At 39.0% G+C, this 1,042,454-nt stretch overlaps 6 protein-coding genes, 1 long non-coding RNA gene, 1 other non-coding gene and 1 pseudogene across 18 annotated transcripts; 3 read left to right on the top strand and 6 right to left on the bottom strand.

The window, feature by feature from the left end:
* Window positions 1-99,094: 99,094 nt before the first annotated feature.
* Window positions 99,095-99,199, bottom strand: LOC133774036 (U6 spliceosomal RNA). The gene has a single exon (XR_009868015.1). It is a non-coding gene; the product is annotated as a U6 spliceosomal RNA (small nuclear RNA).
* An 18,774-nt stretch (window positions 99,200-117,973) lies between these two features.
* Window positions 117,974-642,207, bottom strand: RGS7 (regulator of G protein signaling 7). 6 transcript variants are annotated; one of them, XM_062210668.1, is made up of 19 exons: window positions 642,078-642,207; window positions 640,950-641,073; window positions 623,513-623,596; window positions 377,522-377,618; window positions 264,675-264,725; window positions 224,524-224,630; window positions 218,471-218,522; window positions 181,060-181,124; window positions 180,135-180,211; window positions 179,949-180,030; window positions 161,348-161,422; window positions 151,576-151,674; window positions 150,273-150,334; window positions 147,935-148,045; window positions 146,317-146,442; window positions 143,494-143,680; window positions 139,497-139,586; window positions 137,347-137,427; window positions 117,974-118,644 (listed from the first exon to the last, which is right to left on the bottom strand). In XM_062210668.1, the coding sequence occupies exons 2-18, from the start codon at window positions 641,025-641,027 to the stop codon at window positions 137,353-137,355; spliced, it is 1,518 nt and encodes a 505-aa protein (XP_062066652.1). In that variant the 5' UTR covers window positions 641,028-641,073; window positions 642,078-642,207; the 3' UTR covers window positions 117,974-118,644; window positions 137,347-137,352. The 6 variants fall into 6 exon arrangements, with proteins under 6 accessions (XP_062066652.1, XP_062066655.1, XP_062066654.1 ...); XM_062210671.1 differs by having other exon boundaries at window positions 623,513-623,593; XM_062210670.1 differs by lacking the exon at window positions 642,078-642,207 and adding an exon at window positions 641,642-641,906.
* A 388-nt stretch (window positions 642,208-642,595) lies between these two features.
* On the top strand, window positions 642,596-672,513 carry LOC133773339 (uncharacterized). 2 transcript variants are annotated; one of them, XR_009867933.1, is made up of 4 exons: window positions 642,596-642,663; window positions 642,827-643,063; window positions 648,011-648,103; window positions 666,933-672,513. It is a non-coding gene; the product is annotated as an uncharacterized LOC133773339 (long non-coding RNA). The 2 variants fall into 2 exon arrangements; XR_009867932.1 differs by having other exon boundaries at window positions 642,827-644,620.
* Window positions 672,514-754,399: 81,886 nt separating this feature from the next.
* Window positions 754,400-780,549, bottom strand: FH (fumarate hydratase). The gene is made up of 10 exons (XM_062210667.1): window positions 780,387-780,549; window positions 774,192-774,326; window positions 768,996-769,106; window positions 767,595-767,771; window positions 766,850-767,032; window positions 764,608-764,773; window positions 762,924-763,127; window positions 761,350-761,477; window positions 757,362-757,515; window positions 754,400-754,590 (listed from the first exon to the last, which is right to left on the bottom strand). Exons 1-10 carry the CDS (start codon window positions 780,510-780,512, stop codon window positions 754,448-754,450), a joined length of 1,527 nt encoding a protein of 508 aa, XP_062066651.1. The 5' UTR covers window positions 780,513-780,549; the 3' UTR covers window positions 754,400-754,447.
* A 13,459-nt stretch (window positions 780,550-794,008) lies between these two features.
* Window positions 794,009-834,392, top strand: KMO (kynurenine 3-monooxygenase). Of its 3 annotated transcripts, XM_062210664.1 has the most exons (15): window positions 794,010-794,143; window positions 802,586-802,655; window positions 803,952-804,049; window positions 806,699-806,788; window positions 813,201-813,249; window positions 819,874-819,961; window positions 821,622-821,787; window positions 823,316-823,387; window positions 824,841-824,962; window positions 826,676-826,823; window positions 828,721-828,778; window positions 831,595-831,677; window positions 832,742-832,843; window positions 832,934-832,993; window positions 834,061-834,392. In XM_062210664.1, the coding sequence occupies exons 1-15, from the start codon at window positions 794,090-794,092 to the stop codon at window positions 834,232-834,234; spliced, it is 1,434 nt and encodes a 477-aa protein (XP_062066648.1). In that variant the 5' UTR covers window positions 794,010-794,089; the 3' UTR covers window positions 834,235-834,392. The 3 variants fall into 3 exon arrangements, with proteins under 3 accessions (XP_062066650.1, XP_062066649.1, XP_062066648.1); XM_062210666.1 differs by lacking the exon at window positions 832,934-832,993 and having other exon boundaries at window positions 794,009-794,143; XM_062210665.1 differs by lacking the exon at window positions 828,721-828,778 and having other exon boundaries at window positions 794,009-794,143; window positions 826,676-826,842.
* A 978-nt stretch (window positions 834,393-835,370) lies between these two features.
* OPN3 (opsin 3) lies at window positions 835,371-878,025 on the bottom strand. 3 transcript variants are annotated; one of them, XM_062210661.1, is made up of 4 exons: window positions 877,601-878,025; window positions 844,582-844,901; window positions 837,987-838,238; window positions 835,371-837,178 (listed from the first exon to the last, which is right to left on the bottom strand). In XM_062210661.1, exons 1-4 carry the CDS (start codon window positions 877,971-877,973, stop codon window positions 836,915-836,917), a joined length of 1,209 nt encoding a protein of 402 aa, XP_062066645.1. In that variant the 5' UTR covers window positions 877,974-878,025; the 3' UTR covers window positions 835,371-836,914. The 3 variants fall into 3 exon arrangements, with proteins under 3 accessions (XP_062066645.1, XP_062066646.1, XP_062066647.1); XM_062210662.1 differs by lacking the exon at window positions 835,371-837,178 and having other exon boundaries at window positions 838,111-838,238; window positions 844,742-844,901; XM_062210663.1 differs by lacking the exons at window positions 835,371-837,178; window positions 837,987-838,238; window positions 844,582-844,901 and adding an exon at window positions 874,156-874,241.
* On the bottom strand, window positions 868,767-874,176 carry CHML (CHM like Rab escort protein). The gene has a single exon (XM_062210660.1). It carries the CDS (start codon window positions 873,953-873,955, stop codon window positions 871,943-871,945), a length of 2,013 nt encoding a protein of 670 aa, XP_062066644.1. The 5' UTR covers window positions 873,956-874,176; the 3' UTR covers window positions 868,767-871,942.
* An 11,434-nt stretch (window positions 878,026-889,459) lies between the features above and the next one.
* WDR64 (WD repeat domain 64) lies at window positions 889,460-1,031,031 on the top strand. The gene is made up of 28 exons (XM_062211381.1): window positions 889,460-889,604; window positions 894,326-894,456; window positions 905,710-905,812; window positions 909,482-909,585; window positions 912,277-912,306; window positions 913,836-913,946; window positions 915,824-916,038; window positions 918,265-918,399; window positions 938,856-938,935; window positions 947,652-947,791; window positions 966,289-966,415; window positions 969,148-969,296; window positions 981,839-981,962; window positions 985,235-985,410; window positions 987,342-987,518; window positions 995,879-996,009; window positions 998,573-998,674; window positions 999,806-999,872; window positions 1,001,468-1,001,504; window positions 1,002,370-1,002,509; window positions 1,003,604-1,003,709; window positions 1,010,875-1,010,933; window positions 1,014,660-1,014,769; window positions 1,017,671-1,017,856; window positions 1,020,779-1,020,884; window positions 1,024,297-1,024,377; window positions 1,025,137-1,025,250; window positions 1,030,948-1,031,031. The coding sequence occupies exons 1-28, from the start codon at window positions 889,460-889,462 to the stop codon at window positions 1,031,029-1,031,031; spliced, it is 3,270 nt and encodes a 1,089-aa protein (XP_062067365.1).
* LOC133773823 (trifunctional purine biosynthetic protein adenosine-3-like) lies at window positions 1,009,111-1,009,899 on the bottom strand (annotated as a pseudogene).
* Window positions 1,031,032-1,042,454: the final 11,423 nt, after the last annotated feature.

The following is a 1,042,454-nucleotide window of genomic DNA, read 5'->3' as shown; positions in this document are numbered from 1 at the left end:
AATAACCTAAGTGAGAGCTTACCTAATAAAATCTTGAATGAATTCAGTGCAAAACAGCCATTGCTTGAGTTTGTTTTCTGTTCCAAATAGCGCTTTGGTCATTATTGTCCTTATTTTTTGTTTATTGAATGCAGAGGTTTCTAATGGGAATCAGACTCGCGGCATCCAGAGAACATGGAACGACGACGCCAGGCCAATTCCTGTACTCCAAGGGCTTGGTGTATGATGGCAGAAGAGTGTAGTGATGCCTGCGTGCTGCTGCTTTCTGTTATTCTTTGCTCTTCCCTCCGCTGGTCTCAGGATTATGATTGTGATTTGGTAGCCAAAGACTATTCAGACAGGTTCCTGGAAGCTAATTTTCAATCTGTATGTGTCATCAGAAATAAAACTTTGGTCCCTCAGTGAGGAAGGGGCTCAAGAAAAAATCTGAGATCTTATAAACTTGGCTAGGAAAATTCAGAATACAACAAAGTTTCACAGGGTTTTATAAAACAAACCCTCCCTTAGCCTTTTCCCCAAAATCATTTTCACTGGGGCTTATGGAAATTTTAATGACAGTTATTCTTGACAAGAAGCCATTGCTTCTGAAATCACTGAGCTCTGTTTTGATTCTTGACTTGAATTATTTTTCCCAGTGTTATCCTTTTTGTATACAACAGTATTTGGCATTTGATATTTTGGTTGCAGCCCAACTCATAGCACATTTTGTTGCAAAATCACGGGCAGTAATAATTAGGCTTTTGAAATTTATTATCGCCAAACAGACTACCTGCATTTTTTTTTTCTTTCTTGGTCATATTCCAGGAATTCTGAAATGCAGCCTCATTTTCAGAATGGGCCAACCTGAAATCAACTGAAATTGACAAAAGAAACACAAAACAAACCACATTTGGCTGTTGGTTCCTGCTAACATAGTCCCACTTCAAATGGCATATCCTTTTTGCTTTAACAACTCCAGTCCATTCCATTCCTTTAGGTAGATGGCTAAAATAACAATTTTGTAAGTCTTTCGATATGTAGAGAGTGTTTTTTTCTTAAGAGCTCAACAGTCTTACAAAAAAGGGAGTCTTGGTAAGATATTCCAGACAGGTGGAGAAACAGTCTGAGAATGATAAAGTGACCAGCTGAAGGTAGACAACAAACAGCTGGGAGACAGGATGGCGGTTGTCTTTCTTATCTTTTTGAGATTACCTTTCCATTCAAGCTGTTCAAGTCCAAGGAAAGTGAAGAGTCAATACAGCAGATTCAGATTCCCGCCTGCCTTTGCGCAGAAGAGAAGTGTCATGAAATCATCCACCCAGTCTGGTAAGTAATCATTTACACATTATGGCAGAGCAGATAATGATATTTTGCCAATAGTTTTACTTAGACCGGCCTTTCTAGAAAAAAAAGAAAAACAGCAACTGATTAACTACTCTCTCCTCCCCAAAAATACAAACAAGTCATTGTACTGTCTGCTTGTTATTTTCAGAGCTCATTATAGCTTTTCATATCATATTGGAAAGACTGTGTAAGAAAAATCACAACTAACTTAAAGTCACAGATAAATCTTGAGTTTCATTTTAGGTAATAGTCCAAGCCCTCTTTCCTTCAGTTAATGAAGAGCAATTCCAGATGATTTAAGAGACACCTCTTATACCCATTCACTGTGTGATTAGGGGAATATAAATCATCAGTATTTATTTTACATTTATCTCTGTATCATTTTGCTACTTTTAAAACATTTTTTTCAAAAACATTTCCTAAATGCTGTAGTTCAATCAACTCTCTACGAGTGACATGGACATTGGTAATAATAAAAATCCTTGGATCTCAGCAAGAATAATAGTGGACTCCCATGAAGATCATGACACACAATCCTATTTTGTTTCCCACATATTCAGTCACATCAGAGTCATACTATTTAGTTGAGTGTGATAATTTTTACAGGAAACATTCACGAACTGGCATGTATTAGGAAAGTTGACAAGACATTGTTGACTATGATAAATTGTAAGAGATGATGGAGAGAATTGAGTGGTCTTGGAGAAGGGAATTGGGGAACGATGTTAATACATTTTCAAATGTTAAATGTGTTAAATATCGTCTAAGTAATGCTTGAACTTTATGTAGCCCTGTGAGAAATAAAAAAGTAAATATTTTTGGCTAATTTTATAAAGAAAATTGGTATAACGAAGTCCTCTGTTTTAATTGTAATACTAGGGGATGAGAAGAACTTAAAAGCCAGATGTTCTTCTTGAAGCAGAGAGAGGATATGGACAAAATTCAAGATAGAAAAGGGCGTCTCACAAATAAATTTTTGTCATTTGAAAGGATTTCCTGCAAACTGATGATTTGAAGATTCTAATGTAAGTCACTGCAGTGGTCAAGAAAGGGTTTCACAATCATCTGAGAGATTAATGTACTATACAGGTCAGAAAAATGCTCCCAAGTTTATTTCAATTTGAAAGCATCTTCGAATTTATTATTGGCCTTTAAAATATTATAGAAGAATTTGTAACTTGTTTAAATCATCTTCATGTTATTAAATATAAAAGTTTTTTTATTATGATCCAATTAAATTTCTGAACTAAATAGAAAGGTCTTTTGACCTTGTCGTTTAAAAAAAAACCAAGATTTATTTATTTATTTATTTGAAAGCCAGAGTTATGGAGAAAGAGGGAGAGACAGATAGAGAGAGATCTTCCATCAGCTGGTTCAGTCCCCAAGCAGCTGCCATGGCCAGGGCTAAGCCAGGGCAAAGCCAGGAGCCAGGAGTTTCATCTGGGTCTCCTAATGGGTAACATGACTCCAGGCATTTCCACTATGTTTCCCAGGAAATTAATAGGGAGCTGGATCATAAGCGTAGCAGCTGAGACACAAACCGGCGCCTGTATGGGATGCCGCTTTGCAGGTGGTGTGTTTAGCTGTCACACTACAACACGGACCCCTTTTGGCCTTCTTTTGCCAAATCTATATGTTCTGTGACTAAAAAGTTTAAAAACAAAAAATTAGAAGAGATTATATGATTCTTTATCATACAGAGTCAAGATTTCCCCATGATTTGAAGACTGACATTGCACTGCTGGTATTAGATGCATCATATTCTTGATCTCTATAATAATTCTTTATTTTCTTTCCAACTTAGATCAGATGCTATCCTAATGCTATTATGTCCCCCTGATTATCTATTTCTTTCTTTTAATCTGTCATTTAATGCATGATTCCATAATTGCTTATTTAATCCTTTTAAAAATATAATCATCCTCCTTAGGTTATCATCAAAATTTACATTTAAAATTGTTAAAACCATTTTGGCGCAAAATTTAAAATTCTTTAATTTGCTGGTTATTAGATATTTATTTCACCCTCAGATGAAAACCTTTATTTTATAGAAAGTCAAAGCTTTAATATATTAAGCATTTACATCAAAACCTTCAAATAAAATATATTTTATGATTCACAAATATCAATTATTTGAATGTATGGAATAGCATTAGTCTCTCTTATGTCAATAATTATACACAAAATGTATATGAGAAATGTGTAAGAGTTCTGTGGCAAAACCCTTACTGTGTTGCAGAATAAACTCCTTGGCCATGAAAGTACCATCTGTCACGCTTGTGTCACCCTAGTCAAGCAGAGAACACAACTCACAGACAAGCTTGGGAAATTAATAGGACAAGGAATGACTAAATATTCAACCCAATCCCTATATTCTCCCTTAAGACCCAGGGAGCAGGTGGTCAAGGGTGTTTTGATTCATTAGTCCGTGCTTATTAGATATCAGCTAGGCCTTTGCACTGTCCTCTTAGTTCTGAGATATGGATGGGAAGAGGTGAAAAGGGCAGATCAGAGGGGAAGGAAGACAGAGCCACCTTTGAACCTAAATATGCTTATGACACAGTGTAGGCAGTGAATATAGAATACAGACAGAATAAGATTGGTAATAACTAATGTAGCTAAAGGGAAGACCAATACAATACCATTTGTATACTGGTCATTCCCCAAGGTCTTTCCCTTACCCAGTAGCCCACTGAAGGAAGCAGACCTAGGTAATTGCCTGAATGGGAGTAGATGTATCACATTCACTTACCCCTATAGCTAAGACACAGGACAGGAAGAGCACATTAGACTCAAAGGCAGAGATAACGGAGGCTGGTTGTCAATCAGATTTTCTCTTCTAAGGGTTTGAACTAGGGTGTTATCTTCTGCATGTGATTTGGCTACTGAACTAATGCACAATTTTAAACTCCAAAGTCATATTGACAGTAACAAGAAGATGGAAGTCTAATCCAATGATTGTGTTTGTGAGATGGGCCTATTCTTTAGTCATCTGAGGATGTGCACTCAGAAAGAAGGTAGTTCTCACAAGAGGGTTGCTCTCAGATGGGTCCAGTAGCTCTCTCTGTTTCCTGGCTCACTGTGTAATCCTTTCTCTGCACACGTTCTGCTACTGCCATTGGTTGCCCTCAATAGATGCTCACATAAGAGGGCTTCCCAATCTTGGAGCTGAACCTCCAAAACTGTGAGCTAAATAAATTTTTTGTAAAGTTAGTTGCCTCAGGTATTTTATTGTAGTGCAAAAAGCTGACTAATATATAGGGCTATTCACCTACCTGTCTGTCTATCACCTATCTAATTTATAGTGGCAGTTGATAGCAATAGCATAAACTTAAATTGTCAGAAAATCAGGAAAGGGCGTATCCTAGTTTTGTCCGCTATAAATACAGTCTGAATTGTTTAATGGTGCTTGATTGCAGTATTGTTGGAAGTATTTCATTCCCTGTCCTCAAGACAGCCCTAAGGGGGGATGATGTTTGCTTCTTCCCCTTACTAAAGCTCTGCAGTTCTTACTCTGGCCATTAGAACATGTTCAAAAGCTGTGTATGTGTGTCCAAACAAAACTGTAAGATCGGTTGTGTAGAGCAACACTTCCACTCTTCTTTGCCTTCCAGGAGAAGTGCAATATCCTTGAGTCCCTGAGTGGAGATGGAATACAGGGCCACACTGAATTGAGACGTGGATGTTATGAAGGTAAGTGGCTGACCCTAGTGTTGTCACAAGCCACAGATTTTTAATCATTTTTCCAACTTAATGCAGTGCAGCCTACACCGATGAGGCTGTACATTCCTATAACCACTTTTCAGAGACCAGACCTGTTTGGCAGAGATAAGATCCCACATGTTTGTTAACAGAAAAGTATCCACATATCTTCTTTACACTGTATATTATACTGTCATGCATCGCTATTTAATGAAACTTCCACCCAAAAAGCAAACAAAAGTATTTCCAGTTTGGCTTCTAGTCCCCCTTCCTCGCTCAGTCTATTTTCACCATGGCGCTGTGTTCTTTCTTGCTGTACAATTCATGTACACACAAGAAATTACTCAGTGACTGTAGGTAAAACTCATCTCCTCACAAATGACCCCAGAAGAGACACACTCGGTTGACAAGGACAAAGGGGTAACACAGTGGAAGGAGCCCGTGATTCCATGGCTGAACCTCCAGTGCTGTGACTCCTCGAGGTGTGTCTTGCTTCATTCCTTTCCTTCTTCACTTGGATTCTCCAAATAGACTTATGCCCCCTAGGAGTACAGTAACAAAGAGAGGTTCTCATTCTTAGTGGCCTTCATAGCTTTCCAACCTTCTTCCTTAAGTCAGTTGCCACTCCTGTAAGATAGCAATATCCATATGTCCTATTTCACTTTAAGCAGCAGCCATAATATGTACAGACATGTTGTAGTGGCACACACAGTGTGTTCATGCCTCTGTGTTTTTCCATGCTTACCTCTTTATTTCTGAAGTGGTTTTCCACCTTAACAATTCATGTCATTCCTTTAGACTTGGCCTAAAGCCACTTTCTCACTCACCTTTCCCTGTTTACATTGGGTCAGGCTTTACCTCCTTTCTTCAATCCTCCTTATAGAAAGTTTCTCCTTGTTTTGTCTTGTTACTCTCACCAAACGTAATCTGTTCTCCCCATGTAACTCTCAGCTCTCTAGAACACAGGATTGGTATCACAGTGAGAGATGGACTAGCTGCATCATTAAGACGGGGGACTCCAGAGCCAGGTGTCCACGTGTCAAACCCTAATTCCATCAGTGCTTGTCACCTCTCTATGTCTCTTTTGCCTCCTCTATAAAGTAGGGTTATCAGGAATCCTTCCTTCTTGTGGATGTTAAACAGGACATTTTTTAATGTCTCCAATGTGGTATGTAGGATAGTTCCTGGTGGTAGCCATCAAGTAGTCTTTGAAAGGTTGGTAGGGTCTTAACAGTAAAAACTACTTCCCCCCTCCCTCCTCCAGTATATTCTATTTAGTAGACATGTTGCCTGACCGCTGCAAAACAGCCATTGATTGCATCTCAAAGCAATTTCTAGAGAAGCAGAGAAAATGTAAATGTTCTGGAGAGATTACTTTCACCATTTGTACTTTTAAATAAAAGCAGGTATTAATTTTTAATTTTGTTAACATCAGCAACCTACCAAAAAAATGCTCCAGTCCAGGTTATTTACAAAGTAAGTCAGGTCAGCCGTCTCCAGTCCAGAGCCAGAATTACAATAAAACAATCTTCAGTGCAGCTTCTGTTCTCCCCCGCACACATTCCTGCTGGCTAGAAGGACCCGAAGCAAAAGTTTCTGATATATTTGGAAGTGACCAAAAGTTAGTACAGTACAACATCTGACCTCGTCTTGTATTAATGTGAATCTTAGGCTGCCCTGCATGAGCTTCCTAAAGTGCCATATCTCCCTGCAGGATCAGTGACAGGGGGACAGCTGGCCAGCCTCAGAGCGAGCTCAGCCCCATAAGGACTGTAGGGCTGTCCTGATAGAAAAGCAAGGGCGAGGGGCTCCTCCCCAGCTGGTGCCTTTGAAGACACTTTTTCATCAAGAGTCGTTGCACAGCCAGGGTCATGGAGTCACAGATCCACAGGGAATTGGTAACAATGGGATTCGGTCTCGTTAGTCTCATGATTTCAGAAATTCATGAATATTGAAGAAATGCATGTGGCTCACCATAAGAAAATTTCGATTAATCTCCTTGATCCAGTGTCAGCATGTTAGTAGTTAATAAAGTGAACTAAAATGATAGGTAACATAGACCTCTATCTCAGGCAGCAGATTTAGACCTTGAATGAGTGAACAATTCAAAAGAGGCAGAAGCACCCTGTTTCCTTATGAATTGCAATGAAATCAGGCTATTATTTTGTTTCATAATATCAGGAAATATCTCTGATATTTCTTCATTTATTTATCTATTTATGTCTGTATGTATCTATGTATTGGCAGTCATTCTCAGAGGGCACAATGCAGCATCAAGCTTAATGTGAGGACCCAAGGTCTTCATATAAATCATGTTGTAAGCCTGAGCAGCTTAGTCCTCTGTAATCCTGAAGGGTTACACTATTCTCCGTCTTTGACAAGAAGTCATTCTACATTATCCTCCAAGCCCAGCTCATTCCCATGCAGACTCTTATATCTTTCAGGCCTTAGTGAGCTCCCCATCCTCGACTGTTTATGTGTATGCATTTGGCTTTCCATTATGTGTTATCTTTTGGCATTATTTCGGTTTTTTAGCTTTTTTATTTATATAAAGGGAACAAATTTCATGTATACCATCCATAAATTTTTTAAAGATTTATTTATTTATTTGAAAGGCAGAGTTGCAGAGAGGCAGAGACAGAGAAAGAGAGAGAGACAGAGAGACAGAGAGAGAGGTCATCCATCCACTAGTTTACTCCCAGATGGCTGCAACTGCCAGAGCTGAGCCAATCAGAAGCCAGGAGCCAGGAACTTCTTCCAGGTCTCCCACACTGGTGCAGTGGCCCCAGGACATGCACTATCTCCTACTGCTTTCCCAGGCCATAGCAGAGAGCTGGATCGGAAGTGGAACCGCCAGGACTCCAACTAGTGCCCATTGAGATGCCGGCTCTTCAGGCAGAGGCTTTACCCACTACGCCACAACGCCGGCCCCCATACATAGAGTCTTAAGAGTAAACTGACAGTTCTCACTCCATCCCCTCCCTCCCTCACTCTCACCTTTCCTCTTCCTTTTTTCTTATTTTTTTTTTTATTTTTTACAACTAAATAGTAATATTCAACTCTGCTTGCATAAGTGCAGTGTACCATAACCTCTGGAAGGCCATGATCTTATATGGCAGGGTAGCCTCTAAGACACAAATGAATAGTTATCTCCCAAGAGCAACCAGCTGCCATAAGATTCTCAGTACCACCAGGACTGAAATAATCTCAGAGATGGGGTTTCACACCCCACTTTCCATTCTCCAGGGTGTCAGTCTCCTGCATTTCATAGCAAGATAACACAAGTGGGGTGTCTTAAAAAAATTTATTTGCCTACAGTTCTGTAGGCTAAAAGATCAAAATCAAGGTGTTATCTGGGCAGATTCCCTCTGAAATTTTTTGTTTTTTAGCTTTATTTATTTATTTGAGAAGCAGAGCTATAGACAGAGAGAGAGAGAGACAGAGACAGAAAGGAAGATCTTCCATCTGCTGGTTCACTCCCCAAGTGGCCAAAACAGCTGGAAATGAGTTGATCCGAAGCTAGGAGCAGGGAGCTTCTTCCAGGTTTTCCACACGGGTGCAGGGTCCCAAGCACTTGGGCCATCTTCTGCTGCATTCCCAGGCCATTAGCAGAGAGCTGGATCAGAAGAGGAGCTGCTGGGACATGAACCAACGCTGATAATGGCATGTCAACTCTGCAGGCGAAAGCTTAACCTACCACACTGCAGCACTGGCCCCTCACTCTGAAATCTTAGAGACATCTTCCTTTGCCTCTTCTTGGCTTCGGGTGGTGGTTCTCAGGTCTTGGAGTTCCTTGGTTTGCAGCTGTAGCACTTCTGTCTGTCTCTGTGCTTACATGATCCTCTGCTTTCTGTGCGTTTCTGACTCCTCTTAAGAATACCAGTTCATACTAGAGCATTCTAATGACCCAGTGTTAACCTGACTACATCTGTAGAGATTCTATTTCCAAATTAGTTCATGTTCATGAGAAGCCAGAGTTTAGGACTTCAGCATGTCTTTGGGGGAACATCATCGGACCCCTAACACCTAATAATTTCTATTCTGTATCTCCCCGGCTTTCACAAGGCCTTTTCCATTGAGCTCCCATCACTCCCTCAAATCTCTGAGCCACTCAGGGACCCCAAACCTACTAGCGGCTTCTTTTCTTTGCTTGTTTCTGACTATGACATTCTAGACTATGTCTGGGAAAGAAATTGCCATTGAGAGTCGATTCCATTAACAGAGCTGGACAGACAGGACAGGATGAGGGAAAGGAGTGATGGTAAAGAGGCTATTTCTGAGCAACTTACAAAGAATCAGTCATAGTATTAATAATAAAGAACCCCTGGGACTGTTTCTTTTTCATGAGAAAGACTTTTCTTCTAAACACATTATAATGTGAGATGATTTTATTTTGGAGAGTGCCAAAAAATTGCTAGCTTTGTCACCCTATGTAGATTTTAGGTTTTTTTGTTTTTTTTTTTCCCCCAAATACTAAGAGTTGTGTTTGCTTTGTAGTGTATATTCCTAGTTTCAAAATCATTCAGACAGCTGGAGGTGCTCCAGGAGAGCATTGAGTGAAATTCACCAGGCATCTTCACTGTCGCATTCTCACACAGTATACTTAGTGGTGTTTTGTAAAAGAATGCATTTCAAAACTTGAGTCCATTGGCTGGGAAAACAGAATCAAACTTTTTAAATTTTGGTTCCTATCTGATATTTACCGGGACTCAATGTCTACAAAACCTTCACTCCATGGGCGAATTACTGAATAATACAGCTTTGCATCTTCACTTGAATAGGGATAAATTTGAGGCCTGTGCTGTGTCAATGAGTTAGCTCATTTAAGTCTTGGAACACTTTAACTTGAAAGTAATTTTTAAAAAAAAATTTATTTTATTTATTTGAAAGAGTTACAGAGAGAAGTAAAGACACAGAGAGAGGTCTTTCCTCCACTGGTTCACTCCCTAAATGGACACAACATCCAGAACTGAGCCGATCCGAAGCCAGGAGCCAGGAGCTGCTTCTGGGTCTCCCAAGTGGGTGCAGGGGCCCAAGCATTTGGGCCATCCTATGCTGCTTTCTCAGGTGCATTAGCAGGGAGCTGGATTAGAAGTAGAGAAGCCGGGACTTGAACCAGTGCCCATATGGGATGCCAGTGCTGCAGGCTGGGGTTTTAACCCAAGAGCGACAGTGCTGGCCCCTAACTTGAATATAATTTTTCTAACTGTACAGCCAATGAAATTGAACCTTATCTAATCAGTAAGCTGAAGAATTAGAACATGACTTTGAAACTTTCCTCCTCCAGAACTGACTCTTTGTTATACTCAATATTTCTCTATAAGAAAAATAATGCAATCATTGTTAAGTACTTTACAATATAAAAAAATAGGATTAAGAGAAAGCATATCAGTAAATTTTAAAAGAAAAACTTTAGACAAATTAAACTGAACAGTTTATTTGGAAAAATTAATTGACAACACTCAGAAAGAGAAAGGTTCTGATAATTCAGTTTGGAGCATGAGAAGTTGATAATTATAGACACAGAATGCAGAAGTAAAGTACAGAAAGAACTTGACTGATTAAAGTTTGGTGTTTGTGTTGTTTGGACACGGTCTGATTAGTTGGATTTCTGTCATTGGCTGAAGCTCAGCTGCTTGTGATTGGCTGAGACTGTGCTGTTTATTATATTTCTATATTAGGCTGCAGTTTGTTTACATAATAAGATAGGTTGTAGTTTTGTTACCTTGGAACTCAAGGTATAGATTCAGTTTCATACAAAATTCAACAGTCAGAATCCCAACACCATGCCCTTCAGTATTTCCTTTTTGGTTTGCTCTTTGCTGAATTGAGATTGTTTTAAAATTTCCACATTGATTTTCATTTAGTATTATATCACAATATTTTAACATTATTGACAAATCATTTCATGGTTACATGATAATCTGGATTATGGCTATGTTTAAACAACTGCTTTTATTAGACATTTAAACTGTTATCACAGACTTGCTATTATAAACTTATGGTCCCTACAGTTCTGAGTGATATTATCATTCTGCATCTTCTTTTCTCAGAAGGAAATTCCAGATATTTTCCAAGTTCCAGCTCGTTTCTATGGAAGATTTTACTTGTCTCTATGTAAGCAATTTAAATATTTTATGGCATTAATCCTAAGTATCTTACTAAAATAATAATGATGAAAAAGTGAATACTAATCTAGAAGGTAGAAGATGGAAATTATTAGCTGTGGACAAAATCACACATTTTTTGCCTCATTTTGATCTTCCCCCTACTTTGGTTATTTGATTCTGAATGAAAGCAAAAAAAATTGAGGAACATGTACGAAGTGCTAAAAATACATTCTAAAAGATAATATCTAAAAAGTAAGGTGCAATTAGGAATACTATGTTGATGTTAGCTACTCGGCAATAGAAACTTCCTCCCAGAACTATTTCCTAACAGGAGGCCTGTGGCCTGTCTGCGTCAGAGTAACCTGGGGTGCTTTTCAAGAATGTAAATTCCTCTTCATCAACCAGGGATAAGGGCTGGAACCAGAAATGGCATTTAAACAAATTCCTCTGAAGAATCCTAGCCACTTTAAAATGTGACGACTGCCCTGAAACCTTATTTATCTGCTTCAGTCTGGGAGAGGAGGCACCGTTAGAAATTGTCCCAGGACTGCGGCGTAAACCTGGAGTGTGCCCAGATAAACTGAGAGATCAGCCTTCACGTGCTTGGCAGCTGAGCGGGTTTTTGGAAACACGAGATCAAGTCAAGAAATGTCTGTGGGACACGCTGCCATTAAAAGCTAATCAAACATATCCAAGTTGCTTGAAAACTTACTTCCTCACGTTATGATTCCATAATACATGAAATTACTTGCTTCTTTTTAGCAATATGAATCACTGAAATGACAATTTCTCTCTTTCTCTCTTTACCCCATTAGGCTTTGTTATATTTCCTGGTTTTTTTTTTTTTTTTTTTTTTTTTTTTATTTGACAGATAGTTAGACAGTGAGAGAGAGAGAGAGACAAAGAGAAAGGTTTTCCTTCCGTTGGTTCACTCCCCAAATTCTCTGCCCTGCGAGAATCCGAAGCCAGGAGCCAGGTGCTTCCTCCTGGTCACCCATGGGGGTGCAAGGGCCCAAGCACTTGGGCCATCCACCACTGCCCTCCCTGGCCAGAGCAGAGAGCTGGGAAGAGGAGCAACCGGGACTAGAATTCAGCACCCATATGGGATGCCGGCGGCGCTGCAGGCGGAGGATTAACCTAGTGAGCCAAGGCGCCAGCCCCTATATTTCCTGTTTTTAATGACTTGACCATTAGATGTGTTTTCAAAAAAGTCATCTAGAATGGGGACTTAGTTCAGCAGTTAACAAGCCCGTACCCCATACTGTGGTACCTGGCTTTGACTCTTGGCCCTAGCTTCTGATTACAGTTTCCTGGCAATGTAGATCTTGGTAGGCGGTAGTGATGGCTCAAGTCACTGGGTCCCTGCCACTCCTGTGGGAAAGCTGGATTGAGTTTCCACCTTCTGACTGCAGCCTGCCCCATTTACTGCCATTGCTGGTACTTGGGGAGTGAACCAGCAGATGAGAGCTCCCTTTCTCCCTCTCTCTCTCTCTCTTTCTCTCTCTCTCTCTCTCTCTCTCTCTATATATATATATATATATATATGTATGTATATGGCACAACAGTTAAAATACCACTTGGGAAGTCTACAAATCAATATTTTTCTTTGCTATTTCTTTCATTGTTTTGCTATTTGAAATTCATTTCCTATCCAGAGAAGAAGTCAACTTTTACAAATATTCCCCGTCTATTTATTAATTTCATTGTAAAATACAGCATTTTAATTTAATGAAAGCAATGTACTAATACAAAGTAAAGTTTAGGTATTAAATATTGAGTGAATGTAACTTCTTTTAGGTGACATGTATTTTATTACATAATATAAAGTGATGGTGTCATATCGTGACCAATATCTCCCCATTAATTTCAGTAGATTACATTTGTTTCTATATGTTATGCTATATAGGAGATGATTTTCTATAGATTATTATAAATACATTTTGTTGCACTTGTGTGTGTGCATGTGTGTGGCTTCCTTCCTTAATCAGTCATCTACTAACAAAATACTGGTTCTGATTTCACCACCTATAAGGACTTGAGCAGTAACATTTGCATTAATAAACAGCTTCGATTGTTTTCCTCCTCATTTAATGACAGTGACTTCTTATCACTACACAGAGCTTTCTCCATTTAGTATACAGTGGGCTATTGAATTCATATAAATATTTATTAACTGCTAAGAAGACATTCTTCCAAGGACAGAGAACATTTTAAAGTTGTAGTCAGCATGTCTCTTTCTCACGTTCAAGCTGCTTGAGCCATCCCGGCTTTAGGGGAAGGCTATAACAAGATGAGGAGAGAGAGTTTATTCAGCATTCATTTTTTGAGTTTCTAAATAGAGCTTCATTTATCTTCTGAACCAGAACCTTTTTTGATTGTGAAAGGAGGCACCGTTAATAACTGTGCTGGGACAAAAGGCTTAAACCTGAACTGTCCCCTGATAAACTGAGAGGCTTCCAGTGACCATAGCCATTGATTAAAGTACGACAATGTAGGAGGACATCTTTTCTGCTAAAGAAGAGAAACAATTCTGAGCTGGGGAGAGACAAAATAGTCTGAGAAAAATCAAGCAAGTGCAAAATTGTTCAGTATCCCTCAATACAAGTCTCAAGCAGATAAATCCTCCATTCCCATTCCAGGGATAAATGCCCTGAGAGCAGAGGGAACCTGGGCTTCCTCCTGCATGGATTCAGGCAGTGATAAACATCCTGGAGTCATCCTTATCCTGTTAGTGTGATGCTGACATGGCTGGGAGTAAGTGTAGACACAGGCAGCTCTGGCAGGTTCACCAGGGCCATCCCAGGGTAGCACGAGGAATCTCCATAGAAGGGAGGGAGACCTGGCCTGCAGAGCCAGGCTATATATTGGGGTCCCTCAGCTGGGGACCAGAAGGGTGAGGTAGCATATGCAGGTGTGAATACACACCTGAAGTGATCATGGCTAGCTGGTTAGAGACGATGACAGTCAAAGGAGAAAAATAGTGAAGTCCAGCAAAGATATGTGCAACAGGATCACACATTGTATGTGGAATATAGTTCTCAGAGTTGCAGAGGAAGTATCAGGAGAGGGATATTGATGGCATCTCTAGCCCAACAGCCCAAATGGCAAATCCTCAAGTCATCTTTGCCTTCTCCCTTGCCCTCAGCCTAACCTCCCATGTAGCTGATGTCCAAGTTTCTGCGATGCTCTTCATCTCTGTCTGCAAAACCATTACTCCAGTTCAGACTTTATCTCTTTCATGAACTTTTATAATTACTTTATTTCTGACACTCCTCTCCCCACTTCAGTAGTTCTAAATCTTTCCGCAGACCACAGAACCCTTTGAGAGTCCATTAAAATATCTCATAGTTCTGTGCTGTCCAGTATGGTAGCTGTTAGCCACATGTAGCTATAGAGCACTTCAACTGAGGCTAGCCCAATTGTGCTGTCTTTGAAAGATGTACACCACAGGGTTGGTGCCATGGCACAGTAGGTTGATTAATCCTCCGCCTGTGGTGCCAGCATCCCATATGGGCTCTGGTTCTAGTCCCAGTTGCTCCTCTTCCAATCCAGCTCCCTGCTGTGGCCTGGGAAAACAGTAGAATATAGTCCAAGTGCTTGGGCCCCTGCACCTGTATGGGAGACCAGGAAGAAGCACCTGGCTCCTGGCTTCGGATTGGCACAGCTGCAGCCATTGCGGCCATTTGGGGAGTGAACCATTGGATGGAAGATCTTTCTCTCTCTCTCACTGTCTGTAACTCTACCTCTCAAATAAATAAATAAATAAAATCTTTAAAAAAAAAGAAAGATGCATACCTGATTTCAGACTTCAGGTGAAAAAAACCAGAATATATGATAAATCTTTGTTAATTTAAAAATATTGATTATATGTTGAAATGATAATGGTTTGAAAATTAGTTTCAGCTGTTTCGTTTAAGTTGCTACTAAAAAGTAAAAAACTACATGAACCGTCCACATATTTTTATTGAGCAGTTTTTATTTAGAAAAATGTATATGGTCACAGACACAATTGAAATCCCAATTTACTTGTTGGTGTCCCTGATACTATTCAAGATTGGTGGAATGTACTTAGAAAACCATAGTTCTAGTCTGTTCATCAGAAAGCTCTCTGACAGGTCTTTCAAAAAAAAAAAAAAGCAAGCATAAAAATGTCATGGCTGTGGCTTAAAATATTGAATGAATATCTCATTTCCTAGAGATGAGGTATAAATTTCTGTAATAGTATACCCAAGGCTCTTCTCGGTATGACCCTAATTTACTTTTCCAGCTTTCATTCCTGAAACGTCCTGACCACACGCATACATCTATTCTCCAGTTCCTCTCAACAATTTGACCTCTTCTCAAATAGCCATGCACACAGCTTCTGCTCTTTACTCATCCTTCTTCTCTCAGGCTAGGTATGCCCTCTTTCCAATTTTTCACCTGTCTAAATCCTCTTCATTCGACAAGTCCCTTTTAAATATCATTTTCTCTGTTAATCCTTTTCTGTCATCAAAGATTGAGTTGCTTACTCCTCTATAGTCTGCCCCACTGCAGTTTGCTCACATGACGATTACACTGATTTATTTCATATTGCAGCTTTATGAATTCAGAAATGTGGTATTTCACATAGACGCATGTATGCATCTGCTAAACTAAAATATGAACACTTTTATATCATGACCTTATACATTCCACCTTCCTCTGCAGTGCTTTGTGTATGGTGGATATTCCATAAAAGTTTGTTTAATGAATGAAATAAGAAGTCTTAGAGGAACAATGACACATTGGATTGTTAGCTAAGTTAATAAATGCTGAACTATGTCAGTAGAATGGTGGAAATGGGGAAAAAAGAATCAAAAAGGGGAATTTAGATAAAGGAAATACAGAAATGATACAAAGAGCAGTTTGAGTGCACATGATACAAGTGAATGGTGGTGCAGGAACTGGTGGTGGTAAGGGGTGAAGGGGAAGTAGGATTGATGAGAAAGTTAGGGTGGGATGAAGAAAGGTAGATGTTGAATTCAGTTGGTTTTCAGGTGATACATACCTGAAATACATACATTACATAGGAGGAAATTCTAGGAGATTCCAAAAACTTCACCCCAGATCTTGAGTAACACTTAAAAATCTATTTAAAAGTACTGGATAAAGCCTTGGAAATCAAGGGAGAGAACATGGGGACCAAAAAGAAAAGCATCAAAGCCAGAAATGGGTGATAAAATTTAAGAGTTGGAAGGAAGAAGAGCCCGAGTTGTGGCATAGCTGGTTGGGCCACTGCCTGCCATGCCAGCACCCAATGGAAGCACTAAGTTCTAGTCCTAGCTGCTCCACTTCCAAATCCAGCTCCCTGCTGACATGCCTGGGAGAGCAGCAGAGGATGGTCCAAGTGCTTGGACATTTACACCCACATGGGGGACTCAGATGGTGTTCCTGGCTCCTGGCTTTGAACTGGCCCAGTTCCAGACTTTAAAACATTTGGGATGAACCACCAAATTGAGGATTTCTCTCTTTCTCTCTGTAACTGCCCTTCAGGTAAAATAAGTAAATCTAAAAAAAAAAAAAAAAAAAAAAAAAAAAAGTTAGAAGGAAGAAAGGAACCAAAAAATGAAATATAAAGACATCAGAAACTGAGAATTCCTAGAACTCTAAATACAATGGAGTCAGGTAAATGTAGTTTGTGTTTGTTCATCCCTCGCAATACTGAACAAGGAGAAGTAAGAGGGAGAGGGAATGGACGCCAAATGCCAAAAACCTTGACTAATGTTTTGTGACTATAACATTTGACCCCTGAGAAAGCAGTTTTAGCAAAATGGTAAAATGCAAACACAGATTGAATAGGTAAGAAACAGAGTGGGAAGAGATGCAAAAGAAATAGAGTATCCTTTTTAGAAGGTCACAGTATTTTCTTGAAGGAGCTAAAGAATCTCCTAATGAGGAGAGCATCCTCTGGACCTAGCAATCACTAGCTGTCTTATTCCAGGGAAGTGCTGTGCACTCTTTGGTTCTCCATTTTCTCCTTTGTAAAGTGAGGATAAGAGGATATAGAATTTACTATGAGAGTGAAATCATTTCATCTGTGTTACAGTGCTTGGCACATTGCAAAATACAATGGGAGGGGGCCAGTGCTGTGGCACAGCCAGTTAAACTCCCAGCCGGCATCCCATATGGGCTCTGATTCTAGTCCCACCTGCTCCTGTTCTGATCCAGCTCTCTGCTATGGCCTGGGAAAGCAGTGGAAGATGGCCCAAGTCCTTGGGCCCCTGCACCTGTGTGGGAGACCTGGAAGAAACTCCAGGCTCCTGGCTTCTGATTGACCCAGCTCCAGCCATCGCGGCCATTTAGGAAGTGAAGCAGCGGATAGAAGACCTCTCTCTCTGCCTCTACCTCTCTCTGTGGCTGTCTTTCAAATAAATAAAATAAAAATAAATACAATGGAAGTTGTTATTATAAAGCCTCCTCTGGTTTACCAGTTTCTTAATTTGTGCAAAGTGTTGAATTGGTTTGCTAGGATTGCTAAAAACCATGGAGTGAGTGGTTTATGCAACAGAAATTTATATTTTCTTTTTTTTTTAAAGATTTATTTATTTATTTGAAGGTCAGAGTTACACAGAGAGAGAAGAAGCAGAGAGAGAGAGAGAGAGAGGTCTTCCATCCAATGGTTCACTCCCCAGTTGGCTGCAACGGCCAGAACTGCATCGATTTGAAGCCAGGAACCAGGAGCTTCTTCTGGGTGTCCCACGTGGGTGCAGGGGCCAAGTACTTGGGCCATCCTCCACTGCTTTCCCAGGCCATCGCAGAGAGCTGGATCGGAAGTGGAGCTGCCGGGTCTCGAACCGGCACCCATGTGGGATGCTGGCGCTTTAGGCCAGGGCGTTAACCTGCTGCACCACAGCGCTGGGCCCAGAAATTTATATTTTCACAGTTCTGGCTGCTGGAAGTCTGAGATGACAGTGTCAGCAGTGTCTGCTGAGGCATTCTTCCTTGGCTTGTAGATGCCATCTTTTCCTTGAATCCTCTCCTGATCTTCCCTCTATGTCTGTGTCCTAATCTCTCTCTCTCTCTTTCTCTCTTTTTAAGATCTATTTATTTATTTAGAACGCAGAGTTACAGAGAGGGAGAGGCAGAGAGAGAGAGAGCGAGAGCAGCCTTCCAATTGCTGGTTCACTCCCCAGATGGCTGCAATTGCCAGGACTGAGCCAGACTGAAGTCAGGAGACAGAGCCAAGCTCTGGGGCCATCCTCTGCTGCTTTCCCAGGTGCTGGATAAGGAGTGGAGTGGCCAGGACTTGAACCAGGGCCCATATGGGATGGAGGCACTGCAGGTGAGGCCTTTATCTACTACACCACAGCGCCGGCCCCCACTAATCTCTTTTTATGAGAACACTAGTTACAGTGGACTAATATTCTAATGATTCCATTTTAACTTAATTCCCTCTTTAAAGACCCAGCTTCCTAATATAGTCACATTCTGAGGCAGTAGGGGTTAAAGCTTCAACTTACAAATTTGCAAACTTTAAAAATTCGGTTTAATGTGTTATTCGTTAAGGAGACAAAGTTTGAAACACATTAAAGAACTAAGAGAAAAGTTCTCATCAGAGGAAGAGCTCAGAAACTCAGAGCTGTGAATGGATTTGCTAAGGGATATAGCTGATGAGTGGTAGAGGATTCCACCAAATTCCAGCCCAATGTTTATTATCTCTTTGATCTCTCCAACTGCTCGGCATCTCTTTATAGCATTCTGACCGTGAATGCCTCTTCCTATGCAAGAATGATTATTACATTTTCTGGTATTTTGATACTGGATTAAATAGTGCTGTTATTTCACTGGTGCAGAGAGAAGTAGGTGGTTTTACAATAGGAATTGAAAAATAAAGCAAAAAATACAAAACGGCAGGGCTGTCACAAGAGGAAAATCTGCCACTGTATGTTTGCTTCACTTCTCTACCAACTCCTCGTAAAGCCTGGAGCTGGAATCATTCAGCTCAGGTCCCATGATTGCTAACATGACAGCGTATGCTGCACATGTGCCTGACTGATGTGGCCACATGCAACTTAGCAATGAACTTTCTCTGTCCTGCAGATGCTTAGAACATGTCAGATTCCCCCAACTACTTTGTTTACTGGACTCTTCCTCATCAAGTCTGCAGAAGGTGCAAACACTGCCATCTCTTGCCTACTCAATGATTGGGATAAAAGATTCTATTGGTGAAATGCACACATTCTTAACAAGTGAACTCTCACAGCAAAGTATCGAGCAGTACATGACTTCTTTCACCATTGTCTTCTGTGAGACAGTAGATTTTAGCTGTTCAAGGAGTGGACTTGAATTTGATTCCTACTTCTGTGTGTCTTTACTGGGTATATAACTTTGTGAAGTTACCCAATCATGTGAATCCTGTTTTCCTTATAGGTAAAATGGTAATAGTAACAGTATATTCTGTTGAAGGTTATTGTGAGGATTAAGTAAGAAAAGGCAGGTGACACTATTATTATGTATCTGTAACACATAATATGTCTTCAATAATTGTGAGATATTGTCATTATTATTTTTCTTGGAAGAAGATGAGAATAAACTTAATTATTATGGGTAAAGTATCCAAGAATAAACTTTTGGCTCCCATAAAGCAATTACAGTATGGGGCTTACTTTTTCAACCTGATATGTCACATATAAAATTCTTTGTCAGGTGGTCATTCTCATTTTCATAGCTTATCATTATTAGATGAATGTATTTGTTATTTCTTTCCCACTTTTACCATTTGTGGGTTTTTTTGTTTTTTTTTTGACAGGCAGAGTGGACAGTGAGAGAGAGAGAGACAGAGAGAAAGGTCTTCCTTTTCCATTGGTTCACCCCCCAAGTGGCCGCTATGGCTGGCACGTTGCAGCCGGCGCACTGGGCCGATCCGAAACCAGGAGCCAGGTGCTTCTCCTGGTCTCCCATGTGGGTGCAGAGCCCAAGCACTTGGACCAGCTTCCACTGCCTTCCCGGGCCACAGCAGAGAGCTGGACTGGACGAGGGGCAACCGGGACAGAATCCAGTGCCCCGGCCTGGACTAGAACCCAGTGTGCCGGTGCTGCAGGCGGAGGATTAGCCTAGTGAGCTGTGGCACCGGCCACCATTTGTGTTTTTTATTATGAAACAATGCTAGCATATAAAAGTAGAGAGAATAATACAAATAGTAAGCATGTACCCATAACCCACATTACACTGCAAAGCAGAATTGAAACCTACTTCTACCTATAATCACTTGAATTTTTCTAGCTCATTCCTAGGCCTTCTGTCTAAAGCACAATCTTTTTGCCTTAAAACTAAAATTCTACCTGGATCTGATCATGTAGATGTAACCTCCAGCAAAAGGGAAAAAAGGTGTGAACAAGCGATAGAAAAATTTACAGTTGGAACCTAAACCCTGAAAATTTTGTTTTCCTAATTAAGATTATCTTTTTATTCAGTAGCTCAAAGAGAAAATTACTGACACCATGTTTATTTCATCAATTATATTTAGAGAAATATCTTTCAAACTCTATGCCTTTATGGCAGAATCATGGAATCAATATACTAGGTAATGACCACCATGATTAAAAACAGTGAAGTCTGACAAACTAGAACAAGGGAAAAAAGATGCAAGAAGGAATGATCAAGATCTGTTTAGTAATGTTTTATATTTTAATTACAATTTTATTTAAATATATATTTATTTATATATGTCATATTATTTATATATTTTTATGTGATTATGCATTTATGTAAATGCACATATTTGCTAGATAAAATTTCTCTCTCTATGGGCTCTAGTGAAAAAACCCTGAAAACTGCGGATGTGGGGCTGGTGCCGTGGCTCAACAGGCTAATCCTCCGCCTTGCGGCGCCGGCACACCAGGTTCTAATCCCTGTCGGGGCGCCGGATTCTGTCCCGGTTGCCCCTCTTCCAGGCCAGCTCTCTGCTGTGGCCAGGGTGTGCAGTGGAGGATGGCCCAAGTGCTTGGGCCCTGCACCCCATGGGAGACCAGGAGAAGCACCTGGCTCCTGCCTTTGGATCAGTGCGGTGCACTGGCCACAGCGCGCAGGACGCAGCGGCCATTAGAGGGTGAACCAATGGCAAAGGAAGACCTTTCTCTCTCTCTCTCTCTCTCTCTCTCTCTCTCTCACTGTCCACTCTGCCTGTCAAAAACAAAACAAAACAAAACAAAAAAACCTGTGGATGTGGAAGACTTGAACATTTTGCGTAGGGCCTCCTGTGGGGTCTTCAGCTTCAGGGTGAGAAGAAAGTAATGAGGCAAGAGAACAAGATCAAGGCAGCCCTTCAAGACTCTGGGGTGAGCCTGGAAACTTGAGGCATGAAGCATATACCCTCACCATTTCTCTCTTTCCTCCCAAAGTATTTCCTGGAGCCTGACTTGAGCAGGAACATACCCTTCATGAGGAGAAGAACACTTTTGAGAGCCAAGCTTGAGTCTCAGTCATCCATGTACTGTTCAACCCTCCTATCGCTCAGTGATTTTAAAAAGTAATATGTACAAAATAGGCATTGTGTGTTGAGAATACCTGGGATTTCTTTCCATCAAGTGTGGTAAGACACACAGAGGTGAAAATGGCTGTCATGCAGGAAGATGTTTTTTATACCTACAGGTCTCTAGAAAGAGGAGACAGGCATGGGACGTACTGAGGTTGGTCAGAAAATGATCTATTATCATTTCCGGGAAGGAGGCAGGGTGAGCAGACTAAGCAAACTTCAAATTCAGCAGTGTGAACAATTTCAGTGGACTCTGGGATGTAGGACCTATTCCTGGTTCCCCAGGACCTGGTCCTGGGGGTGATTAGGGCAGATAGCAGAGTGTAACAGCCCCATAAAGGAAGTGAATGAAAGATTGGTTGGTTTGCATTAAGAAAGAGGAATCCTAAGAGGAATTGTTTGCTGTTTGTAGGAATTTGCTAGCTCTGAGAGTGGTAGATCCTAAAGGGACACAATGGCCTTGAGATGTCAAAGCATCAAAGATACAGAACAGAAAGAAAAAGGTATGATTGAAACTGAAACAGACAAAGGGTCTCTGATTGAAAAAGTTATTCTGTGTTAGTTATGCTGTGAGGCATAAAATGAAAAATATGCCTATATTTTACTTCTCTCTCTCCAGTTAATATGCCTAGTTTACTGCTTGGTATATAATAGCCACTCAAAAGTGTTTAATTTTTGTCCCTTTACATTTAAACATAATTTCGAATTAGTAAGTTCAGATTACTTTCAGTGTGAAAGTCGATTCATTAGAATATAACTTCATCAAACCCACAGCTGTAATATTATTAAATAAATGTTTCCGCACATGAGGAAACTAGATTTTTGGCCCAATTCAAACAAAGATGGAATGATGATATATTTGTGAGGGTTGCTAGATAAATAAAATATAGGATGCCTAATTAACTTTGAATTTTTACATAAGCAGCAAAAATTTTTAGGATCAAAATGTCCTGTTGGTTTAACAAATGTTTTCACTGAACATTCTGTACTTTGCATTGCTAAGTTTGAAATCCTCTAGCTATGGAACAAACGGTAGCCAGGATGCCGGTAACAGCAAATGTTGAAGCAAAATACCTGAATCAAGGCCTGTTTGTGAAACTCCAGGATTTTCTGCTCTCTCCTTCATTTCCCTTTCTCTTAATTTTCTGTGTTTAGAAGCCATCCTCTTGGAAAGGATATCCATTACTTAGTACTGTAGAAGGGTTTTTTAAAGAAGTATGCTTTCATAAGGCATTGAAAAGGAAAGAGAACCACTGTGGAGGCCCAATGTTGAGAGATTAAGAAATCTATGTACAAGATATGAGCAGAATACTCTCAACATTATTCTGTCACTTTGGTTATAGAGCTAATTCAACGCTTTTTGTGTGTTCTATGGTAATTTCAATATCAACCTGTTCCACTTTGCAGTCTACAACTGTGCATGGCTGAGGAATAGAATCAGGGAGAGATGAGTTAGTTAATACTCTGGCCCATAGACTAGTGGTTTACCTCTATAACCTAAGAACTCACACTGCTCAGAGACAGTGTTGCCTGAGCCACACGATATGGTTATCCACCAAAGGTACTTGGGTGGCTCTTCAGGAGTTTTGCACCATTTACCACCCCCTGTAGATTCCTCTGATTCTACAAGCAAATCCCCTTGTTTCTATGATCAAGTTGATGATTCAGAGAGCTAAGCCCCTTTTCTTGTGGTTCTTTTGACCTAGTAGTTAAAACCATAAGTTCTGGAGGGAGACCAACTTGGGTTCAAATCTCAGATCTAGAATTTTTCACCTCTGTGACTTTCAGCAAGCTGTTTAACTTTTCCAAGCCTCAGTTTCTCAGTATGTAAAATTGGAATAATAACCAAATTCATAGGATGCAAGAATTAAATAATCTATAAATGAGGTTAGCATTGTGCTTGATTTGTGTTACATTTTTAAAAATACATATATATATACATATATATAATATATATATATATTTGAATATATATATATATATATATATATATATTTGAAAGTCAGCATTAAAGAGAGGGAGAAACAGAGAGTCTACCCAATGGTTCACTTCCCAGATGGCCAGGGCTAGGCTGGACCAAAGCCAGGAGCCAGGAGCTTCTTTCAGGTCTCCCATGTGGGTGGTAGGGGCCCAAGAAGTTGGGCCATCTCCCACTGCATTTCCCAGGCCATTAGCAGGGAGCTGGATTGAGAGTGGAGCAGCCAAGACACAAGCCAGTGCCCATATGGGATGCCAGAGTTGCAGGAAGTAGCTTTACCAGCTCTAACACAACATTGGCCCCTGTGTTAGGTATTGCTAACTATTGTCTTTACTACTGCTGCTATTACTTTGTTGTATTGTCATCTGTTCATCAATGTTTGTTTTCTATCAGGCTATGAATTACTTTGAAGAGAAGGAGTCGTATCTCATTTCTATTAGTTTCCCTGCACATCTTCCATAATGCATGGTCCATAAAAGGCATTCAATAATTGTTTGCTGAATGAATGAGACAATAAAGCAGCAAATGCTTTGAAGTATTCCTGTTGGAAAATATATTTGGATGCTGTTTTTAAGAAAGGGAAAGCATGCTATGGGTTTGGGGTAAGGCCAGAGATTTTTCTTTTATGCATGCCTGGGACAACACCTTGTCAGCACCCCCATGAACTTGGAGAGAGACTTGGATGACATACATTGCCAGCTATGCGCCACTCTTGTCCTTTATGTGCTTTTTTTTTAATTGACCAGCTGTGGCAACTGCTCTGTCCAATATCTCACCTTTTCTCTGCCCATAATCTGTTTCCCTAATTTTATCCCTACCACTAAAGCAGGAAAACTTCTCCCAGATTCACAGCCATGTGGATGTGCCAGCACAGTGTTAGTTTATATTTTGCCTGGGGTGTAAGCCATGTGGGTGCACATAAATAACAGAAAAGGCTAAATGAATCCCCAAGGAGTCCATAAATTACTTTTTAAAGCACATTTTTTTTTCAATTTCTTTTTTTTTAACTTTTATTTAATGAATATATATTTCCAAAGTACAGCTTATGGATTACAATGGCTCCCCCCACCATAACTTCCCTCCCACCCGCGACCCTCCCCTTTCCCACTCCCTCTCCCCTTCCATTCACATCAAGATTCATTTTCAATTCTCTTTATATACGAAGATCAGTTTAGTATATATTAAGTAAAGATTTCAACAGTTTGCACCCACATAGCAACACAAAGTGAAAAAATACTGTTGGAGTACTAGTTATAGCATTAAATAACAGTGTACAGCACATTAAAGACAGAGATCCTACATGATATTTTTTAAAAAATAATTAATTTTCTATGCAATTTCCAATTTAACATCAGGGTTTTTTTTTTTCCATTTTCAATTATCTTTATATACAGAAGATCGATTCAGTATATACTAAGTAAAGATTTCATCAGTTTGCACCCACACAGAAACACAAAGTGTAAAAATATTGTTTTAGTACTAGTTATAGCATCACTTCACATTAGACAACACATTAAGGACAGATCCCACATGAGATGTAAGTACTCAGTGACGCCTGTTGTTGACTTAACAATTTGGCACTCTTGTTTATGGCATCAGTAATCTCCCTAGGCTCTAGTCATGAATTGCCAAGGCTATGGAAGCCTTTAGGGTTCGCCGACTATGATCTTTTTCCAACAGGGTCATAGTCAAAGTGGAAGTTCTCTCCTCCCTTCAGAGAAAGGTACCTCCATCTTTGATGGCCCTGTTCTTTCCACTGGGATCTCACTTGCAGAGATCTTTCATTTAGGTCTTCTTTTTTTTTTTTTTTTCCTTTTCCAGGGTGTCTTGGCTTTCCATGCCTACAATACTCTCATGGGCTCTTCAGCCAGATCCAAATGCCTTAAGGGCTGATATTCTGAGGCCAGAGTGGAAAGCACATTTTTTAAAATTCCCAAATGGGCGTACTGGAGTAAAAAAAAAAAAAAAAAAAAAAAAAAGCCTGCAAGCTTGTATGCCTACCTGCAAAGTTCAAGTCTCTTTAATGTAATTATACACTTTTGCGTTTGTTGCTTCCAAGTGTCTGGTAAACCAGACTCTGTGTATATTACTATCACATATTTCTACATATTGGAGCACCCGGCTGCTCCACTTCTGATCCAGCTCTCTGCTATGGCCTGGGAAAACAGTAGAAGAATGCCCAAGTGCTTGGGCCCCTGAACCCATGTGGGAGACCTGGAAGAAGCTCCTGGCTCCTGGCTTCAAATCAGCCCAGCTCCGGCATTGTGGCCAATTGGGGAGTGAACTAGCAGATGGAAGACCTCTCTCTCTCTCTGCCTCTCCTCTTTCTGTGTAACTCTGACTTCAAATAAATAAATACATCTTTTTTAAAAAGGATATTTAATAAATAGATAATCATAGAACACATAAGAAGACTATACTTTTGGGGTTTATGACATGACTCAATTCTTTTGGATCACTGAAGGTCTGATGCCTTTCTTCACTGGACCTTTCCCATAACTGCAAAATTTGACTTGTAGTAAATTTTGCATAAGCCAAAATATTATGTAGCAAGCAGTGTAAAGTATTTCATACAAATCTTTAACTTTTCTTCAAATGTCTATAAGTATCTAATGCAGTAATACAGATATAACAAACATCAGCAAACTCATGATCTTGTGGACAGAACATCACTGCTTTTCTCCATGCTAGAAACCTGCACAATCCTGGTTGGGCTTCACCCAACATAACATAAGTTGAATTTCACCACCCTTCAGGATGACCATACTGAGCGATTTTGTTTGAGTTTGTCAGTATGATGGCTGAATCAGAATGTTCCCTTTGGGATGTGTGTATTTCCTCTCTGAGTGAAAAAATTCTTCCATTGCTCAAGCTTTAGGAAATGGAATACTACCTTTGAGGTATTTCCCTTCAGTTTTTTCTGACATCATTAAAGAATTTCAGTATAGAGAGTTGAAGGCTTTCTCCTGAGTTTTCTAAAAAAAGGAAAGGTTACATTACCATTTGAAGTGAAAAACATTTTTCTCATTAGAAAGTAGAAACTTTCAGTTAAGGTCCCACTGAATGTATTAGCTGTGTGACTCTGGGCAAGTCATTTCTCTGTTGCAGGCCAGGTATTCCTCAGATGTAATGAGCATTAGGTCAATTCTGATCAGGTTGACTATATAATTTACTTTCTAGAGTGAGAACAAGCATGGCTCCTAATTAAACCAAGAGAGCTGGTGTCAACAGGGAAATTGGAACATGTGGTCACCCTTCTCTAAGGGGTTTTGAAGGAACTGTATGGATTTTAGGTTCAGTCTCTATGCCCAGATCTAATCCTTGGAAAGGGCTTTATGTTATAGATTTCCTGCTGGGCAGGATATATCCATTGTGCTTTGGGGAATAGTTCAACTTAATGAAGTGTTAATCTCTCTTTTAGGTACACCAGAAGGAAATGCTTACTCTTGGGTTGCTTCTGGGGAATTTTCAGCTCTGCTACAACTTATGTGAGCAAAATCCAACTGTAGACATACTCTTCTTATGCAGGGGTTGATATTCAAGTCCTAAGAAAGAATGATTTTTCTCTACAACCTGGAAACTAGGAGATAACGAACAAGCTCTAATACTCAACTATTTGGAGAGTGCTGTTCAAAACCATGTATGGAAGCACATGTGCACATATCGCTGGCTTTCATTTGTGGTGATAATAATAACCATGATCTTACTATCAGTTTGCTTCTCATTGAATGAATTACTGGAGTCTGAATGGAAACTATGAGCAGTTATCTTTTTATCACCTGCAGATTGGAGGCAGAGTTAGAATTTTCAATCTATTACTTGCCTATTTCACTTACTCACTATTACATTCTGATGGACCCCAAGTTTGGGAATCCAATGCGCTCAGGTAGTCGCTCAAAGACCCAAACTCCAGACTGGTAGATACAAAAGTAAGAGGATTTTTTTTAGGCATTTGCGCAAACAGGCTCCCTGTCACCAGAGGCGAAGAGAAGCCCTGAGCAACAGTTACAAGCATCTTTTAAAGGCAAAAACCACAGGATTAACATATTTCACGGGGTTTGGCTTGATTGGCTAGTTTAAAGGTTACCATGGGTACTCATTGGGTCCTTTTAGATGGGGAGTGGCTGCCCCGGGCGGGGGTAAGGGGGTTATTTTCTCGGAATACCTGAGGAATGTTCTGCCCGTTAATCTCGGTGGAACAGCTGGGAAGGGCGTCTGTGAAACCTGCCTGAGATCAGGCCCTGTTTCTTGTTCTCAGGCCCAGTTCCTTGTTTTTAGTTTGGCAGCATTCTTACCCTCAAGCGTTAGCAAGCAAAGCTGATGTGTACAGAAGCAAGAGATCTGCAATTAGCTCTTAGCCACACTCGCCATAAAGCACACCAAACACCAGAGTAAGGATCCCTTGGGTTTTTCAATTCATTCAGCAAATACTTAATGAACATGAACTATGCACTAAATATTTGGTTGGAGACCCCGCATGGACTGGGAAATGGATAAATAAAATAAATGGGGAGTAGATGATTACAATACATTATACTCAGTGAAACAGAAATATCAACAATAAACCAGTAAAAGAACACATGTACTATGATGGTTTTGTCCTCGGTATGCTTTTCCTGTCTCCATCACCTAAAATCTTCAATTCATTAAAATGCAGGGATATAGTTAATACTCTTGTCATCCACTTATATCGCACTTTATAATTCAGAGGTGTTATGTTGGATTAGGAATAAATTTCATGTTGGTAGTATAGGATTGACATGCAGTTTAGTTACTCCAAAATAACATCATACATACCCAAGTCCTCTTTTGTTGGAAAGACTCAATCTTGTCCATATTTTTCTCCTCTCTCATTTATTTAATTGATTTTCCTCCTCTATTCTTTTACACACACACACTTAGTCACACATATGGTGCCTCTCTGTGACACATATCCTTATTGACTTCGCTCACACGCTCATCATCCTGGGCACATACGCATCCCTATCACTCATTCTGTCAGAGTGTCTTCCACACTGAGTTTCTCTCTCTTAAATTCCCATGACCTCAAGTTTGTAATTTCCTACAGATGCTCTCTGTCTCAGGAGGCACATTCTCCTTCTTTTGAGCTCACAGCCTTTCTCCAAGGCCATCTCACCCTCAAGTGCACACACCCACATCTGCAGGCACTCAGGCTTTTGTCGCCAGCCCCTCCTACACCTCAGGCGTCTTGTTGGTGATCAGAGTAGGGACAGAAGACAGGAAGGGTGGAGGAGATACTAGTAAGTCATGTGTCCTCCACCCACATTTTCTCTTTAATTTGTTTTCTTGCATTTCTTTTTTTCCTTTTTGGTAAGAGGAGAGAGAGGGAGAACTTGCTGAGTGGTGTGGTGTGGCTCCATCCCCAGCAGCTATGGAATTAATGATGAATGAAGGCAAGAATGCATTTAATGGCCCCTTAGAGTGATGTCATTGGTGGGGGGACAGGGAAGCATTTCTGTCCCCAAAGAGAGAGACTTGTCCCTCTAAATAGCTGCTCTCATAAGATTTCTTACCACAGGAGATATTTTGTTGAGCCAACCCACTGTGTCTCTACAAAACAAATGGAAACTCTAGGAAAGGCAGCATATCAAATTGTTAGAAGTGGTTCCAGTCCCACTTGGGGCTCCGGATTCTGTCCTGCTTGCTCCTCTTCCAGTCCAGCTCTCTGCTATGGCCCAGTAGTGCAGTGGAGGATGGCCCAAGTGCTCGGGTCCTGCACCTGCTTGGGAGACCAGGAGGAAGCACCTGGCTCCTGGCTTCGGATCGGCGCAGTGCGCCGGCCTTAGGGTCCATTTCGGGGGTGAACCAATGGAAGGAAGACCTTTCTCTCTGTCTCTCTCCCACTGTCTAACTCTGCCTTTCAAAAAAAAAAAAAAGTTGTAAAAAAAAAAAAAAGAAAACAAGAACCGACCTAGGGTTAAGCCTCTGCTTGTGATACTGACATCCAATAACGGAGTGCCAGTTTGAGTTCTGGCTCTTATGCTTTGGTCCAGCTCCATGCTATGTGCCTTGGAAAGCAGTAGAAAACTGTCCAAGTGCTTGAAGTGCTGCCATCTGCATTGGAGACTTGATGGAGTTCCAGGATCTTGGCAATGGTTGGCGTCATTTGGGGAGTGAACCAGTGGATGGAAAATTTTTCTCCTTCCCTGTCTCTCTGCACGTACACTCTCTTTCTCTCTCTCTCTCTCTCTCTGTCACTCTTTCAAGTAAATAACTTAAAAAAAAATAAGTGATTATTGAATATTGCTTTTTGTGAGCAGTTGGCAAATCTTCCCTAGAAATGGTCAAATAGTAAATATTTTAGGCTTTGAGGGCTGTATGGTTCCTGTTGCACCCATTGTCCTTGGTTGTTACAAAGTCAAAGCATCCATAGACAATGCATAAATGAGCATGTGTGACTGTGTTCCAATAAATCTTTATTTATAAAAATAGCCAGTGGGCTGAATTTGGACCATGGTTGATGGCCAGAAGACTGTTAATTGATAAAAATAGCATCATGTTTCACTCTGTTTTTGACTGGATGACTTTTTCAAATCAGATTAAGAAAATTTACTTGAAATAGTTAGACATAAACAATTAGCTATGTACGTTCAGAAAAATAAAAACCTTTTTTGTGACCCTAGAGTCATGCCAAAGAGATGAGATAATTTGCTAAAGTAGTGACTATATAATAAAATGGAAACAGATAAACAGTTTATTCAATTATGAGTTCCAATTGGATTTTCATCAGCATCAGGCTGCTATTCCTTTTGTATGCCACTCTCTGTAGGATGCTCCTGCTGTGTAAGAGGACACTGTACATGAAAATGAGCCCCGGGGCAGAGGAATTGAGATTGGATGTGGTTGAGGCCCTCCTTGCAGTGTGTGTGTGTGTATGTGTATATATGTATATATGTGTTTATATACATATATATACATATGTACATATATATATATATATATATGGGGCACATTTCCAATATAAGAACTGGGAAATAGAAGCATGGGAGTACAAAGATGAAGGGGTACCAAAAACAACATGGAAAGGCATCTAAGGGACTAATTGTGATTCCAGCCAGTGATGGTTCAATTAAGCTTTTTAATGTTTTTCTTTTGTTACAGGAAAATTTCATCTGCAGTTTTTTTTTCTTGAGCCAACTAGCCATAGGGTGTAGAGATGGACACTAGAGAAAAAAAATGTACTAAAGACATCCAATAAGGATGTACTAAAGACATCCAATACTTGAATATTTGCATATTGTTACATTCTTCATTAGCTTTCTTTTGCTCTTGAAATGCTGTTTAAATTTGGCAATCATCTCTGAATAATAGAACACAGCAAAGTTATTACAAGGAACACTTATGCATAATGACATGTTTACATAGTATGTTGTGAAATGAAAGAGAAACACAGATTTGCAGAGAAATTCTTGTAGAAAAATCTTATAACTGTATGTGTGTGCACATACATACACACATTTGTCTAGGGAAAATGTCATACAAATATATACAAATTTTAAATAACAATCATTTGAGAGTTGATAGACCCACCAGGCTACTCTACTTTCTCCAATTCCATTTCTCTTCCTCTCCTTCCTAAGGTGAACAATTATATAAACATATAGTTCAAAAAGTCAGAGATTTTCATTTCAAATATTTATTCAAACTGCAACAGTCATGACTTCAATTCTAAAAGGAGGACCATCCATATGCTGGGGGATCTGGAGAAGAGAAATTTCTAGCCTTATTGACACAACCATATGTTCTTTTCCATTTCCACATTGGTTGTTTGCAATACAGTTAATTTCCAGTCATGACACCAGAATTAATTTATCAAGTAAAGGGGTAACATTGTCTCTGGGTGAACAGTTGACTTCTCATGTTAAGGAAATGAAAGCAGTGTCCTGTGTAATTTTAGGCAAATTCCGTAAATTTTTTGAAATCTTGCTTTCTCATTTCAGCTAGATTACCAATACACACCTTACAAGTATTATAGGGATTAAACAACAGTATTTGGAAAATACCTAGTAGAGTCTGACATATGGTGAGCTAATGAATGTGAAACAAAATGTTAATCCCTTTCCCATTCTCATTTTTCTTTCTCCTCCAGCACATCCTTCCTAAATTAGAAGAGAAAGAACTGGGTTATGCTGCCATCTTCAATAAATTCCATTACGTGTTCCTCTTAAAGTCCCAAACAATTCGCTTTCTCTCTTTTTTCCTCTGAAAAGGCAAATACTCAGACATTTAGAATATACTAGCGTAGGGAACATGATAATATAGCCTGTGTTGAATGGCCAATATAATTTTATTTTAAAACGAAACTCTGGAAACAATATTTAAAATAATCCAGTTAATCTTGATAATAAAATTTGAAAAGGAAACTTGATTCAGGCAGGTTTTATTTTAAACTGGGAATTCGGCTTATTGTGTATATCGTTTCCTACTTATTTCCAAGTTTCTCACTGAATCACCATCACCCTTGCCCTGCCCTTTTATACCTAAAAGGCTTCCAGGATTTATATAAGGTTCAATTTCTCCCTATCAAAAGAAGATTGCTATTCTATCTTTGCATATTTCCTAATTCTCAGTTCTCTACCTCACGGTATATGTATTCATGTGTCATACTTTCCTACCAGAGATATTGGTTAATTATAAGGGTATTAACATCAATTATGAGATATTTCAATACCAAGGTGAAGCAGTTTCAGCCTCAAAATCACTCAAGATGAACTAAAAAATTTCTTTATCACCTTCTCTTCTTCCAGATGTTTTCTCTTGTGATGGTATCATATTCCATCACATCACCCAGTCATGAAGTCCAGCATTGTCTGTTGTTCCTCTGTGAATTTCCTATCTCCAAATAATTATCCAGCTCCCTCTGTCCCTGCCACCAATGCTTAATTCAGGCCCTTGCAAGAAACTGAAGGATCAATTTCCCAGAGTCTTTGCTTTTGACCATTTTCCACGAATTTAAATCCATCTTCCACCCATTCTCTTACCCAATGCGAATCTGATGGAGATTTTTTTATTTACAGATACTCATTTAATCCTAAAGAACTCTAGGAAAAACTATAACTTTTGAGATTTGGCATTCAGGACACTGTTTAATCTGGAGACCAGACATCTCCAGCCATTTTCTTCTTCCCACATTTCATTCCGGCAGCACTAGATGGATTCCTAGTTTCTGCACACAGCACACTTTCTTGTGAATTCAGCTTTTGGCTCATGCTTGCTTCTTCTTCAGAAGCATTTTATTTACTAGTTGGCTAACTTCCACTTGTTGGTTAAGACATAATTAAAGTATTTACCAAACTCTCCTGGGTAGATGAAGTCCCTCTTTTTGCATGCTTTCTTATATAACTTCTTCACTGATCTCATCAACTTGAATTAAAACTATTTGCACATTTGGTTTCAAAAAGGTTCTGTTAGCTCCTTGAGGGTAAATGTGATGTTTTATGGTGTCTCTGAAGTGCATGTCACAGAGATTGAATGACTATGGGCGTCACAAACATGAATTAAGTGAATTAATTCATGGGCAATATATTTGCCATTGCTCCACAACAAATTGCTCCAAAACTTAGAGAGATAAAATAATGGACATTTATTATCTCGCATAGTTTCCAAGAGTTGTCAGGAATTCAGGAGCAGCTTGGCAGGGTGGTTCTGGCCCAGGACCTCTCATGAGGTTGCAGTAAGCTGTAAATCAGAGCTGCAGTAAACTGAGGGTTTGGCTGGGGTTCAGTCTCCACTTCCAAGTTCCGTCGTGTGACGATTGGCAGAGGCTTCAGCTTGTTTGCAAAGGGCACGTTACATGGCAGCTGGATTGAGTGAGTGAACTGAGACAAATCAAGACAAAAGCAATCAAAATGAGGTCATGGTGACTACCATCGCTTCTGCTATATTCTGTTAGATACTCTGACTGACCCTGGTGCGTGAAGAAGAAAGGGGGATTATACTGGATGTGATTATCAGGAAGTGGGAATCACTGGGAGTCATCAAAAAAACTGGTTACCACAGTCAGTAAATATCCTCAGTGTTCCTGTAATTCCCCTAAGTTATCATGCTCTTTTGCCTACTTCTAAGGCCATTTCTGGATGTAAAAGAGATTCAAAGAGTAGACAGGAGTGAACCATTCAGGATCTGAGTAAAGTCTCTAATTTATGGAAACTTTATTTAATTATTTAATTTAAGATTTATTTATTGGGGCTGGTGCTGTGGCGCAGCGGGTAAACACCCAGGCCTGAAGTGCTGGCATCGCATATGGACGCGGGTTCAGGACCCAGCTGCTCCACTTCTGATCCAGCTCTCTGCTGTGGCCTGGAAAAGCAGTGAAGATGGCCCAAGTCCTTGGGCCTCTGCACTTGTGTGGAGACCCGGAAGAAACTCTTGGCTCCTGGCTTCGGATTGGCACAGCTCCAGCCATTGTGGCCAACTGGGGAGTGAACCATCGGGTGGAGGACCACTCTGTCAGCTTCTCCTTTCTCTGTGTAACTCTGACTTTCAAATAAATAAATAAATCTTTAAAAAAAAAAAGAGAGAGAAGGCAAACAATGGAAATAACAACCACAAAAAAAGTCCAATGGGGTCAAAAGTAAATGATGCTCAGCTCAGGTGAAGAAAGGAATTCCATCAAAAACACAGGCAGGGGGTCGGCGCCATGGCGAAGCGGGTAAAGTCACTGCCTACAGTGGGGCAGCCCATAAGGGCGCCAGTTCAAGTCCCAGCTGCTCCACTTCTGATCCAGCTCTCTGCCATGGCCTGAGAAAGCAGTAGAAGATGGCCCAAGTGCTTGGGCCCCTGCACCCACTTGGGAGACCCAGAGGAAAGTTCTGGCTCCTGGCTTTGGATCAGCACAGCTCCGACCATTGCTATCAATTGGAAAGTGAACTGGTGGATGGAAGAACTCTCTCTCTGCCTCTCCTTCTCTCTGAATGTAGCTCTGACTTTCAAATAAATAAGTAAATCTTAAAAAAAAAAAAAAAAAACCCACACACAGCCAATGGTTGCCATTCGCAACATGCTCTTTTGACAACAGTTCTATCAGCTAAGTTTCTCTGGCTTTTTTGCTTGTTCATTTAAAAAAAAATGGTTTTACCTCTTCACATATAACCATAAAGTGACGGCTAGGAAGGGTAGAGCACAAAGGGATACAGGAGGGTTGGATAATGGATACCAAACTACTGTTATATAGGAATTAATTCTGTTATAATCCATAACAGACTAACTACAGTCTAGATCAATTCATTATATATTTCAAAATAACAGGAGAGAAGAATTTAAGGCTCCCAACACTTGGAAATAATAAATGAGAAGATGGAAATGCTAATTATCTTGATTTGATCATCACACATTGTCTACATTATAATTTGTCATATTATACTCCATAAGTATGGACAAGTATATGTGTCAATTAAAAATTGTGCATGAATAAAGAAAAGACAAAGGTTTGAAAGGATTATTTAAATGAAGGTGCAATCCTCACTTATAAACATCTTTCTTTTTTAAAGACAAGATGGCCTCTAGCCATGCAGTGCAGTGCAGAGTGTGGCTCCCCAAGTTTCACTTTATAGCTGAAGCCTTCCCTCTTGGACTGGATTTTCGTTTTCTCTCTAGTCTGACTTTCCACCAGGCTAATCCTTATCTTTGTCAATCCCTTTATTTCTATTTTATCACACAATCTCGCTATATTGCAGTAAGGTAATTAAGTGCCTTCAATTTGACATTAGTGAACATCTCCATATCAGAGGCTTGTATCAACGTTTCAAGTGTTTTCAAATAATCTAATATTTGGGGGAAAATTATCTCAATTCACATTGTCATGTACTTTCTCTCTTAACTCAAAGAACTCTGATTATTTTTGAGTGGAATTCATTCACTCATCTTATTAATTGACATACTCATTGACCCATAGCTTTTAAAGGTATTATCTGATTATCAATTAACTCAAGAACATTCTGAAGAATCTTTGCTAATGTGTAATTATTTTCAGTAAATATTAATACTTGCTTATGGGTACTCTGTTATCTTCTACCACAACACTCATTTACAAACTGCGTGTCTATTCAAGCAGCATTCCAGTATGAACTATGAAAGAAAACAAGTATAAGGCATGATCCTTGTTTTCAATTATGGAAAATTTATTTCCTTTAATTTTTCATAGCTCTTTCAAGTACAGATTTTAAATGATTTGTTCACTAGACCTACCTAAAAATTTCATCAGAACAACCATCATTTAAGATTTTTATTTTTAACAGTTTAACATGTTTCTGATACCTGGCAAATCCACAATCTCTTTCCCACCTTCACCCTTAAAGATAGCTTCTGTGTGTCTTCCAAAGGTCAGCTTAAATGGTGTTTTTTTCCTGGTCACATGCTTATTTATTATGTCTCCCAGTCCTCTTTCAAGACAGAAGAATATTTTCTGTTAAAATGCTTTCTGCATTCGTTACTGGTTTCCCTCCACGGGAGGATAATTGACTTGATCAGAGACTTTGGCAAAAGGATGACTGAGTGCAAAGCTCTCCAATCTCTGGCTTTCTCTTCCATTGCTGACCACCCATATAGGCTACACCTGTTCTTCTCAATGCCTGCTTCCTCCAGGCAACAAGCCCAGCATAGGGAGCACTATTAGCATCTCCTTTTCGACTGAGTGAGTAAATGCAATTTGTGATGAACGGGAGTCATTTTGCCTTCGGGTCCAAGCCACTTATTCTGAACCTTCTTATACAGAAATGCAGCTAATAGGTTGAAATCTATCAAATTTTTGTGTCAGTTCCTCAGTTGATTCCCAACACTCTAGAAAAACTCAGGTTTTGTTAGGTCCTCCAGCTATGCACTCTCAGTACACTCCAATTCTTTCTCTCATCCCCCTCATTATTATTATTATTATTATTTGACAGGCAGAGTGGACAGTGAGAGAGAGAGACAGAGAGAAAGGTCTTCCTTTTTCCATTGGTTCATCCCCCAATGGCCGCTGCAGCTGGCGTGCTGCAGCCGGCGCACCACACTGATCTGAAGCCAGGAGCCAGGTGCTTCTCTTGGTCTCCCATGCGAGTACAGGCCCAAGGACTTGGGCCATCCTCCATTGTACTCCCGGGCCACAGCAGAGAGCTGGACTGGAAGAGGAGTAACCAGGACAGAATCTGGTGCCCCGACCAGGACTAGAACCCAGGGTGCCGGCACCGCAGGCGGAGGATTAGCCTAGTGAGCCGTGGCGCCGACCTCCCCCCCCCCCCCACCTTATTCTTTTGCAATCTTTTTCTCTCCCTCTTTAGGCAGACAGGCAATATATCCAAGCAGTTAAGAAATATGATCAAGGGAGCCAAATTTTCTGCATATGAATTGTAGCTATGCCATTTACTACACGTAGAATTTTTGGTAAGTTATATAACTTTTTTTAAAAAATAAAAGACATAAAAAATGAAGCAGAAAATGCAGTTATCATCCACTCCTTTTCTCTCTCCCCATAATATCTCCTAGTGTGTGGTACATTTTTAATAACTGACAAACTGATACTGAATGCCTCATTATTAACTAAATTCTGCAGCTTAATTTAGGCTTCACTCTCTGTTGTGCAGTTCTTTGGGTTTTAACAAGTGCATGATTTCATGTATCCATCATGCCAGTATTGTACAAAATATTTTTACTGTCAAAAAAATCCTCTTTGTTCAGCCTATTCATCCTTTCACCCAGGCTCTCCCAATCCTGGCAACCACCAATCTTCTTACTGTCTTCATAGTTTTGCCTTTTCCAGACAGTCATTTAGTTGGAATCACATGGTCTGTATCCTTTTTTTGGACTGGTCTCTTCTGTCTAACAAGTTGCACATAAGGTGCCTCCATATCTTTCTGTAACTTGATAGATCATTTCTTCTTCTTACTTTTTAAAAGATTTATTTATTTCAAAGGCAGAGTTACAGAAAGGCAGAGAGAGAGATCTTCTATCCTGTGGTTCACTTCCCAAGTGGCCGCAACAGCCAGAGATAGGCCAATTGGAAACCAGGATCCTGGAGCTTCTTCCGGGTCTCCCACGTGGGTGCAGGGGCCTTCTATTGCTTTCCCAGGCCATAGCAGAGAGCTGGATCAGAAGTGGAGCAGCCGGGACTTGAACCAGACCTGCATTTGGGATGCCAGCACTGCAAGCAGAGGCTTTATCCGCTACGCCACAGTGCGGGCCCCAGCTCACTTCTTAGGGCAGAAGAGTTTTCCACTAAATTAACATAACACTATTTTTTAAAATTCACTCAGAATATCTTGGTTGACTCCACCTTTTGGCAATTATGAATAAGACTGCTATAAGTATTCATGTGCAGATTTTTGTGTGGATACAAGTTTACAATTAATTTGGGTAAATACTAAAGAGAATGATTGCTATGTTATATGGCAAGAGTTTGTTTGGCTATGTAAGAAACTGTTAAACGATCTTCCAAAGTGACTTTCCCACCAGCGACGAAAGAGAGTTCCTTGTACAGTACATTCTTGCCAATGTATAGTGTTGTCAGTGTTTTGGAGTTTTCACTAACCCAATAGGTATGCAGCAGTTATTTTAATTTGGAATTTTCCTAATAACATTAAGCATATTTTTAAAGCTTATTTGTTGTATGTGTATGCTCTTTTGTGACACAGTTGTGCAAATCTTTTGCCCACCCTTTATTTAGTTATCTTACTGTTTATTTTTGTCATATCTCTGTTTTGTAAATATCTCTTAGTTTATGACTGATCCTTTTATTAAGTAAACAGTGTCTTTCACAAAACATTTTAATGAAATCCAACACATCAGTTTTTCATTACTGATCATGCTTTTGATTTTGTATCTAAAAGCTTATTGACAGATGCAATACCTCTTACAAGCTTCTCTTGTGTTCTTCTAGATGTTTTGTAGTTTTGCATTTTACATTTAGGTCTATGATCTTTTTCATTCAATATTTGTAAAAGGTGTAAGGCCTGTGTCTAGGTTCTATTTTTCTTTTTTTGAATGTAGATGACTAGTTGTTCCAGCACTGTTCATTGAAAAGACAAATTTTCTCTTTTGGATTGCCTTTGCTTCTTTTTAGTTGAGTGTATTGGTGTGGATCTATTTGTCATATTTGTCTTTTCTTTCACCAATATCATACTGTCTTGATTACTGTATTTTTCTTAAAGATTTATTTATTTTTTGAAAAGTAGAGTAACAAAGAGAAAAGAGAGAGACAGAGAAGAGAGAAATCTTCCATCTACTGGTTCGCTCCACTAATGACTGCAATGATCAAAGCCAGGAGCATGGAACTCCATTCAGGTGTCCCATGTGGGTGGGTGGCAGGTGCCCAGGCACTTGGGCGATCTTTCCCAGGCTCATTAGCAGAGGGGGGATTGGAAGAGGAACAGACCAGTAGGAATGAGCACCCATATGGGATGCCAGTGTGGCGGGCAGCAGCTTAACCTGCTAAACCTTGGTGTCGGCCACTTAATTACTACATCTTTAGACAGTAAAGATAGCAATCAGATAGCTTCATTCTTCTTCAAAAATGAATTGGCTATTCATTCTTTCATCTTCCTATATAAACCTTTGTAAGTTGTAAATACTTAGGATTTTTATTGGAATTGCACTGAATCAATAGATCAAGCTGGGAAGAACATATATCTTCACAATATTGAATGTTCATAACTATGAACATGGAATATTTCTCTACTTCTTTAGATCTCTGATTTCTTTCACTGGATTTTCATAGTTTCTCTCACATAGATATTACATACATTTTCTTAAATTTATACCCAACTTCTCCCCCTCCCACATTTGGTGTTAACATAAAAGGAATATTCAAAAAGTTCGTGGAAAATATGTATAATGAAAAATTATCTTTTGATCAAATATTTTTTTCTCTTTATATACAGAAGATCAGTTTAGTATATATTAAGTAAAGATTTCAACAGTTTGCACCCACATAGAAACACAGTGAAAAATACTGTTTGAGCATTAAATCACAATGTACAGCACATTAAGGACAGAGATCCTACATGAGGAGTAAGTGCACAGTGACTCCTGTTGTTGACTTAACAAATTGACACTCTTGTTTATGGCATCAGTAATCACCCTAGGCTCTTGTCATGAGTTGCCAAAGCTATGGAAGCCTTTTGAGTTCACCGACTCTTATCATATTTAGACAAGGTCATAGTCAAAGTGGAAGTTCTCTCCTCCCTTCAGAGAAAGGTACCTCCTTCTTTGATGACCTGTTCTTTCCACTGGGATCTCACTCGCAGAGATCTTTCATTTAGGTCATTTTTTTTTTCCAGGGTGTCTTGGCTTTCCATGCCTGAAATACTCTCATGGGCTTTTCAGCCGGATCTGAATGCCTTAAGGGCTGATTCTGAGGCCAGAGTGCTGTTTAGGACATCTGCCATTCCATGATCAAATATTTTTGACCAGCATACATTTATCTTTTAATTCATATTCTCACAAATGGTTTTTTATTTCAAATTCCAAATGCTCATTGCTACAGTAAATTAATCAATTTTTATATTAATACTATATCCTGAAAACTTGCCATAATTGCTCATTAGTTCCAGGAGGTTTTAGTTATTTAAAATTTCCTACATAGGCACTCATTTCAGCAATGAACAGATAGTTTTATTTCTTTGTTGCTCATCAGTATACCTTTTATTTTCATATTATCTTATTGCAGTACCTAGAACTTCCAGCATAATGTGGAATAGAAATGGAGAGAAGTTGTATCCTTGCCTTGTTCCTGATCTTTGGTGGAAGATACCTAATTGCTCACCATTAGGTTGTTAGCTGTAGATTTGTTTGTGGATATTTTTCTTGATTCAAAAAAAATATTTATTTGAAGCTGGTATGGTGGCATAGCAGGTTAAACCTCTGCCTGCCATGCCAGCATCCCATATGGGCACCAGTTCGAGACCAGACTGTTCCACTTCTGATCCAGCTTCCCGCTAATGGCCTGGGAAAGCAGCAGAGGATGACCCAAGTGCTTGGGCTCCTGTCACCCACCAAGAGACCCAGAAGAAGCTCCTAGCCCCTGGCTTCTTGCTTCTTGCTTCAGCCTAGTTCTGGCCATTGCAGCCCTCTGGGGAGTGAACCAGTGGATGGAAGATCTTTTTGTCTCTTCCTGTCTCTCTGCTTTTCAAATAAATTTTTAAAATCTTTTAAAAATATTTATTTATTTATTTGAAAGCAGAGTTGCAGAAAGAGAAGGAAAGAGAGAGAAAACAGAGAGAGAGAGAGAGAGAGAGAGAGAGAGAGAGAGAGAGGAAAGAGAGCCCTTCCATCAGCTAGTTCACTAAACAAATGGGTGCAACAGCCCCGTCTGCTGCTTTCACAGGGAACATTAGTGGAGAGCGAGACTGGAAGTGGAGTAGGTGGTGAGTTACCCACTGTGCACCATGATGGCTCCAGATGTTTATTATTGTCAATTTGTTAAGGTGAATTTTATGGCCAGAATATTATATGATAGCTTGGAAAGAATGCATTCTGCTGTTGTTGGGTAAGATAGTCTAGACTTGTCAATTAGACCCAGCTGATGGTGCTTTTCAGTTCAATTATATTATATATTTGTGCCTGCTGAATGTGTCAATAATGGATAGAATGATATGGAAGGATGCAGTCTGCAATTATAGTGGACTTGTCTATTTCTCCTTGCACTTCTGTTAGTTTCTGTGAAACATATTTTGATGCACGTATTTTTAAAGCTTTGCTAAATACTCAATTGATTATATCTTCTTAGAGTAGCGATCTTTTTAATATTATGTAATGCCCCTCTTTATATCTGGTAATTATTCTTTTTGTAACGTTGGTTCTGTCTCAAATAAATGTACTTATTCCAGCTTTCTTTCATTAGTGTTAGTGTGGCTTATTTTTCTCCATACCTTTGCTTTTAATCTATGTCTTCATATTTAAATTGGATTTCTTTTTAGCAGCATATAACTGAGTCTTCTTATACAAAATCTCTCTGACAGTATGTGTCTTTCAGCTGGTGTACTTAATTCACATATATCTAAAGTGGTTATCAATACACTAAGGTTAGTATTTGTGACCATATTTGTGACTTCTTTATTTATTGGCTTTTTTTGCTGTCATTTTTTGCTCTCATTTTTATCTTCATACTTTTTCTGCTGTGTCTAGTTTTAACCAATGCATTTCAATAATTATGTTCTATATCCTTTCCTAGGAATTTATTTTTGTGGAAAAAATATATATAATTGTGTTACAGTTCACTTACATTTACATTTAATCCAAGTCATTTTTCAAATAACATTCTACTTTATAACAGATTACTTCCATTTATCACTCCTTTCATTTATAACATTTCTATCACTCATTTTAGTGATCCATGAGCTATCACTGAAAACAATGTTACCATTAATATTTTGAATATAAATTTTAAAAAAAGAAAGAGTTCAGTTTACTTTTATTTATTCATGTTTCTGAGCTGTGTCATGTACCTTTTCACTGAAGAATTTATTTTAGTATTTCTTGAAAGGCTTACTGGTGACACATTTCCTCAATTTTTATTTGTCAAAGGAATTATTTATTTCTGCTTTACTTTTGAAGTATAATTTACTTGAAATAACACTTTGCTTCACTGCATTGTCTTCTTGCTTGCATGGCTTCTGAACAGAAATCTGATGTAGTTCTTATACTTCTTCTATAGTCGAGATTTTTATTTTCCTTTAGCTTCTTTCAAAATTTGTCTTTTTCTTTGATTTTTTTTTCTCAGCTTGGAGATGATATGCCTATGTGTAGAATTTTATGTATTTAACATGCTTGATGTTCTCTGGGCAACCCAGATCTGTTGACTGGTCGATTATTAATTTTAAAAAATTGTCAGCTATTATTACTTCAATTTTTTTTCTGTTCCTGTTTACCCCTGATAGTATCAATATGCCTTGTTGCAATCTTGCAATGATCCCACAATTCTTGGATATTCTATTCTAATTTTTTTCTTTTTTTTTTTTTTCTCTTTTTAGTTTTTTACTATGTCAACTTCCAAAAACTCTACTGACATATTTTTGGGCTTACAGATGCTTTCTTTGGCCATGTACAATAGCACATTCTTAATTTCTGTTGCAGTTACTTTTTTATTTCTAGCCTGTCATTTTGGTTCTTTCTTAGGATTTCCCTTTCTTTGCCCTTCAATGTTGTCCACTTTTTTGTTTGGTCCCTGAGCATATAAGTTTTAATCATTTTAAGATTTATTTATTTTACTTGAAAGTCTGAGTTACAGAGAGGCAGAGGCGGGGTTGGGGGCCAGGGGAGTCTTCCATCCGCTGGTTCACTCTGCAAATAGCCCTAACAGCCAGAGCTGGGCTGATCTGAAGCCAGGAAGCCAGGAGCCAGAAGCTTCTTCTGGGTCCCCCATGCAGGTTCAGGGCCATAATTGTTTTAAATTCCTGATCTGATAATTCAAAAATATCTACCATATCTGAATCAGGCTTTTTGTTTCTTTGGGCTTTATTTATTCTTTTTAGCAGAGTTTTGAATCTTTTGTTGTTATTGAAAGAAGAACCTAACATACCTGGTAAAAGTAAAGAGGTAGTTATAGAGGTTTTGCTCTTGGGTTTCTACTCCTTACCAGCTGTGCGCCTTTGTTGTTGCCTGACTCCCTAATTTTCAGGGCAGCTATTTGTGCTGTTGCTTCAATTCTCTGATCAATGTAAGAAGAGTTGTTAACTTTCAATTTGTTCTTTTTTCCTAATTAGATGGATGAGTGTGATGATTTTCTAAACTACTTACAGTTTGAATGGGATCCAGAAATCCAAATTATTTACTTTTTTGTGTTTTACTCTTAAACGTCTGGAAAATGAAGCTAATCATAATACCTGCCTCATTGGTGTGAGGTTTAAATGAGTTAAGGGATATATGAGTATAGTGACTGAATGGAGTTTGGCATTGTGAAGTCACAATAAGTATTATTTTTCAGGACACAAGGACAAAGAGCTGGTCTGTATTTTCCAATGCTGCTCCCCAGTGCTTAGCACTTAGTATACTATAAATATTTGTTGACCAAATGACCTTGAAGCCTGATTAAAAAAACATTAGGAATATCCATGATATCATGTGCTTTCCCTAACTTTCTAGAATAATAGAACTGTGCTCCTGTCGGTGATATGACTTCACAAGGAGGTGCAGTGATGCCACGAACAAGGACACAAGGCATTGAAATGAGCTTATAAATGCAGTCATTAGGAATGAAGGACTGACAAGTGAATAAAGAAACTCACATGTAATATTTTATATTCCCCCCAGAATCCAAAAGAGTATACACTGTAGGCCTGAATCAACTGGAAACCCATTCCATAGGTAATGACTTCTACCCTCAGCTCTGTCTGAAGTCCCTGTGCAATGTTGGGTTGCTCTTTTCATTTCTCTGTATGTTATCTGTCACCTATAAAAGAGACTATTACATCTTTCTTATACAAAATCCTGTCTAAGAATCATTAGCGTGTCAAGGAACACAATCAGAATTCTTATCTGAATACATTTCACTATGTCAGTGAGAGTACATTATTTTATGGCAAATGAGATATTCTCAACATTTCAACACCAATCAAATACTTTGGCTTTATCCTGTGCTCAAAATCATCAATATTTAAATTAAGTATTTTCCCTTCTCCTCTCCTCTACTTTTTTGTTCTAGTCTCGTTTAGAATTTATTTTTTCTTTGTCACATGCCATCTAGCCTCCTCCATTACTTCCATTTTCAATAAATGGCAAGAATTACCTTTGGTTTTATAATTTTTTTTATCTTTTGTTGGAAAGTTTTCTAAAGGACAGACATGAAATAAAGAATCAAAGCTAATTTATGCTTTTTTCAAAGATTTCGCACTTGTAAAGTTTCAGTTTAAAATTTGTATGCAAAAGAGAGTGAAGCGAGAAGAAAAATAATTAACTAATTCAGCATTTCATTTCATTCTCTTCGTCATACTGTTACTTGTTCTAGATTATTGTAAGGTAGTTCACAAATTCTTATGAGTTGTGGGAAGATTTCATGCAATAAATAGAGAAAAGGTAAACAGAGGAAAGAGAAAATATGCAAGGGAATAATATAGAGGTTTAGACATAAATGTAAACAATAAAGATGGATGGGGTCTTGGTGAGTCACTAACTTTATAATTACCTATCTGAATAAAACAAACCAAAGATTCTTAAGAAGCACAAATATTACAAATGTTTCTAAGACATGAGAATTAAATGTCTGCTCAGACCTATCCTAAAGATTGTGCAATGAGATGTAGTGAGTCACCCCCTCAACAACATACTTAACACCAACACAGGGATGAAGTTCACCGGGCTTTCATGACATACCTCACTCTTGTCAGTCACATCACATAAAGAAACAGTTCAGTCCAGTCAGATCAGCAGAAGGTCCAGATAATATGGCTCAGAATTTCATCTTCTTGCTGGTCTATCTCCACACAGTTCGCAGAGAAAGGATTAAGTGGATAGTCTTAAAACTATGTATGTATCCCAGGAATTGCTCTCTCCACAGTTGTTTATGGATATTTTGTGGCAATAAGCTGAGATCAACAATGCAGTATCTAGCTGACTATTTATAATAGATTGGTCTCAAGATTCCTAGCCCCATGTGCAGTTCACTGCCACCATCCCAGTTTAGAATCTGTTCTATTGTACCTCTACTCTGTTGCCTTGGCTTTCTCCTGGGTATTTCCACCTCTAATCAGTCTCATGCATTTCTCCTGCCTAACCTTGCAAAACTTCCTTTGGTCATGCCACGCTCTGTGGATCATCCTTAATAAACTCATAACTCTTATCTTAGTATTTAAGATCTTTCATAGATCCACCATTATAAATACAGCCATCACATCTCCCTGTACAAGGCTTTTGTTTGTCTGCTTGCATCCTAGTCTTATTTACCACCTCCTGTATCACTGCAGTCTGCAAAAGAACATATCCTATCTTTAAATTTAATTTCCAATACTGTCTCCTCCATGGTATCTTTTGGATCCTGCTTCATTCTCAGTCCTCTGCATTCTCATGAAAGGTATTCCTTTCATGTGCTTGATCTTGTTCCGGTTTACCTTCCAACTCACTCCATGGGGCCTCCCCATGCACACTTTGCTGGAGGCATGCCAGCTTCATTTCAGTCTCCAGATCCTCCAGGCACCTTCCTGCCTCGGAGCTTTTGCCCACTCTCTCCTGACTGCAGGGATGTTTAGCCCCTGACTCTAAACAAGATGACAGCTATCTCAGTTCTCAATTCTCAGACAGATTTTATCTAGTAAGGTTTGACCTCAAGAAAATAACTTGGCTCTTTCAACCAGTTTTCTTTTCCCTCTCACCCAGGATTGTAGAGAGAACCAAGCATTTGAAAAGATAAAGTGTATTGCTTGGCACATGGTAAGTATTCAATAAGTATTATTATTCTAATGATATATTATTAAGAAAAATAGGAAAATAAATTATTATTGTTATTTAATAGTCCCCCACTGACCAGAAACTTGCCCATTTATATGGCTCAAGTAACTAATTCATATGTATTTGATTTATCACCTGAGAACATAGTTATTACCTGGGTGGATCTTCTTCCTCAAACCTTTTCTTTAGTAATACTCTTTGGCATAACAACCCATTTTAAAGAAGACAACCAGAACAGTAAATGAAAAGCCATCAATACCTCTGTCCTCAATTCAAGTGCAGTCCATTCTGAGCCCATCAAATGCACATGGAGCAAGGTTTTTATCTGCAAACTGAAACATTTAAGAGTAGTTCTTTATGCTGTGATCAATTATTCAGGATGGCCTGCTAATGTTAGATGTGTGGTCCAAGCTCCAGTCAAATGAAATGAGTAATTTTCAGTTACTTGTCCCTTGGTTGAGCCAAAAAGATACTAAATATTTACAGGTTTATCCCAGGGTGCTGGCTCACAGAGTGCTGGACCTCCTCTTAAAGCAAATAAACAAGGATCCTCTACAGCATTTAAACCTGTCCAAGCTTTCTCAGCCAGCTTCTCTCTTTCCTCTTCACAGTGATTATATACCACTCAATTCCAGCCACATTTTGATTGTCCTGTTGTTAAGTTATAACAAGTATTTCAGAAGGGACAAGAGTTGTTTCCCTTTCGTTTGACCACATGTTTAGATTACTTGAGCTATTGTGTTTATACCATTTGTTTTTGCTCCTTAGTTTGCTTATTCCATCTCAATAGGCCACCACAATGTTTGCTTTTGTTCATTAAGCTTTTTGAACATCATGCAAAGGATTACAACAGAAAAGCATTTTAATAGTAGAATATATAAACCGATTAAGTGATTTCATCATCTGAAATCAAATATCTAAACTTCAAGAGACTTGAAGTTGAGAGACAACAGATTTATGAGATTCTTAGAACTCACAAAGAGTTTAATTTCCTGTATAAATACTTCATTGATTATGTTAATAAAATAATATCTTTTTCAAGCAATTTCTAACTAAGTGTCTTTTGTGTTTATTTTATTTTTTAAAGTTTATATGTGAGTTTTCGTGACTAGTTCTGTAGTTTTACAGCTGGGAGTGATCTTAGAATTCTTCCTTCTAGTCTGAATTCTTCAATTTACAGATAAGGAAACTGAGGATCTGAGAGGTTAGTAAGGACATAGCCAGACCTGGAGATATTGTATACTTTTCTGACATGAGTCCCTATCTTTTTTGATAGCATTTAAATCTTTATTTCATGAGCCAAATTCATCATTTCACAGTGATGGGGATTGAGGGGGGAACCTCGACTCAATTTGAAAAGAAACCCTGAAGTATAGTTTTTAACTTTCTTTGCTTATAAATTCCTTTGAGAATCTATTAAAAACTCCGGACGTCCTTGCCAAAAAAAAACCTCCCATGACACAGAAAGTCAAAATTTTTATAGAATCCATAGACCCTTGAAACCATGATTTTAGATTCATTTATGAATCCTATCAATTTTGACTCACTCAAGTAAACAGATTTTGCCTTCCATAATGGGATGTTTGAATGTAGCACAGAATAAAGAGATATAAACAGAAAATGTCATGGATCAACACTTATGACCAGGAGACCAACTGTCCAGGTTAACAATATGTTATCTGATAGTCAATGGCTAAAATCAAACTGTTGGTAGATTGTTAGACTTTGGGGATGGAAGGCTGGCCTGAATCTTTTCTCAGTGGGGCTGATTTGATCAAGTTTGTATTGATCAAAGAAAGACTCATGTCACAGATCTCAGCCACAGTACTCCTAGGGAACCTATGAAGAAAAATGTTCACACTTAAAGATATGGGAAAAGGTGTTAGGTTAATAGGATCTCTATTAGCAGCCTCTAATCCCCCATTTCCTAATGATCACCCTATCAAGATAACAAAGACAGGAAACCCAGAATACTAAATTTAAAAAAAATCTGGATTTCCCTTACCCGAAAAGTCAGTTAATTTTAAAATTCCTAATTTAGGAGCTGGAGCTGTGGTGCTCTAGGTTAAGCTGTTGCTGGTGATAGTAGCATCTCATATTGGAGTGCTGGTTCAAGTCCTGGCTCTTCCACTTCCAATTCAGCTTCCTGCTAATAACCTGGGAAGGCAACAAATGATGGCCCAAGTATTTGGGCTGCTGCACTCACATGGGAGACCTGGATGGTGTTCCTGGCTTTCAGTTTTGGCCTGGCCCAGATATGGTTCTTGTGGGTATTTGGGGAGTGAACCAGTGGATGGAGGATCTCTCTCTCTCTCTCTCTCTCTCTGTCTTTCCTTCTCTCCCTCTCTGTCTGTTCATCTGCCTTACAAATAAACCCTTTAAAAATATGCTTAATTTTTAAAATGCAGAAGCCAGAATATTTTACCAAAATAGAGCAAGGGTGATTGTCAATTCAATGGCAAATGAGAAAGAATTCTGTCTTCAAATGCATATTTTTTTCATCCCACACCCAAACACAAACTCACTCAGAAGGGAAGCATTCAGGAAGAAGAAGGCAGAAGACATGTTTGTGCATTGTTGCCTTAAAGAGGAAGCCCTGATATGCAAAGGACAAGATACAGAGGAAGGAAAAAGTGATGGATATGTTTCTTGGGAATTATGATTGTCAAATAATTAAATACTCTCAAGTCAGCTGGCAGTGTTCTAGAAGATTCTGTTCCATATCATGTGAATAAAACTAGGAACAAGAAAGCCTTCCAGACTTTGGAATTTGTTGAGCAGTTTTCACACCAACTCACCTTCCCTTGATACTAGGAAAAACTCATCCAATCAGTATTAATACAAATAGAATGAGCCAAGAATAATCAAAGCTGATTATGGATTTTGAACTGGTGAGATCTTCTGTCATTCAGGAAAATTCAAGGTGATGTGTAGTAAAGCAGTATGGGGCCTGGGAATAGAACCATCAGCATTGTCCAGAATGAGAGTAACAGCAGACCTTGGCCTGTGAGCTGCTCCAGGCCCATGACATGTTTCTGGACAAGGGTGAACAGCTTGACAGGATGTAAGAAGACAAGCTGCATGTAGCAGGATAAGAGTTAAGATTCAATGAGAAAAGTAAGGCAGACAGGTAACTATACCCAACAGTGGATTAAAATTTATATTGCAGATACCAAAGTAGAAATGAGACTTCAAAACAAGAAGTCAGTATTGTAGAGGACAACTTTTCCCCTCTTCAGGAAGTACAGAAGACTAGAGTTCATGAAAGTGATGGAGAGAAGACATTGTGGAGCACAGAACGGGCATCACAGCAATATGTGTCATTTGATTTCAAATGATCCCTATATCCAAAAAAATAAATAAATAAAAAACATTTTTTAAAGAAAAGTGTTAAAAATTTTAAGGAACTGACCAAGGTTAAGATTTCTGATCTACATCCTGTTCCAGTTCCCTTTCAATCTTATTTTATTCCCTTTGTTCTAAAGATAAAGTCTAAAGGACTTATATTTCACATTTTCATCCTGTATTCTGAGTAGTTAGTAATCAATGGTTCAAAAATTCACTTTCAAAATGCTCTTCATTATTAAACAGAAAAAAAAAATAGGTCAAAACACTTTATTGAGGAGTTTGAGGGGGTAAAGGAACTGGAAGATGCACTGAGACTGAATAAAATACGACGTCCTTGGCCAGGATCTTCCTACTGTCACAGTTCCTGAAAAGCCAAAAAATAATATTTAAACAAAATGTGCTTTGTTGCCCTCTCCTAAACAAGCAACATCAACAAAAACCCACAAAACCTATGTAGGCCTGTATTTGCTTGAATTTTTTTTTTGTTGAGTCCACAACTTTAAGATGCTTATGGACCTGGTTAGTGTTTAAAATCCTGTGTTTTGTCAAAAGCATTGAATTACTTTGAGGAATATTGAGGTCTGTTGTAAGCAATAATCTTTCTTAGGGGTTCTGTGATCAGCACCCTCAGCTTTCAAATGAGAGATTGTTGTGGCATTTGTGGTAGCACTCAGTCTTTTCAGTCTGGGAAACTACTAAAGTCCAGTAACAACGTGACTTTTTCTATATAATCACATCCATGCCATTGGTGCACTGTGGAGTCATTGGCCTGAAGGGCAGTGCACTATTTGTACTTATTAGAAACAATTGGATGTTTCAAGATAAGTCATGCAATTCTCAGACATGCTGTAAGCCACAAGAATACGTCCAGACTTTTGAACTGCATTTTTCCACACCCGTGGGCTAAGGCTAGACTTGTGTTAACATAACTAAAGTCTCTGCATGTGGAATAACAACTTTCATATTAGTTTAGAAAAATAACTCTTTCCACCTTATTTAAAAGTTAGCAACACTAAAGATTATTCTGTTGTCTTTTTATACAACTCATTTACTTTATTTTCCAATTTTGTTTAGAACAGAAATACAACTCTTTATGTTAGCCTTTGTGTTTTTGGAATCCTTGCCAGGCCAGGACTGAGCCAAAGCCAGTAGCCAGGAGCCACGAGCTTCTTCCAGGTCTCCCATTTAGGTGCACTTGGGCCATCATCTGCTGCTCTCTAGCACATTAATAGGAAGCTGGATAGGATGTGAAGAAACTGGGACTTGAACCAGCGCTCATATGTTTTGCTGGCAGCAGCTTTGCGTGCTAAGCCACAACTCCGGCTCCTATCACACACTTTCAATCTTGACCTGACTGCTGCGCTTTCTCGGGTGATGAAGTATTGACTGGGAGCTAATTCTGCTGTACTACAGGTGGGAGACGGACAGTTGTAAACTCCCGCAGAGAAGTCCCTGTGTATGTGTAGGCCACATAACACAAATCCCCCAAAACTGAGTTCTTAAAACCATAATACTTCATTCTCAAGGACACGATGGTGGAGTAGGGTGGCTCTGCGTTTTGGGGCTGGGCTTGTTCATAAGTCAGTGGAGTGCCTGGGGTTTTTATATTGCAGATATATTGCCTTAAGATGCAGGTTTGTGGATTGGACAGGAAGCAGAACCACATGTTTCTCATCCTTCTTGGAGCAGCAGGCCAAGGAGGCAAGGTCTTCAGAGGGGATGGCACAGACTGAGAGTTCATGCTGAGTCAAGCAGACACATCTACATTTCCTACTTGCATCATGCTGCTAAGGGCCTCAAAGCCAAAGAAAGTCACAAGACCAAACCCAAAGCCACATGGAAAGGAAGTATCCTTCCCACAGAGTAGTTAGGACGGGGAGCACAGCTTTGTGTATCTATTACAATTTAGAAGCCTTAAAAGCTGGTGGAAGTAACGTCTGCCTCTGCCATGATGACACAGCTTCTATCCAGTTAACTCCCACACTGGGAACTGCTATGAGAATTGCTTGGAGTTATCAGTGTATTACTGCCTTCGGTTACTATACTGAAATAGCCAAGGCTGGGTATCTTTGAAATTTGTAAAAAATGAGAAGTTTATTTACTTGCAGTTGTGGAGGCTGAAAGACCAAAGAGTTTGAGAAGGTTCGCTGGCTACATCACCTCATGCAGCAGGCACTGTGGAGGGAGTGTGTGTGACAGGAAGAGATCACACAGTGAGCCAGGAAGCCAGCATTTGGGGAGCTGCCAATAATGACCTCCCACGATGCCCTCGCTTAAAAGTTTCTGCCACCTCTTGACATCATCACACTGGGATCAAGCTTCCAACACATGTGTCTTTGAAGGACAAACCACATTCATATCCAAACCACAACAACTAGAAAGGCACTAAGGCAGCTAGGACTTGTGAGGCCAAAGTCAACACCAGGGACAAGAGAAGCACATTTTGATAAGAACCACATTGACTTTTTTTTTTTTTTTCCATTTGCATCCAATATCTCTTTGCAGTACATGAAATAGAGGTCAATGCAGAGCCCTGAATGGGGCTTCAAGCAATCTCCTTGGGCTAGAGAGACAGGGGTTAGCAGTCAATGCTTTCAAGGCATCCACCTTGTATGAAATGAAATACCAGAGAGAAGGAAATGGAACCTCGGAGGCTTGAGCCTGCAATTCTGAAAGCAATCTTTCCTCAAGGCTTTTGTTAATGTTTCATACATACATGGATGGAGCAAGTGATCCCTGGGAGGCTGAAGAGCTAGGTAGAGATGTTGACGGTCCAGCAGTACTGGAAAGACAGCAATGGAATTTAGAATATGCCAAGGAGGAAGAGCTTTAGTAAACACCCAGAGTCTCCAGTTGAATCCTCTGATAGACAGCTAGAGAATCTGCAAGTGTTTGAAAATTAAGCAATACGTTTCTGAATGATCCATGGGTTCAAGACAATGCAAAATAAGAATTAGAGCATCAGGGAATAAGAAAATAATTTGAAAAAAAAATAGTGACAGATGATATGCAATTTTTGAGATGCGTCTGATGGCCTGGAGGGAAATATAAGGCATATGTTTGAAAAGAAGAAATGGTAAAAAGAATTAGTCTAATATTTATCAAATAAGTTAGGAAAAATAAGAAATAAGAAAGATATTGAAATGAAATAATGAAAGACAGTGAAAAATGAAAATAACAAAAGATAGTGAGAAAACAAATGAAATAGAGAAAAATCACGAAAGCCAAAAGTTGATTTTTCTAAAATTCTGTGTCATACATGAACTACTGAAATGATTAATAACATAAAAAGGGAAAATGAGGCTGGCACCGTGGCTCACTAGGCTAATCCTCCGCCTGCGGCTCCAGCACCCCAGGTTCTAGTCCTGGTTGCTCTTCTTCCAGTCCAGCTCTCTGCTGTGGTCCGGAAAGGCAGTGGAGGATGGCCCAAGTGCTTGGGTCCCTGCACCTGCATGGGAGATCGGGAGGAAGCACCTGGCTCCTGGCTTCAGATCGGCACAGCACTGGCCAGGTTGACCATTACGGGAGTGAGCCAACGGAAGGAAGACCTTTCTCTCTGTCTCTCTCTCACTGTCTATAACTCTCCTGTCTCTCTCTCACACTAACTCTGCCTGTCAAAAAAAAAAAAAGAGAGAGAGAGAGAGAGAGAGAGAGAGAGAGAAAATTGCCATAATAACTTAAAATCTTCCAGATATTAAAGAGGTTAATGGGGACCAGCACTGTGGCACAGTGGGTAAAGGCCACCACCTGCAATGCCAGCATCTCATATAGGTGCCAGTTCTAGTCCTGGCTGCTCCATTTCCGATCCAGTTCTCTGCTATGGCCTGGGAAAGTAGTAAAAGATGACCAAAGTCCTTGGGCCCCTGCACCACATGAGAATTCTGGAAGAAGCTCCAGGCTTCTGGCTTCCCATTGGCCCAGCTCCAGCCATCAGCTATTTGGGGAGGGAATCAGCAAATGCAAGACCTCTCTCTCTCTCTCTCTGTCTCTCTCTCTTTCTGCCTCTGTAACTCCACCTTCCAAATAAATAAATAAAACTTTTTAAAAATTTAAAAAATAAAGTTAATGGATATAATGAACAACTTAGGTCAAAATTTAATAAGATGTAGATTGCCAATTGATTTGAATTGCTTTTTTAGTAACCTCAGTTAACCATACTTTCTCTCAGTTGGTACTGTTAATACATTATTGGCTTCATCTGTTTACAGAGCCATCCCAAAGTACTGAATACAATGGAAGTGGCTGGAAAAAGTCCATAGGAACCTATAGGAGGACAGCTACACACAGAACCAACAACGCTTTAGTTTTATGAGCAGCAAATCATATCTACAAAAAGAGTTAAAGATTTTAAAAGCTATTATTAAAAATGCTATATTGGCCTATTATGCTATATTATATGTGTGTACATATTGTATGTCTACATGGGGAAATTTTATTAAGAGTTTTATTTTAAATGGCTTATAGATAAGATTGTCCATAAATTTAAGCTGCTAAAATCAATCAAAGATACATTTTAATTTGTGTGACCTGAATCTGTATATCATATGTTTTAAACTTGTTGGTAGAAAGAAACTAAAAACATTTTATATGGTTGTGCTTAAGTTTACTGGTTAAACAAACTACACCATGTTAGATATTTAAGAGGTGTTTTCAAATACATGATTCTTAAAATTTATAGAAGGCATTGGACCTTCTGGTAAATGTTTTCTTAAGTTGTTATCTAATGGTTGAAACGGTTTGCTAAGTATTCATGTGATATTTCTATTGTCAGCAAGCGATCTAGGACTTGCTCCCTCATTTCTCTATTCTAAGCCCAACTTGTTCTTTCATTTCTCTATTCTCTTCAAGATAGGAAACTAATTCTATTATGAAGGAATCTGTAGGATGCACAATTTAATCTTTAGACCTTATAAAAGAGATGGCTAACATTTTTCTGTAATAGCATAGCCAAAATAAGAACTTAAATAATAATCTCATAGCTAGATTCACTTCGCCATCAGTGAAGTATACATTAAGTAGAAAAAACCTCCCTTTCAGACCAAAGGGAAAGAAAATTTTTAAGTGAGAATATAATTTTCCTCATGGGCATTGTCTACCTTAGAAAAACTACTACAGACCATGACTGTGACTATAGACTTGTAGTTCAGGCCACCGAAGATTAGAGATGGGACTTGGGCACTCCCTTGACTTGCATCCTCTGGTCTGCTTTAACACAAACCAGGAGGAAAAGAAAGCTAGGCATCAGAAGCAATGGGTGGCAGGCCTATTAATGGCTGATCTGTACAGTGATCTGCCCTCAAGGAGACCCAACAGGCCAGTCCACTGCAGTGGCTTTCAATGTGGTAAGCCTGGGCTTCAGCAGAAGTCAGCTTGTGAAGAGCCCTGGCAGCTCTGCCAAGAGTTGGATCACTGGAAATGGACCTGCCCTGGAGTCGAAGGATGCCCAAGTCAGAGCCACAGATCTTATTGGCTCTAAGCTGAAAAGCCCTTCACTCAGCCCAACTTCCAAAGTGACCACTGCAGCTGAGGGTGTGGTCAAGTAGGGTCAGCAACATTGCAGGCAGAACTGTAAATTTCTTGTTAGAGATGCCACCTGCCTTTACCTGGCCAGCTCTCCTCCCAGGCCAGCCAAGTAATGAAAGTCAACATAGTGCCTTCCCCTAGGAGGTTCACACCTCCCTTAGGATATACCCCATGTGAAGAGATAGATAGGTCTGGGCCTCTTAACTTACAAGGCCTAAAGCCCACCAGATTATTATCAAGCCCCTTCTATCAGGTTCTATTTGCCTCTCAATCAGAAAACTTAATTGTAGCTTAGACAGCACCTTTCTTAGCTCCTCTAATAATGACTCTGTCCTTTGTTCTAGACCCTGTCTAGCGTACTTGGGCCTCATTCCTTTGTAATCATAACCTCTACTCTACCACCAATGGCTCTACTCCCAACCTGTGTGTACTGATGGTCCTCTTCCCCACTTAATGCTGTATAATTGTTCAAACCTGGTTAATGCCACTCTTAGGATCATTGGTTACTATCCTCACCCTGTCTTTTATGACCTTGTCTAAATATGATCAGAGTCGGCAAACTTGGAAGGCTTCCATAGCCTTGGCAACTCATGACGAGAGCCTAGGGTGGTTACTCGCACCATAAACTAGAGTGTCAATTTGTTGGGTCAACAACAGGAGCCACTGTGCACTTGCTCCTCATGTGGGATCTCTGTCCTTAATGTGCTGTACATTTTAATTTAATGCTATAACTAGTACTCAAACAGTATGTTTCACTTTGTGTGTCTATGTGAGTGCAAACTATTGAAACCTTTATACTAAATTGATCTTCTGTATATAAAGAGAATTGAAAATGAATCTTGATGCAAATGGAAGGGGAGAGGGAGCGGGAGAGGGGAGGGTTGCGGGTGGGAGGGAAGTTATGGGAAGGGGAAGCCACTGTAATCCATAAGCTGTACACTGGAAATTTATATTCATTCAATAAAAGTTTAAAAAACAAACAAATAAACAAAAAAAATTTAATAAGATGGTCAAATGGAAAAATTATTGAAAGATAAATCATAGTTTATTAAAATCAAAATAAGAAAAATAAATTCCTTTTTAAAAAAAGTTATGTTTTTCAGTTGAAGGGGTTTGGGAGGAGAGAGAGAGAGAGAGAGAGAGAGAGATCTTCCACCTACTAGTTCACTCCACAAATGGCTGCAACAGCCAGAGTTGGGCCAGGACAAAGGATCTCCATCTGGGTCTCCCACATGGGTGGCAAAGGTCCACGTACTTGAGCCATCTTCTGTTTCCTTTTCAGGCACATTATCCAGGATCTGGATTGGAACAAGAGCAGCGGGTGCTCAAACCAGCACTCTGATGTGTGATGCTAGTGTCTCAAGTGGTGGCTTCGCCTGCTGTGCCACAACACCAGTCCCAGAAAAAGAAACCCTGAACAGTCTTTTCCTAAGAAAAAATGACATAGGTGCTTATAAACCTCTCCATCCCCCTTCCCCAGATTCTAAGCCCAGATTTTCTTCCTCAACAGTTTTCCCCATATTTAATGAAAACATAATGCCAGTATCTTGGAGCATCTTCAGAGCTTAAAAAGTGACAGAACTCTTCCAAGTTCACTTTGGAGACTATAATAACCTTACTACTTTACTCGAAAAAGTTATTACAAAAAAAAAATGTGAAAATCAGTTTCTCTCATAAACATAGATTAAAGCATTCTCCACAAAGCAGGAAAAATCAGAATCTAGCAACAGATCAATTGGATAATAGATAGGGACGACATTTGGTTGATTTTGGGAATGCAAGGTTGCTAAACATTCAGGAAGCAATGCAACTATATCATTAAGAGAATAAAGGAGGCCGGCACCGCAGCTCACTAGGCTAATCCTCCGCCTGCGACGCTGGCACCCCGGGTTCTAATCCCAGTTGGGGCGCCACTTCTGTCCCAGTTGCTCCTCTTCCAGTCCAGCTCTCTGCTGTGGCCCGGGAAGGCAGTGGAGGATGGCCCAAGTGCTTGGGCCTACACCCACATGGGAGAGTAGGAGGAAGCACCTGGCTCCTGGCTTCAGATTAGCGCAGCGCCAGCCGTAGCAGCCATTAGAGGAGTGAACCAACAGAAGGAAGACCTTTCTCTCTCTCTCTCTCTCTCTCTCTCTCTCTCTCTCACTGTCTAACTCTCCATGTCAAGTAAGTAAAAAAAAAAAAAAAAGAAAAGAAAGAAAAAAGAAAGAGAATAAAGGAGAAAAGAAAAATCAACTTCTCAATGGATTCAGTAAAACTTTGTTAATTTTAACACTTCTTAGCAAACTAGAAAAAATGAAAATGGGTAAATTTGGTAAAATATAAAACAGTAGTGAAAAATTTTAGCATAAAATATATTAACATTTCATTTTATATAAAGTATAAGATTATAAAACATCACTGAGAAAAAATTTTAAAAGATTGAAATACATGGAAGAACAAATCATTCCTATATTGTAAAAATATAAATTCTTTCCAGATTTGTTTATAGATCTAAGCAATTTTTTGTCCCTTTCAAGCATGTATGGTAAATAACAAGGGCAAGAATAATTAATTTTCAAAGAGAAAAGAGAGTTAAGGTATTTGTAACAACAAATATCCAAAATTATTTTATAGCTACAATATTTAGAACATGGTGGTAGTGGTGAAAGTATAGGTAAGGTAAACCATGTGATACAATGGAGACTCCAAGAACACATATGCCGATCTAATTTACAATAAACTGCTTCTGCAGCATGGTGGGGAAGGGAGAGTCTTTTTAAGTACATTATGCTGGATAAATTATAGAAACATTGATCCCAATTTATACAATACAAAATTCAAATCCAGATGGGTCACACTTGTAAATATCTTTATAACTCAAGTGAGAGATGCAACTCTAGAGTCAAATCCTCAAGATTCATATCTCTATTCCTCTACTGTTATGTCCAGTCTCTTCACCCATTAAACGGGATATTTCTTAGAACTGCTATGAGCATTAAATCAGTTTATTAATGTGAAGTGCTAAAAAGAGAGTATTATTGTATATCAATATCCATAAAAGAAAAGATTGGTAGATTGAACTGCATTCAAATTGACACCTTCTGTTCTGGGGATTGGTGGTGTGGTGCATCCGGTTAAGCTGCTGTCAGCAACCCCAGTGGTTCAAGTCCTGGCTGCTCCGCTTTTTATCCGGCTCCCTGTTAATGCATGTGGGAAGCCAGCAGAAGATGGCTCAAGTGCTTGGGCCCCTGCCACCCATGCTGGATACCTAGACAGAGTTCCTGGCTCCAGGCACAGCCACTACTTTTGTGGCCAATTGGGGAGTGAACCAGCAAATGGATGATCTCTCTCTCTCTCTCTCTCTCTCTCTCTCTGTCTCTCTCTCTGTCTCTATCCATTTTTTGTCACTCTGCTTTTTAAATGAATAAAATAAATTAAAAAAATCTTCAGTTCATCAACATATACCATCAAGGGAGATTAAACGCATGCCACATTATGGGAAAGGATTTTATAATGCATATAAAGTACTCACATATACGCTATATGATGAAACTAATACAGAAATAACAAAAAGACAATCACAGAAAAAAAAAAACAGATAAGAGGTTTATCTGTTCACTTCACAAAAGAGAATATCCACATGAACAATTTTAAAATGCTCTACATTAGTTTTACTTTTATTTGGAAGGCAGAGAGGCAGAGTAATATAAAAGAGAGAAATATATCTGCTGATTCACCCATCGAAAGTCTGAAACAGCCAGGGCTGGGCCAGGCCAGAAACTTAGAACCAGGAACTCTATCAGGATCTCTCAAATGAGTGGTAGGGACCCAAGTACTTAAACCATCAAATGCTGCTTCCAAGGGTTCACGTTAGCAGGAAGCCAGATCAGACGTGGAAGAGCTGAGACTCAAATCAGGTGCTGGTTATGGGCTACAGGCACCCCAAGTGGTGACTGCACAACTGCTAAAAGGTAATCTACAGGACTGAAATAGACACTTTGAGACACAATTTTTAACAGCCTTTTCTCTGAGGAGCAATGTTTTCTTTTCCTTTATGCTATTTGTTGAACTCTATTTTTTTTTAAAAAAGTGATTTATTTATTTATTTGAAAGTCAGAGTTACAGAGAGGCAGAGGCAGAAATAGAGAGGTCTTCCATCCACTAGTTCACTGCCCGGATGGCCACCATGGCCGGAGCTGGGCCAATTGGATGCCAGGAACCAGGAGTTTCTTCTGCATCTCCCACGTGAGTACAGACGCTCAAGGACTTGGGCCATCTTCTACTGCTTTCCCAGGCCATAGCAGAGAGCTGGATCGAAGTGGAAAGCAGGGACTCAAATGGGTGCCCATATAGGATGCCAGCACTGCAAGCAGTAGTTTTACCTGCTACGCCACAGTGCCGACCTCATTGAACTCTTAGTGTAGGATAAATCTTAATGAGTATAATTTCAATTGAAAATATATCTTTGGTGGCTGGCACCGTGGCGCAGTAGGTTAATCCTCCGCCTGTGGCACTGGCATCCCATATGGGCACCAGTTCTAGTCCCAACTGCTCCACTTCCGATCCAGCTCTCTGCTGTGGCCTAGGAAAGCAGTAAAAGATGGCCCAAGTCTTTGGCCCCTGCACCTACATGGTAGACCTTGAAGAAGCTCCTGGCTCCTGGCATCGGATCAGTGCAGCTCCCGCCATTGCGGCCATTTGGGGAGTGAACCAATGGAAAAAAGACCTCTCTCTCTGTCTCTCCCTCTCTCTGTCTGTAACTCTACCTCTCAAATAAATAAATAAAATATTTAAAGAAAAAAAGAAAGAAAATAGATCTTTGGAAAAAACAAAAATAGGAATAGGAGAGGAAGGAGGAAGAAGGGTGGGAATGTAGGTGGGCAGGAGGGTAGGTGGAAAATATCGCTATGTTCTTGAATCTATATATGAAATGCATGAAGTTTGTGTACCTTAAAAAAAGAAAAGAAAAGAAACAACTGCATGAAACCCTTTCCCTGACAAAGACAATTTTGAACTAGCATGATATGCTATAACTTATCAGGGAAAATCAAATGGAAATCTCAGTGCAACTCCATCACATACCAATCAGAATGACTAAAATAAAAAGTCTGATGGCAGGCATCAACAAAGATATGGAGCAACAGGGAATATCACACCTACTGGAGTGCATAAGAATTGGTATAACCACTTTGGAAAATATTGATATATGTATTTGCTTGATATATATATTTGCTATGACCCAGTAATTTCACTCTGATACAGAAATGTTCATTATAGCTTTATTTTTAATTGCTCAAAGCTAGAACATAAAGAAAAATCCAATGAACAGATAAAGTATTCTATATTCACACAATGGAATACTGTAAAGCAATGAAAAAGCATGTATGACTTTCACACACAAGATCATTACATTTACATGACAGAATGTCAAATAAAAGTGATCCCATTTACATGAAGTTTTAATAGAAGCAAAACTAGTCTATGAGGACTAGTGTTAATGGTTAACTAGTGCTAATATCCTCTTTTCTTGTAGAGTATTAAGGGTGAACTAACATGAGGAGTTTCTAGAATACTATTAAAATTCTGTCTTGATCTGGGATGTGATTTTACAAATGAATTCACATTTGAAAATTCCTTGAGCTTTCACTTAATATTTGTGCTTTTTTTCTGTTATATGCCAAATATGAGTTAAACAATTATAAAATTATTATTATATGATCTATCTATATAATTTTATAAAATTGCAGTCACCTATGTAATTGTATTAAATATACACATATAATGTATTGCTATATTTCATACAGTATAACTTATATTGTTTACATATATGGTCATAAGACTTGTTTACATATAAAGACTAGTTTACATATAAAGTTATAAGAATTGTACCAACAGATATCAAAACTTTGGTTTGTATAGTACATATATGTGTGTGTGCATTTATTTGTACGAAATATTCTAATAAGAAGTAGTACGGCCCTTTTTGCCTTATGCTACTTCAAATAGTGTAATTTTTATTTTCTGATAGGTCATCATTGCTAATTGTACATAACTGAAGTTAGTGGTGAATGTGGATGTTAGTTTGATTCCCATATGTACACAAAATTCAGTTGCTGGTAATGACTATTGTGTGAAAATAAGCCCCGAGATATGACCAGTAGCAGTATAAAGCATTATACCAAAAGCCAAGTTGTTCATGCTTATAAATTCACTTGTCTTTTGCTGTCAAAAACATTGACTCCCCTTTGAAATTGAAGGTGTCATTGTAAATACCTGCATTGTTCCTTCAGCGTTACAGAAAGTAGGTCACAATTGCAGTACAGCTTCAGCAACAACTAGGCATGCTCCATTTCCTATGTGAGGATCACCTCTGTACTCTCACGGACGGCAGGGGCAAGCGGGCTCTCCAACACACAATGGATGCTCAGCACTGAAATGGAGCTCTCATTGCCCTTTGGAATGAAACAAAATGGAAAAACGAGAGACTTCCATTCTTTTGTTTTACAAGACTTATTTATTTATTTATTTATTTATTTATTTGAAAAGCAGAGAGAGAGAGAAATGTTCCATTTGCTGGTTAACTCCCCAAATGGGTGCAACTGCCAAGGCTGGGCCAGGCCAAAGCAAAGAGCCAGAAGACAGGAGTTTCATCCAGGTCTCCCACTTGGGTGGCCGGGGCCCAAGTACCTGGGCCACCTTTTGCTGCTTTCCCAGCCATTAGCAGGGAACTAGATCAAAAATGGAGCAGCGTGGACACAAACTGGTGCCCACACGGGATGTTGGCATCGCAGGAGGTGGCTTAACCCACTATGCCACCACACCAACCCCTAAACTTATATTCTGAAAGTGGAATGCTTGCTCTGGGGCCATTTGATAAATTAATAAACAGTGTGATAAATTGAAATTTTCACCACTTGAAATTGATTAACTTTTTAAGCTGGTGTGAGGGGGAAACCTCAACTGGCAGTCAGAGCAGGTATCTGACTTGGTCTGAAGGCCTTGCCTCTTTAGTTTCCAGTCAAGCAAAAAAGGATTTTTTGTTGTGGATGTTGTGCTTGTTTGGTTATTGCTTTTTTTTTCCCTACTAGCCGTGGCAAATGTTCATATTGACAGCTACCAACAGTACCCTGTAATTAGCCTGTGTCCTTGGTTTTAACTCCACAAAGTGTTAAGCAAACAGAGCCAAGTCTTTTGTGTCTCAGTTTTGGTAAGAAATCTATGTCTACAAAATGCCATTTTCTCTGAACTCTCTGTTAAGTCAGCTATTCCGAATCTATTTGCCTATCCTCAAGTGATACGTGCTCCACACCTAGGTTCCTTTCTTGTGTCAAAAGGCTTCATTTGGCCAGGATGCAAAAAGGAGATGGAGAATTGCTCAATGGTCTCTTTGCTTGACCTTGTTATTTAGACATTAAGGTAGAGAATGGAAACTTGGAGAAGAGAACTACTGATGTTAAATTGGTTAAGCAGATCATGTTAAAGTTTTTCTCTCTGATCTTCACCGAGGAATCCAGTGTGTAAAGAGGAACTCAGTGAGAGAGGCAAGGATTCAAGGCTTTGGTGGCTGATGCTAGCAGAAGCACGTTAATTCCCTGATGCTCCGAGGTCAAGCGCATGACCTTTGTGCTCCAAAGTTTTGACTAATCTATATATTCTGGCGTTCAATGAGGGAATGTCCCAGCAGAAAAACACAGGAGCCATGCTGAGTATGAAGTCAGCTACAAACGGAATGAGTCTTTAGGCTTTTGCTGCCTTGCCATGAAATCTGCATCTAGCAAAAACTAGATCTGTGCTCTAGGCACAACATATGTTTCCTATTTGCCGAATAAATTTTCTGTACCTTTGCCTCTTGCTCACCGATTTCCCATCTGGGATGTGCATCTCTGAACGGCAGTAGTAAGTCACTGCACTCTTCCTGTCGGCATTCCCATCGAAAAGTGACTGGAACTCATTGGCCTCAGAAGGACTTGGAGTTTTTCTCCTGCCTCTGGAATGTGACCAGATGACTAGGCCATTACCACTGTAAAGTATGATTGAGAAAGTCATATTTTAGAGGCTGAGAGATATTTGTTTCGTGCCATGCTAGGTCATTGTCATAAGTAAAAGACCTAAGAGAGACACAATCATGTGAAGGTTTTCAAACAGCATAATGATTAAAACACGCTACCAATAAGTAGAGATAGAAGAAGAAAGATACTCATGTGCCTAAGTGCCAGTTTGCACAGGGAGCATTTAGAGCTCATCACTTCTTGGTATGTCATCAACTTCTTGTAGATATTTTATTTATCTATTTTTGTTCTTTGAGGCAGGGTGAGAGGAATGATCCACCACTAACATTTCTGTAGGACGCACCTAATCACCTCCCTTCACTAATAATCTTGCTTCACCCTATCTTCCCAAGGATTTGCAAAACTCATTTCAAAAGCAAAACTGAAACACAGAAACTCTGTTTTATGCAGGAGTTGTTAACCTTTTGTACCTGTAAAATAATTACCAATGAAATTTCAAGAACTAAATGTAAAAATCATGTATAGGTCCATACATTTCCATTTCTGGGAGGAGGATACATTGCTTCCTTCAGTTTTTCAAAGCAATCCCATGGTCCCGAAAGATTAGGAGCCACTGCAATTGTAATCACTTTTTCTTGAAACCTACCCAGGCTGTTTTTTTTTACATAAAGTATTCAAGTTGTAGGCTTCTGCTGCTTGCCTAAAATACCATCATTTCTTTTTCTTTTCTAAATTATTCAAAGTAAAAGGATCATGCTGTTCTGCATTTTGTGAATTTTAAATTTTATTCTTTTGTACGTCTGTGTGGCTTTTAGAAAAGCAGAAATCCATGTCTGGCCTCTCCTCTTTCTCTTTCAGAACTGGCAGAACAGTGTCTGCCTACTCCAGTTGTTACAGGACTCTTCTTTTCTCAACTCTTATCTATTTCTGGGCAACGTTTTAAATATTCATTTTTCTCCTTCTTCAAATACCCTTAGCCTCCATGGCTCAGAGGAATTTGTACATTTGGTATGTTTTCTGGGGACTTCATGCTGGTACATTCTGGAAAGTTCTCAGCTATTATTCTCCCATTCACACGTACATGGATGGTTTGGGGCTTATTTTGAAGGATAGTTGCTTCCATAATTCACTTTAATTATAGAAGCAAAATATGTAATGTTTTGAAAATTTGCTTTCCAGCTCCAAAGAGGTTTTTAGGATGTCAGTAATTGAAACTATTATGAATTATTTTATTTAGTAAAGAAAGAACTTAGTCTATCCTCCACCTTTGATTTGATCAAGACCACAAAGCCACCCAAGTAGTCCACAATTGGCAATATTCACCAGGTTTATACTTGGTTTAGCCAAAGATACCAGCTGAGAGCCACCCATGACTTTCCCAACAGTTCCCTGGGAGATGATTCGTCAACAACTGTGCCGAAGGACAATAGACTGGGGTAAAATTCCGGGTTTGAAAGTTACATTTTTCAAACTACTTTTTAAAATGTTTTGTAAGACTACTAGGGAACATCTCTTAGTGACTTGGAAATTTTGTCTCTCTCTCTTTTTTTTTTCTAACAGACTCACATTTTTGAACTGGCAAAAAAATTGGTATTGAGTATCATTTCACAATGTGAGTATTAGCGTAGATGAACATCAGTCGCTTAGCTAGGATTACTCATCTTCCTAATCAGTTAATGTTTGTTAGTGGGAAACCACAGACAGCCAAATGGCTCATTCTACTGATGAGGCAGGACAGAAGAGTTGGTTTAGGGAAGTTTTCATTCCTCCCAGCATTTTCTGAAACTTGAAGTAACTGCGACACCTGAAATTTGCTTCACTTGAACATATACTTAAGAACCTTTTCCTCAGAATGACTTACTTTCTATTCAGTGTTCCATTGGCTGTTTTTTTTTTTTTTTTTTTCAACTTATTTGAGAGGCAGAGTTATAGAAAGAGAGAGGGAGAGCAGGGAGACAGGTTTTTTATCTGCTGGTTTACTCCCCAAATGGCCATAATGGCCAGAGCTGGGCCAATCCAAAGCTAGGAGCCAGGAGCTTCTCGCAGGTCTCTCACATGAGCGTAGGGGCCCCAGCTCTTGGGCCATCTTTCACTGGCTTCCCAGGCCATAAGCAGGGAGCTGGATCAGAAGAGGAGCAGTTGGGACTTGAACCAGCACCCATATAGGATGCCGGCTCCGCAGGCAGAGGCTTAGCCGACTATGCCACAGCACTGGCCGCTATTTGCTGGGTTTTTTAAAAGGTAAGATGATTGTTCTGTTTCTGAGAATGAATAGTCAAAGAAAATCAAAGCAAATTGCAGACAGAATTCTGAAGTACAAGTCAAGAACCCATCTGGAAACATGTAAAGGTTACAAACACCACTCAGTAATGAAATTATGTTAATAATCTTAAGCTCAGGAAGTTAAAGTGTTAGGATCTGTCACCATAATTTCTCACAGGGCCAATCATTTGGAAAACTTAAGCTTATATAACTCTGTACATCTGATCACAAAACACAACAGTTTAAGTACAACTTGCTGGTGAGGAGAAGTAAAACTGGCTATAAGTCTGTTAGATTATGGAAAGGATGAAAAAACAAAGCTAATTTCTAGATCTTGCAAGGAGACAAGTTATCTAATAACCCCAAAAGATAACAAAGCCTGTCTCACCTTCCACCCTCTGTTCCTGTTGGTCACTTGAAATCCAAACCTAATGAAACCCTCAAATCTTCCAGCATCACCAACAGTGCTTTTGGCTTACCGACTTCAGCATAGATAAATGACCCCATTAATGTTGGGGCAGTTATGTTTGTCCAAAGAATATACGTCTGTATTTTAAATTGCATTATCCAGTTTATCCATGGATAAGAGTTGTTTACCTTCACAAATTCCAGGCTTCTGAGCTGAACTAAACAGGGCAAGTTTAAAGGCAGGAGCTCAGAGCAGTTCATAGCCTTTTGACAGCTCTGATGTGGTCTGCCAAGACCGAATGACTAAAGTTCAGGTTTATATCCGGGGTCCCTGGGCTGAGTCTAATGGACTCTCGGGTCTCTTCTGGAACCTGTAGCCCCTGTGAAACCCCTGCAAAGTTGGTAGTTGCAAAGTAGAAGGAACAATGCTGTGAAGTATTGTCTGGAGTTGGATTAGCATTCACAGATGTGGGTCCAAGAAATTGCTCAACAGCCCATGAGGCCAAAGAGGATCTGCCATGACATGAGTGCCACGCCTTAGTATGTCACCTCAGGCTCAAGTCCAGTTCAGTCTGTTCAGAAAACCCAGGCTTTTCGTTCATCCTCTGATTTCTAGTTTTCTGTGCTTCTGTGAAATGAAGGATTTCTTCGTTTCCAGAGATGGCAGAAAGATAGACACAGAATAAGAAAGGGAGGACCCAGGACGCCAACAAACTAACACCCCTCTTTTTCTCCACTCAACCCGGCTTGTGTTGGCTTGGAAAGTTTCCGGCCAAGGTCTGGAAAGTGCAGCAGCTGCCTGCTGCCACCTGGTGTACTTCCTGTTGCTAGCACAGGACCACTGCTCACTGCAAAGGAGATAAAATGGAAAACAAGGAGTGGGGAGGAAATAGAAGATTAACAGCCTCTTTGCCACCCAGAAAATCTCAATAGTAATGTAACTGTGGATTCCTGTTACAAAAGCAGCCACCTTTTGCATCACAAATGAGTCACAGTGATTTTTTTTCAGAACTTAGAATGTGTTCTCCCTAGCATCAACATGTGGTTATGTCGTCCTTACTATAACTCTGGAGGAAGAAACTGCAAATATAGTTAGTGAGCTAGATTAAGATTTCTTCCCCCTTAAACAATTCCTCTATACAAGTGGAATCAAATTAGAGAGCAAAGAATTACTGATATGTCAGATTGTAAGAGTAAGTCTAGAAGACATACATCCAAAGATGAACAGGACTTCCTGAAGAAGTTATCACATCATTCTTTCTGCTATCCAATAGCCCCTGTCTTTTTATTTTCTCTATTATCAGACTCCTTAAGTGATTCCATTTATTTTTGGTGAACTTCCAGATGTTCACTATAATGTGTCTTCCAATAACAGTTGTCAAGTGAAATGGATAAAATAAAATTCACCAATGGTCTTAGTTGGTGACCGAATTTGTTCTCCTTGACTTACTCCAAATCCAATTTCCAAAATATATTCTGCTGGTCTCCTAGAAACTCTGATCTCCCGTTATTTTCCTTAGTGGAATTTTTCCCCATTGCCTAATAATTTTGGAAATTCAAAAAAAAAAGAGTCAATTTTATTTATTGTACTTGTAGGCAACAAGAATGAATCTGAGATTGGGCATGAGCATGTTATTTTTCTAACTCTGAACTTACTTTTTCTTTTCTATTTATTTGCTTAGTTTCAGTATTGATGATTTTGCTAATGACTTACATAGAAATATTAAATCTGCCCTCTTAAGTGCTGAATTTCTCACTTTCTAGCAATGTGATAATGAGATAAAGAAACTTTGTCCCATCTCTCTCACTCTATCACTCTGCCAATCAAAATAAATAAATAAAATCTTTTTAGGGGCCTGCGCTGTGGCGCAGCAGGTTGAAGCCTTGGCCTGAAGAACCGGCATCCTACATGGGCACCAGTTCTAGTCCCGGCTACCCCTCTTCCAGTCCAATTCTCTGCTATGGCCTGGGGAAGCAGTAGAAGATGGCCCCTGCACCCATGTGGGAGATCCAGAAGAAGCTCCTGTCTCCTGGTTTCAGATTGGCTCAGCTCCGGCTGTTGTGACCATCTGGGGAGTGAACCAGCGGATGGAAGACCTCTCTCTCTGTCTCTGCCTCTCTCTCTAACTCTGTCTTTCAAATAAATAAATAGATATTATAAAAAAAACTTGTAAAAAATTTTTGTTCCATAGTGATTCTAGCATAAGTGATACAAATTCTGAGACTACAGAGGATGTTGAAGAGAACAACCATGCATTGGGGACATTTGGCTCTTGGTAAGTAATGATTTATATATTTTTTATCATTGAGTTAACATCCTCTGACCACATGTCTGATATCCAGTAGAACATTCTTCAAAAAAGTATGTCCTCTTTAGGGGATTTACTTACAGTGAGGAAGGTGTTCTATTCAATATCAGTCTTGCATAAAATGCTGTAAAATATATCTTTCTGAATATTGCTGCACAAATCCACCCACTTAAAGTTTACTCAGCACCTCTCAAATATCCTGCAAATTGAGGACAAAATATCAGGAACTTGATAAGTAATTGGTCCCTTTTCTGTAAAGCCTAGAAGTGTTATAGAGTATAAACTGAGGAAATTGTGTTGCAATTAGTAGGCTTCTGTAATGTGTGCATCTACTAATGAGAAGGTGTGAGCATGTGCACTGAGCTACATGTCCAGATGTATTTAGGAATGTGGATCTTTAAGGAAAATTCTGGAAAATCTTACTGGGTGATTGCTTATTTTAAGAGTACCAAACCTTGTGACATGGTCTGATAAGAGAGGAATGGCAAATAAACAACACTGTTAGCTTTTTGTGAAACTTTTCCTTACAACAGCTATCTAATAATATAAAGAGTTTCCCATTCTTTTGTGCCATCACTACACTCCATACACATTTCTACTGTGGATCTACAACAGTTACTTTTTTTTACACTCAAAAGATTAAATTCATTTTTTAAATTTTTTTTAAGAAAGCTTTTATTTAATGAATACAATTTCATAGGTACGGCTTTAGGAATATAGCGATTCTTCCCCCATGACTTTTTGTTGATTCATCTCTCTCACCATTAAACTATAACCTCATAGAAGAGAAACACTGTGCTTTAATCACTCTCAATTTCCAGGTACTATTGCCTTGCACATAGCAGCTGTTTAATAAATTTTCATTGAATAAATGAATTAACAGTTTCTCATCCCAAACAATAGGCAAAAATGATCCAAGCACTTGGATTTTAATAGGAGACAGAAAAAATAGGGTGCCAAATCCTGGTGTAGACAGCAGGTGTGAATATTGACACACCAAAGCAATTTCTATCACATTTTGATACTTTGCTTATACTCACTGATTCTTCAAGCAAGAAGGACTAGCTGATCTAATAAATTTATTTTTCGGAAAGGGTAAAAGAGCCAAAGTTCTACCACTGTGTAGCTATTCTCTCTCCCCTTTTAAAAGATTTTATTCATTTATTTGAAAGGTAGCATTACAGACAGAGAGAGGGAGAGACAAGAGAAAAAGGTCTTATATCCATTACTTCAGTTTTGAAATGGCCGCAGCAGCCAGAGTGGGGCCAGTCCAAAGCCTCTTCCCAGCCTCCCACATGGCCATCTCCACTGCTTTCCCAGGCAATGGCAGAGAACTGGACAGGAAGAAGAGCAGCTGGGACTTGAACTGGTGCCCATATGGGAAGCCAGCACAGCAGGTGAAGGCCCAGCCCACTACCCACAGCACTGGCCCCATGGCTATTCTGTTACAAAGGTTAAAAAGCTTATCCAGGGTGCTGGCACTGTGGCGTAGCAGGTAAAGCTGCTGCCCTCAGTGCTGGCATCCCATATGGGCACAGGTTTGAATCCCAGCTGCTCCACTTCTGATCCAGCTCTCTGCTATGGCCTGGAGAAGCAGTAGAAAATGGCCCAAGTCTTTGTGCCCCTGCACCTGTGTGGGAGACCTGGAAGAAGATCCTGGCTCTTGGCTTTGGATCAGTGCAGCTCCAGCAGTTGCAGCCAACTGGGGAGTGAACCAGTGAATGGAAGACCTCTCTCTTTCTTTCTCTCTCTCTCTCTCTCTCTCTCTGTAACTCTTTCAAATAAATAAATTACTTTAAGAAAAAAAAGAGAGATACTTATCCATGACACACACATGCTATATCTGTTTAGAATTAGCATTAGAGTCTTCTCATGTGGAAATTCTGTATATTTTTCATGTTACTAGTTGTGTTATTTGCAATGTGATATTATATTATACCTTTGCCTTGACTTATCCTTTATACATTTTTGTGAAGTGTGAATACTCATTCTTATCATCATCATCAGTTTGAAATTATAGACTTTATTAAATTAAATTAAAAATAATCAAAATCATTACTATGCTTTTCATGGTCTTTTCAGAAGACATGAGACAGATCTTCAAAAAGTTCATGGGAAATGCATGCTATGAAAAGCCTATACATAGATTTCCAACATTTTTGCATAAAAATAGATTTTTTAAAATTCCATTTCCATGAACTTTTGGAAGTATCATTGTATAATATTAACAACAATAGGCCGGAGCCTTGGCTCAACAGGCTAATCCTCCGCCTTGTGGTGCCGCCGGCACACCAGGTTAGAGTCCTGGTCGGGGCGCCGGATTCTGTCCCGGTTGCCCCTCTTCCAGGCCAGCTCTCTGCTATGGCCCGGGAGTGCAGTGGAGGATGGTCCAAGTGCTTGGGCCCTGCACCCCATAGGAGACCAGGAGAGTACCTGGCTCCTGCCTTGGGATCAGCGCGGTGCGCCGGCCGCAGCGCGCCAGCCATGGTGGCCATTGGAGGCTGAACCAATGGCAAAAGGAAGACCTTTCTCTCTGTCTCTCTAAGTCCTCCTCTAGGTGTTATATTATTTAATGCTGTTCACAGTTATGCAGATATATGAAAATGAGGGCCTTGAGGCACAGAGCTGTTATGTGAATTGGCCACTATAAAAACCTAGTGAACCTCAAAGGAGGATTTGAATCTAGTCTGATTATAGACTCAAATAATTGACTCGTAAGGTCTACTCTCCCTCAAATCATAGGGACTGTGGAAACCCATGAATATAATTCAAGGTAACAAATCCCAGGTTTAGATATTGGGAGGCCAGAGGAAGAAATAGATGGGTAATATTCACTGGACTTCTAAAGGTGCCTGTTAACTAGGACAGAGCCTCGTATAAATTTCCATCCATGAACTCCTAGGATGACGAGACCTTTTACTTGACTACTCTTAATAGAAGCCCACTTCGTCTTCTTTGATCATCTCTTCCATGTCATCAGCTCCAGTATTAAATATGTCACTAGATTTGGAGGGAAACACCATCCATCCGTGGGGTATTCCTTTCACTAGCTCTCTGCTATACCAAATCATGTTCACTGTTGAGGAGCTCTGGCCCTTGGAAATAAGTAAGAGGAAATTTGACTACTTCCACTTCTCTCTAGACATGCCATTTATAAATTTCTTTACAGAATTGCCAACATATCACACTTATTAAGAGATCTTCCTGACAGAATATCAACCAACACTTATAGGACTTTTGATTTAGCATTCATTAAATTCAGCATCTACACTAATGTACTCTAACACATTTCAGAATTACTCAGTAGTGTAGTGGAGATCCTAGTAACAAGTGTTGTGAAGTTGTTTTGGAAGATGAGCTGAGTACTCTCATCAGGAATGTCATTGTCAATTTTGCCTTCACTTAAACTTTCCCAATGGTAATTATAATTTCCAAAAAATTTTGAAATATATTATTGAAACTATTTCACATGTCTTTGCTTCACCTATGTTTAAATGCAGAGCCATGTTATTGACAAAAAGCTTTACTGACTTGTTTTTCTGGTGTGCTATGTTTATCCCTGAATGCCTGCACTAAGGTTGAGGGTGAAGGAATTGGGCTTGCAGAAGAAGGATTAAATGGGTTCTAGATTAATGAGCTAAACCAAGAATTGAAATTCATAAAGGAAATCATGGCATCACATTATTTGCTGATTTTGGACTCAATGTGATATTTAATCAGATTCATTTAATTTATATCTCTTTTTGCATTTTATACTAAAATATCAAGGTGATTCAATGGGAGGGCCATGCCAGTGTTTCCTAACTCTGCTACTGAAAGAACATGGCTTTGAATACATGATTTAGCCTAATTGTAAATAATTTTTCTTTGTGTCAGCTAAGGTTTGGTAGATGATTTCTGAGGAATCCACCAGCCAAGATTCTGACTCAAATGATGTACCATTAAAAGCTTTCAAGATGAAATAATAAGGATATCACAAGTGCCCTGTTAAAGACAAATCAACTAATATGGATATTGTGACATTGTCAATGATCCAATAAGTAATCAAAGTGAGGAAGTAGCAAAAATATGATTTTGAGTCCAACAAACCTGGTTCAGTCCAACTCTGCCACTTTCAACCTCTGTGATCTTGGGCAACATATTTTCCTGAGCTATAGATTTTCCATCTATAAAATATGTTGAGCCCTTGCTCAACTCTATCACTGTGCATATCAAATTAGGAAATACAGACACAATCCTAAGCACAGGATATGATAGATAATCAATTCAAAAAAAGGAATTGTTTCCTTTTTCTCATCAGCCCCAGAGCAGATAAATACTCTTAAAAATGTAGCCAGTTACAGAAAGTAATCAACTGAGAGTCAATACCATTAAATGTTATTTCCATGGACTAGGAAACATAGTCTTTCAAGATTTAGTCATCCATTACTTTTGGCACAGCAATTGATTCCATGATATCTGAACCAAGGCATAATCAGTATAAAAGTAAAAACTTTGCATAAGAAATAATATGTTGATAAGTTTTATTACAATTTGCCTTTTGGTATTTTTTATGAATATTTGAAGAAATAGATGTTCAAATAGTTATACAATGAAAACTTACTGCATCCACTACCTATACTCTATAATCAACATTATAGTATATTTGCTTTATAACATTTTTATCTATCTACTCCACTCTCCATCTACCTATTGATGTTGATTTTTAAATTAAAGTAAGTTATACTCATTAAAATCTTGCATATAAAAAGAGTAAGAGCTAGAAATATAATTATTCCTAGAAGCAGATGAAAATAAGTAGCAAGTTTTCAAAATTCCTAAAAGAGATAAGATGTTCCACGTGTTATAAAATTGCTAGATTGTGGCCGGGCTGTGGCACAGCGGGTTAATGCCCTGGCCTGAAGTGCCAGCACCCCATTCGGGCACCGGTTCTAGACCCGGCTGCTCCTCTTCTGATCCAGCTCCCTGCTATGGCCTGGGAAAGCAGTAGAAGATGGCCCAAGTCCTTGGGCCCCTGCACCAGCATGGGAGACCTGAAAGAAGCTCCTGGCTCCTGGCATTGGGATCTGTGCAGCTGCAGCCATTGTGGCCATCTGGGGAGTGAACCATCAGATGGAAGACCTGTCTCTCACTCTGCCTCTCCTTTTCTCTATGTAACTCTGACTTTCAAATAAATAAGTCTTTAAAAAAATTGCTAGATTAATTTTGTTATCTCTTTGACAACTACAGTATTTATTACAACTATTTTTAACAATGAAAGATGGTTAGAATTGCAGAATTGGAGTGTAGAATTAGAGGGGTTAGCAGCCACAGCCAAAAGCACATGTGTGCCTTATTTTTCTAATTTGAGAATAAAGCTAATTAATTACACATTCTGTATTCTATAAAAATTATCTCTGAAAAAATATTATTCCATGGGCTGGAAATGCTGTCTTCCAAATGACATATTTTGACACTTATGTAATTCAAATATTGGGTGGAAAAAAATCTTCTGGGAAAGCCTTTCTTTGTCAAGTTCAGGTTCAAAGAAAAATTTCATTAGCACAGGATTGGACATATAGTAAAAAGTGAGGTTCATATATTAGACATTTAAAATGCAGGATTTATAAATGGTTATGACAATAATAATATTAACTGCTATTGAGTACTTAAAATATGACAGGCAATGCCCTAGGAGGGTTATTCATGTACTCGTTGAAATTATACAAAGCTATCTGAGTTAGGAACAACAGATATGTTTATTATACAGAAGAAACTGCAGAGCAGGACATTACTCCCATGACTGTTTGAAACACATAGATAGGAAGTGGCTGGCTACTTTACACAGTGATAACAACGTGAGCGGCTAAAGGTAGAGTAAGAGAAAGATTACTGGAGTGAAGGAGGAGGACATAGAAAAACCAAGGTGGAAAATAAATTATCTACATTGATTGTAAAGTCAACAATAATTATGAGAGGAATAGCAGTGGTGGGAAGAAAGATAGCTCCATACAAGCATTCATCAGTGCTGAGGGCAGTTAGCTGGGAGTCTGATGAATGATAATACTAAGGGTATGGGTAGAAGCTTTTGATCACCTGAGTTTCAAGGGGCCTTGGGGCTTTAAAGTTCACAGAAAAAAAAATGGGTTAGAAGTAGCAGTGGGAACAATGGGCACAAGAAAAGTCTAGTCCACCTCTAGGGCTTGAAGGGCTTGGGGATGTGAAAACACAAACAGCTTCCCCTTAAAAAGGCCATGGAGAAAGCAAGGACTGAAGGGGACAGCAAGGTTTGAGTTAGTGCAAGGAAACAAATGCTCAGGGAAGAGTTTGAGGACATCGGACCGTTGTACAGGACACTAAGGAAAGATTTGTGAGATAGCTAATCCAGGGTAGGGGATGTATAGATGTGCATGGATGGATTGGTGGAGATGTTGTAGTATATGACCTGAGGTTTGAACTTCTGATGGAGTAGAGGAGAATGGGAGTGCCACAGGGAGGGAGAGACTGAGCACATTGAATGTTGTCTTAGTCTGTTTTCAGCACAGTTAATAATATGGCAAGAAACAACGTGTGTGTGTGTGTGTGTGTCCTTTGGTTTCTCTTGTATAATGCCACCAGTATCCAGTCAGAGGGCTCCACTCTGATGAATTAATCTAATCTCAATTATTTCCCAAAGATCCCACCTCCAAACACGAAAGCTAGATTAAATTCTAGCTTTGTGAGTCTCTCATAATAAAGATTAAACTCCAATATGATTTTCCTAGGGGAAAGATTTCCCACTCTTTTACTAATTCATGATGAGTGTTAAACTCCAAGATAAATTTCAGAAGGGAAAACCTATACTCATCCCATGGGGATGGGACCTGCTCGTGGCTTGCGTACTAGACCTGAGTATTGGTTCTACCCTCAACCAAGTGATTGGCTCTCAGCAGGATATTTAAATTCTGTTTTATTATCTATAAACTTTTTAATAATACCTATATTTCCTAAGTATAATTAAGATCAGAAATAATATATACAAAGTGACCAGCCCATGTTAGGTAACCTGAAGAATTAATTATCATTGAGATGAGGATGATGACAATGATAATGATGATTTGTGATATACAATACTCTCAAAATCTTTAATATCTCCTTATTTTATATCATAATTCTTGGTGTTATGTCCAACTTTGTATAAGGAATCTGATATGAGGTAGCCTTAAAATACATTTCAGGGGAAAAATGTGCACATGAGCTACATAGTAAGAGAGCAGGAATGGCAACTAAAATTTATGTGAGAAAACAGTATTGTCATTCCAAGGAACAGAGAATCAAGGAAGCAGAGCTAGTAAAAAGCTTAGTCCACAATTAGTAGCAAAAAATTGTATCTGCACCAAACACATGGCTTGTGGCACCTCTGCCTGAAGCCCTTCATGAATATGCTAAGAGCAACCCCAAAATGTGCAGAATGCAGCATTTGAAGCCTGAGAGAACTCCGCATTACCATGGCCGTTCTTCTTCCTGGTCTCCTGTGACAAGCTTAGAAGAGACACAGCCATAGGCTGATTGGATCGTGGTTTTCTGCTTCTTGCCTGCTTGTTCTTTCTCCACACACAGATTTTATGTTTACACTATTAGTTACAAGCCAAAAAAGAACATAGTTTTCTCTTAGGAGATTACTGATATTTTTGCTAACATTTATTTAGTATGATTTCTATGATACATGGCTTTTCTTCATATATTACCTGAATGACATATTAAGTGTGATATTAGTAACAGAAATATAGGTAGATAGAATACCATAGTTTAAATTTTAGCTTTGCTATTTAGAACAGGGCTGTTCTTAGGAAAGTTCTTTAACTCCTCCAGGCTCCAATTCTTTGAGAAAGGAAAAATTACAAGCCTGAAATATTTTAATATTAATAAAGAGAATAAAATTTTTTAGTATATAAGTACTTGAAATATTTACTATTTATACATGTGTGCATAGATGCATAAATACATATAACATTGAAATGCAAATTGTTAAATGTAAAAATCAACAGGTAGTCACTGGTCCCTTAATGATGTCCAAGTAGCCTAGAATGATAGAGTTGATATTTTCTCTTCAGGTAGAACAGATTGCAGTTTATGTGATACATAAAGTAACATATATGCCAGGAGTAGAAACTAGAAAAATACTTAAACTTACAAAAAATTAAAAAACAAGCAAGTGTAAATGAAGAAGATGAAAATGAAGATTTTTTTTTAAAGTAGAAAATAATGAAAGGAATAAATAGGGAAATAACAGACTCCTAAGAAAAGTCACGGAAAAACAAAGTGTTAATGGCAAGAGAAAAGAAGACAGGAAACACTTTATGCAGAAAGACAAGACCACAGAGCAGCCTGCCATAGTGAGAGGAGAAAGCATGTCTCAGAGGAGTGGAATGAAGCCAGCGGAAATGGGATTTGTGATAGAAAAACTGCTAGAGCAGAGTCCTAGAGCAAGAATAGGAAAAAGTAGTTCAGAGAAGGGATTAGGGCTAAAACCAAATTTGAAAATATTGTGCTTTAAACATTATAGACAGCTTTAAAAGTGAAGAATAATTTTTTTTAAAAAAATATCTTAGACTGTTATGTATTTTATATCTTAAATTTTTATTTAGCAGTTGTCCTGGGTAAAAAGTTGGACCCAGGGTTGTCATCCACAAACACTATTTGATGTTTGACTCTTGAGATCAAAATGTCATCAATTTTTAAATTTTAGTTTGATAATTTGGATCTAATTAGAATATTGTGAATTGGGTTAGACTAAGTTTGCTGCTCATCTTTAGCGCTGTTGCCAGTGATCTCAAGAGTCCTCAACTGCCAAGATGAGATGTCAGCAGATTTTCTGACATAGCTAATCACGTCAGAAATTTGTATCCCTTCTCTCTCTCTCTCTCTCTCTCTCTCTCTTGCTCTTGCTCTCTCTCTGTAGTATGTAGTCATTGTACTTAGTTAAATAACTTAAGATGAACTTGACTGTGGACAGGATTCAGAAATGGAGCTATACCAAAGGGAAGTGCTTTGAAACCATTTTTTACGTGATGTCAGAAAGCACTTTGACTAACAGTAGGTTCTAAGGAGCCTAGTCATTCCAGACTCTTAATAACTCTTTCCCTAATTCCCACTCATCTTTCAAGTCTGAGTTTGACTATCAGTTTATCCCAGAAGCGTTTTTCTGAATCCCTTCAACTAACTTAGGAGCACATGTTTTCTGCTTCTTTAGCATCCTGACTTCTTACACAAGATTCTTATAATGACTTAGTGTAGAAGTTCCCAGCCCAATCATAAGATGAATAATAATAGATTCTGTGACTTTCCTAGGCTGAAATCCCAGCACCTAAAGCATCTTCTTGATAGATGTTCAGCTTTTAATAAGAATATATCAAGTTTGTGATTTAATGAATAAATAAGTGAAATAATATAATCTGAAGAAAAATTTGACTGTGGTAGGAGTCACAAGGAAGACTCTTTCATGTCCTTTTCATCACTCAATCTTCCTAAAAGTGCTGTAAGGCTCACGCAGTAGGTGATAAAAGGCCACCTCACATACAAGCACATGGTTGTATCACCTCATTTTTATGTGATTCTCATGCTTCCTACCTTTTGTGACAAAGAAAATATCCATTTCACAGAATTTATGTTCGTTTGTTAGGGCATATTTTGACATTTTTTACTTCCATTCTACATAAATCAGCTCCTCATGATTGTTTTCTAACTTTTTAAATTTACTTTGAGGTCAGGTATGTTAACTTCCAATCAGAACACTAAAGAAAATGGGGGTGAACTTTGAGAGAGTTGTAGGGATTCTCAAGACCTTTCAGGTTGATACAAAGATCAAATTGTGAGAGATGTAGATGACTCCAGAGTTTATTCACTGAAACTTCTCTGAACACCAATGGAGAAGAAAATGGAAGGGATTGACAAAAGCTATTGAAGCTATTTTTACCACCACAATCAGCCAGCCAATTATAATGTCTGTAAATCTTGGCATATGCCAGAATGTTCAGTCACAATAAAAATATCTGGTAGAAACCATCAACTGTCTGCTTCACTGCCTGTAGAAAAATATCATTAGCGCAGTATGCAAGATCTTTCCCACCAATCCTGTAACTCACCAACCCCTTTTGTTAATCAACCCATCACTTCCAAGCACTCAGATCACACTAGATCAGCACAATATGCCTTTATCCACTCAGGGTCTTTGCAACAGTGCTACATCCTTCCTTAGGGGTTTCTTTTTTGTAACACCCTGCTCTCCAGAAAAACTCATGCTCCTTTAAGAATCACTCTAAATATTTAGGTGCTAAGGAAATGATCATTCTGGGATGACTGCAGAGAGGCAATTTTAAATTGGTTTATGAAGGATGTGACACCTTATCATAGAGGACAAGATCCTTTTTGCTAATGGATAATCTATAAAGCAAGAACCAACAAGTATCATGAAGAAAGAGGGCAGAGAAGATAGCAGATGTGATAACTGCCCAAGTAAAGAGAAATTCTAGTATAGTAGCCAGTTTTATTAACAAATTGAAAAAAAAAAATTAACTCACATGGCATGACAACCCTGAATGTGCATCTTCCTTGGCACTCTGAATGTTATTAATAAAGTCCTGGCCAGCGCCGCGGCTCACTAGGCTAATCCTCCGCCTTGCGGTGCCGGCACCCCGGGTTCTAGTCCCGGTCGGGGCGCCGGATTCTGTCCCGGATGCCCCTCTTCCAGGCCAGCTCTCTGCTATGGCCCGGGAGTGCAGTGGAGGATGGCCCAAGTGCGTGGGCCCTGCACCCCATGGGAGACCAGGAGAAGCACCTGGCTCCTGGCTTCAGATCAGCGCGGTGCGCCGGCCGCAGTGCGCCTACCGCGGCGGCCATTGGAGGGTGAACCAATGGCAAAAGGAAGACCTTTCTCTCTGTCTCTCTCTCTCTCACTGTGCACTCTGCCTGTCAAAAAAAAAAAAAAAAAAAAAAAAAAAAAAAAAAAAAGTCCTGAGGACCTTAGTGCTATAGCTGATCGACTTGCTGTGAAAAGAGTCTTGCCCTTTTTCCCTAGGTGGAAATCATTAAGAATAATACCAAATCACCAAGTACATACACATTTATGGATTTAAAACCTCCAGAACATCCCTTAGAAATTACATAGCGAAATAAATGGTGTGTAAAGAAAACAAAAATGAACAGAAGTGTGAACCCCTTCTCCCCTCCCTGTGGACTTGCCCCTCCTCCATTTCCCTCTAGGCTGTTTGCACAAAAATCCTATTTCATCTGCTTTGGGAATCTGGGAGTCCCATCTAGGGCCAATGCTGTGGACTGAAAGCTTGATGAGCATCTAATGCAGAGAGGTCATCAGAGTGGACAGAGGTACAAACTGCCATATATCCAGCATCTCACCTCTAGGGCCAAAAGGAATCATGTTCATAGGATTAGAGATCCCCTGAGTGAACGACTAAAAACAGTTTCTAGGAGGAAAAACTTATTTGGGAGAAGCTATTCTTCTTTGGAAATTTTTCTATCCTTAGCACAGACATACAAGAAAAACGCTATGTATCTTCACTTGGTGATGTCTTGAATAAATGGAACAAAAGACAGAGGTAATTTTTAAGAGGCAAAATTTCCATTCCATTCCTTCCCAGACAGACTTACTAAAAACATTGATCATAAAGGCACCAGCCTTAGTTTTCTGAACTTCAGGATATAAAATAAACAACTATCAGTCTCCTCTCTGTCTCCTTTTTCACCCTCCTTATGAAGGAAAGTTAAATAGCACATTCTTTCCCACTGAAGCAGAAGCAACATAGCACAAAAATTCTACTCACAGTTTTAAAATAAATTACTGGATATAAAAATAACAGTAACAATCCTTTAGCTCAGCCAACCAATCAAAGGTTTTGCATGATTAAAATGCAGGCACAGACTAAATCCTAGATTTAAAAGAAATAATATTTAGATGCTATTAGAATTTCCATTTCATGAAGAGTGTTAGTCTGTTTTCTCTTGTCATAACAGAATACCACAGACTGGTAATTTACAAGGAATAGCAATTTATTTCTTACTGTTCTGGAGCCTGGGCAGTCCAATATCAAGGTGCAGGCAACTGGTGAGGTTCTTGCTGCCTCATAGTATGGTAAGACATGTCTTTCTTCCTGCTCTGATAAAGACACTTATCCCATTATGGGGGCCACACTCTCAGAACCTCATTTCCAACCCCAGTTAGCTCCCTTAGGACACACATCCAAGCACCATCAACATATGAATCTGATGGTTAAACTTCCCACATGTGAATTTGGGATTGCACATTCAAACCACTTCATAAAGTAAGCTGCTTTACTAGCTGTAACCTTCAGAACTGAAGCTTTTCTCAATACCCATTGTTACATGTTTGTGCAGGCTGAGACTTGCCATTTCAGGCCTTAATTACTGCCTTTTCATTCCAGTCTGGAGTCTTGTCTGCAAGCTTTCTTCATTTTCATTCCTAATCTGATTAATTCAACTGCTGAGCAACGGTAACCTACTTTGAGTCACATCATCATTATGTCAAGATTCTTCACACTCTACTCCCTGTGTTGTTGAATATCTTTGCTTCTATTCTCCAGCCCCCAACAGCTTCCCACCCAATACCAATGTCCTTGGACATATCCACCTACACACACTTGCACATGTCTTTCCCTGAGCCAGAATTTTACACGGTTCCATTGTGCCTGCCTCCACTCAGAAGCCTCCCCTAAGGAAGAATTTGGTTTTGATCATTGCTTTCTTTCTTCTCTTGCAATTGTTAGTTAAACTTTTCTCATATTTTACTCAATGTCAATACTTTTTTCTCTTATGCAGCAATTTTATGGCTACCTATTTGTCACCGTAATGAGACCTCAAGATCCCTTCTTAATTTCAAAAATTTCCCCTAAATATCCCTTCAAAATATAAATTGGTTCATTGGTTCACTAGAGATCTCCAAAGCCCTTGCATTTCATTATTCTCAAGCATTGCTGAACAGCAGAAATGAACACTACAGACCACTTTTTAAAATCTCCTTTTTCCTATCATTCTCTTAAACAAGTTTTATTAAAACAAATCAGCTAAAGGTAACGCTGTGGCATAGCAGGTTAAGCCTCTGTCTACAGCACCTCCATCCCTTATGGGGGCTGGTTCAAGTCCCAGCTGCTCCACTCTCTGCTAATTAACTCTCTACCAATGTACCTGGAAAAGCAGTGGAGGATGGCCAAAAGTGCTTGCACCCCTGCACCCACACGGGAGACCCAAAAGAAGCTCCTGGCTCCTGGTTTTGGCCTGGTCAAGCCCTGGTCATTGTGGCCATTTGCAGAGTGAACCAGTGGAGAGAAGACCTCTCTCTCTCTCTTCCTCTCTCTCTCTCTGATTCTGCCTTTCAAATAAATAAAATAATTCTTTAAAATAACAAACAAATCAGGGTTTTAAAAAAAGCACAACAATGCACAATGGAAATATTGAGAAGTAGATGAACTGTCCACATTCAACATCTTTGAATACATTTGTTCACAACTACTGACATACAATAACAAATTTTAGTCATTGAACATTTCCCATAATTTAATCCTTTGGTGTAGAGAGTCCACCTCCAGCAGCCCTAAGGCAGTTTTTATGATTATACATCACCTCCTCACTCTTCTCCCTGCTCTGTTATTCCCTCTTGCTGGCCATCCTGCACCTCCTGATCTACAAATTTCTTCTATACATGGTGTTCTTTGCTGCTTGTTCAAGAGCTCTTTGGCTCCTGACACACCAATGGCAGGCACAAGGATTTTTGAGAGATGGTTTTCACACTAGCATTGGAAGAAGGTCCATTGCAGTGTCAAATCACAGTGAGTTAAGCATCTTTACACAGCCAATGTTGATAATTTTGATAAGGGAGAATCTATTGGACCTAGATTTTCCAACCCATCTCTGAGTAACTTAGATTATGCCAAAAATTGTGAATGCTATATGGATTTTGGCCAGGGGGCATAGAATTGTGTTGAATATTAAGAGATTCTAGTCTAGAAGCTAATCCAATTGCCCATTTTCAAGTCATGTCAGTTTTTCTATCCATTTGCAGTCTATGATATTTCATCCATGTGGCTATATCATCTTGAAGTCATCATGATTTCTCATCCCTCCTCCCAACTTGTTAATTCCTCTGGGGAACTAGAAGAAGAGGCAGCATCTTTCCTCAGAAGAATTCTCACACGCCACTCCTGATCCTCCCCAAACCCATGCTAGTGGACTTCTGTACAACCTCCTATTTAACCATATGTCTTTTATTCCAAGCTTGCTATGTTACTTTCCTCCAGCTCCCAAACAGCTTCTTAATCCAAACCTTCTCCAGAAAAATTTCAGGTAAAATGAAAGATCAATGATTATTTACTCTCAAATAATCTCATCCTGTCTCAATACGTGTTAGCTTTTCATCTTCTCATATATATATATTCTATAAAATATTCTTTTGCTTATAAATAGTTTATGGTTAGTAGTTATTTATTCTTCATAGTGGCTTTTCATAGAGTTCACAGGGATTTCATCTGTTTTAATATTAGTCCCTTGTCTCATGTCATGGACATCTTCCTGGCAGGAAGGGATACTCTATGGGTCTTGAAAAATCACTGGATGCCAGGCACCACACTAGCACTTTTCTGTGCATCATTACCTTACCTTGCATTGAATGGTTGTATGCTCATTTTATTTGCACTGTAAAATGTCCAGGAAATTACTTGGACTACTGTATACTCAGTTTTTCTTTGTAGTGGAAAGAGGATGATTATATACTCTTAAAGCAAAACTATTTGCAACAGCAGCCTAAACATAGCAACAAATCATCCCTCAGAACAGAGGAAACATCTTTCCAGAGAAGAAGAGTCTTCTTAAAGGACTAGGACTATGAATGTTTTCTTGTGACACAAGTGAGACCTAAGTCCTCTCACTGCTTTGCATTCTTCATTGCCTTAAGCAAAAGACTAAAAAGAGAAAGAACAGAGCAATAGGTCTGTCTCCCAGAGCCCTCTGCCTTTATTCTTCGAGGTATGGTTTTCCCCAAATCCTTCCCAAGCAGGGTTACTCACATCTCATTTCACCTTTCAACATGTCTGTCTTGCCCCTTTTGCCCCTGCCTCCCCAGTCTTCTTCACTCATCTCTCTAAAGTTGGCTATAAAAGATTCTGCATCTTGGTTTGGAGTCACATCAATTCCAAGCACAGCAGGCAGGCTCCAAGCCTGTCTATTTCCAAGGGGAGGCTGTCAGAAGCAAGACTGTCTCTGGGTAGGAGACCAGCGCACAAGAGGAAGCCGCATTTTTCAGAGCCGGAGGGGGAAGAGTACTGGCTCCACAGTGAGGGATGATGAGATTCCACCGTCTGCTAAACAACACGGGGCCGGGTGGAGCTCGCACCCTGCTGCTTGGAGATGGCATTTCACACATTTTGGCTGCATTCTGGCTCTCCTAGTCTGGAGACATTGAAACCAGTGATTAATGGTGGGATCCAGGGATTTGAAAGTTATGCAAGTGCTCTGCGGTCTCCAGGGAGACTGGTGCCAACTCAATTAAAATCATCACATGATCTTCAGCCTCTTTTAGGCACTGGCAACTAAGTTAGGTATTTCGGAGTTGAGAAGGCACAAAAGAAACAAAAGATGTCATCTCTAACTTTCTAACTTTTCGTCTCTAACTAGTCTACTGTGCCTATTAAGGCTACTACATTTAAATTCTGATATGTAGAAGGCACTCCATAAAAGGGAGTTGTGAGGATCTAAATGGCATGCATGCTGACCAGGCTTATTCATTCATTACCAAAGTATGGATGAAAATATTGTCATATGTCCTTCATAATGTGGAACTAGAAAAAGGGATAAAGGGGAAGGAAAAAAAATTCACTTTCAAAGCAGGGGGGTTTATAAGCACATGTATCTTTCCAAAATCATTCCAGATAACACAATGGGTGGAGAGCAAGCAAGTCAGGAGGAGACCTGATAAAATGGTTTGCAGCCAACTGGAATGGCTGGGGCAATCTGCTTTGGAGTTAAAGAGAATTGGCTTCCAGATTGTGTCCCAGTTACCTCCTCTCTTTGAGGCTCCACTTCTTCCTTCGGGAAGGCGGAAATAACAAAACCACACAGTGCTGCATGAAAATTAAGTGAAACAGAGGCTGCTAGAGTATCACACTGTCTGCTGTCACTTAGTGATCATTCTGGCAATAACACAGCTCAGGGCTGAACGAGAGGGAAGAAGCAACAGCCAGTTTAAGATGAAGGTGGAAATAGAGAGACTTGAGCTCAAGAGCTCTCACTTGCTCATTAATTCCTCTGGTGGTGGTGGGTAATTCATGTTGCCTCTGGGCATCAGTTTTCCCTACTTTGAAACAGGGGATTAGATTACTAAAAATGTTCTTTTTCAACGCCTATACTCTGGGTTTCTTCTAGTTGATGTCACTTTCCCTGGAATTCCGCCCTCTCGTCAGGTGGACATGGATTTCTGGGGAAATTCATTGGAAAGCTTCAGGAATTGCAACACTTCCCTTACTCGACGACTCTAATGAGGATTTAGTCCTGTTTCCTAATCGCCTCAAATTCTGCTGTGTTTCCAGGCAAGAATTATTATTATTATTATTATTCCTGCTGTCTCTGCATGTTATTAAATAGACACCAGATTCAACTTGGCATTTCCAAAAAGAGTTACAGAAATGCAGACTGCTTTGGGATGTAAGATTTTTCTGCAAATATAAAACACTAATACATTTCAAAACTTAAAGCATTGCAGTCTCCAGGACAAAAAGAGATTTATTTTTAGATGAGCAATTCAGTGCTTATTTAATAAGTATTTAGTAACTAGGGAGTGGATTCTGTAACCCCTCTCTTTTTGTCTAACAGTGAGGAGCAGGTGCCAATTCTGAAACAGACTTCTTGAGACCTTTGTGGTGAATGAGGATAGAATTAGCTTTCCTACCACCTCCTTGTGAGAAGCAAGCTGCCAATGAATAGCCCTAAGGTGAAGCTAATTATGGGCTGTGGAGGATGAGGCCTTCCTGTGAGTAGGGCAGTTAGTACAGGCCCCGTCCACTCTGCAGAAGAGAATTTTGATTTATGTTGCCAAATTAATGCACAAAACACTGCAGCACTTTGCCTTCCCAAAGGTAAGTGAACACAAAGTTCACAAACCTAAAGATAATCAGTTTTTATCCTTGAGGTAAGAAGAATGAAGCTAAAATGAAACAGAAAGGAAACAAGCAATTTTGTATACCCTTCAAGGCCCCACCAAATGATAGATGCTCATTAGTAAGTCATTTAGCTGGTCCCAGTGTGTGTGTAGACATGGATAGGAGGGAGGTTTGCATGAACTCTCAGAACTGGGTGTGGGCGTAAATTGAGTCCAAAATAAAAATATACCATGGAGGAACCTGTAATCACAAACTGGTATTCTCATGTAAGACAGAGAGTTCATTTATATAACAATTATTAATATGATTAATTCCTTATAGCAAGTTCAATAAAACAGAACAGTAAATAGAAAAAGACACTGGGTAATACCCACACTTCAAAATAACATTTCATTGATGTAATTTTTGATATAATACATATACATATTTCAGGTTATAATTAGATAGTTACATTGTGTATGTATAATAAATATTTAGATTTATGTTATCCCTTTTCTATTTGTGTATTCTGCTTGCACAAATGTAATAATCAATTATGAGCATTTACCCAGACACCCATATTTCACTGTAACATGTCCAGCAACTTTTTCTGAAGGCACATCCACAATATTTTGGTTTTTTGGGCCACAGCATCTGTCACTATTATTCAAATCTATTGTTGCTGTGAGAAAACCACCACACATAATATGTAAATGAGCTTGGCTGTATTCCAGTAAAACTGTATTTACTAAATAGGCAGCAGACTGGGTTTTTCCTCTACTGGAACCTCAGTTTAAATGAGAGCATATTGTGGATGTGGATGTGCTCAAAAACCAACAAAACTCCCCTACTATTGAGCACTAGACTTTTTCAGAATATTAGCAATGTATAATTTAATAAGTTTTGTGTGTATGTCTATAAATTTCTTTTCTTGGAAAGGAAAGTAAGATGTTTGGGGCAGGGGCTGTGGGAAATGCTTGTGATACATACTGAAAGTGTACTCTTCAGAAAATAGATGCAACATTCCATCAGAGAGAGAACAGCTATGTAGATGTCCAGGAGTGACAGAAACCAGGACATCTGAAAACAGGGAAGAAGCTCTGTATGACCAGATCAGCACATTCAAGGAGGGTGCAGCAGGTTAAAGGCATCGCTTGGGATGCCCACACCCTATATTAGTGTGCCAGTTTCAATCCTGGTTCCTCCAAATCCAAAACAACTTCCTGCTTATGTGCCTGGGAAGGCAGTAGGTGATGACCTGCATGCTTGGGTACCTACCACCCACAGGGGAGACTCAGATGGAGTTCTTGGTTGCTGGCTTTGGCCTATCCCATCTCCAGTTGTTTTGGCCAATTGGAGAGTCAATCAAGGATGGAAGATTCTCTCTCTCTCTCTCTCTCTCTCTCTCTCTTTCTCTCTCCCCCCTCCCCCGCCCCACCCCACTCCATCACACTGCCTTTCAAATAAATGAATTTAAAATAAAAGCAAGTTCAAGGAGGGAAATGGCAACAAAACTTCCAGCTGTCATTTTTCCTGCAAATATCTTTGATGTTTTTTCTCTATTTAGGAGACTTGAAAAGTTTTACTTAGCTAGATTCACTGACTTCATTAATTCATGTTCAGAACATTTTTAGCTCCCAGTGTTAAAAACATCTCATAGTTGCCTCAAGTGCTTTTTACTTTTTTTTAATTGAAAACTTTAAAACACCCACAATATACTTTGAAGTTGATGTTAGAGCCAAACTTTCTCTTCTTTCTAGTCTTATTTTCCTTTCCTTCCTTCTTTATTTCTCCTTTTCCTCATCTTCTTATTCCTTCCTTCTTTCTTTCCTTTTTTTGGACAGACAGTCATTAACAACCAAGTCTTGAATAATCCATAATTTGCCTACCACTAAGAAGTAATATCAGCTACATTCTGAATACATGTGTCCCTCAATTATCCACATTTTGAAACCTAACCCCCAAAGCCATGGCGTTAGTAGGTGGAGCCTTTGGGAAGTGACTAATCATGAGAGCTATGCCTTCATGAATGTCATAGTGCCTTGTAGAATGGCTTGAGGGAGCCTGTTTGCCCTTTCTCAGTACATTAGAAGGCATCAACCTTAAAGAATGAGGTCTCAACAGATACCGAACCTGCCAGAACCTTGATATTGGGCTTCCAGAACTAGGAGCATCTACTGATGCTTGTTATCACAAACTACCCAGTCTAAGGGATTTTGGTATAGCAGCCCAGAATAGACTAAGATGCCATACTTATCATTTAACATTGTATTATTGAACACTATATTAAATACATATGGATCTGTTTCTGAGTTATTCATACTATTCCATTAATTTCTACATAATATTTAATACTGCTTGGTAACAATGGCTTTATTGCTGTCTCTCAAGATGGGCCAATCTTCCTGGCAGTACCATGCCTTTATTATCTTCAGTGATTTATTCCTCAAGAATTTTGGGAAAGTTAAATTTCAAAAACCTTTATGAACTCAATAGTGATATATTAAATTTATATGTGGATTATGGAAGAATCAAACTATTTCCAGAACTAATGCATATCATCTTTTATATTCTATGTTTCTTCATTTGTTAATGCCATATTATAAATATACTTAATAATTATTTATTATTTAATTGAATAAATGTATATTTTATTAATCAAAATTGTATATATTTTCTTAAATTTATTCATAACTTCACCATATGCTGCCTACAAAAAATTCACTCCACAAAGATACTCACTGGCTGAAAATGAAGGGTTGGGGTCCAGCTCTGTGACATAGTTGGTTAAGCCTCCCTGCAGAGCCAGAATTCCATAAGGATGCTGGCCCATGTCCCAGATGTTCCTATTCCAATCCAGCTCTCTGCTTATGGCCTTGGAAAACAGTGGAAGATGGCCCAAGTGCTTGGGATCCTGAACCCACGTGGGAGACCCAGAAGAAGCTCTTGGCTTCTGGCTTTGGATTGGCCCAGCTCTGGCTGTTTTAGCCATTTGGAGAGTGAACTATTGGGTGGAAGACCTCTCTCTCTGACTCTCCCTCTCTCTGTCTGTAATTCTGTCTCTCAAATAAATAAATCTTTTTTAAAAAAAGGAAAGAAAACAGTGAGAAAACATAAACTTAAAAAAAAAAAAGAAAGTGAAGGGTTAGAAAAAGATATACCAGGAAAATGGAAACCAAAAGCGAGTAGGCATAGCTATTCTGATATCAAATAAAGCAGATTTCAAATCAAAAACTGTGAAAAGAGATAAAGAAGGACATTATATTTTGATAAAAGATTCAATTCAGCAAAAAGATATAACAATCATAAATATATTTGCACCCAAGACAAGACCACCCAGATATATACATAAAATACTATTAGACCTAAAGGGAGCAATAGACTCCAATACAGTAATAGTGGATGACTTCAATACTCCACTCTCATCAATGGACAGATTATCCAGACAAAAAAATCAATAAAGATACATTGGAATTGAAACATACTATCAGGCAAATGGACCTAACAGACATTTACAGGACATTTTACCTGACAGCTACAGAATACACATTTTTCTCATCAGCACATAAACAGGAAAATCTTGAAAAAATTGATAAATTCTTGTATTCATATAACCTACCAAGTTTAAATCAAGAAGATATAGACGACCTAAAAAGACCCATAGCAAGCAATGAGATTGAAGCAGAAATCAAAAGTCTTCCATCAGGGAAAAAGCTGGGATCTAATGGATTTGCTACTGAATTCTACAAAACATTCAAAGTGGAATAACCCCAATGCTCTTCAAGCTATTCCAAAATATTGAACAGAATGGAACTCTGACAAACTCTTTTTATGAGCATTCTTTGATACCAAAACCAAATGAAAACATGACAAGAAAACTACAGACCTGTATCCTTTAAAAAAAAAAAGGATTTGTTTATTTACTTGAAAGTCAGAGTTACACAGAAAAAGAGAGAAAGAGAGATGTCTTCCATCTGCTGATTCACTCCCCAACTGACTGCTGTGGCCAGAGCTGTGCTGATCCAAAGCCAGGAGCCAGCAGCTTCCTCCAGGTCTCCCAGGTGGGTGCAGGGGTGCAAGGACTTGGGCCATCTTCCACTGCTTTCCCAGACCATAGCAGAGAGCTGGATCAGAAGTGGAGCAGCTGAGTATTGAACCAGTGCCATATGGGATGCCAGCACTGCAGGCGGCAGCTTTACCACTATGCCACAGTGCCAGCCCCACACCTATATCCTTAATTAAAATAGATGCAAAGATTCTTAACCAGATACTACCAAATCAAATCCAAAACCACATCAAAAATATCATACATCACAATCAAGTGGGATTTATCCCAGAAATGCAAGGGTGGTTCAACAGTTGCAAATCAATACATGTCATAACTTGCATCAATAGAATGAATAACAAAAAGCATATGGTCATCTCAATAGATGTAGAGAAAGCATTTGATAAGATTTAACACCCCTTCATGATAAAAACCCTCCAAAAATTAGGTGTAGAAGAAACATTCCTCAAATTATAAAGACTGCATATTGCACACCAACAGCCAATATCTTAGTGAATGGGGAGAAGCTGAAAGCATTTCCCTTCAGATCTTGAACAAGACAAGGATGTCCACTTTTACCACTCTTCTCAATAAAGTACTAGAAGTTTTAGCAAGAGCAATTAGGAAGGAGAAAGAAATAAGCGGCATCAAAATTGGAAAAGAGGAAATCAAATTCTTAATGTTTGCAGATGACATGATGTTGTACAAGGAAAAACATAAACACTCCAGCAAAAAGCTGTTAGAATTGATAAGCCAATTCAGTAAAGTTGCAAGTTACAAAATAAATATACAAAAAGCAGTAACTTTTTGGTATGCTAATGATGAACTCAGAGAAAGAGCAATCAAGAAAGAAATCCCATTGACAATAGCCACAAAAAATCAAATATTTAGGAATAAATTTAGCCAAAGGAGCAAAAGAACTTTACAATTAAAATTATTAAACACTGATGAAAGAAATCATAAAATACACACACAAATGGAAAGATATTCCTTGCTCATGGATTAGAAGAATCAATATCATTAGAATGTCTATTCTACCTAAAGCAATCTACAGATTAAATGCAATCCCTATCAAAATACTAATGACATTCTTTACAGAATTAGAAAAACCAATCCTAAGATTCATATGAAATCACAATAGAATAGCCAAAGCAATCCTGAACAAGAAATATCAAGCTGGAGACATCACAATACCTGACTTCAAAGCATATTACACAGCTGTAGTAATCAAAATAGCATGGAATTGGCATAAAAACCGATACATAGACCAATGAAACAGAATAGAGAGCCTAGAAATTAATCCACATACATACAGCCAATTGATTTTTGGCAAAAGTGCTCAGACCATACAGTTGAGTAAGGGTAATCTCTTCAACAAATAGTGCTGGCAAAATATACATATACATACACACACACATAGAGTTATGTATATACATATATATGTATATACATAGATATATATACATATATATGTGTGTATATACATATATAAATATACAGATATATGTATACATAGAGAATGAAATTAGATTCACACCTCTCACCATATATAAAAATCAACTCAATATGGATCACAGACTTAAATTTAACACCTGAGACTACAAAGTTGCTGTAAAAAATGTAGAGGAAACATTCCAAGATGCTAGTGTAGGGAGTGACTTCCTGGATAATACCTCCAAAATACAGACAACAAAAGCAAAATTAAACAAATGGATCTATATATCAAACTCAGAAGCTTTTGCACAGCAAAGAAGATGATCAATAGAGTGAAGAGACATCGAACAGAATGGGAAAAAAGATTTGCAAACTACCTATCAGACAACGTATTAATATCCCAAATATAACAACAACTTAAAAATTATACTTGTTGGGGCCGGCACTGTGGCACAGTGGGTTAACGCCCTGGCCTGAAGTGCCAGCATCCCATATCGGCGCTGGTTCAAGACCCAGCTGCTCCATTTCTGATCCAGTTGTCTGCTATGGCCTGGGAAGGCATTAGAAGTTGGCCCAAGTCCTTGAGCCCCTGCACCCACGTGGGAGACCTGGAGGAAGCTCCTGGCTCCTGGCTCCTGGCTTCGGATCGGTGCAGCTCCGGCAGTTGCAGCCAATTGGGGAGTGAACCATCGAATGGAAGACTTCTCTCTCTCTCTCTGCCTCTCCTCTCTCTGTGTAACTCTGAATTTCAAATAAATAAACAAATAATTTTTTTTTAAAATTACATTTGTACTGTTTTATTGTTTTATTTATTGTAGTACTTAGTTCAGATATTTGTATCATCTGTGTTCATAAATAACATATAATTCTTGAACAATGCAAAAAGTTAACACATTTATTTCCACTATTTACGTGAAAGAAACACAAGTTTCAATATTATATATAGTATGATAATATAAGATCTAGTATCAGATATATAGTAGAGCTCATTTTTCTTTACAGAAAACCCTATACTTAAGTATATTTGCATAAATATGGAAAAAGTGAAAGATGCAAATAACACCATTAATTTTGTTTACCTTTGTTTATTCTTGAAGTGAAAGCTTGTCTACTTTGTATCCTTCTAATATTGTTTATATTGAATGAATGCATGACATGGTTCATTACTGTCATAAAAGAGCATAACATATTTCTTTGAGAAGGATAAAGTCAATTAAGAAACTTGTGACAATTTTATTGTCCCCCACTCTGAGACTTTTTGCCAAGAAATGTTTAGAGTAAAACATTTACTCCCTTTCTACTAATAGAAACCTCTGTAATATTATCATCTTTTTGTATGTTTCAAGCATGAATTATCCCCTGCATTTCCATCAGTATGTGATGCAAGCAGTTGCATTTAGAGTATTCCCTTTATAACCCTCTCTCTGCCATCCCACACCACCCAGATGACTCCACTAGCTTTCTGTGCCACGTGTAAGCAGATTTTAAATTAAATTTCTGTGTATGTCTTGAGTCTGTCTATACCTGTCTCTGACATAGTGGTCTAGTGGTTTGCAATTAAATGATCACATCCAGCAGTACTTTATAAGTACGGGACAAAGTCTGAGTCACCTCATCTACTCTCATACAAATAACTAAATTATAAAGGTTTCTTGAGTTGCCCCACTTTTACCTACTTCTGCTCTCTGAAGTAGAACTGTTGACTCTAAAACACGCAGGATTCCCATCCATCAACCCTCACCCTCTTCTCACTCTCTCCTCCACCCGACAACTCGCAGGCTTCCAGTGTGACCCTCATTAGTTGCTCTGACCTCACAGCATCCCTCATTTGTTCCCCAGAGTATTGCCTTAGATCTGTAGATCACTTTGATTACTTCCACATCTGGGATTCGTCGCATGCTTGTGTTAACCATGACCATGTGCAGAGTTACCCAGCAGGATTTAGGAGACACTCAGTCAGAAAAATCATCCCTACTAAGAACAACATCTGGAGGAGATTACAAGAAGATACTTTCCATTGAGAATCCTTTGTAAATATATTTATGATATAGAGACAGACAGACACTAGCACACAGGCAGAAGCCCTTTCTCTCCTGAGGGTTGAGAAAGAGTGACACATTTTAGAAGATTCCTAAACTAATTATGCACCATAAATGCAAATGCCTGGCAAGTTCACAAATAAACAAGGGATTTTCTCACAAAGTCTTGTTTAGACGCAGGCGTCGTCTTCAATAGACATGTCTCCCTGGCCTTTTGTGATACCATGTGTTTGAACAAATAAAGATTCTATAAAAGGGAGAGGGGAAGTGGGCCACGTTTTCTGTGTTGGATCATTGAACATCTCCCACTATTTTTTCCAAAGCTTTGGGTTTGGCAAAAACCAAAATTGGCTTTGCTGGGCATTTTTTCCTTAATTTTTAAATCCATGTGCATTAAGGGAAATTTAATCCGTATGTTTCTGATTCATTTACACTTAACTCATCAAAATATTGTTTTGTTGGAGTCATTTGGCCTTCAACAAGACTTAGCGGCACACAAATACACACATACACACTTGCAGATCACACAAGTACATGTACATACCTCTAGTTCTTTAGACTTAAGAGTCAGGTTGCTTCCCAAACTCACCTCTGAATGGCTGTTTTGACACACCATAGGTATTTAATTGCATTTAGGTGCACAATTACAGTTAGTTTTTTAAAAAATTACTGTGCAATGACAAAACACAATTCTTGTGAGTATATTAGACATTAGTCACTTTAAGATTCCCCACATTGTCCTCCTCCATAGCCTTATCTATGTATACTTATACATCACTTGACGTGAATGAATACTTTCATATCTATGACTATGGAGAACAATGTAGGGAATCCTGAAATCGTTATTGTGGCTATGGGCAAGTGGCTCCTTCAAGGAACAAATGTTAGGCGGCTTACTTTCCTGTGTTCCTCCAATGTAGGATGCAATCAAAAATTGCATTACTTTTCCAAAGTGAAATATGATCAGTTTCAAGGAGAACATTGATGATGATGATGAAGATTTGGGGTAGACATGAACAGTTCCAGGGAGACTGAGTTTAAGGGAAGTCAAGTAATATGTATGAAGATGTAGAATTTGGAAAGTTTTTACTAAGGTTTTGCTTTTATTTTCCCAATGCCTGAACATGAAGAAATTATTTACTCACAGGCCCAGATCTTCATAAATCTTTTAGAAGAGCTCTTAAAATTAACAGTTGGAAACTATTAGAATATATTGCCAAGAGATGTAGTGGGATATTTGGGGCCTCGTGAAAATATATCTCAAAGTATTCTAGGATCTCTGAGGGTGTGTGAAACTTTCATATGACATATTTTTTAATGAACCTCATTCTCTTACATGACATATGAGAACTTGAGGTTGCAGTTAAGGGGGAAGATGAGGGCTCAGCAGGTTTACTGCACAGAGGAATGACCCCTGCAAGTTTACTAAAGGCAATCACTAGAGATTTGGTGAGCTCAGTTATGTTTTGTAAATCTACATTGGATGCAACAGATTATTTGCAAAACCATGTCTGTAGCTGGTGACAGCATCTTTTACAAAGGGATCTGCCTTCTTGTTGTTAATATGACATCATTTGTTTTCCCTGCCTTCTTCATAACTAAACTGTTTCTCAGGGAAATGTCAATTGTTTAATTGTATTTTTCTAATTAGACAGCAGGTAGTCTTTCTTCTTGAAGCTGCTATTTTACCAATGAAAATTCTGTCAGACTCTGATAGAGTTTACTTTTTTGAATGTTTATTCAGTTTCTGTAAGTATTCACTTTCAAATGACATTATGATATTTTTATTTTGCTTAGGATTAAATATTATTTGTATTTCTCTTCTAAAACTTCAACAAATAGTACAACACGATGGCCTTTATAAAGGAATATATTTAATGGCCAATTAAACTAAATCAAATTTTATTCTGGAAAAAAAAGAATCTGGTAATGGTTTGATTTCACCAAATTATTTTGTATATTTTCATTTTCTTAAAAACATCCGATTTCCTGAATCCTAAGTTCCTCAATTTTTTTCTTCCCTCTTAATTGAAACCACTATTTTCAAGAGAAATGCAATTAAAGAAAGATATTTTCTCACTCAGTACAGCTTGTACCATGTGCACTACATAGATTCTCTGTTGATATGTTACCTTATTTTTTGTGTGTGATATTTTTTAAACCATAGAAATCCCCAAGTCTTAATTTTCTTAAAAACAAAGACAATAAAAGATTCAAAGCATTCCATTTAGATTTTCTGTCCTCCCACTTTCACTCATGCCCAAACTAGGACAGTTATATCCACTCTCTCTGCACACTGCATGTCCCCAGGCAGCCTGGCTCAGCAGCTGAACCTGTAATGCTTTACTCTCCACCGTAAGTCTCTGCTTAACTCATGAAGACTGGTTCAAAGGGTCACCTTTTGTTCTCATTGTTAGAACAATTCACTAATTATTTCTTCAAAAACAATTATAACAGCTGCTATTTATGGTGTTCTCTGTACTCTATGAAGCTGATAACATTTAATGCTCACCCTCTCACTGGCAAACACTGCAACTTTGTTGAATAAATGTAAAATAGATCTTTCTGTGTCTGGGTCCCCTTGTTTTTTCACTGAATAATTTATTCATATTTTTGTGACAACGATTATTTTGGTAGTGTTAGTTGGTCACCTGCTAGGTGTCAGCACTGTTTCAGAGGCTGGAAAAAGAGTAGGAAACAGAACATAATTCTTTGGCCACATAGATCTTACATCCTGCTGAGAGTCAAAAGATTGACAGTCAAAAGATAAATGTTTGTACAATAAATAAATCCTGTATCCCTGATAGATTCCATAGGGAGAAGTAGAACAGGATGAGACGGGAAAAAACGCAAAGCATTGAGTATTTGAATAGAAGCATGAAGAGAATGAAGGGGTTGCTCATGCTGTTGTCTGAGGGTTAATGTTCCAGGCAGAAGAAACTGCACTGCAACATCCTGAAATTGGAATATGACTTTGAGGAGAGGCAAAAAAAACATAGAGAAAAGTGGGAGATCAGATGACACATGGACTTTTAGATGACAGGATGGAAAGATGGAGAGCTGTGAACAGGGTAAAGATGGCATGCTGTGCTATATTTTGATGACATCTGGTTGCTGGATGCAGAAAAGACTGAAGGGGAATGAGGAGTTAGTCAGGCAGCCCATTAGATACTAATGTTATTTTTCTGGTGAGAGGAGCTGATTCTTGCGCTAGAGGGTTGTATTTCAGGTGGTGATAAATAGTCAGATTCTGACTATATTTTGTGATCTGAGCCAATTTGGGAGATATTGAAGTGTGTGGGCTGTGAGAGAAAGAAAGGAATCAAAGATGACTCCAAACTTTGGGATTGGAATGCTGGTGTTGTGGCTTATTGAGATGAAGAAGATTATAGAAGGGATTAGGCTGGAGTAAAAATTGTCAAGGTCACACAAGACCAGTCAGGGTTAGGACCTGATTTCACTGGTATTATTGGTAAAAATACATTAAATCACTTTTATATACAAACAACTTGTTAGACACATAGATTGTGGAAAGAAGACAAAGTGCAATAGGCAAGCTTCCTGTGATCTTTTTCCTATACATCAAAATAGTGACCTAAAACAAAAAGGGGTCAGATGATGCGAGCATGAATGGGAGATGCTTCCTTGTTGAAGAAGCATTCTTGACCGCAGTACACTGGTTTCTGTAGCTCCATTCATACAGTGGCAGGCAAGAGTCTCATGTTTCATCACAGTCCAAGAGGTGACAACGTCCTAGGGAAGTTAGGAAAGCAAGTAAGGGATAGCTTCATAATTGCAGTTTACATGTCTCCCGCCCTCTGGGGTTTGGGGAGAATGGTAAAGCATCTTTCAAAGCTCAGATTAACTGTGCCTTGAGCCATTGCTTACATGCCCAATTCTGTTACCTGAAAGGTCACCAGTGAAACATGATGTAGCAGTTGCCCTATGAGAGTCAAGAGCTTAAATTTTGCATATGTTAGATATCTCTATGAATGGCTGAGACTGGGGAATAGGGCTGAGAGTGGGCATTGGCCAGGGGTTTATACAACTGAGAGTTCATTGGCATACACACTTTAAATGAAAACCAGGAAACTTTGATGATTTTGCTAATCTAGGAATGAAATGAAGAGAATTGGAGTCTCAACTCAAGCTTAGTCACTAATTTTCATGTATTCAATGACACATTGATTTTCCTTAACAAAAATATGAAGAATTTAGAAATCAGTTTTAAACTTGTTTGACTCTACATATTTTAAATGTCAAAATCAAAAACACAGAAAAGAATTAAGAATCTACAAAAGGAGACATGAAGAGACATAAAGAAGCAAGTGTTAAGGATCTTTGTAAAAAGGAGGGAAAATTGAGTGGAGGTATGAAGAATGCAGATAAACCACCTGAAAGATTCAGGCCATCTCATTTCACTGTACTATCATTGTAAAGGGGATAAAATTGAACACAAAACTCAGGAATTTTTCACTTCATCTTACGTATTTTAAAGTATATTTCTTCAACATTAATGAGGACAAATTTAGTTGTGGTTAGAACTGCATACTTTAAGAATAAAGGTAAATCTTTGGCATTTTGAGAGAATGAAAACCATTTCTTAAAAAATGCCAAGGAAGACAACACATCTAGAGAAATATATTTCCTATTTCCATTCCTCCCTCCGTCATTGAAAATTAGATTCTGAGAGTGAAAACCTTCTTGCCCTGATGTTTTAAGTCCTGTTTCCCTTCTTAATTAAAAGTTAAACAGTAATTAAAATCAGAAGTACCTTCTCTGCTCTAGCTCTTCTAAATAAGCACATGGACACAGAAAGTCCAGAGAGGTAGAATCACAAAATAAAGGATTCTAACCACAATCCTGCTTCATTAAATGTATCTAAGCTGTTATTTTGTTGTTGTAAGAATGGCTTTCTTCCTCCTAAGAGCCCCATATTTCTATGGTTATGTGTAAAAAAACCCAGTGGACATTTCTGAGTCCAAATGGTCAGTTCTAGATATCAACCATTTCTTTGAAGCAATATCACCTCTCATGCTGTTGCTGTTGCTGCCACATGACTTTGCTATTGAATCCATGTCTTGCAGCCTGGTGGAATCATTGTAACTTAACTTTCAGGTAACTTAACTACAATGTCATGAAACTCAACTTTCCAGGAGTGCAGAGGTCCATATAGCTGGAAAAAATGAGCATAACTTGCTACTTCTTGCTAGACATAGTTTCTCTACATGTTGAAGGATTATGAAGACTTTCCCAATCAGTATTAAATTAAAGTTAAACAACATTATTCTCCGATCACACGTTGGGCTCCCAAATCTGGAGCTTCTAGTTACTTAATCCGTTTCAATACAAATTTCCCAACCATTGACCACAGGGTACCAACCTGCAGTCAGGTGGTTTCCCAGCACCCAGAGTGAGTGAAATCACATCCAGACTTGGGGCAAGAGAGAAAAATCTGGTCCCAGTCCTGTCCACTTTGTATCCTGATATTTCTTTCAAAGGCAAGTGACCCATCTTTAGACAGCCAATGACTTCTGTAAGAAGTGAAAGTCCCACAGTTTTATGAACTTCTGGACACCCACCTCCAGTCTCCTCCTGCATGTCACACCCACCCCCTTCCTTGAGATCACACACATGAACAGGAAGTCATTTGTTCAATGGGTTTCTTTGTTTTGTTTTGTTTGTTTTTGTTTTTGAGTTGTGTTATTCCTAAAAGCCTTACTCATTTATACTAGGATTTCTGACTCAGACAAGGAATCTGGGAGGACTCTCCACATGGGTTCTTAGATATCATGGGGATTCAGAAGAGTTTTTCCAGAAATTATAAACTACAAACTGAAGAGTGCCATAGGTCATTTAAAGTGACTCAGAATTCCACTGGTGAAGTAACTTAAGGTCTAGCTGTAGTAGTTTCCTGGGCTCCGTAATCTCTAGGTTTAAGATCTTTGAGCAGGAGCAAGTGTTATGATGCAACAGATTAAGCTGCTGTTTGGGAGACCTGCATTCCTGGTCAAAGTGCCTAGGATAGAGCCCTATTGTTTTAAGTCCTATTTTCCTTCTTAATTAAAAGTTAAAGAGTAATTAAAATCAAAATACAGTTTTTCATTGTTCTGTGGTTGTCAAGCTTTCAATCCAGCTTTTTGATAGTGCACACTCTGGGAGGCAAGGGATGATAACACAGGTGCTTGGGTTCCTGCTACCCACTTGAGAGACCTAGATGGAGTTCTTAGCTCCTGGATTTGATCTGACCCAGCTCAGGCTGTTGCACACATTTAGAAAATGAATTAGCAGATGGACGATCTCTCTCTCTCGCTCATTCTCTCTCCCTGCTCATTTCAAATAGACCAACCGAACTTGAAAAAAATCTTAGAGAAGATTTCTGAGGTTCTGAGGGCTGGGCATATGTTGGAAGAACACCTAGATCATTGTGTCTATTTGACAACCACAGAACATTGAAACTAAGATGGAATGTGAGAGAGAAGGGCTGCAGATAATTCAGATGACAGCGATACATGTACTTTGCGGATTTGCTCTCTCACCAGAAAATGAGGATGGTGAGAGAATCAAAATTTCTTTGATTACCCTTCAAATTCCAATTTCCAGTGGAAATTCTGATGGCCTAAAGGGAAAAAAGAAACAAACAAAACCAAAATAGGACAAAGGAATTTGTGTGTCATTCTTGCCCAGGGGCTATGTGCGTCTTCTCTGTTTTGTTCCAATTTTAGCGTAAGCGCTGCTGAAGCAAGCAGTCTAATAGGATTGTCACACACACATGCCAACTGAACAGTACAAACAACCGAGGGCTCTGTATTAAGGCCTTTAAAAACATATTTTCAATCTTTCTGTGTAGATGACACTGTGACAATTTGGCAAGGAAAAGGAGAGGAAAGACTACTTTTACTTTCCCTCTGCCTGCCCAATAGTAGGAACAAAACAGTATGACAGGCGATTACGGCCTACTAAGAAAGCAAGAGACCTAGGACAGTGATTTGATTGAACTGACTTCTCTTTAAGAACTTGGGCATCTCCACGGCGCCGCGGCTCACTAGGCTAATCCTCTGCCTTGTGGCACCGGCACACGGGGTTCTAGTCCCGGTCAGGGCGCCGGATTCTGTCCAGGTTGCCCCTCTTCCAGTCCAGCTCTCTGCTGTGGCCAGGGAGTGCAGTGGAGGATGGTCCAAGTGCTTGGGCCCTGCACCCCATGGGAGACCAGGAGAAGCACCTGGCTCCTGCCATCGGATCAGCGTGGTGCGCAGGCCGCAGCGCGCCACCCGCGGCGGCCATTGGAGGGTGAACCAATGGCAAAAGGAAGACCTTTCTCTCTGTCTCTCTCTCTCACTGTCCACTCTGCCTGTCAAAAAAAAAAAAAAAAAAAAAAGAACTTGGGCATCTCAATAAGTCACTTAGCATCTCATCATCTAGGAAATCAGTAATGTAATATTTATTTTGCAAGGTTTACAGGAAAATAACAATGTTTGAAGCATTTTGTGTAAGCCCTGCTATATAGTATCAAGTAATATAGCTATTGTAGCATTTACTATTAAGAAATATACATTTCCACAAACTCAGTCTCTTTCTCTGTCCCCATTTTTCTTGTGAAGTGATTGCCTACAATCAAGTCCCTACACCCAACACCAATTAAGGTTATCCAATCAAATTAAGAAATAATGAACTTCTGAATCACTTCCATGATTCCCATTCTTCTCCTTTTAGCCCAGTCCTACTGATGCTGGCAATTAAAGGTACCCTTGCAACTTCTACACAACACTTCCATCCTGATGAACAGATCTCCTTTAGGTACTGTAGAAATATTGTCTGGCCACTAGATGTCGGGCTTGTTAAACAGGTTTTACATTCATTCCCCAGGACTTGGAAATCACTTCTTTTTTTCTTTCCCTTTTTTAAAAAAACTTTCAGTGGCTTTGACAACGTTTCATGAGTGTCATATTTCCACTGATTGAGAGTGTGCCAATATGTGGATCAATTTTATTTGAGTCTGTGAATTTATGTTACATGGGCTTATGATTTGTCTTCTTCAAAGATAAAATGTTGAGGACAGATTCTGCGCCTGCAGCTATGTGATGGAACTGCTGACACACATTTGTCCATGGTGCCAGGTGATATTAAGAAATAAAGACAACTTAAAAAGCCCTACAGAAAGTAAATGGTGACAAGAGAAGCCAGGCTTGGAGAATGGTCCAATGACAATGACAATCAAAACCTGGATCTCAAAGAAATCACCTCTAACTTTTTTTATAAAACACTTCCAATTTTATGGATTGGAATAAAAGGTATATTTTCCTTATTTAACAAGGGTCCTGAAGCTGGGAAATGAACATAGGCGTTTGGAATCATGCAGGGGCTGGGTAAAGAACCAGCTCTAAGAGGACTTTTTACTTAATTTCCTTACTTAGCAATTTTAGTGCCTTGTTTACAAAATCATGTAAGTGTTGTCTGAAAAAGACGATAGAAATAAACCATAATAGGATCTATGAAAGAGTTATAATTGGAGAAATAAGGAAACAGGAAAGCAACAGAAGAGAGACTTCTGGTTCAAGAACACACTTTGCTAAGGCACACAGAGGAAGAAAAATATATTTGATGAAACATATAGATTCTTAAGATCTAAAAAGGTATACACCAAGAAAATAAATAAATTTGATGAGGAAATTATTCCATTGGTTTCTTCCTTACATATGTATTGCTTTAACATACATTAGCTACATAAATATATTTAACATAAATGTATTCTTAATTTTAGACAGTCATAATCTTATAGTACAATTCAATGCTAACACAAAGTTGTCCTTTGCAAGGCAACATTATTCTGAATGGCACTCCAGTTCTCACAACACCAGAAAGCAGCCCGAGATGCCATCTTTCAGTTGCTTCAGATATTCTGGTGTAGTAGCGCTAGACCACATCCAGGACTCAAAGATGAACATCACTTCCTTATTTTACCTCCCTGAAATTGGAATGCATTTTGCAAACATTGACACTGCCTTTGTGTGTGTGGCCTTTGGTTGCCATTCCTGAATTAGGACTGGAAAACCTTTAATCATTAGGCCAACAGACCATTTATGGACTATTTGAGGAAAGAATGAGTCTTGATTATTATGTTAAAGTCTTAGACTGACACATTCTGGTAAGATCAAGCAGAGGCTACAATCAGACTTAATACTGTGGTATGGTAGTGAATAGTGAAAACAATGTACCATCTCTCAGAAATGCTGCCCACCATCTTCTTGATGACATCAGTCAAAACAGATGTTGGAAAGCCAAGGATATCAGTGGCTCTGGATTGCAAAGTGATTCTGTTTAATCAAATTCTGAATGACAAGAACAGTTTAGCATTCTTTTTCCAATTTCTCTGATATTTTCCTTTTTATGTATACAGAAGAATAAAATATGGCAAATCTTTGTCTAGAAATGTTCTTAAAATCTCTTTCAATAAGGTTGAAATGAGAATCTTCAGTAATAAAAAAGCACATCATTCATTTACTTGGCAATAGTTGGTTGAATTTGATGGTGATATATAATACAGCTGTGTATCTCATTGCTGCAGTGTCTTTGACATGATGAAGTATGTTCAGTATCCCAATTCATTCTTCTCTTCAGATGCCAAATTGCTAGGCAATTTAAATATAGAATTTTCTTTGCCTTATAAGGAAGTTAGGGGTTAGAATACAGGATCAGATTAGTAGCTAAGTAAAAGACTACTTAAAGTAAATATTTCCAACTGTGGAGCAAGTGATCTTGAGCACTGAACTGGAGCTCAGCCTCACATAGCACTTTTGAACTTGTTAACCAGGGCAGGCTCAGGAGTACACCGAGTCTGGCAGACATGAAATGTAAGACCCCCCCCCCCCCAAATTTATTTTATTTAACCTTTTATCTTAAGCATTCATTAGCTAATATAAATATATTGCTTCCTTTAAACACTGAGGTCAATTTATTATGGTCATTGTGCTCCAGATATCAACTAAAACTCAGTCTGATAAATGTGATATTGCTATTGATTTCCATGAGGTCAAAATCTACACAGTTCTTCACTGTGGCTTACAATGACTAGATCCCATACCCGGATGTCTAGGTCAAGTCCTGGCTACTGTGCCCTTCTGATCTGCTTTCCTGCTAATGCACACTTGTGAAGCAACAGAAAATCGTTCAAATACTTGGGTTTCTATCACCCCTATAGAAGACTCAGATGGAGTTCCTGGCTGTAGCCTGGCCTAGCCTTGGGGAGAAAACCAGCACATGGAAGATTCTTTCTTTCTCTCTCTCTCTCTCTCCTTTTAAAATATGGCTATTTCTTCTCAACATTTATTATCTAATGATCTAGATGGCCTGCAATATGACACTTTAGATACTATATTTACAATTGAGTAAGGAACATGGGTTTTGGAATCATTGACTTTTGATTTTATTTTTTTAAAGATTTATTTTATTTATTTGAAAGACAGTTACAGAGAGAGGTAGAGACAGAGAGAGTGGTCTTTCGTCCGCTGGTTCACTCCCCAGATGGCCGCAACGGCTGGAGCTCCGCCAATCCAGAGCCAGGAGCCAGGAGCTTCTTCTGGGTCTCCCATGTGGGTGCAAGGGCCCAAGGACTTGGGCCATCTTCTACTGCTTTCCCAGGCCATAGCAGAGAGCTGGATGGGAAGAGGAGCAGCCTGGACTAGAACCGGCACCCATATGGGATGCTGGCACTTCAAGCCGGGGTTTTAACCCTCTGCACCACAGCGCCGGCTCCGACTTTTGATTTTCAATCCTAGCTTCCACTAATTGCTGGCAGTGAGGGTAGATTTACCAAGTAGCTAATAAAGCATGTATTTCCTCCCACTCTGTGACTTATCTTTTTATCCTCTCCATGTCGTTTTTTGAAAATTAGCTTTAATTTTCATGGAATCCAAAATATTAATTTGTCTTTATGGATCATTCTTTTTTTTAAAGATTTATTTACTTTTTTTGAAAAGCAGAGTTGCTGACAGGCAGAGGCAGAGAGAGAGAGAGAGAGAGAGAGAGAGAGACAGAGACAGAGAGGTCTTCCATTCATTGCTTCACTCCCTAAGTGGCCACAGTAGTCAGGACTGAGCAAAGCCAGAGCCAGAACTCCATCCAGTCTCCCAAGTGGGTGGCAGGGGCCCAAGCACTTGGGCCTTCTTCTGGTGTTCTTTTCAGGCCATTAGCATGGGGCTGGATGAGAAGTGGAGCAGCCAGGATTCGCGTTGACACCCAAATGGGATGTTGGTGTCACAGGGGGTGACTTGACCTTCTATGCCACAATACCAACCCCAGTAGTATAGGTCCTGAAATTTCAATTTCTGATTGTTGCTACTATATAGAAATATAATTGATTTTTGTTACAACTATATATATGTGTGTGTATGTGTGTGTGTGTGTACAATTCAGCATGTCATAGCATCTTTCCATTTATAATGTATGGCTCAAATGATTTTTAATATATTCATAGAGCTGTGTAGCCAACACCACTTTAATTTTAAAACATGTTCATTACCCAGAAATTTCACTCCCACTTCCCATGGTTTCTCTAGCTCCTGGCAACCACTAATCTAATTTCTGTCTGTTTGCTTATTTGTGATATTTTGTTCTCTCCTTGGTGAGATATTATTCTCATCTTTTTCCTTTAATTCTTTACATACAATTTCCTTTAGTTGTTGGTCCTATTTATAAGAGCTGATGTAAGTCACTTAAGACTTGGTTCAGTAAGTTCAACTCCTGGGCTCCTTCAGGTTCAATTTCTAGTGATTGCTTCTATTTCCTTTATATAGGTCATCTTTTCCTATTTGTGTGCATACATCGTAATTTTTTAGTGTAGCCTAGACATTTTAAATGAAATGATGTGGCAATGCTGGAAATGAGATTTACTCCCTCTTCCTCTGCTCTCTTAGTGCTTGTTGTTGTTGTTGCTTGTTCTTGTCATTGCTTTTGATGCTTGTTCAACACTTTCCTGGATTATATTACACACATATTTCTTGTTGCAAGCAAGCACTAGAGAATCTATTGTGTTAGCCTAGTGGCCAGCTGAACATTAGACAGAGTTTTCCTTAAAATGCCTTGAACCGGTAAGTCTCCGTTTGCCAAGAGGCTTTTTGTATGTTTTGGGCATGATTTTTGTGTTCCAACAGTGGTTTACACTTAACTTTTCCTTCCTTCTTTCCCACAGGTTAAAGGTCACAGATGATAGATTAGGACTACTAAGAGTTTTCCTGGGCATGGGCCCACACTTGTGGGTGGTTTTCTTGATTCAGAGCTTTTCCCCTACTCTTTTAATCTAAAATTGGTATCACTGCTTTAAGCAGCTGTGATGGTAAACAATTGCTACTAATTTTTTTTTTTTAACAAACATCCTAGTAATTGGGTTGTTTTCCAGAGCAAGCTCTGAGTCAGATCAATTAAAGAGAAGTTCTGAAAATGGGGACTTTCGGGAGCTCCCAGCAGGCCTAACAGTGACAATCTCCTGGACTGGGGAGCTACTGGGGGATCCAAACCCATTCCATTTTCCCAATGGCTGCTAGGATGCTGACTTTTCAAGGTTGCTATGAAGCTGGAAAAAGGAGGATGGGAATAGAGTAATTCAGAACACTAAAAACTCATTGTTCTTGTCGAAATGTGGTTGGCTTTCTTAAACACTCTTCCAGTTGTTGCAAGCCATTGGTTACTTTCTGGAGTTCAGAAAAAAGTTATTTTTCTAATTTGCTATTGTTGTTGTTGTAGGCTCTGTAGTTCCAGGCTGGGCTTATTGCAGGTTCTTCCCTCCATGCACAAAAGAATTCAAAGGTTGTATAGGAAAGCAGGATTTATCCAGAGCAAAAGTACAAGTGCAAGAACAAAGTAGTGCACACCACAGTCAAAAACACAAAAGGACAACAAAGAAAAACTCATCAAGGAAAAACATCCAACATTGAAAAGTCCCTCCACAAAGTAAAAAGCCCCAAACAAGATAAAGCTTCCTTAGCAAGGTTATGCCTTCGCTTTACACACTCCAGAGGCATCGAGTGATGGCCAGAATAGAGCCCCGACTGAATATTCAAAAGAGGGTGCCAGCACCACTCATTTCTGCATCCTTTTTAGAAAATATCAGACGTACCATGGTGTCAGGTACACAGTGGAATTGTTCCCCATGATAATTATATTATAGTGACATTATAATTTTGTAAAGGTCACAGGGAAGGAAAGACACATCCTGCATCATGTTGGATTCCAAGTTCACAGCATTGTGGACCTTGGCAGTTTCTGCTACTCAGAAAGGAACAAGGGCTTGCTGGTGCACAGACATGGAGTTGACAAGTGGGCTAAGCCAGGCTGTCATAAGATCATTCATGGCTGTTCCACATCTGGTATGCCAGGGCTGTCAAACCCAGAATCAACTGGAACTGTCAGTCACCAGGGTCAGCAGGGAGTTGTCCAGCTTCAGTTCAGCTGAAGCTGTCAGACCTCAGCTCTTCCCCTAGCTACCTGCATTCTCCCAACACATTCATTGCTTTTCAAGAACATCAGATATTTTGGAGATATTTATTCTTCTGTAAGTGCTTCCAATACAATTGGTTTTTTACATACACATCATTTGTCTTATACTATCACTAAACTTACTTATTAGTACCAATAATTTTGCTTTGCCCAAAATGTGGACCAGTGAATTTCAGCACCTGACAAATCACAACTTCCAGTCTCCACTCAGTTTATTTGGTTTCCTGGATATCAGCTCTCTATAGATTTCCCTAGTTGCTGACCAGAACTTTCAGTTTCGGGTTGTTTTGTATATCATGAATAGTACTATAACATACAGGTCACATGCAGTATTTTCAGTACTTGGAGCCCCAGTACACCCATATGAGAACTTCCGTCTTGGAGACACTGCATTCTTTGTCAGCAATCAAGGAGCTCAGAATTCAGGGCTTTAGCTTTCAAATCTCAGGCAAAAATCACTGAGTCTGAGCAGGGCTCCGGATTGTTCTCAACTGTCATGGCATCCCTGAGATGGATTTACACTTGGATTCCTCAGGTTTGGCAAAGTCCTTACTTAAGAGGCTTTGTTGGTCTCACAATTAATTTGTCACTCTTCTTTCAAAACCAGAAAGCAAGGGCAAAACGGGTATTAGACTACACAAAGATCTAATGTATTAAGTACTCAAGTGCCAGGCTTGTGCTAAAAATGCAGTAAAGACACTTTGGGACACAGGCTGCCCTTATCTTTGCTACTTCAATTTACTCTTCTATACAGAGTACATTTAATACATAATTGTCTCTATTCTTCCTCCAACTGTCTTGGAAATACTATGTTTTCTTGCAATAGCTGATGGCATGTCTTTATTAGCAATAATAAAAAATTATTATTTTTATCCTTTTTTAAAAAATATTTATTTATTTAAAATGCAGAGTGAATGAGAGAGGGAGCCAGAGAGAGAGAGAGAGAGAGATCTTCCATCCACTAGTTCACTCCTCAGGTGGGTGCAGCAGTTGGGGCTGGGCCAGGCTAAAGCCAAGAGTCAGCAACTCCTGGGTCTCCCACATGAATGGGTGGCAGGGACTCAAGTACTTGAATCATCATCTGTGGCCTTCCAGGTGCATTAGCAGGAAACTGGGTCAGAAGTGCAGAGTAGCCAGGACTTGAACTTGTACTATGATATGGAATGTGGGAATCTCAAATGAGGGTTTAACCAGCTGTGCCCCAATAATCACCTCCAATTTTCATTCTTATAGTTCATCTGAAATGCAGCCTATTTGAACAGTAACACTGTTGCTAAAAGTGAACTTCTTTGGTGGTATCATATACCAGGAAAGAAAGAATTACAGTAAATGAAATCTCTTAATAATTTAAACTCCCTGTTGAGTAGCAGAACTTCGGAGAATTTTTAGTCTCACGGGAAATAAAGGAATTTATAAAATTATATGAAACCAATGAATTGTTTCCAAACTTTACAATTTCATTTTTTACTGGAAAATTTAATACATTTTGAAATTAGAGATGAAAACTTCCTTCTTATCTACCAGTTGGAATTAACCAGGGTTAACATCTGTCCCCATCTGCTTCTGGTCTTTTTCTCATGTTTTAAAAAATGACACAATTATATATGAACATAAATAGCTTCTCTAAACATTAGGATGTCATTGGTAGAAATAAACTCTTGCTTGCCTTTGATCTCTATCATGATCCACATTGACTCAATCTCCAAGGACAGATAATATTCATTATTAGCATTATTTTTGAATTTTGATCCACTCACATTCCCAGGCACATACAGCCAGAGAAAACATTTCATTCTTATAACTATTGCATAATAACAGATATTTCATTTCATTTGCTCATTTAGTCATTCCTCTACTTAATTATGTGGTTACTTACTTTTCTCCTGATATGCAAAATACCACAATATTCATTTTACATGTCTCCTTACCCACATGTATTTATTTAACCTTAAATTCTGGAAATTGAATCTTGAGAAATAGGGTATGTATATTTTCACATTTAACAGTTGCAATCAAGTTGCCCACCAGAATTGTAATGATTTTCTGTTAGTCATTTATATCAGCTTCATTTTGATTGGTTTTTGTTTTCTCAACAATATGTAGTACTGTTAGATCTTAAAATGTTGAGCAACTAAAGGATGAAAAATGATGTAACATTCATTTCATTTGTTCTTTCCTAATAACTGGTAAAATCTATTATCTTTTTATGTGTTTGCTGGTTATATGGATTTTGTGAATTGCCTCTTTATACATTTTTATGTTTTCTACTCAATTCTATTTGTGTCCTTTTGAATGTAAGAGTTCTTTTGGTGTCATATCCTTTAAAACCACTTCTCTGTTTCATATATTCTACTCATGTGCTCCTTGTCTCATCTTTGTGTATTCTATTTCTGATTAAGCAGAAGTTTAAAATTCTGATATAGCCCCATTTGTCAGTACTTTTCTATTTTTTCTTATACAGAACAAATTTAATTAATCTTTCTAACCCAAGGTTACAATTTTCTTCCTGAATCAAATAGTTTATTTTTCTTCCACATCTGTGTCTCTAACTATCAGGGATTTATTTTGTACTTATATCTCAGTTTTATTTTTCTGATTTTATTTTTCCCACAGAGATAATTATTTCAGCATTATTTGTTCACTTGTGCAAATTCTCCCCTACTGATCTGTGATGTCTGTTGTAAAATTATACTCCATATATATTTCTGTCTATATTGGGGCCATTTTAAATTACATTTATCTATTCATCTATTTGTGGGTCATTTTCACTCTTTGAAAAATTTATTTATTTTCATGTACTTGAATGGAAAAATATGTGTGTGTGTGTGTGAGAGAGAGAGAGAGAGAGAGAGAGAGATGATATCTTCCATTTGCTAGTTTACTCCCCAAATGCCTGCAACAGTGAGGGCTCAGCCAGGTTGAAGCCAGGAGTCTGAAACTTCATCTGGCTCTCCCAGGTGAGAGGAAGAATATGCACTTGAGCCATCATCTGCTGCCTCCCAGGATGTATTAGCATGAAGATTAATTGGAAGCAGAGTAGCCGGAACTTAAGCCATGAACTTTGATGTGGGCTGTGGGCTTCACAAGTTGGCTGCTTAACCTGCTATACCACAACGCCTGCCCTCCACTCTTAAAATTACTATTGCTTTATAGTAATTAGGCAAGAGAAAGAAATAAAAGACATCCAAATTAGAAAGAAAGAAGTTAAACCGTCTCCACAAATGACATATTCTTATTATAGAAAATACTAAACTCTCCACAAAATAGTGCTAGAGCTAATACGCAAATTAAGTAATGTGGCAGGATTAAAAAAACAGCAACTGTAAACCTGTAGCATTTCTATATACTAACAATTTCAATATTTATTTGAAAGGCAAAATGATAGAAAGAAGGGGAAAGAAAGAGAGGGAGGGGGAAGGAGGAGAGAGCTTGAGAGGCAGAGAGAGAGAGAGAGAGAGAGGAAAAGAGAGAGAATTTTTCATCTGCTTGTTCACTCTCCAAGTGCCAACAACATCTGGGACCCAGGACAAAAGCAGGAGTTAGGAACTCCATCTGAATCTCCCACTGGGTGTCAGCGATCCAAGTACTTGAGCCATCTTCTGCTACTTGCCTGGGCACATCAGCAGGAACCTGGATATGAAGCAGAGTAAGTAGCCCGGACTCAACCTGGTACTTTGATATGGGATACCAGTGTCATAAACAGTGACTTAACCCACTGTGTCACAAAGCTGGCCCTTGGCCATATTTCTAAATAACAGCAATGATCAATAAGAAAAAGGAGTTAATGGGCCGGTGCCGTGGCTTAACAGGCTAATCCTCCGCCTTGCGGCGCCGGCACACCAGGTTCTAGTCCTGGTTGGGGCGCTGGATTCTATCCTGGTTGCCCCTCTTTCAGGCCAGCTCTCTGCTATGGCCCGGGAAGGCAGTGGAGGATGGCCCAAGTTCTTGGGCCCTGCACCCGCATGGGAGACCAGGAGAAGCACCTGGCTTCTGGCTTCGGATCAGCGCGGTGCGCTGGCCGCAGCGGCCATTGGAGGGTGAACCAACGGCAAAAAGGAAGACCTTTCTCTCTGTCTCTGTCTCTCTCACTATCCACTCTGCCTGTCAAAAAAACAAAACAAAACAAAAAAAAAAAAAAAAAGAAAAAGGAGTTAAAACATATCATTCAAATTAGTTTTGAAAATTACAAGATAGTTGAGACTAAAAATAACAAAAGTGGAAGAACCTCACCAAGAAAACAGTAAATTTTACTGAAGTCAGGCACAAATGAATGGTGAATGGGAATTTTCAATATAATGCACACATTCTTTTTATTGCCAATGAACATACAAATTCAAAAAATATAAACTTTTTAATAATATGTTTAATAAATTGTTAAGATGTTTTCTAAAGTTGTATTAATTTTCTTATTGAGCTATTTGTTTACCTTAAAATGAAAATACATTACATAAGTGAAAATAAAGACACAATGCATCAAAAATGTTAGTGGAAAATGTGTATTATGAAAAAAAAACTGTGCAAGCTTTCCATTTTTTTTAAAGATTTATTTATTTATTTGAAAGGCAGAGTTAGAGAGAGAGAGTGAAGGAGAGACTGAAAGAAAGGTCTTCCATCTGCTGGTCCATTCCCCAAATGGATGCATTGGCTGGAGCTGAACAGATCTGAAGCCAGGAGCCAGGAAGTTCTTCCATGTTTCCCATGTGGGTGAAGGGGCCCAAGCACTTGGGTCCCTTCCACTGCTTTCCCAGGCACATTAGCTGGGATCTGGATTGGAAGTGGAGAAGCCAGGACTTGAACCAGCGCCTATTTGGGATGCCTGCACTACAGATGGCGATTTACCTCACTCTGCCACAATGCTGGCTCCTCAAATTTTTTTTGAGGTGACTCTTCTTGTGGAAACTTCCCTCATTGTTCAGTCTTTTGTAGGCTATTATCAGCCTGCCTTTCCCATGGGGACATCCTATACATCCAGCTTGGTCTCTGACATTTTATGATGAGCCTCCAACAACCATACTGTGTATACATCTACGTTGTTCAACCCCAGCTAATGGCTTGAGGTTTGAATTGCTCAAGAAAGAAAGAAAAGGAAGGGGAAGAAAGAAAAAATATGGAAAAGGAAAAGTTATTTCTTAATATTAATATTATGTATTTTTCCTATATCTTTCATTTTCATGACTAACCTCAAGATCTTTTCTATTTTGTCTTTTTTAAGCAACAGATTTTGATTTGTTGATCAGATTTGTTTTTAGTAATTTGAAAGGAAGAGAGAGAGAGAGAGAGAGGGAGAGAGAGAAAGAGATCTTCTATCGATTCACTCCTCAAATCACTGCAATAGTCAGAGCTGGGCCAGATTGAAGCCAGGAGCTAGGGACTTCATCCAAGACTCCCACAGTTGGGCAAGAACTTAAACACTTGGGCCATAATTTTTTGCATCTTAGGCACATTAGCAGGATGCTAGATCAGAAGCAAAAACAGGACTTAATCCCAGGCACTCTGATATGGTATGCAAGTGTCCCAAGCAGTGGCTTGACCTGCTACCCCACACCACCACCAGATCGGTTTTTCCCTCAGTTAGTTCATTTTCTCTTTTATATTTGTTTTGGCTGATTTTTTTTGTTTATTGTGCTGTCCTGTTTCTAGATTTCAGAGTTGAACACTTGTATATATTTTCATTCTTTCTTGATTTCAATGAATGCATTTAAGCTTACTTCTCTCAATGTGTTTTCTACCCTGTGCTCCTGAAAGGTAGTGTTAACTGAGTCTACAGCCACAGAGATTGGAGAGATCCTGAACAGTGCACCTGTACTGTATGCTTTGACTGATGCCTTCTTTTCCCACATGAAATGGTTTTAGTTTCTGACAATTACTAAATAATCTCTTTGGTTATTTTCTTTCAGGAAATAGCTTCTTTTCTTATTTTCATAAGCAGCTGTATGTTTGTCAGTTTTGAAATTTTTGAACTCATTGCCATTTGGAGAGTGTACATTTCAGAATGTGCTTAATCTAACTTCCTGCCTTGATAAATATTACAATTTCTTGATCCTAACAGAAGCTGGGAGGCTTTCCAGTGAATCTTGAGCTATGACAATTAAGGCTTACTATGAAAAAGTAGAAAGAGGATGTGTGTGTGTGTGTACCTGAGCACTTTAAGAGGATTGGGAAGGCCAGAGGAAAAAAGAAATTTACTGGATAGGGATCTTGTAATATTTTTACAGGGCATATAGGATCAGGGCATATACACCAGGACAAGAAGTACCATGAAGTATGTGTTTGTGTACCTAGTTGCTGTATCATACCAAACAGCCAACTCAAATCCTGACTCTTACGCAACTATTCTGGGTAGTCTCTCTGGCTCACACACTGAGTCTTCTCCAGCCTGTACATGGCAACCTCACCTGCCAAGTGCCCAGCTACCACTCCAGTGGGCCCATAACCTAGCCTGGCAAGAGCTCACCTGGCAAATTCTCCAGGTTTTCTATCATGGAATCATTAGGTTACAGGATCTCCAAGAACACTTATACCAAATCATTCATTTTGCCAATGGGATTACAAATACTTCTCCATGTAGACTAAAAGATCTCCAAGCTCTCATTGTGTGGAGCAAAAATAAGTTCCTACACTTGTATTTTGGGGTGGTACAAAAGATCTCCGACAGCTGGAGCTGGGAAAGATGGGTTCTTTCACCTCTGTTACATTACCAATCAAGTCCATCTATTCATCCCTCACTTCCAGCTCATGTTGACTACGTTCCCGTAAGATTTTCCATTTTATAGACAGGCAAAGCTACAGGTCCCTTCAAAAACCCTCCTAATTTTATTTTCCAGGTATGCAGTTTGAAGAATACACATATTCAGGATACAGTTTCCTTGACTTAGCAAAATGTCTTCTTTTTGATCCTTTTTGCTTTGACTCTATCTGATTATTTCCCAATGCATCATCATTGAAACTGATTGCTCTCCTTGTCTCTCCTCTATCCTGACATCCTGAACATCATCCTTTATTGTACCCAAGTTAGGAGGAGCATTTGGATACTTTTCTTGTAGTTTCACGATGAGGAGGGTAAGAGAAACATTTATATTTATATATATATTTCAATTATGTACCAAGCAATATGCTTAGTGATTCACATTCACTATCTTAATCTGTTCAACCCATAACAGAGTTAGATTTCATTAACCTTTAAACAGATATCAAACACACTCTAATTTATTAGATTTTCAAACAAGTGCGAAGTGATTAAGGTCCTATAACCTATTAAATCCATCAAGATTTATGACCCAATGAAGTATTCATGTCTACACAGTCACTAATGACCTTTTTGAAAATGCAGTTATAAACGCATTATGTTTCAGCTCCAGGGGGAATACTTGCAAATATCCAAGAGAATAAATGTTTTTTATTTAACTTAATTTAAAAACAACAAAATCTTATGTTTGATGCATTATTTAATGTCTTTTAAAAAGTGAGTCCTGGGATTCAAAATTCACAATAAAAGGCTACAAATGCATGATCACACAACAAAATGCACGAGATAGCTCTGTGAGGTACATGAGTTCAATTCCTCTCCAATCTTTATATTCCTTAAAATCTTCACTGTCTTAAAATGACTTAATGCTAGTAGTTACTTTCTTTTAAATGTTTTCCAGGGTTGTTGAAATATGCAAAGAGATGGTCATGTGAAAAAGAAAAACCACTGGATATTCAATGAGCTTTTCTAAATATGTACGAAAGAACACAAAATCCTGAGTGTAGAGATTATCAGTAAGTGAAATAAAATGCATAGACTAAAATCATGCTAGTAGCCAAGACCTGCCCTGGAGTCGAAGGATGCCCAGGTCAGAGCTACAGATCTTATTGGCTCTAAGCTGAAAAGCCCTTCACTCAGCCCAACTTCCAAAGTGAACACTGCAGCTGAGGGTGTGGTCAAGTAGGGTCAGCAACATTGCAGGCAGAACTGTAAATTTCTTGTTAGAGATGCCACCTGCCTTTACCTGGCCAGCTCTCCTCCCAGCCCAGCCAAGTAATGAAAGTCAACAGAGTGCCTTCCCCTAGGAGGTTCACACCTCCCTTAGGATATACCCCATGTGAAGAGATAGATAGGTCTGGGCCTCTGAATTTACAAGGCCTAAAGCCCACCAGATTATTATCAAGCCCCTTCTATCAGGTTCTATTTGCCTCTCAATCAGAAAACTTAATTGTAGCTTAGACAGCACCTTTCTTAGCTCCTCTAATAATGACTCTGTCCTTTGTTCTAGGCCCTGTCTAGTGCACTTGGGCCTCATTCCTTTGTAATCATAACCTCTACTCTACCACCAATGGCTCTACTCCCAACATGTGTGTACTGATGGTCCTCTTCCCCACTTAATGCTGTATAATTGTTCAAACCTGGTAAATGCCACTCTTAGGATCATTGGTTACTATCCTCACTCTGTCTTTTATGACCTTGTCTAAATATGATCAAAGTCGGTGAACTTGGAAGGCTTCCATAGCCTTGGCAACTCATGACGACAGCCTAGGATGGTTACTGGCGCCATAAACTAGAGTGTCAATTTGTTGGGTCAACAACAGGAGCCACTGTGCACTTGCTCCTCATGTGGGATCTCTGTCCTTAATGTGCTGTACATTGTGATTTAATGCTATAACTAGTACTCAAACAGTATGTTTCACTTTGTGTTTCTATGTGGGTGCAAACTGTTGAAATCTTTATACTAAATTGATCTTCTGTATATAAAGAGAATTGAAAATGAATCTTGATGCAAATGGAAGGGGAGAGGGAGCGGGAGGGGGGAGGGTTGCGGGTGGGAGGGAAGTTATTGGGGGGGGGGAAGCCATTGTAATCCATAAGCTGTACACTGGAAATTTATATTCATTAAATAAAAGTTAAAAAAAAAAGAAAAAAAAAGACTTGCTTCTTTTAATAGACCAAAATTATTTATAAACTCTCATACAAAGAGAAGTGAACACTCAACCAGGAGAACAATGAATGGTGGTGCAAGTCCGGACACCAAGATCAAGTCACACACCTATCATAATGAAGACAGAGTTTCTGCCTTCATTTACTTCTTTTGCATCTGTCAGTTTAGATAAGGTTGCTGGATGCATTTCTGTTATTCTGATTCAAGAACAAAATCCTTTGCAGATTCACAGATACTATTATTGTAACATTGTAAAGGGGAAAGTTGGGTAAATAAAATTTAAATAATGAATTAAATACTTTTGCAATGTGAGTATAGACACTCTAGGTCACTGGATCACAACTTTCAAGATGCTCATAAAGTAGAAAAAAATTTAGAAATAATTTCACACAGTTGCAAGTTGAGAGATTTTTATTCTAGGCCTATAAATCAAATTGTCCTCAGATGAAGTAGGAGGCAGCTGCCAACGAAATCTAAAGTAAAGCTAAATCTAAGTAACTCCAGAGCTTTTTCTATGTGATTTTTTTTTAAACACCATTGTTTGGTATTTGAGTTTTTATTAGACCACATTACATGGAGTTATGAGGCCCTTAAAGCTTTTATGTACATGAACCCAGAAATTGAGTAACTTTTTCTCTAGTAGTTTCTGAAACAGGGATACTTGCCTGAGTGTTTCCCTTCTGTGCCATTCTTTGTTCTTTTTCCTGCTGTTTCTGCTTGAATCCCTGATTTGGAATTGCCACTAACGGTGGACTTTGAAGAACTGACAATTTATGAAAGACAGGCACAGAAATAGCTAATCATATCTGTATAAGTCTTCCTGTTTATATCTTATATTTTTCTAATGGGATTAATTTTTTCCTGCAAGTAATATTTTTATGAACTAGAATTTTAAGCCAGCTTCAGTACTTATTGTTCCAGACTGTGATGAAGTAATATCTTCAAGGGAGAAAATCTATTAATTTGTATGCTTTTTCTTTGGTCTGCAATTTTGTTTGTAACTACCTTAAATCTTGTAATCACATAATTTAGAAGTTTGTGCTGACAGTGTATCTCCTCTATATCTCCTCTGGTATATGAGAATTAAAATATGGTGCACATTAAAAACATCATGACAATTCCTGTTTTGTATAAATAAGACAGTGGCCAACTACTACTTATTAGTAGGTTTTTTTGAGATGTGCTATCAAGTCTGTCCTTCCCTTCTCTTCTTAAAGCCAGCAAAGATCATTTCGGTTGTGGAAATGTATTTCTTTGGATTTTTCAAAGACTCCATCAGAGTGTCCTCTCCTGGGGTGTTGGCATCTGTGTAAGATAATCTGAGGGCCTGACCTATCTTTTGCTCAGACCATAGGAATTTGGTCCAGTCTTGTGATTGTCTCCCTTTTCCTCAGTGCAGCACCGGGCACATCTCTAAGCAACAACCTTTTCTTTTCTCAACTTCATCCATTTTTATTTCCACACTTGGAAGCCTGACATTCTGCCATGTCTTATGCAGTCTTCTTAAAACCTACATCAACTTTTATATTTTAAAAATAATTTACAGTGTTTAGACTATAGCCTATATACAAATTCTTCTAATCTAGTCTCTTCCATTTTTTACCAGTTTTGTTAGCCAATTAAAAGGCTATGAATTTACCAATGTTGGGAAAATACTCCAGGATTTTTATTTACCGAGGTAACTAATAGGCAATGACAATTTGATCTTTTTAAAAATAACACAATTCAGCAATACCTTGGTGCATATAAAGGCAAACAGGTCAGGCCCATCTCCTGGCTAGGCAATGCTTTGTTTCAATCCAATCCCTGAAGTGGGTCAGGTTTCTTACCTGAGGCCCATGGATGAGCTCCAGAGGTTTGTCTGTGAATGTCCTAAATTTCAGTACAAATGTTTCCTATATCAGACTACCTGTGGATTTTCCCATGAGTTTGACCAACAGAAGTGTGTGGTACAGCAGATGGTGTAGCATAATGGAGCCTGTAGTCAGACTGCGTGGATTTGCATGCTGGCAGGGTTTTGAAGAGGCCATCAAAACACAGCACCTTGGAATATGGAATGTTTTATGCTGAAGGAATTTGAGAAATGCCAGGTGCAGGAAGACATTTTGATGTCTTCCAGAATCAGGTCACAAAAACCCAATGTGAGACTTGTTCTCCCTAGATGCAGAGCAAAGGAATATCCTTATCTCTGAAGATGGAGAGACACTGAGGGGAACCTGAATGAACACAAGCCCCCACTCCCCCAAGCTTTCTCCAATTTACTATCCTTAGCTCACGCCCCTTGCTCCATTCTTTTCCACAACTCCTCATTATTTGTCAAACGCAGTATAAGTATATTCCAGTTTAATCATTTTTTTCAGGTCTTCATTTTCTTATGAAGGCTCCTGTGTGATGTAAAACTTCTATTAAATAACTCTGTGTGCTTTTTTTCTTGTTAAACTATCCTTTGTTACAGAGCTCCTGCTGGAAGTCTTGAAAGATAGAAGAACAATATTTCTTTCTTCCCTTACAACCTCAATTCACTACTTGGCTATCTGATTTCAACCAAGTTACTTAATCTCTGTATGCTTCAACGTTTTCAACATTGCAGAAATTATTTTTAGGACTTCTGTGAGGATTAAATGTAAGGATTTTTTGAGCATATAAAGACTGTAAGACAGTGGTGGGCACTAAGTAAACACTCATTAAATATTAGTGAACATATCACATTTTCAAAGAAATCTTTAACCACAAGAAAGGTGAGAGGCACCAACCTGAGCTGGGAAATCACACTAAAGCTAATTCTAACACGGATTTTCATTAGCACAACACACATGTTCACAGTCTTCATTAAACAGCTCTGAAAATGTGGAAGGTCAATTTGTGTTATACTTTCATGGAAGAAAAAGAATCTACTTGGTCCCAGGCTAGACCCCAAATACTCTCAGCTTGTTCCTGGTTGTTAGTCGATCCAAGTTTGTCTTGAAACCTTGAAATAAGTTTCAGGGCAGTCCCTTAAATTGCAATTCTATGGTTGTGAATGCATTCTCATCATTTTCGTTTCAGTTACTGTGGAAGTCAAAGTTACAAAAGCAACGAGATTCTGCATCTTTTAATGAAAGATAAAACAACAATATAAACATACACAAATTTACAGAGAAGGAATCAACTTTAATACATTTGGAGTAAAAGGTGTTTTTTGTTTAAATATGGTATAAAAATAAATGCCAGAAACATTAACTGAGAATGTCCAGACAACAGACAAAGACATAAGCTTGTTGTGACTGTGACTACATTGGTGAAATGAAACTTTCTGTGCTAATTTATTGTTTAATAATGTGAAGCCATATGTATACTTATTGATATATATTTTTTTCTTTTATAATTCTTCCAGTTTGTGACTGAATTTCAGTGAACTGTGTGTCTAGTAGAAGCTTTAAGAGAAGAGAGAGGCAAAAACAAAACAAAAACAAACAAAAAGGGGTCTTACTTCACTTGAACTCTTTAAAACAGAAAAGACACAGACCCAGCTTAGTATAAGGAGGAAGAAAGCAGACAACACATCGAAATGGAGGCATTGAGATGGAAGAGTCCTTTGGAGATGGCAATGCCTTAATGTACACACAGAAAAGTAACGATTCAGGTCCTTTGCTCATGCAACATCTTGGTCTAATGTCCTCTGCTCCAGGTAGCAACAAGGAGCTACAAAGTATGTGCAACAAATCCAGTCTGCTTCCATGCTACAAGATGATCCTTTTAGTAAGACTGAACAAGGCTTGTTAATCTCTTTGATGTGAGAGATTTCCCCTGAGGAAAAAATATAAAATAAGAAAATAAAGTATGATCACTGAAAATCTCCTAGTAGCATCTATTTATTGCCACTGATTTTTATGCAAGGGTCAAATCTGAACCCTTTAAGTACATCTTAGATCAATGTCATCACCGATCTTCCTCCCCAACCCCTCCCTCCACTGACACATCAAGCAAAATGACCCCCACCCAGTCCTCCCACCTTCTTCCTTCCCACTGCAAACAGACTGATGGGTTCACAGCACAGATTAGCAAATCATAAAACATGTCCATAAACGTTCAATTGAGGCTTAGCAATGAGGCAACACCCAGGTTCCCAACTGGTTACAAGCATGTTAACAACAAAATTTAGTAAGCTGCTCTGAAAGATAGCAATGTGAATGCATTCTTATTCAATGATGTGTTGCATTTATAAACATCCAGAAATGTGGAGAGCATGAATTAATTAAAGAAAATCCATTTTTGAGGTGTGCTTTGTGGAAAATCAAGATTGTGTTTGCCCCTTTTCTTACTTTGTTAATACAGAAAAAATGTACCACCTAAAGATGTATACACCTAAAGATAAAAGCCTATTTTCTCCTATCTCAAATTGTTGACCTTGTCTGGCCTCTCCCACCTGACTTTTTTGAACCTTAATCCCAGGAAAATCCAATGTATTCTGATTTCTTGAATTGTATTAACATAGAGACCACACATTTCATTTTGGGAATTCCTGAAAGTCAATGCTGTTTCTGTTCATTACAAGCATTCTAGAACGATAAAAAATCTGAATTTTTAAATTGGAATATAGGTTATTGATAGGTGGTTTCTGTTTCATTTCTCAATTTCTATTTTCCACAAAAATAGATGGTCTACTTATTTAATTGATATTTTACTTATAGAGGATAAAACAATAAAAGAATAGCAATGTATTTTTTGAGAAATATGTGTTAGGACTAAATTACAGTCATGGCAATAGTTTTTATTTTGCTACCTAATGTGGCTAAGAGTTTGTTAAAGGGGTGGGCAGTGTTGGGAAAAAGTTTATCACTTATTTTCATTGTCTTGGCTCACCTGGGCTGCTATAAAAACAAATCATACAATTGGCTTATAAATAATGGAAATTTATTTCTTGTAGTCTGACAGCCAGAAAGTCCAACACTAAGATGCTGGAATACTTGGCATCTTCTGAGGGCCCTCCTCCTAGTTCACAGATGGTGCATTCTCTTAGTGTCCTCACACAGTAGAAGGGGCGGAGCTGTCTGAGGCCTATTTTACAATGGCATTTATCCACTCACGAGACCTGCACACTCATGATCTAATAATCTCCCGGAAGCCACACTGCCTAATACCATCACCTGGAAGTTTAGGATGTAACGTAAAAATTTGCAGGGTGGTGGCACAGGGAAGACCACAAACATTTAGACCCTAAGAGTTACATTTCTCAAAATAAGATTAATTTTAAGAAATGATTAATAATTCCATGATCAGACTTGCTTTATACACTGTACAGCTGTTGATAAGGGCCCATTTGCTGACTTGAATGGTAGCAATGAAAATCAAGGACCATTTCCTTGTAATTGTGAGAAAGGGTTTACAACTCAGCTTTGGGCATCTATCTGGTAGTATAAGGTGCCAAAGTTTAACAAAGTCATTTCCCTTTAGGCTGTGCCTTAGTTACTTTGTAGGAGGAAAATGATTCAAGTAAAAGCTGTTTGTTAATGACAGCTCTTCTGTTATAAAAAAGATTTGCACTCCCTGACCACTAGGTCTGAATGTTTGTGTCCCCCTGGAATTCCTCTACTTAATCACCAAAGTGATGGTGTCAGGAGATGGGGCCTTTTTGTGGGGGTAATTAGGTCATGAATGGGATTGCAGCCTTGTAAAAGAGGCTTGATGGAGCTTGATTGGCCTTTCCACCATGGGACAACATGATGAGTATGTGTAATCCACAAGCCAGGGGGCAGGTGCTCCCCAGACAGAATCTGCAGCATCTTCACCTTGGGCTCACACAGTTCTTTTCCAGAATTGTGAAAATGGAAGTTCTCTTGTTTAAAGCCACTTATTCTGTGGTATTTTATTATAGTGCCCTAAATAGACTATGACACTGCCTTTAATTTTATGCCTGTTTTATCCATAAGATGAGTATAATTGGGTGTTTTTAAAAAGCCTATTCTGAAGACTGATAAAAGTAAATTGTCTAAAGCTATTCTTAGAACATTCTATGTACCCCATTTATGTTGACTAATACCTTATTATATTATTATTATTATCAATACTGTCAATATATGATTTCTTCATTAGGACACTCAAACTTAAAGTTACTATGCACTCTGAGAAGACCAGAAAGTGGCTGATAAATTGATAGTAAAAATTATACTACTTTTCTACTCCAAACCTGGGCAACACATTAATCAAATGATGTTGTAATAAAAATACTTTTTCAGACTTTAAGATTATATAATTTCTTAATGTCTAGTGTCTGTTACACACATAAATGCATGCATCTTTCTCTCTCCCTCTCTCTCTCTCTCTCTGTCTCTCTCTCTCTCTCTCTCTATATATATATATATACAAATATATGTGTGTATATATACATATATGTATGTTCTTCACTTGAATAATTTATCATTAAAAAAGTTCTTATTCTTTTTAATGCCACTTGTGCAAAAACAGGAAATTGTTTCTGTTAAAACTACAGATTAATGTGATTTGGTTCATCAATCTGAGATGATTGAAACTATTACATTAAAATAAGAAGCCGTTTGAAACTCAGATATAGTCTCTTTAAATTTGAACTGTGGAAACTGTTGTTATCTTTGTAAATTTAATTTTTAAAAAGCCAAGATTCTCTTCCTGCTTTTTTTAATCTTTGATTTTCATATATCCTCAAATCCTCAGAGTTACAAATAGTTGGCCTAATACAGACTTCAATAAAAAATGAGCTATGATACATGTTTATCTGGACAATCTTGTCCTAGAACATGGTTAAAAACAGGCTTTCTTAGAAGCACACAGATAAATTCAGGGCTACAGTAAACCCAGGGGTTTTGAGATAACAACAACAACAACAACAACAGCAGCAACAAAAAACAGTAAGCAGAAATGGAAAAACATACGTATACCTTTTAACACAGTCAAACACTAAAAGTTTTTGTGTTCTATTAATTTATCTAATAGGCAAGAAGAATATTTGCTTTGTGTGCTGAGACCATTAGGAATTGGATTTAGCTAAAACAGCAACAAGAACTTAAGTGCCCCACAAGGTTAAATGGATGCCCAACTGGTCATTCAGATTTGAAAGTGAACATCACTTGGTTCTCTTTGCAAACCATAAGCACATTCTGCCTTCTTCACACACTGGAAAGAAAAAAATACATGGGCCCTATTCTAGTGCACAAGAAACCCATTTTGTAAACCCTACATATATTGGTTGCTCCCTCTGTTAGAGCACTGATCCCTTCCTTTATTGGGTATATGTACTGAATTTTCATCTGAGCCAGTTCAGGGTATTTCCTTGGAAGCTGTAGTACCAGTTTTCTTCAAGTTGACAAACATAAGAAATTTTTATAGCTAATCCTGAATCTTAATTCTAGAAAACAAAGGGGCGAAAAACTCTACATAATAGCATTTTTAACCAAATTGCTTATGGTAATTCACTAATTTGTATCCATATCAATTTTTAACCACATGACTATACATGTTAGGTGATTTAAACTGTTTGTCAGATTCTAAGGCAAACTAAAGTGGGAACAGAAATGGATAAAGACAAATACAGACATTCAGAACAAAACAGAAACTCAATCGTATGAGATTTTGTGATATGTAGATAATGGACAATATGGTGGAATAAGAAGCACATAATTTCGGGACAAAATAAGCCTGAGATTTGAGCTGGCATCTAAGTGAATACACAGCATCTTCCTATTCTAAAATACAAGACCATACAATGAGGAGAGTATGAAGTGTGTCACAATAAAACGTCACCTCCACCAAACCATTCCTTTTCTATCCCAAAGGTTTGTAGAGAATGCTATGATTTGGGGGGAAGGGGAAGGGGAAGAATTCCAAACCAAAAACAACAGCCTCTGTGTTTTTTTTTTTTACTTTTCTTAGTGAACTATCAATATTTATAAATTTTACCTGATACCAAAAAATCACTCTTGGTCTTAATGTGGTAATGGAAAATTGACAGTAGGGAGCACAGAGAAGTAAACATGAGTCCAAACGCCAGGCCCGTAACCCCAGTCTGCAGGCTTGCAGCACTAGGGAGATGGAAACAGCTTTCCACATTTCTCTCCTGCAGATCTTTATTTGCAATGGAAGTAGAGAGAAGCTAAACATATTTGGGTGACTAAGCCTACTTTTTTATTACTGCCCTGTGATACACAGCAGTCCAAGTTTCAGGACAGTGAACAGATGGAGGATAAATAAAGGGGCAGATTTTTAGAAGAGGGATGTAAAGGAGCTTATAGATATGACTCAAGAATTATTAGTATCTCTTAGACTTTTTTAAAAATTTTAAATTTTGTAACTCTTGCTATTCCTTTACAAGTTATTAGCTGTCTCCAGCTGTTGCCTCCAAGTATCTCCCATAGTTTGATGTAGACTTGGAAGTACATTCTAGAAAGAACTATGGGCTAGAGAGGTCATGGAATGGCAGTGGTAATGAAAAAGGCAAATCGTATTACTTCCTTTCCCCTGGTTTATATGATGTAATTGTATGCCCCCATGACAGGTCTCTCAGCTCACCACTTGCTGAGATGCTGTTGGACTAGAACTACAGTGTTATGGCTGATGCTTCACTTTCATGTTGAAAAGTTCCCTTGTTTTACTTATAGATATGAATGTCTTTACCTGAATTAAAAATCCTTTATTGTTTTGCTCCTCTGCCCTTTCAAACTGCCTATGGTCACTTCTTAGGCTGCTCTTTGCACCTGTTGCTCTATCAAAAAGGGCCATCTGTCTGTGCATACCCAAAAGGTCTTCAAAGATGAGCTTCTTCTGTCAAATTGTTTAGTCAACAACAGGAGTCACTGTGTACTTTCGTCTCATGTGGGATCTGTCCTTAATGTGTTGTCCAATGTGAAGTAATGCTATAACTAGTACTGAAACAGTATTTTACACTTTGTGTTTCTGTGTGGGTGCAAACTGATGAAATCTTTACTTAGTATATACTGAATCGATCTTCCGTATATAAAGATAATTGAAAATGAAAAAAAACCCTTGGTTTTAAATTGGACATTGCATAGAAAATTAATCAATTTTTAAAAAAAATATCATGTAGGATCTCTGTCCTTAATGTGCTGTACATTGTGATTTAATGCTATAACTAGTACTCCAACAGTATTTTTCACTTTGTGTTGCTATGTGGGGGCAAACTTTTGAAATCTTTACTTAATATATACTAAACTGATCTTCCGTATATAAAGAGAATTGAAAATGAATCTTGATGTGAATGGAAGGGGAGAGGGAGTGGGAAAGGGGAGGGTTGCGGGTGGGAGGGAAGTTATGGGAGGGGGGAAGCCATTGTAATGCATAAGCTGTACTTTGGAAATTTATATTCATTAAATAAAAGTTAAAGACCATACCATGCTGACAGACAAAACAACAACAACAACAAAAAAACAACAACAAAAAAACAAAGATGAGCTTCTGGCCCATGTCCTTGCTGAAACCTTTTTTTTTTTTTTAACAAAACAAAACAAAACAAAAACAAAAACAAAAAACAACTTTGAGAGTTGGAGTTATGGGGGTGGTGGGGAAAGAGAGATCTTCCATCCAATGGTTCACTCCCCAGATGGCTGCAAAAGCTGAAGCCAGGAGTCAGGAGCCTCTTCCAGCTCTCCCACACTGGTAGCAGGTGCGCAAACAATTGGGCTATCTTCTGCTGCTTCTCCCAGACCATCAGCAGGGAGCCAGATGGGAATTGGAGTGGCCAGGACAAGAACTGTCAGCCAAATGGGATGCTGGCGTTGCAGGTGGTGGCTTCACCTACTATGCCACAATGCTGGACCCTACTGAAACCTTCTAACCAGCCCCTAATCACTCCCATTTCCATCTCTGAACTCTTCTTGCCCAAAGAAACTGTTCTAGAGTGTTTGCATTCTGTGTTGTATTACTTTGTCACGTGAAGAAATCAATAGCTGTTAAACAACATTAATATCATAGAGGTCTCCAAATAAGCACTTGTGGTGGTTTGTAGGAATTGAACTCCTTGGCTGGAAATCAGATTTTAAGAATAAACTTGCTATGTGGGGGCAAACTGTTGAAATCTTTACTTAATATATACTGAACTGATCTTCTGTATATAGAGAATTGAAAATGAATCTTGATGTGAATGGAAGGGAAGAGGGAGCGGGAAAGGGGAGGGTTGCGGGTGGGAGGGAAGTTATGGGAGGGGGGAAGCCAATGTAATTCATAAGCTGTACTTTGGAAATTTATATTCATTAAATAAAAGTTTTTAATAAAAAAAAAACAGGTACTGAAAAAAAAAAGAATAAACTTCCAGAAACCAGGATAATAAGATTCAAAAACCTTGTGATAGGTGGGATAAGTTAACATTTAACTTTAAGAAAGAAGAACATTTTAGGATGAGAGAGGGAGGACACTGGCCACATCCTGTCTGTTAGCTTATAGACATAGCACAATCTATGCCTTTCAACTGAAAGACAGTAAGGATGAATTGAAGCTGAGTTAGGTGTTTACCTAGGTGTCTATCTATCTGTCCTGATTTAAGTGAACTGAATTAATCTTAGGTAAACTTGCAAGTGAGTTTACTAAAATATGGTGAATAATTTTTGCAAAACTGTGGAAAGTTGATGAGCTTCTAGAATGTTAAAGATAAGTTCAAATTCTTGAGACTTAAGAAAGAGGTTCTATAGTTCATTTTGGAGAGCATACACTTAATGTTGAACATGGAAAAAATCTAGTTTTATGTAAGTAAAATAGGTTATGAACATATACATTTAAGTTCTGATAACTAGCTCCATGTGTGGATTGAGAAAGAACAAGTAAGACCACATATTATCATTTCTTTAGTTAAAAATATTTTACTATAATAAAAATTCTATACGACTATTCTATATGAGTATTAGTAAAAATTAGGAAAATACAGAAAAATAAAAAAATTATTTCAGCTACTATTTACATACTAAAAATATCTTCCTAATTTTTATGCAAAATGCATGTTATTTGTTAATTTTACTTTTTACAAAAGAAACTATATTGCACATGTTATTATGGCTTATTATGGGTAACATGCTATATTTTCATCAATTATTAATATTCCATGTTTCCTATAAAATAACATTGTTTCTAATCTCAATGCATTGCTTAGTAGAGAAGTCAATTTAGAGATGCAACTAACTTTTAGGAAAGAACTGAGTATTATAGAACTGTTCAGAAAATATTAGACTGTATTGGACACATAAGGAGTTACATTATGAAATGTTATTTTAGTTCTATACACATATAAACATACATAGTACAGTTGATACCATAAATATATTGTATGTATGTAAACACAACTATGCACAAACACATATAAAATGTGTTGTTCAAATGTGGATGCCATTTCAAAAAATAAAAGTGTTGTGATCTAAAATCTGGCTTTTAATTTTGAATAATATTTTATAAGTAGCTATGTCCTGATATCTTAAAGAGATCCACAGCTTTGGCATTCAGATTGTGTTCTACATTTGGCAGTCCTGTGATGCAATTGATAATTTTGTACACGGATGAACATCAGCATGTCTGCTTTTTTTAGGTTTAAATTCCTAACAGTTGAATGACTGATTCAAAGTGAGAGAAGTTTTTGAGGCTTTTGTCACATTCTAACAAGTTCAACTCCAAAAAACTAATTGTCATTCATACTTTTATAAACAGTATATGAAATCACCTATTTTCTTATTTCTTTATAAATTTAGATATTATTATTTAAATAACTAACCTATTTGAAGAAGATGTTATTATTTGCTTTTTGAATTATACTTGTTTATTAATAACAGTAAATTTGTGTCACACATTTGTCAAGTATTAGATTTTTTCTATATATTTATCAATTATTTTTATTTCTCCTATAAAAACAACCTAAATTCTTTGCTCATTTTTCAGATGGCAGATTTTTCTTTTGACAATGTGGTTGTGAAGAATTCCATGTATAAACTAGTAAGTCATTGTCATGCCAAGATCATTTACTTGTTTTTAAAAGGGGTTTACTAGGTTTAAGGTCAAGAACTTGCTTTAAACATAGTTTCTTGGTCTAAATAAGGCAAGTAGTTGTATTTCACGGATAGCATCATGGATAAGTAGTCTTATCTATCGATAAGATAGAAAGGGTGCAGTTCATAACCAAGTAAACAGCTATATTCAAGGTGCACTGATTGTTAGAGCAGTGTTACTTTGTCTTACTCTCCATTTTTTTAAGGCATGTTTAATCAGTAATTTGAGCAAACTGATGAAATTCTGATAAAATGCATACATGATACAAATGTGTCAATCTTGGTTAAGACACTGAAAAACAAAGAGATTATAAAAACTCGTGTTAAACTATAAAAATGAGCTATCACTTCCAAGATAAAACTTAGTTAAAGGAATGGCAAAGAGGCAGATTTACACTAAAACTCTAGAATCAAGACAAAATTGGGGAAATGCAACATTAGCACATTCTTGGTTTTTGGGTTTCAAATTCTATTTTAAGCCCCAAATGGCTTCTTAACATTTGGGGCAAATGTGGGGAAATCAATAGATTTTTTTTTTTTTTTTTTTTTTTTTTTTACTTTTTGACAGGCAGAGTGGACAGTGAGAGAGAGAGAGAGACAGAGTGAAAGGTCTTCCCTCCATTGGTTCACCCCTCAAATGGCTGCTATGGCCAGCGATCTGAAGCCAGGAGCCAGGTGCCTCCTCCTGGTCTCCCATGTGGGTGCAGGGCCCAAGCACTTGGGCCATCCTCCATTGCCCTTCCGGGCCACAGCAGAGAGCTGGACTGGAAGAGGAGCAACAGGGACAGAACCGGCGCCCCAACCGGGAGGTGCTGGCACCACAGGCGGAGGATTAGCCTAGTGAGCCGTGGCGCCTGCGCATGTTCAGTTTTGATTTAGGGACACTGTTCATGAACTGGAGCAACTAAGAGAATGAAAGAAAATAAATGATTAATTTAGAAAACATTAGAAGCCCACTTTCCCAATGCAAGTCTTATTCAGATTTATTTTATAGCTGTTTTCAAGATATCTTTATCCAGTCTTTTTAAGCATACAGCTTAGTTTTCATAGAAGTCTTTCTCTTCTCATATTCAAATTTCAACAGCTTGTATAATATTTTAATAAATTATGTAACTACACTACATTCAATAATGAACAGCTATGGATACAAACACAATTGACTCTCAGTATCATGCAACTCCACTGATGGTTGCAAAATTGTGTGGAAATAATAGGAGAGCAGACTTTCTCATCTGTGACATTGGGTGTGCCATTGACACCCATCAGTGGAGAGATTGGAGAGCATTGGTTAGTCTAAGGCAGTGGTTTTCTACCTGTGCTCTCCAAAACCACCAGCAGCAGTACTACTGAAAATCGGTTAAAAATTAAATGTTTCACCCTTATCTAACTCGACATTCTGGGAGAATTTGTTAATGGGTGCTGCTTATTACCCTTTGTAGTATGTTTGCCATACTCACTGGGTAATGTTTTTCATTGCTGATGAAACAGACTAAAACACCTTTACTATCAAAGTAAGATCTGTATGACTTGAGATAAATAATGGATAGCTGAACTTTTTTTTCCCCAGAAATGAGAAAACAGTCTAGAGATTGTGTTCAAAATTTGCAATAGCTTCCGCAGTCTATTTTAGCAATGATCTCTGTTGTTTGAAATTACAGGTATAATGGATGTATTTAAGACAGTCTGCTTTTTGCTCCCATTGTTCTAAGATCCTGGTCATTGAAAACAACAAAGACAACTGTCATCAAAATGTCATGCACAATGCAGAGGACATGGGATTTTGCCCAATCTGGACATGCAGTCCAGTAACTATCAAACACGTATGAAAAATGAAGCAGGATATCTGTAGACATACACAAAATACACCCCTGTTTATCGATGAATGCAATTTAGAAAAATATGTCCAATTTCTAGCTGTTTTAAATTACCTATTGCAGTGTCTGCCTTTAAATAATAGTACAAATTATGGAAAAGGGAAAGCTGCATCCACAGTTTGTCATCAGTATAAAAATGGCTTTCTTTTATGAACAAGTCTTTCAGGAAGGAATGCTGATGAATACATGTAATGAAATACATGGCTTTAGAATGAGAAGCAGAAAATGAGAAATAATGACTGGGGAATGATATTGAGCTATCTAGTAGGTAACCTAATAACTAGCCATAATTGATATATGACTATACTTTCAGTGGAAATTAAATTTAGACATAATAATAAGCCCAATCTTTATCAACTTAAGTTCTATTATATTTTCTTAGATATATAAAATAAATCTATAAAGATAGGCCAACAGTTTGCCCCTGAACTGTTGATAAGGTTCTGTTTACCCACTTAATTCTTTTTGATGCTATTTAATTCAATAAGGTAACTGAGATTGAGAGTTGCAAAATGCTTTGTCAAATGCTATAATGCTACATACATAAGCACATACAAATATTCCTGTATCTTTTTGCTTTACTCAACTACAGTTCTGTATGTTAATATAAGATTCAGGTCATATTTTGATAATTCAAGTTCAAGTATCTTAAAAAAATCAATGTGATAATGCAAAATAATGCTGCTATATAACTCTTTCAATTCCTGAGTGAGAGGGCTTGATGTCTTACTTTTCTGCTGTCAAGTCTTCTAGTAAACTTGGTTTAAAAATGTCCTAGTAGGGGGCCGGCGCCATGGCTCACTTGGCTAATCCTCCGCCTGCGGCACCGGCATCCCATATGGGCGCTGGGTTCTAGTCCCGGTTGCTCCTCTTCCAGTCCAGCTCTCTGCTGTGCCCCAGGAGGGCTGTGGAGGATGGCCCAGGAGCCTGGGCCCCTGAACCCACAAGGGAGACCAGGAGGAAGCACCTGGCTCCTGGCAGCACGCTGGCCATGGTGGCCATTTGGAGGGTGAATCAACAGATGGAACCTTTCTCTCTCTCTCTCTCTCTCTCTCTCTCTTTCTCTCTTTCTCTCACTGTCCAACTCTGCCTGTCAAATAAAAAAAAAAAAGTCCTAGTAAGTGGTTAATTTATTTGGATTATGGGCCTTGTTTCTTCTTCACTTCTATTTTGCTACCCAAGTTTTTTTCATTATCTAATGTGTGGGTGATTGCAGTAGCTACTGATCCTACAAACATTTCTCTCATCTCTGGATTCTCCTAGCTTGCCCTCTGCTCTCATCTGCCATGTAGGAGTAGATGGCCCATGGGTAAATGCAAAACCTGAAAACACAATATCTCCTTGATTACCTCTTTTGTACTTTCCTACTCTGTTGCTGGAGACCTGCACAGCATTCTGTGCCTCAGCCTGTCAAGTCTTCCAACCCTCTTACTGGTACTCTTTTTGTGTTTTCTTTCCTGTAGGGTCAGATTCCTCAGCTAGTTAGTGGGTGGGTCTCTAGCTTGGGCCTTCACTCTTCCCCTTGTCTACTCTGTGCCACTTTATGATTTATATTCAGAAAGCCAGTGGAGCCTTTGTTCTGTTCTTATGCAGTTAACTTTCAGAAGAAGAATGAATCAACTTAGGTGCGTGTTAGTCCTATGCCCAAAGCAGTGATTTTGGCTCATACCTCTCCTCATATACTTCCCAAGATTAGGGACTATGTCTTATTATCTATGTCTCCTCCAATGGAAAACAAAATGTATATTCCATAGTAAGTACTTATATTATAGTAGGTAATCTTTGTGGAATGAAAGAACTCAGTAGTGCTTGAACACATGGGCATGACTGGGTTATCAACTTGTTACACAGATGCCCCAAGATGGTCTCCAGCTGAGGCCTCTGTAGCCACTAGGATAAACTCAAGGCTTCATGTTCATGAGGACATTACGTTGCAGGGCAGGCATTGTGGCATGGCCAGTGAGGCCACTGCTTGAGATGCCTGCATCCCACATCAGAATGCCTGGTTTGAATCTTGGCCACTCTACTTCTGATGCAGTTTTCTGCTAATGTTACTGTTGCAGGCTGTTGTGGGTACTTGGGGAATAAATCAGTGCATGGAAGATCTCTCAGTTTCTCTCTCTCTCTGCCTTTCAAAAAAATAAATAATCATTTTAAAATATTTATTTATTTATTTGAAAGTCAGAGTTACAGAGAGAGAAAAGGAGAGGCAGAGAGAGAGAGAGAGAGAGAGAGAGAGAGAGAGGTCTTCCACTTGCTGGTTCACGCCTCAATTAGCTGCAACGGCTGCGCCGATCTGAAGCCAGGAGCCAGAAACATCTTCTGGGTCTCCCACGTGGGTACAGGGGCCCAAGGAGTTGGGCCGTCTTCTACTGCTTTCCCAGGCCATAGCAGAGAGCTGGATTGGAAGTGGAGCAGCCGGGTCTCAAACCGGCGCCCATATGAGATGCCGGTGCTTCAGGCCAGGGCATTAACCCACTTTACCACGGCACTGACCCAAATAATCTTTTTTTTTTTTGCCACTAATCATTTTTTTTTTAAAAGAAGAATAGAGCTTTGGGAAATGCTACTGAAACTTTTGCTTCAGGCATATGTAGCACAAAAGCAACATGTCCCACTAGAGACTGTCTACAAAGTAGTTACACAACATTTCTTAGGAACCCCCAGGGTTTCATCAGATGATCTATGGCCAAAAACCTGTGTACAATTCACATATAGAACTTAGGTGGCAACTTAAGTGCTAATGATGCTACCAGAGGAAAATATAAGACACATTGTCAGACCTAAATTAGGCTGCATGGTCTGATATATTGACACCAATTGATTTACATTATGCTGCAGGGAAACTAAAATTGTTTTCTCAAGCAAACTATCGCCAGAAACAGTTTCAATAAAAGCAGTTTCAATAAAAGAAGATGGATAGCCATATCTGCCAACAATGAAATGATAAATGAGATGGGTTTCAGGTCTATAACAGAAGAGGAGAAAACAGTTCATCACTGACCAGACTCACTTTATGTATTTGCTGGTAAAGCAATAGAAATAACAGGGAAGCCCAATGACCAGCTTACAAATTATTTTCACAAGTCAGCTTTCTCTATGGATATTAAGGTGCTAAAAGAATTTTCCACTGAATTTCATCTATATTAATATACCTGTGATCAGAGGCAAAAAAAAAAATGCATGGCATTCAACCAGAAAAAAAATATGCACAGATTCTTCCTCAAGGTAAATTCATGCAAACTTTTTTTTTTTTTTCTGACAGGCAGAGTAAATAGTGAGAGAGAGAGACAGAGAGAAAGGTCTTCCATTTGCCATTGGTTCACCCTCCAATGGCCGCTGCGGCCGGCGCACCACGCTGATCTGAATGCAGGAGCCAGGTGCTTCTCCTGGTCTCCCATGGGGTGCAGGGCCCAAGGACTTGGGCCATCCTCCACTGCACTCCCGGGCCATAGCAGAGAGCTGGCCTGGAAGAGGGGCAACCGGGACAGAATCCGGTGCCCCGACCTGGACTAGAACCCGGTGTGCCGGCGCCGCTAGGCGGAGGATTAGCCTGTTGAGCCGCAGCGCCGGCATGACTCAATTCTAAACAGAGCTGAAGTCCAGCTCAGATGTATCAGACCTGGGCAGCTGAAGGCTGAAGGCTACACAGACTTGACACTGCCCTGCTCTTCATTTAACATTTCTCTATGGTTAGACTACGTCGGTATCTCTCAAATCTGGCATCTGTATTGTTCATAGCATTACATTGGGTGGAGAGGGTGACTTGCAGGTTACAGTCAGGGTGAGTGGTGGAGTATGTAGAGATTTCACATTAGATATTACATATAATAGAAAGAAAATTGAAATCATTTGACCAGAGACTAGAAATCATCCCGAGATTTGATAGTGTATTAAAAAACAATGGAAGCCTCCCAGATACAGAATACATTACTTTACAAAACAGGACCAATTGGGAGAGGTCTGTCATTAAGATGTAACACTAGATGGTTTTAGAAATCAAGAATTCAAAATATGATTCCTGCCTTTCATAACAAATCTTCCATTTACTGTATGCTTTTGTGTTAAGGAAAAACTGAAGGTAAGAACAAAAAAGCAGATAGATTCCTACTCCCTTATAAATTTGCCTCCCATTTAATCAAATATTCAATTTCTATAAATATAAGAACAAAATCAATATTTAACTGGAAGGATGTTTATCATGCTTCACTCTATAATAGCAAATAAATAAGCAAAGGTCCTTAAATTTCCATCAAAAGAGGATTAAAAATATATATTCCAAGTTTTTTCTTTCCAAGAAATTTTGGTAGTTAATAAGTAGAATCATGTAGATAGAAGAATATGGAATTACCTGGAAGACATTTATACTGCATTTTAAGTGAATAACACATATTTCTAAAGTATATTCAACCATAATCCCATTTCCTATATATATATATATATATATATATATATATATCATATATATATATGCAAGTGCTCATTGAAGCTATGTGTTGTTAGGTTAGAGATGAAAACACTGAAGTTCCTTGATTTAAATAATCTCTAAAAATTCACATGGTAAGAAAGTATAGGACAAGTTTTTTAATCTAAGTTCTCATGTCAAGGCTCATCTGTCATGATTACTATGTTTGTATAAAATTTGTAGTTTGTGTTAAGCAGGGCCTCCATAATGGGTTTAGATAATAATTTAACCAAAAAGAACATTCTAAAGGAACTAAGTATTGTATCTTTCCCATTCTGAATACTTCAATGCAGTTACAGAATTCATATTTATATTTTTCATTTCATCATATAACTGTGTTATAGAATTAAATATAGATTTGATCAGCTGATTAACTGATGACACAGCCAACTCAGCCCTTGTGTTAAAATTCTCTCCTGATGTCTTTACAAGTTTTGGCAATTTGTTGCTGTCTCCAGAGCATAACTAAAAAGCTGAATGCATTGGTGTGAGTAAACAGGGCACAAGGGATGAAACAGCCAAGGAGGTCATCATTTAATTTGTGATAATTTATGAGTACATAAAATCTTCCAAATCCTCTTCAGATAATTTTTTTTCATTGAAATAAGGTCAAAAAGATGTTACAACAGGGAATTTCCATGTGTTCAACATTAAGCTTCTCCAATATCCATTTCTACAAAACTCAGGCTAATTTAACTTTTACTCCATACAGACTAAGGAGAGGAGGTGAGGCACAGAGTTGGCACTGGATATATAAACCTCAATGGCAAGGCCTCGCTGATCAATTCTAGACTTTTGCTCCTTATTTCCCTATTTGTTCCTCTTTATTTTATTTATTTTTCTTTATTTGACAGGTAATGTTATAGACAGCGAGAGAGAGAGAGAGACAAAGAGAAAGGTCTTCCTTCCATTGGTTCACTCCCCAAATGCCTGCTATGGCCGGCACTGCACTGATCTGAAGCCAGGAGCCAGGTGCTTCTTCCTGGTCTCCCATGCGGGTGCAGGGTCCTAAGCACCTGGGCCATCCTCCACTGCCTTCCCAGGCCACAGCAGAGAGCTGGACTGGAAAAGGAGCAACCGGGACTAGAACCTGGCACCCACATGGGATGCCGGTGCCGCAGGCGGAGGATTAACCAAGTGAGCCACGGCGCTGGTCCCATGTTCCTTTTTAATATTTGTGTGGCAGACAGACAGATGCTATGATTATTTTAACAGCTGGAGAAATAGTGTCAGATTTGATATTAGTCATAGAGGAAGAAAACTCTCACAATTAATAAGGTATATTAACTGTGTCAAAGAGATTGCATATAACTTAAACAAGGCTTAAACATTTAATAATGTTTAAAGTCATAAAAGGACCTAGTAAGTCTTGAAATATAGACCTTAAAAGACCTCTGTGATGGTAAGGACAATAAAGAAGTAAAGAATAAATCACAGGAAATGAAATTCCTTGAGACACAAGCCAAGGTGAGATTAATACACAAAGGTCAGTTATTCTGATCTCACCTGTTTTGGATGTAATAAAAAGAAAAAGAGTAATCTATGAAGAGTAATGGATTTAAAGTAAGAAAATTTTGCTTCTTGTCCTGCTTTAGCACTCAATAACTGAATGATACTGGTGAGTGACTTCCCCTCTCTCTTCCCCAATTCGTTCATCTATGATAGTCAAGTAGTACCTTCCTGACTACCTCCCAGTATGGCTGTACATGTAAACAACAAAGCAAACACAAAGAAATGGATGTTCTTGAAATGTTAAAAATGTTATGTAACTCTTGGCTGTTTGCACAGTTTCTGAAATGCTGGCAAGGGTTTATTAGTCTGGGTAACCAAGAGAAGCTCTAAGGGTGTTGGAAAACACTAACAAAAGTTTTTTTTGACTCTGGGGTTAAACAAAACCAGCAAGTCCATTTTGATTACCTAGTTTATAAAATCGTTCTTCTGGAATATGTAAATAAAATTCCTAAAATAGGAATAAACTGTAAATGGGGAGGAGGACATCATCAGGTGACAAGATTGAGTGAGTGCTTTTCTGTCCACTGCAAGGATATCAAGGATGGGAATTAGCAGAAAGACAATGAATTTAGGAGTCAGATAATGTTGTCACCAATATTCCTATACTATGTCAATCTGGGCAAACTATATGCTTTCGCTGTTCCTTCCTTTTTCTCACTTGTAAAATGAGTAAAATGATGGGTACTATAATAACCACCTTGCAAGGATCAGCATATGAATTAAATCAGGTTAGATGAAATATTATGAAGCCCCTAGTACACAATTTAGTAGTACACAGCATGTATTCAATGAATATGAATTGTCATTACCTCAGTTTTCCTAATTCCTTTCATGGTTTATATTTGTTTACTCATGTTCTTCTTTTTCCATTTCTTTCTTAGACATTGTCTATCTTGTCACCTTATGTAAACTCTACCTCTTCTCCGTTAAATCTATCAGATTATAATAAAGTCATTCATTCTTTGCTTTGTTTTTACATCCCTTTATTGGTCCTATGAAGGTGTCCTATAAAATTTAGTTTACAAACTATAGGATGCCTGACACAACGCTGATCCTACAGCTACTGATATGGAAAAACACTTCTGAAGGAGAAATTCAGAGATTCTCCATAATTTTCTTCTCCATTTCTGCAGAGTAACACCAAAACAGCATGTTCAATGAAAAATATAATTTTAATTTTTCTGGATGGAAAAGGATAAATGTAAACAACGTGTTTAGAGATTATCTGAAAATTACTACAATATTATATGTATGGATGTGTATGTCTATGTGTGAATGTTATTCAGCTTCTATTTCTTTAGTAAATACAGCCTATTTCCCCCTTCTTTTTAAAGGAAGTTTGCCCTTTTTGGCCTAATAAAATCTATTCATCCAGTAAATGTACGTTTTTGAAATTCTCAGATTGACTGCTTCTCTCCATTCTAACACCAAGTAGCAACAGTTTATCTTGCCCTCTTACATCATAACATTTTATTTATACCATGAAATAACTTTTAACCAAGGTCTATACCTTTTTCATGGTCCTAAGATATAGCATTTTGTTTGAGATATAGTTGGCACTTGTATAAATTTTGATTAAAAAAGTGGATGATTAATCTTTCCTTCCCCTTATTTCCTATTGATTATTCCTTTTTAAATTTTTAAAAAATTTAAAAAGTTGACATACAATATTTGCACAATATAATTTGATAAATGTGTACCATGTGTAATATGTAATCAGATCAATTAGTATTTTCCACCTCCTGAAGTATGTATTATTTCTATGTATTGGGAAACTTCAGACTCTCCTTTTCTAGTTATTTTGAAATATATCAAAAGTTGTTGTAGAGTTTAGTTTACTCTCGAGTATTGTAGAATGTTGTAATTAATTGTGTTTTGGTACCAATTATCTGCATTTTGGGACAAGGTGGTGCTATTTTAAGAGTTGGGGAAGTGGGTCAGGTTTGGGGCTGGTGCTATAGAAAAGTCAACCTGCTTTGCTTCCTTTTATATCTTTCTCCAGTTGTATAACTATAATTATTTTAAATTATTTCACAGAAATTTCCATTCTAATCTCAAGAACAATATTCCATCAGTTTTATTTTCATAAAGGATTAATTTGAATCAATTCTTAAACAATACACAGAAAACCTTGAAATACCCAATAGTCACTTTCTTCAGCAAAATTTGGGGGAATTTCTTTGACATTTTCTTTAACTTTCCATGTTGGCTTATGAGGCATGTTTAATAAAATTCTATACTAAAGGCCTAAGATTCAAATAAAGCCAATCAAAGTGTGAGGTTTATAGTGTGATTAATTCCTGGAGTTCCTTATTTTCCATACTTTTAATTTATGCAATCACATTGAATGTTCCAAGTACTCTCTGTTGCTTAAAATCTTTCCAACACTCTGTGTACAATCTCAATGGTAATTCAAAAAGAATTGATTAATGTCCCCACCACAAGGATCCTGGAAGGAAACTACAAACAAAATGGTTTCTTTGTTGAATCTACTTTGTTTAGATTTCAACACACATAACTCCATTTAACTGGCCATCACGGCAAAAGCCACAATACACACACACACACACACACAGTAGCATGGAGCTAACCACACAACTCAACAGACAATGCAGACAAACTTGAGTATAAACCAAGATTTTTCTACCTCTTTTCATAACAGGTTAGTGCTGGCCCTCAGTGTTGGTGTACAGTTTTTATGGCATGGGAAAATAGGGATGTTTCTGCCCTATAAAAATAAATGTGTTGAAGGCTTTAGTTTGAGCTTACACAATGTCAGAAAGTTCCAAAGGCACTGGCACAATACACAAAATAAAAAAAAGAACCCCACAAACAAATATATATAAATATATATATATATATCACCAAAACACATGGCAAGGTACTAAGAAAACACTGGTGGGAAAACTACAGGTTTCCAGGATTATTTTATACAATTTTCAACACCTTCCTGAAAAATAAAGAACAAGAGAGACATCCTAGTGGGTCTTTGGTGGGGCATGATGTGACCACCATTTATCACAAGTGTTTGACTTCAAACTGCTCCATAGATAATTTTGTCCCTGTGGAGACAGAAAGCCCAGAATCCTCATTGCTCTTAATTTATTAATTGTTTAAGCCTAACAAAGAACTAAGGAAAAGAGCATAGAAATGCATGCAGTATCTTCAGTAAATACAGGGATATATGGACTAAAATACAAATATATAATTATTCTTTCTTCATTTTATATATCATAATAAAAATTTAATTTGATACATGAAGCTGCTCACATGTGACATCTTTACTATATGTAGGACTGAGACAGGAAGATAAGTAGGAAGCACGAAGTTCTAAATTTGAAAACAGGCCATACTTTTGCTGTTTTATCAAAGAATTCAAGATAAGTTTTGGGCTAGAAACAGGGGAAGTGGGAAAATTTCATTGGGCTTAATGATTTGTAATTCCTAAAAAAATAAAACTTACCATATTCTGTGCAATTTCTCAAAAGATGTTCTTCGATCCATTGAGTTTCCAGACTTACATGGGTGTGGGGGGTGGGTAGGGCGAAGGGAAATAAGGGAACATTTAAAAATAAAAGAAAGCAAGGGAAACAGCAGAGAAAGGATGATGAAATGACGTAACATCAAAGCCATGATCTAAATCACAGGGCCCTCAGAGGTAGGACAGCTGTCAAGCAAGGTGTCATGTCACAGGACCTGGGCGCTGTTGCCATTAGTGCTTTGATTTTTAACACCAAAAATTCTTCTTGTGCAAACAAAAGTGTGATTTCAAGCAAACTGAAATCAAGCAGAAATAAAGCAGCTATGTGAAGCTTTTATGTTGACATTTGAAAGTCTAAACATTTGAAACCCTGGTGGCATATCTTCAGAATTTCCTCATAATTTTCTAACTGGGATAAATTTCTGTTTATAAATTGCACTTTCTGAAAGGATGAAAATACCATTCTATACTGTCCAATACAAACATCTCCAGGTGTGGTTACTGGACACTTGAAATTTGGTTAGACTTTTATGTAATTTTGATTAATTAAAATTCAGAGATGAGATAGTGACTACTGTATTAGTGCAGCCACAGAATCTCTATTACCAGCTGCAAAGGCAATGGACTTAAAAAAAATCTTACTAGTTCAAGTGATGAAAATGAATTACACAAAATTATGAGTTAATCTCAGAGTTTAAAGAAGTAATGGACTATTTTAACATTAAAAATAATGAGTGATATTGCTTTTTATGTCCAGATTTTCCATTTCCTGCTACATTGATTATTTAATGAGTATGGATAGTGAAAATTTTATTATAAACATTATCTGAATAATGAAGTCTACTACAACTCTCACAAAATGTCTTGGTTCCTATTACAAGGATACTAAGTGATTTAGGATAAAAAATTATTCAGAAGCAATCATTACTATACTTTGGTAGCTGTCATGAAGAAGTAGTCTATTTTTAGCTACAAGGTTTGTGATACAAAGCATACGTTCTAGCTTAGTAGACCAAAAGGAAAAAAATGCCTCCTTCAAATTTTTGATGTAATGACATTTAAGGCATACAGAAGACTAACATGAAAATGAGAATTGAGTCCAAAAGCTTTGTAAAGCATAAAACAAATAATAAAATATTTGATCAAAAACAAAAACAAAATCAACATAAATGACCCTTATAAAATGCAAAGGTTTGAGGGAGGGTTTTGGATTATGTTCACTTACCTTTTGTCCAATAGCCTGGGCTCAGCAGAAGTAATCATGCGAGATAATTAAAAATCACAACTATATCAAAAAGGTCACAAAGCACCAATACCTTTTTCTTTGCCTGTAGAAGTTCCTGATAGGCACTGGATCGTATGAAACGGGGGTACGAATCACTTTTCATCAGTTTGTAAATGTGCTCCTAAAAAAAACAAAAACAAAAACAAAAACAAACCAGTGATTGAGAATCTTCTTTATTATTTCTTAGGAAAAAGAAGGATCACGCTAGAGATACCATGTGTGGTCAAAGAACAAATCTAGTAGAAACAAAAATAGTAATGATAATGCTGATGAGAACCCCTATGTTTACAGAACAATTAGATCTTCAAATTCATGATTTCACAAATGCATCGCTATTTAAATTTGTTTTGGAGCTACTGAGAAGGAAAATCATAACCACTCATTTAAAAAATGGAATGAATATATACTAAATTGATCTTCTGTATATAAAGATAATTGAAAATGAATCTTGATGTGAATGGAAGGGGAGAGGGAGCGGGAGATGGGAGGGTTGAAGGTGGGAGGGAAATTATGGGGAGGGGGGAAGCCATTGTAATCCATAAGCTGTACTTTGGAAATTTATATTCATTAAATAAAAGTTAAAAAAAAATTAAAAAATGGAATTAGTTAATGAGATGTCATGTATAACTTGAAATTGTTGAATTATATAGACCATTTGAGTATACAAATAAATCTGCTATCTCTTGACTCTAGGACAAAAATGGATGATGTGAAACGAAGATTGAGAAATAATCCTGGATACTATTGGCCTCTACATTTATTCAGAGTGCAAACTGACCAGATGATTCATCTCCTTGGTTCAAATTACATGGAAATTTGTCTTCCACACCCACTTTGAATCAGAGCACAAGTCCCAAAATAAGTTTTGTGACATTTAATTGCTAAATCTCAAAATTTGTGTGCTTGTTAAAAACTCATTCAATCACAGATTGGGTAACTGTTTAATCATTTACCCCTAATAAGTCTGCAATGTCCTGTTTTGATGATGGATGATGGTGGAAAAAGAAGTTAAACAGAGGAAAAAAAAATATTCCTTCGATTCAGTCTTAGGCCAGTCCAGAGAGAACCTGCTTTGGTCTACTGCAGCTCAGGGAAATTAAATGCTCCTGGGTCTTCTTAGTTCGGGGAAATAACAGTTAAATGTAGATTTTTGATGGGATGGGAGAGGGAGTGGGAGATAGGAGGGTTGCGGGTGGGAGGGAGGTTATGAGGGGGAAAAAGCCACTGTAATCCAAAAGCTGTACTTTGGAAATTTATAAGTATTAAATGAAAGTTTAAAAAAATGTAACTTTTTGAGCTATTTGAGAGTATCCTGGATGTCCTAATCTCTTTGGGTTTGGATAAAATAGATATTTTAAGAAATGACTTTGTTCTCTCTGGTCTTAAACACATCAGTGAAAATTTGAAGCTACTCTGAATCCACCTAATGACATTCTAGATTCAGCCTCAAGACCTAGCTCAAGAGTCATCTTCAAGAGAATGATGAATTTGGCATGTATCTGAATTTGTTTGAAAAGTAGAGTGATGAGTTTTGGAATTAAGCACTTTGGAATTCAGATCCTACCTTGTTCAAAGTCTATCACATACAAATGGTGTAAATTTAGGCTTATTAATTTATCTCTCTAATCTTTAATTTTTGAATCTATGAAATAGCAGTATTGTTAGGAATAAAGGAGTGATAAGTGTTTAGCAGGGCATGAGATGTGCATAGTAAATGCTCATATATGCTTGATGATATGCTAGGTACAAATCCAAGTGATTGCTTATATTAGTTTCTTTAATCCTCATAAAACACCAGTGAGAATGGCAACCACTATTATGTACATTTTTCAGATGAAGAAACTGAGTCAGGAAGAAGTGAAGCATTTTCAAGAGTCACAGAGCAGAGCCCAGCAATTTAGCTGCAGAATTTCTGTTCTTAGCCATTACATTGCATTTCTTCTCACACAATGGCAGGGATTTCTAGTATGATATCTTTGAAGGCAGAATTTTTTAAAATTACACAAAAAGCAGGAGTTAAATATCTGAGGTTAACTGAAAAAGAAAAATGGGACCAGGTGGTTATGTTTCCTATAGAAAATATTTCCTTCTATTTTATTGAAGACCTATTAAGCAAGAATATTTTTCAATAACAGAAATGTTTCAATAACACAACCAAGAAATGTTCTTTTATAAGACTTCAGGAAGGGCATTCCAAACATTTTATACATTATAGACTCTATAAGCATGTTTGACATTTTATCTTGTGCTAAAAGACAGATAAATCAGAAGGGGAGTGAACCAAAGGGCCAGAATTTTCATCCTGCTCTCCATCATGTGTGTCTGAAAATGTAATTACTTCTACAGTGGAGACTATGATTGAATCACAGGGAATGGGGCATTTGATTAGCTGTTAAAAACTGTGTTCGTTTTCTTCACAATGGCTCATTTCTTTCAACTGAAGCCAAATGTTTTGACTACCAAGAGTAGAAAGAAGGAAGGGCATTTGTGTATCTTAACCTTCATCTTCTATATTTTATTTTATTTTACTAATGTTATCAAAAGCAAAACATATTTTAGACTTAGTGTTCCTCTCTAAAAAAAAAAAAGTCTAAGAAATTGTGATGCATGTATGTGTTCACTGACGAGACAACTTCAACACATCCTTTGGAGATAACATCCTCTCACCATAAGCTTATTTTTCCTCTTTATCACCAATACGTTTGAAACGAAGTAGAAATTGGGGGGCCGGCGCCATGGCTCACTTGGTTAATCCTCCGCCTGTGGTGCCGGCATCCCATATGGGCACTGGGTTCTAGTCCCGGTTCCTCCTCTTCCAGTCCAGCTCTCTGCTGTGGCCCAGGAGGGCAGTGGAGGACGGCCCAAGTGCTTGGGTCCTGCACCCGCATGGAAGACCAGGAGAAACACCTGGCTCCTGGCTTTGGATCGGCGCAGCGCTGGCCATAGTGGCCATTTGGGGAGTGAACCAATGGAAGGAACCTTTCTCTCTCTCTCTCTCTCACTGTCTGAGTCTATCTGTCAAATAAATAAAAAAGAAAGTAGAAATTGCAATTGTTTTTAAGTCTGAGAAAAGAACATTAAAGTTTCATCTTCAAAATTTAAAATCACTTTCATTTGCTTCTGTACTCTACTAAAAAATTAACTTGAAAATGACTAAAAGGGCCAGCGCAGTGGCATAGCAGGTGAGGCTGCCACCTGAGGTGCTGGCATCCCATATGGGCACCGGTTTGAGTTTTGGCTGCTTCACTTCCGATCCAGCTCTCTGCTATGGCCTGGGAAAGCAGTGGAAGATGGCCCAAGTCCTTGCACCCCTGCACCCACGTGGGAGACCTGGAGGAAGCTGCTGGCTCCTGGCTTCGTATCAGTGCAGCTCGGGCCGTTGCGGCCAATTGGGGAGTGAACCAATGGAAGGAAGACCAATCTCTCTCTCTCTCTCTCTCTCTCTCTCTCTCTCTCTCTCTGCCTCTCCGTCTCTCTGTGTAACTCTTTCAAATAAATAAATAAATCTTAAAAAAAAAAAGAAAGAAAATGACTAAAGGACTGAATCTACTATTTTGTTCTTTACCAGAGACAAAACTGGTTTGAGTTTGACATAATTTAAGCCAATTAAATAATTAAATAATAATCCAGGAATGTCAGAATCTTAAATCACCATATTGAGGATACTTTAAGATTTTAAATGTGTGTGACCAGGATGGGGCCATCATTAGATGGAATTTGATAACATATTGGGTGACAACAAAGTAAAAAATAAAGTAGAAGTTTTCAAATGTTTCAACTATGGCACGTTATGAAATTGTCATATAAAAATACTGAAATTTAGAAAACATTCCCAGGGTTTAAAAAAAACCATTCACTTTAAAGTGTCTTTGTCTTTTTATGGATCATTTAGGTTATTTTACATACAATTACCTAAATTTTTTGAGAATACCACAAATAGTAGGCATTTATATTGAAAAGAAAACTAAAATATCTCACCAACTTATCAACAGCACTTTTTTTAATAAGAAGTTCAACCTTATACCAACCTGAGCATCTTCAAATGTGTATCGTCCAGGTTCCTTCACATTCTGTGTGGTTTTGTCATAACTTTTAGAATCCAAGTTAATGGCACTGGGAGCTCCTGGAGCCAGAAATTCTTGCCATATTTCCTGAACTCGAGAGGGCACTTCTCTAATTGGCCTTTTCTTCAGATCTTCCACTGCTAGCCAGAATCTAAATGAAAAGACACCAGTGTTTACTCTGATAGCTCAAAAAACAAATATTCGTGTAATACATGTTTACCTTTATCTTGCAGTGCTCAAGCATGATACATAATAGAAAACTCCAGGCCGGGGCTGTGGTGCAGTGGGTTAAAGCCCTGGCTTGAAGCGCCGGCATCCCCTATAGACACCGGTTCAAGTCTCGGCTGCTCCTCTTCCAATTCAGCTCTCTGCTATGGCCTGGGAAAGCAGTGGATGATGGCCCAAGTGCTTGGGCCCCTGCACCCATGTGAGAGCCCTGGAAGAAGCTGCTGGCTCCTGGTTTCAGATTGGCGCAGCTCCGGCCATTGCAGCCACCTGGGGAGTGAACCAGAAGATGGAGGACCTCGCTCTTTGTCTCTACCTCTCTCTGTGACTCTCTTTCAAATAAATAAAATAAATCTCTAAAAAATATCATAATAGAAAACTCACTTTGTTTGAAGACTTCCAACATCAGGCCTGTACTGACTTCCCCCTATATGTTTTACTCACAGTGTAAAATTCATTAGAAAGAAATACGGAAAACAATCTCTTAAGTTCTGTTAAAAGCACATCTGCCAGGGTTAAGGCATCACCTGTAATACTGGTATTGCATATTGCTGTGCTAGTTCAAGTCCTAGATGCTCTGCTTCAGATCCATCGCCCTGCTATTGCACCTGGCAAGACAGCAGCAGGTGGCCCAAGTCCTTGGGCCCCTGCCACCTATGCGAGAGACCTTGATGGAGTTCCTGGCTCCTGGTTTCAGCTTTGGCCATCCCTACCTGTTGTGGCCATTTGGGGAGTGAACAAGAAGATTGAGAATCTCTCTCTCTGTGTGTATTGCTCCCATTCTCTGCATCACTCTTAACTTTTAGATAAATAAATACATAAATAAATCAAAAATAATTTAAAACAGCACATGAGTCAGAGCCCTGATCCTATCTCAGTTTTGCTGATTCAAAAGAGGCTACTAAACAGGCACTTATTAGAAAGGTAGAGGGGATTGAAGGAAATACGGGTCTAGGACAAAAAGCATCCAGATGTCAGGGTGAAGTAGAGCATTCAACTGTACTCTTTGGATCTCCTGTTCATGGGAATAATGAGGGTGAATATGGAGAAGCTGTGCTGGCATTTCATAGGGGTGCCAGTTTGAGACCTGGCTGCTCCACTTCTGATCCAGCTCTCTGTTTATGCTCCTGGGAAAGGAGCTGAGGATGGCCCTTAGAGAACTTAGAGAACTACAGAAACATCTACCATAAAATCCACTAAAATGCCAAAAAATATATTTTTTCAATGCATTCTTACATTTATCATTGATGATATAACCTCAACAGAGAAAGTGATATTTAGTAGGCCCAATTCAAATCTGCAGCAACTGTGGATCTTGCAAGAGCTCCCTCAGCAAAGGTTTCCATACACTTGAGAGAGAATAAGAAGCTACATCCAACAATCTATGGCAGGCTCACAAAAAAAACTTCTCCAGTTTCTGTCCGTAGTCACCCTGCTTCATCCATGAGACATCTGCTAATGTTCTATGTATTTCTGAATGGTTTGGTAGTCGTTCATGTTAAATCTGAAAAAATGTGACAATGCCTGTTTTTTTTTTTAAGTCCAACAAAAAATAAATGTTGAAACCTTTCCATAATGAATTTTGCAGGACTGCACAAGTCATGGAAAAGTAAATACAAGGTATTAGGTTTCAAAAGAATAATGAATGAAAGAGCTCATGGAAAAACAGTTTCATGTAGAGGAAAGTTATCATTCACTCCAATAATCTCAAATAGAGCCATTAAAGCCTATTTTAATGTCTCATTTTTTTTCATTTATTAAACTTTTATTTAATGAATATAAATTTCCAAAGTACAGCTTATGGGTTACAATGGCTTCCCCCCTCCCATAACTTCCCTCCCCTTTCCCGCTCCCTCTCCCCTTCCATTCACTTCAAGATTCATTTTCAATTCTCTTTATATACAGAAGATCAGTTTAGTATATATTAGGTGAAGATTTCAACAGTTTGCCCCATATAGCAACACCAAAGTGAAAAAAATACTGTTGGAGTACTAGTTATAGCATTAAATAACAGTGTACAGCACATTAAAGACAGAGATCCTACATAATATTTTTAATGTCTCATTTGTAAAATGCAATTTCCATGAAAATCAAAACCATGATGAGATATCACCTCACTCCTGTCAGAATGGCCAAAATCCAAAGCTGGTGAGGCTGTGGACAAAGGGGAAAGCTTATACACTGTTGGTGGGAATGTAAATTTAGTGCAGTCACTCAACACTGTGGAGATTTCTTAAAAAACTAGAAATTGGAGGGTGAACCAACGGCAAGGGGAAGAGCTTTCTCTCTGTCTCTCTCTCACTGTCCACTCTGCCTGTCAAAAAAAAAGAAAAAAAAAAACAAACTAGAAATAAACTTGCCATATGATCCAGCCATCACACAACTCCTTATAAACCCAAAACACATGAACACAATGTATCAAAGAGATGCCTGCATCACCACGCTTAGAGCTGCAGTTAACAATTGCGAAAATTTTGAATCAACAATGGTGTCCATCATCAGATGAATGGATAAAGAAAATGTGGTATTTATCTTATAGTATAAGATCCAAACGTGTCTTACCTTAAGTTTTCTGAGCTGAATTCTGACTCAAGAAATTTAAGGAATTGTTCTCTTCCTACTGGGTCTTTCAATGCTTCATCCATGCCAAAACCCCATCGTTTTACCCTCTGTTGGCTTGGTTCTTTGCTGTAGAGGTTAAAAAAAAGCCAAATACATATTATTTTCATTATAATCTCTATTGTATTATTATATTTCCCTTTAAAATTATATACATCTTGAAGTTTCTATCTTTGTTTTCCAGAAAAAAACATGATTGATTATCATGAAATCATCATAAGGCATAAGTTAGATTAATCATAAAGTCTAACATTTATTGAACATTAGGTGATAAATGCTCTGAATTAATTATGCCAATTTTTTCAACAAATTTATGAAACATGTAATAATTTATCATTTTATAGATAAGAAAAGGCACAAAAGGAATATAATTTGGCAGTGTCAGACAAGTAATAAAGGAAAATGATCTAGATATGCTAACCCCAGAGTTCCATTTCTTAACTCTACACAATACTGTCTCATGGAGCTAGCTGTGCTGGAAAAATACATCAGTAATCAAAGGCCTTACTACCCATTCAAGGTTCTGCTATCAAATAAATGACCTAATCCTGCATAAGCCATGGCATTTTGGAGTTCTAGCTTCCTCTTCTATAATATCTATAACTTGTGGCTGAAGAGATTTGGATTTGTCAGCTGTTTAAGCTCCATGGCTGGATGTTTACAAAAGAGATGGTCCAGAAATACAATCTACAGAAGTGCTACACAGTACTAATCACTTCTGTGCAAAGTGACATGAAAGATTTTTCTATGACTGTTAAGATTGATGATAGGCCGGCGCCACGGCTCAACAGGCTAATCCTCGGCCTAGCAGCGCCGGCACACCGGGTTCTAGTCCCGGTTGGGGCGCTGCATTCTGTCCCGGTTGCCCCTCTTCCAGGCCAGCTCTCTGCTGTGGCCCGGGAGTGCAGTGGAGGATGGCCCAAGTGCTTGGGCCCTGCACCCCATGGGAGACCAGGAAAAGCACCTGGCTCCTGGCTTCAGATCAGCGCGGTGCGCCGGCCGCAGCGCGCCTACCGCGGCGGCCATTGGAGGGTGATCAAACGGCAAAAGGAAGACCTTTCTCTCTGTCTCTCTCTCTCTCACTGTCCACTCTGCCTGTCCAAAAAAAAAAAAAAAAAAAGATTGATGATAAATGCTTCTCCTGTATATAGCTCTGGCAGGAAACAAATCAGGAGACTTCTGGCTCGTTTTTAAGAAGTCTTTGTCTTGTCAGTTTTGTTTAGAATGTTTACAAGTAAGTTCATTTTGCTTATGGCTATGTAGAGTTTCAAGGAACATAATAGCAAAGACCTAAATTTCAAGAACCAAAGGTTCCAACGCTGAGTAATTATATATATTGAAACTTGTACCTCTATTTGTCCTTCTAGCAATGCAAATCTTAATGAAAATGCAGATGTCTGCAGTTCAAAAACAATTACCTTGAACAAGAATAGTAAAATATGGCATAGAGTTGATAAAGAGTAATATCACCATTATTATTAATTAGCTACAAGATCCTTCCTATTTCACTTAGATCCTGAAATAAATGACATATTTAGAAGGAAGTAAAAATGTCACATACCTCGCTTCAAGTTCCCAGAAAGTAGTGTCATCAGATAACCATGGGTTAGAAGGGTCAGGTGGCACAAGAAATGGGTCATATTCTAAATACTGTTCCGTGTAACTTAGTAGACTAGGGAGAAAAGAAAAAATCAATCTCACTTAGTTTTTTGGCTGAGGTTATACCCATTCCAAAGTAAGATAAGCAATATAAAAATATCTGGCCACAGAATCCTTGCTCACTTATAAAACAAAATCATTGGGCTGGCACTGTGGCACAGTGGGTTAAAGCCCTGGCCTGTAGTGTCAACATCCAATATGGGTGAAAGTTCAAACACCGGCTGCTCTACTTCTGATCCAGCTCCCTGCTAATGCACCTGGGAAAGCAGTAGAAGATGGACTAAGTCCTTGGGCCCCTGCACCCATGTGGGAGACCCGGAAGAAGCTCCTGGCTCCTGGTTTCCGATCAGCTCAGCTCTGGCCATTGTGGCCACCTGGGGAGTGAACCAGCAGATAGAAGGCCTCTCTCTGTGTCTACCTTTCTCTCTGTAAATCTGCCTTTCAAATAAATAAATATTTTTTAAAAACCCAAAATCAATGATAATTTTTACATTTCAAGAACTTATAAGCAACAATTTATTGTGTATCTAAGGATTTCATCTCTCCACAAGCCATTTGGAAGAGGTTAATGAGTGAAGGGCAAGCGAGGGTAAGTTTCAATCCTTGATTCCAATCCACCTGTAGCAGAACTGATTTAAGCCAACTTACAGAATGGATTAAAAAAATTTTTTGTTAAAAGTATTCATAAAATTAGGAAAAAGAGTAATATTAACAAAAATTCTATTTTAAAAATGGGAGAAAAAAAAACACCTAAAAGTTATGTAGATGTTCTGGAACAGGAAAATGGTTAAACAAACTAAGATACATCCAATACACCCATATCAAGGACTAATATTGAACAATCAAAAGGAACAAAGTTGACATACACAACAACTTGGATGAATATTATGAAGGGAGGAAAGAAAAGCCAACCTGGAAGATTTACATATTATTCCATTCTACTTATATTACCTTCCTGAAAGGACAAATGAGTGAACTGAAGACAGTTGTGGGTGCCAGGAATGAGGGGGCAAGGTCAGGCGAGGAGCGAGAGAAGCAGTTGGAACTGCCGAAGGAATTACATGCAGAATCCTTGTGGTTATGGAAATTTTATGTGTTTTGACTGTATTGAAACCAAGGTCCTAGTTGTGATAGTAAGCCATGGTGCTGCAAGGTGTTGCCCTTGGAGGAAACTGGATAAAGGCTATGTAGTATCTGTAGAAATTTTTCCAAATGCATATGACTCTACTGTTGTCTGAAAATAAAATTTTTAGCTGAAAATTTATATCTTTATAATAGGCTTTAATCTAAATAACTAAGTTCATACTGTTTTGAGTTTTGGATTATCTCTAATAAATAGTTATTAATTTCTTATAAAAATCTATTTTAGGGGCTGGAGCTGTGGCTTAGTGGATAAAGCCACCGCCTGCAGTGCCAGCATTCCTTATGGGTACCAGTTCAAGTTCTGGATGTTCCTCTTCCAATCCAGCTCTCTGCTATGGCCTGGGAAAACGGTAGAAGATGGCCCAAGTCCTTGGGCCCCTGCACCCATGTAGGAGACCTCAGGCTAATTGGGAAGTGAACCAGTGGATGGAAGATTTCTCTCTTTCTCTCTGCCTCTCTCTCTCACTCTCTTTCTTTCTCTCTCTCTCCTCTCTGCCTCTGTGCCTCTGTGGCTCTGCCTTTCAAATAAAAAATTAATTTTTAAAAAAAAAATCTATTTAAAAACATATTTAAACACAAGGGGGAAAAAGGAAGAAAGTTATAGAGGTAGGAGTTGGCAATGCCCAAAAGTGAACACTATAAATATCATGAAGAATGGATTTAATGAAGAAAAGGAAAATATTCAAAATCTGAGTTTAATTAAAATTTTGAAGTCATGCAATAGCAGAGCCGATTGCAAATGTTAAGACAAATTTACAGAGGAGCTCCAAGCTGACAAAAAGGAACTAGTAAGTTTCATTTCTTTCAGAAAGAGAAAAAAGATTCAGCTCTTTGGAATTATTCTCTGTATCTGAGTCTCCATTGCATGAGAATTTGTCATTTAGGGATTTACAGCAATAATGATCTTTCTGTCTTTTGAGCTAAAAAAAACTTCTTTCAAAGTTTTCTATGTGCAAAAAGGAAAATAGAAGATAACATTTCCTAAATAATTCCAAATGCTTATCTCAGCTCCCCTCCCAATAATTTTCTTACCATCTTTAACACAATTAATTATCAAATGGTATTTTTAAATTGCTAGAACACCTTAGCATACTTACCTATCAGCAACCTTTGACATTTTTAACCGATGTCTATCTAACTGTATTTGCCAATATTTTATCTGAAAAGAGGGTTAGAGAATTAGTCCTCTAAGTAATGACACTTCTAGAATTTTCAACTGATATTTCAATGAATAATAGAATTTTTCATTTTGACAGACTAGGCAATTGAGATAAAAAGTGCACACTCAGTCAACAGAATTTCAAAGTTAGCAAAAAAAAAAAAAAAACTTATAGGAGAAGGCTGTTAATAGTTAACAAAAAGCAAAATCTATTGTAATGTAAATATAACCAGCATCATTTTTAGAACAGCAATGAGTTTGAATGTGCTGTCTTACTTTACAAAAATGTAACTATTTTAAAAGTGTTATGGAAAATTTAAACATTTGTTTCATGGCGAACAACCAAATCCAGAATCACATTTTTCCCACAAATACGTAATTCAGAAAATAAATGTTTTTTTATGTGTTACTATAATTTTAGAAATAAATCCTACTCCTAATATTATCCCCAGAAATCACTAATGACATGTGTTTTGTGAATCACTTTACCAACTCATTACAAATATTCATGAACGTAAACACACACAGCAAACTTTAATTAAAAACTATCTTTGGATTACTTTTCCTTTGTAATGATTATAAATGCACTAGAGAAGTATACATTATATTACTAAAAACCATATTATAATGAAATATTAGGTGTAAAGAATTAAATGGGGAAAAAAGCCCCATGCTATCAACGAAGAGTTATAACTATTATTTGATACGAAACATTATTCTTTGCTTTGAAATATTTCTTAGAGCCAAAATTCTATCAACCAGTGAAAAATAAGCTATATTCATCAGTGTTGATATGGGAAAACCTCAAGAGTTTGGAGAAATCAGTACTGTAGAAGAAAGAATAAGTATGTTTTCATCATAGTCATGTTACTTCACCAGATTTGGGAAATACTGCCACTTCTTCTCTCATCTTTTAAGACCGAGTTCTGGAGTACAAAATAACTATGATGGAAACATTTATAAATCAGAACACATCATTTTTAAAAATTGATTAGAAGGGAAAGAGAAAGGATTTAGGGACATAATAGAGTGAAAAGTTTTGAAAACCAATAGCAAGTATTGATACATTTTCAAGTGACTACATACCTTATAATTAGATAGCTTCATAATTACAAATGTTCTATATGAAACAACTGCCCATACAGGTAATCTTTTTAAAAAACTGCTACCAATGTCTACCATCTGCCTTTGTAGTTATTACTCTGTAAAACTTCAACAAATCATCTTACGGATTGACTCACCTGTTGATTTAACTCATCTTCTGTTGGAGGTTTAGTTTCTGGTGTGGGAGTGTGAGTGGGACTGTGGCTTCTAATATCATTTTGTAAACCATAGACAGACTATAACAAAACAAAAAAAAAGTCAGGACAAAATTTTATTTATATTCACAGACTTTCTTAAAACTAAATTTCTATTCTATGTTCAGTAAGGTAACTCAAAGATTATTCAATTAGGCTTCTTATCAGCATCCACAAGGAATTGCTATCAAATATTACATTAATGTAAAATAGAAGCAGAATTCCTTTAAAAACATGGCAAGATTATTAACTTGACAAAATAATTGAGAACAGGTAGGGAGATTGGTGACTGTGATAAAATCTGAAGGCTGAGAGTACTAAGATGGGGAATGACAGCACTAAGTAGCATTTAATGAGTATGGTTATTGAATAGGATAAAAATGTAATCACGGGGAGGAAGACTAAAAGTGGCCTGATTTTTCCATAGAATAGAATGTAGTAGTAAGAAGAGCAAGTAAGCTAAGGAATCTGCTAATTTGGTTTCTTTGTTTTTTTAAAGATTTATTTTATTTATTTGAAAGGCAGTGTGACAAAGAGAGGGAGAGACAGAGAGAGAGTTCTTCCATCTGCTGATTCACTTCCCAAGTGGCCACAACAGTGGGGCTGGATCAGGCAGAAGCAAGGAGCCCAGAGCTCTATCTGTGTCCCACATGGGTGGCAGGGGTCCAAGTAATGTTTCCCCAGGTGCATTAATGGGGAGCTGGATTGGAAGCAGAGCAGCCTGGACCCGATCCTGTGTTCCTGGCTCAGATGGCAGCTTAACCCCCTACATCACAATCACAATGCTAGTCCCTAATTTGGTTTCCGACAATGTGGCCCAAAACACCCTAGTTCTCCCAATATGCTCCATCTCAACAGTGGGCTATTTACTTCTTAATACAGGTTTTTTCACTGGGTACCACGTGCAAAAAGCAGTGATTCCAAAGGCTTCACACATTAATGGAATTCTTTTTTTTTTTTTTTAAGATTTATTTATTTATTTGAAAGAGCTACACATAGAGAGAAGGAGAGTCAGAGAGAGAGAGAGAAAGAGAGAGAGGGAGAGAGGCCTTCCATTTGCTGGTTCACTCCCCAATTGGCCGTACGGCTGGAGCTGTGCTGATCCAAAGCCAGAAGCTTCTTCCAGGTCTCCCACACAGGTGCAGGGGCCCAAAGACCTGGGACATCTTCCACTACTTTCCCAGGTCATAGCAGAGAGCTGGATCAGAAGAGGAGCAGCCGGGTCTTGAACTGGCGCCAGCATTGCAGACAACGGCTTAACCGCTATGTCACATTGCCAGCCCCATCACTGGTATTCTTTTCTTTCCTTTTTTTTTTTTTTTTTTTTTGACAGGCAGAGTGGATAGTGAGAGAGAGAGAGACAGAGAGAAAGGTCTTCCTTTGCCGTTGGTTCACCCTCCAATGGCCGCTGCAGCCGGCGCATCGCGCTGATCTGAAGCCAGGAGCCAGGTGCTTCTCCTGGTCTCCCATGCGGGTGCAGGGCCCAAGCACTTGGGCCATCCTCCACTGCCTTCCCGGGCCATAGCAGAGAGGTGGCCTGGAAGAGGGGCAACCGGGATAGAATCCGGCGCCCCAACCGGGACTAGAACCCGGTATGCCGGCGCCGTAGGCGGAGGATTAGCCTATTGAGCCACAGCACCGGCTCCCATCACTAGTATTCTTGATGCCCTGGTATCTTTAGCATAAGATCCACTCATGAGCTTTAAATTCCCTATTAATAGGAGAGTTGAATGTCTTGACTTTGCTTTTTTTCTTTCATCCATTCATTCCTTTCTTCAATCCACCTTTATTGAACCTGTACTATATCCTGGATAAACTGGTTGCTTTTTAAGTTAGGCAAATGAAAGATGGCCAATTATATAGTAAATGTATGCTATTTTTAAAAGCTGATTAACATTCATTTTTCATAAGGAAAATAGTATAACTCCGAGTCCTGTAATTTTCATTCTTTTTTTTTTAACCTTTGTTTAATTATTTAAAGTTCTTTAATAAGCATCTCAGGTCATGTAAACACTACTTATAAAACAAGATGGATGACATTTTTAGCAGTAAACTTTTTTTGCTAAGTTAAAAATAATAATAAAAAGACTGCTATAAAACACCACAATTTGTGATGTCATAACAACAAAATAATCCATAAGTTATCTTCTAGCTCTGTATTTCTATATTTATTTAAATATTTATATATTTCATCATGTAAACTCCATTCATGATATTCCAATAATACCATTACCCAAACCACTAAGAGATAGGGCTGGAAGCAATCCTTCAGGAGCTTGGCTACTGGCTTTGAGCTTATTATAGAATTTCTATTGTTTTGTCTTGCAAGTAAATAAATGTCAGGAACTCTCACCTTCATTAATCTGAGTTCTGTCAATTCCCTGGGGCAAATGATAGTTTTAAGCTTTGATTCACATTAGACTGAAAACAGTCAGAAAGAATACAATTTCATGTATCAGGTTTATTTGATGATCTTATTTTAGCAGCCAAGTAAGAGGATTATTTGCAATGTGAAAGGCTTTGCATTTTTTACAAAAAGAAAATCGATTGAAATATTAGTTGGTAGGGAGGGATAAAAGTAGGAGCAGGTAGAACAAGAGGAGGAAAAAAAATTAAACTTCCTAATGTCTTAGTACTTCCAACTGGGGGAAAACCAGCTTAATGAATCGAGATCCATTTTGATTTTTATAGAAAAATCAATAACTTAACAGAGATATTTTGACATGACTAACATGTCTTTTCCCCCCCATTGTACTTAGACATGCATTTCAAATATAGCTATCCAAATAAATGCTGAACAGTTAATGAATGAAATGATGTGACTTCCTTTATAAATCTGTATGTACTTTCCCTTAATGTTTTATAGGAGAACTAAGTAAAATTCTCTCCTATTTTGGGGGAGTGACTGATACAGTCTGAATATTTCTGTCCTCCAAAATTCATATGTTGAAATCCTACTCCTTGAGATGGGATTTGAGGGTGGAGCCAAAGGAATGTGATTAGGTTATAAGGGCCCCACACTCATGAATGGGAGACTTGATGGAGCTTCCTTAAGCTTTCTGTCAGTTGAGGACATAGCAGACAGTGAGCCCTTACCAGACACCAAGTCTCTTGTTGCTTTGTTTTCAGAGTTCCCAGCCTCCAGAACTTTGAGCCATAACCCAGTGTTGTTTACAAATACCTCCTCTAAGGTATTTTGTGATAGCTACCCAAGTAATTAAAACCAGCTCTACCCTGTGTACTCCCCAGGTTTCATGAACCAGAAAATTCCCCTCATTATTCAGTGTAGTTTGAGCAGAGTTTCTGTTGCCTGAAACTTTCTGAAACCCCTTCCTTGAAACATGGTTTTGTTACTCTATGATTATGAGTAGTTATGTGAGAAAACTGGGCCTGACGAAACTGGGTGCAAGTACATAATGTAAAGACCAGAGGAATGTTTATTGCTCTGGAAAGCCCCACTCCTGGGGACACTCCAAACTGCTGAGACAATGCACTGTAAGAGCGTTTCTGCGTGCTCACCACCCACTTTATCACAGTCCATGTGGTGCTCTGCCTGCTGCTCAGAGAATGAAGCCTAGTTTCAAAGCCCTGCCATCTGTCCAGGCAGGCTCAACCCCACTCTTTACCCACCCTTCTGTCACCTCCAAAATAAAGTGTCTCTACTTTAACTAGCCACCTCCTCTCCTCCTTTGAACCCTATCCTAAAACCTAGTGGTTAGCCATGGTACGTAATGCATTAAAATTAAAATTTACATATACTGCATACGGAAGTGAAGAAATGTTAAGGCTTTTATGTAGAAAAAGCTGTAACCACTAGCAGGAAAACTAGACATCCATTCATGCATTTGCTAATTGTTCTCACAGGCTTTGTACCGTAGCTGTTCACTAACACTCTACCTGTGAGATTAAGTGTTATAACATGCACATGAAGGTGATGGAAGGAGAACAAGACAGGAGTTTACTGTTGTTTTCAAGGTGAGTTCTGAGGTTGAAGGAGGCAATCCAAAGTGTGAGCTCAGTCACTCACACTCACACACACACACACACACACACTCAAATGCTATGTCACTTTCCTCAGGTTTGGTGTTCCAGGACACCTTCTATTGGTACATAGAAGGAGCTAGCTTCAATGGCTGATTTTATGTGTCCCCCCTTATTGGGCCATGATGCCCAGATACGTGGTCAAACACTACTCTGGATTCTTTGTCTGAAGGTGTTTTCTGGATGAGATTAGCACTTAATACAGGGGACTTTCAGTAAAGCAGACTGTCCTCCAGAAAGTGGATGGGCCTCATCCGATCAGTTGAAGGTCTCAACAGACAGAAAACTAAACCTGAGCTCCCCTGGGCAACACGGAATCCTGCCTTCAGATTCCTCTTGAATTTAAGCTCCGTCTCTACCTTGCTTCTCCATCCTGCTAGTCTGCGTTATCAGATTTGGTCTCACCAAATCTTCAGAATTTTGTGAGAATTCCTTAAAATCTTCTTCTTCCTCTATTTCTTTTTGTGTGTGTGTTTAAATGTACATTCATAAATGTACACACACACACACACATATCCTAGTAGTTCCATTCTGGAGAACCCTGGCTAATGTACAATCTACTACAATACAAGTTTCATTGTCAGACTGAAGAACATCAGACACATAGGGGCCCTTAAACCTCTTCCAGGTTAGGCTAACTTTCTTCTGACTATGCTACACTAGCGTTCTTTCATAGAGACCTGAGGGAATTCATTTTTACCTACTTTCTTCTATTTTAGCAAAGTACATTAAAATTGAAAAGGTTTTAAAACTAATTCCAAAATCCTTAAAAATATGTAAATTCAGCTATACAGCTAAGCTTTCTTTTTACATATTTGATAAACATGTTTGAAACTAAAGAATAAAACATCTAAAATGAAATGTAAAATAACTCAGCTAGATGGTTACTTTAGGAATTTACTGTAAATTCACATTTATTAAATAAAAAAATGAAAAAGAATTTACTGGGTCCTTTATTCTTTTTTTAAAATATTTTATCATCTATCGAAGTATCCCTTTTTTTTTTTTTTTTGACAGGCAGAGTGGATAGTGAGAGAGAGAGACAGAGAGAAAGGTCTTCCTTTTTGCCATTGGTTCACCCTCCAATGGCCGCTGCAGCCGGCGCATTGCACTGATCCGAAGCCAGGAGCCAGGTGCTTCTCCTGGTCTCCCACGCGGGTGCAGGGCCCAAGGATTTGGGCCATGCTTCCTGGGCCATAGCAGAGAGCTGGCCTGGAAGAGGGGCAACTGGGATAGAATCTGCCACCCCAACCGGGACTAGAACCCGGTGTGCCGGCGCCGCAAGGCGGAGGATTAGCCTGTTAAGTCACGGCGCCGGCCTCCTTTATTCTTGTTATGACATAAAAAGTCTTCAAAAATTCATGGAAAATACATATTATAAAAAAGCTATATAATGATTTTTTTGCCTTGATTCCTTTTTTTCCCCCAAAGAAGCCATTTATTTAATGAGTATAGATTTCCTAAGTACAACTTTAGGAATATAGTGATTCTTCCCATCATACCTGCCCTCCCACCCCCATTTCCACCCCACCTTCTCCTCCATCTCCATTCTCCATTAAGAAGAAAAAAACCTGTCCCTCGACAAGGGCTGGCTGTTCAAGTTATTGCTTTGCAAGTGTCAATTTCACTGCTACAGATTTCCTTGTAGGTGCTCTATTAGTTATCACAGCTCAGGGAGAACATATGGTATTTGTCCCTTTGGGATTGGGTTATTTCACTAAGTGTGAGTTTTCCAGATTCATCCATTTGCTATATACATTGATTTAAAAATATTTTGCACCAAAATAAATATTTTTTAATTTAGTTTTCTGAAACTTTTTGAAGTTACCTTGTATAATCACAATAAATATTGCTACTGGTTCCCAAAGAAATGAAAGCAGCTCTCTGCTAAAGAAAGCTTCTATTTTCAAAGAAAATATAGTTCAAGGGTTCCACTTCTCCACCCAACAGAGTGCAGGCTGCAGGGCAATCACATGGCGAAGACAGTGAGCACAGGCGATGGCCCAGTTACAGTGGAAAGCAAATGCAGCTTCCGGATGTAGTCGGTGACCTTGACTGTGTCTGTCTATAGTTCACAATTAGATACAGAGCCTGTTCCACAGGTAGAGTTGCAGAAGCTTCTGAGGATGGAGAATGGTTAAACACTTGCTTGCTGTCAACTTATTCACTGATAAAATGTTGAGATCCCTTAGAATCACATACTTTTAAAATTTCCTTTAGAACATGTTATGTATTGAATTTAGTTTCCACCACCTTACTATGTTGAAGCCCTAACCCCCAGCGTTATCTGCAGATAGGACCTGTGAGGAAGTGGCAAAGGTTGAGTGAGATCACAAGAGTGGGAACCTCATCTCATAGAATTGGTGTCCTCCAAGGAAGAGCGAAAGACCCTGGAGCTCTTTCACTGCCTTTGTGCACACTCAGCAGAAAGGCAGGGAGAACACAGTCAGAAAGAGAGCCATCACCAGGAAATACATTCACCAGCACCTTGATCATGGTCTTCATTCTCTAGAACTGTGAGTTAATACATTCCTGTTGTTTCAGCCACCCATTCCATGGTAACTGGTGATTGGCTGCCTGAGTAGACTAACACATAGAGCTTAACATAATAATATGATTAAATATATGTGTAGGCTCCTTGTTCAATGTCTGCACCCTTACTGGACTTGGGTTGGGTCCTATTTACTGGGAAATACTTTAAGACCAGTACATGTCTGGTGTACAGTTTAGCTTATTCAATTTTGCTGACTGAATGGAATAAACAGTTCTTAAGCAAATATGAGTTAAAGCATCATTGGTGATCATTCTAAAAGACGAATCAATATGAAGCTTAAAACCTGATATACTTTCATGTAAGGAAACCATTGTTACCAGTGTAGAGTCTAGCAAATTTGACATTTCTGACTCCCAGAAGTTGTTATTTATCAAGAGGCAAGATTTGTTTTTTTTCAATTGTGGAAAAAGAGGGTATGCCTGCTACTTGCTGTGAGATTTTTTTTTTTTCAGAATCTTATCTTCCTCTGGTTAATTTAGCCTTGTTTTCCTACTATTATTGAGGCACAGGAAATTAGGCTACATCGTAGACAAACTGGACTAGAACTCATGGTACTCTTTACAGCACTTCACCTTGCAGTGCCTCCTGTGTTTCCATCATTAAGTGCGTGTGGATGGTACATGAAGGGTAGCACTAAATGAAAGCTTTCTACACTTTGTAAAAGAAGGATGTTAGGAGCAGAACAGGTAAGATATTGGTACGGGTTACAGTTATTAACAGGGCGTGAATGATCTCTTTATCAGGTTTAAGGTCTATGTTGTTAATCCATGCATTCCTCTCAATCACAGCGTGTCTGAGACAGTATGCATTCTGGCAAACACCACACACAGTAAGGTATTCTGAAGAATACCTCTCAACAACTCAGAAAATAGTGAGATGGTGACTTCATCCACTTGGCAAGCCGGCAGTCTTTTAAAATTCTTTTTGGCCAAGCTAGTCCCCAGGGTACACAGGATGTGCTGTGAGCAGAGGGTGAAAGGAAGAGACTACAGTCATCCCACGAGGGACCAGCAGCTGAGCCTGCTTTGGTCTGCCTTTGCGTGTGTCTCTCTCAGAGCCTTTGAGAACTGCATCTGAGTGTGTTCTGCAGCACTTCCCTAGGGCTTCTTTATCATGATATCAAGAAAAACTGCCTGCGACTGAAACAGAAATAATAATAAAGGTGCTGGACTATATTGGGACCTTTGAACACGATGCCATGTTCAAAGTCTGGTGGTGGAAGACAAAGAAAACCAAATAAGACTGCAAAAACATGTGCAGTTTTAGTTTAGCCCAACGTAGGGGCACGTTCAGGAGTAATGCTATGGTTATAAGGAAAAAGACACAGAAAAAATGTCATTGAGTGCGATGCCATGCCTTAATCCAACAGGGCCAACCTGCTGTGTGCTCAGTGACTGCTGGAGGGCAGACATTCTAATACATACCAATGAATGATAAACATGCCTTCTATGTGCATGTGTTGCTTTAAAAAATGTAGAGGGGCTGGCATTATGGCCTAGTGGGTTAAGCTCTGCTTGCAATGGGGACATCCCATAGTGGAATGCCAGTTGGAGTCCCAGCTGCTCTGCTTCTAATCCACCTTCCTGCTTATGTGCCAGAGGGTGCAGTGTAAGGTGGCCAAGTATTTGGGCCACTGCTACCCATAGATTTACTGGTTCCTGGCTTCAGCCTGGTCTAGTATTGTGTTGTTGCAGCCATTTGGGGAGTGACCCAGGGAATAAAAGATTTCTGTTACTCCCTTTCTCTCTGTTGCTCTGCCTATCAAATAAATCATTAAAAAATATATAGATACTATTGCCATGCATTTCCAAAGGGCTATTTAAAAGTAACTGAATTCAGAAGTTTTTTTAAAGATTGATTTCTTTATTTTGAAAGTCGGAGTTACAGAGAAAGAGAGAGACAGAGAGATTTTCCATCCACTGGTTCACTCTCTCGGTGGCCACTACCACCAGGGCTGAGTCAGGCCAAAGCCAGGAGCCAGGAGCTTCATAAGGGCCTCCCACGTGGGTGGCAGGGGTCCAAACACCTGGGTCATCTGCTGCTGCTTTTCTAGGTCATTAGCAAGAAGCTGGACTGGAAGTGGAGAGCTGGGACATGAACCATTGCCTATATGCGATGCTGGCATCACAAGCAGCTGCTTTACCTGCTATGCCATAACAGCGGCCTCAAGTTTTTGCTTTTTGTTTTTTTAATTAAGAATTCATTCACAGTGCCGGAACTGTGGCATAGCAGGTAAACCCACCTACCGCCTGTGGCGCTGGCATCCCATGTGGGTGCCAATTCGAGATCCGGCTACTCCACTTCCGATTCAGTTCACTGCTAATGATCTGGAAAAGCAGCTAAGATGGCCCAAGTGCTTCAGCACCCGCACCCATGTGGGAGACCTGAAGAATCTCCTGGCTTCTGCTTCAGCCTGGCCCAGCTCCAGCAGTTGTGGCCATTTGGGGAGTGAACCAGTGGACAGAAGTACTCTCTCTGTCTTTCAAATAAATAAATAAATCTTTTTAAAAAATAATTCTTTCAACAGACATTGAAATAAACTCCCTATCTTTTTTTTTTTTTTTTTGACAGGCAGAGTTAGACAGTGAGAGAGAGAGACAGAGAGAAAGGGCTTCCTTCCGTTGGTTCACCCCCCAAATGGCCGCCATGGCTGGCGCGCTGTGCCGATCTGAAGCCAGGCGATACACTCCTTATCTTATGGTTACGTCACAGAATTCTGATGTTAAAAGGAGGACAGAGCTCTCGTACTATTTTTCCTTAGACTTTGTTCTAAAAATGTCCGTTCTGCATCAGTATCACTGTTTCTCGGGTGCCCTCCATCTCCTTTCACTCATCTGTGGGTACATGCAGGTGATGCGCTTCCCCATGGTGGAGAACAGAGGGGAGTTCTCCCTTTCTTGCATCTCCTCCTGTCAGAGCCGGTCAGTACCTCCGTTCTGCCCTGGGACCCTGACGAGCTTGAGAGTTGGGTCAGGGCTATTTCCTGAGCAGACAGGGGCTGACAGGACATCAGGAAGAGCGTATGTGCTCTACGAAATGGGAGAAAAATGTTCTGGTGCCTGAAATTCTATAAACAGGGCAACTCAGCACCAAGATCGGCACAACAGACATTGGTTTTACCTTGCGTGTTTTGTGTGGGTTTCTCATTCTGGATGACTTCTTAATGTCCACTTCAGTAGTATTTACACAGCCAGGCTGGAAATGAAAACAGAGACACAAAGGAATCTTTGAGTGTGAAGGTTCTGACTGACCAGCACATTCATTAATGACTCACACTCCAGAACTTAAGCAAACTCCAACGTAAGGCAAGTCACAGGGAGGCGATGGCTTGCGTCAGCACAAGCGAGTCATACAATTATAACACCCTTTCATCCCTCACATTTAAAAGTCTTCAGATATTATTTTCAAATAGTTTCTGGACAAGACAGGAAAAAGAAATACTTGGACTTTGCATGGGAAAAAAGGATGTTGACATTTATAGCTGCTAACCCCATGGAGAATGCAAGGGCATCCAGCAAGGGTGCTATCCCTTGGTGATGTCTACACACGGCCTCCTACAGAATGTACCCTCTTTATGCATTGTGACACTATTATTAGATGGATGCTTGATTTCCCCAAGTAGGAAAACGAAAATAGCATTGAGTCACACCGGCTCAAATACCAGAGTGAGTTTTCTTTATAGTGATTATGATATGCATTGACTGGGAATGCTTGTTTTCCAAAGACAGAATGTGCAGTAAAGTTTGGTTAAAATGAGAAACAGGAAGAAGGAAACTGGTAATAACCTACCATGCATCCTCCTACAAACACCTAACTTTCCTTTTCCTTTCCCTCAGATGGATGAATTCCTTTAAATGGGAATTGCATGAAAACTATGGGCAGTCTGCCTCTGGCTTTCTGACAATCTCATGAGTCCCATTACTGTTCCTCTGCCAGAATTATTGTTCTGTTGCACAGAAACAATTAGCAATGAGCATCTTCTGTATTTGGAGGAGAGGGAAGAAGATTAGAGAAAAGACAGTGGTGGGGAGACACTATGAATAAGGGACCGGAGAAGAAAGAAGATTCAAAATTGTGCAGCTTATTACGTCCAGAAAGGACCTTAGGACTTCACTTTTCCCTGAGACATGATTAGAAACTGATGGCTATGTGGTTGGTTTCTTACTGACTTTCATGTGGTTGGTATAGGATTTAGGGATCTCTAGAATTAGCCAAAAGCATCAAGTTGTACATCTCTGCTCAAATTCTCTATTTCTTTCCAAAGACTGCAAGAAAATTAAAGCATTAGATGCTCTTCAATGTGACTGCAGAGAAACTCTGAAGGTGAAAGCCCTTGTGGAATTGGGAAGGGGTTAGGAGGAGGCAAAAAGGCAGTGTTGATGTAGTCAAAGAAATGAGAAGCTCTCTACGACCACTGGTGGTCAATGGAGATTAGCTCTTTTCATTATGATGACATGGGTATATTTTCATTCAAGAGTCCTCTCCTGATAGCACAGGCGTTCTGACAAAACTAACGATTAAAGAGGAAACAAGGAAAGCACTATCTATCTCAGAAATTTTTTCACTAAGGTTCCATGTGAAAGGTATTTATACTGAACACACTTGTACCTTACACTATAAACATTAAATAAATTATATGTTTGGCTTGCATGTCCATCCTGAAGTAGAAATAACTGGTTAAGCATGGTGATCAGCTTGGCAGTGTAGGAGGAACTGAGTGCTCCCAGCTGGGTGGGATTTATTTACTGACACTGAGAAATTTGCTTAAACTCTCCCAACATCAGGTTGCTTGGTATCCAACATTCTGATTTGATTATCCTGTGGTTTTACTAGGCACTAGTTTTTAAAAAAATGACCCCTGATGATTTTAATATGCAGTCATATTTCACAACCACTGATGTAAATGTAACAAAGATAATGGTTTGCAATTGTTAAAGCATTGTGTATTCATTTCCTGTTATATTTCATTTTAGTATTCCATGCCTGAGCCTGAGCCATTGGGCAAAGGGAGACACTAAAATTATTTATTCTCCTACAGATATATCAGGAGTCAAGTATGGCAAGACAGGTCATCGAGAGTCTCTTCTTTATGTTAAATGGGGGAATGACTAAGAGACAATATCAGGAAGGAGATGGCACATCCCTTCATGATCCAGTGAAAAAGAGAAACAAAAAGCTTAGTAGCTGCTCATTTTTGTCCTCGAGGAAAAAACTTTTAGAAGGATTGGGAGGGATTGACACAAATGTCCTGGCCAGCATAAGAAAGCCTGAAGGGTAGCCATTCCCACACTCATGGAAGAAATCCCACATGTGATCGTATCTAACATGGATCTCTACTATCAAGCTGTTTCATAAGGAAAGTGGCAGGCAAGGCATTCAGATTTCGTGGCATGCCTCACAGTAATGGACACAAGAGTTCTGAGCAGACCTGCAGGCAGGCAGATGCCTGAGGTGAGGACAATCGTCACAGTGCACAGGGACTTTAAGCTGGGGACAGATGCCTGGAACACAGCCTCCAGCAACAAGAGCCACAAGGATGAGATGGGTTCACAGCAGTCCTAGCAAGAGACCCTGCCGGCCTAGGTGAAGTTAAAGTCAACAAGGATCTGAAATGTGTCCAAGGATGTTTGCACAAGACTCGCAAAACACAGTCTCTCTATCCCGAACTCTTATCTACAAACAACCTTGGAGAGCAGCAGGGAAAGGCTGAAGAAAACTGAGTGTGAACATCCATCCCAAAGTGACCACGACATCTAAGCTGATGAATTAAATTATGTCAGCACACAGTGCACATGTCTTCAAGCAGGTTCTCAGGAAAACAGACCAATTGTACAAAGTACAAAAACTATATTTTCTGTACACAACTCAACTAAATGAACTTTGAAACTTCTTCCATACTAAGCTGGAGTCTAAGTAAATTTTACTTCATGTCCCATGAGATAATTTAAAAATGACCTCAGAAATTGTGTCAACTATTGAAGGCATGAAATAAGAAATTTCTCCCATAGTAACATATCTGACTAGCACTCTCAGAAAAGTACATATTTATCCTCAAATTTCAAAGTTATGACCTTAGAAATACAATTAATGTACCATTAGAAGACATCTGAAATTCCTACTTGAGTCAGTTATGAACACCACTAATCTGTAAATCAACAAGAAAGTATTGATTCTAAAAACAAACGTTAGCAAGTAATGATACATTTTTTAATCTGGCTTCCATCCCTAGAAAGCAAAACATACCAGTTCAAAATTTGTTGCTAATGGATGAATTATTAAACTAGTAAACTGGACCTCAGATGCTTCTCACTAGCCTCCAGCTTCCTGTCATATTTAGTCTCATGGGACAGATAATTGTTACACAGAGCTACAGTATCTAAGTTAACTAGTCAATTCTTGAAGATTAAAAAAGCATGTATGCCCAAAATTATGGAATACTCTTCTGAATGAGTTAAAGTCATTGCCTCATGCTGATAACCCCTGAACAACTACTTTTAGAAGTCAAGCACTGTGGAGAATGGAGTATGGCAATGCACTTTTAAAAAAAAAAATTTCTATTTATTCAAGAGATATTTCTTTCTGAACCTAATTGTCAGATCTTGTGATAATAAAGGAACAACCACACCTCAGCAAACTTTCAACGTAAGACAACAGATACAAGAATAATTGCAATATGGGAACAAAATGACTAGGTAGAAGTTGATATGGAGCATTATATAAGAACAGAATATTCCAAACACCCATTTTTATGTACATTATGTTGTTAAGGCAAATAAATATTTTTGAGCATTTGTTTATCCCAATAAGATCATGCTGTCCTTGAGTCTTTTTAAAAAAGTGTCAATTATCTTTTTGAAGTATATGTAATAGGTACCACTAGCTGGCACCAGATCCACATAAAATGTTATACATAAATAGATTTTCTGCAGAACTAAACATTGCTTCCCAGTAAGATATAAGTAACATAATAACATTATCATTGCCACACAGGCTCTCCATAGAAAAGTCAAATATGTACTATTTGCTGGATACATATTAAGTACATAGTAATGTTGAATTTAAGGAATAGTAAAGTGCTATTTACTTCGGCTTACAAGAGAGTCATAAGTCATGCCTAATGATTCAGAAGTGAATGTCTTTTCCACAGACCTAAGCTGTGTTGTAACATTATTATATTATTTATTAAAAAGTAGATTTTAATGTCATGAAATTCATTCTCAAAGGAGCAAAAGGAGTAAATCATTGAGAAATATTATTGCTACAGTGTTTATGTGTCTTCACGAGGAGGAAAACAGAACCTAGAGTTCTTGCTTTCATTATGGACAGTTTTTTTAAGAGACTCTAAATACCATTTAGTTCTTTCCATGGCACAACCCATTTTTGTTACTTGTAGCTGACAGCAAACTTGCTGTTCAGCACAATTCCAGACTTCTGTGAAGAGCAGCAGAGTGAAGCAGACAGAACAGCTCTCTTTAAATTTAATCACTCTAGCTGACATGTCACTGAGTAAATATGTCCTAAATGACACCTGCGTAGAGATGTAAGAACAGATTGGCAAATAGAGCTTATTGTAAGAAATATGCATACTTTGGATGTTATTTGAAAATTGTGGGGGAGCGTGCTTGCACAGACATTAAGGCACCATTTGGGACAAGAGCATCGCATATCAGAGTACCCAAGTTCTAGTCCCAGCTCAGATTCCATTTCAGCTTCTTGCTAGTGTGCACCCTGGGAAGCAGTAAGTGATAGTTCCAGTACTTGGATGCTTGTCATCCATGGGAGGTCTGGATTCAGTTCTCAGATTTTGGTTTCAGCTTGGCCCAACATAGTTATTGTGGGCATTTGGGAAGTGAACCAGTAGATGAGAGATCTCTGTCTCTCTTTCTCTTTCAAATAAATAAAACATAAATAAATTTAATTTTTTTTTTTTTACTTTTTGACAGGCAGAGTGGATAGTGAGAGAGAGAGAGACAGAGAGAAAGGTCTTCCTTTGCCGTTGGTTCACCCTCCAATGGCCGCCACGCTGATCCGATGGCAGGAGCCAGGTGCTTATCCTGGTCTCCCATGGGGTGCAGGGCCCAAGCACTTGGGCCATCCTCCACTGCACTCCCTGGCCACAGCAGAGAGCTGGCCTGGAAGAGGGGCAACCGGGACAGAATCCGGCGCCCCGACTGGGACTAGAACCCGGTGTGCCGGTGCCGCTAAGCGGAGGATTAGCCTGTTGAGCCACGGCGCCGGCCGAATTTAAAAAATTTTTAAAGTTTGATTTTGGGAGAATTAAGGGTTTATAAAAGACACACATTAATAAAGTTATTAGTTCAATTAGAATTAAATTAATGAAAAAGATTAGGTTCTTTGTAACAGTGCAATTAAAATTCAATGTTTAGTTATTATACCTCGGTTGAAATGATCTCTTTTTCTCACATAAAGTTATAATAGATTTGAAAGTATTAAGCCTCAGGATATACTCTTTTGAAAGATCCAATTTAAGGTTTCCTGTATGTTCTCATGGAGTTTCTAGATTGGCTCAATCTGTGATCCTTCCAGCCCTCCTGATTCACCTACTTATCAAGTCCAACACACAAAGTAAAGGAAGTTGTTGGAGGAAATTGCCCTGCAATTAATTTCAATCATCCCTTACTATATATTTCATAATTTTGAGTCTTATTTAGTCTCATTTGCTGATGACAGATTCTTGACTATGTTATTCCAGTTCAGTGTGAGCTAAGAATCAATTCTATGTGTCCAAGGGGCAGAGGAAGAAAGCTGTGGCAAAGGAAAGGCACTCAAACTAAGTGAACCTAGAGTATTGACCGCAAGCTGCTTGTAGTGGAATACATAGAACACGCTAAGAGCTTTGATTTAATTTTAATCATAAGGGAAAGCCACAGGGGCATACTTATTTATTTATTTGAGAGAGACCATGTTCCTATTTGCTGCTTAACTCCCCAAATGCCCCCCAATAGCTGAGGCTGAGCCAGGCTGAAGTTGGAAGCCAAGAACTCAGTCCAGGTCTCCCACATGAGTGGCAGAGACCCAACTACTTGAGCCATCATTGGCTTTCCACCAGGGTGCATATTAGCAGGAAGCTGCAACTGGGAGTGGAGCTGAGACCAGGTACCCTCAATGGGATGCACGTGTTCCAATTGGCAGCCTAGCTGGTAGGCCAGGCTTCAAAGAAGCCTGAGCTGCTTTGGAGAGTTTTAAACAGGGGAGTGACTTCAGGGATTTCTTTTTTTAAAAACTCACTCAGACCTCATATCCTCACAAAAATTAGCTCAAGATTCATCATAGAACTAAACATAAAATGAAAACTCTATTATTCTTGCAAGTTAACACAGGAGATAATCTACTACTTCACTCCCAAATCCCAAATGTCCACAACAACCAGGGCTGGGTAAAGCTGAAATAAGAAACCAGTAACTCCATCTGGGTTTCCAATGTGCATGGCAGGAACCCAAGTACTTGGGCAATCACCTGCTGCCTTCCAGACCCATAGATGGTAAGATGGATTGGAAACAGAGGCTGGACTCAGTACCAGGTCCTCCCATGTGGGATGCAGATGTCCCAAGCAATGGCTTAACCTACTGTGTTACAATGCCTGCTCCTGGTGATATCTTTTTATTTACAACACAAAGGCATAATTTATGAAAGAAATAATTGATAACTCAAGTTTCCTGAAACTTAGAATTTTCTGTTTTGTAAAAGACACTCTCCAAAAAAAAAAAAAAGGATGAAGAAAATTTTCCAACAAAAAGATATATGAAAAGGGGTTGTTATCTAAAATATGTAAAGAACATGTAAAGAACACTTAAAACTCAACAATAAGAAAATGCACAACCTGATTAAAACATGTACAAAATCTGAAGAATCACCTCACCAAAAAGATTTACAAATAGCAATAAGCATATGAAAAAAGATCAACATACATGTTATTAGGTTAACACAAATTAGAAAAATAGGACACCACTGTACACCTATTAGAATGGCCAAAACCCAGAATAGTGACACCACCAAATGCTGATGGGAATGCGGAGCAATAGGAACACTTGTTCATTGCCATTAAGAATGCAAAATGGTACGATCTCTTTGAAAAGACACTCTGGCCGTTTCTTACAAAGCTAAACATACTTTTACTATACAATCCAGCAATCACATTCCTGGTATCTACACAAAGGAGCTGTAAACTTAGGTTCATACAAAACCCTGTACTCTAATATAGTGGCTTTATTCATCATCACCAAAACTTTGAAGGAATCAGGGTGTCCTTTGGTAGGTGAATATATAAATTAAATGTGACACATCCAGACAATGGAATCATCTAGCATCAAAAAGAAACAAGCTAGCAAGCTACATACACAAAAATTGATAAATCTTAAATGCATATTACTAAGTGAAGAAAGCCACCTGAAAAAGCTACATGCTGTACCATTCTAATCATAAAACACTCAGGAAAAGGTAAAACTATGTAAAAATTTTAGTGGTTGCTAGAATTTAAGGTAGGCGTGTTATGTATGAACAGGATGGACATGGGAGTTTTGGGGTATTGAAATTGCTCTGTTTGAGAGTGAAATTGTGACTACGCTATTATACAATTCTCACAGCTCACAGAATGTGCACCACCAAGAATGAATACTGATGTAAACTATGGACTTTGAGTGATAATGATGGGTCAATGTCAGATCACTGATGGAGAGTTAAACCACTCTGGTGGAGAATGTTGATAGTGAAAGAGATACGTGGGTGCAGACTGTATATAAGAATCCTTTGTATGTTCTGCTCTATTTACTGTTAACCTAGAACTTCTTAAAAAATAGATCATTAAGGGAAAAAAAAATCTCAGTAGTCATTTTCTACTTTGGTCGTGGATTGACAGGATCAGATCAGAGCAAAAGTAGAAACCAAGGGACCAGTTAGAAGGTTATTGCATTTATTCAGGCAAGAGACCATTGCGACACTGATTTATGTTGCCCACATTAGAGATGGCATGAAGTGATTCACTTTAGAACTATTTTGAAGCTGTAATGATGATGATAAAAACCATACTCAACAGTCTAGTTGGGGAACAGGCTGGGGAAAAGCTGGTGGTTAAGGATGACTCCTAGTTTTTCATAGCACGGTGAAGTGGCACCTTCTATGGAGAAGAGAGGAATTAAGGATGCCTCCTGAGTTGCATTTACATAAAATGTTAGTCTTTAATGAATTGTTTTATACCATATCTAGCTGTTTATACCATAGCCATCAAGATTCATGACTCAGACCATTTCCAACACAAGTGCTGGTATGGTAATAATCTGTCCCTGGCCCATACTTCGGTACCATTTCCTTTTGGCATCAGCATTAGTGATATGAACATACCCTGAACTTGCAACATTAATATCTGATGATCAGTTACTGAGGATCTGGTTGAGCAATTTCCCATTACTTGCAGCCTCTACTATGCTTACCTAAATTCTACAGTGGACCTATTTCATTCTCTTAATGTTCTCTGATTGAAATTAAATCACTTCAGCCAAATATCTAGGAACTATCTCTGCATCCTTCTATGGCAGTCTCTTTTCATTGAATGTGGGCACAACCACAGACTGTCATAGTTCGAAAGTGTTACCAGGAGGCTTCCAATGAACGTTTGCCTATAGTTTCTTTACAATGGTCTTACCCATCTTTAGTGCTCAGTTTTAAAACAGATAAAATGACCTCCGTTAGAACTGCTTTAAGTCACTTGTTAGAAGTGATGTTTGATGCTATCATAATTAAGATAGAAGCTTCTGATGGAAAAAGTAAAAGACTTGAGGCAGGTATGTATGGATACTCCTTTTCAGTTACACCTGGCCTGCTGTGCACCTGAGTAATGATCTCCTTCACCTACTAGGATCTTTTCTTTTCCCTACCAAAATCTTGCTGCAGTGTGCAGACATGCAAAGTTCTCAACTGGGGGATAAAAAAAGGCCCCTCTTATATTTGAAATTCATCATATGTGTTCCCCCGGCCCATGTCCTGAGTTGGAATATGAAGCACTATCATAGCCATCAGTGAAACTGCATTTTGATTCATTATATGTTCTTGCTCTCTGGTATCTCATTCATGGGTTAGTGAGTAGCAACACAGAGTTTGGGGATCATTGGTTCATGGGCTTAGTGCCATCAGATACTTTAAACATTTTTATTTTGACCCATAATGTGTTTGCTAAATACAGGAGTTAAGGCGTGAAATCTATATAACCTCCTTGATGATAACAAAAATTTCTCTAGTGTAAAAGTGAAGCATCAAGAAGTAGGAAAATGGGCTGATTGGTGAATTGGTGAAAACAATTTTTAATTTTGTAGACACTGCTGTTGTTAGTACTGGTGATCTAAATGGTATGTTTTAAGGACTTAACAGAACCAAACAAAATCCCTTAGAGCATTAAGTAAGTCACAGTTAATTCAAAAGGCCTACAACAATTGTTGTAATGGATATCAGTGGGACAACTGGAAAATGATAAAATGAGTTCGTCAAAATCAACATATATTGGAATTTACCTTTAATTATAATGGCAGCCCCAAATTATGAAGGATACAGGAGGTTCCTAAATCATATGTTTCCAAGTGAAAACTAGTGTGCCTGCCTGTCTTAGTCTGTTCAAACTGCTATAACAAAACACCATAACCTGCATGGCTCATGTGCAGCAGAAATATATTTCTCAACAGTTTTACAGGCTTGGAAATCTGAGAAGGATTGCTCTCTGTTTCACGTGGAAGGTGCTATGTTACTGCACCCTCACATGGTGGAAGGGGAAGGTGCTCTTTTATGAGGGCACTAATCCTATTCATGAGGGCTCCACTGTTATGATCTACTCACCTTGCAAAGACTGAATATCTTATATTATCTTAGAGGCTAAGATCAATATCATCTTAGGGGCTAAGAATTCAACATGAATTACAAGTGCGGGAAGGGGCCCTACCATTCAATCTCTTTTTTTTTTTATTTGACAGGTAGAGTTATAGACAGTGAGAGATAGAGAGACAGAGAGAAAGAAAGGTCTTCCTTCTGTTGGCTCACTCCCCAAATGGCTGCTACAGCTGGCGCTGCGCTGCCGATCCGAAGCCAGGAGCCAGGTGCTTCTTCCTGGTCTTCCATGCGGGTGCAGGGCCCAACCACTTGGGCCATCCTCCACTGCACTCCCGGGCCACAGCAGAGAACTGAACTGGAAGAGGAGCAACTGGGACTAGAACCCGGCGCCCATATGGGATGCTGGCTCCACAGGTGGAGGATTAACCAAGTGAGCCACGGCGCCAGCCCCCTACCATTCAGACAATAGCATTCTCTTTACAGACCAGACAGAAAGAAGAGCTGTCTGCAACACTCAAGGTTTAGCAAAACCTCTATAAAGAAGAAGATTAATTTCAAAGGTATCTTCTTTTGCATTACACTTGACTTCAAAAAGGAGTAAAATATAAGTATTCTAATCATTGGTGAGACTGGAAATGAAGGGTTCACATAAAGTTCTTTACAAGATTACATATTTATTGCTAAGAGCCAAAATAACATTTTATTTTCACTGTTGGGGAAAAAGTCTAAAATAATCCTCACATAGTCCCTGCATTCATACATAACCATATCTAAAAAGTGCAATCTTTTCTTGATGACTCAAGGTCATTATTAGCAACATGATTTATTTTGCTATCCATATAACAGCAAAGCCCATGAAGCTAGATGGTTCTAATTTCTAATACTTTCTGAACTCTTGGGTCATTTTATGCCACTTTCAGTGCCTCTGCCTTCTCCCAGTTAGTTGTCACTTCCATGTGCTCAGTGTCCTTGCCTCTAGTGACATCTCATCATCCCTATTTCATTACTTGGGTTCTGATGCATGGTAGGAAACCACCCAAATACTACTTTGACACAGCATCTCACATTTCAGCAGATGAACCAATCAAAGCACTTGAGTTAAGACTGTGGGAGTTTAGCTAATTTGATTAACAGTTTTCCAGGTTATTTCACTGAATTCTAGAAGAATTAGATTTTTGAAATATGTGATGTAGGAAGTATAAAAACTGCTACAAATGAAATGTGGACAATTTCTCAGGGTATCGTTCAAAAAATTTACTGAGACATAGTATTAAATAAGCCAAGTAAGGAGGTTGGAAGTAGATAATGTCATCTAGAGTTCTAATATAGATGATGGCACGAAACTGGGAGGCTGGAACTCATTCTGTGCCCTGAGGAGTGGGAAGAAGAGCCAACTGGAATGACAGGCCCCATTCTCGAGCTGCATATCCCCAAATCCTGAGTAAGTAATAATGTTACATACACTTTCTCTCATGGGAAAAGCCTTCCGGCCACAGCACTCATTTTGGTTCACTTTCCCAATAAAGACAAGCAATGTTCAAACCAGATATTTTAATTTGTCTCATCTTCAATCCATTCCTTTCTCAGCTGTCTTTCTTTCAGTAATTGCCACCATCATTCAAGATACTCAAGTCATAGCCAGGGAGTCAACACAGACTCCCATCTCCCATGCCTCCCACACTTGAATCAGCAAGCCTTATAAACTTCACCTCCAGACAGATCCTGAATCAATTCGCTCTCCACATCCATACTGCTACCACCATGTTTCAAGCTGCCATTAGCATCCTTCTTGATCTTCATCATTCCTTTCTTGCTCTCTCCACCCATCCCCAAGTTATTCTCTACCTATCAGTCAAAGCAAACTTTTTAAACCAGAGCCACATCACAGTACTCTTCTTTTCAAATGTCTATGCATTCTCATCACACTTAGGATTAAAGACAGGCACCACACCAAATTCCATAAGCAGTGAAAATGGACCTCTGTTTATCTTTGCAACCCCATTTGATACCTCTGTTCTCTTGCTCATGCCAGCCTAACTGCCCACCCCCCTTTTCTTTAAGATTTTCCTTAAGATTCTTTCCCTTTTACTAGCTGGTACCTCTTTCCCCTAATAGTGTATAGTTGGCTCCTTGCCATGGAGGTCCTACAGAAGCCTTACTTGACTGTTGTGCCTACAGTACCTGCTCCCTGCTCTTCCCCCTGCCTGCTGATCTTATCACCATGCTTTCATTTTTATCATAGGGCTTTTGTACATCTGCACTCTTCCTGTATATTGTAATTGTTAACTCTGTTCCAGCTCTTGCTGTGTGTGTGGTATGTGTGTATGTGTGTGTATGTGTTTGAAAATGTTGGTAACCATAATTAAACTCCTGGCCAATTGGTCATTATCTATCACTGTTGTCATATATTTCTTTAACAAGAATAAAATGATATAATTCTTCAGTTAGGCTTCAAAGAAACACTTCCTGTGCAGGAAATTTAACTCAAATATTTCTTCCCTTGCAATATAATTAGTCCATCAGCTGATAACTGTAAGTGGCAGTTAGTAGACCTCCAGATTTGATGGGGTTTAGGAACTTATAGAAACTCAGTTTTAGAAAAGGCAAGATAAGCACAAAGGAAGCTCCTCTGCCCCTTCCTTCATGAGTTTTTTAAAGCTGTCTCCATTTTGACCTACAAACATCCAATGACAGACAAGAGCTGAGCCCCTAAGCATTTTCTTCATCTAGGTGTAAGGACACTGAAGAGTCAGGAAAATACAGATGAAACATACAATAACGAGCACATCTTATTAATCAGTTCTCCATTTTCAAAACATGTGTATTATAGAGTAAGTGAATTAATTTCCAAAGGACTTAACTATAGTATCAATGTTATATATCATATTGTGTTACATAAATGAAGATTAAAACCGCAGAGAAAAAAAATCTAGATTCAAGATGCAAAGAAAAAATATCAAATCTGTCACTTTGTGGGGTATTATGATGTTTTCCAATTGTAGAGTGATTATTTACTTTGACATTTCATAAACATTCTCTTAACTACACTTTCTTTACCCATCTTCTCCAATCATTAACACTTTACCCCATTTACTCTTCTCTGTATTTAAAAAAGATTATTTATTGACCCTCTTTACCTCATCTATAACAGGAGTGGTCCTCAGTGTAATCAGAGCTAGTGGCTGCCCCTCCCTCCCTGATGCCTGCTCAGACTCCCTGTACTAGGAATGATAGTCAGTATCTTGAAATCAGTCTTCTCTCTTACCCACCTCCCTGAGACTGCTGTTGGTACTCAAGACCTTCCTCCTACCAGGACTCGAACCACTATCCACATCCTTACCATTTCAAAAGAAATAGGACAGAAATTTAGGTGCATCACTTTAAGAGAACACCAATCCCTAGACTATAGAAGCACTGACTTAATAATAGGGAAAGCAGTTTTTATTCTCCCTCTGTTCATGGCTCACACAAATAGCATCAGATATTACATAATAATAGGACACTATATCTGCAAATCTATTCAGGAATAGAGAGAGCAGACAGGAGAAAAAAAAAGATGTAGACAGGGAACAAAAAAGAACAGCTTTACTCACAGAGGCTCATGATAGCCACATTGTCAAAATATTTTTCAATCCAAAGGAACAGATGGGAATAATAGACAGAAATACTTTCCTTTTTCCATAACACAAAGGAGAGGTTTAAATTTGGGTGAACACATTTTGGATTTTCTAAATGAAAGGAACCAGTATCAAGATCCAGGGCGACTGGTACAGAAGCATCATGAGCACGGACTGCTGTGATCATGCAGGACAGAAAACTGCACCATTCCTATCCACGTCAACTTAATTTATTTCACACAAAATGGAAAATGCCAAAGGTTACACTAGCAATACCGCTGAGGTCTTTCAAGGGAAATGTTAGGAGAGATATTAAATTTCTGCTGCAGTTGGAGTTCTGAATAAGCATCTGAAATTATGAATGTAAATTACACATCAGGTACAAAGTTATAAGGCAACTTCAATTGTCCAACAATCTGTGGAATTCTAACCCTGTTGGTTGAAGCTCACAAGTAGACATGGACTGCTGTTTGGATAACTCCATTCTCACTTTTAAAAATACTTTCTGTGTTAATGAAGATACATTCATCTAGGACGTATCATTATATAACTTAAAATACTTTCAATTAAGTTGAAATATTCAAGGATAAAAAAATCCATGAAATTTAAGTGTAATCCTTTTTACTCTGATGAGAGTAGCCATCGCAAGAATTTAAAACTGATGGTGATCACATCATATTTTTTTTTACTGAGCTTTTAGAACAACCATAACAACAAAAAAGCCCCTTCATTATATCTTTCATACATTAATAATTTCAGTCCATTAGATGTATTTTATATTTATAAAAATTATAGATTTTTCTTGGAATAATAAAAATTATAGGTTGTTACACAAATTTATTGTATCTAAATATTGACAATAATACTTATTGGGCAGTGTTATTGGAATCCACCCTTTAGGGTGTATTTCATACAACCATTTTTGACAGGAATGTCCTGGACATGGGTTCCTTAGGAGATGGATGTGTCACCTCCCTGTGCCCTGGACTTTGACAAAGCAATGAAAAAAGAATATTTGAAAATCATGAATAAAGTGTGATAAGACACATATAAATACAACTTTATCCTATGTGAAATACGGTGTCTAACTACATGTCCCTTCTTTCTGCAGGACAGATACACATAAGTAGCATTTCATTTTTCCTGTAGATACTTTCTCTGCCTAAAGCCATACTACTGCCTGATTCCAGGCCTGGCACTGCCACTGCCACTGCTAGCTATGTACATGGGAACGTAAATAACAAGAGCATTTGTATCACCACCAAGAAAATAAATGTAGGCACCTATTGATATAAACTTTCCTCTTAACACTGCTTTTATTGTATCCCATAGGTTTTGGTATGTTGTGCTTTTATCCTCATTTACTTCCAGAAAATTTTTGATTTCTCTTTTAATTTCTTCTATGACCCATTGTTCATTCAGGAGCAACTGAGATTAATCATTGCATTGGTGGATGACTCTAGGACTAACACATTAAAAAATAACTGAGAACAAAGGTGTTCCCCAAGCAGTTCAAGCAGTTCCATAAACAGATAAGAAATAATCCCTTGGAGGAGAGTTAACACCATCAAGTCCTTTCAAGTACACTTGTTGATAAATGCTAAGAACCATTTTGTTGTAATTCTTGCATCGCCTGAATCTAAGGTTCGGATTCCAAGTTCCAGAATAAAGACCTTAATAGAAATGCAAGCATAAAGAAACGAGTTTATAAAAAGAGATATTGAGAGAGAAGGACCCACAGATTAGCAATCAATACGATGATTACCAACTCAGCCTTGAAATTAGCCCATTTCATGCAAAGTGTCCCCAAATGGAAAGATGGAATGATGAAGCTGAAGGGTAGGGCCGACATCTGTTGGTGTGTTAGGAATTTTTCTGGCTGGGATCTATTTCTGATCCTCGATTATATTCTGCTAGATTGGTAGATGTTTGTGAAATTGATCATGTGTAGGCTTTGTATTCGCATCATCTGTTGCCACACTCTGTTTCTCTTGTGTTACTCCTTTTACATGCAGGTCTATGCATTTTTTCATAAAGGAACACTTACTGCCATCCACAAGAAATGTGATATACTTTCTGCCTCTACATTTGCCTCCTCCCTTAATGTACACATGAACATTGAGAAGTAGGCATATTTCCATTTAAATAATGAGGCTGCTAAAGTGAAAGATGAGTAGATAATGGACTCCAATCTGCGTGACATCAAGGCCTTGCGCTTCCCACTCTGACACAGATCCCCCCATTCCCTTTGTCTGCTAGCCATTGGCCAAAATAATTAAAACTGGAAGAGTGCCCAACTAGATGTTCTCCTAGAAATGAGACATACACAACAGTAGGAGATGGGACATGGCAGATTAAATCTCTGAACACTTAGAGATCCTTTCTGATATTTTGATGGATACAGTCTAGGATTCAAAGTTGTTCAAGTGAAAATAATTTGGTGTTGGCATACAAAGCCTGTCTTTGCTGATTCTTTTGAGAAGAAATTTAAATTTTACAAGATGACCAAACCAGGATAGAAAAAGTTTTTCATTACCATTACAGTCAGAAAGAAGAAACTCAGTTATAGGAATAACTGTATAGTTTAGACTCCAGGATACAGGATTTAAGGAAAAATAGATTTACTTAGGGTTGATTACAACAGATACAGAATTCATTTATAGAGATAAATACAAGAGTGTATGCATTATTGACAATTATCATAGTATTTCTGTTGTTTTTTCTTTATATTTTTAATTTTTTTTGAATTTTTGAGGTAATATATATTCATTTTACATTATAGTCAGAGGCTTAATGTGCCACTAAATAAAGAATTAAACAAACGAAAAACAAAAATACCATAGTTCAGCAGGAACACAGTCAAGAGCCATAAGCAACAATCTAATGAAAAGATGTCAACTTCACCAATGTACAGTAAACCTTAAGATAGTCACAAATCATCATAAACTAGAATAGTATATAATGCCTAACAATTTGCCCACAACGATTCAAAATAAAGTTTGCAAAATGCTATACTTGCAGAAAAACTGATATACAATGGATTTCTTTCTTTTTTGGGTTTTGTTTTTTGATTCTTTTAAAAAATTTTATCTCCCACATGTATGGGAGAACTTGTAGAATTTGTCTTTTTGTGGTTAGTTTATGAAGTTCTTCTTTTCATTGCTTAGTTAGCATTAGCACTCAGCTACAGAATACAGTTACAGCTATTTGACTGAGGAAGCCACCATTAAAAGCTTTTTGAGGAAAACTTGCCTCTAACATCCCTTCCATCACCATCTTTGGCAATTTACCCTCAGTGACATGCCAGAAGGCTACAGCAAGATAGAAGACAGCGCCTGCATGGAAGACATGGCCTTTAGATAAGGGGTTTGAATTTTTAAAATGCCAGTAGGCATTATCTGTAAAGTAATGTAAGAAGTTACAACGCAAGAAAAGTAAGTGGCTGAAGGTAAGGTTGGTGTAGGTGAATGCCATTCTCAGAGGTAGACAGATAACTGAAGCTCTATTTATTTCTTTTGGAAAATAAAGAATGACAAAGTATTGCCTATTGACATAGAGTCCCTCAAGAGCCTTTTGAAGTTGAACATGAGAGATGGAGTCAATAGTTTCAGGGTGTTCCTGCCTCCAAATCTTCCTTGCAATGAATTTGTACTTGGAAGCCTATTGGGAAATGTAACAGGGGACCCATTGGAGAACACTCACATGTGCTCCTTTCAGGGGAGGTGTGGAGGTCTGTATCCTGACTCCCAGTGGACACGAGAGAAATATGATAGACAATTCTGCCTCCAGCAGAGTGAAAGGCACTGGCTGAGTCACTCCTAAGCAAGGGAGCCAGGAAGTATATTGAGGTGGGATCAATTTACATACTCGAGAGCAGCAATGTGCTCACAAGGGAAGCAGCATGGAGTAAGTTCTCTTGGGTTGCCAAAAGGATCCAGGCCATGTAAGCCCAAAAAGACTGGACACGAGCCACCAGATATCCAGAGGGCATAAAGTGGTAAACATGGGAACGTAATGTATTATCTTGTTTTCACAGGTTGCTTCAAACAAATAAACAAATCAAAATCCTATTTTATATCCTTGCAATAGCTTTGCATGTGATCTCATAATCCTTTGTTGACCGCGAGAAATAAAATTTAAACAAAGTTTTGAATAGGAAAGCTAGTTACCTCTCAATTTTAATCTTCTGAGAATCCAAAGGAGGGAGAAAGTTTGATATAAAATTTAACAGTTTAACAAGTACATTGCTATATGAAAGTGAAACACATAGGTATATAAATAAATTTTAGACTCTCTATTTTTGTCTGACTCTGAAGGGAGCTGAGAGGATGATTTTAACATATCCTCATCAATCTTTATTTGTTTCTAGTGTTATAAGCCTGTTGATTATTCTATTAATACAGATGTAAACATTATTGTTTTGTGCCTAGGCTATGTTTGAAGAAACCTATAGGAAGAAAAATATATAGCCTCAAAATAGAAAGAATATATGAGGCTAGACATTCTGTCTTAGGGGTGCTCATAACCATTGTTAATTACTTCTGTAAGTAAATAGAAAATAGATCTTTGTAAAAATTAAGATTGGGGATGGGAACGTGAGGAGGAGGAAGGGTGGGAGCATGGGCAGGAGGGACGGTAGGGTGGGAAGTACCACTATGTTCCTAAATCTATATTTGTGAAATACATAAAACTTTTATAACTTAAGTAAAATTTAAGAAATAATAAAAAAAGAAAAAGAAAGGTTTTCTGGCATTAATTAAGGACATTTATTAATTGTTACTCTGAGGAAGCAGCTAAGTTACTGGACACAGACCCAATGTTACATCCTTAAAAGTATGAGCTGATTTGAATTTGAGCCAAAAAACATGTTGGTAAAAGCCAACAATCAAAGCAGGTTATTAATAATTTTTTTTTAAAAAAGAAACACTAGCGAACTTACACTTTTACTATAAAGTAGAAACCTTTCAAGAGGAAGCCATAAACGAATGGTTTTGTTGTGGTATTTATTCTTTCATATGGATATAGGAAGCATCAAGCACCTCAAATGCCAAGAATGAGTCAATGATGCTATGGCATGAACATGCATAGTTTTATTAATTAGATACTACGCTGTGGAAGTAGGGTTATCTCACCCTAAAGTGGCAATATTTTCTTAAGTAATTCACCCAGATTCTGTGGGACATGAATGGGGTGAACAAAGGTCTTCCCTTACTTTTACAGAGCTCCCTTTTAAGACCCAGACTACAAATTCAAGACATTATATGTCTGCTTACCACAGGTCTGTGCACATCCCAGAACGCTCTCTCTTGGCTATCAAGGATCTTCCTTTCGATTTTGTCTCTCTTCTTGTCCACTCTGTCAACATCACAGCAATGAATAATAAGTAGTGTTAATTGTAGAGCCTCCCTGAACCAAAGGCCGCAACTTGAACAAATCTTCAAAGACTCACAAGGACTCACTTAGCCTGTGCTTCTGCTTGCATGAAAATGAACTCCCACTTCCGGGCAAATGCTCTCTGCAGCCTGGCCAGGCTCTCCTGAAAAATATCCCACAGGTTGAGCACATTCAAGTGCTCATCTTCACCACTCTCCTCTAGCCATACGGATTTATCAAGAAAACAAATACAGAATTTCTAAAGTGCTGATTGTACTCTCATTCTGAATGATAAATCGTGCTTACAGAATTCAGTGAATCTTCACATTGTCTTAGAAGAAGTAGAAAAACCTATTACAAATATTGATTTTTTGAATAACTGACTTTAGGAAACACAACTAAAAATGTATTACATATCTGCAAAATGCTAAAATTACATTGTACAAAAAAAGTGCTCAAGTCTAATCCACTGGAATTTTCTGTGGCTACTTTATGGAGGAATAGGAAAGCAGCACATTCCTTCCCCTGACTTGTTCTATGCAGTTACTGACAAAAAATGTAATGCCCTGGAATACCAACACACATTTCTGCACAGTGCTTTGAATTCAGAAAATCACAGTAAAGCAGCCATCTAAACAAATAATAATGAACTTTATCTGCTGATTGAAATCAACCTGAGAGCTTCGCCAAAACCATGTTTCCAGTGTCAATAATCTTTAATTCTCTGAGTTTATCTTCACTATAATATATATGTGAAGTCTTTATAGCTATGTCAATTTTAGAAAGTAAGATATCTTTCCACTTCTACATTCAGTTTGTGCATTTAGAATAACCATCCTTAATATGAGGGAAGAGAGGAAATTTATTAAATTTATGCTGCCTGAGTCTTGGAAATCTGGTCCTTAAGATCCATGAACTCAGAACATTAGCAGAGTGCCCAGAAATGACCATGGGTCTTACTCCTGTTCATTTTATGACTTCTTTGCCGGTCAGTTAGTCCTTGGTACTTACAGCTTCATAGTCTGCTAGCTCTAGTCTTGCCTTGTTTTGCATTGTTCTTTTGCAGAGGTAAACCGCTGAAAGACAAAAAAATAAAATTATGTCTGGCTTATTAACACCAAGACACTGTAAATGAAAATTCAGCATTAAAAATGAAGACAATTTTCGCTTTTTGCCCAAGTTGTGATTTTTTTATTTTTACCTTTTTTTAGATGAAGAAATTATGTAACCTTATCAGTGAAATTAAAACATGGTGACATTCACGGTGTTGTAAGAAAATAGACATGTAAGTAAATTTGATAACTAATTCTTTATGTTTATTAAGTAGTTGCACAATTTTAGCTTCCTTAACAGTGATTTAAAAAAAAAAGCCTTTTAAAAGAGATATCAATTGAACTTAAGCAACCAGATATATAAGTAAAATTGTTTTTAATAAAGAGTTTGTGTGAAGACAGAATCTTTATTCAATTATTTCTAGATTGTACTGTTCACTGAAAGGATGTGCTAATACAATCTGAATGCTTCTTGATATCTTCTTTGCTTCATTTCACTAGAACCAATCATCAAGTAAGTATCACTTTCTGTAAGGCTAGCTCACTGGGGACACCTTATAATTATCAGCTTTGCACTAAGCTGTACCATCCTTAGTTTGAGATAACAAAGTCTAGCTGGTATCAGTGAAGAAAAACGCTAAACAGAAATTATGAGACCACTGCACAGAAGAATGTTATTTACTTAATTTCTGCCCTGTAAGTTTTCCTGTATGAAAGGCAATGGAGTGAATAGCCACCAGCCACAGAATGATATTATCATTACCACCAAAACCAAGAATCCAGTATGTATCATTTTAGAACACATTTTACTACCATCCACTATGGCAATTTTGCTTTTATTCTAATATTAGTATTTTCACAAGTTAAACTTCTAAAACAGACTTGACATGATATTTTAATTGGTAATAGCTTATGCTTACTCCTAAAGAAAGCTGTACTGTGGAGGCCACTATGACTTTTTAACAATGTATCTAAAATATTCTCAATAGTTAGTGAAAAGATTTACAGTGGACACACAATATCTCTGAGGTTGTCTCTTATGAAAAGAGGACTGAACCTTCTTAAATAACTAATTCAATCATTTCAACTTTCCTGCAGAATTGCCTTTAATCAAATTTCAAGCCCCAGCCAAGCCCTCCATCAGTCACCCCTCTTCTGTGACTCCTCCTGTATCCATGTCTCCTGGTTTTCTCAGTACTAGGCATCTACTCTTTGTTGTTTCAAAAATTAGCCTCCTTGTGGGAAACATATTTCCAATTTCATTAGATAAACCAATAAATTAGGAGTCGGATGATTTTTTTTTAGTTGACTGATCACAGAGAAGTTATGCACCCTTTAATGCAGGTGACCTACAAAGCACATCTCTTTAATTCTGCAGGGAACAAAGTGAAGGTGAGGAGGAACAGCTCCAGGCAGAGAGGAAAGCTCTCACACATGTTTACTGAATGAATCAATTCATTAATTAATAGGATATTTTCAGAAGAGGGTGTTTAGAAGTCAAACAAGTGAAATCTCCCGAATGTCTACCAGATGCTTTGATAGAGAAAGAGGGGAAAAGATAAAAGTCTAGGTTTGAGAGTACTGAATAATCCAAGTACTGTTGAAAGTAGAATAAATATAGTCATGAATGGAAAGGCCCAAACCTCACAAGTGAGTCTATAGGTATTTTTGCCATAGCATTTATTTTGAGTGAGACCATTTATATTATTTATCTTTATTCCAGAATGATATTCTTGGCTTTTATTTATGACCTAGCCTAAGTATAATTAATACAAATATTTTTATTTGTTTATTTTACTCATTTGAAGGGAGAGAAAGGAGAGGGAGAGAGAGAAAAGGAGAGAAAGAGAGAGAGTGAGAGAGGGAGGGAGAGAGCGAGAGAGAGAGAACGAGTGAGCTTCCATGTTACTATTCCATTGCTGGCCATTACTGTATTTTTAATAAATCCTTTAATATATATTTCTTGAATTTTACCCTCAGATATCAAACACTGCCTCATACTGTACTCTATAAATGATGAAAAATTAGCATATCTCCTCTCCTTCCAGTCAGTTTTTTAATGACTAAAACTTATCATATTTTCTGAAATAGTTTTTTAAATTAATTTTGCATTAAAATTGCATTTGGAAACCATTTTTGTCACAATTATTTAGATGCTGGAGGGTTTTTAGAGAAAGCAGACTTCTTGGAAAATTAAAGCCAGAAAATTTTGTCTTCACATGGGTTTTCGGTTTTTTAAGTTTAAATTTGTTGAAACTCTTCTATAAGGGCTCAGATCCTCCAACAAAAAAGGTCTCTTGCTTATTTTGGATTCCTGTCTTATTTCTGGTTTCTCTTGGCATTTGCTAATTCATTAGGAAGTGAGTCTGCTACATTCGTAAGGTTGAACTATGGAAAATGCTATTAATCCTGGGTTTCTAGTTTGCTGTTTACAGCTGCTGATCAGCAACTGAACTGTCCTTTCCTGTGTACTGCGTTGCTTTTCTACCAGTCTCTTCTCTTCAGATCGCGCCCAAATGTTGAAGAGACTGTGGTGCTTTACCACTTGGTCCTGGTCAAACCCTCAGGCAGGCTTCCTCTTGTGGTGCCAATGCTCATGTCTTGGAAATCTTGAACCAAAATGGAGCAAAAACAACTTTTCTCTGCCATCCCAAGATTTAATTTCTAGCTCTCATGTATGGTTTCTGAGAATTGATGGGGTTGGTCAGGATTCATTCAGTTCAGCAATTCTGCACTAATTTCTTAAGAAACTGTAAGTCTGATATTGTTATGTCCTTTTCACACTGATATCAGAAAGACGTTAATCTTTCATTATAGTGGTGTGTTGTACCATTTTCCAGTTCTCACTCTGCTCTAATGATTTCTTCTATTCATTATAGTTTTGCTTTCTTTTTATTCTATGCAGGAGGAGGGAACAATTTTTTTTTTTATTTCTGAGAAATATGGGTTGTTACTTGTTATTTCTTACACTTATTCCTGTAGCCAGAAAAATGCTTCAATTATATCCCTTCTAAATGGAATATATTTAAAATCTCAATTATTTTTACTTTCTAAAAAAACCAAGTACAGGAATTATCCTAATTTTACTCTAAAGAAAGCAGGTAATTGGTGTTGGAGCTGTAGCGTAGCAGGTAAAGTTGCCACCTGCAGTGCCAGCATCCCATATATGCTCTGGTTCGAGTCCCGGCTGCTCCACTTCCAATGCAGCTCTCTGCTAGGGCCCGGGAAAGCAATAGAAAGTGGCACAAGTCCTTGGGCCCCTGCACCAGCGTGGGAGACCTGGAAGAAGCTCCTAGCTCCTGGCTTCAGATCAGCGCAGCTCTGGGCATTGCGGCCACTTGGGGAGTGAACCAGCGGATGGAAGACCTCTCTCTCTCTGCCTCTCCTTCTCTTTCTGTGTAACTCTGAATTTCAAATAAATAAATAAATCTTTAAAAAAAAAAAAGAAAATAGGTAATTATCATCTCTAAAGACAGAATTTCCAAAATAATTTCTCAAATGCAGGTATTTTACATTTAGTATATATAGAGTACTTTAAACTTTAGCATTCATTACATCAGCAATGTACTCACAGTAATAAAAAGTTAAGGAGTAATTTATAGAACTTTAGTTTTTAAATGTATGAGTCAACAGCAACTGAAACATAAATTAACTGCAAGAGAAATTAAATTTTAACAGAAAAATAACTAGGTGGAAACTTTAAAAATGAGTTTTAATTATTACATTTTCTGATAAAAATTAATCATGAAAAATATGTTACAATAATGTGGGAGTAGAAATGAGCTATTATATGGGATTATAACTTTGAAAGGACACCACAATAAGAAAGAGTAACTATAGAAATTAAATACTCTGAAAATGTTTAAATACATGCTTGGAGGGCTAGTCCTCTGGGAGGAAGAAGTCCTTTAGGACATCTTTGGATAAAGCCAGAAGCGGTAAGAATGAAAAGAATTAGAGCCATGGATTTCTATTTCTCTTTGAGGAAGATGAAATGTCATTGAATGATTCTACTACGAGCCTTACCCTATCATAATATGTGTACTGTGTAATCTTTTCCAGGGCCTCAGATCAACTGTATTGTTACCTTCATTTAATTGATGGTAACAGCGAAACCCAGAGAGATGCACTCTTCTCCCAGGATCAAATAAACAGGAAGGTGAGTCAGAAGTCCTTGGACAGCTGTGGTCACAGAGCAGATACTCATGCAATATATACCATATATATATATATATATATATATATATATAAATGTTACAAATATTTTAATATTTGGTATAAATTTCTTTTTTTTTTTTTTTTGACAGGCAGAGTGGACAGTGAGAGAGAGAGACAGAGAGAAAGGTCTTCCTTTGCTGTTGGTTCACCCTCCAATGGCCGCCGCGGCTGGCGCGCTGCAGCCGGCGCACCGTGCTGATCCGATGGCAGGAGCCAGGTGTTTATCCTGGTCTCCCATGGGGTGCAGGGCCCAAGCACTTGGGCCATCCTCCACTGCCTTCCCAGGCCACAGCAGAGAGCTGGACTGGAAGAGGAGCAACCGGGACAGAACCCGGTGTGCTAGCGCCGCAGGTGGAGGATTAGCCTAGTGAGCCGCAGCGCCGGCCATGCTAGTCACTTTCATATATTACCAGCTTTGAACCTTGCAGTAATGGTGCACATGGAAAAATACAGATTTATTTTATTATTTTTCTTTCTAGATATGAAATACAAAGTTCAGAATGCAAAATAGTTTGCCTAAAAATCTCAAGCTAGGAAGAGTCAAAGCCATGACTCAGAGGCCTTAGGATAAAAAGTTCCTAGGGGTCCCAAGACTCTGAGAGGATGCGAGAACCCACAGCTAAGCAAGGTTTTGCCCCCTATGGTGGCAGTTTGTAGTTTTTATTCCTCTAGTTAGTTTTCTTGTGAGTTAATTAAATCAGATTCCGTATAATGCATCATAAAATTATATGTTAATGGTTCCCATTGCATATCTTATGTTTTTCTCATACACTTTGCTTCCATTCTCTTTTGAGGTTTATAACAATTATATATCCATTTAGAATATGAAATTAAAACCAAGTCTTCAATTGCCTGTATCCCTGACAATTTTGATAGATTTTTGATGTATTACAATTATGTTTATTATATCTCTTTAGAGATTCTAGGACAAGCTATTTTTGTATGCCCACCTTGACTATAATTGCAAGCTATAGAAGTGATCAATATCATTCTCTATAGCCAAGAGTCTCTAAGGATAAACATAATGCTCTTCAATGAAATTCAGAGATATTAATCTAAAATATTGCTATTGACAACCCTAAACTGTTTTATCATCATTAATTTGAGTATAGACCATTAATGTCTATATAGCCAAATATATGCCCCTGGACCACATCATGAATTCCAAAAGTCAAGACCATTCATTCATTCATTTATTCACTCAATACATCTTGACTGAACATCTAGTTGAGTGCCAGATATTGTCCTACACATAGGGAAGACAAAGAAGAATAATATTTAGTCCTCAGAGTCTTGAGTGACTAGGCGTTCCAGGCTCCTAAGGCTGTTAGCTTTGTGGCCTGGACTAGCCCTGGCTGTTGTGGGTTCCTGAAGAGTGGACCAGAAGCCGAAAGATTCTCTCTCTCTCTCTCTTTCTGTGTGTGTGTGTCTCCCTCACCCTCTCTCTGTCTCTGTCTCTGTCTCTCTCTCTCTCTCTCTGCCTTTAAAAGAAAATGAAAATAGGAGCTGGCACTGTGGTGCACTAGATTAATCCTCCACCTGTGGCGCCGGCATCCCATATGGGTGCCGATTTCTAGTCCCAGTTGCTCCTCTTCCAGTCCAGCTCTCTGCTGTGGCCTGGGAGGGTAGTGAAGGATGGCCCAGGTGCTTGGGCCCCTGCACCCGCATGGGAGACCGGGAAGAAACTCCTGGCTCCTGGCTTTTGATCGGTGCAGCTCTGGCCATTGTGGACATTTGGGGAGTGAACCAACGGAAGGAAGACCTTTCTCTCTGTCTCTCTCTCTCACTGTCTGTAACTCTACCTGTCAAATAAATAAATAAATAATCTATAAATAAAGAAAATGAAAATAAATAAAAATTTTAAATTGATTATGTTCAACTTTGCTTCAAAGATGTCCTCTATATACAAGTGATTGGTAAATGTTTTGCACATATGCACCCACCTCAAAAAACAAAAAACAGATAGTGGATTTTATTTTTTATTTTAAACATTTTCAACATAAATTTAAAAATCTGCAAAGTCACTTAATTTGGAAGTCTTGTAAATATGGACACTTAAAAATACAGATGATTCCTAACTTATGGTTTGCTTAAGAGTTTTCAACTTCCCAGTGCTGAAAACACGGTATGCACTCAGTAGGCACCATATTCCAAATTTTGGATTTGGAGCTTCGCTGGGGCTAGGGATGTGCAGTGTTTCCCTTTTGTGGTGTTGGGTAGCAGCAGCAGCCTCTGCTGTCAATCAGCCCCCAGACTATGAGAAGAAACAACTGGCGCTCTACCGTGGACTGTGTTGCTGAACTGTGATGTTTGATAGGTTAGGTTAGGTGTATTAAACACATTTTCAACTTATATTTTCAATTATGATGGGCTTATCATGATGTAACCCCACTGTTAAATCAAGCAGTTTTTGTAAATTGTTTTACCATTGTTACATGTATCCAATGGACTCTAGATATCAAAGAAGATTGTGAAAAAGCTCTTCTGTGGAAGAAATTTGTATTCTTCTGTTTTCTTCTTGTTCTCATAAGTCAGTAACACTATCCCTACAGAATGTATTCTGAGGATGACTTGATAGTCTTCCCTGCATCGGCAAAATATATATAAATCAGCCAAAATGTTTAAATTTCCCTGATGCCAGATTTCTTGTGATCCCAATTATCATTATAATTATTATTAATCTATAGTTGCCAAAATATCACAATAAATGTTGCAAAATTTTCTAAACAATTAGTTTTGAAAAGTGAAATTTTGTTAAAAAAATTTAATATGAAATCCTTCCCTTTTCTGAAAAACTTCCATCATGCTAAGAACAGCTACATTAAAGAAAAAGGAGAACTTGGAAGAAACATATTTCTTTAAATCTAACATTCCCTCTAAACATCTTGAAAGGTCTGTGAATACCCCCCAATGGAAAATGAAACCCAATCCTGTTTCATAATTTCTATAATGATTTATTCCTTCAGCATAATAGTTTGAAGTATTTTCTTTAGTTATAAAATACATAAAATTTAGGAGTTTTACAAAATGTGTATCTTATGGTTACCTGCAATTTTAATTCCACTTTGATTTCAACTCTGAAGTTAATCATTTTTAAAGAATCAAGCTTGTGTAGGAATTTGTTAATTTCTCTTCTTCTGACTGCTTCTTACATCTCATTATCTTAGTTTAATTTCCTCTTTATGGAAGGCTGTCTTTTTTTTTTTTTTTTTTTTTTTTTGACAGGCAGAGTGGATAGTGAGAAAGAGAGACAGAGAGAAAGGTCTTCCTTTGCCGTTGGTTCACCCTCCAATGGCCGCTGCGGCTAGCGCGCTGCAGCCAGCGCACCGCGCTGATCCGATGGCAGGAGCCAGGTGCTTCTCCTGGTCTCCCATGGGGTGCAGGGCCCAAGCGCTTGGGCCATCCTCCACTGCACTCCCGGGCCACAGCAGAGAGCTGGCCTGGAAGAGGGGCAACCGGGACAGAATCCGGTGCCCCAACCGGGACTAGAACCCAGTGTGCCGGTGCTGCAAGGAGGAGGATTAGCCTAGTGAGCCGTGGCGCCGGCCTGGAAGGCTGTCTTTAATAGATCTGTTAGTTATGATCTCTGAATGGGAAACTTAAAAATTTAATTACACTATCATATTTGAATGATATTATTTCTGGCTATGCAATTCTAGGTTAATTGGTATTTTCTCTCAGGATCTTGAAAATGTTCCTCATTCCCGACCTTCAAAAGTACTTATAAATTCCTTTTTTTTTTTGAAAATTTATGCATTGCTATTTTGCTGCCTAAAACTCCCTTTAATAAGAATAAAATCTCTTGTTCCTTGATTTTCTTCAAGTACTTTTGTGTGTGTGTGTGTGTGTGTGAGTCATGTATATTAGTAGACTTTAAATTTTCACAAGTTGTAATCAGCACTTACTGTATTTTGAAATCTAAGGATTTATGTTTGTCTTCAGCTCTGAAAACTACCTAAACTATTATTTCATGGAAGATTTCTTATGTCCTATACTCTGCTCTGAAAATACAATTATGTGTCATTTTGGGGTCTTCTCATTTTTTCTCCTTGGTTCTCCACCCATTTTTCACCTCTTGAACTAACTGTCCAGTGTTCAGGATTTATCTCCCAATTCATTAAGTCTGCTATTTCTAACTGACTTAACTAACTTATTCATTGACTAACTTGTTCATTGAAGTTTTAATTATAATGACTGTATTTTTATATAAGAAGTCTTCAGAAAGCTCATAAAGCATGTGTATTGTGAAAAAAAAAACTACGAAAGGATTTGAACATTTTTTGCACCAAAATGAAGTATCTCTTAATGCCATTTTTTCCACAGATTTTTTTTTTTTGACAGGCAGAGTGGATAGTGAGAGAGAGAGACAGAGAGAAAGGTCTTCCTTTTTGCCATTGGTTCACCCTCCAATGGCCGCTGCGGCCGGCGCATCTCGCTGATCTGAAGCCAGGAGCCAGGTGCCTCTCCTGGTCTCCCATGCGGATGCAGGGCCCAAGAACTTGGGCTATCCTCCATTGCCTTCCCGGGCCATAGCAGAGAGCTGGCCTGGAAGAGGGGCAACCGGGATAGAATCCGGCGCCCTGACCGGGACTAGAACCCGGTGTGCCGGCGCCGCAAGGTGGAGGATTAGCCTGTTAAGCCACGGCGCCGGCCTCTACAGATTTTTTAATATCCCCTCATACTATGAGGTATTTTTGATCCTTTCTCAACATTTCCTAGTATGTGTCCAATATCTGTTTTTTCTGATACTTTCTGGTTCTCTTTTTATTAACAATTTAAAATATAATTTAGATTTTTCTAAAGTAAGCTTCTTGTCAGTCTCTTGACATTCCATTATGATGTATTGTTTTCGTGAGTGGTATTTCATTTTTCATTGGGAGTGCATGATCATCTGATTAGGTTTTTTTTTTTTTTTTTTTTTTTTGACAGGCAGAGTGGACAGTGAGAGAGAGAGACAGAGAGAGAAAGCTCTTCCTTCCATTGGTTCACCCCCTAATGGCCACTGCGGCCAGCGCACCACACTGATCTGAAGCCAGGAGCCAGGTGCTTCTCCTGGTCTCCCATGCGGTGCAGGGCACAAGCACTTGGGCCATCCTCCACTGCACTCCCGGGCCACAGCAGAGAGCTGGACTGGAAGAGGAGCAACCAGGACAGAATCCGACGCCCCAGCTGGAACTAGAACCTGGGGTGCCGGCGCTGCAGGCGGAGAATTAGCCTATTGAGCTGCAGCGCCGGCCAGCTAATTAGGTTTTTCCATGGGAATTCAGCGTGCCATGGACTATGAAACAATTCTCTGTAGCAAATTCACTTTTACTTTTCTTACAGATTTTAAGGACTGACAAATTTGAAGCCAGTTGGTTACTTGGTAATTCATGATATCACATTTATGCTTCTTTTTTAACTTTTATTTAATAAATATAAATTTCCAAAGTACAGCTTATGGATTACAATGGCTCCCCCCCCCCATAACTTCCCTCCCACCCGCTACCCTCCCATCTCCTGCTCCCTCTCCCATTCCATTCACATCAAGATGCATTTTCAATTCTCTTTATATACATAAGATCAATTTAGTATATATTAAGCGAAGATTTCAACAGTTTGCACCCACATTTATGCTTCTTACAAGACTTAGTTTATATACAGGTTTCAGCAAGGAAGTTCTTTGTGCGTTCACTACAGTGGCCTGAGGCATAGAAATAGTAGATATAGATCAAGATCTGTAAAGAAATATTTATAAAGCTCATCCCAGTGTTGTGCTATTATTTTGAAAATAGACCATGGAACTTTTTGCTTTGATAACTCTTCATGTGTATATGTATCTGTGTTTTGGACAGCCTGCAGTTATCTTATTATATGTCCTCTTAGAGTATGTACCAGCATTGGACAGGATTTAACCTCCAAGTCACACTGAGCACGTGTATAGTGGTGTCTTGGTGATTTCATTCCTAGAAGTTGCTTCTTGACCCATTTTATGTTTGGTAGTTTGAACTGAGAATAGTCATACGAGCAGAGGAATTCTAGGTCCTCCCTATAACCTAAGCAGAGACATTTTTCTTCCTCAGCTAGCAAAATGTGTCTAAAACAGAAATACTCTAAGACGTTTTTGCAAGCCTTAACTTTTGCTTCACCCTCCAGGGAATCCAGCCTGAGTTGGAGCACTTAAACTTGACAAATAGCACAGCAATCTAGGAGTATAATGTGTTATCATTGTCACTTTAATTATAATATCTGGGAGATGGCCAAAGCCTCACAACATAATCACTGGGGTACCTTAGAAAAATACTTCTTAGCTCAAAAAGAAATACCTTTAACAAGAATCTGGCATTTCAGATTTGACAAGAAAGCACAGCCCAAGTCAATTATATGAAACACAGCTTGACAGATTTTTGTTCCATAACAATGCCAGGACCACAATGATGTAACACATTTGCTATATTAATAGCAAAAGAAATGTTGCAAGCATTTAAGAATAAAATATAGATAATCTTTATTGAATAACTCTCCTAAGCAGGGATTCAAATATCTCTGACTTATCTAGCTTTTCAGTGTATTCTAGACTCAGCCAATAATGGAAGGTGTGTCTTTGGTTTGGTGAATCTTGGAACTCTGTGGAACTCAGCTGCCTCACCTCTACCCAAGATGTTTGAATTGGATGACCTTTCAGACTCTCTCTAGCCCTGACATTCCATAACCAGAAAAAGTCAGGGTTTAACACTGACACTGACATCCTGGGGCAGGTGGTGGGTTTAGTGCACACAATTGCTATGCCAACAAAAACATTCAAAGCCTGCCTTGGAATCCTTATTTTCCTATATTTAGTGTGAAACAAAAACAGTATAAAGTAAGAGAATATAGCACAAAATATTAAAGCTTCAGTGATTTGACACAAAGAGCTTTTCTCCTCCAGTAAGGGGATATGCACAATATTTACCACTGAGGATATTAGAGAACAGCCATGTCTCTAAATTTGCAGGTTGAGAAAAATTCAAAGGATAACCAAAAATTAAATCTTGGCCTGTAGTAGATGAGCAATGATGTGTTTTCCCCTTTGCCACTCAATATTAAAGCAATGAAAAGGTAAGACCTCTCTTGTAGATGCACTTGCCAACTGAGACCATCTTGTCAGTTTCAATTGCCCTACCAGAGAAAATCGAGCCTTCCGGAAATAGTGTTGCTAATGCATAACATACAAGTCTATTAAAATTTATGTAAATTATAAATTATCTCACTCATGGTCTTTTACAATTTTTCAAATTTCCCTATGATTTTTTGATCTTCACAAAGTCTCCCTAAAAAGTCAGACCAGTATTTGTTTTTGGTATGGCCACTATATTAGTTATTTTCTATGTAAAACATAAAATGCTTATTTATATATTTTGCTTATTTGAAAGGGAGAGATGTCTCATTTGCTGATTCAATCCCCAAATGCCCACAACACCTGGTGTTGGGCCAGGCTGAAGCTAGAAGCCAGGAACTCAATCCAGATCTCCTACGTGGGTGGCAGAGACCCAAGTACTTGAGCCATCACCTGCCGCCTCCTAGGGTGTACATCAGCAGGAAGTTAGATTAAGGAGCAGAACTGGGACTCAAACTGAGGCATTCTGTTTAAAAATGCAGGCATCCAAAGCAGCATCTCAATTGCTACATCAAACAGTTGCCCTTGTAAAACTCTAAATGAAATTACTATGTAGCCTTCAGTTATTAAGCCTAAAAATAAAATAAAATAAAATAAAAGTGTTATCTGTCATTCCTAAGCCTCCATCAACACACTGACACTTTCAAAGCCCTCAACCTCATTTCCACTCCATCCTGGCCAGATTAAAGCACCCCACCTAAGCCATAATATTTTCATTCTGATCCAGGTCCTCAAATAACTTCTCCCTCATCTATGAATTGCCAGACTTATTATTCTCTAAGTGCACCCACAGCATTGGAACTTGAGAAAAAGGAATAACAAGAAACCTAGAGAGAGTAGTTGCTTTACTCAACAAATGGAGACCAGGAAAGCTTGTTAATCCAAATCAACTGCTAACTCTGTGATTCTCAAACCAAGGTCTGAACTCTACTGCTCTGAATGATAAAGTAACCCAAAGCTGCAAGTGTTTCCATTTGTTTGTGCGGGGGCAAAAGCAAGCTTAAAGGTTATGCTGAAATTTGGAGAGCATGAACTAAATTTAGGTATAGAATTCACTAAGCCATCTAATTCAGACTTTTCTGTGTCTGTCACATAATGCCTGCCAGTGTCAGAAAGTTATGAATGCAGGCATCCATGGATAACTGAGATTCCAGTAATTTTCCATGGGAACATTTTGTTATTATGGCTCATTGGTGTTCTCAATTGGTCATGATTTTCAGAGACTGCTGCTCATGACTTTAATTGAAAACTAATGTTGGGGCTGGCGCAGTGGCTTAGCGGGTAAAGCTGCTGCCTGCAGTGCTGGCATCCCATATGGTTGCCGGTTTGAGTCCCGGCTGCTCCACTTCTGATCCAGCTCTCTGCTATGGCTTGGGAGGGCAGTAGAAGATGGCCCAAGTCCTTGGGCCCCTGCACCTGCTTGGGAGACCCGGAAGAAGTTCCTGGCTTTTGGCTTCGGATCAGCTCAGCTCCGGCTGCTGCGGCCATTTGGGGAGTGAACCAAAGATGGAAGATCTCTTGCTCTCTCGCTCTCTTTCTCCCTCTCCTCTCTATGTAATTGTGACTTTCAAGTAAAATAAATAAATTTTTTTAAAAAAGAAAACTAATGTTTATTATGTGTTGTCCTCAGTTAGTTGGTTATATGCTATTTGATTAATTCCTATAGATTGTAATGAAGCTTATTTATATCAATGATATTCCTAGATGATAAGCTTTCAATATTTCACAAGTAAACAACATAAACATTTTACCATTCAATTGTTTGTTATCCATACTCCTTTTTCTGAAACAGATTTGTTTCCCTACTCCACAGTTTTTTGTCTTCATTGTACCACTTTATTATTATCACTAATTTACATCTTTTTCTATTTAAAACTTACTTAGGGTAAGGTAAAACCCACAGAGGTTGCTATTCTATCTGTGCTACAATCAAGAGTTTCTGAAACTCAGCTCTAAATTATGGCAGAAATGGGAAAACATCATCCAAACAGCATTGCCTGTTAAGAATTTTCTGCTTGTTCCTATTCTTTACTGGGCAAGAAGCTGTGCCAAATACACTGATTGCTCTCTCTCAATCCTTACCTTCACTGAAACTTTCTCTTAATTTCCAAATAAATCCAACTCTCCTGCACATTGAACACCAATGCTGAGCAGCATTATTTCCATGTTGCTAGAAGACTCTCTCTCTTCTTTCCCTCTCCCCTTCTCATTCTATCCATGCATCCCTCCATCCCTCCCTCCATCCATTCCTCTCTTTCTCACTACATTTGGTTAAACACTTGGTGAAGCAGCCCAAGCTTCTTGTTAGGTTTACTTGCTCCATTCTCAGACTCTTAAATCTGATCTTCTCACATCTCTCTCTTTCCCTCTTTCTCATTTTAATTCTGGTAGTTTCTCCCTAAATATTATACCTTCTGTTTTCCAACCTGGGTCCTCTTTTGTCTCACTGCTTCCGGAATTACCTCACCCATGACCACAGTTTTAACTCTAATCTAGACACTAGAGAGGGGCAAGATGGCGGAATAGGAAGGGAGCACACTGATAGTCGAGGAAGAGACAGTTTAATAAAAGTGGAGATACTGCAGGTTCAAGGAAGAGTAGGGGAAGAAACAGCAGAGGAAACTCTTCCAGAACTAGTGATTCACAGTGGACCTGCATGGAGAGTGTGGGAGCCCAAGTTCGGGACACCAGCAGCGGAATCAACACACCAGCGCTGGAACGCGAGGTGAGCCAAACCTCAATAGCCTGAGACACTGGCAGGCAAGCGGAAAGAGGAGACTAGAGGGAATGAGGCTTGAAACCCGGTAGGGAAAAATTCACCAGGGAAACTAGAAGAGAGAGGAAAAAAAAAGTGACCGATATGGACACGAGTTTCTCTCTCTTCGCTCACCTCTCAAAGGCGAGCAAGACAAAGAGCAGGCGCCGTTTTGGACATATGTCATAAGCAGGGTGACCTCAGGTCTGCACCGGCCCTGAGCCTAGCAGAAACACCTGACCCTGGTGAGGGGGGTGAAATAACAGGAGATTGGGACATAGTGAATGTGTGGTGCTAATGAACTGAGACTGTGAAAAAAGAGACGGTGGGGGAGAGAACTCACAGAATTCACGTGAGTACTCTCCAGAGACGCTACAATTCAGTAACCTTGGCAACCCAGTGGGAGACTGCTGGAGAATTTGAGCCCACACTGAGGGCAGCACAGATTCCCTGTGTGGTCCTTGGGAAAGAGCTTCTGATCTCTGGCTCCTGTGGGTATATCATTCGCCTGCTAACTACCTCCAATTCCATTCAGCTGTGCGGAATTAATTCCCTTTTGAATCAAAGAAAGAAAGAAAGAAAGAAAGAGAGAGAGAGATTTACCATGCCTAACCTGGGAGTGTCACCTTTGGCACACCCTTAACCCTGAGGAACCAAACAGAGCTCTCAGGCCACACCCATCTCAAGCCTCTAAGGCTCCATCAAAAGCAGACAGTCCACTTAATAGTCATAGTATGACAAGAAAAAACACCACAATGAGGGCAGAAAAATCCAGATATCTCCACAATGCCAAGCAACAAACGCAAAAATCGAGGAAACAAGAACAAGGATGACATTATGATACCCCCAAATGAACAAGACACCCCAAGGCAAGATTATGAAAATGATGAGATGGAAGAAATGCAAGATACAGATTCCAAAAAATTTATGATAAGAACAATTAGAAGTTTTCAAAAACAAATGCTTGAAGTATGGAATTCCTTACTGGACAGGATAGAAAATCTCCTTCGAGAAAATGAAATCTTAAGGAGAAATCAAAATGAAACGCAGAAACTAGTAGAACAGGAAAGTGTGACAGTGAAGAGAAATCAAGATGAAATGAAGAACCCAATAGATCAAATGACAAACACATTAGAGAGCCTTAAAAACAGAGTCAGTGAAACAGAAGAGAGAATATCGGACTTAGAAGACAGAGCACAGGAAAGTATACAGTCAAACCAAAGAAAAGAAGAGGAAATTAGAAATCTAAAAAATATTGTTGGGAATTTACAGGATACTATTAAAAAACCCAACATTCGGGTTCTAGGAGTTCCTGAAGGCATGGAGAGAGAGAGAAAGGATTAGAAGGCCTTTTTAGTGAGATACTTGCAGAGAACTTCCCGGGTTTGGAGAAGGACAGAGACATCCTAGTACAGGAAGCTCATAGAACCCCTAGTAAACATGACCAACAGAGATCCTCACCATGACACGTTGTAATCAAGCTCACCACAGTGAAACATAAAGAAAAGATTCTAAAATGTGCAAGAGAGAAACGGCAGATTACTCTCAGAGGATCTCCAATTAGACTCACAGCAGACTTCTCATCAGAAACCCTACAAGCTAGAAGGGAATGGTGAGCCATAGCCCAGGTACTAAGAGAGAAAAACTGCCAGCCCAGAATATTATATCCTGCAAAGCTCTCATTTTTGAGTGAAGGTGAAATAAAGACCTTTCATAGCAAACAGAAATTGAAAGAATTTGTCACCACTCATCCTGCCCTGCAAAAGATGCTTAAAGATGTTTTATACACAGAAACACAGAAACATGGTCATTAATATGAAATAAGGTAAAGGAAGGAAACCTCACAGCAAAAGATCACAGGGAATTCAAAGCATATATTAGAAAATATCTTTGGCAATTGGCAGGGCAAAGTTACTACTTATCAACAGTCACATTGAACGTTAATGGCCGAGAAAGTATGGTTAACTGAGGTTACTAAAAACAAAAAGCAATTCAAATCAATTGGCAATTTACAAAAAGAGTTTAAAGACTTTAAAAGCTATTACTAAAATTGCTATATTGGTCTATTATGTTATGTTATATGTGTGTACATATTGTATGTCCACATAGGAAAATTTTATTAAGAGTTTTATTTTAATTGGCTTATAGATAAAATTGTCCATAAATTTAAGCTGCTAAAATTAATCAAAGATATGTTTTAATTCGTGTAACCTGAATCTCTGTATCATATGTTTTAAACTTGTTGGTAGAAAGAAACTAAAAGCATTTTATATGTTTGTGCTTAAGTTTACCGGTTAAACAAACTACACCATGTTAGATATTTAAGAGGTGTTTCCAAATACATGATTCTTAAAATTTATAGAAGGCATTGGACCTTCTGGTAAATGTTTTATTAAGTTGTTATCTAATCGTTGAAACTGATTGCTAAGTTTTCATGTAATATTGCTATTGTCAGCAAGCGATCTAGGACTTGCGCCCTCATTTCTCTATTCTAAGCCCAACTTGTTCTTTCATTTCTCTATTCTCCTCAAGATAGGAAACTAATTCTATTATGAAGGAATCTGTAGGATGCACAATTTAATCTTTAGACCTTATAAAAGAGAGGGCTAACATTTTTCTGTAATTGCATAGCCAAAATAAGAACTTAAATAATAATCTCATAGCTAGATTTACTTCGCCATCAGTGAAGTAAACAGTAAGTAGAAAAACCTCCCTTTCAGACAAAAGGGAAAGAAAGTTTTAAAGTGAGAATATAATTTTCCTCATGGGCATTGTCTACATTAGAAAAACTACTACAGACCATGACTGTGACTATAGACTTGTAGTTCAGGCCACCAAAGATTAGAGATGGGACTTGGGCACTCCCTTGACTTGCATCCTCTGGTCTGCTTTAACAAAAACCAGGAGAAAAAGAAAGCTAGGCATCAGAAGCAATGGGTGGCAGGCCTATTAATGGCTGTTCTGTACAGTGATCTGCCCTCAAGGAGACCCAACAGGCCAGTCCACTGCAGTGCTTTCAATGTGGTAAGCCTGGGCTTCAGCAGAAGTCAGCTTGTGAAGAGCCCTGGCAGCTCTGCCAAGAGTTGGATCACTGTAAATGGACCTGCCCTGGAGTTGAAGGATGCCCAGGTCAGAGCCACAGATCTTATTGGCTCTAAGCTGAAAAGCCCTTCACTCAGCCCAGCTTCCAAAGTGACCACTGCAGCTGAGGGGACGGCCAAGTAGGGTCAGCAACATTGCAGGCAGAACTATAAATTTCTTGTTAGAGATGCCCCCTGCCTTTACCTGGCCAGCTCTCCTCCCAGGCCAGCCAAGTAATGAAACTCAACAGAGTGCCTTCCCCAGGAGGTTCACACCTCACTTAGGATGTACCCCATGTGAAGAGATAGATAGGTCTGGGCCTCTTAACTTACAAGGCCTAAAGCCCACCAGATTATTATCAAGCCCCTTCTGTCAGGTTCTATTTGCCTCTCAATCAGAAAAATTACTTGTAGCTTAGACAGCACCTTTCTTAGCTCCTCTAATAATGACTCTGTCCTTTGTTCTAGACCCTGTATAGCACACTTGGGCCTCATTCCTTCGTAATCATAACCTCTACTCTACCACCAATGGCTCTACCCTCAACCTGTGTGTACTGATGGTCCTCTTCCCCACTTAATGCTGTATAATTGTTCAACATTTCTATACAGACAAACCCCTCTACCTACAAAAGATGAGTGACTTTTCTCCCAGTCTTGGCTGGAATCAGCTTTCCAGTCTGTTGGGTGTTCCCCAATAAACCCTTTCCCTTAAAAAAAAAAAAGAGAGAGAGATAGGTGCCCTTCTCTGAAGGGAGGCGAGAACTTCCACTTTGACTATGACCTAGTCTAAATATGATCAGAGTCAGAGAACTTGGAAGGCTTCCATAGCCTTGGCAACTCATGACAAGAGCCTAGGGTGGTTACTGGCGCCATAAACTAGAGTGTCAACAACAGGAGTCACTGTGTGCTTGCTCCTCATGTGGGATCTCTGTCCTTAATGTGCTATACATTGTGATTTAATGCTATAACTAGTACTGAAACAGTATGTTTCACTTTGTGTTTCTGTGTGGGTGCAAACTGTTGAAATCTTCGCTTAATATATACTAAATTGATCTTCTGTATATAAAGAGAATTGAAAATGAATCTTGATGTGAATGGAAGGGGAGAGGGAGTGGGAAAGGGGAGGGTTGTGGGTGGGAGGGAAATTATGGGAGGGAGGAAGCCATTGTAACCCATAAGCTGTACTTTGGAAATTTATATTCATTAAATAAAAGTTAAAAAAAAATAATGGCAGATGTCCTAAATAGCACTCTGGCCTCAGAATCACCCCTAAGGCATTTGGATATGCCTGAAGAGCCCATGAGAGTATTGTAGGCATGGAAAACCAAGATACCATGGAAAAGGAAAAAAAAGACCTAAATGAAAGATCTCTGCGAGTGAGATCCCAGTGGAAAGAATGGGGCCATCAAAGAAGGTGGTACCTTTCTCTGAAGGGAGGAGAGAACTTCCACTTTGACTATGACCCTGTCAGAATAAGATCAAAGTCAGCGAACTCAAAAGGCTTCCATAGCCTTGGCAACTCATGACTAGAGCCTAGGGAGATTACTGACGCCATAAACAAGAGTGTCAAATTGTTAAGTCAACAACAGGAGTCACTGTGTACTTACGTCTCATGTGGGATCTGTCCTTAATGGGTTGTCCAATGTGAAGTAATGCTATAACTAGTACTGAAACAGTATTTTACACTTTGTGTTTCTGTGTGGGTGCAAACTGATGAAATCTTTACTTAATATATACTAAATCGATCTTCTGTATATAAAGAGAATTGAAAATGAATCTTGATGTGAATGGAATGGGAGAGGGAGCTGGAGATGGGAGGGGTGCAAGTGGGAGGGAAATTATGGGGGGGAAGCCATTGTAATGCATAAACTGTACTTTGGAAATTTATATTTACTAAATAAAAATAAATAATATGAATTAAAAAAAAATCTAGACACTAGTGGCACAAATCTTCCTGTCTGACACAAGTCTCTTTTCTTTACTTCAGAATTCGATAGCCAGTTTCATATTAGACACAAATAGCTAACATCCAGCTAGCTGTAAATATTACCAGCACTACTGTGACATACAAATCCCAACTAAATACACTGAAGTAAAATGGACAATGAAAGAAAAACAAGGCTGACAAAGTAAGAAAAACATAAAACTCCATCACAAACTCTGAGTTCCAATCCTGGTTCTTTCAGAAAAAGGGTAGGTCCTCTGCCATTTGCACTGTTTTTTTTTTTTTTCCACCTGTACAATATAATAACACTTTGAAGATTTTCTGTGAGGGGAGGTAGTACAAGACGTCAGCTTACTAAAATATTCCAGAGATCTTCCCACAGAGAATTTGACAATTTGTACAGCCATTTACAAATCAACTCATCTTTAGGAGAGACAAGGAAGCCAGATAAGAGGATACAGGATCTGAATTCAGTAGAAAAATAAGAAAGAAAGGATACATAAAAGAAGGCAAATTTGCCACATCATCTCTCCCCTGCTCCAAATATCACAGCATAGAGCGCCCTTATCTACTTGAGGGAGGGGAAGAACATAAAGACAATACTTTTTACTGGAAATCCAGCACCAGATCTGCAGCAGGGAAAGCTAGTGCTGGACAGTTTCCTGCAGCCTCTGCCCATAAGCCAGTACCTGCTGGCTGAGCCTTTGGCCTAGGGAATAATTTCAACACCCCTTCCAACCGCTGGCAGATGACAGAACAAGACTCTGTATATTGGAGCATAGGTTGGGAAAGTTATCTTACAGCATTGCTTTAAAGCCAGTGCCAGGCCTGTGAGAGTGAGACCCAGAACCAGATAAAGCACATAAAGGTCATTTGTCATGATCAAATGGGGTTCATCCCAGGGATGCAAGAATCTTTTAATATGTGCAAGTCAATCAATGTAAGGCATCACATAACATAATAAAGGATAAACATCATATGATCATCTCAATAGATTAAAAAAATGCATTTGAGAAAATTCAGTATGCATTGATGATAATAACAATGAACAAATTAGGAATAGAAAGAACATACTCCAAAATACTAAAGGCTATATATGACACAGATGTCTATTCTCATTGCTCTTATTCAATACAATACTGGAAGTTTTAGCCAAAGCCAGTAATCAAGACAAATAAATAAAAGAATATAAGTAGGAAAGGAGGAAGTCAGATTTTACCTATTTGCAGATAATAGGGTTCTATATACATAGAAACCTAAAGATTCCACCAAGAGTTAATTAGAATTGATAAATTAATTCAATAAAGTTTCAGGAGACCAAATCAACATAGGAAACAGTAGCATTATTTTTAAGCAATAATAATGAACTCAGAAAGAAACTATAAGATCAATTTTGCTCACAATAGCTACAAGGAAAAAAAACATTTTGGAATAAATTTAACCAAGTATGTGAAAGTTCCTTGTAACAAAAATTATAAAGCACTACTGGAGGAAACTGAAGAGGATTAAAAAAACTGAAGCAACTCCCATACTCATTGATTGGCAAAATTAATATTGTTGGGAAAAGCATTTAGCCTAGTGGTTATGATGCCTGAATTCCATAGTGAAGTGGGTTCAATGCCCAACTCTGCTCACGACTTCAGATTCCTGCTATTGCAGTTGCTTGAAAGCAGTGGTGATGGTTCAAGGGACTGGGTTCCTCCTAGTCATGTGAGAGATCTGTATTGACTTCCTGTCTGCCAGCTTTTGGGAGGTGAATGAATGTCATTCTCTCTCTCTAAATATATATATATATATATATATATATATATATATATTACACTATAGCAAACTGAATCAGTGGAAAAATGTAATTTTGTATATTTTGTGTTGTAAAATTTTAATTATATCAGAGCATTTGTATGGTGATGATACATTCATATTAAGATGCAACATTTTATTTTTCTTCCTTGAACCACCTCTGATCATGTCCAGAGCACTTCAATGCAGAAACAGAAGTTGATCATTAGAGCTTTGGGAAAAAATGTTGGAATATTAACATGATAATTATGATGTTTTCTGGTTTATGTAGAATATATATAAAGTTTGAAAATATAGAACACTTATTAGGTAAACACTGCAAATTTTTGCTATTTTTTCTTTTCACCCTTTTATCACTTTTTTTTTTTTTTTTTTTTGCCAATCGAGAGGGCTAGGGTTCTCTTCCTTTCTGTTCCAGAGTAGCTCCAAGGCTACATGGAAACCAAGGAAACAATAACAACCTGGGAATAGACATTTTCCATGACATTAATGATTGAATTTCAGACACTTCCCAAAACTCAGCAGGAAGAGAGAACTCATGGAAGAGAAATCATCAACTTTAAATATCCTATGACTCTCAGAGGTTGACTCAGACACTAGCCTATGAAGAAATACTGAGGGGAAAGAAAAGCTGAAACAAAACTCAAAAACACCACGTTAGTCAGGCTTTGTTTATCCTTCCTTCTCCTGTGAAAATCTGCTCTCTGTTGTCTGGTCTGGCATGTGGGCAGCTTGACCCATCCTTCCAAATGAAAAAAAGCTGAATAAAGCACAAACCAACACGTCGTCTTAGATCTATGATGGGACTGAGGTCAGAAGGCAAACCACTGAGACAGGGATAGGGAGAATCATGACTTAGTGCAACAGAAACCTCTGACAAAACTAGTACTGCGATAGGGCGACTTGACTACTTGCTAGGAGCTCAATGAGGATAAATCTGAGCATTACAGATTCGCTTGGTGGCACGGGGAGCTGTCTGTGTTCAAATATGGAAGAGATTTGGAAGTTATCAGATATGGATTAAAAACAACTATGATTGGCCAGCGCCGTGGCTCACTTGGTTAATGCTCCACCTGCGGCACCGGCATCCCATATGGGCACCGGGTTCTAGTCCCAGCTGCTCCTCTTCTAGTTCAGCTCTCTGCTGTGGCCTGCGAGGGCAGTGGAGGATGGCCCAAGTCCTTGGGCCCCTGCACCCACATGGGAGACCAGGAGGAAGCACCTGGCTCCTGGCTTTGGATCAGCGCAATGCCGGCCGTAGCGGCCATTTGGGGAGTGAGCCAACGGAAGGAAGACCTTTCTCTCTCTCTCTCTCTCTCTCTCTCTCTCTCTCTCTGTCTAACTCTATCTGTCAAATAAATAAATAAACTATGATTAAAATATCAAAGACTCTAATGGAAAAAGCGAATGATATGGAATGACAAATGAGCAATGTGAGCATGTGGATGGGAACAATAACAAAAAATCAAAAAGAAACATGAGAAATCAAAGCCAGAGTACTCGAAATGAAGACTGTCTTTTATGGGGCTGGTGCTGTGGTGTAGCAGATAAAGCTGTCGCCTGAAGCACTGGCATACCCTATGGGTGCCAGTTCGTGACCCAGCTGCTCCTCTTCCAATCCAGCTCTCTGCTATGGCCTGGGAAAGCAGTGGAAGATGGCACAAGTCTTTGGAGCCCCTGTACCAGCTTGGGAGACCCGGAAGAGGCTCCTGGCTCCTGGCTTTGGATCGGCACAGCTCCAGCTGTTTCGGCCACTTGCAGAGTGAACCATCAGATGAAGACCTCTCGCTCTCTCACTCTCTCTCTGCCTCTCTCTCTCTGTGTAACTCTGACTTTCAAATAAATAAATAAATCTTAAAAATAAAGAATGTCTTTGATGGGTTCATCAAGAGACTGAACTCGACTAAAAAATCAGTGGAGGGTGTATGTACTCATATAAAAACTTCTAAAACTAAAATACAAAGAGGGAAAAAAAGAATGAAAAAAGTTACAATTACAATTACAAAAAGTTTAATATATATAAGATAGGAAGACCAGGAAAAGAAAAAGAGAAAGGAATAGAGAAAATATTGAAGCAATAAAGTCTAAAAATTTCTCAAAATTTGTGATAGGCATTGCTTTGAATTGATTATGCAGCCCCAATTCATATATTAAAGCCATAGTTTTCAATAACGTCAGAATGTGACTCTATTTGGAGACAAGGCCATTATAAAGGCCATTATAAAGTGAAGTCATAATAAGGGTGAGGTCCTAATCGACTTTGACTGGTGTCCTTATCAGGATGCCAGGGATATGCTTGTACAGAGAGAAGGCCATGTACACTAAGAAGGTAGCCTTCTGAAAGCCAGGGAGAGAGCCTCAAGAGACACTGGCTGAGCAGCTCCTTGTTCTTGAACTTCTAGTATCCAGGGCACTTCTAGACATCAATTTATTTATGAGATGATAAACCTCTGTTGTTTAAACTACACACTCTGTGATATTTTATTATGGAAATCCAATCAAACTAAACCACCAAACCCACAGAACCAGGAAACTCGGAGAACACCAGACATAATGAATATTAAAACACACACAGACACGCACACACAAAACAACCTTCCCCTACATCTAAAAATATAACTTCAGAAAACCCGAAAATAAAGAGAAAATCTTGGGGCTGGCGCTGTGGCACAGTAGGTTAATCCTCCACCTGAAGCACTGGCATCCCATATGAGTGCTGGTTTGAGTCCCGGCTGCCCCTATTCCAATCCAGCTCTCTGCTGTGGCCTGGGAAAGCAGAAGATGGCCCAAGTCCTTGGGCCCCTGCACCTGCATGGGAGACCAGGAAGAAGCTCCTGGCTCCTGGCTTCTGATTGGCACAGCTCCAGCTGTTGCAGCCATCTGGGGAGCGAACCAATGGAAGGAAGACCTTTCTCTCTCTCTCTCCCTCCCTCTCACAGTCTGTAACTCTACCTCTCAAATAAATAGATAAAATCTTAAAAAAAGAGACAATCTTGAAAGAACCAGAGGTAGAGGAGAATCTTGTCTAGAGAAAACAAAATACAAGAATCACACTGAACTTTTCTCAATAGCAAGAAAAAAGTAGAGTTACATATTAAAATGTTGAAATAAAAAACCTACCAACCTATAACAGTGTTCCCTGTGAAATTATTCTTCAAAATGAAGGAGAAATAAAGATTCCCTCAGACAAACAAATATTGGGGGAATGTGTTGACAACTGCCTATCTTGTAAGAAATTTTAAGGAAGTGCTTTAGAGAAAAAGAATAGGATGTAGACTGAAATTCAGATCGACATAAAGAAAGGAAGGGGGCTGGCACTGTGGTGTAGCGGGTAAAGCCACTGCTTGCAGTGCCAGCATCCTATATGGGCATGGGTTTGAGTCCTGGCAGCTCCACTTCTGATCCAGCTCTCTGCTATGGCCTAGGGAAGCAGCAGAAGATGGCCCAAGTCCTTGGGCCCCTGTAGCCTCATGGGAGACCAGGAAGAAGCTCCTGGCTCCTGGCTTTGGATCAGCACAGCTCTGGCCATTGCAGCCATTTGGGGAGTGAACCAGTGGATGGAAAACTTCTCTCTGCCTCTCCTTCTCTCTCTGTGTAATTCTGCCTTTACTAATACATAAATAAGTCCTTAAAAAAAAGAAACAAATGAGGCCGGCGCCGCGGCTCAGTAGGCTAATCCTCCGCCTTGCGGCGCCAGCACACGGGGTTCTAGTCCCGGTCGGGGCACCGATCCTGTCCCGGTTGCCCCTCTTCCAGGCCAGCTCTCTGCTGTGGCCAGGGAGTGCAGTGGAGGATGGCCCAAGTGCTTGGGCCCTGCACCCCATGGGAGACCAGGAGAAGCACCTGGCTCCTGCCATCGAATCAGCGCGGTGTGCCAGCTGCAGCGCGCCTACCGCGGCGGCCATTGGAGGGTGATCCAACGGCAAAAGGAAGACCTTTCTCTCTGTCTCTCTCTCTCACTGTCCACTCTGCCTGTCAAAAAAAAAAAAAAAAGAAAAAAGAAAAAAGAAAAAAAAAAGAAACAAATGAAGAACAGATAAAGTCTCTTCTAGCTCTTATTGTTAGTTAATCTAACATAAAATGTTAATCAAAATTATGAGATCAACAAAGTATTCACTGAAGACAGCATAAATGAGAGGAATGGCAGCAATGTTAAAAGTGATAGGAGGGAGAAATTAGAAATACTCGATTACGAGATAGTTATATTACAAATGAAGGGTATAATCTTATCTAATAGTGCATTTAAATTAGTTGTAAATGAATACTGCAAAATATAGGGAAAATTTTAAAATGTTAAAAAGAAGCCAAAGTAATATACAAGCAAAGCAAAGAAAATTAGACTCATATTAAAAACTCTCTGAAAACCTGAGAAGAGGGGACAGTGCTGTTACTCAGAGGGTAAAGCCACCACCTGGGACACCGACACTCCTTAGAGCACCATTCAGTCTTGGCTACTCAGCATCTGAGCTCTCTCCCTGCTGATGTGCCTGGGAAACGGCATCTGATTACTCAAGTACTTGAGTCCCTGCCAACCACTTGGAAGACCTGGATGGAGTTCCTTGATCATGGCTTCTTTGATTCATTTATTTGAAAGAGGTATACAGAGAGAGAAGGAGAGGCAGAGAGAGAAGTCTTCCATCCACTGGTTCAATCCCCAGTTGGCTGCAATGAGTGGAGCTGTGCCGATTCAAAGCCAGGAGCTTCCTCTGTGTCTCCCACGTGGGCGCAGGGACCCAAGGACTTGTGCCATTTTCTACTGCTTTCCCAGGCCATAGCAGAGAGCTGCATTGGAAGTGGAGCAGCCGGAACTCGAACCAGCACCCATTTGGGATGCCGGCACTGCAGGTGGCAGTTTTATCTCCTGTGCCACAGTGCTGGCCCCGGCTTCTTTGTTTTAAATATTAACTTATTTGGCAAATAATGCAGAGAGTGAGACACACAGAAAGAGAAAGAGAGAGAGAGAGACAGAGAGAGACAGAAAGGCAGAAAGTGATATATATGGAGAAATCATCCATCCCATCCATTAGTTCACTCCCCAAATGGCCACAGAGGTCTGGGGCTGGGCCAGGCAGAAGCCAGGAGCCTGGAACTCCTCTCCCACGTGGGTGGTAGGTACTCAAATACTTGAGCCACTTAACGGTGGAAAAAAGGTGGAAGTAAAAAAAAGTATTAAAAAAGAGACAATAAAGGAAACTAATATAAACAATTATGAACATTAATTCAAATGTATAGCTTACAGGGCAATTTCTAGCATCACGTATATACATAAAAAAAAAGAAAGATCTAAAATCCAGAATCTGGACTTCCATTTTAGGAAACTAGGAAAACAATAGCAAATTAGTCCAACTATATGGTTGGATCAGTCCAGCAGTTATAGATACTAATCAAATCATATTAATAATCATTTTGAAAGTCAATTCTCTATATACATCAATTAAGAGAGAAACTTTCAGAGTGGATATCAAATAAAACAAACTATTTCTGTTTACAAGAAACCCACTTGAAAGACAAAGACTCAAACAAATTAAAAGCAAAAGGACTGAGAAGCACTTGCTTTTATAACATCGATCAAAATAAAGCTTCAGTAAATAAATTAGTTTCAAACACAACAGATTTCAGAAAAGAAAATAATTCAGATAAATGGGGGGAATTACTTATTGGTAAATGGGTTCAGTTTTCCCAAAACAGAAGAATAACTTTCTGATGTTCTGTTGTTATCTAACAACAAAACTCTCTGAGGCAAAAACCGATAGACTACAAGGAGAAAGAGATGAATAACTGCTATCACTGGAGACTTCAATAGACATAGATCTGTGGTTGACAGTTCCAGGAGGCAGAAGTCAGGAAGGACAAAACTGAACTAAGCATAGGTCATCAATCAACTATATCCAATAGACATTTAGAATATACAAATGCAGCAGTAACAAAATATAGTCTTCTCAAGTTCCCATTAGACAGTCTAAGATAGACCACGTTGTGGGCCATCACACAGCTTAAACATGTAAAACAGAAGTCACACAAATTATGACCTTAGACAACAATAGACTCAAGCTAGAAATCAGTAATGGAAGAGTAGCTGGAAAATTCACAAATACAGTTTAAACAACAGAGTTCTAAATAACACTTAGGTAAATGAAACATCCTTAAGAAAAATTTTATTGATCACTTGGACTAGTGCAATGGCATTGGTACATGCCACCTGGGTGGGATTGTGTGGGAATCCCCTGGCACCTTTCTGACTACACCATTTGCGGCCAGTCCGATTGAGCATGTTCCAAATTGTTCATCTCCTCCCTCTCTTTTTCCACTCTTAGATTTAACAGGGATCACTTTTCTGTTAAAATTTAAACTCCTAAGGATAATTGTGCATTAATTACTGAGTTCAACCAATAGTACTAGAACAACAACAACAACAACAACAAATACTAAAAAGGATAAAGTATTACATTGTACATCTAAAGTCAGGACAGGAGCTGATCAGTTCATTGTTGGTTATAGTGTCCATTTCACTTAACAGGTTTCCCCTTTGGCGCTCAGTTGTCATCGATCAGGGAAAACAAATGATATTTGTCTCTTTGGGACTGGCTTAATTCACTCAGCATGATGTCTTCCAGATTGCTCCATCTTGTTGCAAATGACTGGGTTTCGTTGTTTCTTACTGCTGTATAGTATTCTATGGAGTACATGTCCCATAATTTCTTTATCCAGTCTACTGTTGATGGGCATTTGGGTTGGTTCCAGGTCTTAGCTATTGTGAATTGAGCTGCAATAAACATTAATGTGCAGATGGCTTTTTTATTTGCCAAATTAATTTCCTTTGGGTAAATTCCAAGGAGTGGGATGGCTGGGTTGTATGGTAGGGTTATGTTCAGGTTTCTGAGGAATCTCCAGACAGACTTCCATAGTGGCTTAACCAGTTTGCATTCCCACCAACAGTGGGTTAGTGTCCCTTTTCCCCCACATCCTCTCCAGCATCTGTTGTTGGTAGATTTCTGAATGTGAGCCATTCTCACCGGGGTGAGATGGAACCTCATTGTGGTTTTGATTTGCATTTCTCTGATTGCTAGTGATCTTGAACATTTTTTCATGTGTCTGTTGGCCATTTGGATTTCCTCTTTCGAAAAATGTCTATTGAGGTCCTTGGCCCATCTCTTAAGTGGGTTGTTTGTTTTGTTGTTGTGGATTTTCTTGATTTCTTTGTAGATTCTGGTTATCAACCATTTATCTGTAGTATATTTTGCGAATATTTTTTCCCATTCTGTCGGTTGCCTCTTCACTTTCCTGACTGTTTCTTTTGAAGTGCAGAAACTTCTCAATTTGATGCAATCCCAAATGTTAATTTTGGTTTTGACTGCCTGTGCTGTTGGAGTATTTTCCAGGAAGTCTTTGCCTGTGCCTATATCTTGCAGGGTTTCTCCAATGCTCTCTAATAATTTGATGGTTTCGGGTCGTAGATTTAAGTCTTTAATCCATGTTGAGTGAATTTTTGTGTAAGGTGAAAGGTATGGGTCTTGCTTCAAGCTTCTGCACGTGGAAATCCAATTTTCCCAGCACCATTTATTGAATAGACTGTCCTTATTCCAGGGATTAGATTTGGATCTTTGGTCAAATATAAGTTGGCTGTAGATGTTTGGATTGATTTCTGGTGTTTCTATTCTGTTCCATTGGTCTATCCATCTGTTTCTGTACCAGTACCATGCTGTTTTGATAACAACTGCCCTGTAGTATGTCCTAAAATCAGGTATTGTGATGCCTCCGGCTTTGTTTTTGTTGTACAAAATTGCTTTGGCTATTCGAGGTCTTCTGTGTCTCCATATGAATTTCAGCATCATTTTTTCCAGATCTGAGAAGAAGGTCTTCGGGATCTTGATGGGTATTGCATTGAATGTATAAATTGCTTTTGGGAGAATAGACATTTTGATGATATTGATTCTTCCAATCCATGAGCATGGAAGATTTCTCCATTTTTTGGTATCCTCTTCTATTTCTTTCTGTAAGGTTTTGTAGTTTTCATCGTAGAGATCTTTAACGTCCTTGGTTAAGTTTATTCCAAGGTATTTGATTGTTTTTGTAGCTATTGTGAATGGGATTGATTTCAGAAGTTCTTCTTCAGCTGTGGCATTGCCTGTGTATACAAAGGCTGTTGATTTTTGTGCATTGATTTTATATCCTGCTACTTTGCCAAACTCTTCGATGAGTTCCAGCAGTCTCTTAGTAGAGTTCTTTGGGTCCCCTAAATAAAAGAATCATATCATCTGCAAAGAGGGATAGTTTGAGTTCGTCCTTCCCGATTTGTATCCCTTTAATTTCTTTTTCTTGCCTAATGGCTCTGGCCAAAACTTCCAGAACTATATTGAATAGCAGTGGTGAGAGAGGTCATCCCTGTCTGGTACCAGATTTCAGTGGAAATGCTTCCAACTTTTCCCCATTCAATAGGATGTTGGCCGTGGGTTTTTCATATATTGCTTTGATTGTATTGAGGAATGTTCCTTCCATACCCAGTTTGCTTAGAGTTTTCATCATGAAAGGGTGTTGTATTTTATCAAATGCTTTCTCTGCGTCTATTGAGAGAATCATATGGTTTTTCTTCTGTATCAGCTCACAATTGATAGCTCTGATAGGTCTAAGAGTCAAAGAGATCACACAAACAAGACAAGTAACTGCTAATACTAACTGATAGAATCAAAAAGGGAGAGAAAGATCCAACATGGGAACCGGGATACACAGCAGACTCATAGAAAGGCAGATGTCCTAAACAACACTCTGGCCTCAGAATCAGCCCTCAAGGCATTCGGATCTGGCGGAAGAACCCATGAGAGTATAGCAGGCATGGAAAGCCAAAATATCACGGAAAAAAAAAAAAGACCTAAATGAAAGATCTCTGTGAGTGAGATCCCAGTGGAAAGAACGGGGCCATCAAAGAAGGAGGTACCCTTCTCCGAAGGGAGGAGAGAACCTCCACTTTGACTATGACCCTATCGGAATAAGATCAAAGTCAGCGAACCCTAAAGGCTTCCATAGCCCTGGCAACTCATGACTAGAGCCTAGGGAGATTACTGACGCCATGAACAGGAGTGTCAAATTGTTAAGTCAGCAACAGGAGTCACTGTGTACTTACATCCCATGGGGGATCTGTCCTTAATGTGTTGTCTAATGTGCAGTGATGCTATAACTAGTACTGAAACAGTATTTTTACCCTTTGTGTTTCTGTGTGGGTACAAACTGATGAGGTCTTTACTAATTATATACTGAATCGATCTTCTGTATATAAAGATAATTGGAAATGAAAAAAAAAAAAAAACAACCTGGTGTTAAAATGGAAATGGCATAGAAAGTTAATTAATTTGAAAAAAAAATTATGTAGGATCTCTGTCTTTAATGTGCTGTACATTGCTATTTAATGCTATAATTAGTAATCCAATGGTAGTTTATTCACTTTACGCTGCTATGTGGGCAAAATGTTGAAATCTTTACCTAATATATACTAAACTGATCTTCTGTATATAAAGAGAATTGAAAATGAATCTTTACATGAATGGAAGGGGAGAGGGAGAGGGAAAGGGGAGGGTTGCGGGCGGGAGGGAAGTTATGGGAGGGGAGAAGCCATTGTAACCCACAAGCTATACTTTGGAAATTTATATTCATTAAATAAAAGTTTAATAAAAAAAAAAAGAAAAAGAAAAATTTTAAAAATATTTTAGGTTAAACTAAAGTGAAAATATGATAAATCTATGGATGTAGTGAAAGCTATGATGAGAGAGAAGTGTGCAGCACTGAATGAATATAAGAGAAAAAAGGAATATTGAAAATCTAAACCTTCTTCTTGGAAAACAAGGGTAAAGTAAACCTAAATTGAATAAAAGAAAATAAATAATAAAAGCAGAAGCAGAAATCAGTAAAGTTGAAAATGGGAAACCACTAGAGAAATTTAGCAAAACCAAAACCTATATTTTCAAAAGATCAATATTGGTAAATCTCTAGCCATCTGATTAAGAAAAAGAGAGAAGACACAAGGGACGGTTATCACTCTTGATATGACTGACTTTAAAAGGATAGTAAAAGAATATTTTGTTAGCCAAAGCTGTGGCCTAGTGGGGTATATAAGCTGCTACTTGCAGTGCTGGCATCCCACATGTGTGCTGGTTCAAGTTCCAGCTGCCCTGCTTCTGATCCAGCTTGCCGGAGAAAGTAGTGGAGCATGGCCCAACTGCTTGGGCCCCTGCACCCATGAGGGAGACCTGGAAAAAGCTGGCTTTGGACCGTTCCAGCTCTGGTGGTTGTGGCTACTTGGGGAGTGAAACAGCAATAGAAGATCTTTGTCTCTCCCTCTTTCTCTAACTCTGCCTTTCAAATAAATCTTTAAAATAAATAAAGAATATTTTGAACAATTCTAGCCCACAGATTTGATAAATGAGGTTAAATGGACCAATTTCTTTTTTTAAAACTAGTTTCATTTTTTCCTTTTTGTTTTTGAGGTAACATTTTTAATTTATATTTAGTCAAAAGCTTAATGTTCCACTAAATAAAGAATTTAACAAATAAAATGTAAAAAGACCAACTTTTTCAAAAAATACACTCTACCAAAGCGTATAAAGGGAGAAAGAGGTGATACAAATAGGCTAGGATCTACTAAAGAAATTGGATCTACAAGTAAAAACGTACCAAAATTGGAACTACCAAGTTCAGATAGCTTCACTGGTTAATTGTACCCAACATTAAAAAAGAAAATGTAGGCCGGCGCCGTGGCTCAACAGGCTAATCCTCCGCCTTGCGGCGCCGGCACACCGGGTTCTACTCCCGGTCGGGGCACCGATCCTGTCCCGGTTGCCCCTCTTCCAGGCCAGCTCTCTGCTGTGGCCAGGGAGTGCAGTGGAGGATGGCCCAAGTGTTTGGGCTCTGCACCCCATGGGAGACCAGGATAAGCACCTGGCTCCTGCCATCGGAACAGCGTGGTGCGCCGGCCGCAGTGCGCTACCGCGGCGGCCATTGGAGGGTGAACCAACGGCAAAAGGAAGACCTTTCTCTCTGTCTCTCTCTCACTGTCCACTCTGCCTGTCAAAAAAAAAAAAAAAAAAAAAAAAAAAAAAAAAAAAGAAAATGTATTCTGTATAATCTCTTCCAGAAAATAAAAGTACATAGGGTACTTCCTTATTCTTTCTACAAAGCCCACATTACCCTAATATCATACCACATAAGAAAAGATAATACAAGGAAAGAAAAATGTAGAATAATATCTCTCATGGATATTTCCATGGATGCACAAAATCACCAAAAAATATTAGCATGTCTCTTCTAACAACATTTAAAAAATTAATACATCAGGAGCACATGATTTTTTTTCCAGGTATGTAAGACTGGTTGACAATTTGAAAGAAAATTAATCCATCACCTCAACAGACTAAAGAAGAAAAATCATACGATCATGTCAATACATACAAAGGACTTGACAAAAATCTACCAGCCAGTCATGACAGTAACTTTCAGAAATCTACAAATACAGGGAAAATTCCTCAGCTTGAAAAAGAACATTTATAGAAAGATCAGGATGTGAGGATATTATGTCTCATCATTTTTATTAACGTTGAACTGTAAACCTAGGTAATGGAATGAAATAAGAAAAAGGAAATAAGAGAAGGAGTTCTAGTCCCGGTCGGGGCGCCGGATTCTGTCCCGGTTGCTCCTCTTCCAGTCCAGCTCTCTGTTGTGGCCCGGGAAGGCAGTGGAGGTTGGCCCAAGTGCTTGGGCCCTGCACCCACAGGGGAGACCAGGGAGAAGGCACCTGGCTCCTGGCTTTGTGCACCGGCCATAACAGCCATCTGGGGGGTGAACCAACAGAAGACCTTTCTCTCTGTCTCTCTCTCTCTCACTGTCTAACTCTGCCTGTCAAAAAAAAAAAAAAAAAAGAAAAAGAAAAGTCAACTGTTTTCCTGCATACTAGCAATGAAAAATTGGGATATAAATTCAAAAACATAATACTATTTATATTAGTACAAAAACAAACACTTAGTCATAAATTTAACAAAATATCTACAAAATTATATTAATAAAGTATAAAATTCTGATGAAAGAAATCAAAGATGATCTAAATAAATAGAAATATATACCAAAATATTTGGAGAGTAAGGCTCAATATTGTTAAGATGTCAGTTATTCCCAACTTGATCTGCAGCTGTCATGCTATTTCAATCAAAGTCCCTATAGACACTTTCTGGATATCAGCAAACAGATTCTAAAGTTTAAATGAAACCAAAAGACTTAGAATAAGCCCCACAATACTGAAGAAAATGATAAAATTATAAAAATGATGACTAACACTGCCCAACTTCAAGCCTTACTATAAATTTTGAGGCAGGTATTGTGGCACACCAGATTAAACTTCCAACTAGGACAACCATATCCCATATGTGAGTGCCACTTTGAAGGAGTGCTAGCTATTCTGCATGTGATCCAGCTTCCTGCTAATACATCCTGGGGGGCAGCAGATGATGGCTGCCATGCTTGGCTTCCATGGAGGAGACTAAGATTGAGTTCCAGGGATCCTAGCTTCGGCCTGACCCAGCCCTGGCTTCCAGAGGCATTAGGAGAGTGCCTTTCAAGTATATGAACATAAATAAACTTTTTGTTTTTTTTTACAAAAGGTTTACTATGAATTTGAAGTAATAAAGACATTATGGTGTTAGCAAAAGAACAGAAAAAATAAATCAATGGGATAGAATAGAGATTCCAGAAATAGAATAGTAAATTCAATGGTGAAGGGTAGTATTTTCTTTTTTCTAAATGTATTTTTATTTGAAAAGTAGAATAAAGGGGGGAGGGGAGGAGAGAGAGGGATCTCCCATCTGCTGGTTCTCCCATCCACTGATTCACTCCCCAAATGGCCACAATAGTTAGGTTTATGTCACATTGAAGCCAGAAACTCCATCCTGTAACCCCCATGAGTGGCAAGGGCCCAACTACTTGGGCCATCATCCACTGCTTTCCTAGGCACATTAGCAGGAAGCTAGAATGGAAGCATAGTTAGGGAACTCAAATTGGCACTCTGATACGGGATGCTGGGATCGCAAGCATTAGATTAACACATTATATCACAATGCCTACTCCAAGAAAGGTAATATTTTCATAAGAACGTTTAGAATAACTGGACATCCAAATGCAAAGGAAAAAGATACAGAATTTATATTTTATGATTTTCACAAAAAATCCAAAATGGGAAAAAATTCTCTTGTTCTTTTTGCCTTGGTCTCCAGCTCATTGTAAGCCCTTGTGTCACATTATTCTTGATGATGCAAGAGAAAAAAAAAAAAAAACAGGCAAGTATAATCCTGATCCAATATTAACATGCTGGGAAAGGAATGTTTTTTACACCTGCATGAAAGTATCAGAAATCCAATGCAACTTGATTTTCAAAGAACAGAGTTCATAGATATGTAGACCCTGTAGTCTCTATTTTCGTGTTTTAGTCATTGGACACAATCTACACATTTAATTTTTTTACTTAATCAAGGAAATTGTGAAAAATGTTTTTCTGTATCTATTAATCTATAGAGGTTTATGTTGTGCAGAATCTACCTCATAAGTTCAAATTGGTGATGCAAAAAGAGGCCAGACGTTAATACTCATATAATGACACTGTTCTTTAGTCCTATTTTATGCAATAAACTTTACCAAAACTGTCTTAGAAAGGAGGTCAAAATGCTTTGGACCTCACAACCCAACTACATCACACCATCAATATAATCATTAAGACAAGGGCTATTTTTATAATAATAGACTTTCATTATATATGGCAGTAGGGAATCTAAAGTTGGATAATTAATTTCGTTGCCATTGTTTATTGGTACCTTAACAGAAAAGTCACAGAAGATTTCATCACTGCCTACAGGAGGTGCACAGTATCGGAGATCATCTTTAAATTTCTTCCTTTCATTCTCTCTCCATAGCCTGTTATTGAATATTTATTTTATTTTTCATCTGTATACAATCCAAGAAAGCTAGATATACAAATAGGAATATGTTTTTAGGAAAAACCTAAATATAATAATTAAAGAATATGTCCATAATTGGTTAACAAGTCTAGTGTTATGGAATTAGGTAGAAAGTTTGTAGCTAATGCCCCTCTTAAATGGATGCTGACCTGCAAGTTAATGTGAAACTAAGTGACATTCATCATTTGGGGGTGACCTACTTTGAGGGATGTTCTCTACATGATCTGCCATGTAGGCTGTGACATTTCCTGAGGCTCACCATTAAAACATCAATCTGCTATAAATTCATAAAATGTGAACTTCTATTGTGTATACACTAACATATTTACAAAAAAACACAAAGGACGGTTCAAGGGAAGCATGAGAATAAGAATTTCCTTTTCAACAATAGCAGAACCAACATATCTGACAGGCAATAATGATGAGTTCAAAACAATATATATATATATATATTTTTTGACAGGCAGAGTGGACAGTGAGAAAGAGACAGAGAGAAAGGTCTTCCTTTTGCCGTTGGTTCACCCTCCAATGGCTGCCGCGGAAGGTGCGCTGCGGCCAGCGCACCGCGCTGATCCGATGGCAGGAGCCAGGTGCTTCTCCTGGTCTCCCATGGGGTGCAGAGCCCAAGCACTTGGGCCATCCTCCACTGCACTCCCTGGCCACAGCAGAGAGCTGGCCTGGAAGAGGGGCAACCGGGACAGGATCGGTGCCCCGACCGGGAGTAGAACCCGGTGTGCCGGCGCCGCAAGGCGGAGGATTAGCCTAGTGAGCTGCGGCGCCGGCCAAAACAATAGTTTTGGTCCACTGAGTGTATGGAAGATCAACAGCACTTTCCCTAGGCATATTAATTTGAATTATTCCAGCATTAAAAAGTCAATATTCTTATTCTTGTTTGAAAAAGGCAAGCTAAGGCTCAGAAATGTTATCTGCCTCACATAAAGTCACACAGTTGGTACATGGTTTTGACAGTAGTTGGAGTCAAGCCTGTCTGCATGTAAGACCTAGGTCTTTATCTGCAATCTCTCTTTGAACTGCGCTAAGTGTTTCCTTCATGAGAAGGGTATACTATTTAGGGAGACAGTTCCCAGGAACCATCCAAGGAGAGACAAAATGTTCTAGAAAGTTCTCCAACTCAGGTCCACAAATCAGCAATTGTTTAACAACTTTCTCCAAGGCCTAAAGTTTTAAGAGATGTGTGGCTTGAATGAAGAAATCAGAATCCCCACTATATCCAGTGTCAATTTTAGATTAAAGTATTTTGGTTCTTAGATTTTATTTTTCTTCATGATTTATGTTACTTTGAATCCTTTGCTAATACCTGACTCCTTTTGGATGAATTTCTAATTCAAGTTGCTAACATAAACAATATGAGATGTGGCTCCGTTGGTTTTCTTTGAGTATTACTATACTTTTTATTCCCAAGATGTCACTCCAAGAGCAAACTTCAAAGACAAGTTGCCATGATGCTTCTCATTGTCTTTGCATAATATGTTACTCCCTCTGCCTCAAACCCTTGTCCTGGCTTTTCATCTGGAGAATTCCTTTCTCCTTTAAAATCCAGTTCAAATACTATCGGTACTTTTGTGAAACCATTTTGGAACATCCCAAGTAAAATCAGTGTCTCAATCTTTTAAACTTCTATATAATTTTGCATGTACTACTGATCCCTGCACATGGCACTCTGCAGTTGCTACATCTGTATGATTCTGCTATCATGCAGCCTATGAGCTACCCAACAGTGTAGATAAAGTCAGTTTGCTTTGTCATCCCAATACCCACTACAATACTTGACATATGAAAAAAAATCCAACAAATATTTGTAGTAATGGCATTTTAAAACCCTATAATTTTGTCTTTGAAAACCATCAGCTTCAGGAAAAAATAAGAAGACAAGTAATTACTAGGGGGTTATTTTCTGCTTAAAAGGTTTACGTGCAATCATGCTTACTGAAGCATGTTTGCTCTGAGTTCACTGGCACTGGACTAATTAGTGTGAAACTTCCTATTGTATATTTTATTTCACAATTAACTCAACATTATCTTATAAAGATCATAAGATAGTTTATATAATAGTGAGAACAGCAGCGCCTTGGGTAGTTAAGGGACTTAGCAAAAACCATACAGTTGGCTCCCTGGGACATTTAGCTTTTCTTTCTAGCAGAACAAGGTGCTATGAAAAAAACAATACTAATGTTTTAAAGCCTGTTTATAGCTTTGAACTTACTCAGAAGTGTTTCTTTAATAGATGCAAAGGGATTAATATGATGAAAGAGTTGTCATAGGGTTTGTGACTTTCCAAACAAAGCTTTTCATAAATTCTGTGTTGGAAATACTGGTCCTACGTTAAAAATTATGGTTTCCCTCTCTCAATGACAAAAGCAATGAAATGTAAGTACACATTCATCTAGACATATTGACTGTCAAGAATAAAAAGAGGAGACATTGCACTGACCATAGTCTGTGTTTTCTGGCTCCCAACAATTTGATGGCCAAAAATAGGGTGTCTGCGGAACAAAAAAGAAATGAAAATCAGGTTAGATATTAGGAGTATTGGTAGAATATCTTTTTTGAGAACTGTGTTTATATTCAACAATTATATAGACTATTTTGCTAATGATACATGTTTTGTAATCCAAAACAAGTTCCCAGAGAAACATAGTAAGGTTCCCATCTACATTTACTTTGCTGATCAACTGCTTGGTCTCCAAAGGAGCAGCATCAGCAGGTATTTAGAATGTTGTACATTTGCTGCAGTTTTATGCAAACAGACATAAAAGTAAAAGGTATGATTGCATTATTCAAACCACAAGTGTCTAGCCACAGAAAGGACTGAAAGTAGCCTATTATATTCAGCAAGGCTCAGAACAAAACATTTTAAAATAAAACAAATGATTTTCCATGCATCCTGCATCTCAATGCTGCCTTGATATATCAAAAACCTCAACTAACAAAATCTTTCAGAGATCTGGCCGTGATTTGCCTGGGTCCATTAATTATATAATACAGTTCTCAACATTATTTGGCCAGATTAAAATAACTTGTTACCTCCACTTCTAAAACCACTCCGTCATAAAACACTTACACTTGCTGGTCAAGAGTTTTAGATCATTTATTAAAAAACAGATAATGTTTCTGTTGGTTGATAAAAGTAATAAGAAGCAGAATTTGGTCATGTGACATTCCAGAACTAATAGAATGAACTACAAAGAAAACATCTGATCAAGATGTTATTATTACAAACATTTTATATATTCTAAAAGAAATCTTCTAGCCCTGCAAGCTGGACTTGCTTGGCTGCAGACCATCAAGGAATTCAATATCAACTCTCTGCTTATCTAATCCTTTCCTTTGAATGCTGATGACTCCCAGACTCAGAGAAACAGTGAATGCAGACATCAGAGGTGTGAGCTCAATTGTATTTATTAGTTAATAACACCAATTCCCCTGTGCAATGAGCATATTTAGGGTAATCTCTGATTATCTGATAATTCTGTATCCAGAAGAGTGATTCTCCAGAAGGGGAAATGGCAGTTAGGGAGAACTGCTTGCATCTCTGAGGGAGTCTTTGCAAAATGTATGAGAACCCCCGTGTCATTCTGATTTAACCTCCACTCCTTCTTGGTAGCTATTGACATATAATACAGAACATTGCTAAAAGTCACTTTGTGAACATATGAACAGAATCACAGCAGGAATTTAGAAAAAGTAGAACAAAGACCGTTAGATACAGGAGGACAGCAAGGATTTAAAGGGGCCAATTTCATCACTCCAATTCCACTTGACTTGAGATGGAGCTCTGAGTATTTCGTTTCTTAGAGATAAATTGGATCAGGATTCTAGGCAAACCACATGGGGACAAAGTAAAAGAAAGTTTGCTTTCACATGGGGTGCTGGCTTTTGAGATGCCTCTCTTAGAATATGTTGTTCCTTTTGGGTTGCTTCTATATTTTGTGTGTATATGTATCTGTTTATCTAGTTTTAAATATCTATCCAAAACTTCACAATTTTTGTTTTGTAAATTTATGAACTTATTTTTAGATTTATTTATTTATTTGAAAGTCAGAGTTACACAGAGACAGGAGAGGCAGAGAGAGAGGAGAGAGAATGAGAGAGGTCTTCCATCTGATGGTTCACTCTCCAATTGGCTGCATGGCCAGAACTGTGCTGATCTGAAGCCAGGAGTTAGGAGCTTCTTCCAGGTCTCCCACGTGGGTGCAAGGGCCCAAGGACTTGGGCTAAATTCTACTGCTTTCCCAGGCCATAGCTGAGAGCTGGATCAGAAGTAGAGCAGCCTGGACTAGAATTGGTGCCCATATGGGATGCCAGCACCTCAGGCCAGGGCGTTAACCCACTGCGCCACATTGCCGGCCACTGTTATGTAAATTTAAAACTATTCTGAAATAAAGACTTGGAAAAATCTACTATAATCAGACTCATCAGACATAAACTTTTTCTGTTGTTATGAGGCATGTTTCTCAGCTGTATTCTTACAATTTAGGGACTGTAAAAATGAAGAATGTATCTATTTTAGCTTGTACTAGTATGTGAAAATGTCACAAAACCAACATTCTTCATTAATATTGGGAATTTTTTTCCTAGATAAAACCCTTATTATTGCCTTAAGGTAATAGATAATATAAGAGCCTAACAGATTGAAAACCTATTTGTTGTCCCTAAATAGCACTCTGACCTCAGAATCAGCCCTTAAGGTATTTGGATCTGGCTGAAAAGCCCAGGAAAGCATTTAAGGCATGGGAAGCCAAGACACTGTGGCAAAAAAATAACCTACATGAAGGATCTCTGTGAGTGAGACCCCAATGGAAAGAAGGGGCTATCAAAGAAGGATGTACTTTTCTCTGAAGGGAGGAGAGAACTTTCACTTTGCATATGGCCCTGTCTAAATATCGATGGAGTTTGTGGACTCAAAAGGCTTCCATAGCCTTGGAAGCTCATGTCAAGAGCCTTGAGTGGTCACTGATATAAAAAATAAGAGTGCTAATTGTTAAATCAGCAACAGGAGTCACTGTACACTTATTCTCCATGTTGGACTTCTGTCTGTAATGAGGTGTACTATGAGAATTAATGGTAAAACTTGTCTTCAAACAGTACTTTATACTTTGTGTGCCTGTGTGGGTGTAAACAGTGGAACTCTCTACTTATTATAGAGTTGGTCTTCTGTATATAAAGTGAATTAAAAATGAATCTTAATGAAAAATGGAATGGGAGAGGGAGTAGGAGGTAGGATGGGCATGGAGGTGGGAGGAGAAGAATGGGAGAAGAAACACTATATTCCTAAAAGCTGTACATATGAAATTTGTATTCATTAAATAAAAACCTTAAAAAATTAAAAAAAATAAAATGTAGAAATGGAAAAAAATCTATTTGTTGAGAATCTAAAACCCAGTTTTTATAATTTTACCAGACTTTAGTACATTTTAATGCATTGTGTCTCTGTTTTCCAATGTTGGCCTCCTTAGATATGATGAAACTCAATGCAAACTTTCTTGCTCAATCACCTTTGGCAGATACTAATGTGATGGAAGTCATGCAAGATACCTGGAGAGTCATGTCAGATATTAATTCCAACCAGCAAAAAGAACATAATTAGACATCTTCAAAGTTATAGTAAATACAAAAATCACATGGTTAAAATCTATGCTACAAATTTGAGGCAAATTTACTATTGAATATCAATAAAATGAAGAATTTTGTAATCTCAATCCTGAAGCTTCTAAGATTCCTAATGACAGCTGGAATCTCTATCATTCACTGGGGGAATTATAAATATGACATCCTAAATTTTCTATTTTAATTCATGATTTTTAAAGTACAAGTCCATGGAAGTGAATTTCAGTTTAGACTTAAAGAATTTTCTGCTGCTTGGAATTAACACAAAATGGAAGTGAATAAAAATGAACTTGAATCAAATGTCTTGAGTTGTTCAAATATAGATCAATTAATGCCTTCATAGATATTATTTTCAATAGTCAATTAACTCTGGCTTTTCTGTTTTGTTTTTTGATTTTGGCTTTAGGATACAATGATTATTAGATTTACAGATATGTCATATTAAATATTATTTCAAATATGGATGAGTTGTTAAAATATGGCATAATTGATATGTAACATTAATTAATGTAGTTTTATGTATATTGTGTACATGCAATTTAAGTTATAGCTATCAATATATTGAGCTTTATAACCCTCTACCAATATCTTGTAGTTATATATTTCATATGTCATTTGGATCCATTCCATGTTTTGTTCTAATGCTTTAAAAAGTCTTCAGGGCCAGTGTCATGGCATAGCAGGTAAAGCTGCTGCCTGTGATGTAAGCAGTCCACATGGGTTCCAGTTCACTGGTTCCTATCTCTGCTGTTCCACTTCTGATCCAGCTCTCTGCTAATAGACTGGGAAACGCAGTGGAATATGGTCTAGGTGTTTGGGCCCCTATAACCTACATGGGAGACCCTACTGAAGCTCCTATCTCCTGGCTTCAGCCTGGCCCAGTGCTGGCTGTTGCAGCCATCTGGGGAGTAGAGCAGTGGATGGAAGATCTCTGTCTCTCCCTCTCTCTGTGTAACTCTGACTTTCAAAATAAACAAATAAATATTTAAAGAAAATAAAGGTCTTCCTTTTCTCCTGAATGTAAGGTTGGTGAATTTCAAGCTTTGCTCATCTTTGACAGATAAGCATGACTAAGACAGGTAAACCTTGTCTGCCTACTAATCGAACTCTGAGGATGAAAGAATTAGAGCTCAAGGTTGTAAATTATCGCCAAGTCATCATCACTAACTTTGGCCCATATTTAAGCTAGTTTATTTTATAAAAAATATTGAATTAGATAATTCTAGAGAGAAAGACAATGTTAAATGTTTTCCTTATAGGTATGTCCTTTTGCATATGGATGAGTTTATTTACAATATTTACTTTGAAAAAATGACTGGTTTTGTTTTTGTAAAGAAAAATAAAACAGCTATATTCGCTTCAGAATTTGGGAGAATTTTGTTAGTCTTAAAGTTTACTTACAATCCATATAGGAGAAATATTTATAACAAAATAAGATTATATATAAAATGTAATTCTTGCAACAGTTAAAATACTCCTTTAAAAATCAAGATGTTTGTCACTTATAAATAAGCAATTTGCTAATCATCAATATTTCTTTAATTATTAAAATGTAATATAAGGAGAGCAAGTTACCCTAACTTAATAATAACCTATTAAGCTACCAGTGCTTTAAGTTTAGCTGTATAACGAATCAAATGCCATTGTGTTAAAATGCTTTTAAATTAGGTAATCTAATTAATTTAAAATGCTTGAATGCTTAGGGCCATATCATAATTTCAGGAGACTGCATTATGTCTCAGCTATTAAGGACAAAAACTTCTTAGGATTTTTTGCCTTGGGATAAAATAGTCCTAAGGAAGACAAAATAGACTGTTCTAGGAAGACAATGCATTTTGAAAACAATTTCTAAGCATTTTTCCTTTACTGAGTTTTTCCAAGAAAGTTTTAATTACTCAAATTGCTTTCAGTCATTTATTCAAACACAAAGTATTTAATTATATTCAGCACAATTGAGAAGAATGGTCCTACCTGTGTATAAGGGTGGGACAACTGGACAGCCGTCCATAAGATACCTTCAAGAATCAGTGAGAATTTGAACTCTGGCATTCTTAGGAGTATATGACTTAATTTTAGGGGCTGAAATCCCTACGCAATTATTAACAAACCATAATGTCTATTGAAATACAGAAGTATATTCAAGTAAGTCATTATGAACTCAAGTGTCAGCTATATCCACAGTGAATGAAATTAGTGTTCAAAAAATTTTATTGAAAGAGTGGTATGTAGCACCTATCTCATTTGAAAGTGATGAGAATAACGTTTCTAATTTTTCAGGTTATCTGTAGTGCTCCTGTGCCAGGTGAGTGTACACACACAGAGCATCATCCATATCAGTTCTCATGGCTTGCAGAAGGGTCTCAAAGGTAGACATGAAAATGATGTGTCCTAATTAGCTAAATTCTACCCTAAAATTAGCTACCATGTATTCTTTCCAGCAGTCCCATGAGGGTTTGTGTGGCTCAAGACAATTGTGTATCATAGTCAGATGCCAGAGTATAATAAACTTAGTTACACATCTTCCTAACTAGTTAACTACTAGTTAACTACTGGCAAGTTATAGATCAAGACACTCCCATCTTTCTGAAGTCTATTAAGTTACTTTCTGAATTTTCCTTAAGCTTTTATGTAAAATAGAACTTCAATCATCACACAGGTCACTTTTCACACATCATCATAACTATGTCCACTCCTGTCTTTCCCTGTATTTACCACTTTTTATGTGTTAAGTTTTTATGTATTAATTAGTTTCTAACTAGTCAAAGTCAAAGTAAAATTAAGTCATTGTTTTCAGAAGTTCTGCAAAAATTTTTAAAAATTAACAAACAAAATGCAGGCTTCATGTTCACTGTTAAAGAATATTTTCATTAAACTTACTTGAAATCGGTAAAAGGTGCCATCATCCTTTAATGTGAGGACATGGTCTGAGATCGGAAAGAAGTAGCCATGTGCAGCCATTAATGTTCCTAAATGGAGCGCCTCCACTGTTCCATGAAAACAAAAGAAAATGAAAAAAAATATATCAAAGCTTTTTAAATGTATCTTTCATTGCTGATTTATAGGATTATAATATTTTTTTCTGGTTCCCTTTGAGCATATTCCTGTATTCCAACTCTTGTCATCCCACACCTGGCTTTGGACTTTTTTTCTTTCAACTCTTCAGCACAAGATACTAAGATGGATCTTGTTCCTGGTAGTGACAGTGCAGGGACCAACCTATTTATTCCATAATGAGCAGCCAATCAGAAGATAAAATTATGAAACTGGAAGGCTCTTCTGAATCTTTAAAAGTAGGATCCATCATTTTACAGATTGGATTTGTGTTTGTTCTATGTAAATGTTCTTCTACAAACAATGTTCTACTGCTGTTCGATTTGATTGTATATATTCTTTTTATTACTCCTCTAAGAGTTATGCTTTATAAAACTTTGTGATTAAGGAAAATTTGTTTTGATAATTTTGTATCATGTGTGATGGTCAAATCAAATAATTTAACTTAATATTTAAGAAAATTGACCTTCTAATAATGTCTATGAAATGAGTTCGAAGTATTTGTTCAAAGAGTAGACCAGAGAGAATGATATTATAGCCAGAAAAACTTGCTTGCATGGTATGACAAATGCCTAGGCGAAGTATCAGGGAGGCAGTTCTTCTGCTTCATATAAAATGTGTAAGATTGGCACTTAGTTTATCAATGGCAAAGGTGGCTGTTGATCATATTTGCTCAATGGATAAACAAGCAGATTTGTGAAGAAATGACGGATCAAGAATATGAGAAACAGCACTGCCTGGAAAAACGCCAACCTAATTACTTGTGTTGTGATGATGAGCGGCTTGTTCTGCTCTTCCAGACAGTGTAGATGCTCATATTCTCTTTCCAAAATTCATTTATAAGCTTTTGAAGCTATCTTGTCATGGGAAGTGGTATTATTGGTATAAATGCCAATGAGAAATCTCAGAATGGGCCTGAGGTAGTGTTCTCAAGGTTGACTGGTTTATTGTTAGTGATAAACATTGAGCTACACTTTCCTGTGGTCCCACTGTTTCTAAATCTCAGCATCACCTTAATCTAATAAAAACCTGGAAGACCACTGACAGTCTCAGAACAAAGTGTTGAAAGAGTATAATGAGTAATCCACCAAGACTGCCCTTCCAATAAAGGCACACCAGATGGCTCAGCAACATTATGCTTCTCGGCATAATAACCACCAATTAATCTTGTTGTACATGTGTTATTCACTTCACCCACACAGCTAAAGTTCAACAAGAAACCTACCAAAAATTTCCAGTTACTGTTTCACTTGGAGATTTAAGCCATGTAAATTGAGAAATAAAAATTCCTCTCTAAACAACTGTTACTATGTGAACAGTTTAGTGCAACTTTAAGTCTGATACATTCATAGCCTCATTTTATCCCAAACCCTGAAGCAACAGAATTATAAATATCCTTTAAAAACAAAGAGAATTATATATATCACAAATTTGCTTTTGGCTACAACTACTTCAAAAAGATAACAGGATAAAAAACATACTATAAAATAGGTTTGAGCTCTTCAGTGTAAAGTGTTCTATATTTATAATATAACTTCAAAACATGGCAATATTTTTCTTATCCATAAGCTTAACTCCTACTAGCCTCAGTTCATTCCAAATATAGCACATAATTAAAATTTCTGGGGTATTTATATTCATTTATTTGAAAGAGTGGCAGAGAGATAAAGACAGACACACACACACAGAGAATGAGAGAGAAAGAGAGAGAGAGAGAGAGAGAGAGAGAGAGAGAGAGAGAATATCTATCTCACCATGGGTTTACTCCCCAAATGCCCACAATACCTAGGGCTATACTAGGCTGAAGCCAGGAGTACAGAACTTATCCAGACGCCCACATTGGTGGAAGGGGCCCGAGCATTTGAGCTATTACCTGTTCCCTCTCAGGATGAAGCACAGCAGCTGGACTTAAGCAGGCACTTCTATATGGGATGCAGGAGTCCCCAGGGGTGGCTTAACCCACTATGCCACAATGCCTACCCTAAGCCTATAATTTTTTTTAACTTTTTTTTTTATTTGACAGGTAGAGTTATAGACAGTGAGAGAGAGAGAGACAGAGAAAGGTCTTCCTTCTGGTGGTTCACTCCCCAAATGGCTGCTACGGCCAGCGCTGCACCGATCCGAAGCCAGGAGCCAGATGCTTCTTCCCGGTCTCCCATGCGGGTGCAGGGGCCCATGCACTTGGGCCATCCTCCACTGCCTTCCTGGGCCACAGCAGAGAGCTGGACTGGAAGAGGAGCAACCGGGACTAGAACCCTGCACCCATATGGGATGCTGGCATCACAGGCAGAGGATTAACCAAGTGAGCCAAGGCACCGTCCCAGCCCATAATTTTTAAGTACTGGAAAAATGCCTCTGAATCAAGCAAATAAAACTCAAAAAAAAGGTCTCACAAAATTCTCAATTTGTATTCCAGTCATAAGCTACTTATCTTTATTTTATATGTATGTACTGAAAAATATGGCTGTCTCATTTCCAACACACAGCATAAATATATTTAGTGTATTGGGACAATTATTTTAGAAGTGAATCTAAGTAGAAAAAAATTATGCTGAGGCTATTGTATCTAAGAACTAGAAATGCCGGAAACTAGACAGTGGTGAGCTGCTTAATAGTAAAACAACAGACATTCATCAAGACAATTCTGAGTCATAAAGTAAAGACATTTTTTGAATTGTTATTCTCTTTGTAAGAAGACATGGAAGTGGTCATTTTAGCAATCCTTCAAAACATTATACTTTTTTTAGAATTGACATTTGAAAAGGTAAGGTTAGTTGTGTGGAAAAGTCACAGATGCAGAACATTTTATTCTCCAACAAAGCCAAATAAAAGTGAACTAATACCAGAGTTAGGAACTTATGAAGTATGTCTACTTAACCAATAACAGGGCTTAGTGAAATAAGGATCTGGAATTTCAACTGTGCTTTTTCATTTTTAACATCATTTACACATAGGAAAAGAAAGTGACACTTGCTTTTTAGCAATCATAAATCAGGATGTAAAAGTGAATAGTGAATAATAAGGTGTTGTAAAATAGAGTCTATTTGGGAGAAATAAAAACAGAATGATAATTTAAATTACTATTGAAGAATGCAACAGATATTATTTCCAAAGAAAGGAACAGAGCACAGAGACTGTGCCCATTCTGCTTTATGGGTTCAGGTCCCTTTCCTCATTTGTTAGCTATGTGACTTAGGCAAGAGACTTACATTTTCTGACTGTGACATCCTCATCCTCATTAGCATTAATACAACGCTAATGTCAAAGGTTTGTGGGGAGGAATGCTTAGGTTTATATGGGCAATGTACTTAAAATAAGATCTGCTATATAAAAGTGCTTCAAAGAAGTATAATTATTAGTTAATACTTATCAAAGGACACATTCGGGGGCACTTAAAATAGTTGAAAAAGCAATAGGGAAATTAGTAGCCTGTGTTGGTCAAGGCTTCCTGCACATATTTAACACATCCAATTCAATTTCATTTAAAATCCCCAGGTGAGCAAACGAGTCATTTGTGTGCCAAAGATAATCTGCTCTAGAATATTCCTACAACATAAAGAACATTAACAAAATCCCAAAGAGAGGTATCATCTCTACAGCAAAAACTCTCCAAAGACAACATCTTCTGTGCTGGGTTCACAAAACATAAATGCCAGAAGCCAATGAGAAATTGCCCCTGGATCAGTAGAAGAGTGGGAAACACTCTATGAGGACACACCAAACCTGACAGTGTTGAGGGATAATAAGGGCAGAGGCAGCACAGGAACAGCGGTCAGAATGGAGAGGAATTCTTAGGGAGGAATTCTTAGGGATATTTGCCAAGGGCTAAAAAAATTAAGGAAAAAAAATTGATCCACATATCGTCATAAATCAATGGCTTTTTATTTTATACAAAAAAGTGGAGGCAGTGTAGTTGCCTAATATCAACATTGTGACATTTGAGGAAATTATTCAGTAATAAAGAACAATGCAAGGGCTGGTGCCATGGCGTAGTGGGTAAAGCTGCAGCTTGCAGGGCTGGCATGCCTTATGGGCACCGGTTCTAGTCCCGGCTGCTCCACTTCCAATCCAGCTCTCTGCTATAGCCTGGGAAAGCAGTAGAAGATGGCACAAATCCTTGTGTCCCTGCACCCACATGGGAGACCCAGAAGAAGCTCCTGGCTCCTGGCTTTGGATCAGTGCAGCTCTGGCCATTGCGGCCAATTGAGGGGTGAACCAGCAGATGGAAGACCTCTCTCAGCCTCTCCTTCTCTCTCTGTATAACTCTGACTTTCAAATAAATAAATCAATCTTAAAAGAAAAAAGAAGAATCCAGAAATTTAAAAAAAAAGCTACGTAACATTGGCATGTGGAGTAGATTTAAGATCTATGATATGGAGGCCAATGCTGTGGCACAGAAGGTTAAGGTGCGGCCTGCAGTGCATCTCATATGGGCACTGGTTTGAGTCCTGACTACTTCCCTTCTGATCCAGCTCCCTGTTAATGTACCTGGGAAAGCAGGAGAAGATGGCCCAAATGTTTGGGGTCCCTGAACCCACATGGGAGACTGGGATGAAGCTTCTGGCTCCTGGCTTTGGTCTGGCCCAGCCCTAGTCATTGCAGCCATTTGGGGAGTGAACCAGTGGAAATTCTCTTTTTCTCTCTCTTCTCTCTCTCTCGTATCTCTGCATTTCAAATAAATAAATAATTTTTTTTAAAAAAATCTATGTTATATAGTCTCTGTGATACCATGATGTTCATTCTCCAGATTTAAGTATCTTTCTGCACACTGGAAATTCCATGATTATCCAAATTGATCCGCACTTTAACAGAACTCTATTATATGTGTATGTGAAATAAGTGCATAGAATAGTATTGAAATGAGAAAGAAATCGAGCTGAATTCATCCAAATACAGTAAAAGACACTTTAACAATTACATGCCTAGGCAAATAATAAATTATAGTGAAAAGCAATATCCTATTTAAAAATCAGCATACACTATACTAAATTCCCTTCAGTTAATCTGGCAGAATGAGCTGGAAGATAGTGCACCATTGAGTTTACTTTGTTAATAGACAAGACTTTCTGTAACAAGCGCTACTGCAAATCAGAGACAGCGCACAGGGCTAAACAAGCACGTGTGGGTCTCATGCTCAACTGCAAGTCACTGGACCAGAATTCTAACCTTTACTTTGCTCTGTAACTGCTTGTTATGTCACCTCATTTCCCTGGACCTTATAATTGGCATCTGTAAATGCACAGGAAAGACAACAATGTTTTAAAGTGTGATTCCGTTGACATGGTTGCCATCCAAATGCAAGATGGAATTTCTGGCAGAGAAATTGTCACCCTTACTTTCCCTCCCTATATCAAAAAGAAATTGGGTATCCTTTCTTCCTCAAAAACTACTGCCATTTTCCATGTTTTCAGTGCTCTAACAATGAAGAAAAATGTATACACTATTAAATACCTGAGATCTTAATTTCAGTTGCTTAAAACTCCATAATTATCAAGGATTGTTTAGTATAAAGTCTTATATGCAAAGAACAAATGCAATGTTTATTTCAAATAGATAATATCTATATTTATGTGTGTTTTCTACTTACATACTTAAAAAAAAACTAGTTGTAACAGTGTACATATGATTTGGAATTAGCTAATAACTCATCCCATTTGACAAAATGTCTTGAATGCATTTGGCTTGAAAACCAAATGTTTTTCTTAAGGAATAAGCAACAAACGCTTCTGAAAATATCCGTTAGTGGTACCTTTAAAAAAAATCACCATTCCTTAATGACAGTTAAACTCTGAAGAGGTATAAGCTTAATGTCAACGTTGTTAGCCTTGTTCATTGAATCAATTATAGTACAAACAAAATCAGACAGAACGTAATTTTCTCTGTTTTTTGCTGAAATAAATATTTTAACTGGGTGAAGAGTGTAGAACAACAGGACTGATGTCTGCAGCTATTTATAGCATAAGCCCTTTTTAAAAAGATCTCAGTTTGCAGAAGTAATGTCAGCTCCCCCCCTTTTTTTAAACTCTGTGCCTATATGCTGTTGTAGGTATGTTTTAGAAACCAAAAAACAAATTTGAAAATGAGTAAATTCTAGGAGACCTAGATTCTAATACACAACAGTGCTTCAAAAAGTTTGCAGACAAACTTTTGTTTCTGATTAAACAAAAGTTTATTTTTGATGGACAAAACCTGAAATTCAAGCACAGCTTTTTCATTTTATGCACTTTTCGTTACTTTCTGAAGAGCCACGTGTAATTCCATGGACCAGCTTGTAGAGACTACTTCTCGTTAAAATTACTTAACAGAAATACTAGAGGGAACCAACTTATCCAACTAAGATGTATTAAAATATTTTATTTGCTGTTTCAAAATCTACTGCAATCTTCCATCAACAATGATTTAATTTAAATGCCACTGTTAAAATTATGACTTAATAATCAATGAGGCAGGTTCAGATGTCATAATGAAAGGATATAGATGAGTTATTAAAATGATAAACTCTCATCCAAATGTCTTTCTCTTTTTGTAGTAAGCCAGTATTTAAAGACCAATTAATATTTTTTTTTTTTTGACAGGCAGAGTGGACAGTGAGAGAGAGACAGAGAGAAAGGTCTTCCTTTTGCCGTTGGTTCACCCTCCAATGGCCGCCGCGGTAGGCGCGCTGCGGCCGGCGCAGCGCGCCGATCCGATGGCAGGAGCCAGGTGCTTCTCCTGGTCTCCCATGGGGTGCAGGGCCCAAGCACTTGGGCCATCCTCCACTGCACTCCCTGGCCACAGCAGAGAGCTGGCCTGGAAGAGGGGCAACCGGGACAGGATCGGTGCCCCGACCGGGACTAGAACCCGGTGTGCCGGCGCCGCAAGGCGGAGGATTAGCCTAGTGAGCCGCGGGGCCGGCCCAATTAATATTTTAATTTCAAAATTTACTGCATATGAGTGAAATGGACATCTTCTCCTTTGATTATTGTTTATAGCCTTTGCCTATATTCTCATTGAAGTAGGGTCTTTTTCCTTTTACTATTTTTTTTGTTGAACTTTTTATTTAGTGGCACATTAAGCCTTTGGCTATAATGTAAACTTAAATCCTGTTATCTCAAAAATTACAAAAGGAAGGAAAGAAGGAAGGAAGGAAGGAAGGAAGGAAGGAAGGAAGGAAGGAAGGGAAAAAGGTAGGGAAGAAAGGAGGAAGCAAGGTACTATTATATTTTCCCAACTTTATCTATAAGCTACGTGGAATCTGATCTCTTCGTATTAATATCACATTAAGATAAGAATTGAAAAAATGAAAAAAAAATAGAGGTAGAAAGAGACAGAGACAGAATAAGATAGTTCTCATACCCAAATTACTGCAGTGGTATAAACCAGGCCAAAGTCAGGGGCCAAGAACTCAATATAGATCTCCTACAAGTACTTGAATCATCACTGTTGCCTCCAAGGGTCTTCATTACATGGAAGATAAAGTCAGGAACCAGAACTGGGCATTGAACCCAGGAATCCTGGTTTGGAACATAGGCATCCTAACCAGCATTTTAATACTAGGTCAAATGCTTGCTTCTAAAGTATTGCAATCAACTATGCTTTAAAAATGTACAGTTGAATAAGATTCTTTTGGTAAACCGTGTAGCATATACAACTCCAATTTCAAAATTCAAAGACAGTCTAGATGCTTTGCTGCGTCTTAATAGTAAGTACTGAACAGACATCTGCACTCTTAGGTTTATTGCAGCTCTATTCAGAATAGTCTGGAAAGTAAAAAGTGTAAGTGTCCATCAACTGACGAATGGATAAAGAAAATGTGGTACACATATACAACGGAATATTACTCAGCCATGAAAGGAATGGCATTTTGTGATTCACAACAAAGTGGGTGGAACTGGAAGTCATTATGTTACGTGTAATAGGGCACACACACAAAGACAAATATCACATGATATCACTCAAATGTGGAGCCCTAAAAAAAAAGAAAACAATATCATAGAAGTTAAAAATACAATTGTGGTTACCAGAGTGTGGGGAGGTAAGTGGAGCAGAGGGATTGGGAAAGATTGGTTAACAGGTACTATGTTATAGCTAGATGGGATTAAGACATTCTGGAGTTGTATTTCACGTGAAGATAAATGATGACAGATAATGGTAATTTACTGTATGTTTCTCTATTAAAAAAAAAAACTACATATTAGGACTTCTGGATGCTTTTACTATGAAGAAATGTTAAATGCTTGAAAAGATAAATATATTTATACTGACTGGCAATTACATAATGCAAACATGTGATGACACATCACAAAGTCCCCCACAAATATGCAACTTTTTATGCCTGCTGCAGTTTTTAAATAAAAAAATTTTAAAATAAATAACACAAACTCAATGGGTTTCTAGTCTTTGTTTTCAGCAATTAAGTGCTTGCCCTTATTGGAAAGAGTATAGTATTAAACTGGGCAGTGGTTATGAGACCGGTCTTGGAGCCAGAATGCCTGGCCCTTCTACACATTAGTGATCCCCTGGTTTCAGGCATTCAAGCTTTTGACATTTCAGAATATGATAAAATTTCTATAAATGTGATAAATAGTCTTATAGCATGATCTGCAAATTGAATTCTCCCTTAAATTCCCCTATATGTCCATCAATCTTTAAGATATCTTCACTTGAATATCAAAAATAAGAATCTCAAATTCATTATGTCAAAACTGAATTGCAGACTTTCTTCTCAAATCCACTCTTCTTCTTCTTCTTCTTCTTTTTTTTTTTTTTTTTTTTGACAGGCAGAGTTAGATAGTGAGAGAGAAACAGAGAGAAAGGTCTTCCTTCTGTTGGTTTACCCCCCAAATGGCCGCCATGGCCGGTGCACTGCACTGATCAGAAGCCAGGAGCCAAGTGCTTCCTCCTGGTCTCCCATGCAGGGGCCCGAGCACTTGGTCCATCCTCCACTGCCTTCCTGGGTCACAGCAGAGAGCTGGACTGGAAGAGGAGCAACCGGGACAGAATCCAGCACCCCAACCAAGACTAGAACCCGTGGTGCCGGCGCCACAGGCGGAGGATTATCCAAATGAGCCATGGCGCCGGCCAAATCCACTCTTCTTGCAGTCTCTCATCTCAGTTAATGTCTGTGATTTTCTTTCCACTCCACCATCCAAAAAGCTTGGATCATCTTGGATCCCTGCTCTCTTCTCAATCATCACATCCCATGCAAGGGCACATTCTAATAATTCTACATTGTTGAATATTCCCAGAATCTGACCACATATCACCCACCCAGTTCTATCAGCACCACCAGCACCACCACCTCAGTTTTACTTTGGCTGAAACACCAAAACCATATTCAAACTATTTTGTACTCAAGTGCTGACCTTTACAAAGTGATTATTTTAAAATAAATCACATCATGACATTCTTATGAAAACTCTCCAATAATTTTTCATATTTCTCAGAGCAGATTTCAAATTCCTGGACATGGTCTTACAGGATCCCGTATGAACTGGCCACTAGCTGTCTATTATCCTCCCCTTCACACATTCCATTCTAGCACACAGACCTCCCTGCTTTTGCTCGAACACATTAAACATGTCCATGTTGTAGGCCTTTGTGCTTGCTGTCCTCTATGGCTGGAATACTTGGGGCTCTTCCAAGAGCAGAACATTTCACTTCCTTTCTTCAGAGGGACTATGGTCAAATCCACTGCATCAGAGACACCATTTCTCATTGTGGCATAGAGGGTAAACCTGCTGCCTGTAGTGCCAGCATCCCATATGGGTGCCGGTTCTAGTGCCAACTGCTCCACTTCCGATCCAGCTCTCTATTATGACCTGGGAATGTGGTAGAGGATGGCTCAAATCCTTGGGCCCCTACACTCGCGTGGGAGACCCAGAGGAAGCTCCTGTCCCTGGCTTCAGATCGGCCGGCCATTGCAGCCATCTGGGGAGTGAACTAGCAAATCTCTCTCTCCCTCTGCCTCTACTTCTCTGTGGCTCTGTCTTTCAAATACATGGATAAATCTTAAATATATATATATATATATGGGCAAAAATCGATGAGTGAGTCCTATACTGTTTCACAGAACAAATTCTTAGAAATGAAACAATGGAGTAAAAATTTGCATATTTTTCAAAATACTGCTATATATTGTAAAATTAATTTCCAGAAGTGTATATTATTTAAATTCTTACAAGGATGATATAAATGTTTTGGTATCCCTAGAAACTTGTGAACCACTTATCATTATAATTTATTTTCTTATTTTTCATACATCGGGTAAAATATTGGCTTTAATTTGGATTAATTTTAATTGTATGACACTATAGAAATGTAGCTAAAAGGCACAGTATTTTCATACATAGTATGAGAGAAAGAAAAAGACACTCAGGGAAGGCTTCAAAAAAAGGGTGAGTTAGACTAGAAATGGGATGTTTTTAGACTGGTGGTCAAGAGTGAGGTCCTTCAGCTTCTTTCCAGTTCTAAAAGAATGCTTTCCTTTCTAATTTCTCTTACTCTGCATTCCAGGCTTGTTTTCTAGGTTTGTCTTATGTACTTAAGTAATTTAAAAAATCCCTTTTTATTTACCCAAGTCCTTTGTTCCATTAATGATTCATTATGGATTTTATTAATATACTCTATGAATCTCCATTTCTTCACTCATTCACACATCCATTCATCATCCATCATCCATTTTGCTATCCATCTATCAGATAATTTTTCTTGTTTTTAGATATTTAATTATGTGCCATGGATATAAAAGTGTATAGGACACTCTTTCTAACTCTCCTCTTAAGAGACTCACAATATAATGGAATATCCTGTCCTTAAAAGAGCAAACAATGATACCTTGTCTACATTTAGATGTGAAAAGATGTAGAGGTGGTCATTTGCATCCTTACAACAGTGGAAAAATGAACAAGCTAAAAATCAACTACATTTCATGGATCAATCAGAGAACTGAGGTTGTGGGACAAACCTCTACAACGGATTCTACAGCGACAGTCTCATTCACAGACATTATCAGTAGTGGGAAGACAGAAGATCCATATCACTGGGAAAATTTGTGATGGTCAATGCTCCAAGACTCAAGTCCACCAAATATTGAGATTTCATTGGGATGTTCCCAACACCTTATGACCACTACCACACACATCACTATAAACAACAATAGATTGCAGCTGAAAGACTTGGCAATAAGTGAACACTCTCAGAGCTGGAATACTTACAGAACTCCAAAGCCAAGAGCAGGGAACAGAACAAAGCAGTAGCGGAACCTGAAGCCTCTGCCATTTGTAGCTACAGCAAACATTAAACGTAGTCTAATTGCTGATCAGATTAATCAGCATACGAAAAGGCCTGAGTTCCTATTGCTCCACACAAGATGTCCAGCTTTCAATGAGAACTTATAAGACATATAACAATACATGTAAAAAGAGATAAAACATTCAAGAAAACCAATCTCAGACACAACATAGAAGTTGGAATTATATGGTAGAATAAATAAAATAATTAAGATGTTACACACCAGAAGAGAAAAAGATGAAATACATGCAAAAGTAGTTGAGTAATGTGAGCAAACAGAATTTAAGAAAGATATGTTGAGAAAGAAACAACAGGAAATGCTAGAAATGGAAAAAGAAGAGAGTATAAAAGAAATGAAGAATATCTCATTAGGTTCGTTAGTAACTTACACAAGACTCAGGAAAGAAACAGTGACTTGAAGTTTCGCCAACTGAAATCTTCCAAACTGAATTGTAAATAGAAAAAAAATAATGAGTGAAAGATAAAGGGAAAAAAGAGCATACAAGAAAAGTGGGGCAATATCAAAAGGTATTGCCTAACATAATCGGAATACCAGGAAGAAAGCAGAGTGTAGCAGAAGAAACATTGATATAGTGGCTAGGAACTTCATGAAATTGACAAACAGCAAGCCACAGATCTAGAAAGCTCAGAGAACTGTAAGAATAAGTATAAAAAGTCTAAACCTACACACATATTGTAATTGCAGGAAATCAAAGAAAAGAAAGTCTTGAAGGAAGACTAAAAAATAAATGTTCCTTATACAGAAACAAGGATATAAATTAGAGTGGGGTTATCAGAAACTGCACAAGAACAAAGAGAACCCAGTGAGACATTTAAAGTGCTAAAAGAAAGAGACCTATCAACCTAGTATTCTATAACCACTGAAATGATCCTTCAAAAAAAGGAGAAATAAGCCTTTCTCATACAAACAAAGACTGAGGGGATACATCAGCACAGGATCTGGTTTGCCAGAAACATTAAAGGTTCCTCCAGGCGAAAGAAAGCAAGGTAAACCAGAAGCTTAGATACAGATAATAATGGAAGAACATCAGGGAAGGAATATATGAAACTACAATAAAACCCTTTATTTGTTTTACTCTTAAGAAAATATAACTGTTTATCTAATAGAGTATATACTAAATACAGTAACAGTGTGTTAAGATGATTCTAAAATAAGGTAAGCTAAATTGATGACAGCAGTGTTATAAGGCCAGGCAAGGATGTAATGGGAATATTCTTTTACAAGTGATCTGCTAGGCCTATGAAACACAATGCCTGCTTTGAAGATGAAATTAAATTAGTGAAAATTTATATTGTAGCTCTAGAGAGAACACTAAATGTTTTACAAAAGAACAAGTATGATTTATATGTTAGAAGGGGAGATAAAATTGAATCATTTAAAATGCTCAAACTTAGAGACGCCAGTAAAGAGAAGTGATAAAGACACAAAGAAGAAATGCAATGAATGCAAAACAAGTACAAAATATGGTACAGATTAATCTACATCAGAATCTTTCAATGTAGTAGCTATGTTAGTTTCAGACAAGGCAGGCTCCATAACAAGAAAATGTATCGAGGATAGTGGAGGACATTAAATAGTCGACATGGTGATCAATTCTCCAGGAAAATATAATAATCGCAAATATATATGCCAGTAACAACAGAATGTCAAAATAGTAAGGCAACTCTGACAGAATTGAAAGGAGATGACAAAGTCATTACAGTGTGAATGGGAGGAGGAAGGTGGAAGCATGGGTTCGAGGGAGGGTAAGGTGGGAAGTATCACAAGGTTCCTAAATCTGTATATATGAAATATATATGAAATACATGAAATGTATATACCTTAAATAAAACAAAAAATAAAACAGGAAAAAAAGAGAAACTACAACATCATTCTTTTATAAGTGACAGACCAAGCAGGCAAAGAGGCCATAGGCAGAATGTAACTGACCTGAAAAGCACTATCAATCACTTGATATACACTTACATTTATATAAAATGTAGCCTATTCCACAACAGCAAAGTCCACATTACCCTAAAGTGTCCGTGAAATATTCAGCAAGATAGAATTGATTCTGGCCATAAAACACACCTTAACAAATGAAAGGTAACAGAAATCACAGTATATTCTCATATAAAGAAATTAAACAAGAATCAATAAAAAAAAGATGGTTAGAAAATCCCGAATAGCTAGAAATGAAAAACACACTTCTCAATAATACCTAAGTCAAACAAAAAGTCTAAAGTGAAATTAAAAATAACTTTGGACTGTATTAATATGTAAATAGTTCATCAAACCATGTGGATTGCATCAAAGGCAGTGCTTAGAAATTATAACATTGGCCGGTGCCGTGGCTCAACAGGCTAATCCTCCACCTAGCGGCACTGGCACTCCGGGTTCTAGTCCCGGTCGGGGCGCTGGATTCTGTCCTGGTTGCCCCTCTTCCAGGCCAGCTCTCTGCTATGGCCCGGGAGTGCCGTGGAGGTTGGCCCAAGTGCCTGGGCCCTGTACCCACATGGGAGACCAGGATAAGCACCTGGCTCCTGCCTTTGGATCAGCGCGGTGCGCCAGCTGCAGTGTGCCGGCCACGGCGGCCATTGGAGGGTGAACCAACGACAAAGGAAGACCTTTCTCTCTGCCTCTTTCTCTCACTGTCCACTCTGCCTGTCAAAAAAAAATTAAAAAAAAAGAAATTATAGCATTAAATGCATATATTTAAAAGAGAAATATATAAATCAACAACGTACTTTTGCACCATGAGGATTTAAAGAGGAAAGAGTGAATTAAATGTGAGCAAACAAAATAAAATAAATAATAAAATAATAGCAGAAATCAATGAAATTAAAAACAGGAAAATATAGAAAAATCAAGATCAAAAACTGGTTCTGTGGGAGCTGGTGTTGCGGTGCAGCACGTTAAGCAGCCACTTGTGACCATGCCATCCCACATCAGAGTGCTGGGTGCAGTTCCAGCAGCTCCATTTCCCATCCAACTTTCTGCTAATGTGCCTGGGAAAGCAGCAGAAAATGGCCCAAAGACTTGGGACCCTGCTACCGAGGTTGGAGACTCAAATACAGTTCCTGGCTCCTGGCTTCAGCATGACCCAGGCCCTGCTGATGTGGCTATTTGGGAAGTGAACTAAGAGACAAAGATCTTCCAGTTTTTCGTCCTCCCCTCCCCTCAACAAACCTGTTACTCAGCCTTTCAAATAAACAAGCAAATCTTTTCAAAAAATTGGTTCTCGGAAAAGATCAATAAAATTGAGTTCCAGGCTTCTGACTTCAGCCTGCACAGGCCCAGCTGTTGCAGGCATTTAGAGACTGAATTAACAAATGGAAGTTTTCTGTCTCTTTGTGTCCCTCTGCCTTCCAAATGAAAGTACATAAATAAAACTTTTGGAAGAGTCACTTTACAGTGAATGTTATACCAATAGTGATAAAGCAGGCACACGGGGTATGCCCTTAGGATATATTATTATTAACTGAAATAAATCAGTCTCAGAAAGACCATAGACTGGGGCCAATGCTGTTGTATAGCAGGTAAAGCTGCCACCTGCTGTGCTGACATTCATATGGGCCCCAGTTTGGGACCCAGCTGCTCCGCTTCCGATCCAGCTCTCTGCTATGGCCTGGCAAAGTGGTAGAAGATGGCCCAGGTGCTTGGGCCCCTACACCCACGTGGGAGACTGCAGAAAGCTACTAGCTCCTGGCTTTGGACTGGTGCAACTCTGGCCGTTGTGGCCAAGTCAGGAGTGAACAAGTGGATGAAAGATTCCCTCTCTCTCTCTCTCTCCCCCCTCCCCTTCTCTGCTTCTGCCTCTCTGTAACTCTGCCTTTCAAATAAATAAACAAATATTTTTTAAAAAAAGACCACAGACTGTATGGCTTCACTTGTACAACATTCTGGAAAAAGTAAAACAACAGAGAAGGTAAACTCAGTGATTTACTGATATGATGACAATGGCCCTTTACCTCTGTGGTTTTCTTCCAGTCTAGAGGCTCTTAGGAGACATAACTACTGTAATGTGGTATCTTGGTTGGGATTCTGGGACAGGAAAATGATAGCAGGTAAAATAAAATAAAGTGTGGACTTCAGCTGATATTAATAGTCAACATTAACTAGTATTAGTTTTGGTTTATTAGTTGTAATAAATGTTTCACACTAATATAAAATGTTAATAATAGAGGAAAATGGAATGGGACATACAGAAAGTCTGCAATTTTTTTTTTTGAATTCTGTTCAAAGAGAACCCTATTCTAAAACAAGGATTTTTTAAAAATAGGAATCAAGTGCAATCCTTCCAAACATCATTCTATTGAATAATCTGTAATGAAGCTCTTTGCAGGATCCTAAATAAATAAATATGATGAGGGAGAAAGAGAATGGTCTACAGAGATGGGCAGCTGGAGAAGAAATAGGAGTCTAAGGAAGAAGAGGGCACTAAAAAGAATAATTCATGCAAAGGCCCAGAGCATGTGGTGGCTGGGCGCACTTGTGGGATGGCAGTATGGCAGTTCATCTGGTCTAACTACAAGGGTGAAAGCATCAAGTTGGAGTAGGAGGCAGGGCTACATCATAATCCTTTCTCTGAGAAGGAAGAACCCAATAGTGATATTTGCTTATTTTTACTGAGTTCAGATGCTGTGTCATAACATTAGTTGCATTAGTTTTGATCTTACTACAAGATCATTCTGCAAATCTGGAGAACAGACTGGAAAGTAGCAAAGCTGAAGATTCCTTAGGGGAGGCGACTGATGCATCTTTTCACCTCTTCTCTATTGCCTCTGTTCTGTGAATTTCAAAGCAATTTTAGCGCTTCTATGTTACTGAGTAGGCTATGCTTCGATTACAGTCTTCACTTTCTCCTCTCTCATCCAACTTACTCCTTAATGATGGCCTTAGGGACAGCTTTCATTCTTCCTCTCTAAAGAAGTTGCTCGTTGGGGCCAGTGCTGTGGTGCAGTAGGTTAATCCTCTGCCTGTGTGCCGGCATCCCATATGGGCGCTGGTTCTAGTCCCGTCTGCCCCTCTTCCAGTCCAGCTCTCTGCCATGGCCTGGGAAAGCATTCGTAGAAAATGGACCAAGTCCTTGGGCCCCTGCACCCACGTGGGAGACCAGGAAGAAACGCCTGGTTCCTGGCTTTGGATCAGTGCAGCTCGGTTGCAACCATTTGGGGGAGTGAACCAACAGAAGGAAGACCTTTCTCTCTGTCTCTCCCTCTCACTGTGTGTAACTCTAACTCTCAAATAAAAAAAAAAAATCTAAAAAAAAAAAGGAGGAGGAGGAGGAGAAGGAGGAGAAGGAGGAAGAGGAGGAGGAGGAGGAGGAAGAAGAAGAAGAAGAAGAAGAAGAAGAAGAAGAAGAAGAAGAAGAAGAAGAAGAAGAGAAGTTGCTCCTTGGGGTTGGCATTGTGGCTCAGTGGGTTTAGCTGAAACCTGGTATGCCTGCATCCTATATCAGAGTGCTGGTTCAAGTTCCAGCTGCTCTGCTTCTGATCCAGCTCCCTGCCTGGGAAAGCAGCAGAGAATGGACAAAGTAACTGGGAACTTATAATTCACATGGGGAACCTGGATGAAGTTCCTGGCTCTTTGCTTTGGCGTGGTGCAGCCTTGGGTCATTGAAGATATTTAAGGAATAAAATATCGGATGAAAGATTTCTTTCTCTCAGTGTCACTTTGCCTTTAAAATAAATAGAACAAATCTTTTTTTATATAAAGTTGCTCCCCAGGATGCACCCATTCCAAGCCCTGCCTTGACATTATTTTTACTGGTTCATCCAAAATGGATTTAGTTAGTGATTCCTCGGTGCCTTTACCATGGCATTTATGTACATAAAGAAAGCCCCTTTCTTGCTTATTTTCCTTAGATGAAATTCTGTCCAATATCCTGGATCTGCTCTAATATAGCCTTCTCTTATAAGGCCTTTTCTGATTCCACTCAAAGCAAATTCCCCATCCTATGATCTGCAATACTTGACTTATACTAGTCTTAAGATTTCATAAAAATCTTGAAAGACAGGAACTCGGATTAAACTTTTTGTTTCCCTGGCCATACACTTTACACCTGGCACATGCAGAATGTGTCATCTGAGTTGAAAATAAAGTAAGTGAAAGTCGATTTAACTTTAACTGAAAACATTTTTTTAAGAACACTTCTTTAATGAATATAACAAATACCCTCTTTGCTTTGAGACTGTTAGGATAAAAGTTTAATTTCACTGATATGTTACTTTCAACTGATTGAATTCAAAGAATCCATACCTTGATTGAAACTTCTCAAGAGTAGTTACTGGGAGAATGACTAAGAGGAAAATACATCATAAGTATATACAGATTCTTTTAAAGATTATTTATTTATTTGTTACAAAGAGGCAGAAGCGGAAAGAGAGACAGAGAGAGAGAGTCTTTCATCTACTGGCTCACTCTCCAAATGGCCGCAGTGCCACAGCGCCCCCATTATATACAGATTTTAAATTTATTATTTTGTAACTAAAAAATAATACTGCTCACCACAGTGATGCTTGAGGATTTGTTAAATTTCTAGAGTAAGAGTATAAAAAACTCCAAATGTTATTTTCTCTGTATTTATATGGGACCTAGTGAGCACAAAATGTATCTCAACCTACCAACCCATATTTTAAAATTCAAGTATACACATATATACTTCTGGTTGGAAATGGCTACAATATCAATTTGTTTTTCTTCCAGAAGTCTTTGAACACAACTTAAAAAGTTAAGTAAGACACTCAATACACTAATGAAACTGGAGAGGAGACTCAGGGAACTCCAGACCTTATCCACTCCTCCTGAGATAACACAGTGTAACCTTCGCACACTCCCCTCATTCTGCCCAGGGAAGTTAAGCTACATTTCCCAAGAGGGCGCTAAATACATGGTTTTGAAAGAAAGTAACTGAAACAAATTCTGAAAAGTGCAAACTTAATGTATAAAAGCGACACAGCTTCAGACATAACTATATTGCAAAAAATGTGTCTTTTTTTCACACACCAAAAATGTTATGAATGGACTTCAGTCTAACTACAAAAAGGTGACTGAAATGGAGCACCAAATACTACTATGAACAGAGATCCACTGGATAGTAGAGTCTGTTTCAATTATATTAACATTTTAATATTCTCAGAACTTGAATGTGAGTGTTAAGAGGGATTTGCAATTGGGATAAAAAAAGATAAAAGCTGTGATTAGGAAGTAATTCTGCAACAGAACATCAAGTGGAATGAATAATTAAGGACAGAGTGAACACAGACTCTAGATCGAATGGGGCTCATTCTGATTAATGAAAACTGGAATCTCTTAACACAATACTTTGCCTCTTTCAGAACTAAGCAAATAACTTTTTCTAGCTGCTTAGTTTTACAGAAACTTTTTTTTTTACAGAAACCAAGCAAATAACTTTTTGTAGCTGTTACTCCCTCCTTATGATGAAGTCAAGCCATCAGGCAAGTTTCCAAAAATTTTATTCAAATAATGAACAACACAAGTCATTATCTGAATCATCTATTGATTAAAATAGAGAAAATATTAAAATACATTTGTCAAGTAAAATATATAAGTTTAGCTAATTTGAACATAATGAAAATAAATTTTCTGGAAAAAATACTGACATCAATGAAATTAAAATACCACCCTTTCTTTCAGTTAAAGAATGTGAAATTATAGGAAACATACTTGAATACAGAAATCAAAGTTGTACACCAATATTTTGTGTCCCCTTTTAATTTTTGCTAACTCCTCCCCTCTGTCAGTAATATAAAATTGCTATCAGTGTGTGGGTGCCAGGTTATATATGGAAGAAATATGATTTTAGCTGCCTCACAATAGAAATTATCATAAATTAGTTCAATTTAGCTTTAAATAGAGTCTTTAGAAATTTGATGTTAATATGCTCATATTTATTTTCACCTCAAAAACTGGAAACTGTTGAGGTATCAAAATATACCATGAAACAGACCAGGAATTTGCTATGCCACTTATTGACATTCTGTACCTAACTTTAAGTTTGAAATGTCTATTGTGATATCTACTATGGTAACATGTAATGAGATCCACAAAATGGTTCAAATGTCATTGAGATGACACCTTTCTGAGGATAACATTCCATAGAAGGAAAAATATTCTCAAAGATACTAAAGCGCAGATGGCAGTTCCAAATTCATAAGTCTTTATATTTATTCTGAAGTTCCATTCTATTTTTAATTGATTAATCTATTATTCAAAACTCTCCAGGTTATACTAGCTCAGATGTTAAGCTTGTTCCTCCAAATCTCTGCTTGTCTACATCTGATATTTTGTTGAAAATAAAATTCAACTGAATCGGACTCTATAGATCTTTTGCTCATCCAAATTGTATATTTTTCTTGCTCTAAATCTCTCCTATCTTATTTCACATGAAAGAGCATTTGTTTTCATTTCCAATGTTGTCCATTCTATATAAGTTTTAAATCCATTTTTTCTTCACTAGTGTGAGAACTTCGCTCACTCAACAATTTCAGGGACTGTGCTTCATCAAATAAACCCCTCTTTCTTGAGCATAATCAAGCTCTTTATTCCTATAGTAAATTGATTTTTCTTGGCATTCCTATAAGCATATACAAAGCTTCCTTGTTCTTAAAGGAGAAAGAAGAAAAAGGAGGAGGAAAAAGAAAGATGGAAGAAAAGGAGGAGGAGGGAATGAGGAGAGTGGAAAGAGAGGGAGGGAGGGAGGGAGGGATGGAAGGAGAGAAGAAAGGGGAAAGGAATGGGGGGAAAAACCCATGTTTTTGATGTTGCTACCTTCCCAAGGACACATAACTGCAATTTGTTCCTCTTTCATTTGAGGTCATCCTTCTTGAAAGAGTGTTATGCAATTATGTCCCTCACCTCTGACTCCCAACTTCTTTCTTAGCTCACCACATAATGTCCTCTGCCCACCAAACTCTCCTGAATCTGCTTTCTCATTGGTCACCAATGACGTTCTAGTAGAAAAGTCCTACAGCTTCCCTCCCCTCTCTCTGTCCTCTACAATTAAAAAGCTACCAGCAAATCTCTCTTCCTGGGAACCCTTTGACTTCCACTGCACTCCATTTTCTACACTGCCTTTCCCTCAGATCGCTGGCTGGTCTTCCCTAACTTTCTCCTCCCACGTTATATGGTGAAATGTTTCTTAAATTCTGCCTCTACAACAGCTACTCTTTTCATTTGTAATCCTCTAGATTCCTTTTGTTTGAAAAGCTCTCCTTATCACATGTTTGATTATCAGATATATATAGTTCAGTCATCATTTATCCAGTCCATGAGAAAACACTGCAAGTGTCATCTATTTAATTGGTGAAACTGACCAATAAATGAACATTTAAGCACCTAGTCTAATAAGGATTTCCACACAGGAATCATAGTGAGTTTTGGGAACACATTTAAAGAACATACAGGAGCAGATAGTAGGCCTGGTGGTGAAGATGCCTGCATCCCACCTCACAGTACTCGAATTCAATCCCAGCTTCCAGCTCCTGACTCCAGCTTCCTGCCAATGTTTACCTGGGAGGCAGTGGTGATAGATCAAGTAATTGGGGTTCCCATCATGCACATGGGAGACCTGGATTGCACTGTTAACATTGGCTCCAACCCAAGCCAGCCCCAGTCTTTGAGGATATTTGAGAAGTGAAACAGAAGATGGAAGCTCTCTCCATCACTCACTCTCTCTGCTTCATAAATAAAGAAATAAAAACATAGAAAATAATATCCTGTCTCTTGGGAACTCAGGAAGTTTCCTGGAGAAACTGTTATTTAATTCAAACTCTAAACACAAAAATAGAAGTTCTAAAACAAGAGGAGGTTCCAAGCAAAGAAAGAAACATATGCAAATGGTCGTGATCAAGAGTGTAACATCAAGGGGCCTGTGGTTTAGCAGATAAAGGCACCTACAGTGCCAGCATCCCATATGGGCGCTGATTTGAGTCTCAGCTGATCCTCTTTCAATCCAGCTCTCTACGACCTGGGAAAGCAGCAGAAGGCCCAAGTCCTCGAGCCTTTGCACCCACGTGGGAAACCTGGAAGAAGCTCCTGGCTCCTGGCTTCAGAACAGCCCAGCTCCAGCTGTTGCGGACATTTGGGGAATGAACCAGTGGATGGAAGACCTCTCTCCCTTCCTCCCTCCCTCTCTCTCTCTCTCTCTCTCTCTCTCTCTCTCTCTCGGTCTCTGCCCCTCTGTAACTCTGCCTTTCAAATAAGTAAATAATTTTTTTAAAAGGAGTACAATGTCAAATGGGAAACAGCCAGCAGAGCCTGGGGATTGGAAGTATGGTGTGGGTTAAGGAATTGTGATCAGAAGAGATAATGACAAATAAGACTACATTTAAAAATGCTTTACATTCAATATAAAAAATGATGTCTATGGATTGTCAGAACAGATTGTACTTATCCTGTTGAAATATTTATTAGATAGCATAGGTAAGTGTCCATTAATTTTGATGTTTTCACCTATTAATTTTTCAAGGGCAACGGGAAATCTGTTATAGTCATCGAATCTTTTAAGAGACACAATTAGATTTGAGTTTTGGGAAGATAATTTTAGATACATCGATATGAATTAACTTAGGTGGAAGAAAGGAAGAAGGAATATGAGTTAGAAGACTGTGTCAGTTCCCAGCGAGATATGACTGTAGTTGGAATGATGAGAGGGATACCAGGGAGAGATAGTGGTGGAAAGATTTGAAATACATTTAGGAGGGACCGGCGCTGTGGTACAGCAGGTTAACGCCCTGGCCTGAAGCGCCGGCATCCCTATGGGAGCCGGTTCGAGACCTGGCTGCTCCACTTCCAAACCAGCTCTCGGCTATGGCCTGGGAAAGCAGAGGAAGATGGCCCAAGTCCTTGGGCCCCTGCACCCACGTGGGAGACCCAGAGGAAGCTCCTGGCTCCTGGCTTCAGATCTGTGCAGTTCCGGCCATTGCGGCCAATTGGGGAGTGAACCAGCGGATAGAAGATCTCTCTCTCTCTCTCTCGTTCGTTCTTTCTCTTTCTCTCTGCCTCTCCTCTCTGTGTAACTCTGACTTTCAAATAAATAATTCTTTTTTTTTTTTTTTGACAGGCAGAGTGGACAGTGAGAGAGAGAGAGAGAAAGGTATTCCTTTGCTGTTGGTTCACCCTCCAATGGCTGCCGCGGCCGGCGCACTGCGGCCGGTGCACCGCGCTGATCTGAAAGCAGGAGCCAGGTGCTTCTCCTGGTCTCCCATGCGGGTGCAGGGCCCAAGCACTTGGGCCATCCTCCACTGCACTCCCGGGCCACAGTAGAGAGCTGGCCTGGAAGAGGGGCAACCGGGACAGAATCTGGCACCCCGACTGGGACTAGACCTCGCTGTGCCAGCGCCACAGGTGGAGGATTAACCTATTGAGCTGCAGCACTGGCCATAAATAATTCTTAAAAAAAAAAAAAAAAAAAGAAAGAAAGAAAGAAATACATTTAGGAGGCAAAGAATTTGGAGATAAAGATGATGAGATCAGTTTTGAATTTGTTGAATATGTCATGTTCATTTCAAATTCTACTTGGACTTACAGGTCACAAGTTCTTAAGAGAGTCTAGATGTTTATTTGTGGCAATTATCACCCAAGAGTGAGCTGCAGTGAGTATATAGAGTCAATACATAAGACATCCCATGGGTGGGCCTCAAAATGCTGATAGTTAAGGCTAACTCTGATAGAAAGGACACTAAGGTGGTAGCAAAGTTATGGTACAATAGAGGACAGAAAAATGAAAGTCAAAAAGGAATGGAAAATGCTGCAATGAGGTCCAATTAAGGATCAGTAAATGATAACTGAATGTAGCAACAAGAAGGGTATTAGTGAAAATAGCAAATAAAGTTTCAGTGTATAATCGGGGGACAGAAGGAACATTCCAGTACATTGAGAAATAAGTTGCAAATAGAGGAATAAGACATGTTAAGTGCAACTCAATTTATGAAAACAGGAGATATATAAGGTAATGGCTAGAGTGGATACTGGATTAATTTAGGGATATTTTATGATGGGAGAGATTAATGAATAAACTAATAAAGATATGTAGTTTAAGATAAAAAAGAGAACTATAAATGATGGAATAAGCACCCTGAGGTGATATAAGAGGATAGGATAATGAGCACAGGTTAAGTTCATTGGATGAGAAAGAAGAAAAGAATGGGTGTACATAAAATCACAGTGTCCTTGTGAAGCAGAGGGAGATAATAACAGGAAGAAATTTCCTCCTTGATTTCTATATCTTCTAAAATACAGAGAAGGTAGCATGATAATACAAGGAAGTTGAAAGCATTTAAATAATTATCCCACTGCACAAGAAATAAATCTAACTAAAAATATGATTATGAAGAAGTCTGGAAGGCCTGATTGGTGATAGGAATCATGAAGTCTTGGTAGTAGTAGTCTGTAACACTGAGTGACTTTTCAATTGCAATATACATAACTTCAGATAGGGATGGGAACACAGTGAGATTAAGCAAAGATTAGATATTCTCTTGGTAGATACATTGGAAGGATAAGATAAGAGTAAATCCAGAGCATCTGTGAGTTGAAGCATCATTGTTTTGCTGTTAGTAGAATGATTTTTCCAATATTTGTCTTGCCTGCAAGGAGGGCATCTGTGGGTAAATGAATCACCAAGTGCTTCCACTAGGGGACTGGCATATTGGATGTGCATTAACTGGTCCTATCTGCAAGCCTGGTTTCGTTTCGTTTCCTTCCTTCCTTCCTTCCTTCCTTCCTTCCTCCCTCCCTCCCTCCCTCCCTCCCTTCCTCCTTCCCTCCCCCCTCCCTCCCTCCTTCCCTTCCCTTCCCTTCCCTTTCTGCCTTTGCCTTTGCCTTGCCTTTCTCTTCTCTTCTCTTCTCTTCTCTTCTCTTCTTTCTCTTCTCTTCTTTCTTTCTTCCTTTCTTTCTTTCTTTCTTATTACTATTTTAGCATATCACATTTTGGGTGAATTTTTGGATTATTTACTTTATAACCAATCAAAAAGTATTTTATTTTAACTTGAGAAAATATTTTGACCATCAGAGATGAAGGAATATCAAACATTCTCCCAGAGAGTTCGTGAAAGAACATCACTTTGCCTCTTCTGACTACCCATTCATTAAAAATAATTTTCTTTTTCAGACACTTGTTCTGTCGTCCTGGATAAGTTTTTAAGGCCTGGTCTATATCGTAGGCTCTGTTCTCTGTATAGAAAATCTAGATAAAACTCTTCAAAGGACGAAACATTAAATTGCATTCCTTACCTTTATACCTCTTAAAGAAAATATTTTTAACTTCATTTTGTTATTTGCATACATCTACTTCTTAATTCTTTAATGATTTCAGTGCCTCTCTATCAACTCTCTTCAAGGTCTCTACTTTCCTCATTATTCACAAAATGTAACATCCTACGGAGGTCCTATTTAAGATGCTGGAAGATTTTTTCACACTGTGTGATATAAATAATTGCAATTCCTTATTTTGAAACTTTGTACTTTGCTGCCAGTTTGCTTGCATCTTTTTCTCTGATTTTATGAGCCTGAAATAGATGTAGATCATTTGGTAAAATGCCTCAGTTTCCCTTTGCAGAAATATTTTCAATCACACAGTATTATGTAGCTTTAGCTGCAGCCCCTGCAGGCTACATAAATGATTGAACATTTGATAAAGTCAGCAGGAAATACAGGTGAAAAGTGAGCAGCCCCTCCTTCCAAGATGCAGGGTTTTGGAGGGGTCTCCAGCTTCAAGTTAGCATGCTCCACTGCTAACTCACATGTTTTTGTAAAGGGCTTTATGAAACAGCAGGGGTGTGATGCTGTGATTTCCAGTTAAGAAAAATTTAGTTTGTATTGGCTCCAGGCTTGACAAATAAGTTAAGACACTGGATTAAAAAAAAGACCTTTAGGAATTCAATAACTTGTTCATCTTTCACATCCGGGACCCAAATTTACTAAACTGCCTTTGGGCAGCTTAATAATAAATTAAGACATATTATTAAAGCATTAGTAAATCAGGCATATTCATCACATTTGGGAGCCCAGTTTGGAGCAGGAAAGCATTAAAGAAACTTATAGTGAATGTTCATGAAAAGGCCAGGCAGCATAAATTTACCCATTACAGAGGGACAAGGTGCTCTCCTTTCTTAATGGCTGTTCATTGCACACCAGACTGAGCAGAAATATCTCAATAGAACAATTCTGAACTTTGTGTGATCCAGCCATTCAACAGCTTTGTGTTCAGATATGAACATGTTATTCCAGAAAAGCTGACCTGTTCAATTCTTCTGGGAATATAGGAAAATAAACATCTAGAACACTTTTTTTTAATGCTGAAAGTGAGTGCTCTGACCTGGAATTCCATTTAAAAAGGGAATGTTTGTAATATGTCAATATACATTCCAATGGCTTTACAGTTTTGGAAGAACATTCCAAAAAATAAATGAAACATAATTCCAAGCAGTTGCTTCATTTAATATGCTGAGCCTAGAGGTAAGTTGCCAATATAAGATTTTTTTTACAGTTTAATGATGCTCTCATTATGATCTTGCCTTTGTTTGAGTTTTCCAAATGTCACATCATTAAACTAATAAATCATGATCTGTCTCCAACAGGAGCTACTATTTCCTCATAAAACTCATCATCCATGGAACGAAAGCCACATCCTTATGCTATTCTAGAACATTTGGAACATTTTCCTGTAGTTGGGTAACATCTCTCCTTGCTTTTAGTTGGAGAAAAATACATTATTTTAAATCAGTGGATGATAGCCCCAGGAAATTTCATTTTCTGTTCTATAACTAAATTTTCTTTGTGTCATGGAAGGTCATGAGCACCTAAGGATTTTCACTTTGAGATAACCCTCCAACCAGAGCATGAACTACAAACGTGGACCTATCCCCTCATGTATTAAGCACAACTCATAGGATAAATCACATTTTAAAATATTATTATTCCCTTAGGTAAGTGTAATCAACACAAAAATCACTCGTTATGCACTCAATATGTGCCAGGCATTAAACAGAGATAGAGGCAGAACAATGAATAAAATGAAATCTTTCTATTTTCAAAGTTTTCCACCCGTTGAGCAATGTCCTGAAGTCAGACAATTGTGGGACAAGGGGTGAACTGTTCACATTCCCATCAACAGGGTGGTATTTGTCATGCCAAGATGTATTAGAAATAAATTGATCTCAAAATTCCTTGGAAGACATCAGTCTGAAATTCTGATATGAGAGTTAAGAAACTGAGGCTGAGGAAATGGTGAAGAAAAAATTTACTTTTTCTCTAAGAAAGTAAAATTCTCTGAATGGGTCACTTCAAATCAGACTCTAGGCCTGAATATACCTTAAGGATTTCTAGTGTTAAGGATTCTGGCCACTGGCGCTGTGATGTAGTAGGCTAAGCCTCCGCCTGTGGTGCTGGCACCCTATATGGATGCCAGTTTGTGTCATGGTTGTTCCTTTTCCGATCTAGCTCTCTGCTGTGGTCTGGGAAAGCAGTGGAAGATGACCCAAGTGCTTGGTTCCCTGCACCCACGCAGGAGACCCAGAAGAAACTCCTGGCTCCTGGCTTTGGGTCCACCCAGCTCCAGCCATTGAAGCCATTTGGGGAGTGAACCAGTGGATGGAAGACCTTTCTCCTCTCTATCTCTCCCTCTCTCTATCTGTAACTCTGCCACTCAAATAAATAAATAAAAATCTTTAAAAAAAAAAGAATTCTGGCTACTCTCCCAGATTTGAAGGGAGTCACAGAGAAGTAGCATCTATGGGATTCGAGGATAGATCTGGGCTCAAGTATTCTGTCTGCTGTATTCTTCTTTTGCTCTCACTAAGACCCAAGGAAATCTTGCGACAAGTTTGAGTCTGAGAGACCACAAGGTAGGTCTGTGAAGGGGCACAGGCTTCATAAAACCCCAGACAGGAGTGGTGCCCTTGGCTAGGGTCAGAATGATGGCAGCAGAGGGTCAGTATGCTAAGATGCTGCAATCTCCAAAGTGTAACAGAAGCCATGAAAAGGGTGTGGATAAGCAGATAAGGGCAAAGGGGCACGGGATGCTGATTGTGAGTGACCCAGGCAAAGTGTCAGATACAAGAAGGGGAAGAATTGAGTGGGGCTAGTGTTACAGTGATAATAAAGTAAACAGGGTTCAGGCCTTCAAACAATAGACAGGTATGTCAGAATTTTTGCCATGGCTACGTGAGGTGCTTTTTGGTCTGTCTTTCATATTGTTCTTTTGCTCTTTTCATATGTTCAAAATTGCCTATGGTGGACTTAACTGCCTTTAAAGAATTCAAAACATTTTAAGAAAAATGTGTGTATTATATATAGGGCATTACACATCTGACATCTATTCTTAAGCAAGGACTGCTGAACCACCTACAGGGAAGTTATCAAGGGAATGTAAAGAAATATCCCAGGAATACCGGAAAGATCATACAGAGAAGGCCAGATTTTCATCAGCAAAACTACCAGGAGCAAAATAAAGAGGTACTGTGTCCATTTTAAGCACACAGAAACCCACGACTACCAAGGCTACACAACTTTTCAGGGATGCATCCAGCAGAGGAAGAGCCAAAAGTCAAGTTTTCTGAGGCAGACAAGTAACCGCTCCCTCCAGTCTGAAAATCCAACACTCCTTTGTAAGCACATTTAGTAGGGTCAATATTAAGGGAGACCTCTTTTAAACATGTATTTTAGGTCTGAAGAGCAGTTACTGATAGAAAATGATGCAAACCACAATCTGAGCATTTGCCTCATGTGTAATGGAGTTAATCAGGATTCTACATGGTGGGCAAATGTACCCTAACAGGCCCCAAGGCACAGGTATTAGTCAACACAGCAGGAGCCGGGAAATTCTGCATAATTCAAGAGTTTCCAACCAACTGCAATTTAAAAAAAATCATTTTGATCTTATTAGATGTGATGACTCCCTCAATTTAAGGGGAATTTTCAACATTTCAAAAATCATATTCTGTGTTACAATTGTGACTCCTTAGACTCATTATTTTTAAAAAGGTGATTTCTTTATTGCTAAGACAGTAATCTGTATGCACAGTTTGTGATTGAATGATTGTGAAGAGCTGGGTACACTCCTATCACAGTAGGACCATGTTTACATTACAATGCTTCTGTCTGCTCTCTTCTCATGCTCTCTGCACTGTGGTAGCCAGCTTTTACTATCAGTCTTTGTTATAACAAAATGAAAAGCTTCATGAAATATGTAATAAAAATAGAACGAGTAGCATTGTTCTTAACTCAAATATATATACAGAAAAAATATTGAACTCATTCTACAACTGTGAAAAAAATAATGTCTTATCTTTAATAAAAGATAAGGGAGCTTAACTTCTCAGGCAGCTCTTACAGATTGTCTGAGACCCCTTCTGAATAGCAGATTTAATCACCTATAGATGCCTGTCCTGTTCTGAGTGACAGTCCTAATGAATAGGCATATTTTTAGTTGATAGTCTGTGCTCTAGGCCTCATTAAATTTAGTAAGTCCTGTTTACTTTCTTTTTTCTTTCCATTCTTATTTTTTCCATCCTTTTCCAAAAGGTTGTTTATATCCCAGTTCTTTCTCAAGACAAAAATCCAAGTTGGTTTATAAGAAAGTGAAGATCCAGAAAAAAGAAAAAAAGAAAATACACTAGTTACCTACCAGAAGAATTAGGCAATGTCATAGGATTGTTGCTCTTTTCCATCTGTCTTGGGATAATTTTCACTTTGGTTTTGGCAGGGGATATTGTAGAAATATTAGCTTCTGTTGTAATAGGAAATGTTCCTCAGTAGAATTAAATAAAGAATTAAAAGTCCATTGAAGTCTGACTTTATTAGGCTTGCTCAAGTTATACAAGAGAAAAGATGGAAGCTCTAATTAGATTTCCAGCTGTTTTTGGCGTTTTCCTTAAGAGTAGGCAAGTCCAACAAGTAAAACATAAAAATTAAGCCAATCAGGTAAAAATGAGAGACATCACAAAACTCTACAAATGCCATCTATAGACATGTGGCTGGTCAAGACAAACCAAAATAAGGAACTAGGAGGATTAGATCACACACGGGATTTCTACCAAGCAGTGTCTGTTGGAATCATGTCCAATCTATGAGCTGTGAATTTCAGCTTTACTCCTCAGATCCCAGGGACATCATCTGTAACGTATAGAGCTGAAATATTCAGGTTTTGAAACCAAATATACCTGAGTTTGAAATCTGCTTCTTTCTCTTATTAGTTTCATGAGACTTAAATTTTTCCATACCACCTACTTCATGAAGTCTCTCTCTCTCTCTCTCTCCTTGAAGACTGAATGATATATGTGAAATTCTCAACTTCATGGTAGACACATAGATAGCATTCAGTAAATATGAATTTCTCACTCTCATTAGACTTAAAAACTAAATAGGAGGAAAATATATTGCATATGGTACCTTAGGCACCCAATAATTTCATATATGATAGTTATTTTTCACTGGAAGTGCAATGTAGCAATAGAGTTGAAAAGTGAAGGCAGTCTGAAGTTCAAAACAGAATCAGATTCTATCAACAGGAAAAATGTCTGGCCTGAAAGAATGGTAAGTATGCACGGGGTAATACCCCAATTTTATCAATGAAAACTTCAATTACAGACTTCATGAAGATTGTTCAGTACATTCTGGGTTTAGAATTTTAGTTGTATAGAGTACCTACATTATTATACTAGTCAAGGAAAGCAAAGTCATTTGTTCTATACATTTATTAAATACATGCAGTACTTAAATGCAAATGACAAACCAAAAGAAAGCTTCCTTGTGATGGTAAATATACAAGAGATCATTACTTGAAAAAATTGGAGTAGTATATAGTCTGTCTGATTGTCTTTGTCCTTCCAAAATTCACACATTAAAACATAATCCCCAAATAGATTAAAATCAGAGATGAAAATAGGGACATTAAGACTGACAATTCAGAAATACAAAAGATTGTCAGAGAATACTATGAACAATTAGATGGCAAAAAATTCAGTATCCTAGAAGAAATGGACAAGTTTCCGGACACACAACCTTACCAAGATTGAATCATAATACCCAAACAGACCAATAATGAGAAGCAAGACTGAATCTGTAATAAAAATTCTTCAGGGTCAGTGCTGTGGCATAGTAGGCTAAGCCTCCACCTGCAGCATTGGCATCCCATATGGGTGCCAGTTCATGTCCTGGTTGCTCCTCTTCTGATCCAGCTCTCTTCTTATGGCCTGGGAAAGCAGTAGGAGATGGCCCAAGCGCTTGGGCCCCTGTACCCACACAGGAAATGCAGAAGACGCTCCCGGTGCCTGGCTTTGAATCAGCCCAGCTCCAGCAGTTGCCGCCATTTTGGGAGTGAACCAGTGGATGGAAGACCCCTCTCTCTGTCTCTCCCTCTATCTGTAACTCTGCCTCTCAAATAAATAAATAAAATCTAAAAGAAAGAAGAAGGAAAGAAAAAGAAAGCAAGCTAGCTAACCACCAATGTGAAGGCGAAATCCTCACTTAAGTAACAAGGGTACAGATTCGGTGAGTGGCATTAGAGCTTTTTTTATAAGAGGTCCTAGAGAATTCCTTCTCCCCTCCAGCATGAAAGGTCACAGGGGGAAGGAAGATGGCTGTCTAAGGACTGGTAAGCAGGCTCTCACTATACACCAAAGCTATACTCCATGCTTAGGCCTTGGCTATTAAAGCTTCCAGAACAGTGCGAAATAAATATTTGTGCTGTTTGAGCCACTTAGTCTATTACATTCTTTAATAACAGCCTGAATGGACATAGATGGGTATCAACAGAATGTATGCAAAAAGGAATTGTTTCTTTTCTGAGAAGCTAATAACACACTAAATGAATACACAAAGAAAATTACTGCCCTTAACTCATGTGAAATAATTAGAACAACATTAAGATTCCCTGAGTAGACATAAAATTTTGGCTGTAGTAGCAGGTGTATGGTTTGGTAGCAAGTGCCCAAAGGTGTTCGGATTTTTCTCTACTATTTATAATACAAAATATATATTGTTAAGGTGAATGTTTGGGTAACATTTATTGTCTTAAAACTCCATCAAATTAATTAATCTTGTCAAAGGCTATGTGATAGTTCTGACCTATGACTTCTTGCATATTTTCAGTATTAAATGATGCCCTAACAACCCTGAGTACTTTCATACAAGGATTTAATATTGCTACACAAATAACAAAGGGCTTACTTTAATTATTTCATATTGTCACAACGGCCTACAGAATGAAAAATAAAATATGTATTTTATAGGATCAAAGACTCTTGATAATTACTTTCAAGGATGTTTTAAATGTTTCCATCTTCCCTGTACCCAAAACAGATTGTTTTCTGAAACAATATGAACAACATACAGTAAAAATGTCTTTTATTTTACCTATAATACATATGACTTGAAATATGTAGGAAATGGTTATAACAAAAAGCTCTACCTAGCACATAAACACAACATCAATACCAAGAAAATAAATTATTTTATCACAAAATATGGCATATAATGTGCCATCTATGCAGACTGCCCCTATCATGGCTACCAACCAATTTTAAAATAAAATATGGACATTTGGCACAGAAGCTAAGATGCCAGTTGGGATGCCCACATCCCATACCAAAAAGTGCTTGAGTTTGAGTTCTGGCCCCATTTCTGATTCCAACTTTGTGTTCCCCAGTAGTTGTGTCCCCGCCACTTGCATGAGAGACCCATGTAAAATGGGGTTCCTGGCCTTGGCTCTGACTAGGCCCAACCTTGCTGTTCTGGGCATTTAGGAAATGAACCAATGGATGGGAGAGTCTCTCTCTCTCTCTCTCTCTCTCTCTCTCTCTCTCCTCCCTTTTACTAACAAATTAAATTTAAAAACTGAAAAGAATCCAGGGCCAGTGCCGCGGCTCACTTGGCTAATCTTCTGCCTGTGATGCCAGCATCCCATATGGGTGCAGGGTTCTAGTCCTGGTTGGGGCGCTGGACTCTGTCCTGGTTGCTCCTCTTCCAGTCCAGCTCTCTGCTGTGGCCCAGGAGTGCAGTGGAGGATGGCCCAAGTGCTTGGGCCCTGCACCCACATGGGAGACCAGGAGAAGCACCTGGCTCCTGGCTTCGGCTCAGCGCAGTGCACTGGCCATGGCGGCCATTTGGGGGGTGAACCAAGGGAAAAAAAAAAAGGAAGACCTTTCTCTCTATCTCTATCTCTCTCTCACTGCCTGTCAAAAAAAAAAAAAAAAGGAAAAGAAAGAAAAGAATCTAGTTCTGAAATAATTTTTCAAAAAGCAGCAGATACAGATACAAGAACAGCAGGTACATCAGGGAAGTGAAGTCCTACTTCAAGGCTTTCATGTGACTTTGCAAACTCACTAGTTTCTCTCTGTTGATTTTTGAACTGGAAATAGATAAAATGTCTGGTTATTTCATAATATTGATGCAATAATCAGGTAAAATAATCTATTTAAAATGACTTGGAAAACTTTTCAAGCATAAAACATTATCAAGAATAACAGAGACAGATTATACTTTATCAGTTCTAGAGCCTGCTTGTATCCCTAGGGCTATGATCTCATGGGCAGTCTGATCAATCCATGGAAGATAAAGGCCATCTGAAATGGAGTCTGATTAAATTAACTAAACAGGATTTAGTGCTCTTTCTTGAGAGGACCTGTGGCAGCCCTAGGAGGCAGATAACAGACTGTATAATAGTGGGCACAGTGGATTGATTTGATTAATTCAGCAGCAATTAAGGTACTCAACTGTATGTCAAGTTGTTGATACCCAAGTTGTCTGATGATATGTAGGAAAAAGATCTTACTAATCTGCCTGAATTTCTATTTTCCCTGGTGTTTCTACAACAGGCATTGCTTCTAGAGGAATAAATTTTTGTACCTATTTAAAATTCAGGGTTATGGAGGCCGTTACACTCAGTGAAATAAGCCGAGCACTTTAAGAAAAGGACTGTACGGTCTCCCTCAAGTGTGGAACATGTATAAGCTGATCTCACAGAAGAGTAAAATAGTGAGAGTGAGAGATGGGGAAAAGTTCATGAATGTGTACTAAGTTATAGTTAGATAGCAGTGTTCTATTACAAAGTAGGATGACTACTGATGATAACATACTTTATATGTCTCTAAAAAAAGAAAGAAAACTAGAGATTCTGAATGCTTTCAACATAAAGTAATGTTAGGTATTTCAAGAGAAAAATATATTTACCCTGATTTAACATTATATAGTATACCCACATATGGAAACATCATATAGTCCATGATAAATATGCATAATATTTATGTCACTCAAAAATAAATAAAATTACATTCTATCCTATGTAAATCAACTTTTAGCTTGAATCAGTATTCTATCTGCATTTTACATCATTTCTTTTATGTTGGTTTTAAATTACATGAAGAATATTTCATCTAAAATTTCCTTCTTCTTCCTTTCCCTCATCTACTTAGAAGAATACAACTGAATCATTGGTTACACAGACTTGATGTCACTTCATTGAATTCCCATTAGTAAAAAAAAAAAATCAAGTAATTATTGGGAAGTGATTATGCTTGGAATTTCCCACAACCACTGGAGAGAATGTGTGTCCTCTGCCACTATTTTGCTTATATGCAACTCAAGTGGAGACCAACATATGAGAAGTAAAAAATAAAATTAGGTAGCAAACGGAGTAGTATCCAATTAAATATTCTTGTTGTTCTTAAGAAAAGGCAATTGGGAGCTGAATTTTGGAGGAAAAGGTTCATGTCTGTGTTTGAAAGGTGCTATAAAATTACATGTGATATTCTCCCTGATTAATATGACATGATATTAGACAAAAAAACAGGTTTCCCATGGAAAAAAACTGAACAGATTCCAGAGGTCCAAATCTAAAGATGGTAGGACACCATGAAAAGCAGTGTTAAAGGTAGAGGAAACACAGATGCAGGAGACTACTGCAGCAGTTTATTCATACACCTGCATCCATGTATCCTTCCCTCTATTGCCTTTGGATTTTTACTTGGAATCTTCCACTGGTGGATGAGCAACAGTGAACATGACATAAGCAGAAACTCATGTCATGCTTGGAATCTTAGAGCACCATAGTAATGAAGCAATCTGACCAGGCTGAAGGATGAGAGAATGAGAAACATCTAGCTGACGGCCTCCCAAGTGCCATATGCCACAAATCTGAGATCATCCACCCACCAGCTGGCTGGAGTGTGTCAGAACAGAGAGCAAAGCAGGAAACACGCGAACAGACCCAGGTGGGAAGAGGTGATCAGCTGATCCACAGAATCATGAGCTAAATAAACTGATTGTTCATGTTCATCTGCAAAGATATGGGGTGGTTCATCATATTGCAAAAGCTAATTGATAGAACAGGACAATTTTTCAGGCAATGAGAAAAACAAGAAACAAAATTATCACCAAGAAAAGAGCATCAGTTCTTTGCTTCACACAAAGAGAACTGGGGACCCAGAAAGACCACACTACAGGAACAACTATGTCATGTGTTTGGGCAAAAGAGCCTTGGATAGCCTTGGATGGAATCTCATACCATAGGACAGTAAGAGTGCAGGATAATTACGTTCATGCAACTGAGAGTGAAACAGAAAATAACATAGGACATTAGGAAACACGGGACACTTTCTCAGTTTGAAAATAGAAATATACCCTAGGGGCTTTGGAAATACAACACTTGCCCAGCTGTTCCTTCACAATAAGCCTGGCCAAAGAAAGAATGCTAAAACACAGGGAGCAGCTCTGGGAACAGGGAACATTATGGGAGCAACTGGGTAGACCACCAACTGCAGATGTTGGTGATAGATAATACACTTCCCAGTGAGTGTGTGATGGTAAGTGTTCTATGTCATATTGGGTAGACTCCTGTATTTAAATATTCATTGTTAAACACATCTGGGTGTTGTTGAAAAGGTATTTTAGATGAGATTAAAGTTTAAATCAACAGACTTTGAGTAAAGTTGATTGTTCTCCATGACGTAGTAACAACTTCAATCCATCAGATGAAAGTTTTAGAGAAAAACAAAACAGACTTCCTCCGAGGAAGAGGGAAATTGTCTCAAGAATGCCTTAAACTTCAACTCTTGCCTAGGTCTCCAGTCTGCTAGGGTGCTCTGAAAATTTCAGATTTGTCTGTCCACACATTTGTGTGAGTGAGCCAATTCCTTAAAATCTCCTCTCTACACACACACACACACACACATCTTGGTTCTGTTTTTCTGCAGAAACCTGAAGAGTATAGAGCATAATGTGTATATGTGTTTACTAGGGTTTCAATTCTTTTTTGCAAACCCATACCCCTATCCAACAATGGATGTACCTCAATTTTCAACTCTGTCAAATCATAGTCATTGTGTTTAAACTATCAACTACAGTCTATAAGACCAATGAAATTGATTCTGTATTTTGCATTTATATATAAATATAAACACAATATATACCTTCTAGATTCTTAGTGAAATGGTTAAAAGGCACTGATAAAAATGTCAACTTCTGGCATGATGGCAACCAAAGGTTTGTAACTATCAATGCTACACACAAATTGAAACTTGCATTGGAGCTAAAATTAGGGAAAGGTACCAAAGCACATGCCTCCAAAGTCTATCACTGTACAATAGAAGGGATCAGACTGCAGAGCTCTCCTGAGACAACACCACAGTGCTAAGCAGAAAAGATTCTAAGTAGATTAGCAACAAACCTCCAAAGCCAGGCAGAGAAAGGCAGTATATGGGAAAGAAGGCAGCACACTACTTTGGATGGATGCCATTCATTACAAGAGATCAGCAATACCAAAAGCAGTGGAAGTAGGGTGACAATAAAATTGCAAATATGAATAGTTTTCTTCCACAGTGGACAGCTATTATGAGAGAGGAAACCAAGCGTGCATCGTGGTCTGCTGGGCAACCAACAAAAATGAATATAGGACAGAAACGCATCACTGTGAAACTGTCACACTCAAAGACAATACGATATTGAAATGAAACTAAAGCTAAGGCTAGGATCGCTTAAAGTTGCATCTCACAGCTAGCACCGTGGCTCACTTGGCTAATCCCCCACCTGCGTCGCTTGCACCCCGGGTTCTAGTCCCAGTTGGGACACCGGATTCTGTCCTGGTTATTGACCAGATAGATGGATTCTTCTTGGATAACCTATTTACATAGTTTCTCACTTTTGCAGCTGGAGCTAGAATACCATTTAATAAAAATTTGCAATGATATGTTAGCATCTCAACAGAATGAGTATAGCAGGGAGTGAGATGCAACTTTTTTTTTTTTTTTTTTTTTTTGACAGGCAGAGTTAGACAGTGAGAGAGAGACAGAGAGAAAGGTCTTCTTTCCGTTGGTTTACCCCCAAAATGGCCGCCACGGCCGGCGCGCTGTGCCAATCAGAAGCCAGGAGCCAAGTGCTTCCTCCTGATCTCCCATGTGGGTGCAGGGCCCAAGCACTTGGGCCATCCTCCACTGCACTCCCAGGTCACAGCAGAGAGCTGGACTGGAAGAGGAGCAACTGGGACAGAACCGGTGCCCCAACCGGGACTAGAACCCGGGGTGCTGGCATCACAGGTGGAGGATTAGCCAAGTGAGCTGCGGCGCCAGCCAATTTTTAACAATATCTGCCATGTGCTCTTAAAATTATTAACGTGAAATGACATGATAAATAAAATAAGAGCTGAAAGATAACTTACTAGATAACACATGATTGGAAGAGAACTTGCTAAATGGCAGGTAGAAATAAATAGATTGGAGAAAATAAAGATAATGAAAAGTTAAGCATATAGTAACAGATATATCCCTATCAGCTGAAAGGACTGTGAATAAAATAAAAATGAATGCTTATGTGTATAGACTGAAAAAGTTAATCAATCTAGAATGAAGTATTTGGAGAAGAGAGAAAACAATTAAAAAGAGGAAGATTATATTCAAGGGGTAGAATAGACTAACATACATCAGTAAATTTTGTTTCAAAGAATAAAGTAGAAAAAAACAAATAGGCAAATAAGTAGGTACAATGACTACAAAAGAAGTTCAAAAATAACTACAATTGTTAATAGTTTCTGAGCCACTACCTTGGAAAAGATTCAGTAACCACTAGCTTCTTTGTATTACTTACTAAATCCTTCAGAAAGTACTATGTAATAGATGTCATTACTGTATTCATTTTATGACTGAAGAAAATGATGCATATATAAAGTAATAGAAAATAATTTGTTCAACTGAAAAAAATTAACAAATCATTCACCAAACATTATAAGTGAACAACAAAATAAACAGTAAAATAAATATGGCCTTCTTGTATATTGAATTTGAGAGAAAGGGCATTATAAGTATCTAGCCAGAACAAAAAAAAAAGCTTAAAATAGCATACATGTACATATGTACAGGCATATATAAAGAAATTTAATATTTTTCACATTTTTCAGAATATGAAAGGCACGAGCACAATAAATCAATTTACTATAGTTCTTTAAAGTGGAAAGTTTATCTCTTCTACTCAATAGCTAGCCAAGATGTTAAGACATACACAGGCCACAAATGATACTGGCAAATATTCAAAGGCTCAGAAATAAAAAAAAGAAAGTCGTTTAATTCTGGGAAAATGCTAGAGTTTACGAATGAGTTAGTTAAAATACCTTTTTAATGACCTATTTGTTTATTTGAAAGGTAGAGTGACAGAGAGGGACACACACACACACACACACAGACATATTTTCCATCTACTAGTTCACTTCCCAAATGGCTACAAGAGCCAGGGCCCAGCCAGGCCAAAGCCAGGAGCCAGGAATTCCATGTAGGTTTCTGACATGGGAGGCAGGTTCTCAAGTCTTTGGCCCATATCCACTGCGTTCCCAGGTGCATTAGCAGGGAGCTGGTTCAGAGGGAGAGGAGCTGAAACTTGAATAGGGACCCCAACATGAGATGTGGATGTCCCAAGTGGTATGGCTTAACACACTGCACCACAAAAAAATATTTTTTGAAAATAATAAGGGGTGAGCAACAGGCATAGTGATTAAGACTCTGTTTATGATCCGAACATCCCTTATAAAAAGTGCTTGAGTTTGATTCCACACTTTGTTCCCAATTTCAGTATCCTGTTGATGTGCACCCTGTAAAGCAGCAGGTTTTTATTCAGAGTAATCATTGATGATTAGGAATGCTTAGGATTTGGTATAGAAATCATTGAGTTTTACAAACTCTACACATTGAAAACCAACTTTTCAACCTGTCATAACTATCTCTTTATATACCTTCTTTAAGGAAACTAAGAAGCTTTTTTTAAAAATGTTGAGCAAAAAAAAAGTAAGCTTTTCATACACATTACAGCTAAAATGACATCTCACATAATTACAGACAATGAGTATTTCTTACTAGCTATTATGCATGTAAATATTTTTCTGGTTTCTCAGACTATCATTTAATAACACATTTTGTCTTTAAGATACAAAGATAAACCTTCTTACACATCCACTTCACTCTTTGATATGTAATATTTTTTCAGATCAATAGTTCTCTGGGTATCAGTCATTGTGACAATCTATTTGTTTAGCTCTGGGTTCACTGTTGATTGCTGTAGTTTACAAAATTCACACTAGTGAGATATAAACTGTAAGAATGTAGCTTCTAATCCTCATAATTATATCTTATTTTCACTTAGTAATACTATGATATTGGCAATAGCACTCATCATTACTTGTTTTTAATCCCATTTAATCTGCTAGGAAAAGTTAAAAATGTAAAAGCTCAGGCACCAAATGACTAGGAGTGTACATAAGCCTTTATGTATACAGTTTCAGCTGCATTTTTCTATGGCATGGTATTAAGAAGCTACCTAAAAAGGAGGAAACAGTAAAAACCTTATACCTTGAATTCCTTTTATTTCTAAATGATCCTAAATTGATAATATGCAGAGTCAGAAGCAAAACACATGCTAAATTCCTGTCTAATCAATAGAATAGTGTACTGTATAAGTTAGTGCACTGATGTTCTTCTCTGCTGTGCCATTTTCAATAATTATAATCTGTTTTTCATAAGGTATTTTTTCTTTTGCTTCTCAGCTTTTTATTTTCTCTAAATGATATACGTCTCATTTTTATTCCAGTGATGTGAGTTTTTGCTGCATAAAAAGTGTTTTACATTACATTTGAAAAAAGTCATTAAATATCTAATATATGGGAATTTGTTCCAGGCAATGCAAAAATGTGAGCCGGCTCTCCTGCTGCAGAATAAACAGAATGATTAAGTTCATGACTTACAGAAGAGCATTAAAAACCACACACACACTCTACCACACTGCTGTGTCTACATGATAGAAGAATCAGAATTACATGTAACACTGTCTCAAAAATAGGGTTCAAGCAAAAGTATACATTAATGATCTTTATTTCCAAGTATCTTATAAAGGGAAATTTCATTGCTCATAGTCACTGTTATATGTAGAATTATTCATGGACACATATACATATATATATATAATAACTACCAATCACCTGTGTCTAATACAAGATGGGGCACTTAATATGTAAAAACGTATAAAAACATATTAACTTATGGTTTAATATGTTAACTGCCATAAAATTTGTATAAATGCTACCAACATAATTCAAATGCAATGATAATTTAGGATATTTACTTGCTTGCCATATTAAATGTCCCCAAGAAAGCATATTTCTTAAAAACATAAAGAAAAAAATCCAACAATGGGAAAGTGATTCATTTACCTGGATCTTCTATAGTTAAGTTCTTTATTAACCACTGAACAATGTCTGACCCTAGAAAGAGAAAAACACAAACATATATGAATATTTTGTTTACTCATGTGAACTTTAAGAACTGCCCATTTTTGGTACTCACATTTATAAGAATTGTTCTGATTGTTAGAAAAACAGGATCTTTTACAGATAAAGAACTGAAAACATTGAGTGAGAATATTTTTTCAGTAAGGCAAGATGCAAACTAGTAAATTATTAAATACAAAATATTTAAACACAAACAAGGTTTTAAAACACTACTAGCAGACAAAGCAATTAATTCACTAAATAAATGTTTAACTCATCCCAAGTTTTTAATTCTGACAATATTTCAATTACATTTATTTCAAAGTTATCCCAAATGGTATATTTCTTGCTCAGCTTAACTTTTACAGGTCTCTTCTTTCTAGGAAAATGGGACATAATGGGTTATTGTATTATGGCATGACCAATATTGATAGAGTGGTTTCTGTCTCATTTATGGTTGTCCCTGTCTCTTCTTTGCATCTACTTGTCACCCAAACCAAATTTGTTTTTTGTTTTTGAATGCCCCTTTGCCTCAAACCTCTGTGTCATATAGTATTACGCTCACAAGCTGAAATGTCTTTTCATTACTTTCAAGACACTCAAGATTCATTGATACTATACAGCTTTTGCTCACTTTTGCCCATGAAATTTTCAACACTCCCCTTGGAACTTCACTTGAATCTGCACAGTATCATATTGTTGTGTTGGTTACTCTATGTCATAGCTGTCTATTCAATTAAAGCCCTAAAGTAAGCACCTTGAAGCAAGGCATTGAATTCATCTTTAATATTTTTGGGCAAGTGAGTACTTAATATGTGATGAGTAAAAAAAGTGAATATGTTTCCACTTCATGTAGAAGAGATGAGAGAGGGTCTGAGAAAATACAATATTCAAATACATAATTTTGAAAGTGCCAATGTAAAAGTTACAAGCTGGAAAACAATAAATAGAAATCATTTATTGCACGCTTTCTGTATACTGGTGCTGGGAATAGTGGGAACTTTAATGTAATGAGTTCAGAGTGCTTTTCAGCAGACCTTGAACTCAAGGCTAAAGAGTCTGATGGTTTTCTTTTATCAGGCAGAGAAAGAGACATGCAATGTTTTTCAACAAAAATGACATTATGAAAGCAAGTTTAAAGGATTTTAGTAGCAATATATGTAGAGTGCTTTGGGTTAGGCAAGGAAAAAGTGAGGCAATCAAGATTTCTACTGATTCTTATCCAGGATTCAAGGAATTAGGTCCTTCTGTAGTTCAGTGTAAAATAAAGAGAAACAAAATAAACAACTTGTTACAGGATATATAACAAATTGAGCATAGGGGTGGCAAATACCAGAGGACAAAAGGGAGGTCAATGTCCCTAGGGTAGAGGACTGGATGAATAGAGGGCTGCAATTATGAGCAGAAATTGTAGTTTTAGGAAGAGGTTGATTGGCTTGAATTATTCAATTTTTTTCAATTTGGTTTTCATCATAATTCATGTCTATCTAAAATTGTAAAAATATACATGTGAATTGTTATGTATGCAAAGTAAGCTATTACATGTATACATGAATGAAATTCCAATGTGAACTGAGATTCTACTGATTCCATTTCAATCACCATTGGAGATTGGCTAAACTTGCTACCTATTTACCTCAGAGATCTGGAATATGCATTATGTTTACATTGGCAAAATGATCCTAGCTGTTTCAGCTGAAATAGTTCAACATAAATGTCAAAATAAACTTAATTATAAAACTTGTCAATCATGTTCTGAAACTTATGGAAACACACAAATATTAATTTCAATATTCATTCATCTTTAAAATACTTCAAGTATTGAATGTAAATGGTATTCTTTCATAGCTGTTCCTTTTACAGTTGCCATAGATTTAAATGCATGTGAGAAGACTGACTTATCCAGGTAGTAAAGGAAATTTCACAAAAGCAGTTTTGAGGTAGGAAGGAAAGGAGCCCATGCAAAAGAGTGTGGGCATGTTGTGTTCATCCTTACATTCTAAGTGGTTTTGAGGCATGATCTTCCCTTTATAAAAGGCAAAGTGGAAGTCACTTTGTCAAACATATATGCAATGTTGCTTTACCAAAACTGACCACAGGTGCCCAAATCTTATGCACTACCTCCAGGTACTCCACTCATTTTCATGATTGCACATCTATTGGAGAACATTGATCAGTCTTCAGAAATTTTCCATTCTTTTCAAGGAAGACAAACATTGGTTGTAGGACTACATTTTTTTAATTGAGAAATAATTTTTACAATTTTTTGAGAAATTAAAATCTTTCTCCCACTCACTTTCAAAAAGAAAATATAAAGAGGCTAAATTTGAAATTACTTTTCATCCAAGGAATAGGAACCTTTCTTTCCTAGACTAGATTTGGATATTTCTATCACAGGTGTATGTTCATTACATCTCTGAAAGTGTCAATTTAATTGGAGTTGATTAGCTGCCAGTTTCATGACTGCTGTTTCTTGACCACTGAGGTCTTTTGTAGTCTGGCCTCCTGTAGATAAAACGTACTGAGATGTGTAAGCACAGAATCTACCCCATTTCCTGGTAACATCCAATACAGAGCAAAGCTCTGCTTCTTCAAATCCTCTTCAAGATTACCAAAGCCCAAACCCTAGAGTCTTTTTAATAGCCTGTTGCTCAAATTCTCTATGGCAGCCCTTGTGAGCATTCTCCTTCATTGCAATGAGTAATAAAATAATTTTTTCAACTATAAGTATATTCCTAGTGGTCTTAGGCTACAGGACATTGGCATATTCAAGTGAAAAACTACTGCTATCTAAGATTAATACCATAACAGCAATAACAACAAAGAAATTTGAGATTCTGCATTAATACTACTTTGATCATAAGGCACAACCTTTGAGGGGCATGTGAAAACATAAACATATAAGTCCTCCAAGATGGTGGAATAGGGAGGGAGCGCATTGATAGTCCGGGAAAAGGTAGTTTAATAAAAGTGGAGTTACTGTAGTTTCAGGGAAGAGTTAGGGAAAAACTGCAGAGGAAACTCTTCTGGAACTAGTGGGACATGGTGGACCTACGTGGAGGGCATGGGGACCCACGGCATGGGACCCCAGCCACTGAGTCTATGCACCAGCGCTGGAAAGGGAGGTGAGGTGTAACCTCAGTAGCCCGAGACACTGGTGGGAAAGCAGCAGGAAGAACCTAGAGGGAACAAAGCTGGAAGCCCCATGGGGGAAAGTTCACCAGACTAACTAGAGGAGAGAAAAAAATAAATAAAAGGGACCAGTACAGACATGATTCTCTCTTTCCACTCACCTTACAAAGGCAAGCAAGACAAAGAATAGGTGCCATTTTGGACATACGTAAAAGCTGTGCCCCCTAAGGGCTGCGCCCACCCACAGCCAAGCAGACAAACCTACTCTGGTGGGGAGAAATAACAGGAGGTTAAGACCTAGTGAATATGTGGATCTTATGAACTGAGACTGTGAAAAAAAAACTGAGGGTGTGTGAGAGAACTCACGGAGTGCCTGAGACATGAGTACCCGGGGGGTGGGGGGGGTCACAGTCACGTGTGAAGAGTTCAGGGTTACAGCCTCACATCCAAAATTATACAGTGAGCACGAATCAAAGACTGGTGAAAAGCATGCAAGGAGGCAGCAGCAGAACCGGAGAGCCGGGATGGAGGAGGGTCTGCCAGCCTAAGCGTGCTGGCAGTGATGCGCTGCTGGAGTGAGTGTGCAGATCCAGACCAGTGTCTGACCACACAGCCGAACCCTCCGTCCTCTTTTCATCCGGGATAAATTTGTCCTCCTTGGGTGTGGTCCACCTCAGGGTGATCAGGGAAGGCTTCCACAGAGTGACAGCAGTGAGCAGGGGGATCAGCTATTCGGGGGGGGGGGGGGAAGATGCCACAAATTCGGTAACCTTGGCAACCTGGTGGGAGATTGCAGGGGAATCTGAGTTTACACTGAGGACTGCACAGATCCTTTGTGTGGTCCTTGGGACAGAGCAAATGAATATTATACCCACAGGGGCCAGCACGCAGACACTGACTGCCTTCAAGGAGAATAGCTCAGCTGGGCAGAATTACTTCCCTCCTGAGTTAATAAAAAAAAGAGAGAGAGAAAATTTACCATGCCAAAACTGGGTGTGTCACCTTTGGTACACCCTTAACCCTGAAGAACTGAACATAATTCTCTGGCCACACCCATCACAAGACAAAGAGGGGCACTATATAATGATTAAGGGATCAATTCAACAGGAAGATGTAACTATTATAAATATATATGCACCTAATTACAGGGTACCAGTTTATTTAAAATATATGTTAAGGGACTTAAAGGGAGACTTAGATTCCAATACAATAGTACTGGGGACTTCAATACTCCACTCTCAGAAATAGACAGATCAACAGGACAGAAGATCAACAAGGAAACACCAGATTTAATCGACACTATAACCCAAATGGATCTAATAGGTATCTACAGAACATTCAATCCTACATTTAAAGACTTTACATTCTTCTCAGCAGTGCATGAAACCTTCTCAAGGACTGACCACATACTAGGCCATAAAGCAAGTTGCAGCAAATTCAAAAGAATTAGAATCATACAATGCAGCTTCTCAGACAACAGTGGAATGCAGTTGGAAATTAGCAACTCGGGAATCCCTAGAGCATATGCAAACACATGGAGACTGAACCACATGCTCCTGAATGAACAATGGGTCATAGAAGAAATCAAAAGTGAAGTCAAAAACTTTCTGGAAGTAAATGAGGTAACAACACAACATATCAAAACTTACGAGATACGGCAAAAGCAGTGTTGAGAGGAAAGTTTATAGCAATAGGTGCCTACATCAAGAAAGGCACCAAATAAATGAGCTTTCAATGCATCAAGGATCTAGAAAATCTGCAGCAAACAAGACCCAAATCTAGTAGGAGAAGAAAAATAATTAAAATCAGAGAAGAAATCAACAGGATTGAATCCAAAAAAGCATTACAAAAAATCAGCCAAACAAAGAGCTGGCTTTTTGAAAAACTAAACAAACTTGACACACCATTGGCCCAACTAACTAAAAAAAAGAAAAGACCCCAATCAATAATATCAGAGATGAAAAAGGAAATGTAACAACACACATCACAGAAATAAAAAGAATCATCAGAAATTACTACAAAGAGTTGTATGCCAGCAAACAGGAAAATCTATCAGAAATGGATAGATTCCTGGACACATACAACCTAAATGCTGTGAAGTAAGCAAGTGCCTCTTGTTGGTTGATGAGTTTATAATTTTAAACATGGCAACTTAAAGTCTTTTGTCATCCACAGTTATATATGATTTGCTGCTCATAAATATAAAGTGTTGTTGGTTCTGTGGTTAGCTGTCCTCCTTTAGGTTCCTATGGACTTTTTCCAGCCACTTCTATTGTATTCAGTACTTTGGGATGGCTCTGTAAACAGATGAAGCCAATAATGTATTATTAATAGTACCGACTGAGAGAAAGTATGGTTAATTGAGGTTACTAAAAAAAAAGCAATTCAAATCAATTGGCAATCTACAAAGTGTTAAAGATTTTAAAAGCTATTATTAAAATTGCTATATTGGTCTATTATGTTATGTTATATGTGTGTACATATTGTATGTCCACATGGGAAAATTTTATTAAGAGTTTTATTTTAATTGGCTTATAGATAAGATTGTCCATAAATTTAACCTGCTAAAATCAATCAAAGATACATTTTAATTCATGTGACCTGAATCTGTGTATCATATGTTTTATACTTGTTGGTAGAAAGAAACTAAAAACATTTTATATGGTTGTGCTTAAGTTTACTGGTTAAACAAACTATACCATGTTAGATATTTAAGAGGTGTTTCCAAATACATGATTCTTAAAATTTATAGAAGGCATTGGACCTTCTAGTAAATGTTTTTGTAAGTTGTTATCTAATGGTTGAAACTATTTGCTAAGTATTCATGTAATATTGCTATTGTCAGCAAGCGATCTAGGACTTGCTCCCTCATTTCTCTAGTCTAAGCCCAACTTGTTCTTTCATTTCTCTATTCTCCTCAAGGTAGGAAACTAATTCTATTATGAAGGAATCTGTAGGATGCACAATTTAATCTTTAGACCTTATAAAAGAGATGGCTAACAATTTTCTGTAATAGCATAGCCAAAATAAGAGCTTAAATTATAATCTCATAGCTAGATTCACTTCGCCATCAGCGAAGTAAACAGTAAGTAGAAAAAACCTCCCTTTCAGACCAAAGGGAAAGAAAGTTTTAAAGTGAGAATATAATTTTCCTCATGGGCATTGTCTACCTTAGAAAAACTACTACAGAACATGCCTGTGACTATAGACTTGTAGTTCAGGCCACCAAAGATTAGAGATGGGACTTGGGCGCTCCCTTGACTTGCATCCTCTGGTCTGCTTTAACAAAAACCAGGAGGAAAAGAAAGCTAGGCATCAGAAGCAATGGGTGGCAGGCCTATTAAGGGCTGATCTGTACAGTGATCTGCCCTCAAGGAGACCCAACAGGCCAGTCCACTGCAGAGGCTTTCAATGTGGTAAGCCTGGGCTTCAGCAGAAGTCAGCTTGTGAAGAGCCCTGGCAGCTCTGCCAAGAGTTGGATCACTGGAAATGGACCTGCCCTGGAGTCGAAGGATGTCCAGGCCAGAGCCACAGATCTTATTGGCTCTAAGCTGAAAAGCCCTTCACTCAGCCCAACTTCCAAAGTGACCACTGCAGCTGAGGGGATGGTCAAGTAGGGTCAGCAACATTGCAGGCAGAACTGTAAGTTTCTTGTTAGAGATGCCCCCTGCCTTTACCTGGCCAGCTCTCCTCCCAGGCCAGCCAAGTAATGAAAGTCAACAGAGTGCCTTCCCCTAGGAGGTTCACACCTCACTTAGGATGTACCCCATGTGAAGAGATAGATAGGTCTGAGCCTCTTAACTTACAAGGCTAAAAGCCCAACAGATTATTATCAAGCACCTTCTGTCAGGTTCTATTTGCCTCTCAATCAGAAAACTTAATTGTAGCTTAGACAGCACCTTTCTTAGCTCCTCTAATAATGACTCTGTCCATTGTTATAGACCCTGTCTAGCACACTTGGGCCTCATTTCTTTGTAATCATAACCTCCACTCTACCACCAATGGCTCTACTCCCAACCTGTGTGTACTGATGGTCCTCTTCCCCACTTAATGCTGTATAATTGTTCAGACCTGGTTAATGCCACTCTTAGGATCATTGGTTACTATCCTCACCCTGTCTTTTATGACCTTGTCTAAATATGATCAGAGTCGGCGAACTTGGACGGCTCCATAGCCTTGGCAAATCATGACGACAGCCTAGGGTGGTTACTGGCACCATAAAGTAGAGTGTCAATTTGTTGGGTCAACAACAGGAGACACTGTGCACTTGCTCCTCATGTGGGATCTCTGTCCTTAATGTGCTGTACATTTTGATTTAATGCTATAACTATTACTTCAACAGTATGTTTCACTTTGTGTTTCTATGTGGGTGCAAACTGTTGAAATCTTTACTTAATGTATACTAAATTGATCTTCTGTATATAAAGAGAATTGAAAACGAATCTTGATGTGAATGGAAGGGGAGAGGGAGCGGGAAAGCGGAGGGTTGCGGGTGGGAGGGAAGTTATGGGGGGGGGGGAATTAATTGTAATCCATAAGCTGTACATTGGAAATTTATATTCATTAAATAAAAGTTTTAAAAAAAGAACACTGGGTTTAGTGAGGACTAGAAAGGATGCTTTGGAGGATCCTGAGCAGGACATGCTACCACCTACCTCTTAAAACTATCACTCTGGGGGCTGGCACTGTGGGGTAGTTGGTAAAGTAGCTGCCTGCTGCACCGGCATCTCATGTGGGTGCCAGTTCGAGTCCGAACTGTTCCACTTCTAATCCAGCTCTCTATCATGGCCTGGGAAAGCAGAGGAAGATGGCCCAAGTCCTTGGGCCCCTGTACCATGTGGGAGACCTGGAAGAAGCTCCTGGCTGCTGGCTTTGGATCAGCCCAGCTTTGGCCATTGCAGCCATTTGGATAGTGAACCAGTGGATGGACTTCTCTCTTCTTTGCCTCTGCCTCTCTGCAGCTCTGCCTTTCAAATAAATAATAATAATAAAAAATCACTCTGGCTTCTGGGTTGGGAATGGTCATGGTGGGAGAAACCAGGAGGCTAGCGTGGAGCCTTGGCCCAAGATGCAAACAGGCAGAGGCATGAGAAGTAGTCACGTTTTTACTCTTGTCTGGAAAGTGGAGGGAGGTGATTTACCAAGAGACTGGTTGTGAAGGTGAGAGAAGAGAGGCGTGAAAAAAAAAAAAAAAGAAATGGATAGATTCCTGGACACATACAACCTACCTAAATTGAACCATGAAGACATGGATAACCTAAATAGACCCATAACTGAGAAAGAAATTGAAACAGTAATAAAGGCCCTCCCAACAAAGAAAAGCCCAGGACCAGATGGATTCATTGCTGAATTCTATCAGACATTTAAAGAAGAACTAACTCCAATTCTTCTCAAACTATTCAGAACAATCGAAAAAGAGGGAATCCTCCCAAATTCTTTCTATGAAGCCAGCATCACCTTAATCCCTAAGCTGGAGAAAGATGCAGCATTGAAAGAAAATTACAGACCAATATCCCTGATGAACATGGATGCAAAAATCCTCAATAAAATTCTCGCCAATAGAATACAACAACACATCAGAAAAATCATCCACCCAGAACAAGTGGAATTTATCCCTGGTATGCAGGGATGGTTCAATGAGCGCAAATCAATCAACGTGATACACCATATTAACAAACTGCAGAAGAAAAACCATACGATTATCTCAATAGACGCAGAGAAAGCATTCAATAAAATACAACACCCTTTCATTATGAAAACTCTAAGCAAACTGGGTATAGAAGGAACATTCCTCAATACAATCAAAGCAATTTATGAAAAACCCACGGCCAGCATCCTATTGAATGCAGAAATGTTGGAAGCATTTCTGCTGAGATCTGGTACCAGACAGGGATGCCCACTCTCACCACTGCTATTCAATATAGTTCTGGAAGTTTTAGCCTGAGCCATTAGGCAAGAAAAAGAAATTAAAGGGATACAAATTGGGAAGGAAGAACTCAAACTATCCCTCATTGCAGATGATATGATTCTTTATTTAGGGGACCCAAAGAACTCTACTAAGAGACTATTGGAACTCATAGAAGAGTTTGGCAAAGTAGCAGGATATAAAAGCAATGCACAGGCAATGCCACGGCTGAGAAAGAACTTCTAAGATCAATCCCATTCACAATAGCTACAAAAGCAATCAAATACCTTGGAATCAACTTAACCAAGGATATTAAAGATCTCTACGATGAAAATTACAAAACCTTAACGAAAGAAATAGTAGAGGATACCAAAAAATGGAGAAATCTTCCATGCCCGTGGATTAGAAGAATCAGTATCATCAAAATGTCCATTCTCCCAAAAGCAATTTATAGATCCAATGTGATACCAATCAAAATACCAAAGACATTCTTCTCAGATCTGGAAAAAATTATGCTAAAATTCATATGGAGACAAAGGAGACCTCAAATAGCTAAAGCAATCTTGTACAACAACAACAAAAAAAAAGCCAGAGGCATCACAATACCAGATTTCAGAAAATACCACAGGGCAGTTGTTATCAAAACAGCATGTACTGGTACAGAAACAGATGGATAGACCAATGGAATAGAATAGAAACACCAGAAATCAATCCAAACATCTACAGCCAACTTGTATTTGATCAAGGATGCAAAACCAATTCCTGGAGCAAGGACAGTCTATTCAACCCATGGTGGTGGGAAAACTGGATTTCCACTTGCAGAAGCATGAAGCAAGACCCCTACCTTACACCTTACACAAAAATCCACTCAACATGGATTAAAGATCTAAATCTATGACCCGACACCATCAAGTTATTAGAGAGCATTGGAGAAACCCTGCAAGATATAGGCACAGGCAAAGACTTCTTGGAAAAGACCCCGGAGGCACAGGCCATCAAAGCCAAAATTACCAATTGGGATTGCATCAAATTGAGAAGTTTCTGTATGGCAAAAGGAACTGTCAGGAAAGTGAAGAGGCAACTGACAGAATGGGAAAAAAAATTTACAAACTATGCAACAGATAAAGGGCTGATAACCAGAATCTACGAAGAGATCAAGAAACTCCACAACAACAAAACAAACAACCCACTTAGGAGATGGGCCAAGGACCTCAATAGACATTTTTCAAAAGAGGAAATCCAAATGACCAACAGACACATGAAAAAATGTTCAGGATCACTAGCAATCAGGTAAATGCAAATGAAAACCACAATGAGGTTTCACCTCACCTGGTAAGAATGGCTCACATACAGAAATCTACCAACAGATGCTGGCAAGAATATGGTGAAAAAGGGACACTAACCCACTGTTAGTGGGAATGCAAACTGGTAAAGCAACTATGGAAGTCAGTCTGGAGATTCCTCAGAAACCTGAATATAACCCTACCATACAACTCTGCCATCCCACTCCTTGGAATTTACCCAAAGGAAATTAAACTGGCAAATAAAAGAGCTGTCTGCATCTTAATGTTTATTGCAGCTCAATTCACAATAGCTAAGACGTGGAAGCATCCTAAATGCCCATCAACAGTAGACTGGATAAAGAAATTATGAGACATGTACTCTATAGAATACTATACAGCAGTAAAAAACAATGAAATCTAGTCATTTGCAACAAAATGGAGCAAACTGGAAAACAACATGCTGAGTGAAATAAGCCAGTCCCAAAGGGACAAATATTATATGTTCTCCCTGATCAGTGACAACTAACTGAGCACCAAAAAGGAAACCTTTTGAAGTGAAATGAACAATATGAGAAACAGTGACTTGATCAGCCCTTGTCCTGACTGTTTATGAATAACTTAATGCTTTATCCCTTTTAGTATTTTGTTTTGTTCTACTTAATACTATTGTTTGATCTCTGTAACTAACACACAATTATTCTTAGGTGTTTAAATTTAACTGAAAAGTGATCACTGTTAAATATAAGAGTGGGAATAAGAGAGGGAAGAGATGTACACTTTGGGACATGCTCAATCAGACTTGCCCCAAATGGTAGAGTTAGAAACAAACCAGGGGATTCCAATTCAATCCCATCAAGGTGGCATGTAGCAATGCCATCTCACTAATCCAAGTGATCAGTTTCATTTCACAATTGATCATAATGATAGGATTAACATTCAAAGGGATCACATAAACAAGACTAGTGTCTGCTGATACTAACTGATAGCATTAAAAAGGAGAGAATGATCCAACATGGGAAGCAGGATACACAGCAGACTCATAGAATGGCAGATGTCCTAAAGAGCAGTTTGGCCTCAGAATCAGCCCTTAAGGCATTCGGAGCTGGCTGAAGAGCCCATGAGTGTAAGTTAGGAATGGAAAGCCAAGACACTCTGGAAAAAAAAAAAAAAAAAAAAAAAAAAAAACACTGAATGGTAGATCTCTGCGAGTGAGATCCCAGTTGAAGAACGGGACCATCAAAGAAGGAGGTACCTTTCTCTGAAGGGAGGAGAGAACTTCCACTTTGACTATGACCTTGTCTACATAAGATCAGAGTCAGCAAACTCAAAATGCTTCCATTGCCTTGGCAGCTCATGACAAGAGGCTAGGGTGATTACTGACGCCATAAATAAGAGTGTCCATTGTTAAGTCAACAACAGGAGTCACTGTGCACTTACTTACTCCTCATGTAGGATCTCTGTTTTTAATGTGTTGGACCATGTGAATTAATGCTATAACTAGTACTCGAACAGTACTTTACACTATGTGTTTCTGTGTGTGTGCAAACTGTTGAAATCTTTACTTAATATATACTAAATTGATCTTCTGTATATAAAGAGAATTGAAAATGAATCTTGATGTGAATGGAATGGGAGAGGGAGCGGGAGATGGGAGGGTTGCAGGTTTGAGGGAAGTTATGGGGGGGTGGGATGCACTGTAATCCAAAAGCTGTACTTTGGAAATTTATATTCATTAAATAAAAGTTAAGAAAATAAAAATTAAAAAGAAAGAAAACATAAACATATAAGTGAAGGAATTTGTTAAAAAGGGATCACACAAACAAGACTAGTGTCTGCTAATCCTAACTGATAGAATCAAAAAAGGAGAGAATGATCCAACATGGGAAGCGGGATACACAGCAGACTCATAGATTGGCAGATATCCTAAATAGCACTCTGGCCTCAGAATCAGCCCTTAAGGCATTCAGATCTGGCTGAAGAGCCCATGAGAGTATTGTAGGCATGGAAAGCCAAGATACCATGGAAAAAAAAAAAAAGAAGAAGAAGAAGACCTAAATGAAAGATCTCTGCGAGTGAGATCCCAGTGGAAAGAACGGGGCCATCAAAGAAGGAGGTACCTTTCTCTGAAGGGAGGAGAGAACTTCCACTTTGACTATGACCCTATTGGAATAAGATCAAAGTCGGCGAACCCTAAAGGCTTCCGTAGCCTTGGCAACTCATGACTAGAGCCTAGGGAGATTACTGACACCATAAACAAGAGTGTCAAATTGTTAAGTCAACAACAGGAGTCACTGTGTACTTATGTCTCATGTGGGATCTGTCCTTAAATTATGGTCCAATGTGAAGTAATGCTATTTTTTCACTTTGTGTTACTATGTGGGGGCAAACTGTGGAAATCTTTACTTAATATATACTAAACTGATCTTCTGTATATAAAAAGAATTAAAATGAATCTTGATGTGAATGGACGGGGAGAGGGAACGGGAAAGGGGAGGGTTGCGGGTGGGAGGGAATTATGGGGGGGGGGCATTGTAATCCATAAGCTGTACTTTGGAAATTTATATTCATTAAATAAAAGTTTTAAAAAAAGGTACTGGGAAGCAAAGGTAAGGGATACATTTAGACCTCAAGGCAAATGGAAGCACTGACCATGGTATTGTCAGAATCTGCTCTCTTGTTCTCATATTGGTTCCTTATCAGACATCTTTATTTGCCCCAAGAACAGAACAAAACGAAACAAAAAGCCTTTACCATTTCCCACCTGCAAAGTGTATCATGAAAACTCGTGGCTCCTGGGTTTACGCATCTGCCCTTAAAGACAGAGGGCAATTTTGGGTAGGAAATTTGTAGTTGTATTTCCTAACTCGATCACTGGTGGCAAAGAAGCTGGTGTCACAGTGCAGAAATATGGCTGTGGTGGTGGAGTTTTAAATAGAAACATTTTCCAGACAGAATGGGTGTTCACTAGGCAAAACAAAGGGTGTTTACCACAGCTTCTTTCTAGTTACTTTAGCATTTATATTTCCATCAGAATAAAGGCAGAAGTGAGAATAGGTAGAGCTCAAAAGCATAATGTGAAATTTTGAATAAATTCAATATGCTATTCTGCCTTATTATGAATGTTTTGTTTATGAAATTATTATAATCCTGAAAGGCAGAGTGTGAATATATTCTTTGTGTGAGTGAATAAAGCCACACTTCATGTGTACTAAAAGAGCTGTTCAAGTGAGCCTAATGGTATATATTTATGAATGTGTATCTTATTACATAAAGAATTAACTTCCTAAAATGAAAAACTAACACCTGACTATTGTCCTATCTGAAATTTTATATACCAGATGCATTCAGAAGATTATTCAATTAAAATTAACTCTGATCACAGTTTGAAATTAGATCAAACCAGATCACATCTTCCAATGACTAAAAGCTAATTCAAAGATAATTGGAAGTATAATAATAAAAACAGATATGGTTCTTTTTAGTCACCTGAGCCAAATTTTAAGACTTAATAGAAAACTCAAAAATATAAAGATGAAGTCATTTAAATGCATTTTTAGATGTGATGGCAAAAAAGCCAATTATCTTATTCATTCCTTTTATTTCTAGGTTTTTGCTCTTCAGAGTTCTATGACCCTTATTCTGAAAGCAGAATCACAGGAAATGTTGGGCTTTGTAAACATACCTAAATGTGCAAATTCAAAGGCATGGACACTCAATATTGATTAAAATTTTTACTAGTGTGCTCTGGGGTAGAGAGTACAAACATGAATATATGGCCCTACTCTGACAAAGTACAATGAAAACAAACTAGAGTTTGAGAGTACAGCTCCTTGATTATTTGTTGAGCAGATATTTAATCAAGATAATGGGACTTTAACAGGATTTTTAATCTTTTTTATGTAAGTTCCAGAAACCATAAAAATATCTCTTTAGACATAAAGCAGGGATTTGCTTATTTTCAAAGCCTAAGACGTTTTCAATAAAGGCTGCAAAACCAGTAACACATAAATGACAGTAATAAGAGGTAACACGGCAATTAGGACAGCCCTAAGGATTGTTTCCTACCCTCTCCCAGAGCTCACAATGATTTTGATCAGCCAGAGAAGCTTCTCCAAAAATCGACAAAACATTTCTGTTACCCAGAGGGGTCCACTGTAATGGTTAATACCTGCTTGCCCTTAAACCCTGGAATTCACTCATCTATCCTGCATTTCCATAATTTTGTGATTTCAAGAACATTATTTATATGGAATCATATAGTATACAACTTTTTGAGATTGGCATTATAGGTATTGACATATAGAGTACACAATCAAATTTCTAGTTACAAGAAAATAAAGCAAAGATTGAATGCTAAAAATTACAAAGGTGAAAATCTCTGGTCACATTCCCAGTTAGATTTGGAGTAAAGGATTATAGATAAAAATTTGAGAAGCACTTTCACAGAAGTAATTGTTAAAGCTATGGAAGAACAAAATCATTTGCCGTAGGGAAGATAATAAGGTAATTGAGTTAAGAGCTGTTTAGTATGGCAACAAAAATAACTGGCAGGTGGCATTGTGGCAGAGTGGCTCAGCTGTGGCCTGCCAATGCCAGCATTTCATATCAGAGCGCCAGTTGGAGTCCCAGCTACTCTGCTTCTAGAACAGTTCCTGTTAATGTGCCTGGGCAAACAGAAAAGGATGGCCTGAGTACTCTGGCCCTGGTACCTGCATAAAAGACTAGGGTGAATTCTGGGCTCCTAGCTCAGGCCTGGCCCAGCACCAGCTCTTGTGGCCATATGAGGAGTGAAACAGCGGATGTAAAATGTGTATGTCTCTCTCTATTTTCCCCAGTTGCTCTTTCAAAAACAAACACAGAAAAGTCTGGACATCTAAACCTGAACATTTTTTTCCTAAATATTTTAAATTATGAGTTCCATATTAGGTGAGTTATTGGCAGTTTATTTATTCTTTTGTGGAACTGATCTTTTTCATCAAGGCTGTCAAATAATGTGTGTAGTGTTTATAGCACCCTTTTAACTTCTGAATGTCTGTAGGGTTTAAAACGATTTACTCTATTTCTTTCATGAAAATAGTATTTTTTCTCTTTATTTTCTTTGTCAGTCTTGCTACAGATGTTTCAATTTTATTGATTTTTTATATAGCAAGCTACTTCTTTCATTTCTTATCATTTTTACATTTTCAACTTCATTGATTTATCTGGTTATGGTTTCCTTCTTGTTTTGGGTTTACTTTTCTTTTTCTTTGATCTTGAGTTGGGTTTAGATTATTGACTTGAAATTTTTCCTCTGTTGTTTTATATATATATATATATGATATATTCTTGTTATAAACTTCTCAGTACTATTTTAGCAGTGTTCTACAAAGTTTGGTATGTTTTATTTCATTCATTCATGTATATAGTTCATTGATTTGTCCTTCTCTCTTGAATTGTCTACACATATATACGCATCATTTCAAGGAGCAGACATGTTCTAAGCAACATTCTACTCCCTGTGCTTGCTTACCTTTCCCACTAGTGAAGGTGAGATGCAGAAAGTGATACTTGCTCTGCTGAATGGTATTATCACAGTGATTCTCAACTCCTCCTCCTTACAGCCAGCTGGGAAAACTTTAAAACCACAGATGCTCAAGTTGACTCCTTAACAATTGGATTCACTATTTCCATAGCAGGAGCTGCACACAGCTATGTTGGCAAATCTTCCTGTGTTACTTTAATGTGTTGGAAAGTTTGAAAATCAATGTTCAAATCCAACACATTTGCTGACTTTGATTATATGATCATAGAAGATTCTGTTTTTACTGATAAGGTGATAAAGGTTGCCTCAACGAACTCATCTGGGAGGCTGTTCTCAATCAAGTGCATCAGCTGATCTCAATTCTGAGAGGCTGCCACTTTGCAATATTGTGCAGCTCTTTCACTAATTATGTGTTCTGATACCATTTTTAAAAATTGTATTTTTTATGGAGGGAAAAAAAGAGTCATTGAAATTTTTACTTTAATTATATATTTTCATTTGATAAAAGACAAATATTTTAATTTATAAAATAACTATAATGATTGTAAGAAGACAGCTAAGAATGCATAGCTTATGATTTTGTTCATGTAAAAATGCAAATTAGTCAAGATTGACAAGAAGCAGATCAGTGATGACTAAAGATGGGGTGGGATGAAGGAAAATAAAAGAGGATGGGGGGCCGACGTTGTGGTGTAGTGGGTAAAGCTGCCGCCTGCAGTGCCAGCATCCCATATGGGCACCAGTTTGAGTCCCGGCTGCTCCACTTCCAATCCAGCTCTCTGCTATGGCCTGGGAAAGCAGTAAAAGATGGCCCAAGTCCTTGGGCCTTTCTACCCACACTGGAGACTGGGAAGAAGCTCCCGGCTCCTGGCTCCGAATCCCGCAGCACTGGCCGTTGCAGCCAATTAGGGAGTGAATCAGCAGATGGAAAACCTCTCTCTTTAATTTGTTGAGTCTTTAATTTTTCCTAAGAACCAGAAAGCATGATGATCTTTTGACACAGCTGTGGGTAGCACTTGTAATTGGAAGTGAGAGGTTGGAAATGATGCTTCAAGAAATGAGAGAGATTATTGGCAGAAGATTATTAAAAGTTAAAAAGAATCACTTTTTTTTTTTCTTTAAAGATGGAGCAGCCAGAATGTTACCTAGACCAGGGCCCCTTAGATTTTAATGTGCACAAAAATTAACACTGTTAGAGTATTGGTAAGATGAGTTTTGATTCGGTAAGTCTAAGTTAGGAGCCAGAGATTCTGCATTGTAACAAGCTCCCAAGTGATATTACTGCAGCTTTCCCTTGAGTGGTAAGGGCTCACTTACCTGAGAAATCGAATCTGACTGATTGAGTGGGACTCAGGTATTTGAGGAACTAGGAAGAGAGCACATAAGATCTTAGGTAAAAAGCAAAGGAAGACAAAAGGTCCTTTTAATTTCAGTTTACACTGCTCTAAAAAACAAAACTACTTGAAGATTTGGAGGTTATTGTTCAAACAGGAGGTTATTGTCCAGTATGACAACAGTTCACAAATTTGTCCAATTATCATCTAGCTGAAAACTAGTAGCATTAACTAGTACTTTTGTGATAGCCTAATGCATGACTGCAAACTCAGAAATGGGAAACTGACACTTGTGTCACCTTTATACTTGAACAGGTATAATGGAAGGCATACTAAAAATTGTTAGCAGACTCAACAATGGGGAACCATTGGAAAGCTGAAGGAATGGGTCAGTTGAAAGTTCAAAAACAGTGAAGCAGATGTGATGGCATTTGGAATCGTGCTTGGAAGGATAGCAGTAAGAAACATGATAGAACTATCCAGGCTTCAGTATATCAGAAGGAAACAATGTTCTAAGTGGTTACCCTGATTGTGCTGTGAATGAGTATGTAATAATGACACCAGTCCAGACTAGGTGCTTGTTGTATAGCCAAATAACAGATTTCTCAGTGGATTAACATTTCAACAAAATGAACATACATTTAAGTATATAAGGCAAGAGCATTCAGCAACATTTGCGTTTGTGTTCCAAACCCACACTAGGAGAAATCTCAAATGGATTAGGAACCCTGATCGGTGATCTCTCTCTTTCGCTCTCTCTCTCTCGCTCTCTCTTGCAGGTTCAGCACTGTGAAAGGAAAAAAAGCTAATCATTTGCAATGTGCAAAGAATGAAGCTGCATTTTAGGATATTTTATTCTGCTTTCTTCCATAGAAGCCAACAGGCAGAAATTAAATCAAAACCTATAAATCAAAAGCTTAACTTCCATTCTATAGATGCTTCTACACATTAGTTACCATTCATAAGACTGACCCCTTTATGGTTTTGCAACTTTCAAGTTAATATCTTCCTTAGTTAATGTGCCAATTTCCTGCAGATCCTATCAGTGGAGGTCATATGGGCATATCACTGTCCAGGACATTGTTCCGGGAGAATGGGTAGTCTGCCTCCAGTGGAGAAGTGATGGGCCCCATCAGAGGCTTGATTGTCTCATCAGAAACACTGTCACCACCTTCCTTCCCTCACAGGTTTCCTCTCTATCAGTGTGGCTCTATGCCTGGCAAATCTGTATAATGAGATGGTTTTCATAAATCATGTGGAATCAGCACACAGATGGTTTGGGCTTCTAACCAGGAATATATGCACTGCATCTTAACTAAACTGAATGCACAGCACTGGTGAAAAAAGGAAAAATCTGTTTTGTTTCAAGCACCGAAAAGCCTTTTAAAAAAGGGCTGGGATTGCTCATCCACTGGCTTAGTCTAAGAAAAAGAAAATATTTTATTATTTTAAAAATTAGTGTATTGCAATACTCCAAAGTACAGGAAGAACAAGTGTCAGTTCTTCCAGCATAATCCAGACAGATTTGATGATCTAAAGTAGAAGAATGTTTATGTTGCTGCCCTCCAGGTACCAGTGGGAGCATTCAGTCTAATGAGAGGGCAGACAGCCAGGAGGGTAGCCTGGTTAAGAAGCAATGGGAGCTGCCCAAGTTTGCTGGAGGAAGAGGTGGAAGAGATCCAAAAAAAGTTCTGGACCTCCTGAATGCCGAATGTGGAGGCCAGGTGAAAATGAAAAACTAGCTTGCCTACAGGAGCCACACTACGGTGTGGGTTAAGGGAACTGTACATGCTGGTGGCAAGTTATAGAGAACAAAGTTAATGCAGTAGAGGGGACAAGGACCTAACCTTGATGATACCCTGAGAACAGACCATGAGCTTCCAGTGCTGGAAAACTGAACAGTGGATGCAGCCGAGGCCGAGAGCAAGATTCAATGAACAACAGGACAGGACTCTTCAGTGAAGGCCCATGAGTGCTGAGGACCTAACAAGAACAAGGCCAGGCAAAGAATCAAGGCCCCTTCCACAAAGGCATGATGTCATTTAACATACCCACGCTCCCCACACTGGCATCAGAATGCCATTCATAAAAAGGAAAGAAAGGAAGTGGACCTGGGTCGAAACTCTACCAAATGACAGTAGGTCACCAGTAAGTGGCAAAATAATAAAGAAGTATTATACGTAAAAGGCAAGACATCCAACGTCCCTTTCTGATTCTTCCTATAAGCAGAAACAATGTTCATGGGGACATTTAGGCCAGTTTTACAAAAATAAAATATATGCCCTGTTGTTATTGTGTTGTGGTCAATTTTAAAGAAGCTGCATTAAGAAGACCTAGAAGAAACTCTCTGTTTCATAGCTCAGAAAGTTTCCTCTCTATTAGGAAGAAAACCCAGCTCAATAAACAATGCCTCTCCCAATCCAAGCCAAGCAAAAAGAAATGACCCCTGTCAAGAGATTTAAGAAGTTGTTACCTAAAAATGGAACAATAGAGACATTAGGTATATTCCAGTTCTTCTGTGTTGCACTACATAATTAAAATGACTCTACCGTATCTTGTTAGTAATAGACATAATGACAAGAGAGGACAGAGCAAAGTAATGTCATTTCTGGCAGTCAGCAAATTAACAGGACCTTTCAGCTTGATGATGCAATTAACCTTGCTAAATCCTACTCTAAGTAAAATTCCAAGGAACAGAAGTTACAAAGATCATGTCCTTCAAAAGTAACTTACTACCATCAGGGTAGGAAAATGGTGGAGACGATCTGTTCCACATAAAAAGCTTTTATACACTGTTTCTAAAAAGGTCTGAGCTGTGGAAAAGTAGATTCATATCATCAAGCTTAGTGTTTTCACCTTCTTCTCTTCATGAAAATAATTTTTTTCTCACAATGTTTCATCTTCTGTGTTTTTCCAGTTCTATGTCTTCATATGCAGAGACGAGACAGTCTAACAATCTCTAACCTATGAAACCAAACTCATCTGCTTCATTCCACGCTCTGTTTACTCAATATATAAACCAGGAGTCTGTCCAACAATCAGGTAGCGTCACCTAATTATTATCTATAATTATTATCCATATGCAATGCTATTGAAAGGTCAAATTTTAAAAGTTAATAGTTCTAACAGTCCTCCATCAGTTTTACATCCACTACAGTGACATACTTTATATTAGTTGTCCACAGATAGTTACAGAATTAAACTTTTGCAAGTAGTCTCTAGTTATTTTGGCTCCAGCCTGATGATGTCACAGCACTGGTAAGGCAGTATACATTACTGGGCCAGTCATGTAACTATATAGTCATTTCCTAAACACTGCAACCGTTATACTTATTCTTCATTCATATTCTTTATATTCATTCATATATTTATATTCATTCATTCACACTCATTCATATATTCATATTCATTCATACACATTACATCAAGAAGCATCATGATACTTATAAACCTGTAATTGCATCAGGGAATTAAAAAAAATCCCATAAATAACTGTGGTTAAAAATTTCTGTATGGGGTAGACTTTTGATGCAGCAGTTAATTCGCCACTTGAGATGCCTACATGCCATAGCGGATGCCTGCTTAAAGTCCTTGCTACTCAGCTCCTGATCCAGCTCCCTACTAATAATGAACCTGGACGGTTGCAGATGTTGGTTTAATCACTTGGATCCCACCCACGTGGGAGACCTGGATTGAATTTCTGGCTCCTGGCTTGGGCCTGGCCCAACGCTGGCTTTTGGGAGCATTTGAGGAGTGAACCATTGGATGGAAGACTCCCACCCTCTCTGAATTTAAAATAAAATGAAAAGACATAAACAACTCATGAAACACCAAAGCTAAAGAAGTTTCCATATGAGTGATAGAAACAACCACTAACATTGTAGGAAGAAATATATCATTACTGGTTCTGGTAATCTAAAGGCATTTCAGACAGCTTTAAAGAATGCATGGATTGTCATCAGACCAAGATAAGACCCTCCCCCCCCACCAAGGGGAAAAGCAGTCTCCATAACTTGCATGACAGATATCATTTTTTAAATGGAAATGACAGGTAGCTCACTTCAGCTTGCATTTAGGGAAACATGAGTGCAGTGAGGTAAGACTAAAACAGTGGCAATACTCAAGAAGAATCTTTCATTCTCTTGAATGTTTATGAGCATCAAATCATGAATTGAAAAATTCCCTCATGTTCAAAATTAATGATTAAGATACCTCTAGGGGCCGGCTCCGTGGCACAGTAGGTTAATCCTCCGCCTGCAGCGCCAGCATCCAATATGGGTGCCGGTTCTAGTCCCGGCTGCCTCTCTTCCAATCCAGCTCTCTGCTATGGCCTAGGAAAGCAGTAGAAGATGGCCCGACTCCTTGGGCCCCTGCACCCATGTGGGAGACCGGGAAGAAGCACCTGGCTCCTGGATTCGGATCGGCACAGGTCTTGCTGTTGCGGCCATCTGGGGAGTGAACCAATGGAAGGAAGACCTCTCTCTCTATCTCTCCCTCTCACTGTCTGTAACTCTACCTCTCTAATAAATAAATTAAAAATCTTAAAAAAAAAAAAGATACCTCTAAATCTAAAGTTTCATAGTTTCAAAAATCCACATTTTTTCATTTCCACATTCTTATAAAATGTTCATGATCTTCTAACTTAAAATGCTTTGGAAGATGAAGAATAGGAAGGTTTTCAGTGATTTATTTTCATTTCACCCGAAATTTTAAGTTTCATTATGTTCATCTGCCGTGTACCTTCTAGGCTCACTGTTCTATAGTTTAAAAGAAAAAAATACAACATAGATATAAGTCAATAAAACATATTCTCACACTGAAGGTTTTCATGGTTTTTATCTTGGTCTCCAGACATAAAGTATACGCAATTTTCCTAATAGTAACTTGCACAGTTGAAAACTAATTGAGGGGCCAGTGTTATGGCATCACATATAAAGCTGTTGCCTGCAATGCCAACATTCCATATGGGTACAAGTTCAAGTCTCAGCTGCTCCACTTCTGGTCTAGCTCCCTGCTAATGTGCCTGAAAAGGCAGCGGAGGATGGCCCAAGTGCTCGTGCCTCTGCAGCCATGTGGTAGCCCTGATGAAGCTCCTGGCTCCTGGTTTCAGCCTGGCCCAGCCCTGACCTCTGTGGCCATTTGCAGAATGAATGAGCAGAGGATGGAAGTTTCTCTCTCTCTCTTTCTCTTTCTCTCTCTCTCTCTCCCCTTCTCTTTGTGACTCTGCAATTCAAATAAATAAACCAAATATTAAAAAAAAATCAATGCATAAACCTTTTCCTACTGACCACATAGCCTAGTTCTATAGAAACACAATCAAGGTGTATACTTTAAGATTACTTTGCTTCACAGAAGGTTACATACTGGTAAATTTTAGATTAAATTACTGGTCTTGTACTGACTGATGTTACCAAATACCGTCAACTCCATTTTGTAAATATAGTTTCCTCAAAAATTTGGCACATTCCTTTACCATCCTTATTAATTGAATGTTTAATCAAAAATGACAATTATATAGTTAGAATAATTTCATTTATACATTTTCTCCTTTTCAAAGCAAGTTAATTTCTTTCTGTCCAGTGATCAATATTAAGATAATATATATTACAAGAATCAAGGTGTTATTCCTGTCCTACTCTAGGATAAGAATTCAGGATTACCCTCTGGAAAACTCCTCCTCCCTGGATAGCAGAGGTTTATCAGTGACAGGATCTGGGATATCTCTTTTCCCTTTCTCCCTGCTAAACTCATATGGGGATTTTTCTCAGACTTTTAGCAGGGGAACTTGGTGCTGTTACTGCAGGAAAGCTCTCAGTATAGGGAGATCCTCCCATGACCAGGACCCCCAGGAGTTTCTCACTTTTCTACTCTGCCCTCAGCCTCCAGCAATTCATCAGAGTTACTATTTATTGAAATGTTTCTACCAGTTAATGATGTCTAGTATCTTCTGCTCCAGTTAACAATTCCCATATGCGGTATCTCTGGATGAACCTGACTCTGCAGATTTTAGGATAACAGGTTGACCTGCAATCTCAGTTCCTTCAAGGGGACAGGAGTCATGGATATTGAGTTTGTTTAGGATTTTCTTGTTTTTAAAGAAAGGGGTGATGACTTCCAAGCTCTCTTTACACATTGAAAATGAAAAATGGAAGTCTCATCTTTTCTTATCAGAGAGAATTTTAAAAGTTGCTAAATCTTGGCTGGCGCCGTGGCTCAACAGGCTAATCCTCCGCCTTGTGGCACCGGCACACCAGGTTTTAGTCCCGGTTGGGGCACCGGATTCTATCCTGGTTGCCCCTCTTCCAGGCCAGCTCTCTGCTATGGCCCAGGAAGGCAGTGGAGGATGGCCCAAGTCCTTGGGCCCTGCACCTGCATGGGAGACCAGGAGAAGCACCTGGCTCCTGGCTTGGATCAGCGCGATGCGCTGGCCGCAGCGGCCATTGGAGAGTGAACCAACGGCAAAAAGGAATACCTTTCTCTCTGTCTCTCTCTCTCACTATCCACTCTGCCTGTCAAAAAAAAAAAAAAGAAAGAAAAGAAAAAGAAAAAAAAAGTTGCTAAATCTCTATTTGAATAAGTATTTTTCAAATCTGACTGAAAAAATGTCTTAAATGATGTAACTTATGAAGAATCTGAGGGGAGTAACCTCTGAAAAAGATATACCACAAAGCCTGGCATGAAATAGGAGTTCAACCAATGCTTTAAAATGCTATGTGATCAACAAATACCTATTAAAATAAATGAATGATTTATTTATATACTTGATGTAAAGTAACACAAACATGATTCATTTTAGAGTTCAATGAATTTACTTTTAATTATGTGACATCTACCTGCTTCAGAGTCTATATAAACAAAAAAAATCCAATGAATTGCACATTACAGTGGTTTGTCTTGTCAATAAAATATGCACGTATTAGTTTCCCATGGCTTTCATAAAAATTAGTGCAAGCTTGGTGGCTACAATAAGTAAGAACTTATTCTCTCATCATTCTGGGTGCCAGAATTAGACTCTGGCAGAGTCACAGTCCCTCCAAAGACCCTTGAAGAAAATTCTTTTTGGTCTGTTCCATGTTCTAGGAGTTCTTGGCATTCTTTGTAGCTGCATAATGCAAATCTCTGCCTTAGTCTTCTCATGGCCTTTTCCTTTCTTGTCTCTTATAGACACTTGTACTTAGAAAATTGATGGCCTAATCAGCTAATTCAGTATCATATCTCAAGATTCCTAATTTAATTCCATCTGCACAGGCCCTTTTTACAAATAAGGTCACCTCCCCAAGTTTTTAGGGTTAAGGAGTAGGCATATTTTTGGAGGGGAGGGGTTGTCATATATCCTTCTAAAATGCATTAGCTAAGTGAACAGTGGGCATGACCTAGCCTATGACTTTGGTCAAAGATTAATGTTAAGAGTCCTGAATAAAGTTTTGGATTGCCTTAAAACAGAGAGGAGTATTTTTATTTTTGTGCCCAATACTCTATGATACAATTATCAGGGCTAGATACTCAAAGAAACTTGATCAAATTTTTCAATTTATAGTTTTTCCCTCATGTAGATCACAATATTTTACACACAGGCAATTCTGGATCATTCCCTCGAATGGAGAGGAAGCAAATAACACAGCTCTCTTATGGTATAAATGGAAAATTAAGACAGAAGGGTAATCCAGTTAATGTTTACAGTTTAATTAGGAATGCTGACAGAAAGACTTGCAGTGTTGGTAGAGCTTCTTATTAGTGCTGTCAACATAACTGTACTGCCTCATCTTCCTATTTTCTTTTTCAAATTTAAATCTCTGGAACCACAGAAGTTCTCTTTTGCATGCATCAGTAACAATGAGCAATTTACACTTAGCTCTCCTCCTCTGTAACACCACAGCAGCTGCTTGGGAGTCCTCATTCTACTGTGATAAGCAGGTTTTCTGTTTTATTTATCACTGGTTCAGTGCACATGCTGAGGGGGGTTGGGTGAGGGCTGGGTGCAGAGGAGAGTGATGAGACAATAACATTGCATTTCTAAATAAACAAAGAAGTTGCTTCAAAAATGCAATATATTGTTTTCAATTCCAAGGTCTATAATTCATTTTCAAAATGTTAGGAGATTATCTTGGAAACAGGCTTTAATTCTGCCTCTGGACATATATGAAACATTTAAACAAAAAGCACACCTCTGACGAACAGCTATGGCATATTGAACAGCATACTGAAAGATGAATACAGATGAATACTTACACAGTTTCAGAATAAGAACCAAGTATTCCCTGAACCAGAGACAGTCTTAGATTCTCTATCTGTAATTTTTAAACCTATATGTAGAACAAAGGAAGTGAGAGGGTGAGCTATTAATTGGAATCCAATGTCTTCTTGTTTACAAATTTTTAAAATGATTTAATTAGTTTCCATATCAAATAGGCACTAATCACTTGGTGGCCTATCTTGATAGCACAGGTTTACTTTTCAGAACATGAGCAAGTGTTCTACACAACCTGAGAAAAATGATGGGCAGGGTCAGCCACCAAGCACCCAGCTCATCTATGTTAGGGGTGAGAGATAAGCAATGAGAAGGAAGGCAGCCATTTGCTATGTAGTTCTCTCTGATGACTTCATGTTCTGCAGTATTGTTAAGGTAGCAGATGTAAATGGAGGATAGGGACCTATAGGATGACAACAGAAGCTTCCATTGGCTAATAACTGATTATATTAAACACTTTTTAATATACTAGACATCATTAATCTAAACAACAGACTTGGGGCCAACACTGTGGCGCAGCGGGTTAATGCCCCCGCCTGAAGCGCCGGTATCCCATATGGGCACCGGTTCTAGTCCAGGCTGCTCCTCTTCTGATCCAGCTCTCTGCTATGGCCTGGGAAAGCAGTAGAGATGGCCCAAGTCCTTGGGTCCCTGCACCCACGTGGGAGACCTGGAAGAAGCTCCTGGCTCCTGGCTTTGGATCGGCGCAGCTTCGGCCATTGCGGCCATCTGGGGAGTGAACCAGCGGATGGAAGACCTCTCTCTCTGTCTCTACCTCTCTCTGTAACTCTGTCTTTCAAATAAATCAAATAAATCTTTACCCAAAAAAATAAAAAAAAAAATAAACAACAGCCTTAGATATGCATTTACAATCTCACATTACATAAACATGATCAGGGTAAGGCTTTAAAAGGTTAACTAACATGCCGATGATCTCAACAAATGGGAACTAACTTATTGACCTGTTTAACTACAAACCCCATGCTATCATGGAAATACTACAAGTCATTAAGAATAGCTGATACTTCTGGCATATTTTAGTACTTTATGTGATTTTATTCATTTCAACATTATAATAACTATTAGAGGTAGGTGCTGACCAAACAGGCAGCTTTCTGATTCCAGGCCCCTAATCTTAATCCACAACTGTCTCTCTCAAGGTTGTGAGAGTCATTCCTTTGAAAAGTAATCATGAGAAAAGACAGTGCTTCCAGATTCTTTGGCATGGTATATTTGTACCTATTTTGCTCCAAGTTTTAAAACTATCTTCTGTCACAAAGGTAAAGGAAAATTTGCATTCCTTTCAAATTAGGCCAATACCTGAACATAGAAGGACTGTCATATACCCTACTCCAGCTCTAAAACACTCTCTCATCCTTTGTAGTTTCTCTCACCTAGTGTAATAACCTTGAATAAACTCTTCATTGCCTATTTACATTGTCTGATGACATTCTTGGTTTGGCAGTACATTTTTATAATCACTTAATAGATGAATTAATTTACTAAAGATTATACCACTGGCGGTCAGGATACAGAGGTCCTATTTGAATCACTCTATTACAAAGCAAAACAGCATATTCAAAAGGTTATGAGAAGGCATGAAAACACCTTCACATGATAGCTGTTCAAAACTGAAAGCTGTGACAATAAGACAAAATCTGATTCATATCAAGGGGATTTTAACTGGATTCAGGGAGTACCTCTTAGTAATCCTGCAACCAAAGGGGATCACAGAACTGGTACCTCTGCTTCCTTGTTTCTGAAAGGAAGGAGAAGTGCCCATATCATATTTAAAACCACTGTGACTATCTAACAGGAAGCATAAACATCTCTGAAGGATGATGGGCTAGTATGACAGCAACATTTTTGAATAAAATCTCAATCTATTAAAATTAAGAGCTGGAGAGAAATAGAAATATAAACACCATTGCATAGTCTTAAGGAGAGTAAACATAAGTCTAAATTATGGAGTACAAAGGCGTACAGAGAGCAGAGGAAATTGTGGAAAGAGCTGTGTATTGATGCTCAAAAGACCTTGCAGCTCATTGATTTGAAATGCTCATGTATTAATTTTAACTCAGAATAATTTTGCTCTGCTTTGTATTGTGCTCATGTTAGCAAAGCAAATGTGATACTCACTCCCCTTTATCAAGAACTAGAGTAAGTCAAAGAGACTGCTGATTGCAAATTAAAATGCAAATTTCTATCCATTTTAATTTTTGATATATTCTAATTGACAGTTGCTGATTTTAGACACTTTTAAAATGCTGCAATTGCTTTTCTTCTATTGAGCTGCTGGGAGTTTGCCTTTGGGGCCAATTGATTTTCAGCCTCTATTATGGGGAAATCTACAATGCTATCAGGAAGAACAAATGCCATCCCTTCATAAAAAAGACACATTTCAATTTATGAAAGCCAAAGTATATCAGCTAATATAATGTGCTCTCAAATGCAACGAAAGAGTTGAAGGTACCAGCTTTTAAAGAAAGTACAAACATGCCATAGTGCTATAAAAGGAATATTCAAAAAGTTCATGGAAATGGGTTATATGAAAAAATTGCATGGATTTCAAAAAATGGATTGTGCCTGTAATCCATTTTCCTATGAATTTTTTATGTACCCCCACAGGAGTTGTAGAAGTAGCAGCAGCAGCAGCAGCAGGTATACAAATAGTAGTAGTAATTTGATAGTGCTGTCTAAGCTTTACTGAATACTCACTAAGGGCTCATGACCAATCCAAGTGCTTTATCATGCTCCCTGGACTACCGCCAAAGAAAGTAAAACAGAGAATTTTAGTCTCTAACCAAGATCACACAGCCAGAAAGCTGAAAAGTAAATCCATAGTCTAAACCTAGGTTCATTATCTAACCACTTGGAGTGCCCAGGGATTTCACAAATGTGCAAGAAACTTCATACTGTACATTGTTGAAAATTAGCCAAACCAAATTTGAGGGTGAGAACATGGTCTTTTCCCTTTATTTATGTTTGGAAAACTAGAGAAATGCGTGTACAAAAATGGGGGATTTCATCAGTTTTTTCTTTAATGGAGGATCATACAGTTCATAATATTACTATGATAATAATACAGACTTACATAACTATCTTGGGGATTGTTTTCAGTGAATTCAGAGGTATGATGGAGGTAGTAGAGAGAAATGCAGGACCCAAATGCCCAGATAACTATCAGGTAATTCACAACATCAATACTATAAATATGTCTGAATTGTACTAAACATTCTGGAACTGAGTTCAAGCTGGTGCTCAAATTGAATCACAAATGAATGATATATATCTTTCAGGTGAAATAAAATGAAAATTCTTTATGCTGTTTGTGAAGCACATACTGTGAATGCCAAATAGAAATGTAGGCATAGCCTCCAATTGGAGCAGTATCAGCTACATATTGGCAAGTTGTCTCTTTAATAGAATATAATATTTAACTCATCCATAGTTGCCCCACACAATGTGTGAAGAGCTATCTGAGCAATTACTTCCTAAGAGTCAACTCCCATACTTTGCATTTAACTTTGAATGGGTAGCATTCTTACTATATTTTGTCTCTCAATTATCTAACAGAGTGACTCACACAGAGGTTGTTCAATTCCATTTTTTGACTGAATCAATGTAAGTTACTTTTCTATATAATGAAAATTTATTAACTTACTCCATTATTTTTATTGAGTACCCTCTATCTGTTATCTACTACCCTATGTCCTAGAAAGCTAATTGTGAATCATAGAAACAAGGCCATGTTCTGATAGCGCTTACCTTACAGTTAGTGAGACAGACAACTGTAATGTTTGTATAAATGGACTTATTTCAGATATTGCTAATTACTATGAAGAAAATAAAATGGTCCTGTGAATAAAAGATACAACTAGGTGAGTATGACAGAGACATTCAATACTAAATTTAATTATTTTAGAAATCTCTCTTTTAATGATTATATAAGAAGACATTTGGAGTACATCAAGGGAAAAGGATTTACATGTAAGGCAAATGTCCTGAAGCAAAGGTGAAGTTGGCATGTTTGAAGGAGGAAAAGAAAGTCCTTGTGTAGTGAAGTTGGGTTGGGGCAGACAAACTTGAGATGTGAGTGGGAGCTTTGTAATTTGCTCTGTAATAAGGAATTCATTTTCACTCTCACTTCAGTAGGAAGTTGGTATGTGAACTTAAATAGAGCAATAACATGATTTACATTTTGTGTGTGTGTGGGTTTTTTTTTAATCACTTTGGCTGCTATGTTGAGAATGGCTTGTGGAAGAAGAGTGAAAGCCAGGAAACCCATCCAGAAGGAGAGGGGAGAGATGATGGTGTCTTAGGCTAAGACAGTGACAGAAGAGTTGAAAATGAGGTAGGTTTTGAGATTTTCTTAATGACAAAACCGATAGGACTTGTTGGTGATACGGGCAGGCAGTAAGGAAGCAGAGATACATAAAAGAGACTGTAGCTTTGTATTTTCACAGCTAAATGACAGGTCAAGCCATCAATTGAGATGGAGAAGTATGGACAAACAGGCTAAGAGGATGGGACTCAAGAATTGGACTTGTTAAATACAAATCTGAGACACAGGTACAACATCTAAGTATAAATGTGAGGTTATGGGAGAATGTAGAAGTTTTGAAATCATTATTATATAGATGGCACTTCAAGCTATGGCATGATGTTACTTGTAGTAGGAGATACGTGATTTTAATATCCTAAATAAATTTAATAATTTAATCCACACTTATAAGTTTAGTTTTCAACAGAGATGAGAGGATATGGTTTTATTTTGTGGGTCTACCATGAAAGGAAATGTGTTCACATATGAGCGTAGCTACAGAGTATTGGCCATGTTGACTACAGGACATAAAAGACCGATGATGGGGACAGCACAGGTCCCATAAAGTAGCTTCCAGTGTTTCATACATTACAATGACTGGCTGTTAAACAGTCACATTTCATGGCCATACAGACTCAACCACAGGGAGATCTCAACAGGTTGTTTTTGGGTAGTTTTGATTTGGATTGGAAATATTTTAATCACTTTGATGGATTACTTTCTTTAATTGAATTTATCTGAAACTGTCAACATCAAGTTGTCTGCAAGGAGAGATTTTAGAATGCGAATTAAGTCTGTTTAAATAACTACAAGTGTAGTTGTGCCTATCTAAGGCTTCAATGTTACAATGTTCTGCCTGTTAAGCTACTAGGGATAATGTATAGTTAAAGAACAGAAAAAGAGCAGAGTACATAGCCCATGTCATTGCATTCACTTTAACATTAGGAATGTTGGAGACAGGCTGAGATTGCAGTGAGACAGCAAGGTGGTGAGTCAGGGCATCAGGAAACCACAGAAGCCACCCACAGCAGGTGTTTTAGTTGAGATTCTGCTGAAGAGGAACTCAGACCAGTGGAGATCAGAGAGGGCCTCCATAGGAAGTGAGTGGAATTGAGGGGATAGATCCCTTTGAACAAGTTAAAAAGAAAAGAGCAAGTCAAGGAAAGCAAAGTGGTTAAAGATCGCATTTTTTTTTTTTTAAGGGGTTATAATCTGTGTAGTGAGATAGGACACATTCAAAACGAAATGCATTACAAATCACAACTGGCAGAGTTAAGTATTCTCTATGAAATACAGGCCCCAAAGGGAAAGATGAAACGGAGTAGTCAGGGAAGATGCAAAATATGATGTTTCTGTAATTCAAGAAACTTGGGATAAGATGAATGTAGGTAGAAATAAAGAGTGTTCAGAATCGTGATCAAGGTGGTCTGGTTGATAGGTTTGGAAGAAACAGAAAATTCACCCTGGAAGATAAAGGAGAAAAGATTGAAGAGACAGGCCGGCGCTGCGGCTCACTAGGCTAATCCTCCGCCTTGCAGCGCCGGCACACCAGGTTCTAGTCCCGGTCGGGGCACCGATCCTGTCCCGGTTGCCCCTCTTCCAGGCCAGCTCTCTGCTGTGGCCAGGGAGTGCAGTGGAGGATGGCCCAAGTGCTTGGGCCCTGCACCCCTTGGGAGACCAGGAGAAGTACCTGGCTCCTGCCATCGGATCAGCACGGTGCGCCGGCCGCAGCGCGCTACCGCGGCGGCCATTGGAGGGTGAACCAACGGCAAAAGGAAGACCTTTCTCTCTGTCTCTCTCTCTCACTGTCCACTCTGCCTGTAAAAAAAAAAAAAAAAAAAAAAAAAAAAAAAAAAAAAAAGATTGAAGAGACAGAGGTCAGGCAGATAAAGAATTTCTGAGGTTGGCTCAGTAGGGTGAGGCAGGTTGACTAAGTCGGATTGTAGCGTGAGGTTGCTGAAACTAAAAAAAAAAAAAAAAAAAAAAAAAAAAGCTACACCATTCTACAAGGCAGTACAAATCAAACTATTTCTTGGCACAAAATTACCATGGGGATAAAAGTAACAACTCAGCAAAAAGCATCACATTCAATTTCTTTTAGCTTCAGGCACAGGCACCAATACTCATTTTCATTGATGTTTTATGAAAGTTTTAAAAATCCACATAATTATATTCATTCATTTGAAACACAACACTTGCCTCTCCCCACAAATCTAGCTTTTAATTGAAGAAGAGCAAACAAACAAACAAGCCCCAAGCTTGACATAGAGCTTAGAATTATGCTTTAAAGTGACTTTGGTGGTAAGTCAAACATTTTTGGAAATAAGTTGCCACACATCTGCTAAAGAACCTGTTCTTGCCATTTAAGCAGAATATTCTGAGTGCAGTGACACGTGCAAAAAAAGAAAATTTAATATTTTAAGCCTTCAAGATGAATGCTACAACATCTGAACAAGAATAAATGCCATGATTATTCAATTACCTTGCATCCCAGGGTCTTATTTACCATCAGCTTTCCCAGCATGCTGATCTATTTACTGCTAAATTGAATAATTCCTCCTAAAGGGGATAAAATACTCTTACTGACAGTTTGTCCCTAAACTCCTGGATTTTATGGCATCAATATACAAATTTTCGTTACAGATATGGTTGTTTATGTGCATCAGATTTGATGTAAACAGAAGCTGCTAAAAAGACTGCATTAGTTTGATGTTATTTCATTTATTTCTTATTTCATTTTTCTTTGGTAGTATTCACCTTCTCAAATATAATTGAGTTGGCACAAAATGTGAAACAGAGAGGCAAAAATAACAGACTCCTGCCTTATACAAATGATGGTTCTTCAGTTTTCTCCTGAAGGCTTTTTTGAGTGACGCACAATACAATATTACAGTTTCTATGTTTGTCCACAATTATTTGATTAAACTATTACACTGAGAGTAAAGATTACTTTTCCTAGGTCACCTTTTTCTCCCTGGTGTTAGGCAATTTATTCATTCATTTGTTTTGGCAATTTACTAAAATGAATAAGCTTGATGTGGAGTTTCACCTTCATTCCATTAAGGCAATGGCGAAACTTGACTGACTCTGAAGTTCAGAAGCAGATCCTTTCTTTTACATCAGCCATTGTCTGTTGAGATATAACAGGTGCATCCAACAGTGACTGATAGATCTGGGTTTCTATTCTTTTTTTTTTTTAAAGATTTTTTTTGTTTATTTGAAAGACAGAGTTAGAGAGTGGCAGAGATAGAGAGACAAAGGTCTTCCATCTGCTGGTTCACTCCCCAGATGGCCAAAATTGCCGGAGCTGAGCCGATCCAAAGCCAGGAGCCAGGAACTTTTTCCAGGTCTCCCATGTGGGTGCAGGGGCCTGAGAACTTGGGCCATCTTCTACTGCTTTCCCAGGCCATAGCAGAGAGCTGGATTGGAAGTGGAGCAGCCGGGTCTCGAACTGGTGCCCATATGGTATGCTGGCATGGCAGGCTGTATCTTTAACCTGCTGCACCACAGCGCTAGCCCCTCTATTCTAAGCACTTGGGATCAAATTACTGAAGTCGATTTGGTTTTACCACAACTTATATCATATATAAGAAAAAATGTTTATCTGTAATATAAACACAACCAGCCCTCCATATCCATGGCTCCACCCTGTGGATTTAGCTAATCATGGATCAAATACATTCAGAAAAAATGCATTTGTACTGAATATGTACAGATTCTTTCCCTACCATTTTTTTCCTAAGCAATATAGTTTCATAGCTACTTACATAGCATTTACCTTCTATTAGGTGTAATATGTAATTTAGAGATGATTTATTGTGTGTGTGTGTATATATATAGATTATATGTAAATACTGTGTCATTTTCATATAAGGGACTTGAGCCCCTATGGATTTTGAGAGTTCTGGCACCAATCCTACATGGAGACCAAGGAAAAATTGTACACAAGAGACCCACATGTGTGTGTGTGTATATACATAGATAAGTGTCTGAGTGTATGGTATATGTCCACTGGTACATACACACACACACAACAATCTCTTTAGATGGCTCTACTTTATTAGAAGGCTCCATTCAATTCCTTAAACCCAAGTCTTGTCTCTTTGATCTCTCTCCCTTTTTCTCACTGCTTCCATCATGAATAAGTCCTACTGATCCTAACAAAAGCTGAGTCATTCTCATTTCTTCTTTGGTTAACCTACTCTAAACTACCATCAGTACTCTGGGACGCAGTTTCTGACTTAACACTCTTCTTCTTCAAGCCATTTCTCTACACAACAGTCAAAGTAACACTGAAAAATGATCATCTTTTAAAAATTCTCCCCTTATGACAGTAAAGATGGAATCTGACTACAAGGTGATTAGAGGATGCTGGGCTCAACAGAGCCAGCCCAAGTGACACCCACCTCTTTGACCAAGGAGCATACAGAGCACTCTTGCTCTGCAGCACCTCCAAACATAACATGTTGAATGAATTCCTCTATAGAAAGTGGGGATTCTGCTATATCGCAAGAAAGTGGAAGGAGTGTCCCATTGGCAAAAAACCATAACAGTAGATATGTACTATATATGTTCATGATAAACATTACATATTTTCATGCTAAAATTCTCATTGATTCAACATGAAATGAGAAAAATTGAAATGATACATTATAATTTTTACAAACTTCAATAAGCTTAACATTTGGAAGGTTTTTTATTTTATTTTTTTACTATATTATCCACATTTATTTTGGTGATAAGATGCCCTTCCTTTTAGTACATTATGGTGATAGAAGATTACAGTTTCCTTTTTATATCTTTATTTGGAAAATAAGGTCAATAGCTAATTGACCCTTCCTAAATATATTATTTAATTTTGTTTAGTAGGCAAACCTTTGGGAATCCTTAACCTTGAGCATGTATTTGCAAACTGCATTATAAAGTGGAATTGAGGTTGTCTGCAAAAAAAAAAAAAAAAAAAAAAGACAGGGAAAGTTTATTGTCAAATATGCTCAGAAGAAATAGGAGAAAAAGTATCCGTACTGCAAAACTTATCACAATCTTAACATGCTAATATATGCTTTAAATCTCCAAATAAAAGTACAATATAGAGCACATTTCACAATTATTTGACCAAGGATCTCTTTCATGAAGAATCATATATATATATACATATACATATATAATCATATATATATATATATATATTTTGTAAAGGTTTAAAAGAAAGATTTCTTAGAGTCAGAGAGGCATGGAGGGAGGCTGCAAGAGAAACAAAACCTCATGGACCTTGTGGCACTGGGGCTTTTAAGTACAACTGGGAAGGAAAAAAAAAAAAAAAAAAAACACTTGACATTCAGATCTGCATTAAGTTACCAGGCAAGGACAAAACCCATCAAAAGACCTGATTTACAATTCTTTATCCTATTGGCTTCCTCAGGACAAAAAAAAAAAAAAGAAAGAAAAACATATTGTGGGGTGGGATAGGGAACTTATTTTTACAAAGGACTGTGCTCACCACTCTCTTGCTATTCTCTAGGTAAATCGGGAGATTCCTAAGGAAGGAGGGTGGCCTGGTTCTTGCTAACCTTTTGTGGGGTTGGGTGGAAAGCAAATATTCTCCAACCCAAATTTTGCTGGGACCGCCTTGACTACCTATTAACCCATCTGACTCTTCACATTCTCCCCTTAACAAGAATGGATCCTAACATCTGTTAGGAGGGATTGGATGATGATTGTTCTGGCTGCTTCATGCTGAAAAGGGCAGTCAGGACAGGGTTCCAGCAGGAGGTGGCTTCTCAGCAGGAGGTGGCTTCTCCACCAAGATGCAGTGCCAGCTTGCAGAAACTGCTTCCATCAGAGGTTTCATGTGCCTGGCCACCTAGAATTTTATGTTTTCAAGTCTGGATAAAATGAATCTAACAGACAGTTTAAACTCACAAGATCCAAACCTAGGACAGAGTCAATATTATAGGCCCTAGGCAAATAGAAACTGACAGAAGGGGGGGCTGATAATAATCAGGTGGGCTTTAAGGCCTTGCCAGTTAAAGCCTAGATCTATCTATCTCTTCGCATGGGGTACATCATAAGGGAGATGTGAACCTTGTTAAGAAATGTACCCTGTAACTTCAATCACCTAGCTGACCTGGGAGGACAGCTGGCTTGAAGAGAAGGTAGGTGGCATCTCCAAAAGGAAAATAGTTTTAGTTACTATACAATTCTGCTTGCAATGTTGCTGACCCTACTTGGCCATCCCTTCAACAGCAGCGGTTCTTTGGAAGCTGGGCTGAGTGAAGGGCTAGCCATTCAGCTTAGAGCCAACAAGGCATGTGGCTCTGACCTGGATCCCTTAGACTCCAGGTCAGGTCTGTTTCCAGTGACTCAACTCTTGGCTGGCATAGCTTCCAGGCTCTTCATAAGCTGATTCCTGAAGCCCTGGCTTATGATAAATCATATTTTTTGAGACTGGCACTGTGGTGTAGCAGGTTTAAGTCCCAGTCTGCAGCACTAGCATCCCTTATGGGTGCCAGTTTGAGTCCAGGCTGCTCCATTTCCAATCCAGCTCTCTGCTATGGCCCAAGTCTTTGGGCCCCTGCACCCCTGTGCAGGACCCAGAAGAAGCTCCTGGCTTCTGGCTTTGGATCAGCTCAGCTTTGGCCATCACGGCAAACTGGGGAGTGAACCAGGGGATGGAAGACTTCTCTCTCTCTGGCTCTACCTCTCTCTGTAACTCTTTCAAATAAATAAAATAAATCTTTTAAAGAAAAGAATCATATTTGAGACCCACCTTGCAAAGTGTTAATTTACAGACTCACAAGATTCTGCCACAGGTCTGCTGTTCACTGGTAAGTGTAAATGGGTCATTACATCTTTTTCAAAAAGAAGAAAAAAGGGACACAAAGGAAATTACGGCACAAATTCAGACACATGTGTCATATCACTCTGAATTACAACTTAGTATTTTCAAAGTCTCCTTAGATTGGCCTGCACATTTGTGAAAATAATTCTCATTCACATGCTTGTATTTCTCCAAATGACTTGAAATGTCAAGCCATTGTATAAATTTGAAACAGCATCTTCAGACCTCTGCTGAAGTTAGATTACTGTTGCCAGAGGAACTATCAAATATCATAGGGAAAGAGAAGACAGAAAAATATCTCCTCAAGCATCAAGCATTGAATAAAGCAAGAAGCTTAGAGACTTGTGAGGAACAGGATGTTACAAAGTTACTGTTCCTGTACCTGTAAATAAGAAGTAACCGCTCTATTCGATGACAAAGAGTCATGAGATAGTTACACATTCCCTCTTCAAAAGGAAACAAAAAATACTGCATTACATTATGCTTCTTGCTGTAAAAGTATGCCGGTTATATAACAGAACACAAGTAGTTTTATATTAGCACTTGTTTATAGATGTCTTACACTGTCTCATGCATGGAGGGGTAAAAGAAGTTTTGATTTATTTAATCGGATAGAATTTATTGAGGCCATATGGAGAAGTGAGAGAGCCAATCAAATAATGTTAAATAGCCTGAACAATGGACAAATAATTAAAATGAACACAATGATGAATCAGTTCATGAACATCAGAGTACCGATAGGAAATTATATACAGAGCACAAAACAACACACATTTAGGTGGTTAGGAACATCATATTCTATTCTCTGCTTTTAACCCTCTAGCTCTTTTGTTCATATTAATAGATAGTTATAGTAAAATGATCACCTTTTAAGGGAGAAAGCAGTAAACAAGAAATATTATGGAGATTTTGTTCTGATATGAATTCATGGAGCTGCAGGTCTCAGGACATAATAATAACTGTCCCTTTTTAGCGGTTGTGCTTGGAGACATAGAGTTGGAAAAGCAAGGCTAGGTCACGGAATAGACGGATCAACACTGGTGAAGCTAAACACTTCCTCTAAAGTGAAGTATGTAAAAGGAATGTCTAAGGTCATTTTGTAAATTTTCAGGTTAGATGATATAGAAACTACAGAAGAAAGAAAGTAGAATTTCTCCAAGTATATCAATAGTAAATTTATCTTTAGCACATGAGCACAGTGACAGATACAGGAACTTTAAAAATAAGTGCAACAGGATCATTTGAAAGAAGGACCTGTAGGAATACAAACAACAAAATATGATTTCTGGTTGGAATTACTGTGAAAATTTTCAGAACTGGGCTATAGTTCAAAATGCACTCCAATAATTATGAAGTCTGCTTTCTCAATGACATCTCAAAAAGTAACTGAGACTTCTAAGGATGCATTCAATAGTTTTACTGGACTCTTTGACATAATCTATTCATATAATCACTAATGCCAGCACCAACAGCAACACAAGTACCCACAATACTACCATCAGTACCACCATCACCATCATCACTGTCAACACTGTCACTATCACAACCTCTGCCTTTATGACCACCAACATTAGCAGCCAGCACCATCACCACCATGTCCGCGATTACAGCCACGACCATCATCACCACTACCACCATCACCCTTATCAACACCACCACCACCATTACACTCCCCACCCTTCCCACCAATACTACCACTTCCCCCACCATCGTCTCCGTTATCATCGTTATGGTTAAAATTTATTGACTTATTAGATGACTATCATTATTATAATGTATTATATGAATTACATATTATATAACATATTACATGAATCTAGTCTTTAAATGTAATATTCTTCAAAATCCAAGTTCCAATAGCATTTTCCATGAACATGTTCCCAATTATCCTCTCTAGAATGAAGTTTTCTCCTGTTCTGTGCAGTTCTTTAATAGAAAATTGTTTTCCACATTGTAGTAGAGATGTATATTTTGTTTTTCTTTTTCAAGGACACATCCTTAACTCTTTCAGATAACCTAGTTGATTATCTTACAGGCAATTGCTCAATAAAATGTAAACTACTAAATGAGAAGATAATATCTAAGGATATAAAATTTTTTTTTTTTTGATGCAAAAAGCATGAGGTATTTATTGTACGTTTGCGCAAACGGGCCCCTACCTCAGGCAGTGAGGAGGAGCCCTGAGCGGCAGTTTTACACAGGTTATATAGGCAACGAATTAGCATATTCCTTTTTTTTTTTAACTTTTATTTAATGAATATAAATTTCCAGTGTACAGCTTATGGATTACAATGGCTTCCCCCCCCCCCAATAACTTCCCTCCCACCCGCAACCCTCCCCCCTCCCGCTCCCTCTCCCCTTCCATTTGCATCAAGATTCATTTTCAATTCTCTTTATATACAGAAGATCAATTTAGTATAAAGATTTCAACAGTTTGCACCCACATAGAAACACAAAGTGAAACATACTGTTTGAGTACTAGTTATAGCATTAAATCACAATGTACAGCACATTAAGGACAGAGATCCCACATGAGGAGCAAGTGCACAGTGGCTCCTGTTGTTGACCCAACAAATTGACACTCTAGTTTATGGCGCCAGTAACCATCCTAGGCTGTCGTCATGAGTTGCCAAGGCTATGGAAGCCTTCCAAGTTCACCGACTCTGATCATATTTAGACAAGGTCATAAAAGACAGAGTGAGGATAGTAACCAATGATCCTAAGAGTGGCATTTACCAGGTTTGAACAATTATACAGCATTAAGTGGGGAAGAGGACCATCAGTACACACAGGTTGGGAGTAGAGCCATTGGTGGTAGAGTGGAGGTTATGATTACAAAGGAATGAGGCCCAAGTGCACTAGACAGGGCCTAGAACAAAGGACAGAGTCATTATTAGAGGAGCTAAGAAAGGTGCTGTCTAAGCTACAATTAAGTTTTCTGATTGAGAGGCAAATAGAACCTGATAGAAGGGGCTTGATAATAATCTGGTGGGCTTTAGGCCTTGTAAGTTAAGAGGCCCAGACCTATCTATCTCTTCACATGGGGTATATCCTAAGGGAGGTGTGAACCTCCTAGGGGAAGGCACTCTGTTGACTTTCATGACTTGGCTGGGCTGGGAGGAGAGCTGGCCAGGTAAAGGCAGGTGGCATCTCTGACAAGAAATTTACAGTTCTGCCTGCAATGTTGCTGACCCTACTTGACCATCCCCTCAGCTGCAGTGGTCACTTTGGAAGTTGGGCTGAGTGAAGGGCTTTTCAGCTTAGAGCCAATAAGATCTGTGGCTCTGACCTGGGCATCCTTCGACTCCAGGGCAGGTCCATTTCCAGTGATCCAACTCTTGGCAGAGCTGCCAGGGCTCTTCACAAGCTGACTTCTGCTGAAGCCCAGGCTTACCACATTGAAAGCCACTGCAGTGGACTGGCCTGTTGGGTCTCCTTGAGGGCAGATCACTGTACAGATTGATACATATTTTGGAATACAAATATATTTTTGGATTCATCTTTCATTCACTTATATCCAACTACATGTCTTTAAAATTCCTAAAAAGTAACATAAAAGTTACATACAAATATTATGTTAATTATGATACAAAATATGAGATAATAATTGGTACATTGACATGGAATAACAGAATACTTGTGTTACTGAATATTTATACAATATGTTTTTATATGTAAAGACTATTAGCCATAAGCCATGCCACTTTTAGTATAAAGGGCACAGCAGTGTCATCTAGGAAAAAGCTTCGCAGCAATCTTTGGGTGCTTGCTGAGGTGAGGGTTATTATCTTAAACAACATTTATTAGATCCAAAATATGTAGTAGTGCCAAGATCTAACTCTAAATTCCATGCTCACAATGTTAGTATACTTGTCATTCTAAAAGTGCCTGTGTCCAGTGTCATCTTAGCAATTAATAGAGTACCCCTAAGAAGTCTGTTAAATTACATGGTAAGTAATTAATGGCTTCATTTTACAAATATGGATAGTTATAAACAGGGTTAGATAGACTGCCTAAGTACGCAGTAGTAGGAACTAGCTAAAATAATCTTATGGAGCATTGTAGCCACATATGTCAAGCTTTCTTTGTGGTTGGCTATGGCCATGTGATTGAGCACTAGCCAATATATAGTAAGCAGAAATATAGTTCTGGTTCATAAACCTTCAGATATTTTATTATTGCTTTCCATCAACAAAAATGGTGATTGAGGATGTCACATACATAAGTTGAACAACAATAAGGGAAATATAACATCAAAGTAGTTTGAGTTCCCAAGTCACAGCCTGGAAAATAGCAGAGTAGGGATATATGTTTAGACATTTGGGCATTTTATATGGGGAAGAAATAAACTTCTATTATAGTGAATCACTAAGATATGGTATCTATTACAGCAATTGGGGTATTTTAAGTAAAACAGGGATTGTTAGTGAATGTTGCTCTAATAGAAGTCTTAAATTGATTTGGTAGTCATGGGGTAGATGGCTAGAAAATAAGTCTCAGAGGTTGGAAAGATGGATATCTGATATTTGAGGACATTACATTCAGTAAATTTGTCGTAGGCAATAATTTGCAAGACCAACAAAATGTTCAATTAGTAGCTTCTGACAAAGTACATGAAGACAGTTAAAATATCAGTGTATTTTGCTACCATTGTCTTCCATTGGCAAGTTAACATAATAAAAATAAATAACACAGTTATTCTTAGTCAAGAATTGACTGGTTCTCAAGTGGAGTTACAAGGGATTGAAGGTCAAATGCCTTGCAGGCTTGTTCCTATTGTTTATGGATACCAAATAACAAAAGGTAAGACTGTAAAATATCTTAGAGTGAAAAGACCTTTCAGTTGAAAGAAGCCCCGTGGCAAAGACCAGTTTAAAGATGTTACCTTCTCATGCAAGCTTGAACTTTCACAAGGCTATAGCATATCCACAATTATGCTAAGAAAGTGAGCACTGGGTCAAGGAAGTAAACCAAACAGGTTTGACAAGAATATTTAGAAACCTTTGAGTATTGTCACTGGCATATGGAACTGACTAGGAAAAAACATCAGAAATTCCTATGTTCTTCGGGGAATTATCTGACAATCCTTGAGTCCAAATTTTAAAAGCATTTGACTTAATAATACATAGGTCCCCAATTTTGTACCAGTAACAAGTGGGTAATAAAAATCAGGCAGCATCTCTAGCAGGCAAAGTATCATGATGTTCACTTCTTATGTGACCACAGAGAATGACAGATGATAGGGTGTATGCGCAGGTTAGGAGCTAAACAACAGACGTACCCTACTTCTGAGACTGAGGCATTCATCATACCTCTCCAGCATGAATTTGTAGTTTGCTATGCTCCTGGGAATTCTCTCTGACTCTCATTCTCCCCTTTTCCCAATGGAAAAGTGTGCTCATTGTTTCACTACTATGAGAATGAACACTGGTGGTGAAGTAGTGACTTATCTTTCGGTTTGTAGATAGATCACAAGGAACTGTATCTAGTTCTGACAAATGGTTGCCAGTGCTGGGGACACCTTATTATTCGAGTTAGACACAGTGGCAGAGTGAGATTTAGGGTTATTTCTGGTATGTGGGTGGGTTAAGTGTATTCTACATGTCAGAAGACAAAAGAAACAGATATATGGAAAACAGAAAGTAAACTATGGAAGAAACTAGTCAGGTGATCATGAACTCATTTCTTATTTTTCCTTGGCATGTAGACAGACAAGATTTCTCATGAACCCTAACAGTTGGTAGTGCATAACTGAATTCCAACACTTGGAAATGAGTGAAGCAATATGTGCTGCTTTCTAGGCCTGGCCAGCAAAATCTCTGGCACATGATCCTCCACATTCTTTCTACTGTTAGATTGGTGCAGACAAGTCAAAGGCTCTACAATCTACTCAGTGACAGTGACAGTCATAAGATGTAAGGACATTTGATCCATGCACCATCTGAATAGGAATGTGCCTGTGTAATAAATAAATTTCTCTTATATTAAAACACTAAGATTAAGGGGTTTTGGTACTGTCTAAAATATATTTACACCTGTATTAATAGGAGATTGAGTGTAATATGATTTGAAGTGGCCCACTGCTGCATCTCTTAATATGCTACCCTAAATCTCACTATGATGATAAACTAAGGACACAGAGTAGTCACATGGACTCTTTAAGACTGATTTTTCCCTGCATGAAAACTGTGAAGAATGCCCAAGGCTAAATAAATCCTTTGTAGACCACTGTTGGCCTTTTAGTATTTGTTGTAAATAAAGTCCAACTGTACAAAACCTCCACTTAAATGTGGATGAGATAGAACCACCAGAAAAGTAAAGAGAAATCATTTACACCCTAACCATTATACTCAGGTTCTTCTGCAAAGTTTCAAAGAAATTTATTGATTTTGACAAATGTGCTTCTAAATATAGTTGACATGCATAGGTACAGGGTGTTTAATGAACAGCTTTTTTTATACTGAATGTCATGTTTCCAAGGTTCTTTTAGACAATTTTGAAGCAATTTGACAAGTATAGATGATTAAGGAAAAATATGTAGGCTCACATTTTTTGCTTTACTTTTGTTAAAAAAGAAAAGAACTTTTCCTATTGTCAGAAGTTTTCTTCCTTTGGCTATCATAAATCTTTCCTGTTCTATTGAAGCAAGAGAATGTATAGTTCTTCCATAGGACATACACTTGTTACTCTCTTTTAAGTGAAGTTAACTTATTATCCAATAAAGTGTGTGTGTGTATATATATGAGTCAAGTAAATGCAAGCCCAGAAGAGAAAAACCAGATGTAAGATTGCACTAGCGGGGGTCGGTGCTGTGGCATAGTGGGTAAAGCTGCCGCCTGCCGTGCCGGCTGGTATGGGCGCTGGTTCAAGTCCTGGCTGCTCCACTTCTAATCTACTTCTCTGCTATGGCCTGGGAAAGCAATAGAGCCTAAGTCCTTGGGCCTCTGCACCAGTGTGGGAGATCCGGAAGAAGGTCCTGGGTCCTGGCTCCTGGCTCCTGGCTTCAGATAGGCACAGCTTTGGCCGTTGCAGCCAACTGGGGAGTGAACCAGTGGATGGAAGACCTCTCTCTCTCTCTCTCTCTCTCTCTCTCTGCCTCTCCTCTCTCTGTGTAACGCTGACTTTCAAATAAATAAATAATTTTTTTTTTTTTGGACAGGCAGAGTGGACAGTGAGAGAGAGAGAGAGACAGAGAGAAAGGTCTTCCTTTTGCTGTTGGTTCACCCTCCCATGGCCGCCGCGGTAGCGCGCTGCAGCCGGCGCACCACGCTGATCCGATGGCAGGAGCCAGGGGCTTCTCCTGGTCTCCCATGGGGTGCAGGGCCCAAGTACCTGGGCCATCCTCCACTGCACTCCCTGGCCACAGCAGAGAGCTGGCCTGGAAGAGGGGCAACCGGGACAGGATTGGTGCCCCGACCGGGACTAGAACCCGGTGTGCCGGCGCTGCAAGGCGGAGGATTAGCCTAGTGAGCCGCGGCGCCGGCCTTAATAAATCTTTAAAAAAAAGAAATTGCACTAGGACTCATGGGTTCAAAGTTTAAATTGTGAGACTCTCAGAAAATACAATCTGGCTTTAAAAGTATATATTTGTTCTGATTCTTATATTTTGAATATTAACCAAAAGAAAACAATCATATAAATATAAATCCATTGGAAATAATGACAATGGGCTTATTTTTTGTTTTAATTGCTTAGTTTTATTAATTCCTCTGAACTACAAAATATTACTGGGATGCAAACTTTACTACCATGATCATTCACTAAGGTCAAATCAGTTCCAATAATTTCCAAATTTAGAGTTTGGTGCTACATATTTTCTTCACTCCTATCAGCTCATTTTTTACATCATTAACTAGATGAACACAGGCTTGAAATAAACTACTTGCAATAAACTTGAAACTACCTGTAACAACTTATGTTTCTGGGCAGGTGTGAAGGCAATTTCTCTTGTGAATATTTTAAATGGGAGTGACACAGAGAAATGTGTGGCATTGTCCTCTATCTTGAGGTTAAGCCTTAAATTGTGGCATTTTTTGCAGGTGGCATTTTCCCTATCTAGTGGAAAAGATATCTTCATGCCTTTGATCCCTAAACCCCCACTTTCCCCAATTCTCCTATGCAGAACTTGTCTGCAAAAATGAAGCTATTAGTCATCAGAACCTAAACAGACTTAGGGCACATCTACAAATTCTGTACCACAAGAAGGGCAAACAGGGATTTGAGGCTTTTGTCACCTAAACATTTAAGACTTAGGGCCCTTTCCATGCAGGTTTAAGGTTTTAACTTGAGACCCTCGCTATGAACTAAATGATTACTATCACTGGCAAAAGAGGTGATATATTTTGAGAACTATCCTACTAGGATCTGAACTTGTTAAGGACTGGGAGTATATTTCATTCATTGTTGTGTCCCCTAGGACACAGTGGGTTTTCGATGTTTATACTTTAACTTAGTACATGGGGAAGAAGACTAGACACTTTTGACCAACATTAGTGACTAAGATATTGCAGTGAAACTTGTTATTCCTAAACTCTGATGATGTGGATCTACCTGGGAAGAAGAGGATGCCATTTCTCTCAAATGAATCCTCTCATATATATGGGAGAAGGAGAGGGCTGTAGCATTTTCACCTATTAATCACAATCTATATGTGCATTTTGTTTACAAGGATGTTTCCTGCTTGCTATAGAAAAATTAGTTAACATAAAGAGGGATTATGAAGAAGCAAAAATTCCTAAAAAGTCTACCACGTAGAAGAAAAATGCCCCAACATCATCCCAGCTAATCTTTGTAGGCTTGTCTGTGTTCATGGTTCCTATAATTTGTTCCTGCCTCTTATTTTGTAGCTGTTGTTTCATTGTCTTTCTGGATACAGTACTGCTGAGGAAGAACATCTGAACCCAGGCTAGATCTTTCCCTTATATTATATTCTTTTGTATGAATACTTATAAGAATATTTGTGGATTCTAGCATTTTTATAACACCACAACTGAATTGGCTTTCTTTGCATGCAAGGGACCTCTTAACTCATGTTGATCTCCTAATTTGGGACTGAATCCATTGGTAGGAAACAATGTTTAGTTTTCTGTTCTCATCTTCAGGTATTAACAACGATTCATAGGCTTGATATTCATTTCTTGCCCCCATAGCTATAATCTTCTATCTTATTAAACAAGTGATTACAAGTAAAGAATTTAGAACATTTCCTTATACAGAATATGAAGGTGCTTCAAAAAGTTAAATGAAAATGGTTTTAAATATCAATTTATCTTGGTGCAAAAAATTTGAAATCCATGCATATTAAGGGGTCTTCAAAGAGTTCATAAAAATTTATTAATTTCAGGTTTTTTGCATGAAAATAAACCTTGAATAAATTTTCCTCAAACATTTTGAAGTACCCTAATAAATGCTAAAATATTATTATTTCAATATAATATATAGTAATAATATATAAGTATATATATTATATACTTAAGTATATAATATATATAAGCATATATATTATATATAATATATAAGTATATATTATTTTGATATAATATATAGTAATAATATATAAGTATATATACTTATTTATATATAAATAATAATATATGAAATATATTATTTATATATAATATATAAAATATATTATTATTATATTGCTTAGGCATCTCCTTTTTCCCCTACATTTTGACTGATATTCTCAGTCTTCCTCTCCTTATCACTGACCCAACTCCAGAGTACTCATCCTTTGAGTTTCTAAAGAAAAATCTCTCTGGCCAGCACAGTGGATCACTAGGATAATCCTCCACCTGCAGTGCCGGCACCCCAGGTTCTAGTACCGGTCAGGGCACCGGATTCTGTCCCGGTTGCTCCTCTTCCAGTCCAGCTCTCTGCTGTGGCCCGGGAGTGCAGTGGAGGATGGCCCAAGTGCTTGGGCCCTGCACCCGCATGGGAGACCAGGAAGAAGCACTTGGCTCCTGGCTTTGGATCAGCACAGAGCACCAGCCGTAGTGGCTATCTGGGGGGTGAACCAATGGAAGCAAGACCTTTCTCTCTCTCTCTCTCTCTCTCTCTCTCTCTCACTGTCCACTCTGCCTGTCAACAACAACAACAACAAAAAAAAAAAAAAAGAGAGAGAGAGAGAGAAAGAAAATGCTCTCCATATCAATGACTTCCTCTTTCTTTAATGTGGTTAACTTCCTTTTTACCTAACCCACTTGCATTGTCATCTCATCTTTGATATGCTCATTTGAGACATTAGATTTAAATTTTATTAAATCCCTTCATGTCATAAAACACTTGTCTAAAATTTTCTTCTAATTCCTTAGACTGCCATCTTGCAAAATGTCATCTGAACTCAATGGTTTGCATGCTAGGCTCCTTTCTCTCCCTCTTGGACTATGTTTTCCATGTGGTGTCCCATCCCGCGGGACGTCAACTATGGGGCCGAGCACCTAGAAAGAGAGATGAAGAGACAGGAGACACAAAGATGGCAGCAAGACAAGATGGCTGATCAAGCTGTGATTTTTATTTTTCAACCACACACTTATATATAATAAAGGTAGGGTGTTGGGCGGGGCAGGACATCGGGCGGGGGAAGGAGGAGGAGCTTATCTTGTAGCTACAATGCTTGTGCAAGTAGGGGAAAGGTTACAAGTGCAAGTAGGGGAAAGGTTACAAGTGCAAGTAGGGGAAAGGTTACAAGTGCAAGTAGGGGAAAGGTTACAAGGTCTTAAGGCACAAGGTCACACAAGGTTGTGTTATCAGTACTCTCTGGCCTGGGCTGTTTAGCCCTGCCTCAGTAGTTTTCCACTAAGAGGCCACATGCTGGGTGGTCCCTGACAATGTGGGTAAGATATTTCAGGTCCAGACATCTTTGAATATGTCAACCACCAAGGCTCTAGACACTCACCACCTTTTCTCTACTGAATCTTCATCTGACCACAGTCGTCCTTGTCAACAGAACTTTTCTTTCTTTCTTTTTTCTTTTCTTTTCTTTTTTTTTTTTTTTTTTTTTTTTTTTTGACAAGCAGAGTGGACAGTGAGAGAGAGAGAAAGACAGAGAGAAAGGTCTTCCTTTTTGCTGTTGGTTCACCCTCCAATGGCCGCGGCGGCTGGCACACCACGCTGAACCAAAGGCAGGAGCCAGGTGCTTATCCCAGTCTCCCATGTGGGTGCAGGGCCCAAAGACTTGGGCCATTCTCCACTGCACTCCCGGGCCATAGCAGAGAGCTGGCCTGGAAGAGGGGCAACCGGGACAGAATCCGGCGCCCCGACCGGGACTAGAACCCTGTGTGCCGGCGCCGCAAGGTGGAGGATTAGCCTAGTGAGCCGCGGCGCCGGCGTCAACAGAACTTTTCATCAATTTGTTTTTCCTAGAGATGAGTAGCCTCAAAGCTATAGTCTACTTTTTCTGGAATGTTCTTTCTTCCTGACTCCAAGACTGACATGACCCTGATAAGCACTCAAGCTCACAGATTCAGAGCCAGTGCCTTAAGACTATAGAATGATTAATGCTCAAGGATTAGTGTGTATTTTATTTTTTAAAGATTTATTTTATTTGTTTGAAAGGCATAGTGACAGACAAAGAGGGAAAGAGGGAGAGAGGGAGATTTTCAATCTGTTGTTTCACTTCCCAAATGGCTGCAATGGCCAGGGATGGGCTGGGACAAAGCCAGGAGTCTGGAACTCCAACCAGGACTCCCACATGGGTGCAGGGTACCAAGCCCTTGGACCATCTCCTACTGTTTTCCAGGAACATTAGCAGACAGCTGGATAGGAAGTACAGCGGATGAGATGTGATCTAGTGATACTATATGGGATGCTAGCCTTGTAGGTTGTGGCTTAAGCTTCTATGTCACAGAATTTACCCTTAGTGCTACATTTTAAAGTTCCCTATATCATTTTGTTGGCCAGTCTAAGAAATGAAATACTACTAATAACACTATTGTTATAGGAAAAATGTATTATGTTAACAGACTGATTACTTTTCAAGTAAAACCTGCTGATAATTGGGCACTTCTTTCAATTGTATTATATTTCTCACATGTTTCTTTATCTCTTACAAGTTGTAAGCCTTTTGAAGGCAGAAAGACTTCTTATCTATTTTGTTATCCACGGGGACCTTGCAGAAAGCATCACTCTTCTAAAGATCCGAGGCTGCCTTTTAGAGCGTTTCATTCTAATAACAGTTCCTTACTGATCATCTCACCTATCTCGATTTCTTCATTTAACAAGAATACTGTTATTACAGGAAAGGTATGGCAATAAGAGAGCTATGCAGTGGCTTTTGAGCACCAAAGTGGGCTTGGAACACATTTAATAACTACCTAAAAGATGCTAAGCATATTTCTTTTTAAAGGGAGAAAAATGTAAAAAGATTTTCAGAAATAGCAATTACTGAGTAATGATAATAAGACAGTAAGATGTTAAGTGAAAAATAAAATCCTGATCTCCTCAAAGACTTAGCATAGCAGTCATGTCCTCTAACAAGCTTTCCCTGACCCCTTGAGCTATTCCAACTATTTGCAGCACCCTTCACATCCTATGTATAGTTCTGTCTCAGCACTGACCACATTATCTGAAATTATCTGAATATATATGACTCACTTGTGGATAGAACAACATCCTATTGATATTTGCAGCCTCCGTATCCAGGTCTTATGTACAGAGTAATTCTTCTGTAGAGTGCAATTTGAATAGTTTATATGTCACCTGTAGACAGAAATCTTTTTATGCATCTCCTCAGTCACTAGCCCCTTCCTTTTTTTTTATTCAATCTAGTAATTCCCTATAAATGTAATGTGTAGAAGCCAATAGTATGGTTGTAACACATAGAAATATAATTTTTACCTCTCACTCCCTGATCTCAGGAGGAACACAATGAAGGGAAATGCTAGAGCCCCTCTTTAATGGTTTATCTGTCCAACAGCAGCAAATTTTCTGAATAGTCTTGAGCCTCACGGGAGGGTTCAGTCTCAGAGCCCCCTAGTGGTAGAGAGCTGCCAGGTTGTAAAGCCTGTGTTTATGACTTTATTTACCTTTTATGTCTCACTAAAGAGAGAACCTGTCACTTGGAAGTTTGAACAGAGACCACGCATCCTCTGGGTTTCTCCCAGTCAATGAATGAGCACAGTGAGGTTATTAAAATGTCCCACTGCGGGAAGACAGGACACTCTGATAGTGACTTTAGCTTGAGAACTTCTCACTGACCTTGCTGAATTTTTTCTTAGAGCTGAACTCATATCTCTTCCCATTCTCCCCATCTTCTTTCTGTCTCTTGTTTAGAATTAGACTTGCACCATGCTCTGACAAACACACTTTCACAACAACACAACTCAAATGCTTCAGGCACCTACATTATACTGTTTATTACAATATCTAGTGTACTTCAGTACTATGAAATAAGTATACTGTACTTTAACAGGGAACTGTCCAATCAAATGTCAGTATCAGCAGTTACTTAATTGAAGAGAAATATTTTCCTATTCACATGTAAACTCAACACACTTGACGATTCAAGCAACTTAAACTTTCTACTGTTTAACCCTTTTTCTGTTAAATCATCATTTACAATTTTCCATGGCCTGTGAATGGCCTCAGGATAAATGATCCAGAACTCCTTCATTGGTGAGCCAAATGAACCACAGAAACAAAATACCAGAGTACACTCAATAACAACCCTATACTTCCCTAACAACTTTTAAGGATCAAAAGATAAACATTAAGGGAATGTTAACCAAAACCAAAAAGGAATCTACACCTTTTTTTAGCCTTCTTCCCTAACACACTATTGATGCCTGCATAAATCTGTGGAGAGAAGCCCGTCCTATCATCCAAGCCTAACATCCATTGGTTTCACTGGTGGAAGAATCACTGTGTTCCTAAAGTTGTTATTATGAAATGCATGAAGGTCGTATACGTTAAATAAAAGGTTTCTGGGTTAAAAAAAAATCATGTGGTGTTCTTTTCTACTCAAACTATCTGCAAAAATATTAAATAAACCCTCTTCAGATTTCTTCTCCAAGTTTACCAAAATAATCAAATTTTTCATAATATCTTTGATGCATTCAGAAAGTCAGCTAGTAATCTACCCATGATTTCATTTGAGAAAAAATGTCACATCCATATCAAATAGCAAGTATCAAGTCTCTGCACCTGTGTAACTAACTATGTATTTGTTGCTGAGCAGTATTTAATAATATTTATTAAGTAGAGATACGATATGTTCCAGTAGAAATATTGCACAATTGTTTTGGGTCTGATCACTTGAATTCTAGAGATCTGATATACAATGAAGTCACATATTGGAATTACATATGTGAGTCTGTAGTGTATTCACTAATCCATTAAGAAGTTAAGGGAAACAACTGCTAGTGTCCCCCTGTGGGAATGTACCAGGCCTCATGAGGATGACATGGACAAATTCTTCCATTTCTCTGGTCTTTTCTCCCAACTGTATATACTGTATTAGCAGCTTATAAAAATAATCTAAGTTCAAATTGAAATAAATAATTGGTTTAAAATAAAATTTTTAAAAATCTCACACACTGGGTGGTTTCCAAAAAGAGAAGTTAATTGTCTCATGGTTTTGGAGTCTAGGAGTCTGAAACCAACATGTCTAACAGGATCATATTTCCTCTAACAACTGGAAATGAGCCTCCTTTGCCTCTTTCTAGCTACCAGTGCTTTTCTGGAAATGCTTGTTTTTAGGCATGCAGCTGCAACACTGCACTCTCTCCCTCCACTGTCACTTGGTTTTCTTAACTCCTTGTGTCTTTCTTTGCCTCTTGTTTTCCCATCAAGACACCTATCATAAGGGATATGGTCCACCTCATTGACCCCATCTAGAGTTTGTCTTCAAACATCTTAATGTCTTCAAAGACCCTTTTCCCCATCAATAAGGCCACAATCACAAGTACTGGGGGTTAGGCCTTTAACATATCATTTTCGGGTGATAGTCTCTTGGTATTTTGAAAATTGCTGTTTTGATTAATGCAGTATTACCAACCCCTACTACGATGTATCTTGGACTTCAGTCCCCAGGCCTTGAAATAAACCAGAGGCATTGTGCATAATAAGATGTTGAATAAGTTTCTAGGTTTGACATAGCCAAAGTTTCATTACAGTATAATCCCACCACAACATTCACTAAGATTGGAAAACTGGTACCATTGAGTTAAGTATATTTGAGTACATTTCTGAAAAACTGCTTCCTGATTTTTGTGCTTTATACAAGAAATCGGACATTAGTCTAGTTGTCCCATATATATCTTTACAGAGTTATAAGCTATCATTATAACTTTTTATTTACAATATAGATGCTCTATAAATAAATAACTTTCAACTAGCTGGAAAATCTACCTTTTTATTACATTTGAAGATAAATGGTCTATACAGTCAACTCAAATCTCAAGAGATCTGAGTCCTCAGCCTTCTGTTAGTGTCTTAAAGATCTTACTGAAGTGGATACTAAAATAAAGCATTGTTCCCTTCATTAGTCACAATTTCCTATGGTCAACTTTTGTAATAGGTTATATGCCAATGTTGTAGGTATCTGTGCTTGACCACAAGTAGGTACACTGGACATACTATTATAAAGAGGAAAGATGGAATTTGATGTAATGGATTATACTGTAATGAAGCTTTGACTATGTCAAACCTAGAAAATTATTCAACATCTTATTATGCACAATGCCTCTGGTTTGTTTCAAGGCCTGGGGACTGAAGTCCGAGATACATCGTAGTAGGGGTTGGTAAACTGCATTAATTAAAACAGCAATTTTCAAAGCACTAAGAATCTATCTATAAAAATGAGGAGGCATAGAAAGTATTAATTTCTTGAGTGCTTCCCGTACTTCCCTCAGACCTGGGCAAGTGGGGCCCAGCCTTGGATTCACACCATGGAGGACCCTCTCTGGCTTTTCCCAGCTGTAACCTTTTCCATGAAGTGAAGGTTCCTTACAGCTACGATGCTGTGTCCTCCTAGTACCTTTGTCCAAATTCTAGAATGCATTCTTGGTACCCATCATGACCTGCCTGAACATACCTTCTCCCATGTACGGGGCCTTCCCTGCTTCCTTCCTTCAATTCTCCCTCCTGAAGACAGCTTACTCAACCAGCCTTTCTATACCTTGTTTGAGAGGTGGCCAAGGGGGTGGCTATTCGTTGCTGGAGCTTGGAAATGCAGGCTGGAGCATCCGTACACTTGTTCATGAGGCTGCTTGGCATGCTGGAAAATCCCAGTGTGAATAGACAGCAGGAGTGGGCTGCAGGCCCAGCGACTGGCCTCAGCGCTTCCACACTCCATCATGGAATGCTGAAGTAGCACAAGAATCCCAAATGCGCATCTGGCCTTCTTTGTACTTAGGATGGCAGACTTGTCAAGATGGGAGGACAGAACACATATTTTTCAACATTTTCTCAGTTTTCTTTGTAACTTAAAAGAATTGAAGCCTAGGTTATGGAGGCCTTTATTTGTATTCTTGTAAATATTCAGGGTGGGCCTGGGTCCACTGTGAACTCTATGCTAGTCTGAACTCTTTTTATATACATGCTGGAATGCTACATGTCATACTTTACTTTCTATATTTAGATAAAAAGTAAAATCACTTTCCTCTAATGTCACACATCAAGGTTGGTAGGAAGATCTTCTACTTTATTTAAAAACATGCTGGGTTAATTTAGCTTTAAGGATATTCTAATTAAGTTGACCTAATTTTTAGCTATTCTCAAGAAAAAAAACGTTTTAAACTAGGTTTTCCCTGATACAAAGCAATTTTCTCAAGGGAAATGATCCTAAAAGCTTGAATTTACTGCATAATGTGGGTGCTTTTTTACTTTTTGACAGAACACTGATTTCTGAAAATGAGTAGAAAGCAGTTGTATAGCTGAACTTAAATGTAGCCTAATCATGTCATCAGTCTGCTAGAACAAGATAATTTTTTTTCACTCTAATCCTCACCATTCTCTTTGATTTAAAAGACACCTCTGTATATTTGACTAAACTCCAGGTGTTTCAAATATACATACTGTTTTCTCCTAAAGGAATGTGAATTTGGAAGAAGAGTTCCTTATCATAAAGTGGTAACAGTAAACCTATCTCTGGATATATATTTAAATTAGGGGGACTAAATTAAGATTGATGTGACAAAATAGTGGCTTACTAGAACAAATGAACCTTGGAGTCAAATAAACCTTATAATAAAAATGTCTTTCCAACTGTTCTTGTTCTTCGACATCCCTGAAGTCAGTGCCCATATAACACCAGATTTCCCACTACAGGATACTATTGAGAACCAAGGATACCCCCCGAGACAGGGAGGAGTGTCCCATGACCCCATTGAGCCTGCCATTGATTCCAGTGGAAGAAGAAGTAGGCGGAATACACTACAGCATCCAACTGAAAAGTGAACTCAGAGCAGCCTACTCAACCAACACCCAAAGACATATCTTCAAGAAAAAGCCTTTTACCATCATCAGAAGTGACAGAAACTAATCTTCCAGATATACAGATATCAATTTAAGGATGCAGGAAGTCTGAAAAAGCAGGGCAAATATGATGATTTCAAATATGATGATATTCAAACAATAATAAATTAATAGCAGGATTAAAATTTTAAAATAGGAAATTGACAAAATGCTTGGTAAAGAATTCAAAGGGATTATTATAAAGATATCCAGAGATACAAGAGAATTCAGATAGGCACTCGAATAAAATCAAGAAAACAATGAATGATACAAATGAAAAAATTCAACAAAGATTTCATCTTGAAGAAAACCAAAAATTTTGAAAATGAAGAGCTCAGTAAAACAAATACAAAACATAGTTGAAAGCCTCAATAGCAGATGAGATCAGGCATTAGACAGAATATCTGAACTTGAAGTAAGGTTTTCTGTGATATCCAAGTCAGACCAAAGAGAAAGAAAAAGAAAGAAAACACTTAAAGATACAGAATAACTGAGTAGATTTTTAAAAGAATTATCCAGCAGATGTTGTGGAGGGAGCAACAGTTAAGCTGCTCCTTATAACCCCTGCATCCTGTACTGGAGTGCCAGTTCTATTCCTGGCTTGCGCTTTCTGATACATCTTCCTGCTAATTCTTCTGGGAAGGGAGCAGATGACAGCACAAGTGCTTGGGTCTCTGATACCCTTAAGGGAGGCCCAGATGGAGTTCCAAGCTCCTGGTTTTGGCCTGGCCCAGCCCTGGCTATTGCAGGCAATTGGGGAGTGAACCAGTATATGGAAATCTCTCTCTCTTTCTCTCTCTGTCATTCAACCTGAATAAATTGAATGAATTAATTTTAAAAAAGAAACACAACACTCAATGATCTGCTGTCCACAAAAAAAATCACTTCACTAGAAAGACATACACAGACTGAAAGTGAAAGGATAAAATAAGATACTCCATGCAAATGGAAAAGAAAATCAAGCAGAAGTAGCTATACTTTTATCAGACAAAATATACTCTAAGGCAAAAACTGTAAAAGGAAGCAAGGCCAGTATATAATGACAAAGAAAAAGATATAACAATTCCAACTATATATGCACCTAATCCTAGAGCACCTAGTTGTATAAAGCAAACATTATTACATGTAAAAGGAGAGATAAACTCAAACACAATAACAATAGAGAACTTCAACATCCACCTTCATCAATGGACAGATTATCTAGACGAAAATATCAATAAACAAACATCAGAGTTAGGGGCCAGTGCCATGGCTCACTTGGCTAATCCTCTGCCTGCGGTGCCAGCATCCCATATGGGTGCTGGATTCTAGTCCCGGTTGCTCCTCTTCCAGTCCAGCTCTCTGCTGTGGCCCAGGGAAGGCAGTGGAGGATGGCCGAAGTGCTTGGGCCCCTGCACCTGCTTGGGAGACTGGGAGGAGGCTCCTGGCTCCTGGCTCTGGGCTGGCGGGGTGCCAGCCGTGGCGGCTGTTTGGGGAGTGAACCAACGGAAGGAAGACCTTTCTCTCTCTGTCTCTCTCTCACTGTCTCTAACTCTACCTGTCAAATTAAAAAAAAAAAAAAAAAAGAAAAGAAAAGAAATATCAGAGTTAAACTGTACCGCAGACTAACAGAAATTTACAGCACACTACATCTAAAAGATACAAAATGCATATTCTTTCCATCAGCACATAGGACACTCTCTAGGATAGACCACATAATAGGCCACAAAACAAGTCCCAACAAGTTTCAAATATCAAAATCATATCATCTATTTTTTTTGACTGCAATGAAATAAAACTAGATATAAACAAAACAAGCAAGAAAGTCTAGAAGTTATAAAGGCGCATGGAGCCTGAACATGCTCCTGAATAAATATGGGTCATTTAAAAAAAACAAAAGGAAAATTTAAGATTTCCTTGAAACTAATGAAAGCACAATAAACCAAAAATTCAGATAAAACATTTAAGAAGGAAATTTACAGCAATAAGTACCTACTTCAAGATCTTAAATGAACAACTCAATGATGCATCTCAAGGACCCATAAAAGCAAAAATAAACCAAATTCAACATGAGTAGGAGGAAAGAAACAAAGATCAGAGGAGACATAAATACAAAGAATTTTAAAAAAAAAACACCAAATTTCACTGAAATGAAGTGTTGATTTTTTTTTAAAGACACACTCAAATAACTCTTAGCTAAAGTAACAGAGGAAAAAAGAGAATACTCAAATAAAGTTGGAGATGAAAAAGGGGGAGACTACAATTAGTAAAAATGAAATACAAAGGAATATTAGGGACTATTATAAAAAAACATGAGTCAACCAATTGAGAAGCCTAGAAGAAATGGACACATTTCTGGACACATATAACTTGCCACAGTTAAACTACGAAGAGAGAGAAAACATGAACAGATGAATAAATGAGTAATGAGGCTGAATCAGGATTATAGTCTCCCAAAAAAAGAAAAGCCCAGGACCAGATGGCTGTTGAATTATATCAAACTTTTAAGGAAGAAAAAACTAATTTTTCTCAAACTATTTTTAAAATTTGAAAAGAAGAGAATCCTTCCAAATCCATTCTATGCAGCCAGCATTAGTTTGATTCATAAACCAGGAAAGTACATAAAAACAACAGAAATTAATAGACCAATATCCTTGGTGAACATGGATTGTCAACAAGATACTAGCAAACCAAAAGCTCATCAAAAATATTATTGACTAACAGCATGTGGGATTTATCCCAAGGATGCAGGCTGGATCAACATTTACAAATCCATAAATGTGATACATAACATCAAGAGAATGAATAATAAAAACTATATGAATCATTTCAATACATGCAGAGAAGGCATCCACTAAAACTCAACACTACTTCATGATTACAAAGCATCTCTTAACAACTTAGGTATCATGGGAACATACCTCTATTAATGAAGGCTAAATGTGACAAAACCACAGACAACATCATACTAAATGAGGAAATGCTGAGAAGTTATTTCATCTAAGACCTGAAACTAGACAAGGCTATCCATTATCCCCACTCGTGGTCAATACAGTACTAGAAGTCTTAGCCAGAGCAACTAGGCATAAGAAAAAAATAAAAGTCAAACAAATAGGAAAGTAGGAAGTCAAATTATTCCTGCTTACCTAAAAAATCTGTAAAACCAGCTTACAAAACTCAGTAGCATTTTTATATGCCAATAATGAATTCACTGAGAAAGAAAGTATAAGAGCAATACCATTCACAATAATTGTAAAACAAAATAACATGGAATAAATTTAACCACGGATGTGAAAGACATCTACAATAAAAATTGTAAAACATTAATGAAGGAATTTGAAGTAGACACACAAACACAAAAATACAGAAAAACCTGGCATGTTCTGGATTTGAAGAATTAATATTACTAAACTATTCATACTACCTGAAATGATTTATAGATTTAATGCAATCCCTATCTCCCCATCAAAGTACTAGCAAAAGTCTTCTCAGAATGAGAATACACAAACAAAAAAATCACACCCAAACACAAAATACTTCCAGGTAGCCAACGTACTCTAGAATAGAAAGAACAACACCCAATTTCAAGACACACCACAGAAATACTGTAACCATAATAACATGCTATTGACATCGAGAAAGACATACAGACAACTGGAACACAGGAGGTCCCAAAAATAAATTCACACATCTAATGTGTTGCAGAAAGAACGGTGTCTTCAATAAATGATGCTGAGAAAACTGAGTATCCACATGTAGAAGACTGAAACTAAAACCTCCATTCCCACCTCTCACCTTATATAAAAAATAAACTCGAAGTGAATCACAGAACTAAACCTAAGCCCTGAAGCTATGTAACTTCTAGAAGAAAACAGAAGAAACACTCCAAAGCATTGGTATAGACAATGATTTTTTTTAATAAGACCCCAAAAGCACAGACAAAAAAATGCAAAATAAATTTTCTGCACAAAAAAGGAAATAATCTACAGAATAGTATCCAAAATATGTAAGGAGTTAAAAAATCTCATTCAAAACAAACCAAAGAAACCAGTTAAGAAATGGGCAGAGGATTCATAAACATTTCATAAAAGAAGAAATACGAATATCCAGTATATGGAGAAATGCTCAGTATCACTAGCCATCAAGAAAATAAAAATCAAAACCACAATGAAATATCATCTCAGTTTAGTTAAAATGGGTATTACCAAAAGGACAAAAAAAATCACAAATTCTGATGAGGATATAGAGAAAGGGAAACTCTTATAAACTTTTGGTGGAAACGCAAATTAGTGCAGTCATTATGGAGATTCCTCAAAAAACTAAAAATATATCTACTCCATGAACCAATGATCCCATTCCATTATGTATCCAAAGGAAATGAAATCAGCCTATCAAAGAGATATCCACAATCTCATGTTTGTTGCAGCACTATTCATAATGGCCAAGACACCAAATCAATTTAGATGTCTAGGAATGGAAAACTGATAGAAAAAGTATGGTGTATATATTCAAACACAGTGTTATTCAGTCATAAAAAGGAATTAAAGCTTGTCATTTACAACAAAACATATGGAACTGGAGATCATCATGTTAAGTGAAATATGACAGACCCAGCAAGACAAATACCACATGTTCTTTCTTATAATAAAAAGTGGGTCTGAACTTAGAATTCTGCTTACTAAAGACAGGGAAGGGGAGGAGGGGGAATAATGAGTGGGTAGAGAAGGGGTAACAAACTAGAGTTAGCTACAAGTAATAGGTTTTAGTGTTCCACAGAACAGGGGTATGACTGTAATCCACAATAATGTCTTATATACTGCAGAAGGAACTGGAAGAGAGCAGCTGGTAGGCTCCAAACATAAAGAAAGATAATGAAATGCAAATCCTAATTGCCTGATTTGATCAATTTATGCTGAATGCATGTGTTGAAATTGAATATGCCATAAAAATATACAAGCATTACATATTAACCAAACTTTTAATTTAAAAACAAATTTGAAAAGAAATAAACATATTAGTAAACTTGTTTTTTTAAATAAAAATGTTCATCACTACTATTGAGACAGAATATACAAAATTTCAGTGACATTACGGTGAACACTTTCCCCTTCTATTAATTCTAGCTTGCAAAGACATTCAAATAATTCTTATTTCAGTGGCCTTAGCAATAAGGCAGAGGTACAACTCAAGAGATATGTAGTCTCTCCTGGGCTTCTCAGGGACCCATTCAGAAAAGTCAAAGCAGTAGAATTAGTATGCAAAGCTCCTCCCTTTGGCTTTGTGTTTAGTCCAAGAGGCCATTGATTTTAGCCATTAAACTGTTAATTATGGAGTCTAGCTTTTCCTTTTTTTATGTGGAAAGAATAAATAGTTATTATCAAATAGTCATTTAATAGGCAGTGGTTTCTTTCAGGGTAACCATTATTAAAATTGCACAAACACATACATAAATAAAGCCATTTATTTAAAGCTAGCACAGACTAACTTAATAGGTTCCATTTCTCTTCTATTCACTACCATGTGTGCCACCTGCTTAGAATATGAAGAGTTCCTTTTTATCTTCCCTCCCAATTGATTTCCTGGCTCTCAATATGCAAAACTATTGCTAAGATTTAAAATAACTCTTTATTTATAGTATTTTGCTTCCTAGATAGTGAATTTCTTCTACCATTACTGATTTAGTTAACATTCTTTTAGACACAAAATAATTTTTTAGCCATAGAGAATTAGCCAAATTGGAAAGTTTGTATTGCATCTATGACCTGGTATCTTTTCTAAGAATTTTCATTGAAAGTAGATGGACTATGATTTGGTGAAAATAGATAGGAACACAGGTCTAGAACAGTTGTCAGTCCTAACTCTTACTGGCTGAAATATTTTGATAAGGCTTCCAAGTTCCTTGAGTCTCAAGTTACTCATTTGTAAAATAAGAGGTCCTGTTTAGATAAAATTCTACTTTTATTGGGCCAGAGGCACTATATTCCAGGCACTATTTTAAATTAATTCCCAGTTAATCCTCATAAACATTCTGAAGTAGGTACTATTTCTCTCTTTTTACATATGAGGACAATGAGGCAGAGAGAATAAATAACACATATACTAAGTGTGAAAATGGTTTGAACCTAGAAAGTCTTAACTCCAGAATTTGCAGTCTTACTCACTTTCTACAGAATCTATGTTCCTGTAACAGAGCTTGTGTGTTCTATGTAATCAGGAAAATTGGTCAGTGTTTGTAATTTTTACAGAACAATACTTAGTTGGGATTTGTTATCATTTTTCTGCTCCCTTTCAAAATAATAAAGAAGGGGAACATATTTAGGTTTCAATCTTACTTTCTTTGACTCAGCATATTTCCTTCTTAAAACATATTTTAGCTTTTATTATTATTCTTTCACTCAAAATGTAAATGTTGAAAATGAAGCCAGATTAAACTAAGAGTTAACTAAGGTTTAACTAAGAGTTAAACTTGTAAGTTTTGAATCCTTGGGGCCAGCAATTGTGGCGCAGGGAGTAAAAGCCCTGGTCTGAAGCGCTGGCATCCCATATGGGCGCTGGTTCTAGTCCTGGCTGCTCCTCTTCCAGTCCAGCTCTCTGCTATGGCCTGGGAACGCAGTAGAAGATGGCCCAAGTCCTTGGGCCCCTGCACCCATGTAGGAGACCCAGAAGAAGCTCCTGGCTCCTGGCTTCGGATCGGTGCAGCTCTGGCCATTGCAGCCATCTGGGGAGTGAACCAGCAGATGGAAGACCTCTCTCTCTGTCTCTACTTCTCTCTGTAACTCTGTCTTTCAAATAAATAAAATAAATCTTTAAAAAAAAGTTTTGAATCATTGTATCATATATTTATCTCATTCTTTCAGCAGACTGAAAACTAAAGCGTGGAGCTATGCCCATCTTTGAATGATCTGGAATAATTTGTTCAGGCTGTGTGTGTAGTAGGTTTTCTTTTTTTTTATTTGACAGGTAGAGTTATAGACAGTGAGAGAGAGAGAGACAGAGAGAAAGCTCTTCCTTCTGTCGGTTCACTCCCCAAACGGCTGCTGCGGCTGGCGCTGTGCTGATCTGAAGCCAGGAGCCAGGTGCTTCTTCCTGGTCTCCCATGTGGGTACAGGAGCCCAAGCACTTGGGCCGTCCTCCACTGCCTTCCCGGGCCACAGCAGAGAGCTGGACTGGAAGAGGAGCAACCGGGACTAGAACTCGGTGCCCATATGGGATGCCGGCGCCGCAGGCGGAGGATTAACCAAGTGAACCACGGTGCCGGCCTCGTGTAGTAGATTTTCAATATTTACTTTAAAAATGGACAGGAGTTGAGATGGGTTCATGCAACAGATCTGTGATAAAGCAGATGAAGTCAAAGGTGGTCCTATCTAAGGTATTCAGGTATTAAATACTCAGAAGGTGAGTCAGGTGTTAAATAATCTAGAAGGAGTTAGTCTATGATTCAGGTATTAAATACTCCTCTACAAGGAGTTGTCTGTATCTGTATGAATTAATCTCTGTTTACTACTCAAACCACTGCAATCAGGTTTTCAGTCCAGTGATGCCACTGAAGTTATCCTTACAAACTTCCAAAGACATTTCTTATCCTAATTTATTGCATCTCTCCTTCATAAAGCACTCAACTCCCTTGCATTGTGTGCCTTGGCATGTTCCTAATTTAAACTTCTAGGGGGTATTATGCTTGTACTTAGTGTACTTGCATTGCACTAAGGACACCAAGGGAAAAAAAAATTAGAAGAGTTTAATACAGTTCATGTGAAAAAGAAACAAAACAATCACCAATGGAAAAATTCAAAACTTTATGCCATATATTGTCACTTAATATTATTTTTATTACATATGAGTTACAGAATAGTTTGGTCCACCAGTAAAAGGGATATTTAAAATCTTAATTCATTCCTAATAAATGCTAAGAGACAGAGAGGATGCTATGGAAACATATAGGAGGACAATTAAATCAGCAGAGCAGAAGTTTGGAGAGAGAAGAAAACTCATTTCAGAGAGGGTGATGCCTGAGCTATGTCTTAGGAAACAAATTAACCAGGTAAAGGTTTGAGAAGCAAGGGGATGTAAGTCATCCCTGTGGTGAGATTCATTTATCACCCAGAATCAGATCTCCTATTGTCTCCTGCTAGTTTAGACCATAGTCTGTTTTCTCCCTGGAATCTATTAAATGTGCCCCATGGAATCTTCTCTGTGCTCAATGTTGAGTCTGTTCTACCTAAATGGTATATCTAGTTCCAGGCCACAGGCTTGATTGCATTTCAGCATTCAAGAATCACAGTCTGAGATTGGTGCTGTGGTGTGGTGTGGTAGGCAAAGCTTCTGCTTGCAGTGCCGGCATCCCATATGGGAGCCAAGTCCCAGCTGCTCTTCTCTGATCCAGCTCTCTGTTTATGGCCTGGGAAAGCAGTGGAGGATGGCTCAGAAGCTTGGGCCTCTGCAACCATGTGGGAGACTTGGAAGAAGCTCCTATCTCCTGGCTCCAGATTGGCCCAGCTCTGGCCCTTGTGGCCATTTGAGAAGTGAACCAGGGGGTGGAAGACCTCTCTCTCTCTGTCTCCCACTCTCTGTCTGTAACTTTGCCTCTCAAATAAATTAAAAAAATGTTAGAGAGAGAGAGTCCATTTGCTCCATCCTAGGAAAGGTGGTTTGCATATAGTTCCTATTTTTGCTTTTCCTATAATGATGACCTGCACTTTCGATAATCCTTAAACAAATGTCAGTTGATATTCCTATCATCTTTCAAAACTTGATTTGTTAATGTTATCTTCTTTGAAATCTTTCCCAATGGATATAAGCACTCATGTGAAGGACTTACTTCTTATAAACAGTGACCAATGCATATTGTTTAGAACATACATTCATAAATACAGCCAATGAAAATATGCATCTGTATGGCAAGTCACAACTAAAATTATTTACATAAGGCTTTATGTTTTCAGCTAACTGTAGCCCATTCTCAGTGCTTAAGTGCTGTTTACCACTTCCTCAGCCATGTAGATAAACACCCACACCACATAGTCATAATAGTCTTCAATTCATTTTTAGTTTGCCTTATTTTCTTACCATTTTCCACCAACATCAGATTACAGGTGAAATTTGATCAGAGTCAGTGAGATAGGAAAGCTGCAAATTAGCAGAATCTCTTGATGAACTTTAATAGTTTTGAAGAATTAGAGCATTTCATAGGGGAGCAATATCAAAATAGATGACCTGAAACTAAGTTGTTTTCCTCAGAATCTGCAGTTATTGAATTGACTCCTGAGGCTGCTAATATTTTGCAACTCTTTCTGATGAGACAAGGAAACAAATACTCATACAGTCCATTTTTTCCTCAAAGCTACTCAGCATCCCAATAATCTAAATAAAAAGAGATATTACATGAAGCATGTTCCTTAGATCTCTCCTCCTGTGAGGGTCTCTAAAAAATGCTTATTTGGTGGCAAAACCTTCAGAAAACACTGTTGTATAGCCCTGGCATGCAGATTCATATTGAATACTAGCATGTTAAAGACCACAGTATTGTGAAATCTTAATTTCACAAGCCTATTTGAGGAGAGAATATTTGCTTATCCTGCCCCCAAACAAAATCACCATCAATACTACTCCATACAATATTGGGTTGGGAACAGCTGCATTTCAACTTCTATTGAACCATGTACTCCCAGATGTGAGTATGGGCATTTTTTTTTACCTTACATAGTAATTCAAGGTAGTGAGTATCTTTATGATGTTTATCGGGTTTGGTTACAGTAAATAGGCACAAAGTAGACAGTTCTTTGATATTAGTCTTTTATGTGTGTGTAAATCTAGTATGGATTATCCCAACTTTTATTACTGTAGCAGTTACAAAAAAACAAAAATAAATATAGAAACTCTGAGGAATGAGAGCACTAGAATGGAATCATAATGCTGCAAGCTAAGCAGACATTCCATTACTGGGTGGGTCTTGAGTACAGAATGAAGGATCAATCACCACACACTTTTTAGAGGATATTCTCCTCTAAAAAGGGCAGTAAACATTTCACTGGGGCTTGGAGCCCAACCACTTCCAGGAGAAGTGCAGCCTTCCACACAGTTTCAGAGCAGGATTACAGTGTCTCAGCAAGTGAATTCTAGGAGGCAGGTAGTTTAGTCCATAGGTAGCAAAATAGCTATTTAATACAAGGTGTGTTCTCTTCACAGGCACAAGAATTATTTATTTGATAGTCATATAAAATTGTCTACATCTGCCTGCCTTTCTCTTTTTCCTCACCCCATCTTATATTTCTAAGAAGCAGCTATGAAGTAACAAGTGGGTGCAGGAATCAAAGGATGTCAACATCAGTGGTCATGGAGTTCTAAGCTGGTTAATGTCACTGTAAGTCATTGCAAATATTAAAAAAATTTAAAAACTACTAACAAGAAATCATAGATATAAAAATTCAAACATTGGTCCATAGCATACTGTAGATTTGTAACCATCTTGGCATCCAAAATACATTTACTATCCTCTTACACTGAATTCCTGATTGCCTCTTGTCCTTATTTACAACATAGGGTTGCAGTTATAATATTCATTTATTCATCCACCCATACACTTGACATATACTATTTTTTTAAAGATTTTATTTATTTATTTGAAGGGCAGAGCTACAGAGAGAGAGAGAGAGAGAGAGAGAGGTCTTCCATCTGCTGATTTACTACCCAAATGGTCACAATGGCTGGAGTTGGAATGATCTGAAGCCAGGAGCCAGGAGTTTCTTCCAGGTCTCCCACACGGGTACAAGAGCCCAATGACTTGGGTCATCTTACTGCTTTCTCGGGCCATAGCATAGAGCTGGGTCAAATGTGGAGCAACCAGGTCTCGAACTGGTGCCCATGTGGGATGCAGGCACTGCAGGCGGCGGCTTTACCTGCTACACCACAGCACCAGCCCTGACAGGTACTACTGACAAACTATTGAATGCTAGCCACACTGCTCCATTTTTATTTCATTTACAAATGATGGTTATATTATACTATATGAAGTCAGCATTTGCTTTTATAATACAAGTAAAATTTACTTGTGTTGAAGAATCCAGAGATTTTGATTTTGTCAAAAAACCAAGGCTACTGACACTTGAAGACAATAAGATAAGGGACAGGCTGTGCCTTTTTTAGGTCAGTAGTCCTCACAACAAATTTGTATCAGAATCACTTGAAGTACTAATTTAAAAGAGACTTGGGGGGTCAGTGCTGTGGCTCAGCGAGTTAATGCCCTGGCCTGAAGCACTGGCATCCAATACGGGCACCGGTTCGAGACCTGGCCGCTCCACTTCCAATCCAGCTTTCTGCTGTGGCCTGGGAAAGCAGTAGAAAATGGCCCAAGTCCTTGGGCCTCTGTACCCGCAATAGAGATCTGGAAGAAGCTCCTGGCTCCTGGCTTCGGATCAGCGCAGCTCCGGGCATTGCGGCCATCTGGGGGGTGAACCACTGGATGGAAGACCTCTCTCTCTCTCTGCCTCTTCTCTCTCTGTGTAACCTCTGACTTTCAAATAAATAAATAAATCTTTAAAGAAATAAAATAAAATGGAGACTTGGGCCAGGACAGAGTTGTGGCACAACGGGTTAAGCCTCTGCTTGTGACCCCCATATCCCATATCTGAGTGCCTGGGACCAAGTCCTCCCTTCAGTTTCCCACTCCAGCATTCCTGCTCATGTAAGTCCTGGGAGGCAGCCAGTGATGGTTTAAGTACTTGGGTCCCTGCCACCCACACTGGAGAAACAGGTGCAGTTCATGGCTCCTGGCTTCAGCCAGGCCCACTTCCCACTGTTAATAGTCATTTGGGATGTGAACCACTGGATGGAATATCTCTCTATTCCCCTCTCTTTGTCACAATGCATTTCAAATAAATAGAATTTAAAATAATAAAATAGAGACTCATAGGCCCTGAGTCAGGATGCAGGAATGTGCATTTCTTACCAGTTTTCTAGGATTGTTTACCTTAAAAAACTTTCAAAATAAATTAATTAATTAATTAAAATGTAGACAATAGCAGGAAATAAACAGTAAGATGATTATTGGGATAAAAGATTATAGATAATGGGGCCAGCTCTGTGGCTTAGCAGGTAAAGCCATCGGCCTGCAGTGCTGGCATCCCATATGGGCACTGGTTCGAGTCCCGGATGTTCCACTTCCAATCCAGCTCTCTAATACGGCCTGGGAAAACAGTAGAAGATGACCCATGTTCTTGGGCCCCTGCACCCATGTGGGAGACCAGGAAGAAGCTTCTGGCTCCTGGCTTTGGATAGGTGCAGCTCTGGCTGTTGCGGCCAATTGGGGAGTGAAACAGCCGATGGAAGACCTCTCTCTCTCTCTGCCTCTCCTTCTCTCTCTGTGTAACTCTGACTTTCAAATAAATAAATAAATAAATCTATAAAAAAAAGGATTATAGATAAGCCCATGCAAAGAAGTTGGCTTCTGTTAGGTGCTTTCTAAGTTTTAACTATCATGTAACCACACTTTTGCCAATTTTTATACAAGAGCAATATAAAAACTACTTCTTTTTTGTATTTTCTGAAATGCTGCTCTTGAAGATGTTGATCTTTATGTTGTATGAATCCAAGTGTTAAATTTCTTTCAGAGTTAGTTTGGTATCTGGATTAAGTTCATGGCCTTAGATAATAATTATATTTCTTTTTTTTTAACTTTTATTTAATGAATATAAATTTCCAGTGTACAGCTTATGGATTACAATGGCTTCCCCCCCCCCCATAACTTCCCTCCCATCCGCAACCCTCCCCTCTCCCGCTCCCTCTCCCCTTCCATTTGCATCAAGATTCATTTTCAATTCTCTTTATATACAGAAGATCAATTTAGTATAAAGATTTCAACAGTTTGCACCCACATAGAAACACAAAGTGAAACATACTGTTGGAGTACTAGTTATAGCATTAAATCACAATGTACAGCACATTAAGGACAGAGATCCCACATGAGGAGCAAGTGCACAGTGTCTCCTGTTGTTGACCCAACAAATTGACACTCTAGTTTATGGCGCCAGTAACCATCCTAGGCTGTCGTCATGAGTTGCCAAGGCTATGGAAGTCTTCCAAGTTTACCGACTCTGCTCATATTTAGACAAGGTCATAAAAGACAGAGTGAGGATAGTAACCAATGATCCTAAGAGTGGCATTGACCAGGTTTGAACAATTATACAGCATTAAGTGGGGAAGAGGACCATCAGTACACACAGGTTGGGAGTAGAGCCATTGGTGGTAGAGTAGAGGTTATGATTACAAAGGAATGAGGCCCAAGTGCACTAGACAGGGCCTAGAAGAAAGGACAGAGTCATTATTAGAGGAGCTAAGAAAGATGCTGTCTAAGCTACAAGTAATTTTTCTGATTGAGAGGCAAATAGAACCTGATAGAAGGGGCTTGATAATAATCTGGTGGGCTGATCTGTACAGTGATCTGCCCTCAAGGAGACCCAACAGGCCAGTCCACTGCAGTGGCTTTCAATGTGGTAAGCCTGGGCTTCAGCAGAAGTCAGCTTGTGAAGAGCCCTGGCAGCTCTGCCAAGAGTTGGATCACTGGAAATGGACCTGCCCTGGAGTCGAAGGATGCCCAGGTCAGAGCCACAGATCTTATTGGCTCTAAGCTGAAAAGCCCTTCACTCAGCCCAACTTCCAAAGTGAACACTGCAGCTGAGGGGATGGTCAAGTAGGGTCAGCAACATTGCAGGCAGAACTGTAAATTTCTTGTTAGAGATGCCCCCTGCCTTTACCTGGCCAGCTCTCCTCCCAGGCCAGCCAAGTAATGAAAGTCAACAGAGTGCCTTCCCCTAGGAGGTTCACACCTTCCTTAGGATATACCCCATGTGAAGAGATAGATAGGTCTGGGCCTCTTAACTTACAAGGCATAATAATTATATTTCTACTTTATATTAATGAAAATTATTTAGCTATGGTTCCCGAGAGTTTAAATGCACAATTAATGCTCAATAACAGAAAATATTTCTTATTCTCTTTAGATTTCTTATAGTGTTTTAAAAAATTATATTTATTAAACAAATCTTTTTTGACTATTTAATAAATTCATTGGGTTGTTACTGTATATGTTTATACAAACAATTTATTAGTTGAATGCTGTTGTATAAGCTATTTCTTAGTGAAACTCCTCAAGTGCTAATTCAGGATAATAATAGTCCCTCAAAAGATTGTTGCAGGCATCAAATAAGATAAATCATTTTAGCACTTACAATAACACCTAGCATTTGGCATGTGCAATAGCAATATACAATTTTATTTGCCACATAGGGAGTAGTTGCTGAAGATGCATGGTAAAAAGTATATTTGAAATGGTGAGATGTACAACAGATATACAAACTACATAAGTAGAAGCATATCTTATTAATGAATAGTGAAGCAAATGAATTTCTCACTTGTTTCATATTGTGAAAGAAAACTCAACTATCATTTTTAGTAATCTTGATTGCTATACAGGTTGAATATCCCTAACCCAAAAATCTGAAACCCAAAGATACTTCAATATCTGAAATTTTTTGAGCATTGACATAATGCCACATGTCGAAAATTCCATACCATGAAACTTTGTCTCATACACAAAATTTAAAATAGTGTATAAAATTACCTTTAGGCTATGTGTATAAGATATGTATAAGAGGGGACTGGTGCTGCTAAGCCTCTGCCTGCCGTACTGGCATCCCACATGGGTCCAATTCCAGTCCTGGCTGCTCTACTTCCAATCTAGCTCCTTGCTAATGGCCTAAGAAATCAGCTGAAGATAGCCCTAGTGCTTGGGCCTCTGCATCACGTGGGAGACCCGGAGGAAGCTCCTGGCTCTTGGCTTCAGATTGGCTCTGCTCCAGCAATGTTGGCCATTTGGAAAATGAACCAGTGGATGGAAGACTTTCTCTGTGTCTCTCCTCTCTCTCTCTAATTCTACTTTCAAATAAATAAGTAAATCTTTAAAAAGTATCATAAATGAATTTTGTGTTTAGAAATGAGTCCTTCTCCTAAGAGATCATAGATAGATAGATAGATAGATAGATAGATAGATATACACACACAAATATTTCAAATTATTTGTATAAATCTGAAAAATCTGAATCACTTCTGGTCTAAAGCATTTTGGATAATGCATATGCAATCTATATGACTCCTGATTCTATTTCCAATACCCATGAAGCACTCCTCATTTACCCCCTTGAGACTATCTATATAAATGAATGGATGAGCAATCAGGAGTGTCTACGTGTCATGCATGCTACCTAGACTTTTGAAGCATCTGGCCATTCTTATAGGGTCCTCACTCAAATAGACCATGCTGAAGAAGACGTTTTTCATTCGTTTGCTCTGATTTTCCTAGCATAAGCAATACAAATGAGGAAGCTGTATCAGCAGGACTCTTGTTAAATGATCAGTTCAAGATCTTTCTCCTTATCTATATTCCAGGGTCATTCCTATTAAAAATGAAACATAACATCTTGACTCAATATTTGCAATTAGCTCTACACATTATTCTTTTTCTCCTAAGGACTTTGATCTCTTTAGGTAAGTCCATCTGCCCACTTTCTCTTCTGCTGTTCCTCAAATCCTAAGCCACATCACATCTAAGACCTCACTAAAGGATAATGACATTCACTGAGGCTTTTCAATTAAGATACCTGATTCACTAGGGAGCAACAAAACTGAAATCTACTTAGATGTATTGTACAGAACATTATTGCAAGACCTCCTAAATATATTTTTTTTTTTGACAGGCAGAGTGGACAGTGAGAGAGAGAGAGACAGAGTGAAAGGTCTTCCTTTTGCCGTTGGTTCACCCTCCAATGGCTCCGTGGCCGACGCGCTGCGGCCAGCCCACTGCGCTGATCCGATGGCAGGAGCCAGGTGCTTTTCCTGGTCTCCCATGGGGTGCAGGGCCCAAGCACTTGGGCCATCCTCCACTGCACTCCTGGGCCACAGCAGAGAGCTGGCCTGGAAGAGGCGCAACCGGGACAGAATCTGGCGCCCCAACCGGGACTAGAACCCGGTGTGCCAGCGCCGCAAGGCAGAGGATTAGCCTGTTGAGCCATGGCGCCGGCCCAGACCTCCTAAATATTAAGAAGAGACCAAACTGCTTGTTACAATAACTCACTGCAAGAAGAAATAAGATACCATTTTTAGATAAACATGACTGTCAAGGAGTCATTGGGAAAGGTATAACAAATAAGTGATTTATAGTGGAAAGAAATGTTCCTATCTTAAACTGAAATACAGTGTGTCCTACTCTGCATAGTTTAGCATCCGGAGGTTTGGGTTTTACAAAGGGCTTAAGTGCTAATTAGCTGTGTGAAGTTGCCAAGTTGCATATCATTAAGCTTTAGTGTTTTCATTTCTGGTAAAATGCCACAATAGTTAGACAAATGTAAAGGAATTATTTCTACTATGTGTTGGTGCTTGACAAAGCTGTATCCTCCTTTTTCTACTATACCTTTTTTGATACAGCATTATGAAGATCTAGTAGTCTCTCCACTAGACTAAAAGCTCTTTCAGTATAAGTATTGTGCCTGGTTCAACTCTGCATTCCAAAATCTACCTTGACACTCAGTAGACAATCAATGTTTGTCAAATAAGTTGGAATACCATGAATACTGCTGAGAACTATCTTCCTAGGGCTTTGAATACCTAAGTGTCTAGTTAGGGAACATTCATGAAAAATCAGAAACCTGCTGACAAAGGAGACCTTTCCTAGGATTAAGATCTGCAAAGAGGTCAATAATTACAGAGATAATGATAATCAGAACAATAAAATCTATGTTTTCTGACTAATTTCTGACCTAATGGTTTGGATACATAGGTAATCATCTACATCTAACTGCAGACAGAGAGGAGCAGTGCTGGGCTGAGTCCAAGAAGATGGAATCAAAGAAGCAAAGCCTTACATTTCCATTTTAAAAATAGGATAAAATAGAATGGAGCAGATTTTAAAGTGTTGGTTATTGATAACAAACTCTGCAGCAGCCAGCAATGGGATGAAGCTAGTAGAAAAGCTAACATAGAATTCGGTTGCATTAATTCAGTGAATTTACTATAGAAAGTAAGCTTTATTTGCTAATTATAAATATCCATTAAGTAGTACTTTTAAATCCAATATTCAGCTTTTTAAACATTCGTATTGTGCTAACTAAAGCTATGGTAATCTGGACATTGTAGAGTTCCTCTAACATTTATCCTTCTTCTGCTTTGTGATAGTTAAAAGTCATAGTGAAAACTTCCTGAGCACTTATATGGGTCAGCTACTAGGGTACTATATTGCATATATCAATTCATTTTATATTTACAACCACCAGGATTGCCCTTTTTTTTGCATATGAAGAAATAGAAGCACAATAAACCTAACTATGGTCCTGAAACACATGAATATAAGAGCTTAATCTAGTCCAGGGACTGTGGCTAAAACTTGTGCACCTTAAGGTCTGCACTCTGTCCATGTAGCCTCTCCCCAGAGAGTGTTGCAATTGGCAGATGAAAAAAAATTAGTATGAAGGCTTGGCAATGGGGGAAAGGTGTTGAAAATATAGGAAGCACCCTTCCCCTCTAATCTTGGCTAATATCACATTCTTTAAATTTTGAGAGATGTATAAATATTTTTCAAGTTAGTGCTGTATTTTTGTAAAGGTAATGAACTAATAATTCTGGTTCCCCTTATTCCATTTACCCAGAGATAGAATATTGACCTGTGCCTAATTTAAATGCATTACCACACAGTGGTGAGTGGTTTGAAGTACATCAAATATCCAAAAAATACTCCAATATTTCAGAGCAATGAAGCAGAGGAAAATTTTGGAAATTCAAATTATAGGTGGAACTATTTACATCTTGGTAAATTTCCCTATTTAAGTCAACGAGAGAAAAATAGAAGCATTAAAACATTATATGTAAAATAATTCTAATGAGTAAAAGAAATTATACAGGATATCAGATCCCTTTAGGGAAGAGAGATAGTGTTTCAGTTTTTCTATTTATTTGATTTGTTTCAGGTGTGAATTTTTGTGTTACTAAAATGGTAACTATCTCATAAGGACAGCTGAGGAGATGTTGAGGTGGGGATGTATCAAAATGCAGCAGAAACACTGCACTTTCTTGCTCATTTACTTTCAAGACATCAGAAAATAATCAAAAGTGCAGTTGAAAGGAACAGGATTCTGGAAAATTTCATGGACACAGAGGTAATGGAAGAAAAACAATGAGAAAGAAAGGTATTGGGAAGAATTTATATGTCCTGATGGTTTGCATTTTACTGAGTGCTTTCTATATATGAGGGTACTTCAAAATATTCATGGAAAAATGAAATTAAAAGATAAATATATTTGGTGCAAAAATTTGGAAATCCATGCATGTTTTTAATAATACGCATTTTCCATGAAGTCTTGCAAGACCCCTTGTCTAATTCAGTCATTTAATTCTTGCAACAATATTATGAGAAAGATATTATCCTCCTCATTCTATTGGTGAGAAAATTTGGTTTCAGATACACTAGGTCCTTTGCCTGATGGTACACATGTTAGGTGGATTTTTTTTTCTTTTTTTTTTTAAAGATTTATTTATTTATTTGAAATTTCAAAGGCAGAGTTACAGAGAGGCAGAAGCAGAGAGAGTGAGAGAAGTCTTCCATCTGGTGGTTCACTCCCCAGATAGCTGCAACGGCTGGAGCTGTGAGGACCTGAAGCCAGGAGTCAGGAGCTTCTTTCGGATCTCCCATGTGGGTGCAGGGGCCCAAGGACTTGGGCCATCCTCTACTGCTTTCCCAGCCATAGCAGAGAGCTGGATCAGAAGTGGAGCAGCTGGAACTTGAACTGGCACCCATATGGGATGTTGGCACTGCAGGCGCAGCTTTACCCACTACGCCACAGTGCCGGCCCAAAAGCTACTTCCTACAATATGAGCCCATCCAAAGACAAGTCTATGGTCACCTATTCACAGGGAGATTACCCATATCTGTCCCCAGAGGCCAAGGTGAGTTGAGCAAATGGAACACAGTTGGTGAGGGCTAATGGAGACACTGCAATGTATGAAAACATGAGTAGAAGAAACTGCACCAGGAGCAGTGGAGCTGGCCTCTTTTATAAAGGATACATTGACCAGCTACTTGTTGATAGCTTGCAATGCTATTTCTAGATAGATCTGGCAATTTTAACAAATCTGTGGAATTCTTCACAGCTGGGGAGAAATGTAAAATAGGCTCCAGCCAAGAGGTTTTTTTGAGTAGGTCAAACATAGTCAATTTGTTTATGACGTGTCAACAACTGTAGGCTGGGGAATTAGAGGATTTCTGATGTTAGCCAAGCAATTGTTTTCTGGTGTTACTGCAAAAATGCTTCTGAAGTTCACTTTGACCTAAAGATGACCTCACAACATGCTTTACTAAGCTGTGAAAATTGTTTTGCACATGACTGCAAGTGCCTGTAAGAAGATGCATCTTCAGATCTTTATTAGGACCACCATCAGGTGAGCCTGCAGGGACAGATGGCTGCACTATAGGTCAAGCTGTCCTGCTTGAGGGCATGAAGCAAACCCAGAGAACATACAAGGTGAGCTGGCAGGGGCCATGTTTAGAACATGCCTGGAATTCTGCCAGACACTATGTAAAAATCCTAGGACAGCAAGTTTGGAGGCTCCGTGTTTGGAAGACAAGATGGGGGAAAATCCATCCTAAGAGCATAACAGAAAACAGTGGCTGATAAAGATAAAAGATGACCACTACTTTTCAGAAAGCTTTCTAGAAGCTTAGGTTTCTAATACAAGCAAACATTGTGAAACTATACCAAAAAGAATTTAGTGTCCTCCTTCTTGTGATACTTACTAAACATGTGTTCTCTGTGTATCTTGGAGGTAAGTAGTATTTTCTATAAAAATAGAGCAATCATGACTACTTCTTTTTCCTACCTTTATAACAAGTTCACATTATCTAATAACTGGGTTATATAATTTTTTACTCAACTTTTCTTTATTTTTCTCCCCTAATTTTTTTTATTATTATTATTTGAAAGGTAGAAAGCAAGAGAGGGAGAGAAAGAGAGACAGAGACAAAGATCTTCCATTTTCTGGTTCACTTCTCAAATGCCTGCAATAGCCAGGGTTTATCCAGGCTGAAGTCAGAAGCTTAGAACTCAATTCTGAGTCTCCTACATGAGTGGCAGGGATCCAAGTACTTCAGCCATCACATCCCTCCAGGATATTCATTAAGAGGAAGCCAGAAATGGAAGCAGGGCCAGGACTTGATCCCAGGCACACCAATATGGGTTGGGGCCACCCCAAGTGGCATCTTTTTCTTTTTTTTTAATTTTTTTAAAATTTTTGACAGGCAGAGTGGGTAGTGAGAGAGAGAGACAGAGAGAAAGGTCTTCCTTTGCCGTTGGTTCACCCTCCAATGGTCGCCGCGGCCAGCGCACCACGCTGATCGGATGGCAGGGGCCAGGTGCTTCTCCTGGTCTCCCATGGGGTGCAGGGCCCAAGCACTTGGGCCATCCTCCACTGCACTCCCTGGCCACAGCTGAGAGCTGTCCTGGAAGAGGGGCTACCGGGACAGAATCCGGTGCCCTGACCGGGACTAGAACCCAGTGTGCTGGCGCTGCAAGGTGGAGGATTAGCCTGTTGAGCCACGGCGCTGGCCCCAAGTGGCATCTTAACCACTGTAGCAAACAATTGCCCCTTCACTTGATTTTTCTATTTTCTGGGTAGGTGGTCTTGGGCTGGACAGAATAACAGGATATTTTTCAGAGCCAGCATGCTTTGTGGGGTACTTTGAGACTCATACAAACATCAAATGATCTCAACTTCCACCTTTCATAGCATTAATTTAGTGCAAATTCTACGGTTTCTGTTAGGAAATGATCTTGAACACAGGAGGGAGGACCTATGAAAACTGTTACAACAAGGAGAACACGATTTAATTATCCTGTTCTTCATTTTCTGTTTTGTGCCTTAGAGAGTATGTGTGAGATTAAAGGCTATTACAAACATGTAAAAATATGCTAAGCTTGTGTTCATTTTTGTTGCCATACTTATTAACAATGAGATTTTTGATCAAGACATTTAACTCTTTGATCTTTGGTTACTTTGCTATAAAAAGAGGATAAAATCAACTCTGCTTAGCTTACAAGACTTTTGAAAGGTTCAAATAAACACTGTAAAATCTTTGTTAACCTTTAGGCATTAAATCAATGTTAGGATACACATACACCAAGAATACTGTACTTTATGTATCAAGTAATGCTACTCAAATTTCTATGCATATCTCAACTTGGTTATCTGATTAAGCTCCCCAGAAGATACAAAGTGCAATTATTATCCAAAGTCATATCAGGAAATGTAGATTGAATGCTCAAGTCTGAATCCCTACTCCCACTCTAATGTTTATTAAGTCACAAGCAATGCCATTCCTAGATGAATGTGGGACCTCACCACAACTCCACCGAAGGCAACATGAAAGGGGGAAGGAAAGAGAGAGGGACAGAGAAAGAAGAAAGGATGGGAGGGAACCCGGAAGGGAGGGGAAAAGGAAAGGAGGGATTTTTACTTTGAAAACAGAGTACCACATACAATTACTATTTTCTTTTGAATTACTGAATAATTTCTCAAATTTATCAGCATAAATTTGGAATTATTAGTTTAAGAAATTGACAAAGGGACTTGCATTGTGGTATAGCAGGTTAAGCTGCAACCTGCAACACTAGCATCCCATACGGACACCAGTTCAAGTCCCGGCTGCTCCACTTCCTATCCAGCTCCCTGCTAATGAGCCTGGGAATGCAGCAGAACATGGAATAAGTCCTTAGGCACCTGCATGGACATGGAAGACTTGGATAAAGCTCCTGACTTCGGCCCAGTCCTTGCTGCTGCAGTCATTTGGAAAGTAAACTAGCAGATAGAAGATCTCCCTTCCCCTCTACATCCCCTTCCCCCTCCCCCTCTCTCTCTAGAACTCTGCCTTTCAAATAAATAAGTACATCTGAAAAAATTGATCTAGGAGTCAGCATTGTGGCAAGGTGGTTAAGCCACTGATACAATACCGGTATTCCATCAGAGTGCTGTTTCAGGTCCGAGCTGCTCCTATTCCAATCCAGCTTCCTGCTACTGCACCTGTGAAGGCAGTGGAAGATGGTCCAAGGACTTAGGCCACTGACGCTCATCTGATATGAAGATCAGGACGGAGATCCTTGCTCGTGGTTTCAGCCTAGCCCAGCCCTAGCTGTTGCAGCCATTAGAGCAGTGAACCAGCAGATGGAAGATATCTCTCTCCCTCCATCTCTATCACTCTGCCTTTCAAATGTATTTATCTATTTTTTCAAATATAGTTATTTACACTCTGCCTTTCAAATAAAATAAATAAGTAATTTTTTAAAGAGATAGAATTAGAAAGCAAGATTTATATCATCTCCCATTGTAGAACCACAATCTAGTAATCTAAATGGGAAATGTTTTAAAGATAGCTGATAAACTCACTGCACACATGATGAATTAACACAGGAGGAGGTTAAATTAAACCTTTCATTAAACATCACAATGCTAGATATTTCTGGAAAACTTTAAGAAATGATAAACCTAGGAGACAGCTTTGCCATAATGCCCTGTAATCTTGCAAGCCCTCGCATGGACCATGTAGGTAGATTCAAGTGCAATCTGAACCACGTCTTAGCAGAATGCTCTGCACTCCCTCCTGGAACACAGCAAAAAAAAGGAAGGCAACACACGGCTGATACAGGGCCTTTTCCCACCCACTGCTCTGTTATGCAGGATGCCATGCATGCTGCAGATGGTGGTCATGAGACTTTCCCCTTCCATCGCCCTGGTTCTGGTGAGGCTTGGCATTTGCACCTCACCCTTCCTTGGGACAGCTGCAGATTATAAAATCTTTGAAGGCCCAGTGTGAAATCAACTTCTCTACTACATAGTGACCTTCCCTTGTGTTGTGTGTCAACCAGTAGCTGTGATTTCATGGCTTACTTTGGGAGTGGAGATGTAGGAAGCGAGGCCCTGCTTACTTTTATTTCTATACATTATTGGGGCTTGTTGTCTTAACAGTCAAGTCTGTGGACCTAAGGTGAGCAAGCCTAGGAGCTGACACTGCTCTGCTGTATAGGGACTACTGGACAACTTCCCAACAGATACACAGAAAGGAGAAGCATGTGGTTACCATCTCTGTGTGAGAGGATACAGAAGTGGGTGGGAACTAGGTCTCACCTCAAGAAGCTCAAAGACCAAAAGGAAATAAGGATTTCTATTTGCAATGCAGTAAACAAATTATTAGAAGAGGATGTTCCTGATTGTGAGAAGTTATTAGTGATTTAAAAATACTAATAACAATAAAACGCAGAACAAAATGTTTATGAGCATAAAATATCTATGAATATTATAATATCACTGAATTATGAAAACTCAGAGCCACTTCTCTCCCATTAAAGCTTTCTTATATGTAAATAAAGAAATCCATAAAAGCAAGCAAGTTTAAAATGATTAGAAATAAACAGGTAAAGAGATTTTAAGTTCCCTCATCTACTCTGAGTTCAGAAAACACACACACACACACACACACTCAGACACAACTCCTTCCTGGCTGGTGTTGGAAACTCTCACCTGCAGAGTTCTTTTGATTCTGCAGGGCCTAGACCGTTGTTGGCCCTGAATTATTGAAACTAAATCAATGCCTTTCTACAAGTAAGTGGGTGTGTGCACCTGTATTCCTGTATAATGACAAATCCCTTTGGAATGGAAACAAATGTGCTTATTGAGGGCCATCTGTCAGCAGCCAACGGCCTCTTCAAGAGAAGTATCCTTAAGTTCCCAGCTAGGTAGAATGTTCCTGATATTCCACACCCTGGAAGTAGGCAGCAGGAGTCAAAGTCTCTGAGTTCAGCGATGCAGACTTGCGCATACATGCTTTTTCCATCCCAGGTCTCGCCACAGTTGAAGATCCCTACTCTTCCATCACCTCTCTTATTCTGAAAATAGTCACATTTCTCATGGACTGTTTCTTTTTATCTCATTTGCCTTGTTCTTCTGGGTTACCATCTTTTAAACACTCCTCTATTTCCACTTCTGTGAGTTTGCAGAACAAGAGATAAACATTATTTACCAGTCTTACATCTGTAATGAGAAATCTCAGATGCAGTTGGGTGGAATGTGCCTCCTTATTTTTGTATCTTCAATGCATTCACAACCCTAACAAAGCATCACGGTAGAGGTGGCCACATATGACAAATGTATACTTTGGGAACAAATTTAACTAAGCTGGTTGAGCTCAGTGAAGACTTTCTGAGCGTGTATTCTAAAGCAGGATCACTGACACTGGATACAAGAGCAGATTAAGCATAATTTTTACTCCTTGTGGTCAATGATTTGGTGAAACTCCCTTGGCAAGGAGTAAATCTACAAAATTGCAGTGGAGTCAAATACGTGTTATCACCTAGGTTTGTGTTCTAGTGTCTAGGATCTGACAGAAAGAGAAAGTCACAGAAACTTAATTACAATCATATAATTTAGAAGTTAGTGTCCTGTGAAATTAATTCACATCCTTCAACATCTTGTATAAATTCTAATTTCATTCATTGTGGCAAATCATGTCTATACCATAGACATTGGTGAAAAAAGTGGAGATGATATACTGAGCTTTGTCTCTTTGTTATTTTTAGAAGAAAAATGATACTGTGTTTTTACAATTCAAATAAATAAAAATATGCAAGTTTAAAAGGACATTATGGATCAAAGTTTAAGAGAAATAAGATGAACAAATGGGTATCATTAGCAAAGGATCTCTCGGAGGTAGATAAGCATTGAAAATGAAAGAAACGGACTGGCGCTGTGGCACAGCAAGTAAAGCTGCCACCTCCAGTGTTGGCATTCCATATGGGCGCTGATTAGAGGCCTGGATGCTCCACTCCCAATCCAGCTCTCTGCTATGGCCTGGGAAAGCAGTAGAAGATGGCCCAAGTCCTTATACCCCTGCACCCGTGTAGGAGACCCAGCAGAAGCTCCAGTCTCCTGGCTTCGAATCGCAGCTCCAGCAGTTGCGGGCATTTGGGGAGTGAACCACCGGATGGAAGACTCTCTATCTCTCTCTGCCTCTCCTTCTCTCTCAGTATAACTCTGACTTTCAAGTAAATAAATAAATCATAAAAAAAGAAAATGAAAAAAAACATACTAAACAGCATATATTATTCAGAAGTCAGTTAGCATAAGCCCAAATTAAGCTAACGGAAATAAGGTGGGAAGGCATTACCTCTGTAGCTAAAGCAGTTCAGGCACAGAAGGACCAAGGTGGTAAAAAGGCACCGGTTGGATCAAATTTCATTCTACTCTTTGATTATGCTATTTTATGCCATGGGACCACTTTCTAACATATTTCATCTTTGGGTTCATACCTACCAGCTTAGCCACCCATGCAGAAAGATACTCTTTCTCCAATGGTTCTATCAAAAATACTCTGGTTTAGAACCAAGATGGCAGAATACCAGCAGGATGATCGGAATCACGCTGAGCAAAATTAATAATTAAGGCTGGCACCACAGCTCAATAGGCTAATCCTCCACCTGTGCTGTCGGCACACCGGGTTCTAGTCCTGGTCGGGGAGCTGGATTCTGTCCCGGTTGCCCCTCTTCCTGTCCAGATCTCAGCTGTGGCCCGGAAGTGCAGTGGAAGATGGCTCAAGGGCGTGGGCCCTGCACCCGCATGGGAGACCAGGGGAGGCATCTGGCTCCTGGCTTCAGATCAGCGCAGTGCGACGGCCACAGCGGCCATTGGAGGGTGAACCAACAGTAAAGGAAGACCTTTCTCTCTGTCTCTCTCTCTCACTGCCCACTCTGCCTGCCCCCAAAAAATTAATAATTAAGGAGAAGATACACGCGTGAGATAGGGCTGTAGGAAATTCACAATGGAAAACCCAGGAGAACAGCAGTGGCTGGCCAGGTCCACGTTGAGAGAGCGAGTGTGAAGGGGAAATGGTGGAGGCTCAGACTATGGAAGTGAGTGCTAGCTCGCAGTGGACCAGGTGAAAGGAGTTTGCGGGTTCTTGGAGCTTTGGATGGGGGCGGGAGGATGAGCTTGGTGAACTACTTTTGAAGTTCCATAAGGGATAAGGAAGGAGGGGGTAAACACTGAGGAACAGGTGGAGGGGTCGGGCACCACCCTGCCCTCCCCCTCCCCTTCCCCTGACGCAGGACTCGCAGCCAGAGGGAGTAGCCATCTTGCCCCGTTGTTTCTTTATATTCTTGAACACAAGTAGGGGACTGCCGCCCTTGCCTCTTATGTGTGAGCCCATCAATCATTGGGGTCACCTCTCCTCACCTCCAACCCAAGAACAAGGAGTCAACAATCCAGAAGAATTTCTTACCCCAGCACACAACACAGGCTGTGCAGCCAGGGGAAGCCCTGTCTATTGGAAGCTCATAACCATTGCCATCACCATTGAAAAGCGAGCCAGGCACCAGTAGGCGGGGCTCTGCATACCCCAGCTTGTACCTGCCCCCATCATCACTAAGAAGTGACCTGGGCTCCAGTAGGTGGCGTTCTGTGAGCCCAAGCTCCTGTCCACCCACACTACCACAAGAAGTGCACCAGGCTCCAGCAGGCAGGGCTCTGTGCACCCACTCCCAATGCACAGATCCACAGCAGCTCATAAAAGAGGAAAATGTACCCACAGTAAAGTCGCTACAGAAAAGCAACCAGACCAAAAAAAAAAAATACACAAAAGCCTAAAGGCAAAGGAAGAACACTAAATAAGAATAAGGAAGGCACAATGAGTCCCCCAAAGGAACACTACAACACTTCAATAGTAGAAAGGGAAGCTGAAGGATCAAGGACAAGCCAGAAATGGAATTCAGAAAATTAATAATCAGACTACTTAGAAGCAAGTCATGAAATTGAGATATTAAAGAGAAGCCAGGGGGCCGGCGCCATGGCTCACTTGGTTAATCCTCCGCCTATAGCGCCAGCATCCCATATGGGTGCCGGATTCTAGTCCCGGTTGCTCCTCTTCCAGTCCAGCTCTCTGCTGTGGCCCGGGAAGGCAGTGGAGGATGGCCCAAGTGCTTGGGCCCTGCACCTGCATGGGCGACCAGGAGGAAGCACCTGGCTCCTGGCTTCGGACCAGCATAGCTCTGGCCATGGCAGCCATTTTGGGGAATAAACCAACAGAAGGAAGACCTTTCTCTCTGTCTCCCTCTCTCTAACTCTATCTGACAAATAAAAAAAAAGAGAGAGAGAGAGAGAGAGAAGCCAGAATGAAATATTAGAATTCAATAAATCAAATAATAAATGCAGTGCAAAGCCTTAACAACAGAATAGGTGAGACAGAAGAAAGAGTATCAGAACTGGAAGACAAACTTTGGAAATTTTAGAATCAGACCAAAGAAAAGAAGAAGAAATTAGAAAATTCAAAACACTGTTTGAGATCTACAAGATACTATCAAATGATCCCACATTCGGGTCCTAGGAGTTCCTGAAGGTGTGGAAACAGAGAAAAGAGAAGGCCTTCTTAAAAGAAATAACAGAAAACATCCCCAATCTGGAAAAAGAAGAAGACATCCAAGTGCAGGAAGTACACAGAACTCCCAGATGACAGGACCAGAGAAGATCTTCAGCATGATACACTGTGGTCAAACTCTCCACAGTAAAGCATAAAATATGGACAAGTGGAGATACCTCACAGGTCTGAACATATACCTACCATATGACCATCCCTCTCCTGGAATTCTACCCAAGGGAAATGAAGTCAGCATATGAAAGAGCTAACTGTACTTCCGTGTTTATCACAGTTCAATTCACAATAGCAAAGTCATAGAATCAACCCATAGAATAAACCCAAATACCCATCAGTTGAAAATTAGATAAAAAAAAATATGGGATATGTACACCATAGAATACTACACAGCAGTAAAACAAACACACAGACAGACAAAAAATGATGTCTGGGCATTTGCAACAAAATGGATGAGACTGGAAAACATCATATTTAGTGAAATAAGCCTCTCTCAAAGGGACAAACTCTATATGATCTCCCTGACGTCAAATAACTAATAGAGCACCTAAAAGGCAACATGTAGAAATGAAATTGACACATGAGACACAATGATTTTGAACAGACCTTCTCTTGACTATTGAGGAACAGCTTTTTATTCTGTATTTTTGGTTATCCTTTCCTTTTGTTGCCTCCAGAGTATTTCCCTTACATTTTTCTCTTTCATACAAATCACTGAATACTATACTTAACATAGAGTTAATCATATATGTATTAAGGTAATTGAAAATAGATCTTAGTAAAGAATAAAAGTGAGAATAAGAAAGGGAAGAGGTTGGGGGTGGGAGAGTGGGTGGGAGGATGGGAACAGTAGGAAGAATTGCCAAGACCCTAAAGCTATAATTTTGAAAGGCATGAAGGGTGTAACTGCAAAGCAGAATAGTCCTACATACTCTCCTACAGACTCACTTCTAAGGGTACAGCTAAACAAAATGCCATAGGATCCCAAAATCCTTTAAGCTGGCTGATAAAAATAGTAGCTTAAGTGTTAGAAAGACCATATAGATAGGATTAAGTACTAATGTGACATATAGATAGGATCAAGTGAACAAGTGATCATGTAAATAGGACTAAGTGTATGGAAACAATAATCAACAGAATTAAAAAGGAGAGAATGCTCCAACAGGGGAAGCAGGCCATACAGCAGACTCATAGAATGACAACTGCTTTAGGTAGCACTACAACCTCAGAATCAGCCCTAAAGGCACTCCAGTCAGACTGGAAAGCCCAGGAAGAGCATATCAGCCATGAAAAGCCAAGACACTTGGGCAAAAGACCTCCTACACAAAGGACCCCTATGGGCGAGACCTCAGAAGAAAGAAGGGGTCATCAAAGGATGTCCTTTTCTCTGAAAGGAGGAGAGAACTTGACTTTGCGTATGGTTCTGTCGAGCTAGTGGATCCAAAAGGCTTCTACAGTGGAGACAGATCATGTCAAGAGCCTTGGGCGATAACTGATGTTATACATCAGAATGTTATTTGTTAAACAGCAAGAGTAACTGTGCAATAACTTCCCATGTAGGACCTCCGTCCCCAAAGAGTTGTACTGTGAAATTTAACAATAAAACTTGTTTTCAAGAATCACTTCCTTTTAGCATATTAAAAGGAGAATATTAATATGTCTCATATGTTATAGTTACATACAAGAGCTCACAAAAGAAGTAATATCATTGGGTTCTTCTTTAAAGACAGCTAAGTTTCTAAAAGGAAAGAAGGGAGAGGAAGGAAGAGAAAAGAGGAAGGGGGAAAAAAGCAAAATCACCTTGAAGAAGCAGTAACATAGACCAGCCCTTGTACAGACAGTTGAGGAACACTTCTCTCTCTCTCTCTCTTTTTTTTACTCCATTTGTTCTTTTTATCTTTCTCATTCTTTCTTTTATTTATTTTTATTTATTTATTTTTATTTGACATGTAGAGTTAGACAGTGAGAGAGAGAGACAGAGAGAAAGGTCTTCCTTCCTTCTGTTGGTTCACCCCCAAAATGGCCACTATGGCCAGAGCTATGCCGATCCGAAGCCAGGAGCCAGGTGCTTTCTCCTGGTCACCCATGTGGGTGCAGGCGCCCAAGCAGTTGGGCCATCCTCCACTGCCTTCCCAGCCCACAGCAGAGAGCTGGACTGGAAAAGGAGCAGCCGGGACTAGAACCCGGTGCCATATGGGATTCCGGCGCCACAAGCGGAGGATTAGCCAAGTGAGCCACAGCGCCGGCCCCATTCTTTCTTTTTATTTCTCTGTCTCAGATAAAGCAAATGAGAGAGCAGGAAGTGGGGGAAGAATAGGTGGGAGGGTGGGTATGGTGGGAAGAATTACTATGTACATAATGTTGTATTTATGAGACACATTCAAAATAAAAATAAATAATAAAAATAAAATATAGTAAGTGTAAAAATAATGCTCATATCAAAAAAACATAAATCACAGCTCACTTCCACAATGCTGAATATATATATGCACATAATCTGTTTCACATATACATATACATATACAGACCTAGAAGGGTACATGTCAAAATTCTTACAAGTGTTCTCTGAAGCTGGAAAAACTATGGATTTTGTTATTTTCTTCCTTCCTTGCTTTGTCTCTCCCAGCCTCCCTTCCTTCCTTTCTTTTGGCTTATCACTATTTTCCATTCATTTTCAATAAAGTCACTGGCTTTTATAATAAAAAAAAATACTCTGGTTTGCCAAGCACGACATGAGCCACATTCACTCTCATTACCCTTCATTCAGTGGTTTGGGTTGTCCCACTCAAACTGCACAGATTAGGGAGTATATTGAAGTCATTTCTCAAGAGAAATCCAAGGAGATGGTGCCAGAAAAAGTGGAGAGGGCTTTTAAGCCAGCAAACTCTATGGCTACAATCATTGTAGATAACAATGGCTTTGGAGTTTGGGCTGCATGACTACTTTTAAAAAATCTTCAAGTTCTCAAGACAAGCCACACTGTTTTGCACTGAGCGGTGATTTTAAGTGTCTCCATTTTTGAATTATTTACTGATTTTCCACTGCATTTACCCCTGGCAACTTTTAGTATCCATCTTTTACTAAAATGCCACCTGACCAGAAAGGTTGAGAGAAATATCCAATAACCACTACAGAAAGGGTAAAATACTTATTTTTAGCTTTTTGGTATTTGATCTAAAATGCTTTCTGTCTGAAATGACTTTAGTGAGATTTGTACACTTGAAGGCTGCCAAAAAGAGAAAGGGGAGAAAGTCAAATATTAAAGAAAGCCTCCTTAATCTCATCCAAAAGAGGAAGATTCCTTAAATTTTTGAAGAAAATGTTAGTCTATTTTTAACTCCCTTTTGAATTTTCTAAGGCTTGGGCTAGGAGAAATCAGCCAGGTAGCAAAAAGCTTTATAACCAAAATATTTTATTCATGGCAATCACCCTTTTAAACAAGTTTTTGATAAGAGTGAGATGACAGAAAAAGTAGGCCTTCCACACACAATGCAGGTCTTAGTCATCTCATAAATTTCCACATATAGACCATGGAAGATTTCTAAAAGGAAATCTATTCTGAAAGACAGTGGTCAATAACAGCACATGATCTCATGAAGAAGTGAAGAAAACTGTCCTTCCACAAAAGAGGCATCAAAGTAGCCTGTCACATTAAGATACCATGATCTATGCAGTGAAAGTGGATGGGTACTGAATGATACTGTTCAGCAAGATACAACAAAACTAACCCCACCATTTTACATAAAGTGTTCCCCTGCCCACACATTTTACATGAACAGTGTGATTCCTTTTGAATGTGCCTTCCAGGTTGGCTCTTGAAATAATGCATTTATCACAAATTACACTGCAGTTTCCTTCAAAGTTGACAGTGTTTAGGTTTCTACTTGCAATGGCTTAATGCTCAGGGTGATGCTAAGATCATACTAAACATAGGGCAGCCCACCTGGAGGAGCTCACAGACAGGCCATGAGGTGTGAGAATCATCTGTACATGCTGTGATAAATACAGGTTAGTGTAAGACCTCATTCTGAGTAACCTCTAAACAGATAATCTTTAGATAGGTATACAAGCATACCTATCACAGAGATAAGCTTGAATTATTATCAAGTTTTAAATTCCCCGTGATGCAAATGAGAGATATGAGGATATATTGCTTATGCCAGTAACAATTAGATCTAAAGTCAAACTAAAGTGATCCCTGGACTCCATTTAGTATTCATCATTTAGATATACCTAGTGTGAAGTAAGTATTTGAAGGAAGATTATTTTATTCTTAATCTCTGATGCACCTAATCCTTAACTGATTTCTATTTACATCTTAATATTCCATTGAATATTAGGCCTTTTCATATCAGAATTGAGCAATCTGCAATAAGCAATGTGGAAATTCTTGCTCAGTGAGGAACTCCAAATCCATAAAAGAAGGTAGAGCTTTCAAAATTGTCATTTTTGTGCACATGGTAAAATCTGACTTTGTGTCAATAATTCTCCAAATCTCCAGCTAAAAAGAGAAACCTAAGTTCTTTCTACATAATGGGCTAGAGACAAAATTAACAGGCCCATCTCACACAATCTTTTTTCTGTCTCTCAACTGTTCCTCTTTCTCAATATAGTTTTCTGCACAGAGAAAAAAAACAGAATTAGCTCAACATAAGAAGTTTGCACATAATTTCTATAAGAAAATGTTCTGAGAATATACTTTAAAATCAACAACTACCCTAATTGTTGCTCCATAACAAAATGCTACAAAAAACTATATATATTTACACAGCAAGTACAACCATTTCCATGGAAACGAGTGAGCAGTCATACAAATGGTCACTGGTCCACGGACATCTGATCCAAAGAATAAAGACAAAAATAGTCAACAGGGATAGGAATATGTTCTGTCATGATGAATGATAATATCTCCTCAGATCATGGTATGTGCAGAGAAGTAATGGACTGCTACTGTAGAATTCTGTACATATTAAGAGATCGCCCAGGTTCTGGGACATTCCTTCTTTTTCTTCTCTATTCTGCTTCTAATGGTCATGAGTAGGGGTGAGGGAATGGATTCTGGTCCAGTCCACGTGGTACAGTGATGGGGCCTCTCTCAATAACAATTAGCAGAGTTTTCTGAAGTCTTCCAGCCATTGTTCTACATTTTTGTCCTATTTCTTAGGAGTTGCATTAATTCCTTCCGACTTACTTTTCTTTTCTTTTTTTTAAAAATTTTATTTCTGGTACACATATTTCATGTATTTCATATATACAGATTCAGGAACATAGTGATATTTCCCCTGACCCTTCCTCCCATAGTTCTCTCTCCTCCCTATCCTATTGTCACTCTTAATTTTTACAAAGTTCTATTTTCAGTTTACTTTGTACTCATAAAATTAACCCTATACTAAGGAAAGAGTTTAACAAATAGAATGAGGGAAAAAAAAAAAACTGTTCCTCAACAGTAAAGACAAAGTAAAAACAATAAAAACAGTAAAAACAATCATTGAATCTCAAAATGTCAATTTCACTTCTACACATTACCTTTTAGAAACTCTATTAGTTAACACAGATCATTAAAGAAAGAAATAGAAGCAGACACCAAAAAAATGGAAAGGTCTTTCATGTTCATGAATTAGAAGAATCAATATCATCTAAACATCCATACTACTGAAAGAAATTTAAAGATTCAATGAGATCCCAGTCCAATTATCAATGATATTGTTTTCACATCTAGAAAAAATGATGCTAAAACTCATTGGGAAACTCAAGAGACCCAGCATAGCCAAAGCAATCTAAAACAACAAAAACAGAGCCAGAGGCATCACAATTCCAGATTTCAAGACATACTATTGGGCATTTATAATCAAAACAACCTGATACTGGAAAAAAAAAATAGACATGTAGATCAATGGAAGAGAATAGAAACTCCAGAAAATAATCCATTTTTCTACACCCAACTAATGTTTGACAAAGGAGCTAAAATCCACCCTTGCAGCAATGACAGTGTCGTCAACAAATGGTGCTGGGACAATTAGATTCCCACGTGTAGGAGTATGAAACAAATACGAAAAAAGTATGAAACAAGACTTTACATCTTAAAGAAAAAACAATCAAAATGGATCAAGGACTCAAATCCATAACACGGTACCATCAAATTCATAGAGGACATTGAGGAAACTCTGCAAGATACTGACATTGGCAAAGACCTCTTGAAAAAGACCCCAGAAGGAGAGGCAATCAAGCCAAAATTGACAAATGGGATCACATCAAAATGAGAAGCTTCTACACTGCAAAGGAAACATTCAGCAAAGTGAAGAGGCAACAGACAGAATGGGACAAAATATTTACAAACTATGAAACTGATAAAGGATTAATATACTGAACCTATAAAGAGCTCAAGAAACTCAACAACAATAAAACAAACAACCCAGTTAAGAAAAGGGCAAAGGATTTGAACAGATATTTTTCAAAAGGGGAAACTGAATGGCCAAAAGTTCCATGAAAAATCCTCAGGATCACTAGCCATCGGGAAAATGCAAATCACAATGAGGTTTCCCCTCACCCCAGTTTGAATGGCTCCCATACAGAAATCAACAAACAATAAATGCCAGGAAGGATGAGGAGAAAAAGGCACCCTAATCCACTATTGGTGGGAATGTGAACTTATGCAGCCATTGTGGAAGGCAGAATGGAGATAACTCAAATATCTGAATGCAAACCTATCATATGACCCAGCCATTCAAAATTACTGTTCTCCTTCAGCACAGCTCAGCATGCTGTTTGCTCCTCCCTTATTAACGCTCATGTCTGTTAAATAAACTTCCATTTTCTCACTGGATGAGATGATGAGTGCAAAGTGATGAAGTGTCAAAATAATAATAAAAAAGTCATTTGATCATTATCCACATCAGCTTATCCTGATAATTCTCTTACTGGACTGGTTTCTCTGTAAGGAAAAAGGTAATTTCCAAACTAAGATTAGAATGAAACAGAGAGCAAAAGAAAAATCAGATTATTTTTTGCCATTCCATTGCACTGAATTTATTTTTGTCAGAGTAGAAACAATCAGAGGCACAAATCACTGAAATAAATAAATATAAAATATGTATATAATATATTTTATAAAGTATAGCAATATTTCATTATAGACTATATAATATGTGATATTTATATTATATTTTATACAATATAACTGAATGTATGTAGGGTATGTAGTTAAATATTATATAATATAATATATGTATACAATATATTTCTATGACATGTGCTTTTATTGAATCAGAGTACAAAGTAGAAAGAAAGACAAATCAGAAATGCACAGACTACAGAAATACTATATAACATATAATCTAATATTTCTGTGATCTCTGCTGTGCTTCTGGCCTATACAAAAATATATACTTGCTTGTGTACATGTGCTTATACTTTTCATTTATGGCATAATCTGATACCATGGAAGCACAGATCACAGAAATACATATATCACATATATATGTATTATATAATATGTGCTTAAGGATCTATTTACACACAGAAGTGATAAGTGGTCTAAAAAATTCAAGCAGACCTGTATTAAGAAAACACTATGCATCCATTTAAATTTTTTAGCACCAAAATAAACTTATTTTTTAAACAAATTTTCCTTCCTTTCTTTGTAAAAGTTTATTTATTTATTTATTTTTATTTTTTTATTTTTGACAGGCAGAGTGGACAGAGAGAGAGAGAGACAGAGAGAAAGGTCTTCCCTTTGCCGTTGGTTCACCCTCCAAGTTTATTTATTAATTTGAAAGTCATCATAACAGAGAAAAAGAGACAGAGGGATATCTTCAATCTGCTGATTCACTCCCCAAATGGCCACAAAGGTTGGCGCTAGGCCAAGTCAAAGCCAGACGCCCAGAATTCCAATTGAAGTCTCCATTTTGGGTGGCAAGGACCCAAGTACTTCTGCTGTTTACAAGGCATATTAGCAGGGAGCTGGATGGGAATTAGTGAAGCTGTGACTTGAACAGGCGTTACAATATGGGATGCCAGTGCTGCAAGCTGTGGTTTAACCTGCTATACCACAATGCTGCCCCCAAATTTATCTTTTAATTCCATTTTCCAAAAACGTTTTGAAGCATCCTCATATATCTTAATCTAGTGTCATAAAATAATCCATACTCTGTATACTTCCTTGCTACAAATCTATTAGATTAATCTCAGGTCAAATGTCAGCTCTATTAATTACTAAAGGTATCAGGACAAATTACTTAACTTCTCTTTACTTATCTTTATAAAGACAAAATTATAAACAATGCGTTTCAAAAAGTAATATTTACTGGCTGCTGAGTGCACTGTAAGCACTCAATAAATGTGATGACAACTATTAGGATCACAACACATTCATAACCATGTATATATTAGAGAAAGAGCTGACATTTAAAATACAATGTTCTAATTTGCCACATGAGAAATAAGATTGCATTCTAGGTGTTTTTTTTACTATCAGTAGGTACACTTCCCACTATTCCAGAAAGATTTTATGGAATATTTACAGTTGAATTTCAGAATATCCAATGTTCAGTAAATTAACTCTAAACCAAATAATAAAATTTAAATTTGGAGTGTTTGGAGGCTCTGGAAGAATTTGAAAGTTGCGTTCAATTTCTTGAATGTCTGTCCTGAAACCTGGAAGAGCTGAGTTGCCATCTTTGTGTGTTTTCTGCTGAGATAGAAGCTCCATACAGTGCTGGATGCTGGCAGAGCAAATAATTAGGCTGAGTGTTCTTTCCACTGCTAATGAATTGGAAAGTGAAATTCGTTGTGGATGCACCTGAATGCTGGGATATCTGCTATCCTGTGAGAAGTCTTCATTTGCTAAGTATCTACTATGTGCTAGGAACTGAGTACTACCGAGCTTGCAAATTGAGAGCTTATTCTTGATCTCCAAGTGCTTAAAGCCTCTAGTAAGTTTCATACCACTCATCCATTGAGAACAGAATGTCAGGTAAAATAAAGAAGAATATAGTGCTAGGAAAATCCAAAAAAGAGGAATGATTAACGCAGGCTGGCTTGGGCTGCGGGCATGACACGAGTAACAGTTCTCTCTCCTAGAATTATTAGGACGTATAAAATTTGGAGCTCTTGGTAGGAGAAGGAGAAAGAAAGGGAGAGGGAGAAGGATTTATGAAGCATAAGACAGAAGTTGTCCACAGGATAAAGAGGAAGTGCAATATTCACTAACTTTTTTGTGTTGTGCTAGTTCATTATTCCACAAAAACATACTGAAATTAGAAATCCAACATTTATTTATTTATTGATTTACTTATTTATTTTTCATTCTTGACAATGAAGACTTTAGTGTCTTTCAACTAAACATCCATCCTTAGGGTTCATTTTGACCTCCTCTCAAAAGAAAGCAATATTAATTCAGAGAAAAAAGTACATCTTCAGCAGACCCACTTGCTAGGCTTTCTTTTGCAACACAGCAATTCTAGGATTTTAAATACTAATTCACCAGTGAACAGAATTTAGTTTTTCAGAGCTATTTCTTTAAAGAAAAGTCAGTATTTGTGAGCAATGATTTCCAGTAGATTACCACAAAACTGTAAATTTAGTACATCAATATCAGTTAAATCTCTCAAAGAAAATTTGCATGATTTCCTTTGACTATCATTATTTTATTCTTTCAGTAATAGTCTACATGGCACAATTCCCTGAGTAATAATAAAATTAGTAAACAAAATCAAAATGTGATTTATTAAACAAAAAATTAATATCAATCTGTAATAATATTTAGTTCAAATGATAAAATATAAAAAGAGTAATTAACAATTACTTCCCTAGATTTCAGATACATGTAAACACACATATATGTATATATTTTTGCTGTGTGGAATAAAACACAGTACAAAAAAGACTGTAAGAATGTCAAAAATAACAATTAGTTAATGGAAGTAACAGTTACAAATTCAACAAATATCTCCCGAGTATCTAGTAACACAACTTTGTACCAAATGCTACATCACCTCCAACACAGGTAATCCTTGGTCTTGCAACAGACTATGCAAAAGTGAGAAAAATGTACAAATCTGGGTCTAATTCAAGTTTCTGGAGGTTATTAAAAAGTCACACATTCTAGTGATAAATACTGTATATTGAATTACCTACTGACATCACCATCAAAAAATAAAGCCCCAATTTTTTGTGTCTGGTGTGGATCCACAGTTATAACATCTTTTAAACTATTTCTGTATTTAACAGATGTTTAGTAACAAGTTCAATCTTTTAATTACTTGGGGGATTTTTACCTCTTATGTCCCAAAACTGCCATTTCAAGGAATATCCTTTTACTAAATCTTTTCAAGCTCTGTGATATCTGCCTTGAGACTAGGTAAAAATGGCATGGAATAATCCTAATTTTTACCTGAGTTTCCTTATTCATATGATTTTGAATATGAGAAGGACTGTTTTCTGAGTATCCTTCCATGTGTACTCAATATCTTACTCAAGACTGTATGTGGTTTTGTTGCTCAGAAGAGAACACTGGATTGGACTAATCGCAGGCTTCTGGTCCCTTTCATGGTGCCTAACTTACAGTGTTGAAATTGTTCTCCAAAAACTTGACTGCATTATTTTTTTAAGTTTTATTCTCGATGTGGCTAACTCAGATCTCTCTTGATAACTTCCAGGGCCTCCACGTAGACCCAATGTTCTTATCTTTTCATTTTTCTTTCTTTAGTCTTTCACTTTACAGTAACATTTGACATTATAGATAAATATGAAGATTCCAGATGTCTACAAAGACAACATTTCAATGCTAAGATAAAATTCAACACCAGCTGGGATTCCCCAGACTTCTAGAAAGTTGTTTGTTTATGCCTGTACTATATTTTCTGCATTTTATATTGCACCTTTACCATGTCAAAATAGTTCCAAACACCGCCATAGGTAGTCCTTTTTGTAGAGATGCATTAATCGTCTTGAGAAATATTAAATAAAATACACCAATTTCCGCATTCCTCAAAATCTAAAAATGAGTTGTAATCTTAGAGCAGCTCAGAATTTCTTTAGAGTATTGGCTATGCACTTGCACATTGTGTGAATCCTGTGAGATTCCCACATAAAAATGACAGAACTAGAAGTTCGCATGAATGGTTCTTTGAGTCGTTTCCACAGAGACCACTGAGGGTAGAAATGCAGTATTCTATGGGCACAGTGAAATTTGTCACAGAAAATTTTGCATTATGGCCCATCATTAATATTTTATTCTGTCTACAATCTTAAGTAGAACAATCTCTCCATGGATTTATTTATAATTATTGGCCACACAGCAATAAAATAATTTGGTGGTGTTAGAAAGTCTCTTCTCTACCTGTGCTGTCACATAAAAGAGCCATGATGCTGTAAGTAAGGATATGACAATAGAACTATTCCAGAATCTCAACACAGCTGGTAGTCAAAGAGGAGTCTCGGACTTTGATAGACATATTCATGTATTTGGGTAGAATTTTCCCTCTCTGAAATGGAGTTATTTGGAGAACAGAGTCCAGCCGAGTTTTGGGATAAGTTTGTCTGCTTGAGCTACTTGTACAGAAAGAACTCAAGGGCAATGTTATAATTCACATAATAACTCAATGGAGGGCTTCAAAAGTGTCTAACGTTTTATTTTTCCATTCTAACATAATCTCCAGTCTCAGTACATTCACTTAAACTATAAAATAGCAAATTTAGATGTTCAGGGAAGCAACACTGCTATCCCCAGTTACCTACTAAGAGTAAATAGTTCCTTGGCCTCTTTGTATGGCTCTAAAGAAAGCTAAAACTGAAATCAAGTCATCTGAATATATTTGAGTTTGTACTATTCCTTCAAATGTTCTGTTGAAAACAGAATTTTAGAGCTTTTCATCTTGGTCATATCAAATAGATCCAACTACATTTTAAAATAGATAGATCATTTCTCTGGAATGGGCACTTGGCCTGGCAATTAAGTTGTCAGCTGGGGTACCCACATCCCATATTGCAATGTCTGGGTTCAAGTCCCAGATCTGAACCTGATTCCAGCTTCCTGCTAATGAGCACCCTGGAAGGCAGCAGGGAAGTAGCTGACTCTTCACCACCCTTGTGGGAGACCTGAATTGAATTCCACTGTAAGAATAAGTAAAGTGAGAAAGAATGGATGGGAGTGCTCACTCTCTGTCTCTCAAATGAACTTTAAAATAAATCACTTCTCTAAAAACACAATGAGAGCCCAATAAATAACTAGCATTTTTCATCTCCAAGTAAGATTTAGCTTTTAGAATGAGAACCATCAAGAACCATCGAGGCCAGCATTTGAAGTGTTGGCAGCCCATATGGGTGCCAGTTTGAGTCCCATCTGCTCCTCTTTTTTTTTTTTTTTTTGACAGGCAGAGTGGACAGTAGATGGAGACAGAGAGAAAGGTCTTCCTTTTTGCCGTTGGTTCACCCTCCAATGGCCGCCACGGTAGGTGCGCTGCAGCCATCGCACCACACTGTTCCGATGGCAGGAGCCAGGTGCTTCTCCTGGTCTCCCATGGGGTGCAGAGCCCAAGCACTTGGGCCATCCTCCACTGCACTCCCTGGCCACAGCAGAGAGCTGGCCTGGAAGAGGGGCAACCGGGACAGGATCGGTGCCCCGACCGGGACTAGAACCCGGTGTGCCAGCGCCGCAAGGATTAGCCTAGTGAGCCGCGGCGCCGGCCCATCTGTTCCTCTTTTGATCCAGCTCTCTGCTATGACCTGGGAAATCAGTAGAAGATGGCCCAGTCCTTTAGCCCCTGCACCCAAATGGGAGACCCAGAAGAAGCTCTTGGCTCCTGGCTTCAGATTGGCGCAGCTCCAGCAGTTTTGGCCATCTGGGGAGTGAACCAGTGGATGGAAGAACTCTCTCTCTCTCTCTCTCTCTCTCTCTCTCTCTCTCTCTGTCTCTGCTTCTCTGGAATTCTTAACTTCTAGATAAACAAATAAATCTTAAATAAAAAGAATAAGAACTATCTAGAATATATGTTAAAAGAGTCTAAGTGGTTGAAATTAAAATTCTTCACTATTTCTGACTATTTCATGATGCTACTCTTTAAGTAAAGAGTAACAACCGATAGGATGTCTATAATCTTTCAGAACAAAGATAATTTATTTTTAAGATAATTTCTGTTTGACATCTCAGCTCCTCTCATTCTCAACTTGGTTAACTGTGTAGTTACTATACACAAATTGTGTTTTCACTCAGCACTGTCAGAAAGGATGTGTAAAAAAGAAATGACTAACTTCTTATACATGTTTATGCCTCTTTTCCAGATTTAGTTAACATTTCTTGCTTCAAGAATTTTTTTTAACATTTGTGCTTTAGGAAATGTCAGTAATCTTAGTATACTATTTTCTTTCTTCACCTCTTGTAATTTTTTATTTATATTTTGAGTTTTATTTGGAATGTTACAAAGGAAATGTCTGACAAAATACTTTAAAAATGTTTTCAAAAACAATCTGCTTCTGTCTTAATTAGTATTGCCCATGACAATCACTCTTATGATGGATGGAAAAATCCTCACAGAGGGCTGTCAGTTTTAGAATGGAGTACCTTAGCTTTTTAGAAGCATCTTAAATTATATAGGCAAAAAAAATATTACACATTACTTATACTTATCGTCTTCAAGTTGGCTCCAAATATACTCAGGGTGAAGTTATATTGGGCACATTATAAACTTCATTTCAATGCAAAATATTTTCTTAGTAAAGCATGCATTGTCCAGTCCATTTTACCAAGTCTACTCCTTTTACTTCTTACCTGTACAGCTGCTCATATGACAAATTTAAGCCTACATTAAACACCTCCATGACAAATATTCATAAAACCTTTAGAAGAGTAGGGAACAAGAAGCAAGACACATTCAAAATATTACTTTTAAAGCCAACTAACTTTTTAAGCTCATACACTGTACATTTTTCATTGTACATGATTGAAAACAAGTCATGAAGAACTGTGCATATATGATTAGAGGACCAAAATACTAGTCAATTACACATAATTATTTCATATCAAGTAATACAAAAATATGACAATTCCTATTTCTATGCAACTACAGTAATACAGGTCACCAATAAAGGTTTAATTTGCTATCAAACTTACTGAGAAGAAGAACAGAATGGTGAGAGAAAATGGTGGGAGTGGGCTGTAAAGAATTAAACAAGATTTTCTAAACCCTAAATCTTCAGACGAGACATACTATATAAGGACTAATAAGGACTATTACACAGTTCTTCAGACCATACATTTTGCTCTTGACAATTGGTGCTAAACCATTTGTAGGACAACATGACCAACTGAGATAAGGAATGGAAATTATGTTGTGACAGAAGAGAAGAAAACAAACTCTATTTGTTAATAACCAACACATTTGTGATGGAAAACCTCCTCAAGCTAACAGAAGACAAAAGAGGGAACGAGGACTATATGAAACACAAGGATGGCTGACAAGAACTTCATGCTAAATTTTTATCATTTTCTGTCCTATTTATATTTCTTGATAACCTGCAGCAGGCTCCTGAGAATTAGTTCAGGAAGTTCCATCTTCAAACATATTCAATGACCTGGTTTAATAAGGAACTTTTTATTTGATAGGGACCAACAGGTAGCCCTAAAGATTATTATCTCAATGTGCTGCTTTACAACCTGGTCAAATTCAGGTTAAATGAAAACATACACCATTAACAAAGAATTGAGAAAAAGAATCCTAGTTTCTTTCCTGCCAAGACTTACTCTGGAAACAGTAGATTCCCAACGACTCTATGGAAGGGAACAGACTCATCCAATAGATGAAGGCTTATTTTTTCCACACAACAGAAACAGAATTATTGAATGTCAAGAATATGAGAACATTTTGGACCATCATGTCAACAAACATATTTCATCTTCATCTAGGTTAACTTGGAAGGAATGTAAAAAACTCTCCTTAAAAAATGAATAATGTTATCTTCCTGTTTAAAATGTGTCCATTGCACCTTCCTATACTCTGCTTTTGGTAGAATTTTCAGTCCGTGAAATTCTATTGCCTTCTGCCATCTTCTCTAGACGTTTTTCCCTGCACTTTCCAAAAAGGTCATCCTTGTGTGGACGTCACTCTGCTCACCATGCCCTGTAACCTGTTTTGAGCTGTTGCACAAATGCCTCCTTCTTCCTGGGTACTTCTGACTCATGTTTTACAAGAACCTCAGATATAACCTTCTCCAGGAAGTATCTCTGATCTAGATGACTGGATAAGATTCCACATACTCGGGCAGCACTCTGGATCTACATTGATGGTGGAGATCATCTCATTTCATTTAGTTATCTTTTTACTCACTGGAGAATGAATCCATCAAGAATAGAAATCATACCTTCACTATAGCTCCAGGCGTGACAAAAGCTTACAATACAGCAACTGTGGCGTGTTAAATTTATTATTATCAAAGGAACAGCCAAATGCAGATACCACTTCAAAGAAACCAAGGAATTAATGTCTGTTTTCTTGTACATATGATTTATACAATGAATGAAATAACTTTGTATGAAGTTTTATCCTCTTGAGTACAAATGAAATGAGAAAAAATTAACAAAGTTTAATATATTTATTTATGTACAAGATATATTTATATATCGTATAATATATATTTATATATGATGCCAAAAACCACAACCACAAAACTGTATCTACTTTCCAAATCCACATAAATGTCCAAATTCCCCTTAAAATTATAATTAATATTTAGTCATCTGAAACATATTTAATAAACTTTTCTTTTTTTAGATGTGATGTTTGCTGCTGGGATTACAAGAGGGAGCATATGGAAACTTCCTGGAGTCTACACTGTTGTCTGGAAGACAGATGCTAATCAAATACTATCACTAATGACTTTATAATTATAAAATGGAATAAATACTCTGAAACAAACAGTGTGGATTTATGAGAGCATATAAGAAAATAAACAAGTATTGAACTAAGATGAATGAGTCTAAACAAGATCACTGGGACAAAGGGGAGGAGCATTCAGACACGGAAAGGGGACAGCAGTGGGAAACCTACCCAGAGGCAGCATGCAAAGTTAATAAGTAAAAAGTGACCTTGATAGCTGGAGTCAAGAAACACCAAGAGGTCTGTCAGGCAGCAAGGGACAAACCAAGTAACTGCCTGGGGGTAAAAGGATTTACACATGCTACACCAAAATATGCCATTTTATTATATTGAACTATTGTGAGCAGCAGCAGTCAATCCCTCTTTCTGCCTAAAAGTAAGGCATAAATTTCCTATAGCATCAGGAAGAAAATATTCTTATCATCAGAGATTGTGAGTCAATACCAAGACGAGACTACAAATAAACCTTACCAAAATAACGCTTCCCTACCATTAACTTTCCACACATCCCCATGCATTTCCTAGTCATTTTCCCATGATTTACTGTCTCTAGAAGTTGAAAGTTGAAAGTCCTTTCCTTTTTGTCATCACTTTTCCACAATTTTCTGTCCAATATTCAAATTATATACAAATCCCCAAGCCTAATGGTTTTTGCAAGTAGATGTGGAAGCTAGAAGGAGTTGATGCCACAATTCAGGTGAGTGGAGGTGATACTTTAGACCACAGAAATATTAGAGTAGATACAAGTGAAAGCATTTAACAGCTAAGTAGGAAAAAAATGCTGATGGAAAATGATATGGTAAAGATTAGTTAGATAATTTTAAGTTCATGAGCTGGGAGCCACACCTCTTTCGCTTTGTGTGGCCATGTTCATCTACCTGTCAATCATGGGACCGGGACCCCCTCCCCAGGAAATACTTCCTCTTACCTGGGACATGGAGGTGGTACCATGTAAACACTTCTGTTTTTCCTTTCCAAGTGCATAAAAAGCTAGGAAGAATGGACGTGCTCGCTCCACCACGTGAACTCAGGATGAGCAGGGCAGGGAATAATTCTTTCTTTGGCCCCATTCTCCCTTAATAAGGCCCTAATGGGCCTGTGTATTTTCTTCATTTTGTAAATAATCTTTATCACGCTACATGCCATGTTTGGGCCTGTATTTAGAATTCCTCTCGAAATAAAATGCAAGAACCAGGGAAAATTAGCTAGGTCAAAACCCAGCGCATAACAGAAAAGATATGAGGGGCTTATAGTAAGAGAGTCAAAGTGACTCTAGCATTTCTAGCATATGCAACTCTTACTGACAGAGAACAGGAAAAAAGGCTAAGGTTAAGATTATGAATTTCATTTTTGGAAATGTTTGGGTCTCTTTGAGATATACAAATAGAAACACTAAATGGAATGTTGCATTTTCTGGAATTCAGAGAAAAAACTCATTCTCAAGGTAGGTTCATCCATGCCCATAGTTTTAATTGCAAATTTTATGCATCTTTCAAATGTGGATGAATCTCTACTTAAAACTTCTTATTAATGTGTTACTCAAGATTCTCATTCATGTGTTGCTACTCCGATCACCTTGAAAACAATCTCATCCATTATTTGCTTTTCTATTACTTCATCTCTGACCCTCTCCTTTTCTTGATCTCTCTGAATTATAGAATTTACTTGTAAAGGAAACTTAGAGGTCACTAGGTTTGAAGTCCAAATCTTAACAGTAAAGAAAACTGTAGCCGTGTACTCAAGGCCAAGCTACTTCTCAGAAGAAAACCTGAAACAAATGACCTTGTTGAAAGTCTTCTGGGTAAGCACTCCAAAGGATTTCTACCTGGAGGAAGCATGTTAGGAGAACAATGAGAGTCTCATATCCCAAATCCTACAGATTCTGATATGTGTTTGGATGAAACAACACAGGCATGTCCAGCAAAGGGCACCCCATTGGTGCTGCTGACAAGGGAATGGGATTTGAAAAGAAGCCATGATGGTTTAATGATTAGTAAGCTGTCCAAAACTGGGTCAACAGCTTCAACTCTCTGACCCTGCATTTGTTTCTCTAGGACAGCCATTGTGGAAGACAGTATGGAGATACCTCAGAAAGCTGAAAATAGATCTACCACAGGACACAGCCAGCCTACTCATGGGAATTTCTGCAAACAAAATGAAATCAGCATATGAAAGAGTTATCTGTACCCCCATGTTTATTACAGCTCAATTCACAATAGCTAAGATATGGAATCAATCCAGATGCCCATCAAACTATGACTGTATAAAGAAAATGTGATATATATTCACTACCAAATACTATTCAGTTGTAATAAAGAATGAAATCCTGTCTTTTGCAATAAAATTAATGCAACTGGAAACCATTATACTTGGTGAAACAAGCCAGTCTCAAAAAGACAAATACCCTGATACGTGATATCTAATAGAGTACAAAAAATGTAATGTATATGGGAGAAATTTACATTTTGAGAATTTATTATTGTTTATAGCCCTTTTCTCCACTGTTGAAGAACAGTGTTTTCTTCATTGTAAAAAGAAAGAGTAAGAAAGGAAGGAGGAGAGGAGTTAGGGTGGAAGTATCACTGTGCTCCTAAATCTATATATGAAATGTATGAAATTTGTTCACCTTATATAAATAAAAAACAGAAAAGACAAAAAGAAAAAACTGAGTTAAACAGTAATTACTTTGATATGTTGTAAAGAATGAGACTAATGTATTTAAATCCACATAGTGGGTTCCTAAATTAATATTTTCCTGCAAAATAAATGTCATCATGATATACTATTATTGAAAAAATATCTTGAATCTTTTCATGCACTTTTGAAACAGTGAAATATTATGCATCTCATCAGGATTTACCATCTATTCATAGGGTTGGTATTCTGATGTAGTGCATAAAGCCATGCCTGCAATGCCAGCATTCCATATTGGCACAGGTTTGTGTCCCAAATGTTCCATTTCCAATCCACCTCCCTGCTAAAGGCCTGGGAAAGCAGCAGCAGATGACCCAAGTATGTGGGCCCCTGCTACCATATGGGAGACTCTGGTGAATTTCTTGGCTCTGGCTTTCGCCATGACCAGTAGTGGCCGTTGTGGCCATTTAAGGAGTGAATGAGCAGATGGAAGATTTCTCTCTGTCGCTCCCTGTCTTTCTGTAACTCCAACTATCAAATAAATAAATAGAACATTAAAAAACCCTAGTTATATGTTATATTAAAGCTCTATAAAATATTGATATAGTAATGAAAAATCTACATTCAAATAATATTCAATATTATCATAGTAAAATATATTTTCTGGAAATAAAGTACAAAAACATACTTGTCAAGCAACTGAAAACTGATGTGGTCAGTTTTAATACATTCAAGTATGCATGTAATCAAGTAAATGGTATAGTTACAAAATACGATCAACAACGGAACCTATACCCTGCAAAAAGTAAAATTAATCACTTCCTCATCTGTTCATAAACTCTGTTCCATCTGGATTTGAATCTCTATTCTGCTTATATTCAGAGTTTAAATTCAAAGGATTTTCAGCTGATACAAGTGTCATAGTTTGTTTTACCAAAGATTTTCAGATGAGAGGATGAATAAACATTGTAGGACACAGGATATGAAGGAAATAGCTATCATGCAAAAACAAGACTTATGGGATTCATTTAGAGAAAATCCTCAGCAAAGTCTGTAAACATATTTTTAGCTTTACAGTTATGTTTTGCAATTTGAAGATACACTCATGTAAAAATTTCATGGGTACTTTTATGAAACTCATGCAATAATATTAAACTTCATCTTTCATTTTATATTGTGATGGAGTGCTTCAGTGAAAGGCCAAGATGTAGTTTCACATGAATGGAGAGAATTCTGGGCTAAACAACTCCTTAGCACACAAAATCTCTTTCTCAAATATGTCTTAATGATTTATGCTTTACCTGACTTGAAGCAGTATTCATATTAATGACTCCCCCACACATATTGAATTAAAACAAAACAGCAATTAAAAACAGAAAAAAATTAGAAAAAATGAGGAAAGTAGATATGTCAGTGACAAATAAGGTGAAAAATACAAATGAAACATTAAATTCAGCAATGTAGTCAGGCATTGTGGTGTAGTGGGTTAACCAATATTTTTGGATGACAACATCCTGCATCTGAGTGCCTGGTTCAAATCCCAGGTACTCCATGCTTCCAACCCAGCTTCCTGCTAATGTGCCTGGAAAGCAGCAGATAATAGCTCTAGTATTATTTTGGGTCTTGTCAACCACGTAGGAGACCTATATGGAGTTCCTGGCTACTGGCTTTATTCTAATCTAATCCTGAGTGTTAGGCATTAGAGGAATGAACCAGGGAATGGAAGCATCTCTCTCTCTCTCTTTTCTCTCTCTCTCTCTCTCTCTCTCTCTCAATCTCACTTCCCATCCTTTTGTCTCCCAGCTTTTCAAATAAATAAATCTTTAAAAATAATAAACAAATTTATCAACATACTTCCTGACAAGGAACACACATGTGCACACGTGCACATGCACATACACACACAGACACACACACATGCAAGCACACTTCATGGGAGCTTTGGGAATCTCAATAGAATATCAGGGAAAAATATACATATATATCTTACTGCTTTTAAAGTGAAAAGTTCAATCTTATCTTCAAAGACAAATTTTTCTTAGTAGTTTGTTAAAGAAGAATTTTATTTCCTTGATCTTATCTTAAGATATTTGGAGAACATGAAGTAAATATCTTTAATCATAACATTGGGAGTTACAAAGTAGCATGCAAACAATCATACATCAGTTTACTATAAAGACTTTGTTACTATTACTCCACTTGATAAAGATATTTCTTTCAAAATTAAATTGGCAAATAAAAGAGCTGTCTGCACCGCAGTGTTCATTGCAGCTCAATTCACAATAGCTAAGACATGGAATCAACCTAAATGCCCATCAACAGAAGATTGGATAAGGAAATTATGGGATATGTACTCTATAGAATACGATACAGCAGTTAAAAAAATGAAATCTGGTCATTTGCAACAAAATAGAGGAATCTGGAAAACATCATGCTGAGTGAAATAAGCCAGTCTCAAAGGGACAAATATCATATGTTCTCCCTGATCGGTGACAACTAACTCAGCACCTAAAAGGAAACCTGTTGAAGTGAAGTGGACACTATGAGAAACAATGATTTGATCAGCCCTTGTCCTGACTGTCGAGGAACAACTTAATACTTCATTCTTTTTAGTATTTTTTTGTTCTTCTTAATACTATTGGTTGAACTCCTTTTAATTAACACACAATTATTCCTAGGTGTTTAAATTTAACTGAAAAGCGATCCCTGTTAAATATAAGAGTGGGAATAAGAGAGAGAGGAGATTTACAGTTCAGCACATGCTCAATCAGACTTACCCCTAATGACAGAGTTAGAAAAGTGCCAGGGGATTCCAATACAATCCCATCAAAGTGGCACGTACCAATGACACCTCACTAGTCAAAGTGATCAATTTCAGTTCATAATTGATTATAATGATAGGATTAAGAGTAAAAGGGATCACCCCTGTTAAATTCAAGAGTGAAAAAAGAGAGAGAGGAGATGTACAATTTGGGACATGCTCAATCAGACTTGCCCCAAATGATGGAGTTAGAAATGTGCCAGGGGATTCCAATACAATCCCATCAAGGTGGCATGTACCAATGCCATCTCACTAGTCCAAGTGATCAATTTCAGTTCACATTCGATGGCCTGGATAGGTCTAAGAAACAAAGGGATCACACAAACAAGACAAGTGTCTGCTAATACTAACTGATAGAATCAAAAAGGGAGAGAACGATCCAACATGGGAAGTGGGATACACAGCAGACTCATAGAATGGCAGACGTCCTAAACAACACTCTGGCCTCAGAATCAGCCCTTAAGGCATTTGGATCTGGCTGAAGAGCCCATGAGAGTATTGTAGGCATGGAAAGCCAAGATACCATGGAAAAGAAAAAAAAAAAAGAAGAAGACCTAAATGAAAGATCTCAGCAAGTGAGATCCCAGTGGAAAGAACGGGGCCATCAAAGAAGGTGGTACCTTCCTCCGAAGGGAGGAGAGAACTTCCACTTTGACTGTGACCCTATCAGAATAAGATCAAAGTCAGCAAACCCTAAAGGCTTCCATAGCCCTGGCAACTCATGACTAGAGCCTAGGGAGATTACTGACGCCATGAACAGGAGTGTCAAATTGTTAATTCAGCAACAGAAGTCACTGTGTACTTACATCCCATGTGAGATCTGTCCTTAATGTGTTGTCTAATGTGCAGTGATGCTATGACTGGTACTAGAACAGTATTTTTGCACTTTGTGTTTCTGCGTGAGTGCAAACTGATGAGATCTTTACTAATTATGTGCTGAATGGATCTCCTGTATATAAAGATAATTGGAAATGAAAAAAAAACCCTGGTGTTAAATTGGAAATGTCATAGAAAATTAATTAATTTAAAAAAAAATAATATGTAGGATCTCTGTCTTTAATGTGCTGTACATTCTTATTTAATGCTATAACAAGTACTCCAACAGTATTTTTTTTCACTTTGTGTTGCTATATGGGGGCAAACTGTTGAAATCATTACCTAATATATACTAAACTGATCTTCTGTATATAAAGAGAATTGAAAATGAATCATGATGTGATTGGAAGGGGAGAGGGAGCGGGGGGGAAGGGTTGTCGGTGAGAGGGACGTTTTGGGAGGGGGAAGCCATTGTAACCCATGGGCTGTGCTTTGGAAATTTATATTCATTAAATAAAAGTTTAATAAAAAAAAAGAGTAAAAGGGATCACATAAACAAGACTAGTGTCTGCTAATACTAACTGATAGAATTAAAAAGGAGAGAACGATCCAACATGGGAAATGGGATACACAGCAGACTCATAGAATGGCAGAGGTCCTAAGCAGCACTCTGGCCTCAGAATCAGCCCTTAAGACATTGGGATCTGGCTAAAAAGCCCATGAGAGTATTTCAGGCATGGAAAGCCAAGACACTCTGGCAAAAAAAAAAAAAAAAAAAAAAAAACCAAAAAACAAAAACACCTAAATGAAAGGTCTCTGCTAGTGAGATCCCAGTGGAAAGAACGGGCCATCAAAGAAGGTGGTACCCTTCTCTGAAGGGAGGAGAGAACTTCTACTTTGACTATGGCCTTGTCTAAATAAGATTGAGTTGGTGAATTCAAGAGGCTTCCATAGCCTTGGCAGCTCATGACAAGAGCCTAGGGTGATTACTGACATCATAAATAAGAGTGTCAATTGTTAAATCAACAACAGGAGTCACTGTGCACTTACTCCCCACGTAGGATCTCTTCTTAATGTGTTGTACTATGTGAATTAACGTTATAATTAGTACTCAAACAGTACTTTATACTTAGTGTTTCTGTGTGGGTGCAAACTGTTGAAATCTTTTCTCAGTATATACTAAATTGATTTTCTGTATATAAAGAGAATTAAAAACGAATCTTGATGAAGAATGGGATGGGAGAGGGAGTGGGAGATGGTATGGTTATAGGTGGGAGGGAGCTTATGGAGGGATAAAGCTGCTATAATCCAAAAGTTGTACTTTGGAAATTTATATCTATTAAATAAATAAAAAAGATATTTCTTTCAGAAGTTAAGAGCATATAATTCAGGTTATTTGTTGAAGAGAAGACTATAAATTAATAGTGTTTAAACAATTCCACTCCACAACTGACTAATGATATTTCCCATCTATCATACCAGTTAAAGGTATGGTGATATCACATTTGTAACCTATTTCCCCTGCAAAATATCAAAACACAGTATAGTAATCAGAACTTGGCCACTGTTTTGGAATAGAACTTAAAAAACCTAAGTAAAATATGTTAAGAACAAATGTTGGCCAGGATGTGAAGGAAACGGTATCCTAATACATTATTGGTGGGAATGCAAACTGGAACAACAATTATGGAAAACAATATAGAGATTCCACAGAAAACTAAAAATAGATCTGCTATATGACCCAGCCATTCCACTCCTGGGAACTCACCCAAAAGAAATGAAATCAGCATATGAAAGAGTTATCTGTACTCCACTGTTTTTAGCTCAATTCACAATAGCTAAGATATGGAATCAACCCAGATGACCATCAAACTGATGATTAAATAAAGAAAATATGGGGTATATACATGATAAAATATTACTCAAAATATTAGCCAGCCATAAAAAGAATAAAATCCTGACATTTGCAACATAATGGATGAAAGTGGAGAACATTATGCTAAGTGAAATAAGCCAGATCCAAAAAGATAAATATCATGGACTCTTCAGCCAGATCCGAATGCCTTAAGGGCTGATTCCGAGGCCAGAGTGTTATTTAGGACATCTGCCATTCTATGAGTCTGCTGTGTATCCCACTTCCCATGTTGGATCGTTCTCTCCCTTTTTGATTCTATCAGTTAGTATTAGCAGACACTAGTCTTGTTTGTGTGATCCCTTTGACTCTTAGACCTATCAGAGTCATCAATTGTGAGCTGAAATTGATCACTTGGACTAGTGAGATGGCATTGGTACATGCCACCTTGATGGGATTGTATTGGAATCCCCTGGCTGAAGGGACCATGAGATTATTTTAGGCATGGAAAGCCAAGACACTCTGGCAAAAAAAAAAAAAAAAAAAAAAAGAAAACCTAAATGAAAGATCTCAGCGAGTGAGATCCCAGTGGAAAGAACGGGGCCATCAAAGAAGGAGGTACCTTCCTCTGAAGGGAGGAGAGAACTTCCACTTTGACTATGACCCTGTCGGAATAAGATCAAAGTCGGCAAACCCTAAAGGCTTCCATAGCCTTGGTAACTCATGACTAGAGCCTAGGGAGATTACTGACACCATAAACAAGAATGTCAAATTGTTAAGTCAACAACAGGAGTCACTGTGTACTTATGTCTCATGTGGGATCTGTCCTTAATGTGTTATCCAATGTGAAGTGATGCTATAACTAGTACTGAAACAGTATTTTTACACTTTGTGTTTCTGTGTGAGTGCAAACTGATGAAATCTTTACTTAGTAGATACTGAATCGATCTTCTGTATATAAAGATAATTGGAAATGAAAAAAAAAAACCTGTTGTTAAATTGGAAATTGCATAGAAAATTAATTAATTTTTTTTTAAAAAATATCATGTAGGATCTCTGTCTTTAATGTGCTGTACACTCTTATTTAATGCTATAACTAGTACTCCAACAGTATTTTTTCACTTTGTGTTGCTATGTGGGAGTAAACTGGTGAAATCTTTACTTAATATATACTAAACTGATCTTCTGTATATAAAGAGAATTGAAAATGAATCTTGATGTGAATGGAAGGGGAGAGGGAGCGGGAAAGGGGAGGGTTGCGGGTGGGAGGCAAGTTATGGCGGGGGGAAGCCATTGTAATCCATAAGCTGTACTTTGGAAATTTATATTCATTAAATAAAAGTTTAAAAAAAAGATAAATATCATGTTTTCTCCTATTTGTGGCAGTTAATACAGAGAGGATAAAAATTGTGTGGCTTTAATATCATTAGATATATAGTTATAAATACTATTTCACTATTTCATATCATGTACATGAAAATACACTCATTTCACATGTTAAGAAGAAGAAATGGAGACAGGGAATAGTAGGGGCTCCTGGGGTACTGGTAACACTTTGTTCTTAATTTGGGTGTTGGTTATGAATGTGATTAGATAACAAAAAAAAAAGCTCATTTGTCTGTACACTTATGTGCATTTCTTGGTATATACACTGTATTTCAATAAAATATTTAAGAAAAAAAGAATGTATTAGGGTAGCTGATGTCAGTCCTATATATATATATTTTTTTTTCTTTTTTGACAGGCAGAGTTAGACAGTGAGATAGAGACAGAGACAGTGACAGAGAGAAAGGCCTTCCTTTTTCCATTGCTTCACCCGCCAAGTGGCTGCTATGGCCAGTGCAATGTGGCCGGCGCACTGCGCCGATCTGAAGCCAGGAGCCAGGTGCTTCCTCCTGGTCTCCCAAGCGGGTGCAGGGCCCAAGGACCTGGGGCATCCTCCACTGCACTCCCAAGCCACAGCAGAGAGCTGGACTGGAAGAGGAGCAACCGGGACAGAATCCGGGGTGCTGGCGCCACAGGCGGAGGATTAGCCTAGTGAGCTGCAGTGCTGGCCAATCCTATATATTTTTAATCACTTAAAAAACACAAATTCCCTGGTTTCATGTCTGTCCACATAAATCAGAATATCAGCAACTAGAAATTTGTGTTTGGAAATTTGTGTTCCTAAGATCCTCCTCAATTAATCTATTTTAGCCATATTCCAGATCAGCATTTAGTACAGCCTGAAATGGTAATTCCCTTTTTATAATTTTTGTGTATATTTATATATTTTTTTAAATCATAAAGATTTTGTGTACAAACATGTGCTATGGGAGATCACTCCTGGTAGCAATTTGAATAAATGGTGATGTGGGGGAAGTTTGAAATAGAAAAAGGAAGTCTAGAATACAGTAAATGTAGTAAATGTTTTACAGTGGAGGCTTAGAGGAAATGAGGAAACATGAGGGTAGTTCCTGCAGATTGCAAGACTGTGTCCCTGAAGACAGGGGCAAGAGCTGCAAAGCCCCCAGGAACCCAGCATTATCTGCCTCATCTTCTCTGTTTCTCTTTCCTTACTGTTTACTGTTCTCAAACCAAAACAGGCTTCCTTTGCTTTTCTCTGCCCACAGGCATGATCCAGCCCCCAGGTTTACACTATCTCAGTCTCTCTCTCTCTCTCTCTCTCTCTCTCTCTCTCTCTCTCTCTCACACACACACACACACACACATTCATATACAAATACACGCACACTTCACTGAAGTTATGAGAATCTGAACAGAGTTCCAGGAAAGAGAGAGAGAGAGACAGGGAGACAGAGACAGAGAGAGAGAGAGAGAAAGAGAGAGGGAGGGAGAGAGAGGAAGAGAGTAGATGGGTTGAACTCTGGTCAGTGTCTCCGCTGATCTCAGCCCTTGTCCTTGTGGCACTAAGTCACAAACCACTGATACAGCTGCCTGAGCTCCCTTCAGCATCTGAGAAGATGGTTCAGGGGAAAACAAAACAAGGGTGTTGCGATTCATTCACCCACGGACGTTTCCCATCCCGATTAGCAGGGTGGATCTGTGCAGAGCTTTCCTTCAGTCTCAGGACCACAGAAACCAGAAGGCTTCAATAAACAACTTCAAAACCACAGAATTAGAAAACTCATGGAGCTTTAGATGAAGGAAACACATTTCGAAGGAAAAAAAAAAGAACAATTGTCAGGTATATTTGAAATCTGATTCTTTGGTATCATTCTGTGTCTAGATTGCAGAAATTGGGGGAAGATAGAATGACATCATCTTTTCTAAGTACAAGTGTTTTTATTTGAGGCATATATGGGAATAACTTGGCCACCATGACATGTATTTACCTTTGAAGCATAGGTAGAGTTGGGAACAGCCCATCCCTCAACCCAGCTGTTGACCTCATCAATCTCAGAGGTTGCAAAGGTCCTTGGCTTAGGAGTTGCCCACTGCACTGATCCGAAGCCAGGAGCCAGGTGCTTATCCTGGTCTCCCATGCAGGTGCAGCGCCCAAGGACTTGGGCCATCCTCCACTGCACTCCCGGGCCACAGCAGAGAGCTGGACTGGAAGAGGAGCAACCAGGACAGAATCCGGCGCCCCGACCAGGACTAGAACCCAGGGTGCCGGCACCGCAGGTGGAGGATTAGCCTATTGAGCAGTGGCGCCGGCCAAGGCAATACTTTTTTTTTTTTTTTGGACAGGCAGAGTGGACAGTGAGAGAGAGAGACAGAGAGAAAGGTCTTCCTTTGCCATTGGTTCACCCTCCAATGGCCACCGTGGCCGGTGCGCTGCGACCAGGTGCTTCTCCTGGTCTCCCATGGGGGTGCAGGGCCCAAGTACTTGGGCCATCCTCCACTGCCCTCCCTGGCCACAGCAGAGAGCTGGCCTGGAAAATGGGCAACCAGGACAGAATCTGGAGCCTCAACCAGGACTAGAACCTGATGTGCCAGCGCTGCAAGGCTGAGGATTAGCCTGTTGAGCCACGGCGCCTGTCCCCAAGGCAATACTTCTTAATCATTGTGTTTTAACTGAAGTTCTGATTTAGTAGCTCTTGAGTGGTCCCAGATACAGCATTTCTTATAAGTTTCCAAGAAATGCTTATATCATTGGTCCAAGGATCACATATAGAGTATTAGGGTGTCAGGAAGTATTTGTGATCCTTACTCCCCTGTGGAACATTTCACAGGAAGGACTGGCTCCTGTCTGCAACAACTGCATTATTTTCCTTGCATACATCACAGGTCTTCGTCACAGGTTTGGATTCTATTAAGGGTGATATAGGTAGCAAATCTCTTATTTCGTTAGTAGCTTTTCAATAAAACAGGCTCAGGGAGAGAAGGGAAAAGGAGAAAACACCAGGAAGGAAAAAAAACAGAGGTAGCAAATTTGGCCAAAGAGTCACAGAGAAACTAACAATGCATAGTGACCACAAAAAAAGGCTTCAAGAAGGATATTATTAAAAAGGACCAAAAACTTCTAGTTAAGTGGATGGGTTTAGGACTTTCTATTGTATGGGAAATTACTATAAAAATTCTGATAAATACTAGATATAATACACACAAGTTAAATACACAGCAATGCATCTAACTGAACCTGTGGACAGCTCCTGAAAAATTTCTAAGGAATCTAGAAGGATTGTTTGAACTTAATTAGATTAACATGAATATGATTTATATTCTTTTTATTTAATAGCTACCATATTAGTTATATATTAGTGAATATTAAAACAATTTTCAGAGATTTCAGGGCCCAATTTCAATCTGTAGTGCCAATCCCACTTTTTAATTAAGATAATAATGTTGTCAGTCAAGAATTTTTCCAATAGGTTGCTTTTGAGGCATGCCTTCCTAAAGAAATCAGACAAAAACTTTAGATAGCAATGTATAGAATAATAACTCAAACTGGCACTCCATTTTTAATTCCGTAAACAAATCCCTTCTGTTACCCTGTATACTGTCATAAAACCCCTGAACTGGAATGTCATCATATAGGCTCTGCACAGCTGAACTGATCACAAATCCCAGTTCATACAGGCACATTAGTGCATTCATCAGCCCAGATTTTGAAGTAAATAATCTAATCCCTTTTAGTGCCTTAACAAAATAGGAGTAATATTTTCAAGTTTGTGGTTAGATGTGAAATTAACTCTCTGAGTCCTTGACTGCAGGGAATTTAAGGCTTATCTGGGGTTACAGAATGTGGACAAAAACCAAGGTTTATGAGAACACAGAGACAAACAAGCCTCAGCATTTCTACCACTAAAGACTTCTCTGAGCTCACTACTGATGAATGGATGGAATATAACAGTACAGATGGCCTGGAAGTGAGAGGGTAATGAAAGGAAAGAGATGTGGGATATACAAGGTGTTGTCAAGGAAGAGCAAGAAACTGCAATCAAATGCACAAGAGAGAGAGAGAAACAGGAACAATTATTGGAGCAAAATGTCATTCCATTGTAGCTCTGTCCCGCTCCAAGCTCCCTCTTTTCTGAGAGCAACACAGCAATCAAACATCAACACCTGGACCTGCTAAATTGTTATTCAGCTCTGACTCTTCTCCTCTTCCCAAAGTTGAAGTCCTCTTTAGTAGTCTTCCCCCTCGATTCTGGTTCATGAAGATGCATAACCAACCCTTGTGAGGAAACCTCAACAACCATTCTCCCTACACTCAGTTGCAGTCTCCTTAATCCCAATCCTTGCTGCTAGAGGCTTTGTTCCCTCTCACTGCAAGCTATGGTACTGATCCAACTGACCTAGACTCTTCCCTAAGCTGGACTAGGCCAGGCCCCGGCATATGCCTCAGTCCCCAGACCAGGCCTTTGTCACTGTATGCAGTCAGAGAACAGAGTTTAAACTTACTATTCTCCAATTTTTTCTTGGGGTTCTCTAGTCACTTCCAATCAAACCCAGGGAGTTTCCTTCTTTCTAATACTAATTCCTTTCTTTCTCACTCAATTAAAAATGAAAAAAAAAAATTGGGGGCCATGTCCCTTTTATCTTGCATGCCCAGTTATTCACCAAATCCTCATGATTTCTTCTCTTTTCCTTCAGTCCCTGGATGTGAGAACTTATACCCAAACTGTCATTCAGAAGCCTTACAACCAGCACTGTGACTTTCGTCCTTGCTGAAAGACAGTTCATCGCAAGCATTCTCATCATAACACACTCTGCAAAAATTTTGCATGTGTCTGTATTGCCCCATATATGAGTATCAGATTCCCTTGATTAGCTTTCCCAGGTCCTCACATCTCTATTTATCCCTGCCTGTCTTCCCTGTTCTTTCTAGCCTGGCCATTGCCCAGCTCTACACAGCTGAAGGTGACTGCTGCACTGGAGCTGATTTTTCTTTGATTCCTAACTTCCATGTATAAGTGACATAACATCATTTCATACATTTTTATATTAATAATGTTATTTTATGTTATATCATAGTTTTCTGTCTTAACCAACTAATTTACGGTAAGGCCATAGCTTTGGGGATTTTTTGTTTTATTTTCATGATAAACATGCCCAGGATATTTTACTTATTTCTAATTATTTTAAGATTTATTTTTTATTTGAAAGTCAGAGTTACAGAGAATGAGGCACAGAAGGGAGAGGGGGGAGAGAGAGAGAGAGGTCTTCCATCCACTGGTTCATTCCCTCAATGGCTACAATGGCGAGGGCTGGGCCAGGACAAAGCCAGGAGCTTCATCCAGGTCTCCCACATGGGTGCAGAGGCCCAAGGACTTGGGCCATCTTCCGCTGCTTTACCAGATATATTAGCAGGGAGCTGGATCAGAAGTAGAGCAGCTGGGGCTCAACAAGGGCCCATACAAGATGCTGGTGCTGCAGGTGACAGCTTTACCTGTTATGCCACAGCCCCAGCCCCACTCAGGATTTTTTTTAAGTACTTTTGGAATATTGAGTGAGAGAGAGTTTCAAAAGTAAATGATGAGAATATATATATTTTAAATATATTTAACTGTATTTATTTGGAAGGCAGAATTACAGATTGAGAAAATCTTACATCAGCTGGTTCACTCCCTAAATGCAAGGTGCCCAGAGCTTCTTCCATGTCTCCCAAGTGACTGCAAGGGCCCAAGCACTTGGGCCATCCTCTGCTGCTTTCCCAGGCACATTAGCAGAAATGGAGCAGCCAGGTCCTGAACTGGTGCCCATATAGAATGCCAGCATCAAAGGCGGAGGCCTAACCTGCAACACCACAATGCCAGCCCCGTGGAATAGATCTTAAACAGTTATGTGGAAAGTGCTGAAGAAAATAATTTGCTTTGAATGCAAACTCACCAGAGAAGACACTAGGTATCTTGGAAAGAAAGCTTTTGACAGTACGAATAGGAATTCCATTCTTTTCATCTTGCATGCGTGCTATGACGTCTTCCATCTAAACAACAATAGGAAAATAATTAAAATCTTTAAAAAGTTAAACTTTTTAAAATAAATCAGTTACCATAAGCATTTTGTAAACAAATTTTGCTACCCAACTGAGAATAATGTCTTTCTAGACTTTATCACATTATTATCTAAAGCGAGGTTAACAGGAGTGGAAGAAAACAGAAAAATGGCAATTTTGGGGTCCATTAAGCTACCAATAGAAATTGAATGCTTTGAATTTGCCTCTTTCCTAGTTTCATATTCTTTGGTTACAAAGGTTGGAATAAAAGAGCGTTTGCTTTTGAAGTTGTCAAAAGCAATTGTCACATACTTCACTAACTTTATCTCTACTGAACTCAATGTATCAGAAAATAGGAGCCTTAGCAATACCTGCTTAGACGTCCTCAACAAGCAAGAGAGTTTCTGTGATTTGGTTTAATGTTTTAAGTAGAACAACCTGCCAGGACATTCAGGATTGACTGCCAGCAGCTGCTGCTTCTCTTGCACAGGCACTTAAAGTATGATAGGAAAAGTATGATAGGATCTCTCTCTCTCTCATAAATACACACATTCATACAAACACAGGCTAACACACACATGGCCACACCAATGGACTGCAGACATATTCATGCATACACACATGAAAATATACACAAGAAAAACGTAGCAGCCGAGCTTTCTGTCCATTTAGTGGATTATGTGTTAGCTTCCTTTAAGTCTTGTTAGTACACTACTCTTTTGCTTTTGAGAATTTTCAAAGTCTAATGTGGAGTTTGGTTCTGAATAACATTCATTTCATAGTATCAAGTGACTCTTCCCCTGTGCCTCTAAGTAGTAGGAGGAGAGTTGAAACACACTTATCCATTTATTTATCCCACAATCTCTGAGCACTGAGCATGGGCCAGATTTAGTACTGTGTACTCTGGATATGAAAATGAATAAAACACTATCCCTGCCCTTGAAAAATTCAGAATCAATAGAGAAAGCCAAGATGAAATTTGAGTAGTTTGTGGTTTTTGTTAATACTATTATACAAATGCATATTTGCTGTTTTGATAAATAGGCCAAGGTTATTAAGATTATAATTTTTAGGAATGCTGAATAAAGGGCCTATAGGAATTATCTGAGCCAGGAACTTCCACCGGGTTTCCCACGAGGGTTCAGGGGCCCAAGGACGTGGACCATCCTCCACTGCTATCCCAGGCCATCGCAGAGAGCCAGATCGGAAGAGGAGCAGCCAGGACTAGAACCGGCGCCCATATAGGATGCCGGCGCTTCAGGCCAGGGTGTCAACCCACTGTGCCACAGTGCCTGCCCCCCAACAACAAATTTTCAATGTACTTTATAATAATAGGCTTAATCCTCTATTAAATAAATAATTCAACAAGTACAAAGTAGAATGGTTTGCAACAAAAAATCCAATTTGCTTAGATATGTGTTATTAGAAAAATAAATGGACATGCAAGAAGAAGAAGTTTTAAAGATAGGTCTGTATTTGAGTCCCAGGCCTTCTAATTATTATCCAGGTTATATAATAACTCTAGGGCTCAGTTTCCTCATCCATAAAATGGTGATAGCAATACTAATCATAATCCCTTCCTAATGTTCTCTCAGAGATTGGGTTAGAGCTAGCATGGGGCAAAATATTTTAAGATTACACGATACAATGTTTATAAAGCCTGATACATAGATAGCACAGTATTTGACTTCAAATATTCAAGTACCCTAACCCTGATACTTGAGAATTCTTATTGTTAGCCTCACATTTCTTTTGAGGAACATTGTTACCTAATCCCCTCTTTTTGCTCCTAACTTACTCCAGGGGATCATGGCTGACCTATCAGATAGCCAGAAATGAGTCGGGAAAGCAAAATTGGCCAATGGGATTCATCCCATTTTGCGGGCAGGTGGAAACCCACATCCAACTCTGTGGCTGCAGAGGCCAGCCCCAGTAGTGAGCCAGTCTGTTCAGGATTGGGTGCTTGTGAACAAGCACACTTTCTTTTCTTTTTTTTTTTTTAATTTTTTATTTAGTAAAAATAAATTTCCAACGTACAGTTTATGGATTACAATGGCTTCCCCACACACACAATTTCCCTCCCCCTCACACCCCTCCCATCTCCCACTCCCTCTCCCATTCCATTCACATCAAGATCCATTTTCAATTATCTTTATATACAGAAGATTGATTTAGTATATATTAAGTAAAGATTTCATCAGTTTGCACCCACACAGAAACACAAAGTGTAAAATACTTTTTCAGCACTAGTTATAGCATTACTTCACATTGGATAACACATTAAGGACAGATCCCACATGAGAAGTAAGTACACAGTGACTCCTGTTGTTGACTTAACAATTTGACACTCTTGTTTATGGCGTCAGTAATCTCCCTAGGCTCTAGTCATGAGTTTCCAAGGCTATGGAGGCCTTTTGAGTTTGCCGACTTCGATCTTATTCTGACAGGGTCATAGTCAAAGTGGAAGTTCTCTCCTCCCTTCAGAGAAAGGTACCTCCTTCTTTGATGGCCCCATTCTTTGCACTGGGATCTCACTCGCTAAGATCTTTCATTTAGGTCTTCTTTTTTTGTTTTGTTTTTTTTTGTTTGTTTTGTTTTTTTTCCCAGAGTGTCTTGGCTTTCCATGCCTACAATACTCTCATGGGCTCTTCAGCCAGATCCGAATGCCTTAAGGACTGATTCTGAGGCCAGAGACAAGCACACTTTCATAATAGCGTTGCCAGCAGTCAACGTGATTTTGTGACCTCATATGCACCATTCTACCTGGCTGAGTTTTTCAGTTCAGAATTCACATAGGAAAGGAAGGTGTTTTTTCATCAGGCCCACCTCCCCCCTCCCAACAACAACAAAAATAACCAACTAGTCACTTATCATGGAACAAAGATATCTAAGTATAGAAACATGAAATTAGATAGACTCTCATGACCTTTTATTCTGTTCCTATTTGCCCTGGATTCCCCTGACACAGAATTCAGAAATGAGGAATAAGCTGCTTTGCCTTGCCGAGTATCAGCCCCTAAGCCCGCACATTATCTGCTTAATGGTTTAAACCCTGCTGGATTAGACAGTCATAGAAACCTCTCTGACTCCCACTTTGATCACTGCATCACCCAGGGATGTAGCATCCATCAGCTGTGCTTAGGGACGGAGTGAAAATGCACGACTGTGAGTAGAGGCGCTTTCTCTGTAATGTCACAACACCTCCCTGTTCACTGGGTTTCCACAGAGTCACACTAGGAGGCTGGGGATTAAAAGTGACTTTATGATCATTAAGTAAACTGAAAGTAGATCTTTGTAAAGATTAAGAGTAGGAATGGGAGAGGGAGGTGGAAGAAGGGTGGGAGCATGGGCGGGGGGGGGGTAGGGTGAGAAGTACCACTATGTTCCTAAATCTATACATATGAAATACATGAAACTTGTATAACATAAATAAGATATTTTAAAAATAAAAATTAAAAAGTGACTTCTGTGGTTGTATTTCAGAATCCTCCATTTTTCAGAGCCCGCTATTTGAAAATAGAAGGAATTGAACTCTGTATTTTAGGATTTGTGTCCTAGACTGAAAATGTGATCAGAGAAACATGCATTTTATTTAGATTTTTTTATCCAGATATTCCTTTTTTTTTTTTGATAGGCAGAGTGGACAGTAGAGGGAGACAGAGAGAAAGGTCTTCCTTTTTGCCGTTGGTTCACCCTCCAATGGCCGCCGCGGTAGGCATGCTGCGGCCGGCGCACCGCGCCGTTCCGATGGCAGGAGCCAGGTGCTTCTCCTGGTCTCCCATGGGGTGCAGGGCCCAAGCACTTGGGCCATCCTCCACTGCACTCCCTGGCCACAGCAGAGAGCTGGCCTGGAAGAGGGGCAACCGGGACAGGATCGGTGCCCTGACCGGGACTAGAACCTGGTGTGCCGGCGCCGCAAGGTGGAGGATTAGCCTGTTAAGCCACGGCGCCGGCCCTATCCAGATATTCCTTATCCATGAGCCTTGCCATGGACCAGGATAAGCAATAAACAAACAACAACAAAGCAAGTAATAACAAAGAGAAAAACCAATCTACTTTCTAAAAACTGGTCATAAAGGCAACATATAAAAAGCACACCCTTCATATCTGTAGATGTTCCTTCAAGGGTTCACTCAGAAAATTCATTTTTACATTAAGCATGACTTAAACTTGCTTAACAATCTGCTTTCCCACAATTACAACAACAATGGGGTGAGAAGGACAAAGTTAAAAGCCTGCAAACTAACAGCAAGCCTGAGAGCAAGAGAGTTGAGAGATTCTAAAATGAAATCTTCATAAATATTAAAACTCCATGGGATAATTTAATGCAGGTCAAAACACTCAACTTACTCAAATATCTCAAAAGAAAAAATATATTTACACAGACAGTTGTCCCTCATTATCCTTGAGGGACTGGTTCTAGAATCCCCAAATAAAAAACTCATTACACAGAGTGCTGGAGTTTTTGCATATAATCTTTGCACATATATCATCCCATATAGTTATTTGTTTATTAATTTATTTTGCAAGGCAGAGATTCAGAGAACCCCCATCCATTGTTTCATCCCCAAATGCATGCACAGCAGAGACGCAGCCACGCTGAAGCTGGGGAAATGAGAAACACAATATGAGTCTCCCAAAAAGTGGCAAAGATCCAACTCCTTGAACTATCATCAACTGTCTCCCAGGGTCTACACTGACAGAAAGCTGGAATCAGGAACTGGAGTCAGTTATTGAGTCCAAGCTCTCCGGCATAGGCAATGGATAACCTAAACTGACTTGTTGGAGCCTGTGCTGTGGCATAGAAGATTAGGCCTCTACACACAGCACCAGCATTCCAAGTGGGCACTGGGTTGAGTCCTGGCTGCTCCACTTCTGATCCACCTCCCTAACAATGGCCTGGAAAAGTAGCAGAAGATGGCCCAAGTGTTTGGGCCCCTGCACCCATGTGGGAGACCCAGAAGAAGCTCCTGGCTCCTAGCTTCAGATCAGCACAGCTCCAGCTGTTGTGGACATTTGGGGAGTACCCCAGCAGACAGAAGACCTTTCTCGCAGTCTCTCCCTCCCTCTGTCTGTAACTCTGCCTCTCAAATAAACAAATAAACCTTAAAAAAAAAAAAACTGACCCTTAACTGCTAGGCCATCCACCGCCCCCCATACACTTTCAATATCTCTAGACAGTTTATAATACAATACAACTGCTATGTAAATAATCTCATGCTGTATTGTTTAGGGAATAATAACAAGAATAAAAATTGAAGACATATTCAGAACAAATGAAAATTTTCTATGAAAATTTTTTTACATCTGCAAAAGGTTGAATCCACAGAAGAGCCAGATACAGACGCTGATTGTGTGTCTATACTTACATATTCAGTATGGTGCCACTGTGTTATTAAGAAATAGAGTGGGGGCCAATGCTGAGGCACAGCAGGTTAAAGCCCCACCCTGCAGGGCCCACATCCCAAATGGGTACTAGTTCAAGTCCCAGCTGCTCCACTTCTGATTCCACTCCCTGCTAAGGTACCTGGAAGGGCAGAAGAGGATGGCCCAAGTCCTTGGGCCCCTGCACCAATGTGGGAGACTAGGAAAAAGCTCCTGGCACCTGGCTTCAGATCAGCCCAGCTCTGGCCTCTGCGGCCATCTGGAGAGTGAAGCAGCAGATGAAAAACCTCTCTCCCACTCTCTTCCTCTACTTCTCTCTCTGTAACTCTTTCAAATAAATAAAATAAATCTTTAAAAATATATATTAAAAAAGAGTGTGTTTTTCCTCCCCCAAGTCTGTTTGTTTCTTAGGACAGGAAAGAACACTGGACTCCTGACAGAAGAGATGGCAGCCATGGGTCACTAAAGCTCTCTAGGAATCTCTTCTTCACTTTTAAAATAAGAAACTAGAAAGAGATGAACTGCAAGGTTTATTCCAGGGTGGAAATAATCTTCAGCATTCAGAAGTGAGTTTCCTCACTAAGTCACAGAGCCAATTTGTTGTCAGAGACAAAATCCTGAGGCTATTTCATTGAGGAGCATCTTTTCAAATGCATTTGCTTCCAACCATCAACACATTTTTTTTTTTTTTTTTTGACAGACAGAGTGGGTAGTGAGAGAGAGAGACAGAGAGAAAGGTCTTCCTTTTTGCCATTGGTTCACCCTCCAATGGCCGCTGCGGCCAGCACAACTCGCTGATCCAAAGCCAGGAGCCAGGTGCTTCTCCTGGTCTCCCTTGCGGGTGCAGGGCCCCAGGACTTGGGCCATCCTCCACTGGCCCCGGCCAACACATTTTAATTTCAGTGCAAACAGTGTTGATTAATAGCAGGCATTTAACCTGTTCAGACCTGAATTTGAATCTGACCATGCTAATTACAAGCTAAATGTTTAAGTTAATTTACCACTCTAATACTCAGTTTTGACATTTGTAAAATGAACATAAAAATAATAGCATATAGGCCGGCGCCACGGCTCACTAGACTAATCCTCTGCCTTGCGACGCCAGCACACCGGGTTCTAGTCCCGGTTGGGGCGCCGGGTTCTGTCCCGGTGGCCCCTCTTCCAGTCCAGCTCTCTGCTGTGGCCCGGGAGTGCAGTGGAGGATAGCCCAAGTCCTTGGGCCCTGCACCCCATGGGAGACCAGGAGAAGCACCTGGCTCCTGCCATCGGATCAGCGCGGTGCACTGGCCGCAGCGCGCCGGCTGTGGCGGCCATTGGATGGTGAACCAAAGGCAAAAGGAAGACCTTTCTCTCTGTCTTTCTCTCTCACTGTCCACTCTGCCTGTCAAAAAAATAAATAAATAAATAATAGCATACATCATATCAGGGTGAAGATTAGTGAAAAGACTGCTTATTAAATGTTTATAAGAATGCTATCACCATCACCATTACGGCATCAACACAATTTTCCTCCCTCATCATTCTAGTAGAAAATCACAGTTGTGGTCCAGTGCCAAAATTATTTATTAGACTCAATCAATTGCTAAGTATTAAGTAGGCAGAGAGGGCTATGGATAAGCTCCATCTTAGACTTCTTGTAAAAGACTGGGCCCCTGAAATACAGGATATTTGATAAGAACAGTCAGGAGGAATGTTGGTGAATTTAAGCAAGAATTGTGTGAGCTAAGAAAGGAGGAAAGGAGACTGCATCTATTTTTGACAAAAAAAAAAAAAATGCCATTGCTCCCACATTTCCTTTATAAATTTGACTCCTGAAGTTCTTAAAAAGAACAAAGAATTGGATTGAGTATTCCTCGAAAAGTTCACCTTTTATTTCTATGCAAACCAGTTCATTAAGTATGATAAAATTGATGTAGTGGTTAAGTTGCCTCTTGAGACACTAGTATCACTCATCAGAGTGCCTGGGTTTGAGTCCCAGCTTCTCTCCCAATTCCAGTTTTTTCCTAAAGCGCACCCTGGAAGGCAGTAGGTGACTGCTCAAGTAGTGTCCCTGCCACCCATGTGGGAGATCCAGATTGAGTTCATGGTTCTTGGCCTCAGCCTGGCCCATCCCTGGCATTTGGGAAAGTGAATCAGAGGACAGTGAATGGGGGATTGATTCTCTCTCTCTCCTTTCCTCCCTCCTCTGTCTTTCAAATAAATAAAGTAAGCCCAGTAAATTTTAACAGTAAAATAACTACCTCTTGCAAAGTAGTTTTGAGACTATGGAAGGCTCAATTTGTGCAAGAGTTTATACTTGTATCATAGAACACTGAAACTTAACTTCAGTAATGTAAGCATTCCTTTTCCCTGAGATGTGATACTTAGAGAATAAATCTTACCTCTCATGTTTGCATTGTTAATAAATAAATTGCCTGGCCTGTAATGAAGGCTCATTTTTTTTTTTAAAAATGAGGATTTCTGAATTTATATTTAAGAAAAATGTTTGATTTTTCTGAGACTCAAAACAAAAGTGAAAGTGAAATTAATTTAAGATTTGGTCTTGAAATGTTTAAAATACTTGTCTTCGTTTTTAGTATTTGGTGCAGAAAGTTATCAGAGTCAGAAATGTTCAAGCGTGAGCAATGTGCAGCAGTCTAACATACTGCTGTTCTTTCTGTTCCATTTCATGCAGGGATTCTTCAGTTCACGTATTAGAGAAATTTCTTCCTTCAGTTTATGAGTGAATCAATGGCTACTTATAAGGCTATCTTCCTGCTTGTAGATGGATCCTCAAGTTCATCAGCATGTGTAAACTCTCAAGATGAAAAGTGCTATTGAACTCCAGCACAGAGCTCTTTTTACAGGAATTCACAAGTAGCCTTTTATTTAAAAAAAAAAAAATGGTTTAGATGTCACTTTCATTCCTGTGATGTATTTCAAACACTACTCAGGTTAAACAGTCCCAGCCTGCACACTTGGTGGAATGAAAGGGAGAATACATTATGCAAGCACATCTTAGAAAAGAGTTACTAATTATTCAAGAGGGCCCCACCAGACAGGGCTCCCACATCTAACAAAAGCTGCATGACTGCCTGGAAACCTTTATAGTTCTGCAATGTTCTAAACAACAATAGGAGCTTAATTAAATTTACTTGTAGCGATATTTGCCAGAACGTTACCACAATATCATTACTATTGATTTCATTAAGCCACTAACTTTACAGAGACACTCTGACTGTAGGCAAAACACAGAAGCAAAGCAAAAGCATTTTGTGCTCAGGAATTCTGAACAAGAAATGAATCAATCAAAATTTCGAAGCAAATATCCCAACGTTTCATTGTAACCCACCATTAAGCACAGGCATTTGGAGACCGAAATGAGGGGCTATTTGAGCACATGCAATGAGCTTTCTTATGTGTACATGCTTCCGAATTATGGTGCGTACCACCATTCTAAGTGCCAGGTATGAAAATGGGAGAAATGGTTGCTAAAGTGTTCTTGGAGTTCTAAGCAATTAGATGTTGGTAGTTATTACATTATTGGAATCAGTCTATGATCCTTTTCCCTTCAGGAAGTCTTTCAAAGGAAGAAAACTATTTGTACTTTGAATTCAGCAGTGAAAACAGAGTCATGCTCTAATGAAAGGTAAAAAGAATAATGAGATCAAAATGTATACCATAAACTGTTTTCTGCTGCAATACCTCAACTATAGCTGTTTCTAATTGATACAATTTTCCTCCATGTTATAGCTGATGACAATCAGTATCCTAATGCAGAATTACTCTTTCCATAAGAAAAAGTTGCCATTTTCATGAATAATCAAACTCAAAACTTAAACTGGTACAAACTTATTATATGTAACTCTATTCTTATCTCATCTTTAAAAAATAACTAATTTGAAAATTAGAGATTCTATCTGTGATCTTACAGAAATAAGACTTTTTCTTTTCAATTATGGATATTGCTTTATTATTTTCCAAATAAAGCATTTCATCCATTTCAAGTAACCTAATTACTACCTAAAATAAATAAACTGATAAATATAAATGATAGCCATTGTATTTGTTAGGACTATTTGGGTTTCAAGTGACAGAATCCCAATTTGGATTTTAATAAACAAAGAAATGTGTTGAAAATATTTTGAGATTTAAAAAAAGATTTTAAAATTTATTTTATTTACTTGAAAAAGAGATGAAGAGAGAAAGCCCAAAGATGTATCTCCTACCTGCTGTTTCACTCCCTAGACGCCCATACAGACAGAGCTAGGCCAGGAAGAAGCTACATCCCAGAAATTATTCCAGGTCTCCTACATGGGTGGCAGAGACTCACATACTTGAGCCATCATATCTTGCCTCCCAGGGTGTACATTATCAGCAGCTGTATTAAGAAGCAGAGCTAGACTCAAACCCAAGTGGTGGATTAACTGCTATGCTAACTGCCTGCCCCTAATATGGGATGTTTTATATAACTCAAAGAAGGTATGACCAGGTCTCAGGCTATCTGCCTTCAGCACATTCCCACTGCTTCCTCCAGCTCCTCTTGGCTACTGCCTTCCAAAGTCCACAGTCTTCTCTGCGTTTTCCAATGCACACAGAAGCAAATGTTGCTGTCCATGCCATCTGAGCTTAGTTTACAGTCCAGGAATCCAAGTAGAAACTACTTCTCACTTTGTTTCCCTTCCTGAATTTTAGGACAAAAACTCTGATTTATAATACGGAAGATGGGTAGAGTTGGAAGAAGTGCTGGACAGATAAAAAACTGATGTTCATTATTATTTGGTTTAATAGAAAAATTGGTTGAAAAACACAGGGGTAGAATTATATAACAGAAAAATGTAATAAAAGTAGTCTGTATAAAAGAAAGGAATAAAGAGATAAAGAGACTGTTGTATAATTATAGAGTCAAAGAAAAGAAGTGACACAGAAAGAACTTTGATTAGTTAAGCAAAAAGACAGGAGGAGTTTTCAGAAATACAAAAAAAGAAAAAGGAAATAATGTGACCAAATATGTTACTTGGCTAATTATAGGTGATCTTTGGCCATAGTCGTATCTGCCTGTAAGGTAGAAAATGTAAAATATGTCGAATACTCATGTATTCAGAGTAACAGGTTTCAGGAATCTTTGTTCCTATATGGAGAAATCTCCTGACTTTTCAAAAGAAGTCTAATGACCAATATACTACTGCAGTCACAGTTCAAACAGAACTGTCACAATCTCCTGAAAAATTATGGAAAGGATTCATGGAAAAGATAAGATTAAGCTGAACATAGAGGAGAGGCAGGATAGAGATAGAAAGGGCAGGAATAAACTTAAGATGTGAATATCTTAGTCCATGCTCCATCCTTGGCTTCAGGGTGGGACTGAGTATGACCCTTGCATAGAATGATGAATTGTGCTGGAATCCTTTGCTCCCTCCTCTCGTCTCAACCAAAAACTTCTCCGAAAGATGCCTCTTTAGTGAATCTCAAACCCATTTCTAATTTTGCCATCAACTTAGTTAACATATAATGTGCTTGCAATTTTCTCTTACATAGACTCCTTAGCTTTTGTCTATAACCACCATTGACAAATCACAGAATTAACTAAGGAACAAGTCTGAATATTCACCTCTTGTTCAAAATTTTCAGTGCCCAGACAATCCCATGAATTCTCTGTAAGTTACATGGCCACTCAAATTTCTCCACAATATGATCCCAAACTGTTTTTCTAGCCTGATAACTTGCTACTTCTAACTACACTTTATGCTCCCAACATGCTCAGAAATACCTCCCGGCTTCACCTTCTAAAACTCTATTCTGCCAGTTGGGTCCTTCCTTTTTCCATCTGTGCCTATGGAAATCCAATTAAACTGCTAGAGTCATTGCAAATTTTACTTCCTTACTGAATTTTTCCCATCCCTCGCCCTATCTCACTCATCCCAAAATGTACAAAATCACAGCTGCTCTGGAAGTCCTGGAGGTCTTGGTTTGTATTTCCTTTGTGATATTTGCCATCACCTCACTTTATATGATTTATGTAAGTTATTTATATAAATGCATATCATCCTCTTTAGATTATGAATACTTTGATGATTTGAATCATTTTTTTTCTATCTGGAGCACAGATTCCTGTTTTTCATTTTGTATATCATTATGCACTTGAATGTTTTGTTTTACCAGAGGATGGATTGGATGGATTACTTTTATAATTATTAATATTTTATTTGCATTATTTAAGAATTCTCATTTTAATGGGATTAATATCTGGAACCTTAGGTCCTCTGTTTAAACACTGTCACACATGGTATGATCAAACAGCTCCAATTGCTTGTTAAACTGTAAATATTCTGTACAATTAACTGCTAAAGACCTTCAATGACTAAACTGGTCTATGAAGAAATTATCTTTTTGTTGTTGTTATCTTTTAAAGTCAGAGCTAATAGACTACATTGTTTACATCCCTTTTTATTAGTCACATCTCATAACCTTAGAGGACAGAATCAATAGTCTTATCATCAATTCCCTCTGAAGAGGGGTGACCAGAATACCTGATACATGAAAGGCCCATCCTGTGCATTTGTTACTGAGGCAGGTGCTTGATTTCAGATTTTTTTCTCTTCTTTTAGCTTCTGGAATCAACTTGAAATTCAGAAGCCTCGAGTGTTTAGCAAAAGATAGACCAATTTTTTTCCTTTAAAATAAGATTAGCAATGAATACTTACAAAATATCTACAGGCAGCCATGGAATTTGATGAGAGAAAAAGGAACAGCATACAAAACACACCCTGGATTCCTCTGAGATTTTGGCAAGGAAGACCAACAAAAGATGTCAAGGGGCTCTTGGCTGAATTTGCCATTTTAAAACATCCTCAGCAAAGAAAAGGACCTCACAATACCTCCACAGAGTATGACAGCCTTGGAATACAAGAATCACTTTAATGTGTCAGTGCTGTGATATAAATCCCAGACTCTCTACAGCCACTTATGTCTGTGTTGTTCATAAACTCATACAAATCCTTTAAGTTATTTAAGTTTTCAGTTCCTTAGGTAATAAATTATGTATGTAAATTGCCTGTTACCTGAATTCATACATAGTTCCTGTTATTTAATACTTGCCTTCCTCAAGCCATTTTACAGTTTCAGAAGTAGTGACTAACACCCGGCTTATCACATTGATGATGTTCGTAAACATCAATTCTGATCCTGAGTCACTCATTTCCATACCTAGGTACAGCAGATCCACCCTTTCTTAAAGTTAATTCTACAGTGGTCTGTCCTGCCTGGTAATCTATAAAGGAAACTCAAACACTTGCTGACCACGGGGCACCACACACCAATCCCGATACCTCTCTCCCTTCAACACCTCCATGCTCTCCAGGATGAAGCCGGCCAGAGGAGCAGTCTACAGGCTTAATTCCTTCTCACTCCTACACTGAAAACCAGAGGACAGGAATGTGCAGGCACTAATGACTAAGAGCATCTCTGTTAACCCCATAAACTGATGGAAACAGCAAACTGAACCACACTGCCTGAAAGTGAGCTCTGTCATCACATTTGCCAAAGAACCCTCCACTCCCATGATTCTATAAACATCACACAGGATATAAATTTCTTTCCTGAGAATTTTTAAAACAAGTGGTGCTTCCGTCAGTTTCCTGTGACTTTGCCCTTGACTTTGCCCTGCATGTGCTCCTCTTAAGTTAATAATTCACTTTCTCTTAGATTTCTCCCTTAGGTTGAGCTTTGTTATTGTTTTCCGGGTACCTGTGCACTCAGGGACCATTCCACTTTTTAAATCCCTTCTATTACAGTTTTAAAACATTCACATTTACTGCTGAAAAGGGTCAGAGTTACCTGAGAACTATTTTTGAGCTCTTAGGGAAAAGCTTATTTATGTCAAACTTGTCAGATGAATTAGTCATCACTATTCAGCTTGATTACAGAAAATCTAAATGGTTTCAGAAAGATTCAGATGCATTTGTGAAAGACAGATATTAATGGCCACAAAGAGAAGACAGCGTTTAAACTAAGCCTTCACACTGATTATTTAATTAAAATGTAAACTTTATTCAACTTATATTTGCTGTCTACCACCTCCAGTAACATACAAGCCATAAAATACACATAAGTTCACCCAATCAAATAACTCATATACTTCGTATTTGTGACTAGGAATGTCATTAATATACCACATTAAAGGGGAACATTCATGCTTACGTATCAAGAGAGACAACACAACTCTTAATTGAGTTTAGTTCCTCTTTTCTTCTTCTGTGCCTATTAAAAATATCTCGGTGAGGGGAGCAGTGCTGTGATATAGCAGGTAAAGCCGCCACCTGCAGTGCCAGCATCCTGGGTTCAAGTCAGGGCTGCTCTACTTCTGATCCAGCTCTCTGCTATGGCCTGGAAAAGCAGTGGAAGATGGCTCAAGTCTGTGAACCAGCAGATGGAAGACCTTTCTCTCTCTTTCTCTCTCTCTCTCTCTCTCTCTGTCTCTCCTCTCTGTGTAACTCTGACTTTCAAATAAATAAATAAATTTAAAAAAAAAATTTTCAGGGTAGGCATTGTGGTGCAGAAAACTAAACCACCTCTTGGGATGACAGTTTCCCATATCAGAGTGTCTAGTTAAACCCTGGGTACTCTACACTTCCAATGAAGCTTCCTGCTAATGTGCCCAGGAGGCAGCAAATGATGGTCCAAGTACTTGAGTTCCTGCTATCCATGTGGAAGATCTTTAAGGAATTCTTGGCTCTTGGTTTTAACCTGGCCCAGCCCAGCCTTGGCTGTTATGGGCATAAGAGGCATGATCCAGGGGATATTCTCTCTCCCTCACCTCATCTATCTTTCTGTGTAGATGTTTGTCTCTGCTTTTCAAATAAAAATAAATTTTTTTAACCACCTCCACACCAAATGTCCATTCACAGTCTCTGAAAATCAGCTAAAACTAAGTTTGACTCCCACATTTATACAGGAAGAGATGAGAAAGTGGGATCAAAAAAGTAGAATTCTTAAGGAGCCTTTATGGTTGACTGAGAAAATAGTGGCGCATTGGTTGGAACAGCTTGATGATCAGGAAGGACAGGGGACAAGTGAATAGCGTACAGTAAAAAGGAATAGTTTCAAGTGAGATAAGATTTAAGACAATATACCAAAACACATTTAGAGATATATAGGTTACTGAAAAAGATTCCTAAAAGTACAACCTGTCACTGTTTTGCCAAACTTGGGAAGAATTTTTATTTTCATAATTCTCAAGAAACCTTCAAATTCAGATTTATATGTCTTTTAAATTTCAAGTAGGTGTGGAATGAAGTCTTTAATTTTGAAATGATAAGGGCTTGCATATGTATTTTACATATACAATGATAAACACAAAAACATGTTGCCGTTATACTTTGCAAACAATAAAATGTGCACTTTGTGTCTGAAAAAAAAAAGAAATTTCAAATCAAGTCTACTTAGGTTATAACATTGGCTAGGGAGGACTTGGGTAGCAGGATAAATAGCAACCTAATAAAAATATTAAAAGATAAAGGATGTTGCACCATTCCATGAAAGATATGTATTCACTATGTCTACTAACAGGGACATTTTCTTAGAGGATGACCTAATAGTTTTTCTATCAAGGTCTCTATTTATTAAAAAATCTTCCCAACAGCACTACAAGGTCTCTATTTATTAAATATTCTTCCCAGCAGCACTATCTATATAATGTGAGGACAACGCTGAGAAAAGTGGAGTAACAGAACAAAGGATGCCAAAACTCAAGCAAAATTGTCTGGCAATGAATTTGAATATATAAAACTCGAGTTAACAAAGTATCTCAAGAAAATAGAAAATTCTCTGCTAAACAACCTGATGTGAAATAATAAAATAGGCAATGTTTAAGATCCAGCTAAAGAGCCTATTAATTTGGTGATTTTGAAGAAGTCACCCTTTTTCAGCCTCTGTAGCTTAGTCCATTAAATAGAGAAAATGTTACTTCTCATGTTCCTGAGGATCAAATACCAGGTATCTATATAAAAGTGTTGGAAAAACTAGTAAGTATTAATACCAATATTACCCTTAAGTCACTGAGTCTGGACCTCAGGGTTATCTCCTTCCCCCCTAATTTTTATTTATTATTTTATTTATCAGAGAGAGAGAGAGAGAGAGAGAGAGAGAGAGAGAGAGAGAGAAATCTCCCATCTCCCCCAATGCCTAGGAGACTCCCCTATGGGTAGCAAGGACCCAAGTACTTGAGCCGTCATTTGCTGTCTCCTAGGATGTGCATTAGCAGGAAGCTGGAATCAGGAACGAGCTGAGACTTGGACACAGGCATTCCCATGAGGAATGAGGAAATCCAAAGCAACATCTTAACTCCTGTGCCAAATATTCCCACTCAGGGTCTTCTGAAGAGGAAGTGAATCTTGATTTCAGAAAATAAAGCAATGAGTGGTAAAGTAACAAATAGTAAAGATAACAAGAACCTGGTTCTTTAGTCTCATACGTTCTTTCTATTCCACTTACTTTATTCGACCTATATATGTGAGACTGGGCTTTGAGTCTAATCACCACCAGGTAGTATTCTAGTCTCTTTGGGCCGCTGTAACACACGCTATAGAAAGGGGGCTTAAACATTCCTGCTTCACAGACAGTACCTTCTTGGTCTTCCCTCACATGACAGGAGAGGGCAAGAGAACTCTGGGAATCTTTCGTAAAAGGACTAATCTCATCACAGCAGTCCTTCTTTCACGACCTCATCTAACCCCTAATCATTCCCCAAAGTCCTCACCTCCTATCACTATCACCTTGGAGTTTAAAATTTCAACATAGGAATTTGATGGGAACATGAATATTCAGTCCACAACAGGGAAGCTTCAGACATGCGAACCATCAATAGACTCAGGACCAGAGAGGAAGGTGCATTGAGCAAGGAAATATTTGGGGACAAATTTTCTGACAGCAATGACCAAGGTAGGAAACCATGGTAAACTTTCCAATTTAGGGAAACAAGATGCCTGACTGGAAGAGCAGGCAGTCCACCACTGTTATCCTCTGTTTCCCAGCCTGGAAACAAGACAGCACTTTGACCTTCAGCCTGCTTGAATGTTTCTGAACATTTCTACCAATAATGAGGAAACACAGGTGTAAGGTCCTTTCCAAAGATTAGAAAAGAGACTTATCCACTGGTTTCACTGACATGCAGGTTCTCCTGGGCTGGACTCATCTTTTGTAAAAAATACAAAGACAATGTCAAATGCCTTTCTCATGAGTTATTCCTGAATCAAGCCCTTCAGAATATCACACAAAGGATTAGTTTCTAATTCGTTCAAGGTTGGTAAGGAGTAGCAGCATTCCAAAAGCATTGGACAGAAGTTAACATTAGGTACAACGGATGTCTCATGCCACTAGGGCTTACTATCCTCAGGAAACCAGATCAAGAGCACTGTTCCAGGCTGGACCCGACTGTCAAGACATGAAATGTTACTTTTAAAGTCACAAGACGCTCAGCATCTATTGAGATGAATTATGAGGGCTTTGGATTAAGTGTAGGCTGAAGGGCAAAAAGTATTTTTAAATGATGAGCTATCAAGAAATATTTCTTAGGTAATTTACTTTTAAAAGAATTTCCTTGCAAAAGAAGATTCAGTGATATCTTAAAAATGATTTTGTATAGTTCTACCAAAAGTGATCAAAAGGATAGCCTTACAGCTGTCATCACCTTCTATTTGAGTAGCGCTTAGCCTGGGCCCATCCAGCTGGCTTACTTTACGAATTAATATCCCATCCGTGGCTCTCCTTTTCAAAAGGAAAAAGAAAGATTTATAACATGAAGGTAAAGAAAAAGCACTTTAAAAGAACAAAATATAGTACTGTCACTAAAGAATATTTATTTCAGATGCATATCCTAAAAATAGTCACACACTGCATAATGCCATTTTTGGTCAAAAATGGGTTACATATGTGATAGTGGTCCTTTAGATTATAATGGAGCTGAAAATTCCTGTTGCCTGATATGTTGCAGCTGTCATAATGTCCTATCCTAAACCATTACTCCTGTGTTTATGGAGATGATTTTGTGAACAAACCTACTATGCTGCTAATCAAACACAAATACAGCATCATAGATCTATGTACTATAAAGAATACTTGATAATATTAAGAAACAATTATATTACCAGTTTATGTATTTACTATTCTACACTGGTTATCATTATTTTAGTTTGTACTTCTACTTATAAAAATATCAGTTGGGGCAAGTATTTGGCACAAAAGTGAAGTTAATGCTTAGAATTCTTGCATCCCGGGGCCGGCACTGTGGCACAGCAGGTTAAAGTCCTGTCCTGCAGCGCTGGCATCCCATATGGGCACTGGTTCAAGTCCCGGCTGTTCCACTTCCAGTCCAGCTCTCTGGTATGGCCTGGGAAAGCAGCGGAAGAAGGACCAAGTTCTTGGGCCCGTGCACCTACGTGGGAAACCTGGAAGAAGCTCCTGGCTCCTGGTTTTGGATGGGCTCAGTTCTGGCTGCTGCTGCCATTTGTGGAATGAACCAGCAGATGGAGGACCTCTCTGCCTCTACCTCTCTCTATAGCTCTGCCTTTCAAATAAATAAAATAAACCTTACAAAAAACAAAAAGAATGCTTGCATCCCATATCAGAGCACCTAGTTCAAGTCCCAGCTACTCTATTTCTGATTCAGCTTTCTGCTAATGTGCACCCTGGGAATCAGCAGGTAATACTCAAGTCTACATGTCTCTGCACCCATGTGCAAGAATAATATTGAGTTCCTGACTCCTCACCTCAGTCTGGCCCAGTCCTGGTTTCAGGCATTTGGGGAGTAAACCAATAGATGGACAATGTCTCTGTCTCTAAGTTTGAGATAAAATGAAAATATTTTTTAAATGTAAAAAAAAAAAGTATGTTGACTGCAAAGCAGTATTATGTATTATGCTGGCAAGAGCCTCATACATCTTTTGTTTATCATGTCTCTCAACAGCATCATTTTCTGTCTTTTCACTTGTGTTTGATTGAATCTCATGTTGTTTTGTCCATCATGGTCCTAGGAACAACAACTTATACCCTGCAGCCTACATATGGCAGTAGGTTGTACCACCAAGGTTTGCATAAGTAGGCTCTTTGAGATTTGTAGAATGTCAAAATCATCACAAAACGTGGCATTTTTCAGTAAGTGCCCCATAGTTAAGTGACACATGACTGTATGCATATAGTGATTTGCTTATTTGCCTCATTTGTTTCATGTTTTCCAATGTTTTAAATTGATTGATTTCTGCTGCTGACGAGTTTGACCTTTTTCTCTGCATGACATTGATGGTTTTGTTTTTTCTTGGATTGGTTTTGAGATTTTTCAATTCCTATAATTCTTTTGAGAATTGATGAGTAAATGATAGAGAGGTGAAAGGAAAAGAATTTCCACTTTAATTGTACCTTTGCTAGTGCCACTGATCAAAGGAATATAAAGTTAAAATAGATTTTGGTTTTCAGAAGCATTTTAACAGTCATACTCAACTTCCAGCCCAGTAAACACTCAGGTTTGAAAATTCATTGTGACTTCTGATTCATCCTTCATATCCTGATTCATCTATGAAAGAAGACTCTATGCACAGGACTTAGCTGCAACTCTTTTTTCACTTTACTTTGTTCTCAAGAAAAGCATTTGGATAAGTGGTATACTAATTTATAAAAAATCCCAAAGCAATGTGTGTTCAAACCTAACACACAAAGAGGTTATATATCTCTTGTCCAATAAATGGCTCTTTTACATACCCCACATTTTGTTATTCTCCTGAGTTCCAAGGGTATCAGAACATCTGGCTACTTTCCTGCTGACAGCAATGAACAATAAGGAATGTATCTTACTTACTGCTAGATAGCTGGGCCTATTTTCTTATAGTTAGAAGGATCATGGACGGCACCACAGCTCACTTAGCTAATCCTCCACCTGCGGCGCCGGCCCCCCCGGGCTCTAGTCCCAGTTGGGGCGCCAGATTCTGTCCCGGTTGCTCCTCTTCCAGTCCAGCTCTCTGCTGTGGCCCGGGAGGGCAGTGGAGGATGGCCCAAGTGCTTGGGCCCTGCACCCACATGGGAGACCAGGAGGAAGCACCTGGCTCCTGGCTTTGGATCGGCACAGTGCACAGGCCGCAGCACACCAGCCGTAGCGGCCATTTGGGGGGTGAACCAACAGAAAAGGAAGACCTTTCTCTCTCTCTCTCTCTGTCTAACTCTGCCTGTCAAAAAAAAAAAAAAAAAGATCATAAAGCCATGGCAGTGATGCCAAATCATTTAAGATGATTTTCCCCTTTGATCAGCATTGAATTCCAATGGAGACTTCTAGATAGTACCTACTCCCTCCTGCTCTGATCCTGTCATGGACATACAACTTGGAGAACCAGGAGTTGACAGAATGTGACTGTTGTTGTCCATTAGAACCTCGTTTCAAGTCCCAAGTCTGTGATTTGCTATATGATTTCAGGAAATTAATCTAGCATCTCTGGGTCTTCACAACCCTTCTTGATGCAATAAGAGTGTTGCTTCCTTGATGTAACACATGTCTGACAGTACCGTGTAGGCTCTGAAAAGACACGGTTTCCAAGACTGTAATATTTTGAACACAGACAACCCTACTTTCTGAGTGGTTATTGTAACTTTCTCCTTTCTTATGGTAGGCTCTGTATTAAAATTTTCTGTGTAGTTGTATTATTTCTTTTCTCCTTAACTGGAAGTTTCTTGAGAATAAATGCTGGTTTCATTATATCTCTGTTCTGTGAAGGAGTCTCTCTGTGAGAGACTGAACATAAAAAGAGACAATGGCCAAAGCACATATGACAACAGAATTCTGGCCCGCAATCCATGCAAGCAATCAGGGAAGTCAAACAAAAAGCTCTTCAACAGGGAGCCCAGAGCACTCAGGATTTGGGCAGTGACTACCAGCTTCCCCAAGTTTTGCTCCAGCTTTGAACTCAAGACCAACCAGAGAAGGTAAATTGCTCTGTAAACCATTTGCAGCTTCCCTGTGCCAACAGCCTGCAACCACAGCACATCTGAAGGTTTTCCTTTACTCCATTATTAATCTTTCCCAATGCCCTGCTTGCCTTTGAGTATCTGCCAAATACCAGTGATGGTGAATGATTCCCTGCCTATACAAACTCGGAATACACACTTTTGTTCTCCTTTGAGTAGGCTTCATTTAGTCACACATTTTTAAACATTCATTTATTCATGTGTACTTCACCACATTCAAAAGAAAGATTTGGGGTGAATCTTTATCCAAAATGTTGTATTTTTATAGAAGCAAAATCCCCTTCCTGTTTTAACATTCCGTGACAGTAGGAAAATGCTGAAGTCAAATAAATCACTAAGTTGGTAAATAATAGAACAATTGATCACAAATACATTATTCACATATATAAAAATGGTTTTCTGCAACTCCCTGGATAAATGTTGATTTAAATTTTTAAACCTTTGAAGCTCTAAAAAAAAAACAAACATTATACAGTAACCCCTTCATACTCAGCCATCCTATGCTGCTTAGTTAACAGTCATAGGCATAACGCCACATGATTTCCTCCAGGACATTTATCCTTTTACAAAATTCACTTTTTTAAAATATACTTACTTATCCTGTTAGCCCTGAAAACTAAAAACTCTCAATGGGACCAAAATGATTATCTTCCCCTCAGTGACTCTGTGGTGAGACACAACGTAATGGGGTGAAGTGGCTTAGATATGGTTTCTCCTCTTCACTGGCCACCCCTGTCCATGTGTCTTAGATCAGTTTCTTTTGAAGAGCAGAAACACTCTTTACTCTGTTTAATAATGAGCAGCCTGTATCTTCTCATTGGTGTTAAGATACTGACTGACATGAAAAACAATAAATATGTCCTACCCAGAAAATCTGTGAACTAGAAGGTGGAGTTCCAGGAAATCTTTTGTAACCTGTACATGGGCTATTTTAAAATTTGCATTGTATATGTAATTTATAAAACTTTTATTAAAAATTTAAACTAGACAACCTATATTAGGTATCACTCAGAAGGAAAAAAAATCACCAATACCAGCTTATCTTTTTTTTTTTTTAATTTGACAGGTAGAGTTATAGACAGTGAGAAAGAGAGACAGAGAGAAAGGTCTTCCTTCCATTGGTTCACCCCCCAAATGGCCACTACGGCCGGTGTGCTGCAGCCGGCGTGCTGCACTGATTCGAAGCCAGGAGCCAGGTGCTTCATCCTGGTCTCCCATGCAGGTACTGGGGCCCAAGCACTTGAGCCATCCTCCCCTGCCTTCCCGGACCACAGCAGAGAGCTGGACTGGATGAGGAGCAACCGGGACTAGAACCGGCGCCCATATGGGATGCTGGCGCCACAGGCAGAGGATTAGCCAAGTGAGCCACGGTGCAGGTCCCAATACCAGCTTATCTTTCAAAAGGAATACAAGCTCCTTATACAAAAAAAAAATTATTTTGGAAAATGTATACTAATTTTTCATTTAATGTGAGTTTCCAACATATGATGGTGCTGGTCTCACCTAGCAGGCTTTAGCTGCTAGCCCTTTGGCCTCTCCTGATATGGAAGAAACTTCTGAAACCAAACGCGACCTTTCTTATTGCCTTTATGTACCAGGAGACCCCACACTTAGGGGTTAGAAAGGGGTGAAAGGGAAATTCTATACATACTAAAAAAATAAAGTTTGCATTCTTTTTTATAGACATTCTTTACTTTGCTAGCCACTATGTAATACAGATAATGTAGTTAATGTTAATGCTTCTTAGACATGATAGAATGAGGGTCCTGAAAATTAAAATGGTAGACTCGAGATTGTGTAGTTATAAGCAGGAGACCCTTCAATGAGGCAGAATATGGTTGTATACTTGCAGAGCACAGCAACAGAAAGAATTTAAAAAGAAAATATACTGGAGAAAAAATGTTAATCTTTTCCTCAAATAAAATACAAAAGTCCCTGAACACAATGTCCTCTCAGGGGAAATTTAGGGAGAAGATTTTTATGAGTACTACATCAAAAATGTTCAATTTGATTGCATACAATCATAACATCCTTTGCGTTTCAACCAGGACTTTGAAATGATCTCACTTCATATTCTGCTTACTCAATTGCATTCCCTGAGTATAGCTGCTTGGATTTACAGAATTTTTATAAGTATACAGAATCTAATGACTCAATGTTTATGGCAGTTGTTGAAATAAATGTGTAATTGTTCTAAATGCTTCATTCAAGTAACTAGTATTTATTGTGAATCTACCATGTGGCAACACTGAAGGCCTATTTAGGATTTGTGGTTGGTGACAAGAAAAAGGGGTAAGCAATTACTTCTTCAAGAAGGGAACTTTGGGTCAGGCTTTGAACACTGAGTGCAAATCAGATCAACTGAATTAAGGGAAAGAAGCAAAATGCAGCAGTGAAAATTTTTTGAACAATTTGAGCAGGACAAATAGTTTCTGGAGTGGTAGCTGTAGGTCAAAGTGGACAGGAACAGTGGTAGCAAGGAAGAAACAACCACCAGAAAAGAAAAAGTTGCAATATAATTCATATTATAATCTGAAGTCAGGGCCGGCACCGCGGCTCACTTGGCTAATCCTCCGCCTGCGGTGCCGGCACCCCAGGTTCTAGTCCCGGTTGCAGCACCGGATTCTGTCCTGGTTGCTCTTCTTCCAGTCCAGCTCTCTGCTGTGGCCTGGGAAGGCAGTGGAGGATGGCCCAAGTGCTTGGGCGCTGCACCTGCATGGGAGACCAGGAGGAAGCACCTGGCTCCTGGCTTTGGATTGGCGCAGTGCGCTGGCCGTGGTGGCCATTTGGGGGGTGAACCAATGGAAAAAGGAAGACCTTTCTCTCTGTATCTCTCTCTCTGTCTAAGTCTGCCTGTCAAAAATAATAATAATAATGATAATCTAAAGTCAGTGTGGAGAAGCCAACAGAGACATAAAGGCCCTGGTGTGAGAAATCAAGGAATGGCATTTGGATAATTGCCAGTGTTGTGGAATCAAGACACCACGAGGTCAGAACCTACCTGGAGACTAGGATAACACTAGCTCACTCTTGCAATTGCTTTCAAATGTTTGACAACACCCAACAGTAAGATAAAATTTTTTCATTGGCATATACTCCTAAATATATAGACTTAGACAAAACAAAATTTCTCCAATTGATGTGACCCTTTACTATTAGTAGTGAAATCTGGTATATTCCATGTTATTCAATTACATTAAAATAGTAATTACAACTTTCTCAAATGCTTCCACATCACAGTACTGGAATTATATTCACCCAGTAGTTTGTAAAATCTACTAAACTTGCATATTCCATGAGGAGATAAACATGTGCATATAGTTTCCAATCTTAAAATCTACCTTAATTGAACAATTGAACCAACAGAAAATACCCTGTCCTCCCGTGACAACCATTTAGTCTTATTTCACTTAAACTTAGATATCTCGTCTTCTAGAAAGAAGAGGCAGTTGTCACTCCAAAACGTTTTTCTAATCAAATATATTATGTCTATTGATCTTACCATTTTTGAAATTAAAACTGAGCAATATAAAATATTTCATTAAAATAGCAATGACAAATCCACTATGTGGTAACATAAGTATTTATCATAATTAATTACTTGCACAAAAATATTTAGTGAAAGGAGTAATATTAGGTTACATTTTTGCAAATTTCCTCAATGTTTGACTTAGAAAACAGCTGGATTCTCATATCTGTTTCTACATTCAATTGCTGGAAAGTGTTGTGTAGGTTGAAGAAAATTTATCCTCAACAAGAAAATACTTTGAAAAGGAAGAAGTATTCTAATAGCCTTTTCAGACATTGAGGATACCCTTTTTTGCTGCTATACCAAACTTCACAGTAGTAGTTTCTTAATAGTTACCTGAGCCTGAAAATCTGTAAGTTCTATCAGTGAACTTTCCATACTTGACTACATCAATATTCACTGATCTATATTGCATTATGCATGTATCTTTTAACCAAAAATAACATACACTGATCAATTGGAAAATATTAGTTCACTGAGTTATGTAAATTTCTCAAATTCTGACACATTTCACCATATAAAATAAAAATCACATTTGTTGATATGACCATCACAATATCACTATTGAGAAGTTGTCAGGCTCACTATGACAATTACAAGTTTTACAAAACTCTTTCACTCAAAACTTCAAACTTTATTATTGACAACTAAGCTTATTTTGTTCTTTAAAGAAGAAGAGTTGGGTGTATGTTGTGGCACAGATGTTAACACACCTCTTGGGACACCCATTCCCATACTAAAGTGCTGGTTTGAGTCTTAGAATCCCCACTTCCAATCGAGCTCCCTGGCTAATGTATCCCAGGAGGCAGCAGGTGATGGCTCAAGTGCTTGGGCTCCCACCATCCATGTGGGAGATGAGGAAAGAGTTCCAGAATCCTGCTACTGGACTACTCCCAGTCCCGGCTGTTGCACGCATTTGGAGAGTGAACCAGCAAACAGAATCAATGTCTTTTTTCCTCTTTCTCGCTTTTCTTTTTTTTTTTTTTAAAGATTTTAGTTATTTGAGAGGTAGAGTTACAGTGAGAGGGAGAGACAGAAAGGTCCTCCTTCCGTTGGTTCATTCCCCAGTGGCCACAATGGCCGGAGCTGCACCAATCCGAAGCCAGGAGCCAGGTGCCTCCTCCTGGTCTCCCAAGCAGGTGCAGGGGCCCAAGGACTTGGGCCATCCTCCACTGCCCTCCAGGGCATCAGCAGAGAGCTGGACTGGAAGAGGAGCAGCCGGGACCAGAACTGGTGCCCATATGGGATGCTGGCACTGCAGGTAGAGGATTAACCTACTGCGCCACAGCACCGCTCCTTTTCTTAAATGTGACTTCTTAGGAATGGAAACTGCCTAACACAATAATCTCTTTACCTGGCATATGTATGTGTCCATATCATACTTCTTATTGTCTTAATGAGTGAGCCACTTAGAGATCTCCTGAGGATCCTTGTGCTTCCTGCTCATACACAGAACTGAACTTAGCATTGAAAAGCCAGAGCCTGCAGATAGAGGAAAATAGGAATAGCTGACTGGTCAAGAAAGAGGCTATTCCTGATACCATGGCAGCAGGCTGCAAAATCTGGTATCAAGAGTTTAAAGGATGGAATATGTAAAATTTGGAATGGATGAGTATAAGGCAGGGAGATTTAAAGTAGCCTGCTTCATATCATGGTTTGACTTTGGAGAAAGACTAAGGGTAAAGACTCCATAAGAATATTCAACCTCAACAGAAGGCTTGATCCCAGGCCTAATGTGTTCACTCTCCATGAATACATCTCTCTTGATTTTGATCTCACTGCAGGTAGCATTCTGGGTATTTCTTTTTAAATCTTAATACCCATCAACTGAACATTGGATAAAGAAATTATGGGGGCCGGCGCTGCGGCTCAATAGGCTAATCTTCCACCTGCAGTGCCGGCACCCCAGGTTCTAGTCCAGGTCGGGGCACCAGATTCTGTCCCGATTGCTCCTCTTCCAGTCCAGCTCTCTGCTGTGGTCCGGGAAGGCAGGGGAGGATGGCCCAAGTGCTTGGGCCCTGCACCCGCATGGGTGACCAGGAGAAGCACCTGGCTCCTGGCTTTGGATCAGCGTGGTGCGCCGGCCAGAGCACACCAGCTGCAGCGGCCATTGGGGGGCAAACCAACGGCAAAGGAAGACCTTTCTCTCTGTCTCTCTCTCTCTCTGTCTAACTCTGCCTGTCAAAAAAAAAAAAAAAATGAAATTATGGGATATGTACACTATGAAATATTACATAGCATTAAAAAATGAAATCCCGTCATTTGCAACAAAATGGATGCAACTGGAAAATATATGCTTAGTGAAATAAGCCAGTCCCAAAAGGACAAACACCATAAGTTCTCCCTGATCTGCGGTAAGTAATAGAGCAACTAAAAAGTAATCCATAGAAGTGAAGTTGACACTTTGGGATGTGATGTCTTTTTTCTTTTTTAACTTTTATTTAATGAATATAAATTTCCAAAGTACAGCTTATGCATTACAATGGCTTCCCTCCCACCCCATAACTTCCCTCCCACCTGCAACCCTCCCCTTTCCCGCTCCTTCTCCCCTTCCATTCACATCAAGATTCATTTTCAATTCTCTTTATATACAGAAGATCAGTTTAGTATATATTAAGTAAAGATTTCAACAGTTTGCCTCCACATAGTAACACAAAGTGGAAAAATACTATTGGAGTACTAGTTGTAGCATTAAATCACAATGTACAGCACATTAAGGACAGAGATCCTACATGATATTTTTAAAAAATTGATTAATTTTCTATGCAATTTCCAATTTAAAACCAAGTTTTTTTTTTCATTTTCAATTATCTTTACATACAGAAGATCGATTCAGTATATACTAGGTAAGGATTTCATCAGTTTGCACCCACACAGAAACACAAAGTGTAAAAATACTGTTTCAGTACTAGTTATAGCATTACTTCACATTGGACAACACATTAAGGACAGATCCCACATGAGACGAAAATACACAGTGACTCTTGTTGTTGATTTAACAATTTGACACTCTTGTTTATGGCGTCAGTAATATCCCTAGGCTCTAGTCATGAGTTGCCAAGGCTATGGAAGCCTTTAGAGTTCGCTGACTTCGATCTTATTCCAACAGGGTCATAGCCAAAGTGGAAGTTCTCTCTTCCCTTCAGAGAAAGGTACCTCCATCTTTGATGGCCCTGTTCTTTCCACTGGGATCTCACTCGCAGAGATCTTTCATTTAGGTTTTTTTTTTTTTTTTTTTTTCCAGAGATGTGATGTCTTTGAACAGCCCTTGTCTTGACTGTTGAGGAACAAGCTTTTTTTTTTTTTTTTTTTTTATACTATTTGTTAAACTCTTTTTTTTTTTTTTTTTTTTTTTTTTTTGACAGGCAGAGTTGACAGTGAGAGAGAGAGACAGAGAGAAAGGTCTTCCTTTTTGCCGTTGGTTCACCCTCCAATGGCCGCCGCGGTAGGTGCGCTGCGGCTGGCGCACCGCGCTGATCCCATGGCAGGAACCAGGTACTTATCCTGGTCTCCCATGCCGGTGCAGGGCCCAAGCACTTGGGCCATCCTCCACTGCACTCCCTGGCCACAGCAGAGAGCTGGCCTGGAAGAGGGGCAACCGGGATAGGATCGGTGCCCCGACCGGGACTAGAACCCGGTGTGCCGGCGCCACAAGGCAGAGGATTAGCCTATTGAGCCGTGCCGCCGGCCTTGTTAAACTCTTTACTTAGTATAGAGTTAATCTTATGTGTTTAAAGTTTTTTGAAAATAGATCTTAGTAAAAAATAAGAATGGGAATAGGAGAGGGAAGAGGAAGAAGGGTGGGAGGGCAGGTAGTGTGGAAAGAATCACTATGTTCCTGAAGTTTTATTTATAAAATGCATGAAGTTTGTATACCTTAAATAAAATGTTCTAGGGAAAACATTTATTTATTTGAAGGCAGAGTTACAGAGAGAGAGAGAGAGAAAGACAGACAGACAGAAAGCTTCCATCCTTCGCCTTACTCCGAAAATAGTCACAATGGCCAAAGCTTTGCCAATCAGAAGCCAGGAGCCAGGAGCTTTTTCCAGGTCCCCCACATAGTTGCAGGAGCCCACGGACTTCAGCTGTCTTCCACAGTCTTCCAAGGTACATTAGCTGGGAGCTGGATCAGAAATGGGGCAGGCGGGACTCGGACCAGCACCCATATGGGATGACAGCACCAAAGGCAGCATCTTTATGCACTATGCCACAGCGCCCACACTGTTACTTTTTCTCCTGTAACTGGTGCAGCCATATATAAGACGTGATAAGGTGTGGCTTGGCTTTCCAGTAAAAAACCACAGATGTGAACAGAGGGGCAGTGTTTGGAAGCTTACAGAAGACCGCACAACTCTAAATTTCTGGTCATGATCAATTTGCAACTTTGAGATGTAAAGGAAAAAATATTGTATGCTAATTCTCTTGTTGTGTAATTGTTAATCCTTTACTAAAGGTAATTATTAAGTTCTGTTCCAAGACTGCTTTATTATTTTTTACAAATCACTTTGGCAAATTTTTTCTTATGCAAATGAAGTTGCTTCTTTCAGTGCAATTGTTCAGTGGGTTCACACTAAAGTAAGTCAACCACTTGGCACTTCATTCATCCTGCTGGCAAGTTAAAGGAAGAAAAAGCAAAGAAAGGATTATGTGACATTCCATTAGTATGTGCAGCATCCAGTTAGCGTTCTCACTGTTCTGAGTCATCCAAATGCCTTGCTTGTAGTACACATTAGGTACTCAATAAACGATTGTCAAAAGAATGAAAAAAATGGAGAAGAGCTCCTGTTCTCTATACTCACAGAAGCCTCTGCAACAGCGTAGCTACTCTCACAAGTGTCCATGAACCCTGAAGGATAGTAAAACGTGGAGGCCCCATCATGGCTCTAGGATGCCTGATCCCACAGCCTGCCCTGCTGCAACTTCTTGATTCTTCACCTCAGCAGCACCTGCTTTCAATCAGTCATGGCTGAACTAAGCAGAAGAAACGCCACTTCTACCCCTATTCTAACTATGCTCTCCATTGGGGCAATCAATGTGTAGGAGCCAGATGAGAATATAGCTTTTAAGTCCTGACACCAAAAAGACTTGATACTCCTTAACACCAGAATAATGCCAGTAAGCTCCCAGTCAAGTACCCATTGGGATGGGCATCCCTCACTCCTTCCCTAAGAGAGAGCCTGCCTTTGAAAAGCAGAACCTGGGTCCCTTGGGGGAAGCTTGACCAGAAGCACAAGAAGAAAGGTGGAGGGGAAGTAATGAAGTGAACATGCTCAATTATTTATCTAATAGTTACTGATTAAATGAATCACCCTCACTTTCCTGGCCAAAATCCATGGGTGAGGTTAACTCAGGAATGCAGTTAGAGAATATATCTCTCAATAAGAGTCAGAGCAAAGACACTTTCTTTTACCAAGCTTTATGAAAGATTTAGCCAAAAGAGAACAGACTGGTTTGAGGACAGTCCTGGTATCTTCTTAGAATTTTATCTCACTCCTATGGAAGGCTGAGGTAGGGTTCCAAGCCACATTCAAAAGAAAACAAAACAGTAAAAGGCTGTTCCATTAACACTGGGAACATCAAGCGGAAACCAACAGTGATGTTTTGGAACCACTCTCAGCTTCTTGTAGAGTGGAGTTCCACAATGTTGGTAACTGGGCTCTGGCACGAGATTCCCATCTATGCTCAGTGGGAACACGAAGGGTTCTGTGGAAGCTGAGCCGTCATCTAGATGTGTACATCGCACCTGGAACGTCCCAGGACAGCTAAGGAAGAACCAACAGGACATTGCAGGGAGCTGCTGGCAGGGCCACAGAAACCAGATTATTACTATGCAACTGATTCTCTATGCTAATAGACTGGTGAGGCCTGAAAATACTAAGTTATATAAAGAAGGGAGAAAGGGGTGTGCTCAGAATGGAATATTTTCCCCAACAAACTGAGTTTTCCATTTGGGAAAAATTCCGTCATCTGTTAAAAGAATAAAACGGTTTCTCTCTCTTTCTCTCTCTCTCTCCATTTTTTCCCCAAACCAAGGCAATTTATACACACAGAAGGCTTTGAAAATAGAAAGCACGTAAATCCTTATTGCTCTGACCTGGGTCCTCTTCACTGTTACCTATAGTGGAAGCAGAATGCGACTGAGGGAGGCATTGTACTCCCTATCTAACCTAGAAGGCATACATTAAAATCCCTTCTGCTAGATGGATCTCATTTCTTCTTAGGAGCTGAAAGTGCCTTCAGACATTACTTCACCAATTCCCACAGCTTTTATCTAAGGTAGGAAGAAGCACCCTTACCTCCAATGCATGACTGGAGAAGGTAGAGATGTAAGTTAGTCAAATGATGCCCAAGGTTGCCCTCCAGGCAGTACCAGACAGAACTTTATCTGGAAACTGGAGCTTTGGTCTCATCATTCTAGGGACACAAGCCTATGACAGGGGCTAGTGCTGTGACCTAGCAAGAGAAGCCACTGCCTGCAAAGCTGGCATCCCTGATGGGCACTGGTTCCAGTCCTGGGTGTTCCACTTCCAATCCAGCTCCCTGCTAATGTTCTGGGAAAGCAGTGAAAGATGGCCCAAGTCCATGGCCCCCTATACCCATGTTTGAGAAGCAGAAGAAGCTCCTGGCTGCTGACTTGAGGCTGGCCCAGTTCTAGCCATTGCAGCCATTTGTTCAGTGAACCAGCAGATGGAAGTGTTTCTCTCTCTCTCTCTCTCCCTCTCCCTCTCCCTCTCTTCCTTTCTTTCTGTAACTCTGCCTTTCAAATAAATAGATATATCTTTTAAAAATAATGAAAAAAGAAGCCTATGATGCCTCACAAAGAGTTTTTAAGTTGCATTGCTTTTGCTCTCCAAAATGCCAATAACAGAGGTTATCTCATTTGTACTGACTGAGAGCTAGCTTGGGAATTCAAGTGAGACACTAGAGTGGATCAGCCTAGGTAAAAACCACAGCTCTGCTGCTCTTGTTTCTGATCTGGGGAAAAATATTCAGCACTGTGGTGTCTCAATCTCAGTATCTGAAAAATAGAAGGGATAAATAATAGTATCCACCTCACAGGGTTATTATGAGGATTAAATTTAGTTTACACCTTCCTACCCCAAGCCCTTCATACACCCACTAAAAGCTTAGGAAAGTGCCTGATACAGAAAAACACTACATAAGTGTTAACTATAATTATTTCTTTTCAAATTGTGCCTTCTTTAATTAGCAATCCTAAGTGATATTTTTTGTCCTGATGACAGCATTGCCTAACTATAGAAATCAACCTTGCAACATCCCAAGCATATGATTAAATCCAATATATTACTCTATTGTTCTCTTATCTTTTCTTTCAGAAATATTTGCTGGATGCCTACTATGTGGCAAAGTTTAGCATTAGATTAGGTACATCAGTAAAGATAATTTAGAAGATAATTTTGATGTCAGGTTCTGATGATCTAAGAAGAACATGCACATAAATAACTGTCAATTCTATATCAAAGTAAATCATATAAGGAACAAGAAAAAACATCATCTAATTCTGCCTGAAACTATCAGCACAGCCTTCCCTGAGGAGGTGACAGTATCATGGAATCATGAAGGATACAAGACTATTTGTGCTGTGTGGGCAGTTTTTTAGGATACATATTTTTAATCTCATATACAATGATAAAAAAATAACCATAAGCTGGTGACAGGAATGTCTCCACACTTTTCAAGGACTGAAATCATATTGAAAAATCATTCTATTAAGCTATAAATAAATTATTAACACAGCCAACAGTCCTCACTGAACACTCATTTAAAAATAACAAATCTCCATATTGCAAATTAAGCCAGTCCCAAAGAGACAAATATCATTTGTTTTCCCTGATCGGTGACAACTGAGCACCAAAGGGGAAACCTGTTAAGTGAAATGGACACTATAAGAAACAATGACCTGATCAGCTCTTGTCCTGACTCTAGATGTACAATGTAATACTTTATTCTTTTTAGTATTTGTTGTTGTTGTTGTTCTAGTACTAGTGGTTGAACTCTGTAATTAACACACAATTATTCTTAGGTGTTTAAATTTTAACTGAAAAGTGATCCCTGTTAAATTTCAGAGTGGAAAAAGAGAGGGAGGAGATGTACAATTTGGGACATGCTCAATCAGACTTGCCACAAATGGTGGAGTTAGAAATGTGCCAGGGGATTCCAACACAATCCCATCAAGGTGGCATGTACCAATGCCATCTCACTAGTCCAAGTGATCAATTTCAGCTCACAATTGATGGCTCTGATAGGTCTAAGAGTCAAAGGGATCACACAAACAAGACAAGTGTCTGCTAATACTAACTGATAGAATCAAAAAGGGAGAGAAGGATCCAACATGGGAAGCGGGATACACAGCAGACTCATAGAATGGCAGATGTCCTAAACAACACTCTGGCCTCAGAATCAGCCCTTAAGGCATTTGGATCTGGCTGAAGAGCCCATGAGAGTATTGTAGGCATGGAAAGCCAAGACACCATGGAAAAGAAAAAAAAGACCTAAATGAAAGATCTCTGTGAGTGAGATCCCAGTGGAAAGAACGGGGCCATCAAAGAAGGAGGTACCTTTCTCCGAAGGGAGGAGAGAACTTCCACTTTGACTATGACCCTATCGGAATAAGATCAAAGTCAGCGAACTCTAAAGGCTTCCATAGCCCTGACAACTCATGACTAGAGCCTAGGGAGATTACTGACGCCATGAACAGGAGTGTCAAATTGTTAAGTCAGCAACAGGAGTCACTGTGTACTTACACCCCATGTGGGATCTGTCCCTAATGTGTTGTCTAATATGAAGTGATGCTATAACTAGTACTGAAACAGTATTTTTATACTTTGTGTTTCTGTGTGGGTACAAACTGATGAGGTCTTTACTAATTATATACTGAATCGATCTTCTGTATATAAAGAGAATTGGAAATGAAAAAAAAAAACCTGGTGTTAAATTGGAAATGGCATAGAAAATTAATTAATTTTAAAATAATATTATGTAGGATCTCTGTCTTTAATGTGCTGTACACTGTTATTTAATGCTATAACTAGTACTCCAACGGTAGTTTTTTCACTTTGTGTTGCTATATGGGGCAAACTGTTGAAATCTTTACCTAATATATACTAAACTGATCTTCTGTATATAAAGAGAATTGAAAATGAATCTTGATGTGAATGGAAGGGAAGAGGGAGCAGGAAAGGGGAGGGTTGCGGGCGGGAGGGAAGTTTTGGGAGGGGGGAAGCCATTGTAACCCATAAGCTGTACTTTGGAAATTTATATTCATTAAATAAAAGTTTAATAAATGAAAAAAAATAACAAATCTCTGTTAACTGCTAAATTAAAATAACTAGAATTAAATGTTGAACTCATGTTGACTCCAAATGCAGGCTATAGATTTTAGACATAAATTTAGTTTGAAACATAAAAATGGCTTTCAAGGCTATCTCTGCAAATGAATTAATATGTTTTACAAAAATCTATTGATGATAAATTTCATCTGAAAATTACAAAATGATTTTTTTAGAAGTTGTTTTTTTTTTTGACAGGCAAAGTTGACAGTGAGAGAGAGAGACAGAGAGAAAGGTCTTCCTTTAGCGTTGGTTCACCCTCCAATGGCCGCCGCGGCCGGTGCGCTGAGGCCGGCGCACGGTGCTGATCCAAAGGCAGGAGCCAGGTGCTTCTCCTGGTCTCCCATGGGGTGCAGGGCCCAAGCACTTGAGCCATCCTCTACTGCACTCCCGGGCCACAGCAGAGCTGGCCTGGAAGAGGGCAACTGGGACAGAATCCGGCACCCCAACCGGGACTAGAACCTGGTGTGCCGGCGCCGCAAGGCGGAGGATTAGCCTAGTGAGCCATGGTGCCAGCACTACAAAATGATTTTTTAAAAGATTTATTTTATTTATCTGAAAGACAGTGGTACAGAGAGAGATAGAGAGAGAAGTCTTCCATCTACTGGTTCACTTCCCAAATAGCTGCAAAGGCCGGAACTGAGCTAATCCGAAGCAAGGACTCAGGAGCTTCCTCCAGGTCTCCCACATGGGTGCAGAGGCCCAAGGACTTGGACCATCCTTCGCTGCTTTCTCAGACGCATCAGCAAGGAGCTGGATGGGAAGTAGGGCAGCCAGGACTTGAACTGGTGCCCAATGAGATGCTGGCACTGCAGGCTGAGGCTTTAATCCATTGTACCACAGCGTTGGCCGCCAAAGTATACTTGAGGAGTCAGCGCTGTGGCATAGCAGGTAAAACTGCCATCTGCAGTGCCAGCATCCTATATGGGAACCAGTTCAAGTCCCAGCTGTTCCACTTCCAATTCAGCTCTCTGCTATGACCTGGAAAAGCAGTAGAAGATGGTCCAAGTGCTTAGACCCCTGCACCTGAGTGGGAGACCTAGAAGAAGCTCCCGGCTCCTGGCTTCAGATCAGCGCAGCTCTGGCAGTTGCAGCCATCTGGGGCATAAACTAGCAGATGGAATACTCTCTTTCTCTCTGCCTCTGCCTCTCTATAATTTTGCCTTTCAAATAAATGAATAAATCTTTTAAAAAGTAAATAAATAAGTGTATACTTAAATAGATTTGGAGGGGAAATATGGAGGGATACATTATAAAAATATTTTATATATTTCATAATATCAAAAACATAAACTATGGAATATATGTACACATACAAGAATATCTGAATGATTACATGTCTATGAAGAATATAAACACAATATAACAATTTCTCAGAAGCTAGTTACTTTAAATGCTTTTGAATATGAAGAATAATAAGCAACCAAAGCAATTCTTTAGAAGAGCTGGTAGGGAATTTCATGTAAAGTCGTGGTAACTCCTAGGATTTTTTTTAGTTTTGGTTAAACTTGTACCCTGCTCCCATATGGATATGTTTTTTGGGGGCCAGAAAGAAGAAAAAATAAGTACACAGTGAACAACTACATGATTCTATTGATTTCTCAGTGCAGGACTATTAGCTGGGAGCTCCTGTTTATATGCCAGTTAACATTTTGTAGGAGGCTTACACCTTACACAAAAATCCACTCACCATGGATTAAAGATCTAAATATACGACCCGACACCATCAAATTATTAGAGAACATTGTAGAAATGCTGCAAGATACAGGCACAGGCAAAGACTTCTTGGAAAAGACCCCAGAGGCACAGGCAGTCAAAGCCAAAATTAACAATTCGTATTACATCCAATTGGGAATTTTCTGTACTTCAAAACAAACAGTCAGGGAAGTGAAGAGGCAACCAACAGAACGGGGGAAAAATATTTGCAAACTATGCAACAGATAAAGGATTAATAACCAGAATCTACAAAGAGACCAAGAAACTCTACAACAACAAAACAAACAACCCACTTAAGAGATGGGCCAAGGACCTCAACAGACATTTTTCAAAAGAGGAAATCCAAATGGCCAACAGACACATGAAAAAATGTTCAGGATCACTAGCAATCAGGGAAATGCAAACCAAAACCACAATGAGGTTTCACCTAACTGGGTTAGAATGGCTCACATACAGAAATCTACCAACAACAGATGCTGGTGAGGATGAGGGAAAAAGGGACACTAACCCACTGTTTGGAGATTGCTCAGAAACCTTAATATAACCCTATCATACAACCCAGCAATTCCACTCCTTGGAAGATCGGAGTTGGCGTACTCAAAAAGCTTCCATAGCCTTGGTGACTCATGACAAGAGCCTCGGGTGATTACTGACGCCATAAACAAGAGTGTCAATTGTTAAATAAACAACAGGAGTCACTGTGCACCTACTCCCTATGTAGGATCTCTGTCCCTTAATGTGTTGTACTATGTGAATTAACAGTATAACTAGTACTCAGACAGTACTTTACACTTTGTGTTTCTGTGTGGGTACAAACTGTTGAAATCTTTACTTAGTATTACTAAGTTGATCTTCTGTATATAAAGATAATTGAAAATGAATCTTGATGAAGAATAGGATGGGAGAGGGAGTGGGAGATGGGATGGTTGCAGGTGGGAGGGAGGTTATAGGGGGAAAAAGCCACTGTAATCCAAAAGCTGTACTTTGGAAATTTATATATATTAAATAAAAGTTAAAAAAAAACATTTTGTAGAAGGGTAAATAGTCATAATTTTAAAGAATTTCCAAACATTATACTTCTCTAACACTTTGAAAATGAGCTTTTCAAACACAGTGGGATAAAAGGAGGTATGTTTTCTTACCCCCATTCTCCATGCTAAATAATCTCCAAATGTACCATAGCATTAATTGCAAAATTCCAGAAATTACCCTGTATATTCAAATATACCTCTTAGATGATATTGGTCACTATAAACAAAACAAAATGAAACTTAAAATGCTCTAAGCAGTAAAAGTTTGCATTTGTTTTTAAATTTCAAAATGAGCAATGGTGACTTCATATTTGATGGAAACAGACCCTTTCCATAGTTGTACTCTGCTTCATCAGTATGTGAGTTCATTGTCACATACCAGCATGCAAAGGCAAAGACAAGGCCTATATATGATTTCTCCATCCGTTAAACAGCCAGAAAGATTTTCCCAGCACTTTCACAGAAAGAATTCCCTCAGGTCACATCAGCCAGATTTGGGTTAAATGCACTCCACAATCCAATCATCAGAAACAGGAATGGAAGAGATGCAGTGAATGCCATAAACAGCAGTAGTGCTCAACCCTGAGTGTGCCCCAGAGTCACTCAGTTTACTAAAACAAATTTCTGGGGTTCACCCAGAAAAGTATGTAAAGAGTGGGGTCCATGAGTCTGCATTTCCACCAAAATCCCAGGTGATATTGCCACATACACACCCTGCACTGCCCTGAAGCATGTGAGAGCATAAGCATCTTTATAAAATTTGAGTGGGGAACAACTCTTAGGTAATCAACCAATGTTCATTCTAGATCTCTAAATATTACTTTTAAATTTCCTTTCAGGAACCCCTACTGTTAAATTGAATTAAGTTGGGCCCCAAGCTGTCTCAGTACATGTTTTAGTTGGACCTGAAGGTTTCTCCCTACATAGTGAATTGTAACCCAACTTCATGTGTAGACAAATTGCAACCTACTCTAATAATAAAGAGCCAGTCACAAATATCCAACCTCTCAAGTCTTGTTCAAATAAGACAGATGCAAGCCCAGTTGGGGTTTTTCACTACTTTATAGCTATTTTCAGTATGTAATTTCTTTTTTCCATGACTTTTAATATAATCTGCCTGTGGGGTGGGACAGATTATGCTGAACCACTTTTGGTCTAGACTGCTGCTTAATTTAAGAACCCACAAATAAAAATTAAGATCTACCAAACTAGCTTTGTTGTAGTTCTGCCTTTTTAACACTACTACATCAAAGTAAAGAAGTAATTGAATTTCTTCTGTGTACTCTAGAATTTCCAGTTTTAGATATTGCATCAGCACTGTGGTCAACATCTCTGAAGCAGTTACTAGGGCAAAACCATAATCCGAGAGTTTCCAGCACTGAACAACAACTACCGCTTTCAGGTTGTGTCCTGTGTGTCTGAAAACGGAGCCATGAGGGGTCGGTGCTGTGGCACAGTAGGTTAAACTTCTGCCTGAGGCGTCAGCATCAGTGCAGGGTGCAGTTCAGTTCCGGGCTGTTCTTCTGGTCCAGATCTCTGCCTATGGCCTGGAAAAGCAGTGGAAGATGGTGCAAGCATGTAGGCCACAGCACCTGCATGGGAGATTTGGAAGAACCTCTTGGCTCCTGGGTTTGGATCAGCTCAGTGCCAGCTGTTGGGGCCATTTGGAAAGTGAACCAGTGGTGGGAAGACCTTTCTTTCTGTCTCCCTCTCTCTCTCTGTAGTGCCACCTTTCAAATAAATAAATAAATAAATAAAATGGATTCATGAAACTTCCGAGTAAAATGAATATTGTTGGATTGACTTTAAAAAGCAGGAAAAATGGAAGCAGAGGTGAAAATTTTTCTAGCTCAGCAAGGACCCACTCAGTAACCACTTTGACATGAAAAGTCCAAAAATAATACACTTCACCAGATGTTCTTTTAATTTTCTGGGGATTAATTTGAGAGTTAATTATCCATTTTAAGTGATTAACAACAACAACAAAAAGCACTAGGCTCTGAACCAATCCTTTTAATTGTATTATGGACCATTGTTCATTTCCACTTTTGAGAACTAGAATTGTTTTGACATGTTAAAAAAAAAAAAGTCCTGGAATGAATCCGATATTCTGCTTGGCAACATTTGAAGCAAGTAATTACTGCTACAAACCTTGCCAGCAGCCTTCAATTGTTCATGTCTGTTGGTAAGAAGAGCAATGATAAGAAAAATGCTAAGATGAAATTCTGTAATGACTTCATGTCAGAGAAGCATATTTCTGATTCAATAATTCTAATTTTTTTCTGACTATGTACAGAATTGCTAGCAACAAGCAGTAGAAAATGCACTGAGCTAAAACACAAAAGATTCAGACTTCGCAAATCACTGACTTCCTTGAACATTGCTTTCCTTATCTGAACAATTAAGGATTTGGATTGGTGTTTTTATTTTTGTTCTTGCTTTTAGCTTTCCTTCCAGATCTAATCCAAGGCTACAACTTCATACTCTGCCCTAGCTTGAGAACAGGTGTTAACAGCAGTTAAATGCAAAATCATAAGAGAAAGATTTAATTACACAACGAAAGAAACCAGAGGCCAGATAATAAATACTGCTCTTGAAGAACTGGCGATACATGACAGTGATGACAACAATGTAGAAGGCAAATTTCACTGAATTACAGATATGTATTTAGTGCCAGTTGGAAGAATGAAGTCTTTGTAAGGATAAAGTGATTCATCAAAAAAAAATGAATATTTTTCTCCTCTGGATTTCCTCTCTGTACCTCAAGAATAAAAACACCTTTCCAGAGTCACACATGAGTCATGCAGATTCTCAAATTAAAATAAATACTCATAGCACTGGGAGAGAAAGTCAAATGATGATTTGGAAATGTAAGAGAATTTGAACTTCTGCTCATTGACTGATTCTAATCAAATTGCTTCACTCTTTCTAGAACAATAATAGTTCTCAAACTTAGGCCTGCATCAGAAGCCCCTGCACCACCCCCAAACAGGAATGAAGCACAGACTGCTAGGCTCCACCTCCAGAGTTTCCAAATCAGCAGGTCTAAGGGAGAGGCTGAAATTGCACAGTTTTAACAATTTTCCAGGCTGTCCTGACTGATATTTCTGATCCGGGGACCATAAACTGAGAATTACTGTTCTACATTAGTAAAAGTTGGTGGATGAGACAAAAGGGAATTTCTTAAAAATATGGACAGAGTAAAGAAATATTAAAAGAGTAAAAATAAGGGACACCTAAACTGCCACAGATGCGTTGGTATTTTCTCTTAAAGCACCACAGATTTCATTTTCTTCTTCTGTTTTATTCATTTGAGGACAGGTAGAGACAGAGAGAGAACGCTCCCATCTACTGGTTCACTCCCCAAATGCCCACAACAGGTGGAACTGGGCAGGACTCAAGCTGGAAGCTAGGAACTCAACCCAGGTCCTCCATGTGAGTGGCAGGGATCCAACTATGTGAGCCATCAATTGCTACCTCCTAGGATCTACTAGGAAGCTGGAGTTGGGAACCTGAGCTGGGACCCAGTCTAGGCATTCTTATGGGGGACATATCCATGTTAACTTCTAGGTCAAACACCCACCTCTCTTTCCTTTGTAATATTCCAAGTCTAAGCAGTACAAATGTAGAAGCTGGAGCTGATTATGAGCAATATGTAATGTATTTCATTGCTTACAAATAAAAAGGAAACAAAAACCTTTGGCTCCTTTTGCTAGCTGCCCCATAACATAATGCAGAAGAAATCTTTTTTAAACAAGCAGAGAGTGGAAGAATTTTTTGCTAATGGCCTGCCTCATTACATCAGCTGGAATCATATTACATACCCTGTTAGGAATAGATGATGCTTAAAAATACAGCAAACTAAATGTGTCATTATCATCCATCCTAAATGAAAAATGTGACAAATTGGACTTAATACCAATAGAAACGGAGTGTGGTACCTCTCACGGGGGAATACCAGGACTCACAGGCCAGAGTTTCTGGTCACTTTTTCATTAACAACAAACTCCCATGCACAAAATTGAAGCCTCTTTGGAAGCTTGACTTTACATTGTATTAAAATTGTTTTTATGGAGCCGGTGCTGTAGTGTAGCAGGTAAAGCCACCGCCTGCAGTGCCGGCAGTAGTGCTGGTTCAAGTCCCGGCTGCTCCACTTCTGATCAAGATCCCTGCCATGGCCTAGGAAAGCAGTAGAAGATGCCCCAAGTCCTTGGGCTCCTGAACCCGCGTGGGAGACAGGGAAGAAGCTCCTGGCACCTTTTCTTTTAAAAAAGAAAAAATATACACTTGAAAAATGAGAAAATTTACCAACTGCAAAAAACAAATGTTCAGGAAGTAGAGTAGTATCAACTTAAAACATATCTCTTCTTGCAGAGAAATGAAATACATCCAGTTAGATCTCTCAGTTCACCAAATCCCTTCATTAACTGGTCAGTGAATCTGTTTCCACTTTCTGATTACCTGAGAATAGTCATCATTTCTACTCTTATATTAAAAAAAAAAGGAAATTATATGCCTTGGTCTTCATTTTGTTTTCCATTTCTGCTATTTGGGGAATGCCTCCAGTCCCATATCAAGTGAATTTCTAAATGCAAGAGTGAAAGAAAAAGTACAAATGGTAATTATATTATTCTGACTCAGTTTTCACAATGCTTTGTCATCAGATTATTTTCCTTCCCTATTGCATAAAAGATTTTCACAGTAGAGCTAGTAAGACCACAAAGAGGCTGTGGAGATGAACCTTCTGTTAATCTGTTGGTTGTATGACTTGTCCCTGGACAATGTTCACTGAAGTTAATGTAAACCTTTACTGTAACCCTAATTAACTGGCATGGCCAGCTTAGGTGAGGATAGTTCATAAATCCCCAAGGGCACCATCTAGGCATCATTTCTTCAGGAGGATTTCTTTTACCCTAGGTCCTCATCTCACCCCTTAAATTTAGGCTCTACAGAGCTTAACATTCCATCATCAAAGCTCTATTTTTTTTAATTTTTTTTTTGACAGGCAGAGGGGATAGTGAGAGAGAGAGACAGAGAGAAAGGTCTTCCTTTTTGCCGTTGATTCACCCTCCAATGGCCGCTGCGGCCGGCGCATTGTGCTGATCCGAAGCCAGGAGCCAGGTGCCTCTCCTGGTTTCCCATAGGGTGCAGGGCCCAAGGACTTGGGCCATCCTCCACTGCCTTCCCAGGCCATAGCAGAGAGCTGGCCTGGAAGAGGGGCAACCGGGATAGAATCTGGCGCCCCAACCGGGACTAGAACCCGGCATGCCGGCGCCGCAAGGCAGAGGATTAGCCTGTTAAGCCATGACGCCGGCCCAAAGCTCTATTTTACTGGAATTTCTTTTTCTTTTTCCCCTTTTCTACTGTAAGGTCCTAGAGGAATCCAGTGGTGTTTCCTTGGTCTTTACATTTCTAGGGCTTAGGTCACAGAGTGACACCAAATCTGCATTAAAATAATTTAAATGAATTATACTGGATTTAAGACACTGAGCCCATTACTACTAAGTTAAGCTATGTGTAATGTTATTGGTATCTTTGTGTAATGTATTTTCTTATTGCTATCTACCGGATAAAAATACACAAGGGTGGGGCCAGCGCTGTGATGTAGTGGGTGAAGTGGCCTCCTGCAGTGCCAGCATCCCATATGGGCGCTAGTTGGAGTCCCCGCTGCTCCACTTCTAATCCAGCACTCTTCTACGGCCTGGAAAAGCAGTGGAGGATGGTCCAAGTCCTTGGACCCCCTGTACCTGTGTGGGAGGCCGGGAGGAAGCTCCTGGCTCCTGGCTTCAGATTGGCATAGCTCCAGCCATTGCAGCCAATTAGGGAGTGAACCAGTGGATGGAAGACCTCTTTCTCTGCCTCTTCTTCTCTCTGTGTAACTCTGACTTTCAAATAAATAATAAATAAATAAATCTTAAAAAAAAAACATGAGGGCTTACATGGTATCTTCTATGATTCTGAGCTTCCAAGTTTTATATTCATTATGAGATCCTAAAAACTCTGTCATAAGTTCTCGACAGTCCCATTCACACTGTCCAATCAGGCTTGGGGACATTGGAATATGCTCAATTCTAAATGCAAGTGTGCTGGAGCTGGCACACACTTGCTCTTAAGAACTGACTGTTAAATTCTCAGGATTCATGCAGCTATCTGCTAAACAACTGATGGCCTCAAATTGGCAATGGCAGGATTATTTACATCACAGAAACTGGGAAATTCTTGAAATCGGTGTTTCCTCTAGAGAGCTGTTTTACTGCTGTATCACTGTTCCTGTCATATCACAGAGAAGCGTGCTTCTATGCTATTCAAAGGGAACTTGGAGGGCCCTCATGGTGGCATGGAGGGCTAAGCTGTTACTTGCAATACCAGCATCCCATGTCAAGGTGCCAGTTTGAGCACTGGTTGCATCGCATCTGAACCAGCTCCCTACAAAAGTACCTGAGAAATCCAAGGATGAAGGCCCGAGTACTTGGGCCCCTACCACCCATTTGGAAGACCTGGATGGATTTGCTGGCTCCTGGCATAGGCTTGGTGAAGCAGCAGATGGAAAATTTCTCTCTCTCATATATATGTGTATATATATATATATATATATAGCATATATACATAAATTTCTCATTATAATATATATACATTTCTCTCTCATATATATATCTCATATATAATATATATATAATCTTTCAAATAAATAAATATATTTCTAAAAAAAGGAACTTAGATTCTATCATTTGAAAAAACTCTATGGATAGACTAAAATAAATCAGACAACAATCAGTGAAAAAATAATCAAGCTCTAAATTTAATGTCATCAAGAGCCAAAAGTTATAATACAGATTTCTTTCAGCTTTTATTTAATAAATATAAATTTCCAAAGTACAACTTTTGGATTATAGCAGTTTTCCCCTTATAACCTCCCTCCCACCTGCAACCATCCATCTCCCACTCCCTCTCCCATCCTATTCTTCATCAAGATTTATTTCCAATTATCTTTGTATACAGAAGATCAACTTAGTACATACTAAGAAAAGATTTCAACAGTTTGCACCCACACAGATACACAAAGTATAAAGTACTGTTTGAATACTAGTTATACTATTAATTCACATAGTACAACACATTAAGGACAGGGATCCTACATGGGGAGTAGGTGTACAGTGACTCCTGTTGATTTAACAATTGACACTCTTATTTATGATGTCAGTAATCACCCGAGGCTCTTGTCATGAGTTGCCAAGGCTTTTGAGTTCACCAACTCTGAAATTACTTAGACAAGTCAAAGTGGAAGTTCTCTCCTCCCTTCAAAGAAAGGTACCTCCTTCTTTGTATAACACAGATATTAAGTAATAGAGGTGTAAGGAATGGTAGATGTTGGCTGGCGCCGTGGCTCACTTGGCACTCCCGGCTCTAGCCCCGACTGGGGCACTAGATTCTGTCCCGGTTGCTCCTCTTCCAGTCCAGCTCTCTGCTGTGGCCCAGGAAGGCAGTGGAGGATGGCCCAAGTGCTTGGGCCCTGCACCCGCATGGGAGACCAGGAGGAAGCACCTGACTCTTGGCTTCGGATCAGCACAGCGCACAGGCCGCAGCACACCGGCCGTAGCAGCCATTTGGGGGGTGAACCAATGGAAAAAGGAAGACCTTTCTCTCTGTCTCTCTCTCTCTGTCTAACTCTGCCTATCAAAAAAAAAAATGGTAGATGTTGCAATCAAAGAAAATTATGGACTAAAGTACAAAAGAGGAGGAGAGAAGAGAAGATAATGAAGCTGTAGGACTGATTGAGCTCAGACGGCCATGTAGAGGTAAACATTCCACATGTATTCAAGAAAGAGTAAAGAGGGCAACAGGAAGGAAGCACAGCCTGGTTCCTAGAGAACCTGACTACTGACAGTACCCCACCTCTGTAACTGACCCAGCTTCAGTAGAGTCCCAAATACTTAAGTTTCGATCATTAATATAACTGCACAGGCCATGACTCCTTTTCATGTCTAGCTTATTTTCGGTATCTTCCATTTTAAAATAACATCACCTTTTTCACTTACTGTTTGAAATTCTCTACAAAAGTATTCCTTTAAAAGCTTTGGGGGCTATGTCCATTTCTCTCAAAAAGCTGTGTAGCTTCCCCTCCCCATTATGCTTTCTAAAAATGAAAAGTCTCTATAATCCAGATTAGGGCTAAACCAATGCACCTGACATTAGGCAAAGTATCAACTCCAGCTTTGTTCCTATAACACAGGATACAGAACCATGAACAACACTCAATTCTGGGCCAAAGGGAAGTAAAATGTCATCAAAGATTAAAAGTGCTGTCTCTATAGGCTTGCCTGTTCTAGATATTTCATATAAATACAATGACAGTATATATGTCAAGCTTCTTCTGCTTCACAGTATACTGTTTTGTCAGTTAACTCATGTTGCAGCATGTACTAGTCGATGGTTCCCCACTTTCCCTTCTTCCCTCTTCCTCTCTCTGCTATGATTTCAATGTCCCCTCCCAAACTCATGTTGAAATTTAGTTGTGAGCCAGCGCTGTGGCGTAGTGGGTAAAGCTGCCTACTGCAGTGCTGGCATCCCATATGGTTACTGGTTTGAGTCCTGGCTGCTCCACTTCTGATCCAGCTCTCTGCTATGGCCTGGGAAAGCAGTAGAAGATGGCCAAGTGCTTGGGCCCCTCCACCCACATGGCAGACCTGAAAGACCCTCCTGGATCCTGGCTTCAGCTCGGTGTAGCTCCGGCCAATTGGGGAGTGAACCAGTGGATGGAAGACCTCTTTCTCTCTTTCTCTCTTTCTCTCTTTCTCTCTTTCTCTCTTTCTCTCTTTCTCTCTCTCTCCCTCCCTCCCTCCCTCTCTCTCTCTGACTCTCCCTCTCTCTGTGTGTAACTCTGACTTTCAAATAAATAAATAAATCTTTTAAAAAAAGAAATTTAGTTGCCACAAAACAGGATAAATAGGTAGGACCTTCAGGAAATAATTAGGTTGTAAGAGTTCTGCCCTTGGGCAGCGCTGTGGCGTAGCAGGTAAAACCACAGCCTGCAGTGCTGGCACACCATTTGGGTGCTGGTTCAAGTCCTGGCTGCTCCACTTCCCATCCAACTCTCTGGTGGCCCAAGTCCTGAGCCCCTGTACCCGTGTGGGAAGACCTAGAGGAAGCTCCTGGTTTCTGGCTTTAGATCGGCCCAGCTCCGGCCATTGCAGCCAATTGGGGAGTGAACCAGCAGATGGAAGACCTCTCTCTGTCTCTCCTTCTCTCTCTGTGTAGCTCTGACTTTTCAAATAAGTGAATAAATCTTTAAAAAAATAAAGAGTTCTGCCCTTGTGAATTGATTACTGCCATTATCTTGGAAGTGATTTTCTGATTTAAAAAAAAAAAGTGCTGCTTTTTTCTCTTTCACATTCTCTTGCTATGTGATATCTTCCATCACGTTATGACACAGCAGGGAAGATTCTCATCAGCTCCAGCCCCTCGGTTCCCAGTCTTTGGAACCACATACCAAATAAGTTTATATTGTTTACGAATTACGTAGGCAGCAGTATTCTGCTTATAACAAGACAAAATGCACTGAGATAGAACATTGGTACTGGGAAGTGGGACTGCTGCTGTAACAAGGACTCAAAAACAAAGCAGCTGGGTAGAGGCTGGGAAAAAATGGAAGACTGGGCTAGAAAACAGCTGGATTGTTATCCATGAGCATTAAGGGTGATTCTGATGAGGGCTAAGAGGAAGGAAACTGTAGGGGAAGGTTGTGTTTTTGGTTTTCTGGGTTTGTTTTATTTATTTGACAGGTAGAGTTATATAGACAGTGAGAGAGAGAGAGAGAGACAGAGAGAAAGGTCTTCCTTCCATTGGTTCACTCCTCAAATGGTCACCATGGCTGGCTCTGTGCTGATCCAAAGCCAGGAGACAGGTGACTCTTCCTGGTCTCCCACTTTTTTTTTTTTTTTTAATTTGACAGGTAGAGTTATAGACAGTGAGAAAGAGAGACAGAGAGAAAGGTGGGAAGTTTCAATCTTCTTAGAGCTTAACGAAGTGGTCACAACCTGGATGTTGGTAAAAATATGGACTGTCAAGGCCATTCTGATGATGTCTCAAAAGGAAATGAGGAAGAAGGCATTAACAACTGGAGAAAAGGCCACCATTGGCAGATAATGAAATTATGTTCATATCCAAGGACGTTATGGAAAGCAGAACTTAAGAGCAATGACCTAGAGTATCTAATGGAAGAAATGTCCCAGCAGCAAAGCATCCAGGTTGCTGTATGGCTGCTTTTTACTGCATGCAGTGAGATGTGAGGAAAGAAATTATGTGAAGATGGAACTTAGAATTAAATGGAAAGCAGAGCAGAAACATTTGGAAGGTTTACATCCTGATCATGTGAAGAGTGAAAAGTCCGTAAGAGGGAGAATAATAAGGATGTGATCAAGTGAACATTTGCCAAAGTGGTGAGCAGAGAGAAAAAGGAAGCCAAGTGCTCCTCATCAAGATGAGGGGAGGATGACCCAATACCATTTCAGAGATGCTCAAGGTTCTCCCTCCCGTCACAGGTCCAGAGCTTGAGGAGGGTGGAATGGTTTGGGAAAATTGTCTTGTAGCATTTTTCATGGACTCACTGCCCAGAGCTGTACAAGATTTTATTCCTTGAATACAAGTGTGGTGCTCTTTGGTCACACTAGCCCTGGCTCAAGTGGACCAGGTACTGCTTGAGGACACTACACTGGAGGGCCTAGTGGACCAGAATACCATACTGGACAGCATACAGGCTACACATTGGCATCCATTGCCATTAAATCTGCAAACTTGTACTATACAATAGATGTATGTCTACCTCCACCTAGATTTCAAAGAATGTCATATATAGCCTAGGGTCCAAGGCAGATAACTGTCAGAGAGGTGGAGCTGCCACAGAGATACCCACAATGCCTAGTGGAGCCTCAGAAACAGGGCCACCCCCAAGACCACCAGAGCTTTACGCAACACCAACATGAGAGAGCCTAGAAAAACCACAGTGGTGGGCCTACCCAATGCTCTGGGGGCCCAACAACCCCTGTATGTCCAAGATGTGGAACAGAAGCAAAGGAAATTATTCTCCAGCTTTAAGACTGAATGCTGTTTTCCCTTTAAGGTTTTTCACTTTTGTTACCCAGTTTTAAAACTGGAGTGTCCATCCTGTACCTATTCTATTGTTATATTTTATAAATAAGTAACTTGTATTGATTTCACAGGCTTACAGCTAGAAGAGTCTACCTCAGGATGAATTATGCCTTGAGTCTCACAGATATCTGATTTAGATGAGACTATGGACACTGGAGTTTTAAGATGATGCCAGAACTAGTTAAGAGTTTTGGTTCTATTGGGATGAAATGAGCGCATGTAATATGAGTATGGGGGAAGCCTCTGAGCTTTAGAGGGCTGGGGAAGAAATATAATGATTTGATTGCCCTCTCCAAAATTCCATTATGAAAAATTCAGAGCTGGAACTTTAGGAAGTATTTGGGCAATAGAGGTCCAATCATCATGAAGAGATTAATGTCATTATCCTCAGAGCAAGTTATTTATCAGCAGACTGGGTTCCTGATAGAAGGATAATTTGGCCTGATTTTTCCCTTTTTCACATATGTTCTCTCACCATATGATACCATTCATAGTGCTATGATGCAGCAAGAAGGCCCTGACCAGACCCTGTGTCTCACTCCTGTTTGGGACCCAGGAAGGAGAACAGGATTGGAGAACACTTTCCCGCTGTTCACCCCCACAGGCTGCAGTTTGGAAGTGGCCATGATTCACCACTCCTGGTTATCATCAGTTCCTGACGGCTGGACTTTTTGACAGCTCCCACCAAGAGCTTACTCCTCTCGTAACTTTAGGCCTAGAAGTGGTAAAGACTTCCTGGATGAATGGTTCCGTATATTCTCCAACTCTTCTCCATCCTCTAGATAGAATAACATTAACTCTCATTTTTGAGGGTATCTCCTCCTTCCTATTGGAAGCCTGACTGCCAATGGAGAGAATAGGCAAAATTTGTTTGTTTGTTTTTTTAAATCCAAGACCAGCACATGTATGCATCCAACAAAATCTTAACATTAATGGTTGTCTTGAAGTGGTTTCTTCAGATATATTTGTCACAAGTTACCTATTGGTAACCCTCTGATCTCATATAGTATTTGGACTTCTCTTGAAGACTTGTCACTCCTTACGTTGCTTTGTACTCATTCACATTAGAAGACAACTCTAGCCATCTTCACCCCACGCAAATAATATAAGTATGTAAAAGTACATTTTTTTTTCAGTTTCCCTAATGGATGTTATCATACAGACTGGGAACTATAGATTGTTGACTGTTTATACTCTCCATTGACAAGGGTATAGGACAGAGATTGAAGGGAAGAGAGAAAGTGCCAACCAAACACCCCAGGAAGAGAAATCCAGGCAGCAGCAGCTATGACACAGCACAAAGCTTCTTCTCCAAGACAGGGACAGAGGCCGGGAATCCCCCATGCTGTAACTGCCCAATACCTAGCACACATGCAGATTCCTAGGTTCAGTCTGGAGCTACTGAATTTGAACCTCTGGGGACAAGTCTAGAAGTCTGCATTTTTTTGCAAGCCTTAGAGGAGATGATTATGCATCTAAAGGTACACCTATACTCAGGCAACTCTGAATGGAGCCCTTCAGATAAGCAAGTGAGGGAAGCATCGTCCACAGAATTGAAACATTTATCAGAAATACTGTAGTTGCTATGGTTTTAATGTTTTCTGCACCACCCCCAGATACATATGTTGAAATGTAATCCTCAATGTGATAGTCCTAGGAGGTAGAACTTTCCAATGTCATTAGCATACAAGGGCAGAGCCCTCTTGAATGCAATCAGTGCCCTTATGAAAGAGACCTGCAGGAGCCTGCTTGGTGCTTCCACCTCTCAAGGAGGCAATGGGAAAGTGCTTATTAAGAACCAGGAAACAAATCCTCACCAAACACTAGATCACCAGTGCCTTGATCTTGGATGTTCCAGCCTCAGAAGTGCAAGAAATACATTCCTGTTGTTTATTAGACACCTCATCTGTGATATTTTAGTATAGCAGCTTTAATGGACCAAAATAGTACTGTACAGGTTTTATTAAGCTTCCAACTGTGTTCCTGTAATGGACTGAAAAATAAAAACATTTTTCAAGCGGACTACCTCTGAAAGACGACCTACAGTGTTTGCTGTTAACAAATTCAAATTCTCACCCAGATTGACATCCACATGCTGGCGCTTATGTTGTTTATTCCTCTGGTTTTGATACCAAACTTTTCTTGCAAACACATCCATCAGACACACAGGCATGTATGCACAGGCATTCACACACATACAAACACACTCTATGCAGGACCCACTACTGTCTAGCAAACCTCAAACCCCACAGCAGCATTTGGCAAAAAGCCTTATTGGTGAGAACTTGTAGGCAATATTATGAATTACTGGGCCCAGAGTTTTAATCATATAGGCGGCTTTGTGAACCTACATAAAAGCTCACTTTACCTGGGATGCCACAAATGTAATGTTTCACTGAACAACACTGAGACAGGGTGTTAACCTGCTGGGCAACTGCTTTCAAAGAGCCAGCACTCCTCTGCAGAAACCTAATCATCTCTGTGGATGTGCTGTCCTGGCCTGCCTAGATAAGTGCTGTTTAGCTGGCTTTATTTGAAAGATACCCACAGAGGGATGCTAAACTTGGTATTTGAAATCTGCTGTTCCCCATGGCAGCAAGAAGCCTGCAGCACAGAACTGACAGCCAGCCAGCCAATCTCATTGCTGACGCTTGGGCAAGGAATCCTGGGACTCAGTAAGGTTATCGGAGTACAATGAGGATGATCATTTCTCCTTTTCACTCCCTTTTCTTCCTTGAAATCCTAGCCTCCCAAAGGATTGACTTAAGTGAGATGTTAGCAGAGCAAATGTGTGTGTGTGTGTGTGTGCGCGCGCATGCGAGCGCACCCATGTGCATATACACATACATCAGTTCATTCTTCCCTCCCCTCTGTTCTTGATTTCCCATCTCAGGCTTTGGTGGTGTCATTTATAAAGTGTTTATATAATTACTTGCTCCAGGCAGAGTTGGGAGGTGGAGACTTACACCAATTAGAGTTCTATAAAAAGGAAGTGGGGTGACGTGAAAGAAATCATCCCTATCGCCATGGGATGTATTTAGGCATACTTTTTGACTAAAGATTTCCACTTTGGGATCAGTTTCAATTAGATAGCCTTCAAGGTCCTCTGACATTTAAATTACAGGATGCTATGATCTTATTCCCAGTTGAATTAGCAGTTCTAATGGTGATTTCAAAATACAATTCTCATTTATTTTGAGTGTTTTCCCCTTCTTGAGTATTTCTTAATATCCTGTCTCCATTTTGAGGAAGACACAAATTATAACATCTTTCCCAGGGAGGATATTGGGCACAGCAGGGTAAGCCACTGCCAATGATGCTGGCATTTTAGATGAACACAGGTTCAAGTCCTGGCTGCTCCACTTCAGGTCCAGCTCCCTGATAATACAACTGGGAAGGCAGTAGATGATGGATCAAGTGCTTAGTCCCCTGCCACCCATGTGGGAGACCCGGAAGAAGCTCCCGCGACTCAGCTCAGGCCACTGCAGCCATCTGGGGAGTGAACCAGCAGATGGAAACTCTCGCACTCACTCACTCACTCACTCTCTCTTCTACTCCCACCTGCCTTTCAAATAAATAAAATAAAACTTTAAAAAATCTCATTTAAGTTTTCCTTTAAAGGGAAAAGCAGAAGCATCTGACTCAGTTGCACATTTTGGAAATATAAGCTGTCAGTATCAATTGGCTGAACACAAAGTGAAGAGGTAACCACACCTCAGTTCTGTTGGAGATGGAGTGGCAGCTGCAGAAGGTTGAAGAGGGGAAAGCAATCTGTTCTGGGCCCAAGCCCTTACAGAATTCAGTGGTGGAAAAATATAATAGCCACACAATACTCCTGTTTCCTTGCTCAATAAAATCACAGCATCAGAAGGGACACCTGGAAAACCTGATTTTGTTGCACAAGCTGAGCACTGACCTTTAGGGACAAGATTATCAGCTTATATTATACGAAAAAAAAAACAAGAAAATTAAAAAAAAATCCTCTTCTTTCTCCCTAGGGATGATGTCTTTCAAAAAAGATAATGCTTGTCCTAGTCAATCTGGGGTGTTAGGCCGGCGCTGAGGCTCAACAGGCTAATCCTCCGCCTTGCGGCACCGGCACACCGGGTTCTAGTCCCGGTTGGGGCACCGATCCTGTCCTGGTTGCCCCTCTTCCAGGCCAGCTCTCTGCTGTGGCCAGGGAGTGCAGTGGAGGATGGCCCACGTGCTTGGGCCCTGCACCCCATGGGAGACCAGGAGAAGCACCTGGCTCCTGCCATCGGATCAGCGCAGTGCGCCGGCCGCAGCGCACTACCGCAGCGGCCATTGGAGGGTGAACCAACGGCAAAAGGAAGACCTTTCTCTCTGTCTCTCTCTCTCACTGTCCACTCTGCCTGTCAAAAAAAAAAAAAATCTGGGGTGTTATAACAGAACACTAGACTGTATGGATTACAAACAACAGACATTTAGTTCTCGCATTTCTGCAGACTGGAAGGCCAAGCTCAAGGTGCTAACAGATTTGTCTGGTGAGAGCTTGCTTCCTGTTCACAGAAGACGCCTTCTCACTGTATCCTCACATGGTGGACGGAAAGAGGGATCTCTCTGGGGATTGTTTATAAAGGCAGGAAACTCAATCCTGCAGGATCTACCTCATGACCTCACCTCACGAGGTCCCTCCATCCTCATATTATCATCTGGGGCTGAGGATTTCAACCTATGAACTTGAAGGAGACATGAACAATCAGATCACAGAGATGCTCTTTTCTTTTGACTTATTGAAAATTAAATTTTGTCACTCTGCTTGCCCATTTATTTCATACCTGAAGCATTCCTGGTGTTTGTAATCATCACCTCCAGGCTGCCACATGGAACTAATAATTCATACACATAGTTTCCATTTTCATATTTTTTTTTTTGACAGGCAGAGTGGATAGTGAGAGAGAGAGAGACAGAGAGAAAGGTCTTCCTTTTTGCCATTGGTTCACCCTCCAATGGCCGCTGCGGTCGGCGCATCACGCTGATCTGAAGCCAGGAGCCAGGTGCCTCTCCCGGTCTCCCATGCGGGTGCAGGGCCCAAGCACTTGGGCCATCCTCCACTGCCTTCCCGGGCCATAGCAGAGAGCTGGCCTGGAAGAGGGGCAACGGGGACAGAATCCGGCGCCCCAACCGGGACTAGAACCCAGGGTGCCGGCACCACAAGGTGGAGGATTAACCTGTTAAGCCACGGCGCCGGCCATAGTTTCCATTTTCTATCAACAGCATTTCCAGAAAAGGAATCATTCTCTGGTTTGTCACAGAAAGGTCCAGAGCTTATTATAAATAAAAATCAGGAGAGATAATGAATTATGTAAAGACATCCATGTCTTTTCCTCCCCTGCTCATTGTATCCAAAGTGAACATTCTTTATGCATAATTTAAACTAATTCCAAGGTATAAAATAAGATCACCTTTAAAACTTGTTATAAACTTAACATAGAGCCTTCACCTAGAAGTACAATTAGTTTCTTAGTAACAATTGTTTATATTGGTCTTACATCTTTTTAAAAATTTATCATTTATTTTCTTCCTTCTCTAGATTTTATAATTAAGGAAAAATAGAAAAAAAAAACAGTTGGATAAGAATGAGCATAAACAATTTAGGTAATGATGCCAATACCACCGGTGAATCACATGGTTTCAACATGTCACTTCCATGCAAACTATCAGTAAGACACATTTTTAAATCATTTTGATAATCCATCCACAACATAACAGAATTTTTACTTCCTAAAAAAAATTTATTTATAAAAGGGTAACAACTGTCATATATTTCATAGGTAAAATTTTTATACTTTCCACCCTCCCCCTCTCACTCTGGATTTTTTTTTGGCAAAATGAGTATCCCATCCAGATTAAATTACATTTGTGTTATTTATGTAAAGAACCAATATCATAGTATTATACAGGATCTAAAAATATATATTTTCTTACTCATTCTTTAAATTTTTTATTTTTTAATTTTCCTATGTTACTGCTATTTCCCAGGAAGTGTGTTAGGTATCCAGGCTGCAACTGTATCCTTATACCAGATGATAGTACACCTTTACCTGGACTATATTGTTGTTACCGTTTACTTCACTTCTTTTTAGATAATAATGAATGGGTTCCACTGAAAAATTATGATTAGTATAAGCTACAAACACTTTTATTCCCCTGTGTTTTTTCTTAATTTCTGATGTACTATGTCTCAATGCATTTTTCCTAGCACTTACCTTGGTGCTCAGTGGACATAGAATGGTCTCAAATAACAATTAGTTGAAATATAAATAATAATAATAATGCTAAAAGACAAATAGCTTCTCCTCTATGAAAATAACTTCATCTTGTTTTTTTTTTTTTTTCATTCATAAAACAACAGAGACAGACAAGCCCTGTGATTCCCAACCACTGGGTTAAGATCTGAAAATCCATCTACTTTCTAATCCTTATGTGAAAACTCAGTACATTACTGCTTAAAACCATATGTACACACACACACACCCCAGTATAATAACAGAGTCACATATAGGTAGTTTCTTGTGCCTAATAGTGGACTGAAATTATGTCCTTGCAAAAATTAAAGAAAAAGAAAAAGGAAAGGATGGAAAGAGGGAGTAGTTTCAAGGACTGATGGGGGAGGGAGAGAAGTATGGGTATCTTCCTAGAATTGTACTATAAAATACATGAAATCTATTATCTTTATGTTAATCTAAAAAAAAAGAAAAAAGGTTATGGTACAAAAATTGGTATGCTTTAAAGTATTGTTGAATTTACAATATAGCTTTTTGTCACTGTGTATTTTCTACACACATAAATTACAATTACAACTATTTTGACATTTTAAGAGATCTTCATATTCAACAGGGCATTAATGAGCCTGTGCTATATGGAAATAGTACAAATATTTGTGGTTCTGATTGAACAAAAAGCAGCAAGTATGCTCCAAATGTTTACTCTGGCCATACAAACAACAAACCACAAAGTGGGAAATGGAAAAATACAACCACTTACTGTCACAAGTAGATGATGGGAGCATTTTCTTTTGACTAAAGTCACTGCTGTGATTTGGTGCTTTGCTGTGAGTACCCACCTGAGATATGCCAGCACTACCCTGTCCTCCCAAGTCCGTTCTAGTCACAAACAACCCTTTTCCTTCTGTATAATAAATGGCCAGGCCATATCCTATAAGCCTGCAGTAGCTGCTAACCCTCAGTTAGCCATACCCCACACTTCATGTCTGTAACAGATTTGGGAGGAGGGGTGAAAAATAAGACTGGAGGGGACATTTGCTGAATGTTCAATAGAGATTGGTGGTTGCTATATCCTAAACCATCACGACCTACTGCTCATCAAAACACTTATTGAATACACCAGGATTGCAATTCAGTTCATATTTTTATTTGTAAAAATTTACAGCTTGTGTAATTGGAACTCAAGGCAATATAGATAATACATTTCCCATTTAAGAATCATTCAGGATAAACATCAACTGATAATGAATCATCATTGTGGATTATCACACAAACCCACAGATAGATTTTGTTAATTTTGTAAGACAGAAATTAGATGCCATGGTCAGGTCAATGATCGAAAGCAGTGGTATTGTGGAGAGGCACATCAGAATGTAGACAACTGCAGTGAGTGCACAGCATTCATGCAGGAATTGTGAGCCAAATGAACTGTCTTCAAGCTGGATGCAATTCAGCTTGATCCACGTTAACATCAGTAATAATTACTAAGTATTGATTATGAGTATCACATTATAATGTGTATAATGAGGTGCTGTACAATTTAGTGAAGAAGGAGGCTGTACAAATTATACTTTTGAGCTCTGATGATTTGGAAAAATAAAGTGATTAAATTTACAAAGAGTTTAATGAGAAAATGTGTTAGGGAACATATTCTGCATTGTTCCTGCAGGGGAGGACCTCTGCACCAGACTGGCCTCTGCCCCAGGCTGCTACTGCCTCTGTCCCAGTAGACAAGTCTGTCTGGGATATTCAGCAGTATCTGCAGATCTAAACCACAGTCTCTAGAACAGTCTTTTATTGCTAATAATGGAGGTAACTCTTCTCTTTGGCCTTGCTGTTTTACTGTAATTTGTTCTCAATCTGGGCTGGGAAGTGAGTGCTATTTATTGACCTCCTCAGAGACACCCTTGGAAAGTCTAATGGATAAGCCCAGTGTAAAGCTGAGCTTGGAAGAAAGGAAAAATCGGAGTGCAGAAGTGAGAAATCGGAGTGCAGAAGTGAGAAATCGGAGTGCAGAAGTGAGGAATCGGAGTGCTGAAGTGAGGAGGCCGAGAAGCATTCTAAGGGGCACTCCTGCTACATCACCTCAGGGACTCATATTCTCACCTGTATATATTTCAAATTCTGTAGAATTTGTGTGAAATTCTGTAGAATCTCACACACATTAAAAATATATATGAATATGAAAAAATATATATGGCGATTACACAGATGGTCAATGTAAGGTCCCATATAATCTGTGACAGACAGGGGTGGCACTGCATGCCTGTGACAAGAGACAGACATAGGTTCTGTCTTTGTGGGCCACATTCTAGTGAGAAGGTAGACAAGAAGCAAGGAAAGCACAAATAAAAGTATTTTCAGATACATATCAGTGCCATGAATAGAAATAAAGGAGGGTAAGGAGACAGAGGCTAGTAGAGACTGGTTCTTTGGGGGCAGATGGCTAGGGAAGTCTGACCTGTGAAGAAGGTAGTCTTTGAGTGGAGTCTGAGTGTAGGGAGGGAAACAGTCTTATGGAGACTTAGGGAGAGAAGAACCTTTGACAGAGAGAAGAGCAACTGCATAGAAACTAAGGGAAGGAAAGGGAGAGAAAGGGTGAACCCAAAGGAATCGAGTGATAACAGGCTCACACCAGCCAGAGTAGGACCCCAAAGTCCAAGGTCAGGTCACTGCAAGGAAAGAGAAGACCAATGAGAGCCAGAGCCATTCCCAGGCTGGGTGAAGTGATAAGAATACTCTCAGTAATGAATCTGCTGCTGGATGTAGGGTATTTCTAGGAATGTCAAGAAAACTGGCCAGAGACCATTAAAATATTTCAGCTGCAAAACCATTAGAACCTAGCCTTGAGCGGTTATTGTTAGTGTCCAAATCAGAAGACTCAAACTGAGTTGAGTCTTCAGTTGGCATAACTCCCAGTTGGCATAACTGGGAGATACTTCAGAAGATAAAGGTAATGAGGAAAAGGAAGTGACAGATAGACCAGCTCTCACCATCAGTGATGACAGAGATGGGACAGGAATCCATCTAATGAATCATCATGTGAAGGGAAGATGTCATCAACAGAGACTGTAACTTGTAAAAAATATATTTGTGGCCCAGACAGATCTGTTTTTAAATTAAAAAAATGGATAAACTAAAATATATGCATTTGAAAAGAAGTGTATCACACATACACTACTCTCTAAATAAACTTCCAAAAGACAAATTTTATGCTTAGTGAAAGAGACACAATAAGCCTTTCAACCAGTTGATACTGTAATATAGTCATTTTTATTATGTATCTTCAAAAAACAAAAATGAAGATATTAATAGATTAGCCTGGCAGTAGCAAAAAAGAAATATGAAAGCTTTTCTTTTTCAGAGACCAATGAAAGACCAGGAGATTGAAAACTCTGAGAAAATTCATTGTTCAAAATTTACTCTCACTAGGAGAAAACCTATAAATGACCCTGGACACATGCTGACTATAAAGCTAAACCCTAGTCAAGCACCTTTAAAATAAGGTTGTCAAAAACAACTATCTTTGAAGTAAAATTATTTCCCCAGCCTCCAAATGAGGTTTCCAGTAGGCTTTTATTTATAAAAAGGAAGACAAAAAAGCACACGAAGAAATTGAATTTTACAGCCAAGTTTTGGGTTTCAAATAGATTGATTCTTCAAATCTAATAGTTAGGGGTTGTCTGTGTCTGACTTTCAGAAAAGACCAAACAGGTCATTAGCTGAGAATCAGAAATTCTTTTTATAGGTTCTCTCTTCTGCTCTCTAAGTCTCAATTACTTCTTAGACCTTCCTATAGAACTAAATAAAACCACAGTAACTACTGCAAGGATCATGATTCCTGATCAGACATAAATCATAATTAATCCCACCAGAAAATTATTTCAAGTGCTATATTCCATATTACAATTCTGTAACAGAATTCTTAAATATATGCATGTATACTCACACACACGTAATAGACAGATACATAGCTGATAGGTAAATGATAGTTAATGCAAATAGGTAGACAGTTGATAGATGAGAGAGTCAGAAAGAGAAAGAGTAAGAGAGAGAGAAAGAGGCAGAGAGAGAGAAAGCGCAAGAGTGCTCCTCTTAGGCCAGGTCTGAGAGGGCAGTCAGTAGACACACCTCAGCTATCCACCATGTTAGAGATTGCCTCCAACTACAAAGAACTTCCTTATGCAAGGTCACGCTCCTTCCTGGGTAGTCCACATTCTAATAACACGATCACTGGAAGAGCATGAAGACCTGCCCATTTTAGCCCAACTTCAGACATCCCTGAAGATCCCTGTGGATTCTCTATCTTTGAGTTTGAATCAAAGCTCACCTTTTGGCTTTCCCTATTCTTGCTTTGTTTACCTCCTTTCCACTGGCTAAACCCAAGAAAAATTCTCCAAACTCAACTAGAGTCTGCTTCCTGCACATGCATACACACATACATACATACAAATGTGTATATATATATATATATATATATATATATATATATGGTTCTGAATCCCTACCAAGGATAACCATATTATCAGCCATTCAGCTTTTAAGATGGGTAAATTCATTCATTAGTGCAATTTAGAAATCCCTGTGCCACCAGAAGTTCTTGAAGAGCAAGAAAAGATAGCTAACATGAAACTGGAGATAACTTCCACTTCACTGACACTTCCATTGTTTCTGTCTTTACAGAAGTGTTCGCGGTACTGGCTCCTAAAAAACTGATACTCTGGTATCTGCCAGTCAAGGCAAAAGAGAAACTGAAGCTAGGGAACCCTCAGAAAAAGGTAAAGGTGCCTCCAAAATAGCTTTCCCTCTGTGACTCATAACACAGTCTTTGGTTTGCTCCATGTGGTAAACCACCTGCTATAAAAAGTAATTTATTATTGGTATGAGAAGCACTCTCATATATACTTGAGTTAAAACTAGCTCTAAGAAATAGCCTTTTCTCATCCATGTGCTTGTAAAGAGATCTATCAGGCAAAGCAGAGAGTAATTCTCAATGCAGAAAGGATCATCTTTGTTAAGGGTCAGCAAACATTGATTGGCCCATGGGCCAAATATGGCCTGCCACCTGTTTTTTCATGGCCCACAAGCTAGGAATATTTTTTTTGAGATTTAAAAGCAAGATTTTTTTAGGGTCAGAGACCTCCAGCCAGAGTGGCATGGAAGGGGACCCCCAGAGAGACAAAACCAAAAGGAGCCTGTGGTAGTGGGGTTTTTAAGCACAATTTTGGGGAAGAAAAAACATATCAGCTTGACATTTGGTTACAAGCTAGGGAAAAAACCCATGAAAATACCTGATTTGCAATCTTTTAACCTGTCTGGCTTGCTCATGATAAAACAAAAAGAGCCATCAGAAGGGTGGGATAACCTAATTTGCTAACAGGAAACTGGGAGCTCAGAAGAAACCACAACTCCCTTGCAATTCTCATGATAAGACTGGAGATTCCTAAGGAAGTAAGGAAGGGACTTTTGATCTTGCTAAAGATAATTTTTGGGGGGAGAAAGCATTTTGCACCCTAAATTTCCACTGGGACCAACCTGATTGCCTATTAACATGTCTGCCTATTAACCCATCTGACTCCTCACATTCCCTCCCCCAGAAGAATGGATCCTAACTTCTGTTAGGAGAACTGATTGGAGGTGATTGCTTTATCTCCTTCAAGCTGAAAAGGGGCAAAGTTAAGACAGGGTTCCAGCAGGAGGGGGTTTCCCGAGGGGGATGCAGTGCCAGCTTGCAGACTGCTTCCATCTGAGGTTTCATGTGGATGGCCATCTAGAATTTCACTGTTTCAAGTCTGGAGAAAATGCATCTAACAAGCAGCTGAAACTCACAGAATCTAAAACAAAGGACAAATTCATCATTAGAAGACCTAAGAAAGGAGTTGTCTGACCCATGATGAAGTTTTCCCATTGAGAGGCAAATAGAAGGAAGGGGCTTGATGATAATCACGTGGGCTGTAAGGCCTGGTCAGGTATGAGATCAAGACCTATATATCTCTTCACATGGGGTACCAGAAGAGACATCAAAAGGGAGGTGTGAACCTCCTTAGGGAAGGCACCCTTTTGACTTCCATTACCTAATTGGCCTGGGAGGAGAGCTGGCCTGAATAGAAAGCAGGTGGCATCTCTAAAAGGAATATTTTTAGAGTTCTTCACTGCCTGAAAAAAATGAAAGCATAATATTTCATGACATATGAGGTCTGAATTTTAGTGTCAGTAAACTTATTAGAACACCACCATGTTCCTATATTTATATACTGTCTATGTCTACCTTAACATTATAAAAGCAGAGTTGAGAAGCTATGACAGATACTAGATGAGTGACAAAGCCCACCATGTTTACTATGAGGTCACACAGCACCATTAGCCTTGGAGCTATGTGACTTAGGGCTCCACAGGTACAACATCATACATGCATTTATTGATAAACACCACAATGCGGGTATTCTCATAGATAGACTAGCCACCTATACACAAAACTGCAGCTATCTAGTCTCTCACAAAACACTACCCACCTTCCACAGGAATGCACAATGATTTGTAGACCCCAATTTAGATTCAAATTTGAAGGCTGTCTTTCTTCATATCTTTTTTGTTCAAAATACCTGTCTTTAGTAGGGAACTGGAAAAGTAATATTTAACAAATACATGGAATTATTTTAGTATCAAATGATGGGTGAATGGATACATCTTTTAACCTGCAAGCAGAAGGGAAAATATGTCAGCATTGGTAATACCGGTTTTGGTGTGAAGGGTATTTTACACCTGTCCCCCAAATTAAAATATGAGATGTTTTCCTAGCAGTTCCAGGATTTTCATTCATCCTTAAGTCAGTGGCTTTGACATAATAGCACCTATATTGCAGATATTTGAAATTATATGGGCAAAGATACCAGAGGATTTGAAATGGATTTCCCAATCCCAAAGACTACATTAAAGGTCAATTAAACAAAACTGCCTAAGATTCCCAAATGCACTGCAAGTCACAAAAATCAATTTTGTTACAAATATACCCACAAAGCTATTTACCTATCTCTACATCCATCAATTTATTTATGCAATATTTCTCAAAATAACACCCAGAAACTTATACCTAGTCTTACTTTTCAGGATATATTGAGCTTTATGGAGCTTACAAAAACTCTTTATGGAGTTCACAAAGGAATGAAAAATATTTTAATATTTCATATGTTCATGAACACATAATATGTTTTTATTACATCCATTACCTGCTTGAAAAATTAAATGCTTTCTTTTCTGCTTATTCTGGCTTTAAAAGCCTTTGATAATGCAATCTTATTTGATCTGTCCAATGCCTATTACCCACATGATTTTATTCTATCCCCTCCACTTGCCTCACTACACATCAAAATATTTATTCTTCCTCCTACTCTCCATTTGTTTTCATTAACTCCATGTCTTTGGCACACCCAGAATACACTTCTCTTTCCTCCTTTATTGACAAACACCTATTTGTCCTTCTAGAATAGCCCACATGTAGAAAATTTCCTACTGTTTCAGGCAGAAATGACCATCCCTTCCTTCTATCCATCTGTTCTTCCACTCATCCATTCATTTATTCTTTATTGAGCAAACATATTGGATACCTACTATATATGTGTACTCAAAAATGGAGTAAAAATAAGCCACTTCAGCCTAGTTAACAAGGGTACTGAGATATGATCAAAGAGTTATGGATTCAAAAAGAACATAGAAGAAAGATTGGAAGTAGGACAGTTTGGAAAGTATTTCTAGGAGGAGGTGATATTGCATTAAGTCCAAGTAGAATAAGCAGTACACAGTCAAGTCTAAGAGGGAGGGAAGAGGAGAAAAGAAAAAGATGCTGGGCCAAAGTTATAGCTGCTAAGAAACTTGAACACTATTGGGAAAGGTATGGTCATATGCTGGGAAGAAATCTGTTCCTTGGGCCGTTGGCCAGGTTTAACATAGAACACTTAGAATTTCCAACTATCACTAAATAATACAGACTTGAGGCTCTGCTACCTTTTATAAATGGTCAGATACAGGATTTCAATTTGGAAATATTTGATGCTAGGTGTTGTCATGGAAAGAATGTTGGAAAAGACACATTGCATCATCTTTGCCTTATTTACTTGTGATACAAACCATGACTCAGCCCATGGGATCAATAAACATGCTCTTACCAACAGCCTAAACAACTCTGGCTAATTTCACCCTTTTATAAAAATTCATGTCAGACATTAAATGATAGACATTACTGGGTTCCTTTTCCAGGTGAGAGAAATTGAGTTAGTCTTCACCAGACTGGCACTTGGAATGAGAAGAAACAAAATAAATCAAAAAGAGGGATACAGAATGTGTGTGCCTGAATTTAAAATAGAATTTTACCATCCATGCTCATAAAATTCAGAGTCAGTATTATAGAGTGCCTTTTTACTTAAAAAATTATCAATTATACCTCAAAATATAATGATAAACAATTAATGTAGAATTAAAATGATGATTAGTCAGTTTGGTATCTATTTCATCCTGGAGTTGTAGAGGAATTGAAAAATTTGTGATTAAATATTTTCAGTGAAATTTGACTAGTCTTTCTTGATGTTATCAAAGCAGTCACATTTTGCCATCTACAGCATGACTTTCCAAAGTGGACTCATGTTTCTTGACCACGATTTGCTAATTTGGAATCAGAAGGAATATGGTGGATGATGCAGTATGAATTTGCTTAGACAAGAAATCATGACACTCAAAAAGTCACTAGAAATGATTAAGAAGTATTCACCAAACAAAATGCTCTGTTTTAGGAGGAGTTTCAAAATAGAAACTACATCAATCAAAGACTGTGTTTGTATACACACCTATATCGGGGTAGTTTATGAAGAATGATTTATGGAACTCAGCCAAGAGAAGGGATCACTGTCATCAATGATTCTGTAAGCAGTAGCCAAGGATCTCTTAAGTCCTTTCACTGATACAAGGAAGATCACTGCACTGATATTAGCAAAATTTCCATTTAGACCTGGTCAGTCCTCATCAACTGACTGGTGTTCCAATCTAATTGTTTAAGGAATTTATTAATAAATTAGATTATCAGGCTCACAGCAAATTCATGACAGTTGCTGCAATTCTCATAACTTCTCAATTTAATATATTAATACAAAGAAAACAGATTCCATGTAGTTTCTAGCTAGTGTTCTTAAGACACAATTAGGAGGCCAGCTCTGTGGTGTAGCATGTAAAGCCACCACCTGCAGTGACGGCATCCCATGTAGGCACCGGTTAAAGTTCTGGCTGCTCTACTTCCAATCCAGCTCTCTGCTATGGCCTGGGTAAGCAGTAGAAGATGGTCCAACTCCTTGGGCCCTTGTACTCCCATGGGAGACTCAAAAGAAGCTCCTGGCCCCTAGCTTCAGATCAACCCAGCTCCAGCCATTGTGGCCATTTGGGGAGTGAACTAGCGGATAAAAGATCATTCTCTCTTTCTGCCTCTCTGTAACTCTGCCTTTCAAATAAATAAATAAATCTTAAAAAAGACACAATTAAAAATAGTTACACACATGGCATGGACTATAATACTATTTATAATATATAAAGTTCATGGTCATGTCATAAATGCCAGGAAATTTTCTCTGTATGTACATCATCTCATTGAATTATAACTGTTCTATCAAGTAAGCATTATTATTATTCCCATTTTACAGATGAGAAAACCGAGTCTATACGTCATAAATTTCTTTCCCACATTCACACAGTTAACAGAAGAGTAAGGTTTGTTCCATGGTGATCTGTTTCTAAGCCACAGTTTCTAGGCTGCATTCTAATTTACATTTATTAAAGCCTGTCTCATATTTAAAGGGCAGACCCAGAGTTGGCACATTGGAAATTACAGTGTAGTTTGTAAAAACATGTAAAAAATGGAAGTGGATTGTCTTAGGATTCACTACTGCAAAAAACCCTATATGATAGTAGCAAATATGTGCAAAATCAGATTGAGCAGAGCCTAGCTCCATGCCAGGAAAGAAAACCACTTGTGGTTTAACAAAGACAACAGATCAGAAAGGGTTTAATGAGAGGAAGCCAGGAAAACCAGGGGCCTGAAAAGAGCCTTGGCAGTGGAAAGCAGGTCACCGGCTCAGCCTGTTTAGTCCTAAGGATAAGTGTATTTCTCATGCAGAATACATAGCATCGCTCTTTTCAAAGACACAGCCATCAGTCCACCTTCTTACATGGTTCTCTGTACAGATAGTTTGAATTGATAAAGCACTAGTTTCCAACACCGGTGCCAATTATATTTTTTCTGAAAATTAATAAATTCTGCTCTGCTGTATGCACCAATATCATGAGCTGGGGTGATGTGTATTTGCATGTTGAGGATGTGTTTACTCCCTCTGTAGTAACCAATCAGATCTCCCATTCTGAAACATCTGGCCAGCGCCTGGCACATAGTGAAATAAGATCTTTGAAGCCAAGTTCAGTGCCTGCTTGAGAGGAACAGAAAGGCAGACAATGGCGCACCCAAGAGCTTTCCTTGTGTCTCTCATTCAAAACTCCTAACACCAGATCAAATCAAAGTGGAACTTTTATTCCAGCACACCAGAATAGTTAACATGAAGGTCAATGATTTTTCCCAATTAATTTCCTTTTATGATTCTAGAATTCCTCTGAGGCTTACCACTCTTCAAATAAATGTAATTTTGATCAGGTATAAGAAACATTGTGTGTATGGGTGGGGAGGGGACAGCAGAAAAATCAAAGAACATTGGCTTTGTTGGAAATTTGGACAGAAAGGTCAAAGCTAGTCATAACAATTCTTTCCATGTACTGAGGCCAGGAGGCCAGGACCACGGAAAGAGAAAAGAATGAAAAGCACAGCAGGGCTCTTGGCAATGCACTCAGTGGGGTCTCCTTAACAGATTGGCAGGGTCCCAGTTCACAGTGCAGCCAGACACACAGCACATCACCAAATTTTCAAGATTTATTTCACAGCAGATGGGCTCTGAACACATTATTAAGCACAGATTAATACTTCATATTCTTCATTATTTTTCAAGAGTTTGGCTTTCCAGAACTGTTTGCCACACTTCTGTGAAATCTTCAGAGTGCTTTTGATTTGACTGCAGCAACCTGATAGCAGTATATATTTATTGATTTATATTTTACTGAGCCTTACTAGATAAGTTCTTATCACCATCTTCTTACAAAAGAGAAACATTTATTTTCATAGATAAATATGGGACATAAAGCAATGATAATGTGAGCATCCATGGAAATACACCTGCACAGCTGGTTAAGTCACCACTTGTGATGCCAGCACCCAAATCAGAGTGCTGGTTTGAGTCCCAACTGTTCTGTTTCCTATCCAACTCCCTGCAAAGGCACCTGGGAAAGCAGCAGAACATGGCCCAAATATTTAGACAACTGCCACCCCTGTGGGAGATCTGGAGGGAGTTCCTGGCTTCTAGCTTAGGCCTGGCTCAAACCTGGATGTTGTGGCCATCTGGAAAACAACCCAGCAGGTGGAAGATTCATACTCTTTCTCTTTCTCCCTCTCTCTCTCTCTCTCTCTCTCTGTGTGTGTGTGTGCACCTCTCTCACTTTGTCTTTCAAATAAATAAATACATAAATCTTTAAAACATATTGAAATACTTGGACTCTTTCAATTATACTTAATATCTTGCTTCCATTTTGGTAAAAACTCTTTTTAACTGGACTTCACTATATTGTTTAAGATATTCTCATGTAGGAAAATCTATTTGCACAACATCCTAAGACGTTAGGAAGCCTGAGTATCTTTGCTCTCTACACGATGTCTAATGCTTCATTCTTTTTCTACAGGCAACTAACAGAGCTAATCAGTTACATTACCTTGAAAGGTAATGAAAATTCCTTCAGGCAGAGGCCAGAGCATAAAATAGTATGATCGCCATCATAAATCACACAGAGACAGTGTTCCCACATGCTCCTATACTGATTCATGTGTGAAATGGAACTTCCATCATAATTACCCAAGCAATTTTCATGTTTCACAGCCCAAGCTAAAAATGATGATTCTGAAAAGTAAAACAAATAGTTGAAGCAGAGTAGTCTGTAGGTCAGAGTTAGATAAAGATAAAACAATGTTGACTGAATATAACACAAATTGATAGTGGTGGTCCTGGTGCCTTTTTTTATTGTTGTTGATATTATTTGTTTCTGTGGCTCTGAAAAAGTAGTATTCTGAAACTAAATCTTTTATCATGTGTTTGACACCAAAAGAAAAAGAAAAAGACCAACTATCTAGCCTTGTTATCATGTTGCTATCCTCAGTGGCAAAAATAAGAAGAGCACAAACTAAATGTTTTACATAAGCAAAACAGAGAGATAAAGGGAAAAAATAAAAGGAAAACACCGTGAAATTCACATTATTTTCTGAGACTTAATTCTGCATTTTTTTTTATCTTCCTCCACATTTTGCCATCTCATTTAAGCAAACTGGGCATCCCGCTATTTTTTTTCTTTCATGTTTCTTTGCAATAATTAGCAGTAACTCTATGATACTTAATGAAAACCTTCCTTATAGCACGCTTAACATTATAATTATTTCCAGTGCCTGTCTCTCCCAATAAACCATGTGCATGTGGAGGGTTGAGACTGTCTTAATCATCTCTTCCTATTGAATTTCAGTTCCTGTTACTCCTCACATGTTCATTGAGACTTACTCTACAATCCAATGGCAGGCTGAAAATTCAGTTGTCTTCAGGAGTAACATAAATGGATGAAAGGCAGGGTAAGAAAGTGAAAAGTGGGGTGACTGGACTGACCCCTTGAAGAGACCCTGACCCATCCAAACAGGACAGATCTGGAAGAGTGCTGCCAAGGGCTGATAGCTTTACTTCATCTTCCACATTTTCTAGGGAAGCCAGACATCTTAATATTAATGTGAAATTTTCCACAGTTAGAAAATATGTGCAAGGGGCCAGCACCGTGGCTCACTTGATTAATCCTCTGCCTTCAGCGCCCGCATCCCATATGGGCGCTGGTTCTAGTCCCAGTTGCTCCTTTTCCAGTCCAGCTCTCTGCTATGGCCCGGGAGGGCAGTGGAGGATGGCCCAAGTCCTTGGGCCCCTGTGCCCGCAATGGGAGTCCTGGAGGAAGCACCTGGCTCCTGGCTTCAGATTGGCACAGCGCCGGCAGTAGCGGCCATTTGGGGAGTGAACCAACAAAAGGAAGACCTTTCTCTCTGTCTCTCTCTCACTGTCTATAACTCTACCTGTCAAATAAACAACAACAACAACAAATATGTGCAAGCCAAAAACGTATCCTGTAGCCAGATTCCACCTGTGGGCCACTAGTTAGCAACTGGCATGTGATAATTTGTACTTGTGGTCAACATATTCTACCATTGAGGCAACTTTTTTTTCTCACAAGTACTGATATAAGGTATTATTCTGAGAGTTTTCAGTAAGATCTTAAATGAGGGACTCTCAACAAGTTTGTGGGAAAATGAAATTAATAGTTAAGTATATTTTCATCCAAAAATATTTTGAAATTTATGCACTTTTTTTTTTTTGTATTTTTGACAGGCAGAGTGGACAGTGAGAGAGAGAGACAGAGAGAAAGGTCTTCCTTTTGCCGTTGGTTCACCCTCCAATGGCCGCCGCGGTAGGCGCGCTGCGGCCGGCGCACCACGCTGTTCCGATGGCAGGAGCCAGGTGCTTCTCCTGGTCTCCCATGGGGTGCAGAGCCCAAACACTTGGGCCATCCTCCACTGCACTCCCTGGCCACAGCAGAGAGCTGGCCTGGAAGAGGGGCAACCGGGACAGGATCGGTGCCCCGACCGGGACTAGAACCCGGTGTGCCGGCGCCGCAAGGCGGAGGATTAGCCTGTTGAGCCACGGCGCCGGCCGAAATTTATGCACTTTTTAATAAAACACATTTTCTGTGAAATTTTTGAAGATCTCTTTGTATAATCTGAATATCACCAGAAAATGGTTGTAAATATAAACATAGAATTGAACTATGCCATCCTATTGATCCAATTTTCATTCCATTCCACTCTAATCATCAGTTGACTCTCTGTAAGAGGTTCAGGCCTTCTCTATGTGAAGTCTCACCATTCAGTAAGTTTATTTTTTGGTAAGGAGCTAGGAGACCCAGCTATTAACACCACAGTAGGAGTATACACTAAATTCATAAATGAGTCGATTGTTGGGCACAGCAGTTTATATTTTTAACCAACACTCATTCCAGGAGTAGAACACATGGGATAATGAATGTATGCAGCTGTGAATTTCTTAAACTACCAATTTAAAAATTCATTCCACAAAGATTTAATAATTATATACCAGGTGTCAAACTTGACGCCAGAGGTAAATACCCAATGTTGAAAAGATGAACCTGGTCCACACCCACAAAGGCTCAAACACAAGAACCAAAAGCAACCAACCATTCTCAAAGCTGGGCTCCCAGTTCATGAGCTTCAGCTTTCTCAGAATTCTGAGACATTGTTAGAAATACAAATTCTGGTGTCACCATTGTGGCATAGCATATAGGGCCACTACCTGCAATGCTAGCACCCCCTATGATGCTGGTTCAAGTCCCAGCTACTCCACTCCCCATCCAACTCCCTGCTAATGGCCTAGGAAAAGCAGCAGAAGATGGCTCAAGTGTTTGGGTCCCCAACACCCACATGGGAGACTTAACAGAAGCTCCTGGCTCTTGTCCTCAGCCTGGCACAGCCCTGACCCTTGTGGCCAACTGGGGAGTGAAGCAGAGGATGGAAGACCTCTCTATCTTTCCCTCTCCCTCTGTAGCTCTGACTTTCAAAAGCTCTGACTTTCAAATGGAGGAGAGGGGAGGGGAGGGGGGGAAGGAGAAGGGACGGGAGGGGTGAGTCACAAAATCTTAGGTGCTACCTCAGAACCTCAGATTTACTAAATCTAAAACTCTGGATGTGGGCCCAGAAATTTGTGTTTTCACAAGCCTTCCAGGTGATTCTGATAAAGTTTATCTCAGAAACAACCTTCTAGAGGACAGTTCAGGGGAATAATCAAATGAATAATGAAGTACATTAGTTACATTGCATAACTGGGACTGCCATAACAAATTACCATAAACATTAAAAATTACTTAAAACAACAAAAATAGGGGGTGTACATTTGGACTAGTGGTTAAGATGCCGTATCCCACATGGGAGTGCCTGAGCTTGAGTCCCATCTCTGCTCACCATTCTAGCTTCCTGCTCATGTGCATCATGGGAGGCAGCAGGGGATGGCTCAAGTAGTTAAGTCCCTACCAACCACCTGAGAGGTCTGGATGGAGTTCCCATACGGGATCTAGTCCTGGAGCAGCCCTGGCCATTGCTGGCATTTAGGGAATGAAACAGTAGATGAGAGTTCTCTCTGATCTCTATCTGTATGTGTGTGTGTGTGCCTATCAAATAAATTTTTAAAAATAATAAAAATAAAATTTTAAAGTCATTAAAGTAGAGGATTGAAGGATGAGATGGAGTCAATCACTGAAGGAAAGGAGGGAGAACATGAGTGGCCTGAAACATATTGAGAGAACCACTGAATGGCAATGACCCTGAACAAAAGATCTCAGTGTATCTGAGGAACTCAAAGAAGACCAGGTAGTTATAAACCAAAGAATGGAAAGAAAATGGACTAAATGAGATTGAGTCAGTTCCCCCAGAGTAGCTCTGAGGTGCAGCAGGAGATGCAAATGTGCCCTAATATTTATAAGAACCCCGAGACAGACAGGGAATAGATGAAGCCATGAATATATTTCAGAAGATCTCAAGGAAGTCACCCTAAGGTTGACAGATTCTGGAATGAATGCACAGATTGTATGTAAAACTTCATAGATAGGGGCCAGCACTGTGGTGTGTGTGTTAAGCTGCTACTTGCAATGCTGGCATCCCATATGGGCCCACATTTGTGTTCTGGCTGCTGTGTTTCCAATCCAGCTACCTACTAATGGTCTGGGAAAGCAGCGGTAGATGGCCCAAGTACCCGAGGCATGCACTCAAGTGGGAGACTCAGATGAAGCTCCTGGTTTCTGGCTTCAGCCTGGTGCAGCCTTAGCCAGTTGGTGAGTGAACCAGCACATGGAAGCGTGCTCTCTCTCTCTGTCTCTGTCTCTGTCTCTCTCTCTCTCTCTCTCTCTCTCTCTATCTCTGTGTGTGTGTGTATGAGAGAGAGAAAGAGAGACTCTGTCTCCTCTCTAACTCTGTCTTTCAAATAAATAATGTTACAAAAACCTTCCTGGAAAGTGCCTTTGGCTATAGTTACTTGTACACAAAACTTACATGAATAAATAAATCCAAAGCCTTCTAAATTTTTGAAGTATTATATAGCCAAATAAAGCACACTCAACGTGTACAAGTGTTTCAATACCTAGACTCCAAAAGAACCCTGGACCCCAAAACTTAACTGAGCAACACACTCTGCAGTGTCCTCCCTTGGCTGTGGGTCGAGGATGATGAATTATGAACAATCTCCAAGGGCTGAAGCACATAGCATAAAGACAGTGGTAGTGGAAGCCCTTCCAGAGAGCAGAACCAGGGTCCATGGAATAAGCTACACAAGAAAAATATTCTACTTCCAGGGAAGGGAATCTTTGCTATTTGTGATCAATAGCATTTCATAATTGCTAAGGAATACTTCCTAGCCTGTGTGTCCCACTGTACGCCTCTCTGAATGAAGTTTCCTGTGCCACCATTCCATCGAATGATGTGAGATGGGGACAGGTAAGTTGTCTTTAAATTACCAGTAAAAAAAAAATGCAGACCTGAAGAGAGGATGCAATGATGTAAACTTCTGGGATTTTGATTCAGATGCAAGAACAGACTGGGACTTTGGACTTGATTCCTTTTGGGAGAGAGAGTGAGGTATGTGTGTGGAGTGAATATAACACATATATTCATGCGGCCAGGGGCACATTTAAGCAAAAGATTATTAGATTTTCCCCAGCATTGGTTCTCATCAACTTTCAATGTACTAAAATCATCAACTTTTGATTGTGTCTATGGTACCCAGGAACAATTTCTGTTTTCCAGCCTTCCTTGAGGTCAGGTGGGACCATCTTCACCCATGTGATAAAACTGAATAAGCTGTAGGACATCATCCAGGAGCCTTCCATAGGGACTGTTATATTCTTTGACCCTCCTTCTGTATTGCCCCTTCCCTTATTCTGTTGTCTATGACCCAAAAATTGGCGTGGAAAAAGAGCATCATCCTATAGTGAATGCTGTATGGAAGATAGAGGCTGAGCAACAAAAAACATATACAACAGAACCTTCCACAGCTTGTCTTCAAGAATTTTGTGAATGAAATAAAATTTATCTATTTAGTTCGTTTGTACTATCTGTAAATGACCTTGTCATTGCAGGTAATATAAACTCAACCATTATTCAGAGTTTAGATATTAGTTTATGTGCACCAGCAAGCCATAAAGGGTTTCAAGCATAGAGTACAAAAGAATTGTCTCGGTGTTGTATGTCTAACTCAGTGAGTGACAACGGGAAAAAGAGGTGGGTGTACAATCCATGTGCAGCCTACACAAAGATGCTGCGAATGCAGATGGAGTGAAGGGAAAAATTATCATATGTTTAGATGTAAAACCATATTTTTGATTAATTTGATGGGGATATTGAAGAAAAGGAAAAAAATATTACCCTTGACTCACACATTATGCAAATGACATTCATTTCCATCAAACTAGTTGAAGGACTGAGACTTCTCTGGGAAACAGGAAATATACATATGATTTTCATCCCAGCATTTGTATCTTTGAGTAATACCTTCACCTCAAATGTAGGTTGGGCCTATGACCTGCTTCTAAACAAGAAAATATGGCAAACATGAAGGGATGTCAATCCTGTGATTGTGACATGTCTATAGCAAGGGTTAAGGGATTTTATGGATGTAATTAAAGTCCCTTTTGAGTTAATCGAAAAGACATGCTGCACAGACCTGATCCAATCAGACCCTTTGCAAGCATTTAGATGTCAGAGACTCTAAGCAGTAGATATCCCCTCTCTGATGCTAGTTTGGAAGAAGCACGTCCCCATAAGTTCTGCAAGGAAATGAATGATACCAATACCCTGAGAAAATTTGGAAGTGGATCCCTCCCTATGTGAGCCTTCAGATAAGAACTTAGCCTGGCTAAGTCTTCAGATTTCAGTCTTCTAAGATCTGGACAAAGGACTCAGTTAAACTGACCCAAGATTCCCTGACCCTCAAAAATGTGAACTAGTAAATGGTTGTTGTTTCAAGTTACTAGGAAGTTTGTGGTAGTTAGTTCCATAGGAGTAGATAACCATATACATATAGACATAAAATACATATACATTCCTCTAAAATATGTAGAAACACACATATATGTATGTATGCTGTATTTATTCAAGCTTATGCTCAAGAAAATCAAGGTTTTATCTATCTGTGTACACATATGCATGTGACAATGCATATGTGTATATATGTGTTTTAGATATTAATGGAAAACAAAATATTATGATTTGGAGCCCAATAAATATACTTTACTGATGGGCAACATGAGATGAGTTGATCATTTCTATAAATGGAAGCAAATTTTGGGGTGATGAACATACCTAATATTTTTTTTTTGGTAAAAAATCAATTTGGCTTCTTCCTATTTCTATTCACATACATGTGTGTGTTGATAATTGGATTCCTCAATGCTTGCAATGGTTCTAATCCAACCTATTCCTTACACTGTCACACCTAAGTAGTTCAACTTACCTGAAGTTCAACATAGGTCAAACTTACGTGAAGCAAAAAAGTACATAGTCAAATCTCAATTGAATCTTCCAATACTGTCTCTAGTGAGACCCTGTGACGACCATGATGGACAGCCACTCTGTGGCTCTCCTTTCAGAAAGGCCAGAATTTGGGGTGGGCATTCGGCACAGCAGTTAAGACATAGCTTGGAACACCCACATTCCGTACTGTAGTGACCAGGCTCAAGTTCCATCTTTTCATTCTAGTTTCCAGGGCACCCTGGGAGGAAGTAGGTGCTGGTTCAAATACTTGGATCCCTGCCACCCACATGGGAGAACAAATTGAATTCAGGGCATCTGGTTTCAGCCTGGTTCAGATCTGGCTGTTGTGTGCATTTTGGGGTGATCCAGTGGAAGGAAGATCTCTCTCTCTATCTCTATCTTTTCTCTCCACCTTTCAAGTAAAATAAAAAAATTCTAAAAAAACTGATTTTTTAAAGATAGATTTATTTATTTATTTATTTGGAAGACAGGAAAGGTAGAACTAGAGAGAGGGAGGGAAAAAGGGAGAGGGAGAGAGAGAGAGAAAGGGAGGGGTTGAGGGAGGGGGAAAGAGAGAGAGAGAGTATTTAATCTGCTAGTTCATTCCCCAAATGGCCTCAAAGGCTGGAGCTGGGCCAGTCTGAAGCCAGGATCCAGGAGGTTCATCTGGGTCTCCCACATGGGTGCAGAGGCCTAAGTACTTGGGCCATCCTCCACTGCTTTCCCAAGCACATTAGCAGGGGGCTGGATGGAAAGTAGAGCAGCTGGGACTTGAACCAGTGCCCCTGTGAAATGCCAGTGTTGCGGGCAATGGCTTTACCCACTATACCACCACACTGGACCAATAATTCTGTTTTTTAAATAGGTAGAAAAGCTATCGTCCATCAGCATGCTGGGGAGTCACTATGGCAGCTAACAAATACAGACAGCAGCCATCTTCTCATATTGTGGTTTCTGGAATACTCATGACATGTTAACTCTTAATTGTAAAGTGCATGAAGGGCATCATTTAGATTTTCTGTACAAAATGCTCCAGTCACCACTCGGGTTTTTGCTTTCAGCTAATTCCCAAAGATTTGAAATAACAAGTGAAGTTAATTTTCATTTATATGCCTTTCTCTCCCTGCCTCCTCCTTTTTATTTGTCAAGTGGATAATGAGTCTTTGAAATAAAAATATTAAATTGAAACCTGGATTAATCAACCCTGAACTTTGTAATCAGATACAATTACAGTTTAATATGGTTTGAATCTAGACAACTTTGCAATCATCCTGAAAAGATACACTTGAGCCCTATTTGGAACTGGAGAAAAAGAGACTGTAAATCTCTTCTGCAGTTATTTTTAGAAACTTTAATTCTAACCTTACTATGGATGTGAGCCATTGTAGAGGGATGTGCATAATGTATCATTTCTGCTGGCTGACATCCAAGGACTGCAATGCCACCATCCCAAATCAGAGCACAGGTTTGAGTCCTGGCTGCGCTGCTTCAATCCAGCTCCCTCTTAATGTACCTGTGAAAGCAGCAAAATACGGCTCAAATGCTTGAGCCCCTGCCACCCAAAAGGGAGACCAGAATTGAGCTCTGGGTTTCTGGGTTCAGCCTGGCCCATGTAGAAAGTGAACCAGGGGATGGAAGATTTCTCTCTCTCTCTCTCTCTCTCTCTCTCTCTCTCTCTCTCTCTCTCTCTCTCTCTCTCTCCCCTGTCATTCTCCTCAGCAAATAAGTAAATAAATATTTAAATTTATTTTATAATTTCTGCTCTTGAGGTTGCTATGCCATCAACAAAGAGGCAGACCAGCAGAGTGAATATGCCATGACAAATACAGGTTGATGTGCACAGGCTGATAAATATCTGAGGGAGAAGCAGAAACTAACTTGCTGTGCATTAAGAAACATACCAATATAGTCTTGTAGACTAACAGAGTAACCCAGTATCATGGTGAATGTGATTTACTTTACATTTTATGTAAACTAATATTATTCTTAGCAGACTGAGATTTCTGTTTTCTCCTTTAAAGTCTATTTTACCCAAGTTTACAGAGGATTTAATATTAGAAGCAAAAATTTCATCTTTTTAGGACAGTGAGAAGTGAATGCAAATAAGAATAATATAATTAGACCAGTAAAACTCTTGGGCTTTTTAACAATTTAATATATGAACCATCAGCCCTGTGAACTTCAATCATCAAGAAAAATTATTGCTTTGCTGCATATTTTGTAATAGTCACCATGAGTCATTAAAGTAAGGTTATAATATGCTCATTATGTTCTATTTAATAAGGGAACGAAACATGTATGTATTTTAGAAATAGTGCTATATAATTAGTTATTTTTAAAGTTACCTAAACAAGTGAATTCTTCAAAAATTTCATTCATCAAATGGCTTTTTTCATAATGTTGAAAAAATCAAATATTACAGTACTAAATAAAGTATCACATTACATTCAAATGCATATTTTTTCCTCATTTACACCATAGTCTCCTAATGCAGACATTGTTTCCATTGTGGTAATGAAGCATCTGAAGCACAACCACTTACCTTAGTCACATCAACAACTCTGGAGCCTGGCATTGTTGCACAGCGGGCTGAGATGCAGTTTGTAAAGTGGTCATCCCAAATCAGAGTGCCAGTTCAAGTCCTAGCTGCTCTGCTTCTAATTCACTTCCCCACTGGATTGGGTGATGGTGAAAGTTCTTGGGCCCCTGCCACCCATGTGGGAGTCCCTAATGGAGTTCTTGACTCCTCCCTTCTGCTTGGCCCAGTCTGGGGGTTGTGGACATTTGAGGAGCAAAACAACAGATTGCCGATCTCCACACCCACCTCCCCCCTAAATATTCTTTTACCTATCCATCTGTTTATTCATTCAATTAAAGTGTTAAGCATTAATATGACCAACAGTTTCACAAAATAAAAAGCCAAAAAGTTTAAATATGAATGTAAATCTGTAATTTTAACATAGCGTGATTTGGAAAACTTCTGGAGTTGGGTTTTATAGTAAAAAGTGAATCCTAGAGGATTCTAAATCACTTTATAATAGAATGTTACCTGTCACTGAGTTATGTATAGGAATATCTTGGGTATTTTGAGAAATGCATTCATTCTGTATCCAATCTATGAGTGACATAGGTACAAAGAATTCCAGTTTTCTCTATATGCTCCTCAGATATATAGTTAATTTAAACAACTCTGTAATGTTTTGCTAATCATTCAGTTCATTAGGTTAAAAACAAGAAAAAAATTTACAAAGCAGTAAATGCTATTGCATCCTGTAAGCAATGAATAGATTGCTTATATTTTCAATGACTTGTTTTGAGATTATATTGACTTGGTATTTGTTTTCCTCTTTAAATAGACTGTTTAGCAACCAGAGAGGTCATTACCTTAATCATTTCATGAATGGGACACTGCACGGCAGAAAAGTTACATGAGCAAACCATGCTCAGAGAAGCAAGCCCTCAGGAACATGAAACTTTCCTTCCAGGAATCAGTATGCCCTAGAAGCTGCTTTCGACTGATCCTACTGTTTAAACAATCACTTCTGCATTGTCAAGGTACTTGTTGGTTTTGTCTTCTGTTTCCTCGTTTATAACAAAAAATTTAAAAAGTGCTGCACAGGAGACAATGTAGATTCCAGAGCCTTTCTTGGCATTGCTGATTATGCTTTTGAATGAATTAACGCTGACTTTGATGAGGGAAATACAAAATACTAATATTAAAATGATAGAGAGGCATTGTTCAAGATTTGAGATGATTGTATTCATTTACAGAAAAAATAGCATCTAAAATCTCATACCTAACAGGGAGAGGAGAACAAAGAATAATATAGCTATTGTAACTCATATCTATTAACTCACTGAATAAAATTAAAGTACCACTCATAGTTTAGGGCTACCTGATCAGCAAGTTGGACTCACATTAGAAAGAATATTCCATGTTTTGAACTGACAGGCCAAGGACAAAGCAAGTCTGGTCTGTGTTTAAACCTTGATATTGATAAGTGAATTAATTTGCTGATGACTTTGAAAACCAAATCATTGCTATCTTCAAACCTTGAGAAATGAGTCATCTGTTTTGTCAAGCGAAAAAGGACAAAAAACAGGGAAGGAAATCTTATTTTTTTTCAAAGTTCAAACAGAATGCAATAAACAATAGAAAATGCTTCAAAGTTAATGTGCTTTTTTTCAGAATTTGCAATTCTGCCTTAAAGAACACAATAGGCAAATGATGTTAAGGATACGTGTAACCATCAAATCTTTTTAAATCTTTTTTAATTTTTACAATGAGGGAATAAAGGAATTTGCTTGACCTAACAATTATTTAGTCCTAAAAAAGAAAGCATAGATTGGCTATTGCATATTGTTTCTTTAGACATCAGTAGACCATCTTGATATCTTTTTACTTATTTTTTACTTAATTTTAGTTTATTTGAAAGGAAGGGATATATAGAGAAAGAGATCTTCATTCACTTGGTTACTCCTCAAATGCCCACAACAGCCAGGGCTGGCCAGACTGAAGTCAGAGGGTAGAAAGCGAATCTGGATCCCCATGTAGCTAGAAGGGACCCATCTACTAGAGGCATTACCTGCTGTCTCCCAGGATGCACATTAGAGGAAGCTGGAATCAGAAGGAGAGCTGGAACTCAAAACCAGGGACTCAGTAGGGCATTCAAGCACCCCAAGTACCATCTTCGTAACCTCTGAACCAAATGATCGCCCTCATGTTGGTAAGTTAAACATACTTCCAGGTTACTTTCCTTATAATAAATCATATGCTTTTCTTAATTTCTCAATCTGTTAACTGAAGCCCGGAGGTTTTACATCATTTACCAAAGTCACTTATTCATAAGGTGGACGTCCAAAGAATTTGAGCCACAGTGTGTGAACTCCATCCTCTGGCTTCTACTCTAGCTCATTGTTTTCCAGGAAATCATCATAATTTGATTATTTATGTCTTCCTTTCCTTTTCTGTACTAATGAAGATAACTGCCTTGCTCAGGTCATGGAAGTTTTATGAATATGAAATATCATATGTATATCAACATGGTTTAGAAAATTGCCAAAAAGCTTTATTTCAAAGCTTATAGAAAGCATGGTTTGACTAGCCAGACAGAAAAGTGACTATTTGGTTCACATTAGCTACTTTATTGTTATATGAAAATTACTAACCTTGTTTCTTGTTCTCCACCCTCAGCTACCACCCTTCCACAAGTCAAGCTGGAGAATCCCGAGGATTCTCGGTAAAATATACAGCTGCAAGCTCACATTCACTTTCTTCCAGAACAAACTCAGCTACAACACTTACTTATATTTTAACCTGGAGGAAGAATGAGTGAGAAAGCTCGATTCATGCTCCTGAGTTAGTTTTAACTTAACACCCATAGTACAAGAGACTCTAACTAAGCAAGGCTGAAAATTATTCCCAAGTGCATTGACTTGCATAGGAGCTACAAGGCTTGCTCTCTACCTTGGGATCCAGTGGAGGAAAATCAAAGAGAAACAGCTCATAGCTTTTTCGTGAATAGGTTGAGGACTTCACCAACATTTTTAATGGTTCTAAGAATTCATTTCTCAGCTTGCGGCCTTATTTGAAGTACCATGTTGAAGAACCTGAAGATCAGACATGGAAGATCTCCACCACTTTAATTACACTCCACAAAATCAGTTCCTGTGCATTACAACCAAGATCTGAAAAAAATTTAGGACAGAAAGTCTTTGCTTCACACAAAGGACAATTTTGTCAAAGGTTGATGTTTCTAAATACCCGGTAAGAAATTGATTTATTCAGATCCAAAGCATTAGAATGAGCCATTAATACTGATAAGAACTCAATTTATTGCATGGCACTACCTATTTAAAAAAGTAAAAGTAAAAGAAGACAATCTAAAAAGGCTACATACGGTTTAATTCCAACTATAGAAAATTCTGGGGGCCAGCGCCGTGGCTTAACAGGCTAATCCTCCACCTTGCGGCGCCGGCACACTGGGTTCTAGTCCCGGTTGGGGCGCCGGATTCTATCCCCGTTGCCCCTCTTCCAGGCCAGCTCTCTGCTATGGCCTGGTAAGGCAGTGGAGGATGGCCCAAGTCCTTGGGCCCTGCACCTACATGGGAGACCAGGAGAAGCACCTGGCTCCTGGCTTCAGATCAGCACAATGCGCCGGCCACAGCGGCCATTGGAGGGTGAACCAAAGGCAAAAAGGAAGACCTTTCTCTCTGTCTCTCTCTCTCACTATCCACTCTGCCTGTCCAAAAAAAAAAAAAAGAAAAAAGAAAAGAAAATTCTGGGAAAGGCAAAACAATGGGACATTAAAATGATCAGTGGTTGTCAAAGGTTAGGAAGGAGGCATGGATGAATAGGAAGAACACAGAGGATTTTTAGGGCAGTGAAATTATAATGGTGGGTATAGATCATAATGAATTTCTCTAAACCCAGAGAATGTACAACATCAACAGTGACCCATAATGGAAACCACGGACTTGGTGTGACAATGATGCATCAATGTAGCTTTATTATTTGTACCACTCTAGTGGGTGATGGTGGTAACTGGGAAGACTAAGTACATGTGGGGCAGAGGGCATATGGGAAATCTCTGTATCTTCTGGTCAACTTTTCTATGAATCTGGACATTCTCTAAAAACACAATTTCATTTAAAAATAAGCAAATAACTCTGCCACAGGGTAGTGAGAATTGAATGAGATAAAATGTGTAAAAGCTATAGCACTCTGCCAGATAATTGATATTCTGTAATTGGCAACTGTTACTATGACTTTGTTTCTTAGCCTACAGCAGATCAAAAGCTGCTGATTAGAAAGAAAAGTCAGAGCTGCTGGCAGCAAGATGTTACCAGAGGATACACAAAAGCGACAGAAAGAAACATATGCATTCAGAAAGTGTTTTGTTCTGAGACCATTCAGTGGAGGGGAAAATAATACTGCATACCTTAACAAATCAGAAAGAATCATCACATTACAGCATCTCAACCAACAGCATCTTGATGTAAGAAAAGCAGGGGCACTGGCCTGAGAAAAGCTGGGTTGGAATTCTTGCTCTATGTAAGCCATGCCCTAATTCTAGGACTTGACTGAGTCACTTCATTTCCCTGAACTGAGTCTCTGCCAACACCATCCGCAGTAAACTCAGCCACTCTGTTCCACCTCAGCAAAAAGCACTAGAATCTTCCTGGCCTGGCCTATCATGTTGTATATAACTAAGTAGACCCCATAGTAATCAAAAGAACAATAAATCAATGATGATCAGTGTCTCCAGTTCTAAAAAGGAAACAATATGCACCACATAAGGTAGTTAAGATAACTGAATGCAGTAATGCATACAAAGTATTGAGCACACACAATTCCTATCTGCATCAATGTAAGTATGAAATTGAGTGCTTTATAAATGATAGCTCAAATTTTCAGGTGTCAGCAAAGAACTACACATCCTGCTTTTTTGACCTTGCTCTTATGCTTCTGTTTTTGAAAAGCGACATTCCAGCCCATTTCTGAGCCTTAGTTGTATGAAACCTTAATAATGGGCTTCTTCCAGGCATTCAGCAAACTCAAAGAATGACAATCAATTTAATTAGTATTCTAGCCTCAGAATCAGCCTTAAGGCATTCTGGTCTGGCTGAAGAGTCTACGAGAGCATTTCAGGCAATGGAAAGCCAAAACACTGTTGTAAAAAGTGTCCTACATGAAGGACCTCTGTGAGACCCCAGTGGAAAGAAGTGGTCATCTTTGCAGAAGGGAAGAGAGAACTTTTACTTTTGCCTTGTCTGAATACTGACGAAGTTTGTGGACTCAAAAGGCTTCCACAGCTTAGGTAGCTCATGTCAAGAGCCTCACGTGATCACAAGTCATACCGAAGAGTGTTAATTGTTAAATTAACAACAGGAGTCACTGTGCACTAACTTTCCATTCAAGACCTCTGTCCTCAAAGAGTTAAACTATGAGTTAATAGTAAAACTTATTCTCAAAGATTTACTTCATTTTAGTGTATTTAGTGGAAGATATTCTTAAGTCTGATGAGTTATAGTTATGTCGAAGTGTTCACAAAAGATGTATCATTCTTGGGTTCTTCTTCAAAGTTAATTAAGTTTCTCAAAAAAAGAGAATGTTTAAAAAAAAAAGAAGTGAAATTAACTTTGAGATGTAATGATTTTGAACAGTCTTTGCCTTGACTGTTGGTGAAGAATTTTTTTTTCATACAATTTGTTGAACTCTTTACTTTAGTATAGAGTTAATCTTCTGTGTATAAAGTTAATTGAAAATAGATCTTAGTAAAAAATAAGACTGGAAATAGGAGAGGGAGAGGGAAGAGGGGTGAGAGTGGGGGTGGAAAGAGTCATTATGTTCCTAAAGTTATATTTATGAAATACATTAATTATTTAAATAAAAGGTTTCTTGGGGAAAAACAAATAGGCTCTTCTTAATACAGTATCTGGCATATTTAGATTCTCATAAACATATTCTGAAAGAAGAAATTTATAAATGCATACGTGCCACACTCTAATCTCCAACCATTTGCTTTCATTTTGAGAACTCTCTTCTGGCCCTTGGTCTTGCCATGTGCTTGTTGGTCGCTTACCAAGAATTTGAAGCTCAGACTCAGAACTGGACCTAGAGGTGGTAATTTAGCCTAGGGTTTAAGATGCTCATGAATCATATCAGAGTGCCTGGGTTCAATTCTCGACTACAGCTTCTGATTCTAGCTTCCTTATGTAGAACTTGGGAAGCAGTAGTGACAGTTCAAGTGACTGGGCTCCTGCCACCTATGCAGAAGACTGAGATTGTATTTCTACTCCCAGCTTTGGCCCAACCCACTGTAGGCATGTAGGGAGTGAGCCAGCAGGTAGAAGTTCTCTCTCTTTATATCTGTTGCTTTGTCAAATGCATTTTACAAAAAAGAAGTCAGTCTGGTTACTATGTCATTTTCTCCCTCAGAGAAAATGGGCATACAAGTAGATCCTGTCCCAGCTTCTCAGTCCTTGGACTTTATTTATGTGCTAAGACACCATATTGCACTGTTTTCTCTAGAAATCTCTGTTATTACTTGTTTCCCTGCATCAATGACTACAGTATGATTTCAATATGTATATATCTGTGGCATTTGATATCTATCTGCAGAAGGCTCAACTTAGTCTCTGTATACTCCATTTCAGACGACAGGACTAGGATCTCTCTGAAATGGCCCATTCTGTTACATAACTAAATAGATGCTGTAGATATACAGTATGATAAACCATGCTCCATCCTTCAATTTATGGCGATCCTGGAATTCAAAAGTTTAGATATGTCTGGAACATATGTAGGTCAGGCCCACAAGAAATCTATCTACAAATGGCATTGAAGTCTCTTGGAGAAAAATACTGCTCTCAAGAACAGAGTATATATGGATCTAATACAAGCTAAAACTATAGAGAAGAAGGATTCTATGAGTTAAATCTATCTTCCAGGGACAGGCATTATGGCATCATGGGTTAAATCACTGCTTGAAATGCCAGCACCAAACTTGGCGCTTATTCAAATCTCAGCTACTCCAATTCCAATCCAGCTCCCAGCTAATGTGCCTGGGAAAGCACTAGATTTTTTAAAAAAGTAATATTTTTGGATCAAAACATACACATTTTAACCCCATTCATACTCACTCAAAAAAGTTTATGTTCACTGAAAAAACTGTTGATGAAAGTTTATTGAGGCTTGATTAATAATTTTTAAAAGTTGAAAACAATTCAAGAGTTCTTTATCTTGTGAATAAACAGCAGTACATTCATAAACACTCAAATACCACTCACCAATAAAAGAGAAATAGTGATATATACAATACATGGATGAGTTTCACTTATGTTACACCATGTGTAAAAGGCAGATTCAGAAGGTTATACATCATGCAATTATATCTATATGACATTCTAGGAAGAGCAAAAATATAGGGAAACAACATGAATCAAAGGTTTCCAGTGGTTGAGAGTAGGTAGAAGCACTTACTATAAAAGGCTACCATGATGGAAAATTTTGGGTGATGCAACAGTTTGCTCTATGCCTTGAATGTGGCAGCAGTTACAGGACTGTTTGTATTTGATAAACCTCACAGAAGTGCAATGCAATAAAATTAATTGCTAAATAAAAATATTGATCAGATGTTCTAAAATTGAACAGTTTATTGAGCCATAATTGAAATTCACTCCATGTAAATTTATGATTCAGGGGTTTGTGCTGTGGCATAGCAGGTAAAGCCACTGCCTGCAATGCCGGCTTTCCATAGGGACGCTAGTTTGAGTCCCAGCTGCTCCACTTCCGATCTAGCCCTGTGCTAAGGTCTGGGAAAGCAGTAAAATACAGTACAATTCCTTGGGTCCCTGTACCCATGTAGAGGAACTGGAAGAAGTTCCTGGCTTTTGGCTTTGGACTGGCACAGCTCTAGCCATTGCGACCATCTGAGGAGTGAACCAGTAAATAGAAGACCTCTCTCTCTCTCTCTCTCTCTCTCTCTGCATATGCCTATCTGTAACTCTGTCTTTAAAACAAAATAAATAAATCTTTTAAAAATGTATGATTCAATTATTGTGTGAAAATATATGCTTGTAAAATGTATAGTCATCACCATAGAGTTCTATATGGTATTATTACCTTGACAAGTCTCCTTGTGCTTGTTTGCAAAACTGTAATCACTCACTCCTCGTTCTCCTTTCTTAGTCCCAGGTAACTACTCTACTGATGTGATTTCTCTGACTATGAATATGCCTTTCCCAGGTGCGTCATTTAAATGAAATCACATAGGTTCTGTTATGTCTACCTTTTTTCAATAAGCACAGTGTTTCCTGAGGTTCTTCTATGTTTTATTGTATCAGGTGATTCTTTTCTTTCTTTAACTTTTTTCAAGCAACATTTTATTGTATCAAAGTACCAAAGTTGTTATTTAACAACTGAGCTGCAATAAACATTGAGGTGCAGACAGCTCTTCAATTTACCAATTCAATTTCCTTTGGGTAAATTCCAAGGAGTGGGATGGCTGGGTTGTACGAGAGGGTTATATTCAAGATTCTGAGGAATCTCCAAACAGACTTCCATGTGGCTTTACCAGTTTGCATTCCCACCAACAGTGGGTTAGTGTCCCTTTTTCCCCACATCCTCGCCAGCATCTGTTACTGGTAGATTTCTGTATGTAAGTCATTCTAACTGGGTTAGGTGAAATCTCATTGTGGTTTTGATTTGCATTTCCCTGATTGATAGTGATCCTGAGCATTTTTTCATGTGTCTGCTGGCCATTTGGATTTCCTCTTTTGAAAAATGTCTGTAGAGATCCTTGGCCCATCACTTAAGTGGGTTTTTTGTTTTGTTGTTGTGGAGTTTCTTGGTCTCTTTGTACATTCTGGTTATTAGTCCTTAATCTGTTGCATAGTTTGCAAATATTTTTCCCCTCTATTGGTTGCTTCTTCACTTTCCTGACTGTTTCTTTTGATGTACAGAAACTTCTCAATTGGATATAATCTGAACTGTTAATTTTGGCTTTGACTGCCTGTGCCTCTGGGGTCTTTTCCAAGAAGTCTTTGCCTGTGCCTATATCTTGCAGGGTTTCTCCAATACTCTCTAATAATTTGAAGGTGTCGGGTCATAGATTTAGATCTTTAAACTATGTTGAGTAGATTTTTCTGTAAGGTGTAAGGTAGGGGTCTTGCTTCAGGCTTCTGCATTTGGAAATCCAGTTTTCCCAATACCATTTGTTGAACACACTGTCCTTGCTCCAGGAATTGGTTTTAGATCCTTAATCAAATATAAGTTGGCTGTAGATGTTTGGATTAATTTCTGGTGTTTCTATTCTGTTCCATTGGTCTATCCATTTGTTTCTGTACCAGTACCAGGCTGTTTTGATTATAAATGCCCGGTACTATCTCTGGAAATCTGGTATTGTGATGCCTCCGGCTTTTTGTTGTTGTTGTTGTTGTTGTACAAGATTGCTTTAGCTATTCGAGGTCTCCCATGCTTCCATATGAATTTCAGCATTATTTTTTCCAGATCTGAGAAGAATGTCTTTGGTATTTTGATTGGTATCACACTGAATCTATAAATTACTTTTGGGAGAATGGACATTTTGATGATATTGATTCTTCCAATCCACGGGCATGGAAGATTTCTCCATTTTTTGGTATCCTCTTCTATTTCTTTCTTAAGATTTTGTAATTTTCATCGTAGAGATCTTTAATGTCCTTGGTTAAGTTGATTCCAAGGTATTTGATTGTTTTTGTAGCTATTGTAAATGGGATTGATCTTAGAAGTTCTTTCTCAGCCGTGGCATTGCCTGTGTATACAAAGGCTGTTGATTTTTGTGCATTGAGTTTATATCCTGCTACTTTGCCAAACTCTTCTATGAGTTCCAATAGTCTCTTAGTAGAGTTCTTTGGATCCCCTAAGTAAAGAATCATATCATCTGCAAAGAGGGATAGTTTGACTTCTTCCTTCCCAATTTGTATCCCTTTAATTTCTTTTTCTTGCCTAATGACTCTGGCTAAAACTTCCAGAACTATATTGAATAGCAGTGGTGAGAGTGGGCATCCCTGTCTGGTACCAGATCTCAGCGGAAATGCTTCCAACTTTTCCCCATTCAATAGGATGCTGGCCGTGGGTTTTTCATAAGTTACTTTGATTGTATTGAGGAATGTTCCTTCTATACCCAATTTGCTTAGAGTTTTCATCATGAAAGGGTGTTGTATTTTATCAAATGCTTTCTCTGCATCTATTGAGAGAATCATATGGTTTTTCTTCTGCAGTTTGTTAATGTGGTGTATCACATTGATTTGCGCACATTGAACCATCCCTGTATACCAGGGATAAATCCCTCTTGGTCTGGGTGGATGATCTTTCTGATGTGTTGTTGCATTCTATTGGCCAGAATTTTATTGAGGATTTTTGCATCTATGTTCATCAGGGATATTGGTCTGTAATTTTCTTTCAATGCTGCATCTTTCGCCAGCTTAGGGATTAAGGTGATGCTGGCTTCATAGAAAGAATTTGGGAGGAGTCCCTCTTTTTCGATTGTTCTGAATAGTTTGAGAAGAATTGGAGTTAGTTCTTCTTTAAATGTCTGGTAGAATTCAGCAGTGAATCCATCTGGTCCTGGGCTTTTCTTTGTTGGGCGGGGGGACTTTATTATTGATTCAATTTCTGTCTCAGTTATGGGACTGTTTAGGTTTTCTATGTCTTCATTGTTCAATTTAGGTAGGTTGCATGTGTCCAGGAATCTATCCATTTCTGATAGATATCCCTGTTTGCTGGCATACAAGTCCTTGTAGTAATTTCTGATGATTCTTTTTATTTCTGTGTTGTCTGTTGTTACATTTCCTTTTTCATCTCTGATTTTATTGATTTGGGTCTTTTCCTTTTTTAGTTAGTTGGGCCAATGGGGTGTCAATTTTGTTTATTTTTTCAAAAAACCAGCTCTTCGTTTGGCTGATCTTTTGTAATGTTTTTTTGGATTCAATTCTGTGATTTCTTCTCTGATTTTAATTATTTCTCTTCTCCTAGTAGTTTTGGGCCTGGTTTGCTGCAGTTTTTCTAGATCCTTGAGATGCATTGAAAGCTCATTTATTTGTTGCCTTTCCAATTTCTTGATGTAGGCACCTATTGCTATAAACTTTCCTCTTAACACTGCTTTTGCCGTATCCCATAAGTTTTGGTATGTTGTGTTATCATCATTTACTTCCAGAAAGTTTTTGATTTCTCTTTTGATTTCTTCTAAGACCCATTGTTCATTCAGGAGCATGTTGTTCAGTCTCCATGTGTTTGCATATGCTCTAGGGATTCCTGAGTTGATAATTTCCAGCTTCATTCCACTGTAGTCTGAGTAACTGCATGGTATGATTCTAATTCTTTTGAATTTGCTGAGAATTGCTTTATGGCCCAGTATGTGGTCAATCCTAGAGTAGGTTCCATGTCCTGCTGAGAAGAATGTAAATTCTTTAAGTGTAGGATGAGAAGTTCTGTAGATACCTGTTAGATCCAATTGGGCTATAGTGTCAATTAAATCTGCTGTTTCCTTATCGATCTTCTGTCCAGTTGATCTATCTATTTCTGAGAGTAGAGTATTGAATTCCCCCAGTACTATTGTATTGGAGTCTAAGTCTCCCTTTAAGTCCCTTAACATACCTTTTAAATAAACCAGTGCCCTGTAATTAGGTGCATATACATTTATAATAGTTACATTTATAATAGTTACATCTTCCTGTTGAATTGATCCCTTAATCATTATATAGTGTCCCTCTTTGTCTCTCTTAACAGTCTTTGTGTTAAAGTTTATTTTGTCTGATATTAAGATGGCTATGCCAGCTCTTTTTTTGGTTTCTGTTGGCATGGAATATCTTTTTCCAACCTTTCACTTTCAGTCTGCATGCATCTTTGTTGGAAAGATGTCTTCTTGTAAGCAGCAAATACATGGTTTTGTTTTTAATCCAATCAGCCAGTCTGTGTCTTTTAGATGGAGAGTTGAGGCCATTAACATTCAATGTGACTATTGATAAGTAGTGACTTTGCCCTGCCATTTTTCCCAATTTATAGACATATGGATTGTTTTCAAATTTTAGCTTTTAATAATAAAGTTGCTGTGAATATTCAGGTTCAATCTTTACGTGGATATATCTTTTCATTTTTCTTCATACCTAAGATTTCACTTTCTTGTCACATGGTTAGTTATGATGAGTCTTGTAAAAACTGCCAAGTTATTTTCCCAATGCCTGTATATTTTATATTCTCACCACTTACAAAGCATAAAGTTACAATTTCTCCACACCCTTTTCTACAATTGATAGCATTTAGTGGTTTTGATTGCATCTATTCTAGTGTATGTACCATGATACAGTGTCACTATGAACTTTCAATCACATTTTACTAATGACTAATCATCTTGAGTATCTTTTTATAGGTTTATTTGCCATTTGAATTTCTTCTTTGTAGAATTGTCTATTCAAAGCTTTTGTGCATTTTATTGGATTTTATTTAATAAGCTACATTTTTTATACATTTTAGATATACATCTTTTATCAGATATATGATTTTCTCTGAATCTGCAGCTTGTTTTTTCATTTTCTTAATTTTTTTAAGTGGAAAAGTTTTAAAATATGATTAAGTCTAATTTATCAACTGATGCACAAGATCCATCATCTAGATCATTTTTCCTAGCACCTTATTATATGGCTCTTCTTAAGAATTCATTTCCCGTGAATTCCATTTCCTGATCATGCTTCTTATCTAGCATTAACATGTGGCTATGACAAAGAACTCCAGGCTGAATGAATCAGAAATGTAGGCAGCTGATGGATTCTGTGGTCTTTTGCGTCAGCTCTTTATTTGCCAAGTATCATGATTCACTCATATTATCCTCATAGAAACTTAAGCTCCTTTAATATCATATCCCAAAGTCTTCTCCAGAATGCTGAAGGAGAACAGATTATCTAGTTTAGAAATCATAAGTTGATTTTCCAGTGTGGAAAAGGGTTGTAATACAGTAAAAAAATGAGCCAGTATAAATTTATTTTTATTTTTTAAATATTTATTTTTCATTTATTCAAAAGGCAGAGTTACAGAGAGAGGAGGATAGAGATCTTCCATCCACCAGTTCACTCACCAGATGGCTGCAATAGCTGGGGCTGGGCCAGGCCAAAACCAGAAGACCAGAGTTTCTTCTGGTTCTCCCATGTGGGTGCAGGCGTCCGAGCATTTGGGCCATCTTCCCCTCTTTTTCCCAGGCCATTAGAAGAGAGCCAGATTGGAAGTAGAGCATCCGGGACTCCAGCCAGCACACATATGGGATACCTGGCTGCAGGCAGAGGCTTAATCTGCTATGCCACAATGCCAGCCCTGAATATTATTTTTAATGAAGTTTAGAAAAATAAGGAAAGAAGGACAGATGTTGTGAATGAATAAAGAGAAAAACAAACAAAAATAGAGTAGTTGGTAGTAAAATTTCATTTAGGTTCATTTTCCACTGAGTTCCTACAAGAAGTCTGGCACCATGTTGTCACCTCATTTTATCTTCCTCACAATTGTGTGAGGCTGACAGATCCTTATTTACAGACTAGAAGAATTAAGTTTGCAGTGATAAACGAGTTGTCTAAGACTTTACTATTAGTAACTGAAGGAGCTAAGATGTGAACTCAGCATTGTAACATAGCAGGTAAAGCCACCACCTGCAACATTTGCATTTCATATGGGTACCATTTCATGTCCCAGCTGTTCCACTTCTGACATAGTTTTCTGCTAATGGCCTGGGAAAGCAGCAGAAGATGGCCCAAGTGCTTGGGCCACTGCCACCCACATGGGAGACCCACCCATATGACACTTCTGGCTCCTGGCTTCAGCCTGGCTCAGCCCTGGCCATTGCAGCCATCTGAGGTGTAAACAACTGAATGGAAGATTCCCTCTCCATTTCTCCCTCTCTCTGTCTAACTCTGACTTCTAAATAAATAAATATACCTCTATTTTTAAAAAAGGAATGGAACATATATACTTTTTCTCAAGTGCCGTTGTTCAGGAGGAAAAATCATTAAATGCCAATATAGAACTGTCATTTCCAAGAAGGAGCAATCTCCAGAAAAAGTGATTCAATTGTTTGGAATAACTGAAGCTTCTTCTTTCAATCTCAGTTCTCTATGTGGTACAACTCAGAAAAGATGGAATGCCAAAAATCAAATTTCTTAGGCTCACGGTGGCTGTCCCATTCCAGGAATGGAGTAGCCAAGTATACGCAACCATTATCTCTCTTGCCTCATTTCTCAAAAATATGAATCTGAATGTTAGTTTCTATGGCCATCTTTACCTTAAAGCATTTGTTGGTTTGTCATCTTAGTAAAGGGATCATTCTGCTTAATTTCATTATTGAATTTGGCATTAGATCATAAAATATTAACTAACAAAAATCTACCACATGAATTGCATTACAATATTATCTGATAATAGAAATAGAGTTAGACTTTTAATCAACTTCCATTACAGTCTTTTTATTTCACTCTCACAAAAAATATGCAAGGCTCAATTACTCATAGTATTCACAAGTGAGTATGTTTACTATTGATAATGAATCTATTTTTTGAATAGTTGAGTAGGTTTTCAAAAAGTATCTAATAAACATGAAATACATGCAAGAATGAGAGGCTCTTCGATTCTAATGACATGGGTCTCTCTTTTAAAAATGTGTTTTATGTATTTGGGGCTGGCGTTGTGGCACAGCAGGCTAACGTCCTGGCCTGAAGCATCGGCATCCTATATGGGTACCGGTTTGAGACCCGGCTGCTCCACTTCCGATCCAGGTCTCTGCTATGGCCTGGGAAAGCAGTGGAGGATCACCCAAGTCCTTGGGTTCCTGCACCCATGTGGGGGACCCGGAGGAAGCTCCTGGCTCCTGGCTTTGGATTGGCACAGCTCTGGCTGTTGCAGCCATCTGGAGAGTGAACCAGTGGATGGAGGACCTCTCTCTCTCTCTGCCTCTCTTTTCTCTGTGCAGCTCTGACTTTCAGATAAATAAATAAATCTTTAAAAATAAAAAAAAAATTGTGTTTTATGTATCTGACAGGCTGATAGAGATCTCCCATCTGTTAGTTCTTTCCCCAAAATGCCTGCAACAGCTGAGATTGTTCAAGCTGAAGCCAGGAATGGGAAGTCATTCTAGGTACTCCACATGAGTGACAGCAAACTCAACTATTTGAGCCATCACTTGCTGTCTCTACGGGCTCACACTGGCAGAAAACTGGAATTAAGAGCCAAGCTAGGCTGGCGCCGCAGCTCAATAGACTAATCCTCCGCCTTGTGGCGCCGGCACACTGGGTTCTAGTCCCAGTCGGGGCGCCGGATTCTGTCCCGGTTGCCCCTCTTCCAGGCCAGCTCTCTGCTGTGGCCAGGGAGTGCAGTGGAGGATAGCCCAAGTACTTGGGCCCTGCACCCCATGGGAGACCAGGAGAAGCACCTGGTTCCTGCCATCAGATCAGCGCGGTGCGCCGGTCGCAGCGCACCAGCCGTGGCAGCCATTGGAGGGTGAACCAATGGCAAAGGAAGACCTTTCTCTCTGTCTCTCTCTCTCACTGTCCACTCTGCCTGTCAAAAAAAAAAAAAAAAAAAAAAAAAAAAAAAAAAAAAAAAAAAGAAGAAGAAGAAGAAGAAGAAGAATTCAAAAAAAAAAAAAAAGAGCCAAGCTAGATCTCCAAGTCAGGTACTTCAATATGGGATATGGATATCGCAAACAGTGTCTTTTTTTTTTTTTTTAATTTGACAGGTAGAGTTATAGACAGTGAGAGAGGGAGACAAAGAGAAAGGTCTTCCTTCTGTTGGTTCACCTCCCAAATGGCCGCTACAGCTGGCGCTGCATGGGTCCAAAGCCAGGAGCCAGGTGCTTCCTCCCAGTTTTCTATGCGGGTGCAGGGGCCCAAGCACTTGGGCCATCCTCCACTGCACTCCTGGGGCATAGCAGAGAGCTGGACTGGAAGAGGAGCAACCGGGACTAGAACCCCGCACCCATATGGGATGCCGGCGCTGCAGGCGGAGGATTAACCAAGTGAGCCATGGTGCCAGCTCCTCGAGCAGCGTCTTAAATGCTAGGTCAAACAATGGCTCATTTCAACAAAGTGTTTCATTTCAACAAAGTATTAAAAATAGTGATAGAAAATAATATGATTTTCTGCTTTCAATCCATGAAAATTCTATTTAAGGAATCTTACAGGTTTATTAATCCTAATCACAAGTTTTACAAAGAAAAGAAGTTTAACATTCTAAATCAGGAGTCCATGTTGTTGCTCTGTAGGTTAGTCATAAGTTGTAATGCTGGCATCCCATATCAGAGTGCCAAGTCAAGTCCTGGCTGCTCTGCTTCTGATCCAGCTTCCTGTTAATGTGAAAGCAGTGGATGATGGCTCAAGTATGTGGGTACCTGTCACCAATGTGGGAGATAAACATGGAGTTCCTGGCTTCTGGCTTTGGCCTAGCCCAGACCTAGCCATTGCAGCCAGATGGGGAGTGAACCAACAGATGGAAGATACCTCTCTCTTTCCTTCTTCTCCTTCTCTCTCTCTCTCTTTCTCTCTCTCTCTCTCTCTTTGTCTCTCTAGCTTTCACATACATACACACATACATACATATTTTCTAAAAAGATTATAAATTAGGGGCTGGTATTGTGGTGCAGTGGGTTAAGGTGCCACTTGTGACACCAGCATCCCATAGCAGAGTACTAGTTCAAGGCCCAGATGCTTGGGCCTGGGAAAGTAGAATAACATGGCTCAAGTACTTGGGCCCCTGCCACCCATATAGAAAACCTGGAGGTTGGACCATCTGAAGAGTAAACCACAGATTCTCTTCCATTTCTCTCCCATCTTTCAAATAAGTAAAGAAAATTTTTAAAGATTATAAATCAGTGACAGAAAGAGTAAGTATCACCCCAGTCATAGTTGGAAAACAGGGAAAGTCCTAGAACTGGTATTAACCAATCCCTATGGTTCTATGACAACATTATGGAGTGATCTCAGATAGTGAGTTAACCATTCCAAAAATATGTTTGCTTATTTAGGAAGATAAGTAATAAGAATCCTTCCTTATTACTGCCTTTGCAGAAATATTGCAAAATTATATGAGGAAATACTTCATTTGTCAGAAATAAAGCAGACAGGGAATGGGAAAGAGAGGAAGAGGCGAGGTGGGAATGGGGCGGGAGGGTGGATAGGGTGGGAAGAGTCACTATATTCCTAAAGTTGTACTTAATTTGTACTCATTAAATAAAAGGTTTCTTCGGGAAAAAAAAGAAATAAAGCAAAAATTTGAACTATCAACTAAAAAACATATAATGTAACACCTGTAAAATATCTGATCCATCTACCTCTACATCTCTTGTAATTTCTTCAAGATGAAGAAACAAACAAACAAAAAAAACCCTTTTATTCTTTATTTTACATTTCCAGTTCCAGTGCCCTCTATACCACTTAAGTTTCTAACTGTCAAAACTATTACAGGAGGCACTCTTCACCATGCTGCATCTTGTGCTGTGTGTTGTGGAGGATATGGGAAAAGGGCATGTAAAGGATACTCTCCCTGGTCAAGTGGCCCAAATCTGGCTGTGGAAGTTAACACTCCTAAAGAACAAGAAATTGCCAATGATAATGAAGTAGAAATCATGCAAACTCCAGGGAACTGGTCAGCAAGTGATTCTATGTATCAAGTTATTGATAGGTTCAGTCTGTTCCCCCCCATAATAAATCCATTGATTATTTAGATTAAATCATAATTTAAGAGTTAATTGCTGATTCATAAGGAGTTGTAAGAAATGACACAAAAAGGTTGATTCTGTGTGCCTTTACTCAGTTTCTCCCAAGGGTAACATCTTGCAAAATCATAGCATAACGTGACAGAAAGAATATTGACACTGATACAGTCATTAATTGCATCATCACAAGGACCCTTTGCCTTGCCCTTTTATAACTGCACCATTTATCTTCTCTACCCTACCTACCTTCAGCTCCTGGCAAGCACTGACCCACTTCTATAAATTTGTCATTTCAAGATTATACAAATGGAATCCCACAGTATGAAGTATTTCAGAATTTTATTTTATTCACTTAATAAGGCTCTAAAGAGACACCCAGATTGTTGCATGAATCAGTCATTTGTTTTGCCATTCATAGGATGAGTATGCCACTGCATGTTTAAGTGTTCTCCCATTGAAAGGCATCTGAATGGCTTCCATTTGGAGCTGTTATGATTCAATAGGCTGCTGTAACAAAGAAAAAAAGATGATTCTTTGAAAAGACTAACATAACTGATAAACACTTGATAATACTGATTATGAAAAACAGGACAAAAAATATTATTAATAGTGGAAAATTAGACATTACGACAGATTCCACAGAGATAAGATAGGTAATAAGAAGATATTTTAAACAGCTGTGTCTCTATGCTTTTGAAGATTTTGTTAAAATGGACAAATCCTTAGAAAAACACAAGCTAGCCCAATTGACACACACAAAATACACAAAAATATGAATAATTTTGTACTTATGAAAGTTTTTAATTGAAAACTTTTCCATAGTAAACTTACAACTCAACTGCCTTTCATGAATAAATTTTACCAAACATATAAAGAAAAAATATATGTCAATCTCACACAAATACATCTAGTAAACATAACAACAACAAAAAACATGAAATATTCTCCAGCTCAAATCAGACAAGCCTTAGATATAAAATCAAGGAACAATCATTATCATGAACACAGATGTAAAAACACTATTTTGTTGTTGTTGTTAACTGAATCCACATATATAGGAAAATGACAATACATCAAAAACTAGTTGGGATTTATTACAAGAATAGAAAATTGGCAAAATGTTGAAAACTTTCCCTCTACAATCAAGAGCAAAACAAAGACATATGGATATTTGAGATGTACTCAATGTTCTAGGTAGTAAAATAGGCAAGGAAAGGCCATAAAACACATAAGGATTGTATGGAAGAAATGGCCTCATTATTTGCAGAGTGGCAAATCCAAAAGAATAAGATACTACAAAATACTGAGATATAAGTATTTCTTCCCTTCCCATCACTGTATAGAACCATGGTAATAAATCAAGTGTCCATGTGCTTGGGTTCATCTCAGGTCTCATTACTTTGTATACTTGATCTAAATGTCTATACATCTCCTTTTTTCAGAACTTTTAAGTTACTATATAAGATGGAATGCACCACAAATCACTTAAATATTTCTCTTAAAATTAAGCATTTCTGAAGTTTTACAGTCACCAACTATGCTGCCAAGTATGTATTAGTGCACAAAGTGCGTTATATATTGAGAACTATTTCATTAGGACTAAATACCAAAAATGAAATTTTTGAGAGATGGCATCAACATCTTCAGTCTCCCAATAGACATATATTAATAGATTTATTTAGGAAAAGTTGGTACAATGTACATATCTATCAACCAAGGACAAAATTAGCCATTTCACTAACTCTTGACAGAATCAGCCTATCTCTTTCACCTTTGCTTGTTGGTACACAAAAGTCAAAATTTATGTCTTTTCGATTGGTTATTGTTGTTCTTGACATTTACCCATTTTCTATTGTTGGACTCTTTATAAAAAAAAAAAGACATTAGCTTTTCATCAGTACTATTTGTATCAAATTTTTCTTTACCTGTGAATTAATTTGAGAGAGCAGATAAAAACCTAAATATGTTTTCTTTATTTACATCTTAAATTATCTATAATCTTACATTTTTATGATCTCTGAAAAGGTTCTTAAAAATATCCTCTCTTTTCTACGATAAATTATTTTACTCTTGAAATGGTGCTTTAGACCTCCTGATGTTTGTTTTGCTTATCATGAAATGATAATTTAAGCTGAGTTGTATATTTTATGAAAAGAGAACATTTTTGCAATCAGGTATCTCTATAATTTTTGTTCAGAAGCTAAACAGAATGAAATGGAGATGAAGATATCATTTTTCAGAAGCAACTCTGTAAGTCTGAACACCTGACCCCTGCAGTGTCATCCAAATGCCTACATTTCCTTCAATGGCAGATGATAGTTAACTGAAATAAGCACTTTCTCCAAAAAAAAAAAAATGCTTTTTCAATCAATTGCACTGTGAAAAATGGTATATCATAAAGGAGTCAAAGAGCTGAGCATTTTCCCCTCCTATAGAGAAAAGGAATTACTATTTCCACATAGACAAAACAAAATGTCATGCTTTTTATCTTCATTGAAATGTATTTTTTTATATCTGGAATAAAATGTTGATTTAAAATCAACATTAGCAAAAAAATTTAGAAAATATTTACCTTAAAGTAAACTCATGTGAGGTTATTTAAGTCTATTCTTTTGCATGACCTCAAAAATTAAAACATCACACAATCTCCATGAAAATCAAGGAGATCCAGGGCAAAAGTCTAAGTTCACATCATCTTTAGCAAAATTTCTAAGGGCTAGGCCAGGGACATAATCTTTCCCCCTCACTTCTCTCTCTCTCTCTTTCTCTTTCTCCCTCCGTCCCTCCTCTCTGTACTTTTCTTTGATTCTTTTCTATTTTTCATGTACTTCCTATTGGTGAGGCAGGAAGAGGGTTGAGCCTGGCTATAGAAACTCTCAGCTAGCAACACTTCCAAAATAAGAGAACTTGTCTTTTCTGACATCAGCATAAACAACGCCAGTGCGGCAGGTGTTAAAACGGGACATGTCATATGTACGTCTGTAGTTTGAATAAAGTGAGGTGGAGAATAACTGTCACCTGATCAGAACCAAGCAGAATGATAGAAGGCTAGCCCCCCCCCCCAAAAAAAAAAAAAAAAGAAAGTGCTATGTTTCTGGAAGAAGAGAAATGATGAGAATGGAAACAACAGGAGACATTCACTATTTTTCTTGATGATTCCCAGCACTTATGTATTCATCAAAATAGCTATTCTGTTTTTAGCTAATAACCATTCAGTGTCAAAAGGGTGATGAAATTCAGCAGAGAAAAATCACTACTGTTGCACAGAAAAGCCAGAATTCAAGCTCTACTGCCCCCTAGCTGTGGGACCTTCAGCGGGTCATGGAACATGACTAGAATTCATGTCTTTCATTTGCAAAATGTGGATAGCCTAAGTGCTTACCTTAGTCTGTACAAAGATGAAAAAAAAAAAAAAATGCAATGTAACAATCAGCAGATAGACATTAAATGAATGTTCTATTTGTTTTATTAAAATTATAAGCAGCCTTGGCTCCTTCAGTTAGGGCAGGAGTGGGGAATGTCCTGCTATATAAGGCCTGCAAAAATCATCTGGTCTAGCCCTGCAAGGCAAGAGCAGGCAGGACTTGAAATTCAACAAATCTACAACAGGATAATCTTTAAATTGATAATTTGGGTGGCCTGCAAATGATTTTATAACTATCCATATGGCCTTCGGCAGAAAAAAGGCTCTCCACACCTGATGGGAAACCACCAAGGTGAATCTTATGTGTGAATAAATTATGCCTCAACTCTAAAACACACAGTTGTAACAGGTGACTTGGAACTAACAATACCAAAAAATTACCGAGGCTCACGCTCATGAGTTACTTAAATATTACCCCTTCCACAAGGTATTCTTTTTTCTCTGCCCCACAATTTTTCTTCAAAAGCTTTTTATTGATACATATTAGCAGAAAAACACTTATGTCTTAAATGTGCATTGTAATGGATTTTCGCAAACTAAACACACACATGTAACCAATATCCACATAACATTTCTTCCCATGACTTGCTTATTTGGAAAATCTTTCTGGTTGACAAACTTAGTTTGGAGTTAGACAACTCAGATTCATATCCTGGCCCTGGTTGATTAGTTAGGCCTTTCCTCCACTTGTTTCACACAGAGTTCCAGGAACACAATTCAGGCAAAAAAATAAATAAATAAAATTTTTGAAAAATCCCTCTTCTCAGAACTCCCTCTCCTTCAGTCTCCAAGATTCTGGATCTTCCTGAATTCCATCTAGTCTCTCTGGATCACTGCTTAGTTTAGTTTCTTCTCACCCTTTGAATGCAGACATTGCCCCAGATTCTATTATGATTCCAACGGCTGCTCACTTGACACTTTCTCATTCAGTTCTTCCCTGGTCAGTTTCATCTGCTCTCTTCAATGCCTCAGCACCCTAGTGTAAATCCCTACCCTGATTTTTCTCCCCAACTTTAGTCCAGGATTTTCAACTGTCTATTGGCTATCTGAATCTCAAGTCCTGTTGATCAGTCTCAACCAATCCAAAGAGGAATCCATCCTTCCCCCTAAAACCTTCTCTTTATGTTAGTCTTTATTCTAGTTACCACTTCTAGTCACTCAGGAAATATTGGAATGGTCAATCGCCCCTGACTCACTTGCCAAGTCTTGTTAACTTTACCACCATCATGCCCTTTGGAATGACCCTTTCTCTCCATTCCCCTCCCATTTCTCTCATTCAATTATTCACTTCCTGCTTTGCACTAAACAGAAAGTTGAAAAAAATTCCATGAAAAAAGGAAATTAAAAGATACATTTATTTTGGTGCAAATTAGATTCCATGTATTTTTTTCATAATAAACATTTTCCAAGACCTTTCTCAAGTGTCCTTATATTTCAAGAGTTTCCTGAATGAAATGCTACTTATCAGTCTCATTTTGCAGTCTATCTTTCATTCTCTAATAGATTTATTTTCCTAAATGTGCATCAGATCACAATAGTCCTTGCTGAACTTGTTCTATGCAAGATGTGGAATAAAGAACAACCACCTTAGCCTGTCAACTTGACTCCTTTCCAGCACCATCCACCATGAAATAACTTTATACAAATTACAATGGAGCGCACCAGAGTGTTCACTGCTCCTGCACTTTTTTTTTTTTTTTTTTTTTTGGACAGGCAGATTTGGACACTGAGAGAGAGAGATAGAGAGAAAGGTCTTCCTTTTTCCGTTGGTTCACCCCCCAAATGGCCGCTACAGCCAGTGCACTGCACTGTTCCAAAGCCAGGAGCCAGGTGCTTCCTCCTGGTCTCCCATGCAGGTGCAGGGCCCAAGCACTTGGGCCATCCTCCACTGCACTCCTGGGTCACAGCAAAGAGCTGGACTGGAAAAGGGGCAACCGGGACAGAATCCAGCACCCTGACCGGGACTAGAACCCAGTGTGCCGGTGCCACAGGCGGAGGATTAGCCTAGTGAGCTGCGGAGCCGGCCCTGCACTTTTGTAAATCCATTATTTTCTGTCTTATTTTCTAACCCTTCCCTACTCACTGTAATAGTATATATCCTCCAGGGAAGTTTAAATCCTGTCTCTGATCTTCACAGTCCGAATAAATCACTCCTTCATCTCACAACCAAAGTTCTTTTCAAACAATTAGTAAGAATCTTAAAAATAAAACTATTTTCTGTCTATTTTATGCCAGGCATTCTAATAGGCACTTTATACACTATAATGAATGCAATACTAATTAATTTAATCCTCATGGCAAATATATATTTTAGAAATGAGAAACAGGAATAACGTACCCCAAATCATACTACTGCCAAATGAAACATAGAGGGCATGATCAGAATCCAGAATATTATGATTCCAAAGTCAATTTTCCTTATATTTTGCAGAATAATTTCTGTAGTTAGCTACTTATGCATATCTCCCTCGCAAGACTACAAGCTCTTAGAGAGTTGAGAATGTGAATCATGTATATTAGACCACTCCACTCCCTCAACCCTAAACACACACACACACACACACACACCATAGTCGGGTTACTTCCACAACAACTTGATCTATACATGTTAAAGAGGTGAAATTATCAAAATTCATTCTTAAACATCTACTCAGATCTGATGGCAGATATTAATGACCGAAGAGGCAACCCTGTCCCTGTCTTTGTGGAACTTACATAGTAAGCAACACCAAATAAGATCAGTTGGCAGAGTTTACTAGAACAGAAGTAGCTCACCTGTGAGGCAAACATAATTTCAATATATTTCCTAACCCCCTAATAAGGAAGTAGGTCTTTCTGTATGAACAATAAGGACAACTAATTAAAACTACAGTACCAAAAACATGTGGAAGGAATATAGCAAAGATAGTCCATCTTGAAAAGCTTTGATCTGAACATTTAGCATGAGATTTGCTACCTAGAAAATGCTTTACCCTTCCCATGTGCTTTTTTTCATTCCAACTCAGGCCGTAATAATCCAATTCTGCACTTCCTTCCTCCCGCTAGTTGGCATTAGCATTTTTGGCTGCTATGGCTTTGGTTCTTCTTTCCAACACTGGTCTTCTGATATCCCACTGATTCTGTGAGCTTCGAATGCTCCAAACAATTTCCTCTCAACAAATATTTTTCTGCTTAAACTTATCAGTTAGATTCTGGCTTGAAATCAATAATTGTGTGAGATACAATCAGAGTCTCTTGATTAAAACTACAGGGCAAACATCAAGCCAGCTCCCTAATCTCCACAACATTATTTTTTAAATTGAAAATATATCAGACTCCCTTTGTTCTTATTTATTCAGTCATTCATGGCAGGTGCATTTCTGTAAAATGAAGGTACAGTAGTAGTGGGAATTTACAACTCTTTTTTGGCATTTTTATTACTGGCAACCAGAGGATGCAAAATGTGTGGTCTAGATCTGGAGACTGCTTGGAAAGAGTTAAAATTTATCTTCCTGGTACCATAACCTGAATAGTCAAACATGACAGAAGCTAGAATTGCCCTGTCAAATGGTCAACAATCTAAACATATAGACTAACTATCAAATGTGACCAAAAGTAAATATAGAAGTTGCCCAGTTTGTTTGATCAGAGCTGAAGGAAAAAAATTAGAAAGATAAACCTGAAATGATGGGAAGCACGTGGATTATCTATATTGAGGAGAAGGGCTAAAACCACATATAAACATTCTGCAAAATGACACCGAGAAAGGAGATAAGGAATCGCAGTCAACACAAGGAGAAGGATGAATGGTCAGATTGAAAAGGATCCCAGAGCAAGAGAAAATTGGAGAAGCAAAGCTCAGGCTGTTTTTGTTTTTGCCCACCAAGCTCTGGAGTATTATTTTATCTTATAGGTCATGGAAATATATGGGTTGAGGGTAGACAAGATGTGATATGCAAGTGCTTAAAATATATAGTGCATGTCACAAGTTTTCAGTGGGTATGGTACATTGGTGAATGAAAAGTCCATTTAACAAATAAGTTAAAGTGACTATTAGATTTCTTTTCCTTACTCTCTGAAAACCTAATAATTGTGATGTCTGCCAATTTAGACTAGAAATGTTTAAAAACAAAAGAATCCAATTTAGAGAGCTCTTTTAAAAAGTCAGCTAGATTTATCAACAAAAGGGGAAGAGACATTGTCTCAGCTGTCTTTTTTGTTTTTTTTTTCTTTTGTTCTTCTTCCTATCTATTACAAAAGTGAATGCATATATTAAAAGGAATGCTAACAATGGCAAACTCTGGAGTTTTCATGAATGCTTTAAATAGGCTTTTTGTAGAGCAGTAATTGTGTGAACTATAACAGATAATATAAAGAGTATCAACAATGAAATACTCATTTAAGCACTTTAAGACACCATACAGTAAAAATTCATATTTGAATATCTTTCTGACTTACTACTGATTTTATAATATGCACACCCACATACACACCCAAATATGCATACAGTTCATATACACTCAGGTACACAAAAATAAAATTATTATTAATACATTCATCTCCTTTTATCTATGTCACAAAATTCAAAAATCAATAGTAGAATCCACATATAAGCCCCTAAATTCATTTCAGTCATTTTTAAACATCTGTCCTAATTCATAACTAATTAACTAATGGAGAAGAGAAAAATAATTAATACTTTCAGAATTTATCTTGATTCTTTTCCTAATTCTAACTTGAGGAAGCTACTATGAATACTATAAGGTACCAGGTAATGAGAACAAACTGTAAAGCATCTTGATAATTCTTAGCCTAAATAAAAATGTGGAGAAGTGTCAAGACAGCTGAATTCTCATAAGTAGTGCTTAAACCAAAAATCTAGGCAGTTTTTTTTTAAAGAAAAGTTTATTTATTTTAAAGGTGGATGGACAGGGAGAGGTATCTTCCATCTCCTGATTCACATCCCAAATGCTTGCAATACCCCAAGCTTAGCCAGAATGAAGTCAGGAGTCAGGAACTACATCTGGGTCTCCTAAGTGTGTCGTTGGACTCAAGTATTTGAGCCACCATCTGCTGCCTCTCATAGCGCTTATTAAAAGGAAGTTTGATTGAAAATGAAGGTGAGGGTGCCCACGCTGTGACACAGTGGGTTAAAGCCCTGGCCTGAAGCGCCAGCATCCTATATGGTCGCCGGTTCTAGTCCCAGCTGCTCCTCTTCCAATCCAGCTCTCTGCTATGGCCTGGGAAAGCAGTGGAAGATGGCCCAAGTCCTTGGGCCCCTGCACCTGCGTGGGAGACCTGGAAGAAGCTCCTGGCTCCTGGCTTTGGATCGGCGCAGTTCTGGCCGTTGCGGCCATCTGGGGAGCGAACCAATGGATGGAAGACCTCTCTCTCTCTCTCTGCTTCTCCTCTCTCTGTGTAACTCTGACTTTCAAATAAATAAAATACATCTTAAAAAAAAATGAAGGTGAGATCTGATATCAGGAACTCTGATATGGGATTACAAGAGTCCTAATTCGTAGCTTAACTCATTGAGTCACCATACCAATCCTAGTGATTTCTTTTTTATATTTATACCATGTTTAATCCATTAGCAGATTTAGTAGACTCAGCCTCCAAAAAAACATCTGGAATGCAGCTATTTCACCTCATCTCCTTTACAATCACCCTGGTCCAATGCACCATTATCTCTGGTCCTAAGTAATGCAATGGTTTCTCAACTGGTGCCCCTACTGCCACTCTTACCTAGTTACACTCCATTCCCCATGGACTATGGTTTGGATATGGTTTGAAAGTGTCCCCATTTTTAGTTACTAAAAGGGTGTGAATTTAATCTGACCACAGTGTTAGAAGTGGGGCTCTTGGGAGGTGATTATGATTAGATAGGTAATTACAGTGCAACACCTGTAATGGAATCCTGGTGGCTTTATTAGGAGTGGGAAAGATACCAGAGAACAAACACACACACTCTGTCCCTTACCATATGATGCCCTATGCCACCCCAGGACTCTGCTAACAAGAAGGCCATTATCAGATGTAGCTCCTTGATGTTGTACCTCTAAAACCATGAACCAGAACAAATATCCATTCTGTATAACTCAAGTATTCTCTGGTATTGTGTAATTAGCATCAGAAAATAGACTATATACCACATGACCCAAAGAGTGAACATTTATCTGTTTATTTATTTATTTGAAAGGCAGACAGGATGTCAGAGAGAGCTCTTCCATCTACTCATTCTCTCCCCAAATGATAACAACAGCCCAATCTGGGCCAGGCCAAAGTCAAGTGTCCAGAGTTCCATTCCGATACCCCATTTGGGTGCCAGTGACCCAAGTACTTGAGCCATCATTAGTTGCTTCCTGAGATGCACATTAGAAGGGAGCTAGAATCTCCAATATGGGATGTGGGTGTTCTAGGCAGTGTGTGTTAACCACTGCACCAAACCTCTACCCCTAAAGGAGTGTTTCTAAAAACATGGTCAAGTGGAATCATTTCTTTTTAAAAGCTTCTCATTGCTTTTTCAATGCTGTCAAAGTAAATTAGAAGCTTCTCAAAGAAAAGATCATGTTTCATATAATTCCCATCTTTGTGTCCATCTTTATTCCTCATCACCATCTTTTTCACCTATCATGTTCACCCCCACTGCCTTTCTTCAGCTGCTCAAAAACATCAACCCCAATTCCCCTTTGGAAATTTGGGTCAGCTACCACTCTGCTTCGAACTTTCTTTCTGGTCACCTCTATCTCAATCCTAACTTCAATATTATCCCCTTGGAGAGGTCATTTGACCATAAAATTAACATAATTCTCCAGCCACCTACATTGTTCAACTTTAGTTCTCCAAAGCACTTAATTCTGTCTCAAATTATCTTCCCTCCCTCTTTCCTTCCTTTCTCATTTTCCCTCCCTCCCTTTCTTCCTTTCTCTTGTTCTTTCATTCTTTCCTTTTCTGCTTTTTTTTCCTTTTTAAAACTGAGAATCATGTAATCTTCCCTCACTAATGGACTGGGAATGAAGTATGCACCTAAAATGTAATAGCTTATAAATTGGTGTCATAAGGCAAGATAGCTAAAGAATCTGATTACTTGTCCAGTGAGTATCCATTAAGTATATATATATATATATATATATATATATTCCATGTAGTGTAGTAATGTGAGACAGATAGGGTTTCTGTCTTTATATACACTAAGTTTACCTAAGGGAGACTGAGAACAAACAAGCAAATGGGTAAGCAAGAAAATTTAAGGCTGTGGTAACTGCTAGGAATGAAATTAAAAATCATGGAGAGTTATGATAGAATTGTTCAAAAGGTTATTAACCAAACCCACCAAAATAGTCAAGTGAAATGTTCAAGTCAAAAATGCTGTACAATTGTTTTATGTCTTAGTCTCTAAGATCTTCAACACATCCAGAAGCAGTCATCCATAAGCTACCTTTAAAATGAAAGGCTCACTGAATTGCTGCCACTGGAACAAAAAGAATGGTTCAATGGTCAAGATTAAAATGCAGAATGATAGTTTATGCCTTACTCTTCTCGGGGTAGTGAATTGAAACCCCAGTATCTTTGCACTCTGTTTTTTCTTCTCTATGATCAAAACAGTAGCAGTTCTTGTACTGGACATATGACATAATCTTTCTGATTTGGCCTTTACCCCACACATGTTCATGACTAATCCAAGCCTTGACCACAGACATGGGATGACTATACTAGGCTTGGTGATACCCATGGAGCCAGAGGCATTTTGGAGCCACACTGGCATTTTTTGGCAAAGAAGATAGAAAGATGACACACACTCTGCGTGTGTGTGTTCTCCCTTGCAGACTGAATTTCCTCCCAACACCTGCCCCAGATTTGTCACCTCACTAACAATAAGAACCTCAGTGAGCTAGTCTAATTTTAATCCTTACCAGTCTGCTCTGACCCTAAACCTTTGTCTCCACCATGACAAAGAGGAACAGTCCAGGTGCAAAGCATATGGTAGTTTCTGTATTCCACCTGTCTCACCTTGTCCAACCTCATGCCAGAAAGACAAATAAGCCCCCAAACATCCTCTATAACACTGCAGAAAGTAAGCATCTAGTTCTTCTGTTCTGTCAAATCTGCCTACGTGATCTGACAAGCACAGGAAGAAAGCTTGAGAGACTAAAAATCACAATGAACAGAGAGAGAGAGGCAGGTGTGGTAAGAGAATGCTTGATTGTTTTAACCACTTATCAGATATTGAAAGAACTTGCCAAAGAAATGACAGAAAGTTTGAAGTATAAGAGCACTCAAGCAGAATAGCAGCTCTTTTGCAGGCAGAAACTATGTTTTCGTTAATGCTACATCCCTGGATGCATAATCTATCATTTCATGGACTATAGATAGGCTGAACGATAATAAATTCTGGGGAGCTTCTTATTGGGAAAGCATCCATGCCCAAAGGAAACTAATTACTAGATCAGTGTCAACCTAGAGAGATGTCCCTGGCAGTCTGCTGCAGGGCACTGTCTGAGGCACTGTCCACTCTGACACTTGTAACAGTGATGTGATAGCCTGTGGCACACAGATGACACACTCAATCACGTGCAATAACATACAGCATAGAGAAACACAGAATGTACTGGCTAAGAGGATATTGATCCACACAAAGTGGCGTTATCAAAATTTAACAAGATATTTAATAAACCAAAAAACTTACCATCAAAGTAAAAACAACAACCTCGTGAGAATGGATGGGGAGAACGAGATAGAACATCAATACAATTAAGACTTTGGAGTTTAAACTGACCACTAACTAGAGTAATAACATTTATAACAACTACTATGTATTGAAAGCTTACTATGTACTATGCTTTGCTATAATCACTTACAATGTATTAATAAATCATTTACTCTGTATAAAATTCTTGAAGTACATTCCTGGTATTTCCCTTCTACAAGCAAAGAAATTGAACCACGAAGATGTAACTTAAAATGAATCAATAACATAATGCGATGGTCCAAAGTATGAATGTGACCTGAGATGTTGGTAAAGAATTATGTCTAGAACAAGAGAGAGAATCAATAGGACATCTCATGTTTGTCCACATCAGAGTGCATTAAAATTACTGTATGCTGTTCTGGGCAAAATGGAGCCTTGAGGATGATGAGGAATGTAATCATTTTTAGAGAGCAATAATAAATAGAAAAGACTAGTGAATTTATGTGAATAACAAAAACAGGTGAGGAACAGCAGAGCTTGCAGAGAGTTTTCAAACCCCTGGACATGTCCTCTGTAAGTGGTATGAGACTTCTGCTATACTGCTTCAGAGCTAGATCATGGGAAGTACAGCAATCACATTCCATAGAACCTTTTCTCTGAGTTCCCCAGACTATAAGGAAGAAGGATTCAGTGTGGCACAGAATCACTATGGGCTCAATGAAAAGCTTTCTAGTGGGACTGCTTTATGAGATGGGACTCACAACTGGCTGAGAAGGTATAGGCAGTGGCTAATGCCCAATGGCATGGGGCCAAGGGAACTCCTAGGAATGCTATGCTGTGTACTTAGAAGGAATAAACTGCAGATACTATTTTGGTAACAGAGAAAGATAAGAAAGTTCAAGGCTAGATGCAAACTGTGGTAATCAAATCAAAAGTCCACCAAGAAGGCCTCTACCTGAACTTCCAGGTGTTTTAATTAAATTCAATAAATACCAACTTTTATATGTCAGACTACGCAAAGCAGCAACTATGCCTTATTTTTACAAGCTTAAAGGTTATGCTCTCTATTTATAAATAACTATTTTAAAAGCACTCATACTTACTACTTTGGAACATGCTACAAATAGTTATTTCAAGAATACATCGAAAAAGAGCAAAACTATAACCACCCGATTTGAACTTGGCTACAAATAACTTTAACCTTATTTGTTTTCAACAATTTCTGAATCCATTCTGCATTTGTTTTAAATTGCTTTTCAGTATGATGGGTGTTCTGGGTAAATAAATTAATTGAATATCGTACTTTTAATTTTCTTATATAATCTGATTTAGCTAATTTTACTTTTTGAGTTTATTCCAGATATTTTTATTTCGATTCAATGTTTTATGTTTTTGTCTGCTTGGATTTTTTAAGACTGCTTATTTTGTTGAAAAGCAAAGTGACAGAGTGAGGCTGAGAGACACAGAGAGAAAAAGAGAGAGAGAAATATCTTCCCTTCACTGGTTCACTTCCCAGGGTGAGCCAGGTCAAAACCATGAGCCAAGAACTACTTCTGGGTCTCCCACGTGGATGGCAAGGCCCCAGGTACCTGGGCCATCTTCTGTTGCTTTCACTGGAGCATTAGTAGGGACCTGGATTGGAAGCAAAGAAAGCTGGGACTTGAACCCGCACTCCAATATGGGGTACCAGAGTAGAACGTGGCAGCTTACTCTGCTGCATCACAACACCAGCCCCTGCTGGTTTTCTGCTCCTTATTGTTGTCATTTCCCCTTAAATTTGGGTTTTGTCATTTTCCTTCAAATTTTAACATCTTGCTATAACCCCACTTTAAATACTATTCACCTTATTTCACTCCTGTTACTGGATGGACCATCAAACTTCTACATAAATCACTCTTGGAACACTATTCTATTAACTCTTATTTTTATCTGTTTCTAACAAATGAATCAAAAGTCTAAATTTGGAGGATACGGTCTACATATCAATTAGTCAACACAATAAGTCTTTCTAATAGGTATGGATATTTCTCCATATTTCAAAGATACAGAGAGATTCAATAATTTGCCTAAGGTCGCCTAGTAAATCCTGAGTCCTCAAGCTAATAGGATTTTAAATTTCTTGTTTTTTTTTGTTTTGTTTTGTTTTGTTTTAGAGATAGAGACAGAAAGAAAGGTCTTCCTTCCGTTGGTTCACCCCCCAATTGGCTGCCACGATCAGCACGCTGCGCCGATCTGAAGCCAGGAGCCAGGTGCTTCCTCTTGGTCTCCGATGCGGGTGCAGGACCCAAGCACTTGGGCCATCCTCCACTGCCTTCCCGGGCCACAGCAGAGAGCTGGACTGGAAGAGGAGCAACCAGGACTAGAACCCTGGGTGCCGGCGCCACAGGCAGAGGATTAGCCAAGTGAGCCGCGGCACCAGCCAGGATTTTAACTTTCAACTTCAGTTTTAGTCATCCAAAGATGTGATTTGGAAAGCGCTCTTATGAGAAAAGTTCTTCTAATGATTACTTTTAACCAGTGTCATTCCTTTGTTTTAAAGGTCGAATGCCCTTAACTTCTGCTTGCTTCTGATTGCATTTCAGCAACTTGAATTTTTTTTTTTTCTGTTATCACCAGAGTCTGTAATTATTATCAGCAGAAGGCTTAATCTTATGCAAGCTCTTCTGCTGTCATCCATTCTTGATTGTTTTCATTAGTTGAATTTTTAACCATGTGTTATGGACAAAATTATTTTTAAAATAAGCGGATAAAAATATGTCATGTGCTTCTCTACCCAATAATAACAACCTGTATTTACTCTACACCCATTTTCTTTTACAAATGCTTAACATAAATTAAGTTCTCTGAGTAAGATATTTTATTTTTATTTTACAATTAAGTCTAGAAAATTTAGGTATAGTGTCCAGTTTCCAAAGCTAATAAGTAACTGAGCTCCTTCAGGGTTCCTGATTTCAGCACCAACCTCTCCTGCTTTATTTTCTAGAAAATATGAGATGGCTCTTTCTCTGAGTCTCCTGATCTCTCTCCCTCTCTCTGTCTCCGTCTCTTTCTCTCGATTCCTCTCCCTCTCTCTGTCTCTCTCTCTCTGTCTCTTGATTTCTCTCATGCTCTCCTTCTTCCTCTTTTTCCCTCTTTTTCTTTGCCCCTTCCCTCCGATCTGTCAGGTTTCCCCCAACAAACCCTTTCCCTTAAAAAAAGAAAAGAGATAAAATATGAGGTGGCTTTGCTTCTCTGTGGAGTGGACTATCTCCCAGATTATCCTTCAAGTGAATGTCTTACCTATGACTTCTAGTCACCAGTACACATCAGTACAGTCATAATCACTATTAGATCTTTTATATTAGCTGGCAAATATCCAATGCCTGAGCTTCTTATCTCTTATAAGAATGAGGAAGGTAATATGCTTTAAAATCTTTAACACAAAACAAGTACACACCAAAAAGTGACATTGCCAAAACATCTCAAATTTCACCTCATTTATTTGCAAAGATAGATGACTATTTAACTTAGAAATTTAGAAATGAAATGAAACTAATATAAAAAAATAAAATTTGAAAAACAACTAAACTTCTATCCAAGAATACTTAAGAGGAAAGACTTCAATGTCCACACATATTATAGATTCAAATTTTTTTTTAAATTTTATTTAAGGTATACCAGTTTCATGTATTTTATATATACAGATTTAGGAATATAGTGATATTTCCCATCCTACCCTCCTCCTACCCATGCTTCAACCCTTCCTCTTCTTCCCTCTTCTATTCCCATTCTTAATTTTTACAAATATTATTTTCTGCATACTTTATACTCATAAAGTTAATCCTACACTAAAATTCAATACACAGTATTAAGAAAAAAAAAAAACAAAAAACACTGTTCCTCAACAACAGAGACAAGGGCTGTAAACAATCATAGAATCTCAAAATGTCCAATTCACTCCAAAACATTCCATTTCAGGTACTTTATTAGTTATCCCCAATCAGGGAAAACATGATCTCTGTCTTTTGGGAACTGGCTTAATTCACTAAGTATAATGGTTGCCAGTTGCATCCATTTTGTTTCAAAAGACAGGATTTCATTCTTTTTTACAGTTGAGTAATACTCCATAGCATACACATACCATAATTTCTTTATCCAGTCAGTAGTGGATGGACATCTGGGTTGACTCCATACCTTAGCTATTATGAACTGAACTGCAGTGAACTTGGGAGTACAGATAATTCTTTCATATGCTGACTTCATTTCATCTGGGCAAATCCCCAGGAATGGGATTGCTGGGTCATATGGTAGGTCGATATTCAGATTTCTAAGGTATCTCCATAGTGTCTTCCACAGTAGTTGCACCAGTTTACATTCCCACTAACAGTGGATTAGGATACTATTTCCCCCACATTCCCATCAGCACTTGTTGTTTGTTGATTTCTGTATAAGAGCCATTCTAACTGAAGTAAGATAAAACCTCACAGGAATTTTAAAAAGGTTATTGGAGATTTATACTAATTAAAATTGGTAATGGCCCATATCACTTGAAGAGAGGAAATTTCACCAAACTTTACAAAGAAAGGAAGGAAGAAGGCAACATGGCTAGCTTAGTATTATATATTTAAAATATATTAGATAATAAATTATAAGTCTTCAAATAGTGTTTATATAATCAATATATATCCAGTTCACTTTTAGAAAAGATAATCGTACCAAAAATACAATATTTTATCAACGCCTTCTACTTGGGGGAAAATAAATGCAGTTTTCTAGAGAAAGGTCCACTCTGCTAAGAAGTGTATATTACCAGCATATAACCATGCAAGTTATTTCATTACTTGTCCTTCACTCTCTGTTCATGCTATTGCACATGTCCACCTCCACGTTGTTTTAGCCATACTGCCCAGGTCTGACGAGTTGGCCTCCTGCACAACATAAATGAATTAAAAATGGGCTTGTCACCAAAATAATTGGAGAAACATAATCTTGGGATTCTTAATTCAACAATTGGAAAGGTGAAGCTTCATTTTCACTGAGGTCCATAGCTGAATATACAGTTGAGCCTGGTCTTGCTATCTTGCCACCTCTTGGAGAGAATCTGCCTAGGAATGAAAATCAATGCTAAGAAATATAGAACAAATTCCTGATGACATCATTTCTACTTTAATCCAACAACTCTAATAGATATCCCCAAACTATTAGTTATTTGAGTCACTTAATTATTTTCATTTTCTATTGAGTTGGTGTTACAGAATGAATATTTATGTCCTACTGTGAGTCATATGTCAAATACAGTATCTCTAAGAAAGTAATTCCAATGAAATAAGATCAAAGGGTGGAAGTCTCACCTAATAGGATTACTGTCTTTATAAGAAGAGACATCTGAAAGCTAATGGGCTCGCTCTCTCACTGTCTTGCTCTCTCTCTCTCAACAACCATGCACTAGGAAAAGGTCCTGTGAGGACATAGTCAGCAGGTGGTCTTCTATAAGCCAGGAAGGGAGCTCTCACCAGAATCAGAATTCTCGTCCACCTTGATCATGGACTTGCAGTCACCAGAACTGTGAGAAAATAGATGTCTGTTGTTTAGGCCACCCAATTTGTGATATTTTGTTGTGGCAACCCAAGAAGACTAATACAGCTGGGATCACTGACAACTATGATACAGGAAGTGAGGGTCCAAAGGCAGACTTGTATTGTGACTTTCATGCCAGTTCACTTCATTGGCAAACTTCCCTTCAGTTAAAAAACAAATGATTTCAAAGAGTTCATAACCGGTTCAGGAAGAAATTTCACAGACTAAATTTCACTGTGCCAACCAAAGTCTCACAAATGCACATTTTAAACTTTCTTTTTACCCATTTAAGGCTCAGTAGCCAAAATCAGGGCACCCAATAAACCTAAAGGGCTATCCAGTCATACAATTGGTACCAATTATTCATTTATCTATATATGTGTTAAGCCTAAATTAATTACATGTTCATCGAACCAGAGTCATTTCAGACTAAGCCACTCAAGATTATTTCAACTTGGCAGAAAGGGTAGCATTACAAATGGTAATAAAAAAAAACTCCCTACTACAGGAAAAGCTTTCTGGCATTTTCAACCAATTTTACAAGTTCCAAAACTTAAAAGAGTGAACAAAGCTGTTTAACTGATGTTCTCACTGTCTAGATTTTGAGACATTAATGAAGAGGATTCATATAATAAGTACCTTACAAAATTTCAAACATATATTGTCTACACTTATATTTTAAATGTATAAATATGTTGAATTTATAAATGTTAAATTATGTGTTTTAATTACATGTATATATATATATATGTATATATACCTCTACTTGCATGTATGTTCACATGTTCACATACACATCTTTTGCTGCTTCCCAGGTGTATTAACAGGGAACTAAATTGGAAGTAGAGCAGCCAGGATTCAATTCAGCACTCAAATGGGATGCTACAGCCAAAGGTTAACCCACTGCACCCAATGCCAGGCTCAATTTGATTGATTTCTGAAACACAGAGTGGGCATTTAAGCTTCTAAATATTCTCCAGTTGATAGTGCTTTGAAGACAAGTTGAACAATTATTCGTCTAAAACATGACAGACAACAAACGTAATGTTTAAGAGAAACCAAGAGGATACAGTTAGTGACAAACAATATGAATGAACAGTGTGATATGCTATATTATCACTGTTGTTAATAGCACCAAGAAAAGTATACACATTATGTCACTATCTCAATCCTCATGACAAAATTGCTTTATAAGCAATATGATTCCTTTGTTTTAAGTGAGAGAACCAAAATTCCAGTTGAGAAATCAGGGTAACTTGCTTAAGGTCACACAGCCAAGGGACAGACTACCAAGTTTTGAACCCAAAGATATAGCACCCCCCACCAAAGAATATGTCCTAGTTGAGCTAAGGATCTCAGTGTGTAATACACTGATCTGGTACTGAAATTTTTGCATTTAGCTCCTAGGACTCCAATTTAAAGAAAATTATGGTGAGCTTGTTTTCAGAAATGAATGACTAGATTGTTGGACACCCTGTCAGGTGGACTGTGTAAAAAATAGGTGAGGGGCCAGTGCTGTGGTATAGCAGGCAAAGCTGCCACCTGCAGTTCTGAAATCCAATATGGATGCTAGTTCGGGTCCTGGCTGCTCCACTTCTGATCTAGTTCTCTGCTATGGCCTGGGAAAGCAGTGGAAGATGGCCCAAGTCCTTGGGCCCCTGCACCTGTGTGGGAGACCCGGAAGAAGTTCCTGGCTCCTGGTTTCATATTCGCACAGCTCTGGCCCTTGCAGCCTACCGGAATGTGAACCAGAGCACAGAAGACCTCTCTCTCTCTCTGCCTCTTCTTCTCCCTCTGTGTAACTCTGACTTTCAAATAAATAAATAAATCCCAAAAAAATTTTTAAAAATTAGGTGAAAGGAAAATTAACCCCCCTAAAATGGCTAAGTGAAGTTTTTGTGTGAAGAGAACGAATTATTTAAAGAAAGAGAACATGAAAGTAGCCTCAAATATCATATAGGTTGTCATGTAAAAAGGGAATTGGCCTATTTTGCTTATGTCTTAGAGGGTTACATTGGGATCGTAAGTTAGATGTTGCCAAAAAAAAAAAAAGTTCTGGGTGAACTCATAATAAATAGAGTTCTTTTGTAAAAAAAAAAAAAAAAAAAAACAAACAAACAAAAAAAAAAACTATCAGTATTACTGGGAGAATTTAATAAGAAAATATGTTTTGTGAAAGCATAAAAATAGTAGATATTTTTGTTTCTATTATCACATTTGTCAGTTACCCATCCATTGAAATGTTCAAGTACATTCTGAAAGTGTGGCTCCACAAAAGATGGAAATAAGATAGATGAAGCCTAAGGCTCCTTCAAATTCCTTCAAATGCTAAGATTTTATCCTTGCATATCTTGGGTTCAAAAAAAGCAATGCTTTGTGAAATGCCTTTTATAACTGGTAGAAAATCACACACTGTCTATTTATATAGTATATGGTTTCTAAAGCAATATCACAGTATAATCTCTTTCTTTCCTTCATTAAAATTAGAAAAAATTCACAGAAACAATTTGGTCAATTACAGTTTGCTGAATATTTGATAGCAGGCTAACTCTGAAATATTCACCTTATTTGCATATAAATACCACAACATATATGCAATGAATAAAATACTTTCTGAGATAGAATCAAGGCCCATGTGGCTCCTCTTTAGGTTCCACCATGGTCAATCACCCCATTTAGTTTTCTCCAATGTTTATACAAAGAAGACCACTACATTTTTTGCATTCCCTACACTGTATATAGCAGAGTAATTATAACAGAGTAGATGTTTAGCAAAAGTTTGATTTGGAAATGGCCTCATTCAAAAAACGTTGTTAGTGATCCTGTACTCAAAGCACAATAAATAGCAGAGGAAAATGGAATTTATGACAAAAATGCATTTTAGATAGGTAGTCTAATTTAGGGAAAAGTAAAAGAATTAGGCTTAAATTACCTAAATAATTCATACAATTGTCCCAAAAGATATGTGTGGCACATATATGAACTGTCTTTGCCTGATAGGAGCTTTAAGCACATCTTCAAATTCTATGCTCAGCTTCTTCTCTCATACACTAGGGCAAGGCACACAAGGGCAGGGAGTAGGTTTTACATTCACTGCTGCATTCTCAACTCCTTGCAACTAACAGCTGCTCCACAAATGTAGGCTGGATGAATGAACCAACGAATGGGTAGACTTTGGATGTGGGATGTTTTATGCGCCTTTTAAAGAGATGTTACAGGCCTTTGAAGTGACTGTGATATTTCTATTTGAGCATGACTTATTCAGTATCTTAAAGTTCATGTTGACAGGGTGAGTGAAAGTATGAACACTTTCTTGAGCTCAGCTATTTTTGACTTGTTAGGTACAGTATCAACAGTGGTAACAGTCCACCAAGAGCTGGATATAAACAGGAGATATATGCCAACTTTCAAATTACAGTTTCCATGTTAAGTTGGCTCTGTTTTGTTGCCACTGTATAAAGAGTGCCATTTAGAAATGGTGAGAGTAAAAAAAGTTGATACATTGGTACTAAACATTTGAGACCTCCTTGAGGGAACTGACATTTGCGACACCATTCAAAACTTGGGCTGGGAGCCAGTAGGAAGTTTGCATATGACCAAGAGAACACAGCATCACCCATGAGGGTAGTCCTGAGCCCAGACATCCAACGAAGAGTGCTAGAGGTGAGAGCACCCTAAGTCCTTTCAGATTCTTTACTATGCTCGCTTGCAAAAGAAGAGCATAACATTAGCCAAATTAAGTTTTCAGAATCCGACAGCAGATATGATTCTGAACTGACCATATGAAGGCTGCTTGGCTCTGGTGAGAAATTCCAAGGATGACAAAATTTACTTATGTCAGCTGTGGAAAATTTTCCTAAGAAGAGATATTCCATATCAAGAGAGAAACCATGGGTAGAGAGAAACCCATGTGACATGAGAGAATGTAGGAGCTTCAGGGGAACATAGGACACATCTACCTCAAAGTTCTCACAGCTCAGGTGAGGAGCTCGTTGAGATTATGGAGATAATTTGGCCTATCCAGGAAGTGACAGAGGCTGAAAGTGCTGCCCGTGTCAGTGTGATGAAATTTATCTGAAGATAGAATTAAGCCTATAGCAAAAATTAAGAGGGAGAAGGGAAGATCGATTAGGTAGCAGGTGATTGATTGGTAGAGAGCCTGATAGCCCAGGCCAAAAACTTTATTGGCCTTTATTATGCAAAAGGACAGGTTTCAGGATCATTGAAGAAATATATGAAAAGAAAGGTTCAAGCAACCCTAAGAGCCTGAACAGCAACAGTGATTTGATTAAGCAGGTACCCTGAGGGAAAATGCTATTTGGCTTAGACTCTTTATAATCATTATTTTATTGAATGCGGAAGCAGACTGTGTTTTCTAAAGATGCCCCCTCCACAATATCTCCCATACCACATGCTCTGTTTGATGCAAACTTGCCATGCCCCCTTCAGGAGGTAAAGTCTAACTGTCCTCTCCTTGGTTACTTTATAAGCTGTCAGTGACAGAGAGAATGTGGTAAAAGCAGTACTGGATGATGTCCCTGGGTCAGAAAGGTCATGGAACTTCTCCTTGGTCTTTTTTTTTTTTTGACAGGCAGAGTGGACAGTGAGAGAGAGAGAGACAGAGAGAAAGGTCTTCCTTTTCCGTTGGTTCACCCTCCAGTGGCTGCTGCGGCCGGCGCATCGCGTTTATCTGAAGCCAGGAGCCAGGTGCTTCCTCCTGGTCTTCCATGCGGGTGAGGGGCCAAAGCACTTGGGCCATCCTCCACTGCACTCCCGGGCCACAGCAGAGAGCTGGCCTGGAAGAGGAGCAACCGGGACAGAATCCGGCGCCCCGATCGGGACTAGAACCCGGTGTGCTGGCGTCGCAGGCGGAGGATTAGCCTAGTGAGCCGCGGCGCCAGCCCTCCTTGGTTCTGTTGGGGCACTCACTCTGGGGAAGTCATCTGCCATGGAAACAGGCTGATGGCCTTACACCACACACTGGAAAAGGCTACATGCATAGTGACACTCTGGTTGGCAGTCCTAACTGGGCCCAACCTTCCATCTCCCTGCTCACTTGCCAAAGCATGGAGATGGAGAAACCATTTAAGAAGTGATACTTCCCTTGGGGCTGGCATTGTGGTGCAGCAGGTTAATGTCCTGGCCTGAAGCGCCAGCATCCCATATGGGCGCCGGTTCTAGTCCCGGCTGCTCCTCTTCTGATCCCACTCTCTGCTATGGCCTGGGATTGCAGTGGAAGATGGCCCAAGTCCTTGGGCCTCTGCACCCACGTGGGAGACCCGGAGGAGTCTCCTGGCTCCTTGCTTCAGATCGGCACAGCTTCAACCATTGCGGCCATCTGGGGAGTGAACCAGCGGATGGAAGACCTCTCTCTCTCTCTCTCTCTCTCTCTCTCTCTCTCTCCCTCTTTCTTTCTCTTTGTAACTCTGACTTTCAAGTAAAACAAGTAAATATTAAAAAAAAAAGATACTTCCCAGACATTTGAGTCTTTCTACCCGAGCTGTCAGAAATAATGAAGCAAAAATAAGTCACCCCATGATATCCTATCTAAATTTGTGACTCACAAAAGCTATGAGCAGAAATACACACACACACATGTGTGTGTGTATAACCCACTAAATTGAGAGTTTATTATACAGAAACGCATTACTGGAAGAAATGCTGCATTATTCTTCTATAAAGGTTATATTGGGCATTGAGCCCATTGAACAGATGAGAAACCCAAGGCACAGAGAGACAACGCAATTAGGTCACAGAAGAATACACAGTAGCAACAAAGTACAATTGAGAATGTCAGGGCCCAGAGAAAAATCACTCGGATGCAGATATATAGTTAGTAAAGGAAGACCTAGGAAAAGAATGTCGATTTCCTAAAGAGTCCTGGAATCCACAGCTTTTTCGAAGGTATTAAAACAAGTTGATGTGGTAAAATAAAATCACATGCTGTCCAATAAAACCTAGGCTGACTGTATCCTTAAGGAAGGATACTTACTGCCTGAGTGTCTTTATCTTTCAATGAGAAGAGTACAGAAAAATGAAAATAGTGACAAGACCAGTGAAATCTGAATAAAGCCTTTAATTTAATAGAATAACACGCATGCTATTTTCCTGGTTTTGATCATTCAACTATGATTACGTAAGATGTTAATAGTAAAGGAAACTGGATGAGGGGTAAATGAGAACTCTGCTATTTTTGCAACCTTTTTGCAAATCTAAAATTAGATAAAAATAAAACGTTATTTAAAAAGAAAAACCATACTTACCTTGTAGGGTATTTGGAAAATGGAATGCCTCATACAGCACTTACAAAGCTTTCAGATGCAATTTTCCTTTGGTAGCCCCATCTCAGCTCCCTGATAAAGCCAGAGCAGATGGTTTACTCACTTTCCCTTTACGTCTTGCTCTCTGAGGAAGAGTCCTCACACTCTGGAGCTATAGGTTAACACACTGCAACCAGACGATTTCTGAGAAAATGATTTAGGCAGCAGCCGATGGTAAACTTCCCATGGTAGGGAAGTCTCGAACCCTTTTCACCCTTTGGCAGCCACAAGCTCTTTCCTTCTGAGCATCCTCACGCATGCAGCTCCCAGGTCTACTGGCGCTCACTTAGAGGGTAGACACTCTCCCCACTCCAGTCACCTGATGCCATCTGTCTGGGGCCACGAGCTCCCTGAACGCTCTCGAAAAACTGCCTGCCAAAGCTAATCGAGCTGCTCTAAATATCTGAAGAGACAGAAATGGCCTAGCACCAGAGATAGTTTAACAAAATATTTGGAGCACTCTTTCTCTAATGGTGTAGCAGTCTACTGCCTATTTTCCTCCACAGGGAAATACACATCTCATCAGTTTATCATCGGAATTGAACTTGACTGTTCTGAGAACTCTGATACCATACTGAAGAAAGTGAAGAAGAAATTTCCCAGAAATTTATCAGAATCACTTACAAATAATTCTGAGAGCATTCATAAAACTTGACTATGATGATCGACATTGAACACAGAGAATAGCAATGGACTTGGCCTTCTATCTCAAAATCACATACATTAATTGTGTTAATATATATTGTTGAAGAAATAAACAACCTCTATAGTTCAGCATGAAGGATCGCTGCTCCACAGTCAGATTCTGGTGACAAGACAATTGGTCTTTACCAATTCGCAAAATCAGTAAATTCCATCAAGTCATATTCAAAGTTTTTTTAAATTTAAATATGCATTTATTATTTATTTATTTGAAAAGCAAAGTGACACAGATAGAGACAAAGACAAAGAGACAGCGAGACATTATCATCCACTGGTCCACTCCTCAAATGCCCGCAACAGCAAAGACTGGCCCAGGTTGAATCCAAGAGTCAGGAAATCAACCCGATCTCTCACATGGGTGGCAGGAGCCCAAATACCTGGACCATCATCCATTGCCTTCCCAGGTGCATTAGCAGGAAGCTGGATCAGAAGAAGAGGAGCACAAATTTGAGCAGGCATTCAAAATGCAACCTGCTGTGCCACTATGCCCACCCCTCAAAAATTTTTTTCACTGTGTTATCATGTCCTTACATCAGGTTGATTCTTTTTATTTCCAGTCCTTACCTTATTATTCTTGGAAAGCCTTCCTTAGTTTGAGTCCATACACTCACTAAACACAACTACTTTGGGGGCACATGAGCTAATTTTTCTAGAAACAAATGTTGGGTATACCCAGGGATGAGAAACTGTGGGCCCTATGCTTCACTTCTCCACTCTCAGCAATGACGCTGTCCCGAGGTCTGTGCAGTACCTTCATGTTTTCTATATCATTACGTGAAATCAAATGTTTAATAGAGCCATAGGAGTCAAACATGGTTTGTTTTATCTTGATTCCTTGAAAATTCATTATCTTTAGGTTTGTATAAAAATCTGTCAGAATCATACATGATTATCACTATTCTCCAATCATACTAGATAATGAAAGGTGATCACTTTCACAAATATTATCTATAATTGCTCATTTTCACTTTCTTATACTCTGGTGGGAAGTATTTCTCTCTTACATCTGTAATTCATTAATTATTCTATTATTCATGAAATTAGGTCACATAGAACTGTCTCCCTAAGTCAGGTAACTCTGAGGAGCTTTGTGATTGTTCTGTATAATAACCAGTCACCTGATCAGACTGTCCTGATCATATCAACTGTCCCCTAGGAATAATATGAAGCAATGTGATTCTGTTAGTAAGTAGAGTTCTAGAAAATAATTAAGAGGAATACACTTCACATTTACAAAGACATTACCATAGTAAATGAATTTTATTAGAACTAAAGGGGATTCTACTAACTTTGCTCAAACAGCCTGTTACAGTGTATATCCTAGAACAGGATGAATTAACAGACGCTCTTTAACTGTTAAATGCAAAAATACTGGAAAAGTTTTCCCTGGCTCACCTCAAGGAGCATTTATGTCATCTTCCTGTCCAAACAATAGATTTTATTTAAAAAATTAATAAGCTAGAAGCCATTGAAATTTAGTTTTATCAAAGGCAACTTGAGAAACTTCTGACCTAAGGAAAAACACAAAAGTGTAGTGAACTTAAGGAAGTGTGGGTTCTGCACCAGTCAATGAGGGGAACAGGAAAGAATACTGACCAAGAACAAATAAAGGTATTTATGGTCACAGCTACAATTTGAAAATATGAGGAAATGAGAGTTACAGCACTAATTTGCTTCTCCATCCTAGAATACAGGGCCAGAGTCAACATGGGGATGCCAATATACCTGTTTTCCATCCTAACATTCCTACCTTCGGCTACCTAAAAAACATGTAAGATGATATAAGTCTTAGTATCCCCAAATCTACATTTCCTTAGCATCATTCAAATATACATTTCTCAGCCCTAGGCATGTCCCAAACTGCTGCAGCTGCTAATGATGGCAATAATAGCAACTGCAAATGCTTATGTAATACTGTGTGCCAGCAACTATTCTAAGCACCTATGTGACAGATTTACTTATTCATCCTAAAACATATAAAGCCATTTAATCCTTAATAGGCCTAACAAAATGAATCTATTCCCATCATATAATAGATGAGGAAACAATCATTTAAGATGCCCTGAATTGAGTCTTTATCACTTTTTCCCTAAACAGGTGCCAAAATTCCCAACAAATCTCTAAGCCTGCAGATGAATCACCTGAAAAAAATCTACCCTCTGCAACACCATGGCTCTATATCAAAAATATAAATATAACTATGGCCCATGCCCAACCACCCGTCTTCAGAGTCTCTCTACTATATTATTATCTGAAGGTGTAAGACCAGTCACCTGAGATCATTTTCACAGAGTTCAGGTCTAAGGCTACTCCAAACTTAAGAGACTCAGAATCCTCAATGTGGAGTCTGCCCATGTGTGTGCAGAAGTCTTCCGAGGGTTTCTGATGGGTATGACAATTCAAACCACAAACCACTCTAATTCAAACTAGTTCCGTTTTGTTTTGTTGAGAGTTTCACTGAGGTTTAAATTTACATTTCATAAAACTCAGCCATTTAAAGTGTTCAATTCAATGATTTTAGCAATTTGTAGAGTTGGGCAACCTAACCACAATTCAGTTTCAGAACTTCTTACATTCCCCTAAAGGAGTCTATATGTCCACCTACAGTCAACTCTGCTTCCTAACTCCACTCACAGGAAACTATTTGCCTTGTCTCCCTGTAGATTTGCCTTTCCGGTCACTTCATATAAATGTAGTATTAATTCTGGCTTTTGTCACTTCATTAACATTGCTTAGGTTATTTCTTTTTTTTTTTTTACTTTTATTTAATGAATATAAATTTCCAAAGTACAGCTTATGGATTACAATGGCTTTTTCCCCCCCATAACTTCCCTCCCACCGGCAACCTTCCCATCTCTCGCTCCCTCTCCCATTCCATTCACATCAAGATTCATTTTCAATTATCTTTATATACAGAAGATCAATTTAGTGTATACTGAGGAAAGATTTCAACAGTTTGCACCCACACAGAACATAAAGTGTAAAATACTGTTTGAGTACTAGTTATAGCATTAATTCACATTGTACAACACATTAAGGACAAGGATCCTACATGAGAAGTAAGTGCACAGTGACTCCTGTTGTTGACTTAACAAATTGGCACTCTTGTTTATGGTGTCATAATCATCCTAGGCTCTTGTCATGAGTTGCCAAGGCTATGGAAGCCTTTTGAGTTCGTCAACTCCAATCTTTTTTAGACAAGGTCGTAGTCAAAGTGGAAGTTCTCTCCTCCATTCAGAGAAAGGTTAGGTTATTTCTTTGTGTAACTTATGTCAGTGGTTTATTTTTTGTTGCTACGTAATATTTAATTGTATGCATACATACCATTTTGTTTCACCATTTGATGGATACTGACTGATTTTTGGCTACTATGGATAATTTTGACAAGAACATGCTGCTACAAAATTTTATGTGAACATAGATAATCCTTGACTTAGGATTGTTTGGCTTATTATTATTATTTTTTTTTTGACAGGCAGAGCGGACAATGAGAGAGAGAGAGAGACAGAGAGAAAGGTCTTCCTTTTCCGTTGGTTCACCCTCCAGTGGCTGCTGCGGCCGGCGCACTGCGCTGATCTGAAGCCAGGAGCCAGTTGCTTCTCCTGGTCTCCCATGCAGATGCAGGGCCCAAGGACTTGGGTCATCCTTCACTGCACTCTCAGATCACAGCAGAGAGCTGGCCTGGAAGAGGGGCAACCGGGACAGAATCCGGCACCCCGACCTGGACTAGAACCTGGGGTGCCAGCGCTGCAGGTGGAAGATTAGCCGGCCATTGGCTTATTATTTTTTAACTTTATCATAGTGAGAAAGTGATATACATTCAATAAAAACTTTATTTCCAGTTTTAATTTAGATCTTTTACTGGACTCACAACATGCAGTACAATACTTTCTTGAGATTCTGAGCAGTCAGGTCATCATGAGGGAAAATAACCCATTCTCTAGGATGTTTGATAGGTTTGGAGAATTAACTGTAACATCAGCATACGATATGCATTTTAAACTTTATTTATCTATTCATTTACTTGAAAGGGAGAGAGAGGGAGAGAGACCTTCAACCTTCTGATTCATGGCCCAAATTCCTTCAAGAGCTAGGCTGGGTAAGGCAGAAGCAAGGAGTCTGAAATTACATCTGGTCTCCCTCTCAGAGACCCAAATATTGAGCCATCACCAGCTATTTCCCAGGGTGTGCATTAGCAGGAAGCTTGGTGGGAAGCAGAGCCTGGACTCCAACGCAGGCACTCATAACCACTTCACACAATATCTAATCCCTCCTTAGGATACTTTTAACTGATGATGGGTTTATGGGGCTGAGGAAAATTTATATTTTCAATTACCTTGGGTAAACCAAGACAGTTTCATTTTCTCCACTTTTTAACTACATTTCTTATGTCTTTCACATCTCCTTACATCTATCTGATAATAGCCATTCTAGTGGCTGTGAACTGGCATCCCACTGTGGTTTTAGTTCACAATTTTCTAATACTTAATAATGTTCAATGTCTTTTCATGAGCTTACTGTCCATTCATATATTTTCTTTGGTAAAATATCTACTCAGATCTTTTCCCATATTTTCAATGATTTTTATCTTATTATTGAGTTTTAAGATTTCAACACGCATACTGAATTCCTGTCTTTTAACAGATAAATGATTTGCAAACATTGAATCTCAGGCTGTGATTTGTCTTTTTTTTTAATGATTTATTTATTTTATTTGAAAGGCAGAGTTACAGAGAGGCAGAAGCAGAGAGAGAGGTCTTCCGTCCACTGCTTCACTCCCTAGATGGCTGCAATGGCTGGAGCTGCACCAGTCTGAAGCCAGGAGCCAGGAACTTCTTCCAGGTCTCCCACACAGGTGCAGGGGCCCAAAGACTTGGATCATCTTCTACTGCTTTCCTAGGCCATAGCACAGAGCTGGATCAGAAGTGGAGCAGCTGGGACTCGAACCAGTGCCTGAATGGGATGCTGGCACTGCAGGAGGCAGCTTTACGTTCTACACCACAGTGCGGGCCCCAACAATCTGTCTTTTAATTTCCAGGCTGCAATTTGTAGTTTTATTTCCAGGCTGCGGTTTGTCTTTTTATTTTCTTAATGTTATCTCTCAAACAAACAAAAAAAGATTACAATTTTGACCAAGTTTGATTTTTTAAATTTTTCTCTTCCTGATTATTCTCTGGCTGTCATATCCATGAACTCATTGGCTAACTCAAGATGACAAAAAATTTCCCATTATATTTTTTATTAGAAGCTCCATCATTTTAGCTCATAGTTAAGTCCACGATCTATTCTGAATTAACTTTGTATATGATGAAAGGATCTAAACTCACTTTACATGTGAGTATCTGATTGTCCTAGTATTATTTATTGGAAAAAAATATGACAGTTTCTCCTCTTTGAACTGCCTTGATACCTTTGTTAAAAACCCACTGTACATAAACATAGAGTTTATTTTTGGACCCTATGATTCTGTCCCACAGATGTATCTGCCTATTCTTAAGTCAATACCATGCCACCAGATTTATGCAACCTAACAAGTTTTGAATTCAATAGTGTAAGTCTTCAAATTTTCTTCTCTTTCAAAATTACTTGGAAATTCTGAGTTTTTTACATTTATATATACTTTTTAAAGATTTACTTATTTATAAATCATTGCTACAGAGAGAGGGGGAGAGAGAGAGAGAGAGAGAGAGGCCTTCCAACAACTGGTTCATTCTCCAGATGGCCATAACAGCCAGGGCTGGGCCAGGCAGAAGTCAGAAGCCAGTAGCTTCATCTGGGTCTCCCACATGGGTGCAGGATCCCAAGCACTGGCTGCTTTTCCCAGGCCATTAGCAGGGAACTGGATCCAAAATGGAGCAGCTAGGACATAAATCAACACCCATATGGGATGTTGATTTCAGAAGTCGTGGCTTTACTTCTTATACTACAGTGCTGGCCCCATGTGTATTTTAACATAAGTTTGTCTCAACAGCTCTTGTGGCACAGCAGGTTAAGCTGCTGCTTGGGATGCCTACATTTTACATCAGATTGCAAGTCTGAGTCCCAGCTACTCTGCAATTCTGATCCAGTTTCCAGCTAACGTGCCTGGGAGGCAGCAGATCATGCCCAAAGACTTGCATTCCTGCAGCCCTTCTGAGTAATGCACATGGAGTTCCTAGGCCTGGCTTTGGTCTGGGCCAGATTTGGGTGGTATGGACTTTGAGAAGTAAGCCAGCAGATGGAAGATCTCTCTCTCTCTCTCTCTCTCTCTCTCTCTCTCTCTCTCTCTCTCCTCTCTCCCTCTCTCTCTCTCTCTCTCTCTCTCTCTCTTCTCTCACTTTGCCTTTCAAATAAACAAACAAGTATTTTTTGAAAAAAAAAAAGATAACTTTGTCAATTTCTGGAAAAACATCCTTTGGGGACTTAGATAAGGATTGTGTTGAATCCTAGATAAATTGAAGAATTACCCTCAAGTACACTGGCTCTTCAAGTCTGAACATGTAACATTTCCCCATTTCTTTAGGCTGCTTTAATGTCCCTGTCCACTTTTGTAGTTTTCAGTGTTTACTGTGCACTTCTTTTGTTAAATTTATTCCTAAATTTTTTGTACTTTTTGATGCTGTGTTCATTGTTGGATTGTCTATTGGTAGTATACAGAATCAGAATTAGTTTTATAGGCCACTGGTTTTATATAAAATAAGATCTCAGAATCTTTTTATAGAAATCATATGGTAAGATGAAAAAAGCTCCATGACATAATCTCTGACTCCTACTTCAACATCATATCCCAGCACCTGTAGCTCGGAACGTATGTTTCCTTAGCACTGAAGTTTTGTTTTGTTTTCCAATGTATTTATTTATTTGAGAGGCAGAGTTACAGACAGAGAGAGGGAAAGACAGAGGTCCGCCATCCTCTGGTTCACTGCCCAAACTGCCACAATGGCCAGGGTTGGGCCAATTCGAAGCCTGGAGCCAGAAAGCTTCTTCCATGTCTCACAAGTGCGTGCAGCAGCCCAAGCACTTAGGCCATCTTCTACTGCTTTCCCAAGCCATTAGCAGAGAGCTGGATCAGAAGTGGAGCAGCTGGGACTTAACTGGTGCCAATATGAGATGCTGGCACCACAGGCAGAGGCTTAACCTACTACGCTACAGCACCAGCCCCGGCACTAATATTTTGCTAGTATCTAGCAGCCCATGATGCTTCTTGCTTAAATTTAATTTACATCTAAAGTTTCAATTTGTGCATTAACTTGCCCTAGGAATTTTTCATGATTTCTCTTTACTTGCTCTACCACTCACTTCCCATTATGAAATGTGTGTGTGTATGTGCGTGTACATACTGTTATTTCAATTTTGCAATTTAACTAAGTACTTCCATCTTAAGAAAACTGAGTCACTGTGTAGAGCAAAGCCTGGTAGTTGTTCATCAATAGCCATATTCTTCCAAAGAAACAGGACCTCTAATTTCTTGCTAGGCACCCAGCAAAATAATAGTGATAATAATAACAATACCCTAGACTTTATATCCCAGCTTCCCTTGCAGCTGTACGTAGCAACGTGACTATCTTATGATTAGTGAGCACAAGTTACTGAGGCACTTTCAGAGACTTGCCCTAACACACAGCCAGTATACACCTTTCCTCTTGTTTCTTTCCTCCCTATCTCTTTCTTCTTCTTTCAGGCTAGAACTGGATGTGCTACAAGAGTACTTTTAAAAACTTAAAAATGGGGCAGGTATTCAGGGCACCAGTTAAGACACAACTTGGAAAACCCTAATCCCATATCAGAGTACCTGGTTCATGTCCTGGTTTCTCCACTTTTGGTCCGGTGTCCTGCTAATGTGCACCTGGGAGGCAGCAAGTGCACCAGCTAATGTGCACCTCCAAGCAGCACCTGGGAGGACTCAAGTACTTGACTCCCTGTCACTCACATGGGAGATATAGATGAGTTCCTGGTTCCTGACTTTAACCTGGCCCAGCACTGACTGTCAGATATTTGATGAGTTAACCAGCAAATAGATCTCTTTCTCTCTCTCTCTCTCTCTCTCTCTCTCCCTTTCCTTCCCCCCCCCCCACCACTTCATTCTCTGTCTGTGCCTTTCTCATAAAACAATAAATTAAAAAAGGGAAAGTTTATGGGAAAATTGAATGAGAAGACATTGTGCCTTTTCCTGACTATAGATAACTTTGGGAACAGAGAACAATCCATGGCAAAGCAAGAATATGGAAAAACCTGGATCTCCATATAACACCCTACACTGCCTGCTTCTGGGATTTCCATGAGAAAGACAGATAGACAGCTCTCCCTGCTGTAAAATGTTATTTCTGGGGCAATTCCTCTCCTGGAACCCCCTTCATCCTGACTGCTGCAAAAGGAGGCTCCTAGCTTTCAATAAAACTGCTTTGCTCACCCCCCCCCCAAAAAAAAGTTATTTCTTTGGTTCTCTGTTATTTGTTGTCAAATTTAATCCAGTGAGACATACATCACATCCTACTGCATCTTCAGTATCTGGTGCTGTGCCTGATATTCAGTATCTATTTAATTAATATTTGCTTATTTACAGAAAAGAGATAAAAAATTTTGAAGGCAAAATACTTTATGAGATATCAGCTTCTAATTTCATGCTGTATCATGCGAACACCAAAGCTATTTCCAGTGTACTAAAATCATGACACTTTACATACAGTTTGGCCTTCAGAAGGCTCTCTAGTTTTTAAATCTAATTTATATTCTAATTTATTTATCATGATGTAAATAAGCTGCTTGTTTTATGATGTAGTGGGAAAAAGCAAATTGATTCAATGAGTCTATGAGTATTCAAGAGGAAGAAGGCCTATAATTGAAGATAATAATAGATTTCACAAAAATCACAAAACTGATAGTGACAACAGTTCAAGCCAATTAAACAATCTTGTTCCACAAATGAAAAAGCAGAGGTTTGGAGAGGTCACATGACTAATTCCAGGTCACAAAAACAATAAATGGCAGAGCTGATGTCAGAATCCACATTATCTAGCTTACAACTCGATACTCTTGAAAATCAGTTACTGTGCCTTTGATTTTAAAGAGCAAAGTGACTAATATAAACAAAAATCCTTTCAAAATCTGGGAATTTACAGGATCCAAAGCTTGGAACCAAGAGGAACCAGGCAGTTCTGTTGCAGCCCGGTTTCCATGACAATATCAGCTATGTTGCTCTTGCTGATGTGGCCAATGGAATGAATGAATGAACTCCAACAATGTTGACTGTTCTTTTTCATTCGGAATGTAGAAGACTTTTCTTTTTTTATTTAATGACCATTCTCCCCCATTCTTCCTTGCTGATTGAGTCTGCTTCTCAGAATAGTAACAGAGAATGTCAGGTACCACTTTTCCCTGTTTCCTTTAATCCAGTGTCAGGAAGTGAGGTAAATGGCAAATTATACGTACATACATATATACATATATACATATATACATATATATATATAGAGAGAGAGAGAGAGAGCGCACTGATAGTTCTTTACCATTCCTGGTTGCCCTTACCTTATATTTTGACCTGATATTTTGTTTATATGTTTTTAAAGTCTACAGTTCAGGGGCCATAGGCTGAAAAACTAGGGAACTAGAAGCCAACCCTGTGAGGACAGTTGAAAGTTATAAAGTGAATGAGTTCTCTATGATATCACTGAGCCAATGACCCTTTCACCGCCTCTGAACTACCTCCCTCCAGATCTCTTGTCATGTGGCATCACATATTAATTGCTTAGACCCACAAGAAGTTGGCTCATCTGTTTGCAGCCACAAAATATCTCAGCTGATACATCACTCAGGTCTGTAAGCCCATGATCGGAGGGGTCAGTTGGACAACTCTGGATTTTGTGCTTGCCTCTATGTGAAAAGGGAACAGAAGAAGGTGCAATCAAGCAGAAGGAGCCATTGGGACCTTCCAGGCCTATTAACTTGAAGCCAAGCACTTAGTTGCCTCTCCCTAGCAAGGCACAGTTGGGAAAGGGGAGGGAACAGAACACACAAAAGTGCCATAAAGATACATATAGCAGTGTTCTACATTGCAGACACCTTGGAAACGGAGTCAGTAACTGAACACATAACTACCACAAAGTAAATTGGCTAGGACGTGGATAAACACATGCAAGCACTTAGAAAGAAACCATTGTATTAGTCTGTTTTACTTTACTATAAATACCTTAGACAGGCTAAGTTTATTTTTTTTTATTTTTTTTATTTTTTTTTTATTTTTAAATGTGAATATATTTAAAAAATTAAAACACCTAAGAAATGCAATCTATACATATGAAAAAGTAAAATATTTATAGGCATAACAAGTAGTTGCAACATTATCCATAAGCAGCAGTTAGTGTTTATATTCCCCATATTTTGGTTAAAACCATAGTGGTAAGTTTATTCTTTTTAGGGAAATTATATAAGGAACATATAGCATATTATGAGTAAGCTATAGAAGACTGTGTAATTGGAAAATTAATTCCAAGAAACATTATGTCTTCTAAAAACACATTTATTATTAAACAAATTGTTTTAAACTAGTGGACAACAAAAAAAGAGCCTATACGTTATTAAGATCAAGATATATAGTTAACTTGCATAAAATTACATTTGGCATTTTATAAAGAGTCTATTCTAAAATATCAGTAATTCAGGCAATTGGGATTTCCACAGGAGATAAATTGCCATTAATTTTCTTTGTAAGAAGAAAAGGTCTACTTTAAGAACATGACCACTACATGAGGAAATGGCATAGCATACTTTAAAAACCAAAATGGTGAAACATAAGCATCAGGATATTCTTTTACCAGTACCAGCCCTATAGCAGCATTTCAGGTGGTTTAAATTTAACAACCACATGTCCAAATGACTGGGTTTTTAATCTCTTCTATTGTATTGTTTAGCTAAGAATTTTAATTTCCATTATAAATGGGAGCCTATCATATTGATTATCTAAAGATATAAGGAATAAAGTACTTGGATAGTCTAGTACTTTTTTTAGAAATATATCTAACATCTTCACATATAAGCAAAAGACTAAAAATTTCTGATTTGGGAGAAATGAAATAAAATACAGTGAATGGTTCTCTCTTCATCTCTAACTGTAAAAATCCCTTTTGCCCTATTTATTTGACCCGTCTCTGTTCATGCAACTTAATGAGCCCTCAAAAGAATTTGCACATCTTTATACAGAATTCACATCTACATCAGTAAACTGCCAGTCCTTTTATATTTTCAGTGCCTTATCAAAATATGGGTAACAAAGTTCTTCATTCTATGAGGCAGGAAGATGTTTCCTAAGTACTTCTTTGGATGATGAGGATATAGTATCTGGGAAGGACACATCAAATTCTATTAGAAGATCACCACGTTGGTCTGGATTTTTTGGAAATGGCAGCCCGTATCCAATAATTCTTCTTCTCATTCCAGGTTTCACAATATCATTTATTGACATAGGTATGTTTCTTCCATCCATTGTTGGCACATTAATTGAGCAGCCACACAATGCCTCCCGTAAACTAATTTTTTTACGGGAGGCTAAGTTTATTTTTAAAAGAGGTTTGTTTAGCTCAAGGGTCTGGTGATTCAAAGGCATGGTGCTAGCATCAGGTTTGCTCTGGTGAGGACACAGGTTGGCTCTGGTGAGGATGCAGGTTGGCTCTGGTGAGGACACATGCAAGAGCACATGTGGGAGGAAGAATCACATCTTGAGACAGGAAGCCAGAGAGCAATTCAAGGATTGAGTTCACTCTTATAACAGCTTTCTGTCCTAAGAACTGATTGAGGGACCCCTGAGTACTAAATTAATCCCTCCAGAGGCAGCACCCACAATAACCTAAAGATCTCCAATTAGGCCCCTGCCTTTTTAAAAATAAAGATTTATTTTATGTATTTAAAAGGCAGAGTTAGAGAGAGAGAAAGAGAGAAAGATCTTCCACCTGCTGCTTCACACCCCAAATGGCCAGAACAGCCAGAGCTAGGCCAGGCCGAAGCCAGGAGCCAGGAGCTTCCTCTCGGCCTCCCACATGAGTGGCAGAGGCCCAAGCACTTGGGTCATCTTCCTCTGCTTTCCCAAGTACATTAGCAGGAAGCTGGATCAGAAATGGAGCACCTGGCACTTGAATTGGTGCCGATATGGGATGCCAGTGTTGCAGGTGGCAGTGTAATGCCACAATGCTGACCCCTAGGTTACATCTCTTACAGGTCCACATCACTTCCCAACATTGCCACACTGGGGACCAAGCTTCCAACACATGAAAGCTTGAGAAATAAACCACATCCATACCATGGCACCTAGCAGCTTGTATTCTCATCTGGAGAAGAATGAAATGTGAGTTGTATCCAGGAAGACTAGGCAAAGGTACCTCAAATAGTTCATTGGAAAATGGATTCAAAATTTTCAGTTTATTTTGTGCAAAAATCTTGAAACTCATACAGTTTATTTTATAATATGTATTTATCATGAGAAATTTCACATTTTCCATCAAAAATAGCTTGTCTTTTAATTCTATTTTGCAAAGACATTTTGAAGAATTCTTTTTAACACGCAATTTCATGATTCCAGGTTTTTATTTTTCTCAGTGTGTAGAACTAGCCATGGGGCAAATTTAACCTAGATAAACCTGAAATTTGACCCCACAAAAGGACTTTTGCACACTTCTCACGAGTAGTATGGTGTTTGTTTCATGATTTTGTAGGGTTTTTTTTTTTAAAGATTTATTTATGTATATGAAAGACAGAGTTATAGAGAGAAAGAGTGAGACAGAGAGAATGAGGGGGATTTTGTGTTTCTAATCCAAAACCACATTGGTTATGGACAAGAATGCCCCTCTATTTTATTAAATGGTGCATACTGCCTGCCACCAAGCCATGTTTGATTTCAGCAGAAAAGCTACAGAAGGAAACCTTCCATAGAACAAATGTTCAGCATAATGCTATAATCTAAAAAAGAATCTATCTGCTCTTCAATGTATGTAAGTTCCAGAAGCAAAACCTATGCCTTGTTAATGTTACAAAGAAAAGTCATCTTCTTTCTTCCCCAAAGCTCTGCTTTGCCCATTTTAGTTCATTACATAGCATTTCCCATGGAGACCAGGGCAAGGAAAATGTACCATAAATACTTGTTAGTGGTCTTTCTCCAAAGACCACTAACAAGTATTTATGGTACACAGACAAGTGCTAGATCAAGGGTGAGTGTGCAAACCAGAGAAAGAAATAAAGCATGGACAATATTAGCCAATAATGCAACTGTAGGTATAATTATGAGGAAAACAAAAGTATAGAGTTTTTTTATTCACGTTCCTGAAACATTTAAGAACTAGGCATTAATTCTGAACCACAGAGTATTTAATTTAAAGTTAATTTACAGTCAGAATAATCTAATGGAAAATGAAATTTAGGGTCTCAATTCACACTCACTATTATTCCAATTCATTATAATGAAAATGGCACTAGAAAGGCAAATGTTGTGTCAGTTGATAGAGCTGCCCCTGAGGCGCCATCATTCTATTTGGGTGCGATAGGAGTCCTGGCTACTCCACTTTTGATTGAGCTCCCTGCTAATGCAACTTGGAAGGCAGCAGATGATGGACCAACTGGTTGAGCCCCTGCATGCAACTGGGAGACGCAGAGAAAGCTCCTGGCTCCTGGCTTCAGATCAGCCTAGCCCCAGGCAATGCAGCCATTTGGAGAACGAACGAGTGAATGGAAGATATCTCTGTCTCTCGCTGTCTCTCTCTCTGGCTCTGCTTTTCAAATAAATAAATAAATTTTTTAAAAAACCAGGCAAATAGAATGAAATCTGTACAGCTCCCTTGTGCACATATCAGTAGTCTCAGAGCTGGCAACATCTTAGGAGTCCCCATCAGAATGTCTAGAAGGGCGAGTATATTTATGAAGCATATTTTAGATCTATAGGAGAAGATGGAGGAAAAGGGAAGGAGCTTACTGCACTAGTCTAGGGAAAGGTAGTTAAAAAAAAAAAAAAAAAAGAAAGAAAGTGGAGAGAGTGCCATCTCAGGGAACAGTTAGGGAACAACCTGCAGAGGGAACTCCATACAAATTAGAGGGATAATGTAGAACTCCACAGAGGGTGTGGCTTCCTACAACTCAGGACCCCAGCAACGGAGAGCCTCAGCACCAGCTTTGGAGTGAGGTGAGAAGAGACCACATCAGCCCAAGCCACTGGCGTTAAAGCTGCAGGAAGTGCCTGGCATGAGTCCAGCTTGGAGCCCTGTGGGAGGCAATGTACCTGGCAATCTAGAGGGAAAAAAGGGGGGCATGTTTTTCTCACCCTGCCCAGCTGGCACCAGCATCCCTTAGACTAGCCAAGAGAGGGCGGGCACCATTTTGGACACATGTAACAGCTGTGCCAGCTCATGTCCATGCGCTCAGGAACGAGCCAAGAGGAGCTGCCTGAGTCTGCCTGGGAGAAGTGACAGGGGCTGGGTGTTCCTGACTGTGGGAGCCTTGTGTCCTGGGACCGTGAAAACACTGTGGCTGTGTGGGAGGGTGCAGGGTGTGGGTGGATCCTTGGGCAGTCACTGTGGGTGGCTCCACATGCTGGTGGCACCCTGATTCCCTGGTGAGGGTCATTGCTATGGGATCCATTCTCACAAAGAAGACTGCGTGGATCCTTTGTATGGTTCTTGTGACAGCATGGGCAACTATTGTAGCCACTGGGGCTAACATCCAGGTTTTGGTCTACTTGGAGGAGAGGAGATGAGTGTGTGACTGCACCAACAGAGCAGAACAAACTCCTCTCTGATAAAAAAAAAAGAGAGAGAGAGAGAGGGATTTACCATGTCAAACCTGGAGGTCATCTTGGACACACCCCACACATTGGAGCACTGTTCAGAGTATTCACTGAAAGAGCAGACACTCCACTAAGAAACAGAGGCATAGTCCAAAGATAAAAGCCATTACAAGAAAAAACAACTATCTCTACAAATGCCTAAAAATAAATAGAGCAATTCAAGAAACAACAATGAGAAGATAACATGATGCCCCAAAAGAACCTAACATGATAGTAGAATGTGAAGATGAAGAGACTGAAGAAATGTCAGAAGTAGAATTCAAAAAAATGATCAAAGGATTACTTAGAAGGAATAGGAAGTAAATTAATGAAGTAAAGAAATCTGCACATGACACAAATGAAAAATTTTCCCACAGAATTGAGATTGTAGAGAGAAATCAAAACAAAATATTGGAAAGGAAGAATTCAATAGAACAAATAAAAAATTCAGTGGAAAGTCTTAACACCAGACTCAGTGAGGCAGATAAAAGAATATGTGAGTTGGAAGACAAATCTCTGAAAATTTTACAGACAAAAAAAAAAGGAGAAATTAGAAAGCTAAAAAACAGTATTGGAGATTTATGAGATACTATCAAATGACCCAACATATTGGTCTTAGGAGTTCCTAAGGACACAGAAAGAGAGGATGGAATTAGAAGGCCTTTTTAGTGAAATAACTGCAGAAAGCTTCCCTAAGTTGGAGAAAGAAAAGGATGTCCAAGCACAGGAAGCACACAGAAGTCCTAATAGACATGATCAGAAAATATCTTCACCACAACACACTGTAATCAAATTCTCTACATTAAAACATAAAGAAAAGATTCTAAAATATGCATGAGAGAAACACCATATTACTTTCAGAGCATCTCCAATTAGATTCACAGCTGACTTACCATCAGAAACCCTACAGGGTGGAAGAGAATGGCAAAAAAGATTCCAAGTCTTAAGAGAAAAAACGGTCAATCCAGAATTCTGTACAGTGAAAATGTTCATATATGAATGAAAGTGAAATAAAGACCTTCCATAACAAAAAACAGACATTGAAAGAATTTGTTACCACTCATATAGCCTTACAAAAAATGCTTAAGGATGAGCTACACACAGAAACATGGTCATCACTATGAAAGAAGGTGATGGCAGAAAATCTCCCAGTAAAAGTACAAAGGAAAACCAAAGTAAACAAAAGGAATATTTATGGAAAAATGGCAGGGCCAAGTCTTTACTTAACAATAGTCACCTTGAATGTAAATGGCCTCAACTCTCCAGTTAAAAGTCACAGACTGGCTGAGTGGATTAAAAAAGAAGACCCATCTAATTGCTGCCTACATGAAGCACATCTCACCAACAAAGATATCTGCAGACTGAAAGTGAAAGGATAGAAAAAGATATTCCATGCTAACAGAAACCAAAAAAAAGCTGGTGTAGCCATCCTGATATCAGACAAAATAGACTTTAACAAAACAAAACAAAACAAAAAAACGGCTAAAAGAGACAAAGAAGGGCACTATGTAATGATTAAGGGATCAAATCAACAGAAAGATGACTATAATAAATGTATATGTACCCATTAAAGACCTAAATCTACAACTAGATGCCATCAAATTATTAGAGAACATGGAGGAAACTCTGCAAGACATTGGCATAGGCAAAGAGTTCTTGGAAAAGAACCCAGAGACACAGGCAATCAAAGTCAATATTGACAAATGGGATTACATCAAATTGAGAAGTTTCTGCACTGCAAAAAAACACTCAGCAAAATGAAGAAGCAACTTACAGAATGGAGAAATTATTTGCAAACTATAAAACTGATAAAAGATTAATAAACAAAATATATAAAGAGATAAAAAACTCAACAATAACAAAAAAAAACAGTTAAGAAATGTGCAAAGGACTTAAACAGCTATTTTTCAACAAAAAATCCAAATGGCCAACAGACACACTAAAAAATACTCAGGAGCACTAGGCATCAGGGAAATGCAAATCAAAATCAAAATAAGGTTTCAGCTCACCCCCATTATGATGGTTTTTACACAGAAATCACTAAACAACAAATGTTGGCGATGAAGTGGGGAAAGGGTACCCTAAGCCACTGTTGGTTGGAACGTAAACTGGTAAAGCCACTATGGAAGATAGTATGGAGATACATAAGAAATCTGAATATAGACCTACCATATGTCCCAGCCTTCCTACTCTTGCGAATTCACCCAAGGGAATTGAACTCAGAATATGAGAGTTATCTGTACCCCCATGCTTATTGCAGCTCAATTCACAACAGCTAAGATATGGAGTCAATCCGAATGTCCCTCAGCTGAAGAGTGGGCAAAGAAATTATGGGATATGTACTAAATGGAATACTACACAGCACTAAAAAATGAAATCCTATGATTTGCACAAAATAGATGCAAATGGAAAACATCATACTTAGTGAAATAAGCCAGTCTCAAATAGACAAATACCATATGTTCTCCCTGATCTGTGATAACTAACAGAGTACATAAAAGGTATTCTATAGAAGTGAATTGACACTTTGAGATGCAATGACTATTAAGAGCTCTTGTCTCGACAGTTGAGGAACAGTTTTTCTTTTTTCTCATACTATTTGTTGAACTCTTTACTTAGTACAGAGTTAATCTTATGTGTACAAAGTTAATTAAAAATAGATCTTAGTAAAAAAAAATAAGAATGGGATAGGAGAGGGAGGAGGAAGAGGGAAGGGCAGGTATGGTGGAAAGAATCATTATGTTCCTAAAGTTGTATTTATGAAATGCATGAAGTTTTCATTCCTTAAATAAAAGGTTTCTTGGAGGAAAAAAAGTTCATTAACAAAGCATATTTTATATACTTACTTTTTCTAATACAAACCAAGAAAACTGAGATTCCAACAAAATTTCTAGCAGATGTGAATACGCAAAAGATAAATTTTAAAGCCTTTACTGAATTAATTTTTTTCTTAATTAAAAAATTCAGGGTAGGCTGTGGCAGTGGGCTTGGCTGTCCTCTTGGGATGCCCACACCCTATATCAGAGTGCCTGGGATCTAGTCTCACCTCCAATTCAAATACAAACAACTGCTAATGCACACTCTGGAAGGCAACAGATAATGGCTCAAGTACTTGTGGTCAGACCCCCACGTGTCAGACCCAGACGTCACTTGGTTTCAGCCTAACCCAGCCCTGCCTGCTGCAGACATTTGGGGAATGAACATGCAGATGGAAGACTCTCTCTCTCTCTCTCTAGGGTGTGTGCGCACATATTGTGTGCATGTCTCTCTATTTCCTTTCTTTTCCCCTTAAAATAAACAGAAAAAAGATAAATATCTTCAAACGTTCAGAGAAACTTATCAAGTAGCGAACTATAGAAATGATCCCAGAAAACATAGTCTTATAAAAGAAATCTTTAAAAATAATCTTAACATAGGCCTTTTAAAGAAATATATATGTAGAAATGTGTCTGTGGATTGGATAGAGTTTCCACCTAAAGAGGCAAGGAGTTATGTCCAGGCAACCACAACAGCCCTACTTGTATCTGGTTTTAATTGGGTATTTCTGAACACTGTCTTTGAGGAAAGGTTAATACAGGATAAATCCACCAGATATCACTGTGGCAATATAAGTTTAGCCAGAAAAGATGCAAATGCAGATTTTCACTCTGTTCTAGAATCTGGGAAACAATTTTTTTCTTGGAATTCTCTGAGAATTCCAAGCAGCTTGGACAAGACTAGCTTTATCAAATATTTTGCAGATAACCTGAAATACTCTCTCTACATAAACTTAAAATTCCATTGGCCAAGACAGTCTCTAGGACTAAACTCAGAATCTGAGTTATAATTCACTTCCTCTGCTCCTCTCATTCCCTCCACAGGCTTGTAGCTTCATAGGCTACCAGGAAGCAGATGCACATAGAGAAAGTAGCATCACAGTATGAAAAGTGCTCAGAGAAATGTGGTGAGGCATTCTGGGAGTAAAGAAAGGGGAGCCCCTGGGGCAACCTAGATAGTCTTATAGACTGTGTGTTGTGTGTGTGAGTGCATGTGTGCACACAAGCATGCATTTAGAGGTTTGGGCAGGTGAAGGAGAAAAAAAAAGAAAAGGAAGTGGTAGTGGTACAGATATTATACCCTGGTACAAGGAGGTTACTGTGAGTATCACATGGCCCTATTCTCACCCCATCATTTGGAATCTGCTTATTGAGGACCAATTACCTTGGAAACAGCTCACTGCATTACCAAAACAGATTTCAAGGACAGCTTTATTACATACATAATTGTTCCATGAATTTTAATATGTGCAAAATCTATTTTCCCCTATGGCAACTTTACTAATCCAAACCACTAAATCTATTGAACAATCTTGAAAAGAAACAATTTGAAAAAAAAGAAAATTAAGAATTAAGAATTTCACGAAATGAATATACATATAATGTTCAGAAATATTAAAGGTGGAAAGACACAAAGAGATAATGAGATACTAAAGATCCTGAGGAATTTTTGAGATTTGTTGTAAAATATTTTTATAACTTCCTTCTATACAAAGGTAATCCAGTGTCACAGAAAAATAGAAATAAAAAGTAAGTTTACTGTGATGCAAAATTTTTTTGAAATGCACACATACTTTTTTCATAATACATTTTCCAAGATCTTCTTGAAGACATCTCACATTTAACTCTCCAAATAGCATTTGAATCTCTAACTTTTAGTCCTCACTGCCACTGTATTGGTTCTATGCCAGTAACCACTCTTGTTCTGCTCTAGACGACTGCATCTGCTCATTCGCTTTCTCGCTTCCAACATGGACTCCATCCAGGAGGTTTGTCTCTACCCAGGAGGCAGAACAAGCTTTGTAAATTTCAAATCTGATCACATCCTTCCTCCACCTAAAATCCTTTGATATCTACCAATAGCCCTTCAGGATAAAATCTGAACACTAGTCTCATTTTTATGGCCTGCCATCATTTGACTCCTCTTGTTACTTGCTCATTTTGTGACATACTACAGAAAAATGAACCTTCTGGGATAGCCCAAGCAAGCCACAGTCTTGTGTGTTTCCATCTCATTTTACTTGGCACTCCATTCCAGGGATCTGTTCTTAGAATAGATAGATAGATAGATAGATAGATAGATAGATAGATCGGCAACATCAGCAAACAGAACTTACACGAAATTATTCTCCCCCAGAGGCAGGTTTTTGACCTAGCACTTAAGATGCCAGTTGTGATGCCTATATCCCATAGTCAAGTACTTGGGTCACTGTCACCCACATGACAGACCGGGATGGAGTTCCTGGCTCCCAGCTCCAGCCTAACCCAACCCTGCCTGTTGTAGGCATTTGAGGGAGTAAACCAGCAAATAGAAGACTCTCTCTTTCTCTCTCTCAGGTGTGTGTGCTGTGTATATGTCTCTTTCTCTCTATTTCTTTTGCTGTGCCTTTAAAATAAATAAAAGAAATAAATAGACATCTTTAAAAATAATTTTAGCATAGGCCTTTAAAGAAAAATATATGTAGAAATTCTGTCTGTGGGTTGGCTGGAGTGCTTGGGTTCTGGTTCCAGTCTTCGCTCCACTCCTGATTCCAGTTTCCTGCTGATGCTTACCCTGGGAGGCAGTAGGTGATGGCTCAAGTAGTTGAGTCCATGCCACCCATATGGAAGACCTGGACTGAATTTCCAGTTCCTGTGTTCTCCCTGGCCTGGCCACAGCTGTTGTGAGCATTTGGATAGTGAATCAATAGAAGGGAGATATTTCTCTCTCTCTCTCTCTCTCTCTCTCTCTCTCTCTCTCTCTCTCTCCTCCCTGTTTATATGCATGCCTCTCTGCTTCTAAAATAAATCAAATACATAAATAAAGTTTTCAAAACAGAAAAAGAAATGCTTCATTCCAAACCTCCTGAATCAAAAAATTCTGGAGCTAGGGCCAGAGACCATAAAGAGGGACTACGTATCTTACACTTGTGTTTGTTAGACCTGCTGCCACAGGCAAGCCACAAGTTATACAAAGCACTGCCAAGTCATCCGTGATTACACTGCCTGTATTTTAGCGCATATGTGGCAAAAATGAAGACTCTGGGGTCACCTGTTCAAGTTAGAGCAGAAATGGATTAAGGGGAGTAAATAGAACATGAGTAAGATCCCCTGTAGCTTGAGGAACCAAATAAACTTCATAGAATTAAACATTCCTAGTCTCTCAAGGATCTAGGAGGTCAAACAGTCCATTCTCATCATTTCAGGGAGAATGAACACAAAGCCCAGAAAGGTGAAGTGACTTACCAGTGTCAGACAGATGGTCAGGGGAAAACTGAAACTAAAGTGTTGTAGGAGGAAAGGCTGCATGGCAAAAACAGTTGAGTCATCTAATGGTCACTGACGCAGGCAAGTGCCTGGGTGGGCAACGAGGTGGAATGAGAAGCATGACACGCACTGCTCTTAGCAACTCAGGGAACTGGTCTTGCAATTAGGCGCCCTGCCAACAGGCTATGGGTATACAGTACCATCCAGTACTGGACGCGAAAGATAAATCGGATGGTGTTAGAGAGTTTGTTCATTAAACATGGTTGCAGATACTATACATATAAATATGTATGTGCAAAGGTATAAATAAAAATCTATTAGATTCAAAGTAGGTTACCACTCTTAAGGTAGCAGCCTGTAAAAGAACATACCTCATGGAAATATGTGAGCCTGCTAAATGCTCCTCTGGTGTGTGTACATGTATTCTATTATATACATAGTTAGGAATTTAACATATATACACATATATATGTTTAGGACTATAATTATAACAATAAAATGTAGTGAAAATATGGCAATAATTTTAAATATAACACATAAAAATGATAGCACTTTTGACATAATTTTAAATTATAACATTAAAATTGTAATGCCATTATTTGGGAGCAAATGTTAAAGCAAACAAATGGATCCTCGCTCCCTGAGTCATTTGTGTTTGCATGAAGCACTCTCCTAAGGACCCTCACTGGCCTCCTGAGCTTCAGAAAAATCTGACACCAGAATGCCTTGTGGTTCTGTCCGACAGCTGCCATCACTTCTTCATCTTCCTCACAGGTAGTCCATTGCCCTCCACAGGAGGTCAGAGCTCATTAAGAGGACAGCTCCACTTAGCCTTTCCACACTTCTCATCAGCTGGAATGGCCCGTTTCCTGCACTCCAGGGCCTCTGCAGTTAAGACCCCCTGCTTCTCGCGAATGAGGGGAAGCCAGACATAGACAGCTCCACATAGACAGGAGGTTCTGTGCCCAAAGGGAAGGGAACGTTCACATTTGACAATGCCATTAAAGGAATACGACTTTTTGAGCCTCCTGCCCCATTTCTGCCTTTCTAATTTTAAGTAGGTGCTGTTTTTTTTGTTTTTGGTTTTTTTTTTCTATTTTCAAAGGAGGGCACTTTGATCTTCTACCTCATGGTGGTGCCTGGTGACCCTGTGGAATAGTGACTAGAGTTGTGCCACACTCAGCACAATACCTCTGGAAGTTGGTGAGCTTGAAGAATTCTTAGCTTGTGGGTATGCAAGAGCCACAGAAGACCCCCACATTCCCACTTTACTGCCAATTACCCAGATACTGGGGAAAACTTAGAAACCTACCCATGCACATTAACAGACCTCTGTTGGTCACGTTTCTGTTCTAAAAGGTTACTACTGGCCGGCGCCATGGCTCAACAGGCTAATCCTCCACCTAGCGGCACCGGCACACCAGGTTCTAGTCCCGGTCAGGGCGCCGGATTCTGTCCCGGTTGCCCATTTTCCAGGCCAGCTCTCTGCTATGGCCCGGGAAGGCAGTGGAGGATGGCCCAAGTGCTTGGGCCCTGCACCCACATGGGAGACCAGGAGAAGCACCTGGCTCCTGCCTTTGGATCAGTGCAGTGCGCCGGCCGCAGCGTGCCGGCCGCGGAGGCCATTGGAGGGTGAACCAAAGGCAAAGGAAGACCTTTCTCTCTGTCTCTCTCTCTCTCTGTCCACTCTGCCTGTCAAAAAAAATTTTTTTTTAAAAAAAAGGGTTACTACTACCTGAGAAGCAGCAACCTAGGACGAATCTAGTGCCTTTTGTTTTCCTTCAAATGAGGATGTGCTTGACTTCTGAGAGCTCTTTCCTGAATATTTGCAATGTTCTTTGTTATCATTTCATTCTCTTCTGTGTCTTTTTTACATCTCCCCCACCCCTCTCCAACTCAGCCTTGATTTCTATCCTTATCCTCTAGAAGGTGAGTTAACCAGAAGCCTGTATGCAGCAACTAAACTGAGCTAACTTGTATTACTTGAATTATGTTGGATAATTCAGGAAGCGCTGTCCATCTTGATAACTCCTCTCTCTCATGGCTAACAAGTCACCATGAATTAAGGATTCTGGTGGGTGTATGGAGTCAGTGTTAAGCTGTTACCTGGGAGGACTACAGCCCATGTCAGAGTGCTGGTTCAAGCCTCAGCTACTCCACTTACCATCGAGCTTCCTGCTAATGTGCACACTGGGAGGCAGCAGATGAGAGTTCAAGTATTTGGAATTCTGCCACCCACATGGGACATCTGGATGGAGGTCTAAGCTCCTGATTTCAGCCTGGCCCAGGACTGGCTGTTGCGGACATTTGGGGAGTAAACTGAAAGATGGAAAATCTCCCTCTCTCTCTTTGTCACTTGGCATTTATACATACATACATACATACATAAATTTCTTTAAAAATTAGTTAATAAAACAATTAAGGATTCTTCCCTTATCATAGAGAATTATGTAGGGCATGGATAAAAGTCTGGATGCTATTCTCAGTGGTAGGAAAGTGTTTTTTGGCAGAAAATTGATGTGATTTGAATTTCACTTTAAAAAATCACGTAGGGGAGCCAGCACTGTGTCTCAGTGTATTAATCCACAACTGTTGCTGGCACCATGGCTCAATAGGCTAATCCTCCTCCTGTAGTGCCAGCACCCTGGGGTTCTAGTCCCAGTTGGGCGCCAGATTCTGTCTCGGTTGCTCCTCTTCCAGGCCAGCTCTCTGCTATGGCCCGGGAGTGCAGTGGACGATGGCCCAGGTCCTTGGGCCCTGCACCCACATAGGAGACCGGGGAAAGCACCTGGCTCCTGACTTCAGATCAGCGCAGTGCACCAGCTGCAGCGTGCCGGCTGCAGCAGCCATTAGGGGGTGAACCAACAGAAAAGGAAGACCTTTCTGTCTGTCTGTCTCTCACTGTCCACTCTGCCTGTCAAAAAAAAAAAAAAAATCCACAACTGTGACACCAGAATTCCACAGAATTCTAAATCAGAATGCTCATTAAAGTCCCAACTGATCTGCTTCTGATTCAGCTTCCTGTTAATGACCTAGGGAGGCAGTGGAAGATGACCCAAGTACTTGGGCCCTGCCAGCCTTGAGGGAGACCAGCATGGAGTTCCTGGTTCACGGCTCTGGTTTGAATCAGAACTGGCTGTTGCAACCATTTGGGGATGGTGGCAGGGGGATGATATCTCTCTCTTTCTCCCCCACTTTCTCACCCCCACCACGTGTGTGTGTGTGTGTGTATGTCACTCCTCTCCCACTTTGCCTTTCAAATAAATCTTGTAAAATCACTTCAGTTTTTAGGGAATACAAAGAAATGGAAGCACAGAGACCAATTAGAGTATTAATCACAGGGTCATGTGATTAGAGGAGGGATAAGTTAGTAAATTTAGGATATATTTCATGTAGAGCCAACAAGATAAGAGTTAACAGCTTCAAGAGATGGGAAAAGGGAAAGGAGGAAAAGGGGATGAATCAAAAAAGATACTTAAGTTGCCATTGAAAAAATCAAATCCTTAGAGTTTCCCTTCCATGAGATGGAATCCAGAAAGATAAACATTGGGGGAGAGAAGGAAATCAAGAGTTCTGTTTTGACTACAGTATGTTTTGGATGCCTACTAAGCACACAAATAGAAATGAATGAAGACAGTCACCTGTTTTTAACGGAAACACAAGAACCTGAAAATCCTGTCATATTGGAGCATCCGGCAGAAAAATTTTCTAATTCAAGAAATAAATACTTGATTTTGCCTTGGAGGCAGATTATCTCATTATTCACTTTTTTTTTTTTGCAGAAGGACCATGAGATATGCAAATATGCAGCAAAGATTTTTCTGGGTGCAGAGGTGTCAGCAGCTAAAAATAATAGAGCATAATGATGTAAAAGAGAGGCTTTGCAGTGGGCAGACTGGAATGCCTGCAGATTGTTCCCTTTAGAGTAAGATTCTCTTTCCAATATGGACTTATGTTGACTTACAGGAGTATATTATTAGCTTCTTAGAAAATATATGGGTGTCTGTGGTGATAGGGTGTGAATGAAGACTAAGTAGACTATCACAGAGGAGATCAAGAATTGATATCCCCAAAAATACCACAAAGGATATATAGGCCACACAGTCTGCTTGAAAGTGAGATATGATTGTAAGAAGGAATGAAACCTGGCTTGATTAAGTTTATCTTCTCACACTTCTCATGTATAAGTGTACTTCAAAAAGCTTGTGGAAATATAGAATTTAAACACTAGTATAAAAACATTTTGAAATCCATGAAGAGATTTTTTTCATAATACATATTTTCCATGACCCTTTTGAAGATTTTACATTTGCATGGATTTCAAAATCACTTTTCCCAAAAATAAATGTTTATCTTTTAAATCCTTCTTCTGTAAGCTTTTTGAAGTGTCCTTTCCTAGAAAATAAGAGAAATGTATTGGTGCCTCACTATTGTGGCCTAGCATGATTGACAGAAATCCTAGGACAAGACCATGCACTTGTGGGTAAAAGGTAAAATTTCCCCCTACAAAAAGGTTGATATTTTCACTGTCCGTGTTCCAATGGAGAGATGCATAATTGTACCCATGCAAGGTTTAGGAAGGCATGTTTGAACCAGAAGAAATGAGAAGAGAACAAATTTTCCTCTTCCAAAGAGATCTGCAAGAGACATGGCTATGGGCAATATTTACATGTGAGCAGTCCTTTAGGGGGAGGCAGTCTGGTTTGTGGAATAGGAAAACAGCCTGGAAGCTAGGGGTTTGAGCATTAATAGTGGCCATACCTAGCGCCCATTCTGAATTATTCTCACTCTTGTTCTTTTCTTCTGTTACTCATGAAAATATTGTGAATCTTATAGAATTAGGAGTCTGTGCTTGGATGAAGCATCCCACAGCAGAGCGGCAGCAGTCCAACAGGAGCTATTCCAGGAAGTGGGGACACAGCAGGAACCACAAGTGACACTTGGGCACAGCTGAGATGGTTGTGTGGGTGAGGAACACAGCAGCAACTAGAAGGAATCCATTTCACAGTAATCATCTGTTAAGGACTCCAAGAAATAGATGGAAAAATAACTTTTCAGAGAGCTGGAAGTACTGCACTCAAGCATGACAGAGGCTGCAATCATTATTTATCTGGTCTCTAAAAGAGAACACGTTATCAACTGCCTGCAAAATGAGGCCCACCTGGAATATTTACCTATCTCCTTGTCTAGACTATAAATTAAATAAATATTTTATATTCAGTTAAAAGACATGAGAAAAAAAATTATTTCTGAATGAAAGGCTCAAGACATACTTAAAACATTTTTAAATCTTTTTTTTTTTTTTTTAATTTGAGAGGTAGAGACAGACAATCAGAGCTCCCATCCAGTACCTTACTCTTTAAATGCTTGCAACAGCTTGGGCTGACCCAAGTCTCCTGGGTGGGTGGCATGAACCCAATTACTTGAGCCATCACCTGCTGCCTCCTAGGGTCTGCATTAGCAGGAAGGTAAAATTGGGAATTTGAGCCAGGACTTAGACCCAGAAACTCTGACACAGGTGTCTCAAAAGCATCCCAACCACCAGACCAAAGGTTGGCCCCTAAACATTTAATTCAAAGAGCTCAATGTATTTTAGAGAAGCATAAAGTCATACTCCCTGGATTCAAGTATCATGAATTCCATGCTACTAATATTGTATGCTTTTACATGATCCTGGAGTTGTAATAGCAGGATGAAAGGGATTCTATTTGCATAAATTATTTAGCTGTAAGAGATGGCCACATGATGCTGCTCTTTACCAATTGCGGCAGGGAAAACCAGCCAAGGAGGGCCAGAGGTAAGGCTTTGTAACAGTTTGGTTTTTCTTTTTATATAATTAAATCATATAAGTGATGTATGTGGCCACCAAGAAGGAGAACCTGGATTTAACTGAGTAACTTGGGTACTAAATGAGGTTCCTTTTCTCAACTGATAAAATAGAAATGGTGTTTTTTGTTTTTTGTTTTTTATCTTTCATTAACATTATACAAAGACTAAAAAACAAATATGGCTATGTGTCACAGGTTAAGCTGCCAACTGGAATGTCTGCGCCCCGTATCTGCGTTCAAGTCCTGGCTGCTCTGCTTCCTATCAGCTTTGAGCTGATGCATCCTGGGAGTCAACCAGTGATGGTTTAAGTACTTAGGCCCCGGCTCCCCACATGGGAACACAGATGGAGTTCTGGACTCCTGATTTCAGTCTGACCCAGCTCTCTGCCTCTCTTTCTTACCTCTCCTCCTTCTTCCCTGTCCTCCCTGTCTCCCTCTTCCTCTGTCATTCTGCCTTTCAAGTAGGTGAAAAAATTAATAAACATTTTTTAACTATGTACTAGGAATGGAATTTAAAAATACAATAATGTACCATATGGGCAGATCTGTTTTATGGACCAGCATGTAGGCTCTCTTGACAAATGTTCCATCTACATTGAAGTGAGTGTGTACTGGATTATTGCTTTATAACTGTCAACACGGTGAAGATTATGGATAGTGTTTCTTGTGTCTTCTATCCCTCACTGATTATCATTCTACTTGTTCTGTCAGTTCTAAGAGAGGAAGGTTAAAATATCTGAAAATATCTCAATATGTTTGTGAACATATATACTTGTATTTCTTCCTTTATTTCAATTTTTGCTTTATGCATATTAGTTATATTATTAAGTATATAAACTTCTGAAATTATGTTATTTATTAATTAACTTTTTGTCACTATGATTTACCCTTTGTATGTCTGATAATATATCCTGTCTTGAAGACTTCTTTGATTTTGTATAGTTCAGTGAGTTTTCTTATGCTTAGCATTTGTATTACATTGTATATATATTTTTTACCCATCACTTAGCATTGCTTTGTGCCTTTATCTGTAAACATGATATGGTTGGCTCTTTTTTTTTCTTTTATATATTCAAATAATCTTTTCCTTTTAGATTAACTCGGCAGTCTATCTACATTTAATGCAAATTGATATGATTGTGTTTAAGTCTCCCATCCTACTGTCTATTTTCTATTTGGTTCCTCTGATCTTTACTGCTTTGTACACCATTTTTTGTATTTGGATTAAGTGATATTTTACACTTTTTCTTCATATTTTCTCTATTGCCTTTTAAGCTACACCTCTGCATTTTTAGTCACTCTAGAAATCAAGATATACATACATAATTAACTTCCAACAGTCTACCTTAAATTAATATTATGTCACTTGATGGATACAGTAAGAACCATAAAGCAAGTATAATTTTCTATACATACCTTTCCATCCTTGTGCAACTGCCACATATTTTAACTTTACATATTATCTACATCATAATACATTTTTCACTTCAAATAACCAATTGCCTTTTAAAGAATTTTTTTAAAAAGAAAAATAATCCTTTATATTTGTTGATATACTACATACTCGAATATCTTCTTGCAAATGTAAATTACCTTCCACCATCATTTCTCTTTAGCCTGAAGAAGATCCTGTAGTGATTCTTTAAGTAAAATATCTGATCATACTAAATTTCCCTAGCTTCTCCTTATCTCAAATCATCCTCATTTTTTTAAAGATTCACTCTGAATACAGAATTCTAGATTGATAAGCTTTACTGGATTTTGGTTGCCATTTTTGCACTCAAAGATGTTCCTTTACTTTTGGATTCCATTGCTTCCAGGGAAAGATGACAGCTGTTAAGTCCCATCAATATTCTTGTGCACTTAACACATTGTTTATTGGTGGCTGCTTTTAAGATTTTTTTTTTCACCCAGTGTTGTGGCTCAGTGTGTTAAACTGCTTATTGCAATGCCTGCATCCCATATCAGAGGGCCAGTTCCAGTAGAGCCACTCCATTTCCTATCCAATTCCCGGCTGATGTGCCTGGGAAGCAGCACAAAATGGCTCAAGTACTTGAGTCCCTGCCACACATGTGGAGACTCGAATGATGCTGTAGCTATTCGGGGAGTGAACCAGCCGATGGAAGATATTCTCTTTCTCTCTCTCTCTTTCTCTCTCTCTCGAACGAGCAGATGGAAGATATTCTCTCTCTCTCTCTCTCTCCCTCTTTGTCTCCCCCTCCCCCAAGTTCTCTTTCAAATACTTAATACCTAAATAATAATTTTTTAAAAAAAAAAAGATTTCTAGGGGCCGGCACTGTGGTGTAGCAGGTAAAGCCGCTGCCTGCAGTGCCAGCATCCCATATGGGCACTGGTTCGAGACCTGGCTGCTCCACTTCTGATCCAGCTCTCTGCTATGGCCTGAGAAAGCAGCAGAAGATGGCCCAAGTCCTTGGGCCCCTGCACCCATGTGGGAGACAGGAAGAAGCTCCTGGCTCCTGGCTTCAGATTGGCGCAGCTCCAGCCGTTGCAGCCATCTGGGGAGTGAACCAGTGGATGGAAGACCTCTCCTTCCCTCCCTTCCTTCCTCTCTCCCTCTCTCTCTCTCTCTCTCTCTGCCTCTCCTTCTCTCTGTGTGTAATTCTGACTTTCAAGTAAAATAAATAAATCTTAAAAAAATTTTCTAGGTTTTTTTAAACTTTGTTTTCCAGAAGTTTTATAATGTTCATGCTGTGGTTTTATTTGTTATTATTCTGGCTTTTGGATTCTCAGGTTCTTCAAACTGGGGATTTTGTTCATGCACACAATTAACTTTCCTAGCAAAGGTGACAGTATTGGGATGTCAGCAATTATGAATACAGGTAAGATGATCTGACTAGTCTAGATCCAAGAGTTATGTGTTTGGATATAAGAAATAAATTTTATGACTGCCTACGAAGGCTTTTAATGGAATATCAATAATCACAAAGAAAGTAGTAAAAGAAAAAAGGCCCTGAGCTAAAAAGCCCTTAGTTCTGCTCAGCTTCCAAAGTGACCACTGTTGCTGAGGGAACAACCAGTAGGGTCAGCAACACTGCAGGCAGAACTGTAAACTTCCTGTTAGAGATGCTACCTGCCTTTACCTGGCCAGCTTTCTTGCCAAACCAGGTAGTCAAGAGGGTGCTATCCCTAAGGAGGTTCATACCTCCCTTATGATGTCTCTTCCCTAAATGAAAAGATAGGTCTGTACCTCATATCTGGCCAGGCTTTAGCCCATCTGATTGTTATCAGGTTCCTCCTATCAGTTTCTATCTGCATCTCAATGGGAAACTTGCTGGTTGAGACAGTACCTTTCTTAAGTCCTCTACTAATGACTCTGTCCTTAGTTTTAGACTCTGTGAGTTTAAACTGCTTATTTGATTCATTTTCTCCAGACTTGAAGCAGTGAAATTCTAGATGGCTATGCACAGGAAACCTCAGATGGAAGCAGTTTCTGCAAGCTGGGATGGCATCCCCCTTGAGATCACCTCCCACTGAGAAGCCATCTCCTGCTGGAACCCTGTCTTGACTCTCATTCCCAATGATGCCCCTTGTCAGCATGAAGCAGCCAGAGAGACCATCGCCCAGTCACCCTAACAGATGTTGAGGGGGGAATATGAGGAGTCAGATGGGTTAATAGGCAGTCAGAGAGGTGCCAGTGGAAATTTGGGGTGTAGACTGCTTGCTTCCCAAAAAGTTATCCTTAGCAAGATAAGAAGTGTCTGCCTGCCTACTCTGTGGGGGCTTCCAAATTTACCAGGAGATTAGCAAGGGAATGATCACTCCATCCTCCTGAGCTCACAGTTTATTGTGAAAACACGTTACCTTTCTCACCCTTCTGCATGTTTTGTTTGTTTTATCATAAGCAGGCCAGACAGGATAAAGGATTACAAATCAAGTCTTTTGTTGGGTTTGTCCCCATCTTATTGACAGTTGCTTCCACAAAACTGTACTTAAAAATCCCCCTACCACCAGTGCCTTCGGGATTTTCCTCTCTTGGAGCCCCCCATCCATGCCGCTCTGGTTGGAGGTCTTTGACTCTAATAAATCTTTCTTTTTTTGAGATTTAAAAAGCAAGAAAGAAAAAGAAAAACCAATTTTTAAAAATTGGGGCTTCTAATAAGTAATTGGAGATCAGTACTAGTAGGGATGGAAAGGCCTTCAAGAGCTGCTATTATGGTAGCAAAAATATACAAAAGAAGAAAAAATAACAAGTTTAAGAATACTTGTGAAAGAAGAGATGTATAGAAGGCAGAATCAACCTGCCCCTCAGTACTGCAGTGTGTGAAGAAGATAAACTAGAAAACCTTACTGTATATATTTGTTTCCAGGGACATCACAATTTTTGCAGAAAACTGTGGGTTAAAGCTACCAACAATTCTGAGTCCTCCACTACATCAAGCTTTCATGTTACAGTGCTCCAACCTCTAATGTTCACCGCAGGACTGAGTTAAGATAGAATGTGCATAATTACTGTGGCTACTGGTTGAGATAATATTCCACATACCACAGTTGCATTTATATTTACAGCCGTATTTTAGCATAGGACATGCAAGGGCAGTCATATGCCTTCTTTAAGTTATGCACAAAGTTTTAAAGGAAGATTATAATCTAGTGTATTACATTTAAGTTAAGGAAATATCTGACACATTTGTAATTTACACACATAGACCACCACAGTGTGTAAAGCTTCCTTGTATATTGCATATGTACTTTGTATATACCTCATATATTACTTTCATGATAATTGTGCTAGAGCAAGTAATGCTCTTACCTCAAATCATTAAATGAAAATTTCAAAGCTCAGACAGTATGTGGCTTACCTATGTTTGCTCCAATATTAAGGGCAATGCTGAAAATCAATCTAATTAGTTCTCATACATTGTATCATATTTAACTTTTAATCTGAAGCAATTATGGAGCTCTAGCATCTAATCCATATTGATCTCATATCCACAGCAATTCAGAATTACTATTTCCCTGTAAGGTCTAGGTAAGCAAATCTAATTCTAACATTGTAAATTTGCAATTTTAAAAATTTTCATGTTTGTTAAATATACTTATTTGTGAAATTGACAAGGAAAATATTAGTATTTGTATCTCAAAGATGAAGAACATAGAAATAAAATATTTAAATAATTGGCTTAAGATTACACAGTGAATTTTAAAAAGTTAGGAGCATTCACTGGAAATGGACCTGCCCTGGAGTCGAAGGATGCCCAGGTCAGAGCCACAGATCTTATTGGCTCTAAGCTGAAAAGCCCTTCACTCAGCCCAACTTCCAAAGTGACCACTGCAGCTGAGGGGATGGCCAAGTAGGGTCAGCAACATTGCAGGCAGAACTGTAAATTTCTTGTTAGAGATGCCACCTGCCTTTACCTGGCCAGCTCTCCTCCCAGGCCAGCTAAGTAATGAAAGTCAACAGAGTGCCTTCCCCTGGGAGGTTCACACCTCTCTTAGGATGTATCCCATGTGAAGAGATAGACAGGTCTGGGCCTCTTAACTTACAAGGCCTAAAGCCCAACAGATTATTATCAAGCCCCTTCTGTCAGGTTCTATTTGCCTCTCAATCAGAAAACTTAACTGTAGCTTAGACAGCACCTTTCTTAGCTCCTCTAATAATGACTCTGTCCTTTGTTCTAGACCCTGTCTAGTGCACTTGGGCCTCATTCCTTCGTAATCATAGCCTCTACTCTACCACCAATGGCTCTACTCCCAACCTGTGTGTACTGATGGTCCTCTTCCCCACTTAATGCTGGTTAATGCCATTCTTAGGATCATTGGTTACTATCCTCACCCTGTCTTTCATGACCTTGTCTAAATATGATCAGAGTCAGCGAACTTGGTAGGCTTCCATAGCCTTGGCAACTCATGACGAGAGCCTAGGGTGGTTACTGGCGCCATAAACTAGAGTGTCAATCTGTTGGGTCAACAACAGGAGTCACTGTGCACTTGCTCCTCGTGTGGGATCTCTGTCCTTAATGTGCTGTACATTTTGATTTAATGCTATAACTAGTACTCAAACAGTATGTTTCACTTTGTGTTTCTATGTGGGTGCAAACTGTTGAAATATTTACTTAATATATACTAAATTGATCTTCTGTATATAAAGAGAATTGAAAATGAATCTTGATGTGAATGGAAAGGGAGAGGGAGCGGGAGAGGGGAGGGTTGCGGGTGGGAGGGAAGTTATGGGAGGGGGAAGCCGTTGTAATCCATAAGCTGTACACTGGAAATTTATATTCATTAAATAAAAGTTAAAAAATTTAAAAAATAAATACATAAAAAGTTAGGAGCATGGATTACAACAATTGACCATGTCTCAGGACTGTCATATCCTGAATAGAATAATGTAGACAGTGCCTTCCTCTCCTACCTCTTCCATGATGTTACCAAGCCTCTCTCCTGCAAAAGCCATCAGTACTTACAGTAAGCACTGTGTCTTTATAGCACTAAACCTCCTGAAAAATGGCTGTTCAAGAAGTGTTTGCACACTTGTCAGAAGGTATCTGTCATTTGTCAAGTAACAAATAAAAAATCCAATAACTCAAAAACATAGCCCGTATCAACCAAAGCATATTGGTAGCATCAGAAGTCCAAATTACTGGGCTGAGTCCTGTGGTTATCTGAAAAGCCCCCTAACTAGTGACTGGTTCTGCTGTATTATTTACATGCTTATCTGTTCTGCTCACCTGAAAGGCAGTGCCTATGCCTTGTTCATCTTTGAATCCTTAACATTGAGAGTCGGTGCTCAACAAGTGTCTTTGATTGATACTCTAACATCTGTCTATTGATTTTTTTTTTTTGACAGGCAGAGTTAGACAGTGAGAGAGAGAGAGACAGGGAGAAAGGACTTGTTGGTTCACCCCCCAAATGGCTGCTTTGGCCGGTGCACTGCACCGATCCGAAGCCAGGAGCCAGGTGCTTCTCCTGGTCTCCCATGCGGGTGCAGGGCCCAAGCACTTGGGCCATCCTCCACTGCACTCCCAGGCCACAGCAGAGAGCTGGACTGGAAGAGGAGCAACCGGGACAGAATTCGGTGCCCCGACCGGGACTAGAACCTGGGGCGCCGCAGGCGGAGGATTAGCCTAATGAGCTGCGGCGCCGGCCTTTTGATCTAAAATAATAAATGTTAAAGCCATCTTGCATGGGGTACTTCCAAATCCTCTGTATTCATGTCAAATCATGAATTCTTCAAAAATGTCTCCATATTTTTACAACATTTTAGAGTCATTATTTAAATAACTATTTAATACTAAAATGATATGACCAGTGATACAGATAAAAACCAGAAGATACTGCTTGTGATGTAGATAAATTTTTCAATGTTTTTAATTAAGTTTTATATATGTGTGGTGCTAATGAAAAAAAAAAAAAAAAAAACTGCCTTTAGCCTTAACCTATGATTGGGCTTCAAAAACATTATTTGCTACTCAGATGTGTTACCTCCATCATGGCTCAACAAGAAAAGAATCTATGCCAGAATGTTTTACTTTTATGTGGGGAAACTATAATTAAAAGGAAGAAAGTGAATAAAAGAAAACAGTCTAAGAGTTAAACACCTGAAGTTTGCCTAGCATTAAAAAGCCCTAACAGTCCAGGGACTTAGATGGTTTTTAAAACCGTACAACTCGGCCGGCGCCGTGGCTCAATAGGCTAATCCTCCTCCTGCGGTGCCCCAGGTCCTAGTCCCAGTCGGGGCGCCAGGTTCTGTCCCGGTTTCTCCTCTTCCAGGCCAGCTCTCTGCTGTGGCCTGGGAGTGCAGTGGAGGGTGGCCCAAGTGCTTGGGACCTGCACCCCATGGGAGACCAGGAGGAGGCACCTGGCTCCTGGCTTTGGATCAGCGCACTGTGCCGCCGGCCGCAGTGGCCATTGGAGGGTGAACCAACAGCAAAGGAAGACCTTTCTATCTCTGTCTCTCTCTCTCACTGTCCATTCTGCCTGTCAAAAAAAAAAAAAACAAACAAAAAACCGTATACTCATGTTCCAAACTTTAGATCATCTGCAGGAAATGTTACTGCCACCAAGCTATTTGAGGGCTCTGTGAGATACAAAAGAGCCCACAGCAGCCACATGCTGGGTGGGACCTCAGAGCCTGGTTTTGCAAGCATGACTTACTCCTATAACCCTTTATAAGCAGTCAGGAAGAAGATGGCTTACTGTTGGCCTTCTTTCTTGGTTAATGTGAAAGAAACCGGAACATATGACGAAAGGAGAGCTCCCTGCCTTGAGGCAGAGTCCTTAGTTCTCAATCTCAATAACTCTTTATGCCCATCAGCTGACATCTCCATTGAATGATACATTCTGGTTTTCTTACCTTGAGAAATACCACTTTGTGATTTTTCAGTAAATAGGCAGTATGTCAAATACAGTCTCATGTATTAGCAGTTCATTTAGGAACAAAATCATAAGTAATCCTGTAGAAAAAGTCTTTGATGTAATGCTCTCTTTCCAGAAGTCACACAAAATGCAAAGAACAACTAAGCCTGAAGATCACACTTTAGTTAGTGGTCTGAATTTTGCTAAGCTTCACATTCCCCCACTGACATGCTTCAGGAATTAGTTTCTACAAGTAAATAAACTGTAAATCCTTTGAAGATAGATACTACAGCTTTTTTCACCTTTGCTAAGATGACTCCGGGATGGCAAATTCATCAGAAAGCAGAGCTTCTTTCGCATCAAGTCTGAGGTAGAAGACCTGGTTATCCGTACCACCCTGAGACACACTGCCCATCGTCAGCAGATGTGCTTGTTAAGGTTTGCTGTCTTGCTATGAAATTGGCAATATTCACTCCCTGAAGATTCCAAACTTACTAGATACTCAGGGAAACTATGTATAACATATGGTATCCTGGGTCAGAAACAAGCCATGAGACAGAATTCTACATCAATTGCTTATTTTCTCCCTATTCTGAGCAGCCAAACATCAACTGCAAGGATGACTGTTAAATAGGTTTCTAACTATGCTTACAAACATACTTACGTAGCTTCACTTCAGAATTTATGAAAACAAACAATAGTGTTGAAAATAACTTAGACAAGAACCATCATCATTTACTTGACATATCTACATGTAGCACATCACTATTGGGAGATAAACAGTAGGTTCTGGTGTTAGTCTCTGTACGTATCTTTTAACTAAGAGACAGATGTAAAATGAAAGACAGGGTAGTTGGAGAGTGTCTTTGGTCTGGCTTGGATTGCCGTGTTGTATATTCCTGTTCTGTGTAGTCTGATGTGAACTTATGCACACTTCTTGCTCCTTTGAGGGATCCCTGGTGTTTACAGATATCCAAGACATAAGCATCCTTTTTTTAATATCTATTTCTTTTTTTTATTTTATTTGACAGGTAGAGATATAGACAGTGAGAAAGAGAAGAGAGAAAGGTCTTCCTTCCATTGGTTCACTCCCCTAATGGCCGCTACGGCCGGCGCTGCACCAATCCAAAGCCAGGAGCTGGGTGCTTCCTCCTGGTCTCCAAGGCAGGTGCAGGGACCCAAGCAAGCACTCAGGCCATCCTCTGCTGCCCTCCCTGGCCACAGCACAGAGCTGGACTGGAAGAGGAGCAGCCGGGACTATTAGCCGGCACCCCAACCAGAACTAGAATCCGAGGTGCCAGCGCTGCAGGGAGAGGATTAGCCAAGTGAGCCACGGCGCTGGCCATAAGCATCGTTTTGAGAATTATGATGATGGAGAAGAATTTAAATCACATTTCATAGGAAGAGTCAGTTTCTGCTTGGAGTAGAAATGAAAAGGGATTCCTAATGACCCTGTGACCCTCCGATAAATAGCACCTGACAATAGAATTACTATGTATGACTTTGGCTAAACATTGTGATAATTTTACAAACTGCCCAAAGCACATGTTCTCTACCCCTGCAATTCTGAATTACGGTCAGAACACTGTGGGTCATGTGGATGGTGAAAAGCTCTCCCAGAGGCTCTGATTCTAAGATCCTCCCTACATAAAACTAAGGGTTTAGAGGCAAGAAATAGGGGAGGCTCCTCTTCTCCTATTCTTTCAATCAAAAAGGGATAAAAAGAACAGGCAGAGATGCATCTTAAAAGCGACAATTCCATGAATAAAAATGACAATGACTCATATGATTAAGAAACTGGGGGGGGGGGGGGGGCTCGCTGTGGCGCAGTGGGTTAAAGCCCAGCCTGCAGCGCTGGCATCCTATATGGGAGCCGGTTCAAGTTCCGGCTACTCCAGTTCTGATCCAGCTCTCTGCTATAGCCTGGGAAAGCAGCAGAAGATGGCCCAAGTCCTTGGGCCCCTGCACCTGCGTGGGAGACCGGGAAGAAGCTCCTGGCTCCTGGCTTCGAATCAGTTCAGCTCTGACTGTTGCGGTCAACTGAGGAGTGAACCAGCAGAGGGAAGACCTCTCTCTCTCTCTCTCTCTCTCTCTCTCTCTCTCTGGCTCTACCTCTCTCTGTAACTCTGTCTTTCAAATAAATAGATAAATCTTTAAAAAAATAAAGGAAGGAAGGAAGGAAGGAAGGAAGGAAGGAAGGAAGGAAGGAAGGAAGGAAGGAAGGAAGGGGAAGGGAAGGAGGGAGGGAGGGAGGGAGGGAGGAAGGAAGGAAGGAAGGAAAGAAGGAAGGAAGGAGGGAAGGAACTGAGGGGGCCGGCACTGTGGTGTAGCAGGTTAAGCTGGCTGCCAGCATCCCAAATGGGTGTCCTTGGGCCCCTGCACCAGCGAGGGAGACCCAGAAGAAGCTCCTGGCTCCTGTCTTTGGATCAGCACAGCTCCAGCCAATGCAGCCAACTGGGGAGTGAACCAGTGGATTGAAGATTTTCTCTCTCTCTCTCTCTCTCTCTCTCTCCATGCTTCTTTCGGTGTGTAACTCTGACTTTCAAATAAATAAATAAATCATTAAAAGGAAAAAAGAAAAGAAACTGAGGAGGGGTACAGTGTTGTGGCACAGCAGGTAAAGCGTCCACCTGCAAACCAGGCATTCCAAATGGGTGCCGGTTCACATCCTAGCTGCTCCACTTCTGATCCAGCTTGCTCCTAATGACCTGGGAAAAGCAGAAGATGGCCCAAGTGTTTAGGTCCCTGCCATTCACGTGGCAGATCCCAATGAAGCTCTTGACTCCTCGCTTTGGCCTAGCCCACTGCTGGTCCTGCTGGGATCTGCAGACATCTGAGACGTGAACCAGTGAATGGAAGACCTCTCTGTCCCTTTTTCTCATTGGAATCTCCCACATGAGTGGCAGGGACCTAAACACTTGGGCCATCTTCTGCTGCTTACCCGTACGGGCCACCTGGAAGAAGCTCCTGGCTCCTGGCTTCAGATCAGTCCAACTCCAGCCCTTGCAGCCATCTGGGGAGTGAACCAGCAGAGGGGATGGAAGACCTCTTTCTCTCTCTGCCTCTGCCTCTCTGTAACTCTGCCTTTCAAATAATAAATAATCTTTTAAAAAAACTTGCTAAAGCCATACTGTAAATAGGCAAGAAGGACATAGTAGTAGTTGACAAGGGGACAAAAATCATGAATGTAGACTATGAAATCCAAATAGAGGAAGAGGTTTTTTTGAGTTGTGGCTAAACCAGTTGGGGTTTCTTTAACAAAAAATAAAATAAATTGGTTGCTTAAGCAATAAAAGATGATTTCTTACAGTTCTGGAGGCTGAAGGTCAAGATCAGGGTGTCATCATGACCAAGTTCTCATGAGGGCACCCTTTCTAGTTTGTAGATGGCATCTTTTTCCTGTGTCGGCAAATAATGATGAGCTCTGGTCCCTCCTCATGCTTGTAAGAGCACCAACCATGACCTCATCCAAACCCAAACACTTTCCAAAGGCCCCATTTCAACTTAATGTCACATAGGCATTAATTAAATTTTGAAGAGATACAAATATTCAGTGCACAGTTTTTGAAATTTTAATTATGTAATCTTATTAAAGATGCTACTTCCAGAATTATATTTTAAACATTGAGCAAATTGTAAATCCATAACAATACAGTAAAAAGTGTATTGCTAGACATTTTACTATCTAGAAAGTACTGGAAACCAACTTTCTTTTTTGTATTTCCCAAGAAATATTCAACTTAGGCCTGAAGCTGATGCTAAAACTTACTAACTCTATGCTTAATCAAGCACAGTAGTACCAGTGCTGCATCAGCTGGGAGCAATTTAATAAAGTATAAATAAATGTATTTTGAGCATGTGGGAGTGAAAAACTCACAACATCACATCATAAAATCTCAGAACTTAGAGTTCATCCCACCCAACCATCTCTCCTTACAGATGAAGAACCAGGGGTCTCACATTGGTTAGAAGATGATTGCTGATCCTTTCCTGATCCTTAGGCTCTTAGGAACCACCTTGCCAAAGTCCTCACTATTCTCTTAAATCAGTGAAAAATACCTTCTTCTGATCTTGATTATATAATTATTAGTCAGCAACTATTGTTTTTCAATTCATCTGGGTGATAAATGTGAAACAGTACAAGCAGAGCAGCACTGGTTCTGAGTCAGCTGTATCCAATTTTATTAGGTATAAATAAATATATTTTGAGCTTCTCCTGAGAAGGAGAACCTAGCTGCAATGTTTCTCTTCTGAAACCAGGTTTTATAAAAGAAAGACAGAAATTAATCAATCATCTAAAAATCTTCCAGCATACCACTGACAGGTGTAGTTAGTTAGTGATGCCAATGACTTGCCCATATTGTTGTTCAGTCCAGGCCAAACAGAATTCCAGGAACTGACTGTCCATGAGAGGGAACAATAACCAAACAAAAGACATTCTAAGGACAAACAGAAAAATGAACAGGCCCTGAACTTGAGGGAACAACAAAAATGCTAACAATTACTGTGTTTGAACTGAGACTGGGGAAGAGAAGCTACCAGAAGCAGTTGGGGATCTCTAAGTCTGACTTTAAGCAAGCAGGGTTTGATTCCTGAGAGATCTGCCCTGTGTGGATTCCTTGTTCAGACCAACGTGGATGGAAAAAAGCTATGAATTAGGACTTGACTAGAAAGAAGGCGTTTCATACCTTTACAAATTTTACTAATATTCCCAAATGCATATAAGTAAACATGCAAAAAGAATGTAATTCCATTAAGGAGAACAGAAATTCTTACTGGGACCCCAAAATGATCTACATATTCTGAAATTCTGAAATAAGAGATAGAGAAAGAAATAGATTGAGGAGTCCCTGCAAAATAATAGAAGTCAAGGGTATCAAACAAGTAGCCCTCAGGAGCAACAATACAACTAGCCATGGATATGATGAAGTTTCAACATCTTTGAAGATACCAGTGCAGCCGTTTGGAACCTCTGTTACATAATTCTATTCCCCCAAAAATAAACAAATTAATTGGCAGCAAGCCTCAACCATCAATTTCTTCTTTATGTAAAATTTTACAGGATGTCCAGCTATCAGTATTTTTAAATGTGTACATAATTTAAAATTACACATTTCTAGGATGGCTCTGAGTGTTTGTAAAAATGTACATTCTAAGGGGCAGAAATTATGAAAACTATGTTTATGCTCTGATCAAAATGTTTGTCCAACACTTGGCATGATTTCAAAAGAGCTAACCTGGGGCTGGCACTGTGGCACAGCAGGTTAAAGCCCCAACCTGCAGTGCCAGCATACAATATGGGTGCTGCTTCGATTCCCAGCCACTCTACTTCTGATCCAGCCCTCTGCTACGGCCTGGAAAAGCAGTAGAAGACAGCCCAAGTCCTTGGGCCCCTGCACCCACATGGGAGACCCGGAGGAGGCTCCTGGCTCCTGGCTTCGGATCAGTTCAGCTCTGGTCATTTGCAGTCATTTGGGGAGTAAACCACCAGATGGAAGACCTGTCTCTCTCTCTCTCTCTCTGTGACTCTGTCTTTCAAATAAATAAAAATCAATCTTTAAAAAAAAAAAAAAAAGGCCAGCCGGTGCCACGGCTCACTAGGCTAATCTTCCGCCTGCGGCGCCGGCACCCCGGGTTCTAATCTTGGTCGGGGCGCCGATTCTGTCCTGGTTGCTCCTCTTCCAGTCCAGCTCTCTGCTGTGGCCCCGGAAGGCAGTGGAGGATGGCCCAAGTGCTTGGGACCTGCACCCGCATGGGAGACCAGGAGGAAGCACCTGGCTCCTGGCTTTGGAGCGGTGCATCTTGCTAGCCGCAGCGTGCCAACCATAGCGGCCATTTGGGGGGTGAACCAACGGAAAGGAAGACCTTTCTCTCTGTCTCTCTCTGTCTAGCTCTGCCTGTAAAAAAAAAAAAAAAAAAGAGCCATCCTGCCCAGAAAAGTATCAAATAACTGGTAAATAACTGGTATATGCTGAAACTCACAACCACCAATCATTGAGGTTGAAGACTCATTGTAAGTGTGAGGTATTCCCACTGGTCATTTATTTACAATTTGCACTATTCCCTTACAGACTGTCATAGCCAATTCAGGCTGCTATGATGAAAATACCGTAGACCAGGTGGCCTACATAGTAGAAAATGTATGCCCTACAGGACTGAAGGCTGAAGTTCTAAGAGCAGAGTGCTTTCAGATCCGGCATTAGGAAAGAGCACCCTCCCTGGCTTGTAGATGGCTGCTTTCTTGCTGTGTCTTCATCTGGTAGACAGCAGAGTGAGAACATGCTCTTGTGCCTTTTCTTTGGAGGACACAGTTCCTATGAGGCCTCCACTTATGAGGTACTCACCCCTCAAAGGCCCAAGTCCATAGTCCATCACATTCCAATATGTGAATTCTAGGGTTCCAACATACGCATCTTGGGGCATATATTCAGTTCATAACGAGGACATTTTCAACCTTTTCCCACTGACAAAGACACTGTTTATTTATTAACTACTAGTACAAAATTATACATGTACATTACTCTTCCACAACTGGTGCTCAGCCCAATCAGGCAGTGATAGCAAAATACCTTAAGCTGGGCGACTTACAAAGAAAAAATTTATTTCTTATGTTTCTACAGACTGGGAAGTCCAGGATTAAGGCCGCAGCATAGTGGACGTCTGGTAGAGGCTTGCTCTCTGCTTCAGAGATGACACCTCCTGCTCTGTTCTCACGTGGCATAAAGGAAAAAAAGGGGGGGATATGGACCCACAGACTCCCTTAAGCCCTTTCAAGGGGGCACAAATCCCACTCATGATGGCAGAGCCCTCGTAACCAGACCACCTCCTAAAGGCTTCACCTGTTAACAGCATTTCATCGGAGACTGAGTTTCAACATGAATTTTGGAGGTATATAAATATTGAAACCATAGCAACTACTATCTCCTAATGGACAGCTTGGAATACCTTCCAGAAAAGTTAAAACAACCAAGGTTGCACCAAGATAAGCCAGTCTATAAAATAAAAATACGCGAATTTTTGAGGCTGTGCCCAGAATAGTCTTAGGTAATAAATGCCTCAAAATGTTAATAGTTTAAATTGAGGGAAAACGTATATTTTCCTCTAGGGAATTAAATTATGTCCACAGTGGTAGGTAAAACAACAACTTTAATTCAATGGACCATAGCAAGGAGATTCTTCCCCTCCTTCTCTCTCCACCCCTCATTCTCCTACCCCTTTGCAGGCACACAAAGGAAGGAAAAGGGAACCTGCTCTGCATTGCCTCATAGACAAGGTACTAGAGGCACAGAGAATTGAAATGCCTGGACAGATTTTATGCAGAAAGTATATCCTAGAATTAGTACTAGCTTTTACATTACTGTGCAAAACACTAAATAAGGAGAAAGATCACAGTTTCTTTCTTGTCATTAAAAACTAACAAGCACAGGCCAGTGTTGGGGCATAGCACATAAAGGTGTCCCCCTGCAATGCCAGCAGGCTAAATGCCCTCTGGTTCATGTCCCAGCTGCTCCACTTCCAATCCAGCTCCCTGCTAATGGCCTGGGAAAAGTAGTGGAGGATGGCCCAAGGGCTTGGGTCCCTGAACCCATCTGGGAGATCCAAATAAATCTCCTGGCTCCTGGCTTTGGTTCAGTCAGCCCTGGTCATCGCAGCAGCCATTTGGGGAGAGAACCAGCGGTAGATATCTCCCTTTCTCTCTTTATCTCTCTCTCAAAAAAAAAAAAAGAAAGAAAGAAAGAAAGAAAATTAACAAGGTATAACGCAATGTGGGTAGAATGATATAAACAATATATTTAAAGACACTGCAAATTTCATTCTCCTAAAAAGTTAAATGCATCAAAAATCTCAGATACAATTAAAGAAAAGTCTGATGACTATCTAATGAGTCTATCCCTGATAACTGCCATATACTAGGTTGGCAAGAGGTTTCTTTCCTTCTTTTATTTTTTTCCATTTCATCTCATTCACTTAGATCTATGGAAACTGAAAGACTTTCCTTTTCTTATGGGACTGGAATTAATTGCAGTACTTCAATAATCTCAGTGAACTCCATTTTCTTTGAGAAAATGAGGAAAAAGCCCTAGACATAATGTAGATAAAACAAATTGACAGGAACGTGAGTGGGAGAGAAATGAGAAAACTATTCTAGACTGAAGGTCTTATGTTTCAAACACAAGAAGTAATAGAAAATTTAGTGGTAGAATTTTGTTTCCTTGAATCTTGTAACTTAAAATGTTTAAGGCTAATGGTGACCTTTTCCAAGGCAATTAATTTACCTTTGTATTTAGTGAGCACTACATCAAGCTTTCAGTAGTTATGCATGCATACCATGTATTTTAAGGAATATAATTAAGTAGATAAAGTGAAGAAATCAGAAAATGTACCATTCTTTCCAACACAGCCACAGCTTATTCTTAATCCATGCTTTCATTAGCAAAGACCAAGGTCTCACAAATCAGACCACTTACAGTCCTAACAAGGAAAAGACATACTCTGTAGATTCTAATTGAACTTACTTGGGCTAGACATTCAATGAATATCACTGAAGCCTGAATTTTCACGAGCAAAAATTCAGTACGGGATGGAGGAAGGGGAATAGTACTCAAATGAACATCTATGGGAAGCAAGATATGGTAATATTTTTTACAACAAAGAAATTTGCCCAGCAACATTGTAATTCACATTTCCAGAATGTTATCCTATAGGACCTCAAAGAAAAAAGTTAAGTCTAAACTCTACACTTCCTTTCTTTTTTTTTTAATTTCTACAACAAAATGGGAACAGTGATGTTCCAAGAATGTAACAATAACAACTGCAACAAGGGATCATATTGCACAACAACAATATGAGCCTTGTTCCCTCTTGCCCCCCACATAATGAAGGCCATTTTTCTCTTCTTTACCCACTTCCCCCCCTTCCTCCCAGTTAGTAGCACCAGTTACAAAAACTACTGGAGAGGCCAGTGCTGTGGCACAGCGGGTTAACACTCTGGCCTGAAGCTCTGGCATCCCAGATGGGCGCCAGTTCTAGTCCCAGCTGCTCCTCTTCCGATCCAGCTCCCTGCTATGGCCTGGGAAAGCAGTAGAAGATGGCCCAAGTCCTTGGGCCCCTGCACCCACATGGGAGACCCAGAGGAAGCTCCTGGCTCCTGGTTTTGGATTGGCACAGCTCCGGCTTATTGGAAAGTTAGAGTTACAGAGAAGGAAAGACAGAGAGAGATGTCTTCCATCTACTCCTTCACTCCCCAGAGGGCCACAACGGCCAGAGCTGGGCCAGGCCAAAGCCAGGAGTCTTCCAGGTCTCCCACATTAGTAGCAGGGGTCCAAGCACATGGACCATTCTCCACTGCTTTTCCCAGGCCACTAGCAGAGAGCTGGATCAGAACTGGAGTAACTGGGACACATACTGGTGCCCATATGGGATGCTGGCATTGCAAGTGGCTGCTTTACTCTCAAAGCCACAATACCAGCCCCCAGAAAAATATTTATTTAATGTTACTAGTTATATAGAAAACCACGATAGTCAGCAAAGCCAAATATCAAAAAAATGTGATTTTCCCTGATTCATTATAGTTGGTTTATTTGCAGGTGAAAAAATGAGGAAAATTTTCTGATTGAAATTAATATAATAAACATATATTGCATGTACACCATGTGGATAGGCCAGGGGAAATAGTATTAGAAAAGGAACAAGTAAAAGAAAAGTATTTTGCAAGTGAAATGAAATTACTATCAACTTGAGGGCACATTTTACATATCCTGAAAGTCTGAATTTCTTACCCTCAACCATCAGATTGGAACCCTTCTGTCGCAATCCATTCCCTGTTCTCTTTGCAATGTCTTGGTATTTCACACTTTTTCCAGCGAGTAGAAAGGAAGCATGCCACTTTGAATGGATCCAAAATACAGGAGAGGCTACAGGAGAAATACATGTCTATGGCTAATGTATCATTGTTTTAGTTCTTTAAATATTTAGGGTCCCTTTTTGAGACAGTGGATACAACAGACATTCTATGACTCTAAGATGGGAACCAGGAAGTATTTCATTGTCAATGAAATAAATGAATATTTTATCTTAATAGCAGTGTACCTAGGACAGCAATACCTTTCAACAAAAACAAAGATGCTGGAAGTCCATGGAAACTATCAGTTACCTCAAAAAGTCTCAAGAGAGAGGTTCTTTTACCTGTCCTTAATGTGTAGCCCTCAGGGAGTAAAGATTTGTTTGCAAGCTTTAAAGCAAAACAGAAAATGAGCTAAGCCTCTGAATCAATAGTTCAAAATTGTGGCCACATTTTACATTGTTACTATTTCTACTACCTACATAACTATAAAATCAAATTTCAGAGCACAAAATCTGTGGGTCAGTTAGTCCCAAATGAGACCTCCTTTAGTCTTTATTTCCTAATTCCTAAACAGAGATACTGCAAGAGAATGACAGTTACAGTAGTCTCTGCTTTCAGTGTGTCCATTTGCATTTCACTAAAGAAGCCAATATATAATAATATTTACCTTATTTGTATAAAATAACAATACCTTATAATGGACACACCTACTACAACTCCTCCAACTTGCTTCTAGCCAACAGTATACCTCCGGGAAACAGGGTACCCAGCAGGAATTTATACTTTTTCAGGATGTCTCCAGTTAGGACTGGTACAGCATGGTGGGTAAAATCAACATGGTTGGCCCCTGGCACTTCTCTGCCTTATTTTATTTCATAAGAGCACAAAGTTGAGCAGCTCTGTCAATGTCTGTCAAGTACAGAGATGAACCTACAGTCTTCTGAGCTTGGTAGGTTCCATATTCCTCAGCTCAGGAGAAAACTCAGCAGTAGGTGGACCTGTATGGAAACCGCTGTGGCATAGCAGGTAAAGCCACCGCCTGCAGTGCTGGCATGCTATATGAGCACCGGTTCGAGTCCCAGCTGCCCCACTTCCGATCCAACTCTCTCCTATGGCCTGGGAAAGCAGTAGAAGACACCCACGTGGGAGACCCAGAGGAGACTCCTAGCTCCTTGCTCCGGATCAGTGGAGCTCCGGCCATTGTAGCCAACTGGGGATGGAACCAGCAGATAGAAGACCTCTCTTTCTCTGTCTCTCCTTCTCTCTCTGAGTAACTCTGACTTTCAAGTAAATAAATAAATCTTGAAAAAAATAAAAAAGGAAACCTCTCCTTTGTGCATTCATCATTCACCAGGCATCTACAAGGTGCCTGAAACATCCCAAAGACTGACAATGTGGCAAAAAATAAGAGTATAAAATGACAGCACCATGGAGCTTAGAGTTCCCAAATGGTTGCATAACCTCACACTGCAAATTCAGGGTCTAGAAAGAGAAAAATGGGCCAGGTTGCTCTTACATGGAAAATTCAACAGGAGCAAAGTCAGAAGCCATAGAATTCCACATCTGGGATTCTTCAAATAAATGATGCCTGTATGTTTTTAACTAGGAAGGCAGAGAAATCACCACTGTTTCCAAATTATAAGAAGGAGTAGATAATCCTAGAATTGTCCATATTTCTTATTAATAGCCACTGAGGACCACCCTGGATATGTAGAGGTCTTATGAACTTATCCAAGATATAACATATTTGCTTAGCTATTACTATTTTAACATGTTTGAGAAAATTTTCAATTGCTATAAACTACAAATAACTTTACCAAGAACAGATATTACTTCATTAAAATATTACATTAATTCTATGTATTGATAAGAAAACTTTAAAACTTCATACGCAGGGCCAATACCGTGGCTCACTTGGTTAATCCTCCTCCTGCGGTGCCAGCATCCCATATGGGCGCCGGGTTCTAGTCCCTGTTGCTCCTCTTCCAGTCCAGCTCTCTGCTGTAGCCCAGGAGGTCAGTGGAGGATGGCCCAAGTGCTTGGGCCCCTGCACCTGCATGGGAGACCGGGAGGAAGCACCTGGCTCCCGGCTTCGGATCAGCACAGTGCCAGCAGTGGCGGCCATTTGGGGAGTGAATCAACAGAAGGAAGACCTTTCTCTCTGTCTCTCTCTCTCTCACTGTCTGTAACTGTACCTGTCAAATAAATTTTAAAAATTATAAAAAAAAAAAACTTCATACGCAAGCTTTCAGGAATGTTCTTTCTGCTCATACCTGGCTATGTGACTATGATCAATGCATCCCATAGCTCCAGTCCCAAAGCTATGAAGTCTGCTTGTCTGCTGGACAATCTTGAGGCCTCCATCAAGCTATATTGTATTATAAAAGTAGATTAATGCCTGATATGGACTGACTTCCTTCCAGGATGTACTGAGAGATGGAAGGGTCAATGCAATGGCTCGGGCAGGAAAAGATGAAGTAGATATAAACACAAAAATAAAGCAGGAGACAGGTATAATCTTGGTCATTGCTCATCCCTGAATAGTGGACTTCAATTCCTGACCAACTCATGAAATTATCCAAACAAGTCAATCACACCCTCTCATGGAAAACAAGAGTCACCCCAATCTCTTCTTATTACAGAGGCAGCCTCCTACATCCCTTGCTTATGCCCTGCATTTGTGCCCAAGTACACCTTCTTTGTGGCTTTGCGTGGTGTGGTATCCTCCTCCCCCAAGCCCATGAACACGTATGACTAATAAACTGTTGGTCCTCTGTCATCTGTCCAGTGTTGGGTATTATGTGTTGGGCCATTTCCATAACCCTAGAATGGAACTCCTTCCTCTCCATGGAGTGAAGAGAAGGCAATAAAACAGACTCATTTACAGTTGATTGAGAGGAGAGAATAGGGAGTGGGAAAGAGTAGCCAGGTGAGTAAAAGACAGCAGAGGGGCCAAGAAGATGCAATGAAGTTTTCTGACAGCAAGCAGAGAATAGTCACACAAAGTATAGCCAGGGGCAGTCCTGTGAGATTGACATCTAAGGATATTCAAGATATAGAGTTCACACAGCAGGGCTGGGGGTAGGACTCCAAGGTTTGTATAAATCAAACAAAAGACTTGGACCAGATAAAACAAGGACTGAGGCAGACGGAGCAAACACAAATGAGTCAATGGACACTCAGTGTTGTGGAAAAAATAGAACTTTGATTACTCAGATTGAATCATGAGGTAAAACATTAACAATCAGGTCACCTTGATCCCAAGTTGTCTGAGTGGTAGACTAGAGCAATTTGTATTCACTTCCCTTTTTTGTCTCCCTTCATTTCAGTAAACATGACAGACTTGTCCCAGGGGCTGGAGCAGAGTTCTGGAGGGAGTTTGAAGAGAGCTCAAGGGGAATTAGAAGTCATGAACAATTCAGAATTTTCTCCTTGGGATTCAAGAGCCACAGAGCCACTTGCCATTCTCGCTTCCATATCTCGTTTTAATCATGCCTTTATTCTGGAGATTAACACTAAATTGTCCAACACTACTTTTCAAAAGCTATTTTGCAGCTTCTATGCATAGTTCTGGTATCACTCCAGACCTCCATGATTTTCAAGATAATTGGAAATGTCTTATTAAATCTGTCAGATAAACTGTTAGGATTGGGGAGCTGGGTATTGTCAAGATCACATACTCATTCCATTCTCTAATTTCAGAAAGTATTTTTTTTTTTCAGAATTATCTTGGCTCCATAATTGGCTAAATTTCTCCATTATTTTTCATTTAATGTACTCACTCATTTCTAGAGCTTTCTCCGTTGGATCCAGGCCTATTGTCTTTCTCCAATATACATTTATCCCTTGGTATTCATGCAGGATTGGTTCCAGAATGCCCTCAGATACCTACATCTACAGTACTCATTCCCTTATATAAATAAAATAGTATTTGCATATAACCTACCTACATCCGCCAATATACTTTAAATCATCTCAAGAATACTTGTAATAACTAATACAATGTAAGACGTATGTAAATGGTTATTATACTATGTTGTTTACAGAAAAATGACAGGAAAAACATCTGTATATGTTAAGTATATATGCAATTTTTTTCAAATAGTTTTCTATCCACTATTGGTTGAATTTTCAGATTCAGAGCCCTGTGATGTGGAGAAATGACTGTTTACTAAAAGCTTCTGTGAGGTCTTCTGTATTCTCCCAGACTTTGTAGAAATATTGTACATACTTAAAGTATTCATTCTTTCATTAAATGGGTAATTCCTCATGCCACACCTAACACTTGGTAACCACTGGGCAGAAACTTCAGGAATATAATGAAGAATGCAGGGTTGTTTCTTGATGTTATTTTGTTTTGTTTTTAGACTACAGGCACTCCTTTAGCATAGAAGATATGACAACAACACTAAAACATGTTCTCTTTCTCCTTTTCCCTAAAACCTCCTCAGATCATGGATCTAGGATTGCACTTAGAACCACAGTACTAAAATTCAGACATCTGCCATCTGCCATCATTAAACAAGTAAAGTCTTCAGTCTGCCCAAGTTACAACACTAGTCCAACAAACCAGGAAATTGTTCAGTTTCATTGTTCTGGCCCTGGAAACCTCAGCTTTCATCTCCAGGTTAGATTAGATAATTGCAGGCCACCTATGCAGTTGTCATGTCCCTGGGCCCCAGACTTGCTCTGAGTCAGATGCCTCACTTCCAGGATCTTGAATCAATCTTTATCTCTCTCCTTTCTCAGCATCTTCCTGTAAAAGGATACAGAGAAGGTAGATTTACACTTTCATGACTGTCGTGTCTTTTATTTCTTCCTCGCCTCTCCTGGAAGTTATGACTGGGTCCAGAAATCCAGTTCCAAGGGCTTCAGCTGGGTCATGCCTTGTTCTTCAGGACTCAGATACAATCACTCCATTGACTTCAAGTATAGGCAAGTGCTGCTGAGAAGTCAGATGGTGTTCCTACAACCCAGCCTTCAATTCACAATGATTTCCCTTGATTTTTCTCCTTCAGTGCTTGGAGCTGGCTACTTGGCTATCTTTGCCCCCCTGAAACCTGTTATTCTTTGGTTCAGAGTATTATTCTCTCATTATTGTTTCCACTCATTTCTTTGGCCTTATTATCTCTAAATCATTCTCAATTGAAGTTCCTGCAACCACATGTTACGCCACAGACTTTCCTGATCTTTTCTCTTATTGTCAATTTCTTTGTCTCTTATTTAATTCTGTAGATTCTCCAACTTTCTTGTTTAATTCTCATTTTTAGCACACCTTTTCTATTTCAAAAAAATTCCATTAAGTTCTCTGATTTTTCTAATTACTGTACAACACATTGGCTCTTCTATTATCTCTCTAAGGATATTCCCTAAGAATTTTTTGAAGTGTTCTTATTTCTATATTTTTTCAATTTCTTTGTTTATACTTCTGAAATTTCAATTTTGGTTTATTTTATTTTTGGATCTTTCTTTTGATACATTATTCTAAAATGTCTGGTTTTAAACTGTTTCTAAACATCTTTCCTAATATTCATATTTAAAATTAAAATGTAAAAACACTGATTGGACTACTGTATATGTTGGTGGTATGGACCCTTGGTAGTCCAGGATGTTGAGTGATTGGGCAATACAAACTTTCTTGATTGGGCCACCCCTAAAGTCAATGTCTTTCTCCTGTTTTGCAGAAAAGAATCACTAGAGCTCCTGCTTGCATTCTGCATCCTGGGGGCAGAGTGAGGAAGGCAGCTGGGCTCCTACTGTTCAATATGCAGACTTCAGCTCCATTCAGTGCATTCAGCCCTAAGCACCTCCCCAGCCTAGGGCAGAGTTTCTCAGCCTTGACAGAACTGACATCTTGGTATAGATAATTGTTTACTGTGAGAGGCTGTCCTGTGCACAGGAAGATTTTTTTTTTAGTTTAAAATTTTTAAAATTTTATTAATATAAAGAGAACAAATTTCACATATTTCATAGGTAGAACTCTAAGATAACCATAATTCCCTTCCTCCCTCAATCCTTCTGCCTTCCTTTCTTTTCTTTAATTTTTGCAAAAACATAATTTTAATCCACTCTATAATCACAGGCATAATGCACCACCTGCACCACTACATGCCAGAGGCATTCCTGTGTTGTGACAGACAAAAATATCTCCAGACATCACCAAATGCTCCTTGGGATGGGCTACTGCCCCAAGCGTGCTTGGGCTCACTGAGGGCTAAGTCTTTCCATTTGTGTTTCTTTAGTCATAAAGTTGTAAAGTCCTCTAGAAGAAAGGGTGAGATTGTTGCCTGGATCTAAGTTTGGCAAGGACTATGGAGATCTGAATATTACAAATGTAGATTTTTCTCTATTTTTGCCTCGTGAATTATCCTTGCTGATAACTTAGGAGGCAAAACTGACAAGGGCTGCTCAATGACACCTACAGGCACTGAGTTACAACTATTTCTGCTAAATCAGTCTCCAATGCTTCAAGTCCTTTATGTATTCAAAAATGTGTAGACACCTCCGACACACTTCTGAGTCCTCTTTTCTTGGCTGTTGACCTGTTTATGCCTTTGTTGTTACTGACCTAGGCTTTTGGAGATAGGCAAAGATGAATCATGTGTTTAATGAGCCATGTTTCATTATAAACCTGTACTGTTTAAGAAACTGACTTCTTGCTTATTTGTTTAGATAAAAATATAAGGATTTTCTTTAGTGCTTATTCTAGAGATTCTGGCTAATTACACAGTGATTCTAATTACCTATAGCATTGTTCCCGACTCAAATCAATTCCTTCATATTCCTAGTAAATCAGTTTTAATAGTCTAATGGAAATTACAGAGTTGACAAACCATTGAATCTCTTTTTGAAAAAAAATTTTTGAAACCAGCCTACAACCATGGGCTGACCATGGTAGGAAGACTGTGAAGATAGTATAATGCTCCCTAAACATAGGTAAATTGTGCAGAAATGTGGGCAGACGCCTCTTAGTGGACACACATGGCAATGCCTAGAGCAGGCCATCAAATAGCACTACCCAGACAGGGTCAATCCCAAGGAACCCACAAGCAAGGCCTGTTGCTGAACCATACATTTTTATCATGATAGGTTCTACTAGGTGATATGAGTAATACAATTATTGCAAAATTTTTCCAAAGCATTTTTCAAGAATAATTGCCAAAAATGTGCATTCATTTTGTATGTCCATAAGCTACTCGTCAGATTGAGAAAGCGAAGAAAAAGGAAAAAAGAGTTTGTTAGGAAAACTGAAAGACAAAAATAGAAAAGGAAAGAAAATGAAACACAAATTTTTTTTCTGCTATCTGCTATCTGTTACTCTTTGAACCACAAATATATTTCCTCCACCTAAATGCATCATAGTTAATCTCACTCGGATCCACTGGTTTTTAATAACTTAATCTATGAACTTTCAAGTGGAATTTTACACTGCTGCCTGAACAATGGAGGAGTGAATCCTGCAGCATTGAACATAATCTTAACCACTTAAGACTGTGGACTCCAAATGGTTGGCAAACGTAGGGCATTATGAAGCTGAATTAAATATAGCTTATTCTTCCTGCACCTCATTACTTTTGGCAGTGTATCTGTCAGTAAGTGAAATGAGTTGGATAGCACACAGGAGCATACATATGTTTTAAAAATAAACACAGGGATGCTGAGTATTACAAAATCTTAGTTAATTCACCTCATGTTCTTCAGAATTCTGCTTAAGCCTTATCCCCTTTGGGAGGCTTGGTGTGCCAGCCCTACTTCCTCTCCGGTTCCATTTATTAATGCCTGTGCCTGTCTCCTGACTCCTCCTACTAATGCTAGGTTTAGGCTGTCCATCTCCCATAGGGCCAATTCCTATTGAACTGCTCCACTTCGATTGGGCCAAGCAGAATAGGTATCTCAGGCTATGACACAAGCAAGCCCAAGTCCATGGTCTGACTAGAACTATGTATTAAACTGGACACAGCCCCAATTGAAAGATAGCAGAATAGGGAGGGAGTTTGCTGCTCAAGTCTAGGGGAAGATAGTTAGAAAAAAGTGGAGAGTATGCAGTCTCAGGGAAGACTTAGTGAGAAAATTTCGGAGGAAACTCCATGCACATTGGAGAGACACTGTGGACCTATGTGAAGGGTATGGACAGGCACAACTTAGGATCCCAGCACAAGCTTTAGAAAGTGAGGTGAGACCAAACTGCAGCAGCCCAAGCCACTGGTGATAAAGTTGTAGGAAGAGCCTGGTGCAAGTCCAGCTTGGAGTTCTGCAGGGGACAGCATACCTGCAAACCAAGAGGAAAAATGGGGGGGGGGGGGGGGGAGAGGGAGGCATGTTTCTCTCTCCAACCACCCAGAACCAGTGTCCTATAATTGGTGGAGAGAGGTCAGGAAGCATTTGGGATACACCCAGCAACCAGCTGTGAGGAGAAGTCTGAGTTAGGCTGGAAGAATTGACAGGGGAATGGGTGCTCTTGGCTATGGGAGCCTTGTCAGCTGGGATGGGCTATGAAAACACTGTGGCTGTGTGGGAGGGCTCAGGGTGTGGCTTAGTCTCTGGGCAGTCATTGTGGGTGGTCCCACATGCTCAGTGCTCCCTAAATGCCTGGTGAGGGTCATTGCTGTGGGATCCATGCTCACACTGAGGAATGCACAGATTTTTGCATGGTTCTGTGGCAACGTGGATAAATATTGCACCCACTGGGGCTAGCGCCCTGGCATTGGTCTCCTTGGAGGAGAGGAGGTGAATGAGAGACTGCACCAACCGAACTGATCAAACCTCCCCTCTGTTTAGAAAGAGAGAGACAGAGAGACAGAGAGAGAGTTACCACACCCAATTTGGTGTCACCTTGGATACTTCCCTCAATCTGGAGCACTGCATTGAGCTCCTGGTCACACCCAGTACACCACTATAGGTATTCACTGAAAGAGTAGACACTCCACTAAGCCACAGAGACATTGCCCAAAGAGAAAAGCCATCAAATGGAAAAAAACAAAACAAAACAAAACAAAAAACAAGTATTTCCACAAATTCCAGAAATAAATGCAGAAATTCAAGAAACAAACAAACAAACAAAAAAGACAATATGATGACCCCAAAGGAACACAACAACATTTCAATACTAGAATGTGAAGATGAAGAGATTGAAGAAATGCTGGAAGTGGAATTCAAAGAATTGATCATATGATTACTTAGGAGTAATCAGAAGCAAATCCACAAATTAAAGAAATCCATACATGACATGAATGAAAATTGTTTCCATGAAATTGAGATTTTAAAGAGAAATCAAAATGAAATGTTGGAAATGAAGAATTCAACAGAGCAAATGAAAACTGCAGTGAAATGCCTTAACAACAGACTTGGTGAGGCAGAAGAAAGAATATCCAAATTAGAAGACAAATCTCTGGAAATTTTACATTCACATCAAGAAAGAAAGAAAGAAAAGAAAAAGAAGAAGGGCCGGCGCCGTGGCTCAATAGGCTAATCCTCCGCCTTGCGGCGCCAGCACACCAGGTTCTAGTCCCAGTCGGGGTGCCGGATTCTGTCCCAGCTGCCTCTCTTCCAGGCCAGCTCTCTGCTATGGACCAGGAGTGCAGTGGAGGGTGGCCCAAGCGCTTGGGCCCTGCACCCCATGGGAGACCAGGAGAAGCACCTGGCTCCTGCCTTTGGAACGGCGCGGTGCACTGGCCACGGCGGCCTTTGGAGGGTGAACCAATGGCAAAGGAAGACCTTTCTCTCTGTCTCTCTCTCTCTCACTGTCCACTCCGCCTGTCAAAAATTAAAAAAAAAAAAAAAAAAAAGAGGAAGAAAAGGGAGGAGGAAGAGGGGGATGAGGAGAAGAAATTAGAAAACCAAAAAACAGTGTTGGAGATTTATGGGATATTATCAAATGACCCAACATATAGGTCTTAGGAATTCCTGAAGGCATGGAAAGAGTGAATGGGTTAGAAGGCCTTTTTAGTGAAATAATTACAGAAAATATCCCTAATTTGGAGAAAGGAATGCCCAAGCACAGGAAGCACATAGAATTCCTAATAGACATGACCAGAAAAGATCCTCACCACAACACATATAAAGAAAGATTCTAAAATGTGCATGAGAGAAATGCCAGATTACTTTTAGAGGATCTTCAATTAGACTCACAGCAGACTTCTCATCAGAAACCATACAGGCTAGGAGAGAATGGCAAGAAATATACCAAGTCTTAAGAAAAAAAAAAATGTCAAACTAGAATACTCTACTCTGCAAGTCTCTTATTTATAAATGAAGGTGAAATAAAGGCATTCTATAACAAACAGAAATTGAAAGAATTTGTCACCATTCGTTCAGCCTTACAAAAGATACTTAAGGATGTGCTACACACAGAAGCATAGAAATATGGTCATCACTAAGAAAGAAGGTGAAGGCAAAAAATCTCAAAGTAAAAGTACAAAAGAAATCCAAAAAAATGGCAGAGCCAAATAAATGAAAATAAATTTTTTATTAAAAAAAGAACATTAAGCATTAATTGAGCTCTCATAATTATGTTTTCTCTCTTCAGGAGAGGTTATTGACCAATGTCATGAAAAATACAGAGGACCTAATATTTAGAATGACTAAGAAGTAACTTTCAAAGAAATAAAACTCCCTACCCAGGCCTATAACATCCTTTTTAACTTCTGCACAGCTTCTATTTTAAATATCACTGCAGTCACTGAAGCATTCTTCACCCTATTTCTGGCCTATGTGCAAAGCGAACCTGTGTGTTTTCTGCTGGTGAGAATTCACTGGGCTAAAATGTCTCCTATATAATATAATATCAGTTGGTGAATCTAAAATTATAAACAGATTTTTAATCCTGAAAATATGCTGTTACATGAGGATGACCTGAAGGCTTCCTGATATTCTTAAGAGACTGATACCACAGGAATACCTTGGACAAAACCTATAAAAAACTGCATTTTTAATATCTCAAAGGAGGAAAAGGAAGTCATATGTGAAATTATGTCCAGGTGTTTTTATAATCTAAACAATTCTCAGTAAATGCATTGAAATTCTCCAATGGCTTCCCATAGCAGGACTCACCAACACTTCTGTGGCAGTTAATTTTATGTGTCAACTTGACTGAGTTACAGGGTACCCAGATATTTGGTTATGTATTATTTCTGGATGTGTCTGTATGGGCAGTTGTGGTGGAAAAAACATATGAATTGGTCAACTGAGAAAAGCAGGTTGGACACTAGGTTTCCAGATCTCTAACTTGCAGACAGCAGGTTCTGGAACTTCTCAGACTCCATGATCACAAGATCAAATTCCTAATGTGTGTGTGTGTATGTATGTGTGTGTTCAGTCATTTCTCTTTTATTCACAGTCTCACTTTCTGTGGTTTCAGTTGAGTACAGGCAAACATGATCCAAAAATATTAAATACAAAATTCCAGAAACATGATTCTTAAGTTTTACATTGCACTCGACTCTGAGGAACATGACAAAACCTCATGACCTCCAGCTCCATCCTGAGCGGACATGAATGAGCACTTGTCCAGTGTATCCATACTGTAAATGCCATCTACCCTTTATTCAATTATTAGTGATCATAGTCATCAGATTGACTGTGGTCATATTATAATGCTGGTGTTCAAGTAGCCTTAATGTACTTAATAGTGATCCCAAAGTACAAGGGTAGTGATGCTGGCAACTTAAATCTTCAAAGAGAAGCTGTAAATTATTTCCTTTAAATGAAAAGGTGGAAGTACAATAAGATACTCTGAGAGATACATTAACATAACTTTGATTATAGCATATTATTATAATTATTCTATTTTATTATTGACATTAACTTCTTACTATGTCTAATTTATAAATTAAGTGTTTCATAGTTATATATTTATGATAGGAAAAGAACATAACATACTCCAATAGGATTTGGAGTTTTCCTTTCTTTCAAGCATCAGCTGTAGGTCTTTGAACACACCTCCTCAAGATAAAGGGAAGACTATTACATGTGTGTGTATAAAACAGTATACACATGTCAATGTATACTATTATTTATATGTACATATACTACTGATTTTTGTTTCTCTGGAGAATCATGACTAATATAATTTTTATGATGGCCAACCCAAGGTCAAACATGATCTCATTCCTGTCGACCTCTCCAAATTATGACCTACAATGATCCCTAGCCAGATTCCTGATGCCCTCTGATGTGCCAGAATTAGTACAAATTCAGGGGTTTTAGACCTATTTCTTCAGTATAGAGTACTCTAAACTGTATTTTATTATGGTTTATAATTGCTACTCAATTATTTAAATTTCATAAGGTTTTCCTTAAACATTGTTCCTAATCCCATCTGCATTCAGTCATTCTCTGTTTTCCAGTGATTGTGATCTTTAAATTCTCAGCTGCCATTTTTTTCTCACCTCTCCTTCTTTGGAATCCAATTATCTCTTATCAGATTATTTGAAATTATCTTCAGGTGTCAAATAGCCTGCTTCATTTTTCACCCTTTTCATTTACAATTTATATAGTTTCTTCCCTTTTAAACTGGCAGATAAAACTTGTACAACCCTATGGAGTACAGAGTGATGTTTTGGTATGTTTTTATATATTTACTGATTAGCTCAAGAGGCTTCATTATGAATCACTTCAAACATTTATTATTTCTGTGTGATGAGGACATTCAATATTTTCTCTTCTAACTGATTTAAGTTAAGTACAATATTGTAATATTGTATTATGTAACTTACAATATTAACTACAATAAAATATTAACTACAATCACCCTCTGTGTATTCCTCCTACCTGGCTGTGACTTTGTTCCCATTAACCAATGTCTCCCTATCTCCCCACTGCTTTACCTTCCCCAGCCTCCGGTCATCAACTGTTCAGCTCTCTACTTCTATGAACTCATCTTTTTATTTATTTTTTAAAGATTTATTTTATTTGTTTGAAAGTCAGAGCTACACAGAGAGAGGAGAAGCAGAGGCAGAGAGAGAGAGAGAGGTCTTCCATTTGTTGATTCACTCCCCAGATGGCCGCAATGGCCGGAGCTGTGCCAATCCAAAGCCAGGAGCCAGGAGCTTCTTCCAGGTCTCCCACACGGGTGCAGGGACCCAAGGACTAGGGCCATCCTCTACTGCTTTCCCAGGCTACAGCAGAGAGCTGGATTGGAAGTGGAACAGCCAGGACTAGAACAGGTGCCCATATGGGATGCCAGCACTTCAGGCCAGGGTGTTAACCCACTTCGCCACTGCGCCACTGCGCCACAGCACCACAGCGCTGGCCCCTGAACTCATCTTTTTAAAATACTAGGTATCAGTGAAATCATGCTATATTTATTTTTCTATGCCTGGCTTATTTCACTTAAGATTATGATCTCCAGGTCCACCTACATTCTCACAAATGAAAAATTCAGTACAGATGCAGGATACAAAATTAACATACAAAAATCAGTAGTGTTTCTATGGTAATAATGAACTGCCTGAAAAAAAAAACTGAAGAAGAAATCCCAATACAATAGTTACAAAAAAAAAAAAAACAACTTGAAAAAAATTAACCAAGGAGTTCAAAGATCTCTACAATACATACTATGAAATATTGAAGAGCAAACAAATTCATAGAAACATATCATATTTTCATTAATTGAAAGAATTAATAGTTAAAAATGTGTATATTACCCAAAGTAATCAACAGACTTACTGCAACAGATTTAATACATTCCTTGTCAAAATGTCAATGTCACAAGGACAGCACTGTAGTGTATAGGGTAAAGCTGCCGCCTGTGGCACCAGCACTCCATGTAGACGCAGGTTCATGTTCTGCTCTACTACCAGTGCAGCTCCTTGTTAATGGCCTGACAGGGACAGTGGAGGATGGCCCAAGTCCAAGTGTTTGTGCCCCTGCCACCCGTGTAGGAGATCCAGATGAGGCTCCTAGCTCCTGAGTTCAGCCTGGCCCAGCCCTGGCCATTGTGGCCATCTGGAGAATGAACCAGTGAATAGAATATCTCTTTCTTTCTGTCTCTGCAACTTGGACTTAAAAAATATATCAATTTTCAATGAAATAGAAAAAACAAATCTAAAAGTCATATGCAAATATAAAAGTCCCATATTTGGAAAATTTGTATTTACTTATTCAAATTTACTGACCCTTTCCTGTGCTATCTCCTATTTGTTTCTTAGGCTCATTGAACAGATTCTTTATTTCTCATATTGTGCCTTTCATATCTAGCATGGTGGTTTGATACTTTTATAGTTTATTTCTCTGTTTAGATTTCTTCTAAATTTTTATTGTCCATTTTTACACATACACACACGTATATGTACATATATAATATGTATATAAAAATTTCAAAATTTTGAAGAAAATTAGAATACTTCAAACTTTTGTAGAAAATGGAATTAAAAGAAATTTTATTTTGCTGCGGAAGAATTTTGAACATACACAGCTTTTTTTTTTAAATTTGCTTATTTATTTGAAAGTGAGTGTTACAGAGAGGCAGAGGAAGAGAGAGAGAGTGAGAGAGAGAGAAAGAGGTCTTCCATCCTCTGGTTCACTCCCCAGATGGCCACAATGGCCGAAGCTGCACTGATCCAAAGCCAGGAGCCAGGAGCTTCTTCTAGGTCTCCCATGCGGGTTCAGGGGCCCAAGGACTTGGGCCATCCTCCACCACCCTCCCAGGCCATAGCAGAGAGCTAGATCAAAAGTGGAGCAGCCAGGACTTGAACCAGTGCCCATATGGGATGTCGGCACTGCAGGCAGTGGCCTTACCAGCTACGCCACAGCACCAACCCCACACACACAGCTTTTAATAGGTATTTCCATAAATTTGTAAAGACCCTTTGTATATGTGCATTTCAAATCTTTTTGCACCAAAATGAACTTATCTTTTTCAAAATTAGTTCTGTATTTATTTCAAAGACAGAGAGATAGAGACAGCTTGATCCTATCCACTGGTTCATTCCCAAATGCCTGCAATGGCAGCTGAGGCTAGGAGCTGGGAACTCAATCCAGTTTCCATAAAGATGAAGGAACCCAACCACCTGAGTCTCCACTGCTGCATCTCATGGTCTCCACTGGCAGGAAGCTGGAGACAAGAGCCAGAGCCAGGCACTGAACCCAGGCACTCAGATATCTTAAGTGGCTTCTTACCTGGAAGGCTAAACACCTGCTCTATAAACTTATCTTTAAATTGCATTTTATATAAGCCTTTTGTATACTTTTATGTATATTTAATCTATATATCAATAATTCCACTACCTGGTCCATCCCTTGCTCTGCTTCTTTTGGCTATTTTCTCTCATGACTTTGAATCATAATTCTTGTTTCTCTATAGATTTCATTAATTTTTATTGTAGTTCACACATTATATATTTTAAAATAAAGGAAATAAAGTATATAATGGTAATCTCTAGAAAAGTATATACCCTTTCTTCTGTAAAGGCTTAATTAAGCTAATCGGCATTTGCATCTGAGCTTAGTTTAGCCTTAGTTACATTCTGAAAGCCACCAGCTTTAAAAATTTGAAGACATGATCAGAACTTTCTCTTAAGCAAAATTGTGTATCCGAGTATTTACAAGTCTCCCAGAAATATTATTCAGCTTTGTAGCCCAGTCACCAGCTTTCTGTTTTGGGAAGTTGCCATATACTTTCAGCTCAGCTCATCTAATGCCTTTTTCTTATTTGCTTTTGGAGAGGAGAGTGGTTTCCCCAAGGAATCTCTCTCTCTCTTCCTCTCCCTGCCCCCCTTCCCTCTCTCTGTCTTTCTCGCTATCTCTCTCTCTCTCTCTCTCTCTCTTTATCCAGTCCCACTTCTGGGTTTGCACTCCTTAGAAGCAGTGCTTTCCTCTTAGCACTACTGCCTGAATCATTAGCCTGTAGGGTCACTAATACATTTGGTGGAGGTCTCTATCACTTTGGTGGAACTGCTCCTAGCTTTTCCACCCCGCTGCCTGCACCCTTCAGTGAACTTAAGAATGCCAAAATAAATGCTTCAGAGGACTTTATCTCTTATCTCATCTCTCCTGCCCTTCCCCTGCCTTTCCGTGGCTTTCTGCCTTATATGTCAAAAACGCCTCTCATACTTCAGTGGTAAATTGACTCAGCAAACTTGTTTTGACTCTATCATTTGGTATTATACCTCTGTGCATTTGGTGAAAGTCTCTGGTAAAGATTTGGCAGTTAGATGCAGATTTTCTGTCTCTGCAGCTATTTGAGATTCTAATCCTTCACAGCAGCTCATATCTAGCCATCAGAAGTAGTGATCTTTCCTTATCCCCTTTCTTTGGCACGTTTTTCTTTTCCTACTAATCTATCAGAAATAAAAGCAACTGTGGATCCTTTAGCTTCCAGAAATGGCTTGTCACTTTCTTAAATTTAATTCATCTTTCTTTGCATACTCATCACTGATGGGTTTGAAAGCACAGAATACTGTAAATTATCTACCTTGGTGTCCAGATTAGAGCAGGTACAATAGCCTTTTGCAACTTCTTATATCTGTCTGGAAGTGGAAGTTCCTATATGTCTTTCCATCTTCAGATCTTCACTTGGTGCTTGGTATCCATTCAATAAAAATTTTGTCAAATAAAAAGAGAATAGTGGTGTTAATTAGACATCTAATTGGCAGGATTAACCAAGCACATACTTGGACAAAAATTGCTAACCTAAAATTTCCCTGAATTTTTTGAACAGAAAAGCGTCATACAAATAACAAAACTATTAAGTCAGTTTTAGTAAGGAACTAATATATAGACTGATGTCTATAGAGACTTTACAGATGAAGACAAATCCATGTCATCTTTGCAGATATAATTATGATACTGAGAAAAGAAAAGTAAACTCTAATGAATTTAAATAGAAAATGTAGAAATTAAGTTACAAAACTTTTTAAATGGAAAAGTTGAACTGGTTTATTTGTCACAATTTTTCTCAGTTTTTAAACTGAATACAATCATATTACTGGTACAACCTCATTACTGCCCATGGAAATGCCTTGTAGTCACACTCATCATTTCCTCCCAATCTCATGTTTGACTATGGAAAATTGTAAGCCTAGGTTTCCCCTGGATCATATTAAGCTTAGAAATTATACTGAATTATCTGTATCATTCCTCTTCTAAATATGTATTTTCAAATAATACCACAACCAGAGCACTGAGACAACACTTCCTTATACAGGATGCACTGATTATTCAAATTGACCTTGGCAGAGTGAACACACTCCTATATTATCTAGATGGCTACTTGGATTCACAGACAGAAATGAGAAGCAAGAGTCAGAACAATCAGTATTCTATGAATGCATTTATGGCATCAAATACCACTGGAATGGCCTGGCAGATCAGCACAACAACTTTTTTTAGACCTTCTTCACTATAAAGACTGAATATAACTGACCTCTGCTCAGTTCTGATTGAGGGAACAGAGTGGATCATTGAGAAGACACTTTAAATGTGGCCACAGTCACACATTAATAGCCAAAGTCCAGCAATAATGTCTTGAGCCAGGACTGACAAAGCATTGCTCAGTTCCTACTAATTTAGATTATGAGTCAAAAAAAAAAGTGTGTTTTTTTTTTTATCTGAGGAAAGGAAATTTTTGCTAGAACTAATTTATGCAATGAGCATTTGCATCCATAAAAATACATGCTATAACACACCCTTAGCAGGATATTCGGTTGTCTTGGGAGTATGCTGCCTTCCTGTCTGCATCCTATGGTAGTTGAAGATGATGACTTGATTCTTTAATACCCTCCACGGTAGGAAACCTTGGTGACCACTGACAGCATCTTTTTCTCTCTCTCATAGCAATTAAGAGCAGCTGGCACATCTTTAATAATGGTCCCCAGGAAGGGAAAATGGGAGTTAAGAACAGGCAGCATATTTATCCACATATACTTGTCAGGAACTCCTTCTTTCAATGATTTCATAGAGCCCAACTCTGATAACAACTGGAAAAGAATCAAGTATACACTTTCAACAAGCTAGGGTGTAAGCGCTGGCATCCCAGATGGCATTTTAGCTCCAACTTTTCTCTTATATTTAATCATCACTTGCATGTACATTGCTCAAAGAGCTGTAGCAGCAAACAAAATTAAACCAGCAAAAAAAAAGACACATTTGTTTAGCAGGGGTTTAGCAGCTGAGGCAAAACTACCAACAATTCAGATGAAGAATTAGGCATTTTAAGCTTTTAATGAATCTAAGTATGTGCCTTATGCAGACGTGTGGGTTAAATAAATCACAGCTGAAAACTGCCATGCTAATAACTGAGAGTGTACAGTTGTATCTGAGCCACTGAAGGCATCGAATTGTACTTATCACCTTCCTCCTTTTAAAGCCTTTCATTCTTCCTAATTCTTGGGTCAGCAGTGGGAACATGGAGGTTTGCCCTAAAGAGTTGGAATGATTGAAGTATGAGTCAGACTTTAAGATCACATAGAACGGATCAAAGCACAGAAGACCCTTGGGACCTCATCTTTCGATTGCCCTGATAAAAAGCAAGGGTCAAAATAGTCTATAAATGGTTTAGCCTTAACATAATTAACATGCGGCAACTCCTGCCATTAGTACATTTAGCTCTTGAGAAAACCTAAGAGGTTAATATGATTCCACACAATCATTCACAGGCAGAGATACATCTTTCTGGCCAAAAAGGAAAAACACAGTTCTTAAAGCAGAGTAAGAAATGGCTTGGAAGTGATCATTTTATTCCCAATTCTCAATTCCCTGTTTCATTTTGCAAAATGGGTTTAAGGGGCAATGCTGACAATCTGCTCAAATTTGCATACTCAAACAACAGTATGAATCATCTTAAGCATCATCTTTCGTTGTTTCATTTTACCTTGGTGAATGTCCAAGCAATCAGTGTTTATTGAACATCTTCTCTGATAAAAGTATTCTGGAGAAAAACAAAAGAATGAGATGGTCCCTCTCTCCTAAGACACTCACAATTTGCCTGGCCTGGTCTATGAATACTTGTATCTTACTATGAAAAACAGTGAATAAAACTAAGGAACAAATCTAATGGTGGATTTCCAGGCTCTAGTGCAGAAGATATTTTAGATAAACATATCTTTTATTTCTTTTCACTTCTTTACTTTAATGGTGCTTAAACGAACAACAACAACAAGAGACTGAGAAAGATTGATTGCTTGATTGATTTGTTGGTTGGTTGACTGAAGAATTCCTTGTGCCTCTGCCCAAAAACAATTTCTATTATCAGTTCTTAAAATATATCCTGAAATAACACATGCAAGAAAACTGAAGCAGAACCAAAACATCATACAGATAGGCAGGTTAAGGAAAGTAGGTCACTGATTGAATTTACAAAACTTTGACCTAAATTTGATAAAATATAATAGAGCATACTTCTCAAATAAAAAACTAAAATAAAATGTATACTAGGGTATACATACAAAATAGCATCTTACTATTTTTCACTTAAAATGGGTGTTTGGCTCATTGCTTTATTTGCCATTTGGGTCACTCACATAACATTCTGTGTTGCCTGGGTTCAAGTCCTACTTAGTCTGCTTCTGATCCAGTTTCCTACTGATGTACACACTGGGAGACAGTAGATTGTAGCTCAGGTACATCTGTACTATGACCCACATGGAAGACCCAGATGGAGTTCCAGGCTCTTGGCTTTAGTCCTGCTCAGCCCTGGTTGTTGCCAGCATTTGGGGAATGAACCAGCAGATGGAAAAATCAATCTCTGTCTCTCTGTCTCTGTCTCTCTCTGTGTCTCTGTCTCTCTCTCTCTCTCTCTCTCTGTGTGTGTGTGTGTCTACCTTGATTAAAATGAAGAAATAAAAAAAAAATTTTTAAATGTATCTTGGAAATTATTCCATATCATTACTACTAGAGTTACTATACCCTTTAAATAGTTATGTACATACTGCACCATTGTATGTCATTATGTGGACTGCTCCATTTTCCATTTCTACTCTAAATAATTCCCTGGAAAGGCCTAGTGCTAAGCTTGTTCTTTTCATCTTGTCATTTAAAAAACTCACTCTAACACTTTGCTTATGTTATTCTTCCATTTGTTTTTCTCAAAGCTATCAGTCTTACATTGCTAGCCATATTTTCAACAATCTCTAACATCCCTTGTGTTGTTTCCAAATGAGATTTGGTTCACGGTTTTATTTTTTCTTTCATTTACTTCATGCACTCAATCACTTCATGCTTCACTTTTTTCCTTTGCTTCATCGCACTTTCCATGACTTCTTACATGCATGGTTTAAGCTTGTTTTTAAGGAAATTACTGCTTTTTAAAAGGATTTTCAAAACAGACAACTATTTTAAACACAAATATCAGGACAGGCCTTGTGGTGTAGTGGGTAAAGCTACCACCTGGGATGCCAAGCATCCCATATGGGTGAAGGTTTGTGTCCTGGCTGCTCCACTGCCTATCCAGCTCCCTGCTAATGGCCTGGGAAAAGCAGTGAAAGATGGCCCAAGTTTTTGGGACCCTGCTACCCATGTGAGAGACCCAGAAGAAGCTCCAAGGTCCTGACTTCAGCCCAGCACAGCCCTGGCCATTGGGACCATTTGTGGAGTGAATCAACAGATGGAAGATCTCTCTCTGTCTCTCTCCTCTCCCTCCCTCCTCTCTCTCTCTGTAATTCTTTCAAATAAATAAATGTTTAAAAAAATTCTACTTCTTGAAGACTTTTTTTAGGTGCATGCCCTGTTTGCAATTTATGTGTGTTTTTTCTAATTCATTCTACACTACTTCTACAGAGAACTTGGTCTCGTTTCTTCTGCCATTAACACAGCCCTTACAGCCCTTCAAGTCATCACTTGCTCTGAACAAGGTGAGTTTTTGATATATTGCACTCTCATCCTCATTCAGTTCAGCATCTTCTCCAGCTCTTTCTTTGGTCTTCCTTTTTGACTTCTGATTTGGAAGTGTGTCGTTTAGTTGCCAAGTGTTTATAGATTTTCCTATAATCATGTGATGATTGATTTCTAATTCCTTTACACATTTTCTATGGGTTCAATTCTTTTAAATTGACTGTGGTGTATTTTAAGTCAGAAAGAAGATGGTCTGTCTTGATATATTTCCTTCAGGCACTTGAAAAAACATGCACAGATGGTCCTCAACTTACCATAGTTTGACTTAGGATTTTTGGCTTTACAATAGTGTGAACATGGTATGTGTTCAGTAAAAACTGCACTTTGAATTTTGATCTTTTTCAGGCTGACAATAAGAACTACTGTATTCTTGTGATGCTGGGCAGTGGCAGTAAGGTGCAGCTCCCAGCCATGTGATCACAAAGATATTCAACTGGTTCTCTGCTTTTGGATACAGGGATTCAGTAAGTTACATGAGACATTCAATAATTGATTACAGATTAGGCTTCGTGTTACATGAATTTGCTGAACTGTAGTCTAGTTAAGTGAGCTCAGTACAATAAAGTTAGGCAAGGCAAAGCTATGAATTTCAGTAGCTTATGTATATTAAAATGCATTTTCAAATTACACTGTTCCCAACTTATAATAGATCAGTGTATTAGGATGTAACTCCATCATAAGTTCAGGATCATCTGTATACTTCTATTGTTTTGCGGATATTTGTTTAATCGAAGATTAGATCTTGTTGGTTGATACTGATACATTTTTCTACATCCTTGATGGTTTTCTGCCTAGTTATTCTATCAACTTTAGAGAGAAGAGTGTTAGTCTCCAGTTATATTCATGAATTTGTCTATTTCTCCTATCAATTTCAACAGATTTGTTCAAATATCCTGCAAGTTTAGTTGCAGAATAAACTAAAAATAAATTAATAATTAAAATAATTCTTTTGGGGCCGGCGCTGTGTTATAGAGGGTAAAGCCATTGTCTGCAGTGTTGGTTTCCTGTGTGGGTGCCAGTTCAAGTCCTGGCTTTTCCACTTCTGATCCAGTTCCCTGCTAATTAGCCTGGGAAAGCAGCAGAAGATGGCCCAAGTGCTTGGGCCCTTGCGACCCACATGGGAGACCTGGAAGAAGCTCCTGGCTCCTGGCTTTGGTCTGTCCCAACTCCAGCTGTTGTGTGGCCATTTGGGGAGTGAATCAGTGGATGAAAGATCTCTCTCTTTCTCTCTCTCTAATTCTTATTGCTATATTAAAATTTTTGCCATTATATAATGTCACTCTGTCTCTAGTACAATTTTCTTTCTGCTGAGTCTAATTTACTTATTAGTAACATATCTACTCCTTTATTTCTTTCCATTAATATTTGTTTGTAACTTATTTATTATTCATTTCCTATATGTTTATCATTATGCTTGAATTATCAGCTACTTATACACAGCATATAGTTGGGTGATGCTTTCAAGTCTACTCTGCTAAGCTCTCTTTTTATTGATGGGTAAGGTCGTGTACTTTTAATGTCATTTTCAATATGTTACAGCCTAAGTAGCCATTGTGATCCTTTTCTATTTTCTTTTTTTTTTTGTATATCTGTTTACTTTTTCCTGCCTTCCAGTAGATAATTTTAAATTTTTTATAATTTTCATTGTGATGTATCTGTAGTCTTTCCAAGCAAATCTTTTTGTACATTTTTTGTTATAACTTTTTTCATTATATATACAGAAGTATGATAATTTACTGGTGCCATATTTTTAGTAGTTTTTTTAGAGGCAGAGGAACAGAGCTAGAGCTAGACAGAGATGGAGATGATAGACAGAAAGGGAGACAGAAAGACAGAGCTCCCATCTAGTAGTTTATTCCCCAAATGGCCTAAATGGCTGGCACTGGGCTGTACTGAAGATGAAAACTGGGAACTCAATCCAGATCACTCATGTGGGTGGCAGGGACCCAACTACTGAAGTCATCACCTGCTGCTTGCCATGATTCCTCATTATTAGGAAGCTAGAATTAGGAGCCAGAACTGGGACTGGAACCCAGGTACTCTGATATGGGATGAGGGCATTCTAATCTGTGGCTTAATCACTAGGCCAAATTCCTGCCCACTAACTTCTTTAAAACTTGTCTTATCTATTTATATATTTATTAATTTATTTATGTTTATTCAAGATACATTGGTTTATGTATTTTGACAAATTTGGCAAATTTTCAGCCATTATTTCTTTGAGTGCTTCTCACCCTCTTTTCTTGTCTCTTTACAGGACTCTGATAATATGAAAGTTAGATCTTTTTGCTATAGTTCCATGGATCCCCAAGTCTGTTCATTTAACTTCAGTCTATTTCCTCTATCTTTCAGATTGAGCAATTTCTATTTTTTGAGTAATTCCTATTAATTTTATCTTCTTGTCCACTGATTCTTTTCCTCTTTCCTCTGCCCTCCACATTCTGCTTTTAACCCTGTCCACTGAGCCTTTTCTTGTGGCTATGGGATTTTTTTAGTTCTAAAACTTACATTTTGTTCTTCTATGTATTTTATAGCTCTGTTGTGATACTTTGTATTTCTTGCTAAGGTTTCTAGTTTTTCATTTGTTTCAAGAGTGTTTGCATTCCTCATTGAAGTATTCTTATCATGGATGCTCTAAAATAATCATCAGACAATTCTAACATCTTTATAATTTTAGTGTTCCCATCTCTGGATGGTCTTTTCTCATTCTGTTTGAGATCTTCCTAGTCCTCAGTATGGTAAGTGCTTGTCATTTGGAACCACATATGGATCTCACTAACTTTTGTAAATCTTATGTCTCAGATGGCTTTTTCTTCACATCTCAAGCAGGGAAGGAAAGTGCTACCTCACTGCTGCTGGTTAGAATTACAAGTACAAATCTGCAACTTGGTCTCCATTAACACCTAGGGGTTGCAGGGGCACTCCTCGTCACAGTTGGGCAGGGATGCTTGTTCCAGATCACCACCAGCTAGGCACAGAGATTGAGAGTCTCTTCCTTACCTCGGGCCATGGTTAAAGCCCTGAGAACATCCCAACAGGCCTTGCTACTGCCAGGAAGAGATTCAAGTTCAACTGTTAAATGTGGTGGAGTGGTGGAGGGAGTCTCAATACCAGTGACTAGGATGAAAGTACTGGTTCCTTATTGGGCTTTCCCTGGTGAGAGTTCCAGCATACTCTATCACAGCCTTGTGAATGTAGAAGTTTAGCCTCCCCACTTAGCTTTTGCTGGAATAGGTGAGAATAAGACTACAGTTACTATGTATATTTGATTGGGATATAGCAGCTATTATTGAATTGTTTCTGTCTTTCTGGGCTGCCCTTTTCCTATTCCTTTAATCTTCCTAGATCTGGCATTTCTTGTTTTGTCTATGCCTGATGGCATTTATGCACTGCTAACATCTTCCATTCCAAGACAGAGCTACAAATTCTACTATTTGTTGAATTCTTTATTTAGTGGAAGGTTAAGCTTGTGGTTATAAAGTTGAAAGGATGTCACTGTAAAAATTAAAAGAGGAGGGGCTAGCGCTGTGGCGCAGCAGCAGCACAGCAGGTTAACGCCTTGGCCTGAAGGGCTGGCATCCCATATGAGCACCAGTTAAAGACCCGGCTGCTCCACTTCTGATCCAGCTCTCTGCTATGGCCTGGGAAAGCAGTAGAAAATGGCCCTAGTCCTTGGGCCCCTGCACCCACATGGGAGACCCAAAAGAAGCTCCTGGCTCCTGACTTCGGATTAGCACAGCTCTGTCCGTTGCAGCCAATTGAGGAGTAAACCAGTGTATGGAAGACTTCTCTCTCTCTTTCTCTGTATCTTCTCTCCTGTGTAACTCTGACTCTTGAATAAATATGAACCGGTACCCATATGGGATGCTGGCATCACAGGTGGTGGCTTACCAACTACGCCACACCACCAGCCCCATGATTGCATCTTTTTAAATTAAACACTTTTTAATTTTCAACCAACTTTGCTACACTATCTTCAAGATGATCATTCCTCAGAAGGCTCTTCTTTAAGTCACTTCATTCTCCACATTGTCCTTCTAAATCATCTCCACTCCTTTTAATAAAACTTTGCCTATTTTGTTACCTTCTCCCACATCTAAAGTCACAGAATCATTGATCTGGAAAGAGACTTAGGGGTCATTTTACAAGTGATCAGATAATTTAGAGACTTGGGCAATCCTATATTGCTTTTCAATGATAAAACTAAGAGCAGATTTTTTAATAACACTACAAACTACATACTGACTCCCTTTTTCAGCTCTAATAAAGTTCTGTGAGATTATTTCTTATATTTCCATTCCTTGCATCCAATCCTAACTGAGAAAACCCACTAAGAAGAAATCTCACTGTTAAAAATGAGGGCATAGGGGGATAGGGTAGAAGGATAGATAATGGTGCCATTCCCATCTACAAGCCTGAATGCACAGACTACCTGCTTGTTAAGCAGAGATCTTATCCAACCTGCCTCACCAGGAATCATTCTGATTCAATCTCTCTGCTCCTTCTCCTCTTCTCCATCTGGCTCAAATTAGGATCATTCTCTCAGGTCTTTTCGGCTTCCTGAACAGGAGCCAGCCCCCTGGGGCTTGCTGCTGCCAGCCTGACTACTGTAATTTTCCAGAAGTCTCTGGTTATGCCACATTGCTCAAGCAAGAATAATATTAAAGAAACTTCACAGGTCCATAAACAGGCCACTTGAAGCTCTCTTGTTCTGTCTGGTGATCTACACTACTCACTACAAATAAAGGGCATCTAGACTTCAGTGTCAACTCCCTACAAATCTCAATCTGATAACTGAAAATGAATCTTGATGTGAATGCAATGGGAGAGGGAGTGGGAGATGGGATGGTTGCGGGTGGGAGGGAGGTTATGGGGGGAAAAAGCCTCTATAATCCAAAAGTTGTACTTTGGAAATTTATATTTATTAAATAAAAGTTTAAAAATTCTCAATCTGAATGCATTTCTGTGAAAGCCTGCATAATATAGATTTCTGAATGGAATAACCTGTCCTTAAGGCTTAACGAAAAAATGATTGAAGTACTTTTAAAAAGCCGGGCAACACTGCCAAATGTAGACACCACAAACTATCCTAAACTCATCAATGCTGAGATAAACCATGATCCATCCAGGAGCCTCCGCACAAAAGGAGCAGTTTCTGCCCATTAGCATAATGAATTTCAGTGAAGGTTGGATCCCTTTTCTCAGGGTATGAAAGATAAGCAGCAATGAGATCATCAGTACAGCATATGACATTTAGTTCCTGGCTCTGGTTCCCCAGTTCTATTTTTCTGTAACCTAGAGATGTTATGCCTTATATAATGATCTTGGGCAAAAGAGGACCTGTGTGGTTATCCTACTGCACTCACAAAGCAGATGGGTTTCTCCTGGATAAATATCATATGCACTGTCAGGAATCAGATTCTTTCCCTGTTCTAAAGCAAATAACTGTCAAGCTTGGGCATATGTGGCAGACACATTTTCTGATGAAAAAAATCAAGATATATGACATTAGATAAATTATATAAAAATGAGGCTCTCCTAAAAAAAATGGAAAAATCTAGTTGCAAATCAATTAACATTTTATATAATGTAGAAATGAGGGGCCGGAGCTGTGGCACAGCAGGTAAAGCCATCACCTGCCATGCTGGCATCCTGAATGGACACCGGTTCGAGACCTGGCTGCTCTACTTCCAACCAGCTCTCTGCTATAGCCTGGGAAAGCAGTAGAAAATGGCCCCAGTCCTTGGGCCCCTGCACCCATGTGGGAGACCCAGAAGAAGCTCCTAGTTCCTAGCTTCGGATCAGCACAGCTCTGTCCATTGCGGCCAATTGGGGAGTGAACCAGTGTGGATGGAAGACCTCTCTCTCTCTGCATCTTCTCTCTCTGTGTAACTCTAACTCTTGAATAAATAAATAAATATTGTTTTTTAAAAAAAGAAATATATGAAAAATAGTGAAAATTTTCACAACACATTGTAAAGTCTTAGCCATTTAAAGGAAATAAACATTGACAGAGCATATATTTTATGTGGCTAAGTATTCATTTCATTACTCAGAAAGTAGGTAGTATGTCCATTTCACAAGTGTGAAAGCTGAAAAAGGTAACACGAGTTTCCTGAGATAACATGGCTAGTGCCAAGAAGTGTCAGGATTGAACTCCAAAGCTTCTATTCTTTCTCATGGATATGGTTCAGGCATCTCTAAGTGGGTGAGAGATCAGCATGCCAGTTGTTTGCCCTTGGAGAGGGCTTTCTGAAAGACCTGAGAGTCTCAAAAGCTCACTAGATCCTCCTCCAAACACCATCCAAATCTGTTAGACATGCAGAAGTGTGGACCAGTGATGGAAAGGGAAGGAACCCTCTCTCTGATCCTCAGACACCCAGATGAAAGCATGCTTTGCTGCAGTGCCCAAGGTTATTAGTCAGTGTGCAAAAGTAATGGAAGTCGGCCGGCACCGAGGCTCAATAGGCTAATCCTCCGCCTGTGGCGCCGGCACACCGGGTTCTGGTGCCGGTCGGGGCGCCGGATTCTGTCCCGGTTGCTCCTCTTCCAGTACAGCTCTCTGCTGTGGCCCAGGAGTGCAGTGGAGGATGGCCCAGGTCCTTGGGCCCTGCACCCGCATGGGAGACCAGGAGAAGCACCTGGATCCTGGCTTCAGATCAGCGCAGTGTGCCAGCCTCAGCGGCCACTGAGGAGTAAACCAACAGCAAAGGAAGACCTTTCTCTCTGTCTCTCTCTCTCACTGTCCACTCTGCCTGTCAAAAAAAAAAAAAAAAAAGTAATGGAAGTCACAAAGTCTACCTCCATCTTCAAACTGAGGACTCCCAGTCATTACAAAATCCTATAAAAGATTAAGTCCACCTCTGGTATGTCTTGAAAATTTTCATCATTTATCTCTGGTCAAGAAATTGAGAACTATGAAAGTTCCTCAATAGCTGGAGCATATGTTTCACATTTGATTAGCGGTGCTTGGCCCAAGCGTCGTTCCACTCCCAGCCCTCCAGCTACTCATTGGGTAGTAAGCACTTCTGGAGCACAATTATCACAAGGCTGCCTCCCAGTGACCGTATCCTTCTGTCACTGAACACAAGCCTGAACCTAAACCATCAGTCTACTTAGTGACTCCACAGACAGTCTGTAGGAAATGGATTTAAAAGATACGTCTACTTCGGCACACACACACAAAAAAATTAAACTCAAGCACCACTTTCTTGGATCTTTTTTTAAGAGCTTTCATGAGACACCACTGACATTAAAAATTACAGTTATTTAAGCTATGTGTTTATTGATTTTATCACATTTAAATATTGGTTAAATTTTGAATTAACATGAAATAGCTGCACATTTTACGATATAGTGCAATATTTCAGTAGACATATACAGCATAAACCAATCATACCAGTCAATTAGCACTTCCATTTCCTTTATTGCAGACTATAATTACTAATGTTCTATGGAACAACAGAACCAATGACCTTCACCTGACTGTATTCTAGTACTCATTATCAGATACCTACCCCTCAAACACAAACACACCCTTCCCAAGGGAAGCCTAATACACTGCTGGTGGAAATGCAAATTAGTACAGGTTTTTAAAAAATAATACATTTTTTTCATGAAATTTTTGAAGATCCCCTGTATCCATTCAGACACTGCAAATGCTCAGACCATCTGTTACAACTGTACAAGACTTAATATGCCAAATAAGTCAGGGTACCAATTCTTTCCTCCAGTAAGGGGCACTGCTCTCAGAGCATTCCTACACCTGGGACAATACAGGTCAGCCTTTCCTTAAGCCACTTAGCTTATAGGTCCTCCACAGCCCAGCTCTTGCTCTTCTCTGAAGCCAAAGCATATAAATCTCACCCAACTCTAGTCAATTCAAAGATGTGTAGGTCCCTAAACATATTTTGCTTGGTCTTGCCTGCATCACTTAATCTAACTCAGGGGGAATCATCTTTTGTGAACTTTCTCATCTCTCCAAGAGATATCACTCGAACTGATACAAAAACTAAGCAGTACTGCATTTTCCACCTCAGTATTTTTATATTCTGATAATTTTTACACATGAATGCAAATCTCCCTCAATTTCAACTGTCACATTAGTAAGTAGAGTTTATATACACAGGTATTTGTAACTTAGGAAGTGCATCTATAATAATGTCTCACCCAGAACTGCTATGGGCAAGATGATCAAAAGGAAACCCAGCAGCAGCTGATGTCAACATGTGAGATCCAGATGATCTGAAAATTAACTGAAATTCCAAAGAATGTGTGCAACTTTTCCTGCAGACATGGTCCACTAGCCAACAGACTGAATTTTTAAGACCATGAATCATTTTTCTGGAAAAAAAAAAACACATCAAAATATAGCACTAAGAAAATTATCCTGGCTCCATGAGATCCAAATATCTCTCTTCATCCTACTATCTTAGAATGCAAAATAAAAATCATTTGTTTCATTTTTATTTGTTAAATAGGAAATTTTATTCTGTTCTTGTTTAAAGTTAAGTTGCTTAAACTTTCCTGGAATAATAAACAATATACTCAGTTGCACATTAGTTGAAGAACTTAGTATAAAACTTAACAAAGGCGGGGGGTGAGGTGAAGAGGGTAACAAGGAGCCTTAAGAATCTAGGAGACCTGAATTTTGGACACCAGTTCTGTCACTGTGAAGCTGCATCTCCAAACCTCAATTTTCTCAGCTGTCAATAGGGATGACAATAGACACTTCATGGAATGGCTTGATGGACTACAAACCTGTCATTTACAGGTTTCTGTATACAGAAACTTTATGTCTTAATGTGGCATCAAAGCTTTAGAGATTTGCATGCATGTAAGCAACTAATCTGAATATAATAGCAGCAAAAAATGGCCCAAGTAAAGTATCAAACACATTTCTCAGTGTAGAGTGACCAAGCACTCAACATTTTGTTGCCACCCACCCTACCTCTTTACCAGATTTATAGAATTTCTAACAAGAAAGTGATAAGAATAACAATGCACTTTACTGTCCTTAAGGAACTTAGATTTGAAAAGAGAATAAAAAATGCAGCAAGACAGACACTTTGAAATAGATCAATAAAAACTTTGAGAACAGGATGAATCCAAGGGATATTAAAAAGAACACAAAGAGGTAAGGCTTTAGAACAAGTTCACTTGAGACATCAAGATCAACTTCAGGAAGAGACCACTGTAGAGTCTCAAAGATTTGGTGCAGACCATCTTAAAGTTTGGCTTATAGTTCTTAACCAAGCCTTTCTGTTGAAATATATGTAAAAACAGGAAAAGATAGAAGCCAAGTCAAGTGGTACGTTGACAGAGAACCCTGGAGGTATTTCTACAGGTCAACAACTTTTGAAGCTTAGCAAAAGGTCACAAGTAGGGCAGAAAATAGGTTTTGTTTGTTTGTTTGTTTACTTATAATGAGGCAATGCTGCCAACCTAAGGAAAGATAGGAGCAATCCTTATCTTCTCTATTGGCTCAGAGAATTTCCAACATTCCAACCAAAAAGAGCTAGAAACTATGTTGAGTCGTCTCTGTAAAGTACATGATTGCTTCCATAGTTTTCAAAGAGAGGAATTTCCCCCAAATTAAACAGAAGATATAAAGGGATCAGTAAGAAAAGGAACTACTCCCTTAGGATCAATGTGATCTTGACAAGTGATAGGGAGTCTTGTGTAGTGGACTTTGAGGAAGAGCCCTAGGTAGCAGAGGATGTTCAGGGTTGTGGATTTCCAAATGCTTTTCCACTTATTCAACCAAAGAGGCAACTAGTGGGAACAACAGGGGACCCAACTAACCCAACAGGACAGTACAGAACAGAGGGATGGAACTGTTTGCAGTGCCACTACCTGAGAAATGATGGTGAACAGTCAAGTCAAGAGTGAGTGCATCCATGGACAAGCCATGTACTCCATCGTGGCCAAACACCTGATTGATTTCAAACACTTCTTACCCCAAGAAAGTAGAAGCCATGAGTCAAAATAGGGACAGTGCACAATGATCTTGGAATTTCAAAGAAAAAGTATACCTTAAATTGTTTGTTTTTAATTTGAGACACCAAGAGATAGGAGAAGAGAGAGAGAAAAAAAGAGAGAGAGAAAGAAATTTCATCCACTGGTTTACTAATCAAATGCCCTCAATGGATAGAGCTAAGAACACAATCCAGGTCCCCCACGCAGGTGGCAGGAGCCCAATTACTTAAGCCATCACCACTGCTTCCAAGGTATGAGTTGGCAGGAAACTGAGATCAGGAGCTGAAACCAGGTTTTGAACTCAGGTACTCCAAGGTGGGACATTGGCATCGTAACTGGTGTCTCAAAGCCTTCCACCACCTTTTAAAAAATATTTGCTAAACAATAACTGTTGAAATATTTACTCAGTATATGCTAAATTGATCTTCTGTATATAAAGATAATTGAAAATAAACCTTAATGTGAATGGGATGTTTGAGGGAGTGGGAGATGGGATGGTTGCGGATGGGAGGGAGGTTATGGGGGGGGGGGGGAAGCTGCTATAATCCAAAAGTTGTACTTTGGAAATTTATATTTATTAAATAAAAGTTTAAAAATGTCAAAAAACAAAAAAAAATTTGCTAAACAAATAGAAGATTTAACAAGTTACAATATGTCCATATGATAGAATATTTTTCAAATGTTCCCCATTCATGTTATCAAGTAACATTTAATATATCAGAAATTTCTTAAAATGTAATATTAAATAAAAAAAGCTGGATGCAAAACCTATTTATATAGTGTTTATTTTAAAAAAACTTTGCACATGTGATGAATAAATATCAAAGACAACAAATGTAAATGATAATTCCTATATCTGAGTAATGTGATTACACAATAATTATAGTTCTTTCCTACAATTTCTCTACATTGTTCCAAAGTTTCTGTGAGGTTACTTTCATAATTTAATTTTATGTTTTAAGGTAGGGGCCAGCACTGTGGCATAGTAGGTTAAGCCTCCATCTGTGGTGCTGGCATTCCATATGGGCACCAGTTCGAGTCTCAGGTGCTCCACTTACATTCCAGATCCCTGCTAATGGCCTGGGAAAACAATGGAAGACGGCCCAAGTGCTTGGGCTCCTACACTCACACGGAAGGCCTGGAAGAAGCTTCTGGCTCCTGGCTTTGGATCAGCATTGCTTCAGCTGTTGCAGCCATTTGGGGAGTGAACCACCAGATGAAAGACCTCTCTTTCTCTCTCTGTCTTTCCCTCTCTCTGTTTGTAACTCTATTTTTAAAAAATTTGTAACTCTATATTTTAAAAAAAAGATAATGTTTACAAATGTACAGAAAAATGGTGGTTGAGAGAGAAAACCTTGAAAGCAAAAGGAAAATGTTGGTAAGAAAACACAAGCCATGTCTGGAATGTGTCAGGAGAACTAAGGTGTGTGGCAACAAACAGTTATGGTAAGAAGGAATGAGAAACTGGACTCAGACTGAAAGGGACCTTCAATGCCATATTTAGGATATGTTCATAGCATATTTTGAATATTATGAAGCATTGTGTTGGAACAGCCTTTTTTGATATTACTACAGTCAGTCAACGTCTTAAATGGATTACAGATGAAAGGCTATTGTGATAGTCTATGTGTCAACAACACCTGCAAAAGTAGCCTTCGCTGACAAAGGAGAGGAGGTGATGGATGTGAGTATAGGTTATAAGGCTCAATTTCAATCAGTGGTTGGATATAAATGGCCCAGTCAAGCCAAAGTGTTGTAGTGGATTCGTTTCTGAGAGGAGGAGCATGGTGGGGGCAAGAGGTGCGGAGTCACCACACAGACCCCGGGAGTCGGGTGAAAGCAGGCCTGAGGCAAGCAGCCTGCAGACTCGTTTATTTCAGTTGCTACAGCCAAGGCAGCCAATCCAGTCAAGGGGCGGTTTATGCCCTAACCAATCACAGCCTGTTGCCAGGCAGTTTCTGAAACTATCCAATCACAGCCTGTTGTCAGTCAGGCTCTGTTGTCATCTGGTTTCTGAAGCCATCCAATCACGACCTGTTGTCAGTCAGGCTCTGTTGTCATGTGGTTTCCGAAACCATTCAATCACGGCCTGTTGCCAGGCAGTTTCTGTTGTTAGCAGCCATCTTGGCATGACCTTCTCACCTTCTCATGACTTTCTCACCTTCTCATTCCACCTTTTCGTTCTCATTTCCCCCTTTTCGTTTATTTTTGAGCAACGGGAGGCATGATTCTTGGCCATACCATTGTTGACCCCGTTTCCATGTGGTCTCCGTACATGGCTGTGCCTGTCTTAAGTTGTCCCCCAGGGGATCTTACCCATCATTGACTAACCAGCGCTCAAAACAGGAGACCACAGGAGTGCTTGCTCAGACGGGAGTAGGAATGAGGAACAGTGGTAATCAGGAATGGTATGACCACACGCAGGCTGTGGGCCTTTCGAGTGGCTGACCGGAGCTAGTGGGGTATAAAGCAGTAAATGTGGCTATGCGCAGTTTCTCGGGATAGGATGATAGGGCAGGTGCGTCTGCTAACAAGGCAGACTCTCACCAAAGGACTGAGGAAAGCCTTGAAGATTCAATTTTAGATGTTGAGTTAGAGACCTGTACTATTTACAGAAGTCGGGGGAGGAGGATGAGAAGTTTATTTTGAATGATTTGAATTTAAGTATCCACAATTTTGAGAAGATTCTAACCATTAGAAAGGTGAAGTTGCAACTTGAGAGAGAAGCCTGGGCTTGTGAAATGAATTTGGGAATCATCTATCTAGACAGCAGAGGTGGTCAGATAACAGAGGTGGAGACAAAGAGAAGAGCAGGAAGAAGAGGGGGAGGTGGAAAAAAAAAATGATGCAAAGGGATCAGAAAGAAAGAATAGGAAAACAGATCGGAGAACCGCCGAAGAGAACATTAGCCTCTGACAGGGCCTGAAGAAGCAAACAGAAAGGCAGGCACTTATTGCAGTACCACAGAGGAGGAGCTGAGCATGCCAGCAAGAAATCACCCTCCCTGCTAATTGCTGCACAAGTTTCAAGGAGGCCGAGAACTGAGAGACCACTACTGGAAACAGCGATTAGGAAGTCAAGTGACATAAAAAAATGTTACAGGAAAAATAAAACCAACCTGTGTTTGGTAACTTGACTAGACATGTCTCTGTGGGAACTGCCATTTTAAAATGCATCTGGAGTCCAGTACACTCAGCATCAAGTCCTTTCTGCTTTATACTGAGGGATGAGAGATGTTCATCTCTGAGTACTAACAGTTTGAGGCCATTGCCACAGCAACCAACAGAACAACTGTTGCATTTTAACTCTGCCCATCGCCAACCAAGCCCCAGCCTGTGGCTGCATAAGAATGAAGCTGTTCTTTCAGACACTGTTGTGTGGGTCTCAGTCTGGATGCAGGTGTCTGTGAACACTGCCTGATTTCAGGTATTTTCTATAATTATGAGAATGATGAAACTGTCATGCGGGAAGGTAGCAGGCAGGAAAGACAAATTAATTACTAGATTCCTGAGCTAAAAATATATATTTATCAAGTCAAATTGGATTTGTTTTAATTAGCTCATTTTTTTTAAAGTCACAGTTTTAGCAATTCCTTTATCAAACTGTTTTCTTTAATATTAAAGAGGAAACTTTTCACACCTAAAATATAAAATAACTTTCCACATGATTTAGGCTAGATTAGGTTGAGGACAAGAATCACTTATTTATCTATTCTTTTTTGCATTTAAACTAATTTTCCCCCATTCATTCTTATGAGCTGATAATGTTTAAAAATCATTTGAATCTAAACTGCCTGTTTAATTCCAACTAATAATAACACTAAAACAAAGAAACAAACTTACTTGAGACACAGTCCAGAGTAACTCAGAGGTGAAGATTCACATATTATGTTTCTTTCCACTGTCAGCCAGTTTCAATAGAAATATACCATGAATGCTGTAGAGAACTCTCCTAAATCCCAATCTTCAGACTAGAATCTTGCAGCATGAAAAAGCTACAACCCACAGGAAACACAATATGCTACACAACCTCCCAGGTATCAGCCATACATTTGAATAGGGATTGTGTTCCCCAAACTAACATTTACATCCCACTCTTCATAATTTTTGCTATAAGCATGATCTACCTGTACTGTTATTTATTTAATTTTCTGTAATCAATTTTTTTACTTTAACTCTTTCAAAACAGCAATAAAACTAATCTTATAAAATAAAACAAGTACATATGACCAAATACAATGGAATACATCACACCAGTGACATACTAATGCCTCTCAGAGTTATGAAACTTAAGTTATTCTATTTACAAATGTAAGATTCTATAGAACATTGATTTCTTTCATTTAAAAACTTACAAACACAAATTTCAATGAAATCCGTTAAAATTAAACCCAATCTCAGAATGAAATTCTATGTCAAGGAAACTCCATTAAAATGACAGCACAGTCAAAGACTTCTACGATGAGTATTATAAAATCTTAAAGAAAGAAACAGAAGAGGATACCAAGAAATGGAAAAATCTTCCATGCTCATGGATTGGAAGAATCAACATCATCAAAATGTCCATTCTCCCAAAAGCAACTTATAGATTCAGTGTGATACCAATCAAAATACCAAAGATATTCTTCTCAGATCTGGAAAAAAATGATGATGAAATTCATATGGAGAAACAGGAGACCTCTAATAGCTAAAGCAATCTTGTACAACAACAACAACAAAAAAAAGCTGGAGGCATCACAATACCAGATTTCAGGACATACTACAGGGCAGCTGGAATCAAAACAGCATGGTACTGGTACAGAAACAGATGGATAGACCAGTGGAACAGAATAGAAACACCAGAAATCAATCCAAACATCTACAGCCAACTTACATTTGATCAAGGATCTAAAACCAATTCCTGGAGTAAGGACAGTCTGTTCAACAAATGGTGCTGGGAAAACTGAATTTCCACGTGCAGAAGCATGAAGCAAGACCCCTACCTTATACCTTCCACAAAAATCCACTCAACATGGATTAAAGATCTAAATCTACAACCTGACACTATCAAATTATTAGAGAACATCGGAGAAACCCTGCAAGATATAGGCACAGGCAAAGACTTCTTGGAAAAGACCCCAGAGGCCCAGGCAGTCAGACCAAAATTAACAATTCGGGTTACATCCAATTGAGAAGTTTCTGTACTGTAAAAGAAACAGGAAAGTGAAGAGACAACCAACAGAATGAGAAAAATATTTGCAAAATATGCAACCGATAAAGGTTCAATAACAGGCTGGTGCCACGGCTCACTAGGCTAATCCTCCAACTGCGGCGCCGGCACTCCAGGTTCTAATCCCGCTTAGGGCACTGGTTCTGTCCCGGTTGCTCCTCTTCCAGTCCAGGACTCTGCAGTAGCCCAGGAGGGCAGTGGAGGCTGGCCCAGGTGTGTGGACCCTGCACCCGCATGGGAGACCAGGAGGAAGCACCTGGCTCCTGGCTTCAGATTGGCGCAGTGTGTCGGCCGTGGTGGCCATTTGGAGGGTGAACCAATGGAAGGAAGAACTTTCTCTCTTTCTCTCTTACTGTCTAACTCCGTCAAAAAAAAAAAAAAAAGGTTTAATAAACAGAATCTACAAAGAGATCAAGAAACTCCACAACAACAAAACAAACAACCCACTTAAGAGATGGGCCAAGGACCTCTACAGACATTTTTCAAAAGAGGAAATACAAATGGCCAACAGACACATGAAAAAATGTTCAGGATCACTAGCCATCAGGGAAATCCAAATCAAAACCACAATGAGGTTTCACCTCACCCCGGTTAGAATGGCTCACATACAGAAATCTACCAACAACAGATGCTGGCAAGGATGTGGGGAAAAAGGGACACTAACTCACTGTTGGTGGGAATGCAAACTGGTTAAGCCACTATGGAAGTCAGTCTGGAGATTCCTCAGAAACCTTAATATAAACCTACCATTCAACCCAGCCATCCCACTCCTTGGAATTTACCCAAAGGAAATTAAATTGGCAAACAAAAACACAGTCGTCACCTTAATGTTTATTGCAGCTCAATTCACAATAACTAAGACCTGGAACCAACCCAAATGCCCATCAACAGTAGACTGGATAAAGAAATTATGGGACATGTACTCTATAGAATACTATACAGCAGTAAAATCAATGAAATCTGATCATTTGCAACAAAATGGAGGAATCTGGAAAACATCATGCTGAGTGAAATAAGCCAGTCCCAGAGAGACAAATATCATATGTTCTCCCTGATCGGTGACAACTAACTGAGCATCAAAAAGGAAACCTGGTGAAGTGAAATGGACACTATGAGAAACAGTGACTTGATCAGCCCTTGTCCTGACTGTTGATGTACAATTTAATACTTTATCCCTTTTGGTATTTTTGTTTGTTTGTTTGTTCTACTTGGTACTATTGGTTGAACTCTGTGATTGGCACACAATTATTCTTGGGTGTTTGAAGTTAGCTGAAAAGTGATCTCTGTTAAAAATAGGAGTGGGAGTTGGGGAGGGAGGAGATGTGCAGTTTGGGACATGCTCAAGCTGACTTGCCCCGGCTGGGGGAGGTGTGCCGGGGGATTCCAATACAATCCCATCGAGGTTGCGTGTGCCGGTGCCATTTCGCTGGTCCGAGTGATCAATTTCAGGTCACGATGGATCATGGTGATAGGTCTAAGAGTCAAAGGGATCACATAAACAAGACAAGTGTCTGCTAATACAAACTGATAGAATCAAAAAGAGAGAGAACGATCCAACATGGGAAGTGGGATACAGCAGACTCATAGAATGGCAGATGTCCTAAACGGCACTCTGGCCTCAGAATCAGCCCTTAAGGCATTCAGATATGGCTTTAACTGACACACAATTATTATTAGTCGTTTAAATTTAACTGAAAAGTGATCCCTGTTAAATATAAGAGTGGAATAAGAGAGGGAGGAGATGTACAGTTTGGCACATGCTCACTCAGACTTGCTCCCAATGGAGAGCTAGAAATGTACCAGGGGATTCCAATTCAATTCCATCAAGGTGGCATGTACCAACGCCATCTTATTTGTTAAAGTGATCAGTTTAAGTTCATAATTGATCAAAAAGATAGGATTGTCAAAGGGATTACATAAATAAGACCAGTCTCTGCAAATAATTGATCAAATTAAAAAGGAGAGAATGATCCTACATGGGAAGCAGGATACACAGCAGACTCATAGAATGGCAAAAGCCATAAACAACATTCTGGCCTCGGAATCAGCCCTTAAGGCATTTGGATCTGGCTAAAAAGCCCATGACGGTTTTGCAGGCATGGAAAGCCAAGATACTGTGGCAAAAAAAAAAAAAAAAAAAAAAAAAAACAACCTAAAGGAAAGATCTCTGTGAGTGAGATCCTAGCGGAAAGAACGGGCCATCAAAGAAGGCAGTACTTTCCTCTGAGGGGAGGAGAGAACTTCACTTTGACTATGGCCTTGTCTAAATAAGATCAGAGTTGGTGAACTCAAAAGGCTTCCATAGCCTTGGCAACTCATGACAAGAGCCTCGGGTGATTACTGATGCCATAAACAAGAATGTCAATTGATAAGTCAACAAAGGAGTCACTGTGCACCTGCTCCCCATGTAGGACCTCTGCCCTTAATGTATTGTACTATGAGAATTAATGCTGTAACTAGTACTCAAACAGTACTCTATAGTTTATGTGTCTTTGTGGGTGCAGTCTGTTGAAATCTTTACTTAGTATATACTAAGTTGATCTTCTGTATTGAAAATGAATCTTGATGAAGAATGGGATAGGAAAGGGAGTGGGAGATGGGATGGGTGCAGTTGGGAGGGAGGTTATGGGGGGGAAAGCTGCTATAATTCAAAAGTTGTACTTTGGAAATTTATATTTATTAAATAAAAGTTGAAAAGAAAAAAAAAGAAATGATTAATACAGTCAAGAAAAAAAAATGGCAGCACAGGGGCTGGTGTTCTGGTGTACCAGGTAAAACCTCCACCTGCCACACTGACATCCCATATGGGCTCTGGTTTGTGTCTCAGCTGCTCCACTTCTGATCCAGCTTCCTGCTAGTGGCCTGGGAAAACCAGCAGGTGATGGCCCATGTAATTTGGGCCCTGCTACCCATGTGGGAGACCGGGATTAAGTTCCTGGCCCTGGATTCAGCCTTGCCTAGCACTGGCTATTGTGGCCATCTGGGCAGTGAACCAGCAGATGGAAGACTTCTGTGTGTGTGTGTGTGTGTGTCCCTTTCTCTAACTCTGACTTTCAAATGCATAAATAAATCTTTTTTAAAAATGATAGGACATAGAAATTGGCAAGATGGCGGAATAGGAAGGGAGCACATTGGTAGTTCGGCAAGACACATGTTAGTAAAAGTGGAGATACTGCAGGGTCAAAGAAGAGTAGGGGAAGAAACAGCAGAGGAAACTCTTCCGGAACTAGTGATTCACAGTGGACCTGCGTGGAGGGCGTGGGAGAGCAAGTTCGGGACACCAGCGGCAGACTCAACACACCAGCGCTGGAACGCAAGGTGAGCCGAACCTCAATAGCCCAAGACACCAGCGGGCAAGCGGAAAGAGGAGACTAGAGGGAACGAGGCTTGAAACTCCGTGGGGAAAAGCTCACCAGGCTAACTAGAAGAGAGAGAGGAAAAAAAAAAAAAAGGGGACCGATATGGACACGAGTTTCTTTCTCTCCACTCACCCCTCAAAGGCGAGCAAGACAAAGAGCAGGCGCCATTTTGGACATATGTCATAAGCAGGGCGACCTCAGGTCTGCACCGGCCCTGAGCCTAGCAGAAAAACCTGACTCTGGGGGGAGGGGTGAAATAAAAGGAGATTAGGATCTAACTTGGCAACCCAGTGGGAGACTGCAGGAGAATTGGAGCCCACACCGAGGGCAGCACAGATTCCCTATGTGGTCCTTGGGAAAGAGCTTCTGATCTCTGGCTCCTGTGGGTATATCATTCGCCTGCTAACTACCTCCAATTACATTCAGCTGTGTGGAATTACTTCCCTTTTGAATCAAAAAAAAAAAAAAGAAAGAAAGAAAGAAAGAAAGAGAGATTTACCACGCCTAACCTGGGAGTGTCATCTTTGACACACCCTCAACCCTGAGGAACCAAACACAGCTCTCAGGCCACACTCATCTCAAGCCTCTAAGGCTCCACCGAAAGCAGACAGTCCACTTAATATAGAGCCATAGTGTAACAAGAAAAAACACCACAGTGAAGAAACCAAATATCTCCAACATGCCAAACAACAAACGCAAAAACCAAGCTAACAAGAACAAGGAAGACACTATGACGCCCCCAAATGAAAAAGACACCCCAATTCAAGATTATGAAGATGATGAGATAGAAGCAATGCAAGAAGTGGATCTCAAAAAATTGATAAGAACATTAAGAAGTTCTCAAAAACAAATTCTTGAACTACAGAAATCCTTAATGGACAAGATAGAAAATCTCTCTCATGAAAATGAAATATTAAGGAGGAATCAAAATGAAATGAAACAACTAGTAGAACAAGAAACTGTGATAGTGACAAGAAATCATAATGAAATGAAGAATTCAATAGATCAAATGACAAACACATTAGAGAGCCTTAAAAACAGAATGGGCGAAGCAGAAGAGAGAATATCAGACTTAGAAGACAGAGAAAAGGAAAGGAAACAGGCAAACCAAAGAAAAGAAGAAGAAATTAGAAATCTAAAAAATATTGTGGGGAATCTACAGGATACTATTAAAAAACCCAACATTCGGGTTCTAGGAGTTCCTGAAGGCATGGAGAGGGAGAAAGGATTAGAAGGCATTTTCAGTGAGATACTAGCAGAAAATTTCCCAGGTTTGGAGAAGGACAGAGGCATCTTAGTACAGGAAGCTTATAGAACCCCTAATAAACATGACCAAAAGAGATCCTCACCACGACACATTGTAATCAAACTCACCACAGTGAAACATAAAGAAAAGATTCTAAAAGGTGCAAGAGAGAAACGTCAGATTACTCTTAGAGGATCTCCAATTAGACTCACAGCAGACTTCTCATCAGAAACCCTACAAGCTAGAAGGGAATGGCGAGACATAGCCCAGGTACTAAGAGAGAAAAACTGCCAGCCCAGAATACTATATCCTGCAAAGCTCTCATTTGTGAATGAAGGTGAAATTAAGACTTTTCATAGCAAACAGAAACTGAAAGAATTTGTTGCCACTCATCCTGCCCTGCAAAAGATGCTTAAAGATGTCTTACACACAGAAACACAGAAACATGGTCACCAATATGAAAGAAGGAAACCTCACAGCAAAAGATCACAGGAAGCTCAATTTCTCTTTGACATAGAATTAAACTCTGATGCTCTGTTAAAGCAATGTGTTAAAGTAATCTACTATGTTCTCTTGATGTCTGTTAAATTCTAATTGTTCAAAAACAGCTGAATTTTTATTAAGAGCTATGGGTTATTTAAATATGTGCTTATTTTCAAAGATTTGAATAATCACCTTGTAACAACGATCAAATTTGGTCTATAATATGTCATGATTTTAAGGAATCTTATTTCAACCAGATATTTTGGATTTTGAGCCTTCTTGGCATTCTTGACAGGCATTCAAAAAATCAAAGTTTCAAACAATCTGGACTCTAAAATTTCCAGTAAATCCTGGACTTTGGTTTTTCCAGTTTGGGCCCAACTGAAAAAATCGAAGGACCTATGTCTCTCATCTTAGAGAGACATCAACTAATCAGGCTATTTGGATTATATTAGAAGGACTGTCAAGATGTGATGTGGTACCAAACTTTAAGTTTCTATAATGGAAAATGCTATTAATACAAATGTTTGAGAATTAAAAAGTCTAATGATTTTGTATTACTAGACATGATAGTTATCTTAATGAGAAAGCCCCAGAGGCCTAAAGGGTTAAATACTTGTAAAATCCTACAGGTGCTTTCAAAAATACTGTGAAGTAAGCAAGTGCCTCTTGTTCGTTGATGAGTTTATAATTTTAACATGGCGACTTAAAGTCTTTTGTCATCCATAGTTATATATGATGTGCTGCTCATAAAACTAAAGCGTTGTTGGTTCTGTGTTTAGCTGTCCTCCTATAGGTTCCTATGGACTTTTTCCAGCCACTTCTATTGTATTCAGTACTTTGGGATGGCTCTGTAAACAGATGAAGCTAATAATGTATTAATAGTACCAACTGAGAGAAAGTATGGTTAACTGAGGTTACTAAAAACAAAAAGCAATTCAAATCAATTGGCAATCTACAAAAAGAGTTAAAGATTTTAAAAGCTATTATTAAAATTGCTATATTGGTCTATTATGCTATGTTATATGTGTGTACATATTGTATGTCCACATGGGGAAATTTTATTAAGAGTTTTATTTTAAATGGCTTATAGATAAGATTGTCCATAAATTTAAGCTGCTAAAATCAATCAAAGATACATTTTAATTTGTGTGACCTGAATCTGTGTATCATATGTTTTAAACTTGTTGGTAGAAAGAAACTAAAAACATTTTATATGGTTGTGCTTAAGTTTACTGGTTAAACAAACTATACCATGTTAGATATTTAAGAGGTGTTTTCAAATACATGATTCTTAAAATTTATAGAAGGCATTGGACCTTCTGGTAAATGTTTTCCTAAGTTGTTATCTAATGGTTGAAACGGTTTGCTAAGTATTCATGTAATATTGCTATTGTCAGCAAGCGATCTAGGACTTGCTCCCTCATTTCTCTATTCTAAGCCAAACTTGTTCTTTCATTTCTCTATTCTCTTCAAGGTAGGAAACCAATTCTATTATGAAGGAATCTGTAGGACGCACAATTTAATCTTTAGACCTTATAAAAGAGATGGCTAACATTTTTCTGTAATAGCATAGCCAAAATAAGAACTTAAATAATAATCTCATAGCTAGATTCATTTTGCCATCAGCGAAGTATACAGTAAGTAGAAAAAAACCTCCCTTTCAGACCAAAGGGAAAGAAAGTTTTAAAGTGAGAATATAATTTTCCTCATGGGCATTGTCTACATTAGAAAAACTACTACAGAACATGCCTGTGACTATAGACTTGTAGTTCAGGCCACCGAAGATTAGAGATGGGATACGGGCACTCCCTTGACTTGCATCCTCTGGTCTGCTTTAACACAAACCAGGAGGAAAAGAAAGCTAGGTATCAGAAGCAATGGGTGGCAGGCCTAATAATGGCTGATCTGTACAGTGATCTGCCCTCAAGGAGACCCAACAGGCCAGTCCACTTCAGTGGCTTTCAATGTGGTAAGCCTGGGCTTCAGCAGAAGTCAACTTGTGAAGAGCCCTGGCAGCTCTGCCAAGAGTTGGATCACTGGAAATGGACCTGCCCTGGAGTCGAAGGATGCCCAGGTCAGAGCCACAGATCTTATTGGCTCTAAGCTGAAAAGCCCTTCACTCAGCCCAACTTCCAAAGTGACCACTGCAGCTGAGGGGATGGCCAAGTAGGGTCAGCAACATTGCAGGCAGAACTGTAAATTTCTTGTTAGAGAAGCCACCTGCCTTTACCTGGCCAGCTCTCCTCCCAGGCCAGCCAAGTAATGAAAGTCAACAGAGTGCCTTCCCCTAGGAGGTTCACACCTCCCTTAGGATATACCCCATGTGAAGAGATAGATAGGTCTGGGCCTCTTAACTTACAAGGCCTAACGCCCACCAGGTTATTACCAGGCCCCTTCTGTCAGGTTCTATTTGCCTCTCAATCAGAAAACTTAATTGTAGCTTAGACAGCACCTTTCTTAGCTCCTCTAATAATGACTCTGTCCTTTGATCTAGACCCTGTCTAGCGCACTTGGGCCTCATTCCTTCGTAATCATAACCTCTACTCTACCACCAATGGCTCTACTCCCAACCTGTGTGTACTGATGGTTCTCTTCCCCACTTAATACTGTATAATTGTTCAGACCTGGTAAATGCCACTCTTAGGATCATTGGTTACTATCCTCATCCTGTCTTTTTTTTTTTTTTAATGAATATAAATTTCCAAAGTATAGCTTATGGGTTACAATGGCTTCCCACTCCCATAACTTCCCTCCCGCCCGCAACCCTCCCCTTTCCCGCTCCCTCTCCCCTTCCATTCATGTCAAGATTCATTTTCAATTCTCTTTATATACAGAAGATCAGTTTAGCATATATTAGGTAAAGATTTCAACATTTTGCCCACATAGCAACGTAAAATGAATAAACTACCATTGGATTACTAATTATAGCATTAAATAGCAATGTACAGCACATTAAAGACAGAGATCCTACATAATTTTTTTTAAATTAATTAATTTTCTATGCCATTTCCAATTTAACACCAGGTTGTTTTTTTTTTCATTTCCAATTCTCTTTATGTACAGAAGATCAATTCAGTATATAATTAGTAAAGACCTCTTCAGTTTGTGCCCACACAGAAACACATAGTATAAAAATACTGTTTCAGTACTAGTTATAGCATCACTTTGCTTTAGACGACACATTAGGGACAGATCCCACATGGGGTGTAAGTACACAGTGACTCCTGTTGCTGATTTAACAATTTGACACTCCTGTTCATGGCGTCAGTAATCTCCCTAGGCTCTAGTCATGAGTTGCCAGGGCTATGGAAGCCTTTAGGGTTCGCTGACTTTGATCTTATTCCGATAGGGTCATAGTCAAAGTGGAGGTTCTCTCCTCCCTTCGGAGAAGGGTACCTCCTTCTTTGATGGCCCCGTTCTTTCCACTGGGATCTCACTCACAGAGATCTTTCATTTAGGTCTATCCTCACCCTGTCTTTTATGACCTTGTCTAAATGTGATCAGAGTCGGCAAACTTGGAAGGCTTCCATAGCCTTGGCAACTCAAGACGACAGCCTAGGATGGTTACTGGTGCCATAAACTAGAGTGTCAATTTGTTGGGTCAACAACAGGAGCCACTGTGCACTTGCTCCTCGTGTGGGATCTCTGTCCTTAATGTGCTGTACATTTTGATTTAATGCTATAACTAGTACTCAAACAGTATGTTTCACTTTGTGTTTCTATGTGGGTGCAAACTGTTGAAATCTTTATACTAAATTGATCTTCTGTATATAAAGAGAATTGAAAATGAATCTTGACATGAATGGAAGGGGAGAGGGAGCAGGAGAGGGGAGGGTTGCGGGTGGGAGGGAAGTTATGGGAGTGGGAAGCCGTTGTAATCCATAAGCTGTACACTGGAAATTTATATTCATTAAATAAAAGTTTAAAAAAAAATGATAGGACAGTCTGTTTTAACCAGAAAGCTTTTTGAGGCATAGATCATATCCAAACAACCCTGACTCCCTTTCCTGCCACATATCAAACCGATATTTTGCTTGGTGCTAAGGATATAGCAGTGAACAAGCAAATATGGCCTCCAGTCCCAGGCAACAGGCCAGGGAAAAGACACAGACCCATGCAGGAAGAGCCTAGGAGTTAGGGACAGCAAGATAGAAATGAGCAATGTGTAATCCCAGCTTCTGGCTTGAGAGCTCAACACCATCATTAGAGAATAAAATCAGAACAGCTATAACTAAGGCTCCTCATTCTACTCCTTCTGAAAATTACATTGCTTTAAAGACAAACAGGAATTTTTAGGTAATGTATATTTTTCTTTGAGATGTTGGCTCTCCAGCACTCAGTTGAAAATTCAAATCATAGAAAAACAACTTTGTCTCCACACATGCCGCCTCCCCCAATTCCTTTGTTCAGGACTGAATAAGACTCTAGATACGAGAACATACCAGCCACCTTCTGTGGGAGTGTGAGTGTATGTGTGTAAGTGTGTGTGTGTAGTGAACAGTCTGGCAATTAACAAAGGAAGGAACAACAAAGTATTGTCTCAAACCTCAATCTGAGTTCCTCTAATCTTCTCTCATATATACATCTAATCCATAAATAAATTCTATTAGATCTAGCTTACTAATATACCCAGAACCCTTTTCATTGTCATTACCTTATGGACAACCACTCTGATCCAAACCACCATCATCTTCTGCACATGTTATTCCAATGACATCTTAACAGGTCTCTCAGCTTCCAGTTACGTTTCTCACAGTCAATTTTTCATTTTTTTAAAAGATTTATTTATTTGAAAGTCAGAGTTACACAGAGAGAGGAGAGGCAGAGAGAGAAAGAGAGAGAGAGAGAGAGAGAGAGAGAGAGAGAGAGAGAGAGAGAGTCTTCCATCCGATGGTTCACTCCCCAACTGGCCGCAATGGTCGGAGCTGAGCTGATCTGAAACCAAGAGCCAGGAGCTTCCTCCGGGTCTCCCACGTGGGTGCAGGGGCCCAAGGACCTGGGCCACCTTCCACTGCTTTCCCAGGCCACAGCAGAGAGCTGGATCAGAAGTGGAGCAGCCAGGGGCTTGAACCAGCACCCATATGGGATGCCAGCGCTTTAGGCCAGGGTGTTAACCTACTGTACCACAGCAGCTGCCCCTTGCAGTCAATTTTTCAAACAGCCAGGGAAGATCTATTTATATGTAAATAGGATTATGACACTTCTCAAAACTCTCCTAAGGTTTTGTTTTGTTTTGTTTTTGCTTTTTTTATTTGACAGGTAGAGTTATAGACACTGAGAGAGAGAGAGACAGAGAGAAAGGTCTTCCTTCCATTGGTTCACTCCCCAAATGGCTGCCACGGCCGGCGTTGCACCGATCCGAAGCCAGGATCCAGGTGCCTCTTCCTGGTCTCCCATGCAGGTGCAGGGCCCAAGCACTTGGGCCATCCTCCACTGCCTTCCCGGGCTACAGCAGAGAGCTGGACTGGAAGAGGAGCAACCAGGACTAGAACCAGCGCCCATATGGGATGCCGGTGCCATGGGTGGAGGATTAACCAAGTGAGCCACGACGCCAACCCCATCTCCTAAGGTTTAAAAGCCAAAATATCCTGGTGGTTGCCCACTCAGCCTTACATGGCCTATCATCCATCACATATTTGATCTTATCCCCTTTTCCCACTCCAATGCTTCTGATAGGCAGTCTGCTAGGCATCCTTCCTCATTTTGGCTTTGCCCTCTTCTGCTCTTTCTGTCTAGAGGTTCTTCCCTTTGGTAGCACTTCCTGACTTTCTTTATGTTATCCCTCAAATGTTAAGTTTCTCAGTGAGCTCTTGTCCTGGCCACCATTTTTAAAATTTCAGTTTCCTCGGACCGGCGCTGTGGCACAGCAGGTAAAGCCACCACCTACAGCGCTGACATTCCATATTGGCACTGGTTTGAGTACTGGCTACTCCACTTCCGATCTAGCTCTCTGCTGTGGCCTGTGAAAGCAGAAGATGGGCCAGGTCCTTGGGAGACCTGGAAGAAGCTCCTGGCTCCTGGCTTCAGATCAGCTCTGCTCAGGCCAACGTGGCTATTTGGGGAATGAACCAGTGATGGAAGACCTCTCTCTCTTTCCTCCCTCTCCCTCTCCCTCTCCCTCTCCCTCTCCCTCTTCCCCTCCCTCTCTCTCTTTCCGCCTCTCTGCCTTTCAAACAAATAAATCTTAAAAAAAGTTTTCAGTTTCCCACCAATACTCTATTTCTCTCCATTATCTTCCTCCCTGTCCCTCATTGTCATCTTGCATGCTGAATTTTTACTTATTTGTCTTATTCATCACCTTACCCCTTTAAAACATGAATTCCATAGAGAGAATGAGCTTTCTGCATTCAGTTGAATACTGTACCCCCAGAACCTGATTAATGTCTGGCCCATAAAATGTGTTCAATAGACCCTGTGGCATGAATTGACAGGAGGAATGGAAAAAACAGGTAGAAGGGGCCCATGTTGTGGCACAGCAGGTGAAGCCGCTGCCGGCAATGCCAGCATCCCCTATGGGCGCAGGCATGAGTCCCAGCTGCTCTGCTTCCAATCCAGCTCCCTTTTAATTCACCTGGAAACACAGTGAAAGATGGTTCAAGTACATGAGCCCCTGCCACCCCCATGAAAACCTCAGTTGGAATTCCAGGCTCCTAGGTTCAGCCTGGTCCAGCTCTGGCCAATGCAGCTACATGGGGAATAAATCAGCCAATGAAATATCTCTATCTATCTCTCTATCTCTCTTTCTGTCTATCCCTCTGTGTAACTCTGCCTTTCAAATAAATAAAATGAATCTTTAAAAAACAGATAGATATGAAAATGAATCCTCAGAAGGATAACAGCTCCACTGTAGAACCAGGGTAAGGTGAGCAGATTGAATATAGAGAAAATTACCAAAATGACCCTGCTATGTGGGGAGACGTTTCATGAGATATAATAATCACTTGGATTTCCTTATATAGAACTTGGATGTAGCTTTGATACTTCAGTCTACCACGGGTAAATCCATAATAAACTCTGTGATCCTATATATCTCATTTCAGAAACTTAGGAATTTATTAACAAATAAGAGTGGCCACACCACCAGGAGCATCAGAGCCAGGTAAAAGGCCAACAGTAGAATTGGCCTATGCCTGGAAGAACTGCATAACAATCCTTGAGCTGTCGTGAACTCTACATGAAAACAAATTCAATGCTTTTGACCTTATAAACCCACAAGTTTCCCATTGTTTTATCTCATGTCTTCAGCAACTGGTGGATTTAAGGAGTTACATAATTTATTAAATGTCCTAATCCTAAGAGGTAAGCGTAAAATCATTTTCTAATGAAAAATGTCAAAGACAAAATCAAACAACATGCCTCAAAATGGCAACCTGTCCACACATTCACTTCAATCTGAAGACATAAATGAAATGGTGAAGGAACATTTCTAGTATGTTGTAAAGTTTAATCATTTCTAGAATAAATCAAACATTTAAGCACAGCTGTGCTATTACCATAGGTTGAAAATAATATATCAAGGCCGCGGCTCACTAGGCTAATCCTCCACCTTGCGGCGCCGGCACACCGGGTTCTAGTCCCAGTCGGGGCGCCGGATTCTATCCCGGTTGCCCCTCTTCCAGGCCAGCTCTCTGCTGTGGCCAGGGAGTGCAGTGGAGGATGGCCCAAGTGCTTGGGCCCTGCACCCCATGGGAGACCAGGATAAGCACCTGGCTCCTGCCATCAGATCAGTGCAGTGCGCCGGTCGCAGCGCGCCAGCCACGGCGGCCATTGGAGGGTGAACCAACGGCAAAGGAAAACCTTTCTCTCTGTCTCTCTCTCTCACTATCCACTCTGCCTGTCCAAAATAATAATAATAATAATAATAATAATAATATATCAATACTTTTTGGGAAAGGTCAGTCAGAAAACCACTAAAATAATTCATTAAAGAGAACTCAAATATCAAAGGAAGACATTCAAGCCAAGCCTCATTAATTTCCTATTGGATCATCTATGAGCACACTATATTGCTCCCTTCAAAAGAGAAGTTGGTTGAACAGTGACCAATGAGACATAAAAGAGGAAGTACAAATCACACCTAAATACTCAAACTCAGGATGATAAAGAAGAAAAAAAAAACAGAAACTCATGATTGCGGTTACCATAGAAGATAAGAATTCATGACTAACTAGTAGGAGATCAGTATTCCAAGTCAATGTGATACCCTTGTGTGAAGACCTTGACCACAGCACTTGTATTGTCTTTGAAAACTTGAAATAAGGTCAGTTAATCCAAGTCAGGGTTTTCCCAATTGACATGTCATAGTTTTTCAGGTCCCCACTACATGTCACCACTCAGGGGCACAATTTACTCCCTCACTATCCCAACTAAACCAGGTCTTCCCATAATACCCTTATGGCATCTTCGATTGTTGCCTTATAGCACTCAGCACAATCCTATGTACCCTCTTATGATTACACGGATGCTTAAACTAAGCATAAACCAAGACACAACTCCAGAGAATACTCTGGAGTCTACAGAGAGTAGATCAGAGAAGTGTCATATAGAGAAATCTTCCCCAAACAAACTATTCCTTTCTATGTTTGTCAAACATTAAAGAAAACACTTGTGCAACACCAATCACAGGGAAATCATGCTGGCTGTTTATTGGAAGTAGCAATATCACTGAAGGTCAAGTCTGTCCCAAAGTCTCCAAAATGGCTACAAAGTCGCAGAGAAAGAGTTTAGTGTCAATAACTTTTATGCCTTTCATAATATTGTAACTATCTTACCATAGTTCAAAATATAAAATAAAATGGGAGTTAGATTTCAACTAAGCCATGCTTGTTACATCTGAGGGCACATTCAGCATCACATAAAGAACAAGATGCTGCAAAATGATATCTCCAGGGAAGACCAGACTGGCACAGTAGTTTCTGTGGACATGAGGAGCACCTCTCTCATTTTAATTTCAACTCAACTGTGTACACGCTTACAGACAGAATCAGTCCCAAAGAAATGATACACGTTTAAAGAGACAGGATAGCTAACGTGAGTCAGTACAGTTTGAGCAAATCTGAGCCTCTCTTTCTAACCTCTGACACTTCAGGCTAGTTAGGAGTCCCCATATTGCCCGGGAAAGTCAGTGTTTCCATTATTCTGCCCTTTGACTATTACTTTGATGATATGCACATACTTGTAGTTCAAAAGATACTACTGCCTCATTAGCTAGAATAAACATAGAAAACCGCGAAGAAAAGAAATGAGGGGAGTTTATGAAAAAAAAAAGCGATTGAAAAATTCTAAAGACTTTTTTTGGCAAATCTTATTTCTGAGAGCTTGTGTATAAATTCCATCATCAGCTTCAGCTGCTATGGCAACTAGAATATTTCGGAAGTGATTTGAAATGAGTATCACTACATATCCAGCATCTTGTGCAGGAAACAGAAAAGACTATAAGATCTAATCCACTCTAAATTTCAAAATACAGCGTCAATTTTCATTCCTGAAATCTATTTATGCTTCTGTTTGCAAATCAACAGATAACAGCCTGATACAATTACATATAAGCATAATGGAGGAACCCTTCATTTATTCCTTAACTAGACACAATAAAACATCACTTAATACTCTCCTCTCAGTTTTATGAGGCCTTACAAGAATAACAGACTTGTTTTTAAGTTTTACATTCACAGCAAAAATGAGTAGAAAGTACAATTACCATATACTGCCTGCCTCCCTTCTAACTTCCCCACTATCAACATCCTGCATTAAAGGATGTTTAATGAACAATCAATGAACCCACATTGGCATAGCATAATCACCAAAAGTCTATACTCAACAGTAGAGCTCACTCCTGGTGGTGTGCATTCTATGGATTTAAACAAATATATAATGATGTGCATTCATCATTATAGTAATATACAGAGTCTTTTTACTGACCTAAAAATCCTCTGTGCTCTACTTTATCATTCCTCCCTCCTGCCTAACCCATGGAAATCAGTAACCATTGTATTGTCTGTATATTTTTGCCTTTCCTAGAATGTCATATAGTTAGAATAACGCAGTATCTGGTATTTTTTATTGATTTCTTCATTTAGTCATATATACTTAAGGTTTCTCCATGTCATAATAGCTTGACAGCTCATTTATCTATATAGCTGAGTAATATGGTATCATCTGGATGCTCCACAGTTTTTATACATTCACCTATTAAAAGATATCTAGGGCCGGTGCCGTGGCTTAACAGGCTAATCCTCCACTTTGCAGCACCGGCACACTGGGTTCTAGTCCCGGTTGGGGTGCCGGATTCTATCCCGGTTCCCCTCTTCCAGGCCAGCTCTCTGCTATGGCCCGGGAAGGCAGTGGAGGATGGCCCAAGTCCTTGGGCCCTGCACCCGCATGGGAGACCAGGAGAAGCAGCTGGCTCCTGGCTTCGGATCAGCACAATGCGCCGGCCGCAGCAGCCATTGGAGGGTGAACCAACGGCAAAAAGGAAGACCTTTCTCTCTGTCTCTCTCTCTCACTATCCACTCTGCCTGTCAAAAAAAAAAAAAAAAAAAAAAGATATCTAGGCTTCCAGATTTTGACAGTTGTGAATAGAACTGCTGAAAACATTTGTGTATATGTCTTAGTGGGGACATATGTTTTCAACTCAATTGGGTTATACCAAGGAGTTCAATAGCTAGATCATATGATGAGATGATGTTTGGTTTTGTTAAAAAAAAAAAAAAAAAAAAAAAAACTTCCAAAGTGTCTTCCAAAGTGGCTGTACCATCTTCCCATCAAAAACAAATGAGGAGTTCCTGTTGCTCTACTTACATTTTTGCCAATGGTGCTGTCAGTGTTCTGGATTTTAGTCATTTTAATAGGCATGTAGGGGTGCCCCATTTGGTTTGCATTTGATCCCTAGCGACATCTAATCTCAAGTACTTTTCATATGAGTATTTTCCAGGTCTTTCCTTTTAGTCATATCCTATACCAAGGCCTGGTGGACTGATTGACTTCTATGCAACAGGATGAGAACAAGCCCTTCAGTGAGCATTTGAGCGTGATTTAATTAAAGAATAAGCCATCCTTCGAACATTCTCACTGCATAGCAACTATTTTTAGGACACTGAAAGAACTCATTTTGTTTTCTGCAGCAAAGAAAACTGTGTGAAAATTAATAGCAATGTAATAGTCAATTAATTTAATACAGCATTTAGGCCCAACTTAGTATTTTTAAAAAACATCAAACAACTTCTCAAACTCATGATTCGATCATGACAGGAGAATTCAGTTAGAATCATCAGTGTTTGCATGAAATCCCACAAAGTAGATTTGGTCTTTAAGTTCTCTAAATGTGTTTTCCTGAACATTTGGAGAGAATGCTTGCAGGATAACTGATGAACTGATAAAGAAGCATGTCAAGTTGTGTAGGTGTGTCCTGATGGACAATCAGAGAATGGGACATTCTGCAAGTGTGATAGCATCCTCACTAAAAACTGTCAACTCATTAAAATGATGATAAAGTTTTTTGGAAGCAAAATAATCAAACTGCCATCCTTCTCCCTCTTGTGTTTTTAAGATAATTATGATATTATAGTTTCTTAAAAGGTTTCTATCTCTGCATTTTAACATACAAACAGCTTATACTGACATTTTGAAAAGATTCTAAAGTAATGTGCACCACTTTTATCAATATGTTTTACTATCTCCAAAAATCTGTTCCATTGTCTAATAATCAAACATGACAATATATCTCATCTAGTACATTATATAATGGCTTTAAAATATCTAAACCTTCATTTATAAATGGTACAATTGAGGCTGGCTCTGTGGTGTCGAGCGGGTAAAGCCACTACCTGCAGTGCCAGCATCCCATGTGGGCGCCAGTTCGAGACCCGGCTGTTCCACTTCTAATCCAGCTCTCTGCTAAGGTCTGGGAAAGCAGTGGAGGTGGCCCAGAGCCTTGGACCCCTGCACCCATGTGGGAGACCCAGAGGATGCTCCTGGCTCCTGGCTTTGGATCAGCACAGCTCCAACTGTTGTGACCAATCAGGGACTGAACCAGCAGATGGAAGACCTCTCTCTCTCTGTGTCTCTCTTGTGTAACTCTGACTTTCAAATAAATAAATAAATCTTAAATAAATAAATAGTACAATTGCCTAGTTTTTCTGAAGACATTTCATGTTTTCTCAGATTCTTTAGGAGTTTTTAACTGCTTTCGATGGATAATTTCCATTTCCAAGCTTTAATGAAATGATTTACAAATGTATATGTGCTTATGGTTCTTTTAATTCTATTGACTAGTTTTCCCTTACTTATTAATATAAAAAACATAACAGAAAAAAACAAACATAAATTTAAAAAATTTTCTGAACTCTACATCATATTGAATCTCAAGTTTCTAGGTCAAATTCTATCTCATCAATCATCCATACTCTCACAGGCTCAGACATGGCCACTGTTAAAAATGAGCATGTCCGGACCGGGGCCATGGCACAGGTTAATCCTCTGCCTGTGGTACCGGCATCCCATGTGGACGCTGGTTCTAGTCCCAGTTGCTCCTCTTCCAGTCCAGCTCTCTGCTGTGGCCCAGGAGGGCAGTGGAAGATGGCCCAAGTGCTTGGGCCCTGCACCCGCATGGGAGACCAGGAGGAAGCACCTGGTTCCTGGCTTCAGATCAGCGTAGCTCCGGCCGTTGCGGCCATTTGGGAAGTGAACCAATGGAAGGAAGACCTTTCTCTCTGTCTCTCTCACTATCTGTAAATCTACCTGTCAAATAAATAAATAAAATCTTTAAAAAGAAAAGGAAAAACTCATCTGCTTAGGTGGCTAAGACCTCCGGCCAGATTGAATATTTTAAATAAAATTTTTTTTTAAATGAGCATGTCAAGCTATTAAGAAAGTTGTGCAGAGAAAGGTAGTATTTTTTCCTGTAGGTCACTTATAGAAATTTTTTAAAATCTTATAGCTGGATGAGCTGTACAGGTCTTCTGATAACTTCAATCTCCTCATCTTCATTTACAGAAAAGGAAAAAACTGTGTAACAGAGAAATGACTTCTTTTGATGTCATATAACCAGCCAGTATAAATAAGTTGGAAATGATTTATGGGTTGTGATGCATGGAATTCAGAACAGAATAAAGAGAGGATAGATTAAGATACTTTCCAAGTAACTACAAATAACTATTTCACCTCTCTCTCTCTCTCTCTCTCTCTCTCTCTCTCTCTCTCACACACACACACACACACACACACACACACACCTTAGACACCTGGTTTAAAACAGAAGATGCTATGTGACAGACTGTCTCGGTATTTTCTTTCATTGCACACTAACAACAAGGTGATAGATGGTTAGTAAGGGAAAAAGAATGTAAAATTAAATAAAAGCCCTTGGCAGGCAAATCAGTATTTGTTCATCTGTTGAGTGTATTTTTATTCAAAGATTTTATTGTTTTATCGTGGTTTAGTTATTATTTTTCCAGATTTGTTATAAATGTGACCATGGAAAATGCTCTAGTCCTTGTCCAATATCTATTTTCAATTTACTGAATGAGTCATTTGTAGAAAGGACCCTGAGAACATCCAAACACTATGAATGTATCCTGAAAGTGCACTCTCTCATACTTCCTAATGAATTTTAAAGTGGTTAAAGGAAAACTCACTCAATTCGTTTGCCTATTAATAATACCACAATGAGGAAGAATCTAATGGAAATTCAGCATGACCAACCAAAATTGGAGATAAATAACAAATGTGTATTAGATAAAAATAAACATCAGGCTGTTCTGAGTGCCTCAATTATCCTGGTACTCATCAGTGAGGAAAGTCAGTAAGTAGGACTTTTGAATACACTTATACAGCCCCACAAGCAGATCTCAACAACATGATAAAATACCTGTTGGCATTCATTCAAACCAACTAAAAACCGTAGGTGTCCACTGAAAAGTTAAGGTCTAGGTAAGGAGAAATAAGTAAGAGGAGCTTGTTATTTTCAAAAATTATATGACATGTCTGTTTTTAGCCCTTTTTCATGAGTTATATCAACACATGAATTGCATCCCATAAATATCTAGAAATACTAAGTGTTAATCAAAATTGTTTTCATGTTTAAGGAGATGGAAATACTAACTAACCTAATTTGATGATCACACATTGAATACATGTATCAAATTATTACAACATATCCCACACATATGTATGATTAAAATAACACTAAAATTTTTTTTTACGTCAAGAATATCTCTATCATGGAACAGAAATTGTGGCATAGTGGGTAAAGCTGTGTCTGCAGTGCCAGCATCCCATTTGGGCAACAGTTCCAGTCCCAGCTACTCCACTTCCGCTCTGGCTCTCTGCTATGGCCTGGGAAAGCAGAAGAAGATGGCCCAAGTCTTTGGGCCCCTGCATCCGTGTGGGAGACTGGGAAGAAACTCCTGGTTCCTGGCTTCAGATCAGCCCAGCTCTGGCCATTGGGGTGAACCAGCAGATAAAAGACCTCTCTCTCTCTCTCTCTCTCTCTGTCTCTCTCTCTCTCTGCTTCTCTGTAACTGTGCCTTGCAAATAAATGAATAAATCTTTATTTAAAAAAATCCACAGGAATAAGAGCCTTATTAGCTTGTTTCTTTGCCAGCTCTCTCAGAAGTTGCAGTGTGTAACACATTACAGGTGCTCAGGCAATGCATTTGAATGGATGGTTGAATGAATGAGAAGTCTTCTCAGAGGAATAGCTAGCCCCAAGCTCCACAGAATTAAAGACAGGATCATATCATTGTCTCTCATAGTGTCCATTTCACTTCAATGGGTATCATTTTAGATGCTCGTTTAACTGCCATCGATCAGGGAGAACATATGATATTTGTCCCTTTTGGACTGGCTTATGACATGATCAGCCCTTGTCTAGACTGTTGAGGAACAACTTACTATTTTATTCCTTTTAGTATTTTTGTTGTTGTTGTTGTTGCTCAGTTTGTTCTACTTAATACCAATGGTTGAACTCTGTAATCAATACGCAATCATTCTTACACGTTTAAAAATTAACAGAAAAGTGATCTCTTAAATATGAGTGGGAATAAGAGAGGGAGGAGATATACAGGTCGGCACATGCTCACTCGGACTTACCTCCAATGGTGGAACTAGAAATGTGCCAGGGGATTTCAACTCAATCTTTTCAAGGAGACATGTACCAATGTCAGCACACTTGGTAAAGTGACAAGTATAAGTACACAACCGATCAAAAAAGATAGGGTAAGTGTCAAAGAGATTTTACAAACAAGATCAGTGTAAGCAAATAATGAAGGATAGAATTAAAAGGGAGAGAATGATCCTGCGGGGGAAGCAGGACACACAGCAGACTCATAGAATGGCAAACGCCCAAAACAGCACTCTGGCCTCAGAATCAACCCTTGGGGCATTCGGATCTGGCTAAAAGGTCCATGAGAGTCTCACAGGCATGGAAAGCCATGACATGGTGGCAAAAACAAACTAAATGAAAGATCCTGGTGAACAAGACCCCAGCAGAAGGAACAGGCCATCAAGAAGGGAGGCACCTTTCTCCAAAGGGAGAAAGGAACCTCCACTGTGATATGGCCTTGACTAAACAAGTCCAGAGTTGGTGAACTCAAGGGGCTTCCATAGCCTAGACAGCTCATGGCAAGAGCCTCGGATGATTGCTGACGCCATAAATAAGAGTGCCAATTGTTAAATCTACAACGGGAGACACTGGGTACAGGCTCCCCACGTAGGATCTCTGTCCTTAATGTGTTTTACTATGAAACTTAAAAACAACACTACTAGTCGAACAATACCCTATACCTTGTGCGGTTGTGTGAGGGTAGCCTGTTGAAATCCTTGCTTAGTATATACTAAGTTGATCTTCAGTATATGAAGGTAATTGAAAATGAAACTCGATGAAGGGCGGGATGGGAGAGGGAGTGGGAGAGGGGAGGGTCGCGGGAGGGAGGGAGGTTGTGGGGGGAAAACCACAACAATACAAAAGTTGCACTTTGTAAATTCTCATTTATTAAATAATAAAAAGAATAAAAAAAATAAAGACAGGATTCTCCACAATCAACTGCTCTTGGCTTCAGGGTACAGAAATAGGAGGCAATAAGGAAATGTGTTCAATGAATGTTTCAAACTGTATGTTGACAATTGGCTTTTACCTCATTCCAACAACCTATTTAACAGTTTTGATTTGATACTAAAATATTTGTGCATACTTATGTACACATCCTTAACAAAGGGAAATTAGGAATAACTTTGGAGATAATGATCTTTATTCTCTTTCAAGGCCACTTGGAAACAGTACCACTGTTGTTGCTAGGGAGATGAGGAGAGTGTTGGGGGGAAGAGGGAAACATTAAGTGTTTTCTTTAGCCTTCAGTCAAGGGCACAGTGACCAGAATGAAGAAACAGACTGGCCTCCCAATCAACTCCCTTAGAGACCCTTTAGAACATAAGTAGCCATGAATTTGTTTTGGTATTTAATCTAGAACCATGAAAATATTAGCCTAAAAAATCTAAATTCTAAATCCTTCAGTTCTGTTTAACTTGTCCATTGCTAAAAAAACACAACAGCAACTTTGTGTTTTCATCCTGCTGTGGAATAAGTGTCTCAGTGAAGCATCCCACTTTTTACATCTGCTCTGCCAGGTGACAACAACAAGCCTGACAGAGGGACTGAGCAAACTGTCTTTTATCAGCTGTTCTATTTCCTGAGAGACTCAGAGAGGACTGTACTCTGCTGTGTGAGCATTTTAGAGAGCTTGGGCTAGACAGTTGCTAAGTGTTCTCTGATGGCCTGGATACAAGTGCCCTTAATCTAGTAGATTTGACCATGACTCTGGGCTGCTTTTTACAGCATGCTCTCCAGGTTTAATCACTTACTTACAGTGAGTCTACTGTGTGTGAGTCCTCTTAGCTTAATGCACACAGATAAGACAGCTCAGCAAAGAAAGGAGGGTTTATTAAAGGAAAGTTAACTGATGCATTTTTCCCAAAAAATTAAGGTTATTTTTTTAATTGCACAGGCTGATTCTTTTTTTTTTTTTTTTGAAGAGTTATTTATTTATTTGTTTGTTTGTTTGAAAGGCAGAGTTACAGAGGCAGAGGCAAAGAGAGAGACAGAGAGGTCTTCCATCCTCTGGTTCACTCTCCCAATGGCCACAACAGCCAGAGCTGGGCAGATCCAAAGCCAGGAGCCTGGAGCTTCTTCCGGGTTCCCCACATGGATACAAGGTCCCAAAGACTTGGGCCATCCTCTTCTGCCTTCCTAGGCCATAGCAGAGAGCTGGATCAGAAGAGCAGCCAGCTCTGCAGTCGGCAGCTTTACCCGCTATGCCATAGCTCTGGAACCCAGACTGGTTTTTATTAATAACTATTTCCTTGGTCCTTTTACACTCCTCACCCTCTTTAAACATAAAAAAGTGGTCACCTATGTCAGAGGGGCATTAATGAATGAGTACATGGACAAACAAGGAGCTCAAAGGTTGTTCTCTTTCTTATACTTGGCTATCTCTTGATAACCACTCCTACAATATTCAAGGTACGAAAATACTGAGTTGGAAAGAACATGAATAAACAACCTAATGAGTCCATATGGAACAAAAATCCTCCTGATGATGACATTATAAGCTGTTATGAAAAAAAAAAAGAAAGTTCATTATCAAAATAAAAATTTTAAGTGCTATAGCATCTGGAGTTAAAATTATAGGCACCTGACATTTGCTACTTGCTATGGGACATTCAATAAGCTCATCTTTTAAATCATTATTAGACTGCATTATGTAGTATAGTAGGTAGACTGCTAACACCTGAGGAACATCGTGTTATACTGTTATCCTTTACAGTTCCATTTTTTCTATAATGGAGTCTGGGTTTACTGAAAATTTAGGAAAGGGATACAGATTGTGACATTTGATTCTCTGGCATAGGAGGCAAGGGAAAATGCAAATGTTAAAATTAATCTCAGATTACAACATTGCACTTAGCATGTGCATTGAAGTAGAACAAATTCACAATTCACCATGATTGCCTCAGTTTAAGAGCGCCTCACACACTGCCCAAATTCTTTTAAATTTAATTTGAAAGAATCAATTTGTCACACTGGCATAAGTATCCTTAAGAACTCCAGCAAGTGAGGTTGCAACACCACAGTTGTGCTACTCAGGAAAACATATTAGCCTTCCAGAATAAGATTCAAGATGCATCAGCATCCTCCCCTCAAAATAAATAATCCTGTCCTGTAAGCAATCCCATTACAAGTTTAAAAGGCAAATTTCCAAGGCAGACAACATGTTTGCTTCTTCTTGATTTAAAAACACCATGTTTTTTCCCAATCAAAAACACTAACTTTCCTTACAAGCAGAGTGAGAAAGCGATTTTTACAGTTATTTCGCTTCTTTTGAAAACAATCAAGAATTTGAGAAATTGGAGCTGGCATTGTGGAGCATCAGGTTAAGCTACCACTTAGGAGCTGGCATCCAATATCAGAGTGCTGTTGGAGTCTCAGCTGCTCTGATTCCTCTCCAGCTCCCTGCTAATGCAACTGGGAAAGCAGAGGGAATGGACCAACTTCTTGGGCCCCTGCCACCCACATGGGAGATCAGGATTGAGTTCCTAGCTGCTGGCTTCAGCCTAGTCCATCCCAGCTGTTGCAGGCATCTGAAGAGTCAAACAGCAGATGAAAGACATTCCAACTTTCACAGCTCACTCTCACTTTGCCTGTCAATTAAATAAATAAATACTTTGAATTATTTCTATTACTATAAAAAGAACAGATTCATGTAGTTCATAGATATAATTCTAAAGACATAATTATACTCCCTTCTGTCCCTCCGCCTTCCATCCTTTTCCTTTTTTCATTTTTCCAATAACAGTTAACTTCACTATACCTGGGTCTTCCTCAGTATATTATTAACTTTGAGACTCACAAAGAGCTTTGATTAGGGAATTAAGTTCACTAACTGGTAGACTAACAATGACAGGGAGCTCTTCCTATCATATGCCAATCACTGAACAAATTTTCCTTTTCTAGTGTTTATTTATTCACTGCTATAAAATCTATTGAGCACCTACTGTGTGCCTGGTTACATTCTAGGTACTGGGGAGGGGAGGCTGTAGTGAACCCAACAGACAAATATACCTGCTCCCATGAAGCTTACGTTGTGCTGAGGGAACTAGACTACAAACAATAACATATTGCTATACAAATAATAAATAAATCACATATAATGTTAGAAGGAATAAATACTATCCATGAGAATAGAGTGCAACGTGAAATGGAAATAAGGAGTCAAAAGACCTATAGAACATGACTAGATACGGTGGTCAGAGAAGTCCTCATGGAGAACTTAAAGTCTGAACTGAGAGCAGTTAAGAGTCAAATGAACATATGAGGAAAAATAATCTCATGCAGCAGAAGACCAAATGCAAAGTATCCGGGGTAGATACGACCTAAACATACTATAAACCCACCCAGAGACCAACACAGGCATGGTAAAGGATTTGGTAAGAGCAACAGAAGGGCAATGGTCAGGCCCAGATCCCAGAGGGTATTGTGGGCCAAGGCTGGGTTGTAGAATTCACTCATGATTTTCAGGTGGCTATAGCATGCGCTACCTTAAATGCGGAAAAGATCATTTTGGCTGTGCCTTGGAGAACAGACAGCAGGTAGGAACAACAGGGTCCACTGAGGAGCCCTTTGCCACAGTCTGTGCAGCAGATGACAGCAGCAGCCATGTGAGTGGTTTACTGAGGATGGAATCATGGAATTTTAAAAGTATTGCCAGGGTAAATTGCTGATGGATTGAATGTAGAGTGAACAAAAGGATAAAATAAAGAACAGCTTTGAGGTTTCCTTGTTGAAACAATGGAATTAAAACTAGTATCATTTCTTGAGCTGTAGAAAATGGCAAGAACAGACTTGTAGATCAAAATATACTTCCTAGGCAAAGATCAACCTAACAATAAAAAGAAAAGCTTCACATTAAAATGTTTTAAATTAAATAATGGTCAATTTCACAATCATTTTATCTCATTAACCAGGGGAATTTTAATGTCTTGATTTTATGTATCTATTTTTTAGTGAGTAACTTACAATGGTCCTCTCAAGTTCTATATATAGGTCTATTTTCTCCAGCAAGATTTTCCTATTAACTGTCACATGTTTCATAATAACTATGACCCATTGCTTCAAATTTTAGAATACAAGACAAATTTCAAACTTCAGGAGTATTAAAAAATTGATAAACAATGAGTCATCTCTTGTGAAACCAAATATTTGAATGCATAGACTAATAATGTGATTTCTTTTGGCAGTTTTAGCTAAAATACATTCCATAATATTGATAATTCCTGCTTTATTAGCTTTCCTGCTCTACATTCTAATAGTTTTTGTGGAGTCTTTATGGCATTCCTACATATAAGATCATAAAACATGTGAACAATGACAGTTTTAATTCTTACTTTCCAATTTAGAGGCTGTTCATTTCTTTTTATTGCTAAGTGCTCTACTTAGAATTTCCAGCATCAGGATGAATAGGAGTGATTTAGAGTGGGCATCCTTGCTTTCTTACTGATTTTAAAGTTAAAATTTTCTGTCTTACACTACTATGATGTTAGCTGCGGGCTTTTCATATATGACTTTTACTATGTTGTGATAAATTCTTTTTATAACTAATGTGTTGAGAGTTTTTATTATGAAAGGGGGTTAAATTCTGTCAAGCTCTTTCTCTTCATCTTTTGTGGTGATCGTGTGATTTTATACTTCATTCTATTAATGTGGTGTATCATACTAATTGATTTACATTTGTTGAGCTATTCCTGCGTACCAAGAATAAATTCCACTCGGTCACAGTATTTGATGATTTTGATGTGCTGTTGAATTTGAGTTGCTAGTACTTTACTGAGTGTTTTTACATCTACACTAATCATGGATATTGGCCTGTGGTTTTCTTATCTTATAGTGCCTTTGTCTGGCTTTAATAGCAGGGTAATGATGCTAGCCTTATAAAATAAGTTTAGAAGTGTTTCCTTAATTATTTCTAGATCAATGTCAAAACTTTACTTGTTTCCCATTGACATAAGCAACTTTCTTATTGCTAAATCAGATAAGAGTTTAATAATCCTCAAATATTGAACTTTTTTTTTGCCATTTACAAAGCACTTACTACAGGCATGATATATTTTCCAGTGTATAACATCATTAACATTTTCTCTATCACTTTTTGAAGTCTGGATAATCAATAAAATAATCAGCCAAGTGCTGGTTTGTAAGTCTGCTAATTCCTATGGGATAAATACTACCAACATGAGTGATTTCAAGTTTCCTATGCTTGATATAGGGTCGAGAGAGGAAACAGATGAGCAATTTATTTATAATATGTTAATAACTTTAGAGCATATGACAGAATTTTCCTCTTTTTAAAGGCTATATACTCTTCCATTGTGTGTGTCTAAGTATGTATATATGTATATATATATATATATATATTCATTCCACGGCTCCATTATCCATTAATCTATTGATGGACATGTTGGTTGGTTCCATACTTAGGGCTACTGTAAATAATTCTAAAACAAATATGGGAGTGCAGATATATTTTTGACATACCAATTTCAATCCATTTGGATATATTCAGAAACAAGATTGCTGATCATATGATAGTTCTATTTTTAGGGTTTTTATTACTCTTCATACTGCCATTTGTGACAACATGGATTAAATTGGAAGACATTATGTTAAATGATATAAGGCTGGCACAGAAAGATAAATACTGTATGATCTTGCTTATATGTGGAATCTAAAAGTGTCAATCACATAGAAACAGTATAAATGTGATGACCAGACCCAGGATGGAAGAGAAGGATGAGGAAATGGAAGACACTGACTGAAGTATATAAAGTTTCAATTAGATTGGGGAAATAAATCTAAATGATTTATTGCACTGCATAATTTTCACATCCTCATCACAAAAAAGGTGTTAGTGAAATGACCGATATGTTAATTAGCCTTATTTAATCACTCTACAATGTATATACAAATCAAAGTATCACACTGAACCAGTAAATACATATAACAATTATTTGTCAATTAAAAATTAACAGTGCTAAAAAATTAAGTACAGATAATTACAAAATGCAATAAAACAATTTAGACATGACAGGTTTTGAGTATTACAGCATTTTAATATAATTTTATGAATTGCAAGTTTATGTAATTTAATACCTAATGATGGTTATATTTAACAACCAACACACAAACTTCTCGAGACTGACTCTTGTGAAACTGTGCAAGTCACAGCACACCATGCAGGCTGGTCTCCAGTAAAGAACTTGCTTGGATGATCAGTAGCCAAAGGTGGGGAAATGAACTGCCTCTTACCATCTACATTCCTCTTTTCCTGAGTTTCTGAATGTCCCTGAAGGAAGCCACCATCAACCCTTCAGTTGAATCAATTTCCGAACCCTAAGCCATGCTTCTTAAAATCATTCCCAGGAACTCATGACACTAAGGACCATATGCACAGCCAGGCAGGGTTCCAATGGATCTGAGAAGCAAAGTCCATCTCAGATTAACCCTGCATCAAAGAAAGTGCCTATATAAAATATCATGGATAAAAATTTCTGTTGTTGAATATATATCTCTTTGGATTATCAAGGTTTCAGATTTCTCTTTCCTGCCCATTCTTCAGTGGCTGCCATTGGATGTATTTTTAGGTTCTGTATATATCCTGCAAGGACATTAATATCATCATCTCCTTTGCTGAAGCGAAAGATAACATTTGGCAGTAAACATTCAATCATACGCCATCCAGTTTTTTAACTGTCCCTGTCAAGGCCTTGGCTTCACTACATACACTAATTCTTTTCTTGTGTATTACACACAAAAATTATTTCCTACCATTCCAAAATCTTTGACTCACTTTACCTTCTTGACTGAGATTCTGAGCATAATACTTACTCCTTGTGCAATCCATTCGTCTATAGATTATAAATATCGTCTCTATCACCCAGTGGTTCATAAGCAAAGAATAATCATTCTGACAGATACTGGCAGTAATTACAGGATTTGGTTGGAACTTATCAAGTGGACAGCATCACAGAGCTCCTTATTTTAAAAAGTCACTTCCGGAGAATCTAGCATTTAGCCTAGCAATTAAGATATGCATGACCCACAAGAGAATGCTTTGGTTTGATTCTCAGATACAGCTATTCATTCCATTAGTTTCACACTAATGCAGACCCTGGAAAACAGCGGTGATGGCTCAAGTAATCGGGCTCTTGTCACCCAAATGGGAGACCTGGATGGTGTTCTAGGTTCCCAGTTTCAGCTCTCTCCCAGTATCGGCCTTGAGCACTGTGGGCATTTAGGGTGTGAACCAGAAGATGGGAACTCTCTCATGCTTACTCCCTCATTCTCATAAATACTATTTCATAAATAAAAATAAGTTATTTTTAAATTTTTTATTTAGTTATTTTTATCTTCAAAAGCAGAGTGATGGAGCTGGGCCTGGCTGAAGCCAGGAGCCTGAAAAATCCACCAGGTCTCCATATGGTGCCAGGACTGAAGGACTTGAGCCATCATTTGCTACCTCCCAGGTCTTTTCCAATACCAGGAAGCTGAATTGGAAACAGAATGACCAGGACTCAAACCAGGCACTCCTATATGGGACGCAACATCCCAAATGGTGATGTAACTGCTGAGCCAAACACCTATGACTAATAAGTTTATTTCTGATAGCACTGAAGTATTTTATGTTCATGTATGCACTTGTCAGCATTTAACTGCTTCTGTCATGAAGATTTCCATGATAGAAGTATTATTTTACAAAGAGAAATGATCAATACTTGTATTATTTTTTAATCCTTCAAAAGTGATCACTATTTAATTATTCAATTACTTATTCAATTGAATCATTTACAAAAGGCTTCATTGGCTTAACCCTTTAAATGCACGGCACTTAACTCTTATTTAATAAATAAAAGTAGAAAGAGATTATCAAATGAAGGGCAGTCATCCTTAAATTACTCAAGTAAGACATTTGGGTAATCTGTAGTTTTTCAAATGATTCATCTGACTGCTAAAATGATTACAGAACAACCTGAGCTACATCAGGAAATTCATATAAACATAACAACACCCATAGGTGCTTTTTATTTTGTAGAGATTGAAGATTGCCTGTGGCAACTTTAAGTTGGTTGCATAATAATTAATATGAAAAGATTAGTATGTTATCAATAGTTAGGTTTCTTCTTTCCTAAAATAAAACACATTTAATAATTATTTACTACAAAAATGTAACTTGAATCTGATTTTCCCAGGCTTTATATCAATAAAATATAAACAAGAAATACGAATACCAAAGAAGTGTAAGAATGCATAATAATAACAATAAAAACATGTTGGAAATTATACCAAGATATTAATAGCGGTAGTGTCTCTGAATGGAGAGATTCTCAATGGTGTTTCATTTTGCTTTTCTGTATTATGCAAGTTACCTTAATGATTGTACATTAATCTTGAGATAACCACAACTGTATTTTAATAGTCAAAAAAGAAAGAACATAATCGTATCTCATAACATTTATTAAATATTTTCAAAAAACACTTTCTAATTCAATTTCTGTTTTTAAAAGCATTCAAATGCCAAAACGAAGCTAACTACTTTCCTGGTCCTTTTGCTCCACCACGATGAACTAATGTGCTTCCATGAACTATCACACTAACTCCAATTCTCTGCCCTTAGAGGTGTGTCATCTCCAATATCTTACACACATTTCACTGTGTTCCTTAATTAAGTAACTCCTAGTTTTCTTTCAAATCCCTCTCCAGGAAGCCCTTTTTGCTTCTACATTTAAAATAAATGATTATCCTTTAGAGAGAGCTGCTTATACATTCATCAACAGTAACCACTATCACATTGGGATAACTGCAGAAATTGTGTTATTCCCAAGGGACTGAGCACAATGCTTACTAAAGAAAAAGATGAACGAATAAGTAAGCAACTTTGACATTTTCATAATTTAAAGATTTAGTTGAATTTTTTTTTCTTTCTGCCACTCAAGTGATTGGTTGTTTCACTGAAGTGGTTAAACCAAATAAGTGTTTTAACTTAACAGGGGCTATACTTATTTACATAAACTCAACCCATATACTTGATAAGCTAATTCAATAAACTGGCATACTAAGAGCCAGGTTCTGTGGTTAAGCAGTGAAATATGCAAAAGACAGAGATCATGTGACTTTCCTTAACAGAGAGACTAATAGATGGACTAACAGAGTCAGGTATATCTAAGCCACACTAGAAAGTGTACATGCTATATTGAGACATGCTCTTTCTGTAGCAGTAATGAAAGCGAGTAATGTAGGATGTGGGGACAAGCCTTCTGGGTTCTAACAATGTGTAACACTCAAATGTACATAAGGCAAAGCAGAGATTGGACTGGACAACTGCCTAATGTCATTGATATATATACTCAATGTAATTGGAATGAACAGAAAAAAATAACAAAATCCACTGTTATTAACTCAGGCTCACATTAAGAGATTCAAAGACATGCTGACTCCCACTGGCTATGGAATCTGTAAATTTGGAAAAGAAAATTTTATGAAGATTTTATATTATAAATATATAAGATATGCTATATAAATATATTATATTATATATCAATATATTATCTCAAAATTGAATTCCTAAGTGCAAAGTTGAGGAGTAAGAATAAAATATAAATTTCTCCTTAACTTATACCACCATAGGGAAGTAATCTTTTGTGCAGAATAACAATGTAATTTTTTGCTATCTCAACCTTGAGCATTATTGCCTTTCCTATCTCTCGTAGAAGTAAATTAAAAATAATAATAATAATAAATTTGCATCTCTGTTTTAAAAATCCAATAAGCATGAACAGTTTTTCATCCTCACAGCTTTCTGTTTACAAGAAATTCAGAAACCTCAGCTGTATTCAAGCCCGATTTCCCTTTTACCTCATTCTGACTCCATAAGCTTCCATAGAAGTTGATTAACATAAATAAGACTGTCAATTGTTAAATCAACAACAGGAGTCACTGTGCACTTGCTTCCCCTGTAGAACCCCTGTCCTTAATGAGTTGTACTATGAGAATTAATGGTAAAACTAGTCTTCAAACAGTACTTTATACTTTGTGTGTATGTGTAGGTGCAAACTGTTGAAATCTTTACTTAATATAGAGTTGATCTTCTGTATATAAAGAATTAAAAATAAATCTTAATGAAGAATGGGATGGGAGAGGGGTAGGAGGTGGGACAGTGTGAGGGTGGGAGGGTAGGTATGGGGGGAAGAACAGCTATAATCCAAAAGTTGTACCTATGAAACTTATATTTATCAAATATAAGCTTTCTATAAAAAAACAAAGAAGTTGACTAAGCATATCAGATTCACTTTCCAAAAGCATAATGAAAATTCTTTATCAGAATCATAAGCCATATTTTTTAACTACTTCAACTTTCATTTCTTTCAAATTCTTATTTCTTCAATTGTTACTTCAACCCACAGAACATTGCCATTTATTTGGAAAAACATGAAAATAGGAGGTTGTGGTTGCTTCAGTTATATCTGTGAATTACCACATGTCCTATGTTTCCTCTAAACTTAAAGAATAAACTGCACCTTGAACTCATGATCACAATCCTAAATAATCTTCTGTAGTTTCTGCTTCATATGGTAGCCGGATAGAATTCTTATGTTTGGTTTCCTTATTACTTGTAAAATAAAGGCCAAGCTTCTGGTCTAGAATTCAAGTTCTGGAATTCAAGTGTCTCTGATTTTCTGCCTTTACTAACAATCTATTCCTTGTAAAATTTCCATTTTTCCCAAAAGACCCAGTGTTGTTCTCTAAGCAGTCAGAGACCTCGCCAACCTCGGTATCTGCTCTCTCATGGTTTCTTCCAATAGACTAACCTTCCTCCCATTTCACCTATTCAAACTCAGCTCATCAAAAGCCTCCTTCCGTGGATTCAGATTATCCAGGTTGTCCCACTTGAGAATAATGTTTCTGCCTGCTGCACTCTCTTCTGATTGATATCTCTCTTGCCACTTCTCCTGTATTTTACTCAAGTGTGATCACTGACCACCAGTTAGCATATAGTAGGTATACAATAACAGAACTATAAGTTAGTGGCTGAATCCTGTAAAACAATGATGCAGAAAGCATTGCAGGATTATTTCCCCTTGTTACACAAATACACATATCTACTACCATTATTTTATAGTTTCAGATGTTTTCAGATATTGGTTGACTCTATATTGACACATCACCTGACATCAGAAATTGTTTTAGTGAATAATCCAATAGCAGCTTATCTGCCACTTATTTTGTTTCTCATATAAAGAAAAAGTATGAGGAGCCGGCGCTGTGGCATAGCAGCTAAAGCCACCACCTGCACTGCCAGCATCCCATAAGGGCACCAGTTTGAGACCTGGCTGCTCCACTTCTGATCCAGCTCTCTGCTATGGCCTGGGAGGGCGGTGGAGTATGGCCCAAGTCCTTGGGCCCCTGCACCTGCATGGGAGACCCAGAGGAAGCTCCTGGCTCCTGGCTTCGGATCAGCTCAGCTCTGGCCATTGCAGTCATTTGGGGAGTGAACCAGCAGAAGGAAGACCTCTCTCTCTCCCTCTCTCTCTTTGCCTCTCCTTCTCTGTGTAACTCTGACTTTCAAATGAATAAATAAATCTTTAAAAAAAAGAAAAAGTATAAACAATTCTGCTGTTTGAATATCCTACTTGCACAAATTCAAAAGAAACATGATACCAGCACATCTATCACCCTAAATTCAATTATTTGCTGTCTGTGTTACCTTTCATGGGGAACTGAGACTTGATACTCAGCAACCCATCAGCATTCTTTATGTTCCAACCTCAGACAACTTAAGTCCTCTATGTTACTGAATGATCAATACCAACAGGGATACTACTGAAGCTTATAGTTTGTAAATACTTTTACATCATAGAGTAGTTAAGTATCATGGCTACAAGGTCATATCACCAATAGTCTTACCTTTTCCTAGAAAAATATTCTACAAAACATAGAAGACATTATCACTGATTAATTCCCATATAATGAACAAATAAAAAAGAATCACAAACATTCCTCAGACCATGAATTTTTATACTGAAATATTAGAACTCTATGAAAGCCATAAATCAGTTTGGCAGTACCACAAAACAAAATGATTTCTAAATTCTATGGATAGCAAAATACAGACATGTAAATCTTTTAAAAGTGGAAAACCATAACCAAGCAATTTTGATTATCTGATTTAGTCATTTAAAGATCATATTTATTCTTGCACACTAAAAATTCCTCAAACTAATTGAATATTTTCATCTGAAAACAAGAAAGAGAGAGAAAAATGAAGCATCTGACTTTGTGATCATATAAAATATGTGATAATATGTTGCTGTCACTACTAGTGCTAATGGCTGTACCAAGTTCTGGCTAATGCATAAAGTCTTAAATACTAACAGATATTGTGACAAAATCTCTCACTTAAATAGTGATACATTTGCATAACACACCATCCACCTTCCTTAAACAAAAGAAATATTTGTCAGAGCCCTTGCTATCCACTGCTGTTGCTGATGGAGCAAGTCGGGTGGGACTACGCCTAATACCACAGTGTTCTTCCCCAAAAACTCAGTTGTAAGGCTAAGCAGTGGCACTCACTCCAGGATAGTCAACACACAGGCTTGCCAATGATAAATTTATTCCTAAGTCTTGAAAGAAAAACTGGGCTATCAAAAATTTGATTAGAAAATCAGGAGGTTTTCTTAAGTCCATCATTAAAGAGGTAAAAAAGATGAAAGGGTGAAAGCCAGACAGTAGAAAAAAGGCAAATGAAGATACCAGGCAAGGCAGAAAGAACAGGCACGACAGCTGTCCAAGGTCCTGACTCCAGTCAGCCAATGGGCTTAAAATTATCCAAAAATACAGCCCAACTCCAATTCCACAGTCATATGTACCCAGATAATTGATTTCACAGGTTTATAATAATATTATTATCCTACTGATATACCAAAGCTACAACAAGGAATAGGCCAAGATTCATAATTTTTACAATTGTTGGGAAAGAGAAAAATAATTTTAACAATAAATATTTTCTATATTTCAACATAAAAAAGTTTTCCCAATAAGTTCGTGCTCTTGGGCACTACTGAAACCAGAAGTGACAAGGCAATGCAGTTCATTTCAACTTACTCTAAGGTATCACAGTGAACCAAACTGGCAAGGATTCTTCTAAGTACTAGCTACACAGAAGTCAGACAGTTAAGCGCCATTTTGCTAATTGAATTACAATATGGCTCTTCACAAGCTGTGAATACAAAAAATGTCGAATGACCATGGGACAGTCAAGGAGGTATCTATGTTATTAATATGACAATTAGAAGTAGGAGAAACTTAAAAGATCTGAAGAGCTTCATGGTATCTGCCACATACACCTAATACCTGCCAGACGTGGACCCACACTGGAACCTGTTTCCAAATAACCTTTACTGACCTTCCACATCATTCCTACGGAAATTAGCAACATATGCTGACTGGCAAGCATTTCCCACTGCATTTGTGTTATTGGCAACCTTTATACAGAGACAATTTGGCAGAGTCCATGGCATCATGCATGGCTTTTAGATCCAATACTGACTGTGCATATGTCTCATATTTTGGGACAACATTCTGCACACAAGCTATCCTTTTTTTTAAAGCCACCATAAACTATCAAAACAGAGAGAGTAAAGGAAGAGGGAAGAAGCAAAAGACAAGGAAAAAATAAAACAGAAAATCTGTAAGTCAATTATAGGAAAATTTAATTTTTCTTACTTCTCCTGGCAAACAGGATGACTCAGAACAACCATTACTGTTTCTTCTTTCTTTCAGCATGCCCCAAGTACCCTATATCCAAGAGGCTACACTTTTGAATATACTAAAATACAGGGTAAAAAGGATCTACTGACAAAACAAAGTAGTCCTTTGCTGTCTCAACCAGTAAAGGTCAACTTCCCCAGTGACTATTAGCTTCCTCAACCAACCCAAATGCCCATCAACAGTAGACTGGATAAAGAAATTATGGGACATGTACTCCATAGAATACTATACAGCAGTAAGAAACAACGAAACCCAGTCATTTGCAACAAGATGGAGCAATCTGGAAAACATCATGCTGAGTGAATTAAGCCAGTCCCAAAGAGAAAAATATCATTTGTTTTCCCTGATCGGTAACAACTGAGCGCCAAAGGGGAAACCTGTTAAGTGAAATGGACACTATAAGCAACAATGAACTGATCAGCTCCTGTCCTGACTTTAGATGTACAATGTAATACTTTATCCTTTTTAGTATTTGTTGTTGTTGTTGTGGTTCTCGTACTATTGGTTGAACTCAGTAATCAACACACAATTATTCTTAGGTGTTTAAATTTTAACAGAAAAGTGATCCCTGTTAAATCTAAGAGTGGAAAAAGAGAGGGAGGAGATGAAGAGCTATGGGTTATTTAACTATGTGCTTATTTTCAAAGACTTGAATAATCACCTTGCAACAATGATCAGATTTGGTCTATGTTATGTCATGATTTTAAGGAATCTTATTTCAACCAGATATTTTGGATTTTGATATTGGTCTATTATGCTATGTTATATGTGCGTACATATTGTATGTCCACATGGGGAAATTTTATTAAGAGTTTTATTTTAAATGGCTTTTAGATAAGATTGTCCATAAATTTAAGCTGCTAAAATCAATCAAAGATACATTTTAATTTGTGTGACCTGAATCTGTGTATCATATGTTTTAAACTTGTTGGTAGAAAGAAACTAAAAACATTTTATATGGTTGTGCTTAAGTTTACTGGTTAAACAAACTACACCATGTTAGATATTGAAGAGGTGTTTTCAAATACATGATTCTTAAAATTTATAGAAGGCATTGGACCTTCCAGTAAATGTTTTATTAAGTTCTTATCTAAGGGTTGAAACGGTTTGCTAAGTATTCATGTAATATTGCTATTGTCAGCAAGTGATCTAGGACTTGCTCCCTCATTTCTCTATTCTAAGCCCAACTTGTTCTTTCACTTCTCTATTCTCTTCAAGGTAGGGAACTAATTCTATTATGAAGGAATCAGTAGGATGCACAATTTAATCTTTAGACCTTATAAGAGATGGCTAGTATTTTTCTGTAATAGCATAGCCAAAATAAGAACCTAACTAATAATCTCATAGCTAGATTCACATCGCCATCAGCGAAGTATACAGTAAGTAGAAAAAAAAACCTCCCTTTCAGACCAAAGGGAAAGAAAGTGTTAAAGTGAGAATATAATTTTCCTCATGGGCATTGTCTACCTTAGAAAAACTACTACAGAACATGCCTGTGACTATAGACTTGTAGTTCAGGCCACCAAAGATTAGAGATGGGACACGGGCACTCCCTTGACTTGCATCGTCTGGTCTGCTTTAACACAAACCAGGAGGAAAAGAAAGCTAGGCATCAGAAGCAATGGGTGGCAGGCCTATTAATGGCTGATCTGTACAGTGATCTGCCCTCAAGGAGACCAAACAGGCCAGTCCACTTCAGTGGCTTTCAATGTGGTAAGCCTGGGCTTCAGCAGAAGTCAGCTTGTGAAGAGCCCTGGCAGCTCTGCCAAGAGTTGGATCACTGGAAATGGACCTGCCCTGGAATCGAAGGATGCCCAGGTCAGAGCCACAGATCTTATTGGCTCCAAGCTGAAAAGCCCTTCACTCAGCCCAACTTCCAAAGTGACCACTGCAGTTGAGGGGACAGCCAAGTAGGGTCAGCAACATTGCAGGCAGAACTGTAAATTTCTTGTTAGAGATGCCCCCTGCCTTTACCTGGCCAGCTCTCCTCCCAGGCCAGCCAAGTAATGAAAGTCAACAGAGTGCCTTCCCCTAGGAGGTTCACACCTCCCTTAGGATATACCCCATGTGAAGAGATAGATAGGTCTGGGCCTCTGAATTTACAAGGCCTAAAGCCCACCAGATTATTATCAAGCCCCTTCTGTCAGGTTCTATTTGCCTCTCAATCAGAAAACTTAATTGTAGCTTAGACAGCACCTTTCTTAGCTCCTCTAATAATGACTCTGTTCTTTGTTCTAGGCCCTGTCTAGTGCACTTGGGCCTCATTCCTTTGTAATCATAACCTCTACTCTACCACCAATGGCTCTACTCCCAACCTGTGTGTACTGATGGTCCTCTTCCCCACTTAATGCTGTATAATTGTTCAGACCTGGTTAAGGCCACTCTTAGGATCATTGGTTACTATCCTCACCCTGTCTTTTATGACCTTGTCTAAATATGATCAGAGTCGGGGAACTTGGAAGGCTTCCATAGCCTTGGCAACTCATGACGACAGCCTAGGGTGGTTACTGGCGCCATAAACTAGAGTGTCAATTTGTTGGGTCAACAACAGGAGCCACTGTGCGCTTGCTCCTGATGTGGGATCTCTGTCCTTAATGTACTGTACATTTTGATTTAATGCTATAACTAGTACTCAAACAGTATGTTTCACTTTGTGTTTCTATGTGGGTGCAAACTGTTGAAGTATTTATACTAAATTGATCTTCTGTATATAAATAGAATTGAAAATGAATCTTGATGTGAATGGAAAGGGAGAGGGAGCGGGAGAGGGGAGGGTTGCAGGTGGGAGGGAAATTATGGGAAGGGGAAGCCAATGTAATCCATAAACTGTTTACTGGAAATTTATATTCATTAAATAAAAGTTAAAAAAAATTTTGAACTTTAAAAAAAAAAAAAAAGAAAGTAATAAAACTCAACACGGAAACTTCAGTTTTCCCTGTGGGATTCACACACAAACAGAAGCCTTATCTTGGGTTTCACTGCTAATTGGAAAAAAACTGACAGAAGGACAAAACCCCTCAACATCCTCCTCCTGGGGTCTCAACTGTGTTAGTGCATCAATTCCTGAGAGGGGCAAAGCCAGTTAGCTGGCTTCATCTCAGGACCCTCCAGAAAGAATAGGACCATACACTGTCTTCTGGGCATAAATGACCTCCTTCTCATTTGCACATCAGTTTATCAAATGTACAGAATCCTCCAGCTAACACTTCCTTTCTTCATTTCTCTATTAAAGTGCACCTCTGTGTATTAATAATCTAACCACAACAGTTCTACAAAATTTCTCATATTCGTTATTTGTACTTTATCTTGTTCTACAAAAAATTCATTTGAGATTTATCTAAAACTATAATTTTTAAATGCAGATAGTCACTTACAAATATGTATCAAATATGAATGCTTTGGAAGTCCCAGGGAAACAAAGATAACAGTAGAAAAATCAGATAAAACCATAGGTATGGTTAGGTAATTATAGTGCCTGCCACATAGCCCCTTACATTCTATTAGAGGCAAGTAACAGAGACGACTTCTGAAGATCCTAGTATTTGAGGGACAATTAAACTGATTAGTATACAACATATATCATGCATACAACTACATACACATAGTATATAGCATCAGATACAAGCTCCATAAGACAATTTGTTTATAATAGGTATTTTCATATTGTGATTTTTAAAGGAGATGAAGAGGCTAAAAGGTGAAAAACATATTGATATAGGAATTTTTTTTAAGATTTACTTATTTGAAAGGCAGGGTTACAGAGATGCAGAGGCAGAAAGAGAGAGAACGAAAGAGAGAGAGGTCTTCCATCTGGTTCACTCCCCAGATGGCTGCAACAGCCAGAGCTGTGCACATCCGAAGCCAGGAGCCAGGAGCTTCTTCCAAGTCTCCCACGTGGGTGCAGGGGGCCAAGCACTTGGGCCATAGTCTACTTCTTCCCCAGGCCACAGCAGAGAGCTGGACAGAAAGTGGAGCAGCCAGGACTTGGATCGGCACCCATATAGGATGTCAGTGCTGGCCCCTAGAATTTCTTTTTTATACAATACATAATAGGGGAGATGAAAAACCTATAGTTTTCATATTTCAACCAAGTAAATGGGCATTACTACCTGAGTTACTTATGTGAATCCCTAATATAATGACAGAACTAGTGGCATTAAAAAATAGATTCCTACCATTCATCATTTTGAGAGTTGACATCATTCAATGGCAAATGTGTTCAGAATGTGAAAGAACGCTGCTCTGGTCATAAAAAAGAAGGACCATTACAGTGAAAAAAAAAAAAAGTAATCAAGAATAAATTTACTGCACCCAGCGTTTTGGTGCAGTAGGTTAAAGCCCTGGCCTGCAGCACCAGCATCCTAGATGGGTGCTGGGTCAGCTGCTCCACTTCTGACCCTGCTCCCTGCTATTGTGCATGGGAAAGCAGGAGAAGATGACCCAAGTCATTGAGTCCCTGCACCAAGTGGGAGACCCTTTAGAAGTTCCTGGCACCTGGCTTTGGACCAGTTCAGCTCTGGCTGTTGTAGCCATTTGGGGAGCAAACCAGCAGATGGAAGACCTCTCTTTCTCTCTGTCTGTACCTCTCTCTGTAACTGTGTCTTTCAAATAAATACAATAAATCTTTAAACAAAAAAGGAATAAATTTACATAGGGGTATTCAGATTGTAGGACTACACATTTAAATGTATTTTAAAAACTCTTATTATTGAAATTGCTAAAGAAAAAAAAACTAGTTAGATATCTGAAAGTCCTTACTAGCATTTTCCCAATGAATTATCTCAATACTCTATTATGAACAAAAAAAATATATCACAAAGTATAAGTATCGCATTAAGTACAGACCATAAGCCCAAATGACCATATTTTTCATGGCAGAAATCAGGACATATGGCTTAAAAATTATATTTGAGTTCAGAGGGTTACATTTATAAAAGAGTATCACTTGAGTACATCCTAAATTACATTTAATTTTGCATCTAGTGAATTTTTGGAAAACTGAAGATATCAAGATTGTCACAAACAAATCTGGAATCAATATTTGGCTAGAAGTGGATCTGCTTAAGAATTTTAAAAAGGAGAAAACACTTGGGTTTTTCATAATATCTGTTCACATCAACATATGCTGGAATTGGTGAGCGACCGGTTTCCAAGTCTTCACTTTGCTACAAGCTAGCAAATTCAACAATCTGTTTTGCTTCCAGAAAATTTTATTTCTTTACATGTAAAATAAAAGACTACATGGTCCATTGTATACACTACATTTTGTGATTCTGTAGGCTTTTGAAAAGACTACTACTAACTCACTCCCAGTAAGTCCAGCTGCTTAACTACCAAAAACTATAGGCCGAAGTGCACTTCTAACATGGAGTTAATATCTGTTCCAGAATACTTAAATTAAATCTTTGCATCAATGTGAACTCACATAGCCACACTCTGCTAGCCAGCACTTTGATCAGATTAGTCTGTCTGAATTTCACCCTGCTGCCTGCTCTCACTTTTATCTGCCCCAAAACCAAACTGGATCACGGCTGTTCTGATCCCTGAGAGCTAGGCACACCTGAGGGCTTGCTCATCTGCCAGGCTTGACTGCTGTTGGGGATGTATGCTCTAATACCTTATCCTGCATTCTTGTAGATTATTAAATCTTAGGTCTCTATAGGAACATTTGAGAAAAGGCCTTTATTAACTACCAAAAATAAATCCACAGTACAATGTTTTTTATGCAAACAAAGTGGATGCTCAGGCAAGTGGTATAACAGAAATAGCAGGATTATTTTTTTCTCCTTCCAGAAAATGTATACACAGTCACATCTAAAAATCAACAGTAAATATGAAATAGAAATCATCACCATTTACTTCCATAAACAATGCTTTCTCTCTTTTCCCTTATGGGTAACAAAAAGGGATGAAAATAGCCAACTGCTTCTGCTATTCCCATTTAATAAAAAGACTTTATATCTACATAATGTTATCAGCAACCAATCCACCCTTCCTCACAATCAGCTTTGGGTCTCTCATTCACTCCCTAACATTCCCAGTAGAGTAACTGGAGCCTGTGTCCATACCAATAGCACACTAGGGAGCTGCAAAGGTAATCAACAGATATCATGGTAATTACAGAATTTGTTCCAAATTTATCCTGATGGGATACAAAGTTATCATCATTATAAAACCCAGAAAAGCATATTTGAGAGGGAAGACAAGCATGCTATCAGTGAAGGTCAGAGAGGATGCAAGGTATACTTAATTGTTAAGGAGTCTGAAATTTCCAAATGCTAACAAACACAGTTACAGCTGCATGGAGATATTTGTAGTCGGGATAGTCATCACAAACGTGATGCTCATTCAACAATAACAGGTATGTTGTTTGGCTCTTAGAACTTAGCTCAAATCTTAAAAGACATTTGACAAAGTTTCTTGTTTGCTGCTGGTAGATGAGATATGGACACATACACGATGGTTATATTTAGGCTTTCACAGCTGCACACCAGAAAGTGCTGATCAATATGTCAATGAAAACTTGATAGCAAGTTCTAACTCAAGTGAAGTTCCATTGACTCTCCCATCTGATATCATCTGCTTTAAGTGGCAGATGTCATACATCAGAGGCTGAAACAGAGGATATCATATGACCTAACAGATTAAAAAAATCAACAATATAGGTAAATGAACTGAACTTTAAAAATCAATTACAAAGATTTTTTTATAAAAAATATTTATTTATTTATTTTTTAACTTTTATTTAATGAATATAAATTTCCAAAGTACAGCTTATAGATTGCAATGGCTTTTCCCCCCCATAACTTACCTCCCACCTGCAACCCTCCCCTCTCTCGCTCCCTCTCCCCTTCCATTCACATCAAGATTCATTTTCAATTATCTTTATATACAGATCAATTTAGTATATATTAAGTAAAGCTTTCAACAGTTTGCACCCACACAGAAACACAAGCTGAAAAATACTGTTTGAGTACTAGTTATAGCATTAAATCACGATGTACAGCACATTAAGGACAGAGATCCTACATGAGAAGTAAGTGCACAGTGACTCCTGTTGCTGACTTAACAAACTGACACTCTTATTTATGGCGTCAGTAATTCCCCTAGGCTCTTATCATGAGTTGCCAAGGCTATGGAGGCCTTTTGAGTTCGCTGACTCTGATCATATTTAGACAAAGTCATAGTCAAAGCGGAAGTTCTCTCCTCCCTTCAGAGAAAGGTACATCCTTCTTTGATGACCTGTTCTTTCCACTGGGATCTCACTCACAGAGATCTTTCATTTAGGTCATTTCATTTTTTTTTTCCAGAGTGTCTTGGCTTTCCATGCCTAAAATACTCTTATGGGCTTGTCAGCCGGATCCGAATGCTTTAAGGGCTGATTCTGAGGCCAGAGTGCTGTTCTGGACATCTGCCATTCTATGAGTCTGCTGTGTATTCCACTTCCCATGTTGGATCATTCTCTCCCTTTTTTATTCTATCAGTTAGTATTTGTAGACATTAGTCTTGTTTATGTGATCCCTTTGACTCTTAATCCTATCATTATGATCAATTGTGAACAGAAATTGATAATTTGGACTAGTGAGATGGCATTGGTACATGCCACCTTGATGGGATTGAATTGGAATCCCCTGGCACGTTTCTAACTCTACCATTTGGGGCAAGTCCGATTGAGCATGTCCCAAATTGTACATCTCCTCCCTCTCTTATTCCCACTCTTATATTTAACAGGGATCACTTTTCAGTGAAGTTTCAACACTTAAGAATATTTGTGTATTAATTACAGAGTTCAACCAATAGTATTAAGTAGAACAAAAAAATACTAAAAGGGATAAAGTATTAAGTTGTTCATCAACAGTCAGGGCAAGGGCTGATCAAGTCACTGTTTCTCATAGTGTCCATTTCATTTCAACAGGCTTCCTTTTTGGTGCTCGGTTAGTTGTCACCGATCAGAATATTTATTTATTTATTTTAAAGTCAGAGTTACACAGAGAGAGGAAAGGCAGAGAGAGAGAGGTCTTCCATCCGATGGTTCACTCCCCAACTGGCTGCAACGGCTGGAGCTGCGCCGATCCAAAGCCAGGAGCCAGGAGCTTCTTCCGGGTCTCCCACGTGGATGCAGGGGCCCAAAGACTTGCGCCATCCTCTACTGCTTTCCCAGGCCACAGCAGAGAGCGGATCAGAAGTGCAGCAGCCAGGACTTGAAGGGGTGCCCATATGGGATGCCGGCTCTGCAGGCGGTGGCTTTATCTGTAATACCACAGTGCTGGACCCAACAGATTTATATATAAAGCCAGTGGTTGAGTTTAAATAATAAATCACCACTTGAAAAGGATCTAATTATTCAGAAATTCATCTGGAAAATACCTAGACTTTTCCTTTAATTTCAAGCCCAATATGATCTAAAAGTGAAGGGAGATTGATAAAAAGTACCTTGAAAATATTAATGTGTTGACAGAATTATAGTGCCCAGAATAGGTGGTAAGAGTTCCAAGGTACACCCTGCTAAGCAAGCTCTCCCTATACTTTACTTTGTTTATGAGAACTGTATTTCACCCTAGAACTTAAATACATGTTTTCCCACATTACACTGAAAATAAAACCCTGTTTCTACTTTCGCACACCAAGTTCTTCTATTGGTGTATCAGTTAATCTCTATTTAGTTTGGCTTTTTCTATGATTCCTATGTTAAATATGTTCTTCAGTAGCTTTTTCCTCTATGGAAAAAACTGTTTGCTCTAGCAAATGTCAAAAACCAACTAATGAGGCACTTCAAATATGCTGCTGATGAATTCAGACCCTCTTTATGACAAATTTGAGGATGAGTCTAATTTAGGAAAGAGGGTATTTTCCTAGATCACACATCCACTCACCCATTGTGCTGTGGTTTATTGAACTGGGAGTCGCAGCTAAGACTGCAAAACCTCTTCATTTTGAGGGAAAAAAAATATTGTTAATGAAAATGCATTACAAGTATACAGAATTTAAAAAATTATAATACAATGGTTGAGTTTTGAGCTTTAAAATAATATAAGTCCACATCCTCGCTTTGCTACATGAAGTTTAGCTTTGGCATGTTCCTTATCTTCTCCAAATCTATGAGTTATTGATGGATTAGTTTATATAGCATATGTGAAGTGCTTAGCCTAACAACTTACTTATAGCAAAGAAACAATGCATTTTCATTCTGTTATCATTATTATTTATCCACTTCTGCATACTGTGAGACTCAGATTAAAACTTCAGATCTGGAAGTCAGATTTGATACTTTATCTCTGTTTTTAATTACTAGCTTCACTTAATTAAAAGTATTTCTAATGGAAGAGATGTAAATAAGCCACTGGTCAAGGGGAGAACACAGCACAATTTTATTAATAACCAGAAGTTTGACAGGCAATGTTTTACAAAGAAGCAAAATGAACAATTTTGCTTACATTCAGATACCCCATGTTAGGCAGTCATAAGGTAATCATTCATTCATTCATTCACAGCACAAAGATTTATGAAAATGCAGAAATGATAAGCGATCAGTGTCACGAAAAATCAATTAAATGCTGGAGGAGGTCAGCAGTACAAAAGGAATTCTTTTGGCCCAGAAATGTTTAAACTATAATGGACTGAGACAGCAATCTTGTTTCTAAAATTGGTCTAGGGTTATTTTCATTGCTGAATACCCCTTCCACTCACTGCACCTTCTAGCTTCTCTGTATTCCTTACATCAGCCAGTTAGGGTCCGTCCAGAGGAGTCAATAAGAAAGATAACGGATCTGTAAACCACATCATGTGAGACATGGTTAAATGAAATAGAAGCATTAATTCTGGAAAAGCAAAAGTGTGGGGAAGCCAGGGTTGATGTTGTGGTGTAGGTGAAGTGTTCTTGTGTGAAATATTGGATGTCCTGTGTAAATTCAGAAATGTAAATTAGAACCATGGGAAAGGGTGTCAGAACACAGATTGCATATTAATTTAAGAAAGCAGTTTATAATGGCTTAAGGTATCCGACCTTGACTTTCTCCTGGGAGTGTGAACTCCTTTCTACTAAAACAGTAAAGAAAGGATCACATGGAAGGAAGAAAATCCTCACCACGGGGAGGAATGGGTGAATTAGACAACTTCAAGGCCCATGCCTAGTCTGTTGATGAAGTATCTAAAACTTAAAACATCTTCCTTTGAGAGAAAATTAACTGTAGAAAGCTATTTTATGTGTCTATGTTCTATACTTTCCATTTGCATATCTGTGAGCAAACCAGAAGTAGAAAATTACTGGGAGCTTCACCTTCCTTAGAGAATTTAGCTGTAATATCCAACAAAATACGGCCTCTTGAAGTAGGCCTCTGGCCTAACAGTTAAGATGTCCATGTACCACACAGGAGTCCTGGATTCAAGCCCTGGCTCTGGCTCCTGACTTCCAGCTTCCTGCTACTGCAGAATCTGGGAAGGAACGATGATGGCTCAGGTGACTGGATTCCTCCCACCCACATAGGAGACCTGGATTGAGCTCCTGGCTCTCTACTTCAATCCAGTCCAATCCTACCCATTCCATGTGTTTGGGAGCTCTGTCTCTTGAATAGATGCATTAATTAATTAATTAATTAAACCTCTTGACTCTCAACACAAAGGAGTAAGGAAAAACATAAAAATCACAGCTTCTGAAAAACCTAAGGGGAGGGGGTCTGCCAGAGTACCAGTGTAACAAACAACCCCAGTTCCCCACCAGGCTTTATTTTCACTGCCTCCTGAGAAGGAGAGAGAGTTTTATTCCAAAATGATGAATAGTGATGTCAGGCTGTGCCTTCCACTCTGTCTCAATCCACTGCCCATCTAGAGGGAAAAGGATAACAAATACAAGGGTTTATTTTGTTTAGAAGGGTCTTTCATAGAGAGGAAATTCAATGGTTGTAGTTTAGAAACAATTTCCAAAGCCAACCAACACAGAGACAGACCCCAGTGCTCCTTAAAGACCGTGACTATGACAGTACCATCATTTACCTCCCTTAGCTTTCTCCACCACTTTATTCTCAAGACCTGCCAGATTACCGGTTCTAATAGAAAAACCCTCAGCTGGCAGGATAAAGTGTTGAAAATGAAAAACTCCACATATAGAAATTTGCCACTGGTAATTCAATATAGCTTGAATTTTTACTTTGAGTCCATTATAATGGATATATTCAAAAGGACAACACCATGGGTGAAAGATGAGAAGAGATGGATTATGAAAATAAGAACTACCTTGTGAGTTATGAAACCGGGTTCATGTCCCTATATCTATAACTTTGACTAAATCTGAGACAGGTTTTTCATCTACCTACGTAATTAGGATAATAATGACTACAGGACTACTGGGACCTAAAAAGGAAAAGTATCTATGAAAGCACTTTATAAAGTCCAAAACACTATTCAAATCTTAAGAGGCAGGCATTTGGCACAGCAATTACAATGCTGATTGAGATGCCTGGATCCCATGTGGAAATACTTACGTTTGCATCCTGGCTCCACTCCAAATTCCAGCTTCCTGCTAAAGTGCACCCTGGAAGTTAGTAGGTGATGGCTAAAGTGGTTGGGTCCCTGATACCCATATGGAAGATCCATATTGAGTTCCTGGCTCCTGGCTTCAGCCTTCTTGGGTAGTGAACCAGCAGATGGAAGACCCCTCTCTGTCTCTATCTTTCTGATTTCAAATAAGTAAAACAATTAAATTAGTAAATATTAACATATGACAATATTATACTACGCCTGATCATTGTGTTCTGATTTCTCATATCTCAATAATTTAACAGGAAGTTAAGGGAACTTAACAATATTTTGTTATTTTTTGTATGAGTATTAAAAGTATTTGCATAGACTCTATGATCTATTAGCAAGAATATGAAAAAGTTTGTTTATGTTTTAGATTTCATCTCCAAGCCAAATATTTTCTTTTTATCTTGCATCTTAGTTTCTCATATTTTTAATAGAAAAAAATGTTCCTTGATATTCCTCTATGTTAATAATTTTCTGAGAAAGGTAGATGACTTTTACATAAAGAGCAATATAACAGTTTCATGAGTTTCGTTTGGGTCTACAAGGTTTAAACAATACAAAAATGATAACCACAAGAGAACTTGCTCAGAAATCTAACACTTGTGGAATAAGTCAGTGAGATTTATATACATAATTTGAAAGTATTTTAGTGTACACACATACACACACACACCAGAAAAGGTAAACTAGAGATCAACTATCTAGAACAAGCAGATGATGGATGAGAAGAGTGTAACCTTTTCAGAATTTTCAGCTTCTGAAGCTGTGAAGATAGTGATTAATTGAGAAATTAAAAACCTTTTTCCCTTAAAAAGTCACAATATCAGAAAAAGCAGTATTTCCTCTGCTGTCACATCACAGTCAACACAGAAGATTTTTGTGACCCCCAAGTGTGCAAGGATTTCTCTTCTCCAGCAAGCAATCAATTCTGCAGCAGACACCAGCTCAATGTATTCTAATTCAATCCAATTCTGATGCTATCGCATTGAAAACAGTGTCAGATCCCACTGCTTGAAGGCTCAGTCCCCACCCCACCCCCACCTAAGATACCAGTCACAAGAACCTGCTCTCTCCAGGTGCACCACCCTCCAGGAATTAGCCATGGGTTTAACTAGGTGGAGGCTCACAGACCCTGTCCATTTGGTTTTTATGAAAACTTCATTGCTTAGGTATGATCATTAATAGACAACATCGGGACTCCCAGCAAGGCCTGCCTGTCCAGATTCTTTAGCTGTCCTTCCTTGTGGAATGAGGAAGGTCTCACAACCTACTATGTTTCTATGGTCTACCAGGAATGAAAGACAAAATATATACATCACCATATCCCAGAAATCAAGATTTCCACTAATCACAAGGGCAATGGTTGAAGTAGCATGGTTCATCCTTGGATTTGCACTTCCCTGCTGATGGAAGAAAATGGAAATGAGGAGCATGCCAGTGCTAGAATCACAGAGTTGGCCAGGACATTAAGGTCACCCTTGACCTTGGGATTTGTCAGTGGCACTCCCACCACCCCCAAAGGGTCAGTCCCTCTGAGCTGGTCAGGAGAGGAAACCTACTGTCCTGGAGAGACCCATTCTACAGCTCAATGACTATTCTAGTTAGAAAGCTCTTTTCATATTGCTAGGCAATAAAGTGGGAAGGGGCCTCACAGCAAACTGAATATTCCTCCCCAAAACAGTAGTACATGCTCAGTTCATAAAGCTGTCTGCTCATAAAAGTAACATGGAGAACTCCAGGATTTTTCTGTTTCCTTTGAATGCTAAGGCCACTCTGTATTTTTACTAATGAGGAAATAGCAATGAGAAGGGTGGCATTTCGTGGAGAAAGGCCCTATCAGTAGTTCTAATTGCAGAATCACTCCAGGACTCATCAGCTGAGTTACACAAAAACTTTCAATAAATGCAAACACAAAATAAAACAAACATTTATATTTCCACAAGCATTATTAAATTACAACATATTAGTAATCATTAACAATCAGCAGGCAGGGGCACTGGACTCTGCCAGTTTAATGTGCTAAACAATCAAAAATAATATCTATGGGGCAATTAATTTCCTGCACATTGACTATTGCAATCTCCACACTAATAAGTAGAGCTAAACCAAACAAATTTAAAACAATGCAAGGAACTAAAGACAGATCCAAGGATAGGCATTTGGTGCAGAGGTTAAGATGCCACTCGGGAAGCCTGCATCACAAATCAGAATGCCCAGGTTTGAGCCGTGGCTCTACTTTCAATTGCAGCTTCCTGCTAATGCACACCTGGGAAGGCAGTAGATGATGGTTCAAGTACTTGAGTCCCTGCCTCCTGCATGACAGACCAGATTGAATTCCTGGCTCCTGGACTTGGCCTGACCCAGCCCTGGCTGTTGCAGACATTTGGGGAGCAAATGAGTGAGTGTAATTTCTCTCTCCTCTCTTCTCTTTCTCTCTCTCTCCCCAATCTGTTTCTCAAATAAATAAAAAAAAAATTTTTTTAAGATTTATCCTACTTGCAAGGGGGAATCTGTAAACTTGGGAGTTGTATTTCTCAGGTTACCAGAGGATAATGGGGAGTTATTCCAGCACCCTAAATCATATCTTGAAAACTTAGCACAGTATGAAAATCTTCTTCACATCAATTATAGCTCTTACACACACACACACACAGCCTGGCGCATTTCACAAATTTAAGAAATAAGTTGCAAAACATTGTCAACGCCCTAATAACAACAAGCAAAGTCAGAACTAGAGACTTCCAATCAGTCCCATGCACTTTAAACTCTGTAAAGACTTAACTGGATGTTTAATACTCTTGGAATTGAAGTAAATTTAATTTTGTTACTTCAGCAACTTACACAGAAAACTGTAAAACTGCCATTTCTCTCTGGTTTTGCAGAACTGCTTATTAATTAAATATTAGCCAACAATAGTATTGAATCTGTTGTAAGAATTTTAACCACAATTCCAATCCCTCCTTCTTTCAGACATTATTTAATCTGTCAGACATTTATTAAATATCCCCTAAATCTGCCAGGTAATGTGTTAGGTTCCATAGAAATGCAAAGAGAAATCACAAACAAATCTTGTTCATCAGCAACTCAACAGATGCGCACACACACATACACACACATGTATACACAGAATAACGTGCTGGTAGATGTCCATCAGTAAGTTTTCTGGGGATGGGGGGTGGGGGAGGGAGACCAGATTAATAGCATTTGCCAATTTGTGTGATAAAAACCCTTCTGCAGTGGCTGACTTCAATCTTCCAATATCAGGGAATGTGCAATTGGGGAGTTAGGGAGAGACACAAGTAAGCTTGTTTAAGCTGGCCATAGTACACTAGTAACATTGTACATAGTGCTGACTGAGTATTTAGGTGTCTGTGTCTTATATATACACAGGGTATGTCCAAAAGTTCATGGAAAATGTAATTAAAAGATAACTATTTTGGAGCAAGAATAGTTTAACTCTGTATAATTTTTAAATATAATATACATGTTTCATCAACCTTTGAAGAAATTTTTTGGTGATCTTTCATGTACATATGGGTAGGGAGGTTGGAGGGAAGTGTGTGTGTATGTGTGTGTGTGTGAATTTACCTATTTTACAATTGTTATCTTAGTGGGATTGTTTTCTTTTTCCCCACTTTACACTTTTTTTAAGCATTCAACATTTGTTACAAAGAACATTTTTTTAAAAAAATTTATTTATTTATTTGAAAGTCAGAGTTAGGCAGAGAGAGAGATAGAGGTCCTCCATCCGCTGGTACACTACCCAGATGGCCGTAACGGCCAGAGCTGTGCCAATCCAAAGCCAGAAGCGAGGAGCTTCTTCCCGGTCTCCCACATGGGTGCAGGGGCCCAAGGACTTGGGCCATCTTCTGCTTTACCGGGCCACAGCAGAGAGCTGGACAGGAAGTGGAGCAGCCAGGTCTCGAAACGGCACCCATATGGGATGCTGGCGCTTCAGGCCAGGGCTTTAACCCACTGCGGCACAGCACTGGCCCCAACAAAGAACATTTGTTAGAATAGTACTAGTAGCAAGATTCTTACCCTGGATCACTTTGTCTATATAGCCTTGGCATTACCAGAATGATGTGAGTTCAGAGGCTGAAATATCTTGAAGGAACATCAGTTTAGCTTTGGAGCCACTTTTCCTGGTTGAACTAATGAAAGAAATGCCATGCAAAGTATCCAACTTTCTAGAGGTATCCTAAGACATCATAGCACAGGAAACCTTTGTGAGCCCCACCTCAATAACCACATGACTATCTAAAGTCCACACAATGTATTTGCACTACAAATTTTTTATGATTTTTTTATTAATATAAAGAGAACAGATTTCACGTATTTCCTAGATAGAATTCTAAGAATTTCAAATATCCAATTACAAAATGTGAAAGAAGGGAAGGGACAAGGGAACTAGAAGAACAATTCCTAAAATACAGAAACACAGCAAGAATATTTTGCTTCTGGGAAAAAGACCCTAAATAGGACTGAATCAGATGCCACCTGTTTGGTTTTCTGGTTCAATTTCCACAGTGTTTGCAGCTGTCATCAGTGGTTTCCCCTTTGGCTTTCTTGACACACAGATGCATTTTGCTTTGGGAACATTTTTGCCTCTTCCCAGAAATCCTCTATCTCTTTTCCTTTCTTATGACTGACTATACAAACCATTAACCCTGTCATTCCAACACCATTTATACTATTGATTTTTAATTTAAAGAACTTGGAGTTTTGTGGAGGGAAAACAAAATGTGTTACTGCTTTTTAACATTTCAAATTACTTTTAAGTAGAATATGCCTAGCACCCTTATAGGAAAAAGAGGTTGAAAGATCTAAAAGACTTAATCAGTTTCACACAGCCACTGCCATAAACATACGGGCTTCAGTCTCCATATTCAATCTACTAGCAGAGTTTGAAAGACCAGGTTGTGCAGCCATGAAAATTTTATTTCAAATCTCAATGGCACTATTTTCTATCTGGATGACCTTGAGCAAAATCCTTAATACTTTCTAGGCCTTGTTTTCCTTATTTATTCAAAAGGGAAATAATACCCACCTCATTGGACTGTTATGAAAATCAAACAAAATAAAACTCAGCATATAATGGGTTTTCATTTCCTTTTTCTGCTTTTCTCTATTGTACCACTCACATCTCTTTTCCTTTTACCACCCTGATTACAAACACACTCACTTTTTTCTTGTCCTGATTCAGCAGGTCTCCTTAGTTCAACAACAAGAAGTTCCATAGTCATTTGATGGTCAGGGTACTTGACATAGAGTACACTGCTGTAACAAGAATCAGCTCACATGCCACTGACAATTTAAACAATTATGGTAGTCCAACTGAAAAACCCAATGGTTCTTGCACAGTTTTTCCTAACACACTGTATATCATGTCACCAGGATACACTATCCCAAGAACATCACACAAGCAGATGAGCAAGCCATGAAGGAACACAGCACCGTGTGTGCTGCCCATTCATCCCACATCCTCCACCAAGGCTCAATCTGGATAAATGCTGGGTTTCAAAGCATTTATTGCACATTTCTCTCAAATAGCTGTACAAAACAAACAAGCAAATACTACAGAGGAAGCCAGAACCACTTCATGCTAAGCTGTCACTGTTCTCCCACCTGCAAATTCCTCTCACCTTGTTTCCATAACTCAGCAGACTTAGTGCTTCTACCCATACTCCTCCAGTCAAACTACCTTCTCCTTTGCCTTGTAAAGGTAACATCTTTAATTGACTACACTGTTGATTTACTTTCAGGAAAGTTAGCATATTCTTATAGCTGTGCTAGAATGTTTAATAAGAGTGCTACTGTGTGGGTTATTGCTTAGTGATAACATTGAACGGTTTGAGTGGTTAAAATGTTCTCAGTGATCCCTCCCAATTCTAGTTCGTTTAAAATGTCAGTTATTTTTAGAGTAACATTTTTAAGGGGATGTATGTATTATAGTATAAATGTACATATATTTCTTTCTCATGTGAATATTTTTTAATATATGAGTACTAAGGCATCACAATTGGAGAGATTTGTTTGACTCTTTTTTGTTAAAATTCGAACTCAGAACCTCATCCCCATGGTCAAGAAGATATAATTTCCACCAAAGATAACAGCTAAGGGGGCAATTCATACTACTTTTCATAAATGTGTTCAACAAAATGCTTCTACCATAAAATCCTCACATATATTAAATACAGTATTCACATAAATACACGCAATAGTAGCCTATCTCTACAACTTTCAGCATCTTCTGTTTTACTATGCAAAATGATTCTATTTTAAAATCAACTAAGCCTCCAAAAAAGCAAAGATACTGTGAGAAGAGCACCATTAGCCATAGAATTTGGCACAGAGTAATTAATTTCAAGGGTAAATAAGTCAGTTCAAATATTTTTAAGTTTTCCTTTTACCATTAGCATACTGAAGTAGAAGTAAAATTGATCAGAAGATTTTTATATGCATGTATCCTTTGATATGGGCTCTCCAGTTTCATTATAGGAAAACAGGGATTTCTTTTAAAAGATTTATTTATTCATTTGAAAGGCAGAACTACAGAGAGGCAGAAAGAGAGACAGTGAGAGTAAGAGAGAGAGAAGTCTTCCATCTGCTGATTCACTCCCCAAATTGCTACAGCATCTGGAGCTGAGCCAATCCAAACCCAGGAGCCTGGAGCTTCCTCCAGGTGTCCCACATGGGTGTAGGGTCCCAAGGACTTGGGCCATCTTCTGCTGCTTTCCCAGGAACATTGGCAGGGAGCTGGATTGCAAGTGAAGCACCGGGACTCGAACTGGCGCCCATGTGGGATGCTGGCACATCAGGCGGTGGCTTTACCCACTATGCCACAACACTGGCCCCAGAATATAGAAATTTTTTTAAAAAATGAAAAATTACCACATCAGTCTTATACATACATACACACACTCTAGAAATTACTTGTAAATCTATTTTTTTTCCAAACTTAGGATTGTACAACACTCTGATAAAGAACTTATTATCATCATCATTCTTTATTCTCTGACACTTCTAGCAAATTGCCTTGCACAATAAATATTTGCTAAATTAAACTGAACCAATGTATAATTAAGTCAGCGTCTCTGAGTAAAGTTGTTTAAAAGAAACAAGGTTTATTCCTAGCTAACAAGCAAATAGACTGTTCAAAAAATGTATATTCTAAATAAAACTTATGTCCTATTACTATCCTAGAGACTAAAAATAAAAGGCATTGGTTATAGTTGCTGAATTGGATATTTTTCATCTTGGTTACAAGTGGCAGAAAACTCATTACAACACCTCAAAGAAGACATAAGTTAAATTTTCTCAAACGTCACTGTTTATGTAGGCAAGTCAAGCTAATATATTTACTCTAATAATCAGGGGCCCAAGTTTATTCTCTTTTGTTCTACCATCATCAACTCAGCCTCTACCTCATAAGCAAGGTGACTGCATGATAGCCAGCAGGAGTGAGGAGGGGTGAAGTAAGAAGAGAAAGGCACATCCTCTTTCTTTACAGTAAGCACTTCTCAAATACTTTATTGCACCTGTTTATATCCCAATGACCAGAACATATCAAATGGCCATGCCTAGTTGTTTGAGAGTCTGAGAAATGTCACGTGTATTCTAGAGGCCATGGGTTTCAATGAAAATGGATGTGCTGGTACAACAGAGGGAGAAATGAAAAAGAAAGAACAGCAATGCTTGTCACAAGGAGTTTTAAGTCAAATAAACAGATTCAAAGAAAATAAATTAATTAGTTTTGAATAAAATTCCACAGTAAGAATATCATACGCGTTTTAAGGCTGTAGATTATGTTATTTAACAGGGAAAGTTAGAACTGCTTTTGATTGAAGCCATTAAAATTTCTATCCCAAATGTGGAATGCTTAATACTAATACTTAATACTAAGGCACTTAAAATCAGTTAAAAAGAATAATATTAAAAGCGTAACTGCATAAAACTGGGGTTTAAGATGAAAAGAGAGATTCATTTGAAATTTTCTACAGTAATAAACGAATACTAACTTTTTTGGTAGTATTCAAATACATCTCTCTTCTTATCATCAGAATGTAGTGAATACTCTGAAGTTACAAAAACTGTCTAAATGTAAATGCATTGGGAATAAAAGGACATGGAAATTAAAGAAAGCCAAGGAAAATGACAACAACAAAATGTTCAGAGATAAAGCATTTTCATGATTCTTTAGAAGATACAGTTGCCCGCCCTATTTCAACAACCACAAAACAAACTATTTCACTGCTTCAAAACAAGTTAAGACTGAATGAAGCTTTCAATTTGCTATTCTCTTAAATTGTTTATGAATTAAGCTTCATCACTACCACCACCCAAAAAGGTCCAGAGACTCTTCAGCATTCACTCAGCTCGATTTCCTTCATTTATCAGATACTTCCTAAGTGTTCAAAGCTGTTACACTCTGAGCATTATGCTAAGTATTCAGAACTGTCAGCAGGGATCAACATAATATTTATTTTAGAAACTAGATGAATAAAATACATTTTCCTGTCACCCACTTCTTCCCCTTTCATGGCATTAATCACTCAAAGATGAGTTTCCTGACATCTGTCTATGTCACTGCAAAATCAGCTCAGTGATGGCTACAAACAGATCTGTGTTCTCTGCAACTCCATGCTCAGGGCCTCTTGAGACACGGCCAAGTTTGGAGCTACCTGTAATCAATGAAATTGAATTCCTACTGTTCTCTCCATTTACTCCTTTGTGCACAGCCTTTTGCACAACCAGGAACTAGAAGCTACTCAGGAGTGGGCATTTAGTGTAGCAGTTAAAACACTGCTTGGACCACACACATCCCATATCATAGTACTTGGGTTCAATTCCCTGCTCCATTGCTGATTCTAGTTTCCTGCTAATGCTACCTGTGTGTGAGACTAGAATGAGTTCTAGCCCCCTGACTTTGGGTTGGCCCATTCCCAGCTGCCATAGGCATTTGGGGAATGAATCAACAGATGAGAGCTCTCTTTCTGTCTTTGTCTGTCTCTAACTCTGTTTCTCCCTCTGGGTGTCTCTGGGTACTTCAAATTAATAAAAATAAATGAAAACATTTTTTAAAATAAACTACTCAGATTTCTCTTCTAAATTCATTCATTTATTTAAGACACAGTGAGACAGACAGAGGGAGAAAGAGAGAGAAATTTCTCACCTGCTGGTTCAACCCTTAATGCCCGCAACAGCCAAGGCTGGGCCAGGCCAAAGCCAGGAGCCAGGAAGTCAATCCAGGTTTCCCACTTGCATAGTGGGAACCCAACTACTTGATCCATCACTGCTACCTCCCAGACTGCAATAGAAGGAAGCTGAAATCAGGAGCAGGACTGAGACTCAAACCTATGCTCTCCACTGTGGAATGCAGGAGTCCCAGTGCCACTATGCCAAATGTCCATCCCTGACCTATTTATTCAGAGAGAAGCCACAGGAAGACAAACAAATAAAGACCTGAATTAAAGCTGTGTGAACTTAGACAAATTGTATTACTTCTCTGATCTTAAATTTCATAATCTGCAAAATGAAAAAGCAGATAAATTCTGGGCTCTCTTTCATCTTTGAAAGTCCTGCATTCTAAGGCACTAATTAATTTCCATAACAACCACAAAGGTATGCAGACTTCAAAGATACAACAAGACTGCAAAGTTATTATTAACTAGTAAGCTGGCTATATAGGAAGAAACAATATAAGACAGGACATTAAGTGTCATGAAAATGGTGTTACCAAATACCTTGCAGAATCTACCTCCTTATACTAATAAGATATGACTGGAGGCATTGGAAATTGTTCACTTTTTAATTTTTATCAAAAATATAATAACCTATTTTACTCCACCTGGCAAATACAAGGTGTTTAAATTTTTTGTCAACAGATTAGTACAATAGATTAGTAATAAGTAAGATAATAACATTAATTAATGTTTATCAAAGACCTAGATTCTATCCAAGGTTCTATGCTAGGTTCTATACAAGACACTTTGCCTAGGCTATCCTTATCATCAAACACCCCTATGAATGAAACTTTTTTACTTTTCACCATTCATGGATGAGTAAACTGAAGCAAAAGGAGTTAGTTTGCTAAGCAACAACCACACAACTAAATAGTGGCAGAGGTCAGATTTAAAGCCAAGACTTTAGGGCAAGTATTTGGTTAAGACACCAATTAAGACACCCATGTCCCATATTGGAGTACCTGCGTTTGATACGTGGCTCTGTACCTGACCCCAGCTTCCCACCACTGCAGAACCTATAAGGCAGCGACGATGACAAAATTGATTGGTTTCTCTGACACCCACAAGGAAGACCTGGACTGAGTTCCTAATTGCTAGCTTCAACCTGGTTCAGCCCCAGCTGTCATGGGCATTTGGGAAATGAACCAGGGAGGGAAGCTTGCTCTGGCTCTTGCTCTCTTTTCCCCCTGCCGCTTTCCACTGTGACTCTAAAATTTAATTTAAAAATCTTTAAATCAAAACTTCCAAATTCCAGCACACACACTTCTTCAAATTCAACATATTGAGTCCTTAAGAAAACTTGTACTTGCTAATCACTGGAAAAGACCAAAAGTAAATCTTGTAGACTTCTTAAAAACCCAACTAATTTCAAAAAACTGCCATTTTCCTATATATTTTTCCAAAAGACAGAAAAAACAATTTATATTTCTACACAGTCCCCTCAACTAAAAGATTTTCTGATCTAGACCATTTGGCCATTTCAATGGAGCTAGAATTAAATTCCTGAGTGTCTATGAGTGTTCCAATGTCCTGAGACCTTTGTTAATTTAGTTAGCCACAAGACAGAGAATTAAAAGAATGGCAATTAAGTTTTTCTATGGGCAAATGGCAGAAGAAGCAGGGACATTTTTCCTAAGGAACTGGGCACTCACTCTACCATTTATAATTAATTTATAAATAGATTGATTTTTTTTTTTTTTGACAGGCAGAGTGGACAGTGAGAGAGAGAGAGAGAGAGAGAGAGAAAGGTCTTCCTTTGCCGTTGGTTCACCCTCCAATGGCCGCCGCGGTAGGAGCCAGGTGCTTCTCCTGGTCTCCCATGGGGTGCAGGGCCCAAGGACTTGGGCCATCCCCCACTGCACTCCCTGGCCACAGCAGAGAGCTGGCCTGGAAGAGGGGCAACCGGGATAGGATCGGTGCCCCGACCGGGACTAGAACCCAGTGTGCCGGCGCCGCAAGGCGGAGGATTAGCCTATTGAGCCGCGTAGATTGATATTTTATAAGATAGAAGTCTCCATAACCCTGACATTCAAATGCCTCCTTATCATTGCTATGAAGTGGGAGCAAGAGCCAATTATTTGTGTTGCTTATTTTCCACAATCCTGTTTTCAAGGCTACTTAACAATTATGAAGTCACTAAACTGTCCAAATCCAAAATATTTCCATACTCTCTGCAGTGATCACATTGTACCACCCACACTGCCTAAAAATACCCTGCTCTCCATCACTCAATAGAACCACAAAGGCTAATAGAAGATAATAATCCCTAGATAGCTTCTCTTTTGTACATCTGCAGTTTCCTATGATCAATTAGATTCAAGAAGACTGGAGATGGGAAATGAAAGAAATAAAATTCAGGCCACACAACCTTATCTTAATCCCACAAATAGCACTCACAAGCAGCAACTGGTGAGAAAAGATTTCAACCATGGAAGCCTTTCCTGCTCTGAACTCAAGTTAATTATTATCCATAATCCACCATTAAGTTATCACTCAAGAATGTTTCCCTCTTTTTCTCAGTGGAAATACATAGATCATAGTCTTAACTTATCTCAGGGCACAGGTCAGTATCCATGTGACCGAGGGAAAGACAGATCTAAATATACTTATGGTAGAAATCATCTCTTGTTCCAGAAAGATTTTTTTCTAATCATCAAAACTGGGGCCGGCATTATGGTACAGAGGATTAAGCCACCACCTATGACACCAACATCCCATACACATGCCAGTTTGAGTCCCAGCTGCTCCATTTCCAATCCAGCTCCCTGGTAATGCTCCTGGGACAGCAGTGGAAGATGGTCCAGGTACTTTGGCCCCTGCACTCATATGGGAGACCCAGATGAAGCTCGTGATTCCTGGCTTCAGCCTGCCAAACCCTGACTATTGTGGCCATTTGGGGAGTGAACCAATGGATGGAAGATCTCTATCTCTGACTCACCCTCTAACTTTGCCTTTCAAATAAATAAATCTTTAAGAAATAAGTAATCAGAAATAAATAAAACATTTTATAAATTTTCAGAAATGGTCAGATATTTCTCTTGGCACCTGACTCCCATCCGTGCCCCTAATTTAGAAGTCTGAGGGGTTGATGGCCTTATGTGATAGTCTCTGCAAACATTACAGCCTTTTCAAATGAACCTTGCTGTTGTGCAAATATTCTTCACTATCCTAACACATATAAAACCTAGACAGATCCAGAAAACTAAGGCTCAAAAATGTCAATGTATTTTTTTTCCCACAGCAGGGGTTGAGGCAGGAAAGGTTGACTAGGTTAGCAGTCCTGCAGAGACAAAGGCAACGAGTAGAAAATGGCAGCCAACTCACTACCAAAGGACTAGCAATGTCTGTGGTTCAACCGCTTCAGAAGAAGAAACCAAGCCCCCTCTCCTTTCTTACAGGAATGCCTACTTTCAAAGAACAGACTGCCTTCAGAAATACGGTTTTCAAAGACAATACCTAGGGGCTGCTGGGGCTGCCTGCATCCCATATTGGTGTTCCTGATTTGATTCTTGCCTTCCCCATTTCCAATCCAGCTTCCTGCTAATGCACACCTTGGGAGGCAGCAGATAATGTCTCAAGTGCTTGGGTCTCAGCCATTCACATGGCAAACCCAGATGGAGTTCCAGGCTCCCGGCTTCTGCCTAGCAGAATCCAGCTGAGATGGGCATTTTGGGAATGAACTAACAATTGGAAAAGCACGCTCTCTCTCTCTCTCTCTCAAATAAAATGAAAATAAATGAATAGAAATGGGGTAGGGAGGTGGTGTTGTGGCATGGTGGTTTGACTGTGACACCAGCATTCCATATGGCAGCCAGTTTGTATCCCAGCTGCTCCACTTCCAATCTAGCTCTCTGCTAATGGACTGCAAAAAGCAGCAGAAGATAGCTCAAGTGCTTAGGCCCCTGCCACCCATGGGGGAGACCCAGATGAAGCTCCTGGTTCCTGGGTTTGGCCTGTGTCCATCTGAGAAGTGAACCAGCGATGGAAACACTCTGTGTGTGTGTGTATTTGTAACTGTGGCTTTCAAACAAATAAATATTTAAAATAAATAAATACATTTTAAAGCACAAACTCTACATCTAGATCAAGCACATCAGCATCAACAACATTCCTAGTGGGATGTTAGCTCCCATTGCTCCTTCATGTAAGAAAGGCCAGTGGATTTTTGTTGCTCTTCAAGAATGGGGCAATCTTAACCCTTCAACACTGACTTTTTACCACTACCACCAAATGACACCTTGTTTAAAAGTGCATCTCCAAGTGCCTGTAACAGGTACTCATGCAAGGCTGATGTCTATTCTCTTCTCCAACGCCACTGCTTTCTCCTTTACAACTAAAGTCAACAGTATGCTGGGAAAAATTTTATCTGCATTCTAAGGCTTTAAAAAAAAATCAAAAGAAATGGGAGGCAAGGAACTATATAAATGAAGAGACAAGAGAGAAGTGGAGGAGGGGAGAAAGGCATGAGGGAAAGAATGGAAGGGGAGGTGGCAGGGAGACGCATGGTGAACTTGATGGGTTTGTTATTTCCAAAAGCATGTTCATTCCAGTAAAATAATGGATGAGGAAAACATTTTCATTTTCTTTTCTGACAGCTGGAGCATAAACAGTTGCTGCAATAATATCAGAAATTATTGGACATTTTGAGCATTCTTGCTAGTGAGAAATCAGCATTCCAGCCAGTTTGAAATAGCAGCCCCAAGGTGCCCTCGAAATTTTGTTTTTCAAATAAAGGCATGTCAGCTGCTGGACAAAAAGTGATGTATACTGTCTACTGGGCAGCATTCTGGCCAGACACCAAATTTGGAGAGTGTCTCCCTGTACTCTGGGTTCTAGCTCGGTCATCCTTTACAGCCGGTGCTGCCCCCATGAATGAGATTTTAATCCAAAGAAGACCAAAAATGAAAGCAGTGTTTAAGACCCATCAGCCCAAAACAAAACAATTCTAACTTGTCACCTCTAAAATACTTGAAGAGGCTGGAATAAAAGTACTTTTGAATCAGCTGCAATCACATACATAAATGTAACTACTCTAATCACCTGCTTCTGAAAAAAGCAGCAATATAAATCAAAAAGTCAGAAAGGTAGGGGCCAGCTTTGTGGCGCAATGGGTTAAGCCACACCTATAACACCAGCATCCCATATGGGAGTGCAGCTCCCTGCTAATGAGCCCAGGGAATGCAGCAGGAGATGGCCCAAGTTCTTGGGTCCATGCCACCCAAATGGGAGGCCTGGATGGAGTTCCTGGCTCCTTGCTCTGGCCTGGCCCAGCCCCTACTGCTGCAAGCACTTCAGAGTGAACCAGTAGATGGAAGATCTCTTCTCTCTCTGTCTCTCTCTCTCTCTGTGTCACTCATTCAAAGAAATTAATCTTTTTTTTGAACTGGTATGACAAATATTTGGCCCAAATGAATTTTTTAAATGTACTGCTGACAGTAGAGACTCCAGCAAATATTTGAGACTGACATGCATGCACTAACACTAATCAGGAGGAAGCATTACTGCCCCCTGAAGCCTTCCCTGTGTGATACTCACTCTGCCTGAGTCAGAATTTATCCCCCTACATTTTTAAAAAAGATTTATTTATTCATTTGGAAGGCAGAGTTGGAGAGAGGGAGAGAGGGAGAGGGAGAAAGGGAGGCAGAGAGAATCTTCCATCCACTGGCTCATTCCCACATGGCCACAATGGCTGTAGTTATGCTGGGTCAAAACCAGGAGCCTAGAACTCCATCCAGTCTCCCATGAGGGTAGTAGGGACCCAATTTCTTGGGCCATCTTCTCCTGCCTCCCCAGGCACATTAGCAGGGAGCTGGCTCAGAAGTAGAGCAGTAGAAATTCAAACTGGCACCCATATGGATGCCAGCATCACAGGCAGTGGTTTAACCCACAGCTTCACAACACTGGCAGTAATTCTATACTTTTTTCCATGAAATACCTATGAACTTCTCCATAGAAAAAAGATCCATGAAATTTTTCCATTATTATAATCCTTAAACCCATCTGAGGATGATGACTGTTAAAAGATATTCTACAAACACAAAAAATTCACATCACCCAGAGTTTCTGTGTATTGCACCTGGGTAGCCATTGACTATTTCCTATTCCTCACAGGAATGTCCATGTGTAGCTTTAATAGTCTGTGAAGATGTAACAGAAACAACATATCCCTATCTTGAATATGTGTAAATCATCAGAATCCTTAGCAGTAAACAAGAAGTAGCCTGGACAGGGGCTGGGGGACATGGTGAAAATCCCATGGATGTCGCTGTACCAGAGCACACTTTGCAGAACTGGGTTTCAACAGTGAAGCAGAAGGGGAAATTGGCATGAGTTAAAAAACCAGTGATTTCTCTATCCATTTTCTTGGCTGTTACTGAGCGGTGTACTGTTGGGAATGAAGTTTATTTTCTTCGACTGACTTTCTGATTAATAACATTGTAGTACAGTGATTATTCTTTTATGAAGAATTGAAATTGAAATATGCTAATACATACATTTGAACTACACTCATCTCCAATTTGGTGATTTTCACACTAAAATTTGCCACCACTGAGATGATACTAAACAGAAAGCCCATAAAGATACAAGAAATGGAGGTACAAAAATCACATGGGGGCCGGCGCTGTGGTGCTGCCAGTTAAAGCCAAGGCCTGCAACACCGGTATCCCACATAGGAGCCAGTTTGAGTCCCAGTTGCTCCACTTCTGATCCAGCTCCCTGCTAATGTGCCTGAGAAAGCGGTGGATGATGGCCCAAGTCCTTTGCCCCCTGCACCCATGTGGGAGACCTGGAAGAAGCCCTGGCTCCTGGCTTCAGCCTGGCCTAGCCCCGTCATTGCAGCCATTTGGGGAGTGAACCAACAGATGGAAGTACTCTGTCTTTCTCTCTCTGTCTCTGATTCGGCCTTTCAAATAAATATAAATTTAAAAAAAATAAAATGAAATCTATGTTGTCATAAATGTATGTCTTGCAGAGCCCATGGACCAGAGCCAGTGCTGTGGCATGGTGAGTTAAGCAGCCCCTTGCTATGCCAGCATCTTATATGGAGTGCTGGTTCAAATCCCAGCTGTTCTACTTCTGATCCAGCTCCCTGCTAATGCACCCAGGAAAACAGTATATGGTGGTCTAACTGCCTGGGTACCTACCACCCATGTAGGAGACCTGGATGGAGTTCTGGGCTCCTGGCTTCCACCTGGCCCAGCCCAAGTCATTGTGGCCATTCGGGGAGTGAACCACGTAGCATATGGAAGACTTCTCTCTGTCTCTTCCTCTCTCTCTGTTACTCTGCCTTTCACATAAATAAAATAGATGTCAAAGATATGGACCGTTTGACTTGATAACTGGAAAATTATAACCAAGGATACTGTGTCTCTTTATAATTATCTAGAATTTTTTGTATATTATTTATATCTCAAACAAAAATTTAAAAATGTGTTCAGAGACTAAAAGCATTGATAGCCAATCCACAGTAGATCATTATAAGAAAAATTCATTGAACTCAGCTATTTTTCTCATAATGAATTATGATGGAATCTTTACCTGAAAAATAACTTACATGTCTCATTAACCCCAAAGAGGTAATAAAAGAAGGGCAAAACGAATAGCAGCCCCAAGCTTAACTAACAGAATAGCAATGCGTAAAAGAGGTATCACATTCTCTCTCTAAAATTATCACAGTCTGTTAACTTAAAAGTAGAACAAACAGCAATTTGATGCCAAAGACAATTTATAAAGTAAATTCAAAATTGTCCATGTGAGAATCAAGTACACTAAATATCAAAAAAGTACTTCTGAATCCACCACCCTCTCATTTCATTTGTTTCAGGATGACTGACTAAACAAGACACATTGGTGATGCCATGTTTATTTTTAATCGAAACAACAGTTGGGGTGTCTGATCAATTCAATTCTTGATCTTTTATAGGGAAATAGAGGATACATGGCCTGACCACACAGAAATCACTTGTTACTATCATCTTGCTTCCAAAAATCCAACTCTTCACATGGAACACAACCACATCATACATATTAAAACATTCAGTCATATAAAGCATTAGAAATTACTGTAACTTATTTAAAAGCACCTTACTACACCCAAACCATTTCCTTCTCAAAACATTTACATACAGAATAAGCACATATCCAGTTATTTCAATCAACATAGGATTGCAGTAATAATAATTCAGCCTCAAGTGGATTATATTCCTGATCTATTCAGTTGGAATGATTAAGACTAAAATAGACAACTAATCCTAAATTTTTCTTTTTCATCATACTGTATTGTCACAGGCATGCAAAACTGGTACACAATATAGTGCTATTCACAAGGCTAGAAAAGAAAACAGCTAGAATTGTGCTCAAATACCAATACATCTTCTCATTAAAGCAAAGACAATATTGCCTCCCATGCACATTCATGACTGCCTTTTAATGATCCCAAGCCACCTAGATGAGAAGTTTTGATTCAGGGCAGGACAAGGTAGCACACAGGCTTTCATCTTTATTCACTCTACGCTCTGATCCTTTCAGTGAAAAAACAAATGCAAACTCATCCTGGACTCTGTAGTGGACCCACTCTAATCAAAACCTTTATCAGTTTTCTTGGTTTCAAGGAAGATTTCCTTTTTATCATTGTCAGTGTTAACTAAAGAAATCTTGCTCAATAAGTACTCCAGATAATATGCTAGAGAAAAAATAATCCTAGCATAAAATGCAATAAAAACCTAGTGGCTCAGAAGTTAAAGGGCCCTTAATTTTAACAATATTGTTGATTATAACCAATGTAAAGTTACCTAAGCAAGCACTCTGAGGCACACAGCTGTCATATGTATCTTTATCATGGGGACTAAATGTCTAGAAGTTTGTTGCTGATAGCAATGCTATTAAGTGCATAAAACTGACAAATCTGATGGTGGCCCCAAAAAAAATCCTGAAATGGAATGATGTATTTAATGGACATAGGACACCAGAACATAAATATCCATAAGCAATGTCATAGAAATAACACAAAGTATAAAAATACTGTAGGCTCAGATTAAAAAAAAAAACTAGAATTGTTTAGTTAGGGGAAAAAAATCATTAAAGCACATACAGTCACACAAGCACATTCAGTCTTGTCACAGAACTGCAAAGTGGACTGTTTCCAATAACTAAAATGGGATATCCTTAGGTAATTATTATAACCCAAATGTTTAGGGAGTATATAAGGAAAAGGTCCTAAAAATTTCACATGTAACAGACAAAATCTATAGAATGCCCAAACTCGGTGTTATTATTGATGACAGATCAACCTATGTAAAATCAGCAGGAAAAAGATGAGTCTTCATTTACTTAAGTGGGTCTGTTCCTATGAATCACTGGAAACTGTCAGGTCATTATTATGTATGGAATGGAATCCTTGGTGATCTGAGGAATCCATTAGGTCACAAAGTTGATATATTCTCTGATATAGGAAGAAAAATAATGCAAGCCAGAAGTTTCCCTTTCTTCAAAAAAGAGAAGAAATCCATACCTTTCTGTACACCAGCATGTTGGGTGATTCATCTGCCACACCATTGCTGCTCTGTCCATAATTGTTCCCCTGGGCCATGTTAGCCTAATCTTGGTCGCTCAGGTGTAAGAATTATCAGGCTGCCCTGCAAAGGGTCAGACAGACTTCAGTGAGATCCTAGCATCGATGCACACTTACAGAGTTGACATCATTCACAGCAACCCCCCCCCCGCCCCCCGCACACACACACACGGAGCACACCAAAGCTAGCTGGAGCAAGTGCCACAGGACACAGATTTAAACCAACAAAAATGAATGTACACCTCTAGTATCTCCAGGGAATTGTAAGAAATTATAATCTATCAGTTAAAAATAGCCACTTGCCTATGTTTTAGTTGACTTCAATTTCTAAGAACACATTTGTTCTCAAGTGTTTGATGTGCATGGCAAAAACCTGAGGTTACCATTTCCGTCGTACACAGAGTTCTCCTCTCTCTCAGCACTTGTCTCTCCACTTGCTGATGCTTTCCCAAAGGGGCGACGGGCAGCACCCGGGGCAGCACACTTAACTCCCAGGTGTCTGTCTGGGGTCCCCACACGCGGGCGAAGTGGAGAGGCCCGTTCCCGGTGTCATTCCCCAGCCCATGTGCGTCCTTTGCTATCCCCCTGGGTCTCCCACACAGAACCAGGGTGCACGCTTCGCCTACTTTCACCTGCCTGCGCCGCCAGCCACTGGCTCCTCTCCTCTCACCAGACTCCGCTTCGGAACCGAACCCTGCCTAATACTTGCAAAAAGACACCAGAGTAGGTCCCGAAAGAAGAAGTGGAGGGAGGTCAAGCCTTCAGTCAATTTCCAGGGTCGCCACGGGTGAACGTCTAACTGCCAAAGCAAAAGAGCAACCAGCCGAAGAGGAGAAAGCAGAGGCTCCCGGCAGCAGCAGCAGCAAATGGCAGGCGAGCCCGTGCCCCGCGCCGCGGCCGCCGGCTGACGGGCAGCAGTTTCAGCACTGTGGACCGCGGCGTGCGCTCGGCGCCCGAGCCCAGCCCCGGCGCGGGGCTCCCGGGGGCTCCGGCAGCGTCCAGCGAGGACCGGGGGCCGGGCGGGCTCCGGCGAGCGCCGCCTCCGCCCCTCCCGCCGCCCCTATTTACCTCCTCAGCCAAGGTCACGGCCCCGCGGCGTCTCCGCTCCCGGGCGGAGTGCTGGGTGCAGGCGGTGTCAGCTGGCGGCGAGCGGAGCAGCGAGGCAGGGCAGCTTCATCACACTCGGCGGATGCGGATTCCGCGCCGCCCCGGCTCGTGCTGCTTGAGGCGACCGCCACCCTCACCACCGCCCGTGCACAGGCGGCGCCGGCAGCCGCCGCTCGCGCCCGCTCCCCGGGGCCGCCTCACTGGCTCCCCCTCCCTTCCTCTCTCCCTCCTCCTCCTCCTCCTCCTCCTCCTCCTCCTCCGCCTCCGCTGCTCCTCCCGGGATCTGGGACCAGCGGAGCGCGCGCGGGAGTCGAGACGCCCGGCCCGTGCGCGCGACTGGGGGGAGGGAGGAGGCGACGGTCACGTGGGGCAGGGGCGTCCGAAGGTGCCGGCTCGGATCGGCGCGGCGCTGGGCCGCCGCCGCTACGCCTGGGCCTCGCGGCTTCCCCACCCCAGTCCCGCAGCCGCCGGCCCCCGCCCTCACACACCCCGCCCGGCCGGGTGTGCGCGCCGCTGAAGGCCCCGAGACCGGAGCTGTGTGCCGAGTGTAAGCCGGAAAGGGAGGCAGGGCCCCGGTGATGGATGGGTGGGTGGGTGGCTGAGGGGATGGGTAGATAGGTGGGTACCAGGCTGCTTCATCACGTGCCTGACGACTCCCCTGGCACCACCGGGGAGACAGATGATTGATTTATGTTATGCTTAAATAACAGATACCGAAACGTCCTAACAGTGAGAGGAATGACCAGGACCCGATGAATTATTCAGCTACCCGCCCCTCCCCCCACTCCCACCCCATCTGCCTGCTGCTGTCACAGCTCCCTCCTAAGTTGGAGAAGCTTTGGAGAAGGGGAGAAGCTTTGGAGGCTGCCAATCGGAGGTGAAAACAATCTTGCCACCTGTGAAATGGGAGGACCGTCCCAGTGCCTGGCTACTGCTTCCACCAGAAGGTGCTGAGAGGGATTTTCCTCTTGTCCATTGTCCTCATCCTCCAGCAGTGCTCAGGGAGGGTCTGGGGTACTCACAACACCCGCAGGCGCGCGCACACACCAGCCCCCAAATTCCTCAGGTGTTGCCACTAGTTCTCCTGTAAGGCTTGGAAGAACATGAAGGAGAAAAGTGGCTTTTGTCCGTATTCGAGAAGAGCGATCTGCTCCTCCGGCTTTCAGGGCCAGGCTTTGAGAAGCTGTCAGTGCACCTCAGAGTTTTCCTTGCTGGGGAAGTGAATCAAGGCAGCCTTTTCTTAACTCTGGGTCTAAGCAGAGCCTGAGAAGCTCAGGCCTGGAACTCAACCCCCCCCCCTCCCCCGCCGGGGGCCATGTAGACATGATTTCCCCAAGCCCACCCAGGCCCCAGTCAACTTCATCAAGAAACAAATATTTATCTAACTGAACCCCTGTTTTTCAAGTACCAAGAAGCAAAGATCATTTTCCCAAACTACTTGCCAGGCACCCTAATCTGACCCCTCCCTCACTCTTCCCCAATTCCCCAAACCATTCTATTGTACTCTCTCAAATGGATAATTTCCTTTGTTTTCAACTTCTCTGAATATTTCCTTCCATTCTTTTTTTTTTTTTTTTAAGGGTTATTTTACTTGAAAGAGTTACAGAGGAAGAGAGGGAAAGAGATCTTCCATCCACTGATTCACTCCCCCATGTGGCTGCACTGGTTGGGACAGTGCCAGGTTTGAGCACTGCTTTGCTAGGTGAATTAGCAGAAAGCTGGGTTGGAAGTGAAGCAGCCAGGACTCCATCCAGCACTCACAGGGGATGCTGGTATTTGAGGCAGTGGCTTCAGCACTGTGCGGAAGTGCTGGCCCCTTCCTTCCATTCTTGCTCTAGCTACTTCCCCTTCAGCCTCTTAGTCCCTTTGCTCATTTTACTCTTAGGGATTGACATGATTTGCATTAATGAATTTGGAAAGAAATAACTGGGCAAGCCCGATCAGTTTCGCAATTTCCTTCTTAGCAGGGAAGTACCTGAAAGAAGCAGGTTTTCTCTGTTGCATCTCTAGAGATTCTATCTTCAGGGAGAGCTACCTAACAGAACTGAGCCAACTGACTATACATGTACATATGTGTAAACGTGTCTAGATGTGCATATAAAAATAGAGAGAGAGGCTTCAAAAATCATGTAAAATAGGATTAAAGGGTGGAAATAAGAACATAAACCTTATTTTTCAACATATGCTTCATCAAATTTAAAACAGTTTTGTAAGCAATGACACAAGCCATTTAGTGCCTTTCGATAGAACTGAGGGTCCTGGGAATTCAACCATACCAATGCACTTTTTTTTTTATATTATTATATGAAGAAAAATGGGTGTTCTTGCAAGATTTTTTTTTTTTAAGATTAAAAAACAAAAAGAAGTCAGAGGGCCAAATCAGGACTCTAAGGTGGATACTCAGTGATTTTCCATTGAAGCTCTCACAAAATCACCTTTGTTTGATGTGAAGAATGAACAAGAGCATTGTCGTGGCAGGAGACTCTGTGATGAAGCTTTCCTAGGTGGGTTTTTGGGTTTTGCTGTTTGTTTCTTGTTTCTTGTTTTATTTTTTTTAAAGATTTATTTTATTTATTTGAAAGACAGAGTTACAGAGAGAGGTAGAGACAGAGAGAAAGATCTTCTATCCGATGGTTCATTCCCCAGATGGCCGCAATGGCTGGAGCTGCGCCAATCCGAAGCCAGGAGCCAGGAGCGTCTTCCAGGTCTCCCACATGGGTGCAGGGGTCCAAGGACATGGGCCATCTTCTACTGCTATCCCAGGCCATAGCAGAAAGCTGGATCGGAAGAGGAGCAGGCGGGACTAGAACTGGCACCCATATGGGATGCCAGCGCTTCAGGCCAGGATGTTAACCCACTGTGTCACAGCTTCAGCCCCATGTTTTTTGTTTCACTAAAGCTTTGACTAACTTTCTTAAAATGCTGTCTTAAAAATCTGATGTTATTTCTTTCTGGTGCTTTAAAAAGTCAACTAGCAAAGTGCCTTTGGTACCCAAAAACTTGTGGCCATGACCTTCACCAGACTTGACCAGACTATCCTGCTTTGACTGTACCACCTCCACCTCTTGGTAGCCATTGATTTGGTTGTGATTTGTCTTCAGGATTATACTGGTAAAACAATATTTGATCTCTTGTTATAATTCTTTGAAAAACTACTACAGAATCTTGATCTCACTTGTTTAGATTTCCTTTGACAGCTCTGTTCTTTACTGTGGCTGATCTGGCAGCAACAGTGTTGGCACCCATGGAGTGGAAATTTTGCTCTATTTTAGTTTTTTGGTCAGAATTGTGTAAGATGAACCAATTGAGATGTCCACGGTTTATCTATTGTTCCTGCTGTTCATTGTTGAACTTCTTCAATTAGCAGATGAACAAGATTAATTTTTTCTCTACAAGTTTATGTAGATTGTCTCTGCAGGCTTCATCTTGAACATTTTGTCCTCTCTTAAAATAAGTTATCTAGGCCGGCGCCATGGCTCACTAGGCTAATCCTCCACCTATGACGCCAGTACCCTGGGTTCTAGTCCCAGTTGGGGTGCCGGATTCTGTCCCGGTTGTTCCTCTTCCAGTCCAGCTCTCTGCTGTGGCCCGGGAAGGCAGTGGAGGATGGCCCAAGTGCTCGGGCTCTATGCCCATATGGGAGACCAGGAGGAAGCACCTGGCTCCTGGCTTAAGATCGGCAAAGCGTGCCGGCTGTAGCGGCCATTTGGGGGGTGAACCAACGGGAAAAAAGAAGACCTTGCTCTCTGTCTCTCTCTCTCTCACTGTCTAACTCTGCCTGTCAAAAAAAATAAGTTATCTATTTGTAAACAACTAAATTCTTTGGGACATTGCCCCATAAACGTTTCATAAAGCATTGAGAATTTTTGCCATTTTTCCTTCCAAGCTTTGCCATGAATTTTATGTTTGCTATTGTCAACAGAATTTATATTATTCTGATAAAGGCATTTCCAGAATGATGTCTTACCCTTCTTAGTGCCTTAAACCAGATACTGTTCTGACATGTTGTAACAAGTTCGTTTCAGTTTCCGTACAAACTGTTTTTAATGCATACATTAATTTTTCCATAATATGAATTTTCATGAACTATTTTAGAGACTCCTCATATATTTTTAATTAATTTTACTTGACATACTGCCCACTTATCACTACCCACTACCCTTTTTTTTTTTTTTTTTTTTTGCCTTTCCAATAAAAGTTCCTTTTTCCATTCTATCTTAAATCAGTTCCATTCTGGCAATGACTTCCATGTTGCTAAACTACTGGTCAGTTCTCAATTGCCATGTTAACTGACTTTAAATAAAAGCTAAAATAGATACCACTTGCTTTGGAATTTGGAATATATTAAAATAAGTTCTTACAAACTTTCTACGTTAGACTCTCTGGACACCATGCTTTTATTTCTAGCTACATCATGGTCTGGTTTCTGGTTGTTCAGTCTTTGTTGCTGGTTCTTTGTCTGTTTGATCCTCAGCTCCTGGATTGTCTTGAATCTAAGTCTTTGAGCCTTTCCTCTAGTAATTAATGTGTATTCTCTAACTTAGCTAATTCAGCCTCACACCTAAATACTTTCAGCACTATCTAAATACTAACAACTCCCAAATGTGTAATTTTAACCTGTAGGTATCCCTTGAAATCCAGTGTGTCAGCTTCTCCCTTTATTTCTCCACCTGAAAAATCTAATTCCTACCCGATTCAGCTTCATGGTAACCTAGATATTGTCTGTTTAGTTTACTGCTACGTATCTTGGGCATAGTATAATTCTTAACCCACCATAAGTGTGCAGTAAATATACACTAACTGAATGAATGTGTCTAATAACAATAGTTTCATAAGTTATTTTATATTCTGTAATCAATTTTTCACATTATTATCTCATTCAATCCTAACTTACAACCATACAGAGATGGTTATAATTATCTCTTTTACATCAACACACAAATAGGAAGAGAGAGGATCAGAAAGGTTGAATAAACTGCCCAATGCAACTGATATAACCAACAGTGGCTGTGGTGGTTTTCACCATGTTACTTTATTAGATGAAATTCTGTTTCCCAGGATCCTCTTGTCTGTATGCATGTGGCTGCAGGTGGCCAAAGGAGGAATTTGTGTATGTTTTGGGAAACAAGGAAAAACAGCATATATTTCTCTCTGAAGGTCTTTGTGATTTGATGTGTTGACACATGCAGAGTCCCAAAGTGGATCTCCTCAGCAAAACCATCTTCCAGACTTCCAGTCTAATTGGTCAAAGTAGCCACACACTCATAATGAGAGACTTAATGTGAACCTTAAGAGGCAATAGCTATGCAGGAGCTTTCCATTGGATTTTCTACCAACTTACCTGAATAATCCTCCTTCCACAACTGGATGTGCCTTTCTTCCTAGATTCCCTTGTAAGTTCTATTTATTTATTTATTTGAGAGGTAGAGTTACAGACAGTGAGAGGGAGAGACATAGAGAAAGGTCTTCCTTCCATTGGGTAACTCCCCAAATGGTCACAACGGCTGAAGCTGAGCCGAACTGAAGCCAGGAGCCAGGAGCCAGGTGCTTCTTTCTGGTCTTTCATGCGGGTGCAGGGGCCCAAGCACTTGGGCCATCTTCTACTGCTTCCCCAGGCCATAGCAGAGAGCTGGATCGGAAGAGGAGTAGTGGGACTAGAACCAGCGCCCATATGGGATGCTGGCACCGCAGGCGGAGGATTAATTTACTGTGCCATGGTGCTGCCTCTCCCCCGTGTGCCCCCCCCCCCGTAAGTTCTGACTTGCTAACCCACCAAAGGTCTCAAGATGTCTGATAGTGACATTCCTTAATGCCCCTTCTGAAAAATAACTTTTTCTGCTTTCTCTCTAAGTCTTTATAGTTTTAATATATTTCAAATTCCATTGTACTCACAGTGTTTCTGCTTCCATGACCAAGTTGCTGGCAGAACTCAAATCCAAGTCTTCCAGGACCTTTTCATTATTCCACAAGAAATTCAACTTAGGAAGGTAAGACTTACCTATGTATCTAGTCTTATATAGCTATGAGTTAGTAAAGAACTGAATGAGAAACAGTATGAGCTATAGACAAGATATGCTGGAACCCACTGGGAAAACTGCTAGTATAAAACTACCGTTTTTTAATTGAATTCATGCTACCTCTAAACTAATAACAAATAATCTCACCATTTCTGACGGAATTCACCCTATAAGTTATATGCCCCAGTTAGGACACCTGACCATGATCATACACCTTCCAAATGTCAGAAGCTAGACTCAACCATTCCTCTGTGAACTCTAAAGCCCTATGAAGAAATTATGCAGAAACACCTCCTAGTGACAGGATGAATTTGAAAACATTCAGGTGCCTGTCATTCTATTCTCTGTATACTATGATACCCGCCATTCTAGTCTGTCCCATTGCCTTGCTACCTTTCAGCCCTCCATAGACATAATGCTCACCTATTGTCTGGCCAGTTATGACTTAGGATTATTTATGTCTAGTTACTGTTGCCAGGCAAATATCAAGGAGGAAGATTCAAGCAATAGCATATATTCCACCACTTTTTCTACTGTTATTGTTAAGGCTCATTAGACAACTCATAATTTGGTTACTGTGTATTGGAAACAAAATTGCTTTCATCACCTTAATGTCTCCAAGACTCAACATTTTTCAAATACACACAGGAAATTAGACTAGATCACCTCCCAAAACACATCTGGGTCTTAGAACATAGATTTTAACATTTCTTTTGTACTTTCTGCTGTGTAGTAGGACCTGTATACAGTAAACAGGCAATAAAGAGGTGGGAGAGGAGACATGGATATTGTATTTTTTTCTATCACATGCTTTCAAAACCATGTAAGTACATATTCCCAACTAGCATTACTCAAAATGGATTTTATTCTTTTCCTAGGAAACCCTATATTTCTGTGACATTTTTGTCAAATTAAATTATAAATTCTAATAACATATCCATTTTGCAAGCTATATAGAACTTAGAATAGCAGTTAGAACACCTGTAAGCTCACCAAAGTAATGAAATTCAGCTCAAAGACATTTAAAAGTTTTTCTTTTTAGCTTCAACAGTCTTACCTTGGAAAAGAATTGAATTTTATTTATATTTTTGGAATACAGGAAATGATGTCTATTTTTGCAAATCATTAAGTATACAGAAAACTCTTGTTGTAGACCTACATTTTCCCTCTTTAATTCAATAAATACTTATTCAAATATGTATTGTTTATGAAGCATTATATTTCTATAAAGAAGATAAAGAAATATAGTAGATAATTTCATCCTCAAGGAGTTTCTAGTCTTGTTTACAAAATTAAAACTTTCTTCTTTTTTCTCACAGTTTGCAACTGGTTCAAAACTCCTAAAACTCATTTCTACAATTTCTCAGCAACTCTTCTGCTCCCTCCCTGTGTGAGCTGTGATTGAATCTATCCTGGATGAAGGCATTGACCTAACTGGCTTCTCTGCCTGCCTCTCTTCCCATATGTGGCTACTCTCAGCACAGCAGCCAGAGTGATCATGTGCAAGTAACTTATGTTGATTTTCTACTTAAAATCCCTAAGACACTCCATGCAACTCAAAGTGAGAGAAGCCTGTATAATAATATCAAGGCCAGTTGGTGCTACTCTCCTAACTCGCTCTGATCCAGCTACAGTGCCCTCCTGGATTCTCTGAACACTCTAGGTGTGCTACCACCTCAGGGCATTGCACTGGAAGCAATGTTACCACTGCTTTTTTCCTCAGTTATTGCTCCCTTCCTGTCTTCAAAGTCTTGACTCAACTGGTTCCCTCTTGGTGAGGCTTACTCTTATCTTGTGCAAAATGATATATTCTGTATTCCTCTTCCTCCTTACACTGAGTCCTTTGCACTGAGAGTTTTTTCTCTTTCTAACATACTGGTCAGTTTGCCTATTGACTATGTCTATTGTCTGTTTCCCTGTAAAAGAATTCAAGTTCCATTATGTCAGGGATTTTTACTCTGCAGTTCACTGCAATAACCCCAATGCACAGAGCAGGATCTGACATATAGTTGGCCTCCAGTAATTATCTGGAGGATTTATGGAATGAATGAGTCCATGAGCATGATTCTATGTGGAACACTGAGTAGACTGGAAAACCCAGTCAACAACCCCGAAGTGAGCTGAATTAGTTTCCACAGTAGATGGAAATGATCTACCCTTCAAACCTGTTTTTTATGTGTCATAAAGAGAAAGAATAATTTTTCCCACATAACCGAAGAATGCTTTGAGAACTAATTAAATGGTAACATGGAGAAAGAATTTTGATTTTCTAAGAGAAAGCACTTTGTTAATTTGAGGTTTCTATTGTATGAAGGAATTCTAAGTGACACAGGGGCAAGTACAAACACAAGAACAATGTTAAGGGGATTATGCTGTTCACAATGCTACACTGACATTTTACAGGATAATTGATTTAAGCATGATATAAGCAGGGTGGAAAAAGAAAGTGGTTTGAGAAATCCTACCTCACATGTTTTCTTTTTTTTTTTTTTTTTTATTTTTGACAGGCAGAGTGGACAGTGAGAAAGAGAGACAGAGAAAAAGGTCTTCCTATTGCCGTTGGTTCACCCTCCAATGGCCGCCGCGGTAGGCGCGCTGCGGCCAGCACACCGCGCTGATCCAATGGCAGGAGCCAGGTGCTTCTCCTGGTCTCCCATGGGGTGCAGGGCCCAAGGACTTGGGCCATCCTCCACTGCCTTCCCGGGCCATAGCAGAGAGCTGGCCTGGAAGAGGAGCAACCGGGACAGAATCTGGTGTCCCAACCAGGACTAGAACCCGGTGTGCCAGCGCCGCAAGGCGGAGGATTAGCCTAGCGAGCCGCGGCACCGGCCAAATGACATGTTTTCAAGAAATACCTTCTTCTTTGTAATGACTCTCAATTATTTAGAATATAATACCTTCTTTAATGAATCGGTCTCCACTTTTACCATCCTTTTGTCCATTTTGTGGCCATTTTCTTGCTAATTAGAACTTCCATGCCAATGTGAGAGGACCAGCAAAGATAAAGAAATAGAAACTAAGAATTGTGTTTATCATGAACTTATTCTGTGGTCCTTCCTGGAAATGTTTAAACTTTGATCTAGAATACTTTTACAGTTATCCAATTCTTAGAAGTTACACTGTTTTCAGTTAATTGAGCAGTATTGTGAGTGAGCCAGTGTGCAAGGTCTGGGTCCAAGGAGCACAGAAAGCGATGAGATTTTGTTCCTGCCCCTTCTACAGATTGGCATGCTAGACAAGGTGTCAAAACATCTGAGTTTTCACGCTGACTCCCCTGCTTAAAATCAAGGCTACATTAGGCAAGCAGCTTGATCACTCTAAGCCTCAGTTTCTTTAACTGTGGACAAAATTTCTATCATGATTTGTTTAGCTCTGCTGCAAAAATCTTGCTACTCCAGAATGTGGTCACAGCCCAGGGGGCTGAATTGGAATGACACCATCAGATTAGAGATAGTGTCCCAGCAGAAGGACTAAATGTTTAGAATAAGCCATCCCTGGGGCTCTCACCAGCAGACTCTTTTTAAAGATTTAGTTATTCATTTGAAAGAGTTAGAGAGGGCGGGAGAGAATCTTCCATGTGTTGGTTCACTCCTCTGATGGCCGCAATGGCCAGGGCTGAGGCAGCAGGAAGCCAAGAGCCAGGAGCTTCATCTGGGTCTCCCGTGTGGGTGGCATGGGCCCCAAGCACTTGGGCCATCCTCCACTGCTTTTCCTAGTCCATTATCAGGAAGCTGGATCAGAAATGGAGCAGCCATGACAGGAACTTCCACCCATGTGGGATGCAGGCATCACAGGCACATCACAGTTTTAAATTAGATCAGGAATATCTTCCAGATGGACAAAAACAAGGAAAGCATAGCAGTATTTCAGATGGGTTGGACAACATGTGCCTAGTTACAGAAGCATGAATAAAGGTGAAGGTTTGATGGACAGCAACAGCTGATGTCCCTGGTTTCAAAAAGAGGGAGTGACTATCTTTGGAAAGGAACTTGGTCTATAAATTGGTGCCATATCGCAAAGAACCTACAGTCTGGAGCTGGAAGCTCAGACTTTAGCCAATTAAGAGGTGGATGTGTTTTAGACACTTTAAAAGGAAAATGATGGACACTGGCCCAATTAGGGTCCACCAAGCATGTGTCATGCCAGACCAACTAAATTTTTCTCATTCAGCATGATCTCTAGACTGGCAAGAGAGTAGCATGCTAAAGCAATAGATATTATTCATCAAGGCATTTCACAGGTTATTTTGTGTTAGTTTTGTAATCATGATAGTAGTACAGGAGCTAGAAAAACAGTTCTCTGGACTTTTTTTTAAAAAAAAAGATTTATTTATTTATTTATTTGAAAGTCAGAGTTAGAGAGAGAGAGAAAGAGAATGAGCACTGATTAATTGACCAGAACACCCCAGAAAGGAAGACTTCATGGGGAAGATTAACTGTCAGAATTTCTCTGTTGTAATTGGTCTGGGCAAAGAGACTCAAGCAAAAGAACAAATTGCTCACTTGAGTATCAAATTTATGAATGGAACAAAGCTATGAGGAACAGACAATGCACTGTATAATGGCACAGGGACCCAAGGGGATCTGGGCAGGCTGAATGGATGGGCTGAACCAAAGGAATGAAGTATAATAAAGATAAATGTTAAATCAAGCCTTATACTTAGATCTGTGCAACCATGTGAATGTCTGTGTCTTCCTAGAATTCATACATTGAAATCCTAACCCCATTAAAGTGATAATATTAAAACATGAGGCCTTTGGAACATGAATGGGATTGGTGCCCTTATAAAAGAAGCCTAAGAGAGCTTTTTTTGTCCCTTCTGCCATGTGAGTCACAGTGAGAACACAGTAGACTATGAGGAAGCCAGCCCTTGTGGGACACCAACATATCAAGTCTATTAGTACATTGATTCTGAACTTCTTAGTTTCTACAACTGGGAGAAATAACTTGTGTTATTTATAAGCCACCTAGTTTGTGATATTTTTATTATAGCTATGAGAATAAAGACAGTGGGGAGAGGGCTGGATTAGCACTAAGCACAGTATGGACAAGGTAGATTATATCACCTCAAATGAAGAAAACATTTGATTTTTGCTGTTTTTTCTCAGAGTTGAAAGCAAACTCAATATTGTTCAAAAAGAGGGTATGTCTGCCTACCCCCAAAAGATAATGTACTTCTAAATTGCATTATTAGAAATTTAATAGGGAAGAACCAGTGCTGTGGCATCATGGGTTAAGCCACCACCTGCAGTGCTGGCATCCCAGATGGGCTCCTGTTCAAGTCTTGGCTGCTGCTGTTCCACTTCTTTTTTTTTTAAGGGAAAGGTTTTATTGAGGGGAAACCTGACAGATCAGAGGGAAGGGGCAAGGAAGGAAAAAGAGGGAGGAGGAGAGCATAAGAGAAAGAGCAAGAGAGAGAGAGAGGGAGAGAGAGCCAAGTGTTCAGAAACAGGTCCTTTTAAAACTTTTCCCAGGGGGTGGGCAGGGAAGTAGGAGCAGTGAATCCCATTAGGATGGGGGTGGAGCTAACACCTGTGTTTGGGTCATGGGGTCACCTGGCTTCCAGCCAGCCATGGTGGTGGGGGCTAGAGCCTAGGATGATATCCAGGGTGTAGATCACACCATAGATTAGATTAGCTGCTCCACTTCCGATTCAGCTCTCTGCTATGGCCTGGCAAAGCAGCAGAGGATGGCCCAAGTGCTTGGGCCCCTTTCCCCACATGGAAAACCTGGAAAAAGCCCTGGCTTCTTGTTTTGGATCGGCTCAGTTACAGCCATTGTGGTCATTGGGGTGTGAACCAGAAGATGGAAGACCTTTCTCTCCCTCTCTTTATCTGTAACACTACCTCTCAAATAAATAAAATAACTTTTAAATTTATTTTTATTTATTTATTTGAGAGGTAGAGTTACAGACATAGAGAAGGAGAGACAGAGAGAAAGGTCTTCCATCTTCTGGTTCACACCCCAATGACCACAATGGCTGTAACTGAGCCGATCCAAAGCAAGGAGCCAGGAGCTTTTTCTGGGTCTCCCACTTGGGTACAGGGGCCCAAGCACTTGGGCTATCTTCCACTGTTTTCCCAGGTCATACGCAGAGAGCTGGATCAGAAGAAGAGCAGCTGAGACATGAACCGGCATCCGATGCTGGTGCTGCAGGTGGAGGTTTAGCCTACTATGCCACAGCGCCAGCTCCAGTAAATAAATCTTTTAAAAAAATGAAATATAGTGGGGAAGAAGTATATAGATTAACAGAATGGAAGTATTAGAATCTGGGTCTGTCACCACACTGCTTTGTGTAGACATATCTAGAATATTCTGGATGCCACATGCCAAAGTCATAACCTTCCAGAGTCAGCCCTTCATTTATCCTCCACCTCCACCTCGGTGATAGAGGATCCTTCAGCACAAGCATTTTGTCCTATCTTCACTAATTAGTGTACCCTTATCTTACACTCAGTGCCTTTACCTGTGCCAGGTTACATAGCAGGAGCACAGTGGGTATTTACTGAAGGAGCAACTCAAAGATTTGGACCAAAACAAGGATGGTGAAGTTGCTCAAAGCCATGCAAAACTGGAAGAAATAGAGACACTTGTCTGTGAAAGTAAAGGTTGGGTGATTTGCAATAATTACTTCAAAACATTAAAGGACACTTAGGTGGAAAAAAATCAAACATTATATTTCAAGCCCAAGAGGACAAATTTAAATTTGATGGGTAGAAGTTCTAGGCAGAGAGTTTTTATTTCAATAAAAGGTAGTACTATCTAACAATTAGAACTATCCAACTTGGCCTTAATGAGTAGATGAGCTGTACATCCCTAAAGAAGTCTGAGGACTGAATGACCCTGGTCTCCAAGGCTGCTGCTGGGCTGCTGTTATACACAAGTGACCACAAAAGTTACTTCCAGCTCTCAGGTTTTCTGATTACAAAAAGAGAAAATGTAAGAGGAAGTGATTCAAAATCTGCATTGTGCTGTTTTCCTAAAAGGACTTAAAATGATTTTCATAGTTTCTCTCTGCACTAAGTTTTTCTTTTTTTTGACAGGCAGAGTGGACAGGGAGAGAGAGAGACAGAGAGAAAGGTCTTCCTTTGCCGTTAGTTCACCCTCCAATGGCCGCCGCGGTTGGCGCGCTGCGGCCGGTGCACCACGCTGATCCGATGGCAGGAGCCAGGTGCTTCTCCTGGTCTCCCATGGGGGTGCAGGGCCCAAGCACTTGGGCCATCCTCCACTGCACTCCCTGGACACAGCAGAGAGCTGGCCTGGAAGAGGGGCATCCGGGACAGGACCGGTGCCCCGACCGGGACTAGAACCCGGTGTGCCGGTACCGCAAGGCGGAGGATTAGCCTAGTGAGCCGCGGCGCCGGCTATGCACTAAGTTTTTCTCATGGCACTTTGAATCAACTACTCTGCAGCTTTTAATCTACTTAACACATAGCAGTGTTTCCCAATTCTCCTTAAAGACTAGACTCATAGCAAGAACTTTTTCATACTTATCATGAGTAATTCCAGGAATAATTTTTCAGTGTTGGTTTACCTTGAACTAATAGAGTTTTTAATATATTTGATAAACAGGATTTTTTTCAGGGTTCTCAGAGTAGCCAGGTACCATCTGGGACCCAGCCCCACATCAACACGAAACCAAGTCCTTAAAACTATCTCTTTCAATCCTTTTGAGCCACTAAACTCATGTCACTGAGCTCCTACAAATGCCAGAGCTCTTAAACGCAACACTCGTTTATTCTTTGATTGACAAAAAAAGTTTTTGCTTTAGTGTTTTTCTTTCCACTGCCTAGAATGCTGTATGTTGAGAAAGAGCTGAAAAATTTTGAGGGTTAAGTAGAAGTGCTGTTACGACTAATGAACCATCCTTACCCTTGGTGAGGAATATGACATTCCTTCAAACTAATCCTGGCTCATGGTTGCCTCTCCCTCCTGGGACAAATATATTTGTTGCAGATGGGGGCAGTCCAGTTCCCCATCCCAAAGATGCATGAGAGGGATTCCTAAACTTAGCTCTCAAAATTCTGCTGTAGCCAAAAGCAGAACATCATGCCAGGAAATAAGATTGAAGTCTCCCCATTGAGCCTTTGTAGGTAGAAAGAGGCTTGGGAAGCTGCCTATAATACCTCTTGCTGATTCTAAATCTTCTACTGCACACATAACAGTAATTTTTTTTCTGAATCACAGTCAATCTTTTATTCATTAAGCACCTACATTGGGCTGATAAGTTTCTGAATGCTCAGAATCCAAGTAGAAGGAGCATCGTCCAGACCCAAAATAGGAATACAAGCTATTGAAGAACCCTGAGTACTTTGGAGAACAAGTACATCCTCTTTCTGGCTCACTCTCTGTGCCTGCACAAGGTATCAATCTTGAGATTTTTTTTTTACTTCTCTCCTCTGACCATTGGTGATCTCAGCCACTTCCATGACTTCAAATACCATTAATACACTGATAATACCCTGTGTCTCCCTTGAGCACCAGCCTTCCATTTCTAACTGTTTACTGTGCATCTTCTTTGTAACATTCAATACACATTTAAACAGGTTCAAAACAGAACAATATGAGTTTCCCTTCATACATTCCTTCAAAGTATCTCTTTTTCCAGAGTTACCCATGTAGGCAGGGCATTCTATACCAAGTGACACAGTCTAAGTAGATATCATTCAAGTAAACCATAATCCCTCCCTTTTCCTTAATCTTTTAGAAAAATCATTAACAAATCTTGTTAATAGATAAAATGAATGTCATATAGAGATAATTTAATTCTTCTACCCCCTCTGCCTTATCCTAGCCCAAGCCACCATCATCTCTTATCTCAACTACATAAGTGGCCTTCTAATTTGGTCTTCCTGCTTCCATTCTTAACCACTTAATGTACTCTCCAGATGACAGATATACTTAAATATATACTTAAATGATATACTTAAAATACATAACTGATCATGATGCCATTCATCAACTTAAATCCTTCAATAACTTCCCAATGTCCTTAGAATAAAATCTAACTTCTTTCTGTGACCTATAAGACCACATGCATATGAAGGATCTTCAAAAAGTTCATGAAAAATGGGCATTATGAAAAATGTACGTGGATTGTAATTTTTTAAAGATTTTATTTATTTATTTATTTGAAAGGCAGAGTTACAGAGAGACACAGGGAGAGACAGAACTTCCATTCACTGGTTCACTCACAAAATGGCCACAATGACCCAGGGATGGGCCAGGCTGAAACCAGAACTCTAGAACTCCATCCAGGTCTCCCATATATTTTGCATGGGTCCAAGGGTTTGAGCCTTCCTCTGCCGCTTTCCCAGGCTCATTGTCAAGGTGCTCAATAAGAAGTGGAGCAGCCAGGAATGAAGCCAGAGCCCATATGAGGTTCGGGCTTCACAGACAGAAGCAGATAATCTGAAGAATGTAAGGTTAGCATCAGAAAAAAACTTTATCAGAAAAAAATTTTGTATACCCTATAAATAAATGCATTGTTAAGCTTCAGAAAATGATACCCAAAAATATGGTGCATTGACAGGCTGCGTACTTTGAAGTGAAGGACACTGGAAGGCCTCAGAAGCAAAGTCTCTGTCTCATCTTTTCTTAACCTCCTCTCTTCTGCTCTCCTTTATCCTCCAAGGTAGGTCACAGAAATGAGAACCTCTCTTCCCCAAAGCAGCCATAAAACCCAGAAATATTACAACATTCCCCAACCTTCTGTTAGGAGCTGGCAATAAAATCCTGTGCCCTAACTTGTCTGACAGTGGGTCATCAAACCCTCATTCCAGAAGAGATCTTGCCCGACACATGGGAGAAAGGACTTGTCAAATGGAGAGGCCACGAATCTGAAGAATCTGAACAGTCAGGCCTTGCTAAGTTTATCCATCAGTCTATTATGTTATACGATACGTCTTTTTTTTTTTTTTTCCAGTCACATTTCTGTGTGGCTATCTATTATTTGCCCAGTCTAAACAGAAGAATGGACAACTTTCTCTGGGTCTTTGGATATTCGTTCTGAAAGCTCCTGTGTCACATAAAACTTTGATTAAATAAATTTGTTATGCGTTTCTCTTGTTAACCTGGCTCTTACTATAGGAATGTGGGCTGTGACCCCTGGTGAATAACAAAGAAAGGTACCACACTTGTCTGCCCCTATAACATTAAGAAAGAAAAATATATAATCTCAATAGATTGATACATTTAGGATAAGCAGGATATATAGTGATAATAGAAAATCCCAGAATCTTGGTTGTTTAAAATAAGATGAACTTATTTCTTGTTCAACAAAAGGTCATGTTTTAAATTATATGTAGCATATATAAAATATGTCAGATTGAAAATAGAAAAATTATGAGCCATCTACTATTTCACAGACTTGAAATAACTGTGATATCATGGAAAATGCATTAGACTAGAAATCAGGAGACTTGAGTTCTCTAACTTTAGGCAGATGATTTTGTCACCAGGGGAGCTCAGTTTTTCCATCTGAAGATGTGTGGATGATTTCTGAGCTCCCATCCAGCTCTGACAACTGTGATGGGTCTGTCCCAGCAGCAGTAATAGAGCTGACATGGTACAGTCATCAATATCCTGAGCTTCTGTGGCTTTTCTTCTTCTAGTCAGACCTGAGCAACGAGAAGTTTTGCAACTCCCCTCCACATTCTCTGGTTATGCTTATAAAGCAGCAGAAATCACATCCTCTTCTTTAATGAGCATTCTAGTCTCTGACCCACTTGTAAAGAGTGATGTGACCCAGAAATGCTACCCACAAGGGATCCTTAGTAAAGCTGACTTAAAAGAGAAGCTTCTGTGCTGTTTAGCCTCCTCAAACAAATTATCCATTTCCAGTGAGCTTGTCTAACAGCGTGAGAAATAGCCTGCGTCCTAGAGAGGGTGAAAGCATTGAAAATCATTATATATATATATATATATATATATATATATATATATATATAACTCAACATGAACCACAGCTTAATGTATGATATGAACTATAAAACTCTAAGAAAAAAGAGTAGAGTAAATCTTTGTGGCCATAGGTTAGGCAATAGTTTCTTAAGTATGACACCAGGAACCTAAACCACAAAAGAAAAAAAGTAGATATATTAAGATATATTAAGATTCAAGGCCGGTGCCGTGGCTCACTTGGCTAATCCTCCACCTGCGGCACCAGCACCCCGGGTTCTAGTCCCAGTTGGGGCATCGGATTCTGTCCCGGTTGCTCCTCTTCCAGGCCAGCTCTCTGCTGTGGCCCAGGAGTGCAGTGGAGGATGGCCCAAGTGCTTGGGCCCTGCACCTATATGGGAGACCAGGAGGAAGCACCTGGCTCCTGGCTTTGGATCAGCGCAGCGCGCCGGCTGTAGCAGCCATTTGAGGGGGAACCAACAGAAAAGGAAGACCTTTCTCTCTCTCTCTCTCTCTCTCTCTCTAACTCTGCCTGTCAAAAAATAAAAAAAAAAAATTTAAAAAAATGATTCATGGAAATTAAAAATATTTGTACTTCAAATGATATCATTAAGAGTGAATGTATAATGCACAGAATGGAAGATTTCAATATTATGTATCTGATAAAGAACTAGTAAACAGAATATATAAACAATTCTTAACACTCAATAAAATATAACCCAATTAAAAATTAGGAAAAAGATTTTTGCCAAAGAATATATATCAAAGGTAAATAAGCACATGGAAAGAAGCCCAAAATTACTAGTGCTTGGAAAGTGCAAACCAAATCACAATGAGGTACAATATCACATGTACTAGGATGCCCATAATTAAAGACAGATGATAAGTGGTGGAAAATAAGGAAGTAGGGAAATTGTTAAACATAGAATTATCAAATGAGCCAGCAATTCTACACCTACATATCTAGCCAGAAGAAGCGAAAATGTAGTCAACACAAAAATTTGTTTACAAATGCTCATGAAAGCATTATTTTTAATAGCCAAAAAACATAATTAGCACAAATATTTATCAACTGCTGAATAAACAAAATAGTGTGTATATGTAATAAGAAATTCTTTAGTAATAAAAATGAATAAAGTACTAATATACACCACAGCAGAGTTTAATGGATGAACCTTGGAAACAGGATGCAAAGAGAAAAAACACAGTAACAAAAGGGTACCACATTGTATGATTCCATTTATACAAAAGGTCTAGAATAGGTAAATCCATAAAGATAGAAAGTAGATTAGTGGTTGCCAAGAGCTAGGAAAAAGAGGAATGGGGAATGACTGATATGGTACAAGTTCTTTTAGGGTGATATATGTTCTAAAATTATATTGTGGTGATTGCACACATGTCTAAGGAGAAGAAATCTGCAAGAAATATTAACAAAAATATCTGGTCCAACAATTCAATTTCAAGAAATTTATCTTGCAGACAGAATTTGCCCATGGGCAAAATGATGTATGTATGAGATTATTTATTGCTCTTATCTTTGTAATGGCAAAGTGCTAGAAATAATCAAAATGTCCATCAATAGAGATCTGGTTAATTACCTTATGGATGGCCATAAAATGGAATATAGTATAGTTATTAAAATGAAAAAGCAGTGTTTGCGTACTGATATTAAAATATCTCCAAGATTTATTATGGCAAAATACAGAATATAAAGTTGAAAAACCTGTACTAACTTAATAATCAGCATCATTAGTCATCAAATATTTAGTACTCCTAACATCCAGTGGAGGCTATACTTCTCTACCCCATTGAATTGATGGGGCCATGAAACTTGCATTAACTACTACTGTGTAGATGAAAATGTGTCAGTAGCAAGGAAAGGACTTATAAGCAGAACACATTTTTGCCAAGTCCTCTGGAGCTCCCACCATCTGTCCTAAGAAGATCATGCCCAAATAGCTGGGCTCCCTCAGTTTGGCTGTCAGAAAGGCATGCAAGGCAGATCTGACTTGAACCCACTAAGTCTAACGGATAACTGGTGGAGCCAACAGAGCCATAGCCAATCCACAGATCCACAAGCAAAAGTTCCTTGGTATATGCCATTGCCATTTTGGAGTTGTTTATTGTCACAGTAAAATCTGCTACTGAAATGTGGGATAAAAATAATATACAAAATTTATTTTCCTTTTTTGAATATCCATAACATACATTTTCAAATCTACACAAGAATATACCCAGGGCAGGTGAATTGGAAAGTCTGTTGACAAGCTAGCATGGAATATTCTGACAGTATAATGCCCACTTTTTAAAATCATAAACTATGACAATAAGTTATTTATTCAAGAAATTACATAATAAAGTATCATGTTTAGGAATTCTCCCAAATAAAATAGGTGTTATCAATTTGAGTTACCAGTACCCTATGGCAGAATTATTCAAACAAGAAAGCATAAAGAACGGCCGGCGCCGTGGCTCACTAGGCTAATCCTCTGCCTGCAGTGCCAGCACCCTGGGTTCTAGTCCCGGTTGGGGCGCCAGATTCTGTCCCGGTTGCTCCTCTTCCAGTCCAGCTCTCTGCTGTGGCCTGAGAGGGCAGTGGAGGATGGCCCAAGTCCTTGGGTCCTGCACCCACATGGGAAACCAGGAGAAGCACCTGGCTCCTGGCTTCGGATCGGCGCATCACCAGCCGCAGCGGCCATTGGAGGGTGAACCAACGGTAAAGGAGGACCTTTCTGTCTCTCTCTCTCACTAACTCTGCCTGTCAAAAAAAAAAAAAAAAAAAGAAAGAAAGAGAAGAAAGCATAAAGAAGAAACAGCAGTTAGTAGACGTGGAGACCCCCATAGCCTCCTGAGGGCTCATATCACAGGTCCTATGCAATAAGGTAGAAAACTACAAGACAGCTCTTTATTATTTTCAACCTTTCCACCAATCATAAACCACCTGTGTATCTTTTGGTAAACTCTTTAATTTTGGGCCTAGTTTCTTCATCTGTTAAATGACTATGAGTTTTTGATGACTTCTAAGAATGTAATCATGCAGAATTTTAAAAAATACTTAATCATAGTGACGTTAAATGATTGGAAGAAAACTACTATAAAATCAATTTTAAATATTGGACACAGAGCCGGAGTCAATCTACAAAATTTGTGAAGTATTCTGTTGTCTAGTTCTCGGAAGATAATTACACTAACCTGTTTTTGCAGTATGAGACTGTTAAGGTATTTGTCTTGCAGCAGGAATGAGTTTGTCTCATTTTTTCTCTTCATGTTTCCCAGAAACTAATTACCACATAATTGTCAACAAAACCAATGGAAATGATGTGTTTTATACACTATGTAAGAGCTAATAATGAGTTCTACATTTGTGAATTGCTTCTAAGCTACTTTTAGCTTTAGATATTCTACAACCCAAAAATAAAAGGGTGAAATCCACAACAGCCATCAATCATGCTGTTTTTCTTCAGTCTCCAATTACTCTCTCATTTACTTGTAGACTCCAATAACTTCAAAGGTGGAAATTCTTTTTTCTCAAAGCAGCAGTACTACAAACAGACATTAACATCAAGCCAAAAGAGGTTTCAGCCACTTAGAACCCTACTTTTTCCTGCTGAAAGAAACCAGGCATGAATGTTTCCACTTGTTAGATTAGTAGAAGGGGAATACAAGAAACACAAGGGACAAATAAATTCACTTCTCCCATATAGGGGAAGTGAAATTGGGAGTCATGCCTAGCAACAAATCACATCTACCCCCACCACTGTGAGTAATCACAAATACAAATTTTCATCACTGATGAGCAGAACTAGCTTTATACACACACACACACACACACATATATATAATTGCAGAGATTTAAAGGGCTGTGGAGTACTGGAAATACTGTCATAGAGGTTTTTTTTTTTTTTCTTTACACTTCTTACCATAAAATATCTTTATAAGATAAACACTACAATGGGATGCTTGGTACTTCTCAAATAACATTCTAATGCCACTCTCCAAGTCCCAAAGGACTCAGGGAGACCAGGTCATTGGGATTTACTGGATCTTGGATTATCCTTACTAGATCTAGTTCTAAGCAATTTTACAATCTCAAATAATTATTACTATTTCCAAAGGTATTCCATTATACAGACAAAAATATTGAAGATATCATAGATTCTGCAGTCTCATTCCACTCATTTAGTGTTGTCACAGTTTAAAATATAGTGGCATCTATTCCAGGTTTTATCCATTGCTTCTCATTTCATTCATGACAATTTTCTCTGGACTCAGAATCTGAGATCATTTTCCTTTCTTTGTAAGTCAACTACTTTAACATTCATGCTCAAGTTAACATATCTCTCCTTAGGAAAAGCAAAGGCTTTCTTGAGAAATCACGATTTTTTTCTCTTCAAATGACAGTAGTTTGAATTTCTGTTCCTGGGTAGGTTGAAGTGGCATGCAATAGAACTATAGTACTTAAGACAATGAGTAGAAAAAAAATCCAAAGAAATTGTGAAGAATATCTTAAATAGCCTGACAGTTGCCCAAAGAGCAAGGATTGAAGGAGCCAAGATCTGGGCTTTGAAAAACTGCAGAAAGTTAAGCTGAAGGAAGGTACTTTGTAATTGAAAGCTTTTGTTGATTCTACTTGCAAGCTAAGAAGCTGAGAAAGTGGCTTTTCCCAGACAGAGGCCCCAGCTGGAGGACAAAAACCAAAAGACACTATGAAAACTTCCTAAGACTAGAGAGGGAAAATTGAAAACCTGAAAAAGCACTATCCCAGTTAGAAGGGAGGAGCAAAGACTGACCCCATGCAGAACCATTTTCTCATTAAAGAGTTTGCATTTTCTGAATCTGAATGACTTTGGAGGCTCCAAACCTCAGCATAAGTGTACCATTGTTTTCAGAAGTCACATTGAAACATTGATATAAGAATTATAGTTCTGTATTTGCCAGAGAGAAAGACTTCCATAAATGTAGTAAGTTCTCATAAGCACTTACAAATCAATATCCTAGGATTTGGGATGAACCTGAGATTGAGGGAGTCTTTCAAAAAAAATAAACATATCCAGTCTGTGACTGGAATAAAATTACAATCTCCTTTCTCCTTCCCCAGCAGAAAAAAAGGTAAACCCTATATGGAGAAATATTACCTGTAGCCACATGAATTTTTGTATATGCTGGCCGCTTTGAAGTGATTTTAAAGACATTATTATAAGCCAAGAGAGGGAAAAATACAATAAACATATTAAAAAGGAATCAAGATAATAAGTTAGCAAACAAGGCTCTTAAGTGCAATGAGTGTGTACAAGAATATAGTGTTTAAAGTGAAGAAAATAGATCAGTAGGTGGAAATCATCACCATAAAATTGTCAGTTATTTGAAAGTTTAAATTTTATAGCATAAAAATATAACTGAAATTAAGAAGTTAAACAGGATATTAACAGTAGTTTTGACACTGTAGGAGAAAGGATTATTGAATAAGTAAACACCAACAGAAAATAATCAAAGAAAACACCAAGATTCAAAATGAATAGGAAATACAGAAAAGAGTGGAAGAGAGGCCAGTGCTGTGGCGCACTAGGCTAAGCGTCTCCATGCAGCACCAGCATCCCATATGGGTGACGGTTTGTGTCAGGGCTGCTCCACTTCTGTTCTAGCACCCTACTTACGGCCTGGGAAAGTAGTGGAAGATGGCCCAAGTGTGTTGGCCCCGCCCCTACATGGGAGACCTGGAGGAAGCTCCTGGCTCCTGGCTCCTGGCTTTGGATCAGCCCAGCTCAAGCCATTGCAGCCATTTGGGGAGTGAACCAGTTGATAGAAGACTTTTCTCTCTGTCTCTCCCTCTCTCTGTCTGTAATTCTGCCTCTCAAATAAATAAATAAAACCTTAAAAAAAAAAAAAGAGTGGAAGATATTTGTGGTATGCAATGAAGAGTTCCAATAGACTGAAAAATGAAGGAAATAGGAGCAAAATTTGGAGGGAAACATGCATGAGAAATCTCCAGAATCAGTGAAAAATTTTAGCCACAAAGTAACCCCTAAGCTAGAATTCTATATCTAACAAAATTATCCTTTAAAAAAAATCAAGGAGAAATAATGACATTCTCAGAGAAGTAGTAAGTGAGGGAATTTCTCACCAGTATGCTCCCCTTAAAACAGATGTTGGAAGTTCTCCAGAGGGAAGGAAAATGATATAAAGGAAGCACTGCCAACCACAGCTAATTAAATCAAATAAGACATAAGCACATAATAGTAAAGCCTTTTCATACCAAACAATTAGATCAAACAGATCTGAAGCTACTGTGAGTGTGTGTGTGTGTGTGTGTTTAAATGAACACTCCCTATTGTTTCATGCCTGAATGCTATGCATCTATTTTGGTCTATATATTGTACTTGTGTGTTTATGCTAGATTCATAGTAACATTGCATGCTATGGAATTGATTTGTTATAAAGGCTTGAGTTGGGCCAACTGCTTTCTATGTTTCCCGGTCCATCATGTGATTCTTCCTCCACAAATTCTCTGCCATTACTATCTGCCTCTCTTATCAGAAGCCAAACCAATGAAGCCACCTGAACTTGGATTGTACTCCCAAAATTGCGAGCTAAGAATACCTTTTCTCTTGTTTCAGGTATTTTTGTTGTAGTAATAAAAAGCGGATTAATACAACAACTCATCAAAATTTGTAGGATGCAATACAATTGTTTTTAGATATTATAGCATTGAGGGCATATATTAGACAGAAATATCTAAAAACAATTGTATAATCATCCACCTTAGGAAATAAGAAAAAGAAGAACAAATTATTATTATTATTAGAAAGGACAATTAGTGTCATTGTTTCTCATGGATAGATATCAAATCTTAAACTAGGCAATAGAATCCAGTGATATAAAACAAAAATACATCGCAAAAATAATGGGTTTTTTAAAGGGATGTAAGAGTGTTTTAACCTTTACAGAACAATCAATTTAATTCATTAACAGAAAATGTTAATGATAATTTTGATAAATTCAGGAAAGTAAAGTCAACTCTCATGAATGATAATGATAATAAGGGGAATTCAGCAAAACAGAAAAAGAAGTGACCTTTAAATATCTACAAAAAAAAATCTTAAGCAAATATCGTACTCAGTTGTAAAATACTAAAAGATTTTCCCTTGAAATGAGGAATGGGAAAAGAGATTAGCAATGTAAGAAAGCTCCAAGCCAAGGCAATAAAGCAGCAAGGGCAGGGGCAGGGATAGGACAACATGAGGACTTGATTATATATGTAAACAATACAAAGGAATCTGCAAACTATTAGAATTAATAAGTGCATTTAGTAATATATATCCAATATGTATGTCTGCAAGATCCTCAGGGCCATAAAAAAGAGCTAGCCCATATCACAACCATTATCATTATTCTTGCTCTAATATCAGGTGTAACACCCATTTGATCTTTCATCTTTCCTTCCACCTATACCTTGCCCAATTCAATGCATGTAAAAGCTCTAGTAGTCTTTATGTTCTGTGTGCCAGAGCAGTTTTGCCATCATACTCTAGCAACAGATTTCTTATTGCCTTTATACATGGAAAACCCATTGTTGTCTCCTTTTGAGAGCCACTCTTTCTACCAAATAGCATAACCCAAGCTCCCTGGAAAAGCAGAGTTCAAGTCAAAAGCCACAGACGAATGCTTTATTTGGGTAGGAGGCATGATCCACGAAGCCAAGAAGAAAGGGAAAAGAAAAAGAGGGAAACACATATAGAGTTGTACATGGTCAAGTCAGCCTCCAAGAAAGCACAGCTCTTTTGCTCACTCACATCAGTTTTTGAGAAGATAGGAAAATAATGCATCTGCTGGCTCTCTTTATCTTTTGTCCTTCATTAATCAAATTTCACTTCATGGAATGCTTACTGTCCTATACTTTCAGGTCGTGAGAGGCTGATGGGTCAGCCAAGCTCTCAGCATAGTATTCCTTCAGAAACAAGAATGGTGGAAGAAATCAGAGCGTCTGGATCTACAGAGGGCAGCTTTGAAGGCCAAAACTGTTGGATGCCACCATTCTGAGGTCAACAGAAGCTGTGGAGGCCCTGGTCTTCCCTAGGGATGAGTGAGATTGCTGGCAGTGTTGATAGTCAAGGTGGTAACAGTCAATACTCTCCATTAAGCAACTGACTAAGTGCTTGGAAACAGGTGTAGTCAAGCATATCTGGAAATGTGTAAAAATTTGGACAAATGTAGTTACTATTTAGACAACTCTACACATCTTCACAGGCATAGAGATACAATCAACATGTCCAAAACTGGACCCATTATCTATACTCAAGTGTATCCCATTTATCCTGTAACTGTCACCACCATTTACTCATTTACTAAGTCACAAATGTAAGTGTCATCTATCCCATTTCCCTATATTCTGCACCCCCTACATCAAATCAATAGCCAGCTCTATTTAAATTCTGTCTACTTAATATTGCAAACCCCTCCCTTTACAGTGTTCACACGTGTCAATTTAAGTGTGTGTTTCTTTCCTTTTACAAGTACAACAAAACAATCTCTAAATTATCTTATTGCTTTCATCTTTGCTTTGATCTAAACCATTCTCTAAATGGAGAAGCAGTGGAAGTAGGGTAGAAGTGAAGAGCCAACTCTTTTGGAGACAGTAAGTTTGAATCTAGTTCCTTTGTACCAAGTTAATTAACTTTATTTACTATAGTTTCTTTTTTTGATTAATATATTTAGTCTTACTTTTATTTAAAAGGTGAAATGCCAAAGAGAAAGGTACAGAGGATTTTCTGTGCACTGGTTCACTCTGCAAATGCCCACAACAGTCAGAGCTGGGTCAGGTCAAAGCCAATAGTCCAGAATACCATCTGGGTCTCCTATGTGGGTGAAAGGGACCCAGGGTACTTGAGCATTCACCTGCTCACTTCCAGGGTGTGCATTAGCAGGAAGAAGAGACTCAAACCTAAGCACTCTCATTGGCTGTAGGTGTCTCAAGAGTTGGCTTAACCATTGCATCACAAATTTCTTATTGCCATCAGTCATAGAAATCTGAAAAGGATCACTAAAGGCAGGAAGTATGACCCATGAATAGATCCAGTTGTGCATCACTGAGGAACAAAGTTTTTAGGGCTAGAAATCTACTTTTAGGTTGCTTTACTTTTGCTACACCATGATGAAGAAATGTTGATCATAGCCTTGCCTTGTGAAAGTTTAAAGAAACCTAGTCATATAATGTCTGCTATATAAAGTACTGCATTTCATAGCCTTCAGCCATTTTCATGTTACTAATGCGATTGTCAATTTTTGTGAGTCGGGTTCTCTCCAGGGCTTAGACATTACTGACATAGCCCGTTGAAAAGTAACAAATTCAGACAAAACTGAATGGTTATGGTAACCTTTGATACTGTCATTTGTTCTGTAAAATGCCTGGCTTGAGAAGTCAACAAAAGGTAAGAACAAATGAGGGTTTTTTTCAAAATTCAGATAGTTTTAGATAATGTTTTATTTCAGAGGTTTTTTAGTGAAAAGCCAGTTTAAAAGGCCTTGTATGGTAGGGGTTTGGCCCAGCATTAAGACACCAACATCCTAAATGGGAGTACCTGGGTTCAATTTCTGGATCTGGCTCCTGTCTCCAACTTTCCACCAGTGCTACCCCTGAGGGTCAGTAATAATGGTTTAAATAATTGGGCTCCTGCTACCCACACTGGAGATCTGGATTCAGTTCCTTGCGCTCAACCTTGGCCTCACTCAAACCTGCTGTTGTGAGCATTTGGGGTGTGAACCAGTACATGAAAGTGCTCTCTCTCTCTCTCTCTCTCTCTCTCTCTCTCCATGAAATAAATAAACTTTTTTAAAGATAAAAAGGTAGATTGAGGAGCTTAAGAACTGCTGGGTACTAATTCTAAAAAATGTGACAAATATAAAGGCTGGTACCAAAGTTACCTTAAGGAAAGGCATAGTTGAGGATCACACAATGACAAAGATGTAGGGGCCTTTTTTATAGAAAAAAAATATGGCCCAGAGAATAGGAAGGATAATGATTTCCAGTTTAGCTGTTTCTATTATACCTTGTATAGTTTTCCTAGACTTGCTATAGCAAATTAACACAAATTTGGTGGCCAGGACCACACACATTTATTCTCACAGAGCTCTGAACCAGAGAAGTCTTAAATCAAAGGGCCATCAGGATCATACTTCCTCTGAAAAATTTAGGGAAGAACCCTTCCTTGCCTCTGCCAGCTCCTGGTGCCCCAGGCATTCCTTGGCTTGCAGCCCATCTCTGCCTCCCATCTTGTCTCCCATCTCTGCCAGCATCTGCAGATGCTCTTCCTTTATGTGTGTCCCTCTAGATCCTCTGTAAGAATAGTAGTCACTGGATTTGATGCTCACTCTAAACCTGGTGTGATATCATCTTGAGATCCTTAACTAATTATATGCAAAGATCCTATTTCCCAAAACATGTCACATTCTGAGATTTTAGATAGATATTAATTTTAGCAGGGGAACTACTCAATGCCACTACATATTGTGTGAACCCTCCTTGACACAGAGGGATCATTGATGGATTTAAGAAAGCAGGAACTAATTCTGAACTTCTCTCCATACCTTAGGCTATAATTCATGCATAGTTATTAAAAGTCAGACTGCCTGAATTCAAAGCACATTGATCTTCCACCACAGGTAAATCATTTCTAAGCCTCAGTTGCCTCAGTTACAAAATGGAGAATATAATTCTTCCTTCCTCATGGGAACCACATATGGTTGCAGTGAGGAAAAAAATGAGATAACCCACGTGGAGCACTTAGCCCAAAAGTGACCCAATGGCTAAGAGTCAATAAATATTACATGCTCTCAATCAAAGCCAGGACTGATGCTTTTGAAGGATTTGCATAATGCACGAAATAAAACTCAATCATCCCAAGGGCTGTGTGAAAAGTACCATATGGAAGCTAGCTATTTATTCCTAACCATAGCGCTCATTTTTAATAATTGTTGTGGGAAAGGATCTGACCTCCCTACCAATAATTTCAATGAGGTTGCTTTCATCAGCTCCCACCTGATCTGTGTGGCTATTAGCAATTTCTGGTACTTTCCAACATGACTCTGATTCATATTTGGAGGTCTAGTGTCTTTACAAAAGTATAGATGAGCAGAAATGTACAAAGATACCCAAGGTAAACAGCTTGATAACCGAGAGCATGGAATTTAAAAGCTGATGGGTGTCAGGCATCTCTCAAAAATAATCTCTGGATGAAGTGGTTGGATCTTGCTTGAAAAGGCTGGCAAGGAAGGAAGCTGGAACTGAGACCCAGAAGATAAATAAAACCTTGGGTGGACCCCAGTGCTGGTAGCTCAGAGTCCAATTGAAGTGCCTTAAATAAAAGTACAGCAAGACTGGAAATGAGAGTTGAGGTGAGGAAATATCCAGTGAGTCACGGGACTGGGATAATACCTCTTCTAGCAGAACCTGTGGGACACTGCCCAGATCCTCCTTCTCAACTGAAGCACTCATTCTCACCGCTATTGGGGAATCTGCTCTTGGAGAATCTCCTTAAAAAGAACCACCCCGTCAAGGGCACACATCCTCCCAGGATGCAGCTCACATCCCATGTCTGGTCCACAGAAGAACATAAAGGCTTGGCCCTTTGCCATAGGGAGGATAATTCTCAAGGGTCGTTCCAGTTCCAGAGCTCCTGCGGGATCAGATGAGGTTTCTGCTATAACTGCTTAGCAGGTCTACCTTCTGTCCCTCTCTGAGACAGAGATCCTGAGACCAGCTCAATTAAACTCTTGTGTGCAAATTGCTAAGTCACTGTGTTTGCCAGGAACCAATCTCAGACCCTACCTTTCACAAAATCCCTGAAAGGCAGGTTTTTCTCTATCTTGGTTTACAGATGAGAAAATTGAACCTTGGAAATCAAGCACTGTTCTCAAAGACATATAGCTACTAAATGGCAAAGTGTGATTTTTAAACCCAAGTATGCACAGCCCAAAGCCCATAGTCCTTTCACTCCAATCTCTGCCTTCAGTGAGTCACAAGTAATAAAACAGAGATTAAACATTCTCAGGATGAGAAAATAGGAAGCTAACCACACTGTTATATTGGTAGGATTCCTTTTTATGTTCTCTCTGGCTTGCTCAAAGACCTATTATTATGGCTGTGGTTCTTTTTGTTGTTATCTCATTCAACACTGGATACTAAATGTTTGTTTTCTTTTATTAGCCCACTGTATGCTTAGGAGCTGGCTCCAGTTTCCTAGTTATGTTTACCTAGCTCCTTATAAGCTTGAGCCATCTGTTCCTCTCATGGTAGATGACATTTTCCCCCCAGAGGTTTCCCCCTTTGTATTTTACAAATGAAGTTAGGCTAGACCATTCGTTGTCATTCTCTTCACCTCTGTTCTTCTTCTCTTCTTGCATCTTCTCCTCCTCCTACCCCTCTTCTCCACCCTCCTCTTCAGCATTACCATCATCATTGTCATCATGAAAACACTGAGAAGATGCCTTAGGAACAAGACAGTGGCCACATCCTTACACTTGAAATTATGTCAGAAATATATCATGTTTGGATTCAGAACTATGATCAAAAGGAAGTGGTGGAATTTTGTAATTAATCAGACCTGATTTTTGAACCAAGACATTCCAGGTTTGAATTTCTGTTTTAACAGACTAGATACATAATCTTGAGTAAGTTGAACTGCTATCTGAGATCTTCTCCTGTAAAACGGGGTGCATATTAGTAATTATTATTGTACATGGGAGGATTTACTGATATACACATAAAGGGCTTAACACAGAGTGCTATAAATATAGTAAATACACAAAGTTACATTTTGATGCACAGAAATTAGAAGTGAAGACATTTGGGTGTGTAATTTAAAAATGCTGCATGGTTACAGCAATTCAACAAAAGGATAAGCTGAGTTCGAGGGAGAGCCAGCTTTTTGAGAGCTTCTGGTCTGAGCATTGCAAAGAACTGAGATGATCAGATGATCATTAGCATATATGTCTTCCAAACACCATATTATATTCATTCAAATTGTCTGGATATGGTTGGATTTCTTGAGATTGCTTCTCATAGATATAGAAACTTGAATACTCAAATGATCAATAAACATGAGCTCAAAAATAGCACCTGTAGTTTTGTGATATCTTAAATTCAGAGCCAGAAAAGATCATTTACCAGGAAAAACTTGGAAAGGTGCCTTTGATTTTGGAATTGAAGCATTAATTATTGAGTTGAGATAATTTGGGCAACTGGTTGCTCAATTCCATGAAAATGGCTGGGTAAAAATACACTTGAAGAATGTTCAGGTCAAAAGAGAAAATATCAACCCATCAATTCTTGTTCTTTAATTTTATCCTGAAAGGTGATGGATTCCCACACTTCCAGGCTGCATATGTATGGACACCCTGTAGCACTGAGAGAGAAGTCCTAGATCGGAATACATACAAAACATATAATGAAGTGGTACAAATGAATAAGAAAACATAAAAAAAATTAAAATGGGCAAAATACTTTAACACAGCACTTCACAAAAGGGGATATTTAGATGAGAAATAAACATATGGAATAATGTTCATAACCATTAATTATCATGGAAGTGTAATTTATTTATTTTTTTAAAAGAACTGCTACTTCTTGAATGATTCCTCAGTACACCTTGCCTTTTCTCTTCAAGGTTTATTTATTATTTTCAAAGCAGAGTTTACAGAGAAAGAGAGGGAAAGAGAGAGAGAGAGAGAGAGAGAGAGAGAGAGAAGGATCTTCCATCTGCTGGGTCACTCCCCAGTGGGCTGCAACAGCTAGAGCTGGACTTGTCTAAAGCCAGGAGCCAGGAACTTTTTCCAAGTCTACCATGTGGCAGCAGGGGTCCAAGGACTTGGGTCATTTTCCACTGCTCTCCCAGGCACCTTAGCAGGGACCTGGATTGGAAGTGAAACAGCCGGGACACAGACTAGCACCAATATTGGATGCTGCCATGGCAGGTTTCAGCTTTACTGTACCGCTATACCACAGCATCAGCCTCAGAAATGGAAATGAAAACCAAACGAGGAGATGTTTGACATAAAGATTAACACATTGTTTGGGTTACCCACATGCCATATTGGAGTGTCTGGGTTTGAGTCTGAGCTCTGCTACTGATTCCAGCTTCCAGATAATGTGCATCCTGGGAGACTGCAGTGATGGCCCAGGTACAGGGCCCCTGAAACCTATGTGAGACTGGATCCTAGTCCCTGTTTCCCAGCTTCAGCCTGGCCTAGACCTGGCTATTGTGGGCATTTCATCTGGGGAGTAAATCAGCTGCGGGGAGTCTCTCTCACTCTCTCTCTCACACACACACACACACACACCTCCCGACATCACCTACCCCAATCTGTTTCTTAAATAAGATTTTAGAATATTTTTTAAAAAATAAAAGCACAAAGAAATGTGACTACCCAACCACCAGAAAAAGACTGAAGAAATATGTTGGTGTGAGGGTCAAGCAATTGCAACTGTCCTGTCCTGGTGGTGGGAATGTAAATTGGTAAAATCCCTTTGAAAAACTGTTTGGTCATATGTTTTAAACAGGAATATATGCCTGTTTCATTACTAAGAAATTACCTTTATAAGTATTTACCCAAGAGAAATGCATACGTGATTTATCAAAATACATACAACAGTGTTTGTAGTTAATTGCTATAATAGTCCTAAGTTAAGGTTTCTCAGCATCAGCACTATTAACATATTTGAATTAATGATTTTTTATTATTATTCTGGGGAGATTTCCAACGCTCGGTAGAATAGTTAGCAGCATTCCAAGCTCACTGCTGACTGGATTCTATCAGCAGTGACTCAGTTGTAACAACCAAAAATGTTTCCAGACATTGAAAAATGTGCACAGAAGCTGCAAATGTCCTCTCCAGTTGAAAACCATTGTCCTAGATTTAAAACAAGCCAAATACCTATCAACAGCTAGTAGTATGAATAAACAATGGGAAACATATGAATTCATTAAAATATTACACAGCAGTGAAAAAATAGGAAAAGGTGCCACACACACAGGGCTCAGATTTTAACATGTCTCTGTATACAATGTCAAAACCAGATAAAATGAAACTATGATTGTAGAATTCAGGATAGTGGTAAACTTTGCAGAGAATAATAGCTTGAAAGGGCCACAAGAGAGGCTTCAGGATGCTGATCTCTCAGTATTATATTAAATTTTTGTGAATGTTTTAGAGCTATAGATTTATGATTTGTGTACTTTTCTGAGTATATTATGTATTTCAATCAAAATGTTTCCCCCAGATTTATTTTCTACCAGGATACTTTTAAGATATAGATGTTAATATATAGATAGAGATACAGATACAAATATACAGAGACTGCCATATTTTCATTACGTAAATCCACAGACACATTTTTTATGTTTGAATAATTTTATGTTTCAAAATTTTTCAGTTTTAGACCTCTCTGCCTCTCATCGTCAAACAACCTAGGTGAATCGTGACAGTGATTTGGGGCATCATGGAATTCTATTACAGTATTATGGCAGCTCCACCCTGTAGTTTCCTCTTCTGAAGATACCATACAGCATAGAGTTTTCAAGTTAAAATGTGTTTTTTGAGAATTTCACACACCGTGTGAGATAATTAATACCTTCTTGTGTTGGCAGTCACCACACTAAAATAATTGATAAATTTTATTTCCATTGAGTCTGACAACAGCTGAATTGCACTTGATATTCTAGGACCTAACTTTATATAAATCTGTTTACTTAGAACATAATCCCCATATTTTTGTCTGTCTCTGTTTAGCTAGTTGCAAATGCTGTGTGATTTCAGTCCCACTAGAAACCTTATCTTCTCAAAAATGTATTCATCATGAAGCATCGTTCTTGAAAATCAAGAACTATTCAAACTATTCTTTCAGTTCTGAAAGCCATCTTTAAAATGAAAACATTCTCCTTTAGAGAAATGGTATATTTATTTGTCACTGTGCAGTGAATTAGTTAGCAAGTAGTTAATTTATCAGTTAAGAGTGGAATGGAATCCAAAGAATATAAATGATAATTTCCTATAAGGGCATAAGAAGAGAGACAGCAGAAAACTAATATGAAAGATCACGTGAGGATTTCAAACCTTGTCCACAAATTTGTTGACATTTTTCCCCATTGAGAGATAAGGTGTATCTCTTCTCACTTTGAATCTGGGCTGATCAAAGTGTCTTATATCAATAAAATGCAGCAGATGTGACTTTCAAGGCTGTGTGGTTTCCAGTGCTAAGTCAGAAAAAGCCCTACAATTTCCATCTGGCTCTCTCGGGACACTTGCTGTGAAAAGCCAGTCACCATGGGCGGGGTCTGACTTCCCTGAGAACACCAGGCTGGAGAGGAGGCAGTTTGGCTGTTAGTCTCGGTTGAGCCTCCATCCGAACTACAGCCAGCATCAACTGCCAGCCACACAAGAAGCCATTCTGGATAGCAGCTGACTGTAGTTGACAATTGACTCAACCACATGAGAGATCCTGCATAAGAATAATCTTATACAACTCTTCCAGAACTATCTACTGACAAAATCATAAGGAAAATCAAATGGTTGCTTTAGGCTTCTACTTTGGAGCTCATTTGTTCTGCAGCAATTCTGATCAGAACAGGAACAATCGTGTATTCCTTCTATAGAAACCAGTTCAGTCCAGTTGCACTTGACAAGCATGCACTGATTTCCTACTCTGTGTCATGCACTGTATTTTTTTTTATTTATTTGAAGGAGAGAGAGAGAGAGTTCACTTTGTTAACTTACTGTTTCAAGTGTCCATATTAGCTAGGACTGCATAAGACCAAAAACAGGAGCTTAAACCTAAACTGGGTCTCCCACGTGGGTGGCAGCAACCCAAGTACTTGAGCCATTATCTACTAACTTCTAGAATACATGTTAGCTGAAAGTTGGAAGTGAAGGTGGAGCTGAGACTTGAACTCAGGCCGTCTGACATGGGATATGGGTGTCTTAAAAATTGTGCCTAAAGGGCCAGTGTTGTGGTATAGCAGTTAAAGCCACTACCTGCTATTCCTGAATCCCATATAGGCACCAGTTCGTGTCCTGGCTGCTCCATTTCCAATCTACCTCCTTGCTAATGGTCTGGAAAAAGCAGCAGAAGATATCCCAAGTGTTTGGCCCCCTGTCACCTATGTAGGAGACTAGGAAGAAGCTCCTGGGTCCTGGCTTCAGCCTGTCCCAGCTCAGGTCAGTGCAGCCATCTGAGGGATGAGCCAGTGGATGAAAGAACTATCTGTCTCTCTGTTCTGCCCCCCACCCTCTGTAGCTCTTTTAAATAAATAGTTAAAAAAAATTTTGACAAGGCCCACCCCTCTACAATGCACTATAGCAGGCGCCAGAGATTCCAAGATGATAAAGCCAAGGTCTTTGCCCAATGGGGAGAGTCAGCCTTCATGTTAATAACTACAGCTGAGTGCAATCATAGATGCAGCAAGGGACAAAGATGTATAGATGAGGCAGTGCTTAGCTATTTTTAGAGGTATCACTACAGGGCCTTTGGAGTTGTCCAAATTCAAGCATTAATACCACAAAATGCTACAATCTTCCACATATCACCTAACTTCTTTGAGTCTAATGTTTCATTCCTGGTGTGAAGGGATTTCTTTGTGTAGCATTCACTTCTTCCCCCTCAAATAAAGAGAACCATCTTCTTTAAATCAGTGTGTTTACAACAATAGATGGGCATATGGACCAGCTCCTTTCTCTGTCTTTTCTATTTGAGTTCAGGCTGCTGGCAGGACTCGGGAATTTGCTGTGCACCCTGTCACTTGGTAGTAGAGATCTGCCCCTTTTAATTTGGGGTTGGTATGGTGGGAGATCAGCACAGCCTGTTACTGGTGAAGTCAGTCTAACTCACTATTAGAAGCCCATATGCCAAGAGATATTCTAAGGAATAGCTTTATTAATAACAAAACTGATATGTGTTTCCAATACAGCTTTTTTTTTCTTTTTTTCTCAGTTGGTATAATATTAGGAGGGGGGAAAATACTATGTTCTAGCACCCTTGGTGTTGAGCCAGAAATCTGAGAACCAGACTGAATTAACATGTGCTGGGTCTTCAGTTCAGACCAGAGCACAGGAATTTGGATTTCAACAAGTACATAGCTTTGACCCTGATAGCCTAGAAAACCTATCTGAGTCAAGTGATTCTTTCTTAAAGCTGCATACTTATTTAGCTTTTTGCTGCCCTCACCTAGTTATGTGACTTTAGGCCGTAGGCACCATCACATGGGATTTATCACCTTGGTGGTTCACCTAGGCTTATGGCAGCTTTGTCCATGATGAGCTGCTGTTTCCATAGAGACAGAGCTAGTGTCTCAGCAAAGGCACTAAGTGCCATACAGTGCCAGGCACCACAGCTTGACCTTAAACTAGAACGTGATTTTTCTAAGCAGTTATAAGGTAAGAATTCCACTCTAGCATAAAGAAAATCTGCCCATATATAGGTCTTTTAAGCATTGGTAGGCAGAAAAAATTACTGCTTTTGAATTCCAAGGAAGCTGCATCACAGGTATGTTAAAGACATTAGGTGGAACTTACCCTTCAATGGTGAATGCCAAGCCAAGATGGAAAATGCTGGCTCTGCTTCCCAAATTCCACCCTGCTTTCAGGTCCAAAGAGCAAATGGTGAATGGATAGTCTTGAGTTTACAAGTATATAGCTTGTCCAAAGACTGGAGGTTTTTTTAAATACTTCAAGGGTAGCTGGATGAATTTCAAGGAAGTGTGGTCGACTCTGAGGCATTCAGTTTTTCCCTGTACTAAGAGGGCCCTGAGAGTTTCAGAGAAGGAAAGGAACAGATAAAAGCAGTGCATTAGTGTTAGAAACACAGCTGAGCGGTTTGAAAAGGAAAAAACAGCAGAGCTGTATCCCACTCCTGCAGGAAAAGGAGTAGCAGAGGGAAGTGCTTTGTAGTGCCCGGAATGTTGAGGCAAGAAAGCAGAAAATATGGCGAACACTCTGTCCAGAACTATGTGATTCCAAAGAGAAACCAAAATGAAGACACATGGACTATGCTGAGAAGTGGTAAAAGCACCTCAGATAATAGCTGGTCACTTGGTGGTCACCCTGGTAAATTACTCAATGTTGCATAATTGTGGCAATACCTCAAACGCTACTGTTCCTAAATGAGAAAAATGGTGTGCACAACTTGCCAAAATCTTGATGTATGCATTAAACCCAAACTAACCACTTGGTGAATAATTTTTTTTTCCTGAGTTTGTTTACTCATTTGGACTCTCAACAACTGATATCCATGAAAAAGTTTAAATCAAAATTATTTCTTTCATGTACCTTCTTTTCCTTACAAAGTATTGAGTTTTTTCCTAGACAAAACTAAGACAGGGATTCTCAGAAAATAATTTTACCTGGGTTAACTATCCTCATAACTGGGGATTGGCTTGAATTTGGAAATGTGAAGTTGGATAATGGACTTTTGAGCAGCCTGTGCATGTATCTTGGCACTTCCTTAAATCAGCTGGAACATCTTAGGCAAGTTTCTTGATTTCCATAACTCATTTTTCCATCTGACATGAGAACGGCAACATCATAAAAACAGTTAATATGATTAATAAGGTAAAAAGTATAATACTCAGAAAAGTGTTTAGAACAGAGTAAGTTACTCGATAGTACTTTTAGTATTAGCATTTTAATCTCTTCTGCAAGAAGGCACATCCAAGAATTTATGCAGGACTGGTGTAGTTTCTGTGTCCCTGTTATAGCCTGCCTGTGAGGTCATCCGAACCTTGCTAAATTCCCTCTAGTTGACCCTGAACAGAATAAGATGTTAGGGAGAATGGATTTTTGGCTCTTATTTTCTTCAGTTTGTTTTATTAATATTATTAAGGAGGCAGAGAGAGAATGCTCCCATCTGCTGGTTCAATAACCAAATGCCCACAATAGATCAAACTGGCCTGGGGCTGAAACCAGGAGCTGGAAACCTATTCAGGGTCTCCAACGTGAGTGGCAGGGATCCAATTACTTGAGCCCATTACTACTGCCCACTAAGGTCTGGGTTAGCAGGAAACTGCAGTCAGGAGCCAGGAATTGAATGCAGTTACTCCAATGCTAGGTTAAATGCTTGCCCCTGGTTTGTAATTCATGTGGACGAGGAAAATTGATCCATCAGCCTTAATTATGCTCTGCAAATGTGATAATGTGAGAGAAGTTGTACCTGTATGTAAGACATCTCTTTGTTGCCATTTTATAGTCATCAAATATCCATTTGTTGAAATTTCTTCATTAAAGTGTCATAGAGTTGTTATCCAGTATCATTGCAGAATTTCAGAAAGTATTTGGAGACATGGTTCGACATGGTTTGGGATAGATTCCCTGCTTGCAATAGAGTGGTAGATAGAATACAGTTGTCCCTCAGTGTCCATGAGGATTGGTTCCAGGAAGCCCCATATATACCAAAATCCTTGATGCTCAAGGCCTTATGTAAAATAGCATAGTATTTGCACAGAACCTATGCATATCTTCTCATATACATTAAATCATCTCTACATTACTTATAATATCTAATGCACTGTAAATAGTTGTTATACTATACTGTTTAATGAATAGCAAGGGGATCAAGTCTGTATATGTTCAATACAGATACAGTCACTGCATACCTAACTATATAGTACATCATGTGAAACCTGGAGAGAGGAAAGTACAACTCTATAGAACAGGAAATGAACTTTCTGCCTTACAGATTGATTTTAGAATTGATTTTACTAATGGTTTATTGTGGTTTATTTTAAATTCCTTTGAGAGAAAGTATGAATTGTCTACCCTGATCCCAGAGGATATACAAATGATCAGTGCTGAAAACAAGACAATTTTGAAAATCCACTGATTCTCCTCCTGGAGGTGCTTAAGTCCAGTGGAATTAGAAAATAGCAAGCTAGGGACAGTTGGTGAATGAATGCCTCTTCAGTGCTGTTGGTATGTCATCCTTGTGGAAGCAAGGATGAGTGTCACTTCCCTCTCCTCACTCATCAAACTAGAGCGATGCCTGTGAGATGAGAAAGTGGAAATGTGCAGTCCAAGACCATCCTTGTCAGTTTCTCTCTGAGACAGGACTGCCAGCAGAAACTATCCCCTCTTTGCCAGAAAGTGAAGCTGACCACTGTAGGGTGATCGACCTATTGTTTTGTAAGGAAGTCTGCTAGGGCCCTAGTCACAATGTCATATTATAGGCAGGACTCAAGGAACTGGAATGGGAGTAATAGAGGAGAGAGGAAAAGAAAAGTGTGTCACAGCCAGCTCCTAAAGAACTGTCCTGAAAGCCACACCCAACAACTTTCATGCCATGTCATTGTCAACCTCTAGTTGAGAGGAAGGTAGGAAATATTGTCCATCAGATCGGCACATTGATAGCCCCAAATAAAGCTGAGCTTGTAGTGGGGCTACAGAGAAATAAATTTTGGACAAGCAGCTAGCAGTCTCTGTCAAGGAGCCCTTAGCAGGAACCCCTAAGGGAGATAACTCCTTATCCTTCCCTCCTCCCCCAGACTTGAATGAAGAGTGATGCCAAGAGGTGGAGCGATCTCTTGCAGCATAAGGTGATGAGCAAAGGGTGACTGCATAAGGCAAATGAATCACAAGGACTCTGACCTTGGCGTTATTGAGTCAATGAGCCAAAGCTAACAGCTGCTTGCCTTCCCTGAACTTGCCATGTGAAACACCCCTATTTGTGAAGTCGCTGGAGTCACATTCTGCTGCCTACAGTCAAACATACTCATAATTGATATAAATCCTGAATGTGAGTTTTGCTTTTAGTTTTAGCTCACTCCACACCCTGTGTGTGTGTATGCACATATGTGTATATGTGTTGCTGGGATGTTGCTGAAAATGTTAGAGCCTTGTCTTATTTTCTCCTCACAGAAATGATATGAAATTTATGATATAATTACAATACAAAAGTATTCTCAAGGATCAAGAAGATCCTTGGAATGCATTTAATCCATTTCCATGTTATATTGTCTACATTTTGTAAAGAAAACATCCTCTTCAGACATATTTCACATCATTTCAAGCCCACATATATACCCAGAGAATTTTTCTTAGTATTTAATTAGCATCAATTCCAATTTGTCCTGGCCTCAGTGAATAGGGTGAACAGATGTGCCACCTTTCTTGAACCGAGTCTGATCACCCCTCAATGGCTGTAATTAAGGACCTCTTCAGCCTTCTCTTCTGGCTCTTCAATTCCTTGAAATATGGGCCTTAGAGAAGTAACATTTCAACCTTTTTGGTCATCACAATCATGCTGCTCTGAGCCCCTCTCAAGCAACACCTCTATAGCTCACCTCATATTTCATAAATACTAAAATAAGTGTCTGACAAGTGTCCATGATCAGGAAAGAATGATCTTAAGCTTCCTTCATGATATTCTGGCCTTGATTATGAAGTAGTTTTAGGGAGTTGTGCCTATTCACAGAAGTCATCTTCGAGAGGCTTTTAAAAGTTGTTTTTGCTTATTTTGAAGGCACAGAGACAAAAGAAGGAGAGGCAGAGAGATCTTCCATCCACTGGTTCACTCCCCTCAAATGCCTACAACCACCAGGGCACAACCAGGTTGAAGACCGGAGCAAAATACATGCATATAATTGCTTTCTGGCAGTGTAATATCTGGCCAGTCTTTCTTTTTTTCTTTTGAAAGCTTTTATTAAATAAATTTAGATTTAGTAGGTATAACTTTTGGAATATAGTGGTTCTTCCCCCCATACCCACTCTCCCACCCCCAAACAGTCCCATCTCCTACCCTCTCTCCCACCCCATTCTTCATTAAGATGAATTCTTAATTATCTTTATATGCTGATCAACTCTATACTAAGTAAAGATTTCAACAGTTTGCACCCACACAGACACACAAAGTATAAAGTACTGTTTGAAGACAAGTTTTACTATTAATTCTCATAGTACAACTCATTAAGTAACAGAGGTTCTACATGTGGAACAAGTGTACAGTGACTCCTGTTGTTGATATAATAATTGACACTCTTATTTATGATGTCAGTGATCACTCAAGGCTCTTGTCATGAGCTGCCAAGGCTATGGAATCATTTTGAGTCCACAAACTCCGTCAGTATTTAGACAGGTCCATAAGCAAAGTGGAAGTTCTCTCCTCCTTTCAGAGAAAAGTACATCCTTCTTTGATTGGCCAGTATTTCAAATGTGATATCCACAGATTGGGATTATTTTCTCCCTAACATCCCATTCATCTGCTCCTGTCTTCCCTTGTCTTTATAAAGCCCCTTACCTTTAATTAACTCTCTCACCTTTCTTCATGACACCACTATTTACCCAGACACCTAACAACAAATGCCAAGAACCATGTCCTGCCTTCATTTGTGGACTGCTCCCATATTTTGTACTCCAGTCTCATGAGTTCTGCTTCCAGAATCTCGCTCTTGAAATTTTTCTCCTCTGCTTATGCTTTAGTCCAAACACTTAACTCAGAAGTAACATTTAGTAGTCTCCAGTTCATCTCCTGCCTTAAATTTTGGATTTCTGTAATACATTTACACACAGGTGCTAGGATTATCTGCATAAAATCAGAATTTGATTACATTGCTTCCCAAATTAAAAAGCTGCAAATGCTCTTAATCTCATAATGCATCATTCTCTTCCTACATTTTCATTTTCACTTTCTATCCATGTGTCTCAGGCACATTGAAATCACTGGAGATTTCTAAACAAGTCATGTCTTCATATCTTAGCCCACACCATTATTCTGTTGCTAGTGATATCACAAACAACCTTCAATCCAACAAACTCATCATCTTTTATGGATGGTAAGCCCAATAGGCTTTTATTATCTCCATTTTATCCATAGTTCTTAGTATAGTATCTGGAACATAGTAAGTGCTTGGTGAATATTTACTCAATTAAACTTTTCCTGCTTACCCATCCTGCACTACAGGTAGAGTTACCTCTGATAGCTGTGGTCTCATAGAACCATGAACATACAGCTGTCCTAGCATTTATCCCATTATATTGTAATAATTTATTTTTCTGAATCCCCTACTGAAGTTTGAGCTCATTGAAGGAAGAGAATGTGTTGTGCTTGCTTTAGTATCCCTACCACTCAGCATGGTCATGAGCTTGTTATAAATTCATAAATTCATAAACTGCTGATTTTTAGTAAGTTCATTAATTTATTCATAGTGCTGTTAAGATGGATGAATTTGAGAACTTTAAAAAAAGAATGCACAACTTTCAAAAAGAGAAGAGACACCTAGATATCAAATTATATATATAATGTAGATAGTATAAGTGTTGAGTGTATACATGGTTGAAAGAAGTAAATTGCTCTTAAAATTGTAAGATAAATTTTCAGTGACATATAGTGGATGTTAAAATATAATATTTCTTTTTTTAAAAAACATTTTATTTTATTTATTTGAAAGAGAGTTACAGAGAGAGGTAGAGTCAGAGAGAGAGGTCTTCCATCCACTGGTTCACTCCCCAAATGGCCGCAACGACTGGAGCTGCGCCGATCTGAAGCCAAGAGCCAGGAGCGTCTTCCGGGTCTCCCATGTGGGTGCAGGGACTTGGGCCATCTTCTACTGCTTTCCCAGGCCACAGCAGAGAGCTGAATCAGAAGAGGAGCAGCCGGGACTAGAACCAGCGCCCATATGGGATGCCAGCACTTCAGGCCAGGGTGTTAACCCACTGCGCCACAGTGCCAGCCCTAAAATATAATATTTCTAAAATATGATAACACATGCAATCAAATTCTTTTTGACTCTTGTTTAAGGACAGAAGTAAATTGTTCAATGGTCCAACTTGGCATATCTATATGAAGGAAAGTTAGAAAATACTTTGTGAAGTCAGAATTCTGAAGTTGAATCTGAGCTGTATAACTTAATACTTGTATGACCTTGGGAAAATAACTTATTTCTTTTTTTTCTTTTCTTTCTTTCTTTCTTTTCTTTTTTTTTTTGACAGGCAGAGTGGACAGTGAGAGAGAGAGAGAGAGAAAGGTCTTCCTTTTCCATTGGTTCACCCTCCAATGGCCGCTGCGGCCGGCGTGCTGCAGCCGGCGCATTGCGCTGATCCGAAGGTAGAAGCCAAGTGCTTTTCCTGGTCTCCCATGTGGGTGCAGGGCCCAAGGACTTGGGCCATCCTCCACTGCACTTCCTGGCCACAGCAGAGAGCTGGCCTGGAAGAGGGGCAACCGGGACAGAATCCGGCGCCCCGACCAGGACTAGAACCCGGGGTGCTGGTGCCGCAGGTGGAGGATTAGCCTATTGAGCTGCGGCGCCGGCTGAAAATAATTTATTTCTGAAGTTTAGTTTTCACTTTTTATAAATTTAGAGTTGTTGTGTTAAGTAACATAATAAATATAAGTTTTTAAACATGGATGGGTAGAATTAGAAATTCATAACAGCTACAGCCTGTTTCTTTGATGGTAGCTTACTTTGGCTATGACATGAAATACATATAATATTAAGTTCAGAAATGGTCTCTGTTTTCTGGATAAAATTTTCTTCCAACAAAATTTACACAGATTAAATGACAAATGCACAAGAAGTCTATCTTAAATTCATGAACCCCCTAACCATTGTTTGGTTGCTCTGTTTTTCTACATTTGATATGGGTATGCTTCCTAGAGAGTCAAACTCACTGCTGTCTTCTGATTGTTCCGTGACGGACAGGGCATTGAAACAGTCATTTAAATATGTTCTATGATGGGGCCATCAAAGAAGGAGGTACCTTTCTTTGAAGGGAGGAGAGAACTTCCACTTTGACTATGACCCAGTCGGAATAAGATCAAAGTCAGCGAACTCTAAAGGCTTCCATAGCCCTGGCAACTCATGACTAGAGCCTAGGGAGATTACTGACGCCATGAACAGGAGTGTCAAATTGTTAAGTCAGCAACAGAAGTCACTGTGTACTTACATCCCATGTGGGATCTGTCCTTAATGTGTTGTCTAATGTGCAGTGATGCTATAACTAGTACTGAAACAGTATTTTTACACTTTGTGTTTCTGCGTGGGTACAAACTGATGAGATCTTTATTAATTATATACTGAATTGATCTTCTGTATATAAAGATAATTGGAAATGAAAAAAAAACTTGGTGTTAAATTGGAAATGGCATAGAAAATTAATTAATTTTTTAAAAAAATATTATGTAGGATCTCTGTCTTTAATGTGCTGTACACTCTTATTTAATGCTATAACTAGTACTCCAACAGTATTTTTTTTCACTTTGTGTTGCTATATGGGGGCACACTGTTGAAATCGTTATCTAATATATACTAAACTGATCTTCTGTATATAAAGAGAATTGAAAATGAATCATGATGTGATTGGAAGGGGAGAACAAGTGGGAAAGGGGAGGGTTGTGGGTGGGAGGGAAGTTTTGGGAGGGGGAAGCCATTGTAACCCATAAGCTGTACTTTGGAAATTTATATTCATTAAATAAAAGCTTAATAAAAAAAATAAATAAACATGTTCTATGAATCACTATTTTAGTTTTATTTTTATCACAAATAAATGAAAGAAAAAGATGCTAGAAGCTACCTTAGAGACAGTCTAATAAGGCTTTATAATAATTTGACCAAGATCACATAACTGCAAAGACAGGGTCAGAACAAATCTCTGGCTGGAATTTTAGGAATTCACATGAAAGAATGAATTAATGGGCCCAGAGAGACTTGATTTGCCAGTGTTTCATATCGAAAGGGATACTACTGAAACAAAAATAATGGCAGATAAGCTGTACTTGGGGTGTATAGGAAATGTGTCACAAAAACGTTTTATAAAGCTAGTTGTATGGGCTTATTGCTAGGAGATACAATGAATTGAAGAGTGAGAATCTGACCATATGGGATCCCAGACATTCCGTGGGAAGCAGGTAGTCTGAGTCACCTCCACGGATGCGAGTCTTCTGCTCTCCTTCACGGGCAGGTACCTTTCTAGGAGGGAAGCTAGTGCATGCTGTGACCTCAGGGAGATAGCTCCTCTTAAGTATCTTCTATTCTACCATATTATTTTATTGCTGTGTTCACCCAGTAATGTTTTGATATTTTGTTTCCCAAGAAAAACTTTGCTCCTTTGAGTACCACACCCTGACAAAATGACACAAATGTTTGTTTTCCCTTACCAGCTGCATGGCTGGGAGAGAGTCATACATCATTGTAGTGGATGCTATGGAATGCTACCAAGATCTGCCCCCACCCCTATCCCACTGCCCAAGACTGAAGCAGCCATTCCTCCAGCTGCTGGGAGCGTTGGCAGCTGGCAGCTCCCATATGAGTCAGCCTTTGGGATTTGCCTTCATCTGTAGAGATTCACTGCACCCAAGGTCATGCCACTTTTCTGGGGCAGCCTAGAGCCCACAGAATATAAAAGCTTGGCCCCCACACATCCGTGCTCCAGAACTCCCTGTACCAGCAGGTGAGACCCTTTTTTTATCACTTCATCCCATTCAAAATTTTTCTTCTTTCCACTGCTACTTTCTTTTTTTTAATATCATTACAAGTTTAGTTTTTTTAGTTTTAAAATGTAACAGTGTTTAACAGTTTGCCATATTCACTTCATATGTGGACATTGCATACATACACATGTATACTGTTTTTCCTGAAAACTGAGGTATGAATATCACAAAGTGAGGGATACGTGACAATGATCGTAATGTGGGGAAAGAAAGGCATATTGTCATGTACATGGTATGATTCAGTGACACAACATTCATTACTACATTTCAAATGATACAACAGCTACACAGTTTTTATACTCTCTACGTATTAGCTTCCACAAATAAGAGAAAACATGATATTTGCCTTCCTGGGTCTGGCTTATTTCACTCCCACTCCACTTTCTTCACTCTACAAATATGCTGAGAAAACTCCACTAAATTTCTTGAACGCAAATCTCCATTTCAGAGATTGCTTCCCAGGAAGCCCAAGACAATCATACAACTCCATTTCCAGTAGTTTTATGTGGCATTAGAACCTGTTGCTGGGTGAAGGTCAGGCCCTGGACTAGTAGTGACTCTGTCACGTTGCAGTAGAAATTTACTGCGTGAGAGTCCCAAACATTTCTTGTTGGAAACTCCTTCTTTGCATTCACCTTTTCTCTACTAACAGTACTCCAGCTTGTGTTTTTAAATCCAGACCAGGTCTGTGGATACGGCTAACTATCTCCATTTTCAGGATCAGATGCATGAAATAAAACGGAGACCTATTAGTCCAAGGATACACTTCTTATCCAGTTTGAAAAAATAATGCTCATGGAACATGGAGTAACCCTCTTGAAAGAGATAAATCCTCCTTCCCACTGTTTTTTTCCAAGTTGATTAGTACTTTAGTTTTTAGTTCTCCATAAAATATTGACCTTGTAACAGAATGTGGGGATATAGCTTCTGGAAACAATAGCTTGAGAAATAAACTAATGTAAGGGAGACCAGATGAGAAGCAGAAAAAAACATATCCAGAGATGGCTGTATTTATGAGCCTGGGTCAAACTATTAGTCAAAACTTCCATTTGGTTTTTCACTTGTGGAAGCCAAAAACGCTTTTTGGGTAGGCCAGTTTACATGAGATTATTCTGTCATTTGTACCAAAGAGTGCTACTGACTGATACACAGGTTATGGATATCCTATGGGGTTTAGCTAGTAAAAGAAGTATTGTAGCTAACTATTTTATAAATCCAACATAAATCAGCTATACCTCTTAGAGACTGATCAGTCCGTTAAAATATGATACATGATGCCTCGAGGTTTTTATTTTGCTTTTCAAAAAGTAAAATAGACCAAAATTTAATGCATAGTGATTAGTTAAATGATAGTAAATGCTTTGATTTCAATAATTGTGAAGACATTGCTAGAATTAAACATTTTCAAAAATTCAAAAGACCTAGGCCACTGCAAATCTCTGGATAGCTAATCAATTAGAGTAAGGTTGAAAATGTATATGTTCAAAAAATGTATATGTTCATAACAGAAAAGAATAAACTGTACCTGATATCAAATAATAAGAATTGGTTAGGGACTGTGTGGCAAACTGCACATGAGATAGCCCAATTAGTGTTACCTGGAAACAAAAGTCCAGCATTGCCCAATATGTCACATTTTTTCAAAAGAAGACAAACCCAGATTTTAGGCAAAAAATTATCTCGTGATTTTTAAGTATTGCTAATGAGATAATGAAAAATAGCAGTGCTGATACCCAGACCACAATGTTGCCAAAAGATCACAAATAATGGCTCAATGCAAGATATATGTAAGTTCACTCCATAATTATGATCAGAGAAATACAGTTTAAGCCACCCTGTGGCACAAAAATGACTAAACACTTTCTCTTCTGACCAAGTCACCTGTCTCCAAATGGAAACTGCTTCTGTAGCTATTATACCGCTAAACCCACTTTAAAATACTCCCTCCTCATTCGAATATGGCTCAAGAGCCCATGAGAGTATTTTAGGCATGGAAAGCCAAGACACTCTGGAAAAAAAAAAAAAAAAAGACCTAAATGAAAGATCTCTGCGAGTGAGATCCCAGTGGAAAGAACGGGGCCATCAAAGAAGGAGGTACCTTTCTCTAAAGGGAGGAGAGAACTTCCACTTTGACTATGACCCTGTCGGAATAAGGCCGAAGTCGGCGAACCCTAAAGGCTTCCATAGCCTTGGCAACTCATGACTAGAGCCTAGGGAGATTACTGACGCCATAAACAAGAGTGTTAAATTGTTAAATCAACAACAGGAGTCACTGTGTACTTACGTCTCATGTGGGATCTGTCCCTAATGTGTTGTCCAATGTGAAGTAATGCTATAACTAGTACTGAAACAGTATTTTTACACTTTGTGTTTCTGTGTGGGTGCAAACTGATGAAATCTTTACTTAGTATATACTGAATCGATCTTCTGTATATAAAGATAATTGAAAATGAAAAAAACACTTGGTGTTAAATTGGAAATTGCATAGAAAATTAATCAATTTTTAAAAAATATCATGTAGGATCTCTGTCCTTAATGTGCTGTACATTGTGATTTAATGCTATAACCGGTACTCCAACAGTATTTTTTACTTTGTGTTGCTATGTGGGGGCAAACTGTTGAAATCTTTACTTAATATATACTAAATTGATCTTCTGTATATAAAGAGAATTGAAAATGAATCTTGATGTGAATGGAAGGGGAGAGGGAGCGGGAAAGGGGAGGGTTATGGGTGGGAGGGAAGTTATGGGGTGGGGGGAAGCGATTGTAATCCATAAAAGATAATAAAAAGAAAGAAAATTAAAAAAAAATACTCTCTCCTCCTAGATAAAAACATTAGTATACCAGATCTCTGAAATGAACTAGGTTCTCCGTAGTCTGAAAACCAGAACTGGTCTCTGCTTCCCAGTGCCTCTCCAAAATCATCCAAACTCTACCAGAAGACTCTTCAGTGACTCTTCACCAAGATGTCCCTGCAGTTTCCCCAGAGTAAGACCATCCTTGCTTCAGTAATATGAAGAAACCAAACACCTTTGTACTCCATAGATGAGTACCTGGTAGTCCCTGATCCATTGGATTAGCAACAAGTAATCAGAAACATTTTACAAACCTCAGAGCAGGCATTTAGCCTATCAGTTAAGATGACTACCTCCCACATTGGAATGCCTGAGTTTTGCTCCCAGCTCCAGTTCTTGGTTACTGCTTCTTGCTGATGCAAATACCAAAAGGCAGCAGATGATAACTCAAGTAGCTGGGTTCTCATCCACTTGGGACACATGGGTTGAATTACCAACTCCTGGCTTCAGCCTGGTTCAGTCCCAATCATTTTGCACATTTAGTGTGTTAACCAATCAATAGATGTTCTCTCTCTATTTGTCGATATCTCTCTGCCTCTCAAATAAGTAAATACTTCCTGAAAATAAAAATATTGGGCTCTGAACCACATCTAGACTGTAAACATCTACCTTTTCATCTCTGTTATGATGGTTTTATCTTATGCACCAACGTGACTGGGCCATGGGGTGCCCAGATATTTGAACATTATTTTGAGTGTATCTTTTAGGATATTTCTAAATGAGACTGTATTGAAGTCAGTAGACAAAAGTAGAGAAAATTTACCTACCTGATGTGGGTGGAATTCATCCAGTCAGCTGAAGGCTTGAGAAGAAAAAAAAAATTGAGTATGGGTAATTCCTTCTGCCTAAAGGCCTTCAGGCTGAGACATCAGGTTTTCTCTTCAAACTTGAATTAAAACAGTGGCTCTTCCTAGCTTTTGAGCATGGTAGTGTTTGGACTGGAACTATGCCATCAGCTTTCCTGGGTCTTAGACTTTTGGACTTTATACTGAGACTCTATGAGTCTATTCCTTATACTATAGTATAAGTATATAGTATATATAAGTATATAAATATATAGTATATATACATATATATATATCTTTGTGTATATTATATCTTATTTGTTCTGTTTCTCTAGAGAACCCTGACTAAAATAATCAAAAAGGTAATATAATAAGAACAGGTACATTTTCCCATTTTTTGTTTTTCTGAGTATACTAAAGTAGAATGGAGAATTGTAGTAATGCTACTTAAAGTACATGCTACTAAAGTAAAGGCTGCAATCCTTTTTATTCATTTTAGGAAGGAGGACTTTATTTTGCTTGTTTTGCGCAAATCTGCTATCAGTGTTTTCTATTTCAGACATTCCAAATTTAGGTCCACTCAGGGCTTGGAACATTGCTCTATCTGAGTGTGTCTCCCTTTGTAATTTCTTAAAATATAAGAACAGAAATCAGGAAACATTAGGAGAATCATCAAATGATTCAGATATTTATACAGGTAGCTAATACATTGCTCTTTTTCTTGTGCAGAACTCAGTTGTATCTTCATTAAACAAAGAGACTTTAATCCTAATGTCACTTCTCACTGTCAGAAGTGCAGCTAGCAAATAAAAAAAATATATGTGAAAGGCAAATAAATACCATCCCAGGTTGTAGAGAGTCAAACAGGTTCAACTGCATGATTTTGGAGGCCTCAATGGTGGCTGCCACTGCTTACTTAACCCAGCTTCTCTCTAACTTTGAAGAAGCAAGAAACTGAAATACTTAGATTCATCTGAAGAGAGCGTGGTTGGCTCTTCAGCCTGCTGAATGATGTTCTCATGTTATGTTGAAAAACAGAAGACCCATCATATTTCCAGATGCATACCAACTCAGACATGCCTCTACAATAGATTTCAAGAAGATGGACTACTGGGTATATATCCAAGAGAAATGCAATCCACCTGTTGAATAGATATCTGCACTCCCATGTTTATTGCAGCACTATTCACAATCATCAAGAAATTAAAACAATCTAAGTGTCTATCTACCAATGAATTAATGTAGAAAATTTAGCTCATACATGCAACAGAATATTACTGAGCCATAAAAGGGGATGAAATCTTGTCGTTTTCAGCCACATAGATTTAACAGGAAGTCATTATGTCATGTGAAATAAGCCAAGCACAGAAAGACAAATATCACATGATCTCACTCATGTGGAGTCCAAAAAATAGGTGATCTAATACAATTCAAAAATATAAAGGTGGTGACCAGAGTCTAGGGATGGAAGTTGAAAGGAAAAATTAGGAAAGGTCGATTGATAGATACTAGATTATAACTAGATAGAAGGATAAAGTTTTATGGTTCTATTGCACAATAAGGTGACTAGATAATTTTAATTCATTGTATTTACTTCCATTTAAAAAACTCCTTGAAAATATTATTTTGTATGCTTTCACCATAAAGAAATGTTAAGTGCTTGAAATAATAAATATATTTACTCTGAATATTATACAATGTAAATATGCAATGAAACATCATATAGTACCACATAAAAACACATTTTTAAGCTAAAAACTTTTTATAATAAAAAATGATGGAAATGCCCCTTTTTAAAAATATTTATTTATTTATTTGAAAGAGTAATAGAGAGAGGGAAAGAAAGAAACAGACATCATCCATGCCCTGGCTCACTCCCCAAATGGCCACAAAAGCCAGGGCTGAGCCAGGCTGAAACAGGGAGCCAGGAGATTCATCCAGGTCTCCAATATAGGAAGCGGGAACCCAAGCACTTGGGACACCCTCCACTGCTTTTCCCAGGCCATTTTCAGGGAGCTGGATCAGAAGTGGAGCACTCATGACAGGGACCAGCACCCATATATGATGCCGGCATCATATGTTGCAGCTTTACCTGCTATACCACAATGCTGGCTCCATCCTGCTAAACTCTTCTACCCACAAACACCAATGCACAACACGAGGTGCTTTCTGGAATATATATGAGCCAAGGTAGAGTACTTCTGTTGGCGATCAGACCATATCTGCCCTGAATATCTTAACCAAAGACAGCACCAGTGGCCCCTCCTTGGTCTTCTACCCTTTTGACCATGCTCTTGCTTCTCTAGTGCTGTTTTGGCTCCAGGTCACATTTTTCTGCCTCCTCAACTTGTTTAGAGATGATCACATCTATCTGGCCTTCATTGCCTCCTGCCCAACCCCACTGCCAAGTCTATCACTTTAGTTACTGCTTCTACTGACTTCCCAAATCTGAGACCATTTGACCTTCATCATTTCCATGAGTTCTGAATTATTTTGGCAGTCAAGCCACAGTTTATTGGTATTTGATCATAAGCACGTAGCTATACAATAATTCAACTTCAGAGGACTAAACAAGTCTTTTTTTAATATAACAAGGAATTTAGAAGTTGACAATGAGTCTAGAGCTGGTGCAAATGCTCAAGGAAATCACCTGGAACTATGATCCTTCTAGCTACTTGCTCCTCCATCCTTAAAATGTGGCTTCTGTCTTAACAATCTCCAGATGACTCATCCACCTCCAGACACTAAGTTTTCATTTCAGCCAAAAAAAAAAAAAAAAAAAAAAGGAGAGGAAGGAAGGATGAAGGGCAAATAGCAAATGCTGTCCTATACTCTTTTTTTCATGAGGAAAACAAAATCTCTGGAGGCCCTACTGATAGGTTTTTACTTGTACTTCATAGGCCGAAGTGGCTCATAATAAATAAGAAGGGCAGAAAAAATTTAGCTGTGGCTATCACAGTTAGCATCTTTCTACCTAACATTCACACAAACCCTCATTTTCCAAGGCAGAAGGTACTCAGCACCACTTCTCAAAGGCAACAACTGCAAAGCCTAATCTAGTTGCTTCATTCAGCTCTACAGAGCCTGTGGGTGCAGCCCTTCTAGTTTGGAACTTGACATAGTCTAGTGACTGGTAAGCTGAAAGACAAGTTCTTTTTCCCTGGAAGACTCAACATTTTTAGAAGATTATTTATTTAAATATCAGGATGAGAGAGAGAGAAATCTTCCACCTGCTGGTTCATTCCCCAAATGCCTGCAATAGCCAGGGTCAGGCCAAGCCAAAGATAGGAAGCTGGAACCCCATCCAGGTCTCCCGCTTTCTTGGGTAGCCAAGAAAGGGAAGCTGGAAGCTTAGCAGGAAGCTGGGCCAGAAGAGGAGCAGCTAGGACTCGAACCAGCATTCCAATAAGGGTTAACCCACGATGCCACAGTGCTGGTCCCAGCACACTCAATATTTAAGGATAAAAATGGAGCCGAGTAATTGCAGTATTCACCCATTTCCAGAAAGAAGAGCAATGAAAAGCACCCAGCAGAGACAATGACAGAGGAACTATCAAACACTGCTTGGCAGGAAAGCTGGTGACACCTATATTCTCTTATCAGGTGCTGCCCTGGGTCTTCCATTGCAGAAGAATTGGGCCCTGTTCCCTAGAAGAATCTTCTATGTCTGATGTCACCCATAACCACCTCTGAAGTGGGAACTGTGGGTCACTTCACTATGGGCCACCAGATATTTCGGACCTGTTTCCTTCATCTGTCAGACTTTGGGGGTAAGGAAATGCTTTAAAGTTTTAGCAATTATGAGCTCTTTGGCAATACAATTTCCTCAGAATGCCCAATGTTGGAAAAACTGTTCTTAGTCAATGAATTCCATGTATGAATAACCACAGAAAAATATTTCAAATAAACATAGTATTTAGCCCCAAAGCCCCTTTCCCGTACCTCCTGCCCCTAGATGTTTGCCTAAACCTCTGATTTGTAGCTTAATGGCTAATGCTTTGAGATCATTCAAAATAACTATGGGAAATACCAAGTATAATGTCAATTTTCATTTGTCTGAAGACCTCCTAAGAGTCTAGATGGAAACGTACCAAGCACCAATCTAATAACGCTGCAAACTTGCTGTCACTCTCCTTGCCTGCTGTTTGATAAGAATAAATTTCTTTCTAAAACTCTGCAGTACCTAAAATAAAGGGTCCTCAGTCAATTTAGAATGCAGGCTGTAGGTAAATATACATCTATCATTTCTGCTTGCATGTTGGCTAACTCCAGTCTCAATACATACCTCTCCTTTAGGGGGAAAAATAGGGCTAGAATGGCATGTCAGGATTCTGAAATTTTCCTGCTGTTTACCCTGGTAGCAAAGCTGCCATAGCACATGGTCTGTATCCCAAAGAACAGCAGGTGACAATCTGCCCAAATGTTTAGCCACCGCATAAGGATCACCAGATTTGCTGAAATATCTGACATCTCACTGCCCAAAGTTCCACCTCCTCCACTCAGCCAATGCCACCTTTTATTTCTAGGGACCCCTTCCAGGTGGAAGATTCTGTTGAGCGAGCTGCATTCAGCTGCAACTACTGAGTAAATCAGCAGGAACACAGCTGCCTACAACCTAGTCATACAAAGGGGCATCCGACAGGGATTGGCCAAAAGTAATGTGATATTTCTTATCCATAAATCATACCTACCTCTCTGAACAGCAGCTTAGGTACACGGTGTAACTTATTCTTCATAATAACCCATTCAATGGTTTCCATGTGATCCCCATTTTGCAGATGAATAAACTGAGGCTAAGAGCCTAGGTGATTTGCTCAAATTTACCCATTTGCTAAGCAGAAGAGCTGAGATTTGAACCAAGATCTGAGTGATGCAAATGTTGATATTTTTCATCATTTAATCATTTTCATCATTTAATCATTTTCATCATTTAATCTGTAGTTGTAGTATAACTGTACCACTGAAGACAAAAGAAGAACTGCAGTGCCAATCAGGGTGCCTGTAGCCTTGTCACAGCCATGACTTAGTGCTTACATTGTGAAAACCAGATGAGCCTTCGTGTCCACAGAATGGAGCCAGTCTCCTATCACTGTGAGTCACAGCCACATACAGGCACCACCACAGAATGCATGATATTTCTGATCTGAGTATACAGTTCAGGATGTAAACATTATCAGAAAATAATGAGTCAGGCTCTCCCAAGCCATGCGCTTCATCCTTGAGCCAAGACTATGTGATTCCTGCCAAAGCTAAATCACCACAGAGGACCATGGCTTCCAGGCCTAAAATAAGGCCAGGGAACCTGAAAGAGTGCCTGACTGAGGTGGCTAACAGGATTACATCTTTATAGGTAAGCCCTGGGGCTTTCTCACTCACTTTCCTTTATGTGCCTGTTCTACAGCGGGGTTCTCTGTGGAGGCCTGAGAGCTTAGATCCTCTAAACTGACACCTGCTGTCTTTGGAAATGAGTCACACTCTCCTGGTTTGACTTCTTGTTACTGTTTGTCTCCCACAACTTCTTTCAATTAAAAGGTAAAGGACAGCATCCACTGGGAAGTGAAAAGTAGACAGTGTGAGCATTTCGTGGCTTTTCACAGCCTGGAGCCTCCAAGCAGTAGGGTTGGAGGGCACTGGGGAAGGGCACATTCTTTCAACCATGAGCCAATGAGCCACGTTGGTCACAAGAGTCCCAGAGCCAAGTGAATTTGAAGATGCAAACACCCAAGGGGCATTAGCTCTCCAGACACCTGGACCTGTCTACATATCTTTCCAAGGGACTAGCAAGGGTTGCTTCAAAAAGAAAGGGGAGTGTCTCTGTCTTGGCATTAGTAATTGAATTGGTCTGTGGGTGTTGCTGCTTGGTTTTCATATAAAAGAAATACCAGAACATCCAGGTACACACTCATCTGCCCCATCCCATATCTTCTGTTTCCTGCCAGTAGAAACTGACTTATTTGCATCTAGCCATGTTAAGTGATTGGATCATATATTGAGGTTTTGTCCCTTTGGTAGATGATAAACTTTAAGAAGATATATTTGTGTGTGAATGTGTGTGTATGTGTGTGTGTAATCCCCACAGTATCTAGTACAGCAATGGTACTGCCATTGCTTTTGCTGAAGTACCATGGAATATGATATAAGAAAAAGTAGAAAAGACCCATAATAATCTTTCACTTCTGAAGTGATTTTTGTGCGTTAGAACTAGGTTCCAGAGGGGGCTAGAATTAGAAATGTAAAGATTTTGTGTAAAATAGTTATTTTGAATACAGTTATGTATACAAACAGATGATTTATAGGTAGATATAGAAGTACTTACTAGGTAGTGATCTTTAATGTAAATATAAACATCTGTATGTATATAGACCTATCTAGGTGTATAGATAATATTCATATACAAGAATGAACACAATCACAGAGAAATCATTCAAAGAGCAAAATATCATCTTAAAAACTGTTCCTTTTGTTGGAGCAAGTGGAAAAGTACAGCTCCTTTTTCTTCTCCTCAGTGTGCCCTTGAGAGGATGAACTTCTCCCTCCCATCCCCTCAGTTTGATGCAATGAACTGCCTATGGTTTTTGTGATAGAAGTTTTTATCTTCATGGGGTCCCTACCTCCAATACTGTATGTTTTCACTTCACAGAGTAGTTAATACTACACACTGGGAACAACTATACCTCTCTGTAATCACTGGTATCCCTGGGAGGAGTATATAAATTGTGAGTATTTAATGGTTTGAATCATATTTTAAAATGTGTAAGAGGATCTTGCCTCTTAAACAGTTATGAATCTTTTTTTGTGAAATGATTTGTTAGTTATTGACTTATTTAAGAGTGGACTTGTATATACTGATTTCAAATGTACAAGATACTCCTGCAAGTCAGAATTCCAATAGGGGTTTTAGAAGATCAGAATGAACAAAGAAAGTCACTAAGAGTGAAAGGTGACTACAGGTTATACTTTTTCTACATATGGGAGGATTTCCACAGTCTTATCTGACCTATTCCCTCGTACCATGAGGGAGGTAGTATCCTGAGGAGAGGTAGTCAGAGTCCCAGCCGTATTCAGTTAGTTGCATATGGCTGTGTTACTGGTTCAAATGTTAGAGAAAGGCTTTAACAAGGGCCCAATACAAATGTTCTCATTGGAGTTAGGTGACCATCAGCTCTTGAGATCCTTGAGATTGGAGGGCATGCCTGCCCATGGTCATATCTCAGTCTCCAGTATGGTGCTGTAAATGTAATGGGTACTTGATAAATGCAGTTTTCATTTATATTTAATAAATAAAAAGATTCATGGTTTAGATAAGAAGGAAAGGAGCTTCAAAGCAACACACATCACTCTTTGATAGCAGGGATGTTTCTTTTACTTTATAAATTCTAATTCAGGGGATCAGTGCTGCGGTGTAGTGGATAAAGCAACCACCTGCAGTGCCAGCATCCCATGTGGGCACTAGCTCGAGTCCAGGCTTCTCCACTTCTGATCCAGCTCTCTGCTATGGCCTGAGAAAGTAGTGGAAGATGGCCCAAGTCCTTGGGTCCCTGCACCCACATGGGAGACCTGGAAGAAGCTCTTGGCTCCTGGCTTCAGATTGTCACAGCTCCAGCCATTGCAGCCATCTGGGGAATGAACCAGCAGATGGAAGACTCTGACTCTCTCTATATATCTATCTCTTTCCCTCCCTCCCTCCCCCTCTGCCTCTGCATCTCTGTAACTCTGCTTTTCAGATAAATAAATAAATTTTTTAAAAAGTTAATAAATTCTAAGTCAGGAGAAAAGGAACTGACTCAATAAAAATAAGACAGGAGACAAGACTGTCACATTTATTTGGAAAACTATTCATCATATGTTGGAAGATGGAAAACAGTGAATACAAGAGAATAAGTCAACAGGTATTAGTAGACTACCATGTAACTAATGTCATGCTAAGAATATATGGATTAGACTCAATTTCGCTGTCTCTCAGTCTCACTGAAATTTAAAGCTTTTTGTGCAACTTAAAATGGAGGTTTTTTTTAAAAAAAGGAGAATTACATTTCTTAAACTGAAATCTTTCCACAAGATGGAGAAAAGACAGCCATAAATCCACAAAAACAAAGTTGAGAGTAAAGCTGAGATTATAAATTGAGATTTCCACACTTCACTTTTCTGGTTGTGCCTCTGTCCTTTGGGTCCTACACCTATCACTGTATGAATTCCAGGCTTAATTCCCAGCCAGCTCTTCTCAGTGGCCCGTCTCAGCATGATGGACTTTTGCAATGATTTTGATCTTGTTAGGTCTAACCTAATGAAGTATGATGAATACAACAACCACAAATTAGATATATTTAGAATATTAGACATATTTAGAATAGAATATTCTCAATATGTCTTTAGATGCTATTCTCAGCAAAGCAATTTTTTTAAAGGCTGATTTATTTACTTGAAAGGCACAGCTACAGAGAGAGAGAGAGAGAGAGAGAGAGAGAGAGAGAGATTTTCCATCTGCTGGTTCATTCCCAAATGGCCCCAACAGCTACAGCTGAGCCAGGCTGAAGGGCTGAAGCCAGGAGCCAGGAGCTTCTTTTGGGTCTCCCATTTGAGTGTAGGGGTCCAAGTAACTGGGTCATCCTCTGTGCTTTCCCAGACACATTAGCAGGCAGCTGGATCAGATTGGAGCATCTGGGATTCGAACTGGCACCCACATGGAATGCCAGCGCCACAGGCAGAGACTTAGCCTACTATACCACAGTACCAGCTCCTGTAAATCTTCTTTTCTTTGCTCTACTTCTTTGCTCTAGTTCACTTATCCCTTTCAATGTACTATGCAAGTTACTTATGACTGTGCTTATTTTCAACTCCTCACCCACTAGAATACCACTTCAGTTCCTCGGAGTAGAGGTGAAATTACTTCATTATTCAAACTGGATAGCCAGAAGGACGATTAAAGCTAAAATGTGCTTTGTAAAAATGTTTGATTCAATGTTGCACTGTTTGCATGGACACAATGAACAATCAACAGCAGGCCAATATGAATGTTTATTGAGTGAATATTCCCAAGATGTACAGCCATGAGCATGTGAGCCTCTCACACAAACAGCAGTTTCAGTTTTGACCTCTCAACATTCCCACAAGGAGTGATTTTGATTAAGAAATCCCTCAACATGTGGATTGCTACTGATTTTTTTAACTTTAGATAAGAATGACATATTTCATATTTTAATAAGTAGCTGATCTATTGAGCCCTCTTTTATAAAAATATTTATTAATTTATTTGAATGTAGTAGAAGTTGCAGAGAGATGGGGAGTGAGATCCATCTTATATCTGCTGGTTCACTCTCCAGATGGTTGCAACCACAAGCACTGGGCTAGGCTGAAGCCAGAGCCAGGAGCTGCTTCTAGGTATCCCATGAGAGTAGCAGGGGCCCAAACACCTGGGCCATGTTCTGCTGCTTTTTCCAGGCCATTAGCAGGGACCTGGATCAGAAGTGGAGCAGCCAGGGCTAGAGCCCCTATAGTCTGGTGGTGTTGCAGGCAGTGGCTTTACCCACTTTACCACAGCACTGGCTCCCTATTAAATTCTTTTAAAGGAATTTAAAAAATACAAAGCTGCTGGCGTTGGCATTGTGGCTTAGCAGGTTAAACCACTGCATGTGATGCCAGCATCCCTAATTGGAGTACCAATTCAAGTCCCGGCTGCCCTACTTCAGATCAGCTTCCTGTTAATCCACCTGAGAAGGCAACAGAAGATGGCCCAAGTCCTTGGGACCCTGCCATGCCCACGTGGGAAACCCATTTGGAGTTCCTGGCTTCTGGATTCAGGTTGACCCACACCTGACTGTTGCAGCCATTTCAGGGAGTCGACCAGTAGGTGGAACCCTGCTCACTTGCTCAATTAGGGGTGTGTGTGTGTGTGTGTGTGCGTGTGTCTCTCTCTCTCTTGCTTTGCCCTTCAAATAAATAAATAAATTTTTAAAAAGAAAAACACAAATTTGCTGCTGTTAAAACCAGGTGCCAGTGTGAAGCTGAAATCAGAAAGTTCAGGGGCATCAACAATCTCTGCTGGAGCCACTGAGGCTGAAGAGTCTGGCTCACACTTCACAGGTTCAGAAATTTGATTTTTGAGAATCACATAGGGATGTCTGAGTTCTAATAAAATATGTCAACAAATGGGAAAAATTAAACTTTGGAAAGTTTATGCTATGGTGCAGCAGGTTAAGCAGCAGCCTGTAGTGCCAGCATCCTATATGGGCACCAGTTCAAGTCCCGGCTGCTCCACTTCCGATCCAGCTCTCTGCTGATGGCCTGGGAGAGCAATGGAGGAAGACCCAAGTACTTGGGCCCCTGCACCCCCATGGGAGACCCAGAAAAAGCTCCTGGGCTCCTGGCTTCAGGTGAGCCCAGCCCCAGCCACTGTGGACATTTGGGGAGTGAACCAGCCAATGGAAGACCTCACTCTCTGCCTGTCCCTCTCTCTCTTTCTCTGTGTGTGTCTCTGCTTATCAAATAAGTAAATAAATCTTTTTAAAAATTAAAAATTAAAAAAACTAATTGTGCCAAAAGAATATTCCATGAAATAGTCACTGCTCAGGATTTTAATAACTTTTCTTTAGGGCAGGGGAGGAAATGTCTATGAACAAATAGTTTCAGAAAATGTTGGAATGAATAATGTTAAGAATACTGTTTTATTGCAGGAGTTCATAGTTTGATACCCAATATTCTATGTGTATCACAAAGGGAATCTCAAAGAATATAAAGTGTCTGCAAAAGTTACTTAGCTGTAAGACTTTTGACCTTGAGCAATTTTCTTTTACAATTAGTAAGCTGTATATGTGTGTGCAGATTTCAATTTACAGAAAATCTGGGGAAAAAGTACAAAGTTCCCTTATACCTTCTTAAACTTCCTCCTTCTACCTTCAGTTTTCCCTATTCTTAACATTTTGCCTTAGTTTGGTACATTTGATATGACTTGTGAGCTGAGACTGATGCATTGATATTAACCAGAAGTTCATAGTTTACATTAGAGTTCACTCTTTGTGTTGGGTATTCTGAGTTTTGACAAATACATAATGACACATACCATAATTACACTATCAAATAGAATAGTTTCACTGCCCTAAAAACTTCCTGTGCTTCTCATATTCATCCCTGTCTCCCCCAACCCTTTATAACTGCCAATCTTTTTTTTTTAATGTCTCTGCAGTTTTGCTTTTTCCAAAGTATATAATTGGAATCATACAGGATGCAGCCTTTTCAAATTAGTTTCTTTCCCTACTGTTACACATCTGAGGTTCATTCATGTGTGCTGATGGTTTGATAAGTCATTTATTTCTATTCTCAAATGTCATTCCAGTGTATAGATGTATCGGTGTTTATCCATTCACCTATTAAAGACTATCTTGGTTACTTCTAAATTTTGTCAGTTATAAACAAAGCTCAACAAACATTAATGCATAGGGCATTGTGTGAACTAAAGTTTTCATTAGCATAAATACTAGGAGAGCAATTGCTGCATCATATATTAACAACACCTTTAATTTTTAAAGAAATTGTCAGGCTGTCTTCCAAAGTAATTACACCATTTTGTATTCATGCTTCCTTATCAGCATTTGGTATTGTCAACGTTTTGGATTGTTTAGTGAGTAATAATGCTTTGTCATTATTTAAATTTTGCAATTTCTTAGTAACACTTGATGTTCAGCATCTTTTCATAAGTTTACTTACCAACTGTATATCACATTTGTTGAGGTGTGCATTCAGATATTTGGCGTTTTTAACTTGGTTTGTTTCTTATTGTTGAATTTCAAGAGTTTTTTATATACATTCTAGATACTAACCCAATATTAGTTCTATGTTTTTGAAAGATTTCTCCCAGTTTATGGTCCATTTCATCCTTTGGACAGTCTTTTATGGGAGGGGGAGACTTTTAACTTAACTTACTCTTCTTTTAAAAAATGAGTATTCATTTTAAAAGCAGAGTTATAGAGAGGCAGAGGTAGAGAGAGAAAGAGAGAGGTTTTTCATCTGCTGGTTCACTACCCAGATGGCCACAACAGCTGGAGCTGTGCCAGTCCAAAACTAGAAACCAGGAGCTTCTTTCAGGTCTCCCAAGTAGGTGCAGGTGCCAAAGGACTTGGACCGTCTTCTATCACTTTCCCAGACCATAGCAGAGAGCTGGATGGGAAGAGGAGCAGCTGGGACTCAAACCAGCGCCCGTATGGGATGCTGGCACTGCAGGCGGCAGCTTTTCCCTCAACTTATTCTTTCATGAATCATACTTTTGGTATTTTATCTTAGAAAATATTGTCGAGCCCAAAGGCACCTACATCTCACATGCTGTCTTCTAGTCATATTATCATCTTGTGTCTTACATTTAGATATAGATTATGTATTTTGGTTAATTTTTGAAAAATATATAAAGTCTACATCGAGATTCACTTTTTGTATGTGGGTGTACAGTTGCTCTTGCAGACTGTGTGTTGTGCTGAGACTTTCCATTTTGAGGGAGACAGTGGGGAGATGCTAAACTAATCTCATATTGTAATGGTACAAAAAATGTATATTTTCTTCACAGAGAGTGAATTGATTTTATCAAAGTCACACAACTAATACTAGCAAAATTTAGACTTAACACTAATCTGCAAAGCAAAAATTCAACTTTAATAACCAATGGAGGCTTTCTTTTCAATGACAAATGTACTTATTTCTATTGCCTGATGCCTTTTCCAGGCTGGAAGATTTTCCCATACAGACTAAATGATCAAATGGTTATTTGGTAGAACAGAACAAATTGCTTAGAGAGTCTTAAGAGATATTTCATCTAGGTCAAATTATAACAATTTTTTTTTCTACTTTACTCCATGATACACTTTTTTAAGAACTTGAGAAATTGTGTCTTTTTTCTTTAGTTACTATATATATAACATATATACAAAAATATATCTATGCAAAATCTTCAAAATGTTCATGGAAATGCATATTATAAAAACTATGCAGTTTTCATAATATTTTACAAATTTTTCAAAAATTTGCACACTGAAATAAACATCTTTTAATTCAATTTCTCAAACTTTTTTTTTTATTTTTTATTTTTGACAGGCAGAGTGGACAGTGAGAGAGAGACAGAGAGAAAGGTCTTCCTTTGCCGTTGGTTCACCCTCCAATGGCCGCCGCGCTGATCCGATGGCAGGAGCCAGGTGCTTCTCCTGGTCTCCCATGGGGTGCAGGGCCCAAGGACTTGGGCCATCCTCCACTGCCTTCCCGGGCCACAGCAGAGAGCTGGCCTGGAAGAGGGGCAACCGGGACAGGATCGGTGCCCCGACCGGGACTAGAACCCGGTGTGCCGGCGCCGCAAGGCGGAGGATTAGCCTAGTGAGCCGCGGCGCCGGCCCAATTTCTCAAACTTTTTGAACTATGGATATATCTATACATACTCGTATATATACTCTTTAATTTTCTTTGTCCTTGATTATGCATACCACAGTATTTACAGATTGTTATTCCTTGGAAATATAATCTCATTAATAAGTTTACAATTTGTCTTACACTAGTCACTGATGATACTGATAAATTTGACATTCAGCTCAATGTATTTTTACTAAGCCCCTGCTCTTTGGCAGATACTGTAAGAGGAGTGGCAATTTTAGAAGCAATTGAGTATTTAGATAAATATTTCGGAGATTCTTGTATCACTTTGATGAGATTTTGAAAACATTTATAATCTTATATTTTATGTTTGGTTATAGTAATTCAGTGTTTAGTTGATATTGACTTTGCTAACACTGTATTCAAATTCGAGTAACCCTTCCTGTTGGGGGCCTGGTGATCCCTAGGAACTGTCAAGAGAAAGGAATCAGTCTTCCTTGGGCTCTGACTGCTGCTTCAAAATAAATATCTTGGTGAGGGCTGTGCATGAAATCTCTCAAATGTTCTATTATAGGTAATTCTATTTTCAAAGGAAGCAAGTAATCCAAAAACATTCTAAAATTGGTCCTCATTCTCTCTGGGTTTTTTTCTTTTAGATTTTCAAATAGATGAATCTAGAATTATGACTGGCTGTTTCAAATAGGACATTGCCCTTCTGTAGGTGAAATTCTCCTATGTCATCTCCAGAGAGACCAGATCAGCTTTATAAAGTGGGACCTTGTTGCCACACAGAGCATAGCATTGAATTACTGCCTCTGCTGGGCATCACCTGAGGGGGTTAATTACTTTTTCCAAAACCCAATTATCTTACCACATTGCAAAGTATTTTTATTTAGCAATTATGTGTTTTGAGTTGGGGTTAAAATCCATTCTTTATAACTTTAAAAACCATCTATTTTTTGAGTTGTTATCTACTCTTCACTCAGTTTCCCCTAATGTTAACATATGCAACCATAGTATGAGTATCAAAACTAGGAGATAAACATTGGTACAAAACTGTACTAAACTTAATCCTATTTCACCGATTTTTCTCCTAATGCCTTTTTACTGTCCTAGGATCTTATCTAAGATCCCACCTGTCATTTATTTATTGCATTTTATTAGTTTCCTCCAGTTGGTGACAGTTATTCAATCTTTCTTAGTCTTTCCTGACTTTAGTTTCTGATCTCATGGTGGTGAAGAAATGTAGATCAACTCAATATTTTTCTTAATATCCTTAAGTACTGATTTCTCAGTAATTCTGTGTAAATCCAAAACTAACATATATTCTCCAGTGGATTGCTTATTAATTTTTAAATGTTATTAATAATTATTTATAATCATGGACCACATATATGATATTTGTGATATTTCAATGCATATGTACAAAGTATACTGTCCTTCAAGTTTCTAAAGATCTGCTCAATTTTTCTGTGATTCCATATTGGTGATTTCTATTATTTCTTCTTCAAATTCACTAATTCTTCCTTCTATCATCTCAAATTGATTATTGAGCACCCACGCTGCAGAAACAATGGTAGCAACTCCAGGCAATAATGTCCCAAATGATTCTTACTCAAGTTTTGACATTTTCATTGTGAAAAAATTCCTTTCAAATTTTATGACTAGCAAAGAACTTGGTTGAATAGTATCTGTGTCCTAGCACTTTGTGGAAGGCAGAACTTAAGATTCTATTAACTAGAAATATTTGGTGGAAGAAATCCCTAAACAAAGCACCCAAGGTGCTGTATGGTTTTGCTTAACTGTGTGTAGTAAAGTACAAGAAGAGAGGAATGGATTAAAGATGCATTTTTTTAATCAAAGCAGAAAGATAAAGACATGCAGAATTATCAGTCTGGCCATGGAAAGGATGAGAAAGCATGTCTGGGAGAGAATACCAAGGGTGTGTCCAAGTGAACATTTTATAATGAGAATAGTATGGACAGGAAGAAGCCAGATGTTAATCATGACGAAGATGCTAATATGAGATGTTGACAGGGGAGATGGTTGGAGGGATATATGTGGACTCTTTGTATTACTTCACAATTTTTATTTTGTCAATTTAAAACTATTCTGAAATAAATTGTTAAAAGGATGGGGGCAGCGCTGTGGAGTAACGGGTAAAGCCACTACCTATAGTGCCAGCATCCGATATAGGCGCTGGTTCTAGTCCTGGCTGCTCCACTTTCAATCTAGCTCTCTGCAATGGCTTGGGAAAGCAGTAGAAGATGGTCCAAATCTTTGGGCCCCTGCACCTGCATGGGAGATGCAGAAGAAGCTCCTGGCTCCTGGCTGCAGATCAGCCCGGCTCCAGCTATTGTGGCCATCTGGGGAGTGAACCAGCAGATGGAAGACCTCTTTCTGTGTCTCTCTGTCTCTCTTCCTCTGCCCCTCTGTAACTCTACCTTTCAAATAAAATAAATAAATAAATCTTTACCAAAAAAAAAAAAAGACAATGGGAGAATGACTGAAGGTATTTCTGAGTTCCTTGTATTTACTCTACTCACCACAGGTCCGGAGTTCCTGGCCTTTGAAGGAAGAGCAGTTTCAAAGGAGGGGTCCAGTGCACCTGTGATATCACTGTCCAGAGTCACTCCAAGGATCTGCTGCTTGGCATTCTGGTGCTACATGGCTTGGGTACCTCAACTGTTTCTCTCTTGAGCCCAGAAACTGCCAAGAAGAGAATTGCCATAAACCGTTATGATGTCCATGCTGCAAACTCTGTAAGCATAAAGTTCAAGAGCTGTGGAGGCATGACTACCTTCACTTAGAATTCAGATGGTACCTGGGAGAGCTTTGAGGTCCAGGCAGAGAACTTCCACAAGGATGGGGCCATCCCAGAAAATCCCTGCTAAGGGGCTGAGCTGCTGCAGACAATCCCCACTAGGACAATGCCCAGCAAAGTTTTGGGCTCAGGGCTACTGCAGAGAGTCCCTACATGCACAGTACTTAGTCAATCCATGGGGACATGGTAGCCTCTGAGTTCTCAGAGCTGTTTAGCCACCAACATGCAATGGCAGCCTGGGGGAGGAGAAAGCACCTGACTCCAACCCATTAGAGTACTTGAATAGGCTGCACTTAGCAAAACAGCGAAGAGCCTTCAAAACTTAACAGCTGACCCAGTGGGCCTGGAATATGGGACATGGGGGTCAAATAAGCCACAAGATTTAGTGCTGTTGTCTTCTTGGGTTTTATACCTACTTGACACCTGTTACCCTTTTCTTATTTCCTCTTGCTCCTGGGAATGCCTATCCAATGCCTATCCCACCACTGTATTTTGGAAACACATAACTCATTTGACTCCACAGGCTCACAGCTGGTATTGGAATTTGCCTCAAGATGAGATTTGAATCTAATTCATATCTGATTTAGATGATATTTAGAGGAGACTTTGTGCTTAGATTTTAAATGATAATGGGATGATTTAAGGCTTTAGGGGATATTGGGATGGAATGAATGAATTGTACATGTGAGAAGAACATGAATTTTGAGGTGCCAAGTGTCCAGTGAAGTAGTTTCAATGTGTGGATTCTCCAAAATTGATGTTGAAACTTAATCTCCACTGTGGTGGAATAAAGAAGTGAGGACTTTGGGGAAGTGATTAAATCTTGCATGGATTAATGCCTTATAAAAGGATTGGAGGGAACTAGCTTAGTCCCTTTTTGTCCTTCTCCCTCCTGTCCTGTGAGCCTACAACAGTAAGGCATCATGTAGGAAATGAAAGCAGCCCTTGCCAGAACCAAGCCAATACCTTGATCTTGGACTTCTCAGCTCCTAGAACTGTGAGAATTAAGTTTCTATGCCTTATGAATTACCCAGTGTCATGTATTTTGTTACAGCAGCATAGTATCAGTAAGGTAGCATGCATTCCTCTTTCCTCCCAATAAGCATTGCTAAGATGTCAGAAATGTCAAGTGAATCCCTGGCCTGAATCAAAAAATTCTTTGTTCTAACTCCATCACTAGATCATACTGGAAAAACCAATGTTGAGTTACTTGGGTGAGCCGCAAATCAAGTCACTCACAGAAAGGTACAAACAAATGCAAAATAGAATGAGATTTGAGGATGTTTCTTAGGACAGAGGTTGTCATTGTTTGGTTTTCCAGACCACTATTATCTGCTGACAGGAGTTGTTTTCTTAGGGTTGTCATTTTTTTTTTCCCATAGTAATTCAGAGCTCTCACTAAGAAACATAGATCATACATGCCATCCATGACACAGAGCATATTATTCATTTCCTGACACTCATTCATCATCCTCTCCGTGAAATTTCCAGAGAAAATTAATGTGGCCTTTGCTTTTAGATTTTAAAATCTACAGTTAAGGCATGGTAACTGCCACGTGACAGGGACAGAGTTGGGCATTTGACAGTCTCTCGTTTAATCCTCACAACACCTTTATAAGATGCTCTCCCTTACACAGATGAGTTTTCTCAAAGCTATCAGGGAGTGAGTGACCAAGGATTCTCTAACTTCACATCTGCTCTAGAGTTAGAACCATTATCCTTTCACAATGAAGTGCTGATCTAAAGAGGGGTTGCTTGGAGTGGGTATTGTGGCATGGCAAATTAAGCTACTTCTTGGAACACTGGCATCCCACATCAGAGTGCCAGTTTGAGTCCCAGCTGCTCCACTTCTAATCCCGTTCCCTGTTAATGTTCCTGGGAAAGCAGCAGAAGATGGCCCAAGTGCTTCGGTCCCTGCCATCCACATAGGAAACGGGCTTGATTCATGGCTTCTTAGCTTTGGCATTGTCCATCAACAACATTTACAGCCATTTGTGGAGTAAATCAGTAGATCAAAGATCTCTCTCTCTCTCTCTCTCTCTCTCTCTGGCACTCTGCCTTTCAAATAAATAAAATATTTTTTAAAAGAGAAAGAACCTTGTTTGCAGGTGTTCCTCAGCCCACCTATTTTTTTTAAGATTTATTTATTTATTTGAAAGGCAGAGTTAGAGCCAGATAGAGAGAGAGAGGCCGTCCATCCATTGGTTCACTCCCCAGATGGCCACAACGGCCTATGTGAAGCCAGGAGCCAGGAGCTTCTTCTGGGTCTCCCACATGGGTGCAGGGACCCAAGGACTTTTGCCACTTTCTACTGCTTTCCCAGGCCATAGCAGAGAGCTAGATGGGAAGCGGAGCCACTGGGACTTGAACCAGCACCTATATAGGATGCCAGCATTGCAGGTGGCGGCTTTACTCTCCATGCTACAGCGCCGGCCCCTAGCCCACCTATTTATTCATGTCCTCTCACCAGCTTTTCCCATCGCCAAAGGACAAGGTGGCCAGTCTTCTGGCTCGTTGTAGGTCTCTCTAGGTCCTTGAGATGAGTCACAATGACCTCATTCATGTCAGTGTATTGATTCTTGGCATGGCTTGACATATAATTTCTCACAATAATCTTTCTGTATTTTGAGAGGAGCCATGGTTAATAATCCAAAAGAATGGGTCATGCAAGGATAACATTGTGCAAAACTAATACCCTATCAATGAAGCTGTGCTTTCCTCTTAACCTGGAGGCTCTGTCATTACTGACTGCAGCTGGTAAAGACCACTGGAATTTGACAGGATAAACAAACTATTTTTTGGTAAAATTGTCATATCTAACAATGCAAAGTTCAATTTCTTTTTTTTAAGATTAATTTTGTTTATTTATTTGAAAAACAGAGTGACAGAGAGAAGGGGAGAGGCAGAGAGACAGAGAGGTCTCTGTCTCCCTGTTCACTCCCCTAAATGCCCACACCAGCAAGGACTAAGCCAGGCCAAAGCCAGGAGCTAGGAACTCCATCTGGAAGTTAGCAGGAAACGGGATCAGAAATGGAGTAGCTGGGACTTGAACCAGCACTCTGATATGGGATGTGGGTGTCAGATGGGCAGCTTAAGGCACTGTGCCACAACTCCCACTCCAAGTTCAATTTTGTATCCACACTGTTTCTTTCCTCCAAAGTATGTGCCTTCCCAATTTTCCCCCTTAGGTGAGTGCACGTGGGAATGTATGGGGTCTCAGCTTTGGCAGAGGGGTCTCTGGTCCTTCTGCCTAGGTCCTGCCCTCCTTACAGTGGGTATGGAATTCCTGAGGGCTGGGTGCTCTGGTGGTGAGAGATCCAGTCACATCCTGACATCCTGATCCCAGGAGCATCTTTTTTTTTTTTTTTTTTTTTTTTAATATCTTCCATCTGCTGGTTCACTCTGCAAATGACCGCAACGGCCAGAGCTGAGCTGATCGGAAGCCAGAAGCCATTAGCCTCTTCTGGGCAGGTGCAAGGGCCTTACTGCTTTCCCAGGCCATAGCAGAGGATTAGAAAAGGCTCAGCCAGGACAGGAACTAGTGCCCATATGGGATGTCAGCACCTCAGGCAGAGGCTTCGCTTACTAAGCCACAGCACATATCCAGGAGCATCTTCTCTGGACCTCTTTTTCTCCCTCCCCTGTAACCCAGGAAGAGTTTCTCCTTCCCCAGTCATCGCCTTCTCTCCTGCCCTGAGGACTTCCCTACCTGCCTTTCGCTAGAGCAATAAATCTCACTAATTTGCTGTAACTGTGGAAAAAATACAAGGCGGAGGGAAGGGGAGAGTGAAATAAAATTGTATTATAGAGTTGCAATGCTCTTACTGGATAAAGGGGACAGGGGAATGGCTTTGTAAAATGTTTTGTCTCCACCTGTAGGTGGCAAAGGAATGGTTCAATTGTATTAATGTTATTTAGGATTACTACAGGCCTGTTTTCCAATCCAGGCCTAATTAAAATTTAATAGGTAGCAACTGGCTCTAATACAAAGAGCAAACACTTGGGGTCAGAACTGGATCCAAATCCAAATCTCACCAATTCACACAATGTAGTCTTTGGGCAAATTACTCCATTTCTTTAGGCTCCAGGTAGCCTTTTAAAAATGGTGTCTACATCATAGGAGTGTTGTCAGGATTCAGTGAAATATTCCACAGGAAACACCTCACACAGGACCAGGAACAAAATCTTAATACTCATATGTGTTTGACTCCATTCCACCACCATTTTTCTTCATGGGACAAAACAAGAAAATCTATGCCTCTTGGGAAACAGCTGTCTGCAAAGCCAGAGTGCATTCCACTGTCTAGATACACTGCCTGATCCTGACAAACAGTACCGATTAAAAGTTCCAACAGAGGAAGAAAAAACTAATTTGGAAGGAGTAATCAAGACTCTCCGTAGTCTGAAAGGGATGATTTCCTGGTTGTGCAAAGAACGAATAAACCTCCGTCCTGAAGACAAAAGTAATTTTATGAAACTGCATGAGGTTTCTCGGGAGAGGGAGGTTTCACAAAGCTCTGTGGTCACAGCTGAGTGGTGGAGCTAAACTAACATGAATTTGTGCCAGCAAAGGAAAGAATCCTGGGATTTTTTGCTAAAGATTCAAGGTCTTATTTTTTTTTAACTTTTATTTAATGAATATAAATTTCCAAAGTACAGCTTATGGATTACAATGGATTCCCCCCACCCCATAACTTCCCTCCCACCCGCAACCCTCCCCTTTCCCGCTCCCTCTCCCCTTCCATTCACATCAAGATTCATTTTCAATTCTCTTTATATATAGAAGATCACGTTACTATATATTAAGTAAAGATTTCAACAGTTTGCCCCCACATAGCAACACAAAATGAAAAACACTGTTGGAGTACTAGTTATAGCATTAAATCACAATGTACAGCACATTAGGGACAGAGATCCTACATGATATTTTTTAAAAATCGATTAATTTTCTATGCAATGTCCAATTTAAAACCAAGGTTTTTTTTTTTCATTTTCAATTATCTTTATATACAGAAGATCGATTCAGTATATACTAAGTAAAGATTTCATCAGTTTGCACCCATACAGAAACACAAAGTGAAACATACTGTTTCAGTACTAGTTATAGCATTAAATCAAAATGTACAGCACATTAAGGACAGAGATCCTACATGAGGAGCAAGTGCACAGTGGCTCCTGTTGTTGACCCAACAAATTGACACTCCAGTTTATGGTGCGAGTAACCACCCTAGGCTGTCGTCATGAGTTGCCAAGGCTATGGAAGCCTTCCAAGTTTGCCGACTCTGATCATATTTAGACAAGGTCATAAAAGACAGGGTGAGGATAGTAACCAATGATCCTAAGAGTGGCATTAACCAGGTCTGAACAATTATACAGCGTTAAGTGGGGAAGAGGACCATCAGTACACACAGGTTGGGAGTAGAGCCATTGGTGGTAGAGGCTATGATTACAAAGGAATGAGGCCCAAGTGCGCTAGACAGGGTCTAGAACAAAGGACAGAGTCATTATTAGAGGAGCTAAGAAAGGTGCTGTCTAAGCTACAATTAAGTTTTCTGATTGAGAGGCAAATAGAACCTGATAGAAGGGGCTTGATAATAATCTGTTGGGCTTTAGGCCTTGTAAGTTAAAAGGCCCAGACCTATCTATCTCTTCACATGGGGTACATCCTAAGGGAGGTGTGAACCTCCTAGGGGAAGGCACTCTGTTGACTTTCATTAATTGGCTGGCCTAGGAGGAGAGCTGGCCAGGTAAAGGCAGGTGGCATCTCTAACAAGAAATTTACAGTTCTGCCTGCAATGTTGCTGACCCTAGTTTGCCGTCCCCTCAGCTGCAGTGGTCACTTTGGAAGTTGGGCTGAGTGAACGGCTTTTCAGCTTAGAGCCAATAAGATCTGTGGCTCTGACCTGGGCATCCTTCAACTCCAGGGCAGGTCCATTTCCAGTGATCCAGCTCTTGGCAGAGCTGCCAGGGCTCTCCACAAGTTGACTTCTGCTGAAGCCCAGGCTTACCACATTGAAAGCCACTGAAGTGGACTGGCCTGTTGGGTCTCCTTGAGGGCAGATCACTGTACAGATCAGCCATTAATAGGCCTGCCGCCCATTGCTTCTGATGCCGAGCTTTCTTTTCCTCCTGGTTTGTGTTAAAGCAGACCAGAGGATTATGCTTAACATTTATAAATACCTCTTCTACCTCTCATTCCTTTGCCTTTGGAAGGACAACCTAAACTTGCAGGCTGCTAGAGGTCCTTCCAAAGATTCCAGAGAACATCCCATTCTACCAGTGACACTTCAGTCACCATTGAATCCTCTGAATGCTAGGGCCCAGGTGTCAGAGTAGCTTGCACAGAAGCGTGGACCTGTTTCAGAGCCTGGTCTTGGTCTAGACTCCACTCAAAACCAGCTGCTTTTTTGGATCACCCTGGAAATGGCCTGGAACAACACATCCAAATGAAGAATATGCTGCCTTCAGCATCCAAAGAGGCCCACTATATGTTGTGTGTCTCTCTTTGTGGGAGGGGCCAGATGCAATATTTGTCTTGTCTTATATTTGGTTAGGGTGAACAGTTTTTAAAGAAATAATGGCTAGGGACTGGCACTGCGGCGTAGCAGGTAAAGCACCGCCTGTAGTGCCGGCATCCCATTTGGGCGCCAGTTCGAGTCCCGGCTGCCCCACTTCTGATCCAGCTGTAACAAAATAATAAATCTATATCGAACTGTGCTCAGCAGCCCTCAATGGCACCAAGTGAGGGTAGAGGTTAGCAATTGTCCAATGAAAGCAGGGGATGTTCTCTCTCAAGAAAATTTGGGATTAATAAAGATTAGGACCTGATTCATTCAAACAATTACACTTGCTAGCATACTGATTTTCTCCATTCTTCACAGAGTCTGAGGATGATACTACTACTGACAGGCATAAGTCGTTGTGAGCTGGCTGGGAATTGTAGGCCTCTACAGAATGCCTTGGTCAGGAACTGACCAAGAAATAGTGGGATAGAATGGGGAAGGACTTGATGTCAGCAAAGGAGAGTCAGAGATCTCACTGGATCTTTTATTGTTTGGGTGATGATGGGTAAGTTACCAAGACATGATGTACATTGATTTCCTTGTCTGCCAGTCCATAGAGGGCAATCATCAATAAGAGTTAATTCACCAAGATTAAGGTGATGGGATGTACAACACATGCTATTAGAGTGTTTGAGTGTGTGGAGAACTGATTGCATTTCTACTTGCATTTCCACATACGCAGGCTTTTGTGGCAATATGGTAGCACATAGATCATTTGACGATCATGTGACCAAAATAGCCTGGGTCACACTGGGGTAGAGCACTATGAGTCAGAAAAGCATGTGTTTAAATCGCTACTCTTCCACTTACTATTTTCCTAACCTGAGGCAAATTCTTTAATTTTTCTGAGCCTCGATTTCAAAGTGTTATTACAAAGATAATAATAGCACATACGTCATAAGGTTGTTAAAAGTATCGATTGAGTGCTTAGTGTAGTGCCTGGCAAGAAACAAGTGTGAAATGGATAATAGCCTTTATTACTCATCACCAAAATGGAGATGATCATTTCTCTCTTGCCAAATCGTTGTGAAATTTAATGACACGGTATACTTAAAGTGCTTTGTAAAACATACATTATAGAGTGATTAAAATTACGTCTTTGCAAAAATTAATGAAAAGTAAAGAAGGGAGGGAAAGAGGGCGATGGGGGAGGGAGATGGGTGAGGGAGCAAAGTATGGTTATCTTCTCAGAACTGTACCTATAAAATACATGAAATCAAAAATAAAATAAAATAAAAAAGAAAAACTACATTCAAGACAAATTTAAGACATTGTTTTTACTGTATGTTAATAACAGTTATTTTCAAGTGCAAGAATACAAGGCCATTTAAATTTAACTCTTTCTTTATAGAACTACCTTGCTCTTCACATTGTAGAGTTAACATGGGGATGCCTGTCGGAAATGCTCCTGGGGCTAGTGCCCTGATATTGTTCTCTGAATACAGAGTTTGGACATCACCAAGGTGACTGCAAGTTGGCCTTGTGAGGCCACTTCACTATCTATATGCTTCAAATTTTAATTTTTTTGTATGTTTTGTTTATTTGAGAGAGAGGGAAAGAAGAATTTCCCATCTGGTGGTCCACTCCCCAACTGCCATTGCTCAGCTGGGGCTGAGCCAGGCCAAAGTTAGGAGCCACAAACTCAGTCCAGGTCTCTCACATGGGTAGCAGGGACCCAACTACTTGAGCCATCACCTGCTACCTCCCAGGACACCCAGCGCTCTGATATAGGATCTGGGCATCCCAAGCAGAATTGTAACCACTACTCCAATCACCTCCATGCTTCAGATTTTAGAATTTTTTGATGAAGACCAATATAGTCCTTGTATTCTCCAAAGTTCTTATCCTTCAAAATTAAAGAACTTGAGGTGGTTTGTTCATATAAAAGCAGTGCTTTAGAAAACATGAGATTTATGTATTTAATAATATCTACAGAATACTGGGATTCAGAGCCAAACTAGGATTTGGAACCAGGGCTGGCTCCCAGAGCAAGCTATCTAAATGGAAGGAAACAAAACCAAGTTAATCAAGTGAATTCCAACTTTCTTTTGGGATAGTATGTGATTTATAACTGAATTAATTGCTCTTTTAGCTCTGGTAATTTACATCACAGTGGTTGGCAGAGCAGTGAATAAGAAACACATATATTCTTTTTTTTTTTAGTATCTTTTTTTTATTTTTTATTTTTTTGACAGGCAGAGTGGACAGTGAGAGAGAGACAGAGAGAAAGGTCTTCCTTTGCCGTTGGTTCACCCTCCAATGGCCGCTGCGGCTGGCGCGTTGCGGCTGGCGCACCGCGCTGATCCGAAGGCAGGAGCCAGGTGCTTCTCCTGGTCTCCCATGGGGTGCAGGGCCCAAGGACTTGGACCATCCTCCACTGCACTCCCTGGCCACAGCAGAGAGCTGGCCTGGAAGAGGGGTAACCGGGACAGAATCCGGCACCCCGACTGGGACTAGAACCCGGTGTGCCGGCGCCGCAAGGCGGAGGATTAGCTAATTGAGCTGCGGCGCCAGCTAGAAACACATATATTCTGACTTCCCCCATCGAATCACCTTCAATCTTTCTCTTTCAGTGACCCAGAGGAAAAGTGGAAAAGTGAGATTCAAGAGCCTGTGAGCTATGAGTTCGATGGAGACACTCTAGGGTGTTAGACTTCTAAATTCAGTTTGATTTTGGCAACACATTGTGATAGAGGGAGCAGTTCAGTGATGGTGCCATAGCTGCAATTCTCTGGTCTTGAAGTTGATGTAAGACCTCACGTGACCAAAATCCTATGTGCTAATGATGTGGAAAACATTAGTTAACAAGACATCCTGCCACCCTTCTGTGTTCCAGGCAATAACTGGGCTGCAGAGAACTGTCCTTCACCATATGAACTTAGCAGAATTCAAGAATGACATGACAAAGCCTACAGCAAAGCCAGATACAGTCCTAACTATGAGCTGAATGACTGTGTTACCTCCAAATTCACATATTGAAATCCTAACCCTCGGGGTGATAGTACTAGGAGGTGCAGGGTCTTTGGAAAGTGATTAGATCATGAGGGTGTGGCCCTCAATAGTGCTATTAGTACCTTTATAAAACAGACCCCAGAAAAGCAGAGGTTTGGTGCAGTGGTTAAGATGCCTGCATTTCCATATTGGAGTGCTTGGGTTCAAGTGTCAGCTCAACTCCCAATTGCAGCTTTCCAATAATGCCCACACAGAGAGGCAGCAGGTGATGACTCAAGTACTTGGGTCCCTGCCACCTAGCTGGGAGATATGGACTGAGTTTGTGGCTTCTGATTGTGACCTAGCGTAGCCCACGCTGTTGTGGGCATGTGGAGAGTGAACCAGAGGATGGGGCCTCTGTCTGCCTGCCTCTTTGTCTCCGTCATTTTCCCTTGCCGCTCACATAAATAAAAACATGCTAAAAGGGGTCGGGAGCCTCAGAGAGCTGCCTCAGTCCTTCCACTCTGTGAGGACATAGACAGAAGGTGCCACCTATAAGAAAGCAGGGTCTCACACAAACTAATCCTGCTGGCACTTTGATCTTGGACTTCACTGCTTCCATAACTATCAGGGATAATTTTCTGTTATGAGTCACCTAGTCCATGGTATTTCAATAGAACAGCCATAGCAGACTAACAGACTAAGATAACCCTCCTCATTCTTTAGCTTCTACTGACTTAACATGATCAAACTTTATATTAGGCTTCTCTCTTTCCCCCAGGTTGCTGAATGTTGGCTCTCCCCTCACATTAGGTAAGCACCGAAATGCAGAATATCTCTCCCACAATGGCCATGCCTTGTTCCAATTGCCTGCTTTTTTAACACCTGCTTATTTCACCCCTGCAACCCCAGTTCTCTAGACGTTTCTACTCCTCCCTATATAAAAGAAAAGCCCTTTTATGCCTGAGCTCTGAAATATTTGCCAATGTCAAAGCATACTCCCCCATGCAGTAGTATCCTCCTCCAGTTTTCCAAGCTACTGTAAACAAATTTATTTACAATCATTCCTTAGTATCCATGGAGGATTTGTTCCATGACCTCAGTGGATATCGAAGTTCTTGCATGCTCAAGTTCCTTAATATAAATGAACAATATTTGCATAAAACCTATATACACCCACCCATATACTCTAAATCATCTCTAGATTACTTCTAATGCCTAGTAAATGTAAATGCCATGTCAATGGTTGTTATAAATGTATTGTTTAAGCATTGGGACAAGGGAAAAAAGCCTACGTGTTCATTGTAGGATTAACCTTTTTTCCAAAGGCATGTTTATTTGATCCATAGTTGATTGGATTGTGGATGGAAATCCTGAGGATAAGGCAGTTTGACTGCATGCTGATACAAGTCATAGGGGAGAGGGAGTGGGAGAGGGGAGGGTTGTGGGTGGGAGAAAAGTTATGGGGGGAAACAAGTCATGAGTTAGAGGGAGATCTTCATAAATTTTGGGTGTCAATTCTACCTGCAGAAATCTTATGAATTGTTTAAATAATGAAGACCTAGTTACTTATGTCCAATAATTATTTAATTAATTATTTAATACATTTAAGCCAAATATACTTATTTAAGCTTGTCTATTTGATCGGTTTCTGCTGCCTCGTGCTCATTTTGCTTGGCCTCCAGCCTTTGCATTTTGTTCTCTCGACCACAATTACTAAAAATACAAGATACAAGGCACTAGTCAAAGTGCATATCAACACACTCCTTTGCTTCATCAAGAAAGTTTTGTTAACTCCAGAGAAAAATGTAACTGCAGTGAACAGTGTACTTAGTGATACAGCTGGTTTGCCTTCTGGGTCAATCTCCTTATCTTATTACTGACTGGAAACAAACATTTGATGATGGACCACACTTTGTTTGTTTGGCACATGTGTGCTATGTAATAATACAAATGAATGAGTAAGAATAAAATGAATGGAGTTTACTAATTTCAATTTAAAATGTATTTTCCTTTATATTAAGTCTATCTGATAAATTGCTGACCTTGTTTATTTTTTTAAAAATTTTAAAAATTTTATTTATTTATTTGACAGAGTTAGCCAGTAAGAGAGAGAGAGACAGAGAGAAAGGTCTTCCTTTCTGTTGGTTCACCCCCCAAATGGCTGCTACAGCCGGAGCTATGCTGATTCGAAGCCAGGAGCCAGGTGCCTCTTCCTGGTCTCCCACGCGGGTGCAGGCGCCCAAGCACTTGGGCCATCCTCCACTGCCCTCCCGGACCACAGCAGAGAGCTGGACTGAAAGAGGAGCAACCGGGACTAACTAGAACCTGGCACCCACATGGGATGCTGGCACCACAGGCGGAAGATTAACCAAGTGAGCCACGTCGCCGGCCTGACCTTGTTTATGTTTAACAGTTGATTTCCTTTTGTTAGCTATATTCTTTCTAAATAATAAAGTTGGGATTTTGGATTGTTTGGCTTTGTTTTTAATCAATCAAAATTTTTTTACTTTAAGAAGGGAATATAATTCATTTACATTGCCAAACTGATATGCCTAAATATGCCAATTATCAAGTTTTTTGCTTTCTTTCTTTTTAAAATTATTTATTTGAGTGCAAAGAGACAGAGACAGACAGAAAGAGCTCCCATTCTCTGGTTCATTCTCCAAATGCCCACTGTGGCTGAGATTGATCCAGGCCAAAGCTGGGATCCAGGAACCCAATTTAGGCTTCCCATATGGGTGGCAGGGACCCAACTACTTGAGTCATCACTTGTTTCCCAAGGTGTGCTTCAGCAGGAACCTGGAATCAGAAGTGGAGCTGGGGTATGAACCAAAGCACTCAAATGTGGGATATGAGTAGCCCAACTAGTGGCTTAACTTCTAGGCCAAGCACCTGCTCCCTTCCTTTTCTGCTTTTAAAGATTTCTTTGCTCTTCTTGTGTTTTCATATAGATGTGCCTGAAAATTGTTTCTAGCTCTGTTCTGTAGTTTCTCTTAATTCTCCCATCAAGGATGAAAGATTAACTTGATTTATCCCTATTATTTAAGATAAATAGTAACTTTTACTTTGCCTAATCTTTTGGCTCTCAATATTTATATTTTTCATCTCCTTGTAATTTTTTCCTGTCCGAAGATTTTCTTCATTTCATAAATGCCATAAAATCATGTGCAATGAAATCATCATTTTGTTAGGACTTAGCATTTCCTTTGTCAATGAGGCAGAAAATCTATTTCAGAAGAAAGCAGTAGCTCTCACTATTTTGGAGTGATTCATTTTAGGTGAGCTGCCATGTATTTTCATAGTTACTATAATATTTTAGTTTAATTCACCTCATGGTGAAGTTTTGACACAAACAGAAATTAAGATGAAAACTTAGTTCCAGCCTATATATATATATATATATATATATATATATATATATATTAAAAAGTCTACAAACCATTTTCATGACCCAACAAGTTGGCACGTGGAGAGGGACAACAAATGATAGATTCTCTATGAATATTTATCTGTGCCACTAATATTGTCACTGCAATGTCGAGGAAGCCCCTGTCATTTTTCTGCGGGTAGTCTAATGAATATCAGGAGAAAATGTCATCTGTATCTGTCTTCTAGAACTAGGAATCAAGAGTGAGCATGGGTGCCTATGAGTTTCCTAGTGAAGTCCAAATGCTACTGGTGGGTAAAGTTAAGACTGACAGGGTTTGTATTTTATAACTTGTCAGAGGAACTCTTCAAAGTTTTCTTCTTATCCACTTGCTCAGTACTCTGATTTCTTAAAAAGTACATAACCACAAAATCTTTCCTCCCAAACAAAAATTTATAATGTATAGTTGATATTCATCTCCAATTTTCAGCTGTTTAAAGTACATATTTGTGTATTTTACTAGTTATCTAAATAAAAGTCTGAGAGGAGGAACAAAAATGCCTTTCCCTGGGGCTGGCACTGTGGCATAGCAAGTAAAGCCTCTGCCTGCAGTGCCGGCATCCCATGTTGGAGGGAGCCAGTTCATGTCCTAACTGCTCCACTTCCAATCCAGCTCTCTGGTATGGCCTGGGAAAGAGGTAGAAGATGAGCCAAGTCCTTGGCGCCCTGCACCTGCATGAGTGACCTGGAAAAAGCTCCAGGTTCCTGGCTTCAGAGCAGCCTAGCTCCGGCCATTGCAACCATTTGGGGAGTAAACCAGCAGATGGAAGATTCTCTCTCCCTTTGCCTCTGCCTCTCTGTAACTCTCTCTTTCAAATAAATAAATAAATAAATAAATAAATAAATAAATCTTTTTAAAAAATGCCTTTGCCTTATGTCACCATCTTGCTCAAAAGAAATTGCTTTGTATTTTATTCAGTAAAAAATGCTAGGGAAAAAAATCTCAGGGTACAGCATTGTTGAGCAGCAGGTTAAGCTGCTGCTTGCAATGCCCTCATCCCATATGAGAGTGCCAGCTGAGTCCTGGCTGCCCTGCCTCCATCCAGCTCCCTGCTAGTGCACCTGAGAAGGCAGCAGAAGATGACCCAAGTGCTTGGGCCTCTGCCACCCATGTGGGAGAGCTAAATGGAGTTCTGGGCTCCTGGCTTCTACCTGGCCCACACCTGGCTATTGTAGTCATTTGAAGAGTCAATCAATGGATAGATCTCTCTCTCTCTCTCTCACCCTCTCTGTCACTTTGCTGTTCACGTAGCTAAATCTTTAAAAAACAACAACAACAACAAAATCTGAGAAACAATTCTGGTAATAAGTTTACTATCTGGTGATAGCAATATTTATCTAATGATGTTACTGAGTCAATTTTCATTGTCAGGAATGTGTAAATATCAAGATACGCTTCTCAAAAACCTACAATTATGCAAAGATGACACAGGAACAAGGGATATGGACCAAGCAACAGGAAAGAATGAATATAGAGAGAAATGAGTGCTCTTTTTTTATTCACCTTAAACTACCAAGGGCTAGAAATGTGGGAGGTCTAAAAATAAAAATAATGGCTTTTCTCAATACCTATTATCCTCCAAAATCTAAGATACCAATAAACATGATATTTATCAAAATAATGCTAACACTAGCTGAAGAACAAGGTAAATCTATATTCTTGAGTTCTGATAAAAATGAAAGCAGTGGACTTTATGTTCCAGTGTTTATTTTTAAGCTTTGCCAATCTTAAACCAGTAACCAGGAGCTTCTTCCAGGTCTCCCATGAGGGTGCAGGGGCCCAAGAACTTGGGCCATCTTCTACTGCTTTCCCAGGCCACAGCAGAGAGCTGGATCAGAAGTGTAGTAGCCGGGACTTGAACCAGCACTTGTATGGGATGTTGGCACTGCAAATGATGGCTTTACTTGCTATACCACAGCTCAGCCCCCCGCCCCTCCAGTATTTTAAAACATCTATTAATTTTTGTATTACACCAAACATGAGCAGTTAAGCAAGGAAGAAATGATTTAATTTAAATTGCCCTAAATTTCCCCTTCTGATATTTATTCATTAAATCACTCATCTTCATTTCTGGTTAGAACCCTGGGGAACTAGCTTCTCAACAAAGAATACAACAGTTCTATGTCACGTAGGTAGCTGTTAGATTTCAGTGGTGGGTGAAGTGATCAATTTATATAGACACCATTGGTCATTTAATTTAGAAATCTCTGCAGGACTACAGGCTAGACTTGTGGAGTTAATCTGAAAGAACAATAGGTTGTTATCATAACAAAATGCACGATTATCATTAACAAATAATACAACTATGTTATTGACATCACGCTCATACAGCCTATGCAAGTAGCCAAGATTAGAAGCTCCTTTGGTTTTGTTCACTTGCTGGTAAATCACAACTATTGGAAACAAGGGTTCAGAATTAGCCCTAAAGAAGGCTCACTTGCTTGTGACATTAGTTATGTGTTTGCAGTGTTAGTCACTGGCTTACCAAGAAGTGTTTAAAGGGATGGAGTTCACACTCTAAAGTGGTTTGGGTGTTGAAGGCAGTTTGTATTGACTTGTATACAGAGGCTAGAGCCTCCGGGACATTATGTGTGAGTGTGTATTGGGTAGGGGGCACATGTGTTGGGGATTGCATAGGAACAATACATGGTGGGCCCTGGGAATAGGAGTGCAGAAGGTGTTGAGGAGGCATGGGGGTGAGCAGGCAGATGGAGGGTTGGAGGGTGTCTTAGAGATTTAGCTAATTTTCCCTTATTCCTAAGTATAATTCAGAGGCAAATCAAATCTGAAACATTTTTAAAAATGAAAAAGCTTTTCGTTTCTATTCATATGAAAGTCCGAGGTGGTGCCAAATATATAAAATGTGTGATTGCATACCCCAAGTCCTGCGATTCTGCTGCTATTTCCTCACTTAGCTTGGCTAGGACATTTCTTGCTCACAACGATTACTAAGCTGCATTTTCCATTTGGAAACAGCCCAGGTGCTTCCCAGAGAGAGAAGAACAATTCGCTTTCATTTATATTACTGTGGCAGCTTCTCTGCCCTGTTCTAATGAGGTGGCCTGGATTCAAAGGTTGAACTAGTGGGGACCTTAAGAATATTTTAACTTCTACTATTTTACAGATGATGAAACTTGGGATCAGAAAAGTTAACGGATAAGGCCAAGGTCAATTCCATGGTTAATGATAGAGCCAAGTCTAGAACTATGAATAGCTCTTTTTAAGTTGGGAGAGAAAGCTCTCTTCTAAAAGACTACAAAGAAGCTGCTTGTATTGAATTCCAGAATGTCATATATTTGGTATACCACTGATAAAAAAGATGTCAATCATAAAATGTTACTGATTGTAAGATGTGTCCAATTTTACAGATGCTAAAATATATTTTTAATCTTAGAATTGATAAAATGTGGTGATAGAAATATCCAGTGTTCTTAAGTAAACTAGAGGCTCATCCAGGCAGGATATTCTATTTTTGCTTTCAGATGATGTGATAAACCACACAAAGAGCAAAAACCATCTACCATTCATTGCTTATTCTATGATAATTCTTCTGTAGTAAGCTTATCCTATCATTAGTGATTTTAAAGTATTTGCTTTGTGAAAAATCCAGTTATATAATCTACTCACATTCCATGCACTTGTCTATATGCTTCATATTTCTCTTTAAATATTATGTGCTTTATTTTTTATTAATTTGAAAAGCAGAGGGACACAAAGAGAAAGAAAAAGAGAAAAGAAATATCTTCCACTTGCTGGTCCGCTCCTCAAATGCTTGCAACATCTGGAAGTGGGACAGGCTGCAGCCATATGCATGGCAGGAACCCAAGTACTTGAGCTTTCATCCGCTGCCTCCCGTGGTGTGCATTAGCAGGAAGCTGGATCAGAAGTAGAGTTAGGATTGCATCCTAGAAACTCCGATATGGGATGCAAGCATCCCAAGCAGCAGCTTAAACTGTTTTGCTACAATATCTGCACCCAAATTATCATCTTTATTGACGTATCTATTCAAATCCCTTGCCAGCATAGTTGAGGTTTTTTTTTTTTTAAGATTTATCTTATTTATTTGATAGTAAGAGTGAAAGAAAAAAAAGAGTGAGAATCAGAGAAAGAGAGAAACTTATATCCACCAGACTACTCTCCAAATGAATGCAATGGCCAAGGCTGGGCCAGGCCAAAGCCATGAACCTGGAGCTCTAATCTGGTCTCCTACATGGGTGGCAGGGCCCTAACTACTGCAGGAGCCATCTTCTGCTGCCTTCCCAGGCACATCAGCAGGAAGAAGAGCAATCAGGACTTGAAATAGCACACAGACATGGGATGCCAGCATCTTTGGCAGTGGCATAGCACCCTGAGCCAAACACAGGCCATTGCTAGGAGTCCTTTGTATATTCTATTTTTTTTACTCTTTTACAGTAAAAGTTATTTAAATAATTTACAAATAAAAGTGTAAGTAACTTCCATCAGAATCAGAAATATTCATTGGCAATGGAAATAAAAGTAATCTCAAAGTAGGGAAATACATTTCAGTTTTCTCTACTGTAAAATGATGTTGATTTAGATTTTCTCAGACACCAAAAACTAGTAACATGAAGTTACTAACCAATCTGATAAATGATTTTGCTCCTTAAAATTTTATCTTCTATGCTTGATTAATAGAACCAAGTAGAATAATATTTGCTCATTAACAATCAATCTATACACCAAAAAAGGAGAAGATTCTTGAGAAGTACATACAGATAAACAGGTAGAAAGTCTTTTCTTTTGTACCATTATTATATCTACAAAGATCCAAAGCACATGACAGTGTCAACTAATTTTTTGAAAAACATTTAAAATTGATCAACAGAACTGACTAATTATTTAACTGGACTAAATGATCAGTTCTTTTAGCACAGCCTATGTTTGGGAGTATTTTTCAATCTCTCTATGCAATGTATGTGGAATAGCACTAATGGTACTTTTGTAAAGCTTCCATGAAGATCTAGTTTAACAGTTTCTAAAACTTTTTAGTAATTTAAAATTTCAGTTAATTCAAATGAAATAGAAAAACCTGAATATCCCAACTTCTAAATAGCAGAGGCCACACTTCTAAATCCACTTAAAACTTAAATATTACAACAAAATAGCACCAAGACTAAGATGATTTCAAAACCCAAAATAATGTTCATCTAGATAACTGAGCTCACCAGCCTGTAGGTGTGGAGGTAGAAATGTGGGTCTTCTATTTTACAGAGCAAAATGAAGCTGCAAAGTGCTTACACCTTGTCCTTCCCACTGCCATCACACAGAGACATGATATGAGGTTTAGTTTTATACATAATTTTTGGTTATAAAATAAAACTAAAGATTAATGGGTTATTTCTCATCCTGCTTCAAATATGCTGTCAGCATATTGTGTACCAAAACACATAGAGCAAATTCACAATACCATTTGATATTATTTCAATTTTTTACAAAAATTTATTATAAGTGAGTTTTGTGTATGAGAAAGAAAAGTTAAAAAAAACAGGATCAAGAGTAGATTTTTCACCATTTAAACTTTTTAAGATTATCTGTTTGTTTGAAATGCAGAGTGGCAGAGAGAGGGAGAGAAAGCGCTCTTCCATCTATTGGCTCACTCCCCAAATGGCTGCAACAGCCCAGGCTGGGCTAGACCAAAACCAAGAGCCTATAATTCCAAGCAGGTCTCCCATGTGGATGGAAGGGGCTCAGGTACTTGGACCACCACTTGCTGCTTGCCAGACACATTAGCAGGGAGTGGAATAGGGAGCAGAGCAGCCAGGATTCAAATCAGAACTCCAATATGGGATGCGTGTGTTTCAAGTAGCAGCTGAACCATAACACCTGCTCCATAATCTGCTTTTTTATTTTTTTAAATGAAGTTTGGAGAAATGATGTCAAGCTCTGCTCCTCAGCCTAAGACAGTTGCCTCTGCTACTCCCATTGCTTTCATACTGCATCTGTTCCAAGCTCAGGCACTGGGCTTCTAACCTAAGCTTCAGAGATTACATTCAAGTTGACTGAGTTGCCTACATATTTTCTGGCACCTGGCACTCTTTTTAACTCAGTTCTTCCATATCCAACCACCTCTGTGTCCAAGAGGCTTTCATCTTTATCCCCATATACATCAAGCCTAGAGTCCCTCCCCTCTTGATCAAATCAGGGTAATTCTTCCAGAGGCCTGGATTTTAGAAAAGTTAGAATTTATCTTTTTTAGATTTTGATTCACAAAGAGACTGTTTTAGCTCCCTGGCATCAAAAAAGCTCAGAACTTGAGAGTAAAAACCCTGGCTCTCCTTTCTTAGCAGTGAAAAAAGAAGCTACTGTGTTTTTTAGTTACCCTGCCATATAAGTATATGCATTAAACTTATTGATCCAACAACCTTATACACTTTATACAACAAACGCCTTCACCCTTATTACTACCCATGGTAAATACCATGTAATGCCATCAACAGAATCTTTTTTTAAAGATTTATTTCATTTATTTGACAGACAGAGTTACAGAGAGAAGCAGAGATAGAGAAAGAGGTCTTCTACCCACTGATTCACTCCCCAAATGGCCGTAACAGCCAGAGCTGCGCCAATCCGAAGCCAGAAGCCAGGAGCTTCTTCCGGTTCTCCCCCGTAGGTGCAGGGGACCAAGGACCTGGGCCATTTTCTACTGCTTTCCCAGGCCATAGCAGAAAACTGGATCGGAAGAGGAGTGGCTGGGACTCGAACCGGCACCTGTATGGGATGCCAGCACTTCAGGCCAGGGCGTTAACCTGCTGTGCCACAGCGCTGGCCCCAACAGAATATCTTTAAAAAGCAAACAGCATCATCACCACCAAAAACAACCCACTACCATCCCCCAACAGCCATGTCCACCACTAAAATGGCTGTATGTCCTAGTCCTGTGATGCCGTATGTAACCTGATCTTGCAATCCTGGCTCCATAAAAGCACCCATCTTGACTGCATTGTTTAATTTGTTGTGTCTGTGCTATGATAGAATGATGATACTCAGTTCCAGCTGAGCTGTCATTATTCTGAAGTATTTCACATGTCCGACACTGTGCCTTTCCCATCCTCCTCTACAGGTTTTCTAAAATCTCACCACTCTTCTCAAGCCACTCCCCTAGTTTGATGACCATCATGCCTCTTCAACAGAGAAAATGCATTCATTCTAGAGGCTGATAGCTTACAGTTTCTCATATTCATTGAAGCAAATGTATTTCGTCATCCCTTGATGTCCATGGAGGACTGATTCCAGGACCTTCACTGGCATGAAAGTCTTGGATGTCCTAGTCCCTATATGAAATGGTGATTATTTCCATATAACCTATAAACAGTCGGCTGTGTACTTTCAATATATTATCTCTATATTACCTAACACAGTGCAAATTCTATAGAAACAGTTGTTCTACTGCATTGTTTAGGGAATCATTACAAAAATACATGTTCCCTACAGATGCAATTTTTAAAAATTAAGACATGATTAGTAGAGTTGTAAACTCGTGGAAAACACAGATAGAGAGGTCTGAACGTATTTTGCCACTTACATTGTTTTGCGGTAAGCATAAGGAGTTTTGTTTTTGTTTTTTTTTTTTGTTTGTTTGTTTTTTGAGGTTTATTTTGAGGTTTATCCCTCCAATGAGCTTTGAAGCATTCATCCTCCTAACTCCACACTTCCCCTGTTACTCGGTCTGGTCTTCCCTTCACTTCCTCTTCTCTCTCTCCTCCTCCTCCTTCCTGAGCACTTCTCTTGCCATATTCTCCTTTTAGCCCATACTACATTGTTTTACTACCTGATTACTTTTCCTCCCATTGGTGACTAAGGTCCTCACAATAATAGTTTATAATTTTCACCGTATCCACCATGATCACATATACACTAAACTGCATTTTCTAAGATCATCTAGGATGCTATTTGTCAACTTCAAAAAACTATATTAGCTGCTAATATTTAAGCCTAAACATTCTGAACTCAATATTTTTCAAAATTTCTTTCTCTTAAAACTCTTTTTGGGGCCAGCGCTGTAGCTTAGAAAGTAAAGCTGCTCCCTGTATTGATGGCAATCCATATGGGTGCTGGTTCGACTCCCAGCTGCTCCACTTCCGATCCAGCTCTCTGCTAATGTGCCTAGGAAAGCAGTGGAAGATGGCCCAAGTCCTTGGGACTCTGCACCCATGTGAAAGACGCAGAAGAATCTCCTGTCTCCCAGCTTCAGATCAGCCCAGCTCTGGCCATTGCAACCATTTGGGGAGTCAATCTACAAATGGAAGATTTTTCTCTCTCTCTCTCTCCCCCTTTCTCTCTCTCTCTGCCTCTGCCTCTCCATAGTTTTGCCTTTCAAATAAATAAATATAACAAATAAATAAATATTTTTTAAAAATTCTCTTTTTATTTGCTAAGATATTTCTTCCTCTTGGTGTTCTCTCATACCTCTTTGGTCTTGATCAGTTCCTGTGCTGGTTCCTCTTAAATGCTGATGCTCCCTGAAGCTATATGTTTCTTTTCTTGTACAATCTCTGTGCAACCTCATCAACATTCATGGCTTTTGTTATCACATAGACATGTTGATTCTCAAATCTTTCCCCAAGCTGACTATATCTCATGCTTTCCACAGGTCTTCTTACCTTAATGTCCCCCAAATATCTACACTCATTATTTTTTAAATGGAACATTTAAAAAATGTCACAGGAGACAAGAGCAACATACGTACCCCAAAAACACTTTAAGACTAACAATTCGGGGCCGGGCTGTGGCATAGTGAGTAAAGCCACTGCCTGCAGTGCCGGCATCCCATATGGGCACCAGATTGAGTCCAGGCCACTCCACTTCCAATCCAGCTCTCTGCTATGGCCTGGGAAGGCAGTGGAAGATGGCCCAGGTCCTTGGGCCCCAGCACCCACATGGGAGACCCAGAGGAGGCTCCTGGCTCCTGGCTCTTGGCTCCTTGCTTTGGATCAGGTCAGCTCTGGCCGTTGCGGCCAACTGGGGAGTGAACCAGTGGATGGAAGACCTCTCTCTCTCTCTGCCTCTCCTCTATCTATGTCACTCTGACTTTCGGATAAATAAATAAATCTTTAAAAAAAAAAAAAAAGACTAACAATGAACATGCAGACACTGAAATTAAAACATAATACCAGGCTGGCGCCGTGGCTTAACAGGCTAATCCTCCGCCTTGCGGCGCCGGCACACCGGATTCTAGTCCCGGTCGGGGCACCGATCCTGTCCCGGATGCCCCTCTTCCAGGCCAGCTCTCTGCTGTGGCCAGGGAGTGCAGTGGAGGATGGCCCAAGTTCTTGGGCCCTGCACCCCATGGGAGACCAGGAGAAGCACCTGGCTCTTGTCATCGGATCAGCGCGGTGCGCCGGCCGCACCGCGCCTACCGTGGCGGCCATTGGAGGGTGAACCAACGGCAAAAGGAAGACCTTTCTCTCTGTCTCCCTCTACTGTCCACTCTGCCTGTCAAAAATTAAAAAAACAAAAAAACAAACAAAAAAAAATAATACCATTTATAATTTGCTCCAAAAAATGAAATACTTAAGTTTATATATAACAAAACATGTGCAGGATCATATGCTTTAAAATTATGAAAAAATCAAAGGAGACTTAAATAAATGGAGAGACATATCAAGGCTCTGAATTGGAAGAGTCAATAAAGTAAATATTCAATTCTAGCAGAATTGATCCATGAGTTTAGTGCAATTCCTGTAATATTTCAGCAAAGTGCTTGTGCACAGAGAAATATTTAATCTAAAATTTATATAGGAAGAACCTAGAACAGCTTTTAAATATCTAGACAAAGAAAAAAGAGGGAAGCATTACTATATATCTACTGTAGTCAAGGTAGTATGGTATAGGTGGAGAGGTAGATACATAGATCAATAGAACAAATAGAGAATCCATAATAAACATAGAAAAAGAAGAACAATGCTCATTTTGACAAAAATTCCAAACATTTCGATGATATATGGTGCTAAAGCAATTGAACATCCATAAGCATAAAAAAAAAAGAAAAACAACTTAGCCTAAGCCTCTAACCTTATACAAAAATCAACTAAAAATGTTCTATGAATTGAAATGCAAAACATAAAAGTGCAAAAGTTTTCAAAAAACATAAGAGAAAATTATTGGGGCAAGCATAGGTAAAGTGTGCTTGTACTTGGTGTAAAAGCATGACTTATAAAAGGGGTCCTTTGTATATGGGACTTCATCAAAATGTAAAACTTTCCTCTGCTAAACACCCTGAAAGGAGAATGAAACACAAGTTACAAACTAGGATAAAATAGTTGCAAACTACATATCCAAAAATGACCTAATGTCTCGAATATGCAAAGAACTCTCAAAACTTAACAATACAAAACTAAGCAGCTCAAACTATAAAATAGGGAAAAGACATAAACAGACAATACAATAGGGAGAATATATGGATTGAAAAGACTGGCAATTAGGGAAATGCAACTTAAAACTACATTGAGCTAGCCTTGCAGCCGGCGCCGCAGCTCACTAGGCTAATCCTCCGCCTTGCGGCGCCAGCACACTGGGTTCTAGTCCCGGTCGGGGCACCGATCCTGTCCCGGTAGCCCCTCTTCCAGGCCAGCTCTCTGCTGTGGCCCGGGAGTGCAGTGGAGGATGGCCCAAGTGCTTGGGCCCTGTACCCCATGGGAGACCAGGAGAAGCACCTGGTTCCTGCCATCGGATCAGCGCAGTGCGCTGGCCGCAGCGCGCCAACCGCGGCGGCCTTTGGAGGGTGAACCAACGGCAAAAAGGAAGACCTTTCTCTCTGTCTCTCTCTCACTGTCCACTCTGCCTGTCAAAAATAAAAAAATAAATTAATTAATTAAAAAAAATAAAACAAAGGGCTCAGAAACAAAACTACATTGAGCTAGCCTTAGTATAAATGTTAGAATGAATAAAATAAAAATAGTGACAATACCAAATACTGGAGAGGATGCAGAGAAACTAGATCATTTATTTATTTCTGGTAGGATTGTAAAATGCTCCAACCACTGTAGGAAACAGTTTGGTAGTTTTTTTAAGGCTAAGCATGCAACTCTCATCCATCTTATACCCTTAAGCATCTATCCCAGATAATTGAAACTCATGTTTATACAAACATTTGTATGTAAATATCCATAACAGCTTTCCTCAAAAATAATTTGTCCCAGCTATTTTTGCCCTTCTTTTCAGCTCAAGGGTCACCACTCCCATGAGACCCTGATAAACCCAAACTGCCCCTTTCTTTGCCCTACCTTCAACCTTGCAAATGCATTTTAATACCCTTAATAATTTTTTCTGAAATTTGTTCTGATTATTGGTTTCCCTTTACTGGACCATAAGACTCCAGAACAGGAACCATATTTAATCTGTGTTCGAAAACCCAGTCCTTAGCATAGTACCTGTCACAGAGTAGATATTTAATAGTTATTGTTCATCAGTGAATGCTCCTAGCCAAGATGAGATCCCTTTCAAAATGAGAAGTTCAATGTTCACTTCCTGCCTGAAATAAAGCAAAAATTTTAGAGAAAGATGATGTGAATAAAATATAGGCCTAAAGTCCCACAATTATGACTGATAAAAATAAAGCAATTTCCTTAATAATTCTCCATACTAAAAAAAAGACATTGCTTAGTGAAAAAGTCAAAATAAATGACCATAAATGACCAAAACAAAAGGAAATGAGAAAATCCTCATATGGAATTAGGATACTTCATAATTTAATAGTCAACAAAGACCAATTATTTTGAATGCTTTAAATGTGGGCCTACCTGAAGGATGACATATTTACAGATATTTCCAAACAGTGATTAATCAATGAGTGAATGAACTTCACTAAAAGCAAATGAGAAAATGTTTATTAATGTATTGGCTGCAAGGGACATTTCCCATCACTGGGCCTCCCTTGAGCCCCTGAACATCTTTTATCCCGTAGGTTAAGATTGTCTTGTTTAGGCCGGCGCCGTGGCTCAACAGGCTAATCCTCCGCCTAGCGGCGCCGGCACACCAGGTTCTAGTCCCGGTCGGGGCACCAGATCCTGTCCCAGTTGTCCCTCTTCCAGGCCAGCTCTCTGCTATGGCCCGGGAGTGCAGTGGAGGATGGCCCAAGTCCTTGGGCCCTGCACCCCATGGGAGACCAGGAGAAGCACCTGGCTCCTGGCTTCAGATCAGCGCAGTGCGCCAGCCGCGGCGGCCATTGGAGGGTGAACCAACGGCAAAGGAAGACCTTTCTCTCTGTCTCTCTCTCTCACTGTCCACTCTGCCTGTCAAAAAAAAAAAAAAAAAAAAAAAGATTGTCTTGTTTATGATTCAAACTTTAGACCTAATGAAGCGCCAAAGTTGAGAGAAAGGTTAAACACATAGTGTAGAAAAAATGTTTAAGTAGCATAGATATTTCCAATCAGTTTCTTTGAGTTTAATTTGATTATTAACAAAGGATCAAAGCTAGAGTATTAACCATTCAGGATATCTTCTGTGCCCGTTATCAAATCCTTGACCATGAAGGTCTGGAAATGTAATGAAAAGCAAATCAATTCTATTTGTTCCACTTGTAATTCATTTTCACACTGAAAAATGAAAGTCACAATATTTTGTTATATTTTGATGTATTGTAACATATCTAGAAAAGACTCCTGCTTTAATTCTTACAGAAGAAATATTTATTTATCAAGTTTGAAATCAGCTCAACAGTGTGCAATGCTTTACTAATGTAAATGCTTTGCTAATCAAGCAATATTTGGTATCTTTCTCACTATGGAAAAAAATATAAAGCATTTTTATTATGAGTTTTATATTTCAACCAGGAAACAGATAGCCTTTAGATATGCACTAGCTATATGCTTCTCTTATATAACTGAGCACATCTGGGCCTATTTTTCCATGACTGTACCCAGTCTTTCTATAGATTAATATTCCTAATCTTCATTCATCATTCTAGTGAAAAGAAAATTCAGTTATGAAGCTACAACACCCAAACTGCATATCCCTATAGCCCCAAGTCTTCCTTCATCTGGGGATACCTGATAACAGGGCAGCTAGCACTGGAAAATTTGAAAATCTACTTTAAAATAAAATTGCTTTAAAATGAGTAAAGCAGTTTCAAAATTAAGATTAAACAGAGTTCTTCTGATTGTAAGGATTTCTTCCCTTTTCCTGCCCCCCTACCTACCACACAGTAATCATTCTGTGACTAAGACTGGTGTCACCATAATGTTCTTGGGACAGAATGATAGTCTGATGACTCATCAGACACTAGAAAGGAAAAATAGTTAAGAAACTAACACCATTGGTATTTGAAATATTTCAATACTGTGACTCTCTTCCTAAAAATAATACCACTAAATAACTTTATTCAATGACAAAAAGCCACAAATCAAAACAATTGTGACAGAGTGCAGAACAAATTATAATTACTTAAAGAACTACCATGATTACTCAGAAAAACTTTAGCATATGCCAAACGATTGTTCTTGTCAACCGATTTTTCTTGTTTCTTCTGGGGTTCATACCTTCAATTTGCCCAACTACTCTCCATAACTATTCTTTTTGGTGAATGAGACACATAATAGTGTTCAGACTCCAAAGAACTCTTTCTGTAGGAACAACATTTGAAAAGCAGATGAGCGCCTTTCAAAGGTAATTGTAGTTGAGAATTGTGGGTGAAAACACTAGAGGAAAAAAGCTATCTGAGGACTTTTTCCTATTCCCAAAAAAGCACTGAATAGAGCAAGAGCTCAGATAACCAGGGGCATCAACTCTTGGCACTGTTGGCATCACAATTTTGTCTTTCTGTCCTTAATTTTTCCTGATTTCATCTTACCCTTTGCTCCATCTATGTTGCTTTCATTTCTCTTCCCTTGCTTCCTCTCTATGGTCTTCCTTCTCCTGTGTTTTTTTTTTCTGTGCAGAGTAGTTTTCTGAGGTAAGAGGGTGGTGGAGTCTGTAATGTGTATCTCTTCCTATTGCATCTCTAGGAAATACTAACCATACAATTAATTCCATAATTTCTTATCCCTTAAGATAAGGAATCTTAAGCATTAAAAGTTGTATAGGCACTGAACTCATCCCTGGGAAGTTGTTCATATTTGTCTTAAGTGATCATTTTCATAATCCCTCTTCTAGTTTTGAGTGTTCTTCTTCCAATGCTCTGAATCTCTTCTGACTCTCTACTGGCTGCTCAGGAACCACCTACCCCAAAACCACAGCCACATTTTCCTTACTCAACAATAATACCTCATGCTCTGGACCTCCTTTTGCCAATACTATTGCCAAGACACTGAAGTTAAGGAGAATTATCACTGTAATCAAAAAAAATCAATGATTTCATAGATAATATTTACATTTATCAGAGGTTGGTACCTTATTATTATTATTATGAGAACACTACACATGAGATCTACCCTTGAAAAATTTTTAAGTCTACAAAATAATATTTCAATAGGCATGATTTCTAGAACTTTCTCATCTTGCATAAAGGCCTTAAATTGATATTTTCTCAAAAAAGATTAAAATAATGCTCTTATGTGGTACCTAAAAGGAGTGAACATTTGATACAATAGTTAAGATGCTACACTGGATACCTGAATCCCATGTCAAAGTGACTGTCTTTGAGTCCCTGCTCTAAATACAGCTTCCTGTTAATGTGTACCCTGAGAGACAGAAAGAGATGACACAAGTATTTAGGTCCTGCTGCCCAGTGTAAGATCCAGATTGGGTTCTGGGTTCCTGGCTTCAGCCTGACCAAGCCACAGCTCTTGTGGGCATTTACAGGTACAAGGTCTCTCATTGTTTTTCTCCATCTATCTTTCAATTCAATGTAAATAAGTAATACCTACTATGTGTCAGGTATTGTGTAAGGTGTTGAGTATTCAGAGGTAGACAAAACATACAAGGTCCTATCATTGTGGTGCATTATAAAGTGGGTCATCAAATCAACATTGTACAGTGGCTGTCTCCATACCCTTCAATTCTCCCTACCCATCAAATAGGGTGACCATATACTCTGTCACTACATGAACTCCAAAAAATCTTTAGAAGGTCATCCTGGGAGCACTTAGAGTCTGGAAATCATTTAACACAAAGAACAAGCAAGCAAATCCATTCCCATTTTGCAGATGAAATTGGCTTCACAAAGCTGTGTGTCCTCTACCTGTGGTCACAAGACAAGCAAGTGGCAATGCTGGGATCTGGAGACAGTTATAGGCTCAAGTCCAGCATTCTCCACTCCACCATAGATTCCACTTCAGAGGTTTCCCAACCAAGGTTCCCTTGGATATGTAGTGAGTATATCTCAGGATCCACATACCATCTTCAGCATCTCGTTGGATATATACATGATGGGAGGAATAGAGTTGCAATGTAAGTTTTAAAATATTACCTTTGCAGTTGTCCCATGCTAACAACATGTCATTCTTATGACATAAAATATGCTAGCCAGAATCATCATTAGCAGTCTTTTTTTTATTCTTTACCTCATGAATTTTTATGTGTATTAACTCTCCCTATTCTGATGAATCTTCCCCAAAATGACAGTACAGTGCTGGGTATTGTTTCCAGGTGGTATTTTCTCTCTGGTACTTTTGTTCTAGACACAGTTTATCATTCCTTACTAACCATCCTCTTATGTCAGCTGATTGAAAAGCTGTTTAGCCCTCCAGTATCCCCTCAATAATTATTCACTATAACCATAAAGCCACAAGTTGATGTAGCATTAAAAAAAAATTCTTTTTTTTTTGACAGGCAGAGTTAGACAGAGAGAGAGAGAGACAGAGAGAAAGGTCTTCCTTCCATTGGTTCACCCCCCAAATGGTCACCACGGCTGGCGCTGCGCCGATCCGAAGGCAGGAGTCAGGTGCTTCCTCCTGGTCTCCCATGCGGGTGCAGGGCCCAAGCACTTGGGCCATCCTCCACTGCCCAGAGAGCTGGCCTGGAAGAGGGGCAACCGGAACAGAATCCAGCGCCCCAACAGGGACTAGAACCTGGGGTGCCGGCGCCACAGGTGGAGGATTAGCCAAGTGAGCCGCGGCGCCGGCCAAAAAAAATATTTCTACCGTGTGAGTGTCACAAACACAAGCCAGTGGTTGTTTTTGTGTGCCAGCCCCCAGGATCTTTAAGTTCTCACTGCAAGCAGAGACTGGTTAGCTCAAAAGCCCGGCAGCTGGGCAAACATTCAACCTGGCAGTTAGGATGCCAGTTAAGACAACTGTCCCACATCAGAACACCTGGATTCCATGTCCAGCTCTGGCTCCTGACTCCACCTTCCTGTAAGGCAGACCCTGGGAGGCAGCAGTGATGGCTCAAGTAGTTGGCTTCCAGCCACTCCCACGGGAGACTTGGATTGCTTTCCAGGCTTTACAGGTACAACTCCTAGGGTTGCAGGCACTTGGGGAGTGAACCAGTGGGTGAGAGCTTTCTCTTTCCCTCTCTCCACCCCCCCCCTCTCTCTCTCAAACAAACAAAATCCAGAACCAACTAAAATTTTTGCAGATCCACTGGTGAATTTGGCCCATATTTTTAGCCGGTTAGAGCCTATGTATTTTGTGAATGCAGTAAAACAGCATCCAACCACTGCCAGTGAAGGACCCTTATGGGGGAGAGGGACAAGAAACTAGGCCTGGGCAAATATCAGGGGCTTCTTAAGAGGTTAGATGTTCCCCAGAGTCCAGCGGGCAGGACGTTCTCTGGGAAGGAAAAGTCAATCCCCTTCAGAGAACCTCTAGGCATGCCCAGAGCAGAGCTGCCACTCCCCTTCGGAGAGTCTCTAGGCACTCTCCCTCAGCACTCTCCCTCAGCACTCTCCCTCAGCACGCTCCCTCAGCACTCTCCCTCAGCACTCTCCCTCAGCACGTTCCCTCAGCACGCTCCCTCAGCACGCTCCCTCAGCATTCTCCGGTATGCTAATTGTCCCTCTGAACTGACCAATCCTACGCATGCACATTAGGAATATGCTAATTCGTTGCCTATATAACCTGTGTGAAACTGCCGCTCAGGGCTCCTCACTGCCTGAGGTGGGGGCCCGTTTGCGCAAACGTTCAATAAAAACCTCATGCTTTTTGCATCAACTGGTCTGGAGTCTGGATCTTTGGGCGTCCTCTCGAGCAAGTGGGCATCTCTGCAACTGAGAGGTCCAACACCAGCAATAGGTAAGCTAAGCTATGGTCATAAAGAGCCCAAGCTGCTGCTGCCCTTGGGAACTGTTTGATTCAGACTCCACTGTCCTGCTGAGTGACATCCCTTAGGCACATATAAGCCCCCTCTCCAACTCTCTTTCTGGGAACTTCTTTGCCTCCTCCCCTGCTGAGCAGTGACACCCCCTTGTCCACACACACACACCCCACCTCCATACATTGGGCTCTGAAAGGGATGCCCCTGCATGCCAACATGTCAAAGGAAGATAAAGCTTGTGCAGGCTACTGCCACACAGTGCTCATGTTACTTTTCTTAATAACCACCAAACCTCTTGAACTTTCTACAATAATCTAAAGTATTCCTAGGTTTTTCTTGGCTATGCACACAACATTCATGCAATTGACAAGCAAAAATGTAAATTCAGCTTATTGCTTTCCATTTATGAGTGGTGTTTTGTCAATGTTCAATTATGTGACAAAAGCATCCCCTTGGCACAAGTAACTCCTATTTTACAATTGTGCAGTTTGTGACATAGACGTGCAGTTACCAGTTACATTAACTCATGAACTTTGAGCAGCAAAGTAAAAACTGTATTCTCACAGGATCAGTCTCATTTCACTATGGAAAAGTTTGGAGATCATAGGGATATTAGATTAAAAACACGTGAAGTTTTGTCCACAACAAAACCCTTCATGGGGGCCCGCGCTATGGCGCAGTAGGTTAAGCCTCTGCCTGCAGCTCCGGCATCCCATATGGATGCCAGTTCTAGTCCTGGTTGCTCCTCTTCTGATCCAGCTCTTGCTATGGCCTAGGAAAGCAGTAGAAAATGACCCAGGCCCTTAGGCCCCTGTACCCACGTGGGAGACCCGGAAGAAGCTCCTGGCTCCTGGCTTCAGATCAGTGCAGCTCTGGCTCTTGTGGCCATCTCGGTAGTGAACCAGCGGATGGAAAACATTTCTCTCTGTCTCTCCCTCTCACTGTCTATTATAACTCTACCTCTCAAATAAATAAATAAAATCTTAAAAAAAAGAACATGGCCTTCCTGATTGGCCACAGTTGGAAAAAAAATGATATACAAATAATGACAGCACTGCACACATAGAATAAACTAAGCATCCACTATTCCATACTGTTCTAAATAAATATATAATAAGCAAATAAACAGCTCTTCCTTATTATATAATTCCCGTTAGTAAATGTAGAAGAAGAAGAAAAAAGAATCAGCACTAGGCAACCAACCAAAATAACTGTTGCAGACAAGACCCACCCATGAATGCTAACATTAGTTTACACTTCCTGAATGTTGGAGGACAGATAGGATTTGCATAGTTTCAACATATCTTCCCAAGATACTTAATAACTACAAGGCAGAAATAGTAACTTTACAATAGAGAGACATGGCAGACATCCACTTAATCAAGCAATCCAGGTAAACAGCACCCATAACAAATCTCTTAATATGATGCATGAAGAACATAATTTCTGGGATACTCTTGCAAAAGATGTGTAACTTCATTTCAATGCTGAGAAAATGTAAAAAGGATACAAATTGAGAGGTACTCTATAAAATAACTGATTAGGACTCATCATACATGTAAAATAATAAAAGATCATGGAAGGTTGAAAAACTTAACAGACTGGAAGAGACTAAGAATTAATCACTAAGTTTAATGTGGGATCCTGGATAGGATTTTGAAGCAGAAAGAAGATAATAATAGAAAACTGGATGATATTTGAGAAAAAAATCTGCAGTTTAGTTAATAATATCTTTTTGATGTTATTTTCTTGATCTTGACTATTGTACAAATGGTTATGTAAGATGTCAGCATTAGGGGAAGCTAGATGAGTGATCTAAAGAAACTTTTCACATTGTTTTTCTAACTTATGGTAGAAAATCTAAAATAGGCCGGCGCCATGGCTCAACAGGCTAATCCTCCGCCTTGCGGCGCCGGCACACCAGGTTCTAGTCCCGGTCGGGGCACCGGATCCTGTCCCAGTTGCCCCTCTTCCAGGCCAGCTCTCTGCTGTGGCCAGGGAGTGCAGTGGAGGATGGCCCAAGTGCTTGGGCTCTGCACCCCATGGGAGACCAGGAGAAGCACCTGGCTCCTGCCTTCGGAACAGCGCGGTGCGCCGGCCGCAATGCGCTACCGCGGCGGCCATTGGAGGGTGAACCAATGGCAAAAGGAAGACCTTTCTCTCTGTCTCTCTCTCACTGTCCACTCTGCCTGTCAAAAATTAAAAAAAAAAAAAATCTAAAAAAAAAAAAATCTAAAATAGGTCAACAAAAAGTGTAGTAAAATAAAAAGCAGTAGGTTATCAGAGGGACATACACCAGGGTGCTAGTCTAGTGTTTTGGGAAAAAATAAACTGAGGCTAAGTGACAGAAAGTCTTTGATCTAATTGTTCAATTAAAAAAACCTGAAAATTACAAATGCTCAATGACTCAACAAACACCTAGAAACAAACATTATGAATTTTTGATCAGACTTAATTGCCTAGACTGCTTATTAGTCTACTAAAGTACAGGCAGGGAGTATGATGTCAAGAAGAATGGCAAAGAATAAGAAAGTATTATGTGATAAATATTTGCCTTTGTAGTTTTTCTACTTATAAATTTAGAATACTTTCTTAGTATGCATGCTTATTTATGAATGGGAAGTGTTGAAAGGAATTCTGAGGAATAATCAATAAAATTATATCAGACAGTATTAAAAGCATAAAGTCAAATATTGCTTAAGTTAAAATCAGAATACCAGTGTAGAACACTTGTTGAGTGTACTTTTTGGAAGGAAAGAGGCTTTTATTTGAAACTAGGTATGATCTTACTATGTTCACTACAAGGCTGTTAGTAATACTGAAAAATTACTTTGGAAAAATTGTTTCATCACTGGGATAAAATAGCAACAAATTTTTTCCTTTAATCATTAAAATTCTATATTTGATCTTAGGTCAAGAAGTAATAATCATCAAAATCCTTGAAGCCTTCAAGGAAATAAAAGGAGAAATAACTAGAGAATTTAAGAGGACAGAAGTGATTGACCACACAAAATTCTGCTCTGATGATCTCATCACTTCATAATAATAGCACAATGTACAATCACTAGCCAGATCAAAAAGTGTTATTTTATCTTGAATACAGTGAGTCACCAATTTATGTATTGAAAAATTACCATTGTGTTATGTAGCTATGCAGGGCTATGGAATGATATGGTTTAAATGAGTCCCCTCAAAATTCATGTGTTGGAAGCTTGGCTGATATAACTTTTAAAGAGATGGTGCCTCATAGACAGTCATTTGGCTACCAGAGACAATGCCTCAGAAGAGAATTCCAGCCTGGAGTTCTCTCACCTCCTGTTTGAGAGGTAATCTTTTGCTCCCTTGTGCAATTCTGCCATTGCCATCCACCATGTGACAGAGTCAAAAAGGCCCTCACTAGAACTAAGCCAGTGTCAATGCTATTGTCCTTGAGCCTCTCAAATTGAGAAATAAACATACCTCTTTTCTTCATTAGTAGCCTGCCTCAAAGCCAATACATATGGCTCCCAAGCCTGGCTGTTTACATGTGAAAATTACCTGGGGAGCTTTTTATTTTATATTTTTAATTTTTTTTAAAGATTTATTTTATTTATTTGAAAGACAGAGTTACAGAGAGAGGCAGAGACAGAAAGGGAGGTGTTCCATCTGCTAGTTCACTCCCAGTTGGCCACAATGGCTGGAGCTGCACCATTCTGAAGCCAGGAGCCAGGAGCTTCTTCCAGGTCTCCCACGCGGGTACAGGAGCCCAAGGACTTGGGCCATTCTCCACCACTATTCCAGGCCATAGCAGAGAGCTGGATGGGAAGAGGAGCAGCCGTGACTAGAACCAGCACCCATATGGGAGAATGCCAGAGCTTCAGGCCAGGGCGTTAACCCACTGTCACAGCTCTGGCCCCTGGGGAGCTTTTTATAAAAATACTAAAGCCTGTTCCCCTCCTTTGGAAATTCTGATTTAATGCATGAAAGGAACAGCTGAGCACTAATGTTTTTAAAGTTCCAAAAGAAATTTTTTTATTTATTTAATGAATATAAATTTCCAAAGTACAGCTTATGGATTACAATATCTTCCCCCCCAAAACTTCCCTCCCACCCGCAACCCTCCCCTTTCCCACTTGTTCTCCCCTTCCATTCCCATCAAGATTCATTTTCAATTCTCTTTATATACAGAAGATCATTTTAGTATATATTAAGTAAAGATTTCAACAGTTTGCACCCACATAGCAACACAAAGTGAAAAAATACTGTTGGAGTACTAGTTATAGCATTAAATAACAGTGTACAGCACATTAATAACAGAGATCCTACATGATATTTTTTTAAAAAAGATTGATTAATTTTCTATGCAATTTCCAATTTAACACCAAGGTTCTTTTTTTCATTTTCAATTATCTTTATATACAGAAGATCGCTTCAGTATATACTAAGTAAAGATTTCATCAGTTTGCACCCACACAGAAACACAAAGTGTAAAAATACTGTTTCAGTACTAGCTATATCATTACTTCACATTGGACAACCCATTAAGGACAGATCCCACATGGGATGTAAGTACACAGTGACTCTTGATGTTGATTTAACAATTTAACACTCTTGTTTATGGCGTCAGTAATCTCCCTAGGCTCTAGCCATGAGTTGCCGAGGCTATGGAAGCCTTTAGGGTTCGCCGACTTCGATCTTATTCCGACAGGGTCATAGTCAAAGTGGAAGTTCTCTCCTCCCTTCAGAGAAAGGAACCTCCTTCTTTGATGGCCCCGTTCTTTCCACTGGGATCTCACTAACAGAGATCTTTCATTTAGGTCTTCTTCTTCTTCTTCCTTTTTTTTTTTTCCAGGGTGTCTTGGCTTTCCACGCCTAAAATACTCTCATAGGCTCTTCAGCCAGATCCGAATGCCTTAAGGGCTGATTCTGAGGCCAGAGTGCTATTTAGGACATCTGCCATTCTGAGTCTGCTGTGTCTCCCCCTTCCCATGTTGGATCCTTCTCTCCCTTTTTTGGTTTTATCAGTTAGTATTAGCAGACATTAGTCTTGTTTGTGTGATCCCTTTGACTCTTAGATCTATCTGTGTGATCAATGTAATACTTTATCCATTTTAGTATTTTTTTTTTGTGCTAGTACTAGTGGTTGAAATCTGTAATTAACACTCAATTATCCTTAGATGTTTAACTCTTAACTGAAAAGTGATCCCGGTAAAAGATAAGAATGAGAAAAAGAGAGGGAGGAGATGTACAATTTGGGACATGCTCAATCGGACTTGCCCCAAATGATGGAGTTAGAAACGTGCCAGGGGATTCCAATACAATCCCATCAAGGTGGCATGTACCAATGCCATCTCACTAGTCCAGGTGATCAATTTCAGTTCACAATTGATCAAAAGAATTCTAATCTCCATGTCTGCCTCCAGGGCAGGGTGAGAATCACTGTTACAGATGGGTTTTGATCATTTGATATTCAAGGTAATAAAAAATTAATAATAAAAAAATTACATGTGGAGGAAATACACATAATTCAACCCTTGAAACAATATTCTTGGACTTTAATAGAAAGGGCACCGAAAACATGCTGAAATATTCAATGTAAAAATAGTAAAAATAAAGTTAAAAATAAAATTAGAAGAATTTAGATTATCATCATCTCAACCTAGTATGACGAAAATTCTTCCTATTTCACTTAACTGCATTTTGTATTTTAAAAGTTCTTTATTTATCTTTGCCTTTAAAAAATGACTGTAGGATGTAAATATAACATTTTTTTATGTCTACTCCTATGCCAAATAAAATTATATGTAATCAAAATCTTAAAAATTCATAGTTATACTGGTAATTTTCTTGATTAATTCACTAATGATTAATTCACTAATGAATTTTTTTTTTTTTTTGGACAGGCAGAGTGGACAGTGAGAGAGAGACAGAGAGAAAGGTTTTCCTTTGCCGTTGGTTCACCCTCCAATGGCCGCCGTGGCTGGCGCGCTGCGGCCGGCGCACCGTGCTGATCCGATGGCAGGAGCCAGGTGCTTCTCCTGGTCTCCCATGGGGTGCAGGGCCCAAGCACTTGGGCCATCCTCCACTTCACTCCCTGGCCACAGCAGAGAGCTGGCCTGGAAGAGGGGCAACCGGGACAGAACCAGCGGAGGATTAGCCTAGTGAGCCGCGGCGCCGGCCTTCACTAATGAATTTAAAAACAAACAAGGAAACAATCATCAACTGAGTTCTTTCTTGTAAAACACTTCTCTTTTTAAAAATTGTGGAAAAAATCTGGAATAGCCTTAATTAAAATTATCACATCTTCAACTATTACTATGGCAAGATAAACATTTTCATCATCCTTTCTTGTTGGCTTGATAATCATAAGGGCATACAAGTTCCATTATTATGTCTGTTTGAAAGACAGTATTTTTGTAGAAAAGAGCTTGGGTATACAACCAACCTTTGTTATATGTAGATTCCATACTTGCAAAAATGTATTTGTAACTCCTAAATCAACACTTGTAATACTTATTTAAAATAGCATTTTAAATATTTTATATTTATTTAACATTTATTTATATTTAATTATATATTTTATTTAAATATTTTCAACCAATTAAACTTGTATGTTTCTAGGATACCAGTGATGTTTTGGTAGACACACACACACACACACACAATGTGTAATGGCTAATCAGTGTAAAAATATTCGTAACACTCAAACATTTAACATTTATGTTCAAACATTCAAAATCCTATCTTCTGGGCATTTTTAAGTAAAGAAATATTCAGTGCATTAACATAATAGTCACTGTATTATGCAATTGAACCCCGAATTTCTCACTCCTGCTAACTATAACTTAGTATCCATTCACGTATTTCTTCCTTCCCCTGTCTCTGTTAACCACCATTATACTGCTGGCATCTGTGAGAGTACCTTTTTTAAGACTTTGCATGTGAGTGAGAGCATGCCATATTATCTTCTGGTGGTTGACATATTTCACTTCCCATAACGACCTCCAGTTCCATCCAGGTTGCTGTGAATCACAAGATTTCATCCTTTTACGTTGGAGTAATAGTTCATTGTGTAAATATACATTTGCTTTCTCCATTTTTCAGTAAATAGACATTTTGGTTGTTTCCATTTCTTAGCTATTGTGAAAAGTACTGCAATAAACAGGAGAGCAGAGGTCTCTGACAGATTTCACTTCTCTTGGATATGTATCTACCAGTGGGATTTCTGGATCATATGGTAGTTGTATTTTCAGTTTTTTGAGGAACCTCCATACTGGCTGTATTAGTTTTCATAATGGCTATACTAATTTAGATTCCCATCAACAAGGGGCATATCACATCACCAAGACTCGCTAAATTTGTCTTTTAAATATAGTGAGTTTAACTGGAGTGAGATGATCTCATTGTGGTTTTGATTTGCATTTCCCTCATGATTAGTGAGTTGAGCATTTTTCATGTACCTCCTGGCCACTTGTGTGTCTTCTTTTGAGAAATGTTTCAACTTATTGCTCATTTTTAATTAGATATTTGGGGGAGCTGCGATGAAATCATTTGGATTGCTAACCCCCTGCCAGATATAAAATTTCAAGTATTTTCTCCCATTCTGTAGATTTTCCCCTCACTCTATTGTTTCCTTTGCTATGCAGAAGCTGTTTAGTTTGATGAGTTCACATTTGTCTATTTTTCCTTTCTTTCCTATGCTTTCAGAGTCTGATTCAAAAAACTTCTTGCTCATTTCAATGTCCTAAAGCATTTCTCTTATATTTTATCCTAGAAGCATCAAAGTTTCAGGTCTTACATTTAAGACTTCCATTCATTTTGAATTATTTTTTTCTCATTATGAGACAGCCTAGTTTTATTCTTCTGCATGTTGGACATATATATAAGCTTCCTAACACCATTCATTGAAGACTGTCCTTTTTCAAATGCATGGTCTTAGCAACTTTGTCAAGGATTTGTTCACTGTAGATGTATAGGTTCACTTGATTTTTAATTCTATTCCATTGGTCTATGTATCTGGTTTTATGCCAGCATCATGCTATTTTAATTACTATAGCTTTGTAATATATGTTTAAATCAAATAGTGTAATGCCTCCTGCTTTGTTCTTTTTGCTCAAGATTGCTTTGGATATCCAGTGTCTTTTGTAGTTCTACACATTTTAGCAGTATTTGTTATAGTACTGTGGAAAATGTCATTGGTATTTTGATAGAAAATACATTGAATCTGTAATTCACTGAGGGTAGAATGCACATTTTAATGATATTGTTTCTTCTAATCCATGAATGCAGGATGGTTTCTTCATGATCTCTTCAATTTCTTTGATCAGTGATTTAAGGTTTTTATTGTAAAGTTCTTCCACCTCCTTGGTTAAATTTATTCTTAGTGATTTTTTTTGTAGCTATTTAAAGTGGGATTTCTTCGATTTCTTTTCTAGATTACTTGCTATTGGTGTATAATAGCACTGATTTTGCATGTTGACTTTCTATTCTACAATTTTCCTAAATTTGTTTATTACTCCTAGTACCTTTTTGGTGAATATTTTGTTTCTATATGTAAGATCATGTCATCTGCAAATAGTGATCATTTGACTTCCTCCTTCCTGATCAGGATGCTGGTCTTTCTTTCTCTTGCCTATTTATGTCTAGGACTTCCAATACCATAATGAATGAAGTAGTGAAAATGGGCATCCTTGTCTTGTTCTAGATCTTACAGAGAAAGCCCTCAATTCTTTCTCCTGTTTCAATATGGTGTTACCTGTTGAATTATTATGTGTAGCCATTATTATGTTGAGGTATATTTCTTCTAATTTGCTTAGTTTTTACCATGAAGGGATATTGAATTTTACTAAATGCCTTTTTCTGCATCTATTGAGATGACCACATTATTATTATTGTAGTTCATTTTGTGGAAGTGGTGTATCACATAATTAATTTGTGTACATTGAATCATTCTTGCATCTCTGGCATGAATGCACTTGATCAGCATGAATAATCCTTTTTTTTTTTTAAATGTGATGTTGTGTTTGATTTGGAGGTGTTTTATAGAGGAGTTTGGAATTCTATAGTTTCATTTTTTGGTATTTGTGTCCTTATCTGGTTTGGTTATCAAGGTAATGCTGGCCTCATAGAATGAGTTTAGATAATTCCCTCCTTTCCTATGTTTTGAAATAATTTCCTAAGGATTGATTTTAATTCCTCTTTAAAATTTTGGTATAATTCAGCAGTGAAACCATTTGGTCCACAGCTTTTCTTTAATAAGAGAATTCACATTACTGATTCAATCTTGTTACTCATTACTTGTTTGTTTAGATAGTCCATTTGTTCTTGATTCAGGCTAGGTAAGGTGTGTGTATTCCAGCAATTTGTCCATTTGTTCTTGGTTGCCAAATTTGTTGTCATATATAATTATCATGGTAATCTCTAATAAACCGATGTATTTCTGTGGTATCAGTTGCAATGTCGCCATTTTATTCTCCAATTTTATGCACTTCAATCTTTTTCTTAGTCTAGTTAAAAACTTGTCAACTTTTTCAAAATAGCCACTCTTCATTGATTTTTTGTATTTTTTTAGTCTCTGTTAGTTATTTGTGCTCTGCATTTTATTACTTCTTTCCTTTTACTAATTTGAGGTTTGATTTGTTCTCACTTTTCTAAATTTTGATGTACAGTACTACTCGTTTAATTGAATCTTTCTGCTTTTATGATGTAGGTGTTGCTATAAACTCCTCCTTTTAATACTTTTTTGCTATATCCCATAGGTTTTAGAATTTTCTGTTCCCATTTTTATTTGTTTCAGGAAATTTTTTGTTACCCTCTTTAATTTCTTCTTGATCCATTGGTTGCTTAGAAGTAAGCTGTGGGGCCGGCGCTGTGGCACAGCGGGTTAATGCCCTGGCCTGAAGCACCAGCATCCCGTATGGGCGCCGCTTCTAGTCCTGGATGCTCCTCTTCCCATCCAGCTCTCTGCTATGGCCAGGGAAAGCAGTAAAAGAAGGCCCAAGATGTTGGGCCTCTGCGCACATGTGGGAGACCCAGAAGAAGCTCCTGGCTCCTAGCTCCTGGCTTCGGGTCGGTGCAGCTCCAGCTGTTGCAGCCATCTGGGGAGTGAACCAGTGGATGGAAGACCTCCTTCTCTGTCTCTACCTCTCTCTGTAACTCTGCCTTTCAAATAAATAAAATAAATCTTTAAAAAAAATAAGCTGTCAAATTTCTATGTATTCACATAGTTTCCAAAGTTTTTCTTTTTATGGATTTCTAGTTTTATATTTTTATGGTCAGAAATCTGATATTATTTCCATTATTATTTTTTGTTTGTTGAAACTTGTGGGACATGCCACGTGATCTATCATGGGAAATGTTCCATGCTCTGTAGAGAAGAATGTTTATTCTGCAGTTGCTGGGTGGAATGTTCTGAAGATGTCCAAGTGATGGAGTGCTCTGTTTGGTCCAGTTGATGTGGGGTGCAATTTAGCTCTGCTATTTCTTTGTTAATTTTCTGTCTGGATGATCTATTTCTGAAAGTGGTATATACAAATTCTTGTAGTTTTTTTATTTATTTATGTAAAGAGAACCATTGGCTGCAATGGTTAGGACTGAGCCAGGTCAAAGCCAGGAGCCAGGAACCAGGAGTTTATCTGGGTCTCCCACATGGGTAGCAGGGCCCAAGCGCTTGGACAATCTTCTGCTGCTTTCACAAGCTCATTAGCAGGAAGCTGGAGAGGAAGTGGAGCAGCCAGAATTCAAACCAGCATCCATATGGAATCCTGGTGTTGTAGGCCGTGGCCTCACCTGCTGTGCTACACCGCCAGCCCCTTCTTCTGAACATTTGAAATTTTCAATTCCTAGGTAGTTGGTTTCTGATACATGGTTTGTCAAGTGAGGTCATGGTTTCCTGGAAGTTCTTGACACTTTTTGGTGCATTTCATCATTTGCACTTTGAAGGATTACTTACATGACTTTGCTGTGGCTGTACTTTCAGAAATTCTAAGCATATTGTTTATTTTCTCCAAGCCTGTGGACACTTTTGCTATTTCAGAACTACAGAGTGCCCTAAGTAGAGGTTTGTCACAGGTCCACTACTGGTGTGTTTTCGTTTTTTCAATCCCATAACACTCCCCAAGCTCAGATTTGTCTTAAATCTGCAACTGATGTATTGTTAAGGACTTGGGAAGTACCTGTAAGGGGGTAGTCCCAGACACATGGTCCTGTGGCCACCAACACAAAGATGCTACACCATTTCCAGATTCCACAGCCCCCTTAGTCCAGTAGAGCCTATGTATGGTCTGTCTGCTGGCAGAGGTGGATTCACTACTGAATGCTGCTCCTACCAGTCAGCTGGTAGGGTGCTGGCTGGTGTGTAAGATTTAAACTCGTAATGTCTCAATTTTTGAAAAAAAGTCTTCTGATAAAATATCTACATATAATTGTGAAAATTTATATTTTGTATTAGAATAGAATTATTTGCAAAGTTTCTATAATTTTGCAGCATCTGAATATGGCAAATAAAAATAACTTGGGGTGGGCCCTGTGGTATAGTGGGTAAAGCCGTTGCCTGCAGTGCTGGCATCCATATGGATGCTGGTTTGAGTCCCAGCTGCTCCACTTCTGATGTGGCTCTCTGCTATGGCCTGGAAAATCAGTAGAGGATGGCCCACATGCTTAGGCCCCTGTACTCACACGGGAGACCCGGAAGAAGCTCCTGGCTCCTGGTTTTGGATTGGCTCAGCTCTGGCCATCACAGCCACCTGGGAAGTGAACCAGTGGATGGAAGGCTTCTCTCTCTCTCTGCCTCTTTGTAACTCTTTCAAATTAATAACTAAATCTTTTAAAAAAAAGAATTAATAACTTATTTAACAAATTTTGTTCTTAAAAATATTTCTCAGTGAGTTTACGAAATTATTCTGATTAGAGGCAACAATTCAGAATATTAGGTTAAAATATGTACACATTTTAACATAAAATATGGTTTATTTATTTATTTATTTATTCTTTTTTTTTTTTTTTTTTTTTTTAACAGGCAGAGTGGATAGTGAGAGAGAGACAGAGAGAAAGGTCTTCTTTTTTGCCATTGGTTCACTCTCCATTGGGCGCTGCAGCCGGTGCATTTCGCTGATACGAAGCCAGGAGCCAGGTGCTTCTCCTGGTCTCCCATGCGGGTACAGGGCCCAAGCACTTGGGCCATCCTCCACTGCCTTCCCGGGCCACAGCAGAGAGCTGGCCTGGAAGAGGAGCAACCAGGATAGATTCCGGCGCCCCAACCGGGACTAGAACCTGGTGTGCCGGCGCCGCAAGGCAGAGGATTAGCCTGTTAAGCCATGGTGCCGGCCTAAAATATGGTTTAAAACTATATTCCATTTACTAGAGTTTGCTCTGAGCTTATCAAGCACATCAGCAGCTATAAAGAAAATAATTGCTCAATTAGAAATACTGTACTCTACAGAAGTTTGAATGAAAAATGTAACGTTTTACATTTATTAGCTATCAATGTAATTTTAAAAACAATTACAGGTTGCATGTTCTCACTTCGGTGTGAAAGCTTAGAAAGCTGATCTCAGAAGAACATGGGTCAGCAAAGGCCGGGAGAAGGAGCATGGGCCATGGGTGCACGGGTGCAGCTGGGTGGGAAGGGTAATTTGGTAGGTCACTCACTGAACAGTTAATTGTGTCTGAGTAGCTAATGGGATTCTGCATGTTCCCAATTTAGGTGATAAGTGTTTGAGGTGACGGGTATGCTAATTAACCAGGTCATTACACATGGTGTACATGCATTGTAATACCACACTGGACCTCATATGGGTGTATGATTGTGTCAATTATGAATAAATACACGTCTTTAAAATACACTGTCTTTAAAAAAACAATTGAGGCAATTTTATGGAAAAGTACAAATAATAAGGACTTATTACTAAAAAAAAATACATTCCCTAGAAAAGTATCAGCAACACTTTACTAAGAAAATGATTAGATTATGTGAATTCTGCTTCTGTTATTTTTAATGTTTGGATAATCAGAAGTCTTAAATTTTTTTACTTAATTTTTGCCAAATTAAGCACGCACATGCATATGTGTTCTTATTATTCTGGGAAGAATTCTATTTTTAAACTAAATAATAAGAGATAATAAGAGTACAGGGTGATATTTGATAATTCAGGTCTGTGAAAATACTGTGGAATAAGCCTTCGAAGGATGAATGTATTTGGAAAAACTGCTACAAAGGGTTTGAGATAAAATATTCAGAGCACAGGCTTCAACTCTAATTTGGTCATGAAGTGTGATAAAACCTTTTTATCAAGTGTCAATAGAAAGTCAAAATTCAAGAGATTTTAGTAATTTGTTCAATGCCACTTCTTGCCATCATTTTGAAACTGTTAAAATGGGCAAAGAGAGCTCAGCACACATGAGGCCTTCATGGGAGAAGGAAGCTCACTGTGCTCTGGGTTGGATCATCTCTGCAAAAGAACATATTTTCTCTTAAAGGCAAAATAGATGTACTTTGAAAGGTACATTTTTTTCACCTACCAGTGCTTACCAAATCCTTCATTGGGATGCTATTTCTGTAACAAAATATCACTTGTTTGCCAAAAAATTAGCTTTTGAGCAACATTACTTACAGCTTCACCAATGTGATAAAGCCAATTCTTTGGTTATTAAAAATTTCAGAAATTACACGTTTAATTATTTTGGCCCTTGTCGCTTTCATTCTACAGTTTGAGTTTAGACAATAAATTATATGGTTGAACACTGCTCTTGAAGGAAAAAAGATTTAATCCAATTTTATTTCAGTGTTACCCTCTTAAAATCTGGCATTTGGGGGCCAGTGCTGTGGTATACAATGTTAAGCCTCTGCCTGCAGTGTCGGCATCCCATATGGGTGCAGGTACAAGTCCTAGCTTCTCCACTTCTGATCCAGCTCCCTGCTAATGTATCTGGGGATGCAGTGGGGAAAAGCCCAAGTCCCTGGAACCCTGGACCCACGTGGGAAACCTGGAAGAAGCTCCTGGCTTCAGCAGGGCCCAGCTCTGGCTGTTGCGGCCATTTGGGGAATGAAGCTGCAGATGGAAGATCTCTCACTTCTTCTCTCTGTATCTCTACCTTTCAAATAAATAAATCAAAGTAAAAAATTAACTAATATGAAAATCTGGCATTTGGCAATTCTGCCCATTCTCTTCAGAGACCCACTGTGCTGGATCCTTTATTACATACATACACAAACTTAGATAACAAGTATGAAATACATATTGATAGCTCCCTTTAAAGGATAAGGAAATGGGTTTACAGACCTAAAGCAGTGCCCAGAATTCTAGTAGGCAGCAGAGGCAGAATTTAGCCCTACAGGATCTACCAGCTTTCTTTCTCCCCTTAACATCTAGAATACAAACCATTCCAATTTAACCTCCATAAGCACATCTTTCTCCTTCAGTGGCTACCTCTCATCTTCCTTCTTCCTCTTCTGTTATTCCCTTTTCAGCTTTAAGTGTTATCTGTTTAAGTCTTGTTATGATGAACATCCCCAAGCGGTCATAAAGAACTCTTTCTAAATTCCTTCTCAACTGAGAACAAAACAAGCACACTTGATCCCAAGTTCTTTAAGAGAGGGCTCATTGGCCGGCGCCGTGGCTCACTTGGCTAATCCTTTGCCTGCAGCACTGGCACCCCGGGTTCTATCCCGGTGAGGGCGCTGGATTCTGTCCTGCTTACTCCTCTTCCAGTCCAGCTCTCTGCTGTGGCCCCGGAAGGCAGTGGAGGATGGCCCAAGTGTTTGGGCCCTGCACCAGCATGGGAGACCAGGAGGAAGCACCTGGCTCCTGGCACCGGGCTGGTGCAACGCGCCGGCTGTAGTGGCCATTTGTGGGGTGAACCAATGGAAAAAGGAAGACCTTTCGCTCTCTCTCTCACTAACTCTGCTTGTCAAAAAAAAAAAAAAAAAAAAAAAAGAGAGGGCTCATTTATGACAGTAAAGTGTTTGCTTTGGGAAACATGTGTCATTCTCTCCCACCTCCTAGTCCTAGGGTCAGCAAGATGCTCATTCTCAGGTCCCTTAAACTTAGGAGTGTGTATTTTTGAAGCTGCTATTGAGCTCCTTGGGTACCCATCTTAGCACCCTGGCCCATGGCTGAGTACCCATTAGTCTTTTCAGGAAAGCACTGAGTAGCAGGGTGAATTCTCCCCACGTATCTCCAGGATGATCAGAAGACATCAACACAATGACTGCACATGCTTGGCTTGACCAAAGTGTTTAATGGTCTCAGCGCTCAGTTTCTTGACATGATAATGATGATCAAGATCAACAGGTTCTTTTTCCTCATTCATATTGCATGTGGAAACACTAAGAAGTCAACTGATGAAGTGAATTCAAACAATTTACTTTAAAAAACTTAATTCATCTTAATTTTAAAATCTTTTTAATATTCAAAAAAAAATTACATTTGTCTTTCCCAGATTTCATCCTGCTAGATTTAGAGACCAAAAAACAGAAGAGGCATAACACAGCTGTACACAAGAGCATGATCTCTAAAATGTTTGAGTATGAAACCTTTTCTAAAAATATATATAAAACACACACACACACACACATATGTAGATACACAATTTTTTTTTTTATCTGCCAAACTAAGCAATTAAAGTATTAAGTGAATTTGGCCGATGGCTTCCTGTGAATTGCTGTGCTGCTAGTGCGTCAAGCCAGAAGGATGTCTGTCATTCCAGCATGAACAGTTCATGAGTTCTGAGACTTTCCTCTTCAAAAATGTGTTTACTCACGAAAGCCCTTATCCTTCTTCATGTTTACTCCCAGAGATCCATGGATTATTTTTTATCACCATTGTAAACATATTTACCTGACGTCTTTGCAAGTTCTTGATCCTCATTACCCAGCACAAATCTTTGGTCTCTCTGCTGGAAATATGTCATTCAAAGGCATAAGCACCAATATGGGTTCATGTTTCATTAGCAGTTTCTTGTTCATGCTCCCCTCTCAGAAATATCAGGGTTTCAATTAATTGTATCACAGTAACTCCACACACACACACACACACACACAGAGTAAGTGGTGAGCATTTCCAGATGATGCTTTTCAATTATGAGTTTCTCAGTTTTGGCATTATTGACCTCATGACTGGAAAGTTCTCTGTTGCAGGGGGCATCTCTGTGCACTGTATAACAGCATCATTGACCTCTACTCTTCAGATGCCCACAGCATTTGCTTCCTCAGTTGTGACAACCAAAACTATCTCCAGACTTAACCCAATGTCCCCTAGGAGTCAAAACTGCCCCCAGTGAAAAACACATCAGTTGGCTTTCAATACAAGTAATATCCAAATCATAAAGTACAGTTTTACTTCACTACCATCATACAAAGATGACTGTCAAAAATTCCATGATGGCTTATAATATGCGAGGATTTATTAGACAGCTGTGCAAATACTGCTGGAAGCTGGGAACTTTATCTGCTATTATCTTTATGACATAAGTGGTATGTCTCCGAGCCCTCAAATGATAGCCTGTTTTGATCCAAGATGCCTGGGAAGGTAAAATGTTCACCATTATAATAAACTGTTTCACAGCTACAGATTGGTTTCCAGTTCAGCTGTTGGGCTCCAGGCACTGCTACACAATCCAATTGATTTTATTTCATTATTTCCCATAAAATAGTTTTAAAAAACAAAATGTACTCAAGGAAAGTATGCTTTGGTGAATAGCAAATTAACTTACAAGCTTATCTTCATCTTCTGAAAACAATGGCAAATACTAAATACTGTTTATAGCTAACAGGTAGATACTACACACTCTACAGTTCCATATAAAAAGTTTGAAACCATTTTTATAGATATACGCATTCAGGCTTAAGAAATTGAATATAAATTTCATCTTCCATCACAGTATTTCTGGAAGTTTTGAGATTTTAGCAACACGCTCTAACCAACTGAGCTAACTGGCCTGACAGAAGTTTTGAGATTTTAAATGCTATATAAAGCAACTACTTTCAAACTACCAAGAGGAGTTGTTATTAATGTGATCAGTTTTCCAAGAATAAATATTATAAATATCCTCCTTTAATAAATCTGCCTGACAGAGCACTATGCACAGATGAGACGGTTTAGTTCACGGAGATTTCTCTCAAAATCAAATGCCCATTCCAACTCTACATAATGGGATGGATCCTATTTTAAATAAGTCCTTCAGCTTCTAATTTAGTCAACCTATTCTGGATCTCAGTATGCAAATTCAAAATCCCCTGAGTTTGTGTCAAATGAGTTCCTGAGAAAACTTGACACTAGTGCATAGACATATGGGGGCAGGACTCCCCTTCATGGCATCCTGCATTTCTTTCCAATTTTTTTATTATTGCTTCCTTATTCATTTTAAGCCATGTCCTACATACCTATTTTCTTTAACCTTTGTTATTTCTTTCTATAATTATGCATGCATGCATACATGAATACCTCCCCACTCAGAAGGCCTTGGTCAGCTTATGCTCCCAAATTACAGGAGAATAAAAGATCATTAAGGTCATGATTTAGGAATAAGGAAATAAGTACAAAATCTTTTTCTTGAATCAGCATCAACCAAAAAAAATTAAAACCTTTTAAAACTGTGTTAGAAGTATCATTACATTCTCAGGACTGTATCTATGAACTACATTGACTCTGTCCTCTTTGTATAACTATCACATTAAAATTAGAATTGACAAGAAAAAAATAAAGATGCATTTTACAGGAAACATAATAAAAACTACTAGTGATAAAGGGGAACTTGTGGATAGTATATATTTAAATATACATGGCTCTTTCAGAATACTTAAGTAATAAATACATATGCACAAAAATCAAGTTTGCTGCAATACAAAGCAATTACCATAAAAGAAAAATTAACCTGTTTTCTTTTTTTATACATCATCATATTTTATTTTACACTTATTTAATTCACTTTGCACCTAGCTCATCTTGAAGTTTTGTATGTGGATCAAATTGCTCTTCTAGAGATGCTCACATAAAACAGCAGTTTCCTTTCATATTAGCCAATGTTTGCTTAAGAAATATAAGGAGTCTGGATTTTAAATTTTATATACTGTGTTTATTTTTACTATAAATTTACTTAAATCACTTCGGACCCAGCATGTCTTTAGGTTTCACCCACTCATCAAACTGCTCTGCTGTGAGATAGCCAAGTTCAATAGCAGTTTCTTTCAAGGTTGATCCATTTTTGTGCGCTGTCTTAGCAATCTTTGCTGCCTTGTCATATCCTAAAGAAAATAGAAGAAAAGGTAGGAATTAGTAATGACATTTTTTCTAAAGCAAAAGATAATTATTCTTGTTTACTCTATATTGATGCTATGAGCCTCTTAAGTTATCTAAATAACTATTGCTTCTTATATAAAATAAAATCCTTACTTTTCTTAAAAACATTCCTCACTTTCTGTACCACATTCACTTCTAAGTTGAAGCTGCCCACTAACTCAGATATTTTTACAGGAGAAAATAAATATAGCACTAAGATACAAAAATATATACTTGGACATATTTTTCCAACAATATACTTAACTAGAAATAATGACATGTTGCTACAGAGCTATTGGTGGGCTAAAAGCTCCAGTCCTGCACAAAACAAAGTAGTGCATGATTGGCAACTCAGGTGAACGGCTCCAAAAGCTGAGAAAAGGAAGGGGCTTGAGGACAGGAGAGGAGAGGAAAGAAGGGAGAGGGGAGAGGGGAGAGGGGAGAGAGGAGAGGGGAGAGGGGAGAGGAGAGGAGAGGAGCAAGGCACCTTCAGGGTGGCTTCCAACCTCTCTCCTCTCTTTTACTCTCCACTGCAATGTCTTCCATTCCCAGCCTCTTCCACACATTCCAAGGGCACAGATAGGGAAATCTTAGTAGAAAACATAAATGGCATGTAGTGATCAGATTTGCTCTAAGAATTCTCAAGTTAAACTGTTGTGGTCAATGTTCTATACTTTTATGTTAATAAGGACTTGAACATCTAAACAATAATGCTCACCACTTTCAATTCTCAATTTCCAAAAAAGTCACTATTAACAATCAGCCCATCACACAGTGAGGACATAAAGAACCCATGGTGTGGAGGATTGTAAGGTGCATGTTCAGTCAGCATAGTAAGAGGATGTTTACTCATCTTATCCATGCATGGCCTCTGATAAGGCTTTTTCCTCATAGGAAATTAGTTCCATGAAAGGGTTATCAATCATTTAGCTTTTAACACAAGTTTTCATAAGACATTCTGAAGTAAAAATTCTGATACAACATTTCTCACAAGCCTTTGGGTTCCCCATTACATATCTGCAGCTGAATGTTGATAAACAACACATTTAAGTGAAATAAAGTATCATTACTGGGGCTGGTGTTGTGGTGTAGCAGGTAGAGCTGCTGCCTGCAATGCCAACATCCCATATGGGGGCAGGTTCGAGTCCCGGCTGCTCCACTTCTGATCCAGTTCCCTGCTAATGCACCTGGGGAAGCAGTGGAAGATGGTTCAAGTGCTTGGGTCCCTGCATGTATGTGAGAGACCTGGAGGGAGCTCCTGGATCTGGGCTCTTGTGGCCTTTTGGGGAATGAAGCAGCAGTTGGAAAACCTCTTTCTGTGTCTTTTCCTCTCTCTTTCTCTTTCTGTAACTCTATCTTTCTAATAAATAAATTTAAAAAATAAAAAGGACTTACTTTTAAAAAAAAAAGTTGGTGTTTGACCTAGTGGTTAACATGCAGCTTGAGATGCCCACATCTCATATTACAGTGCCTAGGTTTAAGTCCTGGCTCTGCTTCTCAATTCCAATTTCCTGTTAATGAGCACCCTAGGAGGCAGAAGGTGATGGTTCATGTGCTTGGGTCCCTGCCACCCGCACGGTAGACCTGGATTATTTCTGCCTCTCAGCTTGGACCTGGCTCAGCCCCAGCTGTTGCAGGCAGTTGGGGAGTGAACCAACAGATAAGAAGGAGCTTTCTCTTTGTTTCTTTGCCTCTCAAATAAATAAAACCTACACACACACACACACAGACACATACAGATATGTATATGCATACATACATCATTACCAATCTCAATACTACACCAAAGAACACATACCATGTTGGGCTCAGAACTACTAAAGCAGTGAAATGAGCTCTAACTTTCAAAAACTCAAATTAAAACTTGATATGAACCCAAGAATATAAAATTTGTCTTGAAAGCCCAGGATTATGACAGCAAGGACATTTTAAAGCAGTAACCATATCATGCCAAATGACTGCATCATAACTTGTTCTAAAATAGAGAACCAAAGAATAAGTTAACCTCAGTTCAGCAAAAAGTAGGAGGAATTTTCACATATTACAATATAATGCAATGTCTCAAAACCTACAAAAGTCAAAATAGCATATTTAATAGGGATCACTATAGTCAGACTATAATTCAAGTCAATATGTTTGATTCTATATAATCAAATACTTCCAATTCTGGGAAGATTTGCAATATACAAGCATGGTTTGAGACCAAATGTTTGCATTTTCCTCCTTTTCTCTATAAACAGTGAATATATAACATTTTATTTTAATTGGTAAATTTTCATTTCTGAGGTGAATGAAACAACAAAATCAAAGCCCTACAGGGCATCTAGAAGGTAGAAAATGAATTCATTCCATGTTGCTAATCAGCCGGTGCCACCTAGTGACACTGCCAACAGAGGGTCCTATAAATAACCTTAACACTCCCCAAGTGTCTCCAGAGAAGATTCAGCGTCTGAATTCCATTAAGATTAAAGTCAGTTTGACCCAGTACTTCTGAATACTTCGTTTCAATAAAATGAAGCATAATGGATTAAGCTTTTGAAAGAACTATGATACCATAAAAGATACCTTTATAATAAAATAGTATCTCTCAACACACAATTTCAAAGATGTGGAGAGAGTTTATGGGAACAACTTCCAAGAGGAATTTGCTATAGCACATTAATTCAATATTATCTTTAAATTTTTCTAGATTTTTAATTTTTAGTCAAGATAATATTATTATTCCTTAAACTCTTACCTATATGTGGATTGAGAGCTGTCACCAACATTAAAGACTCATTCATTAGCTTATTGATCCTTTCTGTGTTAGCCTGGATCCCCAGGACACAGTTTTCTGTGAAGGAAACTGAAGCATCCCCTAGCAGTCTGGCTGAGTGCAACACATTTTTAATCTTTGAAAGAAGGAAAGAGAGAGAGAGAGAAAAAAAAAATGTCAAGGTCAGTATTTTTTTTTTAATGAATAACATGTGTTATTTGCTGGTTCACAGTGAATACATAATTCAATAAACACCCAACATCGTTTTAAATTGTAAGGCACTATGTCCAGTAAAACAAATGTAAAGGAAATTATAACATTGGAGGGTAAAGAAATCTAAAAAAGGTAAAGTCACAGATACAAACAATAAAATGCAAGATAGTCAATTCACTAGGGCTTGCCCTTAATTTGTAGGACAGTATTGTTTAGGTTATATTAACCTGAAATTAAAGCATAATTGTTAGGATTCAGGCCTGTAAGCATATAATTAAAATCTATACTATATTAGTGCTACCATGAAGGTCTCACATGTTTGGCTATTTTTTAAGCAGAAAAATAAGTGTACTGTGAGTCTTTTAAGTATTTTAATTTCCTTGTCAATAGTGAAACTTGGATATTGCAGTTGTTAGAGCATTTCCATCACAAACACATAGGGTTCTGCTCCACTGACCTTCAGCAGGGTTCTACACATTTTTCCTGTCCCTCTTCCCTCAACTTCATGGTCCATGAGAGACCAGCTTCCCCAGGCATTCTCATATTGGGTGTGTGAAGTGCTGGATACCAGCATGTGGCCTCTCAGCTACGGACCTGAATGAAGTCTTTCTGTAAAAGTGCTGAGGCATTGTCACAGAAAATGCTCCAAAGCTGTCTTGTCCCCTCTTCTCTCCCTGCTCTCTCGCTCTTATGATCAAGATGAGGACTATTGGATTGGGTAAGAACAATTTTAAATGGTGTAACAAAACATTATGATTTGAGCTTAGGAGTAAACCTAGAATTTTCTTAGTGTTCCCTTTATTATAGGTGTTTATGTCTAATGACTGTAGAACTTGAATTGCTCTAAAATGTGAATGACTAGCCTTACGTTTTATTTCCTTTGAATTTTGTTTTGTGAAGTATCTCCTAGGAGTAGTTCTCTCTTTAGAATTAATATTGTGTGATTACTTCCCAACTTCAGTGAAAGTTAATAGAATATTTAACTATACCAGCATCTATCTTAAAGTACAAGTATTAAATAAGTATCTACACTTACTAGATTTGCATTGAGTGGTAGCTTTCTGCTGTTACATCATGGCAGTCACAGATGAGATCACAGCTGAAGCAGAATTTGGATTACTGAAATGCGCTTCCTGGCTATTTTTATTTAGATATAGAATACACAATGAGAACCTTATGCTTAGCATGTAGCAGTAACAGCAGAAGGTCACTACACTGCAGGACTTCAAACGTTTGAGCATGTGACACTGTTTTCTTGTTGGGGGGAGCAGGGTATAAAAGTGCAGGAGATGTAGAATAGTTAATGATGACGTTTTATATGTATGCTTAATTTCCATGATATTTATTTTTTTGTAGAGACATTTGTGATTGTTTAGTTATTGTTTTTATTATATTTATGTATAAGATTGTCTTTTCTAACTAAATAAGCCAAAAATTCAAAAAAAAAATACAAAATAGTCCATTTAATATTTAAAATAGAGACAGGAAGTGTTAGAGACCATAGAGAGAAATTATTTCTAGCTGTAGAAACCGGTGAAGTCTAACTTGGTGGCGAGGACTTAGACAGCCAAAATGGAAAAGAACCTTGCATGCAGGAAGAAGAGCAGAGATGCAGGGGTTATATGGGGTAGTACATGACTCAGAGGCAATCAGTAAAGTCAGGGTTTCCCAGTTCTTACAGATCACCAGGTTCTTAACGCTTAACAAAATAAACATTCTATAGTCTCACCAAGGCAACATTTCACAAAGTGCTTAAAGGAGGTATAAAATTAATTATTTTGTTTTATCATTTGTTTCTTTTTGGTAACATCTGCAATAAACATTAAGATATACCCGCACCCTGGGGCCAGCACCTTGGCATAGTGGGTCAAGCCGCCACCTGCAGTGCCAGCATCCCATATGGGTGCCAGTTCGAGTCCTGGCTGCTCCACTTCCAATCCAGCTCTTTGCTATGGCCTGGAAAAGCAGTGGGAGATGGCCCAAGGCCTTGGACCCCTGCACCTGCATGGGAAACCCAGAAGAAGCTCCTGGCTCCTGCCTTTGTATTGGCACAGCTCCAGCAGTTGCGACCATTTGGGGAGTGATCCAGCAGGACTTCTCTTTCTCCTCTTTCTCTACCTCTATGTAACTCTCTCAAATAAATAAATATATCTTCTAAAAAAAAAAAAAAGATATACCCACATCCTACATCTTCTGATCTAAAACCACAGGGTCTGAAAACAACAGAATCTAACTGAAGATACAGAACTGTAAGGTTTGAGACTAATGACTATATTATAAGGCAAATGTTAATTATCTTGGCTTATTTTCTATTAAAGATGAAAAAGAAATTTAAAAAAAGATTAAAAAGGCATGCATTCTACACAGGTGTGCCAGGCAGTTTGTATTGCTTAGAATATCCAGAAGGAAAAGTTCACAGGTCTGAATTCTGCTTTGGCATGTCTTTTTATTTACACTAGAACAAACCTTCCCTGAGGGAAATAAAGATAAAAATCTGTCATGCTGGGGCTGGTGCCATGGCTCACTTGATTAATCCTCCGCCTGCAGGGCTGGCATCCCATATGCGTGCCGGGTTCTAGTCCCGGTTGCTCCTCTTCCAGTCCAGCTCTCTGCTGTGGCCCAGGAGTGCAGTGGAGGATAGCCCAGGCCCTTGGGCTCCTGCACCTGCATGGGAGACCAGGAGGAAGAACCTGGCTCCTTGCTTCAAATCGGCGCAGTGCTAGCCATAGTGGCCATTTCGGGGGTGAACCAACGGAGGGAAGACCTTTCTCTCTGTCTCTCTTTCTTTCTCACTGTCTAACTCTATCTGTCAAAAAAAATCTGTCATGCTTACTGTTCTCGCACTAGTGCCCAGCATAATGCTTGATGCAGAGCAGTAAGCAGTAAGTATCTAATGAATGCACTGAATGTGTATACTTAGTATTTTTCACTTGCACATTCTTATCAAGTTAAAGTTAGACTTTATACGAGACACCAATAGGAAGTACACCTCTAAAATATTTTTAGCGGTAACACTTTACATAAATGAAGGATTCTAAACAACGATGACAGCTGTATTATCTGAGAATACTCTGGATCAAAGATGATGTCAGTTTGTTCTGTGTTTGTAAAGATGAAAGAGAGAGAAGAGTTTTAGTGGACAACAATGTTTTCAAGATGTGTGGAAGTAAAACCAGTGAAAGAAAAGTCTGAGAGAGGACAGGAAGAGAATTTGGGATAAGTTTATAGAAACCAAAGATGAAGAATGTTTAAAGGAGACAGACCACATGAGATATTAAAGAAGAACTACGAGACATCTACTGAATTGAAGTGGTCAAATAGGGAATGAGAGACAATTCAATATGGTATAAATGAAAGTGAATAGGGGCTACTTTCTCAAGAAGACTGAATTTGAAGAAAGAAAAAAGCAACAGAATAAGAAGAAGACAGTGTTGATGGGGAGGCTTATTTTTTCCTTGAACTGAGGAGATTTGAACTTATTTCTAGCCACCAGTATCCCCAGTGTAAGGGACAAATCTACCTACAAAATTTTTCTTTTTATTAAAAAAAAGCCATCAAATCATTTGCACTAAAAGTCATCTATTTCCTAATATCTAGGGTTATTCTTCTAACATTAATAAGTGCTTCATTTCCAATTGCTAATTATGTCATCCAGCTACCTGATATGGAATCTCCAGAAACATTTATGGAAGATAAGAACCAAGACAGATAGCCTTCAATCAAAAACATTAAAAAAAAAAAACAAATTAAAGCTTACCATCATGGGCTTGAAAACATTCAGCTCAAAATGTCCATTGCTGCCTCCAACTGTAACAGCAACATGATTCCCCATGACCTGGGCTGCAACCATGGTCATTGCTTCACACTGAGTAGGGTTCACCTTGCCTTCAAGAAAATCACCAGTGACAGAATCCAATCATATATGCCCACAGTTTCAGGTTATCAGTTAAGATTGGGTTTTATACAAATAATTAGGAAAAGAAGGAAATCTAATTTTATTCAATAAAGACAATAAAGCAAGGCCCAACCATCAGTGCTGTTTAGTAAAACAAACCAACCAAAGGGGGAAGGATAGCTGCAAGGTATGACTCATTCAATGTCTAATGAGTAGCCACAACTCCACATTAAATGCAATCCTCCACTTCCATGACTTTCATTTATTCTATAAATACTTCTGGCATCGGGTACTGAATGTACCATGGTAAACCAGAAAAGCAGCAGGCTCCGCCTTTGCAGAACTTGGAGGCTAGACAGGGAGACCTGGCAATTTCAATGGGTAGGGGGAAATACTGTGAAGTGCAAGCCACTATGGGAGCATTTATTAAAGAGACCTTTCACTAGCCCTTGGAAGCCTCTCCTTATGCTGTAATTTTCCTATCCATCACAGGAGTCTCTGGAACTCTACCACTGTGGCAACCCCTAATAAGTTAAGTTTGAACCAATATTTCAGATTCCTCTGACTAGCACAAGACATCGGGAAGATTCCTTTATCTGTGACTCCCAATTTACTAAACACATCATTTTTCAACATGAAGTACTTTAAAACTAGATCTTTTCTCATTCTATACAGGTACAGATTTAAAAGAATGTACAGTCAGGCTCTTCTTTCTCAATATAAGTTATATTGTCAGGCTTAGTCCAGTGTACTTTGAATCTTTCTTGCCACCTAACATATTGCTATCTTTGTTATCAGCTAATATGATAAACACATATTCTCTCCTTTCACCAGTCAAGTGGAAGAGTCAGAGCCCTCCAGCTTGCTACCCAAACTTTCCTCCAGACTGAAGTCACTCATTAGTCACTCCTTAAACATCTCTATTCACCCAGCTACATTCATCTGTCAGCACTGCCCACACTTCCCCACGGAAATCAATGAGTATCCTATGAATCTACCAAATGACTTATGAAATCCAACTAGACACCCCTGTCTGTGTCACTTCCCTTGTCCAACAGGTTCCTAAATCAGTGCTAGAAGTCAAACAAGAGGAGTGTGATACAACTCGTTTCTGTTCAACCCATGCTGACCACTTTAATAGCCTGTTCCAGAATTCTCTAGGTTTTGGAATGTGAAAGGGTACTACCACACATTTTCTCATGTGGGAATCAAAAAATACGCTGCCAACTCAGATTCTTTTTCTCTCCTCTTATTAGGTGATGTTCCCTGAAGTCCTAGTAAAAGATGGCTTACACAGACCTTTTGAAACATGTGTGCCTCACATGTCCACATCCAGCTTTGGTATATCATTAAACCAAAAGTGACACATTCTGTAGCTAAGAATGCCTGGGAACTAGTAAAGTTCCAGCTCCAGCATTTACTAGCTGTGTGATTACCTGGCATGATACTGCTTCCCGGTTCATTTTCAGGCAAGATCAATTCTCCTAGGCCTGACCGAGGGCCAGAACCCAGAAAACGAACATCATTTGCTATCTTCATCAGACTGCAAGCAGTCGTGTTCATGGCTCCACTGAGCTCAACCAGAGCATCATGAGCAGCCAGAGCTTCAAATTTATTTGGAGCAGTGACAAAAGGCAGGCCTGAACAAAAGAAAAAAAATAGCCTATGTGGATGAAAGGGTAAAATTAAACATTTTTCTACAATCAGCAAGTCAAACAGAAAGTCCCAATATATGAAAAGCAAGAGCAGAACAGCAATTTTATTAAAAAACAAAACAAAAAAACAAAAAGCTGCTTACTTCAAGACTCAAGCTCTGTCTACAGTTTTTTTAAGCAGTCCTGAAAGAGCAGAAAGAATCTGGCACTCACACATTTTAAAAGGATGAAATTCCCAGTAAATATATTGAAAGAAACAACATGATCTTATTGCAAACACATGTGTATGATGCCTAACTATGATTGAGAAAAGGTGAGAAGTAGGCAGCACTCATCCTGCTTTATTCCATCCTCCCTTCCTTGCACATTTTTAAAAAAATTTTTTTGCCCACTTTACCTGGTTTCATTCTCACCTTTAGTCAGGAGTCAACAAGATCCCCTGAGAATAAGGAGCTAACATGAGTTCAATGTTCAATCTCTCCCATGTTCAAAATTTAAAAACCTAACTATTTTAAACCCTAAGAATACAGTTTTTTTCTGTTAAATGTTGATTAAAACATAAATGAGCTGGGAAGTTATAATGTGTAATGTATAATTATCACCACCTTCACCCTCTGGTAACATTTACTCCTTAAGAGTTTTTTAGAAATGACAACTTGGCTCTAATAAGTTATCATTATCCAGAGTATAATACTCCCTCTTCTAAAAGACAGACAAGATTCAAATAGGTCAATAAGTCAAACAAATAATACGGTATAACACAGGAGAAAAAAGAAATTAGGTCTCTGTCTACAACATATTTACCATTCAAATGACTTATTAAAGTTGTTTCTGTCTACTTTGAAAGTTTTACTTCAAAACATAAAGTTTTGAATACTATCAGATAGTAAACAAAACTAACACTGTTAGATTTTAATTGCATGCTGTCTGAAATCATACATGGAGAACTTTTAAAAAGTAAAAGAATTGGCCGGCGCTGCGGCTCACTTGGCTAATCCCCCGCCTGTGGCGCCAGCACCCCGGGCTCTAGTCCCGGTTGGGGCGCCAGATTCTGTCCTGGTTGCTCCTCTTCCAGTCCAGCTCTCTGCTGTGGCCCCGGAAGGCAGTGGAGGATGGCCCAAGTGTTTGGGCCCTGCACCAGCATGGGAGACCAGGAGGAAGCACCTGGCTCCTGGCTTCGGATCGGCACAGCGCGCCGGCGGTAGTGCCCATTTGGGGGGTGAACCAACGGAAAGGGAAGACCTTTATCTCTCTCTCTCTCTCACTGTCTAAATCTGCCTGTCCAAAAAAAAAAAAAAAAAAAAAAAGTAAAAGATTAACAACTTCTGAAATAAACAAAAAAACACATGATTTATGGCAGAGTACTATTTCTGAATTTAAATTTACAAGAATTCAAGGCAGAAACATCAAGAAAATATATAGACTAGTATAATGAAAATGACTAGTAATTCATGTTATCACTAACCTGTGAGGGTAGCCACCTTCGCAGCAACCTTTTCTGCAAAGCCAATTCTAGTATTTAAGCCAGTTCCAACAGCAGTGCCTCCAGCTGCGAGCTCATAGATTCTTGGCATGGCAGCTTTTATTCTCGCCATTGCATATTTCACTTGTTGAACATAACCACTGAATTCCTGAAAAGAGAATAAAATTTAAGATAAGAAAATATTTCTTCATGGCTTATTAACTGCACTAAAAAGAAGTTTTACAAATGTATTTCAGAATACTAAATTATAAGCTACTCAAGTGGTATTTGTACTATTTCAGTTCATATGATGAACAAAATATAGGGAAGGATAAAGATTTATAAACCTTTAATGTAACACAATGCCTCTGATAACATGCTGCCTGTTTCAATCCCATCTTTTAATAGAAAGCAAAGAAAAACTGCACAAGAAACAAACTTTAGAAAAGAATGCCTTCACTACATTAAATTATTGGTTTCCTGGCATTCTACTAAATAATCCAAAGTGCTTTGTTACTTTCTGGTGTGCTCAAACTACTTTGAAGAAGAAAAACTACTGAACCCTCTCCCAAGAAAAATGGAAGCACAGAAATACTCTCCATATAATTTTGGTTTAAAAACCTGACAGGAGGGACTGGTGCTGTGGTGCAGCGTGTTAAGCTGCAGGCTGCAGCGCTGGTATAGGCGCCAATTCAAGTCCTGGTTGCTCCACTTCCAATTCAGCTCCCTTCTAATGAGCTGGGAACAAGTCCTTGGCCCCTGCACTTACATGGGAGACCCAGAGAAGCTCTTGGCACATCCCTGGCCATTGTAGCCATTTGGGGAGTGAACCAGGGAATGGAAGATCTTTTTCTGTCTCTCCTTCTCTCTCCCATCCAAGTACTAACCAGGCCCGACCCTGCTTAGCTTCCGAGATCAGGCGAGATCGGGCGCGTTCAGGGTGGTATGGCCGTAGACATCTCCTTCTCTCTCTTTGTAACTCTTTCAAATAAATAAATAAATCTTAAAAAAAAAAAAAAAAAAACTGATAGGAAACACGAGGACATTCTACAGAAACTTCAGACGGTGACTCACTGAACAGCACAGAAGGTGACAGAGGAATAAGATTATAGCTACTACAACTTTTTTAATTTTAGTACCAATGTCACATAGGTTCCCCAGTGATGGCACACTTTAAATAAAGCAACTATAGAATTTATCATGCCTTGAACATACCAAGGGTCTTATTCATAATTACGCAGAAACAAAAGGCAAAAACTGTGACTTAACTAGGCAAGCCAAGATATATGATTACACTAAATCTTTTTTTTTTCCTGTTTGAAAACACACTTTTGATTAGCATTAGGGATTTCATAATGCCCCAAAGAAAACATTTCAAAAGCAGACCTGATTCATCCAACATAACATCACACACACACACACACACACACACATACCCACCCACCCCTCACCTGGATTAACTTATGGAATATATTTTAATTGGAGAAAAATGCACAAACTCAAAAGATAACTTCAATAAAATTATAAATGCTTCTGATAAAATCAAACAGGAAAATTAGGCAAAATGATGATTTTACATATAAGGCTGAGTTGGGCCCCAAATGAACTTTAGCAAAATGGTTTTCAATATGTGCCACACCAAGGTCCCACAGCTTGCACACCGCAAAGTTAAAATTTAAACCCACGCAGTCTGACTATGAGCCTGGCTGATAGCCAGCATATTCCACTCTTATACTAAGTTCATGTTAATAAAAACTACTGTTAATACAGAACAATCTCTCTCACTGAACTTAAGTGATATAAACTCGGCCTTTTAAAAAAGCGCAATTTTTTAGAATATTTATTTATTTATTATTTGAAAGGCAAACTGACACAGAGAAGGAAAGACCAAGAGAGAGAAAGAGGTCTTCCATCCGCTGGTTCACTGCTCAAATGGCTGCAGTAGCCAGGTCTGGGCCAGGCTAAAGCCAGAAGCCAGGGACCTCCATCCTCATCTCCCCCTTGGGCAGCAGGTGGCAAAGTACTTGGGCCAGCATCTGCTACCACCCCAGGTGCTTAACAGGAAACTGGATGGGAAGCAGGGCAGCTAGGATTCAAACCAACATTCCAATATGGGATGCTGGCATTTCAAATAGTGACTTAACACACTGCACCACAACACCAGTCCCAAACCAGTGCAATTTTGAGGGTGATACACTGGCTATTCATACCAATCCCTAAATTAAATAAAATAAAAATTTCACACCTGACCAAGAGTAAGTGGAACAGCATCCTGAGTATGAGTTCTTCCAATTTTGATGATCTGAGCAAACTCTTTGGATTTTGCTTCCAGAGCATCATGTAACTTTTGGAGTCCTGGTAAGAGTACTTCATGAACTTCTATTGCAGCAGCAATGTGCATTGCTGTGGGGAAAGTATCATTTGAACTCTGTGGAAAATGTTTCAAAAGAAATATAAAATGTTAAATCAGATGCAATAGGAAACAAATTTGAATGTCTCAATTAAAAAATTCACTGAATGACTATTCAAACCTCAGCATATGCAATACTCAGATTCATGTGTGACAAGTCATAGGTCACTTAAGATCAAACAAGAATCAATCTGATTTCCAATACAAAACATACTGATTTATTATACTGTATGCTTATACATTATATATAATATATATTATCTCTACCTAATAAATGCAAAACATGAAAGTATAGTTACTAACTGCATCTGAAGATGGCAGTAACATATAATTATGTACTATACATGGTATTTTATAAACACTTCTTTAAGAAATTTTTAAAGTTTTAAGAAAAACAAACAACAAAGATACACAAATATATTGAAGGCAAATGTCATAAATGTGATTTTTATAAAGTTTGAGACGTACAGCCAAGATTCTTAGTATAAATAAGAAACGTAAGAAGTCTACTCTGCTAAATCTAAGAAAAATCTCAGGTATGCTTTTCAATTTATGGCAAAAAAAGAGAACATATACTGACCTGGCTTTTATTAACATGATCATTGGGATGCACAGGTTTCTTACTGCCAAGTTCACCTCCCAACATCTCAATTGCTCTGTTGCTAATGACTTCATTTACATTCATATTTGTCTGGGTTCCTGATCCAGTCTGCCATATCACGAGAGGAAAATGATCATTTAATTTACCTTCAGCTACCTACAAGAAAAAAAGTTTAAAATTAGTATTTTTAAAATAAAATATTCAACATTCATTTTGCTCTTTTTGTCTACCATACTTAAGTAAACTTTAGTACAGAACTATTTTTAAAATGCTCATTGTTTTCATATACTAAATGACATCTCCTGGTACCATAGAGTTTAAAAGCAGTTGACCCATGGTTCTAAGTCCTGTAGCTTCACATGTTCTAACCACTGACACTTTAAAAAGTGTAGTATTATCCTTTATAGATGGTATGATGATTCACTGGTTTCAAATGAAAAGTGAATCCAAGTCATATTTCTTCTTTTTCTCCAGCTGCCTCCTCTAACAGGGGGCCAACTGTCAGGCCTGGCCAATATGTTGTCTTTAGATACATGCATTGTTGCTGCTCAGCAAGGATATCCAACAGATGTTACCACCAGAGTCAGCATGAAAATGAACCAGCAACTTGAAAATGTGAGCTCACTAATAGCTACTTCATTGCACAGATGTCCAATGAGTGGCAACTGCCAAATGTAGAAACAAGCACTACCCAGATTTGCCCCTATTTTTGTCATGTTTTTAATACTCTCAGCTTATGTGTTAGTTTTTGGATTTTTAGCTCTTTGAAAGATAGGATGCTTAACTTCATCTCCTGGAATGATTTCAGCTTACAAAAACAGAATGTACTTGAGAAGTCTATTACCCTGAGCAGGTGAACAACTGGTTCACCTTAAAATAAAACTTACCTAGTTCTATAAAAAGAAGGTGACCAGTGTAGGAAATTTTTAGAACTGAGAAATGCATAGAAGTCTTTAAAGACCTACCCCTCTGAAATAATGACTGCTGGTATCTTGCCATCTCCTTGCAGTCTCCACCCTGTGTGTGTGTGTCTATGTGTGTGTACATATAGTCAGACTCTGTATCTTTGGGTCCTGTAATGTGAACTCAACAAACCATGAATCAAAAATGTTTGGGAAACAAAAATATGTCTGTACTGAATTTGTACAGAAGTTTTTCCTTATCACTATTCCCAAAACAATAGAATATAACAATTATTTATATAACATTTCCATTGCATGAGGTATAAGTAATATAGAAATGATTTAAAGTATATGAGAAGGTTTTGAAATTCATTAACTCAAGAATTCATACACCCCCTTCCATCCTGCCAGGGTTATCAGCATTTGGCTGATGGCGTAGGTCTGAAGCTATTAAGTATACACACTTATCACCCCCTACCTCATCTGCTGCCTTCATTATTGCATTGGCGATCTTTGGATCAAGACCATAATCCTGGTTTACTTCAGCAGCTGCTCGCTTCAAGATGCCAAAAGCTTTAATAACTGGAATCTAAAATTAATCAGAAAAATATTTCACATTTGCAATTTGAGTTAAGCATGAAAGTTTACTGTTTTATGCAAATGAAAAAAGTGTACATAAATCTGTGACTTGCCAACACTATGACCCTAAAATGTTTAGGATACAGAGAAAGAATGAAAATAATTATATAATGAACCAAGAATCAAAACTACCATATATCTGTTTAGGGAACAAAACAAACACACTGACTCCTTAAGTATGTGCATACATACACACGCACACATACCTATGTATGTCTTATTCATACATACACATATTCACATAGTCAGAATGCATTATCATTGTATTTTTATAAATATATACTTAACATGAAGTATGTCTATTTCATACATTACATATAAATATAAATGGTTTCTTTTTTTCTTTTTTTTTTTTGACAGGCAGAGTGGATAGTGAGAGAGAGAGACAGAGAGAAAGGTCTTCCTTTTTTGCCATTGGTTTACCCTCCAATGGCCGCTGCGGCCAGCACATCGTGCTAATCCGAAGCCAGAAGCCAGGTGCTTCTCCCAGTCTCCCATGGGGTGCAGGGCCCAAGGACTTGGGCCATCCTCCACTGCCTTCCTGGGTCATAGCAGAGCTGGCCTGGAAGAGGAGCAACCGGGATAGAATCCGGTGCCCCAACCGGGACTAGAACCCGGCGCCACAAGGTGGAGGATTAGCCTGTTAAGCCACGGCGCCGGCCATAAAAATAAATGGTTTTCAAACATTTCAACAACAGCCATGATTTTCTCTCACTGGATCTCATGTTTTATTACAGTTTTTTATTTTTGTTTGTCTTCTTTGAAAAAAGGAGGGAGTGACATTTGCTTTCGCATAGCAGTTAAGATACTACTTGGGAAACCCACATCCGCTAGCTAGATGCCTGGTTCAAGTCCTAGCTCTACTTCTAATCCAGCCTTGGGAAGGCAGCAGATGATGGCTCAAGTACTTTGGTCCCTGCCTCCCATATAGGAGACTCAGTGTGAGTTCCAGATCTCTGGAACTGGCCTAGCCCAGTCCTGGTGTGGTGAGCATTTCGGGGAGTTAAACAGTGCATGGAAGATCTCAGTCTCTATTTCTCTGTCTCTCGGCCTTAAAACAAAGAGAGAAAAAAAGGAGGAGGAAGAAAATAATTTTTTAAAAAACATTTAATTAGTTAATTAATGAATTAATTAGAAAGGCAGGGGACCAGCATTGTGGTGTCACAGGTAAAACCACAGCCTGTGACACCAGCATCCCATATAGGCACTGGTTGGAATCCCAGCTGCTCCACTTCCAATCCAGCTCTCTGTTAATGTGCCTGGGAAAGCAGTGGAAAATGGCCCAAATGCTTAACCCCTGGACCCACGTGGGAGACCCGAGGGAAACTCCTGACTCCTGGCTTAAGCTTGGCCCAGCTTTGGCCAATGTGGCCATTGGGGGAGTGAACCAGTAGAGGAAGGTATCTCTCTCTGTCTCTTCCTTTCTGGGTGTAACTCTTTCAAATAAATAAATAAATCTTAAAAAAAAAAAAGAAAGAAAAGAAAAAAAATCAGTTGTTTCATATCTACTGGAAAAAGAAAGGAACAGAAGATCTAAATCAATGGCTTAACACTGAATCCCCATACCCAGGGACAGAGTAGGCACTAAGCAAACACTCATGGAACTGAAATGTAACACAGGACACAACTGTGATAAGAAACAAAGAAAGAAAGGTAGAGCTGCACAGTGAGAGAGAGAGAGAGAGGAAGAGAGGGAAAGAAGAAGAGGAGGGAGGGAGAGGCAGAGATAGAGAGATTTTCTATCTGCAGGTTTACCCTCTAAATGGCCAAAATGGCCAGGACTGGGCAAGGCTGAAGCCAAAAGCCAGTAGCTTCATCTGACTCACCCATGCGGGTGGAAGAGGTCCAAATACTTGGGCCATCTTCCGCTGGTTTCCCAGGCGCATTAACAGGGAGCTGGATTGGATGCTGGTGTTGCAGGTGGCAGCTTAACCCACCATGCCATGCCAGTCCCATATAAAAATTTTAAAAATGTATAATTAATTGTCAATTAGTCTGAAATAACCAGTTTCTGAATGAGTGTCATTTTATCCCAAAGCCAAAAATGTATTTTAGTTAGTGAGGTCTTGACAGTCAATAAATTGAAAGAATTTTTATAAATCCATGGTTCTGCAGACTCACAGCTGATAGCTGCAGTGCCAGCATCCCATATGGGTGCCAGTTAGTATTCTAGCTGCTCCTCTTCGAATTCAGCTTTTTGCTATGGCTGGGGAAAGTGGGAGATCCGAAAGAAGCTCTTGGCTCCTGGCCAGGATCAGTTCAGCTCTGGCCATTACGGCAATTTGGGGAGTGAACCAGCGGATAGAAGACCTCTCCCTCTCTCTCTCCTTCCCTCCCTCCCTCCCTCTGTCTGTAACTCTACCTCTCAAAGAAATAAATAAATCTTAAAAAAAAAAAAAAAAAAAAAAAGTATCACTGGAGTTTAAGGAAGGGTCACATTATTCTTAATTTATTCACATTATTCACATTAGTAGTTTATATTGAGGGCAGATATTTAGCCTAATGGTTAAATGTTGGTTAAGACTCTCGTAACCCACATAGGAATACCTGAGTTGCATACCTAGTTCCAGCTTCTGATTCTAGCTTTCTGCTAATGCACACCCTGGGAGACAACAGATGATGGCTCAGGTAATTGGGTTCCTGCCACCCATGCAGGAAATCTGGATTGAGTTCCAGGCTCCCAGCTTCAGCCAGGTTTTGTTGTCCATTGGACCTCAGGTACAAAGGACTGGGTTTAATCCCACCACTCATTTCAGAGTATCTATAATCTGTTTCATATTTAATAAAGTTCAGGATATTGATCCAAAAGAAATCTAATGTGACAAAATAACTTAGTTGCTTGCCTCTCACAGATACATGATGCAAATAGCAGTGACATACCCTAGAACTGCACAACTAGCTGACTAAAGCAGGACAATCAAAACACGAGCCATGCATGCTACCCCCACCCACACAGGCTGGGGCCAACCTCCTTAAGCTCAGGACTCAAACTGAAGGACAGTGTTGTAGGATTGGTCATTACCTTCTGTCACACAACCATGTAATCAGACCATGTTCACCCTACCACCAAGCAGACTGTTGATGGCAGTGACAAGATTTTCCTCAAAGACATGCAGGTACCTGTTTTATTGAATTTATTTATTTTTTTGAATATTTTACTAGTTATTTGAAAGTCAGAGTTACACAGAGAAAGTAGAGGCAGAGAGAGGTCTTCTATCCGCTGGTTCATTCCCCAGATGGCCACACAGCTGGAGCTGACCCAATCCAAAGCCAGGAGCCAGGAGCTTCTTCCGGGTCTTCCCTGTAGGTGCAGGGGCCCAAGGACTTGGGCCATCCTCTACTGCTTTCCCAGGCCATAGCAGAGAGCTGGATCGGAAGTGGAGTAGCCGGGACTTGAACCAGCACCCATACAGGATGCTGGCACTGTAGGCAGCAGCCTTGCCCGCTACGCCACAGCGCCAGCCCCTATTGAATTTATTTATTTAGTTTTATTTGACCAGCAGTTAGAGAGGAGGAGAGATAAAGAAAGAGAGAGAGACAGAGAGATCTATCTTCCATCCACTGATTCACTCCCCAAATAGCCACAAAGGCCAAGGTTATCAGGAGCCAGGAGCTTCATCTGGGTCTCCCACATGGGTGCAGGGGTCCAAGCATGTAGGCCATTTTCCACTGCTTTACTAGAAGCATTAGCAGGGAACTGGATCAGAAGTAAAGCAGCCAGGACACGAACCAGTGCCCATATGGGACGCAGGCAGTGACTTAACCAGTATGATACAATGCTGCCCCATCAAGTACCTGTTTTAAAATTCTATAAACTTGACAAGATACAGTCTTGAAGGCTTAGAGAAGAGTTAAAATATGGAAATTAAAATTATTTAGGGTAAACAATATATAGAACATAACTGGTAAACAATGTCTCACCGGTGCAGCCTGGCTACTTCTAGGATTACTGGCCTATTCTGCATTCCTGCATTGACTATTTCTCATACTCCAGCTGGGCTCCAATAGGATATGTAAGGGATTTCATCAACTCTTTCACACTTTAACATTCTGAAATCAAGATGCATCTTACTATCAATGACATGTCACAACTTCAACTAGCAGTTTTTTTCTTTCTTACTGGTACTTATTGGTGCAATTTCTAATTGATAGCACCTTGGATTTAATGAAATGTAATAGATAGTTTATCTAATCATTAAACTTTTCATGTAGCATGGAACAAATATCTATCATCTATACATGCTATACATGATGAACAGTACTTTGATGTATTCGTATATTGTATACTTTTCTAGAAACTAAACCCAGGCTAGAAGGTACAATATTAAAGAAAAACCCGTTTTAAATCAATTTTTTTAAAAAAAGTATTTGAATATTGAAATACAAATTTTTTTTTCCCCCCACAGGCAGTGTGGACAGTGAGAGAGAGAGAGAGACAGAGAGAAAGGTCTTCCTTTACCGTTGGTTCACCCTCCAATGGCCGCTGCGGCTGGCGCGCTGCGGCAGGCGTACCGCGCTGATCTGAAGCCAGGAGCCAGGTGCTTCTCCTGGTCTCCCATGTGGTGCAGGGCCCAAGTACTTGGGCCATCCTCCACTGCACTCCCTGGCCACAGCAGAGAGCTGGCCTGGAAGAGGGGCAACCGGGACAGAATCCAGCACCCCGATCGGGACTAGAACCCAGTGTGCCGGCGCTGCAGGTGGAGGATTAGCCTATTGAGCCATGGCGCCGACCCACAAAATGTTTACAAACTGTAAATCCTAGCAAAAAATCTGTAAATATCCATGAGGAATAAAAGGATCATCATTTAGTTTTACCAAATAAAAATCTAAAATATTCAAAACAATGGCTCAGTAGCATGCTAAAACTTCAAAAAGTTCTCTGGCATTTTAATGAAAGAAATATTATTGTTCATAAAGCCAGTTCTCTAGTAACTCTACATTTTAACTCTGTAATACTGATTCACAGGGTAAAGCAACTCATTTGAATATAACTTATTTATCCAAAATTAGCGAACATTTCCACAAAAGCACTTACTGGCATGCGTTCTGTTACACCTCCAATCTTGAAGTTCATTGTAGATCTCACAGTCTGGGCACCATAATACTTATCATTTGGGACCTTGAGTTCCCCAAAGGTATCATATTCTGTCCTGAAGGAATTTTGGCTTGCCTAAAGATAAAGATTAGATACTGTTATAACATGAAAATAAATCAAGTTATCAAAGGTAATAGCATCTTAACAGCTGTATGGGGAAAGAAACCTTAAAAGGATTACAAAGAAAAAAAATTTCACTTTGATTCTCATTTTACTTCCTGCCTTCAACTCTTTCCTGGAAAATTTGCCACATGAATCTATTAATAAAAGAGTTAAATTAATTAAAGATTCTACAATACATACACTATGCAGATAATAAATACAAAGAAAGTCTTTAAAGTACACATAGTAATCTTCACCATTTTAGAAGGATGCCTCGTATTAAGAATTGGCCAATTCAATGTACGCAGGTTAAGTTTATTTTACTGGGAACTTCTAGAACAGACCAGGAATAACACAATGAAAATATCTACATATTTATATTTAACAATAGTGTCTACAGACACTATTCATAGAGACAGCATAGTATAACGCTAACAATCCAGGCTTTGCAGAGCTAACCCACCATGGAGTAGCTGCATCACATCTGCAAGTCAGCTTTTCTCATCTATACATTAAAGTAAAGGCGTAGACAAGGGCAGATAGGTTAGGTCAGTTCTTAGTTTTTTCAGGATGATTGAGAATCTGAGAAAAACCCTGGATTCTTTCTCAAAAAATGCACAGATATATGTGTAATTGTACACTTACTTTAGGGAATTTACATTTGATGCTAAATCACCATCCAAAGAACCCATGGACCAAAAGTCACTTTCAAAGAGAATGAACATTTCAACAAGCACACTAATTATAGTAATAATAAAGTGCTCAATACAATACCGTAAACAAATTACTAAAAAAACACTAGAAATTCAGAATTTATGCATGATACTTTATATTTACGACACTTAAGTGAGATACTCAGTTTGGTATGTTCACCTTGCATTAATTATGAAATAAACTGGATCAAGTAATTAAAAAGTTTAAAAATCTATAGTCAAGTAATTTCATTTTGGTAGATAGTACACCAACATGGAAAATTTAATTTGTAGTTATTCCTTGAGATTAGACTACAAAACTCTGTTATTAAAAGTTCTACAAAAATAAAAATATCATTGTATCTAGATAGAGAAATATAGAAGTGGAAATAGTAGATTTTTCATTCTGTGTCTAAAGATACACAGACATGTTGAGGTCCATTAAGGAGAAGCAACTTAAGTAAAAATCATCATATCAGGGCTGGCACTATGGCATAGGGGGTAAAGCCCCCACCTGAAGTGCCAACATCCCATGTGGATGCTAGTTCGAGTCCTGGCTGCTCCACTTCTGATTCAGCTCTCTGCTATGGCCTGAGAAAGCAGTGGAAGATGGTCCAAGTCCTTGGGCCCCTGTACCCAAGTGGGAGACCTGGAAGAAGCTGGGCCCAGCTTATAGCAGTTGTGGCCATTTGGGGAGTGAACCAGTAGATGGAAGACCTCTCTCTCTCTCTGCCTCTGCCTCTTTGTAACTCTGCCTTTCAAACAACTAAATAAATCTTTTTTAAAAAAATCATACCCGGGGAGTTGGCGTTGTGGTGCAGTGGGTTAATGCCCTGGCCTGAAGCACCAGCATCCCATATGGGCGCCAGTTCGAGACCCAGCTGCTCCTCTTTTGATCCGGCCCTCTGCTGTAGCCTGGGAAAGCAATGGAGGATGGCCCAAGTCCTTGGGCCCCTGCACCCATGTGGGAGACCCAAAGGAAGCTCCTGGCTCCTGGCTTCAGATCGGCGTGGCTCGGGTCGTTGCGGCCAGTTGGGGAGTGAACCATTGGATGGCAGACCTCTCTCTCTCTCTCTCTCTCTCTTTGTAACTCTGACTTTCAAATAAATAAATCTTTAAAACAAAATCATCATACCCTGGCATTTACAGTGCCACACAGCAAACGTGTCACCCATTACCTTATTTGACTTTCACAAACACCCTTGCCGATTTGATTACTACCATCCCCACTTTAAAGGAGGCACTGAGGTTCAGAAAGATGGAAAAAAACAAAACAAAACAAAACAAAAACCTCAGTGAATCAGAGAACAAGGGAGAAGGCCTACACTCAAATCTCACCCTGTCAGATTCCAAGAGTGGCTTGGAATCACTTTTCTATCACCATCCCCATAAGCTAAGAAATTGATGCAGTAATTCCAGAACAGCTTGCATGAAACCCTTCAGCTGTACTCCTATCTTGCAAAATAAAGGAGCTGAAGACGTATAGCCATAGATTTTTCTCTAATGGAATTTGGCTACACTGACACCACTGTACAGCAACGTGCCTGCTACTCTGTAAACCAAAAGCAGGTGAGATTTCACATCCCTAGTGCACAAATAAAAACATCTTGCATTGCAACCTTCGTTTTGAATATCCTAAGTAAATATGCTTGTATGTTAAACTGTATCTTGGACAGATAACATTTGCAATGACAGCAATGGTGCCAAGAATACTAGGTTCTTCTTTCTCTCCATCATTAAGAGGCATCATCAAGATGCCAGAAAGGAGGCTAGTTTTTATCAGTGGTTTGTGAAATGAGATTTGATTTCTTCAATTTACATCATGTTTTATGTTCAAAATTATTAAATTTTCATCATAAAACAGCACTAACTTTATCTTCCAAATTAAGATTGCTATGATAAAATTTAAATCCATTCAAAATACTTTGAAAGATCTACATAAATAAGTTTTAGTTACATTCTTCAGTTTAAAACTTAACTTTAATTCCAAATCAAGAAATAAGTCTCAATGAAATCCTAGGATTTTGACAGGATCAATTATTAAGAAAGTATAGATGTCAATCTTGGCAGACATGGTAATCTCAGCAAACACTTTAAAAATATACTTCATCTTTACAGTAATTAAAAAAACTGCAAAGTTTGCAACAACAAATGTTGCTTGTGGCAGCTTAGTTAATAAACTATTCTAAAAAGTTCTTATCTGTTTATGTGACCCCAGGAAATATACAGGTTGCACACATATATGGGGCAGAAATGAAAGCAATGCTGTAACACACTCTGTAAAGCTGTACCCAACAGACCTAAGGCTAGGGGCTGCCCGTACATTACAGGAAGGTAAAGTGTGTCCCCCAACTCTGGTATAATACCAGCATAGAAATATGAACTGTTTCATGGAATACGAGAACTCTAACTGTGCTTTGATGATCTGAAATACAATGTTATTTTAAAAGATGGAAAGAGAATCAGAAGGGAATAACAGGACATGACATTCCACTTAGGAAATACTTCATTAAGAAAACTGGAGGGGCTGGCATTGTGGCCTAGCAGGTAAAGCCACTACCTGGGATACCAGCATCCCATATGGGCGCCTGTTTGTGTCCTGGTTGTTCCATCTCCAATCCTAATCACTAGTTATGGTGTGGGAAAAGCAGTGGAAGATGGTTTAAGTGTTTGGGCTTCCGCCACTCTTGTGGGAGACTCAGATGAAGCTCCTGGCTCCAGGCTTCAGCCTGGCTCAGCCCTGGCCATTGTGGGCACTTGAGGAGTAAACTAGCGCATGGAAGATCAATCTCTCTCTCCCTGTCTCTGTTTAACTCTTTCAAATAAATAAATAAATCTTTAAACAAGAGAGACAAAAATTCAACATCTGATTTCATTGTGCTTTGGGTTTTCAGTCTTCTGAAAAAATCTTTCTGCTACTAAAACAAGGTGATCACCAAGTGTCAAAACAGACAAATATATAATAACGGTTTATGGATGCTACACTGCAATGTAAAACAAAATATTATCTACTTTTCCAGACTTTATAGCTATTCTGAAAATCACTAAGGAATTAAGAGAGTGACTCTTTTTTTTTTTTTTTTTTTTTGACAGGCAGAGTGGACAGTGAGAGAGAGAGAGAGAAAGGTCTTCCTTTGCCGTTGGTTCACCCTCCAATGGCCACCATGGCTGGCACACCGCGCTGATCCGAAGGCAGGAGCCAGGTGCTTCTCCTGGTCCCCCATGGTCCCCCAAGCACTTGGGCCATCCTCCACCGCACTCCCAGGCCACAGCAGAGAGCTGGACTGGAAGAGGAGCAACCGGGACAGAATCTGGCACCCCGACCAGGACTAGAACCCAGTGTGCAGGTGCTGCAGGCGGAGGATTAGCCTAGTGAGCTGTGCTGCTGGCCAAAAGAGTGACTTTTTTTGGGGGGAGGGGGGAGGCAGGCAGAGTGGACAGTAAGAGAGAGAGAGAAACAGAGAGAAAGGTCTTCCTTTTGCCGTTGGTTCACCCCCCAAAATGGCAGCTGCAGCCGGCACACCGCGCTGATCCGGAGCCAGGAGCCAGGTGCTTCCTCCCCGTCTCCCATGCTGGTGCAGTGCCCAAGCACTTGGGCCATCCTCCACTGCCTTCCCGGGCCACAGCAGAGAGCTGGATTGGAAGAGGGGCAACCGGGACAGAATCTGGTGCCACGACCGGGACTAGAACCTGGTGTGCCGGGGCCCCAGGCGGAAGATTAGCCTAGTGAGCCGCGGCGCCGGCCAAAAAAGAGTGACTTTTAAAAATGAAGAGCCTCCCTATTCAACAAGTATCCAAGGCATAGAGCTGGTCTCCCTATTAAATTGTCTCACTCTCAACACATTTATTCTCTGTAGAATTTATTACAGTGTAACACAAGTATGTAATTGTAAATACCTGTGTGACTTGCACATTTAACCACCAGCTGGTTCACTCCCCTCCCCAAATGGCAGCAAGGGCTGGAGCTATGCTGATCCGAAGCCAGGAGCTACTTCCGGGTCTCCCACGTGGGTGTAGGAGCCCAGGCACTTGGGCCATCTTCTACTGCCTTCCCGGGCCATCTTCTACTGCCTTCCCAGGCCACAGCAGAGAGCTGGACTGGAAGTGGAGCAGCCAGGTCTCGAACAGGCACGCATATGGGATGCCAGCACTACAGATGGGGGCTTTACCCGCCACGCCACAGCGCAGGCCCCTAAACATTTCTTTAAACGTTCTAAAATGCACTAAAATTACCATGATGAATTTCAGGAACACACAGCATCCCAGATTTTGTACTTTCAGCTACATTGAAGCAATCAAATTATCTTAAAGCTTAAATACCTTGATGAGAGGCATACTTAAGAGCAAGCACTCCCTACATGGTACCTTCAAATGTGCCACCCTGCTGAGTGGGTGAAATGTATTTCACTTTTACTTGGGGAAACTGAAGCTCAAATACAAGCTGCCCAAAGTCTCCACTTCGACTGGCAGGGCAGGAGTTGAAATCGCAACTCTGAAACCTCACAGTACACAACAGTGAACAGTGCAAAACTCTTACTGAACTTGTAAACTTCTCCTACTACACTGTCCGTTTGCACGGAAAGCTTTTTAAAGCCAAAATAACCAAAAGTGACACTTTGCAGGGCACAAGGGCTCACGTCCTAACTGGAACTCGGGCCTTCAAGTGCCTCAGCTGTCTCTCTGAATCAAAAGTACTGATTTAGCTAGTTAGGTACTGTCTTCTCCAATCTTCTCCAAGAGCACCATGCTCACGTTTATGAATTTCAGGGTTTTAGAAAAATTGCAGGAAAGACCATTTCACTCTAACAAATGGACTGGTAAAGTCTTTAAGACCCAACAAGCTCTACCCCAACCGGAGGGAGGGTCTGAAACCAGCCCGCCTCACCAAGACACATGGCCAGTGTCTGGCCAGCCAGGCTCTGTTAAGGGGTGGGGACGGAAGCTGCCTCACCCCCTCCTCTTACTGTCACCACGCACCGTCCCTGACAGCAGCGCCCCACGCCGGGAGGGCTGGGGGCTTCGGCACAGGCGGAGAACGCGCTCGAGGCGGGGCATCTGCCGAATGTCCTGGCCACGGCCCGGCCGCGGGGCACCCGGGGAAGGGCCAGGAGCAGACCCAGCAAGACCCACACCACCAGCTCCCCACGCGCTCCCGGGAGACAGAAAGTCCTCGCAAGCGCTGGAGGCGACGCAAAGGGCCTACAGGCCCGCTCCGCCAGCGCGGGTGCCGGGCCCAGTGCCCCGGGGAATCCCTCCCGTCAGCCCGCGGGGGCCCAGGACGGTAGGCAGGCGGGCTGAAGGTCACTGCAGGGAGGCTGGGGGACAGGCGGCCTGCGCTCACCATTCGAGCGGCGTTCGGAAGCCAGACTGGGAGGACGGCAGCGCCACTCAAGCCCGGAGCCGGGGCGGAGGCTGGAGCTCGCGCAAGGCGGCCCGGCCGCGCGAAGACCCGGAGTGTTCGGTACATGGTGCAAGCGAGAGCGTGGGTAGACGTTCTGAGCTACTGCAGCCACGCCTCCGAGCCGTCTGTCATGACCCGTCCCGCCCCCTGCGCCTCCGCTCTAAGCCAATCAACAGCCTCACCTCGAGCCAGCGGGGCGGAACCAATCGCGAATAGCCAGTAAACATTGAGGGGGCGGATTAATTTCCTCGTAGCAGCGCCAGTGTTTGAAGCCCTTGGATTCATGGGAAATTAGTGAGAAGCGAATTATGGGAAGGGAGGTTCGGCGAGTTCTTCCAGCCAGTTTGTTGTGTGTGGCTAGGAGAAGGCGGGGTTATTAACTGCTGAGTTAGTGTTTAATCTGTGAAATATCGTAAGAGAAAATATTTATTCATTCACGTACCATGGTTTTTCGTTGGAATCCTGAATTTCTTCCAGATCACGTCTGCCAGGTTAGAATTTTGGAAACCAACAAAACGCAGGGAATGAAATCATTTCTCATGAGCCCAACACACAGAAATAAGCTAACCATCCATTAGTTTTAATTTATCATTTTGATATTTCTATAATTTAATTTCTGTTTAACACGTGCTGGAAGAACTCTCACTTTTAAAATGTGTGGAAGATACCCACAATTATTATTTTAATAAGTGATGACAGGAAAGCAGGAGCTGATAAAATGTCTTCTAACCACAGCTTACACCCCTCTCCCCCTCGCTTTCTGCTGTCTATTGCTTGTAACTAGATAAAAGTTAATAAAGAAAGAACCATTGGGTGATTTCCAGAAGTCTAAAGTCCAGAACCTGCAAAGCCAAGCTTGAGAGTCAGTAGCTCTGTCAAACCTCTTGGTAACATTGTTTTTGTTATTTTGTGACTTTTTAATTTAGTTCATATAGTTAAAGTGTAAAAATGTAAACAAGAGACTGCACTGCTTGAACTATAAACAGAACACCCCAGAAAAACCACAGGGATTCTTTGTAGTTCAGTATCTTCTCCCTCTGTCAACTGATGATTCAGAAATTAATAAGATAATTGATGAAAAATGAAACCACAGGTAACTTTGAAGCTAGGAGGTCATGAAAAAAGCTGAGTCAAAATGTAAAGCATGATTTTAGGAAACAATGAGCCACCTATCCCATAGGATTATGCTTTCCATCATTAAAAGGCAAACAACACTTACACGTTTAGCATGAAGATAATATGGTTATTGTTAATTTGACAGAAAGGTACAGAACACTTGCTAAAAATGACTATTATTTCCTGAGAAATGCCAGCATTTTTATCTATTTGCTTCATACTATTTGTAAAACAAACAAAAATGAATAAAACATTACTAATAATGGAGTAGCATTTTCTTCCCCATACTCCAAGCAGTATCATTTTTTTATTATGTATTCTTTTAGTTCATTAATGCATTTTTTTTTGCTTCACCCACTGATAAGCAAAAAATGGTTTTTAAATTTGCTTTAAAGTTTTACTGTTCTATAAATAAACTATATATTTTTGGAATATGGCCATGATATTTTTAAATTTTTGGTTTTTAACTTGAGAGGAAGAGATCCTATCTACTGGTTCATTCCCTAACTTATTCATATTCTATTGTACAAATATAAAACATTTTATGTATCCAGTTTCTTAAGAAAGGACTAGAAGTTTTTTTGCTGTTACACAGGATGATTTAATGAACATAAGTTTAAGATTCTTTTCATAGATCATCATTCTCTTCACTGAGTAGCATCCTTCTTTATTCTGACTCCTTTATGCCTGTTGATTGTCATTATAAATTATTTTCCAAATATTCATGTTTTCATTCCAGTTTTTATTGGTTATTATCTGCCTTTTGTTTTCTATTTCTCATTTTATTTTTGCTTCATTTTTGTCTTGAGTGTATCTAGTTTCTACCATAGAGCTTAAAGTTTTAAAATCTGAATTGACAGTTTTTTAATAAATGGGATATTTCAATCCCTTTTAATAATCACCTATGAACACCTATTTATATCCCAGAAATTTTTCTAAGTGCTTTACATTTATTAACTCTTTAACACTTAAAACAACTCTGTGAGTTGGGTTCTATGATCATTTCTGTTTGTACAAAAGAAAATTGATGCCCAGGAGCATCTAACTATTTAGTTGTGTGATTCCCATTTATTTATCAGTGAAACTGATTTCCTGTCTGCAGCAGCAACATGAAATTCTGCTTTTATTTAAATAAAATGCATATCAATTTGAAACAAAATACTAAGTATATTTCTGAAGGTGCTATATGAATGACTATAATTTGAGAAAATAGGCTTGGCCGATGTGCTTTTGTTACTTAATAATGAAAATACATGTAAAACTTTTAATTGTTGACATTATACATCTTCATTTTAAGATGAAACCTTTATGTAAAATAAGGTTTTACTTAGAGTTTTTTTTTTTAACCTTTGACTTTTCTATAGTAATATTAACATGCTTTCTTGTTGATGCTTGCCTGGTTTTGGTGTTGGTGTTTCATTTTGTCATGGGATCCGTGTGGTGCTATAAGTACAAGTGAATGATTGAATGGTTTTCTCTTCCAACTGTGCTAACTCTCTCATTACCTTATTGCCAAAATTGTTAACTGAGTTCAAATCTAGTCAATCGAAATGTCCTCATCATTCGAAATAAAAATTCTAATTTAGGATGTCTTCCAGCCTGGGAATTAGTATGAAGTTCGTAGAGGAAGTTTAGTAGAAAGTGTGGAAGATACAGTGGCAGTGGTAAAAGTCACCTAGGAAACAAAGTAAATATCCCAAAATAGGAAAAGAGGAGAGAAAAGTTATTAAAATTAGAGAAATAATGCAGTATGTCCTATGTTCAATAATGTAGAACAAAGAGAAAGGGACCTTTAAGCATATAAATTCAAGAAAACATTGTAAAACAAGTAGATATGAACTGGCCAGAGCAAGTTATGGCAACAAGAAATATTAGAACACTGAAGGCAGGCAGAAGAGCCTAGAATTATCCAGAACAAAACGTAAATAAATCTCAAAGGATTAGGATTTAATACTTTACAACAGCAATTTAGAAGTCAAAAAACAGCTGATTGATATCTTCAAATTGCTGAAATGAAAATTGTTATAACTTTGTGTTAAATATCAACAAAGTCAAATCTGTATAGAATAGAAAAATTTACATTTGGGCAATATCTCAAAAAATTTGCTTTTGATCTACCCCTTTTTTGAAAGTTCAAGAAAGTACTCTACCTAGTAAAAAGGGAGTAAACCAAAAAAGAGGAAGGCCTAGGCTTCTGAAACTAGGAAAACTTCAAAAATAGACATAGAAGATCCCTGGATGAGGATATGACAGGTATACACTTAGTGTACAGAGCACCTGTCTGAGATAGAAATAGGTTACTGCCTCCAGAAGCAATTTCTTCAAGATAAAATATCTAATACCTTGTATGTATTGAGAAAATATTTTTTTTTTTTTTGATAGGCAGAGTGGATAGTGAGAGAGAGAGACAGAGAGAAAGGTTTTCTTTTTTGCCGTTGGTTCACCCTCTAATGGCTGCTGTGGCTCACGGATTGCGCCGATCCGAAGCCAGGAGCCAGGTGCTTCTCCTGATCTCCCATGCAGGTGCAGGGCCCAAGGACTTGGGCTATCCTCCACTGCCTTCCGGGGCCACAGCAGAGAGCTGGCCTGGAAGAGGGGCAACCGGAATAGAATCCGGCGCCCCAACCGGGACTAGAACCCCGTGTGCTGGTGCCGCAAGGCGGAGGATTAGCCTGTTAAGCCACAGCGCTGGCCTGAGAAAAGATTTAAATGGGAGTTTGGATATAGAATTCAAAATGAATCTTAGACAAGTAACCAAAGAGGGCAACATAACATTTATTAATTTGAGAAATAAAAAGTTGTATTATGTACAAAAGGAAAAAATAATCATTATTGAATTTGAGTGAACATAGTTATAATAAATCCAATGTCTCATTACTGACCTAACCAAAATTATTGCTTAACTATTTTGATAGATGGAATATGGGATTTTGAAGAGATTATTAGATAGAAAAGAAAGAAAAAAAAACAAAAACAAAAAAACAAAAAAAAACAGGGGCCGGCACTGTGGCACAGTAGGTTAATGCCCTGGCCTGAAGTACTGGCATCCCATATAGGTGCCGGTTCTAGTCCTGGCTGCTCCACTTCCTATCCAGCACTCTGCTATGGCCTGGGAAGGCAATGGAGGATGGCCCAAGTCTTTGGGCCCCTGCACCCACGTGGGAGACCTGGAGGAGGCTCCTGGCTCCTGGCTTCCAATCAGCGCAGCTCTGGCCATTGCGGCCAATTGGGGAGTGAACCAGCAGATGGAAGACCTCTCTCTGTCTCTCTGCCTCTCCTCTCTCTGTGTAACTCTGACTTTCAAATAAATGAATAAATCTTAAAAAGAGAAAAAAAAAGTAATCCTTAGTTTAATAGTGAGAAGTCATGATCTAAAACCTGAAATCACAAACTCAAAAGACACAAAGCAATGAGCAAGAAGTAGTATTTAGTACCTGGGAGCTGGTAGTGATGGCTCTGTGTAAGGATAAATGGCAGAGAGGGAGAGAGGGTGATTACCGCCGGTGATGAAAGTCTTATAGCACTTGTTGATTCCTAAGACTACCTCCAGGTACAAAAACTTCTTTTTTGTTTTAGTTTTTAAATTTTTTTGATTAACATGTAATACTTGTACATTTTGATGGGTCACAGGGTAATATTTCAAAATATAGACAGAGCATAAACTACTCAAAGCGAGTGACTAGCATTTCCATTTCCTTATCTTTTCTTTCTGTTTGGACCCTACCAGCTCCTCTCTTCTGGTTCTTTATGAAGTGTTCAATGCATTATTGTGAACTGTGGTCATCTCACTGTGTTATGGAGCATAAGAACTTGTACTTCTATGTTTTGGTACCTGTTTTTCAACCTCCCTTTGTACCTTCCACCTTCATGCTTCCCATCCTCTAGAAATAACTATAAAATCACTATTAAAATCTGATTGAGTCTTTAAACTTCCAAAGAGAGAGAACACATGGTGTTTGTCTTTCTATGTCTGGCTTGTTTAACATAAAGATCTCCAGTTCCATCCCTTTTGCTGCAAATGTCAGGATTTCATTCTTTTTTTTTTAATGGCTGAATGATATTCCACTTGGTGTATATACCACATTTTCTATTTTCATTCATCCATTGATGGATATTTAGATGATTTCATATCTTGGCCATTGTGAATACTGCAGGTATCTCTTTAATATACTGATTTCATTTCCTTCAAATATAGATCCAGAAGTGGAATAGCTGGGTCATATGGTAGATTTATATACTTACTTACTTATTTATTTTTAAGATTTATTTATTTATTTAAAGTCAGAGTTACACAGAGAGAGAGAGAGAGAGAGAGAGAGAAAGGTCTTCCATTCAATGGTTCACTCCCCAATTGGCTACAATGGCCGGAGCTGTGCTGATCCGAAGCCAGGAGCCAGGAACTTCCTCCAGGTCTCCCACATGGGTGCAGGGGCCCAAGGACTTGGGCCATCTACTGCTTTTCCAGGCCATTGCAGAGAGCTGGGTCGGAAGTGGAGCAGTCGGGACCAGAACTGGTGCCCATATGGGATGCCAGCGCTTCAGGCCAGGGTGTTAACCTGCTGTGCCACAGCGCCGGCACCCTTACTTACTTATTTTTAAAGATTTTTTATTTACTTACTTGAGAGATAGAGTTACAGACAATGAGAGGGAGAGACAGAGAGAAAGGTCTTTTACCCACTGGTTCAATCCCCATGGCTGCAAGGGCTGGAACTGCGCCTTTCCGAAGCCAGGAGCCAGGAGCTTCCTCTGGGTCTCCCACACGGGTGTGGGGGCCCAAGCACTTGGGCCATCTTCTACTGCTTTCCCAGGTCATAGCAGAGAGCTGGATGGGCAGAGGAGCAGCCGGGACTAGAATCGGGTCCATAGGGGATGCTGGTGCCACAAGCAGAGGATTAATCTACTAAGTCACAGAGCCGACCCCTGGTAGATTTATTTTTGTCTGGGGAACCTCTGTGCAGTTCTCTGTAGTGGCTAGCCTTTGCATCCTTCTTGGTCCCTAAACTTTTTCTTGTTCCTCAAATGCATGCATATCTATCAACAAATCCTGACTGTTCTTCTTTAAAATAGTATCTTGAGTCCTTATAGTCCTTCCAGTTTCCTCTCTCTTCACTTCTACACTGTCGCTAGCACCACTTGTCACGCAGCTCAACAAAGCTAATGCAACGTGCTGGAGCACGGGGAAGAATCACACAGAATCTCGATAAGTCTTTTCAATATAATTTATTATTCAATATTCAATACCACTCAATATGTCATTAGTCCACAGGTCATAACATGCATCTAGGAGTAAGGCAACTTCCAGAAATATCCAGCAATAGTAATAGGTATAACACATACAAAGTATAAAAGCATAACCAGTCCAAACACTCATGGCTAAGGATATAATATGAATGCTGCGTTCTCAAGATTTGTATCACGGTCACGAAAAAGTCAAAGTCCAAAGTCCAGAGTCTAAGGTCTCCGTTACCACTCAGAGAGACAGATTTCAGAACAGTTAGCTACAGGCAGGAGTCATGGGATGACTGGCACTGTGGACAGTAGGCTTGAAGTTCCAAGACGACGGCAAGGTGAAGGGTCGGAGAGGTCACCTGATGAGATATCAGGTCTGGCAGCAGCTGGGATGTCCAGGGGAGGTTGGCTCCAGCAGGGTGGCAAGCAGAGCTTCAGTTAAGACTCCAGCAGCCCCGAAGGGATGAAAAGCAGTTGTGAGGCTTGCCTTTTAATCCCTGCTCTGGGGTAGTTGGGCGTGAATGTACCCTGGTGTGTCACCAATCACAAGCTCATCTTTTTGGGTGTCACCAACCAGATGTTGGTGTCTGAGTGTGAACAATGGTGTTTTAGGGATCTTCTGGGTGTGGCCAATCGTGGTGCAGTAGTATGGGTGAAGTAATGCAGTAGCCAGCTAGTTGGCTTCTTCTTATGATGTAATGTCCCCCAGTCCTTCTCAGGCCTCACCACCCATGTCTGTTCTGACAGATGGTCTAGGCAGTTCTTGGTGCTTAGTGGCCTTAGCTTAAGTAACTCCATTTTGGTTTTGCTTAGCTTAAGTAACTCCATTTTGGTTTTGCTTCTTCTCTTTCTTTTTGGGTTAGTGGTGCTCCGTAACCCTTTTGGGACTCCTGTGAGTTTTCCCACATACTGGTATCTATTTGTTAAATAATTAAGTAAAGAAATAAACCAAATAATTTCACATACTAATAAACACACAATAGGAAGGTCTTTACAGAATGATAGAGAGGACATTTCTTTTGGAATAGGAGATCAAGGTAAGGATATTCGAGCTGAGATCTAAACAATGAGAATCAGCCAGGCAAAGGGAGAAGAGCATTCCTAGCAGAGAACTACAAGTACAAAGGGCCAGGTTAACTGAGTAAACAATTATTGAGCAAGCTAAGTTCATCAAACAACATTCTGTCAACTTCAGCAGTACAAGGATGACAAAAAGTGAAGAGTAAATATTGTATTAATTAATCATCTTATAATTTTCAATTTCTTTTCATGAGTTCCTTTTGATTCCAATAATGCTGATTTGTGAAATGTGTGCAGCAAAAAGTGAAAATATCCACCTTCTGTTGTGAGATATGCCCTTCTGTTGAGTCATTCTGTTGTAAAAGCACTCATTTTAAAGATGAAATGAGGGTCCGGCACTGGGGCTTTAGCGAGTAAAGCTCCCGCCTGCACTGCTGGCATCCTTGTGGGTGCCAGTTTGGGTCCCGGCTGCTCCACTCCTGATCCAGCTTCCTGCTATGGCCTGGAAAGCAGTGGAAGATGGCCCAAGTCTTTGGGCCCCTGCACCCACATCAAAGACAGAAGAAGCTCCTGGCTTCCGGGTGGAGCAGTTCCAGCCATTGTGACCATCTTGGCAGTGAACAAGCAGGTGGAAAGCTTCGCTCACTTTCTCTCTCTCTCTCTCTCTAACTCTGCCTTTCAAATAAATAAATAAATCTAAAAAAAAAAAAAAAAAGATTACTTACCGAATCCCAATGAGGATGGTTGCTTGTTGCTGTTGACACAAGTTGCCCTGTAAATCCCTAACTTGTTGTACTTCTTTAGGCTCAGAGGGTGGGAGAAACCCTTCTATTGGTTCTTCCTTCAAAGAAGTCCTCCAGAAAAAGAAGATGCAGATCTTGCATCTTCCTGAAGCTCCTCAAAGGCAATGATTCCTACCTGACTTTTAGAAAGAATAGAGGGATACATAGCAATGATCAAAATTGTAACTTTATAATTATTAAACTTTTTTTTTTGAGAGGCAGAGTTACAGACAGAGAGGGAGAGACAGAGAAGTCGTCTACCCGATGGTACACTCCCCAAATGGCCACAAGGCCAGAGCTGAGCCGATCCAAAGCCAGGAGCCAGGAGCTTCTTCCAGGTCTCCCAAGTGGGTGCAGGGGCCCAAGAACTTGGGCCATCTTCTGCTGCTCCCCCAAGTCCTTAGCAGGGAGCTGGATCAGAAGCAGAGCAGCTGGAACACGAACCAGCACCCATAAGGGATGCCAGCACCACAGGTTGAGGCTTAACCTACCATGCCACAGCACTGGCCCCAGTTATTAAACTTTGTTCAATTTTTTGCTACCTTTTCTCTTATCAGTTATCTGGGGTCCTCATGCTATCCTTCAATTTCTAAAAATCATCAACTGTGTCATTCTGTCTAGATCTGGATAAAAACATGGGGAGAAAAGTGTTTTTACACATCATCAATTGCAGAAAATCAAAAATATAGTTTATAATAAAAGGAAAATATAAATTATCTAGGAATGAATCTAACAAAAGGGAGCAGAAAGAATAAAACTCTATGAGACCTGAGCGATGACTAAGTTTCTAAATTGAAAAACTCAATAGTGTGAACACATTATTCTCTTCAGATAGATCTGTAACTTCAAATGAACCTTAGACAAAAACCCCAACAGTGTTTTTGTTTGTAGGTTTTTTTTTCATGGAATGAACAAGCTGATTCCAAAATTTAGATAGAAAGGCAAAGCACCAAGAATAGTTAAGAAATTATTGAAGACAAGGCAACAAGCTGATTGAGATATCAAGGATTATTTTCAAGCTATCCTATTTGGCTATAGAATTGGCATTTACAGAAACAAATTTAGACTAGATGGAATAAAACAGCATAGAAACAAAATCAGACCCACATACATCTGTGCACTGGCCATTCTACAAAGGCTGTTTTCATTTTGTAATACAGGAAATATTGGGTGTTTGCTTGGGGAAGAAAATTGAATTTCGGTTTCTGTAACACAGCACACATGAAAACTAACTTCATATTGATTATAAATGTAAAAATGGAAAACAAATATAACTATTTCAGGAGAAAATATGGAAGAATATCTTCATGACCTTAGGATTATGAAACAAATAGGACATGAAAAACTCTAAACACAAAGGAAAATATTGACAAATTTAACTATGCTAAAATGAGGAATATCTGCTCATCAAAAGATTTCATTGAGAAAGCAAAAACTGAAGCAACAGAGGAAGTTATTTGCAGCATATGTAAATAATAAACCTCATATCAGATGAGAGTGAAATAAAGGCAAAACTAACTTTTTCCCCTAAAACAAGGACACGATTTACAAAAAAGAAAAGTAAATTTTGAATAGATAAGTTAAAAGTTCACTTCAGGAGCTGGCACAGCAGGTTAAGCTGCTGCCTGCCACACCAGCATCCCATACTGGCACCAATTTGAATCCCAGCTGCTCCTCTTCTGATCCAGCTCCCTGCTAATGTGCTAACGTGGGAAAGCAGCAGGGGCTGAGTCAAGTCCTTTGGCCCCTGCCACCCTGGCTCCTGGTTGTAGCCATTTGGGGAGTGAACCAGCAGATGGAAGATCTCTCTCTTTCTCTCTTTCTCTCTCTCTCTTTCTCTCTTTCTCTCTTTCTCCCTCTGTAACTCTGCCTTTCAAATAATAGAAATGGTCACCTCATTAATAATCAAAGGAGTAAAATTAAAAAGACAATGAGATATAGTACAAGCTCACAAAACTGGCAAAAACTAAAAACTCCAGCAGTACACGTCAGTAAGGATGTTGCAGGAGATAAGACTCTATATATGACATCAAATAAAAAAATTAGTACGCTAATTTTGTTTATTTAGGAAGACTTACACATGTAGGCACTGGGTTGTCCACAGAAAAGTATTCAGAGCAGCAGCATTATTCTTTATAATAAAAAATAAGAAACAACCAGACATCCATCACAGTAGAATCAATACATAATATATGACGACAAAAATGAATCAACTAGAGCTACAGGGAACAACACAGGTGGAGCTTAAGAAACACAATATTGTGAAAAAGAAAGTTGATTTAAAAAATAAAAGGCCCAGTATGACTTTATTAAAGCAAAGCTTTTTTTTTTTATTTTTATTTTTGACAGGCAGAGTGGACAGTGAGAGAGAGAGGGACAGAGAGAAAGGTCTTCCTTTTGCCGTTGGTTCACCCTCCAATGGCCGCCGAGGCCAGCACACTGTGACCGGCGCACTGCGCTGATCCAAAGGCAGGAGCCAGGTGCTTCTCCTTGTCTCCTATGGGGTGCAGGGCGCAAGCACTTGGGCCATCCTCCATTGCACTCCTGGGCCATAGCAGAGAGCTAGCCTGGAAGAGGGGCAACCGGAACAGAATCCGGTGCCCCGACCGGGACTAGAACCCGGTGTGGTGTTGGCGCCGCTAGGCGGAGGATTAGCCTGTTGAGCCATGGTGCTGGCCAAAGCAAAGCTTTTAAAAAAGGCAAAACTTACTTGTGTTAGTTAGTGGTGGTGTAGTTATAAATAAAAAGCAAGGAAGGGATAATGGCAGGGTGGCAGCTATCTCTCTGAAGGAGGGGTGACTGGAAGGAGCATGTAGCCCTCTGCAGTTTTGGTTATATTCTCTTCTGGACCTGACGGACCTAGCTACCTGGGTTCTTGCTTTTCAGTAAGTTGTTATATTGCCCCTTTATTTTTCTGTGTTCTACACCATAGATACGATTCTCTATATGTGTATATTAAAGAATTCTTAAGCTACATGAAAAGAGAAAAAATGGGTTATCGGAAAGGGTGGAAAATTTGCTATCATTTATTTATTTTTTAAAAGAGTATTTATTTATTTATTTGAGAGGTATAGTTACAGACAGTGAGAGGGAGAGACAGAGAGAAAGGTCTTCCTTCCATTGGTTCATCCCCCAAATGGCTGCAAATGGCCGCAATGGCTGGAGCTGCACCGAAGTCAGGAGCCAGGTGTGTCTTCAAGGTCTCCCATGCAGGTGCAGGGGCCCAAGCACTTGGGCCATCTTCTGCTGCTTTTCCCAGGCCACAGCAGACAGCTGGATTGGAAGAAGGGCAACCAGGACTAGAACCAGTGCCCATATGGGATGCCAGCACTGCAGGCAGAGGATTAACCTACTGTGCCACGGTGCCGGCCCCACCCATTTATGTTTAAGAAGAAAGTAAGGAAAGTAAGAAGGGGGAGATTGGGAGCAAGAGAGAGCGAGAGCAAGAGAGAGAGAGCAAGAGAGTGAGAGACGGAGAGAGAGAGAGAATAAGCTTGTAGAAGAACAGGGTAATCCACAGGGTAACGATGTGGCTGTGTCTAGGCAGGAGAATAGGAGGTCATGGGCAGGATTTGAAGAACTCTGATGCCTGTACACACTTTTGCATCTTTTTGTATCACCTATTGATAATAAGTGCAGTTGGCCCTCGTCATCCGCTGTGCTCTACATCCACAGATTCAACCAATCTCAGATAAAACACAGTCGGAAAAATAGAAATTATGTCTATAACAAACATAACCAGATGTTTTCTCCTTGTCATTACTCCCTAAAGGATATGATAATAGCAACTGTTTACTTAACACTTGGATTGTGTTGGGTATTTTAAGTAATCTAGAGATGATTTAGGTATCTGGGAGGATGTGTAAGTTATCGGAGGGTACTTCAAAAACAATCATGAAAAATGAAATTGAAAGGTAAGTTTATTTTGTTGTATTTTTGAAATCCTTGCAAATGATTTATTTTAAAAGTTCTTGAAATTGCATATCATGAAAAAAACTATGCATGAATTTCAAATATGTTTTACACCAAAATAAATTTATTCTTTAATTTCATTTTTCCACTAACATTTTGAAGTACCTTCCTATGCAAACATTTCCCCGTTTTATATAAGGGACTTGAGCACCTGTGGATTTTATTTGGAGAGAGTCCTGAAAACAGTCCCCCAAGGACACCAAGGGGCCACTGTAAGTAAAGTTTTCTGGCAACTCTAACAACACCGATCCACAAGGGGTCACTATTGAATGATATTTTGCTCTAACTCCACAGCAGGGAAAACTCTGAATTCTTTCTGTGCTGTTACTTCTAGGTGAAGAAACGTCTTAATTTAAGTTCTTATTTTATTTCACATCACATCATGTTCCAGAAAAACTATAATACGCAAATATGCACAACAAACAGCATACATTTGAAAGCAGATGAAGACAAGAAAAGTGAATAGACAATAAGAAGCCAGGACTGAGTTTATAGAAGTGTAATGTTAACTGTCTCCCCGAGTGGTAATGCACAAATTAGTCTATATTTTCTAGCATATAGAGAAAGGAAAAAAAGGAAGAAAAATAGAAAAAAAGAAAGTATGCTCAATTGTTCAATTCAAAATCTTGCCCAGGAAAGTAATAAGAGTTGGAAAAAAAAAAAAAAAGAAATTTTCCCAAATTAGTCTATTAAAGGGGCCTGCGCTGTGGTATAGTGGGTAAAGCCACCACCTGCAGTGCCGGCATCCTATATGGGTGCTGGTTCAAGTCACAGCTGCTCCACTTCCGATTCAGCTCTCTGCTATGACCTGAGAAAGCAGTAGGAGATGGCCCAAGTCTTTGGGCCCCTGCACCCACGTGGGAGACCTGGAGGAAGCTCCTGGCTCCTGGGTTCGGATAGGTGCAGCTCTAGCCGTTGTGGCCAATTGGGGAGTGAACCAGCTGATGGAGGATCTCTCTCTCTCTCTTTCTCCCTCTCTCTCTCTCTCTCTCTCTCTCTCTGCCTCTCCTTCTCTTTCTGTGCAACTCTGACTTTCAAATAAATAAATATATCTTTAAAAAAAGTCTATGAAAGACAATTCATGAGTATCCTTTAGGTGGAATTCCTGGTTGGTCTTAATAACATGAAGCTGTATCACTTCACTATTTAAGAGAAGTAGAAGGACGGAAGTTTCATTCACCACAATCATGAATGAAAATGAAACTAAGAAAATATCCTATAGCAGAAGAAGAACAAAGCCTTTAGACTTCTTTAAAGATTCTTTGTCTTCCACACAAGACAGACAGTGTCTTCATTTGTCTGGATTTTTCAAAATTTCACTTGCTGCAATGAAAGCTGAACTGGTTGCACATTGGGCTACTAACGAGTTAAATGCTGTCAAAGGAAATTGGCCCTGACCAAACTCTGCTTCTGGATCACAAGTGGGCTGGGCTTTGGGCAGCATAAAGACTGGGAGAAACCTGTGTGTGGGGAAGTCAGCCCCTCAGTACAGCAACAACAACTGCGACAAATAATTCAGCAGTCATGGACTCCTCTGAATGCCACAGGAAAAAAGTCGCTGTCATTGGTGGAGGCTTGGTAAGCATTCACTCAGATGTTCTATTACTATTAGGGATTCTATATAAATTCCTATTACTCTGAATAATTACTTTTCTTCACTTGTGCAGATGAAAATGTTTCTGATATTTACATACATCTGGTTGGAATGTATTTTTAATTAATTTGTTAACTTGTTCTTTTCAGGAAAGGTATTTTATATCCATGAAATAATAAGGTGTCAGTTTTCCCCTGTCATTTGATCTAATATTTCTTGAAGATGAAAAATAAAGCCAATTGAATTTGCTTTTATCCTCTAAATTGGCTATTTTTTCAAAAGAGATGCTTGTCTTAAAAGCCATCTTAAAGCACTTGTCCCACTTTGGTCAATAGCTCATTTTATACTGTCTATGGAGAATGGAAAGGTCAAGAAACATGAAATTAATGTAAGATTACATTGGATTATTCACTAGTTCTTAAGCGATTGAGCAGGTGAGACTAAAGCGCTGGACCTGATCCTACACTTAGCAAGATACAAAAAGTTTATAAGCAGATTTGAAAAGGGTTGATCCTTAGCTTCCATGTTATGGTGTCAAAGCTAATTCTGTTTAGTATGGGGCTGCCACAAGGAAACTTTTTTTTCTCCTTTCAGCAGAACCCTGTTTTAGAGTAAAAATGTCCCAATTAGTTAAAGTTTCATCAATTTGTTTTCACCTTTGGTCAAATCATTTGCAGGCTTTTAACTCATATATCCATTCATTCATTAACTCGATAGAAGTGTATTGAGTGTCTTACACTGTTCTAGGCTGCATATAGATTGGCATATTATATGCCACACATGTGTTTATACACTATGTGCTCATTTTGTCTTCTGCCTTTCTTGTCTTTTCCACAAAGTGCTATGTTGGTTCCTTTATCACTTCTGATTCTGAATGTCAAAACGCTAAGGAATGCTATCACATGCTGAATTGGTCACTGGATATGACACATGTTGTCATTGCTTCACACTGGACTTCTGCCCAGTTCTTTATTATCAAAATGTTGCATAAACTGAGAATTCACATATTCAACAAAATCTTACTGAGTGCTTGCTTTGTGCCAACATTGTTTCAGGTAGTAGGGACAGAGGGGTGAGAGTTCCAGAGAGGAGAAAGACAATGAGGAAGAAAACAAGCAAGAAAATTTCAGTCAGGGATAAGCACTGCAAAGAAGTGTTAACAGAGTAGTACTGTAGAGAGTTTCTTGTGGGGTACCTCTGTTTAGAGTGTGGTCAAACACAGCCTCTCCAAGGAGGGGATATGCGACTAGACACCTGAATGATAAGATGAAACCAACCGTGGAAGATCCATAGATCCATAGATCTTCATAGAACACTTCAGGCAGAAGAAACAACAAGAAGAGAAACCCTGGGATTATACTGAGCTGTGCAAATTTAAGGAGGCTATAGAAAGACAGGAGCAGAACAAAGCCAGAAAAAAAAAAAAAAAAAAAAAAAAAAAACAGCTCAAACAGCCAAATCTTGTAAGATCTTAGAGGGCCAGGCAAGAAGATAGACTTCATTGGAAGTGGAACGAAAAGCCACTGGTGCATGCTGGGCAGCAAAGTAAACTAGGATGTAATGGATCCCTGAGGCTATTATGTAGAGAATGGCTGGGGGAGGGGAGGAAACTGTAGGAAGACAGCATAGATCAGCCGCCGTGTGGCTTGATGTTAGTCCAAGATTGGGACTAGGGTGGCAGCAGTGATGTCTCTTAAAATGTCTCATAGAAATCATAAAAATATGATTGGATATATGATCTTGGAAAGCATAAAAATGTGCATATAAGTCATGGCTTTCTCCATGAATAGCACTTGAACTCTTCATCAAGTAATAACTTAACATATGTGTTGGGAAACAAAACACAAATCAGAACACATGTACTAGGAAACAATTAAAATTCCTCTGCAAAAGAGTTACATTCACCTTATTGCTCAGACTTATGCCTGGGCATCAGATTTGATTATATTTTTCCCAGTTTGTTGCAACCCCATCAGTAAGTCTTGGTGGCTCTGTTTTCAAAATATATTTCAGTTCTGGCCATCCATATCATACTAGTCCAAACCATCCTCATTCTCTTGCAACAGCCTCCTAAGTAGTCTCTCAAGTTCACCTCTTAACCACTTATAGACCATTCTCCAAATAACATCCAGAATCATCCCTTTAAACAAGTCTGATCAATGTTACTCCCTACTTAATTTTAATCAATTTCAATTAACTCCCATTACAAACAAAATAAAATCCAAGCATGTATCTTCTTCTTCTTCTTCTTTTTTTATCTTTCTCATCCTTCATCTCCCCATGGGCCATATCCCATTATACTAATACATTCAAGCTCTCTCTTGGCTTCTAGGATTTTAAAAAATGCAAGCTGAGAACCATTAGTTAGAAGTTCAAAGGATATGATGAACTTACCTCAATTCCTTCCATAGCCCACTGTGTCTATTGATCCTGTTTAGTGAAAAGTCACCATAAGAATTGTCCTTGCTCTACTGTTGTGATCATCTGTTCCTGATTAAATCCATTGATTTCCTTTCTTGGAAAACATTATTGATCCAAAAAGTTAGGAGTTGAACCCAGGTCAGAAGTAATAACAAAATCAGCGCAGGAACATTTACTGAGAAACCAAACCATGATCATAAACTGAAGAAAGTTTAAATATTGAAAAAAAGCATAGAAAAACATGTTGACACAATATTTCAATAATGTTGACCTAAATATTTCAAAAATTACACTGTATTGATACCATTCATGAGAATAATGTCTTAAGAGATATATCCTTTCAATGATTAATTTACAAAGTATTTGGCAAACAATCCCTACTTTTAAAGCTGAAAGGAGTTCTACAGGTATAACTTACCAACTCTAACAAGTAAGCACAGAAAAAATTTGCCTTTCAAGAAACTGCTGTATGAACAGCCTTACTTTGTGTATTGAGATTTCTTTGCTTTACAAAGTAGCAAGCCAGAGAAGTAAGAAACAATCAGAGAGGGGACGTTTAACCCAGCAGTTAAGTAGTCAACTAGTGGATTGGATCACTCTCTCTCTCTCTCTCATAAATCAAATACTAAAAAATTTACAACAAAGACCATCTAACCTAAACTACACAGGCATTCTTAAGCCATATCTTAAATTCAGGGTCCGAGGTGTTCAAAAAATACTGAGAAATATTGTTTCTGACTACTATTTTCAGTGTTTCCAGCTATGATGCAAATGATTAACCCCAAAAAGCACTGGCTCAGCGATGACTACAGCTATTTGAGCCCTCATTTTTTGGCAGAATCCAAGAGCCTTGGCTAAAAACATGAATAAACATGCCAGGCTCAGCTGTATCCAGCTCTTGCAGTGTGAACCCACTCTTCCAGAATACATCCTGGAAATACGTTTTATGGTATCGCTGCAGCAGTTCCTCTGTTCTTCCTGCTGAGAAGCAACCCTACTACAGAGTGTTTCGTGATCCATTCTCCTGTGTTTGACCCATCAAAATTCTCGAGAAGTATTTATTTTTTATTTTATTTTAGAATTTTTATTTACTTGAGAGAGAGAGAGAGACAGAGAGAGAGAGAAACTAACTGTAAGGCACTGGGATAGACTTTATAGAAGGGATTGAAGCAGGACCCAAAGGTAAGACAAACTTTAACACCAGGATTCATCTCCCAAATGACTCCATCAGCTGGGACTGGGCCAGGCCAAATGTGTGAGCTGGGAACTCAATCCAGATCTACTACAGGGGTGACAAGAATCCAACTGAATTATTTGTAAGGGAGAGAGAGAGGAGAGAGAGGAGAGAGAGAGAGAGAGAGAGAGAGAGAATCAATCCTCTATCCACTGTTTCACTCATCAAATTCCCACAATGATTGGGGCTGTGACCAAAGTCAGAAGCTATGAACTCAATCCAAGCTTCCTATGTGGGTGGCAGGGACCCAACTACTTAAGCCATCACCTGCTGCCCTCTGGGGGTACATCCTAGCAAGAACTGGAATCTGAAGCATAGCCAGGACTTGAACCCAGGTGCTGTGAAATGGGATACGTGTCTCTCAAGTGGTATCTTAACCAGTTTGCTAAATGCTGATCCCCAAAGATCAAAGTTTTGCGAGAGCAGACAGTCCATAACTAAATACAGATTTCAAGAGGTATACACTAGCTTTTAAAAAGTGTATTTGATGACAGACTCAGAAACAACTATGATTCACAGGGAGTGTTCTATATGCTTCATTAAGTCGAAAAGAGTTGATGTGTGTTTAATATGACATTTCAGGTTAATTACAAATACATTACATAAAGAGACATAAAATGCATGAAACTTTAATAATCACAATCCCCCTTCCTAATAGGTCCACATTTACAAATTACAAAGTATGTTTTTCTCATGACCATTTGCTATTTGGAGCCATGACTGCTGGATGGGATCACATGGGACCCGACATAAAACCTAGCAAGCATATGAGAAGCATTCCTCAACATTAATGTGAAAGAAAATTTCAGATAATGTTTTTAAATCATAAGTGAGGCATCCATATAATGGAATAACTGAGGGGTCAAAGCACGTGACCTGTGAGGAGGGAAGTACGAGGAATCAGAAAAAAAAAAAAATAGAGAAATGGAAGAATTGGGTTAGGTCTATAATTACGTAACCAAGGAATCTCTTGAAAACTCTTACATATAAACAACCTTAAGAAATATCCTGTTTTCTCTGATATGTGGTAGTTAGATTATAATACAAAAGCAATACGTAGAGTGAAATTGATGTCTATGATTTGATTATTGTTTGTAGCCCTTGTATATTCCTGTGGAACAGTGGTATTTCTACTTTTTACTTGTTGGACATTAGGGTTAGTGGTGCTTTAAGCCTGTGATTACAAAGTAAGTTGAAATTTTGTTATTTCAAAAATTAAAGGAAAAAAGGAAGGAAGAAGGGGGGATTGAGGGAGGGAGAGAGAGAGAAGCAAATATGGTTATCTTAGAATTGTATCTATGAAATATATGAAATCTCTTTATATAAACATTTTTAATTGAAAAGTAAAAAAATGTTAATAAAACTTCTAATTCACAATTTTTTTTTTGACAGGCAGAGTGGACAGTGAGAGAGAGAGAGACAGAGAGAAAGGTCTTCCTTTTGCCGTTGGTTCACCCTCCAATGGCTGCCGCAGCCGGTGCACTGCACTGATCCGAAGCCAGGAGCCAGGTGCTTCTCCTGGTCTCCCATGGGGTGCAGGGCCCAAGGACCTGGGCCATCCTCCACTGCCTTCCCGGGTCATAGCAGAGAGCTGGACTGGAAGAGGCGCAACCGGGACAGAATCCGGCACCCCGACCGGGACTAGAACCCAGTATGCCGGCGCCGCAGGCGGAGGATTAGCCTATTGAGCTGCGGCGTAGGCTACAAATTATTTTTTGATAAAAAGAGTTTATTGTCCTGGTCTTTTGGTGCTTCCAAACAAGTACAGAAACCTTTCCTGATTTTGTTCTTAATAGAAACTGCCTTATCTCTATCAAGGCTCAACCTCAAGACCTGGCTTTATGAACTCTGTCTTATGTCTCCTGAGTGTCTACTGCTGCCCAATTTCCCCTCTCCTCTCATTACTCTCCTTCCGTATTTATGCTCAGGAACCCAGTTGTGCTGTAACCGAGAGTTTGTGGTGGGCTTAAAATGGTTCCCACACCACATTTTGTTTCCATTTATATCTCTTTGTCTTCTTAAAATTTTTTTGGCAGAATAACAACTAAAAACGGCACTGACAGTTATTCTCAAATAAGCACATTTTACAGAAAGTGAGAAGGGAAATAGAGTTAGAGTCCAAAAGCCACATTATTAGCCAAATTGATAGCCCTTCCAGATGCACTCATGAACCTACTACTAGACATATGATCCATCCCTGTGGCTTCCACATCTCTTATATTACAACCTCAAGGTTGCATATCCTTCTTACATTATAACTGACACCAAAAGGCAGGAAGAAGCTTTCAGATTACTTAAAAGACTACTCTTGGGCCAGCGCCGTGGCTCACTTGGCTAATCCTCCACCTGTGGCACCGGTACCCCAGGTTCTAGTCTTGGTCGGGGGTGCCGGATTCTGTCCCGGTTGGTCCTCTTCCAGTCCAGCTCTCTGCTGTGGCTTGAGAGGGCAGTGGAGGATGGCCCAAGTCCTTGGGCCCTGCACCCACATGGGAGACCAGGAGAAGCACCTGGCTCCTGGCTTCGGATCAGCGCTTGCGCTGGCCGTAGCGGCCATTTGGGGGGTGAACCAACGGAAGGAAGACCTTTCTCTCTGTCTCTCTCTCTCTCTCTCACTGTCTAACTCTGGCTGTCAAAACAAACAAACAAACAAAAACAAAAAACCTCTCTTGGAGTTGGCTTAAATCATGTCTGCTGAATTTTATTGGCTAAAGCTATCACCACCCTCTTGGATTAAAGAGAATTGAGAAATAAACTCCATCTCTTGATGAAAAAGTGTCAAGATCACATTTCAGAGGAGTATGTTATGGCCATCTTTGAAAAATACCACATTCCTCAAGGCAAAATTAATCCTTTTCTTGTGAATTTGAGTTACTTTCTTTCCTTCTCTCCCTACCCCTTCCTTTTACATTTATTTTCACTTTTGGGCCAAGAGTTATTTTGCAAAGTGTATCTGAATTTATGTGCACACAAAATACTAGGTACTCGAAATAAAATTATATGATTCTAACACATAATGATTTTTAAAGGGTAGGTAGAAATCACGTGATTAAATTTATTTTGTATTATTTGAACAATACACATTAGAAATAATATGTGGATCTGCAAATATTTTATATAAAAGTAGGCCTTTAAAGGAGTTTATTAAGCATTAACCAGTTTATGTTTTTCTCCTAACTAAATTGGGTGTTCTCTGGGCACAAGGACTTATCTTCACAGCCTTTAAATCCCTGAAGTTTAAAAGAATGACTTATATATAGTAAGTGTTTGATAAAGTTTGGCTTCATTTGGTTACAAATTTTACTTAGAAACATAATCTCTACCACCATAATGCATTTCACAATATTTATCAAGTACTTAATATGTTGTATATATAATGGTAGAAGCTAGGGATAAAATCATGAATGAAATCAGTTGATAGTCTAACTGGATAGACAGATATTGATGACAGAATCACTTTAAAGAAAAACTTTCCATTGTGATAAGCCCTAGGTTTGCCAAAGTAAATTACTACATTCTGGAGACTGGAACTCCAAAATCAAGGTATAAGTAGGGTTGGTTCCTCCCAGGGTTATGAGACAAGGATCCATTCCAGATCTCTCTCCTTGACTTACATTCATGGGGACTTCTCTGTTTACAACACCCTTCCTCTTTGCATGTCTGTCTCTGTTTCTGAATTTCCTGTTTTTAGAAGAATGCCAGTCACATTGGATTAGGGCCTAGGTACCTGAGTCCCTGCCATCCATGGGGAAGACTCAGGTTGAATTCCCACCTCTTATTTTTGGCTTTGGCTTTTGTAGGCTTTTGGGAGTGAACCAGCAGATGCAAGATTTCTCACTCTTTCTCTGCCTTTCAAAAACATTTTTTAATGTAAAATAAAATACATTTTTAAAAAGATGCAAAAAACCCACACTGTGATTCTATGTTACAGAAAATGGGCAAAATTAACTATATTGCTTAGGAATATAAATAATATATACCTAAGTGGTAGAATGATAAAGAAACAAAAATGGGTAATCACAAAATGCAGAATAATGTTTACCTCTAGGTGAGAGGGAAGGAGACTGTGATTGTGGAGAAATTGTGGGGATTTGTAGGGGCTGGCAATAGTTTACATTTTGACTAGAATAGTGGTTATAAGGATTAAAAAGTTATAAAGTTGGGGGCTGGCGCTGTGGCATAGAGGATAAAGCCACTGACTGCAGTGCTGGTACCCTATATGGGCACCAGTTCGAGTCCCGGCTGCTCCACTTCCGATCCAGCTCTCTGCTGTGGCCTGGGAAAGCAGTACAAGATGGTCCATGTCCTTGGGCCTCTGCACCCGTGTGGGAGACCTGGAAGAAGCTCCTGGCTCCTGGCTTGAGGCCAATTGGGGAGTGAACCAGCGGATGGAAGACCTCTCTCTCTCTCTCTCTCTGTCTCTCCTTCTCTCTCTGTGTAACTCTGACTTTCAAGTAAAATAAATAAATCTCTTTTTAAAAAGTTCTAATTATTCTATTAACTATATACATGTTTTGTGTTCTTTCTTCACAAAAGTTGTATCTTAATATAAAAAGGCTAAAAAATAGAGCCAGAAGTCTCTAAAATTATAACATTTAATTTTTAATCAGTGTTACCATTTTCGCAACTGGTTCTTTCCTGTAGAGACTGAGTAAATCAATGTGAAAAATGAAGTTGGTAAAATATAGCTACCTACAACATTTCCTCTTGCTGCTAACGTTTCCCTATATTGTAGAATCAGATAAAGATATGAAAAATTTGTTTGAATTCCCAGGTTGGATCATTAAATGCATGCTTCCTTGCAAAGAGGAATTTCCAGGTTGATGTATATGAAGCTAGGGAAGGTAAGTCAGTATTGAAAATTATGAGATGTTAGTTCTGAGTCTTGGACCTCTATTTCTTTTGAATTTTTTGAATAAGAAAAAAATTTAATAAAAGAAAAAAGTAAAGAACTATTAGATTTTTTTTTAACTTTTATTTAATGAATAAAAATTTCCAGTGTACAGCTTATGGATTACAATGGCTTCCCCCTCCCATAACTTCCCTCCCACCCGCAATCCTCCCCTCTCCTGCTCCCTCTCCCCTTCCATTCATGTCAAGATTCATTTTCAATTCTCTTTATATACAGAAGATCAATTTAGTATAAAGATTTCAACAGTTTGCACCCACATAGAAACACAAAGTGAAACATACTGTTTCAGTACTAGTTATAGCGTTAAATCACAATGTACAGCACATTAAGGACAGAGATGCCACATGAGGAGCAAGTACACAGTGGCTCCTGTTGCTGACCCAACAAATTGACACTCTAGTTTATGGCGCCAGTAACCATCCTAGGCTGTCGTCATGAGTTGCCAAGCCTATGGAAGCCTTCCAAGTTTACCGACTCTGATCATATTTAGACAAGGTCATAAAAGACAGAGTGAGGATAGTAACCAATGATCCTAAGAGTGGCATTTACCAGGTTTGAACAATTATACAGCATTAAGTGGGGAAGAGGACCATCAGTACACACAGGTTGGGAGTAGAGCCATTGGTGGTAGAGTAGAGGTTATGATTACAAAGGAATGAGGCCCAAGTGCACTAGACTGGGCCTAGAACAAAGGACAGAGTCATTATTAGAGGAGCTAAGAAAGGTGCTGTCTAAGCTACAAGTAATTTTTCTGATTGAGAGGCAAATAGAACCTGATAGAAGGGGCTTGATAATAATCTGGTGGGCTTTAGGCCTTGTAAATTCAGAGGCCCAGACCTATCTATCTCTTCACATGGGGTATATCCTAAGGGAGGTGTGAACCTCCTAGGGGAAGGCACTCTGTTGACTTTCATTACTTGGCTGGGCTGGGAGGAGAGCTGGCCAGGTAAAGGCAGGGGCATCTCTAACAAGAAATTTACAGGCAGAACTGTAAATTTCTTGTTAGAGATGCCCCCTGCCTTTACTATTAGATATTTTAAAATCTCATCAATCTAAATTTACTTTAATTCAAGTTTACTGCTATTATCTATTTTTAAAAGAAAAGTTAACAAGCCCTTCTAATTTGGTTCTGAATGCACTAATTGTTCAGGTGCACTACCACTGTGTTCATCCTGTGCTAGAGTATAATGAGCTGTGTGTAACATGGAGTCTGTTTCAAATGTCTTAGATATTCGAGTGGCTAAATTTACACGTGGAAGAAGCATTAACTTGGCCCTTTCTTATAGAGGACGACAAGCCTTGAAAGCCATTGGCCTGGAAGATCAGGTATCTTGTTGATGTATTTTCCTTGCATGAAATAATACCTGATGGTTTTCAATAACTGAGTGATATATATTTCAACTTGGTTTGAAGTGCCATTTAAAGCCAAGGGCTTATGCATAAAAACTCACTCTACAAAGGTTTCCAAAGTTCTAAATTTGATAAGAGGGTGAATATTTGATACTCTAAATACCTGGGAGTTGGGGGAACCAGAACATGACAAGAGGACATTACAACCTCATCTGATGATCACTTCTGACACTGGGCTGGCAGTGGCTGGCAGGTCTGGCTATAGAAAGTGGTAGTTGGCGGCCGGCGCCGCGGCTCACTAGGCTAATCCTCCGCCTAGCGGCGCCGGCACACCAGGTTCTAGTCCCGGTCGGGGCACCGATCCTGTCCCGGTTGCCCCTCTTCCAGGCCAGCTCTCTGCTGTGGCCAGGGAGTGCAGTGGAGGATGGCCCAAGTCCTTGGGCCCTGCACCCCTTGGGAGACCAGGAGAAGCACCTGGCTCCTGCCATCGGATCAGCGCGGTGCGCCGGCCGCAGCGCGCTACCGCGGCGGCCATTGGAGGGTGAACCAACGGCAAAAGGAAGACCTTTCTGTCTCTCTCTCTCTCACTGTCCACTCTGCCTGTCAAAAAAAAAAAAAAAAAAAAAGAAAGTGGTAGTTGGCATCCCAGAATAAGAGGAAGCGCATAGACTCCATTTTGCTGATTTGTTTACAGAGGTCCATAATCTCTTATCTACAATTCTGTATTTCTCACAAACCTTGAAAATATAAAGGTTTCCATCACTCATTTAGCAGCAGAATTTGACCTGACATAAGACTTTTCATGTTTTTTTTAAAGTTTACTTATTTATTATTTGAAAGAGTTACAGAGAGAAGGAGACAGAGAGGGAGAGAAGAGGGAGAGGGAAAGAGAGAGAGACAGAGAGAGAGAGAGAGATCTTCCATCTGCTGGTTCACTCCCCATATGGCCACAACGGCTGAAGCTAGACCAATCTGAAGTCAGGAGCCAGGAGCCAGGAGCCAGGAGCTTCCTCTGGGTCTCCCACTTGGGAGCAGGGGTTAAAGTACTTGGGCCATCCTCCACTGCTTTCCCAGGCACGCAGGGAGCTGGATTGGAAACGGAGCAGCCAGGACTTGAACTGGCTCCCATCCTGGATGCTGGCACTGCAGACAGCGCCTTTACCACTGTGCCACAATGCTAGCCCCCATGTTGTTGTGTTTTAAATCAGACTTAGCATGAATGTTTTGCTCCAGTAATACTGTGTTTGGTTAAAGAGTGGTATCCAGACATACTGTGTGTTGTATGATATACAAAATAAATACACATACTACTTATCTAAGCTATGAAAATCTGAAACCATCAAGTCTCACAGGTTTGAATAAGAGGTTGTAAGCCTTAGTATATTTTTCCTCATGTGGGCTAACTTACAAACTTCTCACTCTTTATCATATAGCTTCAAGATATGGTATATTTTTCTTGATTCTATTTTCACTGACAAAGTGTCTTTTAAGTGGTAACATAAGTAAATGTGAGTGCACATGCAATCTCACATTCTTCTTCCGAAGAGGAGCAGCCATGAATAAGAAAACACTTTGGGGCCAGTGTTGTGGCATAGCAGGTAAAGCTACCGTCTGTGATGTTGGCATCCCATATGGGCTCCCATTCAAGTCCTGGCTGCCCCAGTTCTGACCCAGGTCCTTGCTAGTGGCCTGGGAAGGCAGCATAAGATGGCTGAAGTGCTTGGACCCCTGCACCTACACAGGAGTTCCAGATAAAGCTCCTGGCTCCTGGCTTCAGCCTGGTTCAGCCCTGGCCATTGTGGCCATTTGGGGAGTGAACCAAGGGATGCAAGATTTCTCTATGTCTCTCCTCCTCTCTGTGTAACTCTGAATTTCAAATAAATAAATAAAATTTTAAAGCTTTATTTATTTATTTGAAAGAGCTACACAGAGAGACAAGGAGAGGCAGAAAGAGAGAGGTATTCCATTCTCTGGTTCACTCCCCAGAGCTGCACCTATCTGAAGCCAGGAGCCAGGAGTTTTTTCCAGGTCTCCTACATGGGGGCAAGGACCCAAGCACTTGGGCCATCTTCTACTGCTTTCCCCGGCCATAGCAGAGAGCTGGATTGGAAGTGGAGCAGCTGGGACTCGAACTGGCACCCATATGGGATGCTGGCACTGCAGGTGGCAGCTTTACCCACTATGCCACAGTGCCGGCCCCAATAAATAGATCTTTTAAAAAAGAAAGAAAAAAGAAAACACTTGGCATTGGATTTTAGGAACACTGGGTTTTATTCCTTATAATGCCCCTTTTTGTCATCATGAGAAAAATCACTTAATCTCTAACAATGAACCACTTTCCTCAACATGTAATATTTGATTTAGAGCAGATAAATTTTAAGTCAATTCTAAGATCTAATGTAAAAATAGAAAAACAGGTAAAATTTGCAGGAAAACAGTTTTCATTGAATGAGTTTCCATAATCAGGCTTGCAATGGTCCTTTATAATTTTTTTCCAAAAAAAAAAAAAAAACACAAACTTTTTTTGGAAACTATTTGAAAATCATATTTTAAAGTCAGTATTTATCATATTTGAATGATGTCATGTTGTAGAATTTGACATCAACATTTCTGATTTCATTTCAGATTGTATCCCAAGGTGTTCCCATGAGAGCAAGAATGATTCACTCTCTTTCAGGTAAAAAGTCTGCAATTCCCTATGGGACAAAGTCACAGGTAGGTTTACTCTGGAGACGGTTGGTTGTGCACAGATTATAACTAACTCTAATGCCTGCAACTTGCTATGTGCTTGACAGTACCTTCCTCTCTCTACTCCTATCTTTCACATTGTGCTGCTTATTCTAGGCTGCAAGAAACACCGAGACTAGGTAGCAAGTGCTCAAAATAGGGCCCAGTCCATTCAGGAACAGTTCGCTGCCATTCTCCCTCTCTCTCTCTCTCTCTTTTTTTTTTTTTTTTTTTTTTTTTTTTTTTTTTTTACAGGCAGAGTGGATAGTGAGAGAGAGAGACAGAGAGAAAGGTCTTCCTTTGCCGTTGGTTCACCCTCCAATGGCCGCTGTGGCCGGCGCATCTCGCTGATCCGAAGCCAGGAGCCAGGTGCTTCTCCTGGTCTCCCATGCGGGTGCAGGGCCCAAGGACTTGGGCCATCCTCCACTGCCTTCCCGGGCCATAGCAGAGAGCTGGCCTGGAAGAGGGGCAACCAGGATAGATTACGGCGCCCCAACCGGGACTAGAACCTGGTGTGCCGGCGCCGCAAGACGAGGATTAGCCTGTTAAGCCACGGGCTGCCATTCTCTTATTAGGCCATTTCTTGCCTCTATGTTTTGTTCTTGCTCTCTGGTTGCTTGAGACATCCTTTCCCTCCATCTCTTTTTTAATTAGATAGAAAAGAGTACCAGGTTATTTTGTTGTCGAGTTGACAACACTACAACCCATCTTGCTCCAAATTCATTATAATAGAATTCATAGAATCAATCTGAGATGCTTTCAGAACCTCATGATTTCTAACACAACAGGGGCCAAATGGTGGTGTGGAGTTTATGAAAAAAATTATTATATAGCTTTGTGTTTTCTTATCTTTCACATAGTAATGTACAGAGCTGGGTAAAGTATGTGCTTTAATCTAATTATATCTTTTTTTTTTTAACTTTTATTTAATGAATATAAATTTCCAGTGTACGGCTCATGGATTACAATGGCTTCCCCCTCCCATAACTTCCCTCCCACCCGCAATCCTCCCCTCTCCCGATCCCTCTCCCCTTCCATTCACATCAAGATTCATTTTCAATTCTCTTTATATACAGAAGATCAATTTAGTATAAAGATTTCAACAATTTGCACCCACATAGAAACACAAAGTGAAACATACTGTTTGAGTACTAGTTATAGCATTAAATCACAATGGACAGCACATTAAGGACAGAGATCCCACATGAGGAGCAAGTGCACAGTGGCTCCTGTTGTTGACACAACAAATTGACACTCTAGTTTATGATTATATCTTTTGATTTGGTTTCCTTGAGGGGGAATAAATGCATCAATGTCTATCAATATGAGAAAAACTCATATTGGTTTTATTTGTATCCAGCAATGCTTTATTTTATTTAGTACAGAGCCTAAGTGAGGTTCACATAGTCCTGAGTCTGGCTCTCCACAGAGCTCCCAGTGGAGGTGGATCAGCAATGTTTCTCAGGCTCCCTGGAATCCTGTTAAAATGCTGTCTGATTCAGTGGGGCTGGAGTGGAGACTGAGGTTTTACATTTCTAACAAATTCACAGGAGGTGTCTATGCTGCTGGTCCTGGGACTACACTTTGGATAGCAAGAGATCAAATGCACATATTTATGGGAACAAGGCCATATCTTGGGGTGCTAAAGGTGATTGAACCGTAAAGCATTCCAACAAGTCAGGGCTTTGGGGTTGGAGTAGGATTAAAATGTTCTACTCAGTGACTTTTTAAAAATAGTATCATAGTTATTTTGGCACTATAAAAGCATAAGTATAGAATCCAGATGCGTGCTCGTGGCAGAGGGGAAGATGGCATGGGAAAACCACTAAGCTGTCCTTAGTGAGAAACATTTTCAGATCATTGACAGGACTTGTTGAATTGGCCCAGATTGAGCTAGGTGCTTCAGGAAAGACTAAAGAATTCTCTCTCCTCAAAAGGCAAGTAAGATTTGCACATTTGAATGAACTCTAATCTGTGGGTACAAAATGTGTCACCCCAAACTGCTGAGCTCACAGAAAGGAGCGTGCCAACTCATTGGGATAACAAAGTTCATCAGGAAAGGCTTTCAGTTGATCTCAGGGGAGATCAGCTGTATGGTTCAGACAAGAAATACTAAAATGGCTCAGAAAAGGAAGAAACTTTTAGTTTTCAGAGAAGACTTCACAGAGAAAGTGAGATTAGAGACAGTCAATTGGTTTAAATGTTAAATTGGCTGGGGCGGTGCTATGGCGTAGTAGACTAAGCCTCTGCCTGCGTAGCTAGCATCCCATATGGGCACAGGTTTGTGTCCTGGCTGCTCCTCTTCCAATACAGCTCTCTGATTATGGCCTGGGAAAGCAGCAGAGGATGGCCCCTGCACCCTCGTGGGAACCTGGAAGAACCTCTTTGCTATTGGCTTCGGATAGGCTCAGCTCCGGCTGTTGCAGAAATCTGGGAAGTGAACCAGCAGATGGAAGATCTTTCTCTCAGTCTCCTCCTCTCTGTATGTAATTCTACCTCTCAAATAAATAAAATCTAAAAAAGAAAAAAATCCTTAAATTAGAAGCAGAGTTGTCCTAATCAAATGGGTGACGCTGAGTCTTTACCCATAATGCCTTAGATGTAGACTTTATCATGCCTCAGCATCTCTTCCTTAACTCGAAGTTCCTCTAGTAAAGATAAATTCATGAAATTAAGAGAGTGACATAAGGTAACTCCAGAGCCCAGACTCTATATCACAAAAGTTTGAATTGTCCCCTTGGTTAACATCTCAGTGCCAGTCTCTACTCTGAAAGCTCTGCAGGAACTCACAGGCAATGATCAAAGTAATGCACAGTGTACTCTTAGACCTACCATAGGAGCCTGCCTTTGCTACTGCAAAGGAAACACACTGGCCCCATCAATGACCAATCAAAGGAAGACCATGTGCACTGTGGACCAATCAGTGACCCACACAAGAGCTGGTCACACACTGCTCATCCCCAGCTTTGAACCATAAGATTCAGTGCCTTCAACCCCTCTGGAAATCCAGGAATTGAGCCCTCGCTGCCTGACTCCCTGCTCTGCACTTTTATTTAACAACCCAGTTTCAGCGATTGGCATCCTGCACCTTGGGCAAAGAGACTTAGTTTTAGGGGTTCTAGAGTAACTCCTATAACCAGTTTTAGAGTGTTCTATAATATGGGGATCTCTATAAGGAGGGAAGTTGGGTGAGATTAGATTTGTAAGAAATGTAAGCTTTTAAGTTCTGAGTCTATATTGGATGAAAACAATGTGTAAATTCACTTTAGCTTAACAGAATCTTACAGTAATTAGCAAATTTTGACTTGGTGCATCCAACTGTCTTGCTTTATAGAAGAGGAAACAGGCTGCCTGCCTCATAGGAGGGCAATATCAAGGAAGAAATAAAGCAGAAAAACGGGTTTCTCCCGGGGAAGTTGCCTGTTGAATATGGCAGAGCATGGTACAAGAAACCTGGGTAGTACTGCTTGGTTACATTTATTGACAGTGGCTCATGGTAATCATAATAATGCTCATAATAATCATCATTATCTTGTATTAATATGGAATTGCTGAAGAAGGATAGATGTCAAAGCAAAAGGCAAAGCAATAGGATATGGTTCAAATATTAGAAAAGCTAGAGGATGGGAGTAAGGGACCATAGACCACATTGTGTGTGTGTGTGTGTGTGTGTGTAAGAGAGAAAGAGAGAGAAACATTAATTTCCACTGGTGTTGTTAGGAGTACCCACTTTGGGTCCTTCAGTACATTGTAAGAAGGAGGAAATGGCTCTTTCCACATCAACCCTGTTGTGTCTCAATTCTTAACAACTGAGTAATGCTAAATTTATAGTCACCACTCACTCTGTAGCTTTGCATCAGTTATTGACTTTCTCATTTAGGTATGTGGTCCTCCTTGCCATATAAAATCTAAATCAGATTGCTTTGAACTTCTCAGTTCCATAGCTTGTGGAAGTCCAAAGCAATCCCACAAACATCCTTTCTGACTTCAGTCGTCTAGCAGTTTGTTCCTACTGTGTGGTGTCCAGACCCTTCCTATCTTGCTGGGTGCTCCCATAGTCCCCTTCAAGTTGTCCTGGGAACTGCTAAAATCTCCTCCAATAAGCACAGCATGGTAGAGCTCCTCAACTCGTGCTCCCAGCCATCTTTGCTCAAAATAGAGAAATAGCATACCTCTTCCTTGGGAGAATTCTCCTTCAAAGACATTGAGATTAGAGAAAGTAAACAGTCTTTCCTAGCATATTAGAAATAGACTCTGAAACTATTGCCCTACAAATCTCTAAAGGAGATTAACCTCTTTTAGATTTCACTGCTACTGTCTTTTAGGATGCGAGGATCATTTTATAGTCCTTAACTTGTTTATTCTTATTTGTTACAAGATCAACCTTTTAGAATATGTATTGCAGACGTGACTTGATGGGTCTTGTGACCAAGACTATTGGTTAGGACCTAATTTTGTCTGAAGTTGTGGAGTAGACTGGCCAGAGTCCCCAGAGGGCTGAGTCAATGGTTCCTAGATGATGCAAACCTTAACCAGTTTTGATAGCTGAATGGAAAAAATATTTTCCCCATTTAAGTGAATCTTCATAATGTGAATATATCCTAATATGCTTTGATTTGCATTGAAATGCAGTAATTACCTAGAAGACCAAAAAACAGAACTGTGAGGCACAGAACCAAGAAGTCCCTCTCTATTCATTGTAATGTATAGGAAAGACAGGAAGTTCTTCCTTGGTCATTGCCACTGTGGTCTGATTGAATTATTTTTGCACTAAGAATGGATTTAGCTATTATTGTAAGACTTCTACTTTTGAATGAGTGATGGTTCATAAATTGTTATTTTGCATTAAAATATTGTTATCTCCATAATTTAGAAAATTATGTGGTTTAAATATTAAATTAATAGTTTTGTCATGAATTGCAAGAGTGCAGTATGACTTGTGCTACATGTTTTTGCTTCCGTAAGTCCTTCTTTCCTATAAAATAGCAAGTATTAATAATTAGATTTTATAAAAATATTGGGATAAAGCTATATTGGGGGCTGGTGCTGTGGTGTAGTGGGCTAAGCCTCCACCAGCAACGCTGGAATCCCATATGGGCACCAATTCAAGTCCTGGCTGTTCCTCTTCTAATCCAGCTCTCTGCTATGGCCTGGGAAAGCAGTAGAAGCTGGCCCAGATCCTTAGGCCCCTTCACACATATGGGAGACCTGGAAGAAGCTCCTGGCTCCTGGTTTTGGATCAGTTCATCTCTACCAATCAAGGTCATTTAGGGAGTGAACCTGCAGATGGAAGGCCTTTCTGTCTCTCCCTCTCTCTGTAACTCTACCATTCAAATAAATAAATAAAAATCTTTTTTAAAAAAAGCTATATTGGGATAAAGATATCCAGGCTGGATTCATCATTATACAATATTTATTATTATTATACTTATGTTTTTCCTTCTGATTTTTAAAGTAAACGAAAAACATTCTCATGGATTACTTAAAAGTATTGTAAGCCCTAGAAGCCTAATCTACCTTGATTGATGGGCCTGATGGATTGTCCTATAAAGTCAGAAGCAACCAGCAAGTATCCCGGTGAGGGTGGGTCCTACTCCTCCTACCAATCTCCATCCCTACCACAGCCACATTATACACACACACACACACCCCTTTTCCATTGGACTGAAGGTCTTCAAAGTAGCCTCTTTATTCTAGTGATGCTGTCTTCACTGAAGTTTTTCCAACAGCTTAATTTGGAGACCTAAGATGAAAATATGACATTGATGATCTTGTTATCAAAACAAAATTTTCTTTTTAAAAAAGATTTATTATTGATTGTATTTGAAAGGCAGAGTTACAGAGAGAGAGGAAGAAACAGAAAGTCAGAGATCTTCCATCCACTGGTTCACTCCCCAAATGGCTGCAATGGCTGGAACTGGGCCAGACAGAAGCCAGGAGCCAGTAGCTTCTTCTAGGTCTCCCATAGGGGTCCAGGGACCCAAGCACTTTGGCCATTTTATGCTTTTTTTTCCAGGCACATTAGCAGGAAGCTGGATTGGAAGTGGAGCAGCAGGGAATTGAACTGGCACCCATACAGGATGCTAGCACCTGCAGACAGCAGCTTAACCTACTACTCCACAGAGCCAGCTCCCCAAATTTTCTTGATAAAAATAATATTTTAGCAGCAAGAGAAGAGTCTGATTTTTATAGTATCAAATTTTGAAAAAAATGAAATTAAAACTTTGGCATTGAATTATATGTATTTGGCTAAACTGGTTTTTTTAAAAGACCATTTAGCTAAATGGTTATAAAACTAAGCTTATAATCTTCTGCTAAATAATGATTTCTTTTTGCAGAATAACTTAGAATTATAGCTTTATTTGATCCAGAAACATTGTCTACTCTATTTTTCTTGCAGTATATTCTTTCTATAAGCAGAGAAAATTTAAACAAGGATCTATTGAATGGTAAGTCCAATGATTTTATTTACCAGTTGTCATTTTGGGTAAAGTACACAAGGCTATTTTTTTTTTAATTTTTTAATTTTTTATTTCATAAATGTGAATTTACAAAGTGCAACTTTTGTATTGTTGTGGCTTCCCCCCCAACCTCCCTCCCTCCTGTGGCCCTCCCCTCTCCCTCTCCCATCCCGCCCTTTATCGAGTTTCATTTTCAATTACCTTCATATACTGAAGATCAACTTAGTATATACTAAGCAAGGATTTCAACAGGCTGCATTCACACAACCGCACAAGGTATAGGGTATTGTTCCACTAGTAGTGTTTTTAAGTTTCATAGTAAAACACATTAAGGACAGAGATCCTACGTGGGGAGCATGTACCCAGTGACTCCCGTTGTTGATTTAACAATTGGCACTCTTATTTATGACGTCAGCAATCACCCGAGACTCTTGCTATGAGCTGTCTAGGCTATGGAAGTCCCTTGAGTTCACCGACTCTGAACTTGTTTAGTCAAGGCCGTGTCACAGTGAAGGTTCCTTCCTCCCTTCAGAGAAAGGCGCCTCTCTCACAAGGCTAATTTTGTCACATAACTTGTTGGGATTCTCTCATTAGTCCTTTATATAAGTTATAAGGAGTAATACTATGTACATTACAAAACCCTTCATTTTTAAAATTTATTTATTTATTTGAAACACAGAGTAACAGAGATAGAGACAGACAGACAGATCTCCCATCCACTGGTTCACTCCCCAAATACCTGAAATAGCTAACAGCTGGGATTCCAAAACTCAATGCAGATCTCCCACAGGGGTGGCAGGGAATCAAGTACTGTTGTTTTCCAGGATGTACACAAGCAGAAAGGTAGAATTGGGAGTGGTGCCATAACTTGAACCCAGGCACTCTAATATGGGATATGGGCATCGGATGTGGCATCTCAACTAACCCACCAAACACCTGCCCCACAAACTCCTTCTTAAAAAGTAGTAGTAATTCAGCCTCTGGTGTCTTGTTTTCACTATAGCAGTTTTCCACATGAAAATTGCTTGTCCAACATGCACTACATTCCTATTTTCTCCTGAGCACTGGAATGAACAGGTGTTCATTCTTCCCTGAAGAACTCAGAGACCAGTACAACAGATAAGCTCAAGCAATTTGCAAAGTCACATGGTTATATTTGCATTTCATATACATGAAAAGCATTAGTATGGAGGCTGATAAGACAGCTACAGTCTTTTGGGAATTGTCTTACTTCCTGTGTAAAAAGGGAGGCCCAGGACTAAAACTGTAGCAAAGAGTATAAATTTATGATATTTGTAGGAAACTAAGTAGATAGAGATCTGAGGGTTAGAGAGAGGAAAGTGTGAAATATAACCCTGACATTTGTAATCTGAGTAACTAAAAAGACCTATGCTTTAATGCAAAAGCTACTGGATTGTAAATTAAATTTGTAGTTTGAATAATCAATCCAATCATATCTCATGCAACCATTATTAAATTTAAGGCTAGGACTCTGGCCTCAGAATCAGCCCTTAAGGCATTCGGATCTGGCTGAAGAGCCCATGAGAGTTTTGTAGGCATGGAAAGCCAAGACACTCTGGCAAAAAAAACAAAACAAAACAAAAAAAAACCCTAAATGAAAGATCTCTGTGAGTGAGATCCCAGTGGGAAGAACAGGGCCATCAAAGAAGGAGGTACCTTTCTCTGAAGGGAGGAGAGAACTTCCACTTTGACTATGACCCTGTCGGAATAAGATCGAAGTCGGCAAACCCTAAAGGCTTCCATAGCCCTGGCAACTCATTACTAGAGCCTAGGGAGATTACTGATGCCATAAGCAAGAGTGTCAAATTGTTAAATCAACAACAGGAGTCACTGTGTACTTACGTCTCGTGTGGGATCTGTCCTTAATGTGTTGTCCAATGTGAAGTAATGCTATAACTAGTACTGAAACAGTATTTTACACTCTATGTTTCTGTGTGGGTGCAAACTGATGAAATCTTTACTTAGTATATACTGAATCGATCTTCTGTATATAAAGATAATTGAAAATGAAAAAAAAACTTGGTGTTAAATTGGAAATTGCATAGAAAATTAATCAATTTTTAAAAAATATCATGTAGGATCTCTGTCCTTAATGTGCTGTACATTGTGATTTAATGCTATAACTAGTACTCCAACAGTATTTTTCACTTTGTTCACTTTGTGTTGCTATGTTGGTGCAAATTGTTGAAATCTTTACTTAATATATACTAAACTGATCATCTGTATATAAAGAGAATTGAAAATGAATCTTGATGTGAATGGAAGGGGAGAGGGAGCGGGAAAGGGGAGGGTTGCGGGTGGGAGGGAAGTTATGGCCGGGGTGGGGGGGGGGAAGCCATTGTAATCCATAAGCTGTACTTTGGAAATTTATATTCATTAAATAAAAGTTTTTTTTTAAAAAAAGAAAACAATACGAAAAAAAAAATTTAAGGCTAGGTCATAATAGCTCTTCAGCATTTGTACTCAACAGATTCATTGCCAGCAAAACATGACATTCTCTATAATGTTTTCAACCAATTCCTCTTTATGTAGATCAATAGCCTTTGATCTTTGAAGGGGTGAGTTTCTACAGAATTTGTAGAAACTTTGTGTCTCTACAGTACCTTCACAAAGTGAATTTGCAATGTCTCTCAAATTGAATTTAATTGAGTCAAACAAATTGTATTGAACTGGGAGACAGAGTGTGATGGGGAATTTCATTCTAGTTGATTTATTGAGGACTCTGAAATAGAGCTTAGTATTCTTCTGAATTTCATTTCTTTAGTTATATTTAGCAGCCTGTCTTTTGGACAAGTAGATGGGTGTGATAGGGCCAGCTTGCTAAATGTATTCACACTGATCTTAAGAAAGCAAATGAACCACATTTTAAACAGCTTTTCAAAGGTAACTTCTTTACAGTATCCTCTAAATTTACTAAGATAAATAGCAAGCCTTATTTTTAAACAGTGAAGCAGCAGATATTATGTTTAAGTGCTTTATTTCTATCAATTTATATAATCCTACCGATAATGACATAAAAAGGAATTATTTTTATTTTGGTTTCATGGATGGTGAAATGGAGGCTTGAAGGGATTAGGTCACACTGTTAAACTGGTAGACTCTAAATTTGGCCTTGAGCTTGTTTATGTCAAAGCCCACACTTTTAACTACTACAGTTTCTTCTCCAATATTATCTATAAAATATCTGCTAATACTCAGGGGGTGAGATGGGAAAGGTGTAACCTTGATGTGTATAATAGGAGGTCATTATTTTTCATTAAGAAAGTGCTGCAATTTATGCAATTTCATAAATGTGTCAGTAAAATGAATGTTGAATCTCTTGACTCCCGAATTTCATTTGGCAAATAAAGTTTTTTATTTTTTACAAGGCATCAAATGTATGAACCACCTGTTCTACACATTTAACCAGTTAATTATAAGTGTTCACTTCTCTCCAACAGAACAGCCTCCTTTCTGATCCTAACTAAATTATCTCTCTGCATCAGTATTTCATATAGGATTGTTTCGTGGTTCACTGTTCTGTAGGATGTTAATAGTTGCTACAGAAAACAACATAGAAAAATGATATATAGTTTAGCAAATTTGACAAATCCTGCATCAAAAAGGGATGGGAGTTGTGGCACAGCAGGTAATCTGTCACTTGGGACACAACTGTCTTATATCAGAGTGCCTGGTTCAAACCTGACAACTTTGTGCTTCTAATCCAACTTCCAACTAATGCACCTGGGAGGCAGTGGCTGATGGCCCAAGTACCTGGGTTCCTGCCACCCATGTGGGAGACCCGGATTGAATTTCTAGTTCCCTGGATTCAGTCCAGCTCAACACAGCCATTGATGGCATTTAGGAGTAAACCAGAAGATGAGAGCACTGTCTCTCTTCCTTCCCCCTGTCCTGCCTTTCAAATAATTTAAAAAAATTTAAAAAAGAAATTAATTTTAATAAGATATATTAACCTAACACATCTAAAATAATGTTATTTAAGTATATAACCAACATAAGCAAGTTATTTGTGGAGTGTTTTCATTGATTTGTTTTTTGTTCTGTGTAAAATTGGTCATGCAACTGTACACAGCACAACTCAGTTGAGATTGGCCATGTTTCAAGCACTCAGCAGTTCATGTGGCTGTGCCCAGCACAGCTCAGGGCCAAGAGGGCAGAGTAGTCAGCATTTCTCAACTGTCTTTCACCGCGGCACAAAGTTTGCAAGGAGACTATCCCAAGACCAGTGTTCTGGTGAAAATTCTTTGGGATATAGTACTATACATTTAGGTAGAAATAAAATAAGATTTGAAAGATATCCTTAGTATATCAGGTAAACTCTAATTTCTCTAAATTTATTTGTCAAAAGATTTCTTATAGAGATAAGTTTCTTTGATTTAGGATCTCTCAGACTTTAATATTCCAAACTTCCAGTCCCATATGAGACTCTAAAAATCTTCAAATGCTAAATCAACCTCAAATAACACAGAGCAGAAGATGAACCTGGGGCCAACGCTGTGGCGAGGTGCTAAGTCTGTGCTTGTGGTGCCAACATAACATGTAGGTGCTGTTTGGAGTCCTAGTTGCTCCACTTCCAATCCACTTCTAATGCATCTGAGAAAAGCAGCAGAAGAAAGCCCATGTCTTTGGGCCCCTGCACCCATGTGGGAGGTCTGGAAGAAGCTCCTGGCTCTTGGATTCAGACTGGCCCAGCTTCACCTCTTGCAGCCATTTGGAGAGTAAACCAGCAGGTGGATGATCTCTATCAATTCTCCTTCTCTCTCTCTCTCTCTCTCTCTCTCTCTGTAACTCTGTATTTCAAATAAATAAATTAATAATTAAAAAAATAGATGAAACCTGAGATGAAAAGGAAAGAGAAATATAGAAATGAATATTAAATTGGAATTCAGAATCTCTTGCTTATTTTCCCCACTTTCTTCTCAAAGTCAACAATTTTCAATAAAAAATTTTGAAATATAAGAAGTTGTACATAATTAATGTAAGTGATGAGTTTGCCTCTTAATTTTTTTGCTTTGTATGATCTCAGGGATCTTCTGTTCCCTTCAAGGGTCTTGATTACCCTAAGATGTGCAGAAAGATTTCGAACTAAATCAAGTCTGAGGTCTACTCTAGCTCTTACCTCTGTATTCTCTAGCTCTTATCTCTGTATACTCTAGCTCTTACCTCTATATTTGATCTTTTTTTGTTTGTTTTTAAAGGTTTATTCATTCATTTGAAAGGCAGAGTTACAGAACCAGAGGCATAGAGAGAGAGAGAGAGGTCTTCTATCCACTGGTTCACTCCCAATTGGCTGCAACAGCTGGAGCTGCGCTGGTATGAAGCCAGGAGCCAGGAGCTTCTTCCGGGTCTCCTATGTGTGTGCAGGGGCCTAAGTACTTGAGCCATCTTCTACTGCTTTCCCAGGCCATAGCAGAGAGCTGGATTGGAAGTGGAGCAACTGGCACTCATACGGGATGCCGGCCCTCAGGTGGAGGTTTTACCTGCTATGCAATAGCACCACCCCTCTGTTTTGTATCTTTTAGGGACAATAAATATGCTATAATTATATATTTTCTAGTCATGAGCATCAGAAGAAACAAAAATCATTTTACATCTGTCACAAGTATGTGATTAATAGTTCAGATAGTGAAATTCAATCAGTTTTGTAGGTTAGTACCAGGAAAAAATAGAAAGGCACTGAAATAATTTGGTTCTATTTATTGAGATATGCCAAACATCTTATTAATTTTTCCCCTACCTATTCTACTGTTTGCTTCCAAGAAGAATTAACTATCAATAAACCTATATTTGTGAAAACTAGAATCAGAAGTCCAGAGTACTTACTAAAAAGAGGTGCAGAGACATGCATAACAAGATGAAAGGAGTTTGAATATTTCCCATCACAAATAAAATCTTAAATTAGAGACAACTGTTTAAATATGTGATGTCTGCTTCTTCCCAAGGGTGCTAACTATTCCAGTGATGGGCATTTGTGTGATGAAATTACTAGGATTTTTTTTTAAAAAGATTCATTTTATTTATTTGAAAAGTGGAATTACAGAAAGGGAGACGCAGAGACAGAGTGAGAGAAAGTCTTCCATCTGCTGGTTCATCTCCCAAATGGCTGCAAAGGCCTGGGCTGGGTCAGGCTGAAGCCAGGAGCCAAGAGTTTCATATAGGTCTCCCACATGGGTGCAGGGCCCAAGTGCTTGGCCCATCTTCCACTACTTTCCCAGGCCTGGTAGCAGGGATTGGAAGTGGATCAGTCAGTTTCCAAACTGGGGCCCATATATAATGCTGGCACTACAGGCGGCAGCCTAACCTGCTTTGCCACAATGCTGGCCCAGTTGGATTTTTTTAAAAGGAGGCTAGCTGATTTTTATTCATGTTTCACTACAAAATTAAATCAGCACACCTGCCAAACAGTCATCAAATTACCATTTCAACAAAAATTCATTTTCACATTGTTAAGAACAAATACCTCTATCACATTGTACCTGGAAAGTGACTAGCATTTCAATCCGATTAAGTGACAATTTGATGAAATGACTAACATTTCAATTTGATTAAGTGTAATTTTTGTTTTGTTTACTCTCTTTCTTCTTTCCTCAGCTGTTGAGAAATACTCCAATGCCAAGGTGCACTTTGGCCACAGGCTGTTGAAATGTAATCTTGAGGAAGGAACAATCACGGTGCTTGGGTAAACACGAGTCAGGCTTTGGATTTCAGAGGTGAAGGTTTAGAGGGGAGAACTGTGTCTGTACTTTGCTGTTTTGGCTCTTTTGAAAGGGTGAGATGATTAGTGAGAGGCAATCCAAAGAGTTTCCAGATTCAAAGAATTTTAGGTTGAAATAAACCATGGAGGCCTTCTGAATACGAGTCAGTGATTGTTCTTCACCTTCCACGGTGTTCAACATGGGTGACCTCACCCACTCTGCTTCATATTCTCTTCTCCCTTGAAATAGGTAACCCCCCATAGCTCTACTCTTCTGTCCTCTTCCCGGGTGCTATTTCTTTGCCTCTCCTTTGCTGATTCTATTTCCTCTGAAGTTCCAAGTCCCATATCCCATTGTTGCAATATGTCATGGATTCAGTCATGGGTTCAGCAACCACTTCTGGGGTAGAAATTTCTAATCCAGACCTCTGTCTTCATTCTCAATTCTTATCTGCATCCTACTGAATTAGTGTTAATTTCCCCTAAGACATCTTCACAGGTGTATCGTGCCGTTATCTCAACACATCTAAAGAAAGCCTTGATCATCTATTTCTCCCAAAACATGTCCCAATTCCTGAACTTCCCTAGTACTATTGCCCAGACAGACTCATTTACAATGTGCCCTTCTGATTTTCTCCCATTACATTTAAAAACACTCTCCTATCTTTATTCTACCTTGCAGGTTTTGGAACCTGTCTCCTTTTTCCCTGCGGCACTGCAAAACTTCAGGCTCTATTCCCTGCACGTGTAGGCCATTGCCATCCCCTTATTCCCGTTGTCCTCTCCTTCAGCATTCTGCTGCCACTTCAAACTTCCAAGTGAATTTTCTTTCTTTTTTTTTTTTAAGATTTATTTATTTATTTGAAAGTCAGAATCTGAAGCCAGGAGCCAGGAGCTTCTTCCGGGTCTCCCACATGGGTACAGTGGCCCCAGAACTTGGGCCATCTGCTACTGCTTTCCCAGGCCATTGCAGAGAGCTGGATTGGAAAAGGAGTGGCCAGGACTAGAACAGGAGCCCATACGGGATGCCGGCGCTTCAGGCCAGGGCATTAACCCACTGTGCCACAGTGCCGGCCTCCAAGTGAATTTTCTTAAACTACCATTCTTTGTACATCATCCTCCTAGTGGAAAAATTTGTTTTCTTTTTTTTGCCAGAATAATGTATATGGACCTTATATCTTCACATCCAAAATTATCTTCTGCTCTCTCCTTTCCCTCCCCACACTGCATTATTTTCTTAAACTTATCTTCAGATACCCTCTGCTCATGTCAAATGCATTGCTCCGAGAAAATCCTGGTCCCATCCTTGCAGTTGTTCATCTGCTTGGAATACACGAATGTATTGTACATTGGAAGACCTTGCCCTCTTTGCAAGATTCTCTTCCTTCATGCCGACAGTTCAACTCTTTGACACATCTCCATGGCCTAGTATGTCTTTACTAATAAGTATGGCTGTGTATTGTTCTCACTCTTAAAGCAAACCCATAATTAGGACAATCTTCCCATCTTCATTTTGTATCTATTATTAGATATGTAAAAGTGACTTTTTGAGTTACTCAGTTGAATCACTACTTCTCACACTCAATCACCATTTTCACCACTATCCCTTTGTGTGTGTGTGTGTGTGGTTTATTCTCTCTTTCAGACCTGATAATGTTCCCAAAGATGTCACTTGTGACCTCACTGTAGGATGTGATGGAGCCTATTCAACAGTCAGAACTCACCTCATGAAGAAACCCCGTTTTGATTACAGTCAGCAATACATTCCTCATGGGTACATAGAGTTGACTATTCCACCTAAGAACGGGGATGTAAGTCCTTTCTCTTTTATCATGTGCATGTAGGGACATAGTGTAGCGTAGTAGTTCTCAGTAACATGTGTCACCAGTTTTGAGGGCTGTCATAAGAACCTTGTAATTAATAACAAAATTGGATGTACAGGTATCTCTTTAATAATATCACTCTCACTCCTTACCAACCACCCTATTGGAAACCCAGAGGCTATTTGTGTTACATAATACTGTTTATCTATGCTGTCTTTTTTTTTCAGTTTATTTATTTATTTATTTTTTTTTTTGACAGGCAGAGTTAGACAGTGAGAGAGAGAGAGACAGAAAGAAAGGTCTTCCTTCCGTTGGTTCACCCGATCCGAAGCCAGGAGTCAGGCGCTTCCTCTTGGTCTCCCATGTGGGTGCAGGGCCCAAGCACTTGGGCCATCCTCCACTGCCTTCCCGGGCCACAGCAGAGAGCTGGACTGGAGAAGGAGCAACCGGGACAGAATCCGATGCCCCAACTGGGACTAGTACCTGGGGTGCCGGTGCCGCAGGCGGAGGATTAGCCTAGTGAGCCGTGGTGCCAGCCTATCTATGCTGTCTTAAATTAAAAACAAACAAGCTGGGAATAAATGTTCCAGTATATTGACAATCCAGAGTTCTTATAACCTTGACTGAATCAAGTAATAGTTATTACATAAAATGACTAGTAAATTGTTGCAAAGAGATTTTCATGTGTTTCTCATTCCCTGGTCCTTATTGTTAAGCCAAGTGTGATCAGAGGCAGGTAAGTGGGATGCTAATTTTTAAGTTGTCATCAGAAATAAATGCAGGACAGTCTTAAGGAAAATTAAAATATTGACAGAAGCAATAAGAACTTTTTGAAGCCCTCACATATCTTTTGATATCTAATAATCCTGAGACCTTAAGGGTTTATATAAATTGGGTATTTGGATCAATCGATCTACCCAAGCAAGGAATATACTCAGGGATTCTTACTGAGGGCAATGCAGAGGAGTCACTAAAGCAACAAGACTCCTCTCTACTCTTTATCTTATAGGAAACAGATGATAAGAAGCTTATTGTAAAATTTGTTTGGCTCATGAAATTTGAACTTAGGATCTTTCTGTTCAATTTAGATAAGTACTCAAGGCAAAAAAAAAAAAAAAACCTAGCTAAAAACATTATACCCACAAATACATATACATGCACACACAAACACATACATACACCTACTCAAATATATATTTTATCTACATATGCTTGTATGTATAAATGTAAATGCATGTATATCTGTGTGTGTGTATCTGAATGGAAAAAGAGAAAATATCTCATTGCATTGTGTCTTCAAATTGTGAGTTACTCTTGGCATCAAAAAAACACCTAACATTGAATTTGTAAAGGCAGAACACAAAAGATTTCTAAGACTATCTATTTATGTAACAATGGACATGCATATCACCATATACATAACAGTGGTTTAAGTTATATGGAAACAATTATAAAGTGTTATAGATGTGCTGTATTGATGCACTAATCAAACATACATATGCTTTTGTTTCTGCAGTATGCCATGGAACCTAATTATCTGCATATTTGGCCTAGAAATACCTTTATGATGATTGCACTTCCTAACATGGTAGTATGAAGCTTTTTATTAACTGTAATTTTGCATCTGTAATTAGTGTTTTCCATTCTGTACTTTTTTACTTAGTGTGTGTAGAATTTTTTTTTAATTTCTTTTTTTTTAAGATTTATTTTATTTGAAAGGCAGAGTTACAAAGAGAGAGGGAGAGACAGATAGATCCTTCATCTGCTGGTTCACTCCCCAAATGGCTACACCAGCCAGCCATAGCCAGGAGACAGGAGCTTCCTTACAGTCTCCCATGTGGGTGCTTGGAGGCCATCCTCCACTGCTTTTCCAAGTACATTAGCATAGAGCTGATTGGGAAGTGGAACAGCTGGGACTAGAACTGGTGCCCATATAGAACGCTGGCATTGCAGATGGTGGCTTTACCCATGAAGGCACAGCACTGCCCCAATCTATTCACTTTTAAATCTTTGAAACTCTGGGATTTTGAAGGAATCCAATTATTTACTTTAAAAAGCAGATTGGATTTACCTGAACGAATAATGGGAGTTTATATGTGGTGGTGCTAGTCAGCTCTGGTAAAGATAGTGCTGGAGGGGCAGACAGCGTGGGGTAGCAGGTGTGGCACCAGCATCCCATATGAACTCCAGTTCAAGACCTGGCTGCTCCACTTTGGATTCATTTCCCTGCTAGTGTGCCTGGGAAAGCAGTGGAGGATGGCCCAAGTAATTGGACCCCTGAACCCAAGGGGGGGACCTGGAAGAAGCTCCTGGCTTCTAGCTTCAGCTTGGCCCAACCCTCGCCATTGAGGCCATTTGGGGGAGTGAACCAGTGGATGGAAGACTTCTCTCTGTAACTCTTTCATGGAAGATTCTCTCTGTCTCTCTGTCTCTCCATCTCCCAATCCCTCTCCCTCTTTCTCTGTAATTCTTTCAAATAACAACAACAACCTCAGAAAAAGTGCTAGAAGAAATACCCCTCTCCTCCAACTAAGAAAGCCAAAGACCTTTAGGCTATATGTTAGGAAGTTAGTTCAGTTTTTAAGGGTTGTAGGACACTGGAATATTATCAAAGAAGGGCATTGCTTTTCTCTGCATGCTGGAGAGTTTTCTTCTTACTTGTTTGTTTCTCTGGTTGGTTTTTGTGCCTCTGGGGTCCAATTTCTATTAATCATTTCTTAAAAGGAAGAAAACAAAAGAGGAGAAATTAAATCCAATGATCCTGTTAGTAATGTAAGGAGTGCAGTATTTGCTTGCTGAAAATAGAGAGTGTACCGTGTAGAAGTTTCTCTAATAAACAAGGAAGCTGGGGACCACCCCGGGGCTTGGCAGAGGTTTTCTTTGTGAGAGAGGGGACAAGCTCGTAGTGCCTTTCCTATCTATTTGGATTTTTCTTCCAGAAAGTCTAAGATCTCAGCAGGAAGTCCTGTAATTTAGGGCTCCACCTTTAGTGCTGGCCTGGCCTGGCTCCCTATTCTCTCACACTGTTTCTCTTCTCACAGAACAAATCTTTCACGTGCACTTTGTTCATGCCCTTTGAAGAATTTGAGAAACTTCTAACCGGAAGTGATGTGCTGGACTTCTTCCAGAAGCACTTTCCAGATTCCATCCCTCTAATTGGAGCGTAAGTTTCCAGATGCACAATTGTGCCTTTTGCTCTGTAGGCTTGAGTTACTCCAAATTCAAAGAGTATGCACTTTATTCTAGTTTTGGTTAAGCACTACAGATAACGCCCAAATTCATATGTTGAAACTCAAATCCCGAAGATGATGGTAACCTAGGGCAAAAGATATTGTGCTGTGAGCAGGAAGTTTGAAAATAAATAAATAAATAAAAAACCATAACATGGCTCTCTTCTGGAAAAACAAGCCACAATGTCCCAAGGCTTTTATGAATCTTGTACAGTCTCCTTTAGGCCCTCTGGATTTAGCACTGTGTCACAGGGACTGTGTGTCCTTCTACTGGGAGACACACAAATCTTTGGCACAGAAGACACAACCAGCAGTCTCATAAGCTTTCTCCTGTCTCAGATCTCTCATGTTAAAATGCTGGTAAGTAAGGATCCTTACCTGAAAAGGATATTGAGTATGAAATGAGGCGGCATACCTATAAATCACTCAGCACAGGATCCAGCCTGCATTAAGGTCCCCACAACTGATAGCTAACAGTGTCAGCTGCCTAGTTTATCGCTGTTCCTCCAACTTAGGTCATAACCACCCTCTGGATTGACTTTGTCCTTTATTCTAATTCAGGGTCTTTTCATTGTGTCTTCACACGAAAGAAGGGCCATGAGTTTCCTCCAGGGTCCCCTGGAGGGGCACTAACCCCATTGCTGAGGGGTCCACTTCATGACCTCCACTCTCATGACCTTCACCTTGGGGATTAAGATTTTAACATGTGCATTTTAGGAGACTGTAAACACTTCACCTACAGCAATGTTTTTGATCCTTTCTTCCTTAAATCTTGGTATTAAAATGGATAACAAAATACCTCCCTTTGAAGGCAGTTGTGAAAATTAAGTGAACTAAGTATGTGAAACAGATAAGCACTGCTAACCCATAGCAGATCTTTAAAAAATTGCTAGCTTGTATTTTTCCTGCAGACTAATGCAATCATTTTAGTATTTCCTTCTCTAGCCTCAAATGGAGATCTCTGTATACATATGAAAATTAGTCCTTAAATAATTTTTAAACTTGTGGCTTAGCTTTTTTTTGCCTCTTCAGTTAGATCCCTGTGGATATATATTGTATCTCTGTTTACACCTCTACTAATGCTTTATAAATGCTAGGTTTTTGTTTTCTACTATGGTCACCATGTTGTACAATAGATCTCTTGAATTTATTCTTCTTGCCTAAATGAAATTTTGTACACTTTAACCAACATATTCCAAGCCCCCCAAACAGTTTATTATTGTTCATTTCCAAACACATAGGGATTAACATTTTAAAATTTTGTTTTTTTGTAGTCTAATCAAATGCACAGAAGTATTTATTCAATTTTTCCTGAAAGCCTAAACTATACCAATATATTATAAAATTCCATGACCCACGTGAATGATAATTAAGTTTTCATGACATATTAGATAGGAATGTTTAAAATTATTCAGATGTAGATAAACTTGTTCTGTTTGGATGCAAATAACATTGTTATAAATCAAAATGTAATTAGAACAATGGAATTTTAGGTGTGGAAGAAACTTGAATTTTTCTCTTTCTTCCTGGCATTCTTGTGTATTTTTCACAAAAAAAAATCCTATTGTGATGAAGTCAGTAAATCTGAAAGGACTAAGCAGCACTTAACACCAGATTTAACATCTTCCTGTTCTTTTCCTCTAAAGGCAAGCCCTAGCACAAGATTACTTTCTGTTGCCTGCTCAGCCCATGATATCCATAAAGTGCTCTTCTTTTCACTTTAAATCTCACTGTGTGCTGATGGGAGATGCAGCACATGCCATTGTGCCATTTTTTGGGCAAGGAATGAATGCGGTGAGTTCTTTTTCCCTAGGTAAGTTGCTGAAATGTTTCCAGGTCTACCTCAACTAATGTGTCCTAAAGAAACAATATTGGGAAGACTATCCCCATATAATCCTGAAGAGCATAATGAATTAAAAAATGATTCCAGTTGTTAAACTATATTGATCATCAACTCTAGTCAGAGTATGGATTATTTGATCCAGTAGTCTAATGTAGAAAAAAAAAATCCCATAAAGCATAATATAATATTGTGTTTAGTTGGAAAATGCAATAGTTTGAGATTTGGAAACTTAGCTAGTGATGATTCAAGACTTACTCTTTAAAATACATTTTTCCTGACATTACATATAAATTTATCATGTTAGTCTTAAAGTAAGAAGAAAGTTATGTTTATTCTTTACTTTTTTTTCCATAGGAAAAGGAAACATGATTGACAGGGTTAAATAAAAGTATGAAATGGATTAGCTGTTGAATAAAATGGCTTTCATGGGAAAATATTGAACACTGATTTTAAGGAATCCTAAATTAATTGTGTATATGTGTGTGCATGCAAACTAATATTATAATTTGGTCGTATATTGTGTTTGGTTATTGCAGTAAAAATAGCTTATGAGTCTACTCATTAATATTTTCCAAAAAGCAGTTGTAAGCACTTTTTATATATAAAAACATAAGCAAATATCAACTGTAGCATAGAGGATGAGTGCCCAGGACCTAGCATTAGAATCCCTGGGTTCAAATTCTGGCTCCAGGATTTACTACACAATATGATACTGTACATCTCACTTACCCTACCTTTGCTACTTCTTCTATAAAATTGGAATTTTTAACACCTATCTATCTCAGAGATCCGTAGGAAAATAAATGAATTAATTTAAATAAATAACTTAAAACTGTTATCTCTGCCTCATATGCTTCAGGACCTATGTAATTTATTTAACAAATTTACTTGCTTCAGATGCAAATAAATGTTGCAAAGATATGTCTTTTTCATACTTTTTATTGTCAATAAAAGTATAGTTTGAATTTCTAGAAAATAAGAAACGCATTTTTTTTTTGACAGGCAGAGTGGACAGTGAGAGAGAGAGACAGAGAAAGGTCTTCCTTTGCCGTTGGTTCACCCTCCAATGGCCGCAGCGGCTGGCGCGCTGTGGCCGGCGCACTGTGCTGATCCAATGGCAGGAGCCAGGTGCTTCTCCTGGTCTCCCATGGGGTACAGGGCCCAAGCACTTGGGCCATCCTCCACTGCACTCCCTGGCCACAGCAGAGAGCTGGCCTGGAAGAGGGGCTACCGGGACAGAATCCAGCGCCCCGACCGGGACTAGAATCCGGTGTGCCGGCGCCGCAAGGCAGAGGATTAGCCTAGTGAGCCACAGCACCAAGAAACACAGTTTTTAATTTTGTTATTTCTCACTGTATTTAGTATAGTACCTAACTTATTTTGTGGACTTTGTGATTTGAATATTGCTTTATCTTGAGTTATAGGAATATAACTTAATATGGGGAGTATTTTTATCCCATCATTAAGTTGCTATAAATGTGAATCTTAAGCATCTGAATATTTTAAATATAATTCTAAAACTCCTGGTAGAATAATATATTCATTCTTCACAATAAAACCATGGGATATGTCAAGATTATAATAGTAAAAGACATTTTGGTCAAATTCCAAATCATTATAACTGATATATACATGAAGTGGGCAAAGATAACACCAGCAAGGCATGCAGTTGATGGTCTTTAGAATCAGAATTCAATACCAGTCAACAATCATCTGCTGTTACTGTTACCTGATGAGGACAGACAGCCCATGAATGATACTCACCAGTGGAAGATCTTTCAAAATTGCTAAGATTTTATTGTTTTTGGTTTATTCCCTCTACTCCCCTCCTCCCTTTTTTAATTTCAGGGCTTTGAAGACTGCTTGGTATTTGATGAGTTAATGGAAAAGTTCAATAATGATCTTAGTAAGTAAAATTTTTCAATTGCACCTGGACTAGCCCTGCTGAAAACTTTAGGCCAGTTTCTGATCCTCAGTGATTAAAAACTCATGAAGTCTATTCCTTGTTCAGGATTACTCACTTTTCTACCACAAGCCTATGCCTCTCTTGTTGCCTGTATGAGATTATGAGCACCTAGTTAGAGAAACAGTGTTTCTTTTAAGGTCTGTGCATGGAATTACATAGAGGGATCCAAAGGTGAAAGTTCAGAGAACCAAAGCTTGGCTGAGAGACCCTCCTTCCTCTCCCTTTTCAACCTGGATAATGCCCCCTACCACATATCCTCAGAAACACCCCTAAAAGCTCCAGTACTTTCTTGTTGTTTGCCTTAACAATAGTTACTTCTGATACATCTGTTTGATTTTTGATTAAAACGGATTCAGCCATTATATTTATTTTACAAATGCTGAAGTTTTAAGTTTTTATGGAAAATTTGGGAATTAAATTAAATCAAATGTATACAATCATATACAAGCTGTCCCTTGGTATCTGAGTGGGATTGGTTCCAGGACCCTCACGGATAACACAATCGGGCGCCGGGTTCTAGTCCCGGTTGCTCCTCTTCCAGTCCAGCTCTCTGCTGTGGCCTGGGAGGGCAGTGGAGGATGGCCTAAGTGCTTGGGCCCCTGTACCCACATGGGAGACCAGGAGGAAGCACCTGGCTCCTGACTTTGGATCAGTGCAGCGCCAGCGGCCGTTTGGGGAGTGAACCAATGGAAGGAGGAGCTTTCTCTCTGTCTCTCTCTCTATCTCTCACTGTCTGTAACACTACCTGTTAAATAAATTTTAAAAAATAACAAAATCTGCACATATTTAAAGCCCTTATATAAAAGGGGACAATATTTCCATACAATCTAGATAGAAATACCTTTTGATATAAATCTCCCTTCCATATATTTTAAATCATGTCTAGATTTCCTTATGGTATTTCATATAATGTAAGTGCTGTATGAATAGTGTTACCCTGTATTGTTTATAGAATAATGACAAGGAAACAAAGTCTGTATGTGTTCAGTAGAGATGCTATTGCTTTTTCGTGCATTTTTCCATCTAGTGTTGTTCAAATCCATGCATGCAGAACCTGTGGACATGGGGGATGACTATATGTGCAATTAAAATTGCAAACAATAGCCTAAGAACTGGGTAACCTTTTCCTGGTTTGCAGCATCACATGTTCTCAGAGGCTACTTCTGAATTTAAACCTGTTTCAGCTAAGGGATAGTCTAGAGAACTGGCCATAAACTTATACTCAGATTCGAGTCCTGGCTTACCCTCCTAGCTGTGTGATCTTCAGTAAGTCACTTCATCTTTCTAAAACCTCAGTCCTTTTTCACCTACAAAGTGGGGTTATAAGATCAATGTAAGAGAACTGTAAAGATTAAATGAAATAATTTATGTGAAGATTTAAAAGGAAAACAAAAGCCTGGCATAAACTGACCTCAAAGTACATGTAGGCTTTGGTGTTAATGAAAGTCAGTGGACATTGGAAAGTAGATCTGAAGAGAGTGCGGTGTTTCAGAGTAAATTTCTCCTCCTCCTTCTCTTCCTCCTCCTCCTCCTGTTCTTTTCTCTCCCCATCTCACTTAGATGCTCAGGATCCAGAGGCATTGTTTCCTCCCTTTTTAGCCTGACTATGAAAAGGGTGGAGAGAGGGTTCACACAGATATCAGAGCATACTGTCAACACTGGTTTTTGAGTAGTAGAAAATGAAGACAAATCAATAACAATCACTAGTAACATACAATAAGCATTAGTATCTTCCTTTTTAAAAAATGTGTTGTCTCATTTGGTCCCACAAGAAACACGGAACATAGTAATATTCTGTCATCATTTTCAAACGGGGAATTCAAGCTCAGAAATATATTAAATAATTTACCCCAAATCATGTAGCCTCAGAGTGATGAAGCTGGAACTTGAATTCAGGATTTTTAACTTTAGAAAAGGCCTCATGACAACTAATCGATCATTGTGTGAAAGCATTACCAGTTAGTCATTCATCTGTCAAATATTTATTCAATATTTACTACTACCAGCATGATTAAAACATGAAGGGTGTCCTCTAGGAGCTCCCTGAAGAATGGGAGAGCTGATATCTAAGCTAATAATATGTGTTAGATACAATGAAACAAATGTGCATAGGATACCAAAGGAGTATAGAAAAGAGAGAAGCAGACTTAAAGAGGGGCTACAGGTCATTGAGTGTCATTGATATGAACTGTTTTACACTTATGAATAAAGATGAATAGTGTTTTATTAATAATTATATTTAATTTGTTTTATTTAATCACAACAGGAAATACCTTGTGTATTGCTCAAAAGTCATAGATTGTTGGTCATGCAGAATGGGTACCTATAGTTTGAAAAGATTAGAGAGAACATAGGTATTGAATATATAGTTTGGGGGCCGGCGCAGTGGCACAATGGGTTAATGCCCTGGCCTGAAGCGCCAGCATCCCATATGGGTGCCGGTTCGAGACCCGGCTGCTCCACTTCCTGTCCAGCTCTCTGCTATGGCCTAGGAAAGCAGTAGAAGATGGCCTCCTGGCTCCTGGCTTCGGATAGGCATAGCTCCGGCCGTTGCAGCCATCTAGGGAGTGAACCATCAGGTGGAAGACCTTTCTCTCTCTCTCTCTCTCTATGCCTCTCCTCTCTCTGTGTAACTCTGACTTTCAAATAAATAAATAAATCTTTTTTTAAAAAAAGAATGTACAGTTTGAACTGTGTACAGCCAAGCACATTTTTATAGACTTTTGGAACAATACATTATTTAACTTGGTTTCCAGGTATATGTCTTCCTGAATTCTCAAGATTTAGAATTCCAGATGACCATGCAATTTCGGACCTATCCATGTATAATTACATAGAGGTGAGTGAGAAGATTCAGCTCCATCCCATGAGGTGATTCATAGATACCTTGCAAATGTTCTTTTGATTTTCTTTGCTCTATCCCCATCTTACACATGCTGCTTAAGAATAGATATAAACACACACACACACACACGCACAAATGTTCCTATACTTTAGGAGCATTTTAAAGTAATGGAGATTACAAAATCACTGAAAATTCACAGGATCAAATACTGAATAGTAGAGTTAGTATTATGCTATGTTAGTAGATGTGTTGACATATTTAGTAAATCTAAGAAATGCTGAATGACCTTTCCATCTCTAACATTTTAACTCTGCAAATTTAGAATATCCCTTGGAGCTTTATGCAATGGAAAAATGGTACAATATCAAAGAAATATTTGTACTTTCAAAAATCCATTAATTCTGTTTTGAGTCAGTCATATGGAAAGCTCATGATAGTGGTTATAGTTATAGTTTTTAAACAACAACAAAAAATTCACAAGATAAATTTAAGAAAGAAAATGACAAACTGTTTTTGCTCTTTCCTGAAGATATAAAGAAATAAAAATGAGTTCAGGGTAAACAGAAGATAACTGGAATGCTTTACTGATGTATCTAGTCTGAGTCCTTAAGACAGGACAGCAACAAGATATTACTTGTCCTGAGTAATTAGCAGGTCAAGACAGCCATAGCTTCAAACAATCCCTTGTTGCCATAAGCAATATTACAACCTAAACAAGACACAATAGCAATTGGTCAAATCTGTGGGCTCACAGATTACTCATAGATAGGGTTGAACAAACCCTTTGCTGAAATACAGTTCTTATAATGACCTCTGAATAAAATAGACCTCCCTAACAGGTTTTGTGTATTTGCTATACATTTTTCAAGATATTATACTGTTTTATTGACATTTACTAAAAGGGATTTGAAACAACCCTTACGGAAATAAGAATTAGAGCTTGTATTTAACATTGTTATAAGTGGGAATGCAGAATAATAATAAATTATACAAAGTAAACAGAGGTATCTGTATTTTGTTCAAGATACTCTTTTAAAAGTTCTCTTACACTGTTGCAGATGCGAGCACATGTCAACTCAAGGTGGTTCATTTTTCAAAAGAACATAGAGAGAGTTCTTCATTGTATTATGCCATCTACTTTTATCCCTCTCTATACCATGGTAAGGTCTGGATTTAAGATTTTCCCCCATTTTAATCCTCTGTTTAGCCATTAAAGAAAATACAAGAATACTCTTTAAACTTCCCTACAGGTCACTTTTTCCAGAATAAGATACCATGAGGCAGTGCTACGCTGGCATTGGCAAAAAAAGGTTGGAACAGCTTATATTTAAAAAAAAAAAAACAACTCATGTGTTGAAGTGTTACAGTGTTCTGGTTATGTTTATGTCAAGTATGGAAACCAAATTTTATCTTCTGAAGAAAAAGTGTCCTGAATACACAAAGGGCCTAAATAACATTACAAAGACAAAGCTAGTTAAGAGAGCTTTTGAAGGGAAGAAATTAGAAAAATAAGTGGATGGTACTACTTCTCTACTTTTTGCTTTATTTTAGCAATGTGGACCATTTTTGACTTTTGATTTGTATAATATTCTTATGGATTTCATTTGTAAAATTGGAACTGAGTCCCTTATGAAATCTTATCCAATTCTAGTATAATGCTATGATACATTCATTTTGGGGAATTGTCCCAAAAGGTGCCATCAGGTGGAATTCAGATTTATGATCTTCCACTTTAGGAATTTTGCAACTTCACTCATTCAACAAATAGTTTTATTTACTGCGTCAATACTGACCTGAACATAGTAATGAACAAGACACAAATCCTTTCCTTCACATGGCTCAGAGGCTCTTAGGGAGATAGAAACCTGCAGTGGAGAGGGATAAACCGACCTGGGGAGAACAGGGGTGGGTAACATGGCTATTGTAGGAAGGGCAAGTTCCAAGGCAGCATAGATGTGTAAGAATGGCCATAGGCAAAGATGGAGAGACAATAACAGGCTTAAGCATCTTCAATATTCTTAAAATATACAAGGAGACCATAAAAAAAAAAAAGGCTGAAAATTCAGATTTGAATTTTAGAAAGGTTACTTTGCTGTATGGAGAATGGATAGGAAGGAGTCAAGATTTATCTGTGAAATGATGATTAAAATGGTTTCTGACCACAAGAAGCTGAAAGTCTGAAAGAGAAAGACATTGGCAGGCAATTAGAGTGAAGGACAAGTGCTGTGACAGAAATGGGTGGTTAAAAAATTGAATTACTATTTTGGGTCAAAGAACAAAAAGGAAAATGTATACATCTTTATAGTTTAAAACTGCAGTCTATTTCCACATTAAATTCTCTAAACAAACAAAATGAGAATCTTTGCTGTTCTCACAGGTGATAAACAGAGGACTCTTTTTCTTTGGATCACTGATCACCATTGGTGGTTACTACCTACTTGTACACTACATGTCGCTGAGACCTCTGGACCACTTGAGAAGACCATGGAATTGGATCATTTACTTCCAAAAAACAGGATCTATTTCTCTAATAACTCCAGGAAATCACTAGAACAGATTCTGTTTATTTACTAGGTGATATAAACGTTCTGAAGTAGCAACTGATTCCTTTGTGATCAAAATTAAGGATTGAAACCATGTCTCCATCATATTTAATTCATGATGGGAAGATAATTGTGAGCTTATAATTAAATTCAAATGTAGACTTTCCCTGTGTTGATTGGCAATGATTTGGGGGGGGGAGGGAAACTTTTTTTTTTTTTTTTAAATTGCACCATACAGCTTCCTTACTACATTCTGCGTGCTCAGGTTGGATCATTCTAAAAACAAAAGTGCAGTGACTAAGATTTCACTTCTCAACAAAGAAGAACCCTAGAGGCATTAGGGAAGATACCAATCATGGTTTTCCTTTGAAGAATAAAATAGGACTCACAATAGGCTTTGTTCAACGATTGGGACTAAAAATCACTACTTGCCTAAAATGTCAACTGTACTTTTCACCACCTGGATGGAACCGTCTAACCACAGGGCTCAGATTCACTTGATAAAACCAGAACTAGGGGAGTTCCAGAGATTTACAAATAAATTGATTTAATCTCCCTGCCTTCAAAGGCCAGTGTTATCTCTGAAGATAAGAAAAGCGTTATGAATCCCATACTAAGTGAAGGATAGGGAATGTTTTTATTCATAAATTAAATATATACATATATAAGGGTACTTCAAAAAGTTCTTAGAAAATGGAATGAAAGTTTATTTTGATGCAAAGAAAAACTTTGGAATCCATGCATAGGGGTCATCAAAGTGCTTATGGAAAATAATTAAAATGGAAAAACTATGTACGGATTTCAAATTTTTTTGCGTCAAAGTAAACTTATCTCTTAATTCCATTTTTCCATAAACATTTTGAAGTATCCTCATACAAAACAGTGGAGAGGAAAAAAGGGGAGACAGTTTTGTTGGAAATATTAAGCCATATGTTATTCCTGTTCAGACACTCAAAAGCAATTCAGTAGCTTATTCTTGAGCTACATACTGTGGCAGACCAGATATAAACTTGATTTTAAAATGTACATACAATGAAACATTTTCTTTGGTTCTTCTGTCTTCAATAGGCTGATGGAGTCATTTAGAAGTCCTTCAAATGTGAATAATTATGAAGATTCAACAGTCCAGGGAGAGTTATCTAATATAAGAATTAGGCAGCAAAGTAAAAAAATTCAGTGTTTCTTTTCTACGTTGTCAAAGAAATTCTCGAGTTCCAATAATCCATGTTTAGTTTGCAGGGAAGGAAAAAGTAATTTTTACTTTTATCCATCTTGGATTCATTGGCTGGGATCCCGATGACAAAACACAACAAGAGAAAATCAAACACAAACAAGAGTTTATTAACCTGTATTTTTCATATGTACATGGGAGATACACAGGGAATGAGTAAATCTCAAAGAGCTGGCTTAGATGTTCAACAAGACCAAGTAAAAGGGCTAGGGACCTGTAGCAGTGGCAGATCATGGGATGGAAAATAAATGGGAGTTTACCAAGATTTCTCTGGTGCTGCCTCCAGGTTACGAGAAGTCTAAGGTTGTCTCCGGTGATCAACTTTTCCTCTATGGCAGATTGGGGGAGGACAGATTTGTAAAGGTCTGGCCTACTTTTAGGCAAATAGAGGGAGGGCAGAGAGCTTTCTTTGAGCTTCTTCCCAACTACAATCATATGAAAATAATCATTTTGCAAAAGGAACATATTTAGTGGTTGTAGCATATTATGGTCTCCTGTGAGTCCAAACAGTCACCTGTGGAAAAATGGCCTGTCTGGCAACACTGACCATGAGTTTTCCAGTGGATTGATTGATGAGTAACAAAGATTAAATAATATATTCCATGAATACATTTCTACACTTCAATTCCTTCAAATTTAAGTTTGTTTGCTTGGAATTCCTTTTCTAAATCCAGCACTCTTGGGAAAATTGTGGAAAATTATTAAAAGGCAAGATAAATCCTGGCATTCTCATGTTTGAAATGAAATAGATGGAGAAAGCAAGGTGTCATCAACATCATCTTCACCATGTACATCCTCTAAAATTGTAAAATTAGCTATATATCATGATTACCTTGAGATTCATCATCCTGTTCTCTTTGCTGTGATGTGTCTAGGTAGTATCTTCAAGGGCATCCTCAGCAGTAAATTATTCTGAGGCTCCCCTTTTACTACTCATCCAACAATTCTTCTGGTTCAGATTAAGTTACGGAATTCATTTTCTTTTCCATTCTAGAATTATCTCCTTCATAAATATGATTTAGTCAAACATATGACACAACACTGACTAGAACCCAACTCTACAGAAAATTCAAGATTTTCTAATTATTTGACATGTGTATGAGACAAAGTTATTTTTACAGTGAAATATATTTGAGAAAAATGTAATTATGTGCCTTGGAAAATATAGCTATTTAAAAATATATTTAAAATGAAAATGTCCCACACGTTAGAAGAGGATGGTGCCAGATGCCCATCTTGTGCCACAAGTTGTTTTTCATTATATAAAGCACCCATTGAATTAAAAAATTTGTCTTGCTCAATTGCTTCCTGAGGCCAGAGAGCAATTCAGATTTCCTGCTGGGCCACAAAAGTTCTGCTGATTCACATAGAGTGGGTATTTTGGGACAGTCTTTTTAACGGAAGTCTATACATAGTGTCCGATTTAAGGCTCCCATCTTCATTACTATTATTCATTCCTATAAAGGACGAACTTGGATTACATCGACCTTGGGCCCACTGGCTTTCTCACTGTCATCAACTGCTAGTGATTCATCACTTGCAATAATGAAAATGATGGAGGAAGAATTAAAAGTCACTTTTTTCTTTGGCCTGTCCCCATCTTTCTGTGACATCACAATAGGTCTGATTTGCATTTCACTCCCAACAGTTGGCAGGTCTTTAGGAGGCTGCTGGCATTTCAGTGGCTGGAAACACAGGAGCTGCAAAAGGGATCTTCGAAACTGGGCAGAGAAAAAAATAAAGTTGAATATTAAGTAAAAGTCTGGCCCACAATTTGGATTAACATTCAAGAAAATTAGTTGAGCTTAACAAGTTGTTTTTTGCTTGTTAGCTGATGTGGGTGTGGAGTTACATGATACTGTTCATATCTAAGTCACTGTGGCATTTTATGCCTTATTTAATCCTTATTCATTATAGGACTATTTCAATACCTTAAAATCTCCATAGCTTCAATTTGCATGCATTGTCTATGAGGACAGCTGTATTTGTTTCTCTCAGAGATTTTGAACATTAATTCAGTCCACAAATATTCAGTGAGCCCAGGAAGGCAGTGGAGGATGGCCCAAGTTCGTGGGCCCTGCACCCCATGGGAGACCAGGAGAAGCACCTGGCTCCTGCCTTCGGATCAGCGCGGTGCGCCGGCCGCAGCACGCCAGCCGCGGCGGCCATTGGAGGGTGAACCAACGGCAAAGGAAGACCTTTCTCTCTCTCTCACTGTCCACTCTGCCTGTCAAAAATAAAAAAATAAAATAAAATAAAATAAAAAATAAAAAAAAGAATTCTAAATGTATTAACTTTGTGACCATTATTACAAAATATAAAATATTTCTGATGAATTAAATACTAATTTTAATAAAACTGTACCTAACAAATGTGAACTTCTATTGGCAGATGTTATTTTCTTTGGAAATATCCTGCATATCTTCCTGAATTCTATTATCAAAGCTGTTCTGAATTACTTCTCTAAAAGTCTTATAGCTACCAGCTCCACCCCTAACATGAAAACAGTAAGTCAATTACAAAATTTACCTTTCTGATCATGAAGATATAAATAATTGGATTGTATGCAGTGCTTGATTTACAAAAGAGATATGAAACAATAGATATCGTTGGTGTGACCAGGTGCCCATAACCATTAACCACCAAGAAACAGATTACAACATAAGGCATCCAACAAATCAGGAAGGTGAAGACCATAAAAAAACACATTTTGGCCACTTTCTTTTCATATCTCAAAATCTTGATCACTTGAATTGTCTGAAGATCTTCCACACAACGAAGCTGCAGAGAAGAGAAAGAAGGGAAGCAGTTCCAAAATGAATGAACTGTTTTTTCACCGTTTCTATAGCACATATGCAGACATCATTTTAGACCCTGCCTGAGTGAAAAGAGAACTGACCAGAACCGTGGGAGTCTGACTTCTGATTCAAGAGCTGTGGCCAAGCCCAGCTGTAACTTCCTGAGCCTCAGTCTCCTTATCTGTAACATGTTGTGGTTGAAACACATGGTTTATTCCATCTTTTAATGGCTTTTAATGCTTTTCTAATTTACATGATGAGCATAAAACAAATTATTTTGCTTAGGTTTCCAGTCGCTAAAAGATAACGTGAAAGAGTCATGATAAAATGGAAGCAGTTTCGGTATGATCCTGGAAACATCTATATCCAGATCATTAAGCCACAAGTCCTCAAACCATGCAGCAAATCTAACATCAGGTCAGGAGTTCTGCATGGTTAAAAGTTTAGCTGATCTTGATAAGAACTTAATTCCCAAATGTGTTCTTGCTGGAAACTACTGTGTCTTTCAATTCACTGCTAATGACTGCAAAGTGAGATTTGATGAGTGTGTAGTTACTTTCATCAAAGGCTCACAGGACAGCACTTGGTAAAACCCAGGGAGTCCCATTCCTCCGAAATCAGCACATCCACTCCTAGTCTGTCCCCATTAAAGGTACTGAGGAGTAATGACCCACAGTCTGAAAGTTCTTAAGAGTTTCTCTGATAAAAATTTCTTTAGATGTTTCTCCTATTATTACTATAAATGTGCTATTAAGGTAAAAGGATATTCCTACACATCAAAAGTATATTCTAAAATAAAATGGTTACTTCTGAACATTCTCAGAAATTATACCAGTTTTCCTACAAAATACAATTGTTTTATACATTGCTCTTTTTTTAAAAAAAATTTTTATTTATTGGAAAGGCAGAGTTACAGAAAGGCAGAGAGAAAGAGAGAGAGAGAAAAAGGTCTTCCATCCACTGGTTCACTCCCCAGATGGCAGGAATGGCTGGAGCTGGCCCAGACGAAAGCCAGGAGCCAGAAGCTTCCTCTGGGTCTCCATGTGGGTGCACGGGCCCAAGAACTTGGGCCACCTTCTGTTGCTTTCGCAGGCCATAGCAGAGAGCTGGATCGGAAGTGGAGTAGACAGGAATTGAACTGGCACCCATATGGGATGCTGGCACTGCAGGCGGCAGCTTTACCTGCTATGCCACAGCGCCGGCCCCTACATTGCTTTTTTAAAAGGTATGGTCCACGCAGTTGATACTTGGCCTTGAAACTTTTTAAGTGGGAAACATATTGCATTTTAATGCACTCTAAGCATGCCTTTTAGTTTTGGCATTATCATAAAAACTAGGGAAAAATTTTCCAAAGAAATCACCTATAACATGTGGTATAGCATTTTACAATAGATTTGAACTGATATTCCTAAACAGTTGATATCATCTAAGATTATATTTCAGAAGCTATATTCCCAATAAAATTATGAGTTCAGACTGACAAAGAATAAAGGAAACAGAAAATTAAAGTGTTTGATTTCTTTTAGAACAGAGACAATAATGTGTGTAGAGGAAGAGTACATGTTAAATTTCTAGTATGTTATCCACATGTGTAACTCTGTTTTAAAATAAATTACTCTGTTTAATGTGATAGGATATTATCCTCTTTTCAGAACATAATGCTTTGAGGGGAGGCTCCTCCTGAAGAGTATTTAGGAAGGTTGTGGGGTTTTGGTAAAAGCTCTAGATTTGGGGAGCCAGTGTTGTAGCACAGCTGATTAAGGCACCAGCTACAATGTCAGCATCCTAAATTGGAGCACCAGTTCCCAGCTGCCCCACTTCCCAGCCAGCTCCCTGCTAATACACTGGAGAAAGCAGAAAGTAGCCCAAGTGCCTGGGCCCCTGCTACTCTTGTGGGAGACCCAGAAAGAGTTCCTGGCTCTTGGTTTCAGCCCGGCTCAGCCTTGCCTGTTGCAGTCATTTTGGGAGTGAACCAACAGATGGAAGATTCTCCCCGCCCCCCTTCCCTCCTTTGCTCTTTGTCATTTTGGCTTTCAAATAAATATATAAATCTTTTCTTAAAAGATAAAACAGCTCTATGTTTGGAATTAGATCTGAGTTCTTGTCCCACTTTTGCTGCCAGTGTGATACTAAGTAAGTCAATTAATCACCTTCTCTCAGAGTAAAGATGAGTGTAGTTAAAATGAATAACCTATTAGAATAAACATAACCTTGGTTCCAGTTCCACATATAGGACTTTGTGAGGTTGCTTTCAAGGTTAAATATTTATTTATATTTGAACTATATTTGAAACTAACATAATTATTATATACATATGTAATTTTATAATACTATAGGATATTTGGAATCATGATTTTTGATAGCTTGAAACTCTTCCAAGTCCCAATTAGTAACTACATCTAGTCATTTGTCTTCCATTCCATCCACTGCCTTAAGCCTCTGCTACCTGGGTCTCAATAGTTTTATTGTGTTATTTTCCTGAGCAAGTCAGTTCTCAACATCTCTCACCATTTATCAAGTCAGAGTGCTTATTTATCATCTGGGAATTCCATGCATGCTGGAGAAGGTAATCTAAGCAGACATTGGTCTATACTTCCCCATTTCCTCTTTGGTACAAGGAAAAGTTATTGACCAATATTTCACACTATCTGGGTTTACACATGTGAAAATTCCATGATGTTTTTCATTTATCTATTTCTTACTTCTTAGTTTCTTCAGTCTCTATTCCTTCATTCTACTCATTAAATATTTTCTAAGTAAAGATCTCTACTTCATGTCTCACTCCTTTTATTCAATTATTTGAGGATATTTTTGAAAATTGCTACAGATGAAGCAAGAGCAGAGTACATGCACAAATTTGTCCTAAAAAATGAACCCCTTGAGATAAATTCTCCAGAATTCCTGCTACAAGTGTTCTCTGCCTAAATAAATGGTTGATGCTTAGTGCTTATTGATGTAGGCAACTGTCATTTTTCAAAGATTTCACTGTGAGTCCTCATTCCCAAGAGAAGAGCTAAGTCTCCGTTGCTATTATGAGTCACCCCTTGCTGAATCAGGAAATAGAGTTCGCTGTTGAGGCAACTGTACATTCTGAAGTCAAGCTTCTTCACATTTTCAGCAGTCGCCTGTATTCCTCTTTTTATGTCCTCTGCTTGTAATTTATCCTAAAAGTGTGATGGTATCTATTGTATGAGGGTCTTGTTCCCATTATAGGTGAAAAAATAAATAACACTTATTCTCTTCTCTTAAGGAATTTGTTATTTGTTGAAGTTGATAGGCACACAGACTGATTCAATAAGTGACACCTGCCATGGGGGAGGTTACCAGGATGGGCATGGGAGTATACACAGCAGTTAGCCAGTTCGGAGATTGGGTCAGAGTGAGAAAAATCTTGATCTCAGCCTTCTAGTGTGAGGAGGAATTTGCCAAGTAAGGAGGAGAAACAGAATATTCTAAAGAATGAACATGTGCTAGTGCAAAGAAACAAAAACACATGAACGATTCAAGGACAAGAAATAGTGAAGCTGGGCATAAGCAAGATGGCAAGGTAGACAGGGTACACCATACAGGACTTGGTTTTATTTTCCTTTATAAAGTCAATGGAACTCCTGAAGGTAGTATTTGAGAACAATTACTCTGTTGGTTATATGCAGAGAATGGATTAGAAAAAAAGCAAGATATGAAGGAAGGAGAACTAAGGTCTTTTTGAGTTGAGTTTATAGAAGCTGGAGTGGGAAAAACATGGATATATGGAGTAATATTTAAGTGAAATAGATAAAAACTGGCATTTATTAGTTGGGTTTGGTGGCAGACACAGATGAAGAATAGTCAAAGGCTACTCCCTAATATTTGGTGTAGTTTGCTAGGTATGATAACCATTCAATAAGAAAAGAAATGGAAAAGTATCAAATTTTTGGGAAAAGGTGACAAATTAATCTTCACGTATGTAAACTTGAGGAGACTGTGGGTCACCCAAGTGAAGGTGTTTAACAGGCAGTTAACTGTGAACACCTGATAGAGGTCAGAAAAAAGACTTGAATTGCAAAAAGATATTTAAAACTCAGCAAGTTCTTGTTAGAAGGAAAAATTCTGGCAGCATACAAAATCACCCAAGGACAGTGTGTACACAGCATGAACAAGAGCTAAGCATAGAAAACTGGACAGGTCCAAGGAAGAAATGTGTTTGAAAGGGATGTGAGAAGATGGGGCCTGAGTAAGCAATAAAGACAGCAGAGGGTGGGGTTCAAGAGGCAACGGGAGGACAACATCACAAAGCAGTGGAAGCTGTCAACAGACTCCATGGTCATAGATTCAGAAAATATACAGAAATAGAAAAGCATCCACTGGGTTTAACTTCTGGCAGATCATTAACGACCTTAAATGAGAGCTATTTCAGTGAGAGTGTAGTAGAGGAAGTGGAAGGAGGCACAATTTGCAATGGGTTGAGGAATAAATATTAGATGAATTCATTAAATAAAAATTCTTTATAATAGAAATTTATTTCTCAGGTCCAGAAGCTGGATAGTCCAACATCAAGGTGCTGGCGGTTTTTTTCTGAGACCTCGTCTTTTGGCCACTATTTCACTGTGTGCTCATGTGACTTCTTCTTTGTACACACTTGGGAGAGAGTGAAAAGGAGCAGAAGTGGGAGCGGGATCAGGGGGAGAGGGAGAGGGAGAGGAAGAGGGAGAGGGAGAGGGAGAGGGAGAGGGAGAGGGAGAGGGAGAGGGAGAGGGAGAGGTTCTGCTGACATTAACACATCAGACCAGAGCCCCACTCTCAGGACTTCATCTACTCACCTAACCATAACTACTTTCTAAAGGTCCCATTCTCCAAATACTATCAAATTGGGGATTAGACATAAACACATGAACTTGGGAGAGACACAAACATTCACTCCTAACAGTAAGTAATCAATATGTTTTAGATGCTCAGTAACTATTGGTTAAGTGAATGCATACTGAGTGACAATGTGGCACCAGAAGTTACCCATGATCCTTTTAGTTAACAATGATGAGTAGAAATAAAGTGACAGCAAAAATGAGCCTAGAATTGGTATTTAAGTTATCACATTTATAGACCAAAGGAAAAGAGCCAGTAGTGAGGAAGAGTTTGAAGGTATTGTAAAAGAGAAATGTATTACATTTGAGTTTCCTGGGGGCAGACAGTAGGCTGAGGGAACAATCAGAATATAGGATCAGTTTGGTACTGGGTTACAGTGCCTCTCACCCTGAAACTGAGGAGAGAGGATCAGTGTGGACATACATATTTGTATAAAGGGAGGCTGGGAGATGAGGATGTTTGTGCTATTGGCTTTATTGTATACAATAAATAAGAAACATGATTATTTTGGATGGCTAGTTGGATAAGAGATTAAAGTCAGGATTTGTAACAGCATGGTGTGGAGACCATGGACCATGTAAGGATACAAAGATTGCTTTCCAGGGCTGAGGGAACAACTGAGTATGGACAGGTATGGATTTTCTTCCAGTTCCTCTTTGCAGCTTGACTATAGGCATGGAGAAAACAGATTATTGGATTGATTCAGTGATTTCTTTTAATAAAATGAATTTATATAAGGAAAATAGAGACAAGTTGAGGAAAATGAGTCATGATTTAAAGTGATGCATATGGCAACGTTTTGTTTGAAAACAGAAAGTGAGCAAGACTGGAGAGTTCTGATGAAAGCAGAGGACCGGTAAAGCAAGAGAGGCGGCAGTGAGTGAACAAGGAAGCACAGCCCAAGTTAGAAGCTGCGGTATGGAACGTCCCCCCACTCTTTGTTGGTCCAAATGTCCTTCTAGTTGGTGCCCAACACAAGACATTTCTGTGCTCAATTCTTTTCCTTTATGATTCTCAAGTGGCTGCCAGACAAAACACCTGTGCCATTCTCCAGCAGTGGGTTCATGAGAGCTTTAAATCAATAACATTATGGGAAGTGTGGAATTCCCTTCTTTAGAGTTCTGGAATTCATAGAGTGCTGGATAATGTAGGGACTTTTATGCTGTTGTTGCTTTTTCTGTACAGAATCCCTTTCCTTCCTTCTTTTGGTTTAGAGAATGATGTAAAGAGAGTAAATGTTAGTCCTCACTGATCTTTGGGAGAGTGACTCATAGTGGAGACTTATACTGAAAAGGAAGTAGGAGAGACTTCTCCCATTGATCTTTTCAGAGTGACTCAATGCAAAATTCTACCAAAAAAAAGGACTGTAGGAAGTCCCCTAAAGCTACTTCAGCCCTGTGAAACTACTAATTATACAGAAAGACTTTGATTCTTGCCCACACAACATTTCTCTAGGGGAGAGGCCTTTGTAGTCTTCAACTCACCATTCGAACTGAATACAGAATATGGCCATAACAATGGGCTATGACACCCACCGGCACCACCAGGCAGCCAAGAAATAAGAAGAGCACAAAGGAGGAGTCGTTGGCATTCTTGGATTTCCAGTCCACGGTGCAGCCTAATCCGTGTATGTCCAGGATGTACCTGTTCCAGCCAAGGAGAGGTGCTCCAGCCCACGCCAGTGAGTAGAGCCAGATGTAGGTAATGGCCCTCCAGGCCCAGGAAAAATTGATCACTCTTGCATGGACCACACGAATATAACGTTCATAGGCCAGCACAGTTAGGGTGGTAATGGAAACAATCCCTGCAAGAAGAGAAATTGGAAAAGCATAGCATGATGCAGGGGTAAAACAGAGAGGTGATCAGTTTGCCACAGGAAATGCCTTACAGCGTATCTGAGCCAGATGGAGAGCTCTAAAAGCCCAAACACCTAGGACTAGCAGTGCCCCATGGGCCCCAGAAAATTGGGTTGGAAACATATTTATCCAAAGAAAAAATATAGTAGGAAACGGCATGCCAATTTTAGTAGGACAAAAATTAAAGTCTTACAATCAGCCCTGCCCCAATACTGCAGTTTTTTGTCAAAAAACAAACTCCAGAGCAAGTCAGAGAAAGTCATTAGAAGTGTATCTTTCAGTTTGCCTTCTCTCAGCTGTTTCTGATTTAGCAATAAAGAGATAAGTTCAAAGTGGGTTCCACAAGGTAGAAGTGACCAAAGTCATGCTGAAATTATGCAGAGTTGCCTTTTCATGCCTGCTAGCAGGTTTCAACCTATAAGCTATCTCCATGAAGGGACTGCGGCAAGGCAGGCTCTGGGAGGGGGAATATGTTCTTCTGTGCTCCCATAGCCTTCTTTTACACCTCTATTTTGCAACAAATTGACTTGAGTAATATTATTTGTGCATTTCCCTGTTGCTTCCAAGGGAATGATTTATTCACTCAACAAGCACCAACTGATTACCTATCATGTGCCAGACACCATGCCAATCTTGGAGGCTCCATGGTGACTAAGAGATATAACTCTGGATATTGGAAAGGTATGCAGATGCATACACAACTATGCAATCTACAATAAATTGGGCAAATGCTGCAACAGCAGCACAATGCACTGTAGTCATTAAAAAAGGAACATTTGTGTACACAGCAAGAGGAATTCATTCCAGAAGAATGAATAATTACGCACCAGAGGATGGAGGCATAAAAGGACACCAAAGGGCATACAAATGATGACACAATTTGGAGATGCTGGAGCTCAGAGAAGATGGAGGGAGAAATGTAGAGCGAAATCTAGGGAGAAACTTAGCCACATGGAGAAAGGCTTTTAATTTCTAGCTAAGGTGATATTTTGTTTATTTGATTAACATTTTCCTTTGGGAAATAGATCTTTTTAAATCTGATACTCCCCTGAACTTTTGTAATCACAAAAGTGACAGTTCAAACCAATGGTTAAGAAGGTTATACTACTATAGTTTTAATGATCTTCGATTACTTTAAAATTGAGTTTGTATGGGTGAAATGGTCATTTTTCTATTCAATTATTGTTTACAGCTATTGTCTATATTCCCATTAAACCAGAGTCTTTTTGCTTTTTATTTGCCAAACTTCTTATTTGGTGATGTATTAAACCTTTTTTATTCTAATATAAATTTAAAATATGTTATCTCAAAAACTAAAAGAAGAAAGGGAAAAGAAAGGAAGGTGGAAAGGAGAAAGGGGGAGGGAGGAAGGAAGTAAATATCATATGTTCTTAGAACTGTATCTACAAACCATACTGAATCTGTTAAAAACTGATCTAAAATTTAAAAAAAAGTTAAGAAAAAAATTCTGAGTATGTCATACCATTTGGTATATAATCATAAGTACTGCTTCACTGAAGCATACCTTGTACATGACAATATATCCTTCTTTCCCAAGCTATGACCATTATCATGAATCTCTTGCTTTGTGACATTAATATCTCTTTTCTCAAGAAAAATAGTATATATGTATTTATATAAAAATGTTTACCATGTTCCTAAAGTCGTAATTATTAAATATATTGTTTGTATTCCTTAAATAAAAGGTTTCTGGGGGAAAATTTTAAAAAGTATATTAAAAAATGTTTACATATGAAATGAATCAAAGAATATTAAAAACAGTTACATTTTGAAGCTAAAAATAGTAAACTCATAGGAAAAGAAAAAAATAAAAGTGACAGTTAAATTTTCTTCCTTCTGCTCATTTCTGTTTTGAAGGTCAGTCATTCTCACAACAATACAGAATTTGAAACACATGGAAAGCAGCCCGAGGACTATTTATTGCACTAGTCCAGCAAGATATGATGGGGCCTCAACAAGGGTAACATTAAAGGAATGAACAATGAATTCTGGATGCTAGAGTCATTTAACAACTAATATCAATAGAATACATCCATTATTTAAACAAGTTATTTAATAAACAAACTATTAAAACTTAGAAATTTTTAACCTGTCTAGTGAGTGGAGGGTGATCACATTTACCAAGATTAGAAACTACAAGGTATATAAATGAACAAATATGGGGAAGAAAATGGAATTGTGAGCTACCTAGAACACATCAGCATAAATATTTGTTTAATGTGTAGATGGAAAGAGTTTGGAGGAAAAGTGGCTTCAAAACAGAATAAAAATAAGACTGGTCTCCCAGGAAGTAGGGAGGCCTGGGGGCAAGTTCTAGCTCCCACTAAGTAGCTCTATGCTGCAAGAAATGATAGGCTCTTTAGACTTCAGTCTGTTATGCTTTTCCCAAAATTGAAAATCTCTTTATGTTATAAAATTCTGTGATGCTGGATTATAGAAGTGTGAAAAAATGAAGAGACCCTGGATTCGGAAAGCACGGACAGAACATAGTCAATGTTCATTTATACCATGATAGGTTTTGAGCGAGTATTATTCCTAGGTCTGACACAAGTGGCTTCCAATAAATACTCAGGAGACTGAATTTTGGAATACAGTAGAAGAAAACACTTGGGAAATGAGTGATATAATGGAAAAAATGGACTTAACTTCAAATTCTAATAAATACTTAACAAGGATAAGAAAACTACCAAGTCAGATTTCTGTCTTCTGAAATCTATCTGTATTTTAAAATTTTTATTTAATAAGTGGTATTATCTTTTCCTTAACTGCTTATATTCCTAGAAAGAAACCTAAAAACCTAAAGATAGTGCCATCATAAATTGACTGCAATGAAACATTGTTGGTTTTATTTAGTTACAATTTTTTTTTTTTTTCGACAGGCAGAGTGGACAGTGAGAGAGAGAGACAGAGAGAAAGGTCTTCCTTTACCGTTGGTTCACCCTCCAATGGCCGCCGCGGCCAGCACGCTGCGGCTGGCGCACCACGCTGATCTGAAGGCAGGAGCCAGGTGCTTCTCCTGGTCTCCCATGGGGTGCAAGGCCCAAGGACCTGGGCCATCCTCCACTGCACTCCCGGGCCATAGCAGAGAGCTGGCCTAGAAGAGGGGCAACCGGGACAGAATCCAGCGCCCCGACCAGGACTAGAACCTGGGGTGCTGGCTCCGCAGGTGGAGGATTAGCCTATTGAGCCATGGCGCTGGCCACAATTGTCATTATTAAACATAATAGCATTTTAATTTTGTAATTGCCTTTAAATGTGAAAATATGATTTGATCTGAACATATAGTTAACTTACATTGAATATGATTTAGTTCTTTACAGGCAAGAAAAGTTAGTGCAAATAATTGCACTGTTTTGAGTTAGAAAATCTCAATGTACCTTAGAGTTGAAGGAATTCTTATGGTAAAAGCAATAAACTGATATAAAAAGAGTTATGAGCATACATTCACGGTCATTCATTAATTCATTTAGTCATTAACTGCTCTTTGCTCACCTACCATCTTTCAATCATGTGCTAGGCAATAAATATCAAGAGATGAATGAAAACAAGTGCCTATTGGAGCTTAAAGCCCAATGGATAAGAGAGATAATTTTTTAAATTTTTATTTATTTATTTCATGTATTTGAAAGGCAGAGTGAAAGAGCTCCAATCTGCTGGTTCACTCACTAAATGTCCACAACAGCTAGAAACGGGCAGGAGAAGCCAGGAGTTGGGAACTCCATCTGGGTCTCCCATGAGGGTGACAGAGAGCCAAGTACTTGAGCTGTCACTTGCTACCTGTTAGAGTCAGTATTTAAAGGACCCAGACACTCCAATATGGGATGTAGGCATCTCAAGCAGTGTTTTATCCACCCACCCCAAGAGAGATATGGGTTAAGCTGTCATCTGTGCCACTGGCACCCGATATGGGCAACAGTTTGTGCTCCAGCTATTCCTCTTCCAATCCAATTCCCTGCTAATGCACCTGGAAAAGCTGCAGAAAGTGGCCCAAGCCCTTGGGCCCCTGCACCCATGTAGGAGACCTGGATGAAGCTTCTGGTTCCTGGTTTCAGCCTGGTCCAGCCACGGCCCTGGCTGTTGCAGCCATTTGGGAAGTGAACCAGCAGATGTAAGCCCTCTCTTTCTTCCTCTCTCTCTCTCTCTCTCTCTCTCTCTCTCTCTCACTCTGCCTTTCAAACAAGTAAATCTTTTTAAAAATTTAAGTAAATTAGTGAAGTGCTACGTAGGAAACAGTGCAGAAATGGGGAGGAGATGCCAAGTACAGGCTGATGACTTGCAACTGGGGGATAAAAACCCTCAGCTTTGTGATAAGCCAGTGTACACAAGGTTAGCAAATTCCCTTCTGATTATTTAAATCAGAGGTTTTTAAATGTATTAATATAATTTTTGACCATGCTTGTGACTCAGCAAGCATAATAAATTTCAAGTGACTGATTTCTCTCACCAATATTCAGTACTACAACAGATTAGTACAAATTGGGGGACGGCAAACCTTGTTTTCTTCACGTCCTCCATGACAACATGGGCATGGAACTGAATGCTGGCTCTAGTTGGCCGATTTGGTCTTTGAGGGTGATCTACCAAGTGCTCTAGCTTTGCAAAATATGTAGCATTCACCCCCACCCCCATCAGTGCGGTCTTTTCCAGTGAATTTTAGTCTGGAATCGAAACCATTTGCTGTATTCTGTTGATTGCCAGAACACATGCTAAGAACTCATGTTAACAGGATGGGACTAAATGGGCTGTCTTACAACTACTTCACACATACATCTTATATTCAGCATAATTATTCCACGTGGTATATCTTTTCTCGTTAGCACTACGGAAAGCAAAGGGAAACATGGCTGCTGCAAACTGGCACCAATCATACATGAATCCCCGGGAAAATCACTCTGTAGAGGGCACCTCTGCTTTTAGGAAAGGAGGTCTGTGGCTCAGAAGACTCAGGAACCAGTAGCATAGTGGAGACAACTTTTATGAACTAGGGATGAACTCCAAAACCCCTAATTTTGCCTTTGCACTACCTACTGCCACTAGAGGGCGACTTTTACTTCCCCACAAATTCTACTGGGGTAGAGTGCTTGCGCTGCTTTTCCCTGCACATTGCAGGTCCATTAGGTTATGTGTAAAGTGCCTACCACTGTGCTGAGTAAGTCTTGTCGGAGAAACTAAAGACACGTGGTTCCTATCATCTAGGAGCTAACAAGACTATTCTGTTAAAGTCAGAACTGACTCATAGGCATCATCGGAGGGCCATATTCCTGTATGATGCATAAGAATGCATTAAGTTATGATGTCATAATAAACCATAAAAATACCCTGGGCGGTTGTGAAGGGAGATGGCTTCAATAGGAAATAGCATTAAAATTGGGTCATAAAATATGGAACCAATGTTACAGAAAAAGAAAGGATTGGGGTATGCATTTCTGGCTGGAAGAGAAACTTCTACAAAGTCAAAATAAGACTCCTCAAATGCAAGAATGCATTCTGGGGGCCAGGAATGTGGCACAGTGGTTAGGATGCTGTTTGGGACACCAGTGTCTCATACTGGAATGCCTGGGCTTGAACCCCAGCTCTGCTTCCAATTTCAGCTTCCTGCTAATGTGTACCCTGGGAAGCAGTGGGTGATGGCTCAAGTGGTTAGGTTACTGCCACCCACGTGGGAGACCCTGTGTGAGTTCCATGCTCCTGGCATTCACTACCTCCTGCTATTGTAGGTATTTGGGGAATGAACCAGCAGAAGGGAGATCTTTCTCCCTCTCTCTCTCCTCTCTCTTTCTCTTCCTCTGAGATATATATAAGCAGTGCCTTAAATTCCAGAGAGGCAGGACGGGCAGTCACTACCAGGCCTGCTGCAAAGCTAATTCTGTTTTCTGTGGTTGCCTGTGGTCCACAACAGGGAGCTTTGAATATTTTTCCAGCATTTTCTTAAATAGAGTTATTTTTTACATTCCTTTAAGTGCTCATGTATTTAAAGGATGACACCTAAATTGTTTATCTTAGGTCTAAAAGAGTTATGTAAGTATCAACATTTTAAAACCTTACTCTTATAATAAATCTAATGATTCATTGCATGCATATGTATAAAAAGATTACCAATAATTGAAACTTATCTCCATTCCACTTTTCTCCTAAAAGTTTTATCTCAAGCTAATATATATAATAAAAGTGTTCATCTTATTCTGCAATAAAAATGTATTAAGAAATAGAAATCTTTAATTCCCTAAAAAGAAAGACCCTAAGCATTAAAAAATAGCAGATGGATAGAGGTACCGTTACAATTTATATTTGCATACAATCTGTCAGAATGTTTTGTTAAAAATGAAAAGTAAAGTTAATAGAAACTGGGGTCCTGGTACCACTGCCCCTTCAACACCAGGGGACAATGGTAGTTCTTAGTGACATAAGTTGAAGATTGTGCATTTAGTTACAATGTATATCATACACCCACAGCATGCCAGATGCTGTAGTAGGCAATGGGGAAGAAAGATAAATTATAAACAGAATGATAAATAATTTGGGGACAGTGTGACAAATTCTACAATAGAAGAATATGTTTAAAGTCAAAGTCCTCAATTCAGTTCCAGTTTCTTTACATAATTACAATATAACTCCGGGAAAATTAGTTAACTTCTCTGAAACTCAATTTTCTCAACAGTAAAATAGTGATAATAGTACCAACATACTGTCTTATTATGGGTGCAATAGGTGTTTCTGTGTATTGAATGAAAATGTGAATGGGTTTAATAAAACAATAATGCATAATGTATTACTCTCATTATTGAATAGTTGAATATCTTGGAGAAAAACTGCTTGAATAAGTAGAAAGTAGGCAGAAGGCACAAGAGCAGATAACATTCTGGAGCTTAAATATATAATGAGTCTATTACTGTAATGACGCCAGAGAACAGTCGTGTTCCGATGTTTGCCACTAGATGGCGTCATTGAATAGCTCTTGTAGGCTGTCCAAAGGAGTTTATACACTAAACATGGTAATTGCTTAGACAATTTTAAGGTATTTCCTGGATCATGAACCAGATCTATTAATTCCTATCTGTTAAGTGACTTGTTAATATGACATGGTCCCTGCATTCAAGCAGCACACAGAGAAGGGGGTAGAAATAGAAACTATCAGTGAGAAGAGAAGTACCTAATTCAGGAAAAGACTTTTCTGTGGGAAGCAGGAACCAACCTGAAAGAGTCTTAAAGAGTAAATACATTTCAACAGGGTTGAAAAAACAGGGGGGGCGGCATATGGAGGAAGGAGCTGCCAATCCTACTCCAGGAACAGCTTATGTGAGACAGAGATTATGCTATTTTGGTTCTTGTAACTCAAAATAGTAGGAGCAGGTATTTCTAGAGAGAAGTGAAAGATGAGAAATTCTCCCAGGAAGACCCTCGCATGCCATGTGAGGACTCTGGAGTGTATTCCAAGGGCTCTGAGGGGTCATTGTACTGTTTTTGTTCACTTCTTTGACAGTTCTAGAGAATTTTACTTTGATTTTGCATATTTTCCTTAAGGAAAGTTCCCTCTAGCTGCAATGAGGAGAAAGGAATATGGGTAGGACTAAGTCTGACTGCTGGAAAACCTAGTGGAGACATACAAGTGCTGTGATATGAACAGAACCAATGCGGTGCACTGTGGAAGGAGAGGTGAGGAGGAGATAATAACTTTGAGGAAGTGAATCTTTGTTGGCTGTGGGAATGGATGAAGAAGAATCAAAGGACTTCTGGGGTTGCTGGCTTGGGTAAATGAATGAATGGTGTTGCAATAACTTAGGGGAAAAAAAAGAACCAAAACAGATTTGGGAGAGAATATGGGGGGTGAGAATTCGCCTCACTGTGAATTCTCTTGCTCATTTTAAGTAAATCACTGAATGGACTGTGTTTCAAACTCTCTACCTATAAGGTGAACAACTGTAGAAACCTGCATTGTGTTTTGATAGTTGGTCAGGTGGTGATCACATTTTCCAAATTAAGTGGACGCACATTTTTTCCCAACTAAGAAAAACTGTCATTTTGATTGTTCAAGAATATATATTGGTTTATGGAGGTAGTTTTTTCTTTTAAGATTCAGTTTAACTATATCTGCCCACATATAGTAATGGAAACAAAACTATTTGAAGGGTGCTAAATAAAGATGATACTTTATTAATTAGTGGCCTCTACTCATATATGAATGACATTAAAGTAAAACAGCATGTTTAATATGTTTGAAAAAGCTTTTTCTCTGCACACATCATTAATTCTGCGTGAAATTTTGTTTCCATTGCATATTTGTTGAGGAAGCTTCCCCATCTCTTTTATTTAATGAACAATGGTGACTAACACTTGCAGAAAGTCCTTACTTTGCTGTTCTAAGCAGATTACCTGTTATCTCATTTAGTTTTCCCAACAGCTCTGTGAAACATGCAGTAATTATTGTTATTATCACTGTTTTACAGATTATAAAACCAAGGCAAAACTGGCACCAAGGTCACAAGCTAATAACAGAGCCAAGATTTAAATCACACAGGTTGCCCCCAAAGTCCATGCTGTGTTGCTTCCTAAATCTCCTTTGGGAATGATCAAAAATTTTCTATTAATGGAGTAGGCTCCTCAACATGCATACTGAACCCTCTGCTACCTAGCCTATTCACAGATTTTATAACTGCATTTACCTTTAATTGAAGTCACTTTTTAAAAATTTCATTTATTTGAAAGGCAGAGTTAGAGCCAGAGAGAGAGGTCTTCCTTCTGCTGGTTCACTCCCCAAATGACTGCAATGGCCAGAGCTGAGCTGATCCGAAGCCAGGAGCCAGGAGCTTCCTCTGGGTCTCCCATGCAGGTGCAGGGGCCCAAGGATTTGGGCCATACTCCACTGCCCTCCCAGGCCATAGCAGAGAGCTGAATTGAAGTGGAGCAGCTGGGACTTGAACCGGTGTTCATATGGGATGCTGTTGCTACAAGCAGGGCTTTAACCTGCTGTGCCACAGCGCTGGCCCCAAGAAGTCACTTTTTAAACTCAATTTTTGTTAGGCTGAAGAATTTTAGAGGAAATTAAGATGACCATCTTCATTTGAGTAATGTTTCCCAGCTGTTGGAATAAGCAGTTTACATGTGATCAATAAAAGCAGATTTCTAAAATATCAAAATCATGGTTGAGTTTTAGTATAAACCTTTTACCAGATGTCTATTAAGGTAGAAAAAAATTAGTTCTAGTTAAGTATTCCTTCTTTCATATCTGCTTATTTTCTCCCTTTATCACATTCTATTTTTCAATTATTAGTTCCAAGATAAAATTTTTCATGTTTAATATTCTTCATGTTTAGTACACAAAGACTAAGGTCCAAAAGCAACTCATAAGAACATGAAAGTTAAAAACCATTTCATGGGTTAAATGATGATTTCAGCTAAGCAGCTTAAACAGATTTATTTTTGAGTGTCATGTGGAAACGTAGCCACCCAAATGCTGTGGTACATTAAAAACTGAGAGCCTAAGGCAGATGTTTAGCCTAGCAGTTAATATGTCCATTTCCCTCATGGGAGTATCTAGGTTTTTGCTGGCTGTGGCTCCTGACCCCAATTTCCTGCCAATGGCTTCCTGCTATGCATCTGGGGGACCTGGATTTTGAGTTCCCTGCTCCTGAATTTGGTGGACCCAAACAAGCTTGGCCATTACAAGCATTTGGGAAGGGAACCAGCAGATGAGAAAATCTATCTTTCATAAAACAAAAACAAAAAACTAGGAGCTTACCAGGACAGGTGACAAGGCAGTCCTCGTGGTGTGGTCTGTGGGTTCATTTCCCATGGCTGACATCTGTACAGTTTCTTTGTTATGCTGCCCTTCACTGGTATTTCATGTTGAAGGAAAGTGCATTTTTTTAACCCATTAAATTTAGTGATTTTTTTTTTCAATTAGGGAGGCAGAGATAAATAGTTGTTAATGCAGCTGATAAAGCACTGAGTGTGGGCTCATTGGGCAACTGTGCAGTACCTTGGAAATCATTCCAGGCTCCTCTCCCCTCTTGTAACTTTCTTTCATTATTGGCTCGCCCTAATCTCTGACTCCTCTGGCTTCAAACTTGGCTCCTTGTCTTCCTATAGCTGCATTTGGAGAGATATGCCAGTTTTAGACTGTTTACTTTGACTGTGATGTGACACTTAGCATTTTTCCCCCTTGATAACTGCTTAACTCCATGCACTGAAACTAAGGGAAAGGGTGAAGAAACAAGAAGGAGTCAGAGATTAAATTGCTTGCACTCCTCTCCTATCCCATGGATTGTTTTTAACTGTACTAGATTCACAGTGCATCTCTGAAGATGTCCTGCGAGACTCTGATCAACCCACTGGGTTCTTTCTGAAGCTGTGGTTTGTGGTAGGCTTGGGAGTGTATTCTGTCCTATATGGCTTCTTTTCTTCTCTGCCTCTGTTCCTTCACTCTTTCCTCTTTTGTTTTTTGTTTGTTTGTTTTTGTTTGTTTGTTTTGAAAGATTTTTTTTGTTTGAAAGTCAGAGTTACAAAGAGAGAGGATTAGAGACAGAGAGATCTTCCATCTGCTGATTCATCCCCCAGATGACTGCAATGGCCAGGGATGGGCCAGGCAAAAGTCAGGAGCCAGGAGCGACTTTTAGGTCTCCCACATGGATGGCAGGGGCCCAAACATTTGGGCTACCTTCTGCTGCTCATGTCTATCTCTCCTATTAGATTATAAGCACCATACTTTTTATATCTTGACATCCTCTTTAGTACTTGGAACAGTTCACATGGGATGCTTGTTGATGATAAAGTTTATGTCCATGTAACCATACTAGGATATCCTCTAAACCAAAGAAGAAAAAATCCTAGTGCAAGCCTCTGTAAAGAACCAAATCCTAAGGTGAACTGCTGCTTAGAAATAGCCACAGTCAGGTTCCAGCAAAAAGAAAATAGTATTCGTGATGGACAGTGCCAATATATAGGTTAGAAAAACATAAAACAAGACCAACTCCCTGATCTTTTTCCTAATGGATCCTTATTTAAACTCCAAATACTATTTGACATCACAAGATAATTTTTGATTATTAAATATCTATTCCTATTAGATTTATCATATCTTGTTCTCCAATCCCAATAATAACCTCATTTGATATGATTTCTTATGACTTTCAAATACTATTCCTTATATTACTCTCATCAGAGCTTCACAAATATGTGAGGCAGGAAAAGCTCATTGTCCACATTTGACTAGAGTGTGGGAAAATGAGATTCATGACTAACCTAAGGTTACAAGATTAGTAGCTTCTGCTTGGAAAAAAATCCAGATCTTGTGACTGCTAATCCAGAGCTCTACTGCAATTTTTTCCCCTAACAAAGCAAGTTGGTTGTGATCAGTGGAGAAGCTTGTGGTCTTTTAATTCCGTGAAAAGAATCAACAAATCAACACATGAGTAAATGGTGGAATAGCCATGTGACCTAGTGTAGTTTCTAACAGTCCTTCCTGGGCTGCTAACTTGGCACCAAGTGAAGAAATATGATCGCAAATTAAAGAACCGAAAATCAAAAACATGAGGCGCCCTTAGAGGCACTGGTTTAAATCTTCATATAGTCATTTATAATCAATAAAGCTCTCAAGGAAACTTAGAGTTTAGATTCTATAGTATGCGATAATAACATCAACTCCATTTTGTCTTCTGTGTTGCTGACTCATGTGAAGAATATCCAGTCAGTGGCCCACTGTTACTTTTCTCTCAAGAATAAATGTAACACTCAACTATAATTGTGTTTATAAGTAATAGACCAGAAAATAAGTTATCAACCCGAAGACCCCTTAGGACCATAAAAGGAGAATGGTAATAGAAGATGAGAAGCTCATCAGCATGTGTTAAGGGCAAACATGATTGCTATATAGCCTGGGAAGTGCAATGCTTGGACAAAAGTATTGAGATTTAAAACACAGAAATGAGAAGTGGTAGCATTAAGTAAAACCCATCTTAGTGACCAGTTTGGGACAATTTGGATAGGAAAGAAAAAAAAATATTGTTTCCTTGAAAGTCTTAGTTATCCTGAACTGAGAATGCCAAATGAAAAAGAACTTAAAAAAATTGAAGGTAGGGGAAGAAAGCTTAACAAATAGGAGATATCTTGCCCAAGGCTGACTCCTAGACCTATTTGGATTCTAAGATTTCAAGCTTTTCTTCCACATCATCAAATTGGGATTAACTTTAACTTTCCCTTTGCTGTTCAATTTAAAATTCTCTAAATCAGAGCAGCAGATCTCTTTCCCTCCATAGGAATAGTGTTTTCAAAGGCCAGCTCTTAAAATAGCTACCTACACATCTCCTGGGAGATTCTTTAAATTGCTACTTCCAAAGCTTTGCTCTTGAATGATCCAGGAAGCCTGAGACAGAACTCAGGAATCTATATAATAAAGACTGCACTGATGATACTGACTTTCAGAATGACTGCTCTAGATTCAAATCAAATCTTCTCTAATATAACCTCCTGGCTATTTGCTCATTTGTCTGGTTTTCCTTTCTAGACCTGATCACCAGAACAGTGCAAATGTCTAGATAGTGTGCCCCTGACATCCTTCCTTTAGTCCTGACCTCCATCATTTGCAGCACAGCAGAGCACACCCCATTCTATGTCTCTTTGTCTAGGCAGTAGCATAAGGTTGCAAAGATATTTAAGGACCTCAGCACTGTCTGGAATGATTCTGTTCAATAAGCAGAATGAACAGATATGCTCTAAGCCCCCAGTGGAGAGATCAGTTTATATGTATTTTTCAGATATAACAGAGGATCTCCCCAGGCAGGGAAGCAGCCTATGTACCAATGCTACTGTGGTTTTGTTCTTTAGAGATCTTTTTGTATCAACATTCTCTCATCTCTTGGCACTCAAAAATGAAGGGAACCCCCCAACTGCCTCAATCTGGGCAATGAAACACACTTATCTTTCTCCCCACCTGCTGCTCAGCAGCTGTGTATTACAAGTCTGTAAATTGCCCCCACAGAAGAACTGAACAGAACCATCTGTTTAACATTTCACAAAGCTTTCCTGCACAGGGACATGGAGGGTAGTGTTTCACAATAAGTTCCCTCGTTCAGAGTGACAACAGGAGTCCCAGGGTGAAGAGCCGGGCCAGCCCTGAGGAACAGGGACATTCTCTGATTGACATAGGCTGCTCTGATTTTCACATTTTATTCATTTCTAACTTCAGTTCCTCTCTACCCATTGCTTTGCCTCTTGCGATCCTGCTGCTTCTTCTAGTCCAATAAGCTATACTAATGCTTTGTAGAACTAGACACAGCATCTCAGGAAGTAGCTGGAGGTGATGTCATTTGAAAAGGAACTCTTCTAAATCTACATTTAGATGTACCCTCATACATGTGAGACTTGCCCTGGCTCAGCCAGTTACCCAGACTCCAGGACCCATGAGGAACTGAGAAACTTGTAGGGGAGACAAGAGCAGTTTCATCATGGAGGAGGAGGCACAGTGAAGACAGATGTTATTTCCAAGGGAACTATATCCTATATTGGAGAGGAGAGTGAAGCCTGGATGCAAAAGAAATTTGAGGCATATTCTAGGTAAATAAGATACAGTTGTTCCAGGACACATTATAGCATAAAAGTGGTCACCAGGCCAGGAGTATCTAAACTCCTAAACAAGATTGAGTGTCTCTAACAGGCAAGGCCATTGAGTTTAGGACTGAGGAAACAAAGTCATAAGATATGACCCTTCACATAAAGGGGAAAAGGTAGTATAACAAGATAAAATACAGAGTTGTATAGTGGAAATAAATGCCACGTGAGACATATGGATGTAAACATCACGGGAGTTCAGAGAGCAAGAGCTACCAAGACCTAGAAAAGTGGGAGGCCTTTATGTAAAGGTGGGACTGAAGCAAGTAGAAAATAATGTTTACTTATATCGACTAAGTCAGTATTACTAAAGATAAACATCATGTGAGCTACATACATTATTTGAAATGTTCTAGTAGCCACATTTAAAAAGTAAAACTATGATAAAATTAATTTTAGTAACATATTTTACTTCATCCAACTATTACAGACTGAATCTTTAAGTCTCCTGCAGATGCATATGTTGAAAGCAGGACCCTCAATGTGACAGTATGTGTAGTAGGGTGTTTATGAGGTGATGAGGCCATGAAGGAGAAGTTCTTGTGAATGGGATGAGTGCCCTTATAAGATGCCAGAGAGGTAGTTCACTCTCTGCCAGGTGAAGACACAAGAAGTTGGCAGACTGCAGTGTAGCAGGTAGCCCTCATCAGAACCCAACTATACTGCTACCCTGATCTCAAACTTCCAGCATCCAGAACAATGAAAACTGAATTTCTACTGTTTATGGTACTTTGTTATACCATCCTGAACTAATATACTAATATTTTCAAAATACTATATTACCACTTCAATCTGCATTCAATATAAAATATGTTGTATCATTTCTCATAGTAAGTCTCTGAAACTTACTATTTTATTATTACTTCTTAATGTAGATTCAATACATGTCAAATGCTCAAGAGACATGTGACTAACAGTTACCATATTGGATAGTGCAGCACCCAAAACTGTACATTTGTTAGGAAGAGATGTTACAAGGATATGTTGCAAACATTATTATATTAGAGTTAAAAATGAGAAATAATCCAATATCTACCCAAAGGAAGAAATGGGTAAATAAACCGTGACCTATAGTGATGGTCACGCCTATGGTGACCTTGGAAGGAGAAGATAGAAAATGGACTGGAGAGAGGAAATGCATAGTTGTGAATTTTCTATAGTATTTTATTTCTTTAAAGATAGATTAAAACATTTGTTGGAATATTTGTTCATTTTGGGTGGTGGATACATGAGCACTTATTGTAATTACCCTTTGTACTTTTCTGTATTTAAAAACTTCTAAATAACTTACAAAACTTAAAAAAAAGTCGCTGAGAATATGGAGGTAGTGAGTAATTTAAGACTGGCTTTTTAAAGAAAGACTAGAAAGAGGCAGTCACAGTCAAGGGATAATTGGGGATGGTGGCTAGTCTGTCAACTGATAGGACTGACCCAGGAAGAGATAAGACTGTGAATGAGGGATGATTGCTAAAGAAGCTTAATATTTCTTGCACATCAGTATGATAGCGTGAGTTAGATTTTGCAATCTCACAATGGACTAGTGTGGATGAAACAAAGGGCTTTACAGAATGAGGAAGCAATGCTTTGGAAGTGGCAGTGATACTCAAGGTGTCACCTTCTCTAATACCTCATCCTGGGGGTTATGGGGTGCTAGGATAAAGTTGGAAAGGTGGGAAATCAGGATCCTTGGTGGAAGCCAGGATAAATTTTAAGTAAGAGGGTAGGAGAAATGTTCAGAGATCTTAAAGACAGAGGGCAGGCTCCAGAGGGCACACAGTGGGAGCTCAGGATTGGACTAGATTAAGAAATATATTGGTCTGTAAACAGATGTGTCTAATCATGGCAACTGGAGAGGCTCCCCTTCTGCAAGGACTGACCTCAGCCTCTGAGGGAGGATGGGATAGCTTCTGATCATCTTTGGGGGAGCAAACAGTGTTTCCAGCCTCTGGATCCTGAGTGATTTGCATGAAGACAGCCCATTTAACATAGCAATCAAAGGCACTGGGTTGAAGTTTCATATTCTCCACTTTTTGTGTGCCTTTGAATAAGTTAATCCCCTAGTACTTTAATTTCTTTAACTACCAAATGGGGTAATAACACTTTACCTCACAGAGCTGGGATGACTAAGAGTTAATTAATAGGCATATAACACTTATAATAGTATGTGGTATATGACAGTCACTTAGTAAGTGTTATTTCTGGACATTATAATCCATTTAGCTATATGCTTATATACATCAAAATTTACCTAATTCTTGGCAATATGTTAGATTAAGAGTACAAAAAATGTCAATGCTTGCCATACAACTTGCCAAAACACTCCACTAGCAGAGAAATTTCTACCACCATAACATCAGCTGTTCATTTTATTCTTATTTATGTCACAATACATGACAACTCACCACTCATCCAGCAATTGATTGCAGTTCCCCTTTGAATACCCCCTGAGCCTACATGCAGGAGCTGTGCCTGAGGATCTTTATTTTAAACAACTTCCCATTTGATTCAAATATATTCTTCAGCTTAAAGTACTGTTTATTGAGTTTATTCAATCAGTAAGTCAATCGTTGAAACATTAGTTTACCCAACTTCTTTGCAGTATCAACACTTTGGACCAGACTCTCAAGGAAAGTCCTTTTAGGTTCTGCTAACACCTCTCTCCTGCATCACCTGCTATTTCTATGTCATGTTTTAAGGAAACACGTAACTGGCATGTCCAAGTGACTCTGGAAATAAGTGAGCCACATAATCTAGGGCCTGAAATCATGTCAGCAGGCCTTTGTCTCTTTCCCTCCCCTCCTATCATTGGCTTGTTTTCTATTTGACATATCTTAGATTGACTCTGATAATCAAAATACTGACAGTCTCTGGATCAAATCCTTAAGCTTTAACAAGCCCAGGAAGGGTTGAGGGGGAAGGTATACCTAAAATCAGGTGGGGCATCATGCTTGCATCCTCATCACTCTTTCTTAAATTTCTTTGGATTGCTTTTCCTTTCCTGCAGCATCCACATCCAATCAATTACTGCCATGCAATCTCAGATCTGCCCTATGCTGTCCTGACCATGAGTGATCTAATTCAGACCCTTACCACCTCTTGGCAAACTATTTTCATAGCTTTCCATTTCCATACCTGCCTCCCTTTGATTCATCCTTTGTACAAATACCAGAGACTGCAACTGATTTCCTTGTTTAATAACATTAAGGACTTCCCACTAGAGTAAAGTCAAAACTCAGCATGGCATTCAAAACCCTCCAAGATCTTCCAGAATCATCCTGATTACCTTGCGTGACAAAAAGCAAAGCCATTTGCTTTTCTTCAAAACCAGTTCCCAGTCTTGGCTAAATGTATTATACTTAATCAAGTATTAAAGCAATACTTTTAGTCATTTTCAATTCCTTTCTCCCTTGTTTGTAAGGTATAATCAACCTCCAAGTCCTGTGTGTCTAACTCCAAATTATTCTCTGCCTTGTTCATTCCCCTCACCCTGCCCTTCCCAGGCCTCTCATATCCTTCCTCCTTACCAGTCACCTGCGTTTAGTCTCTGCATCTTCTCTCCAGCTTTCTCCATGCTGCCATCAGGCTAAGCTTTGAAATGTTAAGTCTCATCTAGCAAAACCTTCCACAGCACCTGTTTAAGCACATAATAAGTGTCTCATTTTGGTTAGCATGCAATTCAAGACTACTGAGCCTGGGCCCTCTCCTGTGTGTCCCACTTCTCTGCACCAGTCCAGGGACTCCACGTTTGAGCCATGGAGGACATGTCCTTGATGCCTCCATGCCTTTGTTTCTGCTATTCTCACTGTATGGTATGTCACTTCTCCTATCAGACTGTGGATATCCTTCTCAACTTTCCACGTCCTGCCCAATTTTTTTTTTTCTTTTGTGAAGCATTCCTAGATTTCCCTAGAGAGAGGGAAAATATCTTCTTTTTCTCTGACATGCAGTAATTAATAGAGTACAAAAAAAAACCCGGAATGTGCAAGAATGAAACTGACATCTTATGATTTGATTACTATTTATAGCTCATGTTTATATTGCTGCGGAACAGTGGTCTTTTACTTGTTGAACACTACGATTAGTGGTGCATTAAGCCCAAGATTATAAAGCAAATTCAAATTAGGTTACTGCAAAAAAAAAAAAAAAAGAGAGAGATAAAAGAAAGGAGGGTGGATGGGGGGGGAGTATGTTTGTCTTCTTAGAATTGTTATCTATGAAATCCATGAAATGTTCTTTATATTAACATTCTAAAAATTTTAAAAAATAACTGCATCCATTAAAGCTTATCTCTGTCATTGAGATTTCAGTCTTATTAACACAGTGGCTAACTGGGGCATCAATGTCAGCCCCAGTAGATTGAGAATTCTACCTCTCACCAAATAACTTCGGGAAGTCAGCTTTTCCATCTGCACATCTATACATGGGAATTTCATTATCTACCCCATACGACTGTTATAAAAACTGAAGTATGTTGAGAAAATGAGAACAATTCCTGACACATCAGTTGTTACCTGTATTTCTGCAGTTATCCTGACACCTCTTTGAAGACCACCTCACATCTCAGTTGTAGCCACCTGAGTGAAGTGTGTGCTATGAAATCATACCGCCCAGGCTTGAAGCCTGCTTCTACCACCTACCAGCTGTGTGATTTTGGTCAAGTTCTTTGTCTTCAAAGTGACTGTGTCCCTTTCTGCAAAATGGGAATAATAATGGCACCTACCCAATCAAAACATTTTGAGGACAAACACTTAGAGCAGGACTATCATACAGTAAATACTCAGTAGGTGTTGATTAAAATTACCACCTCAGCAAATGTACAAGTTAGTGTGAAAACAAGAACACAGTCCATGTTCAGTAAATGTTTCATTCACTTTTCAGTACAATCTAAAGACCTTATCAATTAAGAATATGGACTCGTGCCATTACATACAATGAGGTATTGCCTATAGGTAAGACTATCTATAAAACATCAAGTTGCTGCACTATCTTATTGCTTGGTCAACCACTAGTGAGGGTAAATCTGAGTACAATTCAATTACAGATGGTTTAGTCTTAATATTGGCTTCTCCAAAGCTCACAGGATATTGTTACATACATATAATTTGATTAGTTTACCCATACAGGTAGAGAACCTTTTTGCTGCCAAGGGCCATTTGGATATTTTTAACATCATTATTGGACCATACAAAATTACGTAGTTTAAAATTAGCCTGATATAAATTTATGGAATTTTGAGTGCCACCTACAGTTGCCTTGGCAGGGCCAAACCAGATGGTTTCATGGGCCTTATATGGACGAATAGACTTTCTTCAAAAACGTGGGTTGAAATATTTTCCCATTGACTTTGAGGTAGTTGTTTGCAGTGTATTAGAAAAGTACCTTCTCGGCTGGCGCTGCGGCTCAGTTGGCTAATCCTCTGCCTGCGGCGCTGGCACCCTGGGTTATAGTCCCAGTTGGGGCACTGGATTCTGTCCCGGTTGCTCCTCTTCCAGTCCAGCTCTCTGCTGCGGCCTGGAAAGGCAGTGGAGGATGGCCCAAGTGCTTGGGCGCCTGCACCCGCATGGGAGACCAGGAGGAAGCACCCGGCTCCTGGCTTCGGATTGGCGCAGCGTGCTGGCCGAAGCGGCCATTTGGGGGGTGAACCAACGGAAGAAAGACTTTTCTTTCTCTAACTCTGTCAAAAAAAAAAAAAAAAAAAAAAGTACCTTCTCATTTCTTTAACTATTTTGCCAGAATTATTATTACTCCACTTAAGGAATGATTTTTGAAAGCCTCCAAATTCCTAATCTAAATCTGATCACTGGGGCAGAATTAGAAACATTCCCTAATTCTTGGAATTTTGTTCAAGTTGCCATAAACCTCCAGCGGGAAGCCATTGTTGACTGGCAAGGGGTGATGGAGGAAGGGGGGATTTACACGGAACACCAAAGACAACTGTTCCTTTCCTATCAACAGTGACCTTTTGAAGAGGGACTTATGGGGTCAGAAGACTTGAGGCAGAAGGGGGGAACATAAAAAAAAAAAAAGGTTCCTTATGAATATGAACACTTTAATGTAGTTTACCAACCTTGGCACTATTGACATTTGGAGCTGGATAATTCTGTGGCGAGGGGCTATCTTGTGCATTACAGGATTCTGAACAGCACCCCTGCCCTTTACCTACTCTCAGTAGTATACCCTGCCTTGATATGATTACCAAGAATGCCCTTCAAAGGGCAAAAGCACCCTAGTTTGAGATCTATTGCTCTTAGTGGGGGTGGGGGACCATTTTTCACCAAGGGCCATTTAGATATTTTAACATTCACAGGCTTCACAAAATTATCAACCTAAAAATTACCTGCTGTAAATTTATTGAATTTGAAGTCCTACTTGTGGTTGTTATTAGCAGGGCCAGATCAAATTATTTCATGGGCCTTATATACCCCTCAGGCTGGACAATCTCCATCTCTGCTCTCATGGGAGAAAATGAATAAAATTATTAAATGAAACATCTTATATTCTATTGTTATGGTTTTTATTATTTTAAAATAGATTATCCTGTTTTAAAAGTTTTATTAAATTACAAAACCTATCCTAAAACTAATGCTCTGTAGTAAAAATACATTATGACTGACAAAATGTTTTTCAGAGATGGGCCTCTGTGGTTCTATTCCTCAGGCTGGTATCTAAAAGAGTAACAGGATGATACAGAAAAGGTGCTGGAAAGTGCCAGTTGACCTTTCAGTTAGCAAAGTGTTTTTTTTTCTTTTTTGGATGTCTATGATATGCAAGAAATTGTAGGTAAAGTACAAGTAGAGCAGACAATGCCTAAAGGATACTGTAATCTCACAACAAACGGTTTCCAGTGCAGTTTTCATTGTTTGACTTTTGTTTTTAATAAACTCTGTTGGTATTTACATTTCAGCAGTAGACAGCTTGATAAATATCTTGCCATCATAAAATGAGCTATTAAAAAACCAGGACACACAGCACATTTCTCCATAACACTTTCCTTCATTCTAGGAAATTAACTATTATCAATTGCCTAAAAACAAGATTTCTGACTCATGTCAGCAACATATTCCCCTATGCTTCTTCTTCACATTGGGTAACAAAAATACTGAAACTGCTACAAAAATCTGAATACAAATTGAACTTAGATATAAATAAACTTATGTAAAAATATTTTCCATACTGCATTAGTAATATTCCTATTGTTTTTAAATATCAGGAATGAATAAATAAGGGCTTTAGTTTATATGCATGTAAGAAAAACTGATTTTATAAAACATTGTACCAATGCGCCCAGATTCCTATTTATAAAATGTCTAAAGAGGTGGCTCTTTCTCACTGAACTGTAAAGAGGTTCTCATCATCCTGTTGCACTGTCATTCCTCCTTCTTTCTCTGGAATGCATATGCTTTTATTAATACTAAACAGTTGCTCAGCATCTATTTAAATATATATTCAGCAACAAATGTAAAAAGTCATAGGGTAACAGCAAGAACTAATAATTAAACATAAGGAAGTTCTTGACTTAAATATGAAATAAAGTTTGTTTTAAGTTTGAGTTTAAATAATCAACTCCCTTCTCTTTTCAACCACATCGATCCACTTGAATCACAGATTTTCATTTACAGGACTTTTTGTTGTTGAAAACAAATGTACTCTAAAATTCTAGGGGCCTGCATTGTGACACAGTGGGCAAAGCAGCCACTTGCAGTGTCAGCATCCCATGTGGGCACGGGTCAATTCCTGGATGCTCCACTTCCGATCCAGCTCTCTGCTATGGTCTGGGAAAGCAGTAGAAGATGGCTCAAGTCCTTGGGTCCCTGCACCTGCATGGGAGACCCAGAGGAAGCTCCTGGTTCCTGGCTTCAGATCGGTGCAGCTCCAGCCACTGCAGCCATTTGGGGATGAACCATTGGATGGAAAACCTTTCTCTCTACTTCTCTTTCAAGTAAAAATAAATAAACCTTTTTAAAAAATTTCTAGAAGCCACCACTTTTAAAATAGTGATTTATATATTACATTTGATTATATGCAACAAATCACTATTTTGAGATGGTGGCAAAGCAGACAGTAAAATGTCAATTCTTATTGATGGAACTGAATACTTAATAGGAGTTCAGGCAAATCACTTAATTCCAGGTCTTATACATAAAGTTAAGTACAAGCACCTGCCCTTTTCTTACCTGAAATAGTTGTCCTGAGGATCACTTTAAGAAAATGTAGCTGTCAGGGGAAAAATCATTCCGACAAATGCCACAGCACAATCGCTGTCATAATAGCCATGTTACAGTCACATTCTTTCAGTTGAATCACTCACCTTCTGTACTATTCGTGCCTTACAGAAAGCTGAAGGTTCTGTGCCCCTGCTTTCAAAATGTGAATACATTTGGTTGTTGGTAAAATGGAACTATACTGGACACAACTGTCTCCTTTAAATGAAGATAAAAATGATGGAGTGAAAACTTAGGAAGTAGCTACTTCAATGCCGCTAGGAGCATGACTTCCACCTGACCCAACAAGAAGGTAAATAAAACATCCTAATCAGAATTTCTTGTTCTTAACACTGATTTATTCTCATTTTGATTTCTTTACACTTCTTATTCTGTTGCACTTCAATGACTTGTGCTTCTGGACCTAATCTTTTGTACCTTCTCTTGAACCCTTCCCCAGGCAACAGGGAAAGCGACTGATGGTCAGAAACTTAATTAACTGAATGTTGCAGAAATAGATTTCAAAGAAGCCCAATTTTTAATCTTTCAGCCACTTCTTTTCAACTGTGTAATAATAGATTTTGGCATCCTTTACAAGGAAAGCCATGCAACAATAAGAGATTGCTCTTCTTTCTTTTGCAGGGACAGGGTACTGGTAGTTACTGAAATGTCTTAAACACTCAATAGGTAAAAGGAACCTTAGCATAAACTGAATGTTCCTCAGAGAGTTAGAATTTGCCCTTTTCATCTTTCAATTTCTAGCCCCTAGTATAGTCCCAATTCACAACCCATAGTTGGTATTTGACATCTACTGACTTAAATTACCCTGACTTGGATCTCAAGCTGACTGGATGAAAGGATCTGTGTGCATCTTCATAATCTGAGATCTACCCTTACCACAAGTTTTTCCCTGCACATTACCCTCAGGCCACAACTGATCCCTTTTTCAAGTCCAATCTTCATCTCCCTGGGTTCCAAGACTCCTGAATGCAGTATATGTTCTTGGATTGAGGACCACATTTTAGATGTCATGTCTTCCTGCTGATGGCCTGGGATGTATCGTTTCTCTATTATTATCCGTAATGCCTGACAACTAAGAGAAGAAACAAAGTCCATTTCACCAATAATTTCTTCCCATTCAGACCTGTAAAACTTTCTGCCACACATGTTTGGAAATAGTTTTTTTGATTAACATTTAGAATTGTTTTTTCTTTAATTTAAAAGACAATTTTATAAGTATCCAAAAAATCAGTAATTTTCTCACCCATTTAGTAAAAACACTTCACCATTCACCAGTTAATCTTTATTTTTTTATTGCACACATCAACATTTTACAGGAAAAAAGATAGAGCCCTTTAATGTTACATTGCAATTACCTGTTTTGTGATTCAACAGGGAGACCTAAGTTTTCACACAAATATAATCAGTAAACATAATTTATGTTCTGATGAACATTTTGAGTCTTGTTTAAACATTTCTTTGCATACACTACATATTACCAGTTAATTTTAAAGGCTATATAACAGTTTATGACGCCAAGAGTAATACATCAAAATTATTTATCCATTTTTCAGTTGATGGATTTTAAAGAAAAAAATGCTTGTATGGAAAGCTAAAGCATTTATGTACATTTTTCTTTTAAATATTCTTCTAGGCATATGTTACTCAAAGTGAATCAGTATGTCAGATGGTGGATCAGGAGTTGGAATTTGGCCTTGTGGTTAAGATGCCCACATTCCTTATCACAGTGCCTGGGTTCAATCCCAGGTCTGGTTCCCAACTCCAGTTTCCTACTAAATGAACCTTGGGAGAATCACTGAGAGGCGGCAGTGATGGCTCAAGTAGTTGGGTTCCTGCCACCCAGACAGAAGACTTGGTTGAGTTTCTAGCTCCTATCATCCACCTTAGCCAGTTATAGGCATCTGGTGTGTGAGTGGGGGTGGGGGGTTGGAACCAGCAGATGGGAGCTCTATCTGCCTCTCATGTTAAAAAAAAAAAAAAAGTTACAGAGCTCTTGTTATAGGCTTCTAAATATTTATTTAAGTAGTTCTTTATAAGGGCACATGCAAAATTTGCTTTTGGCTAATCTAATGGCATGAATTAGTTGATCTACCTTGTCAATAACTGTTTTTCATTGCCATAAGGTTCCTTTGTGCCAGTACTGGGATGAAAATTGTTGTCTTTTTATTTTTACCTTTCTAACATTTTAATTCATCTGGAATAAACTTCATTATCATACATGAAGTGGATCATTTAATAGCTTTCCCCATAATGACATTCAGCTAATCTTTTCACCAACAATTTTAAGTATTTCTTCCTAACTGCCTTATTAGTCTTAAACTTTCTACTCAGTACTACAGGATACTTAGCAAGGTTACTTAATACCATGCTTATGCTCCCATTTTTCCCAGTTTTTCTTTTTTAAAACACAAACTTTGCTCACTCTTCTAAGATCATTTGCCACAAATCTGTCAAATTACATAAAGCATCTAACTGGAATATTAAATGGAATTGCTAAGTCCACATATTAACACATGCTGGCACTCCTTTGGATGTCATTTCATTTACATTATCTAACTTAATCCTCACAATTTTGTGCAATATTATTTCCATTTTATAGATGACAAAATGGAACTAAGAGTGACTCTCCCAAGATCAGATTACTGGTAAGCAATGCAGCAAGACTCCCCATTTATCATTTTTCTTTACACCAGGATGTCTCTTATGGAAGTATGATCACATTTTAAATTTAGTTTCTTCAACTGCTTTTATTTAAATATCTTACCTAATTTATCCCAACACACCAGTACAATTTTCTTTAAAAGGCTCACATGTTTTAATACCCAAGCACTTTTTAAATTGCCGTCACTATTGGAATCTAGAAATAATATTAATTTAAAAAATTGTTTCTCCTGCAACTTCTTGAATTGGCCTTTTATTGATAGTATATTTACAAGATACTATAGATTTAGCTAATTATAAAGCCATGTTAACAGAAAATAATATTTATCCTTTATCTTTGTTTTATATATTTTATTGCAGTGACAGGCTTAATATATAAATAATATATTAATTTCTATTTGAGAAATGTTTCTTATATATATTTTCCCAATAGATATAATTTTAGTTAAGTAATTATCACATTGTGAGAAACTTAAAAAAATCAATGAAAGTGAAAAACTTTTCAGTAGATCTGGATTATTTTCACCTCCTTTTTAATATCTTAAATCTCTTTTTATTTTAATTACTATTTTGTAAGTCAGTTCAGGCATCTCACTTGTTTTGATAGGTTTAAACTTTAGGATCCACTCAATCATACCTTTTTACTATATTTAAGAAAACCAGTATTGATACCAATCAATGACTTTTCTACTTAATAATAAGCTGTCCACTATCTAAGTCTGTCTTATTTCCCTCATATTAGAAGAGCAACAAAAGACTATTCAGAGTATATTTTGGCCAATTAATAGTTGTTTGATATAACATAATCTTCAGCCCAACAGATATGTTACTGAAGAGCATTATTCTGTTAAAACTTAGCCAAATTCTGCTTCTATGAGATTCGTAGCTTTAACATATATTTACTTTTAATTAATCTTCATCTTCATATTTCTCTTATGCAATAGTCAACTGCAAGACTGACGTCTGTCCACTTTTCCCCCCAGCAATATTAGATTCTGATTTTCATGGGCACCTTTTCCTTCTAATACAGTATGTATACTATTGTAACCATGAACAATAGAAAAAAGGGCTTTGTAATCCTGTTGGGCTCCAGTGATGGCTCTTGTACACAGTGCACTGAGAAAATTATAAATAACTGTTTCCATCGTCTCTTTTTAAAAGTGTATGGCATAATATCTGCTTCACACTGTTACTGAGAAGCTGTAGTGAGAAAGCACGATATTAAATGCCTGGCACACAGTGAATGCTCTGTTCGAGAAAGGGCTTGCCTCCTATAGGACCACCATTCTGTGCCTGAAGAACAGATACGAGACTAAATGAGGAACCTCTCCTGATAGCTCCACTGAAGTAGAGTCAGTTTTGTGCCTTCTAGTGGTTCTGCGAAGTTTTTGTTCTCCAGAACACAGCCAAGAGGCAGACGTGATTATGAAGACTATTTACCTATTTGTGGGGTGGGATACAAGCAAAGAGCACGATAAATCCTCCTCTGACTTATTCCTATTAATTGCAGTCAACGCTGCTAATTAAGGTGGTAGAACCAACAAGGAATAGGTTTCACCCTGAGAAAACTGCAGGTAATCTACTTACAGAGGGTTTTTAAAACCGGCCGTAATCTCAAATTTTAAAGTGACTCATCCTGTTTCTCCATAGGACTTCCTTTTCAGGAATTTCAAACAGCCATTCTGAACCATCTTTTCCTGAGGTGATTTATTTTTCCTTTGGGCCTGAGTTATTCGTTGGAAGTCCTTTTCTGTCATGTGCTAGAGCAGGAGTCTGCAGGAATTTTCTGAGCTCTTCAGTTAAGTGAACTCAGATTATTTTCACAAAGTAGAAAGCAATGCTGGATGGCTTCACTGCCCCATCAGTTATAAGGGTCAAGTAGGTGAAATAAATGGCAAAATGTAAAATTCTTCACAAAGAATAAAGAATCACACACAGCTAATCTTTTAACAAATATAAACAAATGTCTTTTATCATATTGGCACTTGTATTGATATTCCTACTACAAACTCTGCGTTTTTATATTATATACAAAGACCCACATAATTTTCTATTTGTGTATTTCACTGTTCAAACAGATGTGATAGCAACACAACAGCTGCCAAAGTAACTAAAATATTCCTAAGATCCTATTTATTGTCCTGTAGAAAATGACAGTCTGAAGATCAATAGTATATACAATATTATCTTTAAGTAAAGTTGCTAACATGGAACTCAATACATACAATATTAAAACAAAGGTATCCCTGTTTAAAGATTCTGATCACAGAGCAGATTCTGAAACAAAGACTCCAACAACTGACAAGTCAATTAGTGACAGGTTAATAAAAACCACCTGAACCTGAATACCCTAAGCAGAGTCAAAGACAAGCTCTGCAGAGCATTCACCATATAACCACTTCCAATTATTCATATGGAAACATGGCCTTTAGATGAGAACATTCTGATGCCAAGATGAAGAGGATCTCCACTTCTTTTTTCTTCTAATTTTGAAGCTGCTTCTCTGGACTTTCTAAGTTTTTGCTGTCCTCAGAGGATTCTTGTTTGGCCATTGTTGTATCACTGGTTCCAGAAGCCTCCAGTAGCCTGTCATCATCATCATAGATAATGTCTTCTGGATTTGGAGGTGGAGGGCAGAATTCTTCACCTGGAAAGATCTCCTGAAAAAGTGTTTCGGCTTGCTTGACTGCATGCTCATTTCCCAGGCCACAGTCAGGCCCAGAGCAGACAAAAACATTGGAAGGTAAGCCATTATAGGAGCTTCTGCTGATTCCTGAGGAATCTCTCATGTTAAAATAAAGAGCCCACAAGAGTCTTGGTTTTGTGGACCTTTCCTTTTCCAATTCTGTTTCAGCATAAGGAGTGAATAATTTCTGCGTCACCGGTTCTAGGTCTTCTCGTGCCGTTTTTGAAGATGAACAGGTTAGATGTACCAGATACGTGTCTTTCATGCATGTCATAGTTGAAGAACATAATTCTGTGACCCGAACAGAACAAGTTTGTGCTTCCACTGGAGGCACTATCAAAATGGAAATCTGCTGATCTGAATTTGTCTTTAGGAGAGACTGATCTGTGATGAGCACTGCCCTTGAGATCTGCTTATACTGCACACTTGAGCATGTTTCCTCAGAAAGGTAACTATCCTCCATGATAAAATACTTAGCATTTATTCTTTGACCAAAGTGATCTATAATGGCTTTACATCTTCCAGATTCTTTGTCAACTACAAGACACTGTACTTTATGACGAAGACAGTAGATTCCACCAAAAACTGCACACATTCTGCAGAAACACTGGGGGATTTCACCTTGACCATACACAGGAAATAAAAAGGGAGTGTTGCCGAACCGTCCAAGACACTGAAGAAAATTTTTTGTTGCTTTAAGACCATCTAATGTAGTGCATGAGGTTTCTGATGTCATTGCAATTGAATGTAGCACAAAATGTTGGAGATTGGGGGTTAGTTTTTTAGCTTTCAAGTACTCTGAAAATGAACATTGTTTGAAATCTTGGTATTCATCAGGATGCTGCTCATAGTCTAGACAGAATGTAAGAAATTTCATTAGCATCCTCTTTTCAACCATGGTGAGTTCTTTGCTATTAAAGACATCTGCTCTAGAACAAGGAACCTGTTCCACCTTCCCTTCCCGAAATGCAAGAATCCTGGTGACATTTTTAAATTCTGCATAACGACTAACATTCGATTTGATTAAAAGATCAATTAAGGATCCTTGAGAATATAGCAGCTTTGACACCAAATCAATATTAAATCTCCTCTCTTCTTTAATTATTTGAGAATAAGTAATCCTATTTCTTTTTTGTTGGTCAGTATTGTCTTCTTTAGGGTTGTTTTCATCTTTATCTCCATCTGAAACTGTGTGTGCAGAAGTTTTGTCTCCACAATACTTTTCTTTCTCCAGTGATTCTTCTTTATCAGTTACTTCAAGTGAAATCTCTGTTTCATTTTTTTGAGTGTGTTTTGCAGACTTTTCGTAGTGAGCAAAGTCTGATGAGTGCCTTTCTTTGGGGAAGGCTGCAGAAATCAGAGGTTCTGTGAGGGTACTAGATGCCACTGAGGAAGGATTTTTTGGCACAGCACCAATGTCTTCAACCCTGTCCTCCATATCTTGCCTGGTATAACAAAAAACTTCTGTATGTTGGATGCTTTTATCCTTCTTGCAAAGAGGGATGGCTTCTTCTGTTTCATGGATTGAGTCTTGCCATGTAGCAATACTTTCTTCCCCAATGCCACTGTTTTGCTGATACTCATTCAGCCAGGATAGTAATCCAGAAAAGCTGAAACTAGCCCAGTTTCCTCCATAATAACTCCTTGAATCAATATGCAGAACTCTCTGACCACTTCTTGCACATGCAGCTGCAAGGATAGACTCTGGCAAACCTGTTCCTATTACAACCACATCAAACTCTGTGGGGAGACTGTCCGCCATCCTAGGAGGAAAACGGTCTGCTGACAACTGCCGATGGAGGAAATGCATGTGAATATGGGCTGAGGGGCTCAGCTGAGATGTGATCGTGCTGAAATGAAGTCTCTCCTTGTGATGTTCCAGCTTATCTCAGAAGCACTGAAGCTGCAGGTCCTAGCTGTTTAACGGTTACCCTTTTAAAGTATTTTTTAATAAGTCAGCAGCATAAAAACATGATAAAGTACATTTATTCACATCTGAGAATACTAAAACGGATGTGTAGTTTTCATTTCTGCATTTCACCTTAGCAGTAAATGTCAAAATGCATCACATATGCATTTGTGACTGGAACTCTTCTCTGAAAGAAGAAAATTCAAGAAAAAAAAAGAATACAATTGAAAACAATATAAAAGTAATTTCATGCAACAGCAATTACAAGCCATTGGAGCCTGACTTCTTATTTGGATATAAACTTCTACTAAAGCAAGTCATTAAATTCTTTCTCATTTTTTTTAGTCCCTTGAAAATGAACAATGGAGATATAACCCCCCAAATCAGGCAATATAATATAAAGAATGGTCATAATGTTTCACAATAAAGAATAATTAACATAATACAATTTCACAGCTTTTAGAAAATATTTGAGTAAAACTATACACAGCTGTAAGCTCAGACTAAAAGAAATGTGTGCCTCCTCTGTATTTATGGGAACAGACAATATACTATGCACAACATCATGATTAGGAATATTTCTGTGACCAGGATAGTTTGTGAGTGATTCCAGAACAGCCAAATAGAAGACCTTTCCATACCCCAACTACCCTTAGGATCTCATGGTAGCAGTTAACAAGTCAGATTATTACAAAAGGATTATTGATTCAGTTAAAAGACTAGCATTTGAAAACATTTAGGTGTACTGATGGGGAAAATATCTAAAAAATGTGAATCTCCATATGCATATGTGTGTTTTGTAAGTGTAAAGTATAAAGGAAAATTGGTTACTGGCTTAGTATATCAAGCATCTTAATATAAGTAACACTTCTAACATTTGAACAGGGTAGCGTTTGCATTCTGCCACACTGCCTCTGCAATCCCTAAATCTCTGTATCCCAAGAAAAAGGTCTTAAGTATCTCCTGCCGAGATGACCCATGTTGTTTGCTATACTTACTTTTCAAAGGGTAGTGAACAAAGGCACAATGCTGGCTAAATGCCACATGCAGAAAAAAGGTGTATATGATTCCAGGGTGTAGCCAGAGGGAAAACAATGAAGAAACTGAAGGGCACAGCCACCTGGAAGTCTTTAACATAAAGCACTACACACACCACATTGCTAACCTTTCTATCATTCATCAATGCACAGTATCAGTGAGGGTTCTCTGACCTCTGATTTTTGCTGTCACCAAATCTACTGAAATCCAGATCAATACAAGCTGCATCTTGCTGATGCTAAGATGACTAATTACTCTGAATACTGATAAAATAAGTCATTCTATGGGAACTTATATTAAATTGACTAGGTCACTAACCTCACTGGTCAGTTTAAATGAAAACGATAATCCTCATAGTCCTGTCTAGTGAGGACCTCTGACTAAAAGATTATTTTCAGCATTCCCTGAGAAGCCATGATCTGAGCACAAAATGCCAGTTGCCTGGTCTACTCATGTAAATATGTTAGTGTGTCTGAATTACTTCTTCGGCCTTCCTCAGCAGGGTGTGAAGATGGAGATAGAATCTATGATGTTACCTGAAGAAGTGTGACCATCTTCTTGGCTTAGAAAAGGACAGAGCTGAGGGTGGGATAATGCAGGGAAAATACAGGTCACAACCACTAACATTAGGCATTTTCTAGCCTACAGATATCAAAAGTCTTATCAAAATACAAAGGAAGTGGGATGGCCTTAAAGAACAGGGAGCTCAAGTACCCCATAACAGAGAAAACCAATGCTGTAGAGATTAACTCATTCTTATATCACAAAGTCAATGGTCTTCCCATTAAAGAGGGCAGCCTCTCCAAAAGCCTCTGCAGCATTTTTTTTATTTCTACCACACCTTCAGTATTCCATAGCTAGTTGCTTGGTTGGTTGGTTCTTGCTCAGAGATAACTGGGGAAGTGAAGCACCTTTCCTTTCTTCATCCTTAACCCTAATCTAGAAGCACAATCCTTAGAATTTACTCCAGGCAAAGAAATTTTTTATTTTTGCTAAGAACATGTTAAGCTCCACAAAAACCTCATTACTAACCTGTCTTAAATAAGACTCTGATCCTCTTAGCCAGGGTTATTAAAAACTCAATACAGTCTTGCTTTCAAACTCCGAGGCACAGATACACAATTTCCCATCACAGAAAAGGTGCTTCACAGAAACAAGAACTTTCCTGTCTATGAAAAAAACAACTGTTATCCTCCAAAAGGAGCATCCCCCATACTTTAGACACAGGCTTAAAACAGGTTCTTTAAAGCTTGGCCCTGCCTAAAAAGTTGCCTGGTATTTTTTAATGAAAATAAAAAGTGTAATCACACAGCCATCTACATTACTGCCTACATACAGTGACAGCTATCTCCCCAGGTTTCAAATCTTTGTACAAATGAAATACTCAGACTCATGCTCATTGGAGAGGAAAAGAAAATATTGTAATAAATGTAATCATAGTATCTGAGATTTCCTTCAAAAAGCAAAAATTAAATCATTATGAATATTTGAGTCTTAAAGGCTTGGAGGCTTATGAGTAAGAAAACTATTTTTGATAATGCTACCAAGACTTTGTGCTCCAAAACCAGCCAATTCAAAAGTCATAAATTACCAGTGGATTTCACGATCAAAATCCGAAATACTTAAACCTGAGAAATATTCTTTCACAAATGAAACACCTGGAGCACACACACACAAAAATAATTTCTTTCCCAAGCTTACAAAATCACATCTTCAGTGTTCTGCGGGGCTAGTCCTCCTTCAAAACGTCAGATCTGAGAGAGATGCAAATCTTCCGTAATGACTAAATTGTAAAAATAAATCTTCGACGAACAATCAAGTTCTACTTTAATGAAATCTCTTGGCTGCACAGCTAAGTCTGTGTGCCCTGGAGCTGGGATTCTCTGAGCCATTCATTTGTAATCTCATCTTAGGTTTTGTGTCCCATAAGGAGGAACAAGCAGTTAAGAGCAACTCAGAGGGCACATGTCCATTTGCATTCTGAATGAAAACCTCACTGCCTAGGAAGCATTCAGAGGTTTGCAACTGCTAATAAGCCAAAAGTAAACCATTCACACAGCGCTGCTACTTCAGTTGTCTGCCTCTCTCCGTGGGAACACAAATAAAATTATGAATTAAAGCTCTTCTCGTCTCCTCTCCAACTTTCCTGAGTTAATCACTTTTTCTTCACTCTCTCGACTCCACAGGCCTTCGTTCTCTCCCCACAGTGTGCACCCTGCTGAATTCCATCAGGAGATGGAAACAGAAATAGCGGGCAGATGGGCTTGCCCGCGGCCGAAGGCTTACTTACCCAGGGGCTGCAGCCAAAAGCGGGGCAGGGGTCCCGGTCAGCGTGGGGAGTGGGGGTGGTGGGGGGGGTGGGCCGGGCAGCCGAGGCCACAGGGAGTGAGCGGAGGGAAGAGCCCAGGAGAGGGGAGGCCAGCCGTGCAGCAGGGGCCGGGGCAGGGGCACTGAGGCCGGCGGAACCCGGCGGCGGGGCAAGGCGAGGAGCGGGAAGCAGCAACTCACCGCAGAGGCTGCTGCTCAACCCGTCCCACGCGCAGCCCACGGTGTCCCACACCCAGCCGTTCCTGAGGCAGGACACGAAGGTGAAGGCGACTCCGAAGACGGACCCCAGCAGGTCGCTGAGGCTGATGTTGACCAGGAAGAGATGCGTGGGCGTGCGGAGCCGCTGGAACCTGTAGTAGAGGACCAGCACCAGCAGGTTGCTGCCGACGCCCAGCAGCCCGATGGAGCCGAGCAGCAGCGCCAGGCGCTCGTAGGCGCTCGGACTGAAGAGCGGCGCGGGGCTCAGCGCACCGGCCGGCGCCGGCCCCTCAGCGCCCGCGGCCCCGCCGCCCGCCCAGTAGCCCTGTTCGCCGCTGCGGTTCCCCGAGTACATGGCCCGGCGCCGGCTCGCTCGGCGGGCGGCGCGCTCCGCACCGGGTGGGACTTCGCCCGGCCGCTTGCTCCGGCCACCGCACTGGAAGCGGCGTCCGCGCCGCGCGCCGGCGCCGCCCTCCCCCCGCCCCTTCCGCTCAGCGCAGCCCGCAGCCACGCCCCCAGGCGCGCGCGCTCGCAGGCTGCCCGCTCTGCGCGTCCCCTGCGCCCCTGCCTTACCGTGCGTCGGCGCGCGTGGACTGGCGGAGGACCGAACCCGGAAGACAGGACCGCAGGGAGAAGACGCCCTCAGGGGCGCGTCACCGCGTGCCCCTCAGCTCGAAAGCGTCGTGTCCTTTCACCCATGCAGAGTATTCATGAGCTTGGGAGAGGGTCGGATGAGGCCCTGCCACCCTAGGTTTCTTTCTCAGGGGGCTGAACTAACCCACCTCGGGTGTGCAAGGCCCACCCCGCCTCACACACTTATGCGGAAACAAAAGAAAACACGACATTGAAAAGCTTGGGATACAGCACCCGCCAAATGGCCTGACAAACAGGACAGCTGAGGAAGAAAACTGTGGTAGTGATTGGAGGGGGAAATGACCCACCCTCCCGGACAGCTGCAGGATGCGAACTGTTCAAGAACTTATGAGAGAATGTGTCGCAGTGGCCAGGCGAAGGAAGCCTGGCACCTCTGAAAGTTTCAGGAGAAGCAAGGAACTGGCATTAGAGTGGCATGGAGGTTGAGCCCCTGACTGGACACCAAGACCGGCAGCTTTCTCCTTTCTGCCCCGGTCTGAGTGGCGGTAGATCTGTCCTGTTCTCATGGCCTGTGGAAGCCCTTCACCGGCAGTGACTACCTGGGCTGTGCATCAACCTAAATCTAGCAGGTATGAAATCGGACAAGACCCCCTAAAATTTATACAAAAATGTGGTCCCTTAGAGTTCCCCAGAAGCACCATCTGAGATGCCACATATGCTACCGGAATTTGGGGTGCCATACGATTTCACCATATGCTTATTAATAAAGCCCCACTATTAATAAGCCTGAGAGGGTTCTTGCCTAATATTTAGTGAATTCTAAATACTGGCACAGATAAACAAGGCAGGATGGTACATTTTAAGCCTTTATTTAGTGAAAAAGATGCATAGGAGAGTGAGAGCTTTATTGAGAGAGGTAAATCTGGGTTCATATCGAGCGGCAGGAACCAGCCACGTGGAGAAGCATCTAGGCCAGGAAGCCTGGAGGCGCAGGGCTACAACAAGCCCCCTCCTGGCAAGAGGCCAGAGAAGAAGAGAAGGGCAGGGCACTGTGTCCCAAGCTTTTAACCCACTTCCAAAGGGGAATGGTTAATTAACTGATTGGCTGGTGGGCACCCTGGTGTGGCCAGGTAGGGGCATGAAATCACACAGGGGCGTGGCGAAGGTATCAGGTAGGGTATGAGGTCACACAGGGGCATGGCGAAGGTGTGGTCTTCCAGCTCACAAACCTAATCGATTTTAACCTATATGCCTGCCTACTTCAGGTATAGGGCAGTAGGTGCTATATTTAGAACACACATTTTCCGCTAGGCCTTTGCCCCAGTATCAATGAAAATATAGTACAAGTCAAGTATAGATTGCGAATGTGATCACATTCTGCAAGGGCTGCTTTTGTCTTTGTGACTGCACGGTCCATACCAAGGCCTCACAGGAGGATAGCAGTCCTGAGTCACACTGCAGGCTGTCCTGGGCACCTGTGACTGGCACAGAGTGGAAGCTGAAGGAGTTGCTCTCCGTGAGGGTGTTTACACCTCACACCTCTGTTCAAAAGATCAATAAAGTGTGACTGGGGTTTTAATGAATCCTCTTTCCACATTCCCAGGGGATAGATGGGCTAGCCAGTCAATTCTTCATCCTGTGCATTGGGCAACAGCTGAAGGGTGATGTGCTATGCCTGCAAAACACTGATTTTCTTTTGAGACTTCTAATCTGGACTTGCTGTCTATGAGACTGTCTAGCCTGCCCACTCTTTAGTATCTATCTATCTATCTATCTATATATATATATATATCTTTTAGACTTGTGCAACCATTTCACAAGTTCTATATGTTTAAGGTCCACTGTATTTTCAGCATAGTGCCTAGACTATAGGAAATTCTCAATAAATATTTTCTGAAGGAATGAATAAGGGACTAACTATATTTCTTTCTAGAGTATTCATTTCATCTTTGGTGCTGAGTCCCTGCCCTCATAAAGCTTACATTCTGGTGGTGTTAGTTGGGCAGACAATAATCAAATGAGTACATACAAAGGGTATCAGATGCTGATAAGTTCCACAAAGAAACAGAAGGCAGTAAGGACTGTACTGCGTATTGCAGGCACAGCATACATGTACAGAGAGGACTGTATTTAGCACACCTTGGAGGAACAAGGAAGCCTGCATGTTTGGGGCAGAATGAGAATTAGCAATTGAGGTCAGAAATGTGCTTGAGTGGGGATTATCCAGACCATGCAGCGTCTAGGCCATTTTCATAAAAGGACTTTGGCTTGTCCTCTATCACAGTGAAGTCCAGGGTAGTGCCCATGCAAGGGCAAGAACAGAACTGAAGGAAAAGGAGTAAGACGCTCTTGGCAAATGTTAAGAATTTTGATACAGTTATTTTTACAATACTATGAACTGTTAAAGATATTAATTAAATGGCAGAAAAGGGCAATGATACCACATACATGATTTTCTTTTTTAATAGTGAAGTATGTTTCAATTCAGTTTCAGAATTTTACAAGGATAGGATAATGGCAAAATATGACAAGTAGAAAAGCCAGTGAAGTACTGGTATGAGGAACACCATGCAGACCAATGGAATAGAACAGACAGTCATTATATAAGCCCTCATATTTGGTTAATTGATTTTCAACAATCATGCCAAGACCATTCAGTGCAGATAAGACAGGCTTCCACAAATGCTGGGAAACTGTATATCCATATAACAAAGCATGAAGTTGGATCCTCAAAATAGATGACAGACCTAAATGCAGGAACTAAAAGTATAAGATCATAAATTATATGAGCACAGACAACAAGAGAAAATATATAGACTTGATCAAAATTAAAACCTGCTGTGCATCAAAGAACACTTTCAAAAAAGTGAAAAGATAACCCACAAAACGGGAGAAATATTTGCAAATCTTTTATCTTATAAAGGCCTAATATCCACAATATATAAAAAACTCCTACTAAACAACAACAAAAATCTCCATAACCTAATTCAAAAGTGGGCAAAAGATTTGAGCAGACAGTTCCCCAAAGATATGCAAATGGTCAGTAAGCACTTGAGGGACCAGCATTGTAGTCCAGCAAGTTAAGATACCTCTTGTGAGGCTGGCATACCATGTCAGGGTGCCAGTTCCTGTCCCAGCTCCTCTACTTCTGATCTACTTTCCTGCTAATGTGCCTTGGAAGAGAGCAGATGGTGGCTTAATGCTTGGGACCCTGAAATTCATGTGAGACCCAGATGTGGTTCCTGGCTCCTACTTTAGCCTGGCCCAACCCTGACTATCGCAGCCATTTGAGGAGTGAATAAGGAGATGGAAGATTTTTCTCCATCTTTCCCCCACCACCCACCCACTCCCATTGTTCTTGCCATTCACAAAAATAAATCTTTAAAAAAAATAAGCACCAGGCCGGCGCTGTGGCTCAACAGGCTAATCCTCCACCTAGCGGCGCTGGCACACCGGGTTCTGGTCCTGGTCGGGACGCCGGATTCTGTCCCGGTTGCCCCTCTTCCAGGCCAGCTCTCTTCTGTGGCCCGGGAGTGCAGTGGAGGATGGCCCAAGTGCTTGGGCCCTGCACCTGCATGGGAGACCAGGATAAGTACTTGGCTCCTGGCTTTGGATCAGCGCAGTGCGCGGGCCGCAGCGCGCCGGCTGCGACGGCCATTGGAGGGCGAACCAACAGCAAAGGAAGACCTTTCTCTCTGTCTCTCTCTCTCACTATCCACTCTGCCTGTCAAAAAAAAAATTAAAAAAAAAAATAAGCACCTGAAAAGAAGTTCAACATCATCAGTCAGCAGGACAGTGAAAATCAAAACCAAAAGAAATTATGTTTCATACCTACTAGAATGGCCATGAGCAAAACAAATGGCACAGAAAATAAGTGTGGACAAAGAAATTTAAACACTGGGAAACTGCCGGTAGGAATGTAAAATGGTACAGCTACTGTGGAAAACAGTTTGACGGTTCTGGAAAATGTTAAATGTAATTACCATATGATCCAGCAATTTCAATCCCAACTACATACCCCAAAGAAGTGGACATAGGGACCTAGACTGTATACCAATGTTCATAGCAGCATTATTCACAATAACTGAAAGTTGGAGATAACTCAAATGTCCATCAACAAGTGAATGGTATATGCACATGATGAACTATTTTTAGCAACAGCAAGGAATTAAATTCTGGAACATGTTATAGCATGGATGAACTTTGAAAACATTAGCCTATGTGAAATAAATGACACAAAAACCAAATATTTTATAATTCCACTTATAAGTGATATGTAGAGTAGCCAAATTTATAAAGATGGGAAGTAGGATGCCGGTTACCAGAGGCTGGAGGAAGAGGCAATGAGGAGTTAGTGTTTAATGGGTACAGAGTTTCTGCTAGGATGATGAAAAAGTCCTGGAAATGGATAGTAGTGATAGTTGCACAACATTGTGTATGTCTTAATGCCTCTGAATTGTGCACTTAAAATTGATTCAAATGGTAAATTTTGTTACAGATGTGTTACCACAATTTAAAAAAAAAAAAAAAAAGAAAAGAAAAGGAAGGAGTGGAGGAGAAAGCATGTGGAAATTGTGTTTGTGCCTTACCCTCTCAGAGTAGAAGGAAACTAATGTAATCACTTATTGAGCAAGTTAGACTCAGTATAGTACAAGCAAAAAGTAAGTTTGCTTTCTCCCGCTACTCATTTCAGATGTCTTTTTTCTATTTGCTCTTTCCTGTCCTTTGATTAAACTTTGACAAGTCCCAAAGCTTTTCTGATCACTACCAGTTAAGTTCAGAATGTTGTCATATGAAATGTTAAAACCCATGTAAAACATTTGTTCACCCTCCAAAATAGGATCTGCTTCAGGCCTAGAGAATTTCTGTGGGATGCAAGTGGGGAAGACAAGTTACTTCTCCCATTTCCTTGATCCACTACTTGCAAATGCTGCTATTGCTCCTCCAGGTTTGCAAGGAAAAATCCTTCCCTGATTGGTAAAGTTGTCCTCTGATGTTTGTGCTTTCTGATTGTATTGAATTTTAAATGCTGTTTGTCTCTTTTATGGTTTTCTTTAGAAAACCTGTGTTCCCTGGAACCTTTCTCCCATGCCTCCCTAGATAGGGTTAATGACTTCATCAACTGGCTCTTTGGGGTTCCCTTTCAGCCCCTGCTTAGGGTTGCTAACAACAGGGGCAACCTTCTTCCATCCAAGTATTAACCAGGACCAACCCTGCTTACAAGATCAGATGAGATCAGGGGCATTTAGGGTGGTATGGCCATAGACAGAGGACGTCTTCTCAGCAGGACCCTTCCCAAAATGAAGCCATATGTCTCTTCTACACAGTCCAGTATGTGACCCACTAGAAATTCCTTGCTCCACCAAATTCAGCAAGTGGTCTTTTGTAGACAGCTGGCCAGCTTCATTTTCTCCCCATCAGTGTCCTTGGGTAGAAAAAGTGGAGAGAAGTCATGGTTCCTCCACTACTCTGAAAACTCTAAGGAAGAACTGATCCAGGGTCTTCCCAAGTGCCTGATGAATTCCTTGCCTTCTCTTAAGCAGTTTGGAGGTGAGGATAGGCCAAACTATGCAGAGCAGGCTTCCAGTTCCTCCTGTGAGTGCTACAACAGCACTGCCCTTTAAGGTAGGGGAATTCTTCAAGTCTTTTGTATTTTAGGGCCACTCCCAAAGCAGAAATCTTCAAAAAGTCCACAGAAAAATGCATATTCTGATGCATATTCTGGAAAAACTATGCACAAATTTCACTTCTTTGCAAATGAATTTTATGATTTAATTCCATATTTTCCATAAACTTTTTGAAGTATCCTCATATCCTTCTACATTGGAGCAGAAAGTCATTATCATTTCTATGTTTAGAGAGTCCTTTGCAAAGCTTGAGGGAAGAAAGAATGCAGGTAGGTATTATCTGACATTCATATTTGGAATAATTGGTAACCCCTAGCCCCATGTGTCAGTGGGGAGGGAATATCAACCTTTACTCAATCAAGTAATCTTCTTTCTAGGACTAGGAAGACATCCTTCCCTGGCCTCTCCACCCTTGGTTCCTGGTGACAAGCAGAAGAGCCCTTCCAGAAAATCCTTCCAAACATAGCTGCACCTTTTCTTGCCTTAGGAAATGTAATTCAGCAAACGTAATTGAACTGAAAAGAAAGACAGTCTAACATGCCTTCATGTTCCGAATGGCAATTTTCCTTGTGCAGACAACACAAGGTGGGTGAGATGTAGGGATCAGCTTCATGTGTAAACAGTGTACTTGTCCACACTTCCTCTCCCTGCCACTCTCCCTCAAATACATACATTTGTTTTGAAAATGAAATCTCATTTGTACCTTGCTATTAAAAATACAGTTTAGGTGACCAGGGGTTTGGATATTCAGTTGCTTAAAGGAACTAGTTAGTGAATTTATGACTAATTTAAATATATATATATATGTATGTATGTATGTATGTATGTATAATGGGGCCCACCTTGTGGTACAGCTGGTTAAGCCACTGTTTGCTATACTGGCATCACATAACAGATGATCTCATGAACCAGGCTCAAGTCCCAGATGATACACGATCTGGTACAGCTCCTTGCTATTGTGCCTAGGAAAGCAGCAGAAGATGGCCAAGCACTTGGGTTACTGACATCCATGTGGATGAAGTTCCTGGTTTCAGCCTGGCCCAGCTCTTGCTATTGTAGCCATTTGGGTAGTGTGGTAGTGTGTCTGTCTCTCTCCCCCTCTCATGTCTCCCTCTGTCACTCTTTCAAAAATCACATTTATATCTCATATAGATATATGTATATATGTATATACCTATCTCTATCTCTGTCTCTATCTCTATCTCTATCTCTACCAACACAAATGATAGTTAAAGTTTGGTACACTGAGAACAAACAGAACATCTTTGTTTCCTGAGGGGGAAGAAATTAAAAAAAAATTTTTTTAATGAAGGATCGGGGTTAGCATAACTTACTGTCAGCCACAAAAACTAATCAAATAGAATCCCTGTAACACCAAGACTAGAAGCAAACGGACATAAGAAATCTTAAAGATATTGAAGGAAAACATTTTCCAAACTATGATTCTACTCAATCAAATATTGAACAAATACAGGAAAAGATCAGGATATTTTCAGACATGCAACCATCAAAAATTTATTTCCCAGGCATTATTTCTGGAATAATTAGGGAATGGACCATGGAAAAGAAGGTCATAGCATATAGTCTTGAAGTGAAAGGAATTCCCAAAATGAAGGCAAAGGGAGATGGTTTCAGTCAAGACTGTATGAATATGACTCAAGACAGACATGTGGATCAATGTTGTTACCAAGATGCCTTCTGCTCACATATCTTTTTATCTTAAAAAATGCCTGAGTGAGGCTGGCCCAGATTTTTAGCAGGACTTTGTCATCCGAGGCCATATATTTTTGAAGCTCTCACTCATCTCTCTGTGCCCTGCCACATGCATCAGCTGAGAATATGCATTTTATTCCAGAGGAATTTTTTATTGACTTATCCTTAGAATTTGAGTTGGCCGTGTTGGACTCAAAAACAGAAGATAAATGGTAACATATTGGCCCAACAGGATTTCTACCTGGTGACCAATAACTGACTTACATGATGAACTAGCTGAGGACCCAACCATGAGCCTTGTGTTATAGTCTAGCCTGCTGACATCCACATATGGGCTTGCATACTATTCATTGAACCTAAAGCCAAACTAGCTCAGAGAAACCATGCTACCTATTTCTTCCTAGAGTCTTCCTCTGACAGCCAGTGTGTTTCCTTGTCACCATTCACAACCATTTATATGTAAAAAGTAATTAACAGAAATAAAATATTTGAGAAAAATGATGGAAAAGATGAAATAAAAAATATTCTTTTGAGGTATATTAGAAACATAAGGACAAGTTTATGAAAATTTAAATAATGTGCATGGTTCTACTGAAACTGCAAAATTATCAAAGTATGTGACCTGAGTTTAGAAGGCAATTTTCTGAAATTAATATTTATTAAAGTTTTATTTATTTTTATTTGAAGGGCAGAGTTACAAAGAGGCAGAGGCAGAGAGAGAGAAAGAGATAGAGAGAGAGAAGTCAGTCTTCCATCCACTGGTTCACTCCTCAAATGGCCACAATGGCCAGAGCTGGGCCAATCTAGAGCCAGGAGCCAGGAGTTCTTCCAGGTCTCCCATGTGGATGCAGGGGCCCAAGTCTTTGGGCCATCTTACTACGCTTTCCCAGGCCGGAGCAGAGAGCTAGATCAGAAGTGGAGCAGCTGGGACTCAAACCAGTTCCCATATGGGATTCCAGCACTGCAGGTGGTAGCTTTAGCTGCTACACCACAGTATCAGCCCCCAAATTAATATTTTTAAGACTTTGAGAACACAGGTAATTTCTTTTGTTCTTTAAATTTGCAGCCATTGGGGGGCAGTGCTGTGCATTAAATCACAGCTTGTGACACCAACATCCCATATCAGAGCATCACTTCAAATTCCAGCTAATCTGCTTTTGACCCAGCCATCCTGCTAGTGTGCTTCAGAAGGCAGCAGGAGATAGCCCAATTGCCTGGGCCCGTGGCATCCATTTGGGAGCCCAGGATAGAGTTATTTGATTCCTGGCTTTAGCCTGGCGCAGACCTGACTTTTGTGGCCATTTGGGGAGTAAACCAGGGAATAGAGGATCTCTCTCTCTCTTTCAAGTAAATAAATCTTCTAAAATTTTTGTGGATGTATAAGTTTTGCAATTGAGAAAATATAAGTACAAATGCATTTTATAGCTTTATAAATGGCCATAATAGCTATGAATTACTCCAGAATGCATTTTTAAGATGTTTTCAAAAGCTGTTATGATAACATGTGCTTATACCTACCCCCCCCCCATTTTCTTTTTCTCTCTTTAAATGCTTATTTATTTATGTCTACTTGAAAGGCAGGACAAGAAAGAGAGAGAAAGGGATGGAGAGAGACCTGTTCACTCCTCAAATGCCCTCAACAAGCAGGGCTGGGTCAAGCCAAAGCCAGGAACCAGGAACTCTATCTGGGTCTCCATGTGGGTGGCAGGCACCCAAGCACTTGAGACATTGCCTGTGACATCCCAGGATGCATTTTCAGGAAGTTGAATTGGAAGCAGCAAAGCCAGGACTCTAACTGGCACTCCAAAATGGGATATAGGCATCCTAAGCGGAGGCTTAACTAGTGCAACTCAATGCCTACCTCCTCTTACCCTTTCTTTACCTCACCATTCCACCAATAGCTTTCCTCAATGAAGTTAGTGTTCAATAAAGATTTGTAGAATGGGTGAGTGAACAAAAGAATGCATGCATTAAAATTGGGAACCATGGTCTTTCAGATGTCCACATCGCTTAGGGTTCCCGTTCAGGTGTTTTCCTATTGATGTGAAAGAATTCACCTTTCCTGAGCCCCCCACAACATACACAGTTTTATGTTCTTTCTTCAGAATGTTTGCAACATTTGGATATATTAGTTGCTTTTTCACTTGTTTGTCTTTTCCATTAAGATTATAAGTTCAGATATCAATGCACAGTACTTTGTAATGATTCATAGGAAAAAGAGAAGGAAAATGGGGTTAGGAGATTTTCTGTCTATAAAATGTTAAATGGGGAGTTGCTTTCTAACTTCATAGCTTTCCAGAGGTAGGTATAAAGGAGACAGTACTGGGACAGGAAGTGCCTACTTGCCGTCTATTTCACCTCCCCATGCCAGGCCTTATAGGATGTTTTAAAAGATGGACTACCATGGAGTAGAAATTTTTATCTGGGCTCGCATTGTGGCACAATGGGTTATGCCGCTGCTTGTGATACCAGCAACCCATATGAGTAGCTGGTTTGGATCCTGGCTGTTCCACTTCCAAACCAATTCTCTGCTAGTGTGGCAGGCAAGGCAGTGGTAGATGGCCCAAGTGCTTGAGACTCTGCCACCCACATAAGAGACCTAGATGGAATGCTTGCCTCCTGGCTTTGACCTGGTCCATCCCCCATCATTGTGGTCATTTGGGGAATGAACCAACACAAGGAAGATCTTTCTCATTCCTTCTCTCTAACTCTGCCTTTCAAAAAAAACCCTTTTTTATTAAAAAAAAGAAACTTTATCCAACTAACCTAAACCACAAGAAGTTAACTTAATGCTAATAAAGCCCATCAGAAGTTGAAGATTGGAAAAGCCAAGTCAACAGCAATTGGACTAAATGGGACCAGAGATTGCAATTAGAGAGATACAGAAAGACTTCTTGTTCAGCCAACACCTTCAATTGCAAACCTTTCCCTACAATCAGGAACTACTCCTTCTTTATCCTTTGCTCCATTATTTTAACTGAAGGACAATGCATAAAGAGCATTTGTATTCTCTATGACCTTTAAAAATGTCTTCATTTATACTTGAAATGACAGGTGCTGAAAAATATGTTTTTTTGAAGATTTATTTATTTCTTTGAAAGTCAGAGTTACACAGAGAGAGGGGAGAGAGAGAGAGAGAGAGAGAGAGAGAGAGAGAGAAAGAAAGAAAGAAAGAAAGAAAGAAAGAAAGAAAGAAAGAAAGAAAGATCTTCCATCTGTTGGTTCACTCCCCAGTTGACCACAACAGCCAGAGCTGTGCCAATCCAAAGCCAGGAGCCAGGAGCTTCTTCCGGGTCTCCCACATGGGTGCAGGGGCCCAAGGACTTGGGCCATCTTCTACTGCTTTCCCAGGGCATAGCAGAGAGCCGAATTGGAAGTGGAGCAGCCAGGTCTTGAACTGGCACCCACGTGGGATGCCAGTGCTTCAGGCCAGGTTGTTAACCCACTGCGCCACAGCGCCAGCCCCAAACATGTTCATTTTTGGAAGTTAGCTTGCACATCCAGTACAGCTATAAGAATGGGTGTGAGCTCTACTCTGTAGAATCTTGAGGGGCAAAAACGCTTGAGGTGAGAAAAGATATGGGAGGGAGAAAGTAGTGCTCAGTTTCCCATCTTGGTCTTTATTCACCCCTCACCTTTGTTAAGAAATGCACATACAAGCAATCTGTGGGGAAACCTCAGTCTCCTTGTGAACAAAAGTCAGCTGTACAGAGCCATTATGATGCAATGAGGACCACTAGGATTCTTCCTGCCGTGTCTGCCTTTATGACATGTGTTAGAACCAAGTCCCTTTTAACATTCTGGTGGCCAAAACTAAGACAGCCTGGAGGCAATGTAACAACTGGAAGGTTTTCCATGTTGGCAAATTTGCAGTGCTTTGTGCAGAAATAAGATTCCCTTTATCTCAATGGATATAAGGGAAGAAAAGTATTACAGTGCTACACCTCATAGTAGCAATTTCAAAACAGCCTTGAATGAATTTGAAAAATTGATTGAGCAGACAGCAATCCAGAAAAAAGAAGAAAGAGCAGGCTTATTTATTCAAAAAAAAGGTAAGTTTAGTGAAGTCCAGCTGGGTTTGAAGATTAGAACTAGGGAACATTTTAAATCATCAGAGAACAGCAATATAGCTTAGCAGCAAAGAAGCTGCATAGCGGGTCTTCAGAACTCCTCAAATTCTGCCTCTTAAATAGTCAAATAGACTGAAGAAGTTTATTCACTTCTCTAAACTACACTTGCCTCCATTGTACAATTGGAGGATTGCATTAAATGACATCTCAGAGTTCTGTGAACTCTACCATTTGGTTCCAGTTAATTTGGCCTCTCAATGGAGTATAGTTGGCATTGGCAAGCCATGTGTACCATCTGCCACTTCTTTACCTAAGGGCATCATGAGATTGTACAGTCTTTCCTAAGTAGCACAAAGTGATCTGCTTCACCATGACTCCACTGTCTGGGCCACTCCTCATGTCTCTAAGCAGGAATGACTGGAATGTGCCAACGTAAGGGGAATGGTGTGGATGGTGGTCTACCAAGAATAAGAGCAACAGAGAATCTGATATAGAGCTTAAAGTGTGGCACCATGGCCAGCATTCAAGGGAAGTTTTGCAGTGAGTGGCTTTTGAGAATAACAGGTGAACAGCAGAGTAAAAGACTAACAGAAGTCTTTCTGTTTCAATAAAAGGAGCAGTACCCATGTAACTGCTAATGGGATGCTATAGCCAGTTTACTGATGTGCCTGGTATTATTTGAATAGTCTTTAATAATTTCTAAGGCATTTTTATAAATATAAGTCAATTTACACGATAGTTTGAATAGACAAAAATTTGTATTGCTATTGTGTCCATTTTATTTGTGAAAAGATAGGAGGGGGCAGGCACTGTGGCACAGTAGGTTAATCCTCCACCTTCGGCACTGGCATTCCATATGGACACCAGTTCTAGTCCTGGCTGCTCCTCCTCCGATCCAGATATCTGCTGTGGCCTGGGAAAGCAATAGAAGATGGCCCAAGTGCTTGGACCCCTGCACCCATGAGGGAGATCTGGAAGAAGCTCCTAGCTCCTGGCTTTGGATAGGCTAAACTCCGGCCATTGTGGCCATTTCAGGAGTGAACCAGTGGATGGAAGACATTTCTCTCTGTCCCTTCCTCTCACTACCTGTAAATCTACCTCTCAAATAAATAAAATAAAATCATTTAAAAAAGGAAAGAAAAGATAGGAGATACAGTCATCTGCTTGAGTCACTCAGCTTTGAAGTGTTAGAGCTAAGACTTAGACCTTTGAGATGTACGCTCTTAGGGGAGTTTCAGCTTGGCTGGGCTACTCAACAAAAATTTCACTGTCAACTTGTTTTTACCTCTCTCAGCTAATCTTTCTACTTTACAAGAGAAAGCAAGACCAAGACACGGAATTTTCTCAGACTGTCCTTCCTCCACCTCTAATTCCCCATCATCAAGAACACCTGTCTTTGTTTTCTTCTCTCACCCTTCCAATGCTACACTATCACTTTGCTGCAATCTCTTTTTATGCTGCCTTTGTCTTCTTAATCTAAAAATACACTCGAATGTTCTGATCTTGACTTTCTCTTCCATTCAAGTCATGACCGTGTCTCTCCTTTGCTTTTGCACAGAATTTCTCCACATAGCATCACCACCTAATTGTCAATGTACTTGAGTCTGGTTTCCCTAATCTTTTTGCTGAGAATGCTTTTACCCAGGTATTTGGTAACTTAATATGGTTGCCAAATTCAATAAATTGTTTTCACTTTTCCATCTCGCTTTGGCCATTGTCACTGTATTAGCACTGTTAGCTGCTTCTGATTAAAAAAAAAAAAAAAAAAACAAACCTCTTCTTCCTGCATCTGCTCTCGTATTTTCCCCAGTTCTCATTCTTTCTTTCTTTGTCATTTTTTCTCTTTGAGCTTTACCCCTTGTGTCCTTTCTCAGTTTATGAACACCATCTACCTTGTTTCCAACACCAGTTATGTTGTGTTATTGTGTCTCCCTCTGTTATATTACAACCTTTTTACATAGCACTCTTCTGGCCAAAAGTTTTTTTCTTTCTCTATACTTCTGTTGAAAGTTTTTTCTTTTTTTTTTTTTTTTAAAGACTTCATTTGCTATATTCCTGGCATACTAGCTCACCTCTAAAACCCATATATGCTAACTTGGTACTCAAGCCATTCAAAATCATCTTAGCCTGAATCTTCTGTTATAATATGCACTTTTCAGTATTATCAAACTGATTTTACATACATCATTCCCCTAACATGGAGTTCATTTCTTCCAGTGTGTGTATACTCCTGTAAATATCTGTTCTCTTGCTCATAATACAAGACTCAGATCAAATGTAAACTCTTTGTAAAATCTCCCCAATTTCCCTTAAGCAAACTCATACTCAGCACTGCCCATGTACTTTATTACCATCTTAAGGAGTTACTTGCTGCATTTCACCTGCTGAAATTGACATATAATTGGACATGATCATTCCTGCCCCTTCTCCCAGACCATTCATTTGTGTGTGCTTGAAACATTAGGGCTTTGCAATTCTATGTCCCACCATGTCTCACTATTTACACTCCATCTCTAGGATTCTTACATCACTTACCATCCAACTGGGGACACTTTCATGTATCACTTATCACCCAAAAGAGGTTGTTAAGTTGGCAAATGGGCATAAATGAGATTTTCTGATGGCAGCCCAGCATGTGTGGTTGCCCTAGGTATCACCTTTGCCCAAACCTCTAATGCAGTAGCTCCTCTCAGCAGCAGTGTGCTTTAGCAAAAAAAAAGAAAAAAAAAGTCAGATTGTGTCATTTCCTTTCATAAAAGCTTCCAGTGAAAGCTTTCCATTACCTTTATAGTAAAATCCCAACTTCTGACTCCATTTCAGCCCTAATTCATCTCTGGTCTCACCTTACAGTAATTTCCCAGTCTCTGATATATTCCATCCTCACTGACCTTCCCAGAACACGTTCACTTCTTTCCAGAGGTCTGTGTTTGCCAGCCTCTGCCCAAATGCACTAATGGGATTTCTACATGGCTCCTTTTTGCTATCATTTGTCAGTTTAATTTTTATACCCACTTCCTTAGAGATGTGTCCCAGAAGTCTACCGCCATCCACCTCCACTATCATAGTTCTTCATTGGTTTCCTTCCTTGCACTTATCTCATTCTATAATGACTTATGTATCTTCACTTTGTTACTGACATATGACATACAGAGAAACTGTAAAGTGACCTAATATTAAGTATGTAGCTTCATAAATTTGAATATTGGTGAGCACACTTGTAGCCATCAATGAGATAGGGAACATGTTTAGGATCCCAGAAATTTGCCACACATTATTTTGCCCAATATTTCTTTTTTGCTTTATACTTAGATAACCAGTGATTTAATGTCAGTGTTTATTAATCCACTTTAAATGTCACAATCTGTAAGTAATTTGTTTGCTCTCTTGTTAATTTTCTGATTTTTCCCATTAGAATATAAACTTCCTGAGGGCAACTACCTGACTTATCTAGTTTTCCAAGTCCAAGGTCTAGCTCAGTTCTGACACATAGCACATGCTCAGTAAATTTTTGTTAACTAAAGAATCTAATCTATACAATTTGAGTGATCCCTTTTTATTTTTTTAAGATTTATTCATTTATTTGAAAGTCAGAGTTACACAGAAAGAGAGAGAGAGGCAGAGAGAGAGAGGTCTTCCATCTGCTGGTTCACTCCCCAAATGATCATAATGTCTGGAGCTGGGCCGATCCAAAGCCAGGAGCCAGCAACTTCTTCCGAGTCTCCCACGTAGGTGCAGGGGCCCAAGGACTCAGGCCATCTTCTACTGCTTTCCCAGGCCATAGCAGAGAGCTGGATTGGAAGTGAAGCAGATGGGACTTGCGCTTGCGCCTATATGGGATGCTGGCACTGCAGGCGGCAGCTTTACCCACTGCTCCACAGTGCTGCCCCCACCCCTTTTATTCTCAGTTTCAATAATTTTTCTCCAGGGAATGATCAAACTCAGCAAAATAAAAATTCAAGGATTGAATACTCATGTTTACTAGTGTTAAAAAATCAATAAGAACCAATCATGAATTGCTTTTGCACACTTTTATCTTCTACTTAAGATGTATTCTAGCAAACTCTTAGTGAGACTTTTACAATAGGAAAGAAGTAAATTAACTCTTTGCATTCTTGAGCAAAACTACTCAATGCACTAAAACAAAAGCTTTAGAAAAAGCATGAAACACCAAAATAAAAGATTTTCCTCTGATTTAGTAATATTTTAGCCAAAGGTCTAGTTATATTTCCAAAGACAGGATCTTTGAAATTCAGAGAAATCTTGTTGTAAAAAATAAAGAAATAGAATGCTATGAAATTGAAAAAACAGCTGAGGTACAGGCATTGTGGTGTAGCAGGTTAAAATGCCACCTGTGATGTCAGCATCCCATATGGATGCTGGTTCATATCCCAGCAGTTCCACTTCAGATCCAGCTTCTTGATAATGCACCTGGGAAAACAGCAGACAATGGTTCAAGTGCTTGGGCCTCTGCCACCCTTGTGGGAGATCCGGATGGAGTCTCCTGGTTTCAGTCTAGTCCATCCCTGGTGCTGTGGCCATTTGGGGAGTGAACCAGAAGATGGAAGCTCTCGCTTTGTCTCTCCTTCTTTCTCTTGTAACTCTGCCTTTCAAATAAATGAATTAAACTTAATAAAAAGCAGCTGAAATACTAAATATAGTCCTTGGAATTTGATGAGCATGTACTTATGCTTTTTCCAATGCAGATGCAATTGATTATGACAAGTTTTATGCATCAGTCCAGGAACTCTTTGGTCCAGAAGTGAAGAATCAAGATGTGAAGTACTTTTACAGGAAACTCTGCAATGACCCTGATGCACCTATAGACTGGTGTGAGGTAGTCATTTTCATGTTTATAAGAAATCCAAATATTATTTTTCTTTCTTCAGCATTAATTATCAAATCATATTACTTCCAGAGGATTTAAATCCATAATTTGTAATGTGACACATTGTAATGCTACACCCCTTAAGATGTGGTCACTGTCCACGTAGCTGTTTAACTGCACTATTATTAAGCAACTTTTACACACTTTTAGTTAAGCTGCCTACTGGAAGCACCATAAGTGTCCTTAACAACACCAAATTTTTAATGGCCTTCATTATTATCTAAATGAGATACTTCTTTTCAAAAGTGTCAATGTATACAAATTCTTAATATAAAGACTGTGATTGATCACTTGTTTCAGTCCATGAGTTGTCGTCTAATTGGTATAATGTTGACTATTAAAAAAATCACAGGCATGCAGAGTAATTGAAGGAGTTAAAATTTATCTGGCTCTCCTTCAAAACTTATTAGATATAATATGTAAAAGAAAAAGATTTAGATAACTTGACTGTCACATTTAACAGGCTGATAAATATGTACCAATGGTGTTTTGAACCCAAGATGCAGGAAAACACAACTCTCTCAAACTCATATGGGGTCATCACAAAAATTGACATATACTAGACTAAAAAGAACATTTCCATAAATTCCAGTACATTAAATTGGAAACCCACAATAAAAGACAGCCCAAATCTTTAAAACCAACCCAGAAAAATTATTTTGGGAAAATACTTCAAAAAAAAAAAGGATATACTCTGAAAATATGTAAAATATCTCACTAACTTTTTATGCTAATTATGTATAAAAATTACATTTTGGTTATATTATATATGTATTAGCAAAATTAATTTCACTTGTTTCTTTTTACATTTTTAATTTATAGCTACTAAAAACATTTGAAGTTACATATGTGGTTAACATTGTATTTCTTTTGGACATCACAGAACATGTCAAAATAGATGAGGAGGAATTCCTCCTGATCAGTGAAGACATTCTTTGCTGGTAAACACATCTGATAGGAGTCTGACTTTGAGGTAGTAGTTTTGTAGGAATGCCTTATCCTACAAAATTAATTGAACTAGCCAGGAAGTACTCTAAATTATTTTTTGAAGAAAAGTAATAGCTAAGTCATCTGTGCCATAGCCTGATTTGTCTCTGATTTCCAAAGACATCAAAGAGTTAGACGTGCAGCATTGTCCTCCAAGATCACAAGCATATGAGAACAAAGGTTAAGATTCACACATTTAAATGTCAGATCAATGAAACTGATCAAGTTAGGCAGTGCATTTGGAAATGCCCATTGGAATAAAGTGATATCAAATTTTTTATTACCATCAGCTAGTTTCACAAAACAGGTCAAATGTGCAGGCCCTCCTCTTAAATTTGAGCAAAACCACAATAGAGGCTAATATACCATGTATCTAAATATTTTAAAAATTTAAACCCAGCTTATTACTAAGTAAATATATCCATCTTCCAGTCTTTAAAATATACCATAACAGTGTCCTGGACATCTAGATCATAATTTAAAATTTCCTCTTATATTCCTTATAGTTTTACAGTGAAACATTAAGACAAGGGTAGAGATGTTCCTGGCTCTCCTCCTTTCTTTGCCATTAGTAGCTCCATCCCACATTATGAGGAGCCAGGCATGTATCCTATGAACACCCCAGCCTTCCACATTCTCACACTCACCAATACTTTCCCTTGTCTATTTCTCAGACCTAGGGGTGCAGTGATGTGCACTCCACCTTCATGAGGACGGACCTGGGTTCAGTCTCATAGGCTCTTGGAGTAGGAAGTGAGTCCTTTGGGCAGGGAATTCGGAGGTCCCAGGAATGTAGGGCATAATTTAAAAGCATTGGCATGAACTCCTGAAAGACAATGGTCCCTTAGAAAGAACTATACTGAGATGCTCCAAAGTTGGGCAGTCCAGACAGCAGCCACTAGCCACCTGTGCTATTAACTTTTAATTTAACTTAAAAATTCAGCTCCTCAATTGCATTGATTATATCTCAAGTGCTCAGCATCCACATGTCACTGGTGGCTATCATACTGAGGAAGACACATTGTGGGGTATTTCTAACATCACAGAAAGTTCAATTGGACAGTGCTGCTCAATGGGCCTGGGTCCCAGGAGCAGTGGTCTAAAAGCAATACTGCAAATGGAAGGGAGGCTGATTTGTTTTTATAACCTATTGGTTCAATCAAGTTTTTTTTTAAGAAAAACTTAGTCACCCAAAGATTGAGAGTTGGAGGAATCATGTGAACAGTGAAGCAGTTGGTGACCTTATCTCAACACAGACAGATAGACAGACAGACAAAAAGCCTATGTTTCCCCCCTGAATCATGGAAGTATACAGTGTGGTTCACTTTTCCCCAGGATCTTGGCTCTATGACATTGTGTAAACAGCTTGCACAGTCTGCTACATATCTGTAGCTTGAATTCTATGTCACTAACCTTTGAGTACATGTGATTTTAAGATAATCACATCTTCACTGTTCCCTATTTTTTAAATAAATATTTCTCATACAATAATGGTTTATGTTCTTGAATTTCAAATGCAATAATTTTGGGGCAGTAAATGTATGAAAATATGTGTAAAACAAATGTTTCACATCAACATGAAAAATTATGCACACCTGGAAATTAGAGAAGTATGTTCATACTAAACTATACACTTAATTTAGGAAACCAGTGCTCTAAAATGCCAACACGAGACACAGCACTTTGTTGTAAATCCATTTACATGGAGTTACACTGTAACAGAGAATTTGGCCTCTGAATGTGATGAAAATCATATTGGTCATATAGCTGAAAACATTGAACTTCATTCTCTCCAACAGCTGCTCCTCTCTCATTTTTTTTCCTTTCCAGTTAGAATCTCACAGCCTTCTTACATTTGTAAAATGTCTTCCATTTTTTCAAGCACCTCCCTTTCAGGTTCTCATTTAATCTTCACAATGGCCCCAAAGTATCGATGAGAGAGAATAACAATAATAATCATAAAGATGAAGAAAAGGAAGCACATAGGGGTTAAATGACTTATGTAAAGCCTCTCAGAAAGTCGGTTTTGGTCTTGCTGGTAAGGTTTTTGTCTCTATATAGTAATTTCATTTGACATTATCCTGTCACATAGCTTGGGTTCCTATCAGTCATAAGAGAGTTTAATAGAAAGTCCTGTGACCAGCCTCTGGTCACAGTGTGTATATGAAGAATCACCTGAAGTGCTGACACTGTGGTGTAGTGGGTAAAGCCATATCTTCAATGCTGGCATCCCATATGGGCAGTGGTTTGAGTCCCGGCTGCTCCACTTCTGATCCAGCTCTCTGCTATGGTCTGGGAAAGCAGTAGAAGATGGTCCAAGTCCTTGGGCCCCCGCACCCATGTGGGAGACCTGGAAGAAGCTCCTGGATCCTGGCTTCAGATTGGTGCAGCTCCAGCCATTGCAGCCAATTGGGGAGTGAACCAGCAGATGGAAGCCCCCCCACCCCCCTTCTGTGCCTCTCCTTCTCTCTCTGTGTAACTCTTTCAAGAAAATAAATACATCTTAAAAAAAAAAAAAAACGAGTCACTAGAGGTGTGAGAAAATGGCACAGAACAGTTATTCTTTTATTGTACTTGTCATTTTCCTCACTATCTGTGCCAGTGCCTCTAACAGGCATTCTGTTTCAAGGCATGGGAGCTAACCTTTCTGAACTTCAGATTGGTCCTCTGTAAAATCCAGCTGAAAGACTAACTTCATTTCAGGACAGATCAGCTGTTTGGCTTTGTTTTTATTTTTTTAATCAACTGATTTTAATCTTATCAGGTAATAAGAACTGGGTTTACTTTTTTAACTCAGGCACAGATGTTCACATTGGATTCCAAATATAAATCTGTTATAGGAATGCCACACACAATTACACTTCCTTTTCTTAGATTTTAGATGCGAATGCGTCTGAACTTGGAGAACTTGAGATTCATAGAATAATGAAATCTTAGAACTCAAGGAAAATATCACTTTGACTTGCTCTTTTCATTTACAATAAGAAATATTAGATGTAAAGAAATGTGATTGCCTTATGTTTGAATAAATATGTTAAAGCTAATCAGTGGAAGAGTGTGGTGCAGCTACAACCTATTTTTCCTACAATTCCTTGTTACTGGTGTTGGGCAATTCATAAACACAGTAGCACAGTACAAATTAATTCAAAGAAGAACAATTTAACACCATATGAGATGCTTATAATTATGTTCCTTCCACAAAGTGAATGTAAAGTGAATTATTATAAATCTAAAATTGCATTTGCTAACTCCAAAAATAGGAAAAGAATGTTCCAGGGTGGCTTAAAAAGTAAGTTGCATACAGGTTTTTATTTTCCTCTATCTCTTTTCGTTTTCTCCATATGTTCTCCATATGTTCCATAATGAACATGTGTTCCTTATGTAATCAGGAAAAAATGGGAAAAGATGAGTCACTTGAAGTATGGAGCAAGCCCTGTAAATAGCATAATTAAAATTAATACTTTAATAGTCATAATATATATGACTATATAATATATATAATAATCTTAAAATACTCAAATTGTATCGTAGGTATAATTGTTTTACTGAAATTTAAAATGTTGAGAGAGAAATTTTAGATCCTTGAGGCAAAAATCCATTATAGGAGGACAAATTTTCTGCTATTCAACCTCCATATTTGCTTGAAACATTTATTTTTAAAATGTAGGGGTGGATATTGTGGCACAGGGGGCTAAGCTGCCATATGCAATGTCCACATTTTCATGTAGGGGTGACTAGTTCTGATCTCAGCTACTTCACCCTTCTGATCCAGATTCCTGATACTGTGCTTGGGAGGCAGCAGATGATGGCCCAAGTACTTAGCTTCCTACCATCCACATGAGAGATCTGGATGGAGTTCCTGGATCCTGGTTTTGGCTTCACCTAGCCTTGGCTGTTGCAGGCATTTGAGGAGTGATCCAGCAGATGGAAGATTCTCTCTCTCTCTCTCTCTCTCTCTCTCTCTCTCTCTCTGTGTGTGTGTGTGTGTGCCTTCCAAATAAATAAGTATATTTTAAATATGTAAACTTTTAATTGTATCTTCTGTAGTAGTTTATCTGTATACTATAATAAACTTTTCCTCAAGAAATGTTAGTAATATGATATTTTTAGTATCCTTTGGAAGCTATTGTTGGCAAGCATTTCAATATTGTGCCATTTCAAATGAAAGTAGCAAAAACATATCCTTTCCTTAAGAACAGGTGTCCTGCACAATAGCACATACCTCCTACATATGTTTGACTGTAAAATATATGAATGATTAAGTGCATGACTGATGTGTTGTCTACACAGGCAACAACAGTTTTTAGTGGACAATTTTAAACTGGCAAGGATGCCTCCTGAGTTCTATCTCTGGAAAAAGTGGGAAAAGCAATTACTCAAATGTGGCCATGATTGAGCTCCTTCCTAGTACTCGGTATAATCAAAGTATTACCTTATCTTCCTAACTACAAAGTACTCTAATCTTCTACTTCTCTAGTTAATCCTTAGAAAAAGGCATAAGATGGGGTTATTACTGATAATCCCTATTTTTCCAGATGGGGAAAAATCAGGCACACAGGGGATTCCAATACAATCCCATCAAGGTGGCATGTACCAATGCCATCTCACTAGTCCAAGTGATCAATTTCAGCTCACAATTGATGACTCTGATAGGTCTAAGAGTCAAAGGGATCACACAAACAAGACAGGTGTTTGCTAATACTAACTGATAGAATAAAAAAGGGAGAGAACGATCCAACATGGGAAGCGGGATACACAGCAGACACATAGAATGGCAGATGTCCTAAACAACACTCTGGCCTCAGAATCAGCCCTTAAGGCATTCGGATCTGGCTGAAGAGCCCATGAGAGTATTGTAGGCATGGAAAGCCAAGATACCATGGAAAAAAAAAGACCTAAATGAAAGATCTCTGTGAGTGAGATCCCAGTGGAAAGAACGGGGCCATCAAAGAAGGAGGTACCTTTCTCTGAAGGGAAGAGAGAACTTCCACTTTGACTATGACCCTATCGGAATAAGAGCAAAGTCAGCGAACTCTAAAGGCTTCCATAGCCCTGGCAACTCATGACAAGAGCATAGGGATATTACTGACGCCATGAACAGGAGTGTCAAATTGTTAAGTCAACAACAGGAGTCACTGTGTACTTACACCCGATGTGGGATCTGTCCTTAATGTGTTGTCTAATGTGAAGTGATGCTATAACTAGTACTGAAACAGTATTTTTTCACTATGTGTTTCTGTGTGGGTACAAACTGATGAGGTCTTTACTAATTATATACTGAATCGATCTTCTGTATATAAAGATAATTGGAAATGAAAAAAAAAACCTGGTGTTAAATTGGAAATGGCATAGAAAATTAATTAATTTTAAAAAAATATTATGTAGGATCTCTGTCTTTAATGTGCTGTACACTGTTATTTAATGCTGTAACTAGTATTCCAACGGTAGTTTTTTCACTTTGTGTTGCTATATGGGGCAAACTGTTGAAATCTTTACCTAATATATACTAAACTGATCTTCTGTATATAAAGAGAATTGAAAATGAATCTTGATGTGAATGGAAGGGGAGAGGGAGCGGGAAAGGGGAGGGTTGCGGGTGGGAGGGAAGTTATGGGAGGGGGGAAGCCATTATAACCCATAAGCTGTACTTTGGAAATTTATATTCATTAAATAAAAGTTTAATAAATGAAAAAAAAAATCAGGCACAAACTAAGGAAGTTGCCTGTGGTCATGTGACTAGCAGACAGTAGAACCAGGATTTAGACTCCTGCCCAAGTGCTAAAACATCTAATTATGCCTCCCAAAGGGCATTGCCCCTTGACTTCTCACAGCTGGTTTCAGATTTTTTTTTTATTTTTTTATTTTTTTAACTTTTATTTAATGAATATAAATTTCCAGTGTACAGCTTATAGATTACAATGGCTTCCCCCTCCCATAACTTCCCTCCCACCCACAACCCTCCCCTCTCCCGCTCCCTCTCCCCTTCCATTCACATCAAGATTCATTTTCAATTCTCTTTATATACAGAAGATCAATTTAGTATAAAGATTTCAACAGTTTGCACCCACATAGAAACACAAAGTGAAACATACTGTTTGAGTACTAGTTATAGCATTAAATCACAATGTACAGCAACATTAAGGACAGAGATCCCACATGAGGAGCAAGTGCACAGTGGCTCCTGTTGTTGACCCAACAAATTGACACTCTAGTTTATGGCGCCAGTAACCACCCTAGGCTCTCGTCATGAGTTGCCAAGGCTATGGAAGCCTTCCAAGTTTGCCGACTCTGATCATATTTAGACAAGGTCATAAAAGACAGGGTGAGGATAGTAACCAATGATCCTAAGAGTGGCATTTACCAGGTTTGAACAATTATACAGCATTAAGTGGGGAAGAGGACCATCAGTACACACAGGTTGGGAGTAGAGCCATTGGTGGTAGAGTAGAGGTTATGATTACAAAGGAATGAGGCCCAAGTGCGCTAGACAGGGTCTAGAACAAAGGACAGAGTCATTATTAGAGGAGCTAAGAAAGGTGCTGTGTAAGCTACAATTAAGTTTTCTGATTGAGAGGCAAATAGAACCTGACAGAAGGGGCTTGATAATAATCTGGTGGGCTTTAGGCCTTGTAAGTTAAGAGGCCCAGACTTATCTATCTCTTCACATGGGGTATATCCTAAGGGAGGTGTGAACCTCCTAGGGGAAGGCACTCTGTTGACCTTCATTACTTGGCTGGCCTGGGAGGAGAGCTGGCCAGGTAAAGGCAGGTGGCATCTCTAACAAGAAATTTACAGTTCTGCCTGCAATGTTGCTGACCCTGCTTGGCCGTCCCCTCAGCTGCAGTGGTCACTTTGGAAGTTGGGCTGAGTGAAGGGCTTTTCAGCTTAGAGCCAATAAGATCTGTGGCTCTGACCTGGGCATCCTTCGACTCCAGGGCAGGTCCATTTCCAGTGATCCAACTCTTGGCAGAGCTGCCAGGGCTCTTCACAAGCTGACTTCTGCTGAAGCCCAGCTTACCACATTGAAAGCCACTGCAGTAGACTGGCCTGTTGGGTCTCCTTGAGGGCAGATCACTGTACAGATCAGCCATTAATAGGCCTGCCACCCATTGCTTCTTATGCCTAGCTTTCTTTTCCTCCTGGTTTTTGTTAAAGCAGACCAGAGGATGCAAGTCAAGGGAGTGCCCAAGTCCCATCTCTAATCTTCGGTGGCCTGAACTACAAGTCTATAGTCACAGGCATGTTCTGTAGTAGTTTTTCTAAGGTAGACAATGCCCATGAGGAAAATTATATTCTCACTTTAAAACTTTCTTTCCCTTTGGTCTGAAAGGGAGGTTTTTTCTACTTACTGTATACTTCGCTGATGGCGAAGTGAATCTAGCTATGAGATTATTATTTAAGTTCTTATTTTGGCTATGCTATTACAGAAAAATGTTAGCCATCTCTTTTATAAGGTCTAAAGATTAAATTGTACGTCCTACAGATTCCTTCATAATAGAATTAGTTTCCTACCTTGAAGAGAATAGAGAAATGAAAGAATAAGTTGGGCTTAGAATAGAGAAATGAGGGAGCAAGTCCTAGATCGCTTGCTGACAATAGCAATATTACATGAATACTTAGCAAACCGTTTCAACCATTAGATAACAACTTAAGAAAACATTTACCAGAAGGTCCAATGCCTTCTATAAATTTTAAGAATCATGTATTTGAAAACACCTCTTAAATATCTAACATAGTATAGTTTGTTTAACCAGTAAACTTAAGCACAACCATATAAAATGTTTAACATAAACATTGTCATGATCTCTAAAAAATTACATAAATGTTACAAATCTGGTTAATCTACTATACACTTCTCTTTGAGGCTAAGTGTCATAGACATATGGCACACTATTTCAAATTAGATGACAGCACATGTATTCTGGAGTTCTTCCATCCTTGAAAAGCATTGAAAATCATTGGCATAGAAATGAAGAACCATGATTCCCACTGTCATTTCACATTAATATCTGAAAATTATTATTTTACTCTATTTCAGGTAATTAATGCAGCTAGCATTATCAAATTTTTGTTATATTTTGTGTAATTTAAGTTGTATTGAGTAGTGTTTATAAAATGAGGATGTGATAAGAATTCTTTTTTTTTTTTTTTGACAGGCAGAGTGGATAGTGAGAGAGAGAGACAGAGAGAAAGGTCTTCCTTTGCTGTTGGTTCACCCTCCAATGGCCGCTGCGGCCGGCGTGCTGCGGCCAGCACACTGCGCTGATCTGAAGCCAGGAGCCAGGTGCTTCTCCTGGTCTCCCATGGGGTGCAGGGCCCAAGAACTTGGGCCATCCTCCACTGCACTCCCTGGCCACAGCAGAGAGCTGGCCTGGAAGAGGGGCAACCGGGACAGAATCCGGTGCCCCGACCGGGACTAGAACCCAGTGTGCCGGCGCCGCAAGGCAGAGGATTAGCCTATTGAGCCGCGGCGCCGGCCAAGAATTCTTTTTAAAAATTATTTGATAGACATAGAGACACAGAGAGAGAGACAGAGGCAGCTCATTTGGTGGTTCATTCTCCAAATGCCTGCAACTTCCAGGCCTGAGCTGGGGCTGGAGCCAGGAGCCATAAATGCAATTCAGGTCTCCCATGTGGGCGGCAGGAACCCAGTGACTTGATACAATACGGTCTCCCAGGGTCTACATTGGTTGGAAGTTGGTATCAGGAGCTGGATCTGAGAATAGAACCCAAGCACTCCAATGTGGGATGCTTGCAGTTTGATATAATTCTAAAGGTATTTCTTTCCTCCAAGATTCTTGTCTCCTGGTTGGGCAATTAAATACTAATCTAGGCAATGCTGTGAAGGGTCATTATAGAAAAAAATAAGATACTAATCAGTTAATCTTCAAATAGGGAGGTCATCCAGGATTATTTAGGTGAATCCAATGTAATTGCAACTCCTGGAAGGTTTAGAAAAGAGAATCCAAGTATAAAGAGAGCTTTAAGCTCTCTTGCTGTTGCTGAGATATATGGACCCATGTACTCAGAATGAATAGAGGCCTCTGGGAACTAACAGCAGTCCTAGTTTATAACCAGTAAGGTCATCCAGCAAGGAAATATACCTCAAGCCAACAGCCTGAATGAATGCCCAAGCAGAGTCTTCCCCCAGTGTCTCCAGTAAAGAACTTATCTCTACAAACACCTTGATTTTAGAACATTGAGTTCTGCAGAACTGTGAACCAGCAGACATTGTTTTAAGTCACTATCTTTGTGCTGATCTGTTTTTTTGCCATAGAAAACTAACACAGAGACGAAAATGTCAAGTTCACACACTGTGTGTCTGTTGTTAGAAATAACAGGGGTAAGTGCTGTGGCACAGTGGGTTAACGCCCTGGCCTGAAGCACCGGCATCCCCAATGGGCACCGGTTCTAGTCCCAGCTGTTCCTTTTCCGATCCAGCTCTCTGTATGGCCTGGGAAAGCGGTAGAGGATGGCCCAAGTCCTTGGGCCCCTGCACCCGCATGGGAAACCTGGAAGAAGCTCCTGGCTCCTGGTCTCTCTCTGCCTTTCCTCTCTTTGTGTAAATCTGACTCTCAAGTAAAAAAAAAATAAATCTTTAAGAAAAAACAACAGATAACGTGTAGCCATAAGATGAATTCAATCTGGCAATTTCAGGAGGTAGGAGCATTTGGAGAAGGCAGCCTGTGGAAAGTAAGAAAAGGCCTCAGGATTACTTTTTTGAGTTTGGAAGCTTTATTGTATTTTTGTTTTTAAGATGGGAGAGATGTGAACATGTCTGAACCCTGAATGGAAAAGGCAGTAAAATGGGAAAGAGAAAGGAGGCAAACTCTGAAGAAGAGTCATTTGAGAGTGGCCAAATTCTGTATCAAGGTTCTTATCTGGGGCCCTGCCTTGTGAAGGCTGATTTGATTTTCAAATAAGTGCCAGTTCCTGAACTGATCTGTCAGTTTGAGAAAGCATATCAACCTGGTACATCGATTCTTCTATTTGAAAGAAAAATCAGCGACCACTCACATCGAATGTTCCATCAGTATTCATTTTGTTGAATATATTAAACTGCCTCCTTTTAGTATGAGGAATATCCTATATTTATGAAGCAAAGTATAGGTAGTTAATCCAAATTTGACTTTAAATTCAGTTTATATAAACTCTTATTTTACAGCCCATTTCAACATAAAATGTCATGTTAATGTGTGTTGTTTGGGATTTCAGATCTTTGGATATTTCTCCAATGAAAAAGATGCTCTTTCTTCAAAGATGGATTTAGAAAATTTGATTTTCCTGGTCTCCAGAAAACAACGAGTTAAAATTGCAGGTGACAAATTTCCCTTCCAAATTAGTGTATGCTATTGTATTTCTGTCTCAAAAATAAATATTGTGAACATAATGTGTCCATAGAATCACTTTTCGTTTTGTTTACTTGCTCAATACTTTACAGTATGAGGGGTAAAGTGACAGTTCTAGCTGAAGTATCAGAAGAAACTGCACCTGCTGTTGAAGCTTAAATATCATTTCTCTGAAGGATACTAACTAGGAAGTATGAGGGGACAAATTCATATTTTCCTGAAAGGCTCAGAACTCAAACTTCTAGGCGGCAGTATTTTAATTATCCTCCAATATAAAATAAAAGCATGTTTAAATGTTTTAAAGTATTCTTAATTTAAGTTTTCACTAGTTAGGCCTCCTCCCCATGTGCTCATCTGCCTTTGATTATATTAGTGTAAAGGTTTGCCTTACATCCCTAAAGCTGTGAGTCTGGGCCAGTCATGGAAGTGTGTTCTCTCCTGTTAGGAAGGCTCCAGTTCACAGTCATTTACTGTCAAAGTGGAGCTTAGGTTCTGGGAACTCACATAACTCTCTGCTATTGACACTTTGGATTTCTTTCCTTTTCTCTTTCATGCAGGGTGGGAGAAGTTTGGGAAGAAAACAGGCAAACTCTTGAATCCTTTCCAATCTTGCAGCATTTCAGTCCTTTATGAACTAAGTCCAGTTTTATCCTGCCCTTCCCTTGGCCCAATCATAGGCATCATCAGTGCCCAGTCTTTGGTTATGGGAACTATGACCCAAGAACAAACACAGCTGGTTGTACTGATGTCACCACTGCTGAGCTGAGGAAGGACTAGTGAGTGAGAGAGAGATGCTGCCAATGTCCTAAATTAGAACCTTGGGAGTGTTCTTCTAGATGGTAGTTAGGTCTTATCATTCATTTAGCACTGAACAAATATTTGTTATGGTCTACAATGTGTGGCAGGGAACAAATTCCTCACCTCATGGAGTTCACATTCTTTTTTAAAATTTTATCTATCTATCTATCTATCTATCTATCTATCTATCTATCTATGAGAGGGAGAGAGAGAGAGAGAAAGAGAGAGAGAGAGAGAGGAATACATTCCTATCCCTTTGTCTACTCCCTAAATGACTGTAATGGTTGGTGTTGGACCTGGGTCAAAGCCAGGAGACAGGAGACAGAAATGCAATCCAGATCTCCCACAGGGATAGCAGGAACCCAGTGACTTGAGCCATCAGCACTGCCTTCCAGCATCTGCATTAGCAGGAAACTGGAGTCAGGAGCCAGAGCTAGAATGCAAACTCAGGTACATCTAAACTGCTAGGCCAAACACCTACTCCCAAGAGTTAAATTGTGTGGTAATCTAACTATTCTTTATTCTTTTCTGAATTCTTTAAAGTATTTTCAAATAAAAAGATAAAATAGAAACATAATGAAAGAGTTTGTGTTCTAACGAGGAGAGACAGAGACAACAAAAACAAAACAAAACAAAAAAATCAAACAAAATATGCAGGATACCAGATGGTCATAAGTGCTGTAGGAAATAAAAATAAAGTAAGCAGGTTGTGGAGAAAAATAAAGCAGGCATGTGGGAAGGAGCAGTTGATTTGGGGGATGGGAACGTGGTGTCATATACAGTGGCCAGGGAAGATGCCACTGAGAAAGCGATGCAAGCCCTGGAAGATGTGGAAGAGCACACCACAAGGAGGAGCAGAACAAATGGGGGCTGAACCTAGAAGGTGAGGCTGGCGAGGCAGCAGTGGGCAGGAGGACGTTGCCTAGGACCTTGTGAATGAGACAGAAAGCCACAAAAGGGCTGTGGGTAGAGGAGAGGCATGATAGGAGTTACACATTAAATGTGATTCTGCTTTGAAAAGTCTATTCTGAGGAAGAAGCAGAAGCAGAGAAAATGATGGCGACTTGGAATATGACCATGTGTCTCAACCATTTCTTCATTCTGACCAGTGAGGAGCCTTCTTAGACCATTTTTACCTATTCATTTTCCTCTCCTCTACTCCACCCTGCTCCAGGACATTGTAATACGGCAGACATTAATTATTAAGTGTATCTGATGACGTTCTATATATCCACCTGGGATTTGTGCAAGAAAAGAGTAAGAATTACTCATGCTCCTAATCCCCAAAACAAATCTGTACCCTTTGGATGGCAATATCTTCTCTGTTGAAATGCCTGAGGGTGGTAACACTAGAATAAGAGATTTGTTCACTTGATTTCCCTAAGAGTTTACAGCTATAAAAATCAAGTCACCCCAGAAGTCCAATAAATATATATGGCTCAGGACTGGCGCTGTGGTGTAGCAGGTAAGGCCGCTGCCTGCAGTGCCGGCATCCCATATGGGTGCTGGTTCGAGACCCGGCTGCTCCACTTCCGATCCAGATCTCTTCTATGGCCTGGGAAAGCAGTAGAAGATGGCCCAGGTCCTTGGGCTCCTGCACCCATGTGGGAGACTTGGAAGAAGCTCCTAGCTCCTGGCTTTGGAGTGGCGCAGCCCTGACCATTGCAGCTAACTGGGGGAGTGAACCAGCAGATAGAAGACCTCTCTCTCTCTCTGCCTCTCCTTTTTCTGTGTAACTCTGACTTTCAAATAAATAAATAAATGTTTAAAAAATGTATATATATGGCTTTATCCTTCAGTACATCAGCATAGAAACATGCAAGCGTCTAGTGTTTCAAAAGGCACAAAGTTCAAACAAAGCCTTTTAAAAATGTTTTTTATTTGAAAGGTAGAATTCCACAGAGAGATGGGGAGACATCTTCCATCTGCTGGTTCACACCCCAAACCATCGTAATGGCTGGGGATGGCCAGCCGAAGCCAGGAGCCAGGAGCTAGGAATTTCTTCTGGGTCTCAGACCATGTGGGTGCATGGGCCCAAGCACTTGGGCCATCCTTTGCTGCTCTCCAAGGTACATTAGCAGGGAGTAGAATTGGAAGTGGAGTAGCTGGGGCTCAAACCAGTGTCCATATGGGATGCTGGCATCACAGGTGGCAGCTCATCCTGTAATGCTACAATGATGGGCCCCCAAACACAGCCTTAATAACAGTATTGAAGTACTTTCATCGTTTTATACTGGAAAGCCTGAGAGAATATTGGGTTTTTATTCTGTGTAAGCCGTAATGGTGCCAGTTTGAAGAAAGGATTCTTAAGACATGCTAAAATTTTTACTGTGATGTAAATTAAAATACATTATCTCAAAAACTAAAAAAAAAAAAGGTAGAAAAAGATAAAAGTAGGAGGGTAAGAGGGAGGTAGGAAGTGAGTATCATTATGTTCTTAGACTTGTATCTTAAATCATATTGAATCTGTTAAAAAGAATTAAAATTAAAATAAAAAATAAACAAGTAAAAATGGTAAAAAGAAACACATTCCAAAACCATATTTAGAAAATCCATTCTCTGTGAAATGTGCACATGTACATGTGTGGGGAAGGTATGTATATCTTAGATTTTCTTCGGGAATTCATGCATCACATTTAATTGGAAAGCTCTGTACTCATATATTCAGGTTAGTATCTCTGGGGATCATTAAAAAGCAAGAGTTACTTGTTTTCATGGTTTTATTCTTCAATTTTTAAGTAACTTGGAAGCTTTTAGCAAAAAGTTGTTTTCTTTTTAAACAACCATTGAGTTTTAGGGTTTTCATTGCTGGAAATTAAAATGAATATTGTTATTGACAGGTAGTAGAAGATGGGATGTGATTAAGTGCATTGTCAAGATTCCTCAATTGGATTTACTAGTAACAGCTTCTCAGACAGGATTACTCACTGTCTTTAATAGCCAGGTAATTTGAAATCTTGGATCCCACCCTCCTTCCCTCCACACATCCCTTGGTACCCTCCTACCTTCCTTTTCCCCCCTCTCCCTCTTTTGTCTAAGTATTATGCATATGTATCAGGTATAGCAGAAACCACAAACCACATTTCAGAGTTATTTCCCAAAATAAAATCAGATACTTAGTACAGAGGAGACTGCTGAGCAGATTTGTGATTGCACTTCCCATTTTTCCTCAGGATGTCATATTGAACCTTGTGGCTTCAGTACAGTGAAAGAGTGATCCTGGACAATTTCTCAGATTAAAATAAAAAACACTCGAGAACCTTGGATTTGGAGTAAAAATATGGTTCAAATTCTAGCCTCTGTATTTGACTAGCTATGATGTTAAGTATGGAACTTAGTGAGCTATTTAAATCTTTTTATAACTCTTTTTTGCACATCTGTAGAATTAAAATTCTTCTCCCTCAGTGAATGGTACTGAAGGCCAAATGAGACAACATAAGTAGAGATAAACAATAAATCCCTATATGAACATAAGGCATCACTATTATCAATGTCACTTTTTATAAATAAATAAATATTTATTTCCATTTAAAATATAAATGATTTTAAGAGAATATATGATGATATACAATATATAATATTTCACTATGTTTACAAATAAATCTTTAAAAAAACAATTAAAAAACAAAAGATGGATGTTTGATTATGAACATAGAAACATGTAATTATTAGCTTATTTCCAATGAGAGGCAAGGATAACAGAAGTAAAATATATTCCCAATAATCATCATATGATTAAAATTTCCAGGAATTTTCAGCCCTTCAGTAATGTCCAGCACAGAGACTCTTAGAGAAGTTGAAGTCACAGCCAACCAGGTTCTGTCAAGGAGAGGCCTGGCTTTGACCAGACATGGTCCAGTGAAGGATCTGAAGGGTGGGTGTGGAGCCTGGGTCCATCCTAGCACTAATACCTATAGCTATGCATAGTACCTAATATCCCCATGCCCTGGATCCTCATCCACAACCATAGACCTTCTCTCCCAAGGGAGTCATACGATTTAAATGAGTTAATAGTATAGTATTCAGCATTACTATAAGCACTCAGTAAATGGAGGCAATTAATATTAATGACAAATAATGTGAAGACCATCTACTCATTTTTTAACTTTTATTTTCATAAAAACAGAAATAAGATGGTATCTAAAGAAAATGCAAAAAAGGAATGTCACGTCAAATGTAAATGATCTGCCTAATAAAATTGTTCAGAATTATGTGACCTAATGAGGTAGCATTATGTTTCTAGAGATGCTTCGCACGCATGCACACACACACATATGCAGACTTACATGTACATACATGTATACTCACAAATGCAGACACACATGTTTCTTATAATTGATAATGAAATATTACTGAAGATTTAAGATTTGACACATAAGTAATAAATAGTATTTTGAATATTAAGTACCTTATAAATGATATACTGTAAGAAAAAAGTAATTTGGAAGCACATATCACAGGAATAATTTATTCAAAAGTATTCATTAATAACTCAAAATATATTATTATTTTAATCCATAATTTAGACTCTGTCTGATGAAGAATAAATAAATACAGTTAGGGATTTTCCTGGTAATATAGATGCTAAGTGTCATAATAAAAATTTTTAAAAATAAAAGTTAGATTTTCAAAATTCAGAAGACATCTATACAAATTATGAAACTTATAAAGATGGTAAGAGTAACTTAATAGGTGACTTCCACAAAACAAAAGGTGGATGTAGACAGATAGAAGAGGAAACCATCTGTTTTGCTGCTCACCAATTTCCTTACAGAACTTTCTTTTCCCACCTAGAAAAAAGGCCCTGGTCGGAAGAGCCTTTCTGAACTCTTCCAATGAAAAGACCATCTGCAGGAGGTCACGACTAAGAGTTTTAGTGATCTCCTTGATCCACTTTTTCTTATTTCACATAATCCATTCCTTCTGGGAAGTCATTTCCTACATATTCCCCAAGACTATCTGAGACCAAAAGAAACCAGGTCATGGAGCTATGTCAACTACTTGCCTTTATCTTGGGGGCAATTAGTATGCCTTTAGGGTATGAGAGGCTGCTCAAATATGCGCCAGTTCTCTGCAGGAGCCAAATCTCTGATTCTCAACAAGTACAATACTCAGGGCATGATGCACTCAGCACATACTTGTTGAACAGAAGATGAGGCCCATTGGTTAGAATGTTCTGTGTCTTTCAACAACTTGGAAAGATAACTATTTCTACTTCACTGTATATTCCTATTGACTTATTTAGCATTCTTTTAACCTCTCATCACTGCTGTTTATATTATTTTGCATTCCAATTTTCTCTATCAAATATTGCTCTGAATAATTAAAAAATATGAGGTAGCTTGGAGATAGAAGAAACATAACACATAGTCAAATGTAGACTCTTCAGAATAGAAACATCAGGTTTAAACAGGAACCCTTACAGGTAAGTTTAAGTGCCTTGCCCTAAGTAAACCATGCATATTATTCCACAGAGATAGATGTTTCAGAGGAAGGAGAAACAGGGTAGAGATTCATGAAGGTAGAATAACATGTAAGATTAAACTGAGGACATACTGTTTTATTTTAGAGTCAACATTCTCATCTTTAATTGTAGTGCCAACTAAGTTTCATTTTTCTCTTCTGCTATCCATAGATGAAAGTTCAGACCAGCATCAATGTTACAGTAAGTATATTTGCTACTTTAGGGCTATGGTAATGGTTCTACTGTAATTAATAATAATCTCAACATAACTGCTTGCATATGGCTCTGAGTAAAAGACATTTTGTGGAATGTAAATTTATTTTTATGTACTAGGGTCAAAGGTAAGTCTTGAGCAACAGTGAAGATCCAGGTATTGCTTTCTGGAGTTAAATTGACTGCAGAGGATTGATTGGAAATGGATTACTTCTGGGAAGCTTCAGTTTAAAGCTTCTAAGTTTTCCTGAGCACCCCCTACTGAGGACACAACCCAGGTGTGAGAACAAGGAGGTACCCATGAAAACAACCGGAAAGCGTTTTATTTTAAACTTGAAATTGAATGCAAATTTGTACTTCAGTCAGTGCATACCACTGTCACTCATAGGAATAGTAATCTTGGGACAGATGTTGTAAAGTCACAATGACTTGCTTGTAGAACCCCACCACAGGTTTATGAGAGATGCGAAAATGCCTGAATTTCTCACCTTCCTTGCATGAGTACACCAAACTACAAAGCAGTGCTAAGGAGTCTGGATTCGCTTAAAATGTCTGAGCCTCCATTTCTTAAGTTGAAAAAAAAATTCGTTAGAATTCCTAACAGATGTTACAGAAGTGTCAAGGGCCCGGGACACATGTAGCAGTGTCTGGCACACCGGATATTAAAAAAATGGGAAGTATCATTTTTCTTCCACAGTGTGTTGTTGATATTATAGATCCCAGCTATGCTGGCTTGGTGACACAGGACACAAAACAAACTCATTGGTCTCAACTTGTCACTGACCAAATAATCAGTAAAATCTTCCAGCTATAAAATTTTACTATGGGGACAGGGCCAGACAACCTGCTTTACTGAGTACCCTAAATCTAGTCTCCTTGTGCCCATGTGAAGAAACAGGAGTCACTGTGCACTTACTCCTCATGTACGCTCTCTGTCCTAAATGTGCTGTACATTGTGATTTGATGCTATAACTAGTACTCAAACAGTATTTTACACTTTGTGTTTCTGTTTGGTTGCGAACTGTTGAAATCTTTACTTAATATATGCTAAATTGATCTTCTGTATATAAAGATAATTGAAAATGAATCTTGGTGTGAATGGAAGGGGAGAGGGAGTGGGAGAGGGGAGGGTTGCTGGTGGGGGGGAAGTTATGGGGGGGGAGCCATTGTAATCCATAAGCTGTGCTTTGGAAATTTATATTCATTAAATAAAAGTTAAAAAAAAAGGTGAATGGTGTTCAAAGATGGCTGATCTGCCAGCTGCCGTGTGCCTCCAGAGACTGCCTCTGGCATTAGCTGATCATGCTGCAGCTGATGGCACTGAGAAATCAGGGTCACAGTGAAAGGGGGAAAGATGGGAGCCTCTCCTCAAGATACTCAAAGGATGCTGTGCAAGGTTCTTCCCTAAATAAAGTCACAAAATGGGCTCATCATGTAACTAAGCTAGTCTTTAGTAACCACTACTATGTCAAAAGAGGAAACACATTGTATCCCCCAATTCTGTGTGTTCCTATCAGGGTACCTCCTGGATTACAGGATGTGATTACCTCTTACAGCTGAAACGAATTGTTGCCATTACAGAAAGGAGCATCATTATCTGGGATTATAAAGCTCAAGAGAACAGCCAGGTACTGTGCCAAGAGACATACTCAAAGAAATGGGGTAGCCTGAGTGGTTGGCCTGGATATGATCAAATCCAATATTAATATCCTGTAATTAAAAGGGGTGTTTTTTTCTGTTTAATATATGTGTATTTAATTCTGGGTTTTCTGTTTTACTTTAGTTTTGAGAGGGAGAGGCTAATTCATTTCTTTTTTAGTACCCTTCTTGGAATCCAAGTAATATTTTTCTGGTTATCCTTATGTTATCAAGTTCAAAGCTTCTTTTTTATGTAAGAAAATGGCTAAAACAGAATGTTTAACTCTGACCAAAAAAAAAAAAAGTCTAATGAGGCAACTCATCCATGACTAACATGTTGCCATGCCAGGAATAATCTTTGGAACATATCAGATGCTTAATAAATATTTTTTGATGGATTGAACTAATTTATACAGACTGAATTCCAGAAGAGGAATAGCTGTAGAGCTTAATGAACCATTCAGTAGTAATAATTGGCTTGAGAAATGTTTGCTGAGTATTTCTAGATAACTTTGATGTTAGGATATTTTTACTCCTGATAAGTCTCTGTAAAATAATTGAGACTGATACTTGAGTCTCTTGGTTGCCACCTAGTTTTATGTCAATGATATGATAACACCTGGATCTTTTTAGGCTTCTTGTGAATATTTTCTGACAAATCCAATAGACAGCAATACATCAGAAAATCCTTAACTATTGGTAGGTCCTCTACCCACTTTCCCATAAAGCACCCAAAAGCATTATGTTGGGCTCACAGTGTTTCTTAACCTTTATTCAGTAAATTTTGTCTTTTTAAAGTTCCTTTACACAGCCATCCCATGCCTGGGAATTTACCCAAGGGAAATGAAATCAGCAAATAAAAGAGTTATTTGCACTCCCATGTTTATTGCAGCTCAATTCACAATAGCTAAGACATGGAATCAACCTAAATACCCATCAACTGAAGTCTGTATAAAGAAATTATGGGATATGTACTCTATGGAATACTACACAGTGGTTAAAAAAATGAAATCCAGTCATTTGCAACAAAATGGATGAAACTGGAAACATCATACTTAGTGAAATAAGCCAGTCCTAAAGGGACAAATAGCATATATTCTCCCTGATCTGTGATAACTAATAGAGCACCTAAAAGGAAATCTGTAGAAATGAGATTGACACTTTGAGAAGCAATGACTTGAATATCCCTTGTCTTGACTGTCAGGGACAATTTTGTTGTTGTTTTTTCTTAATGGAGAATGGGACTGGGAATGGTATAGGGAGGAGGAGGTAGGAGTGGAGTAGGGGTGGGAGGGCAGATATGATGGGAAGAATCACTATATTCCTAAAGTTGTACTTATGAAATTTGTACTCATAAAATAAACAGTTTCTTTGGGAAAAAAATTTTAAAAAATAAAGTTCCTTTATCACTGTGGAAAGATCTAAAATGAGAAATATCAGAAAGTAAAATTTTTATCAAATAATAGGGGTGATAAACATTAAATAGAATAATGGGGCTGGTGCAGTGGCGCACTTGGTTAATCCTCCGCCTGTGGCGCCGGCATCCCATATGGGCGCTGGTTTCTAGTCCTAGTTGCTCCTCTTCCAGTCCAGCTCTCTGCTGTGGCCTGGGAGGGCAGTGGAGGATGGCCCAAGTGCTTGGGTCCCTGCACCTGCATGGGAAACCAGGAGGAAGCGCCTGGCTCCTGGCTTCGGATCGGCGCAGTGCTGACCGTGGTGGCCATTTGGGGAGTGAACCAACGGAAGGAAGACCTTTCTCTCTGTCTCTTTCACTGTCTGTAACTCTACCTGTCAAATAAAAAATAAATAAATAAAACATTAAATAGAATAAGACAATAGCTCATTTGAAGTGTTCTTCTGTTTCTAGGAAAACTACTTTGTTATCAAGCCCATGGACCACCGCCTCCTGTGTGTGTGTGTGGTGCCTATGCCTGAACAGCTCTACAGAGATGACATCCTCTTTGGGGATGACAGTGGTTTTGTGAGCAGATTCACCATAAATAGTGTTGACTTTGGACTAAAGCAGACAAAATCCAAAAGGAAATTTAAAAATCAGGTCTTGAATTCAAAGAACTTTAAAAGGTAAAGATATTATATGAGTGGTCCTGTTGTTTTAATAATTACAGTCATTGCTCATATGTAGAGAGGTTCCAGATTTCATGGTAGAGGTCTCAGATACGAAACTGAATGAGGCTTCTTGCTTCAATGAACTTCTATAGGGCAGGCAGACAGGAAAATCAGCAACTGAAATTCCTTTTTAAAATGTATTTGGTAGCTTCAACCTGCAAGTCCTTGAATGAGTTGAAGAGTTAAATAAAAAAGTTTAAATCATGAAAATGCTATGATATTTATATATATAAATATGACTACTTACTACCATGTGAATGTGGAAGATGATTCTAACTATAAAAACAATGGATACAGAACAAAGAAAACATTTGAGAGATCTGTCTATATTCAAAATAAAACCATCTGGACATCAAAAGATAACATTTGAAAAGTAAATATCAAATGAACAAATATTTGTGACAAATATGATAGGCAATGGATTGATGCTCTTCAACAGGTCTTGGAATTCAATTTAAAAAATTAGGCCCCAAGAGAAAACTGAACAAAGGCCATGGACAGATAATTCACACACATGCATATATAAGTACAAATGATCAATAAGCATTTCAAAGGGATCACCAGACAAAAATGCTAACAGTTATCACCACATGATGAGATTTTGGGTTATTATTGGCTTTCTTGTAAGTGAAATGTCTTCAAAGTTTTTTGAGTGAGCTGTATGTTACTTTTAAAAGCAGAAAAATATAAATTCGTATTATATGTATCTTCTTCATTAATCAAATTACAACTTAAAATCAGATACAATGTTTCACTTATAATATTAGTGTGGGAGGGCAGGACTGAGTTTCCAGACCCTGGCCTCTGTATGGCCCAGGCCGGTCTAGCCCTGGCTGTTGCAGTATTTGTGAACCATGGAACTCTGTCTCTGTATCTCTGCCCCTCAAATAAGTAAATAAGAACTCAGTAAAACTATAACTACATAGAATTAAGATTACCTCCATTAGTTGAACACTGAGATTGACACAGTAGTTGACTGGGTACATTTTCTATTCTCCACATAGGAGCAGTACTTAGTCCAATCAAAGTACTTGTTGCTAGACCTGAGGGAGGATTTTTCCTATATATGATATGCTCCTCTATCTATCAGGAAGCATCTCATTCTAATTATGCTAGGCTATTAGAATAAATGCTGACACATGAATCATCTTTTGACTGAGATATATGCCACCTGTCAGAAAATTCCATGGATTTTTTTTCAATCCATGTTCCCATTAGATAGATATGTCAGACATGAGATTTGGGTATCTCAGGAATTTGAGGAATCTTAGTGCAGTTAAAATGAATGCTAATTCACATTGGTTCTTGTAAGAGATTAGTTACATGTAGATGATTTAATCATGTGGTTCATAATCAGGGAGATGATACAATGCTTTCAAGACTGAGGTGTTAAATAGGCTGAATATAGAGATATTATCTTACCAAGAGATTCTCGTTTGACAAAAAGAAAGTATTAAGGCCAAAGGATTAATTAAATTCTGGAGTCATCATAAAGGTTTGTTTGCAGTTGATATTCACAGATATATGGAGTGGGTGGAGTTGGGGTTCAAACACTGAAACATGTTCCATTGGGATTATCAGATTTTTTTCAGTAAAATAAGCACAATAGTGCTAATAACAGACTGAGATTTCCCTACATTATTCCTTTTGTTCTGAATTTATACCTCAATATTTTATAATAATTTTTTTTTTCGACAGGCAGAGTGGATAGTGAGAAAGAGAGACAGAGAGGAAGTTCTTCCTTTTTGCTGTTAGTTCACCCTCCAATGGCCGCTGTGGCCAGCACATCGCGCTGATCCGAAGCCAGGAGCCAGGTGCCTCTCCTGGTCTCCCATGCGGGTGCAGGGCCCAAGCACTTGGGCCATCCTCCACTGCCTTCCCGGGCCATAGCAGAGAGCTGGCCTGGAAGAGGGGCAACCGGGATAGAATCCGGCACCCAAACCGGGACTAGAACCCATCGTATAAAGTCATTTTTTCATCTTAAATAGGCTAGATTTGGAAATTTAGTTACCTATTTCAAAGTGGCATTATGCATACATAGGATTGTTACACATGACACAATTAGCAGATCAAGCAGTTGCAACTCAGTTAAAGTGTTTTCAAATGCTCAGTAGAAAGCAGCTCAGCATAATGTGTCTATGTGTGTCTGAAAGTAACCTCCTTCCCTCTTTAAATCCCCAGTGTTAAAAGGAAGCTGCATAATGACTTGGTTATGAAAATTAGATATATTCCAGCCCTAAATTGCTTTGGATCCTGCTCCTTAGACAGTGTCCATTCATTTGTTTTGGAATCATTGAAGAGACTTGAGGATAATTTGTAAGTACAACAGTTCATATATGTGAACATTCTGTGACTTTCATAATTTATACAATGGTAGTCCCATGGCTGCCTTAGAATTTTAAAACTGGTTTTCAGGGAAATCAGATGCTAACATTTTCATTTGTTTAACAAAGTTCATTGGATTTTTCAGAAGAGAATTGAAGTCACTCAGCAGATCTGGATAGGATGTGTCCTAACAGGAATTTTTATTTATTTATTTATTTATTTATTGTTTATTGTTTATTTATTGTTTGAACTCACTGGAATAATAAATACAGATGTATCTATAACTACAGTTTCTAAGTATCACTCTGATGATAAACTTCATTCTTTTTAAATCATTCTTTTGGCTAGCCAGTCTCCTGTGAATGTGATCTATAGCATAATCATTATATTTCCTATGTGATATAGAGGATGGTGTTCTTACAGAGAAACGATTTTAAAGAATGTTCCATCTTTCAATTTGGCTAAATATTTATTCAAAGCTAGAAAAAAGCTACTGTATATTAATTTTGCTTAATAAATTCACTAGATATGTGATAAACTTTATTTTTTATTTTTTTAAGTTTTTATTTAATGAATGCATTTTTTTCATAGATACAACTTTAGGAATATAGTGGTTCTTTCCCCCATACCCACCCCCCCATCATCGATAAACTTTAAAAACACTGTGCTAAGTGGCAGAAACTTGACAAAAATATTGCATATTGTATGAATTCATTTATATAAAATGCCCAAAAGGGCCAATTTCTAAAGATGGAAAGGAGATCAGTGGTTGTTCAGGGCTGGTGGTGGGAGCAGGGATCTCAAACGGACACAAGGAATTTTTGGGAGTGATGAGACTTATTGTTCTAAGACATATTGTGGTGATTGCTATTCAACTCTATAAATTTACTAAGAACCACTGAATCGTACACTTAGAATAAGTGAATACTGTGGTATGTAAATTATACCTCAATAAACATGTCTTAGAAAAATAGACTTCTGGCTTCGAGTGTGGCACCTAGGACCTTGTAAGTTGTCACTCCATCATAACAACCAGAAAACTGAAAGGCAATAGCTCTTCACAGATTGGTCAGAAAAGTGAGATCACAGGGAAACTTTGATGGACAGACAGGAATACGAAGGATCACAATTTACCAGAGCAGAAATCCACAAGCAGATTACCTCCGGAGTAACAAGTACCAGGGAGGGAAAACCTAAACTGCAACTCCCAACTTTATGGGATCCCAGCCATGGTAAACCATCACACTTTCATAAGTTTTGCTACCAGAAGCTCAACTAGGTTCTCACGGTGAACACTGGGAAAAACCCCAGTGCTTTTGGTAGGGGGAGGGGAAAAGAAGCCATTTTTAAAAACATAACAAAACATTCTGTTGTAATCAAGGTGTACCCATAAGATAAACCATTTTACCAGAACCTAAGCTACTGAGGTTTTACTAGATAATAACTGACCCGGGAGAAGGGAACTACATAATCTCAACCCACTCTATCCACCTGGTTCCAGCTAAAGGCAAAACTAGGATGTGCTCCTGAGGTTCCCAGTGCTGATGCACAGGCTGACTAAAAGACTGAAGTCTGATGACAACAGGAATGGCACAGTAGCACCTTCTTCACATCTCACCACCACATTATGAAAGGCCTATTTATAGCAGTTCCTTTTATCCATGTTTGAGTATCAAGCAAAAAATTAAAAGGCATCCTAAAAGGCAGAAGAGATGGACAAAGCACCAGCATCAGATGAAGATATGGGAGGACTGTTAAATATTTATGTGTAAGTAAAATAAGGGACAGAAATAACATAAGGGGTAGAGGAAAGAACTAGGATTATTAAATGATCATAAGGTACTTGTGTTACTAGTAAAGTTGAATAATATTATTTCAAAGTGAACTTAGGGGCAGATGTTTAGTTTAGTCATTAAAAGACTCTGCTCTGAACATTCATATCCCATAGCAATGTGCCTGAGTTTCGGTCCTAGCTAAATTTCTCTGATTCCATCTTCTTGCCAATTCACACTCTGGGAAACAGCAGGTGATCCCAGTTGAGTACTTGGGACCCTGACACTCATATGGGAAACGCAGATTGAGTTCCTGGCTCCTGGCTTTGGCATGACCCAGCACCAACTGTTGTGAGAATGAACCTACAAATGGGATATCTCTGCCAGGACAGTTCTCTCTCTCAATAAATAAATAAATTTTTTTACAAAGGAAAGTGAACACAACTCAATTGTACCTGTATATTACAAACAATAGGCTGCTCTCTAAAGAAAAGAAAGAATATCATTGATATTAAAAGCAGAGAAAAAAATCATATAAAATATTCAATTAAAACCACAAACCGGTGAGAGAAAAAAAAGAGAAACAAAGAACAAGGAACAAGAGCAACAAATAGAAAACAGTATCAAAATAGTAGACATTAATACTACTGAATTAACAATAGTTTAAACATTAATGCTCAAACAGACCAATTCAGAGAGACTGTCCAAGTGATTAAAAAAACAAGATACACTTTAATGTGGTCTACAAGAAACATACTTTCAATATAAAGACACATATAGATTAAAAATAAAGGGATGGAAAAAGATATATCATACTAAAATACTATAATCAAAGGAATATAAAAATAGGGTATATTGATTTTAGATGGAGAAGATTTTAGAACAAGAGTAATTGCCGAAGATAGAGAAGGACATTATGTAATGATAAAAAGGTCAATTTCCTAAGATGTATCTTTAATGTGCCTAATAATAGAACAACAAAACCTTTAAGAACAAAACCAACAGACTTGCTAGGATAACTAGATGAATCAATTGTTACTGTTGGAGATTTGAACAGTCTTTGGCCATAAATGGAGAGATCCACCAGGCAGAAGACACAAAGTTGGGGCATGGTGCTGTGGTGTTAGCAGGTTAAGCTACCACCTGCAATGCTGGCAACCCAGATGAATCGGTGGATAGAAGACCTCTCTGTCTCTCCTCTCTCTGTCTGTACATCTGTGTCTCAAACATAAATAAATCTTAAAAAAACCCCACATTTATAAAAAACACATGAGTCAAAGAAGAGGCACGAGAAATTAAAATATTTTGAATTAAATAAAAAAAGTAACTTATTAAAATTAGAAGGATTTAGAGAATTCAGCATTGAAAGGAAATTTTATAGTGTTGAGTACAATATGTCAGAAAAAAAGTCCTAAAATCAATTATCTTGTGGAACCAGAAGAGCAAATTAAATTCAATTTAAGAAGGAAAATAGAAATAATCAAATGCAGAGCAAAAATCAGTGAAATTAAAAATAGGAAATCAATAGACAAAATCAACAATACCAAAATATAAAGTTATAAGTTCTATGAAAATGTAAATAAAATTGATAACCCATATTGACTAAGTAAAAAAGAAAGTACAAATGATAATAAACAGAAGCAGGTTCCATGACGGTGGAGTAGGGAGGGAGCTTACTGCTCTAGCCAGGAGAAAATAGTTTAAAAGAAGTGGAGATTGTATAGTCTCAAGGAAGAGTTTGGGAAAAAATGGCAGAGGAAATTAAAGGGACATGGTGGACCTACTTGGAGAGTGTGGGCACCCACAGCTCAGACTCCAACAGCCGAGAGCCTACGCACAAGCACTGGAAAGGGAGGTGAGACGAGACTGCAGCAGCCCGAGCCACTGGGGAAAAAGCAGCAGGGAGAGCCTAGAAGGAATGAGGCTTGAAGCTTCTCTCTCCAATCACCTCATAAAGGCGTACATGCTGATAGAGCGAGTGCCATTTTAATAGCAGTGCCAGCTCGTGTCTGCACCCTGCAATCAGCCGAGTGGAGACTCCTGTCTCTGGTGGGGAGAAACAACAGTGGACTAGGAGCTTGTGATTGTGTGAAGCTTCTGAACTGGGACTGTGGGAAAAAAAAAAAAAAAAACTGAGGATGTGAGGGAAAATTCACAGTGTGGCTGGGACTTTGAGCAGTCTCAGTGGGAGAAAAACAAGTTTGGGGGTTCCTGGTTACCTGGTGAGAGACATTGCTGGGGAATCTGAACTTACACTGAGGACCATACAGATCCTTTGTGTGGTCCTTGGGACAGAGCAGAAGAATATTACACCCACTGGAGCTAGTGCTCAGGCACTGGTCTCCAGCAAGGAGAAGAGCTCAGCTGAGCAGAATATACTTCCCTTCTGATTAAAAAAAAGAGATTTACCATGGCAAACCTGGGTGTGTCAACTTAGGCATGCTTTTAACCCTGGAGAACTGAACAGAGCTCTCTGAACATGAAATTGAGATATTAAAGAGAAATCAAAATGAATGAAGAATTCAATAGAGCAAATAAAAATGCAATGGTGTAGTGGGTTAAAGCCATGGCCTGCAGCGCTGGCATCCCATATGGGCACTGGTTCTAGTCCCGGCTGCTCCTCTTCCCATCCAGCTCTCTGCTATGGCCTGGGAAAGCAGAAGATGGCCCACGTCCTTGGGCTCCTGCACCCATGTGGGAGACCTGGAAGAGCTCCTGGCTCCTGGCTTTGGATCAATGCAGCTCCGGCCGTTGTAGCCAACTGGGAGTGAACCAGTGGATGGAAGACCTATCTCCCTCTCTCTCCCTCTCCTCCCCCTTCTCTCTCTGTGTAACTCTGACTTTCCAATAAATAAATAAATCTTTTTAAAAAAAGAGTGCAATTGGTAGATCATATTGTAAGGTTATGTTTAGCTTTAAAAGAAACTGCCAAACTCCTTTAAAGAGGCTGTATCATATTGCATTCCCACCAACAAGGAATAAGAGTTCTTGTTTTCAGAATTTGGTGGTGGTAGGATTTTGAACTGTGACCACTCTCATAGTGATATCTCATTGTTCTAGTTTGCAATTCCCTAACATTTATGACATGGATAATATTTTCACAGGCTGGTATATATCTTTTTTGTTGTGGTGTCTTCAGATATTCTGTCTATGTTTCTGTCATCTATTTGATTTGTTTTAAAAGTTCTTTGTATATTTTGGATGACAATCCTTTGCAAATATATCTTTTGGAAGTACTTTCCTTCAGCCTGTGATTGAAGTCCAGCTTATCAATTATTTCTTTCATGGGTTTTGTCTTTGGTGTTTTATCTAAAATAGTTGCCATATCCTAGGTTACCTAGATTTTCTCCAATTAGTTATCTTCTAGGAATTTTATAGTTTTTCATTTTTTATTTAGGTCTGTTCTTTTTAGAGTTAATTTTTGTGAAAAGTATGAGGTCTCTGTGTAGATTCTTCCTCTTTTTTTTTTTTTTTTGGTATGTGGATACCCAGTTGTTTCAGTATCATTTATTGAAAAGAACTACTTTGTTCTATTGTATTGTTTTTGCTCCTTTGTCAAAAGTGGTTGACTATATTTATATAGGTCTATCTCTGAATTCTATTCTGTACCATTAATCTCTTTGACTATGCTTTTGCCAACACCCTATTGTATTGAGTGCTGTAACTTTACTGTAAGTTTTGAAGTCATATAATGTTAGTTCTCTGATTTTGTTTTTCCCTTCAATGTTGTCATTTATTCTAGGCCTTTTGCCTCTTTACATAAATTTTATAATCAGTATCTTGAAATCTATACAATAGCTTACTGATATTTTGATTCTGATAGCATTAAATCTATAGAACAAGGTGAAAATTGACATCTTGACATGTTGTCTTCTTATCCATAAACAAGGAATATATCTCCATTTATTTGGTTCTTGATTTCTTTCATAAGAGTGTTATAGCTTTTCTTTATAGATATTACTTAAATTATTAGGTTGATACTAAAATATTTTATTATTTTCTGTGCTAATTTAGATCATATTGTATTTTTAATTTCAAATTCCACTTGTTTATTGCTGGAATATAGGAAAGCAATTGACTTCTTTATTTTTTTAATTTTTATTTATTTATTTATTTTTTGACAGGCAGAGTTAGACAGTGAGAGAGAGAGACAGAGAGAAAGGTCTTCCTTTGCCGTTGGTTCGCCCCCAAGTGGCTGCCACGGCCGGCGCATTGCAGCCGGAGCGCTGCGCTGATCCGAAGCCAGGAACCAGGTGCTTCCTCCTGGTCTCCCATGAGGGTTTTCTTTCTTCCTTTCAAATAAGTAACCATTTTATTTCATTTTTGTCCTTTTGCAATAAGTAGGAGGTACATATGATGCTGAAAAGAAGTGGTGAGTGGGACATCCTTGCCTTATTCTTTGAACTTAGTGAGAAATCTAGTTTCTCACTATTGAGTATGTTGTTAGCTCTGTTTTATAGTTGTCATTTATAAAATTAAGATTTTGTTATTCCTACTTTGCTAAATGCTTCTGTTGGGACAGATCCCACACGAGAAGTAAGTACACAGTGACTCCTGTTGTTGACTTAGCAATTTGACACTCTTGTTTATGGTGTTAGTAATCTCCCTAGGCTCTAGTCATGAGTTGCAAAGGCTATGGAAGCCTTTTGAGTTCACCGACTTTGATCTTATTCCGATAGGGTCATAGTCAAAGTGGAAGTTCTCTCCTCCCTTCAGAGAAAGGTACCTCCTTCTTTGATAGCCCCATTCTTTCCACTGGGATCTCACAGAGATCTTTCATTTAGGTCTTCTTCTTCTTCTTCTTTTTTTTTTTCAGAGTGTCTTGGCTTTCCTTGCCTAAAATACTCTCATGGGCTCTTGAGCCAGATCCGAATGCCTTAAGGGCTGATTCTGAGGCCAGAGTGCTGTTTAGGACATCTGCCATTCTATGAGTCTGCTATGTCTCCCGCTTCCCATGTTGGATCATTCTCTCCCTTTTTGATTCTATCAGTTAGTATTAGCAGACACTAGTCTTGTTTGTGTGATCCCTTTGACTCTTAGACCTATCAGTGTGATCAATTGTGAACTGAAATTGATCACTTGGACTAGTGAGATGGCATTGGTACATGCCACCTTGATGGGATTGTATTGGAATCCCCTGGCACGTTTCTAACTCCATCATTTGGGGCAAGTCCGATTGAGCATGTCCCAAATTGTACATCACCTCCCTCTCTTGTTTCCACTCTTATATTTAACAGGGATCACTTTTCAGTTAAGATTTAAATACCTAAGAATAATTGTGTGTTAATTACAGAGTTCAACCAATAGTACTAGAACAACAACAACAACAACAAAAAAAAACACTAAAAAGGATAAAGTATTACATTGTACATCAACAGTCAGGACAAGGGCTGATCAAGTCACTGTTTCTCATAGTGTCCATTTCACTTCAACAGGTTTCCCCTTTGGTGCTCAGTTAGTTGTTGCTGACCAGGGAGAACATATGATATTTGTCTCTTGGGGACTGGCTTAATTCACTCAGCATAATGTTTTCCAGATTCCTCCATCTTGTTGCAAGTGATTGGATTTCATTATTTTTGACTGCTGTATAGTATTCTATAGAGTACATGTCCCATAATTTCTTTATCCAGTCTACTGTTGATGAGTATTTGGGTTGGTTCCAGGTCTTAGCTATTGTGAATTGAGCTGCAATAAACATTAATGTGCAGACAGCTTTTTTATTTGGCAATTTATTTTAATTATTTCTTTCCTTTTACTAGTTTTGGGTTTGTTTTGCTGCTGTTTCTCTAGATCTTTGAGATGCACTGGTAGCTCATTTATTTGGCATCTTTCCAATTTCTTAATGTAGGCACACATTGCTACAAACTTTCCTATTAACACTGCTTTTACTGTATTCCAAAAGTTTTGATATGTTGTACTGTCATCTTAATTTGTTTCCAAAAATGTTTTATTTCTTTTTTGATTTCTTTTATTACCTGCTGTTCATTCAGGAGCATTACGTTCAGTCTCTATATGTTTGCATATATTCTAGAGATTCCTGAATTGCTGATTTCTAGCTTCTTTCCATTGCGGTCTGAGAAGATACACAGTATGATTTCAATTTTTTGAATGCTGAAACTTGTTTTATGGCCTAGCATGTGGTCAATCCTAAAGAAAGTCCCATGCACTGCTGAGAAGAATATTTATTCTGCAACTGCAGGATGAAAAGTTCTGTAGATATCTGTTAGGTCCATTTGGTTCATAGTGTTGATTAACTCTGCCATTTCCTTATTGATTTCTGTCTGGTTGATCTGTCCATTGCTGAAAGTGGGGTACTGAAATCCCCCATTATTATCGTATTGGGTTCTATGTCTACCTTTAGATCCCTTAACATTTCTTTTAAATAGCCAGGTGCCCTGCAATTAGGTGCATATATGTTTATAATAGTCATATCTTCCTGTTGAATTGAACCCCTAATCATTACATAGTGTTCTTCTTTGTCTCTTTTTACAGTTTTTTGTGTTAAAGTCTATTTTGTCTAATGTAAGCATTGCTAAACCAACTCTTTTTTGGCTTTTGTTAGCATGAAGTATCTTTTTCCATTCTTTCACTTTCAGTGTGCATGCAGCTTTGTTGGTGATATGTGTTTCTTGTAGGCAGCACATAGATGGTTTTTTTAAAAAAAATTTTGACAGGCAGAGTGGACAGTGAGAGAGAGAGACAGAGAGAAAGGTCTTCCTTTGCCATTGGTTCATCCTCCAATGGCTGCTGCAGCCGGCACGCTGCGGCCGGCGCACCGCGCTGATCTGAAGGCAGGAGCCAGGTGCTTCTCCTGGTCTCCCATGGTGTGCAGGGCCCAAGCACTTGGACCATCCTCCACTGCACTCCCTGGCCACAGCAGGGAGCTGGCCTGGAAGAGGGGCAACCGGGACAGAATCCGGTGCCCCGACCAGGACTAGAACCTGGTGTGCCGGCGCCGCTAGGCGGAGGATTAGCCTGTTGAGCCACGGCGCCAGCCGGGTTTTGTTTTTTAATCCATTCAGCCAGTCTGTGTCTTTTAACTGGAAAGTTAAGGCCATTTACATTCAATGTGACTATTGATAGGTAGTGACTTTGCCCTGCCATTTTTCCATAATATTTCTGTTTTTTACTTTGGATTTCCTTTGTACTTTTACTGAGAACTTTCTTTCCTTTACCCTCTTCCATAGCGATGACCATGTTTCTGTGTTTCTGTGTGCATCACATCTTTAAGCATCTGCTGCAGGGCTGGATGGATGCTGACAAATTCTTTCAGTTTCTGTTTCATGGAAGGTCTTTATTTTACCTTCCTTCATAAAGGAGAGCTTTGCAGGGTATAGTATTCTGGGTTAACAGTTTTTTTTTTTCTCTTAAGACTTACTCCATCTCACCATTCTGTCCTAGCCTGTAGGATTTCTGATGAGCAGTCTGCTGTGAGTCTAACTGGATATCCTTTGAAAGTAATCCAGTGTTTCTCGTGTATATGTTAGAATCTTTTCTTTTATGTCTTATTGTAGGGAGTTTGATTTCATGGTGAAGATCTTTTCTGGTCATGTCTGTTAGGAGTTCTATGTGTTTCCTGTACTTGGATACCCCTTTCTTTCTCCAGGTAGGGGAAATTTTCTGTTATTATTTCACCAAAAAGTCCTTCTAATCCTTTCTCTCTTTCCATGCCTTCAGGATCTCATAGAACCTGTATGTTGGGTCATTTGATATTATCCTGTAGATTTCCAACAGTGTTTTATAGTTTTCTAATGTCTTCTCCTTGTGTTTGATCTGACTGTATAATTTCCTGTGCTTTGTTTTCTAAGCTGGATATTCTTTCTTCTGTTTCACTGATTCTGTTGTTAGGGCTCTTCACTATATTTTTATTTGTTCTATTGAATTCTTCACTTCCAAGATTTCATTTTGATTTCCCTCTAAGATCTCAATTTTGTGGGAGAAATTTTCTTTCATGTCATTATGATTTCATTAGTTCATGCATTTTGTTCTTATTATTTCTAAGTAATCTTATGATTGATTTTTTTGAATTCCACTTCTGGTATTGCTTCAATGTCATCAACTTCACAATCTAGTATTGAGGTATTATGTTCTTTTGGTGGTGTCATTTTGTCTTCGTCCATCTTGTTTCTGCACCTTCTACATAGGTTCACTGTGTTCCTCCAATTTATGTAGAGTTTCCTCTGCTGTTTTCTCTCTAACTCTTTTCTGAGACTGCACTCTTTCCACTTTTTTAAAAACTATCTTCTCCTAGACTCAAGCAGCAAGCTCCCTCCCTACTCAGCCATCTTAATCTACTCCAAGCTTCCAATCTTATCATGAGAATAGCAAGCTCCTTCTGAGCTCCCAGTTTACTGTAAAGCAAATTAGGTGTCCCACCCTTCTGATGGCTGTTTTATCATCAACAAGCCAGACAGGATAAAAGACTGCAAATCAGGTTTTTCCATGATTTTCTCCCCTGCCTTGTAACCGATTGTCAAGTTCTTTTCTTCCCCCAAATTGTGCTCCAGTACCACCTGCCCCTTCGGGTTTTGCCTCTCTTGGATTCCCCCTCTATGCCACTCTGGCTGGAGGCCTCTGACTCTAATAAATCTTGCTTTTAAACCATTAAAAAACTCTTAGCTAGATATCTCTGCTTACTTCCCCCTTTGTATTTAGAGTATAACTAAAAGTAGTACTAAGAAAACTGAAAAGTAGTCTATTTGTCTCCCTTACAAAGCACAATGATGACTTCTAGGTCCTTTCATGTTATTTATTACAATTTGCAAAATATTGGGAAATGAAAAGTAAATAGTCTCTGCATACATAAAGCCAGGATTTCTTTAAATTCTAATATAAGCAATGGAATAATAGAATTAGAAATTGTAATAGAAGAACAGAATATCAAATCTCTAAAACAATGGCCTACATTTTCTCAAAAACTATAGACTTCATGCAGTAAGCATGAAATCTAGGCTAATGCTGAAGACACGTGTTGACTCCTGTTGTCTTATCTGGGTTTGATACCTGGCTCTGGCTCCTGACTCCAGCTCCATGTTAATGCAGACCCTGCGAGGCAGTGGTGATGGCTCAAGTGTTGGGTTCCTGCCACCCATGTGTGAGACATAGAATGAGTTTCTGGCTCCTAATTCAATTCAAGCCCAGCCCTTGCTGGCATTTGAGGAGTGAACAAGCAAATGAAACACACACACACACACACTCTCTCTCTCTTCCTCTCTCTAATAAATAACATTTTTAAACAAAATTAAAATCAAAGCTTCTAGGCTTATAAAAATGCAAACTTCATGAAAGACATATTTTCAACTCATTTAGAAAAAACTATTTATATCAGTGTTTAGCATATTACACAGAGAGATGACTTGAAGGCTTTTCACAGTACATTAAAAAAATTTCATTTATTTACAGTGGATAAGATTCCACAGATGTCATTTATGTGTCATAATTAATTGCAGTTTCATTTAGTTTTTGCAACATAATTAACTGCTAATGATTATACACAAGCATTTTAAAGACATGCACTCTTAAAACATTTAATTAAGAAGTAGATGTGGGGCTGGTGCTGTGGTGCAGCTGGTTAAAGCCCTGGCCTGCAGCTCTGGCATCCCATATGGGTGCTGGTTTGAGTCCCGACCGCTCCACTTCTGATCCAGCTTTCTGTTATAGCTTGGGAAAGTAGTAGAAGATGGCCCCTGCACCCATGTAGTAGACCCAGAAGAAGCTCCTGGCTCCTGGCTTTCGATCAGCTCAACTCTGGCCATTGTGGTCATTTGGGGAGTGAACCAGAGGATGAAAGACTTCTCTCTCTCTCTGGCTCTACCTCTCTCTGTAACTCTGTCTTTCAAATAAATAAAATAATTAAAAAAAATATGTAACCTTGTATCAGTTTTATATTGATTTTGTTCTGGGCTAGTAATTCATGTTATATTCATAACGATAAAGAAGCATTGTGAAAACACCTATAAATATAATATGCCCTAGCGATCCTGTAGAAGACATGTATTCTGTGTCAACATACAGAAAAATAGTTTTCATTTTAAAGATATGCAAATGTGAAGCCGTGATTTTATCAGAGTAAATATTTTCAGTACACATAACTATAATGTGGCAATCCAAAACCTACACTGGTCATGTAATTTAACCTTTAATCCAGAAATGAATCACTTATCCATTGAGTATTTAGTCAATCACTGTGGGCAATACAAATGTATTTAAATCATAACCACTGTCTTTAAATATTTAAAATTTAAGTGGGAAAATAAGAAATACAGACATAAAATTAGTGGTATTCTGGAGTTAGCTCATGTCAGCATATAAAAGCTGACTTAGTAAGATTTCAGGAATTTGGTAAGCCTGTTGTTTAATATGGTTATGGTTAAAAATTAAGTCATATAAACTTACCATTATAGCAAAAACAAAAGCAATAAATACTCAAAGCTTATCACTTTCTACTTATTTTATTAAAACTTACTATCATATATGTTCTTTTTAAAAAATATTTATTTATTTACTTGAAAGAGTTACACAGAGAGAGAAAGATAGGCATAGAGAGAGAGAGAGAGAGAGAGAGAAAGAGAAAGAGAGAGAGGTCTTCCATGCACTGGTTCACTCCCCAGTTGGCCGCAACAGCCGGAGCAGCACTGATCTGAAGCCAGGAACCAGGAGCTTCCTCCAGGTCTTCCATGTGGGTGCAGGGTCCAAAGCACTTGTCTCATCTTCTATTGCTTTCCCAGGCCATAGCAGAGAGCTGGATCAGAAGTGGAGCAGCTGGGTCTCGAACCAGCGCCCATATGAGATGCCGGCACTGCAGGCATTGGCTTTTACCCCCTACGCCACAGTGCTGGCCCCATCATCTATGTTCTTGAGGTTTTTACATCTTCAAGAACATAGAAATACTACACAGTGACATGCAATTGCAAATCTCTCCTCAACTCCATGTTCAGACATGTCATAGCCATGGTATGAATCTTTATTCCATGGAAAGCAAACCTTACAAAACAATGGCCCATCACCCTCCCTGGCCCCAGCTGAATATTGGACTTTTCCTGGCACACCACTGGCAAGGGTGATAATTAACAGCGCAAAGCAGAATGTGTTAAAGGTCACTTAAATATTTTAGTATTATAGACATGAGAGTTTTTGAAAAGGGTGTGATAAATAATGGTCCCCAATGGCTGGCACTGCGGCTCAATAGGCTAATCCTCCACCTGTGGTGCCAGCACACCGGGTTCTAGTCCCGGTCGGGGTGCCAGATTCTGTCCCGGTTGCTCCTCTTCCAGTCCAGCTCTCTGCTGTGGCCCAGGAAGGCAGTGGAGGATGGCTTGGGCGCCTGCACCCACATGGGAGACCAGGAAGAAGCACCTGGCTCCTGGCTTCGGATTGGCACAGCGCTGGCTGTAGCGGCCATTTGGGGGTTGAACCAATGGAAGGAAGGCCTTTCTCTCTGTCTCTCTCACTGTCTATAACTCTACCTCTCAAGTTAAAAAAAAAAAAAAAAAGACTTCTTTAAAAAAAAAAAAGGCAGAGTGACAGAGAGAGAGGGAGAGGGAGATCATCCTTCCATTGATTCACTCTCCTTGTGCCTGCAACAGCCCGGGCTGAGCCAGGCCAAAGTCAGGGGCCAGAAACTCCATCTGTGTCTCCAAAATGGGTGGCAGGGACCTAAGCAGTGATTACAGTTAATTAGCACCTGGCTCCTGGCTTCAGATCAGCGCAACACGGCAGCTGCAACGGCCATTGAGGGGTGAACCAATGGAAAAGGAAGACCTTTCTCTCTGTCTCTCTCTATCACTGTCCACTCTGCCTGTCAAAAAAAAAATAATAATAATAATGGTCCTCAGAAATAAAAACAGGAAGTTTTACAAAGGGGACTAAAAAATAAATTTGGCAATGATTTCATGAACAAGAAAAGCTGTAGACAGAACACTAAGTCCACCTGTTGATTAAGTGGCTTATTTCTTCCTTGTTAAAGATTAACTTTACATTGGCATATTCAGTTGTGTAGTTTCTTTTTTAAAATTAATATAAAGGGAACAGATTTCATGCATTCCATATGTATAATTCCAAAAGATAACCACACTTCCCTCCCTCCCTCCTCCTGCACACTTCCTTTCATCAGTTTTTGCAGACATAATTTTAAATCATGTATTCACAGACTTAATTCACCACTAACCATAATATTCAACAAGTAAAATGTGGGAACACCACAGTTCCACAGGAGTATAAAGCAAGGGCTAAAAGCAACAATGCAACATAAAATAGGAATCAAATTTGATATTAACAGGCCCTAAATTACAAATTTTTCCTTCAGAAACTCTGGTATTGTTTCTGACCTCTGTGCCTTATCTTATTAGCTCTTGAATGCTCTAACTTCCATGGTACCTACTCAATGACCTTTAACAATTTTCTGTCTCCTACACAGCACTTCTGTAGTCTGGCCCATGAATACACCTTTGCTTAATCCCTTTAACTACCCAAACTTAGCTTCCTATAACACTAAACTCTTGCTGCTTTCTGGGTGAGTTCTAGGACTAGGTACATGTTTAGGGCCTGGAACATTCCTCCTCCTTTCCCCTCCCCCCACACTCTTACTTTAAGGATAACATAGCTGATACCTACTCCAGGGAATTTTCTTAACTTTTCCTAGACACCTCCCTTCCAAGAATGGCTTGAGTACTCTTTTTCATGTCTCAATCTTTGTATTGATTGCATTTTAATTATGTATTAAGATGTGTCTTTACAAGACACTATGATTGCTCATTATTATAACCAATATTCCCTTTCTGATGTTCCATAATTTGAGCACAATTACAAAGATGATTCTAGAAGAAACTCTAGAGGAAAAGTCTGAATATTCATCGGTCTATCAACTACTTTTCAATAAATTACTCTATTGAACACTATACAAGGCACTGGGAATCTAAAGATGAGTAAGTCTAGGTCTTTGATATCTTATCCAATGAGGAAGAAAAGAAATAAGAGATTCCCACAGAGGGTGATAAATGCCCTGATGTAAATGTAAGAAAGGAGCATAAGAGAGTGCTCAGAGCATTGGAAGGTGGGACTTTTGGGGGAGAAAATTGGGGCAGGTTTCCTGAAGGAAATGCCAAGCATGCTGAGTTTTGAATTGAGTAGGACTGGAGTAAATAAGTGGATACATTAAACAAATGGCATTTGCAAAGGAATGGATGTGGGAAAAAAAAAAGATGATGAGTTCTAGAAATTAAGTGGTTCAGCATGATTGAAGCATCAAGGAGGGATATGGGTTGGGAGAGATGGGGATAAACAGGCCAAACATGAAAAGATCTGCATGCCATGCTTATAGCTGGGACTTTAACCTGAAAGCTGTAGGAAGCCACTGAATACTTTAGTTTTAAATATACATTTTTGACAGATCACACAAGTAGCAAAGAGGAGAACGGATTGGAAAAAGCTAAGCTGAGAAAAGGTAGACAAACTAGGGGAGATACGAAAATATGTCAGAATAGAATTGATGAATGTTTGAACTTAACCAAGGAAAGAGGACAGTTTCCTGCAAAATTTTTAAGAACTGGTGACCTATTGGATAAGAGGAAAAAATGAGAGGAATCTGTTGCATTTTAAAATTCTAAACAATACCGATTGCCTGCCTACCAGTGACCCAAAACTATTTCAGGTAGTGATATAATGGTATACAAAACAGACTAACTTTCTGCTTTAACAGACCTCGCATTCCAGTGAGACAGACAATAAATAATCAAATAATACATGATATAAATGATATAGGGCTGAGGGATAGAGAGTGAAGAGAGGCAATATTTTTGAGAGGCTTGGTCAGCAGACAATGCTTTGAGTAGGTAACATTTGAGCAGAGATATAAATAAGGTGAAGATCAAATTATGCAAAGATCTAGAAGGTTGTTCAAGCAGCAGGTATAGGCTCCTGGTTAGGGGGGCTGTTTACATGGTACTATTTCCTAGGATAGAATTTAATTGAAGGGACAGAATTGTACGGGAGCAAATGAATTCTAAAGTTATTTCTACCACTAGTGTATCAGACACGTGGTCTTGGGCATGAAACAAGTTATTTGAACCTCAATAACATTATTTGTAAATGAAAACAGTACTACTTTTCTTACCTCGTGGGAAATTTGTACCTCCAATTAGCTAAGATGGGTGAAAGGGCTTTGAAAATTCTAAAAGGTAACAATTCATTGTGTCATTATTTATTTACAGTTGTTTCAGTTGTTTTCTTGAGAGCAAATTTTTGAAGAAGGCTTTGACATTCACCTGCTGTCAAAATCCATCATAATATTCCTTTGGGAACAAGTTGTGAATGTGCCAATATTCCTTTTTCCAAGCTTAAGGATCTGATTGGCAATCAAGCTGTGAATGTTTGTGTTAGGCTTGAAATGAGGAATATTAATCTTTTGAAAAATCTCACTCAGATGGGATACCTCTTTGTCAGAGAAAATCTGCTGTTCAAATAGAATAACTCTAGGCAAATTGCAAACATTTTTTTAGATGGAGAAACTCAAGAGCAGAGTTGAGTTGTCACAGTCTCCCCTACTTATTTTATTCCTTTTGTTCTTGTACTCCATTACACACACACACACACAGAGGCAATCATTATGTTGGGTTTGATGTAGTTTTTATGTTTCCTTCAAAATTTATGTTTGAATGTATTTTCAGTTTATGTTATGATACTGTAGATGTTTTACTTTCTGTTCTCCATAGTGTTCCCATAGATTTGGTACTTATAGCTGTAAGCATTTAGTTTATCTAGATTCTAGAATGTTTAATTTTCTAGGTGGTCTAATTTTCTACCTAACACTTGTGCTATGGTCTTTGCTCTACAAAGCATCTATTTTGTAATAGTCAGGCGTTTGTCTTTGAGCCCAATTCTGGGCCTTCTTAGTATTTGTTCCATCTTTTGGAGCTTAGTTGGTGACACATTCAGCTGAGAGAGAGTTAGGAACCTGTGATAAAAATACTCAGACAATCTCAGCAAGCAATGATCTTGTTCTGTTCAGTCAGATTCCAGCTGAGCATTAAAACTACTTCTTCACTTGGGCCACTCTCCTTCTAAATGTGGAAGCTAAAGAGGTTTCTCAAGTGATTTGGTATAGTCCTGTTTTCAGAACGCCACTGCCACTGCAGAGTCATCTCATGGAAGGAAGGCTGGGGCCACTTCATTCCCAGATTCAACATATTCCTGTTTCCTCAATTCCTATAATGAGTCTTATGTTGAGTCAGATGAAACTGCATTTATACAAATACATAATTGGCCAGCTGTTAAAGTGGGAGCCAGCACAAGCTTCCAAAACGGCAGAAAAAAATCCTCTCAAAAAATTTCCATTTCAGAAGTGTTATAATTTTGTATGAAAATTTCATAAATGGAGTTTTGTACCATAAAAAAATGAACACCTGCAATTAATTATACCATATAGAGCATACTGGCATGTTGCAAGACACAAGTTGAACCTTTAACCCTCTGAGTGCTTGACAGCTTCCAAGAGATAAGCAACTAACTACTTGGCATTGCTTTTCATTAGTTACCCAGCTTGGCGGCAGATTATTATACTGAAAGAGTACAGTGCCCATGTGCTTCTGTGTAGTCATACAGGTTTCTGTCCTAGCACTCACTAGCTCTGTAATTATTGAATAGGACCATTAGCTCTCTTAGTCTGTTTCCCCATTTTTTTATAATGGGAAAAATATATCTACCACATAGCCTTAGAAAAATTACTTAAGTTAATTCATGAAATGTTCCTAACTTAATGCTTGGCAGACAGTTCATGGTCAATAAATGCTACTTCTATTTTTTTTTGTTCCCCCAAGAAATAAATGGAAGAGCATATAAAAAAGATAGAAAAGAAATTTGACTACTGAGAAGAGGTGGGACTTTTATAAACTTACACTGCTCTAAGCTCATTGTTCCTCTTTTTTTTTTTTTCTTTTCTAGGTTTATTTGTGTATTTAAAAGGCAGAGCAACAGAGACAGATAGACACACACACACATACACAGATCTTCCATGGGCCGATTCACTTCTCAAATGGCTGCAAGATTCAGGTCTGAGCTAGTTTGAAGACAAGAGCCCAGAACTCCATCCAGGTCTCCCATGTGATTGGCAGGGGCCCAAGTACTTGGGCCATCTTCTGCTGCCTTCCTTGGATCACATTAGCAGGAAACTAGATCTGAAGCACAGCAGCTGGGACTAGAATGGGCACTCCAATATGGGCTGCTGGTGGTGTCAGCAGCAACCCAATCTGCCGTACCATATTGCCTATTCCTGCATGTTGAACAGGGATTGGCAACCCATGGTCCACGGGCTAAATGCAAAGACCACAAGGCTTTATAATGTCAGCAAACTAAGAATGATTTTTACATTTTAATAGTTGAAAAAAATCAGAATAATATTTCGTGAACCATGAAAATGACATTAACCTAAAATTTCATTGTTCATAAATACAGTTGCATGGGAACACAGCCATTTACTCATTTGTGTCATCAATGATTATTTCTGTGTTCTAGTTGACAGAGTAGACCCTTCTCAACTTAGGATGTAGTTTCATCCTGATAAACATATTTTAAAGGGCCAGTGTTTCAGTGTAATATGTGGAGTTGCCACCTGCAACGTTGCCATCCAATATGTGTACCAGTTCATGTCCCAGCTGCTCTACTTCCAATCTAGCTCCCTATTAGTGATCTGAGAGAAGCAGCATGTAAAACCAGCTGTTTGGGTCTCTGCCACCAAAGTGGGAGACCTGGATGAATATCCTGGCTACGAGTTTCCACATGGCTCATCCCTGGCCATTGTGGTCATCTGGGTAGTGAACCAGTGAATGAAAAGCTCGCTCGCTCTCTCTCTCTTTCTCTCTTTCTCTCTCTCTCTCTCTCTGTGTGTGTGTCTTTCCCCCTCCCTGTGTAACTCTGACTTTCAAAATAAATAAATAAACCTTTTAAAAACCCACTTTAAATTGAAAATACCATAAGTAGAAAATATACTATATAACATCATAGCTTAGCCTATCCCACCTTAAACATGCTCAGAACACTTACATTAGCCTATATTTGAACAAAATCATCTAACACAAAGTGTACTTTATAATAAAGTGTTACATATCTCAAGTACACATAAAGATGGGTATTTTGTAGACAGGATAGGATGCCATAACACAAAACCAAAACTGTTGGCACCACAACACACTGTAGAGTTATCACTTGTCCCCCTGACCTTGTGACTGTGTGGCCAACTAGGAATTATGGCTGCTTCCACTGACCAGCATTTCAGGAGATGTCCTACCACATATCACTAGCTTAGAAAAGATCAAAGATCCGGATTTGAAGTGCAGTTTCTACTGAATGTATGCATATTACTTCACATGACAAAAAAAATCCTAAAACAAGCCATCATAAATTGGGAACTATCTGTAGTTGGCAAAAATCTAAAATATTTATTATGTCCTTTTATTGAAAAAGTTTACCAACCCCTGATCTGGAATTTTTTATTGTATGCTCTCTTGCTCCTGGGAATGGGCACAATATGGATGAGCAAGAAGCAATAATCCAGAGTGGGAGCCACTTTTACAAAATGCTTTTACCTGAGGCCCTCCCAAATTTTTTACTTCTAACCTTATAGAGGAGAAAACATAATTGCCTTTAATTTCTTATCTCCTGTCCTTACTCTTCTCCAATTAATTCCACCATCTTTGGGAGAAAAGATAGGATGCTGCTTGCTGCATAACCCTACTTCTTTAGCAAGCACACAACTGACCTGGAATGCCTCCCTGTTTAAGCTGAGACATTAGAAGTTTATTGCAGTAATTCTGGTGAGAGGATGGAGGGCTGAACCAAGATATTTTAGTAGAGATGGGATGAAGTGGCCAGATTTCAGGTATATTTTAGAGGAAAAATTAATGGGACATGATAGCCATTTCATGTGGGTGATGAGGGAGGGAGAAGAGTCTAAATGAGTTCCTGGCATCATGTGCTACCAAATGGACTTGTTTAGCTGCCCTATATCCTTTCTGGATTAAGAACTGATACAGCTCTGCCCATCCTCTGCATCAGCAAAACCACAAACTCAAGGTGGAGGATTAAGGTTTTGTTTTATACCACAACATATATAAAATACTATGCAAATGTCACCACATTAGAGCAAGCAGATTCTGTGGGGCAGGGAGGACTTAATAATGACTTAGATTATTTTATGTGTGCAAATGGATTTACAACTGATTTAGAAATTAACTATGGCCAGCGCCACGGCTCAATAAGCTAATCCTCTGCCTGCGGCGCCGGCACACTGGGTTCTGGTCCTGGTCAGGGCGCCGGTTCTGTCCCGGTTGCTCCTCTTCCAGTACAGCTCTCTGCTGTGGCCCAAGAATGCAGTGGAGGATGGCCCAAGTGCTTGGGCCCTGCACCCACATGGGAGACCAGGAGAGGCACCTGACTCTTGGCTTTGGATCAGTGCACGCGCTGGCCGCGGTGGCCATTGGGGGATGCAGAAGGGTAGGACCTTTCTCTCTGTCTTTTTCTCTCACTGTCCACTCTGCCTGTAAAAAAAAAAAAAAAAAAAAAAAAAAAAAAAAAAAAAAAAAAGAAAGAAAAAAAAGAAAAAGAAATGAACTTACTGAATATAATCTATTTATAAATTAGTGTTTAAAAAAAATCTACTTTTTACATCTAATTTGTGTTTTCCAGGCCTGTCAGAGAGTTTGCCATACCAAGAGGAGCCAACACATTTTGCTACTGTTCCAAAGCAAATGTGATTGTTACTGGAGGTAAGGACAGATCAGGATACAGAGAGATTCTTTTCATTCAGAGAGTACTTTCCTTGAATTTTTTCTGGAAATAACATTTTAGGAAATTAAAAAGCCCTTTTTGGCTTCTGGATTTGATGGTACAGTTATAAAAGCCCAAGAATATGTGAAACAAATTGCTCTATGTTTTACTATAATTTGTTTTTATTGTTTTGTGTTTTAGCCGTAGAGCTTTAATCCATCTAGAACATATTTTATGTGTGAAAGTGTGAGTTCTTGAGCTCTAAGGGAACTCTAGAGTCCCCAGCAATAGAGGTTCAGTTGTGCAAATATGTGCATTTTTCTGGAGGGAAAATCCAAAAATTTTGTCAAATAATCAAGAAGGTCAAGAGCTACTGGTCCAGAAGCAACAAAGAAGGCCAAGGCAGGAACCTCACAGAACACTGACATTTAAGAGATAAGTAAGGTAGAAGACAGGAAGCAAGGTCATCTACTGAGAGTAAAGGAAAAAAATAACACTACTAGAAGTTTCAGCAGAAAGGTAGCACTGAAGTATTGCTTGATGCTCAGACTCCTCATTTACCATACTGGAGTTTTAATATATTTTGATGGCTTTGAGTCTGGGCTCTGGAGTCAGACTATTTAGCTACAAATCCTGTCTATCTCACCTGCTAGCTATATGGCGAGCAGGTTATTTATTCCTCTAAGCTTGAATCTCATCCACAAGTGAAGCTGAATGTAGTTCCTACTCATAAGGTTATTGTAATAGCTAAGCAAATTCAAATAAAATACGTAGCATCTTACACATAGTAAGCACACTGTACAAGTTTGCTAAGAATATCATAAACAATAAGAAAAAACCCATATAGTTGTATGCTGGCATTTAAGGTTCATTGAGATAATGTATACCTGGTATATTTCTAACAAATATTAATTGAATTTATATAAATACATAGGCAAAATCATTTTTTTCAGACTATGGAAGATCGGTTAGAATAGGATGAAATCTGAGGTTCCAATCAGGAGGCTGTTACTAATGCCTTCAGTAAGGAGAGTATTTGAATTGTTCCCGTGCTATGGGGAAAGAAAAGAAAAAAATCATTCTCAAAGACATGGGAAATGAATTATGCAAAAGGTCTGGAAACAGAGTGATACTGAAGATTACTAAAGTAAATCAACCACTCCAAGTCTGCACGGTGAGAGGGAAGAAAAGCAATTGTATTGATGGTTATGTAGAAATTAGGAAGATGTACTCACATGGAGAAGAGGAGCAAATGAAAGCCCACTTTTGGACTTCAACGTGAAGTGTTGATCACAAACCCAGGAAGAATTTCCTTTCGCTGAAAGAAAAAAAAAGCCCATTAGAAAAGTGGGACATTAGGGTTCCCAGGCTGCCCACAGGGAGGAGAGGAGGAGCTCCCGGGCCAGATCACCATACAGGAGACAGGAGGTGTATAGGCTCACAGGATGTCTGTGAGCAAAACAGAAACACAGATACAAGGGAGTTGTGTTGGAGACTTGAGCTTTGGAAGAGAACAAGAAGGTTGTTTTGTTTTTTTTTTTTTTTTTTTTTTTAAAGAAGAAAATTCTATCATCAACAAGAAAAAAATCATTAAATATACCATTTGGCCAAAGAGTTAGAGAAATAATGCAAAAGAAGAGCCAAAATGTTAAATGAGTAAGTGTTACTGTTTTTTTTTTTTTTTCCATCTAAGACTTCTTTAAATGTCTTACCTCCAAACATACCCAGCAAGCAATGTTTGGTTTCCAACCTCAAGTACCTTGCTTTACCTCTGAAATACTGGTGTTACAAAGTATGAGGGCAGCCAAACTTCGACTTCCTGGCTGGGTCATTTCCCCTGAGGGACTAAATTAGTTTTTCTCCATATATTATGCATCCAAAATCGTTATATATATATGTATACATATATATATATATATATATAACACAAATTATATATTTAACTCTATACTCAGTTTTGGGCCTTCCACAATATCTATTTGAAATTAGCTTACAGTTCAAACATAATTACAAAATAATATAGCAATCCAGAAGGTAGAGAAGCTGAGTTTCATCATCACCTGTCCATTAACCAACTATTCAAATTTCAACAATCACTTGATCTTTCCCTGTTGCTCATTTTCCTTATCTAGCAAAATTAGGAAGTTGGACTTGGGACTGCCTGTTCATATGCAGACTTTAAACTGAATAAATACTTTCCTGGGAAAATTCAGAATACAGTTTGTCAATGAGGTGCTAGTCAATATATAGTTAAAGCATTATGAATTCAGAAAAATAAAGCATCCATTGGCCACATACTTCTAAAATTCAACTAAGGACATCAAGAAAAGAAAGGAAGGGCTTGTGACTAAGAAGTCTGCAAAGTAGTCCATAAGAGTTATGGCTTAGACTGGGGGCAAGTTTCCTGAACCTTGTTACTGATTATTCTAAGAATCACTCATCTTTCTAAACTGTGCATGCCAAGAATAATTATCCGTTAAAGAGCTCCCTTACCTAGGTGTAAAACACACAAAGATAGATGCTAGAATTATGTTTTGAAAAAAAAAATGTGGGTGCTCGCTTCGGCAGCACATAAACTAAAATTGGAATAAAAAAAAGTGAGATGCTTCTATTATGATTTTGTGATCCACTGCTGTCCATTTCTGAGCTGATAACTGTCTTAACTTGCAATGAAAATGGGCACATTTCCTGGCCTCAACCACAAGTCAGAGGAAGGTGGTGGGCACTTCAGGAGATGAGGAAAAGATTTTCTGGTGTGGTGATATCATCCAACACTGTTGAGAATCAAGTGCAGAATTAAGGGGACTGCATGCCCTTAGTTAAAAATACTAGCCTTCTATTTCACTTCAAGTCAAATCCTGCACACAAGACTCCCTGAGAAAGGAGAGCTTAAACATGTGACCAAAGTGAGATTTAAGTTCTAAAATATGATGATTGTCACTTGATGCTGCACACCAAACTTGACCATCTCCTCTGGACAGCTTGGTGTTCTCACACAAAAGAAAACAAAATGTAAGCATTGACAGTTTCCATCTACATTGCAATCTCAGTATTTTAGTTATTTCTGGAATAAAAAATGTGTTTGATAAAGTTCTGGGACTTAAACTACTTCAGTGTTTGTGGATTAAGGCATTTGACTCCTATTAACCTTAGTGTTCATTTCATTATAAAATTCCGATCTAGAGTTTGAAAACTAATTAATTATATGAGTTTTCTAGCTCTTTCACAAAGGTAAGAAAACACTGAGCAACATAACTGACAAGCAGCTCATACTTATCACCATGCATACTTTATTGAATTTTCACAGTTATGGAGCCTCTATTAGTAGAAAATGCAAATCCCTATAACTGACAACACATTTTCTCAGGAGAATGCTCTTGTTGATTAGTCAGTCAGCCAAGCACACTGCTAAATGTGCAGTATGTACCAGCTGATGACTCAAAGTACACCACGAAAGCAGCTTTCTGAGGTATAGTTGAATGTGTTACATGTACTGAGACGTTTGATGGTCTTGACAAGACAGAAGCTCTTGCAAGAAAAAAAAAAAGACAGAGTATTTACCAAAAAACAACTGCTAATTTCCTGAGCATTATTTTGGTGACCATCAAGGATTTATTACCCAAAGTGTCTCCAGTAGCCATTTTAAGAATTAAGCTCCTAGTATGGAAAGCCAGTGTATAAAAACAATTAATTGCCATCAAAGATGTCTTGGGAGCTTTGCAAATCCTTTTTCATTAGCAATTTTTTTTTACACCACTGCTGTGGACTAGGCACCATAAATATTGTAAGTATCAAGTCGTATCCTTTTTCTTCAATGGATTCACTGAGGAGTAGGTGCTAAGCCTAGCAGTTAAGATGCTGGTTAAGATGCCTGTAACCCACACCAGACTGCCTGAATTCAATTTCCATCTCTGGCTACTATTTCCAGCTTCCTGCCAATGCAGTCCCTGGAAAGTTAGCAAGTGATGGCTCCAGTAGTTGGGTTCCTGCCACCCACATATAGGTTTCCAGATCCTGGCTCTAGTCAGCATTGTGGGCCTTTTGGGCGTGAACCAGCAGATGGGAGCTCTCTGTGACTGTCTTCTTTCTGCCTCTTAAATAAAAACAAGAATAACTCAAAGTTTCGTAGTACAAATAAGACAAGTCTATAGATAACCATACTATAACATAGAACATGAGTCAACAGATGATGATAATCATAACAATAATAATATAGAAAAAATACTCTGGTCACTTAAAGCTTAGTTTCAGGTCCCTTTCTGCTCATTCTGGATCCAAAAAGCCATGACACGGACTGCATAAGGACTTCCTTACTATTGATGAAAGCAAGCAGAGATGGGGAAGTCTGGCAATACATGTAGGGAACCTCTGGGAGATCAGGTTTCTTTCACAATGTATGTTGGACAAAACTCTTAATTGAAGAGACTTGGACATTTCTTAGGTGGCATTCTTTTGTTTTGTTTGTCATCACATGATATGTAAGTTACAGACTTTCTCTGTGGACCAGTTAATCTTATCTTCCAGGAGTGATAATGCCCATTTAAAGGGTTCCCCAAACCAACATTTTCTAGGACTATCTATGGGTCTGAGGTTCGGGTTCTGAACTTACCTAAGTATTATGATACTTCTTGGTGAAAAGAAGTGAAAAGAACACGTGGACAAGTTAATGTATTATTGGAATTATTCAGTTTGAATCATGTAACTGAAAACCTGAAGGTTTTTTCTTACATATAAAAATTCTACTTTGCCCTGTAATCTCACTATGGTAATTTCTCCTTCCAGAGCACACAGTCATAAAACTTTAGAGCTGAAAGAACTCTTAAAGATCACAGTTTTACAGACAAATTGAGTCCCCAGAAAAGAAGCAATGTTCCATAAGTGGTGCCACTGGTTAGATGTGGAGCTGTGGCTGAGTCAGTTCTTGTTCCCATCCCTGTGTTCTTCTTGACCACAGCAGTTTGGTTCACTAGAGGCTGGCTCCCTCTTGCTTTTCTCTGTGAACTGAGCCAGCTCATCTCATCAAGAGTGATGCACTTGGATCAAGTGACTCACCAGCTGAGATAAGAGCTTGTTAAATGAAAGAACAGCTATCTTTAATGTGTGACTTTATCTAAATCCTGGCTTGTCAAAAAGAAAAAAGAAAATCAAATGGAAAATAACAAAGAAACAGTGAATTAACTCCTTATGAAAAATAACACTTTTTAAAACTTGTTATTTCAGAATTATTATTAATTTACAAAGCAAAAATTGTGAAGTTGTACAAAAATTCCCATATACCCCTTACATAGTTTTCCCTTTTATTAGCATCTCATATTACTATATTTGTCAAAATTAATGAGACACATCATGCTTCCTCAATTTTCTTTTAAACCAAAAGTCCTCTATTCTGCTTTCTTCTCCCAGTATCTAGTAATCCCCTTTCTGTGTTCCAATTAGTGGCTTAGGTTTCATTTGTGTTGAAGCTTTCCTATATGAGGGAGAATATGTTGTATTTGTCTTTCTGTGTCTGGCTTATTTCCCATAACATGACGTCCTTCAGCTCCATCAATTTGAAGCAAAGGACAGTATTTCATTCTTTTTCATGGCTGAAACTATTCCATTGTGTGTATATACTATATTTCTTTTGTTTACTTATCTGATGATGAACACCTTCATGATTCCAAGTCTTATCTATTGTGAACAGTGTTGCAGTAATCAAGTTTATCTCTTTGATACAATGATTTCATATATTTTGATGTATACCCAATAATGGAATTGCTGGATCACATGGCAGGCAATTTCTAGATTTTAAATAAATCTCCATACTGTTTTTCATAGTGGCTATATAATTTATACTCCCACCAACAATATGAGTTCCCCATTTCTCCACATCATCTCCAGATATTTTTACTTTCTGCCTTTTTGATAATAGCCATTCTAACAGAAGCAAGGTAAGATAGCTCATTGTGGTTTTGATTTGCATTTCCCTGATAGCTAGTGATAGTAAGCATTTTTTCATATATTTGTTGACCATTTCTATTTCACCTTTTAAAAATGTCTACTCAGGTCCTTTGTACATTTCTTAACTGGAAGTTGTTTTTGTTGCTGTTGAGTTCCTGATATATTCTGGATATTTGTCCTTTGTTAGATAAGTAGCTTGCAAACACTTTCTCCTCTCTGGTGTCTCTTTACTCTAATAATCATTTCCTTTGCTGTGCAGAAGCTTCTGAGTTTGATATAACATCATTTGTCTGGTTTTGCTTTTGTTTACTGTGCTGTGGGATCTTATTCAAAAAATCATTGACTAGGCCGGCGCCGCGGCTCAATAGGCTAATCCTCTGCCTAGTGGCGCCGGCACACCGGGTTCTAGTCCCGGTCGGGGCACCAATCCTGTCCCGGTTGCCCCTCTTCCAGGCCAGCTCTCTGCTGTGGCTAGGGAGTGCAGTGGAGGATGGCCCAAGTGCTTGGGCCCTGCACCCCATGGTGGAGCAGTGGAGCAGAGCAAGAGAAAACTGAGAAAAAAGAAGAGGAAGGAGCCAACAGTGGAGGGAAAAAAGAGGAGGGAGTTGCCGGAGAAGGAGAAAAAGAGGAAAATGCCAAAGAAGGAGAAAAAGAGAAAGAAGCCAACAAAGAAATCTGAATTGGGGAATAGCTATGTAAGGTGAACAGGGAGTAGTGCTCTAGAGGCTACTACAGCTGAGCCAAATGCCACAGTGCTGTTTGCGCAGACGCCTTGGGTTATCAATGTATATCTTTGTGCAACTGAAGGGTGCTGAGAGAGACATCTCTAGCCTAAGAGTCAGGAGCTGCTCTAGTTGTTTTATAAACTGGCTTAAAGACTTTAAGTGAGGTTTTAGTTAACTGTTTGTATGTTTCTTGACTCTCATTGCTGCTCAAGTAAGAAATCTTGTAAATAAATGTCTTTTGGTTCTTAAAAAAAAAAAAAAAATCAGCACGGTGCACTGGCTGCAGCGCACCGGCCACTGTGGCCATTGGAGGGTGAACCAACGGCAAAAGGAAGACCTTTCTCTCTGTCTCTCTCTCCCACTGTTCACTCTGCCTGTCAAAAATAAAAAAAAAAAAATCATTGACTAAACCAATGTCTTGAAACGTTACCCATTTTCTTCTAGAAATCTCATAGTTTCAAGTCTTACATTTAGGTTTCAATCCATCTTGAGTTTATTTTTGTGTATGATGAAAGATAGGGATGTAATTTCATTATTTTTTTTCTATATATGTGTGTCTGGTTTTTCCAGTAACATTTACTGAAAAGAATACCCTATCTCCAAAGTATGTTCTTGGTACCTTTGTTAAAAATTAGTTGGCTTATGTGTGTGGATTAATTTCTGGGCTCTCTATTCCATTCCATTGACCTATGTGTTTGTTTTTATTTTAATGCCATGCTGTTTTATTTTTTAAAAAGATATCCCTTACTTGAAAGAGGCCTGAAAAAGAGAGAATATGGATTTTCTGAACAGCTGGCTAACCTTTGTCATAAAACTAGATGTGTGTGCAAACACATATGATAAATTTTTGATTAGATATTTATTTTATTATCACCAGAGTTCTAATACATTATTAATACAGAATTTGTTCCATCAATGTACAGAAAAAGATAAAATTAACAGATACATACAGGAGAAAACACTCAACAGATTTAGCTATCATAAACTTAAGTTTTTAAAAAATATATCATTTCAGGCCCTTTAAAAATCTTAAACATTTTCAATAATAAAAGTATGTTCTGGCCATAATTTGATGACATTAGTATAGTCACATTTAACTGATAGCCTTGGAAGTTGTTACAGTTATTTGGGAAAGCAATCTACTAGTAGGTTTTAAAGTCACGAAAATGTGGCCAGCCCTAATATAGCAGCCACTTCTGGAAATATATCCTCAGCAGTAATCCAAAAAGGAGAAAAAAAAAACCACATAAATAAAGTAATGATTCACTTCAATGTTATTGAATAAAGTAAAAACCAGAATCAGTGGAATAATCTTAAGAAGCAATGAAACAGCAAATAAAAGGATAATTATGAGGGTATGAGTCCAAGATCTTCATAAACATAAAAAGAAGCAGGTATAAAAATATATCTATTAAGTATCAAATTTGTGTATTTTAAAAGGTTAACAATAATTTTTTATAAGGAGTGGAGCTATTATGAGGGAAAGAAGCCACTTTTCACAAAAATTACCCCTTTCCAGTCTTTCCAAATTTTAACAATTAAAGAATAGTACCTTTGTTATTATAATGACTACTTGTAAGTTATCTACACTTATGGACTTGTGCTAGAAGAGATGGAAAAAATAGAAACATTTGATTAGTTATAATGGTGGAGACATCTGCAGCTTCCCTCTTCCTTTGATTTCTTTCATTATTATAACGTTTGTGTAATTTAAGAATGTGAAAATGAAAGAACAGCTGCCTTAAATACTTTTGGGAAGTAAATAAAGTATAAATAATACATTAATGCATGAACGAGTAGGAAAGTATTGAATCAAGAAAAGTACTCATAAAATATTCATAAGACTTCACATTTATGTGTATAAAAATGATTGTCACAAAACAGCATTGACAGGAGCAGTAAATCCACAACAAACTAGTCTCTTAGCAAGTTAGTCACAAACTGTCTGGGATTTGATAGTAAGAGCAAGAGAAGGATATGATTGAGAAGGGGACTTTTAAAACTTGATCACTTGAGAAAATCAATAATCTTTACCTGTTCTCTTCTTCAGGAGAAGATAAGGTACTCCGTCTGTGGCACCCCAACATCAGCACCAAACCTGTGGGGAAACTTGTGGGACACATGTTCAGTGTCACTGAGATTGTAACCAATGAGAAGGATCAACACGTCATCAGCCTTTCCTCTGCAAAGGTAGTGTCTGTAGGTAGCCATGGACAGTTTTTGAGTGAAATGACTTACAGTCACTGAGAAAAACATTGTCTCTTTGGAGAAGGAGATATGAGCCATTGTTCTGTGTTTCTGTAGATTAGTGCATAAGGAGCAACATGTTTAAAGATAAATGTAAAATGGCCGGCGCCGTGGCTTAACAGGCTAATCCTCCGCCTTGCGGCACCGGCACACCGGGTTGTAGTCCCGGTCGGGGCGCCGGATTCTATCCCAGTTACCCCTCTTCCAGTCCATCTCTCTGCTATGGCCCGGGAGTGCAGTGGAGGATGGCCCAAGTGCTTGGGCCCTGCACCTGCATGGGAGACCAGGAGAAGCACCTGGCTCCTGGCTTCGGATCAGTGTGGTGCGCAGGCTGCAGCGGCCATTGGAGGGTGAACCAACGGCAAAAAGGAAGACCTTTCTCTCTGTCTCTCTCTCTCACTATCCACTCCGCCTGTCAAAAAAAAAAAAAAGTGTAAAAGGATACAGTACTGGAGAGAGCTAAAATTATCCTCAATAGTAAAACACAAGAGGTCTGTTCATTATAAATAGGAAACATCATCATTAAAGAAAAAAAATAAAAATAAGGATTTCTGCATATGTTGCACTCTACTTAATGGTGTTTTCAATGTTGCAGGCAATGTGATACCACAAAAAAATGAACTATTAGCGACACAAAATGATTGAATTATGATATTTGAAAATAATGCGACTGCTTGAAAAATTCAATAAAATCATGTTAAACACTTACAGCAAATAAGTTCAATAAGATAGTTGGTTATAAAAGCAATTTATAAAAAACAAATGAATTTCTAGTTTTTTCTATTTTTATTAGAAAAATGGTTAAAGGGATAGCATTTACAAGAACACAAATATGAAATACCTAATAATAATCTTATTTATAACTTTTATTTAATGAATATAAATTTCCAAAGTACAGCTTATGGATTACAATGGCTCCCCCCCCCCCATAACATCCCTCCCATCCACAACCCTCCCCTTTCCCGCTCCCTCTCCCCTTCCATTCACATCAAGATTCATTTTCAATTCTCTTTATATACAGAAGATCACTTTAGTATATATTAAGTAAAGATTTCAACAGTTTGCCCCCACATAGCAACACAAAGTGAAAAATACTGTTGGAGTACTAGTTATAGCATTAAATCACAATGTACAGCACACTAAGAACAGAGATCCTACACGATATTTTTTAAAAATTGATTAATTTTCTATGCAATTTCCAATTTAAAACCAAGTTTTTTTTTCATTTTCAATTATCTTTATATACAGAAGATCGATTCAGTATATACTAAGTAAAGATTTCATCAGTTTGCACCCACACAGAAACACAAAGTGTAAAAATACTGTTTCAGTACTAGCTATAGCATTACTTCACATTGGACAACACATTAAGGACAGATCCCACATGAGATGTAAGTACACAGTGACTCTTAATGTTGACTTAACAGTTTGACATTCTTGTTTATGGCATCAGTAATATCCCTAGGCTCTAGTCATGAGATGCCAAGGCTATGGAAGCCTTTAGGATTCGTCGACTTCGATCTTATTCCGACAGGGTCATAGTCAAAGTGGAAGTTCTCTCCTCCCTTCAGAGAAAGGTACCTCCTTCTTTGATGGCCCCGTTCTTTCCACTGGGATCTCACTCGCAGAGATCCTTCATTTAGGTCTTCTTTTTTTTTTTTCCCCAGAGTGTCTTGGCTTTCCATGCCTACAATACTCTCATGGGCTCTTGAGCCAGATCCAACTGCCTTAAGGGCTGATTCTGAGGCCAGAGTGCTATTTAGGACATCTGCCATTCTATGAGTCTGCTGTGTCTCCCCCTTCTCATGTTGGATCATTCTCTCCTTTTTTGATTCTATCAGTTAGTATTAGCAGACACTAGTCTTGTTTGTGTGATCCCTTTGACTCTTAGACCTATCAGTGTGATCAATTGTGAACTGAAATTGATCACTTGGAGTAGTGAGATGGCATTGGTACATGCCACCTTGATGGGATTGTATTGGAATCCCCTGGCATGATTCTGACTCCATCATTTGGGGCAAGTCCAATTGAGCATGTCCCAAATTGTACATCACCTCACTCTGTTATTCCCACTCTTATATTTAACAGGGATCACTTTTCAGTTAAGATTTAAACACCTAAGAATAATTGTGTGTTAATTACAGAGTTCAACCAATAGTACTAGAACAAAAAAAAATACTAAAATGGATAAAGTATTACATTGTACATCAACAGTCAGGACAAGAGCTGATAAAGTCACTGTTTCTCATAGTGTCCATTTCACTTCAACAGGTTTCCCCTTTGGTGCTCAGTTAGTTGCCGTCAATCAGGGAGAACATAGGCTATTTGTCTCTTGGGGACTGGCTTAATTCACTCAGCATGATGTTTTCCAGATTGCTCCATCTTGTTGCAAATGACTGGGTTTCATTGTTTTTGACTGCTGTATAGTATTCTATAGAGTACATGTCCCAGGATTTCTTTATCCAGTCTACTGTTGATGGGCATTTGGGTTGGTTCCAGGTCTTAGCTATTGTGAATTGAGCTGCAATAAACCTTTTTTTTAATGTGCAGATGGCTTTTTTGCTTGCCAATTTAATTTCCTTTGTGTAAATATCAAGGAATGGGATGGCTGGGTTGTACGGTAGGGTTATATTCAGGTTTCTGAGGACTCTCCAGACTGATTTCCATAGTGGCTTAACCAGTTTGCATTCCCACCAACAGTGGGTTAGTGTCCCTTTCTCCCCACATCCTCTCCAGCATCTATTGTTGGCCATTTGGATTTCCTCTTTGGAAATATGTCTGTTGAGGTCCTTGGCCCATCTCTTAAGTGGGTTGTTTGTTTTGATGTTGTGGAGTTTCTTGATTTCTTTGTAGATTCTGGTTATCAACCCTTTATTTGTTGCATAGTTTGTAAATATTTTTTCCCATTCTGTCAGTTGCCTTTTCACTTACCTGACTGTTTCTTTTGAATTACCAAAACTTCTCAAGATATTAGGAAATACCTAATTATAATCTTAATAAGCGATAGGTACCATTTATGTAAAAGTAAGTATGAGGTTTCACTGAAGCACTTTCCTTTTAGAACATGAATAAAGAAATATGCTACATTCCTACATTGAGATCCTAGACATTAGAGGATATTCTCCATCAGATTTATTGTATACTTTCAAGGTTGGTCAGGATTATTTAATAATCAATTTGCCAAGTTTAAAGTTAATGTAGTAATATTGATATAATAGAATATCCTTCTATCCTAGAAACTTTGGAAGGTTTGGTATGGTACTTTCTCTGTCATATATTAAAACATATTATAAAACTACAATAAAGAAAACAGAGTGTTAGTCATTGTAGCAACAGCCACATATATGAAACAGAAGAGAAAATGCAGGAATTGGTAAATATTCATTTGGTAATTTTGTATAATATATACTATAAAATTTTCTGTATATGGGTGAAATGGTCATTTTTCCATTCAATCATTATTTATAGTGGTTGTCTATATTCCCACTAAACTAGGGTCTTCGTGATTTGTTTTACACCTGTTGTCATTTAAGTTTCTTATTCAGTGAAGTATTAAGCCTTTTTACAGTAATTTAAATTTAAAATTTGTTAATTTAAAAACATAAAAAGGAGAAGGAAGGAGAGTGGGAGGGAGAAAGTGGGAAGGAAGAAGTAAATATCATTATGTTCTTAGAATTTTATCTGCTATTACAATGAATTTGTCAAAAATTAAATCAAAAAATAAAAAAGAAATATAAAGGTACTTCAAAAACTTCATGGAAAAATATAATTAAGATATTTTTATTTTGGTGCAAAAAGTTTTTAAACCTATGCATAGTGTATGAACTTTTTGAAGAATTCTTTTATGCACAGTTTTCAAAAATGTTTGCATTGAAAGAAACAACTTTTAATTCAAAAAAATAAAAAAATAGCCTTTCAAGTCCATAAGCAAAGGATTGTTTGTCTAATAAATGCTGGGAAAAGTGATTAAACATATAGAAAAAATATGTAATCTGATCATTACATTATAATATGTAGCAAAATTCCTGGTGGATTAAAAATTTTAAATATGAAATGAGAGATGTTCCAGAATTTATGTTAACTTTTTATAACTTTTATATAACTAACATTCATATAACTGGTAATTCCTAAGTATATCACCTATAGCTAGAGGAAAAATAAATATAACTACTTAACACTCAAACTTTCCATAAATTATAATATATATGATGTATCTTATGTTTACTGAGTGTCAGATATGTACTACTAAGTATTTTATATATACACCTCACTTGATTCTAATAACTGTCCTATAAAGTAGTTATATCAAGATTACACTTGTGAAGGAAAATCACATCTAAGTAACTTGTACAGGGCCACACAGCTACCTAGTTGCTAAGTGTAGCCTATCCTATTTCTGATTCTACCGCAGACTGCCTCCTGAATACTCATAAACAAAGCTAAAGACAGAGTCAGAGTAGTCAAAAATTCAATAAAGATGACCGAAATGGGAATTATATCCTTAAACAAACAAATAGCACCCACAATCAAGAGAAATAATAAGAGGAATGGGGAGAGGTAAATGTATAAGAACACAGCATTTTTTTTTAATTTGAGAGGCAGAGACAGAGAAAGAGAATGCATACTTTTACAACAGATTAACTTGTTAATTTTAAGAATAGGAATGAAAAGACAGTGAAAGTTTTGAGATACTAAAACATTCTGAATTTAGTCTCCTCTTGAAAATTTAAAGAAAAATAAGGTATCTTTCCAGCAAAAGTGGAAATAATTCATCCTAAGTAAAGAAACATAGATAACCTTTCCTATTTCTTTTAAATGTATTGGACATAGGAAGATGATTTTCATTCACACGTCCTATCAGCTCTATTCGGCAAATTACTTGTTATCTTTCACTTGGTTTCTTCATCTGTAAAATGTGGAAGTGCTTAGCCCAGAGGGTGTTATAATGATGAAACATTCACAGCAAACATTTATTTCTTTAGTGTCTATATGCCAGGGCTATTTTGGGTTTTACAGAGAAAGCATCCAACAAGGACATGAGTCCTGAAGGAGCGTAGTTCCTAGGAGGAAACACAAAGTAACAAATGTATATAAGAGAGAAGTATGTTAAGAATTATACAAAATGGAAAACACAGGTCTGTGATGTAATTGAACGATCACATTCGAAGAGAGGATTACAAGCTGAAGAATATGAAGAGCTGGTTTTTTGAATAAACAAAATTGATAGACCATTGGCCCAACTAACTGAAAAAAAAAAGATACAAATCAATAAAATCAGAACTGAAACAGGAAATGTAACAGATACCATAGAAATAAAAAGAATCATCAGGAATTACTACAAAGAACTGTATGCCAACAAATTGGGAAAGCTAGAAGAAATGGCTAGATTCCTAGACACATGCAATCTACCAAAATTGAGTCATGAAGACATAGAAACAGACCAATAACCATGATGGAAATTGAATCCGTAATAATGGCTCTCTCAACAAAGAAAAGCCCATGCCTAGGCAGCTTCACTCCTGAATTCTTTTTTTTTATTTAGTAAATATAAATTTCCAAAGTACAGTTCATGGATTACAATGGCTTCCCCCCCATAATTTCCCTCCCACTTGCACCCCTCCCATCTCCCGCTCCCTATCCCATTCCATTCACATCAAGATTCGTTTTCAATTATCTTTATATGCAGAAGATCTATTTAATATATATTAAGTAAAGATTTCATTAGTTTGCACCCACACAGAAACACAAAGTGTAAAATACTGTTTCAGTACTAGCTATAGCATTACTTCACATTGGACAACACATTAAGGACAGATCCCACATGGGACATAAGTACACAATGACTCCTGTTTTTGACCTAACAATTGACACTCTTGTTTATGGCGTCAGTAATATCCCTAGGCTCTAGTCATGAGTTGCCAAGGCTATGGAAGCCTTTTGAGTTCGCCGACTTCGATCTTATTCCGACAGGGTCATAGTCAAAGTGGAAGTTCTCTCCTCCCTTCAGAGAAAGGTACCTCCTTTTTGATGGCCCCGTTCTTTCCACTGGGATCTCACTTGCAGAGATCTTTCATTTAGGTCTTCTTTTTTTTTTTTCCAGAGTGTCTTGGCTTTCCATGCCTACAATACTCTCATGGGCTCTTGAGCCAGATCCAACTGCCTTAAGGGCTGATTCTGAGGCCAGAGTGCTATTTAGGACATCTGCCATTCTATGAGTCTGCTGTGTCTCCCCCTTCCCATGTTGGATCGTTCTCTCCCTTTTTGATTCTATCTCACTCCTGAATTCTAGCAGACTTTGAAAGAGGAATTAGTTCCTTTCCTCTCAAGCTAATCAAAACAACTGAAAGAGAGGGAATCCTTCTATGAAGGTTGCATCACCTTAGTTCCTAAGCCAGAAAAAGATAACAACAGAGAAAGAGAACTATAGACCAATATCCTGAGGAACATAAATGTAAAAATCCTCATCAAAATATTAGCTAATCGAATCCAACTATACATCAGAAAGATCATTCTCTCGGACCAACTGAGATTTATCTTTGGTATGCAGGGATGTTTCAATATTTGCAAATCAATCAATGTGGTACATCACATTCAGAAACTTAAGAACAAAAACCCTATGGTTATCTCAATAGATGCCGAGCAAGCATTTGATAAAACACAACACTCTTTCATAATGAAAACCTTAAGAAAATTGGGTGTAGAAGGAACATTCCTCAACACAATCAGGACAGTTTATGATAAACCCATGACCAGCACCCTACTGAATGAGGAAAATTTGGAAGCCATTGCCCTGAAGATCCAGAACCAGACAAGGATGCCCACTCTCACCTTTGCTATTTAATATAGTCCTGGAAGTTTTTGCCAGAACCATTAGGCAAGAAAAAAAATCAAAGGGATACAGATTGGAAAGGAAGATATCAAACTACCCTTATTTGCAGATGACATTATTCTATGTTTAGAGGATCCAAAAAACTCCATTGAGAGACTATTGGAATTCATAAAAGAGTTTGTTAAATTGGCAGGATATAAAATTAACATGGAATAATCAATAGCCTTCAAATACACAGACAATGTCATGGCTGAGAAAGAACTTTTAAGGTCAGTCCCATTCACAATAGCTCCAAAAAAATTAAATACTGTGGAATAAATTTAACCAAAGATGTCAGAGATCTCTAGAATGAAAATTATAAAACACTGAAGAAACAAATAGAAGAAGACATTAAAAAATGGAAAAATCTTCCATGTTCATGGATTGGAGGAATCAAAATGTCCATATTACCAAAATCAATTTATAGATTTAATGCGATCCCCTTCGAAATACCATGGCATTCTTTGTAGATCTAGAAAAACAATGATAATAAAATTCATATGGATACACAAGAGATCCCAGATAGCTAAGTTAATCTTATAAACCAAAACAAAGCCAGAGGCATCACAATACAATATTTCAAGACATACTACAGGGCAATTAAAATCAAAACAGCCTGGTACTGGCACAAAAGCTTAAACTTGAATGACAAGAGCTAACCTCATGAAGATTAGTAAAAGAGCAATTTAGGTAAAAAGAACAGATGAACTGGCACATATTTATTTTTGCTAAAATTATAACTTATTGTTTTTAATTTAAAAAAAATAAGAGGTCTTTCACATGTAACCTTCCTTCAAAGTGCTTCATACAAATTTCATCACACCAAGCTTACTAAAGCATTGTGCTGAGTTGGGTGCAAAGCTACATGCCCTCTTGTATACTCTTTTTTTTTTTTTGACATGCAGAGTGGACAGTGAGAGAGAGAGACAGAGAGAAAGGTCTTCCTTTGTCGTTGGTTCACCCTCCAGTGGCTGCTGCGGCTGGCGCGCTGCAGCTGGCGCACTGCGCTGATCCAAAGGCAGGAGCCAGGTGCTTCTCCTGGTCTCCCATGGGGTGCAGGGCCCAAGCACTTGGACCATCCTCCACTGCACTCCTGAGCCATAGCAGAGAGCTGGCCTGGAAGAGGGGCAACCGGGACAGAATCCGGCACCCCGACCGGGACTAGAACCTGGTGTGCCGGCGCCGCTAGGTGGAGGATTAGCCTGTTGAGCCACGGTGCTGGCCATCTCTTGTATACTCTTAAAAGAAAGATTTTCATCCTTTCTTCTAGTTTTGCAGTGCTTCCACCAGGATATTATTTTCTCCATCAGTGTCCAAAATTGTATTTCCCCTTCAATTGCAAAAATTGTATGTCTAGTCACAGAACTCAAATGTTGAATGGCTAAGCCACATTTACTGTTCTTGAAGAGTCAACAAATGTTGAAAAATGCAGAGACCAATCTATGCTTACTTTTATTTCATTAGCAAAACCAATGGAACAATGGTTGCCAACCTTCTCAAGCACAGCTTTAATACCAAAAGCATTTTCTTCCTTTTTTTAAGAAAAAGAGAAATATACTAGTTTTCATGATTTATAACAGATTGCAAATGGGCGTAAAAGTTGCTATTTTTCTAAAATTTTCACTTTCGAAGTGATATGTAGGAACCCGAGAAAAGTCAAAGCATGAAAACTGTGGGTGTGCTTTAGAGCAGGAAGATATGTCTTAAAATCAGGTGCCAAGTTGATAAGCTCAGAGGAAGCCTCTTGGGTTGGTAACCTAGCCCACAGGTGGACTGAGCTTCAACTATCTATGACCAAAACTAAAGTATTCTCTTAGGTGGAGATTATGCTACTATCCCATCTTCAGGAAGCATGGCTAAGAGAATGACTTCTAGAATCAGGCAAACCTAAATTTCAGCCTTGCTCTGGCAGTTCCTAGTTGTGTGCTTGCATGAATGACTGCAAATCGATGAGGAGAATAACAAAGCATCTTCCGTACAGAGCTGATGAAAGGCTTAAATGAGATCATGTAAGTCAAGCATGCAACACTGTACCTCATACGTAGTCAGCCTTTAATAATTGCTAGGAATTATCAGAAAGACATGTGCTCTCCTCTCTCCAGGAGTAATAATAGGATCTGTGTTTATTTATCCCTACTCATCTTGAACCCCCTTTTTGACCATACAAATAGAGATTATCAGTGCAGTTCATGGCATAGAATAGGGTGAATCTTTCTTTAAAAATACTGCAGATGCTACACAGTCATTATAGTCATTTCTTGCTGCCCACCAAATCTACTTGATGGTTAGATGAGTTCTCTCTACTTTCCTTGAGCCCCTGATACCACTCTCACTCTGAAAGCTACTTCATCTTTTGCTTAACCAACCATTTTGAGCTCACTTTATTGCTTTCTTCTTTTCTACCGCAAAATGTTTATTTTTACCTATACTCTCTTCTATTCCTCCTGTCTCCAAATAAGCTCTTTTATTCCTGCCTAAATCAAATTCCTCTTCTTTATTGTAAGCTAAACACTGTCCTACCAAGAACCTTGTTTTACCAAACATGCTTCTCTTCTTCTTATGCTGTTTCTCTATCTTCAAGGTTCCTCCTCTTCCTCAGTTGCAAGTCAGTTATTATTATATTTAATTTTTTTTGAATAAAAAGATCTCTACAATGAAAATTACAAAACCTTAAAGAAAGAAATAGAAGAGGATACCAAGAAATGCAAAAATCTTCCATGCTCATGGATTGGAAGAATCAATATCATCAAAATGTCCATTCTCCCAAAAGCAATTTATATATTCAATGCATTACCAATCAAGATACCGAAGACCTTCTTCTCAGATCTGGAAATGGGAAAAAATATTTGCAAACTATGCAACAGATAAAGGGTTGATAACCAGAATCTACAAAGAAATCAAGAAACTCCACAACATCAAAACAAACAACCCACTTAAGAGATGGGCCAAGGACCTCAACAGACATATTTCCAAAGAGGAAATCCAAATGGCCAACAGACACATGAAAAAATGTTCAAGATCACTAGCAATCAGGGAAATGCAAATCAAAACCACAATGAGGTTTCACCTCACCCCGGTGAGAATGGCTCACATTCAGAAATCTACCAACAACAGATGCTGGAGAGGATGTCAGGAGAAAGGGACACTAACCCACTGTTGGTGGGAATGCAAACTGGTTAAGCCACTATGGATGATTCTGGGACATGTACTCTATAGAATACTATACAGCAGTCAAAAACAATGAAACCCAGTCATTTGCAACAAGATGGAGCAATCTGGAAAACATCATGCTGAGTGAATTAAGCCAGTCCCCAAGAGACAAATAGCCTATGTTCTCCCTGATTGACGGCAACTAACTGAGCACCAAAGGGGAAACCTGTTGAAGTGAAATGGACACTATGAGAAACAGTGACTTTATCAGCTCTTGTCCTGACTGTTGATGTACAATGTAATACTTTATCCATTTTAGTATTTTTTTTTGTTCTAGTACTATTGGTTGAACTCTGTAATTAACACACAATTATTCTTAGGTGTTTAAATCTTAACTGAAAAGTGATCCCTGTTAAATATAAGAGTGGGAATAACAGAGTGAGGTGATGTACAATTTGGGACATGCTCAATTGGACTTGCCCCAAATGATGGAGTCAGAATCATGCATACTGTTGATGGGCATTTGGGTTGGTTCCAGGTCTTAGCTATTGTGAATTGAGCTGCAATAAACCTTTTTTTTAATGTGCAGACGGCTTTTTTGTTTGCCAATTTAATTTCCTTTGTGTAAATTCTAAGGAGTGGGATGGCTGCGTTGTATGGTAGGGTTATATTCAGGTTTCTGAGGAATCTCCAGACTGACTTCCATAGAGACTTAACAAGTTTGCATTCCCACCAACAGTGGGTTAGTGTCCCTTTCTCCCCACATCCTCTCCAGCATCTGTTGTTGGTAGATTTCTGAATGTGAGCCATTCTCACCGGGGTGAGGTGAAACCTCATTGTGGTTTTGATTTGCATTTCCCTGATTGCTAGTGATCTTGAACATTTTTTCATGTGTCTGTTGGCCATTTGGATTTCCTCTTTGGAAATATGTCTGTTGAGGTCCTTGGCCCATCTCTTAAGTGGGTTGTTTGTTTTGATGTTGTGGAGTTTCTTGATTTCTTTGTAGATTCTGGTTATCAACCCTTTATCTGTTGCATAGTTTGCAAATATTTTTTTCCCATTCTGTCAGTTTCCTATTCACTTTCCTCACTGTTTCTTTTGCAGTACAGAAACTTCTCAGTTTGATGCAATCCCAAATGTTAATTTTGGCTTTGACTGCCTGTGCTTCAGGGGTCTTTTCCAAGAAATCATTGCCAGTGCCTATATCTTGCAGGGTTTCTCCAATGCTCTCTAATAATTTGATGGTGCCTGGTCATAGATTTAAGTCTTTAATCCATGTTGAGTGAATTTTTGTGTAAGGTGAAATGTAGGGATCTTGCTTCATGATTATGCATGTGGAAATCCAATTTTCCCAGCACCATTTATTGAATAGACTGTCCTTATTCCAGGGATTGGTTTTGGATACTTGATCAAATATGAGTTGCCTGTAGATGTTTGGATTGATTTCTGGTGTTTCTATTCTCTTCCATTGGTCTATCCATCTGTTTCTGTACCAGTACCATGCTGTTTTGATAACAACTGCCCTGTAGTATGTCCTGAAATCTGCTATTGTGATGCCTCCGGCTTTGTTTTTGTTGTACAAGATTGCTTTAGCTATTTGAGGTCTCCTGTGTCTCCATATGAATTTCAGCATCATTTTTTCCAGATCTGAGAAGAAGGTCTTCAGTATCTTGATTGGTAATGCATTGAATCTATAAATTGCTTTTGGGAGAATGGACATTTTGATGATGTTGATTCTTCCAATCCATGAGCATGGAAGATTTTTCCGTTTTTTGGTATCCTCTTCTATTTCTTTCTTTAAGGTTTTGTAATTTTCATCGTAGAGATCTTTAATGTCCTTGGTTAAATTTATTCCAAGGTATTTGATTATTTTTCTAGCTATTGAGAATGGCATTGAACTTAGAAGTTCTTCCTCAGCCATGGCATTGTCTGTGTTTACAAAGGCTGTTGATTTTTGTGCATTGATTTTTATATCTTGCTACTTTGCCAAACTCTTCTATGAGTTCCAATAGTCTCTTAGTAGAGTTCTTTGGGTCCCCTAAATAAAGAATCATATCGTCTGCAAAGAGGGATAATTTGACTTCTTCCTTCCCAATTTGTATCCCTTTAATTTCTTTTTCTTGCCTAGTGGCTCATGCTAAAATTTCCAGAACTATATTGAATGGCAGTGGTGAGAGTGGGCATCCCTGTCTGGTACCAGATCTCAGTGGAAATGCTTCCAACTTTTCCCCATTCAATAGGATACTGGCCGTGGATTTTTCATAAATTGCTTTGATTGTATTGAGGAAGGTTCCTTCCATACCCAGATTGCTTAGGGTTTTCATCATGAAAGGGTGTTGTATTTTATCAAAGGCTTTCTCTGCGTCTATTGAGAGAATCATATGTTTTTTCTTCTGCAGTCTGTTAATGTGGTGTATCACATTGATTGTTTTGTGAACACTGAACCATCCCTGCATACCGGGGATAAATCCCACTTGGTCTGGGTGGATGATCTTTCTGATGTGTTATTGCATTCTATTGGCCAGAATTTTATTGAGGATTTTTGCATCTATGTTCATCAGGGATATTGGTCTGTAATTTTTCTTTCAATGCTGCATCTTTCTCTGGCTTAGGAATTAAGGTGATGCTGGCTTCATAGAAAGAATTGGGGAGGATTCCCTCTTTTTTAATTGCTCTGAATAGTTTGAGGAGAATTGGAGTTAATTCTTCTTTAAATATCTGGTAGAATTCAGCGGTGAATCCATCCGGTCCTGGGCTTTTCTTTGTTGGGAGGGCCTTTATTAGTGTTTCAATTTCTGTCTCAGTTATGGGTCTGTTTAGGTTTTCTGTCTTCCTGGTTCAATTTAGGTAGGTTGTATGTGTCCAGGAATCTATCCATTTCTGATAGATTTCCCTGTTTGCTGGCATACAAGTCCTTATAGTAATTTCTGATGATTCTTTTTATTACTGTGGTGTCTGTTGTTATGTTTCCTTTTTCATCTCTGATTTTATTGATTTGGGTCTTTTCTCTTCTTTTTTTAGTTAGTTGGGCCAATGGGGTGTCAATTTTGTTTATTTTTTCAAAAAACCAGCTCCTCGTTTGGCTGATTTTTCCCAATGTTTTTTTTTTTTTGATTCAATCCTGTTGATTTCTTCTCTGATTTTTAATTATTTCTCTTCTCCTACTAGATTTGGGTTTGGTTTGCTGCAGATTTTCTAGTTCCTTGAGATGACTTGAAAGCTCATCTGTTTGGTGCCTTTGCAATTTCTTGATGTAGGCACCTATTGATATAAACTTTCCTCTTAACATTGCTTTTGTTGTATCCTATAGGTTTTGGTATGTTGTGCTGTTATCCTCATTTACTTCCAGAAAATTTTTGATTTCTCTTTTAATTTCTTCTATGACGAATTGTTCATTCAGGAGCATGTTATTCAGTCTCCAAGTGTTTGAACGTGCTCTAGGGATTCCTGAGTTGCTAATTTCCGATTTCATTCCTTTATGGTCTGAGAAGGTGCATGGTATGATTCTAATTCTTTTGAATTTGCTGAGACTTGCTTTATGGCCTACTATGTGGTCAATCCTAGAGAAGGTTCCATGTACTGCTGAGAATAATGTTAATGCTTTCTGTGTAGGATGAGAAGTTTTCTAGATATCTCTTCGGTCCATTTGAGCTATAGTGTTGTTTAAATCTACTGTCTCCTTATTGATCTTCTGTCCTGTTGATCTGTCTATCTCTGAGTGTGGAGTATTAAAGTCCCCCAGTACTATTGTATTGGGGTCTAAGTCTCCCTTTAAGTCCCTTAACAAGCCTCTTAAATAAACCGGTGCCCTCTAATTTGCTGCATATACATTGATAATCGTTAAATCTTCCTATTGAATGGATCCCTTAATCATTATATAGTGCCCCCCTTTGTCTCTCCTAACAGTTTTTGTGGTAAAATTTATGTTATCTGATATTAAGATGGCTACGCCCGCTCTTTTTTCATTTCTGTTGGCATGGTATATCTTTTTCCAGCCTTTCACTTTCAGTCTGTGTGCATCTTTGTTAGAAACATGTGTTTCTTGTAAGCAGCAAATAGATGGGTTTTATTCCTTAACCCAATCAGCCAATCGGTGTCTTTTAACTGTACAGTTCAGGCCATTAACATTCAATGTGACTATTGAGAAGGAGTAACTTTGCCCTACCATTTTTGGCTTTCCTGTGATCTTTTGCTGTGAGGTTTCCTTCCTTTACCTTCTTTCATATTGATGACCATGTTTCTGTGTTTCTGCGTATAACACATCTTTAAGCATCTTTTGCAGGGCTGGACGAGTGGCGACAAATTCTTTCAATTTCTGTTTGCTGTGAAAGGTCTTTATTTCCCCTTAATTCACAAATGAGAGATTTGCAGGATATATTATTCTGGGCTGGGAGTTTTTCTCTCTTAGTACCTGGGCTATCTCTTGCCATTCCCGCCTAGCTTGTAGGGTTTCTGAAGAGAAGTCAGCTGTGAGTCTAATTGGGGATCCTCTGAGTGTGGTCTTACGTTTCTCTCTTGCACATTTTAGGATCTTTTCTTTATGTTTCACTGTGGTGAGTTTGATTACAATGTGTCGTGGTGAGGATCTCTTTTTGTCATGTTTATTAGGGGTTCTATGAGCTTCCTGTACTAAGATGTCTCTGTCCTTCTCCAAACCTGGGAAATTTTCTGCTAGTATCTCACTAAAAAGCCATTCTAATCCTTTCTCCCTCTCCATGCCTTCAGGAACTTCTAGAACCCGAATGTTAAGTTTTTTAATAGTATCCTTTAAGGCCGGCGCCGCGGCTCAGTAGGCTAATCCTCCGCCTTGCAGCGCCGGCACACCGGGTTCTAGTCCCAGTCGGGGCACCGATCCTGTCCCGGTTGCCCCTCTTCCAGGCCATCTCTCTGCTGTGGCCAGGGAGTGCAGTGGAGGATGGCCCAAGTGCTTGGGCCCTGCACCCCATGGGAGACCAGGAGAAGCACCTGGCTCCTGCCATCGGATCAGCGCAGTGCGCCGGCCGCAGCACGCTACCGCGGCGGCCATTGGAGGGTGAACCAACGGCAAAAGGAAGACCTTTCTTTCTGTCTCTCTCTCACTGTCCACTCTGCCTGTCAAAAATTAAAAAAAAATAGTATCCTTTAGATTCCCTACAATATTTTTTAGATTTCTAATTTCCTCTTCTTTTCTTTGGTTTGCCTATTTCCTTTCCTGTTCTCTGTCTTCTAAGTCCAATATTCTCTCTTCTGCTTCACCCATTCTGTTTTTAAGGCTCTCTAATGTGTTTTTCATTTGATCTATTGAATTCTTCATTTCATTATGGTTTCTCATCACTATCACTGTTTCATGTTCTGCTAGTTGTTTCGTTTCATTTTGATTCCTCCTTAATATTTCATTTTCACGAGAGAGATTTTCTATCTTGTCCATTAAGGATTTCTGTAGTTCAAGAATTTGTTTTTGAGAACTTCTTAATGTTCTTATCAATTTCTTGATATCTGCTTCTTGCATTTCTTCTATCTCATCATCTTCATAATCTTGAATTGTGGTGTCTTTTTCGTTTGGGGGCATCATAGTGTCTTCCTTGCTCTTGTTACCTCGGTTTCTAAATTTGTTTGGCATCTTGGAGGTGTTCTTTGCTTCCTTCGCTGTGGTGTATTTTCTCGTTATACTATGACTCTAGATTATGTGGACTGTCTCCTTTTGATGGATCCTTAGAGGCTATGATGGGTGTGGCCAGAGAGCTCTGTTTGGTTCTTCAGGGTTAAGGGTGTGCCCAAGGTGGCTCACCCAGATTGTTCTCTGGCTTGCTCTCTTGCTTTTTTTTTTTTTTTTTTTTTTTAAGACTCAGTTGGGAAGAAATTCCACACAGCTCACTGGGTTGCCTAGGTTACAGAGTTTGTTTTACATATGTAAAATGGTGCCTGCTCTTTGTCTTGCTCAGCTTTGTACGGTGAGTGGAGAGAGAGTCTAGTGACCCTGCCAGTTCCCCCTATTTATTCGCTTTTTTTTCTCTCCTCCAGTCAGCCTGGTGCACTTTCCCCAGTGGGATCTCAGACCACGTTCTGACCTTCCCACCAATGTCTCGGGTTACCTCTCCTTCTAGCGCTGGGGCTCAAATTCTGCAGCTGGGCTTCTGTGGCTGGGCTCCCTCAGTTCCCCACTCTTGCAGCTCTGCTCTTGTGGCTCTGCTCTCTGGCTCTGCTCCCGTGGCGTGGCTAGGCGTGGCAATGGGCGACCTTGCTCTCCCCATAGGTCTTCTGTGTCACATCCACTAGATCTGGAAGTGTTTCCTCTGCAGTTTTTTTTCTTAGTCTCTTCCTGAGGGTATAGTAACTCCACTTTTGTTATACTATCTTTTCCCGGATTGTTGGTGTGCACCCTAACTCTCCTGCCATCTTGGCTACTCCCCCCAAATAAAATCTTTTTAAAATTGAAAAAAAAATGCTGGCAAGCATGTGGATGGAAAGATATATTAGTCCACTGTTGGTGGGAATGTAAACTAGTACAACCATTATGAAAGATAGTATACAGATTTCTCAGAAATCTGTAAATAGATCTACCATATGACCCAGCCACTCTACTCTTGGGAATTCACCCAAATGAAATGAAGTCAGTATATGAAAGTCAGTATGTGAGTCAGTATATATAACTTCATATATGAAGTCAGTGTATGCTCAGAAACCTGAAAATAGATCTACCATATGACCCAGCCACTCTACTCTTGGGAATTCACCCAAATGAAATGAAGTCAGTATATAGAAAGTCAGTATGTGAGTCAGTATATATATAACTTCATATATGAAGTCAGTGTATGCTCAGAAACCTGAAAATAGATCTACCATATGACCCAGCCACTCTACTCTTGGGAATTCACCCAAATGAAATGAAGTCAGTATATGAAAGTCAGTATGTGAGTCAGTATATATAACTTCATATATGAAGTCAGTGTATGCTCAGAAATCTGAAAATAGATCTACCATATGACCCAGACACTCTACTCTTGGGAATTCACCCAAATGAAATGAAGTCAGTATATGAACGAATTATTTGTACCACCATGTTTATTGTAGCTCAATTTACAATAGCTAAGATATGGAATCAATACAGATGTCCATCAATTGATGACTGGAGAAAGAAAATGTAGTATATATACACTATGGAATACTACTCATTCATGAAAAGAATAAAATCCTGTCTTTTGCAGCAAAATTTATGCAACTGGAAACCATTATGCTTAGTGAAATAAGTCAGTCCCAAAAAAGACAAATATCATGTTTTCTGTGATATGTTGTAGTTAAAATAGATACAAAAAATGTATAGGAATGAAACAGACATCTTGTGATTTGATTGTTGTAAAATTTTTAGTCCTTGTTTACACTTCTATGTAACTGTGGTCTTTACATTTCTTACTTGTTATACATTATGATTAGTACTGCATTAAGTCTGTGATTATAGGGAAGTCTGAAATTATATATTTGCAAAAATTAAATAAGAAAAAGGAAGGAAGGAGAGGGATTGAGGGAAGGAGAGATTGAGGGAGGGACTTATGGTTATCTTGTTATAATTGTACCTGTGAAATAATAAAATTGGTTTTCTTTATTTTAATAAAAAATTTTTAAGAAACCAAAACTTCTTATCAGATGATTATATATATTTCTATAAAATAACCACCCATTTCTGCAATCAATATTTTGATTGAATAGGTTAATAATAACTATTTAAATATGAAAATATTATTTACAATTAAAGCGTGATTAGGAAATGTAATCCTTGGTCACACTTATCTGAAATTTAATTGCATCATAGCTTGCTAAAAATAATTTAAAAGACTAAGATCAGTTATTATGGGTGACAAAGTGTAAATTTGACCTAGTTTGGCTGAATTTGTACTTCATTGTTCTTTCTATTCTAAATTCATAAATTCAATTCCTATTTGAATAATTACATAATTCTCTTTCTTCCCTCAAAGGAGAGCTCTAATAATCCAATTTCCCGTACTCTTCCTACATCTACATTGTCCTCTAAAACTGATTTTTATAATTTGTACACTCTAGGCAAGAGGAAAAGAAACCTTACTAAGATATTCCTTTACTCATAACTCATGAAAGGGAAATTTGAAAACATCCATCTGAAATATAAATATTCTGTTTGTTCATCCATAGTAGAAAGAGAAATGTGACTTGAACAAGCAATAAACACATGCTCTGCCCCAGAAAATCCAATTCCTAAAGATATATACTTATGTAAAGCTTGAATCACTATTGCTAATTTCCTGATACAAACCAATATTCAGATTGGAGCTTGGCAAATGTGTGTTCATGATGTCAATTATACTTTTTGGCAAATTTATAAAAGCATATTAAAGACTCTAAAAATGTTTTACCTAAATGTCTTGGAAGGGTAAAGAATAAACAATACTGAACTATGTTTTTCCATCCCAAGGTTTTCAGGGTGTGGGATATACAGACTCTCTCACTACTTCAAATCTTCCATGATACCCAGGGAGGACCAGGAGACATGCAGATTTATTCTATGATATATGATGCCAATCATGGCATGCTCATAACAGGTAAGCGTACCCAAATAATGGCAAATGAAACTCATATCTTGATTTTAACCTCCTTTAAACTAGCATTTGAGTACTAACTAGGAAAAAAAACAGAAAGAGAAATTACAAACCATAACTAACCAAAGTAGATTTTTATTTCAATTCTGTTCTTCCCCATTTTTCTATGGCCAAGTAGAGGACATGTATAACTGTATATATCTAAAAATACCAAGTCAGTGCTGTAAGTTCTTGAACCTAGGGACGCATGACCTGAACTTAAGCAGAAAAAGATGATGTAATCTGTTGCTAAATATAGTGCAAATCTAGCTCCCATGCTCAGCTGCTGATGTTCTCAGAACAGGAATGTGATCCTATCTTCGAGAAGCTGCAACAGCACACATTGGCATGATCCCCTTTCTACAGAAAAGCAATATGGCCCCATGCATTCTGGAAGTGAGTCAGTAGCTCAGATTAAGGACTGTACTGACCCTTCCACTTGCCTTTGCCTCTCAGCAAAGACCAGAGGGAAGACAGAGTCTAGGATGACAGAACTAGACAGATACCAATACAGAGACAAGGGGCCCTGCTAAGCGCTTAGTTTGAACACCATTCATAAGTGTACCCTTAAACTTTAGAAGAAAAACAAATGATACTACCAGTAGTTTGTCCTTCTGGAATAGTAAGCCCGAATATATGTCCTAAGCATTTTCTACTGACCACTTGCTCTGAGTTCCAATAGGATTAACAAGACAGGGAAGGGGTTGGTGTTGCCTGCTAGTGAAGAATAGAATTAATTTTTAACTCTCCCACCTCTGGATTAGGAGTGAACTAGGGCTTCATGCTCAATAAATAACTTCTGACCTAAAACAAAACTGTTCTAGTTGTAAGCACCCTTCCTCTATTTCAACACCTCAAAAAAAGTACATATGAATGAGTATGAATAAGTTTTCTCTCTTAGTTCCCCAGCTTGTGTGATTACTGGGTTCAGCACTTCATGCCATTTGTCATCAGAGCAACTAAGGACCCAAATAGCAAGGCAAAAAAAGGAAGGAGATGAGGAAGAAGAAAAAACCAGAAAAATCAAGACTTCCCAATTTTATGTAATTCTGATTAGTACTTCTGCTTGCAAAAATATAGAGCTCTATGCATCACTTAATCACTGAAATTGCATATATTGACTACAACCATCAACTTACCATCAGAATTACAGGAAGCATATTTCAGACTTTAATTTAGGCTGTGATTCCAATGCAGCAGTCAGAGTGCTCTTTTAAACCCAATGAACAGGCACAGTGCCTGGAAATGCCATGTAGAGTATGTTGTTGTGAGTGTCACTGTTGTTATCATTATTGCTCTAAGACAACTACTATCTGTATAGCTCTTTTTCAAAAGCATCCATATCATTTTCATTTGATCTACACAACCATCATGTGAGATAGGAATTATTATATTCATATTTTATAAGTGATAGTACTGAATCTCAAACAGTTCATCTGACTGGTAAAAGGACACGAGGTAGAATCATAGAGCTGGAGTTTGATCTCAAAGCTTCTGATTCCTGAATTCCTGTGCCTTCTCAGGACTGCAATGTGCCCATAGTATTAATATAACAAATCCCCTAAAAGTAGAAACATATCTAGATTGTCCACAGCATCTGCAGCATTGTTGAAGTCTACTGAGTAAAGTTAAGTCACTCTCAGTGTAATGATAAAGGATCTACCAAGAAGATCCAAGTGGGGTTTGATTATCTGGTAACCAGATGCCGCTCACATTTGCATACCAAGGTGTTTGAACTGATACATTACCAGATGAGCCATCTCAATCCTTCTTCACACATGAACAGATCTTATCCCAAAATTTAAACACCTCAATAACTCTGGCTGAAACTTCTCCTAGAGTTAAATTTTCTTTGGAGAGAATTGAGAAACTCAGTGCAAAATCTGCCTTTGGTAACTCAGTCTCCATATTCATAAAATGGGGAAAATTTCATATTTGAGCTAAAGAATGTTTTGAGATCCTTATTTCTATTTCCAGACATTACACAAAAACAGAACACACAGTTAATTTATTTTCCCAGCTAAATCAGACTTTCACTCAATAATATTGTATTACAAAACCAAGTCAAACAACCTTAGAATAGTGCAAGCCAAGAATATCTGCTCTCCATCTAATGGTTACACTAACTACATTTATCACCATGGTGACTTGGAAATTAATCTTATTTATTATTGATGTTGCAAACACTAGCTTGCAAACATTCTCATTCATTATACTTATTAAGACCATGTTCACAGAGTGCTTTATCTTTTGTTGTTTGAAAAGGACTCTCTAACAATAAATTTAAATCATGAAATGGGAGCTTACCTTCAGCGGAAATCTGATCATCACAATTCTTTGCTGTACACCAATGGAGAAGCATGAAGTAAGCACATAAAGAAGAGGGAAACTGGATTATAAAAAATAGGAAATTGAGGGTCACTAAAATGAGGATGTCAGTGAAGTCCCAAATAGCCTTGTGTTTCAAAAGTATGAAGCACCAAATGAATGCTTTTCTCTGGCCAAATGACAATTGTTTTATTAGTCAAAAATGGCTTAGAGTAAATGAACATACTTTCACCTCATTAAATTTCTTAGGTAATGACATTACTAAACTAACTGATACGCTGTTTCCAAAGACAATTGCTTGAGAAAAACGTTTTGGGATTTGAAATTTCAAGTGCTGAGTGTTTATGGGATTCCTGCTTCTATTCCAGGGTCTAGTGTTATGGACATGTACCCTTTGTCAAGGATGATACAAGATACAGAACAAGTTCCTCATACACATAAACAAGAAATAAATGTCATGCTTTACAACAAATCTTTTCACCAAGTACTCACTATTTGCTCTGAATCCATAATTAAGGTGGGTACTTACTGAATCTTCAGAAAGAAAAAGGCAGAGCAAATAGAATTTTCTCTTCTTCCAGGTAAATTCTTGAGTGATGAGGTAAGTATAGTGGCACATGTAAGATTTTTTGCAAGGTTTAATTTTTTAGAGAAAGCTTTTATTTAATAAATATAAACTTCATAAGTACAATTTTTGGATTATAGCGATTCTTCTCCCCATACTCACCCTCTCACCTCTAAAACATCCCACCTCCTACTCCCTCTCCCTTCCCATTCTTCATCAAGATTCATTTTTAATTGCCTTTATATACAGAAGATAAACTCTATGCTAAGTAAAGATTTCAACGTTTTTACCCACACAGACACACAAAGTATAAAATACTGTTTGAAGAACAGTTATACCATTCATTCTCATAGTACAACACATTAAGGACAGAGTCCTACATGGAGAGCAAGTGCACCATGACTCCTGTTATTGATTTAACAATTGACACTCATATTTGTGACATCAGGAATCACCCGAGGCTCTTGTCATTGGAAGCCTCTTGAGTCCACAAACTCTGACATTATTTAGACAAGGCCCATAAACAAAGTGGGGGTTTTCTCCTCCCTTCAGAGAAAGGTACCTCCTTCTTTGATGGCCCCTTCTTTCCACTGGGATCTCACTCACAGAGATCCCAGCTAATTTTTTGCCACAGTGTCTTGGCTTTCCATGCCTGAAAGGTTTTCATGGGCTTTTTAGCCAGATCTGAATACCTTAAGGGCTGGTCTGATGCCAGAATGCTGTTTAGGACATCTGACATTCTATGAGTCGGCTGTGTGGCCTGCTTCGCATGCTGGATCATGCTCCCTTTTTAATTCTATCTATTATTATTAGCAGACACTAGTCTTATTAATGTGATCCCTTTGACACTTAATCCTATCTTTATGATCAGTTATGAACTTAAATTGATCACGTAAACTAGTAATATGGCATTGATACTTGCCAACTTAATGGGATTTGGAGTCCCATGTTAAGTTTTTAGCTTTACACTTAGTGATAAGTCCAAGGGAATGTGTGCTGAATGTACATCTCCTTCCTCTCTTATTCCCACTCTTATTTTTCTTTAAACTTTATTTAGTGAATATAAATTTCCAAAGTACACCTTATGGATTACAATGGCTTCCCCCCCCCATAACTTCCCTCCCACCTGCAACCCTCCCCTTTCCCGCTCCCTCTCCCCTTCCATTCACATCAAGATTCATTTTCAATTCTCGTTATATACAGAAGATCACTTTAGTATATATTAAGTAAAGATTTCAACAGTTTGCCCCCACATAGCAACACAAAGTGAAAAATACTGTTGGAGTACTAGTTATAGCATTAAATAACAGTGTACAGCACATTAATGACAGAGATTCTACATGATATTTTTAAAAAATTGACTAATTTTCTATACAATGTCCAATGTAAAACCAAGGGTTTTTTTTCATTTTCAATTATCTTTATATACAGAAGATCGATTCAGTATATACAAAGTAAAGATTTCATCAGTTTGTACTCACACAGAAATGCAAAGTGTAAAATACTGTTTCAGTACTAGTTATAACATTACTTCACATTGGACAACACATTAAGGACAGATCCCACATGAGACGTAGGTACACAGTAACTCCTATTGTTGACTGAACAATTTGACACTGTTGTTTATGGTGTTAGTAATCTCCCTAGCGTCTAGTCATGAGTTGCCAAGGCTATGGAAGCCTTTAGGGTTCGCCGACTTTGATCTTATTCATAGGGTCATAGTCAAAGTGGAAGTTCTCTCCTCCCTTCAGAAAAAGGTACCTCCTTCTTTGATGGCCCTGTTCTTTCCTACTGGGATCTCACTTGCAGAGATCTTTCATTTAGGTCTTTTTTTTTCCCCCAGAGTGTCTTGGCTTTCCATGCCTAAAATACTCTCATGGGCTCTTCAGATATATCAGAATGCCTTAAGGGCTGATTCTGAGGCCAGAGTGCTGTTTAGGACATCTGCCATTCTATGAGTCTGCTGTGTCTCCCGCTTCCCATGTTGGATCGTTCTCTTCCTTTTTGATTCTATAAGTTAGTATTAGCAGATGCTAGTCTTGTTTGTGTGATCCCTTTGACTCTTAGACCTATCAGTGTGATCAATTGTGAACTGAAATTGATCACTTGGAGTAGTGAGATGGCATTGGTACATGCTACCTTGATGGGATTGTATTGGGATCCCCCACTCTCACCACTGCTCTTCAATATAGTTCTGGAAGTTTTAGCCAGAGCTATTAGGCAAGAAAAAGAATTTGAAGGGATACAAATTGGGAAGGAAGAACTCAAATTATCCCTTTTGCAGATGATATGATACTTTATTTAGGGGACCCAAAGAACTCTATTAAGAGACTATTGGAACTCATAGAAGAGTTTGGCAAAGTAGCAAGATATAAAATCAATGCACAAAAATCAACAGCCTTTGTATACCAAGGCAATGCCACGGCTGAGGAGGAACTTCTAAGATCAATCCCATTCACAATAGCTAGAAAAACAATCAAATACCTTGTAATAAACTTAACCAAGGACATTAAAGATCTCTACGATGAAAATTACAAAACCTTAAAGAAAGAAATAGAAGAGGATACCAAAAAATGGAAAAATCTTCCATGCTCATGGATTGGAAGAATCAACATCATCAAAATGTCCATTCTCCCAAAAGCAATTTATAGATTCAATGCATTACCAATCAAGATACTGAAGACCTTCTTCTCAGATCTGGAAAAAATGATGCTGAAATTCATATGGAGACACAGGAGACCTCAAATAGCTAAAGCAATCTTGTACAACAAAAACAAAGCCGGAGGCATCACAATAGCAGATTTCAGGACATACTACAGGGCAGTTGTCATCAAAACAGCATGGTGCTGGTACAGAAACAGATGGATAGACCAATGGAAGAGAATAGAAACACCAGAAATCAATCCAAACATCTACAGGCAACTCATATTTGATCAAGGATCCAAAACCAATCCCTGCAGTAAGGACAGTCTATTCAATAAATGGTGCTGGGAAAATTGTAGAACCATGAAGCAAGACCCATACCTTTCATCTTACACAAAAATTCACTCAACATGGATTAAAGACTTAAATCTATGACCAGGCACCATCAAATTATTAGAGAGCATTGGAGAAACCCTGCAAGATATAGGCACTGGCAATGATTTCTTGGAAAAGACCCCTGAAGCACAGGCAGTCAAAGCCAAAATTAACATTTGGGATTGCATCAAACTGAGAAGTTTCTGTACTGCAAAAGAAACAGTGAGGAAAGTGAATAGGAAACTGACAGAATGGGAAAAAAATATTTGCAAACTATGCAACAGATAAAGGGTTGATAACCAGAATCTACAAAGAAATCAAGAAACTCCACAACATCAAAACAAACAACCCACTTAAGAGATGGGCCAAGGACCTCAACAGACATATTTCCAAAGAGGAAATCCAAATGGCCAACAGACACATGAAAAAATGTTCAAGATCACTAGCAATCAGGGAAATGCAAATCAAAACCACAATGAGGTTTCACCTCACCCCGGTGAGAATGGCTCACATTCAGAAATCTACCAACAACAGATGCTGGAGAGGATGTGGGGAAAAAGGGACACTAACCCACTGTTGGTGGGAATGCAAACTGGTTAAGCCACTATGGAAGTCAGTCTGGAGATTCCTCAGAAACCTGAATATAACCCTACCATACAACCCAGCCATCCCATTCCTTAGAATTTACACAAAGGAAATTAAATTGGCTAGCAAAAAAGCCGTCTGCACATTAAAAAAAAGGTTTATTGCAGCTCAATTCACAATAGCTAAGACCTGGAACCAACCCAAATGCCCATCAACAGTAGACTGGATAAAGAAATCCTGGGACATGTACTCTATAGAATACTATACAGCAGTCAAAAAAAATGAAACCCGGTCATTTGCAACAAGATGGAGCAATCTGGAAAACATCATGCTGAGTGAATTAAGCCAGTCTCAAAGGGACAAATATCATATGTTTTCCCTGATCGGCGTCAACTAACTGAGCACCAAAGGAGAAACCTGTTGAAGTGAAATGGACACTATGAGAAACAGTGACTTTATCAGCTCTTGTGCTGACTGTTGATGTACAATGCAATACTTTATCCATTATAGTATTTTTTTTTTGTTCTAGTACTATTGGTTGAACTCTGTAATTAACACACAATTATTCTTAGGTGTTTAAATTTTTACCAAAAAGTGATCCCTGTTAAATATAAGAGTGGAAAAAAGAGAGGGAGGGGATGTACAATTTGGGACATGCTCAATCGGACTTGCCCCAAATGGTGGAGTCAGAAATGTGCCACTCTTTTTTTTTAACGGGATCAATTTTCAATTGGATGTAAACACCTAAGATAATTCTGTGTTAAGTTAAGAGTTCCACCAATGGTATTAAGTATAAAAAGAAAATACAGAAAAGAATAAAATTGTAAGCTGTTCCTCAACAATCAGGATAGAGGGTGATCCAATCATTGCTTCTCATACTGTCAGTTTCATTTCTACAGATTTCATTGTTGTAAATGACCAGATTTCTTTTTTCTTTTTTTTTTTTTACTACTTTGTAGTATTCCATAAAGTACATATCCCATAATTTCTTTATACGGTCTTCCATTGATGGGCAAAATGGCACTCGCTCTACTGGCTTGTATGCCTTTGTGAGGTGATCAGAGAGAGAGAAATGTGTCTATACCATCCTTTTTTTTTTCCTCCTCTATTTAGGATGATGCACTTTCCCCCACAGGGCTTCAAGCCTCATTCCCTCTAATATCTTCCTGCCACTTTTTCACCAGTAGCCTGGGATACTGTGGTCTCTTCTTACTTCACTTTCCAGCACCGGTGTGTGGGCTTTCAGCTGTTAGAGTCCCGAGCCGTGGACACCCACATCTTCCACGTAGGTCCACCATGTCCCTCTGATTTTTTAGAGTTTCCCTTGCTGTTTTTTCCCTAACTCCTTCCTGAGACTACACGATCTCCACTTTTTTTTTTTTGGGGGGGGGGGGGCTTGGAACACAGATTTATTTATTTTTTTTAACTTTTATTTAATGAATATAAATTTCCAGTGTACAGCTTATGGATTACAATGGCTTCCCCCTCCCATAACTTCCCTCCCACCTGCAACCCTCCCCTCTCCCGCTCACTCTCCCCTTCCATTTGCATCAAGATTCATTTTCAATTCTCTTTATATACAGAAGATCAATTTAGTATAAAGATTTCAACAGTTTGCACCCACATAGAAACACAAAGTGAAGCATACTGTTTGAGTACTAGTTATAGCATTAAATCAAAATGTACAGCACATTAAGGACAGAGATCCCACATGAGGAGCAAGTGCACAGTGGCTCCTGTTGTTGATCCAACAAATTGACACTCTAGTTTATGGCGCCAGTAACCACCCTAGGCTCTCGTCATGAGTTGCCAAGACTATGGAAGCCTTCCAAGTTTGCCAACTCTGATCATATTTAGACAAGGTCATAAAAGACAGAGTGAGGATAGTAACCAATGATCCTAAGAGTGGCATTTACCAGGTTTGAACAATTATACAGCATTAAGTGGGGAAGAGGACCATCAGTACACACAGGTTGGGAGTAGAGCCATTGGTGGTAGAGCAGAGGTTATGATTACAAAGGAATGAGGCCCAAGTACGCTAGACAGGCTCTAGAACAAAGGACAGAGTCATTATTAGAGGAGCTAAGAAAGGTGCTGTCTAAGCTACAATTAAGTTTTCTGATTGAGAGGCAAATAGAACCTGATAGAAGGGGCTTGATAATAATCTGGTGGGCTTTAGGCCTTGTAAGTTAAGAGGCCCAGACCTATCTATCTCTTCCCATGGGGTATATCCTAAGGGAGGTGTGAACCTCCTAGGGGAAGGCACTCTGTTGACTTTCATTACTTGGCTGGCCTGGGAGGAGAGCTGGCCAGGTAAAGGCAGGTGGCATCTCTAACAAGAAATTTACAGTTCTGCTTTCAATGTTGCTGACCCTACTTGACCATCCCCTCAGCTGCAGTGGTCACTTTGGAAGTTGGGCTGAGTGAAGGGCTTTTCAGCTTAGAGCCAATAAGATCTGTGGCTCTGACCTGGGCATCCTTCGACTCCAGGGCAGGTCCATTTCCAGTGATCCAACTCTTGGCAGAGCTGCCAGGGCTCTTTACAAGTTGGCTTCTGCTGAAGCCCAGGCTTACCACATTGAAAGCCACTGCAGTGGACTGGCCTGTTGGGTCTCCTTGAGGGCAGATCACTGTACAGATCAGCCATTAATAGGCCTGCCACCCATTGCTTCTGATGCCTAGCTTTCTTTTCCTCCTGGTTTGTGTTAAAGCAGACCAGAGGATGCAAGTCAAGGGAGTGCCCAAGTCCCATCTCTAATCTTCGGTGGCCTGAACTACAAGTCTATAGTCACAGGCATGTTCTGTAGTAGTTTTTCTAAGGTAGACAATGCCCATGAGGAAAATTATATTCTCACTTTAAAACTTTCTTTCCCTTTGGTCTGAAAGGGAGGTTTTTTCTACTTACTTTTACTTCGCTGATGGCGAAGTAAATCTAGCTATGAGATTATTATTTAAGTTCTTATTTTGGCTATGCTATTACAGAAAAATGTTAGCCATCTCCTTCACAAGGTCTAAAGATTAAATTGTGCATCCTACAGATTCCTTCATAATAGAATTAGTTTCCTACCTTGAAGAGAATAGAGAAATGAAAGAACAAGTTGGGCTTAGAATAGAGAAATGAGGGAGCAAGTCCTAGATCGCTTGCTGACAATAGCAATATCACATGAATACTTAGCAAACAGTTTCAACCATTAGATAACAACTTAAGAAAACATTTACCAGAAGGTATAATGCCTTCCATAAATTTTAAGAATCATGTATTTGAAAACACCTCTTAAATATCTAACATGGTGTACTTTGTTTAACCAGTAAACTTAAGCACAACCATATAAAATGTTTTTCATTTCTTTCTACCAACACATTTAAAGCATATGATACAGAGATTCAGGTCACACAAATTAAAATGTATCTTTGATTGATTTTAGCAGCTTAAATTTATGGACAATCTTATCTATAAGCCATTTAAAATAAAACTCTTAATAAAATTTCCCCATGTGGACATACAATATATACACACATATAACATAGCATAATAGACCAATATAGCAATTTTAATAATAGCTTTTATAATCTTTAACTCTTTTTGTAGATTGCCAATTGATTGGAATTGCTTTTTGTTTTTAGTAACCTCAGTGAACCATACTTTCTCTCAGTTGGTACTGTTAATACATTATTGGCTTCATCTGTTTACAGAGCCATCCCAAAGTACTGAATACAATAGAAGTGGCTGGAAAAAGTCCATAGGAACCTATAGGAGGACAGCTAAACACAGAACCAACAACGCTTTAGTTTTATGAGCAGCAAATCATATATAACTGTGGATGACAAAAGACTTTAAGTCGCCATGTTTAAAATTATAAACTCATCAACCAACAAGAGGCACTTGCTTACTTCACAGTATTTTTGAAAGCACCTGTAGGATTTTACAAGTATTTAACCCTTTAGGCCTCTGGGGCTTTCTCATTAAGATAACTATCATGTCTAGTAACACAAGATCATTAGACTTTTTAATTCTCAAACATTTGTATTAATAGCATTTTCCATTATAGAAACTTAAAGTTTGGTACCACATCACATCTTGACAGTACTTCTAATATAATCCAAATAGCCTGATTAGTTGGTGTCTCTATAAGATGAGAGACATAGGTCCTTCGATTTTTTCCGTTGGGCCCAAACTGGAAAAACCAAAGTCCAGGATTTACTGGAAATTTTAGAGACCAGATTGTTTGAAACTTTGATTTTTTGAATGCCTGTCAAGAATGCCAAGAAGGCTCAAAATCCAAAATATCTGGTTGAAATAAGATTCCTTAAAATCATGAAGTAACATAAACCAAATTTGATCATTGTTACAAGGTGATCATTCAAATCTTTGAAAATAAGCACATATTTAAATAACCCATAGCTGTTAATAAAATTCAGCTGTTTTTGAACAATTAGAATTTAACAGACATCAAGAGAACATAATAGATTACTTTAACACATTGCTTTAACAGAGCATCAGAGTTTAATTCTATGTCAAAGAGAAATTCAGCTTCCTGTGATCTTTTGCTGTGAGGTTTCCTTCCTTTACCTTCTTTCATATTGGTGACCATGTTTCTGTGTTTCTGTGTGTAACACATCTTTAAGCATCTTTTGCGGGGCAGGATGAGTGGCAACAAATTCTTTCAGTTTCTGTTTGCTATGAAAAGTCTTAATTTCACCTTCATTCACAAATGAGAGCTTTGCAGGATATACTATTCTGGGCTGGCAGTTTTTCTCTCTTAGTACCTGGGCTATGTCTCGCCATTCCCTTCTAGCTTGTAGGGTTTCTGATGAGAAGTCTGCTGTGAGTCTAATTGGAGATCCTCTAAGAGTAATCTGACGTTTCTCTCTTGCACATTTTAGGATCTTTTCTTTATGTTTCACTGTGGTGAGTTTGATTACAATGTGTCGTGGTGAGGATCTCTTTTTGTCATGTTTATTAGGGGTTCTATAAGCTTCCTGTACTAAAATGCCTCTGTCCTTCTCCAAACCTGGGAAATTTTCTGCTACTATCTAACTGAAAATGCCTTCTAATCCTTTCTTCCTCTCCATGCCTTCAGGAACTTCTAGAACCCGAATGTTGGGTTTTTAATAGTATCCTGTAGATTCCCGACAATATTTTTTAGATTTCTAATTTCCTCTTCTTTTCTTTGGTTTGCCTGTTTCCTTTCCTGTTCTCTGTCTTCTAAGTCCAATATTCTCTCTTCTGCTTCGCCCATTCTGTTTTTAAGGCTCTCTAATGTGTTTGTCATTTGATCTATTGAATTCTTCATTTCATTATGATTTCTCATCACTATCACAGTTTCTTGTTCCACTAGTTGTTTCATTTCATTTTGATTACTCCTTAATATTTCTTTTTCACGAGAGAGATTTTCTATCTTGTCCATTAAGGATTTCTGTAGTTCAAGAATTTGTTTTTGAGAACTTCTTAATGTTCTTATCAATTTTTTGAGATCCGCTTCTTGCATTTCTTCTATCTCATCATCTTCATAATTTTGAATTGGGGTGTCTTTTTCATTTGGGGGCGTCATAGTGTCTTCCTTGTTCTTGATACCTCAGTTTTTGCGTTTGTTGTTTGGCATGTTGGAGATATTTGGTTTCTTCACTGTGGTGTTTTTTCTTGTTACACTATGGCTCTATATTAAGTGGACTGTCTGCTTTCAGTGGAGCCTTAGAGGCTTGAGATGAGTGTGGCCTGAGAGCTGTGTTTGGTTCCTCAGGGTTGAGGGTGTGTCAAAGAGGACACTCCCAGGTTAGGTGTGGTAAATCTCTCTTTCTTTCTTTCTTTTTTTGATTCAAAAGGGAAGTAATTCCGCACAGCTGAACGTAATTGGGGGTAGTTAGCAGGCAAATGATATACCCACAGGAGCCAGAGATCAGAAGCTCTTTCCCAAGGACCACACAGGGAATCTGTGCTACCCTCAGTGTGGGCTCCAATTCTCCTGCAGTCTCCCACTGGGTTGCCAAGTTAGATGCTAATCTCCTGTTATTTCACCCCTCCCCCCAGAGTCAGGTTTTTCTGCTAGGCTCAGGGCCGGTGCAGACCTGAGGTCGCCCTGCTTATGACGTATGTCAAAATGGCGCCTGCTCTTTGTCTTGCTCGCCTTTGGGAGTTGAGCGGAGAGAGAGAAACTTGTGTCCGTATCGGTCACTTTTTTTTTTCCTCTCTCTCTCTTCTAGTTAGCCTGGTGAACTTTTCCCCACGGAGTTTCAAGCTTCGTTCCCTCTAGTCTCCTCTTTCTGGTTGCCTGCTGGTGTCTTGGGCTATTGAGGTTCGGCTCACCTCGCGTTCCAGCGCTGGTGTGTTGATTCTGCCGCTGGTGTCCCGAACTTGGGCTCCCACGCTCTCCACGCAGGTCCACTGTGAATCACTAGTTCTGGAAGAGTTTCCTCTGCTGTTTCTTCCCCTACTCTTCCTTGACCCTGCAGTATCTCCATTTTTATTAAACTGTCTCTCCCCCGGACTAATAGTGTGCTCCCTTCCTATTCCGCCATCTTGCCGCTCTCCCCACGATCTCCACTGTTTTTAAACCATCTTCTCCTGGGCTAGAGCAGTAAGCTCCCTCCCTATTCCACCATCTTGGAACTTCCCCATGGCACACATAAGATTATACATTAGAGCTGTCTTTACACTTTCATGAATACATGAAAAACAAACATTTGAAAGCCAGTTCAGACTACCTGCTACCAAGCCACATATTCAATTGAATAAATAAAGCCAGCAATTACTGACAAAACAGAAATTTTAAAGAAAAATACATCAAGGAAAGAGAATTATTCTGCATTTTGATTGTTTTGGGGCTGGACTTACAGCTAATTAACAAGAGAAAATATTTAAGTTTTATTAAATTTACATGTAAAACAGTTTGAAGAAATGACCAAAGTACTGTACTTTTATTATTTTTGGACAATGTAATGACAAAACATATGGATAGCTAGACCACAGAAGTGCATTCTGGTTATTTTACCCAAGAAATATATAGGGGACTGAGGAGAAAATAATGGAAAATTAGGTTCACTTCAGAGAGCTTGCTTATTCAGCTTCATTGCAATCTCAATTACCAATCTGTGGAGATTTTCTAGCCTGGGAGTGTGAATGATTTCACTCCCAAAAGAATCTCAATGGCTTGCTGTATGTAGGAAATAAGAGTCCAAGTGGCCCTTTCTGAGGTTACAGTTCCTCATGTCATTTCAGCCTGATCTACTGAATAATCCATAGACCAATGTGACATATATTGAGATGGCACATGCACCCAGATGAACCCCAGTGTGTCACGCCAGGAACACTTACACACTTCTGCTGCTTTCCTAAAGCCTGTCACCACTCTGTCCTCTAGGGAACAGGCTGTGTGGTCAAACTAACAGCATCTGTCATTACACCCACAGGGGTCACCTGGCAGTCATGGCTGGAGGTGTTTGCTTCAGGTGTTTATTCTTTTATTTCACATCTGCTCTCCAAAGGAGACATATGGACACAAAAGTGAGCTTTCCTCTGGAGACTTTCCAACAACCTCTCATTGTTTTGGACTTTTGTACTCATCTCAGGCTAAAATCTTCCGAGTTTGGTGCATTATCATTTATTTCTGGTAATGCCTTAAGGGAGAATAAGTAGAGGGAAACTAAAACAACTACCTGGTCTGCTTCCTCACTATACTGACTCTTAAGGGGAAAATGACTTTGCTGGATGGGATAGAAGAGTAGAAATAATCCAGGTCAGTTTTCATAGTTGACTGGTTGGACAGGGATTATACTATGATGCTGGAGATGGGTGACTCTGAGCTCCATACATACAATGACTCACACTCTTTTATCCTTTTAGCACCCTCTCCATACCTAGAGACACACATAGAATATAAACATGGGCCCTAGAGCCATACTGATGCCATTCAAGTCCTCATTCTACTGTTCCCAGTCAGTGGTTCTTCACTGTCTGAACTCTGGACTGTTTCCTTAGATGCTTCCCCAACAATCCCCACTCCCTGCAATGGAAATAGCATCCTTCCAGTTCCCTGGAGAAAAACTACATCTCATCTCCAGCGTTTTGCACGTGCTGCCTTCACCCCTCCAAATACCTCAAGTCCAGCCATTCTGTGGCCAATCCAGCTCTATTACTCTCTGGTGGTCCAATTTACATCTAAACTTGGCAGATCTATGACGACAGATTCTGATGGAAAGTCTGCAAGTCTCAAGTCTCTTCTATGTTTCCAAAGAGAGAGAATGATGAATGCTGAGATTTTTTTGGGATTTTCTAATTACATCCAGCCTAACTACACAGATGGCTTCCTGTAAAATCAAAACACCATCCCCACCTCTCTCTCTCCATCTCTCTCTCTCTCTCTGTCTCTCTCTCTCTCTCTCTCTCTTACTCTTTCTTTCACTAGGCCCATGTTCACAGTCAAAATACTCTTTGAAAAAGTCAATGAATTCTTTCCTCAGGGTTGTCTCACATTCCAAGATATTAACCATGGCATCTGCCCCAAACCCCTTAGCAAATTTGGGACAGCATCAACAGGGAATAAATCTAGTTTGATTTCCTGTCTGTTGTACTTTTCAAAGTTACATATCTATCTTGCTGTTAACATCACTTCATCTTTACAGCTGATGACTCCAAAGACAGGCAATGTCCAGAATACACTGAATCACTACCTGACTCACCCAACTATTGGTAACAGAGGAGGAGACCACAGTGACTGTTAGCACTGCATCTTTCAGAGTTTTTCTTGATCAAATCAACATCCAGGGTCGAGTTTTAGGAAAGGTGTCAGATGTGTACAGTACCAGTTTTGAAGTTATTTTGAATATTGTAAATGTTTGTTAAGACTCTAAGGGCACGTGGATTACTTTTTAATTGTTGATGTTCTCTTTTTCAGGTATGGGAACTCGAGACTGGTTTCCAAATATACCAGATTTCAGATGCTCATGGCTACGCTGTTGAAGTGACATCAGGAGCTATTGATGAAAGTGGATTTTGTTTTGCTACAGGAGCATATAATGGTCAGAGTTACATCCAGAATATAGCCTATCTGCTGCGGCATCCTGCAAAGTTGTGCTAGTAACTCATTAGTTTTCTTGGGTTATAGGGAGAGTAGAATCAAGCTGGACTATGCAAGCATGCCAGTGAATAGTAACAGACTGACTTATCTAATGGGAGGCTTATGTGTCTAGCTCCTTGTGAGCATGTGCCATGTCAAAGGTGGGAGGATGTCAGACTCAGAATGTGTTATTTCATCTCATGTTCCTCATGATGTGGAGTATTGCGTAGAACTTTCAGGAACTAGAGAGCCCCAGACTGCCCCATCTTTTACTTCAACTTGTTCTGAAGCCCGTGAAAGAAATGCTCTAGCTATACAATCTGACCAATTGAATACACTATCCAGAATATATTTTTAAAATTTTTTTATTTGACAGATAGAGTTAGACAGTGAGAGAGACAGAGAGAAAGGTCTTCCTTCCATTGGTTTACCCCCCAAATGGCCGCTATGGCTGGAGCTGTGCCGATCTGAAGCCAGGAGCCAGGTGCTTTTTCCTGGTCTCCCGTGCAGGTACAGGCGCCCAAGCACTTGGGCCATCCTCCACTGCCTTCCTGGGCCCCAGCAGAAAGCTGGCCTGGAAGAGGAGCAACCGGGACTAGAACCCAGCGCCCATATGAGATGCTGGCGCCATAGGCAGAGGATTAATCAAGTGAGCCATGGCGCCGGCCCCCAGAATATATTAATCTAGGGATAATTTTCTAAGTAAGCAACTGCTCATAAGCCAACTGATAGAATGAGTGAGCATACTGATATGAAAGTCTGATTCAAAAATTTGAATTAGAAGAGGTCTTTTGCCTAGCAGTTAAGATATCTGTATTCCATGTTGGAGTGTTTGGGTTGATCCCCAGCTCTGGCTCTTGATTACAGCTTCTTGCCAATGTATACTCTGGGAGGTAGCAGTGATGGCTCAAGTAACTAAGTTCCTGTCACCTAATGGTAGTCTTGGATTGTGTTCCCAGCTTCTGTCTCTCTCCAGCTCAGTCCCAGCTATTGGACTCATATGTAGAGTGAACCAACCATTAATATATCTCTCTTTCTGTCTTTCTCAACTTAATTAATTTAAAAAAAAAAAGTGTGCAGAGGACAACACAACATGAAGTAAATAATAAATGCTGGCCGGCGCCATGGCTCACTTGGCTAATCCTCTGCCTGTGGCACCAGCACCCTGGGTTCTAGTCCCAGTTGGGGTGCCGGATTCTGTCCCGGTTGCTCCTCTTCCAGTCCAGCTCTCTGCTGTGGCCCAGGAAGGAAATGGAGGATGGCCCAAGTGCTTGGGCCCTGCACTTGCATGGGAGACCAGGAGGAAGCACCTCGGCCATTTGGGGGGTGAACCAACGGAAGGAAGGCCTTTCTCTCTCTCTTCTCTCTCTCTCTCTCTGTCTAACTCTGCCTGAAAATAAATAAATAATAAATGCTGAGCTAAAAGGGTATGAATGCAACTTCTCTTCATATGGAGCAATTCATAAGAAAGCACTCTTTTCCATAAGTACACTTTGCATTTATATGACAATAAGTTACAACAGAAATCCTAAGCAACAATACACTATCATCATCAGGCATGAACATTAAGCAATTCAATATATGACTGGCAATAGTACTATTTTCAAGCAAGGAAGTCACATTTTACTTTGTTTGTTCTATGACTTAGTATTCTTTTAGTGACAATTGGTCCTCTTCAGAGATACATTTGTTAAATTGACAAAGATCCTGGGTCCAGGACACCTAGAAACTAGGATTCTGTGTCCCCCAGAGCAGCTCTACCCACAAGCCACCAGTGCCCTCACCCCCCCACCTACAAATAGCTGAGCTGTACCTCTCCCTGCTCTCTGCCTCACTGATTGCTGAGGACCCAGTATGGCAGGAGCTCTGGGCCATGGCAGTGATTTGTCTAACCCAAGAGTGAATGAGGACATGGGACCTTCTTTTAATCATTTGCATGACTATTTTCTTAAAGACTATGAAGTGTTAAAGGGCAGGAACTATGACTACTCACTTTATATCCTGTGCTTTTACTACCATATTGCATATATAGGGAATATTTAAGCGATGCTTAATTATGTTGTGAGGGAACATGATTCAGATTGTATATTGCTGATGGGGAAAACCTGGCGAATGGGAGGAAAACAGCACAGTGAAAACACTGGATGTACAGCAGGATTAGAGCTAAGGGATAGCAAGTAGTGGGTAGGGAAAGGTGTGGAGGTTAAAGGGGAAAAGTGCTAAACCTGAGATGGCTACTATAAAAATCCCATGTGAAAGGATAATTTCTACACTGAGTAATGAACTCAAAATAGCTATTCAGCAATCATTCTGATTATCATTCCTTCTAGCCCCTTCATCCAGCCCCTCCCCCACCACATGAACAAAGGTAATGATAATGAAAAGCATGTCAGTGCATTTGGGCTGTTATAATAGAACATCATAAGACAATATGGTTTTTGGACCACAGAAACATACTTCTCAAGGTTCTGGAGGCTGGGAAGTCCAAGAGGAAAGCACCTGTAAATCTGGTATCTGTAGAGGACCTGCTTCTTGGTTTATAGACAGCACCTTTTCATTGTGTTCTCACGTGGCAGAAGGGGCAAGGGAGCTCTCTGGTACCATTTTAATAAAGGCACTAATCCCACTCATGAGGGACTAGTCATGAGTTAGTCACCCCCAAAGATTACATTGGAGATGAGATGTCAATAGAAAGTACAATTTCAAAGGTAAGAAAGAAACTACATTCATTTTTCATTCTTCTCTCATGTAACCAACAAAACAACTCCAAGCCTGATAGTTTCCTACCTGTTGCAATTTCCTCAAGCCTTCTATTACTCAATAAGAGCTAGGTCACCTTGAGAAATGTGACAGTATACTAGAATGATCTTTGACTGTTAATAAGAACTATATTGAACGAGCTGACATTCCCATATTGGTGGTGCTCAGTCAACTGGAAAGCGCTGGGGAATGGACAGAAGAGGAACATAAAGGGAAAGCTCAGACAGGAGAATCAGGGACTTAAAGAAACTTGTCACGGATTTCAAAACACTGCTGGCCCTGGTCATTTTTACCAAGGTTTACGGAAATATACTGCATGCACAGCAAGCCTGAGGAAACTCATGTGTCCGTCTTAGTAAGAAATATAGGATAAATTGTTGGTAGAAAGCTTCCAGTGGGACCAATTTTCTCTGACTGAAAAGCCAAGCATTCTGTAAATCATTTTACCCACATAGCCTTTTCTCTGTGCACCAGGAACAGTGAAAATCTGGGACTTTGGCAGTGGGCAAGAGATGAAAGTGTTGCCTAAAGGGAAAGAATGCAAGGAGGAAGAGCACTGGGTGAAACATCTGATTTTCCTCAAAGCTCAAGAAAAACAGCAGAACTTGATCCTTGCCTTGGAGCGCAACGGAGCTATCAAAATCATGCAGGTAGGTTTACAGTCCTATTTTGTTATTTGTACTGTTGGTGCTCTTCTTGGGCAAGCCAAATGAGTCAGTGGATAATCCCTATTTAAGTCCTCTCTTGCCAGCCAGCTGAACACAGTATTTGTCTATCAACCTTCATGTGAAGTTTCTCATTAACTTTGTCCAGGTCCATGCAATGAACAGTTGCCCAGGCACAGCATCCTGTCCATCAAGCTTTAACGATTAGTCAGGACTCCAAAGTGGGTATCAGAAAGGTTCACTTACAAACACCTGCCACTTCTGACATTGCTCATCTGCTCATTTGGGAATAATTCATGGCTCTCCAGAGTGGCTGCTTGTTAGTAGGCTCTGTCCCTTTTAAACCATAACGTGTTCTGAGATGGGCATGTCTCTTTTTCAGTTTGTCATCAGAATTGTTTTATTTATTGTAAGGTTAACGATGCAATCTGCTCAAGGCTATTTTGGGAGGAATGAGATAGGCTAATTTATTTTTCCAGTGGATTTCTGACTACCTAGGAATGTTAACGCCTTCTTCAAATTTAAAAAGACTAGATCATTTATCTGGCTGAGTGGATCTCATCCTGTCACCTCAAACTCAATGACTCATTGCCTTCATTATTCCCCATTCTGAAAGCTAAGATCTGAAAACAAATCTTGAATAGGACAGCAATCATGGCATACTAGCATTGAGTAAGATGACTGATGACCTTACAGATAGAATAAAGGAATGAAAAGCTTCCCTGGTCCAATACATTCTGCCTTTGATGTCTGAGCAATCCAAAACAACACTACAGAAAGGAATTTCCTAGTAATACTCTGAAACACAACAATATGTTGATTTTGAGTTAGTACAACCAGATACCCTTCCTAACAGACAGTGTCTGCTGTTACACACTCCTTTTAACTCTTAAAAATTCTCACTCTTTTTTAAAAAGCTATAAAAGCAGCATGTAATTGTCCTGGGTCAAAATTGTTTTTCATTTTACTGTGGCATTTTTCTCTTTGATAATTCTGATTCCCTATTCAGAATCTGTAGATTGAGCTTGATAACAATCAACAACCTCTCCTATTCATAAACACAGGTTAATATATATCCATTTGCTCCAAGTCCAAATCTATCCAGTTGCACCAAAACAATTTATTGAAAAGTCTATTCTTGTCACACAAGCTTGTTCTGGCACTTTCATCTATGGACTCTGTTTTTTTGTTTGTTTTGTTTTGTTTTGTTTTGTTTTTTGTTTGACAGGCAGAGTGAACAGTGAAAGAGAGACAGAGAGAAAGGTCTTCCTTTGCCGTTGGTTCACCCTCCAATGGCCGCCGCGGTAGCAGCGCGCTGATCCGATGGCAGGAGCCAGGTGCCTATCCTGGTCTCCCATGCAGGTGCAGGGCCCAAGCACTTGAGCCATCCTCCACTGCACTCCCTGGCCACAGCAGAGAGCTGACCTGGAAGAGGGGCAGCCAGGACAGAACCGGCGCCCCGACCGGGACTAGAACCCGGTGTGCCGGCGCCGCAAGGCGGAAGATTAGCCTAGTGAGCTGCGGCGCCGGCTTGGACTCTGTTTTGTACCATTAGTCTACTCACTTTTCCCTAAGCCCAGATTTCATTGCGTGCTGGGTTATTTTGACTGTGGCCTGAGATGAGGGTACCTTCCTCTAAAGTGGATGTGTTTGTTTTTGCCAGATGCCTCATGGAACTACATTTGCCTGTTGCATTTATTTGTATGCAAACTTTCATGACTAACACTGTATTTCAGTTACTAGGTACTCTGAAGAGGGAAGAAGAGGAATCATATTATTGAGGGATAGATAGAGCTTAAGATATGAGAAAGTTGGATGATAGGTATATTGATATGTTTTGTTTTTCTCTATCTTTTAAAAACAGCTCAAAATAAAATAATTTAACTGTGCATGTACTCACTGGATTTCTATTAAAGGGCAAGGAAGATGATATTTTCCTCACTGTGATATGGGAGCTGCCTGATGCCATGCCTTACTTCCAGAATGGGATTCACGTGGTGCATCTGGAGATGTCTACTAGAGACAGGAACATGGCTATTCCTTTCCCAGATGTCAAATTAATAGTTGAGAAAAAGTTCCCTCATCACACTCCTGTAAGTTTCATTTCTTTATTTTAAATGTTCACTTTTTGTTATGGAAAATTAAAATTAATAAGTATAGAAAATAATGATTTTTTCTATGTACTGTTTTTTGGACTCAGGACTACTCTGTGCAAGGTCAAACATTGTTTAATCCCATTTCCTCTCCATGACTAACATCAACAAGTTTTGAAGTAAATCCTATACATTATGTCATTTTATCTATAAATATTTCAGTATATCTCTCTAAATAATAATGAATCTCAGGGCTGACATTGTGGTGTAGCAGGTTAAAGGTACTGCCTATGATACCAACATTCCTTATGGGTGCTGGTATGTGTTCCAACTGCTGTACTTCCCATCCAGCTCCCTGCTAATGGCCTGGAAACAGCAGCAGAAGATAACCTAAGTGTCTGGTCCCCTGCCACTCTCATGGGAGACCCAGATGAAGCTCCTGGTTCCTAGCTTTGGCCTGGCCCAGTGTTGGCCATTGCAGCCATTTGGGAAGCGAATCAGCAAATGGAAAATCTGTCACTCTTTCAAATAAATAAATCTGTTAAAAATGAATATGAAAAATTATAATTTCATTATTTATGAACTATTTCAAAAATAATTTATAAGTTTTAATATCATTATATATTCAGTTGGTGAGAGATCTGCCAAAAGTTCATGAATATTTATATTAAGAAAAATCTATGATTTCAAAACTTTAATGCAGCAAAATAAATTTAACTTTTAATTCCATTAACTTTTTGAAGTATCCTGAAGTATGGGCTCATTATATCATTTTTATTTTTAAAAATTTTTACTGATTGATTGATTTGAAAGGTAAAGAGCCAAAAATAGAGACACAGATCCCCATCTGCCTGCAAAATTGACTACCCAAATGCCTGTAACAGCTAAGGCTGGGTTAGGCTGATTTTGGGAGCTGGGACTTTACGTCTCCCACATACATGTCAGGAACCTGAGTAATTGAGCCATCTCCTGCTGCTCCCAAGGGACACATTAGTAGGAAGCTGGAAGTAGAGCTGGGATCAAAACTAGGCACTCTGGTATGGGATGCAGGCGTACCAAAATGTCTCAACTGCAGTGCCAAACACCTGCCTTCTCAGAAAGACAATAAAATTACGAAAAATATTAGAGCTGAAACAGCTGAATATTTTGCTTGCTCTGTAGTTCTCTGTCCTTAGCATATAGGAGTATATTGTCAAACTACTGTGCTTTAAAATTACTTGAAATAATTCCTTGTGCCATCAACTGTACACACGTTAACTTGCTTAATTTCTTTTTATTTGTTGCTTTTTAAATTTGAATTTTGTCATTATATTGTTATATATTTAATATTTTTAAAACCAAATCTACAAAAGAAGCCCCACTCTGAGATATCAAACCAAGGAGTAGTTTAGTTTCTATTCCTGTCTTTCCCTCTTGTTCTCTTCCTAACCTAAGTAGTTAACCTTTCATTTTTAGGTTTTTGACTTCTCTCTAATGTTTTTTTAAAATATAATCAAATGCTTTTCTATATTTGGTTGCTTCTCACCCCTCTTTAAGCTAATGATAGAAAACTATACAACACGTCTTCAAATGTTATTGGAAAATGAATATTACATTCAAAATACTTTGTAACAAAATAAATTTTAACTCCAGTTTTTCATAAACTTTTAAAAGTATCCTTATGTCTATTATTCTATTTTTACTTGTTCTATTTAATAATATATTCTGGAGATCATTATAAAGCAATATTTAGAAATATTCATCCTTTAAAAAGATTGTGGTAAAATATATATAATGTAAATTTTGCCATCCCAAACATTTTGAGATGCATAATTGGTGGCATTAAGTATATTCACATAGGAGTGTCCATCCCCAGTAATACTTGAAACTCTATACCTGATAATGTAATAACTTCTCAACTGTTCTCTTCTAGCCCCTGGAAACCACCATTCTATTTTCTGTATCTATGAATTAACCTACACTAGGTACCACATTTAAGCAAAAATATACAGGCTTGTTTCACTTAACATAAAATCCTCAGAGTTTAACCATGTTGTAACATGTATCAGAATTTCCTTTCTTTTAAAGGCTGAATGCTACATATTCTATTCTATGTATATACCACACATTATTTTATTCATCAATTGATCAGTGCTTGGGTTGCTTTTTCACTTCTTGGTTACTGATAATAATGCTTCTGTGGACATGGTTATAAACATTCATCTATTTTTTGAAAGCTCTTTAACATTTCATCTGAATGGATGCACCATAGTTTATTCAACTAGTCCCCTGTGGGTGGACATTTGGATTATTTCTTACTTTTTCCAATTAAACATAATGCTGCAGCAAATATAGTGTTATATATGTGTGTATGCATAGATTCATAGTCATATTTTTTAAAAAAATTTTAACACTGTATCTTTGGGATAGATTCCTAAAAGAGGAACTGAGGGTCAAAAAGTAAATGCTAATATAATCTTCCTAGATATTGCCAACTTCTACAGTTGAACAATTCTGCACTTTCACTAACAACATGAGGATAAGTACTTCCTCATAGCCTTGCCAAAACTTTATATTATCACGCTTTTAGATTTATGAGTACAAAATCATATTTTGGTAAATTTTAATTTGCAATTCTCTTGTAATAAGTTAGCAGAGCATTTTTTAATATGTGTATGGGACCTCTGTTCATATCTCTTTTCTCTTTTTTATCTAGGTGTTCTTTTTCTTTAAATGTTTTAAAAGCTTTTTATACATCAGTTATATTAGGAAACATATACATATTTATACACAAATATATATGTATGTGTATATAATTAGGTAAATGTATTAGGTATATTGGCCTTTTGTGATGTAAGTTTCATTTATATTTTACCAGTTATATATTAGTGTTTTATTTTTAGTTAAAATCATTTCAGCCATGGCAATACTAACATCTGGGAGGCCAAGTGCAGATGAAGTTTCTGGTTAACAGGCACTATTATTTTGGAAATAATAATCACAAAAGTTCTCCAGGCTTTCCACAAGAAGTCTATTGTCCCTCTAAAAATAGCCCATCTACCTATGTAGATAAAATAACTCATCTCCCAAAAAATAGCTAAGTCTTCCAAATTCTCCTAGATTTTAACAAAAAGAGAAAGTTTGGAGAGTGTCGAAAGGTCACAAAATGGTTGTTCACTTTTTATGGTCATTATTATTTCACCATTTTTGCAACTTACAATCTTAAATAGATTTTTTAAATGTCAGTTAACAAAATTTCAGTTTTCTCTTTTCATAGGTTTCAATTTTTTAAGTTTCTCATTTGCACTGGTGACATCAACTGATCAGTTAAAGACATCTATTTTGTGGTTGATGTTTTAAAAATCTATTAAAAAAAAAAAGTGTACCATCAGACTGACTTTCTTCAGGATAGTCTCTGAATTCCAAAATTATAAGTAGACTGAAAGGAGCCAGCCTTATTTCTTCCAACAGAGAAAAAGGAAGCAATTTCTGACAAGTACTAAATAAGATAATTCTTCAGAAGTTACAGAGCCAGGGTCTTTGACCTGGGATCCATGGGCTTCCTTCCATGAGTAGACTTCTGGGAAGTCTAAACCGACTCTGAATTTGTCTGTAAAACTTCTTTCCTGGGAAGTACAAAGTTCATGGCTTTTTCTATTCCAGAATTTCATTATAAAAATTTTCAAACACAAAAAAGTTTGCAGAATTATACAGTGATTATCCATATATCCCTCCACTTAAATTTTAATAACATTTTGCAATATCTGCTTTATCACCATCATTTAATCCAACTTGTTTTTAAAATCTATTTCTAAGTAACTTGAAGGTATTAATACATATCACCCCTAATCATTTCACTCTGTGCATCATTAACTAGGGTTGACTGTTCATGGTTTTGTTTATAGTGAAATTGACATAAAATGAACAGAATCTAAGTGTGCTATTCACTGAGGCTGAAGAGGAGCAACCCAAACCCCATCAAGATAAAGAACATTACCATCACCCAGAAGTTCCTCAAAGCCCCTGCCTAGTCAGTACCTGAGCCTCCCCAAAAAGGCAACTGCTGTTCTAATTTTTTTTCACCATAGATTTTTTTCTTACTGTTCTAAAGCATCATATAAGTTAAGTCACATGGTATAGACTTAAGGTTTTTCTTTCATGTAGCAAAATGCTTGTGGGATTTGCCCACATCCCTGCAAATATTAGTAGATCATTCTTTTTTATGCCTGTGTAGTATTTCACCATGGTTTAAATATATATTCTTGAGGTGTTTTTAATCAGGAAAAGGTTAATCACTATTATCTACAGTTTTATTTCATTTAAAAATATCTCTGAAATACACACACACACACACACATAGAATTGGACAATTTAATTTAACATCTTTCCAGAAAGCTATTTTTGTGTCATGCTTACACCTCCTTGATTTGGAAGCATGAAGTATTCAGAGCACATGCTTAAGGTTGAAGATAGAGAAGTGGAGAAGATGTTCCTCTGTGTCTGTAAAAATTTAGACCAACTGATTTTTTAAAGAATTGCTTCTTTAATTTTGAAAGGCAGAATGACAGAGAGAGAGAGAGAGAGACAGCTAGACAGACAGACATATCTTCCATCTGTTGGTTCACTTCCCAAATGGCTGCAATGACCAAGTCTGGGCCAAACTGAAATCAGGAGCCTGGAAATCCATCCATATCTCCCACTTGGATGGCAGGGGCCCAAGTACTTGGGCCATTATCTTTTGCTTTCCCTGGCACATTAGCAGGAAGCTAGATCAGAAGTGGAGTATTTGAGACTTAAACTGGCACTCCAATATTGGATGTCAGCATTGTAAGCATTGGTTTGACCCAGTGGACCACAACTCTAGCCCCAGCTGATTTTTTTTTAATGAAACCGTTCATTAACCTTATTTAGTTACTTTAATTTTAGCTCGAACCCCAGAACTTTTCATCTTTTTCAGGGATAAGTGGCCAGATATTAAAGAATGCAAAAAACTCTTAAGTTATAGAGGGAGCAACTGAAGAAAGTCTTGCTTTTCCCCCTCAGCTGTTAATGAAATAACCATAACATAATTTAATAAAGAGTAATATAGCTTGTTTTATAGCACATGAAAACTATAATTTTATCACAAGGCACAAATATACTGCATTATTTTCCTTACATTGAAACAAATATCATTTAAACACTGCAATATGAATTCCATTCATTGCTAAATTAAATGTTTAGAGGTATTATTCTTAGATCAAAGGACTTTGAAATCAATATATATAAGTCACCTTGACATAATAATATTTCATGTAATGTGCACAAAAGATAGAACAAAATGCATTTCACAAAGCTTGGGTCTACTTTTAATTTTACACATTATTGGAAACAGCGAGTTTTTGATATATGAAAACTTGATTATAGCCAATAAAAACAGAAATGCACAATGACTAGAACCCCAGACAGTTGGTAAGTAATTGCATAGGTAATGAAAAATGATTGCTTTGCTTTTAGGTAAAATTGCAAAAACTATAGAACAAAGTATTGAAGTACAATGAATACCTTTTAGACTTAGTATACATTATCTCTGAGTTTGAACACTTATTTTTGTATTCATCATAATCAGCACTGGGCACTTCCTGTTACAATAGCCTTGAAAATTACTCTATAGATACAGTTTGCAAAAGACACATAGAAAAAAATTGTGCATAGTTCTTTCCCAAAAACTCTTTCATTTATGAAGCACTTTTTTAAAAAGATTTATTTATTTACTTAAAAGTCAGAGTTACACAGAGAGAGAAGGAAAGGCAGAGAGAGAGAGAGAGAGAGAGAGAGAGAGAGATCTTCCATCTGCTGGTTCACTCCCCAGTTGGCTGCAATGGCTGGAGCTGCACCAATCTGAAGACAGGAGACAGGAGCCAGGAGCTTCCTCCAGGTCTCCCACGGGGGTATAGAGGCCCAAGGACTTGGGCCATCTTTCACTGCTTTCCCAGGCCATAGCAGAGAGCTGGATCGGAAATGAAGCAGCTGGGACTTGAACCGGCGCCCATATGGGATGCTGGCCCCTGAAGCATTTTTTATATTGAATACCAAGTATGTATCTAATGCACTCTTAGCTAATAAATCTTGAGAATGCCAAGATTAATTAGGTATGGTGCCCACACTATAGGAGTACAGCAGAGAACTTAAAGGGCTGGGGGAGAGCGGGAGATCCCTGAAGAAGATAATTGTTGAAATGAATTGTTGAAATGGATCTAAAGACTTATCAGAAAGGTTGAGAAAGGAAGTTTACAGAAGGAGATGAAAAGACAAAGTGAATCCCAAGAAGAAGAGAGAACATGAACAAAGTCATATGGGGAGGGTAAGATATCACTTGTTTTGTGTAGGATAACTGTGCAGCCAGAGTAATACTTGGAGTGGTAGAGGATGAAAAGAAACAAATTGGTATGGACTTGATCAGGCTCACAAAGGAGTTTTGGATTCCTATTAAAAAATGGGAACCCACTGAAGGGCTTTATTATTTTTTAAAATGTTTATTTGTATGTGTGTGTGAGAGAGAGAGAGAGCAAGAGCGAGAGAGAGAGAGAGCTCCCACCACACCAGCTGTTTCATTTCCCAAATGCCCACAACAGCTGGGTCTGAGGCTGAACCAGGCCAAAGCCAGGAGCTAGGAATTTGATCTGGATCTCCGCTATGGGTAGAAAGGACCCAACTACTGGAGTTATTACATGCTACCCTCCAGGTACATAAGGAAGCAGAGCTACAATTTGAACCCAGGTGCTCCAATAAGGAATGTGGGTGTCCAAAGTGGTATTTTAACAGCTGTGCCTGACACCTGCCCCTCACAAATTAACTTTAAATGACATGCTCAGATTTGCATTGTGAGTAGTTCACTTTTGATGCTGCCTGAATGACAGACTGGATGGACCAGTAAAAGGATGGAAGATTCAGGCAACAGGCTACTGTTTCCCTTGAAAAATATCGAGTCATGATAGTCGTGGTGGTGAGGAAGGAATGTTCTCAGCAAACATTTATGTGGTAGAAGAGGCAGTAACTGATTGTAACTGATTATTGATGATGCCATGAAGTTACAAGAGGAACCAAGGACTGTTCCAGGAATATGCTTCCAAGAGATGATGGCTTAGACATATTTGCTTTGAGCTATCTGTAAAATTTCTAAGAACTAATTAAATTTTCAAGCCTGAAACTTCTGAAGGGAGGAATGTTATTAAGCCATTAACACTGGGATCATTATTACTAAAACATAAGAGAATGAGGTTGTCCAGAAAAAGTTGGAAAAAAAAATAAGGGGGAATTCAAGCCTAATGATATTAATATTTAAAAGGTTGGTAGAATAAGAAATTACCAAGTAGGAAACAGCAAAGGAAGGGTAATAGACATAGGTAAAACCAGTACAGCCTGGTATCAAGAATGTCAGAAGAGGAGGGAGTTTCAGGAAGGCAAGGACCACTGAGAGCAGTAATGGGACTGACCTCTAATCTTACTTGCATAGATGTCCCTCTCCCATGTTCCCATCAAGTATTTTACATGCCTTTGATATAGCACTTTCAAATTATACAGCAATTAACCATCTATATGAATGCTTTAAATTATAAAAAGTTTCTTGACTCACATATATCCTATTTGACTTTGTTTTCCAAGAACTTAACATACGATACACCCAACCAATACCCTAGGCAAAACAATTGAAAAGTTATCAAATAGAAACTGATAGTAGGAGTCCTTAATGATACGTAGGAAAAGCTTCCAAAGAGTAGTATGCAGCAGAAACTTTAGTTGCTAAGGAAAGAAAAGGCAGGAAGTGGGAATAGTTTTAACATAGAATATGCTTTCAGGGTAGGCATTTCACATAGTAATCAAGATCCCAGATGGGATGCCTGCATCCCATATCACAATGTCTGGGTTCCAGTCCCAATTCCAGCTTCCTGCTGATATGGAGCTTGGGAGTCAGAAGGTGATAGCTCAAGAAACTGGTTCTTACGCACTGGTGTGGAAGACCTGGATTGAGTTCCCAGATTCTGACTATGGCCTAACTCAGCCCTAACTAGGGAGATTCTCTCTCTCTCTCTCTCTCTCTCAAAATAAATAATAAAATATATTTTAAGGAATAATATTTCAATAGTTTGAATAAAAGGAAAACATATAAAGGTAATTAATGACTGGTAAAGAATAAATAAAGTTGGAGAGAAAGCAGAGATTATTTTCATTTTAATGCATTCTGAAAGTTAAAATGTTTTAATGCCAAGGAAAAATAGATTTTACTCATCATAATAATACATTTTCAACTTAATGAAAATTACAAAGTATGGACCCAGCACCTGTACTGTCATTAGATAATGTACTCATGACACTCATTGTCTACTCTCTTCTTTCTTCAGAACCCTGCCATTAGTACTGAAGTCAACTGTGTTAATTTGTTACAAGTAGAAGGATATAATTTGATAGCTGTTGGAACCGTAAATGGTGTGATCATCTTATGGAATTTTGTAACAGCTACTGTCAAAGAAGTGTAAGTCTTCCCTAAACATATAAAATTTGCACAGCGGAAGACCCAAGTTAATGTATAATACTCCTAATAAAAGAGAGAGAAAGAAATAAATGAAAGTGGTGACATCTCCTACTGGAGGCTTTCCTGGAGATTGGATTATGTTCATGAAGAGACTGTGTTCTAAGTGTCTAAATTCCAGAATGATATGAACAAGGAGCACCTTAAGTGCTGGTATTCCAAAGACCTTTATTCTTTTCACATTAGTATATGCTTTTCATGTATAATCTTGTCCAAATTCATGACCTCAACAAACATTTAAAATACATAATAATTTCAAACACTAATCTCCACAGAGATTCAAACATGCGTATCCAATTGCCTACTGACAAATTTCCATCTGAATCCAGCAAATCTGAATCCTTAAACCCCATATGCCCAAGATGTCTTCCCAACCTACACCTCCCCTACATTTTTCCTCTTTCTATATTCAACACAACCACTATCTTTCTAGCCACCGAAATCAAATGGTGAGAGGCATCATTAGTGGCCTTTCCTTCTCATTCAGCATTCCCGGTGCATCCAGTTCAATAAATGATGTTAGTAAGGGCCACTTTGGTAGATGCGATTCTATTTCTCAACCAATTAGATTTTCTCCTTGCCAAATCCTGTCTTTGCCCTTCCCCAGCCAGTCACTTCCAATGCTCTTTCTACTGGTTGTAAAGGAATGAATGTAATAGTGTATTATTTGTATGGATGGACTGTAAATAATAAGCCCTATCCCATTGTGTAACTGGGATGGGTGCAAGGGCCATGGGTAGACACAGTACGTAAGGATGGTCTGTAAAACTTGCCTTCAAGGTAAAATATGGCCAAGGACCTTACCCATAAATGAAAATACAATCAAGTGTTAGCATTTAGGGAATGGGAAGAGGTATAAGGGAGGCAAGAAGAGGCAGCTGGAAAGGACAAGGGAAAAGAAGAGGGAGGAACAGAAGAAAGCTCTGCCTCTCTATTATAGTACCCTATATATCAGTAGTCTGCTTGGACTCCAGGTGCCTTTCCCATCCATGTCTGAGTCACTACCTTCAGCCATCATTTGAGAGAAAATAATTCTTCCATGTTTGGACTCTGGATTTAGTTCCTTTGAGCCTTTAGCTGAAATAGCTCTTTGTGCAGACCCTCCTTCTGCACCTCCACCATATTATCCTGGGCTCTACTTCTAGAATTCCTGCCATCCTTCTGTTACTTCTCTTCAATTCTTGCCCACAGGCCTTTCTTGCAGACTCCACACCTGTCACTTGATACTGGTGTTTACTTGCACTGCACAATTCCTCACACACTTAGTAATACAGTCCTTAGACTGCATCAGCTTCTTATATCTCACTAAGAAGGGAAAGAAGGTATACTAAAAAGACTATTATCAGTGTCATGGTCTAAAATGAGTATTGATCCTAATTGTGGATGCCAGGCATTTTGCCAAGGGGTGCATGCAAATCCAACACTGAATCAGAGAAAAGTAAGTAACTATAATGTGTCATACAGAATATCCCTTTCATACAGACAGTTAATTATATAGAAAAATTAATTTAGAATCACTGGAGTATTTCTGAAAAACATAGAATTTAGTACAAAACTGTGTAAGGTAATTTGGGACAAGCTTTAAAGGTTCTAATAGGAAAAAGGTTTTCATATCCATGATGAAGGTCATTCTTATGGCTACCTGAAACATTGCCTAAGATCCCATTACCAGTCAGGAACCCTTCTCTTCATGATCTACCCCACACACACACACGCATTTTGGGGCCCAAACTTATTATTTGCTTGACAATTAATAGCTCACTTCCCTCTTCAGATCATCTGTAGAACAGAAAATCCAGGAAGTTTGAGTGCAACATGTCATCAAGCCCATGGGCTGCTCCTTTGAGCTTGGGGCATTCCAGGCTACTTTTTCACTCATGAGCTCAATTCAGCAGAAATAATTTCCATGAAAAGAGGAGTGTTTTGCTCTCAGGTCCATTTTCTACAAGGAATGGTAAATGTGGCTTTAAGAACCAAGCATGAAGTGCCAGTGTGAGTGGTTAGAGACTATTGCTTCTTCTCAAGAAACTGCCTAGGGAGGTTTATGGTTCCTTGCAATACGGGTTAACAGGAGACTTGATCAGGCAGAGCACAGCTCTCACTGAATGCCCTATTCTTCTCTACTCCATCATAAGTTCCTTGAGGGTAATAGCCATATTTTATTCAAAATTTTCACTCTGCTTATTCAAAGAGTAGAATTATATTCTCAAAAAAGTGTGAAACATACCAGGAATTTCTCCACAGGACTAAATCAACTCACTCTGTGAGCTATAGGTAGGAAGACTGGACCAGCTCACTGAATTAAGACTTTAAATCACTAAGTGACCACCTTAAGAGTAAGCAGAGGCTTACTAAAGAGGATATGTTCAAATTCTACACCTTTGGGTTTTCTTTGCATATTCAATAACAATTTAGGAGCTGATTAACTCTGCAGGGGATCCATGTTGTAAGTAAAACATTATTTAATCTTTGAATGTTTATCATATAAATGTGTACTTATTTCAAGGTACCGACCCGAAGATTCCTTCATTGTGGACAGTAACGTGGATCCCAAACACTTAAGAATAAATGATATACTGTTCCTCTTTCATACACCTGAATGTGAAAGGTAATTCAAAACTGTCTGATCAAGTAATACTGTCTAGGACTATGTGAATGACAAAAGAGTTCTTTTCATGACTGCACTAATGAAGAAACTATTGGAGGAAGAAATAAGTTCAGTTGACTTCTTGGATTCAACTTTCTTCCCTGTTACTATTTGTACGTAGAAATGCTGGTCATTGGGGACCTAATGGGCTGTGGGTTCCCTTTACCCTGGCAGCTTCATGGCTCATTTTACCACAGTGGCAGAAATGGAAAATGCTCATGTGACCACACTTTTGGTCAAAATGTAATGCTATGAGCACTGATGCCAGGAAAAGGAAGGACTTGCGGTGCAAATGTAGAAAGTCAGATGGGAGATTTCAAACACCAGCCACTATAACTGAGGAAGCCCCATCCATTCATTTAGAGAACAGAGGACTGACTGCCAGCTGTTACAGGCATTTGAGTGAATCAGTAGATGAGTACTTGCTTCTGTCTCATAAATAAATATTTCTAAATGCTTTTAAAACAATGAATTCTTTATAAAAAGCACTTTTTCTATTTATATTTGCTTGAGAACTCTGATTTTTCAGGTAGTACACAGTGTTAAACACATCTTTGGAGAGAAATACAAAGGGTCTGTACTAGTTTGGAATTGCCCATTGGTGAGCTGGAATAGAACACCTCCCCTACCTGTCAGCTGGAAATTTCATCAGAAGTGTTCTGAGAACACTGGAGGACTCATTATGTGTACACGCGTGCCATCATCCTAAGTTCCTTAGCCCATTAAAAGCAGGGCATGGCAGAGGCAGGATCAGGCCATAACAAGTGCTACAGCAGCTTTTCAGCCTTGTCAGTCCCCATCTACATATCCCCACCTTTTGAGTGTCAGATTCCCCAGGACTAAATCTTGCCTTGGTAGTGGAGCAAGCCAGACTTTTCAGACCCAGGTAGCAGTAAACCTTAATTGCTGAGTTTCCTCAATACTACACTGATGAATGTTTGCTACACAAAATTTAAGATGTGATTTGTTTTATGAGTGGCTCAGAATCCACCCATGAAGAAGGCAGCAGTCGTCTGAATTTGAAGTAAAGAGCACCCTCTGAGTGTGACTGTATGTTAACTCTTCTCTGTGGATCTCCTCCTTCCCCTGTAGATCAAGTCAAGATTCCATTGGTTCCTCAAGCCAGTGTGACTCTAGCAAGGGTCCACAGAGTTGTAAGGTAAGAACAGAAACAGTGTCTTCCTGTCACAATGATTGCTCAAAAATAGTGACATTGTGGGGTTGTGAGTTAAGCCACAGCATGGGATGCCTGTATCCCATAAGGGAGTGCTTGGGATTAGTACTGCCTCTGCTTTTAGTCCAGCTTCCTGCTAATACACACCATCAGGGACAGCAAGTAACCACTAAGTAATCAACTTCTTAGGTCCCTGCCACCCATTTGGGAGACACAGATGGAGCTTCTGGCCCCTGACTTTGGCCTGGCTCAGCCCTGGCTGTTGCAGGCACAAGGAGAGTGAATCAACGGAAGGATGATCTCCCTCTCCCCGTCTCTCTTTCTCTCTCTCTGTCACTCTGCCTTTCTTTTTTTTTAAAGAAGCCCTTTTTTTTAAAAAAAAATTATTTGAGAGGTAGAGTTATAGACAGTGAGAGACAGAGAGAAAGGTCTTCCTTCCATTGGTTCAACCCCCAAATGGCCGCTACAGCCAGTGCTGTGCCAATCCTAAGCCAGGAGTCAGGTGTTTCTTCCTGGTCTCCCATGTGGGTGCAGGGCCCAAGCACTTGGGCCATCCTCCACTGCCTTCCCAGGCCACAGCAGAGATCTGCACTGGAAGAGGAGCAACTGGGACTAGAACTGGCACCCATATGGGATGCTGGTGCTGCAGGTGGAGGATTAACCTAGTGAGCCACAGCGCTGGCCCCTCTGCCTTTCAAAAAATATCAATAAATACATCAACATTAAAAATTAGTGATACTGAGCATCTGAGCCCCTCGTTTGGTGGAAGGTAAGGGTAGAAAATTCATGTACCTAAAACCTTTTTGTTTTTTTTAAAAATTAGTGTCTAAATTGTTTTCTTCACTATTTCAAATTTTTTTCAAGGCTTTTATATCCATGAATCATGTATACATGATCACAAAGAGAATAAATTATGCGTGTTATTTTATATTCATCAAATAATTTTCAACTGACTCCTTGGCTAAAAACTAAGTATTATCCTATTTCCCAGGGAGAAAAGATAGCAGGTCATTTAGTAATATTATAATCCATTATGTAGTGCAGTAGTTTTCAAATTATCCTCTCAGTTCTAATTTGTGTATTTTTACAGATTACATTTCTAGTTAAGATTTTGTTTCAAGGAAAGTTTTCACAGCAAAATAATTTTAAACCACTGGCATGGTGGAAGAATAAAATTTTATGGATATAAAAGCCAGGCAGATTTGTACATGAATTCAAGTCATGCATTTATTACCTGATTAGCTTCCAAGATGTCACTAAATCTGTTTCTTTCCTCATCATAAAAAGAAATAAAAAAGAAAAAATTACCTGTGTGTTAATAGAATTACAGATAATATACACCAAGAACTGGACATGAGTTAGGCATTTAATTATTCTAATTATGATGATACTTCTGAGTCACTAAGAAAGTATTATTATGGACTCCCTATTTATGAAACTGAAAATCCCTCCAATACATTTTTTTCAGAGTTCATTGTAAAAAAATGTTAAAAGTAATACAAATTCAGCCATCATGAGAATCTAGTCACCCAGTATATCTCATTATAATGTCAGAAATATCTTTTTCTCTCCTAATTCAGGGAAGCAGACAAAGTATACATGACGGTGATGTTAAAGGTCAGTGTGAAATCACCTCTCTACAATAAAACAACTCTTGCAACAGAGCTTTAGGTGATAAAATATTCTTAATGAATATACTCATACGCTGTTTTTAAAACAAAGTGTTGAGATGCTATAGATTCTATAGTCTAAAAGTTAGCATTTCCTTTTTTTTTTTTTTTTTTTTGGACAGGCAGAGTGGACAGTGAGAGAGAGAAAGGTCATCCTTTTCCATTGGTTCACCCTCCAATGGTCACTGCGGCACTGATCTGAAGCCAGGAGCCAGGTGCCTCTCCTGGTCTCCCATGCAGGTGCAGGGCCCAAGCACTTGGGCCATCCTCCACTGCACTCCTGGGCCACAGCAGAGAGCTGGCCTGGAAGAGGAGCAACCGGGACAGAACCGGCGCCCCGACCAGGACTAGAACCCGGTGTGCCGGCGCTGCAAGTGGAGGATTAGCCTAGTGAGCCGCAGCCCAGCCAGCATTTCCATTTTGATGATGCCTTTTTAAATACTAATTCTGGGTGTTAAAAAATCCAAACATCACTGAGATTCTTAGTCTCTAGTCCATTTTCCTAAAACTTATACTGGTTTATAAGTCATTCTGGATGTGAAAGACATACTGGACGCATATGTAGGCCTTAGCTATAATGTATAATATGGCAGCTTTTATAGTAGAATCAAAAGTATGCCTTTTAGAAATTCCCAATGACCCAGAATTCCATTAGAAAAAAATTTTTGTTCTCTTTACTGTTTGAAGTTCTCTGGTGTTTAAAAAAAATACAAAGGAACAATTTGTGTGTGTTTTTGCTATTTTTTTCCCCGCATAAAATTTGGAATTCTAAATATTGTAAAACTATTGTACCTCATTAATTTTTCCGATAGGTGAACATACAGATGTTACAGTGAGAGAGACACATGCAGTGGACAAAAAACATTTCGAAGCTGCCAACATAATAGAATGTCAGCCACCCATCCTTGCCACTGCTCATGAAGATGGACACCTCCGCTTGTGGACTATGGAGGTGACAGAGCCTGATATTTTCTGAAATAGGAAAGAATAAAAGAGATTAAAAAGAAAATTAGATGAATCTTAGTCTTCTTCCAATGGCATTAATTCTAATATTTTTCAATCTTGTAGCCAACTTGTTGGCCTCACAAACTGCATCACTAATAATGCTACTCAAACTTCCACTCAGCCAATTACATAACTCAAGAGAAAAAAACTGACAAGAGTGCTAACTTAGCTATTTCAAATCTTTCTTTTGAGCTGTGACTATATGCCACTAAATACTTTATCAAATATTTAAATAATATTAAAGGATATTAATGATGTACTATAGCAGAAAAACATAAAAGTACTAAAGATTTGCCAGATCCATTATATTTTTAGTTCTCTAAATTATTGGAAGATGGTATTTGATTTTATTGAATGTAAACACTTTAAAATGAAAAATTGATTTGGGGGAGGAACTGGGCACAGTTTGAATAAGGAATTCAGAAGATTATGAAGGAAAGTATCTTGAATAGGCTGAGGATAATGACAATGAAATCTTCAGAAAGACAATAAAGTCTCAGGAAATGAGGAGATGATTCAAAATATTTTTTCTCAAACTTGATGTTATTACCTAAGCTAGATAAAACATGTGAAAGTCATTCCTTGTGCTGAGTTACACAAAGTGCTGGGAAAAAAATGAATTTGAATCTTTTGCAATCCCTTGTCCTGCCCCAATATTCAAGATAGAAGCTTATGGAAAGGCAAATATTATTGTTGAAAACAACTGAGATCTCTTTAACCTGAGAAGAATGTTTAAGAGAAGAATATGTATTCTGAAGAAATATATGAAGAGTCATGTGCAAAAAGCAATCTGAAGTACAATCTATAATAGAGTTCAGATGTTTATAATTAATAGTTATCTATACCTTTAGATTATTCAATCTCAGGAGTCAATCCCTATTGATAGCTGCAACTTATTTTTATTACAAAGAAGAGAATCATGTTTCAGAACTTGAGATAATTCTTGGGATGTAATATTTATAGAGCAATTCAATTCCAATATTAAGGTTTTATAGATATATTATCATACAAAAAGCCTCATTTGCATTGTCCTCTATTTAGGGAAGGCTAATAAAAGATACGCTACCTTTCACAAAACATTCTGCCATTCCTCTGGCATCACTGTATACTGATTCATGCGCCAGGATGCTACTGACTGGAAATATGGGTAAGTTGTTACTCATATATTTAGCCACAGGCATTGTAACAACCTAAATGATCTAAAAATGCTTATAAATACATAATCTTTATTGAGACAAGAGAAGATCTAAGATGTATGCTTAACCAGGAGAGAATGTCATGGGTAGCTTGCTGAATAAATAGAATACATGGATGTTGGGAGAACCGATTGGCATTCCTACCTCCTTATTTAGAGCTAGGCTTTCTGTCTCTTCTGTCTTGGCTACCCATCCTCATCCCTGACTTTACTGAGAAGAATACAGAGCTCTAACTTTGAACATTGAAAGTTAGTAATAATTATTAAAGGGATAGTAATAATTATTAAAGGGAATGGTGACATATATTAGAGAGGAATTTTTTTTCTTCATGGAGGGGTGTATTTTGCTATAATTAATATAATTTATCTTAACTCTTTCATTTAATACTGTTTTTTGTTCTTCCTATTTTTCTTCTTCTATATTGTGAATTAAAAATTTTTGTGATACATGCAGGTGCACATACATGTGTAAGACAGTTTCTAATTTCACCAGTGTTTAGGTTTTTTTTTTTTTAAATCTGAATGAAACAGCATTTTTTCAGTTAAGGCAGAAAGCATAGCCCACTGTAATTTGCTTTTCTCCACATGTACCCCTTCACTTGTTTGCTGATGTGATTTGTGAGCTGTACATCCAGAGTAGATCTGCTAGTATATTAATACTTCCATCACAATTTTATGAATGTTTTTCTCATTTCAAAATTTATTTTGTAAAAACCTCAACACCCTATATTGTACTACCAGTTGTTTGAGTCTTTCATTCAGTACTATCATACATTTACAATGTTTATTTAAAGTTATCTCTATTTTACCTATTTTATTTGGTTTCATTGCTCACCATCAGTATTTTTATATTCTGATACGCTTTCTCTACACTTTTTGTTCTCATTTATCTGTCAACCTCTACAGTGTCTGCAAACAATATTTGTGTTTATAGCAGACTAGTAGAGAAAGTTAAGATCAGGTAAATTTTGTTCTTTTAAAGTAGTTTTAATGTTCTTATATTCATTTCGCCTACTATGCAGTAAACCTTTCCTAGCAAAAATACACAAAACTAAAATTTGGAGCTGTTTACAGAATTCTCACAATATACCTCTTTTAAGGTTACTCCTCTCTTTTCTCCTGCCCAATTTACTATCATATAGCCCATCCTCTTCTTCTTCTTCTTTTTAAGATTTATTTATTTATTTGAAAGTTTTACAGAGAGGCAGAAACAGAGAGAGATGGAGAGAGAGGTCTTCCATCCACTGGTTCACTCCCTAAATGGCAGCAATGGCCAGAAGTGGGCCAATCTGAAGCCAGGAGCCAGGAGCTTCTTCCAGGTCTCCCATTCAGGTGCAGAGGCTCAAGGACTTGCGCCATTTCCACTGCTTTTCCAGGCCATAGCAGAGAGCTCGATCAGAAGTGGAGCACCTGGGACTCGAAATGGAGCCTGTATGGGATGCCGGCACTGCAGGCAGTGGCTTTACCTGCTACGCCACAGCACTGGTACCCCCATCCTATTCTTTTTTTTTTTTTTTTTTTTTTGACAGGCAGAGTTAGACAGTGAGAGAGAGAGAGAGAGAGAAAGGTCTTCCTTCCGTTGGTTCACCCCCCAAGTGGCTGCTATAGCCGGCGCGCTGTGGCTGGCGCGCTGCGCCGATCCGAAGCCAGGAGCCAGGTGCTTCCTCCTGGTTTCCCATGGGGGTGCAGGGCCCAGTCCTCTTAAGAACTATGAGTTTTACCTGTGAGCCAGAAAAATACAGTAGGAATGGACTTGCAACCCAATCTATCTTCATCCTTGTTATAAGTAAAGCAGACTTGGACTAGATTCAGGCCTTAGGTTTCCTTTGTCAATGTCTCAGTGTATGTGAAAAAACAATCTTTGTGGGTTGCTATCTAGTTACTACTTTAAATCAGGCATCCTCAGACATCATTATTTGTTGCTTTTGAAAGACATAGACTTTATATTTTAGATAATTTTGAGTTCTCAGCACAACTGAATATAAATGACAGAGTTCCCATATACTGCCTTCTTCCTATCAATCAATACACAGATACAGCTTTCCCCACTATCAACATCCTGCACTAGAGTGGTGACATTTGCTACAATTAATGAACCTACATTGACTCATCACTACCATCCAAAGCCCACAGTTTATATAAGGCTCACTCATAATGTTGAACTTAAAGACTTTTTTTTTAAGATTTGTTATTTATTTATTTGACAGATAGAATTAGACAGTGAGAGAGACAGAGAGAAAGGTCTTCCTTCCATTGGTTTACTTCCCAAATGGCCGCAATGGTTGGAGCTGTGCCAATCCGAAGCCAGGAGCCAAGTGCCTCTTCCTGGTCTCCCACGTGGGTTCAGGGGCCTAAGCACTTGGGCCATCTTCCACTGCTATCCCAGCCCATAGCAGAGAGCTAGACTGGAAGAGGAGCAACCAGGACTAGAACTGGCACCCACATGGGATGCTGGCGCCACAGGCAGAGGATTAACCTATTGCACCATGGTGCCGACCCCTTAAAGATTTTGACAATGTCCAATGATATGCCATATGGAGTAGTGTCACTGTCCCTAAATCCTCTGTGCTCCTAACATTCTTTGCTACCTGCTCCAACCCCTGGCAACCATTGATCTTTTTACTGTACTTATTTTGCCTTTTCCAGAATGTCATATAGTTGGAGTCATAGAGTATGTAGCCTTTTCAGTTTGACTTTTTTTTTTTTTTTGGTAATATACATTTAAGTTTACTCCATGTGTTTTCATAGCTTGATAGTTCATTTTTTAGTACAGAATAATATCTGTATGTACCATGGTTTATTGATCCATTCACCTACTAAAGAACATCTTGATTTCTTCTGAGTTTTGGCAATTATGAATAAAGTGGCTATAAATATCTGTATACAGATTTTTTAATAAACCTAAGTTTTCAACTCCTTTGGATAAATACTATGGAGTGCAACTGCTGCATCATATGGTAAGTGTGTTTAGTTTTGTAAGAAACTGACAAACCATCTCTCAAAGTGACTATATCATTTTGCATTCCCACAAGCAGTGAATGATAGTTCCTGAGCTCTAAGGCCTAACCAGTGTTTGGTATTTTCAGTGTTCCAGATTCTAACCAATTTAATAGATATATAGTGGCATCTCAATATTATTTAAATTTCATTTTCCTGATGATATATGCTGTGAAGCATCTTTCCATATGCCTATTTGACATCTGTACACCTTCTTTAGTGAAATGTCTGCTCAGATCTTTGGTCCGTTGTTAATCATATTATTCATTTTCTCATTGTTGAGTTTTTTTTTTAAGATTTATTTGTTTATTTTTTTAACTTTTATTTAATGAATATAAACTTCCAAAATACCCCTTATGGATTACATTGGCTCCCCCCGCCCACAACTTCCCTCCTGCCCGCAACCCTCCCATCTCCCACTCCCTCTCCCATTCCATTCACATCAAGATTCATTTTCAATTCTCTTTGTATACCGAAGATCAATTTAGTATATATTAAGTAAAGATTTCAACAGTTTGCACCCACACAGAAACACAAAGTATAAAGTACTGTTTGAGTACTAGTTATAGCATTAATTCACATTGTACAACACATTAAGGACAGAGATCCTACATGGGGAGTAAGTGCACAGTGACTCCTGTTGTTGACTTAACAATTTGACACTCTTGTTTATGGCATCAGTAATCTCCCTAGGCTCTTGTCATGAGTTGCCAAGGCTATGGAAGCCTTTTGAGTTCGCTGACTTTGATCTTATTCAGACAGGGTCATAGTCAAAGTAGAAGTTCTCTCCTCCCTTCAGAGAAAGGTACTTCCTTCTTTGATGGCCCCGTTCTTTCCACTGGGATCTCACTTGCAGAGATCTTTCATTTAGGTCATTTTTTTTCCAGAGTGTCTTGGCTTTCCATGCCTACAATACTCTCATGGGCTCTTGAGCCAGATCCAACTGCCTTAAGGGCTGATTCTGAGGCCAGAGTGCTGTTTAGGACATCTGCCATTCTATGAGTCTGCTGTGTATCCCGCTTCCCATGTTGGATCGTTCTCTCCCTTTTTGATTCTATCAGTTAGGATTAGGAGACACTAGTCTTGTTTGTGTGATCCCTTTGACTCTTAGACCTATCAGAGTCATCAATTGTGAACTGAAACTGATCACTTGGACTAGTGAGATGGCATTAGTACATGCCACCTTGATGGGATTGAATTGGAATCCCCTGGCACGTTTCTAACTCTACCATTTGGGCAAGTCCGATTGAGCATGTCCCAAATTGTACATCTCCTTCCTCTCTTATTCCCACTCTTGTATTTAACAGGGATCATTTTTCAGTTAAATTTAAACACCTAAGAATAATTGTGTGTTAATTACAGAGTTCAACCAATAGTATTAAGTAGAACAAAAAAAATACTAAAAGGGATAAAGTATTAAGTTGTTCATCAACATTTGGGACAAGGGCTGATCAAGTCACTGTTTCTCATAGTGTCTATTTCATTTCAACAGGTTTCCTTTTTGGTGCTCAGTTAGTTGTCACTGATCAGGGAGAACATATGATATTTGTCCCTTTGGGACTGGCTTAATTCACTGAGCATGATGTTTTCCAGATTCCTCCATTTTGTTGCAAATGACCGGGTTTCATTGTTTTTGACTGCTGTATAGTATTCTATAGAGTACATGTCCCATAATTTCTTTATCTAGTCTACTCTTGATGGGCATTTAGGTTGATTCCATGCCTTAGCTATTGTGAATTGAGCTGCAGTGAACATTGAGGTGCAGACAGCTCTTTTCTTTGAAAGGCAGAGTTACAGAGAGGCAGAAGCAGAGGCAGCAGCAGCAGGGAGAGGAGAGAGAGAGAGAAAAAAAGAGAGAGAGAGAGAGGTCTTCCATCTGCTGGTTTACTCCCCAAACGGCAGCAACAGCCAGAACCGAGCCAATCTGAAGCCAGGAACCAGGAGGTTGTTCTGCACCTCCCATGTGGGTACAGGGGCCCAGGCAGTTGGGCCATCTTCTACTGCTTTCTCAGGCCTTAGCAGAGAGCTGGATTGGAAGTGGAGCAGCTGGGACAGGAACCAGCACCCATATGGGATGCTGGCACTACAGACCAGGGCTTTAACCTGCTTCACCACAGCGCCGGCCCCACAGTTGAGTTTAAGTTCTTTAAAAACACTTCTTTATCCCTGACACTTTCCCTTACTCCACTGCTTTCTGTTGATTCATGTCATTGTAACACTTCATCCCTTTACTTTTAATCTATACGTGCCTGTATTTAAAGTGGACTTGTTATAGATAGCATACTTGGGTTATATTTTGAGATCTACTCTGAGCATCTCTGTCTTTTCATTGGTACTATTTAGACTATTGATATAGTTAGACTGGCATAGATGGACAAACATCTACTGTCCTCTGAAGAACAGTGTTTTTAATTCTTAGTAACAAATCCTTCGAAACCTGAGGTGCTGGACAATAGGCTTCCTTTTCCCCTGTGTTGGGGCTATGATCTCCCTCCAGTAATCACTTGTCCGTGTCCTGGAGGCATAGGGTCCACAGTCCTCCATTCAGTGAAACACAGACATGGCACCTCTTCTCCTTGGAGGAGTTCTTCAACAACAGTCGCTTCTCCAGCTGCTCCAAAAGCTTTCCCCTGCATGATCTCCTGAACAGCCCTGTAGGCCTCTTCTTTTTTCTTTGCAATAATTACCCCTTTCCCAACTGCTAAGGCCACTGACCTTCACAACCAAAGCAGTGCAGTCTGCACTCATAATGAAGCTGCAGGCCTCTTCAGGCTTGGTGAAAGCTCTCCACCACGCAGTTGGGATTCCATGTCAATCCATAAACTCTTTAGCGAATCTTTTTCTGGACTCCAACTGATCTGTTTTGGTTGTGGGGCCAAAGAATTGCAGTCCTGCAAAAGTCATGTTCTCAACAATTCCAGGAGCCAGAGGTGCTTCAGGTCCAACAGCAATATTCTTATTTTGCAGAATTGAGAAAGGGCAGTGTGATCACTAAGATGGTAGTATTTGAGATCTTTTCAGAGCAGGCAGAGCCTGCATTTCCTGGGTCAACCAACACTTGTTTGACATGATGGGACTGTGTAAGTTTCCAGGCCAGTATATGTCCTCTTCTTCCATTGCCAATTACAAGTACTTGGGCTGTCATTGCTGTGTGCAAGGCAAAAATTCCAAAGGAAAATGAAACTGATACCAGGAGACCATGTCCCTTGCCCATGCCCATTTTCAAATAACACAATATCACTTCAGGAGTATTAAAAGTACCTTGTAATACCAAAATATTCCTAAATATTCTCTCCTAACTTTTATAATACTATCTTTCATTTCAAACATTATAATAATCAAATATATTGTTGCTATTATTATTTTGTATCAACTATTTTCTGTAAATAAGAAAGATAATACGTGTCATTTTAACTTTACTTTTTCTAATATTGTTTCCTTATGTAGATATGAATTTCTGATCTAACTCATTTTCCTTTTCTTTGAAGAAATTGTCTTAACATTTTTTGTAGGACAGGTCTACTAGTGAGAAATTCTCTCACTTTTGTTTATCTGAGAAAGTATTCCTTCTTCACTGTTGAAGGGTACAGAATTCTAGGTTGGTGGTTTTTATTCTCACAACACATTAAATATTTCATACCACTCTTTTCTTGCTAACAGTGTTTCTGAGAAGTCATTTGATTAAATTCTCAACTTTTTTTCTGCCTGGTTTCTTTCAAGACTTTTTTCTTTATCCTTGTTTGGGTATTATGGGTCTAGATGTAGTTATGGCATTTCTGTATCTTTTTAAAATGCACCTCATTTGGTTTGTAGGATGAATATCTCTGTAAGAGTTAGGATTCTATTTGGTAGTGCTATATTCAGTCCTATTATTATCCACACTGATCTCCAGAAGAATTTTCATTCTGACTGGATAAGGCAAAATCATAATTTACTCACCCAGAAAAAAAATTACTACCTATAAGAGTTTGTATGAAATTTCTTCTTTCATTTTTTTCACAGATTCTATTTTATTTATCAATATAAGCACCTCATTCAAAATTACTTAACATTAGGAGTAGTAACTATTTAGTCAACATGGTATTAAATTAAATTAATGCTTAATTTAATTTTTATACAGAAGGACATGTTGTCATATTCAGCATTAGTTCCTTCCTGGAACCTCCTCATGATGAAAAGGTAAGAAATTTAATCTTCTATTTTAATGAATCAGCACATATTTATTGAGCATTTCATTTATGCTAGATACCAAGAAAATAGAAACTAAGACTCCCTGTTCTCAAGGCACATATATTCTTTAAATTTGAGCTAAATGACAAATAACAATGGTATACTGGTAAAGAGGGAATAGATGATGGAGAGGGATTGAGTAGGCTAGCCAGGAGTCTCTTTGCATCTTCTTCATGTTTTGACTTATCTGTGAGTATTCATTTAGCAACCTGTTTCTTTAAAGGAGCTAATAGGCAATCCTTCTCCATCATAAGTTCATCTATCTTATTCATCTTCATGTCATTTCATACATAACCTTTCCTTGCAAATCTAGTGCAGAATTATAATTATTTTGAAGAAATTCTTCTTCATATCTAGTCTAAATCTAATCTTCCTTATAATTCAGGTACTTTTAATTCTACTTTTACTGTTAAAACAATGTAAATGTCACCATCCTTATTTTATAAACATTTGAATATGTACTTCTTATATGTGTATGGATATCCAAATATATCTATATTTATTATAGATTAAAATCCAACACTGATTAAAGATTGTACCAAACACACACTATGTGAGTGTGGGCTTATTTCCCTTTCAGTTAGTACTTCAAATCCAGAAGTTAAATATTACCATAAACAGTAATGCTTCACTTTTGAATCATAAAGATTAGCATATGAACACACAGATTAAGATTTGATTTCTTAAGGTATGCAGAATGATTATTATTTCAACATTATTTTATTTAATCAATATAGTTTTCCTTTCATTCCAAAGAATCCATGATAGTTAGCAAAAAATTCAGGTATTCAATTTTAAAAGTATTATGTCTCAAAGAGTGTAAAACAGAATGGTTTGCCCAGGATCACACAATCCATTAATGACAAAATCAGGGTCAAAGGCCAGGTTTCTTGTTCTATAATCTAATGTACTTTCTGTATGTAACTTACTTTTTTTATAGTTATTATTTTTTTTATTTAATAAATGTGAATTTACAAAGTGCAACTTTTGTATTGTTGTGGCTTCCCCCCTCCAACCTCCCTCCCTCCCGTGGCCCTCCCCTCTCCCACTCCCTCTCCCATCCCGCCCTTCATCGAGTTTCATTTTCAATTACCTTCATATACTGAAGATCAACTTAGTATACACTAAGCAAGGATTTCAACAGGCTGCACTCACACAATCGCGCAAGGTATAGGGTATTGTTCAACTAGTAGTGTTAAGTTTCATAGTAAAACACATTAAGGACAGAGATCCTACATGGGGAGCATGTACCCAGTGACTCCCGCTGTTGATTTAACAATTGGCACTCTTATTTATGACGTCAGCATAAATAAGAGACTCTTGCTATGAGCTGTCTAGGCTATGGAAGCCTCTTGAGTTCACCCACTCTGAACTTGTTTAGTCAAGGCCGTATCACAGAGGAGGTTCCTTCCTCCCTTCAGAGAGAGAAAGGCGCCTGTGTATGTAACTTTTATCACATAGAAAACAACAAGGTTCAAACAACTTGTGAAACACAATAACTATAAATTTTTTATAATCAAGACATGAAGTAAGCTGAAGAAAATAAAATCATCCATTTGAAGTACATACAAGTGAATGTTTATCTACTTGTTTTCTCCTACTGTCACAATTATCAATATTGTATTATTACTTTTAACAAAAAAATGGTTTTTTGCAAATTAAGTACAAATTGGCAACTAAAACATTTTGAAATTCAGAGAAAAGCTTCAAAACATACAGTTATAAAGAATATTGTTACTGTAATTTTAAATCATTTTTACCAATTTAAAAGAAGATAAACTATTTTAATAATTTACTTAAAATTCTTCCCTACCAATCTCATGTCAACCTTTTCTGTACTTGAAAAATGATTACCCAATTTGTTCATGGTTGCTAATTTATAAATACACAACAAAATCTGAGTATAAAATGTGGCATTATCACATAGATTAACATATGCCACTGCATTAAACCAGGCCCACTATAGATTAAAATTGCTGTTAAAATCTGAAATGTGCATGTTAAATTCAGAAGTTAATCTTGTTCCCCCCACACACATTATTGTTGAAAAGAAGTTTCATGGATTCTAAAACAATAGGAAAAAACTCTCCATAGCAAGGTAAATGATACATATGATTATATATACACACATACACATACACATACAGTACTATTTTCTAATTTCAGATTAAAATCCATTGAGGGATCAGGAAATCAATTTAGTGAGTTGGAACCAATTTAATGAATTGAGTAAAAGTAGAAGAGATTTCAGTGTGATGTAATAGAATAGAACAGACAATACTGGCAGGCATTAGGAAAGTTAAACTGCCAGTTAAGAAACTTGTTTCAGATGATATGCAGGTATACATTTGTTTGTTTGTTTTAAATATTTACTTATTTATTTGAAAGGCAGAGTTACAGAGACAGAGGCAAAGAGAGAGAGAGGTATTCCATCTGCTGGTTCATTTCCCAGATAGCCACAATGGCTGGAGATGGGCCAATTCGAAGCTGAGAGCCTGGGGTCTCCCATGTGGGTGCGGGGGCCCAAGGACAGTTGCACATTATCAGGGAGCTGGATCAGAAGTGGAGGAGCTGGGACTCGAGCCAGTGCCCATTTGAGATGCTGGCGCTGCAGGTGGCAGCTTTACCTGACACGCCACAGTGCCAGCCCTGTATATTTGTTTTTACTGAGTCACAAAACAAAATCTGTATTTTACTACAGGTATGAAACACGCTAGAGAAACATTTTCCTTAGAGAATTCCATCCTTAGGCATAGAAAGAAACATTGAAACACCAGATACTCTTGAATAGTCTTGGGAAAATAAGAAGTAGGAGAATGCGGAAGATTTTCTGTTGCTCTCCAAGAAAGGCCAGAGGAAATGAATCAGAAGACCAAGAAATTTAGGAGGAACTGTACCTAACCTTTGTTAAAGTTCAAATGTAGGAGACTCTTTGGAGAACTTCAAGCTTGTCTCTACCTCTCTCTGTAACTCTGTCTTTCAAATAAATAACATAAATAAATTAAAAAAGAGAACATACTCTAAGGCCATGTGACTGTAGCACAAACTCCTCAGATGACAACCCTACCTCACATACTTCAGAAATGTCTTGAGGCCCATAAAGGGCTCCAACCTTGACAATAAACTGAAAGGAACATGCTAATTAAGCCTCATGATGTTTCTGAAAGGCTATGAGTTTAACTCATCATTTTTGTCACTTCCTGATAGTATATACCTCCCACCCCACACCTTTCAAAATATAATATAGCCAATGTTATCTCAAAATAAAATTTGAATACAGCAAGTCTTTTTGCCAATCTTCATTTGAGTTTTACCTTCCAATTCTGCTTCCTCCCACTCCTGATTATATACATGCTCACTCTTCCCACAACCACCTGCTAAGGCATTTCTTTCATCTAGTCATCTACTAATCACCAACTAAATTAATTGCCAATCTTCACTCACATGCTAAATTACTAAGGCTATAAGATGCTTTCTCTCCAATGGTTATGTGTGGATTGATAAATCTCTAAAAATGGCACTTTGATACTCAACAAGAAAAGAAGAGCTAATTGGGTAAGGTTTTAGTCATCTAGCACAGATGTCACTCATAAGTATGGATCTCTCATGCCCAAGAATAGATTGTGACCAGCATATACTTATTCCAATGGATATGTTTTATTTTTTATTATCTAGAAATTCAAGCAGCTGCTTTCCTGGCGTGCCCATGCATTAGAAATTATTCAAGTAATCTACGTGGAAGACAAACAAGTAGTGCTTACAGCCTCCATCGATGGCTCAGTAAGGTAAGACAAGGTGGCTTCATACTGTGCATTCAGGGATTTAAGTATGAGAGGAAAAGGATTTCAAGCTAAAATTGAAGAACACAGTTCAAATGCAATCTTTGTGAGTGAATAAAGTAAAAAACAAAATAGAATAATAAAAAGGTGACACAAAGGGCATAGGCAATATGTTCACTGATTTGGAATTATTTTCCACATCCAAGAAAATGAGATGACATCTTCATTACTGTTTTTAGCCCTTGTCTATATTCCTGTGGAACAGTGGTCTTTCTACTTTTTACTTATTGAACATTACGGTTAGTGGTGTATTACGCCTATGATTATAAACTGAAGTGAAGTTATTGTAAAAATCAAAGGAGAAAAGAAAGGAAGGAAGAAGGGCAGATGGAGGGAAGGAAGGAGGGAGGGAGAGAAATATGGTTATCTACTTAGAATTGTATCTATGAAATTTGTTCTCTTTATATTAATAAAATTATTTAAAAAGATATAACAAATGTATTTCCAATAAGAATTTTTTGTAGAGTTCTATCAAAGGTGAGACAGGTGAGAGAGATATCCAAACCTAGAGAAGATCATAAAAAGAGGCTCAAGATTGAAAATCATAGAAAAATTATAAACAAATGCTGAGAAAAATGAGTGAGCTAATTAGTCCACTGAACAAAAGTCTACTTGTTTTTAATTACCCAGATAATGCTAAGTACATACACTACAAATACCAAGACATAGACATATATATGAGGTGAAAGGACATTTCTGGAGACAAATTACTAACTTTCAAAATGTCTTAAAATCATGGTAATCAATTATTCTTTTAGAAAAATGAAGTTAAGCCAGATTAAGAGATGCAGAGAGGCTTCAAAGTATATTAGAGAATTTAAACAAATAAGAATGAAGATGAAGGAATATTTTATGTTTCATAAAAGCCCTTGAACTAAAATTAAATAGACCTTAACTAACTATGTGGGCTTCAGGCCAAAGAGGCAGGGTCAAGGCTATGCCTTGTGTGGTAGGCATTGTTAGGAACTTTGCTATGAAAGAAATATCCACTAAGGCTGGTGCTGTGGCTCAATAGGCTAATCTTCTGCTGCGGCGCTGGCACACTGGGTTCTAGTCCCAGTTGGGGCACCGGATTCTGTCCCGGTTGCCCCTCTTCCAGGCCAGCTCTCTGCTATGGCCCGGGAAGGCAGTGGAGGATGGCCCAAGTCTTTGGGCCCTGCACCCGCATGGGAGACCAGGAGAAGCACCTGGCTCCTGACTTCGGATCAGCGCGATGTGCCGGCCGCAGCGGCCATTGGAGGGTGAACCAACAGCAAAGGAAGACCTTTCTCTCTGTCTCTCTCTCTCTCACTGTCCACTCTGCCTGTAAAAAAAAAAAAAAAAAAAGAAATAGCCACTAAATCATTTTAAACAGAGGAGTAACAGGAGCTGAATTATATATTTAAAAGATACTGTATAGGGATAGATCGTAGGGCAGCAAAACTGAGTACAAGATCAATTATATGTCTACAGTGAATATAGTAACTTGGATTAGGGAAGTGCCAACAGTGATGGAAGTATATGATGTAGAACTGAGTGCTGTCTCAGATGTAACATGAATTCATAAATCTTAATTGAAAGGGGTGGAAAGTGAAAGAAAATTGGAACTATGTCATTGTAAAAATTAAAATAAAAGTAAGAAAAAGAGGAGGGTGAGTGAGAGGGATGAAGGGAGGGAGGGTAGGGTGGAAAATACCATCATGCTCTTAAAACTATTTATATGAAATGTATTAAGTTTGTTCCCTTTATATAAGCAAAAGAAAAAGACTCTTGACCTTACACTTAAGTGAATGTTGTTGTTACTAGTCAAGATAGGAGTCATTCAAAGACAAAATACTTATGATTATGGAAAGATGAAAGAGAAGGTTTAGAAATGTTCGGTTCAAGGTGGATCTGTAGGGAAAAGGTGTCCTCCTATGGTGGAAGGGGTAAACAGAACTCCCAAGCCTCTTATATAATGGCATTAATCACATTCATGAGGCTGGGGACTTCACAACCTAAATATCTGTCAAAGCTCCACCCCAACCCCATATGTGAGAGATGAAATTTCAATGGAGCAGCTGGGTCTCGAAACAGTGCCCATATGGGATGCTGGCGCTTCAGGCCAGGACATTAACCTGCTGCGCCACAGCTTGTCTTCCTTGTTCTGAATCACTACTGCAGGGCACATGATGATTGTTTTCATCATTTACTACTCTAAGGTTGAAATCAAGAAAGAAAAGGAAGATCTTCCAAATAGTATGTTCTTTCCCTAAGACATAGGTCACTATGTTTTCCCTAAGACAGTTTCTGTTCCATAAGATATAGATACATGTGCTATTTACAGGAACCTCCTAGAGAACTGATGAATAATAACACATATAGAGTCACTATTTTGCCATCTTTCTGCAGGACATTAGTATGGTGTTTCCCTAAGAGTAGGAATTGTGAATGAAAGTCAAGAGGAATTTTACATTTAATAAAAGCATCACTAGTTCTACAAATTCTGTTGATACTTATTTGAAATGTAGACAGCAGGATAGAGTCCATTCTAAGGCTTAATAAAAAATAATAGACTGTCAGCCAGTGTGAGTTCTGATTATCTTAAATAAAGTGTTATTTTTGGAAAAAAATCTGTTCCTTGTCTTCCAGCTCTGATAAATGGGTGTCATAAATGCAGATTCAAACTGACATTTCACTAAAAGATTGTGGATTGGAGTTCTGATCAAAATGTCTACACTATGATTAGCCCCACGGCATTTACTAGGAAGAGCCTTAGACTCAGGTCCAAAATCCTTGATGAACCAATGCAATGATCTAATGAACATAATAACTGCCACTGAAGTCCTCATTTACTCTCTCCTTCCTCCCCCCTTTACCTTTTCTCAGGCTTTGGCATGCCCTCAGTGGTCATTACTGTGGCTACTTTGGACAGCGAAGGAACTTTGAATTATCACCGACAAGTGATTTCATTTTGCCGTGTGATGTTAGCGAATATCCCATAGAAATGAAAGAAGAAAGCAATTTAACAGAAAAGGAAAGATACGAATATCCTCTGGTATTTGACCGAACAAGGTAAGATCATTAGCTTTTCTTTAGATGACCAGAAAAGAATTAAATTGTGACATTGTTCTGGACACAGAAAATTTAAAGGTTATAGGTCTAGAAATTTTCAGTAACATTTCAATCCAGTGGAAAGAAAAAAAGTGTAAATAAAAAGCTGTGAGTTGGTAGAGTAGTACTTTTGGAAACATTTAATTCTTCAAATAATAACAAAAGGCTAAATAAGACTTTACCAAAGAAGATCAAAGAGGCAACTGCCTGGGCCAAGGTGCTAAATAATGAGATTATGATGCAGTCTTTTGGGGCACATGGGGAAAATATAAAAGGAAATAAAGCTAGAAAAATCTATAGGGGTCACATCACAATGAGCTTTGTAGTGAACCAAGTAAGAATTTTTAAACTTTATAGAATTCCCTGTGAGAGGATACACAAGAAGAAAAGCAGGTCTGGAGGAAATAATGAGCTTGACTTGAGGCAGGGTTAAGTCTGAGATATTATAGTCCAACTCAAGTGAAGGTGGATAATCCAGTCCTTGTCAATGGGGCCAAGTCCAGGTAAGGAGGACAAAGTTTAAGGAAAAAGCAAAGACAAAGCTTAATTGACTAGCATATGAAAATGATACCAGACTTTGAGGGGGCACTCAATAAATACAGACTATGCTCTGGGGCTTTTAAGTGATGCAAAAGTGAGGTTGCACTGCTGAGTCAGGTGCTGAAGCTAGGTGTGGGTCTGATAATGGGGTAACAGACTCAGCAAGGTTCCTTAAGAAACTTGGTTGATGGTTTGACTTCATCATGAGGAGGGAATAGCAGATGTTCTGCATAACTAAATAGCTAAAAAATGTTATTTGGCTGAGATCTGATAGAGGCAAAGTATTCAGTTAAGAGATTGTAGTGTTTTATTAATCAGCATGAGATTCACTCAGCCTACTGCCCATGGTTACCCATACCCCCTAAAAATCTAGTTAAAATAAATTCAAACATCTGGTCATGCTGAAGAGGGCTGGCCGGATTAATTTGCAACTTCAGCTGACTTTCTAAAGACCAGTTTCTGAAATTTACATGCAAGCATTATCTATCTGTTTGAACAGACATTCTAGTTAGTTACAAGCTCAGTAGTCATTAGATATGAAAAGGAAAAGAAAAAAGCATTTGGTTAGGTTACAAAGGGTCTTAATGAGCACCAAGATAGATCTGTCTGGAGTGTCTCAAGATAAAGACTGGACTCTCCAACACACCAGTACTTTCACTGTGGATAAGTCATTCAGGTATAGATTGAGAAAAACAGAAAATTAAGGAACAATTTAGGAAATAGCTTCTGAAGAGCAAGCCAAGGAAGATATAGCAGTGAAATCACTGAAATGGAATAGCTAAGAAATTGAAAAGAAAACCACAAATCAAGTGGTGTATAGCGAGTCAAGGGAGGAAGGAGCTGTGAGTAAGGTGATCAATAATGTGTAATGGGACCAGCTTTTTGGCATAGCAGGTGAAGCTGCCACCTGCGACACAGCATCCCACATGGGCACCAGTTTGTCACAGCTGTTCCACTTCCAATCCAGCTCCATGCTAATAGTCTGGAAAAAACAGCAGAAGATGGTCCAAGTGCTTGTGCCACTGCAACCCACATGGGAGACCCAGAAGAAGCTCCTGGCTCCTGGCTTCAGCCATGGCTATTGTGGCTATCTGGAAATGAACAAATGTATGGAAGACCTCTCTCTCTCTCTCTCTCTCTCTCTCAATCTGAGCCCTTTCAAATAAATAAGTCTTTGAAAAAAAAAAAAGAATGTAGAATGTAGCATCCGTAGAATGTAGCATCCATAAAATGTAGCAGTGAGGTCACAAAGGACAAGAGAAAAGTAAGCACTAGATTTGCATTTTTGTTAGCTGAGAAGTCATCAATGGCCCTAGTGGTGTGATGGGTAGATATCATGTCACAAGGCTGAGAAATAAATGGTAGATATGAGGTAAAGATTGTATAGACTTTTTTTTAAAAGAATGCAAATAGCCCTAGAGTTGAGAATTTGTTTATAGGGGAGACTCGAGCATGCTTAAAGGCCTGGGGAGAAAGGATGCTTCTTCAATACAGAATAAAATGTTAGTCAGAAGTTGTTTTGTGCTTTTGCACATTTCAGTCCTGGTGTTGGCTGTGGTGGGATCTTTGTCATAATGGAAAAGATTGGTACTCATCTTAGCTTTCAATACCAACAAAGCTCAAGCTCGGATGATGGATGTCTTACATGTCCAGTGATCAGGAGATCAGACCTGCCTAGACTGGTGACAGAACTGGGGGAGTCACAGAGGTTGAATCCCAAATGGGAAAAACCCAGAGGGAGGGACATAAAGTCCTTTAGGACAATCATTAAACCATAGTTGTGGACACAATGACATTATCTAATGCAAAGGATGGTAGAACTATAAGTAGGCATTGAAGCTCAGAATCAGAAACTACACTGAATTGAGATCAAAATAGGAGTGCTTTGAGAACACGCAAGAAGGGTTCCAGTGACGGTGAAAACTATTGGAGTGCTCAAGGCTTGCCTTTGCTGCCTGGAAATTATATAGTTTTAACTATAGGGAAAACTTTTCTGAGACACATAAAACTCAACCTTCGAATTCATATAAAAGATTTCCTCATTCCAACTATACAGATTTTCTTTTCCAGTGACTATCAATGAATTTAACTATGTGTAATGTAAATGTAAGGTAAATCAGGAATCACTGTGGTTACCCTAAAGGAAAATCTGGGAAGTCAAGTGGAGTAAGGATTAGGTCAGACATAGTACCATTGGGATGAGTGCTATGGGAGCCAGGGATTTGAGGAACCACAGGGAGAGGACACATTTGTTTAGCTGACAAAGAATACATATTTGTTTAGCTGACAAAGAATAAAAGGTGGGTATGTACTTAACATTTTTTCCTTGTATCTTATATGCAGATGGAGGAAAACGAGCTCAATGTCTTTACTATTCAAATGTACACCTCCCAAGCCCTTTGAAGTGGAACAAGATTTTAAGTTTTTCAAGTCTCTTTCTTCTCCCAAGGTAGCTTTAAAAAGAAATTTGCTTCTGCTTTTCCATTCCTGAATTCAAATATGTCTAGTAAATGTAATATATTTGTTTTCTAGTTCTGCTGCTACAAATTATCATAAATTTTATTGCTGAAGAAATGTAAATTACTTATGTTACAATTCTGTAAGAATCTGACATAGGTCTCAATGGTCTATAACTGACGTGTCGCTAGAACTGTGTTCCTTTCTGGAGGCCGAGGGGCAGAGTCCCCTATTTCTTAGTTTGTGGCCCCTTCCTGAATCTCCAAAGCTAGAAATATTACGTCTCTCAAACCATGTAGTCACATGTCCCTCTGACTTAGCAGGGAAGATTCTTTGCTTTTAAGGATTTGTGTGATTAGATTGGGTCCACATGAAAATCTAGGATAATCTCCCCACCTCAAGATTCTTAACATTGATCCCACCTTTGAAGAATCTTTAACCAAGTAGAGCAACATATTCACAGATGGGGGCAGTTAGTAGAGAGTAGGGCATGGACATCTTGGTGACCATTATCCACCATTCACAGACACAATTTTTTTTATGCACAATTTGGAGAGCAAACATACTGATGTTCTTTCTATTCCTACTTTTAATACTTTTAGAGAATGAATATAGCATGAGTCTTTAGGATAAAGTCAGGTATTAATTAATGAAAACTGATTTCTTCACGATCTCCTACAAAATAAACCAAACATACTTTCTGAAGTTATCCAGAGCAGGCATTTGGTGCAGTGGTTAGAATGCTGCTTGTAATGCCCCCATTCCATATTGGGAGTACCTGGGTTCAAGTCCAAGCTCTGCGCTGATTCTAGCTTCCTGTTATTGTGCAACCTGGGAAGCAACAAAAGTAGGCTCAAGTAATTAGATTCCTGCCAGCCTGTAGGAGACTCAGATTGGATTCCTAGCTTTTAGCTCTGGCCTGAGCCAACATCAAGTGGTGCAGGCTTTTGGGGACTGAACCAAAAATCATAAAATCTCTCTTTCCTCCTCTCTGTCTGCTTTTCAAATAAAATGGGAATAAGTAAAATTTGAAGCAATAATAAAAAAAAAAAACCTCCATTAATAAAAGACCATTACCCTACTTTCTATATTGTTTCCCTGAGAATTCCCCTCAGTCTTCTATCTTACAGTCTGGATCACCTGTAAAGTCCTTACAACATTCATAATCTCCCTCCATCTGTCCACCCTACCTTTGTAACACATATATCTAAGAAAAGGTTAGTATGCATACAATGTAAATAATCCCTAAAAGTAAATGAGAAAAAAAGACATCACAGTTTAAAAATGGTTAAAAACTTGACTAGATACTTCACAAAAGAAAACAAATCATCAACAAACACATAAAAAGATGTTCAAGCTCATTAGTGGCGTATATAAAAATATCATAGAATACTACTTTAGATCTACCAGACTGACAAATGTCAAAAAGTCACGGAGAAACAAGTGTCACTGTGCATGTGGCACAGTTAAAACACTAATCTGCTGGTGGCCACAATACAAATTGCAGAACCACTTTGGAAAACAATGTGGCATTATCTAGTAAAGTTAGATATTGGCCTATCTTGCTGGATATACAGCCTGGGAAATACCTTGAACATGTGCTTAGGAGACAGGTATAAGGAAGCTCAGAGCAAGTCTGTTTGTAAAAGCAAAATTGAGAGCAGCCAAATGTGCATCACCGTGTGTTGGGTAAATAAATTATAGAATTATGCTATGTTAGTACACTATAAAACAGTGAAAATAAATGAACTAGAGTAATAGTTACATGCATGAATGTCTGAAACATACAGCTAAAATAAGAAAAGTTTTGCCTGAGTAAACCTATAAATAATTTAATTTGTGTAAAAGCCCATTGTAGGCAAAACAGAACAAAACATTGCTTTGGAAAAGCCATATAAAATAAAAACATATAAATCAAAGCAAGAGATTGAAAAGCACAAAATCAGGATAGTCACTAGTAACCAAGGGCAGGTGAACACTGGTGAGATCAGGTAACTGCACACTTTCAAGTTGAAGTATTGTTGCAATTTGTAAAACACGGCAGTGGGTCCATGACTTTTCATTATGTCATTATTATTTTATAGTATCTGCTTCATATTTAATAATTATTTAATACATTCAAATGAAATAATTTTTCAAGAACCTTACCTTTCTGTCCAAATGGAACTCGGTTAGTTTATCTTCCCTGAAGACAAGGTGACAAGCAAGGAAAGCCTGGGATGTGGAGTCTGAAAGACTTAAGTTTAGTTTTAGATGATCTGAAAATCCTTCAAAGAGTTATTGTGAGGATAAATAAGAAAATTCTCGGGGCCAGTGCTGTGGGGTGGTGGGTAAAGCCACTGCCTGCAGTGCCAGCCCATCCCATATGGGTGACAGTTCAAGCCCTGGCTGCTCCACTTCTGACCCAGCTCCCGGCTATGGCCTGAGAAAGCAGTAGAAGATGGCCCAAGTGCTTGGAATCCTGTACCCATGAGCTAGGCTCCTGACTTCGGATAAGCCCAGCTCCGCCATTGTGGCCATTTGGGGAGTGAACCAGCAAATGGAAGACCTCTCTCACTCTCTCTAACTCTTTCAGGTGAATAAATAAATCTTTAAAAAAAAACCTCAAATATAACAGGTACATTTGAAATTATCACTAAATGTTAATTCCACTTTTCTCAAAAGCCCCAATCTCCCCATGCTCATAATATGTTCACTTGGCATGTCCTACATTGAATTATAATTATTTGTATACTTACCTTACTTCCCAACACAGCTACAAAATCATAAGCTCATCATTGGCAAAGACACATGCATAGTATGTAATAGAAACTCAAGTTTTTAAAATAGGATTGAGATAGTGCACCTAGAAATAAAGACTGGAATTCACTTTTAGTACTCCGTTTAAAGATAAGGAATCATTTTTTAAGAAAGCTAAACATTAAGAAAAAAGCTAGGAAACTCTTTAGAAAGGTTTATAGAGAGCTTGAATCAATTGAATGCACCAAGTACCAAATATTTATTCAAGTTTTGCCTTCTTCTTAGCTAAAGTGTTTGTTAAAATAACAAAGGTTCAATGTTAAATTGCATAGAAATGCCTTTCACTTAGGAGTCCCTGATTTTCACCTGCAATCACTTTTCTTATTCTTTTTCATTCTCAATTATGTAATACTAATCTATCTACTTCTTTCCTGTTAACTTCTTTTTGATATCTTGTTGTTCATAATAATAACATAATGACAATAAAATTTATATTTGCATAGCACCTTACTCTATGTATGATCTCTTTTGAGTCTCACAACTATTCAACAGGAAGGGCTTGCCCAAGATCCTGGAACTAGTGATGGTTAGGATTTGAACCCAAGTATTTTTCAACTATTGAATGTACCCTGATTTCATTAAGCATTCATTCATTTGTTTTACAGACTCAAAGATATGCCTTGGAAAGTTCCTTGAGTGAAAACATTAAGGCAGGGATTGTATTCGGTTCTCTGCCTATATACAGGGTGAGTTGGAGGTTTCTAAGACTACAGCAGAATCTGACATCTCATTCCTGACCTCAGGTTACTAAGCATGACTGAAGAAAATCACATAACAAAGCCAGCCTCAGCTTCCATAAATCTATTATGTCCAATCTGAGAGAAGGTTTGGATTCTGTGTGTCAAAGGTCTAGATCACTTGTCTTGGCCATTCCACACAGTAGCTACTTTGAATTTTACCCTGTTGGCTCTACATCACCTAGAAGATAAAATCCAAATGCTTGATTGCCATACAAACCTTCTATGATCTGGTTTCTGACAGAACTGTGTGCCCTCATTTCCCACAACATCAGGCCCATGCTCTCCCTATATTATAGCCAGATTAATTACTTGCCATGTCCAAACTTTCCTGGTTTCACCCTTACCTCTGTGATTGTGCCTGGGCTGCCTCTTTGCCTAGGGTTCATCTATTCATTTTCTCTATCTAAATCCCTTCTTATTCTTCAAATTTCCACCACAGGTAGCTTCTGCAAAAGAACAATAAATCAAAGGCCAAAAATTTGAAGTTAATCTTAAATGCTACATATCTTTACCCAGATCATGTTCATTATTGTATCAAACTTAGGTAATAGATGATAAGGGTGAATTATCAAGAATTAACAGTGGGCAACAGGGAGGAGTAGTGTATTCTGAAGCAGCTGTATTTCCCCCTCTCCATCCCTCACTCCTGCATTCACATTGCATTAGTAATAAATAACTTTGTGTGTGTCTATTTATGGCTCCTAGGTTCCAAGTCCCCCTAGTCTAAGATTCCTTCCACTCATTGGTTCAGATGCACGAAGTGAATCTTTAGATGGCATTTCCGGAAAAAAGAAAGGAGGTCATGCTCAACATGAAAAAGTAAGTCAGCCCTAATTCCAAGGTTATTTCTAATTCCACAATGTATCTCATTTCTGTTTGGTTTTCAATTCTTTCTCTGTTCTCAGAAATATTCTGGGGCTACAATTATTTCAGTTCATACTGTTCTTATAACTATTTCTGATGTATATGTTTTTAGCCCATTGAGATGGAAATCATGAATTTGCTACATGGAGAAAGAAACATTAAACAGGATCTGTGAGCCTTAACTAATGAAGTCTTCCTACAGCTTTATGATAAAATTCACTGAATTGTTTTTAGAAGCTAGGTAATTAGGCACAACTTAGCCAATGGATGTGTAATTATCCTTGCCTCTTTTATTTATTTTTAAAATTAGTATAAAGAGAGCAGATTTCATGTATTCCATAGGTAGAGTTCCAAGAAGACAACCACAATTCCCTCCTTCTATCTCTCCCTCACCCAATCCCCCAGGCTATATCACATCTCATGCTTTCATGAGTTTTTGCAAACACATAATTTTAAGCCATTGTATATTCACAAGTTTAATTCTCCACTAACAATACAATGATCATATCACAAGATGTCCATTTCATCCCTATACATTTTTTTTATTTTTTCTTTTTTTTTTTTTTTGACAGGCAGAGTGGACAGTGAGAGAGAGACAGAGAGAAAGGTCTTCCTTTTGCTGTTGGTTCACCCTCCAATGGCTGCAGCGGTAGGCGCGCTGCAGCCGGCGCACCGCGCTGATCTGATGGCAGGAGCCAGGTGCTTATCCTGGTCTCCCATGGGGTGCAGGGCCCAAGGACTTGGGCCATCCTCCACTGCACTCCCTGGCCACAGCAGAGAGCTGGCCTGGAAGAGGGGCAACCAGGGCAGGATCGGTGCCCCGACTGGGACTAGAACCCGGTGTGCCAGCGCCACAAGGCGGAGGATTAGCCTAGTGAGCTGCGGCGCAGGCCTCATCCCTATACATTTTTATATTCTATATTAACTGCCACATACAGATAAAATATATGATATTTGTCTTTTTGAAACTTTCTTCATGAAGTATAATCGTTTCCTGTTGCGTACATTTTGTTGAAAAAAAAAGATTTCATTCCTTTTTTATGGTTGAATAGGATTCCACTGTGTGTATATACCACATTTTCTTTATCTCATCATAAGTTGATGGATATCTGGATTGATTCCATATCTTAGCTATTGTGAATTGAGCTGCAATAAACATGGGTACATGGCTCATGGGCTGATTTCTTTTAGTTTGGGCAAATCCCCAGAAGAGAGATGGCTAGGTCATTTGGCAGATTTATTTTCAGATTTATGAGCAATCTCCATACTGTCTTCCATAATGGTTATACTAGTTTACATTCCTACCAACAATGGATTAGGACCTCAGGGTACCTTTTCCACACATCCTCACCAGCATTTATTGGTTTTTGATGTTGGGATGATAGCCATTCTAACTAGGGTGAGGTAAAACCTCATTGTGGTTTTATTTACATTTCACTGATGATCAATGATCGTGAGCATTAGTCATTTGAATTTTATCCTTTGCCCATTTCTTAAATGGATTGTTTGCTTTGATGTTGTTAAGTTTCTTGAGTTCTTTATAGATCTTAGATATTAATACTTTATCAGTTGCATAGTTTGCAAATAATTTCTCCCATTCTGCCAGTTGCCTCTTCACTTTGTGGATCATTTCCTTTGTAGTGCAGAAGCTTAACTTAATGTAATCATCTGTCTACTTTTGCTTTTATTGCCTGTGCCCCTGGGATCTTTTCTAAGAACTCTTTGCCTATGCCAATGTCTTGCAGAGTTTCCCTGATGTAATCCCCTAACAATTTGGTGGTATTCGGTGGTAGATTTAGATCCTTGATCTATTTAGAGTTGATTTTTATAGAAGGTCCAAGTTAGGGGAGTTGTTTCATGTGGAGATCCAATTTTCCCAGCACCATTTGTTGAAGAGACCGTCCTTGCTCCAGGGATTGATTTTAGCTTGTTTGTCAAAGATAAGTTGGTTGTAGATGTGTGGATTAATTTCTGGGGTTTCTATTCTGTTACATTGGTCTACATGTCCTTTTTTGTGCCAGTACTGGTCTTCTTTGATTATAATTGTCTTGTAGTATGTCTTGAAATCTGGTATTGTGATGCCTCTGGCTTTGTTTTTTTGCATAGGATTACTTTAGTTATTTGAGGTTTCTTGTGTTTCCATATGAATTTTGGCATTGTTTTTTACAGATCTGAGAAGAATGTCAAATGATTGGGACTGAATCTGTAAATTATTTTGGGTAACATGGACATTTTGAAGATATTAATTCTTCCAATTCTGAACATAGAAGATTTTCAATTTTCCCTTTTTTTTAGTGCCTTCTATCTCTTTAATGCCTTGCAATTTTCATTGTAGAGATTTTTCACATCCTTAGTTAAATTTATTCCAAAGTATTTAAAGTTTTGGTAGCTATTGTAAATGCAGCAATTATCACTGATCTTACAAGTTCTTTCTCAGCCACAGCATTGTTAGTGTTTACAAAGGCTATGGATTTTTGTGTGTTGGTTTTATATCCTGCAACTTTACCAAACTTTCTTGAGTTCAAATAGTCTCTTTGTGGATCTTTTGGTTCCTTAATACATAGGATCATGTCATCTAAAAACAGGGATAATTTGACTTCCTCCTTTCCAATTTATATCCCTCTGATTTCTTGTTCTTTTCTTTCTTTCTTTCCTTCTTTCTGTTTCTTCCCCTCTCTCCTTCCCTCCTTCCCTCCCTCCCTCCCTCCCTCCCTCCTTCCTTCCTTCCTTCCTTCCTTCCTTCCTTCCTTCCTTCCTTCCTAATGGCTCTGGCTAAAACTTCCAGAACTATACTGAATAGCAATGGTGAAAGTAGGCATTCTTGTCTGGTTGTGGATCTTAGTGGAAATGCTTCCAACTTTTCCCCATTCAGAAGGATGCTGCCTGATGGTCTGTCATGTATTACCTTGATTATGTTGAGAAATGTTCTTTCCACACCCCCATTTTCTTTTCTTTTCTTTCTTTTTTTTTTTTGACAGGCAGAGTGGACAGTGAGAGAGAGAGACATAGAGAAAGGTCTTCCTTTGCCGTTGGTTCACCCTCCAATGGCAGCCGCGGCCAGCGCACTGCGGCCGGCACACCATGCTGATCCGAAGGCAGGAGCCAGGTGCTTATCCTGGTCTCCCATGGGATGCAGGGCCCAAGCACTTGGGCCATCCTCCTCTGCACTTCCGGGCCACAGCAGAGAGCTGGCCTGGAAGAGGGGCAACCAGCACAGAATCCGGCACCCCAGCCGGGACTAGAACCCAGTGTGCTGGTGCCGCAAGGTGGGGGATTAGTCTATTGAGCCATGGCGCCGTCCTCCACAGCCAATTTTCTTAAGTTTTTTTTTTTTTATCATGAAAGGATGTTGTATTTTATCAAATGCCTTCTCTGCTTCTATTGAGATAATCATATGGTTTTTATTCTTTAATTTGTTACTGTGATGTATCACTTTTCTTTGTGTATGTTGAACTTTTCCTGCATCCCAGGGATAAATCCCATTTGGTTCAGGTGAATGATCTTTCTAATGTGTTGTTAGATTATATTAGCTAGTATTTTGTTGAAGATTTTTACATATATGTTCATCAGGAATATTGGTGTACAGTTCTCTTTCTTTATTGTGTCTTTTTCTGGTTTATGAATGAAGGCGATGCTGGCCTCATAGAAGCCTGGGAGGAGTCTCTCCCCTTCAATTGTTTTGAATAGCTTGAGAAGAACTATAGTTAGTTATTCTCTAATGATTTGGTAGAATTCAGCAGCGAAGCTATCCAATCCTGGGAGGGTCTTTATTACTGATTCAATCTCTATCTTGCTATTGGTCTATTTTTGTATTCTATATCTTCATGACTTAATTTTGGTAGGTTGTAGGTATCCAGAAATCTATCCATTTTTTCTAGATTTTCTAACTTGTTGGCATACAGCAGTTTGTTGTAATGATTCTTGTTATTTCTGTGATTTATGTAGTAGCATCACCTTTTCATCGCTATTTATTATTACTTTGGTTCTTTTTTTTTGACAGGCAGAGTGGACAGTAGAGGGAGACAGAGAGAAAGGTCTTCCTTTTTGCCGTTGGTTCACCCTCCAATGGCCACCGCGGTAGGCACGCTGCAGCCAGCGCACCGCGCTGTTCCAATGGCAGGAGCCAGGTGCTTATCCTGGTCTCCCATGGGGTGCAGGGCCCAAGGACTTGGGCCATCCTCCACTGCACTCCCTGGCCACAGCAGAGAGCTGGCCTGGAAGAGGGGCAACCAGGACAGGATAAGTGCCCCGACCGGGACTAGAACCTGGTGTGCCGGCGCCGCAAGGCGGAGGATTAGCCTGTTAAGCCATGGTGCTGGCCTACTTTGGGTCTTTTTCTTGGTTAGCTGGGCCAATGGGTATCAATTTTGTTTATTTTTTCAAAAAAACTGATCTTTGTTGCACCAATCTTTTGTACCTTTTTTGGTTTCAATTTTGTTTATTTCTTCCCTAATGTTAATTATTTCTTTCCTTCTACTAATTTTGGGTTTGGTTTGTTCTTGTTTTTCCAGGTCCCTGAGATATATTGTTGGATCACTTTTTTGGTGCCTTTCCAATTTTGTGATGTAGGCACTAATTGCTATAAACTTTCCTCCTAACACTGCTCTTGCATTATCTCAAATGCTTTAATATACTGTTTTGTTTTCTTCATTAATTTCTAACAATTTTTTGATTTCCCACTTGATTTCTCCTATGACCCATTGTTCATTCAGTAAGATGTTCAATCTCCATGTGTTTGCATGTTTTCTAGAGTTTCTTAAGTTGCTAATATCCAGTTTCATTCCATTGTGGTCCAAAAAGACACACAGTATGATATCAATTTTTTTTTTAATTTGTTGTAACTTGCTTTATGGGCTAGTGAATGGTCTATATAAAAAAATTTCCATGCATTGATGAAAAGAATGTGTATTCTGCACATATGAGGATTTAAGGTTTTGTAGATGTCAATTAGGTCAATTTGGTCCATAACATAGATTATTTCTGTTGTTTCTTTGTTGATTTTTTGTCTGGTAGATCTGACCACTAATGAAAGTGGGGAGTTGAAGCCACCCATTATTATTGTATTGGAGTCTATTTCTCCCTTTATATACATTAACATTTGTTTTATATAGCGAGGAACCCTGGCATTTGGTATATATACATTTACACATCTTCCTGTTGAATTGATCTCTTAATAATTATATAATGTCCTTCTTTGTCTTTTTAAACAATTTTGTACTAAAGTCTATTTTTGTCTTATATTAGGATGGCTACTCCTGTTTTCATTTCTCATGTGTGTGATCATCATTTTATTTTATTTCTTTGTGAGTGAATGAACTCCATAACTAATATACATAATTATTATTCACGTCTTACTTTGTTTTAAAGCAACCTTTTTTGGAATGTGTACCTGAGACCCATGATGAATAACTATGCAGTTAATTGGTTCTAAATCTTCTGCTTTTCCACTACAACCTTTGGGATTCTCAACTCCTACTTTTAACACACATTTACCATTGAAGGCACAAAGAACTACAAAGGAAATAACTATGCTTTTGAGGTTTTTTTCCTGGCAGTATTAAAATCACTATATATTAGTAGTGAAACTTGTCTCTAGAAAATTGTGTTTGTCACAGAATGTCAGTTACTATCTAATATCGCTTTATTTCACAGGCACCACGGAGGAGAAGTCTGAAAACAAATTTAGTTCCACAAATAAATCTGGCTTCATCCTTCTTTCCAGCAGTGCCTAAGTAAGGAGGAACTCTGAAATAGCTGCTGCACATAAAATGGCAAGTTCTGGAAAGTAATAAGCAAGTAGCAAGCAGCCAGTATGCCAACTTCTCTTTACATTAAAATCAACATAATGAGTAGGCAGTTTTTATTATTTGCTGTAAAACAATTCAATAGTTTTAAGTAAATCTAAATTAATGTTACCAGTGATTAGCTTTTTACCTCCCCTCATTGCTTATCCTAATCAATAACCAAAATTATTGTCACAAAATATGAGACAAATCACCTATATGTCATGCTATGTGGTATATGAAAAAAAATTATTAAAAAGAAAAATGTGCTTAAGAAGCCTCTAGGTATTTGTCTTCTTCATTTAGGATAAATTTGTATGGGAGAAAATACTCAAAGTTTCTTAAAGTAAAAAAAGTTTATATTTAATCCAGAAATGACACCAGAAAAGCAGAATTTGAATGGTTATCTGGGCTTTCTGGGCCTTTTTATAAATTAATTTTGGAATTTTGACCAAATAATTGCACAAATGGGTACTCATGTAAGCAATAAAATATAAAAATTTGATAAGTAATAAATGAGATTTTAAATAAATCAAAGGCATGGAGAAAGTACCAGCTTTGAAGCCTGAAGACTGACTGACCTGGACCTCATCAGCAAATGATCCTTACTTCTAAGTATAATTTTTAATCATACATATACAGAGTGCTTCAGAAAGTTCATGGATGGATTAAATTAAAAGATAAGCTTGTAGGTTTGTTTTGAGAAGGAGAGACAAAGCTCTCATCTGCTGGTTTACTCCTCACAAGCCTGCAACAGCCATGGCTGGGCCAGGTTGTAGTTAAGATCCAGGAACTCAATCCAGGTGGGTGGCAAGGACCCATCTACCTGAGCCATCACAGCTGCCTCCCACGGTAGGTTCAGGAAGTTAAAATTAGGTAGGGAGCTGAGACTCAAATCCAGGTACTCCAATATGAGACACAGGCATCTTAATCAGTGTCTTAGCCTCTAGGTCAGCTGGTTTATTTTGGTGCAAAACATTTGAAATACATGCAAATTGTTTTTTAATATGTATTTTCCTTGAGTTTTTATATCTCCTGGTAATATGAAGAAAAAATGTGTCTTTTCCTTCTTGTATCAGACAATAGAGTCATTAACTTAACCATCTTTTAAGAGGCATGACTTATTGAAAAATATAGAATGTTTTATTATATTGTATTTAGTTTGAAGTTGGAAACTTCACAAAAAGGTTGGTTAGTGATTTCTGTTTCAGGTAACAGTAGGCTAGGTAATTTGAACCATCACTCCCACTGACCACAATTAACATCATAAAACATCTCTTTGAAGGCATCTGAGAAAATAAGGTAAGTATGTGCATGGTGGATTCTTTGGTAGGACTCAGGATGGGAAAGGTCAAGCCAACTGTTAAAACCAATTTTATTCTGCAAGTAAGTGTTGAGTCCAGAGGGGAAAGTAAAGAAGCTAAGAAGCTGAAGCAGTAACTGGGAATAACACATCTTCCGAGGGATGAATCATTCTCACTTCAGGTTGTGGAATCAAAGGACCACATCCTAAAAACATGGATGACACAAAAGTTGAAAGGTCTTCACTAGGGACTGTTTAAGAAGGTGTAACAATGAGATGACTGAAACTGTTAAAATTTTCTGAGGCTCTTGAATTTTCTGGAAGAAGGTGAAAGTAACAATAATCACTCAATTCTGAGAACTGTTAATCTAAAATAATCTGATTATATGATTTGATAATCAGTCTTAAGTCTATTAAAAGTGTCATGATTATTTATAATGAACTATTAAGCCATAGAAAGACATGAAGGAAAATTCAATGTACTTTACCAAGTGAAACACACCATGATCCCATTTATATGACATTCTGCAAAATTCAAAACTATGGAGTCAGTGAACAAAAATCAGAGGTTTCCAGGGATAGGGAGGGAGGAAGAGAAGAACTGGTGAAACACAGAGGATTTCGGTAGCAATGGGGGAGGCAGTAAAACTACTCTGCATGATACAACAATGGTGAATAAATGTCATACATGTTCAAATACTAAAAGTTAACTCTAATGTAAACTATAGACTTTGAACTCTTTCTTAATTTTGTTGATTATAACAAATCTACGTCTCATGGGGGAAACAGATATTAGAGCAGATTATGCACTAAAACTGCTCTAATGTCTATTTTTTAGAGTAACCAAAAACACACAAACATACATAAAGATTAAGGAGTTAAATTTAAAGGAACTAGGGATTAAAATTTTTATAGAAAGCTTTTATTTAATAAATATAAATTTCATAAGTCCAACTTATGGATTATAGCAGTTCTTCCCCCCATACCTGCCCTCCCACTCCCAAACCATCCCACCTCCTACTTCTCTCCCATCCCATTCTTCATTAAGATTCATTTTAGGCCGGCGCCGTGGCTTAACAGGCTAATCCTCTGCCTTGTGGCGCCAGCACACCAGGTTCTAGTCCCGGTTGGGGCGCTGGATTCTATCCCGGTGGCCCCTCTTCCAGGCCAGCTCTCTGCTATGGCCCGGGAAGGCAGTGGAGGATGGCCCAAGTCCTTGGGCCCTGCACCCACATGGGAGACCAGGAGAAGCACCTGGCTCCTGGCTTCGGATCAGCACGATGCACCGGCCGCAGCGGCCATTGGAGGGTGAACCAACGGCAAAAAGGAAGACCTTTCTCTCTGTATCTCTCTCTCACTATCCACTCTGCCTGTCAAAAAATTTTTTAAAAAATTAAAAAAAAAAAAGATTCATTTTCAATTATCCTTATATACAGAAGATCAACTCTACACTAAGTAAAGATTTCAACAGTTTGCACCTGGGGATTAAATTAAAATGGCCAACAATGCTAAGTGTTGGCAAGGATGTAGAGCAACAGGATTTTGTATATACTTTTCATGGAAGCATAAATTGATTCTATCATTTTGGAAAACAAATTGGTATTTTCTACTCACATTGAATAAATGTGCATTTCATGACTTAGAAACTCCATTGCGGGGGGCGGAGCCAAGATGACGGATAGTGAGGACGTGCGCTGATTGGAAAATAAAGTTTCATAAATGTCGAATTACTGTAGCCTCAGGAAAAGATTCAAGAAAAAAACTGTAGAGGAAACGCTTCCGGATCTAGTGGATGTGACACAGAGGACCTACAAGGAGCCCACCACGTGGAAATCCAACCGCGGGACCCGAGCCACAGAATCTCCCCAGCGCGGGAATGAACGGGAGGTAAGACAAAAGCCTCAGAAACGCGAGACATTAGTGGGGAAAGGCAGAGGCCCCTCCCTTCACTTGAGCAAAACAGAGAGTAGGCACCATTTTACATATGTAAAGTGGCAATGAGTACACAAACACAGTAACTTTGGGTCTAAGGTGAAACTTGAGAACACATTGAGGACTGCATAAACTCTGTGTGTGGTCCCAGGGGTAGTTCAAACGAATACTCACAGAGGCCAGATTTCAACTACCCTCAATTCCACTCAGCCATTCGGAATTACTTCCCAACTGAGTCAAAAAAAAAAAAAATAGAGAGAGAGAGAGAGAGAGAGATCCAGCAAGGAGCAAGGTGAGTCACTTTTTGCACAGCCTTAAACCTGAAGAATCAAGCAGAGCTCTCTGGCCACACCCACCACAGCCTCTAAGGATCCATCAAAGCAGACAGCCCACTTAGAGGCATAGTATAACGAGAAAAAAAACACCACAGCAAAAAAAAAAAAAAAAAAACATAAATTATCTCCAACATGCCAAACAACAAACGTAGAAGCCGAGGTAACAAGAGCAAGGAAGACACTGTGATCCCCCCAAATGAACAAGACCCCCCAATCCAAGATTATGAAGATGAAGAGATAGAGGAAATGCAAGAAGTGAATCTCAAAAAACTGATAAGAACATTAAGAAGTTCTCAAAAACAAATTCTTGAACTACAGAAATCCTTAATGGACAAGATAGAAAATCTCTCTCATGAAAATGAAATATTAAGGAGGAATCAAAATGAAATGAAACAACTAGTAGAACATGAAACTGTGATAGTGACAAGAAACCATAATGAAATGAAGATCAAATGACAAACACATTAGAAAGCCTTAAAAACAGAATGGGTGAAGCAGAAGAGAGAATATTGGAATTAGAAGACAGAGAACAGGAAAGGAAACAATCAAATCAAAGAAAAGAAGAAGAAATCAGAAATCTAAAAAATACTATCAGGAATCTACAGGATACTATTAAAAAACCCAACATTCGGGTTCTAGGAGTACCTGAAGGCATGGAGAGGGAAAAAGGATTAGAAGGCCTTTTTAGTGAGATACTAGCAGAAAATTTCCCAGGTTTGGAGAAGGAAAGAGACATCCTAGTACAGGAAGCTCATAGAACCCCTAATAAACATGACCAAAAGAGATCCTCACCATGACACATTATAATCAAACTCACCAGAGTGAAACACAAAGAAAAGATTCTAAAATGTGCTTAATTCCTAAGCCAGAAAAAGATGCAACATTGAAAGAGAATTACAGACCAATATCCCTGATGAACATAGATGCAAAAATCCTCAATAAAATTCTGGCCAATAGAATGCAACAACACATCAGAAAGATCATCCACCCAGACCAAGTGGGATTTATCCCTGGTATGCAGGGATGGTTCAACGTTCGCAAAACAATCAACGTGATACACCACATTAACAGACTGCAGAAGAAAAACCATATGATTCTCTCAATAGACGCAGAGAAAGCATTTGATAAAATACAACACCCTTTCATGATGAAAACTCTAAGCAAACTGGGTATGGAAGGAACATTCCTCAATACAATCAAAGCAATTTATGAAAAACCCACGGCCAACATCCTATTGAATGGAGAAAAGTTGGAAGCATTTCCGCTGAGATCTGGTACCAGACAGGGATGCCCACTCTCACCACTGCTCTTCAATATAGTTCTGGAAGTTTTGGCCAGAGCTATTAGGCAAGAAAAAGAAATTAAAGGGATACAAATTGGAAAGGAAGAACTCAAACTATCCCTCTTTGCAGATGATATGATTCTTTACTTAGGGGACCCAAAGAACTCTACTAAGAGACTATTGGAACTCATAGAAGAGTTTGGCAAAGTAGCAGGATGTAAAATCAATGCACAAAAATCAACAGCCTTTGTATACCCAGGCAATGCCACGGCTGAGGAAGAACTTCTAAGATCAATCCCATTCACAATAGCTACAAAAACAATCAAATAGCTTGGAATAAACTTAACCAAAAATGTTAAAGATCTCTACGATGAAAACTACAAAACCTTACAGAAAGAAATAGAAGAGGATACCGAAAAATGGAGAAATCTTCCATGCTCATGGATTGGAAGAATCAATATCATCAAAATGTCTATTCTCCCAAAAGCAATTTATACATTCAATGCAATACCAATCAAGATACCAAAGACATTCTTCTCATATCTGGAAAAAATGATGCTAAAATTCATATGGAGACACAGAAGACCTCGAATAGCCAAGCAATCCTGTACAACAAAAACAAAGCCGGAGGCATCACAATACCTGATTTCAGGACATACTACAGGGCAGTTGTTATCAAAACAGCATGGTACTGGTACAGAAACAGATGGATAGACCAATGGAACAGAATAGAAACACCAGAAATCAGTCTAAACATCTACAGCCAACTTATATTTGACCAAAGATCCAAATCCAATCCCTGGAATAAGGACAGTCTATTCAATAAATGGTGCTGGAAAAATTGGATTTCCACGTGCAGAAGCTTGAAGCAAGACCCATACCTATCACCTTACACAAAAATTCACTCAACATGGATTAAAGACTTAAATCTACGACCTGAAACCATCAAATTATTAGAGAGCATTGGAGAAACCCTGCAAGATATAGGCACAGGCAAAGACTTCTTGGAAAATACTCCAGCAGCACAGGCAGTCAAAAACAAAATTAACATTTGGGATTGCATCAAATTGAGAAGTTTCTGTACTTCAAAAGAAACAGTGAGGAAAGTGAAGAGGAAACCGACAGAATGGGAAAAAATATTTGCAAACTATACTACAGATAAAGGATTGATAACCAGAATCTACAAAGAAATCAAGAAAATCCACAACAACAAAACAAAAAACCCACTTAAGAGATGGGCCAAGGACCTCAATAGACATTTTTCGAAAGAAGAAATCCAAATGGCCAACAGACACATGAAAAAATGTTCAAGATCACTAGCAATCAGAGAAATGCAAATCAAAACCACAATGAGGTTTCACCTCACCCCGGTGAGAATGGCTCACATTCAGAAATCTACCAACAACAGATGCTGGAGAGGATGTGGGGAAAAAGGAACACTAACCCACTGTTGGTGGGAATGCAAACTGGTTAAGCCACTATGGTAGTCTGTCTGGAGATTCCTCAGAAACCTGAACATAACCTACCATACAACCCAGCCATCCCACTCCTTGGAATTTACCCAAAGGAAATTAATTTGGCTAATAAAAAAGCCATCTGCACATTAATGTTTATTGCAGCTCAATTCACAATAGCTAAGACCTGGAACCAACCCAAATGCCCATCAACAGTAGACTGGATAAAGAAATTATGGGACATGTACTCCATAGAATACTATACAGCAGTAAGAAACAATGAAACCCAGTCATTTGCAACAAGATGGAGGAATCTGGAAAACATCATGCTGAGTGAATTAAGCCAGTCCCAAAGAGAAAAATATCATTTGTTTTCCCTGATCGGCGACAACTGAGCACCAAAGGGGAAACCTGTTGAAGTGAAATGGACACTATAAGAAACAATGAACTGATCAGCTCTTGTCCTGACTCTAGATGTACAATGTAATACTTTATCCCTTTTAGTAGTTGTTGTTGTTTTTGTTGTTGTTGTTCTAGTACTAGTGGTTGAACTCTGTAATTAACACACAATTACTCTTAGGTGTTTAAATTTTAACTGAAAGGTGATCCCTGTTAAATTTAAGAGTGGGAATAAGAGAGGGAGGAGATGTACAATTTGGGACATGCACAATCAGACTTGCCGCAAATGGTGGAGTTAGAAATGTGCCAGGGGATTCCAATACAATCCCATCAAGGTGGCATGTACCAATGCCATCTCACTAGTCCAAGTGATCAGTTTCAGTTCACATTCGATGGCTCTGATAGGTCTAAGAGTCAAAGGGATCACACAAACAAGACAAGTGTCTGCTAATACTAACTGATAGAATCAAAAAAGGAGAGAAAGATCCAACATGGGAAGTGGGATACACAGCAGACTCATAGAATGGCAGACGTCCTAAACAACACTCTGGCCTCAGAATCAGCCCTTAAGGCATTTGGATCTGGCGGAAGAGCCCATGAGAGTATTGTAGGCATGGAAAGCCAAGATACCATGGAAAAGAAAAAAAGAAGAAGACCTAAATGAAAGATCTCTGGGAGTGAGATCCCAGTGGAAAGAACAGGGCCATCAAAGAAGGAGGTACCTTTCTCTGAAGGGAGGAGAGAACTTCCACTTTGACTATGACCCTATCGGAATAAGATCAAAGTCAGCGAACTCTAAAGGCTTCCATAGCCCTGGCAACTCATGACTAGAGCCTAGGGAGATTACTGACGCCATGAACAGGAGTGTCAAATTGTTAAGTCAGCAACAAGAGTCACTGTGTACTTACATCCCATGTGGGATCTGTCCCTAATGTGTTGTCTAATGTGAAGTGATGCTATAACTAGTACTGAAACAGTATTTTTACACTTTGTGTTTCTGCATGGGTACAAACTGATGAAATCTTTACTAATTATATACTGAATCGATCTTCTGTATATAAAGATAATTGAAAATGAAAAAAGCAAAAACCTGGTGTTAAATTGGAAATGGCATAGAAAATTAATTAATTTTTTTAAAAATATATATTATGTAAGATCTCTGTCTTTAATGTACTGTACACTTATTTAATGCTATAACTAGTACTCCAACAGTATTTTTTTTCACTTTGTGTTACTATATGGGGGCAAACTGTTGAAATCGTTACCTAATATATACTAAACTGATCTTCTGTATATAAAGAGAATTGAAAATGAATCATGATGTGATTGGAAGGGGAGAGGGAGCGGGAAAGGGGAGGGTTGTGGGTGGGAGGGAAATTTTGGGAGGGGGAAGCCATTGTAACCCATAAGCTGTACTTTGGAAATTTATATTCATTAAATAAAAGTTTAATTAAAAAAAAAAAAGAAACTCCATTGCTAGGTCTGTATGTCTAACAGAAATGAGTACACATGTCTACCAAAAGACAGGTAAAAGAACTAGAAACAAACCAAATGTTTATCAGTGATGAAATGGGTAAATAAATAAAATGGTATATCCATAAAACAAATATAATAAACATTAATAACTTATGTATAAAACATGGATCGATCTCACATATATAATGTTGGGCAGAAGTCAAACACAAACTAAAGTGTTTAGAAGTAAATAATTATAGGAGATAATAAAGAATACACATTGCAGGGGCTGGGACTGTGACGCAGTTGATTAAGTTACCACTTGAGACACAGGCATTCCATACTGGAATGTGGTTTCAGTCCCAATTGCCCCATTTCCAATCTAGCAGACAGCTAATGTGCCTGGGAAGGCAGCAGAAGATGGCCCAAGTACTTGGATGCCTGCCTCCCATGTGGAAGACTAGACAGAGCTCCAGGTTCCTGGCTTCAGACTGGCCAAGAACTGGCTGTTGTGCCTACTTGGGGAATTAACCAGCAGATGAGAAGATCTCTATCTCTCCTTCTCTCTCTATTGCTCTTTCAAATAAATTTGTCAATAAATAGCTAAAATAAATTAATACCAGGAAATGGCTGCAGTAAGATTTGAGACAGTGGTTTTTTCTTTTCAGTAAAGAAGTTTCATGATCTGATGGTAGTTACAATAGTGTCAATGTACATGTAATGACATCATAAATAGACAAAAACTGCTGTCATGACCTGATATTCATAATTATTTGATGTTGTACCTTTAAAAAAATAAACTAATGTATTTTAATATCCTTGTGTTTTATATTTTTTTAACTTTTATTTAATAAATATAAATTTCCAAAGTACAACTTTTGGATTATAGCAGCTTTTTCCACCCATAATCTCCCTCCTACCCTAACCATCCCATCTCCCACTCCCTCTCCCATTCCATTCACATCGATTCATTTTCAATTCTCTTTATATACAGAAGATCAATTTAGTAAATACTAAGTAAAGATTTCAACAGTTTGCACCCACACAGAAACACAAAGTATAAAGAACTGTTTGAGTACTAGTTATACCATTACTTCACATAGTACAACACATTAAGGACAGAGATCCTACATGGGGAGTAAGTGCACAGTGACTCCTGTGGTTGATTTAACAATTGACACTCTTATTTATGATGTCAGTAATCACCCAAGGCTCTTGTCATGAGTTGCCAAGGTTATGGAAGCCTCCTGAGTTCACCAACTCTGATCTTATTTAAACAAGGCCATAGTCAAAATAGAAGTTCTTTCCTCCCTTCAGAGATGGGTACCTCCTTCTTTGATGGCCCATTCTTTCCACTGGGATCTCACTCCCAGAGATCTTTCATTTAGGTCTTCTTCTTTTTTTTTTTCCCATGGTATCTTGGCTTTCCATGCCTACAATACTCTCATGGGCTCTTCAGCCAGATCCGAATGCCTTAAGGGCTGATTCTGAGGCCAGAGTGCTGTTTAGAACATCTGCCATTCTATGAGTCTGCTATGCCTCCCGCTTCCCATATTGGATCCTTCTCTCCCTTTTCTATTCTATCAGTTAGTATTAGCAGACACTTGTCTTGTTTGTGTGATCCCTTTGACACTTAATCCTATCGTTATGATCAATTATGAACTGAAACTGATCACTTGGACTAGTGAGATGGCATTGGTACATGCCACCTTGATGGGATTGTATTGGAATCCCCTGGCACATTTCTAACTCCACCATTTGCGGCAAGTCTGATTGTGCATGTCCCAAATTGTACATCTCCTCCCTCTCTTATTCCCACTCTTAAATTTAACAGGGATCACTTTTCAGTTAAATTTAAACACCTAAGAATAATTGAGTGTTAATTAAAGAGTTCAACCAATGGTATTAAGTAGAACACAAAAATACTAAAAGGAATAAAATAGTACATTGTTCCTCGACAGTCAGGACAAGGGCTGATCAAGACATCATTTCTCATAGTGTCCCTTTCACTTCAACAGGTTTCCTTTTTTGTGCTCAGTTAGTTGTCACCGATCAGGGAGAACATATGATATTTGTCCCTTTGAGACTGGCTTATTTCACTCAGCATGATGTTTTCCAGATTCCTCCATTTTGTTGCAGATGACTGGATTTCATTTTTTTTTACTGCTGTATAGTATTCTATAGAGTACATATCCCATAATTTATTATCCAGTCTACTGTTGATGGGCATTTAGGTTGACTCCAGGTCTTAGCTATTGTGAATTGAGCTGCAATAAACATTGAGGTGCAGACAGCTCTTTTCTTTGCCTGTGGGGGAGACTGAATCCGGAGAGGCCTAGAGGAAACTTCCTGAGCCTGCCTGGAATTTGAAAACCTGTCTTTAAGTTTCAAATCTCTGGTAGCAAACACCCCAGCCCCAGGGTGCTTTAGCCTAAGGATCCTTAAGGTGGTATAATAGGACTGGCTAAGACCCTTTTGCATCACAACACCCCACCCCTTGCCCACATCGGCTCACCCACTCTGTACCACCCACTCTGTACCTCAGCTATATATACACCTCCCTTTTACAATAAAGTAAGACCCTGCTTTGACTGGGCTCCACACTGCACCTGATTGACCCCCGGATTTGGGGAAGGCTAAGTGGCGGGTGGCGCACTTCCCCTCCTCAGACAAGGCAAGCTGTGGGCAGCCTGCCAAATTCTCCGGTGGTGGCAAGGAACAGTCACTGCATTTGCCAATTTAACTTCCTTTGGGTAAATTCCAAGGAGTGGGATGGCATGTGGTAGGGCTATATAAAGGTTTCTGAGCCATCTCCAAACTGACTTCCATAGTGGCTTAACCAGTTTGCATTCCCACCAACAGTAGATTAGCATCCCTTTTTCCCCACATCCTCGCCATATCTGTTGTTAGTTGATTTCTGTATGTAAGCCATTCTAACCGGGGTGAGGTGAGACCTTATTGTGGTTTTGATTTGCATTTCCCTGATTGCTAGTGATCTTGAACATTTTTTCATGTGTCTGTTGGCCATTAGGATTTACTCTTTTGAAAAATGTCTATTGAGGTCCTTGGCCTATCTCTTAAGTGGGATGCTTATTTTGTTTGTGTGGAGTTTTTTGATCTCTTTGTAGAGTCTGGTTATTAATTCTTTATTGATTGCATAGTTTGCAAATATTTTTTCCCATTCTGTTGGTTGCCTCTTCACTTTCCTCACTGTTT

This window comes from Lepus europaeus, chromosome 14 (genome assembly GCF_033115175.1).
Source record: "Lepus europaeus isolate LE1 chromosome 14, mLepTim1.pri, whole genome shotgun sequence".
Classification (NCBI taxonomy): Eukaryota; Metazoa; Chordata; class Mammalia; order Lagomorpha; family Leporidae; genus Lepus; species Lepus europaeus.
The sequence above is the reverse complement of the archived record's forward strand: the minus strand, read 5'-3'. Positions and strand labels throughout refer to the sequence as shown.

Bases quoted from the DNA above. Each gene is read 5' to 3' on its own strand.
- RGS7 (XM_062210668.1), bottom strand. From the start codon at position 641,027: ATGGCCCAGGGGAACAATTATGGACAGAGCAGCAATGGTGTGGCAGAT. The intron at 623,597-640,949 runs GTATGGATTTCT...TTCTTCCATCAG, and splicing joins ACATGCTGGTGTACAGAAAG to CAGGGAAGTGCAAATCCAAG. The intron at 150,335-151,575 runs GTGAGTCAATCC...CCCTCTTTTCAG, and splicing joins AAGATGAGTTAAATCAACAG to ATAAAATATTGGCAAATACA.
- FH (XM_062210667.1), bottom strand. From the start codon at position 780,512: ATGTACCGAACACTCCGGGTCTTCGCGCGGCCGGGCCGCCTTGCGCGA. The intron at 769,107-774,191 runs GTAAGTGCTTTT...GATTAATTTTAG, and splicing joins GTGTAACAGAACGCATGCCA to ATTCCAGTTATTAAAGCTTT. The intron at 764,774-766,849 runs GTGTGAAATTTT...TTCTCTTTTCAG, and splicing joins TTCCACTTACTCTTGGTCAG to GAATTCAGTGGTTATGTTCA.
- KMO (XM_062210664.1), top strand. From the start codon at position 794,090: ATGGACTCCTCTGAATGCCACAGGAAAAAAGTCGCTGTCATTGGTGGA. The intron at 831,678-832,741 runs GTGAGTGAGAAG...ACACTGTTGCAG, and splicing joins CCATGTATAATTACATAGAG to ATGCGAGCACATGTCAACTC. The intron at 832,994-834,060 runs GTTGGAACAGCT...CTGTTCTCACAG, and splicing joins GCTGGCATTGGCAAAAAAAG to GTGATAAACAGAGGACTCTT.
- CHML (XM_062210660.1), bottom strand. From the start codon at position 873,955: ATGCATTTCCTCCATCGGCAGTTGTCAGCAGACCGTTTTCCTCCTAGG.
- OPN3 (XM_062210661.1), bottom strand. From the start codon at position 877,973: ATGTACTCGGGGAACCGCAGCGGCGAACAGGGCTACTGGGCGGGCGGC. The intron at 844,902-877,600 runs GTGAGTTGCTGC...CTCTTCTTGCAG, and splicing joins GTTGAGCAGCAGCCTCTGCG to GGATTGTTTCCATTACCACC. The intron at 837,179-837,986 runs GTAAATTTTGTA...TTCTCTGCCCAG, and splicing joins ATATCTTCATGATCAGAAAG to TTTCGAAGATCCCTTTTGCA.
- WDR64 (XM_062211381.1), top strand. From the start codon at position 889,460: ATGGATATAAGGGAAGAAAAGTATTACAGTGCTACACCTCATAGTAGC. The intron at 981,963-985,234 runs GTCAGAGTTACA...TCTGTGCACCAG, and splicing joins TGCTACAGGAGCATATAATG to GAACAGTGAAAATCTGGGAC. The intron at 985,411-987,341 runs GTAGGTTTACAG...TTTCTATTAAAG, and splicing joins GAGCTATCAAAATCATGCAG to GGCAAGGAAGATGATATTTT.